This window comes from Vulpes vulpes, chromosome 15, assembly GCF_048418805.1.
Source record: "Vulpes vulpes isolate BD-2025 chromosome 15, VulVul3, whole genome shotgun sequence".
NCBI classification, from domain to species: domain Eukaryota; kingdom Metazoa; phylum Chordata; class Mammalia; order Carnivora; family Canidae; genus Vulpes; species Vulpes vulpes.
Window position 1 is genome coordinate 12,604,499 of NC_132794.1, and position 1,153,433 is coordinate 13,757,931.

The following is a 1,153,433-nucleotide window of genomic DNA, read 5'->3' on the forward strand; positions in this document are numbered from 1 at the left end:
TGAAGCCAGAACTGGAACAATCCAACCCTCCCATCCCACCTCACCACCCTTCTTCCTCCACCCCCTCACCCATCCTTAATGCAAGGACAAAAGCTAGAGGCAATGTTCATAGATTGTCATTCTTCATGTGCCATTTTCAGAGCCTCCAAGAGAGATCCTGAACCGCTAAAGGAGAAAAAAATGCTCATTTGTCTTGAACCACTGGTTGCTGTACGTTGGTCAGGTAAGAATTCTGTAGATCGTACACCTGCTGCAAGTAAAATGAAGCGGTGATACAGGACCAGATGATGACTTCAAATGTCCTGTGCCCCAATTCCCACTTGTATCCGGTCAGCGGTGGGGCCAAGGATTTTACCTAGAGGGCAGCCCAACTACTGCAAAGCACTCAGTGGGTTAAGATTTATCCGATGCAAATAAACAAAGCAGTCAGAGAGAGGGAAAAGTGTATTTCACAGTCATTACAAAAGTACATATATTTAATAATGGTGACATAAATACAGTCCTTACTTACGACCAAATCGCACAATTACAGTCGACTTTTCCTCCTGGACTTTACACGGTGACAGGTCAGTCATTTCCGTCCGTAACTACAGGCTGACTGAGGTCATGGGCACAGGCTAATGAGAGACAGTCACGGGTCAAACAGACAACATACTCTGTACTTACCAAAGGGACGGTCAAGTTTCCCATATAAATATAATAAAATAATAAAGAATTTAACATTTCTTCTTTCACTCGGTTTCATAGATTTGTCAGATGCTCACATACAAAAAACTACAGTTGACCCTCTCCTTTCCTCACTCCCCCCTCACCTCTCACTGGGTCTGGAATAAACCTGAGTTCACAGTTCAAGTTACCGATGGTGACACGGTTAGTCCTATGACAGCTGGAATCGAGGAACAGAAAACATGCCCGATGAGCTAATCCGCGATACAGGAAGACACTCATGTTCTCAAGGAAAGTACAATACAAGAAAGAGACATAAAGGGATAGATGTTCACAAGGCACAAGGACACAGCCTGCAAACCTGCAGAGCGGGACACCTGCAGCTAGCAACCATGTTCAAAAAAGGTTCCTTCACTGATCCAAAACCACACGCTTCACGTCACTTGGAGAGGTTTTTTTCAGAGGCGTTTCTTCTTTCTGCTTAGCAAGCTCCATTTTCGATGGAAAGTTCTGGAACCCGGTCTGGAGCCATACAAAGGAGGAACACCGACAACCTGGAGCCTGACTCCTTCTAAACAGGCCCCAGAGCCGGGATGACCCCAATAAGGGGGAAGCAGCAGCTCCGGGTCTTGTCAAGGGTCAGCCAGGACTGGGCATCTCGGTGGCTTCCAGGGTCAGCCAAGTATCCACCGTTTCCTTGCTCAGTCAGAAACGTGTGGGGCCGACGGAGGTCACCATTGCGAAATGAGACAAGATGAAGAACCACCCCATGGCTCTCTGGCCCGGGTGGGCTGCCAGTGGAAATGAAGGCAGGCTTTGCCACTCCCCAGGGCCACGGCCTGTTTCGGAATCAGGGGGCGGAGAGGCCTCGCCTGGGGGTGATCACAGCTGTGGGTTCTGCTCATGCCTGCACTCGGCAAGGAGCTGAAGACCCCAAGCCGCTGAGTGACCTGTCTCCTGAGCTAACCGCTCTCTAACCCATGCTGCTGTGTTCTTTTTGTTCCAATTTTGCTCCTGACTGAGCGGCCCCCGCCCAGCGCCAGGGCCCAGGCCCCATGTGGAGACGGCCCCACCAGGCCCCCTGCTAGCCACGGTCACACAACACTGGGATCTGCAAAATGTGCACACGGGATGGCGCAGACACAGAACCGGAGACGCATCTTTGGTTCGAGCCTTGGCAAAAGGTGTGAAAACAGAACGTGGACTCAAAGCACGTTGGAGGGACGCTGCCTTCCTCCGAGAAGCCGCGGTGCCGCATCCGAATGTGCTCGCTGCCGGGCGAGGCTGCTCGCAGCTTATAGCAAACTAGTTCAGCTCTAAACCACACTTGTTTCCTTGGCAGCGTGAAAACTGCGCTGGGCAGAGGTAATGAACGGTGCCTTCCGAATGCACCCACATCCAGCCTTAGCATTTTCTCTCTTCCTAAAGAACCAACTGTAAGCATGTCCCATGCCTTCCAGAAGGATGAGGCTGCCTTGATAGGGCGGGAGAAACGCAGGGGCCAGCGGCGATCGTGCCTTCCTGCGGCCCACGGCAGGCCGCCAGCCACTGAAAACATCACGGGGGCGGGGGGGGGGGGGCTGAGGCCCTCCATGCCTATCTTCTCTAAAAAACAGGAGTTTGGTAGGATCGCTTCTCATCTCCCCATCCAGGGGTTTTTAAATTATGCTACTTCGCTCTGACATCACATAAAGGGGGGAAAATCATCTTTGGAAAAGATAATTCAACGCTTAGCAAGTTTCAACCAAAATAAGAAGATGGCAAATGCATGTCCCCTTTGGCCTTTTCCTTTCATTGGGCTGCCCGTGGTCTGGCTCCGTGTCTGCCCGGCTGCCCCTGCCTGCACAGAGGGGCTGGTGCCGCTGGCGGAGGCTGTGGCCTGTCCTCCTCTGAGGTGCCTGAGCTCTAGCAGTTGAGTCACCGGCTCCTCGGGCCTGCAGGGATTCACCCCTGCGAGAGGAAAGGTTGCGTGGCCTGCAGGAGGAGCCACCGTGTGACTGGCCGACTGCTGAGAAGCCACAGTCCTGAGAGGCACACACAGAGCAAAAAGTGAGGAAAGATCTCGCAACAGGCCGTGATGTGAGGAGCCGAGGGGCCGATGCACGGTTTCCACCCAGCAGCAGGCCCCGGGCAGGGGGAGGCAGGCGGATGGAGGACATGAACGATTGAGACTGCACCTGTAGCCAGCCCTCCTGGTAAAGCGCAGCATCTCCGGGGTCCCTGCGCAAGGCCGGGTTATGCAGGCTTTGGGTCTGCGGGTTTCAGCTGTTCACAGTCGGGACAGGGCACGGCAGGAGGGGAGGAGACCTCAAAGGAGGCTCCCAAGAGGCCTTCTGATCTTCACACCCCAAATCGTGCGTGGAGCTCTGGTCATCGCTTTCTTCCGAAATCCCCAGAATCCTGCCAGTGGCCCAGGTTAGCACTGGCCTTTGACCCCGTCGGGCACATCGAAGGAGAGGCTCACGGGGGCCATGGGCTGCAGCGGGGGCATGCTGGCCTCCAGGGGCCGGTCTGCGGGGGGCTGCAGGCTCTGCTGTCGCTTCCGCAACATCTGTCCTATGCCCATCATGGGGAACCGGCCTCGGCTTTTCACGCAATTTGGGCTCCCCAGGGGCTGCGTGCCGCCGCTGTTGGGAGCTGGAGGTGGGGGACACATGCCCTCCTCCTTTGGGGGGCTGTTCTTCTCCTCATGAGCAAAGGAGACCAGAGTGGGATGCAGAGGGGTCTGCAGAGGGGACAGGCTTCCGGGCAGCAGGGCCGGGGAGAGCGTCCGCTCCCCAGGATTCCCACGGGCCAGGCCCCCCGGTGAGCCTAGGATTCTGTAGTGATGAGACGGGGACGGTGGTTCAGTGTGGTCCTCGCGATCCACGGACTCGAAGGAACGCACCATATCCAGCACCAGGGGGTCTTCCTTGGGGGGGACGCCAGCACCCCCAGGGCCCTGCACGGGGGGCTCTGGTCTCTTGACAATCCTGGGGGTCCTGGGGGGTGGGACGGGGATGAATTCCATGGAAGATGAAGCCACACAATTGGAATCTGAGGCTTTGCGGAAAATATTGCGGCAGCCGAAGGCATCTGTGTCCGAAAAAGCAAAGAAAATCGTGAAAGCCACGGAAACAGTGCGAACGGCCCTCCCCTGGCCGCTGTGGCCTCCTGACCGAGAGGGACCTTTGCTGGGGAGGCCAGAGGACACCATGAAGCAAAGCACCCCACGTCCGGAGGCCCCCACAGGGAACCACATGCTCCCTCTAGGACAGAGGGGACAGCAAGCCCCTGAGGCCAGTGACAAGAGGCCTCCTAAGTTCTAACCTGCCCATGGTGCCACCTTAACACCTGTTCTCCTTTGGTTGCTTAAAATTCTGGACCCTGCCAATGAGTCTTTGAATAAAAGAGGGACAGGGGAGCCTGGGTGGCTCAGTGGTTGAGCATCTGCCTTTGGCTCAGGTTGTGATCCCAGGGTCCTGGGATCGAGTCTTGCATCAGGCTCCCTGCGGGGAGCCTACTTCTCCCTCTACCTGTATCTCTGCCTCTGTGTCTCTCATGAATAAGTAAATAAAATCTTAAAAAAAAAAAAAAAACCTCAACACCTGCCCCTTGTTCCATAATACTATGCACCCCGGTCTCTACTCCTGCATCCTAATCTCTATCCCTGAAATAATCTGTGCCCCAATCTCTGCTCCCACAATACCACATACCCTGTCTCTGCTCCCACAATATAGTGCACCCTGCCTCTGCTTTCCCAAACCCCGCTTGCCCAGCTGGCTGACAGCACACGGTCCAGACCCTGACTGTCCTTGGGTTCCCTGGGCATGCTCACAGCTTTCCCACAGGCACAGGGATTGTGTGTGCCCCAGGGGCCCACACAGCCACCCAAGAAGGACGCACAGTGACTGAGCAGCCCAACACCAGCGGCCTAGATGGTAGCCAAGGCAACTTTGCAAATGAAATGCAACCACTTCCATCTTCATGTCTACTCCTGTGCGTTCAGTCAAGCCAAGGAGGTAGACAGCAAGCCCAGAGGGCCCTGAGCCATCCTGGGTGTTTCTGACCCACCTTTGTCGGGGAAGCCAGACTTGGGGGCCTTCCGGTCCTTCAGCAGAGCTTTGGTGTTCTGAATCTGTGTGATGAGAGAGGGAGAGGGCTGTTTGTGTGAGGGCAGGTTCTTGTCCAACTTCTTGGAAAACGGCCGATGAAGCAAATCTCCTCTTTTCTCTTGTTCTTTGGGCTTTTCATCCTTCAAGTCAAAGTAAACACACGTACTCAGACACACGCAAAAATACACAATGTGGCTCCCCTTTGAAGAGTCGTCCAAGTAGATCTGAGAAAGCCCAGCCTCTCAAATCTCTGTTCTCAACTGCGTGTCAAACAACAGGACAGCTAAGGCCCGAAGGATGCTCCAGGGACCCACCTCCCTCTCCCTGGGCCACAGGCAGGCTTCCATCATCCCCAGCTCCCTGCACGGCACTGTTCCCAGGTGCTCCAGCAAGGGCGAGCTCACCCCTAGGAGGCCAACTGTTCCAGAACAAGCTGAAGGAACAAAGGCAAAGTGCATGTGGACTTCTAGAAATCTGTGGTCTTATTTAAAGCAGGGACCTGGGGCGCCTGGGTGGCTCAGCAGTTGAGTGTTTGCCTTCGGCTCAGGGCGTGATCCCAGAGTCCTGGGATGGAGTCCAGCACTGGGCTCCCCAGAGGGAGCCTGCTTCTCCCTCTGCCTATGTTTCTGCCTCTCTGTGTCTCTCATGAATAAATTAAAAAAAAAATCTTTAAAGCAGAGGCCTAAGATTTTGCCCACAGCAGTGGTTTCGCAAAGGCAACTTTGCAAATGAAATGCAACCATTTCCATCTTCACATCTACTCCTGTGCGTTCAGTCAAGCCAAGGAGGTAGACAGCAAGCCCAGAGGGCCCTGAGCCATCCTGGGTGTTTCTGACCCTTCTGCATCCTTGGTCACGCGAGCCCTCGCCAATACGCTTAAAAGTGGCACGACTTGGCCATTTTTGCTCTAAGTCTTGCCTTTACTGAACTGTATTATAATCCCTTTGACAGGAGTGAATTTTACTGTTTTATGTAGTTTCGACCCCACAGCCTCTGGCATAAAGCCAGGCACAAAGAGAAGGCTTAATAAATAGTTACTGAAATGTTAGAAAAAAAAAAAAAAGCCAGTGAAAACCAAACTGAATGAGAATGAAGTTCGAGCTTCTGGGAAGGGTGCTTCAGCTCAGACGTTCCTTCTCTAGCCCTAAAGAGTGTTTGATGTTTACTGTTTCACAGAGGTGACTGAATTCCTGACCCCACCACCAGTGAGGGGGGAAAAAAAAAGACAGTTTCACAGGTTTGCCTTAAATGTTAAGAGCATTTGCAATTCAAGAGAGCTCATCCATTTTTCATTGATGCTCTTGAAAAGCTTCTTAAGGAAGCCTCTGCTGGTGCTCTAACAGCCCTTTCCAATGAGGATTTTCAAAGCTTTAATGGATTGGGGTTCATTACACCCAGCTGGCGGGTGGGAGAAGATGGCAGGGAAGAATTGCAAGTGGGGGTGCCAGGCCGAGGCGGGGTGGGGGGCGGGGGGTCACCGTGAGGGCCGCAGCTCCTTAGGGCTGCAAGTCTGTTCCCAGTGGAGGGCTGAGGGGGAAGAAAGGAGAAACAGCTCTGCAAACTCCTTCCCCTGTGTCCTCAGAGATTGGGGGTGGGGGACTTGGGGTGCTGGGGGTTACTCCTGAGAGCACGGCCCACAACAAAACAAGACCTGGCATCTTCTCTCACAAGACCAGGGAACAGCCAGGAGCGGTTAAATAATTCACCCAGGAGCTGGGTGAAAACTCAGATTCCCACAAAGTGGGTGTTCTCCACCCTTGCCTCCGCACACCCTCTGGAAGCCTGGGGCAGGGCCGGGCAGGAGCAAGGCAGCCGCACTGGGGCTGGTGGGGGACAGGGACCAGGCTGTGGCCCCAGGGCTCCAGGTCGGCATCGGGGATCCCAAGAGGAGGCTTGCGCTCCAGGTCATTATGCAGGACGCTACGAAGGGGGACCCGACTGTGACGTCTGCTCCAGCCCATCTCGGTCAAGGCCACAATCTTCCACTATTTCCTTCTCCCTATTTCCCTGAAGACGCCAACAGCCAAACTTTGCTCCCCTAAGGCCAACGGGAGTGAGCGTTCACACTCCCCGTGCCCCAAGCATCAGAGGGGACATGCCAGGCTCATCCTGAAAAGTCTGGCAAAAATCTCCTCCTCTCGTGCTGTTCTTTCTCCCTCCGTTTTTATGAGAAAAGTCATGAGTTCTACTGTTTATACTTTAAACAGCACAAAGGCAATCGGATGCACTTCTATGAAACACTGTAAAAAACGGTCTTTGGAAGAAAAGACAAAATCGCAGTTCCCTCCTTTTCAGGACTGTTTTCCAGAATGATGAGATCTGCTTCCTTTGGGGTGTTCTGTGATCCCTACTCTTTAGGGGAATGCCTGGCTTCATGGCTTCATCTTGGCTCCTTCTCAACTCTCTAGGTTCTCAAAAGCCAAAGGATCCCGATGCAAAGTTTCTGGGGGTCAGTACTGCCACCCAACTAGAGTTCATTAGCACTGAGAGGTGTGCCAGGCATGAATTTTCTGTAGAAAGAGCCCAAGGATGGCTCTAGAAATCTCTCCTGGTAACTGACAAAGGGATATTTGGCATCAAACAGAAAGCCGCTGTAGCGGTAGAAGGATGGGAGGAATGGAAAGAGGACACCTGCTAGGGTCACCTTGCAGAACTTAATTCTAGAATCCTGCACCCTGGTGTTTTCTCCCAAAGCCCCCTTTGTTGGGAGAACGTCCTTCTCCAGCCCAAAAGAATGAGTGATTTCACGGTGACCTGTTTCTTAGGGGGATACCAAGAATTCACCACCCAACAGATCCAGGCTGAGGAGAACTGCTGGATCAGTCCGTGTGGATGGGTCAACAGTCCACACGAGAAACTGTGTGTGTACCCCCGGCCAGTCTCAGTGCCCCCTGAGCACAGGTGACCAAATGCAGCCGACCATCCAAGTGTACCTTTCCATTTGCACACCCTATTTTCTCCACAAGAGATCTTCCGGGGAGCAGGATGCTACACTGCCTTATGTAACAGAAACAGATCTGCAGAGGGACTCGCTCTGCTCCCCCTTCGGCATGCCTACACCCACTCCCACGCTCTCCTCCCAGCAATGCTGCTGCCTGCACGGCCTCTTTGACTTTCTTCTGATTCTCACACGCTCTCCACACCCACCGCCCCCCCACCCCAAACTCCCGAAGGCAGATCAGAGAGGGGACCCCATGAGGCCCCACAAGCAAGCCCCCCATGAAACAGCTTCCGGTTTCCTTTAAACCACTTGCCACCCACTGCACGTGTGCATGGCCATTTACAAAGCTGGGCACTTTGAAGATGTGGACTGGACTGTCTACCCAAAGCTCTTTCAGGGTCAGGACTGTGTGACAGAAGAGAGCTAGTGAGCAATGGTGCACTGGGCTCCTGGAGGGCGAGGTCTACAGGAGGAAAAGCAGGTCCTCAGCCTCTGAGAGCTGAGCCCCAGGGCCGGTTCCTTCAGACTCGTCTCTGGGACTCCAGCCTCCTGGGTTCCAGAGTGGGACCCCTCCCCCTTTCTCCCTAGTTTTGGTCCTCGGGTGCAGCAGGGTGACCTTCAGCAAGTCACTTCCCCTTGAGAGAAGTGTCTTCCGATCTGCAACCACAAGTATGCTCTTCAAGGATTAAAAACGAGCCTCACATCTTATCTGCTTCATGATCTGAAAGGCACAGGTGCAGCCACACCTCTTCACCACCCCAGGCTGCTGGGAGAACTGTTGCCCTGGAGAGTTGCCCTGCCCCTCACATGGTGGAAGCTGACCACAGAGCAGAATGCTTAGCAGAAGAGCCTGGGGTCTGGAGGTGAGCTGGAGTTGTTTTCTTTGTAGAACTATCGAGTCCAGCTCAGCATGGCCTCTTCTGAAGGCCCGGTGTCCCTGTGAGGATGAGCTAACCTCATCTGATCGTTTGGAACATCAGAGCCGGGTGTGGACAGGGAACACCTGGGATGGCCCAGGGGCCCGGAAGGTGCTTGCTGGTGGCTTTGGGAAAGTCACAGAGAACTGAATCTGTCACAGGAAAAACACAACAGAGTTGAGAAAAAGAGGGCTCGGTTCCTAAGTGAGGCCCCTGAAGCTCTGGACTGCTGCAAGGCTCACTTCTCATACAGGTAGATGCACGAACGCAGAAAGGCAAGACAATAAAAAAATGGTCAACTAAACATAGAAAGCACCAGTCTGATCTGAGGGGATTCTGATAAACCCACTCATTTTGGATCCTGCATTCTAATTCAGGACTGAGTGGGGGTCTGTAGAATCCAGAGCCCTGAGCAGAGATGTGAATTTCAAGTGTCAACCTGGCTAGGCCACGGTGCCCAGTGTTTGATCCAACAGCAATCTAGATGTTGTTGTGAGGGTATTTTTTTTTAAGATGTGGCTTTGAGTAAAGAGGATGACCCTCCACAATAGGGGTGGGCCTCATGTAATCAGTTGAAGGCCACAAGAGAAAAAGACTGAAGTGTCCTGAGGAAGAAGGAATTCTGCTTCCAGAAGGCCTTGGGACTGAGCTGGTACATCCACTCTTCCCCTGGGTATCCAAGCATGAGACACATGCACACACACAGTTTGTTGGTTCTCCCTGGAGAACTCAGACTAATCCATCATAACTCCCCAAGCTCTTACCTGCACAGCATGGAATTCAAGGTCTCTTGTCCAGGTGTCCAGGGAGGCCTATGAAAAGCAACATTTACAACAATTTAAGAAGATGTACCTGCTGTTTATCCCCGAAACTCTATCCCCTATCACTTGCAGCTCTGATTGAGAATGATTGGTTTCAATGTTTAGAGGCAAGAAACCAAACTCCTAAACCATCATGCACGTCGGCAGCAGATGTTCGAATTCATGCACTGAATAGCTTTTCTAGGTAAGTTTTTTATTAAAATCTAAGACACATAACGAGGGAATGCTCTACTGGTGAGGAAGCGGTTCAATGAGTGCATTTTCTCCAAGAGCAAAAACATGCCTGAAAGCAGCACCCAGATCAAGATACAGAACCCAACTGGCAGCACCTAGAAGTCCCTCCCACCCCCACCCCTGTCCTCTCCCAGTCCCCAAAGGTAACTACCATTCTGATTTCCAACAGCACAGATGGTCTGATCAGATTCCAAACTTTATTTTTACAAGTTGCCTAGGTTTGACACAAGATGCCAAACGAACATTTTAATATCTTACCTTTAAAGTTACTGCCCCTGGGATGGGTTGAATTGCATTCCCCCCAAATTCATAACCCCCAGGACCTCACAATGTGACCTTCGTGGAAGACAGGGTTAGGACAGGCCGATCGTGTCCACTTTGAGGCTGGGGGGGGGGGGGGGAAGGGCGTGGGAAAGCACACTGTCCTTTGCCCTTGAGGAGGGGGCCTGTTGGGCAGTCACCTTTACAGAGGTCGTCCAGCCCCAATGCAATGGGACTGGTATTCTCATAAAAAAAGGGGGAAACTGGCGCAGAGATGCACACACAGAGAAGATCAGGGCGGTGCTATAAGCTGAAGAAGCCCAAAGTGGGGGACTCCAAAGATCCCTGTAGCCCCTAGTAGCCAGGTGGCACAGGACAGGTTCTCCCCTCACAGCCCTGGAAGGGAACCAGGCTTGATCTCGGACTTCTGGCCTCTGGAACTGAGAGATGGTGAATCACGGCCGGGTGAGCCACCCTCGGTGTGACGCTGTGTGACGGGACGGCAGCCCCAGCAGGCTGATCCGATCCCCCTGCCAGCCCCCTGCATGGCACTCTTCCAAGGCTGCCATGTGACTCTGCTCTACAGAGAAGCCCTCTGAGCTCGATTTTGCGTTGCTCTGGACATTCACCTTTTTTTTTTTCCCCCCAAAGATTTTAACAAAAACAGCCTATGGTTCTATGGGGTTTTATTTAATAAGCCAGTGGGAAAATGATGACTGTCCCTCCTCCACCCCACCATCCTCCAGGGCCTTATTTTATTTTTTTATTTTTATTTTTATTTTTATTTTTTATTTTTTAATTTAATTTAATTTTATTTTATTTTATTTTATTTTATTTTATTTTATTTTATTTTATTTTATTTATTTTTTCAGGAAAAGGAATCCCTGGAGCACATGCTCGAAATGTTCTTAGATGAGACATGTGTCCCACTTTCACAGACATATTTGCCACCTTTTCAAGGAAGTTAGTGAAGTCGTACAAGAACAGCACTGTGATCCCAAAGGGGAAGTTTTTTCAATTTAATTCAGCTCTTTGTCTCCTAGGAGGAAAAAAGAACTGGGACTGAGAAGAAAGAAGGGGCCACACTCCCTCCCGGGGCAGGGACACGTCATGGAGCCACCTCCCTGGCCAGCTTGTGTGCGACCTGAAGCCCATCCACCTCCTGGTGTCTTCTCCTGGACCAGCTGATGGCAACTGCAAAGAAGCCCACAAAGGCTCTGAGTGGGCTTTTACCTAGAAACTCTGGGCCCTTTCAGATCTTCCGAACACTTTTTCTAACTGGCCCCACTCCATTCCCCGGGTTCCAACAGAGGCGGGTTGGATAATCTAGTAATGGCCTGTAATTTAATTAGTCCAAGTACCACTACCGTTTGGAGAAAACAAATGGATCATAGAAAATTGAAATGCTCTTTTCCCATTAGTGTTCCTGTTTAAACCCTAACTGTTAAATATTTCAACAAATGTTTAAGACGCTTGCCGTGTGTTTTCAGGCCAAATGAGATAATCACCCGAGAAAAATGATCTGGGTGAAAAAAAAAAGGGGGCCCCTTTCCCATCACAGACGCTCTCAAACAATCACAAGGCAACTACGGACACAGGCATCAGCAAAGTGGCTCAGAGGCCACTTGGGCACACACATCGGGCACTTGGTGCATCTGTGGGTGCTGTTACTTGAGTCGCTTAAGAGTCAAATGCAGGGGCACCTGGGTGGCTCAGTCAGTTACAGGTCTACCTCTACCTATGGCTCAGGTCATGATCCCAGGGTCCTGGGATGGAGCCCCCCACCATCAAACTCCCTGCTCAGTGGGAGTCTGCTTCTCTCTCTCCCTCACCTGCTCCTCCTGCTTGTGTGCTCAATCTCTCTCTCTCTGTCCAATAAATAAATAAAATCGTAAAAAAAAAAAAAAAAAAAAGAAAAGCCAGATGCAGACCAAGAAGCAAGGGAGTCTTATGGTGAATCCTACATCATCTGTACCCCAGCTGAGGCGACAACCTCCAAGCAAGTGACCAGGAGATGTCCCTGCCTGCCTTAGGGCACGGACACCTGGTAACGATGATGGGACATGGGTGCTAGGCTGCAGGTGTGCCCTCACCCTGGCTTCAGTCAAGCGAGGTGTCCCACCTGGATCATTCCACCTTCTCCCCTTATGGTCCCAATTCTACCTGGAGACCCAGGTCAAGGTCCATTTGATTCTTTCATGTGTTCATTTGGCAAATATTTGCTGAGCACCTACCGCATGCCAGGCATCATGTAGATTCTAGGGATATCGTGAGGAGCAAAAGGGACAAGGCCTCTGCTCTTCTGGAAATCAGGGTCCAGAGTGGGAGAGAGGTGTGGGTCAAACACTCCCGTGCAAACAAAACGTGCAAATGGGACAAGCTCTAGGATGCAGAATGGGGCGTGATGGCCTGTGGAGAGCCGGGACCCAAAGGCAGAGCACGGAGAATGGCAGGGATCCAGGAGGAACTGACCCTGCCTTGGAATCTGAAGGTAGAAGATATCACTCAGCAAAGAGAGGTGAGGGGAACATTCTGGAAGAGGGGACAGGGTGTGCACAGTGCTGGCAGCCAAGAGAGCACAGAAGTCTGGAGGCCCCGTGGGACTGAGCATACAGCTAGAAGCTGGGCTGCATGTGGGGTCCGGGGAACAAGACTGGAGAGGCAAGCAGATGCCAGTCTAATCCGGTGGCCATGGTACCAACTTTGCCTTCCAGGTTAAGGAAGCCTTCGAAGGTTTGGAGCAGGGAAGCGATGGGATCCCATCTGAGTGTGGACGGCTCAGCTCTGGCTGGCATATGGAGAGGTGAGAGCCAGACATTCATGGGGAAGGGGGGGCAACCAGTTAGGGCTGCAGCAGACATCCAGGGCTGGGATGGATAGGGATGGAGGGGCCGGACAGGGTTTGAGAGGTTTAGGAGTCAAGCCGGCATAACCTGCTCCAGGGGTGAGGAAGAGTAACCCCTGGGTTTCTGCTCTGTACTGAGGGGTAGGGATGCCATTTAGAGACAGACACTGGGGGTCAGGGGGTTCTGGGCATGCCTGATGAGAGACCCTCGCTCACGCAGTGAGTAATTAGCCAGAGGGCTCTGGAGCTCAGGGGACCCTCCTGCCCTCAGCCTGAAAGCCATGCATGGGCTTGCAGCTTGGCCTTGATGCACTGCCACTGCCGGCCCCCCCGCCCCCCCGCCAGCTTATCCCCATCCTCATCATGCTGGTGCTGCAGCCTGGTTCAGAGGAAGGAGGCCTCCAGCCTGGGGTCAAGGCCAAGCCCCCACCCCCAGCCCCAGCCATCTCTGGAGTTCCCCCCAATTTCCCTGCCCTCGATCCTCCCCAACCCCGGCATCCTTCCAGCAGAGGCCATGGCATGGCCTCTCCTGCTCTTCACTGTCAGAGCCACCAACAGAGAGGTCTACGCTCACTGTCTTCACTTCCCTTCTTCCTCTTCTGAAACCCATGCAATCTCTTTTTGCTTTTGCCACTCCCACAACCCGGTCCCTGTTAGACCCCCAGGACAGCTAACTGCTCAGCTGACACCACTGACCATTTTAGACATGACCTTTCCCATGGTCTCCCTGCCGCCATTCCCTGCAGCGTCTCCTGCATGCTCCCAGGCCGCCCCTGTCATCCCTGCTGGTTTCCTTGGCCAGGGTGCAGGGGGCTCCTCCTCTCCATCGCCTTCAATCTCACCGTCCCTTGGCTGTGCCCAGATGCGACAGCCGTGCCACTCATCCTGCCCTACCTCGATGCTCAGGCCTGGCCTTCCCCTGGCTCCCGTCACATTTACATGTGGTGCCTGGTAGCTCGGCTCTCCTGTCACCTGTGTCACTGGACTGGCCTGGGCCATGCCCCGGTGCTCCCCGTCGCTGTTGAGGATCCTGGCATGATGCTCAGTCACCATCCATGGCCTCACTCAGCCTTTGCTCAAGAAAAACCGGGGAAGATCTGCCTTCCCTGGGGTCAGGCCCGGCTCGTGCAATCAGGATGTAAACTGATCCATAAAGGGAAGAGGGAAGCGGGCAGGCCTCACGCAGGGCACGGAGGAAGGCTCCCCTTTTGATCAAATGGAACCATTCCGGGGACACGTGGCAGAGGCTCCGGAGGGGAAATCAAGCAGATTCCCGGGAAAATTGGGGAGAAGGCAAAGGAGCTGCATCTGACTAAGTGTCCAGTGAGGAGTCCTTGAAGGGTGGGTGGGGGGGTACCCTCATCCTGTGCCCCTCACCCCGGATCCGGCTTTCCCAGGCACAGTCTCTTCACAAGCACCAAGTATTTGGTATGACTTGCCACATGATACCAGTTTTTACTCTGAAATCAAAGAATCTTGGTATTTTCTCTTAGTTATGCACTATGTAGCATCAAGTTGCCAGGAACAGGTGCCTGGAAAAGCTTGCTTTCCCCCAAAACCTTTCCCTGTCCTTCATTTTACTGTCTCCTTCTGGTGCCAAGTATTACACTCATGCATACTTTTGAGCATCTCACTTTTACCTTTTGAAGCCCTGACAATGGTTTCCAACCTTGGCCACTCGATGGAATAAGCCAGGGAGCTTTAAAAATCCTGACACCGGCCCCCCACCCCCGCCCCGCCGCCCTTCAGCTCCCCTGCCCTGAGACATGAGATTCAGGGGAAGTGGTCTGAGGTGCAGTCTGGGCATTCAGATGTTTAAATGCTCCCAGATGGAGATCCCTGGGTGGCTCAGTGGTTTAGCACCTGCCCTCAGCCTAGGGCGTGATCCTGGAGTCCCGGGATCGAGTCCCACATCGGGCTCCGGCATGGAGCCTGCTTTTCCCTCTGCCTGTGTCTTTGCCTCTCTCTCTCTCTCTCTCTCTCTCTTTCTGTGTCTCTCATGAATAAGTAAATAAAGTCTTTTAAAAAAATGCTCCCCGATGATTCTAATGCATGGCCACAGCTGAGAACCACAATCTAACTGATAGTGGCTTGACTGTAAACCATTTTGGGGGGGACTCATTTAAGCAAGTAAATATTTGTCTTTTGTCCCACAATCATTTGTTTCCTTTCCATTCTGCTCTCAAAATGGAAATCCACTCTTCCTAAGCAAACCTGGCTTTTGCTCCGGGGGGGTCACTCACCTCATAGGGCTCCTTGGTGGGCCTGCACTTTTCTATCTGGTAGAGCTGGGTCTTGTAGCAAACGCTGTCCTGGATGTCAGATTTCTGGATGTCAGAGGAGAAGGAGGGGAAAAAAGCAGGGCTTAACTCACAGGAAATAGAAACATCCACTAAGCAGTCATTAATTTTCAAAACAGCACTTGGCTGAGAAAGTGCCGAAAGTGGTTGGCAAGCCAGTTAATTGTGATGCAAAGCCTCGTCCAAGGGTGGCCTGCAGGCAGGATGTGGGCCTCTGGGAGAGCCCCAGACCCAGGGGCAGGCAGCTGACTTCTGTTACTGGCTCTGGCAGGACAGGGCCAGTTAGCCCTGGGCACGTCGCCACTCCTTGCTGGTCTCAGTTTTTTTCATCCATGCAATGAAGTCTATTCTAAGATGTGAAAGCAGAAACCAATTATGTGAGCTAGAAAGAATAACTTATTTCATTGACCTGCTAAACAGGATATAGATCTTGCTTATTGGCTTATTGAAAAACAGCCCTCGTCTGCCTGTCCACCCAGTGAGTCACAGCACATTCATAATACAGTTTAAAGATGATGGAAAACTGTTATCTAAGAGATGTAGGTGCATGACTAAGGTGCGATCCTGTCTGGAGACGGGCAAATTAAATGACTAATTAATTTACCAGCCAACAGATATTCACGGAGTGGCCTTAAAGGCTCCCACACAAAATCCACACTTCTTGGTTTTAGGAAGAAGAAATGAGAACTGGGAGACAAAAGGGAGAAATGGCAAATAAGGTATGTATTTTACTTTTTCATTCACTAGTTTTGGTTTTAAAATTATACATGGGTTGTTTGGTAATTGGTTGATGAGATTAATAGTTGGGACAGTGCGTACTGTGCAATTAAATTAGCGATGTGTGGAAATTACGGAGCAGACCAGCTGCAGCTGTTTGCGGGGATTAATTCACTCAAGTTAAAAGCAGCCCCTCGCCTAGGCATTGGTTCTCAGACCAGGTACGCCCCATGATTGAAGGGTTAAGTGCAAAACAGACACAATAAAGTAAAAACCTTCTCCAGCGAGAAATACATTCGCTGAGTTTCCAGGGAACATGCTCAGTAAACAAAGCCAAGCCCAGCTTTGCCACACTTGCATGCCACCCCGATGCTGGGCAGAGTGGAAGAGCAGAACAAGCAGATGGCAAGAAACAATGACAAATCAAGACACAGCCTAAGAGCATCAGGGATTGTTTAGGAAGAGTGTGAGTAACCGAAGTTTGTATCTGTAGATGTGGAGGTGGACAGAGGAAAGAAAATATTTTAAAACTGAAAGTCCCAGGGTGCCTGAGTGGCTCAGTCGGTTGAGCATCAGGCTCTTGGTTTTGGCTCAGGTCTTGATCTCAAGGTCAGGAGGTCAAGCTCCATGCCGGGTTCCACGCTCAGTATGGAGTCTGCTTGGGATTCTCTCTCCTTCTCCCTCCGCCCCTCCCTCTGCTCACATGCCCCTGCGTTTTCTCTCTTTCTCTCTCTCTGTCTAAAAATAAATGAATCCTTTAAAAAATAATAAAGTCCCTTGGGGTGCCTCACTGGTTCAGTTGGTAGAGCATGCAACTCTTGATCTCAGGGTTGTGATTTCAAGCCCCGTGTTGGGTGTAGAGATTACTTAAAAATAAATCGATCGGCATCCAAAGAAGTTCTGCCAAAACAATGTTGAAATAGGCTAGCTTATTTAGGAAAGTAGCAATTTCATCCTTTAAATATGGAATTGTGAATTTTATAGTTAGCTTCATGGAGACACTTTTTTTAAAACTAATTTTAAAACTAATTTGAACAACAGTCTTCATTTGAAAAAAAAATCAGCATGTTGATCCTCTTTTGTTCCCTTTTACTTGACAGCTATTTATATTCTTCACTACTAACTTCTGCCACAGTGGTCCCCAAATGGTGTGACCTTGAATGCCATATAAGTGAAAAAGGTATAGGAAGGCACCTACAGTACATGCATATTTATAGTTAGAAGCATATACCACTGTACTAATATACGACACACATTATAAAACATAGATCAAACAGGAATTTAAAGGGATACAATAAGAAAGAAACATGAGGCATGAGGTCTTCTTATTAAAAAGAAATGGGTGGTGCCTGGGTGGCTCAGTTGGCTGAGTATCTATCTGCCTTTGGCTCAGGTCATGATTCCTGGGGTCCTGGGATGGAGCCCCGTGTCAGGGTCCCCACTCAGTGGGGAACCTGCTTCTCCCTCTCCCTTTGCCCCTCCCCACTGTACTCTCTCTCTCTTTCAAATAAATAAATAAAATCTTTTTTTTTTTAAAAAAAAAAAGGGAAATGGGAAGCAGCTTTGAGCCCAATATCTTTTAAGTTCATTGTTGCAAGAGAATAGAGAACCTGGACACAGCACAAGAGATTTTCTGACTCCTATCACATAATAAAGTGATATAAAAAATACAATGTGTTAGGGCATCTGGGTGGCACAGTCGGTTAAGTGTCCAACTCTTGTTTTTGGCTTAGGTCCTGATTTCAGAATTGTAAGGTCGAGCCCTGCATCAGGCTGCATACTCAGCTTGGAATCTACTTGACTCTCTCTTCCTCTGCCCTTCCCCGAGGCACTCATGTACGTGCACACTCTTTCTTTCTCAAATAAATCAATAAATATTAAAAAAAAAAAAAAACCACATCAAAGGTCCTGTCTTTCTGGCCCCAACTTCTCTCCTGCAGTAGCTTTCCTGTAACTGTGACACCGTCTCTAACATCTAGTGTCAAAGCTGCATATCTGTCCCTATCTGCTTATACAGGGCACATTTTATCCCATAAAAAAACACACTGTTCTTATTTTTAAAAGCCTTCTACTGTTGAGAATGTTTCTCCTGGTGTACATCTTTCCTTTGGCGATTCACCCAAAAAGTACTTCTGTGGATAATTTCAACTGTTGGAGCAAAATCCAGCAAATTCCCTAAGCTGAGTCAGCTTAGAAACATCTGCACTCTCATCCAACTATTTAACAAACCTCCCGATGAGCTTCTTCTTCTATTCAGCAATGTTTTCTACACATCTCCCAAATCAATTTACTAAAGAGATGCCCTCGGACCATCTCGTCTTCTGGGCGTTATTGTGTGATCATTTCTGCCACGGCAGGGAGAAAAGCATTTCCCCAATTGTAGGTGGATTTCCATCTTTAGCTCTAACACAGAAGCCTCACAAAAGGCTTCTAAGCCTATTGTTTAGTGGAATTTTGTGAAACACTGCGTTGGCTATCACATGACTTTAAATTACACTGAAAAAAAAAGTTAAAAAGCACTGAACAAAACTCTAGAAGTTCTTCATGTTCTGTTTTCTAAATGTTTTCCTAGGGGCACCTGGGTGGCTCAGTGGTGGAGCGCCCCTGCCTTTGGCTCAGGCCGTGATCCCGGGGTCCTGGGATCGAGTCCCGCATCAGGCTTCCTACAGGGAGCCTGCTTCTCCCTCTGCCTGTGTCTCTGCCTTTCTCTGTCTCTCATGAATAAATAAGCAAAAATTTTTAAAAATGAATAAATAAATAAATGAATTTCTTCCTAACAGTGATAGCCCCACATTATCAGATCTCAAGGCGCCATATACACACATAGGGTGAGGGTCACCCTTCATGACAGTGGATTTGCAATCAAATCTCCAACAGGCACCTTGACAATTCTGAATTTCTCTACCCAGTGGACTTCCTGTTAGAACTGGCCCGTCTCCACTACTCCAAGTAGGAGAAACAGGAGTTTTATAGAGAACCACACTGCTTTTGATCAAGTTTTCTACACAGAATTATTTTTAAGTGGAAAGAGATGATTTAGTCACAGCTAGATACCGAAGCACGGAAATCCCTTCCCCAGGCATATATGAACTGCCTGTGGCAGAGGACAAAGGTGACCCAGGCATGAGGGAACCACTACCCACCCCCGGCTTGCAGGACTCCCAGCTGTACCTCATCTGTGGCACAGGACACCTGTACCTTCTGATGCCCGGACTGAAGGCACCAGGGGTCAAGCCAGTAAAACACCATTTCATTTTTACTTTCCAGAGAAGTAAATATAAATAATGGCCTCCTCATAAATCAGGCTTCAGGGATGATATCACCTGAGAGGCACTGCCCCCCCAACATTTATGACCCCAGAAGTCCCCAACACCTTTACCATGGGAACCCAAGGAGCTAAGAGGTAGACAGAAAAGGCAACAGAGAAAATGAAGGGAAAAGTGGCTTGAGTCTCTCATAGAGCTGCCCAGGGCTTCACTCTGTGGGAGGATATTTGAAAAACACCTCAGATAAAAAGCACTAGCTACCTGAGAAGCAGGTTTGGCTACTATTTTATCCCACATTCAGAAACTCAGCCTCCCACTAATTTAAATTAACAGCTCAGATCAAGTGTCAGCAAGTGAGAAATACTCTAGGTGTAAGAGCTCCTTTTTCCACAGCAAGCAGAGCAAAACTGCCACTAGGGCCCCACTCACCCCTGACAAATAGCGCTCGAGTTTCTTGTTTAAGAGGAAGTAGATGGCAAGGATGTGGCAGGCACGGTTGGAGAGCACAGTGTTGATCACGTCACTGTTCTTATAGCCCAGCTTCTCCGTCATGTGAAGCACCACACTCGGGCTCAGGTCCTCCAGAGAAATCCTGCACAGGACAGTGAGAACCTGTCACCTCTTCATCTCCACTGAGAGGCTCTGGGGTCCCCTCAGGGATGCTCACAAACATAGAGGCACAAAGTACCCCCTCTCCACCACACCAACCAGGGCCTCTATGGAAAAAGTGTCCATCCATCCACCCATCCATCCATCCACCCATCCATCCACCCATCCATCCATCCATCCATCCATTCATTCATTCACTTGACTTGCTATTAGGAATGATCTCACACACACAGAAAAGTAGTGAGAATAGTGTAAGTACCCTTTGTGCACCCAACACCAGAATCCACCACTGTTAACACAGTGGCCCTATTTTCTTCATTTATTTATTTATTTGTTAGCTTATTTAGTGCTCAAGTATTTTAAATCACAGACATCATGACCTTTCTTTCTTACACAGCCCAGTGTGCACCTTTAAGATCCAAGGACATCTCCCGCAGAATCCCAATACTGTCCACACACCCAATAATTTAATAATTTTTAAATAATTTCTTAGGATTCTCTAATATCTAGATTATATTCAAATTTCCCCCAATGCCCCTCAAATTTCTTTACAATCTGGCATTCTTTTCTAAAAATGTGTTTATTGGACATGGGTAGAACCTACACTTGAGTTGGGTCTAAGTTGGGCTGGGAATGGAGCACATTTAGGGGCCAACCCAGACTGCGTTAAAAGAAACAGTGTGCAATCCCACGTTCACAAAGAGGGAATTAGGGGCTTGGCTATAAAGTGGGGTGCTCTCAGAGGATAGATCAAAGCTTCTTCACAGGAGTATTATGAAGATAAACTCCTTAGGAAGAAATGCATGCCTGCCATTCATGTATCCACTCATCCACTCATTCATTTAATCATTCCTTCCACAAGTCCCTGTCTCATGGAGACTACATTCCAGTGGGGAACAGAGGAAGTAAATTCATTTAGTCTTCAGGACAATCTTATGAGTAGGAACTACTATTATCCCCATGTTACAGATGGAAGAAACTGAGGCCCACAGCTTAAAGTGACTTGCCCTAGGTTACATAGGCAGGAAGGAGCAGCCTCCGAATGCAAACCCTGGTAGCCTGACTCAGAGTCTAGATGCTAGACTACACTCAGCAGCTCTCATATAAATAGACATGAGGAAGGCTATGGAGAGCAAGAAAGCAGGCTGAGGAGTATAGTGTGTGTGTGTGTGTGTGATGGTAGTAGGGGCTTCATCACCAAACAGAACATTCTAAATCCCTTCAGGGAGATATAAATAGGGCACTCTGAGCAGAAGGCAAGGCAAGGACATCTAGCCCTAGAGCTCTGTAGCCCGCCAACACTGCACCAAGGGTCCAAGGACAAAAATGTTAGGGACCTCAGACCATAACACCCTGGGAAACCACAGAGAATAGCTTCATAATGATACAAAAGGGTAAGTTGGTTTGCCAGAGTCATGGGCCAGTTGGAAAGGGCAGCAAAAGCAGACCTAGGTCTGCAGACCCTCTTCCACCACCCATTGGTATAAACTATGGCAGCACTCCCTCCCTAGATATGGGTAAGTGCCATCCAAAGAAAACACACCCAAGGAACCACAAAATCTGCCTCCCCCCCCCCATTTGCCACAAAATCACTAATTTTAAATAATGGATGGGAAGGGGGTTGGAATGACTAATGGTAAAAATAACGTCTATTAAAAAAGAATACAAATACTTGAAGTTTGCAAGGCACTTAACTAAAGCAGAAGACTAGATTTTGGAAACTACCCAGGAAGTGTGCAGGCGTGGCCCTGTCCCCTGGCCAATCAGACCACTGCCCTGTGCTCCGTCCTTGGCCAATCAGACCACAGCCTCACGGCCTCATACCTGGCCAATCAGATTATGGCTGTGTGAGCCACCCCCTGTCAGTCAACCCAAGGCCACCCTCAGCAGCCTGCCCTCCACCCCGGGGAGGGGAGAGCCATCCAGGAGAGGGGTGCCACCAGGGTGGGGCTGGGAGGTGGAGGGGAGACGGGGGTGGTCAGCAGGGGCAGGCACCCCATCTCTGCCCTTCATATCCACTGTCTTCAGAAACAGGAGAGCTCTGCCAAAAGGCACTGTCGACTCTATTGATTGAGGGTACAATTCAACATTTGCAATAAGCGACCTGTACCTTTGGAATTCTGCAATACCAGTTACTTAGTTCTTGCTATCTCCCCATGTTTGGATGATAGAGACACTAGGAAAATGTTCCAGAATACTTGGTGTAATTCTAAGTAAATTCACATTAAATCCCTTGTTACACTACTATGGCTTAACCCCACCCTGTGTTACCCATCACCTTCTTTCCCTCCCACCCACCTCCAGAGCTAACTGGATGGTGGGAGACTGTCCAGCCCCCACCAGGGTGCTGAAGGAAGAAGGCAGCCAAGGTCGCCTCCCTAAAAATATCTGCTCCCAGCACAGGGAGGCCAGCCGGGTGCACAGCAAACTGCTGATTGACTGGCCTGAACTTTTATTATAAAAGGTTGACTTTTAAAGATATTTTCCTCTTGCCTTTTGGAGATAACTTGGAAGCCCAAATGACTTAACAGAAGGCTTTACAGAAGAGCGATATAAAACATAAGCCCTGTATTCTCACTCTTTCCCAAAAGCAAAACATTTTAACATCTAAAATCACTGAATCTGAGGCTAGGTATGTTGGGAAGCTATAAAATATACTTTATAATACAGCCTATATTCTTTCCCTGATTACATGTTCTTACTCCATTTGTCTGTGAGCCGGTGATGCCAGAAAAATAACGATCAAAAGCACTTTATTTACTTATTATTATTATTATTAATTAATTATTATTATTATTTTTTTTTGCCCTACACATTTTTCAAAATAAAGGCTCCTGCAAGAGTTTAGATCTCCGGCTTCCGTACTTTACAACGGAACGTTGATTTGCCTCTGGAACAAAGTGAGCAGTGGGCCTTGTGTAACAGAAGACAGTAAGTGGTTGTTTTCTTTAATAAACAGGATCTTAACCAGTTTCACAACCCAACTGGTTCACGTGCAGCCTTTCGGCTTTCTGACCATGTCCCAATGCAAAAATTGCCGACCTGGCCAAACCAGGAGGGGCTCCCCGAATTTAAGCTTCAATCTACAAATGCCTGCCTACCACCTGTGGAAAAGCTACAGCACGAGGCGCCTCTTCGTGAGTGAGGATGCGGCCCACCAGGAGGGGGAGAGTGTACTTCCAAGACCAGCTCCGCTTCCTTTGAACGGCTGCCACGTTGAGTGGATTGATTATGCTCATTTAGGCAGTGATTACATTAGCTTAATGACTCGTGTGTCTGCCTCCAGTCGCCCCTCCTTTAGCAGAAAGCGTACCTGTGTGCTCCCAGCCTTCAGGAGCTTCGGTAATGAGGCATGGCTTCTCGTCTTTGCTTTCCATCTCACGTCGAGGTAATATTTCTGGTGTCTGTTTCAGACACGGGCCAAGCAGAGCCAGTGTTGGAAACCCGCAGTCTATTTCCAGGTTCCCTTGGTAACCTAAGTAACCTGGACTTTGTTTAAATTACCTCTCAAGAGTCAAATGCTAGAATTCTAGACGGCAACCGAGTGAAACCACCTGACCTACGGCCATGGGGAGTGTAAATCTGCCTCAGAAGCATGGATGCAGACTCCACCTGTGGCCTTTGGAGTTCTTCTAGAACTTTCTCCCCAAGACAGAGCCCTGCCTGCCTATCCTCTTTGGAGAACTCGGTGCGACAGCTTTCCTAATAAGGCTTGGTGGATGTTTCCAGGCCTTCCTGGACATTTTGAAAGTATCTGTTTCCCCTTCACCAGTGGTCCCTGTTCTCATCTGAGCTTCAGACTAGAGCGAGCAGGCCTGGGACCTAGAGTATGGGTCCCAGGCCTGGTGAGGATCCTCATTCCTTCACTCGGGTCAGTTAACAATATGTCAAATGGGTAGGAAGAGAGTACAAGGAAATGTGTTCTGATGTTTGTTTTCCAATCTGCAGTCAGTACAGCAGCAATGGAGACATGTGGGCCACCAGGAGGTGCCCCTCAGTGTTTCCATGCTGTGGCGATGCTTGCTCGAAGCGATCTCCTCTTGGAAGCTCCTGAGGTGAAGCCTTCACCGGAAGCCCACAGGGAAACATGGCCTGAAGCAACTGTCTCCTTCTACTGCCTTTCCTTCGTGCCCCCAACATTCTAGGGCAGGGGAGTTGGGGCTGAACCAAACATCAGAGCAGAGAAGCAGCAGAAGAGGAGCCCAAGGGGTGGTCTGAGACGGGAGTGGGCCCATTCTACTGGATTCAGCCTGATGTTGGCAGGAGAGCTCGGGAACGGATCTCACACACACTCAAACACAACCAGCTATAGGCACAGACACACTCAGACACACATACACACTCATTCAGGCCACAGCTAGTCTAGACTAGACTAGACTAAATGGTCCCTTTGTGTGAATTAGAAAGAGGTGCCACGCTGTGAAGATGCGAGTCCCCGGGGTGAGTGTGATAAGGGAATGTGGCATGGACTTCACCTTCCATCCATCCTCTCCTGGGTGTAGGGCATACTCTGCACAACCACCTGGGATGGCCCTACCCACACTTCCCCTTGGGCACCGAGGTGGGCTTGTCTGTGGATGTGTGGGCTTGGAGTGGGGGATGGGCAGCCAAGAAAACACACAGCTTTTCCTTGAATCCCTACAGCTTCCTGTCCAGAAGTATTCAGGGTTCATAAGACAGCCCCATCTGGCCTGAGACAGGGTCCCTCTGTGTGTATTTGATTACCTGTTGGGATAGGTGACATTACACGGCACTTTGCCCGTATAATTCTCATTAAGCCAGCGATTCGCCAATGCTTGCTGAATATTGGGCCTCTTCACAGGATCTGGTTCCAGGAGAGAGCGCAGGAAGTTGATGGCGCCTGTGAAGACAGCGGGCAAACATACTCATGTTATAGGCTGAATGCACATGCCACCGAGACTCGAGGCAGGTCCACTACCTCTCCTGAGTCACTGCCAGCATTGATCTATTCCCTGGATCTCTGGGTGCCTCAAGTCCAAAGAGTTTAAGATATTTGTCCAAGGGATGAAACTGGTACATGGTAAAGCAAGAACCAATTTGGGTCTCCCCATGCCCTGCACTTCCCAGTACAACCTGTGGTCTTAGCTTACAGCGCATCTCTAAATGCGAGCCAAAGAGATGTTCTAGCTCCAGGCTTGGAGGATAAAAGAAAGTAAAGAGAAAATGCTTGTCCTCAAGGTGAATTTTTGAGGAAGTACTCAGAAAGGAACCAGAGGGTGAACGCATTCAGAATTATACCCTCTAACTTGCAGCTCACCACGTGACACACAGAGTCTCAAGAGACCAAGGGAGGCCCTGCTTTCTTTCCAGTTTTGTTTTGTTTTGTTTTTTTAGAGTAGGGGAGAGGATAGAGAGGGCAGAGGGAAGGGAAGAGAGAGAATCTTAGGCTGACTCTACACCCATTACGGAGCCCAACTCAGGGCTCCATCGCTCGACACTGAGATCATGACCTGAGCTGAAACATGAATCAGACACTTAACTTGCTGAGCCACCCAGGCACCCCCGATCCTTTCTTTTAAAGCCATTGTGCATGGCCATCTGCTTAGTCTCCAGACCCTGTGGGCTACTGACAACACAGCACCCCAACCAGCCGGAGCCCATGCCCATGTAGCCAGGCCCATCAGAGAGCCAGATACAGGGAGAGTGTCAGTAAACTCTGTAACAGCCACCCAAGTTTTAAATTCCTAGTCTGTATACAAAGTTCCAGTAAGTGCCACACTATAAACCTGTGTCTACGTGATGGGCCCTTTCCTGTTGTGCTCTCCCTTAAGATGAAGGGGCTGCTTGCGCGGAATGTATGCCACTCAAGTTTGTCTTTGTTTTGCAGCCCACCGAAGTTCACAGTGGTCACATCAGCTATGCTGAGACTGGTATGTAAGGAAAGAATATGAGAAGCCGCTGACAAGAAAATCCCGACAGCCCCCTTTCCTTTTCATCTGAGACCAAAAAAATGATTTTTTCAAATGCCCTGGGTTTCCTTTCGTTAAATGAATATTTAACAAAGGGCCTGCTGTCCACCCAGGCAGTGAGGATAGGAAGCCGGTTCATCTCTAAATAGATCTTTGCATCCCATGGAAAAACATGTTTATAATGCATAGGGAGGACACAGGCTCAAAACTGCTAGCAGGAGAATATGCATGAACACATATGGACCAAGAATGCTAGGGATTACTTCAAAATGAAGATGGTCTAAAAAAAAAAAAAAATGAAGATGGTCTGTCTTGCTTGAGTTATGAGACTACGATTTTCCTTTTATTCTATGCTCCTTCTCTTATGGAGCAAAGTCCTATCATCTTTGCACTATAAAAAAATCTTTTTATGTAGCTTTGTCCATGATATCCAATTTCCAATATACTAAGCAACAGACTCTAGAACATAATCCTAATTTATTTGGTTCTCAAAATTTTCTATCCTTCTCTCCAAAGCTATCTTTCAGTTTTCTTTTCTTTTCTTTTTTTTTTTTTTCAGGGGAAAGCACGAATGCAGTCCCCCACTATCTTTCAGTTTTCTAACATAATCTCTCGAAGAGAGACTCTCAAAGAAAAGTCACTTTCTCACAGACTTTAGTTGTCATTCAATACTGTTCTGATAGAATGGTGGGTGTTTTCCACAGGGTGGAAATCAAGCCATCAAAAGAGGGGCTGATGGTGATGCCAGAATCAACCCCAAAGAAACAACTTCTACTTGGTCATGCCACCAGGTAACTTCTCTAGTGGGTTCTGATCCAGTTGATGTGGTCACCAGAAGGTCATTTCTCATTGAGAATGGAGTGGGTAAAAATAGATGTGCAGACACCAGAGCAGTCATGAGGTACATTTAATTAATACTCTAAGTTTTATAGCTGGGTCTCCAAATAAAGCTTCCCTAAAATATTCTTCAATGGTCTGAAAAGCAAACCGATCTCCAAAAAAATAAAGAAGTTCCTCTTTCTGGAAACTCTATCTCCCTTCTCTCAACTCCCTTACATTGCAAGAGCCATCTGGATGCCTAATCAGGACCACCTATTGGTCAAATCAGAAAGATGTGAGCTTAATCCATTGAAATGTGGAGGCTGTGAGTTCACGATGTTTCTCAGACATCTCTGTCGCTTACCCTCAAAGGACCTGTACAACCCAGGCTACTGCCAGGCCTTTTCTGAATATGATTAACCAGAAGAGCTAAGAACAGACTGGATGTGCGTTTTTGTTCTATTTTCAGAACCACGCACTCGGCATCTTCACAAATTGCTGATGAGCTCAAGTAATTTTAGTTCTGATCTCTACTGATGAATTTTATTTCTTTGGACATCACAAACACTGCATTACCATCCAAAAAGGACTTTGAAAATGTCGTTAGAGTTCTCTGAAGTTTGTCTTAGGGTCTTGAAGATCCCTATGTTTCATGAGCACAAGAGATTCAAATTCTCCAAGGTCTTGGAAAGTCATGGTGGGCACGGCCACTTACAACTCTCCACTCTTCTAAGCTGTAGCTTTCATTGAGGTCACAAGGAAAGGATGACCCACACTGACAGCTCCCTCTCTGTGTTCCACATCACATGCGCACACACTTCTGTAGGGCAAAACCTACTTTCCTCCACGAGGAGTGGGCTCTCTACTATCTGCACTCGCTTGTGTGAGCCCCATGACACTGTGCCTAACTAGGGAGAGGGCTACAGGACGCAGACACAGCCATTAGGCTTTTCACAGTAATACAGTCCATCAGATAGATGCAAGTGGAGTCCCATCCCCAACGAAGGCTCTTTCCTCATCACCTCCTACGCAAAAGCAGCAACAATTATTTGACAGTTGAACCTTCTCAGAAATCTTAATTGGTGCTGGCTCAACCCTTGCCAATGCCAACACCCAACCTTCAGCTTCACTTCCATGACTTCATGGTGCAAAACGCTCTTGATCAGAAGTGACTATTTGGCAGTAGAAGTACCATCCCTGAGATGTAGAGATGTAAAGATAAACTGTCGGAAAAATGTGTAAGCCATGAAAGGCATTTCCAACTCTGTGATATGCAAGTGCCAACAAGCAGAAAGAGACTGTCTTGAAGCAAGAATTGGAAAGGCCTCAAAAGCTTAAGTTTTCAAACTACATGACAGAGATGAGGGACAATTCTTCGAAAGCATGCACAAAGAAGTCACAAGGGCAGTGACTTTTTTTTATCTTTTCAATTCAGCAAAAATCCAACTTAATCTAAAAAAGAGTACTCTTTTTTTTCTTTTTTTTTAAGATTTCATCTGTTTACTCATGAGAGACACAAAGAGGAGGAAAAGACATAGGCAGAGAGAAAACCAGGCTCCCCAGTGGGAGCCTGATGCAGGACTCGATCCCAGGACCCCAGGATCACGACCCGAGCCAAAGGCAGATGCTCAACCACTAAACCACCAGTCACCCCCAAAAGAGTACTCTTATACAGCTGATGTGTAGAGATTGTCACAAATATGAGTGAGAGAATCTTTAAATGAAAGATGTGTTGGTGAGACACTTAATGAAACTGGTATATTTTCAATTTGGACATCTCAATTTTAACATTACCCAGAACATAAAAGCAATAGACAATTTCCCCCAAATCAGGGGTGCAGAAGGGGAAGCACCTCATACCAAATAAAATTTAAAAAGGGAGAGAGACATTCCTGTATAGTAGGAAACTCCAGGTTTGGGAGCCAAGCAGACAGAAATTCAAAAACAGAGACGCTACATAAGCTCATTGAGACTTAGCATCCTCACTGATAAATTAGGACCAAGAGTACTTATCTTGCAGGGTTCTGGGGAGAGCAAATGATAATGTGAAAAGCACTTGCACGTGGCCATTCAGCTACTCCTGTTGCTGGTGAATGAGTATTTCTGGATTCTAAATAAGGTAGCACCACACGGTCTCCTAAATGAGGGTGGGCCAGGCTGGTTGGAAAGAAGAGGTAAACCTGGCAGGGTATTTTAAAGGGCAGAGGGTTAGAGAAACAGGGGGCTGCCAGGAGGCCAGGGGCTCATCTCCAAAACGGAGGTCATTCACTGTGTAAACAAGATAAGGTGACCTGCACTGCTCCAGCAGCCAGCTAGCAGCTCTAGGCCCCAGTGCATCGGCTCAGCTCCTGTCCCCGAGCAGCTGGGCGGATTCATGGGCTGCCTTCCAGAGCCATGCACGCTTTGACCACTCAAATCAGTAACCTAGATCCCCTGAGTGTCTATTCTGTGCAAACACTACGCTTGATACCTGGCACAAAGCTCCAGTTGAGGAGAAATAGGAGAAATACCTACACATCCCAATAGTTTAAGAAGTTTTTTTTTTTTTTAATTTAGGGGAGGAGTCCAGATTCCTTAATTGGAAAACCAAATCTAAAAATGCAATTCTTGGAGCACCTGGGTGGCTCAGTAGGTTGAGCAACTAACTTGGTTTAGGTTCTGGTCATCATCTTGGGGTTGTGAGATGGAGCCCCGAGTAGGGCTCCGTGCTCAGTGGGGAGTCTGCTTGTCCTTCTCCCTCTGTCCCTCGCCCTCCACTTGTGCACACACTCTCTCTCTAAAATAAATAAATAAAATCTTTAAAAAAAAAAAAAAGAAGAAGAAAGAAGCGCAATTCTTGCTTGTTCATGCTTGACAAGTCAAGACAACCAAGTCCCTTAGGAATGTGAAGATCTTTAAAAAGCACACACAGAGCTTAAGGCCAAAGTCAAAGCTGTCTGCTCAGAGCAGGAGCCAACTCCAGTGGTGCTTAAATCGCTCAGAACATTTCTAATATATCTTCTTTGGAATTTCTTCTGGACTATTTTTTTTTAAATACCTTCGGGGTACAGTTTTTACTTCTTTAAGGTAAATTTAATTTTCACTATCAGAAAACAGTCATAGACCAGCCTGCTTACTGGGGTTAAAAGAATGTTGGTTCTTTTCTTTTTCAAGATTTATTTATTATCTTAGAGGGGGAGAGACAGAGACAGAGAGATAGCACAAGCGGGAGGGGCAGAGGGAGAGGGGGAGAGAATCTCAAGCAGACTCTACACTGAGTGCAGAGCCCGACATGAAGCTCAATTCCAGGACCCTGAGATTATGACCTGAGCCAAAACCAAGAGTTGGATGCTTAATCAACTGCATCACCCAGGCACCCCAAAACAATATCAGTTCTGAAGTTATGAGACTGACTTCTTGGGCTACTAATCTACCTGTCCTTGACCTGCTGTGCAACCCACCCCAGGGACTACCACAGATCGAACCGCCTGCTCCTCCTCCCACAGCCGGTGGCTCACATTCATGCTGTTCAACAGATATTTCTGGTTTTCTGCCTTTTAGACACACAGTAGGGTTGTGTTTCCCCAGCCTCTTTAGTTGGGTGAAGCCAGGTGACACGCTTCAGAAAGTCAGGACTTATAAACAGAACATTGGGTGGGAAACTTAATTATTAATGAGAGATGTTCTAGACTTCTCTTTTCATCCACATGGACCAGGTATGTTTGAAATGGTGTCTCCTCCATCAATCCGGGACCCTGACTGACGAGGATGGTCAGAATCCTCCAACCCTTGATCCAATTCTCCACAGACAGGTGGCGTGAATGAGAAATAAGTCTTTGTTGTCTTAAGTTGCTGAGATTTGGGGGCTATTTGTTATTGTGGCATAGCCTGGCCTATCCTGACTAAAAGAATGAGAAGCCTTTCTCCAGCTCCTCGGGTTCCTACTGGGATTCAAAATGAGCCCTGTCTGCCTTCTCCAAGCAGGAGATTCTATCCTCCCTAGCAAAGGTGAAAGTACAGACCAAATTAGATCATTGCGTACGAGAATGCATTTCAGCTTGAATTCCATTTGACAAGCATAAATTCAAGGTCAGCTTCATGGATGCTTTATAAACTCCAGAGGGGAAAAAAATATGTAACAGTAGTAAAATAAAAATTCTACATTTTAAATCATGTATTGTAAGTTGAAATTAAATGAATACTTTTTTTTTTTCTTGGTCACATGCCTTATCTCAGGGAAGCTGAGTTTATTCTAAGGAGCCAATTAAATGATCACCAGGGCCAACCTGAAGCCAGGAACTTGAAGTGAATTGTAATCCAAACAAAAGAACAAATTGTGCTAATTTACTGGATCTGAAACCAAATCTTAATGTGACCTGTTTACCGAAACGTGAACCTCCTGAAGTTTGAGAACACTTGCCAAACACACCTGATGATTCAGTCTAATCAAGTAAGTGAAACTACATATACTTAAAAGCTTTTGAACAGGCTCAAAAGCTCAAAGAGCAAAACAAATTACAGACCAAACTCGAATGAAAGTAATATTTCTTTACACTGAATTGACTAAGGAAAGCACAACAGAACTGTGATTATAAATGCTTTTTTCAAAGTCAACATTAGAATAGTGTAAGCATTAAAACAATCAAGACTGCAATCATTTCTCCAAGAGCCTTTCAATGCGTGTGTTTTGTGCAGAAGGAGGAAGGAGGAAGTTAGGGGTTCAGAGTTATAACAGAGAAGGAAAAGATCAAGGTGAGATGAAGGGTTGCTTAGCCATGGGAAACTCAACCACCTCTGAGTCAGGGTTTAATCCCATAAAAAGGCCTAACACCACTTCTGCAAAGCAAATACTGCTTCATGGATGGACCAAACCTGGTAAGCACACAAGTCCTGGAACCTGGAATCCAGAGAGGCGAGGGTGCATTACCTGTAGAGAGCTGGGTGGGGAGGGGGTTCATTTCCTTGTCCACCATCTTCTGGTACAAAGCCCTCAGGCTAAAAGGCTCCACCGTGAAAGGCAGGGTCCCAGTCAACATAGCATACATGTTCACGCCTCTGAAAAGAGAGACACCAAAGTATGAGACCAAAATGAGGCCCCCGGGAGGGGAAGACAAATGGGGCACAGGCTTGGCACAGCTTTAGCCCTGTTGCTTTCATGCTGACCTCAAGAGGCCTTCTTTCTGGAAAACTTGGTGACATACTGGAGGAGCAAAAGTGAAAAGCATGAGTAAGAGCTTGTCTGTAAAGACTTGGACAATGGACTGTGGAGATCAAAGAAGTCTATGGAACTTCAATGGCTACCCCCTAAGGAAGGGAAACCATGTCCTTCCTTCTGGAAGGAAGTCCAGACCAAATTATGTGAAGAATACCAGCAGCAGGCTGGGAGCCTTGAAAGTAGTCTTGCCATTATGTGGTTTTCCAAGTATGGCTGACAAGGTGGAGCATGGAGGAGGCCAGACCAAAAACATATATAGGGCAAGACCCTGCACTTGCATGGGAGGGCAAGCCACAGCCTAGCCAGCAGCTCTGGTTACCTGTAAGTCCTTTGAAACAAGAGTCTCACCCCCAAAATGGGCCTGTTGCTCTTCCCTTGAATCCTGTTTGGGCCTGTAACTATAGAATTCTCCAGGGCGGGAATGGGGGAGGCATCTCCTCCCCACTCTTATTTTCTCTATCATTGTTCATTGTAAGATCCCACCACCCAGCCCTGGCCCCGTGGCCCAGACGTGGTCGGAATACCTTCTGAATGGGCTTAACTGCTTACATCCAAAGCCAATCTAGCAGACGGCAACAGCTTCTTGGAGGACTTTTATTTTCCTGAATGTGCAAACCTAATATCATTTTGATGAGATTTCCTGATGGGGATGAAATGCCTGCCTGCCAAGAGGTCTCAAGTGTTCAAAAGTGCCCGAGGGAATATGTTTTAAAAACAGGCAATAGGATTTCCAGTCAAAACAAATCCAATGAGACTGATTGAAATGAAGACCCCCGGGGCCCAATTCCACGGAGGCGCCTCTGATTTACAGTGCTCCAGATCACGACAGGTACAGAGCCCCCGCGCTGCAGCCAGAAATCATTCTCAAATTGCAGACATAACTCTAAGACCCCGTTCCTCCTCTGTAACTCACAGTGCAGTTATGGCCACAGATACATAAACATTCAGTTCACAAACACTTGCTGGCTGGCTCTCCGCCCCAGGCAGGGGCTGGGTAGGGATGAACCAGATGGAGCCCTGCCATCTTCGATTGTGGGGGACAGTCAACAGGTAACGTCTAAGCACAATCCTTTCAAGTAGTCAGTTTATACTAAGTGCCTGAAGGCAGGTGGCCTCTGCCAGGAAGGTTGAGTATATGCACCCGAGCTTCCACACCTTAGGGATGGGGATGACAAGTCGGGAAGACAAGATATGGAGACCAGAATGAGCCAGACATACACATACACGGAATCTACAGGAGCACTCCCCTGTGTGTTTGATGGAACACGGTCCCCAGGACAACAACAGATGTTGGCTGAATACAAGTTCCAAGGCCAAACAATTTGGGGAGCAGTCATCTGGTATCAGGTAGATTTAAGGGGATCAGGACAGGGAGCAGGAGCTCAGGGCAGTATACTGGCATGTTGCCACTGAAGCCTGAGTGGGAGGGATGGCGGGCCACAGAGAGAAAGGCTAGTAAGGAATAGGTATGGGAAGGAGATGTGTCACTTTGTAAACCTGAAAGAGTGATAGAACTGAGGAAGCCAGGAGGGGCGGTAGGATGGGGTACTGGGGCTGGTAACACGCTTGGAAACCTACCATGCAATGCTAAACATCCTGGCTCGGAGGATTCTTGGAGACCAATGAGAGAGAAAACTAAGGAACCCCCCGACCCCCCAATCATAGAATTTCTTCATTCAAAGGGGTCTTGGACATGTGGCTTTTATAATAGGAAACCCTCCCAGAACATCCAGAAAGTTACTGTTGGGAGCCCCTGAACAATTTTCAAGACAAGTGTTTCCAACTTCCCCAGTGCAGTTCATTCCATTCAGGACAAGCCTGGGCACGAAGGAGGCCCCCCCCAGTACTAAGCCACAGTCTCTCTCTTCTCCTCTTTGGTGGTACAATGAGATCTGTCCTCTCTTCTCTGCTCACTTCTGGGCACCTTTGTCTTGGTCTAACATTCATTCATACCTAAAGTTGAAGAGGCTGGTACCTACATAATATCACCCCCCCACACACACACACACAGGTAAATATTGTCTAATACCCAACCTATACTTGTTTCTCAAACTGAGATACATAGGACACATCCTCGGGGATTCAGCAATTCCAAGTTTTGATTTTCTTTTGGTGATATACTTAAGCATCCTGGAAACCGCAACCAGGGACATTGGACGGTCACCCCATAACCAAGTGCACACTGGGTTTCGGCCACATAACCAAGTACACACTGGATTTTGGTGCTTGCTTCTGCTTTGGTGCTCACCAACACACAACCTTTGCCAAAATAGATCACTTTTATTGTCACAGGCTAATGAGAAAGGCGCAGCACCCAAAGTGTGGTGCTCAGTAGAGCAACAGCATCACCTGGAAATGTTGGATTTGCAAATTCTTGGGCCCCACTCCAGACTCAAGGAATGAGAAGCTCTAGGGGTGGGTCTCTGCAAACTGGATTTACACAAGCCCTCCACATGCTTCGGATGCAAAGTCAGATTTGAAAGCCGCTGGAGGGGTGAAAATGGGGGGGGGGAGGGAGAATTGATTGAGCCCATGGCAATGGGCCAACCAGCTCAGAGAGCCTGTGCCCAGCAAGGAGAAGTAACGCCCAGATCTTTTGAGCAATTCAGCTCTCACCAACCAGTAGCCATGGCACCTAACTAATGCTACTTATTTGGGGATTCTTTTAGTCTCAGTTATATTTAACTTGTACATTAGTTTTGGGTTTTTAGTTGTACAGAGCCATAAATAAAAGGAGTTTAATTTTACATTCATATACATTAAGCAAAATTTAAATCAAAGTAACTAAAGTCAACACCAGGGGATACCAAGAATGTTCTTCCTTGACAAGAAGAGTGTTCAACACTCCAGTTTGAAGAATACTGCCCTATGACCTTTTATATTTCCCCTTATCTTTAGGGGACATGGAGCTTCTTGTCATGGGGTGGGGAGGAAGGGTTGTTGCATAAAATAGTGCCAAATGCTAGAGGAGATAGGACGTGACAGTAACGGAGGGAAATCCAAATGAAGGAGTTCAGTGAATGTAACATGTAATATGATGCCAGGGGGCCAACTCTAAAACCTTTACGAAAAGTCTCTGTCTTCGAGGTGTCATTGAGACATCTCCTTGCCACCAAGTGACTTCAAAAGATGATACTCTGGCCACTGAGTACCATTCTCCATTATCTGGCTGGGGCCACAGATAAAGGTAATAGATGCCTGTTTTAAAGACTGTGCTGGTGAACTTGCACCAGGGCGAAGCAAGTGGTTTTTATAACTGATTATTTTACCAAACTGACTCCAGAATTTCATTTCACTTGGGGAAGTTTATCATCAAAGTTATCATTGAAAACAGTCATAAGTCCCTAAAGGGGACCCCACTGTCTCACCCAGGGTCGCTCCTCTACAAAACGTGGGTAACAAGAGTACGTTGGATAAGGGTCAAATGAACCAAGCCACAGAAAGTACTGGATGCTGGGCCTGGCACAGATTCAGTGCCTGATAGATGTGAATCTATCTACTGCTTCATCGGTAAACTTTTAAAAACAACAGATACAAAGCTACAATTATATTTGTATCCTGTTGCCAGATAATGATGGAAATCTACGTGGAGAGTCATGCAGTCCCAGAAAATTTTACAAAGGAAACCAGATTGAGCATCTTCATTCCTTTCCCCCAGGCTTTTCATACATGTTTAATATCGGGATAAAGAGAAATCTTATCCCTTTGACATTTCAGAAGTATGTGAGGATGGATACCAAGGGAAAAATGTGGAATGCAGTTTATAAACCTCTGTAATCCCAAAGAATTAGTAGAAGTCCCAAGACATGTACAGAATTTCCTGATGTGTCTTTTGAAATATGGTGCAGGGGCTTTCTAACTTCTCCATGGCAGACATGGGAATCCCAAGAATCACAAATAGTGGGGCACCTCGGTGGCTCAGTGGTAGTGTCTGCCTTTGGCTCAGGTCATGATCCTGGGGCCCTGGGATCGGGTCCCACATCAGGCTCCCCCTCCCCCAAGGAGCCTGCTTCTCCCTCTGCCTATGTCTCTGCCTCTCTCACTCATGAATAAATAAAATCTTTCCCAAAAAATCACAAATCTCTTTTTTTTTGTTTAAGATTTTTAAATGTATTTATTTGAGAGAGAAGAGAGAGCAAGCACGGAGGGGCAGAGGAGAAGGGAGAGAGAACCTGAAGCAGACTCCACACAGAGCACGGAGCCCAATTCAGGGCTCGATCTCACAATCCTGTGATCACGACCTGGGCCAAAACCAAGAGTCGGACACTTAACCGACTGAGCCATCCAGGTGCCCCAAATCCTAAATTGAGGAAAAAAGGGATGAGAGACCAGAATGAAAGTCTCAAACAAATACGATATGTGAGTTTTTCCAAACAGAAAGAAAGAAGGCTGAGTCATTACGGGGTGACAGAAAATCCAAAGGTAACTGGCCAGTGTGGAATATGCTGGCATCAGAAGAAAAAGGTAAAGTGACAATGAAGAAAAACAGAAGGATGAGGGGATGGGGCCGCATGAAATATAAATGTGGAATCTTTGGGATTAAGTCAGGAAGCCCAACGGTGGTCCCCATGTCCCATCAGATAATGAAATACTCCCTGGTGGGAAAGCTGGAGTGTCACCTATCATCCAAGAGAGGAAAGACAAGGAGTCAGACCACCCTGGAGAAGTTGGCCAGCAGCTTTAGAAGGACACAAGAGACAAGGTAATGGACAGAGCTGCGCTGGCCCGTGTTGGGAACATCTGGCTACTGTTCTCACAGGGCCAATGGGCAGCATCCTCAGGAACATCTGGCTACTCTTCTCACAGGGCCAATGGGCAGCATCCTCAGGAACTGCCCAGGTTACACCAAAGCGAAGCTGTGAGAACCTTCAGCTGACACACCCGGCTTCTGTGTGATTCTTCAAGAAAAGAACTGCCTGTGAAAAATGTTTAAAAACCCTCTCTGCCTAAAAGCAACATCTTTCCAACTTTTAGTATCAACTTTCAGTCCAACTTCTGATTTTAAGTCTTGAAAGTAGACTGGGAAGAGATCTGTCCACTTGGAGAATCTCAAACTTCACGGCTACTCCTTAAAATGGTCTGTGTTCCACGAGAAATTACTATCTTGTGGATTTTCAGCCTTTTTTCTTCCTTTTCCTTTCCTCCTTCCCCTCTTCTACTTTAAATGCACAAGCTAACTACACACACACACACACACACACACACACACACAAAGTCTTAGATTTTATAACTGAAAAATCTCAGAAGCTAAAGGAATTTCTCTGTTAAAAGTCAAAAGCCCTAAGCTACCCAAAAGAAGCCACAGGGCTCCAGTTTCCACCTCCTTCTATCATTTTGAGGGGGTATAAATGGAGAGAAAATGCTATCCTTTCACATCTCACCACTGGCAGCTGGTGGTGTCTGGTAGTACTTTTTACAAAACAGAATCTAAGGCTTGAATGCCTGAGCAGGGCTGGAAACAAGATGGGTCCCCTGGGTCCCCTCAGCCAACTTGTCTACCCAAAGGGACAGCAAAGGGGAGAGATTTTTCCCACTAAGTGAAAAGAGATTCAGTGAGACTGGGGTGGTGGTCTGGGTGTGTTGTACACGACCTTCCACTAGGCACTAGGTCTTCACATAAATGTTTCGCCCACCCCATGCACTCCCAGGGGAGCAAAGAGCAGCTTTGGTTGAAACAATACAGCATTTCCAATGCTTTGGGGATAGATCTCCTGATTCCCATCTTCCTTCCTCTTAGAGATTCACCAAAGTTCTCAAAAGAGCACTGCAATACTCTGAAAATAAAGTTAATTTGTATTCTTTTCATTTAAAAAGTACATCTGCATTAGTGTTTTTTTTTTTTAATTAGCATATATGCCACTCTGAGGAAAAGTCAGTTAACCATAAAAGCAGTTTACTACCACGGAATGAACATTTTTGATTTCGTGCCTGAAATCTCAAAGTTCACTGGAGATCAAGATATTTCAGGCATCTCGATTAAAGGTAAGACGTGAATGATTTGAAAGATATTCATATATGAAAATGAAGAAAATAGCGGGAAAAGCCCCAAGACAGCATACACCATCCCACTGACATTGTTAATGCCTGATTCACTAGAAGAGGAGGGTCCCGGGGGCCCCATTTGTCGAAAGAGCTCTCCTTCCAGAGGTTTCCCTGAGTGACAAGCTGGTTTTCTTTCCACGTCAGTCCCAGAAGTCTTGGAGAAAGGCCCCAGCCATCCGTCAAGGTCCAAACCTCCAGAGGCAGAAGTTTGCTTTTGATTTGAGAAGTGAATTCTTCATTCTGTTGTTTCAGAACGATAAAAAGGGATGTTTTATAATAACAGTGTCTGACCCAGAAAGAAAATTGGTTCCATTTTCACTCTCTTAAATGGCCTTTTAAATTAAATTCTCTTTGGGTTTTCCATTTCCAATTCTGCCAGCGAAGTCGTGGGCACCAAACAGGAACCTAACCAGTATCTCAGACACAACACCCCGAAGCAGTGGAGAATTAATCTCTTCCAGAAGGTTCTGAAGTTTTTCATTTTCTCCAGGATCAAGAAGGAGAGTAATCAGGTTTTCATAGGTTCGAGCCTCTGCATATGCTGTTCCCTCTGCCTGGAAATCTTCTCGCTCCCACCTGGCAAATTCCACTTAATGCCTCAGAAGCAGATTAAATTCTCCTCTGATGCCTTCTTGATCTGAGCCAGCTATGCAGCTCTATTTGTTCTGTGTTGTACCTTCTGACAGGCTGTAATTGTTTACAGGCAACACTTGTTAGGTAAGTAGGGGTCTTCGTCGGCTCAGGCCTCCGTAACAAAATACCACAGATGGGGTGGCTCAACCAGCAGACATTTATTTTCTCAGAGTTCTGGAACCCAGAGTCTGAGATCAGGGTGCCAGCATGGCCAGGTTGTGGTGAGCTCTCTTCCTGGCTTGCAGAGAGCCACCTTCTTGCTTTGTCCTCACTGTTAGAGACCAAGCAAACTCTGTGGGGTCTCTCCTTAAAAGGACTCTTATCCCATTATGGGTAACTCCACCCTCATGACCTCACAAAGGCTCCACCTTCCAATTCCGCCACACTGGGAAAGTAGGGCTTCAATATATGGATTTGGGGGGGGGGGGGCAGGAATACAGTTCTGTCCACAGCAGCAGATAAGTGTGGTGGATTATAAACAAAACAAAACAAAACCCCAAAGTCCACAAATTCTTTCCCACTCACCCCACTACTGGGTGCAATCTGATGACCTCTCTCTCCTTGATTCCGGGTCGGCCATGCAGTCTGCTTTGAAAGGTTAGCAAATGTGACACAGATGCTTCTTGGAAAGTGTTTACGCACCACGGCTTGCCCTCTTTTACTCCCGGGAACTCTTCCGCCATCGTGTGAATGAAATCCGGCCTATCTTGTGGTTTTCATGCAGCCAGAAACTTATTACCTACAGGTAGCAGCGATGACTAAGAATTTGGATTTATAATTGAACCATGGGGTGCTTTCTGCTGGGTGGCTGATGGAGGCTCACACTCCCGCTGGCTAAGGGATGAGCAAGAATTCTGTGAGTCTACTTCGTTCATCTGTTAGTGACCTTGATTCAGTGCAGGAAGCATTTCATACTTACTGGGAAGGAGGACAGCTCTTGGGATCTGGAGCAGTTGAGTTTTTACTCATCAGTTTACTTTTGATCTTTCCCCAGATTTCAGAGCTTAAACAACAGAAACTGACTTTCTCACCATTCTGGAGGCTCAGAGTCCAAGACGAGAGAGTCGGCAGGGGTTGGTTCTTTCTGAGGGCCGTGAGCAAGATACCTGTTCCATGCTGCTCCCAGAGCTTCTGGTGGTTGCTGGCCATCTGGTGTTTCTTAGCTCGGAGATGCAGCACTATGATCGCCGCCTTCAGCCCCACGTGGCGTTCTCCCTTCATCTCTCTGTGTCTAAACTTCCCTCCTTTATCAAGACATCTGTCATACTGGATTTTACGACGTTTTCACCGGATTACCCTGTCAAGATCTTCTCTCCAAATAATGTCACATTCTGAGACACTGGGACTCCTGCATATCTTTCGGGAGGAGAACACAATTCCATCCATGACATGTTGTTACCCTCCTGCTTATAATTTTCCAGTGGCTTCTCACGACCTTTAGGGTGAAACCCAAACCCCTTCCCACACTTCCCCACCCACCCGCCCCTGGCCTTCCCACATCCTGTTCCCTGCGTCTCAGGCCTTCCTCCCTGACACCTCTCTCTTCCCAGAGTTTGGTTCTACTCATCCCAAGGATTTGGCTTTGAGGTTTCCTCCTCTGGAGGCCACCACCGTCCTCATTCACTGCATCCCACCCACTTCCTCCACAGCGGTTCCCACACCCAGCTTATAGCTTTTAAATAAAAATGCCTGTCTGCCCCACGAGACTGTAAACCCCACAAAAGGAAGCACACCATTGTAGTAGAAGCAGAAGAGAGTGACGATTTAAGTCAAACTCTAGAGTCAAGCCAGCTTGGTTAAATCCTCGCTGTGTAGCTACTAGCAGTGCCACCTTGGGCAAGGGCTGAGAACTCTTCGGGCCTCAGTTTCCCTGTCTATAAAGTGGGATAACAGAGCATTCCCTTGAAGGACTGTGAGGCAGATGAGATGACTTAATACTTGCAAAGCCCCTGGAACAATGCTTGTCACTCAGTCAGAGGTGTGTGAGCATGAATAGCGATCTTTGTAGGAGCAGGGACCCACCAAGGCTACTTTACTCACCCTCATAATTCGGCACAGCACCTGGCTCAACAGATATTTGCCGAAGAAACGAACAGTTGGTAAGCTGTATGCTGCTCACATGGCTTCTTTTTATTCTTTTTAAGCTTTAGCAACAGCTTCTAAAAGGGGCCTAATTTATGCCATCCCTGTGAATCAGGCATGGGTCATGTGGCCTCATCTCGTCAAGAATGTTCTAGGGTCAGGTCACCCAGACTTGCTCCAGGGAAACCTCATTTCTTAGAATAAAACATGGTACTCCATGGCTTAATGAGACTGAGAATCTCCACCTCAGCTCCACACCACAGGGCATTGGATCCCGGACTCGTGCGGCTACAGTATCTGGTGTACCCAGAGATCCTCCATCAGCCCCCAGAGCTATACCACAATCAACGGAAAGACCACGGTCTGTATAGTGTGTTACTATTTATCAAAGACTTTCCTATATACTACTCGAGGGCACCAGGATAAGAATGACACCTGATTAGAGCTTTTCAGAAGGCTTTAAGCTACACATCACCTTCTTGCGGGTGGGGGTGGGGAACAGGCAACTACGTGGAGAGGTGAGCAAAGAAATGTCCAGCTGCTCCAGACAGCCCAACCATGACAGAAGCCAGGGCGGAGGAGGGAAGTGAGTGTTTTGGGGTCACCTTCATCTCTCCTGCAGCTTCCCTCCACCTTCCCTCCTTTGATGCCACCATTACTTCCTAGTGGAGTCACTGCTTCTGGTTGATGGATGGTGACACAATAGGTGTCAGGAGACCAGGCCCCTCTGCTATTATCTCCGGGTCCCGAAACTGAGCAGTCAAGCACCTGTGGTCACTAAATGCGGATTTCTTTCCCAAATCAAGGGATTTGGCAGTCAAGGGACTGAGGCAAGGGACTCAGGCAAAGTCTGAACTTATACCTGCCCCACAGATGACACTGTCTTTTGCAGCTGGTGCTTTTCATTACCCTCCTTGGATGTCCCCAGACAGGAGAAGTGATTTATTCCCATCCCACAGTCAGCACGAGGGGACGAGATGTTCCACGCAGGTGATACAGGTCCAGAAGCTCTCTTGCAGCTTTGACGATCTGTAAGGCTCCTTCCTTCTACCCACACTTCTAGACTGTAAGGAGCTGCCTGCTTTGCCAGTCATGGAGTGGAAAGGTCCCCCCCTTCATAGGCTGAGCCCCATCACCATGACAACTTGTGATGACACTTACTCTGTCCCTGAGAGAGCAAAGTCCCTGGGAAAGCAGGGCCGGAGGAGTAAGTCGTCACCTGCCCTCCAACCGCCGGCTTCTCTTCCCTGTGGTCATTACGCCTCCCACTCCACCAGTCACATCACGCCCCTGAACCTCTTGGCCTTTCAGGCTGCCTATTCTCCATAGCCTTTTTATTTTTGTGTGTGTGCAAAAATTATTCCTCATATAGCTCTCCCTTTAGCATAACTGAGTTCCCTAACTGTTTTGGAGAGAAGGTGATTATAGACTCAAACATTCATATTCATCCGTTAATCAATATTTACCAGGGGCAGATCATATGCCCGACACGTGTGAGAGTTCTTAAGCATTGAAAGAGACCAAGAATGGATTTCACCTCAAGTATCGACTCTGATCCATGGGCAGCGATTCCTGATGGCTGTGTTAAGAAGGATTCTGAGGCCCTTCTGGGCACAGGATAAAGAATTTGTGAATCAGCAATGCTGGCCAAACAACCCAGGGTACCTGAAGGAGAGGGCTTCCTCTGCTAGGGCTTCCTGCTACCACTCCCACCAACTCCAGCAGCCCCCAAGCCTTACCCCAGGGAGTCACAGCACACACTCTCCATTTACAGCCTCCTCCTGAGAGGTCAAGAAAGTAATGAGGAGCTCAGGCTTCTGTGTGAAGAGCCCTGAGTGCAAAATGTACCTCCACTGCTTACACACTTACCCCCGGGCCTCCCTCCTGTCTGTAAAATGGGCACGAGAAAGCTTCACTGGCTGTCCTGAGGATCAAAGGGGCAATTAGCTCTGAGCACTTGGCCTGCCCAGGAACAAGAGCTGACGCCCCCCTAACTTGTGACCAGCGGCACCCAAGTCCAGGGAATTCTGTTGTCCAAGTCCAGGGAATTCTGTTGTCCCCTGAATCTCATGCTGGGCTCCAGGTTCCCCTCACTTCCAACTAGAACCTTCTGGACTCCCTTCACTTCTGGACGCTGGCCCTAGGTCCCATTGCTCTGTTCGTTTCCTCAGTCAACTAAAGCCCCTGACCCTGTAGCTTCTGTTCACCGGGATGAAATGCCTGTCCCTCCCCACCCCTTCCCTCCTTCCTCTATCCCAGGCTCCATGCCAGGTGTCCCGCCCCATCGGGCTGCAGTGCAGGGTTTCCGGTAGGTGAGCTGTGACCACAGGGGGAGCACCAGGGGAGCAGGAAACAGATGAGACACAGAGGCTCAGAGCCAGCTTGCGAGAGGCAGGGAGGGCTGCCCTGGGGAAGTGGCATCCCAGAAAAGAAGAAGGAAAGAGAAGGAGTATGGGAACAAGAGCAAGAACCCCGGCTGAAGGCACAGTGCGTGCAAGGGACAGGAGACACAAACGTGGAGTCAGCTAGAGAACAGATGGGGAGAGAAGCAGAGGGAGGATGGCTCCCAATGAGGCGATGGGGCCATGTTCAAGAGTCAGGCCTTTCTCTTCAGACCCTTGGAGTCGGCCTGATTCAAATCCCAGCTCCACCACTCAGTAGCCCCGTGACCTTAAGAAATTTTATTAATGTCTCTTGTCTCTTTTCTTCCATACAATGGGGATACAGAGTGTAACGGTTTCACTGGGATACCATGAAAATGAAGTCCCGTGGTGCCTGCTGTACACCAAGCAGCAGCAAACGTTAGCCTTTCTCCAAACTGGATAAAGGAAGCATAGCGAGGAGGGAGAGACATAGGAGAATTCTAGAAATGTACTGGATTACCACACTCTTGGTTCAAATTCGCCGCTCTCATCCCCAGCTTCCATCCTAATCAGCAGCCCAATCTCTTTCTACAGCCCGTTTCCCATTGGTGAGGAACTTGGTCCCGACCCCAGAATCCAGGACCCTCCCCGCACCATTCACGCATGACGCTGAGGGACCCACCCACCAGGGGGACCTTAGGGAGCCAGACTCAGCAGCCCTGCTTACCACCCATGACTCATCCCTTCAGTGTGTCCTGAGTTTGCCCCTGGAGACCCGTGCTATGCGAGACACTGCAAAGCGGACCTGAAAGGTCCCATCCTCACTCAGCATCCTTCCCAACTGGGGATTTGGACAATAAATGGATTAACGAACACTAAAATGCCAGGCCTCCATGGGTGCTAGGGAGGGATGTGTGAGGGTGACAGGAAACTCAGAAATGGTCTCTGCAGTGGTGACACTGCATTCAAGCTGGAATGTGGGCAGGGACAGGCCACCTGAAGAGCCAGGAAATGCCATCCCAGACAACGGAAATAGCAGGTGCAAAGCCCAAAGGTGGGAAAGATGCAACAGAGGCCAACGTGCCTGAGGAATTGTGAGCAACACATGGAGTAGATGGCGTAGTGGTGGGAGCATGGGCCAGGCAGGGGCTGCTTTCTTCTGACGAGGATGCAAAGCCATGGGACAATTTTCAGCAGGACAACCACAGGAATGACTCATGAAACTAGAACATGAGTTCTGTGAGTTCAGGACTTTGTTTTCTTGTCTCCCCAGCAACGGAATGAATTTTGGTACAAGCCTCTCTGGTGGTCTGGGGAGAAGGGATCAGCTGTTCCAGAAGGAACAGCAGTGGAAAGCCGGGCCCCCAAAGAATCATTGAATATCTATCCCAGAGCCTGTAATATAACACCCCCTCATCAAATACTCCAAGGTTATTTCATCAGAAAGGGAGAGCGGACACAACAGGAGGGAGTGTTCCCTTTTATAAGTTCCATAACTCACATGGACCAGACATCGATTTTGGGGCCATATTTCTTCCTGGCAAGAAGTTCGGGCGCGGCGTAGGCCGGGCTGCCACACTGCGTGCTGAACGGGTCGGAGTGGCCCAGGATCCTCGCACAGTTGCTCAAACCAAAGTCTGCAAAGGGGGTAAGACAAAGCCGGCTCTGGATTAGGAAACTGTGAAAAAGAAGAAGGAAAAAAAAAAACAAAAAAAAACCAGGGGGCAGCAGGAAAGGAAACGTTCTCTCATGCTAACACATCATTTAGCATCCCAGAGGAGCACCAGCAGCTGCAGACCATAACCTTTGGATATGGATCTCAAGCCTGGAAACATTTTATATCAGGCCTCGCTATAAAATCCAGCTAGAGCTAAAAGTATGTTGAACCAAAACATTATTTTCATCAAACCTTGGAAATGAGTCATCCAGGAAAAAGAGAGGCTTCGCTTTCTAGGACTAAGGCAGGAAGGGAGAAGGAGCAGAGGCCTTGCAGTCAGCAAACTGGCTTTCAAGTGGCCACGTGGGGGGAAAAGCTGAAGGAAGGTTCGTTTTCTCTGGCTGGGGTTGGCGTCACCCGGGGTGACACGCGATCCCACCATTTGGACTTGACTTTTTTGGCTCAATGTTTTCATTTCGTGCAAGTCTCTTAAAAATGCTCCTGATGCGTGTGGGGAAATATGGGGATTGGAAGAGGGAAAACTATACACCCAATGATTTAGACGATGCTGAACGCTGCTGGAAAGCTACCGCCAGGAAGACGGCAATGAGAACTGGACTAAGCGACCTCCTAGCGTTGCCTTGCTCTTGGGTGATGGAGCCAAATGGGAAAAGTAAAGAAGAGCCCAGTGCATCCAAAGCTGTGCTGGGCGCAGTACACCTGCTGTGTCGTGTTTACTCCTTTGATCCTAAGGACGCTGCGACTGGAGGGTAATCAGAGCTGTCAGTGTTCTGTCCTCATCTGACGTCTTTCCTCAATCTTTGCTGATTCCAGAAGGAAGATTGTGGCTTCTCCTTTGAACTTCAATGTGAATATTAGGTTCTAGTCTCCCAAACAGGACATTCTGCTCACAGGGCTCTCAGTGGCCAGAGACTGGCTTGAACCAAACCCTTGTACTTTCTCAACTGGCAGGATTTAGACCTAATTTCACTACTGGGTTTTCTCCTTGACTAACGTGCCTCCACCTGCAAGCACATGATTGCTATAAAAAAAAAAAAAAAAACTCAGGAAAAGAGGAACATGGGACAGAGTGTGAAGTGACTGTAAGTCCATAAAGTGACTCACACTATGGGTCAGGATGCACCACTAGAAATTCTCTCTACAGTTGCTGTGGGGACTGTGTCTGGTGATGGGGTGTTCCCAAATAGAACCCTGCCAAGCAGAGCTCAGAAAACTCTTCAAGGCTCTGGGCTTAGAGATGAAGAACCAGAACCTACCCCAGGGATTGGCAAACCACCCGGGGAGGCTGCATGTGGACACATTTCACTCTTCCTTTGTCTTTTATGATTCCATGTTTTTTTCTCATAACATCCCTTTGCTCTCTACTCTTGCACCCCCACCTCCACCCGGCCCCCAATTCCTTGCCCCCCACCCAGTCCATACCAGTAGGTCCCATATAACCTGTTCAAGAAAGTCCCTACGGGAGCCACGGGGCCCTTGGCCTCCCGTCTCAGGACAAGATCTCTGTGCCAAGGATTTGAGGACCCCTGTTCTCAGACCTCTCAGACCTCTGTAGTATCACCGACACAGGAAAAAAGGGAAAGGGCGAATATTTTTCTAAGAGGAAAAATCATAGCATGCTTGAAACTGGACAGTTGCTTAAATGCTTTGGGTCTGCAAATCATCATCCTAAAGGAATTTTAATAAAACAACAAATACATAGAGGACCACGGGGGCAGCCCAGGTGGCTCAGCGGTTTAGCGCCGCCTTCAGCCCAGGGCCTGATCCTGGAGACCCGGGATCAAGTCCCACGTCAGGCTCCCTGCATGAGCCTGCTTTTCCCTCTGCCTGTGTCTCTGCCTCTCTCTCTCTCTCTCTCTCTCTCTCTGTGTGTGTGTGTGTGTGCCTCTCATGAATAAATAAATAACATCTTTAAGAAAAAAAAAAGAGGACCATGGAATAAAGATTACATTGTTGGGGGCAACATTTTAAGGGAAGCTTTACAAACAGTCATGTTAAAGGCCTGGTCTCCCTAGGAGTTCTGTAAAATTTCTCTCTAGATTTCTGACATTAAATCAAGAGACTCTGTGTCTAATCTCAGTGGGGTTCCATTAACAGCAAAGCATTGCCTCATTCAGATCACTCCCTCCACTCCCTAACGGGGGTCTGTAAAAAACTGCTGGACACCAAGAGGGCAGGGCGAGATAAGCAACTGGGTCACCCCCAACCCCCCTCCCACCACCCACCTAACCCTCGCTCTGCTCCCAGGCAAGCTTGAGAACACAGTGCCTTGCCTTATCTTAAGCACAGTTTCAAGAAGATAAATTAGCAGATGATCTGGTGAGGGGAGGAGAGAAAATCTGCATTTTAAATGACTTAATGTCGACCTAGCCAGAAGGGTTTCATTTAAAATATACTGGAGAAAAACAACTGGTCTTCTCCACACTTATAAGGGTAATTATTAAAATATTATACGTGTGGCTATAATTAGAACCCTGAAACTACAGTGAAGTCCACCTGCCCGTGTGTCACCCAAGTCTGTCTCAATTAGAGTTGGTAAACGCATAAGCCCACTATCATTAGGTTTTCCAAGAGCTGCAAAATGAATCTTGCAAAACGCCCCAAGGGAACGCTGCTATGGAAAACTGAACTGCAAAACCTTCTAAACTATCAGACATCAGATTGCTTTTTCTTAAGGGGGGGGGGGGGGGGTTCTTGATTAAATCAGATCTTACTCGCAGTTAACTCTAGTTTATTTGAAACATGGCGGACATGGCTTAAGTCAATTTATTTGAAATCAAATTATTTCAGAGAAGGAAAACTATTATAAGAAGAAATGGAAATAGCTATAATCCATCTTGGAAAAATAACTAGGTAATTCCTTTGAAGCAAAGGTTTGAAGAGCTTTCAGGTTACAAAAAGACACTGGGATCCAAATGGCCCCATCCAGGGGCAAGAAAACGCACAAGACCCCAGGCCTTCTCTCCCTCCAGGGCCCACCACTATCTTTGTGACTGACCCATTGGGAAAAAAATGAGGAAAAGCGGGTACAGGTAAACACAAGGCGATTCCCAGTTGTCTGCTCTGGTACTATAATGTCTCTTTTGAGTACAGGTGTACGATAGGCCTTTTGGTTGATGCTGGTCACAGGGACTGGGAACCACATAAGAAGTTTAAATAATGGGAAAGCCAACGATCAGAGCCTCCTCTCCAGCAGTCTTAGAATCTGTGGTCTTTGACACCTCGCTTCCGACAGAACCCACCGATGTCCCAGCTTGGGTGCCAAGCCAGCAACTGCCACACTGAGCAGAGACTGAGCAGAGATGAGTCTGAGGCTTCTGAATCCAAAGAACCTCCTCCCACCCTCCTCAAGGGGAACTGTGGGCTCCCACTGAAATATATCATATCTTCCTCATATTTGCATGGGTCCCCTCTGAGAGCGTTTGTCGGGCAGCCAATTTGTGAGCTAGTTACAAATGCATCCACTGTTCACAGAAATTGGTGCTTCTAGAATCTTAGGGCAAATTTCTAACCAATAAAAAGAGCTGTCCTTTAAAAAAAAAACAGATTTTATTTATTTGTTCATGAGAGAGACACACAAAGAGAGGCAGAGACATAGGCAGAGGGAGAAGCCGGCTGCCTGTGGCCAGCCTGATGCAGGATTCGATTCCAGGACCCCCAGGATCATGCCCTGAGCTGAAGGCAGATGCTCAACCATTGAGCCACCCAGGCGTCCCAGTACATTTCTAGTTTTTATACATGATTGTCTAGGGCTATCACTGGGGGAGAAAGAGAGAGCAAGCCCAGAGGGGAGGGGAGGGAAGAGGAAAGGAGAGAGGCTATAGGAGTAGTGCCAGTTAGGACGTGGAAACTTCCCCCTGGTGACCTGCCTCAGCCTCTGGATGGTGCAAGATGGAAGTGAATTATTTTAACTTTTACTATAACGGACATTTGGCCTTCACGTGGCCTGTTTTCTTATCATCTGCTGCCATTAGGGCAACTCTGTCTCTGACCCCTCCACATTTTCTGAAGACAAGTTCCAGGTCAGCGCTGCCAGAGAACCTAAATAAATCTCCTTTCCTCGCCCCCCCACCATGATGGGCCTTTGGTTTAATGACACGGATCCCGGAAACTAGGACCAGAAAGACATCCTGCAGGCATTTCAACATCTATTTTGTTTAAATGCTTCTGTGTTTGGTTCTCAGCATAACTGAGATGCAATAGCGATGATAAAAAAGAAAATTCTTGGGACGCCTGGATGGCTCAGTGGTTGAGTATCTGCCATCAGCTGGGGTCATGATCCCGGGGTCCTGGGACTGAGTCCCACATCAGGCGCCCCTTGGGAAGCCTGCTTCTCCCTCTGTCTGTGTCTCTGCTTCTCTCTCTGTGTCTCTCATGAAAAAAATAAGTAAAATATTTTTAGAAAGAAAGAAAGAAAGAAAGAAAGAAAGAAAGAAAGAAAGAAAGAAGAAAGAAAGAAAGAAAGAAAGAAAGAAAGAAAGAAAGAAAGAGAAAGAAAGAAAGAAAGAAAAAGAAGGAAGGAAGGAAGAAGGAAGGAAGGAAGGAAGGAAGGAAGGAAGGAAGGAAGGAAGGAAAAAAATTCTTTGACTTGTCCATTTTAAGAAATATGATCCAAAAAAAAAAAGAAATATGATCCTTAAAATCTTTGGGGGGTGGATAAAAACATGTTTCCTCTTATTAGTTTTTTAAGGATCGCTATGTTCAGTCATTAACACCTGTCCACGGTGCTTAATCAGCCAGCCAAGGCGTCTGGTTTGGGGAGCCAAAGAATCTAATTGGTTATTTGAATGATATGTTTCAGAACCTAGAGATGGCTTTTAGTATTTGCCAAACAAAATTTCCTGCTTGGGTACGAGAGTTAAATTCACGACGTTCTATTGATCGTTCCCTTTTCTCCTAATACAAAGCCTTTTTCAAGCCATTGAGAGGGAAGAAATTGCTTGCACCTGAGGTGGGAAAAAAAGAAAGAAAAGAAAGGAAGCAACGATGGTGCTAACATCTAGGTGTAAAAATGATGCCATGAGACTTTAGCCAAGAGCAATCGTACAGGCAAACAAAAATGGAATTCTTCTAGAAAGTGAGTCATGGAGTGAACTCGCTTATGGACTTTGAATTATGAACCAGTTATGACTCACTTTATCCTGGAACCTCCTTCTGATTACCTTCCTTCTAAATTATCCCTCTGTGGGGACTTCCCTCTGCACAACCACCATTGTACAATGGGGCTTCAATAAAGATTATAATAAAAACGGAAGATTAGGGGCAGCCCTGGTGGCTCAGCGGTTTAGCGCTGCCCTCAGCCTGGGGCGTGATCCTAGAGACCTGGGATCAAGTCCCACAACAGGCTCCCTGCATGGAGCCTGCATCTCCCTCTGCCTGTGTCTCTGCCTCTCTCTCTCTCTCTCTCTCTGTGTGTGTGTGTGTGTGTCTCATGAATAAATAAAATCTTAAAAAAAATAAAATAAAATTAAAAAAAACGGAAGGTTAGTTGGGTTCCCTTTTACATGGGTGCCCCATAGTCATTGAAAAGTGAATTAAGCCATGGCTAAGCTTAAAGTATTACTTCTGAACTGAACTATTTTCCATTATTTTTACAAAATTTTACGGTTAGGGGCACCTGGGTGGCTCAGTGGTTGAGTGTCTGCCTTTGGCTCAGGTGGTGATCCTGGGGTCCTGGGATCAAGTCTCGCATCAGGCTCCCCACAGGGAGCCTGCTTCTCCCTCTGCCTATGTCTCTGCTCTCTGTGTCTCTCATGGGTAAATAAATAAAGTCTTTTTTTAAAAAAAAAGTTTTATGGTTAATCCAAATAAAAATAGCCCCTATAAAAATTTAGGTCCATCTTTTTTTGCAATTTTTGCAAAGCTGAAGTTTGAATAATCCAAAGAACCGATAACCAACAAATACTTATTTATAGCTATGGAATTCATTTTATGGTCACTTTACAGTTTTTCTACCTTCCTTATTATGTTTACTATTAAAATTAATTCTTATTTTCAAAACCATTATTAAGTATTGGAGTGTTGTAAAAGGAGGCAATCTAGAGTATTGTCTGGGATTAGAAATAGACCATGAATAATTTTCAAAGTCAATAATCCAGCAATAAATAACAGAATTGATAACACAACACTTAAAGGATAATCTTGCTTTAAAAAAAAAAAAGTCATACCAATCAGCTTGATATTATTGTCTTCATCTAGTAGCAAATTTTCTATCTTCAAGTCCCTGAAATAAACAAAACCACAGAACATTACAGAGAGGCATTTGAATCGTGGAATCAACATTTTGCTTCTGAAGGCAATCAAACTGTTTGAGAGCCACTTTGAACCAACCCAAAAAGCTTTCTGCCAAAACTCACACAATCAATAAGTAAATATTTATAAAGATGATATCATTAATTGCTGCAGACTGAAAAAGCCAAAGCATTTCAGAAAAGCAGAGAGCACTGAGGGCAAAACACATCGTGAGAAGTTTCCGGAAGGCGTGGGATCAAAGCTGAGACTTGGAGTTTAAATAAACGGGGTTGGGAGAGGGTGAAAGAATTATTCGAAACAGGCGCTGCCTGAACAGGTGGGGAAATATAAATGTGGCCACACGTTTGTGAGCTGGTGAGCCACCAACCAGCGTGAGGAACAGATTCGAGGAAACACCTAAAAAAAAAAGTGAGAGGTGACATAATTTGTCAGTCCTTCAAACTCCATGCATGGAGCCCAAGTGTCATCCACAAGTTGGCAGGTGACAATCTACTTAGGCAAGCAGGTACCACGGTGGGCAGAAAACCACCTCCAAAGAGGTCAGGTCCTAATGCCTGGTATTACACCCGAGTAAATATTAATGTTACATCCCCAAAAGGAATTCAGTGTGTGGATGGAATGAAGATCGTTAGTCTGTGGGGGACTCTGATCATTGACACAGAGGTGACTTGAAGAGCAGAAGGAAAAAACGCACAGGCTCATGCTGGATGGGAGGTGACTGTGGCATCTGTGCTCGCAGACTGTAAGCGGGCAGGAAATATGTTGGCCTTGCTTACCACTGTACCCTCAGGACCTTTGCACATCCCAGGTACTCAGTAAACACACATGAATCTACATTACCAGAGAGATGGTTTTGGATTTCAGAAGAAAAAAAAAACCACATGGGCAGAAATACACATTTGGGGGATGCTTGGGTGGCTCAGTGGTTGAGCATCTGCCTTTGGTTCATGTGGCGATCCCGGGGTCCTGGGATCAAGTCCCGCATCGGGCTCCCTGCAGGGAGCCTGCTTCTCCCTCTGCCTATGTCTCTGCCTTTCTCTGTGTCCCTCATGAATAAATAAATAAAATCTTAAAAAATAAAAAAGAAGTATACATTTGGTCATCAAAACCATCAAAGTCAATGAATACAGTATAAGCATCTTTAAGCCGTAGCCTGTCAACTCAGCTGCACCTTGAGGATTGGATATGTAAGAACATTCTTCTCTTACAAACACACCAAGTTTTATTCCATGGTTCTGAAACACACAGCATTCTTGGTCCAGTTTTTTATTTTTCCCATTTTGAACAGAGAGGCACAGTCACAAGAAATCTTTTTTCCTCCTAGCCCTACTGAAAGGAACATAATCGTGTGATCATAAGCAAAAATGGCAATGGACGGCAGTACTTCCAAGTCGTGAGACAAAAGGGAGCAGTTGCTAGGACTTTTGGTAAACGGGAGAGCAGTGTCCCATTTAACGGGGACAGTTGCTCCCAGCTCGGTCACGGCACCGCCAGCTCCTCCTCTTCTCCAAGAGAAGCTAGAAATCTGGATTTTATCCCAAGTTTTAAATGCTGGCAACACATTCACATTTAAAACAGTAACAACCACACCGCATGGGCCAACCTCGCAGGCAAGACGTGGCCTGCAAACCACCAATTTTCAACCTCAGTACTGGGAGGGGGGCACGGTTGCTGAGTCTTAAAAGGACAGGAGATGAGCACTGGGTGTTATACTACTACATGCTGGCAAATCGAACTCCAATTAAAAAAAATACCAAAAAAATATACAAAAAAAAATAGACATCACCTGCAAAAAAAAAAAAAAAAAAAGACAGGAGATTGCTCAGGGAGAAGATGGGAGGGGAGAGGGGAGTCAGGGACACTGTTGTCACGGGAACATGGAAAGGAAGCATTTCAGGATGGAAAGAAGTCAAGTGTAGAAAAAAGTGAGCTCTCGGAAGTGTCCAATGTCTTTCAAAATTGGAAGGTGGCTGGGAGCCTTAGGGATGGGCACTTGGATGAGAAGGGAGGTCTGAACTGAAACTTGCAGCTAGAGAATATGAATATTCCCCAACGCACATGCCCCCACCAATGGGGGGAAGAACTGGATCCTTTCACCTGGATCCAGTTGAAACAACACACAGATGATATAAAAACTATGTCAGCCTTTAAAAGGTATCATCTATGTCCAAATGCAGGGTGATCCCAAACATAAGGTAATCTCCCCCTCATTTTTCCAATGGGAGGACTCTCATTTCCCCTTCAGCAAAGGGTTTTTGGAAAACACAAATACGTAATTTTCAAAAATGCAATGGAATTATCAAATGTCTATCTAGGAAGCTGCACCATCACCTTTAAGAGCATATGCCGTATAATGTCAACTTTAGAAATATTAACCCCACACCTTCACATTTCGTGAAACAATTTCATTGAAATCCGTCACAGCCAGGATGTGAGCAGGATGACGTCTACGTGTGGTGTCACCAGGGCAGCACAATCTTAAAGTTGACTGGATGTTTGTCAAAAAGCACTTTTTGAATCACTTGCTGGTAATCTTATCACACGCTATTGAAATAACAAGCACCCATTTAAAATCTCTGTAGATTAACCACTCAGTGGATTGTTTTTAAGAGTTGTCTCCCAAACCTTCACAATGGTGAGGTCATAGCTAGAAGTTATTATTAAAGCTGCGTAAAGGGACGCCTGGGTGGCTCAGTGGTTGAGTATCTGCTTTGGCTCAGGTTGTGATCTCGGGTCCCGGGATCGAGTCCCACATCGGGGTCCCTGTAGAGAGCCTGCTTCTCCCCCTGCCTATGTCTCTGCCTCTCTTTCTGTGTCTCTCATGAGTAAATAAATAAAATCGTAAAAAAAAAAAAAAAGCTATGTAAAATGTCCTGGCCTCCCCTTTCTGTCCATTTCCTCAGGAGATTTCTAGAGCTTCCAAAGTCATAAGTGAGTCCAGGTGAATGTGTCTTTTCCAGCTAGTACTTTGTTGTTGGAAATGAGACACATTCTCTTTTTGGAGGAGAGCTAGGACATGATCTGATCTGACCTTATATTCGAACATATACGGTAATTCCAAAAAAAAAAAAAAATACTGCAAAGCACACACAAAACAGTGGGCCAGCATTAGCCCAAACTGTGATCCTGTGAAAACTGATTATAAAGCAGCAGTGCTATTTAAATCTAAAGGAAGGCCACAGTTTGTTTCTTGCAAAATTAAACCTCCTTCCCTGGAAAGAATGGAAGCCACACTAAGGTATTGAAGGCGAAATTTGGTTCAGAACATACACTACGGAGAAAAACACTTTAAAGAGGTGAAGGATCAGAAAGCAATTGCCAAGAATTATAAAGCCAAGCTGGATATTTCTGGGATGACAAAAGCCTAAGAGAACCATAATGATTAGAAGAATGATATAAATGGAAGACTAAAAATAAGAAAAAAATGCAAAAGACAAAAAAAAAAAAAATGCCCACTTTTGAAAGCGGGAAAATGTCATAAAACCAGGGGTGGAATGAATAAAAGGTAATAATTAGGCAAAATGAGAAAAATAAAATGGGTTTTCATTTTCACCCACCGCATCCCATAGTAACCCTACTCCAGTCCCCAGGGTGAATACTCAGAACAAACCTGTTAACCCGTTGTTTGGCCATGTATTACCCTTTCGTCAATGTTTCTAAAAGATTTCAGCAATAATCCATGTCACTGCCTAGAGATTCCATGACTCGTTAAAGGTGAGCTCCATTTGTCTCTGTCCAGGAGATGAGACCACCTAATGCACCCAAAACAAAGGAACATTCAACTGCTTTTGGCTTCATCTATTTCTACCTCTTGCCTTGTCTTTTGAAATAGTTCTAGAAGGAGGGGGAGAGGTTTTTCCTTCTGACTCTTCAGGAAAAGGGCCTTTAAGATCCTATTTTTAAAAGTACTTTTCACCTAGGTATTTACTCAAAAGAGTCAAGAACTTGTAGACATAAATGTTCACAGCAGCTTTATTCATAATTTCCAGAACTTGGAAGCGACCCACCCATCCATCAGTAGGTGAACAGATAAACTGTGGTCCACCCAGACAACGGAATGTTATTCAGCAACAAGAAGAAATGACCTATCAAGTTGTGAAAAGCCAACAAGGAACCCCTATGTGTGTTTCTGAGTGAAAGAAGCCAGTCTGAAGAGGCCACATACTGTGTGATTGCAACAACCATATATCCTCTGGAAAAGGCTAAACTATGGAGACAATAAAAAGATCCCTAGTTGCCTCAAGGAGGAGGAGGATGAATAGGTGGGGCATATTTTTTATGGGTGGTGAAATTATTTTTTATGATACTGACATCATGCATTTGTCAAAATCCACAGAACTGCACACCACAGGGCGAACCCTCATGTAAACTATGGACCTTAGTTAATAATAGTGCCAATAGGGCCAATAATCAGTATTGGCCCATCAATTATAACAAATGTACTGCACGATCACAAGGTATTAATAGGGAAAAACAGTATGGAAGGGGGATGGGAAGGCATCCCATGTGGGGAAGCTTACAGTTTCAGCACATTTTTCTGTAACCCTAAAACTGCACTAAAAAATAAAGCCTATTAATTATTTAAAAGTAGCTTTTGGATATTTTCCCATTCCTGGGAGGTGGGTCCTAGGAATATTACAATTACAATCAAGTGCCTCATCCCGGATGTTCCCCCCGGAGGGAGCATCCTTACCACCTGAAATTAAGGATGAGTCCCATTCAGCACCATGGGCCACTCAGACCCAGCCCAGCTGTTCGACAATGGTCAGAGAGGCCACAAATATTCCCAAGAGGCCACAAAATTAGGAGACATCTTTCTGGATAATAAAAGAGGGATGAATCTATTCATAAGGTTTTAGCGTTAGCGTATTACAGCTTATCTTTAAAAGAAAATACTCTGTTATCCAGAACACCTCCCTGCGGTCCATGTGAAAAGCACGGTACTAGCTCCATCCCGGAGAACAAAATATTTGGCTCTGTTAAGTGTCAGATTGGCCACCTAGGAAGGAAGGTTCTGGACAGCTGACTGGTTTGCACTTGATGATGGAGGCAATGCTCAATTTCACAGTAATGTTCTCTGATTGGATTAATCACTTTGTGGAGGGGAGAGAGAAGTAGGGGGCTCTTCCCACAGTCCTGCAGTGTGAGGAGCTTCTCCTTGTGGCAGGCAAACTGGAAGTTCAGAGTAAACTTATAACTCAGAGGGGAAAAAAAAGGAAAGAAAAAGGCAGCTTTTTCCCCTTGGCCAAAGGAGCTTCAAAGAGGAGACAGGACAAGCAAGAGAGGGAACTGGCATGCCCTAATATAAGGGGGCATCAGAGGATGGGGTTACCTGGACAGCCCTGGGGTGGGGTGCCTGTGTCTTGGGAACTTACTAAAGGAAATTACCATGTGTCTTGGGAACAAAAGAGGGAGCCAAGCCCAGAAGAGGCCTCCCGAGGTGCAGGCACAGACCTTTCTCTGGAAACTGGGCAGTTCTGGGAGAAACGCCCAAGGGTCTCTCATCACAGCACACTGCAGATCTGACCTTGGGTCTCCAGGTGCACTGTGCTTCGGGAAGAAGGAGACTGGGAGAGGTTGGTGGGTGTTTCTCCAGTGACTGAGAGGGCCCAAGGGGAGAGCCCTAATTACCAGCCCTTTGTTCTAGTTTATTTCAAAAGAACAAGCTCCAACAGGACTTAACCATTAAAGGTTCACCCACAGGCTCTCAAGCACACCCCTCACACTCCGCCTGCACCCACCCATTCACCCAAACTCTCCTCGTATTTCTTGAATGATGATAATCTCTAAGGTTTGGAGGCTAGCCACCAAGAACTCCAGTCACAGCCCTCCCAGACAGAGGGGTGTGTGTCAGGGAGGACCCCGTTGCCATAACAAACATACTGGGCCCTGGTGCTCAGTGGGGGAGGGGAGGAGAAGCAGCAGCTGGGCCTCTTCCGAGCACAGGCAGCCAGGAGTAGTAGTGGGGAGGTGCGGAGCTGAAGTGTGTGTGTGGCCGTATGTTTGTGCATGTGTGTGTGTATGCACAGGTGCATGCATGGGTGCAAAAGTGTGTGCATGCATGTGTGAATGTGGGAGGGTGTGGCATGTGTGTGCATATGTGGGGGGGGACACGTATGGATGCCTGTGTGCATACGTACATGTGTGTATATAGGCAGGCGTGTGTGTGTGAGTGAGTGGGCATGTGTTCCTGAGTGCGTGTGTATGTGCATGTGTTCCTGAGTGTGTGTATGCATGGATGCATGTGTGTATGTGGGCAGGCATGGCATGTATGTGTATATGTGGGGGGTGAGCATGTGTGGGTACATGTGTATGTGTGTGCATGTGTGTATATAAGGGGGCATGTTTGCGTGCATGCATGTGTATGTGTGTGCATATGTGCGTGTGGGTGCGCCATGTGTGTGTGCATACAGGCAAGCATGTGCACACATGAATGCACGTGCACACACACCCAGAACACTAGGATGGGAGTAAAGGAAGAGGTTCTCCTTGGCCTCCCCAGGCCTGGCCCAGTCCCGTAGGGAAGGTCAAAAGGTCAGACCCCTAACAAACCTCAGGCCTAGACAAAGGGCCCCTGGAGTGGGTGCCACTTGAGTGGTGACGGAAGATGGAAGGAGGAACTGAGCACAAGGTGCCGCCAGGGTTGACGGCAGCGGAGAGCGGATGGTGTGACCCATGAAGGAGTGGGGAGGACCTGGGGCAGAGGTGCTGAGCACAGTTCAGGGCAAGACCTGGAGACCGGTGACAAAGACAGACAAGCTCATTGAATGACAAGCCCGTGGCCTAGAACAACTCACTTAAACATCGAGTGCCTGATTCTGGTCTGAAAAACTGCATTTCAAAGAGTGGCCACCTGGCTAGGGCCCTAAGCAGGAGGAAGTAGGAAAATGTGCTCAAGTGTTTGGTGGCCACTGGGAGGCTATCCAGGAGGCTACCACACCGCTAGCAGAGAAGAGGTGAGAGGCTGGAGCTGGGGATAATAGAGGTGCTAAGACCAAGTGCATTGGAGAGCCCAGGGAAGACTTGAAAGGGTGATTAATTGGGTGATAAGCAAACAGCATCGGGGGCCATTAGCCCTCAAATGAGAGGTCAGAGAGAAGGAGCCCAGGGGGTGGCCAGAGCAAACTCATACAGGATTAGGTCTGGAGGAGAAGTTTGTGCCGGTGGAGATGGATTTTAGCAATAAGCTAAGAATAAAGCATCCAAGAAAAGCACATAACTCCCCAAGGCCATCAGCATTTTGCAGGAAAATGAGAGGGTTTTTTTTGGGTTAAGTTTATCTTCAAAAGCACTGTATTAAAAGCAAATGATTTTTTTTAATCGCTGATTTACTTACGATATGGGCATTTTGATAAAACACAAGAACAATTTGTTAAGCAAGCACCTGATTTATTTATTCAAAACGAAACCTTTTATTGAGATCCTCCAGCGCTCCAGAAACGAACCATTTATAAAATGAGAGAGCTGCTCAGTCACTAGAAAGATGCCACTCTACCGACTGTGACCTGAAAAGTAAACAAATTGGTACTAAGTCAATGCAGGAACTCCCTTGAAATTCCAGGGACAACGTGGAATATTCCAGAATGAACAGGGAACTGGCCACCAGGAAGCTTCCAACCCGGTGCTAACTCTGACACTAGCTGTATTCATTCAACTTCCTTTCTTCCATTCAACAAAGTCTTGCTGTGTGCCTCCTGGGCTCGAGGCTGAGCTAGCTGATGGCCTGTGCAGAAAATAGATAACAAGCAAAGTAAGTTATCGTTCGAAAAGGGTTTGGAAAGCAAAGCCTAGTTTAGAGCGAGGACCTGAAGGATGAGCAAGATGAATACAAGCCCAGGACATCTGTGAGGCCTCGAGCACGCAGAACGCTGAGCCTGTTTCCCACGTACAGAATGAATGAGGTGGGATCAGTACTAATGATAACAAACACGTACTCGGTACTCTCTCAGTTTTGACACTTTACGTGAATTGGCTCCTTCAATCCTCACAAGCACGTGAAGTGGATAATCCATTATCCTTATTGTGTAGGGAGGAACAAGAGCCGGAGGGATTTGCCCAGTGCAGCTTTTAAGTGGTAGAGCCAGCGTCTGGGTGCAGGTGGTCTGGCTGCAGAATCAACACCGCTGACCACTGGACATTGCGCTCCACAAAGCTGCTGCGTTCGAGCTTGGTGAAATCTCCTATTTCCAATCATATTTGTTAAACCCAACTTAAACACAGCACCTTTGATAACCAGCACCTTCGATACGTGCTCTCTCTTAGCAGAAGGCCCTGGGATCCCAACTAGTTCCCGACTGTGAGCAGAGGTTACCCTCTTCTCATCTGCCTCCCCCCGCCACTCCAAGAAAACCTAAAAGTTAAAAGAACTTAATAACCTACAAGTGCTTCTTGTCAGGCCCAAGAGAACAAAGAAACATCCCTTCTCTTCCAACTGCATTCCTCTTGAGCAGAGAGGGCCCTTTCCCAATATTGATGAATGAGTAAGGTCATGGCCTTGGGAGCGGCAATGTTGACGTACATCCAAACACAGGCTCGCACTCCCTTTGATCATGTGTCTCTCTGTCCTGGTCCCGCGGGCCCCACGGGTTGTCTCTTCCTGCTTAGGGACAGCGGTATTGTGTTACCCTGTTATTTTTTGTCTGTACAGTTTGATTGGACTTTGTTATTTTGAATGAACAAGATGAATCTCAAATTAGCCTCTTGGTATAATCACACTTTTCGTTGATTGATGTCAAGAGTCAACGCTCCATATACAATGGGCAAATCATCAGGTTTTGGTATCGTGCTGGGTGAGCACGTTTGAGAGAAAGAAAGAAGAAAAAAAAAAAAAAGAACTTGCTATATCTTAAATGTGGAGCATCTCAGGCAATCCTAACATGGGGTAATGAAGAAACGAGACCATACTCTCCTTTTGTAAAAGTTAGCCCCAGCCCGGTTACAGCAAAAGACACGACGAAGGCCCTGGCAGGTCCAGTTTAAAATGAGCTTCTCTGCCAGCTAAGGGAGTCTACTATATAGAGCTTTGGGTTCCTTTATTCTTTTTCCACTCACAGTATTTACATGATTTTTCGAGATTTGCTGCCCTTAAATGATATTTCAGTAGTTCTGAGTAGATAATTAAATATTTAGATTTCGTGTCACGGGAAATGAGGGCTTTGCCAACATTAAGTTGATGAGAACATGAGGATATAGTATCGGCCTAATCAGCAACTGCGCATTTAGAGCATCCTCTGACACACATAACCGAAAGCGCTTTAAGTCATTGTCTATGCACAGCCACCCGAATTCATCCTAAGTCCTTTTGGATGATCCAATCTATTTGCTCAGAAATCTTCCCACCAGCGACTCCGGGCCACCTCCGAGATACTGTACTCTCTTACTCATTTGAAAAATCTAACAGCAAGATAATCATGAAATTCATTCCATCTTCACAGCATAGAAGAGAAATCTCCATCATGGAGAGGGTCTACAGTAGAGTATACCAGCTATGAGCTGCGTCACGTACGCTAAAAATTGGTGTTAATAGCATCTGGGAGAGTCAAGACATCCAGCTCAAGTCACCCACGAGTCTCTTCCAAGCAAACATTTTCATGTGATGTCTCCACCACCTAAAGCACCTCCTGTCTGTGTGCACTGGCGCCCATTAACACGAGTTCTAGAGAGAAAAACGAAGAACTCCTCCTAAACAGCACCTATGTCTCCAGTCTCCCCTAACTTTAAAAGATCTGAGCCTCTGCCATTTGGGGCTTATGAATATCTTTCCAAGGACAGAGGGGGAAGTAGAAAGCCGGGGATCAGAGGGAGAAAAGCACACCGTCTTTGCTATCAAAACATTATTAAATTCCTTCCTTTGACATTCTGACAGTAATTGCACTGAGAGGGATTGGAATTTGTTAAAATTACTTTAAAAGGGTTGTTGAGAGTTTCCTGCGGGAGAGACCAGCAAGCCATGCACAGCCCTCACTGGTTTCCCCTTTCTTGTCCTCGGAGGCCTGCAACGCTGGGCACTCATCTGGTTTCTGACAGCATGAAACCCTTGTCACATAACACCCCGTGTGACACCCCCCCCACCCCAGCGAGCCCCACAGAAAGCCCTGCCCCCGCTTCTAGCCTCTGCTGTGACCAGCGGAGTCCGTTATCCTGGCTGATTCATTTGTGAGGTTTCTGCCTTTGTCATCGTAATAAACCAAGATAGAACCAGGCTCACTCACGACCGTCGTTTTCCTAATAATGGCAGAACCGTGACACGGCAGGCTTCAGAAGGGTATTGTTGGAAAGAGCCAAAAATAGTGTTATTCACTTAAAATTTCTGAATGTTCCCTTCCTTGCTGATCTAAACTCAAAGAGTTCCAATGAACCGTGATTTCATGATGACGTGTGTAACTAAAAATATGTCCACGAAGAGACTCTCTCACCTTGGTGAGGAAACGATCCACCTGCAAAGTGCCCCACCAAGGCTGACCCCGGAGCAGCCCCAAGCCAGGGGGCCTCCCCCCATGGGGTCCCCTAGGCTCCAGCACCAAGAGGAAGAGCATCCAATCCCATCAGCAGGGGAAGACCCTCTTCACCTCGAAAGCCCATAAATCCCATAAATCCTGTTAATGAAAGGCCTAGAGCTGCTTTCTTCATCGGTCAGAATATGAATGGCTTTCAAACACGGGAAGCTGATATTACGTCTACTCTAAAGGTTGAACATCGAGCTGCCATATGACCTGGCAGTTCCACTCCTGAAAGTAGAATCCTGCAAACAAAGAGAGGACACACGTTCACACTGTAACTTGTATGTGAAGGTTCACAGCCGCATTGTTCGTAGTGGCCAAAAACGTGCAAACGGCCCGAATGTCTATCAACTGATGAATGGAAAGACAAAATGTGGTCTCCCTACCATGGACTAGGCTTCAGCCATAAAAAGGAGAAGTACTGATAGATGGCACGCCAGGGAAGGGTCTTGAAAACATGATGCTAGGTAAAAGAAGCCTACCATAAAAGACCACATACTGTTCTTTTCCTTTGATGGAAAATGTCCAGAACAGGCAAATCCATGGACAGAGAATAGAGTTAGTGGTTGCCAGGGGCTGGGAGGAAGGGGGAAGAGAGAGTGACTGCTGATGGGTACAGGGCTTCTTCTTTGGAGGGATGAAAATATTCTAAAATCAGACAGTGGTTGTGGTTGCACAGCTCTGTCAATAAGTTAAAAGGGCCTGAACTGTACGCTTTATGGTGGTGACTTTCAAGGTATGTGAATTGCACCTCAACACAAAAAATGTTAAACGTACGCATGCATGTGTGTGTATATATAGGTGTTACACACACACATGCACACAACACATTTCATGACTTGATCTTGCTTTTTTTTTTAAGATTTTACTTATTTATTCATGAGTGACCAGAGAGAGAGAGAGATTGAGAGAGAGAGAGAGAGAGAGAGAGAGGCACAGACACAGGTGGAGGGAGAAGCAGGCTCCCTGCAGGGAGCCCAATGCAAGACTTGATCCCAGGACCCAAGGATCTTGACCTGAGCCGAAGGCAGATGCTCAAATACTGAGCCACTCCGGTGCCCTTGATCTTGCTTTTTTAAAATGACAATCTATACACCATGACCCCTAACTTTTCTCAACAACCCAGAGTAATTATTGATCATAATTTCAAGAAGGAAGGACTATGCATTTATTGGTGAAATCCACATTTCCTTGGGAGGAAAAGTGGGCCACTTTTAAAATATTTTTTCTTTTTCTTTTCATTTTAATACATTTCATTTCATTTTATTTTAATACTAAAAATAGGTATCACCACCAATGGCAACCATCACTAAGGATGCTATTTCCACTCCCTTTTCTTGTGGAGCTCCTCCTCAGGAAGGAACAGCCTGTTCAAGAAAAAGTTTGATTTTCATAAGGATTGGCATCTGGCTTGGGGGAAACACCCCTGCCTTGCAGGAACAAGTTCACAGTTTAAATGGGGATTCAATTCAGTTGAATAAAACAGCTACTGAGCAACTACCGCATATAAAGCAAATACAACGGAAGCACCATCCCTTAGCACTCGCTGCAAAAACATCTCATGCCATCTTAACATTGAGTCTTCTTTCAGGCTCCTGAGCCACTGGTCTCATTACGCTTTGCAAATAAGAACAGGAGCCAACCAGTAACATGACCCTTATTACGTATACCAAGCAATGTTCCAAGCACTTTTCATATATTAACTGATAGCATTCTCCAAATTAACCCTTACACCAACCATGAGGGAAGTATCATCATCATTCCCGTTTTACAGAAGAAGAGACTGAGGTTCAGAGTGGTTAACTAACTTGCCCAGGGTCACACAACTAGGAAAGGGGAGAGCCAGGAGGCAAACCTGGGCACTCTGGCTTCCGTCACCCACAATGGTGCTATGTCAGTTCACAAAAATAAGCACGCAGAGGAATCGTAAAGCACGCTGCAACACCTGAGCCTTGCTCAGAGCACACTGAAGCGCTGTGCCGTCGGGATAGTCAGCACAGGGTCATCGGCACGGCATGGCCCTTACCTGTGGACCACCCCAGCCCGGTGCAGGTGCTCCACCGCAGAGATGAGCTGCCTGATGTATCTGCGGGCTTCGGATTCCTCCAGCCGCTTCTTCTCATAGATCTTATGCATCAGGTTGCCCCCAGGACACAGCTCCATGACCAGGTAATAGCTATTTTCCGTCTCCAAGATATCAAGGAGCTGGGTGATGTTGGGGTGGCGGATCATTTGCTGAATCTGCCCCTCTCGCCGAAGGTTCTTGGTGACATAGGTGTCCTTTTTGGCTCTCTTCTTGTCAATGACTTTTATGGCCACCTGAGAAGACACCAAGAACACGGCTGTTGTCAAGCACTGCAAGCATAGGGTATTCCCTAACGAATCCCAAGAACTCTAGGAAAATGCGTAGCTACTTCTCTGTCCCAGGAGAAAAAAATAAAAAAAACAAAAAACCTTACCTAAAATAGCAGCAAGGGGGAAAAAGAGGGAAAAAAAATGTAACATCAGGAACCACATCCAATTATTAAGTCAGAGAGTGAAATTAGGCAGACTTGAATGGTCATCAGGAAGGCTCAGTGAAGAGTCCGTGTCCAACTTGGTTTTCCACAGCCTGAAATGCCAAGTTCCACTCCAGCCAAGGGCTCCCTCTCAGGCCAAGCCATTATCCATCCAGGGGCTGGGTTCCCCAGGGGACTCCACTTCTGAAAGAGCTAAATCTGCTCCCATCTTCAATTCAAGGGCATGGTTGGGGACCTGGGGGATGCAATGCCCTCTCCTTCCACCCTTTCTCTGCCCTGCACCAGGCTCTGTGGCCCGCAGTGTTCTCCTTCCCTTGCTGAGTTATGGTGTAGGTTAGCTCTTGGCCCTAAATCAGGATCCAGGAGGTTGCTGCTCTAGGTTATAATTTAACTATCCACAGGACACCCCTCCTGGGTCACTGCCCCTACAATCAACATGTCACATGCACAGACCCTCCAGCTTTGTATAAAGATAGGGAAAGAGGGGGGGGGGCAAAGACTGTCCTTTCCAGCCAAAACTGCACCCCTTCCATTTGGTGGCATTCACCTCTCTGCTCACCAGGCCCTAAAACACACCACTGTTATTGCCCGTCTACGGCTTCTCTCCTCTTACTAAATGACCAGCCACCGACATCATGTCGATTCCTTCTTTTTTTTTTTTTTTTAAGATTTTATTTATTTATTCATGAGAGACACAGAGAGAGGCAGAGACATAAGCAGAGGGAGAAGCAGTCCCATTGCGGGGAGCCCGATGCGGGACTCAATCCCAGGACCCCGGGATCATGCCCTGAGCCCAAGGCAGATGCTCAACTACTGAGCCCCAGGCACCCCTCCTTCACCCATTATAGTGGGGGATTTTCAGATCATTAATCCACAGACATGACTAGGAGGAGATAATCAGCCAATAGACCAGACAAGCTGGGGGCTGGTATGTAGCCCCAGTCAACCTGAGGCTAATGCTGTCTCCCCACAAAAGTTAAAGTGAGATTCTGGCTATAGTTTGGCCTCAACAAGTTTTAAAAACTGTACTCATTCATGACCCCAAAAAAAGAAAAAAATATATATACATAAATATATATATACATACACACACGTACACACACACACACATACACACCCATAGACAAACAGACATCCACACCCACGTTTACACACATATAGGCAGGCATGTGCGTGCACACACGTGTATGGATATATCCATTGTCTTGCGGGGGTGGGGAGGAGAGATGCTGAAAAGTACAATTAGATTCTGTCTTTGTTTGAGTCTGTGTTGCAATGTTTTAAAAATTACACCCTTTGGCAATGAAATTCTTAAAAGTCCTATGAACAAACAATAGTTTGAAAGCCCGGCAGTAATACAATCTGCCTTTTGCAACGGAGCACACAACAATTATTAGGATCATTTATTTAGCTCTTCAACTGCCTGTAGTAGGTTATATAATAACGGCCACCCAAAGACTTTCAATAATCCTACTCCCTGGAACATGTGAATGTGGCCTTATTCGGGGGAAAAAAAAAAGTGAAGGATTTTGAGATGAGATGAACCGGGAGCATCTGAGTGGGCTCCAAATGTCAGCACAAGTGTCTTTATAAAATAGAGGCCGACGGGGGGGAAGATCTTGCACAAATATTCAGAGGAGCAGGCTGTGGGAAGGAGGAGAGATGACCGCGATGGCCCACGAGCCAGGGCACACTGCAGCCACCAGAGCCATCGGAGGCAGCACGGCCCTATCTACGCCCTGATGTTGGTCCAATGACATTGATTTTGGACTCCGGGCCTCCGGAGTCCAAAAAATTTGTAGGAACTGCAAAAGGATCCATTTCTGTTGCCATAAGCCACTGAGCGTGTGGTGCTCTGTTACAGCAGCCCCGGGAAACTAGCCCACCAGATGTGCCCCCCGGTCACTGGGGATCTTGGATCCCAAGTCCTCCTGGTTCTGAGAGCCCCCAAGTCACCTCACCATCCCCCCTCTCCCATTTCCACACGCCACCTCGTTCCCAGGCTTTTTAATTCACCCCCTACACTTATCAACTCTGCCTTGATAATACTGAAAATGGAATGCCGTTCTTGATTACAGCAGCTTCATCTGTAACAACCGAAATGGGAAACACTGAGCAGGGAAATTAAGGAAAAAGCAGTCAATGATCAGCAAAGGGAGGCACCTAATTTAATTTGACAGTAATCAGAGATTTGCAGGCAGAGTAAGATCTAACGCTGCTTCTATCCAGTTGAAGCTCGGCATGATGATGGGTCTCTAGCAGAAAAGAGAAAGTGCTCGAGTCAGGAGAGTTTTAAAAGGTAAAAATTAAATGTGTGCAGACGCGCTGAGGACCACCGAATCTAAGGACCCAAGTGGATGAGTGTGTTTGGGGAGGGCGAGGACGGGGGTGTCAAGGGAGTAAGGAAGCCTGGATGTCATCCTGAGCACATCAAGAGGAGCAATTTTTCGTGAAAGGTGAATCAGACAACTCCAGCTCTTCAACGGATTCAAGTTGCAAAAGATTTCGGGAGCGAAATCTTACAAAGGAATCCGTTTTCAAAGACTGCCCTTCACGTTTCCAAGAGGAGTCGCCGAGTCTCACGGTGGTGGTGGAAAATTAGATGAGAGAGAAAGAACAACCTGGCTCCAGGGTACCACAGTTGAAACACATTATTCACCAACTTCTCTCATTAATTAAAAAATTGCATTTCTCAAAAAAAAAAATGCATTTCTCACAACCTGGCAAGTCCTGCCATCCTCCCCACCTCACCCTACACCACCAAAAAAAAAAAAAAAAGAAAGATAAAGAAAAAAGAAAAAGAAATGTCTACCAATGATGGGTAAGATCAGCAAATGCAAATAGCTAAACTCCTAAGAAAGGATAGGAAATCCTCCAAAGCCAAAATAATGAACATATCTAAGATGACTGGGTGGCCCCTATGGGGTGGGGAAATAAAAGAGACAACAGAGGGGCATCTGGGTGGTGCAGCCAGTCAAGCAAGTGTCTGACTCTTGGTTTCGGCTCAGGTCATGATCTCAGGGTCGCAAGACTGAGCCCCACGTCCAGCTCCCAGCTCAGCATGGAGTCCAATGCTTGAGATTCTCTCTCTCTCTCCCCCTCTGCTCTTGCACTTTCTCTCTCTCTAAATTAAATAAATAATTTTTTAGGAAAATAAAAATGCAAGAGAGAAGGGGCGATTGCAGGCAAGAAGACCCTGAGGAAGAAGACGAACAGGTGGAGGAGTCTGCTCTGCATGAAAGGGGAGCACCACTCCCTCCAACATAGGAAAGGGGGAGGAGCTCAAGCATGTGGATCCCAGTTCATCAGGAGAAAGATGAGTTGCAGAAAGGAATTCATGCTTAATGCCCTGCATTAGGAGAAAAAAAATTCCAACACTGAATCATACTCAGAAGGAGAGATGCACAAAAGCATCTGACCCCGTAGTGGCACGTACTGGTACCTAAGGTAATGTGCGTAAGGCACTTAGTACGACGTCTGGCAGATAGTAAGTGCTCCTCAAATTGATGCTCTTAGTATCATTACCATGTTACTTTCACTGAAGCAACCTATGGAGAGGGTGAAAAAGCACTCCAGCTTAGTTCAGCCAAGGAAAAAAAAATGTGCATTTCCTTCCCTTGCAGATGAAAAAAGAAGCCGGGACCACATTTCGGCGTCCCAAACTCTCTGGGATGGAGTTGCTTTTAAATCCCAAGGCAGTGGTTAGTATCAGTCTAGTCTCTCATCTTTAAATATTGACTTAGTTGAGACTGTCTACATAAGATCAGAGTTAACAGGATCTAAAAATGCATCCCTTCATCCTCGATCACCCTCCACTGCCTTTAAAATTCATTACTCTCCAACACATCAAGAATTGTAGATGTGTCCAATCTCTAAAATGAAAAGACAGATGTAAAATGGATCTTCCACATGACTAAGAAAAAGAATGCTGCCCAAAGACCTACTCTTAATACCACAAAAACACACATGCATGTTTGCCCATTCTACAATGTGGGCTGTGTTTTAGAAAGTTCAGGCTTTCTTTCCTTTTTTTTTTTTTTTTAAGATTTTATTTATTCATGAGAGACACAGAGAGAGAGGCAGAGAGGCAGAGGGAGAAGCAGGCTCCATGCAGGGAGCCCGATGTGGGACTCAATCCCGGGTCTCCAGGATCACACCCTGGGCCGAAGGCGGCACTTAAATCGCTGAGCCACCTGGGCTGCCCTCAGGCTTTCTTTAAAGAGTTTTTATCCCATACTTTAAAATCAGAAAACATGGTGCAAGAGGCCATGACCAACTGAATTTTCTTATTATGTGGAAATTAGCCAAAAAAGGAGCTTTCTTCCAGAATGCTTTGGTTTCTTTTTTTTAAGATTTATTTATTTATTTGAGAAAGAAAGTGTGTGCACACAGGAGTGGGGCAGGGATAGAGAGAAGAGAGGGAGAGAACCCTCAAGTAGACTCCTTGCTGAGCATGCACAGAGCCTGACATGGGGATCGATCCCAGGATCTTGAGATCATGACCTGAGCCGAAATCAAGAGTTGGACCTCTTAAACAGACTGAGCACCCCAGGTGCCCCCAGAATGCTTTGGTTTCTAAATGAATAATGTATATTAAACTCAAGTGACTCTTATCTTCTTCAGCAAACATTTATTAAGCACCTAAAATACACCTGACAACTCTTCCACATGCCCCGAGTGCACACAAGGGAAGAGAAATGGATCTTCAGGCTCTCTCAGGGGGATAACCCAGGTCCTCTGTAGTGGTTCCAGATTACCATCTGTTATGGACTGACCTGTGTCCTCCTGCTGCAAAATTTGTATATTGAAGCCAACCCCCCAAAGTGACTGTATTTGGAGAAAAGGGCCTTTAGGAGGTGATTAAGATTAAATGAGATAAGGGTGGGGCCCTAATCTGATAGGACTGGTGTCCACATATGAGGAGGAAGAGGGGCACCTGGGTGGCTCAGTGATTGAGCATCTGCCTTTGGCTCAGGTTGTGATCCGGGGTCCTAGAATCAAGTTCTGCATCAGGTTCCCCACAGGGAGCCTGGCTCTCCCTCTGCCTATGTCTCTGACTCTCTCTGGGTCTCTCATAAATAAATAAATAAATAAAATCTCTAAAAAAGAAAAAAGAGGGACGCCTAGGTGGCTCAGTGGTTGAGCATCTGCCTTTGGCTCAGGGCATGATCTCGGAGTCCTGGGATTGAGTCCCACATCAGGCTTCTGGCATGGAGCCTGCTTCTCCCTCTGCCTGTGTCTCTGCCTCTTTCTCTCTGTCTCTCGTGAATAAATAAATAAATATTTTTTAAAAATAAAAGAAAAAAGAGCCAAAGTGGCTATCTCCAGAGGTAATTCATATTAAAAAAAAAAAAGAGAGAGAGAGAGAGAGAGATACACAGATTTCTCTCTCTCTCTCTCTGTTCCTCCCTCCTCCCCCGCTTGGCCCCCTCTGCCTCTGTGCATGCATAGAGGAAAGACCACATGAGGACACAGCAAGAGGATGGCCACCTACAAACAAGAAAAGAGGCCTCACTGGAAACCATCTCTCCTGGCCCCTGATCTTAGGACATCCAGCCTCCAGAGCTGTTAGAAAATAAGTGTCTGTTGCTGAAGCCCCCAGTCTGTGGTCTGTGGTTATGGGTCACCCAAGCAGACCACTAGATCATCCAAGAATCATACAATTCTATGGATTCCCTCATCCTGCAGAAGAATGAAAATATAAGAGCCAAGGGCTTGTGTCCCTTCACCCAGGGCTGGGGCCAGACCTCAGTTTCTTTCCTGATGTCACCTGTTTTCCACACTCTGGCACCTGGGCCTGCAGGCTCCAAGCCCCAGAGCCTTGACTCCAGAGCCTGTCCCTGCCACTTGGTGGCCTCTCTTAGCCTTAGTTTCCTTACTTTCAAAAAAAATTTAAAAAGCAAGGAGGGATAATAGTGCCTACCTCCTAGGGACGTTGGAGAAATACACGAGGCCACCCAGGAGGGTGTTCAGCACCAGGAGCATTCGTGGAAGCCCTCAGGAAGGGTTCGCTGTCAGGAGCTGCATGGTTTGTGCGAGAGGAATGAGTAGGCACGAGCCAGGAAGCCTGGCTCTCAGGCTTCCGTGCCCACTGCTCCCTGTCGTCCTCACGGGCAGGTCTGGGGCCCTCGGACCACCCAGCCAGGGGGTCAGAGCAGACTGTGCTTCTCCCCACAGCTCAGCCTCCTCAAGCTTCTGCCCCAGGCCTCTTCCCTCCTTACATGACAATGGGCGACCATGCCACCCACTGACCTCTCCTTCCAGCTCCTTCACTTCTGCGACCCATCCGCTCATGCCTCTTTTCTGAGCTCTGACTGCCTGTGGATGTCTCCACCATCCCCTCTGCACTGCCCACTCCCCCAACCCCACCTCTGCCTGGAATTCCCTCCCACAGAGCTCTCTTCCCTGGCCAGGTCCCACTCCTTCTGACCTCAGAGGACAGCTTACTTCTCCACCCAGGCTGCCTCAGGTCACCCACACTCCCCCAGCTGTCACACCCGCCACACACACATCAGTCTGGGACACCTTCACTTGAAACTTCCAAGAAGGCAGCAGTATGGTGGCTTCTTGGTCACCTCTGCTCCTGCCTTGGGTAGGTCTAACCACTCAAGCCCTCCCCATCCTCAGCTACAAGACAGGCAGACCAAAATCCTTCCCTTGGACCATTACAGTTGCAAAATGGGATGCTTCCCACTTTTTAGTTTCCCACTAAGTTGTGGTTCACACATGCCTTGACGTGTTTCAGCTCGTGTGTGATTATGATGCAGAGACACAGACTCTCCCTCTTGGAGAAATGTCACCTTCTGTGAGAGGCTTCCCAGACCCGCCTAATTCCAGCTGCTCCCATGTCCTCTGCCCCCACCATGCCACTCCCAATCCCTTATGCCATCCTGTTTTCTTTTTTTTTTTAAGATTTTTTTTTTTATGAGAGACACACAGAGAGAGGCAGAGACATAGGCAGAGGGAAAAGCAGGCTCCCTGTGGGAAGCCTGATGTGTGACTTGATCCCAAGACCCTGGGATCACACCCTGAGCAGAAGGCAGACGCTCAACCACTGAGCCACCCAGGTGTCCCTCCGCCATGTGTTTTGCTGTCCTTCCCTCCCAGCACAACATTCTCCCACCTCCAGACCCCCTTCGCAGACTCCGGGATCGGCCCAGCTGGGACCCGCTCACCTTTCTCCAGAACCCTCTTCTAGAACCCCCTTCATGGCCCTAGCCCCACTGTCACTTCAAATGGTGGCTTGCCCTTGCGTGCCCAGTGCCTGGCACAGCCTCAGAGAAAGAGATGCTCAATAAACCTGTACCAGAGCCATGACATAGCCGATACATGTGCCAGTTAAGGAAAGGAGGAGGGAAGGGGGTAGGATGGATGGTTACAGCCATCACCTATATGCCCTGGGAATGCCACTTCAGCCTGGACAGAAGCCATACAACCTAGGCTAAATGCTGACAAAAGCAGATCAGAGGACCCTGAACAAAGTGTACCTCTGGTGGCCCTCTCTGCGTGAGTCAGAGAGAGAAAGAAATTTGGGATCGCTGCCAAGCTAAAGGCAGTGGGCTGATGTCCCCTGCTCATCACACGTGGACTGGAACCATCCGCCATCCTCCTGCATAAAGCCATCTCTTGCTTCCTAAGCATCTGGCTGAGTATGGGAGAAGTCACCAGGGTGAAGAGCCCTGGAGAAGCACCATGACTGGTGCTAAAGCATGTGTCTGGGACCCTGACATTCCAGCACAGAAGAACTGTCACTCTTCCGCAGCCACTCCCTTGTGCCACCCTAAGTCCCTGTCACCATGACACCTGACTCTGGACTGTCCATCTGCTGGGTAGCCTTTCTTCCTCCCAAACTTGTCTGATCCCATCTGTCATCTTCTTGAGAACTGACAGGGGTTGGGGGGGTCACAAATCTCTCCAAAAACAAGAACCAACCCCCATTTCTCCCAGAGGAAGAGTCAAAGTGCTCATGATGCCCGCAGGTCCCCATCATGCAGCCAGCTCGCCTCCTGACTCCATCTCGCTCTGGTCTCCCTCTCATTCCCTCAGGTCACCACCCAGTGCCTCCTTACTGTTCCTCAGATGTGACAGGTATATTCCCACCTGGGGGCAGGAGCCACAGGCTTACTCCCTCACCTCCAAGACTTTGCTGAAATGTCACTTCTCAGAGGGGCTTCCCGGATCTACCTGTTTACAGCCACAGCTGCCTGGCACTTAATACAACCCCCTTACTCCAGCCTGTTCTCCCCACTTAGTGCCAGTCACTTCTTAAAGCCTACACAGCTCACTGAGTGAGGGTGCAACCTGCCTGACCCTCGGATGCTCTGGAAGGGAAGGCACAGTCCTCTGTCTCCTTCACTGATGTGCTCTCAGCATCCAGAACAGTCTCTGGCACATACACAGCACTCTAGGATTTCTCGAATGATGAATGAATGATGAATGAATGAATGAATGAATGAATGAATGAATAGCAGTATGGTTGGAAGAAAAAGATTCTATTAACTGTATCAGAATCTGTTATAGGCTTAATTGTGTCTCCCTGTCCAATTCACATGTTGGAGACCTAACCCTTCATGTGACTATATATGGAGACCGGGCCTTTAAAGAGGTAATTACACATAAACCAGAAAACAGGGGTGTCCCCTCATCCAATAGGACAGGTATCCTTATAAGGAGAGGAAGAGACACCAGGGGTTCACGAGCACAGAGAAAAAGCAGCAGCCATCTGCAAGCCAAGCAGAGAGGCCTCAGGAGAACCCACACCTGCCGACACCTTGATCTTGGAACTCCAGCCTCCAAAGCTATAAGAAGATAAATGTCTGTGGCTTAAGGCAACTGGCTGTGGCACTTTGTCGTGGTGGCTCTAGCAGACTAATGCAGAACCTTTTTAAAAGTGTTTAGTAATAGTAGCCTAGAACACTAAATCTCATTCTAACAGTAAGGTCTGGGTGACCATGCGGGACGAAATGAATGGGGCAGGGGGGAGCTGGAGGGACTGTCCCTACAGCCGTGAAGAAAATGACAAGAGCCCAGGGGCTCTGAGGCTCCAGGCTCCAGCCTGAGCCTGAGTTGATGCAAAAGGGCTGGAAACGGTGGTGATTAGCATGACCCAGTGGGGAATTCTGAAAATAAACTGGTTTCACGCCTTCTTCCCAAGAAACGATATGTGTAGATGCATCCGAGTGGAACGTGCGCCTGTGTGCCGGATACTTATTTAACAGAAAGCAGAAAATATTCTGTGCTGGCTTTATAATTAATTTCAAGGTTGCTCCAACTCACAGAGAGACGAAGCTAGACAGCAAACACACATCGCTGTCTTTTATAGGGGTCCATTAATTGCTGCTATTTCTGCAGCGGAGCGCGACAGCTTCTGACCCCTGGCTCCCTGCCGGCCACCCTCCCGCTGCTGCACGCTAAAATCTGTGCTCTTGTAAATGAGGGGGAAAAAGTTTCCTTCCCCAATTTAAACAACAGAGCTCATTAGGGCTGATTTGGCAACGATAGCAGAACCCAGCGCTGGGGAAAGGCAAAGAGCTCAACTCTGGTTGAAGGAAAAAAAAGTCGGCTCGAGAGGCACGCCTCTCCCCTGGAGATCTGGAACCACTGTCACTGGGATTCTCTGTGCCCAGGCTCCGGCTCTGGTTCAGAAAGCAAATCAACGTCCTGACACCCTAGAAACGTCCTGCTGGTGGGAAACCAGAAAGTGGTTCTGGCAAGGAAGGAAAAATGCAAACTGGAGAATTTGCAGATGGCAAGGTGCACCGGTGGGGCTGCACAAAAAGGCAATAGCAATGCAACTGGAATCCTTTATTGAAGCCTGTCTCCTTAGAATATGCACGCCTGTTGTCATCAAAATGCTATTTATTATCTGCAGGATAAAAGTAATCCCAAATTCCAGTGCGCAGACTTCTCCACAATTCGGGAATCTTAAGGGGAGGTGAAGTATGAATTAAAACAAATTCATTGGGAGTGCCAAAATCATTTCTCTTTGGTTCTGGAAAAGAGCCAAAGGCCCAGCTTGGCCACAGATGACAAGTTTTTGTTGTTGTTTTTACACCGCGTAGAATTAGGCATGTTATTCCCCACCATGCTTGGCTCCTGAAGCGCCAAATATATTGAATCCATAAATACGTAGGTTAAAAAGCTCGGTGTCCAGTTGTCTCAAATACCCCTCAACTCTGATCCCTCAGCAATCCCTTCTTGCTCCATTTCTCTTTCACTTTGGCCCCGTTTCTCATTACCCAGAGTATCACTTGGTGACAAGGGACAGGAAGCCTCAAATTACATCACCTGAAAGCAAATAAATTGATGAATCCAAAACAAAATGCATTGGTTAGGCATGACTTCCCCTGGCCATCCATGACTGTCAAACTGCTGAGGAGAGCAGCTTCCCCACTGGCCACGTGGACAGCCCAACCCTCCCTGGCCAGCCTCACAGAATCATAAGTGTCACTATTCTCTGTGCTCTTGCCGTGGAGGCCATCATCATCCCCACCTGGTGCCTGCGCAGCTGACTCTTCCCCCCCACCTCCTGGCAACCAGTCACCTCCAGAAGGTTCCTTCCTTGCCGTGTCTATTGTCCTGGCCAGCCTTCTTAGGGATTCCCTGCACTCCTTCAGGTCTTCCCCCACTTCTCCTGTCTTCACATTGAGGCATTAGACATTTTCCTTCTAAGGATGGTTATGATCATCCTTTAAAATAAACTCGATTCTGGGACACCTGGGTGGGTCAGCAGTTGGGCAGCTGCTTTTGGCTCAGGGCATGATCCTGGGATCTGGGATTGAGTCCTGTATCAGGATCCATGCCAGGATCCTGCTTCTCCCTCTGCCTATGTCTCTGCCTCTCTCTCTGTGTCTCTCATGAATGAATAAATAAATCTTTAAAAAAATTAATAAAATAAACTTGATTCTTTAATGAGAAATTTAAAAATCCTCCTTGATCTGGCAACCAGCCCCCCTTACCTCCTCCTCTGCTTTTTTTTTTTTTTTTTTTTTTTTGGTGGGGGATATTTTATTCTGACTAGCTTCCAGCGTACCAACTTTCAATGACCCAGCTCCCAGATGCTTTTGGTCAGATATTTTCACATAATAGTCACAGTGAGACATATGGTCCTTAGGGTCTTAGTTGTTCTTTTTTATGATGTCTTTTGATAAGACACTTACCATCAAATAAACCATTATTAAGTATGTTCATATTTGTTGTGTGGCCATCACCACCCTCCATTTCCAGAACACTCTTTTTTTTTAAGATTTTATTTATTTATTCATGAGAGACACAGAGAGAGAGGCAGAGACACAGGCAGAGGGAGAAGCGGGCTCCCTGCGGGGAGTCTGATGTGGAACTCGATCCCAGGACCTCGGAATCATGACCTGAGCCAAAGGCAGACACTCAACCACTGAGCCACCCAGGCGTCCCCAGAACACTTTTCATCTTGCAAAACTGAAGCTCTGTCAGTCTCTTCAACAAATGGTGCTGAGAAGACTGGACAGCTACATGCCAAAGAATGAAACTGGACCACTTTCCTACACTGTACACAAAAATAAACTCAAAATGGACTAAGGACCTAAATGTGAGACCTAAAAACCGTAAGAGTCCTAGAAGAGAGCACAGGCAGTAATTTCTCTGACCTCAGCCATAGCAACATTTTTCTAGATAGGTCTCCTGCGGCAAAGGAAACCAAAGCAAAAATAAACTATTAGGACTATATCAAAATACAATCTTCCGCACAGCAAGGAAATAACCAGCAAAACTGAAAGACTTCTCCCTACTGAATGGGAGAAGATATTTGCAAACGACATACCTGATAAAGGGTTAGTATCCCAAGTACAGAAAGAACTGATGCAACTCAATGCCAGAAAAAACAAACAAACAAACAAATAATCCAATTAGAATATGGGCAGAAGACATGAACAGACATTTCTCCAAAGAAAACATCTGGATGACCAGCAGATACATGAGAAGATGCTCAACATTACTCATCATCAGGGCAACGCAAATCAAAACCACAATGAGATAGCAACACACACCTGTCAGAATGGCTAAAATCAAAAAAGCAAGAAACAACAAGTGTTGGTGAGGATGTGGAGAAAAAGGAACCTATGTACAGTGTTGGTGGGAATGCAAACTGATAGCAGCCACTATGGAAAACAGTATGGAGGGTCCTCAGAATGTTAAAAACAAAGCTGCCACATGATCCAGCAATTCCACGAAAACACTAATTCAAAAAGATGTATGCACCCTATGTTTATTGCAGTGTTATTTACAGTAGCCAAATTATGGGAAGCAGCCCAAATGTCTCTTGATAGATGAATGGATAAAGAAGATGTGATGTTATTACATATGTGAATGTTATTCAGCCATAAAAAAAAATGAAATCTTGCCATTTGCAAAGACCTGGATGAATTTGGGGGTGTAATGTTAAGTGGAATAAGTCAGTCAGAGAAAGACAAATACCATATGATCTCACTCATATGGAATTTAAGAAACCAAACAAACGAACAAAGAGGAAAAAAGAGACAAACCAAAAAACAGACTCTTCACTGTAGAGAACAAAGTGATCTTGGGAATTATTGTGATTGTTAATGAGATATTTTACATTTTTTTTCATACTTTCTGATGTCTGACATGTATTTCACACTTAGAGCACATCTCAATTTGGACCAGGTACGTTCGCAGGGTTTAGTAGCCACACGGGGCGAGGGCCGGTGTGTTGGACAGCACTGTCCTGGCTCCATGGGTCTGACCAAGTCACTTACCCTTGAGTCCCGGATACGAAAAAGTCTGAATGAATGAATGAATGAATGAATGAATGTGTGAAGAAATGTCCCATTGTCTCATCTACAAACTGCATAGGAGATTACCCATCACACAAATTTGTAGTGAGGATGAAATCACACCTTTTTAAATTTGTTTAGTTTCAATTCAATTAGCCAACAGAGTGTATCATTAGTTTCAGATGTAGAGTTCAATAATTCATCAGTCGCGTAGAACACCCAGTGCTCATCCCATCACATACCCTCCTTCAGTGCCCGTCACCCAGTTACCCCATCCCCTCACCCAGCTCCCCTCCAGCGACCCTCAGTTTGGTTCCCAGAGTTCCCAGAGTCTCTCATGGTTTGTCTCCCTATTACTTCACACCTTCTAGAATAAACGCAAGGTAGGAGTCCCAGAACTGAGAAATCCTGGACCAGAAAAAAGCCAAACCCAGTAACCCTCAGATTGTTCATCTTGAGGGGGGTAATCACGAGGCCAGGGGACATTACGTAAAGTGCTTGGTACACAGTAACCATTCATTAGCTGTAGTTACAACTGAACAAACACAGTGACAACACAGCGGGAGAGGGTATGATTGATCTCTGCAGATAGTGCTAATGGGGGCAAAAAGGAAAGGCAGTGCGGAGGGGGGAGAGGGGGCTATGGCCCGGAACCCTGGAGGGGTGGGCTGTTCCAGGTGGAAGAGCATGGGGGAGGGCAAAGACCCGGGGTGGGGCTGGGGGGGGAGAGGCGGCTCCAGGAAAGGGGAGTGGAAATACTAGCTGTGCATTAACTGAGCACAGAAATCCTTATCGGGCCTCCGTCTCCTGCCCCCGGGACTGCTGGTGACCCTTTCTCACATAAGGTCCTCAATAAACGTCCGCAGATGGCCTCCCCGGGCCACCAGCGCGCCAGGCTGCCCACCCCTCTGCTTAAATCACCCACTAAATGTCAGGGCCGGCCCCAGAGCCTGTGCTCATCAGAAAGAGAAAGTTAGGTCTTTTTTTCGGCCCTGCTCTGATTTATACGTGTACATTGATGATGTCAAGTCTGTATGAAAGCAGAATTTGTGTTCCTGCAACGACCCCATAAATCCTCCCGGCCTCCCTTCCGCTCCCTGGGAATACTGAATGCTCTGCTTCCACTGACAGCAGATAACAGCCCTTAGGAAGGGCAAGGAATTCACAAGCAGATAACAAGGGGACTCGGTGGGAGGTGTGTGCGTGTTTGCACGCACGTGTGCACAGGCTGGGGGCTGCAGGGAGAAGGCCCGCCAGCAGAGCTCTCGAGGTCCTGATTCCTTTTTTTTCTTTCTTTCTTTAAATACAGACTGTTCTTTCCATCATTTTTAATAAGTATCTCCCCGTGTGTTCGTTTGCAAAAAGGCTGTCGAAACAACCACTTAAACAACAGGAATTTATTTTCTCACAGTGCTGGAGGCTGGAAGTCTGAGATTCAAGGGTCACCAGGGTCGGTCTCCTCTGAGGCCTTGCTCCTCGGCTTCTACGTGGCTGTCTTGTACCTGCGCATGACATGGTCTTCCCTCTGCCCCCGTGTGTGTCCTAGTTTCCTCTTAGGAGGACACCAGGCAGACTGGGGGAGGGCCCATCCTAATGACCTCATTTAAAAGTAATTACCTCTTTAAAAATCCTACACCAAATAGAGCCACATTCTGAGCTCCTGGGGGGTGAGGACTTCAACAGATGAAATTTGGGGAGGAGAAGACTGAGCCCAGAACATCCACCAAAACTTCTCACAAATTTTAGTTTTTTTTTGGTTTAAGCTCAGGTCATGATCTCAGGGTTGTGGGACTGAGCCCCGAGTCAGGTTCCATGCTCGGCACAGAAACTGCTTGAGATTCTCCCTCTCCATCTGCCCCTCCTGCTCACGCTTGTTTGCTCTTTCTCTAAAATAGGTGAATAAATCTTAAAAAAAATAAAATAAAATAAAAAATAAGACCATAAAAAAAAAGAAAAAAAAAATAAAGGAAACAATGGGATCCCTGGGTAGTGCAGCCGTTTAGTGCCTGCCTTTGGCCTAGGGCTCGATCCTGGAGACCAGGGATCGAGTCCCACATCAGCCTCCCTGCATGGAGCCTGCCTGTGTCTCTGCCTCTCTCTCTGTGTGTCTATCAAAAAAAAGAAGGAAAGGAAACAATGAATCTAGAAGATACTCACCAATGCTCCCAAGTGAGAGGCAATGTGATTTGAGTCAACTCAGTTCCAATAATCACAGTGCTTCGATTTCCTTTTATCTCTGTCACCTGTCTTCCCTCCTGATGAGTTTCAATACACTACTCTGAGTCATTAACTTTTCTGCAAATAAGCGTATATTTTACATCTTAACTTTGAACATCCCCTTGCTGCTTATCTCTGGAAAAGGGGGCCGCCATTCATTAGCTTTTTTTTATTTGCATTTGCAACGGTGTTTTTTTTTTTCCCTCCTTTGCTTTTCTTTTTTGGCTGCTTTTAGTGATAATGTGAAGTTTGGGAAACATGATAAATATGCTTTCTACTCAAAAAAAAAAAAATATGCTTTCTACTCTTCAGCATTTGTCCATTTAAGGTTTAGCCAAAAACAAAGCAAAAGCAATCAGAGACAGAAAGGAACAGCAAAAGTAGAACCAAAAAGATTTCCTGAAGCAGATCCATGTCAAAAATCTGCCAGAATTTCAATCTTTGACCATAAAAAAAAAAAAAAAAATCCTTTGTACTGAATAGTCATGACTTGAATACTTGACTAGAGGGCTGTGATTAATTGCTTAGCTTATAGGAATGAGGGGACCTGAGATGGTGCTAGGCAAAAACAGAACTGGTTTTTGGCTCCATCCTCCTTAAAGAGGGCTTCAAGCCTCTTGTAGTAACTCCAAGTATCAACTGAGAAAGTCACACCCAGCCCCAAAGGGGCTGTACTTTCTGCTGCTATTGAGTTTCCTTAAATGGTGTCATGACTTAATTGCATTCATCCCATTAGATACAATTCAAGTGTGTTTTAGAAAGAGTTTACTTAAAACCTTTCTCTTATTTTCTCTAAAACCCCTTTCATTTGTGAATCGCCATTTTTCTTAGTCAATCCCACTGAAAATGTCACCATTTAAGAAAGGATTGGGGGTTACGTTTTGTTTCCATTAATAAGACGGGATTAACTGTATTTAATAGAGGTGTTGGGACTTGCCCAGGGTGACACAGTGTTAGCAATTCCCGGACTGGGACAATCATTCTGATTTTATCCAGGACACCAATGCTCAGAATTCCTTTTCTTTTATTTTTAAGATTTTATTTATTTATTCATGAAAGACACACACAGAAAGGCAGAGACATAGGCAGAGGGAGAAGCAGGCTCCCCACAGAGAGCCTAATTGGGACTTGATCCCAGGACCCTGGGATCATGACCTGAGCTGAAGGCAGATGCTCAACCACTGAGCCACCCAGGTGCCCCAATGCTCAGAATTCTTGTAAAATATACACATGTTATTCATCATTAAGTCAACTGCCTGCTATAAATGTTATTTAGGGAGGGGGGTAAGAATAAATCTATTTGGAGAAGAATTAAAATTATTTTCAATTTAACATTATTTTCAGTACCTTCCAAACATTTTTTTCTATTCCGATGGCAAAAAAAAAGTAACTAATGAAACAATATAAAATATAATACACACAGCAACATGAATATTTATACAGTCAAATCCAATAAAAGAATCATTTCAAGAGAGCAGACTACTACCAACTTCAAAAGGATATTTCCCACTTAGAAGTATGTGATCGCTAACTCTGAAAATACATTTTAAATTCTGAGATATCTTTTCTTATTTTTCACAGTCGGGTTCCTGTGATTGGGGGATATTATTCTGTTTGTGATTTCCTGTGCTTCTGGGTCCCCGCTGCAAATTTGGGTCAAGTGCTAGTTATCTACTTCTTCCATCAAAATTAATCAAGCTTTGTTATGTCAAAATCAGGCTGGAAAGGTTTTAATAGTGCCTTTTATAGGAGACAAGATATACTGGTTGCAAAGCTCACCTCTCCTCCTCCATCAAAAACAAAACAAACAAAAAGCTAGACACTTTGATCATTACCATTGCTTTCTAAAATAGATCAATAGTGATAATCTCATTATACTGAACACATTTTTCTCATTATATAAAGAAAAGATTAACTAATAGTAGGAATAATATTAAAAATCCATGTTGTAATTAGGTCTGGGTCTCCAAGGTCCAGATCAATCAATCAATCAAGGTAGACAACTGTCTGAATAACTTAAGCTAAATAAATAATCAAGCCCACTGGAGATCCATTTAGTGATCTAAACTACATAGTTTAGTTATCTATAAGCATAAAATTAATGAGCTTTTTGGACAATTGCCGTTTCTCTGTCAACTGCATAGTGTGAAAACAAGTAAGAAGGCACACGTATGGACCACAGTCCCTAAGCCATATAAATCTCAGCTTGGGACTAGTCCCATTTAGTAAGCACGTGACAAGCAAGACTCTGCAAGACATATTACGTACACTGTCCCTTGAAACTCCCACAACCCTATGAAGAGGATCCTATTGTTTTTCCTTCATACAGGAGGGAAAACTCTTGGTTTGCACAGATTAAGAAATCTGCACATAAGTCGCCCAGCTGGGTCATCGTACAGCCTGGATTTGACTCCCAACCCACAGCAAAGCTGCTTTTGCCTTGTAGAGGGGCCATGTAATCTGGTTTGGGGCCTGAGCTGGGCCACCCAGGGGGCGGTTGATTAAGGTAAACAGCTCAATCAGGAAATTCTATGTAACCAAGAGAAACAAAAACTTATCTTACTCTCCACATTGATCACTAGAAAAGCATAATTTCCAAATCTCTACATCATTTCACTGCCTCATGAGACGTGCTTGGCGTCACGGAAGTAGTTCAATCACGTCGATGATTAGAACTCGGTTAACAGAGGAAGCAATAGCGCAAGTGGAGTGTAAACAGAAAAGTGAGCTACAAGTTTAAACATTAGTTAAACACAGATGTGACTGATGTTAGGTCCTTATCTCTGAGATCTCAAAAGCTCCTACCAAGAGGGCCAAACAATCTCTCCCGACCAGAGGAGCAGGATTGACCACTGCCCATCCCCCAGGGCCAGAGGGTCACTCTTGCCAGCAGCCTGAAGCCTCCACGGAGAGGAGCAGCTGGCACAGCATCAACATCAACAGCAGACCCAGGATTGTGTCCCCAGGGACAGGAGGGAAACAGTGTGGACAGAACAGTCATCCCCTTCTTTCCACCTCCATCTTCTCTGAAGATCTATCCCCCTGACCTGGCAGGGGGCTTCAGCGACTTACCCAAGTTGGACAAGCTGGCACTCACTACTTGGTATGGGTTCAACTGTGTAAAATTTCACGTTGAAGTCCTAACCCCCCAGTACCTCAAAATGTGACCTTCTTGGAACAAGAGTTGCTGGGCACCTGGGTGACTCAGTGTTTGGGCAGCTGCCTTTGGCCCAGGGCATGATCCTGGGGTTCTGGGATAGAGTCCTGTATCAGGCCCCTTGCAGGGAGCCTGCTTCTCCCTCTGCCTACATCTCTGCCTCTCTCTGTGTCCCTCATGAATAAATAAATTAAATCCTTTTTTAAAAAGGAAATAGAGTTGTCGCAAATACAATCAGGTAAGATGAGGTCAGTGGAGGGGAGGGCCCAATCTAATATGACTGGTGTCCTTAAAGGGGGCAAATTTAGACACAGAGACACACAAGTAGGGAGAAGACGACGGTCACAGTGATGCTGCCACAAGCCAAGGAGCTACTGAAAGCTAGGAGAGAAGCCTGGGACAGATCTGTTCTAGAGCTTTCGGAGAGAGAGCCCAATCAACACCTTGCTCTCAGACTTCTGGCCTCCAGGACTGCACCAGAATACATTTCTGTTGTTCTAAGCCACCCGGGCTGTGGTCCTTTGTCACACCAGCCCCAGGAAACACACGCAGTCCTCTGAGGTTACCTGGATCCCATCCGTTCTGACACTGGGAAATTCTTTGCAGCCATTCTGCGTCCAATCCATCAGGAAGTTAAATATAAACCATAGTAAACTCGGCAGCTGACTTGGGATAAAGGCTTATTTCCAGAGTACTGATTAACTTAGGTTTCACACAGGGCTCTACAGAGGGATGTTGTCCAGAGAGAACCTTTGGACCGTGACAAAGCCTTAACAGGGCAGCCAGAGCTTCCACAGGAAGACCTCTGTACCTCTGTTCCTTTTTTTTTTTTTAAGATTTTATTTTTTACTTATTTATGAAAGGCACAGAGAGGCAGAGACACAGGCAGAGGAAGAAGCAGGCTCCCTGCGGGGAACCCGATGGGGGACTCAATCCCGGGACCCCAGGATCACGACCTGAGCCGAAGGCAGATGCTCAACCACTGAGCCACCCAGGTGCCCCAGAAGACCCCTGTTCTACTGAGCTGCCCAAGGACCACTGTTTGTGAAACATCAGGATGGAAACAGATGAGAATTTTTCTTTTTCCATGCTTAAAACCTGGTTCTATCTAAAGAACCATACAAACACACACTCACAAATGTCCAAAATGTCACTGGGAACGTCATGCGAGGGAAGGACATGCAGCAGGTGAGACAGAGGGTGGGAGAAAATGCTTCATTCAGGCTGGGCGGAGCAGGGAAGACCCCACGGAAGAATGGGGAGCATTTTGGTGGACCTCTCAGGGCAGGGGGTGGCAGGTGGGGAGCAGAGGCACCCCAGCAGGGGGGGGCCCAAGAAGGACACTCAGAGGACAGAGAACCCACCTTGCCTGGATCAACACGAGGGGTGATGGGACAGAAACGAGAACAGAGCCCAGGGACTGAGCAGAGAGCCCTGAACACAGGGGCTGGAAGCCGGAATTCACTCTGCAGGGAAGGAGGGAACCAACCAGTCTAGAGCTTTTTTGCTTTTTTTTTTTTTTTTTTTTTTTGAAGCAGGGCCGTTGCATGATTAGAGTTCATTTCTACATGGTTAAGATGGATTATGGCCATGAGCAACTGGAGATGCAGAGGATTAAGAAGCCTAAACCCGCATGTGGCCAAGGGATGGGTCAGTAGGAGGTAAAATCAGAAAGCAACATAGAGGGGAGCCTGGGTGGCTCAGTGGTTGAGCGTGCCTTCGGCTCAGGTGATAATCCTGGGGTCCTGGGATCGAGTCCCACATTGGTCTCCCCGCAGAGAGCCTGCTTCTCCCTCTGCCTGTGTCTCTGCCTCTCTCTGTGTCTCTCATGAGTAAATAAATTAAATCTTTAAAACATTAAAAAAAAAAAAAAAAAAAGGAAGCACTGTGGTCAGTGGCAGCAGACAATGGACTGCGTTTGCAATGTATTAGGGGATGAATTATGTCCCTTCAAAAAGATCTTAACTCTCCGTACCTCCCAACCAGACCTGACTTGGAAACAGGCTCATTGCGAGTGTAACTGGTTACAGCAAGGTGAGGTGAGACAGGAGTAGGAATGGGGGTCCCTAGTCCAATATGGCCAAGATCCTAATTAGAAGAGACACGTGGGCTCCACACTCAGCAGGTGCCTGTTTCTCCCTCTCCCTCTCCCTCTGCCCCTCCCCTTGCTTGTGCGCTCTCTCTCTCTAATAAAATCTTAAAAAAAAAAAAAAAAAAAAAAAGGAGACAGAGAGAGAGAGAGAGAGAAGGAGAAGGCTTTGGGAAGATGGGAGGGAGGCTGAGTGAGGCCATTTCAAGCCAAGGAACACCCAAGATTGCTGGCACACCACCAGGGCCCGGGAGATCCCCCCACCGGTTTCGGTGGAAGCGGGGCCTGTTCGGACTCCTGGCCTCCTGAGCTGTGCGACCACGAGCTTCTATTGCTCTGAGCCACCCGGGGTGGGGCATTTTGTTGCAGGAAGCCCAAGAAAGTAACCCAGGGTGTGAAAACAGAAGATCTCAGTAAGGTTAGTTCACCAGGGAAACTGCTGCCAGCCTTAAAATCACTTCCCCGCAGCATCGAGTGCGGGGAAAGCGTCTCCCCTTCTACTCACCAACCTACAGAGAGCAGTGGAAGGCGGTGATAACTTTAGAGCAATTTCCAATCATTAAAACCGTCTCTGCTATAACATACATTATAAATGTGCGTAACATTAAGCCATCAAAGACAGTAAGTTCACTAATGGTATTCCCCACGAGGCTCCTGACGAGCTAACGAGGCATGCCAATTGGATGCTTCGTGGACATCAAGGGCTTCGCTTTCAGGATGGGCAGACGCTCCCCTTGCTCTCAGACCTCCCAAATTCATTGCTTCACACAAAGCTCTTCTGACAATCAGCCTCCTTTCACACTTCCGGAAGCCTCTGTCTCACCCCCCAGGAGTTCAACGCTGGACTTCTCCGTGGGGGTGACCAAGACAGGCCTCCAGAGTCCAGAAGGAGAGAGAGCTCACAAAACCTATATTCAACACACCTACCTTTGCCCTAATAACACCATGACATGTAAAGCTTGTCCTGATAACCACAAACCATAAAGTGAGTGTGCCAGGTGGGGAGTCACCAGGCCAGGCAGGTAGACAATAAGGCTGAGAAATACAGCTCTGTGTTGCTCACCTCTTTGCCTTCCCATGGAAGCCAGCCCACCTGGAGGGCTCAGGGCTCAAGGCTTCATCCAGGGTCTGGTGTCTCCTTGACAGCACATTAGCATAACCACCTGCATTTCTACATTACCTCTCTGTTCCACGCTGTCCCCCATGTTTCTCTCCCCCAAGTTAACTGTCACTCCAGGATGAGCCCCAAGCACTCCCAACAGTGACCAGCATCCCAGGAGGAAATGGAGCCAGATCAGTGTCCTGGGAAGTTAGAATACAGGGAGCAGGGGTGATGGAGCACCACGGAAGCAGACAGTGCTCTCCACCCAAACCCCAAGGACCCCCATTGTCCGGGTAATGTATCTTTTGGTCCTGACCGCTCCACCTCCTTCACTGTCCCCTTGACTGTGCCTGTCTCTTGCTTTTTGCTTTGAGGGTCCAAAGGCGATTCGGGGTTAGTGAATGAATGAGACAGGTTAAGGAGAAAAAAAAAAATCCTAGCATGATGTAATGGATTGAATTGTATCTCTGTATCTCCCCAAAAGATGTTGAAGTTCTAACCCCTGAGGACCTACGGATGTGGCCTTATTTGGAAATAAACAGGGTCTTTGCAGATGATAAATTTAAGGTCATTAGGGTGGGCCCTGATCCAGTAGGACTGTATTCTTATAAAAAGGGGATATTTGGCCACAGAGACGGGTGTACACACACACACACACACACACACACACACACACCACAGAAGATGCTGGGAAAATACCATTTGCAAGCCAAAGGATACCTGAGACTACCAGAGGCTACGAGAAAGACCTAGAACAGACGCTCCCTCGCAGCCCTCAGAGGTAATCAAACCTATTGCATCTTCATTTTAGACTTCCAGTCTCCAGAACCAAGTAAGTTTGGTTGGTTTGAGACAGTCAATTTCTGTTGTCTAATCCACCCAGGCTGTGGTATTTTGTTATGGCAGCCCTTGGAAAACTAATACACATGACCAAATGCTATCAGCAATAACAATATTTTCAATGTAAACATTTTAAGAGATATACAGAACTGTCTTTTGGGTTCACACAAATCATATGCAAATTATCTATAAGCCCATGTGTCAATATCTCATAAACAAAGTTTAAATATCTCTGTGGGATGTCTTCATAATTTCATATACCTAAGTGTATCCCTTAAGATATTCTAGTAGAGGGGCACCTGGGTGATTCAGTCAGCTAAGCACCTGACTCCTGATTTCAGCTCAGGTCATGATCTTGGGGTTGTGAGATCAAGCCCCGTGTGAGGCTCCGAGCTAAGCATGGAGCCTACTTGGGATTCTCTCTCTTGCCTTCTCCCTCTGCCCTCTTTGCTGCACTCACACACGTGTGAGCACACACACACACACACTCTCTCTCTCAAAAAAAAAAAAAAATTCTAGCAGAAATTTAAAACACTTTATTCTTCTGAGTGCTATAGAAATAAATATACCAGAAATATAGAACTACTATTGGCATTGAGTATTTTCAGAGGGTTGGTTGGCTGGTTGGTTGATTGATGGATGGATGGATTGAACTATTCCTACATGGAATCAGACAGCACGCAGCATCACTCACCAAAAACAGATCAGGAGTTCAATCAGCAATATTAATTTCCTTACTGAGAGAGGGGGTCATTTCCAGGTATTATACTACCTGGATACAACGCAATTCACTACGGTGAAGTTGCCTAGCATGATTCCGGAGGTTGGCCCTAGCTCTCAGGACACCTAGCAAATATGGATTATATAAACACTGTGTGTTTGCTGGAGCCACCATGACAAAATGCCACAGACCAGGATCTTAAACAACAGAATTTAGGTTCTGAAAGTTGCAGAGGCTGGAAGTCTAAGATCGAGGTGTCGGCAGGGTTGGTTTCTTCTGAGACCTCTATCCTTGGCTCGTGGATGGCCAAGCCATCTTGGCTTCTCCATGTCCTCACAGAGTCTTCCCTCTGGGTCTGTGTCCTAATCTCTTCTTATTCGGACACCAGTCGGATGGGATTAGGCCCACCCACCTGACCTCATTTTACCATAATCACCTCTTCAAAGGCCTCATCTCCAAATACAGTCACGTTCTGAGTGCCTGGGGGTTAGGACTCCAACATAGGCATGTGGGGGGACTCGATTCAACCTAATCCAACACCTATACAGACGCAAGACATGAGCTACCACCACGTGAAGAAGCTCAGGACAACAGTGGCTTGACAAGCACTGCAAAACACCAGGCACCAGCTCACGAGCCCTTTCGGAGGCAGGAGCCACGCTGAGCAACAATATTTAAAAGGTCGCTTATGCCTGTGCACCAATGAGGCATGGCCCACCCAGCTGTTGGTGATAAATCAGAAGTTACTTTCCTAATGCCGAAATTTTCCTCTGTCACGTTGAGATGGATGAGTCTCTCAGATTACACACAGAGAAACCCAAAACCATCACAGTCCTTTCCCAGGGAATAAAAAAAGAAGAAAAAAGAAAAAACACACCTCTTTTCTAACCCTTGCTTTTGATTCTCTCCACTTGCAAGTAATGGTCACTGACCCCTTATTAAACTGTCACACTATTTACCCATCCAAGGAAGGAACTGGGAAGAGGGGATTGATGTGTGATCCACATATTGGGGGGATTTCTCTCTTTGAGCTCACAGAGTCAAACAGCTGTTGCAGCTCTCAACAACGCACAGGAAGTCTCAGCCTCGGGCCCCTCCATCAGGGTGAATGATGACTCAGGAGACAGAGGGGTCATAGGTCTTGAGGCTCCAGAAAAGGGCATTTCCCCCAAGATCCTAATTGTTACATATGCTGGAGGATGTCTTGTGTCTCCTGGGCAGTGAGTGACACAAACAGACCTGAATTTATTTCTCATCTTGCATATCTTTCTCTTCGACAGCAAAGCAACAAAGGGGCTTTTCCAGACAAGAACCAGGACTAAGTCTGCAGAGTCTTACTTGAGATCCCCTAAAACCCTAGGACACAGAATCTGTCGCTCTTTTTTTTCAAAAAAAAAAAAAAGTTATTTATTTATTTATTCATGATAGACGTAGAGAGAGAGAGAAGGAGAGAGGCAGAGACACAGGCAGAGGGAGAAGCAGGCTCCATGCCGGAAGCCCGATGCAGGACTCGATCCCAGGACTCCAGGATCACGCCCTGGGCCAAAGGCAGGCGCTGAACTGCTGAGCCACCCAGGGATCCGCTCTGTCACTCTTTAAGAAGAAATTTTCACCGTAATGCCACAAGTTCTATTTGTGGTTCACAGCTTAATTCTGACTCTGGGACCCACTTTCTTTGAGGGCAGATCGGATTCTTGTGCCTTCAGTGCCTTACACAAAATCATCCATTGCAGGGGGCCCTTTGGGACAGAAACCCAAGCCTCACTTGGGTTGCCATCCTAGGTGCTCTGCAGGAAAGGGTATATTTTCCCCCCAAATACTCACCAAATGACACACCACAGAGCTGCAGCCACTCAGAGGGAGCCCCTTTTTTCCAACTGGTCTACCCAGAGGGGATGCCTTTTTCTAAATGGTCTGCCTAGTGATACCTTTTTCTGATTCGTACAAAAGCCCATACAGGTTACCAGCAGCTCTGCATAAAGGTGATCGATGAATGTTTGAAAAGACACGTGATAATTTCCAATGGCCAAGTAAAGATAACGCTTTTTTAAAAGGATTTTATTTATTTACTTATTCATTTTAGAGACAGCAAGAGTGGGGGTGGGTGCAGAAGGGGAAGGAGAGAGAGAATCTGAAACAGCCTCCATGCCCAGCACAGAGGTCCATGCAGGGCTCGATCTCATGACCCTGAGATCATGACCTGAGTCAAAATCAAGAAACGGACCCCGACTGAGCCACCCAGGTGCCCCAAGATAACGATTTATTTATTTTTTTAAAGATTTATTTATTTGTAAGAGAGAGAGAGAAAGAGGGCATGGGGGAGGGACAGAGAGAGAGAGAGCATCTCAAGCAGACTCCACTCTGAGCATGGAGCCTGATGGGGGGCTTCATCCTAGGACCTTGAGATCATAACCTGAGTCAATACCATGAATTGAACACTTAACTAACGGCCCCCCAGACACCCCAAGATAACTTTTTTTAAAAACCGTTTACAACTGGGAAATTTCACTAGCAGTAACCATTCTGACCTCACAGTACGCCTAGCAAATGGCTTTAGATTAGGAATCAGTATTTAAAAAAAAAGATGTTCTGAAAATGAGAAGGGTTTTCCATGGGTATAGAGGGAATGATTTTAAAAGGCAAGAAGTCATCAGTTTTTTTGTGTTTTCCCTCTTCCCTTCCCCTAAGCCTTACATGACCTTCTCTTCCACAACAAAGCAACAAAGAGATCTTAGACATGCTTTCTTCAAAATTTGACATTTAATACATAAACTCCAAAATTAGCCCTAATTCAAGAAGTATTCCTGTCCCAAAGGCAGCAGAAAACAATCAGTAGTGTACTCTCACGTCCTGAACAAAACTAGCAGCCAAATGTAGCTGAAAAGGTACATGAATAAAGCAACCTTTGGGTGGAAGGGGGTTTTGGGGGACACTGTAGGAGCCGGAAACACAGAAATTTTGGCGATAATAGTCGAAGACAAAATTCCCAACCCAATCCTGGAATCTAAAGAGGTCTTAGATCACAGTGGCAAGAGGGACTTCTAGCAGAGGGCCAGTCAACAAAAACAGCATCATACTTCCAAAACCACAAATGTAGAGGACCTCATAACCCCTATAGATAGTAAAATGTTTTGCTGAGTGTTGAATAAAAAGTTGGCTACCGAACCAAAACACGGGGAATTAAGTTGTCCAATAAATTTTTTCCCACTATACCGATCTGGTAACTCGGTGGGGAATTATCTCTAGATTTCCTCTTTCTTCACCATTACAATAACTTTCTACTGTTTAAGGATGCTCTGTGCCAAGAAGGTGACCAGAAGGTAAGGCCAATAAGGATTCAATGATCATACCTTCCTAGCACTTTGTCACCAATCCAAGAAATGTAAGTAAACCATTAGTACTTAGAAAGAGCTCAAAGGGGGATCCCTGGGTGGCGCAGCGGTTTAGCGCCTGCCTTTGGCCCAGGGCGCGATCCTGGAGACCCGGGATCGAATCCCACGTCGGGCTCCCGGTGCATGGAGCCTGCTTCTCCCTCTGCCTATGTCTCTGCCTCTCTCTCTCTCCCTCCGTGACTATCATAAATAAATAAAAAAAAAAATTAAAAAAAAAAAGAAAGAAAGAGCTCAAAGTAAAAACCAGTCAGCAAAGAAGCCACCGACAGTATGAAGCTATGAGGCAGAGAAGAGAGTGGACAAAGGAATATTCCCTGTGAGCCACGGAAGCTGCTGGAAGCTCCAGGCAGAGGCAGAGAGGAGGAAAGTGGGATTCTGGGAATGCAGGTCCTCAGGGAGGTGTTGACTGTGGGGCTGAGAGGTGCAGCCCTAATCTTCTTCCTCACTTTCCTTTATGCCTAAAATAAAACTCCAAGACCCATGATAAACTCAGTATCTATTTCTCAATCTGAAAAATCATCATTCACACATACCTTTAATGGTTAAGTATAAACGTGAAAGTCTAACAGAAGAGAATAACCACCTGACATTTGTACACTGACACAGTACTGAATATATTTTCAGGATAAATGTGTGCTTCACGCAGATATACATATATAAAATATGTAAATTATATATACATACATTATCTACCTGTACATCACATACATGTGTATGTATGTCCATTATCTATATGTGTGTGTGTATATATATAAAATATCAAATCCCCATTGAATACCCATGAGGGTATCATTTTACAGACACAGAAACTAAAGTTTGGAGGGCTTGAATACTTTATCCAAGATAACATAGCTACTAAGTAGCACAAAGGTGATAGGAACCCAAGACTGTCAGCCCCTAATGCCTGTGCTAATATCCTTAACATGTAAAAAGTTTGTACAAATCAATAAGACAAACAGGAGAAATATCATTAACAATAGTTAATAGAAGAAACATTTATTCAATCAAGTACACAAATGATTCTTACCCCTAGTAACTACCAAAATGCACTTTTTAAAAGTCACTTCCAGGCAGCCCGGGTGGCTCAGCGGTTTAGTGCTGACTTCAGCCCAGGGCCTGATCCTGGAGACCCAGGATCAAGTCCCATGTCAGGCTCCCTCCATTGGAGCCTGCTTGTCCCTCTCCCTGTGTCTCTGCCTCTCTCTCTCTCTCAATCTGTGTGTGTGTGTGTGTGTGTGTGTGCGTCTCATGAATAAATAAATAAAAATCTTTAAAAAAAGTCACTTCCATACGTTGTAGCTCTTGGCATAATCTTTTCAAAGTGCAATTTGGCAATATGTCAAAAGCCTTCTAAGCATTTATCATAAAGAATGGCTTCCCCAATGTGTATACATATAAGGATAGTAAGAGCAATATCATTTATGTAGGGACATGTTAAAAATAAGCTCAATGGCCAAGAGTTGGGAACTAGTTTGTAAAAATACAGTAATTCTAAATAATGGAATGCTATTTATCACCACAATTCAAATTTTATTTTATTTTTTTTCACAAATCAAATTTTAAAAGAATATTTAACATTATGGGAAAATGCTCTCTATATATTGAAGTGGGGGGAAAAGTAGTAAGAACATTGGAATCTCAACTTCATAACATATGAATTCAAAGGGGAAAAAATCAACTGTGTGCTTATGTATCTGTATTTGTGTATGTGTATATGTCTTTGTATTACATGTACTGAGCTCAAACACCTAAAAATGTTCATAGTGATTACTGTCAGTTTGTGTGACAGCAGGTGATTTTTCCTCTTCATGCTTCTGTTTATTTTTCGCAAGGAACCACAGAAAAAAAAAATTCATGTTTAATTATTCAAAAAGAAAAAAAAGGACAACTATTTTAAGGAACCTAAAACAAAAGGGGAGTAGACAATGAAGTGTGATTATGAAGTATGAAGTGTGGTGGCAAGTGGCAAAGTTAATGATGAAGAGAGTGTACGTAAGTAGCTATGCAAGAAAAAAGGTATGACAATGAACAATTATTAGCCTGGAACAATTATTCCCAATTGAATAATAACCTCAAATATTCTGGAACACACCTGTAACTGGCCTGGTTCAAAGAATTTTAAAACACTTAAATGCCTGGTCAAAAATGCTTTCATTTACTTGTTTTAAAGATTTTATTTATTTATGTATTGAGGAGAGAGATAGCACATGTGAATGTGTGTGTGTGAGCTGGGGAGGGACAGAGGGAGAGAGAAAGAATCCCAAGCAGACTCCGCACTGAGTGCAAAAGCTCACCTCGGGACTCGATCTCACAACCCTGATATCATAACCTAAGCAGAAACCGAGAGTCAGATGCCTAACCAACTGTGCCATCCAGACACCTCTGAAAATCCTTTTAAAAATTATTTTAAAAATATTTATAGTTGGTCATATGAAAAAACTCATTTATATTAAATGATTTGTATTTGTTTTTAAATAAATATGCCCCTTTGAAATCTGGAAGACATTATTCTAAGTCTGATTATTGGAAAGAAACGATTTGTTTCTCCACACACTCTCAGGCACTTTCATTTAATGGCCTTCTATGATTTAAAAAAAAAAAAAAAAAAAGCAAGCTCATTCTTGATCTAGGAAAAGAGCATCTCAGAATAATGAATTAGGTGAGAGTACAACAGTCATATAGCTATTCCCTCCAGAGGGAAATGCAAGTTTCATTACCTCAAATTGGGCTTGAAATTGCAACTACTGCTCACAAATGTTAGTTTTTAATAGAATAAAATGTCATCCTGTGGGAATGACACTTTACAAACCTGGAGAAGTGTTTTCAAAACAAGTTTTTTTTTATTAGTATTACTAAATATAAATGTTCAACCGAGAACTGAGTCAGAGACTACTTTCTCTAATTAAATTTTTACCCTGGAATAAAGAATGCACTTAGAAAGCTAGACTTCTAATCAGAGCAGCAGTAATTCCAACTGAAAACCAGATTACATAAGTGATAAACACTTATCTTTATCCACTTGGTTTCACCAAAGTAAGGTTCAGATAAAATGCCAGAATATTCTGAGCCCACACTCCACAGCCAGCTTTCTTCCCTGATGCCTCTTCTTCACCTGGGCACTTTCTCATTCCCTTTGTCCCTGACGCTCCGTCTCAGCCAGCCCAAGGGGAGCTTGGAAGAGCTGGCCAAGCTCCAGACAGTCTGCATCATAAGTAAGGTGAAAGCACTGAGTGTTTTGTTGAGTTTTTACTAAATAATCTGTGTTCGTTCTCGTAGGAGGATGGTTGAACAGGACTCTAAGGGACTGTGCGGGCGGCTCCCTAAACACATGGCCTTACCTGCAGCTCCAACATTTGAGTCAAATACATCTCTCCTCCCTTAGAGATGTGTCTCCCTCCAGCGCAAAAGAAGGTACCAAAAGTAAGACAATTGCTAACCAGAGCTACTCAACGTGCCTACCAGTCCCCACCACTCCTTCATTAAGAAAATCTGCTGCCAAAAAGTTATGCATTGATATTTACATTTAGCATAGTATTATAAGATTTCTATTTGATAGGGATACACACATTTGTGCGTATATATATAATTAAATATATATTAATTACATATTAAATATATATTATTTATCTATTATAAAATTTCTATTTGATAAAGATACACATATTTGTGTTTATGTGTATATATAATTAAATATATATTAATTATATATTAAACATATATTATTATTTACATGTATATGTATATACATGTATACATTTATGTGTGTGTGGTATGTGCACACGAGCGCATGTGCAAATCTCAAGCTCCTCATCTCATAGTGAACTCGTAAGACGTGGCTGACCACACCTGCTGTCCACACTTTCAAGACTCAGAGTGCACTGCGAACCTGGCACAGTGGAGCAAAAGGGTGGGAAAGCACCCTTCACTACCCGCGGCCGCACGTGGAGGTTGTCACCCACAACAAGCTCCCCAGGCATGCCTAGGACTTCGGGCTTTGGTTTATGCATTGCTGACTCATGACCTGATTAGCTGCTCACTAGAACTTTTATTTGAAAGCCCTCAGAAGGATTCGAGACACTCTGACGAAATGTTTTCTAGGGTGAATCTGGTTTTGCCATTCTCTGAGGGGTTTCCCAAAATGTGGGATTTTTCACTGCTTAACTTGAGAGAGTCCTGGGCACAACAGCATGGCTGGTGACTCGGCAAAATGAGCACAACAGTGCCTACCACAAAAGGCCACTGTAAGGAAGAAATTATTTTATGCAGCAAGCTAGGACCTGGGCCCTAGGACACGGCCTAGCAGGTGGTATGAGGTCTATAAATGTGCATGATGATTATTGTTTTCAGTATTACCTCTGGTGGTGGAAGCAAAGAGCAAGCATTCATTTCTTTCCTGTAGGTTTTTGGTGATTCGGGACCTCATGAAATCCCTATGTTGCTCTAGTAGACAAAGGGTTCGCTGGGAGTCTAATTTCATCCTACCATCCCTACACAGAAATAGCAAGACTCCCTGAGGGCAGATGCTACAGCGCCTGCCTCCTTTGTCCCTCACCAGCCCGCTCTGTGCCCAGTGGGTACCCATCACTGCTGTCCACTCTCCCATGTTCTATTCACAGATCCCCGGCAAAGGGCAGGAAGTGACCAAGAGTGGAGCTTCATCGAACAAGAGGACCTAAGCAGAGGCAGAAAGGAAGCCAGACACCTTAGCAAAAAGCCATGGGATGGGATGCAAGACTACAAGGACTCAGTACGCGATAAAAGTGGCAGGGAGATGAAAAAGAATCAAATGGCTCAGAGAACAGGCAAGAGAAGCAAGCAGGATTGCCAAATGTTTTGGCAGCAATTTGGCTTAGGAGACTGATAAACTTATTAAAAAATTATAGTCAAAGAGACAGATCCAAACCTCCATATATCTCCATGGGAAACATCCAAAAAAATGTATGTTTGCAAATAGCAACTTTGCCATCTGTTGCAGTGTTAGTACATTTTCTCAGGAAAGAGCTGAGGGTCCATTAGCAAGTCCCATGACATTGCAAAATAGTCTTCTGCTTCTAGCTGGTCACCTGTCACTCTGATACCTAGGTGCCATCCGTAACAAATCCCTGCTGAAGGCACAGCTGTTCCGGGGCTAGGATTTTTCCCAAGGAACGCCACCTCGACAACCAAGTCCATCTAACACACCGCACACGCAGGCATACCTATGAGCCATGAGGAGTGGAGTCACAGTGTGTGCAGAACCAGTGCCTGCCAACTTGGACACTGTCATCCAGAGGCTGCCCTCATGTTCTGGAAACCTCAAAGCATTTTTTGATGCACTCAAAAAATATTTGCTGAGCACTTTCTCTGTTCCAGGTACTGGTCTAGACACCAGTAAGAGAGTGGTGATCCCTTCCTCATGGGGCTTATAGTCCAATGAGGAGACAACAAATGTATCAACACACAAATATACACCATAGGGTCAGGTGACATTATGGGTTGAATTTCATCTCTCCCAAAATTCTTATGTTTAAGTCTTCTCCGAATCCATCCAAGCTGCTATAACAAAATACCACAGACTGAGTGGCTTATAAATAGCAAAAATTTCTCACAGATTGGAAGTTGGAAGTCTAAGATCAAGGCACTGGAAGATTTGGGGTCTGGGGCTGTATTTTCTTGCTGTGTTCTTGCAAGAGTCAAGGGAGCTTTCTGGGGTCTCTTTTATAAGACTGCTAGTCTTCTTCATAGGGGCCCTGCCCTCATGTCCTATCACCTCCTAAAGGCCTCAGCCCCAAATACTATCACACTGGGGCTCAGGCATCTACATATGAATTCGAGGGGCGGGTACAAGCATTCTCACTACAACAAGTGCTAACCCCCACTACCTCAAAATGTGACTTTATTTGGACATACAGTCTTTACAGAAGTAATCAAGTTCATGTAAGGTCATGAGGATGGGCCCTGCTCTAATATGGCTGGTGTCCTTACAGAAAGAGGAAATGTGGACACAGAGACAGATATACATACAAGGAAGGTAACGTAAGAGTCACAGGGAGAAGACAGCCATCTGTAAGCCAAGGAGAGAGGCCTGGAGCAGATTCTCCCTCACAGCCCTCAGAAAGAACCAACCCCACCGACACCTTGATTTTGGACTTCTAGCCCCTAGAACAGTGTGACAATACGTTTCTGTTTAAGCCACCCAGTTGGTGATGCTTCGTTACAATGCCGCCGGCTAACTAACAGAGATGGTGAGGGGGGAAGACAAATTTTATCTATTGCCTTTCCCATGAAGAGATTACAGGATATGGATTTGGAGTTGTCCCAGCAAGTGTCAAGGTTTTCCAAAGATCCATCCATACACCTTCATGCCCCATGCCCGTGGTCCAAGCACAACAGGGGGTCAGAATACCGTGCTCAGTCTGAGGTAATGGTTGTAGAGTCAGCCAGCCCAATCCAAGTGTAATCTGCAATTTTTGCCCAATCAGCACAGATGCTAGCACACCAAGTGACCCAAACCCTTATCCCAACAACATAGAGCAGACAGGGCTGGGCAACAAAGCAGTAGCTCTTAACATTCTAGACGGAAAGAACTGTTTTTAGAAAGAAAGTCATGGGGATCTCTGGGTGGCGCAGTGGTTTGGCACCTGCCTTTGGCCCAGGGCGCGATCCTGGAGACCCGGGATCGAATCCCACATCAGGCTCCCGGTGCATGGAGCCTGCTTCTCCCTCCGCCTGTGTCTCTGCCTCTCTCTCTCTCTCTCTCTGTGACTATCATAAATAAATAAAAATTAAAAAAAAAAAAAGCCTGGTGGGCAGCTCTTATTAAAAAAAAAAAAAAAAAAGAAAGAAAGTCATGGAATGGACACTCTCCTCAGAAATACTTAATTATCCACATACAATTTGCAGGGGCTTGTGGACATACAGAGTTCATCTATCTATAGTCCCTCTCTAGTTAGTGGGATCCAGGGAAATAATCTCTGCAATGGCAAGAATCACCAAGAAACAAAGACAAAGAATAAACATGGAGCAAGAGAAGATGTGAAAGGCTGCCAAATATATCACTGAAAGAGGACTGATTCCTTAATATATAAAATGCACCTAGAAATCAATAAGAAAAAGACCCCAAACCCAAGGGAGAATGGTGAACAGACAGTAACAATGAACAGAAATGACATGCAAATTGTTGTTAAACATGAAAATATCCTCACTTGTTAATTGGAGGAACTATGAATAAAACCAGATACCATGTTTAATCTACAAGACTGGTAAAGATCAAAACCTTTAAAGAGGGTTTGTATTGAACAAAGATACAGAAAGATACTCCCACAGCAGGTTACTGTGTGCAGAAATGGGGATAACCTCTATGGAAGGCAATTTGGCAATATTTTTCGATGGTTGAAACGGTCATATCCTTTCACCTAAGACTAGCAACCAATCCCTCAGATATACTCGAAACATTTACAAAATAACCAACGGGCACAGGTGTTTACTGCCACAGCTTTTGAGGACAAAAAATTCCATACAACCTAAATGTCCCCTCTTTCATCGTCCTTAATTCTTTAAATAATGTCCTTTGACTTAACCAACAAGGAATGATACAGCAAATATGTTAGCTCTATCCGATGAATAAAATGCAGTAATTAAAAATAATGAGCTGGGGCGCCTGGGTGGCTCAGTCAGTTAAGCATCTGCCTTCGGCTCAGGTCATGATGTCGGGGTCCTGGGATCAAGCCCTCCCCCGCCCCCCACCTCACCCTTGTCAGGCTCCCTGCACAGCAAGCAGTCTGCTTCTCCCTTTCTCTCTGCCATCCCCCCCCCCTTCGTGTATTTTCTCTTTCTCCCCTTTTCTCTTTCTCAAATAAATAAATAAAATCTTTAAAAAAATAATGAGGCAATCCTATAGTAGTTTGCAGGAAGGATGTGCAACACATATCATTACTAAGTGAGAAAAATCAAGACACCAACAGCACGTAGGTGTAAAAGCATACTTTGCCACACCTCTACATTTACAAATGTATATGAACACCTGAATGCACAGAGAGCATCCCTGGAGGGACACACAGGAATCTGGAATCAGGGTTGCCTCTGGGGACAGAAAGGCACACAGGTAAGAGGCAGAATGACCTCTCACTACCTACCCTCTTGAAACTTTCGAACTGAAGAACATGTGTCTGTATGAACTAAGCCAAAACTGAACCAGATGAATCTTAAAACACACAAAAATGATTAAAAACCAAAAAGAGGGATCCCTGGGTGGTGCAGCGGTTTGGCGCCTGCCTTTGGCCCAGGGCGCGATCCTGGAGACTCGGGATCGAATCCCACGTCAGGCTCCCGGTGCATGGAGCCTGCTTCTCCCTCTGCCTATGTCTCTGCCTTTCTCTCTCTCTCACTGTGTGCCTATCATAAATAAATAAAATTAAATTTAAAAAAAAAAAACAAAAACAAAAAGAACCCAGTAATTAGGAAGGGCAGAGAGCTAAGGAGGGCAGAGCCAGCACGGTGAGGTGGTATGAAGATGTTAAGAAACGGCTCTGACCCAGGGAGTCTTCTGTCCGCTGGTATGGCCGGAATCATGAACTCTCATCGGCTATAATCCAGTTTCCCACAGCTGCTTCGACAACTCTTCTCACAACCCAGGAGGGGATCGGGGAGGGAGGGTCCCTCCCACTGTCTCTGATCTGGGCATGCTGGTCAACAAGAGCGCCCAAGGATTCCAACCGAAGAGAAACACGAGGCAAGAATATTTCCCAGGACACTGAGTGTTTGGAGTGTAGACCTCGCCGATGCTCCCTCGTGCCAGGCTGAGGGATGATGACAGCTGGGTCAGCAAGGTGGGGCGGGAAGCTGCCCACTTCCTTTATGGACTCAGACTACAACTCCCTCCCAGTCGGGCCCTGGCCCCATGCCCCACCCCCACCCCACCCAGTAAGCCAGTAAGCTGCGGACAATGGGCTGCTGCCCAGCTTCCCATTTAGGGCTAAGGAGCTTCCTCCCTGGTGTTGCTGGCTCTCAGCTGTGAGCCCCCCAGGAACTGCCCTCAGCAAGTGCCCAAGGTCATGCCCCCTTCCCAGGGCAGCCCCCATCCAATGATGGGTCAATGCAGAGGCTAGTAAGGCCCAGTCCCCTCATTCCAACTTGGGACCCCCATGTAGGACCATCTTGGCTCCACGGCATGGTCAGGGGCTTCGCTGAGACTGCATTGGAGCCCAACATCTCCCCCTGCCCTTCCTGCCATGCCCCTCCTCACCCCTCCCCTCCCAAGTACTGGTATGAAGATAACCCTGAGACCACATCCTTCTCCTGCTCAACACCTGCTTCCCAGGGAATCACCTGCAACACAATCCTAACAGTCTTTGGGGGCGCTGTGAGCTGAGCTGCGTCCCACCAAGAGACACGTTTGAGTCCTACCCCCTGGTACTTGTGAATGGCACCCTCTTGGAAATGGCATCTTTGCATATGTAATCAAGACGAGGTCCTACTGGATTAGGGTCAACCCTCTAAATCCACTGACCAGTGTTCTTATACGGAGAGGCAGATTCGGAGGAGGAAGGCCACGTGAAGACGGAGGCAGAGACCGGAGTGGCAGAGCCACCAGCCAAGGAATGGCAAGGATTGCTAGTAAGTGGCAGAAACTAGAAGCAGCAAGGACAGGTCCTCCCCTAGAGCCTCCAGAGGGAGCACGGCCCTGCTGACACCTGGATTTGGGACTCCTGGCCTTCAGAACTGTGAGAGAATAAATGTAAGCCACCAGCTTCAGGGTTATTTGTTACGCTGCCCTAATAGTAGAGAAGTGAAGGTTGCAGGGAAAACCTACGCAGGGCGCTCCCTCTACTTCATCAATACAGGTAAGGACCCCAGCGAGTTGGTTCTCACCTGCCCAGGGGCATTGCTAGCACGAAGTGAGAAAATGCAGAGAGGGCCCCCCAAAAAACCCACAAAACACACTACACCTGCAAGAGCTAGCACTTGTGATAAATGAGAGGTAGCACCCCTCCCTGTCTTTGTACAGGTGATCAGCTTCCTCTGGTCCCATTCAGCCCCCCGGGGGTTCACCTCCCTCCCCCTGGTCATCTCACCAGCCAGCCGCACCCCATCCGAGCGAGCGCCTGGAATTCAATTCAGGTGGGCACTCGGAAGTGGCCGGGGGTCCCCCGGTGAGCAGAGGAAGAGCTCTGGTCAGTTTGCTAAAAATAGGGCTCATGGATTTATCTATGGGTTTCAATGAGCCAAGAGAGCCGGTCACTGGGTTACCACGGATGCTCAGAGAGGGTGTGCGTCCCAGGGCAAATGAGACCGTGGTCAAGCCACCTTGTCACAGAGGACGACACCCGGGCTGCTTGTCATTCCGGGCAGATGCAGCTGCCACTGGCCCCACCTTCTGGAAGGTAACGGTGGGGATGGCTGACTGCCAGGCTTCGCTCCAGACCACCGTCATCATCCACCCCCCCGTATGGGGACTCCACCCCTACAGAGAAAATGTAGGGCTGTAGGGCTCCAGCGCTGTTAGGCCCATTCCAAGCTCCCTTTGAAGTCCACGGCCCCGCGCATCAATGAACCCTAAGAACTAAGCCCCGCGTGCCAATTTCCATCATTCACACGGACTTCAAAAAGATGAGATGGGGCAGCAAGTTCAAAAAGAAATGTGCCCGCAACGGCGGCAGGCAATCTCGGAAATTATAGGCGCTGCCTCGCCACGCGCGCCACGCTGAGCAGGTGCCTTTGCCCAACGCCTCCTCCTTGCCAAGAAATCCCTGCTGCGGATTAATAGGAGTTTCCAGTTCTCTAAGCATTGCTTGTTCCTCGGAGCTATTACCCCTACATTTCTAGCACTTCAGAAAATAAAAAATAATAATAAAAAAATACAGGATTTAGCACCTGTTTGTTTCAGAAATACTTGCTAAAAACAGATCTGCCAAAAGGCCATCTCTAAAATTAGTCATATTTCCTGTTCCGCAAAACATAGTAAATTGTATTTTTAGTAACTCCTTCACTCCAGGTATCTGGCACCGTCATGCTCCCAGCATAATTATTGGCAACTTACTAAGCAGGCAACCCTTATTTTTAGCTGCAGAATAGCTCCAACAAAAGTGATAAACAGGCTTATTATTTTTTTTAAGCAAGGGTTAGAACAAGATATTTAAACATCTTAACTAATCATTCATGTACCCAACTTTGTATCTTAGAAAGGTTTAATCACAAAAGGAGGTACTTTGTGGCATCAGCCAGGGTCCCCTTTTTGCAGCTTTGCCTATGAAACCAGCTCCCTACCTGAGACAGATATATACCCTGCTTTTCTCCATAAGCTTTTCCAACTTTATTTTATCAAGTTTATTTAAAAAAATACAATAATAACCTATTGCATGTCAAAATGAGGCGTTTCATAGGTATCAGGATGAATTTCAGGGGCAGCAGACACAATCTCTTAGGTCTTTCAAAGTCATCACTTGGGGACGCCTGGGTGGCTCAGTGGTTGAGCAGCTGCCTTCGGCTCAGGTCGTGACCCCAGGGTCCTGGGATCAAGTCCCATATCGGGCTCCCTGCAGAGAGCCTGCTTCTCCCTCTGCCTATGTCTCTGCCTCTTTCTGTGTCTCTCATGAACAAATAAAGAAAATCTTTAAAAAAAAAAAAAAAACCAAAGGCATCACTCAATTACCACTCCCACCCCCCACCCATGGGGGGGGGGGGGCGCTTGGTCTCAAAGCCACAGAGAATACTACACAAAATCTGATTTTGTGGTCACTTTTCCTCCTCCAATTATCAGCCTCCTGTAGTCACAGACACTCTGCCCTAAGAACGTACCAGTTAAGAGTCTCACATGACCAAGAGAATTATTTATTTTTAAAGCCATATTAACTGAGATGACACTCACTCAAAGCTAAAGGAGGGCAAAAGTAGGTGTCACCCAAACCCATTCTTTCTTCTCAAGCAGTAACAGGGCCATCTAGATGCAAATAACTTTCAAACCAACAACTTCACCGGAAAGGCAGGCGAAATACTGCCCTGCCCATCAGACTGCGGTGCCCAAAGGAAGCTACTTGATGAGATAGGATTGAAGCCTGAAATGAAAGTCAGGAGAAAGTGGTTTTCTATCATCTCAGACAGTAATTCCCAGCAAGCCACGGAGGATATTGCCCAAATCTTTTTGGAAATGTGCACCGAGTCGAAATGCCACACACACACACACACACACACACATACACACACACACACCCTAAGTGTCCTAAACCAGAAGTACTCTAGAGTTTGGCACAAAACACCCAAAACACAGTTATAGTTTGAAACTGTAACAGTGAAGCTGGCCAAACGTAGGTTCCCCTTCTTCTTCCCTTTCTCCATCCCACCTTTGAGCTTTTTCAAGAACTGATTCACCATCACAAGCTGCCCTGGGTCCTGCCGCGGGGGATGGCATGGGGCCATGCATCCATTTACTACAGTGTTCATGACTTAATGTCTCTCCCAGTGTGATCTATCTCCTTTTAAAAATAAAGGGAAGGATAAAAGTGAAGTGCTCTAACCAAAGTATGCGCCCCCAAAACGAGGGCAGTATTGGGGTGAGAGGCTTAACAGGGCCATTTTCATCACCCACTGGGAGGGTGAACTCATTTCCCTCCCCCTAGGGTACTGTCACCTCGAGGTTTCCCCTTGCTAGGTTCACATAAGTACCCCTTCGCCAGCCTGAAAACCCTCTTACTAGGTCCCCTTGTAAAAAGAGGGCAAGTCTGCACATAGCAGGAGGTTCACTTCACCTTTGTTTGGCTTTAGTAAGACAATATCCAGAACTCCAGTGTGGATGGGGACTCAGGAACTCAGTAATCCTTCCCCAAGTCATGCATGCGTGTGCATGCACATGCAGGCGCGCACACGCACATCTTAATCTCCACGATCTGCCAAAACCTTAATCTATTAGTTAAGCTTTAAAGGTGTCAGATTTGGGAGATAAAAGCCACGGATGACGCCCATTGTTTCCTTAAAGCTGGCAATTAAGGGAACTAAAATCCAGATTTCTGGTGATGCTTGTACTCCCTGAAGCACTGATTCTCATAGCTGGAGAACAGTCAGAAAAATCTCCCCACCTCCTCCCCAACCCCAGGAACCGCCCTCAGTAACTAGAGCTAATCAATTAGTCGAGAATGACAATTTCACTTCCAATTAATGGTCTCTTCCCCACTTGCTGAGAGGAGGTGAGACTCATCATTTAAGAAAGATAAGACGGGGGTGCCTGGGCGGCTCGGTTGGTTGAGCGTCGGACTCTTGATTTTGGCACAGGTCGTGATCTCAGGGTCCTGGGATGGAGCCCCAAGTCAGCTCCCTGCCAGCAGGGAGTCTGCTTCTCCCTCTCCCTCTGCAGCTCCCCTGGCTTGTGCTCTCTCGAGTGCACACGTTTTCTCTCTCTCTCTCTCTCTCTCTTTCTCAAATAATTAATAAATGAATATTCTGTTCCACTAATATGTCTTTCGAGTTGAATACTGATACCACAGCTGTTTAAAAACATAAAAAGGAAAGACAGATAAGACAAGGGGCGCCTGGGTGGCTCAGCTGGTTGAGTGTCCGACTCTTGCTTTCGGCTCAGGTCATGATCTCAGGGTCCGGGGTTCGAGTCCCAGGTCAGCTCCACTCAGCGGGGAGTCTGCCTGAGATTCTCACCCTCCTTCTCCTTCTCCTCCTCCCCTCCCAGCTCACATGCACTCTCTCTCCCTCTAAAATAAATAAAATATTAAAAAAAAAAAGATAAGTCAGGAGCTCTCAGTGCATCCTCGCCCAGTTCAGCCAAGTCCAACAGCCTTATGTTATGGAGCAAAAATGCACCGGTGAGGAGCCGGAGGCAGAACACAGCATGGGAAAGTGGAGAGAAGCCGGGGGAGGCAGAGCGGCAGGGCCAGGCGAGATGAACGTGCTCCTAATGTTGGCCATATGCTGTCAGTTTAAAGTCTCGTCTCTTTTTGCTAAGTTTCAAGCAGGAACACACACAACCAGACTAAGTCCTATATGTTTCAAAGGAAAACAAAGTTCTCCCACCCGTGCCAAGAGGAATGCCCCCGGGGACGGGGACGTGAGCGCGCTGTGGTTAGCCAGGGGGGCCTGGGCCGGCCACGCACCCTGGCCGCCTGTGTCCCTGGGCCAGCCCGACTGCAAACCAAAGGAGGAAATTATGCTGTGCTCCCTTTGGACTAGGAGGAGGTTAGGAGTGTTTTTCCTTGAAGAGGTACCCGATTTCGAGGAGTGCATTCTGCACACTCCCTTTTTACGTGGAAATTCAAGAAAAGGGCACTTTTTAAACTACTCACTCTAACCGCAGCTACCCCACCAAGGTACCCCTCCCCCCCACCCCCGGAGCAGCGGTAGGAACAGAGGACAAATGAGAAGGGTGAAATGCAAGGAGCTTCAGGACACAGGAGGGGGGAACCAAAGTTAGGTGAGGCTGGGGACACGGGTGCAGGGCAGTTCACCCTGGCTTCAAAGGTCCACAGTATGGCATCGCCAGGCATCCCACGCTGGGCAGAGGATCCCAGGTCAGTGGGCAGAAGGGGAAGTAGGAACCTACAGCCTCCTGCCCCCATATGTGGATGCTTCCCTGATCAGTGAGCCAGCAGAAGGGGGATGCCCTTTGGCCAGGGCTGAGAGACTCCAAGCCTTGCAGGGGGAGCAGGGGAGAGGAGGGCGCTGGGCAGGAGGGAGAGCCTTGAGTCTGAGATGACCATGAGCTTGTGGCAAGCTTGGGCAGCCTCACCACTTGGGGTGACCCAGCGTCTGGGCCACTCACCTCCAAAATCAGTCATCACCTCTTGGCTTTCTTCTCACAGATCCAAGCTACAACTCAGATCTACCTCAGCAAACCCTGGCAAGGGTTACAACCATCTAACTTCTCACAAGTTGCGGGAGGGTGCCCCTCTGGGGGCTCTGGGGGCTCTCCCGGAAAGATCGGAAGGCACCTCCAGGCCCCCCTAAGCCTGGGGATATCAGTGTGTAGTTCTGTAGCCCCCCCCCCCCCACCTCCACGAAGAGGGTCCTTACAGCAGCTCCTACCCCAGGGGCTTGAAGAGAATGGAGGAGGGATGGAGGGATGGAGGGATGGAGGGACGGGGATGGAAGTGGTTGGGGAAGGAGGGGTGGGTGAGATCAGAAAGCAGGGGCGGGAGGGGGCCTCATCTGAGCACTGAAAGCTGCACTAGCTGCCCCAGCCTACAGGTGGAAGAGGTCCCCGGGGTCTCGGAGCCCAGGAGGGGAGCCTAAGGCTCCCCAAGGGCTGGACCCTCCATGCAAGGGCCTGGCTCCAGCTCCTCCACGGATCTGGGGGGCCCCTGGGGCGGGGCGCAGGAACCCGGCCTCTCCATCATCCACCATCCATCATCCCCCTCCCCCGCGCTGGTGTCCACCAGGCGGCGCCCTCGGGGGAGCAGGAAGGCTGCGGGTGGCTCCGCGGGTCCCCCAGCCGCCCCCGGGGAAGGGGGGGGGGGCTCGGCCCCTCTCTGCAGCCGCGAGCTCGGGCCGGACTGGACTCCCCGCGCAGTGCTCGCGCGCCCCGGCGGCTCACCTTCTCTCCGGTCAGCACGTGCAGCCCCTCGCGCACCTTGGCGAAGGAGCCCTCGCCCAGCTTCCTGCTGCCGATGAGGTAGTTGCCCACCCGCTTGTGGTGCTGGAAGTCGCGGAGCCGCTCGCGGGGCACGCCGCTCACCCAGGCCGGCAGGAAACTTCCCTCGCAGGCCGCCGCCGGCCTGGCCGCGTCCTCCGCGCCGCCGCCGCCGCCGCCGCCGCCGCCCCCCGGCGCCGCCGGCTCGCCCAGCAGCCCGTCCCCCGCCGCCGCCGGCATCGCGCCCGCCCGCAGCCCGCAGCCCGCAGCCCGCAGCCCGCCCGGCCCGGCCCGCGCCCCCCGCGCCCCCGCGCCCCCGCGCCGAGCGCCGCGCGCAGACAATAGCGGGCGGCCGGGCTCGGGGACCCGCCCCCAAGAAGTTCTTCCTCGGAGGGTCGCCCGGGGCCCCCCACGGGTCCCGTCCGGCGGCTGCTGGCAGTCGGCCGGCTCGCGGGCGCGGGTCGCCGGGGTCGCCGGGGGCCCCCGAGGGTCCCGGGTCCCGGAGCTCGGGGCCGGCTCGCGCGTCCTAGCGGCGCGCCGGGGGCAGCGCGCGGCGGGCTGCAGGCGCCCCCTGGAAGGCAGCAGAAGAAAGCCCCATTCAGTTCGAATTTGCAGAAATTCAATCCGGGCGCGGGCGCGGGCGCGGGCGCGGGCGGCGGGAACCGAGGCGAGCGGCTCTCGGCAGCCCGAGCACTTTCGAATCCCTCGTAGCCCCTCCCTCGCCGCGCGCAGCGGCCGCGCTCGACCCCCGCCGGCGAGGGGAGGGCCCGGGAGGGGGCGGCGGGGCGCGCGGCGGAGTCACCTGAGCGCCAGACGGGGGACCCCGCGCGGCCTCGGGGATGCGCGCGCCCGGGCTGCCTCCCGCGGCGCCTCCCGCCCGGCCCCGGGCTCGGGCTTTCTGGACCTTTCGGCGACGCGATGCACCCGCGGCCGCGCCCGCCGGGGGCAGGGGGGGGGGAGGGCGCCCGAGGCCGGCGGACGGGGCTCGGGGGCTGGGTGCGCAGCCCGGGGCCCGGCACACAGTAGGGCCCCGCGGCCCGGGCGGGGAGGAAGGATGCGGAGGCGGCGGGGGGTCCGTCCGGGCTCGCGCGCAGCCCGGGTCGCCGCTGCAACAATAGTGGCGGCGGCGCAGGGGGGGGGGCGGGGAGGGCCCGGGGCGCCTGCTGCCGCGCTCGCCGTTCACACCTCGGCTCCCCCGGAGGCGCGGCGGGCGGGGGCGGGGCGGGGGCCGGGGCTCGGCGCCCGCAGCCCCTCCTGGCTTTTGTTCTGTGCGCGCCCGACCGTGCGCATCCCCCGCCCGCAGGCGCGGCTGCCCGGAGGGCTCGGGTTTTCTCCGGGATCGCACCCCAGCCCCACCCCCACCCCCACCCCAGCCCAGCCCCAGCCCGCAACGTCTTCCCTGAAAGGGGGACTCCCGGGAGGCCGGAGCTTGGGGTGGGGGCGAGGGGGGAGCGGCAGGGGGGAAGCGCTTACAAAATCCTACCTGTTGAGCCGCCGGGGCAGAGGCGCCCGTGCAGCCCGGGATTGCATCAGAGCTGGAGAGGATTCGGTCCTCACCCAAGTTCCTTGCTTTATCGACTGCTCCGGGTGGCCTGGCCCGCGTCAGTGCTCGGAGATGGGGAGGGGACGGGGGTTTACACGGGGTGGACCGGGCTGTCCTGAGCCCAGTGGGGGGCTTTGGGGCCCATCTGAAAACGACCCCCGAGAAACGCCTCTTCCAAATAGATCTGACGTCACATGTGCTCTCTGATGAACTACTCGCAAGTTAGGAGGCAGCAGCCTCGTTAGGACTGAGCTTGTGGGTTCCGGACACCCTGTTTTCCAATATTACATCCTTTTAAAAAGATTTTTAAGATTTATTTTTAGAGGGGCGCCCGGGGGGTGGCTCAGCAGTTAAGCGTCTGCCTTTAGGCCCAGGGCGTGACCCTAGAGTCCTGGGATCAAGTCCCGCAGCAGGCTCCCTGCATGGAGCCTGCTTCTCCCTCTGCCTCTCTCCCTGTCTCTTATAAATAAATAAATAAATAAATAAATAAATAAATAAATAAATAAATAAAAAATAATTTTTAAAAAATAAATTTAGAGAGAGAGCGAGAGCACAGAGGGGAGGGGAAGAGGGAGAGTCTTAAAGCAGGCCCCAGGCTGAGCGCTGAGCTGACCAGGGGCTCCATCCCAACACCCCCACCCCCGCACCCCCAGATCACACCTGAGATCATTCCACTAGGAGTGGAACGTGTTAACCAACACTGTGTCCCCCTCCAAGGCCCCCAACATTACATGTTTTTCTTGCTGTGCCAACACCCCAACCCCACAATTTCTGTAAGCCCAGGTCAATCGCTTTAATGTGTCTGATTCAACAATCAGGGTTGAGGACAGGGATGTGGGGTGGAGGGGGAAGGAGAGAGCTGTATGGATGGGCGCTGCTGCCTGCAAAGTAAAATGATCAACAAATGTCCAGTGAAGGGAGAATATGGAATTCACTTTGGGGTCATAACCATTCAGAAAAGATTTTGGAGTTTCCCCAATGTTGTCTTCATAGAGTCTGATTTTTTTTTTTTTTATTTTAAGACACTGGCTCTATATGAAAATTTGGAAGCTCCTTTTTTATGGTGTAAGGCAAATTTCAGAGTCGGTTCATCAAAGTCTCTTCATAGCCTAAAAAAATAAATAAATAAAGTCAGCTTCAGGCACAAAAATGGTGGAAGATGTTTACAATAAAACAGAGATTTTTTTTCTTTCCTTTTAATTATCCTCTCAGGGTAGAGGTCAGAAAATGGGTGAAGAAGAGAGAAAATCCAGACCCATTAAATCTTTTTTCGAGCCTGATGTCTGGGTTTGATTCAAGTTCACTGCTAATTCCATCATCTGGGATGGATGCCAAGGAGAAGTCCAAATCCTACGTTTGCCTGGGCTTAGGAACTGGTGTTTGAGCTACAGGTCCTGTTCTCCGAAATGGTCTTGTTTAAGAAGGAATAACCCCCAGAATTTCCTTTATGTAAGATGAATTAGCACCCCAAACAGGCTATTGCCCTCATAATAGATATGCAGAAAACATCTGGTTGAAAAGCAGTAGTCCAGCATTCTAGATTCGCTATGAATTATCTTACACTAGATATCTCATCCTCCTGTGGAATCTCCCTGGGCACTGCATTTCAGTTGTCTCCATCCAGGATCCGGCTTCCTCACCTGTGCACCTTTGCTCATGCCACACCCGCAGTCTGCTGCCTCCCACCCATCTCTACCCAGTACAGATGTCCCCTGTCCCATGATGCCCTCCCTGGTCAGGGAGCTGCAAGAGGCTCATCTGCCCCACTCTCTCTTACTGTATGTCATGCTTTTCACATTTTTCTTAGGTCCCGCATTGCTTACCAAGAGTCTTTCTTTTCTGTTCGACTCACTGAAAACAGGACCTGGGTCTTACTTTCTGTCTGCCCCAGGGCGCCTAATACAGTGTCCACGACATAGTCATCGTCCAATGCATATTTGTTGAATAAATGAATGAAAGTAATCATCCCCGGATTCTCCAGTGAGTGGAGTTTCATGGCTCCCGACTGCAAGACTCCATCTGTCCCGGGGAAGAATATTTCTAATAAGCATCTAAAACCATTTGCAGGGGATCCCTGGGTGGCTCAGCGGTTTGGCGCCTGCCTTTGGCCCAGGGCGCGACCTGGAGTCCCAGGATCGAGTCCTGCGTCAGGCTCCCGGCACGGAGCCTGCTTCTCCCTCTGCCTGTGTCTCTGCCTCTCTCTGTCTCTCTCTGTCTCTCTATGTCTATCATAAATAAGTAAATCTTTAAAAAAATAAATAAAACCTTTTGAAGTTATATTGTTGGCTGTCTGGAGGGGGGGTGGTGTTGTCAATGGATCAAACAGTTCGGTTTGTCTTGCCAGAGATGAGCCACTAACTTGGGTGAGTTAACCCTTTAAAAACCCTGATCAAAGACGCCTGGGTGGCTCAGCGGTTGAGTGTCTCTGTTTGGCTCAGGGCATGATCCTGGAGTCCTGGGATCGAGTCCCACATCTGGCTCCCTGTGTGGAGCCTGCTTCTCCCTCTGCCTGTGTCTCTGCCTCTCTCTCTCTCTCTCTCATAAATAAATAAACAAAATCTTAAAAAAAAATGATCAATGACAACAGGCTGGAAAGCCACTTTTGCCCTTTGACTTGTCCCAGCCCCTTCCTTCCTTCCCATCTCCTTCCCCATCTCCTCCTTCCAGATGGCCTGCGACTGTCTCTGTGCTCCCTCGAAGGCAGCGAAGGCAGCGAGGAGGCCCAGCTGGAAGCAGTCAGAGACAATTAGAAGCCATCAGGCTGGCACGGCAGGAAATGAAAGTTGGCTAGAGGGGGTTAGGCTGGCGGGTGACTTGGAGCCGGGGCTGAGCTAGCAAAGCAAGGACAGCAGGCACGAATAAATGCTGCCTGATGACATTTTGTGAACTCTGCTCCTTAATTCTCCCCCAAAACAAAGCTTCCAGTAAATACTCCGGGCAGGACTTGCACCCACATCCCCAGAGTTCAGGCCCGCTGCTATTCTTCCCCGACATCCAGCTGTTGCATGTGCATAGTGCAAGGCTGAGGAAGGGAGGATCCCCCAGAAGGAAAGGCGTGGTGGAAGCAGCCTGGTGTGGTGCTGGGGAGCAGGCCGCGGGCAGCACCCCGCAATGAAGTTCTCTGATGATGAATCATGACTCACCACCTCCCTGTGCCTGGGTCTCCTTCATCTGTAAAGCTGGCATGTGAAGGAAGGACGAAGATTAAATGAGATGATGCCCGCAAGGTGCCCGGCACTTAGAAGCATAGGGTGACCTTTGGCAACACTTCTCTGATACGTAACGCCACCCCCATCGCAACACGGAGGGAAGTCATCGGAGAAGGACCCAGAATTCCCCCGACACACTTGTCCCTGTTATTGAGGAACTCAAAGCATTTCCTCCAGGCTGGATCTCTTCCCTGAATCCAGAGTCGTGTAGCCAACCCCCTTCATCTCCACCAGGCTGTCTGCTGGGATCTCGGACTGAACCTGGGCTACACACACACACACACACACACACACACACACACACACACATCCTGCTCTTTGCTTCTTCTCCCTTCTGACCCTCAGCAAATCCTACGTGCTCTGCCTTCATGATACACCCACATGTGACCACTTCTCACTCCCGCCCTCCCCGCCCCCCTGGCACCCTCTCCAAGCCCATTCTCTCTCAACTCCTAACTGGTATCCCCTGCCTCCTCGCCCAAGCCAAAACCATCTCTTACAAATGGGAATCAGCTCACATCGCTTCCCCACCCCAAACCCTTTCTTTAATGGGCCACCACCACGAGAAGATACCCCAAGTGACTCAATCTGGTGGGGGCCCTGCCTGCCCTCCTGAAACCAGCTCTACCTCCCTCTCACTCTTCCTTGAAGGCACCAAGCCCTTTTCCATGCCAGAGCCTTTGCTCTTGCCACTCCCTGCACCAGCAATGCATTTCTTCTAGAACTTTGAGTGGACTGTCCCTCACTTCATTCAGGGCTCTGCTGTGGTGATCAGAGAGCCATCCTTACCCCCACACCCTGCTCAGTAGTTCTCGTGCCGCTCCTCAGCAGCCGACGGAAGAGCGCGCATTAGCTTGTTCACTGTCTCCCACTCCCTCTAGCACTTAAGGTTCACGGAGCAAGGACTTTTCTGTATCCCAAGCCCCATGCATGCCTAGCATGTCGTGGGTGCTCAGCAACACCTGTGGAACCTCATGGAACTCCTGATCTGCCCTACAAGAAAGGAGAGAGCCCCTGGACTTCGGACAGCATGGCACCTGGAGTGTGATGGAGCGTCGTGGATGGTGGCACCAAGCCCACCCTCCCACGACAGTGTCCCAGCAGCTCTGGCCTGATGATCGGGACAGGAAAAGTCCATTGCTTGAAAAAAATGCTGATGGCAGCCCCTTGAGAGCCTGGCTGTTGCCATGATTGTTTTCCATCAGTCCTTCAGAGCCAAATGTCAAGGGCTATTTCCATAAGAAGACGGATCCCCCACCTCCCAGCCATAGGGGAGCCCTAGGGCTTCAGACTCCACATTTTGAGGTTTGCCTTCATCCTCTAAATTTCAGATAGAGTCTATGGAGAAGGAATGGAAGTTAAAATATTCTATAGGAAGAGGCCCTCACACATAATCCTTTGGCCCGTTCCTCCTTGCATGAATTTCTCATTTGGAAGGGGCTTCTTGCCTTATGTCAAGTCAACAGCACCATGACCTATGAAGCATCCTGTCCAAGAGGGACCCATGCTCCTTCCCTTGTCTCTTCATGTCTCTGGCCTCACTTGCTCTGTTCACACTGCCTGACCACATTGGCCTGTTCCCTGCTCGCCACACATACCAACCTGCTACCATACTGGGCCCTTTACTCTCTCGGCCCCCTGGAATATCATTCTCCCAAATACCTGGAGAGATGGCTCCTCACCATCTTTGCTCAAGTGTCACCCATTTTGCAAACGTGTCTGCCCTCTTCATGTATGATGCACATTTCCTCTGACTCCCTATTTTCCCTTCTCTGCTTGATTTTTCTCCGTGGCCCTTAACACCACATGACAAAACCTAAGTCTCCCTTATTTATTTTGTTTGCTAGCTGTCTTCCTCCCTAGGTTGGAGGCTCCATGAGGCCTGGGCTTTTGTTAAGTGCTCTATGCACTTAGGAAGAACTCAATACAGATTTGTTGTGGTTGAATGAATTTGTAATTCACAGGGTCTCACGCTGCAGGAGAGGAGACCATAATACATGAAAAAGTGGGTAAAACACACACACACACACACACACACAAAACCAAACTGAGTTCTGTTGGAGAAAGCATGCGTCATCAAGACATATTTGAAAAAAAAATCAATATTCATGCCACAAAGATAAACCTCCATACAAGCTCCACATTTGTATTATGGCAGGAAGGGAAAGGCTATTATTAGCCCTAAAGGCTTGAAATTTATGGCCTCTGTTTATGGGTGCTACCGCCTGGCCATTTCTTGCTGGGGACGGGGTGGAAGCAGCGCAGCATCACCAGGCCTGCAGCAGGACCTGGAGGGGGAGCACACACACGGGGGCAACTCTGAACTGGGACACGCGGATGGGGAGGCGGTGAGAGAAGGACACTCTGGAACTGAGTGGAGTCCCCAGCAAGAGCCTGGGAACCTTCTGGCTCTGGGGGGTCAGGGGACCTCCTGCGGCCCAGAAGAGGCAGGCGCCCCCTGCTGGTTGACTCAGCTCTTCTTTCCATCCCCTGCAGGAAAGGAGGCCCAAAGGAAATGCAGACAGGACACTAGTGGGGAAGCCAAAACCTCCCTCACCAGCTGGCTCCGTGACCCTGAGCAGGACACTTGCCACCTGGGATCATCAGTTTTTCTCCAGCTGTAAAGGGAATAGCTCCTCTCTGTCATTCCTGGCTCACAGGACAGGTGCAGGGATAAAATAAAGCAAACACAAGTGAATGTGCCGCAGAAAGAGAGACTCTCTTGGTTATTGTTGTCTGAGGTCAACACGGAAAGTGTCTGCCACATAGATTAGAAAACAGTGGATTTAAAAATAAATAAATAGATGCAAACAGTTGAATCAAAAGGGTTGTTTAGCACCTCTTCCTTTCGAGGGGATAGTTTGCCGACAATCCTTGGCATGGCTTTAAGTATCTATGTTTTGTGCCCGCGGCCTTAAGTCCATCCACATGCCCCTTCTTCAGGCCACCTCAACCCCAATATTCCAGCTTTTCAACTTCCAGGCATCTGATCGACCGGCCAAGTCAATTTGTTACTGCCAGTGGGTCTGTGCGTGTAAAGCGATGGATGGATGGTAGATATTCTTCATCTGGACCAAGTGGATAACCAGGGGCACCACAGAAGCCCCACCTCTTAGAAGGAATTCCCTTTCACTGTCATCTTTAAGGCCAATCCGTGGGCATCCAGAGCACAGTCACTGTCTATTTTTGGCGGGTACCCACACATACCATCCGAGAACAAGCTCATGCTTTTTCCTCCTCCATTGGTGTGTCATGAGGGGATCTCCCTTCCCAGTGGAGCCGCAGGTGTGAGCGGGTGGAGAGCTGGTGGGACACACAATGGGGTAGGTTATGAAAGTCTAAGCTGCCTGCGTGGGTGCTCACCCCACTCATGTTGACTTCTGGAGGCAGCACCTCGATCTTGCTGTGGAGGCTGCTGAGCACAGGTGGTCTTGGAACCTGATGACTCTACAGAATCCAGCCTGTGATGAGCAGTTCTGAAGGTGGGCCCCTCGGTGTCCCACATCAAGATGCTCCCTCTCCATTGGGTCCAGTAGCAATGCACCAGGAGCACTTTTCTAAAGAATGTGAAATTCCCCCACTGCAATGGGATGGCCTCACTCCAGAACCCTAGGGCTCTGTTATGATTCTCCCATTCGGACTTACTCTCAACTGCTCGTGGTGGTCTTTTCCCACCACTGATGTCTCTAGTAACCTAGGGTCTGCTGGCTCGTATGGCCTAAGCAAGCAGGAGCACTTGTACTACATTCTGGATCTCCTCCAGAGCCTTCCCTCTGCCTGGCCCAGCAGCTGGCAGCCTTCTGTGTGACCCAGCCTGTGTATCAGAAGAATATTCCCAGGGACGCCTGGGTGGCTCAGTGGCTGAGTGTCTGCTTTTGGCTCAGGGCGTGATCCCAGGGTCCTGGGATGGAGTCCCACATCAGGCTCCCCACAGGGAGCCTGCTTCTCCCTCTGCCTGTCTCTGCTTCTCTCTGCGTGTCTCTTGTGAATAAATAAATAAAATCGAAGAAGAAGAAGAAGAAGAAAGAAGAAGAAGAAGAAGAAGGAGGAGGAGGAGGAGGAGGAGGAGGAGGAGGAGGAGGAGGAGAAAGAGAAAAAGAGGAATATTCCCAGGCATGGGAAAGGCCACCTCTGGAATTATAGGACCTACAAGCATTGTGGTGCCTTCTTTGTGGTGGGAGTTGTGAGATGCAATCATGTGTCCTTATTCATGCAGGGCACACTCCAGCAGTCCTCAGACCACTAGATTCCTACAGTGATGTAGCAGTCCTCTGAAATGTGGAGTCTATCTTCCATGATCTGGAGTCCATGTGACTAATCGATGCTCCCACTACACTCGCTGCTTCTTGCTCATCTATTTGATTGGCATGAGGCATTGATACAGTCCTCTTCGGGGAGTCCTGTTCAGACTACATACGACAGAGAGTGGGATAGTTAACACAGCCCAAAGGAAAACTATTATCCGTTCTAAATAAATAAAAAGTATTTTTTTCTCCTTTCCTATAGTGATAGAAAAGAATACATTCACCGGATTAAGGGCCACAGACCATACATAAAGATTATGCTCATCTGCCTTAGTAAAAAATACAATCCCAGACATAGTAACACACCAATTTGTGCTACCTCTGGCTGGGTCTGCACTGATTTACTGTTGAGGTCCAGGATCCAGTGGTTCTTGCCGGGCCAGACTAGTGAATTAAATGGAGAGATGTTGGGGCCATCATAAATGCATGCTATAAATCCTATAATCCTATAAGATTGGAACTAATCTCTCATATTCTTCTTAGCTTGCACAATTGTCTTGGCCTTCCCCACTACAATGTCTCTTGCCCCCATAGGCCAAATAATCAATGCAGTGGTTGTGGCAGTTACATATGCCCATTCCAATTGGACATTTGGTTTTATTTATTTCAGTAAGCTCTACACCCAACGTGGGGCTCAGACTCATGACCTGGAGATCCAGAGTGGCCTGCTCTTCCAACTGAGCCAGTTGGCGCCCCTCAATTGGAAACTGGAAACATCACTCCATGAGTCTCTGGATATGATGGACCCACTGTGAGCTGGACCTGCACCAAGATTCCATTTATTATCTTACTCCCGTATACCTCTACTTTTTTTTTTTAAGATTTTTAAAAAGATTTTATTTATTTATTCATGAAAGACACAGAGTGAGAGAGAGTCAGAGACACAGGCAGAGGGAGAAACAGACTCCATGAAAGGAGCCCGATGTGGGACTTGATCCCAGGACTTTGGGAATCATGCCCTGAGCCAAAGGCAGATGCTCAACTGCTGAGCCACTCAGGCATCCCCCCAACACCCCTACTTTAACAGAGGACCCATAATGAGGTTCTAGGTGTCTGGAAATTAATTCAGGCCTAAAGAGTCATGGAAATATTTGGGCAATTCCCTATTAATTATCTATTACTATGTAACAAACTGCCCCAAAATTTATGGCTTAAAACAGTAATAAATATTGCCTATCTTACAGGTTTCTGTGGATAAGGAATTTGGGAGTGACTTACCTGGGAGGTTCTGGCTTAGGGTTTCTCATTAGGTGGCAATCAAGATGTGGGCAGGAGCTGTGGTCTGCTGAAGGCTTGACTGGGGCTGGAAGATCCAATTTCAAGATGCACCGCTAGGAAGTGCATGCTGACTGCAGGGCAGGAGGCTTCAGTTCTGGTCATGTAGGACCTCTCCAAAGGGTAGTTCAACTATCCTCCTGACAAGCAGTTGGCTTTTCCCAAATGCAATGATATTTAAGAAAGGGCCAGATGGAAGCCTCAATATCTTTTTTCCCCTATTTTATTGTTTTAGTTGACAATTTAAAAATTGCATCTATTTAAGAAATACCACTTGATGGTTTTGTGTATTAAACACTGAAATGTTCACCACAATCAAGTTAATGAACACATCTGTCATCACACATACTTACATTTTGTGTGTATGTGGCTCTGATCATCCCTTTTAGCAAATTTCAAGTCTACAACACAACATTGTTTACTACAGTCACATTGTGGCCCATTAGATCTCCAGAACTTATTTATCTTGCATAACCGAAATCTTGTACCCCTTGGCCAACCTCTCCCCATATTCCCCTCCCCTAGCCCCTGGTAACTACCATTCTGCTCTTTGTTTCTATGAGATTGGCAATTTTAGATTCCACATATAAATGACAACATGCAATATTTGTCTTTCTGCATCTAGCTTACTTTACTCAGCATGTCTTCCAGGTTCATCATTGTCGTTGCAAATGGCAGGATTTCCTTTTTGTTTGTGGCTGAATAACATTCCATTGCATATGTACTCTTTGTTTATTCATCCATGGATGTATAGGTTATTTCCATATCTTGGCTATTGTGAGTATTGTTGAAATGAACATGGAACTGCATATATCTCTTCAAGATAATCATTCATTTCCTTCAGATATATAACTAGAATTGAATTTGCTGAATCATAAGGTAGTTCTATATATTTTTAATTTTTTTGAGGTGCCCCCCATACTGTTTTCAATGGCTGCACCAGTTTACATTCCCACCAACACTGCACAAATTTCCCTTTTCCCCACATCCTCGCCAACATTTGTTATCCTTTGTCTATCTGAAAATAGCCATTCTAACAGGTGTGGGATGGTATCTCACTATGATTTCAAGTTGCAATTCTCTGATGATGAGTGAAACCGAGCACTTTTTCATGTACCTATTGGCTATTTGTATATCTTCTTTTGAGAAATGTCTTTTTAGGTCCTTTGCTTGTTTTTTTTTTTTTTAAAGATTTCCTTATTTATTTGAAAGAGAGAGTTTGCATGCAAGCGAGGAGAGAAACAGAGAGAGAGGGAGAGAGAACCTTAAACAGACTCTGCACTGAGCACGGAGCCCAATACAGGGCTTAATCTCAGCACCCTGAGATCATGACCTGAGCCAAAACTAAGAGTCAAATGCTCAAGGAGTGCCTGAGCCATTAAGGCACTTCTTCCTTTGCTATTTTAAAATCAGGTTATCTGTTTCTTTGTTATTGGGTTACATGAGCTCCTTATATTTTGAAGATTAACCTCTTATTAGACATATAAAACATGTTTTCTCCCATTCCATAGGTTGCCTTTTCATTTTGTTGACTGTTTCTTTTGCTGTGCAGAAGCTTTTTACTTTGATGCAGTCCCATTTGCCTATTTTCGCTTTTATTGTCTATGCCTTTGACGTCAGTTCAAAAAAAAAAAATCATCACCCAGCTTGTTAGACCCAATATCCTAGGAGAGTGTTCCCAAATTGATGAGCTCTTCCTTATCCAACTTTATGTTCCACTCCCCTTGATTCAGCATCTGCAAATCCAGTTCCTTTTTTTTTTTTTTTTTTTTTTTTGGCTTCTACCAGCATATGTTGGCTGGGTCTTACAGCTCCTTCAACATATGGTCACATTGCTCCCTTATTCAGACCAGCACTTCACCAGCTGTGTCATGTTGTGACCTAACTCTAGCTATTGGCCTCTTGGCCAAGAGAGGAGATTGGACCAAGGCTCTGCATCATCCTCAAGAAAGAGGAAGGTACTAGCCCTTAACAGGGAGATGAGACTACAATAGTAAAGACAAATGAGTTCTCCAGCTCCAAGATGGACATGAAAACTAAAAGAAATGTAAAAACGAAATGCTGTTTTTAGATCAAAAGCATAACATTCAAAGTAACAACCAATTTCAAAAGAGAAGCAATAAAAATAGGCACATTGATGCTTATACATATAAATTTAAGTGCACAATAGCCAGTTCAGAGTCCAGACTTGTAACCAAAAACTGTATTAAAGATTTCAATGAAGTCTACCTTGCTTAAAGTCAAAATTATAGCTTTTCGGTGATGCAGGACAGTACAAAAGAAAATAGGCATAACATAAAGCTTTGGTAATTGACCAATGGTATGCATTTGCCTCTAAGAGAATGCTGAAGATTATCAAGGAAGAAAAACCCAGGCACCAAGGTAAAAGCAAAAACTCGATGGAAATATGCTGAGAGGAAACACTGGGCAATTTTCCCCCACTTAATCCTCAGGAAAAAGAAATGTGAGAAGGAGCCATCGTTCATGAGTTGAGACAGTGGAGTATTTCTATTTTAATTTACTTATGCCATCCATGAGTTTCTGGGCTTCCTGGAATTTTAATTAAGAATAAAGATATTCTGGAAGCATTTTTCATAATTTTTGCAAATTCTAAATAGGATCAGACAACTATGATGTGGATCTGAAACGTGTGGGGCCCCTGGAAACGTGTGGAACTCTTCACAGGCATTGGGAGAGAGACTCAGTTGCGGTGCTTCATGGCATCATGAGTTATGGATATTAGCCATTACTGTTACTTGGGGAAATTTCTTTGCCAAGGGACCTCTGGATTTTATAAAAATGACAAGAAATAATACAGACATTCCTAAGTGTCCATGGTTATCCTTCAGAACCCAAACACCCCAGAAACCCTGTTGATCTCACCTAGCTAGGACAACTTGTTTTCAATGCATACTCTTTGAATTATTCTATTCCCATAGTCCTAGCTGATACAAAGTACAAATACCTTGACTTGATATAACAGAAATTTGCTTGGTCTGACTTAATAAAAAATGTTGCCTGAATCTGTTGTATGAACTTACACAAACTAATTTGAACTAACCTGAAAAGAGGTTTTTGTTTTTTGTTTTTTTAAAATAGATCAAGCAGGGGCACCTGAATGGCTCAGTCAGATAAGCATCTGCCATTTGACTCAGGTCATGATGAGGGGTGGGGGTGCTGCTCAGCCAGACATCTGCTTCTCCCTCTCTCTTTGCCCTTCCCCCCAGCTTTCGCTCCCTTGAAGTCTCTCTCAAATGAATAAATAAAATCTTTTTTTAAAAAAGATCTTCAATCATTAGTTATTCTACCTTTTAAAACTCAATTTATACCTCCTTCATGCACTAATTTTCACCTTCTTCCCAGAGCCCAGAGAAATAACAGAGAAAGTGCCAATTTCCCAAATGTACTGGTGAAGAAAATGAGAAAGCAAGATTTGAGCCCATAGTCACAAACTCAATCATGGAAAGCTGTAGCTGAACCAACATTCACACTATGTCAAAGGATTCCTCATGATGCCAAAAATCACATAACCAGCACAGAAAGAGGACACATTAAAAGGGCAAGAACATAGAAAGACATAGCAGGAAACTCCTACCGAACAAAGATCTCAATACTGTTCATTAGAGGCTGGCGTCAGGAATAGTGACAATATCATTGAAAATGAACCCAGCTATATAGAATAGTCATCAGCTGCTGCTATAATCCTGCCAAAGAAAATGACTATAGATCATCTCGATGAGTGCAGAAAAAGCATTTGACACAATTCAACATCCATTCATTATAAAAGCTTCCAACAAAGTGGATATAAAGGAAACTTACCTCTACATAATAAAGACCATGTATGACAAGCCCACAGCTGACATCATACTCAACAATGAAAAACTGAAAGCTTTTCTTTTAAGATCAGAAACAAGACAAAAATCTCCACTCACCATAGTACTAGACAGAGCAATAAGCCAAAAGAAAAGAAAAAAAGAAAAGAAAGAAAAGAAAAGAAAAGAAGAAAAGAAGAAAAGAAAAGAAATAAAAAGCATCCAAACCAGAAAGTAAGAAGTAAAACTGTTTTTACTTGCAGATGACTATGTATAGAAGATATATTATATATAGAAAACCCTACAGGTTCCATCAAAACCTCTTAGAACTAATAAAAAAGTCAATAAAGTTTTAGGATGCAAAATTAATGTATAAAAATCAGTCGTCTTTTTATACAACAAACTCTCAGAAAGAGAAATAAAGAAAACAATACCATTTACAATTGCATTTAAAAATACCTAGGAATAAATTTAATCAGAGGTAAAAAAATGTGTACACTAGAAAACTTTAAGGTATTGATGAAAGACCTTAAATTTAAGAAGACACAAATAAATAGATATTCCATGCTCATGAATTGGAAGAATTAATATTGTTAAAATGTCCATATACCCAACACAATCTACAGATTCAATACAAGCCCTTTCAAAATTCCAAGGGTAATTTTCACAAAAACAGAAAAAACAATTCTAAAATTTGCATGGAACCACAAAAAGACCCTTAATAGCTAAGGTAATCTTGACAAGGAAGAACAAAGCAAGAAGAATCACACCCTCTGATTTCAAAGTATATTGCAAAGCTATAGTAACCAAAACAGAATGGTATTGGCATAGAAAAAAGATTCCTAGATCAGTGGACCAAAACAGAGCCCAGACATAAACCCACATATATATGTATGATCAATTAATTTAAGACAAAGGAGGCAAGAATATCCAATGGGGAAAGGATGGTCTCTTCAATAAACGGTGTTGGGTTATCTATATAACCACACACGAAGAATACAATTGGACCATTGTCTTACACCATACCCAAATATCAACCCAAAATGGATTAAAGATTTGAAGATAAGAAACCACAAAAATCCTGGAAGAAAAGATAGGCAGTAAGCTCCTTGACAACAGTCTTGGCAATGATTTTTTGGATTTGATATCAAAAGCAAAGGCAACAAAGGCAAAAATAGATAAATTAGGACTACCTCAAAGCTTTTGTACAACAAAGGAAACCATTAACAAAATGAAAAGGCAACCTAAAGAATGGGAGAGAATATTTGCAAACAATATAATTGATAGGGGGCTAATATGTAGAATATGTAAAGAACTTGGGATGCCTGGGTAGCTCAGTGATTGAGCGTCTGCCTTCAGTTCAGAGTGTGATCCTGGAGTCCCGGGATCGAGTCCCACATCAGGGTCCCTGCATGGAGCCTGCTTCTCCGGAGCTTTGCCTATGTTTCTGCCTCTCTCTCTCTCTCTCTCTCTCTCTCTCTCTCTCTGTCTCTCATGAATAAAAAATAAAATCTTATTTAAAAAAAGAATATGTAAAGAACTCAGACAAGTGAATAACAAAACAAAACAAAATAAAACAAAAAAACATGACTGACTTGAAAATGGGCAAAGGAACTGGACAGACATTTTTCCAAAGACATACTGATGGCCAACAGGTACATGAGAAGATACTCAGCATCACTCATCAGGAGACGCAAATCAAAACCATAATGAGATATCACCTCACACCTATTAGAAATGGTCATCATCAAAAAGATAAGAGATAACAAATGTTGGCAAAGATGCGAAGAAAACGGAATTTTGCATGCTGTTGGTGGGAGTGCAAACTGGTGCAGCCACTCTGGACAACAGTATGGAAGCTCTTCAAAAAATCAAAACTAGAATTACCTTACGATCCAGCAATTCCACTTGTGGCTCTCTATCTGAAGGAAATGAAATGACTATCTTTTTTTTTTTTTAATTCCATTGCATTCATTATTTTTAAGTAAGTTAAACACAAATTCCAATTTCTCAATTTAAATTTCGAATAAGTAAATATTGGTCAATACTATGCATATGAACAAAAGCTCTTTGGAATCTTCCATTTTTTATAATTTATTTATTTTTTATTAGTTTCAGAGGTAGAATTTAGTGATTCGTCAGTTGCATGTAACACCCAGTGCTCATTCCATCAAGTGCCCTCCTAAATTCCCATCACCCAGTTACCCCATCTCCCCACAAACCTCCCCTCCAGCAACCCTCAGTTTGTTTCGTAGAGTTCAGTGTCCCTTATGTTTTGCCTCCCTATCTTAAGAGTTATCTGTACTCTCATGTTCATTGCAGCTTTATTTATAATATCTAAGACATGGAAACAACCCAAGTATCCATCAACAGATGAATGAATAAAACATGACATTATGTATTATATAATACCTTATACAATGATACATAATATTATTTAGTATAAAAAGAAGACAGAAATCCCGCCATTTGGGAAAATATAGATGGAACTTGAGGGCATTATGCTAAGTGAAATAAGTCAGAGAAAGAAAAATACTGTATGAGTTCACTTATGTGAAATCTAAAAAAAAAAAAAAAACTCATAGAAACAGAGAAGAGATTGGTATTTCTAGAGGCAGGGGAGGGAGTGCTGGCAGGAAATGGCTGAAAGTGATCAAAAGTACAAACTTCTAGTTAGTACTAGAAGAAAAATTAGTCCTGGGGATGTAACACACCACATCCACTATAGTTAACGGTACTGTATCATATATTTGAAAGCTTCTAAGACAGCAGGTCATCAGGACCACATCACTAGCAAAAAAAAAAAAAAGGTCACTATATGTATATGAAGTGGTAGATAGTAACTAAACTAATTGTAGTAACCATTTCACAATATATACATATGTCAAATCATTACGTTGTACACCTTAAACCAATACAATGTTATATATGTCAATTACGTTTCACTAGAACTTGGAGAAAAGAAAGTTGCTATAAACCATTTTATTTTTGATATAAAAACTTGGAGCCTTTAGTATTTTTTTCCACTAACATCACTTGCTCTAAGGAAGATAGATAGACATAGAAAAAGATAGATGTATGTTTTAGAGGCCATCTTCCTGACACATTAAAGAAGTTAGACATCATGCTGGCTAAGCTAAAAATTACATACCGTGAAACCAACCGATTCATAGAATGTGCCAATTTTAAGCATGTGGAATTTCAAATACAAGTTTAAGGAGAGCTTGGTTACACATAGATTATAAGTTGTAAATGCAAGTTCAGCTGTGTCATATGATATTTGATGTATGATATAATATGTAATAGCATGCTTCTTTACTCTCCAAGAGACTGGAAAAATTAAATTATATATAATTTATATTTATATATATATATAAACTCAATCAATATAACACCCATCATTAATATAACTAAAAGTGTGCACAGATGAAAGAAACTGGATAATCCCTGACCAGATTAAAACTCATGGACTACTATCATGTTCTAGGGGATAAAGTGTCATATCACCATCATGAAACTAAAAACTTGATTTTTCTCTTCATGTACATCTAGACTCTGGAGTCTTGTTCAAACAAGTTTGCAAGTTATGGGTAATGTGCTACAGTCACGCCTCTCACTGTGCAATTTTCTTTGCTCCTTAGAACTGAGATGAATTGGTTTGCAGTGGGATTCAATTGCTCGGGACACAGTTTTAAATCTGAACATTTTTGCAAAGATGAGATATTTTTAGAAAGCCTCCTGATATTTCTTTTCAGAAGCACTTCTGATTCTATTGCAATATCAACTATAAACAAACCAAAAGCCATAAAGATAAACATTTAGAATAGATGAAAATGTATTTATGCTTTATTGTTTCAAAGAAAATAAATCTATTTCAAAACATGCAACATGACTTTTGTTGAATCTTCGCTTCTGATTCCTCAAAAATGAGAAAATCATATTGTATGAATATGTGTCAGAGATCTTGGAAACATACATCCCTTTTGACCTAGTAATTTTACTTCTAGGAATTTATCCCTAAAAGAATTCCTAGAAAAGCGTTCAAAGCCATACACACAAATATGTTCATTGCAGTATTTACTTATTGCGAAATCCTGGGAAAAATCCAATTGCCTCATGCCAGCAGATCAAATAAATAAAATACAGTACTTTCAAAAATGTGCAACTAACTAGACAGCCCTATTGTGGTGTAGAAGAAAATTTGTGGACGTGGGAAAGTCATAACATTAAGTGGAAAATATTATACTGTTAATGGTATTTATAGAGCAATGGTATTTATAGGGCAATCGAGCAAAAAGAATATATGCATGTACAGACCATGTGTTGAAAAACTAATGGAATCATATTTTGATAGCAATTATCTCTAGAGAGTAGAATAAGTAACATTTGTCTTGTTTGGCTTGGGCTTTTTTGTGCGTGCAATCAACAAACATTTGTTGAGTATCTTCTATGTGCTAGGAGCTAGGTTAGGTGCGGAGCACGTGAGACAGTCTGAAAACATCACCTGAAACTTTTTTCCAGCTTTGTTGATAGACTGGACACATAACACTGTGCAAATTTGAAGCATACAATGTGATGACCTGATATATGTATAATAGTGAAATAATTACCACAATAAGGTTCGTTAACACCTCCATCATCTCACATAGTTACCGTGTGTGTGTGTGTGTGTGTGTGTGTGTGTGTGGTGAGAACACTTAAGATGGATTCTTTAGGGACGCCTGGGTGGCTCAGCAGTTGAGCCTCTGCCTTTGGCTCAGGGTATGATCCAGGGGTTCGTCGGATCAAGTCCCACATTGGGCTCCCAGCAGGGAGCCTGCTTCTGTCTCTGCCTCTCTCTCTCTCTCTCTCTCTCTCTCTCTCTGTCTCTCATGGATAAATAAATAAAATCTCTCTCTCTAAAAAAAAAAAGATGGGTTCTTTCAGCAACTTTCAAGTACAGAGTATTGTTAACTCCAGTCATCATCCTGCACGTTAGGTTCCCAGAATTCATTCTTGTAGAACTGGAAGTTTGTGCACTTTGACCATCACCACCCATTTCTCCCAGCCCTAAGCCCCTGGCAACCACCAATCTACTCTCTGTTTTGTGAGTTTGGATTTTTTTTTTTCTGATTCCATAATAAGTGAGATACGGTATTTTCTTTCTTTGTCTTAGTTCACTTAGCATCGTGCTAAGATCCCATCCATGTTGTCCCCAGATGGCAGGATTTCTTTTTTATGGCTGAATAAGTCTACTGTGTATATCCCACATTCTTTAATCCATTTTTGAAATCTTTTCTGATTGAGAGATCTGGGTCCCCTTGTCTTGAATCTGGGCTGAAGGCTGCTTCCACCGCTGGGGTACAGCAGAGATGATGCGCTGTGGCTTTTGAAACTAGGTCATAAAAGGCCAAGCCACTTCCACCTGGCTCTCTCTGAATGCTCCCTGTCCAAAGACCGCCCTTGAAAGTTCCCTCTCGGGGCACCTGGGTGACTCAGTGGGTTAAGCATCTGCCTTCCACTCGGGTCGTGATCCCAGCATCCTGAGATCAAGCCCCACATCAGGCTCCCTGCTCAGTGGGGAGTCTGCTTCTCATCCTCTCCCTTGGCCCCTCCGTCCACTCATGTTCTCTCACTCAAATAAATAGATAAAATCTTTTTTTAAAAAAAGAAAAGAAAAGCAGAAACCATTCCCTCCCAGTTACCGTGCTAGGAGACCCTCAAGTCACATAAGAGGCCATGTGTAGGTGCTGCTGGCAAAGGTTCAGCTGGACCCGTTCTTCAGCCAGCCCAGCCAGGTGCCAGGCGGATGAGTGAAGAAGTCACTTGAGAAGTGGTGCCTGCAGCCCTAGCCCTCTGAGCCTCCCACCTTGAGTCTTGTCAGCTGAGGCCAACACATGATGGAGGGGAGAACCCTCATTCCCACGTTGTTTCTTTCCAAATTCCTCACCCACAGAATGCATGAGCACAATAAAATGATTGCTGTTTAATCTACTTTGTTACACAGCAAAGATAACCAGAACAGCATGTAACCGTGAATGATGCCCTGGTCGACAACGTAGACGACAGAAAAGATCCACGGGCCAGTTACAGATGCTTGGGGTGAAGGAAACAAAGAAGGTTATGGATTTCCTCCCTTGCATTTATCACTATCTGTGTCCTCTATCATTTATTTTACTTGTTCATCTTGCCTATTATATTCATCAGGATTCTCCAGAGAAACAGAACAAACAGGGGGTGTGTGTGCATGCACGTGAGTGTGCAAAATGAGAAAGAGAGAGATTTGTTTTAAGGAATTGGCTCACAAGAGGCACCTGGGTGGCTTAGTTGGTTGGGCATCCAACACCAGATTTTGGCTCAGGTCTGATCTCAAGGTCCTCGGATGGAGCCTGTGTGGGGCTCTGTGCTCAGTCTGCTTGGGGATTCACTGTCCCTCTTCCGCCACCCCCGCCCCCTGCTCGTGTTCTCTCTCTCTCTCTCTCTCTCAATCTCTCAAATAAATAAATAAATAAATAAATAAATAAATAAATAAATCTTAAAAAAAAAAAAAAAGGAGTTGGCTCACATGGTTGTGGAAAGGCAAGTCCAGTATCTGCCGTGGGCTGGAGACCCAGGGAAGGCTTGGTGTTCCAGTCTCTAGTCTTAAGGCAGGCTGGAGGCAGAAATCCTTCTCCCATGGCAGAGGTCAGTCTTTTCCCTTCAGGCCTTCAACTGATTGGATGAGGCCCACCAGGCAGATTCTCAACCACTGAGCCACCCAGGCATCCCTGCCCTCAGTTTCCCCATCCAGAAAATGAAAGTGGAATGAGTCTCTTGCAAGATTAACAAAGGTTCTGCCACAATTCTGACTCAACTGAATTTACTGCGTTACTCAAAGCCTACAAATACAGATGTCAATCACATCTGAAAAATACTATCCCAGCAACATCTACACTGGCGTTTGATCAAAAATCTGGGCACCACAGCCTAACCAAGTTGACACAAAATTAACTGTCACATCTGTTGTTTGACTCTGATCACAAGCAAGTAACATCCAAGTGGGCAGCAGTTCCTGCTTGTTGGATTCACTGTTTCAGCACATACAGCACGTGCCTGGCACACAGTGGGCATCCATTAAACATCTGTGGAATCACGAAGTAAGGGTGTGAATTGACCAGGGCAGTCACACCTTTAGGGGGGTTATATCTGGACCAAGACCCGAAGACTGAGAACGAGCAAGTCATGCAAAGAGCGTTTAATGCAAAGAGACCCACAACTGCCCCAGCGTGGAGGTGGGAATGAGCACATCCACAGAAGGGAAGAGCTCCCTGTGGCTGGAGCACCCGAGACTAGGGGCAGAGCAATGGGAGACGAGCCAGAGAGAAAGAGCAGAAGCCGGCCCACTAAGGCATTGCAGCCTGGGCACCTAGCATAAGTTGGAGAAAGACATCCTGTCCCCAGAACAGAGGGTCACCCTGGGGCAGGACGCAGAACTGAGATCGGGCTGGATGTCAGCCCCTAGTCCACGTTGGCCATGCATGGCAAGCAGGACGCATACCAGCCAACTCTACCTGTGGCTCTGTTTACCACTCACTGTAGGGAGTTTCGACTTTGTTCTAGGATCCATGAGAGAGACGATTTTTGATTTAAAAAAAACCTGGGGGACCCCTGAGTGGCTCAGTGGTTGAGCGTCTGCTTTGACTCAGGGCATGATCCCACATCAGGCTTTTTGCAGGGAGCCTGCTTCACCCTCTGCCTATTTCTCTGCCTCTCTCTGTGTGTCTCTCATAAAGTAAATTAAATATTTAAAAAAAAAATGCGAGTCTGACTCTTTTGGAAAAGTACAGAAGCAGGAAGACCCTAAAAAGATTTCAATGCAGATGAGTGATAAAGGCCCTCTAGCTGAGTGTCATGGCCACGGAGTGGGGAGAGGGGGACAGATCTAACATCGACTCTGGAAGGTGGGCTGATGGGACTTCCTGATAGATTCAATTAGGGAGGACACAAATAGGCTTTTGGACATGCAAACCCGGAGTTCAGAAAGGAAGAACTGGAAGAGGATGCAAATTGCGGGGGGGGGGGGGGGGGGGGAGGAGGAGTCAGCCCACAGATGCATTTGCAGCTCCAGGCCAAGATGGGATCACCCAAGAACTGAAGGTGGAACACAGAAAAGAACAGCCAGGCCAAGCTCTCCTGCTTTTCTGCACTGGGTCTCCTATTTCCAAGTTTTATGCACTAAGCATAAATTACAATTTGAATTGGGTGTGGGGGGGGGGGGAATAAATATCATCTTCGAAATATACAAGCGCATCACACCGAGGTGGCTTCCTGTTAGGAACAGTTGGCACCCTGGGAGGGGAAGATGGAAGATGAGTCCACGAAGGGAGGACCGTCAATCAAAGCATGGGCAGGGGGAAGACTGGGTGGCTCAGTCAGTTAAGCATCTGCCTTCGGTTCAGGTCATGATCCCGGGATCCTGGGAACGAGCCCCTACATCAGGCTCCCTGCTCAGTGGAGAGTCTGCTTCCTCATCTGCCTCTGCTCTTCCCTCCTGCTTGAGCTTTCTCTCTCTCTCTCTCTCTCTCTCAAATAAATAAATAAAATATTTTTAAAAATGTATGGGCAGGGTTGAGGCAAAGCAGCAAGGAAGGAAGCCCACCAGGCTCTGGAAAGCAGGGGCAGCTCTTGGCACCAGGGCTTGAAAGAACAAGAAGAGGGAGGGTGTGCATCCCACCGTGGCCAGCACCCACCAGGGAGGCAGTTGAGGGCCAAATGCTCCTCTCTTCTCTCTCTGGCCACTCTCAACTCTGGCTGGGTCTTCTGATGCCCAAACCCAATGGGAATTCAGAGGGCAAGGAGCCAGTCAGAGCCCTCTGAGAAGCCTCAAGGAGGGTGGAGAATGCCAAGGGCAGCCCTGGAGGGGAAGCAGAGAGAACCACACAGGGCAGCCACCTCCCCTTGCCTCAGAGAGCAGCCAGCCATTCTCAGCACTCTGGAACACGAGGCTGTCCTGACGTGAGTCAAACAGCAGCCCGCTGGGTCCCTCCAGCTGTGGGGTATACAGAGGAAGTTGAGTGGTTCCATGGGAGCCCCTTTCCCTATTCTTAGCTAGAGGACCAAGCACCCCATCATCCTTGTAGGGTAGGGAGACTCCAAATTCATGAACCTTCTCTAGGAAAACCCTCCTCTAGCTGCGAGCTGACTTCTTTACACACCCTATATTGTTGAAAGGTTAAGGGTCACAATTTATCTTGAGTCACCCTTCTGCCAACTCTTCAAGGCATTCCCACATGGTTTGGGAGATGCGGCTCTGCTCTCTTGAGGACCCAGCTAAAATAAGACGAAATAACTCTATTATCACTTCCTGCCACCCATGTATAAATGGGAATTCAATATTGAACACAACAAGTATTCCAATCAGAAAGAGAAAGACCAGCCATTCAAGAAATGGTAATGGGACACATGGTTATCACCTAAGGGAAAAAATTAAATCCCTACTTCACACCACTAATACAAATAAATTGTGTCAGGATTAAAGCCCTATTTTTAAAGTATTAGCTGGAAATGGAGGATAATATGTTCATCCTCAGCACTCTTAAGAGACAAAGAGCAAAGAGCAAAAGCCACCAAAAAAAAAAGATTGAGTTGGTCACTTTTGTAGAAGCTGTGAGAATGTGCCTCGTAGACTTCCAATTACGGGGAGCCTGACTGGCCCAGGGCCCCACTTGCTGGGCTCTGAAAATCCATCACACATGGAGCTAACACCATCCTTCCCAAGGGCTGCTCCCGGGCAGTGCCTGAGCACAGTGGGGACACTAAGGCAGCCAATTCCTGGGGGGCAGTGCTGGCTCATGGGCACCAGATCCATGCCATTCCCTGGAACCCCACACTTAGAAGGGTCCAGTGCTTGGTTTAGTGTCCCACTGTTAACAACCTTTAACAACCGGTCCTGTGTATTCATTTCACACTAGGCTCCACAAATCACGTGGCTGTTCCTGCCTGGAAGACAGATGACTCCCAAATGAGCTCGAGGACAACCTGACATCCTTGCAAAATATTCCTTAAACTGAAAATCAGTCAGGGACACTCTGCCCCAACCTTTTCTCCATTCTCTCAAGGTCTATAAGCCCTCTCAAATTTTCCCTGATCTCCCTCTCCATTTTTTTCCTGGGCATTTGCCCTAATAAAATCCTTGTATGCTTAAGCCCATTTCAATGTCTGCATCTTGGAAGACTGAGGCTAGCCTCAGTGGTGCCCAGAGAATCAGACAATACAGATGGAAAGTGGGAATCTGTGACTCCCTCACTTGCCACCTGGTGGGCAGAGAGGATGCCATCCCTATTGGTAAGTGGGGGAAGGACAGCCCTGTCACCAGGTAGCAGCTCAATTGTTAGATTTCACCAGTTAATGGCCTGGGAAAATGTCCCAGTGGAAGGGAACACTGTGGCAGGTGCCATGATGTGGGCATATTAAAAATCTGGGGGACAGGGGCACTGGGTGGCTTAGTCGGTTAAGCATCTGACTCCTGGTTTTGGCTCAAGTCATGATCTCAGGGTGGTGAGATCGAGCCCTGTGTTGGGCTTCGCACTGAGAGTGGAGTCTGCTTAAGATTCATTCTCTCTCTCTCTCTCTCTCTCTCTCTCTCTGCCCCTTTCCCCACTCCCTGAATAAATAAGTAAATAAAACATTTACCAAAAACCTCTGAGGACAATGCCTCCAGAGAGAGCAGTGTTGGCTGAGTGATACTAAGTCATGCTGGCACCCCACAGGAGGAAAATAGGTAATGGAGAGCTGGCCACCAACAGCAAATGGCAAATGGCCAGAGCCAGAGAGTTTTGGTGGGAGCTCACAAAGAGGCCCGTATCAGCTGCAAAGGAAGGACAGACACTGCCCAGCAGGCTACGACCTAATTCTGTTGCACGTAGCTCCAGAGATGCTGGAATGCTCAGCCAAGGCAGGTGCATTCTGCAAAGAGCAAGGCCCAGGTGAGGGAAACCAGGATGGATGCAACCCAGCCTGCAGAATAAAGCCAAACAAAAACAAGGAAGATGGGGAGACAGAGACAAAGAGTACACATCATTGCGCACCTAAGGCCAAATCCACCTCTGCACTTCTCAGCTTTGAGAACTAGTAGTAAGTTCCTTTTGCTCAAGACAGCTTGCACTACTGAGTCCAACCATAGCTTTTCTTCATTTTATCTCTTTGCACAGAGAAGCAGGTCTCCTCTGTGTAGTCCAGCTACATCAAAATTTTCAGTATGCTCTCCTTCATGCTTTTGCACAAAAGGGGAAAATGACATAGAGTCACGGAGAACATGATTTCATCAATTGGTCTTGGTTCAATCAAGAAAATCCTCCTGGTAGTCTGGAAATCATTTCATTCCTTCATACTTTGCAACCCTTTGAGGCTTCCTCTTGGCGGACAATTTGTTTTACATAGGATGGCTCCAGATTACTTTTTAAGCCCCGTTTTATACAATCTGGCTCTCGAACTAAGCTTTTCAACTCCTTGGGGCTTACAGGCTGACTTTCTGCTGATGCAAATTTCTTCTTAATCCTCAGAAGTTCCAGACCTTCTTCCTGCTAATATTTAGAACGCATTTTGAAAAGGCAGAAGGGATGTGGGGTTGGGGGAATGGATGTTATGGTTTTGGTACCCAGTGTTGAAGAGTAGTTGTTACTGTGTTGTGGTCGTAAAAATCTTGAGATGGTTTTAACCTAACTTCAGCTCTTTTCACAGTTCACAAAAGCACACAACCGTGGACTTCTCAGAGAAACAGACTAGTATGCCTGGGATTTGGGAATGCATTGGTACATGATTATTTCTTGCACAGAGTTGTTTAATCACTAAATATTTACTGAGCACTATGGCGCTTTGCATTATCACTCTCAAATATTTGCTGCCCCTCCCTATGAGAAGATTATATTTTCTTGTGCCAGTGACATCAGGCAAAGCCACATAACTTGCTTTAACCAATGAAAACCCCATAGTAGGGGCATCTGTGGTTTCCAGGTAGAAGTTGCAAAGCCAATGTAAGTTCCACCATGTTCTTTCACCCCTGTCATGGGCCAGCAAAGATCCAGATAGAGCCTGCTTTGTCAGCTTGAGTCCCAAAAATAGGATGACATGCGAAGCAGAGCCACAGACATGCAATAAACATATAATATCAACAAGAAATAAACCTTTTGTGTTGGTGATCACTTTTTTATAGCAGCTGAAGATAGCCATCCTGAATAACACACACCCCCACTACGTGTTCATCATTGTGCTGGATATACAATTTATTTATACCTATAACAATTAGGCCATGGTCCCAAAATAATTTTGCTTAATAGAAACTTATTTTATTTTTTTAATATTGTATTTATTTATTCATGAGAGACAGAAAGAGAGAGGCAGAGACATAGGCAGAGGGAGAAGCAAGCTCCTCACAGGGAGCCCAATGCGGAACTCAATCCCAGGACCCCGGGACCACGCCCTGAGCTGAAGGCAGAGGATCAACTGTTGAGCCACCCAGGTGCCCTAGAAACTTCTTTTAAATAAGTGTACTACGTCACAGAAGATTTCGAACTTTCTTTAAACAGCAGAAGTCCCATACCCAGGACGCCAACTATAAAACAGATACCATCAGGGCTGCTCTGATTGAAAGAGTAAGGGCCAGAAACTTGGCAGTTCTATCTCCCCAAAGACCATGCTCAATCCAGTGCCAGACATCTGGCCAGCACTCAGTGAATATTTGCTGAATAAATAAACAGATAGATTATTTCCTGCAGGATTCTTTAAGGACTCTCTGGAGAACTCTATACTTCTATAGAACAGGGTTTAAAATTCCCATAATAATAGTATATAGTCCTGTAGGAGGTTTCAGGTTCAGTTATCAAATTCATATATAGAGAGAATAAGAGTAGAGATGGTGAAGATTCAGATCCTATTTTAGCCCATCTTTCCAATTACATTTCCATCCAAGATATTAATGATTGCATACCTGTGATTTCGGCTCAGGTCATGATCTCAGGGTGATGAGATCAAGCCCTCATCGGAGAGTTGAAGCTTGAGAATTTCTCCATCTCCCTCTGCTCCTCCCCCTGCTCATGAACTCTCTCACTCTCAAATAAATAGATAAATCTTTTTAAAAAAGGGATCTTAATGATTGACCTGAAAGTAATACAATGCTTTAGGTCAACTACACTGGAATTAAAATAAAATATTTTTTAATGTAAATAATTGTTATTAAATAGTTTTGTTAAGTATTTCCTGTGACATTTTTTTCCATAGTCCAGCCAACAGTAGAGACATTAACAAATAGAGAAGAGGAATGAAGGCAAAAGATCTAATAATTCACCCATCAAGTAATTAGTCCTAAAACAATAATTCAAACCCCCATGTTCAGACTATATGTTTGGGAAAACTGAAAAGCCAATAAGACCTAGTGAACCAGCTCAAATTATGCCTTCAATGTAATAAAAATTCTCCTTACTCTCTCTCCCTCTGTCGTCTCTATTCCATTAAGTTCAGCCTGCTATAGATAGTGAGCTGAATATTCATATTATTCCAGTAACAGTGATCTGTTAGCAAAAAGTTTTTAAAAACAATGATGAGAGGGGCAAGATGGTAAGCTAAGATAACACAGACCTCCCTCAATAAAATCCTAGATACACTGCCTTTTCAAAACATAGGTTTTTAAAGTGTTTTAAAAATTTATTGTTGTGCTCACGAGGAAGTAGAAATCCCAGGGGACCACATAGAAGACAGAGCTGAAAACTGTCCTGGGAACTGACACTGTAGTAGGATGGAAGGTAGTTGTTGGTCCAAATGACCAAGAGACTTGGATTTTAGTGTTCTACTGGGGTAGATGAAGAGTGAGGAGCCAAACGCCCTGTGTGGAGCTGGATTGTCAAATAGCTGTAATCTTAGCCAAAGGGTGGACCAGAAAAAACTTCATTCATCAGTACCGTCAGTAGTTAAGAGAGAAAGCTCATCTGTTTTCTTCTTGGTCTCTGGGTAAAAAAATAAAAAGAAATAAAAACCTTAAGCCATTGCCTCTGGTAGCCAAGATTTTAATTTATGCTAATTGTAGAGGCCATGAAACAACAATGCTAGAAATTTAATGTAAAAATTGGTTCTGGGCTAGAAAAAGAAAACACAGCAGAGGAAAATGCAACATGCTCTCTCAGATTCTCTGCAAGGAAACCTCTGTAGACTTCCACAAAACAGAAGCCTTACTGAAGATGAACTTACACATATATATTCTACACACACACATATACATATACAATCCGCAGGTATAAGACAAAAGAAAGAAGATGATTAGAGACCCCCAAAATTTAAGATTTAAAAAATCAACAATCTGTAAAATAATACAATACAATATGCTAAAAACAGGTTAAGAATGAAATAGGAGATATGAAACCCTAAGAAGCAAACACATAGCTATAAAAGAAAACAAGTAGATTTGAAAAGAAACCAAGTAGAAATTCTAAAAATGTAAAATATATTCAATGGCATTAAATCTCAATAGAAAAGCAGCAGATTATACACTGCTGAAAAATGACTTGAGGAAATAGAAGATAGATATGAAGGAATTGCTCAGAATGTAATACAGAAAGAAAAACAAATAGAAGGGTGGCTAAGAGATTTGGAGGATAAAGTCAGAATATCTAATGTAGGTCCTCAGAATTTCATGAGAGAGTGGAAATATTAGAATATAAAGTGGATAAGAAGATCTTAGTATCATAGTATCTTAGATATGACAATAAAGGCACACGCAACCCAAGGAAAAAAATAGATAAATTGGAATTCATCAAAATTAAAAGCTTTTGTGCTTAAAGAACATCACCAAGAAAGTGAAAAGACAATCCACAGAATGGGAAAAAAATGTTTGCAATTCATATATCTAATAAGGGGTTTGCCCCTACAATATAAAAGGCTCTTGGGATCCCTGGGTGGCTCAGCGGTTTGGTGCCTGCCTTCGGCCCAGGGTGTGATCCTGGAGACCCGGGTTCGAGTCCCACGTCGGGCTCCCTGCATGGAGCCTGCTTCTCCCTCTGCCTTGTCTCTGCCCCTCTCTCTCTGTCTCTCATGAATGAATAAATAAAATCTTTTTAAAAATAAAATAAATAAATAAATAAATAAATAAAATAAAAAGGTCTTACAATTCAACAATAAAAAAAGCCCAAACTCAGTTAAAATATGGGCAAATGATTTGAATAGATGTTTCTCCAAATAAAAACAGAAACATATAGACATAAAGATGACTAATAAGCACACGAAAAGATGTTCAACTGCCATTAGTCATTAGAAAAATGCGAATCAAAACCACAGAGATACACCTACTAGGATGACTATAATCAGAAGATAGACAATAACAAGGCTTGATGAGGATGTGGAGAAACAGGAACCCTTATATATTGCTGGTGGGAATGTAAAATGGTGCAACTATTTTGGAAAACAGTTTAATGAGTCCTCAAAAAGCCAAGCAGAGAATTAACATGTGATCTAGTCATTCCATTCCTAGGTATGGACCCAAAAGAACTGAAAACAGATATTCAGACAAAAATTAGTGCACAATACCTGTAGTACCATTTATTCATAATAACCAAAAAGTGGAAACAAGCAAAGTATCCATAAACCAAAGAGTGGATAAACAAAATTCTGTATATCCATACAATGGAATATTATTTGGCCATCAAAAGGAAAGACATACTGATATGTGTTACCAACATAGATGAACACCAGAAATATTGTGCCACGTCAATGAAGCCAGTCACAAAATATCACGCATTGTATGATCCCATTTACATGAGATGTCCAAAATAGGCCAATTGATAGAAACAGAAAGTGATTCATGGTTGCCAGTGGCTGGGAGGAAGGAAGGAATGGGAAAAAACTGCTTAATGGTATGAGGTTTCTTTGTTGGGATGACAAAATGTTCTGAAATGAGATCATGGAGATTGTTGTACAATTCTGGAAATATGCCCAAATCCACTGAACTGTATACTTTAAAAGGGTGAATTTTGTGATGTTAACTATATCTCAATTTTTTAGAAGACATTAAGGTATAAATGGGGAAATAGACAACCTTAAATACAATAATGCTTTGATTACAAAATAAAGAAAAGTAAGAGGTTATAAATTCATTCTGATGTTTAAAAAACAAAGCAACAATAATTGCAGAGCTTCCAGACAGTTTTCAACTCACCTTGATACTGATTTTTAAAAGGGTCATCAGGACTGATCCTTACTTTGGGTCAGTGGTGGTGCTAAACTGGAAAGAAATGACTAGTTTTGGGGGGCTGCCACAGGGAGGTGTGGGCTTTATAGAGAGAAAGAGCCAAACCACGGCGCCTGGCAAGGAGGGAAGAAGGTAAAAAAGAAAACCAAGTTCACTCTTCTCCCCACTGACCTCCTGCCAGTGCTTTCCACTGGCCAAATCCAAATGGAACCCAGAGCTTAAGGAAGTCCACTGATGCAGGCTATGAAGATCAACTTTCTGAGATGCTGAGCAGGATAGATGGCTGGAGAGTAGTACTGGAGAGACGAATGAAGAATGCCCAGTGCCCATTCTTATGTCATTTTGCACAGGATTTAAAGTCAGAGGAGAACCCAGTTGCCTGGATGGGATCTGGCTCTCACCCCTTGGGCAGAGCATCTTGATTGACTGTCTCAGTAAGACATCAAGAGGTAAGTGAAGATAATTTTAAGAAAGTAAAGGTACACCGGTTGCCAGAGAGTGAAATCCACCAAGGACATTTTTTAAGAACTCTGTTTTAAAGACATCAGGACTTTTGTCATCCCTAACAACTGACTACAACACAAAAATGAAAATGAAATGGATTGGAAAACCAACTGGCACCTGATCACTCTGATCATCACTGTCTGCAAACAGTGATGAAGGAATTAATTGCTTCACTCCTTGGCACCCTCTGTGCTGGAGTTTGTATTAGTTGAGGGGAGGTGTCTGACAGCCCACGTCTAGATCAGAGAGTTGCACTTCACGCCATCTCAGGAACATAGACATCCGATCCTGCCGAGTGTTGGGCAAGAGGTATGGAAGGTGGAGAAGAGAGTTAAGGTTTCCTTCTGGCAGGTTCTCCTGGCCACTGTGAGTACAAGTCTGAGACAGTACTAGTGAATGAATGGTGTGCTCTGGTGGGTAGGAACACTGGCCTGGGTCTGGGGGGAAATGCAATCTTTATCTCTGGTGGTGCTGTGCCATCAAGGGCACTGGAAATAAAATTCAGACAGTGAAATTAACCCTGTCAGTGATTTCCAGAAACTGCCAGTCTGATACAGGTGGGCGCAGGTTGGCTTAGCTATCATGCAGTTACCTTCCTTCACAGACTCAGAGAACAGACAGACATAGGCTGCAGACAGACATAGGCTTGCAGAATCTTAGTGCGGGAGACAGTCTTTGAGACACCAAATACCTAACATTTGAGGGGTACTTATTATGTGTCAGGCACTCTCAAAGGATTTTGCGTGAAATCACCCAACAATCCCATTTTGCTGATAACAAACTGAAGCACACAGTGGTGGTTAAAGTAATTTGTTGAAGATCCCTCAAGTAGTATGTGGTTAATCCAAGATCAAAGGAACCCTTGCTCTCTCCAACATTCTAGGCTGCTTAGAGATAATCTAGTCAGATAAGAGACCAGAGTGGTGGTTAAAGTAATTTGTTAAAGATTCCTCAGCTACTATGTGGTTGATCCAAGATCAAAAGAGCCCCTGCTTTCTCCACCTCACAATACTGCCGAGAGATAGTGTAGCCAATGCTAAACTCAATGTCTACTGAGGCTACCAAGAACCAGAGACAAGAGAATTGCTCAATGTCACATGGCTGGTTACTGACAAAACTGAAATTAAATAATCTTCCAATGCCTGGACCAGTGCATTTTCCAGTACACAATGGAAAATGCAGAACATTGCATTATTCCACAGTTGCCTGTTCTTTTCATCATGAAATGGAAGCAAAAGGATTGAATGAGTAAGGAACAGGAGAGGATATCTAACCGAGCTCTGGATTTTATCTCTGTCTGTGATTCTGTATAATTCCCCTTTCTTTCTTTGGGGTTGCTTGAACAAAACTGACATAAATAGCTCTTCATGTTCTTCCAATACTGGAGCCCACCGTATAGAGCAAAGAGAGTATGCACCGTCAGAAACAGTATGCAAATTTGGATGTGGAGAAAACTCATTTGATTCTCCATCTGTCTCCCTGTTTAATTACTTAGCCATAAATTAGCACTTTTTATAAGCTACCCTCAGCAAATGTGATCAATTCCCCGACTTTAATGTCAAATATGGAATATTTTTACTTCCCAGTATTTAGCCTTTTGATTTATATTCATATTTTGAAATATAAATTAGCTATTGAAAGCTACCCAAATACAATGTTGGGGAATTTTTTTCTATTTATGTTCTCATTAAGACATTTCTTTGATTGAATCATTGATGAGATGCTTTTTGAAACATGGCATTTTTTCCTAAAGGGCAAGAAAAGAGAGTGTTTTAACATTTAAAGAATACAGTTAGGAAGCACACGGTGGGTAGTATGAACTAAAGCTTTAAAGACAGAGTCTGTAACCCTGCTCAAAGTTGCTATGGCCCGATGGGATGGCCATATCCCACTGTCTCTATGCTCACCTAATCAGACTCTATCAATAGAAGAGCAGCACCACCTTCTAGCACTCTCCTGCACATACTATCCTGAAGAAGTCAACTTTCTGGCTTGTCTGTTGATGAAATCACCCCATATTTATTGAGTACTCACTGTGTGTCCAAACCACTATATAGGCCCAATAGGGAAGTAAAGAGGACAAGATGACTTCTGGTAGTCTTAGAATATCAGGAATGAGAGCAAGCCCACAAGAGGTAGAAAATGTCAAGGAAACATAAGATAATATGTGTATGGAAAAAAAAAGATAATATGTATATGTATCTACTAGTATACACTAATATCCTATTTCTTCTTATTCCATAGAATCCCATAGAATCCCAATTTTGTTTAGGAAGTAATGGGCCCAGCTCCAAGCAATGAATCAGGATTGGTTGACAATCATAACAATCCTGTTCCCTAAATTCCCAGCTCCTTTGCAACTACAGGTAGCCATGGGAAACAATTCTAACTAATAATGGGAAGAGTTCTGTGAGCTTCTAGGAAAGCTTCTGTCTTACTATAAGTTCTGGGATGCCCCTCCCGCCCTTTCCTGCTATGAATGTGGGCATGATATTTGGAGTGGTGAAGCCATCTTAAGATCATAAGTGAAAGGCAAAAAGAACTGCAAAGATGCCAGCCCTGAAATCTTTGAGTGTCTGAACTAATGCCAGGAAACACCTACCTTCGGACTTCTTATTAAATGAGAAAACTACCTCTTCTGTTACATGCAACTGAATGCATTCCTAGCCAATACATATATGAATTGAAAAATATATTTAACTACAAAAGTACTAAAATACATTCACAAAAGGGGAAGAGTTACTGGAAAGCTAAGAGTTAGTTCAGTGCTTCCCAATTAGCCTCAAAACATCCAGCTGGTTCAATTTCAGTTCCTCAATTGGGTGGTGATTCATCAACCCACTAAGACAGTGGGTTCTAAAGTGTAATCTCTAGACTGGAACAAATGTGAGAGAGAGATATGTTGGTGTTTTGAATGATGCACTCAGCCAGTACTGGGAGAAAAGATAGGCACTGAATGTTCCAACTGGCTAACTGCTTCAAACTCCCCATGGACAGAGTGCTGGGCAGTTGCTAAGCCTCCTGCCTAAGAAGTTTCAAGGTCAGTCCCTCCGGAATGAGGTGAGAAGACTTCTTGATGGTCTTAATAGTCCAGGAAAAAAGCAAGAGCTAGACCCACAGTGATGTACAAATTCAACATACTCCCACCACTATTCCAACAACTTTTTTTAAAAAACGTGGAAAAAACCAATCCTCAAATTTATATACAATTACTAGGGGCTCTGAATAGTCAAGGAATCTCAAAAAGGAACAAAGAGGACTCAGATTTCCCAATTCCAAAACTTAAACTACAAGGCAAAAATAATCCAACAGTGTAGGACTGGCATATGGAGAGACATAGGGATCAATGTAATAGAAATAAGAGTCCAGAAAAAATATATATGAGCAATTGATTTCTGACAAAGGCTCCAAGATCATTCAATGGAAATAGAACAGTGTCCCTAACAGATGGTGCTGGGACAACTGGATTCCACATGCAAAGGAATAAAGTTGGATCCTCACCTGACACCATACACAAAGTTAATTCAAGATGAATCAGTGACCTAAGTATAAGAGCTAAAACCATAAAGTTCTTGGAAGAAAACATAGGGCCAAATCTTCCTGACCTTGGATTTGGCATTGGATTCTTGCTATGACACCAAAGCACAAGCCATTAAAGAAAACAAAGAAAAACTGAGATTGATTAAAATGAAAAGATTTTATCCATCAAAAGACAAAAGACAACCTGCAGAATGGGAGAAAATATTTGCAAATTGCATATCTGATATAAGTTTAATCATATACAAAGAACTCCACTCAACAACAACAAACAAACCAGTTTTTAAAAATATGGGCAAAGGACCTAAATAGACATTTCTCTAAAGAAGATATACAAATGGCCAATAAGTACATGAAAAAAGACTCAACATCATCAGTCATTAGGAAATACAAATTAAAATTACAATGAGATACCACTTCATACTTAAAAGAATGGCTATAATAAATTTTTTGTATATTTTTTTATTGGAGTTCGATTTGCCAACATATACTATAACACTCAGTGCTCATCCCATCAAGCGCCCCTCTCAGGGCCCGTCACCCAGTCACCCCATCCCCCAGCCTGTCTCCCCTTCCACTACCCCTTGTTCATTTCCCAGAGTTAGGAGTCTCTCATGTTCTGTCACCCTCACTGATATTTCCCACTCATTTTCTCTCCTTTCCCCTTTATTCCCTTTCACTATTTTTTATATTCCCCAAATGAATGAGACCATATAATGTTTGTCCTTCTCCGATTGACTTACTTCACTCAGCATAATACCCTCCAGTTCCATCCACGTCAAAGCAAATGGTGGGTATTTGTCGTTTCTAATGGCTGAGGAATATTTCATTGTATACATAGACCACAGCTTCTTTATCCATTCATCTGTTGATAGACACTGAGGCTCCTCCCACAGTTTGGCTATTATGGACATTGCTGCTATAAATATTGGGGTGCAGGTGACTCGGTCTTTCACTGCATCTGAATCTTTGGGGTAAATCCCCAGCAGTGCAATTGCTGGGTTGTAGGGCAGGTCTATTTTTAACTCTTTGAGGAACCTCCACACAGTTTTCCAGAGTGGCTGCACCAGTTCACATTCCCACCAACAGTGCAAGAGGGTTCCCCTTTCTCCACATCCTCTCCAACATTTGTTGTTTCCTGTCTTGTTCATTTTCCCCATTCTCACTGGTGTGAGGTGGTGTCTCATTGTGGTTTTGATTTGTATTTCCCTGATGGCCAGCGATGCAGAGCATTTTCTCATGTGCTTGTTGGCCATGTCTATGTCTTCCTCTGTGAGATTTCTCATCATGTCTTTTGCCCATTTCATGATTGGATTGTTTGTTTCTTTGCCGTTGAGTTTAATAAGTTCTTTATAGATCTTGGATACTAGCCCTTTATCTGATATGTCATTTGCAAATATCTTTTCCCATTCTGTAGGTTGTCTTTTAGTTTTGTTGACTGTATCTTTTGCTGTGCAGAAGCTTTTTATCTTGATTAAGTCCCAATAGTTCATTTTTGCTTTTGTTTCCCTTGCCTTCATAGATGTATCTTGCAAGAAGTTGCTCTGGCCAAGTTCAAAAGGGGTGTTAACCTGTGTTCTCCTCTAGTATTTTTATGGATTCTTGTCTTTCATTCATTTTGAGTTTATCTTTGTGTATGGCATAAGAGAATGGTCTAGTTCATTCTTCTGCATGTGGCTGTCCAATTTCCCCAGCACCATTTATTGAAGACTGTCCTTTTTCCAGTGGATAGTCTTTCCTGCTTTGTCGAATATTAGTTGACCATAGAGTTGAGGGCCCATTTGTGCGTTCTCTATTCTGTTCCATTGATCTATGTGACTGTTTCTGTGCCAGTACCACACTGTCTTGATGATCAGCCAGCCTTATTAAAAAGAGAAAAGACTCAAATTAATAAAATCATGAATGAAAGAAGAGAGATCACAACCAATACCAAGGAAATACAAACTATTTTAAAAACATATTATAAGCAGCTTTACTCCAATAAATGAGGCAATCTAGAAGAAATGGATGCATTTCTGGAAAACCACAAACTACCAAAACCAGAACAGGAAGAAATAGAAAACCTGAACAGGCCAATAACCAGGGAAGAAATTGAAACAGTCATCAAAAACCTCCCAAAACACAAAAGTCCAGGGCCAGATGGCTTCCCAGGGGAATTATATCAAATGTTTAAAGAAGAAATAATACCTATCCTACTAAAGCTGTTTTGAAGGATAGAAAGGAACAGAATACTTCCAAACTTGTTTTATGAGGCCAGCATCACCTTAATTCCAAAACCAGACAAAGACTCCTCCAAAAAGGAGAATTATAGACCAACATCCCTGATGAACACAGATGCAAAAATTCTCAACAAGATACTAGCCAATAGGATCCAACAGTACATTAAGAAGATTATTCACCATGACCAAGTGAGATTTATCCCCAGGATGCAAGGGTGGTTCAACACTTGTAAAACAATCAACATGATAGATCACATCAACAAGAGATAAACAAGAACTATATGATCCTCTCAATAGATACAGAGAAAGCATTTGACAAAATGAAGTGTCCATTACTGATCAAAACTCTTCAGAGGGTAGGGATAGAGGGAACATTCCTCAGCATCTTAAAAGCCATCTATGAAAAGCCCACAGTGAATATCATTCCTAATGGGGAAAAACTGAGAGCCTTTCTCCTAAGATCAGGAACATGATAGGGATGTGCACTCTCACCACTGCTATTCAACATAGTACTAGAAGCCCCAGCCTCAGCAGATGACCACAATAAAAAATAAAATAAAAGGCATTCAAATTGGCAAAGCAGAAGTCAAATTCTACCTCTTTACAGATGACATGATACTGTACATAGAAAACCCAAAAGACTCCACCCCAAGATTGCTAGACCTCATACAGCAATTCAGTAATGTGGCAGGATACAAAATCAATGCCCAGAAACAGTGGCATTTCTATACACTAACAATGAGACTGAAGAAAGAGAAATTAAAGAGTCAATCCCATTTGCAATTGCACCCAAAAGCATAAGATACCTAGGAATAAACCTAACCAAAGAGGTAAAGGATCTATACCTTAAAAACTACTACAGAAGAATACTTCTGAAAGAAATTGGGGAAGACACAAAGAGATGGAAAAATAGTCCATGCTCATGGATTGGAAGAATTAATATTGTGAAAATGACTATACTACCCAGGGCATTTTACACATTCAATGCAATCCCTATCAAAATACCATGGATTTTCTTCAGAGAGTTGGAACAAATAATCTTAAGATTTGTGTGGAATCAGAAAAGACCCCGAATAGCCAGGGGAATATTGAAAAAGAAAACCTGAGCCGGGGCATCACAATGCCGGATTTCAAGTTGTACTATAATAATTTTTAAATGGAAATAAATCAGTATATCAGCAAAGATGTGAAGAAATTGCAAGCCTCATACATTGCTGTTGGGAATGTACAATGGTGTGGCCATCGTGCAAAGCAGTTAGCTTCCTCAAAAAGCTAAACAAAGAATTGCTGTGTGACCCAGCAATTGTATTCTTACACCTGAAAGAATTTAAAACAGACATTCAAACAGATATGTGTACACTCACATTCATTGCAGAATTATTCACAATAGCCAAAAAGGTGGAAATAACCTAAGTGTTCATCAACAGATTGGATGGATGAGCAAAATATGGTCTATCCATACAATGGGATATTATTGAACCGTAAGAAGGAAGGAAATTTTAAAACATGCTACAACATACTCGAACTTTGAAAATGTCACTCTTAGTGAAATAGGCCAGACACAAATGGAAAATACTGGGTGATTGCACTTGAGGAACCTAGAATAGGCAACCTCATGGAGGCAGAAAGCAGATTTGAGGTTCCGAATAGTTGGAGAGAGGAAAGAAAGGGGACTTATTGCTTAATAGATATGAAGCTTGGGGCAGCCCCGGTGGCTCAGTGGTTGAGCATCTGCCTTTGGCTCAGGTCATGTTCCCAGGGTCCTGGGATCGAGCGCCGCATCAGGCTCCCCACAGGGAGACTGTGTCTTCCTTTGCCTGTGTCTCTGCCTCTCTCTCTCTCTCTCTCAGTCTTTCACGAATAAATAAACTCTTTTTTTAAAAAATAGACATGATGGGGCAGCCCAGGTGGCTCAGCAGTTTGGCGCCGCCTTCAGCCCAGGATGTGATCCTGGAGACTGGGGATCGAGTCCCACGTCGGGCTTCCTGCATGGAGCCTGCTTCTCCCTCTGCCTGTGTCTCTGCCTCTCTCTCTCTCTCCATTTCTTTCATGAATAAATAAAAAAAAATCTTAAAAAAATAGGCATGAAGCTTCCCTTTGGGGTGATGAAAATTTGGGGGCCAGGTAGTAGTGATGGTGGCACAACGTTTCAAATGTGCCTAATGCCACTTTAAAGTGGTTATTGTGGCACATTTTATATGTATTTTACCATAATAAAAATTTTTTTTAAAAAGCAAGAGCTAGGGCCTGAGCCCTGGTAAAGGGGATGGTCACCCATGTGCTTTTATCTCTATGAGAACCCAAAGATTTCTGATCAAAAGCCCTGAAGCACATGTTCAGCAACCAAGCCTTGAATGTCTTAGGGCTACTGCCCTGAAGAAGTTGGGTTTTTTCCCTCCCTTTTAATTAGTGATTACAAGTGGTTATAATGGAAGCATTTTTCCTGTGGGGTTTTTTCCTGATGGAATATCCATGGAACAAAGGTGAGAGACACATACAGGGCCATCCTTTGGCCCAAACATCGACCTTATTTCCTTCCATACTCTTCTTCTATAATTTGGGTGGCTGCATAATCCCAGTGTCTGCTAACTAAGCAGGTCCTGTCCACAGAGCAACAAGGTTGCCCTTCCCCTACTTAAAGGGTCACCTTCCTTTTGGTCAGGCTTTCCAATATGGAACCCATGTGCTCCGGGGCTACTCAGCCCAATCCCCTGGGACGAAAGCATAGATTGTTAGAACCCTCATGTTGATCTCCAGTCTCTTCTCTTTTTTTAACCTCAATTTTTACATGTGTTTTATAATGTCAATAGTATAGTCGAATATATCGATAAAAACCAATGCATATTCATATATATGGAGAGGAGCCTCCATGCCTAAAATTTTTCTTTACTGATAGGGGTATTTAATCATAAAAGATAGGGCAGGATTCATGGCTCACCTTTTCTGAACTGAGGCTTACTATAACCAGCTTCTCTGCTGGTTCCTGTCTCCTAACTGAACCCCTTGGGTCCCTTTCCAAGCTGGTTCCTAGCCTGGGCCTCTTCTTTATCCACAAACAACTAATGGCACAAGACTGGTCTGTAAAACAGACTTACTGGGAGTTCCAGAGCAGTAGAAAGAGATTATAACTCATAATAGTAAGCATCTTCAAATATTCATTACTTTTCCAGAAAGTTCCTTTTTATTCCCATCCCTGGAAACTTTGCTCAGTCCATCTTCTCCTCAAACCCTGACTACCTGCCTACCAAGTTGCTGGGCCTCTCCTCTCTTCCTCTTCTAGCATCTTCACCTTCACAGGCTTCTTTTCTAACAATTTCTAGATTCTTATTACTTGATTATGCATGATGATGAGCTCCACACTGTCTTTGCTCCCATCTTCTTTCAGTCTCCATTCAAAGGCTTTGCCTTTGACAGCCCAAATCTGCCAGGTAAGATGCTCCTATAAACCAAAATCAGTTCCTTCTTTTTTTTTAATTTTACCTATTTATTAATGAGAGAGAGAGAGAGAGAGAGAGAGAGAGAGAGAGACAGGAAGAAGGAGGAGCAGGCTCCATGCAGGGAGCCGGACGTGGGACTCGATCCCAGGTCTCCCGGATCACGACCCAGGCTGAAGGCGGTGCTAAACCACTGAGCCACCCCGGCTACCCCAGTTCCTTCTTTAAGCGTATTCTGTAGGCTCCCCAAATGATGATTCTCAAAGTGTGGGCCAAGAGCCTCAAGCATCTGAGTCATATAAGCATGTATTTAAAACACAGATTTCCAGGTCGCAGCCCAGCACTTGTGAATCCAATCACTAGTCGGGGGTGGCCTGGGATTCTGCTACCCCCAGTGATTCTAGTGCACACTGTTGTTTGTGAACCACTGGTGTTACAAGGAGGTGACTCAACCACAGACATTTCTTTTTCTTCCCATTACGGCTGATTTGCTACTGAATGTGTTTGGGCAAATCTATCTTTTGTCCCATTATCCAACCTACATTTTTGTTCAGACTTTTGTAAACCACACCTTTGACAAGTGTTTAAATGTGACCGCTCCGGAGGATGAGCCCCATAGATACACAGTTTAATGAACTTATGGTACCTCTGCAAATATTAGAGAAAGGCATCCCTTACTCTGGGGATACAGTCCCACTCCGTGGCAAGACACTTGCCAAGTGGTCATGGGTTGGAGTTCAGCCGGGAACTCTTGCCAAGAAACAACTTACACATCCTTGCCTTTGGTATAAACCAACACAAAATAGTAATCATCTTAGCCTTCTCTCTCAGCATTGTGCTCCTCAGAAGTGGGGTGGGAGCTAGTGCTGAAACTTCCTGGAACCAGCGTGGCAAACAGCTGAAAACATCTGCATTCAAGATTCTGAGAGGTTCATCTTTTCGAAGAAGAAAGTATTCTGATACTTGTTAAAACAGTAAGGAGGACTTTATTTAGGACTATTGCAATAGACATCAAGACCAACTCAACAGGGGAGAAAGATGGGGCTCAACTCCTATTATAGGGATGGGTCAAAACTGATAGCCAAGGAGTAGGGTAAGGAGCTAGTGGGTACAAAATTATCAAGAAAATATACCAAGGGTAAGAGTATTCATGCCGAAGCCTACCAGAGTGACCAGATATCAAGGGTAGGGGATGAGACATTTGATCAGATATTGGGGATGACCAGATATCAAAAGTGTGACTACAGCTGGTTCTCTCTAAACCAACTTAGCAGGATTCTTGCTACAATAAAGCTATGCAGACCTGGCAAGGACAGGACTGACATGGAGGCATCATCAAGAAGGGGGTTCAGAGGAGGCTGACTAAAGTTTGGTCAAGGAGAGACTCTTTGTCATTAACCAGTGATATCAGATATCCTTTTTTCTTAAATTTTTTATTTATTCATCTGAGAGAGAGAGAGAGCACAAGCAAGGGGAGAGGCAGTGGGACGGGGAGAAGTAGAACACCCTGCCAAGCCAGGAGTCCAATTCAGGGCTCAATCCCAAGACCTGGAGATCATGCCCCAAGTCAAAGGCAGATGCCCAATGGACTGAGTCACCCAGGCGTCCTCAGAGTTTGTCTTCCTTGTTACTCAGTGGTGGCGTTTTGGTCTGAAGCAGCTGGGGTCCTCAGGGGCTACTGGGTATGCTGGATGGGTTGTTCCTTCACCAAAAGTCTTCCCAAATTCGCAAGTCTGGCTCTAATGTTTTAGTTGTCATTATTCTTATTATTCAGTTAGCTGTCATCTTTGCTCTTGCCAGGACCCTTGTCTTTCCAATTTGTCACCTCCAGTTTGCCATGAATTAAGAACCAGACTGCCTGGCTTGGGTGAAATATGCCTGAGTAGAATAGTATTAACTGGGATTCTGGAATGCTGGTTGATTAGTCTTGGGAGACCTTTGGTTGAATTCCCCCTTAAAAGCCTGGCACTACCCATCCTCATCATTTATAATTCTTCTCTCTCCTTCTGGGGAAGAAACAAATTAAATTAATACCAGTAGGTGTTGTATTCAAGGTGTACTTCTTGCAGAAATGCAAATTTCACAGCATTGCAACAAATGAAACCCATGTATGCTTGCAAAGCTCTTGAGAGAAATCTGTTTTCCACAAAAACAGAAAGGGGGGCCCCTTAAGCCTGCCCCCATCAGGTAAAGCGGATGAGACTGGACCCTGCTGCTGTCAGTCAAATTTTCCACAAGATAGAGATCCTGAAAGATCCAGTACTTGGTCCTCCTTCTGAGCAGACCCCAGTGGCAGGCTCTTTTCCAGCTGGGAGCTTGATCTGGTCTGCTCAGACACATGCAATAAGTAAATCATCTCACCAAACAGAACACAAATCTGCATGATTATATCTAAAAATTATTTTATATTTTTTTTAGATAGAAAATAAGGAGAAAGCAAAAGGACTCTTCGAGGATTCTAGGTTTCTGGATATCCTAAAACATACACCTTATCATCAAGGGTTGGTCTTGACCAAAGGAGAAAATCCACCCCTGAGCCTGGCCCATAAATACGGTATCATAAAATGCCTTAAAGTTAAAGCAATGCATCTTTTTAAACTACTAAGGTCTAAAATGAGAATAAAGACATTGTATGAGGGCCAGAGGAGCTTTCCTGTGACTACAGCTGGTAAACTTCAGGTCATGGATTTTATGATACTGAGGCTTACTGACTTGTAAACTTTCTGGCTTTCTTCTATGCTCCTGGGTACATTCCAAATGGCTGAGCTCACTGGGCAATAAGTTGCCTACTCTTAAAAAAAAAAAAAATCAATATAAATAATTTGTACTTAAAGAGTGCTGCTTTGTTCTAACATATTCTTTTGCTCTGAAAAAAGAGAAACACTGGATTTCACATACAGAATAGATGTCTCCCTCTGCTAAGCCAAGGGCTTCTTTCTTGCCACTAGGGATGCCATAGGCAGCCTTTGCTTGCCCTTGTTGAGCGGGTCGGTGTCCTGTCACCATTGTCCTCACCCGGAGGGCTACAGATGGTGTCTCAGGCTCGCTTTCTGAATATGGAAATATTGTGGTCTTGTTGTAACCCAACATTCGTCAATAATTTTAGGCTGTAAATCTAGAGTAAGAGAGTGTGTGCATATATGTGTGTGTTTGCATGTGTGTGTGTTTGCCTGTGTGTATAATTAAAATTAAAAATCCACAGAATAAAAAAATAAAAATAAAAATAAAAATCCACAGAATACTACTACTTATTAATTTGCTAGAGCTGCCATAACAAAGTTCCACAGACTGGATGGTTTAAACATCAGAAATCTATTTTCTCACAGTTCTAGAAGCTAGGAGTTCAGACTAGGGTGTGGGCAAATTTGGTTTCTTCTGAAACCTTGCTCCTTGGTAAATAGATGACTGCCTTGTCCCTGTGTCCTCACACGGTCTTCCTGCTACGTTATGTCGTTTGGTCTTCCCAGATATGATCACACAGTGTATCAGCGGAACTGGGCTGTCCTTCCTCAAGGGAAATTTTATTCCTCACTCACACCAAGTCTCCCATAAATCAGACACTGTACTCTGAGAGTCTGCTTCACAATCAGCCCTCTTCCCCAGGCCTCAGGGAACTGTGTTTCGTGTTATATAAAGGAGCTCCTATAATTAGTGTTTCTAATTTGAATTATTTTTTTAAAAGAGATTGTTAACATCCTTACCTTTTTTCAATTTAATTCCTAGTGAATTAATTCTAAGTGAATTTCTCTTGTGCATAATTAGATTTTTTTCTTTTGAAAAAAAAAGCCTTAAGTATAAAAAAAGGCAAGCTGGTTATTAAATATGAATTTAAATTCTCTCCACCTACATCTCAATGCTCAGTGAAGTTTCTCGGGCCAACAGCATCAAATAATCCTGCTTTCCAACCCAGTGAGAAAGGGGCTGTGTACAAAGCTGAAGATGCTAGGACATTCCCTGGGAGAAATTTAAGTACCCAGAAGGGGAAAGAGTAGACCTGGGGGTTAGAGACCTGCAGATTTAGAGAAAAAGGAAAATTCAGAGGCAAGTGCCCAGGAAAAAATCATGTACACAAGAAAACCTAAAGGGAGGCCCTCATTTGGATACAGAAGAAATGTGGGTCCCTTGGTGCCAGGAGGAGCTAGGACTGCAGGCATTTCTATCAAATCTGACAAGGGGCATTTTCACTTTCTGGCTAAGGAAATGAGGTGAGAGGCGCATTTGAGGAAGAGATCACGTCAGCACCATTTTTAAGAGCAGAAAGGATACCACCTGTGGTGACAGAGATGAAAAGCATTTTCTTCACCACTTTTTTTTTTTTTTTGAAAGTGTAGTGGACACTGAGCACTGCATTCGTTTCAGGTGTATGACATAGGGACCCATTATGCGGTGCTCACCGTGGGCCTGGCTACTGTCCACCCCCCTACAACGCTGTTACAATATCATCTGTGCCACTTCCTGATGGCATGTCATCCCTCCCTCTCCATCTTTCTCACCTGCTTCTTTCCGCCTCCACTGTCTCGCTCCAGTCTCTCATCCCACCACCCAGTTTCCAAAGTTCTCTTTTTACCTCTCTCTCCTCTTTTTCTCCTCCCCTTTTAGAGGCATCGTCAAGTGTTCTCTAACACCATGCCTAAGCCTCCATCCTCTTCCACACACCTCCACCCCACAATGTGGAATTTGGGGCCCAAAAGGCTATTGATCTCAATTCTACATTTGATGGTACACACATTACTGTGCTATGCTACACTTTGGTCCTTGTCATCTGGGAGCTTACAATCCATACTAGACAACAGGTACCGGTCAGCTTTTGCTGGGTAACAAACAATTCCCAAATGTCAGAGGCTTCCAGCATCAAAGCTTTATGTTTTTGCTCCTATTACATAAGGGCTGCAGGTGAGCTGTGGCTTTGTTCCAGGTCACAGGATGACTTCGGGTCTGCGCCCCATGGAATCCTCCACTCTGGAACCTAAAATGAAGGAACAGCACCTATGCTTCACCATGTTCCCCAGTGGGGAGCAGAAGCAAGAGTGACCAAGGCAAACCACAGAATAGCATTTAAAGCTTCTGCTCTGATGTGGCCTCCATTATGTTCGCTCACATTCCATTGGCCAAAACAATTCTCATGGCTGACTTTGTCCATATTCTCCACCTACAGGGAGGGAATAAATAGTTGTAACCCAAAACCACAACAAACAAATGTGTGGGCATAAGCAGGAGACCAGAAACACACAGGAGTGGACATCTTGTAGCTGGCGATTAATGCATCAGTCTTTCCACCAATCTAGATAATTCTTCCTCTTTAAAAAAGATGTCATTTTCTGGGTAAAAAAAAAAAGTTAATTGCGGTTATTATAAAAAGTTTGGAAAATGTGGAGGTAAAATAAAAATAAAAAAGAATAAAACCATCCATAATATCACTACCCAGAGACAATTTTAGTACATCTCCTTCAGGAATTTTATCTACAAGTGGGTGTGAGGGGGAGAGGGTAGTTAAATGGTGATTATATTTCAAGGTTTTGTATCCTGCTTTTCTTCATTAACATATTGCATGTCTTTCCCCATGTCAGTAAAATTCCATCACAAAACTCACATTATATAAATGTGTAATTCTTATTTTTATAATGTAGAAGAACAATTTACATCTTCCTATTATTGGACATTGAAACTGCCTCTGACTTTTTATGCTACTGTAAATATTTCTGCAATGAACATCCTTATAAATACATTTTTATGGTGATTATTTCGTAAAGATTATTTCCTAAATATCTGTGATACACTTCTTAAAGATAGGAGTTATTGAGTTATAATTGTGGTATATAGTAAGCTACATATAAAGTGTGCAATTTGATTAGTGCTGACATACGTAACCCCGAATGAAACCATCACCACAAGCAATAATGGATAATGAACATATCCATCATCTCCAAAAGTTTCCCTCTGTGTCTTTGTAATCTCTCTCTCTCTTACTTCTCCCCACACTACTCAACCTATTAAAAAGTTTCCTGTCACTACAGATAAATTTACTTTTCTAAAATTTTGTAAAAAAATAGAATCATACAATACATACTTTTTTGGCTGGATTCTATCACTCACATAATTATTTAGCAATCCACACATGTTGCCATCGTGATAAATATGTGATAGTATCTCAGCGTGGTTTTATGATTTTTATTTTTTTAAATTTTTTTAAATAATACATTTTTTTATTGGTGTTCAATTTGCCAACATACAGAATAACACCCAGTGCTCATCCCATCAAGTGCCCCCCTCAGTGCCCGCCACCCAATCACCCCCACCCCCCGCCCTCCTCCCCTTCTACCACCCTAGTTCGTTTCCCAGAGTTAGGAGTCTTCATGTTCTGTCTCCCTTTCTGATATTTCCTATCCATTTCTTCTTCCTTCCCCTCTATTCCCTTTCACTATTATTTATATTCCCCAAATGAATGAGAACATATAATGTTTGTCCTTCTCCGATTGACTTATATCAGCGTGGTTTTAATTTGGATTTCCCTAATACTAATGATACTGAGCATCTCTCGATGGGTTTATTTGCCATCCATTTATCTTTTAGGGTGAAGTATCTGTTCAAATTTTTTGCCCATTTAAAAAACTAGATTATTTTCTTATTATTGGATTTTGACATTCTATGCATGTTCTGTATATAAGACCTTTATTTGATGTATGATTTGAAAACATTGTATCCCTTGTCTTTTCATTCTCTTACAGGGGCTTATAAAGAATAAAAGTTCTTAATATTTTTAATTTAATATGGTAAGAACACTTAACATGAGATCTACCCTCTTTACAAATTTTTACGAGTATAATATATTGTTGTTAACCATAAGCACAATGCTGTACAGCAGATCTCTGGAATTTATTCATCTTGATTGATTGAAATTTTGTGCCCATTGATTAGTAACTCCTCATTTTCCCTTCTTCTCAGCTCCTGGTAACCACCAATCTACTCCTTGATTTTATGAGTGTGACTATTTTAGATACCTCATGTAAGTGGAATCAAGTTATTTATTTTTCTCTGATGGGTTTCCTTCACTTAGTATAATGTCCTCAATCATCCATGTTGTCACAACTTGCAAAATATCCTTTTAAGGCTGAATAGTATTTCCATTGTATGTATATACCACATTTTCTCGATTCATCCACCTGTTGGACTTTTGTTTCCACATCTCGACTACTGTGAATAGTGCTGCAGCATATTAATATCTATTGGAGATCCTGATTTCAATCCTTTGGGGAAAAAAACCCAGAAGTGGGATTGCTGGATAATATAATACTTCTACTTTTGATTTTTTTGAGGAATCTCCATGCTGTTTTCCATAGCAGTTGCCCTATTTTGCATTCCCCGGACAGTGTGCAAGGTTTCCAATTTCTCCACCTCCCTGACAACACTTGTCATCTTTCTGTTTTTGTTTTTTTTTAAATATATATAACAGCCATCCTGTTATACACCAACCAGTGTGAGGTAACATCTCCTGTGGTTTTGATTTGTTTTTCCCTGATAATTAATGATGTTGAGTATTTTTTCATACACCTGTTGGACATTTGTATGTCTTCTTTGGAATAGCATCTATTTAAGTCCTCAGCCCATTTTTCTTTCTTTCTTTTTTTCATATTTTGTTTATTCATGAGAGACAGAGAGGCAGAGACACAGGCAGAGAGAGAAGCAGGTTACCTGTGGGGAGCCTGATGTGGGACTCGATCCCAGGACCCTGGGATCACGACTTAAGCCAAAGGCAGACCGTCAACCACTGAGCCCCCTGGGGTGCCCCAGCCCATTTTTCAATCAAATTATCAGTTGTTTTACTGTTGAGTTCTAGGAGTTCCTTATACATGAAGATTAACCACTTATCAGATATATGGTTTGTAAATATTTGCTCCCACTCTATGAGTTGCCTTTTCATCCCATAGATTGTTCTCTTTGCTGAACAGAAACTTTTTAGTTCGATATCATTTACTTGTTTTACTGCACTTTTAGTGCCATACTCATGAAATCATTGCCAAGACCTATATCAGGAAGATTCTCCTCTGTTTTCATCTAGGAGTTTTACAGTTTTGGATTTCACTGTTAATTCTTCAATCCACTCTGAGTGGATTTTTGAGTGTAGGGTAAGGTGAGAGTTCAGTTTCCTGCATTTGCATGTGGATATCCAGTTTTCCCAACACCATTTGTTCAAGAGGCTAAAAAGTGCTTAATTTTGATGAAGTCCAACTGAAGAATTTTTTTTCTCTTATGGGTCATGCTTTTTGTGTTGTATCTAACAAATTTTCACCTAACTCAGGGGCATAAAGATCTAATTTCATGTTTTATTCTAGAAGTTGTATAATTTTACATTCTAAAAGTTGTATAATTTGCATATGGATGTATAATTATTCCAGCACCACCTGTTGAAAAGACTATGCTTTCTCCTCCACTGAATTGCCTTTGTAACTTTTTCTAAAATCAGTTGTCTATATATACAGAGAGCATATATGAATGTTCTATTTATGAACTTTCCAGTCTATTCTATTTCTATATTTGTCTAGCTTTTAGCTAATAACACACTGCATCTTGGTTACTGTAACTTTATAATTAGTTTGAATCGAGATGGTGTAAGTCCTCCAACTTTGTATATATTTTTGAAGCTGTTATTTTGGGTTCTTTGCATTTCCATATGGATTTTTAGAAATAGTTTAATCAATTTAGCCCAAAATAGCTTGCTGGGATTTTGATTGTACTGCACTGAATCTGTAGATTACTTTGGAGATCATTAACATTCTAACAAAATTGAGTCTTCAAATTCATCGACATGGTAGGTAGACCTAGTTAGGTCTTCTTTCATTTATTTCAACAATGTTACATAGTTCTCAGTGATAGGTCTTTCATGTCTTTAGACTTCCAAGTATTTCCTATTTGTTACGGTTTGTAATTGGCATGTTCCTAAGTTTTGAATTTCTGATTTTTTAATCACTAATATGTAGAAATTCTATTGAGTTTGTATGTTGGTCTTGTATATTGATCCTGAAATCTTGCTAAGCTTGCTTATTAGCTCTGATATCTTTTCTACAGATTTCATATAATTTTACACATAGACAATCATGTCATCTGCAAATTAAGTCAGATTTACTTCTTCCTTAACAATCTAAAAGTTTATTTCTTTTTCTTGCTTTATTGCACTGTATAGAACCTCCAGTACAATGTTGGATAGAGTGGTGGGCACCTTTGTCTCATCCCTGATCTTAAGAGTGAAGCATTCTCTCTCTCATTAGTATTATGTTAGCTGTGGATTTTCATAGATGCTTTTATCAGGTTGAGGGAATTCCCTTTTATTTCCAGCTGCTGAGAGTTTTATCAGGAATGGATGTTGAATTTTGTCAAATGTTTTTTCTGCATTTATTGAGATAATCACATGCTTTTTCTTTTTTATTCCATTAATGTGTATTATTCATTTTCTTTTATTGTTATTTGGTTAATATAAATTACATTGATTGTCAATGTAATTGACAATGTCAATCAATGTAATTTAATGTTAAATGTTAAATCAAATTTGAATTCCTGGGACAAACCCCATTTAGTCATGATGTATTATCCCTTTTACATACTGTTGAATTCAATTTGCTAAAATTAAAAAAAAAATTTGCTAAAATTTTGTTCAGCATTTTTGTATTCATGTTCATGAGGTATGGGGGGATGGCTTTCTTTTAATGTCTTTTTCTGGTTTTGACATCAGAATGATGCTAGACTTATGAATTGGAAAATGTTCCTCTATCTTCAATTATCTGGAAAATTTTTGTGTAGAACTGCCAAGAGTTTTTTTTTTTTTTTTTTTTTGGATGTTTGATAGAATTTCTCAATGAAGCTAACTGAACGTGAAGTTTTCTCTGTAGAAAAGTTTTAAACTAGATATTAAATTTCCTTAATAGCCACTGGGCTATTTAAGTTATCTGAGTTATATTAAGTTTCTTCCTGGGTGAGCTTTAGTGGTTTGAGTCTTTAACAATTGTGTCCTTTTCAGGTAAGTTATCAAATAACCTGGCATAAAGTCATTCATAATATTATCCTTGTAATATCTGTACAATCTGTAGTGATTGAGATCTTTCTAATTCTTAATATTGGTGTGTCTTTTTTTAAAAATCAACTTTGAATTTTAAAATAGTTTTAGGTTTACAGAAAATTTGTGGAGATAGTACCGAGAATTTCTATGTACTTCCACCCACTTTCCCCTATTATTAACATCTCATATTAGTATGGTAAATTTGTCACGATTTTGGAACCAGTGTTGATACATTATTATTAACCAAAGTCCGTACTTTATTCAGATTTTCTTTGTTTTTACCTCATATCCTTTTCCTGTTCCAGGATCCCATCCAGGATCCCACGTTATGCTTAGTCACCATTTTTCCTTGGGCTCCTCTTGCTGTGACAGTTTCTCAGACTTTCTTTGTTTTTGATGATTTTGATAGTTTTGAGGAGTACTAATCAAGAATTTTTCAAACATACCTCAATTTGGGTTTGTCTGATGCTTGTCTCACGATTATAAAGGGATTATGGGTTTTGGGAAAGCAAACCAGAGAGATAAAGTGCCATTCTCACCACATTATATCGGGAGTAGATTCTATCAGTATGACTTATCACTATTGATGTTGACCCTGATCCCCAGATGAGGTCATGTTCATCAGGATTCTCCACTGTGAAGTGATCCTTTTCTCCTCATTTTCCGTGGTATACTCTTTAGAAGGAAGTCACTATGTGCATTCCACACTGGGCAATAGGAATAGGGAATAGGGAATGGGCAATAGGCTCCACCTCCTTGAGGATGTAGTATCTACATGAATTATTTGGAATTTTTCTACACAGGAGATTCTTCTATTCTTTCTCATTCATGTGTTCACTTTTTAATATTAGTATGGGCTCCTGGACATTTATTTTAGAGTTTGGGTTATAATCCAGTACACTTCAATTGTTTTGTTGCTCAGATTGTCCCAGTTTTGGACCCTGGAAGGTCTTTCAGCTGGTGTCCCTTTGACACATGCCTATAGGGGCAGCAGTTAAGAACTTCCTTATTCTCTGGCACCACATGATGCTCCAGATTCATTTTACCTCAATCTTTCTACTGATCAGTCTGTCTAATAATAATAAGCTAAGTTCAAAAAGGGAATATTTCCAAAGTCAGTTAATATGGAGGCTAAACAAAACCAAGAGCCCAGACTATTTTTGTTTTTCTTTTTACCACCCTTATGTTAGGATTTTTTTTTAATAAAAAATATTTTTTTTTATTAGAGAGGTGTGAAATAACAAGTCTGAGCTGAACAAAACCAGACAATGGAAGCCCAGAAGACAACCCTGCTCCTGTGGGATCCCAGACCAGTCAGGTCTCCAGGGTATATACTGGCATATCCTTTGAGTGTGCTCCTCTAATGGTCCCAAAAAGGCTGCCATAGTTCCAGGCATCATCTCTTCACATACATACACCAGAAGCTGAAAAAACAAAACAAAACAAAGCAAAACTATGTCCACCTCTTCAGAAAGCAAAGGAAAACTTCCCATAAGATCCCTACCAGCTTTCCCATCTCATCTCAATGGTCAAAATTGTCTCTTTTTTTTAAATTTTTATTTATTTATGATAGTCACACAGAGAGGGAGAGAGGCAGAGACACAGGCAGAGGGAGAAGCAGGCTCTATGCACCAGGAGCCCGAAGTGGGACTCGATCCCGGGTCTCCAGGATCGCGCCCTGGGCCAAAGGCAGGTGCCAAACCGCTGCGCCACCCAGGGATCCCCAAAATTGTCTCTTAAGCCCACTCATAAACTAATCCCTGGGAAGGAAAAACAAGATTCCCTACTCTGGGTCTGAGGCCATTGCAAGGCCATCCTAATCTGAATAGCACTGCCACACTTTGGAGGGTAATTAAAAATGGGATTCTGCTCACTTGGAATAAGGGAAGTTAGAGTAATGGCCATATGCATGAAAACTAACAGTGCTAACACCCATGGAAGGCTATTAGAATTAGATAACTCAGATATATGTCTTTAATGATAGAAGAGATATCAGTCCACTGCTGGGATTTAGTCAGAAAGTGTGGGTGAGGGAAGGGAGTCTTGGAGGCTTTGCTGAGGATAACTTGTGAATGCATGGAAATGCCAGTGATACAAAAGACTTCTTGTATCTTTCCTTTTCTTTCATTGCCACCGTCATTTTATTTTTACAACTGCCCTTCTCTCCTGTTCAAATTTCTTATGAGTTTTTTGCTGGAGGTCTTTTTTCTTCTCAAAGGACCACGTCAGTTTCTAAATTATCTGCTTCCCTTCTGGGCACCAAACAACAAAATAAGCAAAGCATTTGTGAAAGTTTTCATGAGTACAATGAAAGAGTTTAGGTGTCTGCCCTGTGCCCTATTGGAAAAATTTTTTTAAAGATTTATTTATTTATTTACTTATTTATTTATGAGAGAGAGAGAGAGAGAGAGAGGCAGAGACATAGGAGGAAGGAGAAGCAGGCTCCATGCCAGGAGCCCGACGTGGGACTCGATCCCGGGACTCCAGGATCAAGCCCTGGGCCAAAGGCAGGCGCCAAACCACTGAGCCACCTGGAGATCCCCCCTATTGGAAATTTTCTGATAGCTTGACAAAGGTACAGTGAGAATCAACAAGGGGGAAATTTCTTCGTATCAGTAGGGGTGGTGCATGTGGGCTTGATATGGGCTAAAAGAAAGAGAAGAAGTTAGGTTAGTACATGTGGGTAAAAACACGGAAAAGAAAAAGTGAGTCTGTCTTTAAGATTTACAACACATAAAATAATTAGCAAACAAAACCACATTCCCACTGGTGCCTTTACATCACCCTATGCTCCAAATAAGTTCTCTCCTCCCTGATTTCTCCTCACTGCTTATTCTATCAGTCGGCACTTGGTCAACTAGAAGTAATGGGAAAATGTTAACCCCTAGGGAATTTTTTTTTTCATGTATTAAAAAGTCTGGAGAGAAGCCCTTGCTGCCATTAGGTTAGCTGATCAAGCATATTAAGAAGCCAGCTTTTTCCATCCTGCCACCCTCTGTTTGTCGGCTTTTTGTCTTGATGTTTATTGCTTCATGGTCACAAGGTAGCTGTCACAGCCCCAGGAATCACGGCTGCATTCAAAGTCAAGATGCAGTAAGGCAGTCAGATAGAGAGGGCTAATATTCTTACCATCAGGGTAATTTTTACAAGTCCTTAACAGATCTCTCTTTTGCTTCACTGACCAAAACTTGGTCACACCCACCCACATACACACACTAGCTGCAAAGGGGGCAACAAAAGTGAGTACGTGGCAAACAGTATTATCTTGGCCGTGACTGGCTTAAAATCAATCACAAGTCTTCCCTAGAAACTGGATGCAATGTGCTTCCCCCACACGTTGCTTTCCTTACCCTCAAAATCAGAGTTCTGTTAGCAAGAAAGAAAACAGAGAAATGACAGGTAACTAGATCTGCCAAACTCATTCACACATGTGTCTTTTATCCTATTTGCCTCATCTATATAGTGGTGAAAGAGTTTAGGTGTCTGCCCTGTGGCCTGAACGTCTCACCAATCCCCTTCTCTTACTGAAGATCAATTCCTATTTCAAGGCTCCAGGTAACCTTACCTTTAGGACTTGCCCAGGACCTGTAGTCCCACCTCTGGTCCAGTGGAGAAGCCCAGGCCCTGGGGTCTGCTTTCCTGAATGTGAATTCTGGCCAAGCCACTTTCTACTTATAGTCTTTTAGAAATTGATTTAGGAATTGATTTGACCTTCTAAGAGTGAGGACCCTTCAATTTCCTCATCTGTCTAAAGAACGTGAGTACAGGGACGCCTGGGTGGCTCAGTGGTTGAGCATCTGCCTTTTGCTCAGGGTATGATCCTGGAGTCCTGGGATCAAGTCCCACATCAGGCTCCCTGCATGGAGCCTCCTTTTCCCTCTGCTTGTGTCTCTGCCTCTCTCTGTGTCTCTAATGAATAAATAAATAAAATCTTTAAAAAAAAATACAAAGAACATGAGTACAGTGGCTATCACAAAGCTGTCTTCAATTTTTAAAAATATGTTGGATGGATTGAATGGATGAACGGATGGTTGGATGGATGGATGGATGGATGGATGATTGGATGGATGGATGGGTGGATGGATGGATGGACAGATGATTGGATGGATGGATGGATGGATGGATGGATGGATGGACAGATGATTGGATGGATGGATGGGTGGATCATATTCAGCCCCATAGAACTATTAAAAAGATTAGACAGTGAATATGAAAAGACTGAAAGATTCCTGGCACACAGTAAATGCTCATTAGACACAAGTAGAAACAGATCGTATCACTTTCCTACTTCAAAACCTTCAATAGCTAGTTACCCTTAGGGTGAATGATCAAGTTCAAACTGCTTGCACAATCTGGCCTTTGGCTTCCCCTTGGGACCCTCCCTGTCAGCTTCACTCACACTGTCATCGGCACCTGCACACCTGCTCCTCCTACCTGGAACTGGATGAGCCTGCTCTTCCTTCAGCTTCTAGCCTTAGGAGACTTTTCCTCCTGGGGATCTTCATTTCTGCTCCTCTCACAAGCTATGCCAGATAAGGTTCCCAGGGGAGCAAGAAGCTGGGACATCCAAGAAGAATTTATTCAGAGAGAGTTTTCAGAGCTGGGAAGCAAAAAAGCATCCTCTCAAAATCTGCACTGCCACGGCCCCAGGCTAAACCAACGGGACTCATCTTGTTCTGTATCTTGGGAACTTGTAGGAAGTGGGGACTGCAGATAACAGAGAGGACTGGGATACAGAGAGGATTGGAACTACAATGAACAGGCAGGTTCCTCAAGGAACCAAGAACAAGGCCCAGATAGAACTTAGAAAGACCAGTAATTACTCGGGAACCTACAATTTGCCAAGTTATAGTTGCAATCTCCTGAGATCCTTCATTTTATAATAGTTTCTTATACTCCATGGATATCCAAAGCTAAACTATTCATCTTCTCTTCCTTCCAGCCTCTCCTCCCTGACTCCCTGTCTCTGCCCATAATGCTGCCATTCATCCTCCCAGACATCTTTCATCCCTGACTCTCACATCATCGGTTTCTGCACGGTGGTCCTCACCCTGTTCCTGTGGCACAGCTCCTCCACTGGCCCACTGCACCTGCTTAGACCCTTCCTCATTCCCCTGGGGCTTCTCCCCACCCCAGGCCACTCCCTGCTCACAGAGCCTGAATCCTTTCTTAACCTACCACTCCCATCCCCTCAACTGACTCCCCCTGTGGCTCCCCATTGTCTTTGTTAAATGCAACGTCTCACCTGGTGCTCTGGACTCTGCACCATGAATGCCAGGTAACTTTTGGTCCTGTCTCTTGTTTGGTCTGCTCCTCCTCCTCTCATTTTCTATTTCTTTATTTTAAGACATGTCATACATTCAAAAGATTGTTCCTTAGAGACGTACACTTATTTTTAAAAAGATCGTGCCTGCGAAAACACCAGTTGCAGTAAGACTCAGTTATGTCGAGTTTGTTAGATGGCCACTGACTTCTGTGCTCCCCCATTTACCTGTTGCCCTCCTGCCTCCAAAAACAAATACTCTCCTGACATTTGCAGGATCATTCTTTTCGTTTCTTTTTTTATTACTGACATACAAGTGACATTCAACATCCTACGGTATCCCCACAAAAAAGTCTAGTAATCATCTGTCACCGTACAAAGTTATTACAATATTATTGACTATATTCCCTTGATTTCTTTATAGTTTGCCACCTATTCTTAAATGACATGTTGTCTAGTGTTGCCAGATTCTGAATTCTCTACAGATTGTATCATCTATATTTATTGTGCTGTGACTAGATTCTTTTTTTAACAGCCTTTTTGAGATAGCATTCACATACCATGCAATTCATCCATTTCAAGTGTCTAATTCAATGGTTTCGATATATTTGGTGTATGTAAGGTAACCGACATCTCAATCAAATTTTAAAAAATGTTGTCATCCCAGCAAGAACCCCTGCACTCATTAGCACTTCTTCAACCCTAGGCAAACACCGATCTACTTTCTGTCCCTATAGCTTGTCTACTGTATTCTAGTTCATTTAATGGACTCGTACTCATGTGACCTTTGGCACACTCTGTGCTGTCACAAAATTGGAGCACTCTTCCCCCAAGTTGTGCCAGAACACTGGTCACTGTCGGGAGAGCCTCACAGGCCACTGGTTGCCCATCCAGGGCTGATGGCTTCTGCAGGACCCATCCCGATCCTCTCTCTTCCAGGAAGCCTTTCCTCTTTTCTACTCCACTCCTATGTGATTCTCCCTTTGTCAAATTCTCAAAACCTGCTGTCATGGAGTTCATGGATACAGCTGAGTCCCGCACATAGCAGGTGTCCGATGAGTCTTTGCACTCATGTTCTCTTGTGCACTAAGGGAACAAGAGACATGCATGTTACTCTAGCTAAGTTCATCATTGTGTGTGCATACAGTCAGTACTGTAAAGAGGGGAACTCACCAGGCACAATGAGAATACAATGCCTCCTTACCCTAAAAGAATGGTCCCACCCTCTGGAGGGGCTAGCTCTTTCCCTGCCCCCAGACGAAATCTCAGGCAGGATCTATGGCTTCCTGCTTCTTTAAGATTATTCATTCCCAACATCCAGCCCACATCATAGTCAAATGTCCATTTAACATGAAGGTCCCTCTCTATCAGTTTGCGTCTCCTTCTGGCAGGCCCTGGAACTGTGCAGATGGCTTCTTCTCTTTCCCTCTTTCCCTCGCTTGTCCAGCTGCACCTTTGACCTCCCCAAGGTTAGAATCAGGGAGTGGGGCAGAGTAAACTGCCATTGGCCACAGCTCACATGTGAAGCCAACTCTTTCTCCGAACCTCTCTCCTGTCCCCCCAAAACTGGGGATATTTCCCACCTGTCATGCCTATGAATCAGGCAGAAGGGTCCCATTTAGCTGATCACTTAGAAGCCTTCCCTTGGTCCCTGGGCACCTAGCAATACCTCTAGCTTCTTTCTGCTCTGGCCCTTCTTTATGATAATCCCCCAGGGCTCGCTCTCTCTCTCTCTCTCTCTCTCTGTTTCTCTCTCACACATGCTCACCTCTGATCCACAGCGAACATACGTCTTTGGCCCAAGTTCAGCACAAGTACAGCCATACAGCTCTCTTCTCTGTGGCCTCAGCCAGCCTCTTGTCCATGAGAATTCACGTACCTGAACCAGACTCTGGGCCCCTGAGAACTCACAGACCGAGGAAAGAAGGTAGCAACCCACCCCCCCCACCCCCATGGAGGGATAAAACTCAATGCATAATGCGTATTTCTCTTCAAAGAAGTCCTCTGTCTAAACTCCGAACCCTCTCTTGGCCTCTCCAGTGTGTTTTGTTTTGTTTTGTTTTGTTTTGTTTTGTTTTGTTTTGTTTTGTTTTGTTTGAAGTAAGTTCCATGCCCAGCATGGAGCTCAATGTGCAGCTTGAACGCATGACTCTGAGATCAAGACCTGAGTTGAGATCAAGAGATGGATGCTTAACGGACTGCGCCACCCAGGGAACCCCTCGCCAGTGTTTTATGTCGGCTGCAGCTGGTGGTCAGCTGGGGCCTCAAATCTGGCTTCCAACACCCCCCTTTGCAGTCCTGCCTGGGAAACCACACACCTCCCTGTGCAATGTCATTGCTCTTGCCTCTTTTGACTTGCCGTGTCAGCCAAAATGGAGACAAGAGTCCCATTTCAACATCCTGTGCTTGTCTTTTCTCTGATGAGACCATGTGCCCCTGGGAGGCGGGAACTCTGCCCTACTCACCCTCATTGCCTTCTCCCCTCTTACCTGATGCTTAGCGGTGCCATGCTCTAGGTGTCAGGCAGTGTTTTGGAGGAAGACGGCAGTGGCAGTGGCCCAGCAGCAGGAAGGAGCCCTGGGGAGAAAAAGGCAGAAGAGTTCAATTTTAGGGCAATGGCTCAAAGAGAAGGGAAGGCTTTAGAAGTTCCATTTTAGAAGTTGCTCAGCTTGGTAGCTATTTTTCAATGAAGTCAGGGATCTATCTGGTCGGGTTGCCTCTGGTGTTGGGTCGAAAACAAGCAGATCACATAAGAAATGTCATAAAGTAGTAGTCTCAGTAATGCTAAGAACATACAATGTAAGAACGATGAGGTTTAAGAGGGAACAAAGGATTACTTTCACTGCATCTACATCCCTCCAATGATTTTTCTAGATAACTCTGTTCCTGAAAATCAGATCTGTCACCAATCTCTTCTTTGGAACATTAGGAAATATGACTGTCCCCTTGTTTGGAGCTGACGAAGGTGTATGCTCAAGTGCTTGGGCACATACAGAAGCAGAATGTATTAGCCGAGTGAGGAGATCTGGAATAAGAAATTATTACAGTAAGTGTCAGACTTCTACCTCAGTAGCACTTGGCTGGATCTCACCATGTCGTGGTCGCTGTTCCTATTACATCCTGAACTCATGGGCTTCCATCCATACCCATTTATGTGTCAAACATTTATTGACACAAGGTAGGAATTCTGAGTTAAGGGTTCCAAACTTCTCCCTTCTAGTAAATTCCCTGCTTTAGTTTTAGCCAGCAGCCTCCTCTCAAATGCCTCTCCAGTCTACCACCTTCTCCCTGTCCCTACCCTGCCCCTCCCCCCAAATCAGGTCTTCACCATCACAGTTGGTTTGTTCGAAAGAGCTTTAAACTGGTTCACCACTTACCAGTCTGTTATCCAGGCTACCTTCAGCTCGGATGCCTGTTATGGCCTGAATTGTGCCCCCTGCCGCCCCAGCCCCTGGTCAAATTCATTATTTTGAAGTCCTAATTACCAGTACCTCACAATGTATCCATATTTGGAGATAGGGCTTTAAGGAGGTGACAAGTTAAAATGAGGTCATTAGGGTAGGTTCTAATTCAATAGGACTGGTGTCCTCACAAGAGGAAATTTGGACATAGGCATCCCAATAGAGGGAAGACCGTGTGAAGACACAGGGAAAAGATGGCCATTTACAAATTGAAAAGAGAGGCCTCCGAAGAGACCGAACCTGCCAACACCTTGATGTCAGACTTCCAGACTCCAGGATTGTAAGAAAATCCATTTCAGTTGTTCCAATCACCCAGCCTATAGAACTTTGTTAAGGTAGCCCTAGAAGACTAACACAATGCCCACTAGCTTCCTACACATAGATCTGCAGTCTCTTGTTTAAAACCCTGCTCTAGGACCCCTGGGTGGCTCAATGGTTGAGTGTCTTCCTTTGGCTCAGGTCATGATCCTGGGGTCCTAGGATGGAGTCCCACATCGGGCTCCCCGTGGGGAAGCCTACTTCTTCCTCTGCCTGTGTCTCTGCCTCTCTCTCTGTGTCTCTCATGAATAAGTAAATAAAATCTTTTTTTAAATAATAATTTTTTTATTGGTGTTCAATTTGCCAACATACAGAATAACACCCAATGCTCATCCCGTCAAGTGCCCCCCTCAGTGCCCGTCACCCATTCACCCCTACCCCCCGCCCTCCTCCCCTTCCACCACCCTTAGTTCGTTTCCCAGAGTTAGGAGTCTTTATGTTCTGTCTCCCTTTCTGATATTTCCTACCCATTTCTTCTCCCTTCCCTTCTATTTCCTTTCGCTATTATTTATATTCCCCAAATGAATGAGAACATATAATGTTTGTTCTCCAAATAAGTAAATAAAATCTTTTAAAAAACCAAACAAACAAACAAAAAACCAAACAAAAAACCTTGCTCTAGCTCTCAGACTTCCCATTTCCTTTGGGATCAGGTTCAAAGTCCTTAGCATGGCATATCTCGATCTTCCAAGCTCAACCTGCCTCTCTGAGGTCATCTCCTGCTGACCGATCCTAGCTCGTGCCATCATTCCTAATACTATGACACAACATATAAGCACAAGTGTCAGAACACACTGTGCCTGCCACCCCCCTGACCTGGCACATACTGTCAGCTGAGAGTCACCCTGACTATGCCTCCCTAGTCCTTCAAGAGATGCTTGTAATGTATACAATTGTTGAATTACTATGTTGTGCACCTGAACATTATATGTTAGCTATATCTCAATAATAAAATTTTAAAAAATAAACCTGAGGCAAAGAAATAATAATCTGTTAAAACTGTGTCATAGTTTACCTACTTGCTTATTATTTATTATCTTATTCTTCCAGAATGTAGTCACCAAAAGTCAAGTATTTTTGTCTGACTCATTGAGTGCCATAACCTTGGGCAGTAGAATAGGACTTACTAGACACTCAATAAACTTTTTTGATTGGGTGAATGAGGTCAGAAGGAAAGAGATGGCGAGAGGAAGGAGGGAAGAAGAAAGACAAAAAGAGGGGAAAAAAAAAAGAAAAATTGTTGCTCAGATGTCTCATACCCCTAATCCATACACCCCCAGGGAGAGCCTGTCCCTCATCATTGTGTTGTCCCAGCACTTTCTCTACTAGAACACTTATACCTTTGGGTGGTCACTGTTTGCTTTGAGTTCCTTGAGGCAGAGACAGGGTTTTATCCAGCACTTAGTAGGTGCTCAAAAAACATTTGTTGAATGGCCAGTGTTATGTATCCATTATTTGTCTTCCCCTCCAAATTCATGTGTTCAAGCACTAACCTCCAATGTGATGGTATCAGGAGATGGAGCCTTTGGGAGGTAATGAGGGTCATATGAGGTCATGAAGGTGGGGCTCTGGTCTTCCCTTATTTATTTTTTTAAAGATTTTATTTATTTGACAGAGAGAGAGAGAGAGAGAGAGTACGAGTAGGGGGAGTGGCAGGCAGAGGGAGAGGCAGAAAGAGAAGCAGGCTCCCCGCTGAACGAGGACCCTGATGCAGCACTTGATTTCAAGACCCTAGGATCGAGTCCCACTAGGATCATGACCTGAGACAAAGGTGAATACTTAACCCGCTGAGCCACCCAGGTGCCCTCTGGTCTTCCCTTATAAGAAGAGAGAACAGAGAGCTTTCTTCCTCCCTCCCTCCCTCATGCCTCCCCTACCTCCCCTCTGCTCCCTCCCTCTCCCCTCCTTCCCTCACCACACCCTGCCAAGTGAGGACACAGAAAGTAGGGAGCCACCCATAGGCCAGAAGAGTGTCATCACTAGCAACCAAATCGGCCAGCACCCAGCCTCCAGAACCCTGAGGAAAACGAATTGCTGTTGTGTAAGCCACCTAGGCTAGGGGTCTCGTTGCAGCAGCCTGAGCAGATGAAAACAGCTGGATGGCTGAATAAATGAAGGGGACACTTTTTACTTTTTTAACCAAGGGCTCTTCCCCAGACCTGGCCACTGTTCCCTTACGTGCTGTCTGCGTGACACACAGTCGTGGGCAGGCCCCATCCGTCTTGTCCTCCTGACACGGATGAACTGCCCTCGGGCCTCAGACCTTTTCTGGGTACGTAGCATCATGTGTGCTATATCCTCTTTCCATCCACTTTCTCCTTTCAGGGCTCAATAATGAATTGCCTTTGACTTTTGCTAAAAAGTATGAAATTGACTTTCTCCACCCTGGAAATTCCTTGTCCCCTCCTTCTCCCCGGAGCCTCTTTGAGTAAATCCACCTTTGCCAATCATCAGTCTTCCTCATCCAGGCTCTTGGCCAGCATCACCCGCGGTCACAGATTATTCTGTCCTGGAGATACGGTGTTTCTTCCGTTGGAGGTTTAGCTGCAGCCCAAGCTGCTTTCTTTCTGCTTTCCTTCGTGCAAACTCAGGACTCTTCACGTTCTTCTCTGGTTACGTAATTGCAATTTTCACAATTTTCACAGGCTTCCTCCTAAAGGTTCAGCATCGTGTAGTACCTTCAAGCAAACCTAACTTCTGTTAGTTCAAACTTGCATTAAAGCTGTAATGGAAATATCACGCACCGGAGACTGCAGGCACCCCATTTCGGGGTGAGCCACAGAAAAACCTGTTGCATCAACAAACAAAACGTTTGGCGAGGAACTAAAATTTTCTTACCACGCTCCTGACATTTCAGTAAGCCTTGCCCAACACACCCTCCCACCCTCCGTGTGGAGTCTGAGAGCTGCAGAAATTGCAAGGCAACCAGAGGAGTGTTTGCTTACTTCCCTCTCTGTCAAGGAGCCTAGGAGAGGGGTGCTGAAGCGTGCCTGGATCACTTACGACAAAAAAAAAAAAAAAGAAAAAAAGAAAACTACCCGAAGTTGGATTGGAAGGGTGCAGAGGAGGAGGAAAGCCTAGGAGGTACGTATCTGCTCTACCACAATGCTGTTCTACAGTGTGGCTGCAGTCACCTGCAGCTGGTTAAACTTAAATTAATTAAAATTATGTAAAATGTTGGGGCGCCTGGGTGGCTCAGTCGTTGAGTGTCGTGATCCCTGGATTCTGGGATTGAGTCCTGCATTGGGCTCCCTGGAGGGAGCCTGCTTCTCCCTCTGCCTCTCTCTGTGTGTCTCCCAGGAATAAATAATTATAATCTTTAAAAAAAAATGAATGAAAAATTATGTAAAATTTTAAGTATGGTTCTTCTGACACAGTAGCCACATTTCAAGTGCTCAAGGGCCCTAAGTAGTGGCTACTGTATATTGGACAATGCAGTTACAGAATGTTCCCATCCTTGCAGAAACTTCTTTTGAGCAGCTCTGACATCTATTGTAAGTAATGTGGTAAGGAACACCCAAATGAGAACGAAGTTCCTACTGTTGAAATGAGTGTTGGGAAAATATGCATCGGGAAAATATGGAATGAACTTTGGTGACTGCCAGAAGCATGATTTTTTTTCATCACTTGCAGGTTCTCTGTCAACACTAGAGGGAGAAAAGAATGAAAGGCAGAGAGAAGAAAGGAAGAACAGTCAGATGGTTATCAGTGCCAAGGTGTCTCACTGCAGATCAAGAGAACCTACAGTTTTTACACCAAAAGAAAGCCAGTGGCCGGAGGCCAACTTGTCTGAAGTACTGTCAGGAGGTGGCACACAGTGTCCCATCTGAAAAAGTGACTTCAAACGTCTCTGCGTGATCCTGCAGACATGGGTCATGGGTCACGCAGGTTTTTGATGTGGCAATTTAAAAGATGGAATTTGAAAGAGGAGAATGATGTCACCTTTAAACAGCTCCTAACCCCTATTCACACACCACTTCCTTTACTTCTTCTTTAAAAATAAAAAAAAAAAAAAAGACTGTATTTATTTATTTGAGAGAGAGAGTATAGGAGCAGGGGCAGGGGCAGAGGGAGAGGGAGAAGGAGACTCCTCACTGAGCAGGGAGCCCAGACAGACAGACAAATGTGGGCATCGATCCCAGGACCCCAGGATCATGACCTGAGCCAAAAGTAGATGCTTAACCAACTAAGCCACCCAGGTACCTCGCAGCACTTCCAGTCCTTAAGGCCACTTTGGATGACGGGTCAGTTGTGCAGTAACTTACGTGGCCACCGTTGCTGGGAAAGAACCCTCACGTGCCCAGGACCTGGCTGCACCTGCCTAAACCTGACAGGAGACAAAGCCCAAGGGTCTGTGATCCCAAGGAGGCTCTGATATTTGGATTCTGGGGCTCCCGACAGCGAGTGCACGCCCACATTCTTGGCTTCTCCGCTCCCCAGCCTGTCTCTCCAGGTTTTTAAACCATTGCTCTGTTTAGTAAGACTTCATTTCTTCCTCCACTGTCATGTAGGAAGTGGCCAGTGTGCATCCCACCACCGCATAGATTTGTCAAGACCTCATAACAGCAATCCTGCAGGAGGAGCCTCGACTTCTGGGCTTTGTGAAACGTCTGAAGCCAACCAGCTCGGCTGACACCTCACCCCAGCCACCCCATGTGGTGGGCCGGCCGAAGCGCGGAATTACCCAAAGAAGATCTGGAAGTGAGTGGGACCACTCGTGTGAGCGGCCACTCAGCCTCTCGCCAAAATGAGGAGCAAGGAAATGTGTCTGCACCCACATTCAGGAGCTGGCAAGCTTCTTCATCAGCCGACGCCAGAGCATAACCATCAACTCTTGGGGATTCCTCAAGAAGGCTGTGTGCCGGGGCGCCTGGGTGGCTCAGAGGTTGAGCATCTGCCTTCAGCTCAGGTCGTGATCCCCAAGTCCTGGGATCGAGTCCCGCATCAGACTCCCCATGGGGAGCCTGCTTCTCCCTCTGCCTGTGTCTCTGCCTCTCTCTGCGTTTCTCATGAATAAATAAATAAAATCTTTTTTAAAAAAAAGCTCCCCTTTTTTGTGCATACTTGTATGTGCGTGCACCATACGCAGACACGAACATACAGACACAATCTTCTCACACACACATTCACACTCACACATACAACATACACCATTCCCCCCCATTCACACATACACCTGCTCACACATGTACATGCTTTTGAGAGTCCAGCCCTCACCAGAGCCCTTTGGCCTGGACACCTAGGAGGCAGTAGCCACTGGCCTGGGCTCAGGGTCGAGAGGTGGTTCAGCGTTTTCAGCTGGACGCGCCACATTAGTCTAACTCTCCTGAAAAGATACGTACTATCTATTGATAGATTAGCTTATGGTCTGTGATGGTACAGCTATGGTACACACAAGGTTGATGATACACACAGAGAGGAGATCCGTGAACAGGCCAACAACCAGAGAAGAGGAAGGGAGGAGGAATGCAAAGCCTTCTAATAGGAGGACAACAACCTACTTCAGAAATCGGCCCACCCGCCGACCAGTCACGCTGCCTGGGCCCCGGGAGGGTTTGCAGTCGCATTCACACAGGCATCGGGCAGTGTGGCCTGCCTCTGTTGTCCCAGCGAGAGGCTCACTACGAAACCTGCAGGCATTCAGCTATTTCAAAGGAATTGAGAAGAAAGAAGGGATGATGGAACTGCAGAAATGTGTGTGTTTTTTTAAGGTGGTGATAACAGGCTAATAATATCTGAGTTTTCAGGGTGTGCTACACGCACTCGAAGCTTCTGCAAACATGAGCTAATTAACCTGAACTCAGAGGTAGGTGCACCTGGGAACTGTTAGCACTTGAGCTTGCAGAGCCACTTCTTGTAGCCACATGTCACACTTCTTGTAGCAACATGCCAAGTAATTGCCAAACACACAAGAGGTCTAAAATATCCGGATTTAAATGAACAGAGGGCTAGGCACCTCTGTCCATGGACCATGCTGTCCATGCATTTGCATTAGCGTTCTCACTCTCCCCTCCCAGCTCTGGGCTGTCGTGCCTTCATCTAGCCTCCAACACCACGCAGCTATCTTCCTCCTCTGCAAAGCCTTCCCCAGCTGTTCTTGCCAGATCCTTCTCTATAGCGGCCAACTCTCCCTGCTGGCCCAAGACTGTCTCCATTTTAGTGCTGAAAACCCCACATGCAAGGAAACCCCTTAATCCTGGGCAAATGGAGCCCATTGGTCACCCTGAGTCTCTCACAGCCCTATAGGATCGGTAGCATGTGATTTGCTATTAATGACACTGTATGCTGTCTAATAACCTAACCCATGACATTGACTGAATCTGTCGAAAGGTTATAACTGCTCAAGTCAACGGTCTTTTATTAATCTCCTTGGTATGCCTAATTTAGGTACCAAGAATTGCACGTTGACTTCATTTCTTTTCATACCAGGTCTCTGCTTTGACACAGTTCAAAATAAGACCCCTAAAACGCCCTTGAAAGACAAGATGAGTTTTCCCATCAAAAGGTGTCCTGAGCCCTGAGCTTCAAGGTTGAAGGTCTAGACCAAGAAGGATCTATGGGTTTTGCCCTGATTTTTGAAATTGGTCACAGTAACTTCTTGCAAGATACATCCACCAAAGCAAAAGAAACAAAAGCAAAAATGAACTATTGGGACTTCATCAAGATAAGAAGCTTTTGCACAGCAAAGGATACAGTCAACAAAACTAAAAGACAACCTACAGAATGGGAGAAGATATTTGCAAATGACGTATCAGATAAAGGGCTAGTATCCAAGATCTATAAAGAACTTATTAAACTCAACACCCAAGAAACAAACAATCCAATCATGAAATGGGCAAAAGACATGAACAGAAATCTCACAGAGGAAAACATACACATGGCCAACAAGCACGTGAGAAAATGCTCCGCATCACTTGCCATCAGAGAAATACAAATCAAAACCACAATGAGAGACCACCTCACACCAGTGAGAATGGGGAAAATTAACAAGGCAGGAAACAACAAATGTTGGAGAGGATGCGGAGAATGTAAACTGTTGCACTGTTGGTGGGAACTCTGGAAAACTGTGTGGAGGTTCCTCAAAGAGTTAAAAATAGACCTGCCCTACAACCCAGCAATTGCACTGCTGGGGATTTACCCCAAAGATACAGATGCAATGAAACGCCGGGACACCTGCACACCGATGTTTCTAGCAGCAATGTCCACAATAGCCAAACTGTGGAAGGAGCCTCGGTGTCCATCGAAAGATGAATGGAAAAAGAAGCTGTGGTCTATGTATACAATGGAATATTCCTCAGCCATTAGAAACAACAAATACCCACCATTTGCTTCGAAGTGGATGGAACTGGAGGGTATTATGCTGAGTGAAGTAAGTCAATCGGAGAAGGACAAACAGTGTATGTTCTCATTCATTTGGGGAATATAAATAATAGTGAAAGGGAATATAAGGGAAGGGAGAAGAAATGTGTGGGAAATATCAGAAAGGGAGACATAACATAGAGACTCCTAACGCTGGGAAATGAACTAGGGGTGGTGGAAGGGGAGGAGGGCGGGGGGGTGGGGGTGACTGAGTGACGGGCACTGAGGGGGGCACTTGATGGGATGAGCACTGGGTGTTAGTCTATATGTTGACAAATTGAACGCCAATAAAAAATAAATTTATAATAAAATAAAATAATAAAATGAAAAAAGAAAGATAGCTCTCAGGACACCTGAGTGGTTCAGCAGTTGAGCATCTGCCTTCGGCTCAGGTCGTGCATGATCCGGGGTCCTGGGGCTAAGTTGGGCATCAGGGTCCCCGGCAGGGAACCTGCTTCTCCCTCTAAGTTTCTGCCTGTGTGTCTCTCATGGATAAATGCATGAAAAGAAAGGAAAGAAAGAAAGAAAGAAAGAAAGAAAGAAAGAAAGAAAGAAAGAAAGAAAGAAAGAAAGAAAGAAAAAGAAAGAGAGAGAGAGAGCCCTCAGTGGCTGTTTCTTAATCAGTCCCTAGAAGTTTTATTTAAATACAGATTTCCCAGAACTTTGGATTCAAGACTGCAGCTCCTCAAGTAGTTCCTGACTCCACCAGTCCTTGAAAAACAGAGTAGAAACTCTTTAATCTAACTCAGGTGGAGGACATTTGGGTAGCTCAGGCCATTAAGCATCTACCTTCAGCTCAGGTCATGGTCCTGAGTCCTGGGATCAAGCCCCATGTCCAGCTCCCCGCTCAGCAGGAAGTCTGTGTGCCCCTCCCTCTGCTTCTGCGAGCTCTCTCTCTCTCTTAAATAAATAAATAAATAAATAATAAATAAATAAATAAATAAATAAATAAATAAAATCTTTTTTAAAAAGAAATCTAACCCAGGTGGGACTAGATGTTGGTTGCTAATCAAAAAAGGCCACCTACAGTGAAGATCCATATTAAAAAAGGAAAAACTACATTCTTGTCTTAAACACTTCAGTTTACCTTAAAATATGTAAATGTCCATTCCTTCACCTATTTTTTGATGAATGCCCAAAGCCCTTCTTGGGTAGGGACTTGCTGATTGGATGGCTTCGTTATTTTTCTTGTATAAATCACATCCATATATTTCTAGTTTTGATTTCTTTAAAATAGAACAAGAATTTAAAGATACTTGTGAAGTGTTCTGAGTGTGGAATCCTTCCAGATCCTTGCAATGTGTTTTCATATCTCTTTACAGTTGTCGCAACCACACCAAATTAAGCAGAACTTTTGAGCAACTCACATTTGTTGAGTCTCCTGGCAGCATGCAACTCAGTTCTCAGAGACACAACTCTCTGAGATAGATTATATCTTTTTGCAAAGAACATAAGTTACATAAAAAAAGAAATCTTGGGGATCCCTGGGTAGCTCAGTGGTTTAACATCTGCCTTCGGCCCAGGGCGTGATCCTGGAGCCCACATTGGGCTCCTTGCATGGAGCCAGCTTCTCCCTCTGCCTGTGTCTCTGCCTTTCTCTCTCTCTACCTCTCTCGGTCACTCAGGAATAAATAAATAAAATCTTAAAAAAAAAAATCTTTAGGGACACCTGTGTGGCTCAGTCATTGAGCATCTGTCTTTGGCTAAGGTCATGATCCCAAGGTCCTGGGATCGAGTCCCACATCAGGCTCCCCGCAGGGAGTCTGCTTCTCCCTCTGCCTGTGTCTCTGTCTCTCTCTGTGTCTGTCATGAATAAGTAAATAAAATATTTTTTTAAAATAAATCTTTGTTGCTTTGTTCACCAATTTATTCCAGGTATGAGGAACAGAGCCTGGCACAGGGCCGATGTTCAATTTGTTCTAAAAAAGATGCTTCACTGGGGGCCTGGGTAGCTCAGTCGATTGGCCGTCAGACTCTTGGTTTTGGCTCAGGTCGTGATCTCACGACTGAGGGATTGAGCCTCACATTGGGCTCCGTGCTCAGTGTGCAGTCTTCTTGAGATTCTCTCCCTCTGCCCTTTTCCCCACTCATTCTCTCTCTCTCTCTCTCTCTCTCAAATAAATAAATATTTTTTAAAAAAAAAGATGATTTGCATAATATTTAATTAAATTAATTACAGTAATAGTACAACCAGCATTAAAATGTTTGAAAGCTATTTAAAAAAAAAATGTTTGAAAGCTAACACAACAGACTCAGTAGGCACAGTAGATAAATCAGCAAGCAGGTCAAAGTGGTCAACCAGCTATGAGCATGAAACTTGCCTTGGGCATTGATTAGTATGTGTTTTGGGGGAGATGGGAGTGTCCACAAACTGGGGAGTCCATTAGGTGAAGATTTGTAATGAGACCCTTCTTTCCCCTGAAAAGTCAAGAAGCTTAGGTCAACTGAGGGCTCAGAGAGAGAAAGTCAAAGAAAGGAGTCACATAGAATTTTAATGACTTCTGGTTGTCAAGAAGGTCTTCTCCCCCCAAAAAATCATATGAAGTCTTTCCACCTATTTGAAATAACTGGGGGCTGCTATGGTTCCCAGGTGGAAGAAGACATCTCACCACTGCTTTAAGAGCAAGATATCCACCTGCTACCTAAGTTCTTTATTCATGCCTTTCTTCACCAATAAGGCATAAGGCATTTGAATAAAATCATTTGAAACCACATCTAGAATGGTGTCACGGAGTCAGACTGCCCTGTACAGATCCTATTGTTACACAGCAATGCTGATTCCTCAAACTAGGAATAAGTGCTTCCAAGAAGCTGGAATGGTAGCGAATTCTGTGTGTGCATTGCCCTTGCAGGAAGATTGAAGTGGGGGTGGCAGCAGCAGAAGAAGAAATGCCAAAGGAGTGGTGATTGAAGGCATTGAAGTCTTGGCTCCACCATGGGAGCCATGCTTCCAAGTGGGCTGTGGACCACGCTCTCCCCTGTGTGGTGTAGTGGTAGGTATTTTCCTCCTTGCTTCCTGGTGCCAAGCCTAGTTCTTCAGGTCTTGAAGTTTCCATGAGATATATACCTCCTTTGCTTGCAGTAAATTCCTTTTCTGCTTAAATCAACCAATCATTCATCTTTCATGCAACCAAGAATATGGACTGACTCAGCACATGTGAGATTGATAATCAAATACTCATTCTATAGCCTGACCCACATCTCAGTCCTGAGGACCATGACTAGACTGTCTCGAATTACTCCATCTTCCTCTTTCTTTTGTCACATTTCACCAATTGTCTCAATCCTGATCCTTGTCTCTGCTTATGCCCCTTTGCCTAATCCTTCTAGGGGCTCCTCCAACTCCTGGGCACCAGGGCATCTAGAAGAATACGACTTCTAGACTCTGACAACTCTGGTTAAAAATTGAGATTGCATTTGGCTTGAACAAGGCTCACAAAGTCTTAGCATTGTGCTTCTAAGTTTCCACCAAATGTCCTTCCTTTCTGTTATTTGCCATTTTTGTTCTTGTTTTCATTTTCTTCCCCCACTATCTGATGGCCTGGCTTTGTGCTTACAGTTTTGGCTACTGCAAAGTGACTAGCCATCTTCCTGCCACCAGTGTTGGTGCTTCCCAGCTTCTGCAAGGCTCTCACCACTGGTGCTGTCTTCTCTTGGTGGTTGTACATTTCCAGGGCCCCAAAAGGTAGCCTCAGTCTTTCTGACTAGGCCAGAGGTGATTCAAGGGTCACCAGCTGGTACTACATCAGCCACAGCGGCCACTGCACCAGAGCAGGAACCCCAGAATAACCTAGGCAACCCCAAGCCATGTTCCCTACTTTCCTGAAACACTTAGATGGCCCTTGACTATAGCCAAGGTGGTCAGGCTTTGCCTCCCTAATTTGAGCAGAATTGCCCAAGTAGGTATTCAGAGGCTCGACCACAAGTCCCAGGGATCTCCTTCCCATTTCTCCAAGGAGACGTGGAGTTCTCATGAAAACAGGACTTCTGGTAACCTTCTAGAATCCCAGCATCTTTAGGCAGGTAGACAGGTTAGCCTAGTTTATGACTCTCACGTGCAGTATGGTCAGTAGGGAAGCAAATTGTCCTGTTTGTGGCACCCAGGGCCATTCTGGTTTTAGTGTTGACAGTCCAGCATCCTAGGAAAATCTTCGTCTCAGGAAAACCAGGGCAACTGGTCACCCTAGCAATCAGCCAAAGTGAAATAAAGAATGTCTACAAGCTGAGGTCGACCACAGGTTAAGGCAAAATGATTTGATGCCCTTAATGTTGGCACAAAGCAGTTTTCTTTCTTTGTATCTACACACAGAGCGTCCTTTTAGACCTGCCAAAATGCTAAAGTAATTATGTTCCCTCTTTGTTGTAGCTTGAAAATATTCACAGAAGTCCTGGAGCCTGCTTTCTTCCAGCCGACTGACTACTTAGTGAAGCATTCCTTGCTTAGCTGCTTCAATCTTCCCTCTTTTCATCATTTTAGCTGATCTCTTCTGAACCTCTGCCAATTTATCTGCATCTTCTTGATACCATGGCACTCTGGATTGAACACCAAGTGCATTTATGTAGGCTTTCACCTCCTCGTCTCATTATATGCCCCAGGCAGCAAATGCAGCAAAACCATGTAAGCATCTTATCCAATTATTGTAATTGCTTTCAAGACACACACACACAGAGACAGATATACTCTGTTAGTCAAGAGAATTAAACACCTTCTGAAGGTCAAAAAGCCACATCTCTTTGGGTTAGAAAATGCAGGGCAATAATCTGGGAAAAATGATGAGCAGAGTGGTAGGGAGGGCAGTGGATGGAGCTCCGAAGACCTTGCTAGCCATCTATCTCTGCCCCCACCAGCTTGGACACTTTGGAGAAGTCAATTGCACCAGCCTGGCTCTCCATTTCCTCATGAATAAAAAATGAAGGGGTTGGACAGGTCATCACAAACGTCCTTTCCATCACTGCTATTTGAGGAAAGACAAAGATGGCTTCAGGGTAACACCTCACCCAGGGGATCTCAGTGGGAGCTGGGCTGAATCCGAATCGCCTGCAGCACTGTTGCGACATACACCTGCTTCTCCAGCTGGCCTCCTGCTGACCCCTTCCCCGCCCAGGGACATTTGGAGACATTATGAAAACTCGTGTGGTGATTATGATGGTGACTGTGGTAGGAAAATGTTCCCCTTCTACTCCCTGGAACCTGTGACTATGTTAGATTTGGGGGAAAAGAGGAACTGAGGTTGCATTGAGAATTAAGACTGCTAATCAGCTGACCTGAGGATACAGGATACTGGATTAGCCAAGGTGCATAGGCCAATGTAATCATGAGGATTCTTAAAAGTGGAGGGGGTGACAGAAGAGGGGGGCAGGGTGTGTAAGGTGGGGACTCCACCTGCCATTGCTGGCTTTGGAGACAGGAGAAGGAGCCACAAGCCAAGAGCTTGGGCAGGTCTCTAGAAACCACAAAAGGGAAAGAACAGATTTTCCCCTAGAGTCTCCAGAAAGAACACAGCCCTGATGTCACCGTGTTTGAGCCCAACGAGAGCCATTTTGAACCTCTGACCTCCAGAAATAGAAAATAATAATTTGTATTGTTTCAAGCCACTAAACATGTGGTCATCTTGTAACAGCGGCAACAGGAAAAATCAATCCGGTGACCTCTGAGGCCACTGGTGGCACATGTACACTCGCTCTCACCTACCATTCCTTACACTCTCACACATCCTCACATACTCCTGTGGTCATGCTCCCACACATATCCCCACTCGGCCACACTCTCTCACACACACACAGGTACACTCTCACACTCACATACACTGACACACTCTTTCACACATCCATACTCTCACACATGTACACTCACTCCCTGAATGCACCCCCTCACATACACATACACTCACTCCCCAAACACACCCTCATACACATACATATACTCCTCCCAAACACACATTCATGTAGACTCTCACACACAATCACATACACTGACACACATTCTCTCACACGTTCACATACTCACACACATGCCCACTCACTCCCCAAATGCACACACACTCACTCAGACCTATGCACATTCTCACTTGCCTTTAACCCATTCAACTGTCCTGGGTTGTATGGAATAACATCTATGGACTTTTCAATGTTCCCAAGAGAAAGCCCGAACTCTCTTCTAACCATATCAAGAAGCAATTTGCAATGAAACATGCTATGGAATGTGAGGGGGGCTCCTGGCAACCCCGACACCAGCGAGGCTCACCCGCCACCTCCCCAGATACACTGGAGACGCTCTTCCTGATACCAAGATCTGATTTTGTTTTCTTGGCTTAAAACTCCTTGAGGCAGTCAGTGCACAATTCTGTACTGCAGTTGGTGAGACTCATTGGGGTCAGCGGCAGCTGAACTGATGGGAAAAATACTGAGCAGGGAGTCAAGAGGCTTATGGACAAGTCCCGGCTTATCCTGTTATTTTTTGGTCACTTAATTACAAATATGTCACTCTCCACAAAGTAAGTTAGGCTGCAGGCCTCTGAACCCCACATGAAATGCTTCTTCATTATTAGTGAGTTTATTAGTGTGTTTTCATTCACAGGGAATGTTCCATGTACTCCAGAAATTAGAAGTTCCTTCAATGCATGAGGTAAGCCTCTATTTATTTTTAATTCACCCCCATACCTAGTAAAATGTGCCATACCCTGTGAGCATCCAGTAAATGTGGATTAGCTGATGGCTGGCCTCAAATGAACAAAGCCTGATTCGGTTCAAACCCTGCAGGTCGTGAACTCTGGCACAAATGTAGGAGTGTCTTTGGGTCTCCTTCCTAGCACCAGTGACATAGCAGGAATCTATCAAAATTTATAAAATAAATTTTGGCACGCTATAAAATAATTATTAGCATCATCTTATCTTCATACTACAAATATGTTTTTAAGGCAGAAGTTGCTTCGTGTGGAAATGACTTAGAAACATCCTTATTCTATTGAGAAGGATAGTCTTATGGACTAAAGTGTGCTCCCATCCCCCACAACTCTTTCCCCACCCTGCAAAATTCGTATATTGAACTCCTAACCCTCAGTTAGTGAGGAGTCAGTATCTCGGAATGTCCCTGTACTTTTGAGACAAGGTCTTCATAGGGGTGATTAAGTTAAAAGGAGGTCATTAGGGTTGGCCTAATCCAATCTGACTGGTGTCTTTGTAGAAAGAGGAGATTAGGACACACACACACACACACACACACACACACACACACAAGGAAAACCATTTGAGGACACAGGGAAAAGATCCTCATCTACAAGCCAAGGAAAAAAGACTCAGAAGAAACCGATCTTGCTGATGCCTTGGCCTTGACCTTCTAGTCTAGATCTGGGGCTGTGAGAAAATAAATGTCTATGACTCAAGCTGCCTGGTCTGTGGTACATTTTTATGGCAGCTCTAGCAAACTCATACAGCAATTGTATAGACTAGTTTTGTTTATTTTAGATGTTTGCGGAAAGCAGATTTTTTTTTTAAGATTTTATGTATTTATTCATGAGAGAGAGAGAGAGAGAGAGGCAGAGACACAGGCAGAGGGAGAAGCAGGCTCCATGCAGGCAGCCCGATGTGGGATTCAATCCTGGGACTCTAGGATCATGCCCTGGGCCAAAGGCAGGCACCAAACTGCTGAGCCACCCAGGGATCCCCCGGAAAGGAAATTTAATTTGAAATTACATACTTAATTGTTGCAAAAAATTTTTTTAAGATTTTATTATTTTGAGAGAGAGAGAGTGCAAGCATGTGAGTGCAAGCAGGGGAGGGGCAGAGGGAGAGGGAGAAGGAGAGGGAGAGGGAGAGGGAGAGGGAGAGGGAGAGGGAGAGGGAGAGGGAATCTCATGTGTGCTCCACACTTAGTACAGAGCCCAGCTCAGATCTCCATCTCATGACCCTGAGATCACAACCTGAGCTGAAACCAAGAGTCAGACACTTAAGCAACAGAGCCACCCAGGCATCCCCCAAAATTTCTGAAACAGAAAATAGAAACTTGATGAAATTTAAATTGTCCCTTCCCTCATTGCTGATGCATATCTTTCCAAAACTTTTTCCAAACAAAAATATATGCACGTAAATAGATTATTTTTTTAATTAATTAATTTATTTATTTTTTACATTTTTTATTTATTTATGATAGTCACAGAGAGAGAGAGAGAGAGGCAGAGACACAGGCAGAGGGAGAAGCAGGCTCCATGCACCAGGAGCCCGATGTGGGATTCGATCCTGGGTCTCCAGGATCGTGCCCTGGGCCAAAGGCAGGCGCCAAACCGCTGCGCCACCCAGGGATCCTAATTTATTTATTTAAAAGAGAGAGAGAGGGCAGCCCGGGTGGCTCAGTGGTTAAGCGCCGTCTTCAGCCCAGGGCCTGATTCTGGAGACCTGGGATCGAGTCCCACATCGGGCTCCCTGTGTGGAGCCTGCTTCTCCCTCTGCCTGTGTCTCTGCCTCTCTCTCTCGCTCTGTCTCTCATGAATAAATAAATAAAATTTAAAAAAATAAAAGAGAGAGAGAGAGAGAGCACAAGTGTGGTGGGGAAGGGCAGAGGGAGAGGGAGAGAGAGAGAGAGGATCCTCAAGCAGACTCTGCACTGAGTCAGAGCCCCACACGGGGCTCAATCTCACAACCCAGAGATCACCACCTCAGCTGAAACCAAGAGTCAGATGTTTAACCAACTGTGCCACCCAGGTGCCTCTGTATATAAATAGATTAAAGTTTTAAATGAATAATACACAGTCTATAATCAGCTTTTTTACTAAATATATATGTCAGTTTTATTCCCCCATTTTAATAAATACAAGTTTAATTTTAAATGGTTGTCTAGTTCTCCATTATGTAAATGTATAAAATTCACTGAATCAGTCCTCTATTGTTTAACAGCTAGATTTTTTTTTTCTGGTTTTTACTCTTATCTAATAAAAAATGCACCCTTATTTATCCGTCTTTGCCTTTTTATCCTGTGTTTTCCTTAGGGTAAGTACCTAGGAGATTGCTATATCAAAAAGGAATGCAATTTAACTACCTCAAAAAAATTTTTTCCAGGACTCCTGGGTGGCTCAGCGGTTGAGCATCTGCCTTCGGCTCAGGGCATGATCCTGGGATCCGGGACTGAGTCCCACATTGGGCTCCCTGCGGGAAGCCTACTTCTCCCTGTGCTTATGTCTCTGCCTCTCTTTCTCTCTCTCTCTCTCTCTCTCTCTCTGTGTGTCTCTCATGAATAAGTAAATAAATCTTTAAAAAAAATTTTCCTTTTCTAAATTTCATTTACTTTTTTTTAAAAGATTTTATTTATTTATTCATGAGAGACACAGAGAGAGAGAGAGAGAGAGAGAGAGAGAGGCAGAGACACAGGCAGAGGGAGAAGCAGGCTCCATGCAGGGAGCCTGATGTCGGACTCAATCCCGGGTCTTCATGATCATGCCCTGGGCCCAAGGCAGTGCTAAATCGCTGAGCCACCTGGGCTGCCCTAACTTTTATTTTTTTAAAAACCTTGTTTATTGGAGAGAGAGAGAGAGAGTGCGTGTGTGAACAGGGTGAGGGGCAGAGGAAGAAGCAGACTCCCTGCTGAGCAAAGAGCCTGATTCAGGGCTCTATCTTGGGAATCCAGGATCATGATCTGAGCTGAAGAAAGATGCTTAACCAATTGAGCACCCAAGCACCTCTTTTTTTCTTTTAGAGAAAGATAGAGCACCTGTGCACACTTGCAAGTGGTTAGAGGAGGGACAGAGGGAGAGACAGTCTCTAGCAGGCTCCACATTGAGCATAGAACCAGACGCAGGGCCCCTCTCATGACCCAGACACCACGACCCAAACCAAAACCAAGAGTTGGACACCAACAAATAGAGCCACTCAGAGTCCCCTAAATACCTTTAAAGGGACTCATTAGTTTTCTACCACATTCCTCATCCCTCAAACAAGGCCTGACACAAAATAGAGGCCAACCAATATTTGCTGAATTAATCAGTATTGCCAAATGAAATAGATGTATTCGTGACATGTTATTTCTAAATCTATCTGTAGATGCCATAAAATTAAAAGTGAATTGAAGACCTATTATTCTTGGTTAGCCAGCTAATGGTAAAAATGAGGCCTTCAACCACATATGCATCAGTGACTCCTACCCGGTACCTGAACCAGAGCGATGCCTCTCCCAGGTAACGTTGTTCTAAAAAATCTGGGCTTTTAGCAATGTTTGAACTTAAAAAGAGTGGAAAAATATTAATATTTTTTCTGATTGTGGCAACTGATTTAGTCTAACCCACTTCCACTCTTTTTAACCCTAATATTAAACACTAAACACACACCCTCACACCTACACACCCCACCCCAGCTCAACTTTTTACATCAAGATGTCAGAGTATGCCTCCGTCTCAGCCCATTCAGGCTGCTATAACAAAATGCCATAAACTAGGTGGCTTACAAACAACAGAAAATTATTTTCAACAGTTCTGGAGGCTGGAAGTCTGAGATAAAAGTGCCAGCCAAGTCAGTGTTTGCTCCCTAGACAGCTGTCTTTATGTTATTACTTCATATGGCTGAAAGAGGGACAGAGCTTTCTGTTGTCTCTTTCATAAGGGCACTAATCCCACTCATGAGAGCTTCACCCTTGTGACCTAATCACCTAATCCCGAAGGCCCAAATCCTAATGTTATTACACTAGGGTCAGGTTTCAGCATATGAATTTTGGAAGGATACAAACAGGGGCACCTGGGTGACTCAGTGGTTGAGCATCTGCCTTTGGCTCAGGTCAAGATCTGTGGTCCTGGAATTGATCCCCTCTGCCTGTGTCTCTGCCTCTCTCTCTGTGTCTCTCATGAATAAATAAATAAAATCTTGAAAGAAAGAAGAAAGAAAGAAAGAAAGAAAGAAAGAAAGAAAGAAAGAAAGAAAGAAAGATTCAAACATTCAGTCCACTGCAGCCTCCAACTTCCTCTTCAACAGAGACAAGAAAAACAACCCTTTGTCTATAGCAGTGGACCATCTTTACACCAAATATTTGAATCATCTACTTTACTATTCTGACATGAAATCCATACATAGCATGGCCAACCCAAGAGAAGACATCGGTAGGAATTCAGGTACTTATCTTCCATGTAAAACTCCGAGAACAGGACAATTACAACCGCAGACTAAAATGGGTGTGTTGCATTGGCACCTCAAGTCCCATGAGCAATGTTGCCATTAGCAACGTTTCCCACAAAACAGAATACAATGTTGTTTCAATTTGCATGGTTGTTCCCCCAACTGGGTTCATTACATATTAAATGTATATAAAAATAATAAAATAAAGAGTGGAGTTCAGATCTAGGATTAGATCACCCTCAACAAATTTTTCACTTACATAAATGACCAGTAATGCAGGCTGGGGGACACTTCCTCATTGTGAGAGAGAACTTCACACACTGTGGGATGACTAGCAATCCAGGCTCCCACCTGAAATTATTGTGACTGCAAAAACTGTCCCACAAAGATTTGGAGCAATTAGAACCCTTGTGTTTTGCTGGTGGGAATGTAGAATGGCATAGCTGCTATGGAAACAGTAGGGTGGTTCCTTAAAAAGCTAAACATAGTGGGGCACCTGGGTAGCTCCGTCAGTTAAGCATCCAACTCTTAATTTTGGCTCAGGTCATGATCTCTGGGTCATGAGATTGAGCCCTGTGTTAGGCTCCATGTTGAACATAGAACCTGCTTAAGATTCTCCCTCTCTCTCCCTCTGCCCCTGCCCCCTACCACCTTGTACATGCGGATGCACACACACTCATGCTCTCTCTAAAAAAATTTTTTTGAATATTGAACATAGAATTACCGTATTTCTAGCAATTCTACTTCTGAGTAAATCCAAAAGAAGTGAAACTAGAGTCAGATGCTTATACAGCCATGTTTATTAGCAGCATCATTAATGATAACCAGAAAGAGACACTTGGGTGGCTCAGTGGTTGAGCATCTGCCTTTGGCTCAGGGCGTGATCCCGGGGTCCTGGGATGGAGTCCCGCATCGGGCTCCCCAAAGGGAGCCTGCTTCTCCCTCTGCCTATGTCTCTGTTTCTCCCTGTGTGTCTCTCAAGAATAAGTAAATAAAATCTTAAAAAATAATAATAACCATAAAGTGGAAACAACCCATGTGTCCACCAACAGATGAATGGATAAATAGAATATGGTACATACATATACATACCATGGAATATTATCCAGGCTTAAAAAGGAAGGAAATTCTCACACGTACTACAACATGGGTAAGCCTTAAAGAGATTAAACTAAGGAAAATAAGCCATTCATGAAATGGCAAATACAGTATGATTCCACTCATGTGAGCTATCTAAAGTAGTCAGATTCATAGAAATGTAAAGTAGCGTGGTGATTACCAAAGGCTGCGGAAGTAGAACAGGGAGTTAATGTTTAATGGATATAGAGCTTCAGTTTGAGATGATGAAAAGATTTGGGAAAAGCTCAACAGTGTGAATGCCACTGAACTGTCACTTAAAAATGGTGAAAAAGTAAATTGCATGTTGCATATGTTTTATCACACACACACACACACACACACACACACACACAAAAATAAAACTGGAGGAGCTGATAACAGAAAAAAATAAAATAACACCAAAAAACATGCCTCATGGATTTCTAAAACACTCCAGTGGAACCACCCGACTAAGCATCACTGAATAAATATGTTCCTTAAAATAGGAAGTGCCAACCCTGTACTTGGAATGGGGAGTGATGGGAGAAGTGTGAAGTAGAACATCTCAGGGATGCCAGATTGGTTTTATCTCAAGTGCCATTGGCTGCTGGAAGGTGGCTGAAAGGCTGTATTGAGAAAACACCTAATAATGCCTTTGAACTCAGCAAGGAAGAACAATACAATCCATTAGCAGAGTCTTCCATGGGCAAGAGAAAGAGGGAAGGATGGCCCATGTGCCACATGTATGCAGGCCTTGAAACGTAAACCCTCTTATTCCAAACATCTTTTGCCTATGACTGGAGCCTAAAATCAAAATAGCCTTCTAGCAGTGTAAAAAAAAAAAAAAAATGCAATGGACACACCAAACTCTGTTTTCCCACATTTCACAAAACGTTTCAGAGTTTAGAGCAAAGAGGAAAACATTGGGTTCAAATTTTCAAAGCCATCTGTACTTCACTGAACGAGAAAAACTTTACTGTGATGAAAAAAGAGGAAAAAAAAAAAGGACTGCTTAGGAGATACATAGAGCATGGTCTAAGGAGCAGTCTGGAGGAATTTACACACAGGCAGCTCCCAAATTCAAGAACTGAATAAAATTCTTATATTTTTTTAACTTTGAGCACATTTTCCTTCTAGGCATAGTCTGCCCTCTGGTGACATTAGCAAGCAGCAAACTCATGTGAAATTGAAATTACTGAGGAAAAGGAGCAAAGAGATTACTGCCCTGAGATCTTCTGATAATGGAGGAAAAACAACAATGCTGTGGCTGCTACTGCTGATGACAGTTATGAGAGTGGTAGTGGGGGCAGTGATGGTAGAGGTGATGGCAGTAGCAATGGTGGTAGTGGTGCTAGTGATGATGATGATGATGGTGATGGAGGTGGTGGTGGTGGTGGTAATAGAGATGATGATGGTGGCTGTGCTGATGGCGATGGAGGTGGTGGTGGTGTTGGGGGCAGTCATACCTAATACATATGTAGCATTTCTCTATGCCAGGCTTTAGTACAAATGCTCTACATGCATTCATTAATTTAATCCTCATAATAACTTGGGGGGTGGGTGCTTTTATGATCCCCATTTAAATGCGAGGAAACTGAAATAGAGAGAGGTTATGTCACTTGCCCAAAGTAACACAGCCAAGAAAGAAACAGAGAGGTCACTGACACCCTGCTCTAAAGTACTGATGAAACAAATTTTCCTAAATAGGAACAAGAGTTCTATTTAGAGTTTCATTAAGATATTCTTTCAAGGGAAAGTACAACATGGTAAGTGAAGGCTATCTGTCATTCACACATGTGAATCAAACATTACTCCAAATACCTGGGAGCTTTCACTGAAGGTGAGAACAGAGGGGAGCCATGGGAGAAGACGTTTGGGGGTTTGGGGAGGAGGGAGTCGCTGTAGTTGGGAAGGCTTCTCTCTAGCATCCAGAAGGCAGACACATTTGAGTCAGGAATAGGATGTCCGAGGGTGCGAGGGTTGCAGGCATGAGGCCTGCCTCATGAATTTCCCAAGAGACTGCCAGTGGCATGTATGGCCTTGGTTAATTGTTCTCCACCTTGGATTCCCTCCTTAAATGGCTGGTTATAGCACTTCCTAAAGACCTTGTATCGGTTCAATTGGAGATCACGACCATGATCATTTCACCTTCCTAGTATTCGCAGCAGCCTCTCCAAAAGCCAAAACATGCCTTTAGGAATAGGCTTATAGGAGTTTTCACATCCTGAGTCTTAACAAAAGGAAGAGGGGGCAGGGTTGGGAGAAGGGAGAAGCCAATGCAGGGAGGCTGGCCCTAATATTACTTATTATAACTTCCCCAGCATTTGGCACAGCATAGATGCTCAGTAAATGTTTGCTGATAAATAACTAAAGGGATGAATACATGAACGATGCAAGGGATTTTGTTGTTCAACATTGATGACATCGCTGTTATGGTATCCCTGAATTTCCCTGAGTAACTCATTTGTAGCCATATTTTGCAAGGATTTTTCCCCAGACTCTGAAGTCATTGCGCCTCTAAGTGGAGTGACAAGACTAAGGGGTTGTGGATGACATCTCTGTTACAAAACAGCATATGCTTTTGCCTTGATATGGTTAATAGAATTACATCAGTAGTTGCGATTTGAATATACATGTTTTATTAAGGACGTGCTATGCTTTGTAGATGATCATTTCACTGAGCTGAAGTGGGGTGGGTGAAAAAGAGTGATTGGCTCACTATTTTAGATTGGGGAATCAGGGATGGCTTCCTGGAGGAGATGGCATTTGAGCTGAGAATCAGAGGCATGGAAGGAGTCAGCCACGAGAAGAAGGAGAGCTCCTGTGTGCAGTGTCTACAACATGGAAAGAAGGTGAAGGTATGGAGTATAGGAAGGAGTATGGTGAAAGATGAGTCTGCAGATGCAGGAAGGGCATGATCAGGTGGGTCTCACAAAGCCAGGGAAGGGTCTTCGTGGCTTTTAAGTGCAGTGAAGGGGGATCCCTGGGTGGCTCGAGTCCCACATTAGGCTCCCTGCATGGAGCCTGCTTCTCCCTCTGCCTGTGTCTCTGTCTCTCTGTCTTTCTCTGTGTGTGTGTGTGTGTCTCTCATGAATAAATAAATAAAATCTTAAAAAAAAAAAAGTGCAGTGAAGAAGCCTGTAGGGGATTAAGCAAGGGAGTGGCACGATGTGCTTTATTTTAAAAGAACACTGGCTATTTTGAGGAATGGGCTGAAAAGGCCGAGACAGGGGGTGGGGAGACCATGAAGAAGGCTCCTGGCACAGGTCCAGGCCAGCAATCATGGTGACTCCTGGTAGACTGGAAGCAGAAAGGGCAGGGAGAGAAGGGCAGAGTCTCGAAAGGAGAGTAAGCAGAACCTTCTTTGGATTAAAGGAATAGGAAAAAGCCGAATCAAGGATTTGATTTTTGGCCTGAGCATCTGGGTGAATATGGGTGCCCCTCAGGGAGATGAGGAAGACCGGGGCTGGAGTGAGAGGGTTTGTTTCTTTTAATTTTGTTGGAAATGGGATATGGAGCAGATCGAGCACTCTGTTTCAGTTTTGTTACTTATAAAACGTCTATTCCACAGTGGGGAGGAATTCCAAGCAGAAGATTAGGGATGCAGACGTGCTGAAATTCTGTAAAGGGGCCAGGCCTGGAGAAAGGGCCTCGCACCCCATGCAAGAGGGCAATAACACGCATGCATGCAAGCATCTTATGGCTTACAGCGCACCTGCTGTGTGCCGGAACTCATCAAGCTCATAGCAATCTCATGAGGTCGTTATTACTTATAGTTTGACCGATTAATAACCATATTTTGTAAAATTTTGTTTATTTTATTTATTTATTCATGAAAGATACACACACAGAGAGGCAGAGACATAGGCAGAGAGAAGCAGGCTCCTAATGCGGGACTCGATCCCAAGACCGTGGGATCATGACCTGAGCTGAAAGCAGATGCTCAACCACTGAGCTACCCAGGTGTCCCATACCCACATTTTCATGTGTATCTCACCTTAGAGTTGCTAGAACACTTCCTCACAGGCTGTCTCTGTCCCCTTCTGCTCCTTTCAATGACACTAGGGAACAGAGAGGCATGGGTGATGGTGGCCACGAGCACAGGAATTATACCTGTTGCAACATATACCAGCAGAGACACACAGATGAGGACATACGGTTTGTGCACCTGTGCTTATTATGCTTTTCAAAAGCAGTTCAATTTTTTGTTACGTACATAAGAGCCCTCTGCTGTTCAGACTGAGTTTATCCATCAACCGAGATTTTTCAGCTGAGCAGAATAAAAGTATTCAGAGTTCTCTCTAATTTTTTGTGAAATGCTCTTGGGATAGAAATCCCACATGCTGGGATCCCTGGGTGGCGCAGCGGTTTGGCGCCTGCCTTTGGCCCAGGGTGCGATCCTGAAGACCCAGGATCGAATCCCACATCAGGCTCCCAGTGCATGGAGCCTGCTTCTCCCTCTGCCTATGTCTCTGCCTCTCTCTCTCTCTCTGTGACTATCATAAATAAATAAAAAAATTAGAAAAAAAAGATGAAAATTGTTAAACAAAAAAAAAAAAAGAAATCCCACATGCTGACCATCGACACTTTTTAGAATGGCTTAATTTGTCATAACTGATAATAGCTCCATATTAGAGAACTCAATCTTTTCTTGTTCGAGAAAGCAACAGTGAATGAGAAAAAAGGCACTTTTATGTCTGAGACCCACCTTCAGTGATTGGATATTTCAAAAAATTGTTGCAAAGTCTTGGCATATTCACCATTATGCCACAGCCATTCGTGCAGAGAATAGCATCTGAACGGATCCCAAAAGGCTGTAGAGGCGTAAAAGGGAAGGGAATGAATTGGTCTGGTCCCTGATGATGTGGAGGTGGCAAAAACAAGGTGAGGAGTATTCCAGACAGCAAGAATTCCCCAAAACCAAGAGAACCCTAGACTCAAGCTGGGATGTAAAGCTAGAGGAATATCCCAGTAGGGCTGGAGGTGGGTCTTCAGCACCCACTGTGTTTGGCCTTCGGTGAGGACCCCAGAAGGCTCATTAACTGGCCAGTGACCTATGTCCAAGCAGGTCTAAGCTTTATTTTTTTAATTAATTAATTTACTCATGAGAGACACAGAGAGAGAGAGAGAGAGAGAGAGAGAGGCAGAGACACAGGCAGAGGGAGAAGCAGGCTCCATGCAGGGAGCCTGACGTGTGACTCGATCCCGGGTCTCCAGGATCATGCCCTGGGCTGAAGGCAGCGCTAAACTGCTGAGCCACCCGGGCTGCCTAAGGTCTAAGCTTTAAAGGAAGCTTTGGAAGGTGTGTGTAGGGTGGTCAGAGTAGGGAAGGGAGGACAACAAATGGCCATCTAGGCGGCTCTAAAAGCTTCGTGAAGGAAAATCACCAGGTCCTCAGCTAGTGTGGTGAGAGAAAGAAGAGAGAAAACAGAACAGAATTGAGAGGAAGGAATGAAAAAAGACGTCTAGGAAAACAGAGGAATGGCTATATAAACTATTATAGAAGTTCCATTGTTGGGATCCCTGGGTGGCGCAGTGGTTTGGCGCCTGCCTTTGGCTCAGGGCGTGATCCTGGAGACCCGGGATCAAATCCCACACCGGGCTCCCGGTGCATGGAGCCTGCTTCTCCCTCTGCCTATGTCTCTGCCCCTCTCTGTCTCTCTCTGTGACTATCATAAATAAATTTTAAAAATTAAAAAAAAAGAAGTTCCATTGTTATTGATAACAAAACAAAAACAAATATCTTGTACTCCTTAGGCCTACCTGTATACACTCCATCTCCTTCTTCCTAATGCCGCCTGGCTTAGTGACCTGGGCTTATAGCTGCCCCTCAGCCTAGAACCCGTGCTAACCTTAAACAGGTGATCCCTGAGTAGTAATTGAGAGCATTACCACCCCACACAGGGATATTTGAAAATGCATGAGAGCATTTTCAATGGGTACAATGACTGAGGCAGGGTATTGACATTTAGGGGCGGGAACCAGGAAGGCTAAGCATCCTGCAATATCCAAGAAAGTCCCACACGATGCAGAATCAAACCATCCATAATCCGGTAGACCCATCACTGAGGAACATGGATGCCATCTGTCCCCGGGTCCCAGTCTGATAATTGGGCATCTGCTGTGTTCTCTATACTATACCTAACAAGACTGGATATAACAAGACCCCCTGAACACAAGTCTCCCAACTCCCAATTCCTGCAGTGAAGCCTGTGGTATTCTCAAGATACTCGGGATCACGGCCTCCTGTCTCCGTGTTTTGAGAATTTATCAAGTGCCCAGCACCGTAGTCACAGCTAGTAGCCAAGAGAGGCAGAGAAAGAGCCCAAGATTTTATCCCTCCCCACAAAGGATTTAACACTCCACTGAGGAATAAAAGGCTAGCCCATGAGAGAAATCCTTCAACCAGACCAGTTGTACACATATCAGCATATAACTCAGAGCTAAATTGCTCCATACAAACTAGAAGGACTTTGGAGTTTCAGAAAAGGGAATGAATGAAGACAGGAAAAGAGGAAAAAGGAGCAGATAAATGCTCTTCAGTATTTCCCAAAGTGGGTTCCTTGGAGCACTGGTTCAGTGAAGTAGCAAATACTGTGACTGGTGAGGGGGAAAGGTTCTGTGGTCAAATAAGCTTGAGAATTGCTGGTTTGAACAAAATTAATCAGCTTTCTTTATTCCAGGACATCTTAGATGGTCCAATAGCTGAGAACCATCACAATTCTCGGAGAGTGGATTTTACTCTTCAAAATTCACTTGGTTTATTTGACCATAGCTTGCTCTCTCTCTCTCTCTCTCTCTCTCTCTCTTTTAACACATTTCATGGTCCTGAGGTTGTATGGCATATACCTGGGAAAGACCGTTGTAATCAGAGTACCAGGCATAGGAAGGCAAGTGCAGGAAAGTCGGGAATGTGCATGAGATAGTGAGATGAACGGCACAGCCAGAGGAGAGGGGAAAGCTAGGCGAGAAATGAGTATATAGGTTCAAGTACTACCTCGGCCATCTACTTACCACATGAACTTGAGCAGGGCCTATTTGCTCACACATAATACACAGACAAGCTGTTGTTTGGATCAGATATAGTAATATAACGTAAAGCACTTAGGGCAGTTCTTGGCACAAAGTGACGTTATGTCTCAGAATATTACAGACCTGGAGGCCAGACAGTGAAGGGTCTTTAAATTGGACAGAGCAATGTAAGTGCTATGGGCAAGACAGAGTCCCATAGAAGCTTTTTATTTTAAGATTTTTTTTTATATATTTATTCAGAGAGAGAGAGAGAGACAGAGGCAGAGACACAGGCAGAGGAAGAAGCAGGCTCCATGCAGGAAGCCTGACGTGGGACTCGATCTGGGTCTCCAGGATCACACCCCGGGCTGCAGGCGGCGCTAAACTGCTGCGCCACTGGGGCTGCCCTAGAAGTTTTTTTATTTGTTCAGCTAACCAACCCTTGAACAGCACAAGATTGAATTGCATGGGTCCACTCATACAGATTTTTTTTATATAAATACAAAATAGTACCATAAATGTGTTTTCTCTTCCTTAGGATTTTCTTAATGACATTTTCTTTCCTCTAGCTTACTTTATTGGAGGAAAACAGTATATAATACATAGGATACACACAATATGCATTAATCAACAGTTTATGTTATGACTAATCTTTTGGTCAACAGTAGGCTATGAGTTGTTACATCTGGGGGAGTCCAAAGTTATACTGGATTAGAGCGCCTGGGTGGTCTCACTTGGTTGGACATTCTGACTCTTAGTTTTGGCTCAGGTCATGATCTCAGGGTTGGGAAATCCAGCCCCATGTCAAGCCCTGCTTCAGGCTCTGTGCTCAGCAGGAAGTTTGCTTGAGATCCTCTCCCTCTGCCCCTCCCCCCACACTTGCTCACTCTCTCTAATAAATAAATAAATCTTTACCAAAAAAAAAAAAAAAAACTATGCTGGATTATTTTTGATTGTGCAGGGTTGGTGTCCCTAACCCCAGCCTTGTAGCCTTGTTCAAAGGTTGATTATAGGAAAAAAAAAAAAAAAAAAGGTTGATTATAGGGGCACCTGGTGGCTCAGTTGATTAAGCAACTGACTCTTGATTTCAGCTCAGGCCCTGATCTCAGGGTCATGAGATTGAACACTGCATGGGGCCCTCCTTCTGTGCCTCCTGTTCATGCTCTCTCTCTCTCTCTCAGATAAATAAATAAATCTTAAAAAAAAAAAACCACAAAGGTAGACTGTATATTTTTCTATTACTAAATGTTTCATACAAAATGAAGGATATATGTATACATGTGGGTATGTGTATATATGTGCACCTTATGGACCCATTACCCAGCTAAGAAAATGACCATCACCAATGCCTTCTAATCCCCTCCTCTGTCTCCGTCCTTCCCCATCAGAGGGAACTACCAGTCTGATTTGGGTACTTGTGTTTCCCACATTCACCTTTATAGTTCAACTACATTCGTATATTCCTCTACATATACAACTTAGTTTTCTGTTTTCTGAACATTGTCTAGATGCAATCATATAGTGCTTATTTTTATGTGACTTTCTTTTCTTGTTCAATTTCATATTCCAGAGACTTACCCATGATGATGCATCGACTCTAGTTCATTAGTCTTCAGTGATCTTTAGTGAAGTATTCCCTTGAACACATTCCATACTTTTCTATCCCTTTTCTGGTTAGTGGACATTTGGAGTGATTCCCATTTTTTGCTCTAACAAAAATGCTGGCAAGGGCATGTCTCCTGTTGTACCCGTGCAAGAGATTCTAGATGTCAGTATACCTCCAGCTTTTCTAGGACCTCCCAAATTGTTTTCTGAAATGATCCATCTCACTGGCCCCCTTATTACATATTCCTTTCTTCACATCAGTTACCCTAGAAACTTCTAAGTGAAAAGGACTGACCAGGCAAAGGCTACGTTAAGGAAGATCTGTTTGCCAATGACAGAGGAAACCCCTGGCCAGCTAAGATGGATAAGAGAGCAGATGATATTGGGGTGCCTGGGTGTCTTGGTTGCATCTAACTTTTGATCTCAGCTCAGGTCTTGATCTCAGAGTCATGAATTCAAGCCCCACGTTGGATGCTACACTGGGCATGGAGCCTACTTAACAAACAAACGAACAAACCAGAGGACATCAACAGGCACATCTCTACAAAGACCCATGGACCCAGCAAGGAACAGGCTTCTTTGGGGGCAGAACCCCTATTGTCTCTCCTTTGTGTATGAGTTGGTATCCACCAATAAGTTCATGACCCTTAGAATGGACCTAGAAGTCTATATGACTTAAAGGAAGTCAAATACATAGCTGAAAACTGGGAATTCTAACATATGTTCCTGGCTCTCCTATAAGAATCTGGCCCCAGGCAAGGTACTTTGCATCTTCAAACCTCATCCTTGTCAAGTATAAATCAGGCATCATTACATGCACAATAGAATTATTATGTGGCATAATTAATTGATGGCAAAGGGTCCTTGGCACCTATAAAACCAGATGTAAATATGTAGTAGTGCTCTTAAGTAAGAACAGGTAATGCACACATTAGGATGGAAGTAGGTTTGACACAATTGGCTCATATGGTGCTTCCCAGTTACACCTTGAATCTCAACTAAATATTAAACTGCTTGGTTTTGTATCAGTAGGACTTTTCCCAAACCATTGGTTTCCTTTGTCTCCTGCATAACTATACAGCACAGCGCTGGAGAGGGAAGCAGGTTTCCTGAGAGGTCCCATGTCTCCATTCAAGCCTGCCCAACTCCCCCCGACCAACCCTCTACCCCTGTACAAAGGCCTTGGCCTCATCATCATCACTGGGAGTCCAAATAGATGGCTGATGCAAGTAGGTGTTCTCATGTAGCCTAATTGGGATGCTGTTGGAGCAGCAGTGAGCCTCTAATTTGTGAACAACCACAGAGCAAAAATGAGTGCCAAGAGATGTGATTGCAGGACCCTCTCACCCACAAGCACAAGGATGGCTGGACCAAGAGGTTCGCTGCAGCAGTGTTTGTCCATCCAAAAACCTCCAGGCCCAATCTAAACACCAAAACTTCAGTAGAGGAATAGATAAATAAAATGTGATACAGTCGTCAGATAGAATTCCCTACAGCAATGGAAAGGACGTTATTAATTAGACCGGGGAGGGAGTAGTGATTAGTTCTCAGAAATATAGTGTAGAATGAAAAAAAATTAACTTTCTAAATGAATATTTAGTAGAGCATGATCTCTTTTATAAACACATAAACTAATGTTCTATTTTGTTCATAGAAAATATATTTAAAGGCAGAAACACTTAAAGTTGTGTAATACAGATTTGTTATGGGCCAGAGCATATTCATCAAATTTATAGCAGAGATCATCTTTGAAGGAGAGATGCGGGGACTGGGGTAGGACCAACGGGACTTCCTTTCTACCTGCAATGTTTTACTTCTTATGTCAAAAAAGAGGGATGGGAAAGCAAATATGGATGGTTAGCCAGTGTCCATCCTGGTGGTGAGAGAAAAAGGCAGAAGAAGGAGAGTAAAGATCAAGAGCCAACTGCCTTAATTTGGTCAACAGGGCTCTGGACCAATCTGAGAGAAGCCCTTCTCCCCTGCCTATGAGGGCAGATGAACCTGTTCCCTCATCTGGGCCCAGGTGGAATGCGTCATGTAGCCTCCGCCCCATTTCTGCAGAGGCTCACAAGGATTCCCCCATCAGGCTGAAGGCCTGGCTGCTCCCACCTCCCTCCTCAAGGCCACACATGGCAACTTTGAATCAAGAACACCTATGATGTCAGCCCGGGGGTGACGTCTCAGGAAAGTCACAGAAGGCTCTTGTGGGCCCATGCATGCCCCTTCATGCATGTTTTCAATGATAAAGCTGAAGTCTGCCAACAGAAAAGAAAAATAACAAGCTCTGATCCTCAGGCCAAGAGTAGATCACAGCCCTTGCATCATGCATGAGAGTCACTGTGACCATGTCTAGTTACCCCAGCTCAGAGATCAGTCCCCCAGTTCGGCCTGACCTTGCTCAAGGGCAAGGTTTTCTTTCTGCCCCACCCACCTCTTCACACACAAGGAGCATACATGGTTGTCTGCCATTGTTTGACTTTGGGTTGATCCCAGCATGTCCCCTCTGCCCTCTCTGCTCCCTCCGCACCTGCCCCTTGCATCCCATATGTTCTCTGCTGCCGCCGCCTCCTGCTCCCTGCTCCTTCCCAGCCCTCAGCTGTCTTCCTCAGTGGAGAGTTAGCTTCCAGATCTTTTTTCATTGAGGTTAGTGGTAACCACGCATTTGTTTGTGCTCCTGGGTGGCCTGGGGACAACCGCAGCAGAGAGGAAGGAAAGTGCACAGAAAACCAACTGTTCTTCTGCTCTGATAGAAAACCCCCTTCCCTTGTCCATTAGCTCAGTTGGACCTTCTACACTTTGGGAGGTGGATTTTGCCATTACTCCTACTTGGCAGGTGAAGGAACCAAGGCTTTGACTCTACCCCATGCCTGTAATCACTAAGAAAAATTTCCATCTCTTTCCTTCTTCCTCCCTGCAAGGAGAATCTGCTGGGATGGAGACTTGGGAGGATATTGAGAGAGGAGAAGATAAATGAGAGGTGTGCAGGGGACGGGGCAGGGATGGGGCAAGTCTTTTGGGTGAGGTCTTTTGAGAACAGCTCCTGTGGTGTACCTTTTCAGTGAATGGGAGACAGAAAAGCAGGATTTCAGGAGCTCCTGGTGGGTGATTATGGCAGGTTTCCAGGTGTTCAAGAAATAGATAGAAACAAATCTGAGTCATTTTGAATTTATTTTGGGGTATTTAGACTGTCTTGTCTGAAGGGAACAGCTGAGCCACGAGGGTCCTACCTTTACAAGCTTTGTCGTATGAGGTGAGGGCGAGGAGCCAGCCTGAGGCCTCTCAGCTCTGGTACTGTATCCTTTCAGTGGTCCTAGGTGCCTGTTCACCATGTGCGAGGCCTCAATCCAGTCCCAGGGCAGTTGGCTTGCTAAAGAGTCCAATAGCTAATGTTCTGCCTCGGATGTGCAGAACCAGCCAGCAAGGCCCCCGCAGCATCTGCTGGTGACTGGGTGCTCCTGCAGGGTGGGGCTGGCCTTTAGCTATAGCATCTTCTCCTCTGGAAGAAATTCCACTCCTGGGTCCTGAGCCTCTTGTCTCCTCTGGTTCAGCTCTATGTCCCCTTTAAGGTCCTTCCTAACCAGCCAGAGGCCAGGGAACCAGGACAGGGCAGGGACATTCCTCACTGAGACTGTGTATAAGCAAAAAACAAAACAAAACAAAAACAAAAACAAAACACCAGAAAAGAGTAGAACTTAGAACTTAGAAATGTGTGGAAATAGGAAGCCAAGGACCAAGATGCAGAAAGGGAATCTGAAGAGCCAGAAGCAGGTCCCAGAGCTTACAATTCCAATAAGCCTTCATCCATCCGTCTTCTCCATTCATTCACTCATTCTTTCATGCACTCACTCCTTCTACAAATATGTCAGGCCCTGAACTATGTGCTGGGGACACTATAGAGAACTTCATGATGCCCCCAGTCCTTGAAGTGCTCATATGCCAGTGGAGGGGACTGACATCACACAGCCCCTTTTGTGAAATAAGGTCAAGCGATGGTAAAGGCTACAGAGAAAAATACATCTGAACGAGAGGATGAAGAAAGCCTGGAGGGAGGCTGGGTCCTTCAGGTTGGGTGATCAGGGAAGGCCTCTGAGAAGGTGACATGGCTGCTTGGATAAAGGTAGAGGATGTTCCAGGCAGAGGGAACAACAGCAAGTGCAAAGGCCCTGAGGCAGTACCCGGTTAAGGGATGCCAAGAAACTAGTGGTGTGGTTCACAGGGAGCAAGGAAAAGAGTGGTGGAAGATGAGAAGAAGAAACAGTAAAGTTTAGGCCATGGAGCCCTTGTCAGCCAAAGGAAGGACTTCTCAGATTTTTTTGTTTTTAAGTGAGATGGGAACCCATTGAACAGTTTTTTTTTTTTAAGATTTTATTTATTTATTCATGAAAGACAGAGAGAGGGAGAGAGAGAGAGGCAGAGACACAGGCAGAGGGAGAAGCAGGCTCCATGCAGGGAGCCTGACATGGGACTCGATCCTGGGACTCCAGGATCACGCCCTGCCATTGAACAGTTTTAAGCAGTGTAATAACACAAGCTGATTTTTTTTTTAAATGTACCATGAGCCCAGCCATACTCAGGTCAGCTTCCTCACTCTGGAGTCCCAGAGCCAGAGGTCTCTGAGAGTAACCCACTTCACAGCCCTCCTGCTAGATTCAAATTTTCTAACCCTGCTTTCCAGCTGTTTGCCCTGGTCTTCTTGTGTGTTGACTCACACTTCCTGCCCCTAAGCCCTGCCAGCTCCAGCTTTGGCAACTGTTCTGTCTCCTTTCTGTCAATCTGGGGCCCAGGAAACACAGCAAAGTCACAAAAGGCACATTTGCATCTCACCCGCATGAGTAGTGCAAAAAGGGGGGGGGGGAGCTCTAATAAACAAATATTTGGAGTAGGAAGCTCTCAAGCAAAAAGAGAAGGGAAAAAATGATCCAAATACAATGAAATAAAGATTCCCCTGCTGGCCACGTTGCTGAGGTGCTGACATGGATAGCAGGTGTTCACTTCTGTTTAAGACTCTTTGTGATCATTCTGAAGCCATACAGCAAATGGGCCCTTCAGGAAAAGGCCCTGCCCATAGCTTTGTATATGGGAGCTTGAGAAGCAGGGAGGTGAAAAACTCACCCACAGTTACATGGTTGCATGCCATTGTCAGGGCTCAGCTCCATCCTAGGCTCCAGACAACCAACTATGGCTTCTTTCAGCAACCCCATGTTGTCTCTCGGCAAAGATTTATGAAAAGCTGGACGGTAATAAAATTATCTTATGCCACACTTCCCCCTAATGCAAATGAAGAAACTGATTTGAGGAACAGAAACTCGGTTACGATTTGCCCACCAACAAACAATGTTGAGGAGAAAGTTGAATGCCTAAAATAGAAGGACATACAAGAAGAAAATAGCCTCTCATGTGACGGAGAGCATTATTTCTACTCTGAATAATGGAAATGCTGCCTGTGAGAAGTCGTATCCTCAAACAGAGAAAGTTCAAGGTCTGATGCAAGCCTCTTCGCTTTACCATAAAATCACTGCTATTTGTAGAGTGTTCAGTATTTTGCAAAACATGAGCATCACACTCATCCTCTCATTTGCTCTTTGCAATAACCCTGAGAGGAGCTGAAAGTCAGTATCGTCATATCCCCATCCTAAAAATGAGGGGACTGAGGCTCAGCAAAATAAAATGACTTCCCAAAAGAGCCTTGAACCTGGGGCACTGGGGTGGCTCAGTGGTTGAGCATCTACCTTCAGCTCAGGTCATGATCCTGGGGTCCTAGGATCCCCCGCAGGGAGCCTGCTTCTCCCTCTACCTATGTCTCTAACTCTCTCTGTGTCTCTCATGAATAAGCAAATAACCTTCAGCTCAGGTCATGATCCTGGGGTCCTAGGATCGGTCCGCATCAGGCCCCCTAGAGGGAGCCTGCTTCTCCCTCTGCCTATGTCTCTGACTCTCTCTGTGTGTCTCTCATGAATAGGTAAATAAACAATCTAAACAAAAAGATCCTTGAAACTTAGGCTGCTGAATTCTTTCAATGAGGTATAGTAGAAGGAAGGAAGCATAGAAAGAAGGAAGTTAGGAAGTCATGGGTTGGAATTCCGACTTCGCTACATACTTACCATACCAAGCCTCAGTTGGCTCATCTGTAAAATAGGGAGAATAAATAACACCTACCTGGCAGCCATGGTGAGGATCAAATGGGGAGATATGTGAGAAGCACTCAGCTCAGTGCCTGACACAATGTAGGTCCTCATGGTTATTAACATATACAACGTCTTCTTTTTCTTCTTCTTTTTATTAATTTCATTTTAAACACATGACTGGCAGACACAGAGGGGAAGCTCTTTTCCTACCTATGAAGTCACTCCTGCACTGATTGGCCTGGTTTCTTATTGAGAAAGATGTTGGCTTAGTTTAAGCAGAGATTCATTTAACAAAAGAATCCATTGAGGGGGGTCACCAGAAAGGAAATGTACAGGAGAAGATGGCCAGAACTTCATTAAGCACATATTAATGAAGCATTTACCCAAGTTGAGCTTTATGGAGACCACGTAGACAAGGTGGGGATAACCCTGAGCCTCAGGGAACATCAGTTATTACTCAAGTCACATATGACAAATTTAAGTTATATATGATAAACATCAAGCAGGTCATTTGCATCACCAAGATGGCTGTCTTTGTTTAAGTTGCTATAACAAAATACAATATACTGAGTGTCTCATAAACAATGGAAATTTATTTCTTATACTTGTCAAGGCTGGGAGTCTCAGTGTCTGGCGAGAACCCCCTTCCTGATTCATAGACAGCCATCTTCTTGCTATATCCTCACATGGCAGAAGGGACTAGGCAGTCCTCTGGGGCCTCTTTTATAAGGGCAGTAATTCCTAATCACCTCCCCAAGCCCCATCTCCTAAGACCACCACCTTGAGGATTAGACTCCAATATATGAATTTTAGGGGACACAATCATTCAGACTAGAGCAATGACTTAGATACGTCTGGTCAACCCTGGCTCTCTGAGAGCTCAGAATTAATAAACAAACAGAAGCACTTTCTTCCCCTCTGTTTCCTCCACTTATCTATAAAATCCACTCCCGTTAAGTGAGCATCCGATCAAGGCAGAGAAAGTAATAGTCCTTGGTGATTCCCATCACTGCTGCTCATGTTCCATTACTGAGAACTAGTCACATGACTATACCTGGATGTAGTCCTTGACGGGGCAGTCACTTTCCACGCCAGGCAGTGGGGAGCAGGAAGCTTTGGTGGTCGATTGGCCACCTCTGCTGCAGCCAGAAAGGAGGCTGACCATACCAGTAATCATAACACCTAATGAAAATAACACAGGAAAGTCGAATAGAAAGATATGGAAAGAGATAGAAAAAAGTATGCCAGATTCATACTAACACTATTCATTTCACACAAAGTAAAATTCAAAATGAAAAGCACTAAAAGGAATATCTCATAATTACAAAAGTACAACCTACTTAATATGTCACAAACCTTTTTGTACCTAAAATCTTAGCCTCAAAATGTATAAAGCAAGCCCTGATAGAAATGCAAGTAGATGCTAATGAGTTCTCATAATGGTGACTATTTTTTAATTAAGTTTTTATTTTAATTCCAGTATAGTTAACATACAGTGTTATATTTGTTTCAGGTTTATATAACATAGTGACTCAATAATTTCATACATCACCTAGTGCTCATCATGACAAGTGCACTCCTTAATTCTCATCACCTATTTCACCCATTCCCCACCCACCTCCCCTCTGGTGACCATCAGTTTGTTCTCTAGAGTTAAGAGTCTGTTTCTTGGTTTGTGTCTCTCATTTTTCTTTTTTCCTTTGCTGATTTGTTTTCTTTTTTTTTTTCATTTGTTTTGTTTCTTAAATTCCACATATGAGTGAAATCATGTGGTATTTGTCTTTCTCTTACTGACTTATTTTCTAGCCACTGTGGAAAACAGTATGGAGAGAAACCAGTATTACACTATACTTCGACTTACCTGGAATTTAAATAAAAACTTGAAACTATGAAAAAAATTAAAAATAAATAAAATTTTTAAAATAAAAAAAAAACAATATGGAGATACCTCAAAAAGTTAAAAATAGGGATGCCTAGGTGGCTCAGCAGTTGAGCCTCTGCCTTTGGCTCAGGGCGTGATCCTGGGGTCTGGGATTGAGTCCCACGTCGGGCTTCCTGCATGGAGCCTGCTTCTCCCTCTGCCTATGTCTCTGCCTCTCTCTTTGTCTCTCATGAATAAATAAATTAAAAATCTTTAAAAAACTTGTTAAAAATAGAACTATCCTGTGATCCAGTAATCACACTACTGGGTATTTACCAAAGAATATAAAAACACTAATTCAAAAGAATACACGCACCCCTATGTTTACAGGAATATTATTTACAATAGCCAAACTATGGAAGCAGCCCAAGTGTTCATCCATAGATGAATGGATAAAGAGGTTTATATATATATATATAAAATGTTGATATATATAAATGTTGATTATATAAGAGATGATATATACATATAGGTAAAACGGAATATTATTCAGCCATAAAAAGAATGAAATCCTGCCATTTGCAACAACAGGGATGGAGCTAAAGAGTATAATGCTAAGTGAAATAAATCATGATAAGTGGTGACTTTAAGCAAAGTCAGAAATTAGCTGATCAACTATTACAGGAAGGAATAAGGCTCAAGAAGTCCGGGCTAATAAAATGAACAATTATGACATAATAGATACATGGAGAGAAATAACTCTATATCCAACAGAGATACCTTCTTTTCAAACTCTCACCAGACATTCTGGTGTATTAGGTCACAAAAGCACTCACAACAAATCCCCAGAAGGAAAACTCTGGTAGTATAAATTCATGAACTATAATAGAACATTAGAAAATAATAGCAAAAGGGTAACTAACAAAAATCTATTGTCTTGTGTATTTTACATGACTCATGAGTCATAGGCTTGAAAGAAAGTAAAGCCAGAAATGACAAGCTATTTAGAATCACATTAAGAACAGTGTATATGTATAAAAACCCATGGGCTATGCTGAGGCAGCATTCAGAAGAAAAATAGATAGCCTTAAATGCTTAGGGTGGAAAACCAGAAGGGTTAAAAATAAATAAATCAACCAAACTTTCAACTCAAAAAGCTGAGGGCAGAGATGAAAAGGGGAGAGAGAAAATAAATATAGAGAAATTTGAAGGGGGGAGAGGGAAATCAAGGAGGATAAAGGTAGAAATTAAAAACAGAACATAAAGACTCCTAACTCTGGGAAATGAACTAGGGGTGGTGGAAGGGGAGGAGGGCGGGTGTTGGAGGGGAATGGGTGACGGGCACTGAGGCGGACACTTGACGGGATGAGCACTGGGTGTTTTTCTGTATGTTGGTAAATTGAACACCAATAAAAATTAATTAAAAAAAATAAAAAATAAAAACAGAACAGAAAAAGGAAATAGAATTGATGAGTTAAACTGGTTATTTGAAAGAACTGATAGAAAGACAAATCTTTGCCATACCTGTCAAAAGAAAGAAACAGGACAAAATCATAAGTCAAAAATTATAAGAACGTAAATTACAAAGTTAAAAAATTGTAAGAAACTTTATGGCAAGCACTTTGAAAATCACTAGTTGAAGTGACTAATTTCCTAGGAAAATATTTATAATAAAGATTCATTCAGGGAAAAGTAGGAAACTTGACTAGCTGCTTAACCATAGAGGGGTGCCTGGGTGGCTCAGTTTTTTAAGTGTCCAACTCTTGATTTCAGGGTTGTGAATTCAAGCCCTACGTTGGGCTCCAGGCTGGGATTGGAGGCTACTTAATACAAAAAACAAAAAACAAAAAAAATAAAAATAAAAACAAAAACAAAAACAAAACTTAACCATAAGAGAAATTGAACAGATACTCAGAGATCTACCTCTGAAACAGCATCAAACCTAGAGGGCTTTTCAGAAGGTAGATTTTACTAAACCTTTAACAAAGAGCTCATTCTATTTGAACCATCTCAAGAACCTAGGAAAAAACAGGAATCTCATCTAAGTCACTTTACAGTTTCAATACAGTATAGATCCCTGATATATATCTTTATTTTTATCTCTCTATCCAAACACATATATATACATATCACTTTAAAAACAAAGATGCAAAATTCCATATCCAGCAGTGTAATAAAGGGATAACACAAAATGGTCATTCTAGGAATGTAAAGATGTTTAAATATTAACTATCTATTAAAGAGGGGCACCTGGGTGGCTCAGTTGGTTAAGCATCTGCCTTCAGCTCAGGTCATGATCCCAGGGTCCTGAGATTGAGCCCCATGTCAGGCTCCCTGCTCAGTGGGGAGCCTGCTTCTCCCTCTTCCTCTGCCACTCGGCCTGCTCATCTTTCTCTCTCTCTCTCATGCTCTCTCACTCTCAAATAAGTATTTTTAATTTTTTAAAAAGATTTTATTTATTTATTTGAGAGAGAGAGCAAGCACAAGTGGGGGGCCAGAGGGAGAGGGAGAAGGAGAGGGAGAAGCAGACCCCCCTGATCAGGGAGCAGGACACAGGGTTCAATCCCAGGACCCTGAGATCACACCTGAGCTCAAGGCAGACACTTAAACGACTGAGCCACCCAGGCACCCCTCTCTCAAATAATAAATAAAATCTCTTAAAAAAAGAATCTATTAAAGAGATGAAAGTAGAAAAACAGTATGATCGTATTAACAGATGTTTTAAGAGCACTTGCTGAAATTTAACACCTAGTCATGATAGCAACCCAGGAAAAGAAAGGCCTTAAACCTGAAAAAGTGTGTTAGTAACCTAAATAAGAACCATTTTAATGTGTCAAATATCATAAATCCCTCCCATAAAAGTCAGAGATAAGATGGGATTCCTATTCAACATTCTACTGCAGTTATGAGATATTACATTAAGAGGAGGAATAGCTCACACTATTCATCTTTTTTCTTCTCTTTGGATTAATGGAAACAATCCTGTTTGCACTTTACAATTTACAAAAGACTTCCATAAGCCTTATCTCCTGTGACATCCACCCCTCATAACCAAATGAGATCAGGTCCAAGTATTGTCATCCCAACTTTGGAATGAGAAACCCAAGGATCATAGAATTTTTATATTTCCCTAAAGACACATAGCTAGTAAGCAGTGTTGGGGAATAGACCCCAGGTTTTCTTATTCTTAATCACATTCAATTAGGGATAAGAAACCAGGGATGCCTGGGTGGCTCAGTGGTTGAGCATCTGCCTTCTGCTCAGGTCATGGACCTGGAGTCCTAGGTCGAGTCCTTCATTGGATTCCCCAGGGAGCCTGCTTCTCCCTCTGCCTATGTCTCTGCCTTTCTCTCTGTGTCTCTCTTGAATAAATGAATAAAATCTTTAAAAAAAAAAAGTAATAAGAAATCAGACTTTAAAAACAATACAGTTAACCTTCGAACAACATGGGTTCAAACAGCACAGGTCCACTTATTTTTTTTTAAATCTTTTTTTTAAATTTTTATTTATTTATGATAGTGACAGAGAGAGAAAGAGAGAGAGGCAGAGACATAGGCAGAGGGAGAAGCAGGCTCCATGCACCGGGAGCCCGACGTGGGATTGGATCCCCGGTCTTGAGGATCGCGCCCTGGGCCAAAGGCAGGCGCCAAACCGCTGCGCCACCCAGGGATCCCCACAGGTCCACTTATATGCAGTTTTTTTTTTTTCAATAAATGCAGTGCAGTACTTTATTTCTTTAAAGATTTTATTCACTTATTTGAGAGAGACAGAGCATGAGCAAGGGGGGGGGGAGGAGTTTGGGAAGGGAGGATGGAGAAGGGCAAGGGAGGGGCATTGGAGGGGAAGGAAAGGGGGAAGGGGGAGCGGGAGAAGCAGACTCCCCACTGAGCACGAGCCCAACATGGGGCTCGATCCTGGGACTCCAGGATTATGACCTGAGCTGAAGGCAGACAGGCACTTAACTGACTGAGCCACCCAGGCACCCCAAGAGTACAGTAGTTTAGATGCATTTTCTCTTTCTTAGGATTTTTGCCAGCCTACTTTACTGTAGGGATGCAGTATATAATACGTATAACTACAAACTATGTGTTACTCCACTGTTTATGTTATCAGTAAGGCTTCTGGTCAACAGTAGGCTATTAGTTGTTAACTTTGTGGGGAGTCAAAGTTATACATGGATTTTCGATTGTGTGGGGCTCAGTACCCCTAACTCAAGTATTGTTCAAGGGTCAACTGTATATCTAGTTACTACCGGTGATCGACCCTGACCAGGTCACTGTGCCTCTGAGCAAGCTACGTCAGTACCCCAGGAGCTGACTGGGGTGAGGATAGGGGGACACTGCACAGTGAATAAGACAGAACGAAGAGAGGGGGAGCACTAAAGACAAACTTCTTGGTACCAGGGCATATGTGCCTGGATGCCATTTGATGGGGCTGGCCAACACTCATGTTTGTGCCAATGATGCTACTACCAATGATGATACTCTTCTGAGTATCCATCTATGTCAGCTCATAGACCCTCACAAAAACTCTCATGAGGTCAGCCCTATTACCATTTACCCTCATTTTACAGATGAAAAAAGTGAGTAATATATCCCAACTTACAGATTTAATAAGTGATAGTGCCAGGCAGCCTGGCCCCAGAGTCTTCGCTTATAATCACTACATTACAATGTCTTTAAGCCAGTACCCTGGTTCTAGGAGTGAGAGTAGAAACCAACCTTTCACAGGCATGTTATAGATATAAAAACATTTCTAAAAGAAAAAAGCCTTAATTTGCTCACTAAGTTTTTTTTGATATTGAATGAAACCAGAGGGGGGAAAAACGGTTCTAACACACACACACACACACACACACACACAATCTGCTTAGAAACATCCGTTTTTATTAAGTATCTGGTTTGCTGTTTCCTAAAATTAGACTTAACTCAAAAAAGAAAGGAAGAAATGTTCTCCTTGGCTCATTTCCTTCAGTCTGTAGACCTGTACGCTAAGAGTCTTACTCAACAGAACTGTAAAAGAAAATCAGAAAAAAAAAAAATATGATTGCCCAATTAAGAATCTAGATAGAGGGATCCCTGAGTGGCTCAGCGGTTTGGTGCCTGCCTTTGGTTCGGGGCGTGATCCTGGAGACCCAGGATCGAATCCCACGCCGGGCTCCTGGTACATGGAGCCTGCTTCTCCCTCTGCCTGTGTCTCTGCCTCTTTCTCTCTCTGTCTCTCATGAATAAATAAATTAAATATTTAAAAAAAAAAAAGAATCTAGATAGGGACCAGAAAGAAGTGTTATTCTAAAGAATTACTTACATAATTATAATTCATTGCTCTAAATTTCTTTTATCTACTGCTACCCTTTTTTTTTTTTTTTTAATGTCAGAGGTCCTTGGTCTCTTTATTGGCCCTGCAAACTGTTCTAGACCTTGCTTCATCTCCTTCAGAGGAAGCATATTAACACTTGCTTTTCCCAAAGCACATATATTTATGACTGCGGAGTTAGCTGGTCTGTGTTCATGTGGACCTGCTGGAGATTACCCAAACAGAACTACTTTACTTGACACAACCCCTTTCTTGAAACCTATCCCAACCTAGCAACAGCCTGCTTCCTTTAGGACCTATTTCACCTCTTCTAGGACGCCCTCCCTGATGATGCCATTGAATGCACTCCAGTAAAACCTATAGAACTCACTCAGAAGAGTGGTTTCTTTAGCACTTCCCATTTTGCTTTTTCTTTTTTCTTTTTTTTTAATGAACTCCATGAGGGTAGGGACTCTGCTCTATTTAGATCTGGGTCTCTACTGACTTTGGATTAAGAAATAAATTAGTATTTCAAGCCTAACAATTTGTTGTGAAAATTGAAGATCAGTGCTTTCAAGATATGAAAAATACATTATAGTTTTGTTTTGTTTTTTTTACAAATGGGCCTTAAAGTTTTAAATTTCCATAAATATTAAATGTTAGTAAGAGGCATCTTGGAAACAATTTATAATGCTTCTAATAGTGACATTATAAATAATGTTTATAAGGAAAAAAATAAAACAATGGCCCTTTATCATTAGCAATATATTTGGACACTTCCTTAAAAGTTTGGTATAAAAGTCCATGAACTATCTCAATAAATCAGCATACGGACAGGGATTGAGACAGCTACTGTCTTGTAGGTAATAATATTTCATTACCAAAATCGTGATTAGAGAAAAATATCCTTCAAGGAAATAGGTTAAAAAGAAAAACCTTTGAATTTATACTTTGCACAGGGGGAGAGGGAGAAAGAGGGAGTTATGAATGATTCTGATAGATGGATGGAGGAAAGATCAGGTATTAAATCTTACCCAGGCTGGGATGGCAATAATGTCACTTTGCAAAAGAAGTCAATGAAAATGTCACAGATAATAAGTACAAAATCTGTCAATCTGAATAGTAACATACATTAAAGATTTATGAAGCGATGTCATTGCATTATAGAATGATAGGAATTATGTCTAGGGGAGAAAGATTCTCAGAATGGCAGGTACTGCAGAAACCAAGATAATTTTAAGAAGCTTTAAAGACAAATTGCTGAAAATGATCTGTGAAAGGCAATTCGACTAAAAGAACTAGTGTGGGACGATTTTACCGCAGCCACTATCTAATAGATCATTTTAAATCATGAAACATCAGAACGTTAAAAATACACAATGTTACAGCCACATGCCAGGCACTTATAGTGGGTCTGTTTATGCAGGAGACACGTGTCATGTGCCCCAAACTATTTTCCCAGGGGAAAAATCAGAAGGGATTTGACATGATCCATCCCAATTCTTCTCAAATCTCTTATAAGCACAGATTTAGAAGACCAATACCCAAGATGAAGGGGGTGGCTGCAATCATGAGAGAGTAGAAAGCTGAGTGGTATAACCCAGGATCAAACTTGAGAGCTGCTCTGCTGCAGGAAGTATCAGCGAAGTGAGGGGTGGGGAGGGCACGAGACCTAGGCCCCCCACTCTGGCTTTGATCTGATCTCAGGGGAAGATGAATCACTCCTTTGATCTCAAGGGAGAGCTTCTGATCATAAGACATGATTAAGAAGAGAAATGAGCCTCCTCACATACAGAAGAGCTGAATCCACAAGCTTCTTGGCAAGCATGAGCAAGGCAATGACAATCTGTACTTGACATAATAATAATAGATTGATGATAACAATAATAATAATTGCCCCTTATCTTTGATATAGGAAAGGTGGGTGAAGTTTTGTGGGAATCATTTATAATTGTGACATAATAGGAACAAAACATTTACTTTTTTTGAATTTAAAATGTGTGAGATTTCCTCTCTTGAAGACTTTAACACTGTAAATGTGTCCCTAAAAAATATGTATCTAAAACAGGAGTCAGCAAATGTTTTATGTAAAGGGTCAGATAATAAATATTTTAGGCTTTCTGAGCCATACTGTCTCTACTGGAACTATGTTTGAAAGCTGCAATATGCAAATGAATTGGCCTGGTTGTGTTCTAATAAAACTTTATTTATAAAAACCTGTAGTGGGCCTGTTCCAGACAAGGAAACTAAGGCATGAAGAGGCTAAGTCCTTTGCCCAAGGTCACAAAGCTAATCACCATAGAAATATTATCAGAAAACAGGATTAAAATTCTCCTTTCACCAATAACTGGCCAAACTGGTCTGCACACTTCTCCAAGTACCAGTTTTATCCTCAGAAAGTTTTGATCATAACGCAGCCCTCCCTCCTGACTGCACAGAGTTCCTGCACCTCTCAAACATGATTATGCATTTGAAGGTGCTTTATTCCTTCCTTCTGACCCTCACAAAATGTTAGTTATTATCAGTCTTCAGTTATCTAACAAAAATATTGAGAGAATATCAATAATAATGCACTGAGAATATAAAGTCACGCACCAACAGATTTGCTAGCTTTTTCAAATATAGAAGCCAGCAACCAAAATAGGAAATGAAGTATATATACTAGAACTAATATTCATGGATTGGTGTGACCCATCAGTCCCTGCAGGATCCATACAACCATAAAACCTGTCTTTTCACTGCCCTGAGCTCTAGAACAATTTTTCACCTATATAAATTAATTTGATACTAACAATTGTTCTGCAGACTAGAAATCTAAAATTCAAAGAACCAAATTTACATGCCTCAAGTCATATTAGAAACCAGTTCCCCGGACTCTTTCCAAGACTCATAATAATAAAGTAGTTCAGTGAGAGAGAGAGGGGTGTGAGGTAAGGCATCCCCGGTTTCTTATTTTATTTTCATAAGCGTTTTCTAAATGCTTAAGAGTGCCTCATTTATTTTATTACTTGGAACTGAATTGTCAATACGCTTCAAATTTTTGGTAACTAAAGTGTATCTCTTTCATTATAAAAACTACACAACTCAATCTTCAATCAATATTTACTTCCTTTCATATCAATTTCACATTTGTTTCATTGCCTGTTTAGTCTGGGTTTCAGCCACTCCCATCTTGCAAGACAGTAGTGATTATTATAAAAGAACACCAATTCTGGAGCATGCCATTAGGACTTAGAAGATTCTATATTGAAACAATTTGGATATTTTCAATCATCAAGAACAGAAAACCCAACTCAATCAAACTAGCTTTAAAAATAAGGAAATGGGGGATCCCTGGGTGGCGCAGCGGTTTGGCGCCTGCCTTTGGCCCAGGGCGCGATCCTGGAAACCCGGGATCGAATCCCACGTCGGGCTCCTGGTGCATGGAGCCTGCTTCTCCCTCTGCCTGTGTCTCTGCCTCTCTCTCTCTCTCTCTCTGTGTGACTATCATAAATAATAAATAAAAAATTTAAAAAAAAAAAAAATAAAAATAAGGAAATGGATTGGATTTCATAACAAGATCAGGAGCAGTACGGGCTGGTTTCTTTTATTTATTTATTTTTATTATTTTTTTTGTCATTTGTCACTTCCCATTTTTTTTATTTAAATCCAATTTTATAAATAAATAAATAAATAAATAAATATCCAATTAACATATAGTATATTATTGGTATAGGCGACTGATTCATCAATCTTATATAATACCCAGTGCTCATCACATCATGTGCCCTCCGTAATGCCCATGACCCAGTTACCCCATTCCCCCCACCCCACCGCCTCCAGCAACCATCAGTTTGTTTCCTATGACTAAGAGTCTCTTATGGTTTGTCTCCCTCTCTGATTTCATCTTGTTTTATTTTTCCCTCTCTTCCCCTATGATCTTGTTTTGTTTCTTAAATTCCACATATGAGTGAAATCATAGGATAATTGTCTTTCTCTGACTGACTTATTTCTCATAGCCTAATACCCTCCAGTTCCATCTATGTCGTTGCAAATGGCAAGGTTTTTTTTTCTTTTTAATTCAGGGTTGGTTTAATTCAGCAGATCCAGTTCAATTTCTCTTGGACAATCTTGGTTCTGCTTACTTCCCTATGGTAGCTTCATACTCAAGCAGGTATCAAGATGGTTGTAGGCATCCTATAAAGAAGATACTACTATCTTTTCTAGTTCTCTGGAACACAAGAAACTTTTCCCTCAGAATCCCCCAGAACACATCATTTTGCATCTAATTAGAACAAAATGTGTCAGATGCCTATACATAAACCAACTTTTGAGGTCAGAGGAATGCCCTGTGCTATTTGGCTTAGGTCTGAGTTTCTGAACAAATCACTAGCAAGGAAGATTACATTATTAAACTTGGCTTGGATAAAGCATGGGCTACATTTGGAGCTGGGATTAATCTTCTAAACCACATTGTTGTTAAAAGAGGGGTGAAATAGATTAGGGAAAGCATGTGTCATTGTTTTTGGCTGAGCAAGTTCTGAACCTCTGTCTTATGTTTGGGATAAAAATCTGGATTTATTTCCCCAGATTATAAATCCTGGTGGAAAGCAGACTCTACTTCCCACAACTGAAACTGAAAAACAGATCTGCGACTCCACAATTGCTTTTACAGCTGGGATGTGAGCAAGTGACCCAGGCTTGACCAACGTAATAACTCTCTTCACCCAAAGCCACCCTTAGCGAATAGGAGTAAGTGACCCAAAGAAGCAGGGCCAAAATAGAATCATAATGGTCTGCCTTGCAGGGATCTTTCACCATGGCTAATTGACCATAGAATCTCTAGGACCAAAATCATGAGGAGCTCACTCAGGTCTGATAAAGAGAGGCATAATCTATGCACTGCAGTAGATTCTCCTACTTGGCTCGAATAAGTTCACAGACGCAGAACCTCTTGGATGAAGTAAAGACCAGAAACTCTTGCTGAAAAATACTACAATAAGATGGCAAAGATACATTGTAAATCTTCATCCTGATCTTCCTCCAAAACAGATATCATCATTTCAGGACAAATGTGTGCTATGGAAAAGGAAATACCTAGATCTTTGGAGGATTAATGGAAACTGGGTTTATGGCTAATGCTAATTCCCAAGGGCCCAGAATGCCACCGTTGTCCACCAGTCGGTAGAGCAATTCTGTAGGGAATGAATAAGGCAGTAAACTGAATTTTGACTTAAGTTTGTCTTCAATAGGATTAAGGAGCCCCCAAATCTGTGTTTATGTCCTCAGTTCATGAAAGTGTAAGTAGAAGAGATACACAGAACAAACAGCAAAACCCCACATTGGCTGTCTACTGGGTGGTGGAAGGCCTATTATGATAGGAATGGCCGCATGTAAACTCATGGAGCTCTCCTTATATAAAACAGCACATCACAACTGATACCACATCCCTCGTAGAATTTCAAACATTAAAAGACCTGAAAGATCCAGAGGTGATGACTGCTATCATATTCCCATTTGACTCTCTAGTTTGGCCAGTGAAGAAAACCAGATGGATCTTGGAAAATGACAATGGATTATCATAAACTTAATCAGTTACATCTGCTGTTCCAGCTGGCTTCAGTTGATAAACACAAACGTACAAAGAACCTGGCACATGGTATGCATCTATGGATTTGCCGAAGGCATGTTTGCTTTCTCTGTCCCATCACAAAGAACACCAAAAGCAAGTTTTTGTTTATTTGTTTGTTTCACCCAGCAAAGACAACAGTGTACCTTTATTGTCTTACCTGAGTACTGATACCTCTCTGGTGCGGTGCCATGGTTTGGTCTGTGGGCACTCGGCCATTTCATAGGACGTCAAGCTGATGGAATCCAAGGAGCTGAAGTAGCAGAAACACATGATGCCTGGGGAAGATAATTCACATCAAAGAGTGGAAAATAAGTCTTACAAAGCAACAGTAGGTTGGAGGCAGTAGATTTAGGGCAGAAATGGGGGAAGGTTTCCAATAACCCAGGGCATGTGGGGCTCTCTGTCTCCAAATAAATGGTAAGATGACATGCCTTGCATGTCCTATCACCAGGAATCAGGTCCAATGTGTGTGGGTTTATACAGGATTTTAGACCTGCACGAACCATTTGGGTGCACCATCTGATCCCATGAGGAACTCAACTGACTCTCGGCTTTAAGAACAAGAAGGTCCAGAGCTGGTCCAGGCTGCAGTGCAAGAAACTCTGCTGCTTAGCACCTGTCATTCAGCTGATCCAATAAGTCTGAGTGTCAGGGCAGCCGGGGTGGCTCAGCGGTTTAGCGCCACCTTAGGCCCAGGGCCTGATCCTGGAGACCCGGGATCAAGTCCCACGTCAGGCTCCCTGCATGGATCCTGCTTCTCCCTTCTGCCTGTGTCTCTGTCTCTGTCTCTGTCTCTCGCTTTCTGTGTGTCTCTCATGAATAAATAAATAAATAATCTTTATATAAAAAAAAAAGTCCTGAGCGTCTCTGCTCCACTGGGATGCAGCAGAGCCTGCAGCAGATTCTGCTGATAGAAGAACCCAAAGAGAAGACCCTGTGGTTCCAGGGAAAGTCAAGACCCCTCAGCAAATAACAAACCTCTAGAGAACCAGCTGGGCAACCTGACATAGTCTGGGAGCTTGACTGACTCTAAGTTGCCCGAGTTTGAGTCTCTTCTCTGCTACTCACTAGCTCTGAGGCTGTGGACCACAGCTTATCTTTCCTGTATCTCAACTCCCCATCTGTAAAACTGGCTTAATACTAGAGATTTGATGGGAGGATTAAACATGGTAACACATGAAAAGTGCTTGGCATTATGCCTGACATATATGAGTGCTCAATAAATATTAGTTATTGTACCCAGTATGTTGAACAAGCATGAATCATGCCACCGACAAAACCTTAGTTCTGTGTTTTTCCCCTCGCTCTTCAAGCCTTCTTCAGCAGAGGTAGTCTTTTCATGAGCCTGGATGAAATTCTAGCAGGTCCCATAGCTTATCTACTCATTTCTGGGCAATAAATGAGCCACATCAAGTAATAAACAATTTTAATTGAGTCATTAGAATTTCAGAACACTGAACTTGACAGTGTTAAAAGTTCCTTCCCTGACTTTTTGGCTGGGAGCTTGCAGTGGGGAAGAGTGGGTGGCCCTCCGCCCCATCTCACCCCCTGCTCACGTTCTCTTCAAACAGGGTGAAACATGCATGGAGAAGAGGGAGAGAGAAGGGTCTAGACCAGCTCTACCTTGGCTGGTGGCTTCTTGCTGAGTCTGTCGACTGGCAAGATGGTTAGTACTGGCATTTTCTCAAGGATGCTTTGGTGGGCTCTTCAGAGGTTCTTTTCTGGATCCTTTTCCCAGTTCTTTTGGCCAAAAAGACAAACCAATTGTGTATAGTCTCTTGCAATTCTTTTCTTCAATCCCTATACACTCAATCCCTGGTCAATGCAGGCTCTTCCTATGCAGGTCTCCAGGTGGACTATCCAATGAAACCCAAAGGGAACCATATCACTGCTCTCTGTCTCCCACTCAATTCTGAATGGACTTCAGGAAACAGTCACTCCCCCTACTTATCCTAAATCCCAATGTCCCAGTACCTGCCACCAAAGTAGCTATTCAGCCCATTGCTCACCCTCTGGATCTCCTAGGAGTCAGACCCCAGTCCACAGACTGCCTTAGCTGGCTCAGATATGGTTTAGGCACCGTCCTCAATCTCTCACCACAGTGAACACATTTCAAAACTCTCCTAATGACACCTGAAGTCTTCCTCATGAGTCCTGAGGTCAGAATAGAGGTCAGAAAACTTCTTTCTCAAGATAGCCAGAGTACATACTTCAGGCTTTATGGACTATCTTTCTCTGTCATAACTATTTGGCTTTGCTTTGCAGCTTAAAGCAGCCATAGATGACACACAAACTAATGAGCATGGTTGTGTCTCAATAAAACTTTATTTATGAAAACAGGCAGTGACCAAATTTGGCCTGTAGGCCAAACGTTGGCTGACCCCTGGATTAGAGGTAGCATTCTGCTACCCCTTCATTTCACTTCCCAGATAGGGGAGGGATGGGAGCCTGAGACAGGCAACCACTTTCTCATGACCAGTCTCCTTGCACCAATTTCTCTCTCTCTCTCTCTCTCTCTCTCTCTGTTCCAGCCAATTTATTTTCCAAAAATGGGGGAGGGTATTTTAAGAGTTGTGAAATACTTCCTCAAAACTTTCCCTTGAAAATCTTCATAGATGGATTTTACTCACATTTTTGTAACTGATAACAAATTGGCACCTGAATTGAAAAATGAGATGAGAAGAGTTTCAAATGTGTTGAACCTGAGGTAGCCATGGACCTGCATTGGGGCATCCAGTAGAGAGCTGGAATCTATGCCTGCAAAGTTACAAGAATGACCTGAGCATAGTTCCTTTCTGGAAAAAGGCATAGCCATCCTCCTCCATTTCTATCATATGCTGCCATGCTCTCTTAAACAGAGAATGCAGTGCATACCCTCAATTTCTTTGTTAACCAGGATCTAACATTACAGCAGCCTTGCTGCGACTTGCTGTAAAACACGTGCCACCAAGGATTATGGAGGTTCCAAGAACTAGTTTCCTTTAAACTCAATGGCCCCGGCAGCTGTGCCTTTGTACATTCTCGTGGCTGCTGTCTACAGATTTTTCTGTCTCCTCTGTCACTGTCAGCCTGTCAGCAGCCACTTCTTGTTGCTGCCAGTCTGCCTATCTCCAGCAGGCTCTTTCCCTATTCTGCTACTTTTAATGTACTTATACTTAAAAATCAAAGACTCAAGGGGTTAGAATTGTTAGATAATTATTCTAGGAGTGAGTGCTGAGTGTCCAGTGGGTGGCATGTGTGATCTTAATTTATGGAAAATGAGATATCTATTTTTGCTGTTTACATATTTGTTTTCATGTATTTGTTTAGATGGAACACATGTTATGGCTGCTTACAAAATTGTTGGTTTATTCATTCTCTCATCATTCATTTATTTATTTTTTGCTTTAATTCAGTTACTCAGCCATGTTGCTGATATGTTGCCCCAAAAAGGACCTTTGTTTTGGAGGGGGCTAGGATCCCTTTTTTAATCTTCTAATTGGTATATGTATTCATATATGTATAGAATTTTATTTTATTTTATTTTTTTTATTTTATTTTTTTTATTTTTTTTTTGTATAGAATTTTATATAAATGCATACATGTGATCTATTTTTAAAGCACTTTTTCCCCCCAGTTTTGCTGTTTTCACCTGCATTAAAACATCTTTTCCCCATTTTGATGTATCATTTGCCAACAACTGGGTATCTATCCTTTCATATTTTCTGCATGCTTATACAATCATAAACACACCCTAACACACATAGGATGTCTTTGTTTGTATGGCAGTCAATCTTGCCCACTCAACAGCCAAACTTCTGCTCCCTTCCTCCCCCTCTGTCCTTGCTAACAGAATTTTTTTGTTCACATGTAGACAAATATCTCTTGGTCTAAAGGAAAAGCACCCATATTTTAGCTGACAAATCCTGGTCTGGTTTTAAATAGACAAGTCCATCCTTCTTTTCATTTGTTTAGGGATGAGCATGTGCCTCAGTTCTGGTCAGTAAGAAGTAAGGAGAACTCTGGAATAGCTTCCTTTCTTTACATAAGGAAGTGTAGTGTGATTGCTGGATTTCACAAGGGGCCCACTTGAGATTCATGGTCATGAATATTAATTGAGAACCAAATATCTCAGGATCCCTGGGTGGCTCAGTGGTTGAGTGTCTGCCTTCAGCTCAGGGCATGATCCTGGAGTCCTAGGATCAAGTCTCACATTGGGCTCCCTGCATAGAGCCTGCTTCTCCCTCTGCCTGTGTCTCTGCTTCTCTCTCTCTCTCTCTCTCTATCTCTATCTCTCTCTATCATGAATAAATAAATAAAATCCTTAAAAAAAAGAGAGAGAACCAGATATCTTCATTAAAATATCAATAGATTGTTCTGTCTCCCTTCCTGATATTTCCCACACATTTCTTTTCCCTTCCTTTATATTCCCTTTCACTATTATTTATATTCCCCAAATGAATGAGAACATACACTGTCCTTCTCCGATTGACTTACTTCATTCAGCATAATACCCTCCAGTTCCATCCACATTGAAGCAAATGGTGGGTATTTGTCATTTCTAATGGCTGAGGCTGATGAGCACTGGGTGTTTTTCTGTATGTTGGTAAATTGAACACCAATAAAAATTAATTTATAAATAAAAAAAATCAATAGATTTTGTTTTTTCTCCAAAATTGACAATTGTAAGCTATAAAGTATATAGGGAAAGGCAAAGGAACTAGAACAGCCAACGTAATCTTAAACAACAAAATTGGAGGACCTAAACTTAGGGATTTCAAAACTTTAACTATAAAGTACTAGGAATCAAATAATCAAGTGTGGTATTAGTGATCAAAGGAACAGAATAATGATTTCAGAAATACAATCCTACATATGCAGCCATTTAATTTTGACAAAGGTGCCAATGCAACCCAATGGGGGAAAGAAAGCTTTACAGTATACTGGAACAGAACTTCTTTTAAAAAATGAAACTTGAACTCTATCTCATATATATACAAAAATTAATTTAAAATGGACCATAGGAAAAATAAATGGACCATAGACCCAATATGAGCACTAAAACTCCCAATAGAGCTTCCAAAAGAAACAATAAACAAATAAATAAATAAAAAATTAAAATATAAAAATAAAAATAAAAATAAAGCTTCCAAAAGGAAACATGAAGAATATCTTCATTATTCCAAGGCAGGCAAATATTTCTTAGACAGAATACAAAGAACTATAAAAGAAAAAATTAACAAATTTTACTCCATAATAATTAAAAACTTATGAAAACTTCTAATCATGAGGTAGTAACAAGATCCAGAATTGCCCTTCCACCATAAAACAAACAACCAAAAAAACCCAGAAAACTGAAAAATATGCAAGAAACTAAACAACACTAACACTAATGTATTGTGGGTTTATAAAACATGCATAGAAGTAAAACAACAATAAGCACAGGATTGGAGAAGACACAGACAGGTTAAAAGTAAAGGAATGGAAAACATATGTCATGCAAATACAAATCATAAGACCAGAGTGGTTATATCAATATCAGATGAAACAGATTTCAAGGTAAGAACTATTACCAGACAGAAAAGGAAATCTTCTTAATAAAAACAAGGTCAATTCATCAAGGAAAAATAATAATCCTAAATTTGTACACACCTAATAACAAAGATCCATCATACATAAAGCACGTACTGACAGAATTAGAAAGAGAAATACAAGGGGCACCTGGGTGACTCAACTGGTTGAATGACCAACTCTTGATTTTGGCTCAGGTCATGATCTCAGGGTTGTGAGATCAAGCTCTATGTCCGGCCCTGCCCTGGGAATGGTGCCTGTTTAAGATTCTCTCTTTAAAAAAAAAAAAAAAGATTTTCTCTTTTCCTCTACCCTTTCCCCTAACCCACTCACTCATGCATGCACTTGCTCTCTCTCACTCTCTGTCTCTCAAAAATAAATAAATAAATAAATAAATAAATAAATAAATAAATAAACAAATAAATAAAATACATTTTAAAAAGAGAAATAGTCAAATCCATAATTACAGCAAAAGAGATAAAATTTCATCTCTAGGTAACTGAAAATGAGTAGACAGAAAATGAAGAGATAAATACTTAAACAATACTATCAACCATGCTGACCTAACTGACATTAATAGAACATTCTCTCCAACAATGGCAGAATAAACATTAATTTCAAGTGCATGTGGAACAATCATCCACATAGATGATAGGCTGAGGCATAAAACAAGTCTCAACAAAGTCAAAAGGACTGAAATCATACAAAGTCTGATCTCTGACCACAATGGAATTAAATTATAAATCAATAACAGAAAGGTATTTCTTAAATTCCCAAATATTTGCAATTTAAGCAATACATTTCTGAATAAATGTGGGATAAAAGAAGAAATCATAAGGAAAATTACAAGATATCTTGAAGTAAATGGAAATGAAAGCACAACATATCAAAATTTTGAGAGGGAAATTTAAAGTTTTAAATGCTTATATTACAAAAGAAAAAAAATGCCTCAAATCAATGATCCAGGCCTCCACTTTAAGAATCTAGAAAAGGAAGAGCAAATTAAATACAAAACAAGAGAAGGAAGAAAATAATAAAGATAATAGTGAAAATTAATAAACCAGAAAGCATATAAGTAATGGGATTAGTCAATAAAATCAAAAGCTGCTTCTTTAAAGATCAACAAAATAAACAAACTTCTAACTACACTGAATTAGAAAATTTTAAAAAGAACATACAAATTACCAACATCAGGAACGAAATAGGAGACATCACTACAGACATTAAAAGGGCAATAAGAGACTATTATAAAATACAGTATGGCAGTAAGTTGTCAAACTTTATTTTTTTATTTTTATTTTTTTTTTTAGTTGTCAAATTTCTCAAGATACCATTGTCAAAATTGACCCAAGAAATAGAACATCTAAAGAGCCTTGTATCAGTGTTAAAAGTTGAAATATGAATATGAAGCCTTCTCATAAAGAAAGCATTAGACCCAGGTGGCTTCTCAATTCTAACAAAATCTTAATGAAGAAATAATACCAATTCAACACAAATTGTTTCAGAAAATAGAGAAGGAAGGAAACTGCTCTCAACTCACTTGGTGAAGACAGGCTGCTCAGACACCAGAACCAGTACAAGATAGGAAACTACAGTCCAGTATCACTCATCAACAGAGAAGGAAATATTCTTGACAGAATCTCTACAAATTGAATTCAGCAAAACAGGGCAACCCTCGTGGCTCAGTGGTTTAGGACCGCCTTCAGCCCAGGGTGTGATCCTGGGGACGCAAGATTGAGTCCCACGTCGGGCTCCCTGCATGCAGCCTGCTTCTCCCTCTGCCTGTTCTCTGCCTCTCTCTCTGTGTGTCTCTCATGAATAAATACATAAAATCTTAAAAAAAAAAAAAAGAATTCAGCAAAACATATAAAGGGTAATACTCCACATCAGTGGGGTTTATTCAAGGAAATATTTAGGAAAAAATAAATAAACTGTCTATATTTTCACAAGATATGATCATGAATAAATGAGCAATATGCATATGAAAAAAATGCTTAATGTCAGGGCCAGGTGTCAGACTCTGGGGAGTAGTTCTAGGAGAAAAGAACTTCTGTTTTTGTTTCCTATAGTATCTAAACACCTAGCACAAGTGCCCATCCTTGGAAGTTGTCATATTTATTTTGTGAATGAATGAATGATTGAATGAATGGGCAAATATTAGATTGAGGTGATTCAGTCCTGGAAGGTGACATTTCACTTCAGCCGAGATTTGATTTTAATAACTTTCAATTTTGGAAAAAGTATATTAGATCCCAATCTTAAGTCAAAAAGGAAATTGCCAAAAGAAACTGTCTTCCTTTATCACTTACTTGTGATGGTTAATTTTATGCGTCAACTTGACTGGGCCATAGAATGCCCATGTTAACTGTGACTTCTGGGTGTACCTGTGAAGGTGTTTCTTGATGAGGTTAGCATTTGAATTGATGGAATCAGTAAAGTAGAGCGCCCTCTCCAGTACTGGTAGGCATCAGGTGATCTGTTGATGGTCTGAATAGAAGAGAAGGTGCAAGAAGGAGGAATTCACTCCTTTTTTTTTTCCTCCCTTAGTGCTGGAGCTGGGACATCTCATCTCATTTTCTCCTACCCTTGGACTAGAATTACACCACTGGCTTCCCTGGTTTTCAGGCCTTTGGTCTGGGGCTGACTGCTTGCTTTCTTGATTCTCCAGCTAGCAGATGGCAGATTCTATATACACATGCACACACGTTATGGGTATATATATATGTGTATATATATATATATATATATATATAGAGAGAGAGAGAGAGAGAGAGAGAGAGAAGAGAGAAAATATATATTAGAATATGAGAATTATGTTATAAATTATATAATTACACAATTATATGCAATATATATTATGATAGCTGTATGTTATTAAATGTTATATATTATATTTAACCTTTAAAAATTATATTAAGATATATTAGAATGTATTTATATTCTGTATGTGTGTGTTTAGTCCAACACTTCTTTTTCTCTGGAGAACCCTAAGACATTACTCATGCACTCCTATGCTTACTATCATAGTCGAGATCTTCAATCTAAAACATTCTAGGTTAGCTGCACACTTATCTGTATTTCCTTTTTTAAGGAGCTTACTCCTTCTGATAACAAAAGTAATACATGCTTTCTGTAGGGAGTCTAAAAAATGCTGAAAATTAAGAAGGAAAGGAAAATTCCCTAAAATACCATTGTCCCAACCACCACTGAGTTCTTCCTCCTTCCGGTTCCTGTTTTCCTCACAATGTTCCACTAATTTGGCACCAACAGTCTACAAGGCATGGAGATAGAGGTTGACATAAAGAGGAATCAGGTGGGTACCCTGGGGACACAGGGGGACAACCATGTGGAATTTTACAGTGAGCAGTTGGAAACGCAGTCGTAAACCAGGAGAGAGCTCCAGGTACTATGTGGGGGGTAAGAGGGATCGCATAGGTGTCAGGTGAAATCTCAGGAAGGGGAGGAGGCTAGGCGGAGGAGACAAGCAGACCAAGGAGAAAGAAGAGTGTCTTCCAAGATAATTAGTTTATACTTGTTCCAGAAAGTGTATGCAATAAAGCATTAGAGAGAACTTGATTTCTCTTGGATTCTTATCTGTTAAGTGTTTTCCTGGGCTCTTTAGGAGTGAGATGCTTTCTGTAGTCTCTACAGCTGTGGACTGTAGCCAGCATTCCTTTCAACAGAACAAGTTGACATGTGAAGGACATAGAATTAACCAGAAGATTACTTCCTGAATGTCATCTTTTTTTTCCTCTGAATATTGATTTCACCTACTCTTTAAAAACACAAGTAAGTTTGGAAAGGCTTTTCAGAACTATTTTCACACCCACATTAAGAACACATGAATCTGGGCAGCCCTGGTGGTGCAGCGGTTTAGCACCGCCTGCAGCCCAGGGTGTGATCCTGGAGACCCGGGATCAAGTCCCGCATCAGGCTCCTTGAATGGAGCCTGCTTCTCCCTCTGCCTGTGTCTCTACCTCTCTCTCTGTGTGTTTCTCATGAATAAATAAATAAATTAATTAAAAAAAAAAAAAGAACACATGAATCTGCTTAAATCTGTGTTCGCTGAGAGAAGGCAAGTTTGCAAGTAGATAAAATGTCTTGCTGAGTTTTATCAGTTGCATGTATTTATCATCCTCTGGCCATCTTCTTAATAGGCTGCATCCCTACTGCTTCAAGGTCTGCTCACAAAGGACAGCCCTCCTGAGTTTTGTCATTTGCCAAAAACTTCCTCTTGGAAGATCTGACTTGTCTGCCTGGACAGATAAAGACCGAAGTCTAGCCATAGCTGTATGAATGGCTGCTGCATGTCCCCAAGCAGACAGAGGAGCTACCATCTTCCCAACAAAAAAAGTGGGAGAATACCACCAAGGCACCCATGATCTAGCTGATAACACATGTTCCCCAAACAACGTGTTTAAAAGACTTCCCGAACTTGAGCGACATCAAAACCCAACAACCCATCTAGAAAAACTTCCCAGGGACGCCTGGGTGGCTCAGTAGTTGAGGATCTGCTTTTGGCTTAGGACGTGATCCCGGGTGCTGGGATCGAGTCCCGCATCAAACTCTCCACAGGGAGCCTGCTTCTCCCTCTGCCTATATCTCTGCCTCTCTCTGTGTTTCTCATGAATAAGTAAATAAAATCTTAAAGAAAAAAAAATAGAAAAGAACTTCCTAAATCTAAATTATCCACCTTGAACACAAGAATCATAGAAGCCAAATCTTCTTCCTTATGCATTCCAATCTCAGTAGGACAATACATAGAAAACGTTCTCCTTTGGCCCTCAATCCAAAACCATTATAGGCCCCAATCACCACCATGCATTGGATCCCAAAACAACACACTTAAAATGGTGCCTCTCTTTCTCACGGCCACAGCCCAAGATTTCAGCCTTTGATAGCCAAATCTACTTCATTGACAAGACCAAAAAAAAGACTGCTAGCATGATTTGGGGGAAAGGGATCCCTTTAGGCTTTGTGGGTCCATTTTTTAAGTTCTGCCACTGTTCCCAGAAAGAGGAAGAGGCAGAGTGGGGGGTGCATAGCATGTCCAAGTAATGCAGATTTTTTCCCCCCAGATAACCACAAAGCAAGGTAAAAAGTGCTATCGCCAGGTCATGGAAGCATATGGAGGGAACAGTTGAGCCCGGCTGGGAGGAGTGGGAAAGCTTTTCAGTGCAGTGCCTGGTATACAGTAAGTGCTCAATAGCAGATTAATGGTTGAAAGGAGGTGATGTCTGAACATCACCTGGGTGCTCAGTGGGCCTGCATATGTGCAGGAACAAGGAGGGATTTTACATGACAGCAAAGGCCAAGCTGTTGACACAGAGGTGTCCAGAGAATGACAACACGTGGTTGTACCCTGGCAGTAGGCTAGAAATATGGTGTGGGGACCTTGGATCTATTAAGCACATCATTTGCAATGTGTGACAACTCTTATAGAAGCAACACGTGACAACTCTTCCATAAGAGTGACAACTCTTATGGAAGCAAAATGGGTTTTAAAAAATGGTAATAGGAGCTGAACTGAGAGATTAAAAAAAAAAAAAAAAAAGACAGTAATATGAAGTAGATGATGGGTGGGCCTGAAACGAATATTTGGGATCTATTTTGCTACTGCAGCAAATAATCAAGAATATGTGTCTCTCACCTTAAAAGACACAGGCATACCCTCCCTTCTTCCTGTCGATTTCTCTTGGTGTCCTCACCACCTGCCTTCACAGCCAAGTGTCCGTGAACTATATCTCCTGCTGCCTTCCTCTCTTGGGTGCACATCAGTTTGGCTTCTGTCCTCCCCCCATTCCTGCCAACGTTCCCTGTGGGATCCTAGATGCTAACGGGTACTCTCCAGTCCGTATCTTGCTGCTTTCTGCCTTCAGTGCCAGACAGGTCTCCTGGACTCTCTCAGCCTCTTCTTCCACCTTCTTACCTTCTCCACACCCATGCTCCCTGCCTGCTTTCCCTACTTCAGCTCCTCCCACACTAGCTGTGCATTAATGACTCCCAGGTCTCTACTTCCTCTCAGCCAGCTCTCCTGGCTGCACAGGTGTTTACCCAACTGCCTCCTAGACGTCTTCACTTATTTGCCCCAGGGGCACCTCCAACTCCACAGGCCCCAGAAGGAAATCATCTGGCTCTGGGCGTGTTAGTTAACGGAACTGGGCTACACTTCCTCAACTATAAAACGGGGCATCCCTGATAGCCACCTCATACAGAAGCCTGTTCCGGAGATTAAATGAAACAACACAGAATTGTATATTGCACAAACTCTGGCACACGATAAAAGGTCTACAAGTGTTTACCATTATTCTCTCTCCATCTCATCCCTTCCTCCCCATAGAGTCCCAAATTGACTTACGAATCCAGCACCCACAATTCTCATCAAACCAGAACCTTGAGCGTTCTCTTTGACACCTCAACCCCACCCTACCCCAAGGCGTTCATTCCACTTCTTGAACATTGACCTCGTCTTTCCTTCTCCACTTCATTGCCTCAAATTCACAGCATCCCCTGGGGCTTAGAGCCATTTTTCTCCCAGCCCTCTCTATTGCTGCTCTACACCTTTGTTTTGAAAGAGCACATTGCAGGACACCACCCTCCTCTTAAAACCCTTCAAAGCTCCCCACCACCTCAGGGACAAAATCCAAACTCCTTGGAAGGGCACAGAGGCTCTTCGGGACCAGGGCTGAGTCACTTCCTCTCAGTTCACCCCACTCCCTAAGCTCCAGCTGGTCCTCCTCGAGGGAAGGAGATGCCAAACTACTCATCAGGCTCCGCCAGCCTAACGGTGTCTCCTCCGGCCGCTGCTGCTTCTTCCAGATGTAGCTTGAGTGCCACGTCTCCTGAGAAGCCTTTTGGACTTCCAGTCAGATGATTATCCTTCTTCTTCGTCCCCTTGGGTCTCTGCCCTAACTGACCATGCTTTAGTTCCTAACTGCTCATTTGTCTGTCCTCCCGCTAAACTGAGTTGACTGCTGCCAGAAACATTGCCCTTCATTTCCGCATCCCCAGAACCCAGCACAGCGCCCAGCAGCCAGTTGGTAGTCGAGGTAAGTGAATCAGGGCAAAAGTGTCTCCACCAAAAAGGGAAAGTTTGTTTGGGGAAATCCACTCCTTTCCGCGGCACAAGGCGGCACGGGGGGGGGGGGGGGTTCCCGCGGGCCTGCGTGGGTATCCACTGCATGCACGTCGTTTTCGGTGCCTCACTCTCGCACAGAGCAGACACAGGCTGCGCGGGCGGAGAGGCTGCACGCACAGACACAGGGCTGCACAGGCGGTGAGGCTGCACGCACAGACACAGGGCTGCACCGGCGGTGAGGCTGCACACACAGAGCAGACACAGGGCTGCACAGGCGGTGAGGCTGCGCGCACAGACACAGGGCTGCACAGGCAGTGAGGCTGCGCCCACAGAGCAGACACAGGGCTGCACAGGCGGTGAGGCTGCGCCCAAAGAGCAGACACAGGGCTGCACAGGCGGTGAGGCTGCACGCACAGACACAGGGCTGCACAGGCAGTGAGGCTGCACCCACAGAGCAGACACAGGGCTGCACAGGCGGTGAGGCTGCACGCACAGACACAGGGCTGCACAGGCGGTGAGGCTGCACACACAGACACAGGGCTGCACAGGCGGTGAGGCTGCACCCACAGAGCAGACACAGGGCTGTACAGGCGGTGAGGCTGCACGCACAGACACAGGGCTGCACAGGCGGAGAGGCTGCACACACAGACACAGGGCTGCACGGGTGGAGAGGCTGCACACACAGAGCAGGCACAGGGCTGCACAGGCGGTGAGGCTGCACACACAGACACAGGGCTGCACAGGCGGTGAGGCTGCACACACAGACACAGGGCTGCACAGGCGGTGAGGCTGCACACACAGAGCAGGCACAGGGCTGCACGGGCAGAGAGGCTGCACGCACAGAGCAGGCACAGGGCTGCACGAGCGGTGAGGCTGCACACACAGACACAGGGCTGCACAGGCGGTGAGGCTGCGCGCACAGACACAGGGCTGCACGGGCGGTGAGGCTGCACACACAGAGCAGGCACAGGGCTGCACGAGCGGTGAGGCTGCACACACAGACACAGGGCTGCACAGGCGGTGAGGCTGCGCGCACAGACACAGGGCTGCACGGGCGGTGAGGCTGCACACACAGAGCAGGCACAGGGCTGCATGAGCGGTGAGGCTGCACACACAGACACAGGGCTGCACAGGCGGTGAGGCTGCGCGCACAGACACAGGGCTGCACGGGCGGTGAGGCTGCACACACAGAGCAGGCACAGGGCTGCACGAGCGGTGAGGCTGCACACACAGACACAGGGCTGCACAGGCGGTGAGGCTGCACGCACAGACACAGGGCTGCACGGGCGGTGAGGCTGCACACACAGAGCAGACACAGGGCTGCACGGGCGGAGAGGCTGCATGCACAGAGCAGGCACAGGGCTGCACGAGTGGTGAGGCTGCACACACAGACACAGGGCTGCACGGGCGGTGAGGCTGCACACACAGACACAGGGCTGCACGGGAGGTGAGGCTGCACACACAGACACAGGGCTGCACGGGCGGTGAGTCTGCACACACAGAGCAGGCACAGGGCTGCACGAGCGGTGAGGCTGCACACACAGACACAGGGCTGCACGGGCGGTGAGGCTGCACGCACAGAGCAGACACAGGGCTGCACGGGCGGAGAGGCTGTGCGCACAGAGCAGGCACAGGGCTGCACAGGTGGAGAGGCTGCACGCACAGACACAGGGCTGTACGGGCGGTGAGGCTGCGCCCACAGAGCAGACACAGGGCTGCACAGGCTGTGAGGCTGCACACACAGACACAGGGCTGCACGGGCGGTGAGGCTGCGCACCCAGAGCAGACACAGGGCTGCACAGGCTGTGAGGCTGCACACACAGACACAGGGCTGCACGGGCGGTGAGGCTGCACACACAGAGCAGACACAGGGCTGCACAGGCGGTGAGGCTGCACGCACAGACACAGGGCTGCACAGGCGGTGAGGCTGCACGCACAGACACAGGGCTGCACAGGCGGTGAGGCTGCACCCACAGAGCAGACACAGGGCTGCACAGGCGGTGAGGCTGCACACACAGACACAGGGCTGCATGGGCGGTGAGGCTGCACGCACAGACACAGGGCTGCACGGGTGGAGAGGCTGCACACACAGAGCAGGCACAGGGCTGCACAGGCGGTGAGGCTGCACACACAGACACAGGGCTGCACAGGCGGTGAGGCTGCACACACAGACACAGGGCTGCACAGGCGGTGAGGCTGCACACACAGAGCAGACACAGGGCTGCACGGGCAGAGAGGCTGCACGCACAGAGCAGGCACAGGGCTGCACGAGCGGTGAGGCTGCACACACAGACACAGGGCTGCACAGGCGGTGAGGCTGCGCGCACAGACACAGGGCTGCACGGGCGGTGAGGCTGCACACACAGAGCAGGCACAGGGCTGCACGAGCGGTGAGGCTGCACACACAGAGCAGACACAGGGCTGCACGGGCGGAGAGGCTGCACGCACAGAGCAGGCACAGGGCTGCACAGGCGGTGAGGCTGCACACACAGACACAGGGCTGCACGGGCGGTGAGGCTGCGCGCACAGACACAGGGCTGCACGGGCGGAGAGGCTGCACGCACAGAGCAGGCACAGGGCTGCACAGGCGGTGAGGCTGCACACACAGAGCAGGCACAGGGCTGCACGAGCGGTGAGGCTGCACACACAGAGCAGACACAGGGCTGCACGGGCGGAGAGGCTGCACGCACAGAGCAGGCACAGGGCTGCACAGGCGGTGAGGCTGCACACACAGACACAGGGCTGCACAGGCGGTGAGGCTGCACCCACAGAGCAGACACAGGGCTGCACAGGCGGTGAGGCTGCACACACAGACACAGGGCTGCACGGGCGGTGAGGCTGCACGCACAGAGCAGGCACAGGGCTGCACCGGCGGTGAGGCTGCACGCACAGAGCAGACACAGGGCTGCACAGGCGGTGAGGCTGCGCCCACAGAGCAGGCACAGGGCTGCACGGGCGGAGAGGCTGCACGCTCAGCGGGCTGAGGTTAAGTCCTGCGCCCTTTGTTCCCGACAGCGGAGAGCCAGCGGGTCCGTGCCCGCACGCCAGCCGCGGCCGGGGTGCACGGCCTGCTCGGGCAGAAATGGCTCGAAAGCGCACCGGGGAACGCCGCGTCGGGCAGCGGCGCGGGTGTGCGCGGGCCCTCTCCGTGCCCGCCTCCCGACTCCGGGGTCCCGCGCTCTCCGGCGCCCTCGGCGGGGCCCAGCCTCCGCGCCAGGCGACCTCCCGGGGCCTCGGCCGCCGCCGCCGCGGCCGCCGCCGGCGGGAAAGCGCCCAGCGTCCCGGCGTCACGCGCCAGCAGCCGGGCGCGCGTTGCGCGGGGCGGGGGGCGGGGCTGGGGGCGGGGCCAGCGCGCCCGGGGCGGGGCGGGGCGGGGCGGGAGCCGGGCACAGGAAGCGCTGGGAGGCCCGAGCCGTCCCAGGGTGCCCCGCGCGGCGTGGACTCGGGCCGCTGCCGCCATCCCGCTGGCGAGAGGGAGAGAGAGAGAGAGGCCCGCCCGCTCGCTCGCCGGTCGGGCCAGTGTGGGCCAGTGCGTGAGGGCGCGGGGGGCCGTGTCAGCGAGACGCAGAGCGCAGCCGCCACCGCCGAACGGACATGTTGGAGCCCAGCGCCGCCGCCGCCGCCTCCTTTTCCTCATCCTCCGAACGGGACTGAGAGGGGGCCCGCCACCCTCCGCCTCGGCCGCCCGCCCCGCCGCCTCGGCCGCAGCCGCTTCCTGCCCGGCCTCTGGCTCCGCCGCTCGCCGCCTCCCCCCCGCCCCTCAGGCCCGGCCGGCTCCCCGGCCCCGCTCCGCCGCGGCGCGAGGTCTATGTGACCGGCGGGCCCGGAGCAGCCGCCGCCGCAGCGCGAACATGGACGCCGTCAACGCCTTCAACCAGGAGGTGAGGAGTGCTCGGGGCCGGGGCCGCGGGGCCGCCGGGTCTCCCGTGTCTCCCGCCGCCGGAGGTTTAAAGCTTCGGGCGGGGTGGGGACGCTTCCTGCCCGGGGTTCCGGGGCGGCGGGGCCTGCGCGGAGCGGCCTGCGGTCGGGGAGAGGTCGCGGCGGCCCCGGGCGCCGACCCCGCACCCCTCCCCCATCGCCCACCCCCGGGCGGCGACCTCGGGCTGCCCCCGTCGCCCCCTTCCGGCCTCCCCCGGCCTCCCCCGGCCCGCGCCGCCGCCGGCGCCTCTAACTTCGCCCTCTCTTCAAGGTCCGGGCGCTCTCGCCGGCCGCCCCCCCGGCCCCGCTACTGGCTCCGCGGTGCCGGGAGCCCGCGAGGGGCTAAGAAAGAAGCGCGGGCGGGCGTGTGGGGTTGGTTGGGGGCGGGGGGAGCGGGAGCATCTGCCGGTCGCCGGGCTGGCGGAGCGGCGGCCTGGGCTCTCCTGTTGCTCAGGCCGCGGCGCGGCGGCGGCTGGACTCTGATCCCGGGCCCCCGGGGCCAGCTTGGAGAGAGGGTGTCCGTCCCCCGGCTCGCGACACTCACACGCACGCTCGGGGAACGGGGTTCCCAGGTGAAGACGGGGTGGCCCCTGACGGTTCCCAGCCGGCGAACACGGCCCTCCTAATGGGCTCCGCGGCCCCAACGTGACACCTAAAAAGTTGAATGGGAGAGGAGTGCTTGCTCCGCCTCAGTCCGGCGGAAAGCCGGCTTCGGCCTCCGGTCCCCGGCCCCCCCCCCCCCCCCCCCGCCCCATCCTCGCGCTCCTCCCTCTCCTCCCGCGGTAGTTAATCCGCGGCTCCCTTCTAGGGGGAAACATTTACATGTGAAAACCTCCCCAAACCGGGAACAAAGCTGCCTGCCGCCTTAGAGCTCGATAGTTTTATCTCCAAAGTCATTCCAGGTGCTGGGTTTGGGGCGTAGAGTCCACACATTCTCTCCCGTCAGAATTTATTTGGGGGGGTGGGGTGGGGTGGGGGAGGGGGGGGGACTTGACCATTGATTTTAAAATACAGTTACGGGATGGAAACTGTTGGCGTGTGTTGGGTTGGATTAGCTCACTTCGCCAAACACTCCAGATAAACCCAGCATTGAAAAAAGTCAGATGTATGTAGTGCTGTAGCTCCAGAGAGGTCTTGAGAGGGCGTTAACAACTTGCTGCGTCTCACCCTAAGATTTTGTGATTTTACTCGTGGCAGAATTAAGGTGCGGTAACTTTTCTTTTAGATCTGCAGTGCCGAAATAATAGGGGACCCTCCAGTAACACTGCAGTTAGGACCTTTTATTGCCTTGCAGAGTATTCTGGAAATAAGTTGTCTTCAACCGATGGGTACATAAAATGTCTTAAACGCAGTAGAAACGGGTGTTGGGACAGTGTGATGGTTTTCAAGATAACGAAATATTTCCTGATATTTGCTTGATGGCTAGGGAATTTGTGATAATGCGCGCAAGGTAGGTTTGGAAGCTGGCTTGGTGTCCTGAAGGCAAAATTCACTGGAATGTTGACTCCATGAGGGCAGGGAGTTTCTGTTCTTTGCTCCTCCCCTCACCGTAGGAGGCAAGTAACTTGTTGAATGCGTGAGAATTTTACAAATGGTACAACAGTTTTTTAAAGATTATGAGTACATTTCTTTCTCGAGGTAAAACATTATTGACTTTTTTAATGTCAACTCTTAATGCACAAAGAGCGGGAATTTCTAGAGTATTCTTAAGATCCGAAGTATTTAATTCTGAGTTAAGCATTGTGGAAGTTGACATTTAACAAAATATGTTCTGGAAAACTGATCAGTAGTTTTTACTTTGGAAAACCAAAATAAGGTATGATATTGACTTCTCAAAAAAGGGAAATGGTATTTTAACCTTTTTAAAATACACAAAGTGAGAATTTTCATGTCATTGTTCACCTTTCTGCTCAAATACTTTTTATTTTCATTTCCAGTCTTACTTTATGAACTACAAATTACATTATGTTAGGTGTGTTGCCAGTTTTGACTTTCTTCTGAAAAAACTTTCTTCCAGAGAAACTAGCCTAACTTTAAAACTCACCTTGTACTGTTTGATTTGTAGTGCTTCTCTGTTACTTCTCATTCGTGAAATGTTATTGGTTAGTTCCCTGTAACCTCAAATCTCCAAAATCTTACCTTAATTTTACAAACTTTTGAGCGCGTGCTCAATTAGAGAGCTGTTCTGGTACTACTAAGGGTCTCTGTCTCCTAGGAGCCTGATCTAATAGAGGACACAGGAGTTAGGCAGATAACTCTAACGTGTGGTAGAACAGCCTCCTTTGGGGCTCTTAAAAAGTACTGTGGGATGGCTATGGGGGTTCAGTGAAGACTTGGGGAAGATAAAGTGGAGTCAGTTTTAGGATGTAGAAGGTGTAAAAAGTAGAGATTCAAGGGTAGTAGTGCTGAAGAATGAACAGTAGTTTGATTCCAAAGGCTACTGGTTAAGTAATTGGGGGGCATGACAAGCTTCATGTCTGTCTAATGTGTTTAAATTTTTAGGTTCTGGATAAACTGAAGATTTTAAGTAGTAGGGTGATAATAGTCACAAAAATTGCTTGGTTTGTATATATTGTAGAAAGCAGAGATTTGAGGAAGATTGGCATTTTGAGGACTGAGGTAGAATTAAGTAAAATCTGAACCTGGCATGCGTATAAGTGGCAGGGAGAGGAGGAGAAGCATATGGGCCAGAGGAATCCATGGACTTTGCCATCTGATAGGCTTCTAAGCACCTTTTGCCCCACTGGGTGCTTGGAAAGCGGTGATGCTATTAACACAAGTCAAGCAGTCATCAAAAGCGTATTTAGTGGAAGGGGGAAAATGTTTGGTTTTTGAACAGGTTGAGTTTGAGACTGAGTGGAAAAGTCGTGTACATTTTTGGCAAGCAGTTGGGCATGTAGGACTCAAACTTGGAAGCAACCAGGAAATAGAGGGAGACATCTGGAAGTCACTCCCAGATGTGCCCTGGAGAAAATTCAGAGGGGGTGAGAAAAGGAATTAATATTTTTAATAAGCATCTATGGCATATCCGGCATTTTATAAATATGTACCTAATATTCCTACAGCCTTCCACAGACGTCCATTTATAGACGAGGAAACTGATTTTCAGAGCAGTTAAATAATAATTGGCCCAGGGGCATGCTATTAGCTAATGGTGGAGTTGGGATTTGAATGCACATCTCCCCATCTTAATTGCTGCCTAAAGATAATATTTTATGTAATACCAGGTGAGTGGTTACAGGTTAAGACTTAAGAAAAAAGCTGCTAAAATTTGAGAGTAATGGCATCTGAAGTTTAAGGTTGGAAGATGATGAGGGAGATGAGGAAATAAAGGTCACAGATGTAGTCTTTTGTAGAAGTTTGGTTTTAAGGGATTTAAGGACAAAGTCGCTTCAAGAATGAAGGGAAAGAACAGCAGTTAACAGTGTAGTAGACACTGGTGGTAGGCTATTTGTATATTTACATAGGATGTATATGGTCTTAGCCTTAATAAGTGATATTGAAGCCTGGTCTCCCATGGGAGTAGAAGTTTGAGCACGTTGTGAGAGGGGAAGTATAGAGAAGCACAGTTTAAAGTAATGAGAGGGCATGCTTAGAATAAAATTGTGGATAAAAGGAAGGGTACAGATCAGCACAGGTAAAAGAGGTCAATATCTGGTGAAGGAAGATAAAAGAATGAAGTTAGAGATACTCATTAAACAGGGGGCTTTTTTGGTGAAATACTTTAAGTGTTGTAAAAAGAGTGGGAAAAAATGATCATTTATAGCCAATATTTGCTTTACACTGCGTTTATGTACTCCTTAATGTGAAGAGTTTGGTATTTTGTAAGTTTGTTGAAAGAATGCAAGTTATAGATTGGATTTTTTTAAAATCCATATATTGCATTTTTAGCTTTTAACCAATCTTCTCTAATCTCAAAAGAACGTATCTCTCCACACTGTTTTGGGAAGGGGCAGCATCTATGAGTTTTTAAGACTTTTAATTAGGGGCACCTGGGTGGCCCAGTCAGTTAAGCATCAGACTCATGGTTTTGGCTCAGGGTCCTGAGGTCCCAGCTTCACCTTGGGCTCCAGAGTTCAGCATCAGGTCTGCTTGAGACTCTCCCTTACCCTCTGCCCCTCCCCTCACTCACGCAGTCTACACGTGCTCTCTCTCTTTCCCTCTCTAAGATAAAATATTTTTTTAAAGAAGACTTTTAAAGTATGAATACTCTAAGTATGAATTTATGTTGGTACACTTATCCACTTGGGATAAGTGTTGAACCAACTTATCTTGAACCAACTCTTACCGTGAAGGAAGAGTTGAGTTCCACATCTCAGTGGGGAACCTACCACCCCTTTCTTTTCCCACCGGAAATTTTTGTGTATGGACTATTGTATGTTTCACCTATTGATTGCTAGGTATGATTATCGTCCAGAATTTAAATCATATGATGAAGATGCTTTGTTAAATTTTTTTTTTTTTTCCTTAACCTGCTAATGTTAGTCTTTAGTTGTTTTTGATCATTCCCTTCTTGGAGAGGTCTATATAAAGCAGTGGACAGAGTTGACACAAAATTTTTACTGTGTGGAAGAGATGTAGAGGCCCAGGGCAACAGTTGAGGCAAAATTGGAGGTTTTCCTTGCCTCATTTGACCATATTATGCTGTTACCACAGGAGTTTTAGATATTAAAAAGTTACCACGTTATTCCTCTGTTCTTTCTGGACTCTCAGAAAATTGCTTATCTCCAGCAACAGTAGAGGTCTGGTTTTGTGGTGAATGTAATAACGCTGGCTCTTCAGAGCTTTCTGTTGCAGCATTTATCACTGATGTTCTTGTTGAAAATATCCTCTTCTCTAGAAGTATAGCATTTCATTTAGCATTTTGGTTCAGAAAAAATTACATGGACACATGATAAGGAACTGATTCAGAGAAAAATTGGAATAATGGAAAAGTTGGCTTATAAATCTTGTGAGAGGGGCAGCCCTGGTGGCGCAGCGGTTTAGCGCCGCCTGCAGCCTGGGGTGTGATCCTGGAGACTCGATTGAGTCCCACATCGGGCTTCCTGCATGGAGACTGCTTCTCCCTCTGCCTGTGTCTCTGCCTCTCTCTCTCTCTCTCTCTCTCTCTCTCAATGAATAAATAAAGAAATCTTTAAAAAAATAAAAATAAAAATAAAATAAATCTTGTGAGACAGAATTCAGGACATAAAACTACCTGGCAGAAAGTTGACAAAATGGTAGTTGGTGTTGGGGCAGGGTATTTTTTGCCAGATACAAATTACAGGTTCTCTGCCTTGGAACCCAAGTGAATATAATACACTTCAGCATTCCAAGTAACTTCTGTAGATATTTGCACACATTGAAATCTTGTTTTGAATATATTTTGGTAACATGGTAGGAAAAAAGTTGTTACATAAATGATGAACCTTTAGTATTATTCATAACATTTGTTGAGATAATATGCCAGATCCTTTTTTTTTTTTTAAGTATGCTTCAGAGCAACAGCATACATCTTTGATTATGAGCTAAAAACAAGCTACACTATGTTATCAGGTATACAGAATAAGTAATTTACCTATTTTGGTAACATTGGTTAATATTCTGTTCCTATGGAACAGGAAAAAGTAGAATTTGGTGGTAGTTTTGCTTGCTTTAGAACTAGGCCTTTAGGGCAGCCCAGGTGGTTCAGTGGTTTGGCGCTGCCATCGGTGCAGGGCGTGATCCTGGAGACCTGGGATTGAGTCCCACGTCGGGCTCCCTGCATGGAGCCTGCTTTTCCCTCTGTCTGTGTCTCTGCTTCTCTCTCTCTCTCTCTCTCTCTGTGTGTGTGTGTCTCTCATGAATAAATAAAGTATTTAAAAAAAAAAAAAAGAACTAGGTTTTTAAAAGATTTGTTGAGGGGATCCCTGGGTGGCTCAGTAGTTTAGTGCCTGCCATTGGCCCAGGACGTGATCCTGGAGACCCGGGATCGAGTCCCGCATCAGGCTCCCTGCATGGAGCCTGCTTCTTGCTCTGCCTGTGTCTCTGTCTCCCTCTCTCTCTCTGTCTCATAAATAATCTTTAAAAAAATAAAAAATAAAAAAATAAAAGATTTGTTGAAAGCTTAGACTTGAAGAGACCTATGTACATTTCTGTGTTAATATTACATGTGATTATCACAATTTTTAAATTTTTTGAACTATTAATATTTCACAAACAGTATTATAATTTATTATACCCTGATCACCTTCGTCCTGGTAAATATTTGCATGGTTTATTGATGGCATTTTTTTTAAAGATTTTATTTGTTTATGAGAGACACAGAGAGAGGTGCAGAGACATAGGGAAAACAGGCTCCCTGGAGGGAGCCGGATATGAGACTCAATCCTAGGACCTTAGGATCATGCCCCGAGTTGAAGGTAGACACTCAGTCAAGGTAGACACTCAGCCACCGGGCCTATTGATTACGTTTCACTGGTTTACATCTAGAGCTCCTTACTGATACTTGTGAAGGCATAGATAAATACAGAAGCTTTGATATTCCAATGAAGCACATTGTACTGATTAGTAGCGAATTCTGCAGGAAATCCAATGTAACTCTGGAGTGAAGTTAAGAACTAGAAGCTAAGATTTTGATGGATTCATAGGGTGTTGGGGGTGGGGGAGATAGCAGGGCTCAATTAAAAGTAGAGGGCCATCCAAGTTCCTCTGAAAGTTATCATTTGTGTTTGGATAATTGGTGATTTTGGTATAAATCCATGTGGGTCAGTAATCCTAGTTGGAAGAGACTATAGAGCAGTGGCATACCTTGCATATTTGACATCCAGAGCGCAATTTTTCTTTTTCTTTTTAATACATCCCTCTTCTACAATAAAATTAATTCCAGAAACAATCATAAGATTGGCCATGAAAGAAACTTGAACTTTATGCTATTTGCAAATACATATTACAGTGGGAAAAAAAGGAGTTAATATTTTTAATTGCATTAATGTTTTTAATTGCATTCATACTTTTTTGGGGGAAAAGCAAGAAAACTTATCTACATACTGCTGTCATAATGACTTACTATGATATCCTAGTTTCTTTTTAAACCTTACTTTCTATGTATTTGTCAGTGACTGTCAAGATGATCTTTACATATTTGTGTTTAGTAGACAGTTATAGCCCAGTTGATCAATCTTCACCTATAATTGATTAAAGAACACTTTTTATTAGTTTTATTTTTATTTTTATTTTTTTTTAAATTTTTATTTATTTATGATAGTCACAGAGAGAGAGAGAGGCAGAGACACAGGCAGAGGGAGAAGCAAGCTCTATGCACCGAGAGCCCGATGTGGGATTCGATCCTGGGTCTCCAGGATCGCGCCCTGGGCCAAAGGCAGGCGCTAAACCGCTGCGCTACCCAGGGATCCCTTTTTATTAGTTTTAATTGTGAGAAGTTGTACATAAAGCAAAAGACCTATACTAATTAGGGAATCTTAAACATAAGTTACCTTTGGTTAGAAATTTAGGAAAAAACCACTTCACAAAAATTCTAGAAATCTAGAATGTCTTTTTTTCAGTTTTATTGTAGCAACTTTCAAATGTCTCCTCAGTCAAAAAAATTCACTGAAAATTTTCCACCAAAAAATTAAAAACAGATTTCTATTAGTTAAACATTCTTTGCATGTAAATGGCCACTTATATTTTGTTGAGTGGTAATGGCATTCTTCATGATTTTTGTTTATGGTTCTTCAAGCTCTGTGTTCAACTATACCTTAGTTCAAGGTTGATTCTGGCTGTTTGTAATTAGTGATAGCAGAAAAAAAGATTTCAGAAGGAGGAGTTGCACTCAAGTATCATATTCTGAATGTACCGTTTAAACGCACACACACACACGGGAACTATAGGATTGGAGAAACAAACTGAGCCTGGGTGCAGACTATACTAAATCTCTTTGTAGTGACTCTCCAAATGAATAGGTACGGCGAAATCTGTGTGTTTTAGTCACTGCCCGCATAAATGGAGGATTTCCTAATGAATTTCCCCTTCAAATAGTTTAGTAAAGGATATGTAGTAAAAATGTACAGATTTGATGCTTATATATTGTTAAAACTTAACAGTAACCACAGCAATAGATTAAAAACTTAAGCATCTTAGTCAACAACATGTTTTAGGGGAAGGAATATTTTATACCTCATATTACTTAGAATTGGCAGTGCTTAGTGATGATAAAATGATTTCAATCAGTTTTATTATTTTATTTAGAGTCTTTAGAGACAGGTCACCCACTGATTGCCTGACCTGTATTGGTTTCTCCCGTTGTCCCACTGTCCGTACCCTGTTAACTTAGAGAGCAATAGTTGGCCAACTCTATAGTCTGTAAATCTTTCTCTGGCATTTTTAATGTCTTTATGCATTTTATCATGAGTATTCCACTTTTTTCCTTCCTTTTGACTTTGTCAGAGCTGAGTTTTAGCTGAAGTAGAATTATACCCTGCTGAAAGGAAGCCTATAATATGGAAATTTACTGTAATATGCCTTTTAAGCCTTTAGGAAACAAAATATTCTTTAGACTTTAATGGCCATATATCACCCTGTTCACCTTAATTAAGAGATGCTGAGTGAGAAGTCACTTTGGAAAGGACAGCCAAGTTTGGGGTTCATTGGAGATATGTTCAAATCTTTATAAAGGCTCTAATTATTGTTTAATGCCAAAAATAGGCAAATCCATAGAGACATGGATTATTGGTTGGTGGCAGGGAGGAATGGGTATGGAATTTTTTGGAGGGGATCAAAGTATTCTAAAACAAAATAGTGCTGATGGCTGCTCAACTCTGAATATAGTAAAAAAGAAAAAAAAAACCACTGAATTGTATACTTTAAGGGGGTCATATGGTATATAAATTATATCTCAAACTTGTTTTAAAAAATAGGAAAACATTCATTTTTAGCACACCATTTTCATTGTTTTGTTGTTTGGTCTGATTTTCTTTCCACTGAAAACAGTATGTGGTAGCGACCAAGAGGTTCTGTAAATTTTTGTTGATACTGAATCCTAAGTTTGTTTTATAGGGTATCTTTAGTTTTTACATACTATTTTAAGAAGTAATCCAATGGGGCCCGTCCAGGAGAACGACAGAAAAAGTATCCAGGAAAAGTATTGGGCATTTGCTCATTAACTACCAGATGACAGCTAATGGGCTAAGAGTTTTATATAGGTGTGCCTTTGTACTCTTTCAATTTTAAAGGTAAGGAAACCTAAGAGATGGTGTGAATTAACCAAGGTCACACTGTGTAAAAAAGTCAGTTCTGAGATTTGACTGAGTACTCTAAGTACCCATCTGAGCCCAATCCATAACCCCATATGGTTGTGCTGAAGTTTTTTGAGCAGATCTTTGTCTACTGGAGTGTTTATGAGGGGAGAGGGCTCACTGACAACTTTCGTACATCTGAAGCATGGCAGCAAGTGCACTATAATGCATACTTTTGGAAGGATTTGTAGAAGTTTAAGAATAATGAAGCTTGGTAAATTTTGAAGTCATGCATATATGATCCATGTTTAAAACTTAAAGGCATTTGTATTTCTTTTACTGATTTATATTCAGAACTAAAATCTTAAATTGAGAATTTTATTTATTTTTTAAAAGATTTTGTTTGTTTATTCATGAGAGGCAGAGAGAGGCAGAGACATAGAGGAAGAAGCAGGCTCCTCGAAGAGAGCCTGATGTAGGACTCGACCCCAGGACTCTGGGACTACCCCCTGAGCCGAAGGCAGACACTCAGCTGCTGAGCCACCCAGATGTCTCAAACTGAGGATTTTATAAATGCTAACATTTTCAGTTTTGTCCCATGCTTGTGCGTAAATCCATTCATAAGAACTTTGTGGAAATAACTGGTTATAAATGAAATACGTGAGGTATGGGATAATTTTTTATTTTTTCTTCTAATCAAATGATTCCATATCCAAGAACTAATTTTATTTCTTCTATTAAAGTCTAGGAGGAGGGATCCCTGGGTGGCTCAGCGGTTGAGCACCTGCCTTTGGCCCAGGGCATGATTCTGGAGTCCCAGGATCAAGTCCCACATTGGGCTCCCTGCATGGAGCCTGCTTCTCCCTCTGCCCGCCCCCCCTCTGTCTTTCATGAATAAATAAATAAAATCTTAAAAAAATAAAATAAAAATAAAGTCTAGGAGGAAATACCTAATTCACAAAACTTTTTTTTTAAGATTTATTTATTTTAGAGAGAGAGAGTGAGCTAGCCAGAAAGCAGAGGGAGAGGGAGGAGCAGATTCCCCACTAAGCAGGGAGCTGGATGGACGCTGGATGCTGGATGCAGGGCTTGTAGGGCTTGATCCCAGAACCCTGGGATCATGACCAGAGTTGAATTGAAGACTGACATTTAACCGACTGACCCACCCAGGTGCCCCTCACAATAATGTTCTGTAGCCAATTTTGGGGGGACACAAAGTTCACTAATGAAGCACAGTAGAAGTAATTTTGCAATTTGGCATCTGTACTAGTAGAGCAGTGGCATGGATAAAATATTTGCCATTTCTTAAAGTCACCTTCTGGCCTATTTCTTGATCAAGTGAAAAGAAAGAAGTGGAGGATTGATTGCAGTTCAGTGAACCAAAATGCAGGTTAGAAATAGAAAAATGACCTGTTGTCCTAAGGTGGAACTGAATAGGTTAAAAGCTCTGCTAAAGAGAGGCAGCCTTGGTTTTAAAGTGAAAAGTTTGAGTGAGGGGCACCTGGTTGGCTGGGTCATTAGAGTATGGGACTTTCCTCTCCATCTTGGGGTTGCGAGTTTGAGTCCTACGTTGGGTGTGGAGATTACTTCAAAAGATTTTTTTGAGTTAAGGGTAGACCCTTGGAAATTGTAGGAGAGTTAGTCTTAAATGAGTAATAAATTAAGGACATACTTGATAGAGTAAGTTGTCAGAAATTAACTGCTTAGAAAATTAGTTATGCCAGCAGCAAATGGTAACAAATGGGGCTTGGTGATAGAATTAAAAAGTGGGGAATAATGCAGATGACATTTAAACTATTCTTTGCCATATTCTCTTTCCCCTTTTTAAAGATTTATGTATTTATTTTAGAGCTTGCAAGCTCTGGCAGAAAAGGCAAAAGGAGAGAGAAACAATATCCCAGGTGGACTCACCGTTGAGCACAGAGCAGACTCCGGGCTTTATCTCAAGACTCTGAGATCATGACCTGAGCTGAAACCAAAAGTTGGGTGCTCAACCAACTGTGCCACCCAGGCACCCCTGCTGTATTCTATTTTCTTAATGCACATAGAAATATAAATAGTTAACTCAAAAGTAGTTTTATGTTGAATATTAAATATTTTTATTTGTATTTATAGATGTGTATTTTGTAAAACATTACTCCAAATTCTGGAACTAGGAGAAAAGTTGGAGAGTTTGTAGGAAGATACAGAAGGTAAAGCAATGTAGGAAAAGCTTGAATTTTTTTTTTTAAATTTTTGAACTTGAGAATATTCTGTGCAGCTGCGTGGCTTGTAAAAATATCTGGTTAGGGTTCTTTAGAAATCTGAAAAGTGAATTTTGTGGAGAAATAAATGGAACTATTTTCTAGTGTTTAAGTCAAATGAAAAGACTGCTCAGTAGGAGCAGGGAGACAATGGTTTCTTTTTCCTGACTCTTTGTTTTAAAAAGCCTTATAAATTTGCTTCATCTTAGGAGTATTTCATATTAATACCAGACTGTCTTGTTTCTGTACCTTCCTCTAAGCAAGTTGGAAATTGGTTAAACATTTGGGTTTCAAAAGACTTTTGACTCTATGGAAAGTAAATAGAATTTGCTTGGCAGTAAAGTATGTCAGTATTAAAGGGGTACTTTTTTTTCCAATGCGCGGGGTCAGCAAAACACAAAGACAGTGATTTCTCAAATTTGGGTTTTATATCCACAAGAGCACCAGTTACTGCAAAGTTTAAAGGGGCAAAATTTTAAGTCTATTTTTTAAAAATTGTTTTAATAATTTTGAAAAACTTGCTAAAGATTTACAAGCCATTGGGACACCTGGATGGCTCAGAGGTTGATCGTCTGCTTTCAGCTCAGGGCGTGATCCTGGAGTCCCAGGATCAAGTCCCACATCATGTTCCCTCTGCCTGTCTCTGTGTACGTTTCATGAATAAATAAAATCTTTAAAAAAAAATTTATAAGCCATTGACTTGAAAATAACTGAACTTCAAAGACAAGGTTTAATCTGTGAATAAGCTGTATCTGATAATGATGGTTTTATATGTTTATTATATTTATATTTATAATCAAAAGTTGAGAAACGGATTTTAGTCTCAGACACAAAATATTTCTTTTTTAAAATCAATGGATTTTAATATTTTTCCTTGTGAAATTAATGCAAGTTATTTAAATTTAAATTAGGAAATAAAAGAAAATACCATCCCATTGAATACCATTAATGTTTTAGAGTGTTTTAGTCTTTTTCTCCTTCCACTTGTGCTTGGAAATTTTTATATGATTCCCAGATCTTTTTAATAACAAATTATTTTCTAATTTTTAAATGGTCATCATGGAAGATTTGAGGACCTGATTATTGTTTAAGATAAACTTCTAGACGTGGAATTGTTGGCTTAAAAGATATGGTTGTTACTGTTACATAGCTTTATTTATTTATTTTTTTTTTTAAGATTTTATTTATTTATTCCTGGGAGACACACAGAGAGAGAAAAGAGGCAGAGACACAGGCAGAGGGAGAAGCAGGCTCCATGGAGGTAGCCCGATGTGGGATTGGATCCCAGGTTTCCAGGATCAGGCCCTGGGCAGAAGGCTGTGCTAAACCACTGAGCCTCCAGGGCTGCCCTGTTACATAGCTTTAAATTTTTTTTCTGAAACTAAAACTCCCCAATTAGGTCTCATCTGTAGAGGACCCTCTTTGCTTGATGTTAATCTACATTTATGCCAGTTAGACAATTGAAGAATTGTATCTTACTGTTTGTACTTCATTGATTTTTGGAAAGGTTGAACTTTTTTTCCTGTGTTTATTAATTGGCTATTGGGGTTTCCTTTGTTAATTGAACTACCTCTTTATTATTTTTAGTTTCACCATCTCTTACTGTTCGTACATGTTTTACTTTCAGGTAAAACAGCATAGGTGGTAGAATGGCATTGTGCATGTGATTGGTTTGCAGCTCTCTTTACCTCTCAACCTATCTCCTATCATGTTGAATTGCTCAGAACTAAGAAAGTATTGGTTTAGGGACACCTGGGTGGCTCAGCGGTTGAGCATCTGCCACTCAGGACTTGATCCTGAGTAAATGTATTGGTTTGAACAAACCTTTGATAAAATGTACTTTAAGGCATAAAGTACAATGCCATATAAAAGGAGCTATTAGTTATCCCTTTCCTAATTGTTGCGTTAGTATTTTATAAAGCTGTCTTTAGGCTGTAATTAGACAAAGCATCTTTAGAGAAAAAATGATTTTAAAAAGTTTTTTTTTCTAATTGTTTCCCTTTGTTAAGAAATGTAATGTGTACTTTGAAGTGTTTATATGTTAATAAACATTAACGTTATGTTGGATTTAACTCTTTATTCAGTTACAGTTCATGTGTCTGATAAATTAAGTCAAATGAATGAAAGAGGAAGAAAGACTAGAATTAAACATTTTGATATCTGCATTTATCAGGAGGGAGATTGAGTAGCAACCTGTTGCTGTCAGTGTACATATTTCCTTTTGGAAGCATTCATATTTTTTGTTTAAAGTTTGTAATTAAGTATTAATAATAGGACCTTAAAGCAGAATTTGTCATCTTGGAGGTGATAATAGGAAGGAATATTGCATATATAATTAGTGTAATTTTTTTTATAAAAAATTTCAGGAACGCAAAAATTTTCAAGTTTAGGGAAAAAAATGTAGAGGTAAGTGCTCCATTGAAAGATTTCTAAAGGAAACATTGGGATTAGAGGTTAGAAGGGTTAGACTAATACAATATTCTAATTCTTTTCCCTGCTTTGACAGCTCTCTTTCAAGAATAGGAAAAGACTCCATGCCAGAACTCGAAGACTCAATGCCAATAACTTTTATCTTTGCTGGTTCTGTTGATTTGTTTTATGAACTTCTGGAAATTTCTAATCTAGGAGCCAGAACAGATCCACTAACAATTCATAACTGACCGAATTAAACTTTTTTTCTTCTGTGAAGTGTTTTGTCTAGTGAGGACTATAAACCAGATATTTCAGAAAGATATTTGTCATGACTTCATCATGAATAAATTAGAAAAATATAGGCAGGATGAGAGTATTGTTACGTGAATTTTACCTGACAGGCAGTGTCCAAGGACTATCAGATAGGGTCATCCCACAAGTAGGTCCTGTTCTTATTAATTAAAAAACAAAAAACAAAAAAACCCCTTGATTTGGAGGAAGGCATATATAAAGTGTATTTATGAAAGTTCATGAAATTTATAAGCTGATTGGAGTAGCTGGTGCATCAAGTAGCAGAAAATTATTTCCAGATGACCTAAGCAGGTTGAAAGGACTGTTAGAAAACAACGCAAAGCCAACATGAAGATCGAGTTTTGATAGAGATTCCATTGAAAACGGTTTGAGAGTTTTCTCTCTGTGTCAATTTTTTTTTTTGAAAGATCGATTGATCGTTCATTCATTTATTCCTCCCCCATCCACTTCTGGAATCCTGGAATCTCTTATATGTTGGCCTTATTGTGCAGATCTGATTGGGTTACGGATCTTGGGATGGGTTAATTTAGATGAGCCCAATGTAATCCCAAAGGTCCTTATATAAGAGAGACAGGAGAGTCAGAAAGTGATGTGACAGCAGAAGCACAGAGGTCGAGGAGGACAAGATGCTATACCCTGTTGGCTTTAAAGATGGAAGAAGAGACCATGAGCCAAAGGAATGTAGATACCTTGCAGAAGTTGGAAAAGCCAAGGAATAGATTCTGCCCTAGAGCCTCCAGAAAGAATGTAGTAGCCCAGCTAACACCTTAAATTCAGATTACTGAGATTCTGACCTCCAAAACTATAAGATACATTTGTGGTGTTCTTAGGCTTCTAAGTTTGTGGTAATGTGTTATTGCAGAAATGGGAAACTAATAATAATACAGTCCACTAGTTTCCATTAACAGTAATGCATCTGGATGATGTCAATTTGGGAATACCATACAAAGGAATTAGCCAGGATACATCTAGAAATAATCATTTTACTAATAGTTGAAGAAGATAGTTGAGTGGGAAACATATTTAGTTCTCTTTAAATATTTTGTCATGCAAGAGAGATCACTATTCAGAATAGAAACGGGGAGGGAAAGTATCAGAAAGGAGATTGGGGGTTAGCACACAGGAGGCCTCTGTAACCATCAGAGCTGATTAGTTAGGAGATATTAAGCCTTATGTCACTAGGCAGGAGCTGCAGGTATAAAAGTATTTCTGAATTCAGTGTAAGTACCAGATTAGTCCTAAAATGCTATTACAGCTTTAAGAGTCTTTGATACTACAGTATTGTCACTGTAGAGAATATTTCTCTAAATGCAATATTTGAATAGTAGGTGAAATACAAAAAAGATATTACAAAAAATGAACTCTGCGTGTGTGTGTAGATTCTCAGGACATTGTATAGCTTTATTTAGTGAGTTACTTAATATGTCAGGTACGAGGCTGAGATTTATGTATATTATCATTTAATCCTAATAGCCTTATGAGATGAAATATATACTGTTAATCCCTTTTTTCATATTTGAAAGATCCTTGAAGTTTACAGGTTAACTAGTCAGTTTATACTGTTAGCAAATAGCAGAGTATCATGTTACTTTGACGACCTCAAGCCGAATTCTACAGGCATCATAAGCCAAATATTTTCATTCTTTACTTTTTTTTTTTTTTAAGATTTTATTTATTTATTCATAGAGACACAGCTAGAGAGAGAAAGAGGCAGAGACACAGGCAGAGGGAGAAGCAGGCACCATGCAGGGAGCCTGATGTGGGACTCGATCCCGGGTCTCCAGGATCACGCCCTGGGCTGCAGGCGGTGCTAAACCGCTGCGCCACCGGGGCTGGCCCCATTCTTTACCTTCTCTTGAAACTATTCCTTACTGATATAAGGGATCATGATGAATTTTTGGACTATTTTGTATCTCAGTCTTCTCTATATGTCATGTAGCAAGACTGTGTTTACATTTATTTATACTTTTTGTAGTTACTCAGCTAGTGACAGCAAAAAGCCAAACTCACATCTGTTTCCAGCAAGTACATTTTTTTCTACTAATGCCTTCCAAGGGGGTCTTGTACCCTTTTTTGCCTACTGCTTCTGCTGTTTTATATGAGAATTGCATGGGTTTCTCTGGCTGCTTTGATATACTTGTTTTCATTGACAGATTACATTTATTGGGAATAGGGGCTGTAATAGGGAGAGTGCTGCTCCTAGTGATATTTATGGAGCACTTGCAGTTGATACACTAGTCATTCCATCTGCCAAAACGAATTCAGTTCTCATTGAAACCTCCGAAGTAGATTAACTACCGTGTCCTTTTTACATATGAGGACACTGCACCCTACAGAAGTTATGTAATTTGCCCAGAATTGTGTACATGGCTGGACCCATAATCAAAACCAGGTCTTTCTGACTCTTTCCAGAATACCTACAGTATCTGATTTTTTTTTTCTCTCTAGTAGAGTTTGTCGGAATTAAATTTTATGGTTCTCACACATTTATATAAAGCCAATAGGTTTTTTTTCTTGAGGTTTGTTGGCTGAGATTGGATGTTGGTCAGAAATAACTAGAGCCCAAATTATCTTTACCTTCTTTCTACTCTATGTATACTCTGTATTCTAAACTTGATTGAAAAGTAGGAAAATTTTTTTCTAACTTGATAGTGCTGCTTTTTTCCCCACAGTTTGTTTATCAGAAATGTGTTAATGGCTTAAAGAATCTATTCATTACTGAAAGTTGACAGCAGTTGGTTTGGGCTTTATTTTCCTCACTTCTAAAACAAAAGAATTTTTCTCTGAGTCCTTGCCTTTCACATTATTTGACTGTCACCCCTATACTAAGATACATAATTTTACATAGAGAGGTGCTTTTGCATACATACCCACACAAAAAACTGAGAAATTTCACCAAATAGTACTTACCCTTGCTGTGTACAATGCTGTTTGTTTTATTTTTTACTCTATTCCACTAAAAAACTTGTGTCACACCCATTAAGCTCATTTTTATATTCTAATATATCTCAACCCACAGTTTGAAAAACACTCCTGGGTTATTTTCAGGATTCTCTCTCCTTTCAATAAAATTATGTGTAGTGTTAATAGTAGGTAACATCTGTTGTGTACTTACTCTGTGCTAGGTGCTGCATTAAGTGCTTTTTATATGTGTTGTTTGTATAAAACTTCCCTAAAAAGTAGGGGTTATTATTTTCATTTTACGGATGAAGAAACAATTTCTCATAGCTAGCAAGTGGGAGAGTCAAGATTTCCCAGACAGTTGATTATTGATCTTGTGTTCTGATCATTTCTTTAACAGGAATTTAATTGTTTTTTAAAATTCAGGAACTAGGGATCCCTGGGTGGCACAGCGGTTTAGCACCTGCCTTTGGCCCAGGGCGCGATCCTGGAGACCCGGGATCGAATCCCACGTCGGGCTCCCGGTGCATGGAGCCTGCTTCTCCCTCTGCCTATGTCTCTGCCTCTCTCTCTCTCTCTGTGACTATCATAAATAAATTAAAAAAAAAAAAATTCAGGAACTATAAAAAAAATAAAAATTAAAAAAAATAAAATTCAGGAACTATAGTATGAACCTTAGATCACCACAAGGTCATATACTTCTGAGAGATTCCTCAGCCAACATATCAATTAACTCTTTCTTATCTAAGATTATTGTCATCATCTTCAATGTCTGTGCTATTCATTCCTCCAAGGTAATATAGCATTAATTAAATAATTTCTTTGTTGTTAGGTAGTTGTTGGAAAGAACTTGAGCTTTGTGTAGTAGTGAACCACAGATTAAATTTACCACTTTATTAGCTTTATAGTTTTGAGCAGATTCTTGAACTTTTGTGCCTCAGTGTTTTCATCTGTAAAATGGAATTGAAATATCTAACTACCACATAGGCTATTAGTGTTTCTATTTAAATAGGTGGTGTCAGTGCACATGGTTATAGGTAGGTGTATCAGTTTCAGCATAACTTTTGGGTCTCTATATCCAATGAAAGCATTGATCTAAATGTCTCGGAACCTTTTTGCCTTGTGAAAGGTAGACACCGATAAATTTGTGCTTTGAAGGAGTCAGTAAAATGTTAGTAACATTCATTGAGCTTTTAAAAGTTAATTTTTTAAATCTCTGGTTTTGAAACTTATCTGCCTGTAGTATTTTTCTTCATAAATTATATCAAATACAGATTTTCAACTTTAAGATTTAAGAAAGGCATTTGTAAAGGAAAGTAAAGAACATCTAAAAAATTTAAATTTGATAGAAGCATCATGGTGCTTACAAGTAAGAGGTATTTTAAGAATGGTCATTTGTAAGGCACTGAGACATGGCTCAATGTACCAGACACTGAACTTGATACTTCCTAATAAGCCCTCAGAGATTTGTTAAATTAATGAAAAATAATCCAAAACTGCATTTCCACCCCCTCAACTGCCACTTCTTTACTAGTTGACTTTGAAATCACTTTGAAAAACAGTTCTCTGTTTAAGCCACCAAACAAGGTTTGATTTGCACACCTTTCCATATTCGACTGTGCCAAATGCCTTTGATTTCTGGTATTTGTCCTGATGTTCATTTGTGCAGTCCCTTTCTCTATACCACAGTGGAATTTTTGGTATATGTTTTTGGCTTTCTTACTATAGATTTTTCCTCACCTGTACTCCTGGCTTTTATTCTGTGACTTTTCATTTTCTAGCCTGGACCTTTTCCGTGTCCAAGATCCCTAATTTTATATCTGCCTGCATTTCAGTAGACATCCCAAATTATATTCAGTATGTTTTGTCATTATCCCTGAGTCAGTACTATATATATATATATAGACAGGCACAGGTGCCTGCTTGATAGTTTGTCTGTATTCCCTATCATAGTTAAGGTCCTGTATGTATTTAATCCCTTAGCAGCATTGTGTTAAAGGTATGAATGTGCTATTAGGACTTTTGAGCTATAAAATCTACAAAGTATAGTTCAAAACCATTTCCTGGGCATCATTCAGAACAGGTGGGAGATAATCTGTGTTAGCTGTTAATATGATTTTTTTTTCTCCCAAGTTTTTATATAAATTCTAGTTAGTTAACACACGGTAAAATTGGTTTCAGGTGTAGACTTTAATGATTCATCACTTACAACACCCAGTGCCCATCACAAGTACCTGCTTTAATACCCATCACCCACCTCCTCCAATTGTTAATAAAATTAAATTATATATCACTGAATTTAATTCTTCCTTATACATTGTAGGCACTCAGATGTTGGTTCCCTCCTCTCTTCCAAAAGTCTTTTTCTTCATGAAGTGTTTAACACCTTTTTCACTGTCTCTTAGATAATGGATATAGCGCTTGAGGGTTCTCTTGCTGGTCTTTTGCATGAATGGTTATACTGCTATATGATGTAGTCTGTAATTTAATTTTTTTAACAAGTTACGGAGTATTTTATTGGATGGCACACTAGTCTGTCTTGTGTGCTCAGTTGGCGGGGGTTTTTATATGGCAGGTTGCTTACTGCTGACATAATCAAGTGCTTTTTGGTACATTAAATGAATATTAGCTTTTGCTTAGACTTCATGAAAATATGATTCTGTAAGCTTTTAGTGACAGAGAAATAGTTCTCATTGTTGTTCATTCTCAACATCCACGTATAAACATTTTTGCATTCCCCTTCTCTACATTAAGGTACAGAGAAGGAAATAGAACAGCAGTAATAAACAATTGACTTAAATTTTATAGCTTGTAAATGGTAAGAATATATCCTTTATAAATGCATGCGATAGGGCGGCCCTGGTGGCTTAGCGGTTTGGCACCGCCTTGGGCCCCGGGCATGATCCTGGGCTCCCTGCATGGAGCCTGCTTCTCCCTCTGCCTGTGTCTCTGCCTCTCTCTCTCTCTCTCAATCTCTCTCTCTCTGTGTTTCTAATAAATAAATAAAATCTTTTTAAAAAATGCATGCAATATACTTTTTTTACATTGTTTACATTTTTATAATTTGGAAATAAGTTGTAATAGTTTGTTTTTTCATTTCCCATCAGTTTGTATAGTCTCAAAGTTTACGGTTTCCTTTTTAATTGTTATCTGTTAGTGGGCATTTATTCTCAAGGATAATTTTTATTACATTGATAAATAATAATCTTGACCTTATTTAGAGAATCACATTTTTTTAAACAAATCCCTTTGTAAATATCTTGTGTTTCTCCCTTTTTTTTTTTAAGATTTTATTTATTTAATCATGAGAGACACACACACACGGGTTTCCTTTTTAATTGTTATCTGTTAGTGGGCATTTATTCTCAAGGATAATTTTTATTACATTGATAAATAATAATCATGACCTTATTTAGAGAATCACATTTTTTAAACAAATCCCTTTGTAAATATCTTTGTTTCTCCCTTTTTTTTTTTTTAAAGATTTTATTTATTTAATCATGAGACACACACACACACACACACACACACACACACACACACACAAACACAGAAAGGCACAGGCAGAGGGAGAAGCGGATTCCATGCAGGGAGCCTGACGTGGGATTCCATCCTGGGTCTCCAATATCATACCCTGGGCTGAAGGCGGCGCTAAACCGCTGAGCCACCAGGGCTGCCCTCTCCCATTTTTTTTTTTTTAAATCTTAGTATTACCAAAGGAAAATTTCTACCTTTCTCTGCTTAAACCAGAGTATCTGGTTCTTGTATTGTTTATTTCTGGTATTCCATACCTTTTCTAATATTATGCTTACTGTTTTCTATATTACCATTGTGTTTGTAGTTGTGAAAAGCTGTGAAAATCCTCTGAATTTTTAGGATATGTTGCCAATTGTGGGGCTATTTATACTTTGGTACTTTAGGTTAGCTTCCTAGTGATCTAGTAAAGATCTGTGTCTTAGAGATTCCATATTTGGAATGTCAGCATAATTTGGAAAGAAATGGAAATATGATCATATAAAGCCCTAAAACTTAATTATTTCATAATGTCTTTTTAGGGGTGCCTCAGTTGGTTAAACATCCAGCCCTTGATCTTAGCTAGAGATGAGTTCAGGCCATGCTGCATTGGGCTCCACACTGCAGCTGGAGCCCACTTAAAAAAAAAAAAAAGAACCCACAGATTACCTTTTTAGAAGTCCTAGGGTACATACCCATGGTTAAACAAAAGTAAACAGTGGCGCCTGAGTGGCTCAGTGGATTGAGTGTCTGACTATTGGTTTAGGCTCAGGTCATGATCTCAGGGGTCCTGGGATGGAGTCCCATGAGTGGGTGCAGGCACACACACTCTCTCTCATATCTTAAAAAAAGAAAAAAAAATTTTTTTAAATGTAAGCTTCTTGATGTCAGAATTTTATCTTTGTAACTCTGTGGGCTCCATTAAGTCTTGGTTGGATTTAAACTTTGGGGGAAGAAATATGCATATGTGGTTAAATCTCATGGAGAGCACGTGATTGTTGGACTTTCTGTTGTGAGATTTGTTGAATATGGCACTATTTTTATGCTGATTAAATCAAGAAATCGTTAATTCCAGCATTTTAAATTTCTTGCCTGATTGAATACATCTTTCTCCAAATGAACCTTAGAATTACTTGAAGTTCTCCAAAAACTCAGTGAGGTTTGCATTAAATATTGAGTCATATTATTGCCACATTTAATCCAGAAACTCCTAGTATGTTTCCATTCAAATTATTTTTGTGTTCTTCAGTAAAATTTTATGATTTTTTTCAGTTATAGGTTTTGTAATCTCTTAATATTTTTTCTTTTTTTGTTATTTTTGGTGTATTTTCCCATTGTATTTTCTTAGCAGTGATGCAGGTATGTAGGAAAGCACTTGGGTTTTCTTTACTAGCTAAATTATTCAACTTAGTTCCAAAAGTTTGTTATTCTTTTAGTTAATAAATTACATTATCTTTGTAGGACTGGAGGGAATTGACCTCTGACTTTACCTTTATTTTTAAATTATTTTTCTTTTTTAAGCTCTTTTCACTTATGGATATGAAACCTCCCATCTCTCGAGCCAAGATGATTCTTATCACTAAAGCTGCTATTAAAGCTATTAAGGTAAGAATAAAATAAATATATTTAATTCAAAAAATGTTTTAGAAATTTTGAAAATAACTGAGAAATGTGAGAATTCATTCTGTTAGTTTAGGCCTGAATCAAAGAGTTCTAACTAGCTTTTGCTGAAGGCATATGAGAATAGAGTGTGTTCGAACTGTAACGTATTATTTCAAAACCTGCTTTTTTCCTTTTTTGTTGTTTAGTATTTCCCCTTTATATTTCTTCAGCTTTGCTGAGGTATAATTGACAAATAAAATTGAATATATTTAATAATATAATAGAACATGTTGGTTTGATACACATAACACATTATGAAATGATTAACACAGTCCAGCCAGTTAGCACATCTTTTGCCTCATATAGTTGCGTGTGTGTGTGTGTGTCAGAAAATTGAATTAACAGAAGTAGACAGGAGAATGAAAAGGGTTTTTTTCCTTTGTTTTACTTAATTCTTGTCATAAATCAGCCGAGTATTTGCCTCATATATTTAAAAAAAAAAAAAAAGCTTAGGCTCCATGAAGTTAAATGTTTTCCTCAAGATCACACCTTAAATAAGTGACTCATTTTAGAAACTGCATTATTTAGTTCCAGTTCCACTGTTTTTATCCCTTTTGTAAAGTTGTCTGATACACTGCTTTATTAAGGATTACTGATTAAGAATCTAAGAAAAAGACCTCCTTTTTGGAGGGATTTTTGTAATTTCTGTTTTAGTTAATTCTCTTTAATTTATGATTGTTCACTTATTGACTAGGGATTATCATCGGTCATTCAGTATTATCTTGAGAATTACTCAGATTGTGCAAATTATGTTTTAAGTATTTTCTAATACCATTACTGAAAATATAGAAGTATATAAATTGTACAGTAATTTTCTTCTAATTTTTTTCAGCTTTATAAGCATGTAGTTCAAATAGTAGAAAAGTTCATCAAAAAGGTAACTATCCATTTTATTAGTATCTCATTTTAGTTATGATCAATATTTGTAATTTACTTTGTAAATTGTAAATTTGCATGCTTGCTTCTAAAGCCACTCTACAAAGAAAGTTGTCACTAGATGTTCTTTTTAATCACTCAGGTTTGTATTTTTAACAAAATAAACGTTTATAGCAGTTCTTTTGATTGAGCACTTAGTCTGAGGTAGGCACTCAACAAGTTTCCTGTGTACTTGACATGACTCTTCCCTGAGCTTGATGTGCCTCCTCTTCTGTTTGCCCTGTCTAATTTGCTGACCTTTAACTCATCTTGAAGTATTTCAAATGAAATCACTTTGTAAAGCTTTTCCAGCTTTTCCCTGCTTCTATCATAAATCATTTTTCAGTTTTGCAGTTGTATCTGGTTTTATAACCATGTGATTAGCACACATCTGTCTTGTCAGGTTTATACATCTGTCCTCTCCCCCCATGCTGGAGCTGTGCCATGTAGTATATACCAATACATGTGTGTAACATTGTCTTTGATCCATGGCCTTTGACTACTAGCTGAGAGGTAGGAGTTAGGAGTCCCAACAGACCAAAAACATGATCGGTAGAAGCTTTCATAGTAGCAAATCAAAGTCCAAATAAGTAAAGTGGAAAAAATTTTAAATTACCTACATGCGACCACCCCAAATTACTCTTATATTTATGTTTGGATCTATTCTTTTTTTTTTTTTATTATATACACGTACATTCATAAAAAAACCAATGACATTCGGATGCTTGGGTGGTTCAGTGATTGACTCTGTCTGCCTTTGGTTCAGGGCATGATCCCAGGATCCTGGGATGGAGTCCCACATTGGGCTCCCTGCAGGGAGTCTGCTTCTCCATCTGCCTGTCTCTCTGCCTCTCTGTGCCTCATGAATAAATAAAATCTTAAAAAAAAAAAAAAAAGAACCTCACTGACATTGATAACCTACTTTTCCCACTGAATTTATCATAAAATGTCGACAAAAAATTTCATTGCATGATTGTTTCCACAATTTATTCAGTTCCTTTTGGACATTTCACTTCAGTGGCTGGCCTGGAAGAAAAAATTAGATGCATCTTAATTGTTTTCCTTACAATAAATTTCTTAATGTAGAATTGTTGGATCAAATAAGACTTTGCTTTTATTGCTAAATCATCATCCATAAAGGTTGTACCACCAGAAATGTATACAGGTGTGTGTTTCTCTTTTCTTTTTATCTTGTTAATTTGATAGACCAAAAATGATCTCTCCTTTTAGTTTTTCGTTTCTCTGGTACTGTACTTTAGTAGAATTAAAATTGATGTTAAAATGGTCTTCTTGATAATTTTAAAAATTATTTTTTTAAGCAGGATGAATTAGAGTAGAGAGTATCATAACAATTGGATTTGTGTGGACGTGACTTAGGGATTGGTAAAGTAATGTTGATTCTGGGAAATTGTGGGGAGTTAGAGGGGCCAGAGAAAAGTAAAATACTGGGGGTCTGAAGTATCAAAAGAATTGGTAGTTTGGTACAAACCTGTGGGAAATTTGATAAGCTAGCCAAGAAGAGCTAAATATTCGAGCAGTTTCTAAATAAAAACAATCACTAGATACACAGAGTTTTATTTTAAAAAGGGAGATTAATGGATGTCAAATTGTGATTTTGCTTTTATTAACTTGCATCTTTATCTTGTAGTGTAAACCAGAGTACAAGGTTCCTGGATTATATGTAATCGACTCAATTGTACGACAGTCTCGTCATCAGTTTGGAACTGATAAAGATGTTTTTGGGCCAAGATTCTCTAAAAACATAACCGCCACATTCCAATATTTATATCTTTGTCCATCTGAAGATAAGGTATAGTTAATAGTTTTTAAGTTAAAACTTGTATTCTTATTTCTATATTTAAGCCTATTTAAATGTATATTTGAAAGAGAATTATATGATGATCTTTGTGGACTTGAAACAAGGCCCAGCGTTTTCTGTTGTGAACATCTCTGTGTATTTTCTTGTGAAGTCCTTCAGGAATGATGTACTGTTGAAAAAGGGACTTTAAAAAAGACATTCTTGGAAAGACTTACTTGTAATTGAGTGATAAATTCTGCCATAGAGAAAGGCAGTACTCGTATTGTTGCTTATTTCAGAAGGAGGGGACCAATAATTGATGGCTTTCCCCACCATTTTGAGAGGCTGGAGCATAAATGTTATTCATTAACAATCAGACTACAGTATTTGTTTCCTCATATTTATAGCTGATTTTATTATGTACTATATAAAGGTAGAAAAACATTAAAGACATTGAACTCCCAGTAGGTGGGAGAAACACACTGCTAAATCTACTCTGAAGAATGAAGAATAAAGACATTTACAGGAAACAGTGTATAAATTTGAATGTTGTGGATTCTGTATTTATATTCTTGGAGGAGTGTTCTTGTGGGAAAAAGTATACAAAAGATAATTTCTTGATTAGGACATAAGGATTATTCCCATGAATAACACGTCTTCTCTGTATCTTCTTCATATATACTGGTCTGTAAAGCAACTTACCTATCCGTTATAGACCAGTTTCTTAAATATTTTAACTGTTAAAATCATCCTGAAGAAATTCTTCTTCACTTCATTTACTTTTGTTAAGATACTGTTTTTGTCAGTGATGGTATTTCTTTGTAATCATAAATAAAATATAATGAAAACTTGAAATAACAATTTTTTATTCTGTTTGTTTTGATTAGGTTGTATTTCTTTTCTGTTTCCTCCCCTTTGTTTCCCCCTTCTTTGTTTTTTACTCCAGTTTATACTACTGAAGAAAGGCTGATTTAGAGCAGTTTAACAGGTTGTAATTCTAAAAATAAATTTATTTTTTCTGTTTATGAAGTGGACTTAGCATGGAAATACTAGCTTAGTGATTTATTTCTTTTTTAGTTAAAGGTATAATACATTATTTATGCAAATATTAATTGTATATTCATGTTTTGTTGCACATAACAGAGCAAAATAGTTCGTGTACTGAACCTTTGGCAAAAAAATGGAGTATTCAAAATTGAAATTATACAGCCTCTTTTGGACATGGCTGCAGGAACCAGTAATGCTGCCCCAGTAGCAGAAAATGTTACGAATAATGAAGGTATGGCCAAGTATATCTGTGTACTTAGAGAATGGTATAACTTTGTACATGAGAAATTTTGGAGTCTTTTTATATTGGTGGAATTTTTCCATAAGAAGGAAATTTGAATTTATATCTTGGAAGGTATGGGTTTCTTTCCACAGTTCTTATTTCTAATAAAAATATGCTCTTTCATGTATTTGCTATAGTATCTTTATTTCTCCTATATGTTAAACTGAATGGAATATTACTTTAATAAAAAAGCTTAATGGAGTTTAAAAAGGAAAATTGGAAGATTAAAGTTTTCATAGATCTTAATGACCTTTTCTTATTTAGGTTCACCTCCACCTCCAGTTAAAGTTTCTTCTGAACCTCCCCAAGCCACTACAAACTCTGTACCAACTGTACCACAGTTGCCTAGCTCTGATGCTTTTGCTGCTGTGGCCCAGCTCTTTCAGACGACTCAAGGTCAACAGGTAAACTACCTATCTAAAAGATTAATAAATTCCTTGCAGTTATGTGTACAATTGTCAGTTTTTATTTTCCATTTCTAACACATTTAAGGGAGGAAATATTTCTACTTTTCACCTAGAAAAACCTTCACTAGGAAGGTAATGGCATTGGGATAACAGAGGAAATATGGGGGAGGTGAGAAATAAGGGAACCACACACTGAGCAGTAGCAATACCCCCGTGAAGAGAAGTTCAGAACTGCTGACTGGTTGGTATCGCTGCTCATGGTTCTAGCCTTTCAGATTAACTTCAAAATTATTTGGATTGGAGATGATTTTTACATTATTCTAGAAAACATTTCTTTACCTTTGGAAAAGCTAAAGACCATTTCTCTTTTTGACTGTCATTTTTTGGGGTGTCAGCTTACATTTTTAACCTTAAATGACACACATTGTATCCCTGATATTTACAAGAGACTTAACCTTTACTAAAAGATGTATTCTTGGGCAGCCCAGGGGGCTCAGTAGTTTAGCACTGCACTCAGCCCAGGGCGTGATTCTGGAGTCCCACGTCGGGCCCTCTGCATGGAGCCTGCTTCTCCCTCTGCCTGTGTGTGTGTGTGTGTGTGTGTGTGTGTGTGTGTGTCTCAGGAATAAGTAAGTAAAATCTTAAAAAAAAAAAATTCTTTTTCCAGTTTACTTTGTACCTGTGCTATTTTGAGTCACCTTTAAGATTTTTTTTTTCCTAGTAAATCAACCTTTGATACAATGATTATACTTTGTAGTGTTGCTTTTGCTTATCAGTTTTCCCATTCTTTAAGCTTCAGCAGATCCTTCAGACTTTTCAACAGCCTCCAAAACCACAGTCTCCGGCCATTGACAATGCTGTGATGGCCCAGGTCCAGGCTATCACAGCTCAGTTAAAGACAGCTCCTGCACAGCCACCTGAACAAAAAGCTGCTTTCCCCCCACCTGAGCAAAAAACTGCATTTGACAAGGTAGGCTTCTTATATAACCCACCTTAACTGTTTATACCTCTCAACCTGGAATGTGGAAGTACTTCTCTATGTTCTGGGTTTTCATTTTGTTGTTTTGTGGTTTAAAAGATTTTCTCCCTTGACAACAAAACATTGGATTATTTTTCCTAGTTATAAATGTAATATATCATTGCAAAAAATGTTCAATGAATAGGAAGTAGAAAAGTAAACAGGAGAGCTTTCACCATTAACCCCCAGACTTGGAGATGACTAAGTTTTTGCTGTATATCTCTTCTGGATTCACTTCCTGTTGATGTATTTTTATTTGGTCATAATATATGTGTAATATATAAATACATATACACAGTGTTTAACTTGCTTGTTTTGATCTTAATCTTCTTGTCTCTTTGTTGTCATTAAGGTTAATAGATCTGTATTTTCACTGAGTGCTGATTATGAGGAGTATTCCATTACATGTACACAGCACACAGTTTAGCCATTCCCCTACTGACAGACATTTAAGTTGCCTTTTGCTTTTTGCTCTTAGAGCTTACTTACCATATGTATAAATTGAGTGTTTTGTTGGTTCAGTGTCTTCCAACTGGGTTGTTGTGTCCTAGGCATGTTTAAGGAGCTGCAACTAAGGATACAGATGTGCTGGATTTGCAGAGCTTCTTGTAGAAATGTTAACCCAGACCACTGTGTCTTAGCTGTTTTATGTCTTGTCTATTTATTGGGCTTATGACTATATAAAATCTCATTTCATTTTATCAGTCTCACTGCCAAAACCACAAAAGTTCAAAAACCCTAGAACTGTTAATCTTTTAGCTTTATCATCTCTAAAATGTTTTATTCTTTCCAGATTTTAAGATAAAATTTTATTACTGATAGTCCAAATTAAGAACCCATTTGGTAAATACTGGTTGTCATTATATCTTGGTGATTGCTGAACAACTACTGATTAAAAGAAGTTTGGATAAAATTTCAAGTAGATAAGGAATAATACTTACAAGAAAAAAACATAATACAGGAAGTTCTAAAGTAAAAAGAGAAGCAATTATCTGCTTGGAACAGATTTGTGTATGTTCTTTCAGAGTTTAGGAAAACTCTCCCCACCAGTATTTTTTTTATTTTGGTAGTTTTTTATTTTTGTTTTCTTGTGTTTATCTCTTCATTCCATCTGGAACCTATTTTAGAACTACGGGTTCAATATAGTTGAGTCTTTTTTTTTTTTTTTTCTTTTTAAGATTTTACTTACTTATTCATGAGAGACACATAGAGAGGCAGAGACATAGACAGAGGGAGAAGCAGGCCCCATGCAGAGGGAGCCTGATGTGGGACTCGATCCCGGGACTCCAGGATCATGCCCTGAGCCAAAGGCATACACTCAACCACTTGAGGCACCCAGGCGTCCCAAGATAGTTGAATCTTGAACTTTTTGGAAATAGCCACTTCTCCCTCACTTTTTGTCATTAAATTTTAAATTCTCATTTGTTTCTGTCTGTTTGTGACATTTGGACTGTTGAGTCCCACTAATATATATTTTCTGCATCTTAACAACTTAAATACTTGAGGCTTATATATGTGTTTTGTATTTCATTTTCAAGTTTATTACACACACTGCTTCCATTTCAGACTCTATGGCATATGTATTAGTCTGTGTTCTCCAGGGAAAAAAACTCATTACACACACACTAGAGGGAAAGGGGAGAGAGAGAGATTGATTTCTAAGGAATTATTTGATGTAGTTGTGGAGGCTGGCAGATTGAAATTTGTAGGGCAGAAGGCAGGCTGGAAATTTAGGTAAGAGTTAACGTTGCAGTTTTGAGTCTGAATTCTACAGGGCAAGGTTTCTTTGTTGCTGTCTTGAGAGAATTCCTTCTTTAGGAAACCTAAGTCCTCACTAAGGCCTTTGGCTGAGTAGTTGAGGTCCACCCAAATTATGGAGGGTGTTTCTTTATTCAAATTCTGTTAATTTAAAAATAATAAATGTTAATCACATTTTTAAAAGACCTTCACAGGAACATCTACATGGATATTTGACCAAACAGCTAGGCACTGTAAGGTAACCAAATTGATAAAATTAACCATTACAACATATTTTTCAAGATGAACTTTAGCATAAATTTTAATATTTATAGATTAATTTAAGAAGTACCAAGAGCTTACACAGAATCTCTATTAAAATCTTTTTTCAAAAAAAAATAAAATCTTTTTTCATACAAGTGTTATGCATTGATTGCATCATTTATTCCCAGAGTATTTAGTCATTTTTCATGTTCATTTTTTTTTATCTTTTAAATGGTCATGATATTAAACACTTAGTTTTCTAGTTGATGTTCTCAGATTTCTGGAAAGCTACTAAATATGACTTTTCCTCTTCAATATCTATGCCTGTTTCTTTTTCTTAATGTACTGGGGGCTAGGACTTCCAAAAATGTTGAATAACAACCAAAAATGTTGAATAACAATAATGCTGATGGAATCCTTTCGTTGTTGTTTTTAATTTGAATTGTAATTCCTCTATTTTACTTCAAGTGGGTTGGTTGGTCAGTGTTTGTCAGTTAGGTGAAATTTAGAAAAGTAAATTCTTTGCTTTTCCTGTGAGTAAAAAGTCTGTTTTAAGCTAGTAGAACAGCTTGATTGGGAACAATTCATTTAGGCTGCTTCCTAGATGTTCACTTTCCTAAAAAGCAAAAAAATGTCTTTTTATTTATTTTTTTTATTTTTTTATTTTTTTAATTTTTATTTATGATAGTCACAGAGAGAGAGAGAGGCAGAGACACAGGCGGAGGAAGAAGCAGGCTCCGTGCACCGGGAGCCTGATGTGGGATTCGATCCCGGGTCTCCAGGATCGCGCCCTGGGCCAAAGGCAGGCGCCAAACCGCTGCGCCACCCAGGGATCCCAAAAATGTCTTTTTAGATCTCAGTTTAATTTTGTAATTGCTTCACATCATTTTCCAAAGCAATAGGTAGAAATCCAAAAACTTTAAAGAACATATCCATAGATGATAAATGTCAAAGACCAGAGGTTTTGCTTTTTTTAGACAATCTAAATCTGAGCTTTAATTTTGACTCCTGTCATTGACTCTGTCTTGACGCTGAGTTACTTATATATATATTCAGTGTGCAGCACTGTAAAGTAGTGATGGTAATGCCTACACTTAACTGTTGCTGTGAGGGCTAGATATGCCAGTGTATGTAAAACAACAAGGTGTCTGCCTGGGTCATAATTAGATTGCTCAGTTATAATAACTTAATGACATGACCTAGAATTACAAAGAAAGAAAGTGTTGTCCAAGAAGGAGACTTCCCTTTCTTTTTTCTTTCTTTCTTTCTTTTTTTTTTTTTTGAGACTTTCCTTTCTAATTTAGGAATCTGTTGTCTAGTAAAGTAGAACCATAATTTCTAGATAGAACAACGTAAGTTTAGGAATTTGAAGTTGAAAATCTATGGCCAGAATGGACACAGCTTGAGGGAAAAGACTGCTTGTTGAATGCCAGGGACTGAGAGTTTTGAAGTAGTGTCCACATCCTAGTTTCTACCATTTGCTGACTTTGCAGCTCTAGTAATGTTCCTTAAGCACCTGGTCCTTAGATTCCTTGTCTGTAAAAAGAAGAAACTATATCTAAACTTTGTCTATGTTGCAGGCTTGTGTGATGAAATATCATATGTAGGTATTTAAACACAGTAGGTAGTAATAGAAGTAGTAGTAGTGTTTGTGGTGTTCCCTTCCTCCCTTTCTGAACAGAGGTCATCTTATTTTTAAATGACTCTTCTTCCAGACGCGTGATCTTGTGAAGTGCTGGGGTTCCCTCCCTCCCTCCCTCCCTCCCTCCCTCCCTCCCTCCCTCCCTCCCTCCCTCCCTCCTTCCCTCTCTCTCCTCCTTGTTTCTGGTAATCTGACATGAGCTGTGAAGTCCTAAGGAAGAAACTAGTGCCCAGGTAGTAAGATTTTCATGTCCCTGTCTATGCCATTCTTTTTTTTTTTTTTTGTCCTCTCAGTATGTTTTTGAGCAACCAGCATACAGACATTTTTTTTTTAATTTATTTTTATTTTTTTTATTTTTTATTTTTATTTTTTTTTATTTTATGATAGTCACAGAGAGAGAGAGAGAGAGGCAGAGACACAGGCAGAGGGAGAAGCAGGCTCCATGCACCAGGAGCCCGACGTGGGATTCGATCCCGGGTCTCCAGGATCGCGCCCTGGGCCAAAGGCAGGCGCCAAACCGCTGCGCCACCCAGGGATCCCCAGACATTTTTCTTTAGGCATTTATAGTGATTAATTAGATAAGATGGTCTTGGTACATTTTACAGTTAACTGAAAATGTATACCCATTTTCATGCATGCAAAGTTCCAAAAGTTTTTAGTGTGTAAAAGAGAGTATTTTCATATTTATATTGCTAAATTAACAAAATAACCATACACAAAATAATCAGAAAGAAAATACTGCTGTTCTAATTGGTGAAGAAAAGCAGAATAAAAAAATCTTTTTCAGATGGCATTTATGTGGCAGTGGTTTGTCTGTGAACCAAGATCCTAAGGGGCGAATGGGAACGTGAGATGGTATATGACAGTGTGCTGGATTACAGATGTTAGGAAACATCCGTTGTTTTTATCAGTCTTGTGTAGTGTATCCGAATCCCAATTTTTAAATCTTTTTTTTTAAGATTTGAAATTATGGGGGTTGGGCAGAGAAAGATGCAGACTTTTCACAGAGCAGGGAGCCCAACACAGGGCTCAATCCTAGGACCCCAGGATCATGACCTTAGCTGAAAAGGCAGACACCTAACTGACTGAGCCACCCAGGCATGTCCCCCCGCATACCAGTTTTAAAATGGAATATTGATATACCTATTCCAGAAGCTACTTGATAGATTTGATTATGATGATGAGCCAGAAGCTGTGGAAGAATCAAAGAAGGAAGATGCCGCCGCCACTGCCACCGCCACACCTACTGTGGCGGTTGCTCCTCCAGCGCCCACCGCCACCGCGCCCACCACCACCCCTGCCGCTTCCCCTCCACAAGCACCCTTGTAAGTTTCTTTCCTGTGCTCCTCAGTGGGTACAGAGTTTGGGAATCATTATAAAGTATAACACAAGTGCATTTGACCCTTGCACAGCATGGTGGTTAGTTAGGTGTGCCAGCCTGCCCAGAGTTGAAAACCCACATCATAACTTTTGGCTCTCCAAAACATAGCCTACTGTTCACCAGAAGCCGAACCTGTATGCAACTTGTATATGTATTAACATACTGTGTTCCAATAAAGTAAGCTAGAAAAAAAAACCAATGTTAAGACAATAATGGAGGAGAAAATATATTTATAGTACTGTACTATATTCAAAAAAATGTGTTTAAGTGGACTCACATAGTCATTGTTTTTTAAAATTATGATACGGGTCTTCACTTGAATGGGGAGGAGATCCTACCAGATTTATAGTTAAAAATGGCTTTTATTTTGGGAACAATGGTGAATGTATAAATCAGTGTAGGCAAGTACATGATTCAGTAAGATACTGATTATTAATGACTCCTGAACAGCACATTCTTAATGTCTCTAGTATAAAAATGTGGCTTACAATCTTATGTGTTTTTGAATGGATAAAAAGATTGCTCATCTTTTTTTAGTGGGTTTCCTGGAGATGGCATGCAGCAGCCAGCATATACACAACATCAAAATATGGATCAGTTTCAGCCTCGAATTATGGCAATACAGCAGGATCCAGTGCATCATCAGGTATACACATTTTTCTTGCCGCTGAGTTTTAAAGTGAAAATCTATTCATTAGAGCATATGGATTGCACTTCACAGACCATTATATTTAGCTGTGCATTTGGCTAAGTAGTACTGCAGCTGCAATCAAAGCTGTTGAGTATTTAATTGATTTGAGTTTTTTTTTTTAAAGCTTTAATTAAAACAAGCATACTAAATATTACATGCTTGTAATTTAATAATAGGTGTTTTTGTTAAAGTCATTTAGAAAGAGATTATAGTTCTGTTTCAGGGACCTGGCTTGCTTAATGGTGTAGCTCTTTCCCTTGTGTTGAGCCTTTTTTGGTGTAAATGTTGAGATGCTGTAGAGGGTTTTTAGTTCTCAGCATTCAGGAATATGGTTTGTGAAATCTGCTGTGAAAGGAACAAAGTACTCTGGAAAACCTCAAGTTAGTAAGGGTTTGTTTTTTTGGGTTTATTTCAGCAAATCCTCTATTTAGAATTTCCTAAACTTAACTACACAACTAAATTATAGAGGTATAGGGATCCACTACTATAGTCAAATCTAAAGAATCTGTATTAAAATTCTGTAGATTCTGTTTTATAACCAGCCTTGGGAAATAACTACTTCATAGTCTTGGTTTAGAAAGAGTTCTTAGAAATCTCTTCAGAGCATATTCATTTTCTTATGTGTATTATGTTTGGTCCATTCTGTAATTTGCTAACAGGAAGTTAATACTGTGATTTTAATGACTTACTGATGAATGAAGTTTGGGAAGTCTTTTATAAGCTTGTTTAAAATATGTTTAACAGTTACTGAAAGCTTATAAATAAATTAGAAGGAATACTTTGTGACAATAATTACACTTTTTTAAAGATTTTATTTATTTGCAAGAACGAGAGAGCATGAGCGGAGGGGAGGCACGTGGGGGTGGGGGGGAGAGAAGCAGGCTCTCATTGAGCAGGGAGCTCAACATAGGGCTGACACAGGGCTTGATTCCAGGACCCTGAAATCATGACCTGAGCCGAAGGCAGATGCTTAACTGACTGAGTCACCCAGGGGCCCCTGTAATTATACTTTTAATATTGTTGGTATTGGAATGGCACATGCAGAAATGTGTTATGTTGTGGTTTATTATTAGGGTATTCTAAACCCTAAAAGTAGGCATGTTAATTGAAACTCCCCTTGGAATTTTTAAAAAGTATGAACCTGTACATCAGTGCCACTCTACCTCCCAAAAGGCCTTTGAAGTTGAAGGGAGACAGTTTGCAATGCAGTCCCTCTCTGACTTTTAAAGTTTAGTCTGTCACATTGTTCCTCATGTAAATGAAATTGTCTTTAAATATATAAAGTCAAGCCTGTGTATTCATAATTTAAAAAATAAGTTATAGGAGTTTTAGCCTGTGTACTTAGATATGTAACAGTTCTTCAAATATATATTATACCTATGGAAATGGTTAATCATTGGGTGTCACTACATAGCTTTTCCTTGATCAAATTTATTGAAGATATTTTAGTTTTATATCAAGTAACTAAGGATTTTTCGTAATTATTTTTGGTAGCCGTTATTTAAAATCTACTCACATACTTTCTTAAAAAACAAAAGGTTCCACTTCCTCCTAATGGACAGATGCCAGGATTTGGCCTTCTTCCTACACCTCCATTTCCTCCCATGGCTCAGTCTGTGATTCCTCCAACTCCACCCGTGCAGCAGCCTTTCCAAGCTTCTTTCCAGGCACAAAATGAACCACTTACACAGAAGGCACATCAGGTAAAACTTTATTCTCAAATTGATTTTCCTTGATTTAATGTACAGATTCCTGCCTGTTTGCTTGTGATCCTCATTTTTAAATGTGAAGAAAGTTTGTTCATTGGGCCACATATTCACCCTCTCTGTGCCTGAAGCATCTGAAAAGTGGTCGTATTAATAACACCCATTTCCATAGGATTCTGTGAGGACTGAGATAGAGTATAGAATGTTTAACCAATGCCTGGTTCACCACTGTAATCAATGGTTTAGTAACATTGTATGTAACCTCTATGAGTTTCTAGAAGTCAAGAAGTGTTTCTTCTAATTTTGTGAACCATATAAAAATTTTTTTCCTCACTGATGGGGGGCAGTCATTATTAAAGTAGTAATGTGGTGTCAAGCAAGTAGAAAAAAACTGTCAAGGCAAGAGATTTGTAATTTAGCTTTTTTTAGATTTTGTTGTCATCTTGCCTCTCTAATTTCCAGTTTTCTCATTTAATGATGTGTGGTTGTTTTTGTTTTTTGTTTTTTATTTTTAAAGGAAATGGAAGTAGAACAGCCTTGTATTCAAGAGGTTAAGCGGCACATGTCTGATAACAGAAAGTCAAGATCTAGGTCAGCATCCAGGTAATTGATAAAAAAATGTTTTTCCAATCCTGTATGTTTTAGGAGACATTAAAATGAAAATGGATTATTTTTAGATACACAGTGTTAATAACATTTGGTATATTTGTATGTCTGCATGTGTAGAGTGGGAGTAGTAGTTCTGTAAAAAACTAAGGTCAGTCATCTTACCCATGCTTTTCCCCTTGAGTTGCTCCAATGCCTGCATGCATGTACACTTAAAATGATAGAAACTATGTATTCAAAGTTGCTTTACAAGCTTATCAGCCAACAAAAGTGAAAAGGTAATTAGTAATACTATAATCATAACATTTTTAATTGTTGCAGAAAAGAAGTTAACTGAAAAGATAGATACCAATAAGCAATTTTTCTCAAAGATGACAGCTTCTTAAACTCCCAAGTACATAATTAACCATAGTGCGGAGTTATCAAAGATGAGAGACACTTAAAAGTTAGCAACCTCATTTAAAATACATGCATGCTTTTTAGCTTACAACATATAAAATTTTTTTAATTCTCCGCTATTGAATTATTATATATCCAAACATTAAACTACCTAGTTAACATTTTTTCTTTCTCAGATTAATACCTGCTTACATTTTCAGTTTTTTCTCTATGTTCTATCCATTCTCCACCTCATGAAAATGTTAGGTCACCAAAAAGAAGGCGATCTCGGTCTGGCTCTAGATCTCGAAGGTCCCGTCATCGACGTTCTCGATCTCGGTCCAGAGATAGACGCCGGCATTCTCCTAGATCTCGGTCCCAAGAAAGGCGAGATAGAGAAAAAGAAAGAGAACGCCGACAGAAAGGGCTTCCTCAAATCAAACCAGAAACTGCGAGTGGTAAATTAACCTTTACATTCAAACTTGAATTATTTTTTTCATGTCCTGGGTTTAAAATGTTTTATAACTGTTAGTAAAATAAAGCTTTATTAAAAAAGTAATAATAAAGCTTTATTGTCTCTTGTTTGTGCTTTGGTGTACACCCTTGAATTTGCTTTGATGGTTAAGCTAGATGTAAGGCAGTAATAAGGAGTGAACCAAACAGTGGTAAGGAATAAAGTAATGTCTTGAATTTAATGTATGAAATGGAAAGCAATTAACTAGTTCTCCTATACATAATGGAGAAATTTTATTTTTTTCCAGATGAGACTTTTATAAAGATTTAGCTTACAGAATATATTAGCTTGCATTATCTCCTGAATCTCATGTATTTAAAATTTAATAAGGTATGTTATATTATTGAGATTTACTAGTTATTATTGAAGTAGTTGTTATAGTTATTATTGAAATTTTAATCTGTAATGCAAGTAGAGCATATGTAAAGCCTCTGATTCTAGGAGGCTTATTACCTAGGACACAGCATAAGAGAAAAACCATTCAGGTATGCTTGGTAGTCTGTAATGGACAGTGGTATTAGTGGAGAAAAGTGTGGGCTGGTTGTTGATTGAGAGAGTTGGGATTAGGTCTTCTGCTGCTCACTTGCCAAGGGTGACCTTGGGCAGATTATTGCATCTCTGGCCTGAGTTTTCATAGATGAAGTCTTTAGATCTGTCCACAAATGAGCCAGATTTTTTCAACTTTTATGTTGTTCACTATCCTATTCCATTTATGGAAGTACTACCACAGTTTTGTTTTGTTTTTCATTCATGAGAGCCAGAGAGAGGCAGAGACACAGGCAGAGGGAGAAGCAGGCTCCATGCAGGGAGCCGGATGTGGGACTTGATACCGGGACTCTAGGATCATGCCCTGGGCTGAATGAAGGCAGGTGCTAAACCACTGAGCCACCCAGGTGTTCCCCACAGTTTTTTAGAATGTTTTTAGTTGTATATAGGATTTACAGCTTAACCTTATAGTATCATGTGACTTGTGCTTTTTTTTTTCTACAGTGGTTTTCTTTTTATTGTACAAAAGTTACAGTGCTTATTACCAAATATGTATATATTTGTGATTATAATTTTATTTTAAGTTTGTAGCACTACACTCTGGGTGGGACAGCTGGACAAAAGGACTACTCAACAGGATGTTGCCAGTCTCTTAGAAGAGTTTGGTCCAATTGAATCAATTAATGTGAGTGTTTATTAAATTATGTAATGACAGTGGACAGGTGTGATTAATGTCATTTTATGAAATTAAGGAGTTGAGACCCAAGCTACATTTGCACAGCTTTGTAGAAGATGTGGCTAGTGTAGGTGTTGAGTCCATATTTAGAATTCTCTGTTTAACCACATTTCTTAGGTAACCAAGTTTAATTTGAAACCCTTTTCTAGAAAACTATATTAACAAAGCTTGGAGAACTGTAAGGTTATTAAAAACTGGCAGTTGAGACCAAACTTGAATTGCCAGTTTAGGATACGTTAACTTCGGATTATAGAACCTGTCTTGGGGGGGAGGCAGGGGGCAGGAGAGTGGGGGTTGTTGGAACTGGTTATTATTTATTCTATTGCTCTTTGGTTTTGTTATATTTTATAATATTAAAATGTTTTGGAGCAGATGATTCCTCCCAGAGGTTGTGCCTATATTGTTATGGTTCATAGGCAAGATGCTTATCGTGCCCTGCAGAAACTGAGCCGAGGAAACTATAAAGTGAACCAGAAGTCCATAAAGGTACAGTTTTATACCTTATAATTCATTTTTAAAAAATTTTTAACACATAATATTGCTTGGCTTTCTAAAAACTAATTTTGGACACTGAGGTACTTCCTAGGTATCTTTTTTAAAGAGGTTATCTCCTAAATGTTAACATTTTAAATGTTAGGTTCTTGTGGAATTTCATTTTTTAACAAAAAATGCAGATAGGTTCATCAACGTATTTTTAATTGTGCTTTAATATAATGTCTTTTTTTTTTTAAAGATTTTATTTATTTATTCATGAGTGACAGAGAGAGAGAGGCAGAGACACAGGCAGAGGGAGAAGCAGGCTCCATGCAGGGAGCCTGATGTGGGACTTGATCCCGGGTCTCCAGGATCACACCCTGGGATGCAGACAGCATTAAACTGCTGCACCACTGGGGCTGCCCAATATAATGTCTTCTAGTAAAGTATTTTGTCATTCAAGATTTCTTGGATTTTATATGTCTTTTGAAAATTTTTTAAAGTTTTATTTAAGTAATCGCTATGCCTAACATGGGGCTTTTAAGTCATGACCCCAATATTGAGAGTCACATGCTCTTCCAGTTGAGTAAAGTTTGCTATCTCATTCTTAGAATAAACTATTTAAAATACTCACTGGGATAGAGAAAAAGATATAGGTACATGGATATTCTTCCATTAGGGGCCAGAGTCTGCATTTCCTTAGTGTCATAACACTCTGCTCTACCCTTTGATTGCACTGCAAAAGGATTTTTTTCTGATCTTATATAAATTCTAAGCTACCCAAGACTTTGGGAAGTGGTCCCCAGTATGCTGGGCTCTGCAGGGAACTTCATTTGGCCTCTTCCTGATAACATTATTTTCCTTTTCTCTAAGTTTTATTTTGGCTAATTGAGAAGTGAGTGATTGGAGGAGTGGATAAGGGGGTAATGCTGGTTAAATTCGCACAAAGTAGGAGAAAAGGTCAACCAGTTTCCTCACGTCAAAGTGAAATCCGGGGATAGTGAGGCCAGATTACTTTGCTCTTTTGGTCAGGTCTGAGTGATTAGAAATGTGAGGAACAGTTAACTCTCAAAACTGATGTTCTCCTTTCCTTTCTTTTTATATTTAACTATTGGTGCTATAGATTGCCTGGGCTTTGAACAAAGGAATAAAGGCAGATTATAAGCAGTATTGGGATGTAGAACTGGGTGTTACTTATATTCCATGGGACAAAGTCAAGCCTGAAGAACTGGAGAGTTTTTGTGAAGGAGGGATGTTGGACAGTGATACACTTAATCCAGGTAAAGCAGTATTTAATTTCTCTTAAGATTCATCTATTTTGATTGTACATATGAAAAATGTACTTCACAATAGGAAGTGATTTTTGAGATTTCTCAAGTAACCACTATGTGCCAGTCTCTCCATTAAAAACTGAGAAAACAATGGTAAATAAGACAGATACAGTCTTTGCCCTTAATACAACTTCTATTTAGTGTGCTAAATTCAGAGATAAATAATACTAATTGGGTTAATCATTATAGTGTAAATAGATCTTAAGTAGGATTTTTCACTGTGAAAACCTCTAATGGATCAAATGAGTCAAACTGAACATTACTGGTATTGTGTTTTAATTCAGTGCTTCACAGTAATTTCTTTGAAAGCCTTTAAATGTTCAGAGAAGCAGTCGAGAGTAAATATGTATATAGTTACTTGTGGCCTGAATATTAAAAATGCCAAATTGACAGACAGTAGGATTATAGTGGGGAAAACAGCAGGTGTGGGCATGACTTGGAGATCGATAGAGAGGTGGACAAGGAGGAGTGCAGGGTGATATGGCAAAAGAGAGTAAGTGATTAAAGGAGTTTCAAGCAAGCAGAGTTGGTTCGAGAGCCAGAAAGTAGTGGAACAATGCTGGGCCATTCCCATACCTTGACCTCTTTCCTCATGGTGCATGATGCTTTCACTTAAGGGTAGGGTAAGGTTTCTGTTCAGGCATAGATATCAAGACTCTCCTGTGTGTCAAGCTTTCTGATCAGAGTAAAAAGAACCTTACTCCTCCCTCCTGGAATTTTTAATCCAGACAGTACACTATTGTGGTTAAGACCATAGATTCAAGCCAGATAAGTATATGTTGAGTCCCGCTTCTGCCACTTATTGGTATGTGACCTTGTTTTCCTTGATTTCCAAATTGTTTTCCTCATATATAAAATGATGGAACCTACTTACAGATGGTTAGGAGAATTCACTGAATTAATACATACATACATACATATATATATATATATATATATATATATATATAATATTTAGGCAAAAGAATACCTACCAATTGTGTGACAGGCATAATTGGCATTCTTTTGCTTGTTATTGTTCATTCGTTTAAATAATTAATATTTGTAAGCATAGGAATTTCTTTTTTTTTAAAGATTTTATTTATTTATTCATGAAAGACAGAGAGAGGCAGGCAGAGGGAGAAGCAGGCTTCATGCAGGAAGCCTGATGTAGGAGTCAATCCCGGGTCTCTAGGATCACGCCCTGGGCTGGAGGTGGTGCTAAACCGCTAAGCCACCTGGGCTGCCCCATAGGTATTTCTTTAATAATAATCATGCTGCTGATTTTTATATAATCAGGATTTAAAAAATAATTTCTAGATTTAAAATATAAACTGAAAATGGTAAATTTGTATTGTTAAATTTCTTTAACTCTCATAGATTGGAAAGGAATTCCCAAGAAGCATGAAAATGAAGTTGCTCAAAATGGAGGGGCAGAAACCTCACATACAGAACCAGTATCACCCATACCTAAACCTTTACCAGTGCCTGTCCCTCCTATTCCTGTTCCTGCACCTATAACAGTGCCACCTCCACAGGTAAGAATATTTCGAGCACTATTTATTTAAACTTGTGTCTGAAAGATAAACCTTTCTGAAACTTAGATGTATGTTTAGATTAATGTTCAAAGATATGAGTACATAAATGTGCATATTAGTTCATATTTTAGTGTGTTGAACTTAACTGTTTATATACTCAACATATTTTTTTTCATAAACAATAAAATCAAAATACATACTGCCATACATCTATCTAGATTATTCATTGTGTTTCAGACTTGAGGTGCAAACCTAATAGCATTTTTTATATTCGTCTTCCTCTTGTTTTCTTTTATTGGATCTCTATATTCTTTGGGGACTTTTATATTCTGAGGAAACTTGAAAAGTATTTATCCCAGTAAGCCCCTGTTTTGAGGGGAACAGAGGTGTTTTTTGAGAATTTCTTAATTTTCAATTTGTGGTGCTATCATGAAATTTTTTAATAATGGCCATTTAACATGAAGGTATATTTTTAAACCTCTGCTATCTGGTCAGTATGTTACTTCAGAGGAGAGAATCTGGATTCTGACAGAACATAGTTTGAATCCCAGCTCCACTGTTCATTTTCTACATTTGCTCCAAAGGTGACTTTGGGCAAGTCACCTAATCTAAGTTTTAATTTCCTATCTATAAATGCACAGAATCCCTTTTCTTTCTTGGCTTTGGCTCTGGTGTTCCTAGGTCAGAGCTGTTATGGGGATTAAATGAGATAACGTATGTTAAATACTCAGCATGTTTCCTGTACCTTTTTTCACTTTTTTCAGATTAAATCTGAATCAGATAAATCTGAGCTATCACAAAAGTGGGTTGCCTCGCCCCTTGATTTTCCCTGTGTAAGGAGAAAATTCTATGCTTTGATACATTAGTTGTCATATTTTATAAACTGATTTCCTACATTGGCAATTTTTTTTTTTTTTTTTTTTTTGCCAACTCTTTAATTGATCTTTTGGACATGCCCATCCAGCACAGGCTCTAAATAAGATTCAATGTATAGCATCACTCATTTAAAGAAATCTGACTAATGCATTAAATTTGATCCTCTCTCTCTCTCTCTTTTTTTTTTTTTTTAAATAATAGCAACATTTTTTGGGTGTTTAAGTGACAGGCACTAGCACTTGACATGTATTCTCTCTTTTTTTTTTTTTTTTTAATTTTTTATTTATTTATGATAGTCACAGAGAGAGAGAGAGAGAGGCAGAGACACAGGCGGAGGGAGAAGCAGGCTCCATGCACCGGGAGCCCGATGTGGGATTCGATCCTGGGTCTCCAGGATCGCGCCCTGGGCCAAAGGCAGGCGCCAAACCGCTGCGCCACCCAGGGATCCCTGTATTCTCTCTTTAATCCAAATAACATACCTCAGGGTCACAAAGCTAGTTAAAAGGGGAGAAGGTAGAGAATCTGTGATCTTAATCACTGTAAATTGCCAGGTAGTTTTTAGAGTTGCATTTCTCACACTTACCTTGACAATGGATTTTTTAACATACCATATTCTCGGAACACCAGTAGATGCTCATGAGATAAAACGTGAATTTGCTGTCATAGAGTAGTGAACAAAAATGTGAATTCTGTCATTTATAGTGGGCACTAATTACCATCTGTTATTATATAAATGTATTCACACAATAAGCACAATTTTAGAAATAACTTTTTTAACAAGATCTTATCTTCATCTCCATTTACCATATGGATGGGAACATGTCTTCATTATTTTTTCTTTGTCTTCAGGTCCCACCACATCAGCCTGGTCCTCCTGTAGTTGGTGCTCTTCAGCCGCCCACTTTCACACCTCCTTTGGGCATTCCCCCTCCTGGTTTTGGCCCTGGTGTTCCTCCTCCACCACCTCCTCCACCATTTTTGCGCCCAGGATTTAATCCGATGCATTTGCCACCAGGTACACTGAGTTGTTTAAGACGACATTTTTTTAGGTCCCAAAATAAGGTACACATCATAAATTGACTTTTCTCTCGTTCTAGGTTTTCTTCCTCCTGGACCCCCACCTCCTATAACTCCACCAGTATCCATTCCTCCTCCTCACACTCCACCAATAAGCATCCCAAACTGTAAGCATGTTTTTCCTTTGTGTTCACTCGTCCTCTTGGAGTTGGGAATAGGTGGGAGAATGGACCTATGTAGGGTGTATAGTATGGCAAAAGAATGTTGACTGGGGAGATAATTATTCAGCTTCACATGTTGATGTAATTATATTCCTTAGCTACTATCGCTGGTATAAATGAAGACACTACAAAAGACTTATCTATTGGAAATCCCATTCCAACAGTGGTGTCTGGGGCTAGAGGAAACGCCGAGTCTGGTGACAGTGTGAAAATGTATGGCTCTGCTGTGCCACCTGCTGCACCCACGAATCTGCCCACCCCTCCTGTAACCCAGCCTGTTTCACTTCTTGGTAAGTTAATTTTTTTATCATTAGTTTTTTTTCCCCCACCCAAGTTAGGTTTTTTTTTTTTTTTTTTTTTTTTTTTTAAATAATGCTAACATTGGTAAAATGTTCTGTGAGACTGATATTTTTCTTTGAGGAAGATCTTCCTCTTAAATATGTACACTTGGTCTTTACCAAGAGTAGCCCAAGAGACAACCTCAAAGATGAAATCATGTTTGTTTGTCCTGAAGAAAAGTGTGGATTTGTACATCTTAATTTGGTATAGGAAAGTGATGAATCTCTGAGAAGGAATTGGTTACGAAGTCCATGATTGATATAACCCCAGACATCCAGCTTTTTAAGAGATAGCACTTATTTGACAACTTAGAATTTTTTCCTGTCTGGACCAATTTTTTATAAAACCCTGAGCTGTGGCAGCATTCTCTGTTGGCTAGCAAAGAAATTCTTTGATACATTGTAATAAAATGGCTTTATTGTCTGAGTGACAGTTGTACAGTCTGAGGCAATGCTTTCTCACCCCTCAATTTTCTCTTGCTAGCTTATCTGTTGTACTCTTTACCCACAATTTTACTATGATCAAGGGAAGTATGATTTAGATTGTTTACATCTTTAAGAGGCTTTACCCTTGCTTGCTTGAATTATAAATGGTTATTTCATATACTTGTTATGGCGACCATCTTTTAAATAAATTACTGTATTTTGAATTGGTTTTGCCAAGTATAATTAACGCCTGATTCCCCTAATGGATAGTTAATTCATCCCCCGTATTATAACATTCTAGTCCTGTGAGCCCATTTCAGAGGTATATGTATGTGCACATGTGTGCTTTCATAATCTTAGTTTTTTTTTTAAGGTGAGAAAGAGCACATTAGTTGCCTCTGAGATGTAGGACTATGGAACATTAGTTTGTGATGCAGGACTTTCACTTTCGCCTACACCTTTCAGTGCTGTTGGAAATTTTTACTTTATGCATATACTACGTTTATAATAAAAGTCAATTTGTTTTCAAATAGCATGCTGTCTTCTGCCCTCTCTAAGACTGAGCTTAGTCTGATAATAAACTTGCTTTTTATTTCCCTTAGTACACAGACTGGGTAATGGTAAAAGAGGATTTGGGATTAAAATTTGTCACCAGTAATGTGGCAGTAGTCCTCATAATGATAAGAAGTAGTTTGTTTAATGAGGAAGTTGCTTAAGAGGTCTACACCATAATGAAAATGTAGTAGAAGGAACATTGTTCTAGGAGCCAGGAAACCTTAAAGTCTTTGGATCTGTTTTGTTAGCATTTTGTTTTTCATATTTGTAATAAGATGATTGCATAGGAATCACAGAATCTGAGTTGGATAGTATTTTCTGATAGCCGCTTTCCTCCACCTCACTCTGACACTGATTGTGAATTCTCTTTGTAATGAAATTTCCTAGTCTAGCATCGATGGATATTAGGTCACCTGAAACTCCTTACAAAATGGCATGCATTTGTGGTTTTTTTCTGGTGTTAGTAAATTTACTGAATGAAAGCTTTCTTCATCCTCAAGAGTTTAATAACCACTACTTTCAAATAACCTTGAAGAATAAGTAGCCTGCCTCTAATTTTTAACATTTAGGTCTTGAAGACTCTGCCCTTTACTTCTTATCACTACTGAGATGCATAATTTAATCTGCATCCAACATGTGAAACAAAATAAAGCACAGATCAAAAGTTGGTGACCTCGAAAAACAAACTTAGGAAGTTAAGCGTTGCTAGAAAAATAATTATATTTCTTAGCATCTGTCATTACCTGACATCCCTCTTTGTATGTCTTTACTGCCTTCTCTCCCAAATACGTACTAGAATAGAATCTTCATGAGAGAGGGACATTTCTTACTTAAGTAAACGGATAGATGGATGGTTTTGAGTGCAGGGCTGTTATACTTTACTTCTGATGATGATCTATGTCTATAACTTTCAAAATAAAATTTAGAAATTAAAGGCTGTCCTAAGTCTGGAAAGATCAAAATGTGACATAAAAATGAAAACTGTTTTGTTAAAATAAGTACTTTTAACTAAAATAACAGTTTAGTTCCAGTCATGAGAAAGAAAACCTTTCATTTTCCTTCAATTAGAAATCTTGAATATCCCATAAATTTTTAGCTTTAGAGAAAGGAGACTTTTTAATGTGTGTGCAAATAAAGGAAGATTTATCCAAAAGAGGAATCACAGTTCCAGCATTTTGATTAAAAAATGCAGTAATCACATGTAATACTACAGCACTGAGGATTACTAATTAGGTTGGGATATTGTTGATATGTTAGCCAAGTAATAGAATATTAGAATTCTAAGATGCTTTCAACTTTTCTTGGTGCTCTAATGTTTTCTCTTATGATAATAAAAAGAAATGCTATGCTGTACCAGAAAACTTTAAGCCTAGAAGATGATATGAAACTCCAGTTTCTTCATCTGTTTAAAAAAAAAAAAAGAATAAAAATGACACACCAGGGTGTTGTGATTCTGTGGGCTTATGTATATAAAACGACTGATGTGGGACCTGCCACAGGGTAGGCCATTGGTGATGGTGGGTGCTTATTACAGGTAAGGAGTGTCTTGGGCCATATTTGAAATATCTAAACAAGAAGATCTATACTTTGTAATTCTCATTATAGTACTTTTGCTATGATTCATTTTAAACTGTCCTATTTGTTGGCAAAGGAAGCAAACTTTTTAGGGGAAAAAATGTATCTTGACATAGTTGCCTCCTATATTTTCATGGTAGATTAGACCAAGTCAGAAATTCACACATATTCAAGTTCTATCACTTGGCTTACTGAGGAAGTACATGTTAGTCATAATGGTATTTCTTTGAAATAGCATAATATCTGTATTCTCACTCATGATACTCAGATAGTTTTCTTTCAAGGGAAGATGAACGTATCCTTGGGACTTAACTGAGTTCTTGGATCTTAATTTCTGAAACATGGCAAGAATGTTTTTAAAGTAGCAGGGGCCAAACAACTGTTCATCAGATCTCCCAAAATTCAGTAGTAAGGGATGAGCACTGGGTGTTATGCTATATGTTGGCAAATTGAACTCCCAATAAAAAAATTTTTTTTTTAAATTCAGTAGTAAGGCCTGATGATATGGAGAAAAGGCAATGCAGTTCTGCAAGGATTGGCTTAAAGAATTTTCTGAATGATCAGATGTTAAGTGTGGTTAGTTTGGAAGTGATGATTACCTGTTTATGGAATTGGGCTGAGCTACCACCACACTACCAAATTTGTAGAGAACTAAACCTCTGTCTTATAGAGATCCTGATTATTTTAGTAACTGGTAGTCTGAAAATATGAAGTTATATGATGCACAGTAATACTTCATTATCACTTAATTTTGAAGAAATGCATTCTTAAATCCATTCTTAGTGCCACACGCTCCAAAACAGGACAGTGGTGGTTTCATAAAAGCTATTGGTAACAGTTGTTAATCATTTAGGAGAGAAGGAATATTATTGATAATAGCAATTCAGTTTATTCTCTTTACTGTATAAGTGTATGTGTTTACTTTTTTTCAAAAACTTGTATAACATGTATCTCTAATATGTATAGTATATTTTTATTAAAAAGCTCATTGTAAATGTGAAATTTGGGTTACTTTGGTGTTGCAGACAATAAAAAAATACACAAAAAAATGTTTGTTTGTGTTACATATCTCTGTGTTACCAGTATATCCAAAATAATCTTTTCAAGGAAAAATTTTGCTAACTTGGACTCCTTCCTTTTGTGGAAAATTAAAGCCTTTTCTCTTGTCAGATACATCTATTCATTAATTGTTAACATGCAGAGTCTCCCTAGTTTTGTCACATTGCTATAGATGATGGTGAAATTTAAAAATAAGAATTGGGTATTTTTAAGATTGCTTCCTACTTACTGATAATTTTGGTTACCAAAGATCAAATGCAGAAGTCACAGATTGGTGGCCTCCAGATTGAATTGCTAGACAGTGGTATGATGCCCTTCAGACTTGGTTTCGACACATCCCTGCATGAACTCAATAAGCATTTGAGTTGATGTTCCCAGATTTGGATACTTCAAGAAATTATGTATACAGAATTGGTTTGGAGTTATTGTATACTTAAATGGGTGTGTTTGCTTTCATGCAATAGTTATCCTTAAAACTTCTTACAGGATAAATAGTTTTACCATCACATTCAGTAATTAGTTTAAAATTGGTATTTGATTTGTGGTGATTTCACTTAGCTTGGATTTCTCTGCCCAGAATTTTTATTTTTTTATAGTTAGTGTTTTCTAACATTTAAATTAGAACATTAGAGCACCAATCTAGTATAAATAACATTCAAAGAAAACTGGAAGAAAATTCTAGAAAGTAGTTTTTTTAATGATAATACCTAATTTTTAATAGAACTTTTTACATTTTAATATTTTTTCTTATTGTGAATTTTGCTGTAATGTTTGGTTTTAAGTTACAAGCTGGAGGGAGCTAGTAGGTATTTGATTTATTTGGTACCCCAAAAATCCTGTTGTCTTTATCCTATAAAGTGTTCTTTGTAGGCTTTAAAATATTTGAGTTGGTACTCTTAAGTATTAAATTGGTAATTATTCCACTAATGTTACATAGTAGAATGTTTCCCACATACCACAGTACCTTCAATTTAGTATAGAACATTGTTCAGTAGATAATTAACAGCTATTAATCCACAACAAATACTTGCCTTGGATATGAATTGATGGATGAATACACTGTATTTTCTCAGAAGGTGAAGTATTTCAAATGAAACACATAGGGAAGATCTTGTACAGAAACTTGAAAGCTGCTTATCACATTGTCTCCATGTCCCTCCATGCTTCCTAGGCTATAGAATTCCAGCCTAAAGAGTCTCTTAAATTTAAATCTCTGACATACATCACTCTGGGCTCGAGGAAGGTGGGAGGGGCAGACACTCCGGGCTGTAGATCAATTTTGGTAGACAAAGATGTTGCTGTGAAGAATTTCAGGTAAGATTTTTTTTTTTCCAGCTAACATTGAAAGTAGAATTTCCTAGGGAAAAATCTCATTCAGTGATAGGTTAGCCATTTATTTCAGACTTCTTCACTCTAATAGTGCTACTTTTAATTAAGTCAGAGCTGTTACGCTTTGCCAGTTAAAGTAAAATAGCAATTTGTATACAAATTCTAAAAAGCAACTATACATGAACTATAGGAAATAGACCAGACAGCCTATTGTACATTACTTTGCAAAAAGCCAAGGAGTCATTTTAAAATAATCTGTGTTTGATTTCTCTTTATTTAAAATTCTGGTTTTCACATATTGGATTTTATGAAAACCTGATGTACTCCTGTGCTAAAAACAGATCCAACTCTCGGTATACCTGCACTATTAAAAATTCAAATTTCTCTTAAAATCTCTTGTTAACATTCTAGTCACGATTTTTTGTTTTTGTTTTTGGTATAATCTTAATGTATAATACTAAAATGTGCTTTCTCATTCTTTGAAAACTAGCTCCTTACTCTTTTGTTCTCCCCAGCACCCAACATACTACCTGTTAAAAGAATTGCCTGGGAGTCTTTTCAAAATAGTTATACTCTAAATGTTACTAAATAGTAAATCTAGGCAAAGGAAAGACATGTATGGATTGTACTATTATTTCCATTTTCTGGAGGTCTGGGATGAAAAGACAGTGATTTTTAAAAATTACGTGTATGCATACCAAGGGATTTCAGGATATCAGTAGGAGAGAGAAGAGTGGTTGATAATTTTTTTTCCCTTGTGTGGGAAAATTTCATTTTAGGTTCATGCAAATACCACAGTGACATTCATTTTATTGGGATCAGATCAAAAAAGGTGGAACTGCAACTAAGAACAGAAAAGGAGGTTGTGAAAGAAAATTCCAGCCTTTCTCAAAATAAATTTCAGACCTTTGTAAGTTAACAGCAGAAAGACGCTCCGCATCCTGGGGGAGAGACCTGGACCTTATAGCCTCTGCTCTTGGCCTCCTGAGAGAGATTTTCTCCTTGATGAGTTTGGTCGTCATCTGCCACCACCATTCATTTGAACATTTCAACATTTGTGTATTCAGTACCTTACTGTGTGCCAGGCACCCTTCAGGGTGCTAGAGATAACCCGAATGAACAAAAAAAGCCTGTCTTTTTAGAGCTTATATTCTAGTAGGGACTTAGATCATAAACTAGTAATTTCACATGGAGATAATCCTATAAAGAATGAAGCAGGGAACACTTAGGGATTGGAAGAATGTCACAAGGGATGTGCTGTTTTAACAAGGATGGCTCAGGAGGGCATCTAAGAAGGTAATATGGAGAGAAATGATGGGGAACAGCCATTGAAGTAGAGGAAAGACATTTCAGGTAAAAGACCAAAAGGAGGCCAGGATTGAGAATGAACTTGGCTTGTTTGAGGGGGGACCCCAGTGACCTAGTGTGGCTGAAGCAGGGTGAAAAAAGAGTGTCAGGCAATCAGTTCAGAGAATGTCAAGGGCCTGGTTATGAGAGCAATGGGGAATATTGTAATTATAACTGATGTATATTTTTTAAAGGATGACAGTTACTATATAGAAAACAGACTATAGGAGTTGGTAAGAGTGGAAAGGAGACTCTAGATGCTGTTGCAGTCCATGAGATGCAGGCTAGCCACTTGCATTGGGGGTGATAAAGTGAGGAAATGATGTAATTGGGCACTGAATTATTTTGCAGATTGGGCCTCCTTACTAAATTATTATTTAAATACGGGATGAGAGAAGGGAGTCAAGAATGAGTTTTTGACATGAGCAGTTGATGGGATGTAATTTTCCATCCCTGAAAATTGTGGGCAATTGTCAAGGAGGAGTGGCTTTGCAAAGAGGATATCAGGTTAGGATGTTAAGTATTTTAACTTTGAAATTTAGGTGCAGATGGTAAGTAAACAACTTGATGAATAAAGTCTAGAGATGTAATTTCGGGTGTCATCCACAAACACATCAGCAAAGCCACAGGAACCTGTGAGAGTACCTAAGGAGGGAATGTAGAGACATGGTAAGAGGGACAAGCCCAGGAATCCTTCAACACTTAGTAATTGAGAATACATTACTGAGAACTAAGATAGACATGGTTCCTTCCATATGCCAGGAACTCTTCTGAAGAGTTTGTGTCTGTCATTTGAGTCTTACATCTCTAAGAGGTAGGTACAATTACCCCATTTTATGGATAGGGGTGCTGAAGCAGAGAGAGGAAGTAGCCTGGCCCAATCAACAGCTAGAAGTGGGGAATCCATAATTTAAGCTAGCATTGCTCCAACACACCTGTGGTTTTAACCACTGTTCTATACTGTTATATTCAGTGGAGGATACTGGAAGTTGCAGCCAGTGGGCTAAGGAGGTAAAGTAGAGGGTATTCTGGATGCCAAGTAGAGTTCCTTGGAAGTTCCTCGGGAGGGAGCAACCTTCTGTTGTATTGATGAGTCAAGGAAGGACACTGAAGCTTGCTGCCTGGATTTAGTAAAGTGAAGGCTCCCGGGTAACCTTAGAAATATGATTTCCTCTGAATGATGGATCCAAAAGACCAATTATTCGGGGTCAGGAGAGAATGAGAGCTGAAGAAGTGGATACAGTGATTTTTTTCACATCTCTGAGATTTGTTATATAGAGGAACAGTAAGATGGGGTGGTAGTTGAAAGAGATGCAAGGTAACGGAGAGTTTATTTCTAAAAAATGGATGAAACTAAAGCATCTTTATTGGCAAATCAGTAGAGGGGAAGGTTTTGGCGCAAGAAAGGAGGTGTTTGCTAAGTTGATATCCTTACGTAGGTAAGAGGGCATGGGTTCAGGTTTTGATTAAAGGGCTTAGCCCTAGGAACATAATCTTAGTAGGAGTGATGTGGATACAGGTAAATTGATAGATGTGGTGGTAGGTAAGTGAATGAAAAATTCTTCGAACAACTTTTATTTTCTTTCTATGGTAAACCAGTGTAATGGTTTTCATTATAAACCATATAATGGAATAGTACTTGGTAATTTAGAAGAAAGCACTTTTACATGCTACAAGATGGGTGAACCTTGAAAAGATAGACTAATAAGTGAAAGAAGGTCTAGTCATCAGAGGATCACATATTGTATGATTCCATTTATATAAAATGTTCAGAATAGGCAAATCTATACACGGAATATATGGTTGCCTGGAAGGGGCAGGAGGAGGCAATTGCCTGAAAATGGTGGGTGATGGCATTTGGGTTTTTTTGAGGTGATGAAAATATATTAAAGTTGATTGTGATGGTTGCCCAGCTCTGAATATACTAAAAACCATTGAATTACATACTTTTATGTGGGTGAATTATAAACTTGAGTTTATCTCACTGATTTTGTTATAAAACCCTTTAAGACTTGACAGGATTAAGAAACCGGAACATGTGAATTAGATATCTAGGGAAATGAGAATGTGAACTGACTAGGAAAATTTAGGGCTACTAACCAGAATTAAGGAAGCACCTGTGGTTGTAGTTGTAAACTTTAAAAGAGACCACCAGTTCACGTGTTGCGGGTGGGGTGACCCTCAGCTCTGTTGGTGTCCAGATGAGTAGAAGAGTTGCATCCAGTAACCATTGAAGGTTTTCCAGGCAGCTGTGGTGAGGGGGAATCATGGACTCTTGAGACAGGTAAGGAGGGGAAAGTAAAGACAATGAAGGGCATCGCTGAGCCTCATGGGATGGATCAAACCTTCTGAGAAGGGCGTCAGAGAGTGGGGTGCCCGCAGGTGAGAATTCGGCAGTGATACAGGTTTTGTAATGAAAGTTCCAGGACTTCCAAGAGGCAATGGCTTCGGTAGGATCTTGGCGAAGAGGGTAGAACTGCCTTGCTGCCTTAGATGTTCCCTCCACCCTTCTTCCCCTTTCACCTAGTAGTCCTTGCTTTCCTTGAAGGATCCCACTTAAATTTACATCCTCTTTAAAAAGCATCCAACTAAGCTGCAGCAGTTGGGTCACTGCCAAAGGAAGTATTACGAATTCAAACCTTGAGTAACTTTCTCTGTGTCTCCCTGTCCTCCCGCCCCCCGCTATGGTCCTTCGCAGAAAGCTACCTTTTGGGCAGACGTTGTGTCCCTTTATTTATGTCCTGGGATTTCCAGATGCACATTGGACTCCAGCCATGATACCACCTTCCCCTCTCTCACTGCCCCTGTAGCCTTTAACATACCTGTTCTTAATGTCACATAATTCCAGGTGGACAGCTTTGCTCTAGACAGCACTGGCACCTCCCCTTTAATCTTGACTTTTAGTTTTTAATTGTGAAATGACTGGGTTTTGGCTCGTTTTAGGAATATTCACAGTTCAGTTTTGGTTATTTCGAGTTAAATTCCATGTTTCTTGTATTCTCAAATTTGAAGGCAGACATTTGGGGCTGCCCTTTTTTCCTGCCTTAACATCTTGCTGTATTAAAATTTCAGACACTTTTGAGGTGGTGTTTGCCCAGGTCTGAACTCTTCCCTTTTCTCACCTGTACCGTGGGTATCACTGTGACTTCTATTGTGAACTGTAGATACACGTACCAGGTTCTTCCACACATATTTCCACCAGATCTGACCCAGTCTCTTCCAGCTCTCAGTAGAAATTTGTCATATGTCTCCCCCAAAGTAACTCCTCTTCTAAATTCCTGCACTGCATTGATACTTAAATCTGCTCATTCAGAACAGAGAGCTATGTTTCCTGCACCTCAAATTTCAGGCCTGCCCATTACATGGTTTATGTCTCTTCCTCATCTCTGTCCCCTGGATTCTGGGTCTTCCTGCTTCCCAGTGTCTTTCCTCACCTGGCTCTCCTGTACACTGCTTGCAGGAAAGGTCTTTCAAATATGAACACGGGATGATCCCTGCCAAAAATGGCTTGGTTGTCGCCCCATCCCTTAAGTCAAAGTCCAAGCTTTCTTCTTGTGGCTTATCAGCTCTGAATTGTGCTAGCCCGCTCGCTCAGCCTCATGAACCTCTTTCCTTAACTGGTAGTAATTTGTATTCACACAAATTCTTTTCTTGCTGCTTCAGTAGTAAACCTCATCTTCTGTTTTGTTTTCTCTCTCTAGCCCAAAGACACTGTTGCAGTTCTCTTGACTAGTTATGTCCTTCGTTTTGAGACCCCGTTCATACACCCTAGGCTTCGCACTCAGGTTCATGCACACATTTGGGTTCATGAAGCAGTTCCACCTTTGCCACCATAGTAGCTCGTGCCATCTCTTCCATCACATGTCAGCTGTCTTTGTTTCTGGTTAGGCTATATATCCTGTTTGAAGGAATGGACTATGTTTTATTTATATCTCCACATGAAATCTCTTAATGTAAAGCTCAGGTGTTCAATGTGTGTGAATTTTTTTTTTTAATTTGTAACTCAAGAAAAGTTGTCAGTGGCATTGCACGTCCTACTTCCAGAGCAAATGAATAATTGTTTTGAATGCCCTTTAGACCTCAGTAACTCATAACTATATAGCCCATTGATGTATATATGTCGTCTGCTATCCTAAAAAAATGAAATTCAGCTAGCATACCCATCAAGGGCTTATGCCATCTGGTATATTTTTAGTTAAATACAACTTCTATTATAAAAGCAACACATGTTCACTGCAAATAATAATAATAATTCACAATTTTATCACTTCTGTGGCCTGAAGGCCCGCATTTAGGACTATGGGAATACTCTTGTCAGGAGAAGCTGTAAATGCCAATCCAGGAAGGATTAAATGGAAATCTACTTACTTACAAATGAGAAAAGGGATTTGAGTGTGTAGTGTTTTAGGCAAATAAAAATATCCACACATAATCAATGAACTAGGCGGTATTTTTGCTTTATAAAAAAGTGTGCTTTGTAGGTAGTTTATATGATTACCATAAATGTTAATCCCATTGAGTCAATCTCTGTACTCAAATGCATGTTACAGGACTTAAGAGATGTGTTCCTAGAGACAGGTTTATATTTTAAAGAGAAACATTGCCAGTTTATCTGTTGTGTATAATGGTAAGGTGGCCTTACATCCTTTGGCCACTGTCAAGATTGGTAGTTAAGGGAAGCCAGTCTTCATGGGTAAATCAGGAAATAGGACTTTTCTATTGTCCAGCAAGAGTCACTGTTTTCTTTTAAAGATTCATTTGAACCTAATTCTTTTGTTATGCTTTGAACCTCTTACCCATTTTTCTCGTGTTAATTAAAAATTTGGCATTGGCCTCTTGAACCTATAGATAAGTACTCAAATGTGCCATAGTAATTTCTATAAGAGAGTAAATTGGTCATGTTTTAAAGGTTGGTGGGGAAAGTAAAGCTCATTAAGTGTGTCTATGTGTGGTGTCTCTATTAAAAGGAAAGTACTAGATACAATACATTTTATATTTGAGTTAGAGTCTACAGATATTGGGACATTTCTTTAAAAAGTGAAAGGACATATCTTAGGTGCTTTTGTTACCCTGCTGTATGGTATACACTCAGTGTTTACTAAGTGATAGGAATAATGTTTGCCATCATGAATTCATTTTGATCTGAAATACGGATATGTGGTGGTTCTGTATATGTTCATTGGGATTTTCAAGGAGTCTGAAGAGTATGTGAAGAGACAAGGTCTTTTGCCTCAATCGTCTACTTTGTAATTTCTGCTGTAACTTTACTGTGGTACTTATATTGAGCGTATTTTTACCTTTACACCTGACATGTAGAAACTCAGTGTGTTCACATTTTCCCAGCTACCAAAGTGCTGGACTTTAAGTTCTGGTGGGTATTGGGGGATACCAAGAGGTTTTAGTATGATCTGAATCAGCAATGAAAAAAAAATGCATCTATTTTTGTGAAGCCAGATTTTTAATGTTAGAATATTTATCACCCATGAAAATAGATGTGATAATTTCAGCATTTTAACTCTGGAGAAGGCTCTGAGCTCACTCTCTCATTTCTGAGGCACATGTCCAAAGTCATTCCTAAATGAGATTAGATTTCACCAAACATACTTTTTAAGCATTTGAAAGAAGGTATTTTAAGTAAATACCAAAGCTGGTGAGTCTTCAGGTTAAAAGTTATAAACTGGTTTACATATATTTTTCAGGTACACTGTTTAGTCAAATCTGACAGTAGTATCAAACAACATGTGAGGAGCACATACTGAAGTAGAAATTCTTGTTTATGTTTAGTATTGCCTGTACAAAAAATTTAGGAGCCAGCAGGACTTGTTAAAAGTTTGCTGAAGCACATGAGAGGAAGTGGTTCAAGTTGAAACCAGAAAATAACCTAATGTTGGGGGAGAGGGAAAGAAAAATACTTAAAAGTATTGGGTTTGCTCTTGGGGGTTTTTTTTGTTTTTGTTTTTTAATCAGTGTCACCCAGGCATTTCTCTACCATTGCTGGTCTAGTCATAACCCATAACTTGCACAAAGGGGTCAACAGTATATATTCTGACAACATATGGAACATCCCCAATGTTACAGTAACTCCTGTTGGCCATAGTATGTGCCTTGTGATGTTGATGCTTACAAAGAAAGAGATGATGCCTTTCTGTTACTTAAGTCCTGATCCGAAACAGAAATCCATCCAGTTTGCCATAGCATTTTAAATGATGGGTTGTTGAATTTGTATGACTTTCACCAAAACCTGAGGAAACCCTCATGTAAATGGGAAATAAAGCTAGTAAGTCCTTGCTACTGTCAACAGCACCAGCGTCTTGTCACCTTAGGAAGAATGAAGAAGATGAATACCTCCGTCATTGTGGCCTAGCAAGTGACACCTTATGCTGTGCTTTGAAAAGGGACCTGTAAAAATAAACTTTGCACTGGTGTATCGATCTTTATTTATAAGCATTCCTGTTTCAGATGATGGTTACTGTATAGTAAGGCATTTGGATGACGTAGAATCAAAGAGCCCTCCCTCTTCAGTGGGTTTTCTGGGTCAGTGACCCCATTTATTTCTAGTCTTAAGACTTAAAGTATAAAATTTCCTAAGAGTACACCTGAGCTGGCCTTCAGTTGGTTCAGATATTTTGCCCTTTCTCATTAGGCCTAGTACATTATATTTTTCAAATGTTTTTTAAGTATTTTTACCAAGCAGCTACTAATGAAGGCTGTAGGAGACTTTAACATACTTTTTCCAAAAATCAGTATATTGCATTTTCCTTTTCCAGCTAATTTTGACCTCTCCCAATATTAGATACTAATTATCTATATATTAGTAATACATATGTGTATATGTATTCATAACAAACTTTAGTATGTGCTATTCTTCCATATATATATATATATATATATATATATGGTATGTAATAGATCTTTAAGAATGCAGGTCAGTTGTTACTAGGCCCTCATGTTGAGTTTCTCACAGGTAAGCTGGCAAACACCACGAAATCTGAAGATTCTGGATTGAACTTCATTCACTTTGATTCAGGCTCCACAGGAAACAAGCGAAAATAGAATGCCATCTTCTACATTACTTTATATATATTTTATTTTTGCTTTCTTTTAGGTACTCAAGGAGTTGCCCCCGGCCCTGTAATTGGGCTCCAGGCACCATCCACTGGTCTTCTTGGAGCCCGACCTGGCCTGATCCCACTTCAGCGCCCTCCAGGAATGCCTCCGCCTCACTTACAGCGATTTCCCTTGATGCCACCTCGTCCCATGCCACCACATATGATGCATAGAGGTCCACCTCCAGGACCTGGGGGCTTTGGAATGCCTCCACCTCATGGGATGAAAGGCCCCTTTCCACCTCATGGCCCCTTTGTTAGGCCTGGCGGAATGCCAGGGCTTGGGGGCCCAGGGCCAGGCCCAGGGGGTCCTGAAGACAGAGACGGAAGGCAGCAACAAGCACAGCCACAGCAGCCGCCACCGCCACAGCCACAGCCGCAGCAGCCGCCACCAGCGCAGCAGCCACCACCAGCTCAGCAGCAACCACAGCCGTTTAGAAATGATAACAGGCAGCAGTTCAATTCAGGTAGAGACCAAGAGAGGTTTGGAAGAAGATCTTTTGGAAATAGGGTGGAAAATGACCGGGAACGGTATGGGAACCGTAATGATGATAGAGATAATAGTAATCGTGAAAGGAGAGAGTGGGGAAGAAGGAGCCCTGACCGGGACAGGCACAGAGACTTGGAAGAGAGAAATAGACGCTCTAGTGGGCATCGAGACAGAGAGAGAGATTCTAGAGATAGAGAGTCTCGTAGAGAAAAGGAAGAAAACCGAGGAAAGGAGAAGCCTGAGGTGACAGACAGGGCAGGTGGTAACAAAACCGTTGAACCTCCCATTAGCCAAGTGGGAAATGTAGACACTGTTTCAGAACTTGATAAGGGGGAGTCTGAGTCTGCAGTTGTAAAACCTTCTGAAGAGTTACCTGCTGAGGCTACCTCATCCGTTGAACCCGAAAAGGATTCTGGCTCAGCAGCAGAGGCTCCTCGTTAGAGACTGGAATTTGTCAAAATGTGACAGTGACACTTCTGGAGTGTAGAGCTTGAGGTGTACAGATGCTGTATTATATTTGCTCCTGCTATATCACAGCCCCTCAGTAGTTGGTGGGGAATTGTAAGCAATTTGATTGCTTCCCTTCTATTTAAAAATAGCCACAAAATAACAAAAAATACTGAAAATATGAATAAATATTACCCTTTTTGCTGTAACTTTTTAAAAGTTTTGACTTTAAAAAGTTTACAAATCGTAATTAGAAGTGCTCTCTATTTTTTTTTTTTTAATTTAAGACAAGGTAACGGTGAAAGCTCCTCAAAACAATAGGGATGTTTTTAATAAACTCTATTTTCATAACAAACTTTAATGTGTGCTATTCTTCCTACACTGCACTAAGGTGGAAAAGGATTGTTCACCATCAAAGTTTGAGCTGTTAATACTGTATTGGGAGTCTAAATTAGACTTGTTTATTTGATGGAAATAGACATCTTTATGTAGTTCTTCTCAAACACTTTCATTTGTAATATTTTTGAATTTTAGCCTTTCAATCATAAGGTGTAAAGGTTAGTTTTAATGTTAATTGAAAAGCTTGTTAGTTTTGCAGTTCAATCAAGGTTATCTTTTTTGCCATTGGCTTTGTGGTAAATGTTGCCCTAATTAATTTGTAAAGAGAAATTTTGCTGGGGGAAAACTGGATCCCAAACTACCCGATTGTACTATAGAATTATCTGATTGCCTGGGTATTACTTATTTAGAAGGTTGAGTGTTTTCTTACCATCCCATTAAATTTTTCAGAAGGGTGAAAGAAATCAAGGTTAACATTTGCAACCTAAAAGCTTTTTGTCTTATTTTATATGTTTAAGGACTTAAATGCAACCTGTTGTTTCCTTATAAGCCTTGACTGTTGCCTTTCTTTACCATTTTTTAAACTCCCCTGCTGGGCAGAGGTAGACTGAACTTTTTGTCACATACAAGAACATATATTTTCTTTTGCTTAAAATTGTTGGGTTAACTAGGAAAAATAGACGTAGGTTTCCAAGAACTATTACGTGAAGACATCCAAAGCCAAATCAAACCTGTATCTAAAAAGTACAGAAAAGCAGTTCCACAAAACTGCTTTCCCCAGTGCCAAGGAAAAGACCTGTTGTTACACAATCCAAGTATTTATGGCCTTGTTTTTTGTTTTTTTTTTTTTTTACATTTTTAAACTGTCCTAGTTTTGGTACATTGAGCAGGTAACTTCTTTGCCCTCATCCCCAGGTGAAGCTGCTTTATTACTTTGGTTTTTAAATAGTAGTCTAGAGCAAGATCTTTGTTTTGATGGGGAGAATGTATCTAGGACAATGTTCTTGTGTTCCTGACTTGAGAAAATCCAGGTTGATATCTACACTTGAATTATAAAACTTGTCCTTCGTTTGTTGGCCCACCTGAGAGGTTTAAGAGTCCTAACTGAAACTGCTTCTGTAAAGAAATCTACATCTGATTATTTAGTGTTCAGATTTCAAGGACTTAAAACCCAAAACCCGTATTTTCAATTTTAAGTATTGGAACCACCCTATTTGCACATGACAAGACCTCCCCCCAAAGTACTAAGTGGTAGTGATTACACTTGAGGCTTTGAAGGTCAGAAGCGAGGCCCAGTAGGAGTCTTCTCCCACATACGTGCACCAAAATTGTACACTAGTGAAATCCATTACAGTTTTTAAATTCTGGCTGTGATTTTAACCACTTCTGAGGATGTTTTTTTTCCTGAGGATGTTTTATCATCAATTTTAATACTTTGAAAAACACTACAGATTGTCTTTTAATAGGTTAAAATTTACAAATTTGGCTTTTCCTCTCCTCACCAATATCCTACATTTGGTAAGTGTACCATATATTTATGATCAATCAGAATTGTAACATTTCTTCTGGTTTATCAGAAATAATATTCTACAGTTTTCAGTTAATGAACTGTAATCCCCAGTCAAACCTGAATTATTTCATTTAAAATCAGTTTCTCATAGGTACATAGTATTTACAATAAAAGAACTAGACTTAAATTTAATTGGATGTGTAAAATCTTAAGGAGCCATAACATTTCCTTGGTCCCATCTTAAAATGCTACGGTATCTTTCTTTACACGGCTAATCTGAAAGCAGACTGTGCCAACCTCTACTCTTATTATAAACTAAATAAATGTTCATAGGTGTAAGATATGTGGAATACGTGCCATTTTGGCAGGTAGGTGAATTTTTTCTTAGCTGAGGCTATAACTTGCTGTTCACAATTTTGCTACCAGTTATCAAAGGGTTCTCTCAAACCATAACATCTACTTTTTAAAATAAACTTACCTACTTTTTGAATAAAAAAGCTAAAGTAGCTAATCAGGGAGACCACCTTAATTTCCCCCAAAGCTGACAAAAAGGAGATGAGATCTGTCCAACCAAGATTCCAGTTGAGGTTAGTGTTAGCTAAAAGACCAAGCTGCTAAAAATTTAAACATCTTACCTCATTTAAAACACTTTAAAAAGCGACCTCTATGAGACGGAGTATCTGCTAACATATTAATTACTAAATCTGTTCCGTTCAAGCTCTAATGTAGGAGTATGAAGAGCTAATTAAGAGTTTCAACTTGGATATTTTAATAGGTTAAGAATTCAGTGCCATATGTTGTATTTGTTTATTGTGGGCTTGAATGAGAATTGAAGAAATTCAGACAATTAAGTTTAATACCCATATATGATTAAGCCTGGCAAAATACAGAGATCGTTGAAACATACATTTTAACTGAATAGGAGTTTTATAAAATTATACAAATCTTCCAAGTGATCATAAATCAGTTCTCATTACAGGTACTTAGAGCAATTAAAAAGTCACACAAATTACACTTTTAAGGTTACAATGTTTAATGTTTATCAAGTTAAATTTCTACAACTAGCAAGATAACATAGGAGTTAACTAGAACTCAGATCGCATCCTAGGGAATATTTACTTGGCGATCCCAATGACACCACAAGCCAAACGACTCCCGGCGTTTCCTGTCTGTGTACTTTCTTCATTGTCACCTTTGCCCAAGTCATCTCGTTTCTCGTGGACCTTTAAAAAGTTTTAAGAACATTAACATAACTTAGCGCTATCAAGTGATCACCACCTTTTCCCAATACCCAAAAGACAAATTTTAAGAAGCACTTAATATTAGGAAAAAAACCATGTTCAAATAATCCTAGCAAGGAAATATACTAATATTTAAACTAGTGGTAAACAACAGAAACTACTACTCAAAGCTTTTTCTTGATGATACCGACTAAGTTCATTATAAACACTAGGTATGTGTTGCTATCTCTAAATGAAATACTAAAAATCCTCCAGGTGAAATTTTAGTAGCCTGAGTTATACTATTAATAATCACTGTTTTGAAAGAAAAAAAAAATGAGTGAATTTTTAAAACCTCAAAAATGTGCCTAATGAAACTATAAGTCTTAAGTAATCCTAAAAATATCTTCAACTATTTAAACAATAGTATTTTAAGATTTGGCTCCTCAAACATTGATCAATGATTTTTCTGCTTCACAACTATAGCGGAAGAAAACTCTAGGGTCACCTGGAAGGAAAGGACTACAGAGCCTTTAACTGTCCTCTTGGGCAGGCAACACAGAGCCTACGCTACTTGGTATCTGCGAGAACCAGATGCAGCTCCTGTGGGTAACTCTGGGCAATGGCTTCCCACACATTAAACAAGTGATGGTGACTTGCAGACATGAATAAATACTAATACTGAGGTTCATCTCAGATTTTACACTTAAATGTTCTATTTACAAGGGGGACACTAAATTGTGGCAGGAAAATCTGGCCATCTTAAAACCAGAAAAGACTACTTCTGTTTCCACGATACAGATCTAATATGACCAAATGTAACCTACTTAACCATCTTATCTTTGCAGAACAGTGTCATAACCAACCTACATCATTAATTCACCTTCATTGTAAGCATCCAATAAAATAATTGCCCTTCCTAATCTGAACTAAAGGTACAATGTATGTGGATCCTTAGAAACCAGGATTAACAATCATGAAATCGTGAAAAGATAGGTCTGTGTATTAGAAGAATTGGTATGCATATCCTATCATATGAAAACTCACCACCATGGTGCGGCCAATGATGGAATAGTCTCCTGAGAGTGCAATCAGAGAATCTTCTATGGACACAATGGCCACGCCATCCTTGCCAGCAGTCACATTGCCCAGGTCTCCAACATGCCTAACAGTGAAAAAGCATCAGTGATTAGGACTGATTCAGGCTAGTTTGTGAGCTAAATTAAAAACTGAGTCAGATACAGAAGGGTAGACTAAGAAGAGGTGGACATAGTATGTATCAAATAGGACCCACTCCTGCAGATTGAGTGTTTTGGAACATACACAAAAACTAGAAACAACCTGACATTCTAGACACATTGTTCTTCAAACACAGCTTCAAATGTACAAAGTAATGCTCTGGGAAGAACTGTGGGATGGGGGCACATCTCTAACTTCAGAGGTAAAGTACCAAAGGGTAAACTCTGAGTTACTGAGTTATGCCTGTTAATTCTCGGCATGGCTAAGAATGCTATGCCCCAACGCCTGTTATAAAGATAAATTAATCCCTGCCCTTAAATTTAATATTTTCCTGAAAGGCTCTCAGGAAACACACATACAAATGGACTCACTGAATTTTCAGTATCCAATTTTCAACTACAAGGCTTCCTATGTTTCACAATGATGGTTTATGTTGCTAGTGGTTGACAGTACTGTTATTCATGACATTTCCTGTATTAGTTCCCTTTGGCACTTGTATTAGTTCTATATTCAATAAATGCTACAAAACCAATTCGTCTTAAGTGTCCCCATTTGTCAATTCCTCAGCCCAGGGAGTAAGCTACTCCAACACTTGGGAGGCGGGGGGGTGGGGGTGGGGGGACACGGACACTTGAGGGACAACAAAAAGAGCAGAGGTGGGGAGGCCTACTCAGTTCTGCCAGCGTGCAGTCTGCAAGTACACCCGTACTGACCCCAAGCCACTGCCATAATTTTAGTAAGAGTTAAGCACTTTGTCACTTACCTCTCTTGATCTTTTGGCCCACCATGTTTTTTGGACAGAGGATTAAAGTGAGGACCTGCACTAGTACAGCCTATTTGCCCGAAAAAAAAAGAAAAAAGCTGAATTATGAATTCAGAATACCAAAAAAGAAACTGGCCATTGCTAAAACCTCAAATACAGAAAATACATACATCATGACTTCTAGGTTCATAAAAACAGGAAGCAACACTTCAGTATCAACAAAATGGGCAGGCAGTAGAGACAAATTTGAATTAGTGTGTTAACACCGATAGAGATAATACCCTTCTCTGGGCTTTGGTTTCTTCGTTGCTCTGTAAAATAAAAGGGCTGGGACTTGATCTTCATGGTTCTGCTTTTATTAAAATTTCATGATTATGGTCTAACTTATAAGGTAGCCTACCTTAACTATAAGAGACTAACCTCCCTAGCAACATACTTCCAGCAACTACTGCTGGCGGCCTCTACTTGGTGCATGCAGAATATAATGGCACCTTGTATCTAAGGGCCAAGGCCACTGCCCCACAGAATTCCAAGGGGTGGCATTCAGAATATATTCTGTAAAAATGGCACTTCTGTAATTCAAGGAAGGCCATTCTCACAGAACACAACCACAACAATGCAGGACGTTCTTTTGTGACAGGCTTTCTTCACTCAGCAGGTGATGGGAAGTTTCCATTGTTTACAGCTTCTAACCCAACTCCCCCAGGGAGAAGACAACACAGGTTATGAGAAGTAGCAGAGTAAGTCAAAGACATAGGCAGATGTCTCCCAAAGCACAGGGGCAGTAAAAAAGAGCAACTTGAGGAATTTTAATCATCAAAATGAACCAAAGCTGGTCATTAATCATAATTTCTAGAAGAACCAAATTATAGAACATAAAAACAAATCCAGCAAAATGAATCCATCAAGTTATCAGAAAAAGTCTAAACACCAGGTTACCTGAATATGGAAAATGATGACTAAATGCATTTTACCCCGTAAGTTTTCATTAAGTCGCTTTCTAATCCCAAACTGAGAAAATGAAACTCAAACAAAAGCACCAATAGTTTACATTCTTTTTTTCAGATTTTACCTTACTTCTGTCCCCCTAAGGCTCCTGTGTTAAAGGTAGGGAGCTACTCTTAAGCGGTAACAAAAATAAATGCAGACCCTGGGCGTGAAGCACTCACCCTTGACCCCCAGCTCACAAACACCTGAGATCACTATGGAGGATAAAAAGGTAGCTTAACTTCTTATTTTCTATTCTCTTAAATACTGGAGACTCTTATAATCAAAATATAATCATGATTTTTAAAAAATCAACTTCTGGGACACCTAGGTGGCTCAGTGGTTGGGCATTTGCCTTTGATTCAGGTCTTAATCCTGGAGTCCTGGGATCGAGTCCCACATCGGGCTCCCACATCGGGCTCCCAGTTTCTCCCTCTACCTTTGCCTCTGGCTCTCTGTGTGTCTCTCATGAATAAGTAAAATCTTAAAAAAAAAAATCAACTTCTTCCCTTTCCTTTCCACACTTCAACAGAGTCAAAAACCGGCTTTGTGGATCATTTCCCTAAGGCTGACCTTAGTAATCCTATTGACCTTTTTTTTTTTGGCATGTTGAGGATTTTCAATGTTTAGGAGTAGCTCTACTCAGTCCTATCTATCATACTAGATGAAACAAATAGAGGAGTCACTAGACCAACATAACACCCACCTTGTGTATTATCTCCAAACTGATGGACGTGGAATCCATGCTCGCCTTCAGTCAGCCCTGTAATGGTTCCTGATACCACAACAGGCCCACTTCCCTTCAGTCAAAGAAAAGCACAAAAAATGAGAGAGCCAAGTACTTCTGAACAAAGAAAACAGCTGTATTATCTTTACCAATCACAAGAAAGTGGAAGGAACATGGACTTGAGAGTTTAAAAGATCTCACCCGAATCCTAGGCCCACCACTTTCTAGCAAGCTATTTAACCATTCTAGGCTGGGGACCCAACACAAGGGAGATGTGACCTTGTTCTAACACTCACAGCCCAGGAGCCCTGCAGCCCGTATCATGATTAATAAAATAGCACAGGGAAAGCATCTAGCAGTAGGGCAAGGAGAGTGAGCACTAAGGTGGTAGGTTTACAGACTTCATAGGATTTGACCTCCTTACAATGAATATGTAATGTGAAAAAGTTACTTCATAAATGCTTTCAAATACGTTATATTTGCACTCACTGAATAAATGTATATACATCAAACTTTTTTTTTTTTTAATTTTTATTTATTTATGATAGTCACAGAGAGAGAGAGAGAGAGAGGCAGAGACATAGGCAGAGGGAGAAGCAGGCTCCATGCACCGGGAGCCTGATGTGGGATTCGATCCCGGGTCTCCAGGATCGCGCCCTGGGCCAAAGGCAAGCACCAAACCACTGCGCCACCCAGGGATCCCTACATCAAACTTTTTAATCCAAATGTCAGCACACCATATACCTTGTTTTCTTCGTGCACTCTTCCATAGAGCAAACATACAGATTTGCCACCAAAAAAAGAAAAAAGACACCCTGAAAATGTCCAACTGGTTACTTACTCTAGGATCCCTGTTCTCCACTCTGCCATTAGAGGGTGATTTATCAGTTCCCGGCATAAATATTTTTTATTAATAGAAAATCCCACTTTCCCTGGGGGACTGATTCTGGTCTAAGCAATTGTTTTCTAAAGTCATTTTAGGCCCTCAAACCTAAATAACCTTTCTGCTCAAGACCAAAAAGGGGCGATAAAAACACTAAAGCAGAAGGAGGGCGCCTGGGTGGCTCAGTGGTTAACCACCTGCTTTTGGCTCAGGTTGTGATCCTCAAGTCCCACATCTGGCTCCCCTCAAGGATCCTGCTTCCCCCTCTGCCAGTATCTCTGCCTCTCTCCCCCTGCGTCTCATAAATAAATAAAATCTTAAAAAAAAAAAAAAAAACGCTAAAGCAGAAAAACACACAGGTATCATGATGCAGGTAATGGTGATAGATAATAGAGCTGCAGGGCTGCGTACAGAAATAAAGAAAGTTAACTATTACAGCTAAGAGATCTTAGGAACTAAAATAAAACATACACAGCATCCATACCACACGGTAATATGATGACGGTGTCTTTGCTTTTAGCTTGGTTTGCTTTTTAATGGCCGGGGCCAACAGTTACAAGACGTGCTTGCCTTGAATTTTTTGCTTTCCACTGGATAAACACTGTTACTCAAAGAAGTAGTGTGGTAACTGCTGTCCTTCTTCGCTTTTCTTTTTGAAAATACATAGACTAGGATTCTTCTAAGTACAAGCTTTAATTTTGGAAAAACTAAAACATGGAAACACACTGTGTTACCAACATCACAGGGACAAAAGGGCAGGTTTTTCCAAGCCTCCATTAATGGGTAATGCACAGAGCACATAGGAGCACTTCAACAGTAACCTGTCTGGGTACAACCCTATAGGGACCAGGCTGGCTGTTACCTTAAATGACTAAAACAGGTCAGGGAAGCAAAAAAGAAATATAAACTTGTCCTGCAGGGTGCTGCCCTGAGCTAATGAGGGCTCAGCACGGGCAGATCTCCAAATTTTTTCAAGGGAAGCTAGGAATTTGGACTTACAGCTGAAAATTTCTTATTTTTAAAGACAGAAAATTAATCAACAATTTTAAACCCTCTATAAAACAAACAAATATGGCTCATTTCCAATTTAACATTCTTGCATATTTGTAGAGCTGTAATGCTTCACTACACAAGGATCTTTTATCAGGTACAAACAGCACCACCCAAATGAAGTTTGGAACTTAAAATGAGGGAGCCACACATGCTACTCAGAGAAGGTGGGAAAACTCAGTTATGCATGGATTCACAGCTTGGCTTCTGAATGTAATGCCCAAGCTAGTTCTCCATGGCCAGAGGGATTCCCTCACCCCCACCCCCACCCTTGAGATTTCTCTGGTACTGGCCAAGGAGGGAAGAGCAAAACAAAGTCTGGCAAATGAAAACAGCAAAATTTAGTCAAATGACAAAATGCCATTTGCAGAAAATCTGGAAACCACTTAAAGGAAAGAATTAAGCTCCCTCCCATAAATTTCAAAGATTAGTTTTCCTGTTCCTGTCCTCTTACATTTCTGTAAGACACTTTGAAGGTTAAATCTCATTCATATGTTAAATATTATGATCATCAAGCCAAATACAACAAACAATTTTCCATCAATTCCTAACTTCACTAAGATTTGGGGGACAAGTCTTACCACAAGCACCTTCCTTGTAAAATGTGTTCTGCAGTATTATTATTTCTGTACACTTTATTTTTTTACCATCTCAGTAATGGGCCTGTTGGTAGAGCAATTTCAAGACCACTGTACAGAGAATTTGGTTAAATGAATGCCCCAACAGAGTCAAACGGAACTGTCCACACCACCTGACTTCCAACTCCCAAACCCCATCCAGTACCCTCTACCAACATTAGTTCTCAATCTTTTGTGCAAACTAGTACTTCTGCGAAAACTTTAAAAACAGCAAAGCTCAGACCACACTCTGGCAGATTTTGATACACCTGGAGTTGGGCCCTGATATCGACATTTTTATTAAAAAGCTCCCCAGGGACGCCTGGGTGGCTCAGCGGTTTAGCGCCTGCCTTCAGCCCAGGGCGGGATCCTGGAGACCCGGGATCGAGTCCCACGTCGGGCTCCCTGCATGGAGCCTGCTTCTCCCTCTGCCTGTGTCTCTGCCCCCCTCTCTCTCTCTCTCTCTGTGTGTGTGTGCGTCTCTCAGGAATAAATAAATAAAAAGAAAAAAGAAGAAAAAAAAAAAGCTTCCCAAATGAGCCCACTGTGCACCCAGGGTTCAAAAAACAAAAAAACAAAAAAACCCCACACACAGGTCTGGAAAATAACCAACAAGGGAGCCGTTTATCTCTCTGGCTTCTGGAGCTTTGGAGGCGGAAAAGCTTTATCCAATGCCATCTCCTTTGCCTTTACAGCCTGACCCTGACCTAGAGCAACGGTTACCAAACTTCTCTGTAAGGTGCTACCTGAGGTCTCTGTCCTGCTAAAATCAAAACCAAACCGGAGACCAACCTTGAAAATTCCCTGATCAGACAAAACCAATTTTAGTCACACAAGCACAGCTTAATTGGCTTCTTTTGCAAGCCTGACTCGACCTGGGTCATTTCTTACGCCGCTGGAAATCCTAAGCCAATGGTCACACTGTTTCCCAAGGTCGGTACGTGGTGACCGCTAACCAATTTCTCATCACTTAAGAAAACTACCGTGACCCCCGTCCCTGCCTTCTCCCCCCATTTAAGCCGCTTTAGGACAATATACAACCCCCACCCACCCACCCACTTCCCCCGCCCCATCCTCACTCCCTGTTTTTGGTCTGAGTGCTCCCGGGTTCACGACTGCCTTCCGGTGTGCGCACAACAAACTTTTACTCATTGCTACTACTTCAGGGATTCGATGGTTTCATTTCTGACTTTTGAGGCAGTCACAGGAGTCTGGTTTCCCAGGACCCTCGGAACTCACCAGGCACAAGCCACCCCCTTGGCTCCGGGGGCTGCGCTGCACCCGCCGCGGGACCGGCCGTGCCCACGGGCTGCGGGCTGCAGGCTGCAGGCTGCGGGCTGCAGGCTCCCGGGCGGAAAGGCAGCCCCGACGCGGGGTAACGGCTGCGCCCAGCCCCAGGTGGCCCTGCCGCACTCCCCACCCCCACCCCCGACCTCAAGGGCGGGCCAGGCCCGGGGCTGCGCCACTCCGAGTCCGCAGGAGCCTCGGGACCCACAGCACGACCCCGCAAGGAGGGGCCGCCAGCTGCTGCGGAAACGTCCCGTCTCGGCCCCCGGGGCAGCCGGCCTCGCCCTCCGCCGCGGGCCCCCGCACGCCCCGCACCCGCGGGGGGCGGCCGGCGCCCCTCCCTGCGCCCCCGCCCAGGCCTCGCCACGCACCGCCGCCCCCGCCGGGCCCGCCCGGTGACTCAGCACTCGGCCGCCGCCCCGCCGCGGGGCACAGGCCTCGGGCGGCGCGAACCCGCAAACCCGGCGCGGCGGGGGTGTGACGAGGACCGCGCGAGGCCCGACCGGACGCCGCGCCGGGGCACAGGTGCGCGGGCGCCGCCCCGCCGCCGGCCTCCGCCCCCGCCCTTGCCTTCTGCACGAAGTGGATGGTGCCCTCCACCGGGCCCTGGCCCTTCAACACGCACACGGCCTTCATCTCCATGACTCGCGAGGGCGGGCGCGCTCCGGGCCGGGCTCCGACGGCGGCAGGAGTCCGAGGGCAGCGGAGGACGCCGCAGCAGACGCCGACGCAAACCGAGGCGGGCGCGCCGCGCGCTCTTATAGGCCGGAGCGCCGCGCCCCGCCCACCGCAGCCCGGAGCCAATCGCCGCCCGCGCAGCCAGCCCGCGCCCCTGGGGGCGTCGGCACGTGAGTGGCCGGGAGGGGCCGGGGGGCGGGACCACGGGGGCCGCGCGGGGAGCCTTGCGCCCCGCGGCGCCGGCTCCCTCCGCCCAGCGGCTCTAAAACGCCCAGAAACATGGAACTGTGGAAAAATTCGGCCTTTCCCTTCCGATCCGTACGTCCGCGAGATTGCGAGAGCGAGGTATCCGTGGCGCGCCTTCGGTATCCTAAGTCGCTTTGTTTGCGAGTGTCCTTGGTGATACGAACGTGGCGAAGACGGCCGCATCCGTTCCTGGGAGATGGGGGGCGCGTCGAGCCGGGGGCTTTCGGCCGTTTTCATTGCTTGTCATGGTTTTTTTTTTTTTTTTTTGTGGGGGGGGGGGGGTCCGGGTCTGTGTGAGGTCGGCGCGTCACAAGCCCCGGCCTCCCCCTTTCTTCGGTGGGTCTCCCCGCGCCCCGGGTCCGGCCGGCGGAGTCCGCGTTCTCTTCGCCCTTCCCTGTGTGACGAGGCCGCGGCGCGCGCCGGCCTGGGAGCGCCCCTCGTGTGTGGTCGGGGCCCGCTCCTGGGCGGGCAGACTGATCCCCCCAGGCGGGAGGACTACTCAGCCTTCAAGGGAGACGTTTCAAAAACATGTGAAATGAGCCGACAGGGCGCCTGAGAGGCCCAGTGGGCGAGCGTCTGCCTTCGCCTCAGGGCGTGACCCCGGGGTCACTGCATCCTGTCGTCGTCGTCCCCCTCCCCCCGCCCAGGGTGTGACCCTGGAGACCGGGGATCGAGTCCCGCGTCGGGCTCCCTGCATGGAGCCTGCTTCTCCCTCTGCCTGTGTCTCTGCCTCTCTCTCTCTCTCTCTCTCTCTGTGTCTCTCTCATAAATAAATAAATAAAACTTAAAAAAAAAAATCCTTAAAAAAAAAAAAAAAAAGAGGTGGGATTACAGCCTCCGGTCCGTCTTTCCAGACGTTTCTGAGCACCCAGTGAACATGTTTATCCTCAGAATACACAAAAAATAGTTTGTACTGTTTGCTTATTTCATTTCTTTAAAAGATTTTATTTATTTATTCATGAGAGACAGAGAGAGAGAGAGGCAGAGACACAGGCAGAGGGAGAAGCAGGCTCCACGCAGGGAGCCCGACGTGGGACTCGATCCCGAGACTCCAGGAGCACACCCCGAGCTGCAGGCGGCGCCAAACCGCTGGGCCACCCGGGCTGCCCTTTTTTAAGATTTTTATTTATTTATTCATGAGAGACAGAGACACAGGCAGAAGGAGAAGCAGGCCCCATGCAGGGAGCCCGACTCGAGACTGGATCCCAGGTGCCCCGGGTCACGCCCTGAGCCGATGCCGGCACTAAACCGCGGAGCCACCCGTGCTGCCCTTATATATATATATATTTTAAAGATTTTATTTATTTATGAGAGGCACAGACACAGGCAGAGGGAGAAGAAGCAGGCTCCATGCAGGGAGTCCAACACGGACTCGGTCCCAGGGCTCTAGGATCAGGCCTAAGCCACCCAGGCTGCCCTGTAGCACTTTTTACTAAGAATTTTTTTTTTTTTTCACTAGAAGGGTGAATTTGTTGGCTGTAGTATGGCTTTGAGAATCCAACCCCGCCCTCCCCCCCCCCCCCCCACACTCTTTTTGTCCTGGAGAGTAATTTGATAAGGCCCAGGGGAGGGCGGGGCAGGGAGCACCAGGGGAGCAGAGAGAGGGGAGCAGAGTCGGCATCTTCCATCCCCACAGGGCATGCCTGGCCAGCAAAGGTGGCTGAACTGTTTTTGGAGGAAGTGATGGGCTTGCCTTCACGTGGAAGTGTGGGTTAGACTCACCCCAAGGGCTGGGGCAGCTGGGCCTGGGATGGGAACCCAGTACTTAACACTCCTAACTCGTTCCCAGAGGCAGCCCTGGCGCTGCTGGTCTCAGACCTCACTTTGAGAACCCGTGACTTTGCAGGTGTTCGTCAGGCCGATTGGGGCCATGAGCTGGACCTGCTTGACTCCAAAGCACAGATTGGGGAAAGTGTCCTGAAAAGAAAAGTGGAAACAAGGAGACCCGGACGGGCGCCAAGTGAGAAGAGCTCTGCCTGCTGGGGATTTCTGTTGTTTGCTTTGTGGGATTTTTAAATCCTCCCCATTTCCCGAGAACTCTTCACCACGAGCCATATTTCCCTCTTGGACTCAGGAGGATTCAGTTGTGAGGATGACAAAATACTGAGGCTGCCTTCAGAGCCAGAGTGAAACTAGGACAGAGGCTGCTTCAGCCACATCTGGGCTGCACTTGATTTTGTTTACTTATGTAGACCCTTGGACTCTAAGCCGTCCTCAATCAAAGATGCACAATCCACGTTGTTTTTTTTTTTTATCATCCATCTAGAAAGTGCACATATTTGTAATTTTGCTGTTTGTACTTACTAGTATTCTCCAGATAATTGGCACATACTAGTAAGTTGCATAAATGTGCACATGCTAGCCAAAGGGCCTTTGCCCAAGGTCTAAGTTTCTTTGGGTTCCAGGAAGTTAGGTAGTCAGGTTTCAGTTCATTGTATGAACCTGTCAAAGCACCAGCCCAGGGGCCAACCCATGGATACAAAGAGTGACCCTGAGACAGAGTTGATCCTCTTTTGAAATACTAAGATGAAGCCTGGACAGCCCCCCGTTTTGGTCAGTGGAAGAGCTTTGTCTCCCGAAGGTTTAGAGAACCCCGGAGATATTCTAAATTCCTTCCCAGTACTGCCGTCCCACCTGGGCAAGGGAGTCCCTGGCCTTGGGTCCGCATACTTTAGAAGGCCCTGTTCTGTCCCTCCCCAAGCCAGATCTCCTGTGGGGGAGAGTCTGTAGAGCCAAGAGAGTGAGTATTCCTGCCCAGAACTTTACCCCTCTTTCTAGAACAGGGTTAAGGAATCTATTTATTTATTTTTAAAGATTTTATTTATTTATTCATGAGAGACACACACACACAGAGAGAGAGAGAGAGACAGGCAGAGTGAGAAGCAGGCTCCATGCAGGGAGCTGGACATGGGACTCAGTCCTGGGTCTTCAGGATCAGGCCCTGGGCTGAAGGCAGCGCTAAACTGCTGAGCCACCTGGGCTGCCCCGGTTAAGGAATTTAAATACAGGCATACCCCGTTTTATTATGCTTCACTTTACTGCACTTTATCTGCACATGTTGCATTTTTTACAGATTGAAGGATTGTGGCAACTTGATGGAGCAAGTCTGTTGGCACCATTTTCCTTTTCTTTCTTTTTTTTCCCCAAAGATGTTATTTTTAAGTCGTCTCTACAGCCAACATGGGGCTTAAACTTACAACCCTGAGGTCAAGAATCACACACTCCACTGACTGATCCAGCTCGCTGCCCCTTGGCACATTTTTACAGCAGCGTTAGCTCATCTCATGTCTCTGAGTTACATTTTTGGTAGTTCTGGCAAAATGTCAAACTCTTTTATTATCCATTATATTTTTGTTATGATGGTCTGTGTTCAGTGATTATGACTGGCTGAAAGCTCAGATGATGGTTGGCATTTTTTTTTAGCAATAAGATATTTTTAAATTAAGGTTTATACTTTTTTTAGACATAATGCTATTGCACACTTATTGGACTATTGTATAGTATAAAAGTAACTTATACATTCAGTAGGAAATTTTATGCAACTTGCTTTATTCCAATATTTGCTTTATTGCAGTGGTCAGGAACCAAACCCACAATATCTCCAAGGTATCTTGTGATCTTGAATAGTATTTATGTCCACCTAAAGTAGGATATCTCTGTCTTGACATTGTTAACATTTTGGTTCAGATAACTACTTGTGATGGTGGCTGTCCTGTACCTTGTAGGACAGCATCCCTGGCCTCTACCCACTAGATGCTCATAACACTTCCCTCCTCAAGCTATGACAAACAAAATATCTCCAGAAATTGCAAAATGTTCCCTGAGGGGCAAAATTGCCCCCAGTTGAGAACCGCTGTTCTATAACACTCATTGAATACTTTAGAATTTCTTGGCACCCTAAGCCTGTTTCCAGGTCCTGGACAGACTAAAGATGGACTGTGTCACGATGGGTATTACACCTAAGTTTGACCATAGTGCAACATGAAACCTGCCGTGGGGAAAGAAGGAAAGACCGGGTGGGGGGGCTTTCATTCTATTGCCTTCCTTCCTACATAGGACTCAAAGAAGTCCAAGAATTCCATATTTGAACCTGCCTTCTAGGTTTTTTTATTAAGATATATTTGTTAAAGCAGAAGATAGGATATATTTTAATTAGTCGTTGCCTTGATTTATATCATTTAAATATTTAGTGTATGGTGTGGGGGGCTCCATTTGTGCTCTTGTCCCAGTCTTATAAATGTTAGGACAGGCCCTATTCATTTTAACCTTGAGATTCCATAATGGCTTTGAAATGCTCCTCCCCTAGAATTTAGCCCCAGAGTTCATGTATTTCAAACTGGAGTATAACCAGAGAACTCAGGTAATTTTCAAATGTTCACTCTTATACCAGGCCAATCCTATTGAGAGTCATTATCTCCAAGAAGTCAAACAAATCCTAAAGTACCTTGGGTTGTCTTGAATGTGGTTGGAATCGGACAGTCAGAATGGGACACGGGTAATCAGAGAGATTTGGATTTTATAGGGAATAAGGAAGAGGGATAGATGACTCCCATCATACTGCAACTTGTGCAGATGACCAAGCAGCTTACCCTGTGTCACTCTGGCATTCCTGAAAGTGAGAGTCCATGTTTGGGGACTTCTGTAGTTAGGAGGTGAGCCAAAAGGTAGAACAGAAGTTCAGTCTTGCATTTCCATTCTTTTCTTCTTCCTCTGTTTCCTTTCCTTGAGCTCATTTTTCTATTTCTCTCCTTTATCTCATCTTTTTCTCTAAGTCATTTTTATTTCTGTGACTTAAGGCAATTTCCCCTTTATACCTTCATCGTTCTCAGTAAATATGTAGTTTTTTGTTAATCTCTTTCACATCACACATCACACATCACAAAGGGATTATCACCACGGCCTTTGATTATAAAAGACATATTTTTTTAAGATTTATTTTTTATTTTAGAGAGAGAGAGAGAGAGAGAGAGAAGGGGGAGGGGCAGAAGGACAGAGAGCATCTCAAGCAGAACCCTCACTGAACTGAGAGCCAGATGCAGGGCTTGATCTCAGGACCCTGAGAGCATGACCTGAGCCTAAATCAAGAGTTGGTCAGTCAATTGGCTGAGCCACCCAGGTGCCCCCTGAAAGACATAATTTTTATGTGGATTGCAAGAAAATACCAGAGCTAGGGAAAATGCAAAGAACAAAGAGAGAGGTTTTTTAATGCTGAGAAACAAATGCACCAACAATAGGAAGCAAACAAGAAACAGTTAAAAGTGGCATTAGCTAGTTCCGCCTGCAGATGTTAGTAAAGCCCCCAAACTGAAACCTGTTACCAATAAACCCTGTAAGAAGATTGTATCACAGAAGCATGAAGTATCTGAGCCATTCTTAGAAGTTGGAAAGTGAAAAGTGTAAATATTAATGTAGATTGTTAGTAAGTAGGAGTGAACCATCTACAATTAGAAGTTTGCAAACTGTATTTGCAAGGTAGCTGTATAATTAATAACCTTGTCAATAACCTATGTGATATATTTTCAGCAGTTCCAGCCTGGACTCTGGCTCAGTCTAGCCCACAGTATCTCCTTGGATAATTTTCTCTAGACCTCAACTGTAAATCAGAGGTACCTTGGATACACATTAGGGTGACCTGGGAGTGGGGCGCCTGGGTGGCTCAGTCAGTTAAGCACTGACTCTTGATTGTGGCTCAGATCATGATCTCATGGTCCTGGGATCAAGCCCTGCATCAGGCTTTGTGCTCAGTGGGGAGTCTGCTTGAGTCTCTCTCTCTCTCTCTCTCACTCTGCCCCTCTCCTGCTCATGTGCTCTCTCTCTCTAAAATACATCCATACATATATACATTAAAAATAAAATAAATAAAAATTTAAAAAGGAACTACCTGGGAGGTTTTTTTGAAAATGCTGGGCTTGGGCCCCAATTACATTCAAATCTTCAGTATACACATATAGTGTATATGAAAACTATAAGTGCACATTATGTTACTGTAAGACATAGGATACTAACAGTGGTTTGGGGCGCCTGGATGGTTCAGTTGGTTAAGCGTCTGCCTTCAGCTCAGATCGTGATCCTGGGAACCTTGCATCAGGCAGGCTCCCTGCTCATTGGGGAGTCTGCTTCTGCCTCTGACCTTTCCCCCATCCCCAGTCGGGTTTGTGCTCTCTCTCTCAAGTAAATAAATTAAAAAAAAAAAAAAGTAAAAAAGAAACTAACAATGTTTGCATTGGGAATGGACCACTTATTTTGGTCCTTCATCCCATAAGAAAAATACACCTTTATTTGGTTAAATAAGCATAACCAGGTTTCTGTTACGTGAGTCAAAAGCAGTTTCTAACTGAAAAGATAAGACGCTACCCAAGAAGTTTTAGCAGGAATATGAGTATGTCCATGCATATGTCCATGTATATGAATGATCACAAGGGGGGTGCCTGGGTGGCCCAGTCAGTTGAGTGTCAGATTCTTGATTTCAGCTCAGGTCATGATCTCAGGGACGTGGGACTGAGCCCCACGTGGAACTCCATGCTAGTGTGGAGTCTGCTTCTCCTTCTCCCTCCACCCACCCCACCCCACCCTCCGCCACCACTAGTATGCCCTTTTTCTCTCTCTAAAATAAATATATAAATAAAATCTTTAAAAAAAATAATCCGGGGATCCCTGGGTGGCTCAGCGGTTTAGCACTTGCCTGTGGCCCAGGGCGTGATCCTGGAGTCCCAGGGATTGAGTCCCTGCATGGCTCCCTGCATGGAGTCTCCTTCTCCCTCTGCCTGTGTCTCTGCCTCTCTCTCTCTCACTCTCATTCTCTCTCTCTTTCTCTGTGTCTCTCATGAATAAATAAATAAAATCTTTTAAAACAAATAAAAAATTAAAATTAAAAAATGGTCCCTAGGATATCTGAGTGTGTGGACTGACCGGTGGGGTGAGACTAAAGGCAATGAGTCCATTTGGAAGCCATGATAAGGTTCTGGCCTAAGGCCATTACTGGAAAAAAAGGGGAGAGATAATGGAAATGGAAAACAAGCCTCAGTGACTATCTAAAGTACAAGATGAGGGAGGGGGATGGAAAATGTAGTTCCCCCATTTCAGGCCTGGGGCACTGGGTAGATGGTGGTGCCATTTACCAAGGAAAGCAAGTGGTGGCGATAGCAAGAGCCTCATTCAGGACAAGGTGTATCAGGGGTGCCTGAGGAACCCAGAAGTGCCAAGCTGAAATTGTCCACTTGGATATGGGTTTAATCTCAGGGTCACTTCTAAGTCTGGGCTCTATATCAAACTTAACACACATGCTTTTCAGATTTATAAAGAAAATGTGGTTATTTATTCCCTGTAGGGGATGCAATTGTCTTCATGATCTTCTACTACTTTGGGTGGATAAGAATCAGGTAAGAATCACTTTGAAACATCCCTCTTGGACAGCCCCGGTGGCGCAGCGGTTTAGCGCTGCCTGTGGCTCGGGGTGTGATCCTGGAGACCCAGGATCGAGTCCCACGTCGTGCTCCCTCCCTGCATGGAGCCTGCTTCTCCCTCTGCCTGTGTCTCTGCCTCTCTCTATCTGTGTGTGTCTCTCATGAATAAATAAATAAAAATTAAAAAAAAAGAAACATCCCTCTTTGTCTCTAGTGGTGTTCCATGTCTTAACATCTATTTTAGCTGATACCCGTATAAGCCACTTCAACTTTCTTATGGTTATTATCTTCGTGGTGTATCTTTTTACTTTCAGCCTATTTGTGTCCCTGAATCTTGCAGATAGCATATATTTGGATCATGCTTTTTGTATCCAATCTGATTATCTCTACTCTTTGATTGGGATTTGTAGGCCATTCACTTTAATTCAATAATATGTTTGGATTTACATTTGCCATTTTGCTCTTTGTCTCCTATATGTCTCATCTCTTCTTTGTTTCTCTGTTCCTCTTTTATTGCTTTCTTTTGTGTTAAATAGGTGTTTTTTTGTATATCATTTAAATTCTTCTGTTAACTTGTTTTTACTATTTTAAAATGTATTTTCTTAGTGGTTGCTCCATAGATTACAGCATCTAAACTTACCAAAATCTAGTTGAGACTAATACTCATTTAATTCTGGTAAAATGTAGAAACTTTACGATAATATAGCTCAATTGTCTTCCCTCTCTTTTATATTATTGTTGTTATACTTATTACATTTATATGTGGTATAAACCCCAAAATACAGTGTTACAAGTATTGCTCTACACAATCTTATGTCTTGTAAAGAAATTAAGAGGAGGGGCACCTGGGTGGCTCCGTGGTTGAGCATCTGCCTTCAGCTCAGGTCGTGATCCCAGGATCCTGGGATGAATCCCACAGGGAGCCTGCTTCTTCCTCTGCCTATGTCTCTGCCTCTCTCTCTCTCTCTCTCTCATTAATAAATAAAAAAATAAATAATAAATAAATTTAAAAAATCTTTTTTTAAAAAAGAAATTAAGAGGAGAATTTAGGCAAATATATTTATAGAGTCTTTTATATTAACCACATATTTACCATTTCCAGTGCTTTTCATTCTCTGCTATGCATCCAGTTGCCATCTGATATCACTTCCTTTCAGTCTGAAAGACTTCCTATAGTATTTTCTGAAAGGCAAGGCTGTCATCACTTTCAGTGACAGTGCCACTGAACATGGGTATCACCTACAACACCAAATCCTGTGAGCCCCCCTCAACCACAGTGGCGTGGCTGCTAGCCCTCATGGCCCTATCTCCGCATAGCCTCCACACCAACTGGGCTGAAGGAGATGGAAGCAGTCTTAGGCCAGAATGCCTCAGACCTGCACTATTCTTACTCAAAGTTAAGCAGCTTTCAAGCATAAACACTTCTCAAATTGTCGTAAGCCTTTGGTTGGTTTCCAGAGCACTGAAATAGGCACTCTTGTCAATTTTGTCTCGCTTTATAGTTGCATTCTGGGGAGAAAATTTGCTGACTTTTTCACTTAACCATAGCCAGAAGTCAGCTTTCTCCCCTATGTTTCTGATTCATTAGCTGGAGAATTTACATTTTGGTGTGTTCTCAAGTAATACTGCTGGCCCAGAGACCACACTTTGAAAGCCACTGCTTTAGATTAACTCAGAATCTTTTAGATACTCAAACAGCTTTCTCATCAATTATGAGCACACGTAATATTTTATTTCAAATTGCTGCAGGGTGGGGTGCCTGTGGGGCTTAGTAGAGTATGCAACAGGATCTCGGGGTTGTGAGTTCAAGACCCACGCTGGGCATGGAGCCTACCTTAAGAAAAAAATGCTGCAGAGGAACAAGCATGGAATAAAGCCAGGTCAGAAATTTCTTTTTGGTAGAAACTTTTTTTTTTTTTTTAAGATTTTATTTATTTATTCATGACAGAGAGAGAGAGAGGCAGAGGGAGAAGCAGGCTTCATGCAGGGAGCCCAACGTGGGACTCGATCCCGGGTCTCCAGGATCACACCCTGGGCTGAAGGCAGCGCCAAACCGCTGGGCCACCGGGGCTGCCCAAAGCTTTTGTTAGAAGCAAAGGCGACTAGATAATATTGTTAATGTTAGGTTCAAGAAGACCTGTCAGGTGAATGATTGTCTATTCAGTGCCAGCCTGATGGTTCAGGTGATTCATAACAAGACAGTGCAGGTGAATGTAACTGCCCACAGAGGCTCTTAATCTCATCAGAGTCTATGAGAAAATTGCCTAATTATTTTCTAGTAAATGCTAGTCACTTTCCAGAGGAGGTGGTTAATTATCCCAAACACTGCAGTTCTCAAGACTGCCTTCCTTAGACTGTGGACAGTTTCCTGTCTCACTGGTAGATGCTGAATTTCCTCCCATTCCTGTAATTGCACTCTAGGATGGACTCTGGGCATCTTGTTGGCAGCAGTGGAAGAGGGCTCTCCCATCCGTGTGATGTCATCAGGGTCTTTGTTGGTTTCTGCTGCAGAGCTGCTGGTCCAGTCTGGTTCTGGACTGATGACAGCTATAGTGTGACTGGTCCGACCACTGTCGTCTGTGGTTCAGACCATTTGTCTTGTCACCAAGTCCTCACTTCTTTGCACTCCCCACAGCCTTCTTCTGGTTCACCAATTGACTCAGTCTTTTTGTATTCCAACACCGGGGCCCATGGAAACCTCTGCGTGCTGTAGATGCTAATCATAGGCATTGCGAAGCTCTTCAAACTTCCCTCTCCTGACACTGCCCTCTACACCTAGCTTTGCTGGCCTGGTGCCATGTTGTTATGTCTCCCATGGACCCTCGCCAAAACCTTTGATCTCTTTCCATTCATTGTTGTATGCATGCCACTAAAACTTAAAGTTCTCAAGATCTTCCATTTCTATCTAGATGTTTCTACCTCAGCCCTTAGAACTCATAGGGAGTGAGGAAGTAAGGACCTATGTGGCTCACCCATGTGGCTTGCTTTCTCTACAGCTCTCCTTTTTCCTTTCTTCCCACAATATTGAAGAAAAAGTGTTTCACTTGTTCCACTTCATAAGATCTCAAACTTTTTTTCAATCAGAACCCCTGGAGAAAAAAAAAAAAAGAACCCCTGGAGAGCTTGTTAAAGCACATGACTCAGCTCCATCCCCCAGAGTTTCTGAAGCAGGTCTGAGATGGAACCACCCCCCAGAGTTTCTGATTGAGCAGGTCTGAGACAGGGCCTGAGAATATGCATTTCTAACAAGTTCCCAGGAGATGCTGCTGCTAAACCACACTTTAAGAACCACTGTTCTCTACCTTCTACCCTGATTTCTTGCTACTCCTGATTTATAGTAAAATTCTATAGGCTTTTTAAAAGGGTTAACTTTTGATTTGTTAATAGATGCTAAGGTACTTAGAAAATCCTTTTTTCTCAAGAAAAGGTTTTCAAACTATTACCTTCTAAGGTGGGGTGATTCTGTAGTTTACTGTCCAAACTGGAACACCTTTGAGAGTAAAATGGATGGATACTTAAAATAATGCTAAGACCACAAGTGTAGATGGGACTGTGCTAGACATGCCAGGATGGCTGGTCACCCCATTCTATGGCCCCAAGATAATTAACTTTGGAACTCAAAGCAATTACTTATTTCCTTATTCTGGGGGGTGAACAGCCTCTCCTTTTCTGCGACAAAAAAGGCAAAAAAAAAAAAAAAAAAAAGGCCCGTGACTCAGACTTGCAGGTGGGAGGCTACCAGGGACTGTGATTTCAGAGACAAACAAAAACACAGTAGTTTTATATTTTCAAAACACCACATCCATCATAAATATTTGTTAGTTATCCACCTGTGGTCCCAAAAAGCCTTACTAGTCTAGCCACAAATAAAGGTATTTGGCATTTTCTTCTTGGCATGAGCCCCCACCAGCTTGATTGGTTCTTTGCACTTCTCTTCATCCCCAGGTGTCTTTAGTTATTTCTGGGCATATCTCTGCTACTGCCCATCATGAGGTTGTTACTAACTAAGATGGTTGGGAAGACTGTAAGTGGAGCAGGTTTGAGGGAAGATATCAGTGGTTTCATTTTGGATATAGTTCAGTTCATGATATCCCTCAGTTATGTAAGACAAAAGTAATAATGGGCCTTCCTTTTCAACATCTATCCAATTACCATAGACAGAATTGAACTGAACTGTAAAGATCACTTTCCAAGGGCATTTGCATGGCTCAGTTAAGCATCTGACTCTTGATTTCAGCTGAGGTTATGATGTCAAGGTCATGAGATCAAGCCCCGTGTGGGTCTCCATGCTGGGCGTGGAGTCTACTTAAGATTCTCTTTCTCTCTCCTGCTTCTCCCCACCCCTCTGTCTCTCAAAAAAAAAAAAAAAAGTTTTTTCCAGTCCTAGCAAGCACTTTTGATCACCAGCCCCATAGCCTAGATTTCTTTTCAGAGTCTGCACCCCATCCCATGACTGGAGGAAATCCTGATTATCTAAACCATCGAGGGTCACCCCATTCTTTATGACAGTGATGAGTTTAGGGAGAAGCCTGACACCTACCCAGTGCTGGTCAGTGAGATATGAGGGGCATGCATTTGGAGGCTTCTGGGAAATGTTCCCTTTCTTTAAAAAAGATATGCAAAATGGGGTGCCTGGGTGGCTCAGTCGGTGAAGCATCTGCTTTCAGCTCAGGTCATGATCCCAGGGTCCTAGGATTGGACAGGCCCCACATGTGGATCCCTGCTCAGAGGGGAATCTGCTTCTCCTTTTGCCCCTTACCCCGATTATCTTCTTTCTTGAGCACGTACTATTTCTCTTTCAAATAAGTAAATAAAATCTTTTTTTTTTAATGATATGTAAAATGAATTGGTCACCATCTTCTGGATGTCCTGGGGCAACCACCTTGCAAATGTGACAAGAGCTAAACTGAGCAAAACAAGCTGAAGATGGTACAGCTGAAAGATGGCAACTTCTAGCCTGTTGCTTAACTGGCTGGAACTGCCCATCTCCAGAACTCCTCTTTAAGATCATCCACCGCTTCATCAGTGAAGCCACTTCTAGATGAGTTTTCCTCACTTGTGAAGGCATCACAACTGTACAACATACAAAAGGAAGGTCATCCTAAGGAAGAAAATACAGCAAGTTCCAGGCAGTAGATAAAGAGTCCCAATATGTTACTGGAAAGGTCCAGCAGGACGATTTCCAATGCAAGGACCTGACTTGCTCATGAACTTCCATAGAAACTGCCTGGGTGGTCATAGATCTATACTTTTCTTTTGCCAGTGAGGGCAGGAGTTCCCACATGAGGGTATCTATACCCGTGGCCCTAGTGAATGAGGCCTGCTATTGACTCCAGGTTCCCCCCTCATGTCCAGAACTTTTCCTCAGCACCCAGAGTAGAGTCTGTGAATTGTTCTCATGTTCCTTATTCCATGCGGTACTCACAAGCACTTGTTAGAAGGCCAGGATGCTATCATAATTCCTCCCACTTTATAAGTTGAAGATTAAGACTCAGGAAGGTGGTCATAGCCTAGAAAGGCTAAAACCCAAACTTGAACCCAGATACTCTGAATTCTAGGCCAGCACTCTTCAGAGTACCATGGGATTTGTTTTAAAGCCTAAAATAACATCACTGTCCTTGCTTGATTATTCTAATTTTGCATATTAAGTATGATTAAAGGAACTAAATATAACATGCCCATGAGTCTTGATTCAAACAAAACACATATTGAGTACCTAAGGTCTATAGGATATGTTACTGGTTTTACTAAACTTACCAAAAATAACAGTAATCTTTTTTTTTTAGATAACATTTTTAATTAATCTCCATACCCAACGTGGGGCTTGAACCCACAACCCTGAGATCAAGAGTTGCATGCTCCACTGACTGACCCAGCCAGGCATCCCTCCTCCAAATAGCAATAATTAATCTTCCTTCATTCATATGCCACTTTATCAGGACTCTTTCCCCTCTTACAGTTTTCATACAACATGTGCTTTCTGTTAAGCTTTCACATTAATTCTAGAAGCAACCTTTTTATTACTCTTGACAGTGAACACAGATTTAAATTTATAGCAGTTCTGTTGCTCATGCATTAACTGTACATCCAGTGTCCTTCCAACCTGTTCATGTGTGTTCTCTCTCTCAAATAAATAAACCTTTTTTAAAAAATCCCTTCTTAAAAAAAAGCTTGCGTTTATTTTTATTCCCACCCTCAGTGTTTGTTTCCCTGCAGCCTCACCAGACTTTTGTAGGACCAGTCTCTCTATCCTCCAGTCTGAGAGCTTAAAATAAAATCTCATTTTTCATTTCCATTTCTTTAATTATCTTTGCTAATGAGCACACCTTCATGTGTTGTCTCCGAAAGTCCGTAAATTGCTAGGGGTCTATTATTCCCCTTTTAACTGCTGGTCCATTTCTTATTTACTCTATTTCAGACACTTTACATGCTTTTTTTTTTTTAGATCACTATCCTTTTTTTGTTGTTGTTCTGTCATTTGAATGAAACTTGATCTTTTACGTAAACCTAAGGCAAGAGATTGTGGTAAACTATGTTTCTACAGTGAAGGAGAATTAGCTTCTTGGTGTTGAAATTATTTGATGCAGCTGTGAGGTGGGTATGGAAAACACCTAATAAAATTATGAATCTGTGCTGGGTGCAGTTTCTGCACACACACACACAGTGTAAACAGACCAGAAATGAGGTGCATTTGAAAGTATGTCAGTGAGTGGGACTTTCTATGAATCTGTAAGAAGGCAAAAATCCCTCTTTCTTTAGATGAGAAGGCTTCAGCTGGGTTATCAAACTGGTGGTAAACATCCAACAGACTACCTGTCTATCCTGATTTTCTCTTGTAACCGAGTCATTTAGTTCATAATTAAGAAAAGTGAGGAGAGCAACTCCACTCTGGGCGTATACCCAAAAGAATTGAAAGCACGGTATGAACAGCCGTCTGTATACTCATGTTTATAGCAGTCTGATTTACAATAGCCGAAAGATGGAATCAAACCAAGTCTCCGTGGACAATTGAATGGGTAAACACAACGTGGTGTAGAAATACAGTGGAATATTATTCAGCCTTAAAAAGGAAGAAAGGAAATCCTTATACTTGCTATTACATGAATGAACCATAAATTACCTTTCTTTATGCAGAGGATATAAGACAGACACAAAAGGACAAATACTGTATGATTCCACTTATATGAGGGAGCTAGAGCAGTCAGGGCCATAGACAAAGAAAGTAGAATAGTGGGTGCCAGGAGCCGGGGATGGGGAATGGGGAGGTGTTGTTAAATGGGTACAGAGTTTCAGTTTTGCAAGATGGAAAAAAAGATCTGGAGGTGGATGGTGGTGATGGTTACACTAGTATGAATGTACCTGGTACCACTGACCTATGTACTTAAAAATGGTTCAGGTAGGGCAGCCCCGGTGGCGCAACAGTTTAGCGCCGCCTGCAGCCCAGGGCGTGATCCTGGAGACCCTAGATCGAGTCCCACGTCGGGCTCTCTGCATGGAGCCTGCTTCTCCCTCTGCCTGTGTCTCTGCCTCTCTGTGTGTGTCTCTATGAATAAATAAATAAAATCTTTAAAAAAAAAAAAAAAGGTTCAGGTAGAGGGGCACCTGGGCGGCTCAGTTGGTTAAGCATCTGCCTTCAGCTCAGGTCATGATCTCAGGGTGCTGGGATGGAGCCCTGCATCTGGCTCCCTGCTCATCAGGGAGCCTGCTTCTCCCTCTCCCTCTGCTCCTCCCCGCTGCTTGTGCTCTCTCTCTGTCTCTCTCAAATAAATAAATAAAACATTTTTTAAAAAAAAATTTTTTTAAAAAACCAGTAATCGTTATGTATATTTTACCACAGTTAAAAATTAGGTAAGTGAGTAAAGGACCAGTGAAGAGGGGTGATTTTTGCCCTGTTTCACACCAGATAATTTCACACACAAGGGCATACCCAGGACCGTGGCCCTGTGACCAGTGTACACTCGCTCCTTTCACACTGGGCCACATCTCCAACCGACTGGCTATAAGAAGTCTTATAAAAAAAAATCAGAGATGGCTCCTTGTCCAGAAGTGACAGTGCAGAATACTGCTTGGAGTGTTCCAGAAAAATGGGTGACTCACTGGACCCATGTGTTGTGAGGTCTGTTTCATTTTTGTTGTTGAAGGAAAGCACAAGAGAACATTGTTAGGGTTTGCTTGTTCGTATTAGAGGCATTGGTGGTGGCCTTGCATTGTAGATGATTAAGGAAGGAGGGACTCATACTTCCCAGCTTAAAGCTCTTTAGTTTCCAATTAGAGTAGTGAGAAGGGGGATTTTTTAAAAAGATTTTATTTATTTATTCATGAGACATACAGAGAGAGGCAGAGACACAGGCATAGGGAAAACCAGGCTCTTCTAGGGAGCCCGATGTGGGACTTGATCCTGGGACTCCAGAACCATGTCCTGAGCCAAAGGCAGATGCTCACCCGCTGAGCCACCCAGGCATCCCAAGGGAGATGTTTTTGCCCTGGTTCTAACCTCAGGCCCTCATCAGCCCACCCCTTCCTAGCTCTTCACCTCCAAGGAGGAAGGGTGGCTAATTCCCGTAATTTACTTATCATGTTTATTTTTCACTCTGCCCTCCCATGTTAGAATGTAAGCTCTCATGAATGCAGAGTTTTGTCTGTTTTATTGGCTGGTGTATTCCAAATGTCTGGATCAGTGTCTGGCAATCAATAAGCATTTGACAATGAATGACTTCTATGTCTCTACTCCAAACAGCAAGTTGGATATGAGAACTCAGGGCCTCCCATTGGGCCTGGGGACTTGTCCTCATTCCTGCCCCTTTGTCCAACAAGCCAAGACTCTCTGGTCCAAAGATGTCAGATGGGACTGAGGAGGAAGGAGAGCTGGCTAGTAGGCGTTAAGCCCAAAACTCACCTACCAATCCTGGGGGAGGGAGCTGGAGATGGGGTTGGGTGACGAGCAAGGGGCAGACTCTTACCTGTGTACCTTCTAGGGCCATTTGACTTGGCCATGATCATGTACTGTGTGAGCTTTTCCAAAATTAGTATAGTTTTTAAAAATGCTGAACTATTGAAAATACTCCCAAGCAAATCTTTATAAGATACAAGATTCACCTTTGGTTGGGTCTTAAAAACAAGGCAGTCAGCCTAAAATTGGGGTGCTTATGCTAAATCCCACATCACAAAACCAAGACTTAACTGAATTACAGTTTTGGTGCTCCCAGAAATGGAATCTTAAACCAGTCAGTCAGGAATCATGCTAGTTAGGTATCCCCCTGACAGACCCCTTGCCATCCCCTACAGGAAAGTAACCTTGAAGCAACCAGCCTGTTTTTTTGCCTCATATAACTTCCTTCTTCCTGCTGCCTTCTGACTATAAGAGTCTTTCATTTTGTGAAGCATCTCAGGACTCCTGTCTGCTAGATTGGATGCTGCTGTCTGATTCCAGTCGATTTTTGCTCAAAGTCTAAAAATGTTTAATGTGCCTCAGTTTACTTTCCACAAGACTGAGAGTTAAATTTTTCAGTTCTCAGAGAGTTTTTTCCTCCAGAATTAAAAACAACTGAAAGCCATCTCATACAGGTGTCTTTCTTCAACTTCGACTTTGCCTGTCTTGTTCATCATCAAATCTCTCTAGTGCCAGTATAGCGCTGCCACAGAGGAAACCCTTAATAAATATTCGATGGGGCAGCCCAGGTGACCCAGTGGTTTAGCGCCGCCTTCGGCCCAGTGTGTGATCCTGGGGACCCGGGATCAAGTCCTGCATCAGGCTCCCTGCATGGAGCCTGCTTCTCCCTCTGCCTCTCTCTCTCTCTCTCTCTCTCTCTCTCTCTCTGTGTGTGTGTGTGTGTGTGTGTGTGTGTCTCATGAATAAATAAATAAAGTCTTTAAAATAAATGAATAAATATTTGATGAATAAATTAGTTGGTATCCAAAGAAAATCCAGGCTGTTTATATTCCTTAATTCTGCATTTTGCTAAGGAAAGGATATTTGTGTCAAGTGTGCTACTGTGATTATGTATATATTTGGTCTTCCATGTCTGGCCCAAAGCCCCCCCTTGAATTCCCTAAGTGATAAGAACATTAATGAAATGACTTCTGGAAGCACCTAAGAATGGGAACTGGTTGCCCTGAGAACCAGCCATGTGATAAGAAGGTTAGAACTGGAAGTCCCTGACCTACACTAGGGAGAAGGACTGGAGATTGGATCAATCACCAGTGGCCAGTGGTTTAATCATTCAAGCCTATCCAATAGGTCTCTGTAAAAACCTAAAAGGACTGGTCTAGAGAGCTTGTGGGTTGGTGAACACGTGAAGATTTAGGGAGATTGGCGCCCCTAGAGAGGGCATGGAAGCTCCACGCCGTTTCCCCACGCCTGTGCATCTCTTCCACTTGACTGTTCCTGAGTTATAATAAACCAGAAATCTAGTAAGTAATGTGTTCCTCTTAAGTTCTGTGAGCCCCCTAACAAATTAATCAAGGCCAAAGAAGGGGTCCTTGGAACCTCCAGTCTATATAACTGGTGGGTCAGAAGCCCAGGTGACAAACTAATAGAAAGTCCTATTTCAGTCATATCACATTCATACTGAAGGAGCTGACCATGAAACGATCATGAAATGATCACTGAGATGGATCAGGTCTCTGGGATCAATCCACAGACTTCCACATTTGGAAGACTATAACAGACCCCTATCCAGGAATATTAGCTGAAGCTCCAAACCAAGAATAGCAGTGACATGTTACAAGACCCTAACATTCTTTTTCTTTCTTTCTTCTTTCTTTCTTTCTTTCTTTCTTTCTTTCTTTCTTTCTTTCTTTCTTTCTTTCTTTCTTTCTTTCTTGTTTTATTTATTTATTTGAGAGAGAGAAAGAGAGAGCATGAGCAGGGGAGAGGAATAGAGGGGGAGGGAGAAGTAGGCTCCCTGATGAGCAGGGACACCCTCTCCACTCAGGGCTCTATCATAGAACCCTGAGATCATGACCTGAGCCGAAGGCAGCTGATTAACCCACTGAGTGACCCATATCCTCCAAGACCCTAACATTCTTTTTTTTCAGACAGTGTGTCTCTCATGAATAAATTAATAAATGCTATATGTTGGCAATTGAACTCCAATACATTTTTTTTTAAAATAATAATAATTGGGGGGATAAAAAGCAAGCTCGACATGGGACTGGATCCCGAGTCTCCAGGATCAGGCCCTGGACTGAAGGCGGCGCTAAACCGCTGAGCCACATGGGCTGCCCTGACCCTAACATTCTTTTTTTTTTTTTTAAAGATTTTATTTATGATAGACATAGAGAGAGAGGCAGAGACACAGGCAGAGAACAGGCTCCATGCAGGGACCCCGACATGGGACTCAATCCAGGGACTCCAGGATCACGCCCTGGGCCAAAGCAGGCACTAAACTGCTGAGCCATCCAGGGATCCCCTGACCCTAACATTCTTAAGAGAGAGGTAGGGATCTCTCCTTATAAGTTGCTAAGAAGTGACTAGACCAGGTGTTTTTTTTTTTTTAAGATTTTATTTATTTATTCATGAGAGATACAGAGAGAGAGAGAGGCAGAGACACAGGCAGAGGGAGAAGCAGGCTCCATGCAGGGAGCCTGATGTGGGACTCGATCCCAGGACTCCAGGATTTCACTGTGGGCCGAAGGCAGGCGCTAAACCACTGAGCCACCCAGGGATCCCCCTGGACCAGTTTTTGACCTGGAACCATGCCCTCCTGTGGGCTTTATAGGAGAAAGGGAGGGATCAGTCAGCCTGATCAGCGTGAGCATTTCTTTGAAGAACATATTGGTTATAGAAGGGAAGGGTGATTTTTTACTGCTACCCCCCAGACTCAAGGCAAATAATGCCTGGAGTGTGGTTGGTTGCCTGCCTGCCAAGGACAAAGACCCAATACCAGGCCAAGCTGGAGGAGGTTCAGAGAATGGCTAGTGGGGGACAGCAGTTGTAGGGTGTTGTGGGGTGAGGAGGAGTTGGGAGATGGAGGAGGACTTTTTTTTTTTTTAAGATTTTATTTATTCATGAGGCACACACACACACAGAGGCAGAGACACAGGGAGAGGGAGAAGCAGGCTCCCTACAGGAAGCCCGACGTGGGACTCTCAATCCCGGGTCTCCAGGATCACGCCCTGGGCAGAAGGCAGCGCTAAACCACTGAGCCACCCAGGCTGCCCTGCTTTTCACTTTACTTTCTGTTCTGCTTAATTTTTTTAAAAGATTTTATTAAGTAATCTCTACACCCAACATGGGGCTCAAACTTAAAATCCCGAGATCAAGAGTCACAAGCTCCAAGATTGAGCCAGCTGCTTAATTTTTAATTGTCAAAAAGCTGGTTAAATTTACTGCTTGCTAAAAAAAAAAAAAAAAAAAAAAAAAAAAAAATTATTGCTTGCTTTGGCAGTACATATACTAAAATTGGAACTATACAGAAAAGGTTAGTTATGACTCCTCCACAAGGATGACACGCAAATTCATGGTGTTCCATATTTTTAACAGGATGAACACTGTGTAATGTATAGAATTATTGAATCGTTATACTTGAATAAAAAGTAAAAAGACTGAATAAATGGGAAAGACAGCCCATGTTCCTGGATAGGAAGAATAAATATTATAAAGATACCAATTCTCAAATTATTTTATATTTTAATGTGATTCTAATGAGAATTCCACTGGAGTGTTTTTTTTGTTTTGTTTTGTTTTTTTGTTTTTGGTGGAATGCTGACAAAGGATTCGAAAACTTGTTTGGAAGAATAAATTGGTGAGAATGACTTAGCAAATTTGTTTTAAATTTTTTTTATAAATATAAAAATATTTATATTTAATTTGTTTAAAAGCCACTTTGGCTCCTCTCTTATGAGAGTGACACTTGGAGATGTTAAATCAATGCTTCCCTAGGTTTTTTTTGTTGTTGTTGTTGTTGTTTTGGCTTTTTAAGTCTTCGGGTTTTTTTTTTTTTTCTTATTTATTTGCGGGAAAGAGCAAGCAGGCACAAGCAGGGAGCAGCAGAGGGAGAGGGAGAAACAGACTCCCCACTGAACAGGGAGCCTGACATGGGCTCAATTCCAGGACACCGAGATCGTGACCTGAGCAGAAGGCAGACACAACCAACCAGCTGAGCCACCCAGACACCCCTGTTTTCATTTAATTCCGGTTAAGGGGCACCTGGCTTGGTCAGTAGGTAGAGCATATGACTTGATCTTGGAGTCATGAGTTCAAGCCCCACATTGGGTATAGAGGTTACTTAAAAAATATAACAACAACAACAATAATAATAATTCCAGTTAGTTAAAATACAGTGTTATAGTAGTTGCAGGTATGCAGTACAATGAATGCTTCCCCACCTCTCACATGCATAAAATCACCTGAAGATCTTGTTAATACAGGCTCTGTTTCAGCAAATATGGGGTGGGGCCTGATGTAACACATTTCCATCAAGCTCCCAGGTATCTGTCTACTGCTGGCACATGGACCACACTTTGAGTAGTGAAGGTTAAGGAACTTGCCCAAGGCTACCCAGCCAGGACTGGAATTCTGATCATTTGTGTACCTAAATAAAATTGATATTTACTCTTTTTTTTTTTTTTTAAGATTTTATTTATTCATGAGAAATGCAGAGACACAGGCAGAGGGAGAAGCAGAGTCCATGCAGGGACCCTGACGTGGGACTTGATCCCAGGACTCCAGGATCACACCCTGGGCCAAAGGCAGGTGCTAAGCTGCTGAGCCACCCAGGGATCCCTGACATTTACTCTTGACAAATAAAATAGGTCTACATATTTACTAAAAAAAAAAAAAAAAGATGGACTCACTCTTGCCTTTTTCTTTCAGTTTATGTTGAACAACCCCTGAAAACCAGAATGTTCTAGATGGTTGCAATGCTACCTGCATTGTCTGTTATGCTGGTTATTTCCATGTTGGTGTGGGGAAATGATTTATTTTAAAACAATTACAAATGATTCTGTTAAATCGCAACCTTCAGTAGAGTTATGTTTCCCCTTAAGCAGTTATGCAACCAGTTATATAATCAGCAGCGTGGCATAGTGCCCTTTGTACTTGCCAGGAGTTTGCTAGAAAAGAGCCCACCAGAGGGTAAAGATGTTCCTTACTCCTTTCCTAACCCTACCCCTGGGGCCATCAAAGGGAACCATGCTTATCCCACTGAGCTGTCCTCCTTGGCCATCCCAAGGATCCTGGGTGGCAATGAGTCACTCTGGAGTCCTGTGTGCCAGGCCATTCATTGCATGGTGCCCTCCTGGCCCCACTGAGTGGGAGTGTTCATTAGACTCCTTTTACAGATAAGGAAAGGGAGGCTCCGGCTCATTACTTTTTGCCTAAGGTTACAAACCCAGGACTCAAAGCTTCATCCTTCTGAGGCCAGAGTCCCTGCTCCTTCTCGCTTCACTGTGCAGAAAATCATAGGGTTCCCCTTCGGGCAAGTGCTGGAGGAAGCCCTGGAGCCTTTTTGGTGGGTTTCAGTAGAGCAGCCCAAGGCCCTTTTCTGTAATCTGCCTTTCTTCCTCATGGAGAGCACTGTAGTTTTCTTAATTTTTCTGTAAAGGAGATTCATTTCTGTTTCAAACATTTGGAAGTCACATCTCAGCCAGTTCAGTTCACCTTATTTGATTCCACATATTCTGGGGTGAGTCAGGGCTTCTTCATCAAGTCAAGGTTGTTTCTCTTTTCTTTTCCCACAGAAGCTCTTAACATTGCTGACTCATTCTTGTCTTTCAAGCCTTTATTTCAATGTCACCTTCTTTTTTTTTTTTTTTAATTTATTTGTTTTAAGTAATCTCTGCACCCAATATGGGGCCTGAACTCACAACCCTGAGATCAAGAGGGACATGCTCTTCAAGCTGAGTCAGCCTTCTTAAAGAGACCACTGCTGACCACCAGAAAACCACCCAAACACTGTTTTACTCCCTTATAAACAGTGGCCACCTGCTAGTATGTATTTGGTTTATTTTTGTCATTTGTGTCTGCCCATCATCACTCCCACCAATGCTTGACATTAATGGGTGCTCAGTAAATATTTGTTAATCAATAAGTATGCCTGGGAGGAGGCTTTTGGTTCATTTGTGGGAATGAGACAGGGTAATGGAAGGGGGGCATCGATCACTAATGACAAGGCTTCTCATTATTTCAGTCTTGTGCCCAAAATAAGCACCCATCAAGGCTTTGGTAACCCAAGTGTTGAGTTTGGGTCTCTCCAAGCTTTTGTCTGTGTTAGGAAGAAATAAAATAGTTGCCTCTGGCTGTGGCTTCCTTTCCAAGGAAGGCTGGAAGAGAATGAAAATCCCGAGAACAGCTGGGATGGGTTTGGGGAACTGGACAGAAGTTCTCCTGTCCTCCTTTAGGACACAGAGTTGCGCTTAGAGGAAGCTCTGAGGGAAAGTGAACAAGACTTTTCTTCTCACTCCCAGCTCCCTGCTTGCCCCTCCTTCTCCTCTTCCCCTCTATTGTAAGGTTTGGCCTCATCTCTATTGAACTTTGTCCTATTTAGAGGTAGAATAATTTTCCAAGTGTCAACAACATTCCCACGGCTAAGATTTAAAAAGTGAATAAAAGAGGTGAATTTACACCTTTTGCACAAATTGCAAGCCAATTTTCATTGTAACAGTACCTCACCAGGAAATGTAATTTGATGAAGAATGAGGTTTGTTAATCTTTTGGATTCCTTTTTTTTCTTTTTGGCTGCCCAAACTGAAAATGTGCGCCCCCTAAGGGTCTGGCTGCACTCAATCAGAGAGAGATACTGAGGCCAGCTGGACCTGACCCCAGAAACAAATGGGGTCAAGGAAGCACTTTCCTTCCATCCATGATGAGCAGAGGAAAGTATGGGGCGCAAATTCTCAGTCACCAGAATCGACTGCTTTTTCTTGCAGAGGGCCGTTGTTAAATTCACTTCTGCGCTCCCCTATGCCACTCCTCCCTTCTGCTCTGCTCAGTTTCCATTTTCCAGTCCTGCTACGCAGCCAGGTTGGGATTTCTCCATCAAAGTTGTGCAGCTGCAGAGGCTGAGAGGTGCAGGTACTCCACTTGTAATGGATTACAAGGAAAGGGCGTTATGCAATAAAGATTTAACTTTGCCCAAAGAGAGATCTGGTCTTTTTCCTGAACCCCCAGGAGGTGATCTCTAAACCCTGAGAATGTGCTGCCTGATAAGAGTGATTTTGTTTACTTGGATGTCTTGGGTCATGGCAGATAGTCTGACAATGCAATTTGTAGTGAGGGCTTTGGTCAGGTGGTATTGGCTCAGCCTTAGATAGACCGGAGACCGAGGTCAGCCATGTGGGCAGCCAACCATGTCCACAAGATCCCAAGAGCCCCAAGAAAAACTCCGCACTCATGGCTTGAGTAAACTTTCCTGGTTGGCAATAGTCCATGCATATTGTCATGAATTGTTGCTAAGAATCAACACTCTCCACTTTACTGGGAGAGGACAGCTGAGGCTTTGTGTATGTATGGAACTCTCCTGGGCCCTACCTGATGCATCTCTTCCCTTGGTTGATTTTAATCTGTATCCTTTCACTGTGATACATCAGAACAGTAAGTATAATAGGTTTCAGCAAGTGCTGAGAGTCCTTCTTGTGAATTCTTGAAATTGGGGTGCTTAGGGTGGGGATCCCTAGACTTGCTGTGGGTGTCAGAAGTGAAGGTAGTCTTGAGAACTGTTCCCTAACTTTACAGGCACTTACTAGGAATCCGAATGTGTCTGTCTAGTCCTGTATTCTCCACTTGCTGGCTGAAGAAGCCATTTCATCTCCTTGAACCTCCTTTTCCTCACCACTCAAGGAGGAGGGTGTTGTCTGTGTGCCCTCTGGAAGAGATTGCTGTGCAGATTGAGATGGAAGCAAAATGTCTGGGCAAGTTGTCCAGTTCCATGCAAGTGCACCACTGGCACAAATGTATCGAGTGCCCACTCTCATTCTAGGCAAATTTGGTGATGATGATGATGATAATGATGATGATGATGATGACCGTGAGGACCCCATTCCTGCAATCTGACTAACCTTATCTGTCTAGACAGGGAGGAAAAAGGGATTGGGATTGAAAGATTACCTGGAACCTGAGTGGAAGCCATTTCTCTGATAGAATGTCTTAGGAGCCACTTATCTGGTGAAAGAGTGCAAGCTCTGTGCACATCACAAGACACACATTGAAGCCACAGTGTGCCGTCACCAGGACAAAAACTCAAAATCTTGACAAACTACTCTGTGGCAAGTGGGGAAGTGGATATTCATACTTGACTGGTGGAAATCCAAAATGGTACATCCCCTGATGAAGGGAACAAAGCAATATCTAACAAAAGTATGTAGTATTTACCTTTGACCTAGAAATATCACTTCTAGGTATTATCCTGACTCACACATCCCCATATATATTTTCTCTATATCTTTCATCTATTCACATTTTTGGCCCATTTGCTCATTAACACTCCATATATGTACATGTTTGTATGCGTCCAGATATATATATATATATATATATATACATAGAGAGAGAGAGACATCTATCTTATGTAGTGACATATTTGCTGAATCACTGAGACTAATTATATACTCTTTGCACCTAAATAATTCAGAGTATATCTCTTAAGAACAAAGACATTCTCTTGTATAATCTCAGAAAAATCATCAAATTCAAGAAATTAATATAATATTGTTGCTTAATATATTTCTCATAGTCACATTTTGCTGATTGTCCCAATAATATCCTTTATAAACCTTTGTTCTCAGACTTGGCTCCAACCATGGATTAAGCAAGATATTCAATTGTCAAATCTCTTTAATCTCCCATAATCTGGAAGCACTCCTCCGCCTTACTTTGTCTTGACATGTACATTTTTGAAGAGGACAAATGCCTCATTTTTTAGAGGGCCCCTCAATTGGGGTTTATCTGATTGCTTCCTTGAGATTATTCTGGTTCCACATTTTGGTCTGGAGTAACATGATTTCAGTTTGTCCTGTTAGTGTTTGAGTATTGGACACTTGCTGTGGTGGTCAACATTATGATGTCTGGGAGAGTTCTCCACTCTAAGGGTACTTTTTCCTCTGTATAATTAATAACTCACCTGTGGGGAGATACTCAGAGCCTTTGTTAGTATCCTACTCCAAACTGTCTCACCCCAAAGAATATGTTAATGAACTCAGATTTTGTAAAGAAAATGGAGTCTTCCCTGACTTTGGCAAGATCCTAAAAATACACCCATCGGTGCCGTATCGATTTTCAGGGTAAACAAGACAGCTTCAAGCTCAGGAGTCTTTACCTGGTGTCCCCAGGGTATCCTTGGATAGAACTGAGGGGGTCCTAAATTTGGCTGAGAAAGCAATTAGGTTGATATTTTCACCAACCTCTTAGTAAAATTCATTATTCTTTTCAATTATGAATGAGACAACAAAGCATAACAGTACCAATGGCTGTGTCACCCATGGAAATTCCAGATGTTTTATATCACATTACAACTGACACAGAATATTATTTACATTCATCATTCCTTTGATATCATAAGAGTTATTAGACTCACCACTAGTTATTCATTGTATTGATAAAGAAAGCCCCTATATTACATATCAGATTTTAAATACGTTTTGGTGTTAGGATTTCAACAATATTTCCTTTGTAAATCTGTGTATCTTATTTTCTGCACTTGTCCTAATGTGTTTGGGCTGTTAGAACAAAATACTAAAGGCTGGTAGCTTATAGACAACAGACATTTATTTCTTACAGTTCTTGGGGCCTGCAAGTCTGAGATCAGGGGATTGGCAAGGTCAGGTTCTGATGAAAGCCATTTTCTGTTGGCTGCATCCCCACATGGTGGAAGGGGCTAGGAGCACTGCCTGGTTGGTCTCTTTTGTAAGAGCACTAATCCCATTCATAGGGGCTCCTCTCTCCTGACCTAAGCCACCTCCCAGAGGCCTTGCTCCTAATTACCATCACACTGGGTGTTAGGAATTCAACATATGAATTTGTGGGGGACACAACCAACCAGACCATAGCAGCACTTAGGAACATTATCCAGAGCAGGAATCCATGGCATAGGAAAGGTTAACAACACTTGCCTCTGTCTTCTCTCCTTTCCAGCTAGTCCTCCTTACTTGTGCAGAATCACCTTTTGGGGTTTGTTTTGTATTGTTTTTTAAATATTTTATTTATTTATTCATGAGAGACATAGAGAGGCAGAGACATAGGTAGAGGGACAAGCAGCCTCCATGCAAGGAGCCCGATCTGGGACTCGATCCTGACATTCCAGTATCACGCCCTGGGCTGAAGGCAGGCGCCAAACCGCTTAGCCATCCAGGCGTCCCCAGAATCACCTTTTGAATACACCAGCCCAGGCAGCCCGGTGGTGCAGCGGTTTAGCCCTGCCTGCAGCTCTGGGTGTGATCTTGGAGACCTTGGATCAAGTCCCATGTTGGGCTCCCTGCATGGAGACTACTTCTCCCTCTGCCTGTGTCTCTGCCTCTCTCTCTCTGTCTCTCATGAATAGATAAATAAAATATTTAAAAAAAATGAATACACCAGCCCTCCGGGTTTTTCTCCATGGAGCCCGACGTGGGACTCGATTCTGGGCCTCCAGGGTCACGCCCTGAGCTTAAGGCTGTGCTAAACCACTGAGCCACCTGGGCTGCCCGATAGATAATTTTATTTTATTTTTTATTTATTTTTTTATTTTTTTCCGATAGTTAATTTTATGTGTCAGCCTGACTGGGCCCTGGGGTACCCAGACATTTATTCAAACATTTTTCTGACTGTATGTAAAGGTTTTTGTTGGTGGTGGTGGTGGTTTGTTTTGTTTTTTTTATGAGAATGACATTTGAATGGGTAGACTGAGTAAAGCAAGTTGTCCCCTCATTCCCCATATAGGTGAGACTCATGCAATCAACTGAAGACCTAAATAGTTCAAAAAGACTGAATAAGAAGGAACTTTTCCTGCCTGAATCTCTGAGTCAGAACATCCATCTTCTCCTGCCCTCCAACTGTTACGTACATCAACCCTCCTGGTTCTCCAGCTTGCCCACTTCTCAGCCTCCATCACCACGTGAGTGAATTCCTTATTTTATATATATATATATGTGTGTGTGTATATATATATAATATTATATATGTGTATATATTATATATTATATATGTGTGTGTGTGTATATATATACACACACACACACACACACATATGCACACAGGCAGTGTGCAGCCTATTGGTTCTGTTTCTCTGGAGAACCCTAATAGACTTTGCTACCAAGTCATACATATTTCTTTGTGTCCCTGTGCAAGCATGAACTTGCTGCATGATGGGCAGGCACATGCTTAAGTTCTCTGTTCTGAGGCCCCTCCCTCCAGGCTGGATGAACTTGGTTATGCAACTGCAGCTGTGTTGTGAGAGTTTGTGACACCTCACATTTTCATTGACACTTTATTTGCATTTTTTTAAGTTTATAGCAGCTCCTTTCTGTTCGACAGCCTTACTGGCTGCATTCAGCAGGAAGTTGAACACGCGTCAAAGGGCCCACAGGAACTCATGTCCCACCTCCTGTCTTCCCACTGGGCAGCTTTTTGCCCCATCTCTTATTCATGAACTACCCCCTCCTGCTTCTAGCTAAGTGGGCCTTGTGATGCTCCTCAGCCACACCCCTTGCTCTGAGCCCCTTGCTCTGCCTGGACAGCTCCTCCCACAGACACACTCCATCACTTCTCCTTAAAGATGTTTGTGATGTTGCAATTTATAATAAGAAATATGTATTTGGTCTTTGTCCTCAGCCCTGGCACAGAGCTCCTAAAACCCTTGGAATTTCCTAAGTGACAATAGTGATAAGGTGTCTTGATATTCAGAAGAAGCCCCTCTCAGGCACACTTGAGCTTATGTTAACACAGTGACTTTTGGAAAGCCCCTAAGGATGATGGCTGGTTGCCAGAAACAGGTATATGATTAGAGGCTGAAACTTTCAGCCTCATCCCCTGACCTTTGGGGAAGAGAAAGAGGCTAGAAGTTGAATCAGTTGCCAATCAGTGATTTCATCAATCATGCCTCTGTAGTGAAGCTTCCATAAAAACCCAAAAGAATGGGTTTCAGAAAGCTTCTAGGTTGGTGAATACATGGAGATGCTTGGAGAACAGTCACCCAGAGAAGTCATGGAAGCTCCGCACCCCTTCCCACAGACCTTGCCCTCTGCATCTCTTCCATCTGACTGTTCCTGATTATACTGTTCTATAATGAGCCAATCACCCAGTAAGTTAAATGTTCCTCTCAATTCTGTGAGCCTCACTAACAAGTTAATGCAGCCCAAGGAGGGAGTTGTGAGATCCTCCAGTTAATAGCCAATGACCAGGAGCATAGATAACAACTTTGACTTGCAATTCGCTTCTGAAGGGTGTGGGTGGGGGGAGGGAGGGGGAGTCTAGGGGGATTGAGCCCTTAACCTATGGGATCTGACACTATCCACAGGTAGATAGTGTCGCAGATACATAGTGTCAGAATGGAGTGAACTGCCCATGGAGCTGGAGAAAACACATATTGGAATTTCATTCCGTTATCTTTGCCTCTGGTGGAGGTGAGCATAAATTCATATGACTTCCATTCACACATGTTTTCTTTCTATTCACGGTTTTTTATATAATCCCTTGTTTCAGTTAAAGTTATTAGTCTTTTTTTCACCCTTATAGTGTATTTATTAGATTAAGAGAACATCTTTCCTGGTGATAATAATTTCTAAGTATCATTTTCCTTTTAATTGCAGTAAAATATACACAACACAGATTTACCCTTTTTAAGTGTACACTTCAGTGGCATTAAAGTATGTTCAGGGATGCCTGGGTGGCTCAGTGGTTGAGAATCTACCTTCTGCTCAGAGCGTGACCAGGGTCGCAGGATCAAGTCCCGCATCGGGCTCCCCATGGGGAGCCTGCTTCTCCCTCTGCCAATGTCTCTGCCTCTCTCTGTGTGTCTCTCATAAATAAATAAATAAAATCTTAAAAAAAAAGTACGTTCACATTGTTATGTAAACAACACCACCAACCATCTCCAGATCATCATTCCTGGCTGTAATTATTTCTGTTCATTCATTCATCCATTCATTTATTTATTTTTTAGTCATCTCTACACCCAGTGTGAGGCTTAAATTTATAATCCTAAGATTAAGAGTCCCATGCGCTATTGACTGAGCCAGTCAGGTGCCACTTTTTTTTTTTTTTATTGTGGTAAGATATACCACAGTTAAATGCCACTGTGGCATTAAGTACATTCACATTGTTATGTAACCATCACAACCATCCAGCTCCAGAACTTTCTCATCATTCCAAACTGAAACTCTAAACCCATTAAACAAGAACTCCCCATTTCCCTCCCCCAGCCCCTGGTACCCTCCATTCTACTCCCTTTCTCTGTGAATCTGGCTACTCTGGTATCTCCTATAAGTGGAATCACATAGTGCTTGTCTTTTTGTGACTGGCTTATTTCACTTAGCATAAACTTCATCCAGGTTGTAGTATCTGTCAGAATTTCCTTCCTTTTTTTATTTTTAAAGATTTTATTTATTTATTTATTCATGAGAGATATATATATAGAGAGAAGCAGAGACACAGGCAGAGGGAGAAGCAGGCTCCACGCAGGGAGCCCGACGCGAGACTTGACCCTGGGACCCCAGGATCACGCTCTGGGCCGAAGGCAGGCACTAAACCACCGAGCCACCCAGGGATCCCCAGAATTTCCTTCCTTTTAAAGGCTGCATAATATTCTGTCGTGTGTATGTACCACATTTTGTTTATCCGTTCATCCATTAGTGGACAATTAGGTTGTACAGTATTGGTTTTGATACTCAGATTTTCTCAGCTTGGAGCCTTGGGAACTCCATCAGATTAGTTCTGAGTTTTCATGACAGGACACTACTGCTCTTTGCTCTTGCTTTCCATGGCAGAGATCTCACTCCTCCCCTACATTCCCTGCCAAAAATCTGAGTTTGGTCTTTTTCAAAGAATCCTGGGTTTCTTTTAGTTGGTAATGGCATTTACACACCAAAATGTGGGCCTGTGTACTACCTGTGTCTTAATTTTCTTACTAGATTCTCTTCCTTGAAGAGAGCAGCTACATCTTATTCACCTTTGTTTCATTACAGTACTTTACCCATAGCAGGTATGGAATCAATTATTATTCCTTTAGATTCAAAAAAATCTCTTCACTCTTGGTGTGCCTGAGCGGCTCAGTTGGTTAAGCATCCAACTTTTGGTTTCAGCTCAGATCATGAGACCAAGCCCTGTGTCTGTCTCTGTTCTGGGCATGGAGGCAGCTTGGGATTCTCTCTCTCCCTCTGCTCCTCCTTTCCCCCCACCACGTGCTTGCTTTCTCTCTGAAAAAAAAAAAAAAAAGTTTTATTGAGGTATATAATTGAAATATAATGTTATATTTGTTTCAGGTGTACAACATAATGATTCCATATTTGTTTATGTGGTGAAATGATCACTAGATTTCTAGTTAGCATCTGTCACCAAATGTACTTATAAATTTTTTTTTCTTTTGGTGAAGACTTTAAAGATCTACTCTCTTAACAACTTTCAAATATGAAACACAGTATTATTACCTATAGTTACCATGCTGTACCTTATATCCCCGGGACTTCTCTGTTTTGTAGCTGGAAGACTGTACTGTTTTGTTCCTCTTCACCTGTTTCTCCCCTGGCCCACTTGTCTCCCCAGCAACCACCAATCTGTTCTCTGGATCTATGGGCTTGTTTTTTTGTTTGTTTTGTTTTTTAGATTCCACATATAAGTGAAATGATATAGCATTTGCCTTTCTGACTTATTTCACTTTGCTTAATGCCCTTGGGTCCACCCATGTGTTACAAATAGCAGAATTTCATTGTATACCATATTTTCTTATGTAGTCATCCATCAGTGGACACTCGGGTTGTTTCCATGTCTTGGCCATTGTAAATAATGCTGCAGGGAACATGGGGTTGCACATATATCTTTTCAAGTTAGTGTTTTCATTTTCTTTCTTTCTTTCTTTCTTTCTTTCTTTTTTTTTTTTTTTTTTTTACAGATTTTATTTATTTATGAGAGACAGAGAGACCATGAACGAGGGGTGGGGAGAAGAAGCTGGCTCTTCCCTCAGTGGGGAGCCTGACGTGGGGCTCAGTCCCAGGACCCTGGGATCATGACCTGAGCCAAAGGCAGATGTTCAACCACTGAGCACCCAGGCATTCCAGTGTTTTCATTTTATTAGAATAAATACCCAGAAGTGGAATAGCTGCATGAGATAGTAGTACTGTTTAATTTTTCTAAGTAAGCTCCATATCCAGTGTAGGGCTTAAACTCATGACACTGAGATCAAGAGTCACACACTCTACCGAGCCAGCCAACATGCCCCAAAATACACCTTTTTAAAAAAAGTAAGCTTTAACACTAATGTGGGACTTGAACTCACAATCCCAAGATCAAGAATTGCATGTTCTCCCGGGTAAGCCAGCCTGGCGCCCCTCAATTTTTAATTTTTTGAGGAACTGCCATACTATTTTCTATAGTGGCTGCACTAATTTTATAGTGGCTGTACCAAAAAGGGTACCCTTTTCTCTACATCCTCACTCACATTTGTTATTTCTTATCTTTTTGATACTAGTCATTCTGACAGGTATGAGGTGATAGCTTGTTGTGGTTTTGATTTTCATCTCCCCAATAGTCAGTGATGCTGAGGATCTTTTCATGTGTCTGTTGGTCATCTGATGTCTGTATATCTTCTTGGGGAAAATGTCTATTCAGATCCTCCACCCATTTTTAAATGATTGATTTCTTGCTATTGAGTTGTGTGAGTTCTTTATATATTTTGGATATTAACCCCTTATCAGATAAATGATTTACACATATTTTTCTCCCATTCAGTAGGTTGTCTTTTCACTTTGTTATTTCCTTTGCTGTGCAGAAACTTTTTAGTTCGATGTAGTTTAGGTACTTATGTTTGATATAACAAGGCCCTGTATCCTCAAGCAATTATTTTAGCTGATGCTCAATTGAAAATGAACATAGAAATAGCAATCTGCTCATCTTTGGTGTCAGGGAAGAGAACTATTTTGGACAGCTAATATGTCACTCATCAGCATACTGTGTTAAGATGGTCCCCTACTGAGAACTTAAAATTCATGAGGGTAATTCTGCCAATACTAAAATCCAGCCTTTTACATAGTCTTTAAAATTAAGTTCCTGAGAAAGCAGAGTCTGCTGTTTTTATCCTGCAGAAGGGCTGTATCAGTCAGGGTTCTCCAGGGAAACAGAATAGTATGTATGTATACACACACACACACACATAACACACACACATACACGCATATATTTTAAGAGATATTGATTTTAAGAGATGCCTGGGTGGCTCAGTGGTTGAGCATCTGCCTCTGGCTTAGGGCGTGATCCCAGGGTCTGGGATCTAGTCCCCCATCGGGCTTCACGCAGGGAACCTGCTTCTCCCTTTGCCTATGTCTCTGCCTCTCTTTGTCTGTGTCTCTCATGAATAAATAAATAAAAATCTTTTAAAAAACGAGATTGATTTTAAGAAATCTCTTTAAATTGATTGATTGATTTTAAGAGCTTGATATTAGGGAATTAGCTCATATGATTCTGTAGGCTGGCAAGTCTGAAACATTAGGGTACCCTGGAAACCCAGGGAAGAGTTACAGTCTTGAGTCTGCAGTCAGGCTGGAGGCAGAACTGGTTCCTCTTCTATAGACCTCAGTCTTTTCTCTTAAGGTCTTCAACTGATTGGATAAGGTCCATTCATCTTGTGTAGGGTAACTGGCTTTACTCAAAGTCTAAAAATACCTTCACAGTCACATCAAAACTGGTATTTGAACAAACAACTGGCCATAGCCTAGCCAAGTTGACACATAAAATTAACCATCACAGTGGCTACAATGGGAATCCACTGAATGAATAAATGCCTAATTAATTCCTTCATTGACTTCATTCCCTTTTCTTTGTCACCAAAAGCAGTAATTTGTTTGACAAACTGAAATCTAAATGATAGAGGAAAAATATCTACTGCTTTCCCTTAATATCATCAAGACATAGTCCTTGGAACTCTTCATGAATAATGACTGTACCTTGAGAAGTGAGAATAGAAGAGGAGTTTGAAGACTAGTGTCCAAGGAGAATCCAAATAGATGGAATCACCAAAATCTATAAAGAACTTATCAAACTGAACACCCCAAAACCAAAAAATCCAGTCAAGAAATGAGCAGAAGTCATGAACAGACATTTCTCCAAAGAAGACATACAGATGGCCAACAGACACATGAAAAAATGTTCCACATCACTCAGCATCAGGGAAAGACAAAACCACAATGAGACACCACCTCACACTAGTCAGAGTGGCTAACATTAACAAGTTAGGAAACAACAGATGTTGGTGAGGATGTGGAAAGGGGAACCCTCTTATACTGTTGGTGGGAATGCAAACTGGTGCAGCCATTCTGAAAAACAGTGGGAGGTTCCTCAAGAAGTTAAAAATAGAGCTGCCCTATGACCCAGCAATTGCACTACTAGGTATCTACCCCAAAGATACAAATGTAGTGATCTGAAAGGGCATCTGCACTCCAAGGTTTACAGCAGCAATGTCCACAATAGCCAAACTATGGAAAGAGCCCAGGTGTCCATCAATAGATGAATGGATAAAAAAGATGTAGTGTGTGTAGACACACACACACACACACACACAAATAATTACTCAGCCATCAAAAAAGACATATTGCCATTTGCAACAGTATTGATGGAACTAGAAGGTATTATGCAAGTGAAATAAGTCAATTCTTATGTGATCTCACTCATATGTGGAATTTAAGAAACAAAACAGAAGAGCATAGAGGAACGGATGGAAAAATAAAACAAGAGAATATCAGAGAGGGAGACAAACCATAAGAGATTCTTTTTTTTAAGATTTTATTTATTTATTCATGAGAGACACACACACACAGAGAGGCAGAGACACAGGCAGAGGGAGAAGCAGGCTCCATGCAGGGAGCCCGATGAGGGGACTCCATCCCAGGTCTCCAGGATCAGGCCCTGGGCTGAAGGTGGCGCTAAACCGCTGAGCCACCCGGGCTGCCCCCCATAAGAGACTCATTTTTAAAAAAAAAGATTTTATTTATTTATTCATGAGAGACACACACACACACACACACACAGAGAGAGAGAGAGAGAGAGAGAGAGGCAGAGACACAGGCAGAGGGAGAAATGCAGGGAGCCCAACACGGGACTCGATCTCAGGTCTCCAGGATCATGCCCTAGAACGAACATGGTGCTAAACTGCTGAGCAACCGGCTGCCCCATAAGAGACTCTTAATCACAGGAAACAAACTGAGGCTTGCTGGAGGGGAGGTGGGCAGGGGATGGGGTAACTGTGTGGTGGGCATTAAGGAGGGCACGTGATGTAATAAGCACTGGGTGTTATGTAAGACTGATGAATCACTGAATTCTACCTCTGAAACTAAGAAGATACTATATGTTAATTTAAATTAAACAAAAAAAAGCAAAACAAAAAATAAACAGAGGGTAGTGATAATCTATTCCAGTCAACTCTTACCTTGTGGGAATATGGTATCTAGTGTTGCCACATCATACATTTTTCAAAATTTTATTTATTCATGAGAGACAGAGAGAGAGAGAGAGAGAGAGGCACAGACACAGGCAGAGGGAGAAGCAGGCTCCATTCCATGCAGGGAGGCTGATGTGGGACTCGATCCCCGGTCTTCAGGACCACACCCGGGACTGAAGGTGGTGCTAAGCCACTGAGCCACCCGGGCTGCCCATTATGCATTTTTGTAAGAGAATCCAGAAAATCAGATTTTATGTGAAATCTCCAGATTTTTAAAAAGGAACAATTGGAATGCCTGGGTGGCACAGTCGGTTGGGTGTCCAATTCTTGATTTCAGCTCAGGTTATGATTTCAGGGTCATGAGATCGAGCCTGCATTGGGCTCCACAATCAATGCAGAGTCTGCATAGGATGCTCTCTCCCTCTGCCCTTCCCCCCAATAAATAAATAAACCTTAAAAAAAAAACTTAAAATAAAGAAACAGATGGAATCAAAGGACATGACATCTGTTGACACTACTTTCAGCAGCTATAGCTTCAGGGATGCAGAGGCAGAAAGGCCTGGGGAAGGAGCTTCCACCAAGCCAGAGGAACTTCCTGAGGATGGATCCTGGATGTTGTCTTGCATGGAGCCATCTGGCTTTAGGGGCTGCTGAGAAATCCCATTAAACAGAGTTTATCTTTTTAAGCACCAACAACATAGGGTAAACCAATGGTCTATTTGTGAATTATTAAGTAGAGCTCAGCACAATGTGGGGCAGAATGGACTTTAACTAAATCTGATTTATTTTGTTAATGTAGTAATGATTTATATAAATATGTTTATTTCATTAAATTTGCTGATCTCATGGTGGAATCAGCCTGGCCACATTTTCTAGATCTCAAAGATTCCACACCAAGCCAGGGATTCTCACCAACAGATAAAAAGGTTGATTTCATTCAATAAGTTGACTTTTTGTTTTGTTGATGGTTTCCCTCACCATGCAAAAGCTTTTTATTTGAGTGTAGTCCCATTAGTTTTATTTTGCGTTTGTTTCCCTTGCCAAAGGAGACATATCTAGAAAAATGTTTCTACAACTGATGCCATCAACGAAACAAAAAGACAACCTACTTAATGGGAGAAAGTATTTGCAGATGACATACCCGATAAGGGTTAATATCCAAAATATATAAAGAACTTATAAAACTCAACACCAAAAAACCCCAAATAATCCAATTAAAAATTAGCACAAGTCACAAATAGACATTTTTTCCTAAAAAGACTTACAGATGGCCACAGACACCTGAAAAGATGCTCAGTTGCAAAAGCATGCAACTCTTGATCTTGGGGTTGTGAGTTTGAGCCCCCACGTTGGGTGTAGAGATTACTTAAAAATAAATAAATATAGGGCAGCCCCGGTGGCGCAGCAGTTTAGCGCCACCTGCAGCCCAGGGCGTGATCCTGGAGACCCTGGATCAAGTCCCACGTCGGGCTCTCTGTCTGGAGTCTGCTTCTCCCTCTGCCTGTGTCTCTGCCTCTCTCTCTCTCTCTCTCTCTGCATCTCTATGAATAAATAAATAATCTTTAAAAAATAAATAAATATATTTTAAAAGACACATAAGCTTCAAAAAATTTAATTTGCATGGAAAAAAATTGATTCCACTTTGCCCCAAGATTGGGGGAATTTATCTCATGGTAATGTATCTCTCCTTCACGCTCACCAGCCCCCTCTGAGTCCATCTTCCTGATGCTCCAGCAGGTGGAGAGAAAAATGAATGATGGCAGGACTCACAGAGAGCCAGCCCACTCTCCAATCCACATGGCTCCATTTTCTCTCTTTGATCTCACTGACATCAACAACGCTACATGTTAGTGACTAATAAAAGAGAAATACCTCAGTCCTGTGACCCCTTTCTGCCTTTGTCCATGGGCAGAGCTTTCTTAAGCTGAAGGCACACTCAAATGGAATTGTGGAAATACTTTAACACAGCATCTATTTACAAAGTGGCACTGCAGGAATAACGGATACAGAGAGGGATAGTAAAGACCCATTAGACCGGTAATGATAATAGAGGCAAAGAGAGGGTTAAGTAGAGGCAAGAAGAGGAAACAGTGTTGCTGAGCTTTGTGGAGCCAGAAAGGAGGAGCCAGTTGTCAGTGCATTGAACAGGGAGATGCAATAAGAAATACCCTGGGGCTCTCTGATCTCTTCAGCGAAGCTGATGGGTCCCTAAGCAAGGACCTCACCGCTGCTGGTTCTCATTCCAACCTCTTGAAGTGCAGGCTGATGTGAAGAGCCCAAAAACCTCCCCACGGAGGGGTGTCTGGCTGACTCAGGTAGTAGAACAGTCAACTCTTGATCTCAGCGTTGAGAGTTCAAGCCCCACATTGGGTGTAAGCATTACTTAAAAATTAAACCTTAAAAAAAATACCTCCACAAATAAGGAGTATTGGCGAGGATGTGGAAAAACAGGAACCCTTGTGCATTGCTGGTGGGCATGGGAAATGGTGCAGCCATTGTGGAAGAGAGTTTCGCTTGGAGCTACCATGATTATTCAGCAATTCCATTGCTGGGAGTGTAGACAACAGGACTGAAAACAGGGACTCAAACAGATACTTGTGCACCATTCAGAGCAATGGTATTCACAATAGCTAAAGGTAGAAACAGCCCAAATGTCCATCACCAGGTGAATGGAGAGGCGAAGAAGATACATCCATACCTTAAGAAAAACGAGGTTCTGATGCACATTATGTTCTGTCGGTTGTGCTGAGAGATGAGCATGGACCTGGGGCTCTGCCTATATTAGGGTCAGAGGGCGGGCTGACTAGTGGCTAATTTGAAGCATCAGAGCAGGAATTGGGGCACAGGAGAGTGGAGGCAGGGTCACTCAAGTGGCCAGGTATCTCGGCAGTCCAGGGTTTCCATAAAAGGAGCATCATGGGTAGGGAGGCCCAGCTCCTCTGGTCGTTTTGCTCATAGCCCTGTCATATAGCTGGCAACATGTTTATTCAAAAAGGAATGTCTTTTAAAATGAATGCCTCAGCATCAAAAGCTTAATGCCAGGTATTTACACTACATGCTACAACATGAATGAACCGTGAAGACGTGATGCTAAATGGAATAAGCCAGTCACAAGAGGACAAACACTGCATGACTCCACTTACGACGAGGTACCCAGAATAGGCCGATTCAGAGACGCAGAAATAGAATAGAGATTATAGGGGCTGGGGTACAGGAGATCTGGGAGTTGTTTAGGGGATATGGAGTTCGGGTTTAGGATGATGAAATGCTCTAGAGGATGTTGGTGATGGTTGCAAAATACGGTGGATGTACTTAATGCCACTGAATTGTACACTTACAAATAGTTAAAATGGTAAATATTATGTTGAGCCTATTTAACCCCAGTAAGAAAAAAAGAATCAAAACAAAACCAAATCCCAGCTCCTTCCAAAGTGGGTGTGTGGCCGGGATGCTGTCTTCAGAGAGGAGCTGCCCCAGGGTGGGCTTGCCTCGCTCCAGCACCCCCACCCCCACCCCACTCCACCCCACCCCGACCCGCTCAGGGCCTCCGGGCCTCATCACTGAACTGGGCTTCCTTCCATAGCTCCCAGCAATGTCAGGGAGGCAGAGTCCACTGGGAAGTCATTTGACCAACCGCCACTTTGGTGCCCTTTGCTGTCCGTTTTAGAATCCTGGCCCCAGTTCTTTCTTCCTCCCGGGCATCGCTCCTCGCTCCCAGGTCCCCACCTTTTGCTTAATTGGCTTTTCATCCTTCAGGCTGGAGTAGAGTTGTAGGAGACCTAGCTGAAGTTTTGGTGATGCCTCTGCCTCACCAGAGGGTGTTGTGCCCCACGCATCAGCATGGAACATCCAAGTGCCAACTCAAGCCAGATGGCTTGGCCCATACCCTGCTCCCCTGCTTCCCAGCTATGCAACTTCCAACAATAGTTTAACCTCTATGTGCCTTAGTATTCTCATCTGTGACACAGTGATGACACATGTGTCCCTCAGAGGATCACTGTCAGGACTTTGATGGTGACTGAGTCCCATGTTGCTCTCTGGCCATCTGGAGGTTGGCCTTTCTACTCTATGGTCTCTCATGTGAGTGGCTCCCCTTCGCCCATCCATCTCCTGCCAGAGGTCCATCAATTAAATATAAGCTGTGGGAAACCCCTGCCTCCATCACCCCTCCTCCCCTACCCTCCCCTCCTAACCATCCAGGGCTTCCCCAACCCTTGGATTGCCATCTCTAGTTCCACTTTTTTTTTTTTTTTTAAATCATAAGAGACACAGAGAGAGAGGCAGAGACATAGGCAGAGGGAGAAGCAGTCTCCCTGCAGGGAGCCCAATGTGGGACTCAATCCCAGGACCCTAGGATCATGACCTGAGCTGAAGGCAGAAGCTCAACCACTGAGCCACCCAGGTGTCCCTAAAAACCATTTTTCATGTTAGGTTGTTGCAAAAGATGTAATTCCTCTCATATTGGAGATACCGACATTTTCAAGTAAAACTCTTAAATCACTTTGTTGAGTGTATAGTTAACAGTCTGTACTGTACACATAAGAATTTGTTTAGAGGGTAGATCTCATGTTAGGTGTTCTTACCACAAAACAAGCCTCTAGGATCACTCACAAATGTGTCTGATGGAACCTAAATACACCAGAGATTTAAAATCCATCTTTGAAAAAAAAAATCCATCTTTGTCCATTTACAAAGCACTGAACCATCTCTTTACCAGTCAGAAATTGGCACCATTTCCCCCTTCAAATTATACTTCTATTCCATGTCCCCTACAGAATTCTTCCTAAAACATGCTTGAAGACCTTCTGTTGATCACCTACTATTTCTGTCCAATTAAGTTATCTAAATTAAAATATTTTCCATTTCCTGTGAAATAAGTTATAAGGTCTAAATTTTCCTTAATTTGGATTAATTTACAATGGTCAGTAGTATTTAATTGATTAAAAGAACAAAAATATATTTTTTAAAGATTTTATTTATGTATTCACGAGAGAGAGAGAGAGAGAGAGAGAGAGAGAGAGAGGCAGAGACATAGAGGGATAAGCAGGCTCCCTAGGCAGCCCCCGTGGCTCAGCGGTTGAGTGCCACCTTCAGTCCAGGGTGTGATCCTGGAGTCCCAGGATCGAGTCCCACATCGGGCTCCCTGCATGGAGCCTACTTCTGTCTCTGCCTCTCTGTGTGTGTGTGTCTCTCATGAATAAATAAAATCTTAAAAAAAAAAAAGAAGAAGAAGAAAAAGAAGAAGCAGGCTCCCTGTGATGTGGGACTCGATCCCAGGACCTTGGGATCAGGCCCTGAGCCAAAGGCAGATGCTCAACTGCTGAGCCACCCAGGTGTCCCAAAAGAACAAAAATATTGACAGCTATTAAACATAAAAAGTAATTTTATCAAAAGTACCTATCTTCATGAGATGGATGCTTTTTTGGTGACACTGAGTTTATCTTGTTGGTAATAAAAATTACTTACTGCTAGAATGAATCAGGCTTTGGTATCAGTTCTAGCCCTGTTCTTCATGTAGAAAGATGTATGCATCAGCATACAAAAAAATTGGATTCATGTGACAACTTGGATGGATCTCAAGGGCATCCTGAATACTAAAAAAAGCCAATGTGGTAAAGTAAAATACTGTATTATTCCATTTATATAACATTCTTGAAATGACAGAATTATAGAGATGGAGAACAGACGGGTGGTTATCAGGGGTTGAGGATGGTGGGGTAGTAGGGGTGGATGTGACCGTCAGGGGACAGTATAAGGAAGATCTTCATGGTGAGGGAATAGTTCTGGACCTTGATTGTGGTGGTGGTGTGAATGGTGGTGGTGTGAATGGTGGTGGTGATGTGAATCTGCGCGAGTATGAAAATGACATAGAACTTTACACACACATTGCACTGGTGTCCGTTTCCTGTTTTTTTTTTTTTTTTTTTTTTTGTTTTTTAGTTTGCTCATGAGAGACACAGAGAGAGAGAGGCAGACACACAGGCAGAGGGAGAAGCAGGCTCCCTGCAGGGAGCCCGATGCGGGACTGGATCCCAGGACTCCAGGATCACGCCCTGGGCTGAAGGCGGGCGCTTAACTGCTGAGCCACCCAGGGATCCCTCCTGTTTTGATATTGTCCTATACCTACATAAGATTAATCACTGGGCGAAACTGGGTGAAGGGTGCATCAGATCTCTCTGTATTATCTTTACAACTGCCAGTGAATCTATAATTATTTTAATAATGATTATAAAAAGGATGCGTCTTCTGAGAGACCAGCTTCACCTAGATCAGTAGATGGTCTGGAAGGAGTTTTATCACACGGATACCGTTCAATTCTTTTAATTCCTTCAGCATAATATGTCAGAAATCATTTAGTGATGTTTTGTTAAATGAACTTTAATGAGCTAGTAATGAGCAATTCAATTAGGTCCTCTAATTTTGCTTAAGACAATGCGTGGGAAATGACCCGATTTATCAGGACTGGCTATACTGTCATTAGTCATTCACATTCTCACTGCAGGCATGGATATCTCCTTTTGTCCCTTTGTTTGGTGCCCCAGGATCACCTCCCCTCCCCCACCCATCCCTTCCTGGGGACTGGGCACTTTATTTATTATTATTATTTTTTAGATTAATTTATTTATTCATGAGAGACACAGAAAGAGTGAGAGAGAGAGAGAAAGAGATAGAGAGGCAGAGACACAGGCAGAGGGAGAAGCAGGCTCCCTGCAGGGAGCCCAGCATGGGACTCGATCCGGATCCCGGGGCCCCAGGATCACGCCCTGGGCCCAAGGTGGCGCCAAACTGCTGACCCACCCGGGCTGCCCCGACTGGGCACTTTAGTTAGGCTGAGGCTAGATGACAGGGATGCCTTCCTTCTGGGAAGTGGGAGACGAGAGCCTTAGGAAGAGGGAGGGAAACTGAAAACCAGCTTGACTCTTTATCCACACTGTTGTCAGATCAATCAGGGAACCAGGGCAAGAAGCAGCTAAGGATCTGGAAACTTGCTCAAGTAACCCAAACACTCTTCGTCACCCCTGGGCGGGTGTAGCCAGACTCCTTTCAAAGACCCTGTTAGTGGCTCTATTTTTACAGCAGAGGAAAGGAAGCTAAGAACAGTTAAGTAACTCACCCAAGACTACCAGCGAGTGGCTGAGCTGGGATCCGGACTCAGGTGACTCATCCCCAATTCCGTTTTCTTTCCGCCACACTGTCCTGTGAAAACAAACTGTTTCCCCTAGTTTTCAAAGCCAGCTTCCGTCCCCACAGAATTGTTGCCTTGTGACCAGCAGGTGGCACCACCACCTCATAGTTGCCCTGGTCACCAGGAGGCTTGCTGCTGACTCATTGATTTGGGGAACATTCTGTTTTATGATCAGCTGGAGGTTCCGAGGTTCCAAGGTGCTGGTGACATGGGAACAGAGTTTGCAGCCCAATCTTCTCTCCCACTCACATCCTCCCCCCTCAAAGATGGGTAGCCTCATTATCTGGCGCTCATTGACGGGGTTTCCCTGAATTTCACTTCTTCGATGCCAAAGAAAATGTTAGCTGGGGAGCCTGGGTGGCTCAGTGGTTGAGCCTCTGCCTTTAGCTCAGGTTGTGATCCCGGGGTCCTGGGATCAAATCCCACATCAGGCCCTCCAACCCCCTGCAGGAGCCTGCTTCTCCCTCTGCCTGTGTCTCTGCCCTTGTCTCTGTGTCTCTCATGAATAAGTAAATAAAATCTTAAAAAAAAAAAAAGGAGGGGGGATCCCTGGGTGGCTCAGCGGTTTTGCGCCTGCCTTTGGCCCAGGGCACGATCATGGAGTCCCAGAATGGAGTCCCGCGTCGGGCTCCTAGCATGGAGCCTGCTTCTCCCTCTGCCTGTCTCTGTCTCTGTCTCTGTCTCTGTCTCTGTCTCTCTCTCTCTCTCTATCATAAATAAATAAAAATAAATCTTTAAAAAATAAATAAATAAAAATTAAAAAATAAAAATTAAAAAAAGGTTAACTAATAGTTTGGGCCATGATTAGGCGAAGAACAAATTTATTATTGTATTATTCTAAACATTCACTTCCTGAAAGTTCACTGTGTACCAAGCACTTTGCTTGGATTGCCTCATATAATCCTTTCAAAAGACAAGGAGGCAAGTGCTGTTTTGATAACATTCTTTGAGGCCTGGGGCACCAAGATTCTGGCTTATTGTTTTACTCTTCAACATGGTTTTGGAAATGTTAATAAAATATTACATCAGTTTTTCTCATGGCAGATTTATTATTTATAAACTTTAATTGGATGAAGTGGTCTGTTCTGGGTGACTATAATCAAATGATGATCAAGTGGTTCGTAAATATTTTTATATTTTCTCTTATAACATTACATGTACATGTATTTATATTTACTATGTAAATACGTACGTACGTGTGTGTGTGTGTGTGTGTGTATCACTGGGGTAGAGAAGACTGGGCATGGTCTGTGGATACCAATTCTCACCCACTCATTTGGTACCACATCATCAGCTTCAAACTTTAAGGAAATATGTACATGGCTCCTTCCCAAATAAAATACTATTATTAAGTTTCACTATATGGTGAAAAGATTTCCAAGCCCCAGTAAATAGCTTACTTAGAATCATTAGATTAGGGTCACCTGGGTGGCTCAGTGGTTGAGCACCTACCTTCTGCTCAGGTCAGAGTCCCACATTGGGCTCCCAGCATGGAGCCTGCTTCTCCCTCTGCCTGTGTCTCTACCTCTCTCTCTGTCTCTCATGAATAAATAAATAACATTTTAAAAAAAGAATCATTAGATTGACCTGGTATTACTCAGCTAAACCCCTTACCACTCATATGAAGATACCATATTCCAAAGAAGTGGTGATTTACTTTAGACCCCCTACCAGAGTTCCTTCCACATGGATAGCTCTGATCTTATGTAGTTAAAAAAAAATTCCCAGGGACACCTGGGTGACTCAGTCTGTTAAGCATCCAGCTCTTGGTTTCTGCTCAGGTCCTGATCTCTGGGTGGTGGGATTGAGCCCTGAGTCGGGCTCTGTTCTGGGTGCTCATTGCAAAGTCTACTTGTCTTTCTCCCTCCCTCTCTGCTCTTCTCCTTGTTTGCTTGCTTTCTAAAATAAATAAGATATTTTTTAAGAAATCCCAAAGATAGGGGTTTCTCATTTATCTCTTTTTAAATGTCATCTTCTTGCTTTGGGCTTCATGACCATTTAGATTTCTTTTTAAATATTAAATGTATCATCTAACTAATTAACAATATATCAAGTTTGGTGCTGTTTACAAATTTCATGTTTTCTATGCCCTCTCTTGTGACTTTTTAAAAGATTTTATTTTTTTTAAAGTAAAAATTTATTTGTTTGAGGGAGAGAGTACGCATGCATGCACAAGTTGGGGGAGGGGCAAAGAGAGAGGGACAAGCAGACTCCCTGCTGAGCAAGAAGCCTGATGCAGGGCTCCGGATTATGACCTGAACTAAAGGCAGACACTCAACTGCCTTTGCCACCCAGGTGCCTCCTCTTCTGTGACTTTAAGAAAAATGTTGAATGACCAAGTTTGATGCTATAACTTATATAAAAATTCCATTTAGGGCCATACTGATTCATCAAACCCAGAACTGGCTAATTTGTGGGCCCCAGCACAAAATGAAAATGCAGGGGCACCTGGCTGGCTCAGTTGGTGGAGCATGTGACTCTTGATCTCAGGCTTGTGAGTTCAAGCCCCACACTGTACGTAGAGATTATTTTAAAGATAAATAAATAAACTAAAATGCAGGGCCTCTTGTTCAAAACTTGTTCAGAATTTCAAGGTAAAGATAGAAGAGCATTAAGCCAAATGTGGACCCTTCTGTGTGTGGGCCCCTGTGTGATTGCACAGGTCAGATACCCAAGAAACCAGCTCTGATTTAACCTCTTTGGTTTCCTTCCTCCAACTTGCTACAAATTGACTTCTCTAAAGTAAGCTGGAATTGCTCCCCGCTGTAAGTAACAGCTATCCCAACCAAACAAGGGTTTAAGCAATTAAGGTTTTACTTTTTCCATGTCACAAGAGACCCAGAGGCAGATAACGCAGGATTTCTGCCCTTCTATACTCTTTTTAGAACCAGCTTTCTCAGGATGCCTGGGTGGCTCAGTGGTTGAGTGTCTGCCTTTGGCTCAGGGTGTGACCCTGGGGGTCCTGGGATCAAGTCCCCATGAGACTCCTTGCAGGGAGCCTGCTTCTCCTTCTGCCTATGTCTCTGCCTCTCTCTGTGTCTCTCATGAATAAATAAATAAAATCTTAAAACAAACAAACAGCTTTCTCCTGGCACAACAGAGCTGCAGAACCTCAGACCATCATATTAACATTCCAGGCAGGAAAAATGAGGCATGACAAAGTACAAAGAGCAAAATTCCTCTCCTCTTAAGTATTTGCCTTCCTAAGTCAGAAAGAGAAAATCTCCCCAGAGATTTCTGCCTATATTTCATTGGCCAAAACTGTCACATGGCCGCACCTCAATAGAAGGGAGGCTTGGCATTTGAAAATCCCATTTTTGAAGCCTCTGGTGGAGAGAAAGACAAGTCAGAAAGGAGATAAGAAGGTGTGGGAAGGATTTCAATGATCTTCTGCTGAACAAACTGCTCCAAAACTTAGTGACTTAACACAAGCATTTTATTATACCCCATGACTTGGGAAGTCAGACATTTGGGCAAAACTCAATGGGTGATATTTCTGTTTCTTGTTACATTGGTGGGGGTCACTAGATAGCTGAGTCTGTGCATTCACATATCTGGCATGTGCTCTCTGTGCTGAAACTTTCCTGGCTGTTTGGGACTCCAGAGGACTTTCCCAGAGTGCTCTAGCATCAGAGTGGGAGTTACACACCTTTATGACTAGCTTTTTGGAATCACGTCCACTGGACTTTTTTTTTTTTTTTTTTACTTTATTTAAATCCAGTTAATCAAATAGAGCATATTATTAGTTTCAGGTATAGAATTCAGTGATTCATCAGTTATTTGTAACACCCAGTGCTCATTACATTACATGCCCTCCTTAATGTCTGTCATCCAGTTACCTCATCCTCTCACTCCCCTCCGTTAGACCATTGATTAAAGCTGCCACAAACCTACCTAGATCCAAAAGAGGAGACATAGATCCAGTAGGGTAGTGGAGCCAGCAAAAATTTCAAAAATTGTATGAGTCAAGTTGTTAAACACAGTGATCTTTGACATTGATCATGGTGGAAGTATTTCCACCACAGGGGGACCTAGTTGGCTCAGTCAGTAGAACGTGTACCTCTCAATCTTGAGGTTGCAAGTTTGACCCCCATGCTGAATGTAGAGATTACTTTAAAATCTTTAAAAAAATTTTGTCCCACAGAAATTGTCAAGTACTCTAAATAGGGGCTTTTTTTTCCTCAGAGAGGTGGCTGTTAGACATGTAGTGGTGCGACATTGCATAGACCTCACCTTTCTTTGGAAGGGTAGCAAAACATTTGCAGCCAGCCTTTAAATCATCCATAGAAAACCAACATCAGTATCCTCTAGATAAACTTTTTTGGGCCAGCCCACATTTCTCTTGGTTGACAAGGATATCTTTTTTTTTTTTTTTAAGATTTTCTTTTTATTTATTCATAGAGACAGAGAGAGAGAGAGAGAGAGAGAGGGAGAGGCAGAGACACAGGCAAAGGGAGAAGCAGGCACCATGCAGAGAGCCTGACGTGAGACTCAATCCAGGGTCCCCAGGATCACGCCCTGCGCTGCAGTTGGTGCTAAACCGCTGGGCCACCGGGGCTGCCCTTGACAAGGATATCTTGAGAGATCTTTTTAGATACTTTCTGCAATCCATGGCCCATTAGCCTAGTAACTCTATGGAAAACAAAATTCAGATGCTTTTGGCCCAACTTATTCTAAATAAACCCATGCTGGCCGTCTAGCATCACCACTTTCTTTTCTATGTATTCACACTGTCAGTTTCATACCTTATCCTAGAATTTATTTTCCAAGGATTATTTTGGTTTGTAATTTCCAGAAGCCAGATTATTTCCAGAAGCCTCCATTTTTTTGTTTATTGAAAATTAGAACATGCTATTTTTTAAAGCTTTTTATTGTGTAACACAACACATTTTATGCATTAACATGCATAAAATATAAATATGTACTAATTAATGAATAACTATGAGTCAGACATCCCTGGGACTATCCATAATCATTAAGCTGAATGTTGAGAGAATCCCAAAAGCCCAAGGAGGAATTGCCTCCTTCCCCGCAGGGAACATTTTCCTGCCTTTAGTGGAATTCACTCCACCACTTTTTCTTCATGGTTCCAGCAAGTTACTGCACATTCCTAAGCACATAGTTGATCCAGTAAACATCCTATGAAAGGACTCAGACTGTCTGTATGATTGGGACAAACTTTGTCCATTGTTGACCATCTAGTTTCTAAAAGATTAATGAGACTCATTTCACAGTCCTAGTTGAAAAGTCTTTTAGACAGTTTTAGGCGCCCAATCTAAACCTAAATCTCTGATGTGCTGGCATGAGATTTTGTCAGCCTTCACCAAAATGTTAGTTTTTCAGGAAGTAGGAGATCGAAAATTTGAATGTTTTTTGGTGAGCTGGGTCTAATCATCTGTCAAATCTGGTTTGAGAAAAGAAAAAAAGAACAGTTACAAATATAATATGTATGGAACATAAATAATGTATAAAATAGTATACATAGTTATAGATATTTTACCACATAGTTTAGATCTACATTCTGTTTAGCCCTGCAGTTCCCACCGTGTGTTTATGTGTTTCTCAGTGGGGCTACCTTGACAAGACTCTCTCCTAGACCAAACTTCAGGTTCATCTGAGTCTTCTTCTGGGCATTGACCTTGACCCCCACCTCCAGTTTTAGCAAGAATATTGCTATGTAACTTTAAAGAGAACCCCTGGGCAGCCCAGGTGGCTCAGTGGTTTAGTGCTGCCTTCAGTCCAGGGTGTGATTCTGGAGACCCCGAATCAAGTCCCACATCAGACTCCCTGCATGGAGCCTGCTTCTCCCTCTGCCTGTGTCTCTGACTCTCTCTCTCTCTCTCTCTCTCTGTGTGTGTGTGTCTCTCATAAATAAATAAACAAACAAATAAATAAATAATCTTTTAAAAATAAGTATAGAGAACCCCTTATGGGGGCACCTGGCTGGCTCAGTCAGTAGAGCACGTGACTCTTGATCTTGGGCTTGTGAGTTTGAGCTCCAAGTTAGGCATAGAGATTAATTTTTTTAAAAATCCCCCACCCTTGCTATCTGATCAAGTTTCTCATCCCCAACCTTTGAGGTACAAGTCCTTGACCTGCCTTTAGTAGGAATCTCATTAGGTCAATTTAACAAGAATCCCCCTACTCTTGATGTCTCCTCTTCCTAATTTTCTACCGACTGGCCCCCTCACACATGACCCTTGACTAAAATTCCATCTGTCCTCAGAATTGAGCTTGGTCTCTCCCCTATTGCACTAGTCTTGACACGTACAGTGATTGTCTTGAATAAAGTCTTCCTTGCCATTTTAACAAGTATCAGAATAATTTTTTCTTAACAGCTTCTTAAATCCAGTTTTCATACCTGGTGTTTGCTGATTTCTGGTTCATTTCTTTCCATATGCCAAGTGCTGAGATCCCAGTGTTTCCTCTTCAGGCACCTCAAACCCCACTGATTAAATTTGGCGTCTTTTTTCAGACTTTTTTTTTTTTTTTTTTGTCCTAATGTTCCTCAGCCCATTTTAGCCAGTCTCATACCTGGAAACCTGTGAGGGCTCAGAAGGAGGGGGAGAGAAACCAGCCTCCCACCCTAGGCAGCCATCTGTCCACTGCGTTCCTGCTCGCAGCCTCATTAGACACACATGGATGCACACTTGCCTCCAAACACACACACACACACACACTCTCACCCATTCTGATACAAATGTTGTGTGGGACTTGGGCTACCCCAGCACTCTCAGGATGATTACCGAGACTGAGCCTCTCCTTTATTGTGAAGGATTTGAAGAACCTACAACATCTTCAGGCACTTTACTAGGCTCTCTAACTCATGGTCACTTTCTTTTAATTCTGTTCAACTTCAGACCTTTAGACATGCAGGTGCATGGAGAATGAACATGACTACAACCCACGAAGATAGCTCATCATGCAGTAAAAGAAGGAACGACAGATCTTTCTCCCTTCAAAACAACCTTGTGAAATGTTCGACACAGAGTGAGCAATTCACAGTCTAGTGGGAGCAGGGGATCCTTCCGCACCAAAATGAGTCTCAGGATGAGTAAGGTCTCTAAGATGTGCAATGTGCAAAGATGTGACTTTAGGGCATGAGGAAGGCCTGGTTGAGCCTGATTGATGGGGGAGGGAAGAGCTTAAATCAGTGCACAGAAGCTGGCTTCCTCCTCCTGCCTTCTACCCACCCCCAGCCTGGTCTTCCCTGTATTCCCCATTGTGTTCATTTTCTAGGGCTGCCATACAATATGCACAGACTAGACGGCTTAAACAGCAAATGTATTGGGGCACCTGGGTGGCTCAGTCGGTTAAGCATCTGCCTTGGTTCAGGTCCTGAACCCAGGGTCCTAGGATTGATCCCCATATCAGGCTCCCTGCTCAGCAGGGAGTTTGCCTCTTCCTCTCCCTCTGCCCCTCATCCATACTTGCTCATGCTCTCAATCTCTCTCAAATAAATAAATAAAAATCTTTTAAAAAAAAAAGCCAACAAATTTATTTTCTCATAGTCTGGAGGCTGGAAGTCCAAGATCAAGGTGTTGACAGGGTTGGTTTCTCCTGAGGCCTCTCTCCTTAGCTTGCAGATGGCTGCCTCCCACTGGCCTCACATGGTCTTTCCTCCATGCATGTGCATCCCAGGTGTCTCTGTGCCTTTCTGGGTCCTGATTTCCCCTTATAAGGGCACCAGTCATGTTGGATTAGAGCCCATCCATATGACCTCATTCAACCTTAATTACCTCTTTAAAGACCCCATCTCTAAATACAGTCACATTCTCGGGTTTAGGACTCCAACATAGGAATGTTGTGGGGACACATGTCAGCTTATAACATCCATCTCGGTCAGTGTTATCACCATTCAAGACCATGAGGCAACAAACATAGACTCAAAGTCAACATGTCAAGGACAATGGAGAAGAAGGTTGGAAAACCTGGGTCCTTGAAGACATCAGTATCCTATCTCCCTCCAGACTGCTTGTTAAACAAATAAATGTACTTATGGTTTAAGTCTGTTATGTGTCCTGTCATTTACTGCTAAAAGCACTCCTCCTACTTGATGCACTTCTCTAGCATTTAGCGCCATGCATACAATACAGTAGGTACTCGATAAGCATATATAAGTAGGGATGCCTGGGTGGCTCAGTTAAGTCACCAACTCTTGATTTTGGCTTAGGTCATGATCTCAAGGTCGTGAGATCAAGCCCCGTGTTGGGCTCCATACTCATCATAGAGCCTGCTTAAGATTATTTTTGTCCCTTTCCCTCTACCCCCCCAACCCCACTCCCTCCCTCTCTCTCACTCTCAAAAAAAAAAAAAAAAAAAAAATATATATATATATATATATATATATATATATATATATATATATCCTGCTGCTTTGGTAGCTCCTCTTCCCCTCGGTTGTGGAACTGAAACGCCTTAGCAGATTCTGTAGGACTTTCTTCTGCTCAGCATCTAGTCTCATCCTGCATCTCCAGCTTCTTTTCCTCCATCCACCCCTTGGGCAGAGTCCATCCTTTGCTGGGGGTAATTAATCAAGAGGGATACAGAGAAAGCAAAAGACCAAATATGTGTTTCAGGGGCTTAGGGAGGCAGGGGGATGTGTGAATGGCACAGAGGAGCCATGGCCCTAGAGTAGGAGGGAGCGCTCCTGGCAGACAAGCTGGATAGAAAGACACAAGCTTGGGTGAAAGATTGGGAGGTCTTTGTGGAGACACAGGAAGAATGACAGATCACAAGGTTAAGGGGAGATTAATTTCCTCCCACAAAATAGCCCTGTTGAAACAGGAGGTTGGTGTATTCACTTCCTAGGGCTACCATAACACAGTGCCACAAATTGGTTGGCTTCAAACAGCAAAAATGTATTCTCTTGCAGTTCTGGAGGCCAGAAATCCAAAATCAACGTGTCAGTTTGGCAGATTTGGTTCTTTCTTGGACGCTCAAGAAAGAATTTAGTCCATGCCTGTGTTTTAGCTTCCCTGACACTTCTTGTCTTGTAGCTATGTAATTCCAGTCTCTGCTTCCACTGTCTCATGCTGTCTTCTCTCCATGTGTCTCTTCTTTTTTTTTTTATATAATTTTTATTTATTTATTTATGATAGGCACACAGTGAGAGAGAGAGAGGCAGAGACACAGGTAGAGGGAGAAGCAGGCTCCATGCACTGGGAGCCCGACGTGGGATTCGATCCCGGGTCTCCAGGATCGCGCCCTGGGCCAAAGGCAGGCGCCAAACCGCTGCGCCACCCAGGGATCCCTCTGTGTCTCTTCTTCTTATAAGGACATTTGGCATATTAAGGATCAACCTCACTGTTGTATGACCTCATCTTACTTTACATCCTCTTTTTTCTTCTTAAGTAATCTCTACCCCTAATGTGGGGCTCGAACTCAAGACCCTGAGATCAAGAGTCTCATGCTCTTCCAGCTTGAGCCAGCCAGGTGCCCTATACATCTTAATTACATATACAAATAAGGTAACATTCACAGGTACCAGGCCAAAATCTATGTTGGCTCCTCCTGAGGGCCATGAGGATCTGTTCCAGGTCCCTCTCCTTGGCTTGGAGATGGCCATCTTCCCTCTGTGTCTTTTCACATTGTCCCACCTCCATGCATGCTGGGGTTCCACATGTCCTTTTGTGGGACACAGTTCCACCCTGGACAGTTCTTTGGAATGTTCCTTCCTGTTAAGTGAATTTCTTGAATGGTTGTAGTTGACTGCCTGAGAGCTCTGTGACCAAAAGAATGAGGATTTTCCAAGACATTTTATATAATAGTCTTTTTTTAATTAAATATTTTATTTATTTATTTATTTATTTATTTATTTATTTATTTATTTATTTGATAGACAGAGAGAGAGCATGAGTTGGGGAGAGGGGCAGAGGGATAAGCAGACTCCCCACCGACCAGAGAGCCCCATGTGGGGCTCAGTCCTAGGATTCTGGGATCATGACCTGAGCCAAAAGCAGACCGTTAACTGACTGAGCCACCCAGGTGCCTCTATACAATAGTCTTAAGAATGATTCGTTTCTTTTTCTACTATCTGCTGTCTTCTTGTGCCTCAGTCATTTTCTTTTATTCTGCAGAGCTCCTGACACAGTCATCATACGGAATAAGGGTTCAGTAAAAATCCATGGAGCTCACTGGACTTTTCCTGTGTACCCCCAGGAGCAGGGCTGGTGCCTGACATTTGTAGCAGAGGCTGGAAATTGAGAGGCTAGCCTTTCCACTAGACAGATTGGGTTCAGATCCTAGCTCTGTCTTGTTTTGGCTCTGTGGCCCTGGATTAACCCTCTAAGCCTCTACTTGCTCATCCGTACAATGGGAACCATAAAGCTGTTTACCCCAGTTGTAATGACGATAAAATGATTCAGTGCAGATGTAACGTTCAGGATGCTGGCTGGCTAATGACAAGTGCTTAACAAGTACTAACTGCTGATGAGCACACATGAAAATATATTGACTTGAACTGTGTAGAATCACAATGTCCCCACTCCCAAAATGTATTCACCTTTCAGCACTTGCATTTGGATAATAGAACATGGGGCAGTGCCTGCATTTTCCTTTGCTGGGTTCTTGCCTAGCTCCACGTGGCCATCTGCATGAATGGCAGAGGAAGCTTCCAGGCTTTACTCACCTGAATGCAGCAATCATCTGATGCAATAGTTCATTTCCATGGCTACGAACTTTGCTTTGGTTTGTTTGATCTTGGACTCCAGATCCGTGTGAGTGCATGTGTTTCACAACTCGACCTGGAAGGAAAAAAAAATCAAAGGAAGAGCCACTTGGCAGGAGGTGCACCTTGTTTGCCACACGCCACAGAGTGAGTGGGTGGGGTCCTGTTTGCCTAATACCCCTAAAGAGAAGATGGGAACCTTTGTTCCTTGTGCCCTTGGCAGATCAGAGCACAGAGATATGATGGGATTCAGGAGCAAGATTCCACAGGCTGAGGCAAAGTGAGGAACAAAGGAAGAAGTACAGAAAGCTATTTCCATTCCAAGCAGAGGATATGTGGATTCCACACCTGGCCTCCCCAGCTTTGCAAGATCTGATAGACCTGGGTTGACAGAGAGCTTGCAGAATAATTTTAGTGTCAACATGGATTTGGGGTTCCCAAAGGCAAGCAAATAAAGACAGGTGGGCAGAGGGGCAGAGAAAGTAGTTGGAACTGGTAAAGGAGGGTCTTTGCTTCTCTGAGTTGACACTGAGATTTCCTGAAGGTGTGGGGGGCAGGGGTGGAGTGGGGCAAAGGATATTAATGGACCAAATACTGGTAGTAGGTTATGATCTTTCATTTCCAACAATGAAGACAAGAGTTACCATTTGTGAGATTTGCTGGAGGTCAGGCCCAAATTAGGTGATCTCCATATGTTATTTCTGATCCTTACAACTCTGAAGGTAGACCACCGGGATCCATTGATCTATGACTGCATAATAAACCAACCCCCTCAAAAGTGACATGAAAATATAGTCATTTTATTATGTGCAGAGATTCTTTGGGTCAGGATTTGGAAAGAGCACCCAGGGGACTGCTTGTCTCTGTTCTATGATACCTGGGGCATTAGCTGGTGTATTCCAACATCAATTCTCTGACACCAACTGGCACCAATTCTATCTTTTATAATAAACCAGCAAAGTAAAGTAAGTTTTTTTCCTAAGTTCTGTGAGTTGATCTAGCAAATTACCAAACCTGAGGAGGGTGGCAGTATGGGAACCTCAGATTTTTAGTCAGCCGGGCAAAAGTGTGGGTAGCCTGGGTGGCTCAGTGGTTGAGTGCCTGCCTTTGGCTCAGGTTGTGATCCCGGGGTCCTGGGATCAAGTCCCGCATCAGGCTCCCCGCAGGGAGTCTACTTCTCCCTCTGCCTAAGTCTCTGCCTCTCTCTCTCTGTCTCTCATGAATAAGTAAATAAAATCTAAAAAAAGAAGAAGAAGAAGAAGAAGAAGAAGAAGAAGAAGAAGAAGAAGAAGAAGGAGAAGTATGGGTAGCCTGGACTCCCCAGTCACAGCTGGCTTCTGGAGCAGGACTGAGCCCTTTCACTGTGGGTAGATAATGTCATCCCTTTGACTGCAGGCACACACTATCAGCACTGAATTGAATTATTGGACATGCAGTTGGCAGAGAATTGGTTGCTGATGCAGAGAAAAAACTCCACACAGACTCCCATAAGCTTCTAAGTGCCAGCTTTGAGATCTAAACCCAATCTAGGGCAGCCCGGGTGGCCCAGAGGTTTAGCGCTGCCTGCAGCCCAAGACCTGATCCTGGAGACAGGGGATCGAGTCCCTTGTCGGGCTCCCTGCATGGAGCCTGCTTCTTCCTCTGCCTGTGTCTCTGCCTCTCTCTCTCTCTCTCTCTGTTTCTCATGAATAAATAAATAAAATCTTTTTTAAAAAATAAAAATAGGGATCCCTGGGTGGCGCAGTGGTTTGGCGCTTGCCTTTGGCCCAGGGCGCGATCCTGGAGACCCGGGATCGAATCCCACATCAGGCTCCCGGTGCATGGAGCCTGCTTCTCCCTCTGCCTATGTCTCTGCCTCTCTCTCTCTCTCTCTCTCTCTCTCTCTGTGACTATCATAAATAAATAAAAATTAAAAAAAAAAATAAATAAAAAAATAAAAAAAATAAAAATAAAAAATAAACCCAATCTACCTGGATTCAAGGCACTCCTCAATCCATATCATTGCACCATGGTACCAAAATCCCTAAAGCCTCTGGGATATCATTTGCATATCAAATGATATGCATTTTTGCATATCAAATGATATGCATTTTTTTTGCATATCATCCCCCCCCCCCTCCTGCTGACCATTATTTGACCTCCCACAATCCCCTCAATTCTCTTTTATCATCCGTTGAAGTATTTGTTCCCAAACTTCATATCTGCCTGGAAACAAGGGACAGATGTGTTCTGTGCACGGCACATTCCCTTTGGGGTCCCAGGTCCCAGGTGGGGGAGCTCTGGGGACGAGTCACAGAGCTAACATTGACCTCACCCTTTCCTTTCTGCTCTCTAGAGCACAGGAGATAGCCCGAGTGGGAGCTCATTATTGGAATAAAACTGCCGTCCACTTTATTTTTTTTTTAAGATTTTATTCATTTATCCATTAGAGACACCGAGAGAATGAGAGAGAGAGAGAGAGAGAGAGAGAGAGAGAGAAGCAGGGACACAGGCAGAGAGAAAAGTAGGCTCCATGCAGGGAGCCCGACGTGGGACTCGATCCCGGGATTGCAGGATCATGCCCTGGGCCAAAGGCAGGCGTTAAACCGCTGAGCCACCCAGGGATCCCATGCCATCCACTTTAAAACACATAAAAAGTAAATCCTTTGCCATATTGGGTACTTAAATATTTTTCCTAATAATCAGTGAGCAACCCACTTTGCCCCTGGACGAGACACTGTGGTTTGAGGTCACAGCATAAGGTGGTTCACCCAGCAGGTCAAAGCTAAATTTTCTTTCTATAAATCCAATATGCAACCATTCCCATGTTGATTGTTTATTGTTCACACGTCTTACATGTTTTCCTCTTGAAAAGCCAAGGATCTTTTATCAAATACAATATGCCTCTAACCTCCTTCCATTCACCAATTTCCAGCCCAGCATTCCTGTCCCCTCCCAACTGGGTCATTCCTTTGTCCTATGTCACTTGAAGTCCCCACATCCTCTTTTATTGATTCTTCCAAGGCTAAAAGCCTCCTCAAGAGGCTCCTAATGTGTAAGAAATTGTCAGAAATGTGCTGTCTCAGCTGCAGTGATCCAACTCAGGAGACACGAAGCCGTCCACAGCATTGATGCGCACAGTTTGGGAACCTGCCATTAGCTTTTAAGCTTCAATATCTTCCCCAGGGCAACCTGACTTTGTAAATGGGAAAACACAATTGATTATTCATTTGTGAATAAAGAAAAGAGGTTTCTCTCAAGATTTCCCAATTTCCCATTTCTTTTATGCAGTATAGAGCAGACAGGCTTGGGAGACCGGGTACCTAGGGTTTGGATCCTAGCTTCTCCACTTACTCGCTGTATGACCTTGGACACATAGTTTAACCTCTCTGTGCCAATAATGTTACCTACATTAGAGAATAGTTGGGGTATTATATGACATAAGACAGATAAAGTATTCAGGCTTTTAAAAAATGTTAGCAGGTGTCTGAGCAGCTCGTTGTTTGAGCATCTGACTCTTGCTTTCAGCTCAGGTCATGATCCCATGGTGGTGAGATCAAGCCTCTGGCTCTGAGCTCAGCTGGGAGTCTGCTTGAGTTTCTGCCCTTCCCTGCTTCATGCTCAGGTGTGCCTTCTCTCTCTCTCTCTCAAATAAATAAATAAATAAATAAATCTTTAAAAAAATGTCAACTATCATTTCTCCCATGTAATGGTAGAGGTGAGCTAGTTTCCTTTTGAAAGAGTATAAAATGTAGAAAAGGAAAGTGAAAGGGAAAGGCTGAGGTGGGAGGGACAATTGGGGAGGACATGGGGTTAGGACAAATGTCTGGAGGATTTGCCCACAGATCTAAAGCATCTCTGCCCCATAGAAATGTAGTGCAATCAAAAAAAAAAAAAAAAGAAAGAAACGTAGTGCAACCCACAAATGTGAGCCACAAATGCTAGTTGCATATGGAATTTTAACTTTTCTAGTAGCCACACTAAAAAGATGAAATCCATTTTAATCATGTTATTTAACCCAATTTATTTAACCTATTATAACCAATATATATATAATATATATATGTCCCAAAGAGAGAGAATCTTAAGCAGTCTCCAAGCCCAGTCTGGAGAGGATCTCCTCACCTTGAGATCATGACCTGAGCAGAAGTCAAGAATTGATCGCTCAGCCAACTGAATCACCCAGTCTTTGAAACCCAGTATGTAGGACACCTGGGTGTTTAGTCGGTTAAGTATCTGCCTTTGGCTCAGGTCATGATCTCGGGGTCCTGGGATCAAGCCCCATGTCGGGCTCCCTGCTCAGTGGGGAGTCTACTATCTTTTCCTCTGTTGCTCCCCCTGCTTGTGCTCTTTCACTCTCTCTGTCAAATAAATAAATAAAATATTTTAAAGAAAGAAAGAAACCCAGGATGCATTTTATGCTTACGGCATATCTTTTTTTTTTCACGGTGGCATCATTGTTTATTTGCATATTTTCAGCTGCTTCAGTTATTTTGTCGTTATGAATAGTGAACATATAGACATCCTTGCACAGAAATCAGTCTGTTAATCTCCTTAGAAGTGAAATTTCCAGGTCAAAGAATAGAACATTTTTAGACTCCTGATGTATTTTGCAAGTTGCTTTCTAGAAATTTTTCCGTTTACATTCCTATCAGCTACATATGACTTCCATCAAAAACAAGTTTGTTAACTTAAATCATAATAAAGTGTTTTAAACTTGCCTTAATTTAACCTTTTAAGCTTTTAATGGCAGTTTTAACTTGCTTTCCTTTGATTACTTGTAGGAATAAAACTTAAATGTTTATTAGCCACCTGTTCCTCTGGGACTTGTTCATTCCATTCCTAAGGTATTAGAACATCAACTTTTTGTGTAGTTTCTATGGGACCTTTATGGAAAATAATTTCCCATGTTTATATAGTTTTAAATTGTATTTATGCCTATAATGTTATAAAAGCTGAAGCTTTTTACGAATTTGCAACTAATACATAAATAAGTCTTAAGGTTTAATGCACAGCTTAGTTATTATGAATAATATTATATTATAAACTGTGAAGTGGCTAAGAGACTAGATCTTAATTGTTCCCACCACAAAAAAGAAATGATAATTATGTGACATGAGATAGGTGTTAGGTAACGCTATGGTGGTAATCATATTGCAATACATATAATAAATGCATTAAATCAACAGGTTGCATACCTTAAACTTACACAATGTTATATGCCAATTGTATTTCAATAAAAAAAAAAATTTAAGAGAATGTTTCTAAGAGCCCCTACCTGGTCTGAAGATCATTTCATTTACTTTTTTATTTTTGAAATTGTTTTTTGAAGATTTATTTATTTATTTTAGAGAGAGAAAGTGTACAAATAGGAGGGGCAGAGAGAATGAGAAAGAATCTCAAGCAGATTCCGCGCTGAGTGCAGAGCCCACGTGGGGCTCCATCTCACGACCCTGAGATCATAATCTGAGCCAAAACCAACAATCAGATGCTTAACCAACTGCACCACCCAGGTGCTACCACTTATCCTTTTTGAAATCAATATTTGTTTGTTTAAATATTTTATTGATTTATTCATGAGAGAGAGAGAGAGAATGAGAGGCAGAAGCAGGCTCCACACAGGGAGCCCGACGTGGGACTCGATCCTGGATCTCCAGGATCACAGCCTGGGCTGAAGGCGGCGCTAAACTGCTGAGCCACTTGGGCTGCCCCTAAATCAATATTTGTTAGAAAAAAAAAAAACAAGAAAGAAAAGAAAAGAAAAAAAAATCTAAAGCTTTTAATTTTTTTTTAGTATTTAATTTATTTATTCACAAGAGACACACACAGAGAGGCAGAGACATAGAGGCAGAAGCACGCTTCTCACAGGGAGCCCAATGTGTCCTGCTTTTAATTTTTTGGTAGTCAAATCTGTTATTCTCTTTGTGATTTCCTGTTGTTCATACTCTTAGACATTCCTGCGCTATCCAGAAGTCACCTAGTTTTTCTACGTATGCTTTTGCTTTTAACTTTTTAATCCCTCAGGAGTATATATTCAGGAGTATATTTTGATAATATACTCAGGAGTATATTTTGATAAGTGAGATGAAGGACCAACATTCCCCTACCCACCCACTATGGCCATGATCCTTCCAGCCCATCCTCTTTCAGACTAGCCACATTTCAAGTGCTCAGTCCCCACACATGGGGCAGTGGCTACCATATTGGACAGCACAAGACTAAAGTTTCAGACATTCATTCTCATTTCTCTGGGTATTTGCCATGACTTGCAAACACCATATAGAGAGCATCTTTTTAGCAGCTGTTAACAAATTGCAACTCCAGGCAGCAACCCTCCAGCTGGCTGCCGCTGCCATATTCTTATCTAGTGTCTGTCTCTTGTCATGACGTCGCCTAATTTCTTTTAAGGTGTTGGAGCACTTCTTTTAGCTTCCCACTTGAGGGCTGATATTTAAGGGCCTGTTTTGGTACCATCCTTAGTTTTGAATTCATGTAACCCATGGCAACAGTGAGGCTCCTGAGCTGACTGCTGTGCTCAGTTCCTGCAGCACTGATTAGGAGTCTGAAAAAAGCAGTTGGTCACAGCAAGGACTATGGCAGCAGGGCCACAGGGAGACATTGCTTTGGCAAACTCGGTGGCATCGTTGGCCACACACACTCTCAGGGGCACGTGACTCCTCCTCAGAGCCTTCTTTAGTGGAATAAAGTCCTGAGAGCAGAGTTAAGCTGAGGCTAGGATCTGGGGGTCGAGTCCACATGGGTCACTTGACTGCAAATGGAGAAATAATGTTTCCACAGCCACAGCCTACATCACCCACCTGGGTCAGTCTCTCAAAAAATGAGCTCTCGGGGCACCTAGCTGGCTTAGAAGGGCATGTAACTCTTAATCTCAGAGGTTGTACATTCGGACCCCATGTTGGGTATAGAGATTACTTACATAAATAAATAAATAAACTTAAAAAGAGAGAGAGAGCTCTTACAATTACACCTAGAAATAGCTTGGTAATCTCTTTGGGCACAGGACCACTGCACAACTCCAGGAGGTGCCAGCTGATTGTATTCCTTAGAGGCTGGTGGACCCTAGACTATGCATCTGCATGAAATACAATGAGAAAGGTACCCCCTACCCCCGTGGTACAGCCTGGCATCCTTGTTTGAGAAGGCGATTTGGGAAAGGATTTGGGAAAGGAAAAGAGACCTGGTTTTGATCCCAACTCCACCATTGGTTCATTTTGTGACTTCTCTCTGAGGTCATTTCTCATTGTATAGAGTGATTCAAACAAGCAATTTGAACTTCAAAGGATTCTTCAAGCTCTAACATATCCCAGTTCTCAGTGTATATGTTTTTGAGTGTAAATAATCACCCTTGGGAAAATAGTCACAAAGAGAATAGATGGGTGGGTAGTCATCGTCTTGGATCTCTTAACAAACACCAACCCAGCGCCTACAGGGCTAAACCGAAATCTCTTCGGAGGTCCTTACAATCCTTCTTCTCCAAACTCAGGCCCACACTTCCTAGCACAATACCTGCCTACAGCGATGCTCCTATGAAGTCTGATTTTTCTCTACATTCCCTCTGTGTTAAATAGAAAAAGTAAAGTAAGAATGAATAAATGATTACAGAACCAATGCAGATTATACTCAGCAATGGATGGATGTCTGAATATCCAGTATCAAGATTGCTTTGTGTCTTGAGGGTAGAACACAGAAACTATATATCAAGTAGAACACAGAAACTATATATCAAGTTGCCATTGTACCCCATCTTCCCTCCATCGTTCATTCTGTTAGGTAGCTTTAGCAAGAGAGAAATGCTAAAATTTCTTTTGAATTGACCCATATGAACATGGATAGGCCTTTCCTCCTTATAAAAAAACAAGATTTAGGGTGGTTAGGAGTCTTAGAGATAGGGTTGCCAGATAAAATACAAGACCACCAGTGAAATTTAATTTTTAGGTAAACAACAAATAGTTCTTTCGTATAATAATGTCCCAATGTATAAGGCCCTCACCATAGGAAATACACTAAAAACGTATTTATTGTTTGTCTGACTGAACCACCCAGGTGCCCCAAGACAGAGTCTTTCAAAGGCCTCACCTAATACTGTCACATCGGAGGTTAGGATTTTTTTTCTATTCTTTTGTTTTTATTTAATTTTATTTGAATTCAGTTAATTAACATATAGTGTATTACTAGTTTCAGAGGTAGAGGTCAGTGACTCATCAGTCTTATATAACACCCAGTGCTCATTACATCCTGTATCCTCCTTAATGTCCATCACCTAGTTACCCCATCTCTCCACCCCCAACCCCTCCAAGGAACCCTCAGTTTGTTTCCTATGGTTAAGAATCTCTTATGGGATCCCTGGGTGGCTCAGCGGTTTAGTGCCTGCCTTCGGCTCAGGGCATGATCCTGGAGTCTGGGGATGGAGTCCTGTATCAGGCTCCCTGCATGGAGCCTGCTTCTCCCTCTGCCTGTGTCTCTGTGCCTCTCTCTGTGTCTCTCATGAATAATAAAAAAAAAAACCTAATAAAATAAAAAAATCTCTTATGGTTTGTCTCTGTCTCTGATTTCATCTTGTCCTATTATTCCCTCCCTTCCTCTATACTCTTCTGTTTTGTTTCTTAAATTCCATATATGAGTGAAATCATATGATAATTGTCTTTTTCTGATTGGCTTACTTCCCTTAGTATAATACCCCCTAGTTCTATCCACATTGCTGTGAATGGCAAAATTTCGTTTTTTTGATGGCTGAGTAGTATTCCATTGTGTGTATATACGTGTATATATATATATGTGTGTGTACATATATACATATACAACACATCTTTATCCATTCATCTGTTGAAGGGCATCATGGCTCCTTCCACAGTTGGGCTGTTGTGGACATTGCTGCCATAAACATTGGGGTGCAGGTGCCCCTTCAGATCACTCCATCTGTATCTTTGAGGTAGATACCTTAGATAACTAGTAGTGCAATTGATGGTCCTAGGGTAGCTCTATTTTTAACTTTTTGAGGGATGGTGGTTAGGATTTTGACATATGAATTTGGGAGGGACACAAATATTCAGTCCATAGCAGGGTCCTAATGTACAAGAAGATCATTTAGCACCTTGAAAGCATTAACTGCTCCTCATTTTCTTCTTCTCATTCCAATAGTTACACGATGAATTTGGGGTTAAATCCACGTTTCAGAGTTTACTTATTAAAATGTCAGTCATAGGGATCCCTGGGTGGCACAGCGGTTTGGCGCCTGCCTTTGGCCCAGGGCGCGATCCTGGAGACCCGGGATCGAATCCCACATCGGGCTCCCGGTGCATGGAGCCTGCTTCTCCCTCTGCCTGTGTCTCTGCCTCTCTCTCTTTCTCTCTCTGTGACTATCATAAATAAATAAAAATTAAAAAAAATGTTTACTTTAAAAAATAATAATAAAATAAAATAAAATGTCAGTCATTGGTAATCAACTAGTCTACCATGGCTGTATTTCCTTTCTTTTTCTTTTAAAAGATTTTATTTATTTATTTGAATGAGAGGGAGCAGAGGGAGAGAGAGAAGCAGACTCCCTACTGAGCAGGGATCCCTACTCAGGGCTCGATCCCAGGACTCCAAGATCATGACCAGAGCTGAAGGCAGATGCTTAACTGACTGAGCCCCACAGGCAGCCCTATATTTCCTTTCTTATACAAGTTTTTGCTCTTCCTGAAGTTTGTAAGTACTTCTTTTTCCTAATAGTCCCAAGTACCCATCCTCCCCTTCTTCCCTGTCCTAATAGAAATCCGCCCACCCAGTTCAGAGAAACAGAACCAATAAGATATATATATGGAGAGAGACAGGGAGAGTGAGAGAGATTTTGGGAGAGAAAGCTCATGTACAAAGATCAGAATGGAATCTCAGAAGCTAGAAGACATTTTACCTAGAAGGTAACATGAAGTTACCTTCAAAATTCTGAAGGCAAACTATTTTCAACTCAATATTCTACACAGTCAACTTAATTCTCAAATTCTTTTTTTGTATACAACATCTCTCTCTCTCAAAATTTGTCTTTCTGTCTCTGTTTCTCTCTCTCTCTCTCTGTTTCATCTGCATAATCCGAAAATGCCGCAGTGACCTGCCCTGTGAAGTTTTCTTCCTGGCGGGCATACAGTAGGCTCTTGTAATTGGGAAACTCAATTCTCCCAATTCCTGAACCATTCTTGGAATGCTTACATTCCCAAGCATTTTCTCGAATTATTTCAGCGGTAATTTTTGGTATTCTTACTTCTTTGTACAATTTGTCTGATTTGGCTGACACCTTGTGGACGTCTCCTCTAACTTTTTTTTTTTTATCTTATCTCTTCTGTTTATTTGCTTTATTTTTTTTCTGGAACATTTCCTCAATTTTATCTCTCAATCATTGGTTGAATTTTTATTTTGACTACAAAATATGTTTAATAGTAGATTGTTCTTATTTTAGGGACCTAAAATTGTCCTCTTACTTTCCCAAAGAAAGTAATTATGGGTTTAAAATTGTAGTCATTCTGTTCTCAGGATTGTCTGTTTCCTTCCAAACTTCAAAATACCTCTGTTTGGTTTTGGTCTTTGCTTTCATATTGGACACCAGCTACTTGTGATCATGTGACAGTGCTGGCCAGTAAGCCACAGAGGAAGGCAGCAAAGAACTGGATGGGAAGCTTTTCCTCTATGGGTAAGAGGATGTGTGGCCTCCTCACCTCTTCTCATCTTCCTGCTTTGTGTTTAGAGGAGATGTCTGAAGCCAGAGGAGCCAAAAATGCTAGTTCTCAAAACTGTGGTCTGGGGGCATAGGGGTTGAGTGGGTGGGGGTAGCCTGGGTGGTTCAGCAGGTTAAATGGGTTAAGTGTCTGCTTTCAGCTCAGGTCATGATTCCAGAATCCCGGGGTCCAGCCCCACGTCAGGCTCCCTGCTCAGTGGGGAGTCTCCTTCTCTCTCTCCCTCTGCCCCTCCACTCCACTCATGCTCTATCGCTCGCTCTCTCTCTCCCTCAAATACATAAATGAAATCTTAAAAAAAAAAACAAAACAAATAAACAGGGATGCCTGGGTGGTTCAATGGTTGAGTGTCTGCCTTTGGCTCAGGTTGTGATCCTGGGGTCCTGGGATCGAGTCCTGCATCAGGTTCCCCACAGGGAGCCTGCTTCTCCCTCTGCCTATGTCTCTGCCTCTCTCTGTGTCTCAGATGAATAAATAAATAAAATCTTTAAAAAATAAAAAAAAATCAAAATTAAAAAATTAAAAAATTAAAAACTGTGGTCTGGGGACCCATGAGGATCCTCAGGAATTTTCATAGGGCTTTATGGGGTCAAAATATTAATAATAATACTAAGACATTATTTCCCTTGTTCTCATTTTTTCATGAATAAACAGTCACAGCTTGCCTGCCTGGAGTCTGTCTTCCCTTTTGGCCTCGTCTGCTTTGCATCTTACCACCGAGTCACACTAATGACACAGATGTGGTTAACAGCACAGACCACAGGATGGTGCAGAGTTTTCTCCTCTTGCTTTGGTGAACTTAATTTATTTGTTTATTTGTTTTAAGGAGGCTTCATGCCAGCTTGGAGCCCAACACGGGCCTTGAACTCATGACTCTGAGATCCTGACTTGAGATCAAGAGTTGGACGCTAACCACCTGAGCCCCCCAGGCTCCCCTTCTGGAAACTTTATTCAGTGAAGCCCACACCGTGTTTGCTTCAGTGAGGGGAAGCAGCGGTGTGGGGAGTGCAGGAAATCAGTCTGTCCATGGTTTTGGTGCAGACTGAGATCGTAGTAAACTGAACATCCTAGGCCTTTGTCATGAGATCAGCTATTTTGGTATACTTGGTATTCTGAACCTGTGAGCCAGACTTTACATTTATCCTGATTAAATTTCAAATGTTAGATTTTGTCCATTATTCCAGCCTGTCAAGATATTTTCCAATCTTAATTCAATCACTGGGGATAGCGTTTATCCCTCTGAGCTCCTGATAAGCCACCATCTCGGCATCACAGCATCGCAGCGACAACACCAGACAGAAATGGACAGCACCTCTGTGCTCACTGCTGCTGCTCTGCTCAGGTAAAGAAAGAACGGATGGTGGAAGGAGCCCTAACCAAGGATTTTTTAAAAAAGATTTTATTTATTTATTCATGAGAGATGCAGAGAGAAAGAGGCAGAGACATAGGCAGAGGGAGAAGCAGACTCCCTGCAGGGAACTCAGTGCAGGACTTGATCCCAGGTCTCCGGGATCATGATCTGAGCTGAAGGCAGACGCTCAACCACCGAACTACCCAGGCGTCCCTAGGATTTGGTGTTTCAAGGATAAACTCTTGGATCCTTTTTCTTGTACTTCTGGCTGTCAGTACTAGCACTCAGTTTCTGGCCCTGCTCCCCAAAGTCTATGAACCAGAGATGGGAGTTCCAAAGGAAAGTCCCCAATGTAAGTTTCTGAGAAGGCCCAGATATACTAAATAAAGAAGAGGTGGCTTTCTGGTCACTCCTTTTTTTTTAAGATTTTATTTATTTCAGAGAGAGCGAGAGAGTGAGACAGATCACAGAGGGAGATGAAGAGGGAGAAGCAGACTCACTATCCCTCTGGTCTTTTTTTTTTTTTTTTTTTTTTACTTCCTTTTCTACCCCTGGAGTCTACAACACAGATGACCAGGATGGTAGGCTTCTGGAGCTGCATTAGAGAGTGTACTAGAAATCAGCCACCTAGTTGTCCAGGTAGGGAGATGAAGGATCAGTGAAATTATGTTCCTGGCCTTGTGCACCCTGGAAGAGGGCAACAGAGCCAGGACGAGAACCCCCATCCCCTTGCTCCACACTGAGCCATGTCAGTCAGGTAATCATGATCAGATATGCCTGTCACCGCTTCCTAGAGAATGAATGTGCATCCAGAATCTAGGAGACAACATTGATTTCTTTTTAAAATATGCATGGATGGGGCACCTGAGTGGCTCAGTGGATTAAGTGTCTGTCTTTGGCTCAGGTCATTATCCCAAGGTGCTGGGTTCAAGCCCCTGTCTGTCTCTCCCCTCAGAGGGACTCAGAGGGAGTCCCTCTCCCTCTGCCCCTCCCCCTGTTCGTGTGCTCTCTCTCTCACTCTCTTTCTCAAATAAATAAACCCTTTTAAAAAATAGGCGAGGATAGGTTATGGCATGGAATGTAAAAATCACTCGGAGTTTCAAGATGAAAGAGGAGGATTCAGAGAAATGTGCATTTACTAGTTACTTGGGCCATAGATGCCAACTCTCCCCAACAACACAAAGATAGATGATTTTATCTCAGGAAACAGTTTTGAAGCAGAGAAATAAGACCTCACATAGACTTCATGAATGTAACAGCACTGCTTATAGAGATAGATCTATGGGAAGTGCGTGTGGGAGTACCATCATTCTTTCCCTGTATTATTATTATTGGCTATATGTAGAGGGTGATCAATGCACAGAACAGAAAAGAATATGCTTTCTTCTGGGGTGCTGGAGTGGCTCAATTGGTAAAGCGTCTGACTCTTGATTTTGGCTTGGGTCATGATCTCAGGGTCATGATCTCAAGGTCATGACGTCAAGCCCCACATCAGGCTCCATGCTCAGCAGGGAGTCTGCTTAAGATTCTCCCTCTCCCTCTGCCCCTCACCCAACTCACACACTTGCTCTCTCTCTCTCTCTCAAATAAATAAATTAATTAAAAAGAAAACAAGAGCGGGACACCTGGGTGGCTCACTGATTAAGCGTCTTTGGCTCAGGGCGTGACCCCCCAGGTCCTGGGATCGAGTCCCACATCAAGCTCCTCTTGGGGAGCCTGTTTCTCCCTCTGCCTGTGTCTCTGCCTCTCATGAATGAATGAATTAATTAATTAAAAAAGAAAAGAAAAGAAAAGAAAGAAAAAAAAGAAAAGAAAAAAGAAAAGAAAGAAAAGAAAAAAGAAAAGAAAGAAAAAAAGAAAAAAAAAAGAAAAGAAAAGAAAAGAAAAGAAAAGAAAAAATGCTTTCTTCCAGGCAAGAAGCTTTATGAGGTGGCTGGTATGCCCCTGAGTCCTCTCTGTGATATATTGGCACATTCATTTCACTTTTTGAGGACATTGGTCAGCCCTTGCTAAATTCCAAGGAGGCCGAAAGACTACATGATTGAGACTCATTTCCCCTGGCTGTGGACTGACTTTATTATCCATAATTAACGGTGAGTAACTCGGTGGATGGTATCCCTTTGTAGGCATGAATTTCTAACCAAGGAACATCTTTCAGCTCAGAGCGTTATTCAGTTGATGTTGCCAAGGGACTGCGGCTGTTTATTCCCCAGGATGTTTTTCCAGAGAACTGCGACGTGGCTCTGGTGACGGAGTGGATCTTTCATGGCTACATGATCTTTTCTTATTCTCTCTTCTTTAAAAAGGAGAAAAGAAAGACCCTCACTATTTGTCTGACATTTCCATGGATGTGTTAGAATGCCAGAGGGGAGACCAATGCCAGAAATCTTGGCAGGGTAGAGGCCCTTCTGACTGTGTAATTTCTTTCTTAATCTGATGATGTGGTGGAAAGTAGATTTGCTTGGAAGAACCGAAGATCATCTCGATTTTGCTGAACATTCCAATCCTGTGCATCAGTGGTTACAAACCGATACGTCCTGTAATAAGAAGTCCCGGGGTTCTAGAGTAGTATCCTCCTCAATCAGTATCTTGGTGTCTGTCTGTTTCACAGTACAGATGTGTATAGAGAACATCTATTGGGCTTGCCTGCCTATTATACATTCCTTCTTTTTCAGCAAAAACACCTCAAATTTCTTTGGGGAATCCACACCCCCTCCAGGGGTGATAGTCAAAATGTTTAACAACTGGAATGACATGGATATTCCCACACCCAGGCAATTGGAATGGAAGCTGACTGTGACAGCTGCTGAACCCAGACGTGCTCATCAGATATTGTTTTGATGGGTCCTGAAATCCAAGGGCCAAGCATGAACCAAACCAGGCCAAACAGACTCCCTGTCCTGAGAATTTGCATATTGATCCATGACACAGAAAACATTTGGCACCCAGATCGATCCCAAAGGTTGCCTGAAAATGCCAGCCTCTGGTGTGCCTGCTTCCTGTCCTTTATAACATGCCCTGGTTCAGCTTTTTCTTTGTTCTATAAGCTACCACCATATCCATCCAATAAACTGTATTTATTTACTTACATACTTATTTCTTGCTTACGTTCGCTAGAATTCATTTCTTTTGCTTACCACCAAGGAACTCTAAAACAGTAATTCAGAAAATAAGATTTTATTTTATTTTTTTAAAGATTTTATTGATTTATTCATGAGAGAGGGAGAAGCAGGCTCCCTGTGGAGCCCAATGCAGGACTCGATCCCAGGACCCAGGGATCATAATCTGAGCCAAAGGCAGATGCTCAACCACTGAGCCACCCAGATGCCCCAGAAAATAGGATTTTTTAAAAAAGATTTTATTGGGCAGCCCCAGTGGCACAGCAGATTAGCACCGCCTGCAGCCCAGGGTGTGATCCTGGAGACCTGGGATCGAGTCCCACATCAGGCTCTCTGCATGGTGCCTGCTTCTTCCTCTGCCTGTGTGTGTCTCTGCCTCTCTCTCTGTGTGTGTCTCTATGAATAAATAAATAAATAAATTTTAAAAAAATAAAAAAGATTTTATTTATTTATTCATGAGAGACACACAGAGAGAGGCAGAGACAAAGGCAGAGGGAGAAGCAGGCTCCCTGTGGAGCTCAATGCAGGACTGGATCCCAGGACTCAGGGATCATAATCTGAGCCAAAGGCAGATGCTCAACCGCTGAGCCACCCAAGCGCCCCCAGAAAATAGGATTTTATTTTATTTATTTATTTATTTTTTTTAAGATTTTATTCATTTATTCATAGAGATGCAGGGAGAGAAAGAGAGGCAGAGACACAGGCAGAGGGAGAAGCAGGCTCCACGCAGAGAGCCCGACGTGGGACTCAATCCTGGGTCTCCAGGATCACGCCCTGGGCTGCAGGCGGCGCTAAACCGCTGCGCCACCAGGGCTGCCCAGAAAATAGGATTTTAAAACAAATTTTCTGCAATGGGAATCTTGCTTCCCTGGATCATTTTATTATAAAATTGTAAAAATGATTCCATGGAAAGAAATTAAAGCCTTCAATAGGTAGGAAATACGATAAAATGGATTTAAGAAAAGCAGGGTTGTTGGGGTTGAGGAAGGCTTCAGTTTACTCACTGAGTGGCAAGGGCCTTGAACCAGATACAGCAGTAGCTCTATGCTTAAAGAAATTAAAGTAGCTTTCTACTTCTAGAATTGCCCTTTGACCCTTAGTCACTAGATTAAATCTTCCAGAATGTTTCTTTTTAAATCATTTTTTAAAAAGATTTTTATTTATTGGGCAGCCCTGGTGGCTCAGCGGTTTAGTGCCGCCTTCAGCCCAGGGCGTGATCCTGGAGACCCAGGATCGAGTCCCACTTCGGGCTCCCTGCATGGAGTCTGCTTCTCCCTCGGCCTGTGTCTCTGTCTTTCTCTGTCGCTCATGAGTAAATAAATAAAATATTTTTAAAACAGATTTTTATTTATTGATTTGAAAGAGAGAGAGAGAACACAAGTAGGGGGAGCAGTAGAGGGAGAGGGAGAAGCAGGCTCCCTACTGAGCAAGGAACCTGACGTGGGGCTCAATTCCAGGACCCCAGGATTGTGACCTGGGCCAAAGGCAGATGCTTAACCCAACTGAACCACCCAGGTGCTCCCCCGCCCCACCTTTTTAAATATTTTATTTATTTGAGAGAGAGAATGAGTGAGAGAGATAGAGAGAGCAGGGGCAGAGGGGGAGGGAGAAGTAGACTCCCTCCAGAACATGTTTCTTGCATTCTAATGCACATATGGTCACTTAGAGGATCTCATAAAAATACAGTCTGCTTCTACATATCCATCAAGCTCCCAGTGACTCCAGGGCTGCTGGCCAGGACCACAGTTTAGGCATCAAGGATCCAGGTTAGAAGATTCCTTTTCAGCCCAGCTTTCCCAGATTCCCCGCTGAGGGGTTCCAGACTGCCTCCCTTTGTCTGTGTAGAGCCCTCTTGTCATTCCACCCCTAAGCAGCAGGTGTCACCAACACACTCTGAGAGCCCCTGCTGGACTGACTCCTTGCTGGGGACCAGTTGATTGGTTCCAAAAGGATTCATGCAAAGTAACTTTAAATTTCCAAAGTAAGTATATTCCATAGCATTTGGTGATAGTTTGAACCCCCCAAGCAAAATGACCAGCGAGGGGAATTCTCGCTAAGTTTTTATAAACATTTTTATTTCTTTCTGATTTTTTAAAATGTTGGTTGGTTATTTATTTATTTATTCATTCATTCATTCATTCATTCATTCATTCATTCATTCATTCATGAGAGACAGAGACACAGGCAGAGGGAGAAGCAGGCCCCTCGCAGGGACCCTGATGTGGGACTTGATCCCGGGTCCCCAGGATCATGCCCTGAGCCGACTGCTGAGCCACCCCGGCTGCTCTTCTTTCTGATTTTCAATTCATCTGTCCATGCTTCACTGTGGCAATCTGACTCTCTGCATTTTGTAATGGAGAAATTAGAAATGCTTTAGTAAAGCTTGTAGCAGTTCAACTATTTATTCATGAGAGACACAGAGAAAGAGGCAGAGACACAGAAGGAGAAGCAGGCTCCCTGCGGGGAGCCCATCGTGGCACTTGATCCCAGGACCCCAGGATCACGCACACCCTGAGCTGAAGGTAGATGCTCAACCCCTGAGCCACCCAGGCATCCCAGCAGTTCGATTTTTGTAGAGGGCTTTCTTATGCATTCTCTCTCTCTCTCTCTCTTTTTTTTTTGCATTCTCTTATTGATAGAAGAATCTCCACTATTATTATTCTCAATTTCCAGATGAGAAAACACAAGCACAGAGGGGAGAATTTAGTGACTTGTCCACTGCGATAATGTTGGGACAGAAATGAGATCCCACCTTGAGCTTCTTAATCCTTCACTTTATCCTACTGCAGATGGACAAGCAAAAAGACTATCAGGGTTCTCTTCTGCATTAAACCTTGTTCTCCTCAGCAAGATTGAAAGTTAACTAATCTTGGGGCACCTGGGTGGCTCAGTTGGTTAAGCATCTGCCTTTGGCTCAGGTCAGGATCCCAGTGTCCTGGAATTGAGAGCCCCTTGGGCTCCCTGCTCAAGGGGGAGTCTGCTTCTCCCTCTCCCTCCCCCTGCTTCTGGTCTTAAATAAATAAATAAATAAATAAATAAATAAATAAATAAATAAAATCTTTTAAAAAGTTTCAGGCATCAGAACCAATTGTCCTGGGCATAAGGTCTCCCCAAATACAATGATGCACTTTGGATGCAATTATCTGAGATTGCAAGGTTTCTATAGACATTGTGTCTATTCACCATGACCAAGAAGTCCCTGTCCCACCAATGGTATCAGAGCTCCTTTGGAGAAACTGTGGGGAGGTTAGACATTAGTGAAGAGGTAACATTTTGACTATATTTAAATTAAAACAGAGGCTTTTTTTTTTTTTTTAATGCCTGAGGAGAAAGGAGTTGTCTTTCATCTTGGAGAACCTCCTCCAGGTTTTGCAGGCACAGTAAACTCTGAGGGCTACTCCGATCTCATCCTCCCCTTGGTGCTCCACACCCCTGCCCACCCCACCCCCATCTGGCACAAAGCCTTTGTTGTCACTGGGCTGGCTGGGGAGCGCCAAATCTTAGGATAGGAAGTGCTCCCATGAGTGATCCCTAAAGCACCCTCTGGCTCCGGGAACCTCAAGCCTCAAGATCCCCTCCTATGTCAAGCATTTTGCACAATGGTTTCTGCTGGATGTTAATATGGAAAAATCAGGAAGACAAATGCCTCTGTGGTCAAGCAAATGCAAGCCAACGCTTGTTGTTTTGTTTCTAAAGATTTTATTTTTTATTTTTTATTTTTTTAAAGATTTTATTTTTAAGTGATCTCTACACCCAGTGTGTGGGGCCCAAACTCACAACTGTGACATCACCAGAGTCACCCCCTGCACTGACTGAGCCAGCCAGGCACCCTGAGTGGCGCTTGTTTAAATGGAGTTACCTGCATTTCCTTTTCAGCAGGGCTTCTCAGAGGTTTTCCTGTGCACGGAGAACCTTTCAGAAAAGATTCTCCCAGTTAGGAGATGAAGGCAGCTTTTGTTCCTGGAACATCTGAAGCTTACAAGACACTCGCTGAAAACCCCGGCTGCGTTCACCTTCCTGTATGGGCTGGACGAGCTTCCCCGGGGGGCCACCTGCACAGCGTCAGGGCCTCACGTTTGGTTTAATGCTCTGCTGTCACTGGCTTGAGATTCTTAATCAGTGGTGAACAAAGGCTCTGTATTTTGGTTTTGCGCTCAGCCCCACAAACGGGTAGCTAGGGCTGCCTGTGGAGGCCCCGGAGGAGGCCCGGGAGACCCAGGAGGATGGGGTCTCCTCTCGGCCTCAATGTTCCAGAGGCTTTCTGAGTTTCTCTCCCTGCAGTTTACCTCCCTCCTCTTTCCACCTGTGCTGGTGCTCACCTGCGCCATCCCTGCTGCTTCTCTTCCTCTTGTACCTCCCCTTCCTCCTCCTCCTCCTCTTCCTTCTCCCTTCCATCTTACCCTTTCACATCTACCCAGGCACACAAGATCTTTCTCCAGCCCAGGTTTATGGGTCGCTGGAATAATGTTCTCTGTTCCGAGTCTCCTTGGCGCTTTTAATTATGGAAAATACCCTATGCTTTAGCCAAGTGTGGGCACCCGGGAGTGTGGTCAGATGAGGCTGGGGCGCCTGGGGGGCTCCGTGGGTTGAGCACCCAACTCTTGACTTCCACTCAGGTCGTGATCTCAGGGGTCGTGAGATCTAGCCCCCGTGGGCTCTGTGCTCAGCGGGGAGTCTGCTGGAGATTCTCTGTCTCCCTCTCCCTCTGCACCCCTCCACCCCCACTTGCACACACACTCTCTCTCTCTCCAGAAATCAATCAATCTTGAGAAAGAAATAAATAAGGCTGGCATGCCAGCCCTGCTATGGCCACTGCCACATCCTCCGGCTTCCATCTGGCATTCGGGGAGGCAAGCACAGAACAGAGTTGAAAGCAGGAAGGGAACACACTGCAGTGATCCTTAAAGCAGCACTGTCTGAGACTAAGAGGCTCTTTTGTCTGTCTACACTTATAAAATCAGTGGTTTGAGGGAAGCCTGGGTGGCTCAGTGGTTGAGCATCTGCCTTCAGCTCAAAAGTCGTGATCCCAGGTCAGGGGATCGAGTCCTGCATTGGGTTCCCTGTGAGGAACCTGCTTCTCCCTCTGCCTATGTCTCTGCCTCTCTCTGTGTCTCTTATGAACAAATAAATAAAATCTTTTTTAAAAAAATAAAATAAATGGTTTGAAGTGAAATGTTGCTGTTAGCCTCTTACTGTTAAAGGGAAGGATCAGTGTGGTGCCCCTCAGGTCATGGAGGGAAGAATCAGAACTGAAGATGACGATAGCTTCTCTCAGCAACAAGTCCACAAAAGCACTTAACTTTTCATAACAAGGCGAACTTCCATGCCTGGCTTGCAGAGCCCTGGAAGACCACTCATCCCGCCCAACCCTGCTTCCTTCCACCTTCCTCTCCTACCTTCCATTCATGTAAGGCTCCGCTTGTTGCAGGTCATGTAAACTCAGATCAAACCACTGTAAAGAAGAAACATGTATTGTTACCTTATAACTGAGGAATATTGCTTAAATTGAGCAATAAAGCAATAAAAGGGTGTGAATGGCTTCAGGTATAGCTGGATTCAGGAGTCCAAGTGATACCATCTAGATTCCTTTCTTGCTCCATCTTTATCTGTGATCCCTGCTTTCCTTTAGGGCACATTCTGTAAAAGCGAAAGATGTATACGATCTGAAGAGAAACCAGAGTATAGGGCACATTCTGTGTCTAGATCTCTCCACCTGGATGCCAGGACCATTCCCAAACACCTCTGGGCTTGCACTTTCTTTGTGGCTTGTGATCTATAGAAAAGGTCATTCCCTGCCCCGCCCCCAGGGTTCCATAGCAAAACTGAAGGGGAGATTCGGATTGGCTGCAGACTATGATCATATCTGATGAGCCCACCCCTCAGTTAATTACAGTGACCTAGAGCGTGGAATGCACTGCTGAGGGTCATGTGCCCACGTGGTGGTGCTGGTGATGCCCAAGGTATTGGAAGGATGAATGGGCTCTTGTCCAATCACAGAGATTGGGTTCTCTTTACAGAAGAGGGTTCCTTGGAGCACCTGAGTGGCTCTGTCCAGTGTCTGCCTTCAGCTAAGGTCATGATCCCGGGGTCTTGGGATTGAGCCCTGCATTGGGCTCCCTGCTCAGCAGGGGGTCTGCTTCTCCCTCCCCTTCTCCCCCTACTCATGCACTCTCTCTCTCTCTCAAATAAATAAATAAAAATCTTGGGACACCTGGGTGGCTCAGTGGTTGAACATCTGCCTTTGGCTCAGGTCATGATCCTGGGGTCCGGGGATCGAGTCCCGCATTGGGCTCCTTGTGGGGAGCCTGCTTCTCCCTCTGCCTGTGTCTCTGCCTTTCTCTGTGTCTCTCATGAATAAATAAGTAAAATCTTTTTTTAAAAATTTTTATTTATTTATGATAGTCACACAGAGAGAGAGAGAGAGAGAGAGAGGCAGAGACACAGGCTGAGGGAGAAGCAGGCTCCATGCACTGGGAGCCCGAAGTGGGATTTGATCCGGGGTCTCCAGGATCACGCCCTGGGCCAAAGGCAGGCGCTAAACCACTGCGCCGCCCAGGGATCCCAAATAAGTAAAATCTTAAAAAAATAATAAATATCTTTTAAGAAAGAATAATAAACAAATGTCTTTTAAGAAAACATGCCTTCTTCCTGCTAGGAGAGGAAGATGTGTCAGGCAGACATAAAACAACCACTTTAGGTAACTACACCTTCTCAGTTTTGTTCCTTGACACTTCCTCTCCTCCATACTTTTCTGACTTCTGCTTCAGAGTCTGGCTATAATCACCTCCCTTCCTCCACGTTCCCAAATCTGATCAGACCTTCAAGGCTGAACCCACAGTGAATGCTCAGAAAGTGCTTTATGGACTCTTGGGGGCTGATGGAGCATCAAAGTGGTTTCATGAAGGAGCAGATCTTTTGTTGACTTAAAATGAGTTAGTTCTACTCTACTATTCCTTTTCATCATTCTTATGTGAGACTCTATGCTGACCAAGGCTTTTTAGGTAAAAAGATCAGCTAGACAAATGAATTAGTATAGAGGAAAGGGGTTAGACTGGAGGAGCTGAGGACATCTTATAGAAGCAAAGAACGACTACGCCTCAGGGGAATCAGGAAGCCATTAAGTGATAGGATGAGACCCAGTCCTTCTAGTGCTCTGGAGAGAGACAAGGTCTCCAGCCCTAGTATCTGTCAGTCTGTCTGCATGGCTCTCTTGCTTTCCTCAGCAAGCTGCTATTGTTTGATGACTCATCACTGTGCTCTGCGGGAAAGATGACTTTCCAGCCTGGTACTATCACCTTTTAGAGTACATTCTCTGGGTCTCTTTGTTCCGCTTTCTGAGGAAGAGAGAATACATTTGGTCATGGACCAGCAAGTGTATTGGCTCTCCTTAGCCACTCCCCATCTGTCCAAGAATCTGTTCATTAGGGTTATATGGCACATGTATGGTTGCCTAGGCCATTGGTGGGAGCAGGTTTCCAAGGAGGGGCCGTGGACTGGGCAAGCCCCCCAAAACATGCTTCTTGTAGATACACACAGCAGCTGTTCCATAGGTTAATCAACTAAAGAGAAGAGAAGTTAAATGATGCATGCAAGGCCTCCCAGCCAGGGAGAGGTCAAGGATGCTCTAAAACCCAGGTGTCTGCTCCAAGTGCTACTTTCCACCCCAAGGAAGGACGGGGTGCCCAAAGCCCTAGCATGGATTCGTTCTCTGAAGGAGCAGGGATGTAGGAAAGGAGTCTAGGAAAGAGGTTGGACTTTGGTGAACCCCACAGAAAGCACTGAATGTGGGTGCCCACATGGAGGGGAATGGAATAAGATCCTTGGATTTGATTAGAATAGCCTTGGTGACCTTCAGGGGTCACCAAGCAGGTTTGGGGGTGCTAGACATTGATGGTGGAGTTAAAGGGGAGGTGAAGAAAAGATGGAAATAAACAGAAAAAAAGGGAGGAATGGATTATCAGAAATAACAAATGGTGGAATCTTGGTTCATGCTCTGGCACCATGGACTGCCCTCTGCTCCACTGAATTACAAGAAATTCCGGAAGAGCACACTGTCCAACAGTTACATTAAAATGAGTGGGAAAACTTTGCTACTTAGATACACATTAAATTCTCAGATGCTGGTATACTTCAAAGAAACCAGGAAGTATGTGCTAAATAGGATCTGGGTTGAGAGGGTGCACTTAATAGAATAAAGTTCAAGGAGACCGCTCTATTGAGGGATTATTGCTAATACAGGCAAGGCCTTTTTCCAAATTATAGGGAAGTATCTTATTTCTTGTTGTATTAAATGCATTTTGCCTCCTAGAACTCTTCCTCAATTAGGAATGTTCTTGGGGGTGCCTGGGTGGCTCAGTAGGATAGGTGTGTGCCTTCAGCTCAGGTCATGATCCCAGGACCTGGGATCAAGCCCGGTGTCCGGCACCTGCTCAGAGCAGGGAGTCTGCTTCTCCCTCTGCCCCTTCCACCACTTGTGCTGTCTCTCACTCACTCTCTCAAATAAATAAATAAATAAATAAATCTTAAAAAAAAAAAAAGGAATGTTCTTAGCTGCTCATAATAGAAAATCTAACAAAAACCAGTTTAGATAATACAATCTTGTTGGCAAATTGAACAATAAATAAATAAATACATTTTTAAAAAAAGATAATAGAATCTGTCTCAGCAAAAAGGCCACAAGTAGGCATTCCCAGGGATGGTTCAAATGATCATATAATCCAGGTTCCAAACTATATTTTTCTTTCTTTCTTTCTTTCTTTCTTTCTTTCTTTCTTTCTTTCTTTCTTTCTTTTTTTCTTTCTTCTTTCTTCTTTCTTTCTTTTTCTTTCTTTCTTTCTTTCTTTCTTTCTTTCTTTCTTTCTTTCTTTCTTTCTTTCTTCTTTCTTTCTTTTTTAAGATTTTATTTCTTTATTTGAGAGAGAAACAGCATGCAAGAGAGAGAGAGAGAGAGAGCTCAAGCAGGGGTGTTGGAACGGGCAGAGGGAGAGGGAGAAGCAGACTCCCTACTGAGCAGGGAACTCAACATGGGGCTTGATCCCAGGACCCCAGGATCTTGACCTGAGCTGACAGATGCTTAACCAATTGAGCCACCCAGGTGCCCCCAGACTATAATTTTCATTTCACCAGATTTTTCATTCCTTAACTGTTTTCAAGATGACTATGGAAGAAAGGGAAAGAATGGCACCTTCAAGCCCCCTTCTTGCACTTGTCCCTTTTTATCGGGAAACAAATTATCTTCTTCAGAGGTACCCCTGCAGATTTCCCAAAGTGTCAGTAAAGAGACCAGGACAGTTGGCCAATGTAGCTGCAAGGGAAGCTGGAAATGTAAGTATCCATCAGAATGGAATGTGACAGATACCCTTGACATGCTCAGCTCAATCATGACCCATCCCCTGGAGATATGCCAGGGTTGGACCTATTCCATCTGAGTAAAATCTGTGTTCCTTTAACAAAGAAGAAAGAGTAAAGGATACTAAGAATTTCTTTTACAAATACTAACCTCTACTAGGGATACCATTTTAATAGTAAGCCTATTCACCATGAAGACAAATAATGCTGAAAGCTTTGTGCCAATGGTGGAGCATGTGCCTAAATCAAAATGACTCCAATATTTGGAATAAGATATAATTCAGCAGAAATTACCAGGGAATACATAAGAACTCCTACTTGTCACTTAAGTAGCTTGGGTTTGCAGATATGCTCTTTAGCAAAGGAATGATTTTATCTTTTTTTTTTTTAAGGTTTATTTATTTGGGAAGGGCAGGCAGAGGAACAGGGAGAAAATCTCCAGCAGACTCCCCAGTGAGCATGGAGCCTGTCATGGGGCGATCCCGTGATCCTGAGATCATGTCCAGAACTGCAACCAGAAGTCCAATGCCCAACTGATAGAGCACCTAGATGTCCCAGTGAGGGAGTAATTTTTTTAATGATTTCTTTCTTTCTTTTTTTTTTTTTAAGATTGTATTTATTTGACAGAGAGCAAGCACAAGCAGAGGGAGCAGCAGGCAGAGAGAGAGGGAGAAGCAGGCTCCCCACTGAGCAGATTGCCTGAGGAGGGGCTCTATCCCAGGACCCTGGGATCATGACCCGAGCTAAAGGCAGATGCTTAACCGACTAAGCCACCCAGGTGCCCCTAAATGACATTTCTTTTTTTTTTTTAATTTTTTTATTTATTTATGATAGTCACAGAGAGAGAGAGAGAGAGAGAGAGAGAGGCAGAGACATAGGCAGAGGGAGAAGCAGGCTCCATGCACTGGGAGCCCGACGTGGGACTCTATCCTGGGTCTCCAGGATCGCGCCCTGGGCCAAAGGCAGGCGCCAAACCGCTGTGCCACCCAGGGATCCCCTAAATGACATTTCTTACAGTTAGTTTATATAAAGGACCTCCATCCATTACAAATGTGTAATTACTTGTGTGACATGTCACAATATCACCACCATTGGTTTAAGAATGAGTGGTAAGTGGTCTTGTACCAGTGAGCAGAAGGTCATGTGGATCCTGACTTCCCCTTCAGGACTGGAGAATTTTTTCTCCCAGCTGCTGGGAAGGTTGTCCACTGACACCTCTCAGCCATCAGCCTTCTTTGGAAACTGGTCTCACTAAGGGAACCTGCCTTGCCCAAAGACCCAGCCCTCTATCAGGGCACCCAGCACTCATGACCTCTTGTCCTGATAGATTAGCTAAGCTCTGAGCAACCCACAGGGTTTCCTGAGGTCTTCACTGAGACTCTATTGTATTGAGACTTCTCCCTCTGCCCCATCTGGCCCTTCCCTTCCCAGGATCTCTGGATCCCAAGGACACTTCCTACAGGCTTATCTTCAGCTCAGTTCCTGCCTCCCCTGGAACATGATCTGTGATACTTGGCTCCTCTCTCTGTCTCCTTTCTGTGACCCAAGTCAGTGTATTTAAATGAGCCAAGCCAACCTAAGATAGTGACAAATTTTTTTAATAGATTTTATTTATTTATTTATTTATTTATGATTTTATTTATTTATTCATAGAGATGCAGAGAGAGAGAGGCAGAGACACAGGCAGAGGGAGAAGCAGGCACCACGCAGAGAGCCCGACATGGGACTCGATCCAGGATCGACAGGATCACGCCCTGGGCTGCAGGCGGCACTAAACCGCTGTGCCACCGGGGCTGCCCTAGATTTTATTTATTATTTTAAAGAGAGAGGGATGGGAGGAACAGAGGGAGAGGGACAAGGGACAAACAGACTGTGCTGAGTGTGGAGCCAGATGCAGGGTTCCATCCCATGACCTGAGATCATGAGCTGAGCCAAAATCAAGAATCAGATGCTTAACGAACTGAGCCATCCAGGTGCCCTAATAATAGCAATCTTTGATGGAGAGATTGTCCTCATCAAAGATTTTCTTCAAGAGATGTAATTTGAAAGGAACTCCCTCCCTTCACACACATTTATTAAAAATACAGACTTAGGGGCACCTAGCTGATTGAGTCAGTAGAGCATGCAATTCTTGACCTCAGGGTTCTGAGTTCAAGTCCCATGGTGGGCGTAGAGCTTACTTTAAGAAAAATACACACCTAACCAAAAAATGTATGTAAGACCTGCAGAGGAACTTTCTGCAATGCCTGTTCGACAAATGAACCGCTTCTTCCACCTAGTATCAAACTTGAATGAGCTGGAAACCTCTGTGACAAGTACTTGATGAAACAGTATTCCACTAGCCCATCAGAAGACTGGAGGCCAAGACCCAGACCAAAATGTGTTTGCCTGGGTCGATGTCAGGATCCCATAGAGCCCCATTTTTAGAATCAACTCAAGAGTTGATATGAGGGACACCTGGGTGGCTCAGTGGTTGAGCGTCTGCCTTTGGCTCAGGGCGTGATCCTGGAGACCCAGGATCGAGTCCCACATCAGACTCCCTGCATGGAGCCTCCTTCTCCCTCTGCCTGTGTCTCTTCCTCTCTTTCTATGTCTCATGAATAAATTAATACAATATTTTAAAAAAGAGTTGATATGACAATGTATTCATTTATTTTTGATTTATTTTTAGTTTTATTTTTTATAGAGGGAGTGGGGAGAGGCAGAAGGAGAGGGAGAGAGAGAATCTTAAGTAGTCTCTCTGCCCAGTGTGGAGCCTGACCCGAGTTTCAACCTCTCCACCCTGAGAACACAACCTGAGCCGAAATCAAGAGTCAGACGCTTAACCAACTGAGTCCCCAGGTGCCCCACTGGGGGCTATTTAAATAAAGCAGGTTCAGAAAGAAAAAGCAGCGGTTGGGGATGCTGGAAGTTTTGTTTGTTTTCCCTAATGATTGTAAAAAATAAAAGTCACTCCGTTAAGCCTTTCTTTTCTAAATCCGTGCAACCCCACACTGAAGGGTTTGTTTTATAGCACATATTTGGAAGGGCCATTCATTTCTATAAATAGTGGTAATAATACTGGAGCGGGTATAATAGAAGAGAAGATCCAAACAGATAAGAATAAAAAGGGAAATGATTATCTCCCTCTATTACATTTGCAGATGCCAGTGGGAAAGATGTCAACAGAGATCAAAATGACAGGTGTTACACATTCTCCCAGGTGCTGCTAGACATAAACATTGTTTCCTCCTCACCCCCTACTCACTACTTCTTCTTTGAAGTATCTCTACCAAACTGTCAACTCAAACTCAGGAGAAAAAAAATTGAAGAGGAGTACAAATTCTGAATGTACTTAATGTTGCAACGGTTATCATTTCAGGACCAGAATTTCCTCGTCTTGGCCTACACGTGTTTTCATGATCAGAACAAGAGGAACATTTGTCATTTTTCTACTTAATGACTTAAACAGAATCGGCCCTTTCCAGAATCTCCTACTACAAAACCAACAAACCTAATACAAAGCCAGCTCTCTTCCCCCGGCCTCCCTCATCTCCAAAGCCACAGTGGAAATTGCAAGCGGTACTTAAAGATGGGGTTTTCAAAAAGGAAGTATTGACGAACGCTAAGTTAAGTCAGCTATAGAGCAAAACAAATTTAATCTGTCCACGGCTGAAAACAACTAACTGTGGACAAATTTATTGAATTGTTTCTTGACTAAGGGATCCCTATTCTGAGCCAACAATTAGAACTGGTAGGTTTCTTAGAAAGGATGATACTCAAGGATCTCTTAGTAGCAAGCCCTTTGGGGAAAAAGAGGGAAGTGCACTTAGCAAGAGAAGAAAAGGAATGGCATATACTATTTTGATCATGTTATATATGTGTAGATTGTTTGATTCCAATTAAGACCTAAGAAGGGATGCCTGGTTGGCTCAGTGTGTAGAGCATGCGACTCTTGATCTTGGGGTTGTGAGTCTGGGCCTTTTGTGGCATGTAGAGATCACTGAAAAAAATGAAAAAAAAAAAAGAGTAATAGGGAAAGAGCATTTTGTAATATTTGACATCAAATCACTATGTCGTACACCTGTAGCTAATATAAGATGTCAACTATACTTAAAACAAATAGCAGGGGAAAAAACTAATAAATCTAAACAGATACAATAAACAGCACACACACACACAACTCCTGAGATACACTGTATTTTCATTACTCGTCATTAAGTGGGTATAGTAGGAGAATAATGGCCTCCAAAGATGCCCACATTCTAATCCCTAGAATGTGTGACTACTGTAGATTACCCAACAAGGAAGAATTAAGATGGCAGATGGAATTAAGGTTGCTAATTAACTGACTCTGAGGTGGGGAGGTTATCCTGGATTATCCGAGTGGGCACAAAATAATCACAAGAGTCCTTGAAAGTGGAAGCAGGAGGCAGAGCTGAGTCAGTGTCAGAGGTGTGCAGCATGAGAAAGGCCCCGCTGGCCATTGCTGCCTTTGAAGATGCAAGGGCTCCATGGACCAAGGAGTGTGGGCGGCCTCTGGAATCTAGAAAAAGAAAGACAACAGATTCTCCCTGAGAGCTTCCAGAGAGGGATGCAGGCCTGCCAACACCCTGATTTTAGCCCAGGGAGACCCATTTCAGGCTTCTGACGCCAGAAGTCTAAGTCAGTAAATTTGGGTTTCACTAAATTTGAGATAATTCGTTATAGTAGCAATAGGAAACCAGTGTAGCAGGTCAGTCAAGGAGAAGCAAAATTCACTCAGGAGGTAACCTCTTCCTTAAAGTGGTATTTATCACATGATCAATATGAACACACCTTCTATGCTCAGATATGTTATTCCATGTGACCCACTTCAGCAAGCACCTGTTGGTCCCATTTTGTACATTTTCTCTTTAGGATTAGAGCCAGAGTTTATTACATGAAACATTTTTTTTTTTTTTTTTAAGCAGGAGGGATTATTTTGTCCTTTGGTAGCTGGCTATTTGAAATGTCTTGCAATAACATCCAAGCTCTTTTTTCCCAATCAGGAATTACTTTAGAGTGGTAAATGCCGGGGGTGGGAGGTGGGGGGGATGGGGGTTGGATAGCGCACATTTTATATTTCCATCAGTTGGCCAAAGCAATATTATAGGAGTCCTAAGTAAGCACATGGGGGCGGGGGGAGATGCCTGGGCAGCTGCACTGGGCAGTGGTTTCTAGTTACCAATTTTATGTGAGGAAGTTGGGGTTTGGCCAATCCAAGGAGCTAGTTGTAGTTACAGGGACTCCAAGGCCCTGGAATGTTGCTTCTCACATTCCACACGTTTTGAAACGATAAAAGCAACACTCGTTTTAGAGGGAAAAAAATTCACTTAAATCCCAAAGGGAAGGATTAATGCAGCTATTGAAAGGCACCTATGGACTACTGGGTGGTGGTGGGGGGACTGCACATGCGGACTGCGGTGAGAAAGGGGCCTTCTCCCAGACCCTGCCCCGCCCGGCTCCCCCCTCAATGCACCTGCTTCCCCCACTCAGTGCACCTGCCCTCTCTGCTGGGCTCCTCTCTCTGACCCCAGAGTCCCTTGACTATGATTCTCCTCCACTCCCAGGCTTTCAAAGAAACACTTAGAAATCCCAATAATGCATCTTGCCCTCTCCTCTTCAAAAAGGAGAGAAGAAATGCTTCTGAGGAGAGAGGACACTTTTTCAGTGACCCTTTGCTAACTAACCAAAGAATCCAATTGAATTCAACCAACAGTTACTCACTCAGGAGAAGGGACCCAAATACTATGGGACAAGGGGATCTGCACTGACCCTTCATGCTCCGCAGCGGTAGGACTTGTTAGGGGCCGGATGGTGCCTCCCCTGCAAATCCCTGTGTTGAAGGCTTCACCCCAAGGGGGTTAGTGATGTTAAGATGAGATCCTTCCCATGGGCCTTACTCTCATAGGACTGCTGTCCCTTAGGAGAAGGGGAGGCTGGGGCAGAGAGGGAGACATCAGGGACCCTTGTGCAGGATGGAAAGAGCACGTGAGGCCCCAGGAGACATCGACCATCCATAAGCCCAGCAGAGATGCCTCAGAAGAAACTAGCCCTGCCGACACCTTGCTGTCAGACTTCCAGCCTCCAGGACAACAAGGGAGTAAATTTTGTTGTTTAAGGCCTGACCCCCTGCCCCGTAGGTAGCACTTTGTCATGGCAGCCCCAACAGACTATTACAGACTATTACAGTCCTTAAAAAGTCAAACTGTTATACTCCCTGGGAGCCAACCACTGTTTCGCCTTAACAGCAGCCCATGCCAGAGCTCTGGGGTTCTGGGGTGCCTGGGGGGCTCAGTCGGCAAAGTGTCTGCCCTCAGCTCAGGACATGATCTCAGGGTCCTGGAATCGAGCCTGACATCAGGCTCCCTGCTCACTGGGAAGTCTGCTTCTCCTCCCTCTGCAATCTGCTCCCCCAGCTTGTGCCTGCTCTCTCTTGCTCTCATGATCTCAAATAAATAATCTTTTTTTTTGGGGGGGGGGGGGGTCAAATAAATAATCTTAAAAAAAAAACAAAAAACAAAAGACCAAACTCTGGGGTTCCAGTGTGGAAGCCTGAAGCTGGCTCCTGCCCCATGCTCAGCACTTCCCTTCTAGGCAGTGCCCCCTTACCCCCCCTCCCCCGCCCAGTGTTTCCATTCCTGCTTTCGATGCTGCTTGCCTCTCTCCTCACCGTGCACTGTGCACTGTGGAAGCTAGGAGAAGCCATGGCTTCTCTGTGCATTGCCCCTTGCCTTCAGCCCTGGCACATTACATGGCACAGAGCAGATGGTTTTAAATGCCTGCTAAATCCGATCATGTCCCTAATCAGTGCACATTGCTTATCTTCCACAAAAAGTGGTACAGACAACTGCCCTGGACACCCTAAGGGGAGGCACCACCAGACCCTCTGGGAAGGGAGGGCACTGGGTCCAGAAAAGAAATGAGGCCTTCCGGGATGCCTGGGTGGCTCAGTGGTTGAGCATCTGCCTTTGGCTCAGGTCATGGACCTGGAGTCCTAGGTCAAGTCCTTCATTGGATTCCCCAGGGAGCCTGCTTCTCCCTCTGCCTCTGTCTCTGCCTCTCTGTGTCTCTCATGAATAAATAAATGAAATTAAAAAAAGAAAAAGAAAAAGAAATGAGGCCTTCCGATGGCGATTCCTGTAAACACCTCCGAGATGGATTGGTCTTCTGCCTCAAATACGCTGTGCTAGGTGTCCTGTGCACTGGCTGCGTGGGTCAGCTCTGAAAATGGAGTGACAGATTCTGCTTGGGAGGCGGGGAGCAGGGGCTGGGGAAATAATCACAGAGGCCTCCCTTTGGGAGAATCACTCATTAGCACTCTGACCCGGGGCAAGTTAGTCAATCTCTTTATCTTCTAAACAGAGATTATAGACCATATTTTGAAAAGATGACGTGAATATGAAATGGAAAGTCGAATCAGAAACCGCAGTAACGTAAGGCCTCACACATCGCAGGTGATCAGTAGCCGTGAGGAAGAAGAGGGTCCCTGCCTTTGAATGGGCAGCAGGCTCACACTGGGCATTGAGGGCTGGGACACGAGGAGGTATTCCAGGCAGAGGGTGGAGGAGAGAAAAGGCTGGCCAGGGAGCCCTGGGTCATCTCATGCAGATGGGGAGCAGGACAAGTTCGGGAGCATCGAGGGAAATCAGAAAGGCAGAGTGGGTCTTCAGGGCCCAGGTGAAATCAGTGTTCTTTATCTTCTATTTAATTGAGAGGCTTTTCCAAAGAGTGAGTGACAAAGGGGTGGAGACCTGCCATGGAGGGACCACTGAGAAGGCTATGGTCCTTACCAGAAGGAGGGAGTATGAGCTGGGGCAGGGGCCGGAGCAGGGGCCTGCAGATGGGAGGGGTCCAGAATCATTTCCAAGGTTGGATTTACCCATAGATAAAGCTTGGGCCTTTATTTACTGAGGAGTAAAGGGTGGGGCAAGTCTAAGCTTCCTCCCATTTTTCTAGCCTGAGCAGTTTCTCTAGGTGGTAAGGCCAGAAAGTGACCTGGGAGACAAAAGATGTTATTGGGTGGGGACGCTTGGCTGGCTCAGTTGGTAGACATGGGTCTCTTGATCTCGGGGTTGTGAGTTTGAGCCCCACACTGGGTACAGAGATTACCTAAAAATAAACTCTTAATTTTAAAAAAAGGGAAGGAATTTCCCTTTTAAAAGGGAATTAAAAGAAGTTGTTGGAATTTGTCTGTTGTTTGGGGGAAGGTGGTGGAGCAGGTGCAATGAGATTATGGGCGTGTTAATTTCACGAAGCTTTTGGGTACCTGGGAAGAGATGTGTGGCGAGTTTGTCAAAACTGGGCCTGACTCTCTGTAGGTGAGCTGGGATCCGTAGGTGTCTCTAACGTCAGCAAAGTGCTGGTCTGAGTTCTTTATTGTATGGACTCATCCCATCCTCATAACACCCCGTGAGATGGACAGTATTACGCGCCTCATTTTACCGATGAGGGCTGTGATGAACTCAATTGTGCCGGCCTCCCCCAACTCATAGTTTGAAGCTATCAGTCCCCAATGCACCTGTATTTTGGAGACAGGGTGTTTAGGAGCTACTTAGGGTTACCTGAGGTCATAAGAGGGGAGCTGGCGGGGCTGGAGGGGAGGGCAATCCACTAGGGCTAATGAGAAAAGAAAGAGACAGCAGAGTTCTCTCTCAGCATGCACACAGAGGAAAGGCCAGGTGAGGTCCCAGCAAGAAGGCAACTGTCTACAAGCCGCCAAGAGAGTTCCCTGGTGGCACCTTGATCTTGAACTTCTCCTCTCCAGAACTGTAAGAAAATTAACTGCTTTAATTTATTCTAAGTTAAAAATAAATGTGTAAGCCACCCAGTGTGTAGCGTCCTGTCATAGCAGCCCGAGATAAAACAAAGGCACTTAAGCACAGAGACATTAATTAAACTTCCTGAAGGTCACACAGCCGGTAGGGAACAGAGGCAAGATCCGACTTAGGGCAGTCTTTGCTTTTAACCACTAGCCTCTCTGCTTTAACTCCTGATCCTCCTTCTTCTTTTTAAAAAGATTTATTTATTTAGAAGATCTTATTTATTTATTCATGAGAGACATCCAGAGAGAGGCAGAGACACAGGCAGAGGAAGAAGCAGGCTTCCTGCGGGGAGCCTGATGCGGGACTCGATCCCAGGACCCTGGGATCATGACCTGAGCCAAAGGCAGACACTCAACCACTGAGCCACCCAGAGGCCCTGAACTCCTGTTTCTCTAGAAGATGTGCATGCATGCGTGTGTGTGTGTGTGTGTGTGTGTGTGCGCGTGGAGGGGCAGGATCTAGAGATGGAGAGAAAATGGGCTGTCCCCTTCTTCTGGGAGGTTGACGTCTGTGGCTCCACTGCACCAGTGTGCTTCCTGGGACGAGCAGCTTCTTTTAAGTCCAGTGATTGTTTTGCTGAGGCAGCATGGCTGCCTTCCAGCATTTTCCATAGCGGGCTGTCAGACCCCGGGGGGATGGCCCTTGCGTGGAACAAGAACAAGCGGCTGGCGCAAGGCAGGTGGAGCCGTCTGGCTTGTTGCGGCCGGGCGCCGGCAGCCCTGACCTCCCCTCTCGGCCTCCCCGGTGTGTAAGCCATGGGACAGTCACAGAGGCACCGCCCAGGGATGTCATGGGCCAGCCCCGTGCAGGGGCAGGCAGTGAGCACAGCAGAGTGTGCAGACTTGTCAGGTCACTATGTTGCACACCTGGATCGAACATAACACGTGCAACTATAATGCAAAGGGGGGGGGATTGTCCATGAGGCTGAGACCTGGTAGAGCGTCTGGGAGCCCCACCACCAGGCCGTAGCTGTGGTTTGCAGGGGAGCTTTTGTTCTTTCCCGTGTCGCTGAATTAATAATCGGGCGAGGGTGGGAGGACACAGAAGGAATAGCATCGAACTGGTTTTCTCTTGGAGACCCTCGGATGCATTCCCGGTAATTGTTTTGGATTTCCAGCTCTTTCCCCTTAAAACACATTTTGAGGAATTGCTTTTCTTTTTTTTCCCCCCGTAGTTGTTTGTTTGTCCCTTTGCCTTGAAGTTTCTGAAATATTCCACAGCGCTGTCCTTGCCAATTCTGCAGAAGTGTTGCTGTTGCTCAGAGCCTGTTCACAGCCAAGTGGGAGAGTTTCTCCACAAACTGCCATTTCAGTGAAAACACAGAAAATAAAATGCAACCAAGCACATTACACAGAGGAGGGAGTGCTAAGTTCCCCGGCTGTGATGCGGCCTGGCTTGTCTGGCCCTGCCTCCTTGACCTTGAGTTTCTTTGCATTGGTTGGACACGAGTCTGCGTGTTGAGGCTTCCTGGGTCTCTTCTCCACCATTGAAGGCTTGTCATGGCTGGGAAAGTGTGCTGGCTCCCTAGGTCCTTTTCTGGAACCTCCTTCACCCTGCTCCCAACATGTGTCCTCAGGTGAGAAACTAAACAAATTCTTTTACTAGGAAGGTTATTCTTACCATTTTTAAAGATTTTATTTATTTGAGAGAGTGCGCACAAGCAGGGGGAGAGGCAGAGGGAGACGGACAAGCAGACTCCACGCTCAGAGCAAAGCCCCACAATCTGAGCTGAAATAAAGTCGGGTGCTCAACCCACGGGGCCACCCAGGTACCCCAAACAGTTTTTTTTAACATCGTCGTTCATCTCAGGTGTCTTTCATTTTCAAAGAAGGCTGATGGGTTTCCCAAATTTTATGTGAGGATGAATTATGTGAGGATTTTATTAAGATGTAGATTTGGATTCGGTGTGTCGGAGATGGGGCCTGGGACTGTGCATTTTCTGAAACCAGCCGACAGTGCTGGTTTACAGACCACACTTTGAGTCACCAGATGTAGAGAAACACTGAATGGTTGAGTGGTTGTAGGGAATACTATTGGGGTGTACATTAGTCAAGGTTAAAAACAAATCAAAAGGAGATATTTACACACACACACACACACAGAAAGGTGTATGGCGAGAAGGTTTATTATAGGAATTAGTTCATGTGATTGCAGAGACGGACAAGTCCCAAGCTCTGTCATCTGCTCGCTGGAGACCCAGGAGAGCTGATGGTGTAAGTTTCCATCTGAAGGCCAGCAGGCTCAGACCCAGGAAGAGCTGAAGTTTCAGTTTGAGTCTGAAGACTGGAAAAGACCAATGTCATAGCTTATCCGGTCAGGAAGAGGAAAGCCTCCTTACAGAAGGGTCAGCCTTCTGGTTCTATTCAGGCCTTCAACTGATTGGATGAGGCCCATCCACGTTAGGAAGAGCAATCTGCTTTGCTCAGTCTGTTGATTCAAATATTAATCTCATGCAGAACAGCCTCATAGACACACTCAGAATAATGTCTGACCAAACGTCTGGGTACTCTGTGGCCTAGTCAAGTTGACTCACGAGATGAAGCACTATGAGAGGGTGTATCCTCTCTTGGGAGTCTTCTTCATGGCTCTTGGGTTGTCCTTGTTTATCTTCTTGGCATTCTTCGGTCAGAGGATCCAGATGCGTCCCCTTGTCAGCCTGATGTCCATGGCTGGACCCGATCTCCATGCTCTCAAGGGCAACTGTCTACATAACACCTGGGCCTGCCTCACGAATTCTGGCATAGAAACACCAGATGACACTTTACACTTATGTTGAACCCTGTAATACAGTTGGACCTTTCACACAGCAAACACCTAGTACAACTCATACGTGAAGGACAGGCTATGTAATGTGAAAATGTCGGGCTCCTTGTTCAAAAATTAGGGTTAAAAAAATTAGGATTTTCAAGACAGCAATAGCAGAGCAGGAAACCAAGTGTGCAGCCCTTCTGAGTGCAGGATCCTGTGGGATTACAGAGGTCCTATATCCATTAGGCTTGCCCCTGTTCAAATGGACATCCGGGTCAGGAACAGAGGTGACACAAGTAAGCACGTGGGCCCATCTCTGCGGTGTAGCCTTACTAGGGAAGGCTACTTGTTGTGACTTAACTACATTTGTATTTCGTGAGGCTTTCAGTCAACAGTGACACAGAAGAAAATGAAACAGAAGAAAATGTTGACTTGGGGCTGGAGGTGAGGTCATGTACTAGAAACGTAATTTCTGCTCGTTCTGCTCGTTCTCTTGTCCTACACCCTTAATTCTGCCTCCGACCGCTCCCTTTTCTCCTCTTCATGCCAACGCTGTGTTTTCTTTAGATGTCAACAGTGCCCTCAGGAGATGGGATGCTAGAACACTCTGCCAGATGGCATTTGTCTGTGTTTTAATCAAAATGCCCCCCTCTCTTTGCCACAGTGTGAAGCAACAAGATACTGTGTGAAGCGGACAAGAAACAGCACAAAAGCCTGCGGTAGCTTTTGAGGTCAAGAAATGTATCCGAAGGGTGGATGAGCTTAATTCTGCTAACCTCCGGGGTAGCACCGTGATTGGGGGAGAGGCTCCCCAGGTCAGCCCGAGCAGATCCCGAGAGGCGAAGTCCTGATGTGTTGATGTGGGTGGGGCTCAGGGGGAGAGCGCATGATGGAAAGAACCCAAAGGGGTGCTTTCCTTTATATCCACCTCCCCCTAATGGGCAGGGCTAAGCCTTTCTCATATGGTCTTGCTCAGGGTTTTCAACCACGTAATGAAATACCATTATTCCATTTTTTTCTTTCTTTTCTTTCCTTCCTCCCTCTTCTTTTTTTAAAAGTCATCTCTATGCCCATGATCCCAGGTGCCCCTCATTATTCCATTTTATTTTATTTATTTTTAAAAAGATTTTATTTATTCATTAGAGACACACACACACACACACACACACACAGAGAAAGAGAGAGAGAGGGAGAGAGAGAGAGAGAGGCAGGCAGAGAGAAGCAGGCTCCATGCGGGGAGCCCGATGTGGGACTCGATCCCAGAACTCCAGGATGATGCTCTGGGCCGAAGGAAGGCACTAAACTGCTGAGCCACCAGGCTGCCCCTCATTATTCCATTTTAGAGATCAGGACACTGACTCGAGTCTTTCGTAAACCTAGCTAAACCCCAGAGCTAACCTTTATGAGTGTGCGCTGTGTGCCGTGTGTGACCTCATTTGAACCCCCTCAACATCCTTATGGGTTAGGTGGTTACTCCTCTTTCATAGAAGGAGAAAGTGAGGCCTGCAAAGGACTGAGTATGCTGCCCGAAGCTTCAGAGCTGGAGAGTGGTGGAGCTTGGATCCACACCGGCCAGAGGAACTCCTGACTGCCCTTAACTGCTTTTTAGATTTCCTTGGAGCAGCAGGAGCTGTGCCAAAGGTGATCAGGCGGGCCACTCGGGATTCATCTGAAGTTCACCTTGCAACAGTGGCACCTCCTTCACAACACGGCCACGCTGGCGGTGGCCCTGAGTGAGGCAGAGAGCTCCAACTGCTCACCTCCCGGGAAGCCTTTAGTTACCTCCCACTGACACAGGGCGCCTCAGCAGCTGCCACCATGCGCGTCTCCAGTGGAAGATGTTTACCAATTGATTTTTCAAGATTTCATTTACTTATTTTAGAGTGAAAGAGCACAAGCAGGGGGGTTAAGGATAGAGGGAGAAGGAGAGAACCTCAAGCAGACTCCTTGCAGGGCACAGAGATGGACTCAGGGCCGGATCTCATGACTGAGACCATGACCTGAGCCCAAATCAAGAGTGAGATGCTCAACTGACTGAGCCACCAGGCGCCCTGGGAGATGTTTATTTAAGACACAGTATTTTGGGATGCCTGGGTGGCTCAGCAGTTGAGCGTCTGCCTTTGGCTCAGGGTGTGATCCCGTGGTTCTGGGATCAAGTCCCATATAGGGCTCCCTGCAGGGAGCCTGCTTCTCCCTCTGCCTGTGTCTCTGCCTCTCTCTGTGTGTCTCTCATGAATAAATAAAATGTTAAAAAAAAAAAACAGTATTTGATGTTACTATATGCCAGGCACTCTTCTAAGCTTATGACTAATATTAACTCATTCATTCTCATGCCAGTCCTATATAGTGAGCACTACTGTCATCTCAGTTATAATGATGGGGAAACTGAGACACAGAAGTCTGAAGTAACTTGCCCAAGGTCACAGCTAGATGATGATGGGCTGACTTGAAAGTAGGCAGCCTAGCTCCAGAGGACATGCACTTCTGAACATACTTTGCAAAAAACACTGTATTCATATTCATATATATATATTCCCATATATATATGAATATACACATATATTCTCCTTCCAATATGATGACTTGTAACTACTTAAGAAATTGCTCTTGGTACGCCTGAGTGGCTCAGTGGTCGAATGTCTGCCTTTGGCTCAGGGTGTGACCCAGGGTCTTGGGATCGAGTCCCGCATTGGACTCCCTGCAGGGAGCCTGCTTCTCCCTCTGCCTATATTTCTGCCTCTCTGTATGTCTCTCATGAACAAATAAATAAAATCTTAAAAATAAAATTGCGCTTCCTGCTGGGATGAAATCTTCACCAAGGAACAATTCTTCATTGAGAAGCTTCAGCAAGGTATTGGCTGAGACGAAGGCAGTTTTATGAAAGGGTATCTTTTGGAAAAATCTCACAAACTTCACTCAGAAAGCTCCCTGCAACACCCATCCTGGCACCTGGTAGACATATCAGTCTTCAATCTCCTAATCTAACCATTCTCAAAATTGATGCCTAAGTAGCACTTCTAATCTTCAAAGGTCTTACCTCTAATTATAGCTCCTCTATATTTATTGATTAAATATTTTTGAGTGCCCCAAATATACCGAGCATTGCTCTAGGCACTAGGAAACAGCAGAGAACAAGACAGATAAGATTCTGGATGGAATGGAGTGCTGTGCTGGGGGCAGAAGACACACTTAATTGGCATTTCAGCCCACAGAATTCAGGGGGCAGTGGAGCCCTGGGGGTGGGGGGTGGGGTCTCTAACTTTGGATACAGGAGGTTCCCAGTACCTAAAAGGCTGCTGCACAGTTGGAATTTGGCAAATGTCTACTGCATGAATGTATTGCCTGCAAAACTGGGTTCTGAAGAATGGGTAGGAGCTAGTTAAGAGAGGGAAAAGTAGTGTGTGTGTGGTATTCTGGACAAAGGCAAGAGCCCAGTGGTGAGGGAGCAAAAAAGAGGTTTTTCAGTTCAGAAGAATGATTCTGCAGAGGAGAGATTTCAGGAGGGCTGGAGTAGAAAGACGTGGGAGGCCCTTGATGTGGTCGAGTGAGAGAAAAACCCGGAGGAGGGCATGGATTTGGGAAGTAGGCGACAACAGAGGGGAGGAGGAGGAGGGAGAAGCCAAGGAGGATTTTTAGTCCCCCCCCCCCCCCCCTTCAGCTTTACCCTCTAGGACACAGGCAATGCCTTTACGGTTCCTTTTGTTTTCAGCCACATAAGCAGGGGAGCCCAGGCCTTCCCACCTCTCAGGTTGTTAGGGAATGTCCCCCCAGCCTTTGTTCTCCTCAGTGGCGAAGTCCAAGGCTCTTAAAGTGAGGAGGGAGCTGTGGCCCGGTGTGGGGAAGCCTGGTTCCTCTCTACCGTCCCCGTCCCCGTCCGGCGTCGGCGTCCCCCACGAGCTCCTGCAAGGTAAAGGGCAAGCCTCGGTTCCGAATTTCACAAGCAGGCACCAGGGGGTCCCCGTGAACCGTACTGGGCCCCGTAGGTGGATGCAAGGCCCAAGCCCCACGCCGTGATCTTAAGTTCCCTGGCCGGGCCGGGCGGGGCGCCGCGGGGAGTCCAGGGCTCCCGGCGTTCGGGGAAGGCGGCCCTGCCGCACCTGGCGCCCGGCTGGCGCTGCCTCCCGCAGCGTCCGGGGAGGGGTGGCGTGAGGGCTTCCCCGCCTCTCCTCAGAAAGTTCCCGTCTCCCCCTGGAGCCAGGCGCACGCCTCCCGAGCCAGACCACGTGTCGCAGGTACGTTTTTCTCGGCTCTCCCCCGCCCCCGATCCGTCCCCCCTTCCTCCCAGCCTTAGGTGGCAGGAAAATCCTTTACCTCCGACCAATCCCACTGACGCCGAGCCGCGCGCGCGCGCCAACTCGAGCTCCTTCTCCGCGCGTCATTGGCCACCTCCACCTAGGCGGAGTGACAGGCAGCTCGGCCGACCTATAGCCGGAGGAGGCGGAGGCCGCTCGGCCCTCTCGAAGCCGCTTTGTTAGGGGCTCCCCCGCCGCCCCCCAGCCCGCCGCGCCTCCGCCGCCTCCCCCCGCTGCCCGCCCGGCCGCGCCGCCGGAGCCCCGCGGGGTGGCAGCGCCGGAGCGCGCGGCGCCCGCATCCTCGCCGCCGGGCGCGGGGGCCGGGATGCCGCGCGGGCACCCAGCGTGCTGCTGTTGTCGCTCCAGCCCAAGTCCGAACGCCCCGCTCCTGCATCCGCCGCCGCCGATTGGCCGCCTGGAGGCGGAGCGATTGTCAGGCGGCCCAATCGGAGCGCGGTTTCCCACGGGCTGCCGTGGCCCCGCCCCCCAGGCCGCCGGCGGAGGCGCCCTGACAGCTCCCATTGGCAGACGGCGAGCGGGCCGGAGCGCGGCCGGGCCGAGCAGCGCCGCCGCCGTCGGGCGCGCAGCTCTGCAGCGCCCGCAGCCCCCGGAGCCCGGCGTCCCCGCATTGTCCCCGGGCCGGTCGCGGGAGGTCCGGGGCGAGCGTCGCGGGTGAGTTCTGCGGGCGGGCCGCGCGGAGCCGCCGGGGGGTGCGGTGGCGGGCGCGTCCTGAGCCCCGGCCGCCGCAGCCTGGGCCTCCCGGGGTCCTAGCTCCCCGGCTGCGCTCTGCCGTATTGTTCCGGGGCTCGCACACTTGGAGGTGAGGACTGGCGGCTGGCGGGCGGGAGGCTGGCGGGAGGCGGGCGGGCCAGCGGCGCCCAGGTGCCAGGTGCCCAGGTGCCCAGGTGCCGGGCGCCGGGGAAAGTGACAGCGTCCGGGCGGCGGCACTTCGCATTTGTCGGCTGATTCTTATCAACTTCGGGGAGGGCGTGCGCGCGTGTGTGTGCGCGTGTGTGTGCGCGCGCGTGTGCGTGTGCGTGTGCGTGTGCGTGTGCCGCGGGGCCCGACTCGGGCAGCCCCGGGCCCGGCTCTCCGGCGACGCCGCGGGCGCTCACCTTGGCGATCGGCGCGGCGCTCGGGGCCGGAGCCGCGGGGCGCAGCGCCCGGGGGCCGCCGCACGGGGCCGGGGACCCGCTGCCCACCCGGGGGGCGGCGTTGCACGCGGCCTTCGCGCGCGCGCAGACAATGACGGGCCCGGGCGCCCCCGGCCGCGCCGCGCTCTCCCGCGGGCCCCGCCGCCGCGATGCTGCCCGCCGCCCTCCCCCGGCCGGGGGACCCGCTTTTGTGTGCGGACCTCGCCCCTGGGCCGGAGCCGCGCGCTGCGCTCCCGGGCCCAGGCCGCCGCCGCCCCCTCCGCGCGGGCAGACGTCGGTGCGCGCTGTCAGGTGCCGCCCCCTGCCCGGCCTCGGGGACACGCTGCGGGGCAGCCGGCTCGCCCGCGCCTCCCGCCCCCGGGCCGCGCTCCGGAGGCGCCCGGGCCCCGCGGGGCTGTGTGGGGCCGCCGGCCGTCGGGGCGCGCACCGCGGCGAGCTCGCCTCCGTGCCCCGGCCAGCCCCGGTGGCTCCGCGCCGCCCGCCCCCGCGTCCCCGCGTCCCCGCGTCCGGCGAGCCTGGAAGGACGCGCGCGAGCCCTTGGGGCCGCCGGGCAGCTGGCGAGGAGCGGAGAGCCCGGGCGCTGCGGTCGGAGTCCCCGGTCCCGGCCCTGCCCAGTGCCCCCCGCGGGCCGACTGAGCCGGGCCGCGCTGCTGCATCTCGGTCTCCCCGAGTCTCAGTGGCCGAGTCTGTAAAGTGGGGTGATGTGTATTCCCTCCCGTCTGTGTGTGTGTGGGGGGGGGGGACGGGGGAGCAGGGGTTAAAAACACAGTAAAAAATAATCAGTTTAGCGCAGTGATTGCCACAAATGAAACACTGCAGTGATGTTCCCCAGTTAGAGGGGATCTAATGATCTAATGGTGTTCCCTAATGAGAGGGGATCTATCCAGGGGGCAGACCCGTGTCTCTTCAACACTTCCCTGGCTTCTGTTTTATTTTAGAAAGCTTGAAGGACTGTTTTCAGCCTCAAAACCGGGTCTATTTTACTTGGCCTTAGGTTTGATTATAGTTATCTAATCGCTTTCGGCTCCTTTTTTATGTGTTTGAATTTCCATTAGGTTTTTGTTGTTAACGTTTTCTTCTTCCCTCTTCGTTAAGGCTGTGCTGAGGCCCAGGCCTGGGTTGGGAGGACACCTGGGCCAGGTGGGAAGCGGTTTCCACCGAACCAATGGGCGCTGTGCAAAGTGATTAGCACCCGGATGGAGGGAGGTTTGAACAAAGAGGTACCTGGAGGCCGGGAGACAACACTTCCTGGTAGAACTGAAATTTGAGCCATGTCTTGTGGCAGAAGTTTAGTTAATCCTTGGTTTCTAGAATATGCTCTTTTGTACCCCCACCCTAAAGAGCCCCACCAAGGGAGGTTGTCTTTGCGTGGCAAACACCAAAGTTGCTAAGTAATGATCTTTGAATACAGGAGAAAGAAACCCAAGGTGGAGGCTTGACTGTCCAGGGAAGGTAGAAGGAGAGACTTGATTTCACTGAGTCTTTAAAATGCCCTTATCTGTGTTTTGACTGGTTTTTCCTCTGCTCCACCAGCCCGGCGTTGCTAGTTTTTCTAGGCAAAGAGAGAAGCCAGTTCCATACAGGGAAAACAAAAACAAAAACGAGAAAAAAAGCCCCTCTACAGCCCCAAATCAGATAGTTTAAAAGAGACAACCTCAGGCTTGGCTGCAAAGAAAGATCGTATTGGAAAAGATGTTTCCAGGTTCAACACCCTTTTGCTGGGTGGGGCAAATGGTTGAGCTAGGTGCAGTAACATCGACTTCAGGGGTCTCGACCGGCCCAGTAAAGCACACGAGCCCAAAGGAGGTGAGGGGCTTGCAGTCTGTCCTGGGGGCGCAGAAGCCCCCAGGGAATGCTCCCTATACCATGCTGCTCCCCCCGCCTGCCTCGGGCACCCCCAGGAGGCTTGGCTCCCGCATACAGAAGAGCCAGGAGCGTTCTTGCTAGATAGATATCAATTAATATACGAGATAACCCATTTAATGTTCTGCTAACGATGATTCTGAGCCTTCTTGCACTTGTTCTGGGAATTCTCTGGCCCTTAGGGATGTGGAAAGGCAGCTGTGCCCCCTGCTGCCGTCGGGGGATCAAATCAATTGGGGGCCTACACTTAAAAGGGAGCACGTGGCTCGGAAATCTCATTAGCTGACAATTTCACTCCTCTCTGACGCTCGTCCAAAGAGCTTTGACAAAGACTTCCTCTCCCTCCGCAAGTTCTCCCTCCCAGCTTCCCTCTCCTCCCCTGCCCCCCTGCCTGGAAGGAAAGGCAGCCCTGGTCCAACCTTCTGTGGGTCAAAATTCCTGCCATCCAGGTGGCCTGCTGAAGCCCAGGCTCAGGCTTTCGAGGAGGGGGGGGCTGGTCAGAAATCCCATCCCCAGAGCTTTGCTGAGGGCCTACTGGGTGTGCTGGTTCACAACTGGTTGTGCTGGTTCACAACTGGTTGTTTCCTTTCCACGAGGAGCTTGCGGTCTGCAGGAGAAACGTTTTGTGCGACTGCACTTTAGTGGATGGGGAAGGTCAAGCCTGTGCTTCCCTTACCAGGAAGGCAGGTGAGAATATAGGAATCCCATTGAGACCTCCACTGGGAAATATCAGAAAGGGAGACAGATGGTGAGAGACCCTAACTCTGGGAAACGAACAAGGGGTGGTGGAAAGGGAGGTGGGTGGGGGGTGGGGGTGACAGGGTGACGGGCACTGAGGGGGGCACTTGATGGGATGAGCACTGGGTGTTATGCTATATGTTGGCAAATTGAACTCCAATTAAAATATGTAAAAAAAAAAAAATTAAAAAAAATAAAAAATTGAAGTTAAAAAAAAAAAGAAAGAAACCTCGACTGGAAGTCGGGTATGGCAGGGTATTCTGCTGTTGGAGAGTGCAGGAGGGGCAAAGGCTTTGGGAAGGCAGAAAGAGGTGGTTCCTATGGGCAATGTCCAGATTCCTGACCACCATGCAGGCTCGTGATAGAGAAAGATCCTTTTTTTTTTTTTTTTTTTTTTTTTTTTAAGATTTTGTTTATTTATTCATGAGAGACACACAGAGAGAGGCAGAGGGAGAAGCAGGCTCCCTCTGGGGAGGCGGATGTGGGACTTGATCCCAGGGATCACTACCTGAGCTGAAGGCAGATGCTCAACCACTGAGCCACCCAGGCGCCCCAAGAAAGATCCTTATTTTCGCCGTCTCCAGCCATTGGACTCCTGTATCTAAAACACTGCTCTGCGGGGGTTGTGTGTATGCACAGTTGTGTATATTCGACAGTCCTGCCTATACATATACATATTTTCCTTTCTAAATTAAGCAGATGGGTAGAGTGTATGTTTCTGAGTGTGTCTGTCTTGTATTTTTCTCATTATAGGACCAGAAAGAACTGGCCCCAGCAATGTTTTTCAGCTTTTTACAATTCTAGACTTCAGGTCATTTCATCTCTAAAAATTCAGTTTTTTTTTAAAGATTTTATTTATTCATTCATGATAGACACACACACACACACACACACACACACAGAGAGAGAGAGAGAGAGGGGCAGAGACACAGGCAGAGGGAGAAGCAGGCTCCATGCAGGGAGCCCGATGTAGGGCTCGATCCCGGGACTCCAGGATCACAGCCTGGGCCAAAGGCAGGCACTAAACCACTGAGCCACCCAGGGATCCCCTAAAAATTCAGTTTTTTATATAGGTAATCACTCCTGTGTTGAAAAAGAAAAGTTCTCATCAGTGTAGTCCAAATCACTTATTTAACACAATTTTTGTTTTTAAAGATTAAAGAAAGAAGGCCCTGAAAGATAAAGCAGTAGTGGGCCAGGGACAGAGTGTTTTGAAAATAAAACAATGCCCCAGTGTAAAAGGTACGGGATATTAGTAGTTCGGTGGGTTTTCCCCCTCCATCCCCTTTCCCACCTCCTGTACCTTCCTCCCCACCCCTCCAGCATAAGACTTGCACTGTTCCTGGGGTCTCCAGGGACCTCATTAAGAAATTCATAAAGGTCTAGACTGTGGTTACGGAAAGATTCCTCCTGTGCGTGGGTGAGATTCTTCTAGAAGACCTCGGAGCTCTTTTGCTCTGTGATGAGGTTCCTCCCCAGTGGGCTGAGGCTGAGCTCAGAGGCTTGCATTCCCCTGCAAACGGGGTCTCAGTTCATTGAAATGGTGGCAGAAGTTGGGGTGGGGGGAGTGCACAATCCTGCTGTGATAGAGGAGCTGGTCAATTGTGTGCCTTCAAAGGGTGTGACCCAGAGGGATGATGCAGGGAGGAGCTCCGTGGGAGGAAGGTTCTTCCAGCGGAGCCAGTGCACCCTCAGTTACAGAATGGGCCAAGGCCCTTTGAGTTTTGGTGCTGCCACAGAGTTTCTTTCCATACAGGGAGGCTTGGGTGCAGTTGGGGAGACAGGGGTCCCAGCATTTTGCCGCCCTTGAGCAAAACCAAAGTATGACATGAAAGGCATTGCATGTTCTTCTGGCCAGGGCCACTTTGAATTTATGAAGGAGGAGGGTTTTTAACAAAAGCCACCTATGTTATTTAGCACCAGGACCTGCCCCCACAGAATGTGATTTTATTAATGACCTGCTGATTAGCATACAGATGCGCGAGGAATTTAGAGGGTTGGAAGACGGTGGACCTGGGTGCCCTCCTTCCCCGCTTTGGCTTGGGATAGGCCAGGTCGGGGAGGGGATGAGACATTAGGCTATGGAGGTAAACTGAAGTTGCTTTTCCTTAAAAAACCCCAAACACTGTTCTCTATGGCGTCCATGGCAGGGACAGGCTGTCCCGCAGAAGGAACCTGTCTTTGGGGTGGCTGCCTCCAGGCCAGAGCTCTCCTGTCTGCCCACCCACCCTCCCTCCTCCTTGGCTGGGAGCTGCTAACCTTGTAAATAGAGATCAATTCTGGTTCCTGTTCCTGGATTCCTCTGTCCTCTGCAGAGGCGATAATGGCCCTGGAAGGCCACCAGGTCAGCCCTGGGGGAGGGGGGAGGTTAGGGTCTGAGAATGGGGAATTCATTCCTTCTATGGGATTGTTGGCACCAGGGAAATGGAGGCCTTGGGGTTTCCACCCTTTGCTCTTCAGGAGAGGGGCTGGCCCTGGGCCTGATGGCCACAGGCTGAGTCCCAGGCGTCTGGCTTGCCTCCCCTTTCTCCTAGCCACGTTGGAGGCCTCCCCGGGTCTAGAGGATCCCGGCCCCAAGCCTGACCCACTCAGGGTGCCTTCAGATCCTGGAGACAAGATCTCTTTGACCTACCTGGGCTGGGTGGAGCGCGTTGGCTGAATTGCGGGCGAGTGGAGATGTCCAGCAGGAAGGTCTGGGAGTCCCTGGAACTCATTAGCTAGTTTCCACTCGCTTTTTGGGCAGTGTTTTAGAGGCCCAGAACTGTGGGTTTATTTTGCCGTTAACTTCTTATGTGGATTTGGGGTTTTTTTGGGACTTAAAAGGAGCCTGACCCAACTGAGCTAATGTGTTCGTTTTTACTTTTTTCTTTTTCTTTTTTTTTTTTTTTTTTGTGGCAAAATGTGCATCTTCATCTCCTCCCAGTTCGCAAGGTTGTCCTTGGAAAGTGAGGGCATTTAGCAGGCCGTAGGCCTTCCCCCCCCTTCTGATACCTGCAGGGCAGGGGGGCCCCTTGCCATGCCAGTGAGGCCTGAGCTCTCCAGGTACCCAGGACACTCCTGCCCTGCCTCTTGCCTGGTGTCATGATTGGATTTACCATCTGACACCCCCAGAAGCACCCTACTTCCGCTGTCCAGAATCAAGTCCCGGGTGTCCAGGGATCCCAGCCCTGGGTGGCTTAGTGGTTTAGTGCCTGCCTTTGGCCCGGGGTGCGATCCTGGAGTCCCCTGATCAAGTCCCACATCAGGCTCCCTGCATGGAGCCTGCTTCTCCCTGTCTGTGTCTCTGCCTCTCTCCCTCTCTCTCTCTCTGTTTGTGTGTCTCTCATGAATAAATAAATAAAGTCTTAAAAAAAAACTCCGGGTGTCCGAGTTGTGACTCTGACGATGTTTTAAATAGCCATGTGTAGTACTTTCCCGGTGGCAAATTCTGCTGCGTTCTGGTGGTAAGCAGTGTGTCTGCCTTCACCCTTTGGTTTACATATTTATCTACTTATTTATTTATTTAGATTTTTTTATTCATTTGAGAGAGGGAGCTGAGCAGGGAACCTGATGTGTGAAGCTCGATCCCAGATCCCCAAGATCATGACCTGAGCCCAAGGCAGACACTCAACCGACTGAGCCACCCAGGCACCCCACACCCTTTAATTTTTAATCTGTTGTTTAAACAGGGGTCCAGTGTGTGTGTGTGTGTGTGTGTGTGTGTGTGTGTGTGTGTGTGTAGGATGTCATATGCACTTTCTTTCATCTAAAATGTCCTTTGGATCCCACAGCTATTAGGTCTTTTGACTCTTCTTGCCATGGTGAGGCTCTGACCCAATGATGGTTCTTCCCTTCTGCTGTTCAGAGGGAAGGGCCTTGTGCATGTTTCTTGTTCTCTTAAGGGTCTAACATACGTGCCCGAGTTTGCCTTAATCGGGATGCAGTCTCTGACTATGAAACTTGAGTCGATTTTGCTCAGATAGATTTTTTTTAATTAATTTTTTTGCTCAGATAGATTTAGATCGCAGTTTTACTCAGTGATGATGATCCAGTGTATTATTTTTCCCTGCCATCAAGTGTATTCTCCTATCATCCATATTCTTGCACTCCGGTAATGCCAAGTTTGATTTCTTTCTAAAAACGTGTAAATAATTGCATATAGCATTAAGAAACTCCTGGAACAGGCAAGCTTACAGGAAGAGTGTTTTGTTCCCATCCCTCTCTGTTCTCGCCCACTCCTGTACTCTCCAGAAATGATCACTTTTGTTCATTTTTGGATTTTTTTGCTCTTCTGGTGGTTGTCTTTGTATCTCTAAGTAATGTGCTTATACCACTTTTATTTATTTATCTGCTTCCTGTTATGCAGGACCATTTAGCTGGCTTACCGCTTCTTACGCCCCTTCATTCTCCAGATTTTTAATGGTTATATTTATAGTTCTTTTTTAAAAAAGATTATTTATTCATGAGAGACACAGAGAGAGGCAGAGACACAGGCAGAGGGAGAAACAGGCTCCCTGCGGGGAGCCCGATGCAGGGCTCGATCCCAGGATCCCGGGATCATGCCCTGAGCCACCCTATTTATAGTTCTTATATTGATTATTCTTCAGTCTTTGTTACTTATATAGACCTCTAATTTAGCTTTGTCTATTGAAGACTGACTTTGCCCTCCCCTTTGTAGAGTGAGCATATTGGCATCCTGACCAGTCTTTTCTCTCAACTTCCCACCTTCTCCCTTATACCCCCTATTTCTGGTCACCTTGGGATTGTTAAGAGTGTGTTCTATAAGCGTGATCGAGTCTTCTATGGCCTTGTCTATCGGTTGCTTTTTTTTTTTTTTTTTAAGATTTCATTTTTAATCTCTACACCTGACATGGGGCTCAAACTTAACAGTGCTCAGGTCAGGAATCATGTGCTCTACCATCTGAGCCAGCCAGGCGCCCCTGGTTTGCTTTTGTTGTTATAACAGCTTTATTTATTTATTTTTTAAGATTTTATTTATTTATTCATGAGAGACACTCAGAATGAGAGAGAGAGAGAGGCAGAGACACAGGCAGAGGGAGAAGCAGGCTCCATGCAGGGAGCCTGACCTGGGAGTTGATCCCAGGACTCCAGGGCTGAAGGCAGCGCTGAACTGCTGAGCCACCCGGGCTGCCCTATAACAGCTTTATTAATATATAATTTACGTATCACACAAATTAGTTCCTTAAAGTGTGCAATTCAGTGGTTTTTGGTATCTTCACAGAGTTGTGCAGCCACCCCCATAATCAATTCTAGAACATTTTTAAAAAAAGATTTATTTGAGAGAGAGAGCACAAGTGGGATGAGGGGCAGAGGGAGAAGTAGACTCCCCGCTGAGCAAGGAGCCCTACCCGGGGCTTGATCCAGGGACTCCGGGATCATGACCTGAGCTGAAGGCAGATGCATAACCAACCGAGCCACCCAGCACCCCTAGAACATTTTCATCACCCCCAAAAGAAGCCATGTACCCATTATTATTCACTTCCTTCCCCATGCCAACCCCTCGCCTCTGGTAGCCGTGAATTAATTAATTAATTAGTTAATTTTTTTGTAGCCATGAATTTATCAGTCTCTGGATTTGCCTGTTCTGGATGTTACATATAAATGGAATTATATACTATATGGCCTTTTGTGTCTGTTCTTTCGCATAGCATCATGTTTTCAAGGGTCATCCATGCTGCCCCTTGTGTCAAAATTCTTTTTATTGCTCAGTAATGTTTCACTTTTTGGGTATGCCACATTTTGTTTATTCATTTATCAGTTGATGGACATTTGGGTTGGTTCCACCTTTTGGCTCTTTGTGAATAGTTACTGCTATGAACATTAGTGTACAAATCTTTGAATACTTAAGAATTTTTTTTTTTTTGGTAAACACCTAGGAGTGGAATTACTAGGTCATATAGTAATTCTATGTTTAATTTTCTGAGGAACTGCCAGATTGTTTTTAAAGTGGCCGCACCATTTTACATTTCCACCAGCAATGTATGGAGTTTCCAGTTTCCCCATGTCCTGGCCAGCATTTGTTCTCTCTTGTCTTTTTGAGGACTGTCATTCCAACAGGTGTGAGGTGACATCTCACTGAGGTTTTGATTTGCATTTCCCTGATGATGAGTGATGTTGAACCTCTTTTTCACGTGCCTTTTGGCCATTCATGTATCTTCTTTGGAGAAATATCTATTCAGAACCTTTGCCCATTTTTTAAATTGGGTTATTTGGGCTTTTGAGTTGTCGAGTTGTAGGAGGTCTTGATGTGTTTTGGATTTTCACCTCTTATTGGATAGATGGTTCGCAGATACTTTTTCCTCTTTTGTAGGTTGCCTTTTCACTTTGTTGGTGGTTTCTTTTGGTATGCAGAAGCTTTTAAGTTTGACGTAAACCCACTTTAGTTTTGATTTTGTTGCTTGTGTTTTTAGAAATGATTTCCAGAAAATCATTACCAACACCCACATCAAGGAGCTTTTCTTCCTATGTTTTCTTCTAGGAGTTTCATAGTTTCAGTCTTAATGCATTTCAAGTTAATTTTTGAGAGTAGTATAATATGGGGGTCAAGCTTCCTTCTTTTACATGTGAATATCCAATTTTCCCAGCACCATTTATTGAAGAGACTGTCTTTTCTTTACTGAATATTCTTGGCTCCCTTTATTTCACATTAAAAAAAAGAGCAATAGTCTGTTTACTTCAAAAACTGGGTGTGTATGATTCACTTATTTTATTTATTTACCAAAGAAAGCTACATGAAGGAAATATTTGCAAAGTAATTTGAAAGTGAGCAGTCTTTGGGTATCAGCTTTTGGGCATTACATTTCTGCTGGGTGACATTTTTTGTTGTGTTATGTTAGGACAGAGGTTCTTAACTGAGGGCAGTTCTGCTCCCCAGGGGGCCTTTGGCAGTGTCTGGAGATATTTTTGGCTGTCACATTGGGGAGGTTATATTGATATCTATCTAGATATAAGGAGATACCAGGCATCTAGAGGCTAGGGCATTGCTGACATCCTGTGATGCATAAAACAGGCCCCAGAACAAAGAATTACCTGGTCCATAGTAGTGCTGAGATTGAGAAACCCTGAATTCAAAAGACACAAACATTAATAGCATACATTTAAATTTTTTCACTTGGGAGAGGAGCTTATGTTTGCTGGATATTTGGAAATGAGTGGTCAGATTAGTACTAATCTGGGGCATCAGATTATTTTGCTTATTATTTTAGCTGGCATAACTTAATACGGTATCTTTTTTTATGATAGAAAGTGTTATTATGTGTGTGTGTGCGTTTTGTTGTTGTTGTTTGTTTAGAGAGGGGGAGGCAAGGGGCAGAGGGAGAGGGAGCAAGAATGTTAAGCAGGTTCCACGTCCAGTGCTCAATCTCATAACCCTGACTCATGACCGGAGCCCAAATCAGGAGTTGGATGTTTGGCTGACTGAGCCACCCAGGCGCTCTGAGGGTAGAAAATTTTAAAAATTTGGATAATAATTTCAGAGGTTTCGGGCCTCTTAGTGCTTGAGCAAGTTCACCCACTTAATGACTTCAGAATGTTGCTAATAACAGCGTTAGGAACGGCACATCCTTAGCCCTCAACTCTGCTGTGGTTAATGTTACGGGAGGAAAAGTATTTGCAGTCTGATCACTACAGCGTTACTCCTTTTAGGCAGTTCACAGAGCATTAAAAACATTTTCAGAAAAAAAAGGACGGTGCAAGATCCACTGTGACATTTTAGGAAAATTCTTTGAATGTTAGAATAATTATCTCATCTTGAAATCTCCGATTAGAAATTATCATTTTAATCTATAAATATCAATTGAACTTTAATATCTCATTGTAATTAGAAAAATTAAAACCTCATAGCTGGTTTTTACTTAACTAATAATTTAACAGTCTATTGTTTTTGAATAGATATTTGCTTAAATTTTATTTTGTTTTAAAAAGATTTTATTTATTTATTCATTGGAGAGGCAGAGAGAGGCAGAGACACAGGCAGAGGGAGAAGCGGGCTCCCTGCAGGGAGCTTGATGCGGGATTCAATCCCAGGATCCCAGTATCATGCCCTGAGCCTATAAAGCAGACACTCCACCACTGAGCTACCCAGGCCTCCCAAGTTTTTAAAAACTGATCCTGTGAGTCCCCCCCCCCCCACCCTTTTCTCTTCCCCTATTGGCAGTTAATGCTTTAATGTGAGGATTGAATCTGCCTGCAACCTTGGACCTGGGAATCCTCACCCATAGTAGCAGACCATTCAAATTGCCTTAAAGAAAAAGATTTGTGGGAGCTGGTTGTTGTGGGGTTCAACTTACTTTGAGTAAGAACACCCAAATGTCCTTCTCTCTCTTCGAGGAAATGAGGTTAAAACCAGATGGACATATTTATAAATGTTGCAGGTTAGCATTAGGAACTTGGGAATCTTCTTGCCAAAGACATTAGAGATCTCAGTTAAAGGCCCATTCTTTACACCAGGACTAGTTAACAGCTTATTAGAGTGAGAAGGGCTAAAATTATCCCTCATGGACAGGCTCTGAATTTTAATTGTGGTAATCCATGTCTCCTCAGCCTGTGATACAGCCAGTTCTGAATCCCATCCAAGTCAGAAAAAGTGAATTTATGGGCCTCCTAGCAACCAACATCTAGCAATGTAGAGCGCCCGGACTTTATTATGGGCACGTGGAGCCCACTCCCCCAACATTCGGGGGCCCAGCCCACAGCAACGACAGCCGAGAGCCACAGGGGTTTCGGGGAGACTGGTTCTAGGAGCATAAGATATGGTCTTGGTTGCTATGTTATGGTTGCTAGAAAACCATACATGATTTGGGGGAAAATGGAAATCTCTCAGGGAACTATTAAGGTACAATTTTTCCATTTGGGAAAGTTACTTTCTGGAATTCAGAAATGGAGAGCTTAATTAGGACATGAGTCAGGTTAGATAGTTTCATACCCTGAGTATTGCAACAGCCTCCGTGACTCAGATTTTTGAATTTCTTCCTTCCATTTGAATAAAATCTCTGACATCTAGCAGCGTTGAAGTGGTTAATGGCTTTTGATTACCTGGGTTCATCCTTTTCCATTTTCCCCAGACAGTCTGTGGGGTTTTTCCCCTTCCCATTTGGTGGTTCTTCCCAAATATATCATTAGTGCTTTTTCCCTTTAATTACAAAGTATTTCTCTTAATTACATTAGGTACCGATACTGCAAACTGTGTAGCCAAAATGCCAACGATAAATATCTTTCAGTTTTGAGATGAAGGGGAATTCCTATTTTCTTATGAAAGGTTTTGCAGTGAGTAGGGGTTCCTTTGATAATCAGAAAAATTGCATTAATTAAATCCACATTCAGCTTTGGGTTGGTGGTGGCCAGTGGGAACTTAATCTCCCAAGTCATATTTTCTTGTTCGGTAATCCACTTACACATGGGGATTAATAGCAAAGTGCTCCTCTCAACAATGAGGACAATGGGAAGAATAAAGAATATGTGGATTCTGGCTGGAATGAGCAAAGATGAGAAAGCCTGTAGGGCAGCCAAGAAGCCCAGTGATTAAATATCAATGGAAGGATTAGCTTCATTGTTGATAGGGCCTTTCAGGCTGGGATTGAACCCAGACCCTCAGTCATTAGAAAGTTGTTGACTTTGTAGTGTTGACTGCATCCCAGTCTTTAGAATCCTTCCCCAGAGAGTGGTCTTATATCCACAGTTCCAAACATGGTTGTGCCCCTTGACCTCGTTTTTTTCCCCCTGGGATTGCCTCCTTGTTCATGAACTATCCCATCTTCTCCGAAGGTCCTAAAGCAGGGATGACTTTTCAGGTCATGTGTAATTCATGTCTGTGTTTGTATTTTAGGGCTGCTGCAAAAGGAACTTCCAACTGGGTGTCTTAAGACAATAAAAATGTATTCTTTCGTAGTCTCTTTGCTAGAAGTCCAAAACCCAAGTGTCGGCAGGGCCATCCTCCCTCCTAAGGCTCTTAGGGAAGGGTCTTTCCTTGCGTCTTCGGGCCTCTACTGGCCCCAGGTGTTTCTGGGCTTGTGACAGTATCACTCCCAATCTCAGCCCTCTCCTTCACACAGCAGTCCTCTCTTTGGCTGTGTGTCTGTCTCTAGATCTCCTCTCTCTTATAAAGAAACCAGCCATAGGATGTAGGGTCCATCCTAATCCTATAAGACCTCATCTTAACTTGAGTATATCTGCAAAGTCCTAGTTTCCAAATAGGGTTATACTCATAGGTGCTAGAGGTTTAGGACTTAAAAATGTCTTTTGTGTGTGTGTGTGGGGGGGGGGGGTTGGGGGAGGCACAGTTTAACCCACCAGAGTGTCCAGTACTCCATTAGACTGCCCGCTTAAAGCGCTGAAGGACATACAATATGGATGTGTACTTACTGCTAAGAGATTAGATTTTCCTAAAGCTGATATGTCACATGAGCCTATCACTGTTTGTTTGTTTGCTGTTTATTTAACAAAGTAGGCTCTACGCCCAACGTGGGGTTTGAACTCATGGTCCCAAAATCAAGAATCACAGGTTATATGGACAGAGCCAGCCAGGGGCCCCTATGTCACCATGTGTTTAAACTTTCGAAGGCTCTTTGGTTCCCAGTCCTGCTTTCCCCATTTCATCTCTCGGGAGTCTTTTCTCAAAGTCTTTGAGCCAGTGAAACAAAAGTCCATTTTCCTCTGGGTTATATCCTGTCCTAACCCATCCTATCATCTCCCTCCCTCCCTCCCTCCCTTCCTTCCTGTTTGTTGCTTACCTGGCCTCCAGATCTGGACCATTCCCATTTTTGCTCGTCAGATTTGCCTCTTCTTCCAGGTCTGGTTCAAACCAGCTGTTTTCGAGAAGTTTCCTTGGTGTTCCTAATGGTTTTGTTAGATGTGTTCTCACCATCTGCCTTGTGTCTCCTTGAACTCTTCTCTTGGACCGCAAACTCTTTGAAGGTAGGGTCTCAGCCGGATTTACTGTGGCTTTGCTCACAGCACCGCCATGGAGGAACTTGATAGATGGTTGGATAAACTTGCCCCCAGTTTACAACATCAGCAATCAGTATATATATGCCCAGTATATGCCCAGTGAGTGCACAGGTCATTGCCAAGACGCAGGCCGTGGAGGGTGGCAGCTAAGAGATGAGCCCAAAGCGAAAAAGGCCTGTTCTCAGGAGAGACTGGTGACAGACAGTGGAGTTCTGTAAGGACCCACTGGCAAGAGGAAGGTGTCTCTTAGTTGCTGGTGAGCGGTCTTTGGCCAGGATGCATCTGATGCTATAGTAGGAACCAAAATTAGACAGCATGCATTCTGGGGGAAAGATGGGTGGGTTGGTGTCTTAGTTCAAGCTGATCTAACAAAATATCGTGGACTGGGTGGATTACACAACAGACCTCATTTTCTCTTGGTCTAGAGGCCGGAAGTCCTGAGATCAGGGTGCCGTCATGGTTGGATTCTTGGTGAGGGCTCTTCTCTTGGTTATGTCTTCATCTTCCTTATACTTACGGCCTTTCCTTGGTGCGTGCACGCTCAGAGAGAGAGAGAGATCCCACATTTCATTTTCTTTTTATCAGTTCCATCGAGGGGCCTCTTCTGTCACGACCTCATCAAAACCTAATTATCTCCCAAAGACCCAGCCTCCAAATACCCTCCCTCTGGTGATTAGGTCCTTACCGCATGAATTTTTGGAGGACACAGACGTTCAGTCTATAGCAGCAAGCAAGTGAGCAAGCAAGCAAGCAAGCAGGTCAGCATTTTGGAATTGGGAGGGGAAGAGAAACCTGCAAACCAAAAATCCGAGAGCACTGAGTCTGACGTGCCTTTGATTCCAAGGTGAGCCCGTGGGGACCTGGGCTGGGTTAGGGCTTCCCGGGGCTTGGGGCTGGGCAGCCCAGGACCTCGCCTGCAGATGGACGGGGAGGAATTTGTGCCTGGATACCGAAAGTACGTGTAGCAAATCATGCAAGAGTCTGAAAGTGGTAGTAAGCGGCGGGGGCAGGGAAAACAGGGCAGAGGCGTGCGGTCTTAGGAGAATGCACCTTGGCTGCAGGGTAGGATTGCTCAAGGATGCGAGCAGAGAGGGAGGCAGAGTGGAAAGGCGATCTTCACGGAGGGGGTGCCTAGGAGCGTGGTTCGCGGCTGGTGGTGGGCGTAGGGTCAGGGGTATAGAGGGGGACAGGTGGTTCCAGGGAAGGGGAACTGGTTCCAGGGGAGGTGAACGCGTTGCTGATTGAGATCTGAGAAGGCTCCAGGCCTCTGCTGTGGCATTCTCAAGCTGTTTTTCTGGGCAGGGGCTGCGGGTAGACCTGCGCAAACATGGGACTTCTGAAAAGACCTCAGGTTGCAAACGGCTCAGATTATTATTTTTTTGTTTTTAAATATTTTATTTATTTATTCATGAGAGACACAGAGAGAGAGGCAGAGACACAGGCAGAGGGAGAAGCAGGCTCGATGTAGAGGGAGCCTGACGTGGGACTCGATCCCGGGTCTCCAGGATCACGCCCTGAGCCAAAGGCAGATGCTCAACTGCTGAGCCACCCAGGCGTCTCAGATTATTCTTTTTTTTTTTCCTCCAAATTATTCTTTAAATGTATTTGTATTGGGGTGCCTGGGAGGCTCCATCGGTTAAGCGTCCGACTCTTGGTTTAGGCTCAGGTCGGGATCTCAGGGTCGTGAGATCGAGCCCCATGTCCGGCTCCGGGTTTGTGCTTGGGTGTGGAGCCTACTTGGGATTCTCTCTCTCCCTCGCCCTCTGCCCCTCCCCACCATCAAAAAAATCAAATGTATTTTTATTTACTGCATGATGATTATGAGAACAATCAAATGCATTCAAAAGGAGACCTTCTCCCACATTCCTAGGATGGGAACATGCCGGTTGCTTTTGGTTTTCTCTGTTCCTTCTTATCCGTAATTATCAGGTTTTTTTTAACGTTTTGTAACTCTTGCTTTGTTTCTTTTCACATCACACTGCATCATCAACATGTGTGGTTTGGCTGCATCTTCCCCAGCTTGTCATTTATGATGATCACACATTCCAGTGAGCTGATCATTTACTTAACCATTTTCCTATAATTGAATATTTGTGTTGTGTTTTTTTTTTTAATCACTAAGAAGAATTTTTAAAGTTCCTTATACATATATTGCTTTTTTTCCCTTTTCTTTTCTTTATTTTTTAAAAGATTTTATTTGTTTGAGAGAAAGCAAGAGAGAGAGAGCACAGCTGGGGCGGGGGGGGGGGGGGGGGCAGGGCAGAGCTAGAGGGAAAGGGAGAAGCAGACTCCCCACTGAGCAGGGAGCCTGACTCGAGGCTCGATCCCAGGACCCTGGGATCATGACCTGAGCCGAAGGCAGACGCTTAACCAACTGAGCTGCCCGGGCACCCTGTTTTTCTTTTTTAAAACGTTTTCTCTGGTTAAATTCCCAGGATGTGGTATTTGTATTGAATACGACCTTAAAAAAAAAAATGCTGTTAATTTGAAATGCCCAGCTGCCTTCCAGAAGTCTTGATCTGTTTATATATAGGAATATATTGGACTCAACACAACCCAGCCAGCACTGGGTCTTAATCATTAATTTTGTTACTCTTTTCTTTTCTTTTCTTTTCTTTTCTTTTCTTTTCTTTTCTTTTCTTTTCTTTTCTTTTCTCTTCTCTTCTTTTCTTTTCTTTCTTTTCTTTTCTCTTTTCTTTTCTTTTCTTTTCTTTCTTCTTTTTTTTTTTTAAAGATTTTATTTATTTATTCATGAGAGACACAGAGAGAGAGAGAGAGAGAGAGAGAGAGAGAGAGAGAGGCAGAGAGGCAGAGGGAGAAGCAGGCTCCAGGCAGGGAGCCTGATGTGGGACTCGATCCAGGGTCTCCAGGATCACCACCTGATGCTCAACTGCTGAGCCACCCAGGCGTCCCTCTTTTCTTTCTTTTCTTTTTTCTTTTCTTTTCTTTTCTTTTTTTTCTTTTCTTTTCTCTTTTCTTTTTTCTTTCTTTTCTTTTCTTTTCTTTTCTTTTCTTTTCTTTTCTTTTCTTTTCTTTTCTTTCCTTTCCTTTCCTTTCCTTTCCTTTCCTTTCCTTTCCTTTTCTTTTCTTTTTTCTTTCTTTCTTTCTTTCTTTCTTTCTTTCTTTCTTTCTTTCTTTCTTTCTTTTTCTTTTTCTTTCAAGATTTTATGTGTTCATTCATGAGAGGCACACAGAGAGAGGCAGAGACATAGGCAGAGGGAGAATCAGGCTTCCCGCAAGGATCCTGATGCAGGACTCGATCCCAGGACCCCAGGATCATGCCCTGGGCCCAAGGCAGATGCTCAACTGCTGAGTCACCCAGGCGTCCCTGTTTTGTCACTGTTAATTGAATCTCTCTCTTTTTTGCTTTCAGGAGGAGGGGACCTAACTTTTTGTGTTTATTATTTTGCATGTTGTTTTGAACTTTTAGAAAATACTGTCATTGGCTTGTCTTTTAAACACCTTGGAACAAAACAAATAAACAATCTGAAACAAGGATTTTATTGTTTGGGTTCCTGTCTGTGAGACAGACGGGATGAAGCCAGTCGTGCCTGAACGTCTTCCTGGCTTCCAGAGGCCCACGTCTGACTTCATGAACCCAAAGTGTAGAAGGTCAACAAGACGCACCATTAGGAGTTCTGAGGCACAGGCTGCTGAAATGGTTGTGGGTGATCTGCTCTTGGATGGTTTTTGTTAACTTTGCTTGTAGACTGTTTTTTTTTTTTTTTTTGGAGCTGTTTTAGGAGAAGAGAGTTTCAGTGTACCTCCTGTCCCAACACACGCACAGCGTGCCCTGTAGTCACCATCCCCCACGCAGTGGTACATCTGCTGCTCTTGATGGACCTGCACGGATGCGTCATTGTCACCCAGAGTCCATGGTTTACAATTGGGTTTGCTCTTGGTATTGTACATTGTGGGTTTGGACAAATGTATAATGATGTGTACCCACCACTAATGTATCCTACAGAATAGTTCATTTCTCCTTCACCCCCTACCCCTGGCAAACACTGATCTTCTACTGTCTCTGTAGTTTTACCTTTTCTAGAATGTCATACAGTTGACCTTGACGGTCATTCCTTGGGAGTGTCTCTCCACCATTTCCTGCCCTCCTGCTTTTGCCTGTAGATTGGGATTTTATTGTATTTTATTATTTAATTTGTTTTCTTAAAAGATTTTATTTATTACTTCATGAGAGACACACAGAAAGAGGCAGAGACACAGGCATAAGGAGAAGCAGGCTCCCTACAGGGAGCCCGATGCGGGACTCGATCCTAGGACTCCGGGATCATGACCTGAGCCGAAGGCAGATGTTCAACCACTGAGCCACCTAGGTGCCCCTAGATTGGGATTTTAGAGTCGGAAGGATTGGTAAGGCTCCAACCCAGGTGTCTTTTCTGTGACACCGTGGCTGAGGAATGTCAGCTGAACCTTTGTCGTGGTTCCCACCATGAAGCCAAGGGAAGAATGGGCGCCCTGCAACAGAGAATCTTGGTTCCAGCCCCGGTGCCGACTCTGATTAGCTGGTTGACCCTGGTGAAGCCACTTTCCTTTCTGAGAAAGGCCCTATCTGACCCTTCTGAGGAGTGACGCCAGAGCAGTGCCCACTCCCAGGGTGTAGGGGTGACACGGATACAATGTTGGCTGGCCTCCTTTAACCCCAAAGGAAGGCACAAGAGTCAGCCAGAAGAGCCTGGACAGCCTGGCTCTTGGCTGAGCAAGTGAATCTTAGAAAGTCGCTCCCTGCAGGGAATGGAGGTCTGCTTCCCCAAAACTTCCACTGCTGGTGACTCTGCCCTGGGGAAGAGTGGGGGGTGGGGAGGTTAAGTCAACCCTTCCACATGTAACCATCATGGTTGGTAGTCACGCCACCCCATCGAACTGCAGTAGCTCATTTCAAGCAAACCTTCTCGGCGACTTTAACTGTCCATCGTAGCACATGGACTCTTCAGTTCCGTGAACACCCAATCCAGTGTGGCAGCTTTTGGTGTAGAGACATGAGATGGGCTGGACCGTAGCCTCTGCCTTCAATTCCTGTGGAGGCCCCAAGCCGCAGAGTGTGACCATGTTCGCAGGTGGGGCCTTTTGCAGGTGGCCAGGTTAGGATGAGGCTGTCATGAGGGCCCTCATCCCATCTGACTGACGTCCTCATGAAGGAGAGGGAATCTGGACCCCCAGTGAGGCACCGGGACCCTGGAGCGCAGAGAGACGCAGTGAGAGGGCCGCCCTGTGCCAAGGCAAGGAGCGAGGCCTGGAGGAGCCAGCCCGCCTGCGCCTGCACCTCGGTCCTGGCCTCCGCAGCCGTGGGCACGTACACTTGTGTCGTTGAAGCCACGCACTTTGTGCTGTTTTGTGACTGCAGCCCTCGAAAATGAATGCAGGAAGTCAATGCGATTTTTGTTTTTTATCCCCACTTCCCTGCCTCTTCTCATTTTCCGTGTCTTTAGACAGCCCCTTCTGCACTTTGTTCTTTTTTTTTTTTTTTAAGATTTTATTTATTTATTCATGAGAGACGCAGAGAGAGAGAGGCAGAGACACAGGCAGAGGGAGAAGCAGGCTCCTGCGGGGAGTCCGATGTGGGACTCTATCCCAGGACCTGAGGATCATGACTTAAGCCAGAGGCAGACGCTCAACCCCTGAGCCACTCAGGCGCCCCTGCGCTTTTCTTACTGAATTTTTTTGGGGAGTTAATGAGACATGCAGGTCAAATACTGTCCTTCGCTTAATACTCTTTTCTGGGCAAAGAATGAGTGCTCAATCTTTTTTTTTTTTTTTTTTTGCAAATCAATAATTAATACTTTTATAAATGGCATTATGATGGACCCTTATACTGGCTGCCTTTTATAGATCCTCTCCTTTGTGCTGGGCCTTTCTGCTGCTTTACACGTTACCATTTAAAAAGTCCCTGCAAGGGGCAGCCTGGGTGGCTCAGCAGTTGAGCGCCTGCCTTGGGCCTGGGGCATGATCCTGGAGACCTGGGATCGAGTCCCATGTCGGGCTCCCTGCATGGAGCCTGCTTCTCCCTCTGCCTGTGCCTCTGCCTCTCTCTCTCATTCTGTGTCTCTCATGAATAAAAAATAAAATCTTAAAAAAAAAAAAAAGAATGGGCATCTGGAATGGTGCATGTGGTTGGACCCAAATGAAGTGGACAATATTGGGCATCCTGGGTTAGCTCAGCAGTTTAGCGCCGCCTTCAGCCCCGGGCGTGATCCTGGAGACCTGAGATCGAGTCCCACGTCTGGCTCCCTGCATGGAGCCTGCTTCTCCCTCTGCCCCCCGCCCCCCATGAATACATAAATAAAATGCTTAAAAAAAACCCAAACAAAACAAAACCATAAAAAGTCCCTGTAAGTGGCTCTTGCTGTCCCATTTCACGGATGAGAAAGTGGGGGAGCGGAGTGAGCGGAAGGCACGAGTGGAGCAGATCCACGCACAACGTGCCTTTTGTGGGTCCCCGAAAGCCACGTGTGGCCCACGACAGCATGTGGGTGGCCGTGGGGGGGCCGGGGGCCGGCTGAGTCCCCTCCCGCCCCGTCGCGGCCACCGCGCCCCGGGCCGTCCCCCGGCCCCTCCGCTGAGCGCTGCGGGCCGCCCGCCTGACCCCGTGGCACCGAGCTTCTTGGGGGGAAGCGGGCCGTTCGCTTTCCTCCCCTCGTCGGCTCGGTGCCGGCGCGCGGACACCCGTCAGAGGTGTCGTGTTCGGGCAGGGCCATTTAAGAGTGGAAGAACTTTCCTGCCGAGAGCTGTTATGTAAGTGGTGCGTGGGCCCCGGACGGCAAGTGGGGGTTTAAGTGTGTGTGAGGCGAAGCACAGCAGACTCCGGAAGTCTGGGGACCACTGGGGTCTGTCACCCTCGCTCTCCCACCAGCTGGCCAGCCCTGCGAGCCCTTCTGGGTTTCCCATTTATGGGCCCTTTTACTGCTATGACACCTGTTTAAATCTGGCGTTTCCATTACGGGACGCACGCGAGGTGGCTGCCTCGAGCGGCCCCGCGGGTCGGAGCCGGGCTGCTCCTCCTCCTGCCACCTCTTGTGGAAAATCCATTTTTGGTGTTCTGTTTCAGTGAGAAAAGCATAAAAATATTTTCCAGGACCCGTCCCCCTTGCCCCCCACCCCCCACCCCTTCCTGCTTGCAGCTAAGATTTCAGCCTTTGCCAGTGGAGGCCAAATCTCTCTTGAAACAGAGGCAGCGCTAATCACAGCATCGTTGTCTCCACATTTCTTTTGGAAAAAGGATGATCTTTTATTTATTTATTTATTTATTTATTTATTTATTTTTTAAAGACTTTATTTCTTTATTCATGAGAGACACACACAGAGATGCAGAGACACAAGCAGAGGGAGAAGGAGGCTCCATGCAGGGAGCCCCACGTGGGACTCGATCCCAGGTCTCCAGGATCACACCCCGGGCTGCAGGCGGTGCTAAACCCCTGTGACACTGGGACTGCCCAAAAGGATGATCTTTTAAAGCAGGTTACGTGGACCGTGTTCTGCGAAATTCCTTGATGTTGAGTTCGCGTGGCAGCAGCATTCTGTGTCATCGCCCTTAGACTCGTCGACGTCCTCGGGCAGGAGAGCTTTGTAGATGGGGCGATCGCACTCACGTTTTGCAGACAGGAAGTTACTCACCAACAGTTGCATACGTAGGTGCCCATTTATTGAAATTGAAATACAGCCGGCATCCGGAAAAGTGTACGTAATTGGAAGTGTCTGGTTTGATGGATTCTTACGAACCGCTGTACTCATGTAACCGGCCTTCTGATCCAGAAGCAGAATGTGCTGGGACCCCGGAACCTTCCTTGTGATGAGATGGAAGGACGCTTCCCCAGAGCCTCCAGGTGGAGCACAGCCCTGCGTGCCTCTTCACTTTAGACTTGCCTCCAGAACCGTGAGACCTGCATCGCTACTGTTTACATCAGTCCCTTTGGGCTGCTTTGTTACAGCAGCTCCAGCTGGCTGATACACTCTCCTTCCCCTGTCTCCTGGCCACACACCGCTGCCTCCCCCCTGCCCTGCCGTCGTGTTTTACTTTGCATTTCATCTTCCCCGTGGAGGTGGGCCATCCCTGTAACGTGTGTCTGACCACAACAGTCCTGGCCTAGAACCAGTCAGACTTTCCCCATTGTCTGCTGGGTGAAGCCCAAGCTTCTTGACCTGGTGCATGTGCCCTGCTCTGCCCCTCCTGCCTCACCTCTCGCTCAGCCCAGCCTTGCCTACTCAACCCCAAAGTGGACACAGATTGGCAGCTGCCACCGGGGTAGCTGTGTCCTCCTTGAAGAGTGCCGGGTGTGACTTTGAACTACTTGATGTGCGTAGCTGACTCTTCTAAGGGCTCCAGTGGTCTGTCACTGCCGTTGTGACTTTGTTCAAAGGGTTTTGCATTTAAACTCCCTTCCTGGCCCCCAAGGTGGTCCAGATTACAGCCCGCACTCACAAGTCCACAAACACAACATGCTCCCACACGTGCATCATCCGCTTGGCCGCTTATGAACAGAATAACCTTGCTCTGTGCCTCAGTTTTCTTATCTGTCAGATGGGGATAATAACAGTACCTACCTGGTAGGGCTGTCATGAGGAGTAAGGGAATTAATTCCCGTAGATGTTTCCAATGGGCTTGGCACCTGGGTAAGAAGCTAAAGAGGTGTCGGCCCAGAACCTCTTTTCCGAGTAGTGTTTTCTCCCCTTCTGGTCTATTCTTGCTTACTTTTCTTTTTTTTAAAGATTTTATTTATTTATTCATGAGAGACACACAGAGAGAGGCAGAGACACAGGCAGAGGGAGAAGCAGGCTCCGTGTATGGATCCTGATGTGGGACTCAATCCCGGGACTCCAGGATCACACCCTGGGCTGAAGGTAGTGCTAAACTGCTGAGCCACCCAGGGATCCCCACCCATTGTCCTTTAAAAATCTGTTTGTGTGCCTCTCTTCCTTGGGGCCCTGAAATTCTTCTTTAAAATTTTTTTTATTTTTATTTTTATTATTTATTCATGAGAGACACAGAGAGAGGCAGAGACATAGGCAGACAGCAAAGCAGGCTCCCTGTGGGGAGCCTGATGGGGGCTCCATCCCAGGACCCTGGGATCATGCCCTCAGCTCAGCTGCCCTGGGGCTGTGAAGTTCTTGAGGGCAGGTCCATTCTAGATCCCATCCTCCTCATTCCTGGCGTGGGGGCTGGCACCCCAGAGGCCTTCAGTTTGATGCTTTCTCAGGAAAAGAATAAGGGCGGGGAGTCTGTGTGGGGATAGTCTGAGCCCCATGAGCCATCAGAGTTGTAGGAAGAACAAGACTTGGGTGGAGAAACCGGGCCTTCTGGGTCCTGCTGCTGTTGCATCGCTCCCCTTGCATGTGATAGCCCTGGTCTTGGGGGGGACAGGCAGCCTTATTGCCCACCCCACTGTACCTCAAGTGGAGTCGTATTCCCACTGAGCTCTACAAAGCTGGGCATCCATATCTTCCATGAATTTTAATCAGAGTATTGGAATAAGCTTTTTTTTAAGGTGATATGAGAAAAAATTGGGTTAGCGAAGACTTCCCGGATCAACTTAGAGCAACAAAGATGCCGAGAAGAAAATGTCAAGCATTGCAAATACCCTAACAGTGATGTTTCCTTTAGAGTTCTTGGGGTGGTGAAGATTCAAGTGATGGGCAGGCAGATATGAAGATTTTCATGTGCTGATTTTGGATTCTTTGGTTTATCCTGGAACTAAGAACAGGGCCAGGCCATGAACTCAGGGAACTCCGTTTCCTGTAGTTAAAGATGTTTGCCTTCCCAATGCAGGCACTGAGATTTAATGACTTTTTAATAAAGCATGGGGCTCCACAGAAGAAAACATCCCCTGGCCAGTGTGTTGGGGGGCTTAGATGTTAATAGTGAGTTTGGACACATTTCTGTTTCAGCCCCTAGCATGGTTTTTCTTCCTTAGGAGTTACTCAATACATATTTTGTATTTTCCATGATATTGAAGGTGTTAGGTTTTTGGATCTGAAACTCTGGAATGTGGAGAGGTTCTCCTGATTCCAGGCAGCTCTTTCCCACAGCCCCAAGGGCATCTTTGTCCCTTGAAAGGACAAAGTGAGGGGAAAGCTCAGCACGTCCTGGAATTGGGGCATTTATGAGGTCAGGAATCCCTCACACTTGGAAAATTCTTCTTCTTTTTTTAAAAAAGATTTATATTTATTTATTCATGAGAGACACAGAGAGAATGCCAGAGACATAGGGAGAGGGAGAAGCAGGCTCCCTGTGGGAGCCCAATGCAGGATTTGATCCCAGGACCCCGGGATCATGACCTGAGCCGAAGGCAGATAGATGCTCAACCACTGAGCTACCCAGGTGCCCCACACTTGGAAAATTCTGGATTGAACTTCATTTCCTCCTGGCCACACATTCGGAGAGTCTTTAGCTGTCCTGCCCACTATGGTAACCACTAGCTACATGTAGCTACTGAGCCCTTGAAATGTCTGAATTAGATTTCAAAGATGTAGTGAGAAAGAGATGAACATAAGTTATCTCAGTAACTTTTTCTTCAATAACTTTTTAATTAAAAAATTTCTTAAAAATTTTTTAAGAATTTAAATTTAAGAATAGAAATTATTCTTTTTTTTGGCAGTTTTTAAACGTATTTATGTAATCTCTGCACTCGTCATAGGGCTTGAACTCATGACCCTGAAATCAGGAGTTGCATGTTCCACCGGCTGTGAGCCAGCCAGGCACCTCTCAATAACTTTTGTATTGATTTTATGTTGAAATACTATTTATGATATGTTGGATTGAATAAAATGGGTTATTAAACTTAATTTAACCTTTTTGCTTTTTAAAAACAGATTTTATTTTTATTTATTTTTTTAGAGAGCACACACGTGAGCAGGGGAGGGGCAGAGGGGGAAGGAGAGAGAGAATCAGAAGCTGACTACATAGGGGCTCGATCTCACAACCCTGAGATCACGACCTGAGCCGAAATCAAGAGTCAGATGCTTAACCAACTGAGCCACCCAGGTGCCCTTGTCTTTTTTACTTTTTTTTTTTTTTTTGATGTAGCTACTAGAAAATTTGAAGTTATGTTTTTATTGGCTAGCCTTGCTCTAGAGAATGACTGCCCACTTATTTTCCTGCGATAATAACCCGTGAGAGTGGGTGAGTTCTCTCTTATTTTAGGAATCTCATCATTCTGATGGGCCTTGCAAAGCGTGTTTGAAGCCAGGGCGTGGGGAGAATGACAAGCGGAAGGGAGAACAACCTCCCAAACAGTGAGTTTTCATATCTAGCTCATGGGAAAGACAGGAATTTCCACCGCGGGAAAATTAAGTCAGGCAAATCTGGACGATCCAGAAGACACGACACCAGCGCCACATACTTGTTTGACTCCCCTTTAGAAGCCTGAGTATAGGGCAGCCCAGGTGGCTCAGCGGTTTAGCGCCACCTTTGGCCCAGGGCCTGATCCTGGAGACCCGGGATCGAGTCCCACGTCAGGCTCCCTGCATGGGGCCTGCTTGTGTCTCTGCCTCTGTGTGTGTGTGTGTGTGTGTGTGTGTGATGAATAAATGAATAAAATCTTTAAAAAAAATAAATAAAAGCCTGAGAATAAAGACATGCGTGGTCACAAACCCCCAGAATAGTTTAAGAAAAATTAATCACGAGCGTACAAGCTGTAGCCTAGCGAAGGAAGGCGGGCGGCACAGCATGTCAAGGTGAGATTTCATAGGCCAGTTTGTCGCATCTGTCATCATGTGTCAGTGCTGGGCTTGTTTGGGGTTAGGTGTGGAGACCTGCATGGTTTAGTTGGTCTGAGGGGGCAGATTTGGGGGGGTTCTGTGAAATCTCCACTCCTGCGCCTTAGCCAGAGTCCTAGCTAGTCTGCATCACTACATGGCTCCGCAGGAGAATGAAGGATACGCCTGTTTGCGTGTTGGTTTCGTATTCGTTTCCTTTGCCGCCGGTTGCAGATTTGTTCCTCCCGAGGGACCCCAAAGTTCTTGCGATGGGAGATCCTGTTTTATTTGCGTGACTCCTGTATTGTTGGGGTGGCCGGCTGGCTCAGTCTGTAGAGCATCCGACTCTTGCTCTTGGGGCTGTGCGTGTGAGCCCCAGGATAGGTGTAGAGATGAGTTAAAGAAGCAAACAAAGCCCCTGTATTGTTGCACGTGACACGCACCTTCAGTTTGTATTTGTTTATCTAGTTAGTGGTTAGGAAGAAAAGCACATCATCCTCTTTGCCACCCTCCTGCCCTCTTTCCCCTTCTCATCCCACTTTCTCCATTTCTTTCCCGCTCTTTCTCTCCACACTGCTTGCTTGCTTTTTTTTTTTTTTCCCCCTCCTAAGGTATGGGTTACTGGAGAAGCCCTGGAAAACGTGCATTCACCTGGCCCGTCTGTCCCTCTCTTTTTCTGATGAAGCATTGCCGTCACTGAGCGTCACTTTAGTTTCTTCGTTGACCACCTCTCCCCTTCCTCGTGCAGGCGGCCCCAGGGGTGGAAGGCCCTCACGTGGTACCCAGGGGCTGGCTCCGCACAGGCCTGCCTTGGACGAGGGCCAGGCCCGGGGTTGGAGCTGGGCAAACACTGTTCCACCGGGGAGCTGATTGGACGGAGGCCCAGGGTGGAGTACCCATGGGCTCAATGGAGGCCTGGTTTTACTTAAGATATTCCAAAGAGTGAAGGGGGGGAAGTAAACAGTCTGCTAATTAAATCTGTAGGTGGTCATAAATTTGGAGGTGTTGCAAAGCCCTCCACACACAGAGAGGACGTTGGGAAAACACAAAGAGCTGTAGAAAGGTGAGACAAGGCTCGGGGAGATGAGATTTTGCCTGGAAAAGTACAAGCCGCCATCTGGAGAGCAATTAGCCATGGTAGTGTGCTCTGTGGGGCGTAAGTCAGTGGCGCTGTGATTGACTTGGAGCCAGAACTGTGAAGTCCTGTTTCTTGGTCTTGATAGTTAGTAGTAATCGTTTATTTTTTTAACCCCTAAGTTTATTACTCAGGAATCAAGCCAGCCCTACTGTACCCTGTTTAGAAGGCGTGGCCCGAAGGGCGAGCAGATAAGGCAAGCGTGGTCCTCAAAATCATTTGCCCATCCGCTTACATTTCCATTGCCTGTGCACCCCGAGGATGGCCAGGGGTCCAGGATCTTGGGGGTTGCTTCTTCTTTTTTTTTTTTTTAAAGACTTCTTTATTTATTCATAGACACACACACACACACACACACACAGAGGCGGAGACACAGGCAGAGGGAGAAGCAGGCACCATGCAGAGAGCCCGACATGGGACTCGATCCCGGGTCTCCACGATCATGCCCTAGGCTGCAGGCAGTGCTAAACCACCTGGGCTGCCCTTGGGGGTTGCTTCTGAGCCCTGGAAGTACGGCTGGCCAGCTGGCGGGGGCAGATGCCTGGTTGGTGTAGATCAGAAGGCGCCTTGCTTCTGGGCGCAGGCCCACCTGGAGAGCCCATGCAGTTGATTTCCGGGGCCCCCCCTGGTTTATAGGTTTACAGATCTCCATCCGCCTCTGTGGGCTTGCTTCTCCCCAGGACCTTTGTGATCGTACAAATACGCTTCAGCGCTCTGAGCGGGCTTCCGCCGGCCGGGTTGAGAGACCATATGCCAGTGACGGGAGACACGACCGCCTGGAGAGCAAAGAGCAGCATATTCCGGTGTTCGATCTCCGTTCGGGCCGCTGGGCCACCTTGGCCACCTTGCTTGATTCCTCAGCCTCCCTTGCCTTCTCTGTCCAATGGCAACCATAGGGTCAAAGTGACGTTCTAGATGGAGGACTTTGCTAGACCCGTGGCGTGCGGCTGGATGAATGGGAGCCATCCTTGAAGAGCGTGCAGGCAGGTCACATCCGAGACCTTTGCAGTGTGAGTTCAGAGGGGACGACCAGGTGAGGCTGCCCTGGCAGAGGGCATTGACCCAGGAAGCCAGGAGACTGGGGATCGCGTCCCCGCCCCTAGCCCGGCGGTGCTAAGACGAGGCCTACGTTCCCACGTGAGTCTCCCGATGTGGTCGTTGGAAGGCCAGCTGCCCCCTCGCCTGCCGACGTGTGCTGGAGTGAACGAACGTTTGCAGGGAATTTATGAAAGTGGTGATCGAGAGCAGTAGCTGATGGGCTGGTTGCGATGGAACCTGATGGGGGTTCATGGTGGGGGGGGAGGGCAAGACGCTGTGACAGTGTCTTGCATTGTTGCTTATAGACATTCCCTGGAGGAGGAAGGGCCACGACCCAACTTTTCTCTGGAGCCGGAGGAGGAACGATGTCTGGGTTGGAGGTTTCGGACTTTATGTTTCTAAACACATGTCTACATGCAGCTGCTTTGCAGTGACTGTCACTCTCTTGCGTTTGAGGAGGGACGATTTTGGGGGCCAGGGGCGGGGCTCGTGGGTGACCTGATTCATTTCCTTTGTTCACTTCTGGCCAAGACTGGGCAAGGAGCCCTGACCCACAAGGTCTTAAACCGCCTGAAAGGAAATCCATTTGCTGATAGAGAAGATACACTGAGAGATAAAGAAGAGAATGTTTTGTTCCCAGCTTCCTCCTCTGCCTGGTTCCAGGTATCACAGAGCTGGAGACTGGACCATTCTTTTTGGGTTCCTGAAATCTTACCCTTGGAACTCAAACCAGACCGTAGTTACCTTGGCGATTGTCTCCTCATTGATTTATCTGCTTCATTTCCTCTCCCCCACCCAGTGGGACGACCAACGACCCTTTGAGGACAGACTTCATGACCTCTCTCTATTTTCCACCATGAAGGGGCTCCCTAAGTACCTGGCTGAAGGCTCAAAGAGGGATTTCATTTTTCTGTAATTTATATCCTTCCTGTTTCCTAACAGGCTGAGATGAATGTGTGTTTACCTTGAAAAATATTTTTTGCTTTTATCTTGAGAAATGTTTCATTTATTATTATTATTATTTTCGAAGATTTATTTATTAGAGAGAGAGAGTGTGAAGGGGGAGGGCCAGAGGGAGAGAATCTCCAAGCAGACCCCCAGCTGAGCATGGAGCGTGATGACTTGAGGCTCGATCCCATGACCCATGAGATCATGACGGGAGCCGAAACCAAGAGTCGGATATTTAATTGTACTGCCTGGGCGCCCTTAATTTGAGAAATATTTTAAATGAAGGTCATATGCTTAGTGCACTGACTCCCCTGCCTGCTCTGGAAGAAATGTCTTTATTGATTGTCACCCTCCCCTCCTCAGTCCCCAGTCTCTCTAGGTATCTGTTTCTGTAAATGAATGACTTGGTGTTTAAATATTGTGCTTGCTTCCACCCCCTTGTACTCTGGGAAGCCCAGAGGCCACCACTGGTTGGGGCTTCCCATCTCAGGTATATATATATATATATATTTTTTTTTTTTTAATTTTATTTATTTATTTATGAGAGACAGAGAGAGACAGAGACAGAGAGAGGCAGAGACACAGGCAGAGGGAGAAGCAGGCTCCATGCAGGGAGCCAGATGCAGGACTCGATCCTGGGTCTCCAGGATCATGCCCTGGGCTGAAGGCGGTGCTAAACCGCTGAACCACTGGGGCTGCCCTTTTTTTTTTTTTTTTTTTTTAAATTTTATTTATCATCTCAGGTATATTAACCCGTGTATCAGCGCCAGCCTGCCAGACTTTTGGGATGAACGGGTGGAAGGAGATCCCATTCTGTTTCTGTGTGTGTGTGGAGCAGAGGAGCAGCTTCCTTTTGGGGGGAGAGTTTGTATGTGAAACATAATAATGGGGCTTGGTCAGGGATGTGACCGCCAGGAGACTGAGGACCACGAGTGGTTCAGGAGCATGGGGGCTGGCAGGTGGGAGATGTGGAGGGAGATTCCAGCATTGCATTGGAGCCGGTGACCTCCGAGGCCCTTTCTGTAGCTTAAGGTTTTGTGATAAGTGGCAGGGTGAGGTGGGTTGGGGGAGGTGGCTAGCAGATGGGGGATTTTAGCCCAGTTCGTTCCTTCTGGGAGTCTCTGCACCTGGAGTAAATTTTGGTTAACGTGGGGAGAGTCAGCTCTGAATTCAGTGATGCTTTAGGGCAAACTGCCTTTATTATTATTATTATTGCTATTATTTTTTAATTATTTTTTTGCTGCTCTTTGATGTCTAACTCATCCTTGTATCTATCCATGTAGATACACAGTGTTTGTTATTTAAATAATAAATTATTTGTAGTTTAAATTGCCTTTGCCTGAAGTCTTTAGGACTCTATTTTTAGTGCTTTCCACCAGGCATTGAAACTATGGCACAGGCTTCCTGCAAAGTGGAGGAGGGTCAGTGTCCTTTAATGTTGGGCCTCCCCAAAGAGTCTAATAGCCTGGGTCTCCCCCACCCCCTTCTGCCCTTCTGGAACATGTCTGTGTGTCAGCATGAATCAGTTCCAGTGGATATGATGATGAGTTGCCGTTCAAGGGGATGCAAGGAAGCCCCGGCTGCTGAGTTAGCAGAGGCAGGAGATGTGATGAGTTTTGGGGGGTGGGGAGGGGTGTCTTCTCGATATACAGGGCTTCCAGCTCCAGCTGTTGCCAGAGTGACTGCATTTGGGCAAGAGTGTGCTAAACTGATTCTTTCTGCTGGAACCCACTTCTCAGGTGTCTGCTCCTAAGTGGGTGGCCCAGACATCTTTGAGAGTTCTTGGAAGTTTAACAGAAGACCAAGAAACAGAGGCCACAAGCCTGTGAGAATCCCAAAGATAATCTATGAAGGTAAAGTATGTGATGATCTATGTATCCCCCACCCCAAACTTACTGAAGGACTCCTTCATATGGGCATTGGAGACCTGTGTAAGATTGGGGAGCATTAATGTATTGTTTTTTTTTTATGATTTATTTATTTATTTAATTTTTTAAAAAGATTTTATTTATTTATTTATGACACACACACACACACACACACACACACACACACACACAAAGGCAGAGACACAGGCAGAGGGAGAAGCAGGCTCCATGCAGGGAGCCTCACATAGGACTTGATCCCAGGTCTCCAGGATCACACCCTGGGCCGAAGGTGGCGCTAAACTGCTGAGCTACCTGGGCTGCCCTATTTATTTATTTATTTTAACAATTTTATTTATTTAAGTGATCTTTACACTGGACATGGGCCTTGAACTCACAACCTCGAGATCAATTGAACTCAAAACCCTTAGATCAAGAGTCAGATGCTCTCCCACCTGAGCTAGCCAAGCACCCCCCTATTTTTTTTAGAGTGAAGGGGAGACCTAGGGCCTTCCCCAAGGGACTTCCTCTCTAAGTGATCCGCTGAGCGATTCTTTTTTTCTATTCACATCGATGGAAAGTACTTAGAAGGTCATTAATTTTCCAAATGAACTCAGCCGTTAGAGCCCCTGGCCACAGACAAATCGTTACATAGAAGCTGGACTAGAAGTTTCCACCAGGCAGTAGGGTTCATCAAAGTCAAAAGACACAGGTGATTGGGCCTTTGGCTACTTTTGCTTGTGTTTCCTGCTCCTTACTGCCCCTACTTGCTTCTTGCTTCTCGTCCTTTCCTTCTCAGTCTGCTGCTGTGGGTCCCTATCCCGTGTGGTTACTCATCTGCCCAAAGCCAGGGGTGCCCTGGGGGAACACACCTCTGCCAGCCAGGCCTGGCAGGTTAGCATGGTCATAAGTGCCCAGATGATGAGGGCAGGTAAACCAGGCGTGTTCACTGGGGTGAGGTATTTAACTTCTGCCTCCTTGGGTGTCTTCCTTCATTTGCAAGATGAGAGATGACAGAGTCTGTGGGTTAATAGCACAGACTGGCATTGAACTGCCCGGGTTTGAATTCTGGCCTCATTGCTGCTGCTCTGCGACTTTGAGCCGGTCACTTGACCCTGCCTCAGTTGGCATATCCATAAAAGAGGGTGCAAATGGTACCGGTCTCACTGGGATGTGGGAAATGGTAAATGGCTATGCAGACACCAAGTACCGTGTAATCCTTTGGTTTAAGGAATTACCTAAAGGGACGTTATATAATTAAATGAATATAAAACACTTGGGCATCATACGGGCTCAGGACACTCTAGCCCTTCTTATTAACCTTGGCAGAGAATAAACTGATGATTCCTTCTGACTTCTAATTAGATTTTCCATTGTCCTGTTTCAAAGCTCTCAGGATCAAAACTGTCACCAGCACATGAAGGGCAATCTTGGTGCTCCTTGCACCTAGGCAAGGAAGAGCACTGGCCTTGGAGGCAGACTCAGACTCGACTTTTGAGTTCTGGTTCCAGCCTACTGGCTGCGGGATTTGATCCTCTCTTGGCTTTTTTTTTTTTTTTTTCACCTGAACAATGTGAGTTAAATGCCTGGAGGGTAAGCTGGGTGTGCATTCTTGTCTCTACTGAGTGACCTTCAGAAGTTCGCCCGCAGTCACACAGTTTGTAAAGTGCTGACTGAAGCCTAGAAGCTCTTCAGCCTGTGTCCAGGATTGTCTGGGAGTCCCTCTGTTACGTCATCATGCTCCTGCTGTGAAATCATGTTCTTTTCTTTTTTTTTTTAAAGATTTTATTTATTCATGAGAGACACATAGAGAGAGGCAGAGACACAGGCAGAGGAAGAAGCAGGCTCCATGCAGGGAGCCCGATGAGGGACTCGATCCCAGGACCCCGGATCACGACCTGAGCTGAAGGCAGACGTTCAACCACTGAGCCACCCAGGTGTCCCTGAGATTCTTTTCATAGATAGTGCGTTAGAGACTCTGTGGTTGTCACTAAGACACTTGTCATGTTGAGATAGCAGGTAATATCAGTTACAATAGGGAAACAAAATTTTAATTTGTTGTTTAAATTGGTCAAATCAGGGAGTGCCTGGCTGGCTTAGTCAGTGGAGCATGTGACTCCTGATCTCTGAGTCGTAAGTTCAAGCCCCGTGTTGGGTGTAGACATTACCTAAAAATATGAAATCTAAAAATAAATAAATAAATAGGTCAAATCAAAAGATACTTCCTAGGCATCACTATTTTCAATTCTTTTGTTTATTTTCTGCCCACCCCTACCATCTGTTTTCAGTTCTTGATATGTCATTGCCAATGATCCCATTAGAATAAAACTGTTGGCAAAGGACTGCTTCAGTTGAAAAAAAAATGGGAGCCTAAGGCCCAGAAACAAAGGCCTCCCTAGAACATAAATGAGAATATTTAATAATTTCATAGTAGGGACATCACAATGTCTTTTTTTTTAAGGTTTTATTTATTCATTCATTCATTCATTCATTCCTTCATTCATTCATGAGAGACACACAGAGAGAAGGAGAGGCACAGCAGAGGGAGAAGCAGGCTCCCTGTAGGAAGCCTGATGCGGGACTTGATCCCAGGACCCCAGGATCAAGACCTGAGCCAAAGGCAGATGCTCAGCCTTGGAGCCACCCTGGTGCCCCAGGACATGACGATTTCTTAACAGAATCCTTCTCACCTCTACTTTGTCAAGGGGCTCAATTGTGTATGCGTGTTTTATGTCATTTGTGATGTGAAAACGAAAGTTCCCATAGGCAAAGTAATTTACCCAAGGTCACACACACAGTGAGTGCTGGAACCTTCGGTTTTCTGGAATTTTAGAATATGATCTTTAACGAAAACTCTAAAAACTATTTTCTGATTTAAATGAAGACTTCCAGCTTGATTTTCTTTGGCCAACTTTTGTCCTTTCCAGGCCATAAAGTAAAGAGCCAGCCTCGTTAAGAAGTTTAGGATAAGGGTACATTTTAGAGAAGGTGGTGGAGTTGAGGTAATTGAGAGTCAATCAAGCAATCTGTCCCTTCTTAAGAAGTTCGGAATAAGCAAGCATAAAACCACTTGATGTGTGAGTTCATGGACTTGTGGAATGAAAGGAAGCAAGCATGGATCATTTATTAAGCACCTGCTCTGTGGCAGGCTGTGTTCTTTCACTCGTGCTGTGTATAAACCCCTGACATTTGTAAGCCGTGGGTCCTTTTCAGGATTTATTGTCACCATACGAAGCAGGTGTTGCTTCGCTTATGGAAAAGGTGGCAGACGCCTGGAGATTTTTTAATTGGTCCAGCAAGGGGAGTCGGTGGCTGAAGCAGATCTTGAATTCAGCTTCTGATTCCAAGACCAGCCTCCTCCTCCTGCCCCACAGCTTATGTTACATAATGTTTCTTTATGTTTCTATGCAGTATAAATCTCTAATCGGTCGGCTGGGAAGTGCTTTTGGCCGGCTCTGTTGCTTCAGCTGTCTGGAAGGAATGGCTTTCATAAACACGGGGAGCGAATTGGATTTTTACTTTGTGATAATTCATATTACAGGACTGGGGAAGGTCATTACCACGGGAATTCTGTTAATCCCTGAAGCTGGGGTCTTAGATGAGTTGGCTTGCCCTAGGACACTTTTTTTTTTCCTTTTTGATATTAAATGCCACATATGCCTTTTTTTTTTTTAAGAGAAATTTTTTTTTTAAGATTTTATTTATTTATTCATGAGAGACACAGGTAGAGACACAGGCAGAGGGAGAAGCAGGCTCTATGCAGGGAGCCTGATGCAGGACTCGATCCCAGGACTCTAGGATCACGCCCTGGGTTGAAGGCAGACGCCAGACCACTGAGTCACTCAGGGATCCCTTAAGAGAAATTTCATGAATGAAAATTTAGAACTCAAAAATAGAACCTCACCCATAAACTTACCAATCTTAAATAGTTCTTGTTACCGTTTCTGGTCCTTTATTGTGGTGAAATATATATAACATACAATTTACCATTTTAACCACTTTTAAGTGTCCAGTTCAGTGACATTAAGCACTCTCACGTTGTTGTGCAGCTGTCACCACGTCCGTGTCCAGAACTTTTTTATCTTCGTAGATGAAAATGCCATATGCATTACACACAAACTCCTCACCCCCACTCCCAGAGTCCCTGACTACCTGCATTCTACTTTCTGTCCCTGAGTGACTGCTGTAGACATCTCATATAAGTGGAATCGTGCAGTATTTGGCCTTCTGTGACTGGCTTATTTCACTGAGCATCAAAGTTCATGCATATTGTAGCAGGTGTCAGAATTTCTTCCCTTATTTTTAATTAATTAATTAATTTATGATAGAGAGAGAGAGAGAGAGAGAGGGGCAGAGACACAGGCAGAGGGAGAAGCAGGCTCTGTGCCGGGAGCCCGACATGGGACTCGATCCCAGGACTCCAGGATCGCGCCCTGGGCCAAAGGCAGGTGCTAAACCACTGAGTCATCCAGGGATCCCCATTTTCTTCCCTTATTAAGGTTGGTAATATTCCATGGTCTGGGCAGACCACATTTGGTTTATCCAGTCATCTGCTGGTGGACGCTTGAGTTGTTTCCATATCTTTGCTATCGTGAATAATGCTGCTATGGACATGGGTGTGCTCGTATCTCAAGTCCTCGCTTTTGTTTCTTTTGTGTATACACCCAGAAGGGAATTGGTGGCTCCTACGATAGTTCTGTGTTTAATTTTTTGACGAATCTCCGTACTGTTTTCCCCAGTGGCCGTGCCATTTTGCATTCCCACCAACAGTGCACAGGGGCTCCAGTTTCTCCATAGCCTCACCATTCCTTGTTTTCTGTGTTTTGTTAATGGCCATCCTCTTGGGCGGGAGGTGGTATCTCATTGTGGGTTTGGTTTGCATTTCCCTAATGATTAGCGATGTTGAGCATCTTTTCATGTGCTTATTGTTAGTATTTCACAAACTAGTATGTCCTCCCAAGTGTTTTACCTTGACATCTGTTTTTATTTCATGCATTAATCGTGGTCTGCACAAAACTATGTTTAGTATATTTGGTATTTTCTACCGACCGTCATCAATAGGGTTACTGTTGCAGTAGAATGTGAAGGTGTAGTTCAAACTCACCTGATTGATAATTTAACTTAGTGATAATTCCCACCGCCTCAAATTCTTTTCCTTAGGACACCTATGATCATTGGCTTTAGCAGCCCTCTGTTGGTGATACCACAGGGTTAGGTACATTGTGAATACTCTTCTGGATTTCAAGTGGAGGGTTCTGGGCTTAATTATGGAGTGACAGGAGCTTTAGGGCGAGTTACAACTTTTCTTTAAATGGTGATGCCCAGACAATAGGGGCAGCTTGTCTGTGCCGTGTATGACCGGTATCTTGGATCCTTCAGTGGACGCGTTAATTGCATTGCTTCAGTTTCTAAGTGGAAGACTGGTCCCTGGGATGCGCACCCTCGTCTCTCTGCTGGTGATGTTCTCAACTTCCTCTTGTCTTCTGTTTGGAATCTGGAGAATGTTTTTCATGGAAACAGTGTTTCCGGGGTGACAGTTTCCCAGGTTACTTCTAAAGGCCACGGGAACCCACAGGAACCCACATGTCGATTTGCTGGAGCCAGCACGGCATGTTGGGAAGATCAGATGGATGGAGTTTGCATCTGGCTTGCTCTGTCCCCGTGATTGGGAACCCGCTGTCCCATCCTGAGTCCAAGTTTCCTTGTCCATAGGATGGGGATAACAAGAAAGGGAGACAGAACATGGAAGACTCCTAACTGGGAAACGAACTAGGGGTGGTGGAAGGGGAGGAGGGCGGGGGTGGGGTGACTGGGTGGTGGGCGCTGAGGGGGGCACTTGACGGGATGAGCACTGGGTGTTATTCTGTATGTTGGTAAATTGAACACCAATAAAAAATAAATTTATTATTTAAAAAAAAAAAAAAAGGATGGGGATAACACAAAGCTAGTGTGCAAAGAAGTGGCCAGGTGATCAGTGAGTTTCCTAAGTCACAAACCTGGTAGCTTAAAACAACGCTCACTGATTGCCTCCTAGTTCTGCAGGCCAGAAGTCCATAATCAGTATCAGTGGCTCAAAATCAAAATTCTTGGCAGGGCCATGTTCCCTCTGATACTCTCGGGAGAAGCTGTACCTTGCCTCTTCCAGCTCTGGTGGCTGCCAGTGTTCCTTGGCTGGTGGCTGCATCACTCAGGCTCTGACTCTCGTGCTCACGTTCCTTTGCTTTGTGTCCTTCTGCCCTTACATCTATGCAGTCTCCCTCGGCCTCTGTTTCATTAGGATGAGTGTGATTGCATCTTGGTTAAGGTCCTTAACTCAATTGTATCTTTTCTCACATGAGGTAATATAAACAGGTTCTGGGGATCAGAGTCGGCAGATGTCTTTGGGGGACATTCCTTCCACGATGAAGGAAAAAAGTAATAGTGTTCTCCACCAATGTTTTTATGTGATAGGGATTGTCTTTTTTTTTTTTTTTTTTAAGATTTGTTTACTTTAGAAGAAGAGAGAAAACCAGTAGGGAGAGGGACACAGAGAGAGAATCCTTCAAGTAGACCCCCTGCCCCCAAGCACAGAGCCTGTTGGGAGGACTTGATCCCGCAACCCTGAGATCATGACCTGAGCCAAAACCAAGAGCCGGATGCTCAACCCACTGAGCCACCCAGGTACCCCATGTCCTAAGTTTTCTATGTGGATACCTGAGATCAAGTGATGGAGCAGGGAACTGGTGGCTTTGCCCCCCACCCTGTGAGTCTTTAAGCCCTTGGCACAGGGCCTGGTGCAGACAAAAGCCCAGTACATACTAACTCTTAGTTCTGAGAATGTTCTGCTGTGCTGCCCTGACTCTTACTCATTTGCATTCTAATTTCCTTTTGTCCATCTCCTTCTTCTCTTCCTCCTCCTCTTCCTACTTCTTTTTTTCCAAATCCTGTGTGGGTGCCCATAGCGTGTTAGGTTTGGCAGGGTTGGGACTTGGGATCAGTAGCTCTGACGAGGCAAAAAGATGTCATCCCATATATTATTGCAGGTTGATCACCCTGAGGCAGTTCCCTCCCTTGGGGAGCCCATGGGGATGATTCAGCTCTACTGTCCCCATGGATCCAGTGGAGACCCCTTCTAGGACAGAAGCCAGTGTCGTTCGTTCCCAACCGTCCCTGTGTGTGTTTTGACTTGCCCAAGGCAGCTAAAGCGTACAATGGGCCATGACTGAGAGGCTTGCATTCATGTTTCTTAAGTCGCTTATTCTTGAGAGTTCTGACCAACTCTTGTATTCTGGAGGATTCCTGGGTGTTGGTGCCGCTGCGTGCCTCAACACGGAGGTGGAGGTTTCTAGCCTGTGAAGTTGCTTATTTCACATTGCCCTTTCCGGTTCTCCAGAAGAGGTTCATTAGGTTAATTCAACAAGCATGTGTTTCTCTGATGTCTAGCTTGTGCCAGGCTCTGAGGGGCTTACAAAGATGAAGCTCCTTAGCTAAGTGGGTGAAGTAGACTAAAGTTTTGCTTATGACTCTAGCAGTGGGTGCCAAGCTTGGGAGGGCCTCAGAACCACCCGGAGAGCTTGTCAGAGCACAGACTGCTGGCTCACAGTTTCTGGGGTGGAGTGCCAGAATGAATTTTGATACTGATGCTGCTGGTCTGGGGACCACTGTTTGAGAACCGCCATGCAACAAGGTCATGGAGGACAGAGTATCAAACTCAACCCGAGGTCAGGAAGGCTTCACAGAGGTGGAGGTTTTCCAGCGGGACTTAGGATGAGTCTGATTTTCCTTGATGGATGAAAGAGGATGGGGCATTTCAGGCCAAGCGGGGGTGTGTGTGTGGCGAGGTAGGGAATGGAACGGTGGGTTGTGATCTTGGAGGGGTTACCTGTGGCTAGATCGTGAAGAATTCTGGAAAAGTAGAGAACAAAGTGTAAGAGTTGTTTTTTTTTTGTTTTTTGTTTTTTTTTGATTGAGGGCACAGGATCTTGGGTGTCTGTAAAAGTGTGGTCAGTGTCTCTGGAAAGCTAAGAGAGAGCGCCTTTTGGCAAAGAGTTGCCTAACCAGGTGAGGTCCTTCTGCTGGCATCTTGTGTTGGAACTCACAGGTGAGTCTGGAAACCACCAGGACGAGTGTGATAGAAATGAAGAGAGCCGCAAGTGAGAATTAATGCGGCTCTACCTCCCTTCCCATCTCTCCCGTCTTCCAACAGGCTTTCTACCTGAACAGAGTTGGCTTTGTCCTGTCCTCCATCCCTCCCAGCTTCGAGCTCCAGGAGGCCAGTTTCTTGCAGAGAGAGGGCAGCTCAGTGATGATGACGGACCAGACCCCCCTGGACCAGGGACCAGACCCCCCAGACCCATAGGCACAGGCTCCACTGTTCAAATCCTGAAGGATTGAAGGACTTGTAGTTGTTTCACAATTGGAATAAAAATGTGTTTTTATTTTCTTTTCTGCCTCGTAACTTCACGTTTTCCACAGCTGCATTCCCCGCCCTGAGCAGCTGGTGGCTCACCTTTAGAACTGGAAGCAAGAACTGGGGAATTTGCAAATTCTCTCGTTCTACCAGTTTGGTTAGATAATTGCCTTTTCAGTTGAAAACAGTCTTTATTTTCTTTAGTCCTGGGTTTGCAGTACATTTTGGGAGCAAACAACTTTGATTCTATAGTCTGTTTTTTTTTTTTAAGGATTTATTAGAGAGAGAGAGAGAGAGAGAGCAAGGTGGGGGGCGGTGGAGAGGGAGAAGCAGACTCCCTCCCCCGCTGAGCAGAGAGCCCAACTCGGACTCCGGGGCTCCCTCCTAGGACCCCAGGATCAGGAGATCAGCATCTGAGCCGAAATCAAGAGTAAGGCACTTAACTGAGGCCCCCCCCCCCCATGCGCCTCTCTATAGTCTGTTCCTAATTTCAACTCTCAGATCATGAGGTGGAAGGAATTGGGGGTGGGGGGAAGGGTGGGATCTGAAAAGGGCAGCTTTTCAGATATAAGGGGGTATTTTCTTCTCTCCAGAAATGTCCCTCTGTTGCAGTCCTTTGGGGGAATGTGCCAGAACCTTGTTTTTGCAGGCAGATCCAGTTTGATGTAAAGAAAACAGCCGACAGGCATGATTCCTATACAAGAGACTCCTTTAAAATAAGTTCAGAATTTCACTCTTCTAATAAAGGTATGATATGGTTTCTGAGGGGCTTATTTTGGCAGTTTGATTCTGCTGCTAAAGAACATGGAAGAAATGACTAGGACGGAGAGGGTGAGAGCTGGTAAGTTACCCTTTGGGGTGGCTGTGCTGTCCTGATTGAGTTTGTGTTGTGATGGATGTTAACTAGACTTAGTGTGGTGATCGTTTTGCGACATATGCATATATTGAATCATTATCTTGTACACCTGACACTAATGTTGTATGTCAATTATATCTCCATTAAAAAATTAATTACTGAAAAAAATCTGCATTTTGTGAGATGATAGGTAGCACTGAAACCCAAAAGGAGCTCTTGCTTAATCATGAGCACGGACATTTGAGATAGCGAGAAAATTGAGAGATCAATCAATGCAGCATGGTTTAGGGGCATCTGGGTGGTTCATTTGGTTCAGGATCTGACTCTTGGCTTTGGCTCAGGTCATGATCCTCAAGGTGCTGAGATCAAGCCCAGTGTGAGCTCCACCATGGGTGTGAAGCCTGGGTAAGATTTTCTCTCTCCCTCTCCCCCTGCCCTTCTCCTCCGCTTGCGCTCATGCTCTCTCTCTCTCTCTCTCTCTAAAAAAAAAAAAAAAAAAAAAAAAAAAAGGCATAAATCAGCATGGTCTAGTGGGTAAGAGCATGGAGCTCAGTTGCCTGGGTGTGAACCATAGCTCTTCACTTTGGGCTGGTGGCTTCTCAGCGTCTTTGTTTCCTCATCTGTAAAATGGGTGTAATATAGTTCATCTGTCTCACAGGGTTGTTGTGAAGATTAATTAGGTTCATAATTTGTAAAAAGCTTAAAATAGTGCCTGATGCGTGGCACTTTTTAATGTATGGCACACGTGTGTAAATGTCTGTTAAACAAAAGAAATAAATTTCTAGAGGATAAAAATGATGAAAAAGAGTATTTATTTATTTGAGAGAGAGCATGATTGGGGGAAGGGGCAGAGGGAGAAACAGAGCCCCGATGAGCAGGGAACCCGATGTGGGTCTGGATTCCAGGACCTTGAGATCATGACCTGAGTCAAAGGCAGATGCTTAACCCACTGAGCCACCCAGGCATTCCTTTTTTTTTTTTTTTTCAAAGATCCTATTTATTATTCATGAGAGACACACAGAGAGAGGCAGAGACACAGGCAGAGGGAGAAGCAGGCTCCATGCAGGGAGCTTGGTGCGGGACTCGATCCCGGGTCTCCAGGATCATGCCCTGGGCTGAAGGCAGGTGCTCAAACGCTGAGCCACCCAGGTATCCCCAGGCATTCCTTTACTAACTTTTTAGAAAGAGCTGTTAGCTCTCTGGAAACCCTGCAAAGTCTGCATTGTCCAGGCTTATGTGGTTTGTTCTAGAACATTCAAGATTCTTTCTGTTTAGAGATCATCTTAGACTTTGGAAAAGAAAAGGAAGGGCTTAGAGTGTTCTTAGAATTTAGTTTCTTAAGTTAAATATGTTGGAGAAAACAGACAGGAAGAGTCTTGCAGAGGGTCATGCCCATGGTTTTCAAACTAGGTCACAGGGCATTTGTTGGTTTATTTAGGGCAGTTTAATTTAATGTAAAAAACTATAGTAGAATAGACAATTTCAGTGCATCTGACATAAGGCCAGGCAGGTGTCTTGTAAAACATTTTTTCTTGTTCCATCCTGGGTGTCTGTAGCAGGTTGCCATGTGATATTTCTTTTTTTTTTTTTTTAAGATTTTATTTATTTATTCATTCATGAAAGACACACACAGAGGAGAGAGGCAGAGACACAGGCAGAGGGAGAAGCAGGCTCCATGCTGGGATCCTCATAGGGGACTCAATCCTGGGTCTCCAGGATCACGCCCTGGGCCAAAGGCAGGCACCAAACCGTTGAGCCACCCAGGGATCCCCCCCATGTGATATTTCTTACCACCAACTGTGGTTTACCCTTGGACCCTGACTTACTACCCTCCTTGGTATCCATGGGGCTGGGATGGCGCCTCTTGCCTTGTTTCTGCTGGCTAGTGCTTACTGCCCATCACTTTCAGATGGATTCTCAGGTTAGATTTTCATTTTCTTTTCTTTTTCTTTTTTTTTTTAAGAGAGAATATGTGTGTGCATGAGCTGGCAGGGGTTGGGGTGCAGGGGGAAGCAGAGGGAGAGAGAATCTTAAGCAGGCACTATGCTCAGTGCAGAGCCTGATGCTGGGCTCCATCTCATGACCCTGAGATCATGACCTGAGCCAAAATCAAGAATCAGATTTTTCACTGACTGAGTCAACTAGGCACCCCTTCTTTTTTTTTTTTTAATTTTTAAGATACTATTTACTTGATAGAGATTGAGAGCACAAGCAGAGGGAGCAGCAGGCAGAGGGAGAGGGAGAAGCAGGCTTCCCACTGAGCAGGGAGCCTGACATGGGGCTCGATCCCAGGACCCCGAGATCATGACCTGAGCTGAAGGCAGACACTCAACCCACTGAGCCACCCAGGCGCCCAGGATTATATTTTCTTAAAAATATTTTCCCCTTGCTCTAGGAACCAGGTGTAAGTTTGAAATTCTGTTTTTCATTAAAAAAATTATGGTTTTTAAAGATTTTATTTATTTGAGAGAGAGAGGACCAGCAGGGGTGGTGGGGGCAGAGAGAGAGGGAGAAGCAAACTCCCCGCTGAGCAGGGAGCCTGATGTGGGGCTTGGTCCCAGGACCCCAGGATCATGACCCAAGCCAAAGGCAGACACTTAACCCACTAAGCCACCCAGGTGCCCCTAAGTTTTTGATTTTAGTAATTTTGAAATATTTTGTTAGTACTATTGCATTTTTCCTTTTGCTCTTTTCTGCCTGGAAAATGTGGTAAATTTTGGGGTTCCACATGATCAGTCCAGGATAGGAAAGGCCCGATGAAGGATTTTTAGGGGTGTTATAGACAACGGAGAGAAGTGTGCCTTGGTGACATAAATCTTTGTTAGGATTGATGAAATCCCTTTAGAGCTTGGACTCTATGTGCCAGGCATATGGAGCTTTCTAATAGTACCTCATTTGATTATCATAATAGTAGTAGCTAGATATTATTATTATTATTATTATTATTATTATTATTAACCCTCTTTTTACATCCGAGGAAAACCCAGGCCCCAAGGGCACAGCTCGGCCAGGGTAGGGTGGCTGGTCAGCGACAGAGCAGGGATCTGAGCCCAGGCTTCTGGCTATGGACAGTGCTGATAATCACTCTGCTATGTTGTGTCATAAATCATTTTCCTAATTAAAAGCTAATCATTTTGATTGAGTCTTTCTCTCTATTGCTCAGTGCCACCAAACTACACAACACAGGGTTCCTCGGACTTAGTCCCCAGGGTTGCACTAATAAGGTACCACAAACTGGGTGAGTCAACACAACACACATGTGTCCTCTGACAGCTCTGGAGAGGAGAGCTCCATGATCCAAGTGTTGTAGGGCTTTGCCTTGTGCCCTCTGAAGATTGTAGGGGATCGTCCGATCAAGCCTCTCTCCTAGATTCAAGGTTGCTGGCAGTTCCTGGAGTTCCTCGGCCTGGAGGCACCTCACGCTAGTCTCTGCCTCCACAGCCACATGGTCCTCTGTCCTCTTGTCTCTGTCCCTTCTTCCAAGGAGACCAGTCATGTTAGATGAGGCGCCCACTTCCCAGTACATCCTTAGCCAATTGCATATGTGATGACCCCGTCATAAAAGTGTCAACAGTTGGGGGATCCCTGAGTGGCTCAGTGGTTTAGCACCTGCCTTTGGCCCAGGGCATGATCCTGGAGTCCCGGGATCGAGTCCCACATCGGGCTCCCTACATGGAGCCTGCTTCTCCCTCTGCCTGTGTCTGTCTCTCTCTCTCTCTCTCTTTCTCTCTCTGTCTCTCATGAATAAATAAATAAATAAAATCTTAAAAAAAAAAAGTCAACAGTTTCCAAAGTCACTGTCGTGGCCCCCCGGCTAGTCATATGTTGAAGCCTTAACTCCCCAGAACTTCAGAATGTCACTATGTTTAGAGACGGGGCTGTGAGGAGGTCAAGTTTAAAGGGTTGGCTCTTAGGGTGGGTCCTGATCCAGTCTGACTGGTGTTCTTACAAATTGAGGACTTTGGACACACACATCATGGGTGCTCACACACACAGGCCTCAGGAGAAACCAGTCCCCCAGCACCACGATCCTGGACTTGCAGCCTCCAGTGCTGTGAGGAAGTACATTCCTGTTGCTGAAGCTCCCAGTGTGTGGCACTTTGTTAGGGCAGCCCTGCCAATGAGTCACATTCGCGGGTAGGAGGGGTGAGGATGTCATCATTTTGGGGGGACAGAGCCGAACCCATAGCACCAGGGCTCCATCCCACCTGTCAGATTAGGAGGTCCTCTGATGCCCCTGCCTCATAACGATGCCACTGTGGTCTGGGGTCACAGGGAAGGGTGGCTTTGCTCTTTCCTGCCTGGGCACTAATATACCTGTCTGGGCACTATTATACCTGCCTGAAACACACTCACACACACACACAGGTGTCCTACGGGGCGGGGCGGGGCCTGCAGGCAGGTGCACAGGCCCTGGCTGTCCCCCGGCTCCGCCCCAAGCTAGCAGGCTGTGGAGGCCCCGGGAACCTGCCGGCTTGCCTTCCCAGGTAGTTCCTGCTGAGGGAGAGGAACAGTAGGCTCCTGGAAGGGAACAGCCTCTGACTTTTATTCCCTTCAAAGATGATCTGATGCTGAGACTGAGCCCTGGGGCCTGACCTGGAGCTCCCCCTCCGCCAGCCCCCTGCCTCACCTGGCCCCTCATTGCTGCTCCCCCTCCTCTGTCCTCCCCTCCCCTCCCCTCTCCTTCCTCCCCCTGCCCCACCCCTCCGCTTTCCTCCTCCTCCTCTCCTCCCCTTCCCTTCCCTTCTTTCCTCCCCTCCCTCTCCTTCCTCACCCTACCCCTCCTCCTTGCCCTGCCCCCTCCCTACCATCCCTTCCACCTCCTCACCTTTCCCCTCCCTGTCCCCTTCCCCTCTCTCCTCCTCCTCCCCTCCCCTCCTCCCCGCTTTCCCCTCTCAGGTCCTCCTGGGGAATGGGAGAGGCACAGCTCCCCTGGGGAAGAGAATGAGCCATCGCTATGAGACGCCTGGTTATTTTTGCTTCCTGCCTGGCTGTGGGCGTTTGTGTTGACAGTGGCGGGGGAGGCGGTGACGGGCACTGGAACAGTCGGGTGCCCGTGGAGCGGGTGGGAGGTGGCGCCTGTGCCAGGCAGGTGACTTGGCACTCACGTGGCCCCTGGAGCTTTGCAGGACTCTGGGGGAGCTGGATTTGCTGCTCGGTGCTGGGGGTCTCCCTCTCTCCTCTGTGACACATGCGGGGGGATGGTGGCATCAGGCGGCCAAGGGGTGCAGTGGTGACAAAGTGGGGGTGATTCTCACTGGGGTGACCTCTATCTCAGCAGGCAGGGTTCGCTGTCAGTCCTGAAGGATCCTGCCGAGGGCTCTCCATCCCCATTGTCCCCATCAAATATGCGCCTAGTGCATTTAAACATAAATCCTGTGCTTACTCTGCAACTCCCCCCCCCCACCCCCCCCCCCCTTGGTTCTCAACTCAGCACCAGCTGTACTAGAAATATGTGTTTATCATATTGGGGGGGGGCGGTGGTTAGCTTGAGTTACTAGTATTTAGCCCAGTTGGCTAAACGTCCTGCAGTGTGTCCCACCCTGCACGTTGAAAAGGACCTTGGGACTGTTGAAACCCAGGTCCCTTCAATGTTAGGATCACCAGTGTCACCTGAGGCACCTACTTATTCCACAGCCTTGGAAGCTGAGATTCAGGTCAACGGGCCCAGATCATAAGTGGTTGTTATTCGGTTAGAAAATTCAAGATGAAAGTCTAATTCTCTGTTTCCCTATCTCTTTGCTCCCACCCCAAGAATCCCAGTCTAGGGCTTTCCCCACTTTCCACCCTGGCTGGTTTCCTAGGACTGCAGTCACCAAGTAGCACAAACTGGGTGGTTTGAAAGTAGATTTATTCTCTCACAGTCCAGGAGGCTAGAGTCTGAAATGAAGCTGTTGGCAGCATCATGCTCCCTGGAAGACTCTAGGGAAGAATCCTTCCTTGCTTCTGGTATCCGGTGGGCCCAGCACTCTTCACATTCTCCTACCTGGAGCTGCATCCCCTTCGCCTCTGCCTCCAGCTTGCTGGACCTTTTCTGTTTTGTGCCTTTGCAGGGGAGGCACACGCTCTCATCCTGTATGGCACTCACTATGGGGCCGAAACAGATCATTTGCCAGGACTCTGATTCCCATCTGTCTGTCAGAGTGGACTGTAAACCCTAGCAAGACAAGGGACCGTGACTTGAACTCATGATTGATTGTACCCCTGGTACCTAGCCCAAGGCCTAGCATGTAGCTTATGTTTTAAAATTTTAGTTGGATAAAAAAGAAAACTCGCTTTCCTATTAATTGGAGCTAGGGAGAAGTATAATATAACTTTTAAAAGATACATGTGCCTCCCAAAACAAGTTAAAAATAGAATTACTGTAAGATCCAGTAATTCCACTTCTGGGTCTATATACAAAAAAATCGAAAGCAGAGACCTCAAAAGCTCTTTGTACAAACTCATGTTTGTAGCAGCATCATTCACAGTAGCCAAAAGGTGGAGGCGACATTAGTGTCCCTTGACAGATGAATGGGTGACATGTATATATGTGCAATGGAATATTATTCAGCTTTACAAAGGAAAGGGATTCTTTGGTGAGAGAGAGAGAGAGAGAGAGAGAGAGAGAGAGAGAAAACACGCAGAGGGAGAAGGAGAGTGAGGATCTTAAGCAGGCTGCACACTCAGCATCTCAGCATGGAGCCCGGCATGGGGCTTGATCTCATGACCCTGAGATCATGACCTGAGTCCGAACCAAGAGTCAGATGCTTAACCAGCTTAAAAGTCAGATGCTTAACCAGGTGTCCCCCAAAGAAAGGAAATTCTGGCACATGGATGAACTCTGAGGGCATTATGCCGAGGAGAGAAGGTAGCCCCTAACAGAAACACTGTATGATGCTATTTATCAGGGTCACCGTGTCAGATTCAGAGACACAGAGAGTAGGATGGGGGTCCCCAGGGACCCTGGGCTGGGGGACAAAGAGGAGGGGGCGTCTGTGTTTAATGGGAATGGAGTCTCAGTGTTGCAAGGAGGAAATTCTGGAGATGGATGGGAGGTACGGTCGCACAACAGCGTGAATGTGCTTAATGTCACTGAACTGTGCATTTAAAAACGGTTAAGATCAACTATATGTTGGGTGTAGTTGACCACACAGTAAAAAAAACAGATACGGCAGGAAGCACGCGTGCACACACACACACACACAGCTGCCTGTACGTGTGCGTGCAAGAGAGAGGGTGGGTTTCAGGAGAGCGCCCTGGAGCAAGGGAAGGGAGATGGGACTGGAGAGGCAGCCAGAGGAGCCGGGGTGCCTGCCAGGGTGAGAAGTAGCTGGGCTGGAGGGAAGAGCATCAGGGTAGTTCTCAGTGCCCGGGGTTCTAATCAGAGCCCTGTCTCCAGCTAGCTGTGGGCTCTTGAGCAAATCAATGGTTTCCCATTGCGGCCATCAGCTTTTAACAGGAGCTGGAACAGTAACCTCTGAAGATCTTTCCAGCTCCCAAACTTCAGAGGCTTTCAGCCTCTAACAAGGTACCGCTGATTCACTGATGTTACTTCACTATTCTCCGCAGTATCTACGCGCAGTGAGTGCTTTCCTGATTCTGCTGGCTCTAGAGTGTGTCTGTTTGAAGCAATCATCTTCCGGTCAGGAATTCTTTTTTCTTTTTTTTTTTTAAAGATTTGTTTATTTCTTTATTATAATAGACACAGAGGGAGAGAGAGAGAGAGGCAGAGACACAGGAGGAGGGAGAAGCAGGCTCCATGCCAAGAGCCCAATGCGGGACTTGATCCCGGGACTCCAGGATTGCGCCCTGGGCCAAAGGCAGGTGCCAAACCGCTGAGCCACCCAGGGATCCCCCCTATCCCTTGTCAGGAATTCTTGGTATATTTATTTATTTATTTATTTTAATTAATTAATTAATTAATTAATTTGAATTCTTGGTATTTTTAATGGCACCCATTAGTTTGCTGTAAGAAGAATCCATTCTTTTTTTTTTTTTTTTTTTTTTTTCCTTTTTTCCTTTCTTGATCTTTCTTTGCTCCTTTCTACTTGCCAGGTCTTCTCATTTCGAAATCACCCTGGTCTTTTTTGCTTTCTTTCTCTCAACATTTGGACACCTTGATCTTGTCTTCTAATTATTGATGCTGACCGTAGTATCTCTTTGCATGAATTATGTTGAATCCTACTGGCGACACTGGTAGGTGGATTCATGATCTTTGCTTTATAGACGAGGAAGCTGAGAGGTTAAATACCTTGCTTGGCCTTGAGGTCACCCAGCTGGTCAGTGGTTGAGCTGTGATTGCCCTTGGCTTGTTCCCAGCTCTCTACCAGGGGGTACTGCTCTGGACTCCTGCAGTCCCTGTTCCTTCTGGATCCTGGGTCCTTTTATGGTGGGGACCATTTTTTTTTTTTATTTTTGGTACTTCTGGGGTGTCTAGTACTGGCCTGTCAAAGACTAATATAATTTTTTTTTTTTTTAATTTTTTTTTTTTCAAAGGGAACTTACTCATTTCTTTTAAGAGGCATCATTCCTGTCTCGCTGTGTCAGGGAAGGAATATCTGTTATGCTGAACAGATCACAGTGGTCAAGTTCTTGGCTTCTGGGAGAGAAGGGTTGGGGGGGGGTCCCCAGAAGTTTCTCCTTGGTGGACAGAAGAGCAGTTATTAGTGATCTAGCTTTAGATCCGGTGTTTTGAGCTAATTAGGAAGTTGGAGGTTTCCCCACTTTGGAAGTTTTTGTCTTGTAGTCTTTGAAAAGCTAGCAGAGGAGGGCCCTAGATCCCAGCCACCCGTATCGCTTTCATTTCTCAAACTGGCATTTTTGAGCTTGGAGGGATGGGGGCATTGTTTTCAGAGTGGCTTTTGAAAGAAAGGCCGGGTAGAGAAGTCACCCATCAGAGCCACCTTCTTTCTGACAGAATGGCAACCCATCCTCGGAGAGTATAAGGTGAGGGAGTGACCCCAAAGGATTGGATTCTTTGCCCTAAGCTGACATGCCCACTCTTCTGTGTATGCATCTTGCTTGCATCTCCGTGAGGATTAAGTCCGGCCTCTCGTTCACCAGCAAAGGCAACTAATGTCAGGCTCATTGATTTTTCTGAGCAGGGCTCTGTGGTAATATAGGGTAGGTTGCTCTGTAGTGTACTTGTGGGCAAGCAGGAACCTGTAATTCTGCTAGCAAGTCAAGGCAGACAGCAGGCCAACCGTCAGCTCACTCCTATCTCACTTGAAGAGAGGTCATGCTTCCTTTGGAAGATGTAGGCCCTTGGTCACCATCAGAGTGGGCATGGTGTGAGAGGAGAGCCAGTGAATCTCATCCACTTGTACGTCATAAGCATTAAAGGTCTGCTCTGGAAAGCAGGTGGGCTGGTCCCAGCTCCTGCATTAGGATACCTGGAGGGTTCCGCATAGTGAGTCGTGTCCTTTTGAGTTTCGGTGTTGGAAGGGGCCATAGCCTGACCTCACATTTGATACTTGAGAAAGTGTCAGGTCTTCAGCACTTTGGCCCCAGGCATGTTCCTTCATGGAGTGGGCTGGGTTAAGCTCTTCCTATAAGTTCTTCCCCAAAGTTGTAAGCCATGTGCTAGATTGACTCCCATTCTGTACTGGCAGGATCCTCAGCCCCGGGGCTACCAAGATGAAAAGACAGCCTCCTAGTAACTTGGGGCGGGGATGAGCAAGAGATATATTCATGATTCAGATGACATGGAAAGTACCAAGCTGGCAGTCCTCACACACAGGGACCCTTGGGTCACCTTGGACTTCAGCTTCGTGTTCAGTGATTCTCGATTTATGGGACAGAGACTGGGATCAGTCTTTTTAGATGTGACGTGTGGAGTTGCTCCTCTAGAGGGTGTGTTCACACGACCCAAACTCAGGGAATAGACCTGTGCAGTCCGACAGGGCGAGGGCAGGCCCTCCTGGTGGCAATGCTGGGAACGGGGAGGGACGTATTCAACTTTTCCATATAATTGATTAAATTGCTTCCCTCCTTGAATGCGTGTAATCGGGGCCAGACTCTTGTACTGAGAGTGGACCACAGCTAGCAAAGCCTCTTGCAATGTTCCTTTTATCTTTTGAAGCCTCACCTGGCATAGGTTTGGTGCTGAGCTCTGAGCAGGCCTCCTGCCATACCTGGTTGTTCCTGGTTGCAGGTGGGACAGGACGAGGAGTGCCCTGCTGGGGACCAAAAGCGCGGTCAGTCCCATTAACAGGAACCATTTTTGTGATTTTTGTCTCGTTCTCAGTGGCCCAGTTCTCTTATCTGTAAAATGAGCAGAGAACCCCCAGTAAAGAAATACCCTGATCCCAATATTCCAGGACTTTCCTTTCTGAGATTTTCTTTTTTCCTGTCTTTTACAATACCCACCCCCACCCCTGCCTTTTTCGAATCGACTGCTGCCAAGGCAAGTCCATCATCTTAACTCCACTAAGAGGTTTGAATATGAGGATCCGTTGCTTGACTGATTGCCTCTCCCGAAACTTCCTTTGCCCACCCTCTGAGGGAGATGCTGCTAAGCCGAGAAATGGCAGGCGGCCCATGTCAGAGTTTCACCACCTGCATTAACAATCCTGGAATAATTAGGATCCAGTGTACAGGGAAACCATGGAACGCATTCAAGGATGCCCTCCAGGGTCAACCAGGAAACTGAAGACAGATGATCTGGGCAAAAAACATCTTAAGGCAGCTTCCTGATTGGAGCAGAAACTTCTAGAACCCACCTGACCCATTTATCTTAGCATCATGGTTTCCTCTCTCCTCTGGTTGAAATCCTACTCTGTCTTCCGCCCTGGGGCCTGGTGCTGCCCTGGATTCAGCGGGTAGTGGTAGTGGTGGTGGAGGTAGAGACGGATACCTTCTTAAATTGCTTGCTTCCTGGCAGGGATTGTGTCCTCAGTGGCCTCTCTGGTATACCTGCCTTCACTGTTCCCTAAGATATGTCACCTGGTGGACAGGTTTGGTAACCTTATTAGAACCAGCACTGCCGGTGCATTTCCTGACCCTGGCGATTTCCACTGAGGCCTCCAAACATCTGGGTGAGAGCTGGCAAATCTGGGGAGAATAAAAGGATCTCCAAAGCCCACTCTTTGAGTGGTCACTTTTTTTTTTTTAAGATTTAATTTATTTATTTGAGAGAAAGAGAGAAAGCATGAGTGGGAGGGGGAGTAGCAGAGGCAGAGGGAGAAGCAGACACCCTGTTGAGCAGGGAGCCTGATGTGGGACTCGATCCCAGGACCCTGAGATCATGACCTGAGCCGAAAGCAGACGCTTAACCGCCTGAGCTACCCAGGTGCCCCTATGGAGGTCACTCTTTAGTGAGTCTTCCTCCAGTTGAATCTTAACCAGGGCTCGTATCTGGACATATACAGCCTGTTGGACACACATAAGCAAACAAACGGCTTCTTTGTTAGGAGTAAAAACCACTTGTGGGTTTTGTGGGTTCCAGCGAGAAGACCGGTTTTGTGTTGGTGGAGTAGCAGTTTGTCTTAGTCTGTTTGGGCTGCCGTAGAGAAACACCACACACTCATTGGCTTGAAAGCCACGGGTGGTTATTTCTCAGAGTTCTGGGGGCTGCACATCTGAGATCAGGGGGTGGGCATGGTCAGTATGTGATGAAGGCGCTCTTCTGGGCTGTAGGGTGCCCACCTCTGGCTGTGTCCCCATGTGGGAGGGGCCGAGAGCTCTGCGTGGTCTCTTATGAGAGCCCTAACCCCCTTCCTGGGGCCTCCACTCTCCTGACTTAAGCACCTCCCAGAGAGAGGTTCCACCTCCTAATTCTATCACACTAGGCCTTAGGATTTCACCATGTGAATTTTGAGGGATCGAAACATTTAGATCTTAGCACAGGTAGAGATGAAAGACCTCAGGAAGGGGGTGGGCTTGTGTGACTTTGGTTGGGTGAGTCAGACTCAAGCATCACCTTGCTTCCTTCTAGTCCCACAGATGCTGTGTTGGATCAACTCTGGCCCCCTCTTCTTTCCATCCTGATCGACCTGTGGCTTACTGTCAGCAGATTGTATTAAAAAAAAAAAAAATCCAGTGCCTTCCCTGCCCCAAGGTGGCCTATTAGACTTCCTGAGGGGGTGTGTTTTGGGGTTTCCTGGAAGGTGGGCTGTGTGTAGGATGTGAATGAGTCTCTGCGGTGGTCGGGTTTGTGGTGCTCACCTTCTGCCCAGCATTAGAAGGTCATTCTTTAGGTCTTTATTCCTGTGGGAAATGCGAAGGACCCCAAATGGTGGCCGCCCCCAGTAGGAGAGGGGGAGGGAGGAAAAGGAGACAAAAGGAAAAAAAAAGAATCAGGAAAACACCGTTATATCTCAGATTGCTCTTTTTTTCTGCAAAGGCTCATTACTGAAGATCGCCTTTCCCTGCGTGTTACTTGTATTTGTCAAAGTGTCCTATTTCCTCGGGGGATCGGGAATTTCGTTTTTCCTTAATTCCTTAAGAGAGCGGGAGGAGAAGAGGATGGTTTCATTTCCCTAGCTGCCCTCACAAAACACCACAAACCAGGTGGCTTAAAATGAGGATTGATTTCCTCACAGTTCTGAAGACTAGACGTCTAGGGTCAAGGTGTCAGCAGGGTGGACTCCTTCTGGAAGGTCTGTGGGATGGTCCGTTCCTTGCCTCTTGCTAGCTTCTAGTGGTAGTGGCAGTCCTCGGAGCACCTTGGCTTGTGGCTGTGTCTCTCCAGTCTGGGCCTCTGTGCTCCTATGTCTCTGTCTTTCCCGTGGCTTCTTCCTCTGTGTCTCCTCTTCTGTAAGAACACCAGTCCCAGGGATCCCTGGGTGGCTTAGGGGTTTAGCGCCTGCCTTCCGCCCAGGGAGTGATCCTGGGGTCCCGGGATTGAGTCCTGCATCAGGCTCCCTGTGTGGAGCCTGCTTCTCCCTCTGCCTGTGTCTCTGCCCCTCTCTCTCTTTCTGTGACTCTCATGAATAAATAAATAAAAATCTTAAAAAAAAAAAAAAAGAAAAAAAAAAAAAAAAGAACACCAGTCCCATGGGATTTAGAGCTCACCCTATTCCAGTAGGATCTTATCTTAACTACTGACTTCTGCAGTGGCCTTTTTTCATATCAGGTCATAGTCTGAAGTATTGGGGAGTTAGGACTTCAACAAGTCGTTTCTGGGGGGGATGCAATCCAACCCACGACAGAGGCTTTATGGAATGAGCCTGATGTAAATTGATGGGAGAGAAAAGCCTTGCTGGCCAAGGGTCTGCTACGAGGCAGGCGCTGTGCGAGGCACTTTCAGCTTCTCTTGCTTGAATTCATTTGCTCTGACGGGTCTGAGGGTGGGTGGTGTTCTGTCCATTTTATGGATGAGGCAGCTGAGTTTCAGAAATTAAGTGGCTGGCCCTGCAACAGCCAGCCTGTCAGTGGAGCCCTGGGCTGGAATCCAGGTTTCTGATGGCGGGGTGCTCTTGGCCTTTCCGGCTTCCTTCCATCTCTGCTGCTGCCCATCCTAGTTAAGGTATGTCACCTGCAAGTACACATGCCTTCTTCAAACATGGAGCAGTGCACCAGGCAAATGGCCCGAGCACATCCTTACATTATTTGTAATTAATGTTTGTCTCCCTCTACTAGACGGGGAGCCATTGTCGTAACTTTCTCGGGGAGGAGGACCCTCTTTTACTGAACCTGTACCCTGCTTTCTGACCATTTCCCCAGCCCCTATTCAAAGGAAAATATCTATTTTTTAAAAAAGATTTTATTTATTCATGAGAGAAACAGAGAGGTAGGTAGAGAGAGACATAGGCAGAGGGAGAAGCAGGCTCCCTGCTGGGAGCCCAATGTGGGACTCAAACCCAGGACCCCAGGATCACGACCTGAGCCAAACAGCAGATGCTTAACCACTCAGCCACCCTGGTGCCTCCAAAGGTAGATATTTATTGATTTTCTGATGACAGTTCATGTGGCAGTTTCAGGCACAGACACACACAAGTGTGTGCACCCCAACAGTCCCCCAAAGCACAAGAAACTGGAGCCGAGGTCTTGGCTCAGAGCAGCTGTAGGTTTCCTAAAGGGGGAGAGAGGTCCTGGAGTGGGGGGTCCCTGGCCTGACGTTCTGACAACCAGAGAGCCACATAAGCTCCACCACCTTCTCAACCTGGCTTCTCTGGACACTGTATCTTCTTAGCTTTCTACTGTTGTCTTTTTTTTTTTTTTTAAGATTTTGTGTATTTATCATGAGAGACAGAGAGAGGCAGAGACATAGGCAGAGGGAGAAGCAGGCTCCCCATGGGCAGCCCGATGTAGGACTCGAACCCAGGACCCCGGGACCACGACCTGAGCCAGAGTCAGATGCTCAACCACTGAGCCACCCAGGAGCCCCTCGACTGTTGTTTTTGAACATGTTCCGCCCATGTGAGGTTTAACAGAAGGTGAGTCTTGACCTGCCAGGCCCTTGAAATCCATGCCTTGGATCCTCTCGGAACCTCTTTTACAAACTACTCCTCCGATCCAAGAGTGTCTTTATTTCAGAGACCCAGCCACCGGCCGGCTTGCGGCCGTCATTTCCAGGGGAGGGTGGCTGCCCATGAAGGCAGGTGGGCGCAGCTGGTATTCGGGGGGGCCTGCCGAGGACCGGAGGCTCCCAGAGCTGTTCACCAGGGCTTAGGTCGTGGTGTGCGAGGCGGGCCGGACGTGCCATGTGGCAGATGATCAGATCTCAGAACCAGGAATATGAGTGTGGGGAACAGGGCTATGGGGAACCGTCTGTTGTAAGTAAGTTATATAGTTTATTTTCAGGGACATTTCTATCCAATTTAGGCTGAAACTTGATAGAACATGCTTTTCCAAGCCCCCAGCTCTACTTGTCTGGAGCGAGCCCTTTCTAAACAGGCAGCTGTCCAAGCATAGCGGCCCGTGGGGTCACATCTGGGCAGCACCCTGCCAAGTGGCTTTAATCCCGTGTGCTATGTTTCTCTGGTCTCAGTTACTCCAAACCATATGCTTGTGATATTATTTCCCTCTAACATTTTTATTTTTTTATTTTATTCTATTTTTTTTCCTCTAACATTTTTAAAGGTCGCTATATTTTATGTATATATTTAACTAGGTAATATATTCGCATGGTTCAAAATTCAAAGTATACAGGCATTTATATATATGTATATATATAATTTATTTATATATATAAATATAAATATATATATATTATTTATTTATTCATGAGAGACTCAGAGAGAGAGAGAGAGAGGCAGAGACACAGGCAGAGGGAGAAGCAGGCTCAATGCAGAGAGCCTGATGCGGGACTCGATCTCGGGTCTCCAGGATCACACCCCGGGCCGAAGGCCGCGCTGAGCCACCCGGGCTGCCCTATATGGGCATTTATAATGAAAAGCTTCCCTTTCACCTGGCTCCTTGCTACCCCATTCTTCCCAGTAGAGAAGCTGTATGATGTTTCCAGTTTCTTATGAGTCATTACAGGTATATTACACACAATGACTGCATCTGTGTGGGTGTGTATCTATAATTCTATCTACACACACATATATCCTTTCCCCCCCTTTCCTCTCCACCTCTTACACAAATGGTAACATTCCATACATTCCATTCGGCATGGATTTTTTTTTTTTTTCACTTAACAGTGGATTTTAAAGATCTTATCAGTATTTAATTGCTTCCTCATTCTTGTAACTATTTGTTTTGCTATTATTTCAAACTTACAGAAATGTTGCAAATAATAGTATAAGAAACTTCCATATACCCTTTACTAGATTTCACCGATTGTCTATATTTTGCACGGTTTACTTTATAATTCTTACTCTGTGTATGTGAATACATAGCATGTGCATTTACACCTGCACACATTTATCCTCCCATGCATGTGTGTATACACACACACACACACACACACACAATTTTCTTTCTTCTGATCCATTTGAGAGTGTGTTGGGAGCCTCATGTCCCTTTGCTGTGTGAGTTCTTCAAGTGTGTCATTCCTAAGAGCAAGGGAGTCCTTCCACAGACTCAGCCTTTAATCCCATTGTACTTAATTTATCTGCACTTTCTTCCAAATCTTATGTCGTGTTTGCTGAACTCCCATACTTCCCTGAGGTTCTTCCTCTGGGAGAAAGAGTTCTTCATTGGGAATGTGAAGGGGAGGGCTCTTCATCCTGGGTGCTCTGGCTTTGAGCCTCTTGACGGGAGTGGAAGACTCCCGTAGTGGAAGACAGGCAGGAAGTACACCTTTTGGACACGTTGCATTATTATTGAGCTCCTACTGAACCTTTCCAAATTCTAGGAAAAAAATTAGGCCCAGTCCCTACTCCTAAGAAGTCTAATTTGATTTAACACATATTCATAAGAGCTACCTCCTCTGTGGCAACCATGCGCCAGCCCTGAGTCTACACTTCGTACTTCTGCCCTAGTTGGAGCAGAGGCCTCCACTCCTGCTTCTCCAGCCCCAGACCTCGTCACCCACGGCTGCTGGATTCACTCCTCCGAAGCGCAGCTCTAGTGGGTCATGGCCAAGTCACGATTTGCCTGACCCTCTCTTGCCTATCAGGCCAGGCAGGTGCCTCAGCCTGGCACCGAGTCCTGCCCGTCTCACTGTCTTCTTTTTCAAACCCATGATTTACCTGGACATAAGCTGCATTCCACACCAGCTGGGTGCTAAGCGCTGCCCCAGGATTCTTGGGGCCCCGTCTCTTTGACTTCGCTTGAGCTGTTTGAACTCTCTGAAAATGCCTGACCGCCTAATTCCCATCCTTAAGGATCCGTTTCTGATGATAACCTGTCTCATGAAGTCTTCCCTGAAATTCCAACTCAATAAGATCTTTCTCTTTTAAAGTCCTTTGCCATCTCATATCCCTTTAATCTTTGTGTGCCCTAGGTTAAATATTTGTGTATTTGCCCCTCTCTTACTGCTTTTCTCATTAAATTACCCTTTCTTAGAAGGGTAAATCCATTCTCCTTCCCACCCTCCCTTATTTCCTGTGTTCCAGAAAGAATCCAGTGCCACCTGGCCTGTGTCTGAAACATAGTTGAATTCTCTACAGGCCAGCACCACACCTGGTATGTAGTTGACCCTGCAATATTATGGTCATTCAGTGGTTTTGGTAAATTTATAGTTTCAGGCACTGGAGACGTTTGGGAATGTTCATCTATACATTAACAGCTTAAACAGCTTCATTAAAAGATATACGTACGTTAACTGTCAACTTCATTAGAAAGGCAACTTCATTAAAACATACTTTAATGATCTTTATCTACCCATATTCACCTCTTTGTTTTTTTTTTTTTTTTATTGTGCACATGTGCGCTTTTGTTTGGAACCAGTACGTATGTATTGTGATACCTGGGTTTTTTCCTCACTTAGCTTTTCATGTCTACATATTAAAGTAATTATTTTGAATGCTTAGGTAGTTTCAGGAAACTAGTTCTTGAAGAATAATTTGCAGGCAAATAGAGGAGAGACTTTCTTTTTAGTCAGATGCTGTTATCACTTCTTATATGTCTGTTTTCTGAGGATAGAGAGCCTTACATGAAATTCATATCTTTAGCAGGATGATTTATGTAGTGCCTATTATCTACCACTTATGCCTCTCACCAGCCTCCATTCCTGAACAAATTGCTCTGAAAATTTTCCTTCCCTAAGTCTTATAGATTCATGAGTCAGTTTATTTAAAGGCTAAATTTGGGGACGACTTTTAGCAGCTGGTAGTCTATGAATTGCTAAAGCAGAAGAGATAAATGTGTAAGGTCTTTGGAATTCTGGCTTGCATTGCTCTTCTTGGGTGGCCATAGAGCACCCATTTCTACCTCATGATCATGTTTTAAAGGATGTCAGCTGCTTAACCCCTGTTGGAGTGGGCTGCAGCCAGGGGGCGGAGGATGCAGAGTTGGAAACAGACCCGTGATTGACAGGAAGTCATTAGGAAGGTTCTAGTCACTTGTCTGCTCACTGACTTGCTGGGGATCTGGTCCTAACAGTCTGATACATTCTCTTTTGCTATTAAGTTGTTAGTAAGACCCCGGACTCTTGGTAGTAGTCTTGGTGTAGGGCTGTATCAGGATATTTTCGATGCCAGAAAACAAAAGACCCACCTAACAGTATCTTAAACAGTATCTCACATGATGATTCCAAGGTTAATTCGGCACTTCAGTGATGGCATCAGAATTGAGTTCTTTCCATTTTTTCAGTTCCACTGTCCTCAGGGTGTTTGCTTGATCCTTGGGCTTATTGCCATACAGTGGTGCAGGGGGTAGCTGGTCTTGCAGCAGTGCAGGAAGGTGCAACAACACCTGGCCAAAATACAAAGCTCTTTCCTCCACCTTGCCTTTTTTCATCTGCGGTGAAAATGAGACCCAGAACCGCTTTTATGGCATCTCCTCTTCTTCTAGCTGGAGCTGGGTCACGTGGCTGCCCCTAACCCAATCCCAGGCCAGGAGCAGAGGCGTGCTCCTGATTGGTATCAGGACTCAATGAGGCCTGGGGAGGTGGTCTGCTGTCCACTGTGGTCAGGGAAGTGACCCTGAATGGTCCATGCACTGTTGGCAAGGAAGGAGGCCCCCAGCAGTGGCTCTTGGAGACACAGCTAGGGGTTTCTTGTTTTTATTTATTTATTTTTTAAGATTTTATTTATTTGAGATAGAGAGGGAGCACAAATGGGAGCAGGGGTAGAGGGAGAAGCAGACCCCCTGCTGAGCAGGGAGCAGGGTCCTGGTTCTTTCCATCCCAGGACCCTAAGATCCTGACCAGAGTCGAAGACCGATGCGTCATGACTGAGCCACCCAGCCACCCCGGGATTTATTATTTTTAAAAATAGATCTAGGCTTCCTGATGGTCTAACAAATATTATTTTATTCCCTGCCTTACCCAGTGGTGACATTTGGGCATTTTGAATTTCTGCCTTCAGAGGTGTAATATCTTAAACTTGAGACATTTTTCCTGAAACTTGATGATAACTGCCAGAATTTTTTTTTTCTATAACTGTGAAACACTTAAGCATTTTACGCAGGGTGGAGTTAGAGGGGGCCTCACAGGGACCCCAAATCATGGTGAGGGGGAGAAGAAACACCTTTTTTGAAAGGAATAATAACGAAAAGGCGCGATAGATAATGGGTATCTCTGCAAAGTGTAGGTTTTTATGGTGGAAATAGGCTTTAACGTAGCGCAAATACAAATTCTATGGGGGAAAAAAAAACAGGAAAAGCAGACTTTTCAATGTATACTAGAGTTATTTTCTTTTTTTTTTTTTCCCCTAAAACAAACTTTCCTATTAGGCCCAGGATGTAAAATTCTTCTTTTTCCTGTTACTCCGACTGGTTAATAAAACTGTTGAAAGGAAATTTTAATGAGCTGGAAACCTTATTTTTCTGGAAGTCGTCTTGAGCATCTCGAGCATGGAAACAGTCAGGCGTGGAGGAGGGTCTTGACCTCGAACCTCCACGGCTCTCCCTGTCCCGGTACTCTGCTGTGAGATAGATGAGGAGCTGACAGGCTGTCTCAGATTTGGGGCAGCATCTTTGCTCAGAAGCAGATCTCTTGCAGGTGTGCTGTGTGAACAGCCTCCTGGGGTTGGCTTCCCCACATGGGCTGTCATCAAGGCAGTGATGGGCTGGAGTGACCAAGGGTGTCCCCTTATGTCTGCCAAGGGCCAGGGTGGGGCGGGGTTCTACATCTCTTTTTCTAGCAAATTTTTTTTTTAAAATTTCTTTATTAGAGAGAGAGAGAGAGTAGAGCGTGGGGGACGGACAGAAGGAGAGGCAGAAGCAGACTCTCCACGGAGCAGGGAGCTCGACCTGGGGCTCGACCCCAGGACCCTGAGATCATGACCTGAGCTGAAGGCCGATGCTTAGCCAACTGAGACCCCAGGTGCCCCTCTAGCACAGTTAGAGATGCCTGGTGCTGACGACAGTTTTGAAATGTATGCTTGGCAGGTATTATTTTGTTTTGCTTACTGTTTCTTTTCTGCCCATAAAAGGCATTTTTGTTGGAGAGAATGGAGAATACAGAAAGGCCCAGCGAAGAAAATAGAAGATGCCCAAAGCCCACCGCTTACAGACGTTTCAATCCGTCTTTTTACAGTCCTTCTCACGTGTATCTCTGCCCTCCCTCCATTTCTCTCTTCCTTTCCCTTTTTCTTCTCTTGGCATGTAATGAGGACCACACAGAATAGAGGTATCACGTTATATTTTTTTCTCCAAGTTAATGCACCATGTGGGGTCAGACAATCAATTCAAGCCACAGCTCCTCTTCTAAGCAGTATGTGATCTTTCTGGGGCAGGTAGTGGTTGTTTGAGAACTGATTGTAAAAATCTCAGTGGATTGCTCCATCCGGTGTCCGACATTGATGTCTCTTGACATGTGTTCCCTTATATCTCGGTGACCAAACTCTATCACACTGACCACTACCCGCCAGACCTCTTGCCCAGCTGTAAAGTAGGGCTGAAGACCTTAGTTTTCAGGAAGAGGAAAGCAGGATGTCTGTCCCAGGTCGCTTAGAACAGGGCTTCTCAGCCTTGGCACCACTGACCTTTTGGGTCTATGACTTTATCATTCAAGGGGCTGAGCCATGCATTGCAGGGCTCTACCCCCTGGATGCTGGTAGAACCTCCCCAACTCCAGACCTTGTCGAAATTGCCTTTGCTTGAGAACCACTGGACTAGATTGCTCAGGATTTGTCACTTGGGGCTGCCCATGGCCACGCTGAACAAGACTGGTAGGCAACCAGGATGAGCACCCTTGAAGGGTCAAGCACAGGCTCTCCCTGACCATGTTCCCAGACTCTCTGAATAGCAGGCGTTTTGTTTCAAGGGGGAAGCTGCAGGATCCAGCTGTCCTCGGTAGCATGAATCCAAGGGAAGATCTACCCGTGGGTGTGTCACCACATCTCAGCCAGGGCACTGCCTGTCCTTCTTGACTCCAGGGGGAGACACCTGTGGTCCCAGTGAGTTATCAGGGAAACGGGCCACACAGCAGGAAGTCCTCTGAGCAGTGACATCACTCCCCTTTTGTCTCAAGCTGTGGGCAAGGCGGCTTCACATAAAGTGCTCTGCTCCCAAACTCCCCCAAATCAAAGACCACTGGGTTCTTTTTTTTTTTTTTTTAAGATTTTATTTATTTATTCACGAGAGACACAGAATGAGGGGCTGAGACACAGGCAGAGGGAGAAGCAGACTCCCTGTGGGGATCCCGATGTAGGACTCGATCCCAGGACCCTGGGATCATGCCCTGAGCTGAAGGCAGACGCTCAACCACTGAGCCACCAGGTGCCCCAGACTACTGGGTTCTAATGGTCCATGAAGAAGGGTGGCTCAGCTCATTCCCTCTCAGAGGAAAGTGTAATAGCCGGAGCCCTCCCTGCACTGGGCCAGACTGCTGAGCTACTGACCTGCTCCTGGACCACATCCGTGAGCGAAGCCAGGGCTCGTCGTCAGGCTTTAACATCCATGAACACATGCCTGCCTGACCACCACGCCCACACACCCAACCCCGTTTACAGAGGTGCCATGCCAACCTGTGGTATCCACTTTTTATAGAACTCTTCTCTGGGCTGCCTCAGGCTGCCTGTAGATTGAAGAGGGGACTGTGGCTGCAATGGTCCACTTCTGGGGTGGGGATCAGTCTTCTCTCTGTGTCTTACTTGGAAAGTAGAGAAACTTCAGGAAGAGTAAACTTTTTGAACCTTTTTGGAAAAAAAAAAAAGGAGGAGTTCGAGGAGGAGTCAGATGGAACACTACTGCTTGGTTCAAAAATGCACAGCTGAGCCCAGGGTGGCACCTAAGGACACAGGATATTTGTCAAATGTAAACGAAGTGTTTAATAAATCTTGCTCCTGCAGGCTGCCCGAGCTGCTGGAGCTGCCTTAGCCTCTCTCCTCATCCTGAAGGATGGCCCAGCCCAGCTGGTCATTTCTCCTGCCTGTGGTTCCCCTCGGGGGACTTAGTGGTGGGACAGTGGTGGCACAGCTAACCTCCAGGGGGCACATGAGTTTTCTGAGGTCACTGACCAGCAAGGGTTTTCATTCTGTCCTGGGATGATCCAAAATGGGAAATGGTCGTTGGTCCAGTCTGATAGTAGATGGATGGGGTGTGCCATTGACTGACAGCTGATTTCTAAACCTACGAAGGCCTAAATGATGTTGATGGGCATGATCCTGGCAGTCAGCCAATTCGAGCACCTCGAACCTCTGTGTGGCTAGGTGGCTGGCCTGGGCAGAGCTAAGAGGACAGGCTCTGGGAAGAGCTGTGACCTGCACTCATCAGCTGTGTGACCTTGCCTGGGACACTTATCCTCTTCGAGGCTCAGTGTTCTCATCTGCAAAATGGGCATGATGGAAGCACCTGCCTCTCAGGAGTGTTCTGAGGATCGAGTGTGCTTAGACCAGTATCCGACCCATGTTCATGGTTAGCACTCAATAACTGTTGTCTGAATCATCCTTGGGACCCCTTTCCTTTCAGGAGTGTGCTGTCTACAGAGCGCAGGCTGTCTTTAGGGGTGTGGGGGCTTTTTTGAGGTTCCTAAGGCAGTCCCAGCTATTGGAGTCCCCCAGAGAGAATATGGTCACTTGAGGTTTGGGCCAGGTGTCAATTGTGACTTGTAATTCTAGAGCTAGCCTTTCTCCCTTATTTGGTGGTGGTGGTGGTGGTGGCGTCTTGGAACGTGAAGATGACATGGCTGGAGTCAGGATCCTTGATGCTTTATAGACTCCCCTTCCTGGGAATCTGAAATTTCAGGACGCACCGTGCTGTGGCTTCCAGGGATTGGCTTAATCGCTGGGCCTTGAATGGGTTTATCCAGCTGGAAAGTGGTGGATGAAGGAGACCTGCATATTCCGCTCCTGCAGACTTCCACACATCCTTTCTGTGTCTCTCCTTGATTTTCACGTGGTTGAGAAGAGTCGATGTTCAAGAAAGGTCCTTGCTCAGGAGGCAGCTGGGTTTGGAGGCCACCCACAGCTGCCCGCCCCAGTCAACTTGACAAGCAGGTATCGAAGTCTTGGTGTGTTGAGCTCATACCTGTTGGGTATAAGCCCTCCGATGAAGTAGGGAAGAAAGAGACACAGTCCTCGCCCTAGCAGCCTCCAGGTGGAGGCCATGGGGGCCATGAAGAGGTGGTTGGGGCACAGCTCGGTGGGTTATTGTTCAGCGGTGATTGGCAGTCTGGAATGCATTGGTTCACTCCCTTTTTTCCAAGGCTTTCCAAGTTTCAGCCAGATCCAGGGTGGTCTCCCCTTGGTCCTGGGTTGGCAGCTCTCTTGAGTGCTCACAGGACCTACACCGCTGCTGCCTTGGATAGAGCAATGAATCTTTGCCCTTTGGGATCCCAACGTGAATGTCACAGAGCAGCTGCTTCTACTCTTAGACATCCACAAAGCAAGGAGTGAGTCTCACCATGTTGAAACTGTGACATGTGTTTGAAAATAAAAAGTTTTAATTAGAAGGAGCATTTCTCAGCCTCAACCTGGTGCTGGCTGTCTTAACATTGAGACTAAAATAAATCGGCTCCAACTTCTTGGCACAAGACCCACTCTGCCATTTACTCACTGACTCTTGGGTTGGAGCGTGTGGTGTAGTTGTCTTTTCGAGAGCTCAGACTTCACACAACAAAGGAGAGGGAGGGCGTTTGTCCCCAGGGTGGTGGGGTCTGCAGCACCATTTGCTTTGGGACCTGTCATGTTGTCCTATTTGTGTTCAATTATGTTTGCAAAACGCCTCCTTCTTTATAAATGTAGGAGCCATGAAAGGCAGCGTGGCATATGTAATGCCAGGGCCATGGCTTTGGGAGATACCTGTGGGTTCATATTCTTGTTCATTAACCAACCGTGTGGCCTTGGGTGGCTCATTCAGTCTCTGAGCTTCTGTACCTTTATTGTAAGGTGGGTATCACACCTTCTTTGCCAGCCTAACGATGATGGTTCTAGATTATGTACACGTAGTGCCTGGCCCAGTAGTAGCTCGATGAATGTTACCTGTTATTATTCTAAAGTACTGGTGAAAAAAAAAAAATACTGGTGAGCACAGTGCTCTGGGTCACTGCCATGGTCTCCCACGGTGTTTTCAGCACGGGGGTGGCCTTGACTGTGGATGCTTCTGGTTTCTCTAAGGACTGGCAAGCCTGAAACTAACTATGCCAGATGCGCATGGGCTGGCAAGTGGGTGTGCCCCTGAATGTCAGCCTGCCTTGTTGTGTCAGCCTTCTGGCCTGCTTCGGGCTCCCACCCTGCACACACACACATACACACACACACCCGCACACCCGCCTCCCAGCACAAGCCATCACGGGCACTAACGAAACAAAGGGGCCTAGTCCAGGGAACACAAAATAAGCCCTTTCTTGGTTTCCTTATGCCAGTCCCAGGTGACTAAGAGGTTGGATCTTGAGGTTTGTGCGCAAAGCAGAATTTCCACTCGAGATACATGATTAGCAGCAGGTCCCCTCTTGGACTCTGGGTTGGATTTTATTATTGAGCTGAAGAGGACACTGATGATCATCCCAACTCACTTTCTTCTTAAATGCAGGAATTTCCTCCTCCCTCCCTTTGTTTTTTTTCTTCCAGAAATCCCATTTATTTATATTTATATTTATATTTATATTTATATTTATATTTATATTTATTTAAAGATTTTATTTATTTATTCATGAGAGACACACACACACACAGACACACACAGAGGCAGAGACACAGGCAGAGGGAGAAGCAGACTCCATGTAGGGAGCCTGACATGGGACTCGAGGGACTCCAGAGTCACACTCTGGGCCGAATGCAGGCGCCAAACCACTGAGCCACCCAGGAATCCACCCCTCTGCTTTTATTTTTATATTTTTTAAAGGTTTTATTTATTTGAGAGAGAGAGAGAGAGCACAAGCAGAGGGAAGGGGTAGAGGAAAAGGGAGAAGCAGGCTCCCCGCTGAGCAGGGAACCCCATGTGGGGCTGGACCCCAGGACCCTGGCATGGTGACCTGAGCCAAAGGCAGATGCTTAACCATCTGAGCCCCGCAGGCGCCCCCAGGAATCCCTTTTAAAACATCTCTGACCTATGGACCCCTATCTGTACCCCTGAATAAGGCAAGACAACCTAATACCATTGGCATGATAGCCATGGAGTGTCTGAAGGTCATTGTTGTGTCTGCCCTATACCTCTCTTTCAGGTTAAATTTTGCCATTTGCTCAAACTCGTTCCTTGGGCTTTGTTTTTAGACCACACATGATTCTTGCTGCTTTCTTTTTGGGGTTGTTCTCCGGATTGTTACAGACTCCCTTGAAATGGCTTTCATTTCCTATAACTAATCCCATTATTCCAGCTGGGCTTTGACCATTAACCTTCCCATTCTCTAGAAGTGTTCTTTTTTTGTTTTGTAAAGATTTTATTTTTAAGTAATCACTCCCCCCAACATGGGGCTCGAACTTGCAACCTCTGAGATCAAGAGTTGCATGCTCCACTGTCTGAGGCAGCCAGGCCTCCCTCTCTACATGTATTCTTAGGTTTCATAGCATGCATTTCTCTCTGTTCTCTTTTGCAGCGGCCTGCCCCTGTTGTCTCCTTTAGCTTCCAGTCACCCAGCCAGTGTGAATCCCATCTGAACCCGTCTTCCCAGCGCGTGGCTACGTTGTTTGTTGCATTTAAATGTACAGGTAGATGTTTGTATAGATCTAGGAGAAATTTCCAGTGAGTTTAGATCTTGTCGTTGTCTCTGTCAGCTAAGTTAGTGAGTCAGCAGCCATGGTGTTCTTTGGTTCTGTAGTTTGGACATAGGATGGTTTCTTAAGAAGTAGTTCATTTTGGGCACACGGGTGACTCAGGTGTTAAGCGTGTGCCTTCATTCGCTCAGGACATCATCTCAGGGTCCTGGGATCGAGCCCTGCATCTGGCTCCCTGCTCAGCTGGGAGTCTGCTTCTTCCTCTCCCTTGGTCCCCCCACACCCCACCCCCCCACTTGTGCTCACTCTCTCTCAAATAAATAAATAAAATTTAAAAAAAATTAAGAAGAGGAAGAGACACCAGAGTTCCTCTCTGTATGCCTGTGTCCAGAGGCAGGGCCATGTGAGGACACGTGGTGAGCCAGCTGACTATAAGCCAAGGAAGAAGCCAGAAGCCAGCTCTGCTGACACTTGCTCCTGGGGGTCCAGCCTCCAGAGCTGTGAGACAACACACTTCCATGGTGTGAGCTCCCCCAGCCTGTGGTTCTTTGTAAGGCCGCCTGGGCAGATTGAGATACTTTCCTTTCTTCCAAAGGCCACAGCTGTGTGCGGCTCTGTTTGCAGTAATGCTGGCCCTGTTGAGGTCAGGTCCGGGGAGCCTGCCTTTGCTCTGGCACAGGGCAGCATGGGGGCTTCTGGTCTGCGTTATTTCCAGGCCCTGTCTTCATTTAATGGATTGGATAACTAAGGATGAGAAAGTGTAAGCTGTTTTCTGAAAGCCACTTTAGTAGATTAGGCAGTGAACCTGAGGGTGAATCCCAGTGCTCTCAGAGCTCGCTTGGGTAAATCCAGGACAAATATATTTAATTCCTTATTTAAAAATGCAATTCATAGTGACGTGTGGATGTCACTGAATGGCAAAGAAATGAAACGAAGTGGGTCAGTGACACACTGCACTGTTTTGTGATAAATGTAGGTTAACTGATTTAATGGAAAGCCACAATCTAAGGAAAAGTGGACTTGAAAAGCTTAAGCCCTCGAAAAATCTCTGACTATCCACTTATGCCCCGGAGAGAGTAGTGTAGCTCTTTGAGCCTAAACCTGTTATCAGCCAATTCTTTTTTTCTGCCTTAAGTTGAAACCATTGCTTTAATTTAAAATATTTGTATTGGATGGTGATTATGTGCCTGGCTTTGTGCTAAAGCATTAAACACCCAGAGCTAAAATGTATGGTTGGAGGGCACCCAGATGGCTCAGTGGTAGAGTATCTGCCTTTGCTCAGGTCATGGTCCCAGGGTCCTGGGATTGGTTTCCCCGCATGGAGCCTGCTTCTCCCTTTGCCTATGTCTCTGCCTCTCTCTCTGTGTCTCTCGTGAATGAATAAATAAAATCTTAAAAAAAAAAAGTACAGTTGCTGTCCTGAATTGACAACAATCTAGAGGGGCTGGCTAAGGGGCTACACTATGTTGTAGGGGTGACCTGAGAGGGCAGAGGGAAGGAGTTGTAGCATGCTGTGGGAATTATACATGACGGGAGGGCAGTAGCTCACACAGGGTGAGGGTTGGCTTTCCTAAAAGAGGTGAGACTCGAGCTGAGTTTGGGTAAGAAGTCCTGGTTATTCAGGCCATGCTGAATAATGGTGTTGCAGGCAGAGAAAATAGTAAGCGTATCAACATGGAGATGTGGGAGGCCACCCACGTGGAGGACTGTGTGCATACAGATACTCCTTTCTACTCTTCATTTCCTTCTTCTCTTTCTTCAGTGATGTTTTGGTAAGCCGACTCTGTGGGGTGAATAAAAAGGTCTGATTTATTTCCGTGGTATAAATATACCGTCCGTGACTGATTCCAAGCTACCAACATGGTGTTGAAGGCCCCCTCAATTTCTAAAGCTCTAACAGTTGGTCACAGCCTGTATAATTCCGTTCAGTAGACCACTGCCTCCCATCTATGTGTCATCTGTCCATTCATCCATCCATCATCCACCTATCCATCACCCATCATCTGTCCATTTGTCCATCCATCCATCATCCATCCACTTCCCCAGTATCTCTCCATCCATCCATCCATCCATCCTTCCTTCCTTCCTTCCTTCCCATTCCCTCATCCATCTGTCCATCCACTCATCTATCCATCCATCCATCGTCATCCACCTGCCCATCTGTCCATCTATCCATCATCCATCCATCCACGTATAAACATAGTTTTAACTAAACAGAATCTGAGAAATAAATCATGCTACAGATTTTAGAGTTCCTTTCGTCAAGTCTTCTGACTTTATAGACGAGAAAGCTGATATCTAGAGAGAGGAAGTGACTTTCTTAAAGTCTATTTGTAGAACTTAGATTAGGACTGTGGTCTTCAGAATTTAGGTCTGCAGCTGCTTCTCTTGAGTAAAGAATGCACAGCGTGAGATATAGCTTGGTAATTTCCAAGTTGGAGCAATGTGGAATCCATGGTGAACACACCAGTTCTGTGAGTCCCTGCTTTTCTGTGATAGTCCTAACGGTCATCAGAGTGTTGTTGTTGTTCGTTGTCTCTGTTGTTGCTGGGTCCCAGCAGGCTCACAGTTTCCTTCACAGGGGGTTCACAATGTCCCTGTGTAAATCACATTCTTCTCCCAGTTTGTAGCACTGAGCTTCAGAATTTAATTTAGCACTTGGTTCTTGATATTTATTCAGTCTTTGATGTTTCTTGATTTCATTGGCCCCCCTCCCTCTCTCTTTTCATTTTTCTTCTTGGCAGTATAGACAGCTCTCCTCTGGGGCTCCCAACTCAAGTCACCCATTTGTGGTTTTAACCGGTTGCTTCTTGGGAGCTTCATTCGTGCCAGGCTAAATTTCTGTGGACATATTTATAGAGTTGAAAATGTCTCTCTTTCTTCTTGGGCTTCTAGCAGTGTGTCCTGGAGCTCTTGAGAGTTGGCTAATTGACTCTGCTTTTGATGGTCTTTAAATTGTTGTTACCTCTGAGAGAGGAAGGGTCACTCTTACTCTCCGAGAAGCTTTATTCTGGAATCATGGACAGACCGGCTGGTGAATTGGATGCTGCAGAGGACTCTATTTAAAACAAGCTTCTGTGTTGTACTGTTGAGCAAGAAAAGCAAGCGTATTGGATGCTTTATGCTGAGCTACGCATAGGGATGCCACTTTTGTAAAAGAGTAAAGCAAACTAATTGGCGGTTACCTCTGGATGGTGGTGGAAGGTGGAAACCAGTTGGAGAGAAAACTTTCACCTTTTAACTTTCTGTGTTTCTGTATCATTTAATTTTTTTTTATTTTTAATTATAAGCATGCCAGGTAAAGCCAATCCAGACTAACCAGCCTGCTTATATTTTAATAAAGCTCATCTGGGCAGGGGCGTTAAACTTTCTGTTGCCTTCTTGCCACAACAATTTGCCATTTGCCCAATATAAAGTTTACAAGTGCCCAGTTTATAAACTGTAACCTCGTAATTTTAGGTACAATTAATCTCGGTTGCTAGAAAGTGGTAATTGCCTTGGTATTCAAACCTGTTCGGTAAGGGCAGCATTTAAATCTAGGCTTCCCTGTGAATTCTCCCTTTACCTAATAATTTTAACCAATTCTTCCCTAATGAGGTTAATCATCTACTCGTATGCACCGCCTAAGCTGGTCATTATTCGGAGCTTCCAACCGAGATTCTAAAAACCTCCTGGAGACATTCCGTGAGCTGACATTGGGTCATTATTTTTTTCCAGCGCCCCTTGACTGCGGCGCTCCCAGCTGCCTTGGACGGGGAGTCATTAGATTTCACGGGCTCCCCGGGAATAGCCTCGTGTTCGTGATACCAGCGACCCTGCCTTCCCTCCTCCTTCCCCTTGAATGAACTCCTTTCACGTACTTGGCAGTTCTGTCCTCCTCCTTAGAACGGCCTTTGGCATTCCCGTTCTCGAACTGGGAGGAATAAATCTGGTCCCGTTCCCCACGGCTCGGAGCATTTGACAAGGCAGGGCGGTGTGGCTGTTTACAAGACCCAGATCGGTTCCGAAGGGTCCGAAACGGAAAAAGAAACGTGACTTCTTGCTCAGGGGTTTGCACAAACGATGCACATTGCCTCTGCCAGCTGACTCCTGCTTATCAGAAGAGTTTTCCGAAATGTGCGGACGGGGCGAATGCTGGGTTCCTGATACAAAGCACAGTTGTGATGATGCCAGCGGAGGAAAATCATCCCTCTGTTTCACAGCCTTTGCGGACCTCTTTTAAGTTCCTAGGTTGAACCGTCTGACTTGCCAAACCGAGCTGCTACGAGGGCAGCTTCATCCAGCTCGACCTGAGAGCGCGTCTTTGCTAAGTTGTCAGACATGGGAAATGTGTGTCTAACATCAGGAGAGGCACGGGACGGCCGTGCTTTAAGGAAACGCCTGTCTCCCACGGTTAGTGTCCTCCTAGTTGACACTTGGTTGTTGCCACACTGGCTTTCAGAAAGTATCTAGAGCAAAATGGGTTGCCTAGCAACGTGCTCCGGCCCACGAGGGTTGGAGAATGGGTCAGTGATTAACAATTATGTACAATCAAGTCTAAAAATGCACAGCGGCCTGCAACGTTCGAGCTCTGACCACCGGAAAAACCTCCGCGTTCCGCCGCCCCGGGTGTGTGTGGCTGTTGTGTGTGAGTGGATCGCGACTGTGGTGTGGACCTTAGGGCTGCGGTCCAGAAACACTTTGCTCTGGACTGACGTAGGCGGATGGTGCCCCTCTGTCCGACGATCGAATTTGCAGAAGCATCTGACACCCGTCATTTGGTCGGCTGCCTCTCTGGACACTCTTCCTCTTGGAAGGTGAAAGGAGCAAAATGGAGAGTTTGGATATTTATGGTTGTTGTCGTCTCAACAAACTTGGCCCCTATTAGGGAATCAGTAATTTGCCAGGGAACAAATACACAAGATGACTGACAAGGGCTCACTCAACCCGAATCATTCTTTCCAGAATTACGAATGCTGTGCAAATGCTCTCCCTGAAATGGCCCCAGCCCTTGATCGTTTCTCTTCCTTCCGTTCCAGCAAAAAGAGAAGACAAATTTTGCCTAATCCAGTCCTTACTTAATCTTTCTGTCAGCACAAATATCGATGGTGTAAATCCTGAAAACGGCAGTAAAGCTGGGAGGCATTTTTATAACTCTGGCAAAGCTAATAATGCACATTTCTTTGTTGAGAATCATTGAGTTTAATTGGCTAATCAATTTCGAGGCCCTTTCCATTTGTATTTTGTTTAATCAACAAAAATAAATCGCCCTGCCAACCTTGAAAGCTCCAAGTCGGAGAACAGTGGCAAATACTTCGTTTGTCCTGCCAAAAGTGCTTTCCAACCGAAATGTCTTAATTGAAGATGATTTATATTCAGAAGCGCGGATGTTTTATCATTTGTCTGAAGAAGGAAAGAGCTGTGTAAGCAAGCCGTATGCAGCCGTTTTAGGCATTGTTTTTGACATTTATCTACTCTCTTTATCCCTCAGACGTTTATATAAGAACGACCTTCCCCAGTCCTTCTTGCTAATGATGCAGGCTCCAGCTCCTGAAGCGGTTGTCAGGTGTTCCCCGTAACTAACGGGCGGTTTTGGCTCAGTGCTTCTAGAATCCAGACCTTTGCTCTTTCCTCCTGGGTTTTACTGCCCCGGACTCCTGTCTCTGGGCCCTTGGAGGGAAGTGGCTGACTTCTTGGTGCTGGAAGACTCTTAGGCCCTATTCACCTCCTCCTGGGAACAGGGCCTCTGCCTGGTTTTGTCAGCGGGGGGGGGACCTCAGTAGCGGTGGCTGGGGTCTCGGTCCATGGGGCCTTTGAGCGGGGTGGGCCATGGGTTCAGGTTTTGCTTTTGTTGCCTTCTCTGCACTCCGGGGAGGGAGGAGAGATGACAAGAAGCCCCATGTGTTTAATTGCCTGTGTGATGCGTTCTCACTTCTTCCGACAGCCCTGTGTGGTAGCGAAACCCCATAAGTTGAGATGAGGTTCTGAGGCCATGTGTGACAGCTGGTATGTGGAGGGCTGCAACTGGAATCCATCCCCAGGTGTGTTCCCATGTCCCTGGCTGCTGGAAGCTGGACCAGAACCCCCCTTCCGCCAGCATCACTCACCCCGTTACCCCTCCCAGGCTCCTGGGGTGCGGGTACCATCTAGCATGACCGTGGCTACGGTTCATGACTGCTTGTTGTGTGTCTGGCACTTTTCCAAGAGCTTCACATGTACTAATTTATTGAATCCCCACTCGCCTGTTAGCTACTGCTACCCTCATCTGACAGGTGCAGAGTGGTTGGGGCACTGACTCAAGGTCACACGGCTAATAGTTGGGGCCACCGGGATTTGAATCCAGGTGATCTGACCCAGCCCCCGTGCTCATAGGGGCCCACCCTTCACTGGCTATTCCCTTGCCTGTTCAGCATCCTACTTGCCTCCAGTGCAGAGAGGAAGCAGCTAAGATGTAAGATGAAGGGAAAATACTTTGGTTTGATGGAACTTGCTTTGGACCTTGTTTTGGACAGTAGAGGCCAATGATATGCTCATTGCCTAGATTCATGGCTCATTCCTTAATCTTTGGCTGAACTGGTTGCCCTTCCTGCTACCGTTTCTCCATTCTGAGAGTTGCCTTTTAGCACCTCTGCTCAAGGTCCACCTTCCATAGGGGTCCTCTCCAACTGATGGGAGGCCAGCTGTCCTCTAGAGGCCACCAAGAAACCAGCATCATGACCTGCAAGTTACTGTGAGGGCAAAAAACTTAAAAAAAAAAAAAACCCAGGAACCAATAACAACAACAACTGCTACTGTTATTACTACTTCTACTACTTCTTTTTAAGATTTTATTTATTTATTTATTTATTTATTTATTTATTTATTTATTTATTTATTTGAGAGGGAGCGTGAGCGCGTGCACAAGCACAAGGGGACAGGCAGAGAGAAAAGGAGAAGGAGGCTCCCCGCTGAGCAGGGAGCCCAATGCAGGGCTTGATTCCAGAACCCCGTCTGACCTGAGCTGAAGGCAGATGCTTAACCAACTGAGCCCCCAGGAGCCCCTAGTTTGACAACTAAACAATTCCTCTAAGTACCTAGTTCCAGGAAGCCCATAGAATGGTAAAAACCCAGCAGCCGTGCTGTGTACGAGGGTTTGACTTTTCACTTTGCAGCCCCAAGCCACAGCATCTTTGGGTACAGGGGATCAGGTGATCCCTGTATCAAGGAAGACTGTCGAAGACTCTTCACATTTGGCTAGAGTGGGAAGGCCTGCAGCAGCTCCGATGACTTAATGTCCTGATGATGATAATATCTGCAGAGAACCATTTCTGACACCAAGCCCCGTCCAAAGTGTTTTGCATAAATTAATCGTGAGTTTTCTATCAGTCCCATTGGGTGGATGCTGTAGTCCTCATTTTACAGATGAGAAAATCGGCAGCGTTAAATGTGCACGTGTATTGTAATTTTAGGAACATTAACATACAAAACACAGCTTCGAATCAAGGACATATGGTGCTTGGCTCGTGGGTTGGTGGAGCTAGTGTTTGGCTGCTCTTCGGAGCACAGATGCCTCCTTATTTGATGGGCCTTGGAAACCAGCTTAAATGTGTGGGGCAATACTACAGTCAGCATTTATTGAGTTACTACTGTATGCCAGGCACTATTTTAAGAACTTGGCATGAATTTTTTTAATCCTCACAGAAAGAGCTACTACAACTATGATTATAAATGAGGAAACTAAGTCAGAAGGGTAGTATAACTTGCCCAAAGCCACCCAGTCAGTACATGACAGGGCCACAGGTCAGGAGAGGCCATTGGACTCCCGAGTGGGGCTCTTTTTTTTTTTATCCCCCTTTTCCAAGTTCTATTATGCTTTTACTTATTTTTAATTTAATTAATTTTTTTTTATTGGAGTTCAGTTTGCCAACATGTAGCATAACACCCAGTGCTCACCGAGTGGGGCTCTTAATCAGAGTGGTCTCTGCCTCTGAGCTAAGACCCCTGGTGCAGCTGGTGAAGGGATGGTGGCATAGGGGATGGACACAGTCACGGGGCCGTGTGTGGGTTAGAGGCTGTGTGGTGCCGGGCAGGTACCCTTGCCCCTGTGGCTTGTCACTTTTTTTGGCATCTTCTGTGGTGTGGAATTGGAGGATGATTTTTTTTTTAAAGATTTTATTTATTTGAGAGAGAGAGAGAGAGAGAGAGGAAGAGGGAGCATGAGCAAATGGGAAGGGGCAGAGGGAGAAGCAGACTCCCCGTTGAGCAGGGAGCCAGACCTGGGACTCAATTCCAGGACCGGAGATCATGAGCTGAGTCAAAGGCAGATGCTCAACCACTGAGCCACCCAGGTGCCCCTGGAGATTGATTTTATCAGTCTTTCATAGGCTTCTGTTCATATGTAGCCAGGACCATCTTAGGAGTGAAGAAAATTAAGAAGAGCTCTGGTATGGATTCTAAATCTCCCTGGAAGGCATTCTGAGTCTTGGATGCACATTTTCTCATTGAGCCCCACAGCAACCCTATGAGGTTCCTACTGAACGGTGGTCGCCATGTGGCAAAGGGGCAGCCCTGGCCCCGGGCGAGGGCCAGCCACCATCCTGGCTCACACAGCAGGGGAGGGGCCCACTAAGGGAAGGGCTCACTCCCCGTAGGGGTGCTCTCCCCGGCCCCTGGGATGGGGTGGCAGCTTTGCTAGTCTAGTGCTTTTTCCCTCCTGCTTATCTGCCCCCACACTCTCCCGTGCCTCAGTGTCTTGAGCTTTTCAGAACAAAAAGATGAGATTTTCCACAGCCCTGTTACTGTTTTTGCTTGTGCTCGTGCATCTGAACACCTGCTGGGCTGATGAGCTTTTGAAATGTCACTTGGCTGTTGGGAGGGAGCTGTGAGTGCTTGGTGGGAACACACCATCCCAGCTGCCTCCGAGGAGTGGGTGGTGGCGGGTAGCGGTGCGGTGGGTCCTCTTCCAGCCCGGCCCTTGGTGGGGGGAAGAGGTTGTGTTTCTGCTCATGCAGCCCACGCAGGTACCCAGTGTACCTGGCCACATGGAGGCTGTTTCTACGCTGTGTTTCTCTCACAGCATTGGCTCTGCGTTTTGGGGTCCACTTTTGAGAACGCAACTACATTTTTGACCTTTTTCTGTGTGAGTTAAGCTTTTCAGAAAAAGACATGTACATTTATATGCAATTCTGGATAGAAATTCTGGATTTTTGTTGGCACCCTCCTAACACCCAGAGCCTCTTTAGCCATATCCTACCCTCCATATTCACACCCCCTAATTACCCCCCAAGGTTTCACCTCCTAATGCTATTATATTGGAGGTCAGGTTTCAAACTAATGAATTTGGGGGGCCACAGTCTATGGCACCCTCCAGCACCTAGAACTAAGGATAAGGGGGAGAGGGTTCTTGAGCGAAGCTGTGACCTGTGGTAGAGAGACCTCCAGGTGACCCTGCGGGGAGAAAGCAGGGGGATTTCTGCTCCTTCCTTCTTACCCTCCTCCTCTCCTGGCTTCTACTGTCACCTCCCAACTGGCCAGAGGGCAAGGGAGCTAGGTTGTTAGAGGCCACAGAGGTCAGCCTCCCAGGGCACAGCTCCCAGTGGAAAAAGATGGGACGTAACCAGAGAATATTTAGCAGGTGACCCTTCAGATTCTTAAGTACCTTTTATCCAGTAGATGGAACTTCTGAGATTGCAAAAGGAGCAGCTTTGTCATCCTTAAATGCTCTCCTTGGGGGAATCCGGCATCATGGGAAATTGCTTAGCTTGTACTATGGAGGTTTTATAATCCTGTTCATGATTGGAAGCTTCCTGCTTTCACTCAGATGCTTTTAAATCCAGGCTTTTAGGGTTTTTGTTTTTCTTTTCCTATTTTATTTGTATGCCTGTTATTCCAAGATGACTTTGAAAGGCTTCATTACGCCATAATGGTGAATCAATTGTCCTCAGTATCAAGGAATTATATATAAATTACTCACATGGAGCTGTGTTCAAAGGTACTTGTCTCTTATATGATAGTGGGGTGTGTAGGAATGGGCATTTCTAGGTTTTGCAAAACAGAGAACTTGCATGGGGGGAAGCAGCTGAGAAATGAGTAAGTGTCCTGCAGTATAAGGTACGGTGAGGCAGCAGGAGGTGTAATTGACACCACCCAGCTCGGATCTCGGGGGATCTGGGATCTGCTTCTGGGTCCCGCTTCCACGTTGTGTCCTCTAATACTATCTCTGGGTGTCAGCATCTCTATCCTAAGGCGGGGTCACCGTCACTGACAATGACTCCTTTTTTTTTTTTTAATTTTTTTTTTTTAAATTTATTTATGATAGTCACAGAGAGAGAGAGAGAGAGAGGCAGAGACACAGGCGGAGGAAGAAGCAGGCTCCATGCACCGGGAGCCTGATGGGGGATTCGATCCTGGGTCTCCAGGATCGCGCCCTGGGCCAAAGGCAGGCGCCAAACCGCTGCGCCACCCAGGGATCCCGACAATGACTCCTTAAGCAAACTTTGTTCAGGGTCCTCTGAGCCCCCTTTTTGATTAGACCCAGACCTTGCATGGTCCGTGCCCTGCCTTTGGCGAGCCCAGGCCCATTTTAGCAAGAATCCTGCTAAGTGAGTTTAGAGGCAATGCCCCACGCTTGGCATGTCATTACCTCGGTAGGTGACATCGGGTCACCTTGGGCTGCCTTCAGTCAGGAATCCTATTTCCTGTTGGATTAGTAAGAACTCTTCCCCCCGCCCCCTTGATGTGTCCTGTGACTGGTGACCCCCTTGCTCTGCTTGTTTGTTAGAAATCCCCAGGTGTCTTTGCTGCTTTCGAGGTCAAGCTCCATCTGTCCTCTATTGCAATAGCCTGGAATAAAGTCTTCCAGACCATATTTTTTTTTTAAAACATTATGCCCCCTAAAACCTTGGAACTGTTTGCACTCCTCCAGGACTCGGAGGCCAGCCCAGTCAATGTTGAGAGGCAGGTGGGCACTGCTGCGAGGAGCCCACTCAGCTGCTCGTGGGCTGGTGCTCCTTGCTACCGAGCCCTGCCTCGATCTCAAGCTCAAGACTCACCTTCATTTTTGCTCTTTGATGTCAGTTTTGCTTTTCCTTGGAACCTGTTTCCTCTCTCATGAAGGGAATAAAGGAGCTTCTTAAATTTTAACCATCTTAATGAAAATAATTTTAAAGTGGTATCGATATTGACCCTCTTTCTTTATTTTTTTAAAGATTTTATTTATTTATTCATGAGAGGCAGAGACACAGGCAGAGGAAGAAGCAGGCTCCCTGAGGGGGGCCCAATGTGGGACTCGATCCCAGGACCCGGGGATCAAATCCTGAGCCAAAGGCAGATACTCAACCACTGAGCCACGCAGGTGTCCCTGACCTTCTTGCTTTCTTTCATAGGATTCTGAGCCTGGTTGGTACCATGTTGAGGACTTGGGGACCATGTTGTTACTGTAGAAGCTGTGTTGGGGTGATGCCCCCAGGGGTTGAGTCTGTGTGGACCCTGTCTTTGTTACAAACTCCTGGATGGCTCTGCTCCCCTGCTCCTAATTCTGAGTGCTCTGCTTTTTGCCTCTGCTGTTCCTTCTTAACGATGCCTTGTTGGATACAGTTTTATAAATAAAATTCTTCTTTTTCTTTCATGGAGAAAAGTGCATGGGCTTTGTGAAAGCTTTGTCACTCAGAAGTATTTTTCTTTTTTAATTTCCAGATGGCTGTGTTCCAGATATTCACATTATCAGAAGCCTGACCTCCACATGGTGAGCAGTTTATATTCTCCTATACGCTTTGAAGGACTTTCCAGGTGCATCAAGGGTATATAAATATATTTGCTGTTTCATTTATTTATTTGCCATATAGCCCTAAATCTGTGCCGGGTGCTTCGTTGATTTTCGCTGCCTATTCTTTCTGGCCTCACCTCATTTATGGGTACCTTTGAAAAGCAGTGAGTTCTATAGGATCAGAACAACCAAAGTCCTTTGCTTGAAGAAGAATTTTAAGATGTGGATTTAAGAAGAAAATCAGATTTATTTATAAATATTTTACTACGACTCTGAAAAGACAGAGTTCTTTTAGTTACACATCAACACGCTGTTATCACATAAAAATAATAATTCATTTCTTAATATCACTGAATGCTCACATTCAGATTTCCCTGATTGTCTGATAAAATATTTTTTCACAGTTAAAAATCCCTCTGAGTCATCAAAAAACTGAAACAGAGTCCACATATGGCATTTGGTTGATAGTGTCTCTTAAGCCCCTTTTAATATGTGGGTTTCCTGTCCCTGTTTTGTTCTCTCTTGCAATGTGTTTGGTCAAGAAGCTGGCTCTTTTGTCCCGTGGAGTTGCTCATAATGCAGACTTTGCGGCCTGTGTTGTCATTAAACATGTTTTATGGTTTCTAAAATGTCCTATAAACTAAAGGCTTTATTAGATTTTGGTTCCTAGTTTTGGGCAACAGCGTTTCATGCATGATAATGCAACTTCATCAGGTGACATATTTTGTATCTTCTTGAAGTGTGACTATTGGCAGGTGCCTTGAATCTGATCCTCCTCTTTAGGGCCCTAGCCACTTTGTCTCTCGTGGCTTCAGCAGCCACTGACAATCCAGAGTGGATGGCTACATCATTTTTCATTTAACCCTATAGAAAAAAGTGTAAAAACTGTAAAAAAATGTTTACAAAAAAGTGATAATCTCATTCTGTCATTTCTTCTGCACTTTCTTTTTTAACCTGGAATTTTTTTCTTTTTTTAACCTGGAATGTTTTTATAAAGAACTTTATTTCAGTCTTTTAAAAAAATTACTTCGAGGTATGGTTTGTATGTAATAGTCAAATAATGACTTGGTTCTTTTCTTTTATTGACTAGAATAATGAATTGATTCCATATTATGCCTTTCAAGGTGATCAGTGAGTTTCTTTTAAGAAAGATATTGTTGCAAACTCTTGGATTCTTTATGTATTTGACAATGGAGTCAGGATTTCGTAGAAGCAGTAATTTAAAAAGGCCTCTTTTTAGATGGATAAATCTATTTAATAAACATTTGCAGATAATAGGGACACCTGGGTGGCTCAGTGGTTGAGCGTCTGCCTTCAGCTTAGGTCGTGATCCCGGGGGTCCTGGGATCGAGTCTTGCATCAGGTTCCCTGCAGGGAGCCTGCTTCTCCCTCTGCCTATGTCTCTGCCTCTCTTCTGTGTGTCTCTCATGAATAAATAAATACAATCTTAAAAAAACAAAGCAAAAAAAACCACTTGTAGATAATAAAAGAAAGGAGGGAAGGGAAGATGTAGAGTGAGAAGGGAAGAAACAATCTATTAAGCATGAGGGAATGAGGATGAAGTTAGGGTAAAAGATAAAGGTGCTGAAAATGAGGAATGGAAAGAAGAAAAAAGGGAATCATCTAAGATTCTCCAGGGCAGATAGATAGAAGGGGACTAATTTATTCAATAAGTGATTTTTTTTTACCACCCAGCTGTGTGCCTGTTTCAGTTTTAGATCCTGAATTCCTGCCCTCATAGAGCTTACCTTCTAGTGTGTGCGAAGTCTGACGTAATGTGCAGCATGTCTGATGGTGATTCGTGTTTTGGGGAGAAATGAAGGAAGGGCAGTAGTAGTAGTGCATCTTGGGGTTGGGGTTGGGGGTGGGACTGTGATTCCCATTGGGTGATCAAGGAGGATTTCTCTGAGGATACATTTCACAAAGACAGGAAGGAAGTAAGGGAGGAAGCCAGATGCCTTTCTGGGAGAGAGCGGTCCAGGTCGAGGCAGGAGAAGCGCAGAGGTCCTGAGTTTCAAGTGTGCCCAGACATGTCTGGTGTGTTCAAGGAATGAAAGGAGCCTGTTGCCGCTGTTACAGCGTGAATGAGCAGGAGAGGACTAAGGGGGTCATCGCCTAACCGCGATAGGCAATGGGGGTGTGTGTGTGTTGGGATCCAGCTTACATAGGGCCCTGCAGGCCCTTGTGAGGACTTCACATTTGGACTCTGTATGGACATGATCTCACTTATTATTATTATTTTTTAATATGAGAATACTGTTGGGGAGTGGGCAGGAGCAGAGGCAGAATTAGTAAGACCAGTTGGCAGGTGGTTGTGACCAGTGTACTGGTGATGGAGCTAGTGAAAAGCAGCCAAATTCTTGATAAATTTTGAAGGGAGAGCTGATAAGATTTGCTGATGGATGGATGGGATGTGAGGTGTGAGAGCTACACGTATGTTGGGGGGGGTGAGAGGTAGCATTGGTGGACCTCGTCTGCTCCAGGGTCTGTGGGCCCTTCCTGGCTATTCAGCAAGTAGGAGGGGTTCAAGGCCAGCCGTGGGAAGGCTTGCCTATGGAGTTCTTGATTCTTTTTTTCTTTTTCTTGAAAGATTTTTATTTTATTATTTATTCATGAGAGACACAGAGAAAGACAGAGACACAGGCAGAGGGAGAAGAAGGCTCCCTGTGGAGAGCCCGATGTGGGAGTTGGTCCCAGGATCCCAGGATCACAACCTAAGCCAAAGGCAGACACTCAACCGCTGAGCCACCCAGGTGTCCCTGGAGTTCTTCATTTTTGAACGGCTTATGGGTTGCCAGATGGGTGTGCTCCCTCGTGGACAGGTCACTTCTTTTAACTCAGTGACCACAACCTGTGCCCCTGGCTCTGGCCAACTGCCAGCCACAAAAATGGCCAGCATTGGAGGAGGTGGGTGCCGAACCTCTGATGGACGACGCCCAGTTCAGAAGGCAAGCCCCACGATAGAGTCAAAGGTGCTTCTGTGAGGGAGAAACCTTGTATCTTAAGAACACAGGTTTTTTTTTTTTTTTCTTTATAAATTTATTTTTTATTGGTGTTCAGTTTGAAGAACACAGGTTCTTGAGGACTGACTCCTACTTCGTATATCTAGACTTGGTCTTGGTCTTGGAAAAATACTTCTGGATGTGAGGGGAAGACTATTCTGAGGCTCAGCGTCTTGCTGGGTAGTTTCAGATCACTCCTGTCTCTCTGCTTGTTCCTGCTACTTTCCGACAGGACTGTTTGAAGGGTTGAAGGGTGATGTTTCACTTCTCAGCACCCTGAGCACTGGACCAGGGGCAGGCAAATTAGAGCCCCTGGGCCTGGTTTTGTTGTTGTTGTTTTTTTAAAGATTTTATTCATTTATTCATGAGAGAGAGAGAGAGAGAGAGAGAGAGAGAGAGAAGCAGAGACACAGGCAGAGGGAGAAGCAGGCTCCATCCAGGGAGCCCGACACGGGATCCGATCCCGGGTCTCCAGGATCACACCCTGGACTGAAGGCGGCGCTAAACCGCTGAGCCACCCGGGCTGCCCTTTTTAGTTTCAGGTGTACAGTATAGTAATTCAGCAGCTCTGTACATCACTCTGTGCTCATCTTGATAAGTACACTCCTAAATCCCCATCACCTGTTTCCCCCACTACCCCCCCCCACCTCCCCTCTGGTGACCATCAGATTGTTCTCTAGAGTTAAGAGACTTTTTTTTGGTTTGTCCCTCTCTCTTTTTTTCCCTTTGCTTGTTGGTTTAGTTTCTCAAATTCCACACATGAGTGAAATCCTTTGGTATTTGTCTTTTTCTGACCGACTTATTTCACTTAGCATAATACTCTCTAGCTCTATCCATGTCATTGCAAATGGCAAGATTTCATTCTTTTTAATGGCTTAATAATATTCCATTATAGACACGTAGTCTTCTTTATCCGTTCATCAACTGATGGACACTTGGGCTCCTTCCATGTCTTGGCTCTTGTAGATAATGCTGCTATAAACACAGCAGTACGTGTATGCCTTTGAATTACTGTTTTGTATTTTTTGGGTAAATACCTAGTAGTGTGACTGTTGGGTCCTAGGGAAGTTTTATTTTTAACTTTCTGAGGAACCTCCATCCTGTTTTCCAGAAGGGCTGCACCAGTTTGCAGCCCCACCAGAAGTGCACAAGTTTCTTTTTTTGTCCATCCTCACCAACACTTGCTGTTTCTTATGTTTTGGATTTTTGCCATGCTCCTAGGTATGAGATGGTATTTCATTGCAGTTTTGATTTGCATTTCCCTGATGAGGAGTCCAGAGGTCTGTTTCTCTAAGTAAAATTTTAAAGACTCCATTCTTCTTCTTCTTTTTTTTTTTTTTTTAAAAGATTTATTTATTTTTTAGAGTGAGGGAGAGTGTGCATGCAAGTGGGGGGAGGGGCAGAGATGGAGAGAATCCTCAAGCAAACTCCTCATTGAGTGCAGAGCCCGATGCAGGGCTCCATCTTAAGAACCCAAGATCATGACCTGGGCCGAATCCAGGGGTCAGCTGCTTAACTGACTGAGCCACCCAAGCACCCCTATAAATAAATTTTTATTGGAACACAACCACACCTCTTGTTACCATTGTCCATGGTTGAGTTAGTGCTACATTGGAGGCAGAGTTGAGTAAATGCTTGGACAATCACCGGAAATATTTACTGTTTCATTTTTTATAGAAAGAAAGTTTGCCTACCTATAAGCTAGAAAATAAGTAGAGGGGGCACCTGAGTGGCTCTGTTGGTTAAGCGTCTGCCTTTGGCTCAGGTCATGATCTCAGGGTCCTGGGATTGAGCCCCGCATCAGCATCATTGAGCTCCCTGCTCAGTGGGGAACCTGCTTCTCCCTCTTCCTCCACCCCAGCCCCTGCTTATACACATTCTCTCTTTCTCTCTCTGTCAAATGAATGGATAAGGTCTTTAAAAAAAAGAAAAGAAGTAGAGCATGAATAAGACTATCTGCATATGGATTGCACAAAAATATTTCTTGTCAGTTATTGAAATGCTGCTCAGCCTTCGTGTGTGTGAATGTGAAATTCTATGTCTCACAAATTGTGGCTTAAAATTATTAAAATTTTACTCTTTTTTGCTCATTCTCCTACAGTTAGATGACATTATCTTTATACTTCAAAGGAAATATAATTCAGCATGGGTAGGTTCACATTTTGTTTAAAAGATTTTATTTATTTGAGCGAGATAGAGCATGAGCAGGGGGAGGGGCAGAGGGAGAGGGAGAAGCAGGCTCCCTGTGGAGCAGGGAGCCTGATGTGTTTTTTTTTTTTTTAAGATTTTATTTATTTATTCATGAGAGACACACACAGAGAGAGGCAGAGACATAGGCAGAGGGAGAAGCAGGCTCCATGCAGGGAGTCTGATGTGGGACTCGATCCCAAGGATCCCCAGATCATGCCCTGAGCCAAAGGCAGACGCTCAACCGCTGAGCCACCCAATCATCTCTCAATGTGGGGTTTGATCCCAGGACCCTGAGACTGTGACCTGAGCCGAAGGCAGACGTTTAACCGACTGGGCCACACAGGTGCCCTGAGTAGGTTCACATTTAATAATGGTCTCATTTCACTGGGAAGGTGGTTAAATATGAGTATTCAATTACTATTAGTACCAAATATTAGCATTGAATATTTGGTAATCCCAGAGTTTAGCAATTGAGTCCAGATTTGCTGTGCCCTTTTCCTTGGATGATAGAGAGCTTTCTCTTTCCTATGAATGGACGAGTATGTGGTTCGTTTTTGCCTTCGTGTGATCAAGAATTCTCTATCCTTTCAGTAAATGCCAAGGGTTTTCAAAATAAGTACACTTGTATTTTTCTCCCCTCAAATGGAACTCCGCTAGTTTTTATCTAAGTTGTTCCTTTTGTCTTTCGACTATATCGTGTGCTATGTTATTGTGGAAAGGCTGTGGAATTCTTTATGTTAAAAAAAAAAAAAAGAATGAAGAAGACTTAAAATACAGAGAACTTTTCTTTCTTAATTGCATCTTAATGTAATAAAAGCCAGAGAGTAATTATTAAAAATGATAGAAGAAAAGAATTAAAATAATAAAATTGCTTAGCAAAGATCCTGTTTCATAATGCATTCGGATATAATTGGTGTCATAATGTGTAATTAACAGTCTTTCTTTGAAGTATGAAACGTACGTTTGGGCGGGCAGGGGACCTCTTAGGACGACGTGGTGATGTCTGAATTGGTTCTTGCTGTAGCGCTTCTGAATCTGTGCAGCGATTGTAGCATCTTGCTTCCTTCCTGCCTTGTTAGTTGCTTTTTGTGGTAGATAATAAACTAAGGACTACAGGACAGAGGGTCCTCCAAGTCTTGACCAGCCAGCCACCCACGATTGCCCCGGGTTGGTCAGGTGAGAGAGGAGACAGACACCTGAACACAGACTGTGGTTTTCACTCCGACCGCAGGGTAATTCCCTGGAGAAAGACCCGGTGGAGGACTCTTTTTTGGTGCTGGTGTCAGGTGGGCCTGGAGCTTATGCTTTAAAGGGGCCGAGAAGCCTCCTTCACCTCCTTTTCTAGACCCACCCCCATCCTGGCCCCAAGGATCTTATTGCAGGTATGACCAAGAATAATGAGTCTCAGGAAAAGTGCTCCCAGGAGAAAGAGGGGGGAAGGTAATGGATTTCCAGGCTCAGAGCCTCACTTTGTCTACTGCCCCCCTTGGCTCCTGTTGACTCTTTGAGGATTGGGAGACCAGCACATTCAAGAGTGTAAATAAAAGTCCTGGCAGAGAACATTCCAGGCGGATCGGAGTTTTTGCTTGCTATTCCTTTGGTTCTAGAGTTCCTTGCCCAGGAGGTGCCCTGTGTAGGCTTCTCAGTGGGGTGGTGGGTGCTCTGCATTGCCCCCTGGTGGGGGGAACTAGCTCTGTGTGCCCGTAAAGAGGCTGATGTCAGCCGCTCTAGGGCGTCTTTTGAAAAGGGCCACTCAATGGAACTTGGGGAGGCAGCACTGGAAAGAGACTGCCTACCACTGGTCAGAGATCTGGTCAGAGATCTCCAGTCCAGATCTGGAATCCTTACCATCCTTCCAGATTTCCTCTTTGGAAAGAGCTTTTAGAATCTGTGGCATGGTCTTTGGAATGTCTTCCTCAGTGGCAAATCTTTCTCTTTTTGGGTGGTTTTGATTTTCAGTAAACTTTTTTTTTTTTTATTAGAGATTTTATTTATTTATTTGAGAAAAAGAGAGAGAGAGAGTGAGTGAGAGAGCATGTGAGTTTGGGGGAGGGGCAGAGGGAGAGGACGAGAAGCAGACTCCCTGCTGAGCAGGGAGCCTGATGCGGGGCTGGGTTCCAGGACCCTGAGATCACGACCTGAGCCAAAGGCAGATACTCAACCCACTGAGCCACGTAGGTACCCCTGATTTTCAGTAAAATTCTCAACGCCAATTGCCTCTCAGTTGGTTTCTACTTGTATTCTTGTCCACTTGATGTCTGCTCTCTACAGTGTAGTCAGAGGGCTCTAAATGGCAATCACATCTCATTACTCCTCTGCTTGGAACTTCCAGTGCCTTCTGCTACCATAGGTTTGAAAACCAGCCTCCCTGCATGGCTGCAAGGCCTCAGGTGATTTGTCCACATGCACCACCGCCCCCCTCCCCACCATTTCCTCTTAACTTTGGGCCCTTCCCCTACCTCCTTTCTGGGACTAGAATGCAACCAGCCTCAGGCCTTCCTCCTGTGTGCTGGGGAGACTCATCTTCCAGCTCAACCAGTCCTTTACTTCCTTCAAGGCTCTATTAAATGTTCCCTCCCCAGACAGGCCTCCTAGACCATCCAATACAAAGTAGCCACCCATCAACACACAATGTCCCCCAGCCCCTTCTCAGCTCCCATTACACCTCCCTAGTCTCATCATGGCATTGGGGGGCCATGGGAACTCCTGTTCTTACTCACTGGCCTGTTCATTGCCTGTCACTTCCTTGAGAGCCATGGAGTCCCAAGGTCACTTGTGGCTCAGTGCCTCGAGGCTGCCAGAGCGCAGGTGCTGTCATCCCAAGATAAGTCTACTACACACGATGAGTTCTTAGTTGGGTGATGTCTTCCCAAGATGACTACATGGAGGGAAGAGTTCTGGACTCTTACGAATTCACATGAATGCAAAAATATGTGTTCCAATTTATCTTGTTAACCAAACCAAACCAAACCAAACCAGAACAGTGTCTTTATCAAACGTCCTGTGTTGGAGTGGTCTGCAGTGCAGAAGCCTGTGATATATCGTGTGTATCCTGGGGTTTGGATGTTAGAAGCCTCCTGCTGAAACCCCGAGCACAGTATGGTTTTGCCTGGTAACTAGGAGGTTCTCACAGGATTTCTCAACCTCTGAGCTGCTGACCCTTTGAACTAGAAGCTTCTTTGTGGTACACACTGTCCTGTACACTGTTAGGTAGTTAGCAGTACCCTGGGCCTCTGTGACAGTGCATCATCCCAGCTGCGACACCCAGATTGTCACCAGATGTTGTCAGATTTCTCTGTTAGGAACCACTGGTCTAGAAACACCCACATACCCCAAAATTTTACCATTAATTTGGTACCCTCCCTTGTCATTTATCCATTTATGTGGCTCAAATTTGAAACAGTGGCATGTTATTCAGATTTGGGTTATGCTGATGACTGAAGTTTTGTTTATAATCAGCATTTGTGGTCTTAGTTTTGTTGTCATTACCCTCCCCCAACAAGGGAAGGAGGTGTTCTTTGTTAACACATTGTATGAGTTTGATACATAAAATCATAGGCTTGGCTGGAAGGAATCTTGAAGGATCTTTGGGCGCTAAATGCTCAGTTAATGTCAGTGTCTTAATTGTGTTATTCATCTTCATATTTTAAACATTTTACTTATTTATATGAGAGAGACAGAGAGAAAGAGAAAGAAGAAGTGTGAGCAGGGGGAGGAGCAGAAGGAGAAGGAGATGATCTTTGGCAGCCTCCAAGCTTAGCGCACAGTGATACAGGGTTCAATCTCGGGACCCTAAGGTCATGACCTGAGCTGAAACCAAGAGTCAGAGGCTCAACCGACTGAGCCATCCAGGAACCCCTCATCTTTGTATTTTAAAGGTGAGGAAAGTATGGCCCAACAAGGACAATGATTCACCCAAGTCATGGCTAATTGCAGAGTGTTGCTCAAATGGGTGTTTCTGGGGAATTTTCATGCACTTTTGCTTTCTATGTCTGTTGATGGTGTCATTGGCCAGCAAGCTCTTGGCAAAGGCTCTTACCTCCTCCTCCTCCTCCTCCTCCTCCTCCTCCTCCTCTTCTTCCTCCTCGGATCCCTGCTGGAGTCCAAGTGTCAAGTGCTACTGTCCTAGGTACATCCAGGATTTACCGACAAAATAGCTTTTAAAATGATGATCAGAGAGGAGGTTAGGGGAGTCAGAGAAAGTGAGGGATAGAGGAATACCTTACATGGTATAGACGTTTAGCTCTACAGGGGACATGGAAATGCAAAGGAAATAAAAAGAGAAGGATGAAGAAGTCCTGAAAAAAGGAACCAAAGGATCAGCTGAATGCAATGTGTGGATCCTATTTAGATTTTGATTTGAACAGACCCACTCTAGATGTGTGTGTGTGTGTGTGTGTGTGAGAGAGAGAGAGAGAGAGAGAATACTAGAGACATTTAGAAAGTAAATGGAAAATTAGTAGCAGAGAGGAATTTTTGGTATAAAAATAATGTGTTGATATTTAAGAAAAAGGTCCCTCTCTTTTAGCGATATATATTATGTATTTATGGATGGCATAATCTGATATTTGAGATTTTCTCCAACACGAAGAATCCAGTGTGGGCGGGTTATAGTGAAACAGTATTGAATAGTTGAAGTTGGGTTATGGGTACATGGGGATTATGTAACCATGATAAAAATTATCACAGTAAAAATTTAAAAAAAAATTGGAAGCTGATCAACTTTAGTAAATTGCACAGTTCTTTGCAGTTTTAAAAAAAATGTAAATACAGTATGAGACATTTGTCAATTTTGTCATCTCATCTCAGAGAGAATCTTCCGAGCCCAGCAGACGCTGCCAGTTTTGCTGGCAAGGTCCCTTTGTCTGGAGCTACAGGCGGATGTGGGAACCAGGGCTGGAGGAAGCTTGTCCTCACCAGGTAGGCAGGGAGGCTGATTCCATGTCACTCGTCACCAGGTCTCGCCCTGTCTGTGCCTGGGGTGTCCCTGGGGAGAGGTGGTGATGCAGGCTGGCAGGGTCCGAGGACCCAGAGGCAGTCCCACAGGACCAGCCAAGAGGGTTCTTGGCTTTGCATAGGATAGAAATCAAATGCGAGCCAAGGGGAAGTGAGAATAGTATTTATTGAAGATACAGAGCAGATACAGAGCATCTGGAAGACTCAGAAAGGAGAGGAGAGCTAGTGACGTCTTTGCTTGGGGTCTAGGGTTTTCATTGAGGATTATGGTGAAGTGTACGTGTCATTTCTATGGACCAACTCCCCTCCCTCGCCCCCCCCACCAGATATTTTATTATTTAAATATCATATAAAGAAAACATGTTTTTAATAAAAACCATGCAGAGTAAAAATGAAACTTCCTTTCCTTCTGTTTCCCCCATCAATTTCATTGCCCTTTCCAGAAATAACCATTTATGATAAAGTGAAGGGTATCTTTTTAGGTTTTTTGCTTGTTTGTTTTTTGCTATTACCTTCAAGACAGGGTTTTTAACAATGCTAAAAAAAAAATTTGAAGCAGTCACAGAAAGTTGGGAGTACAGTCCAAGGGAGCTTTCTCCTCTGCCCTCCCAGAAGCCTTGAGAACACGTTACTGACTGATGCTCCATCATCTTGGAATTCTTAGTTGGTTTTCCTGCAGTCACCACAACGTCAGGAAATTAACACTGACGTTACCACCTCCTGATCCTCAGACCCCAGTCAGATCTCGCCTGTTCTCATAAAGACCTTTATAAGCAAAAGGATCTAGTTCCAAATCATATGCTGCATTTCCCTTGTCCTGTCTCTGAGTACCTGTTGTGAGCTTTGCCCTGTTCCAAACCCTTGCAGTTGATCAGCAGAAAATAGAGGCAGAAACCTGTCATCGTGAGGCTTGCATTCTATCAGGGGAGACAGAAAAACAGTAAGCATGACGAGTACTAAATGTTGTAGAATGGCAGAAGGGGCTCGATGCTGTAGATAAAAGTATAGCAGGGCACATGGCAACTGGCATGCGATTTTATTTTATTTTATTTTATTTTATTTATTTTATTTTATTATTTTTGAAAGATTTTATTTATTTATTTATGAGAGATACAAAGAGAGAGAGAGAGAGAGAGAGAGGCAGAGAAACAGGCAGAGGGAGAAGCAGGCTCCACACAAGGAGCCCGATGTGGGACTCGATCCCAGGTCTCCAGGATCACGCCTTGGGCTGAAGGTGGCACTAAACCGCTGAGCCACCCAAGCTGCCCTGGTGTGCGATTTTAAATGCGTTGGGACTTCTGCGCAAACCCCAGGGAGAAATAGAGGAAGGACATTCTGGAAATAGATGGTGAGAGCCAGTGCGGAGGCTCTTTTTTTTTTTTTTGCATTTTAATCCTTTTATTTCCTGATCATAGTGTATATGAAAAAAGTTAGAAGATACACAAAAAAGTACATGAATATAAAGTATCTGGACATTTTCTAAAGATATGAGAGTGTTGAGAAAGTCATTTCCATATTCTGATCAGTGACCAACTTTGTTTCTGTTAGAGCTGTTCTATTAAAAGCTACAACATAAACAGTAAAACCAAAGTTACTCTTACACACATTTACTGGAAGTGCCAATTTCAAGAGGCTAAAGTGTTTTAAGCCCCAAAGAAATCCTAAAAAGGATTTATCTACTCAGTCATTTTTGCCACACAGCAAGCAGGGATGATCTACCAGCAGTTAGATTTCCTGTACCTTGGCTTGGTACAGAAAATAGAGGGGAGGACCTGCTGCTCTGACTTCCTTGGTCAAGACATCCTCTGCAAATGTCTTATCAGCATTCATCAGCTAGTCAAGAAGAGGAGCCTTAAAAAAAAAAAAAAAAAAAAAAAAGAAGAGGAGCCTTATGAACTGTAATCTGGTATGGTTAAACTGTTCTTTCTACATTTTTAAATAACATTTTAAGGTGACTTATGACTGTTAGCCTGGTCCTTCAAACAAGGTCACTCCGACAAGTCATATTTTGTGATTCATATTCTGTCAAACAGATACTATATTTTCTCTCAATTACTAGGTTTTACTGATCAGTGTTCTTCTTCCAGTACCTTCCACTTTTATGGAAATGTCTACAGTTTTGTATTTGTTTCACTCTAGTTTGATTTTTGGGATTTGTAACAAGTGTACTTAAGGCCATCATTTTCTTCTGAGCATCCTGGCGTGTCTGAGCAAGGCGAGGCCAGGTAAGGTGGGCCAGATCCTTCAGTCTTGGAGGCCAGTTAGTTACCCCACCCTACCTCCCCTTTGGGCTTCTTCCCCCCTCCCCCAAGATTTGATTTATTTATTTTAGAGAGAGAGAGTATGTATGAGTGGCAGGGGGGGCAGAGGGAAAGAATCTCAAGTAGACTCTGCGCTGAGTCTGGAGCCCATCGTGGGGTTTGATCTCATGACCCAGAAATCATGACCTGAGTTGAAACCAAGAGTTGGACACTTACCCAACTGAGCCACGCAGGTACCCCAGCATGTTTGGCCTTTGAGGACTTAACCCAGCCTGTCTCCTTCAAGGGTGCTTACTCTGGAGCAGATATCATTTTAAGCACTAAAAAATTACTTGACGAGATAATCATCAGGAGCAATCTTGGGCGATAGGTACCGTTATTTTCCCATTTTATGAATGAAGAAACTGGGATACAGAGAAAATATGTAACTTGCCCACGGCCACCCAGCTGGGAAGTGCTGGGGCTCAGTCCCAGGCATTTGATTCCAGTATGTGGGCTCTCACCTACCTTGTTATGGACACAAGTCCGTACCTGACTTCTCTCCTGAACTTGAGCCCAATTGCTCCGATTTCTGAGAGATGAGTATCAAGTAACCACAAACTTAGGATCTCAAGACGGCACACACTTCCCATCTCGCTGTTCCGTGGGTCAGGAGTCTGGGCACCATGGAGAGGGTTTGAAGGCTGTAGTCAAGGTATGGGCAGCTGCATTCTCAGCTGGCGGCTGGCCTGGGGAAGAGACGGCCTCCAAGCTTGCTCATGTGGTCAGCAGAACTCATTTCCTTGTGGTCACATGGGACTGAGGGCCCTAGATTATTTTTTAAAGATTTTATTTATTTATTCATGAGAGACACAGAGAGAGAGGCAGAGACACAGGCAGAGGGAGAAGCAGGCTCCATGCCGGGAGCCCGATGTGGGACTCGATCCTCAGACCCGGGATCACGCCCTGAGCCAAAGGCAGATGCTCAACAGCTGACAGGGCCCTAGATTCTTGACAGCTCAAGAATCTGGGGGCCACTCTCCCCTCCTAGCAGCCATCCACACTTCCTGCCATGGGGCCCCCCTCTCAGCAGTTCACAGTGTGGCACTTTGCTTTTTAAAGGCCCTGCCTGCTGAGACAGAATCTTCTATGATGAAGGGTAATCAGGAGGTGATGCCCTATCACCTTTGCTGTATTCCATTGGTTAAATTCAGCTCACAGGCCCTACCCACAATCGAGGTGGGGGTTGAGCGGGCGTTGTACAAGGGCGAGGGTCAGCGGGGGTGGGGAGGTCCCCGCAGAATGTGCCCTCTATAGAGCAGCTCACTGATCTGGGAACCTCAACTTGAAACCAGATTCATTTCTCCTCCTCCAACCCCCACATACCTATTAGCACAACCACTAGTCTTCCAGCACCTGATTTTTATCCTGATGGTTCATGTTGACATCTCTTTTTGTCATTTTGTTATTCTTTCGCTTACTGAGCCCTTAAATTTTCCTTGAAATGCTTTTGAAATGTCTTCCTAAACTGTGACTTTTGAATCCCTCTCTCCTTCTTTGTCTCTGTCTCTGTCTCTCTCTCTCTCTCTCAGACACACACACATGCGTTGAGCCGCCCTAGAGTCTGGCCTAATCTTCCCTAGCCTGATTGTCCAACCTTTACCCAATGAGCAAGTTGCCTCATTCTCGAATTTCTGCCCTAATAGTTCAAAGCTTGTCTGTCCCTCCAGGAGTGTCCTCGGCAGCGCCCTCTGGTTATCCACCCCTCCCAAGCCCTTTTGATTTTTCCCTTCTCTGAACTCTGCTTACACCTGGTGCTTTTCACCAACCCCCCAACCCCACCCCCCATGTTGAAATCATCAGGGTCACTTGAATTGGATCGTTCACCCATGTGTAGCCTTGGCTAGCTTCCTGATACACAGTACTTTTTTTTTTTTAATTAAAGTAATGTGGGGTGAATGATTTTGCATTAAAAAATTCATGGGAAAAATACAATTTACTCAATCAAGCATGCGCTTTGGCCGTCTGAGTCACCGAGTCCACCTGTCCCCGTGGCTGGCTCTGGCTCTGGCTGCAGTTGGGCCTCCCAGACAGCGGCAGGCATGACTGATGGCCAGGCAGCAGAGTGCCCATGGCTGTGACACTGTGACAGTCTCCCCGGCTGAGCCGTGCCTGCTGCCCGAGGCCTGATTCGTGCTCATAGGGATCTTTAGTAGGAGTGGAGGCCAGGGGACTCTACTGGGTTGAGTTGGACTCTCTGACCCCAAAAACTCATGCCCAGAATTTGCGGATTTGCCAGCCCATCTTATTTTGGTTGCCCATGCCTTCTGAGAGCTGCCACAGTTCTGCATGTGGAGTCCTGAGTGATGGGGGAGCTGTCGTCCCAGAGCTGGAGCTGGGAGCCACACACCACCGTAGTTGGCCTCTGTCCTTGGGCTTCTCTACGGTGTCCTTCTAACTCAGATTCTGTCCTCTAATCTTGGCCCATATAGATGTTTTAGTAGTAACCAGTGTTTCTTGCATGTTTATATTGGGGCCTGTTAACACTTTCAGTGCTGTGATGGTTGATTTTTATGTGTCAACTTACCTGGGCCACCTGGTGCCCTGATGTTTGGTCCAAATATTTTTCTGAGTGTTTCTCTGAGGATTTTTTGTTTTCTTAAAGGTTTATTTATTCAAGAGAGAGTGAGTGGGGGAGAGTACCGGGTGAGGAGCAGAGGGAGAGGGAGAGGGACTCTTTTAAGCAGACTCTGCACTGAGCGTGGAGCCCGACACGAGGCTCGATCTCACGACCCTGAGATCATGACCTGAGACAAAACCAAGAGTTGGACGCTTAACTGACTGAGCCACTGAGGGAGCCCTTTCTGAGGATGTTTTTGAATTGATAAACTAAGTAAAGCAGATTGCCTTCCTCATGTGGGTGGGCTTTGTCCAATTAGTTAAAGACCCGAATAGAACAAGAAACTGACCCTCTCCCAAATAAGGGGGGATTTCCTCCTGCCTGACTATCTTCAGAGTGGGACTTGAGTCTTTTTCCTGCCTTTGGCCTTGGACTGGAACTATACCCTTTGCTCTCTTGGGTCTTTAGCTTGCTAGTGGCAGATCTTGGCTTTATCAGCCTTCATAACTGTGTGAACCAATTCTTTAATAAATCTCCCTGTCTCTCTCTCTCTCCCTCTCTCTCGCTCTCTCTCCTTCTCTTTGTGTGTGTATATATATAGTATATAGATATATCTAGACACACATTTTTTTTCTATTTTTATTTTTTATTATTTTTATTTTTTTTTAATTTTTATTTATTTATGATAGTCACAGAGAGAGAGAGAGAGGCAGAGATACAGGCAGAGGGAGAAGCAGGCTCCATGCACCGGGAGCCTGACGTGGGATTCGATCCCGGGTCTCCAGGATTGCGCCCTGGGCCAAAGGCAGGCGCCAAACCGCTGCGCCACCCAGGGATCCCTTTTTTTCTATTTTTAAAAATTAAAAACCTATTTCTCCTGTACCTCTGGAGACCCCTGACTAATACAGTGCTCATGCCGGGTCACTGCCCATCGCCTCATTTCTCAGGTCAGCAGTCACCTGACTGCTGTTCCCACGGATGCTACAAGGAGGCATCTGAACCATAGTCTTTTTAATTCCATTTGGTTTCCCCGCTCCTTCGTCTCTGACCCCACAGCTCACTTTTGATACAGATCATTCTCACATCCCTCCTCCTCATCTAATTCCTTTTCGGTGGCTTCAGGAACGTTTCTTTCTCTCTTTCTCTGCTTGTTCCATCTTCCCTGGTCTTTTCTCATTTTCTCTTCCCTTGCTTTCCTTTTTTTCTTATTTTCCTATTTAGGATCCATAATGTCCCTAGTCATTGTGGTTTATAAAGGTTCATGGTGATAATGGTATTGAAGATAACTTCACCTGAATTTTTTTTTTTTAAGATTTTATCCATTTATTCATGAGAGACAGAGAGGCAGAGACATAGGCAGAGGGATAGCAGGCTCCCTGTGGGGAGCCTGATGCAGGACTGGATCCTGGGACCCCAGGATCATGCCAAAGACAGACACTCATCCACTGAGCCATCCAGGTGCCCCTGCACCTGAAATTCATTCTTTCTTTCTTTCTTTCTTTCTTTCTTTCTTTCTTTCTTTCTTTCTTTCTTTTTTTAAGATTTTTATTTATTCATTCATGACAGACACACACACACACACACAGAGGCAGAGACACAGGTAGAGGGAGAAGCAGGCTCCATGCAGGGAGCCCGGCTCAGGACTCAATCCCAGGTCCCCAGGATCACACCCCAAGCCGAAGGTGGTTCTAAACCGCTGAGCCACCCGGGCTGCCCTGCACCTGAAATTCTTAATGATGAATGAGGCCACAGGTCTCAGGCCCACTCCAGAATTTCCAGCAGTGACTCTGGCCCCCCTGTTTTTTCCTGTTTTAATCTGGTTTTCTTCATGCAGCGGCTTTTATGATGAATAAAGTATTGCCTTTTGAACTTTTCGATCTCACTTTAATTTGACTGCAAGCTTTGTAACTTTTCTGTTTTTAGCATTTTTCATTGAAGGTGTGCAGCCCATCTGTGACATTTGGGATCTAAAGGCTACAGGGGGTTGGCTGAGGGGGACCTGGGTGCTGCTGTGAGGCCCTTCCTTGGAGCGGAAGGCCTTTCTGGTCTTACTTCCTGACTATGGTGAATGAATACCTCTCATTGGCATGTTGGGGATGCTCCGTGTTTATTCCCTGTGTCTTTTGCCTTCTCTGCATTTTTTTTTTTTTTTATTCATACTTCGGCTCTCCCTGGTCTTCACTCAGGAGCACCCATCATCTTGCACTTGGTCACGCCATGTGATGCCGCCAAGGAAGCCCGTGTGCAAGCTTCACCTGCAGGCCCAATGAGCTCCATGAGAATAAACGTGGTACATTGTAGGGACAGATGGTATGGTGTGTGCTGCCTCTGCCCCTGGGCTGGATGTTTGGGTCATGATACATGGGATAGCCAGAACTTACCTACTACCAGTCTTTGCTAGATAATCACAAGAGGTTGCTTATGATTTTTAGCTGCAGGAATTGTGCAGAGTTAGTTTAAAAAACAAAATAACAAAAAAATTGTCCTGAAACTACCCTCCCCAAACTCAAGCCAAAAATACAACCAACAAAATGCCAGTCTCCTCTTTGTTGTGCTCTTTCCCCTGGCTGCCTGGTTTCCCTGGGTCAGGTTGGGTGAATTGATAAATTCAGTGGATTTAGGCCAACTCAGGAAGTAATGGATGGTGGTGTTAACGATTGGATTTTTAGAAGGATTCGGGATATTGTAGGTCTCTTAGGAAGAGAACACACTTTCGGATGTTGCCAGGAGTTTGGGTGTCTGAAATCTCTGCCAGGGAGGTGGTGAGGGGGCAATATGTATGACAAGAGTCAGAATTCTAGGTAACTGCTAAAGGTCTGAGTGAGTCTCCTTTAATTGGAATTGTAGACAACATCCAGAATGGCAAGGGGAGCTTAACATTTCCTTGATTTACTAGACCATTTTCCACAAAATTGGCGCCTTCCATGAAGGAGTCTTCTGGAGCAAGCATTGCCCCTCCTTTAGCAAAACCCAAATGTAATATAATAGAGCTGTGGTCAAAGAACATTCTAGAAGACACTTGTATGAACCACAGTAAGGCTTGTCATGGCATTACAGAATGTTAAAGCCAGCAGGCACATAGTGATAAAATGAATTTAGATCCTTTATTTTACAGATTAAGGAACTGAGGCCCTTGGAATTCAAGTGTTTTGCTCAAAGTCAAGATCCATTCATCACCATATTCTGTTTCTCACATTAGCCTATGACGTTTGATGCCACCCTATGCTGGGTGGCATTTCCCACAGAAACACTATCTAGTTGTTACTGATCATAAAATTGTCTATAGCAAAAGTGGTAGTTGAATAAGTATTCTTTTATTCTTAGAAAAGGTTGCTGGCATATATATTTTTTATTGTTTAATAGTTAGTAGCAGACTCCAGTTGATTTGGATATTGGATCATTATTTATCTGAGGTTCTGATAAACAGTTCAGTCTCATTTTCCTCAAGTTGACAAATTTTGCCTCAGTGCTTGTGGGGAATGTAAATATGAAATTAATATTGTAGCAATTAGTCATCTATCCCGAATTTTTTCCTTGTACATTCCCAGAGCATAAGCATGAAATTCATTAGTCGTGACCCCCTATGCTTTAAAACCATCGTGGCATTGTGGATTTATTTCACTCCTCCTTTGGAATTTAATGTAGCAAGGAGTTTAGTAGAAACCTGCCATCTTTTTTTCTTTAAGATTTTATGTATTTATATGGGAAAGAGAGAGAGAGCAGGAGTGGGGAGGGCAGAGGGAGAGAGAGAAGTAGACTCCGCTGAGCAGGGAGCCTGATGTGGGGCTTGAACCTAGGACCCTGGGATCATGACCTGAGCCAAAGGCAGTTGCTTAACTGACTGAGCCCCCAGGTGCCCCAGAACCAAAGTATTGATCTACTACTTTTAAATCAGGAAGCTGTATTCCTCAGTTGCTGTTTTCCTGTGTTGGTGTAGGCTCTCCGTGCTACGCTTTGCACGGCGGGATGAGCCAATGCAAATTCTAAATTGTCAGTGCCTCTGCTTAGGAGACTGTATTAAAGTCATTTGACAACCACTGGTGTAATTTCTGCCGTGGTGTCGTTAACACTGTTAGTCTAAACACAGGTCCCAGTTGCTGGGAGCTGAAGGGATTAGGATCGATTTTCCGGAATTTTTCACTTAATGAAATCCCATCAATTTCTACCCTCCCGGCTGTTTTAACTTGAGACCAAGGAGGGCCCAGGGATGAACGGTTTATAGACTGTGGCTTCTCTCTGGCTTTCTGGGAGGTAGCAGTACATGAGGTCCAGCTTTCTTGAAATGTGTTGTGAATGACTTGCATGGGAGCCAGCTCTGTCTGATGTCTTAAATTACATAACAGGTCAGATTTATGTTGCCCTCAGGGAATTCCAAATCCTAGTTTTTTAGGGATTTGCAAGAGGGGTAGGGATATGGTTAACTTACTTGAGAAGGAGTTACTTGGGAAACCATAATAATTCAGGGCTCAATGGAGAAACCATGGCTATGCAGTAGGTTTTTTTTTTTTTATTCCCTTTTTTTTTTGTTCCAGATAAGCCTGTCAGAGATTGTACTTTGAGAGCTGAAAGAAATTCGCAATTTAAGGCCACAAAAATCTAAGGTCTGGGGATTTTATTCCAGCATTGGTGGTAGGGAGGGGTCAGGTGAATTTATTATAAGAGGACATTTGAACTGATCGAGTAGGACTTGCTGGCCAACCAAGTCTACAATGGGTGAATCAGCAAGGGAAAGGAAGTGGCTGGAAGCAGAAGAGGGCACTGAAGGAATATTAATGCTTCACTCTACGTGATTATTTGTTAAAAAGCCATTTCGATGAAATCAACCCCCTTTTTCCAAGAGCAAAGCAATAAACTAGGGAGGATAAAGAGAAGAATGGTTGATGGGACTGAACTCAGTTCTGAAGTGTTTGGACTGTAGGGACATGTGACTCTCTCAGGTGAGGGTCTTGTGGGAAATGGTTACCTGCCCCCCCTTCCCATTGTCTTATAATGTCTGGGGAGCTGGCCCTGAAATGTCTGTTCATATTCCTGACCCATTACTGGAGGGTCTAATTACTCCCAGTGACTACAGGCAGTTGGAGAATCTGACAGGCCTGGCCATGCCCCACATTGGGCTCTTGTGTAACCCGTTCCTTTCCATAGTTTTCTTTCCTTTGTTCTTCAGAGTTAAAGCTCTGATGGGAAGTGTAAGAGTCTAGGATTTCCCACTTTTTAGGTAGAGATGGTCTCTGCTTAAATTACTCTAAGGTAGTGAAAAGTTGCTCTCAATCCTGGATAACATCTATGTACAGAGACACAGTTGAATTTGGTATTTTGTATATTAGTTCACTGAAACACTGAACCGTACCTGAACCTGACTGAGTCCTGGCTCTCTAAGTATCTGGCTGGGTGGTCTGCCGTGGTAGGGTACTTCTCCCCCTTCAGCTTGTTTTCCTTTCTACATCTCAGGGGGTTTGTTAACATGCAGAATTCCAGCGCCCTACCTTGACCAAGTCTCTCCTCTGGACCTGATTTTAACCAGCTCTCATTAATTGGGTTCTATTTTTGACTAGGTCTCGACTCTTTGACCTGCCCAGCTAGTCTTCGCAAAGAATCCTGCTGAATTATCCCTACCCTTGATATCTGATCAAATTCCCCATCCCCCACCTTTTATGTCCTGGGCCTACCTTTAGCAAGAATCCTATTATGCCAGCTTAGCAGGAATCGCCCTGGATGTCTCTTTGTCCTGATTTTTCTGTCCATTGACCCCCCTCACCCTGCTCCTCTGCCATAAATCCCCACTTGTCCATGCTATATTTCAGTTTAACCTCTCCCCTATTGCAATCCTCCTATTGGTAATCCTTTTTTTCCCACTATTTTTAGATTTTATTTATATTCAAGTTAACATATAATGCATTATTAGTTTCAGGGGTAGAATTTAGTGATTCATCAGTTGCACGTAACACCCAGTGTTCATTCCATCACGTGCCCTTCTTAAAGCCTATCATCTAGTTACCCCATCCCCCCCCACCTCCCCTTCAGAGATCCTCAGTTTGTTCCCAGAGTTAAGATCTCCTCCTATCGATAATCTTAAATAAGGTCTTCCTTACCATTTTAGCAGCTGTCAGAATAGTTTTTTCTTTAACAGCCTCTAGAGTCTTCTTGATATGTTCAGATATCTATGCATTATTGGCCAGGGAAGGCTGACTTCTGAAAGAAAATCCAAAATCATAGTGGCCAACAAAACTTTATTTCTTAGCCACACAAAGTTCTCTCCCAAATGTGATTCCAGGACCTGGTGTCCTTTTGTACTATGGCTTTGTCACCTCCAACACGTGCCCTCCTTGGGTCACCATATTCCTGTGAGTCAAATCATGGGAAGGGAAGGAGCACAAAGGCTACACATTTTATCGGCTAGAATCAAGTCACATGGACACATTTCTCTTTAAAGGATGCTGAGAAATGTAGGCCAGAGGAAGAAGGAATAAGCTTGTTGAGCACCAGCCCGCCTGTCTTCATTTTAAATAAGTGTCCACGTAATTCTGATGGAGGGGTTGCTTGGGCCATACCACCCTGTACGAAATGATTGCCATCTAGACCCAAGGTTCTATGATCCTGTCACGCTGGGATTATTCACACAGAAAAAAGTGAATCCTTCCAAAGTGAAGAGAGAAGTTGAGCAAGCAAAATCCCAGTTGGTTTTTCTGCACATATTCTAGGTTTGGAAGAATGTATTGACTTGTTCTGACCAGCTGATTAAATGGTCAAGGTTATCAGCTCTTCTTCCCCATGGTCCATAATTGTCTTGTTGACATTCTTCTGCTTCCAGAACAAACTAGGATGTTACCTTCTGATGCCTCATTACATAATGGAGTGCTGGGGGCCAGAATGGGGAGCACAGGAAGTGTGCTTGTTTCCCTTAGCAACGAACTACAGTGAATGGTTTCTGTCTTTTATTTGTCTCTTTAAATCCATTGAAGACATAAGGATTTTATTAACCTCTTCTGCTTGGAATCACTGATCTGGGACCGTGAAAACTCTCATAGGGTTTGTTATTGATTTGATCATTTATGTTGTGATTTTTATTTTTATTTATTTATTTTTTAAAAAGATTTTGTATATTTGACAGAGAGAGAGCACAAGCAGGGGGAGCAGCAGGCAGAGGAAGGGGGAGAAGCAGGCTCCCCAGTGAGCAGGGAGCCCGATGTGGGACTTGATCCCAGGACCACAGCATCATGACCTGAGCTGAAGGCAGATGCCTAACCGACTGAGCCACCCAGGTACCCCATGTGTTGTAATTTTTAAATGGGCCAAGTTTATTTTATTTTTGTGTCAGGGATCGGGTAGGGACAATCATGGGGCTGGGGAGGGACAGTGTATAGTGATGAGTTTTTCCTTAACTCGAGCAAGGAAAGCTGGTGAGTGAGAAGAAATAGTTTGGATCTGTATGAGCTATGGTTTGGGCAAATTGCAGTCCTATGGGGAAATTAGATCGTGAATATGGAGGCTCTGAATGAGACTCTTTTGGGTTTCTAATTTCTCAATACCATCCGTTGCTAAGCTACTGGCACATATAACACAGGCTAGTGGATGCTGTCTAGATTGAATATAGCACTGGCATCAAACAGGAGTAGCTAGCATTAATAGACTACTTTCTGCCTATAGTCTTGGTTATTATTTGCTCATCCTAACAACACTAGAAGGTATTAGTGCGATTTTATCCCTGTTCTACCAGCTGAGGGAAGCTGAGGCTGAGGCCCAGGGAGCTGAGTAACTGTGCAAGGCTCCATTGTGGAGAATCAAGACCCTGCTCACAATCAGAAGTAGAAGTAACCCATGCTTTTCTTCTTTCTCAGTTGGATTTGTTCTGCATTAGCCCTTATATTCTTATACAACCAGTGGCTTTTGGAGAGAGCCTTCTCTCTTTCTCGTTCTTTGCACAGAGATTACATGGTGCAGAAGAAAGTGGTTCCACTTCCTTTCATGAAAATTATGATTTGGGGGTTAGCATTCAGCACTGCCAGCTTTTTGAGGCTGTGTGGGTAGTGTCAGCTCTGTTTCTTACCAGCCTTTGATGATGTACATACAGCTTGCTGCAATAGTATAGGAAGTTTATAATTAATGACTAGTCAATTATGTTTCTTTTTAGGGATCATTTCATAGAATGTTAGCAGTCAAATGCATTTTAAAGAATAGAATACGTTTGGGTTCTTGTTATTTTTCTTATAGTCAAGGGCAGATGGCTCTGGGTCTCTTGGCAGGCAAGTTTCAAACATTGCACCCATCCCCACCTCCTGTCCAGCTATTTTTGGTGAATTAATGGAAGTGGCAAATACCCATTCCCAACCCATGGCAGACATCATCAATCAACTGTAGCACTTTTTCCTGGACATGACATCAGGTGAACACTATCAGTCGATCATAGTTACCAAAGTAGTTGAGACCAAATTCTCAGTCCTGGTTGGCCATATCCCTGCCTTTATTATCAAATACCTAAATGGTTAATGCAATCAGAGGTTCTCAACTGGAGATGAAATTGCCCTCTTGGAGATATTGGCAATGTCTGGAATTAGTTCGGCTGTCACAACTTGGGGGACTTTGTTACTGATGCCTACTGGTTGGGGGCCCAGTGATGCTGCTAAACATCCTACCATAGGCTGAAGCCCATCTACACATCTCATGATAAGGAATTATCCAACTCAAAATACCAACAGTGCCAAGGTTTTGAAACTCTGATTTGACCTTGGGAGGACTTCTGAACAATTAGTAGGGGATAAGGAGGAGGATAGGAAGCGAGATATCTGGAAGAAGAGGAGAAAAAGAGTTTACGCCTGACCATGTTAGCTTAAGGTGGGTCTGTGCACAGACCTGTTAACTGTCTCCAGTTTGAGAGACAGCATAGAGTGCCAAGTCAAGGACAAGATCACAAGTGCATGTATATGGCTTAGTAACATGGTCACCTCTTGGGACTTCTTGTTGTCTGTTGCTTGGGGGTTTTGTAAGGACTAGATGAAGAAGGTAGCTGTGTCTTCACTTCCAAATGGTGGACCTTTCATTAATAAAGCAATCTGAGATTTGGATAAGGGTCTATCCATATAATGCCTAGTCTAAGCTATTAGAAGTAATCTAATTGTCCAAACATGAAGAAAACGAGGTAGGCAGGCCAGGTCTGAGGACCCAGAGGGGATCCCACAGGACCGGTCAAGAGGATCCTTGGCTTCACACAGGATAGAAATCAAATACAAGCCAGGAGGAAGAGAGGGTAGAGTTTATTGAAGAGTGTAGTGCTAGACTATGGCAAATAGAGTGTCTGGGAGACTCGAGAAAGAAAGAAGAGAGAGTCCCATTGCTTGGGGTAAAGAGTTTGTTTGGAAAGGGGTCTGGAGTATGCGTTCCTTCAGGGATCCACGGTAGGGTCTGATCATGGGTGAGTGTCATGTCTTATTCCTTATTCCATGAATTACCAAAGGTAACGGATACTGACATCAGTGTTGACCAAGGTTTGTTTGAAGCTAATGTTCAAACATGTTCGGGACCTGGTTCTTCTTGGATGTTATCAGGTGTATGGGGGCCTCCCATGAAGCTCAAAGAATGATTAACTTTGTTGCCTCCTCCTTGCAGTGGGAAGATAGCTTCTTTAGTTTACTCAGATGCAAGGTGAAATATAGAACTGGAGTAGATGAGGCCTAGCAGAGAAATAGGGCAGAGTCTTTCCAAAATAGTCCTTTCAAAAAAAGAAAATACATAAAGAATAAAATAGGGGCGCCTGGGTGGCTCAGTCAGTTAAGTGTCTGCCTTCGGCTCAGGTCATGATCCTGGGTCCTAGGATAGAACCCTGCATCGGGCTCCTGCTCAGTGGGGAGCCTGCTTCTCCTTCTCCCTTTGCCCCTGCTAGTGTTCTCTCTCTCTTACTCTCTCTCTCTCTCTCTCTCTCTCTCTCTCTCTCTCTCAAATGAATAAATAAAATCTTTAAAAAAAATTAAAGTAAAACAGAATGGGATCCCTTCCCTTCAGTTTCTCAATCTCACAATAGTTAGGTAAATGATAGAATATCTATATAACATAATTTAAATAATTTTTAATGGAAGCATTTTTAGGGTGTTTTAATAATGTATATAATATGATTTTTAAATTGGTTTCTATTTATACCAAAAATAGACTTGGAAGGCTTCCAGTTTCAATAGTAGAGTACTGTTTTCTCTATAGTTTGATGTATTTTCCAGATTTTAATGAGGACAGTTTACTTCTGAGTTGGGAAAAATGTAAATATTTTAATGTTAGCTGCAGTGATGAAGTTTCTATGTTTATTTTATCTTTTAAAGATTTATTTTTTAATTTGAGGGAGAGAGAGAGAGAGAGAGTATGAGTGCCAGCAGGGGCAGGGGCAGAGGGAGAGAGTCTCAAGCAGACTCCCTCCTGAGCTCAGAGCCTGACACGAGGCTCGACCCCATGACCCTAAGATCATGACCTGAACTGAAATCAAGAGTCAGATTATTTACTGACTGAACCCCCCAGCGCCTCTGAAGTTTATGTGTTTAAATGAATTTATCACTGGGGACAAGGGTTATTTGTTTGTCAAGTAGCTGCTGTGTGAGCTATGGAGCTAGGCACACCAGATGTGGATATGTGGATGGAAACATTTCCCCATAGTGGACCAAATTCTGATGTAGGGATGGGAATAAAGTTCTGGGGGATAACAGAAGATGGTATAGCCAAGCTTCCTTATAGATAGGAAGGAAGGCTTCATGGAGGAGGTGGCATGTGAGAAGGGTCTTGATAGCAGATGAGGAGTTTACAAGGCAAAGAAGGGCTGAGAAACCACAGGCCACTTTTCTCATCGCTTCCTGGACTGTGGATGGGAGTTGCCTGGTCATCTATGTCACCGATCTGTGAGCTGCTCCGTGAGTGGAAGTTACTTTATTATTTAGTACTGTCTATAGCAGAAATGTGCAAGTGATTTGGGACTGACATCCCTCTGGTCCTTTCTTTATGACAACTGGGTCGATCATTTCCCCTGCATTAATTACAGTTTTGTTTGCATTAATTGACACGGCAGTTAGTGGCCTTAGGGGCACGCATCTGTAGAGTTTTTACATTTCTGGGGCCCTAGAAGAAACCCCTTTTTTACCTGTTGTATTGCCATGTGGCTTTAAAATCCAGGACTAAGAGCCTTTCAAAGGCTACCTTGAATGAAGTTGGATGTTGGTTTTAAAGACATGAAGATTCTTTGAAGTCTGAAGCTGCCCATTGTGGAATGTGGGTTCCATTGTTCCTCTACAAACAGGTTCAGTGCAAGCCAGCAGCCCCGAAGTTCCTGATGGAGTCCTGGTTGTCCCTGTTAGTGAGGACGTGCAGAGTTAACCAGCTAGGAACCGAAGGGTGTCTGACCGATCTGTTTAGGTTGACCTGAACATGAATCAGTTATGAATTTAGAAAACAAGATACATGTTGCCTGAGACTCTTAGTCATAATATTTTATTCATTCACTAATGAATGAATGAATCCAGGAATTATTCATTGTGTGCCTACTGTATGCTGGGCCAGGGGTCACCTGCCTGACAAACTTGACTCCCCAGAACAACGCAGAGAGTGGGAAAGGTCAGGCTGTTAACACAGATGACCCATTGATGCTCTTGGCTTCCTTCTGAGGCCTGCAGGTCTTGCACGGAGTCCACTCCCTTTCTCTCATGCTGTGGCATTTGGGAATTAGAAAAAATGGGAGACATAATGAACTGTGATGGAAACACATCATCTGGTGACTGATGTTGGAGGGCGGGGGTGGCGGGCAACATCCTGTTAGAAAGAGAGGGAAGCCATTATAAGAGCACACCTGGAGTTAGAGTTTACCAGCACCGGGAAGAAAACTTTCCAGCTATTGACCATGGTCTTGAGAGTGCTAGAGTGTGATGGAATACCAGGTGACCATTTGGCATCAAGAAACATGGTTTGGCATTCAGTAAGCTCTTTGGCTTGCTCATTTCAAATGTCAAGGTGGCATGTGATCCATCCGAGCTTTGTCTCCTCCACGCTGGGTGGCCCCACCTGGGTTTCCTCTCCTGGACAGTGGTAGGGCTCCTCTCCTCTGCGTCCAGTCTGTTAAGGATTACTGTCCCGCATCCCTGTTCTCCAGTGTCTGAGAACCATTGTTTCATATATTTTGACCGTTTTTAACAATTATTTCTGGAGAGTGTATATGCCTGGCCCCTGTTACTTTGTCTTGGCTGGATGTGGAAGTTCTGTGATATATTTGACAATGTTTTTTTTCTATTCAAGTTAGATGTTAAGAAATTAGGAAAAAAAAGTCTGGACAATGGGAAATACTAAGCTTTAGTTGCAAGATAAATTCACATATGCGGAATAGCGCATACCCCAACAGTCTTTGATAATTAACTTGTTTTTTGCATATTAGCTTGATATTAAGATGTGTCAGAGTATAATAAGTCAATTATCACCTTTACCTTAAAGCATAATTAAAACCTATTTTCCTAGCCATAGGGGATCAGTTCTTTTTTTAAAATCTGCTGCCTCATCTTTGTATGTTTTGAGAAATTTGTTCTGAAAGAAAAGCTTGTGTTTCCAGAGTTCGGTAGGCCTTGGCCTATCTTTGGACCAGAAAAGTGTGGACTATCAAACATAACTGCAGCTGAAGTATAAGTGAAATTACTTGATATGTTTTCAGAAGCTGTACTCACAAATGGCATAACTGATGGGTGTGTTTTCATCCTCTTTACACCCAATGTGCTCATTTAATTATTTGAATGTTGTTAATCTGGGGGTAAGGTGCATTTCCGAAGACTTTGGCTTTTAAGTAAAGAGCAAGGGAAATTGAGCTCTTCTGCAAAGTCTCGGATGGTATCAACAAATATATGGCATTGTTCCTTCTAGCAAAGTCTTTTTTTTTTTTTTAAGATTATTTTTATTAATTCATGAGAGATACAGAGAGAGAGAGAGGCAGAAACACAGGCAGAGGGAGAAGCAGGCTCCATGGAGGGAGCCCGACGTGGGAGGTCTCCAGGATCATGCCCTGGGCTGAAGGTGGCGCTAAACCACTGAGCCACCCGGGCTGCCCTAGCAAAGTCTTTCTTAACTATTAAAGGCCAGGTTCGTATCTTGGAACACTTACCCGTCTCCCTTGCTCTGAAGAGGTCTGGTTTTTCAATTATTTACTTAGCTTAAGTAGTTTTTGACATGAGTGGAGATGGAAGGAAAAGAGAAAATAAAAGACCTTTATTACTTCAATGGTTGATAAAGACATACCTCTACTAATTTTGGTTTGTTTCATGTTTCCTTTTTAATTTCGCTTAACCTTTTTTTGATTATCAGTAAAACAGAACACACCTTCCCCGAGGCCTTTTTTGCTCATTCATTCAGCCCTCAGAGTTGTTTCTCCAACATATGGGTCTGATCATTGTCACTCCCCTCTGAGGGGAGTTACTGCATCCAGACTAGAGTCTGTTTGTGACCTAGTATTTTAGACCCACCACCGTCTGACCCCAGATTGTTTTCCAGTCCTGGCTCCATCATGTGGTACATTTCAGCTATAGGGCAAACGTCTTGGTGTTGCTGGGACATGCCATATGTTTCAACGCCTCTGTGTGTTTGATTCCATTGTTCCCCTGGCAAATCTTTCTCCCTGTGCCCCCTTGTCTCAAATCATGCATGCTGGGACATCTCCCCAGTCTTCACAGGAGGAATCGGCTTCCTCTCTTGTCTAGATTCCTGTAACTTTCTCCCAAACTGGCTTTAGGGTATGTCTGCGCAGCTGATGGTCACTGTTATTAGGAAGGTAATTTATAAGCCTGTAGGTCAGGTTATCTGAGCGCTGCTCCTAGATTTAGCACCGCCAGTCAACCATATAATTGTACAGGTAGAAGAGAAGGGACAGAAGAGAATATATAGCAGGGGATTTGGAAAATGGTCTAGCCTTTTACCATTGAGAAGTTGGGAGCAAAAGAACAGCCAAATGTTCTCTGTCCATCTCCTATTTCTGGTTTCATTTCCTGTTGCCTGGAGCAACGGAGAAAAGCACAACAGTTATGTAAAATGTGGAGAGCTTTTCATAAAGAGTGTGTATGAATAAAAGGAATCTTGGATTTTTGACATTTTCACCCTGATTTAGCACGGTTTCCAGATTTCACAAAGGTATAAACGAGAAAATAGCCATAAGATTTTGTCTAACTCTGCACGTCATGTTATAGTGCATTCTAGTGACGGTAGCCATAGTATTTTCAAGAGTAAAATAAATAGAAAATATCTTTAACCGATTCTGAGAACCTGCTAAGCACTTTTCTCAGGCCTTTGGGATGCTCCCATGAATAAAGCATAGTCCCCCCAGTTCAAGGGTCTCAACTGTTTTCACAGTGTGGTCCCTAGACAAGCAGCATTAGCATCATCTGGGAACTTGTTAGAGATGTACATTCTAGGGCCCCACCCCAGACCTGCTGAATCAGGCACTCTGGGGGTGGAGCCTAGCAATGTGAATTTTAACAAGAACTCCAGCTGGAGAGATGGACTCATTCACTACTGGTTTGGCCAGAGAGGCTGAATGCAGGTCGTGTATACTGACGGGTAGCTGGGCAGAGGAAGTTGATGCCACTGTAGAGTCAGGTGGGTCTTCAGATGAAGGCGGTTCAAATTAAGCCTTAATTGGTGAGATCAACAATGGCGAGAAGAAGAACGTTTTTAGGCCAAGAGAGCCACATGCAAAAGTGTAGAGCAATCAGAGGGATCACAATTATTATTCTTGTCATTATGTCATTATTGCAAGTTATTCTTACGTCAGGGTCATATAAGATGAGGTAAGTTGGCAGGATCAGTGGCCATATCATGCCAAGAAGTTTGACTTTTCTCCTCGAAAAAAGCTGGATAGTTTTTTAGCAATGAAATGGAATAATATCAGATTTGCAGTTCTGTTGGATATATGCAAAAACGGGGCTTGAAATTAGGAAAAAGTTCTTTTTTTTTTTTTAAGATTTTATTTATTTATTCATGAGAGAGAGAGAGAGACAGAAACATAGGCAGAGAGAGAAGCCAACTCCCCATAGGGAGCCCGATGTGAGACTTGATCCCAGGACCTTGGGATCATGACCTGAGCCAAAGGCAGATGCTTAGCCACTGAACCATCCAGGTGCTCCAAGAATGTGTTTGGTTTAATAAGAAACTGACAAACTGTTTTCCAAAGTGGCTCTACCATTTTGCATTCCTTCTGCCAGGGAAGGAGAGTTCCTGTTGCTCCACATCCTTGTCAGCATTTGGTATTGTCAGTGTTCTGGATTTTGGCCTTTCAAATAGAAGTGCTGTCTCATTGTTATTTTAACTTGCATTTCTCTGTTGACATATGATGTGCAACATCTCTTCATTTGTTTATTTCCCACCTGGTGAGGTATCTAGTAAGGTCTTTGGCCCCTTTTTAAAAATTGGGTTGTTTATTTTTCTTATTGTTGAGTTAGTTCTTTGCATATTTTGGATGAGAGTCCTTTCCCAGATGTGTCTTTCTCAAATATTTTCTCCCAGTTTGTGACTGGTCTTCTCCTTCTCTTGAGATTTTCACAGAACAGAAGGTTTTAATTTTAAGGAAGTCTGGCTTATCAGTTACTTCCTTCGTGGATCATGCTTCTGTTGTATCTAAAAAGTCATTGCTGAACCCAGGCTCCTTGAGATTTTCTTCTATGTGATCTTTTATAGTTTTTTTTTTTAAGTTTTCATATAGTTTTGCCTTGTACATTTAGCTCTGTGATCCATTTTTGGTTAATTTTTGGGTAAGATCTATGTCTAGACTCTTCTTCTTGTTACATGTGGATGTCTAGCTGTTTCCCTCTCCTGTCCCTCCCCTCCACTTGTGCTCTCTTGCTCCCTTAGATAAATAAATAAAATCTTTAAAAAAAGAGAAAAAATTAAAATTAGAAAATACTAGAAGAAAGAAACAAAAGCTATTTCCTAGTTCAGCCTAGATGGAACTACTGTTTACCTTTTGGGTGTACTTTAATGTAGTCTTTTTTTCTCTTTGGTTTTGTTTATTCTGTAGAGTATGAATAATAAATTTAAATTTTAGCTTGATATTTCCTCCCATCTAATGGGAAAAGTGGTCCTTAAATACTTTGTAAATGTTTGTTTTAACAAGTGTTTAACATTCCATGGAGGACTGTACTGGGGTTTACTTAGCTCTCATTTGCATGCATTTTGTATCACACACAGAGTTTGATTGAGTGTATTAGCCAGGATTCTCCAGAGACACAGAGTCAGTAGGATATATATATCCATATATATCCATAATCATGCAATTATGGAAGCCAAGAAGTCCCATTATCTGGCTGCTATCTGCAAGCTGAAGAATCAAGATAGCCAAGATATCAAGATAATTTAGTCTGAGTGTGAAGGCTGAGAACCTGGAGCGCCTGTGTCTGATGGCAGGAGGAGATGGATGTTCCAGCTCAAAGAGAGGGACTTTGCCCTTCCTCCACCTCTTTGTTTTATTCAAGGAGTCAGTAGAGTAGATGATGCCCCTGTATTTTAGTGAGGGCAATCTCCTTAACTCAAGTCTACTGATTCAAATGCTAATCTTTTCCAGGAGCACCCTCAGACACACCCAGAAATAATGTTTTACCAACTCTCTAGGCATCCTCTGGGCTGGTCATGTTGATGTTGTAAGATTTACCGTCACAGTGAGGGATGTGGAAGAGGGATTTACCAAGAAAATTTGACCCCTGTGCACTTGTTAGGGCTAGAAGTCTGTGGAAGGCTGTTGTCTCTGCCTCTGGCTGGTCATGTAGTCAGAAAGAAGAGATGAAGTTGGAGCCAGAAGAGCCACGGCGTGCTGAAGCTCAGTCTGCCTCTTCCCAGCCTCCACCTCAGTGACTTGGGGTGACCTGCAGAAGACCCCATGGCCTTGCCCTTGGAGCTCAGTGCACACTGACCTTAGGAGCGGGAAGGGCCTTGGCCCTCCTGTAGCCCCATATGGAGCTCACCACCCTGACCCTATTTGCTTCTCCACTTGTGGTTTCAGATCCTGGGCACACTCCCCTCATGGCTGGCCCTAAGCCAGGACCCTCTGAGAGAGAAGATTCTGGGAAATGTAGCTCCCATTTAGCTATAGCAACACAGAACAAAATCCTCAGAGCTTATCTGTAATTCTGACTGTATTTTTACAAAATACCTCTGTGGTTGTTTTTATTCCATATGGCACCTTTTCTAAATTTTAGATCATTTCCTTAGGATAGATCTGCAGAAGAGGAATTACCAGATCAAAGAGTCTAAATATTTTTAAGAGTCTTTATATGTTACCAGTTTACACAAAAAAGGTTGGATCGTCATGTCTCACTAGGCAGAGTAGGAAAATTCTCATCTTCCTGCATAACGGCTGGTATCCAGCACCATGATCTCTCTCCTTTAACATCTTGAGCTTTCCTTTTTTTTTTTTTTCATCTTGAGCTTTCCATTTGAATTGTTTATTCTTGTCTATTAACATAAATGCATTTTTAAAAAAAAATTAAATTGACATTGCGACAAGCAAAGACTCCTGGAAGGTGAGTGCTTTGAACCCTGAGAGAATCACAGGATAGATATTGTGAGTAATAGGTAAACCACCCTCTCCTATTTTGGGGACTTGCTAATCATCGTGGCAATAAAATGAAAGGACTAATTAGTTGACACAGATAGAGGAATGGGGATTAGCAGCTGCAGTGAACGTTAGAAGCTCATTTGGTGCAAAGTTGCAATGCAGCCACGCTTAGTTTCTATAGGGTATTTTGGGATCGTTTTTGATGGCAAGGAGCCGATTCTTTCTCTTTTTAAAAAGTTTTGTTTTTTCCCTACAAGAATAGTTTTAATTTTCGTTGGTGACCTCTAACCTTAAAAACATAATCTGTCATTTTCATTCCTGGTTGTTTGTCTTTCCCTCTCTATCATCTGTCCTATTGATTGTGGGCTCTAGCCCCTCACAAACTTCTTATCACTACTGTTGGGGTGATTTTTTTTTTTAAACTTGTTAATTTTCACTAGGAACTGGCATGAAACCAAACCTTCGTGGAAACCAGTGTTGTCTATGATTCCATGTCAAGCAGAATGTTTGGGCTCTGTCCACGTTGTGGCTCTTGCCACTATGGCTTTACTGAGAGTCGAATTTGTGAAGCAGATGTTCAGCCAAATTCCACCAACTTCTGTGTTTTAAGTCTGATTTAATATTCCTTTTAAAGAATGGACCACAGTTGGTTTTTTCCCCACCTGCCCACAATCAGGCAGGCAACCTACTGACCCAGTTTTAACATAAATCAAACTTAACATTTTCATAAATCAGAAAATTTAGAATGTGTTTCTTTTCCAACTCAGGCCAAAATAAGCTGAGCTTTATTGGCTTATGGTCATGTGCTTAGGGTCCTGAAAATAGAATGAGTCTGTGGAGCCCCAAGCTGCTGAGGGTAGCTTCTCATGTGGGGATCGGAGGGTAGGATGGCCTTTCATCTCTGGCTATCTGATGTGTCCAAAAGGGGTTCCTGGGACCAGCATGACACCTGTATCATCTGAGCACTTGTTAGAAAGGCAAAATCCTAGGCCTCATGCAGGTGAACCAGAATCCCCATTTTTTCCCAAGAAATGGACCCCAAGATTGATTCCTATGCTCGGTTTGGTGTGGGGAGCTCTGTCCTGGAGAAGGCTATCTGCCCTGCTTAGCACCCATCGCCAGCTATCTTTTGCAGCCATCCAGTTACCTCCTGGCAGGGCTTTGCTCTGGGGAGACCCAGACTTCTGAAGTGGCCTCTATTTTATTGATCTGCATACTGAGATCTGTTAAAATTCTTGAAATGCCTTGGAAGCAGTGGCCTAAGTCCCTCTGATTTCTCCATTAGTGAAGTCTGACTGAGCAGAGCCGGCGTTCCTCACCTGAGCATCTGGGGGGTCTGGGGAGTCATGCTGGAGGGTGTGGCCGGGGCAGGAATTATAGGGGGCTTGAGGTCGAATCTCCTGTTTTTAAATTGTAAAATACACAAAACATAAAATTCATCATCATCGCAACCCTTTTTAAGGGTACAGTTCAGGAGAAACAGTTTACCTTATGCAACCAGTCTGCAGAGCTTCATCTTGCAAAGCAGAAACAACAAACATCTAAAGCAGCAATCCTCATTCTCTCCTTCCCCCACACCTGGCCACCACCTTCTACTTTCTGTCTGTGGCCTTGGACGACTCTGCATCCCTCACATAAGTGGAATCACATAGTATTTGTCCTTTTGTGTCTGGCTTACTTCACTGAGCATAATGTCCTCAAGGTTCATCCATGTTGTAACAGGTGTCAGAATCATCTTCCTTTTTAAGGCTGAGTAATAGTCCATTGTCTGTGTGAACCCCATTTTGTTTATCTGTTCATCCATCCGTGGACACCTGGGTTGCCTCCGCCTTTTGGCTGCTGTGAATCATGCTGCCGGGACTGAGTTTGGATGTTAAGCTGCCAAGCTGTGAGATCTCTGACAAATCCCCAAACCCAGGCACCTCCAGTACTTGAAAAGTAAGAAGCACAGACTTGATGCTTTCAGGCATTTTTTTAAAAAAGATTTATTTATTTATATCGGTGGGGGAGGGGCAAAATGAGAGGGAAAGAGAGAAGCTCAAGCAGACTCTGTGCTGAGCCCCGAGCCCAACGAGGGGCTTGATCTCACGACCCTCAGATCATGACCTGAGCCAAAATCAAGAGTTGGATGTTTAACCAACTGAGCCACCCACGTGCCCCTCAAGCATTCTTTTAAACTCTAGTTATTGGATACTAAATAAAATCTGCCTCTGTTCACAAAAAAAGAACATTATATGTCTTCTGAAGATTTTCATGGTTTCTCCTAATATCATTCGCTGTCCTTTGAGCAGACTTCATTTTTTTCTAATTTTTAATTTTTATTATCTTTTAGTAATCTCTTCACCCAGTGTGGGCCTGGACTCAGGACCCCAAGATCAAGAGTTACATGTTCCACTGACTGAGCCGGCTGCACACCCCAACCAGACTTTGTTTTTGGATATCTGTAACGGCAGAACTTCTAAAACTGTTCTGAACAGCTTTATGGAGATATAACTCACTTATTGTGCCATTTACTGCTTAAAGTGTACGATTTAAAGATTTTTTGCATATTTGCAGGACTGCGCATTTATTACCGCAGTCAGTTTCAAAACATTTCTATCACCCCCCAAAAACCTGTGCCATCAGCATTCGCCCCCCCCCCCCCCCCACTTCCCTCCTCTTTCTCCCCCCACGCCACTGATCTACTTTCTGTCTCTGGATTTTTCTCGTTCTGGACATGTCATACTAATATGATTATGCAACATGTGATCTTTTGCAACTGGCTTTTCTCACTCAGTATAATGTCTGCAAGGTCCCTGGGTAACTTTCTAGGATGTCAGCGGATCTCTCTCACACGTAAAAGATTGATTTGTCACCATCTGGGTGTTCCTAATGCCTTGAGCCAGATGCAGGGCTGGGTCTCTAGGCCCCAGCAGAGAACACCCGGCATGTCCCCTGGCTGCAGAGGCCTCTCAGTCTCATGGGGAAGATAGGCATTAATTAAATGATTACATAGATACTAATCACCCAGGGCTGATTTCTGTAATGGAGAAGACTTGGATACTCTGAAAATATGTAACAGGGAAGGTGAAGGAGGCTGCCCTGAATTACACTTTGCATCTTTAAAACAGCACTGTCCGCACAGCAATCAGTGTTTATGAAATGACTGTTAGGCAGCGGTGACAGGTAAAGAGTCAGACCCTGTCTGTGTCCTTGAGGAGCTCACCCCGTCACAGGGCAGTACTGGTTGGCATGATGCTGGGCCAGGGCTGGTCTCCCTGTGAGGCCTTGATGTGTGTTTGATTGTGGCAATGATGGTGGTTGATTCAAGTTTTGAAGAATGAGTGAGATTTCTTTAGGAAGCCAGTGTATGCATGGGAGGAAAGCGATTTCTAAGGTCTCAAGAGGTCTTAAGCAGAAGTGGGAAGACACTTGGTGTGTTCATGGGGATAGACAGGGAGCCTCTGGTGGCCACAGCGTGGAGAACAGCCACAGCAGGCTGGAAGGGTGGGTTGTTGCCAGTTTGTGAAGCATCTTACAGCAAAGCTTGGAAGCTTTATCCTGTAGATTTAAAGATTTTACTTAGTTATTCATGAGAGTGGTAGCATAGTTAGGATAATGAACTGTGGCCTTCCACAGTGACCACCGTAAAGGAGACACAGCTCATTTGAATGTATTGAGTTTTGGATGTATTTGTTTTATCAAAAAAAAATCATATTATTTTATAGTGTCAAAAGGAAGAACTACGATTAAGATAATGTCTTTGGTTTTTCTATTGCTTGTTATTATTTAAAAAGAAGCGAGTGGCAGTTCAGAAGGAAGACTGTTGTAACTGAAGAATGACAACCAAGAATTTTTGATCATTAAATCAGATTTTATAAACAGTGGAAGGAGCATGGACTTAAAGCAAGACATGCTTATTTGGTTGTGTCAAAATTTTAAGAAAATATGTGATATATATTTATACTAAAACTATATAATCCTTAGATTTTGGAAAACAATCAGTTAATGTCTTTAGCAGATTAAAGCAGTATTAAATACAGGTGCAACTTGGAAATTGTAGAAAACTGAAAGAAAACGAAAGACAAAATGTCTCTGGTAGGGAATAAAAAAGTTTAAGATATTATAAAATCATGTGTATTTTCTTCTCTTTTACATATCTCATTTGTGAAAAATGTGCTACATTTTTTTTAATAGGAGTGATAATAATTAGGACTTATTTTTCAATGTAATTTGGAGACCCTTTGTTACCCAAATAAAAATGACAAGTTTCTGGAAAAACAAAAAACAAAAAACAAAAAACAAAAAACAGAGAGAGGCAGAGACATAGGCAGAGGGGGAAGCAGGCTCCCTGTGGGGAGCCCGCTGCAGGACTTGATTCCAGGACCCTGGGATCACAACCTGAGCCAAAGGTAGACAGTCAACCGCTGCCACCCAGGTGACACCTACTTTGCTTTAAAAAGAAAAACTCGCATGCATTCACAGACAGGTTAAACAAATTAACAGTAACAACCCCAAGAAAGACTCCCCACGGTTGAGAGGCATCCGTGGACCGGGTGTTTTCTTGCATGGTCTAATTTAATTGCCACTGTGCAGAGGGAGGAGGCGGCTAGAGGCAATCTGTTAGGTGCCCAGGGCCTCGTGCGTGGTGGGGCCGAGCTGGCTGCAAAGTGGAAGCTCCTGCCCAGGATGCGGCGGGGCCCTGGTCAGCGGGGTCGTGCCTGGCCCTGTCTGGGAAAAGAAGGGTGCAGAGAGTGGTTCTCTCGAACCGTCAGCCCGCGTTTATCAGGATAGACTACTCCGTGGGCAGCTGGGGGGCCTGGGCCAGAGCTGGGCTTCAAAGCCCACCTGAGTGTGGAACCTTCACTTTCCTTTCTTCCCATCGGATGCAGTTAGAGAAAGGGCAGCTCCGTGAGGCCTCGCTACCAGGCAGCTCTGGAAGGCCGTCTCTGAGATCGAGTCCGGGGCAGAGGCCTGAGCTGCTGGGGTGCACAGGCCGCCTTTCCTCTCTGGAGGTGTGTTTTCCTCCCTATTTCCAGCAGGGCTCCCGGGAGAGGTTTGTTTCTCAGTTTCCTTTTCATCTGGGGTGACCTCTGTGACTTGTTTAAAGCTGGGCTAAGCTTGCTGCTCAGCTCTCTGGTCATAGCTTCTGGGCCGCTGTCCTGAGAGCTACAGGGGGCTCCCCTTACATCGGGAGTCCTGTGCTCTCCCTCGCTGGGCCCTGCTGCCTTGCTTTTGTCTAGAGCTGCTCGGGTGGGCAGGGTGGACACCCGGGGGCGTCCTGATGTCCGGTTTGGGAGCTGATGCATAGACCTAACTCAGGGTGGCTGCTGTTCTGTGTGTGTTTGGAAGCCCCAGAGCCTTCTCCCCTGGACTACCGTGCTGACCTCTGCATTGGTCTCTCTGCTTTTTTAAATTAAGTAATTAATTGAGAGAGAGAGAGAGAGAGAGAGAGAGCGAGCACAAGAGGGTTGGGCAGAGGGAGAAGCAGACTCCCCACTACACGAGGAGCCCGACGTGGGGCTTGACCCCAGGACCCTGAGATCACGACCTGAGCCCAAGGCCGATGCTTAACCAACTGAGCCACCCAGGCACCCCATCGGTCCCTCTGCTTTTGTCTTGCCCTCTCCCCTTCTGTCTGAAGCCAGTAGCCAGAGGACACCTTTTAGGTCAACCTTCCTGTGCTTCTCAGTCGCCCAGCATAAAGACCAAGGCACTCACAGTGGTTTCCAGGTGGACAGGCGCTGTCCTTCTACTCCTCTTCCCCTTACTTACTGTCCTCTGCTGTTGCTCAGACGTACTGGCTAAACGCCTGCCCCAGAACTTTCGTCCTGGCTGCCCTCCACCTGGAGCACTCTTCTCCAGGGAGCCACACGGAGTGCCCCTCCGATCCTCCAGCTCTGGGCTCTATCCTGTCTTTTTTTCAGTGAGACTGTACCCAGTCATCCTATTGTAAACCACCCTGAATGTGCTCCCCCCCCCCACCCTGTCCCTGACTCCTTAGATAGAATGTGGCCTTGAGTGTTGGCGGCATCCGCAGGGACCATAGGTGTGAACCAGCCTGTGGGTGTTCTGCCATGTATGCGTCTGTTCTCTGCTTGATGGTGAGAGCTTTCTCCTCGCAGAATCCTTGGTGGCCACCAGGTGTTTCATTCCCGTGACTTGGGGTGATTCCGCATCAGACCAGGATCTTTGCTTGGCTTGTGTTAAATATAAATTTGATTCACTTTAGAGGCCACTACAAGGTGCCCTCAAAAAGTCCCCCAAGCTGCAGTCACGCCAGATCTCTGCATTTTCAGCCGTGAGGCCCTTTGGCTGTGAAGTTGGTTGGTAAGATTTAACTCTCTAATTAGTAATGGGTGTGAGGCATTTGTGCTAAGTGAATCCCCAGGTTTATCTTGGCTCTCTGGGAGGTATCAGGTCTTGCAAACCAACAGGTTAGTACTCCTTGGTTCGGGGGCCTGGGTTGCAGACTGAAAGAGAACAGCTCTGTTGAATTTCAGGGGCAGGTTGATAGTTATGAAGGTCCTTACTGTACGCCGAGCAGCTCTTTTCATTTGGGTCTGATCTGCTTCCAAGGTGAAGACGAGGGTCAACTTGGACTCTCTACTCTTTCCCAGTGTTTTATTTTTATTTAATTTATTTCAGAGAGTGAGAGGGAGCAAGCACAAGTAGACCGAGCTGCAGGGAGAGGGAGAAGCAGACTCTCCGCTAAGCAGGGAGCCCAATGTGGGGCTTGATCCCAGGACAGTGGGATCAGGACCTGAGCTGAAGGCAGACACTTAACCAGCTGAGCCACCCAAGTGCCTATTTTGCAGTGTCTTAATCAAATGTCTTGATTTCTAATTCTGGTGTGTATCTGTTTGTTGTTTACTTACTGCGTGTGAAGCAATGGAGTTGGGTACTGGAGCTCTTGGGGATGACTCCTGTCTTCAGGGAGCTTATAATTTGCTGGGGATACTTATATCATACAAACCTTTAATCTGCATCAAACTATAAGCAAAAGTGAGGTGAAAGCCCTGAGCAGGGAGTTTACTTTTGTCCAGGCAGTGAAGATCACCTTGCAGGGTGTACAGCACTCGAGACACATCCTGCAGCCTAAGTGGACTTTTAGCGAGAACTGGGCCGGGGCAGGACCCCACGGGGGTAGGGAAGGCGAGCAGGGGTGGGTGAGCAGCACATGGGAAATGGTGGAGTGTTAAAAGGAGGGGCTCCATAGCAGAAGAGGAGCTGTCCTCGGGGAGGGGGGCTAGTGGGTAGGGCTTGTGAGGGCTTGGGTGGGAAGGAAAAGGAAAGTGTAGTTGGGGTCATGTTGCAGAGAATTTTAAAGAAGTGCCAAGGAGCTTGAATTTTATTAGCAGAAGATGGATGACCATCGGGAAGTCTGTCAGGAGGGTCTGATGAGAGCCTGTCAGTCTCTGGTAGAATGAGATCCATGATCTAATAGAGAAACCTTAGGGTAGCATCAGGAAGGCTAGTTGGTTGGTGGCGGTCAAGGTGACTGGGAAGCCTGTTAGGAGCTGGTTTCCACGGCCAGGTTAGAGATGAGCTTGAGCTGGGTGGTGGCCGAGAAACAGTCATGGAAGAGAAGGGTGGAAGAAATCATGTAAAGAAGGCATTCTTCTGGGTCATGGCCCCAAACAGACCAGTTTTCTTCTAAACTACTCAGGAGCTCAAAAGACTGAAATTCTCGGGGCGCCTGGCTGGCTCAGTCAGTGGCGCATGCAACTCTTTTTTTTTTTTAATTTTTTTTTTAATTTTTATTTATTTATGATAGTCACAGAGAGAGAGAGAGAGGCAGAGACACAGGCAGAGGGAGAAGCAGGCTCCATGCACCGGGAGCCCGACGTGGGATTCAATCCCGGGTCTCCAGGATCATGCCCTGGGCCAAAGGCAGGCGCCAAACCGCTGCGCCACCCAGGGATCCCGCGCATGCAACTCTTGATCTCAGGGTTGTGAGTTCAAGCCCACACTGGGTGCAGAGATTACAGAAAGAAAGAAGGAAGGAAGGAAAGAAAGAAAGAAGGAAGGAAGGAAGGAAAGAAAGAAATAAAGAAAAGGAAAGAAAAAAGAAATCTTAAAAAAAACAACAACGGGGGATCCCTGGGTGGCTCAGCAGTTTGGTGCCTGCCTTTGTCCTAGGGCGTGATCCTGGAGTCCGGGGATCGAGTCCCGCGTCAGGCTCCTGGCATGGAGCCTGCTTCTCCCTCTGCCTGTATCTCTGCCTCTCTCTCTCTCTATCGTGAATAAATAAATAAAATATTAAAAAAACAACAACAACAACAACCAAATTCTCTTCTCTAGCCAGTGAAGTGGAGTTAGTTAAAGCCAGAAGAGGCCTTATGAGCCTATCTTCTCACCATGTGGAGGAGGGGGAGAGAAAAATCTGGGTATCTGAGAAAAGCAGCCGGGAGAAGGCCGAGTGTTGACTTTAGTCTCACTGGAGACGCTGGCTGCCAGCCTCACTAAGGGATCACCCGCCTCCCTGATCCCGGGATTAGAAATGGGAGGGAAAGAAGGAGCATGTGCTTCAAGTGTTTCCATGTGGACGTACTGACTTGAAGAGAGTATTTTGGATAGCCATGGTTTCTAGAAAGTGGTTTGTTAACTAACTCAGTGGATTTGCTTTGGTTAGAGCTCAGTTTTCATCTCTGGAAGGAAGAATGCAGGCTTCAGCGACAGTCATGAATGTTATTCTTGGCGTTGTTAGTAAGATAATATTATCAAAAACATGACCTCACTACTGAAAATTCCCAGCCTGTGTTAAGCATTTTATAAATGCATCTTCTATAGAATTCTATAAGGATTCTCTCTCTCTCTGGAGCCTGGAGGGTAAGCAGGCCCTCTGAAATTCCCTCTTTTATACCATTTATTTTATACTGAGTGGTTTTGTGGCTTTCGTTTTAGTTTTACAGGTGGAAGGAGACACTCATTTTTGGAAGAATCACAGAGAACATTCCCCATCTCTCAGGGGTGCACCTTTTCTAGTGGCTTCCTGACCACCTGACCACACAGGCTTTCTCAGGGACCGTTTGCAGCGAGCTCCTCGGGGTTATTGGCTATTTGCAACTGGTGATTGCTTTCTCCTCCTCTTGTGGGTGGTGTGGGTCCGCCCGCACATTCTGGGACTATCCTAGTTTGGTTGATAGATTTGTTTGGACATGACCTTTCTCAGTTCCTCTTCCCTGGGTTTTTGCCTGCTGAGGAAATGATCCCGGATCCCATCCATCTGCACTGGTGGCAAGAGAAGAGAGATTTTCTCTTTCCTGTGGTCCAGGTCCAGCCGCGCAGACACCTGTCCTTCAGGGGCTCATATTGTTCTGGTTGGTATCCCTTCCCGACGCAGAGAGACTTTTTTACTTCCTAGTTCTGGAAGTCATCAGGTTGGATGCGGGACAAGGAGGAGGCGCTAGAGGGTCCTCGGCTGACCTGGGATGCTTTTATTGATTGCACCCCGGACACATGGGAAGAACCGGTTCCCCCCACCTCCATCCGCAACCTGGCCCCGTGAGGACGCGTTTCCCGTCTGTGGTTGATTCATTCTGAGAGCTTTTCATGTCCTTTGGGATTGTTCCCTGTTAGATTTGAGAAGAAAAAGGACAGTTTCTCTTTTAAGTCTGATGGAAACCATGTGAGCAGGACATGTGTACAATATGCCGTAGACTAATGCTTTTCTTATGGGTACTCGATGACTCCCCTGGCTATTGAGGAAATCCGTAGGAGGAAGGGAACCTTGACTTTGGGACTCTTGGAGCGTGTGTCCTCATGTTACAAAGAAAATGAATTCTGACCATTTCTGAGGCTTCTCAGAGGTCTTTCTCTGCAGCTCTGGAATTTTCTGTCTTGTGCTTTCAGAGTGGCCAAATCCATGGGCTCCAGGGACTCTGGCTCCAGAGAGACCCATATGGGGGGATGAAGTGCAGGGCTGAGCCAAATCATAACTCTTGTAGGCCTTTGCCATCTGCCCAGTGTCATGTGTGCAGTCCCCATGAACTTGGAAAAGTGCTCCCCGAGCACTGCTCCCATCCACCAGGGTCGTTCTGTGGATTTCCAGATGCAGGTGACGTAACCCCAGCTGGTGTTGCAGGGGGGCCAGCTGAGTCACGCTCATGAATTGGAGATTGAAGGGCCATCTCATTTGGAGGCAGAAACCCTATGGAGGGAGACGGTGCTTGGTTTGTCTGTTTGCATGTTCTTCGCCTGCACCTTTCCCCCAAAACCGAGGTCCAGACCTGGTGTCAAGTATAAACACACATGTTAGATGGGAGGGGATTGGCCAGCTCTGGATAGTACATTTCATTTGCTTTTTTTTTTTTTTTTTTTTTTTTTTTAAGATTTTATTTATTCATGAGAGACACACAGAGAGAGGCAGAGAGACCTAGGCAGAGGGAGAAGCCCTCCCCGCAGGGATCCTGATGAGGGACTTGATCCCAGGACCCTGGGATCCCAACTTGAGCTGAATTCAGATGCTCAACCACTGAGCCACCCAGGTGCCCCTTGCTTTTTTTATTTTTTTTTTAAGAAGCAGGATGATAATTCATCTTTATAATATCCCTTTCTCATGGGCACAGAGATGGGGGCTTGGTTTTGGGGGGAGAATATAGCCCACGACATGATGTGTGAGAAAGAGCCAAATTGATGTGTGAGGTGGATGTTCCCATCTAGACACAAAAGTACCTGGGAAGGGAACATTAGTTTACTGATCATCATCTTGTTTCTTGAAAAGAGTGGAGGCGATACACTTTCTCCTGTTGCCCCATCCTATGCCTCACACGTACCTGTTAGGAGCTGACAAACACAGGCCACGGGCTAAATCTGTCCTGTCACCTGTTTTCCTAAATAAAGTTCATTGGAAGAGGGCCACCCCCATTCCTTTATTCTAGTGGCTGCTTTCACACTTCAAAATGGCAGAGTAGGGGATCCCTGGGTGGCTCAGTGGTTTGGCGCCTGCCTTTGGCCCGGGGTGTGATCCTGGAGTCTTGGGATCGAGTCCAAGTTTTTTTTTTTTTTTTTTTTTTTTCTTTTTACTGGTTTATAATAATCTTAAAAACCCCATCACACCCATAAACCACCACAGGTGAGAAGATGAGGGAGATGGAGAATGAATGCTACAGTATGTGGACAGCATAGGGAATCCAGGTATTCCCTAGGGGCAGTGTGGGATGGAGGCAGGGAGTGTGGACAGGAGGCCCTGGCTTGGACCCTTATTGCTGGTTGGGGACTGGCTGGCAGAGAAGGGAGAGGGGCTCAGGGTGAACTAGGAAACATCTCACACCAAAGGGCAAGGGCAGTTGGGGGGGAAGTAAATGGGGGTGGTGTCACAGTACATTTTCCATGCAGACTAGGGGTGGGAGTGAGAGCTTCAGAAATTTGCACCCCTACACAGGAAGAGATTTAAGGGTTTGAGGTTTTGATTTAAAGCTCCCAAGTTGGTGTCTGGTCCAATTTCCTAAGATGGCAGCTCACCTCTCAGGGAGAGGCATTGGAAAAAATTACGGCAAAAATACCTGGTTTGGAAATCAAGCAAGGGATAAGGGGAAACAGTGGTGCCCTTTCACTGTAACTCTGAGAAGCGAGACCCAGAACAGGCCCTAGGTGAGATGGCGGTCAATGCCTGGGCGGGCTGGGGGTGGGGGTGGCCTGCACCAGAAGCTGCAGGTGCTCCCTAAGGGCTCAGGGACAGGGAGGTACCAGTGTTCGCAGACGGCAGGGACATCAGGAACAATAAATTAGGACTTCATGTTGCTATCATTTGGCATGACACAATCAGGCATTCAGGCCCGTGTTCGGGCTCCCTGCATGGAGCCTGCTTCTCCCTCTGCCTCTCTCTCTCTCTCTCTCTCTCTCTCTCTCTCTCTCTGTCTCTCATTGATAAATAAATAAAATCTTAAAAACAAAAAACCAAAAAAACACAAAAAGCAAAATGCAGAGTTGACGGATTGAATGGGTGCTAAGGCTGGAAATACTTCCTCCCTGGCTTCTTACTGAAAGTTTGCCAACCTTTGCTGTATATCCGGACAGTGAAATCTCAGCCATCCACTCTATTTAAAGTCTCTAGTTTTTCACGTTTGTTGGCTGCTTTATTTATTTTTAAGATTTTATTTATTTATTCATGAGAGACAGAGAGAGAGAGAGAGAGAGAGAGAGGCAGGGACACAGGCAGAGGGAGAAGCAGGCTCCATGCGGGGAACCCGACGCGGGACTCGATCCCAGGTCTCCAGGATCAGGCCCTGAGCTCAAGGCGGCGCTAAATCGCTGAGCCACCCGGGCTGCCCTGTTGGCTGCTTTAAACCCAACCCTGAGGTTCCTCTCCTCCTAGCTCTTGAATAATTTTAAGAGTTGCATTTTTTGGCGGCGTGCTCTTTCCCTCTCGAGGACATTGGAGATTGTGGAGGTTGGGTTATGATCAGGGGTCAGCATATTGTACTGTGGGGGCAGGAGAGGTTCCAGATACCTTCAGGCTGCAGGACAGCCTTACTCCACATGGCAGGAGCACATTTGCTTTTAGCACCACTTACCTGGTTTTCGTTTCTGTCCATGAAGTTTTTCAGGGGATCTTTGTCCCATCTCCTGGCAATGAGATTGTCCTTAGTGCTTTGCCTACCTTATTTTAGTTTATTGAGTTTATTTTATGTGCCTGCCAGTAGCATGGAGAACTCGCTCTAACTTATCTGTCATTACACACACACACACACACACACACACACACACACACACACACACACACAGTCATACACCTTCAGTGCTGCCTTCTATGGACCATAATGACTCTGCTTCAGTGAAATCCCAGGCCAGGATGCTTCTTTCATTTCTCAGACTGTTGGAGAAAACTTGGATCTCCGGTTCTCTCCTAGAAATCACCAGCCTTTGTAAATCCTGCCTAAAAAATAAATAAATCAACATCTTCCTAACTGCACTCCCCTCCCTCCCCCCACCCCCTACCTGGCCCTCATGGCTTCTGGGATCAGGCTTAGAGCTTTTCCTCAGAGGAAGTTGGCTGGACTTGCCCACCAAAGACAGAGGCTCAGCGGGAGAGGGATGTTCCTCCAGCCCCAAGACAGCAGCCAGGCTTCCTTGAGAGGTGGGGAGCAGGGCGGGGCTGCCATGGCAGGAGGGAGCAGGAGAGCAGGGATTCCAAGGGGAGTGGGGTTTGGGAGGGGTGGGGCTCATGGGTGAAGGGCTAATGTGCTTGGCATATGAGGAGCCAGAATCAGTACAGGGTGACCCAGGACTGTGGACCCTCCGTCCACCTAGAGACTTGGGAGCAGTCACTGGGACAACCCGCTTCTGAGATTTCCAGAGAGATCTAAAGAAAGGAGCGTGGGGTGGGATGGGAGGGTCATGGACACAGGTGGGGTGGGGTGGGGAGCAGTGTGTTTGACATATCCTTAGGACTACCAGCCTGGTGAAGCCCAGGGGACATTTGAGAGACACAGATGATGGGGTTTCTATGGCCTAGAGTGTAGTGCTCACTCTGCAGCACACACTGGAACCAGCTGGAAGCCTTGTTAAACGGAAGAACGCCTGCCCCTAGGGTTTCTGGCTCAGTAGGTCTTCATTAGGGCTGGGGAATTTGCATTTTTAACAAGCTCCCAGGTGAAGCTGTAGCAGGTCTGGGAACCACACTCCTCGCATAAAACAGAGAAACAGTGACACGAACCCGTTCGTGTCCGCAAAATGAAACTGAGCGAAGAAAGGATTCTAAGATGTACTATCAAGCGAATTATATATTAAGAACAGGAATTTGGTCCCCATCGGGCTGATTACTGTGTCATAATTTCTAAGTCCTAGAAAGGCTTAAGCTCTTCAAGTGCAGGGCTCTTGAGCAATAACATCATAGGGGAGACTTTCATTAAAATCTAATTCCTGTGCATTTGGGGAATTTATTCACTCTAAACAGGAAGAGTGTTTCAAAACAGAGTTTTGGCTCTTTGTAATTTTGAATGCTTTTAGCTGACTCAGTAAAGAGAGTCCCTCATTTGAACTTTTATTTTATAAATTTTTTTTTTAATTTTTTATTTATTTATGATAGTCACAGAGAGAGAGAGAGAGGCAGAGACACAGGCAGAGGGAGAAGCAGGCTCCATGCACCGGGAGCCTGATGTGGGATTCGATCCCGGGTCTCCAGGATCGCGCCCTGGGCCAAAGGCAGGCGCCAAACCGCTGCGCCACCCAGGGATCCCCTTTTATAAATTTTTTTTTTAGTTTTTTATTTATTTATGAACTTTTATTTAGAAGAGAAGATAATTCAAGGGTCTGAGCAGCTCCCTTCTTTTACTGTCTTGGTTTGTCCTCTCGATATCAGGATGGACATTTGATGGCCTAAATCAGACAAACTCTGATTTTTTTTTTCTCTTTTAATTTCTGACTGTAATAAAGATTGCTGTAAGGTTTTGGCCACAATATAAAAATAAGTAAAATACAAATAAAAGAATGCAAGACAGACACATAATAAACAGTGTAACTGTATGTTTCAGAAATATCCTGAATGCTATGGAATGATCTGGAATAAATGCCAGGTCTTTAGGAGCACTGATGGCGGTGCCTGAAGTTAGGATTTACCTTCTCTGAGATGGAAGCACATCGAAATGGCAGGGAATCTTTTAAAATGCAAACGTGCTAATTTCAGAAGAGCTCTTAATTATTTCTCTGTTCACTTTAGCCAGGTCAGTGATTCATGGAGTCCTTGAAAACCCTTGAAAGGATTAATTTGAGTGCAACTGACTATTTTGAAAAGGAGGGTATTGAAAACCCTGACCTTGGAATTGGCACCTGCTCCTGGTGGCTTGAGCCATTGACTTTGGGTTTTACCCAGGGTATCCATTCGGTCCTGCTTCAGCACCAGTGGTAGCAAGAGGGCTTTGGGGCTGGGTAACACTCTGGGTCCTTTAGAGCTACATTTATTCACAAGTTGTTGGGATTTTGGCCAAGGCGCTCTGACATCTCCATGTAGCCATCCCACCATCTGTGAACCCTATTGACGGTGTATAAATTAATAAAGTGCTCTGTGAGCACTTTCAGGGTGCCAAGAGGAATCATAATAAATAATATTAAACAACTCCAGGGATTTTAACAATATTTACAATTTTGGCTTTCACATGCTTAGGGATTTGGAATCATTTTTATAAAACCGGCTTGAAAAATCATGCATCAGGCTTCCTTTATGTGATTGGCAATATTTCAGAAACCACAAGGATCCCGGCTTTTCAGAGTTGTTTGTGCAAGCCCCGTCTGTATGGGTCGAAATTCTGCATCCCTGTAAGGCGTTTCTTTACTGGAATCTCTCTCTTGATCCCAGGGACGTCGGTGGTGATGGTGAGTGAGCATGAATGTGCTGCAGAAGAGAGACAAGCAGGGGAGATAATGGTGTGGCCAGGAGTTTCCGTGTTATTGGGGAAGCTGGTGTCTTAATAGAATTATCTGCGGAACTTGAAAAACTTGCCTGACCACTTGGGCTTTGGGCTTTGTGAGAGACAGTGCCCTGTTTTAGGAATTCATTGAGCTTTAAGGTGAAAGGTGAGCGAGGGAGGGAGGGGTAGGACTTTCACAGGTTTGTTCTGTTGGGGTTTTGTCCGGGTTTTTAGATTTCTCAATCTTAGGGCTTTACCACCTGTGACTCACAGGTTCTACATGAAACATTCAGGCTAGAGGCTGAAGAAGTGGTTCTTTGGGCTGGGGAAGCCAACTTGGTCTGCTCCTTTTCCTATCCCCATATTTGATAATTTATGGATTCTTCCAGAATAATAGCGGTGCCATCTTTTACCTTGGATTTGTAGAGTTTGGGACCTGAGTGCTCAATAAAAGTTTCTTGCAATAATAACAACAACAAAGATAATAATAACAAGTGGCAATTTATTGCACTAATATTAATAGTAGACAAATTTATTGCATTAATAATAATGGACAACACCTTAGGGTGCTCGCTATGTGGCAGATACTGGTCTGAAACCTTTTTAAAAAAATTTATTTAAAATTTATTTTAAAATTTTATTACAGTTTTTTTTGGTCTGAAACCTTGACCGACCTTCCTTCCTTCTTTCCTCTCTTTTCTTTTTTTCTTTCTTTCTTTCCTTTTTCTTTCTTCCTTCTTTCTTCCTTTCTTCCTTCCTTCCTTCCTTCCTTTTCTCTTTTCTTTTCTTTCCTTTCCTTTCCTTTCCTTTCCTTTCCTTTCCTTTCCTTTCCTTTTTCTTTTCTTTTTTCTTTTCTTTTCTTTTCTTTTCTTTTCTTTTCTTTTCTTTTCTTTTCTTTTCTTTCTTTTCTTTTCTTTTCTTTCTTTTCTTTTTTCTTTTTTCTCTTTCTTTCTTTCTTTCTTTCTTTCTTTCTTTCTTTCTTTCTCTCTCTCTCTCTTTCTTTCTTTCTTTCTTTCTTTCTTTCTTTCTTTCTTTCTTTCTTTCTTTTTTCTTCTTCTTCTTTCTTTTCATCAGGAGAGGGGCAGAGGGTGAGAGCATGAGAGTCCCAAGCAGTCTTTGCCCTGAGTGTGGGTCAGATCCCACCACCCTGAGACCACAACTTGAGCCTGAACCAAGAGTTGGATGCTCAGCCGACTGTGCCACCTGGGCGCCTCATGTATCCACTTATTTAATCCTCACAAAAGTCTCCTGGGGCAAGATCCTGATCCTATTATTATGTCCTTTTCACAATTGAAGGTTATTTGGGTGGTACATGGTGGGCTGTGAATCCAGGTAGATGCTACGGGGATTTGATCCCTAAAGCATCAGATTCTTTGTTTTTAATCAGTGCATGATAGACCCAATACCAAAGTTCTCACGAGTTTAATATATTATAGAGATGCTTGGATTTTTGTCTTGGAAACAGCTTGCAAGTATCAACATTAGGGCTGATTACATTTTCTTTAAAGATTATGACTCTGAAGACATGGAACTCGGTTCATGTTACCTGACACAGCTGGTTCTGGGGCTGGACCATGAGCTGTACACATAACTGCTAGGGAACTATCACCAAGGGGGCTTTGCAGGTTTGTGTATCTTCCAGAAGAGTGAGGATGACAATCTTTTTGAGTACATCTTATGTTTTGAAGTATGTAGGAGCTCAGTAGTTCAGACTGTTATAGCAAACTGGTTGAGGTTCATTCCTGTTAAGTCTTGGGAAGACAGAGGTGAATTTTGTGGCTGAGACCTTCTGCTGGGTTTTGCTTTTCTTAACGTCATGTTTCAGTGCCCCTCATCTGTGTTGTGTGTCGGGGGCTAGGGAGGGAATATCAGTGGCAGAGCAAACTGGGGAGTTCTGTAGGGAATTGGTCCATGGTGGGACTAGGCTGAGGAATTGAACTTTCTTGAACTCCCGTGAGGAGAGTGGTGAACTCTCGTTTGTAAATGCCCCCTCTGCCTGCCCTTCCCAGGACAGGGCTAACATGTTTGCAGAATTGTATCTGCAAGTTTTTGAGGCTCAATGTCAAAGTGGAATCTAGGAGGAAAAAGGAACTGCTAGATGGGGACAAGCCCTGCAAGGCTAGCGATGCTTGTGATAAGTGACTTTTCTTTTGGACCTGAATAATCACAGACTCACCAGAAGCAAAGAAAAGAATACAGAGAGGTCTTGTGTACCCATCACCTAGTAGCGACATCCTGTTTGACTATAAATAGTGTTTGTCAAAACTAGGAAATTGGTATTGGCCCGATGCAATTAACAAAGCTACAGAGCACCCTGGGATTTCACTAGTTTTTGCATGTACCTCTTTTATGTTTTTGATAGTACTTGGTACATATAATTTTAACCAGTGTTTCTTGATGGGCAGGAGAACCTCTGACTAAGGCTGTCATAAATATTTTACAGACACATGATTTTTAGTTTAACGTGTAAGTGTTTTTAGCAGGGCAAACAGTAGAGTGGAAGGTGAAGTTCAGCAGCTGAGTTAATGGAGTAGAAACCAAACTGTTTGATTATTTTCATTTATGGTCTTGAACTCTTTGGAGGATATTATCTTCATTTTTGTTGCCTTTTCAGAGGCAGGAGGCTTTCCAGAGATAAAGGATAATTCAAGGTTAGTATGTCATATTAAGAGCTCTTGCAGAGAATGATAAACAGATGCTGTTATCCTTGGAAAAGGGAGAGATTTTGAATAATCAGATAAAAGGTATGGACTGGTAGGACTCAGAGATCCTGGATGCCGTTTCATGATAAGTGTTAGAGTGGATTTACTTTTAAGATGACAGCCCTGTATGAGGTGGGCTAAATGTTGGCTGCCTGGCTCACAGTGATTGATTGCTTCTGGCTCTGTGGTCCTATCACACTTTGCTGAGACTTCCAATTAGCCTCTGTCACTGTCTGCCTTGGATTCGAGCTATTGGGGGGTGGGGGGGGTGCCTGTCTTCTCCACTAGACTAGGAATTCTTTGAGGGTAGGGACTGGTTCATTTTAGAACTTTCCTCTTTCTCCTTTTCTTCCAGTATTGAGCAAGATGCTTAGAAGTAAGGGATCTCTAGTCCTCTGCCTCTGTCAATCTCGAGACTATTCCTTGTTCTAGCTGCACTTCCTTATGCATTTAACTGGGCATTTATTTGCATCTCATGTGTATTTGAAATCAATACAGCTTAATTCATGATAGATTATTGAGTAATTTGGGGCTATCATGAGATAGGCTGGCCTTGTTCTGTGGTGTTATTGACGCAGCATTAAAACAGCCTCAGAGCTTGGTAGATTTTCTTCTTGGATAAAGCAGTAGAAAGGTTGTGTTTGTTTGTTTCCCTGTGGTGTAGAATTTTTCCAAAAAGTTAATCATCTTTTACACTTAACTATTAACACCTGGGATACTTATTTAAAATTCTTCAGACCCATGACTGCCTTTTGGGATTGGGTACCAGGGATGTTGGCTATCTGTCTATGATTACGACCTCTCTAAATTGTCAGTGGTGCTGTGGAGCCTTGTCTTCCATGAGGACTTTAGGAAGGTAGGTTTTCCTGTCATTTTTTTCCTAGTGGGGCAGTCACAGGGAGGGGAAATGCTGTGTCTGTGGGATCATTTGGTTATAGTGCAATGGAAAGAAGTTCTCAAATAAACCTATGCAAAAATGGTACTACTGAAGTAACAGGAGAGAAAATTGTGGGCAGCCAACGATAAGCCCTTGAGGGGATGAGAGCAGGAAAATCAGGAAAGGATGCCACCCTCCCATTTTTCAGTGGCCCATGTAGTCTGTAATTTTGGCTTTTCTTGCTAGGCTCTGCCATTCTTTTGCCATTCTCTTGCCTCTGCCTGCAGACTGGCTTTCTTGCTTGAACTCTGGCTTCTCAGGTTCTCATATTTACTGCTTGTCAAATGGCTTTGACTTGGTATAAAGTCCTCTGGTTCAGTACTACAAGATCATTCTTTTAGATGACTACCTTGGTCTCTCAGTATTTCAGTTCAGTGGAGTCTGGCCTGTGTTGAGTCATGTTGCTCTACAGCCCTGGTCTTCCCAGTTGTTGCTGAATGAAGGGGTCAGTTTGTATGTCGGGTAGTCCCAGACTCGTCTAGGCAGGCTCTCAAGAAGGTGGAGTTGGTGGGAGGCTGTGATTGGCATGGCTACCATATCCCAATCAAGGAACAATTCACCCTTGTTTGTATTTGGCTCTAGGTTGCATTAGGAAAATAGGACCATTCCTCATTGGCCTCGTCTTGGCTTCCACCCTTCCCAGTTGGAATTTCAGGTCTGGGCTGTACAATGAGGAAGAGGTGTAGAAGTGCTGTAGCTATTTATTGGTAATGAAGAGTTGGCTTCTAACACTAATAAAAACAGGGGTGGTTGGATACATGGCATCACCTATTGCTATTTAATTTAAAAGATATTTTAACTTGTGCCTTTGGATTAAATTGATGCATTTGAATTTTTCTTTTTATATATACTTGTTTACCTTTTGAGTTGAGTTAAAACATACATACTCCTTATGCAGAGATTCCAGTTTTACAGCCAAAGACTTCTGGTATGTGTCACAGTCATTGAATGACTGGGGTACAGTGACAGATGGTCCAGAAGAAGAGGGACAGGTAGGCTCTGAAGGCTTCATTTTCCCACTACCAAGCTGTGTCATCTTGGTGACTGAGTCCTTTGAAGCTCAGTTTCCATACTGGTAAAATGTGGCAAGAAAAGTATCCATTGCAGAATGTTGTTGAGAGGAGGGTTCAATGGGATAATATTCAAAGATACATTTTAGGTACTCAACACACAGGAGCAAACAAAACACGTAACAATCTTGTCTTCCTAGAGCTTATGTGTCAGCATGCCACCCCTCTAGCTTATAAATCAAAAGAGTAGTATTCTTGTATTTCTTCCAACTTTAAAAAAAATTAGGTTTTTAAAAAAGTAAGGCATGGTAGCAGGCAGGGGGGCTTCTTTGTCTTGTGAAAATTAAGAGTATGTGAGTGCGTGTGCGTGTGGGTACATGATGAGGAGCCATTCAGAATCAATACAAATGTCAGCATTCTTTGAAAAAGGTCTGTTTTTCAAGGCAAACATTACATGAGCTTTATTCGAGTTCAGAGAATAAATAAAATTTGCCAGAGATGTTTTATGAGCTGATATCTTGGCTTTGATAACCTAGGGAAAGACATTCCTCCTGGTGCAGAGGATAACTCAGTTTGCTTTTATGAAATCAAAGTTAAAATTCTTAATGGATTTTAATAACCCTAAATGTCATTGAATTTAAATTTGGACAGTTTCAGGTAACACATCTTTATAGTTGCTGTGGTTTACTCATTCCTTGGGGTATATCATATAACTAGATATGAGGTAGATAATCCTTATAAAGGATTATATATCCTTATGAATGAAAAAATCTTTCATTTTTAAGAACATTTCATGTTTTGCAACCTTTGCTATTGTGAAATAGAAACTTTTGGCGGGAGTGGGGGACAGGCTTTTTTGGAGGGAAAGAAATATATTTTTCCCCCCGTGGATCCAAACAAATCATTCTACCAGCCAAAGGAAGCAATTTCCTTTCTTTGTCTTGGGATTTGAAGCAGTAACATATTATATACAATTATTTAACTTTGTTGACCTAAACTTTATTCTTTGTTTAGCATTTATAGATTGTTATATACCCTAAATTCAAATTATGACAGTTTTTAAAATGGTACAAAAAAATTTAAGGATATGCTGGTTGAAATTTTCGGGAGAGAACTTTTCCAGATTGGTCTAAAAAATAATTTTATTGCATTACAGACAAATTGTATAGCTATCCATGGATCACTGATGTCATATTTAAAATGTTAAAGCAAGATCTGTAATGATAGAAAGTTCCTACTCTTTATCATACATTGTTAGTATCATTTAGTAAAGCAACCAATTCCATCATATGGAAATAACTCTGGCTTTGTAATTTCTTTTTTATTTATGGCAAAGAGCATCGTTAATTGTTTGAGAAGCGACAGAGCTTGTGACAAGGGATGGTGGGATTTACATATTTCTTTCTTCATCAGTTTCATAGGACAAGTTATCAATTCCATATTTTCACATCACACAAACTCTAAAATGGCCAGTGCCCTTCTTATTATAATTCTTCTCCTTCATCAAAGGAACACACAGTAACTTTCAGATCCAGGAACAATGTCCGTTGCTGTGAGGATAGTAAAGTTCTGCAAGGAGCAGGAATTTAGCAGTTTAGCAATGACCCTTCCACCCCTTGTCCATGTGTCTGGCCATGTGCTTGGGTATTTGAATGCGAGGGAGGATAGAAAGATGTGGCTACTTCCAAGGGTTGTATTAGCTTCCATTTTTAGTGGATTAAAATTATGTGATGGTTTGTTTTAAAAATCTGCACATCAGTAATGTAAACCGTTACCCTTGTGTGGGAAACCTGCCAGGTCTCCCTGAGGCCCTTCGCATCCACAGCTACTCATTCAAGAGGACGGCATAAAAAGTAAGATTGTTTAAAAATTTTCCACGCCATTCCGAAAACAGGTGCTTCCTTTGTGAGTTCAAGCTAGTGAATTTATGTGGTCATTTCGACCCAATTTAAACCGTCGTTCTGAAGAACAAAGACATTTTCTCTGCCCCAAAGATTGACATTTGCTTGCAGAGATTAGGCACTTCCTGTGACCCTGGGTCCCATTCTGCTGGTGCAGTCGGGGAGGTCAAAGGGAAGGCAGCCCTTGGTGCATGGTGTTCATTTGCAGCGGGAGGTGCTCAGAGTTTGTGCCTGTCCACACAGAGGCAGGCTGAAGCTTGCTGGGATATTTATCAGGTACTTTATGGTGCATCCATTCTGTGAGTTAGCAGTGAAAAGTCTGCCATCCTTTTGTTCTCCAAAAATGGTCAGCGTTGAAACCTGTTGCCTCTGTCCCTCTGATCTCCTCCTGCCCTTTCACTTTCCCTGCCAGAAAGCTGCCCCAGCATCTTCACATTCTGACTTCTGGAGTGGAATGAAAGAGTTTCTTTCTGTATAGAGAGGTTTGTTTTACACAGAGCTGCCTTTGACGGGTAGGGCTCCCCCCCGAACTGATTTAGAACGCAAAGTGTTGGCACCAGGCCAGAGAGGACAGTCATAAATAGTCATTTGAACGAGGTTTCACCAAGTCTTTGTCCTGCCATCTTATTTCTGGCAGGGACTGTTGGGCATTCTGTTAAACCAATAGCTGGTTTGGTCAATACAACCTCAGTACTTTAAATTAGAGACACCACATTGAGATCCACAGGATGAGATTAAGGTACTCGGGCAGTTAACAAAATGTCCTAAAGATTAGGGATAATCGTTCCAAATTGATGCTAAGAAATGCTTTTAATTTATACTAAGTTCTAGTTTTACAAGTAGCAGGATGTCTTGCCAACGCCTTTTTTGTCCTGTCTTTGGGTAAGAGAATAGGTGATAGGATTTCTGGTTCATTTTAGAGAAAATGAGAAGGAGCTCTCTTGGCAGTTTTTAAATTCTTAGTCGGGGTAAAAAGGTGACCTGGAGCAAATCTGACAAAATGTAGTGTGCTTATTTGTGGGGGAGGGGCAGGTATAAAGATGTTTGTATGTGGATCTCTAGTTTTCTGAATTCTTTTCAAGAGAAAGAGAAAAAAGTAGGAGGAATGTAAGAGGAGAGAGAGAGAAAGGAAGGAAGCAAGCAAACTGAAGCATGAACAGTTAACAGTGCTCCTTGATGCAGAGGGACCTGTGTAGGAATTTGGGACTGTATGTGCGGCTCTGGCTAAGCCAACTCCTCTGCCTCTGTTTTTGTCATTTTTGTAAATGGGCATGGTAGTCCTTTAAGAGATAAATATCTCTTTAAGAGCCAAGCACCGTGCCTAGTACATAAAAGATGCCCCCCCCCCCCCCTTGGTTCCCTTCATTACCATTTTGATGTTGCCTCTCAGATCTTTAGCTGAATCTGCAGACATTTGTCTGCTTGGTCTTTTTTTTTTTTTTTTTTTTTAAGATTTTATTTATTTATTTAAAAATTTTATCCATTTAGTTATTCATGAGAGACACACACAGAGGGAGGCAGAGACATAGGCAGAGGGAGAAGGGAACCTGAGGTAGGACTTGATCCCAGGGCCCTGGGATCATGACCTGAGGCTAAGGCAGATGCCCAACCCCCGAGCCACCCAGGTGCCCCTGGTCTGCCTGGTCTTATGATCAGTTTTGCTGCGTTGTTAATGCATTTATATATAGTGATACCACAATGATCGAAGGACCTCTTCCTTCTGTTTTTTTCCTGCTGTAAAAGGGTAGTAGGGTAGAAAAGGTGATTTTTTTTTTCTCTTTTAATTTAACCATATTTATTGAGGACCCAGGTCAGGACCAGGCTGTGTTCTGGGAGCTAAAGGAAACTGGGAGTAAGGTGGACCGAATCACAGTCCAGAGGGAGACAAAAACAAATGTCAGGTGGCAGGAGTGGTTGAAGGAGACTAATGTGGGATACGAGGCTAGACGTCAAGGCATGGTGGTGTGTGTGTGTGTGTGTGTGTGTGTCTATTTTAGGCGGGGAGGACTGGGTGTGTGTGTGTGTGTCTATTTTAGGCGGGGAGGACTGGGAATCTTTCTCAGACTGGGTATTGTCTTGACCATCTACACAGCAGGAGGGAGACCGCCTTGTAGACATCCGTTTGGGGAAAGAACGTTCCAGGAGGAGAGAATAGGAACGTGTTGAAAACTGCAAGAGGCGAGTGTGGGAAAGGCAGGAAAGAGTAGGGACGAGGCCAAATCACCTGCAGGAGGTTCTCGCTTGGATTTTATTTGCCCCGAGATGGGAAGCGACACAAGTCAGACCGCAAAACCGGCCGCTCTGCTACTCTTCCCGAGACTTCGTGCAACGTGTTTTGCAGAGAAGATGGAAAATAATAGTGTATCTGTTCCTTTGATTACAATTCCCATCATATAATAATTAACTGCCAGCTGTAATTATAGGACTTCCTCTAATTTAGTTTAGCACCCTTGGGACCTCTATTAGCCTAGATCCCAATCAATTTCACAGCTAGGAAGAGAGAAAACGCTGTATTTCCTGTTGAAATGTTAAATCTAGCGGGAGCCCGGGCTGCCGATCTGCTTTCACCGCGCTGGGCTGCTTTATTTTCTTGCAGCTCGTGAAGTCCCCCCCCCCCCCCCCCCATGTGCTGATTCGGGCATGTAGCATGTTGTTTTCCTAATTAGGATAGACTTGCAGAGATAGTTGTTAATGAATTCCATGCAGCTCACGTCCTTTCCGTAACCTCTCCGATTCGTCTAACAAAAATTCTCAGCTGCCAGCCAAGGGAACACGTGTCCCCTCCCCTAGACGGATGTTCTCGGCAATATTTATTCTCACGTCTCGCACCTTTCACTACCCTCCCGTCCTCTGCGAAAGTTCATTTGTGTAGAGACGTGCAACCACATCTGTTTCCTCAGTCGGGTCCAACAAGAAGTTCTGCTGTCCTAGGAAACGCAGGGATGATCCTTTTTTTTTTTTTCCTTTTGCCTCTTTGGCACCTCGGGTGACTTATTGTGTTGGGATGACCTTGGCCTCCTGAGGGCTCCTCGCGTCCGGTTTTCTCTGCTGCTCTTGGGGCAAGAGCTGTCGTTGCCCTGGTGCACCTGTGCAGGAGTGGGTGCTCCGTGTCCCCGCCGATGGCTTCTCTCCGTGCTCTTGGTGACTTCACTAGAGGTAGCCCCTTGAGATGCACAGCTCAGGCTCATTAGTTTTGAAATAAAGCCTGTAGCCTGTGGGTGGGAACTAGAATCCCTGCATACCACGGGGTGGGGGGGTGGGGACTGGGACTTGCAGGGAAGGAAGCAGTTGGGTGGGGGAGGGCGGGAATGATGGCCCAGTGCTGGGAGCCAGGTCATCCTACTCGTGAGCCCCGAGTCTGCTCATGTGTTCTGGTGGCAAGCCAGTGTGGGTGAATGAATGGATAGACTTTATTTTTAACAGTAGTTTTAGGTCCACAACAAAATTGAACAGAAAATGCTGGGAGATCCCATATACCCCTTAACCCCCATTCCCCAATCCCTCTCCCCCTACCATAGGGGGTACATTTGTTAGAATCCGTGAGGCTACACCGATGCATCATTATCACTCGGAGTCCACAGTTTACATTAGGGTTCACTCTGCCGTATGTTCTTTGACTTTTGACATACGTGCAGTGATGCATGCCTGTCATTATAATATCACACAGAATAGTTGCAAAGCCCAAAAAATTCCTCTGTGGGCCACCTGTTGATCCCTCCCTGGCCTCTGACCCCAGGCAATTGCTGATCTTTTTTTACTGTTTCTCTAGTTTTGCCTTTTCCAGAATGTTGTGTAGTTGGACTCATACAATGTATAGCCTTTTCAGGTTGGTTGCTTTGAGTTAATAATGCGCACCTATGTTTGTTCCATATCATTTCTTTTTGTGCTAAATAATGTTTCTTTCTTTTCTTTTCTTTTTTTTTAGATTTTATTTATTCATTTGACAGAGACAGAGCACAAGCGGGCAGGGCAGCAGGCAGGGGGAGAGGGAAAAGCAGGCTCCCCACTGATCAGGGAGCCGGATTTGGGACTTGATTCCAGGACCCTGAGATCATGACCTGAGCCGAAGGCAGATGCTTAACCAGCTGAGCCACCCAGGTGCTCCTGAATAGTGTTTCATTGTATGATGTGCCCTGGTGTATTTATCCTTTCACCTCCTGAAGGACATCTTGGTTGCTTCCAAGTTTTGGCAATTATGAATAAAGCTACTGTAAGTGTTCACGGGCAGATTTTATGTGGATATTATATATTATATATATATATACACACACACAGACATATATGTGTATGTATATACATACACGGGTATTATATATATGTATATTCATGGATGTTGTATATATATTCATGGATATTCTATATTAATGAAATTTCATTTTTTTCTGATTATTTGCAAAAGCATGTGCTCATCTGTGTAACATTTGGAAAATAGAGAAAAAAGAAGAAAAGTTAAAAAATTCAGTCTGGGGCAGCCCAGGTGGCTCAGCGGTTTAGTGCTGCCTTCAGCCCAGGGCATGATCCTGGAGTCCCGGGATCGAGTCCCACGTTGGGCTCCCTGCATGGAGCCTGCTTCTCCCTCTGCCTGTGTCTCTGCCTCTCTCTCTCTCTGTCTCTCTCTCTCTCTCTGTCTCTCATGAATAAATAAATAAAAATCTTAAAAAAAATTCAGTCTGTATTCATTTAATATGATGAAACACATGATGAAATTGGAGCTTTCCTGGGAAATGCAGAACACAGAGTTATTGCATCTTGTAACAGTAGCTGGTAAAAACAGGAAAGATTTAAGGCATTTCAAACGCTGGTTCTGTTTCCATTAAAAGTGCTTCTTAAGTAACTTTTTTTGATAATTGGCATTCAGGCAGTTAGAGTCAGCTTTACAAAATAACTTGGAAGTCTCTTGAACAACTGACCTCCAAGGAGGTACTGAAATTCTTCCATTCAAAAAAAAAATCCAGACTAGGGATGCCTGGGTGGCTCAGTGGTTGAGCATCTGCCTTTGGCTCAGGGCATGATCCTGGGATCCTGGGATTGAGCCCCACATCGGGCTCCCCGCATGGAGCCTGCTTCTCTATCTGCCTATGTCTCTGCCTCTGTGTCTCTCATGAATAAATAAAATAAAATCTTTTACAAAAATGCAAACTTAACAAAACAAAACAATCCAGAACGACCTTAGGGATGGCTCCTAGTGAGGGGAGTCCTTTTCATCCCTTTGGAATCCAGTGGTTCACATGCACACATATTTCATAATGCCTGATGTGACTGCTTTGGGTTGTAGAAGCATTTATATGTCCTGGCCATCTTCTGGGTGGAGAGGTGGAGGGTGTTGGTGGGGGAGGGAGGGGCTAATAGAGTAGTGATCCCTGAAAAACGACTCCAGAAGTGGACTTAAGTTGACCTGGGCAACTTTTTGCTTTTTATTGTTCATTTTTAATGAGGTAACCAGAACCTAACTCAACTCAGAAATATTTTTTCGTGATTTCTGTGAATGAGAGTATATGCCTGGCTATTTTTTCCCTTTTTCTTTTTAAAGATTTTATTTATTTATTTATTCATGAGAGACAGAGGGAGAGAGAGGCAGAAATATAGGCAGAGGGAGAAACAGGCTCCCCATGGGGAGCCTGATGTATGACTCGATCCCAGGACCCCAGGATCATGACCTGAGCCAAAGGCAGACACTCAACCACTGAGCCACCTAGACATCCCATTTCTTTTCTGTAAGTAGGCTCCATGCCCCCAGCATGGAGCCCAATTCAGGGCTCAGACCCATAACCCTGAGTACAAGAACTGAGCTGAGATCAAGAGTCAGATGCTCAATCAACTGAGCCACCCAGGCGTGTACCCCCCTCCCCCCATTTCTTTCTTTTTTAGTTGTAGTTATCCACAGTCTCTTTTTGGTGGAATAAAGCAGATCTGAGGCAAAAGTACCAATGAAAGCTCATAGAAGCTATGTCTAAATTTATACAAAAGTTGTAACTGAAGTTAACAAATTGTAGAATAAACTGTTTTCTTTTCCTACCTTGACAAACTTTCCTAATGACTTAAGAGATCTGGATTCAAATGTAGAATGCTTAGGCTTCTTGAGATACCACAAGGAATTTGAGAGGTGATGGACAGCCAGCTCCCAGCCCATAGCCAGTTTCATGAGCCCTACATGAGCCCTACAACCTACATGAGCCCTACAACCTACACAAGCAAGCTCCCTCTACAGCCCTTGTGAATGGCTGCCCTTGGGAGCCATAAGAGTACACATGTCTCCTCCCTGCCCTTGGGAGGATAGAACTAAGGAGGTCTCATGGAAGGGCTTGGGTGTGGGCATTTGGGCCAGGGTTCCTACGTGTTGTCTGGCGATGAGTAGGGCTGGACTCTGTGCTCTTGGACTCTGCTTGTTTTCCATGAAGAGCATGGCTGGTGGAGGGTCAGAGAAGGCTCTGCAGTGTGAGTGCCCAGGTCAGGAGCCCTTCATCTCTGGGTTTAGGGATGATTCTGGAAAAGGGAATCAAGAATCCTTTGCTACTAGGAAACTTTTAGCTTTGGTTTTGGTCTTAGGAAAGTTAGCCATTACTTTTAACATAGCAAAAGTAGAGTGAGAAGCATCTACTTCAAATACATGGGAATTCAGCAGCTTGCGGTTCAAAAGTTGTTGCTTTTATTTATTTTTAAATTTTTTTTAAGTTTTTTTTTTAATTTTTATTTATTTATGATAGTCACACACACACACACACACACACACAGAGAGAGAGAGAGAGAGAGAGAGAGGCAGAGACATAGGCAGAGGGAGAAGCAGGCTCCATGCACCGGGAGCACGACATGGGATTTGATCCCAGGTCTCCAGGATCGCGCCCTGGGCCACAGGCAGGTGCTAAACCACTGTGCCACTCAGGGATCCCTATTTTTTAATTTTTTAAAAAAGATTTATTTATTTACTTGTAGAGAGAGGGAGAGAAAGAGAGCATGAGCAGGAGGGGGGAGGGGGAGAGAATCCCAAGCTGACTCCACAAAGAGCGTAGAGCCTGACGAGAGAGGGATTTGATCTCATGACTCTGAGATCATGACTTGAGCCAAAATCAAGAGTCGGACACTTTTAACCGATGGTGCACCCAGGTGCCCCCAAAATTGTTGTTTTTAAGAGATGAATATATTGAATTCCAGCATAGGTTCATTTAGAAAGCTCTAGGCTTGATATAGTAGTGAAATATACAGTATATTTAAACAAGTGTTTTTATTTTCCCCAAGGGAAAAAAAAAGAACCATAATAAAGATTTTCACTTTTCACGATGCTTAAGATTTAAGCATCTGACACTGTATTTTGGGGCTCGATCCAACGACCCTGAAATCATGACCTGAGCCGAAATCAAGAGTCAAATGCTTAACTGACTGAGCCACCCAGGTGCCCCAGAAAAAATTTTTAGAAAGCATAAAGACTTTCTGAAGCAAGAGTCTGCTTCTCTGCCTCTCCCTTTGCCCCTTCCCCCTGCTTTCACATGCTCTCTCTACAATAAATAAATAAAATCTTAAAAAAAGTTTTTTTCTAATAAGAAAAGTTTGTCTAAAAATTTAGTCTCTTTAACATGAGGGTGCTCACATCGAAAAGGGTTCTGTTCCAGAGTTTTCCCCCACTGCTGAAAATATTCCTGATTACGGAATGTAATGAAATAAATTTGTCATGTTGGACATAATGCGTGGTAGAGCACAGAATGAAGAGCCCAAACCTCACAGTGGGGGCCTGACATTTATAGTTACAAATGTGTACCTTAGGAATTGATTTATAAAGAAGAATATCAGTGCTAAGATAGACAAATTGAAGCTTGTTCTCACTTTGTAGGTTAGATAGTTCATCAAATATTGGTTAAAGATCTCTCTCTGTGCAGGTTGAAAATAAGAGATTAAATGTCAGCATCCAAGGCAGAGGTCTTGGAGGGTCCAGCTGACTGGTCAGTTCAGATGTGTATAAAGTGTGGTTGGGCAACGTGTGTGTTAGCACATGGGTAAGGAACTGAGGATGCAAAGACCAAATCTGGTCTACTACCTTTTTTTTTATTTTTATTTTTTTTTTTTTATCCCTTATGCTGAGAGTAGGTTTTTCCATTTTACATGGCTGGAAAAAAATCATAATAATACTCTGGGATATGAGAAAACCATATGACATTCAAGTTTCAGTGTCCACGAATAAAGTTTTTTATTGGAATGCAGCCATGACCATGTATTTATGCACTGCCTATGACTGCTTTCACGTTACGCTGGAAGACTTGCGTAGGTGCAGCAGAGACCATCTGGCCTGAAAAGCCTAAAATATTTACTATCTGTCCCTTTGCAGGAAACATTTGTTGAGCCCTGGCTTAGCAGAACCAGAGCTAGCTGCTGCTGACAGCCTGTGCCCTCTGTTCCCTCCCCTTATCTTTTTTCTTTTTCTTTTTTTTCCGTATCTTTTTTTCTGATATGTGAGTGGATTGGTGCTTAATTGCAGTGATAGATAACACTTGTATAGTGCTTACCATTTTTCCATTTTATTTAACATCATAACTCTATTATGTTGTTCTCTCCATTTTATAGATAAAGGGATGAGGGCATAGGGACCGTAGAAAACTACAACTGGTCTTTGACATGGATTTTTGCTTAGCTTTTTTGTTGACTCTGATTTTTAGATTGAAAACAAACTCAAACCGTTCGGTCCTGAAGTACAAAGTAAAATCTAGAATGCTTTAAGGAAGTTGGAACATTTGACAGAAATGTAGACATCTTCCTTCTTGATCTTTGACGCTTGTTTCATTTGATGAGATGTTTATTTGATTACTTTTATTTCCCAAATCCCTTCACATGTGATGTATTGACTCGAGTATCCTGTTAGATTCACTCATTCAACTCAGACCGACTGTGTGCCCAGCGCTGTGAACACACAACATCTGTGGACCCAACAGTATACACAGCTCAGAGAGAGTTACGAGAACATAATAACATGGTCAAGCGCCAGCAAGTGTCTTCACATGCTCTATTTAGATTTTAGCAATTTGTATGGCTCCTTAGGTGTTCAACTGGTATGATAATTTCGAAACAGCAGGTCCCAACAGATAGCAGGGCAGCTGTCAGATCAGGAAACCTGTCCATTGGCCCAGATTGTTCTGATGATTTGCGGCATAACCTTGGAAACATCATTGTATTTTCCATTCCAGATCTTCATTCTGGAAAGTGGAAAAGAACCAGCAAATTAAGCTGGTCTAGTGCCCCAAATGATGTCATGTGCTCTATTTATATATTTCTCATGCTTTCCTTGTTTGCATGGACACAGTTTGTTGGTGTATAACTTTATTGTATAGATGCTCTTTATAAGTAGATGCATACATACAACGTGATACATACAATCTGATATAGACACAAGAACTGTTTCCCTAGGCATACTTGGAACTGCTGTTGGAGAGGGCTAGCCTGAACGAGGTAGGCATGCAGTGTGGACAAGGGCAGAGTCAGTTTGGGGAGTCTATAAAAGCACGTTTGGAACTTGTTTCTAAGGAGGAGTGATAAACCTGTGCATGTGTGAAGAGATTCTGGGAAGGATTCATCCTACAAATGTTTGAGTTCCTGGTGAATGATCTATAGCCCAGGGTCAGGCACGGAATAGGTGTTCAGTGAAGATCATTTTGTACAACTTATACTGCTCAGTGGCCCCCGGCACTTAGGGAATCACTATTTGAGACTGAGAGGGCCAGGATCAAAACATTTTATTCTGTTAAGTATTCTAATTTTATAAAAATGGTGATTATATTTTGTACTTTTTAAAGTGTTTATCATACTGAGAAATATGCTTTTGTTTATTTTTTTGTGTTCTTTTTTCTTTTCTTTTCTTTCTTTTTTTTTTTTTTGGTAAGTTTTTAATCACCCAGTGCTCCTAAAGACAAGTGCACTCCTTATCCCCATCATCTATTTCACCTGCAGCCCCCCTGCCACCTCCCCTCTGGTGACCATCACTTAGTTCTCTATAGTTAAGAGAGAGAACTTGGCTTCTTCCTGCCCCCCCCCCCCCGTTTGCTTGTTTGTTTCTTAAATTCCACATATGAATGAAATCATGTGGTATTTTTCTCTTATTTCATTTAGGATTAAACTCTAGCTCTATCCATGTTGTTGCAAATGGCAAGATTTCATTCTTTTTTATGGATGAATAATATTCCATTGTATATACATGTGACATCTTTATCCATCAGTTGATGGATACTTGGGCTGCTTCCATATCTTGGCTATTGTATATAATGCCGCCATAAACATAGGGGTGCATGTATTCCTTTGAATTAGTATTTTTGTACTCTTTGGGCAGATGCCTAGTAGTGCAATTGCTGGGTCATAGGGTAGTTCTATTTTTAATTTTTCGAGGAACCTCTCTACTGTTTTCCAGAGTGGCTGCAGAATTTGCATTCCCACCAACAGTGGGTGAGGGTTCCTTTTTCTCCACATCCTTACCAGTGCCTGTTTGTTGGGTTTTTGATTTTTGCCATTCTGACAAAAGTGAGATGATACCTCGTTGTAATTTTGATTTGCATTTCTCTGATGATAAATGATAAGGAGCATTTTTCCATGTGCCTGTTGGGATTTGTATGTCTTCTTTGGCGAAATGTCTGTTCATGTGTTTTGCCCATTTTTAAAATGGATTATTTGTTTTTTGGGTGTTGAGTTTTATAAATTCTTTATACATTTTGGATACTAACCATTTATCAGATGTCATTTGCAAATATCTTCTCTCATTCCATAGGCTGCGTCTTAGTTTTATTGATTGTTTTCTTCGCTGTGCAGAAGTTTATTTTGATATAATCCCAATAGTTTAGTTTTGCTTTTATTTCCCTTACCTCCGGGGACATATCTAGAAAAATATTGCTAGATGCCAGAGAAATTACTGCCTGTGCTCTCTTCTAGAATTTTTATGGGTTTATGTCTCACGTTTAGGTCTTTAATCCATGTTGAATTTATTTTTGTGTGCAGTGTAAGAAAGTGGTCTAGTTTAATTTTCTGCATGTTGCTGTCCAGTTTTCCCAACACCATTGGTTGAAGAGACTTTTTTTTTCGTATTAGATATTCTTTCCTGTTTTGTCAGAGATTAATTGACCATATAATTGTGGATTTATTTCTGGGTTTTCTATTCTGTTCTGTGATCTATGTGTCTATTTTCGTGCCAGTACCAGACTGTTTTGATTACTGTAGCTTTGTAATATAACTTGGTATCTGGAATTGTGATGGCTTCAGCTTTGTTTTACTTTTTCAAGATTGCTTTGGCCGTTCAGGGTCTTTTGTGGCTCTATACAAGTCTTAGGATTGTTTGTTCTAATTCTATGAAAAATTCTGTTGGTATTTTGATAGGGATTGCATTAAATGTGTATATTGTTTGGGTAGTGTAGACATTTTAACAATATTTGTTCTTCCAATCCATGAGCATAGAATATAAAAAAATATACTTTAAACATGCAGTACACTGTAATAGTTCACCAAGGTGAAAATGATTAATATTCTATCTCGAAGATACAGAAGAATAATTCTTAAACCAAGAATGTTGTGTGGGTAGCTGTTTTACATTATTTTGAATCATATGCTTTTATTTTTTACGTTTTTTTTTGCTGTGTTTTGTAGCAAATATTTTGACTTTGTATTTTATTTTCCCCAGCTTTATTGAGCTATAATTGACAAATAAAAATTACATATGTTTAAGGCATACAACATGATGTTTTGATACACATATACATTGTGAAATGATGATCATATCAAGTTAATTAACATGAGTTACCTCACATAGTTATCATTGGCTTTTGGTGGTGAGAATACTTTAAGATTTTTTCTCTTAGCAAACTTCAGGTATATAATACAGTACTATTAACTATAGTTATCATGCTATAATACCATTAGATCTCTAGATCTTAGTCCTATTGCATAGTTGAAATTTTGTCTTCATACCAGTGTCTCCTTATTTTCTCTTCCCCTACCCCTGGTAACCATCATTCTATTCTCTGCTTTTATGAATTCAGTTTTTTTATTTTTTATTTTTATTTTTTTTTTAGGTTCCACATAAGTGAGATCATGCAGTAGTTGTCTTTCTATGTCTGGATTAATTCATTTAGCACATAATGCCCTTCAGGTTCATCCTCATTGTTGCAAATGGCAAGTTTTCTTCTTTTTCAGGGCCAAATAAGATTCCATTATATCTATTTGTGTTTATGTCTGTGTCTATGTTTGTATCTATATGTAAGTATAGATATAGATTGCATTTTCTTTATCTGTTCATCTGTTGATGGACACTTAAGTTGTTCTATTTCTCTTTCTCTCTCTCTCTTTTTTTTAAGTAGGCTCCACACACCCAGCATGGAGCCCAACATGGGGCCTGAAATCCTGATCCTGAGATCAAGACCAGGAGTGAGATCAAGAGTTGGATGCTTAACTGACTGAGCCACCCAGGTGCCCCAAGTTGTTCTATATCTTGCCCATTTTGTATAATGCTACAGCAAACATGGGAGTACAGATATCTCTTCAAGATCCAGATTTCATTTCCTTTGGATACATCCTGAGAAGTGGAATTCTGGTTCATGTGGTAGTTCTAGTTTTACTTTTTGAGTAGACATTTCTTTGGAGAAATATCTATTCAGGTCCTTTGCCCATTTTTAAATTGGGTTCTCTCTCTCTCTCTCTCTCTCTCTCTCTCTCTCTCTTCCTCTCCCTCTCGTTGAGTTCCTTATGAATTTTGGATATTAACCTCTTATTAGATGTGTGATTTGCAAATATTCTCTCCCATAGTTTGTCTCTTCACTCTGTCAATTATTTCCTGTACAGAAGATTTTTGGTTTGAAGCAGTTTAACTTGTCTATTTCTTCTTTTGTTGCCTATGTCAGATCCGCCCCCCCCCCAAAAAAAAAATTGCACAAACCAATGTCAAGAAGTTGTTCTCCTATGTTTTCTTCTACTAGCTTTATAGTTACAGGTTTTACATTTAGGTCTGTAATTCACTTTTTAAAAAACAATTTATTTGAGAGAGAGAGAGAGTGAGAGCTCATGTATGTGCACAAACGGGTAGAGGGAGAGGAAGAGCAAGAATCTCAAGCAGAATGTGCACTGGGTGTGGAGCCCAATGTGGGGCTCCATCTCAGGACTCTGAGATCATGACCTGAAGTAAAATCAAGAGTTGGATGCTCAACCGACTGAGCCACCCAGGGACCCAAAGTCTTTAATTCATATTGAGTTGGTTTTAATATATGGTGTGAGATAAGGGTCCAGTTTCATTCCTATGCATGTAGCTGTCCAGTTTTCCCAACACCATTTATTGAAGAGACTGTCCATTGCCCATTGTATATTCTTGGCTCCTTTGTCATAAATTAATTGACCATATATGTGTAGGTTTATTTCTGGGCTCTGTAATCTGTTCCATTGCTTTATACATCTGTTTATGTCCACACAATAATATTCTGGTCACTGTAGCTTTGCAGTATATTTTGAAATCAGCAGGTGTGGTGCCTCCAGTTTTGTTCTTCTTGCTTAAAATTGCTGCGGTTATTCAGGGTCCTTTGTGGTTCTGTATGAATTTGAGCTTTCTTTTTCTAGTTCTGTGAAAAATGCCATTAGAATTTTGAGAGGGATTGCATTGACTCTGTAGATCACTTTGGAACATTTTAACAATATTAATTCTACTGATCCATGAACATGGGATATCTTTACATGTATTTGTAGCTTCAGTTTCCTTCATCACATTATTTTATAGTTTTTAGTGTACAGATCTTTCCTGTCACTAAGTTTATTCCTTAGTATTTTATTTTATTTTTTTGATGCTATTGTAAATGAGATTTTTTAAAATTTCTTTTTTTGGGTAGTTTGTTGTTAGGGTATAGAAATACAACTGATTTTTGTGTGTTGATTTTATATCCCATAACTTTACTGAATTTGCTTTGTATTTTGAACAAATTTTTGGTGGAATCTTTAAGGTTTCCTATACATAAGGACATTTCATCTGCCAACAGAGATAATTTAACTTCTTTTCTGATATGGATACTTTTTATTTCTTTTTCTTACCCAATTGCTCTGGCTAGGCTTCCAGTAATTTGTTGACTAGAAGTGGTGAGAGTGGGCATCCTTGTCTTGTTTTTGATCTTAGAGGAAAAGTTTTCTGCTTTTCATTGTTGAGAACGATGTTAGCTGTGGGCCTGTCATCAATCCTTCTATACTTAAATTATTGAGAATTTTTATCATGAAAGGATGTTGGATTTTGTCAGATGCTTTTTCTGCATCTATTGAGATGATTGTATTTTTCTCCCCTTCATTCTGTTAATGTGGTGTATCATATTTATTGATTTCCATATGTTGAACCATCATTAACATCCCAGGGATAAATTCTACCTGCTTATGTTTAGTGATCCTTTTAATGTGTTTTTAAATTTGGTTTGCTAGCATTTTGTTGAGGATTTTTACATATCTTTAATCAGAGACATTGGCTTTTAACTTTTTTTATGATGTTTTTGTCTGACTTTGATATTAGAGTAATTCTGGCCTCATAAAATGAATTTGGAAATGTTTCTTCCTCGTCAGTTTTTGGGAGAGTTTGAGATGGATTGACATTAATTCTTTAAATGCTGAGTAGAATTTACCACTGAAGCCATGTGTAAAGAATTTGACTTTTATTATCTCATTTTAAATATCACCAATTGACTGGCAATCCTTTTTTTTTTTAAATTTTGTTTTATACAGTTTAATAAGAAAAAGCAAGGATGCTTCAAGTCTGTTTCATTTAGTGTGCTACATTCTTCTTATTGGCCACCCTTCAGAGAGCAGTGTCATTGGAACAGTGTCAACAGAGAACTTCCGTCTTTGAGAAGAAACAGACCATAGAGTTATCAAGAGGTTGTCAGGCTCTGTGATGATTTATTCTTTTATGGCTTTAATGAGATACAGAGGAGTCTGATAGCTAGTGGTCAGAAATGTTGAGATTGGAGATTTTATGTATTTGATTTGGTATATTGACTTTGTTGAACTATACGATGAATCTCTCTACTGTTCATTTACTTGTGCCCTTAAGTTGGTACTGTGTGAGTCTCTATAGTCATGCTTTGTGTCACCTGTGATTTTAGGTTGTAGTTTTCATAACTCCTTGTGGTTCTTCATGCGGATATACAATGTGCTGGTGAGTGCTAAGACTTCAGCCTCACAGGTCTCTGATGTTTGTGTATGAGGTAGCAAAACATTGCATGTGAGATGTGCTTATCGTTTTGTTCCATTCTTTCCCCTTTTCAATCTCTGGTTCAGGAATTTCCAGTTGACCCAGTTCAAGTGTCTTCTTCTACACAAATTTCCTAGTGTTTTACTGATCTGCTTGGCATTATAGTTGAAGAAGCGGACTACGTTATCTGTGTCCTCTCCAAGGGCTTGGTTCATTGCACATAAGTGCTTGTTGGTTCTGTTGTTAGTTTTATATACATATGTGTTTATATATTCATACAGTTAGTATCGGATTGCTGGTCTGTGCCAGGTACTTAGCAGTTTTTTAGAAGTTTTTTTAATTCATTTTTCACAACAACCCACTGGGAGAGGCACTTCTATTTTCCTCTATTACATATAAAGAAATGGAAGCTTGGAGAAGTGTGGTGGGGGCATTCAAGGTCACTTAACTTGTGAGTTAGGATTCAAATCTAGTTCTAATCCCAAAGCTCCTGTTCCTAACCAATCTGGTATAATGCCGGTTGTGCTGAATTAAACATATAGACTGTTCTATGTAAGTTGTAAGTGTGTTAAATTTAGGATTTGGGCCAACATGTTAATGAACTAGAAAAACTAGGGTACCAAGTACATTTCTTTTTTTATACCATGATTGGCAATGGGATTGATCATATTCTGATGGACTTTTTCTTTTCTTTTTTAAAAATTATTTTCCCCCTCCCCTGGACTTTTTCTTTTAAACAAGTTTAATGAGCTATAATTCACATATTATACAATTCATCCATTTAAAGTAAACAATTCAGGAGTGTTTAGTATATTCACAGACTTTTAGAACTATCCTCACAAGTCATTTTTAGAACAGGGGAAACTGTACCCATTACCATCCTCTTCCTACTTCTCCCCAACCATCCCTACCCTGTCCCCAGCCCCCTGGCAACCATTAACCTAATTTGCTTCCAGATCTCCTTGTTCTGGACTTTTCATATAAGTGGATTTATACAATATGTGGTCTTTTGTAACTAACTTACTTTCACTTAGCCTAATATTGTGAAGTTTCCTCTGTGTCTTAGCATGTGTCTGTGCTCCATTTCTTTTTATTGCCAAACAGTATTACACTGTATGGATACACTGTATTTTATTTATCCATTCATCAGTACTTGGACATTTGGGTTATTTCCACCCCTCGGCTATCACCAATAATGCTGCCATGATACATCAATGTGCAAGCTTTTGCGTGGACATATGCTCTCATATTTTTCTTTATTTTCTTTTCTTTCTTTCTTTTTTTAAAGATTTTATTTCTTTGTTTTACGGAGAGAGAAAGCATGCACACAAGCAGGAGAAGTGGTAGGCAGAGGGAGAAGGAGAAGCAGACTCCCTGCTGAGCAGGGAGCCCGATGCAGGACTTGATCCCAGCACCCTGGGATCCTGACCTGAGCCAAAGGCAGATGCTTAACCAACTGAGCCACCCAGGTGCCCTAAGCTCTCATTTCCTTAGGAGTGAAATCTCTGCATCCTTTGGTGACTCTAGGTTGACTTTCTTGGCGACTACCAGACTGTTTTCCAAAGTGGCTGCATCTTTTTATATTCCTACCAGTGACAGTGAAGGCCCCTATTTCTTCATATCCTGGGCAACACTCATTATCTCTCTTTTTGATTACAGGCATTCTGGTGGGCATGAGCTCATATCTAGTCGTGATCTTGATTTTTGTTTCCCGAATGGCTATTGCTGTTAGCGTGCATCTTTTCATGGGTAACTGGTTTTTACATATAGATTTTGTCTGTGTGTGCTTTCTGAAGCAAGGCACACCTGTGCCTGCGGCGAAATTTTTCTCGACTCCTTAATTCTTACCAACCTGGAGTTGAGTCTGGGGTTGGATATGACTTGCCTAAAGTCCACCCTTTGTGATTCTTTGGCTAAGGGCACAGCACAATGTTTTGGAAGCAGAAATTATTCATGACTTCATTAACGTATTAGGTAATGTGTTGGCCAGATTGAGTGGCTGAATACACATGTGGGAGAAGGATAGGCTTTGGGGATTAGGGGAAGCCAACCAAAGATGAGGGGAAGACAGTTAAGTCCGGAGGATTAAACAGGTGAAAAGCTTAAAATGTCTTGGGGAAAGATACATGTAGGTTGGATCTGAAGCTGTTTGGAACATATAAAGAGAGTGTTAATGAATCAGTACCAGACTGGGAGGATGTATAGTTTAGCCCACAAACTGCTCAGTACTTAAAAAATACCTGGCAATGGTGATGTACATGGGACACTCACTTATTCATTCATTCATTCATTTATTTATTTATTTACTTATTTATCTATCTATTTTTAAGATTTTATTTATTTTTTTTAAAGATTTTATTTATTTATTCTTGAGACACACACACACACACACACACACACACACACACACACAGAGGCAGAGACACAGGCAGAGGGAGAAGCAGGCTCCATGCAGGGAGCCTGATGTGGGACTCGATCCTGGGTCTCCAGGATCACACCCTGGGCCGAAGGCAGACACTAAACTGCTGAGCCTCCCAGGGATCCCTGACACTCACTATTTAAAGGAGAATACAGTCTGTGTTACTGAGGACTCATGTTTGTAGGCAACAGAAACTGACTCAAGATCACAAAAGTTTTTCTGTGAAAAACAAACATGTTTTTGGTTTTAAAGAGATTACTGGGCAGCCCCTGTGGCTCAGCAGTTTAGTGCCTGCCTTCAGCCGGGGGTGTGATCCTAGAGACCAGGATCGAGTCCCACGTCAGGCTCCCTGCAAGGAAACTGCTTCTCCCTCTGCCTGTACCTCTGCCTCTCTCTTTCTCTTTGTGTCTGTCGTGAATAAATAAATAGAATCTTGAAAGAAAACAAAAAATAAAGGGATTACTGTTGGGGCCCTTGGAGGCATGGTCAGCTAAATGGCCAACTCTTGATTTTGGCTGAGGTTATGATTTCAGGGTCGTGGGATAGAACCCCGTATTGGGCTCCCCGCTTGAGATTCTTTCCCTTCCTCTCTCTCTGCCCCTCCTGCTCATACTCTGTCTCTCAAATAAATAAATAAAATAAATGAATCTTAACAACAACAACAACAAAAAAAGAGGTTGCTGTTAATTTTTATAAAGATACAGAATCCCTCCCAGATGTCATTGACACTTATGTATCTCTCTAGAACTTGTTTCTGTTGGGAATGCCATCACAATTCTGGACTCCCTGGTCTGCTTGGTTCCTCTTGCTAATATTTGTTTTCTTTTCTCTCCTGCGGTATTTTGTTTCATTTATTTATTATTTTTATTTATTTATTTTTTAAGTAGGCTTCACGTCCAGCCTGGATCCCAGCACAGGGCTTGAACGCACAATTCTGAGATCAAGACCTGAGCTGAGATCAAGAGTCAGATGCTTAACCAGCCGAGCCACTCAGGTGCCCCATCTCTGTGGCCTTTATTTTTCTCTTCCTGAATTGACACCACCCAAAATGTGGCTGCCCAATGTTTCTGAACTTGAATGTCCTATCTGGAAGAGAGACCTGTGGTGCTCTCGGTACAAACTTGGAATGACCTCAGCAGCCCAGGATGGCAGACGGAAACCTATGACATCCTATTTACAAACCAGAATGTAATGTCCTACATGAGTTTGGGGAGAACAAGAAAGTTGAAGGGAGCGTTGTGTACATCTAGGACAGGGAAGGTAGGACCTGTAGCAATGTGCATTGGAAGACTTGATGTTGGTCACCAGAAATAAGTGAACCCCTTCATAGGCTAAGGGAAGCCTTGTGTCCTGGTCCACTGGATGTTCACCCAGCCAGCCAGCACTTGAGGACTGTCTAGCCCCCTGACCACCATTACAAGGAAGACTTTGAGCAAGTGGTAGAGTGTGAGGAGCGGAACCAAAATGCTAGTAGAAAACGGGTAGCAGCTTAACTTGGTGGCAGGAATAAAGGGAAGACAAGACCACTTTCTTCTGCTGTTTGAAGGGTTAGTGTGCAGAAAGGTTAGAGATTGGATCTGGTTTCTCTAGCAGATGGGAATTACAGAGAGGCGTCTTTTAAATTCATCTAAGAAAAGACTTTTTGAGTCTTAGAAACAGAAGTTGCCCATAATTTTGTGCTTCCCAGTTGGGGCTATATTACCTACTCTTCCTCCAGGGTATTATGGATACATAAAATCATAATCTAGGAGGTGTTCTAGATTTCCTCGGTACTTTTCGTGTCATTTGATTGTGACGTTAGCCAGCACTTAGGCTTTGTAACTGGGTCACCGTAGTATGTAGTAGGTGGATGGCAGCTGCGTGAGAGATGTGTACGTGCATGTTTGGGCATAGATTGTGTTTTCCACGAACAACTCTCGGAGTTGCAAATACAGAAAATGTTCTTATTTCGGCCCATCTTCTATTTCTGCCAGCCTCCCCATCACCCAGAGAGCCTTCCAGTTGTCGCATCTGCGTTGGGGGATCACTAAGTGTGATGGTAGCCTAAGCAAAATGCAATCAGGGAGATCGTGTGCCAAACCCGCATCTGCTCCAGTGTTTGCCTTCGTTAGTGTGAGTAATCAGGAGTTTGCTTTAAATGCTGGAGGACCCTCCCCACTAGAAAGCGAAGAAGTGAGTTTGTGGGAGGTGCAGTTGTCTGGCCTCCCCGGGCTTCGAGCAAGGACGTGCAGTGCCCTCCGAGAGTACCGGTGGCCCCAAGACAGAGACTCAGACAACAGGTATTAGCAGCTGGGCGGGAGCATGCACGTGTGTGTGTCTGCGGCCACCGGTGAGTGTGCACATCCATGTGTGTGGCATGTGTTCGCTCTATAGGGGGAGGCACGATTAGGGAAACAGAACAAGAGAGCTAACCCATCAACAAAGGGGAAGGATGTGACATTGTAATTTATGAGCTGGAGGATTAAACTTCAGTTATAAAACGGAAAGACACGTGAAGGGTATAGATCACAACGTGTTACAAAAGGCCTTTCTTTTCTTTTTACTCTTGGTGAACAGGTTTACTTTAGAAATGAAGCAGAGTTTTTCTCTTTTGACTGTATGGTTATTTTGGTATCACATGTGTGAAACTTGAGATATTTAGTGTCTGGGTTTTGTTTTTGTTTTTTTGATATGAGGAGCTGAATGCCCATTGTAAACACATAAGTCATCTTATATGTGATAAAAGATAAAGTTTAGTTTTCCTTTTCTGTGCATGAATGATCATGTTGGAAAGTTTGAAAAACCAGATAAATATGAAGAAGGGGAAATAATTGCCTGTTTCTTTTCTTTTTTTTTTTAAAGACCTTATTTATTTATTCATGAGAGACACAGAGAGAGAGGGGCAGAGACACAGGCAGAGGGAGAAGCAGGCTCCATGCAGGGAGCCGGATGTGGGGCTCGATCCCAGGACTCCAGGATCACGCTTTGGGCTGAAGGCAGGCACTAAACCCCTGAGCCACCCAGGGATCCCCAATTGCCTGTTTCTTTACAAATAAATGTTATAAAAGCTATGATCATACTTGGGTATTTTTTCCATTCTTTCTTCTTCTTTAGTATTTGGATATACAGATGATGTGTAATATATGAAAGTATGTGAACATACATGCAACAATGATGTACATTTTTGCCTACAAATACCTGAGTTTCCTGGATACAGATGATCATGCATGTTAGTGATTTTTAGTCTGTTGGTGGTAACTACAGTCACTTTTTCCATTAAACGCTGACCCTTTTTTTTTTTTTAAAGATTTTATTTATTTGAGAGAGCAAGTGAGAGAGAAGGAGCAGAGGGAGGGACAGAGGAAGAGGGAGTTGCAGGCTCCCTGCTGAGCAGGAAGCCCGATGCAGCACTCCATCCTGGGACCCCAAGATCACTACTTGAGCCAAAGGCAGATGCTGAACAGACTGAGCCACCCAGGTGCCCCTAAACATTGACTTTCTGATAGTTTGTTTTTCTGAAATGTTAAATTCAACCCCAAACTATATGCTTCTTAGAATATTTTTTAGTAGTAAAGAATATAAAGAATAAAACCCCCAAATTAGGAGTTTAAAAGTGGGCATATTTTTCTCTACTTGTATAGAAAACAGAATTCTGATTCAAGATCAAACGCAAAAGCATCTATTGTGCTGGTTATAAAGTATAGACCATGGTTTTCTAAAGGCCAGAAATTTTGCCCTTTCTTAGGCATTTCTTGCTAAGTTACTCCCTGCCCCACCCTTACCACTTAAAACCTAGCCCAGGCTTCATTTCTAATGGTTAAAAATAGAATCAGCCTTTTTTTTTTTTTTTTAAAGAGGGTATAGGTGGGAGCATAAAGTACATTTAAAATAACTTAATGGCCAGAGGAATAATGAATATTTGTTTTTCTTTACAAATACACTCCAAAATTATTAGTTGCCTGGTGGTAGCTTTGGTCTTAGAAGTTGAATAAATTAATTCTGGGAATCAAATCTTGTCCATGTTACCTCGGGAAAAAATTTCACCCTGCCAAGAACTTGATGTTTCCTTTCCTGCGCCATGGTGCTTTGACAGAATGGGCTTCTCTTAAGGGAGGTAGAGGGATGGGTGGGACACGCAGAACCTATATCAGAATGTCCGAAGGAGTCTCAAGATACAATGCTTAGCTCCCCACTCTCCATTTTTTAAAAAGTTTTATTTATTTACGTTAATCTCTATGCCCCGAGTGGGGCTAGAACTCATGAACCCAAATTGTATGCTCTTCTGACTGAGTCACCCAGGCACCCCAAATATGCGGTTTCTCTTCTCTTCTCTTCTCTTCTCTTCTCTTCTCTTCTCTTCTCTTCTCTTCTCTTCTCTTCGAGTAGGCCCCACCAACATGGGGCTTAAACTCAGGACCCAGAGATCAAGGGTTGCATGCTCTACCAACTAGACCAGCCAAGTGCCCCTCTCTTCTCCATTTTGGTCCATCCCTTTTCCCACCCTGAATTCTGGTCATTTTAAGGGTATATCAGATTCCTTGGTTCTGAGTGAGGAATAGGGTGTATGTATGAGGTTACAGAAGTTTCCTAGAGGGTTATTCAGTGTAGTAAAAGGAGAGGGCTCCAGTGGGTAGTGGTAGCCATGCACAGGGAATTTTCTGTACAGAAAGGGTTTGAGGTGACCCAAAGAAAGGGAGCTAAGGGGACTTTGAGAAGATATGGTCACAGCTATAGGAGAGAAGATGTCTTGTACATAGTAATAGTGAACATAATTTTCATTGTCTATGCAGCATTCATTTCCCATCTTCTTATCAGTGCCCAGTATATGATTTGTGGCAGTTGACCCTGCTGATTGAACACTTAACATGCAATTTGGGAGGAATGGATTCTACACCCAGTGTTGATGTTCTAACAATTTGCCGAGCACTGATCATATCAGGCCCAAAGCTCACATGAAAGTTTTGGTAATTGCTACAGAATTCCAATGAAGAGGCTTTCCTTAAGGAAGTACGTGGCTATTGGTTTCTGGTGCTGTGCAAATATCAAGGAAGGTGAAGACCTTTCAGAGTGAACATTGGGGTGGTGTCTGGTGACTTTGGCTGGGATTACACAGTAGTGAGAAGAGAAACATCCAGAAGGAGCTGTTGCTTCTATGACTTTGGCTTTCAGGGGCAGGGGGTGGACAATAACTAGAGGGGTTGTAGGACCAAAGAAGGGGACTTTATTTTATTTTATTTTAAAAAAAGGATTTATTTATTTATTTTAGAGAGATAGTGTGTGTGAGCAGAGGGAGGGGCAGAGAGAGAGAGAGAGAGAGAGACAGGGAAGGCGAGAGAGAGAATCTCAAGCAGACTGCATGCCCGGAGCAGAGCCTGACTCCAGGTGCAATCTCACCTCCCTGAGATCATGACCTGTGCCAAAATCAAGACTCAGATGCTTAACCAACTGAGCTACCCAGACACTGTGGGGTTTTTTTTCTTGTTTTTTTTTTTGGTTTGTTTGTTTTTTGAAGATAGGGGAATGGTAGGCATGATTTATATAGAGGAATGTCTCCATCAGATCATTTTCTTGAATTACCCCAAGTTTCTTCTGCCCATTTGACTGCACCTCAAGCCTGACATCTCCCTGAATGAGGTTACTTTTCTCATCTCTACTTCTTCCTTTCAAAACAACAGCAACAAAATCCCAAAAGCATCCTGCTTCTCTTTGTGTGTCTTCTCCTTATTCTCTTCTGCTCCCTACTATATCCTCACTGTTGGACATAGTACCCATCACATATTAGGTGCCCAAGAAATATGTATTGTATGAACAGAGTAAGTTTAGCTTGTATCCTCATGTCATCTGGGTTTGCAGCATCTCTAACTCCTCAAGCTCTTCCCCTTCATCCCTTCTCTTCTGTGTAGCTGCTGCACCAGTTGAGACTTTTGTCCTCCCTTGGCCGACTGATTCCCATGGCTGTTTTCCACAGGACTCAGTGGTGCTCAGGTTTTGGCCAAGCAGGGGTTGGCCACAGATGTTCCCTTAAGTCCACAAAGCCTCCATGTTTCATACTGGGGATTTGCTTCAGACCTTTTCAACTTACCCTGGTGAGCAAAGGATGAGTCCTAACCTGTGCCTTTATTCAACTAAGGTAGTATAACCACTGATGATTGGTTTTAATGGCTCTTTTCAAGTCCAGATGCTAAGAAAGCTGAGGAAGCCCAGCCAGGGATTGCTGTGGTGCCTTTAGACCGTGGATGGGAGAAGAGCATTGCTAACCTTGGGTATGTGCAAGTTATGAAAAAGTAAGTAAGGTGTGCCCACACATGAGACCTCACTAGAGGATGATGAGAGCTCCCCACTGGAGCGTTAGGGGTATGACTTGTATGCCTCTGTCATATCTCACATATTGCTCTGGGTGTTTTTTCTTCTTTTGACTTGTTTGCGTTGAATTAATTAAATTTCAGCAGTACTCTGTTGTTAACTGGGTAAGGTCACTTTGGGAAGTACCCAAGCTCAGAGGTGGCTGGAATATAGTGGTCACTGTAGGATTCTGAGAACTTCCTTTGATTCAGCTTTGTGGAACTGGATCCAAGGAATGAATGAGTCTGAGAGCTGTTATAGAGCATCCAGGTTCCAAGTCTTCAGAGAATCTGAGGAGTTAGAAGGACTGACCTTATTTGTTTTGTTGCTCAATGGGCAGACAGCTACACGGAGAAGTGAGGAATGTTGGTCGGGTGTTAGGAAGTCTTGCTGAATGATCATTCCACAGAGAGTGGTCAGTTAAACAGGAATGTTAGAACTCAAGTGCTTCATTCAACCTTTGAGGTTGTTTTGTTTTATTAGATTTTATTTATTTGTTAGAGAAAGAGAGAGCACAACAGGGGGAGGGGTAAAGGGAGAACCACAAGCAGACTCCTTGCTGAGTGTAGAGCCTGACACAGGGCTTGATCTCAGGACCCCAAGATCATGACCTGACTCAAAGCCAGATGCTTAACCCACTGAACCAGCCAGGCGCCCAGCCTTTGGTTCTATGCAAGATTCAAGGCCTGTCTTTTTCTAGAGAAGCATCATACTGGAAAACTATTTTAAAAAGACTAAAAATACACAGGAGTGTATTACTGTCCAGTATCTGGAGACTGTCTCTTGCTATGTTTTCACCCCCATCCCTTCCTCTGTTGACCTCCCGTAAGATAGGCGGGTGAATTAGTCAACCTCCATTGGCCTGACCCTTGACTGTAAGATGAAGGGGGGCAGGTGAGGACCTGAAAGATCTCTCAGCTCGCTGGGAGTTTGGAGTAGAACAGGAGCCAGTCCGGTCGCCTGAGTGATAAGGAAAGGCAGCAGAGCTGGCTGGAGGTCCCAAGCCAAATCAGCTACAAGAACTAGAGCTTTCTTTTGCAATGTCTTCACTCTCCATGTGTTTCCAATCACTGCTTTGTGTAATATAAGCTAAAACTGTCCAAGTGCCTGTATTGAGGAACTTTTGGTTACTGTTCAGAAAACAAAGCTCCAGTGGTTTGGGCTGATAGTGGAGCATGTGAATTTTGGAGACTCTGGCTCTTGTGTTGGCGCTCTGTTACTGCTCTGAGGAGCCCTGTACACGGGGGGCCGAACTCACTGATCGCAGCCCAAGGAGGCCGTATCCATGAATGAGTGCCAGGGAGACATAGGGCGGTGGTGGGTCACACACCAGGGCTTGTTGCCATGGTTCAGCATTGCCAGACCTTATTATTTTTCAAGAGAAGTTGGAAGTTCTGTTTTTTATGTGAAATTATCTTATTTTTAAATGTTGGATCAAAAAAAAATTGTAAAAGCAGTCCCACAATCCAAGCAAAACATGTCTACAGGCCACACACACCCTCAGGCCACCCGGAGGCATTTTTCTGGGCATACAGACCACAGTATTTCTTGTATATCCCAAATTTTAAGAACCTTTTTATTATGGATAATTTCAAATATCCACAAGTGGCAAGAATAATATACTGAACCTTCATACAAACTCCTTATGCACCTGTTATCAGTGCTTCGGTGCTTGCTTCAGTGATTATCAACCTGTGGCCAATCGCTTTTGCCTATAGTCAACACACAGAGACACACAGACCCACACAGAGAGACACACACATACACACCTAGATTGTTTTGATGTGAATCCCAGACATTGTATTATCTTGTCTGTAACTATATCAGTATATGTCATGAAAAGGTAAGAACATAAAAAAAATACTGACTGTAACTCCTTAATATTATAAAATATCCAGTCAGTTTTCAAGTTTACCCTCCTCTTATAATTTTTTTAAACAGCAGCTGATGGACATGTTTCTTTAACTGTTACATAATCAGCAGGTTCCCCAACTACCTTCTTTTTTTCCCCCTCCTTTTACTTTATTTGTTGAAGAGACTTTTATAAGTCTCTGACCCATAAAGTTTCCTGTATTCTGGATTTTGCTGATTGAATCCCTAGGGATTTGGTCAAAATTTATATACTAATTTAATATCTTTAGTTTTATAGCGTGAAGAAGTCTAGATACTTGTATTTTAGCAGCATTTTTCTTCTCCTTCTCCTGCAACTGCATGGTGTACAAGTTTCCTGTTTTACAGGAAATTTCTGTTTTATAGAAATTCTGTAATTTCTTTTTTACAGGGGTTTTCTCCTGATAATATGATATTGTTAAATATGTATCTAATGTCCTTTTGCCTTGACAAATAAAAGTGTGTGGGAATGACCAGATCTAAGATGTTGTCAGCCTGTAGCTGGCTTTTGGGATCTTTTTGAAGCCTGTATGCCTGAACTGCTGTGTGCTGCCTCGTGATGTGAAAACCTGGTTGCTATTTTTAGCTTTTCAAACTCCTGGCAGCAAACAGGAAGCCTACCGAATCATTTTGGATTGGAATATTTTGGACTTGAAATCAAGGCTCACTGTGGCACCCTAATTAAACATGGTATATGTGTGGCTCAGCTCAAATGAATAATTTGTTGAGCTACAAACAGTCACTCACCCATGGCAGAAATGATTCACCTGGAATTTTAGGAAAGGTTATTTGAAGAGCTTAGGATCAATTATTTTGAAATGTTCAGGGTCTTTTAAGAATGGCCTAAGAAACAACGTAGAGAGTTACTGATAGCGACCTTAAATGCTTTCCCTTAAAATCTTTCAGGAAGTTAAAATAACTGATGAATTTCTTTTGTCAACTTACGAACAACATCGAGTCGTTTCACGTCCCTCTAAGGTAATGCCATTAGGCTTGAATTTGAGGAAAGTATTTCCATATTAGTTATTTTAATATGAATCTTTGCATGAAGTGGAACAAGGTGAGCCTGCTGTAGAAATGTACAGGTCGGCTCTTTGTGGATCTCACACATCGAGTCGCTGGGACTCAACCTCTGATTCTGTTCATCGGGCATCCATTTGTGGTTCATGCAGCCATTTAGAGAAGACAGACAACCAGTAAAGTTATATTGATAATACGACTCAAGTTAAGATGTCCTTTGAAGTAAAATATTGTAATATGGTGGCCCATGGGGGCACCTGGGTGGCTCAGTGGTTGAGTGTCTGCCTTTGGCTCAGGGTCTGATCCCAGGGTCCTGAGATCGAGTCCCATATCAGGTTCCCTGCATGGAGCCTGCTTCTCCCTCTGCCTATGCCTCTGCCTCTCTCTGTGTGTCTCTCATGAATAAATAAATAAAATCTTAAAAAAAAATACAGTGGCCCATGAGGATGCGGAAAGTACCAGCACACGAGGACAAATGTGTGAATAATGTGAACAATGAGCTGATCAAGGGCTGTGATGTGACAAATGATGGGAGGCCGCCACCTTGGCCGAGCAGCAAAGCAGATGTCTCTTGGTTGTCTGTTAGCCTAAGGAGGATGCGTGCGGCTTGTCCCATTTCCTGGGCTCCCCACTACTGCGTAAGAGGAGACATTTCTTGCCAAATTCGTAGCGCGGGTAAGCTTGGATTGAATAATACCAAGGTATTCAGGTTCAGTTGCTATGGAGATTGCTTTTCAAAGAAAGAGAATACACATACCATTTAAACTGGATTGCTGATGAATTAAGAAATGCATTATGTTCTTTTGGTCTGCCTGCCAGGTACTTCCGGCTCCATTATGTTGACTAGGAGACTAAGTCTCAGTGCCATTTGATTCAAATCTAGCAGTTACTGAAGGACATCGAATAGAAAAGTGGTGTCAGCCTCCCCTAAGTTTTGGGACCTGTTTGCTCTTCATAGTACTTACAACCTCAGAGTATTGTTTGGTCCCATTATGAAGGCTGGGATGGGTATAGGGGTGGAGGGGGGAGTGCTGAACCCAGCCTGAGTTACACTGCTGCTGTCCCCTCTCCTTCCACTCTCCTTCTGTCCTTCCTTCCTGCTTGCTTACCTGTATGCCTGCCTGCCTGTGTCTGATAATGTCTCTAGAGTCATACTTGAGGATCTATTCAAATCTGAATGATCATGAATCATTTCTGTGCATATTCTCCTTATGGTTCTTTATATTCCCTTTGTACACAGATTTGATCCCCGACACACTTCCAGTGATGTGTCAAAAGTAGTCCGAGGCAGCGTCCTGTTAATAGACTCTGTCTTCCTGGGAAACATGCAGATATTGTAGATGCAGACTGTATGCAGGGTCCAGCTACAAAATGCTCATTTTTGAAGATGGCATTGAGCTTTTTTCCTGAGGGATGGATGGATGAGAGAGGAAGGAAAATGCTGGAATGTGTTCCTTGCACATTGATCTTCGAACTCAGGAGTCAAGGGTCACATGATTTTTTTGGTCCTCTACTCATGGAGGGGAATGTTTCCTTTCATTCGGGACAATGAGTGAGTTAAGTAACGTCCACGAGGCCATGGCAAGGATATCAAGTATTTTCTGCCTTGTTTAGTGCGATAAACTGAGAGCTGCTTTCGAGAGAGGTCAAAATCCAGCTTCAGGATGATGTGTGGGGTTTACTTTCTGTGCTCTTTGTCAGGCATCCCAAGGGAATAGTAACATTCAAGGCTCTGATACCAGACAGGGAGAGACACTGGGGTGTCTTCCTGGATTGCCCCTCATGTCACACTTTAACAGCAGAATCCTGTCATGTCGGGGAGTATGACCCGATTCAGGGAATATGTGTGGAGTTCCTGTTATGTTCAGGTAGTATGAGAGGTGCTAGATGTAAAGGAACGTGTGAGACATGCACCCTGCCCATAGGGAGCTCACATCCCAGTGCACGAAACGGACTCACAATTACATACATGGAGAATGGTGTGTGATAGAGGCAGAAGGAGAAGTATATAGAGAACACAGATGAGAGAAATGTCTGCTGAATTGAATCTACTGGAGGGAGTCTCTTGTGGCCATTTTCCCGAGTGCTTGGAGAATGGATCCAGGATCCTCAAGCTATAGCCTGATGACCAAATTCTGCTTGCTTCTAGTTTTTGTAAGCCTGCTATATTTTACATTGTTTAAATGGTTGGGGGAAGAAAATCACAAGAGATGTAATAAATGATAACAAGTGAAAGTTTTATGAAATTCAAATGCTGGTGTCCAAGAATAAAGCACTATTGGAACAAGGCCATGTTTTTTGCCTCCATATTGTCCATGTTGCTTTTACATTAAAATGGCTCAGTTGAATAGTTAGCAGAGAGACCGTGTTGCGCACTGTTAATCTACTCTCCTGTCGTAACAGAGGACCACAGACAGGGTGCCCTAAAACAATATAAATTTATTTTCTTGTAATTCTCAAAGTTAGAAGTTTCAGATTAAGTTGGTGATTCCTTCTGGGGCTGCTTTTTTTGGTTTGTAGATGGCCATCTTCTCCCTGTGTCCACACATCATCTTCCCTCTGTAAGTGTCTGTCTGAGTCTTTTCTTTTTATGGGGACGCTAGTCATTGGATTGAGGGTTCACCTGTCTGAGCTATTTTAACCTAACTACTTCTTTAAAGACCTCTCTTCATATACAGTCACATTCTGAGGTACTCAGAGTTAGGACTTCAGTATATGAATTTCAGCCCATAACACTTACAGTGCCTAAGATATTTACTACCTGACTCTTCACAGAAAAATTTGCCACTCTGGACTATGCCGTTACTTAATTATGGTGTGTTCCACTTGTCCTCCTTCCTCTCCCCTCCGTCAGCACATACCCACTTACTTGTGACCATCACCATTCTCTTCTCAGTCCATCTGTCCATCCAACTACCTGTCCAACTACCTGTCCAATCATCTGTCCAACCACTTATCCATCCATCCATCCATCCATCCATCCATCCACCCATCCATCCACCCATCTACCTTTCCATCCATCTATCCATCCATCCATCTAACCACTTGTCCATCCATCCATTCATCCATCCATTCATCCATCCATTCATCCATCCATCCATCCATCCATCCATCCATCCATCCATCCAACCACCTTTCCATCCATCTATCCATCCATCCATCTAACCACTTGTCCATCCATTCATCCATCCATCTATGGTTTTGGGCCATGATAGTATCAGCTACTGCAGGATTTGTTTATAGAGAATACAGAACTCTTACCAATAATTCCTGTAGGTTGAGCTGTACTTTGCCCTCCATCCATGACTGATGTTCCAGTATATTCTCAGTTCCACTATTTCACTCTCAAACATAGCTTCCTCCACTCCCCAGCACCCCTCCAGCTACATGTTGCTGAGTCCACAGAGTAGATATTCAGCAGAAACCTTTGAAGCACTTCTAATTTAATCACAATTTCAGGTTGAGAACTGGAGCCACATTTATTATGGCTCCAGTTCTCATAGTCCAGAGTAGGCAAAATTTTCTGTGAAGAGCCAAGTAGTAAATATCTTAGGCACTGTGAGTGTTATGAGCTGTAATTCATATACTGTGAGAGAGCTCTCCACAAGCAATTTTATTTTCAAATGGCCCTTTGCTTAACAAATTTACTCCACCTGGGATACTTGTAATTTTTTGTGGCCCATGGAAATGTCAAACAATGCGGTGCTGGGGCCTCTAATCTTGTCTCTAGAACTTACAATAGTGGGAAGCTCACCATGGGATTAAGAGAACGATTGGTTGGTGTAACTAGGAATGCATTTTGACCTTCCTGTAAAATGCTGAAATTATGTTCTTTATTATCAAAATAGTGGAGAGATGTGTGAAGTCAATGCAAATTACTTCTGTGGCCTTGAATGTTTGCATGTGTCATGAAGCTGTTTTGCCCTACATGTTTCCCCGTAATGTTTCTTTCTTGAAATTGAACACCATGATCTCTCTTTAAGCAGGATGCTTCAGAAAATATACAGGAAGAGGCTTTTATCCCCCCCTTTCTTTCTGTGGTTCCATTGCATGCTGTGTGGTTTCAGAGGCACTTCCTTTGGTTGCCCCAAGCATGGAGTTTCCTCAAAACCAGAGAGCTCTCTTTTGGAAGGGCTCTAAAATCATAACCTGGATACTGCAAAAGCATCTCCAGCCACTGCTCTCTGGTCACTTTTTAATTTGGGAGTGATCAGCATTCTCCCAGAAGAGAGAAGAATCTAAGACATTCACCATGTGGTCACTCAGCGTTTAGAAAAGGGGAAACAGGGATCCCTGGGTGGCTCAGAGGTTTAGCACCTGCTTTTGGCCCAGGACGCGATCCTGGAGTCCTGGGATCAAATCCCACGTTGGGCTTCCGGCATAGAGCCTGCTTCTCCCTCCTCCTGTGTCTCTGCCTCTCTCTCTCTCTCTCTCTCTCTCTATCATGAATAAATTTAAAAAAAAATCTTAAAAAAAAAGAAAAAAGGGGAAACGGGCTCAATAAAGAAATAAAGAAAGAACGAGGCAGGGAAGACACAAAAAGTGCACTTTTAAAAGAAATAAGAGAAAGCTTAGTGGCTCACAAAGGTGACCCCCACCCCCTGCCCCGCCTCCACCACAAACATGGAATGTAGAGGTGTGATGTGGCTCCCAGGGGCAGATCTCTGCTTTTTACCCCAGCAAAATAATAACACCAACAGCAAGACCATTCAGAAACAAACAAAATAAAACCCAGAAAAGAAACCTCAACCCTCTTAGTTTAGACCTTTCGTTGAAAGGGTTAGAAGCCTGAGTTGAGTTAGGCCAAAGTGGAAACGAATTGGCCCCTGTAAGGAATAGGATAAAGGTGGATGTAGGGGACAGTTGAACCCAGAGAGGCCAGTGCATCAGGCTTCTCTTTCTAGTTTTCATCTCTGTGTTTCCCTGTATCGGATTAGTTTTTCTCGATCTGGCTTGAGCCTAGCACAGGCATGGCTGCCAGCATCTCTAGGCTGATATCCCACGTTTTAAAAGTTCTCTGATTGGCTACTGTAGATCATTAACCATCTCTGGACCAGTCACTATGTCCAGGGTGTTGAGGTTCAGTGATTTTCCTTGCCTAGGTCATGCTCATCTTTGTGGCTGGGGGTGGCGGAGAAGAAAGCATGGAGGTGCTCTGCAGAGAACAGCAGTCACAAATACAGGAGGAAAGGAAGGGTCCCCACCACTAATCTTAGGTGAAAAAGACACTGGAGAACTTAATGTTTCTGTTATCTAGGGTGCATACTAGTCAGAAAATAAAGCAATTACTTGCCTCACAGTACAGGAAAGAAAGATGAGTGGTCATTGCCCAGGAGGTGATAGGCGGGCATTTCTTTACACATAAAAGCATAACATGTTCATAGGTAATGGGTCCATGATTTGTCATGAGAAGAAAGGCAGTATTGGATGGATGGCTTGAATCTTTGGGCTCGATGTGAGGACAACCACCGCATCTTTCCTAATTCCCTTGTCATGCCCTTGGGTTGTAAGCATCAGATCCCGAAGCTCATCCAGTCCAGTGATACCAGAGAAGAGGATATATGCACTGAACCTACTCTTAAACGCTGCTTTCATTTTTAAGTAAAGTCACAGCAAAGGGTATATTCTTCTGTTGGCCACACATACATTCGTGTGTATATAAACATGTGTGGGTATTTGCATACATAAATATATACATACTTTGTCTATCTACCTATCTACCTACCTACCCACCTATCTCATCAATTTAACTCTCTGACAATATTCCTTAAAGAAGAGTCACCTGAATATATAACCATATGATCTACTATTAGTTTAATGGTTGGAGGAGAATATCTTCATGAGCTAAATATCTCCTTTAGAACATGTATTTTATCTTATGTGTCATTAGCTGTCTTACTCATTGAACTTTACAGAGACTTCATGGAGTGCTAGCTATACAGGATTTTATATCTAGAGCCTAAAGTTAAGAGGCTTTCTTATTTGGGAAGTGGAAATTATTATTTGGTGGGAAATGTTTTTCTTTAAGAGAGTTTGTTTTCTTGTAATTTGATTCACTTTTCTTAACTGTGAAATATGCCAACCCCTCCAGAATGGTACCCAAAACTTGAGTGTACAGCCCTAGTGGGTAGCACGGTCATCACCAGCTCAAGAAGGGGAACGTTGCCAGCTCCCCAGAAGACCTCTCTTTCCATCCTCTTCCTACCTGTTAAGGGTAAAAGCTGGGCTTGGCATGTTTTTGCTCTTTTTCATACTTCTGTGACTCAAATATGTATTTCCAAGTATTGTCGTTTAGTTTTACTTGCTTTTGAACCTTATATGAGTGGAATAATTTTTTATTTAGTATTCTAGGTCCGGTTTCATTTTAAAAAATGAGATTAATTTCTTTTGCATGTAGCTCTGATTTATCTGTATTCACAATTGCACAATTTTATTGTGTGCATAGACAGTAACTGATATAGTAGCCATTCTATGGCTGATGAACACTTGGGTGAGTTCTAGTGCTTGGCTATTGTGAGTAATGCTGCAAGGACTGTCCTGGGAAATCTTCCCCAGAGGACATGTGCATGCATTTCTTGGGGGTATCTCTAGGAGTGGATTGCTGATTCTTCATCTTATTGAAGATGGGTGAGGTAGGTGACCCAGTTATACTCTCCCTGGAAGGATAAGTCAGGGAGTTCCTGTTGTTCCAGGTCCTCAGGGAAACCTTATTATCACTCATTTGAATTCTAGCTGTTTTGGAAATGAATGAATTTCTTGCTTTTCATTTACATTTTCCTGGTAATCAATAAAGTTAAACTCCTTTACATAGGGCCATTTGGAATATCCTTTTTTTTGTGTGTGTGTGGGCTACCTATTCAAATCACTTGTCATTTTCTATTTGGTAGTTGGTCTTATTGATTTGTAGTGTGTAGATGTGTATATGTTTAAATAGTCTGGATAATGTGCCTTTGTTGGTTGTGTGAGTTGCAAATAAGGTCTCCCAGTTTAGCTTGTCTTTCATTCTCTTATTTTTTTAAATAAATAATTATTTTAAATAATTTTTAAATAAATACATATTTTATTTTATTTTATTTTTATTTTTTAAATTTATTTATGATAGTCACAGAGAGAGAGAGAGGCAGAGACACAGGCAGAGGGAGAAGCAGGCTCCATGCACCGGGAGCCCGACGTGGGATTCGATCCCGGTTCTCCAGGATTGCGCCCTGGGCCAAAGGCAGGCGCCGAACCGCTGCGCCACCCAGGGATCCCCATAAATACATATTTTAGAATAAATAATTTTAATTTTTTAAATACTTATTTTTAAATAAATAATTATTTAAAAAATGAATTTTCAGTCTGAATGCAATTAGAATTATTAGTTATTTGCCTTTATGTCTGTCCTATTTGAGTAAAATCTTTTTTTAAAAACGATTTTATTTTTAAGACATCCCTCTACACCCATCATGGGGCTCGAACTGATAACCCCTAGATCAAGAGTCATGCATTCTTCTGACTGGGCTAGCCAGGTACCCCTAAAATCTTTTGATCCAAGATAACCCATTGTTACCTTAGATGACGAAGTCATATATAAATTGGTACTTTTATCCCTCCCAGATAATACCAGGGCATTAAAGTATTTTAGCTCCTTTTCTTCCCACCTGGTGGATAGGATATTGTTATGGCCTATCTTTTTTCTCTTACATTATTTAAAATCTAAGATATTATTATTTTATCTCTGTTCCAGATGGTCTTTATTTCTACTCAGTGTAGAATTCTAGGTTGACAGTTATTTTCCTTGAACACTTAGGAGATAACAGCTCATCCTCTTCTGGCTTCTTTTGCTTCTGTTGAGAAGTCAGCTGGCAGCTCAGGGGATGCCTCTTTAGAGGTCATTAGTCTTCCTCTTCCTGCTTGTATGATTTTTCTCTTTGGCTTTTTCAGTTTTGCTGTGACATATATAGTTTAAGTATCTTCTTATTTTTTCTGTTTGGGGTTTGTAGGACTTCTGGAACCTGTGGATTGGTGTCTTTTGTGTATTTTGGGGAATTGCCAGCCTGTATCTCTTCTGCCTAATTCTCCTTTTTTCTACATATTAGACTTTCTCACTGCCTCCTCTCTGTCTTTGAGTTTCTCCTTCTCTGTTTTCCCTATTTTTGTCCTTCCATGCTTTATTTTGCCAATAGACTGAAAAGGAAATACTATTTTATTCACTCAGCGGTTGATCTTTTAGGTTCTGCTATGTGCTAGGCACCATCCTATGTAGTTTGGATACTTCCATGAACAAAAGAGACAAAGATCCTTGTCTTTATGATTTATTATTAAATAATAAGCAATTGTTTATTAATTGTATTAAATTCATAATTAATAGACTTTCATTTTAATTAACTTAATGCTATAATATGCTAGAAGGTGATAGGTACTATCAAAAAAATGAAAAGGGGTGCCTAGGTGGCTCAGATGGTTAAGTGTCTGCCTTTGGCTCAGTGATGATCTTAGGGTCCTGGAATTGAACCCCATGTTGGGCTCCTTGTTCAGTGGGGAGTCTGCTTCTCCCTCTCCCTCTGTCCCTTCCCCCTACTCATACTCTCTCTTTCACTCTGCTTGCTCATTTTCTCTCTCAAATAAATAAATAAAATCTTAAAAAAAGGAAAAGCAGAGCTGTTTTGGGGAAGGGGCAGCTTTTTTTTGAGGGGGGGAGTGGGGCCAGTTAGGATATAATCATGAGAAGATACCATTTGAATGAGGACCTAAAGATAATGGTATTAGCTCATTGCATATCTGGAATGTTCTAAAAAGAGGGAGTGTGTCTGGAAAGTTCAGGGAACATCAGAGAGGCCAAGTGTGGTGGAAGTGGCAGGAGCAAGGGGAGAAGGAACAGGAGGTGATATGACAGGATTTGTAAGACCCTCCAGGGAGTTTGGTTTTTACCCCTTGATTGATCGAGGGTTGTATGATCTGATTTGCACATTAAAGGGATCCCTCTGGCTTCTGGGGTGAGATCAGACTGTGTAAAGAGGGGGACTTGTTAAGGAGTTTTGCTTTAGCCCAGCAAGAGAAAATGGTGGCTCAGAGTGTAGTGGGAACTGCAGGGGTGCTGAGAGTTGATTTGAATTTAGAGATCAAAAGGCATCTCTTCCTACCACTGGGGACGCTCCAGGAGAGCAAAGGGATTTGATAATGTAGAGGAGAGATAATTGCTGAAAAAATGTCCTTAAGTATAGGGAGGGGGGTCTAGTCATAGGAGGAGGGATTGCTTTTAGATGGGATATGAATAGTTAGTTATCTGTGATCATAGGCTTGGAAGTTGTGGTAGTCCTATCCGATTACTTCTGTTTTCTCGGAGATGTAGGACAAGAGATCGTCAGCTGAGAAAGATGAGGAGAAATTATTGGGCATTTGGGATGAGAAGAGTAGATGGGAACTTCACAAAGGAGTAAATGGACTAGCAACTATGGTATGAGATCACCAGCTTCATTTAGGACAGACTTGACATCGGTGGTCATTGAAAGTAAGACCAGTGGACTGTTCAGCTTTCTGGGTGCAGGCGCCAACCAGGTAGTTTGTTGGATCTCACCGGGTTGGTATCTTTGCCAAATGTATGTGACCCAGTGATAGAGGGACCAGGGAGTTAAGGAAGGAACTCAGTGATAGGCTAGGGACGACTGTGTGGCAGCATGGCTGTGAGGGCCACTGAAAGGTGGGGGGGTGGTTATTGGGTTTGAGATCTGAAGGGGTTGGTCTGGACAAATGGGAGGTGGTGAGCTGAGAGTGGGATGTGTGATGTTGGCTGTATGGATGTTGGCTGACTGGTCTTTCCCCCTTTTGGTTAACATTATGCTATTTTGGAGATTTAGTGTGCTGAGTCTTGAAAATTCTTAGTATAGGTCAAAAATTTAGTGTGCTGAGTCTTGAAAATTCTTAGTGTAGGTCAAAAAGCCCATGTACTTGTGTATTATTGGAATAAATGTATATTTTCCTCCTTGCTCCCTATTTCTCTTCTTGTTCGGGGTCTAGAAGGAAGTGGCAGAGGACTTTATTTCTGTAGTTTCAGGAGAGATCTCAGGCATGTGGGGTTTTGGTCATGCTTTCTGGTGTTGGTTATCATCACGAGGGTGTATTCAATCTAAGTCAACAAATATTTGAGAGTTGAGGTTGAGGATATACCACGGGCTAAGGCTTTCTTCTAAGCACCCAGGGTGGAGTTGGGAGAAAGATGGGTCAAAATCCCTGACTGTGTGGAGCTTAGAGTCTAGTCGGGAAGAAAAACCATAAACAAGTAGTAAAATAAGAAAATTTTTAGTGTGTGTTTATAAGAGAAAACATAAAGTAGGGAAGTGAGAAAGGAAATGTGTCGGAGAAAGAGGTGGTAGGGATGGAGGTGTCTAGGAGGATCTCACTGAGAAGGTGATGGTGAACAGAGACCTCAAGTCCAAGATCACATATATACTCAGAATAAAGTCCCCATGGAAGCAAATAGTATGATTTGGTGCACCAAGTCCTTATGAAAATAAAAGCCCATGTTAATGCCAAAGGCCAAGAATATTGTTTTCGGTTAATGAAATTGAACCAGTAGGATCCATGTATGTGTCAATATGTAACTATGAGACTCTGGAAATGGGCAGTTCATTAACAACTCTACTAGACATTTTTTTGGGGTGGTGGTGGCATGGGCTGTCTGAGGGGGTGTTCCTTCAGGAAGTTGCTGCCCTCAGACCCAGCCAATCTGACTAATTTTTGCCCAATGGAAAGTTATGTGGGCAAGGGTTTACAGCCATTCTTCAATGGACTGAGTTCATCTGTGGCCAGAGAAGAGAACAAAGGCTCTCAGGATGCAGGCCTTTGGCAGGAGCCACAAGTCTGAATCATAAGCCCGAGTCTACTGAGAAAGGTGTGTGAATTTGTTGGAGCAAGAAAAGTGAAAGCCAGAGATGGCTTGCCGTGGTCATGGCCAGCCCTCAGCAGGGATTCCGTTTGATGGGTTGGCATCATTATGACCCAATGCTGAAGACTCCCTTTTCTCAGAAGCCAGACAGCTGGGAGTGGAAGGCTGAGCCTTGGTGTATCAGAGGATCCGGTGAAGTTTGTCAACCTGCTTGTGAGATCCTACCCCACACCGACTGGTTGGTATGTGTAACTCTTGGTGCCTTGCCAGGAGCAGTGTGTCATCCTGTGAGTCACCTGCCATGTTTTATTGGGAAGTCTGGGAGAGCGGGAGCAAAATTCTCTTCATTTTGTATTCCTTTTGATTGTGAACCACCACTGTAAATAGTTGAGTATAAAATATCTCCACTATGGTTGAGATGGTTAATTATCTTGGTTCCAGGCCTTGAACTTGCCTGTTGCAGAGGAACTTGGTTCTGCAAAAGGGCCCAGTGAATATGCTTATGAGATTCCTACACAGGCATTATGCATGTTCTTTGATTGTTACCCAATTTAACTTGCTCATCTTAGACACCTTGTTCATCATCTTTCTCAGACGGAGTGATGATTACCTGCCAGGAACTTCATGACAAACCCTGAAATATGTTGTTTGCCTGCTACATTGGGCCTTGAGAGAGGGACGAGATACCCCATGAGCAAGTGCAGGCTTTGGGGATCAGATTGAGCTCTCTGGCTTGGTGAGCCCAGACCTGTGACTTCTAAAGGTGATGATAATAATCAAATCACTTGCTAGCTGCCAAGACTGTAGGCCAGTCGTAGCAATGAGATGAAGGAGGGCTGTGGTCCCAGCCTCAGAGAGACCAGGTTGGAACTTCAGACCCTAACTCCTACTTGTCAAGCAGCTTTGGGCAGTTTGCTTAACCTATCTGTGCCTCAGTTTCTTTATCTGCACAATGGATCTAGTTATCATACTTTGTTGAGTTGTCATGGGGACCACGTACAAAAATGGATGAGCAGCTCTCAGCCCTGTGGTTCGCACAAAGTGCTCAGGAAATGTGATTCATCCGTGAGTAGTGTCACAAGCAGAATACTATTAAAACCCACTTTACAAATGAGACACTGGGACTTTACAAGTCTTAGGTGATGGACTTATGACCAGAAAAGGAATTCCTGGCCAGTTGAGGTCCGTTAAATGTGCAAAAGGTAGTTAAAATGTGAGCTATTCATGTATTCAGCTGGTAACTTGAGTTTGGTTTATTTCTCACACTCTTATGGTGCTGGACTTATATTCAACCCTTCAGGTTTCTTGATTTGCTTTGAAATTGGGAATGGGAACAGATTGGGGGAAGCCGATGTACAGCAAGGGATGTGGTGCACAGGTGTGACACCTGGCATATTGTGAATGCTTTGCCTGTGAAGAGGTGTGCCTCGTTTCATCTTTATAATTGGAAAAGATTTAATTTCATAGGTTAGACAATCCCATTTTATCTCTTACAATCAGAGAAAATCGCTCTTTTAGGTATGTGATTAAGATCATGGTGATGTGACAGGGAGAACAGGCACATTTTAAAGCCGGTTAATGTGCTTAGAGTTTTGATTACTTTTGTTTTTTAGCAATATTTTGAAAAGCTATGTGCTCCTGAGCCAATAGGTTGAAAATGAAGTGTTGTTTTGAATCTTTATTTTTTATTTTTTTTTTAAGATTTTATTTATTTATTCATGAGAGACACACACAAAGAGAGAGAAAGAGAGAGAGAGGCAGAGACACAGGCAGAGGGAGAAGCAGGCTCCATGCAGGGAGCCCGATGTGGGACTCAATCCCGGGTCTCCAGGATCAGGCCCTGGGCTGCAGGCGGCGCCAAACTGCTGAGCCACCCCGGCTGCCCTGTTTTGAATCTTTAAGTCTATGTAACATTGAATTTGCCATTTTGACCATTTTTAAGTATACAGTTCCGTGACATTAATTAGATTCACAGTGTTGTGCAATGATCACTGCTGTCTGTGTCCCAGACTTTCTCACAACTCATACATCAGTGCTGTAACCATGAAGCGGTGACTTCCCATCTCCCCTGCCCCCCAGCATTTGGCAACCTCTGGTCCCCTTTTGGTCTCTGTTTTTTTTTTTTTTTCTGTTTTTTGTTTGTTTTTGTTTTTGTTTTGTTTTTTAAAGATTTTATTTATTTATTTGAGAGAGAAAGAGCACACATGCAAGCATTGGGGGTAGGGGGCGCAGATGGAGAAACGGATTCCCCGCTGAGCAGGGAGCCCAATGTGGGGCTGGATCCCAGGACCCTGGGATCATGACCAGAGCCAAAGGCAGACACTTAACCGACCAAGCCACCCAGGCGCCCCCTTTTGTTCTCTTTGAATGTGCCTATTCTAGATATTTCTTATAGGTGGAATCATACAATAGTTGTTCTTTTGTGTCTGACTTCATCATTTGGCACACTGTTTTCAGGGTTCATCCATTCCTTTTATTGGCTGAATATTCCTCTGTTGTATGGATGGGCCACATTTTGTACATCCACTCATCCGTTGCTGGACGTCTGGGTTGTTGACGCTTCTTGCCAATTGTGTGCAGTGCTGCAGTGCATATTCACATGCACGTGAAAAGATGCTATTTTGCTGCATCTGACATGTTTTCATTTCTTGGGGAGAACTTGGAGGAGTCTTGTCTTTGGCCGGGGTGCTCACATGAGCCCTCAGGCATGTAGGAATCCATCCACATCTCCCCCAGACTTACCCGCAGTCTTGCCTAGTCTAGCACTGTAATTTGTTGGGGGAGGATGCTGGCTGCTGGTGAATCAGACTGCCTTCAGCTGTCCTGGCTTGACTGCGTCCTCCTGCCCGGGTCTTTGAGCCTCTTATTTGCTCGTCTGGGACTGAGCCAAGAAATTTTTCATGCACCCACTTATTTTTATTTGCTTATTAGTTTTCGATAGGCTCAATTTATATCATTTTTTATTTACATGTGCTTTATGTACTGTGTTGGGGCCCAAAATTATGTATGCATCTACTGCATTTAATGTGTGTTTTATGGATTTTTTTGTCCTAGGAGGGGAATAATTGAGTTGGCAGGACATGCAGCAGATTTGTTTTAGTAGATATGGGTTCTAGACTGAATTTACCATTATTTTATTACGTGAGCTTGAGTCACTTAGCCCTTCTGACCTCAGATGGATGAGTGATTAATCAGAATCCCTTTTTACTTTTATGTATCTGGGTCTGTAACTCTTTATGTGTCTGTTGCCTACCCCAGATCACTTAATGTTTTGAGATGTAGGCCTTGTTGTGTTTTCTGATTGAAAATACTCTTTACAAGGGGTTCCCCTTTCTCCATACAGGTTGCTTCCTGAGTTGTTAATTTTAGCCATTTTGACTGTTGTGAGGTGGTGTCTCGTAGTTTTGATTTGTACTTTCCTGATGCCGGGTGATGTTGAGCATTTTTTCATGTGTCTGTTGGCCATTTGTATGTCTTCTTAGGAAAAATGTCTGTTCATATCTTCTGCTCATTTCTTGGCTGGATTTTTTGGGTTATTATTATTATTATTATTATTATTATTATTTTGGTGCTAAGTGAGATGTTCTTTATAGATTTTGGATACTAGCCCTTTATCTGATAAGACATTTACAGATATCTTCCCCTTCTCCTCCTACTACACTGTTGGTGGGAATGCGAACTGCTGCAGCGACTCTGGAAGACAGTATAGAAATTCCTCAAAAAGTTAAAAATAGAGCTACCCTACAGCCCAGCAATTGCATTACTGAGTATTTATCCAAAGTGTCAAACAGAATGATTTGAAGGGGCACCTGCACCCCAATGTTTATAGCAGCAATGTCCACAACAACCAAACTATGGAAAGAGCCCTGGTGTCATTGACAGTTGAATGGATAAAGAAGATGTGGTACACACACACACACACACATGCACTGGACTATTACTCTGAGATCAAAACGAGTGAAATCCTGCCATTTGCAACCATGTGGATGGAACTAGAGTATATTATGCTAAGCAAAGTAAGTTCATCAGAGAAAGACAAGTGTCATATGATTTCACTCATATGTAGAATTTAAGTACCAAAACCGGTGAACATAGAAGAGAAGGGAAAAAAATAAGATAAAAACAGAGAGGGAGATAAACCATAAGAGACACTGAACTCTAGGAAACAAACAAAGGGTTGCTGGAGTGGGGTGGGTAGGGGATGGGGTAACTGGGTGATGGGTATGAAGGAGAACATGTGATGTAATGAGCACTGGGTGTTGTATGCAACTGATGAATCACTAAATTCTACCTCTGGAGATAAAAAAAAAAAAAAAAAAAAAAGAAGAGACAAAGAAAATACTCTTTGCATGTTGAATTTTTGTTGACATTAGAGAAAATGGCAGCAAGTGCTCCTAGAGTCCATTAAATCTCATGTCGATGTTCTCAGAAAGGAAAGCACGAGTGGGTTCTCATTTGCATGTTTCCTTGACATCAGAAGTCACCTAATTTTAATTGATTATGTGCCTGTCACTAGCAGAGGACTGTGTGAGATGTCAGGTGTTAGAAACACCTCTACAGGCATGGTCCTTGTCACTTCACTGGTGTCTGGACGGTATTTCTATCCAGGACCAAAATAGCAATATCAACACAAACACCTCAAAAACATGTAGAACGCTAACCTGGTGGCTTATATACTTATTGAAAATTGTTTTTGTAGGGCCCCTTACCATTTGGGGGAAGTGTTGGGTATGTGTCCTATGCAAAGCCTATCAGCGCCTGTAACCCCATGGGTTGTCAGTAGGCCTTGATTTCAACTTCCCATTTTACTGAAAGGGAAGCCAAATGGCTTGCTATGAGTTGTTTGTCTGGTTGTTGGCAGAGCCCGGATGCGAACAAGGCCTTATTTCACACCCTTACTTCTCCCTTGACGAAAGGAGGCCTCAGTGGGACTGCTTCTTGACCCCCAGTGGGAACACTCCCTGGGGGTTCTATGGAAGCCTGAAGGGTTATCCAGGCTGCACACTCTTCTTCAGAGAAAAGGCAGGATTGAAGAACTTATCTTCTTGCGTGAGTTATTCACACAATCGCGCTTTTAGTGCCAATAATAATTATTATTGTTTATTACTGCTGAGCAGAGAGGTGTCTAAAAGAGCCCACACCAGGGAAAACCCAGATGCTCTCGCCCCCACAAACCACATGTACCTCTTGTGCAAGGCTCACAGGGCCCTTGGCACCAACCGCCTCACTGTGTGTGTGGGCAGGACAGCATCTGGCCCCATATGGTTTCTTGCTAGTCAGTGTGCGAAGAGTTCATGGACTTTTCCTTTGGCCTCTTTGTTACTTTTATCCTTGGGTTGCACTTCCTTCCTTTTCCCCTTTTCCCTTCCAGTTACAAGCATGACTTCAGTTGTAAGTATGAGAGCCACCAGTGAATCCTGAAACTCTTGCCTCTGGCATGTTTGATCAACGCTGTTGTGTAAGGAATTGTCATTTGGGGTCTTGAAAGAAATGGGAGTTTTAAAATCATGGAAATGTATGATTGGAAGATAGAACCAGGAAGCCAGAGAATATTAAGTAGGATATTATCACATAAGAGTTGAGGAAATCGAAGCCTCTGGATTACAAGGAACTTGCTACACATTCAGTCTGTGGGTGTTCTGGATCTAGGTGGCATTTAAAGGCTGGAAGAGTGTTCTTGGCCTCTTCTTGACAGACTATATTTTTCAGGATTACTTCTGCTCATTTGTTAGGCATTCAGTTTTCAGAGGGAGAAAACTGTTCAAAGTCACTAAGTTTGGCTGGTGCAAAGTTTATTATTAATTTATTTATAGATTTTATTTATTTATTAGAGACACAGAGAGAGGCAGAGACACAGGCAGAGGGAGAAGCAGGCTCCCTGCGGGGAGCCCGATGTAGGACTTGATCCCAGGACCCCAGGATCATGACCTGAGCCAAAGGCAGGAGCACAATCACTGAGCCATCCAGGTGTCCCTATTGGTGCAAGGTTTAATTTTAAGTTGTAAAACATCTTGGTGCCAAATCAAATTTAACGAGAGTCTGCACTTGAAGGCGTTGTCTAAAAGGATGAACCTCAGTTGTTCTCTCAGAGAGAAGTACAGGTTGGTTTTGGGGTGAGTCAAGGGTCTTAAACATGTCAGTATTCTTGGTAATCCTCGGACCACCAAGCACAGGGTGGGGTGGTGGTGGGATGGATCCATATACTTCTAATCTGTTTCAAATGTAAAAACTTGATTTTGGCAACCAGTCAGTAGCCAACCATAAAATGTATTCATAAAAAAGCTTCTGAATTTCCTTAGCAATACCGTATAATTAACAGGATCCGGATTTGGGTCTGCAATGACGCTGGGAAGTCATCTTTTTGGATTTCTATCATCTGTATTAATCAACACCCCTGTTGGGCTTCACCTACCTTGAGGAGGAGAATTCTCTTTTTCATTGGCTTTGCTGTTGGTTTGCTGTTGCTAGGTGACATAGGTGACATAGGTGATGGTGGGTTGACATGGGCACTTGTTTGCCTTGTTCCTGGGAACCCAACTTCACTGTCTTTGTGGGCTGGGAAAGGTGGGGAGGTAAGCTCCTCTGCAGGAGCTGGCATCAAATTCTTAGACCTTGTCAGCTAGGTGGATGGCAACACTTTTTCTATTAAGCTGCCCTGATTTTTGATCAAGTTGGTTCTGAAGACCCTTGAACAGAAATCCAGAAGAGCCTTCCTTAAGGGGTTTGTGTCATTGAGAACACAATTTGAAAGGAATTTTAAAAGTCAGCTATTGTAGGTCAAATTTATAAAACAGCAAGATAAAGCCTGAATTAAAATCTATGGGGAAAATAACTTAAATAAACTCTCCTTTTTTTTTTGTTTCTGAGCATCAATTCAACTGATAAAGGGAAACAGAGCTGTTTGACCCTTTTTGCATTTTCCCCTACATACCAAATGTTGTTTTCCATCATATATTTATTTATTCATTATGTGGGCTTATATCTGTGTAGCTAGCTCTTGTGTAAATATCCATGACCAGTACAAATACCTTATGAGGGTGTCATGGCTTAGAGTTTTTCAAAATATTTTTACATAAATCTTTTTATTTGTGGGTAGAGTTTGATTATTTTCATAACTCTGTCCCCCAAGTTTAGCCTGATCTTGGGAAATTTGTTAAAAACAAAAGTCAGCCATGCTCCCTCTGCTGGTTGCATTTCTTTGTAACAGAAACACTGTACATTTGTGATTAAGTTCATTGCTTCTGGTGGGACTCAACTCATAAGCTTTTATTTTTCTTAATATTTTATTTATTTATTCATGAGAGACACACACACACACAGAGGCAGAGACACAGGCAGAGGGAGAAGCAGGTTCCATGCAAGGAGCCCGATGTGGGACTCGATCCTGGGCCTTCAGGATCACACCCCGGGCTGCAGGCAGTGCTAAACCTCTGTGCCACTGGGGCTGCCCCTCATAAGCTTTTAAAAAGCATGACTAGTGGCATTCGGTGCTGCAGGTAAAGAAGCTGGTGACGTAACGAGGGACTTCCCATTTGCATAGGGGTGTGTAGAGGGGACCCACGACCTGGCCTCCTTCCTTCCTTTCCTTCCTTTCCTTCCTTTCCTTCCTTTCCTTCCTTTCCTTCCTTCCTTCCTTCCATGCCAAGAGCAGCTCAGCTCCCTCCTAAGGCCACTGCCTGAGGACGTCTTGGGTTCTGATGTTGTAGGCTTTCTCCTGTGTCGAGTGTTTTGCAATCTGCCAGCCACTAAGTGAAACCAGCAGGTTTTCTGTGTGCTCCCAGGTTGTTCAGACTCTTGAACTCCGGGTGCCCTGTGGTTCTCTCCAGAAGCAACTATAGGAGAGTCTTTATTTACTGGCCTGAGAGATGGGCAAATGAGGTGAGGACCGATTCTGTTCTGCCAACATGCACTTAATCGCATACCTACCATCTGTGAGGCTCCAAGGCACTTCAAGGGGAGCAAACCCACCATCCTGTGCCCTGTTTTGAGAAACGCTGAGCAACAAGGACAAGGCTCGTCTCCCCCTCCAAGCGGAAATGAAGTCCTATCAGAAAGGAGGGAAAAAAAGCACAAGTGGCATTCTGGAGTTAAAAGAAACACGTCTTAGGTAATGACAAGGCCAGAAGACTTGTAGAAAAGATGTCCTCACTTTTGTAGGTCCTCACCCTGACTGGTAGACGCAGTGGTGCTTGCATCGTTTTTCCCTGTAAGTGATTTGTAACTTTCTTCTCGATAAGCCGTAATGAGATTAAACATCCTTCCTGTTCTCAGTGGAGCGTCTCCAGCTAAAGACTGTCAATGGAGAAATGACTCTGGTGGCTGCGATAAGCCTGCCTGTCTGTGTATCTTTCACATCTCTACCCTGCCTCCTCCCCCCAGATGTGCTATCTGTGATTCCAAAGCTGATACCCCAGCCTTATGTCATCCTCCTCTCCACCCCCTTCTTGATTATTTCCATCCAAATGTGATGCAGGCCCTTAGCTTCGCGAGGGCATGGGCCTGAGGCTGTGTCCCGTACCCCCCAGTGCTTCTTTACTGCTTCTGACTCCAGTGCCCACTCTCTCCGGATCCCTCGCAGGTGGTCCAGCCATCAGATGCTGCAGGGCGGAAAAGAAGGAGAAATGCTCTTCTGTATCCTTGCAAGTCCCTGGAGAGTCTCTTCCTGATGCTGAGGATTATATGTGGAATGAATAAATTCAGTGACTGTTGGTAGTGAAACCTGTCTCCCAGGGCTTCTCATTAGCCAGCAGTATTGGCATTTGGGGGGCTGGATAATTCTTTGTTGGGGGAAGCTTTCCCATGCCGCACCTGTGTCTTTTGCCTACGAGATGCCAGTAGCTCCCCCAGGTTGTGACAACCAAGAATGTCTTCACTACTGTCGAGTGTTCCCATTGGGCAGAGTCACCACCTGCTAAGGACCAATGCTGATTTCACACACCCCATCTCTTCGTTCTGCTCCTTCACAATTCTCCGTGGGCCTTCTTTTGTTCATTTGCTTCATTCACTTAACAAATAGCTACCAATTTTCTACTTACGCCAGCCTCTGCACAAGGTCCTTGGACTATAAAGATAAGGTAGGCATCTCCTTCATGTTCGTATATATATGAGAATATATATATATATATATATATATATATATGAGTCAATTTTGAATGTATCACAGTTTCCACGATTTTGTGTTTTATCATTATTGTCTTGAAAGTTCCCTTTTCTGAATGTTACTCCCAGCCTACAACTCTGGCGGGCGATCGAGAGTAATTAGGACTTCTTGAATGAATGTTATGTTTCTGTTTCTGTAGCCTGGGTCTTTGAGGAAAGCCCCTTGCAGTGTGGGTCAGTATCCTTGGCTTTGACACAGCTATTAACCTTGTAAAATGATAATGCTCTATTAATCTATCAATTTCATCCATGAATGCTTCAACTGTTACAGATATGGCCTCCACTTATCATTCCTTATTTCCATTTTCCTGTATTGTGATTTCTTCATTTTCTTTAACCAGCCACCTGAGGCTTCATTTAACATGTGTGGTCATTTTTTAGTTTCATTTAATGAAACTTCTGTTTTGGAACCAAGGTCAGGCCTAGCGAAGGGATGATCATTGGATTACTTTTGGGTGGACTTTTAAGTTAGCAAGTGTCCGTTAGAATGCTCAAAACTGTGGTATGAATATTGCTTATGGGAAATCAGGTTTACGGCAGCTATTTTTCTAGGGGGAGAGAAAAGGGGGATATATTTCAGGGAGGCGTTTACAGATGGCTCCCACTATGTTGATAATTTTAATTTTTTTTTTTTGCCACGTGATGGATGCTTGAGGGTTCGCTATATGATTTTCAAATATACTTTTGCATGTCTGAAATATCTTGTAGTAAGTTTTCAAGGAAAAATAGCCAGTTAAACATTTGCTTTTCAGTTTTTCCATCTCCCATTCTGTTTAAGGAGATGTGTGGGAATTGGGTGCCTACCGGCTAACCTACCCACATTCCTGCCTGTGCAGAGGGGGCACCTTGCAATTACTTAAGATTTTTAGCATTCTATTTATTTATTATTTTTTAAAGGATTTATTTATTCATGAGAGACACAGAGAGAAGCAGAGACATAGGCAGAGGGAGAAGCAGGCTCCCTAAGGGGAGCCCGATGTGGGATCACACCCTGAGCTGAAGGTAGCCGCTCATCCACTGAGCCACCCAAGTGTCCTGATTTCTAGCCTTTTAAATGAAAAAAGAGGCACTGCCTTCTTTCCCTGTGCTGGGCTGAAAAACATGTGACAGCGACTTAGGCTTTCAGCAGGGCGACCAGATTCATCTGTAAAATGGTTCAGGTCTGTTAGGAATAAATTTCCCTTAAGGTCGTGGGGAGCCCAGCGCCGGGCCCCTCGAGTGACAGCCCGCCCCGAGTTCTTGGTCTTGGGGACGCCAAGGGGAGAATCAGATTGGGGAAGGAGGTGGAGAGGAGAGAGGAGGGAGGCGACGGTGGGTGGGGAGGAGCGACAATCCCTCTCCAACACACCCAAATGACCAGATTCATCACAGCACGAAACTTCACAAGTTACGCCCACTCCCTCCGCCGGGAGCCGGGGAAGGCTGCAGCTTCCTCATTTCTGTGACTGGAAGTTTGGAGATGGGAGGCCGCCGGCAGCATGTGCGCCCTGCGGAGCAGGAGCAGGGGTGAGCCCAGTAAGTTCAAGCCCGTCCTTTCCATCGCCGAATTTCTTTGTGTTGGGTGGTGAGGGCGTGCAGCCCAGGTGGCTGTGGCTGGGGAGAGGCTGCTGGGCCCCCCCACCCTCGAGCTCGGTAGGGGTCGGGGGGACCTGTGCTCCCCGAGCCCGGAGCCCTGCAGGATGGGTGAGCTGGGGCTCCGGGCTGCGCTGTGGCCCCCCGGGGGCGCCATCCGTGTGCATTCTGGCCCCGGGGTGAAGGGTTGGGGTGCGAGCCCTGCCCCTCTCCCCCCTGGCTGTGCGAATGCAGGGATCCTAAGGGGTGCGGCGGGAGGGAGGCTGCGGGGTCAGGTTACCCACCAGAGGCGCGTCCTGTCCCCGCCGTCCGGCTGCACGGTCTGTAATCACAGGTCATTGCCCTCCAGAATGAGTCCCAGGGAAGGCTTGGGATTCAGTATTTCCGCAGGAATGTTCTGAAGCTGGGCGCCCGACAGCCTCCTGGGTCACTATGGGAATCCTAGAGGGAGGCACCAGACGGCTTGGGTTTCTCATTAATGTTGTGTCTGATTTAGTTCAGCCCAAGGGGACTTCCTAGCTCGTGAGGTGTTATTTGTGCATCTGGAACTTTTTGGAAAATACTCCTTTCTCTCTGGCAGCTGCTTTATCTCCAGGTCGATTGCCTAAGTCAGATTTGGGCGGGGTGGGGAGAGGAAGTTTGGGTGGAGGCTGGCACCCGGGGTTGGGATCATTCATTGCAAGTGACGCTTAATATACGTTCCAGCCAGTGGTAAACTTGGCCAAAGGTAAAGTTTCTTGCAAATATTCTTTAGGTTTTATTAGAAGCCCCTCTCAGAGGTTGTGGTATTTGCTCACCGCATGGGGGTCCAGCGGAGGCTTTTGGGCTAATTTACCTGTTTCACCTATTTTATATCCAGTCAACAGGTTAGTACAGAGCAGTGGGAGCTCTCTCTGTGTGTTTTGTAAGCTAGTCCTTCATAGGAATTTTTAGAGAATTGTTTTATTTTTAGGGCACCTTTAGGGAGGTGAAGAAATGTGTGGCCGTTACTAGGTTTATAGAAAGCCAGGTTTCATTTTATAGGTGTTTCTTCTCAGATCTGGGGTGGGTGCAATTAGGAAGATGTTAAGGGCTGATTTTATTATCTTCCTGTTATCAGAATGGGACAGCCTGGCTTTCCTGAGGCACATTCCCCTTGAACTTTGGGGTCAGAGGACAGGTTGCTGTGGCCATACTTTTACTTAGTTTGCTTTCACCTTCCAGCTTCCCTGAAGTTAGTGAGACAGAAGTAAAATGAAATGACTTTTAAACCAAAGCAGACACGTTCCAAGGAAGAATAACAGGTTGCATGGTCCAGGCGGTCACAGCTGCCAGAGCCTTGTTCTAGCTCCTTGAGGACTCAAGAAAGAACATGGCATGCAGATGTGAACTTGATGCTGACATCAAGTGTGTGACCGGCCTCCCCCACCCCCAAGAAGCCTACTGTAGCAACTCACTCAACAGGAAAGACAACCAAATTGGATCTCGTGATAGTGCTGGTGAAGCTGACTAATAGACCCTTGCTCACATGGAGTTTTATGGAACAATAATCCTTAGCCAGAGAAAGGGAGTATATTATTCATAAAGGTATTTAGACATTGTCACATGGGACTGTTTCATGCAGACATCGGAAATTGGATTAATTCTACTATATGAATTAGGTAGGTGTGAGAGAATGTTATATATTTTTTTTTCTCAAGGTATCCTTACTTTCTAACAAATAACCTGGTTTGGCTCTGAATTTTTTGTTTTTGAAGTTGCAGATGCAATTTGTTTGATAGAAATAGGGGCATTAAGATGATCTTGTTTTAGTAACTAGTTTTTTATAGGAGTTTTCCTGTTTTGTGTACATTTTAAAATTTATTGGTTGCACATAGTATCGTTTTATAATTTAAAAGACCGTAGAAATGTTTCCTTTTTCTTTTCTTTCTTTTCTTTTCTTTTTTTTTTTTTACGTATTTTTTTTTAATTTTTTTTAATTTTATTTATTTATGATAGTCATACAGAGAGAGAGAGAGACAGAGACAGAGACACAGGCAGAGGGAGAAGCAGGCTCCATGCACCGGGAGCCCGATGTGGGATTCGATCCCGGGTCTCCAGGATCGCGCCCTGGGCCAAAGGCAGGCGCCAAACCGCTGCGCCACCCAGGGATCCCCTCCTTTCCTTTTCTTTTCTTTCTTTTCTTTTCTCTTCCCTTCTTTTCTCTTCTTTTCTTTTTTTTCTTTTTTTTTTTTTAGAGCGAGAGTGAGAATCTTAAGCAGGCTTCACACCCGACGTGGGGCTCGATCCCAGGACCCTGAGATCATGAACTGAGCTGAAATCAAGAGTCAGATGCTTTAACTGACTGAGCCCTCCAGGCCCCCCTTGAAATGTTTCCTTTTTTCATTCCTGGCATTGGTTATTTGTGCTTTTCTTCCCCTTGATCAGTCTTGCTAACTTATTATCAATTTTATTGGCATTTGGAAGAACCAGTTTTGGTTTTTGTATTTTAAATGAAACAAAAACACTGCCTCCTTTCTTAAGTTTACATGCATTTGAAAAGACCTGTGCTGTGGAACACTGTCAAAAAAGATTTTAAGAGCCTTTAAAACTAAGTAACTGAGTCTCCTAGCTGTAGGGAGGCAGATATTATGTATTTATTTATGTGTCTTTGAAATAATGTTTCTAGGTTTTATTAAAATATATCTTGTGCTCTTGGGTATCATACACAGTGGATCACATTGTTCTAAGGTGGGTTTTGTATATTCACTGGGGCACACCCTGTGAAATTGTTTTGGAAACATCTAGCTAGAATTTCCATAAGATTTACTGGTAATTTAATGTGAATTGTAGGTGCTTTCAACCTACTTGACAATACAGATTTACTTTGTACTGGGGCAGAGCAAATTTGCTGTAATGACTGAGGAAGAAAGTTTCATTTTGGTTCATATTTAATGCATGAGTCTTGGCATTTTAATGTTTTCTCAGAAAATCATTCTGAGTTTGTGGCAGTGTAAGAACAAGAACTGTAGACTCAGAAAGAACTGGATCTGAATCCTTTTTGCCTTTTTTTTTAAAGTTTATTTATTTAAATAATCCCTACATCCAGTGTGGGGCTCGAACTCATGACCCGGACATCGAGAGCTGCATGCTCTACTGACTGAGCCAGCCAGGCGCCCCTGGATCTGAATTCTTGCTCAGCTACTTTTAGCTCTAAAATTGCCTAACCCCTCTGAGCTTACATTTCCGCCTCTTGTGAGATGGAAATAATGAAAACTGCTTAGGGGGCTGTAATGAGATCTTTCTCTTTCTTTCTTTCTTTCTTTCTTTCTTTCTTTCTTTCTTTCTTTCTTTTTCTTTCTTTCTCTTTCCTTTCCTTTCCTTTCCTTTCCTTTCCTTTCCTTTCCTTTCCTTTCCTTTCCTTTCCTTTCCTTTCCTTTCCTTTCTCTCTTTCTTCTTTCTTTTTTTAAGATTTATTTATTATTTACAGAGAAATAATGTCCGCAGGTACAAGTGAGTGGTGTGTGGGGTAGGGGCAGAGGGAGAGGGAGAGTCCTCCAGCAGATTCCCTGCTGAGTTCAGGGCTCAGTCTCAGGACCCTGAAATCATGACTTGAGCTGAAATCAAGAGTCAGACTCTTAACTGGCTGAGCCACCCAGCACCCCTGTTGGGAGATTTCTACATGAGTATTTATGGAAGACGCCTGTCTTGTGATTTGGAACAAAGTAGGCACTTGATACGTTATAGTACATTGTGTGTTTCCCCTCCTGCCCTTTCTAGTTATACTTCCAACCTCACAACTTCTCTCAGTGCCTTCCTTCCAGAACCCTGAAAGGTTATTTCAACAGAATAAAACAAAACCACTTCTCCCATCTGTTCTGTCTTCATTATGGGCAGATGGGTTATCGGGATCACTCTCCATATTTTCAGTACTTGCATCTTATTATCCTAGTTGATCAGTGGTATACTGGCTGTATATTTTTTCCACTCCGATTTTTGCCTTACCTTCCCGGGATGATGATTATTTTTTCTTCAGTGTATCTCACTTCCTCGAGGGTCCCACTGTTTTATTATTTCCTTCCTTCCTTCTTTCCTCCCTCCCTCCCTCCCCCTTCTCTTCCTTTGTAGAACTGAAAGGAGTACACAACTCGAAATGTGGCCAAGCTTGAGATGTAAGTTAGTGGAGTTGTTTCTATGAAGGCAGAGTTTGTTAGATTTAGTTATTCCAGAACTCCAGTTACTCTGGAAAAGACGCTCAACATCACTTATCATCAGGGAAATGCAAATCAAAACTGCAATGACACACCACCGTCTCACAAGGCAAAAGTCAAGAAATAACAAGTGTTAGGCTGTGGGGCAAAGGGAACCCCCGTGCACGGTTGGTAGGAATGTAAACTGGGTGACAGATAGTACTGGTGATATCCATATCTGTTCTCTATCGCCATTGCATTCAAAAAGAATGCTTTTTGCAGAGCTGAAAGTTCCTTGGTACTTGGGGGGAAGCTTTGGATTGTTTGATGCTATGGCTGACCTCATAACCAAGAAGGGAAATGAGAAGCATGGGGTGGAGGCCGTTGGCTGGGTAATCTTCCTCCACAAAGGAATATGGCATTATTGAAGTCATCCAACTTGAAGCCATTTGTTCTCCCTGGGGTCTGTCCATTGAAAAGATCCTGGAGAATATGTGGCATAATTAGTGAATGTTTCTTTAGTTGTCTCATAGCACAAGGGGCTGACCGAGGAGGAGGGGCAGCCGGGGGTAGGCTTTGTGGTGCCCTGCCAACATCATTCACTGCTCTGCCCAAGGAGCCAGTCTTGGTTTACATTTTGTGTTGGGAATTGGCCTCAGCTGGGAAGTTATTCTCGAAGACAACAGATTGACTGACTGCCTTTGGTCTGGCCCGTCCTCTCTGACCCGGTGCACTGAGTAACTGTGCTGCTGTTTGTACTGGTCGGTGTTTTTATGAGAGTGGGGAACAAGGAGGCGTATAGTCTTCATCAGTGTTTTGCAACACCACTCCTCCAGTTTATTTTGATTCTGTTGCTTGAAAACAAGTATTAGCGTGGCACTCATTGGTAAAACTTGGTGGGGAGAGATCATGGCTTTTGGTAACTTTTATGCGTTTAACAGATAGGGGTGGATTTGTGAGATCTTCTTGTACTGAAGCACAGAGCCTCAGGTGATAGCTTGGAATCATATGCTCCAGTGTTGGAGATTTCTGACTTCCGTACATTCAGAGGCTTCTCTGGGCAAGAATAACCATGGCCAAAGTGCTTTCTACAAAGCCCGTAGTTGAGTAAGTCCCTGTAAATACTTCTTTGATTATTAAAATACTAATACTAAATACTAATTTACTGAGTGTCTACAACATACCCAGTACTTCTCCTGTGTGATCTTGTTAATATTTCAGAGGGTGATCCTGCAACCCCTGGGAAAAATGAGCACAAAACCCATTGTTTTCCTGTGTCTACTCCTGTAGGTAGAACCAGTGTGGACTGAGGCCTACCTTTCTAGACCCGAAAGCCTCCTGGAGGGTTGGTCCCGTGGGGTGACACTCTGAAGCCTAGTCCCTTACCTAGGATGTGAGCAGCCTCTCCGAATGGCACGTTTGGAGGTCTTGAGAGAAGCCTCTTCTGTTTGGGATGGGGTAAGCGGGGGATTTGCACAAGGCTGGGAAATGAGGACTCAAACTCTTAAATTCCTTCCTGTCTTAAGACCCTGCTCAGATCTTCCCTTTCTGGGACAACAGGAAGTTCATTATTTGTGACTGCTGTTTTGGGGAAGCAGGGCTTGCTGATTCACCCCATTCCCAATTTGAGGCTTTGAAATGGATTTCCTGGGAACCTTTGGAGGTGTAGGGTCCCCATTGTAGGGTCATTCCTAGGACAAGCCAATCATTCATGCTTGCTGAAGAGGGTGTTGGTGGCACCTCCCATGGCAGGGTCACTGTGCTCTGGGTCTGCCTCTGGGGAATGACTATTGATTTTGATTGATTCCTTATGCCTTTGAGTCGTGAGGAAGAACATTCCCATTGATTCTCAGACTGTAGTGTTTCAGAGTCTACACAGGTAATCTTCCCACCTTTGCCTTCCTGGCATCTCTTTTGCCTGCCCTCACGATTCCAGGAAAGGAGAAGAAGGAATTGTTTCGGGCTGCAACAGAGGAAACTTGGTATCAGGCATGGGCTTCTTCTGGGGCTCTTGGACATGAGATCACGTTACTTTTGGCAGGCAGGGTGAACCTTTGTCTAAACCGTGAAGTAGGTTTGGTTACTGGGGAGTATTGCATGGAGGCCTCACTGCTGTGCTCAAATTGGAGTCTTCATGGCATGCTAAGCAAGGAGCTTCCCACTGAAAGGATCAAGTGGTGAACGTGCAGCATTACAGGCACTCAGAGCAAAGAAATAATGCTACCTCCTGGTGGGGCGTGAGTCAGCAAGAAGGGCTGTGTGTGTACTCTGGCTTCCTTTCTCTCAGGTGGGGACAGTGGCATGTCAATCCTCATTTACTTCCTAGGGGGAGAACGATTAAGACCAAAAGGGGCTTTATAACTCTACAGAGGTGCAATTATTCTTTTCAGGTTTGCCTGCCTCCCATGAACAAACCCACCCAAGCCTTGTTATTAGTAGCACGCTGCACTGTTTACGCTTTATCAGCTTTTGGTAGCACGCTGGCGGATCCAGAAGTTGAACACAATTTGTGACTGCCAACTTGGTGGAGAGGAGGAATCAGAGATGCCTCCTGGAGCATGATCCCTTGTAGTGTTGTTTTCTTTGGATTTTACTGCACCAAGAACACTTCACCTGACACCTACCCTCTTACCAGAGTTTTTAAAAAAATATTTTATTTATTTATTCTCGAAAGACACAGAGAGAGGCAGAGACAGAGGCAGAGGGAAAAGCAGGCTCCATGCAGGGAGCCTGATACGGGACTCGATCCCTGGACCGCAGGATCGTGACCTGAGCCGAAGGCAGATGCTCAACCACTAAGCCACCCAGGCGTCCCTCTTACCAGATTTTTAAAGGTACAACACAGTGTTAGTCACTATAGGTAAAGTATTTTATGGTGGATATCCAGAACCTATTTATCTGGCATAACTGAAATAATGTCCCCGAGGCGCCTGGGTGGCTCAGTTGGTTAAGCATCTGCCTTCAGCCCAGGTCATGATCTCGGGGTCCTGAGATCGAGTCCCGCATCAGGCTCCCTGCTCAGCGGGGAGTCTCCTTGTCCCTCTGCCCCTGCCACTCCCCCTGCTTGTGCTCAAGCTCTCTCTCTCTGTCAAATATATAAATAAAATCTTAAAAAAAATGCCCCAAGTGATTAGTGACTTCCCATTTCCCCCTCCCTCCTGCTCCTGGCAAGCACCATTCTGCTTCCATGAGTTAGACTATTTTAGACTCCTCTTGTAAGTGGAATCCCGAGGCATTTGTCTTTCTGTGACTAGCTCATTTCACGCAGCAGAATGTTCTCAGGGTTCACCCGTGTTGTTGCAGGCTCGCCGGACTTCCTTCTTTTTAAAGGCTGACTAATATTCCATTGTGTGTACACACTGCACGTCCCCCGCATGCATCTGGCGCTGGACATTTAGGTGGCTTTTGCATTCTGGCTGCTGGGAGTGGGGCTGCAGCGGACACGGGAGTGCTAAGATCTCCCTGAGCTTTGCTTTCCATTCTCTCCTGTGAAAAATACCCCTCAGTGGGCTTGCAGATCATATGGTAGTTCTATTTTTAATTTTCTGAGAAGCCTCCCTGCCGTTTTCCATAGCGGCTGCCCGCGTTTGCATTCCGACGCCTGCACTTCTTCGTTTCCCAGCCGGCGCTGCAGGCCCGGCCTGGCCCATCTTGCTGTGACTTGCGGCTCCTGTCTTACCTGTTGCTCCTGAACCAGCCCGACAGCCTTTGCCACTCCTTTCTTTGCGTGCACACGGCGGCCTGGAGCCCTCCCTTTCGGTATTTACGTCACCTTGTATTATCCTAATTGGGTTATTAGCTTTTTTCAAGGGGTAACAAAATGATATGAATGATAATAGCACAATAATAATAATAACCAGTAAGGGGGGGGCATGTGGATTTGAGGACAAATCTGAGGTTTCCTCTGTCCTGTTTCCAGACACCCCTGGGGGCTTCCTTCCGCTGTTCCCCAGACTGGTGTTCTCTATAAACAAATTCTCATCACTGGCTTAAGTAACTTTTTTAAAGCAACAGAGTTAGGAAGTGGGGAGGTAGCATTTGGACCCCAGTCCCCAAGCTCCAGGGTCTGTACTCTTTTTTTTTTTTCTTCAAGATTTTATTTATTTAAAAGTGAGAGAGAGACACACACAGAGAGCGCAAGCAGGGGGAGGGGCGGAGGCAGAGAGAGAAGCAGACTCCCCACTGAGCAGGGAGCCCTGAGTGGGACTTGATCCCAGGACCCTGAAATCACAACCTGAGCCGAAGGCAGATGCCCAGCTGACTGAGCCACCCAGGCCATCCCCCCCAGGGTCTGTGCTCTTAATCAGAATGCTCCTGTTTATTTCCCCCAGACAGGGCTTCCTATTCTTTTCTGTAGATTTGCTTCATTGTACATTAGAGTGATGCCATGGGGTGTTCTGGAATGACCCCTGTAGTGAGTGACTGAGTCCTCTCTCGGGGCGTGTGTCCACTCATTCCCACCCCCCACCTCCCCATGACATTCTGTCAGTTGCCCTTCAGAGTGAACTCCAGCCCTCCTCCTCCTTGCCTCCTTGCCAGTCTGGCCCAGCCTCCTGTCTTTCCCCCTCGGAACCAGTAGTATTTCCCAGATGTCACCTTGCGCAGTGGTCTCCCCTTATCTACGGTTTCACTTACCTTCAGTTGATGGTCAGCCGTGGTCCACAAGCAGGTGACCCTCCTAACACTACATCACAGTACACACATCACCCACCTCACTTCATCTTGTGACGTCAGCCTTTTATCATCTGCCATCAGCACGAGCATAAGGGTGAGTACAGCACAGTAAGATATTTTGAGAGGGCCCACATTCTCATACCTTTTACTAGCATATAGCATTATAATTGTTTGGTTTTCTTACTAGTTATTTTTCATCCCTTACTATGCCTAATTTATAAATCAAAATCATAGGTACCTTTGTATCGGAAAAAACACAGTATAGGTAGGGTTTGGTGCTGTCTGTGGTTTCAGGCATCCACTGGGTGTGGGAGGGGCTTGGAACATACCCCCATGGATAAGGCAGGACTGCTCTCTATCTTCCCTCCCTGCCCTGACCATTATGACCATAAGTCCTGGAGAGCTATGATTGTGGGCTCCGAACCACTAAAATAAGCAAGTGTTCAGCGACTTGATTCTTTGGGGATGAATCGAGAAACCTAGTCAGAGCTGTCCAAAGAAATGCCAAGGTATTTCCAGGTTCTGTGAATTAAGGGAAATAATGTGGCCAAAGAACAAAATTGAAGGAACAAAAAAATCGGCAAGGGACAAATCTAAAAATTGTTAGCCCATTTTTGTGTGAGCCCGTGTGTGCGTTTTCACTGCACAGCTGTTCAGGTTGAATCACAGAGTGGATGTCTCATCTCTTGGCTTCAAGCACAGTGGCTAGCCATCTCCCCCCCGGAGGAGTTTAAGCAGATTTATGTGATGAATAATGTGGGTTTTCTTCCAAGACTTGAGATGCAATTTGACAAACTTCATGTGAATAGTAGGTGAAACATGTCAAGTCTCCCCACGCCACCCCACCCGTTTGAACAATAACAGAGATGTTCCGCAGCAGAGTCAGTGTGTTGAATTTTGTTCGTGGCCGGCCCCCTGTCCATAGTGACCTCCCCTCTTTGGCCAACTCAGATGTACTTTGCCTCCTGGGTGTGCCTCTACCGGAAGGTCCAGGAAAGTGGGTTAATCCAGAACTGAGGATGCAAAGGAAAAGAGACCACATACGTTGAGCACCTCCTGTGCGCCTGGTGTTCTGCTAAGTGTTCTCTAGCAGAGTACATGACTGATCCCCACTGCCATCGTGGGATGTGCCATTCTTTCCAAGTCTAGTCGATGGAACCCATATGACTTCACTAAAATCACACGTGGTGACCCTGGATTTGAGCTGCGTTTTTTTCTTTCTTTTTTAAAAGGTTTTATTTATTCATGAGAGACACAAAGAGAGAAAGAGAGAGGCAGAGACACAGGCAGAGGGAGAAGCAGGCTCCATGCAGGGAGCCCGAAGTGGGACTCGATCCTGGGTCTCCAGGATCATCCCCTGGGCCAAAGGAGGTGCTAAACCATTGAGCCACTGGGGTTGCCCCATGAGCTGTGTTTTATTTGACTTCTAAACCCACAACGCATCCATTTTAGACAATGAATCTAATGGTCATATTACCTCTAGGATTCTCTGACTCCTGGGTCTTTTCTGACCTATTCCTTTTCTACCTTAGCTGCATGTGAATTTGTTAAAGTTGGTATTGCCTGAAATACCCTGTTTGGGTGGGATTTTTGGGGAGCAGGGTGTGCAGTCTTTGAAAAACTGCAGAACTAGGGATCTGACTTTATTTTTAGATACCTACCCACAGGTGATACATACCAAGCCCAATCTTTGAACACCCTCAAGAAAGTAAAATAGTTTTATCTTTCTTTTTAAGAAGAAGGAGCCTCTCTCTCTTGCTGGACGGAGGGCTTCCTTGTCACCGTCTTGTTCTGTAGCACGTACAGCCTGAGATGTTGGTGCCTCGGGTCTGATGCAGCACGGTGCCCCGGATCCTTTGGCCCTTCTGTCCCTCTCCTGCGCACATTGCATAAACATTGGCATGGCAGGGACAGATGGTCACTCGGGAGGCTCCTTTGATGTCACATTTGGTTGCCTGGGTAGGAGGTAGGGGTGGTTGCAGCCAGTCTCCACGGGAGGAGAGGCTGCCTGGGAAATGCCTACTTGACAGTGGGTAAACAAAAACTTAACTCCAGAAAGGCTGGGTGCCCTGGTCCGTCCGCAGGCCTGGGCAATAATGGAGTTGGGTTTACATAAGTGTGTTTAGCTTGGGAAGAAGCCAGTTGGCTCAGAGCAGAGCCTTTTCTCTCTGCTCCTAATTGATGCTTTGTGAAGTTCTGTTTTCTTATGAGAGAATGTGAATGGTCTGGGGATGGGGGGGGGGTAGGAGGGGGTGGGGATTGCAGATGACTTTCAGAGCTAGAAAGTAAATTCATTCCAGAGGACTGGGTTAGCTTTGCTGGAGGCTTAGGTAGAAGTACCTGAAAGCCCAGGGGATTGAAGCTAGAGCTAGGGAGGCAGGGGGGCTTATTGGTGGGACTGTTGGCTGGTCAAGCAGCATCAGTCTGTCTGGTGGCTTTGATGCTTTGATGGAAATAAGAAGCATGGTAATGAAGAACACCCAGACGGAGTGCGTGAGGCAGCTGAATTGTGCCTGAAAGAAAAATCCAGAGTTGACGGTATGTGACAATCAAGCGGTTTTTTTTGGTGGTTTGAGCTTTAGAGGGAACACTGGAGGTAATTACAGTTGCCTCCTTGCAAAGGAAGCATGGAGTTCAGTTAGAGTGGAAAAGCCAAAAGCCGCAAGCGTTGATTGAAAGCTTTTCCTATTCTAGCCTCTGGGTAATAATAACTGTTGCTATTTATTTTTCTAATGCCTTTATGGAAGTCCCAACAAACCAAAGTAAGGTAATATATTCAAGTTAACACAGTGACATCTAGTTTCCAGGCCTCATATTGACTGGGAAGGGGCAGGGTGGTCAGTTCACTTATTCATTCCTCCGAGTCATTCATTGGGTGGCTCTGGGTGTCATCATTGGAGGTGTCCGTGGAGGATGCAATGAGGTATGACACGCAGCTCACACTCCCTCAAGGGGCTTACTGCGTAGAAGGGAAGAAAAGATAACACGGTGGGAAAGTTAATGGGCCAGATGAGAGCTGTCATCTAGAAGTGTGGTACATTCAAAGGGTTAGGACATGAGCCATTCAGCGGTGGAATGATGGGCAGAATTGCTAATGATATTACTAATTTCTGTTGTATATTAAGAGCTTACTCTCCGCCTGGCACGGTTTTAAATGCTTAACATGTATTAACCACATTTAATCCTCCCAATAACCCAGTGAGCTATTATCATCCCAGTTTCATACCGAGAAACGGAGGCCAAGAGAGGTAGAGATGATACAGGCCACTCATGGCAAGTCCAGGTGGACACCTGGGCAGTCAGCACTCCCAGCTCTTCCCATTTCTCATTTTCCTGTGTTGCCAGAACTGTCAGTGCATCTATCGTATTTATTTCCTTTTAAGGAATCAGGGATGGGGGTGCCTGGGTGGCTCAGTCTGACTCTTTCATTTCAGCCCAGGTCACGGTCATGGGGGTTACAAGATGGAGCCCTGAGTCGGGCTCCACACTCAGTGGGAGTCTGCTTGGGATTCTCTCTCTCCCTCTGCCCTGTCCACCCTCAAATAAATAAGTAAATAAATAAAAAAACAAATAAATCTTAAAAAAAAAAAAATCAGAGGCAAACATCCAATGTGGGGGCTTAGTATTTCTGTTCCACTTCTTTTTTTAATCTTAATTTTTTTATTTTAATTCCTTATTTTATTTTTTTTAAATTAAAGCATAGTTGACACACAGTGTTACATTAGTTACACGTGTACAAATAATGATTCAAATAGTGATTAATTTTTGAAAGATTTTATTTATTTATTTATTTATTTATTTATTTATTTATTTATTTATTTATGCTATGCTCACCACGAGGGTGGCTATTCCTCTGCTGCTCCATTCTTTCATCATTTAGAGAAATCTAGTTTGTGCTCATCTTGCCTGATGGGCCATTTAGTCATGAAAACATCTAACCCATAGACTTTTTTTTTTTTTTTTTTTAGGTCCTTGGAGGGTGATTTTAATTGTCATATAAATAGTATGAATATGAGTGTGGCAGTTTTATTACGCAGTTCCTTGGTGGTGGTTTGAAGGTTTTCTCTGGATGGTTCCCATGTTGGTGTTGATGCACTGCTGGAAGCTGCCTCTTGCCTGGGGCATAGCGATTTTTCTGTTTTGGTGAATGATCATTTTTATGTTTTTGTTGTTTTTAAATTAGGTGAGGGGGGAAAGTAAGTGTGTTCATTTGTGTTTAAACAAAATGGTTATCATTTTTTTTCCCGTCAGTGTTTGTTTAATAAAATGGGAAGTGGAGAAGAGCACCAGGCTAGAAGTCTGGTGACCAGAGTGTTTTTGGTGTGCTCTTCCTAACTCTCTGACATTAGGAGAGTCAATGGTTGGGAGAGCAAATTATGTAGTCAGGCTCCTTGGGATGTATGGAAATCTCTTTCTGTAGGGTAGTCAGAGCCTGTGATAGGGACATTTTGTATCACGACTCAACTTTTGGGCACCTGGGTGGCTCTGTTGGTTGGGTGTTGCCTTTGGCTCAGGTCATGATCCTGGGGTCCTGGAATCGAGCCCCACGTCAGGCTCCCTGCTCAGCATACATCTAACTAACATTTATTGGGCTCCTATGATATAATAAGGGACTGAGGGAACAAAGTGGATAAGCATAATTTTAAACCCAGGAAACTCACAATTTGTCAAAATGAATGCAGGAAATGCCCCTGTTAGACACACTGTATAGAACTTCTGTTCACAGAGAACTGTTGTGTCTTCCTTTCCATGCACTTCCTGAGAAGGAGCTCAGTATTTGAAATGGGAATGGGGGGCTCACCTGGGTGGCTCAGTTGGTTGAGCATCTGCCTTTGGCTTGGGTCATGATTCCAGGGTCCTGGGATGGAGCCCTGCATCAGGCTCCCTGCTCTGTGGGGAGTCTGCTTCTTCCTCTCCCTCTCCCTCTGCTTGCTGCTCTCTCTCTCTCTCTTTCTTTGTGTGTGTCAAAGTGTCAAATAATAAATAAAATATTTAAAAAAACCCTTAACTTTTAATTTGTAACTTTTAATTGATTTTTGAAGGATCATTTATTTATTTATTTATTTGAGAGAGCAGACTGAGCAAGAGAGAACATGAGTGGGGCAGGGGCAGGGAGAGAAGCAGGCTCTCCACTGAGTAGGGAGCCCTGACACGGGACTCGATCCCAGGACCTCAGGATCACAATCCGAGCCGAACGAAGCCAGACGCCCAACCAACTGAGCCACCCAGGTGCCACAAGACTCAACTGTTATCTTGTTATTACTACATTATTTATTTAAATATGGTGCTTTCCGATGCAGATGCTGTGGCCACATTTTATATTTTTTTGGTGTTCTACTTAAAACATGGTGTTGCCCTCTACTCGTGTTTTCTTTTCTTTCTTTCCTTTTTACTCCAGGAATATGGGGTTTCTTGTAGGACAAAAATGGAAACTAAAGAAGAGACAGAGTCTGGAAGTAATTTTCAGCAGCAGAGAAATTAAACAAAATGAGAAAACACACCGTTGTGCTGCTAGCCGGGTGAAGGGAACATAGGAGGGTCTACTTGCTTTTTCTCGGCTATTGGATACATTATACGTGGATTACTTTTTCATTGGGACTGTATAGCTAAAAGAAAGCAAAAAGCAGATCTGAAGGTTAAATATTTCCATCTTCTCAAGAGCACATCAAGTTCGCATTTAAACTCAGATCGCCTGCCTCTTATTTCTATAATTTGAAATCAGATTGCGGTCCTGCGAGTGAGAGCCGTCGTTCAGGCGACCCCTGTCTATTTATCCATCTGGCCTTCTCCAATTCTCTTTTTAACTCACAAATGGGAGTGGGTGGGAATGCCCAGGAATACTTTGAATGTGGTAAATACAGGATGTGGGAAATTCATCTGCGAAATGTCAGCCTTCGGTAGACATTGTGTAAATGTCTACATGTACAAATGGAAGGTGGAAGGCCTGCTAAAGTGCCTTGTGATTTCATTCAAGAATTTAAAGCTGGTGTGGTATAGTTGGGGACTCCCCGTCCTGAGCAGTGTGGCCCTGTGGGTGTCTTTCACACTAGGAATGCATTTCGATTTTAGACATGTTGACGGTGAATGTCGATTTAAGAAATCATTGAGAAAATGGTTTCTTCTGGTGTACCGTATCTTAAAACATGTTCAGATTCTTGGATATCATCTTTCATCGCCTTTCCCCTGAGAGATGGCAGGTGACAGTCCCTTGAGCAGTTTCAGCCTGACAGCCTGCAGTCTGTGTTTTGATGTGGTGAGTTTCCCTTTTTCAAGACATGGACCTATCTGACTTGAGATGGCCACATTTCTTAGGTTTCCTGTTTAGTAACGATAAGTGGATTTTGGTGCAATTGGTTGAATGGATGCTTGCTTTCCTAATCAATTTCGATACCTGTGTGGGGACTTTTATGAATCTTTGTTTTAAAATTTGTCATAATCTTGGCTGAATATTTGGTTGAATGTTTGAAATGCATTCATCTGTGGACAATTTGTTTAGCACCCGCTGTGTGCCACGCTCAGTGAGAGGCTCATGGAATTCAGGCAGGGTATGGCTCTCAGTGGAAGTCACAGGCCTGTGGCACCAGTTGAGAAAAATGGGCTAAAGGTAATAGAATTGCCAGTGAAGTCCCACAGACAGGTATTATTAATAGGGACAAACGAAAATACTCAAAACCATTTTACATTGCAGAGTTTATGAATCCATTCGATGTGCTGGAGAAAACCATAGTGTCAGGACTGGATTCATGTATGTATAAAACTAAACCCAGACTTCTTTGATGATTTAATTTCTCAAAAAAAGATTCTTGGAAAGAAGGACTTTCCTGGAGGGTACGGAGCTTGTTTTGCCTTTCCCTCACTAAAGTTGTGCTTTACATTTCTCTGTTATCTTTTTTGCTTCCTAAAATGCTGGTTAAAAAAAAAACAAACATACAAGCATGTGCACAAAAATCCGCACACAGGTGTCTATACAGCTCTATTCATAATCCCCCAAACCCAGAAGCAACCAGGATGCCCTTCAGTAGGTAAAGGTAAAAGTAAACCATGGTCATCTATGCGATGCAGTATTATCCCCCACTGAAAAGAAATGAGCCATCAAGCCATTGAAAGCCATGGAAGATGCTCAAGGGGGTCAATCTAAAAAGTATACATCTTATGGGATTCAACACTCTGTTGGTGCTGGAAAAGGCAAAACGATGGCGACAGTAAAAGTCAGTGGTTGCCAGGAACTTGTCCGAGGGAGCCAGAGATGAACAGGATCAGGGTTCTGAAGGCGGGATTTTAAGGGCAATGAAACTGCTCTGTATGATCGTTACGATGGTAGATATACGTCGCTATACATTTGTTGAAACCTGCAGAATGGACATGCCACCAGGCGTGACCCCTGATGCAAGCTATGGTTTTGGGGCGAGAACGTGTCAGCGTAGGCTCAGTGGAGACAAGAGACGTCCCAGTCTGTGGGGATGTTGGTCATGGCTGGAGCTGTACAGGTGTGCGGGCAGGAGGCACACGAGAACTCTCTGTTCTGCTGGGAACTTTAAACTCCTCCGTGGGTGAAATCTGTTTAACAACAGCAACAGCATCCAAGCTGAAGTTGAGGAAACAGCTGTGAATTCTGTTCATGCATCCAATAAAATGTCTCTTGACCTATATATTCCTTCTCGAAGTCCTTTGCAGCGCCTCTGCTTGGGCAGCAGCTGGTGGACAGCACGGAGGACTCCTCATGGAGCGGGAGGCTCTGCTGTTCAGAAAACTGGGGCGTGATGAGTGGGGATCTTCCCTGGTGGCTTCATAGCTATGGAAGCATTGATTTCAAGTTCCTATTTTGTCCTTCTGATCACGTGTTGTGCTAGTGTGGTTGGTACAAAGGATTCAGCTTTTGATGAACTTACCCCTTGCGTAGCTTCCGCAGCAGTAGGACTTTTCCTGCATTGGGCATGGCTATGGAGCAATTGACTTTGGCCGTATTTGAGAATACTATGGCCTGGAGACCAGAAATCATCTGTTCCTGCCTTGATCTTGTGCCTTTTCCCCGGGGAAGGTGCTGGGGGAGCTGTGTGCACAGGGCACATTAACATGATGACACCGAGTGATTACACAGATCTTTCTGGAAGCTTACACACCAGGGTTTCTCCTGGCAGGTTGTCTGTCACTCTTCTGAAGCCATCGCTCAGGCCTTAGGCAAAAACATTTATTGAGCACTTCATTTTACACCAGGCCACTTCCAGGGTCTGGGGGTGTTGGAGTGAACAAGACCCAGGAGAGTCTGCACGCGTGTCACTGGCATTCTGGAGGCGGAAGACAGACAGTGGGCAGGTGGTTAAAACACAGAGTGTGCTGGCAGGTTAGCACTGCAGCGGGGAAATTGGAAGCAAGGAAGGAACCAGGAGTCCCTGAGTCCAAGAGTAGAGTTTGAACTTTCGAATGGGGGGATGGAGAGGACAAGCCTATGGCAGGAGTGACTTTGGAGCAAGGGTGCTAAGGGTTTGAGGCAGTGAGGTTTTTTCCTTTTTTTTTTTTTTAAACAGACTGAGTGATCTACATAGAGAGAAGTAGGCCACCTGGGCCCACTGGAGAAGTAGCTTGGAGACCACTGGGGCTTAGGTGGAGAGAGCTTTCTGGTGAGACAGGCAGGTGAGGCCCAGAGGGTAGGTGGCAGGGGCAGGGCCTGTAGGACTGCTGGTGGGAGGGGGAGCCTTGGAGGACTGTGGCTGTGGCTGCCCTCCCACAGGATCTGATTTGGGTTTCAGGAGGATCTCTCTGCCCTGCTGAGAGGAGGTTAGAAAGCTCATTTTGACCCTTTGGCCAGTAACCCTGCAGTCTGAGCTGTGATGATTGTGTTATTGGTCACACAGCCGTGATCCCACTGGTGTGGTTGGGGCCTTATTATTAAGTAAATATATTTTTTAACTTCTTTTTTTTTATTTTTTAAAGTTTTTATTTATTCATGAGAGACACAGAGAGAGGCAGAGGGAAAAGCAGGATTCCCATGGGGAGCCCGATGCGGGACTCGATCTTAGGACCCTGGATTATGACCTGAGCCAAAGGCAGGAGCTCAACCACTGAGCCACCCAGGTGCCCCTATTTTCTTAACTTCTTTAAGCACAAATCTCTTTGTTGGTAGTTGGTGAGAAAAGGGACTTTCCTTATGTGAGTGTAGTTAGCCAATGATTTCTTTAAAAAAACTTTTTTTTTTTAATTTTAAATTCAATTTGCCAACAAGCTGATGAGTTTAGAAATGCTCAAAAAGGGTACTGGGTGGCTCAGTGGATTGAGTGTCCCAGACTCTTGATTTCGGTCAGGATCTCAGGGTTATGAGCCCTACATCTGGCTCTGTGCTCGGTGGAGAGTCTGCATGGGTTTCTGTCCCTCTGCCCCTCCTGCTCCTGTTCTGTCTCTCTCTCTCTCACTCTCACTCTCTTGCTCTTTCTCTCTAAAATAAATAAATCTTTAAAAAAGAAAAAGCTCAAAGATAATGTAGAGTTCTCTGCAGCCCGGTGTTTTGTGTACTTACAAAACATACACCCCCCCCCACCCCCCCCACCCCCCCCCCCCCCCCCCCGCTCCCATTTGGCTCTGTTTTGCCTCTGGGAGCCCCCTTCTTGCCTGTAACCAGATTCAGCTCTTCCCATGACCCTCACCCGCTTAGCTTCCAGCTGCTCCTCTGGAGTCTCTGTCCTTAGAGAAGTGAACCATGTGTCAGGTGTGTTACCGGCTCACCTGCACACAGCTAGCTGGCAGGTGTCTGAGCCTCTCAAAAATCCAAAGCTGAGATGATGATGATGATGATGATGATGATGATGATGATTTTTTGGCATTTGACCCTGGTTAGCCCATTTTAAGTGGCACACAGTAGATTTGTCCACAGATGTTAGTTTACCAGTGGACTTTGAACAGAATAATAATAACTTTCACATCTGGTCCCCTTTTCATCTAGGGATCTTAAAACCCCAAGTGCACATTAATTAAACCTCACATCACTGGAAGGTAGGGAAGGGGAAGGCCAAGTGCTTTAATCACCACTGCCGAGAACGTAGAGGGACAGCCTGTGGGCCCAGCGCTAAAAGGCATTTTGCATTTCACCGATGCCTTTCATCTGGCTTCTTAAATACTTGGCAAGTGTTACCTGGTGGGAAGCTCATTATTATGCACATCCGTAGGGAGTGGGGACTATCCTGGTATCTGGAGACCTAGCTTTTTTTCAGTATGGTCATTTCAGAGGCCTTCTTCATCTCCAGTTCAGGAGTTCTTAGGGTTTATTGTGGATTATCTGGAGTCTCATGGTGTGAACAGAAGGATGATTGTGTTGACTGGTAAGATTGTTTGCCTTTTTTTTTTTTTCTTTTTGGTTTGGTATGTAGATAGGGAGGGAGTTTTTAATTGCAACCACCTTCTAAGCTGGTAATGAGGTAATTTTCACTTAGGACCCTGGGATATCCCCTTCACCCTGACCATCTCACTCCAGAAAGTTCCCCAGGTGAAATCAAACAAGAGAAAGGCAGGAGAGAGCCGGTGTCTCTCCCCAGAAGAAGCTGCTTGAGTCCATTTCTGCCAAATGAGGGCATTGGTTTTAAAAATGAAACAGAAGGAAAAAAAATCGAAAATGTTGTGGTCATGTCATTAATAGGTAGAGAATTCACCTGCTACCCTGTGGGAGGGAGTTAAGGATCTGGCTTCCACTGAGGTCAGAGTGTTTATATACAGAGCCACAGTCCTGCACTGAGGGCTGGGTCATTCTTCAGGGGGATGCTGCACGGCAAGCCTTGGCAGGACATGAGAATGGTGCAAGATACATAGTTGGCTTGCAAAAGCATGGGTTCTTTTGATTTTGAATAGAGTCCTTAGGTCTATTTTTAAAAAATTCCTCAATGCCGGTGTAAAGTATGCTACTGATTTTACAGTAAAATACAGCCTCTATTTAGAATTGCATGTGGAAAGAAACAATATAGTGGAAAAACATTGAGAAGTATGGGTTCTTTGAATGCCTCCTCCATGTGACCCCTTGAACCCTCTGATGCCTCATCTCTCTTTATGACTTACAAGGTAGAAAGATACCTGTATGTGTGCAGATAAAAGATAAACGTTTATGTATTATTTTAGATGAAGGCCCTCTGAGTGAATTCTCAAAGCACACCCCATGAGAATGTATCCTTCCAGGATGCTTATTTAATTGTATTGAACTGTAAATACTTCTGTTCCTTAATTTGACAATGTTGATGTGTTTTTCTGTTTACCTTAGTGGAAATACAGTGGAAAGAACTGTTCTTATATATGGTCGTGGGATAGGTATTCAGTATTTCCTTGTACTGTGGAAATACTAGTTGGCAGGGACATTACTGGAATGGTCCTTACACAGAGCAAACAAATGACTTAGAAATCTACTTTGTTATTTAGAAGCCAGTACAAACCAAAATCTTTGTCTTTAGCATGAATGTCATACTTTCAAGTAGAATAGTTAATCCTTTTGCTCATGGTAGTGTCAAGGGCCCTGTGGATGGAATCCCAGAATTCTGGGGTAGCTTTAAAGGAAAAAAAAAATTATTTATTTGAGAATGAGAGTGCACAGGAGTGGGAGGGACAGAAGGAGAGGGAGAGAGAATCCCAAACAGACTCCATGCTGAATGTGGAGCTGCATATGGGGTTCGATCTCATGACCATGAGATCATGACCTGAGCTGAAACAAAGAGTTAGTCAACTGACAATGCCACCCAGGTGTCCCCTGAGGTAGCTTTGATGCCATCTGAAAGAAGTCTAGCGGCTGTACACTGAGAATAAAACATAGGTCTACTGTTTACTGTGTGACCTTGGGTAAGTCACTTAAACTCTCTGTTTTTAGATTCTTCGTTTATAACCTGGGGATAAGTACTCTCCTTCTAGAACTGCTAAAAAATTAATGTCTTTCTCTTGTCTGATTAATAGTATGTCCACACAAAGTATCAACTTCTGTTGTTACTGTCACTGTTGGCATTGTGGTCACCATCTCTCTGCCCTTAGGCCAGAGTCAATATTGGAGGGTTTTGTTTTGTTTTTTAAGATTAATTTATTTACTTTTTGAGAGTGACTGAGAAAGAGAGAGCCTGTGTACAAGAGGAAGGAGCAGAGGCAGGGAGAGAATCTCAAGCCGACTCTGCACTCAGTGTGGAGCCGGATGCAGGGCTCGATCGCTTGACCCTGAGATCGTGACCTGAGCTGAAATCAAGAGTCAGATGCTTAATCGACCGCACCACCCAGGTGCCCCAGTATTGGAGTTTTAGAAAGATTTCTATTTCTTCTCTACTAAACCACCGTGGTTGGTTCACAACCCTCCTGGGGGCTTCCCAGGTATAATACGAAACCGGCCCCTGTACTTCGAGGGCAAGGGGTGAAAGAAAAAAGAGGCCACTCAGGGCTGGTAGGTGGTGGGTTTAATAATCAAGGGAACTTACATACCAGGCTTGTGTTGGGCAGCAGCAAGAAAAGGGGTCCCCACACCTACCCTAACACTAAATCTTAAAAGTTGTTAGACCCTAATTGTGTTCAGGCACGTGTACTGCACAGGTGTTCTCAACGCCCCATCACCATCTCAAGGTCATGTCCTTGGAGCAGCCTCTGGGTGCGGGAAAGGCAAGGGGAACCCACATTCCAAGGATGGGGAGGGGGTGAGGAGCCTCTGAGTACCTGCTCCAGCTCACAGGTCGGTCGGCAGTCACGTCTTTTTGATGACGTTCCCCAGCCAGGACTTAACCATTTCTGAGGCTGGTTCCCTCCATTTCCTGCCTGTGGAGTCTGGAGTCCCCTCTGCATTATCCACAGCAGATGGATACCATGAGATTTGAAATCATTGCCGGCTTCTCCTTTCTGCTTCCTCTCTGGATGTTTCTGTAGCACCACGTTGTGATGGCTTCTCCATGAATTTTCTGTTCTTTCTTGACTTTGTGAAGGCCCAAAGTGTACATCCCTTTTCCCTGGACTTCACCTGCAAACCCAAATTCCCTGAAGAGAAATTTGGCTAACTGCCTGGCGGCTGAGGGAATCCTCTCAGAGCTATGTGGGAGAACCATGAAACCCGCTCTAATTAGCAGTGGCTGCTTATCCCCCTTACGGAAATAGAAATGGAGACACGCATGTTGCATGAGCAAGTCATTTAGCGTTGAACTGTAACTCAGTTCACTGAGTGTTCTAGAGACCCGGCTAGGGGATGGGTCTTCCCAGTGGAGATTCGTGGGACACGGCTCCTGTCTCACAGTGTGGCAGAGGCGACAGGGAGGTCAGTGCTCATGACAAAGAGCAAGGCCGTGACAGCCATAGGACTACCTCTAGGAGAGGGCAGTGTTGAGGATGCAGGAGCCATCCGGCCTGGGTGTGAAGTCAGCCTTGTCATGAGGGAGATCATGACCGGAGTGTCTGTGATTGCCCATGTTATTCCCTGTGACTGGAGTAGCTGTGGGCATGACCACAGCATGACAGCTGTGGGCTTCCATTCCTTCCCCTGTGAGATGGGGGATGGTGGTGCCCACCTCCTAGAGCTCTTGTGAGGAGCAAACACACTAATTACCCTTTGTCGAGGCTGAGGGGGATGCCCAGCACATGCACACTTGAGGCACACTCATCCCATACATCATGGTGGGGCAGATGGACGCGCAGTGAGGGATGGACGTGGATGCTGGAGGGGGAGGGGACGGAGCAGCAAGGGAAGCTTACACCACACTAGCCTTGTCTTTCTCCAGTATTTCTAAATGACCAGGCACATTCATCCCAGAAAGATCAGAATGTACAGATAAAGCAAAAAGAAGGCAGTCAAAACTATCCTTTGGCCCGCTTCCAGAGGTTTCCGCTATTTACAGCCTATTTCCACCTGGACTCCTTTTGTCCTCCTCTGCTGAGTTAGTTTCTGAAGGATGTCAGGGAGGGTTAATGTTTTCCTACACTTAGTTCCACCAGTTTGGTTTCCTCTGCATTATCTAAGGAGCAAGTTTTACTTGTTTTCAAAATTCTCTCATGAAATGTTTAAAAAACGCAGAGGAGCCTGGTGAATAGCACACGCTGAGGGGGCAGTGTCTAGCCTGAGCTCAGGTGATGTGGAGAAGCCTGCAGGCTCAGGAGGGGGTGCAGGCCAGCGGACACTTGCTGAGAGTTTCCTTTGGCCGGTCCTGCACCGAGCACTCCAGGTAGGTGACTTTCTGTAGCCCTACAGAAACCTTCTGGGCTGTTCTTCCTCTTCTTCGACTCTATAGCTAAGGAGGCTCTGAGAGGCTGAAGGACTCGCCCACCATCAATCGCATGCACCTCAGTGCAGAGCTGGGATGGTCACGTGGGCCTGATACTACGTCACCTGCATGCCCTTTCCTGCTCACACCTGCCTCAGTGACTCAACCATCCTTGCTCACAGCTACCTTTTTTTTTTAAAAATTATATTTGGAAATATAAAGTGTACAAACCCAGGCTCCCCTTTCAGGGTATGTGGCAAGACACACATAATGCAAAATTCACCATTTTAAATATTTTAACAGTTCAGTGGAGTTAAGTACATTTGTGATGTGGTGCAACCATGACCGCCATCTATTTCCAGAACTTTTTCATCTTCCCAGAAAGTCTGTACCTATTAAACAGTAACAGCCACCCCTTCCATGTCTATTCTATGTTCTGTCTCTTGGGAATTTGCCTAGTTCACATAGGCGATTGCTCATATAAGTGGAATCATACAATATTGGTCTTTTTGTGATTAACTTCTTTGACTTAGCGTAATGTTTTCAAGGTTCACTCATGTAGCATGGATCAGGAATTCATTCCTTTTTGTGGCTGAATAATACTTTATTACATATACATGCTACATTTCCTTTATCCAGTCGTCTGACAGCGGGCATATATGTGTCCACCTTTTGGCTATTATGAACATTGGTCATACACTTTGACAACCGCCACAAAAAAAAACAATTAAAAAAGTGGGCAAAAAGATGTTTCTCTAAAGAAGACATACAAATGGCCAATAAGCACATAAAAAGATGTCCAACATAATTAGGCATCAAGCATATGCAAATGACAACTACAATGAGATGCCATTTCATGCCCAGTAAAATAGCTATAACCATAATCAACGAAAGGAAAACAAGTGTGGGGGAGCATGTGAAGAAATTGGAACCCTTGTACATTGCTGTTGGGAATATAAAATGTGGCAGCTACTATGGAAAACAGTTTGGCGGTTCCTCAAAATGTTAAACATGAAATTGCCATTTGACTCGGCAATTCCACTCCTAAATACACGGTCCAGGAGAATTGCAAACAGAGACTCAGAAAGATACTGGGACACCAGCTGAGCTACTTTGAGGTTGCATTATTATTGTTTATCAATTCATCCTTCTTAAGGATGATTTACTTATGTGGCCACTTGCTCATCTAGCATGTAGAGCAGCAGAAATTCGAGCTGCAGGGGAAAAAAAGCAACAACAAAAACCTTTCCATGTTTATGCTGATGTAATGATGCAGAACCACTTGAGAAACTCAAAGTTTGGTTCAAACCCCAGAAGCCACCTTGTAGAGTCGACACACAGGAAACATCTTGAATACAAAATGAGGCTGAATCAGATTCTTTTCTTTCCGTTACATTGTCAAGATAAGGACAAGTCGATGTATATATGGAACTCTTTTCTTCTAGCTCAGAGCCCAAAAGATTTACTTCCCAAGTATTAAATTTTGTTGGATGAACCATGACAAAATTGGCAGGTGTTGCTAATCAGAGTTGGAAATAGCAAATCTAAGTATGAAACAGAACATTGGTTTTGGGTTCTTGGATAGTTATTCTGTCTCTGCAGAGTAGAGTCTGTAGACCACCTACTAAACCATTGATAATTCATCCTGAACTTTATTAGCCTTAGGGGGTATATCCAAATACTCACACTTGAATATTTGTTATTCTAGAAATTCACTTTGAACAGTAGAATAAAATACTCTCTCCAGAGACCTGGAAGCTCTAACTGCCCAAATTCTTGTTTAAGTGCACTCTGCAAGTCTGCCATCAGTTCTGTCACTGGGCAGGAATGTAGAGGAAAGTATCTCCTTTCTGAAATCCTCTCTTGCTCTGGGTCTGTGGTTATAGGCTTTGTTTTCCAAGACCTTCTTCGCTGGCTGGGGCCATGCATCAGAATGGGGATGTGCCGTACAGTTGTGTGATCAACTGGGCATGTGTAATCTAAAATTGGAAAGTAACGGTTGAGTTGGGCACAGTATTTGAAGTGTCAGCCCACCTGAAGTCCAGAATATGGAGAAGACTGAGCTGGTTGGGATCGGAGAAGCTCTTATTGCTCTGCAAGTTCTGGACCAACTGGGGGAGACACAGGAGTCAGCAGATGGAGATCAGATGATCCCCTTTATTACTGACACACATAGGATTGGAGATTGTGACAAAGAGGTATGGCAATGGTAAGATGAAGGAACAGAGTTAGAGGCAGACTGAGCATTGGACAAAAGTAGGTTTTTTCCCATGAGTCAGGTCGTCTAGAGTTACCTACTACACAATGTAGAGCGGGCCAGTCCTTGGGTTCTCTGTGGGCTCAGAAGATCCCAAGGCATGTGTGGGTCATTCCCCCCAAAGAAGGTGTGTGACTCTGCCTCCCCAGAGCAGTCAAAGGGTCAGAGAGGCCAGAACATTTTCTATAGTTGAAGACATTGCCTGTGGGAGAAAACCCTAGGTCCAGTACATGGCACACACAGTCCATCCAGCTGAATGCTATCTTAGTTCTGAAACAAAAATTATTTTATTTTATAGTCTTTGATCTAATAAGAAGCCTTGATAAGTTTTTAGTGAGAGGGCTAATTGTGCCCAACCACAGGGTGAGAGGAAGGCCACATTTAAAAAAAAAAATGTTTTTAGGGCAGCCCGGGTGGCTCAGCGGTTTAGTACTGCCTTCAGCCCGGGGCGTGATCCTGGAGACCCGGGATGGAGTCCCATGTCAGGCTCCCTGCGTGGAGCCTGCTTCTCCCTCTGCCTGTGTCTCTCTCTGTGTGTCTCTCATTGATAAATAAAATCTTTAAAAATGAAAAAATTAAAAAATAATAAAATGTTTTTAAAGATTTTATTTATTTGAGAGAGAGCATGCATGGGGGAGGGACAGAGGGAGCGGGAGAAGCAGAAACCCCGCTGAGCAGGGAGCCCAATATAGGTCTCTATCCCAGGGCCCTGAGATCAGGACCTGAGCCGAAGGCAGATGCTTAACGAACTGAGCCATTCAGGCGCGTCCCCCCAATTTTTCTAATGAAAAGTGGAGACCCCTTTTTATCTGAAGGTGGCTACGTTTCATGATGATCTAAGTGTGGTGAATCTTCTTGACATATTTTGGCTGACAATTAGGAACAAGCAATGATTTTTAAAGTATCTTTTAAAAAAAGATTTATTTATTTGAGAGTGTGGAGAGTGTGCCTGACAGTTGAGGGGAGGGGCAGAGGGAGAGACTCTCAGGCAGACTCCATGCTGAGCACGGAGCCCAACACAGGGGTGATCCCATGACCCATGAGATCACGACCTGAGCCAAAACCAAGAGTCAGATGCTTAACTCGCTAAGCCACCCAGATGCCCCTAAAAGTAATTATCTTAACCTCCTACCAGTTCTGTGTTGGAGGTTGGAAGTATAAGTAGATGGCAGTATTCAGTTTTGCAGATTTTGGAGCCATGGTGTCCTAGTACTGGACCGTCAGGGATATTAGGGACCCTTTGATTAGTCATCTATGGGTAGGCACTTGGTTTTGCTGAGCAGATGAATGGATGTCATATGTATGTTCTGCTGAATTTCTACTCTGTGTTTTATAGCACTTTCATGGCCAGCTTGGTGGAGATGCTCTCCTCTCCTGCATGTTAACTTTATTCATATGTAAGAGAAGTTTTATGTGATTTTTGTGGCCAGGTTGCGTGACCCTCATAAAGTAAATACATTTATGTATAAAACTTTTGTTGGTTCCGCTGATTTGAAAAGCAGGTAAAAGCCATGGAACCACACCTTATACAAGAGTGGAGATAACCATGCACATAATTTTGGATCCAATTCCAGAAGGTTCAAAGGCCTTTGAAAGTTCTCCAGGGAATCCTACCCTAAAAACCTTTGTGTTCGGTCCGTTCCCAGCACCTATTGCAAAATTGCTAAAGTTAGCAAGTCTACATGATCCCTACCCTTTAAAAGCATGATTGTTTCGAAAAATACTAATGGCTCCATTGGAAACTTGTAATTTCTGTCTGGGTAGTGTTTTTTTTTTTTTTTAAAGTGGTAGTTGAAAGCCTTTTTGGTTTATAAAGTAATTTTAGTGTTTTGGGGCCAACATTACCAAAACAATGTAATGGGACAGAATAGAAAAGAAACCAGGCTGTAGGTCTATATATCTATCTGCTGGGTTGAGATGAGAAGTATGGGTCCCAGTTCAAGAATAATAATGCGTGCCCTGCTTATTTTGCTGTATATTTAGGGCAGTGGGAGCAATTTAAGGAAATGCATGCTTTCTTCTTATTATGTTTGACTACATTGGCCCTTTTTTCTTCTCTATAAAAAACATTCATGAGTCCAGTCGTCCCACTAACAGTTTTATATCATAATATCCTCTTCCAAGTGATGACTTAGCCACAGTCTTTCTGGGGATACTTCTAATGTCAATAGCTTAAATCCTACTGTTGAAGGCTCTCCTGATTTTCCTTAGTATTCAATCTCTTTTCTTCCCTCCAGCTAAGGATCTGTGTGATCGCCATGCTATCATCACTGAACTACCTTAGACAAGAGGCTTCGTGTTTCCTGGCCTCTGTGTAAATTGGCCCCCACAATGATAATCTCCTTCCCTTAGGACTGTTGAGGAGACTAAATGAGCTTATGTATATAAAATGAATGGCATAAATCCTCGAAAAGCATTAATCAGTATTCTTAGTAGTAGCTGAACTGTTTGTTAGACCATGCAGGAATCACATTTGAGACTTCCTTTTAGAATTTCTTAGAATCTGTTGAATCGTCCATTCTGGCTGCATTAACCAAGCAGATGAGCACTCTGGGCGTAGTAGTATTCTTCTTTTAAAAGCATCTGTTTAATCTTCTTTTATTTATTTTTTAAATGTAGTCTGCTTAACTCCTGATTTCTTGTATAAATTAGTGTGCCCCCACACATCATAAATGACATTAAAAGAACAATCTTTCTTTCCTCTATATTGTGAACCAACATTCTGTTCACTTACAAATGTTGCAAATGTTGATTATTTGGAACCCAGATGGGAGTCTCCTAGAAAACTGACTACCACTGAAATTCAAACTGCCAGTATCTGTTATTAAAGTGTATGTGTTTAAAAAAAAAAAAAAACCCAAAACAAAAAACAAAACAAAAAAACCCCACACACCACAAACACAAGGAGAGCTAGGTAATTTTCTTAGTGTTCTTTTTTTACCCCTCAAGTACTTTTTGTAGGCTTTGTGTTAATCTTTAAGGAAAGAAGTTTATTGAATTTCCAGGATTACCAAACATACTCAAAGCAAATGGCTACTCCAAATAACTATTCAGATTCTTAGAAAAGATAATTTATGCATGAAAACCTTGCCCCTCCATCACTCTTAACAGTATTGCAAAAAGCTGGGGATCCCTGGGTGGCTCAGCGGTTTAGCGCCTGCCTTCGGCCCAGGGCGTGATCCTGGAATCCCAGGATGGAGTCCCGCATCAGGCTCCCTGCAAGAAGCCTGCTTCTCCCTCTGCCTGTGTCTCTGCCTCTCTCTTTCTCTGTGTCTCTCATGAATAAATAAATTAAATATTAAAAAAAAAGAGTATTACAAAAAACTTTAAGCTTGAGCTTGCTGTATCTTATAAAGTTATATATAGGACACACTCTATGCATATAAACATGCTTTTTGCATCAGGCTAGTGAGAAGCTGCTGCAATTTAAGGGTTGTGTGTGATGTGGGTTTGAGAACTTGCCCAGCTATCTCTCATAGGGCTGCCTGCCCTTCCTTAAAATTGTGCCTCCTGACGCTCCTTTCTGTACCATGCCCTGCCCTGTTCACTCCTCCTATTTATATAATATTTTCCTAATCTCCTTTCTCCCTTTTACTCTCTGGCTATAAAAACTTTCCCTTTGGAAGGAAAGCAGTTGCTAGTATCTGGCAGAGTTCTGTAGGAAAGGGACATTTGTATATAGGGCCAAATGGACCTTGGTTGGAATTTCTATTCACCCACTTCCAAGAATTTGGGTGACTAAGTTGACCTCTCTGAGCTTCAGTTGCTCATTTGTAAAGTGGGCTGCTTATTATCTCCGTGAACACTTCAGGCTGATAAGATTCAGGTTCATTTCTTTAAAAGGTGTACGTTTCTTAAGAGAAAAATAAACCTCTAATGGTGGATTTGGAGGTTGTTCAGTTGGGTCAAGAATGTATTTTGTGCATAAGAAGGAGGGTCTTTTTAGAACCCTTGGAAATGTCTATCACTTCTAACTTTTTTTTTAAGATTTTATTTATTTATTCATGAGAGACACACACACACACAGAGGCAGAGGGAGAAACAGGCTCCACGCAGCGAGCCTGACGTAGGACCCGATCTCGGGTCCCCAGGATCACACCCTGGGCTGCAGGCAGCGCTAAACCACTGCGCCACCGGGGCTGCCCATTTCTCACTTGTACTACTGTTTGCGAGAGTTCTGACATAACATGCTGTGTAATTCATCCTAATGATAACTAACATTTATTGATCACCCTTTATGTTTCAAGACTAACATTATGTGTGTTTGCCTTCTAGCGCGCTAGCCTTACTGGCTCGGTTGGGGCTGAGGTGGTCGTGGTGAGGTATTATTAGGAAGAATCATTAGAACTTATTTCTCATCATTTACAGATGAGAAATTGAAGTTTAGTGATGTTAAGACACTCCTCCCCCCACTCCCCCCACCATAGTCTTCCTGGCCCATCACTACCCTGTTTTTCTCTGTATGAAGAAGTCTTATGGAGATGAATGGACTGGTGAATGAGGAGTAGAGTTTCCCTCCCGACATTCCCTTTCATGGACTGCTCTTTGTGCCCTGATTCATTCCAACATGGAGGAAATGGAGCTGTTTTGACATTTTGGCATTGACCCAGGAGCGAGAGGATGAATCTTTTAAGAGATTATTCACTAGGTTTCACTGAGGGTGGTGGTAAACCACCTCTCATTGCTGTTTGGGCCAAAACCTATACCGTGAGTTCCTAGGAACCTTGGTGGGCATTTGTGTAGTGATGTCACTTCAGTCTTTAGAGCTTTAGTCTTTCACTGGGTGATGTTATGAAAGAGAAGACAATTTCTTAGTAATAGGAACTGTTCCCAAGGTGGAGTCTATCTTCTTTTTAAGGAGCTGGCAGCTTAGATCGAGGCCTCCTTTCTCACTTTGTAGCATATTAATCGACCTCCTGAGTTAGCAAAATTTTTTTTAAAGATTTTATTTATTTGAGAGAGGGAGAGTGCGGGAGACCACAGGCATTGGAGAGGGAGAAGCAGGCTGCCCAACCAGCAGGGAGCCCAATGTGGGGCTTGATCCCAGGACCCCAGGATCATGACCTGAGCCAACGGCAGCCACTAAACTGACTGAGTCACCCAGGCGCCCCCTGAATTAACAGTTCTTGACTGTCTTCCTCTTATTGCACTAGCAGAGAAGTGTCAGAAAACATTTCCTGACAGTGAAGACAATGGGCAAGAGGATCAGGATTTTCCTCCTCGGTTCTGGAGCAAGCACATTGGCAGTTCATTGTTTACATGTTGTGAGACAGTCCTGCCAAACCAGTACAGGTGTTGGCTGACTTGTTAAAACAGGTTGACTCTCTACTTTCTCTTAAGAAAATTTGGAATGCAGTCCTTTGTCACAGGATCACTGAGCTAAGAGGAAAATATATCACATGCAAATCATACTTTGCTGTAGAAATCAACATTTTGGCATGCTGCCTTAAACAGTTTTCCTCAATGAGTATCGTCAGCGGTGCCCTCTTGCTCGCACTGCGTGTTGTTGGTAACCCTTCCTTTAGGGTTATTGGCTACAGTATATTAAGAGAACACCTGTAGTCGGCCTTGTCATTTTGGTGGCACTGAATTGTTAGAAGTAGCTAGGGATATCCGTTTGGGATTAGTTGACTTCTGATTCTGAAAGGTAGCTGGGCATTCTGGGTTTTCAGGAGTTAAGTGTGTCCGGGCTATACATTAATTTAACCCCCATGATGGCACATTTCTAAGATTTATTTGGAGCTGTTAGCTTGATGTCCATCCAGAAAATTCCCACAAAATTCATTAACCCAAGGCAGATAGTCTGACTCCTTTAATACACAATCCCAAATTTCAGTGGTTTTATACATTTAGAAGTTTACTTATTGCTCTTGTCATAGTTTACTGTGGGTTGCTGGAAGAGAGGGTGATTGTTTCTCTCTCTCTCTCTCTCTCTCTCTCTCTCTCTTTGACCTCACAGGGTTATTCAGGGCACTCAAAGCTTGCTCCATCTGGTTGGTCCTTGGTTCTTGGAGTTTTCTCCTGGTGTCTCTGCATTTGGTGTACAAGGAAGAGGAAAAGGTTCCTATAGGGTCTCCAGAGAGGTGTCGGGGTTCAATTCTGGAAGTGGCCAATGTTATTTGAGGGCACATTTCACTGACCATGAGCAAGCACATGGCCTCCACGTACGGTGACTGGGCTGGGAAGCTACATTTCCTTGCTTCTTAGGTGAAAAAAAAGGAATTGACTTAATGTCTCTGCCACAGCTGAGCATTTACATTCAATCTTAAAGGTTTCTGAAGGTGAAGTGTTTCTGTTAGGAAGACCTCAAAAGAGGAATTTACTTGACTCAGATATTGGAACTGAAGTCCAGAATCATATTTACCTGAGGTGTTTATAAGCTTCCCACAAATGGAGAATTGGGGACTTTTCTCTTGGCCTGATGATGTGTTTATTACCTGCTCAAAGATCCAGGATAAATGTCTCTGGTCATGCATGATATATTCTAGGTATAATCAAATTTGGGTTTTTCACACAGTTCCTCTGGGGATCTGTGCTCATTTTGGAGATTCCCTAAAGCTTGGCTTTGTATCTCATTTGGCCCAGAGTTTATCACCGACCGTGGCTTTTCTGGATTAGAAAGCCATGTCTTCATGTTTCATTTGAGAGACAGCTCTCTCTTGACTTTTCAGAAGGACTTCTTCAGCCAGACTTTCCATTCTGGGAGTGCAGAATTCCAGCTATGTGATTTTTTACCTGATGAAAGATTTTTTCCTTCCCATAGACTCCAAAGCTTTTCACTTTTAATGATTTTGGAATCATTTAAAACTTTTCATCCCTTGCCAGTCATGTTTAACAGAGTCATGTTGAGCATCAGTTAATCTTGATAATCCAGATTATTTTTTTCATCCTACAGAATCGATCATTGTCTTATCCTGAGATTGGTAAAGTAAAGGTTACTGAGGTTAGAAGGTGCAGAATGACGAGGCTTCTGGAGCTCATTGTGCTGGCCTCATTCCTCCCTGTCACATCCGGTGTGGTTCCGTGTCCCTACTTCCTCCTCCCCACTAGCCCTGCTCCCTCTAACTCTCCCTGCCGTTAATTTACTGTGGGCTGTCAAACCAGGTAATCAAGCTTGTTAAATTGAGAATCAATAGGCTCTAAGTGAGGACTACAACAGAGGGACTCCCATTATCGACGGAGTCGAGTTCAAGCTCCTCATCTGGCATTTATAGCTTTTGGCAGCCAGCTAAGATGGCCCTTGCTGGGTTGCACAAGGTACAGCAACCCTCGTCCCTGTGACACACACACTGCCCCCTCCTCCCGAGCCATGCCAAGTTACAATCACCATAATCCATGTGCTCATAATAAATATCAGCAAGTGTTTATGGAGTCCTTACTATGTGCCAGGGTCTCTTACAGAAGGTTTTAAAACATTTAACCCTCCCACAGACCAAAACATTTAGATTACATTAAATACAGATTGCATTATCAAATACTTTAAATAACCAACAGTTTTTTGTGATATGTAATTAACATATTCTGTATCAACAATTTAATAATTAAGTATAGATTTAAATATTAAATATATAGGCATATGGAATACATGAAAGCATTTAACCCTTCCAAGGATGAGCTGGGTAATATCATCATGTCCCAAACATTATATGGTCTCATTCATTTGGGGAATATAAAAAATAGTGAAAGGGAATATAAGGGAAGGGAGAAGAAGTGTGTGGGAAATATCAGAAAGGGAGACATAACATGAGAGACTCCTAACTCTGGGAAACGAACTAGGGGTGGTGGAAGGGGAGGTGGGCGGGGGTGGGGGTGACTGGGTGATGGGCACTGAAGGGGGCACTTGATGGGATGAGCACTGGGTGCTATTCTATATATTGGCAAGTTGAACACCAATAAAAAATAAATTTATAAAAAAGATATTGTCATGTCCCTCTTACAAATGAGGAAAGGAGATGCATCAGACTTTCAATGTATTTCTTTATATCGAATGAGAAAAGTTGTGCATATTATGTAACTTGCCCATAGTTACATAGCTAGGGGGCGCCAGAGCTGGCCATCACCTGCTACTGGCTGCTTGAGGCAACTTGACTCATCCTGGTGAACTTCCCTCCCCGTTCTTTTATTCTACTTGGAGGAACTCTTAATTTCTCTCCTCAAAATTCAATGGAGACTCTTCATCTTCCTGTCACTTTCCTTTGTCTTACTCTTCTCCCCGAACAGGGTCAAGTCTGTGCCTACAGCTGAGACCATTACTCATTCCACCTGTTTGTAAGCCCCTGTCCCTCTGCTGGACTTGAGTTTCTTGAGGACACGATCAGGATTGGGGAGCCTTGTATTAAATGCTAGTGGAATTGATCAGCATTAGACACACTAGACCCAACTTCTCACATTCTAGATGATAAAACCGAAGCCCGGTGAGGTTCCTAATTTAATCCTAATCCTAACCAGCACAGAGCTGTCCAGGGCAGATCTCAAACTAGAACCCATGTCTTCAGAGTCTGTGACAGTGCAGACTTTGTTTTTTTTATTATTATTATTTATTTATGATAGTGAGAGAGAGAGAGAGAGAGAGAGAGAGGCGCAGAGACACAGGCAGAGGGAGAAGCAGGCTCCATGCACCGGGAGCCCGATGTGGGATTCGATCCCGGGTCTCCAGCATCGCGCCCTGGGCCAAAGGCAGGCGCCAAACTGCTGCGCCACCCAGGGATCCCTTTTTTTTTAATTTATTTTTTATTTTTTTATTTTTTTATATGACAGTGCAGACTTTGAAAGCAGAATACTCGACAGTGATTCCCTCCCCCCCCCCCCCCCCCCCCCGCCCGCCTTTAATTCCTGGCAGTGTTCTGGATGGCCCTCCAGGACTCTAAGATGTGGGAGATGTTTCTGAGCATTCTGTGTATTTAACATGTACTCAGGATGTTGAGTTGTGGTAGTGGCTTGGCACAAAAAGAGAAAACAAGACCCTGAATTTACAAACATGCTGACCGATGGTTCATGTGTTCTGGTGAGACAGAAGAGCATATGAACACGTGTGGCTAAAGGGGTTTTATTTTTTTTTCCAAGATGAAACTAGCCAATGTTATACTTTTTCATTAATTCTCATATTTAATGTAGTAAGTTGCTTGTTAAGTTGTTTCATTATACAAATGATCCATAGCTGTTTTGTATCTGTGTATATGATTTAGAATAAATAAGCTATCATGCTTAAAATTTTGTTTTAGTTTGAAACTGCCACAAGCTTGGAGAAAAGTTGGCAGTACGGTATAAAGAATTTTATTTTCTCTAAATCATTTAGGGGTAGGTTGCTATTACCCCACACAAGAGTGTTTTTTTTTTCCTCCTCAGAAGGACATTCTTCTACACAACCGCCTTCCAGGGCTCAAATCACAAAATGGATAGATACATTACTACCAGCTACTCCTCACACCCCACTGAAGGTTTACCATTTGTCTCACGTACCGGAAGGATGGTACCCTTTTATTCACCTGTCTATTTATGTATTTAATTTATTTTTAAAAAGATTTTTATTTATTTGAGAGAGAGCAATAGTGAGAAAGAGCATGAGCAGGGGGGAGGGGCAGAGACAGAGGGAGCATCAGACTCCCCACTGAGCAGGGAGCCCAACTCAGGACTCAAGTCCCAGGACCCCTGAGATCATGACCTGAATCAAAGGCAGATGCTTAACCAACTGAGCCACCGGGCACCCCAGACGATGCCCTCTTAAATAGCATATGTGTCCAGTTAGAATCATGTGTTGAGTTGTCATGTGTCTTTAGAGTAGACTCCTTCTGTCAGAACACCTCCTCAGGCTTACTTCTCAGGACCTTGACACTTTTGAAGAGCTCAGGACAGTGTTTTGGTTGAATGTCCTTCCATTTGGTTGTATTCAGTGTTTCCTACAGATCAGACCTGTGTTTTGCATAATTGGCAGACACAGGTGAGGTGCTGATGGTGTGTCCTTGTGTTGTCTTCTCTGGGAACTCCCAATTTCGACCTGTCTCATTCTTGATGGTGCCCTCTCACTCACCTTGGTCTCTTGGTTAGAAGATGTTGTCCACCAGCCTTATGTTTTAGGAAGTTACTTGTATAACCTTTGTAATTAGTGAATTTTTTTTCTTTTTTCTAATATTTTATTTTTAATCTCCACTCCCCATGCTCGAACTCACCACCCTGAGATCAGGAGTTGCACACTGTACTGACTGAGCCAGTCAGGCACCTCCGTAAATGTTGTTTATAGAGATATTTTGAGATTATGTAGATCCCCTATTTCTTACATAACTCAGTTTGTGTATTTATATCTGTATAATTTATGTGTTTATATCTGTACGGACTCACATCTTTTTCATTTAGTCAGTGGGTTATACTATGTTAGTAGTAGTGTTTATTTTGATACTCTAGTCATTCCTGATTTGACCTGTGGTGGTCCCTTCAAGCAGCCTCCTCTGTCCTATGTGTCCCCCCCCATCCCTCACTCTGCGTGGACTCAAGCACCCTGGCTGCTCCCCACCCCACCTCCACCTTGCTTGGACTCTGACACCCCCCTGCCAGGCCCATCCCTTGGGTAGATACTCTTCCTCACTTTAGTCCCTGGGTTTTTTTTTTATGCTTATCTTGGGGTCATTACACCATAGATATTTTTTTTTTTTTTTGAAGGTTCAGGGGAGAATTGGTATTGTTAAACTGAAAAAGCAATGAAGTTTGTTTAGAATTTGTAAGCTGGCTTGGGAGCATAGTGGCTGTGCCCCCAGGCACATTCTTACACACGTTATTCAAAGACGTAGGAGAAGTTTGATCATGTTAAACCCAGGTTTAAAAATGTCGTCATCACCTTTTCTGTCCACAGTGAGATGTTGATAAGATTTCTAAGGCCATCTAGAAGGGTGTCTTGTCAAGGAGAGCCTTGACTGAGGTTGTGGGACAGGAGGGCTTGCCGCTGGCTGGAGGCTGTCAGAGGACCCTACTGGCTGTTACCCTGTTGTCTGTGGACAAAAGCTGGGAGCCGGTTTCTCTTTATTATGTGGGCTCACCTCTCCTTCCCCCTCTCTTGTTAGTTCTGTCCTCTTCCATGCTGCATTCCCATTGACCCTGGGAGCCCTTCTCAGCTTTAGGACCAGATGCTCATTCATTACCACTTTTCTATTTTATTATAATTTGCCACTAAAAATAATCAACTACAATTCTTGGCTCTAAATTTAATTTGAAAAAGTTGTGCATAAAAAAAAAAGAAAAAGAAAAAGTTGTGCATAGATGCATGTTTTTAAAAAGGCAGCATTTTAGCGAAGCGGGGCTTGTAATGACCACTTACAGTTGCGCATCCCTGTTAAGCAAAGTATTTAACATTTTTATCATTTATGTTATAAATATATCTTCTCTCTCTATCCCTCCTTCAAACACACACACATACACATAGACATGCACATACACACACGGACCAGTGCGACAAAAGATATTTATCTGAGGCAGGAGTTGGGTAAATTTAGAAATTCAGACATGTCAATGATATAATATCCCAATCTATTGTCAGAACTTGCTAGAGCTGGAAAAATTCTTTTTTGTCCTCTTAAGTTTTAAGTAAGCACACCTACATTTAAAGAAATCTTGACCAGGGGCCCCTGGGTGGCTCAGTGGTTGAATGTCTGCCTTCGGCTCAGGTCATGATCCTGGGGTCCTGGGATCGAGTCCTGCATTGGGTTCCTGGCAGGGAACCCGCTTCTCCCTCTGCTTCTCTCTGTGTCTCTCATGAATAAATAAATAAAATCTTTTTTTAAAAAAAAAAAAAAGAAATCTTGCCCGTGTTCTTATTGTAGTATGTCATTCTTACCTTTGATGTGTGGTAGGTGTTTGGCTGTGTTGGACGGGGTCCCCCATTTTGAGGCTGGTGGGATGGATTTCATGGAAACACGTTCTGTTTCAACCTAATGGCCCCCTAAAAATCATAGAGTATTTGAATTCTCAAGACTGAGATTCTTAATCCTGATTCCTTTGGGAGTCCAAGCTTCCAAGATTTGATATGATTTGATTTGATTTTCTCCTTTTTTTTCCTTTTTTTCTTTTTTCTTCTCTCTCTCTTCTCTTCTCTTCTCTTTCTCCCTATTGTGCATCTTTCCTTCCATGGTGCTGTTTACCATTTCTCACACCTCTAGTACTAACTTAGAAAACCAGGCAATCACTCTAGAGTTTCTGAGGAAATTGAACAAAGGGCTTTTTCTTTGCTTTAGGATCAAATAGAGGATATGAATATAGCTGGAACTTTCGCAGCCAAATAGAGACCCAAACTCGAGTCCCACCAAGCAAATGTCTTCTCTTTCATTGCTTTTGATGAGCAGGAGCACGGGGTAGCATTTCATATGTGTTCACTATATCATTTGCTTTCTGCTTTATCTTACTCATTTATTGCCAGAGGGCTTTTGTCTTTGCTTTTTTTTTTTTTTTTTTAAAGGTCTTTCTTTGTTGTTTTAACAATTATAAGTCATTTTGATGCTAAGGATTTTGCAGGCAGTGCTGCTCTGTAGTCCAGATCTAAATCCGGAAGTTATTTAGCATTGACTGTGGGTACATTGCAGGACAGTTTTGCAAGATATTTGACATCTCAATTTCAGGTTGAATAACAATGGTTCTCTTCTCAGAGCCTAATATCCCACCTGGATAGCCCGGGGACAGGTCAACTACATTTGTCTAGTATACTTTGATTATCTCACCTACAGTATAATTCCTGGCTAAGTCCCCTTTTTATACTTCCCAATCTCAAGGGTGTTCTCATTTAATGGCCTTGTCTGTATCCCATAGCTAGGGGTTGCATAGTAAGAGGGTCTAGAGAAGCATAAGAAATTGAGCCCAGGGTTTTTATTGTACAGTTTTAAAATTCCACTGTATTAACCGAGCTCTTATAAATTGAGCCCAGAAGAAATAGGTCACTGGATTCCAGCCTTGGGCTCATGGTCTAGGTTCTTCCTGGCTGACTGGGAAGGATAATCATACCTGTGTCATAGACTTGATGGAATACCTTACCTTCTTCCTGGTCCTGAGCCCTGGGCACATCATATCTCATACGTAATGGCTGTGGCTTATACTCGTTTAACAAAAAGTGAGTGACCGCATCATGTAATCTCACTTTCTAGTTGAACTCTGCTCTAAAATTCACAACTCAGATCAATCCTTGTTGTCACTTCCATGCATACCTGGGAGTTGTCGACTCTTGAGTCACATTTTTGGTGCTGGATTTTCTGAGTCCATTTGGCAGCAAACACATTTTATTATTGCTTCCTCCTGCCGTGAGATATCAGGAATGTGTGCTTTAATCCCTCAAAACTGTGACCGTTTAAATCAGAATATTATAGAATTAGTATTTGGTGTATCTGTAGTTTAGTATATCTCTGTCTAGTATATCTGATTTGCTTTGTGCATTCCTGACAGGTTCTGGGTAATGTAACGGGTACTGCCATTGGCAATATTCTTTCCAAGATATTTAAATTTTTGTCTCTAGTTATCTTCAATCACCACTGGTTATATTTAGTAGATGAAGTTTCTGTCTTTAATTTTGGGTAACAATAATCTTTTCAAAAAGCTTGCAATAACATAAAAGAGCTGAAGACTTGGTATATTATTTTCTAAGGTTGTGGTCTTCTGAGTTGTCATTTCTCATCTTTACGATTTATCACTGACAGGGAACACTGGATGCCCCTTTTGACTATTCCATATGAAGGCTTCATGTGTTTTCAATGCAATCATCAAGGAATGAGATTTCATAAATTTATTTTTTATTTTTATTTTTGTTAAGATTTTATTTTATTTATTCATGAGAGATACAGAGGGAGAGAGAGACACACAGAGACACAGAGAAGCAGGCTCCATGCAGGGAGTCTGACATGGGACTCTATCCCAGGTCTCCAGGATCACACCCTGGGCTGAAGGTGGCGCTAAACCACTGAGCCACCTGGGCTTTCATAAATTTAGGCACTAATTCACAGATAATTTTTTCATACTTGCTTGGCGTTTATATTTTGAACATTTCTAATGATGGTGCAGGAAGCTAGAGATTATGATTACAATCAATATCTAGATATAATGAAAGATCCCCCACATTGACCATCTGTTGATCACTTCTGTGGCTCAGACAGTAGGTCATGTGGTTTCCAGTGGATTGTTCCATTTACTCTTAATATTTCCATTTTACAAAAAAGAAAATTTCCATTTTACCAATAAGGAGACTGAGTCTTCGCGGTGTGAACTTAACTCTCCACAACCATTTAGGTATTCAGTAGCAGAAGCAAAATTCCCACCTAAGTCTGTCTGGCTCTAAAGTTCATTCTTTGAGCATTAATCTCTTGGTCCTAGTCATCTGTGGTTTTTTTTGTTTGTTTGTTCGTTTTTAAGATTCTTTCATTTATTTGACAGAGAATGAGACAGAGAGAGGGCACACAAGCAAGCAGATTAGCAGGCAGAGGGAGAGGGAGAAACAGGCTCTCCACTGAGCAGAGAGCCCAACATGGGGCTCGATCTCACGACCCTGGGATCATGACCTGAGCTGAAGGCAGATGCATCACCAACAGAGCCAGCCAGGCGCCCCTTGGTCCCAGTCACTTAATGGCTAATGAAATGCAGTGAAGCTTGTGAGGGCTCTGGTCTGGGAACAGTCCCTATTTTGACTGATGCCATGGGGTGTCTTTCACAATTGCTCAAGACCCGTTTATTATCTGTTTCAGATTTCATTTTGAGATTAATAATTAACCCTTAAGGGCTTTTCCCATTGTGTCAAGTTCAAACAAAAGAAGCTGACAAACTCCCATTATAAATCGAACATACCTCACAAACAAACAGCACAAGCCCCAACAAGAAATAGCAGTCGACAGGTTTGGCGTTTGCTCCACCGAAGCCCAGGCCAGTGTCAGCAGTTAATTGTGTTCTCAGAAATGTCGTGAAGTGGGGGAAGTTGGTGGTGTGGATACAGGGCCAGGCTTACTCCGTGAAAACCAGGGCTGTGCCTCCCTTCATTCTGAGAAGCATGGAGCAGATTTATTTTTGATTGAGTCCCACAGGAGATGGTAGGGTGTTCTCGAGAATTAAGTAGGCCTAACATGTTACAAATGATTTTTGAGCAATTCATTGCTACGTCTTGAAGGTTTCTGGATGCACTGTGTTGTAAACAAAACAAGCCCACGATTAGAAATGTTGGCTTCTGGTTGTTGATGGTTTTTGTTTTAATTAGTGGGAAGAAACTGCTAGCTCCAAATCTCTATAAAATCACCTGTATAACTTGTATTCCTGTTCACCTACACCTCCTCCTCCAATAGATATTTCATGCAGAGCAATATATTTGTTTCTTTCTCTGACTCACTTATACCAGGCCTTATAAAAAAGGGCTTGGGGTGGGGGTACCCATAGCATTATCTCGTGATTTCTTTTAAAACACATACTCTAGTTATCCCATATACACGTGGACATATGTAAACCGCCCCCCCCCCCCAAAAAAAAACCCACATGAAACCTGGTGTGGATCTGACCTATGCCCAGTGAGTAAGAAGTCTAAGAGCCAAGGATGATGCCTGGTTAGTCATTATTATCTTTCTCATGGTCTGTTTTGTGGCTGATGGAGAGATTTGGATGAAGGAACTTAGAAAATTATGAGGGAAGACTACCCGATGAGGGTAGTGCTGGTGATGATATTGATACTTGGAGCTGCCAATTAAGTAAACACCTTGATGACTTGGCTCTTTATTGGGCAAGAAGTCTGAATCTATAGTAATAAAAATGAGCACATTTTTGTTAGATGGTTCCCCGCAATAAGAACCCACAAAACACTCAGGGTCCCACAAGCCAAATCAGGTTTTGTGATTAAGAAAGTTCGGGGAACACTTGGTTTAAAAAAGTGACATCCATTTCTTCACTACAGGAGCTAGAGCTTCCAGCTTTGACCATGGAATACGTTTTCCTAAGGACACTTCTGAACATTTCCTGTGTTTCTATAGTGTGTGTACAAATCTTGCAAGACAGTGTGGAGTTGAGAAATGAACACAGCACGTTTTGGGGGATGTAGACCTGGCTTCTGATCATGGTCAAGCTCTTGTTCCATCCTCTAGACAATAGATATGTCACTTACATTTAGAAATGTTTGCCTTTTTAAGGATTTAAGTGGCATTCCAATTATAGATTAGGATACCAAAATGGCCATCACCTTTTGGCCTTCTGAGTAATCATAACATTCAGCTTAAAAAGATCACAATAAACTGCCATCCTGTCCTATTGTGTATATTCTTATAATCTATACGCATTTTTCACCTTGCCCTGTGAAGAGCATATATTTCACTGTAAAGAGTATCTGTGACATGAACATCCTCTTGGCAAAAAGAATTGTATTAAATCACACCTTCATTTTTCATCTACTCTGAGCTCATTTTAAGTACTTAGTATTTGGGTCCTCCACTGCCCTTTTTGGTTCTTGTTTTAGTCCTCCCCCACCCCCCAAAGGATCTTTAAGGCTGTTTAAGGGGCCTGACACCTTCCCTGTCTTAGCATCCCTGTGAAATCTTGAGCCCGTTGAGGGGAGGTGCTCAGCACACACTGAAATGAAATTGGGTCGAGCTGAATTGAGGTTGAGCTCAGAAAGTAATAATTGGAGGAATTTTATTTTATTTTTTTAAGATGAGAAACGTCATGATCTTATTTACCTTTATGGAAAACTGAGCCGAGCTGGTACAGCACAGATGGCAGCCTGTTCCTGTGAGTGTGGGGACAGAGTGAGAGAAACAGAACAAAACAGGTGGCTGTAGAGCTGGCACCCTGGTGCCAACATTAGTTCAGGCCGCACACAGTCCCCACTTCCCTGTGCTCGTTCGAGCGAGGCATTGGTAGGACCAGAAGGCTGGTATTATTTTGATCATCAAGCTCTATTTAATGAATCCACTTCCCTCCTTCTTCTCGGGGATGCTATTTTGAATGGAAAATCACTATTGGAAAAGCAAATCCTACATTGATTATGGACAAAATACTTTCCCCCTCCCCCCCCCATTATATTCCCCCACCCCCAAGGGCTCCCTCTTCTGCTCCTCCTCCCCCTCATTATATCCCCTCACCCTCAAGGGCTCCCTCTTCTGCTCTCCCTCTCCCCATTATTTCCCCCCACCCCCAACAGCTCTCCTGTGAAGCCCACGTATTGGAAACACTTATTAGTTGCTGAATTTTACTGAGGGAGGGATATGAAGCTGTGGAGACATTAAATAATTTGCCCCAAGTTCTCAAGTTATAGCTCCAAGAGGAATATCCATTGCCTACCTACTGTGAATGTTCTTTGGTTTGGTCCTTGAAAACTCAAGCTTCCTACCCTATGGAAAGTCAGGATTAGGACCCTCAAACCAAATCTCTCAGCTTGTTTTCTCTCAAGGTGAATATTTTCAGAAGGGGGCATGCTTAGGGCTTGGGAAGGCTGTTGGTGACGCCTGAGCCTTCCGAGGGTTGGTTTGGTTTAAATGTGGACCTGTCAGTTCCAGCTAACTCTGGAGGAATTGCTTTCACAGCGTGATGCATTAGTCATGAGCAGGGCGTAGGAGGGTGTTGAACAATCATTCCGACCCTCCTCCCCATTCCTGGGCTTTCAAGCTCAGACTTCAAGCCCAGCTGCATTAGAATGGAGGACATGTTGGGGACACCCCCCCACCCCCAACCCTGCTGTGTGCTTGAAGTCTTGGCTCAGGGGTGGGAAAAGGTGGTGATTTCAGATCTAGAGCTGGTGTGGAAATGTCACCATGGGGAAGCTTGTGTACCCAGGACCTCCATAATTTGAGCATATGTGGTAGGGGGGTGAGGGGGGAAAGGATTAACAGTAGGAGCCGGTTGTATTTGTGTTTTCCAGTTTGCAAATGATATTGTTTCCATATTGAAGTAAAAGAGAGTCATAGCTCTTGATGATGTTGGCTACCAGGAGACATAAGCTCAGAGGGATGCAGTTATCTGGAAATATATGACAGGGGCCTCTGGCTTGCTCACTTGGTAGAAGCATGCAACTCTTGAGCTCGGGATTGTAAGTTCAATTCTTATGTTGGGTATAGAGATGACGTAAGAATAAAACCTTAAAAAAAATGTTCTTAGGGCAGCCCTGGTGGCTTAGTGGTTTAGCGCCGCCTTCAGCCCGGGGTGTGATCCTGGAGACCCAGGATTGAGTCCCATGTCAGGCTTCCTGCATGGAGTCTGCTTCTCCCTCTGCCTGTGTCTCTGCCTCTCTTTCTGTGTCTCTCATAAATAAATAAAATCTTAGAAAAAAATGTTCTTAGAAATATATGGCAAATACGACATCATGAAAGGAAGTGACCTCTTCGTGCCCTGGAGCTTGAGGCTACCAGGAGCACCCCTAGGAGATCTTCTTTTAGAGCTCAAATCCAATAGATCAGTCAAGAGCACCTGCTGGATAGATGGTTGTAAACATTTGTGGGGGAATAATTTTTATTCTTTCTGTTCCCTTGGCTGACATTGATGCCATTCCTAGGTGTTAGCAGAAAAGTCTGTTGGGCATGTGATGGTTAATTTTATATGTTAACTTGTCTAGGCTGTGGTGCCCAGTTGTTTGGTTAAACACCAGTTTAGATGTTACTACAAGGTAATTTTTAGATATGATTAGCATTTACGTCAGTAGGGATTGAATAAAGTGGATTATCCCCGATAATGTAGATGGGCTTCATCCAATCACGTGAAGTCCCTGTAAGAGAAGACTGAAGTCTTCTGGATGGAAAAAATTCTGCCTCCAGGTGCTTTTTGTACTCAAGGCAGCAGAATCATCTCTTCCCTGGGTCTCCACCCTGTTGGTCTGCCCTGAAGATTGTGACCTTGCCAACACCTACAACTGCATGAACCAGTTTCTTAAAATATTGGCCCATCCATTCATCCATCCATCCATCCATCATCCATTTGCATCCTGTTGGTTCCCCTTCTCTAGAGAACCCGGACTGACACAGAGCACATGTGCCATGGAACAACATGCCAAAAAGTAATAAGCTGTAATCCTTTCCCTCGAGGAACTGGTGATCTCCCTGAAGGGATGGATTAAGACTGGTGTTCCTATAACTGATAACTATGGGGATTCTGAGGAGAAAAGTGGTGAAGCAAGTCTTGGGAGACCAGAGCTTTGCACAGGTTTCCAATAAAACACTCCAACATAAAAACAGAATTAGCTTCCAGCCATTCTATGTACCATTTTATTTGGGTGGGGGAAAGATGGGTATTTCATCTTCAAAAATCATATACGTTTAAAATTTTATTCCATTATCAACCAACCTCCTGAGTAAATCTTTGAATATAAGTGACTCTTTAGAAAGATGCCCCTTTATCCCTAGGACTCTTCTCTTTGCTGGCCATGCCAGGACTGTTTGTTTGTTAGGTAGCAAAGCAGGGATTGAAGGGACTTCATTCTGGAAGGACGTTACATACATCTTGAATGTGTGCTAGTTCGGTTTTACAGTGATGAATGCACTGAGTGGGCAGCAGAGAGGGATATGAGTGATGGAGATTAAAGGCAAGGAGACCTAGATTTAAGGATAGAAATAGAAGGAGCTGGCTAGGGGCACCTGGGTGGCTCAGTGGTTGAACATCTGCCTTCGGCTCAGGGTGTGATCCCGGATCCTGGGATCAAGTCCTGCATCGGGCTCCCTGCAGGAAGCCTGCTTCTCCCTCTGCCTATGTCTCTGCCTCTCTCTGTATCTCTCATGAATAAAAAAATAAAAAAATCTTAAAAAAAAATTGAACTCTTAAATGAGAGCTCCTTTAGTTACCGGTGGTTTTCGGGATGGGAAGCTGGCCAGACAGAATGAGGATTTCTTCCAGAAGATGGAACCTTTTCCTCCCACCTAGGAAAACCAAAGTTTCATTCAAGAATATTTCAAAAATGATTTTTCTTTGTGTGTTATTGTTGTTGTTGTTATTGTTGTTGACCTTTTTTTCCTCCAGACTATATAACTGATATTTTTTGGCTCCTTACCCTGGCTGTGTTTGAGGTTCCCCACACCAAAAAAAAAAATAAATAAATAAATAAAAAATTAAAAAAAAATGCAGCCATGGTTGGAAACTTGTTTTTGCCTATTGCCTCTTGGCCAGTCACTGTATTGTCTTAGAGGGGTTGGAGATAAGTAGGTTGCAGAAATGAGTCCCTCCTCCCTATATCATTTTCTTTTTCTACATATGGCATCGTTTTAGTAAGCACTGGTAAAGGGGTATGGACTAAAGCCTTGATCGCAGAAAACACAATTTAATGCCCCCCAGTGAGAGCTAATCCTATCAGCAGATAACTTCAGCACAGCCCCAGGTTTCCAGCACATGTTCACAGGCCTGGTGATACGTTACCTTCCTGAAGATTCTTGGAGATTTTGACACTGCCGTGATGTTGCTTCATAAGAAGGCTAAGATGCAGGTAAAATTTAGACTCTGAAGATGGGAAACTGAGGAATTTGTGAAATAGGCTTAGAAAACAAACATTAGCAACAGATTTGGGATTGTTTTTGTTTTACCGTAATGACCTTTTTTCTGCTGCTGGAGAGTTCTCTTGCAACCTGCAGACCCCACCTGTCCACCATGTCCCTGGAAAAAACAGTAAGCCTGGACCAAGGTGGAATAAGATAAATAGAAGGGGGATGGAAGAAAGGGGGATAGGCACTCCAGGTGGTTTTGTTCGCACTGGGGTCATGTGGCCGGGGAAGGAGGCATTCCTTTGAGCTTTCCACATGCCATCTTTTCTTAGTTTCCGGGTCAGCTTTCTCTCTGTTCCAGCAATAGTCTTCAACGTCAGATGGATGTGCGAGATGCTCTCATTAGGGTAGGAGAAGGAAATTTCAGAATTTATATTTCTTTCTATTTTGCGCACCTAAATTTTTGTTTGGTTCACATAAATCACCTACAGCATCAACATACACAGAAGTTTTAAAATGTGCATAATTTATTTGAACAGTAGCTCATGTATGTAATTTGTACGTTAATTAAATGAGCGATGACACACACTCCTATTGTTTTAGATGGGCTGCTCCGAACTATTTTATTGAATGAGGATGCCCATAAAACCATTTGCACAGCAGTGCCCTGGACAGGAGTGTACTCATTAGTTCTTAGAAGGCAGGCCGGTGTCTGTTTTGCTTGCTTTGTGTGTGGTCTCATGGATATTATTTGGCAATGAATGTCAAGCTTTTTAAGCTAGTTGCCGTCATACAAGAAACAGATTTGCTTTGTGATTTTATGTATCGGTTTTTCTGCATGGGGACTTTGATGTATCACTGTTTCAGAGGCGTTCCCATGGTTTCCCAGGAACTGTCTTTATATGAAAGAGGCTGATTATCCTCTTTTGACTACAGGGAGTAGTCATAAAAAAGTCATTTGATTTTTTTTCTTCTTCTTCTACTTTTAAAAATCAAGTCTGCAACCACTTCGTGTGCTTTTTATTTCCCCCTCAGCTTTTAATTCAGTTGGGATGAATGTTGGTCGTTACTCAGCCAAAAACATCATGCACCAGTGTGTAAAGTAAGAATTGGTTGTTCCATCTTGCATTTCTGGGGCCAAGCTCCTTGGCACTTTTTGCCTTAATTGAATCATGTATTTACTGGAAAGAGAATCTCACAATGGTTACAGTTATGACACAGGTTTTAACTTAAGCAGGTTAAAGAAACATGGACTTCCTTTCAAGTATAAGGAGCACAGAAACTTCTAGACCAGCCTCTTAATTTAAAGAGATGGCGGATGGTCAGGATGATGGGATTGAGTTGAGTTCTGCCGTTTGCTTCCCATTTCACTCACTCGTGGAAGGGGAGGTGATGGTCCTCAAATGCTACATTTGAAGTAGTGTCTGGTGGGCTGCTTTATGCATCCCAGATGCATTTCCCTATGATCTGTACAGCTTTGGAGCACCAGCCTTGTAGTCAACAATCTTATTTAAATGATGAACCCAACCTCAGAGTGAGTCAGGAGCACAGTGGGTGTCCTGTGGACCTAGAGAATTTTGGGGGCTGAACTCAAATCTGAAATCTGATTTACATTTTAACTTTGGCACCAAACATGAGGCAGCATTTTATTTTTGTGTGAAATTATTGATGTTATTTAATCTATTTATTATTATAGCTATTGGCTTAGTCAATGGAAGGCATAGTTGAGATAATGTTTTCAACTTCTGGCCTCTCACAGGTCATCAGAGGCTGTGTGTATGTGAGTTTAAAGTTCTTCGATTATATGATATAATTGGCCAGTTTTTGTGTCTCCATAAATTCTTCTTGATCCAAGCTTTTTGGCAGGGTTCCTTTCTTCCTTTCTTCCTGCCTGCTTTCTTTCTTTCCTTTTCCCTCCCACCTAACCTACCTACCTATCTTTCCCCTCCTTCCCTCCCTTCCTTCCTGTCTGTGCTAATGTGTTCCAACCCTGGTTGCTCTGTGCCTGTGTGGAATGGACATCACTTTCTAGTAGGATCACTATGAATTCCCACCTCTTAAGGATAAAACTTTCAAATGGGTGCTCCGTATGATCTCACAATGGGAGAGATGTTATTGTCACCTTCTCTGTCAGTTATCAAACTAGAAACTTCAGAAACATCTCTCCCTTCTTTTTCTCCTTCCCTCCTCACTTCTGACAGGTAACTATGTGGCCACTGAGTCCTGGTGACTCTGCCTGCCTTTCTTATTACTTCAAGGTTCTCACTGGCCCTGTCTAGGCCACCTTATCTCCAGCCAATGACCACCTGATTGGTTTGTTGCAAGAAGCCTCCACTTCTTTTCCCTGCTAGCCAGAGTGGGCTGGGGAGAACATGTTTGATTGTATAACTCTGCTAATAAGTTCCTATCACATAGTCCATCACACATACTGTCTGATTCCTTGGTGTAGCATCCATAGCCCCAACCTGTCTTTTTAGCCTTACAATTTCCAGCTCCTTTCTATGCATCTACCTCTCTAACATTGGACTGATGCTTTTTCAGCCCTGGGAGCCTTTGCTTTCTTTCTGGAAAGTTCTCCCTTTTTTTTTTTTTTTTTTTTTTTTTTTTTTTTTGCATACTCCCTCCTGTTACTGTTTATTTCCTCCTATCCTCACAAACTAAGCCAATCATATTAGCCCATTAGGACCAAATGACAGCTTCTTCTGGCAGAATTAGCCTATTTCTTCTCCTCTTCCTCCTTCATCTTTTTAAAGATTTTTATTTATTTATTCACGAGAGACACAGAGAGAGAGGCAGACATAGGCAGAGGGAGAAGCAGGCTCCCTGTGTGGAGCCTGATGTGAGACTCGATCCCAGGACCCCGGGATCATGACCTGAGCCTAAGGCAGATGCTCAACCACTGAGCCACCCAGGTGCCCCAGGTGCCCCTCGCCTATTTCTTTTTATCATTCATTACTGACAATGCCAGATGAGCCTTTATAGCCCTGTCTCTGATTGGATAGGTGATCATCATTTACTCAGACTTGGAGCATCATAAGGAAAATGGTCTCTTTCCTTATCCTGGACATACAGTAGGTGATCAATAAATGTTGGTTGAGTTAACTAAGAAAGAAACTAAGAAAGAAAATGGCCCCAGTGAAACCACCCTACAGTATTGTGACTGTAAGGTACATTTAATTTCAGAGATGTTCAAAGTGAAAAATGTGTTTCTTAGAATCAGTGAAATAAGGAACCATGTTTTACCTGCTGGAGCTTGTAGTCTTAATTTTATAACTGCAAGAGAGTTGGAAATGATTTGCAAATAAAAAATTGAGGTCATTTTAAAAGGCCTTTTTTTACTTTCAAATGACAGAGTAAAGAAGCATTTTGGGCTGCGTGTCCTGGGACTACCTTGGGATGCTAGGCCTGTGAAACCTTTTCCTGTCACTCTTTCATGAGTAAGCACTAGTTTCTCCCATTTTTATTTTATTTATTTTTCCCCTGTTTTTATTTTTATCTATTTATTTTTAATTATTTATTTATTTGAGAGAGAGGGAGAGTGAGTCGAGAGGGGGAGAGGGAGAGAAGAGGAGAGAAAGAGACTCCCAGCTGAGCAAGGAGCCCTCTCAGGGCTCATTCTCACCACCCTGAGATCCTGACCTGAGCCAAAACCAAGAGTTGGACACTCAACTGACTGAGCCACCAGATACCAAAACTAGTTTCTTCCTTTCTAGAAGGTGGGAACTTACAGGTAAAGAATCTACCCCATTTTGAAAATCCTTGGGAGGAATTCCTTTAAAATTTTGTTACAAATCATCTTATTTGACACTGAAGTAGAAGACCTTTTGCTGCACTAAAATGTTTTCCTTAGTCTTTGATTAAAATTCTCTGTTACCACCTAAACACGTATCAGGATTAGTGTTCCTAATATCCCCTTACCAGTGGCTTTGCACAGGACCCATTATAGTGTCACTTTTTATGTAGGGCAGCTGTGTTTCCCGCTATCATACTTGCTCATTGAGTTTTGATTACTGAATTATGTTGTTAATCTAATATTCACACACACACTTAAGATTTTTAGTTTCTCTTCCTTCCTCTCCATCCTTTCGTATCTGATTTACCAAAATCTCTTTACCTGTTTTCTCTTAGAGAATTTCGCCATCTCATACATGCCTTCTACTGACATGAATACTGCCAGCAGCAGAAACAGAACCAAAGAACAGGTATCAGCTGGAGGGAGTGATTCTTTCTGATGGGTCCTTTAGGCTCGAGCATGAGGAGTGTGTATTTGGGGTCTCTAGCCTGGTAACCTCTCCAGAGGGGTTTGTGGTCCTTTCTCCCTCCTCTGTGTCAAAGGCAGTCTCAGCCCCTGTTGCCGGCAGGCATAGTTGCCACACCTCACCCAGGGAGCTCTTCCCTGACTCACGGAGTGGCCCTCCCATTCTCTGTGGGAGAGGCAGCTCTGGGTGAGGAAACTATTGTACCTGTAATAGTGGCCAACAGAACCAAATCTCCAGGGTGACCACATCTTACTCTGCTTTCTGATGAAGAAGGGGAGACCCCTTGACAGCTCGATTACATTTCAGGTTGAAGACTTCCCTCCTGGCTGCTCATTGAGAGAACAGGTGAAGGGAGAAGCCAGGTTGTAGGCATTGGAAAGCATCATGGAAATGGCAGGTTGCTGTTTAATACCGCTCAGTCCCCTGGGAGGGCCTGGAGAAAATCTTGGAGGTGGACAGCAGCTGCTGAGTCTGACACTCCCTGCCCTTCTGCTCAGCTGCTCACTCAAGGCCCTGTCCTTCAGAATGGAGACTCCCTGGTCTCCAGTCTCCACACTATAAACAGCAGGTATGGTGGAAAGCCAGAAAGAACCAGAACCAAATTCCTCCTCTGGAGCTGTAATCTTTGATTGTGAAAGAGGAGCTGCCCTAACCCATCACTCATCTGCCCCAGTGGTTTGGGATCCGAAGCTTCTTCCTGTGTCTGGGAAGGCTTCTATAGCTGGTATGGGAGTAGGAGACAAGTCGGCCTGAAAACAGGAACCTGGGTGACTTCATTTTGGAAAAGACGCTGTTTGAAATCTCTTCTTACTAAGGCATTGATGTGTTTTGGGGAAGATAATCCTGGGGTGCAGTTTAAGGATTGTACACTCTGGTATGTCACATGGGAGGTATGGAAGCTCTTTCAATGGCATACTGTCCTCTCCCACTGTCCTCTCATGGGCAGCTGGTTCTCTCCCTGGGAACACCCCATGAAGATAAGCCACAATGTGGTATAATGCTGAAGGGCAGATTTCAGCATTAGTAGTTAACCATGGTCAGCTCCACTTCCATTTTCTTTGGGAATCCAATGTCCCATTCACTCCTGCAGTGACATGGGTGGGCTTCATTTTTGACATGACTCAAACTTCAAATGGAGAATTTAGGAGCTAGGAGCCCAGAGCTGAGTGGGCTGTCAACATCACAGGGTCACTTCTCTCGGAGTGTTGGGTGGAGTTCTCAAGTGTTCAGTAGCTTCATGGCTTCTTAGTGGGAATGAGGCTACTTAGACTTTTGAGAAATTATGTGGTTCTCGTGGTCTGTCCTGAAAAAGCTATTAAATTGATTTCAGTAAGCTGGGCCTCATGTGAGCTTTTGTTGGGCCAGGCTTGGGGGGGTGTTTGGGAGATTTGATGGCCAGCTGTGTAACGTAGCCCTCTGGGACTGGCAATTTCCAAACTCCCTTGGACGGAGCTGGGAGGGAGCTTTGTAGTGCAATGTTGGAGTTGTATGCATTGGCAGTTGCCAGTGTCCAACTGTAGCTGCAAGACAATAAACACCAAGAACCGAGGGAAACTTAGAAGAATATTTTGGCCTAAAGCCACTGACGCCCTGCCAGAGAGATAGTAAGCATTCCATAAATGGTAGATTGCGCTGAGTCGGGGTAGAACATGTTACTTCACTTTGAAACACACTGACTTTACTCCGATGAAATATGGTAATTCGGTCTGTCCCAGCCGAACCTGTTGGTTAAGTATTGCCAAAGATTCACTGTTCTAAAATTAAAGTTATTATTTTAGTAGAGATTTCTTGACTTATAGCTGGCTTGAAAATACTGATTCTATGAACATGTTTCCTCAGTTACCTTGAGATACATTTGGATCTACTAGGAAGTAGCGTTGCTCAAAACAAGTACAGTGCTTGAACATGGGAACTTCCAGGGATTTTGTTCAGCTGAGTTGGGTGTCTGCTTTCACCTGTCTCAAAACATGGTTGGGCTAATGCCATGTTATCCATGCTTTAGGGAGTAGGAATTTGGAGTTCCTATCATAGCTTGTTCATCTGTGCTAAGGATCCTGGTCCTACCTTGCGTGGTCATGTGGTTGGTTCTCCTGGGAGGGAAGGTATAGTACCTCCTCTTTGTGCTATAGTCTCAGTTTTCATACAAGGTGGACAAGCTCACCCCTGGTGGAACCCTCCCCTCATGCCAGATGGGGTTGGCCATCTGGTAGCATGACCCAGCTATACCTGGGCACAAGCCTTAAGCTTACCACCCTCAGGACTCTGTGGAAAGCAAGAAGTGATTAAGGGGAATTTCCTGGAAGGTTATGCAGCCTTTCTACTCTTCAGCAGTATCCTACTTCTTCAGAACTTCTGTTACCGACTTGTGATTTTCTTTTTAAATCAATTATCAAGAACAAACATCCATATGAAATGTGTCACTGAGCCCATGTGGAAGGATATGGTCCAGAACATTGCTTATCATATCACAGTGGCCTCAGAGGACCACAGGGCAAATTTCTATCTGATCTTAGCACCAAGAATATTCATCCTTCCTCTGAGCAGTTGATTTGGAATTGTGAATTTTACCACTGCCATGTTTTCCCAATTGAGTTGGCTATTACAATGCTTACTGTAAATGGCACTAGCTGTGTAGTTTGATAGGGTGTGCATGGTTACCTTATTTTCTCTCTATCACCCTTTGGGTTTCTTTTGAGTTTTGGAGGATAGTAATTTCTTCTATTTTAGATTACATATATATATCTTAAAATATTTTATTTATTTATTCATGAAAGACACAGAGAGAGGCAGAGACATAGGCAGAGGGAGAAGCTGGCTCCAGGCAGGGAGCCTGATGTGGGACTCGATCCTGAGTCCATGGGATCATGCCCTGAGCCAGGGGCAGGTGCTCAACCGTTGAGCCACCCAGGTGTCCCAGATAATATATCTTTTTAAAAGAGATTTCATTCATTTATTTATTTTAGAGAGTAAGTGTGCACACATGAGCAGGGGGAGGGGCAAAGAAGGAGGTAGGGAGAAGGAGAATCTCAAGCAGACCCTGTGTTGAGCATGGAGACTGATGTGGGGTTTAGTCTCATGACTTTGAGATTATGACCTGAGCCAAAGCCAAGAGTTAGATACTCAACTGATTGAGCCACCCAGGTGCCCTTGGATTATGTATTTTTGAAAGTCACTCACTACTGAGTCCTTTGTTGAATAGAGTAATAGTTAAAAAATTAGTAAAGAAGAGCAGTGAATTTTCTTTAGTATCTGAACTATGTAAAATTTTTCAATGCCCAAGATCCATCCATTTATCTATCCATCCATCTATTTACCCATGCATCTATCTGATACTGAGTTTTAGATTAAGAATGAATACTAAAAACTAATTTTTTTTGGTGCTTGTTATGTATGAAATAAATATTCCGGAATTTGGCTTGTTCAGGATTTTGATTCAAGACCTCTAACAGCCCCCATCCCTCTGCTCCTCACTTTTAAGATTCAAGGTAAGGGGAAACTTCCTGATTCTCATTAATTCACTAATTATGAAGCAGTTTGGGGCACTTAAGTCATGAACAGAGAGTTAATTAACATACTTCTGTAGCATTATATGGTTTGTATAATGTTTCGGGTTGATTCTCTGTCTTTGCACCATCTTTTCAGGTAGTTTGGTAGTGGAGATAATCTTATATCTTCATTTTTCCTGTTGAGTTTCACAACAGATAATTTAGTCGCCCAAGGTCACATAAGTCATAGAGCCTGGTACACGAGCTTGAGTATTTTGAGACCAAGTACAATACCCCTTTCTCTAAATTACTTTGGTTTCTAGAACTGGCGAGGACTTCAAATGACAGGATGCTTCTTATGAGGTTTTATTTTAAGAATTTATTTATTTATTCATGAGAGACATAGGCAGAGGGAGAAGCAGACTCCCTGCAGGGAGCCCGATACAGGACTGGATCCCAGGACCCCAGGATAACGCCCTGAGCCAAAGGCAGATGCTCAACCACTGAGCCACCCAGGTACCCTTGCCCCACAACAAACATGAGGTGATTCGTATCATCCAACTTCTAACACAGACCCAGATTCAGTGAGTTAGGCATGATGTTTTAAGGAAGCCCATATAACAGTCACCTTCTACAGTGTATTTTTTTTTCAGTTTATGAATATTAAGTAATTGTAGAATCATAGCTAATGTTTATTGCAAACCGACCAAGGGGTAGGCCCTCAGCTCGTGACGTAACATAGATGATCTTATTTAATGATCCTAATAACCAGTGGTTTAGGAACTATTCTGTTTGTAGAGGGCTGATATCTAGAGTTTGCCCCAAACCACCCTGCAAGTAGATGGTGAGGCCAACACTTGACCTGATGCATGCAATAGAGCTGAGGCTCAGACCTCCAACACTGAACTTGGTGCATCGCTGCCTTCCGTTGAAACTGGAATTCTTTGCAGTTCTCGAAGAAAACTCAAGAGTACTAATCGTTCTCAGGGTGCCATGGTGTCTACAGGCCAGGGTGGAGCTAGGCCACTACAGGCAAAATGAGCACTTCTTGGCACATCACAACCATAGCATATCTGCCAACTGCAAAAGAACCTATACGAGGCTCTTCATTGGGCCATATCACGGGTCGTTTCCGCAGCCTGGGCCATAGGGACAATTTTTTCCCCACCAAGACCTGACAAAAGTTCGACCCAGTGCAACTCAAGATTTGTTTTCCTGCATGTTTTATGAATAATGCCCTGTAACTCTTACCTTCTTCCCCACGTCGTTCTTCTACTCAGGCATTAGAAAGATACAGATAGAGAAAAATTTTAGTTCTGGTAGATTGAATATGTACTTTTTCTGAAGTAGAAGAAAATGCATTATCAGCTTCTGTGGCGCAGGTGGAAGGGCAGCCGCCCGCAGGCCCCCATTTGCCAGCAAGAATCCCGCCTTGCAAATTATTGGCAGCTGGCACCGTAATGAGTCCATTTCAATATAAATGGGCTGTTGCTTATTAATTTCTGCCAGTTCCTAGGCAATTCAGGAACTGCTTTGAAAATTTGAAAATTTACAGAGGACGGCTTCAGGAGGATGCCTAGGAAAAGAGAGAGAACAAGCTAGCAATGGGGGAATTATGGAAAGGGCACGCATTGTAGGGTAATAATGGGGTATTGCTGGGGACTTGGGCTCCCTTCCTGGCAAGCGTTGAGTCACCCACTTCAGGTTAAATAGCACATTTTCCGAGATAAGGAAGAGCTGCAACTTGGCTGATTGTTCTGTCCTCTGTGGAAGCGTGCATTTATTTACTTCCCCCCTCTGGGTGGCTGCCTTCCACGGAGTAGGGAGTTTTCTCCCTCCGTGTTCCTGCTCAAAGTGTTTGGCACCTCGGGTTCTCGCCTTGCCGGGAGCAGCAGCTGGCAGCCCCCCAAGAGGGATGACCAGGAGGAGGGTGATAAGGTGCAGCCACCCCAAGGAGCCCTTGGACTCTAGGATTTGCAATTTCATCTCAGAAGGCAGGCTTTTTTTCTCCCCCTTAAAAAAAAAAAAATCATTCATACTCCTTGATCACGGGGCTGCCCTTGTCAGTTTATCTCCTGTGTTAAATAACAGTTGAGATATTTCACTAAAGTCTTTTCTGTACATATTTTTCATGAGTGGCCCCTGTGCTGGCCAGCTGTAAACGTGTCCACGGTGAGGTCTGTGTCCTTGGTCTTTTGTTTTACTGCCTTTTGACATTTTCTTCAACTTTTGTCATCAACGTAGCTCCGCTTTGATAGTAACTGAGATTTCCCTGTTTCCTTTTATTTATTATCTCTGTTCCTTGAGGCCTTTGGAAGATGGAAGAGGGAGCCGTGGAAATCATTCCTTGGGAACTTGCTTCTGTTATCTAATACTTTTCTCCATAGAAATAGGGGAGAATGATAACTTTGTTTATAGGGCTATTTCTTTCTTTCCTTTTTTTCCCTTTTTTTTCTTTCTTTCTTTAAAATTTTATTTATTCATTCATGAGAGACACACAGAGAGAGGCAGAGACACAGGCAGAGGGAGAAGCAGGTGCCCTGTGGGGAGCCCAACATGGGACTCGATCCCAGGACCCCAAGGTCACAACCTGAGCAGAAGGCAGATGCTGAACCACTGAGCCACCCAGGAGCCCCTTAGGGCTGTTTCTTACCATAAATATAGTTACACTTATGCTTATTTATATGTCTGATGATGCCTGGTCTTCATACCTGTTGCTCACTGTTGCACCATTTGATTCCGGCGGGTGGTATCACACACAGAACGGATGTTGGAGAATGGAGGAGAGTGAGCTCCATCGAAAAGGCCCATCTTCTGTGTTCTGGCTGACCAATTCCTTTCCCTTTTCCGTCCTCTGCAGGTTTTTGGCACATCCTCGTAGACTCCGATGACACCACGATGGCCTCCCCGAGGGGCAGGTGCTGACTGATTCCTCTACCCGGTCCCTGCCGCTGTTCATCCGGACACCATTTCCAATCTCAGTATCTAAATGCCACAGTGCTCTTCGGGCAAGTTGGGCTGGGAACCACTGTTGCCTTGTAAGGTAGGTTTGTATATGTATTTTTTTTTAAGAGTTTATTTATTTATTAATGAGAGACACACAGAGAGAGGCAGAGACACAGGCAGAGGGAGAAGCAGGCTCCCCATGGGGGGCCTGATGCAGGACTCGATCCCAGGACCCCGGCTCCACAACCTGAGCCAAAGACAGATGCTCAACCACTGAGCCACCCAGGTGCCCCTGTATATGTATTTTTGATCCTATCTGCGTCTGCATGAATTCCTGGAAATACTCCCAAAGTGGTGGGACAGATACATTTTCACGTCATTGGAATTGCCTTGTTGCATGTAGCTCGTGGGAAAAAGAATTTGGAACCACTTCTTTGGATTAGGGTTACACCCATCTAAGAATTCAAAAGCATTAGCATTAAACCTTAAGAAAAAAAAGAAAGAAAGAAAGAAAGAAAAAGCCAGTACCTATGAAATCTCCCCCCCTCCCTGTGAATTGCCCTCAGGGTCTTTTAAATTTATCCCTGAGTTCACCATCTTTAGATTGGATTATGTTTGAAAACGACAAACCTAGCTGTAAAATCTTCACTTCAAAACAATGATAGATTTTGTTTCTGGTTTGGATAATCTTTAAAAAGCAAAATAAATACAGTCAAAATAATCATCTTTCTAAATCAAAGATCATCTTTTATTTGTTGCAAAACTTTCCTGTTTAGTCTCTTGTGTGAAGGGTGTTTGCGTGTGACTTGGCAAAACACTTTTCATGGGTTTGTGAAGATTTAGCAAAAACTTTCAGAACTTTGTCTCAGTTTAATCTTAGCTCCCCCCCCCACCCCCTACCCCACCCCTGTCTTCAAGCTCAGCCTCCAGTAGAGAAAAAACAGGCTTGAAACCAAGACCTCCCACTAGAAGCTAATTTTAAATTTGCAATCTGTTGTCTTGTGATTTTCGCTTCAAATTTAACTTTGAAATAAATACATTTCATCCTTTCTCCTGCAAATTTGGAGGTCTGTTTTCAAGTCATAGAAGGGTGATCATTATGTTTATTTTAATAAGTTTTTAAATACCTCAGGGGAGTGCAAAATTATATTATTAATAATTATCATTTATATGCATCATTAACTGCCTTGTGCTTGGGTTTCACAATGTCCTTACCGATGACTGAGAAACCTTGCTTTAGTAGTTCCCTTTTGACTTGAATATGATATGAATTGGGTCATCTTGGGCCTGCTAATGAGCTCTAATGTTTTATATATTTGAAGAATGCTTGTTAAGAGATGGTCTACGTGATGATCACTCCCATCGAGGAGAGCTGTGTTAAGGTGTTAGTATATTTAGGTGACCAAGACAGGGATGTGTAAAGCATGGTCCCTGCCACTGAGCAATTATAAAAAGATGGGGAGGGGGTCCATACAAAGCAAGACAAGTGTGTCAGTGTACAAATAACCGTGCTGCAGACACCATGTGAAGAGGTCAAGCAAAGTGCTGTTGGAATATAGAGAAAGCGTGATTATATCCAAGCTAGATAGTATTTTCTTTACCTTAGGTAATTTTTCCCAGCCATCTGTTTTGAGTTTGGGTTTGGTGTCGTTTGTTGTAGCTGTCAGCATAGTGCCCACATCCTCACTCTCTTCAATTATCCAAAAAACCCAGGGACTTCAAACATGTTAACATGTTTTATTTATTTTTCTTTCCTTAAAATGAATTACAGGTTTAGTGCAGAAACTTTTGAAAATACAAAAAAAAAAAAAAGTATAATTTTTTGAGAATTGAAATTACCCACAATCACTCTATTCAGAATAGTTGCCTTTAAAATTATTATACAGGTCTGGCGTGTGTGTGTGTGTGTGTGTGTGTGTGTGTGTGTGTGTGTGTGTATGAGAGAGAGAGAGAGAAAGTGACATTAATATTCTAATATTCTTTTTTTTAAGACTTTATTTATTCCTGAGACACAGAGAGAGAGAGACAGAGACAGAGACAGAGAGAGAGGCAGAGACACAGGCAGAGGGAGAAGCAGGCTCCATGCAGGGAGCTCGACATGGGACTCGATCCCTGGTCTGCAGGATCAGGCCCTGGGCTGAAGGCAGCGCTAAACCGCTGAGCCACCCAAGCTGCCCAACATTAATATTCTTAAAGGAAAATTTTAACCTGCTCAAAACCATTTTCTTGGATGTGCATCTCAAATGTAAATTTTTACTTCTGAGGATAAGAAGAGTTTTGCTCCAGTGATGTTTGACCCTACAAGAGAATTACTTTTTTTGTTGTTGTTGTTAGAATTATCTTTTTTGATTATTTACTTCTGACCAGGGCAAGCCTTGGCAGGCTGACCCATAGGGCTGGGCTTTGATTTCATCTAGCCTTCCCATTCTTCGGGGAAGGGGTGGGTCACTCTGCTGTCTATTTGGGGTACTGCTTGAAGTGTTGGTCTCATCTAGGGAATTTGACATCCTGTACCATAGAAATATTATTACAGGCTCCTTAGGTGTCAAAGTAATGAGATTATTTCCAGTTATCCTTTCGTATCTTCTTTCTCTCCCTTTTCCCCCTCCTGAACAGTCTGAAGTTACAGTAGTATTTTTCCTTACTGCTCTCTGCCCAGAGACCTTTGGCTGTGGGGTGATTTTCTATTAACTGGAATGTTTCCTCATGCAAAATAGAGAAGACGTAACATTAGTGTGATTAGAATCGCAACTTGCGTGATATATCTTGGAACACACAAGTTTTACCTTTCTTTTTTATTTGTGTTCTGTTTCTCTACTCATATATAATAATTGACATTTATAATGATTTTGCATAGACATTACATGCAGTTAAGTTTTTCATTTATTTCAAGATGTTTACCTTTACTCAGCATAGTTATAATAGCTGCTTTATTTTATTTTAGTTTTTGAAGAGGAAATTTCCAAAGAAAAACATTTATCTATCTATCTATCTATCTATCTATCTATCTATCTATCTATCTATCTATTTATGAGAGAGAAAGAGAAAGAGTGCATGTGCCCATGCTCAAGCAGTAGGGAAGGGGCAGAGGGAGAGAGAGAGAAGGGAGAGAGAATCTTAAGCAGGCTCCATGCTCAGTGTGGAGCTGAACGCAGGGACCATCCCATAACCCTGAAATAAATGACCTGAGCCAAAAATCATGTCAGGTGTTTAACCGACTGAGCCACCCCGCCACCCAAAGAAAAACATTTTAATACAGAAGATTTTTTCCCCCTTCATTGATGAATTTGGGTGTGTTTTGCATACATCTCCTATCATACTGAGTCCCAGAACACACTGGACTGCAGTTTCAACCATGTAATAGCTGCTTTAAAAGTCTTTGAGGGGCACGTGGGAGGCTCAATGTTGAGCATCTGCCTTCAGCTCAGGTCATGATCCCGGGGTCCTGGGATTGAGTCCCACATCTATGCCTGCCTATGTCTCTGCCTCTCTCTCTGTATCTCTTGTGAATAAATAAATAAAATATTAAAAAAAATAAAAAGTCCTTGCTCGATATTCCTTCCAACATCTGGGTCCCTTTAGGACTGATATTGAGAGATTGTCTTTTCTCTTGAGAACTGCTTAGAATTTCTTGGTTCTTTAGAATACATTGTGGGCATGTTAAGTATTATATTGGGACACACTAGGTCCTGTTAAAGTCATCTGGAAAACGTTGGGTTTCCTTTTTTGCTGTTTTAGCCCGTAGTCAACTCGGCTAGGTTCAGATTACCAGTTTGGTTTCCCCTTTGGTGGGTGGTGGCTCCACGGTCAGTTCAGTTTCACAGAGTCTTTGCTATGCATCTTTGGATTTGTCTCACACACGTGCCACTTGGCTATTAGCCTGGGAGGTGGACTGTGGTTTTTATAATAATTCAGTTCTCAAAGCCTCTGCCTTTGGGTCAGTCTGAGCCATGTGCATCTGAGGGGTAAGCCTGGGAGTTCTGTCGATATATGCACAGCATTAGTGGATTTGCTTTGCCACTTCTCTTCCTGTGGGATCCCCCTCACTCTTTGGGTTTCTTGGTTCTTTGGCCAGAACAACAGGGTGTGTCTTGGGAATTTTTGCTTGCCTGTGTCAGAGGTTTACTGGGTGCGCACCTTCCGTGGTAAGTCTGGAGAGAAAACCTAGGAAACTCATTCTTGTATGAGTGGCTTCCTCAGGTTTTGACTGACTCCACTACTCACATGCTTATGCTTACACTTTGGAGTCTTTGGGTAGTTGCTTTTTTCTTTGGTCCCAAGTTTTTAGTCTTTATCAGCGAGGGAAAGGTCAGTCCTAGGGCCTTATTCCATCTTGGCTGGCATTAGCTGTTGGCAATTCAGTTCTGTTCATACTTTATTAAGACAGAAGCGCTGTCCCCAGTTAATCAACTCTACTTCTTTGTTTAACCTCCCTCTGGGCCACTGGTCTGTGTGTGCTTTGTATTTCCTGATAATAGATGCTAGATAATGCTCGGTGCATGCTTATTTTTTTTTAAAGATTTATTTTTATATTAGAGAGCATTGTGCGCACACAAATGGGGGGAGGGGGAGAGGGAGAGAGAGAGAGAGAATCACTCAGCAGGGAATCTGATGTGGGGCTTGATCCCATAACTCTGAGATCATGACCTGGGCTGAAATCAAGAGTGGGCCACTGAGCCACTCAGGCACCCCAATGCATGCTCATTTTTTTTATTGCCTAATTTGTTGAAACTATATTAGAATGTTTTAGAGCTTTCAACTGTAAAAGCAGATTTTAAAACGTTTCATTCTGAAGAACTCTCATTATTATTTCATTTCATTTCATTTCATTTCATTTCATTTCATTTCATTTCATTTCATTTCATTTCGGGAGAGAGAACATAGGGATGCACGGTTGACGGGGAGAGAGAGCATCTCAGGCAGGCTCCACGCCCAGTGAGGAGCTCAACATGGGGCTCAGTCTCACCACCCTGAGATCATGGCCCAAGTCGAAATCAAGAGTCAGACACTGAACCCGACTGAGCCACCCAGGCGCCCCCGAAGAACTCTCACTTTTAAACAAAAATTTTACTTAACCAGAAGATTTCAGTTAGTTATGGTTTTGTCTTTCAAATTTTGAAATAATTACAGTTTCACAAGAAATTGTACAGAGGAAGTATACCCTTTACCTAATTTCCCCTAATGGTTGCCTCTTAAGTAATTATAGTTAGCTATCAAAGCCAGGAATTTGACATTTTCTTATATGTATAAAAACATTTTTTGTATATGTATAGTTAAAATTTTGGCAGGCTAATAAATCGAAAAAAAATCAGTCCTTGAGAAATGACCACTTACCTGATGAATGCATGAACCTAATGGTGGTACCTACTGATAAAGTTCCTTAGGATACCTTTACACTTCCTCACTGAGTATTTAATGTGGTGGATTTAAAGGAATTTACAGTGATTACCTGAAAAGTTTAATGGATCATTTTAAGAGAAAGATTGTGGTGTTGGAAAAAATCACATTCCCTCTAGTGTCCTTGAGCTCTGGCTTTGAAAATCTTGATTTTCTGACCCTATACTACTGTCAGAAGATCCCCTGCCCATTGCATTGTGTCACCCTGTCTCCCTTGCTTCCATTTTGTCTGAGTCATCTGAGGCTGATTGTGTCTGTGCTTTTTACCTAGACCTTGGGGAGGGGCACCCTCCCAGCTCTGAATTCTTCCCTAACCTCTGCAGGAACAGCTCCCCCAAAAATGGAGGGCAGGAATTAAGGGAAATGAGGCTAGGCCTTCATTCTTTGGCTAGGTAATAGGAGATGGGGAGCACAGTGGAGCAGGGTTGAGGGTCTGGGATGAGGCATATGCACAGATTTTCAGGTGGGAGGGACCTGGGGAGCGATGGGAAAGTTGGGAGACCAGCGAGTCCTCGAGGCACCAAATGGAAGAGGCTGGCCTGTATAAGTCTGATGTGTTTTTTCTGTAGTCCACATTGTGGTACTGTTCCCTAACCTGCATCGTGGTAACATTCTCATCCACATTTTATTGGAATTGTATGCATTTCTGCATTTTAGATGAAAGTTGATTTTATCATTCATTCATTCATTCACTTATTCATTCATTCATTCATTCAGTATTTTTCCACTGAACACCTTTTACCTTTCAGGCAGTGTTCTGGGCACAGAGCATACAGCAATAAATAAGACAAGCAAAACTTTTTAGGCCTTCTGAAGCTTAGGTTCCATGGGGAAGGCTAGAGAATAAAAAGTTACGTAGGTGAAATAAGTTGTCTGTTGCAGGGGTGATACATGCTAAGGAAGAAAAGAAAAATGAGGAGGAGGGGGTAAGGATTGAGCTCTGCAGGGAGCGGCTGTTATTTTTGGGGAGAGATGCCAGGAAAGGTCACCCTGAGAAGGCGATATTTGAGTCCACATCAGAACGAACTGAAACGTGAGTGAGGGTATTTGTGAAGGAGGGTTGCAGGCAGCAAGAAGAGCATGGGCAAAGGCCCTGGGGCAGGCTAGGGTAGCCAGAACTTAGACCTATGAGAAGAAAGTATGAGAAGTCAGACTGGATGTAAAAATACTGAGGGTTGTTCTTGTGATAAAATCTTGCTCCCTGTACCTCCTGCTCTAATACCACTCCTGCTGAGTGTTCCCCGAAGGTGCAAGTTATTGGGAACACTACCATGCTACATAAGGAAGTGATGGTTGTTGTTGTTTTTTTTTTTTTTAAGATTTTATTTATTTATTCACGAGAGAGAGAGAGAGAGAGAGAGGCAGAGACACAGGTAGAGGGAGAAGCAGGCTCCATGCAGGGAGCCCGACGTGGGACTCGATCCCAGGTCTCCAGGATCATGCCCTGGGCCGAAGGCAGGCGCTAAATCTCTGAGCCACCCAGGGATCCCCGAAAGTGATGGTTTTAATGAGTTTAAAACTGTGGCGGTTTCTGGCTTGCGATTGAGTGTTCTTCTCCTAATGCTCTTCTTTTTCATTTCTATCCTGGTTTTTGCATTTTAGCGTGACCTTAATCTTTCTTCCCTTACCTAGCAACAGTGTGATGATCGTGTCAATGGGGTCCTACTGGTCACCCGCCTTTTGTTTTTGCTATTGAAACGCCTGAACATTTACTGACTCCTTGTCTGGAGGAGAGCACTTCCAGCCTCTGTAGGGGCTACCAAAGAACTGAAAGCTGCTTTCTGCTCCAAAGCAGCTTCCTGACTCACAGGAACAGAGCAGGTGCGAATGTAAAATACGAACTGACTTTTTTTGTTTGAAAGAAAAATAAATGATGGGGTCAAACAGAGAATAGGGAGCTACCCAGAGTATGGAAAAAGCTGGCTTTTTACATTTGTACAAGAAAAGGATTAGAACCTCCAATGCACCAATGCTCTGGGGGTGGCCTGTGAGGCACCCTGAAAGAGGAGACTGTGTCTGTCGGATGCCACGAGCAATTTTAATTTTTCATGCCGAGTCCCCCCCACCAGGGCCAACTGCACCCCTCATGGTTCTCACCGACCTTTCAGGAAAAGCTTTCAGATTAAGGGGTGTTTCAACAGTCCCTAGAAACGTATTTTTCTTGAATTGCTTCAGACTTCCTGCTGACTCCGCTTAGGTCATCCCCTGAGAATTTCTCTTGGTAGGATTTAGGAGATTTGGCAATCATCTCTAAATTCTAGTTCCGAAGATAAAAATGGCTTCTTTCCTACCTTGGCTGGCTGAAAAGAATCCCGCTACTAAAAATGCTATTAATGTAACAGGCCCGTCAGAGTGATGCATCGGGTGCTGTAATTCTTGAAGGTTGGGGCCATTTCCTTGAGGAAACCTCTCTTGAGGCTTTTAACTTGATTGCTTTTCTGTTGGCAGAAACGGGCCTCACCAAAAATTTGTTATTGGGACTATGCCTGTCAATTCTTATTTGCAGACTTTTGATACGTGTGACAGAAGAAGGTCCTCCTAGTGGACGTGAGGGGACAGTTGTGCTTTTCTCACACTCGGTTTCCTCCACCATCATTCTTTCCTTCTGTTAAACTGAACCCTGTGGGATTCTTCAAGTGGAACCATGCCTAACACTTGTTCTAAGCTTTTCATTATTTTTTGGCAAAACATATAGATACGTAGACACATCCAGGTACTTTAATGTACGCTTAAAAAAAAAAATCCAGAACTCTAAGGAATGCATCATGGCTTTTAGTTATTGAAATGCTTATTTACTGGAGCACCTGCGTGGCACAGGCACTTAAGCATTCTGATGCCTGGTTTTAGCACGACCTGAGGGGCGTGATTTCAGGATCGTGAGATCGAGCCTCACATCAGCCTCTCTCTCTGTCTCTCTGCTCCTCCCATTCATGTACGCTCTCTCTCTCTCTCTCTCAAATAAATAAATATTTTAAAAAAGGAAGAAATGCTTATTTATTTATTTTACTTTAAAACCGGAGCACATGATATTCTTAAGAATATAGTTCACATACGTGGTTATGTATGAGTAGCTGATGTTTTTCTTTTCCCTCTAGTGAATTGAATTGCGTGAGTGTATGTGGTTTTTTTTTTTTTTTTCTTTTCTTTTCTTGCTTCTTAAAGACGCCAGCCAGAGAGGCATGAGCTTATTAACTGCTCTGAAATACACTTGCTGCCAGGAAAAAAGGAGATTCTCCTTCTTGGAAAGTTCCCTCTGAGAATCACATGATGTGTGACCTGGTAGGGAATATTCCAATATGGGAATCGCTTAACATCTGGTGCCTTGTATGAGCTACCTCCTAGCTCACTGAGACATGAAATGGAGGTTTTCCCTTCCTGTTGCCACCGATTTTGTTTCAGCGAAGATGTGCTCCTCAGAGCTGATGCTCTGTTTTAGACTGAATAGTGAGATTATAGAATGAATCTCAATCAGTGTGAGGATGTATTATGGTGCAGGGTGTTTCAAACTTTGTCGTGGTCATAGTCAATTCATCCTGTTTCCCCCCATGCCTTTCACTATTTTATCATGTACCTTCCTTGGCTACAGTATGAGTTTCCTGAGAGTAGGGAATGTGTCTCTTTTGTTCACTGTTGTATCTCTGGCTTCCAGAACAGGGTAGGTGCTCAGTATACATTTTCTGAATGAATGACTATGTAGGTGGTGGGAAGAATCAGCTCAGGAATATGCCCAGCTACTATATTTTTCCTCTTTTCCTTTCTGGCCACTTCTCTGTTTGTATCTTAAGTGCATACAATCTGAATGGTACAGAGAAAGAACAGAGCGAGGAGAATAGGCTGAGAGAGTCACAAGTGGTGAGCTTTGAAGGTTCTCACTGTGGGTAACAGTCACCAGGTCAGTGAGCGAGGCTGGAAAAATGTGAAGGAAGGACTCGAATTAACCTGGGTAGCCCCAAAAGGCTGAATCACATTTAGTGGTTTCATAATGTGAATTTCTGTTTGCAGGGCACTCTGTACCAGATTAATGTGCTCAGTTTGGATCTGCTCCCAGAAATAAACCCATTAGTCTGCTGCTAAGCAGGGAGCGGGGTTTCTATTTTGTGATGCCCATCTCTCTCTCTCTCTCTCTCCCTCTCTCCCCTCTTCCCACTTCACGCCCCCTCCGAAACACCAAAAATTAAGGTGTTTTTTTTTTTTTTTTTTTTTTTTTTAAAGAATGCTGCTGTAGAATTTAATTGAATTTCAGGTAAAAAGCCCATTCTCTTTTTGACTTCGATGAACTAGGAAGAGTTGATCGGACTTCCCATCTGGAGCATTTCCAGTTTTGATTGATTTTGAAGTACAGGTGGAGTTTGAATCCAACAGAAACATTGAGAAGGGGGGTAGGTTATCCAACACACCTCCAAATTTTATGATTGCTTTTTGAAATACATGTAGTTTCAAACGGAATGTGACTCATGTGGTCCAGCGCTCCGTTTGTGCTTTCAGGGTTTTCAGTTTATGGATAGGAGTAGAACTTTGTAAAGTGCAGAGTTTAGGAAGGAACGCAGGGGGTGGCAGCCCCATGAAAGCATCATATAGGCAATTACCTTCCAATTACCTTCTGGGGAAAGACAGGTTTGATTCTCTAAGAATCTTACTTCAGTTCTCATCCCCCTTCTCAGGAGGGCCAGTCTCAGTGGGTGATGTTAGTTCTCGCCTGCTCCCGTGTAAGGGTCCAAGCACCTGCCAGGCGGGTAGAGGCTGGTGCCCTGCTACCCGCCCTGCACCCTGAGCTCTGTCTGTTAAACTGCCTGTACTCCTTGGTGACTCACTTATCCCCTCCTTTTTTCTCCCCCTAATGCTACAGACCATAAAACCATGGGAAACGCAGAAAGTCAGAATGTAGAGCATGAGTTTTATGGAGAAAAGCATGCCAGCCTGGGGCGCAAGCACACGTCGCGCTCACTGCGCCTGTCGCACAAGGCCCGGCGGACGAGGCACGCGTCCTCGGGGAAGATGATCCACAGGAACTCCGAAGTGAGCACGCGGTCCAGCAGCACGCCCAGCATCCCCCAGTCCCTGGCCGAAAATGGCCTGGAGCCCTTCTCCCAAGAGGGCACCCTAGAGGACTTCGGGAGCCCCATTTGGGTGGACCGAGTGGACATGGGCTTGCGACCCGTGTCGTACACCGATTCTTCTGTCACTCCCAGCGTAGACAGCAGCATCGTCCTCACAGCCGCCTCTGTGCAAAGCATGCCAGACTCGGAGGAGAGCCGGCTTTACGGGGATGACGCTACATATTTGGCTGACGGAGGCAGGAGGCAGCATCCCTATACATCCAATGGGCCCACGTTCATGGAGACGGCGAGCTTTAAGAAGAAACGCTCCAAATCTGCAGACATCTGGCGGGAGGACAGCCTGGAATTCTCACTCTCTGATCTGAGCCAAGAACATTTAACAAGCAACGAAGAAATCTTGGGTTCCACCGAAGAGAAAGACTGCGAGGAGGCTCGGGGGATGGAACCCCGGGTGAGCCCCCGGCAGCTCAGCACCTGCCAGCGTGCCAATTCCCTGGGTGACTTGTATGCTCAGAAAAACTCTGGGGTGACGGCGAACGGGGGGCCCAGGAGCAAATTTGCGGGCTGCTGTCGGAACCTGGTGTCTGATATTCCCGACCTCGCAAACCATAAGATGCCACCAGCTGCTGCCGAAGAGTCTCTTCCGTACAGTAATTATAACACACTTCCCTGTAGGAAATCTCACTGTCTTTCTGAAGGTGCCACCAACCCACAAATTAGCCATAGCAACAGCATGCAAGGCAGAAGAGCAAAAACAACTCAGGTAAAGTGATCGAAATCTGGTTCAATATTTTGGAAATGGTGCATGACTTTACGTGCATGATTTTGCTCCCGGAAGGCTCCCCATCTTTTGGTTGATTGTACCCCGGGTGCCCAGTGGCTGCTGCAGCTGCTGCTGCTGCTCCTTCCCCAAGGATTTGCCTCTGCTCTGCTTCGCCCCCCCAACCCCCCCACGGTTCGGTGGCTAGGGGTGGGATTAAGGCAAGAGTGTGTGTGTAGGGGGTGATGTGGTGGGAGTGAGAATAAAGCTGCTAAGTTCATACTAGGGAACCACTGCCTCTCCAACTCGGATCTTGAGCAGCATCCCGCATGTTCTGAGTTTAACTTTCCACACCCCGGGCAGGTGGGCATGGTGGGTTGCGGACTCTGGGAGTCCCTCTCCAGTGCCACAGGTGGGAAGAGGTTCGTCGGAAGCTCCTTTGAGGAGGCATTTTTGATTCAGGGCGGGCTCTGGTCATTTGTCAGCTTCTCTCGGAGGTTGGCAGGCTTCCTGCCTTACCAGGAGCCATTTCAATTTCCTGTTCCTTGCGATGCTGGCCAGCCCTGTCTCTGGAGGGAGGTGTAGCGGAAGGAATAACAGGGGTGGGTTCCAGTTCCTACTTTGCAGCCAACTAGTTGTTTGACCTTGGGCAAACCCTGATTTTTAGCTGCTCCTCAGGAAAATAGGAGTAAAAATGCTCAAGTTGCTTGCTCCCAGGGTCTAGGGCAGGAGAGGATGGGTGTGAAGACACTTTTCAAAGGTTTTCTAAAAGTGCGTTGCTAGCGACAAGAGGACTCGTCCCCTTGATGGGTCATGATCTCCCAAGGGCCTAGGGACCTGTCAAGCTCTGCTGCATGCTTTACTGGTCCTGCTGTTCCCTGGTGCCAAGTTCTGGGAGTGCCAGCTTGTTGGGGATGGGTTGGTGGTGTGCAGGGGTGCTTCAGATCAGAAATCCAGATCAAGCCCATTTGCCACGAAAGGCATGTCAGCCACCGGGGTGACCGGCTAACAGTGCTGCGGGCAGCAGTAAAGCAGCAGGTGCCTCCGACCTGACCAGTAGGGGATGGTGCCGTATCTCTGGCGCTGCTCTAGTACAAGTCAAACAGGTATTCCGAGGTTAAGTTCTCTCAGAAAGGTTGGGGGGGGGGGTCTATATATAATGGCAAATGGTGGGGAACCCAAGGAGGAAGCAAAGAAAATTGGCGTTACACTGTCTGTGTTCTTGCTGGAGAGCACATTTTTAAAATTTCCAAGATCTCAGGTTTCTAATTTTATGTTAGAATTTTAAATTCTCATGTACAAGTCATCAGGGGATAGTTTTTTTTTCCTTTCACTACTCTAGATTTCTGTATTATTAGAATAATTAAAATTTACTGTATGTCCCTCCAGGTTTCTATGGGCTACAGGAAACTGTTGGACCTCTCTCCTCCTTTTCTTGATAAGATTATGTTTAACTGTGCTAAAAATACACGTAACAGTTACCATCTTGACCATTTTGAAGTGTGTAGTTCAGGGGCATTAAGTACATTCACACTGTGGTGCACCTGTCACCACCATCCATCCCCAGAACCCCTTTCATCCTGAAAAACTGCAGGTCGGCCCCCAGTAATCAACAACCTCTCAGCACCCCCCCCCCACCGCCACCTAAGCCGATGGCCACCCCCATTCTATTTTCCATGTCTATGAATTTGACTAGATAGGGACTGCCTATAAGTGGAATCAAGTAGTATTTGTCTTTTTGTGACTGGCTTATTTCCCTTAGCTTAATTTCATCCATGTTGTAGCAGGCATCAGGATTTCCTCCCTTTTTGAGGCTGAATAATATTCCAGTGTCCTGTATGCGGCAGGGATTTTTTTAAATCCATTCATCTGTTGGAGGACGAGTTTTGGTGATGGCATCCGAGTCAGGCATCGTGGTCACCTCATGTGGTTCACTTGGGGCAAAACTCTTAAGTCTCTTGAAGGCTTAATTTCTTCATCTTTTGGCTGGGGATCGTAGTAAGGCCTTTCGAGACAATGGAATGCAATAACACAGTGCCTGGTACTTTGGAAGCAGCCAGCAGGGGAGAATTTAGTAGCTGCTCTGTTCACTGTTCGTGGCGGTAGAGAAGTTGAGGGCTCAGGGGGGTTTGGTGTTTCTATCAGAGTCTTGTGTCTTAGAAGCAGAGTTGTTGAAAATGTTGACTCTGCACTCTGAGGAGGTGAGCATGAAGATGCATCTAGATGCATCACCTGAATTTTTTAAAATAGATTTTATTTATTTATTCATGAGAAACACAGATAGAGGCAGAGACAGAGGCAGAGGCAGAGGGAGAAGCAGGCTTCCTGCGGGGAGCCCGATGTGGGACTCGATCCCAGGACCCTGGGATCACGCCCTGCGCCAAAGGTAGACGCTCAGCCACTGAGCCATCCAGGCGTCCCTCATCACCTGAATTTTTACCCATCTCTTTTCTGGGGCGAGAATGTACTGGGGAAGGCCCAAGAAACAGAATAACCCCACTGTGGTCCTTTTGCCGCCACCGGGAAGGGCTACTCCTGTTCTGTCAGTTTGGTAAGTTGGGAGACAGGTGAGATAGGTGAACTGGCCTGAGACCTGAAAGGTGCTGAGGACTCTGTCTTAAAGGCATGGCCAGAATAGTTTTGCAGGGCTGATATGAAGAGAGGGTCTGCTGGCCTTCAGGATTCAGGGAAAGGGACATTGATATAGACAGTTGAGAAAGGAACATTACCTGTGACTGTCCCCTTTACCTGGAGCAATCCCAAGTTAGTATATATATGTTTTTTTTTTTCTTTTCTTTTCTTTTTTTTTTTTGTGGGGAGGGGCAGAGGGAAAAGGAGAGAGGGAGAGAATCAAGCAGCCTCCACGCCCAGTGCAGAGCCTGAGGCAGGGGCTGGATCCACAACCCTGGCATCATGACCTGAGCCAAAATCATCAGCAGATGCTTAACCCACTGAGCCACCCAGATGCCCCCATGTTCTGTGTGAGATCAGAGGAGGGGTGTCTGGCTGTATTCTGGCTCTCCAGCTCCATGTCTCCACCGCCGGGGACAGCTGGACCCTTGGCTCACCACCCCACCCCCCCCCCCCCGCCGCTGGTGGGGGTTTGAGCCTTTGAGTCACCGCTGACTACACCCAGAAGAGAGGGACAGCGCAGTTCTCTCCTTCCGAGCGGTGCCACTGCAAGCTCTCACGTGTAATTGTTATATGAAATTTCCATCTCTGGCTTGCCGCCTTCTAAAATTGTTAATCTATGGAAGTGAGATCATCCAAATGTGGTGTCTCAGAAAGTCACTGCTTTGGCAGCTTCATGTAATGCGGAGCGCAAGGGACCCGGCCTCCTGAGAAGTCCATTTGCATCCTGGCTGGCTCTTCACTGACCGGTGACCTTGGGCAAGTCGATCCATCCTGTGTACCCCACAGGCTCCTCCTTCTCTGTCCAGGGCAAGTGACACCGGTGACAGGGCCATTAGGGGAAACAAGTAGGTACCGAGCATGGAAGCCTTTTGCGGAGTCTAGAAAATGAACGGAAGAATTATTTTCGTATTGACTTTATATGTTGAGTGAGGCTCTTTAATGACTTGAAACAAACCCCAGAATTATGCACAACACTATCCATCCACCCACGCTTCCTAGTCTAAGTTTGGCGTGTTCATCCAACGCGATTTCTTGAGAACCCACTATGTTCCAAACAGTGTATTTTAAGAGACAGTGGGTGTGGAAGCTTCCTTGAAAAGAATTCTTTTTTTGTCCTTTTTTTTGTTATTATTGATGGTGGTGGTGGTGGTTATAGTTTCTGACCCAGGGGATCTCTTCAGCCAGCTTGGATTGGAGATGTTCAAGTTCTCTCATCTGCCCTGGTGACGTCGTTGAATCTGTAACAGTCTGTCAGCAGTTTTCCTCCTCAGGAAAAAGACTTTCTGGCAGACCTTTGGCCCCAGAGCATGGCCTCTGAGCCTGGGATGAAATATGTTTTGTCGGAAATAATGTGAATAACTTCATTTGATTTAAAAATGATCAAAAAAAGAGTTTTTGATCATTTGCCCTGGTTTTGTATTTGTTCAGTAGTTGGACGTGTTATTGTAATACTAGAGTTCCCATTTAGGTTTTAAAAAGCGACACCCAGGGGCACCTGGATGGCTTAGTGGTTGAGTGTCTGCCTTCAGCTCAGGGTGTGATCCCAGGGTCCTGGGATCGAGTCCCACATCGGGCTCCCCACAGAGAGCCTGCTTCTCCCTCTGCCTGTGTCTCTGCCTCTCTCTCTGTGTCTCTCATGAATAAATAAATAAAATCTTTAAAAAATTTTTTGAAAAGTGACACCTATTGCATGTCTGCCACACAGTGAGTGCTGTGGAATTGTTTATTCAATGTGTTTGAGAGAGAGAGAGAGTGTGTGTGTGTGTGTGTGTGTGTGTGTAAAATGTGTAAAAATGTGTCTTGCAAGTCACTTTAGTATTCATTTGTTGGGTGGGTTTACCCACAGCACTTAAAGCAGAGTTTACTTGTATAGATTCCTGCAGAAATACGGAGGAGAGGGGATCCCTGGGTGGCTCAGCAGTTTAGAGCCTGCCTTCGGCCCAGGGCATGATCCTGGAGTCCCGGGATCGAGTCCCACATTGGGCTCCCTGCATGGAGCCTGCTTCTCCCTCTGCCTGTGTCTCTGCTTCTCTTTCTCTCTCTCTCTCTCTGTGTCTCTTGTGAATAAATGAATAAAATCTTTAAAAAAAAAAAAAAGAAAGAAATACGGAGGAGACTACCCCTTGATTTAATGGATGTATTACTGGTCTTTTGGACTGAACTTGACTGTCTCGATATTCCAGTGTTTACCAGATAGAGTTGGGGCAGCCTGGTATCATGTAAAGAAGTTCTGAAATCCAGCAGAGCCGAGCTTGTCAGTTTGAGTCCTGTTTTCTGATGGTTATATAACCTGGATGGATCTCGGGGCCTCTTTGCTCAGGCTAATGTGAGTTCCACAGGGGAATGAATTTGAAACTCTGGCTTGCACATGGTAGAAAGTCAGTCAGTAATGGTTATTAGCTGCGATGGGAATAGTTTGGCTTAATATTTCAGAGCTCAGCCCTCCCATGGCTCGGACTTCCAGTGGGTGAGGTGCAAAGAGAAAACCGCCAACTGATGGAGTGTCTTTTATCCAGGTTCTGTGTTTCAAAGGGAAGCTCTGGCTTGGGGCCATTGTGCATGACTTGTGAGGAGAGCTCCATTCATCCACTTAGGAGATGAAAGACTGGGAGCAGCCATATGGAGAATGTCTCAAGGAGCCACAGCCTTGACAGCGAGAGGTCCCTGCTCAGCGCCCCTTGTGGAGATGTGACACTGTGGATTGGTTTGTGTGTTTGTGCAATTTCTGACCCCTTCAGTGTTTCCAGAAATCCTTCATACCATAGCATGGGGAGTGGAAATGATGTAAGCCAGAGCTCTTTGTCCAGCCCCTTTGCTTTGCATGCGTATCTAAAGACATTAGGTGACAAGGTGTCACAACTGGATTGAAATCCAGGTCCCCTGACTCACTGGCCAGGGTCATTCTTCAGAAGCCCACCCCCTACGCCGTACTACCTCCTCATTCTCAGATTCCAACTCACGTGTCCTCAGATTGTAAGATCCAAGTCCTCAGTTCTGGTACAGAAGCAAAAAAGGGTGATTGGCTGAAAAGAACATAGGAATGTCCACTACCGTAGCCTTGACACAGTGGTTCCTGAGAGAGGTGTCCATAGTAGCTTTAGAAGAAAGCCCTTCTTTCATGTTTGGAAAAGCGAGTCGCAGAGTCCGTGATTTCAGCAACGAGGGGGGTGCAGCATTGTCAGAAGAGGATCTTGAGTTCCTAGAAAAGTTGCATTGGTTTTAAAATTTTGTTTTGCTTTATGCTTAGCTCAAATGGCTCAGGGATAGCTATGTTCCCTGAGCTGAAAACTGCCATCAGCATCCAAGAGATTCTTAACCTTTGGTCACAGACTCCTTTGAGAATTGGATGAAAAATTTGGCCCTTTTTCTGAGATAAACACATGGACCACCCTTCTGCATTCAATTTCAGGGGCTCCATGCGTTCCCCAAAGTCCATCTAGAAGCTTCTTGTTAATAACCTCAGGTTAATTCTTCACGAAACAACATATCTTCATATAAAATTTATTTATTTATTTATTTATTAAATCCCTCTTTTCCTTCCCTTCTCTTTGGACTGTTTGATGCCTCTTTTTGCTTCCTCCCTTGATCTTCCTTTTTCTGGCGTGTAAGTCAAGCAATGAGATAGTTGTTTTGAAAGCAAGCCCATCCATTTTCAGCAGGCGTATCCACCTCTTTGCCAAGATCTTCTTTTGGGGAGTAGGAGGATGAATAGGTAGTTGAGGGGTGGCTCTCTTGGCCTGGTTGCAAACCCCTCTAAACTCGTAAAAAGTATGGTAGATTCCAAAGGGCTTCTGTTTATGTGGGTTATATCTATAAATATTTATCACACTAGAAATTGAAACAGGAAAGCAAAGAAAAAAAAAACTTGTTGATTCATTTAAAAATAGTACCAATAAACCCATTACAATATTCACACAAGTAACTTTTTATTTACTTAAAAAAAAAATTTCCTGGGAGCTTGGGTGGCTCAGTCAGTTAGGCATCTGCCTTTGGCTCAGGTCATGATCCCGGGGTCCTGGGATCGAGTCCTACATTATGGGATGGGCGGGAGGCGGGGTCCTTGCTCAGTGGGGAGCCTGTTTCTCCCTCTCCCTCTGCCTGCTGCTCCCCCTGCTTGTGTTCTCTTTCTCTCTCTCTTTCTGTCAAATCAATAAATGAAATATTTTATAAAATAAATTTTTGTATTTTCTAAAATTAAAAAAAATTAAAAATAAAAAAATTAGAAGACAGGTGTTATTTCATATTTTGCAAATCTCTACAATTTCTGGCAATCAGAAAAATCTGGAGTCTCCTAGTGGCTTCTGCATTTACTCCCTTGTGATATACTATTTGGGTTGGACTATAGGGGGAAATGTGGCCTTGCTCCAGTAGTTGGAAGAGGGAGGGTCTGAGGGGCCTCCTGAAATCGGTCCACACTTTAAGAGCTGCCCATTTATGCTAATATAGGCTGGGGAAGTTTAGGTCCTCAAAATTCACATTTTTAGTTTAGTGCTTGAAGAGGGGACTGTCTGTGTCTCCTGATGAGAGTGCTGGTTTCCTAGCATCACTGAAAGAGGAAGCAGGGCTGGAATTGGGAACTTAGAATCTGCTATGAGGCCTGCTGGGAAGGCCTCAGAGGGCCTCCATGGAGCCCCAGGTAGGAAAGAGCCCAACAGGCTTTTCATCATCATATGAGTCCAGTTTGCTTTAGATGATTGCTGACGAATATGGGCCATAGGATAGGCCATCTTTTCTTACTTTATCTACTTTTGAAAAGAGTTAAAGAAAAAGATTTAAATTAACTCTGGTTACATCCATAAATGACACAAGAAAACTGGATTGCTTGAAGATTGCAAAGTTCAGCTTGACATCTAGGACCGATTAGTCAGCTCAACCGTAGTGGAGCCTGAGCTGAACCTGGAAACGACTAAACCCTTAAATGAAATTAAAATGTAATCCGTGAGAAACTGTTCTTGTTTTGAGATTACAGTGGAAAACGAACAGCAGTACATTCACGCAAAGGTGGGCTTATATTTATTTACTTTTTTAAGGATCATTTAAAAAATATTTTATTTATTTATTTATTCATGAAAGACACACAGAGAGAGGCAGAAACATAGAGGGAGAAGCAGGTTCCCTGGGTGAGCCCAAAGCAGAACTCGATCTCAGGACCCCAGGATCACAACCTGAGCCAAAGACAGATGTTCAACCATTGAGCCACCCAGGTGCCCCTAAAAAGATTTATTCATTTGAGAGAGAAACAGAGCATGCACAAGCAGGGGGAGGAACAAAAGGAGAGGGAGAAACAGACTCCCCACTGAGCAGGGAACCTGCACATGGGACTCCATCCCAGGACCGTGAGATCATGACTTGAGCCCAAGTCAGACTGTTAACCAACTGAGCCACCCAGGTACCCCACAAAGGTGGGTTTATTTTTCTGAAGGGCCTACTCCATGTCAGACACTGTTCTTGGCACTTTGGGATATGTCAACAAGAAAAGATCCCTGAGCTCACGGAGCTAGTTTGGGGTGAAATGGGGGTGTGTAAGCAGAAAACAGCATAGCAGGCACTTGACATGCAATGGAAAAAAGAGCAGGGCAAAGAAGATAAGGTAATGGGAGATGTGGGAGGCGATTGGAGATGGGGTGATCAGGCTTGGCCCCCTTGAGAGGGCAGACTTGGGAGTCAACCGTTGATCTGTAAGATGGGAGCATGCCTTGTGTACTTGAGGCAAAGTGAAGAGGGCAGTGGGTCTCAAGCAGAATTGGGGCAGAGAGAATGAGATGCTGCAGAGCAGTTGGCCTGGCCACCGGAGAAGGGAAAGAAAAGTCTTCTAGCTACAGAAAGGAGAGACGTGAGCTGAGCCTCGAAGGGTATGTCCTCCTGGAAGTAAGAACAGTTGGGAGCAGGTTCTCCCATTTCACTGCTGACTGGTGGGTACGTCCAATGTGAAGAAGGGACACCCACCGAGGGCTTGGAGAGGCAGGCTGAGCAGCCTCCACACGGCTTCTGGGAGGTTTACCTAGCAGCAGCGGCATACAGGGTACATTGAGGATGGTAGAAGAAAGAGCGCTCCGTGCTGAACCATGGCATGGCTCGAAGAAAGGACCAGAGCCCGCGGGAGAGTGATACATCATGGGCAGTGAGGGGGATGGATGACTATACAGTGTGAGGCACCTACGTGGAAAAACAGATGCAAAGAGAGGGGATGATTCATTGACTTAGCTCTAAGGCAAGTCAGTCCCCAGTCTGGAATCACCTGAAGCAGCATTGCAAACTTTTACCAACTTACTTCTGGCCCCCTTTTTAGCAACAGTAAGAAATCTAGGTCCCCTGGTTATGATTGAGAGAAATTTTGAGTCACTCCCATTGGGGATCATTAGAAAAGCAGGGGAGACGTGTGGGAAACATAAAAAGGCATGAAGAGTGTGTCTTGGGAAAGGAAGAAGGGGGAAATAGCCAGATTTTAGGGGGCTGATCGTGGGAGGCCCACTGGGTCAAATATACCAACTTCAGAATTTGAAATGCTAAACGGTGCTGGACCTTTGGGTAGAGAGAGAGGAAGAAAAAAGCTTTACAATGATGGAAAAGTAACACTGCAGTATTTCTAGCAAATCAGGAATGACAGGGGCACCTGTGTGGCTTAGTGGTTGAGCATCTGATCCCGGGGTCCTGGGATCGAGTCCTGCATCAGGCTCCCCGCAGGGAGCCTGCTTCTCCCTCTATGTATGTATTTTCCTCTCTTTCTGTGTCTCTCATGAATAAATAAAATCTTCAAAACAAATCAGGAGTGGCAATATCAGTAACAGTGCCCAGTAATTATTCATTGACAGTGTAGGAAACATCACCATTTTCTTAAGTGATGAGGCTGTCTTGTGAATGTGAGAATAGAGACTTCATTGGCTCACACCAGCCTTGGTTGCCTGTTCTCCCATCTCCTCTGCAGCAACCTTCCATGTTAGTGCAGGGCATAGTGAGTGAGGTCACACTGCCTTCTCTCCTTGGGCCGAGATGAAAGAAAGGCTGAAGGTGGAAATGACAATCATCTTAGTTAACACTTTTGAGCAGACACTATGTGCTGGGTACAGCTCCAGAAACCTTTGTTGGGTTAACTCAATTTCACAGCATCTTACAGAGTCTTTTTTTTTTTTTAATTTTTTTTAAAATTTATTTATAATAGTCACATAGAGAGAGAGAGAGAGAGAGGCAGAGACACAGGCGGAGGGAGAAGCAGGCTCCATGCACTGGAAGCCTGATGTGGGATTCGATCCCGGGTCTCCAGGATCGTGCCCCGGGCCAAAGGCAGGCGCCAAACCGCTGCGCCACGCAGGGATCCCCATCTTACAGAGTCTTAAAAGAGCAGATAACTATTGTAATCCCCATTTTCCAGGTGGGGAAACTGAGGCACCGATTGGTTCAGAGTAATTCCCCTAGGATTGGTACTGACATACTGAGATTATTATTATTATTATTATTTTTATGATAGTCACAGAGAGAGAGAGAGAGAGGCAGAGACACAGGCGGAGGGAGAAGCAGGCTCCACGCACCGGGAGCCCGATGTGGGATTCGATCCCGGGTCTCCAGGATCGCGCCCTGGCCCAAAGGCAGGCGCCAAACCGCTGCGCCACCCAGGGATCCCTGACATACTGAGATTATTAAGGGAGCATGTACTAAGACTATACCTACTATACCAAGGAGAGAACACTGGGAACCATAGACAATATTCATGGATGTGCATGTGTGCGGGAGGGGAGCTTGCATTTTGGGGATAAGAAGCAGAGGATAACTCAGGGGAGGAGTATTTTTTAATTTAACAAGGCAAAAATTGTTCTAATTCATAGCTTCTGCAGGCAGAAATTTCCTCAACCTGCTCAAATTCCATTAACTCTCTTTTTAGCTTCCCTATATAGCTATATGAAAGCAAATCTGGATTCATCAAGGAAATTAAAGTAACCAGTGAAATAGTTTCTTTTCTTTTTTTTTTTTTTTAAAGATTTGATTTATTTATTCATGAGAGACACAGAGAGAGAGAGAGAGGCAGAGACACAGGCAGAGGGAGAAGCAGGCTCCATGCAAGGAGCCTGATGTAGGACTCGATCCTGGGTCCCCAGGATCAGGCCTTGGGCTGAAGGCAGCACTAAACTGCTGAGCCACCCAGGCTGCTCCAAGAAATAATTTCTAATCACATTCGACTTAAAAGTGGCCAATTGATCTTACTGTCCTTGGATTGTCCCAGGGCTCTTGAACTTTGTGGCTAATTACCTTTTCAAAACTTGTGTTCCCCTGTCATGGACACAGAAAACCTGTCCCTCAAAAGTATTTCTAAGTTGGCCCATGAAACCACTGGAGCTTTGCCACAGTGTATCATTAGCCCACATTCCTGCTGAATGACCCTTCAGTTTGCAAAGGCAGTGAAAATGGGCTTTAAATTTGCTCTCACCGGGCACCCTGGGTGGCTCAGCGGTTTAGCACCACCTTCAGCCCAGGGGGTGATCCCGGAGTTCCAGGATCGAGTCCCATGTAGGGCTCCCTGCATGGAGCCTGCTTCTCCCTCTGTGTCTCTGCCTCTCTCTCTCTCTCTGAATAAATAAAATCTTTAAAAAAAAAAAAATTTGCCCTCACCTCCTCCATTTACCAGAACTTGTTTAAACGTTTGTGGCCCAGCTCTATGACTACGATCACTCTGGCCTAGCAGCTGTGGCACGCTCTGGGCGATACAGCTGGCCACTTGTGCATCCGGTAGGAAAGTGCATGCGTTCCTGCTGGGAAACTGCCAATGCCATGGGAACTGGCGAGTGCTCTCAAAATCTGGCTTGGGAGGATTTTTCCAGGGAGAGCAGGATTTAAGAGCCTCTATACCCCCTGAATGTTGTGTATAATCGGAAACCTCTTCAGTGGAGTGTTTCTAACACAGGGAGAGTTGATTTTGAGTAATTTCCAGGAAATCTTGAACTGGATCGTGCTTCGTGTTGGGAGTTACTTCTCTGGGTAGCTAGAGTCTTACCATTTCCCTTGAGTTCCTTTGACTTTTGAATTAGAACTCAGTATTTGATCAGGACGTCTGGGTGGCTCAGTGGTTGAGCATCTGCCTTGGGCTCAGGGCGTGATCCTGGAGACCTGGGATCGAGTCCCACATCAGGCTCCCTATGTGGAGCCTGCTTCTCTCTCTGCCTGTGTTTCTGCCTCTCTCTCTCTCTCTCTCTCTGTGTGTGTGTGTGTCTCATGAATAAATAAATAAATCAAATCTTAAAAAAAAAAGAACTCAGTATTTGATCAAATACTAGGACTTATCAGATGCTAAGATGTCTCATGCAGTAGGAAGGAACATACCTTGCATTTGCTAGACACTGCTGAGGCTCCCATGGGACTCTCCTAGGGTTGGTCTTCTGGATTCCCTGCTGCTGGGAAGAGTGGGGGACATTTCAGGGGCTTCTGAGTATGGGGAAAATCTGGTTTCTCAGGTGTGAAGTGTCCTTGAGACCCAGGTGGGTAGGAGGAGGAACCCTTGGAAAGATGACCACTGGGAATGTTTGGATGCGAATGGTCCTGACTTTCTTCGGAGCTGCTGGAAGGTGCATGGCAGTGATAGGCATCCGGCATTTGAGAGTGACAGGGCATTTGGGATGCAGCCTTACAGGGATGCCTGGTGTTTTTCAAAGTGTGAACCCAAGAGCACAGGGTGATGTATGAAAATCTTGAATCACTATATTATACTCTTGAAACTAATACAACACTCTATGTTAACTAACTGGAATGAAAATAAAAACAAAGTGTGAACCCAGAGCCTCGTGTCAGAGTGTCTAGCTTTGGTTTGTACTAGAGATGCTGCGACCTTGTACATTTCTATTTCTCATGTGGCTCTTAGGCATTTGGGGCACAGTTCTACGGATGATTCTTTCCAGAAACACAAAGTTCAGGATTACTGGTGCATGGCCTCTCATTGACCATTCAGGTGTTGAATAGTGCCTCTGCTTAGGTAGTCCTCATTGCCCATGATGCTAGAGCTTGGGCCTCTGAGTATTTGGGACATCCCAAGCTTCATGACCAAATTGGGGCTGAGGCTGGGCAACTATCATATTTCCCAACAGGCTGGGTCACATATAAGTGGGAGATGTGTACCACTGAGCCTGCTTAGTCACTTGTGGAGACAAGGTGGAGTCAGCTTGGATAATAGATCCAGAGCATTCCCCAGAAGTTACATGGGTTGCATGCTCTAAAGGTATGCAAGCTCAGCTAGGGCCAGCAGGCCTCTTATCTGGAGTAGTCACTTCTTTACTTAGGCTAGTGGCCATCCCAGAGTTGAGCACACAGAGCCTGGGCCACTGCAAGATTACAGCATCCGTTGGCATGAGCAGATGTTCAGGTCTGGCAGAGAGGTGAGTGTCTACCAAGGTCTTAACTCTTAGTTTCTGTAGAGGCCTCAGGGTATTCTGTAAAGGGGTAAATGGTTTGTGGGAAAGTCGTAGACTGTTCAGACACATGCTTTTGAGGGTTTGGCCTGTCTGGTCTCTGCCAGCCTCCCTCCTCCTCTTTCATCTCCTCCTTCCTCTTATCCCCACTTTGAGATCTGAGCTCTTTGCCTGGCAAGTCAAGGCAAATAGATAGTCACCTAGCTTTTGCTGGGAAACCCTGGAAAGGGTATTGTTGACAAAAGAGTTGACTATTTAGACAGAACCTGGTCAGGTGCTACTTGCAGTGGGGCTGCCATAAAATAGTGGAAAAGGTGGTTGGAAGTGTGGGTTCCAACTTCCAGTCTGCCACCAGCCAGCTTGTGAGTTTCCAAGCCCAACCGTCCTCATCCATTAATCAAGGGGAATGCTTTTCAATGTTCCTTCCTATTGTAGGGCTCTGGGAATTAAAAGATGCCTTGAGTCCATTCTCTCCCTTGTTCTGAGGTCTTTCTCTTATGGACCAGGGAGGTTATCAGCATAGCTTCTCTCTCTCTCTCTTACAGAGAACTTCTCACCTCTTTGCATTTTTGAGGGGAGTTTGTAATGGATTCCTTCATTTCTTCCAGAGAAAGACTGAGACACATGAAAATATGAATCCAGATGTTTAGGAAATTCACCAACTCTTCGTCTCCCACTACTCATGGTTGTCTTCAATAATCAGTAATGGCAAATTTCCTTATTGTCTTATTGACATGGTCAGTGTCCCTGCCGGGAGAAGTGGGAGTTCTTAACCTTGTTTTTTCCTTTTATATAGAGCATGTTTATCCACTGGATCTGGGTCCTGCATGACCCAGGTGGGTTGGTAGCTAGCACAGTGATGGGACCAGTAGTTACGGGACATGTGCCCCTGAGCTGTGCCCACAGTTTGTTTGTTTCTTTTTTTTTTTTTTTTTAAAGATTTTTATTTATTTGTGAGAGAGACAGGTGTGAGAAGGGGAGAAAGAGAGAGAGAGAGAGAAGCAAATTCCCTGCTGAGCAGGGAGCCCAATGTGGGGCTCAATCCCAGGACCCCAAGATCATGACCTGAGCCAAAGGCAAATGCTTGGGCAACTGAAGCCACCCAGGCACTCTGTGCCCAGTTTCTTTATCCCCCCTAAGACTCCCGAAATCCCAGGGCTCTGAATTCCATTGGAAATACAGTTAGTCCTCAGAAGCTATCTTAACTACTTCCTGCTGTCTTCCCTCCTCGCTCTTTTCTTTTCTTCTTTCTTTCTTTCTTTCGAACAATTTTAGATAGCAAAGAGGACTCCCAGTTAACCTGGAACACCTGGCTGAGGTAGTATTCTCCAGATCTCTCCACTGTAAAATTACTTATTTTCCTCCCTTTGCATACTGTTCTCTTTGTTGTTGGGATTTTTTTTTTTGAAAGTGCACAATGTAATGATTTAATATATGTATACATTGTGAAATGATTGCCACAATCAAGTTAATTAACACATCCATCACTTCACATAATTGCCTTTTTTGTGTGTGTGGTGAAAACACTTAAGATTTCTACTCCCTTAGCAAATTTCAAGTAGACAAATGCAGTATTAACGATATGCACCACGCTGTACGTTAGATTCCTAGAACTTATTAATTTAATAACTGAAAGTTATAAAAGACAAACATCACCCCATTTCCCCCACCTCCATCCCCAGCAGCCACTGTTTCACTCTCTGTTCTTTTTTTTTTTAAAGTTTTTATTTATTTATTCATGAGAGACGCAGAGAGAGAGGCAGAGACATACACAGAGGGAGAAGCAGGGAGCCCAAGGTGGGACTCAATCCCTGGACCCCAGGATCATGACCTGAGCTGAATGCGACGCTCAGCCACTGAGCCACCCAGGCATCCCTCCACTCTCTGTGCTATGAATTCAATTTTTGGATTTGATGTATACGTGAATCGTACAGCATTTATCTTTCTGTGTCTCCTCTTGCTTGTCACACCTGTGCGTGCCCATCTTTTAGTTTTTCACTTAGTATCTCTTCATGACAGAGGTGAAGTTTGAAGTTCTCTCTTAGAATTGACCAAGCGAGATGCTTAGAGATCCAGGCCCGGCACCTGTCCCGGCTCGTGCAGGACTGTGTTAAGTTTGTGGCTTGGTTCATTCTGCCCCATTGCCTCTCAGCAAATACCTGAGCCAAAAGCATTCATTTTTATGCCAACTCAGAATAGTCTGTTAGCTGTAATTGGGTGCCTGTGAGACCGAAATCTCAAAAAGTGGTTAAATTCTCAAACCATGTCTCACTTTGCCATCTCTTCTATGTCACACCCGTGTTCCTGTTCTCTTCCTTTGAGAAAAACCAGCCTCATTTCTTATCCATAAGACCGTTGAACCCGTCCTGTCCAATATTGCTGTCATTATCCTTCCTTGATTACTAGCATTATTTAATTACTGTTTATGGATATGCCTGTAGCACTTTGGAGCAATTAAGGTTCTGATTTAAGAACAGACCTGTCTGTGTCCCGGAAATGTTCAGCTTGAGAGCAGGGACAGTGCTTTGGAACTTCCAAATGTTTTTAAACTGGGAATTGATACTTCTGCATGTTGGCAGTTGCCCTAAGCTGTCACTTGGCCCAGGGGCAGTGAGTAGCTTGCTTTGGGCTCCTAGCATCCCGGCTTTGAAAGGGCAAGGTAATTGGAGAGCCTGCCTTGGAGCTGTGGGCCCCACAGACTTATTTAGCTCAATGCAGAGTGAGAGGCTGCTTGTTTTCGAGAAGTGAAGCTGATTACAGCATGAGGACTCTTGCCTATTCGTGGGACATGGGTCCTTGCCGGGTGAGTGGGTGAGGCGCTGCGCTAGTTATCTTTATAGGCCCTACATTATAAAACAGACTCCTCACCAGGCCCTTTATTTAAAAAAAAAAAAAAAAAAGAGGGGTGTGGATATTAGCTGCAAAGACCTTATTATGCATTGTAACCCCCTACCTCTGCAACAGCTAATCAGCCTGCAGAATTTTCCTAGAGTTTTGGGCGGGCTGATGAGGGTAAGGGTACTGAGCTCTCTCAGCACAGCGGTGGGAGCACCTCAATAGCTGAATCGCCAATTAGTTAATTAGCTAAGTCAGATGAATGATGAGTTCTTGGAAGAAGCGTTCCTTGTTCTTTAATATGTATTTCTCGAATGTTCCGGATTGTTCGCGTTCAGGCCAGGTCGGCTTAATGGTTTTCCTGAGCTGCTCTGCGTGCAAGTCGGGTCTGTGTGGGTCCGGGGCTTGAGGAGTAACTGGTCCAGGACAGGCTGGGAGCAGTGGTGCCCTGTGGGTCCCCGGCAGCTCCGCAGCCCCTGGCTGGCTTCTCTGCGTGATGCGCGTCTTCTTTTTCTCCCTCTCTGCTCCCAAGGATGTTAATGCCGGCGAGGGCAGTGAGTTTGCGGACAGCGGGATCGAAGGGGCCACCACCGACACGGACCTCCTGTCCCGGCGATCCAATGCCACCAACTCCAGCTACTCGCCCCCCACCGGCCGCGCCTTTGTGGGCAGCGACAGCGGCAGCAGCTCCACCGGGGATGCGGCCCGCCAGGGGGTGTACGAGAATTTTCGCCGGGAGCTGGAGCTGAGCACCACCAACAGCGAGAGCCTGGAGGAGGCCGGCTCGGCGCACAGCGACGAGCAGAGCAGCGGCACCCTGAGCTCCCCGGGCCAGTCGGACATCCTGCTCACCGCCGCGCAGGGCACCGTGCGCAAGGCCGGGGCGCTGGCCGTCAAGAACTTCCTCGTGCACAAGAAGAACAAGAAGGTGGAGTCGGCCACCCGGCGGAAGTGGAAGCACTACTGGGTGTCCTTGAAAGGTAGGCCACCGGGGCACCTGGGTGGCCCAGTGATCGAGCGTCTGCCGTCGGCTCAGGGTGTGACCTCGGGGTCCTGGGATCGAGTCCCTCATCAAGCTCCCTGCAGGGAGCCTGCTTCTCCCTCTGCCTATGTCTCTGCCTCTCTCTCTCTCTCTGTGTCTCTCATGAAATAAATAGAATCTTTAATAAAAAAAAGAAAGGTAGGCGACCCAGGGCCCTGCCCCCGGTGCCTGATGCACCTTGCGCACCCTCGCGCACCTGTGCACACCATGTGTTTTAGTGACATGGGGCTTGTATTTTATACCAGTTTTAACAAACTGTTTTTATTGAGATAAGAATGCTTAGCCTGAGATCTACCCACCCTCTTAAAGTTTTCGGTGTGCGGCACCGTATGGTTGACTGTAGGGCCCATCTCCAGAATGTAATGGTCTCTTTTAACCAAAACGTTCTGCTCCTTGGTTATTCAGTGACTCCTCACTTCCCCCTCCCGCCAGCGCTGTTTTGTTTTCTTTACTCTTTCACAGTTAAGTGAAGAGGAGCATCACACATCGAGTTTTCTTGTATATACAGCTGCTTCTGGTGACAGTTTTGAGGGACATGTTCCAAAAGAAAAAAGAATTTAATCACTCAAGTTAGTGAAGTACCTCCTAAAATGACTGTTTGGAGTCACATTCATTTGATTCGGATGAAATTATCATATTTTTAAGGTTAAAAAATGATAGAGTGTCACGGACTTTGTAGGGTTCGACCTAATGCTTGTTAGAATGTCTGAGCCATCATAAGTCTGTGAAAGAGCCACTGTTTTATTTATTTATTTATTTATTTATTTATTTATTTATTTATGATTTTTTAAAGATTTTATTTATTCATGAGAGAGAGAGAGAGAGAGAGAGAGAGAGAGAGAGGCAGAGACACAGGCAGAGGGAGAAGCAGGCTCCATGCAGGGAGCCCAATGCGGGACTCGATCCCGGGACCCCAGAATCATGCCCTGGGCTGAAGGCAGCACTAAACTGCTGACCCACCCGGGCCGCCCAAAGTCACTGTTTTATAATCGCACTTTGAATATATGAGTGTGTGTGTGCGTGTGTAGATACATACACATGTGGGGAAATCACTGCCTTTTCATTAGGAAGCATAATACATTTATATGTTGCTATTCATTGTCATTTTATACTTTTAAAATATGTGTGTATACTCTCGTGCATGTCTGCATAGGTCTCAGTAGTGTGAAAGTCGTAACACATCTGTGAGCTCTGTCTTGAAAAGAATATTTGAAGCCCACTTGGACCTTCTGTCACAAGCTGAATTTGAAACAGGGATTAGGATAAGGCAGGACAGGTTTGATAGGTTAACAAGCATGAAAGATGAGGACAGGAGGAAGTCTGGGCTTGGGCCTACCAGGTCCACTAGACCATTCGATACTCAATCTCATTAACTGAGGTTGGTGTGAGACCATCCAACCCTAGAGGCACAGAATACCCTAGAGTCTGCACAGTGATGCACACTCAGGCCAACCCTTGAAGGACAAGCACGGTGTAGGTTGGTCCCATTACTACTAATGCCAACTGTTGCTTCAGTGCGTCAGTTAGCCAGGCAGGGAGCTTGTTAATTAGACCATATGGTTCCGTGCGTGTCACAGACCCACAATGACAATGCGTTAAGTGAGATAGAACTGATTTCTCTCCTGCCAACCAGAGGTAGACCATCTGAAGTTGTTGTGGTGACTCCTTCCTAAGAGTCAGCCAGGTCCCAGGTTCCTCCTGTTTCGTTGCTCTACCATTCCCAGATCCAGTCCCTCACCACCAGGTCCACATTCCTGCAGAAAAAATGAAGTTGTGTTCCTTTGCCCTGTAGTAGGGCTGCTATAACAAAGTACCACAGACTCAGTGGTTTAGCAAAAGAAATTAATTTTCTCACAGTTCTGGAGGCTGGAAGAGATCAAGATGTGAGTGGGGTTGGTGTTTTCTGACACCTGTCTCCTTGACTTATAGATGGCTATCTTCTTCCAGTATCTTCACATGGCCTTCCCCTCTTACCTGTGTCCAAATTCCTCCTCCTCCTCCTCCTCCTCCTCCCTCCCTTTCTTTCTTTTTTTTTTTTAAGATTTTATTTATTTATTCATGAGAGACACAGAGAGAGGCAGAGGCACAGACAGAGGGAGAAGCAGGCTCCCCGTAGGAAGCCCGATGCAGGATTCTATCCCAGGACCCCGGGATCATGACCTGAGCCACCCAGGTGCCCCCAAATTCCCCTTCTTATAAAGATAGCAGTTAGATTGGGTTAGGGCCCATTCCCATGACCTCATTTTACTGTAATTACCTTTTTAGAGATCCTATCTCCAAACACAGCCACATTCTGAGGGTACCAGATTAGGACTTTAACATAGGAATTTGGGGCAATATAATTCAGCCCATGACAGGCCCTGATTTCGTGTGTTAAGCAAGCTTCCCAGGTGATTCTTACACACAATTTGAGAACACCAGTGTTAGTGTCATAGACTGGGAATAATTAGGCGGTTTTTCACTTGGGACGTGGAAGAGGGCATTGTCTGGTTCAGCGATTCCCTTAGGGAATAAATGATACGCAAAGCCAGGGTACGGCATTTCGGAGCCCAGCTGAAGAGCCCGTTAGACGAGGGAGCCTTCACTTTCTTGGTGACCCAGATCTGAGTGACCCAATCTGTCAGGATCCAGGCCCAGAACACAGAGCCGTTGAGCCCTTCATTTCTTAATCCTGACGGGTCCTATTATATGGTGACATGCTTGGCGCTGGTCCTTGCCACTCAAAGGGAGAATGTGCTGCTGTTTCTTTCGTTAGCAACACTTAGATTTCGAGAAATAGAAAGCAGAGCACCTGGGAGCTGTGGGTAGATTTCTCCAAAGATTCTTCTACTTTAGACAGAATAATTAATTTTTTTTAAAAAGATTTCATTTAGCATTCATCTCTGGGGCATTTCTGTTGGCAACCACTGAGCATACAGATGACGTTCAAGTGAAGATGAAGGCAAACGGCTGCTTTCAGGGAGCACATGTGTCCTGGATTTGCTGCTGCATGTTAGTCTTCACACCACAGCAAGTAGAAAATTAGAGTGAAAGCTGAATTTAGCCACCTCCTGTCATGGGTGATTGTAAACCAACATTATAAAACATATAAAAACAGCAGTTTGAGAAGACTGTAAAATATGCAATGTTTGTGCATGCCAGCGTGCGTGGATGTCACCTCTTCATTATCCACAGGCTTCATTCTCTGTCCTCAACCTATGCTACCGCTGTGTTGCTCCTTTTCTTTTCAGAATCTGCTAATCATTAGTGTCATGTCAGTCCTAAAGATTAGAGCAGGATCTCTCAACAGGGACACTATTGACATTTTCCAGATAATTCTTTGTTGTGGGGATGCTGCCCTGACCATGGCAGGATGTTTAGCAGCATCCCTGTCCTCTACCTACTGGATGCCAATGGTACCTCCCACCTGTGCCCCCCGCCTCCCCACCGTCTCCCCACTCCACACACTTAGTGACAGCCAAAAATATATCTGCAGCACCACCAGATGTCCCCTCAAGGGCAAAATCACCCTACTTCAAGAACCTCCGATTTGGAGGGAAATAACATTCCCTGTCCATTTTCTTTCTTTATCTCTGAATCTATGCTAGCTTAAGAAGTGAAAATAGGTACAGACAATTCTGCAGTGTGTTGTATGTATTTCTGAAAAAGCCTGAGATTGTCATCATAACAGGGATTATGGGAAAAAATAAGGTTGGGGCAGACTCCTTAACAGGTATGTCATTAAATTATATGTATGCAACTTTTTAGCCCAACAGTAAACAGATAGATAGATAGATGGATGCATAATTAAATACTCTGCTAAAAACACTCACATAGTTAACATCTTACTTTTTAACAATAAATATTATAGAAAATGTGGAACTTCCCATTTAAGAAAAAAAGTGACTATAACTTGAATGGGTAGAAAGAAGAATCGAAACTCCTAAATTATTGAGACAAGGACAACGATGAAGAAATCATAAAGCTCAGGAGCGCCATACGATAGGACTTGTAAGGAAAGCTTTGGGGGAAACCATGCCAAGGAAAAAGTTGTGAAATGAGTGGACGTGGCCTACGGGTCTGCTGCATTCAGCTGAGTTTGGGGATTTTGCATTCAGCAGCTGTTAACCTGCAGATGTGAGATATGATGGGCTGGGGGAAATTGCCTTTGGACTAACGTGGCTTTTCCATCGATCCCCATCATTCTACATTACTAATCACACATAAGCAAATTTGCTTTATGAAAACTTGTATTGTAGCTGAATAGAGTGTACACTCAAGGGCTTTGCTCTTCACATAAAGTGTGGCCGTGGTGGTGGTTGAGATGTGGAAAACTGAGATGTGAGACTGAGTGAAGAACGAAGCATAAAGTTGGGCCAAGGCTTCCCCTGAAATTGGTTTCGATTAGTTGACAGTAAATGTCCAGCCAGTAATTACTATTAAAGGGAGCCTTACTTTTAGATGGTGATGGAGGGTATCTCCTGAAGCCACCTTGCCACAAATCTCTGAGAAGTTTTTACTGTGAGTGTCTCATTAGTTTCACAGTGCAATGGGGTGTGGGCCAAGCTTCCAGCTCTTAATCTAGGCTTTCATATGTATGCCATGCCATGTCTTCTTTCGGTAGGAACAAGGGCCGTGGCTTCTCCAAGGGTGTAGCTAAGAAAGCCAGTAAATTGTGTTGCCCAGTTGTACATCATGTGAGCCATCTGGAAGGGATTCTGGTGGTTCCGTATAGGTTGGCGGGTCTCACGTGGTAGCACGTGTGGTTCTGACCTGGGGAGCCGAGTGTCTGACTACCACTGGCCAAAGGAGCCCTTAGACTCTCATATACCTGGAACAAAACTCTCTAAAACAGAAAGTGAGACTCTTAAAGAGATTGAGGGCATGCATGGAGGGAGTCCTGTGTGGGTTGAGAAACTATGACTTAAGAATCTTTGCCTTTTGGGGCTCTTGGGTGGTCAGTCAGTTAAGCATCTACCCTTGGCTCAGGTCATGATCCTGGGGTCCTGGAATCCAGCCCCATGTCAGGCTCCCTGCTCAATAGGGAGTCTGCTTCTTCTTCCCCCTCTATCTCTCCCCCTGCTCATGCTTGCTCACTCTCTCTCAAATAAATAAATAGAATCTTAAAAAAAAAAAAAGAATCTTTGCCTTTCTCCTAGTCCATCCAAGACTTCAGTAGCAGGGCCTCATTCTGTTTACTCTCTGGGTTTCCACACACTTTACTTTCCAGCCCTCCCCCTGTGACAAGACACAAGCAATAGTTACTACCACCGACCTCTTGTTATACAAGCACCCAGCACTCATGTAGACCCCTGTTTTGTTTTCTCAGGGTGCACGCTCTTTTTCTACGAGAGTGATGGCAGGTCTGGAATAGACCACAACAGCATCCCTAAGCACGCCGTCTGGGTGGAGAACAGTATTGTGCAGTCGGTGCCCGAGCACCCCAAGAAGGACTTCGTCTTCTGTCTCAGCAATTCCCTGGGTGACGCCTTCCTCTTTCAGGTTTGTTGGGCACTTCCTTTCAGGGCATTTCAAACCTCTGAACCAGCTATCTTCCTCTCCAGCCTCTATACCCCACCCTGTTTCCCTCTTAGTGCTGGGTTTTGTCTTTTCTTCATTACAGAAACAGGAACAATCAATGACAAAATAAACATGTACGTTGAATTCAGAAATGAGAGCCCTCTACCCAGAATGTTCCAAGGGAAGCCCAGGGAAGGATGTGAGTGGAATTAGAGAAACTTGCCCCGTTTGCCATGGGTTGAAGGATTTGTCAGTGTAGTCTTGGTACCATTTGTATAGAGCCTTAAAAAGAGATAATGAATTCCTTAATTTAGAAATTATTTGAGCTGTCAACATCTTTTTACCATAATGTTCTCTTCTAATATTACTCATAGAGTGCAATAATGACATTCAAGAAATGACTAGCTATCCCCAAATAATTTCTCTTCCTCATCTAATCAGAAATTTGTACCTAGTGTTCTTGAAGTTTGGGTGTTAATTGTGTTAAAAAATACTAACCGGCTAAGCACTTTGGGCTTAGCGTTTAATTTTGTAGGGAGTTTTTTGGGTTTGCTCAGGGGCGATGCAGTCTACCAGAACTTTTTGATGTGTTAGCTAGGAAGACTTCATCATGGATTTCCATGATGTAGGAATTTTACTCTACGCTTCCTACATGCTTCACACAGTGCTATTGAGAACAAGATTTTGACACAGTTCCTACTCTTAAAATGTGGTGTGGGAGAAAGACACAGGGATAGATCTCTACAGGTTTGGAAAGCCTGCCTGTTAATATTAAAGGATGAATAAGAATAAATGGGGTGAAGTGGACAATGAGAATATTCCATGCAGAAGACAGAGCTGGATCAAAGGCAAGTGTAATAGGTTATCTCACTAAGTTTCTGGGTTTGGGTCCTAAGTTATTTCCATCTGGGCAATGAAAGGAAGAAAATGATCATCTATTTGTGAACAGGCAAAAAGCATCTGTTGTTTTTCTTTCTTTAAATCAGTGATTATAAAACACACATAAAGAAGAACATACAAAACATAAATGTATTGCTCAATGAAGTATCACAGAGTAAATTCGTAACCACCACATAGGTCAGAAAACAGAAATTTCTAGCACCCTGCAAGCCACTCCCCACTCACTTATATACATGCAGGCTACTAGTTGGGTAGAGTGAATATGTATTTTATCATCCAAGCCAGGACACTTTTGTTTAGCTGGGAATGAATGTCTTCATTTCTCCTTCATTTTTGAAGGATAATTTTGCTGGATATAGGATTCTTGATTGACAGTCTTATTGTAGTATTTTGAAAACACTATTGTATTGCCATCTGGGCTCCATGGATTCTGTTGAGACATCAACTCTTAATCTTCCATCTTCCATCTACAAGGAGCATCCCTTGTATATATGAGCTGCTTCTTGGGGCACCTGGCTGGCTCAGTCTGTAGAGCATGTGACTCTTACTCTCAAGGTTGTGAGTTCAAGCCCATGTTGAGAGTGGAGCCTAGTTAAAATTAAAAAAAAAAATGCGTTTGATGAGTTGCTTCTCTGTTGCTACTTTTTTGTCTTTGTATTTAAACAGTTTATGATGTGTCTCTAACTATTGATTTCTTTCAGTTCATTCTACCTGGAAGTCCTTGAACTTCTTGGATGTGTGGGCATGTGTGTCTAAATCACATTTGGGAAGTTTTCAGCTATCACTTCTTCAAATAGTCCTCCTGTCCATTTCTCTCTTCTTCTTCTTGGACTTCCAATATGTTTATGTTAGTTGCACTTATGGTGCAAGTCTCTGTGTCTCTATTCATCTTAATTCATTCTTTTTTTTTTTTGTTCCATTGATAACTTAGTCTGGATAGTTTCAGTTGACCTACTTTAAGTTCACTGATTCTTTTTTTTTTTTTTCCTGTTCAAACCTGTTGTCGAGCCCCTCTGGTAAGTTTTTTATTTCAATCATTCTATATTTCAACTCCAGAATTTGTATTTGGTTCGCTAAAAAAAATTTTTTTTTTAATTTCCCTATTGATATTCTGTATTTGGTGAGTTATCGTTCTTATTATACTTCACTTCTTTAGACATGATTTCCTTTAGTTCTTTGGATATACTAAAAGTAGATGATTTAGTGTCTTCATCTAGTGAGCTCCCATCTGGGCTTTCTTAAGGACAGTTTCTGTTGACTGCTTCTTTTTTTGTGTATGTGGGTTGGAAAGCCTGCCTGTTAATATTAAAGGATGAATAAAGATAAATGGGGTGAAGTGGCCTTGTTTATTTGCATATTTCACACTTACTTGTTGAAAACTACATTTTCAAGGGTATAATGTGGTGACTCTTGAAAACAGATCCCTTTACCTCCAGGGTTTGTTGTGGTTGATTGCTGTCATTGATGCTTATTTGTTAAGTGACTTTCTTGAAATCGATAAAATATTTATTCTTTATCATGTGTGGCCACTGAAGCCTCTGCTCAGCTTAGTAGGCAGCTAATGATTGGAGAGATTTCCTTAAATGCCTGGAAGCTATTATCTTCCAGTTTTTCCCCGAGGACCTCTGTATCTTCAGCTCTCGGGCAGCTAGTTAACAACTCTGCCTTATGTTCAACTATGTTTTCAGAGCCTCAGTGTCAGTCAGAGGGGTGAGTGGAGGGCCTTCTGAGGGTTTTGTGGATGTAGCACAGTCCTATACATGTGACTTTCTAGATTCTCAAGACTACGAATATCTTATTCCTCAGCTTTTTTTTTTTTTTTTATTCCTCAGCTTTTTAAAAAGTTTCTTAGTCTGCTATCTCTTTTGCCCCAATTATCATCACTACCTCAGGTACCTATGATATTTAACAGTTGTTACTGATTATTTTCCACAAATTCCCCTTGGAGTAAGGACTATCTGCACAAGTGAGTTCTGAGAGATCAAATAGCTGAGCAAGCTCTGTGAATGGAGGTGTCCTGTCAACTGTCAGGTCACATAATGACAGTTCTCTGACAATAGTGTTTTGTGGGAGCTCACTGCCCCCTTCAGTGATTTCTGGACTTCTGTTTTCCACATTATTGTGGAGATAGGGAGATGAAGATGGGAATAAGGCAAACTAAAATGTCCTCAAAACTTGCTCTTCTTACTGGGATTCAGCTATCAATTTTTCTGGTAGAAGCACCTAAGATTGTGGTAAGACTCAATTAATTGCTGAGCTCTGATGAAAAAGTTGATTTTGACAACTTTTGCTAGTGTTACCAATTTTACAGAGAAGCAGTTTTTTTGAGGTCCATACTCTCCCATTTCCACTGATGAACCCATCAGGACACTTTAGAGACTAGAAAGTTTTGAGAGATATACCAGCTCCATAACAATTATGCCAGGAGAACAGGTATAAATTGCAACAGATTCAGGCTAACTGGGATGTGTAGCAGCCTTTCCATAGGTACATTTTGGTTGATCCCAATTTGGAGGGATCATGAGCAGTGTTGCTAGGGTACTCTTGAATCTGTACTCATGGTATGTTTGTCCACATTTCTCTGAGTGTATACCTAGGACTGGTATTGTTATATCATGGGATAAGTGTACAGCTTCAAGTTTAGTAAACAGTTTCCAAAATGATTGAAATAATTTATGCTCCCATCGGCAGCCTAGGAGAATTCCAGTTTTTCCATATCCTTGTCCACACTTGGTATTGTCAGATCTCTTTTGTTTTTAATGTGTAAGCTATTAATGTGAAGCTGAGCACATTTTAGGGAGTTTAATGGCCATTTCTTAGTATCATCTTTGTGAAGTACTTATTTCAGGTGCTTATTCCTGCCTACTTTTCTATTGAGTTGTCTCTCGTAATGATTCACGGCCATTCTTTACGTATTTTATCTATCAAATCTTTGTTGATTATTTGCATTGCAAATATCTTTTCCCACTCTGTGGCTAGCTTTTTACTCTGTTAAAAATATCCTTTGTTATACTGACTTTTTAAATTTAATGTATCTCATTTCTCAAGTCTCCCTTAATGGATAGTGCTTTGTGTATCTTATTTAAAAAATCTACGTGCTCTGAGTCATGAAGATGTTCTTCTATATAGCTTATTAGCCATTGTTTTTCTGCATCTGGCATAGCTTCTTATTAATTATTTGGCTTCTTATTAATTATTTAGATGTCTTGTATATGAGGGAATGCCTAACTACACTAACAGTAACAATAATAATACTATATGATATCAGCAACTATCGTTTACCAAGCCCTTATTGTATGACACCATCTTGAAAGTGTTTTACAGTGTGAGTCACATATAATTCTTTAGAAAAAAATTTTAAGTATAGTTGATACAGCATGTTTTATTAGTTTTAGGTGCACAACATAGTGCCTCTGTAAGTGTAGTTACCACCTGTCACCCTACAACATTATTACAGTGTTATTGACTATATTCCCTATGTCGTACTTTTCATCTCCATGACTTACTTATTTTATAACTGGAAGTTTATACCTCTTAATCCCCTTCACCTATTTTGCCCATCCCCCTATTTTCCTCCCCTCTGGCAACCACTAGTTTGTTCTCAGTATTTATGAGTCCGTTTTTGTTTTTGATTGCTCATTTGTTTTGTTTCTTCAGTTCCACATATAAGTGAAATCATAAGTTAAATTTAATTTGTACAGCAATCAGTGAGTTAGATTGTATATACATATTTTAACCAATTAATGTGGACTGTGTCCCCTATTTGGTGAAGCTCGAGGTTTTATAAAGGCTAAGAATTATACACCAAGTAACACAGTTACTGAGTGTTGGCTGGATTCAAACCAAGTCTCTCTTTCTGTAGAGTCTTATCGTCTAAGTATACTATTTATCCCATTTCTTTTACTATTTACCCTAAGAGGAACATGGGCAGGAATCACTGAACACAGCCAAAAGGCACTATTCACATCCTTAGAATTAAGCCACTCATTGGGAATATTTCAGTATTTTGGCCGTTCTTGCCTCAGTACACAGTTTAGATAATCTGATCAGTTTCAGAATACCCTCCTTTTTACTTCCACACTGCTGATGTGAATTCTTTTTGAAAGGACCTTCCTGGCCATAAAATTGCTGGTACAATCTAAATATCCAATAGGTCAGAATTGAATAAAATTCTTTTGTGGCAGCATAGGACCTTATTCATGAAAACCTCTGCATCCTCTTGTTTTGGTGAAATCTGTATGCTACTTACGTGGGATAGAGCACAACATGAACCTTTTCAGAAGAAATTTCTGCTGTTTGGGATCCATGAGGGCATTTTCTACCTTCTACTTATTGTAATTCACATGACTCTAGAGGGGCTAAGTTTGAAAGAAACCTGTGTGTGTAAGGAGTGAGGTTAATGCAAGGGAGATCAACCCCGAGTATGGAAGTAATTTGTAGGCTATTCCAGCCTTAGGGCTCAAGTCAGTGGCACACTTTACAGAGCCTGTATGCTGCTGATTTGTGCTGTTATTCAGGTTTGCCCATGGTAAGGAGATTCATGTTACCAGCAAAAGCAGAAAAGGGGTTTTGTGTGCAGGATGGGGGTGGGAATGAGAATGAATATTAGAGCAACTCATGTAGAAGAAGTGCTACGCTGTCTGCAAAGGGAGGCAATGCCTCCTGCATCTAAACTATTTTAGAGAGCTCTTCCCTACAACTGAAAGTCAGAACCAGCACCTACCACCTACAAAGTACAATTTCATCTTGGGCCTTCCATTGTCCACTACTGGTTGATGTTACATATGATTCCAAGTGTTTTATGATAAGTGATAGGCTTAGTGTTTTATGATAAGATGATCCCTGATTGGAAAGAACATCATATGCAATGCTACATCTAAAGAAGTGTAGAAGGGATTCCTGGGTGGCTCAGCTGTTGAGCGTCTGCCTTTGGCTCAGAGCCTGATCCTGGATTCCCAGGATTGAGTCCCACATCGGGCTCCTTGCATGGAGCCTGCTTCTCCTCCCTCTGCCTGTGTCTCTGTCCCTCTCTCTGTCTCTCTCATGAATAAATAAATAAAATCTTTAAAAGAAAAAAAAAAAAAGAAGTGTAGAAAATATCTCTAAGGAGGTCACTGCCTTTCCATAGTAAGTTTTCTTATCATTTTGTCACTTGTATGAGGGTATATAGCATGCATATTAAAAAGAGACTAGTGGGAAAAGAATAGTATTTACACCATTATGATGAATTAGGGATTAGATGTAATTATCTAAGTCAGATGTCGTATAGTTAGCAAATGCTCATTAAATGTTACAGTTCTCATTTTAATTATAAAGAAAAAGTGACTAGCCCCCTGTACTCCTCTTAAATAAGTATCTTTACAGAAGTTGAGTGTGGTTTCTCTGTGAAGAGGCTAAGGCTTTGAGTTTTATGAGGCTCTTAGGCTCGGGACAGTTATCTTGAAGCACCACATCTGGTTCTTTGTGGACCTGATGAAGGTCATTGGTACACATGCCCTGAACCAGGGCAGCCAGATGAGGGAAAAATCTGGAACTCATCTTTCACAAGGAGGCATCAAGTGGACTTGGTAGAAGAGACTCCAGAGGAGGTTTAGTGTCTTGGACTTGAGTAGATTAAAGTCTATCCTTGCTCTCATGGTGGGCACTATCTCTGCAAAGCCCCTGACAGCTGGTCAGCCTTCTCACTGCATGATCACCTCCCTCCCTGGGAAGCTTCCAGCTCCTCAACCATCTGCTTTTGCTGGTTAGCTCCAGGATTTATCAAGTTTTTTGTTGTGTTACATTTTTTCTGGTGACTTTGGTCATATCCCTTTGTTCCCATATGTTTTCTGAGTCTAAAGCAAGTCTTCTTTCTTAAAACCTTTTAAATGCTTGAAAACAGCTCTGATCAGCTTCCTGCCATGTATCCTGTTTAGGCTTCCCTATTTAAGGTTTCTGAGCCATTCTCTCTACAATTCAGTTCTTCTCCTTGATGTTCCTCCTGGTAAATAGTTCTGGAACCCAGCACCCTGTCCCCCATGAAGTTAGTCCTGTGCAGCCTGCCTGCAGTGTGGTTCCTGCTCTTCTAATTTTTTTTCACAATGCTAGTGTCAATTCCTTAATTTATTAGGAACCACACCAAGCTATTGACTCATACTAAGCTTGTGGTTTATCAGACCCACAGCATTAACTCTTACAAGATCTCTTCCATCTTATTTTAATAGAAGTTTGAAGAACACAAAATGCAGAAGTGAAATTTACTTCTTTGAAATTTTATGTTTGTGGTTTCTGTCCTTCTAATGAACTTGTCAAAATCTTCTTGGATCCTAATTTAATCTTCCCTCTTAACTTCACACTCTCTGCAATTAAGACAAACTGGATGTTTGGTCTTTGTTCTCTCTGTTGGTTTAAATGTTGCCTTAGTCTGTGGCAAAGTCCTGTTTTCCCACCATCATGGATCATCTTCCTGCCTCTAGCCAGCCACTTTGGAAATACTTATCTTTGGTTTTGGCATGGATTAGTTGTCAAGAAGGGTGAACTCCTAAGATGTAGGAAGCCCCAGGAAAATTTTTTTTATCTGTGTAAAAAATTTGACTCACCTTAGATCGACTTTATCAACACCATTCTGGTGGCTCACCTCATGCAATCTAGTGAAAGAAATACCGGCTAGGCTAGTGGGAACCACCTCTAGGCATAGGCTCATGTCCAGGAGCTCCTCAGCATATCTTATTGATACCACATATGGGATATAGGGTCAGAGAGCTCCGTGAAGGAGAGGAAGTGTACTGGAGGGAAAGGGAGTGTTCTTTCTGGACCCTGTCCTTTTTCTGGAACCAGAAGGGGTCTTTTCAAATATGAGGCCCCATTTGCTTAGCTCTTAGGAGAATGTGGATGGAACGTATAGATATTGAAGTACAAAATGAATACACAGGGCTAGTAATCATTTACAACACATGACCTATCATTAGTGTATTAAGAGATCTCCGTACATATGTTAAAAGTATAGTGCAGAGATATAATAGTGGCTAAGCTAGATTTTAGCATATAACCTGTATATTATTATGTATTTACAAATAATATGTTACTAACAGTATTCAATTTCCATTTTACATTTTTTAAAATTTGTTTTTTTTTTAATTTTTATTTATTTATGATAGTCACACACACACAGAGAGAGAGAGAGGCAGAGACACAGGCAGAGGGAGAAGCAGGCTCCATGCACCGGGAGCCCGACGTGGGACTCGATCCCGAGTCTCCAGGATCGCGCCCTGGGCCAAAGGCAGGCGCCAAACCGCTGCACCACCCAGGGATCCCCATTTTTTAAAATTTGTACAAAGTCAGTGTGAGCACATAGTTTTAAAGAATTCAATTAACCTTAAAAGACTTTAAGTGAAGTTCTCTTCTCATTCTTCCTATGCCTCTTCCTCCATCCTTGGTCCCCCAGAACAACTGTGCTCAACTGTTTTGGCAAGTTTTTTTGTTTGGTTGGGTTTTTTTTTTCTTGTATTTACCCTCACTTTTCATTAACATACAGTATTTCTCAATTGAGTTTAGATATTAACTACTGACTTTTCTGTGATGGTAGATATTTATTTAGTTGTATTATATATGAATTCTCCTTTTCTTATATTCCTATATAGTTATATGAACATTTAAGATTAAATCAATAGTCTCGATTACACTGTTAGGATGTTCTATACTGCTATGACCATAAAAATAATATTAACTGCTGGGCTAAATAGCGTATCATTTTATTTCCTTCTTGAACAACTTTTTGTTTTTTTTTTCTGCAGTTAATGCCTGCCTCTTTTTTCTGCTCCATTTACTTATTTTTAGGCTTACTTAGTAGCAGTATTTTCTAAATCTCCAATTTATCACCTAGTCATTTAGTACTATTTTGTTCTCTGAGACTGCCTTTCCCTGGCCCTTTATCTTTCTGCTCCAATCTGCTCTCTAGGCCTCAGGCATAACAGTTACTTCACTTTAACAGGCTTTCCCTTCATTACCCTAGTTAGATTCTTGGATTGCAAGTCTTTCTTTTTTCTCTTTCATATTCATGAAAACAAACAAGCAAACAGACAAACATGTAATAACTTCCTATAAAGTGGTTCATATTTGAAAATGTCTTCATTCTACCTTTTACTTGAATAATCTTTGAGTAATTTGGAATTTTGGTTTCAAATTATTTCCCCTTTGTTCACTTATGTTCTGATACCATTCTCATTTCTGATTATCTTGTGTGTGCTTTATTTTCTCTTTTGAAGCTGTAGAATAATTTTCTATAACCAGGGTTCTGATTTCTCAAAGTGATTTGCCTTCTGTTGAGATTTTAATTTTAGCTATTTTTTAATTCCTAAAAGCTTTTCCTTTCTCTCTCTCCCTCCTCCTCTTTCTACCTTTCATTCCCTCTCTTTTCTCCCTGTCCCTTCCTCCCTCCCTTTCTATTTCTCTCTCTCTCCTTCTTTTCCTCCCTCTCTCCTTCTATCCCTTTTCATTCTTCCCTCTTTTCTCTCTCATTGTACCTTTTTCATTGTAACCTGTGCTTTTGTTTATTGTTTATAGCTTTAGATCCTTTTGTGCCTCTGTCTCTGAGGATGTTACTGGGTTTTCCGGAAACTTTTGTGCTTCAGACATTCTCTTTCTTCGCGATGCATTTTCTTCTGTGTGCTCTGGTCTCTGCCTTTCATGCTAGAGGCTTTCATCAAATGTGTGGTGGCCCTTGATTCCCTTGATTATCTGATCATATTTAAATGTGAGATACCAAAAAAGTGCTTGGATATTGTTCATGCCATCTACTGGGGGTTTTTACAGCATGAACAGATGGTAAGACCTTTTTGTTGAGGGTGTCCATTTGACAATATTTGTTGGTCTTTTCTGTGGGGCTACTCAGCTTTGCCAGAGATGAATCCTGCCATTGCCATTTACTGGGCAGGCTTCCATTTATTCCTCTGTTTGCAGCAAATGATTCCTCTTTTTGTTCCTGTCTTCCTAGAATCCGGAGCCTCTCTTCTTCAAAGAATTTACCTTGGGTGTGTGAGGGAGGTGGGGAGGTATTGGAGGGAGCCATGCCCAGTTGTATGACTTTTTCCAGCAAATGAGAAGAGACCCATAGTAAGTTTTCTTTATGGCTATTAAAAATGATAGCTTACTGGGACAGCTGGCTGGCTCAGTTGATAGACCATGTGACTCTTGATCCTGGGGTTGTGAGTTTGAGTCCCACATTTGGTGTAGAGATTTTTATTACTTAAAATTTTTTTTAAATGACAGCTTACTTAAGCCTTGTATAAATAAAATTTTAAAAAACAAGGGAAAAAAAGACTTTCAGAATTCACACAGGAACTTCATTTGCAACTAATCTCTTAAAAACATAAAACTTTTTCCCCTTTTTTTATTGTTCTTTTTAAATGGAAAAAAGTTCAATCTACTTTATAATTATTCTTGTGCTTCTATAAACTCAAATTATCTGAAATTTTAGTTTCCTAGATCTGGCATATATTCCCTAGTATTTCTCTCGTTTAAAATGAATTTCCCTTTTCCTGCCACTCACGTAAACCATTGATTATCTGAAATCACTGAGTATCCTCCATTCAGTTGGATAATTGAAGCTAGATCTATTTAAATACATAATGAAGCCCCGAGCTTCATCTTAACTCTGCACTCAAAGGGGCTCTTATGCAAAATGCATTTTTTGCTGATTATATTCCTCTGTTGGCAAGAACTTTGCTTATTCCCTTCACTGAACTTTATACAGTATTTATAGCATCTCCAGAAGGCAAAAGGAAGAACCACAAAATTCAGTCTTGATACCTGTCTGCTGCTGTTTGTTTAATGGAAGCAGATTAGTGTGGAAGTCATGACCATTTGGGTGGAGGGAGTCGTCGTCTCTCCTTCCTGTCCTTTTGACCACTGGATTCTGACAGAGAGCCCTTTAGTAGACCTTATGTCCCTAATTAAACTTGCCTGGTTCAAGACAGTAATGCAAAGGTAGTGGCTCTGAAAAGCTTTTTCTAGCATGTCAGAATTTAAATCCTGGAGAGTCCACGCTGGGAGACATTCTATCAAGTTAGTGGTCTGCTGTGACCAGCTCTGAATTGTTAAGCCTGTAAACTGCCATGAACTATTAAGAGTTTTTCTACTTAACTCACTGTTAACAGCAGTCAGGGTAGACTTGGCCCACCCTCTCATCGACACATAGCTCTGGGTATGCCACCAGGAATGGACAAGTCCTTTCAAAAAGCTCATTTAGTGAATTGTGCTTCTTAGAAATAGATTTGGCCTAATGATAGAGAAAGGCAGAGACCGCTGTGTTGTTGAGACAGGACAGCAGGAGCAAAAGTTCCCTCTAATGGAACTGCCTTCAGCCACCAACAGGCTCCAGCAAAGCTTAGAAGCTTGAGGCATGCTTAATGGTTAAAATGACTGATGGATAAATTTTTCATCAAGCCTGTAATCAGACTTTTCTATCTCTCTCTAGGTTGTGGGGCTTGGTGCTTTTATTTATTTTTAAAAATTTTAATTGTAGTAAAGTACACATGACATACCATTTTAACTATTTATAAGTGCCCGGTTCAGTGGCATCACCACAGTCCATCTCCAGGACTCTTCATCTTGCAAACTTGAAACTCTGAACACTAACTCTCATTGCTGTCTTCCCTTAACCTCTGGCAACCCCCATCTTTCTTTCTTTAAATAAATAAATTTCAGGATAGCTGCTCTGCCAAAATTAAATGTACATCTTCCAAAGAATGTTTAACTTCATGGACTAGTATCAATCTTTCTTTCTACTTTTTTTTTTTTTTTTTATCTTGCCCCCACATGAGGCTCAAACTTACAACCCCAGGATCAAAAATTGCATGCTCCACCAACTGAGCCAGCCAGGTGCTTTCTTTCCATTTCTTAACTGGAATGTAAATATAAATTCTCTGGCATCAGAATGGAGGGTGTTCTCTGAGTTTGGCAGAGACCCTCAAAGGTGGAAGGAAGAAGGGATCCTGCTTTCAATAAGTAAAGAGAGGAAGAGGCTGTCGTTGTGTAGAACCTGTCAGATTATGGCTCTTCTTGGAGATTGAAAGTGTGTTATATTGACGCTTTTAAAAACATTGAAATGGGATTCTTACAGGGTGGTGAGATTACCCTGTAGGAAGGAGCAGCCCTCATATCTCCATGGCTTAAGATACCTTTTCATTCCTGCCACATGTCTGATGGGCACTGGCTGTGAAGCTGTGTTTGTCCCAGACACTCGGGGACCCAGACTGACAGAAGGTTCATCTTGACACATTTTCCACGACTGTAAGCAAAGGGACAGGAATGGGCATGAATTAGGCTTTTGTTTTATAATGATGCATGTCACTTCAATCCAAATTCATTGGCCAAAGCGAAGTGACATGGCCACACCTAACTTTAACAGGAGCAGGAAAGTTCCATCCTCCTGTGTCCCTGGGGAGAGCACAAAAGAGTCCATGTACAACAGGAATGACACCACAGGGGCCCAGGCCTTGGGGTAATTGATGAGGACTAGGGGTTCAGGAGCAGCATGGCATATTTAACAAAATGATTTTAAGCACAGGATTGGTAATGATCCAGGTTTATACTAAAGTGCTGTGTTATCCCTGCCTTTTTCTGGGCTTTGGTCTCTCCATTCATACAATGCACCTGGGCCCCTTCTAGATGAACATTTTTATTTAAAATTTTAAATTCCTAACTTAAATTAGCAGAGCCCGTATCAGGGAGTTTAAGATCTTACCATTAATTCCTCAGATCTGATATCAGGCGTGTAGGGATTTCCTTTCCTTACCCCATGCCTTGGGGCAGGAGAGACCTGGGAGCAGGGGGTTCTGACTGAGGCGGGGGTGGGCCAGGAGCAGCCAGGGGGGAACGGATGCTGACTTCACACCAGGTATCGACCTGCCAGGTGTCTTCACAGGAGACGTACCTACCCTCTCCTCCTCAGTGGCATGTGCCACCTCTGCATGGATTCCATCTGAGACGCTCCCAACAGCGTCCTTTTGAAATAGGTGGAAACACCAGCTCCCCTAAAGTCTAAAAGCTCCTATTTCCACTGAGCTGCACATACAAAGAAAAAGCATGTTTCAGCCCCTGGAAGAAGCTATTTCTCAGATGCCGCCTGCCACTGCACACTTCAGAGACGTGACCCTGTGAAAGGGTCATGCTGTTTGGAATGTCCATCGCAATCTTCTAGGGACAACTTTTAAGGAAAAAACGGAGTCTGAAGCATACTGTTTTTAGGATAGTCACAGAAAAATGATACGGAAATTTGGGGTGCTGTATCTTAGAAGGTTTGTTTTTTAAAGTATAACATCTACACAGGAAAGTATACATTTTGATGGTGTTTCAAAAAGCTTGTACGCCCACATCATATGTGCATGTAACCAGCGCCCAGACCAAGGAGCTGAACGTAGCCAGCACCCCAGGGACCCTGCTCGTGGTTCCTTCCAGCTGCTCCCCTCTCCTCCACTCCCACCAAAGAGCTCCTCTTCTGACTTCTCACAGTGTTTATTTGTGTTGCCTGGGTTTGTACTGTATGCACGTAGGATCTTAGTCTATATTCTTGTAGGTCTGGCTTCTTGTCCTCACTGTTACGTGTATGATTGATTCACGTTGCAGCATCCATTCTCCTTGCTGTGTGGTATTTCATTGTGTGACGATACCACACGTTATTTATCCATTCTGTTGTTGACAGGTGTTTAGATGGTTTCCAGTTTTGCCCGTTGCAAATTGTGCTGCTGTAAACATTCTGGTGTATTTGTTTTGGTGAGCATATGACTGCATTTTTGTTGAGGAGTGCATTTTGGGGGGTCACAGGGCGTGCATGTATTCAGCTTTTTTAAGGTAGTGTCAAGCAGTGTTCCAAAGCACAGATACCACTTTATTCTCCAGCCAGCAGCCAGCAGTGCATGGGAATTCTGATTGCTTCATATCTTCACCATTACTTGGTATTTTCTTCCTGAAAGTTTTTATTTTTTAAAGATTCTATTTATTTATTTGAGAGAGAGAGAGAGAGAGCAGGGGGAGGGGCAGAGGAAGAGGGAGAAAGGAACAGACTCCCTGCTGAGCAGGGAGCCTGCTGCCCAACTCAATCCTGAGGTTCTGGGATCATCCCCTGAGCCAAGGGCAGAAGTTCAACCAAGTGAGCCACCCAGGTGTCCCCTGGAATCTTTTCTTTTAGAAAAGAATCCTCGCTAGATTGCTTTTCCGTCTGAATTAATTCATCCCTCCCTCGCTCCCTCCCTTTCTCCCTCGATAGATAGATAGATAGATAGATAGATAGATAGATAGATAGATAGAGGAAAAATAACTCCACTTAGTAAAATACCTACTGATACTGAAGCACCAAGAGACTCCAAGGTCAAACACTGTACCCCAGGGGTGCTTGGGTAGCTCAGTTAATATTCTGCCTTCAGCTCAGGTCCTGATCTTGGGGTCCTGGGATCGAGTCCTGCATTGGGCTCCCAACTCATCCAGGAGTCTGCTTCTCCCTTTGCCCTCCCCTCCTGCTCGTGATCTCTCTTTCTCTCTCATTGTCTTTCTCTCTCAAATAAATAAATAAAATCTTAAAAAAAAAAAAAAAACACGCACACAAAAAAAGCAACAAAACCACGCCGTACCCTGTACTAGGCAGGAGCAAGCCTGATGCATTTATCACGTGTGGGAGGACCCAAGACTGTATTTTCTTCCAATTACTTGAACGTGATATTTAAAGATAAAAGATCGTGACTGTCTAAGAGGAGACACGTATTTTTTTTTTATTTTTTATTTTTTTTATTTTTATTTTTTGAGGAGACACGTATTAACAATTTGAAGCGAAGTTAAGCGTTAAAGGTGAGCCTCCTATACAGACCTGGGCATCCCTACAAGTATTTACCTTGGATTTCCAGTGTCACTATCTCCTCTTCTCCCCTTCAGTTTTCACAAAATGATCTCATTTGCTGCTTCTCTGTGAGAATGTCTAGCTTAATGAGGCCTTTATAAAGACGCAGGCACATAGTTTGCTGTATAGGTAACAACTGCCAGATTGTTTAGGTTTGCCCAATGTGTCCGGGCTCTGTTGGCTGACACCATGTGGCAGTTTCCTTTGTGAGATTCCAAACTGCAGAAATCATGTGGACACCTGGGGTGGTCTTGGTTGCCAGGGTGCAGAGGACCAGGCGGTTTGGGACCAGTTATTGGAATATTATTCACAGACCATCACTCAAATGAGTTTGGAAACTAAGAAGATGCATCCGAGAGAGGAAAAAAAAAAAAAATCAGTGTTTTGTGCATGAAAATGATGTTGGCTGTTAACTTCAGTACTGCAGTGGCTGAATAGACCTTTTTTCTTCAGTGAGCTAATTTCTGAGTGTTTATCAAACCTCTCTGGGCTTAAGGGAATACCCGGAAAATTCTAGCATGTCCTCACTTATAAATACTCATTGACTAGAGTTCCTAAAGTATTAGTAATGGTGTGTTACTGCAAATGAGCTGCCTCCCCCAAACACACTCTCTGACTTTTGCCTTTCGGAGCACCTTGAGCCACCTTGAGGTTGCTTTTCTGTTGCTAGGGGTGGCCATTGTCTTTAAAATGGCCTGGCCATTCCCCACTGCTGCGTGACCCCACTTCCTCGATACTCCCATGTGTCCCTGAACATAATACTGGTCCTGGCTGCCTTGAGTTTCTTCCACAACCAGAATTGTGTCATTGCTGCTTGACTCTGGCATAGATCCTCGGGATTTGGGTCGCAGCAGTTCACCGGGGGCGGGGCTGTTAACGTCTTCCTTGGCTGGTAACATCGCTTGGCCTCATTCTCACCTTGGAACTGACCAACCTTCTCTGAAAACTGACCTTTGTTTCAGAGCAACCCTCATAACTAGAAACTAAGCTCTCTGTATAGGATTATCACATATACAAGTGTCTTCATCTGGACTGCTATTAATATAAATGCATAAATAAATAAATAGATGGGTGGCTTATAAAGGATAGACCTTTATTTCTCACATTCTGGAGGCTGGAAGTCTCCAGCCTAACGTTCAGAGTGGCAGCATGGTTGAGTTCTGGGCAGGCCTGTCCCCCTGATTCATAAACTGTGGCTTCTCGCTGTGTCCTCACTTGGCAGAAGGGGACTAGTTAGGTCTCTGGCCTCTTCTTCTAGGAGCACTAATCTCCAGCGTGAAGGCTCCACCCTCACGACCTCATCACCTTCTCAAAGGCCTCATCCACTAAGACCATCACACCGGGGGTTAGGATTGCGACATTTGAATTTGGGGGAGACACAAACATCCATTCCGTCACAAGTTGAGTTCAGTTCATACCCTGAGGGAGCAGACACGGAGACTTCATTCCAGACAGCTCTTGGAGGCCGGGGGTTGGTGGATGTGGTGTCTGACCTAAGACCAACATGTAAATTTCTCTGCAAGGGGCACCTGGGTGGCTCATGGTTGAGCGTCTGCCTTTGGGCTCATGTCCCAATCCCGGGGTCCTGGGATCCAGTCCTGCATCGTGCTCCCTGCGGGGAGCCTGCTTCTCCCTCTGCCTGTGTCTCTGCCTCTCTCTCTGTGTATCTCCTGAATAAATGCATAAAATCTTTAAAGAAAAAATTTCTCTGCACAAGGAGGTCAGGAAGGTTGTTAGCCTGACCCACAGGCTATACACACCTGTCACCTTGACTCCCGGCTACTGCTTCTCTGGAGATGCACTGGTTCACTGCTGATCACTTAAGAGTCGGCTGTTTCTTCTCGCACCCCCTGCCCCCCCTTACAGACCACCAGCCAGACGGAGCTGGAGAACTGGATCACCGCCATCCATTCTGCTTGCGCAGCTGCCGTCGCGAGACACCACCACAAGGAAGACACGCTCCGGCTCCTGAAGTCCGAAATCAAAAAACTGGAACAGAAGATTGATATGGACGAAAAGATGAAGAAAATGGGCGAAATGCAGCTGTCTTCAGTCACCGATTCAAAGAAGAAGAAAACTATATTAGATCAGGTAATCGTTCTTCTGCGCTTAGACCTGGGCGGGATCGTTAGGTGCTGAGTTCCTCCGCTCCTTGGAATCACAGAGCATCGTCGGTTATGTGGTTCTGTCGTTGTCAGCCTGTCATCCAGGCTGCTGAATTCTTTATTGTGACTGTCAGTTTTCCTCTCCCATCGTTCACAGCCGATTGTTAGGAGCAGAAGGGCACAAATATTACATTGAATGAGAGACAGAAATCTAATAGAGGAGCCTCCCCACTCCCACCGGTGGCATATTCTAGGGCATCCGTGAAATTGCCAAGTCTGCAATTTGCCTTCCGCACCTTCTCTCGTTGACGCGGAGCTCGGCTGTGGCAGGGATGCATTCTTGACCTCAGTAAATTTAGAAAAGCTAGAGTCTCTTCTTAAAAATGCGTATGTGGTTGCAGTCAGTGAGCCTAAGTATAAGGAAAGATTTCGCGAGGTGACCGAGGACGTGTTTGCCTTCGATTCTCTTGTTTCAAAGTCACCCATAGCTATCTAGTCATGCTTTGAAACGTTGTCTTAACGTTTAGGACATAATTATGCGAGTAAGTGAATTTAAATCATTCAACAGTTGATGGCTTGGGCCAGCATGTGGTTTCCCATGGTTCTTGCCTTCTGTTCCCTGACACTGTGTTTATTGTCACGGAGGCGAAATTCACGTAGCATAAAATGAACCGTTGCAAAGCCTGCAGTTCAGCAGCATTGCGTGAACTCATAATATTGAGCAACGAGTTCCCTGTCCAGTTCCCAAACATCATCCTCCACCCCAAAGGGAGACCCCGTACCTGTTAAATTGCTCCCTTCCAATCCTGGCATTCGGCCTCGATGGATTCACCAATTTTGGATGTTTTATGTAAGTGCAATTACGTAATGTATGACCTTTTATGTCTGAATTCTTTCCCTTTGCGTCATGTTTTGGGATTGATCCACATTGTGGTGTGTATCAGTACTTCACTCTCCCTTATGGCCATTATTCCATTGAATGAACACACCATGGTATGATGATCCATTTGTCCATTGATGAACATTTGGGCCATTTCCACTTTTTGGCCATTGCGAATAGTGCTAGAAACATGCATACACCAACACTACATTTTAAGTGAAAGCAAAAGGTAGGTGTGAGCTGATAGTCGCTGTCCATATCATCATTAACATCGCTGAGCCTTCACGGAATACCAGGCCCTGTACCACATCTTACTTCTTGCATGATCTCATTTAAGTATCACTTCAGTCTTAGGAAGTAGGTATTACTTTGCAGCTTTGAAAAACAAGGACATATCTTGGATATAATCTGTGGTTGGAATTCTATTCCAGAGCCTCAGTCTTCACCTTCTGGTGTTTTCTTTTTCCCACTCTGTACTGTCTGCCTCCCACCTCTTCCCAAAAGCTCCTGGTCTCTTTGCCTGTGATCTTTAATTCGCCTCACTTTTCTTTTTGTCTTTGTCTTTCTATGGAAAGTCCTCTCCTGGTAAGTCCTAGAGTCCTCCAGTGGTAGAAATCCTACATATTTTACTTCCTTGGGTTTCTGCCCCAGAACTTGGAGCTGATGGACTGAAATGCCCACGAACATGACATCTGTATCAGGAGGACCCAAAGCAACTAACATATACTTTCTGTTTGCCAGACTGAATTTGTGACTGTAGATCTTTGTGAAGTAACGCGTAAGCTACGAAAACAGACTTAAGCTTCTGTGCCCTAAGAAACTTAGGGTACCTATTGTTATCCCTTAGGATTCTAATCAGTATCTTGAGAACAGATTTGTAATGTTTGTGTGGGATGAAGTTGTTGACATTTGTTTTCCCTTTTACTCACCTTTTCACCATTGTAGATTTTTGTTTGGGAGCAGAATCTTGAACAGTTCCAAATGGACCTATTTCGTTACCGCTGTTACTTAGCCAGCCTCCAAGGTGGGGAACTGCCAAACCCCAAAAGGCTACTTGCTTTCGCAAGCCGACCAACGAAAGTGGCAATGGGCCGTCTTGGGATCTTTTCTGTGTCATCCTTTCATGCCCTGGTGAGTAGAAGCTGAGGTGTGTTTAAGAAGTATTTATCTTGACTATTAATCCTGAGCAGGACTCAACAGGAGTCTCTGAAGTGTTTTTCTAGTTTTCTGCTATGTGTGGGTTTCTGACATGTCCTCCCTCTGAAGTGGGTACAGATCTTCATTTGAATCTGTCCTGAAATTTATGACTTAAGCTTCTCCCGATGGGCCCTAAATTATTGTGCAAAGAAAATACGAAAGGTATCATCTTAAGAGATCTCTGCATGTAGTATTTGTTGATAACTCATGTCATCTTTCGGCACTGTCCTGGTTTTAATCCAAATGCAGCTTTTTTTATATATTAACCTCGTAGAGATGTTAGTGGAGAGCTCTCTCATACATAAATGCATTGTCTCTCTCTTTCTCCCTCTCTCTCACGTGCACACATGCAAAAACGTGTACACCATATATTGAACATAGATCTCGTTGGAGATCTTCCTTTTCACTTTATTTTTAAACATTATAATTCTAGAAATCAGTTATGTATAGTCCTGAATCTCTGATGAATTCGAGGAAGGTAAAGATCTTCCATGAGTTTCCAGCCCAGCATACACATTTGCTTGGGAAAGAGAATTTTCATCTGACCTCCGGAGCGGCAGATTGTATCGTCGTGTTGTGTGTTTGCAATCTGTAATTTTATGTACTTGCTAAATTGCGAACAGCTTTATGTACTTTTGGCTCCTTTCTTCTCAAAAATTGCTGTGCGAGTAACATGGTTTCAGCCCATCCAAGTCAACACCCACTTAAAATGTACTGCACCTTAGCACATTTGCTGCGGAATTAAATGTGAAGGCTCAGGTTCCAGAAACTGCTTTGGAAAACCTTAGCTGTGCTGCTCTTGGCTTGCCATGTCAGCTGTACCCTTCAATTGAATTCAGAGCTGTAATTCAGTCAAAGGCGTTTGTATTCTTTATAAATAGATTAGCGTCATCATTCAGATAATTAGGGGTAGATTTACATTTTTAAAGAAGTCTTAAACCAATTTCTGGAGTTATTAAAACTGGCATCCTGATTTGTTCTGCTAATTACAGCTCAGCTCTTGATCTTTCTTGGTCTCCCTGGCTACCACCTCTCCATATAGCTATTAAGTACCCCCCCCCCTTTTTTTTTAGTGATGGGTCAATGCACTGTGATGAATAAGGCTTGAAAATGGTTCTCAGTTTGAGAGTCTAGGACTGTTTCTCTGAGACCTAGACACCAGTTGACCAAATCCCAGTTTGCCTCTTCTGAAAAAAAAAAAAAATTATTGGGATAATAATTCTTGCATTGCAAGAATGTCATGGATCGAGGTGGCATTTGTGTGAAGGGTGCTCCTGATGCCAGTGATGCAGATTCACTATTAATTTTAAACCCAAGCATCCAAATTCCTTTTTCTTTTTACTGGGCTCGATAGATTTTTGGAGGAAATAATTTTGCTGTCTACCTAGAACTTCTTTGCCTTGTTTTTCTTTAAAGCCATTGGAGCTAATTTCTCTGGAACAAGTTAGTCACTGTATTGTTACCCTCCCATAATTTATCTTCAGACTGCCTAATTTCCTAATTTCCTTGATTTCTGTACCTTTTTTGTTTTTGTTTTTGTTTTTTTTGTTTTGTTTTTGTTTTTTTTTTGATGGGCAGGCAGTTAAAATCTGGCCCGCTGAAGATGGCCATGGGAGGGTTAGTAACTTAGGCTTTTTGGTCAGTGATTTTAAAGAATATTTAATTCCTTAAGTGTAGCTCTCTTTTCCTTTGGTGGCCCCCTCTCCTCCACACCCTGCTGCCTCTGCAGTGTGACTTCGGGTGTCCGCATGTCTCTGTGTCCTTGCAAACTTCTCTTTTCCATGAGGGGTGTCACTTCAGACAGAACAAAATTAGGCAAGCTGGGAAGGTATCTGCTCCTGTTGGTTGCTCCAGTCTCTGCAGGAGATCCCAGGCAGGGAATTTTCCAGTCTGATTTATTGGATACTTATTTTTTCCTCCTCTCCTTGTCATTTGACCCCAGGGATTTTTTTTTTCCCTTGCAATTGAAACAGGCTTCAATTTAGCCTTTGTCCAGACTTTTTTTTTCTTCTTCTTCTTTTAAGTTGGGGGCATGGGAGGAGGAGGTGTGAGGGCAGGCGGGCTGGGGGCGGGGAGATTTGGGCTACAATTTAAGTCCCATTCACTGGGAGGGCTTCCCATAATGCTCAGTGATTTGCAGTAATTAACTGAAGGGTTCCCGCTGTACTCTTTGAAAGAAGGTTATCATCGTTGTTGTTTGCACAGATGAGCAGAATGATAGAGTAATCAGGTTCCGGCCACAAAGGGAGGCATTGTCTGGGCAAAGATCATTGAGAAACTCTTGAGCTCTTGTCTCCTAGTTCCTTTGCCAGCTTTTTTTTTTTTCTTCTTCCCTAAATCCCTTTGCTTATTTTGAGTTATTATTGTGTTGGGGGTCGCATTTCCTTTAGCCATTTACAAGGCCCCCGACAGTTTCGAATAGTTGCTGTGAGAACCCTCAGTGAAGTGCCCATTTGTTAAACAGACTAAGCCAACTGGTCAGCGGGTAACTGAGAATATTTATGGTTGTAGAAGTTTCTCTTCTGGGACAATCAAGAGTTACTGTCGTAACCACATTATGTAGGATCGCTGCTTTTGCTCTCTGATGTTGTTTGATTTATTTTATTCATTCAGTCACCAAATAAATGTGAGGCCTGGCATCCGTCCAGTTCTCCTTGTGATCAGGGTTAGAGCAGCAAACAACCCAGAGTTCTTTTCCTGTTGGAGATTATATTCTTGTACGAGGAGATGCATAATAAAAAGCAATTAAATAGACATGGTAAGTCTGGGTATTGATGTGTACTACAAAAGAAGTAAACAAAGTATTAGTACACACACACACACACATATATATTTATATGTATATGTATATATAAGCAGGGTAGGGTACAATCACCATATATTTACATTTGGCTGCTTGTGTGTATGTGGATATGTATCTACAGGTGGTTTTACCTATTTATAAGTAAATCTATAAATACGAGACCAAATGGGCATTCTTTTTCCCTCTAGATTTTTAACTTTAACACCATTTATTTAGTGGTTCTTAGCCTCATTTTGTGGCGATAAGCTTAACCAGTATGGAAATAGTCACATGGGCGTATACGCTCGTCAGCACCTATTCTTTTTTTTTTTTTTTTTTTAAGATTTTATTTATTTATTCATGACACACGGAGAGAGAGAAGCAGAGATACAGGCAGAGAGAGAAGTGGGCTCCATCCAGGGGGCCTGATGTGGGACTTGATCCTGGGTCTCTAAGATCAAGCCCTGGGCCAAAGGCAGGCGCTCAACTGCTGACCACCCAGGTGTCTGTTTTTTTTTTTTTCTTTAAAGATTTTATTTATTCATGAGAGACACAGAGAGAGAGAGAGAGGTAGAGACATAGGCAGAGAGAGGCCTTTTGGTTTCTGATTTTTGTTGCCCTCAATGCCTTGAGCATAATCCTAGATTAGAGCTCTTTCTGGAATGAGGTCTTGGATAAGGCATTTCTATATGCCCGGATCTGGATTTTCTTATTTGCCACCAAGCTGGGAAAATAGAAGACTTCTTCCTCATCTTCCTGTTTTCGTTTGGGACCAAAACCTTCCCCCTGGTAAGGGAAGCTGTTTGGATTCCTGTTTTTAGTCTACTCATAGAGCTTCAGGGGTACTTACCCTGTCAGTGTTGCAAACCCCAGAGAGGTGTGCCTTCTAACCACCGTGCTGATGGCAGGGGGACCCCCCTGCCGATGTTACCCAAAGGTGTTTTCACCACCTTAACTGCTGCCAGTTGGCAGCCATCACCCTGGGAGTGGCCCGAGTGGGAATCTATGACAAGTAGTTCCAAAACTCATCTCTAGCAACAAAGAATGGGTGGAGAGGTTTCATTTCAAGTCTGACTTGCTATACCTCCTGGCACTCCCTTATTTGAAAGGAGAGCCTGTGGGTGGCCTAGTGAGACCTCCTGGCAAAAGTTCCCTTAAGTTCCTGGGACTTTACTTATAACCTATAGGATAACACTTCAAGCATGAATGTTGCCTGGGAAGGACTCACTGAAATGCAGCCTTGACTTGAGCCGTTATCCCGGAGGCAGATTGAAATGTGGGATGATGCGCTCAGAAATATTTGGGTTTTTGGCATCTTGTGAAAACCTCAACAGAGTTTAGCTTTTCTTTTTCTTTCTTCCTTTCCTTTCCATTCCTTTCTCCTTCCTTCTTTTCTTTTCTTTTCTTTTCTTTTCTTTTCTTTTCTTTTCTTTTCTTTTCTTTTCTTTCTTTCTTTTCTTTTTTCTTTTCTTTCTTTTCTTTTCTTTCTTTTCTTTTTTCTTTTCTTTCTTTTCTTTCTTTCTTTCTTTCTTTCTTTCTTTCTTTCTTTCTTTCTTTCTTTCCTTTCTTTCTCTCTTTCTTTCTTTCTTCTTTTCACAAAACAGAACCCCCCTCCGCCCTCCCCCCCACCTTTACCTAAACAGGACATCTAAGATTACTAAGGTGGCTTCACCATTTTCACAGACCCAGCTCCCTTCCATCTAATTGTCCTGCCATCCTTGGAAAGAGTTCTATCTGAATGTCCTAGACGAGTTAGCTTCTCCTTGGTCGAGAAGGAGGGAAGTGAAGGATAGTGGAAATCCTCCCCCTCTTGAGGATGATGCCTAGAGATTGCAGATAGCCCTTCTGCTTATCTCCCTTTGACCAGAACTTAGCCACAAGCCCATGTCCTGCCACAAAGGAAAATAAGTCAACTTTGGGAAGCCATGTGCCCAGCTACATGGGTGTTGCTCTGACTGAGGTAGAGGGAGAATGATATTGGAAGACCACTGTCACTTCCCTAAGAAGGAAATTGTGTAATCCTGAGAAAATTAGTGGAAGAATTGGTAAATTTAGATTTTTCACGGGGAATCACAGGAACCAACATGTATTGTTTTCACTGTTTTTGGCCAACACTCAGGCATCATTTTTCTAGAATGAGTTTGCCAGCCTTTCGATTATATTTTAAATCCACAAAGGGCCCTCAGAGTACCCATGTATATGAGCCATAGATTAAATGCTTTGGCAGTGGGTTGAGTGTTGGCTTTTTAAAAAATTTATGTTAATTTGAAGATCTAATTGGCTTTATTAATGAGTTCATGAATGGGGCAGCATCCCATCTAGCACGTAGAGAGATGCTCCCTGGAGGCATGACTTAGTGGGGACTCTGAGGAACAGGTGAGTGGTCCTGATGCATATCTTTTATTGCTGTTGTGACTTGCTGTCCTTAGGTGGCTGCACGTACTGGTGAAACTGGAGTGAGACGTCGTACTCAGGCCATGTCCAGATCTGCAAGCAAGCGAAGGAGCAGGTTTTCTTCTCTTTGGGGTCTGGACACTACCTCCAAAAAGAAGCAGGGACGCCCCAGCATCAATCAGGTAGGTTCCAGGGAGGATGAAAGAGCAAGCACAGATCGCTTCCCTGGCCAGGTCACTGTAGGGATGTGTGAGCATGTGTGTGTTCCTTTATTGATACCGGGTGTTATTTCAAATCAGCGAGTTGACACAAAGAAGTTGGTTGTACTAGATGCTTTTAATAGATCATGTAAACTCCTAACTTTGAGCTCTGCTATTAGTCTAACACCATGCTCCAGTCTCCCACCTGCATGCTTTCCAAACCCTGGTTAATTATAGACCTACTGAAAGTGCACAATTCATCCTGAGTCTTCAGGGAAAAAGTGGGGCTTGTTGATGAAGCCAAGTGGGCACCTGAGCACAGAGTTCTTGAAGCTGCTTCTGGCACCGGATCAAAGGCAGCCTCCAGAGAAATTGGATTGTTGCTTTGCCCTTTACTTTTTGAGATTGACATTAAATGGGCCATTCCTCTGCCTTCCAGTATGAGAAACCAGGAATCTGAGTGCCCTGACCACTGCCATGACGCCCTTCTACCCCGATGCTGGGGCCTGAAGAGGATCTCTGTTCCAGTTAACATTGTTAATGGCACCACCAAGAGTAGTAGGGGGTTCGCCTCTGGTCACCATATGATGTGGCCTTGTTGCTTTTACCCCTTCTAGAATAGCCTGCCATCCTGCTGGAATCGCTTCTAGAAACCTCTCTCCATTGTCATTATCTATCCTCCTCCTATGGCTTTGTGAAAGCAAGTGGCTCCAGGAGTACTCATACAGGTTTTAGGGACTGAAGGAACATAGGTATTGGTCTTTTCAGGAGAAGGAGAATATTGGAGTCATAGATCATGGTGGCTGCAAAGTGAGGCATTGGGCATCTTAGCAGTTGTGGCTAGGATTGCCAATCTGACCTCTTCACTCTGTGCCCTTACTGAAGCCAGTTGACCAACTTGATAAAAAAGATCCCTCATTATTAGTTCTCACAATTCCAGCCATTAGTTTAAGAACTGGAATTTAAAGGAGACATTAATCCTGAAAACTGATGTCCTGTGTTCTTAACTGACATCATGCTCACTATTTAAATGTGGGTTACCTACATCCTTGATGGAATTTGCAGGAAACTAGATGAGCAATAATAAGTGCGCTGGGATTGAGCAATCACATGGTTTATTCCATGGTCCTTGGAGAAGGTGGAACATTAAGATGGCTACCAGGGGTTTTGCTTCTGTATAAATCTAAACAACAAACAGTTTTGAGGAAAGTCATTATTTCATTAAAAAAAAAAATCATACAAGAGACATGGAGGCTCTTGCCAAGAAACGAGGACATTCACAGTCCAGATACCCCCCCCCCCACTCCTTTTGGGAGGTGGTGGTGGTGTTTTGTGTGAATCCTCCTGTGATGACAAATGACTCAGACCATCACTAAAATATATGCCAGGACTTTGCAGTTGGCAACTTGGCTTGAAGTTACTTTCCATCCAGCGCCTTGATTCATGTGGTTCTGCTTTATCGGCATCAGGTTATGTTATAGTCTTATTGTTGTTGAACTGGATGCTTGAGGTAACTGAGTCCAAGGGAATGTTTGAACTGTGCAATATCTTATAAACAATTCTTATTATTCTCTCTTAAAGCAAGGGTTTTTAAAAAAAAAAATAACTGCTTAGCCATAAGCATACCAACAGTAATTTACTTGTTAATTCTGTACTTTGAAATGGATAAAAATTGTATGTTTCTTTTGATCTCATTTGCATCTGGAGAAAGGCTTTTTCTTCATCATGTGTCTTATGCTGACAGTACGTGATTGGTTTAAAGCCAATTTATATAGCAGTTCTCCTGTCTACATGTTTAGATTTTGACTACTTCGCAGAATTCATTTAATTTCAAGAAACGAACTTCTGTTTTTTAAATTAAAAAAAAAAACACCTTTTCTGTGGTGTTGTAGAGAGTACTATAAATGTATGTTCTCAAGTTCTACCCAACAGAGTATGAAAAATTAATTACTGATAAATATTTGATCATGTATATGAGGGAATTGCAGAAACACTTCAGTGTGAACAAACCTAGTTCATTGCTTTTGTAAGCTGTTGTCTTTACATCTAAATGAATTATCCAGATCTAAAAGCCAGCTTACTTACTTACTTACTTACTTAATTTGCTTGCTTGTTTGTTTGTTTATTCATTTATTTATTTATTTATTTATTTATTTATTTATTTATTTATTTATTTCAGTTGTCAAAGATAAGGGAAGTGATCCAGTTAGAGGAATGTGTTTTTCATGGTCTACTACCATGAATTGTGTTCCCTATTTACAGATCTGAGATAGGAGTATCTGGAAACTTCTGGAATGTTTTCTAAGAGCCATATTCTTTTTCCATCTCCCTCCCATACTTTGTTTGCCCTCCTGCCCAAGGTCCTTCTTAAGATGATACTTTTTGTATGTGCAGGTGTTCGGTGAGGGATCCGATGCTGTAAAGAAATCTTTAGAGGGAATATTTGATGACACTGTTCCAGATGGCAAGGTAAAAATAAACACATTCCTTTTCTAAAAGTACCACAAATGTATCGACATCACACAATTCAATGGTTTCTTGGGTTCCTAAAATTATGTGGCCTCCGTTAAGATACCGAAATGCTCAGATCTTCAAAGTTATGTAACAGGTCAGTAAAAGATGGAAAAGCATTTTCTGTTTAAGACTTGGTAGCAGTAAGAACATGCTCCTGCTGACATAACATTTTCAGCACTTATCCTTTGGATGTGTGATTTTCCATGTAGAATTTAAGACGAAATTTGGGTTCTGGGGAGCTGAGTATTTTATGCCATTGCCAATTCCTTTTATATCCAATTTTCATCCCCAAGAGGTGAATTCTTATTACCCTCCCTCTCTGCCCACACATGCTGTTTTGTTCCCTTTAATTTCAAAGAACTGTTCCGATAGTATATTCTTTAAAAAAAAAAAAATGCATTTGCCTCCTGAAGACAAGTATTCAATTAAAGATTCACAGACTTGTTCCAACCTTGTGCTTGGATTTAAAAGGGGTTGTCAAACTGCTCTGATTGAAAGCCCATAAAGAATATTGATTTTTTTTTTTTCTCCCTGAGCCACTTTTTTTCAGCCTCTAAATAAATGGACATCCCTAGTTTTAAAGACCCTCATGTAGTGATACCAGCAACCTCTTTGTTCAGGGGGTTCTGATGTTGATAATGTGACCTTGGAATGATCCTCTGGTTCTCGGACTCGGAATCAATATGACAGGGAGTTCAGCTCTTGGTTGCCATGCAACCAGGCGATGGAGGGTCAGCAGTAACACAGCCCCGCATTCTAGATGGGAGTCCAGCCTCTGAAACCAGGGTGTGATGGGGAGTTCTGGCCACTAGATAGGGAAGAGAAAAGGGTGGCCAGGGACAGGCCTTTTCTCACTTTCATACTCAGACTACTCCTGGATTATGTCATCGTGGGTGCCAAGGCAGCTGTCCTTGGAAATACCCATCCACTGCCCTGCCCTCTCTTTGAAAAACTCTATCTCTCTGATGAGATCTGGTGTAATTAAATCACTGTATCTATGTGCCATCCAAGCATAGTTTCTGATGTTAATGAAGCCATTTCTGAAGTGAGGTAACTCATCTTGCATGCTATTATTAGTTCACTTTTAATGTTAGGATATCTTCTCCAGGCACACAGATCCTGGAACCTGCATTTGTTTTTTCCTTTGGATTTTTGTGTCCCTTTTGTTTTTCTGTTTCTCCGAGATCATTCCTTATTCCACTTCTTGGCTGGCTAGAATGCCTTGGTCTCAAAGAGCTGGTTCAATGCAAAACCTGGGTTGATCCAGTGCTAAGGGACACTTGTTTAACATGGTACATGAGGAGGGCGCCTGGGTGGCTCAGTTGGTTAAGCGACTGCCTTCCACTTGAGTCATGATCCCTGGGTCCTGGGAGGGTTCTGGGATCGAGCCCCATGTGGCTCCTTGCTCAGTGGGGAGTCTGCTTTTCCTTCTCCCTCTGCCCCTCCCCTGTGCTTGCACTCTGTCAAATAAATAAAAATCCTAAAGTGCTCACTTTGGCAGCACATATACAAAAAAAAAAAAAAAAAAAAATCCTAAAAAGAAGAAAAAAATGTCGTGCATGGGAGCAGTAGGAAGATTCCAGTTTTAGTTAATGGGATTCAGCCAAGTTGACTGCTCTTTGCCGATTCCTTCCTAGGGGTTCAATTTATCTGCAAAGGTTATATCCTTCAAAGCCAGAGCTGAAACTGTCTTGTCGACTGAATTTAGCTTATTCCCTTTACAAAAATATTTCACCCATGCTGGGATCCATTCTTTTTATGAATGGAAGTTGTTACATGGCTACCTCTCAACCTCTGTTTGGAAATTTGTTTCTTCTTGTAATTTGTGAATACGAGCCTTGTTGTTGGTAACCTATAGATATGTATTTAATGATCAGTGGCCTGGTTATGAACCACTAATCAAGTCTTGTCTTAGTACAACTTGCCCATCAGTATTCTTGCTTCATTGCTGAAATCTAACATCATTCTTTGTTTGCTTCCTTCAAAGAGATTGGGCTCCTGTTTCATTGCTACTGGGTGCTTTAGCTTAGCTTGCTTAGATCAATCCAGCTGCTGAATGTGTATGTAGGACATGTCTTCTCCCATTTCCTTACAAACTTGATGCTGCTCTCTGGCCCTCAGGTAGAGTAGTGGAGAGGGTGGAGTATGGCAACAGCCTTAGAAGGCCACAAAGCCCATGCCTTGAGGGTCTCCTAACCTCAGCTGAGGAACGGTACTGTCTCCCTCCTGGAGCTGTCCTGGATGTCAAATGCAAGCACAAAAATGATGCTACCCGTAAATATGTAGTGCTAGAGCGTCTTTTCTTTAGAAGTTTCCTTGAGGCCTCATTGTTGCTTTTGAAACCTATAACTCACCCAGTAGACATTCTTGCTGTAGGAATGCCCTACTCTATCTAACTTAAGATGGGTTTGTGGAAGAAATCCTAGCAAGAATGCTGAGCTGAATGGATGACCCGTTTCTTTCTGTCTTCCAAATTTTGGTACCCGCTCACACAGTGCCCACCTATGGATGCCGTGGACCAGGTATACGGTCTGCTTTGTATCTAAGAAATCTCTCCTCCCCATTAAAGCTCTTTCCCCAGTGGTTTCTTCCTGTCTCTGAACATTCTCCTCTCTCCTTAACCAGTGCCACCACTTCTGCTCTGGGCCATTTTCACGGAAAGAATTAATCCCCATGTACAATCCAAGGAATCTAAGATGGCAAAGCCTGACTATTGTTGCCCGCCTAACTTTATTTCTTACCGTAGAGGGAAAAAGAAATGGTCTTGCCCAGCGTCCACCAGCACAATCCTGATTGCGACATTTGGGTCCATGAGTATTTCACTCCGTCCTGGTTCTGTCTGCCAAATAATCAGCCAGCCCTGACAGTCGTCCGGCCAGGCGACACTGCCCGGGACACCCTGGAGCTGATCTGCAAGGTATGAAAGTACTTGGGGTTATTTCTGATCTGCACGGTATGAAAGTACTTGGGGTCGTTTCCTTGAGAAGAGCAGTGGGGGCTGGAGGCACCTTCCATGGCACACGTGGAAATTGAGAAAGTGCGAGAGAGGAAAGCATTCCAAGTATACCTCCATTTTTCTCCCAGAGCAGCTTTGGATTCCTTTGTGATCATATGCATAATAAGTGGCAGAGAATTCTTTGGCCTTGGGAGGACAGGGATTCTTTTTCAGTGGCTTCTTTGAAAATATATATTTCATAGGTTTATAATAAATGTATTGCTTATTCATTGCAAAAATTTTTAGAAAATTTAAGTAAAGAACAAAGCAGATGATACGTACCCTTACAAGGTCTAGAAGTAATAATGCAGACATTCTGGTCTTTGCCTTCCCTTCCGTTTTCTACACACACACACACACACGCATGTATTTAATGGTTATGTGTACTGTGTGTTACCTGCTCTTTGACAGCAATGGACACACCACGGCCATCTGGGTAGGGAGAAACTGAAATAAATATGTGTGACCTCTGTGATGGGAAACTCCCTTTCCTATAAAACACATCATTAGCCTCTTTTGTGTGCGTGTGACAAATGCCTGAGCTCACTCTCTCTTCTTCCAGTTTAAGCTGAGAAACTTCCAAATCTTTTTCAAGGTCAACATGGTTTTATATTTTTTGCCCCTGAGAGGCAGCCGGATGAAGTCCCTTGAGAAAGGGAAGCAAAAGAGGAAAAGAAAGAGCTTTTCTCATGTGCCTGTTTTTACTTTCACACAATTGATAGCACTGATAGTTTTATTTAGTAGTCCAGTTAAACCTGAGAAAACACTGATGCCCCACCCTCACCCCACCCCATTATACAGATGGAGAAGGTGAGGCTCAGAGAGTCACAGCTCCTGGCCTGGAGACATCATAGGCAATTGCTAGGGAGAGACGGGGCCCACAACTACCTGGCTGCTCTGAGCCTGGGTGTTTCCTCCTGTACCAGGTCAGTCATCAGGAAGGGTCAGAAGGGTCAGAAGAATCTAGAATATATTCTTTAGACAGTGTGATGGTTTTCCCCAGGGCCACTAAAGGGCAAGTGGAAACCTTTCTGGTATAATTTTGCCCTAGAAGAAATTGGATGGGTATAATGACATTTTTAGGACCTCCTCACTCAACACAATGGTTTCTAAACACTGCCTAACTTTCACGACCAGAACAAGCACCTTAGTGCTGTCTCTGTTTAATTCTACAATCAGCAATTTTTGAATTTGTTAAAGAAAACAATCACTAGGGCCTTTGTAAAGAAAAAAAATATGGCTCTTTTCTATGAGTGGGAGAAATGAAACAGTCTGGCTCAAATAAGCCTGATGTGGAAGAAATGGAGAAGGGCCATTTGTTTCAGGACAAAGCTAAAACCAGCCCCCACATAGGTGTTAAAAATAATGATACTCTGTTTCATGCTTTGAATCTTTCACGTACGTGAATTCCAGCTTTTTGAAGATAATGGTGTTTCTGTTCACATTTTTCATTTTAATTACTTAACAAAATTGGTCTATTGAGGATTTCTGCATTCTTTTATTTATAGATTAGCACGATTCTTTAGAGACCCATTAATATTCTGCAGAGCTATGGGAATTATTCTCAGAACTGCAGCTGTAGGTGTCAAAAGTAGGACTCTGTCGGGTTTTTGTTTTTGTTTTGTTTTTGTTTTGTTTTCATAAGCCAAACTCTGAGGGGTCCTTCCGGGGGATGGCATTGCTTTAGTGCCTCCTGTATGCATCAGCCTCAGACAGAATTAGGGATTGAAGGGTAGGTCACAGTTTTCCATTGACCATTGATTGGTTGAAAATTGAACAGTGAGTGGGAAAAAATAGTGATGGGCCCAATTTTAGGTACTTTTCAAGCTTTGGCCTTGATAGAAACTAAAGGAATGAGGAATATTGTCACAGCGACTAGAGACCATCTTTAGATAGAGAGCAAGTCGGATCTGTAAACCCTAGAAAGTGTTTATTTCTGTCACTCGAAAGGCTTTTGATGGCATTTTGAGGGCATTCATCCCTTTCTCTAACAACCGAAGGCCATCCTTCCCAATTTTCTTTGGATCCTCAGCTCTTTTTCCCCAAATGTAGAAATAAAGACAAAAACAGTATGGTGTGGAACAAGCTTAATAAGTGTCACGAGTTTAAAAATGGAAAACTTTTGTGTGCACTTTAAGAAATTGATGGTCTCTGGGAAAGCACCCATGTAGGATAAATTATATAGTGTGCTAAGAGCCAGGTGCCTTCTAAAGCTGGCTTCTTCTTTGGAAAACACTTTATTGTAATTAGTGGAGCCAGTTTTATTCTTAAGAGGGGAAGAGATAATGGGGAAACAGTGCCACATGTTATTAATGATCTAATTAATGGTGAGTGTTTTTTGCTCTCAGAGGAGGGACTGAAAAAAAAAAAGGTGATTGTCAGAATGTCTGTCTCTTATTTCTTTATTGTCATTCTCAACGTTGGTGATGGATGCTTTTTCTAATATTTAATAATCAATCTCTTTCTTCTGTCTCTTGCATTCAGCTCATTCTCTTTCCTATCCTATCTGATCCACATCATTTCACATCAGTTTGTCATCTGCCATCCGAGCACCAGTCAAGTTCTGGTATAGTAAATGTTTCAAGATCTACATTTCATGTACAGTTCATGTTATGGATGTTACGAAAAAGATTGTTGCTAAATGTAGCAGGTAACCACATTGGCCTGTGGGTTTTCAATATATTCTGATCATTGCAATTATCAAAATAATTGCAAAAAATCCACTCACCCATACTTAATTGATATAATTCACATGTATCCCTCGGATCAGTTTTATTTCATGCCATCACTATGTTGGCTTATGACTTTGATTATTCTAATAACCACTGGCTTAAAAAAAAAGTCACCTTGAAGGAGAGAATAAATATCTTTGGAAATGCCATAGTAGCACTTGCCTATGCGTGTGTGTGCGTGCATGTGTGTGTGTGTGTGTGTGTTTGCATTGCATGGATTTCTATATGTGATAACTGCATGCTTTTATGTTTCCCTGAGAAGTTGGGCAGAAATGGAAGAGCAAACCCTAATGGATTGAAAGATCATATTATTATCATAATTGGCTCAAAGTATTTACTGAAAAAAGCTGCATTGTATTTTCCTTTTTCATCCTTTGAAGTAGATGCAAAAAAAAAAATGCCAATTAAACTAGTACTTGTTCTATGGTAATATTTATCTTTGGGTATAACTTGTAGCTGCATGGCCTCAAAATGAATCAAACACTCTGTAAGTAACTTAAATAAATGTACGTCGAGAAACAAATTGGTACCACTTAAATTTTTCCCTCACTGAATCTCTCTTGAGTTAGGAAGCTTTCTCCTGAAGGTTTTACAAGTCTACAGCAGGCCAAATATTTAGAATTGCCATGTTAAAATATTCATTGATATTTGGAATTCTTTTTGCACAAAGATGCATTGTGAACATGGTAATTTGCTCGACCTGCTTTGGTATTGACTTACAGATATTTGGGAAGCATAAAATTCTTCTTGAGGCTTCTGATGATCTGATTTAATTCATTAGAATGAGGTAATTCATCAGTTAATTCATTAGGATTTTGCCTTCATGTTGGAGCAGCCATGACCAGTGAGGGCTTATAACTGAGAAATATTTACCAAAATGATAGACACTCTGGTATATTGATCCAACGTCCCATTTTTAGGGTAACTGCTTACTGACCAATCTAAGGATGCCTTGGTTACAAGGAAGACCATTTAAAATTTCCTTTGTTGCATGTGCCATTTTAATTTTTCTAAATCATCAAGACATTATTGTAACTTAATGAAATTTGAAAAAGATGGTGGTAAAGGGGGTGGCAAGAATCAGTCTCATGACTATCGTATTTATCACTCTCTTGTTGTCTTTGCTGTGTTATGTTAAGTGAGGTACTTTGACAGCTGTCATTTGTCATTCTCTGTACATTGTGTAAATGTTTCAGCACAGTAGCATTTAAGGTGTGATGAGAATCTCTAGTCTTCATCGGGACCATCTTAACATCTCTGGTGCCTGACCATGGGCCATTTGTCTCTCACACTGAGGGTTCAGGAACCAGAAGCTTCTTAGGTGAGGTTGCTATTTGGGTCCGACTTCCAGAAGACTGTCTAAGTGGCAGCCTCACTGGGAGTGTCCACAGAGTGTTTATTAATGATGACAGTCAGGTTGCCAAATAGATTTGTTCCTGTTAACCAAGACCCTATGGAGTTTCATTTCTCTTCCCTGCCTACCTCGGTCAGAAACAGATGGTGAAATAAATTTTTTCTTCCACTTAAAGATTTCAGTGAGGACCTAGGTAGGTGGGAAGCATTTGCAGCTTCTATCTCTGGAGGGAAACTTTCCTTATCATATTACTCTAAATATTATTATTTCGTTGATGTTTGTCTCAGCAGCTCTCCCACAAGCCATAGATGGCACACTTTAAAACTTGCCTGTTTTACGCTTCTCTGGGTTACCCATACACTCTTTTATCTTAGACCAGTCATCTGGGTCTGTCAGACACTGAGCATTTGATTTCCAGTACAGACAGAGCCTGAAATCAAGGTACACAGGCTCAGTGGTGATCACACAGTGGGCTTCAGATGGTCACTTTACTCAGGAAGAGGATGCAGTGTGATTGGGGGTTCCTAAGAATCACTGATTGAAACTTCTTTATCATTCTGCTGGGTGTTTAGAACGAACTCATTTGTGCTTTCTGGAAGTATGCTTTGATAATAATGCAGGATGCCGATTTTGCACGTATATTTATTTAAAAAAGCAGGGCAGCCCCAGTGGCTCAGCGGTTTAGCACCGCCTTCAGCCTGGGGTGTGATCCTGGAGTCCCGGGATCGAGTCCTGCACCAGGTTCCCCGCATGGAGCCTGCTTCTCCCTCTGCCTGTGTCTCTGCCTCTCTCTCTGTGTGTGCCTCTCATGAATAAATAAATAAATAAATAAAAATTTTTTAAAGCAAAGCCACCACCACCCTATCTTCCATTTTCTGCACACCCATTCCCCACAGCCATACATACTCCTGAAGGCTGCATTTATGTCTTATTATTTTCTATATCTACAGTGTTTCACATGGTGTCTGGCAGACCTAAGATTATGTTAGATGTGGTCGATTATTATTGGAATAATGGTTGGGATGATCTTACTTTGGTCTTTAAAATGTTTTTTGGGGGATGGGCAGAGTAAATAGCAGATTAAACCAGTGAAAAATCAGTTTCACTTCTATTGAAATAATTCTCACCAGTGGAGCTTTTGGTGTGATTTTATATTTATGAAAAGTTTCAAATTTATTTAAGAGTAGAGATTCATGTAATAAACTCCTGCCTATTTATCGCCAAGGTTCTATGATTACCGAATTATGCTTCATCTGTTTACTAGCTCCTTTCCACCCCCTGCTCTGGATTATTTTGGAAGCATATTGCAGACATCATATCTTTATCTACTAGTACTTTAGGATGAATCTCTAAAAGATAAGAATGCCTTAAAAAAAAAAAGACTTGATTTAAACATTTTCTATCAATACATTTTCAGGCTGCTATGTAACCTTCTTTAAAGAGCACTTTCTCACTTTTTTCTCTTGCATCTTCATGAATATATACTGAGGATTATTTACAAAACCACATTGCCCCTATTGCTTTTTACCGCAACATTAAATCGAAGAGGACTTTCTAGAGGGGAAAAATCAGTTGACCTGTTCTGGACCAAAGGAGCAGGCCTGGAAATTTCAATCCTTAACTATTTTAGAATTGTTTTCTTTGGGCAAGTCATTCAGTGTGTTTCCAAAGCTGGACCCATGCCCGTCTGCACTGCCCCCGGAGGGAGTCTCACTCGGGGTGTATATAAATAAGACCAAAATCCAAATGCCTTGTCTTCACACTGACTTGCCTGCAAATGAACTGTTAACAACTGTCCCAGTGTCCCCATGTGGTTAGAAAAACAACTTTGCCAGGGCATAGCTTTTTTCTATCACTAGGAATACTTCCTTGCCTTTCTGTTACTTTTCTTCTTTCATCACCTTTGTAGGTTTGGAATTCTGTTGAAGGGCCTCATTGATGGGTTTTGTTGCAAAACCAGTGTTAAAGAGCATAATGACTCAGATCAGTAGAAGTGAAGATGTGACTCAGTCATTCCTGTGGAACTCATAAGCTATCCATGGAATATTATTCATCTGTTCAATGAAAATGCTTTTAGACTTTGAGATTTAGACATAAACCTTCTAAGAGGTATAGGAACCTTACCCCCTCCTTTGTAAGAAATCTCTATGATTCTCGGGGGGTACATGATAGTATGTCAGTGGTGCGCTAATTACTCCTATTTGCCATTGAACAGACATTGTCTCTTCTTTTTCCTTTCTTTTGTCCCAGACACATCAACTGGATCATTCTGCTCATTACCTGCGTCTGAAATTTCTAATAGAAAACAAAATGCAACACTACGTTCCAAAGCCTGAGGAGGACATTTATGAGCTGGTAATGTTTATGACTGTTGTCCAAGTACATTCTGTAGGAGATTATTTTTAAATTATATGTGTGCTCGTGCTAATTGTGGTTGGTGAAGTGGAATGAATTCTAAAATAAATGAGCCTCATTTGGAGCTCTAAAGTTTGTGGGGATGGCCGTACTTATCACAATGTGTCTGCCGAGTAGAAATGCCACCTTTGTTTATGCAAGGAGCAAGGCAACGCAATCATGAAAAATTGAAATCCAGAGCTGAGTCTCAGAATTTCAGTTGTTATTCCTAGCTTTCCTTGCAGCTCTGACAGTCCTTGGTTTTTAAATTGGTGACTCAAAGATCAGCTCGCTGTTGTCAGAAAAAAAGCACTAACTCCAGTTTTGAGTGACTTCTAACTCCAGTTTTGAGTGACTTCCACCTGCAGGTTGAAACCGATAGGTTGGATCCTGTGGGGTGAAAAAGCTGCCATGCGATTAAAATGTCCCAGTCTTTTGTAACTGTACTTAGATAGATTCCTGGGGACATTTATGTATGCTTGAGTTTCATTATGGGAGTTGGGTTCTAAACTATAGCTGGGTTTTATAGCGTCCTTACTGTTTACAAATTTTGTGGTATTGGCAAAAAACGAGGTGCTAATATACAGGTGACCTTTGAACAATGCAGGGGTTAGGGGTGTTAACTGCACAAAGATTCGAGTATAATTTTTGACTCCTCCAAAACTGAACTACTAATGGCCTACTGTTGACTGGAAGTCTAACCAATAACATTAACAGTCAATTAATACATGTTTGGTATATTATATGCATTGTGTACTGTATTCTTACAATAACGTAAACTAGAGAAAAGAAAATGTTATTAAGAAAGTCATAAAGAGGGGTGCCTGAGGGGCTCAGTCCAGTTAAGCAGTGGACTTCGGTTCAGATCGTGATCTCAGGGTCCTGGGATTGAGCCCCATATTGGGCCCCGTGCACAGTGAGGAGTCTGCTTCTCCCTCTCCCTCTGCCCCTGCTCATGCTCTCTCGCTTGCTCTCTTTCTCTCTCAAATAAATAAATGAAACCTTTTTAAAAAAACAAAAACAAAAAAGTCATAAGGAAAAGAAAATACATGTGCAGTCCTGTAAAAAAAAAACCAAGTAAATAAAAGGGGCCCCATGTAGTTCAGACTCCTGTTGTTCAAGGACCCAACTGTGCTTAATTTCTAGAATTTTGTAAAGATTAGAGATAATGGTGCACATAGTAGATGCTCAATAAAAGGTGGTCATGGTAACAACACAGCGACAAGTTCCTTTTTTGTTAGCCGAGTGGTACATTTTTCAGTTCCAGGAAAGAGACATTTTGGGAACAAGGCGCCTCTTTATTGGAATTCATTCTTCGCTCTCTGCACTTAGTCATCCCTCTGGGGGCCACCGAGCTGCTTGCCACGGATACGCAAATGATAACAGCATGACTTCAGATGTGGTTGCACCACAGAGAGCAGAACTGAAAAACCCCAATAGCCTCTCTCTCTCTGAAAAGGAGAAGTGTGATTTAAAATTTAGTAGGGAATTTTGTTTTCAGTCAACTTTTTTTTTGGACGTTCACTTTATATACACTAGAGCTCGCCGATTTTTAGGCCCACAATTCAATGAGTTTTAACCAACGCGCACCCTCCTGTTTCCAGTGCTGCAGTCATAACTTAGAACATTTCCATCATCCAAAAATGCTCCCTTGTGGCCCTTTAAGTCTTGCTAATGAAATAAGAGAGGGGGTGCATTCATAGTTCTTTTCCGTGCCACGCAATCAATGGAAGAAGATCAAAATGAGGAGTCTATTTTCAACCATCGCCTAAATAATGAAGTGTTAATAGAAGAGGGAACTTTTCACAGAGAGTAGCTGATTTATTTACTTATTTTTTCCTCTGGCATGTGGAAGAGCCCCAATTTTGTTCTCTCTGAGCAGAGGAAACAAAACCCTCTTCCTTACTTAAAAAAGAAAAGTTCATTGCTGATAAGACTAGAATAGCTATTAGATCATCCGCATATTTGTACCATGGTGGACATGACCTTCATATGTTGTACCTAACCAACTTCTGTGGCCCGTGTATCTCACACATAGTAGGTGCAGGAGACACATCTTTTGAAATTATATTGACTCACTTATTATTTTTGAGTCTTGGCCATCCTGTGGTTCATCCAAATGGGAGATGGAGGTGTGCCAAGCTTAGTCTGTTTGATCTACAGTTGCTGGACAGGTGTTCTAATTGTAATTGTCTAAAAGAATCTAAAATGCAAAGGGAACATGGTATTCTTTCTTGCTCATTGCAAAAGGTCTCCAGGTCAGAGATCCCTGAGGAAGTGAATGCCATAGACTCATTAATTTTATTGTTCGGATTGCAAGTGAGTATTGCTTACTCACATCTCTATTTTTACCAAGATTCTGAACTTTTTTTTGTTCTTCCTTTTTTTTTTTTTTTTTAAGATTTTATTTATTTGAGATAGAGAAAGAGAGAGAGCATCAGGGGAGGGACAGAGGGAGAAGCAGACTCCCCACTGAGTAGAGAACCTTACAGGGGTCTTGATCCCAGGACCCTGAGATCATGACCTGAGCCAATGGCAGATGCTTAACTAACTGAGCCACCCAGGCACCCCTGAACTCTTTTGTTCTTTTTTTTTCTTTTGTTCTTAAGATAGCTTGTGCAAGTTGGTAAAGCCTCTAGCTCCCTTGTCAGATTAATATTTTCAGTTGCATGGAATAAAATATATAGGATTGCCGATAGCTTAATTATTTGGAAATCATTATCAAAAGCATTCTTAAAGTTATAGATAATATATGTGCTTCTTTCTGGGCTCAGTAAATAATAAGACCTAGCACTAGATCTGAAAAGTACCAGGGTTTCGAAGTAGTGACAAGCATGAATAATACTTTGAAGTAGTAGTGGCAACTAGAATGTGTTTGGAAAATAACTATTTTTTACTTGTGACAAGGTCACAGCCACTGCTAAGACTGCTGTATTTGTTGCCTACATTTATTTAGGATCGAAGGAAATGCTAAAGTTTCAGTTACAGGTTAGTGACTATAAAGAAGTCTAAGTTCACGGACCCTTTGAATTCCACCCAGGGGTCCCTGGTTTCCAATCCCTGGTATAGGCCATTAAACTGCTACTGATGTCATTCCAAGGCAGGGGGTGTCTGAACACAGCATTCTTGGAAGCTTTTTGAGGGTTTGCAGATTTCAGAGTATTGACCCATGCTGAGCAGGCATCAGACTGTACATGGTTAATTAGTTCCCATAGCCCACCTCCATTTGATATTTGACAGACCAGGGAAGCTCATGGATGTATGAAGATGTTCAGATGTACAAAGATGTTTCCCGAAAAATAACTCATTAATAGATGACTGTCCCATTATGTTTTATTCTCTGACATCGTTATACCCGATGTTCTTTAGTCATAAAGTCAATAGTTATTAGCAAAAGTGTGTACTAGATTTTAAGGATTTGAGGGATCTAGTGTGTTTATTTTGGTGGCTTAAGAGGGTCCTCTTGCTCATGAATGGCCATGAATAGTCAGTCATCTGCTCATCTGCTTTGCTGGTTACCTTTTAATACATAAGTGGTACCAGTTTGGTGACTTTTTCATACTTAATTTTAGGCCCAGTTGATAGAATGGTAATAAATAGGGAATCACCAGCTTTTCAAAACCCATATTAAATGTGTTTTTCTTAAAGTGACAGGTGGGAATAAAGAGTTTGCAGAAACACTGGTAAATCGATTTCTTTGTCCAGCACATATGTATTTGGCACTTATGTGTGCCCAGCACCACTGCAGCTGTTCTAGGCACCAGGGTACATAACCAAAAATCCCTATTCCATGGGATCCCTGGGTGGCACAGCGGTTTGGCGCCTGCCTTTGGCCCAGGGCGCGATCCTGGAGACGCGAGATCGAATCCCACGTCGGGCTCCCGGTGCATGGAGCCTGCTTCTCCCTCTGCCTGTGTCTCTGCCTCTCTCTCTCTGTGACTATCATAAATAAGTTAATTAATTAAAAAAAATCCCTATTCCTAGGGCCACCTGTCTGGCTCAGCCCATAAAGCATGTGACTCTTGATCTTGGGGTGATGAGTTCAAGTCCCACGTTGGGCATAGAGCCTACTTAAAAAAAAAGATGGAAAAATCTCTGCTCCTTGTGGAAACTATATTCCAGTTTGTGGAGACAGATATAAAAATATGTAAATTTTTTGCATAAAGACATGTAAATGTGCAATGTTTAGGAGGATGTGAAGAGCTTGGAAAGAAAAGGTTAGGTCAAGGGGAGAGAGAGATGGGGCATCCAGAAGCAGAGAGTACCGCACCTTTAGCCGTGTTTGGGTTGATGTTTGAACAGGAAGTGAGGTGACAAAATGAGTCATAGAGATATTTTGGAGGGAAGTGTTCTAGGCTGAAGGAACAAAGCTGGGTAAGGCCCTGGGGGGGTGAGGAGGGGTGGCAGGAGTGGAGGTGGTTTACTTGTGTGTGAGGAGGGTCAGTGGGTAGGGCAAGGGAGGGGGCTGGCGAGAGGGTGAGAGAGGATGCAGGAAGGGAGGTGAAGGGGACCAGGAATGGGCCATGCAGGTCCTACGTGAGAGAGGAAACCCAGGGGAGAAAGGACATTAGTGGACTTCTGTCTTAGTAGGCTCACTGTGGCTGATGTGTGGCCAGTGGACCAGAGGGCATAAGAAAAGTCGCTGAGAGCAGGCAGGGAGCTAGTGAGCTCTAGCTGGGGCAGTGGCTGATGCTGGCTTGGACCAGGGCACGCAAAGGAGATGTTGTAAGAAATTATCGTGATTTCATGATAACTCGAATACCTGGTGCTCAAGTGTTTTCCTAAATCTGATGATCTTTTGATCTGGTGTTTGAAAAGAGACAAGGCAGGAATCCCTGGGTGGCTCAGTGGTTTAGCGCCTGCCTTTGGCCCAGGTCGTTATCCTGGAGTCCCGGGATCGAGTCCCACATCAGGCTCCCTGCATGGAGCCTGCTTCTCCCTCTGCCTGTGTCTCTGCCTCTCTCTCTCCTCTGTGTCTTTCATGAATAAATAAATAAAATCTTAAAAAAAAAAAAAAAGAAAAGAAAAGAGGGAAAGCCTGTGACATCATTGCTTTAATGAAATAAGGGGAATGCGTATGATATTTCGCTGTTAAACAAGTTCGTCTCAAAGTACGAAATTTCAGCTTTTCCAATTTCAGACATTGAGTGTAATTGCGTTGAAAATATATCTTCAAGGACAGACCCTTCTTGAGGTTTTTTATGTATTTTATTAGTGCTCTTCACTAAACAATGATATTCGTCTACTATCCTAAGAAAGGACTGTGGCCAAGGGGCTTATACCTAGATTTACACTAAGTTATTGTCTGAGTCTGGTAAAAGACACAGCAGCTTTCACACCAATCCAAAGACAAGTAGGAGGCAATATTATGAAAGAATAGAAAGATTATTCACAAAGCTATATTCCCACTGGATCCGTCGAAAACCATTTGGAACTTTGCAGAGATGATTGGAACACACGGTGGTAGACTGCCACCTAGGGTAGGAGTTTGGCTCTCGAGGAAATTTTTGAAAAGTTAAAAACTGGGGGATCCCTGGGTGGCTCAGTGGTTTAGCGCCGCCTTCAGCCCAAGGTATGATCCTGGAGTCCCGGGATCAAGTCCCATTCGGGCTCCCTGCATGCAGCCTGCTTCTCCTTCTGGCTGTGTCTCTGCCTCTCTCTCTCTCTCTGTGTCTCTCATGAATAAATAAATTAAAAAAAAAAAAGTTAAAAACTAAGGCCTGAAGTAAGTTGAACCCAGTCCAGAGCATTTTATTGAGCATCCCATGGCACTCGAAAATATGGCATGAAACTTTCCTGTATTTGGTATTTATCACTTCAGCAATTGTATTTTCTGGACTAAAGATCAGGTTTCTTATTGATTTCTTCTGAGTGTAGAATGTATTTGTGAGAACAGTTTTCCTGAAGTATATAAAAAAAGGGGGGGCACCTGGGTGGCTCAGTGGTTGAGCATCTGCCTTGGGCTCAGGGCATGACCCTGGGGTCCTGGGGTCGAGTCCCACATCGGGCTTCCGACAGGGAGCCTGCTTCTCTCTCTGCCTGTGTCTCTGCCTCTCTCTCTCTCTCTCTCTCTCTCTCTCTGTGTGTGCCTCATGAATAAATAAATAAAATCTTTAAAAAAAACCCACATTAAATGATGGTCACTAACACATTGCATTTGTCAGAGGCTGCGTTAAGTTAGGGTGTTCTCGAGGACCCAGGGTGTGTGGTCAGTGTTCCAGGCCTCTGCTCCCTGGCTTTCTATTACAGCAGCCTCCGGGCTCTTGAGTCCCAAGCATTGGGGTCCCCTCTCCCACCTGTCAACTGCCATAAGTGAAAAGAAGGAAACCACGGTTCTTTTCTACTTGCTTGAACTACGTTATTTCCTGAGGAATGACCTTGTGGTGAGAGATGGGAGCAAATTTAGATAACCACCGAGACTTCCCTTGTGTGCTAAAGGACAGCCTTCTCTTACTAATGTTGGCACAGATAGATTTTCATTTCAAAGTCAAATGATACTTTTTAAGTTCCATATGAGCTTTGACACATCTCTTTGTTTTGGAATGTTTATCAAATTTTTGGAAATAGCTTTTGACTTGCTTACCTAAGAAGTAAGGTTTGGTACCTCCAAGTGAAAATGAAGGATATTAAATTGAAATACGTTTTCTGGTGTGTGAACTCTAGCTTTCTGTTATCTTTTTCCTCCCAGGCTTTCTTGGGTTTCTAGAGAACTGATTAATTCATGTGCTTTAGTTTTCTAGCTAATTTGGTATAATCCCGTGGCTAAAAGAGAATATCTTGCATTTATATAATTTTCTGTCAATTTCAATGCTCTAATTTGTGGCCACTTATTCGTTGTTTTTTTTTTTTTTTAAGATTTTATTTATTTATTCATGAGAGACACAGAGAGAGGCAGAGACACAGGCAGAGGGAGAAGCAGGCTCCTTGAGGGGAACCCGATGCAGGACTCGATCCCAGGACCGGAACCAAAGGCAGACACTCAACCACTGAGCCACTCAGGCATTCCTGTCACCACCTACTTGTGTTACTATGAACCTTTTGGGCAGAAATGGTTTGTGAGCAGAAGAGAATGGAAGCACAGAGATTTCTCCTCTTCCTAGGAATTTCTTGTCAAGATCTTTATAGCCTCTTCCTGATTTTAATAATTTTTTTCCTCAGTTCTGGAGAGTTCTTTTAGGCAGGGAGGGGCAGAAGGAGAGGAAGAGGGAAAATCTTATGCAGACTTCACATCTAGCACGGAGTTGAACAGGCGTTGGGGGACCTTGATCTCACGACCCTGATGTCATGACCTGAGCTGAAATCGAGAGTCAGATGTTTAACCTACTGAGCCACCCAGGCTGCCCGAGGACTGGAGATTTTTGATTCCTGGAGATTTTTTTATTTAGCAAATTGTGAAAAAAAGGATTTACAAGATGATGTCTATTCCTAATAAGTTATTTATAATGCCTTCCTAATCAGACTCCTCTTTGTCACTTTTCAGCTGTACAAAGAAATTGAAATTTGTCCAAAAGTCACTCAGAACATCCAGATTGAGAAGTCAGATACGGCCAGTGATAATTATGGTACGTTTATTTTCCTTTGATCTTTGGTGTTTTTCAAGATAAAGCGATTCCTGTGTAAACATGCACTTATTTACAATTTAGTAAAATTCTTTTGGGGCCTATTTAAAACCGATAGCACATCTGGCTTCTGTGTGGGGCAGAGCAGCCAATCTCGGGGGAAAAAAGAGATATTTACTGTGGGTATGATGGAGACTTCAGCCTGAATGTCATAACCTTAATCATCGGGGTCCAACTGCCATAAAAAGGAAATGCCTGTATCGGGAATAGATCGTGTCACACCTCTCTCCCTTAAGTATCCTCATTATTCCCCCTTCCCCCTCAAATAATGTTAAAAAAAAAAACAACTCTTTTTGGCAGTGAGTTGGGGGGCCCCAAGACCACCCCTAGATTTGTGGATTCAGTAAGAGGACTCGGCGAATAGTCCTACTCATGACCATGGATGGCTTAGCACAGGGAAACTGTACAGAGTGGCCTAATAAAGGGGGAAGGCACATGGGGTGCAGTCTGAGAAAACAGGCACAGGCTTCCAAGTGTCCTCCCCCAGTCACACGGGGCGTCCTTATTCCTCAGAACCCAGCAACGAGCTGATAATGCGCGGGAGCTGTTGTCTCGTGGGGAAGTTTGTCCGCACCCAGTCCCATAGACCCCCTCGGCCTAGCATGTTCCAAAGTTTCAGACTCCCAGGGGCAAAGCAGGTGTTGAGCACAAACCATGTTATTTGTACAAATTCAAGGCCCAGAGAGCCTCGTTAGGGTTGTTGGGAACCCACCCAACATCCGAGTTCCCAGATGCCAGCCAGGGGCCAAACTTGGAAGCAGGCAGGCCTTTCAGAGGAGAGCAGTCAGGGTTGCTGTGTTGACGCTTTTCCCCTCAGTTGCCTGCATCCTGGCGTAGTTGACTATATAATCCCTTCCATATGTTTAAGCCTACTTAGCCTTACACTGTGGGATTTGAATAGCAGCGGAGTTAAAAGACGTGGGGAAATCCGTACCATGATATTAGTCACGAGTGGCAAGGTTGGCCAGGGGGGCTCAAAGCAGGGAAATGTGCTTCCTGAATTCACCAGGCATCTTCTGTGGGTTGGCCGGGACTCTCTATGTTGTCCTCACTCCCGGACACAGGCCAGCAGCAGCTGCCACCTGGGGCATTGTCCATCTCTTGGCAGAGGGGAAGAGAGACGTTGGGAAGCCAGGTGCTGGTGCCCTCACAGTGTTGTGTTAAAGCAGACCCCAGGGCCCCAGCTCCCAGCGAGGGGCAGAGAGGCGTAGCCCTGCTCTGTGCGCCAAGGAAGAGAACCTAGAAAGACAACCGAGGGAAAGACACTAGCCTATCGTCTGTGCTCATTTACAGTTTCTCTCTGAATTAAGTCACTTGGCTTTTTTAGCATGTGAACATCTTCAGATGCCTTACCGAACAGCCAGGGGAGAGCAGACTAGAAACTTTCTGCGATCGCTCCACAGGCCACCAGTCTTCATCCCCGAATGCTCCCGAGACCATTTGGCCTAATGAAGAGAGCCTAATTTTGAACCCTGGTCACTTGCATTACACCTTCCTGCTGTTTACTTCTTGACCTTAAAACCAAAGACATCATAAACCAAGAGGATGTTTTTGACGGCAAAGGAATTAATGTCTGTGAAGGGCTAATTATGCATCAGAAGTGTGACCTTGGTAATTAAAGCAGTAATTGGTAGCAGGGCTATAAATAAGGGTCTGGCTTCTCTAGAGGAAGATGCACCGTGCTTCTTATTCTTTTCTCTTTAAGCAGCAAGAAGCAAGAGAGGGCTGAATTTAAAGCTCTTGAAATGAATTTTTTTTTTTTAAGATTTATTTATTCATGAGAGAGAGGCAGAGACATAGGCAGAGGGAGAAGCAGGCTCCATGCACGGAACCCCACGCGGGACTCAATCTGGGGATCCAGGATCACGCCCTGAGCCGAAGGCAGACGCTCAGTCACTGAGCCACCCAGGTGTCCCTTGAAATGGAATTCTAAGATGGACTGGTATTTGGACCACGAAACAGAGCACAAAACTGTTTTTATATATTTTTTTATTGACTAGACTGAACCCATTTACTTTTTCACCCTGAAGCTGTTGCAGTCCGTCAGGCATCAACCCAGAAAGTCTTGTCAGCAGTGCTTCTCAAATTATCTGGTAAAGAAGAAGCAGGGTTTTTTGTTTTGTTTTGATTTTCAATCCGGTGTGGACCACCACTGCTTTTGTAAACTGCAAAAGCTTGGAGGTGTGGCAGGGTCACTCGGCTGGTTCTCAGTGCTTAGTTTCAATTTCTGTCCTTACATTACTGTCAGCAGCCAGCTGTGCCTCTTTCCTGGATTTCACTTTCTAGAGCCTGCTGCACGTGGCTGGTAACCTCAGCTCAACCATTTATTCTGAGTGGCTGGTTCATGCTGGCGTAAGGTGTTCCTACAGCGTATTGATTGAGAAGTTCAGGAGTCCCCCAATCTGAAGAGACCTGGTTGCCTCTGACCCCAGAACTACCAAGGATGCTAAATTCAGCGCATCGGTATCTAATGTTGGCACCCACAGAAGTGTGGCTTCCTGCTGTATACTGAGCTCAGTGTATATTGCTAGTAAAAGTTACTAGCATGCACCAACATACAATAGTCTGACTACAAGGGTGCCTGGGTGGCTCAGTGGTTGAGCCTCTGCCTTTGGCTCAGGTCGTGATTCCCGGGTCCTGGGATCCCAAGTCAAAGGGAGCCTGCTTCTCCCTCTACATATATATATATGTCTGTCTCTCTCTTTCTCTCATGAATAAATCAAAAATCTTTAAAAAATAAAATTATTTTTTACTTGAGTGGGGCTTCTTGAAATGTAATCTGAAAGTTACAAGTTGCTATAAGAATGAAATTCAAGATAAGAGAGTAAAATGAAGACCAGAAAGTCCTCGGGGCGTGGCTTGTGTTGTCCCCCTCTGAAGGAGTTATGGTACTGTAGTGGGCGAGGACAGTTGGTAGTTTTGCCTGTGTGTGGGTATCTATTTCCTGGTCCTGTGAACTAAATAGAAAAACACATATTCGTTATGACATGGCCTGAAAAGTCCTGATGACTCCCCGGGCACCAGTCCTGTAATTATTCATTCCATTCTGGTGTTATTTGCATATCTGTTCTTTAAAACAGTGTTTTAAAGAAAAAGACAAGAAAAAACACAAAAACTGTGTTTTTTTCTGCCTTCAGCCGTAAGTAAGTACCTATATTATGGGATTATTTTTCACCCAGACCTGAATCTATGTTAGATCTTTACAACTGTATTTATTCCCATTGCTCTTTTAGGGGTGTTTGCCGAAATCTTTTCCTTAAGGCAAAGGAGCTAGTGGTTGGGACATTCCACTGATGGATGTTTGTTTGTTTTTTAAGTAATCTCTACACCTAGAGTGAGGCTCAAACTCATGCCACTGAGATCAGAGTCAGATGCTTCACTGACTGAGCCAGCCAGGCACCCTGATCAGAAAAGGGTTTTAATGAGACTGTCTAGAAACAGGTGACCAGGGCTTGTAGCCATAGGATCAGGAGCGCCTCAGATCCCCAAACCACCTGGAAGCTCAGGGCCTTGTTCTGCCTTTTTTTTTTTTTTTTCTGAAAGGTATAGCAACCCCAAGTTCAACTAGCTAATGGGCTTTGGGCTCTGGAAGTCTGGACAGGTAATAAGAGAACCTTATGATCACACACTAGCAGAATGTGAAATCAATCCATTTCAATATAAAGTAAGTGAGTTGCTACTTAATCCCTTTTTGCAGAATTTTGTTAAATTAAACTGGTGTCTATACAGCAATACATATGACTGAACACACACTATACAGTTGTTCAGTTGTAAAATATCCCAGGACCAGGATCGGCTGAGAAAAGTCCAGAGGACCCAGGTCCAGTAAGCTAATCATTCTGTTTGTGCTGTGGAGGGGACAGCGAAAAAGATAAAGCGATGGCATTTACCAGCAAGTGAGGTCAAACAAAATAGATTTCTTCCACTTGAGCTGATGGGTAGGTGGTGTGAGGATAGACATCGTACCTGGTAATATTAATTTTTACAAGTAGTGACTTTTTTTTTTTTAGGGTCATCCAAAAATACATTTTTCTGCTTTTTAAAATAATCCAAACAAGGAAAAACCATCGCTCCAAACTGTAACCAAAAACATCAAACATACGTAGTTCACAGCAGGTACTTCCTGTTGTTTGGTAAACATTCAGAAGGTGTGAGCCCTACCATTCTGTCTTTGTGTTTTCTAGGGTTTTCACTTTCCTCTGTGGAAGAAGATGGTGTTCGAAGGCTCTATGTGAATAGTGTAAAGGAAACTGGGTTAGCTTCCAAGAAAGGTAAGTCATTGAGTGTCTTGTCTGTTTGTGCATCCCTCTTAAAATCCCCTTGGAGTTTCTCTGGTTGGTGGATGAGAACAACCAAAGAGTCCACCTGTGAAGATTTTTTGAATGCTGTCTCACTGAAAACCCTTCTAGGGAATATGGATATTATTCTCTAAATACAGGTGTGTATGAAAAGTCACATTCTTGAATTTTAAACCTGATTCTGAGCCCATTTCTTTGGGGCAAGTGGGAAATTCCATTCTAATTTGATATAATTGTCCTTCCCTATCATCTAGGATGGTGTGGGAGTCCTAGGGGTTTTCCTTTAGCAGAGCCTTTAGGAACACCCCTCTGTGCTACAGTGGCCACAGCTGCCTTTGGCTCTCACCTGAGCATGCAAAGTTCCTTCGAAGTGGATGTCATCTTGATCCCATTCCATGGAAAAATCTGTGCAGAAGTTGGGAATCTAGGGATCCAGGATCCACTCTTCTCTACCACAACCTACCTGCATCCCTCACTGGAGTCTGGGTTACTTGTGAAACCCCAACTCTTTCTACTCGGAGAGGATCTTTTTTAACCTACATTTTTTGCTTCCTGTGTTGGTTTCCTAGGGTTACAGTAACAAATTATCACAAGCTGAGTGATTAAAAACAACAGAAATTTACGCTCTTTTAGTTCAGGGAATGGAAAGTTGAGAATCAAGGTATGGGCAGGGTTGTTTCCTTCTGGAGCCTGAGGGAAGAATCTGTTCCCTGCCTCGTCCTACCGTTTGGTGGTTGCTAGTGGTCCTTGACGCTCCTTGGCTGGTGGCTGCATCCTTCCAATCTCTGCCCTGTGGTCAGTGGCCTTCTTCCCTGTGTGTCTCTGTGCCTTTACATGGCCTTCACATGGCCTTCTTAGAAGAATACTGGTCATTGGACTTAGGGTCCATCCTATTCAGAATGATTCTTATCTTCATTACATCTGTAAAGACCCTGTTTCCAGATAAGGTCACATTCTGATATTCTGGGTGGACATGAGTTTTGGAGGACACTCTTCAACCCACCATACTTACCATAAACACATCAGACAGATAGGTAGGGCTCAGAACCTGCCTTCCTTTCATTCTTCTTGCTACGGAATTTTTAGGCAGTGGCAAAATCATACCTGTCGAATGTCAAAGACCAAAACATCGGAGTCAGTTGAACTTAGATGTAATGCCTTGTGTCTGCTCTGTTAGAAGGCTGCTGAGTGGAGCGGCCAAGGAAATGGTGGAGTGCCCTACCTTGTCACCTCCTTCCGTGTCTCGGTACAGCTTAGCTCTGGGTGTTCATGACGTACAAGCTACCTTTGCAGGTTATTTCTCCCAGCCGTGGAGAAGAGCAGCCTGCACTTGACTATGCACAGAGATGGCAAGAGTGTGACAAATGGGAAATAAAGTCAAAGTCGCTGCTCTCATGGAGGAGGATTTTTCTTCTGTACTGTCCAAGGCCAAAGGCAGCCTGGAGGCGTGGAGTCTGACACTATATCGAGGTCTGGAGGCCGAAGTCTAAGCTGTGTCTCAGCTAAGAGCAGAGATAGCAGAGTTTATTCACCTTCAAACCCAAAGACCGATTGTTATCTCTGGCAGCACGATGAGTGTGCCTGTTGGCGTTGGTGTGGAGGTGGGGAAATATGCTGCCTCCACTTCAGTCACTTCCTGTTTTAGTTCTTTGTGTCCAAGAACCCTAGTGTTAGATAAAAACAAGTTGCTGTCTGCAACGCCCTTACCGCATGTAGCACTGTTCTCTCTAGATTTAAGAGTGATCTCCATTTGTCCACCTAGGTCACAAACACCATCCCAATACCCAGCTTATAGAGGACAGTGTCAAGAAAGAGATTTGGTTTTTGTTTTGTTGTTTTGTTTTGTTTTCTGATGTTAAATCTAGTCTCTATGTGCAGATTTCTGGGTAATAGAGAGGTCACTGTGGATCATAAGAACCTTTTCATGGACATCTCTAATCAGGAAACATTCTCCTCCTTTGGCTTCCATTCACTATTTTGCCTCATTCTTTATAGACAGCCTTGGATGTCCATCACGTTATAACTAAGTCTTTGGTTTGTGTTTGTTAGCCACCTTCGCCTTTTGGCTTGCCATGAGCTAATGGTTAATCCCCCTTTAATACCCACCTTCCCCTCAGTTGGATCTCACATCACCTATACTTACAGAATTGACTTTTTTTTTTTAAGGTTTTGTTTATTTATTCATGGGAGACAGAGAGAGAGGCAAGACACAGCAGAGGGAGAAGCAGGCTCCTCACAGGAAGCCTGATGTGGGACTCCATCCCTGGACCTCAGGGTCACAACCTGAGCCGAAGGTGGATGCTTAACCACTGAGCCACCCAGGCGTCCCTGTGGAAGTTCTTTAAAACAAACAAACTCAAGGCACCTGGGTGGTTCAGCTGGTTAAGCGTCCAACTCTTGATTTTGGCTCAGGTTATGATGCTGGGATCATGATATTGAACCCCACATCGATCTCTATGCTGAGTGTGGAGCCTGCTTGAGATTCTCTTTCCCCCTCTCCCTCTCCCCCCCCCCCAAAACACCTTCAATCTCATAGATGTTTAAGTCTTTTTTTTTTCCTTATATTACCTCGTCTAATATCTAAACAAAAAGGTTGTCTCCAAGAGAAGACTTAAAAAAAAAAAAAACTACTTTCACATGGGGAAATTTTATATTTTCAAACTCAAATGCTGTGATGGCAAAATCTTTTACCTAAAAATGGAGTGGTTGGCTTCCCAGAATCCCACCGCTGATACAGAGAGAAACATTCTCATTTCTCTTCCATTGCCTTCCCACTCAAAATGTTTCTTGGAGAGTTTTATGCTAGAAGATTGATGTTGAATAGTTTGGAAACCCGAGTACAGATGGCCAAGGGGTGTGACTCGGTGGAGCTGGGAAGTGAGAATGCCTTTGTGGAAACACTTTTCTGAGGCATCAGAGGTGGGATCCGTGGATACCTGAGGAGTTAAGTGGCTTCTCGTTTCTGCAGTTTATTCCTTACCTCTGCTCTTCACTCACTTGGCTTTTTCAAGTTTGCTTTTCCACACAAGTCTATAAAATAAGAGCTGGACTCTTTTTTTCTTCGTAGCTGAAACAATACTCTATTTCCTTTCACGTTCTCCTCTAACCTCTCCCTTTCTCAACCTGCTGGAATGGTCTTTTAATACCAGGTTGTAATGCCCTAGGGTCAGTCACAACCTCCCGTTCTTTTGGGTTAGGCTGGTTCAGAGCTGCTCCTTTGGGTCCCCAACGTTGGCAGCTCCACTAACATGCTTTGCAAAAGCAGTGGAACCTTCAGGCACCTTCTAAAAGACCTCCACCCCGAGGTCCTGATGCAGTTAAACAAAGGGGGGAGTGCAAAAAATGATCACATTTGCTTCTGGAGATTGTGTTTGGAGTAGAGTGATTTTCTGTGGTCGTAGCCAGAAAGAGCTCGCCGCATTCTGGTTCTATAGCTGGTCCCATAGCAGTGACCCAAGAGGTCACTGTGCCACATGTCTACACTGTAGCATGAGTGTGTACACAACATACTGATCATGGTAATGATAGCATTTCTGCCTTTCCCCCTCAAAACCAAGGGTGACAGCCAGAATTAACATTTATGAGGAGAAACTGGCAGATGCCCAGAGCATACAGATTCGAGAAGGAGTAAATGTGTTTAGTTGGTGTGGAAGACAGATAGGCACGCTGTGTCACATCGAGTCCAGAACCTTCTGAAACCGAGGCCCATGCGGTCACCTGATGATCACGGAGGAAGCTAGAGCCTGTATGCACCAGCACCGGGGCCGTGGGGCCGTGACAAGCGAGCCCCGAGTTCCCTTCACGGCGGGGCTCCTATGCTGTTGTGATCTGACTCGCCACCACCACCACCACTGCTTTTATGTGCGTGTGAAATTAAACATTTTCCACCTTGCGTTGGCAGGCCTGAAGGCGGGAGATGAGATTCTCGAGATCAATAATCGTGCTGCAGGCACCCTGAACTCATCTGTGCTCAAAGATTTCCTCTCGCAGCCTTCCCTGGGCCTCCTGGTGAGGACCTACCCTGAGCCGGAGGGAGGCTTGGAGCTGCTGGACTGCCCGCCCCACCGAGCGGACGGCCCCGTGGACCTCAGCGAGAGCCCCCTGGCCTTTCTCAGCAGCAACCCAGGTATGACTGTGACGTTGACCTTGTGGGGGTGTGGGGGTGTGGGTGTGGGTGGGGGGTTGTGTTCCACTGGACCAGGGCCAGTAGGCATAAGGCGTGTGAGGGAGATGAACTGGTTACTGAATGTGTGTGTCCCGTGCATTTCCAAGGTTCGGGACCATGTGTTCTTGTGGAGTAAGTGTTTGGTCACCAGTCAACCTGTTGCACACAGAGAGCTTCAGTGTGCTGCTGCTGCTGTTTGTCATTGTGGGGAAGGTCGATTGGGTAGAGGCCACTGTCTCTGGGCTGTGGACAGAGATAATAGAGATGGAGAAACACCAGGAACCAGTAGGGCTCCAGGTCCTACCTCCGCCTTCCCCGTCACCAACCCCCAAACCATCCAGCCCTGGCTTTCCCTTCTGCCTGAGAGAGGGCATACATTGCCCAGAGCGCAAATGCACTCAGAGCTCACATTTGGTCAGCTTCTCTTGGGCTCTCCCAAGCTTGAGTGTGAGCATGAGGCTATAGGCAGAAGCAAGCCCTGCCCCATCTGCTGTCCCCCTGCTCACAGCTTTTCTCCCTATCCTTTTGCAACCTTGCGCTCGTCCTAAAAGAAGCAACCAGAATGCTACCTTGACACCTTCCTGGGTGGGACCCAGCAGAGCTAGCTCCCTCCTCTGGGACCCTAGGACCCTGCAGAGACATCTTTCATGTGGGCCCTAGTCATATGACACTCTTCTTACTGGTGTGTCTTCTCTCTGTCCCGTGTTTTTTTCTGGGACTGGGCTTATGCCTTCTTCCTGTTGCTGCACAGCCGCCACCTTCTCATTCAGCGAGAGCCCGTGAATGAGTATACCAGTCAACAGCATTATTGTCACTTATTTCTCCATGACCTGATTCTAAAAATGGGGTTGGTTTCTTTAAAAAAAAAAAAAAAGATTTTTATTTATTTATTCATGAGAGAGGCAGAGACACAGGCAGAGGGAGAAGCAGGCTCCATTCAGGAAGCCTGATGTGGGACTCAAACCCAGGACCCCGGGATCACGCCCTGAGCTGAAGGCAGATGCTCAACTCCTGAGCCACCCAGGTGTCCCTAAATGATGGGGTTGGTTTTATTAGTAAGTTGGCGTTTAAGATTTCGTTTCTTTTTAAAACTTGAGTTAAATTTTTTTTAAAAAGTCTGGTTTCAAACTCTGAGTGTGTAGGTACTTTGAGTCTCCTTGCCCTGCCATCATTTTTCAAATTCCCTTCTGAAGTTTGGCTTGATGAGAGTAGGTCACCCCCAGACCCCTTGTGAGAGTTCGTGCTTTTGCTCAGTGGCTGTCGCAAGGATTTGGCAAGTTGGGGCTTCAGAAAATTGATGGCACTTATTGCTGTTGACTTCCTTGAATCATTATATCATTGCAGTACCCACACCCCAGTCACATTTTTAGAACATGACTCCAGTGAGCTGTGTAACCAGAGTGGAGGGAATGGAAACGATGAAGGCCATTCTTTTGTGTTGCCACAAGATGGCAGCATCAATCCCATAAAACTCAGTTCACACAGAGAGGTTTCTGTAATAAGCCTTTAAAAAAAAAAAAGATTTTTATTTATTTATTCATGAGAGAGGCAGAGACACAGGCAGAGGGAGAAGCAGGCTCCATGCAGGGAGCCCAACGTGGGACTGGATCCCAGGACTCCAGGATCACACTCTGGGCCAAAGGCAGGTGCTAAACCACTGAGCCACCCAGGGATCCCCCTGTAATAAGCCTTTGAAGGAGGCATGTTGTGTTAGCTTATTTAAAGGATTTTTATAAGATCTGGATGTACATACTATGAACAGTGTGCGCACAACTTTTTTAGAATTTTTTTTCTGTCCGAGCCCTTCCTGTGGGTTATGGATATTAAGCAGGAGTTGGTGCAAACTACAACCCGCCAGCCAAATGCAAACCACGGCCTGTTTTTATAAATAAGTTTTATCAGAACACAGCCATGCCCATCATTTGTGTCTTGTCTCTGGCTGCTTTCTCGTTGCAAGGGCAGAGCTGAGTAACCGTGACAGGGACTCATAGTCTGCAGAGCTGGAGATAGTCACTTTCTGGACCATTACAGATAGTTTCCCTATCAGAGAGTATAACTGAAATTGCTCACAATTTGCCCCTTTTAAAGATAATCACTGTTTTGGGGTGTTTGTTCTCTTAAAAAACTGCACAGGTGCGTGTGTGTATGTGTACAGTTTGTGAATTTTTTATTAAAATTGTTTTAGTTAAATATATTTGCATACAGGAATTTTAGCAATATTTGAGTATAGAATATAGAATATACGTTTATATAGTAGGCGTCCCATCTTTTTTTTTTTTTTTGATGGAGTTTTAGACTTAACAGCTGGGATCCCTGGGTGGCGTATCGGTTTGGCGCCTGCCTTTGGCCCAGGGCGCGATCCTGGAGACCCGGGATCGAATCCCACGTCGGGCTCCCAGTGCATGGAGCCTGCTTCTCCCTCTGCCTGTGTCTCTGCTTCTCTCTCTCTCTCTCTGTGACTATCATAAATAAATAAATAAAAATTAAAAAAAAAAAAAAAACTTAACAGCTGACCTTTACATGCTATATATTGCCTCTTTTAGGCCAGTCATTTTTGAAGGCTGAGTACTAAATCCACTGAACCTACAGGTGTTTGAAACACATTAAAATTTCCATTTTGGAATCATTCTTAGAAGATTCACTTATTCCTTGGAACGATACGTTGGAACTGACATTTGTTGAGTCAGGTGCTGAAGAGTCAGCCTTGTGACTGGGCCGTGACTGTGTTCGCAAACTTAAATTTTAGTGAATGTTTCTGTTTTTGCATCGGTTCACCTTTTAATATTTTGCAATGATCGAAAATCCTTCCAAACAAAGTCTTCTCGGTCCAATTCAGATCATCAGACTGGTTCAAGACAAAGCAAGAGAGTCAAGTCGTCGTGTGGGTTTTCTTATTGGGTTCCTAGGTTGTCTTCAAAAGTAGTAAGTTCCAGAAGCATTCTCAGGTGCCCTGGGCAGTGGCAGCCCAACTGGAGTGGCTGGAGGGGGAGCCCAGGCCTCAGCCTCTCTGCCTTCTGGTTGCTGCTGCTTCCTGGTCTTCATTTAACCATGAAAAGCACAAGAGGCAAGTAAACAGGATAAAATAACCTACACGATTGCTCTATAATGAGGCAGAGATAAAGCAGTGTCCACTGACTGCTTCAGTTAAAATAGCAAAGGAAATAACTAGTAAATTGGTACAATGGGGAGGCTGGATTGTAGCCTTTGTCTAAATTTAGAAGTAGCTAAAAATAAGCATCTTGAGAAGCAGGTTTGAGGTCTGATGCAGGGACCATCTTAACGGTGGTCACAGTGGGTGTTTGGCAGCCTTGACAGAGAGCTAGCAGTGTGTCAGAGACACTGGGGTCCAAAAGAGCCCCGGCCAGTGCCTGTCCATGGGAGGCCAGTGCCTGTCCATGGGAGGCTGGCCCAGCTGCTCTGCTGCTCACCCCATCCTACAAGCCCAAGTAGGCAGGCTTGGTCCAGTCCTGCCCTCAATATGGGATTACCATTCAGGGCTGGATTATTTCTGAGCCCCTTTTTCTCATGTAAAGGTTTGTTTCCTCTCTGATTGAGCATCACATCCTAGTGGCTAAGAGTGGGTTCTGGGACCAGGTTTCTTGAGACTAGGTCCCATTTCTGTGTTTATTAGATTTCTGTCTTCGAACAGGTTACAGTTCATCTCATGCCCCAGCATCCTCATGCGTAAGATAGGGATAAAACTATAGTACTATCTCATTAAGTTGTTGTGAGGATGAATTGAGTTATAAAAGTAAAGTGTTTAGGGGTACTTGGGTGGCTCAGATGATTAAGCATCTGCCTTCAGCTCAGGCCATAATCTCAGGGCCCTGGGATCGAGCCCCACATCAGGCTCCCTGCTCAGCGGGGAGGCTACTTCTTCCTCTCCCTCTACTGCCCACCCCACTTGTGCTCTCTCACTCAGTCTTTCAAATAATAAATACATAAAGTCTTTTTTAAAAAAATGAAACAAAAGAGTAATAGGTCTTAGGAAAGTACTGGATAAATGTTACATATGTGAAGCACAATCTCTTATGGGGACGTGAAGATTTTCTGACTTGTAACCAGAGGCTGCTCATTTTTTATCTCATGGGTCTCTACTCCATCTACCTCAATCTGCAACAGGTGAATTGTCTGATAACTAAATTTATGAATACCTTAAGTATTTTCCTTTCTTGGGTAGAAAGAAATGAATTCTGTAATCTAGATGCTGAGATATCTGGGCCCCTTCTCAGAGATCACGATTCACAGGCTGCAGCCTGGGGTGCATTTGTTGTGGTATGATTGCTTAAAACTCGGGATTCTAATGTGCAGCTAGGATTGGGATCCGCTACCATAGGTCACCGACTATCCTTTGGTTGTCGATCCTCTTTTTATTGTCTTGGTGGAATGATAAGGTGATTGAAATATTACAGTCACATGCAAGCCATCTGTAGTGATATGTATCGATATCATAATTGTGGTCTGAGATTTTGGTTTTTTTAAAGATTTCCATATTTATTTAAGTCATCTCGACATCCAACACAAGACTTGAACTCATGACCTGGAAATCAAGAGTTGCATGCTCCATGGCCTGAGCCAGCTGGGCACCCCTGAGATGTTTGTATGAAAATCTGTTAGGTGACGTGGAATGCATCTCCACCCTCCTCTCCCTTTATGGCGAGGCAGTGTGGTGAATGGATTACTGTGTCGGCTTAGAGAACCAGGGACCCCTTCCTAAGTGTTCTCCCTAAGACTCTGTTTCCCACACACAAGTCATGACCATCCATGGGTCCTTGTTGAAATCCTTCTTGAGCTACTTTCATCTTTTTTTTTTTTTTAATATTTGTTTACCGACACAGTGCTAGGAAAATGGAGGAAGGATGTCTAGACAAAAAAGTCCCTTGAGTGACTGTTATTATAGAAAGAACCTTGGGGCAGAAGGGAAGCTGGAGTAGGAAGTTGCAAAACCGTGTGAAGTTTCCAAAAAGCCTCTCAAATGTTCCTGTGTGATTTATTCTGAATACTGATCTCATCTGGAGCTACTAATGTTTTGGGCCGGATAATTCTTTGTTGGGATGTTGTGGGGGTCGGGGGCATCCTGTGCATTGATGTTTACCAGTATTATCACCAACTACTGTAAATCAGTAGTAAGTAGTCCCTTCTCCCAAGTAGCACTGATCCAGTTATCATCAGATATTGCCAGATGTCTCCCACACAGCAAAATCTCTTCCATTTGAAAGCCACCGGCCTGATGTATCAGAGGTAAACCTACCTCACCCTGTTAGGGAAATATTCCAAGTGAACATCAATATGGAAAAGCAAACCTGGATCTTGAAATAACTTTTAAAGATTTTATAAAGCTGAGGGAATTCTTCTTCTTCTTCTTCTTTGTTTTTTTTAAGATTTTATTTATTAATGAGAGATGCAGAGAGAGGCAGAGACATAGGCAGAGAGAGAAGCAGGCTCCCTGTGAGGAGCCTGTTGCAGGACTTGATCCCAGGACCCTGGGATCAGGACCTGACTGGAAGGCAGATGCTCAACCACTGAGCCGCCCACGTGCCCCTCATTGAAGGAATTCTAATGCAGATACCCATTTCTGGCATCTCCCACCCTTTCTCCCCTTCTTTGAGTCAAGGGAAGAGCAGAGAACAAATCGATACTTATTTCGAGGCCTTTCTCCCAAGTGTGAACAAAACTGTTTTGGAGGAAGATTTTTATTTATCACTGAAATTAACTCATGAAACAGGTAATTATGCAAACCCCCCATTGTATGCAAGTTATAAGAATCAGTACAAGTGGCATCCATGGAATCTTTCCAAGGTTTCAAAATTTATCATGTCTTTCATTTTAAATTCTGCCATCGAGGCTCATATCCATTTCATTTTTATGGTGACAGCAGCTCTGCTTTATCTTCCCTAAAATTCCACCTGCCCAGTTGGGTTGAAACCGGTGCCCTCATTTATTAGCTCAGTATTCCAATGAAAACGCTGAGGCTCAGCAAACTGAAGTTGGTCCTTGTTGGGGAAGAAAAAAAAAAAAAAAAAGTTCCAGAAGCTGAGCCGGGCATCAGCAGCTAACTCTGGCCCATACGAGTTAAAGACAATTGGGGCCTTCGTTGGGGTTTGGAGAGCCAGCTTCCCCCTCCCTTGACAGACCTCAGGCACATCTGTCTGATGCCAACTGGGAGATTGGAGTCTGTTTCAAGTACAAATATCCCTCCTGCAGGAAGTAGATTAAGCAGTATTTGTTGTAACAGGAAAAGCTTCTGTGACAGCTGGGAGAGTCGAAGGCATCTTGGTCAGGGAAGGAACGGTTGGGCGCCCAACATGGACAGCTGTTTGATTGGCGGGCAGAGCATGCTTCCCTACAGTGAAGTGGGAGTCTATTTCCGACTGTTGTACCGTGCAGATTGTCTGGGGCTTGATTCTGAAAACAAGACATCAGGCAGCAGGGAGAGGCAACAAAGAAAGAGGAACTGCACAGATTTATCTTCCTGCAAACAAATATGGCCCCATCCTTCGGAGGCTCTAACGTCTCACAGATACCAGTAGCACATGGCCTTCTATTTGTTTGTTGATAAAATTTGGAGCCGGGTGCGTTTTGGAAACTGTCTGGGCTCCATGATTTTGTCACACAGCACCTGGCCTGCTTCCTGAGGCCCTGCTGGGAAGAGCCAAACACTTCTACATCTTGATTTCCAGCTGGATTGGGTTGATGGTGCCTGTAAAATCCTGTGTGGGGCAGGGGGGAGAAATGTTTCAGAATTTAAGAGCCTCCATTTTTATATTTTTATTTTTATTTTCTTATTTTTTTAAAGATTTTATTTATTTATTCATGAGAGACACACAGAGAGAGGCAGAGACACAGGCAGAGGGAGAAGCAGACTCCCTGCAGGGGAACCCGATACAGGACTCGATCCCAGGACGCCGGGGTCACGCCCTGAGCCAAAGGCAGATGCCCATCCACTGAGCCCCCCCAGGCGTGCCCCATTCGTATATTTTTAAAGAACATGAATGAACATGATATTATTTGACTTTCACAACCAATTAACCCAATCAGTAAGGCCTATATCTACAGTTGTGGATTTAAAAATTTTACCTCCAGGGATCCCAAGGTGGCTCTGCAGTTGAGCGCCTGCCTTCGGCCCAGGACGTGACCCTGGAGTCCCGGGATCGAGTCCTACGTCAGGCTCCCTGCATGGAGCCTGCTCCTCCCTCTGCCTGTGTCTCTGCCTCTCTCTGTGTCTCTCATGAATAAATAAATAAAATCTTTTTTTAAAAAAAATTCTCTCCAAAGAGAAACAGACACTGAGATTTTGTGAAATTTGGCTGGAAAGAAGTTGTCTGTTAAGTTAAAGTTGGAGTGATAATACACTTTTTTCATAGCTGGTTTTTTGTTTTCTTTATAATTATTTTTGTTTCTTAGCTTTGTCATGGAGAGGGTGTTTATGCTGATCTTATATTTAAATTGTGAGTGTTTCTATGGAATTCTTATAGGACAGTAAAAAGACTGAAAAGCAAAATAAAATCCCAGCCTAGTGACTAAATTTCAGCCCAGTGTTTTTATTGGCAGTATCTAACCTTTTCTTGCCCCCTTGTCTTCAAATCATTTTTTTTTTCGCACAGAGATTTAAACTCAGGCATTAATCACAGCTTTCAGAAAATCAATGTTATAATTGCTTCCTCTTTGGAAATGTTTGAATTGGAGAATCTGCTTGTTTAATACATATTGTTAATGCATCTCATAAGTGAAAGAGTTTTATCTCCTTTCTTTAAATTTAAGTCCAAAATGGACTTGAATGGAATCAGGCTGAATGTGTCTCAACCAAGAATTAAAGATAACTTTAAATGTCAGCTGACATTGATGTGTCCTTCCTTCCAGTGGTGAGTGGGATGTGCTAGTCGCAAAAGTTTTCTCGGTCCCAAGAACCTGTTTATGACGTGAAAATCATTCTAAAAAGTGAAGAAAGGGTGCCTGGGTGGCTCAGTCAGTTAAGCATCTGCCTTTGGCTCAGGTCATAATCTCAGGGTCCTGGAATCGAGCCCTGCATTGGGTTTCCTGCTCAGCAGGGAATCTGCTTCTCCCTCTCCCCATGCCCCTCCCCACTGCTCATTTTCTCTTTCTCTCTTTCTGTCAAATAAATAAATGGAATTTTAAAAAAGATTTTATTTATTTATTCATGAGAGGCACAGAGAGAGAGAGGGGCAGAGACATAGGCAGAGGGAGAAGCAAGCTCCCTGTGAGGAGTCCGATATGGGACTTGGTCCCAGAACCCCAGGATCATGACCTGAGCCGAAGGCAGATGCTCAACTACTGAGCCACCCAGGTCCCCCAATAAATGCAACCTTCAAAAAAAAAAAAAGTGAAGAAACGATCACACCCATTCACAACAATGCATCTTATTTATGGTGCCTGTGGATCTAGCCGCAGGGCCTGTCCTGCCCAGCCTTAGCCCTGCTCTGTGCTTCCTTATTCTCTGGGGCTGCCCAGCCCCCTGTCGATCCTTTGTCTTTTCAGAGTTGGCCCTGCTTCTCCTCTGTGCTGCCAAGTGGCTGCCGGGCACCTCCTTGATGCCAGATATTGTGCTACCTCTGGGGTTGGAGTGGAGATGAGGCAGCGGTTCCCTTGCTCTGACTGCTTCTTCAGCCATCTCCCAGCCTTGTCTTGGGCTTTGCCATCTCTCTGATGGTTAGTGGGGCCATTGGTCTGTGTGTGCACAGTGGTGAGTAAATGGGGTGGGGGGGTTGCAGTGGCCAGCTATGTCCAGGACAAGGATGAGTTTCCTTCAGTGTCTGTTTTTAGAGGAAAGTGTCTTATAGCGAAGGCATAGGGAGCTGTAGTAGGATGTTACAAAACTGCATTGGGGTTGCCAAAAAACTCAAAAGTGTTTTTCTGTAAACCTCTTAGGCTAGGGGATGTTCAGAGAAGGGCCTCAAAGCATAGAAGCAAGAGTGTGACCTCTTCTGTTTGAAGTTCCTGATCCTGCCTTGCTGATACCTTTCTTCAGCTGTCGGTTCCTGCCTCTCTGGCTTTCTTCAATGGCTAAATACCCCTAGCCTGTTTATTGGTCGTCTTCTGCTACATATCAGACCACCCCAAGGAAGTCCTTTTATTTCCTCATTCTCCTGTGTTTGGCACCTTGGTTTAGGCTCAGCTGGGTGGTTGGTTTAGGCTCAGCTGGGTGGTTGTTCTGTTCTCCTTGCCTGGAGTCACTTATGTGGCAGTGTCATCTGGTGGCTTGACCAGGGCTGGATTAAGATGGCCTCACTTGCATGTCTGGTGATTGGTTGACTGGGTCTCCTTCCACCTTCCACCTCTCATCCTCAAGAGGCTAGCTTGTGGTTTCTTTGTATGGTGAGCTCAGAGATCCTGGAGGCAGAACCAGAGGCTGCAGAGACACTTGAGATCTTAGCTTAAAATTCATGTATCACTATCTATGTCACGTTTTGTTGATGAAAGCATGTCACTTGGCCAGCCCCAATTTATGGGGTGGAGAAAAAGTAACACAAAAATTTGCGCTCAAAGGAATGGATAGAATCATTGCTTTGACAACTGTCTTCCACATGCTGCATTGTTCTTTCTCTTACTTTTATTAATTTTTGTCTTCAGCTAAGGACAGAAGCATGGCTTCTTGGGGTGAAAAATAATACATGTTTAGAATCAGATATACCAAAGATACTGACTCATGGGAGTTCCTTTATAGTCTAGATATTAACTTTTGCCAGTTAGGTGTCGAAGGTAAGTCTTCTCAGTCTATAATGTGTCTTGTTGCTTTTGACAAAGAATTTTAATAAAATCTGATTTTCTATCTCCTATGATTTGTGCTTTTTATATCTTATTGAAGAGATCTTTCTTTTGCCTAAGGTAACAAACATGATCTTCTGTATTTTCTTGCAAAAGATTATATTCTTTGGGCTATTCACATGCTTCTGGTTTATACCTCCCTCATATTGATTTTTGTGAACGGCGTGTGTGAGTCCAAACGTATATTTTTCCATCTGCATAATCTGTTGTCATAACAATGTTTATCAAATATACCATTCCTTTCCCTGGGATCTGCAGTGGCACACGCCTCTGTATGCAGGAAGGCTGTTTCTGGGCTCTCTGTTCTGCTAGCCTGCGTCCTTACTAATTCTCCATTGTTTTATATTACTGCAGCTTTATGAGATATAATATATTTTGATATCTGGTAGGAAAAGTACCATGATCTTATTCTTCTTCTTTAATACTACATTTGGTGGTGTTGGCCTTTTGCTCCTTCGTAATAAACTTAGTTCCCAAAAGATGCTGCTAGTGTGGTCTGTAGCTGAATACAGATTCTTTGGTTCTGTGGACTTATGTTGTGGTCTAACGTGTGGCCTGTTTGCATAAATTGCTGATCCTTGAGGAAAACATACATTCACAGTTTCTTAGGAGTAGGGTTTGAAATATATTCACGGATCAAACTAAATAATGATCAATACGTTTTCATATCATGACTAAACCTATTTGACGTTTGTCAAGCTTTCTTTATGTTGGCCAACTTTATTTTCCCATCCCTTTACTTTTAATCTTCTGTGTCTTTGTGTTTAGGTTTGTCTCTTGCATATTGCTAGTAGGTAAGGCTTTGTTTTACATTGTTTTGTTTGTTCGGTTTGTTTTGTTTTTTTACCTAAACATAAAGTTTAAGTATCAAGTTTAGTTCACTTTGCATGTATTTAGAAGTTCCATGTCTTTTGACTCATTTCTGTCCTTTATTTTGCTGGCTTTGTCTTTGCTGGTTTTTTTTCTTTTCTTTCCTGCCATAATTGCGAATGGATTTCTAAATCCTGCTTTCTCTAATTCTGTTCTTTAGTGGCTGCCCTTAAAATGTAAACATGATTTCTGACATAACAAAGATCAATGTTAGTCTTTACTTCTCCATTCAAGCATAAAAGGCCCATGAAAAGGTTTAAATTTAATCACCCACACCATTGTTTTAGTTGCGTCTCGTATTTTGTAACCTACAATGTCCCTCCCTTTTTTTTGAGCGTGTGGGGTATTGTTTTACTAATAACTAAGACTTGCACATGTACATATCAGCTCTTTATTATCTTCTTGTATATCAGCTTGTGTGTGTGCGTGAGTGTATGTTTGTGTTTCCTCATCTGAAGTATAGGCATATGCTATTTTATTGTGCTTTGCTGTATTGCACTTCATAGATATTGTGTGTTTTACAAATTGAGAATTTGTGGCAACCCTGCATTGAGCAACTCTGTTGGCACCATTTTTCCAACAGCATTTGCTCACTTTGTGTCTCTCTGTTACATTTTGGGAATTCTTGCAATATTTTGAGTCTTCTCATTATTATCATTTGTATGGCGACCAGTGATTATGACTTGCTGAAAGCTCAGATAATTAGTATTTTTTAGCAATAAAGTATTTTTAAAGTAAGATGTGTACTTTTTGGGGCACCTGGCTGGCTTAGTTGGTGGAATGCGCAATTCTCGATCTTAGGGTTGTAAGTTAGCGCTCCATGTTGGGTGTAGAGATTACTTAAAAACAAAATCTTAACAAAAAAAATACAGTACTTTTTTTTAGGCATAATGCTATTTGCACATTTAATAGGCTGCAGTGAAGTATAAACATAACTTTTACATGCTCTGGGAAACCAAAAATTCATTTGACATGCTTTACTGTAATATTCACTGCATTGCAGTAGTCTGGAACCAAACTCTCAGGATTTCCTAAGTATGGCTATACATCTTTAGAGAGTTTTTTTAGGGAGGCTCTGTTTGTAGTGAACTTTCTCATTCTTTGTTTCTCAAACAGAACATTATATTTTTCTTATTGAATAATATCTTAGCTGGAAATACAATTCTATATTGATAGTTTTAGCATTTGTAGATTTCTGTGCTTTAGTGAGGTCATGTCTTCAGATAGATCTTTTATTCTTTCTTGAACTTTTATTCTTATCTATTGGGTGTTTTTTTATTTTTAATTAATTAATTTTTTTTTAAAGATAGATAGTTTATTTACTTATTTATTTGAGAGAGAGAACACGAGCAGGGCAGAGGGGCAGTGGGAGAAGAAGAAGCAGACTCCCCACTAAGTAGGGATCCTGACACAGGGCTTGATCCCAAGACGCTGAGATCATGACCTGAGCTGAAGGCAGATGCCTAACTGACTGAGCCACCCAAGTGCCCCTTGAGTGTGTGTTTTTTTTGTTTTGTTTTTTTGTTTTTTGTTTTTTGTTTTTTGTTTTTTTAATTTGAGAGAGAGAGCATGTATGCATGAGAGGCAGGGAGGGACAGAGGGAGAGGAGGAGAGAGAACCTCAAGCAGACTCCATGCTCAGTGCAGAGCATCTCAATCTCACAGCCGTAAGATCATGACCTGAGCCAAAATCAAGAGTTGGACACTTAATCAACTGAGCCACCCAGACACCCTTCTACTGAGTGTTTTATTTGAGTGATTATAGTTCTCATTTTAAAAAATTCTATTAATTTACCTGATCTTTTTTGAAGTTCTCTCTTGTTCCTTCTTAAAAATTTTTTAAATATACTTGACATTCTGTATCTGATGATTGCAATACATTCCTTGGGAATCTCATTCTGTTGCGTATTCTATCTGCTGCTTCTCACTCATGGGGCCTGGTTTTTCCTGGGTTTTATGATAATGGATTATGGGTTTTTATTTGATCAAGCTTTATCTCTGGGCGTCATGTGATACCATCATTAAGAGTGAATTCCTCCAGAGATATTTTGATTATGTCTTTGCTGGAGCCCTTGGAATACAAATCTACACCAATTTTAAGGCAATTCTTCATCTTGAATGTCATGGATGAAATGTCTGTGTCCTGCCAAAATCCATATACTGAAGCCTTGAGCCCTGAGGTGATTGCTTTTTGGAGTTGGGGCCTTTAGGAAGTAATCAGTCTTAGATAAAGTTGTGAGAGTAGCCCCCCATGATGGAATTAGTGTCTTTGTAAGGAGATGGAGAGAGGAGAGCTCACTCTTCCCTTGCACACACAGGGAAAAAGCCATGTGAACATGTAGCGAGATGGTGGCCTCCCACAAGTCCTCACCAAGAACTGAATCTGTGAGCCCCTAGATCTTGGACTTCCATGCTTCAGAACGAGAGAATAAATGTCTGTTATTTCAGCCATCACATCTGAGGTCTTTTGTTATAGCAGCCCAAGCTGACAAAGACACAGAGTCTCCTGGATACAGTACATGCTATAAATTTGAGTCTCAGACACCCATAGAGCCAGCCTGCAGTTGTCATCTTTGGAGAAAGCTCCTCCTTGCTCCCTCCCAGCTCTTGTGTCCTGGAGTGTAGGCAGAATCAGACAAGCTTCCTTTCCTTTGTTGGTTTGCTTCTCCTTCCCTGCTCCCTTCCCTCCCCTCCCCTTCCGTCCCCCCTTTTCCTATTGCCAGTGGATACTTTTTTCTTTTATCTTTTTGCATCTTTCTAGACTGAGAGTATAGCCATTCAAGGGACCGGTATGAATGTGAGGGATTCAGTTCTCACTTTCCAATTTGTACAGATCTGACACCTGTTTTCAGTATCATGTCTTCACGATTGAAACCAGAGTCTCCAGGGCATTGGTTCCCAAGCTGGGATGATACTGCTTTTGGGAAATGTGTGGGTGTGGTTTTATTGGCACAGAAACTGGGGGGTGCTAATTGTATTTAGTGCCCAGCACTGAGGGAGAGTCAAGTGTCTCTGCCAAGTGTGCAATTTTGCCCCCTCCACCCCAGATTATTCCTTTCCTACCACCAATAGATCTTCCTCCCTCTGTGGGAGAGACTGCACTACGGTTTGGAAACTGATAGATTTACTCAATGTGGCCACAGCTTTCAGACTGGCATACCAGCTTCTTTTACTGTCTTCATTTGGGATTCTGGGTTTTTTTTGGGCTCAGCTCTATGTTTAAAAGGATTTTGTTACATTTTATTTAGCATTCCTAAGTGTTTTGTGGAGGTGGTTTCTTTCCTCTCTTTCCTGCTTGCTTGCTTGCTTTTCAGGAGACCTTGCCCCACAGTATCATTAATAATGAAAATCGTTTCCTTGGGCACCTGGGTGGCTCAGTGGTTGAGCATTTGCCTTTGGCTCAGGTTGTGATCCCTGGGTCCTGGGATCGAGTCCTGCATTGGACTCCTTGCAGGGAGCCTGCTTCTCCCTCTGCCTCTCTGTCTCTCACGAATAAATAAATCAAATCTTTTTAAAAAGAAAAAGAAAATCCTTTCCTTTGTTTTTCCAGTATTTTGTGAGCATCAGCTATACCCTGGGTGTTGTGTTACATGATGAGATATGCAGAGTCACAGCATTTGGTGGTTCAGTCTGGGGGTTGCTGTTGTGCAGATCGCTGTGTGAATGGAGCCCCAGCGTGCTGTGTATACTGGCTGCTCCAGATAGTACAGAGGGAGCCATGGTTTCCATGATTCAAGAGCTTAGTGCTCCTAGCAAAGTGGCCCTATGTAAGCTTAGTGGCTCCTCCACAGTGGGGATCCACTCTTGCCCTTTTCTCTGGCCCCAGCATCTAGGTCATTGCCCCCATAAAAGGGTTTAATCACCTTTTTCCCACGGAGATGACAATACAACAGAGTTGATAACCACCAACTTAACTGAGTATTTCTCTTTGACTGCTACCACCATATGTTAGAGCGAGCAGGTAATTAGAAAATGCTAGAGCCAGGGGCTCCTGGGTGGCACAGTCGGTTGGGCATCCGACTCTTGGTTTCCACTCAGGTCATGATCTCAGGGTCATGAGATTGAGCTCCGTGTGGGCTCTGCACTCAGTGCAGAATCTGCTTGGGATCCTCGCGCTCTCTCCCTCTGTTCCACCCCCCCCCCCCCACCATGCACACACAACACACACTGTCTCTCTTTCTGAAATCAATCAATCAATCAATCAATCAATCTGAAGAAAGTAAATCCTAGAGCCAGAGCAGAAGGGAGGATACAGACAGAAGCTTCCATCTAGGTTGTATTCACCTCACTGGTGCTTTATTTCAGAGGAGGAGAGGGGGACTACAGGTGCAGCCTTGCTGTAGCATTTGCTTAGAGGTCAGCTTTCTCCCTGTTTTGCAGCCAACTTTGAATTTGAACATAAAGTGATGCCAAGTGGATCATGACTGTAATAGCGTGCCACTGGATAAAGCAGCCTCTTTGCAAATGGAGACTTTCATCCAGAGAGTCAGAAAGTGGCTCCTTCACTCTCATTTCCTATCTGGTCCCTTTGTATGAGAGTGCTTCGTCCCCAAACCACTGCCAAACTGGCTTGATTACCACTGTCTCATCAGATTAGCTAGAGGGTTTCAGATGTCTTAGAGCCTTGCTGCTCCAAGGGTGGTCCAAGGACAGTATTGATTGGTGTCACTTTTGGAGCTTGTAAGAAATGCAGAAGTTTAGGTCCAAACCCAAATCTATTGAACCTGCATCTGTAGAGCATGATCCCCTAGGAGCTCAGATATTCTTTAAATTTGACAGGCCTGCCAGAGGAGCGTGATTGTAAGGTTCTTTTCCTTCACCTTTGCATAGAATGTGGTGGGAAGTGTGGAAGTATGGTGTTACGTTTATAGTTCACCAGGGTTTGCAAAAACAGCCATCACACATATTACAGACTGAACGTTTCTGTCCTTGGGTCCCCCTCCAAATAGCAATAGCATCACATGGGAGGTTAGGGCTTCAACATGTAATTATGTGTTATAAAAAGTAAATAATATCTATATGTACTATCATATAAAAACAAGAATAGTCGGGAAGCCTGGGTGGCTCAGTGGTTTAGCGCCGCCTTTGGCCAAGGGCATGATCCTGGAGACCAGGGATTGAGTCCCACGTCAGGCTCCCTGCATGGAGCCTGCTTCTCCCTCTGCCTGTGTCTCTGCCTCTCTCTCTCTCTCTCTCTCTTTCTGTGTCTCTCATGAATAAATAAATAAAAATCTTAAAAAAAACATTAATAGTAGCAATAAACACAATAAATAAAATAGAACACGCCTATTGGATCAAGATCATGGAGCTCCTACATGGAGGGGCTAACAATATAGGTACATGTCAGGAGCCTGACCCTGTGCCCCCCTTGTAGAGGCCTGGCTTTTAGCAATTGCTCTACATGCTGACCCACATTTTCTGCTGATTTCATCTTGCAGGACACAGCCTCTGCAGCGAGCAGGGCAGTAGTGCCGAGACCGCTCCAGAGGAGACCGAGGGGCCCGACTTGGAATCCTCAGATGAAACTGATCACAGCAGCAAGGTGAGAGATTTTCATTTTCACGTCCCACCTGTCGAACCACCGAAGAATCACAGCCGACACGACTGACACAATCACCTTTGCAGTCGTGTATGGTTAGGAGGCCTCTCCACGGGACCAAGTGTTTTTACCTCTGAGATGTCACGAAATAAAATACGAAATCCCAATTACAGCCTTGATAACAATATGTGATACTACACATGAGAATACAGGGCAGAAATCACTTTTAATGAGTTTGCATCTCATTTCACCTGTTTTCCTTCTTTGAAGAAATATCATCCAAAATGTGTGTGTGGCTGGGCCTGTTAGGCTTTCTTGCCATTCATGGTTCCTGTAACAAAATCGTTTTTGCATTGTCTATGTTTGGCTTTTGTGAAAGGTGAACAGAATTTATGTGAAAGGGAAAGAAACAATGTTTTTATTTATTCATAGAGCATGTTCCTCAGTTATTAGAGGGCTGTGAAAACGCCCTTATCCTAACTCTTTGGTAAAAGACTGTGAATTTCTTTTCCATAATTCATCATGCTTTTTTTTTTTTATTTATTTTTAAATTAAAAAAAAGATTTTATTTATTTATTCATGAAAGAGAGAGAGGCAGAGACATAGGCAGAGGGAGAAACAGGTTCCCTGTGGGGAGCCCAATGCGAGACTTAATCCCAGGACCGGATCATGACCTGAGCCAAAGGTAGACGCTCAACCACTGAGCCATCCAGGTGCCCCATCATCATGTTTTTATCCCATCTCTCAAACAGTTCCGTGGATCACCAGCCTGTTCTGAGCACACTCTCCAAAGTACAACAGTTTAAAAACTTGACGTTACCTCTGTCCAAAGGCCCCCCCAGCAAAAGTAATTGTATATGACTCTCTTTCTGTATTTATTCACTTTTTTTTTTGTAGTGTTGTTGACATATTTGTGTAGATCCCTCCACGTACCTTTCTTTCTTTTGTTTGACACTTACCAGTCACTTTCTGATCAAATCATGTCATTTTAAATTATACTCTCTTCTTCCCCTTTTGCAAGGTCAGGGTAATGCTTGCCTTTGCTCAGTGATTGGATGATGGGGGGCGGGGAAGGGTGTTAAATAATATAATTGTAGTCATGGAAATACATTATTCAAATATGAACTATTATTTTAACCTACATTTCTCTGTGTGTGTCTATGTTTCACCATGATTTTTGCCCATGTGTGTCTCTTTGATCATCATAGATAGGATCACCATTCTCAGTGTCCTTTCAAGCTGAGCACAGTATAAAATTTAATGTTGGAAAGTAATTTTATTTTTTTATAAAGATTTTATTTATTTTTGTGAAAGAGACAGAGAGAGGCAGAGACACAGGCAGAGGGAGAAGCAGGCTTCCTTTGGGGTGCCTGATGCAGGACTCGATCCCAGGACCCTGAGATCACAACCTGAGCCAAAGGCAGATAGATGCTCAACCACTGAGGCATCCAGGTGCCCCAAAAGTAATTTTAATACTTACAAAAGGCTTTATGCTGTTGGTTCTTCATTAAAATACAGATGAATAAGTGGAAATGCACACATTTCATTTAAAGCCAAAAAAACCCTCAAAAAACTGCTTCAAATTACTTTTTAGGTGTGTGGCCGTTTTATGCACTTAGGGTAGGGGTGGGAGGGGTCCCTCTCAAGAGAAATGGATATTTCCAAACTGAGGTAAGAGATTTGGAAAGGTATTTATTAAGTTATTTTGTTATTGAACTTAAGAATGTTAATTCTCAGTTTCTAATTTGATTTAGGAATGCAGCTATTTTTCCTATATCTAAAACACTTATTTCTGAATACTTTTTAACTTGGATCATTTTTACCTCACTGTCATAGGCAATGTTCTCATTCCTTGTGGATTTTGAGATTGTTTTCATTCGAAATTTGTGAGTCATGAGGTCCTAAACAGGGTCCTCTGTAATGTTAGGTCTGGCAACGGAGAGGAAGGAAGGGGCCCCAGGGTTTTGTTGGACTGACCCCGATGCCTCTCTGACTTAATGGTTCTTTCTCCAGAGAATAGGTCTGAAACCCACCTGGAATAGATAGGGTCAGAGGCAGGAACAGGCCACCTTGTCCGTGGATTTCACTGTAGAAATGCATGGCGGCTCTCATAACAAGAGAATTTCATCAAAATTACTGATGACAAATTTGGGTGATGATCAGTATTTTTAAAGCTAGTACAGTGACCTTCACTGAAACCATAAGTTCATATTCCTTTTCACTAGGTTGAGGAGCACTGTGTGATTCTATATCTAAAAATACTCTCTAGTTTTGGTTCTATTCACATTTTATCTTCTTTATTTGAGCTGTTTTGTCATGCAGCCCAAGTTAGTTAATTAAATTGGCCTTTAATGAGTTAATTTCTCACTTTTATTTAGAAGCAAAAAACAAATTGAGCAAATGGTTCTTGGAGCCTGGGTCCTACTGTGTATTTCCTTCCTTCCTTCCTTCCTTCCTTCCTTCCTTCCTTCCTTCCTTCCTTTCTTTCTTTCTTTCTTTCTTTCTTTCTTTCTTTCTTCTTTCTTTCCTTTCTTCTTTTAAATTTTGTTTATGGTGGGGGGGAGATGGAGGAGGGAGAGAAGCAGACTCCCCACTGAGCCAAGAGCCCAACCCAGGACATTGGGATCCTGACTTGAGCTGAAGGCAGACGCTTAATGGATGGAGCCACCCAGGCACTCCCTTACTATGTATTCCTGATAGTAAATGGAACTAACACTTACTTAGTATCTTGTATATATTGGGCACCATCTCACCCTCACAGTACCTCTGAGAGAGAAATACTATTATTCCTTCTATTTCATAGGTAATGACATTGGAACAGAGAGGTTAGCAACTCAGTGAAGGTCACACAGCTCTGAGATGGCAAGACAAGGCCTTGTGTTGTCACCTGCTGTGCTACAACTACCTTCTGGCCAGATGTTAAAGTCTGGTGTTAAATTCTAGGTTTCAGAAAAAGAAGGAATTAATTAGTGTGCTGCGCAAGTCAATTAGATATGTACTCATTAACCACTTACATATTTTCTTAATGCTGAACCTTTCTGGGTGTCTTTTTTTTTTTCTTTTATGTTTTAGAGTAAGAGCAAGCACATATCTTGAGTTTCTTGATCAAAATGAAATATTCTTTTGACACATCTCCTAGATCAGTAATTTTTCTTGAGAACAAACTGCACATTAATTTTTAAGTCGCAAGCTGCCTTAGACGTGGAAGGATGATTTAGCCCTACTTTGAAGGTACCAGGCTGGGTGTAGAATGTAAAAACAAATAAATTAGCAAACGGATCAAGAAATGAAATAAAACAAGCAATCCTTTTTTTTTTTTTTTTTTTTATTCTTGCTGAATCTGTAAAGGCTGTTGATTTGCTTTGTTTGTTTAATATTTTTGCTCTTTGTAAATGAATTGCTTTATGAAATAATGGGCAGAGTAAAGACAATGCAGGTTGGAGTGTTATGTGTTTTTTTATTTTTTTATTTTTTAATAGTTGTTGCTCCTCTGGCCTTTTGGAGTTCAGCAAGTAGATAATTGCGGGCTTCCAGAGCATTGGTGGCACTAGAAAGTCAGGTCCCTGGGGGTGGGGGTGGGGCTCTCACACGGGGAGGGGGGAGGGAGTGGGGGTGGGGGGCAGTCTAGCAGCCTTTCTCTTTGTGAGCCACCTCCTTCCTCTTGTGTCTGTGGGTGCTGACCTCAAAGGGGCCTCCTCCACTGGTCACTTGTTTCTGTGCTTCTAATCTAAAACTCATTCTGGCAATGAATGCTAATGAGCCCCCAGCTGTCCTGTTATGTATTCCTGGCCCCCCTGGCAGCTGTGATTCCTGTTTTCCACTTAGCAAATGTATTAGAATGATTTTCAGAACATTTCCATCCTGAAAGCCACCTTTCCTCTTTTTTAATCCAAATTGGGATTGTCTCGGAAATGTCTGCTTTAGGAACAAAGCATGAAGCGGAAAATGTGAAAACATAAACTGGTGAAAAAAAAACTATCTATCTATATAGTTTTTATTCTTTATTTACTTATTTTTCTTTCTTTATTTTTTTAGTGCCTGCCCCCAGACTCAGTGAGGGGTGTCTTCAAAGTTGTTTGAGCCGGCGGGGTTTAATATCCCTGTGCAGTGCATGACGCTGGCCAATCAGCTGATCCTGGTCCGCAGAGCAGAGCGGCTCACATCCTGGGCAGGCTTTTTCTGCTTTGTGCTCTGGTCTCTTTTGGTTCTCTCTTTCTGGAACTTTTGTGGGTTAGCCAGGTGAAATCAAAGCATAAATTCCTGTCCATGCGTTAGCCTTTGACACCATCCCAGAGGCTGCTGTGCTGCTGTCCTATCTGTTGATGCAGCAGTAGGTTTCCTGGGCGAGCCGGCATGGGCTGCCTAGATGAGAGGATGCTCCCTTGGGAACTGGAAGGCGTTGGGCGCTCTCGGGGTATTTTAAGAAACTTCTGTTTCTGTGCGGAACACGTCAGGTGGTAAAATTACCATGAGAATATATTCCTGATGATGTCTGCACTGTGGAAAATAAAGCGCAAGCCCAGGATTGAAAACAATGACAAGTCCGGTGATTCTATATATCGGACACTTCATCTGGTGAGCATGTTTGAATTCTTTCTTGCTAACCTTGTTTATGTTACGACTTTCCAGCTGGATTGCTTTTCAGCCCAAATGACAGTGATTGTGCTTGTCCCGTTTCCCCATCACTGCATCCTTTTACCCTCCGATCTCCCTTGTTGATAAAGAATATATAGTTTAGCACGGCAGGGTCGGGGAGGGGGGGGGAGGTAGTTGGGCATCAGTAGTTGGCGTGGGGTCGAATTGGCCTAGAATCTTCACATTTATCTTTTTTCATTCTTAAATGTCATAAAGATGTATTATATAGTATTTTTTCAAACTGAGTGTCATTGGAATTCTTCTCCTCTCTTTTGGTTGTTGAGATTTTGAGTGTGTTTGTGTTAGGTGTATGGCACATTTCCCTGATCCCCGCCACAGACTGGGTAGCCTGAGTGCTCATCAAGCATTTCTGGAAGAAGGATGTCCACCTTGCCTCCTGTCAAGTTTTAAGTGTTTGGGGCTTTATTTCTGCTTACTTGAGAAGGAGATGGTGATAGAAGTGTTGGCTCAGGGGTTGTGTTGATGGTTTAGCATCAACTGACTTATATTTACTGTATGTCAGTAAATGGTGAGTCCCTAGTGAGAAAGTCCAGCTGGTTAACGACAAGGAATAATGTAACCAAATCAAATTAAGCTTTTTAGTACTTCAGTATTAATATTGAAGTCTGCCCACAATTAGATTTTGTGTCGTTCAATGAAACTTGAAATCTAGCGGTGAGGACACCTGATTTACCCAACTGGAGCTTTCATCCTTCTTGGATGTTTCTTCTTCAACGTTTGTTCAAAAGGAGACAGAGAAGGTGATGGGAAAACTAGAGGGATTACCACTGCATATAGTGGTCGCTGAAATTATAGAGAACATGACTTTGGTGTTTGTCTCCAAAAAACCTTAAGTAAAGGTTTTAAGAATTTAGGCCACTCTGGCCCCTTTTAAATCTGTGGGATGTGTTAAATCGGTCAGACTTAAAGGACAGTTTTAGAACTCTGAACTCATCTAGAGATAGAAATTGCCTTTAGTGGTTGCATAACAGGAAGAGCTTAAACAGCTGGGTAGCTTGAGTCAATAGTGTATACTTAAAAGCCTCCCCCCCCCCCCTCTTTTTGTACTTTCTTTTCATCTTCCACAGGAAGAAAGCGATATTATAAACATTGAGCTTCATGCTGGCCTCAGTAAAGGGGCTCGTTTCCTCCTGCAATTGTGTACTCTTCTCCACACGTTGGTTGGATAATTCTTAGCTCTGACAGTGGAGTGGCTTCACTACCTTGAACAGTTTCAAGCTGGCAGCTCTGAAGTGCCCGAAAGTGCTTTTCTGTCTCCAGGGTGACTGATTGTAGTCCTCTGGTGGGAAGAGGTTTGTCCCTCGCCCAGTACAGAAACCTCCACTGTCTCCTCCTTCTTAGCAGCACTTCACTGTTTGTCCCAGTTCCAGGAAACTTGGCTCTGAGGAGTGTGTGGAGAACCTCCCACGGCAGCCACCTTTCCAGGCATCCCTGGCTGCGGAGCTGGGTGTGGAATAAAGAGGACAGCTAAGGATGCTCAGTGTCGGAGCGGTAGGGGGGAGTTCTGTACCCCCTCCTCTTATGACCCGAGTCACAGCTAAGCTACCCAGAGGAGGTCTCAGTGGATCTCGATGCAAAAAAATCTAGCCACTAGTATAGGGTCAGGGAGACTTAAAAGTTGGGCCACAACGTATAAAATCTCTGCATTAGAGGTATTCTAGAAAAGACCTGCATTTCATACTTCCTAATGAGGATGTTTTTTGGGTAACATTTCAGTAAGACAAAAATTCTCCAGCTTGATGCCATCATTTTGTTTCCAAGTAAAAGTTTCATTAAGAGCCTTGCAAAACGTGCTGTGACAATATGCATTGTAACTTGGAATTCTGTTTTATAAATAGCATGTAATTGGGAATAAAGAGATTATGTCCATGTTAGGAATATGTCCATATCCCTTATGAGAGTTTATACCTCGAATCAGAGAACAGGGTGGTCTGTGTTGAGACTGCTTTGCCCTGTCTCTATGTAAGAGAGCACCTGGCTAAATCTATCCTAAATTTAGGATTGTATTTAATAAGAAAGGGATGCCTAAGGCTTTGAATTGTCAGAAGAGGATTTAAAGGAATTTGGGAGCGTCCCTTGGATGCTCATGATTTTTTCTATAATCCAGAACTTGGCTCAGAGGGGAAGAAAGATGAGCAGGCTGGGTGTTTGGGAATGAGGTTGGGTAGGATATGACTTTAGCTTTATGACATAGATTTAGAGCATGAAGGCCCTAGCCCACAAGCCATTAACCTCAGCTCTTCCCTTGGGCCTGCTTAACATAAGGATGCCTGACCTTAGAAGTGGTGAACTTCACACAAAGTGAGAAACTCAATTTACACTCTTAAAAACGGAAGCCTCAAGGCATTGATGGTGAAACAGTGGGAATGAGAACCTTAGAAAGTCCATCCATACCTTTCACTATTATATGCAGATATAGGTGACAACGGTAGCTGGTCAGTGCGCTGAGAATTAGGAGCACAGAGAGAAGCACCTTCTGGAATTTCCTGCCCTTGATATGTGCCTGAGTCCCCAGGTCATAACTTTGGCCCATCCTGAAAGTATGGAGCACCTTTTGTATACCCTATGAGGACATTGGATCTCCCTGGCAACTTGTCTAAATGATAAAATTGTAGAAAAGCACATTGTGTCTCTGATGGGAATGAAGCGATGGATTTATTTATCATGAGGAGTAGCTTTGATGTTAATCTGCATATAAATGACAGACAGCTGTGGTTACTGTTGGGCCCCTGAGAAACGCATTGTATAAGGGAAGGTGCCAATTATATGTTTGTTGTGTTCGGTTCCTTTGCAGGATGCTGAATCTAGGCAATAAAAGACAGGTGGGAAAAGCTGGAAGGCAGGACTGTTAGTTATCAGTCTTTCTCTTGGTCTGTCCATATGGGATTTTAATTTTTTAATTTTGGTGAGGGTTACCTCTCCCCATCATATCTATGTTATAATGCAGTAGTGACCTATTACAGTTATCCCCGGATTATTTAAAAGCTATGTGAGCGTTTTTTTGTTACAACGGGTCTTTTGTTTTTGTGTAATTTGTAAGACAAAGCTATATTTAGCCAGATGTTTAAGAAAGGAAAGGACGAGGTAGTAAAATACTAACATAGCTAAATAAAAAAACTGTTTAGTTGATTTTTCCAGAAATAAGCTTTAATGAAATTCTTTCTTTTTTAACAGCCTTATTGACACATAATTCACATTTCTTACAATTCAGCACATTTTGGTGAGTTTTTGGTTCGTCCCTGAAGGGAGAATTCTTTGTGGGGATAAATAGTGACTGGAACACTGAATCCATGGAGAGCATTGGACAGTGGCCCCCTGAGAGATGACTGGTACCCTCTGGCACATAAGACTAGGGTCAGTGGTGGCAACAAAATAAGCTATGGTCATTGTAAGATAATTGAAATAGGGGCAACTGGGTGGTACAGTCAGTTGAGCAGCCGACTCTTGGTTTCAGCTCTGGTTGTGATCTCAGGGCCCTGGGATTGAGCCCTACATCAGGCTCTGTGCTGCCTGAGGAGACTCTTTCCCCTCCTCTGCCCCTTCCCCCCAAATAAATAAATAAATCTTTAAAACACACACAGAAATAATAATCATGTAGATTTGGGTCCTGGCTTTTCCTCTTTGCTGTCATGGCATTATCGTGAATGCATCCTTGTTAGGTTCTGACTTCCCCTGTCCTTGTACTGCCTTTATTCTATGCTCCTTTCCCTCTGGGTTATGCCGGTGAGGGGAAGGCGTGCTAATGTTGGCTGCCTTCTTCCTTTGTGTGTAAGGGGTTGCCCCCATGGAGTACCTTTGGTTTTAGCTTCTGTGCTCTGCACCAAATGCCAGCCTTGACTTCCAGCTCTGGGAGGATATTCTTATGTTCTTCCTGGGTGGGTGGGTGAAAGAAGTACTTCTTTATCTGCACCCGTGTTTGCTGGGAATACTCTGTGCCTAGGGATGAATTAGACATTGGAAGCCAGGGAGAGGAGGAGGAGCAGACAGCTTGCCTTCAAGGAGATATCTAGCAAACATTTATAGAGTGGTACATTTGGACAAATATTAATAAACTAGATTTTGTGCTACAAAATAGCTTCTGGAGGCATTCCATCAGGAGCTTTAAACAATACGCTGGCTCATTCCATCTTGGAGGTCCTGATTGAATTGATCTGGAGAGTGCTGGGCATGCTCCCCAGGTGATTGCTATATGCAGCCCAGGTAGCCAAGTACAAATTCCACTCGGTTTTTAGCACCCCGCCTACCACCCATGCTTTGGAGAATTGTTTTGCATAACTTGAAGTTTGAATTTTAGAATCCTAGAACCCTAAACTTCTACCTGAATCATCCTGGACAGAGATTAGGTGGAGGCTGAGCTCCCCCACTGAAGCCTTATTCAGGGCTCCACAGCCTTTATTTCGAAAGAGGAGGTATTTTTCTGCTTGGGGAAGCTGGAGAGACAGAAACTTTTCCCTTTCTTCCCTTAAAATATATGAGTATCCATCATTATCTAGAAAGTTACCTTAGGGCTAATTTTTAACAGAGCCAGAGAGAATCTTAGCTTATAAAATCATCTTCCAGTATTGCAAAGTATAGTTTACTTAAGTGGGGGCTATGATAATTAGCCTTGTCTTTGGAGTGAATTGAGTTTAATTTTTCCATCTCTCGGTCTGCTTATTTGTAAGCTTCTTGCAGAGTAGTTATGAACACAGACTTTGATCCACACTGCCTGGTTCAAATCCCAGCTCTGCCATTTTTGAGCTGTGTAAGAGCTGTGCAATTTCCGATGAGTTACTTAACCTCTCTGGGCCTCCTTTGGGTCCGATGAGTTACTTAACCTCTCTGGGTCTCAGCTGTTTCATAGGAATGCTAATAGCCCTTAACTTACCATGTGGGAGGAATAAATACATCAGACAAGTGCCTGGCATGTAGTGAACACTCAGAATCTGTTAGCAATTGTTGTTATGGTTGTTCTGAGCGTTCAGTGAGCTCTTATATGTGTAGAGCTGTCTGGGGAAAGGAGAGATGTAATTTGTGTGTGTGGCAGTTCATTAACTGGGAAGGACACCTTTAGGCAGAACAGCTGTCAGACAGGTCTCTCTTGTGAGAGGTAACTTCCTCTGCTTTGCCTTTTCAACTGTGCTCCGAAGAGCACGGAACAGGTGGCCGCATTTTGCCGCAGTCTGCATGAGATGAACCCCTCTGACCCAAGCCCACCTCCTCAGGACGCCACCGGGCCTCAGCTGGCCACGATGAGGCAGCTCACGGACGCTGACAAGCTGCGCAAAGTGATCTGTGAGCTCCTGGAGACAGAGCGCACCTACGTGAAAGTACGTCTTGCTGGTCTACCCCCCCCCCCTCCCCGTTCTTGAAGGAGGGGCTTTGTGGGTTTAACACTGTGTTTGGTCTCCTGTGGAATCTGGCCTTTCCTCTGAACATTCAGATCTCCTGCATGTTAAGGAAGCACATCAATTCTTGGGGCAATTCATTGACATTTGTCACTGATCGACAAAGGAGAGGATGGTGAATATTCAGTGAGCCCTCTGACTTTTCTAAGTCTGTTGTTGAGCTAATACTAAAATGGAATTTAGTTTTTAAAAAATTATTTTCAGTATCTAATTTGAGTCTAGACAGAAGGGTATCTGTTTTCTTATTATTCTCACTTGTGTTCATTTAGTTATTCCTGTAACTATGTCATTTATTCCTATATAATTCATAATGTCTATATAGTACATATAACTAATAATACATACATTATACATATATTACAATACACATGTTGTAATGCATTCCTATAACTGTATTAATCATCTATTCCTGTAACTGTATAATTTAGTTATATGTCACAGCAGTGTGATCTGTTATTAATGATCTATTTTAGTCTTTTAACTTAGGGGTCAGCAAAGTATGGCCCTCAGGCCAAATCCAGCCCTCTGCCTGTTTTGACAAAGTTTTATTGGAACACAGCCACACACACTCATTTACGTGTTGTCTGTGCTGCCGTAACTGGAAGCGGCTTTCCTGGTACAGCAATAGATTTAATATGGTTGTGACGGAGGCCACATGGCCTGCAGAGTCTAAAATATTACTGAAAAGATTGGCTTACTCCCGCTTTAAAAAAACTTAATGACCCAAACACTGTAATGTTAGCATCTGGGACATAATCTGTTACTTTTCCCTTTAGCTTCCTTCTAGACTGTTAGATGTGCTAATGAAATATCCTTTCAACCCTTAGGACTTAAACTGTCTCATGGAGAGATACCTAAAACCTCTTCAAAAAGAAACTTTCCTCACCCAAGATGAGGTATGGTGGAAATTGTCTTAACTTTGTGAGGGTCGCAGCTTGACATGGTGAAGAGAAAGAAGTGAGGCACATTTGCAATACTAAAAACATTTTGAATTTGCTTAATTGTAATAAATAAAATGTGTGTTATGCTCTTGGCTTGCAACCAGAGAGTTAAGGAGGGGCCTCCCCCACCATGGTAGGCTCATGATCTTAATTAATGAGTATTGATAGAAAGACTTTGAAATTGGAAGCAAATAAAGTTTCTGAACACTGATGAAATATGGGGTGGCTTAAATTCTTTTCCATTTTCCAGCTTGATGTGCTCTTTGGAAATCTAACCGAAATGGTAGAGTTTCAAGTAGAATTTCTTAAAACTCTAGAAGATGGAGTGAGACTGGTACCTGATTTGGAAAAGCTTGAGAAAGTTGATCAATTCAAGGTAAGTCTCATCCTCAGATGATGTCAGGCTGCCTCCTCGTGTCATGGGCAGGTTACTCTGTAAGTCAGTTGAACCTCTTGATAACACATGGCAGGAGGCATATGCTCTTTTTGGTACATGCTTGTGCTCGTGGAGTTGAGTCTCCATTGGTTGCCTGGTGGGGTCAGTTCCTGAAGGGATGCTTAGAGGGGAGCCTTGTCTGGGTGAGGTGACACAAATGCCATCAACTTGCATGAAACTAATGCCTCTTTTGGCTTCTGCTTGGGAAGATAGACCAACCTTGACCTTCTGTTCTGGTGACGTGGGGCCCTTTAAGACTTGCTATTAGCAAATGAGACTAGCACCCATAGTTTCCCAGTAAACAAATTAATTTATCATGTCCTGAAAACCTTTGCTTAATGGAAATGCTTATTATCCAGGAGGAAGAAAGTCTTACAGCACATAGTGTCCTTATAGCTTTAATGAGGATTTATGACTAGGACCTCAGTGAGGATGCTCACAGCTTCCTCCTCCTCCTCGGTTGGCTCTTCTGTATTACAGACACTTCCTGTGCTGTACCTCCAACTGACAGAGCTCGATTCACGCACAGTGGTGTTGGCTTCCACGTCACTCTTGCATGCTTTAAAACACACACACACACACACAACAGATTAATTCAGATGTAATTGACATACACTACGCCACATCTGGTCACATTGTACAATTGGATGAATCTTGCCGTATGTACACACCTGTGAAACCATCGCCACAATCAGGAGAATGAGCAGAATCAGCAGCTCTAGAATGTTTTTCCCTGCTTTTTTGTGATTCTTCTCTCCCGCCTCTTACTGCCTGTCAGCCACAGGCAAACGAGCTCTTTGATACCACAGGTTAGTTAGATTGGTTTGCATTCTGGAATTTTACATAAGTGGAATCAAGCAGCATATACTTTTTTTTTTTGACATGGCATCCTTTATTTGGTGTAATCACGTTACATTCCATCCACTTGGCTACATATATCCATATGACGCTCAGGGGTGTCCCACTTTATGGGTATAGTACGCTTTGTTGCTCTTTCACCTTTCCTGGGCTCTTGGGCTGTTACCAGTTTGGAGAAATTATGAGTAAAACTGCTATGAAAATTTTTGTGTAAATGCTAGTATGGATGTCTGTTTTCTTTTGGCCAAATACCTGGGAGTGAAAGGGTTGGATCACATGGTTATACCACTGTACATTGTCCTCCTCACCCTTACGAGGAGGTCATGGTCCCTTTTTATAATTGTAGCCATTCTAATAGGTATGTAGTGGCACCTCCTTGTGGTTTTCATTGTCATGTCCCTTATGACGTGACAATGAGCATCTTCTTAAGTACTAATTTGCCTTTAATACATCCTCTTTGATGAAGCGTCTGTTCAGATCATTTGCCCATTGACTTTATTGGTTGGTTGGTTTCTTGCTATGAGACTTAAGAGTTCTTTCTATATTCTGAATAGAAGTCCTTTACCGGAACCAGGACTTGTAAATATTTTCATCTTGTTGTACAATGTCTCTCAAAGATCTAAAATTTTAAATTTTGATAAAGTCCAGTTTTTCAAATCATGTCTTTTTTGGGTCATACCTTTGGTGTCATGTCTGAAACTTTTGCCTAAACCTGGGTCATAGCGATTTTCTCCTGTTAACTCCCAGAAGCTTTATAGTTTGGCCATGGGCATTTCAGTCTTTGATCTGTTGCGAATTAAATTTGGTATGGTGTGATGTAGGAATCAGAGTCTGCTTTCTTCCATATGAATATCTGATTTTTCTAGTGCTGTTTGCTGAAATGCCTATTCTTCTGTCCTCTTCCACTGTATTAAATTTGCAATTGTGTTGAACTAAGGTTCAGTTGTCTATGTATGCGGAGCCCTCACATACTTTGACTTCTTCTAGAGCTTGCAGAAGTCTGGCTGAGTGATGTTAGCATACACATTTAGGGACTGGGATGAAGGCTGCTCTTTATATATATGTTTTTTTGGGTCACTGCCTCTCTGCAACAGGAGGTACTCAGTATATACATAATATTCATACAGTTGGTGTATGAACATGTATTTATATATACTTATATATTTTTATTTGGATATAATTTGAGACTTAGGGAAAGTTTTAAAGAGTAGTCTGAAGAATTTCTGGATATCCTTTACCCAGATTTCCCAAATGTGAACATTTGGCCACCCTTGCTTTATTCTTTATCTTCCTGTCTCTGATGTGTGTGTGTGTGTGGACACATGTGTGTAATTTTTTTTCTTTGAACTATTGAAGAATTTAGTTGCAGGCATAATAGCCCTTTACCCCTAATTACTACATGTAGTTCGCTTTTTGTGTGTTCAAGTGCTGCTTGGATGAGTTAGTTTTTTCCCCTCTTTATCTTCAAGGTGGTTATGCTCTCCATTTGCAATGACAGTTGGTTCGTTTGTGTTCATTCATTTGTATTTTCTGAATTAGTACATTCATTAAGATAGAACTCGTGACAAGGGCCAGTAATTTGTTAGTTGATCAGACTTGCTTCTGATCAACTTAGTGAGGATCATAATAAAAATGGATACAGACATTCCTTAAAACACTTGTTTTGCTTTTTTAAAGATTTTATTCATTTGAAAGAGAGAGAGAGCACGCAGAAGCAGGGGGAGGGGCAGAGGGAGACGTAAGCAGACTCCCTGCTGAGCAAGGAGCCTGAACTTGGGGCTCAATCCCAGGATCATGACCTGAGCTGAAGGCAGATGCTTAACCAACTGAGCCACCCAGGCACCCCCAAAACATTTGATTTAACTCTAAGACATCTAACATTGATTCTAGTCACCTAGCAGTCTCTTGTTGTGGGGCTAGGGTCAGTTAATCACTTGAGGAGAGTTAGATGGACAGGACTATGATGTGGACATGGCTGCATTAGGAGCAGAGTTATTCTAGGAGGGATTGGTGCATGGATTATTTTAGTGAGCTGTTTCTAAACGATTGCTGTTCTAAATTCCATTCAAGTGGGACTCTCTTCCCTGACCTTCACTGTACTGGTTGATGGCAACACCTGACAATCTCCATTCTGTCCATAAGGCAAAACAAATGATAGATACCGAATATTTGTTTTAGCACCTTTCAGTTGGCTTCTGGATTGTCTGCATTTTCTCCCCAAACTATTGCTGTTGGTTGCACCATTGCTCCTTGGCTTAAATCCTGATTGTATATTAGGCCAAAAATATAACAACCTGTTAAAATAGTCAAACTGTGTTGCATAGAACACAGGTCCTAAGGCAGTATTAGAAAAAAAATAGTTCTGAGGTCAGACAAGTTTTGATAAAATATCCCCTTGGAAATTTGCGATGTCCATCAGCCAGTGAAAGGCTCTATGACATCCTCCAGAAGGGCAACTTGGAGGAAATTGAGTCTTTGCATATAAACCACTCGTACTTGTGCACACATTGTGCCCTGAGATCATTTTTTATGTCCGGAAGGATAAATGAATACCTTACTCTTTTATCTGTGGCTGCGTATTGGTAAGCCCTAAGTAGGTAGTAAGCTAAACAAATGAATGACTTCATATGGTTAATGTAAGGGGTTACATTTGTCTCCCACATCTTTTCTTTTTTTTAAAAAATAACATGTCTATCTTTATTTTTTTTTAATTTTTTAAAATTTATTTATGATAGAGAGAGAGAGGCAGAGACATAGGCAGAGGGAGAAGCAGGCTCCCGAGCCTGCTCGGGAGGCATCGAGCCCGATGTGGGATTCGATCCCCGGGTCTCCAGGATTGCGCCCTGGGCCAAAGGCAGGCGCTAAACCACTGCACCACCCAGGGATCCCTCCCACATCTTTTCTTGTTTAATTTTTGAGTGCATCTCAAAGGATAACTGCACCTATGGAGTCCGACTGTCCCTGCTGGGACCTTCTCAGCACAGGTGGTGTGGTTGGGAGAGGGTGTGGGACTTGAAAAGGAGAAGAGGAAAAAGTAGAACGTGCAAAAAACTAATGTAGTCTCTGATTGCCCATTCTGGGTGGTTCAAAATGAACTTTTTGTTGTTACTAGACAGTCTATCAGAATTCTGTGTGTTGTTCATAAATTACACATTGAAATTCAAAAAAAAATTTTTTTTTGCTTGGAACTTCACTTTTAATTCTAAGCCTGAATTAATCAGTCTTTGTCTCTCTGTCTCTTTGAACAAGATTAGATCAACGTGAAGATATTTTTCTGAGACTTGTTACATATATATTTGTGTATATACATATATGTGTGTATATGTATATTTATAGAATATGTATGTTAAATGTATAGGATACAAAATATGCTTAGGCATATCAAATTCTTTTTTTAAAAAAAAATCATTTATTTATTTTAGACAGAGAGCACACATGAGCAGGGGTAGAAGGAGAGGGAGAGAGAGAATCTCAAGTAGACTCTGTACTGAGTGGGGAGCCCAGTGCATGACTTGATCCCAGGACAGGACCCTGAGATCGTGACCTAAGCCAATATCAAGAGTCAGCCACTCAACTGACTGAGCCATCAAAACACCCTCAGTGTACTAAATTCTAATAAGGAAGCCTTTCACCCAGTTTTGATCCTTTTGAGACAGAGAATGTGGCCTAAGATAGGATACCCATCTAACTCCAGAGGGAGGCGTGCTTCTTGCATTCTCACCTGCACCGTGCTAGAAGAGGGAGTGGTATTGGAGAGGGTGGGGTTAGTGACCAGGGATGTGTGTCTATTTTGGGGGTGTATGCATTTCCTGCTTCTATTTGGTGTGTCACTTCTACCTCCCAACAGGAGCTGATGAGAGATTTCAGGAATTTTCTGCCTTTTCCAAAATGCCATCAGTATTTTCTCATTAACATTCACACATCCCAGCTGGGTCATTTAAAGACTCAAGGCTGGAGAAGCAGTGACATCTCCCGAGTAATTAGTGAGAAGGCCAGCTCGGGTACTAGTACATGAACACATAAGCCTTCACCCTTTCCAATAGGCAGTTTCAGGCCATCCATGACAGGTGTGAATGGTGCTGATTTGTGGGGAGGGTCGGGCAGGTGTGAACTCCCTCTGTGTCCTGCTGTTATTTCCAGATGAGAGTGAACATGAACTCACTGAGGTTTTTCTCGTTAAATCCAGAAAGTGCTCTTCTCCCTGGGGGGATCCTTTCTGTATTACGCCGACCGTTTCAAGCTCTACAGTGCCTTCTGCGCCAGCCACACGAAGGTCCCCAAGGTCCTGGTGAAAGGTAGGCACGTGAGGACTGGGTGGCAGGTGGGCATATCCATTGCAGATTCACATTGGTGTGGCTCTCAGTGGTTGGGGGCATTTGGACAGAAATCCAAGAGCTATTGATGTGCTAGGTGGATGTTCCACAAATAAAGGTACTGAGAAGTGAAATGCATGACTGTTTGGTGGATTTGTTTTTTTAAGTGAACTCTATGCCCAACCTGGGGCTCAAACTCACAGCCCCCGAGATCAAGAGTCTTACGTTCTGCTAACTGGGCCAGCCAGATGCCCTGATATCTTGAACTAACCACCTTGTTAGTTTTCTTTCTTTCTTTCTTTCTTTCTTTCTTTCTTTCTTTCTTTCTTTCTTTTTATTTATTTATTTATTTATTTATTTATTTATTTATTTATTTATATTTTTTTATTTACTTACTTATTTGAGAAAGAGTGCACAAACAGGGGGAAGGGCAGAAGGAGAGGGAAAAGGAGACTTCCTCATGGAGCAGGAAGCCTGATGCAGGGCTCCATCCCAAGACCCTGGGATGATGACCTGAGACAAAGGCAGACACCTAACTGACTAAGTGCCCAAGTGCCCCTTGTCAGTCTTCTTCTTCTTTTTTTTAATGTTTTATTTTATTTTTTTAAGATTTTATTTATTTATTCATAGACACACAGAGAGAGAGGGGCAGAGACACAGGCAGAGGGAGAAGCAGGCTCCATACAGGGAGCCCAATGTGGGACTCGATCCCGGGTCTCCAGGATCACACCCCGGGCTGAAGGCGGCGCCAAACCACTGCGCCACCAGGGCTGCCCTGTTAGTCTTCTTTTAACGCCAGTTTTGACTCGGCTATTTGGGGCCAGAATTCAGGGGTCGTTTTGCAGTTATGCAAAACAGAGGGACTTTAGAAATCCCCTGCTTTATTCCTAGTTTTTACTCATTTCCTTATAACACCACACACTTCATATACTTTTTGGTGGCATTCCATCTTTCCCTCACCCATTTTTGTTCCTAGGTGTGTGATGATAGCCAACTCCCAGCACTAATAAAGTTGTTTCAGTTGTTCACGAGGATCACTCAAATTGGAATTATATTTTGCATAGAACAGAGTGAGTGGAGTTTTCATATTGGCAGACTCCTTCTCCCCAGTGTCTTGGGAAGATGATGGATCATTCTGAGAGTCTCCAGAAAGCTGTTTTGCTTCCCTACTTCAGCATGCAGTGTTGGTGATAGGTAAAAGGATTACAGCAAAATCTCCCAGGGGAAAAAAGTATGACCAGTAGAAAGTTCAATTGCAGAGAATCTCTGGAAATCAGACTTCTCCGTCTTAACACTTCCCTGTGACTGTCATGTGCACAGCTGCTGGTCAAGTCCCTGAGTAGGTAAATAATTTACACATGTTATGCTTTCCTGCCAGAGAGAATGAGCTTAATTTAAAACCTATTATAGGAAATATTAGTACAATGCCAGGTCTCTGGATAACAGAAGAGCCTGCCCCAGATAATGACATACTTAATGGCAGAGATAGTTCTCGCAACGGTATCTACCTCGGCGTAGAAATTTCAAGGGCAGCTGGCAATCTCCTTGTCATGTTGTCTGGCCTAGACTTTATTTTCACATGTGCTCTACTGGTCATGCCATTCTGCATCCTATATGTATTTCTCTTTAAACTTTAACTGAATGCTGACTGTTACGAGATTGTTAATGTAACAATTTTAGAGCACTTTGTGCTACTGTAAAATCATATACACTTTACAGTCCTCAGAGCAACTTGTGTTGTTTTCAATCACTCAATTAGATGAAATTCTGCCCCTGTAGGTTTTTCTTAATTCAATGCCATTGCTTTTTTGCACCTGAAAAATATTATCGCATCTTTCGAAACAATCCCTTAAAACATTAGGTAGGTATGACCTACATTTTTCTAATGACCAGATGTGCCGGGATGCCTGGGTGGCTCTGCCTGTATCTCTGCCTCTCTCTCTCTCTGTATCTTTCATGAATAAATAAGTTTTAAAAATCTAAAAAAAAAAAAAAATGACCAGATGTGCCAAGAGGGTGAAGAGAAGCCTTTGAGAGCAGAAACTACTTGTCTTTGACTCTTAACAGGCTCACAGCTCAGCCAGTTGGGAGTGACACTCCTTTAGCTCACAAGGAGCTGAGAACCGTGCCCTGTTTTGTTCTGACATGAAATGCAGCTGATGGATTAAATGCCCATGGCCATATTTTGGGGCTTGCAGATTGTGGAAGGATTTCTGTGCCCCTTGTAGATGTGGGCCTATATTCGGGATATCCCATGGAAGCCAGAGCTTTCACATGTATCAGCTCTGGGCTGCGCCCGGCTTCCCTGACACATCCACCATTCATTCCCGGTGTCCTTTCTCTTCAGATTTGTTCTTTGAAAGGAGAAGAAATGGTGGCTGAAACCCTGGAGTCTGATTTCTCGTAATGGGGCTTAACAGGGATGAAAAGATTGTGGTCTTTCTGAAGCCACTGTCACGTGATTGCTCTTTTAAAGCTAGAATAATCATTTTACAATTCATGATGTCCTTTTACAACATCTTCTAGTCTTAGCTCACGCTGCTCATCCCTGGAGATAGAAGTACATTTTTGGTCAGAAGTGTTTTAGAAAACGTATGCCCACTGTTAAGTCGCTTTGATATGATGTCTTTTTTCCCCCCATTTTTTGCACTGACTCCTTTTTCCCTCTCTACCATTTCTTTGCACCTGGAAGGCATTAATTAGCCATGTCTTCCTAATTATGCACTGGTGGGTACCTCTCTGCTTGTCTGGGGACCCACAGCTCCCCAGGGCTGCTTTTCAGCCCAGCTGGGACACAGATAAAAACCAGGCTGGTGAGGAAAGCATTCCCTGAGTTATATGAGGTCAGATGTACGTTTCCCTCTGAGAGAATGTCCCAGTCCTGGGCAGGAGAGCCTGCCCTACAGATGCTAATAGCAGGTAGCACTGAATTAACATAGAACAGATCTTAAAAGGCATTCACTGTGGGAGACCCAGCCCTGCTCCACTTCTTAGAGCTGCAGAGCTCTGCTGCTTCTGGGTCCCCCCTACCCCCTTTCTCAAAAAGAAAGGCTCTACTGGCAATGAAAGGCTTGAAAGGCTGAGAAAACCAGGGTAAAATGTAGGCTTTCTGATTATTCAGATAGGGCGAAGCCAACAGATCAGAGGACAATTGCCATTGAAAAGATAGTTTGTTACTCACAGTTCCCCAAGAGGAAGTGGCATGAGGAGCCACATGGGGCCACACCAGGTAGTGCCAGGGCCAGTCAGGAAGCAGGAGCCAGGGGGGAATGCGGGCACCTTTATTGGGGTTGCTGCAAGAAGGAGGAGCAAGGCAGGGTAAAGAGAGTTAGGCTTGGGTAATTTCAGTGGATTCTGGGGGTATCAGGGCTGTCCCAGGTTGTCCGGGACCTGGCCTTGAGGCAATTAGGGCGAGGGCATGGTGGCCCAGAGTGAGAGAGCCAAATACAAGAGGGAGGGGCATAGGGGGCTCCAGATTGGTTGGTTTTGGAATGAAAGGTGTGCTCCCAGGTGAGTCCTTTACTACCTCTAGGATTTGGCTGGCCTTGGGAGGGGCTGTCTGCAGGGTCTCTAAGGCCCCAGATGTCAAAATATCAGAATAGAGGAATGCCTGCATGGCTCAGTGGTTGAGCATCTGCCTCTGGCTCAGTTCATGATCCCAGGGTCCTGGGATCAAGTCTCACATCGGGCTCCCTGCTCAGCGGGGAGCCTGCTTCTCCCAGTGCCTATGTCTCTGCCTCTTTCTCTGTGTCTCTCATGAATATAAACCAATTAATCAATCTTTAAAAATAGCAGAATAGAAAGACATTCTTAGTACAGGAGGATAAAGAGCAGTCCCTGAACTGCTGGGGATAGGATTCACAGACCCTGTTATCCCTTTACTCAATCCCTATTTTCACCCCCGAAGAGATAAGACCGGGCCTTCCAGTTGTCTCTCTGGGGCCACCTTCCTTCCTCCTGCCACCCATTCTCCACTCAGACCTGGGGAAAGGCACCTTGGAATAAGCGAGGGAGATTGCAAGGAGGGGGGCCCTAGGGGTCCCACTCTGACAGCCTGTGTTTCTCTCTTCTAGCCAAGACGGACCCGGCTTTCAAGGCGTTCTTGGATGCCCAGAACCCGAAACAGCAGCACTCCGCCACTCTGGAGTCTTACCTCATCAAGCCCATCCAGAGGATCCTCAAGTACCCACTGCTGCTGAAGGAGCTCTTTGCTCTGACAGACGCAGAGAGCGAGGAACACTACCACCTGGATGGTGAGCCCCGGGCCCCGGAACCTGCCCACCCCACCCCCCCACCAGCCCATGTCCCCACAAGGGCCCTGAAATAGCCTTTTTTCATTTCCTGCCTATTTTCTTCCAGTGGCCATCAAGACTATGAACAAGGTTGCAAGTCATATCAACGAAATGCAGAAAATTCATGAAGAATTTGGGGCCGTGTTCGACCAACTCATCGCTGAGCAGACGGGTGAGAAAAAAGAGGTAAGAAAGCCGACTTCTCAGGTCACCCAGCAGCGAACTTGGGTTGGTTTCATTGTTTTGTGAAGATGTCCTTTAAAAGTAAAGTAGTTACGAGACTGTTGCTTCTGTTGGTGGAACTTTTAGCCTGTATCCAAGGCTGCGGGTGAATTTTCTTCCACAGCTGAATTATTTCTTAATATAGAAACTGTTGTTTCTGAGTCTCACCCCTAACCTCTCGGGACTTCTGGTTTTGTTCTGTTAAGTATGAGCATGAACTTCCAAACATAGCCTGGGCGGCTTCTGTAGGTACCATAAAAGGCCAAAGCTATGTCCCTGGAGATTAGAATAATGCTCAGCAGGTAATAGGTGCCCAGTCAATATTTGCTGAATGAATGAGAGTTTCAAATGACTCTAAATCTTTTTTTTTTTTTTTAAAGTCTACCTAAGGGGCACCTGGGTGGCTCAGTGGTTGAGCATCTTCCACTCAGGTAGTGATCCTGGAGTCCTGGGATCGAGTCCTGCTTCAGGCTCCCTGTGAGGAGCCTGCACCTCCCTCTGCCTATGTCTCTGCCTCTGTCTCTGTGTCTCTCATGAATAAATAAAATATTTGGAGGCAAAAAAAATCTACCTAAAAGCTTACTTAGAAGAAACAGTGACGGGAACAGATAACACCTGAGAAAATCTTAGAGCGAACTTGGAGTAGTGCCTGAGTCATTGAGAAGAGCTTATAGGAATAAAAATTCTGATAAGACTGAGATGAATCAGATGGATACGGTATATGTGATAACATTCATCACTGCCTCCGGACACTCAACTGGAATATTCTCCATGGTTTTGCTTTCTGCCTTTTAAAAAAGAAAAAGGAGAAAAGGCAGGAGACAACCAGAAAGAAAATCACTCCTGCCGGGTGAAGGGGAGAGTTAAAGGCAAGTGGGTGAGGGGAACTTGGTTGTTTAGTCTTGCGGAGAGAGAATAGCTTTATCTTCGAGGTATACAGGGTTCCCATCCAGGCTCATTTTTATGTCCTTAGGGAAACAAAACAAGTTTTCAGACTGCCAAAAGGTAATTTTTCAGAAAGAGGTAAACTCTTGGCATCTCCTATACACATAAAAGCAAACACATATTAAGAGGTTTATTTTACTCACATGACAGGAGGGAGCCAGGCAGATGTCAAAACAGATTGTTGGAAAGGTTGTAATAGCACAGGTGTGTGTATACGAAGTGAAGAAATACTGCCATGATTTGTAAGTGGAGGCACACTGGTTTCTCCACAGTGGGAGGAAGACTGTCAGGCGGGTGCCTGACAGGACATTTGCTGCCTACATGTTCCAGAGAGTTGCAGAGGAGCTCAGAGACCGCCTGGAGGGCTGGAGTCTCATGGCCTGGGAGGGTGTGCTCTAGAGGATGCATCATTTTCTGCTAAAATAATATATTTTTCCTACTGGTGTGGCAAGCAGTCTGTGAGCATGTTCTCAGTCGACCTGCCAGATAATTTAATCAGTCAAGAGTATAGGAAAGGTGGACACTGCGACTCTGGATTTAGTTCTCATTTTCTTTTCTTTAAAAAAAAAAAAAATTACACTTGACGGGATGAGCACTGGGTGTTTTTCTGTATGTTGGTAAATTGAACACCAATAAAAATTAATTAAAAATAAAATAAAATAAAATAAATAAATAATAAAAAAAAATTATCCATAAGAGACACAGAGAGAGAGAGAGAGAGAGACAGAGACACAGGCAAAGGAAGAAGCAGGCTCTATGAGGTAGCCTGATGTGGGACTCGGTCCCGAGGCTCCAGGATCACGCCCTGGGCTGAAGGCAGGAGCTAAACTGCTGAGCCACGCAGGGATCCCCTAGTTCTCATTTTCTTATAAAACTTTGGTAAGAAGGGCAGCCCCGGTGGCTCCGAGGTTTAGCACTGCCTTCTGCCCAGGGCATGATCCTGGAGACTCAGGATCGAGTCCTGTGTCAGGCTCCCTGCATGGAGACTGCTTCTCCCTCTGCCTGTTTCTTTCTTTCTCTCTCTCTCTAATAAATTTAAAAAAAGAAAAGAAAAGAAAAGAAAAAAACAACTTTTGTAAGAAGAAAAACGTGGTATGCTTATGAAAGGGCAAAACACAGAAAAAGGCAAGAAGAAAAACCATCCCCAATCTCAAAGCAGAGAACTTATCACTCTTAACCTTTGGGTGTTTATTGTGATTTAAAAAATTAGGTATCTGCCTATGCTTAAACAGTTATATTTTCAAAGTAATTTTATGGCTTGTGTTTTTATATTGGACAAAGAAATGTCATGTTATTTTAAATTATTGTGTAATAGTTCATTGTGTGGCTGAACAATGATTTACCTAATTCCTATCATTGGACAATTCTCCTGGCCTCATTTATTGACTGCTATGAATAGTGCTGCAAGCATGATTTGTCATAACACTTCCCCCTCCGATGTTTTAGTTTGTTTCACTTTGACAGACGTGTATTTTACTGGGTCGTGGAGATGAACGTTTTCATTACATTTCACTCTATTGTTCATTATATGCCAAACTAGTTTCTGGATTTTAATGACCTTGAGAGCAAAGGACCATTATGCTAAAGACTGGAAGATGATGTGGACAATGGATTGCAGAGCATTTAGGGAAAAAAAGATAACAATGATTCAAAAGTCAGGGACTATAAAAGGGAACATGGCTTTGGTGAAACTGCCCGTCCTCTGAAATGAAATTCTGACAATCAAGTGAGAAATCTCTCCAGCAAGGAACAAAGAGACAGAGTGCTGTTCAAAATAGTCTCCTGTGAGCTGAGAATTTGTAAAAAGAGATGCACAAAAGATGGAAGGAGGGACATGGAACTGCGTACCAGTGTTAAAGAGAAGGTAAATCCTATCTCCGTATTCGGGCATCCAAAGTCCAGAAAGAGAAAGGCTTGGAAAAGATGCCAAGGAGAGCAATAAGAGATTGTGTTTTAACGCTATAAGAAGAAAAAGAAAGAAAGGCTCCCAAAGTAGAACAGGGGTATCGTAGCCAAAGATGATTAATCACTCAGGGAGAAGAACTCCCATCTCCATGCAGTCTCCCTTTGATAATGATCTTGCAAGTAGAAAGGATGGAATGGGCTGGATTTCACAAACCCACAACCCAAGGGAGGATGGGACGTGGGGCAATAGTGCGTGGATCAGTTGCAATTCTATCAACTGCTTGCAGCGTACATTGCATCCCTTATGGAAACTTGGAGGCAAACTGTTGGAGGTGTGCAAGGTATGTCCTGGTTCTCACAAAGGTGATCCTTGATCATTTTAGTCCCCCTTTAATGGCAATATCCAGCAAAAACCCAGAATGGATTTATGAACAGTTTGTAAACAGTTACAAATCAGAACATTTAGCAATGTCTGTTGGGAAAGGTAGGTCACAGTTGAAATGGTGACATTCCAGGGATGCGAGGTGGCTGCTCCTGTCATCAGCCAGCTTTCCTGAAGGCAAACACTGTGATGAAGCCAGACCTTCAACCTCCTATTCCATGTTAAACCCTAGGGAGCTGGGCTGGACCACATAGAACATCCCTGTTGCTTGAGTAGGAGGAAGCAAAGGCCAAAGAGGACATTTCCCCTTAGAAGAAGAGCTCAGAAGGTCCTGTGCAGCAGGATGTCCCAGACTTCTAAGTAGAACTTAGTCTTGCAGTTTGGGCAGAAGATTATGAAGGCAACCAGTGGAAGGCCAAGGAAGGTACCGTTGGCCAAAGGGGCAGCCCTGACCAGCGCTTTTTCCATTTGCCATGTGGAAACTTGAACGAAACCACGTGCACTGGGACTGGATCAGTCCACATTTACGATGTTACAAACAACTCAACATCTTATCTTCACACTCAGGTGTGTGGTCTGGCTGAACTTTGGCTTCCCTTGGTGAGCTCCAGCGTAGAAGACTCAGGTGTGCTCTAATTATCTTCCTTTTTGGATCCAGGCTGAAGAAGCAGTGGATGGCTTAGGCATGTCCTTTCCACGGCTGGAAGGGGGCAGCTCAGGAGGGCTGGTGGAAACTCGTTATGCCAACTCCGTGGCCCAGGGCACATGGCCAAGCCCAGAGTCATCAGGGATTTACATGGTCTAGTGGAAGGTGCCAGAAAAATCACATGGCAGAGGTCACAGATACAGAATTATGTTGGAGGGAGGACGAAGTATTTGGACAACCATCTGCCCCAGTGACCTGTAATCACCTTTAAAGACATACCCTCTAAGACTGCGGCCTGGAATGGTAGTTGGGAATTTGATGTCTGTGTATAAGCACTCCCATGTGGGTGCTTGGGGCATGGGTAGGAGACACTATCTAGTTCCCTTAGCTGATACTGTCCTGGAGGTTGGTTGGCTAGTTATTTTATAAGTACAAACAAACTAATATGATCGATGACTTTTTTTTTGCCCTTGGCTATACTAATAGAATCAGTATTAGGTCAGTAATAGAATAATTATTATCATGACAACCCCCCAGCCACCAAAGTGGCAGCAACACCACTGTATTTTGTACAGCTGAAGCCCGTCTCTAGCCTTAGAGTCTGGCTTGGTGACTCAGGAAGAACAATGCCACATGGCACTGTGTTCAGCGGAGGGCTGCTTGGTCGCTGCTGTGTCTAGAAACCCTGTCAGATCCTAAGCAGCAAAATAAACCAGACCTTTGAGTTGTCCTTGAGAAGCTCAACACCAGGTTTTTAAAGATTTGAAATGCTGCCTTGAGCTTGATTTCTGTGGATGCAGAACCTACTGACAGTTGATGGCATTTCTCAATGGGGGGGGGGGGCGGCTGGGGTCTCTGATCGTTACAGAGGCTTGTTCTCTGCTGTTTGCACGGAGAGCAGGTCAGGAGACTAGGTGATCCTCCCACCTGTGAGTAGGCTGCTGGGTGGGTAGGAGGACGAGGTGTGGATGGGCTTGCATGTGGGCACTGGACTCCGGTGAGAAAGGCAGACATGGCTGTCCGGAGACATAAGCCCTGGACCTGCAGAGTCATGTCTGGATGGTTCCACGACCAGAAGAACTCATCTGGGATGAACTAGTGTTTGACCTCCCCAGCCATGCCACTAGACCTCATGATCCTGCGGATCTCAGAGCTCAGCCCACGACACACTTAGCACTCTTCAGACTCTTCAGTCGGCTTCTCTCTTCCTCTTCTAAGGTGGAATGAAATCTTCTTGAGAATGAGTTGGGAAAGGAAAAAATAATTCATTCCACTGCTTCCCGGCAAACCTTGGTCCCAAGGGGATTGAAAGTCACAGATGGAAAATGCCTGGTTTCCTGGGGGTGGATCTCTGTGATTCGTGGCCATTTGTCTGTTTTTGGGAAACTGTCTCTGCTTGAACGCAGAATTTTGCCAATTTTGTAGATCAGTTTTGACAGATTTACTGGGTGTGGATTTGGGGGCTCCCGTGTCTACCTTTTGCCACTGTAGACAGACATGGGATAAAGAGGGGAAAAAAAGTGACCAGATTTTTTTTTAAAGACAATATTTTCATGACGTAAGATTGACATCAGCCTACTAGATTTTAAAACATGAAATTCTCTAAATAAATAGATAATTAAAAAAATAAAAATAAATTTTAAAAAAAAACATGAAATTCTCTATGTTTATACCACCACCCGATAAGTTTTGCCCTGTCCCTGCTTTTCAGGTTGCAGATCTGAGCATGGGGGACCTGCTTTTGCACACCACCGTGATATGGCCAAACCCACCAGCCTCCCTGGGGAAGTGGAAAAAGGAGCCAGAATTGGCGGCCTTTGGTATGTATTGGAACAGGATTGGGGTGCTGGGTAGCTCAGTCCATTGAGCATCTGACTCTTGATTTTTGGCTCAGGTCTTTATTCCAGGGTGAGATCGAGCCCCACATCAGGCTCTGTACTGGGCGTGGAGTCTGCTTAAGATTTTCTCTCTCTTTGCCCCTCTCTGTTCACTCGTATGCATGTGCTCTCTCTTTCTCTCAAAAAAAAAAAAAAAAAAAAAAACACAAAAAACAAAAACAAGAACAGTAGGATTGGTGGCGGAGAGCACAGAGAGCGAAGCTAGGCTTATTTTTCAAAATAAGAATATTTCTATCTCAGCACCCACTTTATTAAAATTAAGTTCATTACAGTTATCTGAATTGGTCTCCCTTCCCTGGCCACCAGCATGTTGCAAATAGTAAATGAAACCCTTCCAGTCCAGCACGGCCAGTGTGACCACCCAGTTACGTGGGAGGGAGGGTATGGCCGTGCTAAGTCTGCCCCATGTATAAACATATAGGCAGAGAAAGATTTTGTTGTCGTTGTCACTCTGAATATCTTTTCAAAATGATGGGGTGAATCATAAGCCAAGGAAAACTAATGTAAAAAATGAAGAAACGCTGTCTTTTTCTGAGACCTCAAGTCTGAGATCGTTCATCGTCTCTCTGACTCTGCCGCTGGGTGTGATGCTGGGATTCAGGGCATCATTCCACAGCTGACCTGTTGTGGCAACTGGGATGCCTTGATCAGTTGTGAGGTGCTTCTCAATCACAGGGAGGTGCTTGTGAATGATTTATTTTTTGATAGATTAGCTCAGAAGATGTAATTCCTGCAGTCAGAGCCCTCATGTGGTTGCATTGCGATAGGCTTTTTGAGAGAGAAAAGTATGTTTTAGCACACTGGGAATTGTGTGTAATTCAGGAAATCTGGCTTGTGGTTGCACGATAAATGCTCGTACAGCATGCAGTGCTGTTCTGAGTGTAAAACAACTAACAGTTCATGCTTTTGTTTTATGTTTTGTCTTTCTTGAACCCCCACTGAAGATTCCTGGGTAGGAACACAATATAAAGGAAATCTAGTATTTCCATTCTCTTACCTTTACCTTGTGTTTCTAGGGGCAAGGGGTGGCTGGTTGCTTATTGCTTCTTTAACAGGACACTTTTTTTTCCCTTTCTCCCACGATGTGAACAGAGTATCCCCAAATGGAGCATCCTAGTGATGTTAAAGCCAGAGTGTTTAACAGAAAGACTATTGATCTTCCTTGCTTAGATCACTCAGCCTTTACTGAAAAACTGAGTGACGTTCCTAACATTTTCAAAGAGCCACTGGAGCTGTTGATGCCATTTCCTTAAAAATAACAAAGATGGATAGAAGTGAGCAAGGAAAATATGTGACCAAATATGACATATAAAAAAGTCCTGGGATATTGTAACATGTTGGTAGTTTGTGATGGGCGGCTGCTTTTGCCAGGGGTAGGGATAATTTTTTCTCCTACCTACAACCCCCCCCCCCCCCCCCCCCAGTATTACCCATTGTGCTGCTTATATTGTAATTTCTTCTTGGAAGGGCTGGGAGCTTTCTGATGCTTCTTGGTAGGTTACTTCTGGGAAATATGATTCTGAATTAAATGATGCAAACCATCTATCTACCAGTTTCTGATTCTGGGCTACAGATGAACCATTCCAGAGTTCTGCATTGGGATTTTTCACAACTATCTCCTGACTTGTACAGATTTCCTGTGGTTAGAAAGAAACAGATTAAAAAAAGAAAAAAGAAAGAAATAAACAGATTTAGGGGCAGCCCGGGTGGCTCAGCAGTTTAGTGCCGCCTTCAGCCCAGGGCCTGATCCTGGAGACCCGGGATTGAGTCCCACGTCGGGCTCCCTGCATGGAGCCTGCTTCTCCCTCTGCCTGTATATCTGCCTCTCTCTCTCTCTCTCTGTCTCTCATGAATGAATAAATTTAAAAAAAAAAAAAAAGGAAAGGAAAATAAATAAACAGATTTAGGGGTGTCTGGGTGGCTTGTTTGGTTAAGCGCCTGCCTTTAGCTCAGGTCATGATCCCGGGGTCCTGGGATCAAGCCTCACATTGGGCTCCCTGCTCAGTGGGGAGCCTGCTTCTCCCTCTCCCTCTGCCTCTTCCCTCTGCTCATGCTCTCTCTTGTCTCTCTCAAATACATACAATCTTAAAAAGAAAAAAAAAAAAAAAAGAAACATTTAAAAGAAGAAAATACTTGGAGTGAGTGAAAGGAGGGGTGGACCAACTTTCTTTGTAAAAGGCCACATAGTAACTGTTTAAGATTTCAAGGGCCAAGAGGCCATGTGTAGCTTTAAAGACAGTCATAGACAATATGTAACCAAGTAGGCATCTGTATTCACAGGCTGTCCTAAGGGGGCAGCTGGCCCCAGTTTGCCAACCAGGGCTTATAAAAGGTCCTGGAAAATGCTGGTATTGAATTTTGGGGCTTTAGCTGCCACTTGCTGCACAGGCTCAGATGGAGGACGGTGCACGTTTCACTCTGTGTCACTCTCTTCCCCTGGGCTGGGGAGAGGGGTGGCTCCCCAGAAGAAGGGAGCCCCCAACACCTGAGCTGGGCAGAAGTAGAAGCTGCACACCCCACCCCATGATTGGTGATCATGCTGCCAGGACATTACCCCGGGGCCATAGTTAGCAAGGTGCGAAGGGCCCGAGGCCCTGTGGGAGGCTTATTATTAAGTCGTCTCCAGAGCAATAGTAAAGAGAAGCGGGATTATGAGTCAAAAGCAAACTATCTTCACCATAATGTGATTATTTATGGATTCCCAGTCCGTAAAAGTGACATGTTTGGCAGTTTGGGTGTGGCTTCAGGTAGCAAGACAGAGCTAGATAGAGCCTTAGACGTGCCTTTCAAAATCAGCAGAGTAATCACCACGGAACAGGCAGCTGTTGGGTTAAAACATGATTATGTCTTGTTTTGGTGTAAATCTCTAATCTCAGGAAACAGTGCAGCTTTCTTCTGAAACCGACACAGATGTGCCGCCAACCTTGCACCTTGATGTTTTACTCACAGGACAGCTCATCTGTGCTGAATGTTGATGACCATCAACCTTAAAAAAGAAGAGAGTGTGTCTAGGCTTCCAGGTTGCTGGGTGTTAGATGATCCCCTTCGGGGGTGTGGAGGGAGTGCTTGGGGCCAGCAGGGGATGCTGGGAGTTTCAATTGAAGGTGCGTCCAAGAGATTGGGCAGCACCGCAGTCAGCTGAGGGCGACTAGCCCCAAGGAGTCAGGGAGGGTTTAAGGCAGAGGTGGTCATAGCCCCGGCTGAGGCCCACTCTGGCACCACCACTGTGATCCAAGATGGTGGAGGTCCAGGTAAACCGAGGCAGGCCAAGGAGCCTTTAGAGAACCGTGGCAACCACCCCATTGGGCTGTGGTCCCAGTGACATGGTGGGTCTTCTGAGACTAAGGTCATTGGACACCCCCTCCTGGGGTGGAGCTCCCTCACTCTTTAAAGGGATCTGTTGTCTTGGCCACTGTGAGGTCTGAAGGCTTCACGGTGAGCATGTAGGGCCTCTTCGGGCATTACCCAAGCTGGTGTGGCCTCCTTGGCCACTGGGAACTTTGGAGAGGGAACCTCTCTGTGGCTCCTCTGGGATTCTTAAGGGGTTGGATGTTGTGAGTTGTTTGAAGGGCCAGGGGCAATCCAGACCCAAAGACCAGAGTTGATTTCTTTATACCCTCAGTTCTTTTTGCAGTGGAGGTTAGGGCCATCCTCCACAAAGAGGAGGCTTGACTCATCGTAAATAGGATGGAAAATGAACCAGATACTTTGGGCTGGTTGCTACAGGGCCTGGGAGCCTGCCTCCCTCCCCAGCCCCCGCCTGGAGACTTTTCTGAATATCCATTCCCTTTGTAATTCGGGGTCTGGTATACCAGGCGTGGCCCTTCCCGCTGCCCTGGTACTGACTAGGACCTGGCTCCGCCTTGGGGCCAGGACATGCGGGGGGGACGGAGTCCCTGCCAGCCAGAGCCAAGGATGGGCTCACTCACCTTCCGGTCCTCTGGGCGCCTTGTTCTTCCTTCCCTGGAGGAGGAGTCCGAGTCGCTGCGTGGTCACCATGCTTGGCATTGTTTAAGGAATTCTATGGACTGTGCATAACTATTGTGTCTCCTCCACCCCTCAACGACTGTAAGAATAAACCGGCCCACTCCCTGTTTCTAGATACTTCCTGTGATTCAGCCTGTTTGGAAGAAGTGCAATTGCATTCTGCTTCATAAACTAATTTCCATTCCTTCAGGTCAGAAAGATGAATTCTGGGTCCCAAATTATGAACACTCTGTGTTGTGTGTGTGTAATATTAGGTTGGTTGACATAAATCACTGTAAGCAATATTATTATTATTATTATTATTATTATTATTATTATTATTAATGTTTGTATCATTCTCCAGCTCCCGAACCAGTGCATTTTTGTTAAAATGTGTGTTGCTGGAATTTTAAACTTGAAATGACCCCATAATTAAACTATATGTGACCCAAAAGTTTCCAGTGGGGCAGGGAGGGCTTATTTCTGTTTATTTCGGCTTTCTGTGTTTTATTATGGAACCTGGAAAGTCTCACCAGGCTTGGTGAATGGGCGGAAGGTGAAGTCGCTGCCTCCTTCTGAGCTGTCGTGCTGATAACCACAAGTTAGCGGGGTTCAGGGGAAAGCCCCACACATTATGCGCTGTAACCGCCTGTCTTATTTTTTTCCAGTCTTCAAAACTGCCGTGGTCCTTGTATATAAAGATGGCTCCAAACAGAAGAAGAAACTTGTAAGACTTCTTACTTCACCCCTGGGTTGAAAGGATCTCCTTTTCTATCTGCTTCTCCTTTTTAATCTGCATAATTGTCATTCTGTCCCTTTGTCAGGCACCAGGCTCTTATGATTTCCTTGTCTTTATTTATTTATTTTTTTTGGGGGTACTTTTTACATACACTTGAAGTGTTGCTCAGGAATGGAGGAAATTGCCCATCTTGCCTTCTCTCTGGCAGGCCGACACTGAGAGCATGAAAGTGAATAGCTATTGAACCTGCCATGGCCAGAACCTTCCTGACTCTTGTTTCCTTTCTCAGCTGTCCTTCCGGGGCTCCCTCTTCTCCTCCTTCTCATGTCCCTCTTTTACCTGGATTTGGGTAGCAAACCAGTTTGCACACCCCGTGCCTATGTATCACATGGCCTCTCTCTTTCTGCTGGACAAACCAAAGTGCCATCCAGACAAGCACGGGGGTCCCAGCCTCACTGATCTTCTGTAAGGGGGTGGGGATCCGGTCTAGCCTAGAGCACACTGTTCTTAGGCACCTGGTTCCTTCTCTTCCTGCAGGTAGGATCTCACAGGCTTTCAATTTATGAGGACTGGGACCCCTTCCGATTTCGGCACATGATCCCTACCGAAGCTCTGCAGGTTCGAGCTTTGGCAAGTGCAGGTAAACTCTGAAATGTGCTTGGGTGTGTGTTTCCGACATGTGTGTGAATTGTTGCTCTGAAGCGATGCTCTTGGTTGAACCACCCTACCATCCTTTTTGCTCCTATATTTAACTCCCTCTTCCCTGTCTCTCCCTTGCCTCTTGTTTAACACCCAGCCATTTATTAACTATTTGAATGAATAAATGAATGAATGAATGAACGACCTGAATGAATGGATGCAGTATCCTCAATCTCATTCCAAGGAATTCTAGTCATTCTGTTGTATGTATTAATATTACAGTGACTAATGTCTGAGTAGCAATGAGTCTTGAACTTCTGGACAGAATCTTTGAGACCATGAGCAGATAAAGCCCATGTACAATAACTCACTTGCTTTTTAACCAGGAGACCAGAAAAGACCACCAAAAGCACAAAAAAGCCATTAAATGCATACTTGTGTGTATGTGGAACATTATAAATCTTTGTATTAGGGTGGAGGAGGCCTTTGAAATGTCAGGTGTTAGGATGCCTGGGTGCCTCAGTGGTTGAGCGTCTGCCTTCGGCTCAGGTTGTGATCCTGGGGTCTTATATCGGGCTCCCCACAGGGATCCTGCTTCTCCTTCTATCTTTCTCTCTGTGTCTCAAGAATAAATAAATAAAATCTTTAAAAAAAAAAGAGAGAAATGTCTTTTTCTATGATCCAAATAGCAGTGAAGCGAGTTGTGGAAGAGCAAGGAATATACTTATTAATATAAATGAGATGATGCTTGAAGCTCAAGAGAGGAGCAGTGAATCCCAGCAGAGTATTGACCAAGGAAAGGAATATTTCTGTGATTCGGAGGCCCCATCCAAGGCTTTATTTGAGGCCATTCTAGGGAGGAGCTGTCAGCAGTGGCTCTCCTGAGCACACCCCAGAGGGAGCACCTTTGGGAGTCAGGTAGAAACTCTCAGCCCACACCTATTCCCTGTCCCAGTTGGACAGCAGGGACAGCCATCTGGCTGCAAAGCGAGGCCAGGAGAGGGATCTCCACACATACACAGTAGATCCGTTCTTCTATATCCTCTTCTGGCATCAGGTGTGTCCGCTGTGTGTTGCTCATTGTTTGCCCACTTGTACTTCTCACCTCCACGAGCAACAAAATTGGCTCTGCTCCTCATAAAACCAAGTCCCTCTAGTCCAATGTCCTGTGGTATTTAGGAAACCTTCAATTACTCACGCAAATTAAACTAGGTGTAGCTTCTTTCATCGCGGTGATCCCTTGTAGTCAAAAAGGCAAATGCAAAACCCACATCGGACAAATGTACTCAGGATGATCATGTGCCTTGCAAAGGTGACTTCCTGATCCTCCAGCACAGAGGTTTACTCCGGTGCCTTTTTACTTAGGATTTAATTTTCGAGACCCTCAAAAGGTAGGTTGTAGGTGTAACACAGCTGTCGTAGCGTTCGGAGGCCTGGCTACCTCAGCACTGTTCTCGTCTTCCTCCTGCAGTCTTAGGTTGCAGGTTATCTAGTTTGTAGGACTTCCTTGTGCCTGGTTTATAAAACGGAAAGCTTATGTTTATAGCAAACTGCAGGCTTCTCAGCCAGACATTTTCCCTTCTTTGAGGACTACATACATAAAGAATTTAAGTTTTGAAAACAAAGCCGTCTTTGTGATATGCCCTTCCATTCTCACTGGTGTTCATTCAAATCAAGTTTAAAGCAATCAAGATAAAAGCTTATTTTAACGCAGTTATAAAGACTAGCCAACACGTTTCTCATTATGAGATACGTGCCAGTGGATCGGGAAAACCCGAATGTGCAATTGTTTGATTTTTATCTTCATTGGGGAAGATTTGTGAAAATTTTGGCAGACGAGTCCTGCTTGGGGTTAAATAACGTGGGTACAATGAGGGCTTGTGACCAGGGCTGTGACCTGCCGGGGAAGGCCGAGACCTCACCATGTGCAGTCTTGATGTTTGCAGTGATTGTTCCTTTCACAAACACTCTATTCAGGACTTTAAAAAAAAAAAAAAAGTGGTACTGTGGGCGTTGTAAGGCTTAGAAATTAAAGTCTAACTGTTCCTCACCTTCTCAGCATCCCATTTTTGCTCCCCTCAGAGTGGGTAGCCTGGGGGCGCTGAGAAAGAGGAGTCCCATTTGTTTCCAGGACCTGCTTGTCCAGGGCACCGGCCTGGTCACTCACAGGGAGGGCTCCCAGCATGGACACGAGGACCTGCCTCTGTGGCACCGGCCTGTTGGCATCTGCCTACAGCTACTCAATTGAAAGAGTTCAGCCAAACAGTCCATGTGTCTAAAAGGCCAGTTCTTGAATCAGTATGATTGACTGATTGCCCTTTTAAACCATCGAGCAAGACATTTTAGCAACTGGAAATGTTCCAGGTGTTCTTTTTCCTTCACACCCATTAAGCTTTCACTTTGTCTCTTTGAGATGACAGGGATGGTGGCGAGGCACCTCTGGTCTTAGGAGGTTCTGCACTCTTGAATCTTACACCCAGGTGTAGGGAATGCTTTTGTAAAAATGCAAATGAATCTCTTTGAGACGTGCCCTAATCCCTCCTCGTCTTAATTTATCTAGATGCAGAAGCAAATGCTGTGTGTGAAATTGTCCATGTGAAATCTGAGTCCGAAGGGAGGCCCGAGAGAGTTTTCCATCTGTGCTGCAGGTAAGCCTGGGGCCGTGAGGGGGTGAGCGTGGAGGCCACACGGGAGGGGTGTGGCCACTTGGGGTCCCCGTACCCGCTCTGGGGTCCGCATACCAGCCGTGCATCCCCAGACACCGCGTGCTTTTCCTTGTACGTTTCAGAAACGTGCTAACGCTTCTTAAAGAACATGAATTGGACAAGTTAAAGTGATTTTAGCAGAATATAGACAATAACCTCATTAACTTTCTAAAAGGAGGTAGGGGGATGCCTGGGTGGCTCAGTGGTTGACTGTCTGCCTTCGGCTCCGGGCATGATCCTGGGGTCCTGGGATCGAGTCCCACATCGGGCTCCACCAGGGAGCCTGCTTCTCCCTCTGCCTGTGTCTCTGTCTTTCTCTGTGTCTCTCATGAATAAATAAATAAAATAAAAATCTTAAAAAAGAAATTCAGAATGAAAGGCTTTGCCAGAGCTATCAATGAGAGCAGAATCTGGCAACTTCTGGATGCAGGGTCAGTCTCTTCATTCATGGGCCATCTCTCCCACATTACCTGCAGATGAATCACAAAATGTAAAGGAAAAGAAGTACGTGTTCTCTAGCACCAGCGATGAAAATGTGGCTCAGTGCAGCAATCGGAGTTGTGGCCTCTGTCTTTAAACTTTGATCCTCAGGGATGTGTGTCGGGCTGCATCTGACAAAATTAAAAGCTCCCCATGTGTTAAATACTTTCCCCCTGACATGTGTAAATCTTCTCTCTTTTCATAGCTCTCCAGAGAGCCGGAAAGATTTCCTGAAGGCCGTGCATTCAATCCTGCGCGATAAGCACAGAAGACAGCTCCTCAAAACCGAAAGCCTTCCCTCATCCCAGCAATATGTACCTTTTGGAGGAAAAAGGTTGTGCGCGCTCAAAGGGGCCAGGCCAGCCATGAGCAGGGCAGGTACTGTGGGAATTCAGACGTTCAAGATCCCCGTCACCCCCACTCCACTGTAGGACTCCAGCGAGCTTGGCATTTTTGTTGAGCAAGAATCAGATGTGGCCCTATGGGGGCTCACGTTGGAGTACAGCTCTTCCCTGGTGTGAGGTTCCTTGCCCTTGCCTCCTTCCCAGCAGCTCCCGGGGGATCCACCCTTCATTTATGCCTCTTGCCCTCCTTCCAGCTTCCCTTCGCTGCCCTCCTCCCTTTGGCTGGGGCCTCCTTTCTCACTCTCCAAGCCAGGAAGGGAGCGCATTCTCTTTCTGGAGGGGCTCTCTCAGCCTGCTTGTGGAATGAGGAGTCGCTGCTTTGCATGACAGCCAGCTTTGTCTAGCAAAAAGCAGTGTGTCACGTCTCAGCAGGGGCACAGCCCACCATTCTGAGAACATGGTGGCCTTGTAATCCAGAAGCACGGCAATGCCGCCTGCCTCAATAAGGATTCCATGTTTGGTAGACCAGATGACACATCAGATTTTTTACCCTTGCCTTATGCTTGCAACTTAATTTTTAGCTTCCGTGTTAGGTTGGGGAAGCCTTGAGCTGCTATTGGTAGAGAGGAATGTAGGGTTTAAATGATCCCAGAGCAAATAGTCTTTTAGGACTGGAATCTCACTGTGGAGCAGGGAGGAAGGAAGACCTCTACTACCATCTATACACAGCAGTAAAATATATCTAGGAAGAAAGAGATTTTCATAATGTAGGTATTAATGACATTAAGATATTAACACTTTTATCACTCCTTTCTTAAGACGCAGCCCCGAATTTGGCAGGGAAGATTCCAATAAAAGAGGCTTCCCTTGCATTTGCCAAGAAGGTTCTGGCCTTTGTCTTGATGACATTTCTGCCTTTTCTCAATTTTGGTGATGAGGCACGGATAGAATTGTGAATGGTTGAAGGTTTTGGTAGACACAGCCTACGTTGCTTGACATGGGATATTATATTCCTAAGCACTTATGTTTAACTCATGTTGGAGGTTGGTTATCTTGAATCTATTCTCCAATCAGTTGATAACTTTATTGAAAATCTACTGCAGTGAACACCCAGTATTCTATTGGGTTCTCCAAGGTATCTTAAGAGTCTCACATACCTCTCTACCTACAATTTCTCTGGAGTCCTCATGTGAAGAAAGCTTTGCAGATCCCTTTATAGCTCACAATAGAGCATTTCTCCTTAGAATTGTCTCACATAATCCCTTTACTTGCCTGGGGATGCTTAGATTAGGACTGAGAATACGTGTCCCAAACTCAGGAAACCTGCCTGTCATTGGCCAGGTTTTAACTGTTAATCAAGAGACCTAAATTCAAAGCTGCATTTACTTTGGAACTAAGCCATTTTAGTCTGTAGGACACGCAGAAGTTTTCCTGCTGAGACGCCTGTGGAAAGAAAACAAAACCAACCCACACATTATACCATCATGAAAACCAAGAGAAACCTTCCATGTCAGCCCATTGGCCTTGGCTTGATTGGAAGATTTTCTGCCTCATGGCTCATTTGAAGCTGAAGAAAGTCTTTACTCTTCTGCTTTTGAAACTCCTCAATATCATCAGGATCTTCACATTAGGTGATTTAAAGGTGGTGCTTGAGTGGGTCAGCTAGCACTAGCTTGTCAGTGTAAACAATGCTCTGGAAATACTCATCAGAGATTGTCTCTCTGAACCTCAAAAGGCTGGCCAGGTTTTTAGGTGTCCATTTAATAAAGAATAAATACTTTCATTATGCATTGTCATGAATACCCAGGTAGTTTATTTCTCTCTTCTATTTGAAAGGGACAGTAAAGCCAAATATCTTGCCACCATACTTAGTCCAAAAGTACTATATGTCTGCCAATAACCCAATTAAAAATTTTTTTGCTTTAAGATTTTCTTATGATAATTTTCAGACATATGAGAACAGCTGAAAGAATTATACAGAACCTACCATCTACTCTATAATTGATATTTTTCTGTGTCTTCCCCATCACGTATCTATCCATCTGTCATTCATCACTCATCGTATTTTTGACACATTTCAAAAATACAGACATTAACCCATTTTACCCCTAAATACTTTAGCATGCATGTAAATCATTGGCAGAAATTTCCAATAGCCCAGTTTTGAGTTGAGGTAGTTCTAATATTCTAATATAGTGATTGGAGGGAGCCGGGCTCCACTACGGTGGTGTTGGGATTAAAACTGAAAGGGAACTTATGCTTTTTCCTAGTGGAGTAGAAACAGTGGGGTTTTTACTCTTTTTTTTTTTTTTTTTCTATTTTTTCCTGGAAACCTTTTTTCAGTTGCCCTCCTTGATCAAGAGGGAAGTCCATTTGTTCCATATTTTAAGAGGGTAGAGCACCCTGGAACCATGATGGGAACACGAAGCTCTGAGGCGGGAATGGGAGCCAACTCCCTGACCTGATGATACCTGCTGCGTTTGAAGTCATGGCTAGGTTTGGTAGTCATTGGGAATAACCCTCTTAGTTCTAGCAACACTGAAGCAATTTAATGGTTTTTAGGGCTTAGGTTTCAGGATCGCTGCTCCTGATTGGTGCCTAAGCTCTTGCCCTCCATTGGAAACCCCATGGTGCACTTCACCTTCTTGGTTCTAATGCAACCACCACTCGACTAGCGAGGGAGAGGCAACAGCGTTTCCCATTGTATATGTCCTGTGTGTGTGTGTGTGTGTGTGTGGTGAGAATGTTCGTTTGCTTGACTGGGTGGCGTCTTGTGTGTTTGTCTTGAATAATTCTGGCTTCCTAGAGGGCACTAGGGTGAACAAATGAATTCTGAGATTTGTTTTTTTCTTAATTGTTAGTCACTTCATATGGCATTTTGAGAGTCAACGGCACGGGTGACATAGATTATTTATTTCTCATTCGACTCCAGCACCGATATTTTAATTGCTCCATAGAAGAGACATCGGTGATACACAGAATGTTATCAGGAGGGACTAAAGCTCACGTTTGCTTAGCTTCACAGTACGTGTGGGGCTTTGTCAGCAAGAGGGCAGGGCAGTAACTGGAGACTTGACATCTCCGAGAGCTACTCTTCTGTAGGCGTGAGGGCTGCCGAGCCCTTAATTAACTGCAGAGCCTCCAGAAATGTGCCATTTGGTTTCCCAGAAAGCAGTATAACTTGGACCAGTGCCTCTGCCTCCTTGACACATCACGGTGATTTCTACAAAGACAGTGGAACTCTAGAAGCATCCCTTACCCTTACTAAAAACCCATTCTGGCTAAGTGACCCCGGGACAGCCCCTGGGGACCCCCAGAGCACTGCGCCATGGAACACTCTCAGGGTTGAGGCCACTAACTCATCCCGAGGTCAGTGGTCCTCTTGAATGCAGCACAGGGTAGAGAAATGGATTGTTTCAGAGGGAGGTGAATCCTCTTTACCCCATAACCAACACGTCCTTCCCCTGTGTCCCTCTGTTCCCCCCACCCCTTGCCCTTCGGTCAGTTGCTATGACATCCTCCAAGTCCAGACATCCGTGTGAACTAACGACTCTAAGACTGGTGAAATCTGGACTTTAAGCCCCGAACGACATCAAGGCACTAAATAACTACCATGTAGCTTTTGTTTTTTCTTTTCTTTTGCTGTCTGGCTTTTCATCGCATGTAAAGCATGTGGGGGTTTTATTTTTATATTTTTGTGTGTGTGTGCAGTGTCCGCCCCAAGCAAGTCTCTTGGGAGAAGGAGGCGGCGCCTGGCTCGAAACAGGTTTACCATTGACTCTGATGCCATCTCTGCCAGCAGCCCGGAGAAAGAGTCCCAGCAGCCCCCCGGTGGCGGGGACACTGACCGGTGGGTAGAAGAGCAGTTTGATCTTGCTCAGTACGAGGAGCAGGATGACATCAAGGAGACGGACATCCTCAGTGACGAGGACGAGTTCTGCGAATCGGTGAGGGGCGCCGCAGTGGACACCGAGCTCCGGGAGCAGCTTCAGGCCGTGTCGATCGGTCAGCGGGAGAGAGGCCGTCGTGCCCTGGATAGTCACGCGTCCCGCATGACACAGCTCAAGAAGCAGGCCGCCCTGTCGGGCATCAACGGAGGCCTGGAGAGCCCAGGCGACGAAGTCATTTGGGTTAGGCGCGAAGACTTCGCCCCCTCCAGGAAACTGAACACTGAGATCTGACTGTCACTTTCCCCCCCTAGAGAGCGTGTGTAGATACTTACCCCCCACCTCGTCCCCGACCCCCTCCCACTCTGTCCCCGCGAGGAGGAGAATGTTCCCTTTGGTCGCACTCTTGCACACACGGTCTTGGCGGCTGACCTGGTTCCGAAGCCACGTGGCCACCCAACTTCATCATTTCTCACGACGTCCGAGAGAATTGTTCAGAATCCCAAATAAGCTCGAGTCCTATCTTCTGTATATTTCCAAGGGCTTTTATTTATTCTCGACGCATCAGGGCTGGAAGCAATTAAAAAACTAAGACAAAGATTCGACTGCGCTGGAAAGCGAGTGATACCCCCCCACCCCCCCAACCATCAGGAGTCTAAAGTCCGTACAGCAGGTTAGTCAAAAGGATAGCACAAAAAAAAAAAAAAAAAAAAAAGGAATAAGAATAAGAATAATAAAAGTCACTGCACCTGAAATCAGCCCAGGAGCTATCTCTTAGTTGGGGAAACCACCTTCAAACACGAAACGCAACAAAGCAACTTGTACAGCTTACAGTGTTCTTACTCCTTTCCCTCTTTGGTGTCTGAGAATATCTGTGTATTTTGAGAATGTGTGAGGAGACGGTGGAGACGTATGTTTCGATGAGCTGTTTTTGTTTTGTTTTTTTGTTTTTTTCCTCTCTCTCTTCTGTTTTAGTCTATGGCTGGTCTTACTCGATGTCAGTGTTCCGAAGTTCTAGTTTTGCATAGAATTATAAAGATGCCAAACTCTTTGAGAAGAGATCCAAATTTATCACTTGAGAAAAAAAAAACACTATTTTTTGTATTTTACCTGAGATACAGGGGCACAAACAGATGAGAATTTTACAGTGTTAGTGTAACTGAGTCTAAAAAAAAAAAAATGAGAATTTTACCTTTTACAGAGAGAGTGAGGCATGGTGATTTATATTTATATACGAAAGGCCAAGGAGATGCTTAGGAGAAACTTTTTTTTTCCAAGAAGAAGATTCCTTTTTGGGTTTTTTTGTTTTGTTTTGTTTCGTTTTGTTTTAATGTTTGAATCTCTATTTGAGATGGGAGCTTGGCTGGATTAAACATGACACCCGAATGGGCGTGTGTGTGTCTGTTGCACGTGGCGGGGGAGGGGAGACTCCTTCTCAAGGGGTTGCCATGGTGATCATTGGTTTTTTCCCATCAAAGCTGCATCTTCATCCATAGATTACCTATCCCTTCCCTGACAGTCCATACCAAACCTCTTAACGAAACAGCCTCTTCAAAAGCATACCTTGTGTTTAATACTTTCTACAGGCCAACAAAACAGGGTAAACATGCTAAAAAAAAATCTAATGTTCTAAACAGATTTCCAAATAGAAAGAACAAAAACAAGTTAAAGCACTTTCGATTTTTTTTACACGGTTTATAGCTTTTTTTTTTTTCTCCCATTTCACAGATGTCCACTTCCTAAGAAGGGTTTAAATAATATGAAAACTTTCTTTTTGGGGAAAAATATCTATTTGGTGTTTGACACATCAGTAGGTACTTTAAAGACCTGAATTTTATAGTAGCTTTAGGAATTATATTTTATAAAAATCAGTTATGACTTTATATTTCCAGACAATAGAGAGTTCAGAACATCATGCTCCTGTGCCCCTGCTTGCTTTACCCGCTTTTCCACCTTATATATCCCTCCCCTTTCGGGTTTCCAGGGCTTTGAGCTTGATCTTTTGAAAGTTTTATTCTATTAAATTTTTGCTATATCTTCTGATTTTCTTAAAAAGCTTTAGAATGGTTTCTATACCCTTTGTACCACTGCATTGTTCCATATCACCTCCAGTTTGATTGTGTCCGGATGGAAAACTGAAGCAGAGGCTTCTGATAGTCATACTTACTAATCCCAGTGCAACAGTTCTGTCTGAAAATGCTGGAAAGTCTGGTGCTTGGAGAGGGTGCCATTGTCTCTTGTACATAAGGTCATGACGTGTCTATGTCAAAAGTTCTTATATATTTCTTTTATAAGCTGAAAGAAGGTCTATTTTTATGTTTTTAGGTCTACGAATGGAGCGTTGTAAATGCCTGTCAAACAATAAAAATACTGAAAAGTACCTGGGAAGTCCTGTGCCTTTTTTGGACGGGAGGATGGAAGTGGACTTTGGCGGGAAGGAGTCTGTGCGAGGAAATTCTTGGGAATGCCTGTTTTTTTCTCTCTCTAAATAATTAGCATCAAGGGAAAGCTCACTTGGTAGAGCTTTAAAGGTTTTTTGTGGGGTTTTTTATAAAGTTATTTTTTCAAATCAAGGCATAATTGACCTACAGTATTTGTTTCAGGTACACAACATAATGATCTGTACGTGTGTCTATTGCAGAATGACCAGCACAGTAATCCAGTGAACATCGGTCATCACGCATAGTTATAATTTTTTTTTTCTTGTGATAAGAACCTTCAAAATCCACTCTCCTAGCTACTTGCAAATATGCAATATGGCGTTTTAACTGTGGTCACCATGATGTGAATTACTTCCCTGGGACTTTTCATTTTCTAACTGGAAATGGGTACCTTTTGACCCCTTTGACCCATTGCGTCCACCCCCCATTGCCCATCTCTGGCAACCACCAGTCTGTTCTCTGTGACCATGAGTTTGTTTTTGGTTTGGAGGAGTTTTTAGATTCTACATTTAAGTGAGATCATAGGATATTTATCTTTTTTTTAGCCATAGAACTTGAAGCTTAAAAGCATTGCTGAGCATCTTGGTCTTTTTTTTTTTTTTAAGATTTTATTTATTCATGAGGGACACAGAGAGAGAGAGAGGCAGAGACACAGGCAGAGGGAGAAGCAGGCCCCATGCAGGGAGCCCGACATGGGACTTGATCCTAGGTCTCCAGGATCATGTCCAGGACTGAAGGCAGCACTAAACCGCTGAGCCACCCGGGCTGCCCGGTCTTTTTTTTTTTTTTTTTTAAGATTTATATATTTTTAGAGAGAAAGAGTGAGAAAGTGAAGATCTCAACCAGACTCCCCACTGGGTATGGAGCCCAACATGGGGCTCAGTCCCACAACCCTGAGACCATGACCTGAATTGAAATCAAGAGTCAGATACTTAACCAACTGAGCCACCCAGGTGCTCTGGCATCTTGGTCTATTGGTTTAGAGGCACAATTATGTATCTATATCTATATTGAACACTTGTCCAGTCTCTTGCCCCCCTCCTGATGGGAGCAGACTGGTGAGGGGGATCCCTGGGGAAGTATTGGGGTGACCTGTAGAGCTCAGACTGACCTGGGGGAGGTGAGCTCTTGAGCCTGTGATCTGCCACCACAGGCTTTTGTCCCCGGGGGTCTTGCTGTCTGGGTCTTCCTCAGAATCACAAGAAAGGTAAATTTGGTCTTGGGCATCCCCTTACCTTTCAGAGTCCTCATGCACCTTCCCCAAAGATTACCCCACCGACACCTGCCCTCCAGGTGAAGGGGTTTTCTCCTGCCTGCTTTGTGCAAACCAGACCACTTCCTCTCCACAGCAGCAGGTGAGCACTGTGCTTGGCACCCGCTCTGCAGAGTGGCTCGTGGACCAGCTGCATCAGCATCGAACCATGGGAGCTTGGGCGGACGTGCAGAAACCACCCCAGCCAGACCTACAGAACCAGAACTTGCCTTTTAACAAGATCCCCAGGCGATCCATGTGCACGTTTAAGTCTGACAAGTGTTGGTTTGGCTATATCCAAACATTCTGATGTCGAACAATGGTGTGAAGCACATCATACTTCTTAAGATGCATTCCGGCTCTGCTGTGTCCCTCTATTTTTGAAAGTTGGTATTACACCACATGGCTTTCTCGAAAGATTGACATTTGTACCTGATTTCATTAACCGAAAGATTTCATTTTTATGAAAAAAGACAAAAAGGAAAACAGCATTCCACCTTGGTTTTGCAGTGAACCCTGAGAGAGGCAGCACACACCCCAGAGAGTGGCGCCGCCACCTCCTTGCCCACGAAACCACACTCGGCGTCTCTGCATCAAGCCTCCAGAGCTTTGAACTGCGCGAGCGCTGTGCTTTGTCTCGATTTATTTTGTGCATCTGTTAGCAAGATGCATCCTATGGATGATCAGAAAGACTCGAACCTTTCTCCCGTATAAATGAATGGTAACTGCTTCTCTGCTTTCTGACATTTCGGCTTATGAAAGCTTTCACAGGAACACTCTGCTTTGAGATAGCAGGGGAAAACTGCATATACGTTTTAAGACACAGAAACTTATATTTTTTAAAGATTTTATTTATTTATTAGAAAAATGACAAAGACCACAGGCTGGATGGAGAGAGAGGGAGAAGCAGGCTCCCCACTGAGCAGAGAGCCTGATGCAGGGCTTGAACCAAGGACCCTGAGGTTGTGACCTGAGCCAAAGGCAGACACTTAACCGACTGAGCCACCCAGGCACCCTAGAAACATTTCTGTACCTGTTGTATTCCTTTTAGGAGATGAATGAGGCCAGCTTGGTGCTTGGTGAAATATTCCAACAGTTTGCACTTGGTGTTAGTGAGACTGGAGTCTGGGCTGCTCTCCTGTGCAATCTCAGTCCCTCCAGGTGGAGCCATTGAGTGCTCCAGGTCAAATACACAGAAATAGCCTTGCCTTTTTCACCGTTAGTTTCTTTCTCAGGCTCATCATAGCCCTCTGGGGCTGGTGGAAAACACCCTCGGTTCCTGCTCCCTATAGTCCCTTCAGTTACAGAGGTGACAATGGCCGTGACCACTGTCCTTGCCCCTGAGCTCTTTCAGGCTTGGTGGCGGACTTTAGTGTTTCCATTAGCCCAGCTCTGGTTCCCCACCCAGGGCACCTCTGTGAGTAATTTGTGTCCTGCTGGGATGTTGCCAGGATGCCTTGCCCCAATTCTTGCCCCTTCCATCCCTCGTCTCTCCCTCTCTCTCTCTCTCTCTCTCTTTTCTCCCTCGAATCCCCAGGCAGTGGATATGCCTTATCTGGGTGTATGCCTGGGGTTATGAGGGATGGACGCTGTGGGGCCATGGGGGCCTATGTGTGTATGTGGGTGAGGCTATGTGTGCGGGGCTGTGGAGTGGGGGGGGGGCTATATGTGAGGGTGGGGGCAGTGTGTGGGGCTGTGTAGGAGACAGGGTGGGGGTCTATGCGTGGGAATGTGTGTGGGTGTGGGGCTGTGGGGGGTGCTGTGTGTATGGATAAAGGGCTATATGTATGGTGGTGGATGTGGGGGGTGGGTGTGGGAGGTGTGGGAATGTGTGTGTATGTGTTAGGGCTATGGGAGGTGGAATATGCATGGGAATGGGTGTGGGGCTGTAGGGGGTGCTGTGTGTATGAATGAGGGTCTATATGTATGGCGATGGGTGTGGGGGGTGTTAGGGCTATGGGAGGTGGTGTGGGAGTGTGGAGCTATGGTGGGGGTTCATGTGAGAGTCCATGTGATTGTGAGAGGGTGTGGGACTGAGGATGGGGACTAAGAGGGGCCGTGGGGGGGGGCCTGTGTGTATGGGTGGCGAGGTTATGTATATGGTTATGGGGGTCAGGGAACAGTGTAGACAAGCCCTTAGTTTTTTTCCCAGACTCTGTTGATGCCCAAGTTTTACCTGAGTCTTATAGGCAATTTCTGCTTTCCATCTCGACGCAAGCCTATCCTGGAGGAGGGAATCCCTGTAACAATCCCTTAGAAGAGAGGTATTGGGCAGGTGGGGAAGAGGGAGGAATGAAAATACAGGCGGAAAAAATTTTTTTTAAATACTCAAAACATTCAGCCACCAATTCATAGAGTAAGTGGGATCAGAATTGTGGCATCATTGGCTTTTCTAAAAGAAGTCAATGTTTGAAGAAAGAAGAGAGTATTCAAAACACAAATCATGGGGCACCTGGGTGGCTTAGTCTGTTAAGCATCTGCCTTTGTCTCAGGTCATGATCCAGGGGTCCTGGGATCGAGCCCCTCCATTGGGCTCCCTGCTTGGCGGGGAGCCTGCTTCTCCCTCTCCCTCTGCTGCTCCCCTTGCTTATGCTGTCTCTCTCTCTCTCTCTCTCTCTCTCTCAAATGAATGAATAAAACCTATAAAAGAACCACACACACAAATCATGAATGTGTAGGGTTTCATAAAGAATATGGTGCTGTCGGGAAGGGACCATAGTTGGTTGACTGATGCAAAGACCCCCCCCCCCCCCCAAGACACATCCATCTCCGGGATCTCTTTGTTCACATTGTCCCCCCACTGTGATCACCTCCCTGCCCCTAATATGCATAGAACACACTATGTATTAAACCTCCTACATGTACGATGGATTATTCTGGTCTACTCTGTCCTTCCTACAGTATGAAGCAAATGAATTGCCCTCTCTCAGTAAGGCAGTGCCTGTCATCACCCAGGTCCACCCCCTCAACCATGTGCTGAGTGAAAGGTGATGAATCTGCCAAACCTGCAAATCCTCATGTCCTTGCTTTTAAGGGCAGACTCTTCCTACGGCTTACTCTTACTACTTGTGGGCTGTAGTCTGGAGCCGGGAATATTGCCCACATGCACACCAAGCAGTGTCTGCAGAGCCCACTGCTCTCAGATCAAGGAGGCATGATACTTTTTAAAGAACCTAAACCCAGGTCCTAAATATTTTCAAGATCAGGATCCACTCTAGGACATAATCCATTAGAAAAGAATTCCATTTTCCATGTTTTTTCGACATGCTCCACATCCAGGTCACAGCAAAGTCGGATTTTCACCCATGGGACCCTCCCAGCGTTGGCTGCCATCTGCGTGAGCCCCATCCTCTCAGGCTTCAGGACTTAGCCCATTTTCCTGGAAGCCACCCTGGGGCTCCCTGAGCTGTTTCCAAGTTCTGAGTCTTTACCTTAAACAGAACATCCTGTGTTGTCCTCAACCTGTGCTTGTGGATTGTGCCTGTTGTCATTGCCTAGTGCTTTAGACATTAATGCTTGGCTGATTATAACCCCTTCACTTTTTTTTTTTAAAAGATTTATTTATTTATTTATTTATTTATTTATTTATTTATTTATTTGAAAGAGAATGAGAGAATGGGAACAGGGGGAGAAGCAGACAGAGGGAGAGAGAATCCACAAGCAGATTCCTTGCTGAGTGTGGAGCCCTACATGGGGCTCAATCCCAGGACCCTGAAATCATAACCAAGAGTTAGACGCTTAACGATTGAGCCACCCAGGCCACCCCTGGTGTCCTCACTTTGCCACAGAAATGCCTGTGGCCTTGCCATGGAGCCTGGCATTTTCACCTACATTTTTACTGAGATTCTTGGGCCGGATATGCCAGGTAAGCTGGGCCTTCTCTCAGTCCTGCCCTCCTTCCATTCCACACTCGGCTTTGCTGGAGCGTTTGGCCATTAGACTCAGGATTTGGGTTCTTAATGTGCCTTAGGCTGAACATCCTTGCACAGTCTCCCTTTCAAAACTCCAGGGATTTTTAAATAACCTCACTCCTTACGTGCTGCTTCTTATTTCATTTCCAGATTTAAATGAGGGATGAGCTTTTACAGTAGTGATAAAATCAATTTCAAATCACAGGCATGCTTGGGTAATCCATTCTTCTTCCCAATGTCCTCTTATATCTAATGAATAAAATGGCCTTTTGAAACAAAAATAAGGGTTGATGGGGTGCCTGGGTGGCTCAGTGGGTTAAATATCTGCCTTTGGCTCAGGTCATGATCCTGGAGTCCGGAGATCAAGCCCCACATGGAGCTCCCTACTGAGTAGCAGGGAGCCTGCTTCTCCCTCTTCCTTTGCTGGTCACTCCCCCTGCTTGTTTTCTCTCTCTCTCTCAAATAAATAAAATTATTAAAAAATAAGCGTTTATAGATTTTCCTCTTTTTTTTTTGCAAAAATATCAGAGAAAGTCAAGGTGGGGATAAGTGGCTGGGATGAAATTTATGTTTGAAACAAATCTTGATGTCTTTTACTAAAATTCGTTAGGAAAAAGAAAGATTTGTAGAACAGAGAAAGGGACAATGACTGCTGGATTTTCAAAAAACTTTTTAAGTATTTATTTATTTAAAAGATTTATTTATCCATTCAGAGAGAGTGAGAGAGAGAGGCTGAGACACAGGCAGAGGGAGAAGCAGGCTCCATGCAGAGAGCCCGATGTGGGACTTGATCCCAGGTCTCCAGGATCACAACCCAGGCTGCAGGCAGTGCTAAACCTCTGCGCCCCCAGGGCTGCCCCTAAGTATTTATTTATTTGAGAGAGACAGTAAGAGCAGGAGCAGGAGGGTAAGGTTGGTGGGGGGACGGGGCAGAGGGAGAAGGAGACTCCCACTGAGCAGGGAGCCTGACTCAGGGCTCAATCCCAGGACCCTGGGATCATGACCTGAGCCAAAGACAGATGCTTAACCAACTGAGCCACCCAGGTGCCCCTTCAGTAAATTCTTTAAGTCTCAGGGAGTTTCTCACCACTAGCAAAAGGAAGATGAACCAGACTCAACAGAATGACAATCCTTGAGCCAAAATGCGACTTTGCAGGGGGCTCAAGATGCAGATAGTTTAAGCGGAATCCATTTCCAAATTTCTTTCCTCACCTTTGTCTGCCTAGGAGCATGCTTGTGAGGGAAGTATACATTTTCTCCCACCCTTCTTGGAATTCTCTCCCTCTTTATGGAAGAGAGACAGACTCTTCTCATACTTTGCAGAGCACTCCCAGGAGCATGAACCTCTGGGACATCAAATAGACCCAGAAAAATAGTGTGCTGAGAAAGCAAATGACTCTACCTACCAGGAAGCTAATCCTTTTGTAAGTCTGGTGGTTTCAAATTTGCTTTCAGTCACTTTGAAGGACGACTGAGTCAAGTTGTCAGGTGATAAATCATCGCCAATAATTATCGATGATATTGATGATTTCTGGCATGTAATTTAAGAGGTCAAGGAATTGAGTGGCCCTGCCACAATAGAACTATTCTCACTCTCATACATTCTTCAAACAAGGTTTCTCTGTGCTTGCATCTGTAAACATGCGAAATAGAAATAGAATTGGTGCTGAAGTCTCTGAGTAATTAAAACTAGGATCCCTTCTGGATACATGAACTAATTGAGAAAAATATCCAAGCAAAGCCAGATTATTAAGAGATCATTTCCAGAGAAATGTTACCTTTTACATCTAATAACTTTTTTTATGGATATAGTTTTTCATATTGATCAATTGTACCAATAACAATTTTAATCCTAACTCAATCCAAAAGTTACTTTTTAAAAAGATTTTATTTATTTATTTGAGAGAGAGAGAGAGAGAGAGAGAGAGACAGAGACAGAGATACAGAGAGAGAGCACAAGCAGAGACGAGAGGGAGAAGCAGGTTCCCCACTAAGCAAGAGCCTTATTTGCGCTCAATCCCAATATCCTGGGATCATGACCTGAGCCATCTAGGAGCCCCCCTAAAAGTGATTTTTAAATAAATAGTTGGAACCTTATGATCATAGAAATGCCAAAACATTTAACAAATATATTTATACAGGTATTTTTATTGTAAAGCAGTATATTAGGGTAATAGGGGATTAGAAAAATAAATTCAAAGGGAAAAACTGATATGCATTTTTTGAGTTTTAAAATGTGTTTTTAGGGCAGCCCAGGTGGCTCAGCAGTTTAGCGCTACCTTCGGCCCAGGGAGTGATCCTGGAGACCCAGGATCGAGTCCCACTTCGGGCTCCCTGTATGGAGCCTGTTTCTCCTTCTGCCTGTGTCTCTGCATCTCTCTCTTTCTCTCTCTGTCATGAATAAATAAATAAAATCTTTTAAAAAATGTATTTTTAGGGGCGCCTGGGTGGTTCAGTTGGTTAAGTGTTTGCCTTGGGCTCAGGTCATGATCCTGGGGTCCTCCCATTGAGCCCCCACATCGGGCTCCCTGCTTAGCGGGGAGCCTACTCTCTCTCCCTCTGCCCCTCCTCCTACTCATGCATGCATGCACACACACGTGGATGCACTCTCTCAAATAATCCTTAAAAAATGTATTTTTAAAAGGGATGATGGGCATCATATTGGTACAGTATTTAAACTGTGTTAGGTACACTGAAAGTGACATAATAATTTTAAAATATGAACTTTTATAATATGTGTGTATCAGTTGCTATGTAACAAGTCACTGTAAAGCTTGGTGGCTCCATACATCAACATTTACAATGTTTGTGATTCTGTGGGTCAGCTGGAAATTCTTCTGGTCTTTGCTGGGTTGGCCAATCTCTTAGGTCAGTTGACAGCTAGCTCACCTGGGGTCGGGTGGTCTCCCTCAGGTCTTGTGGCCTCAGGCACATGTCTGTCAGGTGGGAGGCTATTTGGTCTAATGGGCCTCAGCGGGGATAGCTTGTCTGCTTCATGTGGTCTCCCTTCCCCCAGTAGGCTAGCACAGCCTCCTTTCCATGGTGTCTGAGTCAGTTGGGGCTGTTGTAACAAAATGCCATAGGCTGGGTGGCTTCTTTTTTTTTTTTTTTTAAGATGTTTTATTTATTTATTCATGAGAGACACAGAGAGAGAGGCAGAGACACAGGCAGAGGAAGAAGCAGGCTCCCTGCAAGGAGCCTGACGCAGGACTTGATCCCTGATCCCAGCATCATGCCCTGAGCTGAAGGCAGACGCTCAACCACTGAGCCACCCAGGTGTCCCAGGCCGAGTGGCTTAAACAACAGAATTCATGAGCCACAGTGCTGGAGGCTGGGAAGTCCAAGGTAAAGGTGGTAGTGGGATGAGTGCTTGGTGAGAGCCCACTTCCCGGCTAGTAGATGGCCTTCTGGCTGTGTCTTCTCACCTGGCCTTTCCTTGGCACCTGTGGGTAGAGATGTCTAAAGACATTAATCTCATTAAGAGGGTATCACACACATGAACTAATCTAAACCTCTCAAAGGCTTCACCTCCTGACATTTTCTGCTTCTACCCACCCCTGACCCAAGACTGGGAGGTAGCAGGGCCTCAACCTCATGGCTCTCTCAACTTACCCATGTCCTGAGGTGGTGACATGGTGCCAACTTTGCAATGGGAACGTCTGGCTCTGCTTTGGACCAATCTTTGCAGAGAAGCTAAAAAATGCTTTATTTTTATTAGGAATTTTCATTTACTTGTAAAGTTGTTCATCACCCTGTTAAATATATTTAAAAATATATAAAATATATAAAAATAACATATATTTAAAGGTAATAGTAAAGTTATTCATCATCCTGTTAAATACCTAAAAATATTTTAAAAAGTCTATATTATAGACTTCATAGTGATACAAGTGATTAAAATAAAAGTTTTTATATAGAACTTTAGGGGCACCTGGCTGGCTCAGTCAGGAAGAGCATGTGACTCTTGATCTTGGGGTTGTGAGTTCAAGTCCCACATTGGGTGCAGAGGTTACTTAAAAATAAGATCTTTAAAAAAATGGTTTTTATATAGAACTTTAACAAAATGGAAAAGTTACCTTGAAAGTACAGGAGTACATTTAATTTATGTGCTGGATTTTTAAAACAAACATGGAAGCTTTAATCAAAATACCAATTTGTAGATGTGTCCCATCTACACACCACATTACTCACCACATTACTCAATGTAAATAACTCAGTTGAGTCTGAAGCATCCCAATTTTGGAATGAAAAATGTATTAAAATCCATTGTACAATCCAGGTCTTAGCTAAGACAGGAAACATCTACTAACATCTTTTTTTCTGCTTGAACTTTATATTACTCATATAACTCGACACACATGAAAAATGTAAGTCACAAATATGCATAGAATTCCATCAACTGTTTTTCATTGTTTCCTTCTCTTCTTTAATAAATCTTGTCCAGGGCACATGCAATGTTTCTTAAGTTATATTATTGCGTCAATTTTTATAAGGCACACATTTGAGAATTCTACGATAGTCTTATTGATAATCCCCTTCCTCATTATTTTTGTAAGAATCTTCAAGAGGGGGACACCTGGGTGGGGGGGACGCCTGGGTGGCTCAGCGGTTGGCCCAGGGCGTGATCCTGGAGGCTCGGGATCGAGTCCTACATCAGGCTCCCTGCATGGAGCCTGCTTCTCCCTCTGCCTGTGTCTCTGCCTCTGTGTGTGTGTGTGTGTGTGTGTGTGTGTGTGTGTCTCATGAATGAATAAATAAAATCTTAAAAAAAAAATCTTCAAGAGGTTGGTACTTCCTGAAATTTTTTAAAAAGATTTTATTTATTTGAGAGTGAGAGAGAGACAGAAAGCATGAGCAAGGGGAGAGGGAGAAGCAGACTCCCCGCTGAGCAGGGAGCCCGACATGGGACTTGATCCCAGGACCCTGAGATCATGACTTGAGCTGAAAGTAGCCTTTAACAGACTGAACCATCCAGGTGCCCCAGTTCCTGAAATTTTTTAAAGGTGCTATTTAAGTTTTAAAAATTGCAATGGATTTATTTCCTTCTCATTTTTCTTTGATGATTTAGAAAAGCTGGTGTGGTTTTTATTTATAAAGAGCTGTCTTGGGATCCCTGGGTGGCGCAGCGGTTTGGCGCCTGCCTTTGGCCCAGGGCACGATCCTGGAGACCCGGGATCGAATCCCATGTCGGGCTCCTGGTGCATGGAGCCTGCTTCTCCCTCTGCCTGTGTCTCTGCTTCTCTCTCTCTCTCTGTCTATCATAAATAAATAAATAAATCTTAAAAAAAAAAAAAAAAGAGCTATCTTATGAAGACAACCGGTCCAAGAGAATGTCTCATGTTTCCATCTACACGTTCTAGTAATATCACCAATCCTGGGAGCGAGATCACGAGACCACCACATTCATGTAGTGGAGACGGGGTGGGGTGAGCACGTTCTCTGCCCTAGATCTTGTTTTTATAGGTGACTAAACGGTAACAGCTTTCTTCAAGGAAATGTGTCTCTCATGAATAAATGAATAAAATCTTAAAACAAAACAAAACAAAAAAACCCCATGGGATGGCTGGGTGACTCAGTGGTTGGCCATCTGCCTTTGGCTCAGGTCATGATCCTGGGATCTGGGAGACGGGATCAAGTCCTGCATGAGGCTCCTTGTGGGAAGCCTGCTTCTCCCTCTGCCTGTGTCTCTGCCTCTCTCTCTCTCTCTCTCTCTCTCTGTCTCTCTCTGTCTCTCATGAATACATAAATAAAATCTTTAAAAAACAAAACAGAAAACCCCCAAAGATTTCATTTGAGTGGACACATTGTAGGCCCCCTTGCTGACACACCAGTCTCAAATTTGAGAAATTTGGATGTTTGGATTATTTATGTTTTCGGCTAATGGTAAATAAAACACTGCAAAGCGACCCCTCACCTCTCCCCCTCACCTGGCCTTTGCAGCCATTGTACACCTGGCGAAGCACGGTGTTACACGCATTGTCTCACCCTCATAAGAGCCCATGAGATGGAGTGCAGTGATAATCCCAATCTCCACAGTAGAGGTGAGAAAAGAAGGCTCAAAGAAAGTGTCATTTGCGCCTTGGCAGCTTTTCTGTTAGGTGTTAATGACCAGGATTAGACCCCACACAGAGAGACAGCCTGGGGAATCCCAGCATTTCCAGCTAGAAAATTCATTGATTGACTATAATGACTGATTGCTAGAATTACAAGGATCAAGACCCTGTCCCTGCTTCTTTGAAAAAGAACACACCCAACAGCCTAGCTTCTACAAGTTTCCGAAGGTATTTTCTTTCTGGGTTTATGCTATGGATAAGGATGATAGGAGAACCCCTCTGCCTTCCCCACAACCCTACAGTTTTTTTGCAGGAGCTGCTTTGAAGGCACCACGTGACCACCAGTGGCACTAGTGCCCCCCTGCTGGACACTTGTCGGATGGTCTCAGGCTTTTCTTTCTCAGGGTTGACACAGCAGCAGGGAGCTGAGTTTGCAGGAGTGAGGTGGGGGGAGGTGAACGGGAAGCAGGAATCTGTCCCCAACTCTTAGCCCAAGGGAGAGCTGAGGCATCTATCTCCCTTTGCTCTGCACTGGGGTCGGCATCTTTAGAAGCACGCAGGGGATTTTATTTTTTATTTATTTATTTTTAAATATTTTATTTATTTATGCATGAGAGACACAGAGAGAGAGGCAGAGACACAGGCAGAGGGAGAAGCAGGCTCCATGCAGGGATCCTGATGTAGGACTCGATCCTAAGACCCCAGGATCATGCCCTGGGCTGAAGGCAGGTGCTTAACCACTGAGCCACCCAGGGGATTTTAATGAGCTGTGAGCTACAGGTCTGTATCAATCATGGGCAAGAAAACCCTTTTCTTCCCGCCTGTCTTATAACTGGACTGAAAATTATTGGATCTAATTTGCTTTGAAAAAATCATACATCGGTCTCCAAGCCTGGCAGTGAAGAGCAGCAGTAGGATGCCTTTTACCTTAATAAAGTGAAGAGTCTAAAGATATGGGAAGTTGGCTGCTGCTTATCGTTTTTCTCAGACCTAAGGATGTGCTGGGGTAAGGAGGATTTGGAAGGCTTCTGGGTCCACCTGGGGAGCCCCCTGCTGTCCCAGGAGAAGGCGTCTCTCTGGTGCCCCCTGCTGGTGGATCGGTAAAGTGCCGCGTCCCGGGGCGCGATGGGCCCTTAGAGACCTCTTTTCTAAGCCTCAGCTTGGACAGATGAGGAACTAAAACTAGACTCATCACTTCCACTCCTACTTTTTCTTCCTCCATCGTGTCTCATCTCAGTCACCGGTTTCACGTTTTACTGGGTTGGGCCAGCTGGACAACCAGTCATCTCTGTCATCTACATCCAATCCATCACCGAGCCTTTCTCCTGCATCCTTGCCCACTGCCAATGCTTCCTCTTGCCTTTAGACTGGAAAAGCTTTGGCAGTGGACACCTGCCAGCCATGGCTGCAGGATCATTTGACCATTCTTTTTGCATCTAGATAGCGTCTCATGGTGGCAGTCTTGTCCTGGCTTCTCAAGGTAGAATTTGGTACCCTTCCTTCCCCAAGACCTTGTCCACCCACCTCTCTTCCAACTGGAATGCAGATGCATGTCCCAGATTTCGCCAATCCAGTGCAAACAGCAGGTTGCAACACCAAAGTGAGCAATGCAACAGGGACTGAGGGTGGAGCTGGCTGTTCATCAAAGTTTGAGCATCCTGCAGGACATGATGGGAAGATTTGGGAGGCAGAGGGATCAGGGGGTACAGAAGGAACATGAAGAGAGTGGAGATGTTGGATGATTTAGGGGAACTTAAATTCGGGGCCATGACTAGGGTGACCCAGATGTGATGCACTGTGATAAATTACTCAGGTTGTCTTTTGCTGATTTGTAAACATAGTTGCTTTTTGTAGAATGAGTGGGGACTCCAAGTAGAACTGATGAACTAGCAAAGCTGGCACAGAAGTTTGGGAAGGTGGGTGCTGAAGACCTGGGCAGGAGCAGAGTCTGGTTGGAAGCAGATCCTCATGTGTAAGACACTGAAGCAGATGCAGGAAGTGGTAATAAAGTAGGTAAAATGGTTATTTTCTTTCACCCCAAAACAAGGTATCCCCAACGTGGACATAGTGGACAAATCGGACAAGAAGAAATAGATAAGCTGGGCTTCATCAACATTAAATACTTTTGTGTATCAAAAGACACTTGAGAAAGTGAAAAGACAACCCACAGAATGGGGGAGAATATTTGCAAATCATATATTTGTTAAGTATTTAATATCTAGAATATAAAAAAAAAATCCCAACGCTTCACAACAAAAAGACAAGCCAATTAAAAAGATGGGCAAAGGGCTTGAGCAGACATTTCTCCAAAAAAAGATATACAGATGGCTAATTAGCACATGAAAAGATGCTCAACATATTTAGTCATTAGGGAAATGCAAGTCAAAACGGTAAGGAAATACTCCTGGTTAGGATGGTGATGATAGAAAAAAAGAAAAACCAAGAAAATAACAAGTGTTGGTGAGGATATAAATACATTGGAACACTTGTACAATGAGCATTGGAATGTAAAATGGTGAGGATGCTCTGGGAACAAACTGGGCAGTTCCTTAGAAGATTAAACATAGAATTACGAGCTGAGCCAGCAATGCCTCTGCTAGGAAGAACTGAAAACAGACTCAAAGAGATACTTACCATTGTTGGTATTGTTCACAGCAGCATTATTCACAGTAGTTGAAAGGTGGAAGCAACCCAACTGTGCGTCAAAAGATGGGTAGGTAAGTGAAATGCAAGTACACACAGTGGAATATTACTCAGCCGTAAAAAGGAAAACCAGCTTTGACATATGCAGCAACACGTATGAGCCCTGAACACAGTATGCTAAGTGAAATAAGCCAGCTGCAAAAGGACAAACGCCGTATGATTCCACTTACGTGAAAAATCCAGAATCGGTAAATTCGTAAAGAGAAAAGGTAGAGGTTATTAGGGTTGGCAGGGTTGAAGGGTGGAGAGAAGAAGGGGAATGAGGAACTATTGTTTAATGGGTATGAAGTCTTTGTTTGAGGTGATGAAAATATTTTGGAACTATATAGTGATGGTTGCACAAAATCCCGAATGTATTAACTCATTTAAACGTGGCTACAACGGTTTATGTTATGCATATTTTACCACAATAAAAAGGTATAAAAGAAATATCTCCAGCTTTTTTAAAAAGAGATATGAAAATGGAAGAGCTAATATGCAAATGTTGGATGTACAATTTAACTAATGGTCTCTGTACTGTGCTCAGTGATAACCATCCCACGCAGACTCCTTGGAAAAACCCTAAGAGTGGCTGTTCCCCTGCTCACTTTATAATTGAGAAAACAGACCAATGCTTGGTCTTGGCTCAAAGTTACCCACTTACATAAACTCAGCTTTCAAATCAAGTCTCTCCTGCTCCTAGTGGAGCCCCGGTGGGGCGCTGTGACCTCACAGTGACCTCACAGGTCTTGCCATTTCCTGTTACTTTAGAATAGTGAGTGTAGTCTTTGCTCCTGAATTATATTTTGGAGAAGTTGCTTCACCGTAAGAGGATAAATTTGAGCTGATTTACTTAATTTAACTGGAGAAGGAGATCAGAGCGAGGTCATGATCCAAGTGTAATTTCTCACTGAGTTGCTGGAACTCGTCACCCTCGGGACACTGACGGTGAGTTGAGTTTGCTAGTTTTTGGGGTTCATTTTAGAGCCCAGTGGCAGATTTATTAAGCTCTGAATGCAGTTCTTTTTCAACGTAGAAATGCATCCATCTTTGAAGTTCAGCGGATTTTGGGGAGAAAGAGAAGTTCCTGCCTTACCTTCATATGAGCAGTAGAGGCCGCTCTTTCACTACGAATATTTTTAAGGCTCTACAGCAAGTTCCAGAATATTGCTCTGATCAAAAGTTAGCCTTCTTTCATTCTCTCTCTTTTTTTTCTGCTTCTGTTCCTCCCTCCGCTTCTCTCTCTCTCTCTCTCTCTTTTTAATTTCTCCCCTCTTTATTCCAATCAGCATAACATATGGCAACAGGGGAGTGATGTTTCTGCTTAGCACATTCTGACAACATTGATTCATGGCTTGTCTGCTGAATAGGAACCCCCCCCTCCCCCATGAGAAACTCCCAGAGTACATGGACCAAATGGCAAAGATATTTAAACTTCCTCTTACCAGATGGATGTGTGTAGATAAAGAATGGCCACATAGCTGGGGATTCTGTGTTTCTTTCCCCAACTATTCATTTTCTGACTCTTACCTGTCCTGACCCCGGGGATGGCAACAGGATTTGTTCAGAAAAATCCATTGTCACATATGGGGAGCACTGAGATTTCGACATTTGATAGTTAAACTCATTTTCTGCACAGAGACTATAGAGCTTTCCCGAAGTTCTCTCATTAAGCCATTGACAGGAACTTTAAGGTTTTATTATTTTCTTAAGATCACTAATAAGTTATTTCAGAAAAAGTATTTCTTTATAGTGTTTTCAACCAGGTTTTCACCTTCTCTGTCCCATATCTTCACATGTGGTATCTGAGAGAGATATCTACATTAGGCTTTTTTAAAAAAATTTATTTATTTATTCATAGAGACACAGAGAGAGAGAGAGGGGAGCAGAGGAACAGGCAGAGGAAGAAGCAGGTTCCATGCAGGGAGCCGGATGTGGGACTCGATCCAGGGTCCCCAGGATCACACCCCAGGCTGCAGGCAGCGCTAAACCGCTGCGCCACCAGGGCTGCCCTACATTAGGCTTTTATATCAAAATCAGATTTCACCATTTAGCAAAAAAAAAATTGATCAAATATTTTAAACAGAGAACACTGTAGCCTGAGAGACAATGGAAACAGGTGTGTGTGTGTGTGTGTGTGTGTGTGTGTGTGTATGTGTGTGTTGAGGGGTGGGAAAGGTGTGTTATAAACACAGATGTCTTCTCTATTTTAAATTACTTTGGTGTGGATAGAATTCATTAAGTGTGGGGTGATTTAGGACTCCAAAGAAATGGTGCCGGTTGGTAGAAGTGCCTCATCCCACAGCTTGGTTAACGAGAAGTTCAACAGAGCTTCGTATTTGTGTGTTGGCTCTACCAACTAAGTCAACCAGGTGCGCCACGACTCTGATTTATTATTCCAGTTGTATTGGTCAGGGTTCTCTAGAGAAACAGAACTAACAGGATGTGTGTCTCTGTGTATATATATATATATATGTTTATATATATTAAATCTGAAGAGATTTATTGCAAGGAATTGGCTCACATGATGAAGGAGGCTGGGAAGTCCTATGAGCTGCTGTCTGCAGGCTAGAGATCCCAGAAAGCCGGTGGTGTAATTTAGTCCAAGTCTGGAGGCTTGAGAACCAGGAGTGCTTGTGTCCAACGTCAGGAGGAGATGGATGTCCAGCCCAGGCAGAGGGAGTGAACATGCCCTTCCTTCCTCCTTTGTGTTCAGTACAAACCCTCGGAGAACAGAATGATGCCCACCTATGTTGGGGAGGGCCATCAGCTTTACTCAGGTCACTAGTACACATGTTAATCACTTCTAGAAATACCCTCAGACACATCCAGAAAGAGTGTTTTACCAGCTGTCTCTGGGCGTCCCTCACCTACTCAAGTTGACACATAGAATTAGCCAGCATATCAAGCAACGGTCTCACATCACAGTAAAGGCAGAGATAGTCAATAATTATAATGTTTGTATTTGTTTTTCTCCTGATTCTGAGAAGCCTTTGGACACTGCTCCATGCCTTTATTTGGCCAGGAGTAGGAAAAAGGGGTAGTGAATCAACAGAATGAAGGATGAAGAACGAGACCTTTGGGGCCCACCTCCCTGGGCTTCATTCCCAACTCTTCCACTTACTAAGTGGGCAAGCTTTTGAAATGCTTTCTTTTTTTTTTTTTTTTGAAATGCTTTCTGTCACCATTTTGTCATCTCAAAAACTGAGATAAAAATAGTACCTGGCTTGTGGGATTGTTGAGATGAGCAAATTATTTAAATGCGTATGTTTGTGTTTAATAAATGGCAGCTATCACCATAATAATTATTGCTCCTGCCAGCTTATGTTTTCTAAGATGTCAGTTTCATCCCTTTCCTACTTGGGACCCGCCAACCAATTTGAGGGGCACTGATTTTTGTGAAAAACACTGTCCTGGCCCAAGTTCCTGCCATCCTAGTATTTGCCATCAAGTTGAAGGGTAAATCCAACATATCAGTAAAATCTAAATTGATAGCTGGAGAGGAGGCTGTCGGAGGAAGGTGCTTCAGAGGTCATAGGTCACATTTTGGGGTCTCCTCTGGTGGCTGTTTTGACAACACTCCTTCAGAGAGCAAGAACTGTCATGTTGGTGTAAAGAAGAGCTGGGATATAGAATATGCCTGGTATTATAGGCTGAAAACCACATGCCAAGATGGGAAAGGATAATTATAATATATATACAATATAATTATAATAGATATCATAATATATTAAAGAATATATAATTATAATAGATATTATAAAGATATATATGATGAAGGATTATTATGTGTGATTTACAAATCAGTAAGAGGAAAAACTCAAGACAGAAAAAGGACAAAATTTCGAACCGGTAATTCACAAAGGATGAAAGTTAAATGTGTAGTAACCAGGAAACGTCACTAGGAATCAGAGGTATACAAATTAACACCACAGAGAGATGATGTTTTGCACCATCAGTTGAGTGAAAAAGGAAGACTAGTAACATCAGGCATTGACAAGGGTCAGGAGAAATGGGAATTATGAGTCATGACTGGGAGGATTGTGTCAATATAGTTACCTCAGAGAGAAATTTGTCACCATTTGGCAAAGCTAAAGATCCTCATGCTCTTGACCCAGTAATTCCACTGTTAGGCGGGAATGATATTTGACTATTTAATATCCCACAGGGGGGATCCCTGGGTGGCGCAGCGGTTTGGCGCCTGCCTTTGGCCCAGGGCGCGATCCTGGAGACCCGGGATCGAATCCCACGTCAGGTTCCCGGCGCATGGAGCCTGCTTCTCCCTCTGCCTGTGTCTCTGCCTCTCTCTCTCTCTCTGTATGACTATCATAAAAAAAAAAAAAAGTTTAATATCCCACAGGGCAAGCCACCCACCAGTCAGAACCCACCCCTTCTCCAGCCAGAGTGGACGCTTCTTGCACCCAACAGGTGCATGTGTGTTGCTGAATATCAGCTCTGACAATATTCCCTAGAATATTCCTTAAAAACTTTACAGATTGGATAGGCAGGGGGAGAAGTGCATAAGAATGTTTATTACAACATTGTAAAAAAAAAAAGGTAATAACAAAGCAAACTAACTTCAGAAAAAAGTGGATAAATACATTTTGGTTTATTATCTAACAGAACAACATACAGTGAAAAGGGATGAAATTGAACCACATGTATCAAGTGGATACATCTTAGAAACCTAAAGTTCAGGGAAACAGCAACGGCAAAGGATGTGTACTATAATATGCCATTTATATATTTATGTTTTTTAAAGATTCTATTTATTTATTCATGAGAGACACAAGAGAGAGGCAGAGACACAGGCAGAGGGAGGAGCCCTCTGTGGGGAGCCCGATGTGAGACTCCATCCCAGGACCCGGGATCATGACCTGAGCCAAAGGCAGATGCTCAACCACTGGGCCACCCACGTGCCCCGTAAGTATGTTTTGTTTATTTATTTTCTAAAGATTTTATTTATTTATTTGACAAAGAGAGAGGGAGAGAGAGTTTAAGCAGGGGGAGTGGCGGAGGGAGAGGGAGAGGCAGGTTCCCCACAGGAAGGTGTTCTGGGGCTCAATCCTAGGATCCCAGGATCATGACCTGAGCAAAGGCAGACACTTAACTGCCTGAGCCATCCAGGCACCTTCTTTCCTTCTCTCTTTCTTTCTTTCTTTCTTTCTTTCTTTCTTTCTTTCTTCTTTTTTCTTTCTTTCTGATTTTATTTATTCATGATAGAGAGAGAGAGAGAGAGGGAGTGGGGCAGAGACACAGGCAGAGGGAGAAGCAGGCTCCGTGCAGGGAGCCCAATGTGGGACTCGATCCTGGAGGATTAGGCCCGGGGCTGAACATGGCACTAAACTGTTGGGCCACCCAGGGATCCCTATATGTATTTTTTAAAAGTAATCTCTATACCCAAGGTGGGACTCAAAGTCACAGCTCCCAGATTAAGCATCCCCTGCTCTCCTGGCTGAGCCTGCCTGACACCCCTAGAAGATGCCATTTAAATAAAATTTGAAAACAAAGCAATACGATGTTTACATGTAATAATTGTGGGACGCATTGGTGGGAATGACCATCAACATCCTGTATATTGGTTATTTCTGAGAAAAGGAAGAAGGAAGGAGGATGGAGGGGGCTTCAACCCTACTGCTTATTTCTTAAAAAAGATGAGGAGTAAGCCTGGAAGACTATTAGGGTTTGATGGCCTGGTAGTGGGTCCTTGTTGTTCAGTGAATCATTTTTCTATATGACGTAAATATTTTACAACACAAATCAAAAGTCAACAAGAGGGATGCCTGAGTGGCTCAGTGGTTGAGCATCTACCTTCAGCTCAGGGCGTGATCCCAGGGTCCTGGGATCAAGTCCCACATCGGGGCTCCCTGCAGGGAGCCTGCTTATCCCTCTGCCTGTGTCTCTGCCTCTCTCTGCCTCTCATGAATAAATATATAAATAAATAAATCTTTAAAAAAAGTCAACATGAGATTATGAGCTGAGGGTCAGTTTTCATTGGCTTGTGGGCATTTGGCTGCTGCAATGCTGACTTCTTTCGCGCTTTTAACACCTTTCCCCGGGGCCCTTTGGGAAAGGTTTTTCCCCTTCTCCCCTCACTTCACTGCCTCTCAGAGCAGAGCCCCCTTCCCTTTGCTGGGGCCCCTGGAGGGTGAGGTCAGAACACCATTCTGTGGCTCTTCTCTCTCGGAAGTGTGCCTCTCTGTCTCTCCCATCCTACTCAGAGACACCCCTGTGATCAGATGGCCCTGTGCCTGAACTCGAGACATCATTACAGAAGCCTCCAGAATCTTGCTTATCCTGGCATTCTTCATTAACCTGAGGTGTCTGTCTCCCTCTCCTCCTCAGCCAGACTTTGCAAACCTGCCCTGAAAGCAAAAGATGCCTTTCCTTGGCAGCTCACCTGCGGCCTCTGCAATGCCCGTGGGCTGACTCCGCTTGATGGGCATCGCCCAGGTAAGATTTACGACTCCACTTTAAAGCCTGCGGCTCTGGAGGACGCGACTGGGCACAGGTGCTTCGGTGAGAAAGTCAATTACATCTGAACGAGGCCCATTCAGCAGCTCTACGATGTTGCTTAAACACACTCATTTCTTCCAGAGATAACCCTTTCCACCCTACTTCTAGACTGTCAATCTGTTCTGTTCCTTCTTTTTTTTATTTTTTTAAAGATTTTGTTTATTTATTCATGAGAGACACACAGAGAGAGGCAGAGACACAGGCAGAAGGAGAAGCAATCTCCCTGCACGGAGCCCGATGCGGACTCGATCCCAGGACCCTGGGATCACCATCGGAGCTGAAGGCAGATGCTCAACCACTGAGCCACCCAGGCACCCCTATCCCTTCCTTTGAATCGGGTCAGACTTAGCTGTGCTCCCGGACAAACAGCAAAGACCAACTGGAGTTCATTTGTTGAATTACTATAATTTAGGAATTGTAGCTTCTGGGTGATTGGGGACCTATCAGTCTCAGAATTTTTGACTGGAGGTGGCAAATTGGAAGAGCTGACGTTCTCTTTTTGTCTATTAATTCTCAGTTAATAATTGAGAATTCTCTGGACCCCTTCCCAAGCTCCTGGGGTGAAGGAGAAGGAGCTGCATGTGTGTTTGGGGCAATATGGTCCGGCACACCAAACTCGGGCTCTGCAGTTAATCAGACCTGGTTCTGGAGCTCATTATGGGAACTTGGGGAATGTATTTTACCTCCCAGAGCTTTGCTTTCCTCAATAACAAAGTCAGGGAAGGGATGCCAGCCACTAAGGAGTTGGGGCAACATACTCACCATACCCAAAAGATAATGAGTAAGGCAGCTCAAGCGGTACAGGGCACCTGGTTCACTCTCTCCTTTTCCCCATGTACACAAACACCCCAAATTCTCTGTGTCCTGCAGCTTTTCTCTTAGAGAGGGAGAGGGGCAGAAAGAGAAGGAGAATTTTTTTTTTTTTGAAGATTTTATTTACTTATTCATGAGAGACACGCAGGGAAACAGGCAGAGGGAGAAGCAGGCTCCCTGTAGGAGGTTGATGTGGGATCGCAACCTGAACCAAAGGCAGATGCTCAACCACGGGCACCCCAGGGAGAGAGAATCTTAAACTGAGTGCGGAGCCTGATGCAGGGCTCAATCTCACAACTCTGCGATCATGATCTGAGGCTAAAATGAGGAGTTGGATGCTCCACGGACCAAACCCCTCAGGTGCCCATGTGTCCTGCAGCTTTTATTCCTTTCATCACATCCAAATCTGCTCCCAGGAAGGTTTTAATTTGAAGGCAGATGGGCAGAGACATAAGGGAGGAGTGAAGCAAGAGGCCGCTGGGAACCAGTGTGGGAGGTAGGTTTGGAAACAGGTTGTCAGGTTTTTTCACAGTAATAGTGAATTCCTGCTTAATGTTACTCTTTCCAGGGCTCTCTTGCTGCAGTTTTTGGATTGGTGAGATTTGGCGTGGGAGGGGGTCCTGGGGGTTGAGGGCTTTCCCAGCTCTGGAGTCACACCATAGATTTGCTTCCCTCCCCACCCACACCTGTAGTCAACCACATCCTAAAAGAAAAGCCTCCCCAGGCTTTTTGTTAAACCACCTGGGAGACAGCTGAGGGGATGCAACGCTTCATATTCTTCTATGGAGGCAAAAGCAGCAATTTGCAGAGTCACCAGACTGTTGCAATGTAGTGGGTCCTGGTTTTAGAGCCACTGGCTGTTCGACTTAGGACAAGTCTCTGGATTTCCCCGAGCCTCAGTTTACTCATCTGTAACAGGCAATGTTTCATTCTGTTCTGGCCTACCATTGGGGATATTAAGTACAAATGTAGAAGAGAAAGCACTTTTTTGGGGGGTGGGGGGTGGGGGGAAGCACTTTATATACCATAAAGTGCTGTCCAAATCTCAAATGTCATTGAGATGTCAATGTCATTTGCCAGCAGCCTGGACAGATGCTGCCTTCAGGTAAGAGGAGTATAAATTGGCTATTGTTTCCAGCAGGAAAACAGGACATGAAGCAATATCCTTACCTAGTTAACCTGATTTTCAGTACATTCTGCTCCTGTTTTTTAGGTTTTTTTCCATATCAACAAAGCTATTTTTTTTTAGCTTTATTGAGAAATAACTGACATATAACACTGTTTAGGGTTAATACACACAACATCATGGTTTGAATTGCATATTTTGTAAAATGATCACCTCAACAGGTTTATCTCATGCCCATCTTGTCATATCGATACAATAAAAGAAGAAAAAAGTAAAGGAAAAAAAATTCTTGTGATGAGAACTCTTAAGATTTACTCTCTTAACACCTTTCCTATAGGTGATACAGCAGAGTGAACTACAGTCCTCATGTTGTATATTGCATCCCTCGTGCTTATTTATCTTATTACTGCAAGTTTGTATCTTTTGACCACATTGGTCTAATCATCCGTCCTTCCACCTCTGCTTCTGGTACTCTTTTTCTAGGAATTTTTTTTTTTAAGGTTCCCCAGGTAAATGAGATCATACAGTACTTGTCTTTGCCTTATTTCACTTGACATAATACCTTCAAAGTCTATCCATTATCACAAGTGGTAGGATTTCCTTGCTTTTTATGGCTGAGTGACATTCCATTGTGTAAATATACCCCAACTTCTTTATCCATTTGTCAATGCCGAGGTTGTTTCCAAGTCTTGGCTATTGTAAATAATGCTGTTGTGAACACAGAAGTACAGATATTTTTTTCTTCGAGGTAGTATTTTTTGTGATGTATTATTAGAAGTGGAATTGCTGGATCATATGGTAATTCTCTTTTTGATTCTGTGAGGATCCTCTGTACTGTTTTCGATAGTACCAATTTACAATGCCACCAACGGTGCATAAGAATTCCCTTTCTTCACATCCTGGCCAATATTTTTTTCTCCCTTGTCTTTTTGATGATGGCCCTTCTAACAGATGTGAGATAATATCTCACTGTGGTTTTGATTTGCATTTCCCTAATGACTAGTGATTTTGAGCATCTTTTCACATACCTTTTGGCTTTTTGTATATCTTCTGTGGAGAAATGTCTATTCAGGTCCTTTGTCCATTTTTTAATTGGGCTTTTTAAAAATTTTTGCTTTTGAGTTGTAGGAATTCTTTGTATGCTTTGGATATTAACTCCTTATCAGATAGATGGTTTGCAAATATTTTTTTCCCTTTCTGTAAGTTGTGTTTTCACTTTGTTGATAATTTCTTTTTGCATGTAGATTTTTAGTTTGATGGAGCCACACTTGTTTTTATTTTATTTTATTTTATTTTATTTTATTTTATTTTATTTTATTGCTTGTGCTTTAGGATCATATAAAAAAAATTACCAAGACTCATGTCAAGGAGCACTGTTCCTGTGTTTCCTTCTAGGAGTTCCATGGTTTCAGGTCTTACATTTTCAAGTCTTTAACCTATTTCAGGTTAACTTTTGTGAGTGGTCTACAATAGGGATCCAAGATCATTCTTTTATATGTACATATGCAATTATTCTAGCACCATTTGTTGAAGTGACTGGCTTTTCCTCATTGAGTATTTTTGGTCCCTTATCAAATAGAGTTAACTGTTTATGCATGGGCTTATTTCTAGGCTTTTGAATCTGTTCCACTGGTCTATTTGTCTGTTTTTATGTCAGTACCATACAGTTTTTTTAAAAAAAGATTGATTTTGGGGCAGCCTGGGTGGCTCAGCGGTTTAGTGCCTCCTTCAGCCCAGGGCATGATCCTGGAGACCCAGGATCGAGTCCCGTGTAGGGATCCCGGCATGAAGCCTGCTTCTCCCTCTGCCTGTGTCTCTGTCTCTCTTTCTCTCTCTCTCATTCTCTCTCTCTCTCATGAATAAAAAAATAAATAAAAAAGATTGATTTTTAAAAAAGATTGATGTATTATATATATATATATTATACAATATATAATAGACAAGAGAAAGAGAGAGAGAAAGATTGAGAGAGAGAAGGGAGGGGCAGAGGGAGAGGGAGAGAAGAGAAGCAGACCCCCTGATGAACATGGAGCCTGACACAGGGCTTAATTTCATGACCCTGAGATCATGATCTGAGCTAAAATCAAGAGTTGAATGCTCAGCCAACTGAGCTACCCAGGTGCCCCAAGTACTATACTCTTTTGACGACTATAGTATTATAGTAGAGTTTGAAATCAAGAAGTGTAATACTTCCTGCTTTGTTTTCTTTCTTACAATTTCTTTGGCTATTCAGGGTCTTTTGTAGTTTCATGTAAATCTTAGGGGTATTTTTCTATTTTTGTAAAAAAAATACCTTTGGAATCTTTATGGGCTTTGCATTAAGTCTATAGATGACCGTTAGTAGTATTGACATTTTAACAATATTAATTCTTCCAATCCATGAACATGGGATACCTTTCTGTTTATCTGTATCATCTTTGGTTTCTTTCATCAATATGTTGTAGTTTTCAGGGTTGAAGCAAAGCTTTTAGCCTTTCACCATTGAATATGAAGTTAGCTGTGGACTTATCATATATGGCCTTTGTTATGTTGATATATGTTCCTTCTATCCCTAATTTGTTAAGGGTTTATATCATAAACTGATGTTGAATTTTGTCAAATATTTTTTCTATGTCCATGATCATAGGATTCTTTTCTTTCATTTTATTAATGTGATGGATCACATTGATTGATGGGTATATGTTGAATATTCTTGCATCCCAGGGATAATCCCACTGTCATGGTGAATGATCTTGTTAATGTCCTGCTGCATTCAATTTTCCCATATTCTCCTGAGAACTTCAGCATCTGTGTTCATCAGGGATTTGGCCTGTAGTTTTATTTTCTCATGGTGTATTTTTCTGGTCTTGGTATCAGGATAATGCTGGCCTTACAGAGTTTGAGAGTGTTCCTTCCTCTTCAATTTTTTGTAAGAATTTGAGAAGGATTAGTGTTAATTCTACTGTAAGTATTTGGTAAAATTCACCAGTGAAGCCATTTGGTCCTGGGCTTTTCTTTGTGGTGAAATTTTTGATCACTGATTCAATTCCTTACTAGTAATTGGTCTATTCAGATTTTCTATTTATTCCCAATTCAATCTCAGTAAGGTTCTAAGAATCTTTCTGTTTTTTTTTTTCTAGGTGGTCCAGTTTGTTGGAATATAATTGTTCAGAGTAGCCTCTTATGATCTTTTGAATTTATGTGGTATTAGTTGCAATATCTTTTTATTAATAGTTTTATTGATTTGGGTTCTTTGACTTTTTTTCTTGATTAACCTAGCTAAGGACTTGTCAATTTTATTTATCTTTTCAAAGAACCAATTCTTTGTTTGGTTAATGTTTTCTATTGTTTTTTATTCTCTATTTAATTTACTTCTGCTCTATCCTTTCTTCTGCTAGCTTTGAGCTCAGTTTGTTCTTGTTTTTTCTAGTTACTTAAAAGTTGTTTATTTGGGGTCTTTCTTGCTTCCTCGTGTAGACATTTGTTGCTATGAACTTCCTTCTTAGAACTGCTTTTGCTGCATTCTGTAAATTCTGGTATGTGTGTTTTCATTTTCATTTGTCTCAAGAGACTTTTTAATTGTCCCTTAATTTTTTCTTTGGTCCACTGGTTGCTCAGGAGAGTGTTGTTTAATTTTCAAGTATTTGTGAATTTCCCAGTTTTTCTCTTGTTACTGATTTCTAGTTTCATGCCATTGTGGTCAGAGAAGATGCTTGGTATGATTGCAGTCTTCTTGAACTTGCTAAGACTTGTTTTGTGGCCTAACATATGGTCTAACCTAGAAAATGTTCCATGTGCACTTGAGGGGAATGTGAATTCTACTGTTGTTGGATAGAATGTTCTATATATATTTGTTAGGTCCATTTGGTCTACTGTGTTGTTCAAATCCTCTGTGTCTTTATTGATTCTCTGTCTGGGTGATCTATCCATTGTTGAGAGTAAGGTATTAAAGTCTTCAAATATTATTGTATTACTGTTTATTTTTCCTTTTAGCTCTGTTAGTTTTCACTTTATATAGGTTTTTATTTAGGTGCTCCAATGAATAAAGTTATTATTTTGTATAGCATTTCCCTGAAGGTTGAAAGAATGGTTTAGAGATACTGATAGGAGGCAAGATTTAATCACCAACTCTGAGCTGAAAAGATGGGATAACACAGTGTTTTAGTAGTCAGAACTGAGGCAAAGTCATAGAAAACTGTACCAAGTAAAATGAATGTATTTTTTGATTTGTTCTTTCATTCTTCTCTTGGTCTGATTTTAAAACCACAAAATGATAGGAATTATTGCTCTAATGAATATTGGCTTTCAGTTATTCTCATGGAAAATCTCAGTTATCATTTATGTTCTTAGGGTCTGCAGTGTTTTGAGTTCAGAATTTGTTGGCTGTAAGTGAAAGAAAGTTAACTCAAATTAATTAATTTAAGAAGAGATTTTGTTTATTTATTTATGAGAGACACACAGAGAGAGGCAGAGACATACACAGAGGGAGAAGCAGGCTTCTTGCAGGGAGCCCAATGTGGGACTCTATCCTGGGATTTGGGATCATGACCTGAGCCACCCCAGCATTCCAACTCAAATTAATAATAATAAAAAAAAGACATCTTTAGCTCACTTAACTGAGAAGCTCAGGGGTAGATTAGCTAGATTCAGGGCCTCCAAGAATGTTTCAGGACTTGACACTCTCCTCTTTACCCTCAGTTCTGCTCTTTTCTGCACTGCTTTGTCTCCGCCTGATGTCCACCTGTGGTTCCAAGATGGCTTTCCGATGGCTTTCACCTGTCTAGGGGCTCCTGGCTGGCTCAGTTGGTAGATAATGTGACTATTGATCTCTGGATTGTGAATTCAAGCCCCACATTGGGTATAGAGATCACTTAAAAAATAAAATCTTTATATATATATATATATAAAAAAGCCCTAACTAGTCACTCACGGTATTGAAAAGCTAACAGTTGCTTAAGATACCACCTTAGGCCATTCCTTATAACTCTGCCTCACAAATTGACTGACTGACAATAAGAAACCATGTGTGATAACTCTTTAGGGTCTCCTGGAAACTTAGGATCCTGTAAAAGTGCGAAGCTCAGGGGGCCTGTGTGGCCTGTTGGGACTCCAACTCTTGATTTTGGCTCAAGTTCTGGTCTCAAGGCTGTGAAATCAAGCCCTGTGCTGGGCTCCATTCTCAGTGGAGAATCTGCTTGTCCCTCTTCCTCTGTACTCATGCTCTCTCTGAAATAAATATATGAATTTAAAAAATAAATATATGAATTAATAAATGAAATAAATATATGAAATAAATATATGAATAATAAATATATTAATTTTAAAAAGTCTTTTTAAAAAGTGCAAAGTTCAGGGCAGCCCTGGTGGCACAGTGGTTTAGCGCTGCCTGCAGCCTGGGGTGTGATCCTGGGGACTCTGGATCGAGTCCCACGTCGGGCTCCCTTCATGGAGCCTGCTTCGCCCTCTGCCTGTGCCTCTATCCCTTTCTCTCTCTCTCTCTATGAATAAATAAATAAAGTCTTTAAAAAAATAAAAAGTGCAAAGTTCATAAACTTCCTATTCCTATAAATTTGCATGTCAAATTCCCTGTCTAATTTATAATAAATTTTATTTTCTCACATGCCAGGCTGGTTACCATTCCTGAGAGTTGCTAATGTCACTGGATGAAAAGATAATCCACCAGCTCATATGTTTACATGTGGGGGCGGGGGGAAGGGGACGTAGTGCCACATTACTGAAGAGCAGGTCACCTGCATTTTATTTTGATTCAGCCACTTGTGCTGGGTTCAACTGCACTCTGGTTATGGCTATGATTACTGTTGTTGCTTCTCCTAGCACCCTGTAGTCTGTAGTTATTAGCAAGAGCACATGGAAAGTTCTAGGAACTCCTTGAAAACTGAAATGCCCGGGAGTATAACTCTGTGACTAGAAAGAAGGAGTGGAAAATAACCCTGACCCCTCATAGTTCTTCCATCTTTGGGAATTAGCCCCTTAGATACAGTGAATTGAAAGTTTCACATTTGTCTGAAGCATTTGGGTGAGTGACGTGCCATGGCAAGGGCTTTGCAGAGTTGTATGTATGCACAGTCTTCTCAGAAAGGTGAATGAGGGATTAGGTTCCTCTCAGTGGCATTGGTCCATTTGTCCACTCCCCGAAAAACCTTGGGTCATTGTTCACTCCTCCTGCCATCTTGTTGTCTACTTTCAAGTTATCAAGTTATATTATCCGGTTTCAAGCCAGTGCCACTGCTTGTTTCATGTGAAAGACAGAAGTCTGATACTTTTCCCTTCTCTTGGCCTCTGCCTCTCTTCACACCATCCATAGGATTATCTTCTAAAAATATGTACACATGTTTCCTCAGTGGATATCCTTCCCTGTGGGCCTCAATGCCACTGAATAATGGCCTAACCCTACAGCCTAGCTCTAAAGACCTTCCTGGGTTTGGAAGTTACTGACCTCTTAAAAATATCTTTTTCTTTTCTCTTTAATGAATTCTCTATTCTTCCACATGTGCAGGCTCTTTGAATGACCTTTTCCAAACTGTGTGTCAGCTTCATTAGTTGGGTAAAAGAGTAATAATACTTCACTCTCCCAGACAGCACAGTAGATTAAATGAAATATTTCCTAGATAGAGTCTGAAACATTTATGTGATCACAAAATGGTGGTTCCTATTATTAAAATCTTTCCTTCATGGCTTAGCCTGAGAGCTGTTTCTTTTCTGATGTCCTTGGCCTTGGCCTGGGGGACTTTTTCTTCCCCTGGACTCCTAAAGCACTCAGTCCCCTTATCATAATTTGGTATTCTATAAAAATTATTATGTACTCAGGGTTTGTATCAAGTCCAACTTTATGTGCCTTTCTGATTTGCTAATCTTCAGATTCCCTTGTATTAGACCTTTTCTTCCTCAGTGAAAGGGCTCTCTGGACACCTGCTAACCAGCCTCATGGCCTCAGGTTTACCTCCTCCACATCACAAAGCATGGGAGACTATGACAATGCAGTGTGGCTGTTGTGACCACCACTGTGCTCATGGAAGGAAGAGCCACAGAAGATCCAGAGCTTAAGGGATGCAAAGCCCTGGCCCTGTAGTCAAGAAGGGACAAGGTAGAGGTACATCCTAATTTCCCTGGGGATAAGTTGTCTTAGTTTACTGAAGTCCTCAGTGCAGTCCCCAAAGAGTGAGGTCTGGAGGGTTTGAGGCCCCAAGCCCCCACCAGGGTCTGTCCTGCAAAGGTGGTCCTAGAGACAGGAGGTCAATTGGATTTGGGTTTGGAGCTGACCAAGACTCACAGGACTCTGGCCTTTCACTGCTTTAGAATTGAGTTAAAGGGCCATGCCTAAGGTATGAGATCTGGCTTCCCAGTGGCTTCCTGGGGGTACCAGGTGATACAACTTCGGTGAACTCGGACCAGTGGAAGCCAGAGACAGGAATGAGCCCACAGAGAAATATGTCTCCTTTCTTCCAGGATCCAGTTTAGTTTTTAGTTTCATCTGGAAATGGTCCATGCAAATGGGCAGAATGTACTTTATGCTGAAGGTGTAGGCAACGGGGTAGGAGTCCACCTTCAATTTGCTATGTTTTCTACTCTACTATCCTTTCCTCCTTTCTTTGGCTTTTGATACATTGTACTTCCCAAGAAAACAGTGAACAAGCTTCACCTACATTTCTGTTTCCTAGGAAATCCTGCCAAGAAAATCTTAATCTACATCTCTGTCTCCTCTCTGGGCTCTCCTCTGCTCTCCTCTCTCTATTTTGTTCTAAGCAAAATCATAGCAGAATTTCTGTGGAGGATTCCCAACATTTCTTCATCATTGAGGCTAATGCCTTATGAAACCATGGGGCAGTAGGCTTTCTGAGTGGGATTCAGGAGGCTAAGCTTCAGAAAAAAATGTGGGTGTACTCTAATTTTAAGTAATCCCTTGTATGAAAATTCTTATTTACTCAAAAGATTAATTGGAAAAGTGATTATTTTCTTTACAAAAGAGTTTCTTTGCATAAGCTTCTATCACATATAAATAATAATTTGATTAATACATTTTCAATTGTCAATGAACTTCTCAATTGTAACCCAAGTGTAAGAGGCGATGAAGAAGCTGGCTATTGCTTAGGACTGCTGCCCAGAAGACAAGGCACATACCCACACTTCCCTGGAAGATTTGCCTTTGCTTTTTTCACTGCCTCTGTGGTGGGAACAATGCTAAATACTCCAAAAACCCTCCACCTCAGGCTCTTCATAAGTGTCTGACACAGCTACAGAGCTATTGTGTGTTTGTGTGTGTGTGTGTGTGTGTGTGTGTGTGTGTGCAGGGGGGGAGTAGTAGGTAGAATAATGGCCTCCCCAAATGCCCATATCCTAGTCCCCCAAACCTGCAGTTATGTTACCTTTCATGGCAAAAGGGACTTTGCATATGTGATTAAGTTATGATCTTGTGATGGGAAGATTATCTTGAATCACTCAGGTGGTTCCTAATGTAATCACAACTATCTGAAGCAGGACTATTTGAGTCACAGAAATTTGAAAATGCTGCCTTGCTTTTTTTTTTTTTTTTTAAGATTTTATTTATTTATTCATGAGAGAGAGGCAGAGACACAAGCAGTGGGAGAAGCAGGCTCCATGCAGGGAGCCTGATGTGGGACTTGATCTTGAGATTCCAATCATGCCCTGGGCTGAAGGCAGATGCTAAACTGCTGAGCCACCCAGCCCTGCCCTACTGGTTTTGAAGATGGTAGCTTAAGGGGCCATGAGCCAACAAACATAAGGCACCTTTAGGAACTAGGAAAGACAAGGAAATGGATTCTCCCTCTGAGCCTTCAGAATGAAGATAGCCCTCCTGTCATCATGATTTTAACTCGATAAGGTTTTGACTAATAGAACTATAAAATAATAAATTTGTGTCGTTTTAAGCCACTAAGTGACAATTTGTTACGAGAGCCATAGGAGACTAATATAGGGGATAAAATATTAATTTTTGAGTTACTCATAACCAATCATTTAAATAATTTTTAAGCTTATCCTTGTTGTTAGGTATACTGGTCAATAACTTAGTCATGGCCCCTTTCTTCTTAGAGCTTCCAGTCTGGTATGGCAACTACACTAGCATCCACTATGTTCATAACTTTATCAAAGTGCATGTTGTATTTGTTGGTTAGGATGTTTCTCTTTTACCATGTGATTTTTTTTTTTTTTCATTAAGAAGTCATTTCTAATTTAAAACATCAAACATTTCACATTTACTACATAGGAGGCATAGTAAGGATGCTAGGGAGATAAAGATTCTTTTTAAGAAATTTCTAACCCATTTGTAAAACTGGAAAAAGCCCAAAATATACAACTAACTGTATAAGGCAGTATATGAGTTTTAGTAGAAGATTCTCTTGAATTTTGATTCAACTTGATTCTCCCTCCTGTTGGCAACTCTGTACTAGACAGCTACCATATTGTACTTGGCCTTGCAGAAGAGGAACTCCTATTGCCTATGGACCTAGTTTCTTTGGAGATCCCAACCCTGCTTGCTAATCTGGGCTACTCCCAGAACTCCCCATGTCTCCTTTCAATGTAGGGTTATCTAGAGGCAGATCAAGGTTGTGCCAATTGCTAATATTGACCTGGTAATTTTTATCACATATAAGGAAAGGAACTTCTTTTAAAAACAGACCATTCACCTCATCTTCCTCCATCTAAACATCTCCCTCCTCGGCTCTATCAGCAGTGTAGCCCAGTTGTGTGTCACTGTTTTATTGTATCCTTGGACTTTGTCAGATCTAAATGGGAGGAGAAGAGCCTTGGGCTCTCCCAGAAGTCAGAATATGTATGGTGCCTCAAGAGACTCCTGGAATTTTGGGGCATGAATGGACCTCAGGGGAGGAATGCATTAGGAGGTCAGGGGGTCTCAGACTCTTTCATGGAGGGAACAATGTGTGCCTCAAAGGACAGGGGTGATTAAATAGAACAGAGAGGAGGGGTTGTTGTCTAGCCAGGAGCCTAGAGTGGACGAAGCAGAAGAGTGAGACTCTATAGTGTTTAGGGTCCAGATCCTACACTATTTTGACCTGACTTTGTAAATGCAATTTTAGTTGTCTGATTTGAGTCTTTCTCAAAATATGGCTCATATTTATAGGATAGTGCTGCAGCTGAGATTCTTAGATGGAGTAACGTGATTATGGTCAGAAATTGGGAAAGCTTAGGACATGGATTTGTTCTTAATCCATTTTAATTGGAAGCCCCTGAGGAAACAGCTGTCTCCAGCCCTATATTCACCTGCAGATTAAAGGAAACAGAAATTACTTGATAACTTCTCTTGTCCTTGGTTAAAAAGCCTATTTCAGAGAAGAATGTAATGAATAGTCAACAAGATGGCTAGGATTGTTGTAGTTTCATACAATTGTACTATTAATGTGCAAAGAACAGGCCAGCAACATGAGATAATGCAGATGAATTTCAATCCCATGAATTTACTCTAGAGTTGTCTGCAGTAAAACCTGCTCCAAGTAGTGAAAAGGATAGGTGATATCATTTTTTAAAAAATAGATTTTTCAAAAAAAATAGATTTTTTTAAAAAAAATTTAAATTAAACTCCAATAAATATGAGTGTGGAAGTAAACAAGCATAAATTGTCATGGTCTTAGGTACAACATTCAACAACTGGTTAACTAAGAATCTCTCAGAGATATTCTCTAAGTATAAGGTTCCATAAATTATAGAAATATTCTAGAGTAGAGGGTCCTGGATGACACTGTTTAGATAACAGTAATTGTTTTAGATTGTTCTAGAACCATCTATATTTCTATTCTATTTATTTATTCTATATTTCTATTTCTAGAAACCTGTTCTAGAACAATCTATCATAAATATGTTACTTTTACTTTATTCTACTTAGCATATATGTGATTTCATTATTGGAATCTCACTCCTATGTGTCTGCAATGTTTTCTAGTTTTCTTGGGTTTCCTACTGAATTAAAATTTCTTTCAGTAGATGATACAATTTGAGATATTGTCAGTTATGACCATTTTAGATGGAATTAGTTACTTATAGCAAATTGGTCGTGCAAGAGCACATCCTGCAAATATAGACATCTGGGAGAGAAGGAGCCCTGAAGCCCAGTGTTACAATTTGCCAAGGGCAACTTGGCTTATCATTTCAGGTATTTTGGTTGCTATCAACAGAAACTGACTCTAGCTAATAAAGGGGGATGAAATAAAGAAATACATGGAACTGAAGGAATAGATGAATAAATGAGATAAGAAGCACAAGAATCTGGGCAGAGCTGGAGAAATAATGAGCTCAATGGGCTTGATAAGCTTTATTCCACAACACTGAGATCATGACCTGAGCCAAAATCAAGAGTCAGATGCTTAACTGACAGAGCCACCCAGGTGCCCCAGGGGAGGGTGTCATGAATGACAGATAGCTCTATCAAAAGCATAAACCAAAAACCAAAAAACACCAAAACCAAAACAAAAAGGGGTGGGTGGTTCTATGCAGGAAAGGCAAGGGTTTGTTTCCAAATCAAGTGAGTTGGGTTTCAGGTCCTGAACAACAGTAGACATCATCTCCAGACAGCTAGAAAGTTCTCTCATGTTTTCAAAGTGGGAAGACAGTTTTTCCTCTATCCACCTTCATTATAAACTTCAGGGTTTCCAAACAAGTTTGTTAAGGCTTAAATACAAAGGTGCTTGTCAACTAGGTACTAAACATTAGAGCAGACAGACAATTGGTAGAGGCTGCAATAACCTAGAAGTCTCCCTTCTGAGATTCATGATTTTATTTTCATTCTGAAGCATAAAAAGGTAATATCTCATACACCTTAGTTCCAAGTTTTTAAAGGAAATTTCCATAATATTGTAGGTAGCATCAATGTAATACGGTGCAAAAAGTTTGGATACTGAGTTGGTGGTGTTTGTAAACTTGAGTTTTGCATTTAGGTTTTGGCAATTCTTTTTTTTTTTTTTTGTAGTCGAGAACTAGCAATATCTATCTCATAGGGTAGTTGCAAGGTATGTCAAGCTCTTGGTATATATTAAACTATTAATAAATGTTAGTTTCCCTCTTCCTATTGTGTGTTTGTGTATACATTTTGCTTTTTACATGAATCATGTGCTAATGTAGCTTACTTTTCCCTGTAATAAGCTGAAAACCAATTCTCCTTCCTTCAATTTTATTTTTCTGCTTTGGAGCTGATGTTGGTAACTAGAGCAAATAGCAGATAGGTCTGTCTCTATTCCGAGGTCCATTTTACAAAAATATAATCATCTTTCCCTTAATTGCAGATGGGGTAATTTATATACCTGGTTGTCTTAAACATCTCATACAGCAATAGTCAGCTATAGTTTAAAGGCAAAATGAAATCCTCTGTGGATCTGAATCATAGCTTGAAGCAAAATCATCTAGTTATGAGTGCTTGGTTGAGCAAAGTAAAAGGAATATCTTACAACACCTAAATTGCAATGGATGGTGGTAGTATGTCATTCATTGCAATTTAAGTATTCTAAAATATTTCTTTTTCGCTGCTCAGCCAATTTGTCTTATTGAAGTACTTTAATGGGGTGAGTCTTCCTAATTTTTAAATGGGGCTGAAAATAGAAACTGGCATAAGAATAAACAAGAAGTTGCTTGACAGAGGCTTCTAGAGGGACAAGAAGATGGGTCTCCGAACACATAGAAGAAGGAACAAATAGTCTTGGAAAATACACAGGATTCCCAACCATATCAAAAGTTTTGCTTTCTGCGGTTTCAGTGACCTTCAAGTAACTGAGGAAAGATGACCCTTCTCCTGACTGATTTTCAGAAGGTCAATAGTAGCTGACTGCTGTGTCACAGCGCCTGCATCACTCACCTCACCTCATCACGTGGGCATTTTATCACCTCACATCATCACAAGAAGGGTGAGGACAGTACAATGAAATGTTTTGAGATGGAGAGAGAGAGGGAGACCATATTCATATAACTTTTGTTCCAGTTTATTATTATAACTGTTCAATTTTATTGTTAATTATTGTTAATCTCTCCCTGTGCCTTATTTATAAATTATCTTTATCAAAGATATGTATGGATATGAAAAAACATAGTGTGTGTGTATATATATATATATATACACATATATATATATATATGGTTCAGTACTATCCAGGATTTCAGATGTCTGCTAGGGGCCTTGGGTCATATCCCTTGTGGATAAGAGGGTCTACTGTAGTAGACAAAATCCACCACTCTCACTCTGGAACATGGAGAATGGGCTTCACTGTCAACCAGAATAGGTTAGAATTCCAGCCCTGCTCCTGCCTAGGAGCTGATTGACTTTGGAATCATTCTCAGTCTCTGATTTCATTGTTCTAAACACTGTCCCCATGTAAAATGATCCTAAATAATGACTCTGTTAGCAGGGTTACTGTGAGCGTAAAATGATAATACAAAGCACATTGGAGTGATTGGAACATCCAAAACATTCCATACATGTTATCATGTTACTGGTTTAATATATTTAATAAAACACAAGTTCTAAACTGTATATTAAAATATGCATTTATTGGGAACATACCTGAAAATTATGGTTGACAGTCTCATTAATTCTCACATCCTAATACTGAAGTGTGATATGATATAGTGTAAAAGAAAATAACACAGACTCTGGGGTCACATGGATTTTGGCCTCTTCTGCTGGGGAGCTGAGATGTTTGGACAAGTCACTCTACCTTGCTGACTCTTGGTGTTTTTGACCACACAATGGAGATGATAAACTTTACCTCTTGGAGTTTCGGGAGCATTATAAAACAACCAATGAAAATTGCAAACACTAAACCACAAACACTAGTTCTATTCCCCTGTGGTATTATTCTGAGGCTATCATAATCCTATTATACCTCATGGTTGCTTCAGAATATGGGCAGAATAGAGTCTCAGAATCTCACAAATGGTATATATTATAATAGAATCATAGAATATAAAATTTGAAAGCAAACCTCATGCAAATGAAGTTTAAATATTGGTAATAGATGTGCTAGTGCCTTTTGAAGTCTTCCTGGTAATTAAGTTGCCAATTAATTTCTGTTAACTGGTGCCTCACTCCCTTAGAATAGAGAGGCCATTCTATTTAGAGGCAGCTTTAACTTTGTCAGAAAGTTCTCTATGTTGAACCAAAGCCCCCTCCTGGCAATTTTCCCTCATGGTCATAGTTCCAGATCCTGACAATTTTTCTATCACAGCCCTTTGTTAATTTTGAGTGTGCTGGGAACCCTGTGTGGCACAGCGGTTTAGCGCCTGCCTTTGGCCCAGGGCGTGATCCTGGAGACCCGGGATTGAACCCCACGTCAGGCTCCCAGTGCATGGAGCCTGCTTCTCCCTCTGCCTATGTCTCTGCCTCTCTCTCTCTCTCTCTGTGTGTGTGACTATCATAAATAAATAAAAATTAAAAAATATATATATAAATTTCCCTGTCAGAACTGTTTAAAAAAAATTTTTTTTTGAGTGTGCTCTCATAGAAGAGCACCTGGCCTGTAGTGGGCCCACACCAAATATTTCCTAAATGAATGAAGGAATGAGTGAACGACTGGGACAAGAATAAGAACCATTTAACATTACGTGCTTTTCTGTTTGTGCCGAGAATGCTAGCACATTTTCATCTGTGTTACATTATAATGTATCACTCACAGTATAAGAGGAAAAGCAAAATCATTATGGGTTTTATAGAATAAGATTTATTATAGGATCGAGGCCTTCCACAATTATGGAAGAAACTGGAAAAGTAGGGATTTGAAAGGAGTTGCAGGATCAGGGAAGCATCACTAAGCAACTCTTCTGAAGCACTCATGCAAGTGGATGAAGAATATGGGAAGGCAGGGACATTACTTTAGGGGTGGGACTGGGAAGGAAATGTGGTGGAGGGGTTCTAAGGAAGGCGATGGCCTCTCCATCTGGTTGTAGGCCTGGAATGGCTATTGGTCAGTGTGTTCATCAGGGTTCTCCAAAGAAATAGAACCAAAGGGATCTATAAATCTATCTATCTATCTACCTATCTATCTATATCTATCTATCATCTATCATCTATCTGTCATCTATCAATTATCTATCATCTATCAATTATCTATCTCTATTATCTATCCATCAATTATCTATCTGTCATCTATCAATTTATCTATTATCTATCAATTATCTATCATCCATCTATGAGTCACCTACCTATCATCTATCCATCTATCAATCATTTATCCATAAATCACCTATCAATTATCTATCTATCTATCTATCTATCTATCTATCTATCTATCTATCATCTATCTATCTATTGTCTATCTGTCTATTATCTATGGAATTTACTTACATGATTATGGAGGTTGGGAAGCCTGAAATCTCCAGCCTGGGCCAGCAGGCTCAGGACCGGGATTGCTGATGGCACAGTTCCAAGACTGCTGGAGAATTTTCTCTTGCTGTAGGAGGCCATGGCCTCCGTGTTTAAGCCTTCAACTGATCCGATGAGGCCTGCCTACATTATGGAGGGCAATCTGCTTTACCCAGTGTTTGCCAATTTAAATGTTAATTGCATTTAGAAAACACCATCTATGTTGACACATAAAATTCACCATCACAGTTAGCAAGGCTGGCAGTCAAGGAGGGAAGAGCAAGGATGATAGCTGGAATCTTCTGGCACTCCCTGGCTCTATCCCTCATTATCCAGCCATGATACTCTTCAAAGAATAAGCACTACTGTTCACTTCCACTTGCCAAATTTTACTCAAATTTCCCAGAAGTGGGTTCTGGGACTCACAGTGCCAGTAGATGGGCTGACGTAGTATATAACACTAGGGCATTCCGCTCATCACCTGGCATCAATATGCACCTTCCTTATCCATATTTAACTTTCTAACATGATGCAACCATCAGCCAAATAGCCTAAAACATGATTACTTTCTCTTCCAAAGTATACAAAGTCTCATTTGTCATTTAAACTCATCCCCAGGGGTTGTTATTGCTCTTCAAATTGCATCATATTCTTCCTTTGATGTCTTGTAACTTAAATACTGAGATATAAGGCTAACCAAGTATTAAATCATCTGATAATAGGGTAATGGGAGGAGGGGAAGAAAAGAAATATAATAGACTAATATGTACACAAATTTTCTTTATCTCTATAGGAGAGGAAATGTCCCAACATGAAAAATGGTGGACTTGGAATGTGACTTCACAGCTCATGTACTCACCAGTGTTTCCCCTGGACTGTGAGGTCAGCTCCATCCAACTTGTGTAGTCTGTGAAAGTTATCCAAGATGTTGGCAAAACTGTCATATTCACATTTGTGTTAGTTTGCTCAAGCTGCCGTAATAAAACAACCACAGACTGAAAGGAAAGAGATTTGTTTTCTCACAGTTCTGGAGACTGGGAGTCCAGGATCAAGGTGTTGACAGATTTGGTTTCCCCTGAGGACTCTCTCCTTGGCTTTTGATGGCTTCCTTCTTGCTATTCTCACCTGGTCTTTCCTCATGCATGTGTATCCTTGTTGTGTTTCTGTATGTCTAAATTTGTTCTTCTTTTTTATCAAAGGTATATTTATTTATTTTAGAGAGCATGAGCAGGAAGGGCAGAGGGAGAGGGAACTGGAAGCAGACTCTGCTCTGAGCACGGAGTCCAACATGGGGCTCAGTCTCACAACCCTGAGATCAAGAGCTGAGCTAAAACCACGAGTCAGATGCTTGACTGACTGAGCCACCCAGGTGCCCCTAAATTTCTTCTTCTTGTAAGGGCTTTAGTCAGATTGGGTAAAAGCCTACCTGAGCAGCTTCACCAAACTTACTTTTTTAAAGGCCCAATCTCCAAATATTGTCACATTTTGAGGTACTAAAGAATAGGGCTTCAACATAGGAATTTTAGACAGTTCAGTCTGTAACCATGTTCCTACTGCCAGAGTTGGGCAGCGGGTTGTGTAAGACCCAGTTTGGAAGGCACAGTGAAACCCAAAGAAAATAATAAATTCTCTCTGTCCCCGTCCTTAAACGTTTTTAAACACAGGGAAATCTGATGAAAAGTGACAAACAGGGAAGGGTTGAAAGAGGAGTAAATGTCATCTGATAGAGCCACTTTCTCTTCTCTTCCACCCTCTGCTGCCTCTCTGAGATGCCTGCTTATTGATCCCTCATTCATTCTTTTATTCAAATACCATTTATCAGATCCCTTACTCTGTGCTGAGGCACTGTACTAGGCATGGAAGATACAGGTCAACGTAGTATTGTCTCTGTTTGCATGGGGCTTGCCCTTCTGTGGGGGACAGAAGGTAATGAACAAAATGATTATACCCAGGCACTATGTAGGCACAAACGACTATAACAGGTGGGTGCAGGAGGTGTTTGAAGTCGAATGATTGGTGATGGTTTGAGGTTGGGTGATTGGTGGTGATATGTAGGCAGAAACCTGAGCAATGAGGAAAAGCAACCTCATGAAAAGTTGAAGGAACAGGTTTCCAAACAGGAAGACTTTTTGCAAGTGCAAAGTCTTTCAGCAGGGGAGGAATTTCTAGAAACTGAGAAGAGACCAGGGAGGCTAGAGCAGAATAAGGTGGAGAGGAAAGCAGGACAGCATCCAGAAACTGATGGCTGTGCAAGAGAATCCCAAACTGGGGACTATGACCCTTTTATAAAACCCATGCAAGAAGGTGAGCTTCAGGCAGAGCTGGCACATTCTAAGGCAGATTAGACCATGTGTAGCAAGGTTTGGAGGAAAACCTGGGGGTGAGTGTGTCCTCACCAGAAATTCTCTCACAATCCTGAGCATCTGTCTGTAGAGCCTGTCATTCTATTACTAAAGAATCCTCTATCTTTCAAGTACCTTTGCTTTGCCTGGGAGGAGATGCCTGTTTAAGGGCAAATAGCCCTGGCTGCAGAGCGCATTAAACCCATCAACAGCCTGACACCTGGAGGTGAGCAGCTCGTTGGAGAATGAGCTATGCCCTGGTCTCTGCCTGCACCCGGTCTGGCTCTGAAACTTGCCTCTGTGATGACATCACCTCTTCTTTTCCTTGGGTATTTCTGAAATCCTTTTCCCTATCTCTCCACTCCCACCCAGTCACCTGTCCTCAGATTGCAGACCCCTCTCTGTTGCCCCCAGTCTATCCCCATTCCCTCCTGGTGTTTAGTTTTGCACACAGCCAGGACTTATCATGCCCACATCATGCCCTCCTTTCTGTCCCAGATTTCTCACTTTGGGAGCTTCCGCCACCCCTATAATGTGGACCCCAAATCTTGGGCCATCAGATTATCTGCTTTCACCATCCCAACTGGTTTTAAGACTCACTGAAGACCATCTGATAGCTTTGTTGATTGGCTGTGAGATCCCTCCCATACATCTTTGCCAGTTGGACCACCGTCCTTTTTCCAAACTTGATTTCATTGTTGAACACATTTATTGAGGCTTCTTAGATATGTGCAGAGAAATAACTCATGCTTCAGAATCACAACCCTGGGTTCATAACCTCACTCTGCTCCTCTACGTACAGCTGTGTTTCTGGTGATGTTATTTTGCTTCCCTGAGCTTCAGCTTCCTTACCTCTAAATGAGTTTAATAAAAGCTGTTTACTGTGCTGTTATAAGTCTGAATGAGTAGTGTGGCCAGAGTGAGCATAGATGACAAGCAATGTTGATTTATTTCCTTTTTCCTTTTCAACGTTCAAAGAGCAGATGCCGTATTGGTGTAGCATCCAGATCCCAACAAACATTAGGCAGCTTCTTCAGATGAAGTCAGGCCATGTCCTGGGTGGGAACCTCTTGAGATTGCCAGTGTCAGAGGGAAGGTCACATGGGCTTCCTTTCTGTGGTAGCCTTGCTCTCCAGAGTGGTGTCCCTTTGCCAATCATAACAAGTCACATTGCGGTCTCATAAATTTGAGCAACACTGCTAAATTTGCCTCTCTTTTCATTCAAGGCCAAAGTTCACATTGAATTTAATCAAGACTGCAGTGAGAACAGGAATAAGCAAACTGCAAGATATGTGTGTGACAACTAATGAATGTATCTCAGCAAAACTCCACTGCCTGGAGAGGAGGAACGTCAACAGGTTAATGACAGCCATCAAAAAAGGAAAAAAAATTAGTGACAACAGCAAGAAAATGATTTCAATGTAATCAGGTTGCTCATGATACATATGTTGGAAAAATTAATTCAAAGGGCATATCTCCATTTCTTCTGAGTAGGTATCAAAGACACAGTACAATTAAAACAATGGAGGACATCTTATATTGTACTTATATTGTCAACTCCGCTTTTTTTTTTTTTTTTTTAAAGATTTTATTTATTTATTTGACAGAGAGAGAGAGCACAAGCAAGGGAAGCAGCAGAGGGAGAAGCAGGCTCCTGCTGAGCAGGGAGCTTGATGTGATCCAAGGATCATGGCCATAGCTGAAGGCAGATGCTTAACCGACTAAGCCACACAGGGGCCCCTGCTCTTTTTTATGCAAAGATGAAATACAATTAAAACAATGTAGGTCATTTTACATGATAGCTACGTGGTCAACTCTGAATTTTTCTCTTTAGTGCTGGGAGGGAGGGGGTTGAAGAAAATTAATTTGCATTAAGCAAAAAAGTATTGAGGGCCAACTATGTACCTTGAGTAACCTCTAGGTTCTAGTACTATATGAAGAAGTTGAAGGCAAAAAACCCTATTGAGGTAGAGAATGGGCGCTTTTGAGCTTAGTTGCTGAAATCAAGAGATGTTTGAAAGTGGGAACCAGGAAAGAGCTATGGTATCCAGGGAGAAATGAATGAGAAATTTTCAACCAGGCTTCTGACTGGAGAGTGATTTTTGTTTCTTTCTCAAGCTAAGGAAGACTCCTAAATCCCTTTCGTGCCTGAGGCAGAAAACATTGTAAGAGACTTCCAGGTAGCTTTTTTTTTTTCTTTTTTAAAAATGTTATTTATTTGAGAGAGAGAGAGAGAGAGAATGGTGGGGACAGGGAGGGAGAAGCAGACTCCTCACAGAGCAGGAAGCCTGATTCAGGGCTTGATGTTTGCTAGACACCAGGACCCTGAGATCATGGTCTGAGCTGGAGGCAGATGCTCAACCAACCGAGCCACCCAGGCACCCCTTCCAGGGAGCTTTGAATTGGAAGGTCATATAGAGAGTGAACTCTTTAGCATTTTAGCCTTATTAGAGCCAGAGCAATTTGGTCAATAAAGTATTTGCAATGAAGAAAGACTACAGTACTCATAGTGATGAGGACGACAATATGAAAATAATAATTTCCATTTATTGAGCTCTTATTATATGCCAGACACCTAGCTCTACATACTTCCTAGCATGATCCATTTCATCCTACAGGATTCTTAGTCTGAGGCCCTTAATCCCTTTATCTATAATTTCCACTTAACCTCATCAGATCTCTGTTTCTCATCTGAAAAATGGGGCCATTATACAAGACAGTGGACAGTCTTTGGCACAGTGTTTGTTACCAAGTAAGCATTCGCTATGAGTTGTATTTGTTCTTGTGATTATTACAGGGAAATGTCCTTATGCACATGCCCAAGGGCTTCCATGACCTGGCTTGCCCTGCATTCAGCTGTGTCTGTTACTCTGTCACAGCCAAGTGTTTTCCTCATCCTTACTCAGTTATTACGAGTACAGAGTGTATTCCCTCCTCCAATCTCAATCTCTTAGATTTAGGCCATTACCTAGAAGAATCCTGGGAGATTTTATTGAACCCCTGGCACTAATTACACCATATGAATAGGTGACACCCTAGTCTGTGCTTGAGGGAAGCACCCAGATGCTTCATAAATCCTGGTATTATATCTTTTCCAGCCTCCCCCTGCTTTCACATCCCTTAACCCCTTGGTGACTGACATCACAAAACAGGAGGAAGAATGGTTTCAGGTGTATTTCTGTTTAAGTCGGTATTTTCCAGAGAAGCAGACCAATGAGATATGAATGTATTCAGCCATTTATTAAGCCATTCATATATATATATATATGAATATGTATATACATATGAATTCTTTGTACATATTCTCTTTATATATATAAAATATATTCTCTTTATATATATATAAAATATATTCTCTTTATATATATATATATATATATATATATATATATATATATAAAGAAAAAATATAGATACATACAATGAGATTTTATTATAAGGAATTGGCTCACAAAATTATGGAGTCTGACAAGTCCCAAGATCTTCTGAGTGAGTCAGCAAGCTGAAATGCCAGGAAAGCCAATGGTGTAGTTCTTGTCCATAGACCAACAGGGTCAAGACTCAGGAACAACCAATGTTTCAATTTGAGTCTGAAGACAGGGAAATCCAATGTCTCAGTTCACATGTAGTCAGGTAGGAGTAGTTCTCTCTTAATTTAAGGAGAGTCAGCCTTTTCCTTCTATTCAGGCCTTCAGTTGATTGGATGAAACCCTTCTTGCCCCCCAGTAGGGAGGGCAATCTGGTTTACTCAATCTACCCATTAAAATGTTAATCTCATCCGAAATACCCTAACGGAAATACCAGAATAACATTTGAGAAAATGTCCTTCACTCTGTGGCCCAGTCAAGTTTGACACATAAAATTAACCATCATAATTTCCATTCTCATCTCTTTTTTGAAGCTCCCTCCCTCATCCTGCCAGTAAAAGGCATTTTTGCTCAAAGGTGTCAAGTAATTTAAATTTTGCCCACCAATGGTGGTGAATTTTTATCTCTGGGACAGAGATGGAAGGATGGGATAAAGAAGGAATGGCAGAAGTAATTAAAAGTAATTGTTATAATTACCTGTTTGTTACACCCAACTAATTGGCAAGAGCTAGCAAGGAGGAGGCCATTATGTAAATATGTGGCTGCTCTGTTCTGCTAGAGGTAGAGCTATCAGAGCAAAGGATGGGTACCTCTCTACTGGTTAGTTTCTTGAGGGTCTTTTTGTTATATTTTGCTCTTTTTTAAAAACAAAGTTTATTTATTTATTAGTAATTTCTACACCCACCATGGGGCTCAAACTCAGGACCCTGAGATCAAGAGTCTCATGTTCTTCCAACTGAGCCAGCAGCCAGGTGCCCCCTATTCTTTCTTATCAGTAGTAATACTTGGCCTCCACAGCACAGGTCTCTGCAATCTTAGTTCATTAAATTTTCTCAGCCTATACCAAACAGGCTGTATCCAGAGTGATCCCTGACCCTGAATTCATGCTGTTTGCCTCTCCATCACTAATTACTACCATCCTTTTGACTCATAGCTTAGGTTCCATCTTTTCCTTGACACTCTTCAGTCCTCAATGGCTTTTCTTTCCTCTGCATTCTTTCCTTCTAGCCTCTTCTGTACACTGACTGCTGCCATCTGGGAAGATAAACCTGCATGACCTCAGGTTATTAATGGCTTTCCCCCACTATCTTCCCATCAGCAGAAGGCAGAGTAAACAACCTCAGGATAAAGCTTTGGGTCTTGTGTATCTCCATTAGCACTTATAGGAGTCCTGAGAATAAAGCCTTGCTAAACAGGTAGCTATCAGTTTTATAATAAGTGACACTAAAATGTAAGTCAGATTGCATCTCTCCTCTGATCAAAACTCTCTACTGACTCTTTATCTCAATCATAGTGAAAGCCAAGCCCTACGACAATTGACAAGGGGTAGCTTAATCTAATCCCCAGCCCCCTCTGATTTTGTCTCCCACAAGTCTCCCTGTTCAGCAGAGAATCACCTAGAAAAACCTGTGTCAGGAAGGGCCCTTCAGGTTTGGGGTTCCCTTGTACTATAAAGGCAAACACAAATACAAATAAGATGCTTAGTTCTTTCTGTTGAAAATCAGGTAAGAGACAGCCCCTTTCTCCAAGCATTTCATTTAGAAAACTCGTAATTGTAAATTATTTTTTTGAAATGTATGTAAATCTTTTTAAAAGCTAAATAAGCCTCTTGTCAGCTTTATGACCCAAAAATGTCTTTCTCAAGTGCCCCATCTCCCAATTTCTGTGAGAGGATAGGGACCTAACTTTGGCAGGTGCCTCGCTCCAAAGCCACCTCCTGTCATAAAGATGTGAGAGGTTTATTTTTCCTTCGGAAAAAGCCAATTAGCAAACACAGATGGAGACCTCAGTTACCAGGTGAATCTGGGATGATCTATGTGTGACAAATGGTGCTGTCAGGTCCTGTTATAGAGGAGTGGTTATTGTTTATCTTGAGAACATGCATGTAATTGGTTGTATCTGCTTGGCTCTATAAAATGGTAAGCTTTTTCCCCCTCTTTGCAATCTCTTTGTAGATTGCCTGTGATACACTCCACATTCTGATTTAATGATTATTCAATGATAGAATGGCTTAATTTCCATCATCTGAGTCTACCAGGCATGTTTTTGGCTATGGAAACTCTTCCGTTTGGATTCCTCCAGAAGTCTTTAGACAAAGACTTGAGTGCAAGTAGTTTATTTGGAACACTGGTGGAGGAGTAGGGAGGTGAGCAAGGAAAAAGAAAGCCAATGTTGGGTGAATTATTAAGATAATTATTATGCAGTGAGTGGTGGGAGCTTAATCTCACATGGAAAGTTGGAGAAATGTTGAACATGCACATAGGAATTATATCACAAAGGGGTCAGGAATTTGGGGTATTTATTCTCTCCCAAGAGTCAAGGTTGTATGTAGGTAGTTATTCATTCTCTGGCATATCCAACCTATCTTTCTTGTGGGCAAAGTTTCCCTCAGTGGTTCAGCAAGAAGCTGGCAGGCATAGCGAAGTGGATTCTGCCTGTGAGAGAAGTGCCCACCTTGGAGATCAGGGCAGTAAAGTCAGGACCCAGCAGCATCTACAACAGGAACCTACAGTAGGGTGCCAAGTTGACACCAGAATGCGTAGCCCAGATGCCCTCAGTGCTGGACTTGGACCCAGCCACTGACAGTATGGTGCCCACACAGCCTTCAGCTGTCATTTCTTTAGGACTGGCTTAGCATCAGAGCCGTGCCTAAGGACATGCTCACATCTGATGACTGATCTGTATGGGAGTGTAAAGGGTGGGCCATGTTGGCCCTAGTGGCACAGTGCTAGAGGGCTGTTCTGACCCAGCTACGGAAGCCACATGCATTGTGATGGCATTGTGGCTCTTCTCCTTCTGCCCGGCTCTGCTTTCTGCTGCTCCCTCTCTCACGGTTCATCCTAGGATTCTGCTTAACAAACATCCTGCACTAGAAACCCTTTCCCAAGTCTGCATCCCACACAACCCCACCTACTTTAATGTGGAAGCAGCAATTCCAGGGATGAAAGCACATTGGCTCAATATCCTGAGATTATTATCCTCTGCTAAGCAACTGTAAAGGAGCTACACAACCCAGTTCCTCCAAAGTAAGCAATGTTGGGTCCTTATAAGGGCAATAATCATTTTAAATAAACAATTATCTCCATTCTTCTCAGGGAAAATTCTCTTCCAGTTTGGGCTGTTTCCTTTGTGCGTTGCATGGTTCTTGCAATGAGCCCTCTTTTTCTTGCTTCAGGGACCTTATTTCTCTCTTTCAAGGCAGTTCTGGTCAACCACATTCCATTTCCACCAACTGATTTCTAAGGAAATATTTATTTCTCTGCAGTATCTGCCCAAAGTTGGCTGCCACCTTAAAGAAGCATTGGCCTGAGGTTGTAGCCCATCTCATCTGAGTGCTGGGAATATGTGTGCTTCCTTCACCTGCTGCACTTGCTTTCCTATGAAGGCAATAGAAGAGGAGTTTGAATTCCCTTCAAGGAAGAAGCTCTTCCTCCTCAGTGGCTTGGCTGAAGACACACTCCCCACTGTAGTACATCAGAGAATGTTCCATGATACTGTGAGCCAGCCCTTTGGCAGACTCAGGTCAAAGATCATGTAATATGCAGTATTTGAGATTTTACACCCTAAAACTTAAGGATGGTCCATCAATGGAGAGAAAAGCAAAAGAAATATTAGGGTTTTTATAAAAACAGAAAAATGTTGCTTGTTTACATTTACAAATAGCCTGCTTTTACAATTTGTTTGTGCTTTTTATAATATAGAGCCTTTTTTTTAATAGAGCCATTTTTTAAAAAAAGACCTATTTGAGAATGAGACAGTGTGAGAGCATGTGTGTGAGTTAGGGGAAAGGCAGAGGGAGAGGGAGCCAAGCAGACTCTGGGCTCAGGGGAGCCCTTCCCAGGGCTTGATCCCAGGACTCTGGGATCATGACCCGAGCAGAAATCAAGGGTCAGATGTTCAACCAACTAAACTATCCAGGTGCCCCTAGAGCCATTTTTAGTTCACCCAATAAGTATCTGAAACCTCATCCTAATTTTGGAATCATGGTGTTTTTTCCACAGACTCTGCTTATACACATGGGCATGGACACAGACACACACACACTTTGGGTAAATCTCTCTATCCCTGGGTACAATTGCTGTTTATTCCAGGGGCTGAAAAATACCTCAACAGTCCCATAATTGAGTAGCACTCTCTATGTACCCTCTTACAGAGTCAGGCATAATACCCTGCAATTTGCCAAGAAACATGAGTTAAAATTGTTTGCTGTCAAGGCAAGCCACAGGGTGGGAAAAGATATTTGCAACATATAAAAGCGGCAAATCTATGCTCATAGGTTCTCCTAGAAACAACCCAAATGTCTATCAACAATAGAATGGAAAAGCAAATTGTAGTACATTCTTGTAAAATAATACCACACAGTAACAACAAGGACCAAACTATAGCTTCCAAGACACCCTGGATAAACCTCATAAGCATAATATTGGGTGTCAGAACCAAGCATAATAGAATACAGCATGAGCCAATTTACTTAAGATCCTAGACAGGAAAAAGTAGATTATAGGGTTAGAAATCAGGATAGTGATTCCTTTCAGGGAGCTACTATTAGGGACAGGACCTGAGGCAGGGACCGGGGCTTCTGAGATACCAGATATTTTCCATTTTATTTGGACTTGGAGAGGGGTCAAGTGCTCTGTGATAAGTCATTGAACTGTTAACTTATTTTTGTGTGTGTTTTTTCTGCATATTTGTTATATCCCAATTGAGAACACTACATATTTTAAGATGAGTTAGCTAAAAACAGAATTTACCAAACATTTTTTGAGTACCTACTATGTGTTCTTTAATAGGATAAGACATACGGGGATTTCAAATGAATAAACACATTGTTCTTATTGTTAAGAAACTCAAAATCTAGTAATTTATAATAGGGGCATATTTGGGGGCATATTTGATCTCAGAGAGAATCAGGGAAGTTTTTCCTAATGTACCTATGCTCCACCTTTAGAATATCTCTATATTATTAGTATTTTTACTTTAGTCAGAGTCAATCATACCTGAAAGAATATGACAGAGATTTCAACAGTAACCACAAAAAAAAAAAAAAAAAAAAATCAAGTGAAGCATCTGATTTAAGAAACTTGCTCATTTGTTGGTTTTGCTTTTTAGCTTGTACGGCAAACATATCCTGCTCAATGAATATTGAATGCATTTGTTGAATAAAGGCAGGCATCAGTATTCTGCTGGTGATATAAGTAGGAAATGGCTATTGTTGGCAGAGAAAATAATCTAGCTAAACATTAATCAGGACTTCAATGGGAATTTTGCTGCCTGAAAGTTGTTCTAGAATTTTTGAAAATTATATATGGGCTAAATTATTCCTTGGGATATTATGTGAAAAAAACCGTTATGTAACATGAAATATATTAAGGAAAATGGTGTTTGCCATTTCTTGAACTAATTTATTTACTCTATTAAAGATGTTTGGAAAAGTAAAGACATGACGTTAATGTCCTTTGTGTTACTAAAAGATATTTTAGCTAGTTTGGCAACAAATATTAATGATTTTCACACAGAGCCTTCAGTATTTAGAGAGTTCACCTGATGGGTTTGGGATAGCTGATCAGAGCTTTAACAAAAGTGATGTGGATATCAAACATTCCTTAGGCTATTAAATATGCCTGAAAAATGTATATAGAAAAACAATGATATGGTAACCAGGAGTTACTCGTGAGGGCTGTTGTACTTGGAGACTGGCACAAATCTTGGCCAGGCAGTTGCTTTTATGACCCCACTGCTGACTAGTATCTTCTATTTGACAGAAATAATATACCACACATGAGCCTCTCACTAAATTCAGCTTTCCCTGAATGTTCACTAAGATTTATCTCACATAAGATGGATTGAACTTTCAAGGCTTAGGAAAAATTGTACATTTGTTCCCAACTTACCAGCTAAAAAGTATACCAAGCTCATGCCACACTTCAGAGGAAGGTCTCAAGGATCACTCTGATGCCCCAGGAAGGGAGAGCATATGATATTACCACCCAAGATCTTAAGACCGAGGCTTTAAAATACCCTTTTGTGGCCAAGCCCAAATGAGCATTAGTCATCTGGGCTATCATAAGTTTCCAGCCACTTGTTAATAGTAACTTTTCAAGCCATAAATATAACTTTTCAGTGTTGCTTGAGAATTAGAATTTTTCATTAGGTTTTGGGTGACTACTATCTGGAAGTTGCTTAGAAGTACAGTTTGCCCTCGAATGATATGGAGGTTGGGGCGCCAACCCCTATGCCACTGAAACTCCATATATAGCTTTTGACTCTTCAAAAAAGTAACTACTAATAACTTACTATTGACCCATAACATAAACAGTCAGCTAACACATATTTTGTATATGTATAATGTCCTGTGTTCTTTCAATAAAGTAAGCTAGAGGAAAGAAAATGTTATTAAAGGGATCACAAAGGGGGATCCCTGGGTGGCGCAGCGGTTTAGCGCCTGCCTTTGGCCCGGGGCGTGATCCTGGAGACCCGGGATTGAGTCCCACATCGGGCTCCCAGTGCATGGAGCCTGCTTCTCCCTCTGCCTGTGTCTCTGCCTCTCTCTCTCTCTCTCTGTGACTATCATAAATAAATAAAAATTTAAAAAAAGCTTTAAAAAAATAAAGGGATCACAAGGAAGAGAAAATACATTGACAGCACAGATGTATCTATCAAAAAAAAATTCACATTATAACTAGACCTGTGTAGTTCAAACCCATGTTGTTTAAGGGTCAACTGTATTTAAAAAAAGAAAGAAAGAAATCTATGTATATTTTGTAAATGTTCTCAATTTATTGGTTATTTTCTTATCTTTATAAATGGGCTATAAATGACAAATACTTAAAATGAAGTAAGCTTTTGCTAACTCCTCTCTAGGTCTAATTTGTTGTAGAACAGTTGGATCCTGGTTGACTTCAGACCAAGGAATATTTTTATTTATGGCTTGAAATGGTGTTTTTATATTAGGATAGCTAGACTACACTGTGGTAACAAATACATTCTCAAATCTCAGCGGTTTAATCCAGGAAGGTGTATTTCTGACCCTGTGTCAGTCTTATTGAGGTCAGGCATCTCTCCTTGGGGGGGCTGTGGCTCAAGGATCTGAGTTACCTCAGTCTTACTGCTCCTCTGTCCCACTGTTCCAGCCATGATGGAGGAAGAGGAGACAACATGTAGAAGCCATACCAGCTCTTAACGGCTTTGGATGGAATGTGACACCCTAACTCTGTTCCTTTTCCCACCTGTGAGGACTCAGTCACATGTCTCTGTGTGCCCAGGAAGGGGACAATTAGTCTCTGTCATGGCTACTTTCATCAACCAGACTTGTATTGTTTGCATATCTCAGGAGCTCTCTGCTCCTTTCCACCCCCCCCCCCCCCCCCCGCACCTTCCCCCATTTGTTGCTTTCACCCAAATGTAAATATGATGGAGAAATAGAAAGATCAAGGATGAACTTTCTCCCCTTGATGTAGGACATTCTTTTCCAAGCTAACATACTTCCTTGCCACTTTAAATGGTACAAGTTGTCTTCTTGGCATTCCAAGACTCAAATAAATATGTAAATTCATGTATTTATCTACCTCTATATAGATACATGTTATAGGCATAAAATCTACAAAATATTTTGTTTTTTTATAAGGATAAACAAAAAGGTGTTTATATTTTCTGCAGTATTTTTAAAGAGATTTTAAGGGATTAAAGACATTTGAGGGGATTAAAGCTTATCTAATAATTATCAGTTAACTTATTTAATCAGGACCTCATTTGGGGTCTTCTTGTGCCTCAGCAATTCTGATAAAACATTATTGGTGTTACAATAGTTCAAGGTGTCTTTTTCTCTTGCTTCCATCTCTGACTATTCAACTTAGTCTTTATATAATTTTCTTTCCTCGCCTGGTCTTTATTATCTGCACACACACACACACACACACACAAATCCACATACACAATAGCATTTTGACAGATTAGGACCTTAAGTGAAATTTTTCGGGGCAGAAGGGAGGCTTAGAGAAATGATCATATGAGATAAGGCAAATAAATACCTTTACCATCTTGCCTAGGAGCTCATTCATACAATCTAGCCCTGCCCAAGCTCACACTCTCCATATGTGACCCATTCATCATAGGAATCTCTGAAAGAATAGTCTTCTATCTCACTTCAGGGGGGTCTCTGGGAGAATATTCCCCTCCTGCTGTTCATTGCCCGCAGAAAATCTGCTTGTCTTTTAGGTGTCCTAGATTTTGGCAAATAAAATTTTCTCCGTCTTGTTACACATCGGCATATCCTATCTACGTCTTAACAAGCGTTTAGGTGATTTACAGTAAAAATCAGTTACAATAAAGCTGTGAAGCATGAGCATCAAAGGATAAGACAGGAATAATGAAGAGGAACAACAAAGCCAGTTAGGCCAGACTTCGGAAAAACTATTGTGATTAACTTGGAAACCTCGTTCTAAGCTTTCTGGCTGCTAAGGTTATTAAGGAAACTCATTAATTTTCATCTCAGTTAATCTGATGTGTTTCTTTTTTCAGTTTGCTGTGTTCTTCTTGATTTGGGCTCTGTCATCTGATGTTAGACCTGCCTTTGTTTCACTTATTCACCTTTATTTCTTTAACCTGTATTCCTTATATGTCCTCCTTCATTGATCCAAGCCAATTTGGGTCAATTCAAATTCATTGACTAAGTCGATGAAAAAAAAATGTGAGCAAAACAGGGCCAAATAGAGCTTTGTGGTATGTTTTGGAGATAACTTTCACTATTAACTTCCACTCATTCATTCATTTGTTCTCTCAAATATTACCGAACACTGACATGTTCCAGACACCATGCAAAGCATTTGGGAAATAGTTATTAGTTTTCCCTGCTCCTAAGTAGATTGCAATCTAAAGAAAGTAAAGCTTAGAGAGGTTTAGCAACTTATCTGAATTTAAACAGAGATCCAGTCAAATTACAGAGCTAGAATTTGAAACTCAATCAGTCTTCATCAAAACCAATGCTCTTAGCTTTTAGCCCTCTACTTCGTCTGTGGGAGGCAGGATTTCTACAATGCCCTTCACAAAAACGTCCTTCCTGGTCCATAGAAGCTGAGAATGTGATGATTGTTATCTGGCAGGTAGCCTTAAGATTATGTGGGTGGCCCTGCCTGGTCACATGATTCCTTAAAAGCGAAGAGCTTTCTCAACTAGTAGCAGATGAGGAGCTATGAGGTTCAAAGCATGAAGGAGATTCAGTATACTGTAGCTGGCTTTGAAGATGAAGGGGGGGGGGGTGTCATGTGAATGAACGAGGGTGCCCTCTAGGAGCAGAGAGCCCCTACTAGCCAACAGCCAGGAAGGAATTGGATGCCTCAGACCTACAGCCATAAACTAAATGAGCTTCGAATTATGCTCATGTCTAGAGCCTCCAGTTAATAGCCCAGCCTGGCTGACCCCTTGATTTTGGTCTTGTGAAACCCTAAGTAGAGAACCCGGTCAAGCTTACTGGATTTCTGACCTACAGAATCGTGAGATCATGTATTATTTAAGCTACTAAATTTGGGGTGATTTGTTATACAGCAATAGAAAACAAACATGTCTTCTCAGATTAAAAAAAAACAAACAAACAAAAAACAAAAAGCCCACCTTCTTTGGGTAATTGATAAATCCATTGTGAATTGTGAATCGAAACAGATGTGTCTGGGTGCCTGAGTGGCTCATTCAGTTAAGCATCTGCCTTCAGCTCAGGTTGTTATCCCAGGACCCAGGGTAGACCCCCACATTGGGCTCCCTGCTCAGCAGGGATTCTGCTTCTCCCTCTCTTCCTGCGCTCCCCCCCACCGCTTCTTTTATTCTTGCTCTCTCAAATAAATAAATAAAATCTTTAAAAAAACACAAAAAACCAGATGTGTCATACCTTCTACAAGAACTTAATGTTTTCTTAAATCATGAGAAACTTCCATGAAACCCAATTGTAGCTGCACATCAAACACATGCTTCGAGTGGTTCTTTACATTCAGTGAGGTCCTTTCCTACATATTTCTCTTTGGGGAGCTAGAAATGGCAGGTGTCTCTGAGTGCATTTCCCCAATAGGGAAACAAGGTCTCTGAGGTTTAGGAGACTTGTGTAATGTCGCATTGAAAATCAGTGGTGGATCTGGATTTTTATTGTGTTTTTCTTTATCTTAAAAAAAGTCTTCTTTCCTTTAGGAAGCGAGATTCCTAAATCATACAAAATTGCCAAAATTACCTCTAAAGGTGGATTTGATGTCTGATGCAGTTGTGACATTTACATAGGGAAATATTTTATAGTTGGTTTTTCTATTCTCATTTTTAGACATATTTCATTACCATAGTGTCTTGGGTTTTGCCAGCAAAATGTCTTCTAGTGACCTCAATTACATGCTTTTGATTTGTTTAAACCATGCCATTTCCATTTCAGTAGTGATCCAACTGGTTGGCATTTGATAGAACCTCACACCCATTGTTATATGAATAGACACCGAAAATCATTTTGATGCAGAAAAAGAAAGCAACTAAGTTTAGATTACTAAAGAAAAGTCAGACCAAACTCTTTGACCTTAAACCCCAAAGAGCACGGTATAAATACTGGGCAAACTATTTTTGTCTTCTGCTTTATAAATGAGTTCTTTTCTTTTTTCTGTTGACTACTGTCTGGCACAGCTGCTGTTTTCAGAGCATGAAAAGATGGGAATCGTGAAAGCCCGGAAATAAAGCCTTTCCTGAACCACGTTGGCCTGTGAATCATGGCCCATGTCCCCCATTGCCTGCGTATAGCCTCTAAGTCATTTGTGAATGAAGGAGCGTAGGTTAGGGATGGCATCAAGAAAAGGAGTCAAGACTGATAGTTTCTATTTCTGGGTCTACATTGATGATAAAATGACTTTAGAAAAGTCATGTTAACTTTTTTCAGGGTCCCTACCTGTGAAATAGAAACACTTTTTTTCTTGAAGATGATATAAAAACCTTATTCTCACAGCTGGATTCTCTTAAACTTCTTCCTTGCATTCAACCCTGTACACCAGCTCTGTGACCTATGCTTTTTCTTGGCAGGGAATCTCAGGACAATAACCCAAATGACTCCGTTTTGATGTTGGTGCACTTGGAGATTCAAGCTCTGGTTGGGTTCTGGCTTTAGTTCTCTACTCAGAGGAAACCACTCCACTGAAATGTATGTTTATTATTCTCCACGCTCCCTTTTTTTTTTTGTCACTTTTCCCAGATGGTACTTCCCTAAATGATATATTGTTCAGTGTTATGTGGTTTTGTATTTAATGTAGACAAAATTCGAGGGTATGTCTATGATAGTTGCTTTTTTAGTTCCACATTATATTCCTGAGGTTCATCCATGTTTTTACATATATCTGTAATTCATTAATTTTCACAAGAACACAGTGTTTCATTGTATGACTGCCATGCAGTTTATCTTTTTTACAGTCAACGAACATTTGGGTTGTTCCCATTTTTCTTTCTATTACAAAAAATGCTGTTATGAATATGCAATTGTCTTCTAGAAGTACTTGCTGGGTGATATAGTTTTCAAAGATGCTTGTCTTAATTGACAATTCCATACATGAGTAACTCCAGATCCTTGCCAACTTTAGATTTTGCCAGAATTTTTAACTTTGCCAGTTTGATAGTTGTAACGTGGTACCTCATTGTGGTTTGAATTTTTATTTTCCTGGTGAATAACATGGCTGAGAATCTCATATTTGTTTGGCCTTTTGGCTTTACTCTCCTCTGAAGACCTATTCAATGTGCTGTTTCAGTTTTCTATTGGTCATTTGCTTTTTTACTTAATGATTCATTGAAGTTCTTTATATATTCTAGATAGTATTCCTTTGTCAGTAATGCATATGGCAAACATTTTTCTAGTTTGTGCTTTGTATTTTTATTTTCTCTTTGATATCCTTTGGTGAACAAAAGCTCTTATTTTTTTAAAAGATTTTTAATTTATTTTAGAGAAAGAGAGGGTGAGAGAGAGAGGGAGTGAGAGTGAGTGAACAGGGGGCTGAGGTGCAGGGGGAGAGAATCTCAAACAGACTTCCTGCTGAGCATGGAGCCTGACACGGGGCTCGATCTCATGACCCTAAGGTCATGACCTGAGCTGAAATCAAGAGTCAGATGCTTAACCAACTGAGCCACCTATGTGCCTCTAAAGTTTTTACTTTAATTTAGTTAATTTACCCATATCTTTCTTTATGATTTACATTTTTTTTTGCATCTTGTTTTAGAAAAAATTTCCCGTCTTTAATATTACAGAAGTGTTGTTCCATGTTGTGCCTAAAGATCTTATAATGTTTCCTTTTGTATTTAAGTCTTTAGTCCATTTGGAATTGGTTTTTGTCATGAGGTAAAGGAGGGCTTAGATTTTCATTTATTCCACATAATAATAATTGTTCCTGTCATATTTATTAAAAGCCTATTTTTTCCCTACTCCTGTGCAATGCCTAACTCTGACATGTCAAGTTTCCACTCTTTTTTCCCCAAGTTTTTATTTAAATTCCAGTTAGACAACATATAGTGTAATATTAGTTCCAGGTGTAAGATTTAGTGATTCATCACTTCATACAACACCCAGTGCTCATCATAGCAAGTACTCTCCTTAATACCCACCACCTGTTTACCACCTGTTTAGCCCATTCCTTTCCCTACCTCCCCTTCAACTCTGTTTTGACCTCTAATGTTTCATTGATCTATTTGCCTTTCCCTATGATAATAGTATCATACTTCTCAAAGCTTTGTGAGAATTCTCTTTTTTTAAATTAATAAATACCTTAATCCATTTCACATACCACTTGACTTCACCTCTGGCAACCACTAATCTGTTCTTTGTATCAGTTTGGTTGTTTCTTTTTGGATTCCACATATAATGTGAGATTATATAATATTTATCTTCCTCTGTCTGACTAACTTCACTTAGAATAACATCTTCAAGTTCCATCCATGTTAGTTCAAATGGCAATAACTCATTTTTTTATGGCTGAATAGTGTACCATTATATATAGATATCACAACTTCTTTATGCATTCTTCTATCAATGGGCACTTGAGTTGTTTCCATATCTTGGCTATTGTAAATAATGCTACAATGAACATGGGAGTGAAGGTATCTTTTTTAATTAGTGTTTTTCTCTCTTCAGATAAAGACCTGGAAGTGGAATTGCTGGGTCATATTTTTTATTTTTTTGAGGAACATTCATACTGTTTTCCATAGTGGCTGCATGAATATACATTCCTGCTCATGGTGCACAAGGGTTCCTTCATTTCCACATCCTCACCAACACTTGACATTTATTTATTTATTTATTTTTTAAAATTTTTAGTTTTTTTTTAAGACTTTATTATTTATTCATGAGAAACACAGAGAGAGAAAGAGAGACAGGCAGAGACACAGGCAGAGGGAGAAGCAGGCTCCATCCAAGTAGCCTCACGTGGGAGTTGATCCCGGGTCTCCAGGATCAGGCCCTGGGCTGAAGGTGGCGCTAAACCACTGAGCCACGGGGGCTGCCCAGATTTTTAGTTCTTTTTTTTTTTTTTTAAATATGTTATTTATTTATTTGATAGAGAGACAGAGAGACAGAGAGAAAATGATCAGGGTGAGGAGGAGCAGAGGGAGAGGGAGAAGCAGGCTCATCACTGAGTAGGGAGCCTGATGTGGGGCTCCATCCCAGGACCCTGGGATCATGGCCTGAGTGGAAGGCAGATGCTTAATTGACTGAGCCACGCAGGTGCCACCATACTTGATATCTGTTATCATTTTGATTATGGTCGTTCTAACAGGTATGAGGTAATATCTCAGTATGGTTTTGATTTGCATTTCCCTGATGACTAGTGATGTTGAGCATCTTTTCATGTACCTGTTGGCCATCTGTATGTATGTCTTCTTTGGGAAGATGTCTTTCCAGATCCTCTGTCCATTTTTTTATTCAATTGTTTGTTTTTGTTATTGAGTTGTATGAGTTCTTTATATATTTTGGATATTAACTCTTTATCAGGTATATGATTTACAAATATTTTCTCCCATTCAGTAGGTTGTCTTTTCATTTTGTTGATGATTTTCCTGCTGTGCAGAGCTTTTTAGTCTCATTTGTTTATTTTTGCTTTTGTTGCCTTTGCTTTTGGAGTCAAATTCAAAAAATCATCATCAAGACTGATGTCAAGGAGATTACCATCTATATTTTCTTCTAGAAGTTATGGCTTAAGGTTTTATGGTTAAGTTTTTATTTTGAGTTAATTTTTGTGTGTGGGTGTCAGTTAGTAGTCCAGTTTCATTCTTTTGCAAGTGACTGTCCAGTTTTCTCAACACTATTTATTGAAGAGACTGCAATTTACTCATTGTATAGTGTTGACTTTTCTGTTGTAAATTAATTGACCATCATGGGTGTATTTCTGGGCTGTCTATTCTGTTCCATTATTATATGTGTCTATTTTTATGCCAATACCATACTGTTTTTTTAATAATAGATTTATTTTTTATTGGTGTTCAATTTACCAACATACAGAATAACACCCAGTGTTCATCCCGTCAAGTGCCCCCCTCAGTGCCCATCACCCATTCACCCCCACCCCCCGCCCTCCTCCCCTTCCACCACCCCTAGTTCGTTTCCCAGAGTTAGGAGTCTTTATGTTCTGTATCCCTTTCTGATATTTCCCACACATTTCTTCTCCCTTCCCTTATATTCCCTTTCACTATTATTTATATTCCCCAAATGAATGAGAACATACAATGTTTGTCCTTCTCCAATTGACTTACTTCACTCAGCATAATACCCTCCAGTTCCATCCACGTCGAAGCAAATGGTGGGTATTTGTCGTTTCTAATGGCTGAGTACCATACTGTTCTGAATACTACAGGTTTGTAATAGAGTTTGAATTGGGACTATAATGTCTCAAGTTTTGTTTTTCTTTCTAAAGATTGTTTTGGCTATTTAAGGTCTTTTGTGGTTTAATACAAATTCTAGATGTTTTTTTTTCTAGTTCTGTGAGAAATTCTATTGGAATCTTGATAGGAAAAATTCCATTGGAATCTTGAATCTATAGATTGCTTTGGGTAATATAAACATTTTAACAATATAAGTCTTCCAATCAATGAAAATGGAATATATTTCCACTTATTTCTATAAGTCTTATTCAATTTCTTCATCAAAGTCTTGTAATTTTTAGTGTACAGGACTTTCACCTCCTTGGTTAAATGTATTCCTAGGCATTTTATTCTTTTTGATGCAAAAGTAAATGGGGTTGTTGTCTTGATTTCTCTTTCTGATAATTTGCTGTTTCTGTACAGAAGCACAACAGATTTTTTGCATATTAATTTTGTATTGTGCAACTTTACTGATTTCATCTTTAGTTCTAACAGTTTTTTAGGTGGAGTCTTTTAGTTTTCTATATATAATATCATGGCATCTGGAAATAGTGACAGTTTTACTTTTTTCTTTCTCATTTGGATGACTTTTATTTCTTTTTCTTGCTTAATTGCTCTGGCTAGGACTTCTAATACTATGTTGAATAAAGTAGTGAAAATAGATGTCCCTTTCTTTTTTCTGATCTTAGAGGTACAGCTTTTCACCATGGACTATGATGTTAGCTGTTGGCTTGTTATATACTGCCTTCATTTTGTTGAAACACATTTCCACTATACCTACTTTTTGAGGATTTTTATCATGAATGGATGTTGAATTTTGTCAAGTGCTTTTTCTGCATCTATTGAGATGATCATATGATGTTTATGCTTCATTTTGTTAATTTGGCATATCAGGTTGATTGATTTGTGATTGTTGTACCAGTTTTATATCCCTTGAGTAAATCCCATTGATCATCATGTATGATTCTTTTAATGTGTTGATCAATTTGGGTTGTTAATATTGTTTTGAGGACTTTTTCATCTATGTTAATCAAGGATATTGGCTTCTAATTTTCTTTACTTGTGGTGTTTTGTCTGGCTTTGGTATCAGAGTAATGCTTGCCTTGTAAAATGAGCTTGGAATTATTTCCTCCACTTCTATTTTTTGGAATCGTTTGAGTAGGATTGGTGTTAAATCTTCTTTGTATATTTGGTAAATTTAAATATTATATATACATATATCTACACCCACATATATGTATGTCTATATATACACATAAATATGCATGTATGTGCATATATATGTAATTTTTATTATAGATATAATTTTTTTACACTGTATCTATGAATAAGATTGACCTGTAATTTCCCATTTCCATGCTCTTATTAGTTTTTGATGCAAGGTTATGCAAGCTTTATAAAACTACTATGTTCCTACTTTGTTTTTTAAGTAAGCTCTAGGCCCAACTTTGGACTTGAACTCATGATCCCAAAATCAAGAATCATATGCTGTACTGACTAAGGCAACCAGGTACATTTTTTCGCTTTTTTGTTTGTTTGTTTTTGTCTCCACTTTTTAAAAGAAGACTTTTGATTGATTAATTTTTAAAAAATGTTAATAAGCATATTCATATATGCATATTGTTTTCTATTGCTTTTGGGGGCAATTTTGTAAATTATATTTTTTAAGATCTGTCATCTAACTTTTCACATTTATTGGCATAAAGTTGTTATTATCTTCTTAATATTTGTAGCCTCTCTAACTTTATTCCATTTTCATAACAATATCATTCATTCAGTTTCTTTTCTTGAGCGGGCATGTCAGACATCTGTCAATTTTATTAGTATTTCAAATGACCTAAGTTTTCACATTTCCATTCCCTTCCATTAGGTGTTTGCTCTCCATTATTTCACATTCTTATTTTTATTTTTTCATTCTTTAGATAGATAGATAAATTTTCAGCCTTTTCACTTTTCTATTATGTTATACATTCTACTATAAACACTACTTTTTAAAAAAATATATTCTACTATAGACACTACTTTGCGTTTCTTTTACAAGGTTTGTGACATATGTACTATTTTTGTTGTAATTCAAATTCTAAATATTTTATAATTTTTCCTGTGAGGTGATCTGTGAGTTATTAAACTAACATTTTAAAATTTTCAAACATATAAGGATTTTCACTTACAGTTTTGTTTTATAAGTAATACTTATGTAACTGCTTTGTAGTAAAAATGTGATCTACATGATATCAATTCTTTGACATTTTGAGTTACTTTACCTTTATTTATTTATTTTTATTTATTTATTTTTATTTATTTTATTTTATTTTTAATTTTTTTAAATTTTTTAAATTTTTTATTATTTTTATTTTTTTATACTTTACCTTTAGAAGTGGTTCATTTTTATAAATATTTTTCACGTACTTGAAAAGAATGTGTATTCTAAGGACATAGTGTTCAATATATGTGCATTAGATAATGTTTTGCATATTGTTCAAATCTATATCCTTACCCATTTATCTTGTGTTTGGTCTATTATTGGGAAAACTATGTTTAAGTATTGCAGTATAGTGGTGGAGTTACCTTTTTAAGGGTACTTCTGTCTATTTTTGCCTTAAGTATTTTTTTTTAATTTTTATTTATTTTTTCATGAGAAACACAGAGAGAGAGGCAGAGACATAGGCAGAGGTTCCCTCCCTGCGAGGGAACCTGATTTGGGACTCGATCTCAGGGCCTCGGGATCACTAACTGAGCCAAAGGCAGATGCTCAACCACTGAGCCACCCAGGTGCCCCTGCCTCAAGTATTTGAAACTATGTTACATGGTATCTTGTTGCATCCTAATACCTTCTTTTGATATTAATGTCTAGGAGGATTGAATTAATACAGCTGGCTAGGTTAGAGTTAATTTTCAGAGAACATTCCTCAGCTCTACTGAAAATCTTTCCTCTAAGAATTTATATCAATATGCATTTTAGGTGTACAAATAAAAGTAAGCATTAGATTAGTGGACTGTGTAAATAACACCAGCAGGATTTGTGCAAATTATTATTGCTTTTTGGTAGTGTTGGAGACACTTTGTATTTCTCTTGTTGGATTCATTAAATAGGTTTGCTACCACTTCTTTTCATAGTTGACACATTAACTTGTTCATGACTCTCTGAGTCAATTAGTCCCCTGAGAGGAAAAACATGATGCTGAAGACCATGAGTTGGTGATGGAAGAAAGATGAGGGAAAGAGCCACAGAAAAGGACCCAGTTGGTTAATACCTGTCTAGAGTGCTTTCAGTATCTTCCTTCTTTTTAGCTTTTGGGGTCCTTGAGGAGGCAGGAAGGAGATGGGCTTTTAGAATCTGCTGTCCCAGTTTCAATTGTCACACAATAAATCATTAAATAACATTATACAGAGGGTGGATATGAATAACATTAAACATTGGAATAACATTAAAAATTAAACACTACCTAGACCAGCATTTTTGAAATCTTAGTTTCATGGCACCATTTAAAAAAAGTCCAGGTTACCTTTAATCTTAAACATATTCAGAGGATGTTAGCAATTACCCATAATTTTGAGAGAGATGCAAGAACAATACATTTTTGAACCGTATAGTTTTGACAGAGCGTAGTTCCTTTTGAAGTGCTTTATCAGGAATGAAAATGATGAAGTGTGCTGAGAATATGCAAATACATTCAAGTGCACACAATTAAAACCCTGAGATGCATTGATGATAAATCACTTCACTGTGGTTGCAAGTATTCGCAATAGGAATTCAAATTGATAATTATGATTATATGATTCTTAGAATAGCTAACAGTTTTCCATTTTCATCTGCTCTTTGAAATAAAGGGAGGTATATCATAACAAAAAACCAATCTATAATAGGCAGATTGCATTTCAAATATACGGGAACTCTTTCTTCTCTCTGGCAGTCTTGTATAGAAGTGTCGTGAGAAAACCACAAGTAGGAAAAAAAAAAAAAAAAAGGCTGGTCCTATTCCCAGGATCTCATACTCCCAACCTCAGAATAAATCTCAAAAGTTCTATCTCCAAAATTATCTCCAATATAGGCTTTAAAGAATGAGAGTAGATGTTCTATGCACTCATTACAATGCAGAAGAGCAGTATTGGAATTTAAGCCACCTTCCAACCAATCCCTTCACCGAGCAAGTCGTGACTGATGGAACCACTGTATGATGGGAGTGTGTCTGAGGGTGTGTTAGGACTATTGTGTTTTTTTGTCAACTGTGCCATTTCTTCTCTGTTTTTTGTTAGTTTCTTAGCTTGGAGGGGTGAGTCAAGTTGAGGAGACAATCTTCCAATTCAGAACCCACGGTGATTGCAAATGGGATGGCTTTGCAGAGATACAGGAAGGCTAGCTTGGATGGATGCTGGGATCCCTGGGATCTCACTGGAGAGCTGGCTGGGTACAGTGAAATCAGCTCATTTCCTCTTGCACAGGATCTGCCTTGAAAAGGAGACTGTTCTGCTGTATACTCTCATCTCTTGTTTGCCTAGCCCCAGCTTACTTCAATGTTTAACTTTCAAATGTGCTGATTTTCAAATGTAGGCTCTATTACTGTTCAGGTATGATAAGGCCAACAGATCAGAGATGACTGCCATTGAAAAGACAGTATGTTACTCATGAGCCATTTCCCAGGGGTGAGGGACATGCCATGCCCCACAGAGCCACACAGGAAAGCATCAGGGCCAGTCAGAGGCAGAGGGAGTGAGAGGAAAACATGAGCGGGAACCTATGCTGTGGTTTCTGCAGGAAGGAATGGGTGAGGTGGGGTAAGAAGGCTTGGGATGGACCATTTTGAATCATTTCAGTAGGCTCTGGGGCATATGCCTGTTCTTAGTTGTCTGGGCAGAGAAACAGTGGCCCCAGAATGTAAAAGCCTGATAGAGGAGGTGGTGGTGGGGGGTACAGACACCATCAGATTGGTTGGCTTGCATATGAGATGCAGGCTGGGAGGTGAATCCTTTACTATCTCTAGGAATTGGCTAGCCCTGGGAGGGGCAGTCTCTAGTGAGCAAGCCCTCGAGATGTCAAAGCATCAGAATTGCATAAACCATACAGTGCTGTAATGACAAGTGTCCCCCTTCCCCTGGGTATTTCTCAAGGCTTTGCACAATTGTCTAATAGTGACCCAGCTGATAGAGTCTGTATGCACTGACAGGACATCGTGTCTGAGTTAGGGTTCACCTTCCGGTCTCCCGCACCTAACCTGGGGTGGTGGATTCTGTATTGGACTTTGACTAAGACATCCTGAACCTCTCAGAGTTTCATCTGGGAACTGTGGACAAGGGCAGTCTTATCTATTGAGAATGAATATGGAAAACAGACATGAAAGGGATTTAAAGCACAACATGCTGTACTGTGCAAGAATGATTCATGATTACTCGGTAGGGGAAGGGAGATACCTCGAAAGAAGCATGCACCAAAATAGAAATAACATACTACCAACAACGCAATGAAGTCTGTCTTTTTTAGTTTGATTTAAAGCTGACATAGTAAGCATGAACTCCATGTGGCATTCCTAAACTTAGAGTTTTGGCTCTGAATTGAGGTAATTTATAGAATTTGGCAACCCTCTAACTCACCATGGAGACGTTGGCCAAGTGTTGCAATTCTTAATCGAATCATCACAGTGCAGTATCTGTGTGTTCTTGTCTATTTCTTTTGAAGTAAGATTTGGGCAATTTCCCTGTATGCCCTTAAGCATTTTGGGTTTCCTCAAAACAGTTTCCACAAAACCTGTTTTCCTTTATGTCTGTGACAAAGTCCTAGAGAGGCTTTGATTATATTGTTTGCCAATCCAGTTTAAAAAAGGCTTTCTCTTGACTCATTGGGGATCGTACCTGTAAGCTGAGGTTATTTCCTTGCATGCCTGGTGCATACTAGGTAGTAGCTGCTTAGTGTCCCAGATTTTATTTTATTATTTTTTAAAGGTTTTATTTATTTATTCATGAGAGATACATAGTGAGAGGCAGAGACACAGGCAGAGGGAGAAGCAGGCTCCCCCCAGGGAACCCGATGTGGGACTCGATCCCGGGACCCCAGGATCATGCCCTGAGCCAAATGCTCAACCACTGAGCCACCCAGGTGTCCCAGTGTCCCAGATTTTAAAATAGAAGGTGGTGAGTCTTCCAGTAAGATTATGGCAATCCTCAAGAAGCAAACATAAAGAAGGCATAGAGAAGGTGATTATATTTGTGTTTTGAGGACGTTGGCAAGCAGACACAATCAAAATATACCATCAACAGAGAGGAAAGAGAGACGTGTGAGCTTGCAGAGCAGGATTAGAAACTGCATTACCCCAATAACAGGCAGGAAGCTGGGAACTGTGTTGACCATATGCCTGTTGTTTCCATTTATTATTTGAAATGTAAGCTGAGCCATCTCATTGTATAAGGAGGCCACGTGCACCAGCTGATGATACTAAAGTCCATAGAAGCTTCAAATTTCTCTGGAAATGCAAAAGAATGCTCTTCAATGTGGGCAGTAAAATAATTATGATTGTCAATGCTCAAGCTTTAAAAATACATTATATACTTTCATTTTTGGAACAATGTCTCTCAGTGGAAGGTGTTTTTCTCGATAAATAGGAAAACTGAAAATGTAGAAAACAGTGGTGAGATTTACCTTGCTTAATGAGGAGAAAAAAAATCATCTGTAAAATGAAGATTAAAAACCTCATGCCCTCAGGGTGCCTGAGAGGCATAGTTGGTTGAACATTTGACTCAGTTTCAGCTCAGGTCATGATCTCAGGGTCGTGGGATCAAGCATTAGGCTTTGAGTTGAGCATGGAGGCTGCTTAAGATTCTCTCTATCCCTCTGCCTCTGCCCTCCTCCCCCAGCTCTCTCTCTCTCTTTTTCTCTCTGTCTAAAAATAAATAATTACACCTTAGTTGAAAAAAAAAAAAGAACAACAAAAAAATCTGAATGTCTTCTGGAAATATCCATCAGCCTCCACATAAGTGGATCTTAGGCTGAATGACACAACTCTTTCACATTGCTAATTTCCCCATGTTTGCCTTACACGTCTGTGGATGGTCTTAGCCCTGGTTTTCATAAGACTTTGGAAATTGTGAAGTAAGCAAATATTTGGTGGAGGCAGTTTCAGGCCCCTTGAGGGATTCTGGTCCCCTCCCCCCGTTACTTCCAGTGATCCCCTGGAAGTTCATATAGTTCAGGTCCTGAGGAGATAGGGGCTGGCACAGAGTAGGTATCTTTGGGTTTAATGTCAGATCCAGCTCTCAGTAGAGGCAGGCACATGGGCTCTCTGGTGATATCTTTTCCATCTCCCAGAGCTTTCCAAACCTGGAATTTGGGATTTTCTCCTTTCCTGACTCTTATACACTCATTCCTGCTGGGCTGGCTCTCCATCCTCATGGGAAAACCTTCCTCTACAATTCTTCTCTTTTGTCAGTTTTTGCTGCATTCAGCATCCTTTGCTTCTCTACTTGACCTGGACCCCACGGCCCAGTGTGTACAGTTTCCTCATTCATACGTTAGCACACCTCAGCCCACATAGTATTGTCCTCACTTGTCACATCCATGCCTGGATAGGGACACTGTTTCCTGCCATTCCTAGGTGCCAAGAACTGATAGAGAAGGTTGAGGAATTTCTGAGGTGTCAATCCTCAGCTCTCTTCTGCCCCTAGGAAATTCTCCACTCTTACTTTGCTCAGATGATCATATCTATCTAACAGGGACACCTTCATTTTCCCTTATATCACTTTGAGTGTTTGGAGGATATTTTTGAGATATTAACCTATGTCAACTTTATTTCTTCCAGAATTTCTTCTTTTTCTTGCTATGCAGAGAAGCAGTGAATTGGCTCCACATTCATGGTCTCAGCAGAGGGTAGGACAGGGTGGGTTTGGTTACAGAAAATCTCTGAGCTCTTAGGAGAAATGGAGAATTGAGAATTGACACAATGTTTGGATGAAACAAGAAAGTAGGATTCTCGTCCCCACCTTACCCTAATCCTTCCTCAAACTAGAGGATTCCTTTGGGATGCTGGGGAGAACAGAGACTCTGTGAAGCTTGGAGAGAGGGAACCCACTACCTTCTTGTTCAACAGAACTGCAGGGAGAAAATGGAGTCATGGCATTTAAGTGGATGGGGCTTTAGACAGAGACTGCTATGGTCCTAGTGTGGCACAAAGGCCACAGCAAGAGTCCCCTGTCACTGAAATGATGTGGAAGCAGAGAGAGCCTCCAGACCAAAAGCACATGCATGTCTTAGTGGAAATTCCTGACCATGTTTTAGTGCTCTGAGTACCCTGGAACCTTGATAGAGCCCTGGGAAATGAAGTAGGGCCCGGAGAATCAACTAGGATAAAATTTCCAACAATTTAGTGGGTTGAGGGCTTTTAATGCAAATTAGGTTGAGTTACAGAAAATACCATTTGTATTTATTGCACACTTGAGTTAAAGACTGAGTAAGATTCACTGAAGGGGCACCTGCACCCTGGTGTTTATAGCAGCAATGTCCACAATAACCAAACTATGGAAAGAGCCCAGATGTCCACAGACAGATGAATGGATAAAGAAGATGTGTGTGTGTGTGTGTGTGTATGTATATATATGAAATATATATATGAAATGAAATATATATATTTCATTTTTTGATGGCTGAATAGTATTCCACTGTGTGTGTGTGTGTGTGTGTGTGTCTATGTGTGTCTGTGTATGTGCATGCAGTCATCAAAAAATGAAATCTTGGGCAGCCTGGGTGGCTCAGCGGTTTGGCACCACCTCCAGCCCAAGGAGTGATCCTGAAGACTCGGGATGGAGTCCCATGTTGGGCTCCCTGCATGGAGCCTGCTTCTCCCTCTGCCTGTGCCTCTGCCTTTCTCTCTCTCTCTTTGTATCTCATAAATAAATAAATAAAAATCTTTAAAAAAATGAAATCTTGCCATTTGCAATGACATGGTTGGGGCTAGAGGGTATTATGCTAAGTGAAATAAGTCAATCAAAGTCAACTATCATATGATCTCACTTACATGTGGAATTTAAGAAACAAAACAGAGGATTATGGGGAAGAGAGAGAAAAATAGAACAAGATGAAATCAGAGATGGAGACAAACTATCTGGGGGAAACAAACTGAGGGTTTCTGGGGGAGAGAGAGGTGAGGGGATGGGGTAACTGGGTGATGGACATTAAGGAGGGCATGTGATGTGATCAGCCCTGGATATTATATAGGATTGATGAATCACTGAACTCTACCTCTAAAACTAATAATTCACTATATGCTAATTAATTTAAATTAAAAATATAAATAAATAAGATGGAGGGAGGAGACTGAGATTCAGACTAACCTCATTGCATTCTGTTCCATTTTCACTTCAAGCACACCACGCCACCAACCTGAACTACTGTTTAATATAGTCTAACATCTACCAAATCTTTGCTACAACATATAGCCCCTTCTTGTATTAGGTAACTTTAAGTCTCAAGGGAACAGGTGTCTAACTCAGAGTACCTAAAACAAGAAGGTGAGTCTGCTGGCTCATGGGATCTAAGGACACAATGAATGGGAAAACCATCGGAAAGACAGTAATGTAGTCATGCCTCAGAAATAACTGGAACTTGGGTCTACTTGCCCTTAGGTTTCTTTCTCTTCATTTCTTCCATCCACTTTTCTCTGAAAACTAGAATTATTATCTTTCTTTGCAGACTGACTGGCTTATTCTAGCAGGGAAGAAATATGATTGCTGACAGCACCAAAGTTTTTCATGTTAAAATTTCTGCTATGGGGAAAAGACTGACTCATGCTTTCTCTTTGGTACCATATTTAGAAATCCACATATTCCTTGTGTCAGCTGCAGGGTTCGAGGTGGGGGTAGAAATAGTTGACAGAAAGGCTGGGCAAGGGTCGGAACAGAGAATCATAGATGTCTATGACCCATCTTGAAGAGAGGTAAGCTGTCAGTACTCAGGGGCAGTCATTTAGGTGGGCAAGGAGCACACACATTCAATCACAGCAAGTAAATACTCATAAAGGAATAGGAGTATATTACTTGTACTGCTGTCACTTTTTTACTGCTTGTCCTCCTCAGTTTCTTGCAGTCTGGATCCTGCTTTGATCACCAAGAAGACATTCTCTTAAAGGTCACTGTGCGTGACCTCATAATTCTCCAATTCAACTACCTCTTCTCCCTCTCTCATTTTTAATAACCACCCTCTTTTATCTTTCTACAATAGTTGACTCTGTTAATGGCCTCGTTTTGCCACAACACTTTTTTCCCAGCTCAAATTCATGTGCCCATTTTTACCTGGTTTTCTTTATGTCTCCCAGATGGTGCTTCTGGGCCCTTTGCTGATTTTTCCTTTCTTTTTCAACTCCTTAATCGTAGGCAATCATCATGTTTCTGACCTCCATCCGGTTTTTCTCTGCTCTCTTTCCTACTGTGGCTCGAAGGCTCCAGTACCATTTTATTTTCCACAGCATAAAACCAAAAGCACTAAATCTTCAAAAAGCTAAAGCGAAGTTAATATTCCAGAATAATAATATGATGGGTAATAATAGTAGCAAGAATTGACAATTATTGAGCATCGATCACTGCTCTAAGCACTTCACTTGAATTAAACTATTTGATGTTCATCCCATATGATGAATACTTTTCTCTGTTACTCTCCTTTTAACAGATAAGAAAAAGGGCATTAAATCCTTATCCAATGTCAAATGAAGAAAAAGGCAATGTTCATACTTGGGGAGTCTCCTAAACATGCCTAGAGCTTCCTGGCATTCTCATTTTTGTTTCTGGTGATTGGCATCCATACTATCATTCAACATTCTGCTCCTCCTTCAAGGAAGACATTCCAAGATTACCCCTTCTCAGTGCTTAAATGATTCTTTCCCTCCTTTGAATTCCCATGGTGTCTTGTGTGTGCCTTGCTAATAAATTTGAAATTTCATATTCTACTTGATTATTTAAAATATGTCATCTTGTTTAGTAGACCATAAGCATCTGTAGGTTTGTGTGCCTCCCGCCATTTCTAATTTTCCAAACACCATTTGCTGAAGAGACTGTCTTTTTTCCATTGGATAGTTTTTCCTGCTTTGTCGAAGATTAGTTGACCATGTAGTTGTGAGTCTATTTCTGGGTTCTCTCAGCACTTTATCATGGGTACTCAATTAATGCTTATTAAATGAATAGATAAGCCATTTGTCAAATAATGAATACTTACTGAGAATCTTTTGCAAGGCTCTATAGACCGGAGCTGCTTAAAGTGTGGCCTACAGGTTGGTGCTATTCCTGGAACTATTTGGTTTTAGTGCTTTTGGTTTTATGCTGATGGTTAGGTAAGGAGCTAGTATCATATGAGCAAATCAACATATAGCCTTCTTCATTAAGAAAGTCCTATTAAGGACATAAAATCAATGTGCAATTTGCAAATTTCCAAAGAAGACATACAGACGGCTTACAGACATATGAAAAGATGCTCAGCATCAGTCATCATCAAGGGAATACAAATCAATACCATGATGAGATATCACCTCACACTTGTCAGAATGGCTAAATTTTACAACACAAGAAAAAACATGTGGTGGCAAAGATGCAGAGAAAGGGAACCCTCTTGCACTGTTGGTGGGAATGAAAACTGGTGCAGCCACTCTGAAGAATAATTTGGAAGTTCCTCACAAAGTTAAAAATAGAATTACCTTACGATCCAGCAAGTACACTAGGTATGTACCTAAAGGATAAAAAATGTAATTTGAAGGGATATATGCACCTTGATTTTTATAACAGCATTATCAACAATAACCAAACTATGGAGAGAGCCCAAATGTCCATCAACAGATGAATGGATAAAGAAGATGTGATATATCTATATCATCTATATCTATACCTATCTATATCTATATCTATATCTATAATCTATCTATATCTATATCATCTATCTATATCTATATCTATATCTATATCTATATCTATCTATACACACAATAGACTATTACTCATCCATTAAAAAGAATGAAATCTTGCTATTTGCAATGACATGGATGGAACTAGACGATATTATGCTAAGTGAAATAAGTCAGAGAAAGACAAATGCTATATGATCTCACTCTTATGAGGAATTTAAGAAAGAAAACAGATGAACATTTGAGAAGAGGGAAAAGAAAAAAAAGAAAAGAGGGAAACAAGCCATAGGAGATTCTTAACAACAGAGAACAGAGTTGATGGAAGGAGGGATGGGTGGGGGGGATGAGCTAGATGGGTGATGGGATTAAAGAGAGCACTTGATGTGTTGAGCACAGGGTGTTGTATGTAAGTGATGAATCACTGAATTCTACTCCGGAAACTGATATTGCATTGTATGTTAACTAAAATTTAAATTAAAAAAAAAAAAACAGTCCTGCTAGGAAAAAAATGTCAGTTGAATGAAAGAATATGCAAATAACACAGGAAATAAAAAATAGTTTGAAGGCCTGTATTTTGAGTAGCACTGCTCTAGGGGATAGAAAGCAGGCATGATATGACTTCTGCTCCTGGGGACTTATGTTCTAGTTGAAGATATATAATATGATATTTTATTTTATGTTTTCATTTTTAAAAATTTAAAAAATATTTTATTTATTTATTTGACCCAGAGAAAGAGAGTGAGAGAGCAATAGCACAAGCAGGGGGAATGGCAGGCAGAGGAGAGGGAGAAGCAGGCTCCTCACTGAGCAGAGAGCCCAGTGTGGGGCTTGATCTCAGGACTCTGGGACCATGACCCGAGCCAAAGGCAGATACTTAACCAACTGAGCCACCCAGGACCCCCTATAATATGATATTTTAAAACAGGAACAGCAACAGCTAGATCACAAGATGATAAGCACGCAGGTGAGAAAAAACAATAAAAGAATTAAAGTGAGTCCAAACTTTTGACCCAACTCTGATTATTGCAGATCAAGAAACAAAGTCTCAGACACATTATTATAGGCAAGTCTTAATAATGCAAAATGCTTCCATGGAAGCAAAAAAATGAGAGACACAATTCAAAATATGACCAGATGTTAACTGTGATATGAACATTCATAACAGTTATAGCTGATATGGGTACCACAAAAAATTCTCTGATCTTTATCTGTAGACACAATAAAATCCAAAAGTTTGCATGATGAAATATGACAATTAGGGTGTAAATGATTTAAAAATATATTTTTGCAGTCTTTCTGTCTTTGCTCTAAATTTATCTTGTTAAATGTAAATACTTAAGAAAGCACTAAGTGGCTTAAAAATTCTAAATTTATCTTGTTAAATGTAAATACTTAAGAAAGCACTTTCTAAGTGGCTATATTTTCTTTGAAGGGCTTTTAAATGTAGATGTATGCAGCAAAGCTTTCAAACATTTGTTTGTTGGTTACCAATACAATTTTAAGTAGTCTGACAATCATCATTTTGGGGGGAAATATTATCAACAGGCATATACTTACTGAACCAGGCATTTTGCCAAAAGTAGAACTGATTACAAATATTGGGTTGAATATGCCAGATTTCTTGAACAGTCACTACAGAAATAGAAGAAGAAATGAACACATCTTTAGGAACAAAATATATAATCTGACAGTAGAAATTTATGCTGTTGTAGGTAAAGGAGGAAGAAAAATCTTTAAGACAAAGTCCATACTGTTGTGGTTCATGTGCTTCCTGACAAAATATTTCATCTGCCTGGGCACACACAAAATGGGGCACAGCTGGCAGGAGGTAGGGACAGATTCTAGCACAAATATTTCACACACTCTTACAGAGGGGTTATAAAAGTCATCTGATTTACATTCTCTATTAGCATCTCCATTACTGACCTAAGGGAACACAGATTCATTTTGGTGAAAAATGAAATCCCAAGGAAACCTAAGCAAAATGTAAACAGAAAAAAACTCTGAAAAAGGTAGAAGTCCAACGTCACAGTGGGGAATTGTGGAGTAATTTTGCTTAAAAGCCATTTAAAGATAAACAAAGCAGATGAGGAAGGAGGAAAAATCAAGATGGAGAGACTTTCAAGCTTGGTCATTAAATGATCTTCATTGATTAGGGATGAACTGCAGATACATGAGCCCTGGGGGTAAGTGACATTTTTGTTTGGCACTTTTTAATCAACTCCAAGATCCAGAGAATCCAGAGGGTTTTTCTTCAGACTATTACAAGGCTAAGGTAGAGGAATACTACAGAAAGCTGTATGAGCTTTGCTCCTTTAAAAAAAAATTTTTTTAAAGATTTTATTTATTTATTTATGAGAGACACAGAGAGGCAGAGACATAGGCAGAGGGAGAAGCAGGCTCCTCACAGGGAGCCTGATGTAGATGCGACTCAATCTCCGGATCAGGATCATGCCCTGAGCCAAAGACAGACACTCAACCGCTGAGCCACCCAGGCGTCCCATCTTTACTCTTGTTATGGACTGAACTGTGTCCCTAATTCATATATTGAAACCCTAACCCCCAAAGTGACTATATTTGAAGACAGGGGCTTTAATGAAGTAATTAAAGTTAAATGGTGTCGCAGGATGGGGTCCCAATCCAATAGGACTGATGTCCTTATAAGAAGAGAGAGAGAGAGAGAGAGAAAGAGAGAGACCAGGGATGCTCACACATAGAGGAGACCATGTGAGGACAGAGCAGGAGAGCAGCCATCTGCGAGCCATGCCAAGAGCCCACAGGACAAACCAAACCTACTGACATCTTGATCTTGACTTCTAGCCTTCAGAACTGTGAGAAAATAAATTTCTGTTGTTTAGGCCACTCAGTGTGTGGCACTTTATATAGTAATCCTAGCAGACTAAGACATTCTAGAGGTGTTCTACTTGAAGTGTGGCCTGTGGCCCAAAGCCAGTCTATGAAGTGTTTGTTAGCAGACCATGGTAGGTTAAGTACTGAAATTGAGAGTAAGATTTCAGAAATTTTTTTTTTTAAAAAGACAATTTACTTTATGTCTCTTGAATCAAACAGTACAATATTGAGACTAATAATATGTATTCTTTTGAAAAATTTCACTTTCCTGATAATTTATTTCTGCTCTATTTGACAAAAGCATCACTTTGTGATGGATTGGAAAAATAATCTGGTCTTTCAGCATGGGGATAAGGCTTGCAAGGAAACTAGTTTCCTCATCTCCCATCTGTATTTTGAATCTAAGACAGATGATTAAATTCTGTGATCTCTGAACTGATGTAGGCCCCAAGAATCAAAGAGAGATTGATTTGCATCTTCCCCATTCAGATTTTTGTTGAGAAGTGGGCCAGATTTTTTTTTTTAATGAAGACAATATAAACTGGAGTGTAGGGCCCAAAGAACATGGTTATGACTGTCAGAACTTACCAGGAGCTTCATGTTGCTTCCTCAGATAGCTTAGTAATACAAGAATTACCACTCATGGCCCAAACATGATCCACCCAGCCTAGAAGTTGCTTCATCGTAAGAATCCTGGAGATGGATTATGGGAGGGCATGCCACCTCCAAAGTCTCCAACCCCAAACATTTTCAGTCTCCAGCATGAGTATCTCTAAGAGCAAAGCCTCCATAATTCAGAAAGAGTCATTTTGCAGTATGGCCTGAAGAGAAGAAAAGAAAGTGGGAAAGAAAATCAGTGTTTCTGGAAAATCTACTTGTAACAAGGCCTTGTGATAGGTGCTTTTATGTTGAGCATCCTGAGGCTCTCAACAACCTTATGAATTTCTAATGAGACAATCAAGAATTGGAAAGATTGAGGACTATGCCTGAAGTCGCATCACTAATAAGGAGTGAAATGGAGTTGCTTTCTCTCCTCCATTGCATTCAACTAATAGTTAAATTTGAATGCTTCTGCTTCATTTTTTAAAAAAGATTTTATTTATTTATTTGAGAGAGAGTTAGAGAGAACATGAGCAGGGGGAGGGGCAAAGGGAGAAAAAGAAGCAGACTCCCCACTGAGCAGGGAGACTGACGCCGGGCTCCATCTGAGGACTCTGGGACCACGACTTGAGCAGAAGGCAGATGCCCAACTGACCGAGCCCCCCATGTGCCCTGGTTCTGCCTCTTAAGTGAGTTTCAAATCAGTCTTTTTCTCAACCAGTCTTATTACCACGAGTTTAGTTAGTTCATATTGCAGTGACCACTTAACTGGTCTCCCTACTTGTCTTACTACCCCTGTAATGGCCCAGATTTGATGATCATATATTCCTATGTTAAATTGTCTCTTCTTGGGGCTCCTGGGTGTCTCAGTTGGTTAAGCATCTGCCTTCTGCTCAGGTCATGATCTCAGAGTCCTGAAATCGAGTCCTACACTGGGCTCCCTGCTCAGTGGGGAGTCTGCTTCTCCCTCTACCCTTCCCTCCCTGCTCTTGATCTCTCTCTCTCAAATGAATAAAATCTTAAAAAAAAAAATAAGTTGCCTTTTCCTTATGTTGAAAGGGGATCATGGGAGAATAAGTTGCTGATTGATTTCCTCTTAGGTCAGATATTCTGAGGCTTCCCTTAACCTTAAAGTAGCAATAAGCTGAACCCAATAGAAGAATTCCTTAATAAATTGTTACAAGCCCCAAGGAGGGATAAACACTAACAGGGATTCACTTCAGATGCATCTATCAAAATGACCCAAATAATAGTGACTTATATAAGATAGGTGCTTTATTAGCCTTTTGAATAACAATGAAGTCTTGGTAGGTAGTCCATAGTTGGTAGAGCAGCTTAAGGATGTCAAGATCAATTTCTGTAATTCTTTAGATTTTCTCTCACTGTCAGTTGTGATATACTATTGCAGTTCAAGCCGCCGTAGCTGCTTTGCAGGTGGGGAGAAAAAGGGAAGCACAGAGGATGAACATGCTGTGTGCCAACTGATTCTACCCCATGGAGGTGCTTGCTGGAGGCTCCAAGTAAGAATTTCCACTTGTCATTGGCTAGAACTGTGTCACATGGTTATTTCTAGCTACAGTAGGTACTGGGGAAGGAGAGGTTTTTGTCTTTGTATTTAACTATGCTCATTGAGTTCTGTTTGTAAAGAACAAGAGAATATGTGTCTAGAAGGCAGCCACAGATTAATGCAAATAATCTGAGGGTGCATCTTATCTATCTATTTTTTTTTTTTTTTAAAGGGTGCATCTTCTAATTCAAGAAGTGAGCAGCTTGGCTGAGGTGCTAAAGGGAGAAACTCTCTGGATCTGGTTACCTTATTGCTCACTAAATAGGGTGACTGGGAACATCTTTTCATAGAGACCGGCCTACAGCAGGAAAAGTCTTGTGGAAATTCCATAATTCTGTGTAAAAGATATCCCCATCCCTTCACCTTTGGTTTTTAGTAGCCTTTGCCATATGTGCCTAAGTGTGGTTTTCTTTGTGTTTGTTTTATACAGAGAGTGTCTCGAGTGCATAGTTTAGGGTTTTTCATCAGTGTTAGAAAATTCTCATTCATAATCTCTTCAAATATTTCTACTCTTCATTCTCTCTTCTTTTTCATTTTTTAAATAAGATTTTTATTTCCTTGAAAAAGCACAAGTGGATGCTTAACAAACTGAGCCACCCAAATGCCCCTCTTTCTTTTTTGGGACCTCATTTATATGGTTTACGACTTTTTTTTACCTTGTTCCAGAGAGTTGTTCCACTCTTAAGCATTTTCCCTGTTTTTCTCCTTCCCTTTCTCATGTTTCATTATGGCTATTTCCTACCTAGGAATATTTTTCAGTTCATTAATCCTTCCTTCTATTTATCTAATGTGGTGTTAATACTATTTCATTAGTTCTTAATTTCAGCTACTGCATTTTTTTATTTTAAAAATTGCCATTTTTTCTTAATAAACTTCAGATCCCTGATGAGATTTATCATCTTGCTATCTATATTCTTGACCGTATCAGTCATATTTATTTTAAAGACATAATGAGCTATGTGTATATTTCTATTATCCAGTTTCTCTTCCTCTCTCTCTCTTTTTTTTTCAATCATTTAGTCCTGGAATTTTTGATTAAATGTCAGGTATTACATATAAAAAATCATGGAGGATTTGGATGATGTTATCTTTCTCCAGAAAGGATTTAGCTTTCTTCCAGCTGCTGGCAGGTGCAATAGAAATAGGTCATTTTGATCCAGTCGGTCTTTGGAAGGTTAGATCACCTTTACTCCTAGGATGGGGCCTGTCAGGGTCTTACAGACTTGAACCCCAACCTTTGTCTTTCAAGCACTTGAAGCCTGATAAAGCCCTGCTTAACTTTCTGGATCCTCAGCTCCCAGCTTTTCCTTGCTTTTTAGCCCTCTTCCTTGCAACCGAGAAATTGGTAAACACCTGGAGGGGAAATGTGGCAGAGAATAATAAGATCACATCAGTATATTTCCTTTCTCTCTGAATCTTGACCCATCGAGTCTTGGCTGCCTTCTTGATCTCTCATGGTTTCAAACAACTACTTTGAGCAAAATTTCAACTTTTATAGTTTATTCAGGGGGAAGTTGGTTTGACGTAAGCTATGCTATCATAGCCAGTAGTTGAAATTTCATAATTTTATTTTGCTTTGTCTGAGGGGAGAGTCACTCCACATCAGAAAACACACTTTAAAGCACCTTGAAAGTACAAAGGAGCCCTCTCACCAGTTTGAGATGGGGAAGGTAGCACCCCACAATCCTCTCCCTTTGAGGGGCAGCTCTCCACTAAAACATGGCAGCAGCTCTTGGCAAATAAATCTTCCTACTAAATGGCCCCTCTCTTATACTTTTCTATTCTTGAGATTGGTGAGGAGAGTCAAGAGTCTTGGAAGAGGTCTTCAACTCACATTATAAATTTTCCCTGTGTTCTGGATGTCGCTGTCACGCCTGTAGTCTTCCATGGTGCTCATGTCAACACCGAGGCAGGAAAACACATCCTAAAACCTTATTGCACTTTAGTATATATACACACTTGCTTCTGCCTAGCCTGAAAATAAAAATGAGAACTAAGAGTTTTTAAAAATCATTTTCCCTTTTGAAGCGCATGAACCCTTGTTCCTAGAACCTCAAGTTGAGCTTTCTCTTTTGAGAACGGCAGTTCAGTGACATTACAGATTAAATAGTTTTGGTGCTTGTTTGGTTTTTTTGGACCAGCCTAGGATTCTGACTTTCATTCATAATATTACTACTATGGGAAAATACTGCATCATGTAGCCAATTTATAGTCTGCAGAACATAGTCCATGTGGATGGTTTGGTTTGCCTTTGTTAAACCTATTAATTCACAAAGTTTAAGATATGGAAAAGGGAATTGGGCCCCTTTGGAAAAAATTGTGCATTTTCTGAAGTAATTTTCTTCTTAACCACTTAAATAAGGCATTATTTGTGCCTTCCTTTAGCTGCAGTTCTATACATGAAATTAAAAAAAAAAGTACATTTTTTAAGCCTGTTTCACACAAACCTGTGGAGCTCACCAGAGAAGCAGAAACTATGTTCTGGAGTATGATGGCTAATGGTGTGTGTCACCTCGACTGGCCTTGGGTGTCCAGACTAACATGGTCTCTGGGTGTGTCTGGGATGGAGTTTCTGGATGAGTTAAACTATGAATCAGTGGATGCAGGAAAGCAGATGGCCCTCCCCAGGGTGGGTGGGTATCATCCAATCCACAGAGGGCCTGCATAGAATAAAAGGTGGAGGAAGGAGAAACTCATCCCTTTTTTTTCTGCCTCACTGTTTGAATTGAGACATTTAATTTCCTTTGCTTCTGCCTCTGGACTGGGATTTACACCATAGTCTCCTTTGGTTTTCAGGCTTTCACACTTGTACTGAATTATACCCAAAGCTTTCCTGGGTCTTCACTTGCTGAGGGCATGTGGTGGGACTTTCATCCTCCATAATTGCATGAGCCAATTTCTCATAATAGATCTCTATTATTTTTAGTCATATAAAATTCTATATATAAATTGATTTATATAATCTATATATAAAATGCATATCTATCTATATAGATATATGTAAATGAGATTATATATATAAAGGATATATATATATATATATATAACATGGAGATACATCTATATTATATATATATTATATGGTATTTATATAATAGATCAGTAATTTAGATATATCCCTAATTGGTTCTGTTTCTCTAGAGATCCTAACACACATAGTAGCAAAGGACATTGTGAGGGCCAATGGTTTTGAGCTTAGTTACATAAACAATCTTGGCTGAAACTTGGAAATTTCAGATCAGGGAAACCACAGAGTTTCTAAGGCTTCCGAGTTTTGATGTGACTGTAGATGAGTGAGTTTTGGAACTGTACTCACCTTTTAAAGGTAATTTACTCTGGTGCTGTTTGCTCGAGTCTAGGGAGAGATTTTACTGTAGTCATTGAGTTAGGGACAAATGGGGCTAGGCAGGGCTGGGTAGGGGGCCATGTAATCAGGCTCACAAAAATCCCAAAAATGTGGAGATGAAAGTAAACCAAAGATAAATAAACAAGACCATCCTGTCCCAGGTGTCAGAGGTGGGGTTTTGTTATAACAGCTACTTGTGACCAACAAAGAATTACCAGGCCCTAAAAATGAAGTAAGCCATTAAAAATGTTATCACTAGTCCTTACTCAAGGGTGATGTCAGTAGAGATATTAAAAGGATTTAGGTTCCCTTATTGGCTTTCAATAAAAGACCAACCATACAAGTTCTCAGTGGCAATCTTGTTGGGACCCCTCTCGCTTCGGAGAGCTTTCTCTATATCCTTGCTTAATAAACTTCTATCACCTTACTCACTCTCCGTTGTCCAAAAAATTCATCCTTCGACTCCGTGAGACAAGAGCCTAGCTCTCCCGTATCACCACATCAGTCCGATAGAAGACCATTTTGCTGCATGTCCTGGATAAGGTAGGACAGGGTAAACTAGAGCAGAGGTATGTATAGGCTTTTTAAATTAGCTTTCTAGGAAAAATAAAAATAAAAATAAATTAGCTTGCTAGGGTTGCTGTAATAGAGTCCCATGGAAATTTATTGTCTCACAGTTCTGGAGGCTAAGTCTAAGATCTAGATGTAGGGAAAGTTTGTTCTTTTGAGGGCTTCGAGGAAAATCAGTTCTGTGCCTCTCAGCTTCTGGTGGTTTGCTAGCGATCTTTGGTGTTCCTGAGCTCATAGATGCATCACCTCAATCTCTGCCTTCATCTTCATATGGTGTTCTCCCTGTGTGAATATTTATGTCTAAATTTCCTGTTTCTATAGGAATACTAGTCATGTTGGATGAGGAGCCTCCCTACTCCAATATAACATCATCTTAACTAATTATGCAAAGACAGACTCACTTCCCACATCATGTCACTTTTTGAGGTACTAGGGGCTAGGACTTCAACATAAGAATTTGGGGGGACATATTTAAGGTATAAGAGTTGTGTTGGCTTGAGATTCCCACTCTGCTCCTAGACTCCAAGCACCTTGCCAATGAGAGTTAAGAATCTGTGATACAGCACTTCACTTAATTAGCTATTATGGTTCACTCCAGGAGGGAGGCATTAGTTAACAGACTTTTCTGATAGTAGGAGGGTTAATCTATTAAGCAGTGAAATTGTTCTGAAGACCACTGTTTCCTGAAATCAGGAACCTGGCACTGGAACCCTTTATCAGGTGTGCACAATTGTGTTGATTGATCTCCTGTTTTTAGAAACTAGCATTTTACAGCCATTCATTTTCAATCTGGTAATCAGGCTGATTAAACTTTGACAAGCATAAAGAAAAAAAAAAGGAAATAATAACTCTTCTGCTAAATTTTAACTAGAGAAGAAAGCTAACAGCCCTAGGAGGGAGACATGATGGGTATTTAAAAAATAAAATTTCAAAAAACAATTGGCATCTCAAGGGTCCTTGTTAAAACACTTGTTAAAATAATTAGTGATATAAAGCTTTGAATCTCAAATCCCCTCCAAGTATTTTTTTTAGCTTGATTAACAAGAGTAAAGTGTCTGAAAGTAAGTCATGAAGTTTTGGCTTTTTCTTTTTTCTTTTCCTTGCTTTGTTGTTTTTTGTGTTTTTGTTTTTATCGTCAGCTCCTCACCTCTGAGTTTGGATGACTTTCTAATCACTTTGCTCTTTTCCAGTGATTTCCAACTGGGGGAAGTTTTGCCCCCCAAGTGACATTTGACAATATCTGGAGACAGTTTGGATTGTCACAGTTTGGGTGGGCATTGCTACAGGCATCCAGTGAATGGAGTCTGGGACTGTTGCTTAATCCCTCATGATGCATGGATGGCACTAATCCCATCTTCCCTCCTACCTTTTTTTTTTTTTTTTAAATTAAGTAAACTCTATACCCAACATGGGGCTCAAACTCACAACCCTCACAACCTGGAGATCAAGAGATTTGTGCTCTACTACCTGAGCCTGCCAGGTGCCCCTTCCCTCCCACTGTTATTCTCGCTCTGCTCCCCTCTAAGCCAGACATTGAAGTTGACCTCCTTGCTTTTTTATATTCACAAAAACCTTCTTGTGAAAGGCATTAGTTGTAACAGACTTTGCTGACTTTTGTTTTGTTTTGTTTTTTTAGTGTGTGTGTGGGGTAATATCTTGGAGGAGGGAATTTATTTTTTGTCGTCACAGAACAGTTTATTAAAATTTCTTTAGTCATCCACACAGGTTGCTTGGCCATATTCCTTCTTTTTCACAATCCTCTGTAGTTTTATGTACCTTCAACCTGCAGGTGTCCCAGTGAAATCCAATTCTCCTGGACTGGACTGAGCACAGTGATTTAGTATTCTAGGTCCATTTATCTCCAGACTTCCCTCTGTATAATTTGAGATTCAGTGTTGAGCATCACTCTACAGGGGGCCATCCTCTCTAGGTCTTGCTTTTTCTTACACAGAGATCAGATGAAGATTTTGACCTTCTGATTTCTTCCTTTCTTGGTCTCTGATCAGTTTCTAAGAAAACAGAAAAAAAAAAGGAGACCAGTGTGTGTCCCACTCCTCCAGACTCCTCTTTGTTTAGAAGGGGATTGTTTCCAATTAAGCCAAGGCTAATTAGTGGTATTGGGCACCTGAATTTTGGCACGTGTTTTCTGATACTTCCTCATTGTGATGACTGGGAGGAAAAGACCCAAATCCCAGTTCCCAAGGAAGTCTTTATATCACCCTCAGCATCAGTATCCCTGCTGCAAAAAACCAGGAAAGGGTGGGATTAGAAGATCTCTAAGGTCCTTTTCAACACAAGCAATCAAATAATTATCAAATGTTGCTTGGAGATTCTCTGAACACTTCCCAAATTAGCAAAACAAACAAAAATATTTTTTCCAACCATGTGGAGAACTTTAACTTTTCAGCTGTGTGACATTTTAAAAGAGACTTAACAGTATAATGGATAAAGAGCAGACACTCAACCTAAAATGTCTGGGTGGGAATCCAGGCTCAGCCTCTTACTAGACAAGCTGTGTGATCTTGGGTAAATCCCTTAACCTCTCTGTGCCCTTGTTTCATAATCTCTAAAAGAGGGGTGATAATCATAATGCCTATCTGAAGATAGCTCTGGGGATTAAATGAGTTTATGATGGCACTTAAAACAGTAGCCTGCAGACTGTAAGTACCATGTAAGCACTAACTCTTATTATTTTAGATACCTGCAATTGGTAGGCTACAGATCATGACATAAAATAATTAGGTTAGAACAGGAAGATTATAGGTGTACACTCTTCACTTTACATATTCTTCTTTTCTTGCATTTTAAGAACCAAAGAGCAACTGCCTCAATTTATAAGAGGCTCTTATAGTATTATTTTTAGGCTCTTAAGAGGAGAAACTTTTAATCATATTTGCACTTGAGAAAACAAATTATTCATGTCATGACAATGTATCAGTTATTGAGGGTGGGCTGAAAACATCAAGATTGTGCTATGTAAGCACTTTGGCTTGGGCTGTTGGGTGAGGCTCTTTGGAATGTGTTACAGACAATTTATATTTCCTGCAGAAATGCAGAGGAAAGCCAAATGTTTGCACACTGGGGTTTGACAGCGTTGGTTTTTGAATGCAATTTTTCTAATCCTTGTAGTCAGAAGAGATGTGTTTTGCCTGGGGAACCTCACCTGTATTTAAGTTAAATTATTTTTAATTAGTTTCAAATTATTTTCCTGGGAGGTTTTTGCCCTGAAAATTCCTGCACTTGCTCTCTCTCTCGCTGTCTCTCAATTATCCCATTCAGAAGCCTCCAGTCAGACCTAGCGACCCAACCTTGGGGAAGAGTTTATCCCAAAGTCATTTGGTCTTAGAATATTTGCCAAATGAGATCCAAAGGTGATAACAGCTTGGGGATGGTTCTGGAACAGAAGTCCCCCAGCAAGGGCTCTGCTTGATCCAACACCTGGTGACTGCTTCATCAGATGTGATGATGGAGGTGTCCGTCTCTTGCCTTTCTCCTCCTGCATTTTGGAGAGGAGACCTGAGAGCTGCAGAGGTGGGGAGGTGAGCACTAATCACCAGCAGCCTCAGCCTCTGCCAGCAAGTCGAGGGGTGAGTGAGGAGGCACCGCCAGTCACAGGTGCAGAGTCACCAGGCAGGCAAGAAAGAAATGTTTCAGGTCTTACTTGGGTCCTCTGCTGACAATGAAGGACAGCCAAGTCACAGGGTGTCACCTGTTATGCTGAGACAATTTATACATAAATCAGGCCCCATGAGGGGTGAATATCAGGTGGAAAATGTGCCAGGCCACTGAGTCTGCTCATTGCTGTGCCAGGTATGAATCTGTGGCTTAAAAAGAAAAATCCAAGCAGGCAGAGAAATGTCAAAGCAAGAACAAGGTGGCTCAGAGGGAGGGCAGGGCTTCCAAGATCTCCTGAAGACTCTTCAAATGTTCTTTCTGGTGTGTTGACTTCTAGAATTTCTGTCCTTCTTTCAGAGACCAATGGCTTCATCTCCTCAGTCTATCCAGATGTTTGTTCTCTTCCATGGCAATTGAGTGGCTGCACCCCCCAGGCCCCCTTGCTGTTAATGCTCACATTCTTTATACATTGGACTCTGATTTTGATCCTAGACCTTCTTTTGCAATGGCATTAGAAGACCACAGTGGAGAATGGAGATTTCTGTGGAAATATCATCAAGACCCAAAAGGTAAGCCACTGGTCTAGCATGACCCTCTGAGGACCCTTTCAGAAAGAAATTGCATTTCTAAACTTAGATCCCAGGGAAGTTCCCAAGGCTCTGCTGGGAAGATGCCTCAGGAATCGGATCTCAGTATCAAGGAGAGCTGTGGAACACAATGGAAAGCACAGGGAATCCCTAGGTGGCTCAGCAGTTTAGAGCCTGCCTTCGGCCCAGGGCCTAATCCTGAAGTCCCGGGATCGAGTCCCACGTCAGGCTCCCTGCATGGAGCCTGCTTCTCCCTCTGCCTGTGTCTCTGCCTCTCTCTCTCTTTCTCTCTGTGTGTCTTTCATGAATAAATAAATAAAATCTTAAACAAAAAAAAAAAGAAAGCACAGGGGCAGCAGGAAATGGAATCGTGAAACAGAAGAAAAGGAAGCTGAGCAGGGCAGGAAGTTGATCTGAAGATTTGCCAGAGATCCCTGGATGAAAAAACTTGGAGTTCAGATTTCTGGACCTTTGATTCTCTAGCAGATTATATCATTTAATCTCAAATTTAATATATGGGAATTATTTGCACCATTCTATAAATCAAAAAGAAACTCAAGAGTAGACGTGGGATACCCACTCCCTGGGTCCCTTGGCTGGTGAACATGATAGTAGATTCCTTCCCTTCTGAAGAACATGGCATGTGACTCATTGACTCCACCCCTGCCTCCCCAACAGCTCGCTATGCTCTAGTCCCCCATCTCTGTAGAGCCTCCCTCAGTGCTCAGCCACCACCCTGAGGGCACCGGCCATGCTCAGCTGCCCCTTGTTTTGTGCCTGTCTTGGGACCACCAAGTATGGCAAGGCTTTGCTCTGCTCCTCTGTCTGCTGCTAGCTGGAAAATCCCTCACCAAATAGAATTGTAGCATAGCCATCTCTATGTTTATTCTTATGCCCCATATGGTACGTGGCATAAAGTAGGCACCATTTGTTTGTTACCTAAAAACAAAGTTATTCCTCAATTCCCATGAAAGCTGAGGTCTAACCAGCATTAATTAATGCAATTCACTTTAAAATGAACATTTCCTTTGAAACTCTATAATTTTTTTAGTGGTTAGAAAGGATAGAATAGATTAAAAGGGTGCTGAATGCCTGACACTGGGTCAAGTGCTTTCTCGACAATATCTTATTTAATCCTGAGTTTAATATATGGGAACGAGTCACACCATTTTATAACTCAAGAAACAGAAACTCAGTAGTGGAAGTGACACACTCAAGTAAGTTATGGAGTTCAGTTTCCAAGCTAGTTCCTGCTGACTCCAAAGACTGAGCGTCACTATGACCCCATATGTATGATGAAGAATTTTCAGTGTATGATTTATTAAATCCTGAATCAGACTTTTCTCTCTAACTGGGTAAGTCCTCATTTCTAATTCTTGTAAGAACTGGTTTTAAGCATAAGAAACTTGGTATGCATGCACAATATATTTAAAAAGATAAATGTGCCTACAGAAATTCATGCCTGAAATGCAGAAAACTAGGGTACCTCCTAAATGAAATTCTTTCTTCCCCTCTATTAAAAAACAACAACAACAACAACAACAACAACAACAACAAAAGGTTTCTTCTCTAAGCCAAGTTAAAAGCCGAGTAAAAGAGAGGATCTTAGTAATGGACCATTCCTTTGAGAAGAGTGATTTGTCTTTATTAGCATTCCACTTTTTAGTATGCAAATTGTATGCACTTTTTCTTTCTGTCATTTATACCAGTAGCAAATTGTAATTCGTTCCCATTGAAGGAATGCCACTGAAAAATGAAAAGAACTTAATCTTTAGAATTAGCCAGACTTTCTCCAATTTGGGTGGGGCTCTAGTGGTCTCCTTGAATGCATGAGGTCAGCTAAAGGACTTGCCAACAATTTTTTCTAGTCTAAGAGCCATTTAATTTTTCTGCTTTCTTGAAATGTTTCCTGCCTCACATTTTAATATTTATCAAATCAGAAGGCATCTTCTCATTGATATAGATGTTTTAAGGTGTTGATATTTCTTTATTTCCCCCAATTTCTTTGGTTGTGTCTCACAACTGATGGCATCTTAGAATTGAGCGAATCCAGGAATCTGTATGGGTAATTCGGGAGCTGTTCTGATTCTCTGTAAGCTTCTTTTTCCCCAATGAATGGAAGACTTCCTGGAGTGAGGGCTGCTCTGGTAATATTTCCTTCCAAATTTTCTCCTGGATGGGTAATGTCACAACCCTCTATCATCCATTAGTTGCTTGCCTATTAAATAATATATTGTGATAACCTTCTGCCCCTTACATTTGGAATACTCTTCTTTTGTTGACTACTTAGGGTCTGCATAATTTGGGATCTTTTTTGATCTATTGATGCTGAGTGTGAAGAATCCAAATGCCAAGACATAGAGGTGAACAACACAAGATCCCTGGGCTCTGGAGAAGAAGATAGGCCTCAAGCAAAAACATTGCCAAATTTGGGCCAGCGCAACTCCTCCTGGTTGTCTTGGTGGTGGGAAGAAGCTAATTCAGGGGACAGTTTGGGAATGGGTAGACACCCCATGACCTCACTCAAGGGCCAGGCTTGCTCTGTGAAACCCACCTGAGCCTGAAACTTACATCAGATGAGTGAGTCAGGTCTACAGGAATCATTTCACAAGTCAGCTCTTCTTACTACTGAAATTGGCCAAAAAGCTCTATTGTTTGTCTGAGGCATCATCAAGAAGTGGGAACAGAGCTCAACCAAGGCAGGTTGGGAGTAAGGGACCTAGGAAAATAAAGCCTGTTCCTGATAATCTCATCAGGATCAGCTGTTCAATAAGCTGGTTACCTGGCTGAGGTCACAGATGCAGATGTTAGGGACAAGCTGTCAACCCACACTGCATTGCTTTCCTGAGCTGCATCCACTATTAAGATTTGAGGGCCTGCATCTTAATTCAGAGGCTCCTCACATTTGCTGGTAAGGCATCATTAATTTTTCTTGGAGTGAGAAACAGAATTATGAAATAATTATGAGAAATTATGATAACATGAAACACTTAATAAATTATAATAACTAGTATCTGACAATATCAGGAGGCATATTTGGTTGTCCACTGTGGGATGGAGGGGAGGTTGGATTCTACTAGCATCTGGTGTATAGAAGACAGGAGTGCTGTTTACCATCCTATAAAGCACAAGACAGTCCCCTCAACAAAATGTCAATAGTCCTGAGGCTGAGGAACCCTGTATTAGCCCCTCATACCTTTATCACAAAGATGTAGCAATACTACTATGTTTAAAATAACATTTTAATTTTAGAATAATTTTAGATTAACAGAACAGTTGCAAATTCAGTGCAGGGGGTTCCCTTACATTCTACATCTAGTATTTATATCTTACATCAGTATGACATGTTTGTCACAAAGAACCAATATTAATACATTATTATTAACTAATGTCCATACTTCATATTTCCTTAGTTTTTACTAATGTCCCTTTTCTGCTCCAGGATCCAATGGTCCATTTATTTGTCATGTATCTGTAGGCCCTCTCTTTAGACTGTGACAATTTTCAGGCTTTTCTTGGTTTTGATGACAGTGACAACTTCAAGAAGTACTGATTAGGTATATTGTAGAATGTCTTTAGGTTCTGTTTGTCTGATGCTTTTCTTATGGCTAGACTGGGGTGACAGGCTTTTGAAGGAAGACCACAGAGTTAAATATCATTCTTAGCACGTTGTTTCAGGGGGACTTACTATTCACCTGACTGACATTATCCACTGACATTAACCTTGATCACCTGGCTGAGCTAGCATTTGTCAAGTTTCTTTATGGCAGTTTCTCTCTCCATCCTTTCCATGCTGTATCCTTTGGAAGGAGTTCACTATGTGCAACCCACACTCAAGGAGAGGGGAGTTATGTGCCACCTCTTTGTGGAGGGAGTATCTATCTACATAAGTTATTTGGAATTTTAAACTCTAAAGATTTGCCTACCTACCCCCCCACCATTTACCTATGTATTCAGTCATTTATATATCTGCACAGTGGATTGAATGATGGCCCCTAAAAGTATATGTCCACATCTTAACCCCTGTAACCTGAGTGTGACCTTATTTGGAAAAAGGTCTTTGCATATACAATTAAATAAGAATCTTAGATGAGATTATCCTGGTTTATTTGGGTGGGCCCTAAATCCAATGACAAGTATTCTCTGGCTGACATACAATTTTATATTGTTTCAGGTGTGCTGTGTAGTGATTCAACATTTATATACACTATGAAATGATCACCACGATAAAGGACAAGTATTTTTATAAAGAAAGAAGACACAGACACAGAGGAGAGGCCATGCGAAGACAGAGGCAGAGGTTGAGGGGATGCAACCATAAGCCAAAGGCTGTCTGGAGCCACTGGAAGCTGAAAGGGGCAAAGAATAGATTCTCCCAAAGATCCCCACAGGGACACAGGGAGCATGGCCCCACTGGCCCCACTGGCCCCACTAACATCTTGATTTCTAACTTCTGGCCTTTAGAACTGTGAGAGAAGAAATTCCAATCATTTTAAGCCACCTAGTTTGTGGTCATTTGTTATGGCAGCCATATTTTATTGCTCAAATTGTTTCAGCTTTGGCCATTGAGAGCTCTTTTTGTTGGCTGCAGAAGCTTTTCCTGAGCCTCTTTACCTCCTGTCCTGGTGTTTGTTGCTGAGCCTCTGAGTGCCACCTGGGAGGTCCGGGGCCTAATCCTGCTCGGCAGAGCCTCTGAGTCAGTTCTGCCTGGAATCTGGCCAACTCTGAATCCTAACCAGAAAGTGACCTTAATGCTTTATTATTCTTTAATCATTCTGCCACCTATCAGCTCACCTAGGAGTTTAAGCACCACTTTCCAGAAGGCCTGCCAAAGGAGGAAAGAATTAATCAAGAATGTTGGCACTGTGCAGGTTTTTCTTCACCCTAATTTTTTTTTTTTTTTTTACATATCTTAGCATCATACTTGCATAGCATTAATGAGAGGAGGCAGAAGCAAAAATGTGCTTTCAGATGGCTTCAGAGTTGGCCTCTTCAACTGATAGGTTTTCATGAGAAGACCAAGGGAAGGAGAGGTTTTCTGTTGGTAAATTCGAAATTTCAGGTACCTTAGGTCATGTGCACACGCACGTTAACTGGGGTGTCTTTAGCTAGCTTAAATGAAGCATCCTGGTTTCCCTGAGGAATTTCCTTGCAGATTTTGAGGATTACGATCGAATGCTCTCCAGATGCAATATGAAGAAACAAAACTTTTTTTTTGTAATTTTAGACTTCCTCTCTTTGTAAGCCGGAGGGTTTGGTATCTAGTTGCTACACATCTTGTAGTATTATTATGTATGTCACCTTCACAGCAGACTGATTTATTCTGAGAATTGAAAGTGATAACAAGAGTGGGGATGGTACTGAAAGGTCATTGGAAGGTCCAATCTCCATTCCCCCAAATCTGCACCCCTCAGAATTGCCCATGTTCCTAAACACTCCTGGCTTATTAGCCTTGAGCCTGGGCTGTCACCTTTGGCCACTTCCTTTCCCTGCTCTTCCTTCATTCTCCTGCTGCCCCATCCACAACCAAGTACACGCTATTTTTCCTTCTTTAAATTTCCTCTACCTATTTGGTAATTATACTCCTCAGAGCTGTCATCCTAACCTAGACCTTTATCATTTTATTTCTGTAATATTACAAGACTGTATTTAATTACCTGCTTTTAGACTCCCTAGTGTGTTTCCTTATGCACACTAATGCATAACTGCACTTCCTAAACACAGTCCTGTGTCTTGTTATGCCCCAACCCATCATCTTTCAATGCTTCGTCAATGCCTGAGCAAGCATACTCTTTACGGTTACTTTGAAGTTCTCCTAGATCCCCAGCTTAGCATGCCTGTCCAACTCTAATTCTTGTCACTCAAAAATGGCCCAAAATCTTAGTGTTCACTGAGCTGATTATTAACCCCAGGAAGATGCCTACTGTTATTATAATTTTCTCTCATTCTACCCTCTATCTTGAATGCCTTTTCTTCTTCTTTTCAGTAAGTAACCCATCATTTAAATGCCCTGCCCTAAACCTGTGCTCCTTTCTTAAGGGCCTACATGTTGTCACAGCTTCGGATGATGGCTTCCTTCTTTAAATTCTTATGTCCTCACTGGCCATTCCAATACTTTCCAAACTGAGCTCTGCAGAAGCATGCTATGGCAGTGGTTCTCAAACTTTGGCTTGCATTAAAATCACCTGGGTGGCTTCTCAAACAGAGATTGCTGAGTCCCTGCCAGAATGTCTGGTTCCATAAGTCTGTGGTGGGACAGAAAATGGGTATCTCTACTGAGACCCAGGTGCTTTGGATGCTGCCAGTGTGGCCCCCACACTCAGAGAACTGCTATCCTATTTCTTTAAAATCATTATGTCCATTAGTATCTCTTGGGGTGCTGGTAAAAAGGGTAGATTCCAGGGCCCTCAGCTTTATGTTCTGATGTGGTAGGTCAGGGATGCACCAGATCTTTTTTTAAAGTCAGACTCAGGGTAGTTCTGACTCAGATGGTCTTCATGTCGGCCTGAGAAGTCTTGTTCTGGAAAATGCAAGAGTTCTCATTTCTGAGAATAGTGGTGATCTCATTTGGCTTTTACCACTTAGCATCTTTGAGAGTTTGGTCCATTGTTTCAATTAGTGCCAGTGTCTTGGAAAGAGTTTCTTTTTATTCTCAGGCTCTAGCACAATTATTCCCATGGGATAGATACTCAGGACAAATCTTTTAGATTTCATACAGTTAGAAAACTAAGTTTTGTGAATTATTAATTCTTATGAATTCTTTTGATGTAAGCAAGGAAGCATTAAATTAAATGAGTAGGAGAGCTGGGGCTGGGCTTTGTGCAAAAGACTCAGGCCATTTTGAATTCCCAGGGTGCCTTCACTTTTCCTGATGTAGGCATATGAAGGGCACGCCTCATATCTCTCTTACCGATTGAGGAGAGACCGAAATCACCATATGCCTACTTTTAAGGTACATTCTGATCTCAAAGTTAAAACCAAGTCATTTTGTTTCTTATGAATGATGAGCTCTAAAAAGTGACTCCAAATGTCACATTCCTTTCAGCTTTAAGAGTAAGAAAGATTGAGGGCACAGGAGAAGTAAGGAAGATAAACTTTTACTTCTATCTTGAGTGATGACTTAAGGTTTGATCAAGAGCCATGCATGTGGGATGAAAGGGAGCATGGAGAGAGAGGGACAGGAGAGCGGGCAGTGCTGCCTGTGTTTGCCCCATGACACTGTGCACATGGCATAAAGGGTTTGCAGTATGAGGTTCTCTCTCTCTGGTGAGGACCAGACTGCGCAGGTATGTCCATGACTTCTTGGAGAAGCTAGGGGAAGAGATTAGGAAATCTCTTCACAAGGAAATCGGAACTTTAAAACATGATATATTTAGCTTTAAACAGAATTTTCCCAGACTTACTTTGGTCATTAGTAGTATTTCTCTGGCCAGTCATCCCCAGAACACCCTGTAGTAAATGTTTGTGTAACTGTATGTATCAACAACTGAATTTCTGTGTTGTAGTAATGGAAATGTGTTGGTACTTTTAAGCCCTTATTATAATTATATTAAAGGAGTTAAAGAAGTGTGCACATTCCCTGTTTCAAAGAATAATTTTAGAACATCCTAATGCTCCTCAGGAATAGCTCAATGCTTTAAAGTTCAAATTCAAGGTAGTTTTAAGAAATTCAATTCAATAAATATTTATTAATTTGACCCAGAAAGTAGTTTGGTGTTTTTCTGAAAGAGCTGAATTTTATTTTAGGCAAATTCTAAATTTTAGAGTTGGAGGGAAGCTTCCAGTTGCAAACTGAGGTCCAGATGAGTGAAGTGAAATGAGTGAAAAAAGCTTGAATGGTCACGGGAAGGAAAAGAAAGGTGGGTGGGTGGGTGGGAATAAGATAGTGCACCTATGCAAGGGAATCTAACAAATGTATTCAAAAGAAGATTGGCCTAGAGATATTCCCCTTTTTGAATAAAAACAGCAAATTACAAAGTAATATGTATAGTATGATCTTAACTTGGCAAAAGAAAACAGCACCAAAACACTCAAACAAAACAAGAAGCAAAACCACATGTGAAGAAACATGTTTTGATATGTTTGAGCATCAGAAAAAGCGTGAAAGAATACTTCAGAATGTTGGTTCTGGAATGAGGAGGAAGCTTCAGTTTTTCCTTTAAATGTTTCTGTGTTGTTTGCTCAGGGGCACTGACTCTATATTGGTTTTGTAGATAAATGGAAAATTCAATAAGGTATTTCTTTTAAAAAGCATTCAAGAGAGGGAGGCCTCAAAGTGTTCCAAAATATTTTGTTAGAAAAGCTACTGTTTTTTTCCCCCCTACCCTTTAAGTTAGCCATGGTGGGCCATCAAATGTGAAGCAAACAGGGGATCCCTGGGTGGCGCAGCGGTTTGGCGCCTGCCTTTGGCCCTGGGCGCGATCCTGGAGACCCGGGATCGAATCCCACGTCGGGCTCCCGGTGCATGGAGCCTGCTTCTCCCTCTGCCTGTGTCTCTGCCTCTCTCTCTCTCTGTGTGTGTGACTATCATAAATAAATAAATAAATAAATTAAAAAAAATTGTGAAGCAAACAAAAGCTTAGGAAGTTCTTGGATATACCTGCTTTGTTCTCAAATACGGACAGAGTGCTCTTTCACGAGATGTTGAAATGGTTAACCTGCCTTATGAAATGGGGACTTTAAGCAAAAGTGGAATTCACTTAAATGCCACCTAAATTATCTAAAAAAAATTGCTTGAAGTGTTCAGAATATTGAGGTTGGAAATGTTTAATTAGATAATCCCATTTTAGAACAATTTCATAGCACAATGAATCTACTTAATGAGCATTACTATGTTAGTCCCAGAGGGATCTCAACGCAGTGCCCTAAACATTGTCCTTGGTCTCTAGGGAGTTTGTCCTGGGATGAAGAGAAAAGATTAAATACACATAAAAATTAGAGAATGTAGTGAGACAAAATGTAACCTATCTGTGCTCTGCTTACTTTCAGCGTTGTAGACATTTAAAAACTGGACAGATGAGTGAAGCCTGCTGGATTTGGGTAAACACAACAATGCAAATTTTTGCATAACTAGAAATAAATAAAAATCTGAGTCTGCAAAATGCCACAATTACATCAAGGAAAGTGATTCATTCAAAAAACCAGGATGTAAAAGAATCAGAATTCTCTTTAAAACTGTGCTGGTGGACAACATCTACCATTTGACCTTCATGAAGTCCTTCTTATTCACATTTATTGTGATTATGAAGGTGGTTAGCCATGTAGTTGAGCCTTTGGTATTATTTAAATATTTTTTCAGTTTCTTCTTCTTCTTCTTCTTCTTCTTCTTCTTCTTCTTCTTCTTCTTCTTCTTCTTCTTCTTTCTTCTTCTTTTCTTCTTCTAGGGGCTTTGAAGGGGAATATTTCTGTAAATATACAAACAAGATTGCTGCTGCAAGTATTCATTAAGGAAATGAAATGATTTCCCTGGCAATGTTTGTGTCTTCTGTGGAACTCCCAGAAATCATCTCAAGAGCTTTGTAGGCTTGCCTTCTATTCTGGGCAGCCGTCCAACCAGGGCAGGGATTTGAAACATTTAGTGCCTAGCTCTTTGGACGCTAGTGTTTTCCCTGCCAAAGCTGCATGTGTGTAAACTCCTTTCTGGATGTCGTGATTACATAGAGTACCAGTTGTAATGATAGGTACTCATATCGTCTTCTCCATTTGCAAAGTGCTTTACACTGGTATTCACTTATTATTTATTAGATGTTAATGCTTAATTACAGGATGCCTTTGCCAAGCCTTAGAAGGGTTGCCTGGGTATGTTTGGCTTCTGGGGTGGAGTACCCAGCCCCTTTCCCTTACTGGGCTGAATGAATGTGGGTTCATCCAGTGTCATTTCATCAGCACAGTATACTACCAGCCTCTTGTGTGTCTGTGCCCTGATGACAGGAGAGTGGAGAGCAAAGCAGGGAAAACCTGACCTGATCCTGTGTTGTATTAAATCTTTTGATATCAGGTTACCAACTTCTACTATGAAGATTGGGTACTTGCTACTTTTCTCAGGAGCAAGGACCACCTCCTTTCCTTGGATCCGACAAACACTTACAGTTGCAGTTACTAGGAAATAATTCTCCAGTCAAAGACATATGGATAGTTTAAAGAGTATTTTTAAATAATATAGTTGGAGGTACGTACCATACTGCTATATATATTGTGTTGATGAATGTATATCTTTTCAAAAGGGGGTCATTTTCCCTCTAAATACACAAATGTATTCCTCTTGTCTTGTTATCTATCAGTATTAACCGTCAAAATTCATAACCCAGTTGAGCAATGAGTAAACAAAACATTCCTTGTCCAGAGAAGTTTAGAAATGCAGTCTGAGTTTCTTTTAAATTATGAAACAGAAGCAATTAGGAACTGCTCTCAATTTTGATAAACTCTGGGATTGTGAGGGTCCTTTATGTGTGTGGTCTGAGAGAGTCAGAGACCATGTAGCCCAAGGCAAAAGTCAGTGTGTTGACCTCATATAATGGCATTATTGATTAGCCTTCCATATCTGGAATGGTGAGGAGCTGACAAGGAAACAATGCTGCTATGAACGTCTGTAACTGTTCCATTGCTAGTTAAGGATGCTCCAGTTCTGGATCACTTTCCTGCTGTTGCAGAGTTGAGTGCAGAATGGTTTTGCACATGTCTCTCCATGCCCTTCATTATTAGAGTGAACATGGACATTTAGGCCTTTCTTCCTTTCACTGAAGCTTAATCCTCTTGCTGTCCCCTACCATTTTCCTACACTACCCAAACTACTAGTTCAGTGGGACCAGAGTGCCTGTATCATGGAAGGGATGTCAGGACATGATATGGACCTCGCTGGCTTCAATTCTGGAAGGACTAAAAAAACATGAAGAAGTAAAGTGCTATTCCTCTATAAAATAGGATTGACCATGGGGCAGTTATAGTTCTAGGTATATAGTTCCTAGAATCATAATGTTTCATTATGTATTTCCTCTCTAGTGTAATAGTGATATTTGTATTTATTTTGCAATTCCTTGAGAAAGGGGAGGCACCTCTAAAATGGACATTAGTCCAGCATCTGAAAACCATCTCTAATTTGGGGAAAGCTTAAGATTAGTGGATGCAGAATCCTGATTCCCACTGAAGTCTATTCCAGATGCTCTTCTCTCATTCCTTTGCATCTAGGAAACAGGTCTTTGACCAAAGCTAAGCTTACTGTCTTACCTTAGGCATTGACTCTAGGAAAGTGATGCAAAGAAACAGGAGGGTTTTGGGAGTGAAAGTTTTTCTTCTACCATTTAAGGTTCTTCAGGCTGGTCTAAGAATTAACTTGACATGAGACAGATTAACATGAGAAAAAGCCCCAAAATGTAATTACATGTATGTGGAAGTCCAATAATAAAGTTGAGACCTAAAGAAATGATCAAAGCAGGCAGTTTTTATGCTTTTTAGGTGGAGAGACAAGACATCTGTAGGGAATTGACAGGGAAAATAAAAGTTGTTTGGGACCTTCAATTAGTGAGGAATTCTAAACAGAATTTGGGGTGGGGTAATAAATTAGTAGAAAGTAACAACATTTGTTTGAACACTCTTCTCAACTCCAAATTCCCTATCTCTATTCCTGTGTCTCTTTATCTCCTGGTACAGGGAGTGTACCCTCTACAAGGGAGATTTATTCCTGTTTTCTGGAGACAAAGTTGGGGTCAGAGTGGTTCTTTTTACATTGGCTGTTTCTTAAGCAAATTTTATTTAAAAATAATCAATATGCCAAAATGGTACATTTTTGGGTGACCTGACCTTGGCCCCCTCCAGAGGCATTCTAGAATTTGTCTTAGAGGGATGGCTGTGGCTTCTAGTGGCAGTGATGCCTGTGGCAGCATTCCCTGTCCAGGGCCAGCAGTGGGGCTGATAAAATGGGGCCATGGTAGGATCCTACATAGAGTCTTCCATTGTCATGATTTTGGTTATGGTACTGGCCACCCTTTTCTGCCCACTTTCTATGTCTGGTTGACTAGCCTTCGTCTGAATCTTGTGATCTATCCCACATCCTTCATACAAATTGCCTTAGTAATTTCAGTAATCAGAGTTAGTTTCCATTATGGAGCCAAGAATCCTGAACAGCACCCTTGCTCTGTGCCCAGTATATTGATTACCAGGGTTAGTAGAATCTGTCTGGCCCAGCACCTCTCTGTAACAGTAAGAGAAAGTTTTCTTTGAACTTGGGAGTGAGACTTTGTGTCAGCTAACATATGTTCCAAGTTAGTCTCTGATGTAGAAAGACCTTTAGCTACTGAGTTTCTATTATTTTAATGTTTGATGCTCTCAGTGACTAATTGCACATTGTACACAGATGCTGATGGCACAAAATTCCTCCAGATTCTTAATGCTACAGGCTCCTCTAATGCCGCCTGTAGCTCACCCTGCTGCAATTGTCTATGAATTCATGCTGTGATGAGAAAAATTCTACAGAGTTTCTTGATTTTAGGAGTGAAATTAATAACTTCTAGTGGAGGGTTATCTGAAGAATATCTTCACCATTTGGAGATGTATTCTTTGGTTTGTCTTACTCCCAAATGCTCATTCAGATTCAAAAGTTGGAAATGGTCTGTGTTTCTGTAGGAATTTGATGTTTGCTTCATGCATATTTACAAATGGATTATATTTACTTGTCCTTTTTGGGAACTGTTTTCACAGTGCTTATTTCACATGACAGATTCTCACTTAGTGACTGGATATTATTTTGGTCCATGTGGCACAGTATCTCTGGATTGGCCTTCAGGGACAGGTGGTATGTCTATTGTAGTTCATTCGTATGTTTAGAATCCCTTTTGTATTCCATAGTGCTGCAAACCCTTATTTAAATGAATATAACCATATTAAAAATATGAAAATATCTGGAATTATGTTATGAATTAATACAAAATTGCAATAGGAAATGAAAAATAAACTCTCTGAATAAATAAAACATTTATTCACCCAGTATTTATGACTGCAGCTTAACCAAGTACTAGGCTCTTTGAGCTTAGCAGAATAGCTAATGTGCATCCCACCCTTGAGGAGGTATTTATTTAACTGAGGGAATTTACAGTTTCATTGAGAAGCTTACATTCTCATGGAAATTATGGGTTGATAGTCAACCAATAAGTATGAACTCCTTGTTCATTTACATGTTCCAGACAAATCTTCAGAAGTGGGCATTTGGAGACAGAAAAGTAATATCCTTTTAAAGCTTTCAGGTCTCTAATACAAAAGTCCCTGATATCTCAAAACTAATATTCTGAGGCTGACTTTTTCATTTATTTTCATAAATAGGAAACAGCAAGGTTTCCAAAATCTGAGGCCTAAAGAGAATAAAACTAGAGAGGAATTCAGAGCTACTTTGACTTAATTTGGTTAGTATAAAGCACGGGTCATGTTGCTTACCAGAAATTCAGGGTTTCAGTTTTTTAAATCATTTGTATGTAAGAAACGACTAAGGCAAATTTCTTGATTTTTTTTTTCTTCCACCCCTTCTCCCTACCCCATTTTATTTTTCTGGCAAACTCAAAGAGATTCCCTGGGGGTGTCTTAATTTAGAGTAGAAGGCAGAGATGCCAATGCCAATTTGGAGACATTGGTTTAAGGAGTGAATTAGAGACTATGGTTTAAGGAGTGAATTGGGACACAGACTACCTCTTCCTACCAATGCAACCTCCTTGTCCATGGCATTCTTACTAATTATAGAGCGATGTTTTCTTTCTCTGTAAAGGGACAGAAAAAATATTCTGGGTTTTGTGCACCGTTTGGTCTCCTTCAAGATTACTCCACCCTGCTGTTGTAGTGTGAAAGTAGCCCTAGACAATACATAAACAAGTGAGCATGGCTGGCGGCCAATTAAACCATTTATAGAAACGGAAACTTGAATTTCACATAGCTTTCACATGTCATGGTTCTTTTCAACCATTTAAAAACAAAGTCACTCTTGGCTCATAAGTTGTTCAAAAACAGGCAGCAGCCTGGATTTGGCTGGTGGCCAGCAATGGTCTGTTTGTGTGGTAGGGGATCATTATAGAATGTTCCTTGTATGTACCCTTATGAATCTAGTTAGAATTGGTGCTCAAAGAAAACCAACAGAATGAAGATATGGTCATTTTCAACACTATCATCTCAGCATTTTTGAAGTCTTTTTTTTCCTCATCCCTACATTTAGAGATGATTGGTGGTGGACCAGATACCTACACAGTGTGACCCTGCTTCTTATGTCCCCTGTCAACCTCTCTTCTATGTTCATTCTAGTATCCAATGTACTGAATTATGCCCCATATTTATTTCTGCATTAAAAGAATTCTTCTCTTTATTTTCCTTTCTCCTCCTATTTGAGATTCTCCTTGGGTGATGTCTGTCAGCATTTAGGGAAGGCGGATGCCTGTTTGTCTAGTGGCCCCTCAATCATTAAGGAAGGTTCCCAGGGGAGAATTTCGGATGAAGCTCCATATAAAGAGGTGACAACGTAGTGGTTGGCAGGGCTTCAAACTGCTGAGTCATCACCATGTCATCATTTATAGGTTGCTGTCTCTATTACAAGGCAAATACGAGGGTGTGTGAATTTACATACACTTTATAAGATCAAAATCGTAATACATTTGCCCATAGCTTTATGCAGGGTGGATCAAAGTAAAGTCCAGAAGCCTAGAGACTGAAAAGAAAAATGAGATTAAGATTTCATCATGGTCCCAGATTTTAGCTATACTTCAAAGGTGTTTGTTCTGTTGGCTTGTTTTAAAAACATGCTTAAGTGGGTTATTATACAATGTATTTCCAAGATTAAGGATTATAAACACTGATAAACTAGAGGCATTATGAGAAAACCACATGTTTTTTGGTTTTGTTTTTTATTTTTTTTGCATCTATTCTCAAATAAAAACATTACTAGGTAAATTTAAATGTGTGAGACAAATCGTATGCCTTTGATCAGGACTCTTTCTTGTCTCATTTTTGGTTGAGACTCCAAGGTAATAAGTCTTGTCTTCTCCCATAGTCCAATAGTGAAAGACTGGGCTTCCTCATCAGGATTTGCAAAGAAGGTAGGCAAAATCCCATTTTGTGACCTTTAACTGGCCACCTATCCCAGCCTATGAATGAGGTCATGGAGTCTGAGAGAAGAACCAGGAAGTCGGAGAGAATTTACTTGGGAAAAGCTGGGCTTTGCATTTCACATTTTGCCCATGTTTTATATCCCTATTATTTTCTACCTCCCAACATTAAAGGGATTTTTCTTTCTCAAGGCAAAAGAGGGGGCTTTAAGGAGCTCATTTGCAGAGTGTGAACTAAGAATCTTGGTTTATCATCTATGCCTACAAAAAACCTGCATGTGCAAGAGGCTGGCTGAGCTGGCCTTTGGCAGCTAAGGACAGGGCTGTGTGTGGGAGGTGATGCACACTCTCTGATGGCAGGTCAGAGGTTCCAGCCACCTGGGGCACAGGTGAAGGCCACATGTGAGAGTACCAGCTTGGAGTTGTTTTAGATCTTGCCCTGAGTACTTCTGGGAGAAGCAAGAAGCCATCACCAGAAAGGGGTAGAAGTGTAGTCCCAGATGCCAGTGCTGAAGGAGCAATCTTCAACTTTCTGTGAGACAATAAATTTGCCCTCACCACAGCAACTGCAGGTGAGAAATCCTCAACTTGGAGATATTGTCCAAAGAACTCACAAAGCATTCCACAACAGAATCAGCTTTAAGGATGCCTGGGTGGCTCAGTGCTTGAGCATCTGACTTCTGCTCAGGGCATAATCCTGGGGTCCCGGGAACGAGTCCCACATCAGGCTTCTTGCACAGAGCCTGCTTCTTCTTCTGCCTGTGTCTCTGCCTCTCCATCTCTCATGAATGAATGGATAAAATCTTTAAAAAAAATCAACTTTAAACACCAACTAGATTCAAAACTAAAGCATGGAGGTGCCAGTTCAGTGGTTTCTTCCGTGTTTCCTTCCCTCCTGTCTTTTGCTCCATTCTGGGTGGACGTAGCAGCCACAGTGGAGAGAGCAGGGGGACTGAGGATAGAGGTCCTTTCTCCCTTCACCTTCAAATGAACTCCAGGATTCTAGCTCCTGCCTCACCATAGCATCCCCAGAGCTGTCATTGCAAAAAAGTTGTCAGAAAAATAGTTTTTAGAGAAAAAGTAATTCCATCGAAATAATGAAAAAAGAAAACAGTTAAACAAGTAGACACTATATACATGAACAGAATTTTCTATTTTATTGTTTTTAACTTTGCCTCAGCAAAGCGTAAGACAAGATTTTATGGGTGATGGGGAAGGCACAAGTGGGAAGGTGAGAGGACATCATGATGGGAAAAGTCTAAATGTGAATATTTTAGTATCAAAGTGTGAAAAATAACCTGGAAGCCTAGGTACAGGATTGTAACTATTGAGAAAAGAAAGAACAAGTTCTTGGGGAAATGAGCAGAAGCCTGGAGACAAATGAGACAGTGTGTAGGTGAGGTAAACTTATTTCATGCTTCATCTTTAATTTTTCAGATTCAAACTTGAACTTTTAATACAAGAATAAACATGCCATGAATTAAAACAAGAAAAAAAAAACAGCATTAGAGCTGGTGGTACAGGGTGATCGGAGTGGTGTTTCCTCTACATTTTTAGGTACTGTACGAAATTTTTATTAAAGATTTATTTATTTATCTCAGAGAGAGAGAGAGGAGGGGAAGGGGCAGAGGTAGAGTGTAGGGAAGCAGATTCCCTACTGAGTGTGGCACTCAGTGAGGGGATTAGTTCCAGAACCCTGAGGTCATGACCTGAGCCAAAACCAAGAGTTGGCTGCTTAACTGCCTGAGTCACTCAGGTGCCTCTGTACAAAATTTTTATAATTAAAAACTGAGCATCTATGATATGAGCTCAGATAATTTCTTATTATTAAGAATAGTCAAACCTCACAGAATCTACAAAATTTAGTTTATAATTAAAATTGAGGGCACCTGAGTGGTTCAGTAGGTTAAGCACTGCCTTTGGCTCGGGTCATGATCTCAGAGTCCTGGGATGGAATCCTGCATTGGACTCCCTGCTCAGCGGGGAGTCTGCTTCTTCCTTTCCCTCTCCCTACCTCTCCCTCTCACTCTGCCTGCCACTACCACCCCCAGCTTGTGCTCTCTGTCAAATAAATAAATAAAATCTTAAAAAAAAATTGAACCTATAGTTTCAATGAACATCTTTGCTGGATCTTTCCTTAAACTCAGAAGGAATAATACTAAGCAGGTAAATTTTATCTTTCCTGAGTATAAAATTTCCCTTTTGGGATCACTCTGGATCTCCCTCAGTTCGCTGGATTACTTTGAGTCCACCAGTCATCTATCCTAGGGGCTGGCAAACGTTTTCTCTAAGGGCCAGATATTAAAGACCATTATTTCTGTCAAAGCTAGTCAACCCTGCCTTGTGTCCTTCAGGAGGCCACAGATGCTATGTAAATGAACGGGCACTGCTAGGCACTTAAAGTGACACTTTACTTATGGACATTGAAATTTGCATTTCATATAATTTCCATGTGTCATGGAATAGCATTCTTCTTTTGATTTTCCCTCCCCTTAAGCCATTTAGAAATGGAAAAGCCATTCTTAGCTTGCTGGTTGTACAAAAACAGGTAGTGGGATAGATTTGGCCCATGCGCTGTACTTTGCTGAGCCCTGATTTGGAAACAGGAAGGGGGAAAAATGAAAGTGAGCTTTTATCATGAAACTGCTGTAAAAATTATTTTTTGTCCTTGCAGGATCAACAGGAAGAATTTATTTTTATTTTATTTTTTTACCTTACTGTAATAGTAACAACAGTCAATACTTGCATAGCACTTCCTGTGTGCCTGGAACTTTTTGACATACTTTAGCTCTACTTACTCAATTCTCATGAGAAGGCAATGAGATAAATACTATTATTACCATGCCCATTTTACAAATAAGGAAACTGAGGCACAGCGTTTAAATAATTTGCTCAAATTCTCAGTGTTAGTAGAAATAGTAGTGCCAACATGGGAACCCAAAGTGTCTCATTCCAGCCTGGGTGCACTTATCTCCAGTTGACCCTTGAACAAGGTGGGGGTGATGGATACCCACCCACCTCTCCTGACACCGTCAAAACTCCATGAATAACTTTTGACTCCTCAAGAGCTTAACTACTAGTAGTCCTCTCTTGACCGGAAGCTTCACTGATAACATAAGCAGTCAATTAACTCACATTTTGTGTTTATGTATTATGTACTCTATTCTTACCATAAAGTAAGCTAGGGAAAAGAAAATGTTATTAAGAAAATTATAAGGAAGAGAAAATACATGGACAGTCCTATACTGAATTTATTGAAAAAAAATCCACATGTAAGTGGATCTGCTTAGTTCAAATATATGTGGCTCAAGGGTCAACTGTACTGTTAGTTTCTCACTTATTTTAGTCACACACCTGGTAAAGCCTGCCACGTGTTCCTCTGCAAGATGCAGACAATTGAGTAGGATGTTTCATCTGGAACCTGTCTTTGAGGTGGTCTTTGAAGTCAGAGGGAGAGAAAACTGCTGAGCGATCTTTTATTTCAAGTTAATACATATTTTTAAAAAATCATTGCATAAAAAAATTCTTAAGAGTTTTAGCAAATAAGTCAGTCACCATAGGGAGGCTTCCAAAATTTTTTTGAAATGAAAATTAATTGGTCAATTAATTGATACTGAAGATAGGGAAGGCTTCAAGGGTTTATGTCTGTTATTTGAATTAATAATAAAATGTGCTGTTGAGGTGGGGTCCACTGGGGACTTGGTGGGAATGGTTGTCCTTGGGGAATTCCTAGGGGAATACAGGCCCCTAACCAGCAAAATGTTTTAATTTCAATCAAGTTGCAATTCACTCAGTAATCAAAATAAGGGCTATAAACCATAAGGAGAAAATTGGTCATCAAAGACCCCAAGCCTGTGAAAATTTTCTCAAATATATGGCCAATTATAATCAGTCTCCGAAATAAGCTATGTCTTAGGTGTGTGTGTGTGTGTGTGTGTGTGTGTGTGTACACCCTTGTGTGCGTTTGGTAAGGGCACTCTTTGTTTATGCGGGGAAGACAAGATGCGCCCTGTAGAAGCCTGTTGGTGCTGCTAAATTTCAGCTACACCACTTTTGAGTTGATTAACATTTGGCAAATTCCTTTCCTTCTCTAGTGTCCAATTACTTCTCTGAAAAATGGAGATGATAATATTACAAAACTCACAAGCTTGCTGGAAAGTTGAATGAGATAATGGATGTGCATTGTAAACTATGAAAGAACCGTACATATATTAATCTCTTTTAATAAAGTCAGTGGAAAAAGACAAATCGAGCTGTACCGTTTGGTTTAAATGCAAAGGAGCTATATTGCTGCTTGCATCAGCAAATTCAGATAAGACATTTGCTATTTATTTATTTTTCAACAAGAGCTGGAAGGCAGCTAATAATACAACCACTATCGCAGATGGTTTTGGAGATCTGTGAAATTAGAGAGTTGGTGTCACCTCAGAAATGTCTTAGGGGATAGATTTTATTAAAATATTTGTTCTACATTCCTTTTGATGACAAGCATTTTTCTAGTTTTGCTCTAAACTTTTTTAGAAGAAAACTCAAGTACTCAAGTTAAAAATGTGTGTGGTGGCCTCTCGGGGGAGGAGGCATGCTATTTACTAAAAATCTCAATACTTTTGGAGGTTCTTAATCTAGGGTTCAAGAATGCTATTCTAATATTCAAGAATAATTTGATGTTTTATCCTTCTGCTTGGTGTTTTTAAAAACTGCCATGTTTATTGTATTATTATTTGCAATATATAGAAACCAAATTATGGAAGCAGCCCAAGCATCGATAGATGAATGGATAAAGATGATGTGATATATATATATTATATATATACATATATATATATATATACAACAGAATATTATTCAGCCATAAAAAAAAGAAATCTTGCCATTTGTAATGACATGGATGGAGCTAGAAAGTATTATGCTAAGTGAAATAAGTCAGTCAGAGAAAGACAAATACCATATGATTTCACTCATATGTGGAATTTAAGAAACAAAACAAATGAACAAAGGGGAAAAAATGAGACAAACCAAGAGATACACTCTTAACTATAGAGAACAAACTGATGGTTACCAGAGAGGAGGCAGGAAGAGGGGATGGGCGAAATAGGTGGAGGGATTAAGGAGGGCACTTATCTTGAGTGCTGTGAAATGTTTAGAATGGCCAGATCGCTATATTGTACACATGAAATTAATATAACACTGTATGTCAATGACACTGGAATTAAAATAAAACTGAAAAACTGCCAAGATTGTTTTTCTTCCATGGTTAATCTTTATTTTTACCAGCCCAATCTGCCATCATCTCAAATTAAATTACTGGCTTTTTTAAAAAAACTGTCTTATATTTAATTGATAAAATTTGCCTTCCCCTGGTTCAAGATGGGTGGAGTATACATAGGATTTGGGCTGTGCATTATTTAGAAGTGCAGCTCTTTGGGGGCAAGGATCATACTGAGTGATTTCTGTTACATGGAAACACACAAAGAGAAGAAAGGGAAATGGATCACACACCTGTATGTTTCAGCTCAGATTGTCATAGCAAAATACCATAGACTGGGTGTTTTAAACAACAGACATTTATTTCTCATAGTTCTGGATACTGTGAAGTCCAAGATCAAGATGCAAGTTCATTTTGTTCCTGGTTAGGGCTTGCTTTCTAGCTTGTAGATAGCTGCCTTCTCATTCTTATTGTGTCCTTGCATGGGAGAATGATGGAGAGAGAGAGAGAGAGAGAGAGAGAGAGAGGAAGAGAGACAGAGAGAATGTACTTTTTTTTTTTTTTAATAGAGCACTAATTCTGTCATGGGATTCAACTCTTGTGACCTAATTATTTCCTAAGGGCCCCAGCTCCTAATACCATCACACTGGAGAGTTAGGCCTTCAACATACATATTTTAGGTTGGGGAGCACAATTCAGTCCATAGCTGTAGAGGCAGCTTCTTTGCAGCAGATCCTCAAATGGGGTTGTTCCTACTTGCTTTGGAGACAGAACAAAAACAATTACTCTAAAGCTGATTGAATAGTCACTGCAAATTGAACTGATGTGGAGAAACCACATAAAATTTTGTCTACAACTTTTGAGCACAAGCTAAGTGGTCCTAGGACTCCCCTGGTATGAAGATGATTTGGGTAAGCAATAGCTCGTGAATACTGGTAAAGTCTCGTTTTAATGAATTTGAGGGAGTTGCAAGTAGTTTCGTTATATTCCAATTATATTTAAATGGAAGCCATTAAACAGAGCACAGAGGTGGTGTTATTTACTTGATTTAGTTTATCTGAATAAAGCAGGCATTTCGTTTCTAGGTCTTAGTTTTGCTATCTCTTTCTTTTTCTAAATAATACTTCTTTTTTTAATCTCCCTTCCTCTGTACCATATTAAGATAACTGCCTTGGAGATATTCTATCCCTGACCCTTAGTTCTGGCAATTTCCTCACTCTCATTTCTCCCCAACCTTCTTTACTCCTCTGAGACCCTAATATAACAATACTGTAACAGTATAAAGCACTAATTCTGAACCATAGCAGTGTTTTCATTAAGCAGATCAACTGCTATGTGGACAGGGACTTGTGAACACATCTGTTCTACAGGATTTTTCATTTAATATGATTTTCTGAAACCACATCAGCAAAGTGCTATTATAATAAGCCATCCCCAAAGACATGGATATAGTTTTGCTAAACAGAACTCTAAATTAAAATGCTATATAATCATGGGTTTCTGCTCATATTTACTTGATGCACTCCTTGTAAGAAGGTAAACTCTGAGCTGGTGTTATTTAGATACAGATTTCATGTTTTGCTCTCCTCTAGTTATGGCTCTGGGTCTCTGTGGAGTTGCTTGTTTTCTCTTGCAGGGTCCCTCTGGATCATTTGGCACATAATCGCAAGGCTGTTGGGCTTGGTTAGGGAAGAAACTTTGTGAAAGAACAAGCTTATTTATGCCAAACTATTAACTGGTCCTATTAACTTAGAAATTGTATCTGTTTTAACCCCATTTAATAAAATTATGATTGAGTTTACAAGAGCCAAGAGCATAAATAACATTGCTTCAATAGTTTTGCCATTGGTTGGCTTGACTGATAGCATTATTTCTTGAGTAATACCCCTTATTTCTTTCCCAAAGTCTTGTAAAGTGCATTGTAGACCAAAGACACAATACAACTGTCTTTCTGACCCTGAATTTCAGAAGAGTGAAACCCTAAAGACACTGTAATATTTTATATTTGCCTGCAACAAAGGTTTCCCATGAGAAGAAATTTGACTCTAGGTGGGCAGTCACTGAAGTTTTTAGGATGGATTTTAGCCATGTCAGTTTATATCTGTGGTTCTTTTTTTTTCCCCTAAGATTTTATTTATTTATTCATGAGAGACACAGGGAGAGAGGCAGAGACATAAGCAGAGGGAGAAGCAGGCTCCCAGCTGGGAACCTGATGTGGAACTCAATCCCAGGACCCCGGGATCACGACCTGAGCCAAAGGCAGATGCTCAACCACTGAGCCACCCAGGTGCCCCTGGATCCATGGTTCTTAATTGGGAGCAACTTTGTTCCTTTCCTCCTCTGCAAGGGACATTTGGCAATGTCTGTAGACATTTTTAGTTGCTGGAATTTGGGAGTGATGGTGTATTTGGTGAGCAGAGGCCAGGGATACTGCTAAACAACCTGTAATGCACAAGACAGTCCCCCACCACAAAGCATGATATGACCCAAAATGCCAATAGTGCTAAGGAAGAGAAACCCGTGTTTTGTGAAGGAGCACGTTTGATCCTTAACAGTCAAAAGGCTGAATAGCTCTGACAGTTTATGCTATGGACTATAAAGTGGCCACTAAAGAGTGACTTGGATCCATGTGTTTTAATTTTGTAGAGTCTTGCATGATGTAATAAGTAAGTAAAAGCAAGTTACCGAGTGAAAATAATAATTATTGTAGCCAATCTTTATTGAGATGTTTGTTACCCTTGGTCAGGCATTGTGCTAAATGCTTTAATTACATCATCCCATTTAATTCTTCCAACAATATGGGAAAAGCATTATTAGCAATCCACCTTATAAATGAGGTCACTGAGGCAGGAGATGTTCGATGAAGTTACCTAAAATCACACAGATGGTAAGGCCTCCAGAGTTCATGTACCTTATCACCTTATCCATATGCATGGAGTCAATTAGATGGTACCAAAGATTTTATAAAAAGCAATAGTCTCTCCCCTACATCTCTCTAAGCAGGCGTTCCATTCCTCAGAGAAAGTCCTTTAATCAATTTTGTTTTACTTCTATTTCTTAAGTCCAAAACTCAAAATAATTACTTCATTAAAAAATTTGGTGCAGTTTGTTGATTTATTTATCTCAGTGATGATAAAGGTTTAGCTCACTCACACCATGTGATCCCCTTGTTTCTCTCATCTCAGTGCTTTTGGGTATTATTTACTGCTATTGGTCATCGATGTAACCTTAAATTATAGTGCAGTCCTTCATTTTTGCATTCCATAAATCTTATCACAGCTCCCTTCTCTGTATATTATATATTGTAACACTCCTGTCTTTTCTCCAACTTATTCCCTGGTCTGCTCACATCATTGCCAGAATCCTTAACTCTTTTTTTTTTTTAAGTTTTTTTTTTTTTTTTTTTTTTTTTAAGATTTCATTTATTCATGACAGGGAGAGAGAGGCAGAGACGCAGGCAGAGGGAGAAGCAGGCTCCATGCAGGGAGCCTGATGTGGGACTCGATCCTGGGTCTCCAGGATCACACTCCGGGCTGAAGGCGGCCCTAAACTGCTGGGCCACCGGGGCTGTCCCGAATCCTTAACTCTTATATTGTTCTGCAAACATCATGTTCTGCGGGTGTCTGGAAGTTGACATGGAAAGGTGAAAGCCACTAGCTAGAGTTTACATGGCTGTGAGGAGGAGTTATTCCTGACCTCTGCAGGGGCTAAATTACATTTCCCTCCGTGTTCAATGTCTCAAGCCTGTGCAGAATTGGGTGAGCAGGGTTTGGGTGCCAATAGGTGCTGTTCAGTGTAAAGACCATTTAGGAATCCCCAGTTTTCAGCCCATTTCCTACTCCAGTTCACTCTGCACTCGTATCTGCAGGCCCCTGGATTCCAAAAAAAGCCAATCTTCTCCAGATATGTCTGTGGTTTCTTCACGGGCTTAGTGCTTTCAAAAACTCTATTGGAATATGTATTTTACTTTCTTTCACTAATATTTTATTTCTTCACATTTAAATTATTTTAATGGATAACAAAGTGTGTAGGAGACAGCCTCGATTATAGTCTCCCAGAGGGGAGTTTCGATGTCTTTTTTCCCTCTGATTTGTGAGCCCAGCGTGGTCCCTTTTATTACTTTGAGAGAATTCCTCAGGGTCCTTTTGAACTTTGAAGAAGTCTCTGTGGAGACTTGACAACCACACTTCTAAGATTGTTGCTTTCGGCAACCATTAAATTAAAAGCTGGAGTGTTCCCTTAAGATAGCAACATGGTGCTTCAGAGGATTCCCAGGTGAAGGGGATTTGGCTCTGTACAGAAAGTCTGTGCATGAAAGCTTTGGAGTCCACTGTGCATCCGTTCTGACCTTGGACCAGTCTCCACGTAAGCTATGTCATGCCTCCATGTAAGCTATGTCATGCCCTGCAAAGTGGAAGGAAATCACACCAGGAGGAGACCCCTGGGGTCAGTTTTCACAAGTTTTCCTCTCAAAAACAGGGGTTCCAAAAGACTTCTGTAGGGCTCTGGGAAAGGAGACTTGAGATCCCAGCTGTTCTAAAGTGGGTGATTGTCAGTGTGGGAGGGGATATAAACTGGCTAGGGAGATGTTTCTGTTCCTGTTCTTCTACCCCCACTTGTAAATAATCCTCTATAATGATTTATAGACATTCTATCACAATTCTCCTGACATCAGCAGAGCTTGAATATGTGCATTTAGTTTTTTAAAAAATATTTATTTATTTGGGTGGGAGAGAACTAGTGCAGATGGGGAGGGCAGAGGGAAAAGGAGTCCCAAGTGGACTCCTCACTGAGCATGGAGACTGATGTGGGGCTTAACCTCATGTCCCTGAAATCATGACCTGAGCCAAAATCAAGAGTCTGACACTTAACCTATTGCACCACCCAGGTCCCCCAAATGCATTTAATTTCTATTCAGAAAGACTTTCAAAAAGTTTCCTAATATATAGAAACTTTTTCCTCCCTGTGGGGGGAAATCTGGCAATGATTCTCTCTAAAAGGAACTTTAAAGTAGTGGCTTACCTACTAGTTTATTTATCTAGACAACACATAGTAAACTGTCACAAACACAAAAAAAGAGACTTGAGAACAGAACACATATGGTATACTGTGACCATGCAGAGCTCAGGTCTCCTGTGAGGAGGTCTCTCAGTCCTGGGAGCAGCAGAAGAGGAACTTTTGTTGAATCCATTGAGGAGAGCCAGCTCCCATCTTGGGGGAGCTGGGAACCATCTAGCAAGAATGACAGTCATGTGAGAGCCAGGTCATCATCGGAAACCACGGCTAAGGAGAGCTTATTGCATCTCACAATCTGATCCTGTGCTGAATTACCGCTTGAAATGCCCACCTGGAACATTCTTACACCTGTGGAACTTTCCAGAGTAGCATCCGTGCACCAACACATCTCCCCTCACTTTCCCTTTACACTTTCTCTCTTTTGAAGTTGTAATCCTTTGGAGGTGTTTTGGGACACAGTCTCCAGTCATCAAAAATTCTCTAGTGAGAGGACCAGGGGGACAAAAAGGAAAAACTCTCCTACTTTATAATTTTAAGTTTTAGTATCATGTAATTAAAAGACCTCTGACTTTGAAAAGCCATTTCTCTCATGTTTGAGGTTAAAAGTCCTTTTCGTAGGCTCCTGGAAAAGCAATTTTGATGGAGGCTCAGAGTAGGTAGTTGCCCTTACCTGAGTGAATATTCTAAGGAGAGCTTATGAGCTTTCAGATTGACTCCTCATTCTGCTTTTTGGTAAGACCACCTTGGCATATCCAGAGCAATAATTTTTTGACCCAGCTGCACATCAGAATGACTTGTGACACTAATGGAATTCTCAGGTTGAGAATACCCCTGAGACCCAGATCTACTGAATCAGAATCTCCAGCTTGTGGGGCCCAGGAACCTGCATAGTTTACAATATCCCCAAAGATTCTGAAGTGGAGATATTTGTAGGTCGCTGTCTTAATATATATTAATCCCTGCTAGCAATCTGTTTATAAGCCTCCAAGACCTGATGCCATTTGATGAGCTTTTGAATTTTATTTACTCTAAGCATCAGGACTGACTACATAATTTGTAGGGCCCAGCGCAAAATGAACATAGGGGCCCCTTCTTTAAAAAGTAACTAAGAATTTCAAGATGGGGGCAGTAGAGCATTAAACCAAGTGCGGGGCTTCGGGCCACTATACAGGCAGCAAGCCTATGAAACCAGCACCGCTAAGCATCTAACAGCTGGCAATGATTATAGGAGACATGAAGGCTCGGATTAACAACACTTCCAAAATTCAATTAGCAGCAAACCTGGAAGGTGAAGACCATTTATCGATGGGCCATTTTCATAGAAGATAGCTCCCTGTGTGAGCGAACAAAGTATTTAGCCAAGTCAGGCTAGCAGGTAGGGCTGGGTTGTTCTGCTGTGCGTTGCTCTAGACCTTGGACCAGTCTGACCTTGGACCAGTCTGACCTTGGACCAGTCTCCACGTAAGCTATGTCATGCCTCCATGTAAGCTATGTCATGCCCTGCAAAGTGGAAGGAAATCACACACAAACAGATGTCAACACCTGTGTGATGTCATCCTCTTGTGTATGCAGTGCTCAGTCTGCATAGCCACACAGGGTAACCCTGAGTCAAGATAGATGCTGACTGGTAACCTGTGGGACATGGCTGGGAAGGAAAATGCATGCACGTCTCTGGCCAAGGTTAAGATGGATCGATCATTTAAATTTAAAGTCCTTATTTATTTACTTCTGTATTAGATAATTAACCAAGACTTCACTGAAAATGATTACATCCCCTTCAAACTTGTTCTTTTAAAGTCTGACCAGTTGTGTAACAGGAGTTTGGAAACTATGGGGAGAGAGATTGAGCTGGACACAAGATATAAATTTTCTTTAGGAACATTTCAAAACCTAAAGAAGATCCAGTACTGTGCTTGAGGTATTTTGGAAAGGGCTTCTGCACTAATAATACCAATTGACATTCACATGATACTTTCAGGATGTTTTCCTCTTATACCATCTTATTTAATTATATCTATATCATATTTGCCATTATCTCCTTTTGATAGATGAACGAACAATCGAAGGTTCAGAGAAGCTAGAGTTTAGAGGCTAAGCAACGTCTGGAAGGACTCTAAAGCAAGCGGGCAGGAGATCTGGGGTAGGACCTGAGACCCCTGATACCAGACCCATTTCCTTCCCTTTTAGAAGGGATTTCCTTTCAGCGAGGGCAGTTGGCTCATCCACTTTAAAATAGCAGATCAATCATAAGGAACTGAATAAGACTTCAGGAAAAATCTCTCACCATGAAAAGGGATTATTTAGATCTTATCCAGAATGGTGGGTCTCAATTCTTGCCAACTTAATTTATCCCAATTTAGAAACCCTCTGGTATAATCCCCTTGGACTGCCTGTAATTGAACTTCACTTTATGTCTTAGCTCAGGCTGCTATAACAGGTATCATAGGCTGGGTGGCTTAAACAACAGACATTTATTTCTCACATTTCTAGAGGGTGGAAGTGAGGTGCCCACAGATGTGTCAGATGAGAACTATTTCCCTGTTTAACAGACTTTGTCAATGTGTGCTCATGGGTCCTTTCCTCAGTACACACCTGTGAACAGAGAGAACTCTTCTGTCTTCCTCTGCTTCAAAGGGCACTAATCTCACCCTCCAGACCTCACCTAGATCTAATTATCTCTTCAAAGCCCCACCTTTGTCCAATACCATCATCCTGAGGGGTAAGGCTTCAACATACGAATTCTGGAGGTGGGGAGGAGCAAATATTCAGCCCAGAGCACTTGGTTCATACACACGTAAAATTTCTCTGATCCTAGAATTGCCTTATCTACATTCATTTTTGCTTACACTTACTGAGTGCCAACATTGTGACAGATTATTTTATTTTTATTTAAATTTTAGTTAACATACAGTGCAATATTGCTTTCAGGAGTAGAATTCAGTAATTTACCACTTACATACAAAACTGTATGCTCATCACAAGTGTCTTCCTTAATACCCATCACTCATCTAGCCCATTTCCCACCCACCTTTTTCCATCAACCCTCAGTTTGTTCTTTTTTTTTAAAGATATTTATTTATTTATTTATTTATTTATTTATTTGTTCATGACAGACACAGAGAGAGAGAGGCAGAGACACAGGCAGAGGGAGAAGCAGGCTCCATGCAGGGAGCCGGACGTGGGACTCGATCGGGGGACCCCAGGATAATACCCCTGGCCGAAGGTGGCGCCAAACCGCTAGGCCATCAGGGCTGCTCCCTCAGTTTGTTCTTGATTGTTAAGAGTCTATTATGGTTTATTTCCCTCTTTCCTTCCTCCACCCTCCCATATATTCATCTGTTTTGTTTCTTAAATTCCATTTGAGTGAAATCATACAGTATTTGTCTTTCTCTGATTTATTTCACTTAGCATAATACACTTTAGCTCCATCCATGTCATGGCAAATTGCAAAATTTCATTCTTTTTGATGGCTGAGGTAGTCCAAGTAACATTATCAAGAATAGCCAAAGGTCCATTGACTGATGAATGGATAAAGAAGATGTGATACATATATATATATAATATTTTATAATTATATATATAATTATATACAATATATAATATATAATATATAATTATATATTAATATATTATTTATATATTTATTACATATATCATATATATTACATATATATTACATATTATAATTATATATAATATATTTATATTACATATAATATATAAATTATATATTTGTAATATAAATAAATATAAAAATAATATATATTAATATATAATTATATATAATTTAATATATATAATATAATATATTATATCATAATAAATTTGTATAATATTATTAGAAGGGATGACATTTTGTTTTGTTTCTTAGCAGCATTGTCCTACATACAGCCTGATGTGTATATATACATATATATGATAATATATATATACACATATATACATATATATGATATATATACATATATATATCATATATGATCCTTTGGGTAAATACCTAGTATTTACTAGCACTTGCTGGATTGTAGGATAGTTCTATTTTTAACTTTTTATTTTATTTTATTTTTATTTATTTTATTTATTTATTTTTTATTTTTAAGTTTTTGAGGAACCTCTAAACTGTTGTGCAGAGTGGATGTACCAGTTTGCATTCCCACCAATAGGGAGAGGGTTCCTCTTTTTCCACATCCTCACCAACACCTGTTGTTTCTTGTGTTGTGAATTTTTGCCATTCTGACAGATGTGAGGGGTATCTCATCTTGGTTTTGATTTATACTTTCTTGATGATGAGTGATGTTGAGCAGATAGATAGATGTTTTTCTTAAGTACTTAGTACTTTATGCACATAACTCATTTACTTCCCATGACAAGGCTGTGAAGTAGTTCCCATTATTATCCCCACTTCGGGGATGAGGACATTGAGGCATATAGATTAAGTGACTTGCCCAAAGTCACACAGCTAGCAAGGGTTTGAACCAGGATTTGTTCTCAGCTTTTAAAAGCATATATATTGGGGTACCTGAGTGGGTCAGTGATTGAGCATCTGCCTTCAGCTCAGGTCGTGATCCTGGGGTCTTGGGATAAAGTCCTGCATTGGGCTCCTCACAAGGAGCCTGCTTCTTCTTCTGCCTATGTCTCTGCTTCTCTCTCTGTGTCTCTCATAAATAAACAAATGAAATCTTAAAAAAAAAAGCATATATAACAACACTACTTCAGAATCATCATCAATAAAGACAATCTTTTAGCAAATCAAATTTCAGTTTTAAGAGGCAAAGAATAGTGATTCTCAACATTGGTTGCACATTAGAATTGTCTCAATAGCTATTAAAAAATACCTATGCTGGTGCCTCACCTGAAACTAAATCAGAATCTCTAGTGTCTTAACTTTCATTTTTTTAAATATTAAATTTAAATAATTAGAAGAGCTGTTGGATTATTTGGTGTATGCACAGCTGCATTTAATGTCCCATTTCATTCCCTTTAAGTATACCTGGGCTGGTCACACAATCGCACTGTGGAAGAATATAAAATCATCTGGAGATAAATGTACTTCGTTTCCAGGATCCCTGTAGATTAGTATATCCCTAATCTGAGTATACATACAGATTGCTTGGGGATCTCATTAAGATTCAGATTCTGATTAAAGAGTTCGGCAATGGGCCTGGGATCCTGCATTTCCTAGATGAATCCAATGCTGTTGGAATCCATAGCAAACTTGTAACCAGATTTTGCTTTTCTACTTCTAGTCTTACTTCCTTTGATTCATCAGCCACTCTTTCCCCCTTGGTTTGGCTCCACACTTGAACTTCCATTCTCTTTCTGTTCTGTTTTATTGATGAATCTGTTTGCACTTGATATGCCTGCAATATTTTCCTAGCACATAAATTCTAATATAACCATCTGGTTCTAATACTTTACCAGGCATATTAGTAACATCACCTCATGGCCATCCTAGACACTATTTAACTCCTGCCAGTCCTGCTTTTTATCAGTCCTCCCTAATAGGGGAGAAGAATGGCCCAGCCAGAGCAAATAGGGATATAGATATACTTCTTTGTACTGGTGATCAGATTTTTGTATCAATATATCAGTCAATGTTATTGACACTGACTGCACATTTGAAATCACCTGGGGAGCTTTAAAAAATGCTTTATGCCCATTAAACTTCTAGACATTATGAAACAATTGGTCTGAGGTGGGGTCCTAGGCAGCCATAGTTGTAAAAGCTGTCCAGGCAATTATATTGTGCTCTCAGGGTTGAGAATCATTGATCTATGCAAAAGCTTAAGAAGCTACTGAATGTTTGGGCTTATTAACAATGGATTAGTCAGCTACTGCTGTGTAACATACATCCACAAAAATCTCACTACAATAAGCATTGTCTACTCATGCATGCATCTCTGAGGGTGACTGGGCAGCCCTCATGATTGTTTGTGGTTGGCTTCAGACCACAGGTTTAGTTTGTCTTGGGTTCATGTGACTCTTATTCTTTGGAGACCTGAAGGTTATTCAGAGCATGCATTCTTCATGGCAAAGACAGAATTGCTAGGAAAGTGAGTAGAAACACGTGATGTCTTCTAAGGCCTACGCTTGTACTGCCACACTTTCACTTATGCTCATGCTCGACTGGCCAAAGTAAGTCACATGGCCTAGCCTAACAACAGTGGGCTCTGCAATCTAATAGTACTTTTTTTTTTTTTTAAAAAGGATTTATTATTAACTGATACGATTTAAGGTTCTTAACTAATTCAAATAAGTGTAGCTTCCTAACTAAAATTGTAAATATAATTGTTAGATAACAACATTTAAGTGGAAGTTCTATTGAATGCCCACTGTGACCTCAGAACATTTATGAATATTTTGTTTTAATCAAGGATGATACATTTCTAGATAATATTACTAAAATTAGTTTTTTTAAGTCACCTTTTTGGTCAAGAATCTTGACAAAAACTTTTTTTTTACAATATCAAACAAAAGGATTTATTTATTTAGAGAGATAGAGAGTGTGAGCAGAGGAAGGGGAGAAGGGCAAAGGGAAAGGAGAGAATCCCAAGCAGATTCTCTGCTGAGCATGGAGTCTGATGTGGGGCTCAATCCCAAGACCCTGAGATCACACTCTGAGATAATGGCCTGAAGTGAAATCAAGAATTGGACATCCAACTGACTGAGCCAGCTAGGTGCCTCTAATTGCTCTTTTAGGCTACTTTCCTTGGCTGTGGCCTCACTGGAGATATTTTGAGCAGAGCTACAACTGAGTTATTATCTCATGCTGCAATTCCCTCCCAGGCTTAACAAGATTCCAGGAAGGTAATTATTGTTTCTTCCATCTAGTGAAACTTGTAATTTAAAAATAATCTCCCAAATCACCATCTTTCTACAGCCATGCATTCACCCTCCTTTTTTTTTTTTTTTTAAATATTTATGTTAACTCTCCATTGGTCTCGTCCAAAACCATATTGGATCCTGAAGCAAAAGGAAAAAAAATGAGTAACACTAATCCTGTGATTATTATGATATTTCATCAGGAACTTATTTTAACCACCTTTTATTTTTTTAAGTACTGCATTAAAATATTATTTATTTTATGGCTGAGTTTTTCCCTCCCCCTTAGTTTTGGCCCTGTTCTTCAGAAATGTATGCCTGGGTGAATTGTGGCTTCCAAGGATCTGATGCTGCTCCCTCTCCAGAGGATACGGCTGAGTGTACCCAAGAGATTTCTTTCTACCCCAGCTTTTTATGTAAACTGCTTTTCTAGAACAAAACTCTGAAGTCTTTTAATCTGACAAGTAAATATGTTCATGTGCTATGGCCCCCCTTTCTGTGTTAAGATGAAACAGGACACCATCCCTCATTCACCACAAGGCCGACTTCCAGAAGTTCTGATGTCTGAACTCAGGAATCTGGAAAACTCAGCAGTCAGTTGACACAATTCTTCATATGTCCCACCACAGGGCACCAGGGCATATGGTAGGTACAAATTAAACATGGTAGTAACCTGGATAGCTAATTATTCCCTGAGGCAAATATGTAGATGAAGCATGCTGAAAACGCTGGGTTACATACTTAAACCCTTTGCTGTTAACTTTATGAAATATATATATATATATATAGAAAATCTTCATCATTTGAATAGCCCTCAGAAAGGTGACTCTTGGATAAATAAAGCCCCGAGGTATGATGACACAACATGGATTTTGGAGTCAGAAAGAGAAGAGTTTGTATCTTGGATCAATCAGGTATCAAATGCGTGATTCTGAGAAAAGTTCTTAACCTCTTTGAATCTCAATTTAGTGAAGATAATGCTCTCTCCCTCTGAGGAGGAGGAATAGGTACATAGCTCATGGCATATGACAGAGCTTAAGAAATGTTAGTTATGAGGTACTTGAGTTTTTGACCTAGAAAAAATAGTGTTGATTTAAGCATCAAAGCTTCTTAAAAGTGTAACCCTTTAGATAAAAGTCCTTAAAAATTCATTACACATTCACTTTCCTCCTTACCTAGAATAGACTGAGTTTACTTTATCTCCATGCTCCAAGGCTGTTAATAAGCACAGCTGTTCTTGAGCTCTGATGAAATGCCCCAGGACCTATTGATTCATGAAGGCCAATTTGTCCTTGTGTACATCGTTTAAGATGTCAGTGTGCTTATCTGCTTTTTCTGGCCTTCTCCCTTGCTGTCACCAGTCTGCTGTCACTCGTCCTTGCTACCCTATTTGCCTCTCTTTACGTGTGAGTCCTGACTTGTGGTAGGTTTGCAAACCAGATGGCTAACTTAATATGCTTATGGGCATTTCAAAAGCATTACTAGGTTATGAGTAAGGACCAAGGGAATCTCCTCCAGGTAGGGCATGCATTTTGTGGCATCTATTTTATAAGGAGTTTGCTTCTTGGCTGGGTCCTAAATAGATAAAGCTGTCAGGCATCGGGATTGGGGAGGAGGAAAGTGGAATTATAACATTTCATGTTGTTTTGAATGGATGGAAGGGCTTAAATAGTTTCTTTTCTTTTCTTTTTAAGTTTTATTTATTTATTCATGAGAGACGCACGCAGAGAGAGAGGCAGAGACATAGGCAGAGGGAGAGGCACACTCCATGCAGGGAGCCTGATGTGGGATTCAATTGCAGGTCACTCCCTGAGCCAAAGGCAGATGCTCAACCACTGAGCTACCCAGGCATCCAGGACTTAAATATTTTTTCAGTGAGGCAGATGGCTGCTTCATGAGAACCAGGACTCTGCTTTGTGTCACTTGCCATCGTTCACAATGCCCAGCATGTTCTGTATTCATAATCATTGTTAAATAAATAGTTGCTGTCTTAAAGTAATTTTAATATACTTGTCTAGAGAGAAGTAAATGCCCTCAAATCATATTAATAGAGAGTTATAAAAAGCATAAATGTTTTAAAGGGACTTACTTCTTCTTTTGAAAAATTTAAAAGTGATTTAAGAGAAACACTGTTTGTGAAATAGTGTTGATGGGTACAGAGATGCCACCTCTTCACTGTGGTGTTCAGTTTGCCACTAACTGTACTGACTGATGTGGGACTGCCCCAGGCAAAAGAAATTTTAAACTAGAACAACACATAGGTCAAATATCCTGGCCTTAAATTACTTCCTGTATGTATTGCTAGAGGTGGGTAAAAGTGAGCTATTGAGCTGTCTTGGAATTCAGGTAAAATTCTGTGCCTAAATATGCTTCTAGAGAAACTCATACTTCTTGAAGAGACACATGTCAATGAATGTTCCCAAATGGAGATTATGTAAATGTCCATCAATGGTGAAATGGATAAATCATGGTACATTTACGCAATGGAATGCCATGTAGTTATGAATATTACATATAACATGATTGAATTTCAAAATATAATATTGAAAAGTCACAGCAGAGCATTCACCACACTTGCTTTTATGTAAAGATAATGGGCAGCAAATGGAACTATATTTTACTGCAGGTGTACTTACCGGTGATGAAGCTCTATTGAGAAACCAAGGGTTGTATCAATCAGTGTATCCTTTATTCTCCTGCAGCCACCAACAACCTCAAAACTTCTGTGGCTGGAAATAAGTTTTACCACTCTGCTTTTACATTATTATCTTCATTTTAGGATCCACACTGATGGAACAGCCACCATATGAACCATCGCCTGAGGCAGACAGAAAATGAGAAGGTGGCAAAGCACACCTTTCAAAGCTTCTACCCAGTCCCTTCTGACCACATTTTATTTGCCAAAAAAAGTGATATGGCCAAACCAAACTTCTAATGTGTGGGCAAGTGCAGACCTACAAGTGTGGCCAGAAGGAGAGAGCCAGCATAATTGTGAGCAAATCTGACAACAAACAAAGGGATGATTTACCTAAAAATCAACATACTTTTAGAGGCTAGAAGTAAAACACAACTTGGGAGGGACATCTGAGGGCTTCTGTTATACTCAGTGGTTTCTTAATCTGGTTGGTGAGTTTATAAAAATGAGTATTCTTTAAGCTGTACGTATATATTTTCTCATATTCCTCAATATCCTATTTCATAACAAAAGATAAACTATAAAAGAAGAACCATTCAATATATATAGATTATATATATGATAATATAGTTAAAGTATTTGAAAGTATTTAAGAGATACTGTTAACTCAGAGAGGGAGGAGGTATTGGGAGATGAAACGGAAAATTTTGCATTTCATAGCTTATGCTTCTTTTTAAACTTCTTTCTTATGGTGTATATGGTTTGCTTATACAACGAAAGACTGATTTGAAAAAAAGAATGAGGGATCCCTGGGTGGCGCAGTGGTTTGGCGCCTGCCTTTGGCCCAGGGCACAATCCTGGAGACCTGGGATGCAATCCCACGTCGGGCTCCCGGTGCATGGAGCCTGCTTCTCCCTCCGCCTGTGTCTCTGCCTCTCTCTCTCTCTCTGTGTGACTATCATAAAAAAAAAAAATTGAAAAAAAGAATGAAAAAATCAAGACATGGGATAAAAATACGTTCCTGGCCTCTGTGTGAGACATGTGTTTGCTCTCCGACTCTAGATGATGACTGGTGCTGGAAGAAGATGGAAGAAGGCTCTGAAAGTGTTTCTTGAAACTAAGAGGAAGGAGTGGACAGTCTTCACGGTGGATGGGAAAGTATCATAACAGCAGGAAGAGGGGTGGATGTGATTTGGCACCAAGCCATACCAGAGTGTGGACCTCTATAAACCCATCCTTGGGGGTCACTGTCCAACAGCTCAGAGCCTTGCAAGTCCGCAGGATGTTGAAGATGAAAGCATTGGTCAATTTGTGAGGATGGGTATCCAAAAGGACAGTCTTCTCCTGGCCCTGGTTGAACTGAACCACATCAACCAGAAATTTCCCTACGGGCTGCTGGAGCAGTAGATTTATTATACCTGTAATGAGAAGTCAATTTACATAAAAATAGCATTGAGGAAAATTAAAAACAAAACCTTTATTTAGACATTGAAATTCGAGCCCAAGATGTGGAGAGCATGACTTGAATTATTCCTTGAAGTCTGCATATGGTTTATTTTTGAGAAATAGCTTGGGCAGAGCATGCTAGTCAGGAAGGCATGGTGATGGAGACATGGGTTGTATAACAGTGACAGGGATGCCACTGTGGCTGTCCTCAAGGGGCTTGAGGAGGAATAGAGAAAGAAGGAGGGCTTGACTCCCTGTATTAATTTCCTGTGGCTTATGTAACAAATTACCACAAACTGGGTGGTTTCAGAAACAGAAGTTCACTTTCTCATGGTCTTAGAGGCCAGAAGTGCAATCTCAGTTTTATCAGGCTAAGATCAAGGTGTCCACAGGGCCATGCTCCCTTTGGAGGCTCTAGGAAAGAATCTGTTCTTTGTCTCTTCCAGCTTTTGGTGGCTGCCAAAATTCCTGTATCAAAGGTGATACCTGCTTGTGCCTGTATCACTCTGAACACTGCCTGTCTTCACATTGCCTCTCTTCTCCATGCCCAATCTCCTTTTCCCTCCCCTTTAGAAGGACACTTGCGATGGCATCTGGAGCCCCCTGGATAATCCAGGATCATCGCTCCACATTGAGATCCTTGGCTTAATCACCTCTGCAAATATCCTTTTTCCTTATAATGTGACATTTATAGGTTCCAAGGATTAGGATCTGGTGCCTTGGGGACCATTAATCAACCTATAAGAACCCAGATCATGTTTAGATCTTTCATCCATTTTGAGTTTATCTTTGTGTATGGTGAAAGAGAGTGATTTAGTTTCATTCTTCTGTATGTGGATGTCCAATTTTCCCAGCACCATTTATTGAAGAGACTGTCTTTCTGTTGGTGGGAATGTGAAATGGTGCAGCCACTCTGGAAAACTGTGTGGAAGTTCCTCAAAGAGTTAAAAATAGACCTGCCCTACGACCCAGCAATTGCACTGTTGGGGATTTACCCCAAAGATTCAGATGCAACGAAACGCCGGGACACCTGCACCCCGATGTTTCTAGCAGCAATGTCCACAATAGCCAAACTGTGGAAGGAGCCTCGGTGTCCATCGAAAGATGAATGGATAAAGAAGATGTGGTTTATGTATACAATGGAATATTCCTCAGCCATTAGAAATGACAAATACCCACCATTTGCTTCAACGTGGATGGAACTGGAGGGTATTATGCTGAGTGCAGTAAGTCAATCGGAGAAGGACAAACATTATATGGTCTCATTCATTTGGGGAATATAAATAATAGTGAAAGGGAATATAAGGGAAAGGAGAAGAAATGTGTGGGAAATATCAGAAAGGGAGACAGAATATAAAGACTCCTAACTCTGGGGAACAAACTAGGGGTGGTGGAAGGGGAGGAGGGCGGGGGGTGGGGGTGAATGGGTGACGGGCACTGAGGGGGGCACTTGACAGGATGAGCACTGGGTGTTATTCTGTATGTTGGTAAATTGAACACCAATAAAAAATAAATTTATTATATTAAAAAAAAGAACCCAGATCATGAAAGTGAGCCCTTGAGCTTTCTGTGCCTAGAAAATGAGGATTTGGACCATGCAAGGATTTATGAATGTTATTATAATGTCATCTAGTAAATAAATCCTTCTGCATCCACCTTGGACAGGTACTTTTTATTGGCTTATTGCACCTACCTTGTGCCTTTGGGCAACAACAAGTATGTGGCCCTTGGACCTTGTAACCCCTTCAAGTTACTCTATGCCTGAGAAAGAGTTTTTATTTGATAGCTCCTGGTACTATTATTATTTCTTTAGAAAACAGGGCAGGGGACATTTGTCTTAGACTCATTTGGGAGCCAGCTGCTATGTACATTTAAATGAAAGGGCACAAATCTTTTCTGAGTTCAGTTTCCTTGTAAGTGAGCATACAGCATATTTATTTAGAATTATAATTGCATTCCTTGGCAGAACCACACGAGCTGGTACAGGACGCTGGGGAGATCCTGGTATACATATTCCATTTATTTCTATCTCAGTTGGAATCAGTAGTGCAAATCACAAATAAGAAAAAAAGCAATTTTACTAAATGTGTTAGTATGGGAAGATAGTTAAGTGTTGAAAAAGAGAATAGAACAATTGTTTGTAAGCAGGAGCAAGTGATATATATATTTCACATCATGATCAATTTTTGATTCAGTAAAAAGTTGCTGCCTCTTCCATTATTGTTTCTGATGCCTCAATCTTTCATCCCTTCTGGAAGTGATTTTGTTCATCTCTCAGTTGAAAGTCTTCTTTAAACTTCTAAAATAGTATTGTTGGCAGTATTTTGTGTGTGTGTGTGTGTGTGTATAAGATTAATAAGGCAGAAATGGAATTAGTTCTTGTTTTCAGTGTTTCCTTGGTTACAGTGGTTAAATGTGCATTCCTTTTGCATTTTCAGGGTTTGCAAAGTGCACACCAAAGACTCCAGAGAAGACGTTGCCAGTTCATATCCCAAATGTTGTTCTTTTGAAGCCCATGAGTGAGTGAAAGTAGGTAATACCCTGTGTGAAGCCACAGAGTGGAAGGGACAGCCCTTGTAAAATTACCAAGTCCCAGAAGATGTTGCATGCAGCAAAGATACAAAATTTACAAAATGCTTCAATATCATGGGAAAATAATTTGATAAATCAGCATCAGGGAAGAATATTTTTAACATGTTATCCAGTTTACAAGTTTCTTTCATATATGAATATATTATTAGTAATCTGATTATATACAGTTCTATGAGACAGGTAGAACCCAGTGTTCTTTTCACTACATTACACTACTGTGATGGTTGACAAAACCCTTCTCAAAGGCTTAACACTGACACACACACACACACACACACCCCTACCTCTGCATTTCTTGTCTAAATGCTTTGACTGGAATGTACAACTTGCCCCAGTAAGAATGGCATGTTATAACAGGGAAATGATCTTTGTTGTTTAATCCAAAAAGATACTGGGGCAACACTGCATCAAATGATAAAGAAAAGGAATACTTTCTTCCTCAGATAAGTACCCCTCAGGCATTAGCTGGGATGCTTACTAAACATTAGGATTTTTCTTTGTTGCCCAGACCTCTGAAGCAGATGGTAATTAAGCATACTAATATTTGAGTAGCACTGTCCTTGACTAACTTGCTCTTTGGTTGATCTATTATCTATCTATCTATCTATCTATCTATCTATCTATCTATCTATTATCTATCTATCTATCTATCTATCTATCTATCTATCTATCTAATCTTCCTTCCCTATTATCTACTATGTCCATTGAAGATACCAATGTTGCTATGGTAGAGATCAATTACAGACTTATTTTGCTGTGGGCACTTAGCTCATAACTCCTTCATGTTTAACTAGTGATAGGAAAAGGAATTATAGTCTGATCTAAAAAACCTGCAAAGGGTGCTGAGTTATGCCCTAGACATCCATGTGGCTGCATCCCAGCAGAGCACCAGTCCCCGAGTCTGTCTCTTGAGTGCATTCCACATAGAGGATGGAGGTCAGACTTTGATGGGGAGAGGGAAGATAAGAGGGAGTCTCAGAGAGACTCTGGTAATTATCTGGGGACTGAGATCTGTTTTGATTCCTATGTGTGCTTTTTGTAAGTGGTGTCCTTTTAGACAAAAAAGACAAATTTTCTTTTGTTTATGTGACTTATGTTTGGGATTATCGTTTTCTTTTTTCTATTAGCAGTTCTGCTACTACTTCCATATCAGATTACTCTCCATCTCTTGCCTCCCCTCTTCCTTGTTAACCAAACACTATCTTGCACAAGTTTCTGCTCTTTACATGAAAGCAAGTGTTAGAATCAGCCACAAGGAATGGAAAATGGTTGGTCTAAGTCAATCAAAGAGGATCTGTGTCCTTGTCAAAGACTGGTCCAGGCAAGGTCATGTGACATCATTCTGGTCAATGCCATACAAAGGGAAGTTTGTGGAGGGGGTTTCTGGAGAAATGTTTTCTTCATTCTCAAAAGCAGATGTTCATGAAGAAGCAGATATTTTCTGCTGCTGACATATTTCTTCCTGCATGTGTTGCTTGGAACTGTGGCTGTCATCTTGAGATAATAAAGGAACTAACCTGAGGAGACCATGCTAAGTATGACTGAGCGGAAATGTAGAAGGAAACCTGGGTCCTTGTCAAGCTCATGGGGCTTCCTGATTGACTAAGCCTAGAACCTCCTCATCTCAGGACCTCTTGTCATATGAAAATCGATTTTGATTCATGATCTGAGTTGGAAAGAAAATGGCACCTACTCACATTTGGAGTTCATGGACACAGCTCAGAAGTTTGAGGAGACAACTTGTACGTTAGCATGGAGATTCCAGGGCAGCATTTCCAAAAACTTAACGTGCATTTGAATCTGAGGAACTTGTTAAAGCACAGATCTGATTGAAGAGTTCTGGCCTCAGACCATAAGTTCTACATTTTTTGTGTGGTCCCAGCAGATACCACTGCTATTGGTCTACAGACCATGATTCCAAACATCGGAGGCTAAAAACTCATTCAACTCAACTTTCCTCTACCAGGGTTCCATTTGGGTCAGGCCACCAAACATTGAGCCAATTACTATTCTGGAAAAAAAACACAAAACCCCCTTTTTTTTGGTAGAAAGTTTGAGATTGAGTTCTCTAGGATACAATACTGTAGAAATGCTGTTTGACTCAGAGAATAGAAACCTGAGAAGTCTCATTTTGATTTTATGCTATCTTGTATCTGTGACAGAGACAAACTTCACCCCTCCTAAAAGGAGAAAGATTTTGAAAAAGTAATGCTCTTTTCCTTCTATGCATAAAGTGCAATAGGAAATGAGTGAGCACACACCAGCAATTGAATGTAAATGTTTAGACAGCCATAGCAAACCTAGAATAATGGATGTTTCAACTTTAAGAAAATATGTTGTCATTTAAACTCAGGGATACTGCCACCATCAGTCCCTGCGAGCAGCACCTTTTCTGAATAGTGGTGAGGGAATGACACAGAGTCATTTAATATGAAATCTGACTTGTCTCATATAAGTTATGAGGGCATTGTACTGGTCAAGGGTGCAGATGCTGCTGTTAAGGAAAATGTGACTTATGTGTCTATATGAATCTTGAAAGTGTCACTTTAGTCTCAGGAATACTCTGGTTCAACTAAATTACAGTCCTTCAATTTATTCATTAATTCATGGAACAAATATTGAGAATTTTCTATGTGCCAGATACTGTGCTAGGTACTATAAAAAGATATAAACAGATAAGGTCTCTAATCTTGAGGAATTTAAATACAAACAGTGAAAAACACTGACATGGAGGTACATTATAGTAAGTTATAGTGAAGGAGGCATTCAGGGCTGCCATAGGGCAACAGGAAAGAGTCCACATGTTAGTAATGTTGGAACTGTGACTTGGAAATGATTAGAACATGGCAGGCAGACTAGGTAAGAAGGTTAGAGGAAGTCATTGTAGTAAAAGTGAAAAAAAAATTTTAAATTTAATTTATTTATTTGTGAGAGACACAGATTGAGAATGGCAGAGACATAGGCAGAGGGAGAAGCAGGATCCCTGCAAGGAGCCCGATGCAGGACTCAATCCCTGATTCTAGGATCAGGACCTGAGCCGAAGGCAGGCGCTCAATCGCTAAGCCATCCAGGTGTCCCATAAAAGTGAAAATTGTGTGCAAAGGGTGGATAGGTGTGAAGAAGCTGTGTCCAGGCAATAGAAAGTAAAGAACAAGAAAATGAGAAATATACATGAAACTCATGCAAATTCATATTTTTATTGCTTCTATAATATGGCACCCAGAAATATGTTTAGTGATAGAAATCTTTTTTTAAAAAAAGATTTTATTTATTTATTCCTGAGAGACACAGACATAGGTAAAGGGAGAAGCAGGCTCCCTTTACCTAATGGTAAAGGTAAAGAGGTAAAGAGGGAGCCTGATGAGGGACTTGATCTCAGGACCCCGGGATCATGACTTGAGCCAGGGTAGAGGATCAGCCACAGAGCCACCTAGGTGTCCCAGTGATAGAAGTCTTAAAAGCACATTTGTAACTAGCAGATTGGCACATGGGATATTCATTAAATGTATTGTATGGACTCTTCTGGGGCACACCTGTGAACTATGGGATGGGTTAGTATAAGGCAGTCTGTGGATGTAGAAGCTGTGGGGTTCTGGAGAGTATTTGCCTCATCTAAAGGCACTCAACAGAAATGAAAATTAAACTCTGTTCTCCCCATCGTATGCCTCACAGCACATCCGTGGCAGGATTTGGCTGATAGGTTTGTTATGTTTTGGTTACTCTTTTGGATTAATATTATTTTAAGGAGGAATATTCTGAAGTTAATACTATTTTGTTTGAGGCTAGGCGCATTAGGAGGCTTCAATCAGGAACTTGAGGGGCCTATTTTGGACCCTGTGATTACATTGGAGTCTAGAGATAAAATTGAGTGGTCAGAAACCTAAAAACTACATTGGATTCAGCAGATTGGCAAATGGCATCATGGCTGTAACTGGGGTCTTCAGATTTTAAGCTAACATCCCTACCCTCTGCTTGCTTGGAAATAAATTTAATAACCAGCCTCTCATCACTGGAGTCACTTGGTAAAGCAAAAACCAACTTCTGTCTCAGAATGTTTCAGCATTCCCCCAGGTAAAATGCAGGATTCCCTAAGTCTGGGTATCTGACTGTTCTGCTTGTATGAGCATGGAGATGGGACCCAAATGTCAAAGGGGCTAAATCCTTCAGTGCATTTGAGAAGTGTTAGGGAGCAATCATAAGGCAAGTGTAGGAATGGACCTCCTCAGAAACAGTCTGTGGATTAGGAGATACCTACAGTGTTAAACAGGTGATGGGGTTGAAAGAAGGCACCTGTGGTGATGAGCAGTGGGTGTTGTACGGAAATGTGGAATCACTGTATTGTATATCTGAAACTAATATTACACTGTATATTACCTAGCTGGAATTTAAATAAAAACTTAAAAAAAGAGAGACACTTGCAATAGTAATGTGATCTATTCATTCCACCGTGAGCTACCCTAAGGGATATGTCTTTAGGGACTTGAATCTGAGAAAGACTGTAAAATGTACTGGAAATTTTTTTTTTCTTTCTCATAAACTTTGGTAAAATTATCCATTGGAATACAGGCATATCTGATCTCCTGTGCAGTTGTAGGCACTAGGATATTAATCAAGTCCAGTAGGTTTTCACTATCTAAATCTGTCTCTGTTTTCACAGAAGTTGTCCCAGAAATCTGCAGGACCACAAGCCACAAAAAGAGGATCCATGCACTGCTGGAGAGTAGGGCTGCCAGATTTAGAAAATAAAAATATGAAACAGTCAAACTTGAATTCCAGAAAAATAATAATTTTTTTTTAGCATAAGTGCATTCTACATACTTCATTAGACTTCGGGTCTTTGAACATTATTGTATTCTACAGAGTTCTACCTAAGAGAAATTGTACCAGAAAGCCATTTGGAAATTGACTTTCACCTAATATGGGAATTAGCTATCAAGAAGTTCCTGGAATTATAATTACCCATTGTAAACCAGAAGGCTTTCCATCATTCATGTTCATAGAAGGAATAAACCTTTTATGCTACAGAGGGGCCTTTATGAAGGAGAGATGACCTGACTTGTAGAAAGTGTAGGAGTCAGTAATTAGGATGGTTTTATGACCTCCTTTCTCAGGAAAGAGGAGCAGTTGACAATTTGGCTTCTGATCCCCATTTACAAAAGGTGTCGGAAGTTACTGTTTTGAGGTTTGTAGCATTAACAATTTTGTAAGACTTCCAGAGTCTTTGTGATTCCTCATCTCTTTTATTTTAGTAATCTCTGATTTCCCAGAGCAACTGGCAGTGAAACCCTTAAAAAAATTAAAGAGTGGGTTTCTGGTCCAGGAAGCATGGCGAAGTAAATAAACTAAAATTTCGCTACTATGGTGTTCAGAAGTGTGGGGTAACATCTAATGCATATTATTCTAAATGCATAACTGAGAAAAGCAAGAAAATAAAATCTCAGGTGTTGGAAACTAAGCTAGAATGGGAAACCAGAGTAGAAAACATGTGAGTTGCTGTGGCTGACTGAGTTGAGGCTGTCAGCTTTGATGTTACAGCATGGATTTTAACCCTTGTGAAGTGAAGGGATAAGTGTTGCTCCTTTGTGAGGTGGCTCTTACACATCTGCCCTAAGTTGGGCACTTAAGTGACCCACCTGTGGACTAGAAGATTATTTCCCACTGGGACAAGCAAAACACAAGGCATTTTTCCTGTTTGTTGGGCTCTTAGTAAGAAGTCAAAACTGTAGATGTCAGCCTTTTGGGGTTTGAGCTTTATAACCACTGTAGTCTGAGACTTCAATTCTTCCACTATACAAGTGAGCAAAACAGATTTTGGTGGATATTTAAGCAATTTCCTCTGCATTTTTTTTATATTTTAATAATTTCAGATTGTGGAAGGCCATTTTTATGCAAGTTGCAAAACCCCTAGGCCATAAAGAGAATTGATTAATTTAGACCTATAAATATAAAAAAAATATTATCTGGCAAAATCACCATGAAGAAAGCAAAAAGATATGATTAATCTGGGAAAAATAAAACTCATTCTGTTAAAGAAGGTTCTAACTCCCAGATGTATGAGGATGGCCTGAATCAAAACAAAAGAACTATGTCTATGTATTCTTCTAAGGGTTTTATAGTTTTAGTTCTTACATTTAGGTCTTTGATAATTTTCTGAGTTCATTTTTGTATATGGTGTGAGGTCGGGGTCCAACTTTATTCTTTTGCATGTGGATATTCATTTGTTACAGCACCATTTGTTGAAAAGGCTTTTATTTCCTCATTGAATTTTCTTGAAATCTTTGTCAAAAATAAATTGACTATAAATGTAAATATTTACTTTGGATACTCAATTTTATCAAATTGATCGATGTTTGCCCTTTTGCTAGTACCACACAGTCTTGATTATAGTAAGTTTGTAGTAAGTTTGAAATGAAGAATTATGAGTCTTCCAAATTTTCTTTTTATTTCTTTTTAACTGTTTTAGGTATTTTGGGCTCCTTGCACTTCTACATGCATTTTAGGATAGGCTTGTTCAGTGCTGCAAAAAATATAGCTAAGAGTTTAGTAGGGATTGCATTGAATCTGTAGATTAATATGGGAAGTATTGCCATATTAACAATATTAAGTCTTTTGATTAATGGGCATGGAATGTCTTTCCATTTGTTCAGGTCTTTAATTTCTTTTAACTTTTTAAAGAAATTTTCAATGTAACATTCTTACACTTCTGTTGTTAAATTTATTCCTATTTTATTCTTTTTTTCTTTTTTTTCCTTTTTTTTTTTGAGAGAAAGAGAAAGAGAGAGAGAGTGTAGGTAGGGGAAAGGAGCAGAGGGAGAGGAAGAGGTACAGAGTCCCAAGTAGGCTCCATCCCCAGTGTGGAGCCCAACACAAGTCTTGATCTCACAACCTTGATATCATGACCTGAGCTGAAATCAGTAGTTCAACACTTAAACCTGTTGAGCCACACAGGTCCCCCATTTTATTCTTTTTGGTGTTATAATAAATGAAGTTGTTTTCTTTTCTTTTTTTTTTTTTTTTAAAGATTTTATTTATTTATTCATGAAAGACAGAGAGAGAGAGAGGCAGAGGGAGAAGCAGGCTCCATGCAGGGAGCCCAATGTGGGACTCGATCCCTGGTCTCCAGGATCACGGCCTGAGCCAAAGGCAGGCACCAAACTGCTGAGCCACCCAGGGATCCCCTGAAGTTGTTTTCTTAATTTCATTTTCTTAATAATAGCTTTCTTAATTTTTTATTGTAAAGGTCTATAAAACTTCAATTGATTTTTGTATATTAATCTTGTATCCTGCAAATGTGCTAGATTCATTTGTTAGCTTTACTAGTTCTTTGTGGATTTCTTAGGATTTTCCTCATACAAGATCATGTAGTTTACAAATAGAGATAGTTTTACTTCTTCCTTTGCTTATCTTTTTTTAATATTTATTTTTAAAATATTATTTTAATATTTTAATATTATTTTAAATGAGCAGAATTCATTTATTTGACAGGGAGAGAGAGAGAGCACACAAGTAGGGGGAATGGCAGAGGCAGAGGCAGAAGCAAGCTCCCCACTGAGCAGGGAGCCCAGGATCATGACCTGAGCTGAAGGCAGAGGCTTAACTGACTGAGCCACCTAGGTTCCCCTCGTCTTCTTTTTCAGCTGGATAGCTTTTACTTATTTTTTTACCCTGGCTAGACTCTCCAGTATAATGTTGGATAGAATGGCAAGCTTAGACATCTTGTTTTGTTCCTGATCTTAGAGAAAAACACTTTTAGTCTTCATTAAGTATGATGTTAGTTATAGCTTTTTTGTAAATTTCCTTTATCAGGTGAAATTCTCTTCTATCCTTTGAAAGCTTTTTTTTTTTTTTTTTTTTTTTTTTAAGTCATGGAAAATGTTAGATTCTGTCAAATGCTATTTTCTGTAGCTATTAAAGTGATCACGTGATTTTGTTCTTTATTAACATAGTATATAGCATTGGTTAATATTTGCGTGTTGAACAAACCACGCATTCCTAGGATAAATCCCACTTGACCATGGTTTATAATCTTTTTAATATGTTATTGGACTCAGTTACTGGTATTTTGTTGATAATTTTTCATCTATATTCATTAGGGATATGGGTCTATAGTTTTCTTATAATGCTTTTGTCTAGTTTTGGTATTTGGATCTTCTATTCTTCTTAAGAATTTGTGAAAGATTGGTATTAATTCTTCTTAAACATTATATAGAATTCACTAGTGATGCCACCTGGGCCTGGGCTTTTCCTTGTGGGAATTTTTTTGATTACTAATTGTTTCTTTACTTTTTTTGTGTTTCTTCAGAGTTTTATTTCTTTTTTGAGTCAGTTTTAATCTTTTTATATGTCCAGGAACTTGGCCATTTTATGTAGGTCATCTAATTGGTTGTCATGTAACCATGATTAGCATCTTATTTTCACAGGCAGTTGTAAGAGTTGCTGAAGGTTGTAGTATGGGAACATATGATGAAAATAGTTATGGATTAGGGGAAAATAAGAAAGAACCCACCGAAATTGATTTGTCTATAAGAGATAGGGGGAAAAGTGTAACTATGATATTTAAGAATGTTTTGGAATAAATATGGTGCTCACATGCAGATGCCATGCACTTGTACAGGTGTATCAGTTGTCCAGTCTACATCCATGGGAAGTGAGCTTACTTTCATTCTAATTGGTTAGTGCCTGCACTGTACCAATCTTAGATTTTTAAAATATGACTCTTGGATAAATACTAGAAGCAAATGTAGGATAATTAGAATAATAGTAATGTTCATTTAGTAGAATGCTTAATTCTAGAATATGTGATGTGAAGGACTAGACATTATGAATTCTCTGCTGGACAAAATGAGAATGCACAAAAAGACCATTGATAGTCAGAAGTAGGAGAAGCTATTGCTAGAAACTAGAGCAATAAGGAGCATTTAGAATAGGTAGTCTTGTTAAAGGAGAAAATAAACAGTGACTAGAAAATTAAATCTTTTAGAACTTCAGAGAAATAAATGTAAGATGGTAAATTAGTTTAGAGTAGATATAATGGAGATAGCAGAGTTGATTCTTGTTTTATATATTGATGAGCTTTCCCAAGTAGGGTTTTCCATTATGTATGACACTTAGAATTACAGAAGGGACATCTGAGGTCATGCAACTCCTCCATCTCTGATGAACAAAATATGTTTATAGTTATAAATACCAGCTCCTGAGTTCCACACTTTCCATACTGTGTAAGGCAATGTGCTTCTGATTCTCACCTGTGGTTGAAGGATCTGTTAGCCTTTTTGCTTTATGTTTAATATTTCTTGAGGCCTTCCAAGGAAAAAGCCATCTTTGCTGTGATTTCTATATAAGATTAACATATCAATTATATTCTTAGACTGGATTTAAGAAAGCTAAGAAAATGATCCCAAAGCATTTTGTGATTGGTCCACTTCCTAGGATACCTTACTTGTCTTAAATCTTGAAAAATTGAGCTACTCCATGTAACTTAAGTTTTCCCAAATGTTATTTAAGTATCATACTTTTTAATTTTAAGCATCTTAAACAGCATCTTTCTGAAATCTGCTACACTTCTCAGCCTTGTTGAATAGAATACATAGGACACGATTTTATCTTTTTTTCAAAAGAAAAAAGATTTTTTTATGATTATATAAAATATTTTTTATGATTATATAAAAAAATTTTATTGTTCACACCACTTAAAAGATTGTATACTATTCAATTGCATGAAAATTTATAACTTACCAAAGAGTTTTTTTTATTGTTGGTTGATAAGTCTATTTCAACCTTTTTCCCTCCTTTTCATGAATACTATCATGATGAGCGCCTTTATATAGGCTATTATTAAGCACATATATTATGTGGTGTTACTTAAAATCTGGTGCCTTTCAAGGTCACTGAAGAACATGGGGTTACTTGGCATTACCCTAAAGGTATAGTGTATTTTGCTTTTATTCTCATAATTTCCTGTTTTAATGGTTTTCTTTTCTCCCTTGATGTTAGACTGTTCCTCCCTCCAAATGTTCCTGTTTGTTAACATTTATCTCCTGAATTCTATTTTTTCATATTTCAAATTAGTTGTAAAATGGGAAACCAGGTAACCGAGTATGATATACTTGCATATGAAGAAAGGTAGGTATAGTGTAAGGAGAAAATTACTCATGTTTTATTAAATAGAATTATTTACCCAGACTAGAAAAAAAAATTAAAACAAAACTTCTGGTTTGTTAGATGAGGTTCTTGTTACTTGACAAAATAAAAAAAAAAATCTAAAATAATAAGAAGGTTTCAGTTGAGTCATGCCCCTGGTCACAAGAAAGTCCGTTGAGATTTGTGAGTGAGGAGAAATATCTTATTTTTATGACCTGGTGAAGTGGTGTGAATCCAGGAGGGTTTAGGAAGAAGGGAAGCATTAGAATTTATGGATTTGAGGAGATTGGGATGATCTGCTTGGTTGCACTCTGGCACTGCTCACTCCCTAGATGTATAAACTGCCACCTGATTTAATGTGTTGTTGAATAGTCATTTCATCTAGGGCTTCATGACATTTGTTCCATGACACACAGGCCTCTATCTGATCTATTTGGAATGTAATATATTATCAGTCATGGCGGCTAATGCTAATTGCTGAATATCAAAGCTTATAAGCTAGCTTCCACTTCCTAGGTGATTATCCCAGCAGTTCACAAGGGAAAGTACAAATGTACAAATCATTATACATGACTTTGAACTCCCTTGCAAAAACCCTGGGGTGGTATTTTTGAAGTAGATTTGGCTGAATACAGGGCACAGAATTGCCAAATGTAAATTTGAAGATTGGATGCCAGGGGGTTTCTTACATGGTTAATGACACCTAGAAAGCTTTTCCATCAGAAACCAGGATCTATCTTCTAGAATAGAGTTGACCAATAAGGCAGGCTGGGATGGCCAGAGAGTTCATATGGAGGCTGTCTCTTGTCCTCGGTAGACCCTGTGTTTGGCAATCTCTGTTTTACCCCAAGATGCCCCTAAATTCATTTGGGTGGGGATATGAAATATGACATCTCTGAGTGAAAATGATATGAGAAAATGTTATGTAATATGAGAAGACAGCTTTTGAACTATTTTACTACATGTGAAACTCACACATATACAGAGACACACAAACAGACAACACACACACATACACACTCACATGCACCAAACCAGAAGATTTGAGTTTTAGTCCTGGCTATAGCAATCATTTATTCTTTGATATTAAGTCACTTAACTTCTCTGTGTCTCATCTATGATATAAATTGGAATAGATAATGGGCAATACTTCAGTTTATAATATATTAGAAACAGTGTGCTAACTAGAGAGTAGGTGAAGTAGTTATAGCAAAAAGATTTTACTGGACTTTCTTTAAAAATTATGGGGGCACCTGAGAAGCTCAGTTGATAAACTGTCTGACTCTTGGTTTGGCTCAGGTCATGATCTCAGGGTCATGAGATGGAGTCCTGCATTAGGCTCTATGTTCATCAGGGAGTCTGTTTCCCACACCCCGTCCCCGGGCTCATGCTCTTTCTCTCTCTAACAAATGAATAAATCTTTAAAAAATTATGTAAAAGCTTTGATTTCCCCAAACTATATTTCATAAAATTTCATAGTACTCACTAGAGTGGTCAGTCTAACAGAATGCAATGATAAGATATTCTTTATTGACTTTGTGTTCATCCATTCTTTTTTGATTCTATATAAAATAATTCTATTCACAGATTCACTTATCTTAGTACATACAGATTTACAATCCATACTCATGTTAAGGTTCTGGTCACCATTTGTGTTTACATTATTTTGAATTCCATCATTCATAGTCCTTTAAAAATATCTACTTATGCACTTAAAGGACCCTCCTTTGAGTCAGTGGTACATGTACTTTAATTGGGAGAAAAATGTAACCTACTGGTAAGGATTAAAATAAAAAATTTACCCTCAAATATAAGCTAAGGATAGGAACCCCACACCTGAGATAAACTGCATCTTGTTAACTAAATCTAATCTGGAGCATAGTGACTCAACTAGTCCTTGCAGGGTATGCATAACCTTTGAGAAAATGACAATTAAGAAATTCATGAGATGTCTGTTGAAATCCTAAATACATTTACATTCAAATTTGTAAAACATATGAACAAAAGAGTATCATTGCCTTTCTCCTCCGAAATCATCCCTTTATCCACCATAGTCTGGTTAAGAAACACTGGTCTTCACACAATACCTTGAGACAAACAAGAAGCTGCATTGAAGGCACTGCTACAGGTCACATGGTTGAGTCCCACATATACCAGTGGTTCTCAAACATGGCTAGATGGTGGAACCCTGGAGGAGCTTCTAAAACATATGGATTCCTGAATCTTATTCCTATCTTCTGAGTTCAAATCTTGGGTTGCTGGGTCTAGAAATCGGTACTTTTTTAGAGGTTGGAGAGCTAGCCTAGCCCTTAGCTGCACAGAAAGATGGGCATACACATTATTTCGAAAATTCTATAGGAACTTTTTAGTTTCCTCAGATATCTTTGGCAGCATGATTTCAAACTTCACAACTCTTATAGTTTGGAAATTCATTTTCAGATCTAACCCATGTCCTTCAAGCTCAGATTAAGTCTATTTTGTTTTGGAGACTAAAGAACAACTGAATATATTCAGGTATCCTTTGCATACGGGAGCCTGACAAGCCTCACTATTTCTTTTGTTTAGATAGCTAGTTTTATTTCCTTTACTGTACTTTTTGCATATCATTTCTATTTCCTAACTTTAAAATTATTTAATATTCTCTTTGAATGCCCATTCTTCTCCAGCTGGAGAGAAACAGGGGGAGTAGAATAAGCAAGAGACAGGACTCAGAAAGCCTTCCATGTGTAAGTTGCTAGGTATCTTACCCTTGTCAAGTCATTCATTTAATCATTCATTCTTTTGAAAAATATAAATCGGCTAGCTATTGCTAAATAACAAACAACCACAAAAAAAACCTCAGTAGCAAAAAATGAAAAACATGTATTTGGCTTACATATCCATGGTGTCTGTTGATCTCTGCTGAGTTTGCTCATTTTCCTGTGGGTTGGTTCAAGGTTACCCATGAATGCTGGGTCCAGCTAATGTGGTCCTGCAATACACATCTCTTGTACTCCTGCCTGGCCCAGTAGACTGACCTGGACATGTTCTTCTCATGGAGATGATAGTGGGACAAGAGAACTAATGGAATTATACATTGTCTTCCAGCATTTGGAACTGGTGATGAAACAATAATTTAATTTGCCACAAGTGTCTACCATAAATGTCTTCCAGGGCCATTTCTTTTTTTATCTTTTGTAAAATTGAGACAGTGATGCCTGCTGTTGATTCCCAACCTTGGAAGTTTTTTGGATGAAATCTGAAACTGGTCTCTGTATGCAGAGGACAGAGAGAGGCCAAAGAAAGAGACCACTGCAGATCCATAGGTAGCAGGTGGGTTTTTTTGTTTGTTTTTTTGCTTGTTTTGTTTTGTTTTTTTGTTTACAGAGAGGGCAGAGAGGAAGACAGAGAAAGGGAGAGAAAGGAGGGACAGAGGGAGAGAGAGAATCCTAAGCAGACCCCTGCCCAACACAGAGTCCAATGCAGGGCTGGATCTCACAACACTGAGATCATGACCTGACCCCTGACCCAAAATAAAGAGTCAACACTTAACTGACTGAGCCACCCAGATGTCCCTATAGGTGGTATATTTAGTAAGTATGGAAGCTGACACATGAGGGTTATTTTGGGGGGCTGCAAGATGAGTAGATGTCAGTACCCACCTGCCAGATCTTAAGTTTATATAGAGGACTTAATGGGGTTAATTCATGTACACGGGGCAGATGGACTCAATAACACATTATTCTCTCAAGGCTGCATCTTTGAAAATGGCTCCAGCTATGGGGATGGTGGGTAGAGCATCCATTCCAAGGACAGGGGCCAGGGTGAGGAGCCTGTGATTGCCTGTGTGCAGCTCTAGGGTCAACTAGAGGTCATGTCCTCTCGATGTCCTCCTTCAATACCTACTTTGGGAACTTCATCGTTTTGTAATAGGATTGAATGCGATGTTAAATAGCTTATTCAGCTTTTTTACCGTGGAATCTTTGGGCTTTCCAGACCTGGTTTTCAGCAGAGCCTGCTAAGGACAGTGGAGGGAGGGCAAAGCTGCCAGACACTAGGTAGATAATGGTCAGGATGGAGGCCCCTGACCTCATGGAACTTACAGACAGACATGCATCAGAGAGTCATTAAATAAACACACACACACAGTTTAAGGTGCCAGGAGAGTATATATTGGGAGGAATTAACCTCCCAACACAGAGAGGTCAGACAGGTGTTCTCCAGGCCATTGCGATAGAGATGAGCCCTTAGAGTTAACTAAGACCTCACTTAATCAAAAAGGTTGTGCTGGGGAGGGGATTGGGAGCCTAGGAACATGGCCGAAACTGATAGGTGAGAGGGGCCTACAAAGCATGAGGCCAGGCAGGTGAGGCAGGGAGGAATTTGAAGGACATAGATGGGCACTTTTGTCCTGTAGTGTGAATCCTAAAGGGCTGTTTGCTAGACTGCATGCTGAGGTGCTCTGGGATGCCTTGATGAATTCACAGGGGTGTCATGTTTCAAAATCTTGAGGGAAACAGCAACCTCTGTTGGACACCATGTGAACTACTACTCTAACTTGTCTGCACCTAATTATTTAATAAATGGAACAACTAGGTATTCTTTCTGGCCTAGGGGCTCTGGGGAAAAAATGCTGGGACATAAAGTCACTGTGAGCTGAGCAATTTGGGAACCTGTCCTAAGGGTGACCTGCAGCCATAGAGGGTGACTTTTGTTCTAAAGAGGATGCTGGTAAGATTTGCATATGGAAAAGAGGACTCCAACAAAAGGTGGGGAGTGGCTTAAGGGGAGCTGATACAGAGCTGATGTGGAAGCACAGGGATAATGAGACAGAAATAAGAATGAGTCTGGCCTGGGAGGCCCTGAAAGCCAGGTCAAGGGTACCCTTGGCCCTTCCTCTATGGTCCAATACATATAGGTTCTAATCGTTATTTGACCTGTATAGAGCATGTGTCCTATTGTTTTGTTTTTGTTTTTTCAAATGGGAAACTTTATCTTGGGCGTTTTTTTCCTAGATATAACCCGAAGTTGAGTCTAATTGGCCTATAATAGGCTTGCAGAAAGTTCTGAGTTGGTGCAAGTTCCTATACCCTATGCACAGTCTTCCTTTACCCATGGTAAGGAAAAGGACATGAGATATATGACATATTCCAGACCAGATCACATGAACTGAAATTCCAGCTCTGCTACTTACAAATTCTGTCACCCTTGGGATGTCATTATGCTCTCCTGGCCTCATGCACTTCACAATTGCAAAGATCGGAAGACAGACACGTGAATTGCTGAGAGCAGAGTCTGGCACACTGTTAAGATTTTGCAAACATTAGCTATTGTCATTGTTAGGATCATGCTTACCTCCCCTGGATCCTTAGGTCTCATAAAAATTCCAGAGGCATATAGGGGTGCCTGGGTGGCTCAGTTGGTTAAGCGTCTGACTCTTTATTTTGGCTCAGGTCATGATCTCAGGGTCATGGGACCAAGCCCTGCATTGGGCTCCATGGTGGATGTGGATCCTGCTTGTGATTTTCTCTCTACCTCTCCTTCTACCCATCCCCTCACTGTCTCTCTCTCTCAAAAAGAAAAACAAAACAAAACAAAACAAAACAAAAACCAGAGGCATATAATACCATGTACAACCTTATCCACAAAGAGAAATAAGAGTTGGAATGGGTATAACAAGATTGGAGTACTGTATTATGGGTTTTGATACCAATGATCTGGGATGCCTTTCTTCTAGGTCAGGTTGGGGCAGATTCTTCTTGAGTTGTGGTGCTCACACACCACACTGTGGTAGAGGTGGCCATCAAGACTCCATGTTCACTGCAGTGTAGGCTACAGGTTTGGGCATTTTCATCTGGGCAGCTAGTTTGCTCAGCTCTGTAAGTATGAGACCATGAAAAATCACGTCTGTTGTTTTTTTGGGACAAACACATTATTGCGTTGCTTTTGATCTGTGAGATTACAAAGGATGCTGTACTGTGTCCATGTGGTTAAATTAGGTAATTGTGATGAGTGGGAAACACCAGGCTCCTCACATTCTGTATAAGGTTGAACACCAGGCTCCTCACATTCTGTATAAGGTTGAACAGGGATTTGAATTTTACCCAAGCATCTTTACTTCCATCAATCCTTCCCCCAAACCTCTTTAAATAAAGGGAAAACAAAATAAATTTCCTGATACAGAAAGGATAGTAAATATGCTTTAAGAATAAATCCCTACAATTGTTCCTAATATTTAGATACATAAGAGATGTCAGATAAGAGAGAGTCTCAATATATTCCGGTCACAACTGGTGGGTTGAAGACTCGCTTTTCATTGTTCTTTGTTCATGACCTTGTGACTAAGATTAAATAGTGTGAGAGTCAGCAAATGCCAAGGGTGACATTTTGAGCGGGTTGGCCTGCCAGTGAAGTGCCGTAGCGCGTCTCTTCACACTGTGCAGCTCCTCTCAGCCTCGGCCAGCTGCTTGGCTGTTAGATGTTTTTCTTGTGAAAAAACCAAACAAACAAGCCTGACCCTTAGAATGGTAAATAGGAACAGGCAATCACTGAAAACACAGCTAAAAAGAGAAACCATTTGAACAAATTCCAAGAGAACAAATGGCCTTGGACATATTCTCCTCACATATGGAATGCAGAGAATTATGTTTTTAGAGTAATGGTTCTTAACCCTGGGGCACATGTTAGAATCATCTAGGACTCTTACAGAGCACCAGTCCTGGAGCCATAGTGCTATGAAGTCAAGGGATGGGAATGGAGGAGTGGGAGGGGGAACAGGGGCACCATGTTCTACTGTAACTAGGGTTGGGTGCCCCCTCCTGGTACAGGAATGTTTATGGAAGTAAGTAGTAACAGACTGTCGAGAATCCTGAGATCTCCAAAATAGAGGGGCAGTGTTTGGCATCTTGGAGCCTAAATCCTTATTCAGCCGATCATTACCCGAGTTACTTTGGGAAATTGCCCAACATCTGTTAGCTTCAATTTCCTCCTCCAAAAAATGATAATGATTGGCATGAGAATGCCTATTCCAACAGGTTTTTGGAGATGCCCATGAGATGTGGCCAGGCAAGTCTCTGTTCCCCCGCCCCCCCCCCCCTCATATTTACCGCAAAGCAGGACTCTGGCATTTTCTGTACATTGTTGCACACCCCAAAGCAAATCTAAAGTCACGCAGCATTAGCAAGGGGGGAAAGATTTTGCTGACAGCCTCACAGAGGGTAAGAATGATGTGGGAAACAAAAGAAAAAGAAAAATTAAATTTCCTTACTACCTACAGCCCACTGACAAGTCCTTGAAATAGGCAGAGTGACATTCCTCTAGAAACTCAGCTGCCTTCAAGTTAATACTTTGCTAAGGGCAAAAGGCAATCTTAGCCCAACCCCCAGGATCCTGTAAGTCTACTTTAACATATAAAAATTCCTTTGGAAACTTCCTTTATCTCCCTTCCTCCACCCCAGAAATATGCTGGCAATCATCCTCCAAGGATACGACCCACTGATATACCTCTGAAGGGTCTCATGACTCAGGTTTTATTAGACAATAATATATAACCTACTCCCAACAATAGCTAGCCTCCTCCAGATCCTGGAAACCTGCCTCCAAATTCCCTAGAGACTTAGGCTATCCCTAACCTCCTCTTAACTTGAAAGGATATAATGGGCCACTCCTCATGACCCCAGGGCAGCTCTTTCTGCCCAGGGGTCCTGTCCCCATGCTTTAATAAAACAACCTTTTTGCACCAAAGATATCTCAATAATTATTGACCCTAGGCTTCTAACTCTAACATCTTTCCTGCATCAAGAAGACATGGCTTTCATCTTCTTCATGTAGCAAAACTTAACAGTAAATTCTCTCTGACCTCTCTGACCTTCTCCAAATCCCACAGCTGTCCCACCTCCTCAAATGTCCCTCCTCCAGGAGATCCCAGTCTGTTTGGAAGCCTCATGGCTATCTGTTCTGTACCCACCTCCCCACAGCCCAGGTAGCTGGCTATGTGGTTGTTGGCCTAGAGTAGAAGAAATGTGAGGTACAATCTGAGAAAGTGGAAGGCCTGGAAGTTTCCTCCTTCTATTCCTTAAAAGTTTGGGAGACTGAGGGACATGGAGAACACATTTTTCCTGTAGGGTGTGGTTTCTCAGCAGAGGCACTGTTGATATTTTGGAGTAGATAATTATTTGTTTTCTGGGGGATGTCCTGTGTGTTTGTATTGGTTTTCTACTGCCATATAATGAATTACTACAAACCTAGTGGCTTTAAACCACATCCATTTATTATCTCACAGTTTCTGTGAGTCAGAAGTGCATACGGCTGGGTGCTCTTCTCTGGGTCTCACAACGCTGCTTGGGACAATGCTCACCTGAGGCTCTGTGGCCTCATGGTTGTAGGGCAGTGGCCTCCACTTCTTCCTGGCTATTGAACGGGGCTTGCTCTCAGCTCCTTGAAGCTGGGGGCAGTTCCTGCCTGATGGGTCCCTCCATGGGCTGTTCTCAACACGGATGTTTGCTCCTTCCAGGCCAGTAAAAGCATGTCAGCTGCGGCTCCAGACCCACACGGATATTTTCCCCTTTAATCAATTCAAAGTCAGTTGATTAGGGATGTTAATGCAAAAAATTCCTTGTGCCATATCAAGAAACATAATCATAGGAACCATGTCCTATCATATTTGTGGGTTTCCCCCTAGTTAAGTGGAGGGACTGATGTAGGACATATGTAGCAGCAGATGGAAGTGGTGTCCACTACAGCATTCTAGAATGTTCAGCAGCATCTTTAGCCTCTGCTCCCTAGATGTGAGAGCAAACCCTTTCCCTTTTCAAGCTATGACGAGAATGTCTCTAGACATTGTCAAATGTCCCTTGAGAAACAAAAATACCACTATCATGGAGTCTAAAATGAAATTACCTAAAAGATTTCCTCTTCACCAACCCAGGACAGACTAGCAAAGAGAAAGCATATGGAGATGCAAATGGGTTGAGCTTTCCTGAAGCATTCGTGGCAGGCACCACACTCAGAACCTCTTATATGTACCCACCTCCACTGGAAGGGGACCAAGAGCCAGTCAGCCTGCTGGGTGGGGCAATGCCACACTGCACCTGAGGCCAGACACTGCCTGGAGAGCACTACAGAGACTCCAAAGTCTCAGGGAATGAGATGGTTCAAAAGTCCCATAAGGTAGTGGTCAAAGCAAGAGGAATGAGACCTTAGATCACACCAGCCACCAAATCCAGCCATGCGTGCCAGCAGGAGGACCAGGGACATTGGCCTAGAGACTACAGGAGCCAGAAGACTCCTTCACCCCATTGCCAAAAAGTCACATGAGCCACCCATCTTCAAGAGAGTGATGCTGAGACACAGCACTATAGTTAAAGAGGCTGAGAAATCCAAGAGATGTGATTTAAACCAGCTTTGATAGGGATTGGACCCTGAACAGACTAACCAAAAAGAGACAATTTCAACCAGAAAAGACCAAAATGTTGACTGGCTGTTCTGATTTGTGCCTTTGTGCACACAAACATCATTTAGAAGCATAGGGGGTAATAAGGAATAGGGGGCTTTTAGTGAAGAAATGCTGACATGCATTTTTTTCTGAAGTTTTATGTGTAGTGTAACTTCTGTGTAATAAACAATAGAGAGGTAACGCTCATTGAGGTTTTTGTTTGTTTGTTTTTTAAGATTTTGTTTATTCATGAGAGACACAGAGAGGGACAGAGGGAGGAGCATGCTCCCCACAGGGAGCCGGATGCAGAGCTCAATCCCCAGATCTGGGATCATCTAAGCTGAAGGCAGACTCTCAACCACTGAGCCATTCAGGCATCCCTGCTCATTAAGATTTGATACCATTGCTTTGTATTAATCCGGCATCCTTCCAGTTGAAAATAACAGAAAACACACTAACAATAGCTGAAACAAGTGGCTTCCAAGTTTAGTTGCATCAGAATCACCTGGAGGACTTAGTAAAGCATGGAATTCTGGGCTCCACCGTCAGAGTCTCTCATTCAGTAAGCCTGGGGTGATGCCCAGAAATTAGTATGTCTAGCAAGTTCCCAGGTGTTGCTGATGCTGGTCTAGGTACTTAATTTTCAGAACCACTGGCTTAACTCATTGGACATTCATGGTTTAATTAGCAAGAAGCTGCAGACAAGTGATTCTCAGAGTTGGCTTATCAGCTCAGTGATGCATTGGGGACCCAGCTTCTTTCTATGTTTTGAGTCCACCAGGCTTCATGTGCTAACTTTTCATGTCACGCATATCCTGTGACCGTTACAACACAGCTGCTGCTGTGCCATCATGTGGTCATCACACTCTTACCTGGCCTTCAAAGGCAGGAAGAGGGGAAGGGAAATGGGAAAAACTCATAAATATTTTTCAGGCTAGTTCCCTGGATACATGTGTAATTGGAGATAGCTAATGAGGCCATTTTAGGACTGGCACATTATCACACCTTGGGCATGTTTTCCTTGTCAGAGAGGGTAAAAATTGGGTTATTAGTGGATCCATGGTCATGTTGCTTTTATGGAAGCCACATTTACCTCCCCTGCTATTGTTTTGGAATTATGAACTATTGATATCCTTGAAGGAACTGACCCTGTCAATGGCTTCCCATAAGTTAGAGTCTTTGGATCTTTTTAATATAGCCTTGAGAACATCCTTGAAATGCTATTTCTGTCCTTATCTTGAACAGACATTGATTGAATTGGGAAAATAAAACCTCTTTGAGAAAACCTCTTGATACATGTACTAAATTTTATCATATGCCATATCTTAATATCTCATGTTTTTAAATCAGAAAGTCTTTGGCTTGTTTTGGTTTTGCTTCTGATTTTTCTTATCAAAACACTGTAAACATTTTTCTCTTAATCTGATCAAAACCGGCTAAGTCTGAAATTATAAATAATTCTTGTTTTTATATGTTTGGGATGTCATAAAATTGTGCTGTAGGCAGAATGCTATGGACTGAGAAGATAAGTCTGCTTGAAAGGGAAGGAAATATATGGTCTCTGAACTCCATCATTTCCTTAAAAGAAAAACTGACCTGTGCCTTTAAGATTCTGATTAATTCATAGGCTTCTGTTCAAAAATTTCAAGGGGGAAATGTGTCTTTGGGTTGGGTGTTTTGCTTCCTAGTTTGGGTTACTGCCAACTGGAGAAAATGCTGTTCTAGCAGTTTATAGGCCAACTGGAAGCACAGGATCTGTACTCTCCTGGGAAAGTATTGTCTTGAAATTCCCAGGGGTTGGTGTACATTGAAGCTAAGAGATTGACAGGAACATCTGGCTGGAACTGGTGTGTGTTTCTCTGCTGGGGGAGCCCAGCTAAGCTGGAGCCAAGTAGTATGTGCTCCTAAGGTGCTTACATGGGACCGCTGAGTTGGCAGTGGCTTTGTCTGGGGGCCACTGAGGCAGGGACCATGCTTGATTCCAGCCAGATTTCTTTCTGTGCTCTCAGGACACTTACCGGCAATGTTTCTTTAATGGGCCCATTGCATCTCCTAAATTGGGAGTGGGAAGGCTACTTCTGAAGATGGACTGGGAACTTGGCTTCTCATTTCCAGTTAAAGTCTCTGCTTCTCAACCTAACGCAAACTCACAGACAAGGTGTGTCTCCTCTTCTCTTGTTTTATTAGCTCCTGTGGTTAAAGACATTGGCTATTGATTGAAACGATAGGAAAGAGGACAAGACCCTCAAACTTACAGACTGGTGGAGAAATTTGGTATGGGAGATTTGTAGATTAGAAGCAGGAAGGGTGGTGGGGAGACTTCTCTGGTGGAAATCAGGAGGAATGAGTCAAGAGTAGCATTCTTTCTAAATTATATTTGTGGAATTAGAATCACAGGGGTGTTCTTTTAAAACAAAACAAAACAAAACAAAACAAAACAAAACAAAACAAAAAGAAACCCACAAAGGATCTTTGACCCCTGTTTCAGATTAATTGGATCAAAATGTGGGGGGTAGAGAGGAATATCTTACAGGCTAAATTGTGTCCTCCCAGAATTCATATGTCAATGCCAGCCCTGATCCCCAGGACCTCAGGATCTGATTGTATTTGGAAATAGGGTCTGGAGAGAGGGAAATGAATTAAAATGAAACCATTAGTGTGGGCCCTAATCAAAGCGATCTGACTGGTGTCTTTATAAGAAATGGTAAGACCACCTGAGGACACTTCGAGAAGGTGGCCATTCAGAAGCTTAGGGGAGAAGCCTCAAGAGAAACCAAGTCTGCTAACACCGTGATCTTGGACTTCTAGCCTCAGAACAGCAAGAAAATAAATTTCTATTGTTTAAGCCACCCAGTCTGTAGTACTTTTTGTGACAGCCCTCACAGACTATTACAGGTGGAAATGCATTTTTAAGATGTCAAGCAAGTGATTTTTATGAATGCTAAATTTAAAGAATGAACATTTTAGGGTTTAGAGAATGGAATTGAGTGGAGCCTCATTTGTTTTTTAAATTCACCTGGGCAGCTGATTAAAATGATCAAGAAGAGTAGAAGGGTGAGGAGGGGTGAGGACACTCAAGCTCACAAATCCCTATTGAGTAATGGCAAAACACAGGTCCAGGATTACATGGGGTTTGGCCTTCAAACCAAGAGGAACCAGGAATTCAGCAGACACTAGAACTTGGCAAAACACAGCAGAAATAAACAATTGGCAGTGTCCTTAAAGGTGGATGGGCTGGTTCATGTCACACCGCATCAGGGCTTGGACCAGGAAGGGGCAAGCAGGTGACTAGGGCACAAGATTTCAGAGGCAAGGTTGTACAAATGCCGACCACCTATGTATACACCAAAAAGCTTGGGGCAGAGAATATAAAAAGACACTCACTTCCAGGGTCCTACAAGGACAGGGTAAGCCCTAGTGTGACCTTGCCTTTTTAAATTGCAGGATTCCTCACCTGCTTGTCCCATCCTGGTCCAGGGCCTGGCACTCCTGGTCCATTTCCCTCTGAAGTAATTGCCCACTGAGTGTTTATTTTTGCAGATAAGGAAGGCAGTGTGTGGATCTGGCTGAGTCACAGAGGGTGGCAGGGACGCCGTGTCCCTGGAAGCTGTGTCCCTCTCAGTGTTGTGCCAGGGCTGGGTGTCTGCTTAATCCCCAGTTCTTTTTGGAACTGAAGACCAAACAAAACTCAGCATGTTTGTTGACTGTGTTCAGGTTAAGTGACGGCTTAGGGAGAGGTAGGGACAGTTCCTCACCCATTCTTTGTGCTTTGTCCTGGCGGCATCTTTGCCATCCTTCCTGCTAAGTTTAAGAGAGTGCAAACAAAAGCTGGCAATGGTTTTTGTGGAGTTTTCTGTTGCCTGGGGTGTGTTTCTCCCACAAGGTAAAGTGTCCTCTAGGGATTATCCAGTCCAAGGACCAACCCCAAGGAGATTTCCAAGTTCATCTCATCAGTTCTCAATATCAGCTCTAACAGTAAAGGATTCTAGAACTTTAAGGGACCTTAGGGATCATTAAGCTGATCCCTTCATTTTGTGGATGAGATCATTGAGACAGAAGGGAATCAAGATACCAGGCAACATAGTGGAAAAAGAGGGACTCACAGCTACATTTAGACAGACCAATATCACCTGTCCTACACTAGGCAGAGTCAGACCAAGCAGACAACCAGGTGGCTTCTTAAGGGATCCAACTGATGTCTTTATATGTTAAGGCCAAAACAGAAGGATATACTCTGTGCCTTCCTGATAGGCCTCAGAATCACATGTCTTCTCATGGGAGGTGCTTCTGAAATACTGTTGAATGAGTTAATGTGCTACGTTCCCTCTCAGCTGTCACCAAATAGGTGATTTCTTCTAAGAATAAGCAAATGAATTAATTCGTCAAAAATGAAAGAATTGTCCTTGAGTACCACCCTAGAGTATTGCACCTAGAGACTCACGATTGCCCTACAGCCAGGGGCTCATACCCTGCTGCAGGCAAGGAGTCTCTGAGCCTGTAGAGACCATATGGACACTCTTGTGTGTTTTGCAGGTTGGGGCTCTGTTGGTGAATCTTTTGCATCAACCTGACTGGGCTAAAGGGTGCCCAGACAGCTGGTAAAACATTATTTCTGGGTGTGTTTGCCAGGGAATCTCTGGAAGAGATGAGCATTGGCATCTGCAGACTGATAAAGATGAAGCCTCACCAGTGTGGTGTGTCTGACTTAATCCATCAAGGGTGTGAATAGAATAAAAAGGCAGATGGTGGGATTCTCAGCTTCCATAACTGCATGAGTTAATTCCACATTAAAAACAAAATAAAACAAAACCTTTGTCCAGGGGTGCCTGGGTGGCTCAGTCAGTTAAGTGTTTACGTTCAGCTCAGGACACGATCACAGGGTTCCTGGATGGAGTCCTGTGTCTGGCTCCTGGCTCAGTGGGGAGTCTGCTTCTCCCTCTGCTTCTCCCCCTGGCTTGAGCTCTCTCTCTGTCAAATCAATCAATCAATCAATCAATCAATCAATCAGCTCTCTTCCTCTCTATCTCTGTCAAATCTATCTATCTATCTAACTTTCACAAAACCCCCCGAAAACCTTTGTCCATTATATATATATATATATATATATATATATATATATATATATATATATATCCTAGTAGTTCTGTTTCTTTGGAGAACTCTAATTCAAGTTATTTCTTTATTTGCATTTTCTTCCTCTTCAACAGCACTGCGCGTGCCTTCAACAACAACACTTCAAAATCGTGCCACAATTAACAGAAGCAAAGTAAAGTTTTATTTGTCTTGTGGATGCTTCACTTGGGAAGGTGAGGCCCCTCCCTGCCCTCAGTGTGTGGACTTAAGTGAGTACCCTTGGACCTGAAATGAGGTGCAAGCAACCTCCTGGGCCTCAGCTAGGAAAGATGGCACCAGTGGTGCAGTGGAGTAGAAAAAGAAGAATATCTGATCAGGGTACAAGGGCTTCCTGGTACTCATTCAAGGTGACCTTGCCTCTGATTGAGAGACAGCCCGTTGGGAAGAGTAGGGAAAACTGCACCATCTTCTGAAAGCTGACTCTGTTTGAGACCAGCTTTGTCACCAGGGAAAACTGGATGTTACAGAGGTTTCAAAGTGTGGAACACAGAATTAGATTGATCGGGTCTCAATCTAATTCTGCTACTAGTTGGAGAGGTAACTGGGCCAGCTTATCCAGCATCTGTGTACCTTTAATTTCTTATCTGTGCAGTGATGACAACCCTAGCACCTATACCTCACTTGAGTGTCCTGAAGCTTAAGTCAGTGACAACACATAGCTTGGTACATGGAAAGCAAACAAACATTAACTGTTAAATTGCAAGGGACAATGATGTACATGTACCGGTCCTGAGAGGAACCATCATTAGCTCTATAAAAATATATAGTCCTGTCAAGGTTTACGTGTCGTTTTTCTTTTTTAAATTTTTATTATTTGTATTTTTTATTTTCTTAAAAAGATTTTATTTATTTATTTGAGAGAGAGAGAGAGAGAGAGAGCACAAGCGTACAAGCAGGGGGAATGGCAGGCAGAGGGAGAGGGAGAAGCAGACTCCCCATTGAGCAGAAGACCGATGTGGGGCTTGAACCCAGGACTGCAGGATTATGACCTGAGCCGAAGGCAGATGCTTAACCAACTGAGCCACCCAGGTGCCCCATTTTTCTTAAAGATTTTATTTTTAAGTAATCTCTATACCCAATATGGGGCTCAAACTTACAACCCTGAGATCAAGAGGCAAATGCTCCACCAGCTGAGCCAGTCAGGAGCCCCTACACCTCAAATTTTCAAGTTAAATTACTTTATTTTGTGCTTTCAGTAAAATAGTTTGGTTTGATATATTAAAAAATTCTCATTCTGAGTAGCAAAAAGCATTAGAAAAGGGGCCCATTGTATTAACCAAATGCATTATTTTGTCCTCATAACTTGGATTCTCGGAAAAGAGGAAAGTCTGGTGGCAAATTTAAGTGCTTATTTCTAAGATTGTTGAAGTGTTATTTCTCAATCAAGTTCTGGCAGCATTACTGAAACCACCGAACTCTCCAGGGCAATTCTCTTCATCTTGCTTTTGGCCAGCGTGATGCCCAGTGGGCAGCTGACACGCTAGCACTGCCTCCTTAATCCTCCACAGAACTCTGTTCCCGTCTTCTCTATCACCCGCAAGCACCAACTGGGATGCAGTTAATTAAGTTTGCCCTTTGGAAAACTCCAGAGGTCAGGAAATTTAACCTGCTCTCTCCCCTCTTTGTTCAGGTATGGGACCCAAGCTGCCAGGTTTTAGAACACTGAAGCATTTTGCACCATACCACCTGCTCCTTAAATGTCAAAACCAGCAGCGGTGTTTACAGTTCTATACAACAGATATTCTCTAGCAACCCCAAAAGCAAATTTCAGGGCGTTATGTATCCACTGCCAGGTGAGAAGGTTAAAAGACTAAGAACCACGAAAGTAAATATTTGGCTTTCTATGTACACATAACACAAAAATCCTCTTTTCTTCACAGTAGCAGTTTTAAACTAAATTGTTTTATTAATGCTAATAAAATTAAATGATATATTTCTTTGGTGTTTAATTTTAAGACATATAAGAAGAAAGCTGGTGTTCTGTATTTTGCTATTGTATAACACTCTTGTTCATTTTCGTCCTTTGCTTTAGGCCTGGGCAGAGTCAAGATAGTGCTGAAATTTGGGGAAATGAATGTCTTTCCAATGCTGCCTCTGGTTTACTGATAACATTGATGCAATGAATAAATTCTCATGCTATTTTGTGTATCCTTCTTTGACCCCAGGAGAACATTCCAATTTTATGTATAAGTCTGTACATCACAGGTGCTGTTGAAAGAGAGAGAACACCTGGGGACAGAGACCGGCCAGGTATCCAGTCTGCCAGGCTTCTGCATGGGTTTTGGGAGCCTGCAGAGAGTTGCTTGGGATGCAGCAGTGGTTCTGATGCTCGGAGTTCAAGGTGAGGTCAGATACTTACTTCACTTTCTTTCTTCCATGGGGACGGTGTCTCTGTTCTGGGCTGCTTGGGTTTGGGGAAGGGAGATAGAGGAGTATGAATCTATCAGTGAGTCCTTTCTTATCTCTGTGCTTCTTTCCTCACCTGGAAACCTCAGGTCTTGTAGAAGTATTTTTCTTCACGGCTAGTTGTTTGTGGTAATTCTGGGATTGGGGAGAGGGGAAGAGAGGAAACACTGGAAATTTCTGTGCTACCATTTGGCTCACATCACCCTTGTACATAGATTTTTGAGAGAATGTTGGAAGCAGCAGGAACTGATGTAGTCACAGAGAGTTTCAGGGCAGTGGTGGGGCTTGAATCAAACCTTGAAGAGTAATTAAGACTAGGAATATAGGAAGGAAGAAAACCTTTTGGAATTGAGATCAGCCTGAAGAACAGTCTGAGAGTGGGAAATAAGATGAAATATTTTGAGGAAGATTATTGATTAGAGAAGAAATTGCATCATGAGAAATAATGGCTGATGACAGATTATAAATAGCCTTGAACAATCAGGCACAGTTGTTTGGAGTTCATACAGAAGAGAAAAGGTGATGCTTTGGGTTCTTAATATTTGGAGTGATGTGAGAAATATTGTATTTTAGGAAGAATACTGTGAAAGCATTACTCAGAACATATTTCTAATGACGTGGTGGGGAGGATCTGGGATAGAGGGTAGAGAGATGGGTAACAAGAAGATAAGCATAACATCTGTCTCCCTGAAGCAGCAGTCTTCCTAACCACCTAATTTATATCAATTGAAGGTACTTTTACATCTTCTAGGCAAGAAAACTTGGAATCATCTTTGCTTCTCTAATCTTTATTTTCTGAGTCAGTGGAGTCACCAAATAGTTTAAAGTGGCACTTTGGCACATACATCTCTCTTTCCATTCCCAGTGTCTTGGACCATTAATTTAGTTAGGATGGGAAGTTCATTTGAAAGTTCATTGAGGGCAGCCCGGGTGGCTCAGCGGTTTTAGCACCGCCTTCACCCCAGGGCCTAATCCTGGAGATCCTGATGGAGTCCCACGTGGGGCTCCATGCAGGGAGTCTGCTTCTCCCTCTGCCTGTGTCTCTCCCTTTCTCTCTCTGTGTGTCTCTCATGGATAAATAAATAAAATCTTAAAAAAAAAAAAAAGAAAATTCATTGAAAGTTTAGTTAGGATGAGAAAGTTCATGAAAGAGTTTCATTCAAAAGTTCATTTGAAAAGTCACATCGAGACTGAATATTTAAATAGAGAGGTCCTCTAAGGAATTAGAAATATTAGGTGTAATCATAAATTATATTTTCAGACTAGAGATGAAGATGTGGGAATCATCCACACACCCTGCTAAAGGAGTATATACATTTATTGGAGAGTGTGTATGAAGGGGATATTTGTCCTGACAGACACCTATACAAAAGCATGTGTAGAGAGGCAAAGTCCAGGCAGATAAGAGAGGAAAGAATATAGAATGGTTAGAGGACTAGAAGGATCATACAGAGCAAAAAGAAAGGGAAAAATAAATTGAAAATGCATTTGATGAAAATGAAAAGGAAATCTCTAGTAAAGAATTAAGAGTTGAATGTTTCAGAGAATTTAGGAAAGTGATGAAGGAAAGAATACTGGGTTTTATTTATTTTTTTAAATTTTTAAAAAGATTTTATTTATTTGCTCATGACAGAGAGAGAGAGAGAGAGAGAGAGAGAGAGGCAGAGACACAGGCAGAGGGAGAAGCAGGCTCCATGCAGGGAGCCCGACATGGGACTTTGATCTCAGGTCTCCAGGATCAGGCCCTGGGCTGAAGGTGGCGTTAAACCGCTGAGCCACCAGGGCTGCCTGAATATTGGGTTTTAAAACAAATACATTTTTGTTCTCCAGCAATGAACAAGACAATTTGAATTAAACCTCACACTAAGAACAACTAGAAAACCTGAACAAATATTTTTTTAATGATTTATCTATTTTTTTTGATATAAATATATTTATTTATTTTTACATATATATATATTTAATTGGAGTTTAATTTGCCAACATATAGCATAACACCCAGGGCTCATCCCATCAAGTGCCCCCCTCAGTCAGTGCCCGTATTTATCTATTTAAAGTCATCACAGAAACAACAGGGTTGACTCATGCTGAAAGGTGAGCCTTACATTCAGGGCTGTTTTTCCCTTAGACAGATCTGCTAAATCTGGAAGAGATAATTGAGAAATGAGGATACTGGGCAGAAATTTTGAAACCATTTGTGGTGAGGGATAAGAAAATTAAAGTTCAGAACCTTCTGGTAGGACATGGTAAAATTCCTTTTTTGGGGTTGAGAACCCAAATGATTAAATCCTGGGAGTTAAGGGGATTTGGAGGTAGATCAGTCTGGGAAGCGACTAAAGTCATGCTTTGGATGATCTCAATTCATGAAATTGAATCAAAGGCAATTCCATATGGAAATTAAGTACATGGGAAACCTACAGCTGCAAAATGCAAAGTGAAGTATGAAGAGTTAAAATTAGAAACAGGAGAAGAGAGTGTAAACAATACTGCAAAAGAGTTGGAGCCCCTGGAGCAGTGAAGACAGATAATGAGCCAGAAACACTGTGCAATCTGATCAAATCTGAGAAGTTTCTAAGGTTAGCAAAAAGTATTGTCACATATTCAATCATCTTTACAGATTCCAAGCAGGAGAACAACCAACAAACCAACCAACTTAGCCTCCTTAAAATATAGCATCTGAAACCAAAAACAAAGAAGAAATCACAAAGGCATCCAGAGGATGGAAAAAGCCAAACTACTCTCAAGGAAGCAGCTGTTAGAATGACAAGCTGACTTCAGAATAGAAACAGTCAAAGCTTGAAGGTAATGAAATGTTATCTCTAAACTGTTCATGGTAAATAAGTGCTGCTAAGAATTCTCTTGCCAGTGAAAATACCTTCCAAAAATAGATAAATAACACTTTCAGATAAGTAAATACTGGGAGAATTTATCACCTGTAATCTACACCAAAGACAGAGAGAACATTATTCAGGTTCCAAATTTGAGATACCGGAAGAAATAAAGTACAGTGAAAATGAGAAACAGATGAATAGATTTAAATGAATAATGACTATGTTAAAAATAATAGTAGAGCCTTATGAGAAAATATGACAATATCACAGAAGAAGAAGAGGAATGAATACAATTAAAATCTTCCAAGTTCTTTGCACCAGTCTGGAAGAGGGAAAAAATACCAAGGAATATCAGACTTTGATAACTCAAGGGTGAGTATTGTCATCTTTAGGGACATCACCAAAAGAATTTTAAGGGCAGATATTACTACTAAAATAATAGTGAGAAAGGAACGGAATAATAAAATGCTTAATCCAAAAGGAGAAAAGAGAAAAAAAATAATGAGGAATAGGTGAGGCAAATAGAAGGGACTAAGTCTGAAAGCAGATGGAAACCCAGATATGTCACTAAATATATTAACCATAAATGAACTAATCCTCCCATTTGAACACAAAATTTGTCAAATGAGATAAACAGTTAACTATACAGCTTATAAGAAAAACATCAAAAATATAAAATTAAAGATAAAAAGAAAGATGAGAGAAGATATACCATGCAAACTCCAACCAAAATAGAGCTTGTGTGTGTGTGTGTGTGTACACACACATACACCTGACAATATACATTGTAGGCAGAAACATAAACAAAATAAAGATAGAGGGTTCAAAATAATATAATACTTCACTGAGAAGATATAAAAATTCTATTTCTGCATATATCAAATAACTGAGACATGTAAGGCAAAAATTAACAATTAACAGAAGTGGAAAAATTCCCAATCATAACAGAGAATTTATTTTTATTTAAAAAATTTAAAGATCTTATTTATTTGAGAGAGAGAGAGAGAGAGTGGGGAGTAGGGGGAGGAAGAGATGGAGCGGGACAAGCAGACTCCACACTGAGCGTGGAACCCAGTATGGAGCTCAGTCCCATGACCTGGAGATCAAGACCTGAGCCAAAATCAAGACTTGGATGCTTAACCATCTGAGCCCACCCAGGCACACTGTAACAGAGATTTTTAAAATGCTTTGTTCAAAAAATGTTTGAGGAAGCAGACAAAAAGAAAAAAAGTAAGTGGAATATTTGTAAAATGTAAATAACTACTATACTTCCTAATTAGAGATATAAAAACTGTAACCAACAACTATGAAGAATATACATTTTTCAAGCACACAAGGAAAATTTACATAAATTGACCATATGCAGAGCCATAAACCATTTTCAACAAATTTCAAAGCTCTAAAATCATATGGAAAATGTCACTCAATACAGAGCAATTCAACTATAAAAATAAGTAACACAAGTTAACTAGAACATCTCTAATTTGGAAATGAATACAGTCCAAATGACTTATGGGTCAAAGAAGACATCATAAGGGAAAATAGTACATCTTTTGAAATGAATAATAATAAAAATACTACTTATTGAAATTTGTGCAATGCCATTAAAGCTGTGTTTTACGGATAGTTTAGAGCCTTAAAAACACATATTAAAGCAAAAGAAAGTTTGAAAGTCAATGACATAACTATTTCCAAAACATGTATCTGACAAAAGGCTTGTATCTAGAATGTACAGTGACTTCTTACAACCTGGAAACAACCTGAAAGTACATCTACAGCAATATGGGAAAATTGTGAAATAGTCAGTTATACAGTACAAATGCCTGCAAAACTATGAAAATGGAGGAACTTGTTCCTTACATACAGTGGGATGGGTGCATCCAATGGCATAGGTGAATCTCGCCATCAGAATGTTGAGTGATATGAGCCAGACACAATTCCATGACAAGGCCGACACATGATTCTGTTCACAAAAAACTGAAAAGCAGGAAAAACTAAACTGCAGAGGATAAGGATAGATATCTTTGGGGAGGAGGAAGGGATTAGTGATTGAGAGGAAGCATGAGGGATTGCTTATGGGAAGTTGACCGTGTTCTGTTTCCTGGAAGGTGGTGCACGGCTGTTTTCTTTGTGATAAATTATTGATGTTTTTGTTTTATTCAATTTTCTGTTTGTGTTATACCTTACAATAAAATAAGGAAATACTATAGGGCAGTCATTGGTGATCTTCAAGAGAATGATTTCAGCAATGCTACAGAGACAGGTTCATGAAGGGGAAAGCTGGGCAGAATGCAGAAACAATGGTGAGCCGACCCCTTTCACCGGTGTTTGGCAGTGGAAGCAAAGGACAGAAAATAAGATTTGCTCTATTCATTATTGTGGAATGTTTTAGTTTTTAGTAAACTCTTTTTTTGTCCAAGAGTCGGAAGACATAAATCTGTGTTTTTACTTCCTGATACTTTTCTGTGAAATCTTAATGCTGTTGGTTCCTTATCTTTTATTTGAATGCCTATTTAAGCTGCACTGATATTAGATTTTGGAAGAAACAGACTTTCTGTTATAAAGAGCTATTTGCTGTCATATAGAATGAGCGTAATTTTGCTCATTCTGTATGACAGCGAGGACAGAAAATTGAGGGAAGGCAGGGGATATCTCAGCTGCACAAAAGAAAGATAGTTGCTCAAATTTTTCCATTTTTCCTTTGAGGATTGCTGAAAGGACCTAGTATTCCTAGTGTTGCATAGGATTCTCTCTGGGTGAGGAGACTTTGCTGTATCCGATGGCCCCTGAAAGCATCTCAGCTCAACCAGCTGTCTAAAACAATCCATGTGCTGATAACAAGGGAAATTGAAGGTGTTGTTAGGGCTTTTATCACATTTTATTGTATGAACTGCTTCCATATTTAAGTCTTGGAAAAAAAAAAGGTAAAATGAGAGTTAAATTGGTTACACAGCAGTTTCTTAGAAAAAGACTTCTATCCTGGCTTGGAGATGAAAACAAAGTGGGTCAAGAAGGAGAAAAGAAACTTCACAGATCCCCAGCTAGAAAAGAATTGAGCCAGAAATGGGTAGAATTCTGAGGGCTCAATAGAGGAATTGTTTTATTCAAATTTCTTTTGGTTGAACCGGAAGGGACCATCATTACCATGACTTTACTGTTTTGATCAGAGTCAGAAAATATTAGGAGATATGCAAAATCTAATCAATTGTCATTTAATTGTCTCTATGTGGTGAGGCCCTGCTAGCCAAAATTTCATTTGACCAAACATCTAGATCAGGTGACTAAATTAAGAATTTTGCCAGTGACCAAGAAAATTTATTATGGATTTTATTACAAGAACATTAATATTAAGAATTTGATTTATTCCATCATTTTGTACCATGGAAGCACTGATACCATTCCAAGCAATTTGGGCTTCCTATTTCAGCAGATTGAAGTAGGAAATTCATTCTAAATTATAACTCAAAAACTTATTTCACCTGAAATATAGGAGTCATCAACTTTTCAGAGATAAAGTTTGATCTCAAACAACTCCATGCAATAACTAAGGACCTATAGCTAAGTATTCTGTGTCAAACATCAAGCATATAGATGGAAGGAACGGAATTTGTTTCAAAAACATTCAGTGCAACTTGAGCTATGAGAATCCTTAATGCACTGATCTTCAATCAGTGACACATTCCTAACCATTATTGTGAGGAAAATATATCTTTGATTTCTAATTTACTATGGCACATCATTATTTAGAATCCTGGTGACCTTTGCACTGCACTTCTAAGCGTTGATTTTATGTTGTCATTTCAGAGGACCTTACTTTGTTGTTTCCATGTAACTTATATATGTCTACCTCCAGGTACAATCCTGATCTGACTCTCGTTCTTGTCCAGGACTTGCTATTTTGTTAGAGAATAATCTTGCATTGCATCAGATTAGGACAAAGATAGATTTACCACAGTCTCATGGGTTACTGGGCTATGAGCTAATTGTGTTTACCTATTGGTAATTAAATCTCATCTATTTATAATCATGATTATTCAGTGACTCAGTTTCAACTGTTTTGGGGTGAGTTGACCAGATGTTCTCATTTGAGTGAGTAGTGCTAGATTTTTAGGGCCCTCAATCAGGGATGGGATGTGTTAGAAAGTAATCATTCAGCTGAGGATCATGGCTCAAACAGTAGAGGAACTGGCAGGAAGGGAGTACAGTAGACTGATGGCATTAATGGCCTCATTCTACACCTCTCCCAGTTCCCACTCCCTTTGCCTTGTCACTCTGCAGTGCCCTCTTGATTGGGCATTCTACCCCATCCCTCGACTCCGGGCTTAGCATATGTCTTGCCTTGGACAATGGCATGCTTGCAAATGTGACCCCCTCCCCCACCCCGACGTGGAGGTCTGAACAATGCTTACATATTTTTCCTTGTTCTGTTGCTCCTCTCTGATTGTGGTGACCAGGTGCCTGGCTGGCCTGCTGTGAGGTGGGACATGTGGACCAGAGCCCACTTGTTCCAGACATCCCAGCTTGACCCCAGAGCAGCCAATAACCTGCTACCCCCAGACTGGAGAAATCAGCCTAGCTGAGGCCAGAACTGCTCAGCTAAACCCAGCCCCAATCAACAACACATCCACACTCTTAAACAAAATAAGTGCTTATTATTTTAGGACCCTGGGAGATTTGTCATATATCATTATTGTAGATAACTGACGAAAGGTAGTACTGTCAACATTGAGTTTTTGGTTCCGTTGGTGGTGTAGCACTTCCCAGACTCATTCATTCTACTTACCTGATGGTCAGAGAGGGCAAGTAAGGACCTTCAACACATTTGAAGCTTAGTCACTTGGAAGTACAGAAACGTAAGTCAGAGATCATTTTGCCCCTTCTCAACCTAGCTTAGTTCTGGGTTTGGGGAACAGTGGGTGTCAAGTCAGATGAAGGACTCCTCCCCGAAGCTGTAGGCTTTCTTTTCAGCCCACCAGCAAGTCCAAATAGAAAATGATTGTTCTTCCTTTGTGTTTCATGGGCTCCCTTCTTCATTGATGGCTCAGAAGCCTCCTTACTTCATGTGAAGAGAAAACCACCAAGAAGCATTTGAAATGTGTACATCATGCCTTTCCAGTTGCTAAATAACTATTCCAGCTGGTTCAGTACATTATGGGGGACCTAGGATCACATACATTTTAAGAGTTTAGATTTTAAGAAATGTTTAAGTCCATTTCGATATTTTTACAGTGTAATGTGGAACATGGTGCAAATGCATTTCTATAAGTGGATTCTTATTTAATGATCCTAATAATACTTATCTTTTTTTTTCTATATTAGCACCATAAATTTCTGCATACTCATCTCAGTTAAAGTTATCAGGGAGAAAGGAAAAGCAAAAGCTCAAAATAACCCTGAGAAATACTGTTTGGGTGATTCTGCTCACAAATCATCTTATTTCACAAGATTTTGGAAAGCGTCATCACTCCCTGCTGCAACTGGGCCATTTTGCAGCTTGAAGTTTTGAGGTGAGTCACCTGAAAATGGAGCTAACAGCAGACTGAATGAGAAGGCTCAGCAAAATGACAGATGTGATGTGTGAGACTTACCAAGAGAGAGGCTGTGCAGTGTTCTCTGTACCTCACTGTCATTGCTTGTCTGTCTGCAGGGTTGGCCCACTTGGAGAACTTTGCAATTTCTAGCTCATTAGGTAGTTTAAAAATATTTATGTTATGACTTTCAGATAATGATGGCTATTATAATTTGTACACTATTCCACTTCTACTATCTTGACTGACAGAATAATGGAAAAAATTATCAGGAATCAGACATCACCACTTGGAAATTTTTAAAAGGAAATGCTGAAAAGCTGGAAACATTTCTTTTCTACTTAATGCAAGTTTTTCCAAAATGAAGCAGGGCAAGGAGGATATAGGGTTGATTGATATCCTCAGAAATGTTCCACCAGTGGCCAGTTTGGCAGGTGAGCCCTACAGACCATGGTGGACCTTAAGGAAAGTCAGGTATATCCATTGGATGCCTGTTCGTGGATGGGGATCCACACGAGATGAAAGCACTGCAGGAGGGAGACATTAGAGTTCATACAAGATTCACATAAAGCTGCTAGTGAGGTGAGATTTCTTCTGGACACATTTCGTTTTCTATTTGATGTAGTAAATAGCAGCCTGGGAAAGCAGGTTGGGCAAGATTTTCCATGAACCTGGCGTTATGGGTAAACCAAAAAGAAGAAAAGACCAGAAGCTGACCCTTAGCAAAGTGGATCCCTGGAAAGAGTTTCTTCTCCATTTCCTCAGCCTCTGACAGCTAGCTGCACATGGAATTTATAGACAGCAACCTTGCTGCCTAACGTTTGCAAGGAAATTTTTAAGAAAAATAGAAGAGTCAGCAATGGGGATCCAAAGAGCATGAACCATCCTTATTAACTATGGATGCACCAAACAGAGCAACTCAGCGTCAGACCAAACCAAGTGTTCTGAGGCCTGAAAGGAAGAAACGCTCAAGTTTTATTTCTAAAAGAAATAATTTTCCATAGGAAGAAGAACAGATTCACAATAAGCTCTTTGTGCTTTCAATAAAACTCTAGAAAATACAGAAGCATACAGTAATAAAACAAAAGACTGGGTTTAAAAAAGGGAGCCAGGTAGGGGTGCCTGGGTGGCTCAGTCTGTTGAGTGACTTACTCTTGGTTTTGGCTCAGGTCATGTTCTCAGGGTTGTGGCATTGAGCCCCAAGGGGGGCTCTGCATTTAGTGTGGAGCCTGTTGGAGATTCTCTCTTTTCCTCTCCCTCTGTCCCTCCCCTGTTCTTGCATGTACACACTCTCCCTCTCTTTCAATAAATAAATGAAATCTTAAATAAAGGGGGGGGGGGCAGTAAGCTAGGAGACAGAGCACAGAAACACACCATTGGACAAGGCAGGGAAAGAGGAAAGGAACTAACATGTAATAGCTGATTTAAAATCTGAAAATAAGTCAGAGAAAGACAAATATTTGATTTCACTTATATGTAGGATCTAAAAACAAAACAAAACAAGTGAATAAACAAACAAAAAGCAGAATCATATCTATAAATACAGAGAATAAACTAATGGTTGTCAGAGAGAAGGGGTGGGAAGAGCAAAATGAGTGAAGGAGAGTAGGAGATACAGGTTTCCAGTAATGAAATGAGTAAGTCACGGGAATGAAAGATACTACATAGGGAATATAGTCAGTGGTATTGTAATAGTGTTGTATGGTGACAGATGGCAGTTATACTTGTGGTGAACATAGGGTAAGGTATAAACTTACCAAATCACTATGTTGTATGCCAGAAACTAGTGCAACATTGTGTGTCCATTCTACTCATATAAAAATATATTTAAAAATCTGTCTGAGGGGCGCCTGGGTGGCTTAGTGGTTGAGCATCTACCTTTGGCTCTGGTCACGATCCCGGAGTCCTGGGATCGAGTCCCGCATCAGGCTCCCTGCATGGAGCCTGCTTCTCCCTCTGCCTATGTCTCTGCCTCTGTGTGTCTCTCATGAATGAATAAATAAAATCTTAAAAAAAAATCTGCCTGAGAAGGACTAAAATTTGCATTAGGAGAATTAAAATGGAAAGGCTTTCCCCCCCTGATGCAGGAGTTATAAAGGAGAGGACAAGTTTGAAAAGTTTTTTCAGAATTCAGATGAAGAAGATAAAGGGATGACATTCAAGAGGAAGGAGATAATTTGGTCCATGCATTCTAAAGATGTAATAGAAAGACCATAATCTTTCTTTCTTTTCTTCTTTTTTTTTAAAGATCTTATTTATTTGAGAGAGAGTGTGTGTGAGCAAGAGAGAGAGAGACAGAGAGAGAGAGCCAGCAAACATATAAGCAGGGTCAGTGGGAGAGGGAGAAATAGATTCCTCCACTGAGCAGGGAGCCCCATGTGGGGACTTAATCTCGGGATCCTGGGATCATGACCTGAGCAGAAGGCAGATGCTTAACTGACTGAGCCACCCTTGTGCCCCAGGACCAGTCTTTCGAATGTCCTCACTTTTGGTGTCTTCCACAAAACATGGACTAAAAGAATAAAGGAATTAAGGCTTTCAGATTTTAAGGAAAAAATGCTTGTCCTGAGAATTTTATGTTTAACTGAGTTTTCATTCGAATGAGAATTAAAAAGTACATTTTTAGATGTTAATCAGCTACAAAAAGTATATCACTAATAATGTAGTTATTTTAAGCCATGAGAGATTTATAAGAAGATAGAAAAATAAAGGCAAACAAATTTAGAATGGGACTATTTTTATAAAAAACAATTAATGGCAAATATTGAAAAACTTTGCAGCAAAATAAAATCGAAAGGATTACTGTGATTATAGTGTAAAATCAGTTATAGTTACTGAAAGGTGTTAAAATTTTTTTAAATGGGATCCCTGGGTGGCGCAGCGGTTTAGCGCCTGCCTTTGGCCCAGGGCACGTTCCTGGAGACCCGGGATCGAATCCCACATCGGGCTTCTGGTGCATGGAGCCTGCTTCTCCCTCTGTCTGTGTCTCTGCCTCTCTCCTCTCTCTCTCTGTGACTATCATAAATAAATAAATAAATAAATAAATAAATAAATAAATAAATAAAATTAAAAAAAAATTTTTTTTAAATTAGAAACGAGGTCATGCTAACAAAAACAAAGTAGGAGGTGAAGATAGGGTATAGGTAGAAATATAAATGTTTTCAGTTATATGTAAGAGAATACATAAGTATACATTTTCTGATATGATTTTTGAGACTACAGTTATATGTGAGGGTTTTTTTCATTGTGAGATACAACATTCTATACAGAATCATGCACACAATGGATGTGTAATAATTATAAAGTAAATACCAGTGTAACCACCAGTCACTGAAGAATGAACTTTATCCCAACCACTCAGAAACCTGCTTTGTTCTGATTATACTTCCATTCCTTCCCACTAACTTCCCCTCATCTGAACTTCCCTTGCCTTCAAATAAAATAGCATTGCCACCTAAACCATATGGTGCACTTTCACCTGCTTTTTAGCTTTATGTAAATAGAACATAAGCATTATTTTGTATTTTACTTTTTTGGTTCAACAACTTGTGTCATCCATGTTGATATAGGGCAGTTTGTTTGCTTTTATTACTTTGTAGGATTTTATTATCTATTCATACAATTTATTATTCTTCTGATGTTTGTGAATTTTTGGCTTATTTGCAGGCCTTGGCTCTTATGAGAGGTAGATCTTTAAATATTTTTAAAGGTGATGATATAGAGAATTGAAAACAAAGATGAATAGGTGAAAAAATGAAACATAATTTAAACATCAAAATAATGTTAAAACAGCAAGGAATCTTAAAATGGGAGCTATAAAGTGGGATGGCAAAAGTAAACCCAAACACATGGAATAACAGAAGATGCTACTTTTTATTAAAAGGTAAATACTAGAATTGGGTTAAAACATTATCTGAGAGCCTCTGATCACAAGTACTTATACAATGAAATAATTTAAAAAGGTTAAGTGTGAAAGGTTAGGAAAACCTACATAAGCAAAACGTGAACAAAACAACTGGAGTTACAATAATAAAATTAAACAATTAGGATTCATTGTGAAATCATTAAATAGGATAAAGAAGGTCCATAATTTTTTAAAAGAGTATAATAAATTGTATGCTTCAAATTAAAAAACCCCACCAAATTATATAAAAACCAAGGTCCATAATTTTTTTAAAGAGTATAATAAATTGTATGGTTCAAATTAAAAAACCCCACCAAATTATAAAAACCAAGCTGTTAGAAATTCAAGAATATTTTTTAAAAAATATTTTATTTATTTATTCATGAGAGACAGAGAGAGAGAGGCAGAGACACAGGCAGAGGGAGAAGCAGGCTTCATGCAGGGAGCCTGATGTGGGACTTGATCCCTGGTCTCCAGGATCACACCCTGGGCTGAAGGCGGCACTAAACCGCTGAGCCACCGGGGCTGCCCCTAGAATAATTTTTTTTTCAAGAATAATTTTAAAACACAATAGAAGTGGAAGATGTTAATATGTTTTCCTCAGTACTTGACAGATTAAGTAAGAAATAAATGGCAAAGACATATCCAAATAATAAAAAAAATTCAGATAATTTATTAGATATATATTGAGCTATTTTTTCTATAACAAAGGGTGAAAAGAAAAGGTACTCAGCACATAACTAAAAAATTAGGTAAAGAATAACAAAATATAGCTTACAAAGGAGAATAAAAATTATGCAAATAGCAAAAATCAATGAGGTTAGTAAACATAAAAATAACTGATGCCTCACTACAAATGAGGACAGATATTGAGAGATAAAAAATTATAAGCAAATATTATTTGATTCTGCCCTAAATAATTTTCAAAACTCAAAAAACAATGAATTGGAGGAAATATAAATCATAAAAGGGGATTCAATAAGGAGAAAAAAACAGAGTCTGAGCATATAAACAAACAATTGAACTACATATTGAAGATGTTTGTCAAAAATAACTTTCTGAAGGGGTGCCTGGATGGTTCAGTCAGGTAAGAGTCTGAGTCTTGATCTCAGGGTCATGAGTTCAAGCCCCCCTTTGGCTCCACATTGGGTGTGGATTCTACTTAAAATGATAAAACAACAGCAAAAACCTATCTGAAAATGCTTCGGGCCAGAACACTGGTGTTCTGCTACTCTGTGAAGGATAGGTAAGAACATTGATCAGTACTGTGCTCTATGAACTCTGCCATGGCACAGAGAAAACTGAAAAACTAGTTATTTTACAAACCAGTATTTCCCAAATAGGGTCATGAAAGCACAAACAAATGAAACAAAAACTAATCTCATTTATAAATATATTATCAACATTCAAAGTAAATTTATGGTAAGTTAAATCCCGGAAAAAAATCATAGAGTTAGTTACATATTAAAAATAATTTTATTACAAATCTAGCAAAAATGTGGATGAAACTTTTGGAGTGGGCAAGATCTATTTAAACATAACAACAAAGGTAGAAACTATTAAAAATAGTTCATAAATGTGTAACAACAATAGAATGATCCAAATTAAAATATAAGAGCCAAAAAGGAAAATAAATGGCAAAGTTCTGTCAAAGCACTCATATGCTTAATATGTAAAGAGCTCTTACAAATAAAAAAAATGCTTTAATAGAAAATTGGGCATAAGTGCAAACAGACAATTTACCAAGAAATTAATGAGCACTATTAATAAACAACTCAGCTTCTCTAGTAATTGAAACATTAGAAATTCAAACAACTATTTGGTATCAAGCTATGGTCAGTTCATTTTGACCTTGTGAAATTCAAAGCTATTTAGGAGATCCTGATGTATTCTTGGGGTTTATATTCTCAAGTCATCCCTGACTCTGAGTTTTCATTTCCAGGAGTTGTTTTGGGAATCAATCTGATGCATGTTGATTTTGTCAACATAGGGAAAATTAGACCCTTTTCAATAAACAGACAAACACATATACACATGCACACATACATACACACACCCTTCTCCACCATTTGGTGGCCTTTTTCAGGAAGATGCCTCAGCATTACCATACCAGGTTGTCTTATTTCTTCCTCCCCCACTGGCACTCTCTCTTTTTTCTCTGCACCGTCCCCCTTTCTTCCCCGGCAGTTCCTCCTGTGCCGGTGGTAGAGCGGGTTAGCAGCCTGCTGCCTTAGCTTCTGCCTTCAACTGTCCTGTGAGAGTCTCATCTTCTGTACCAAGGAGTTTATCAAAGCAATGTCCTAACAAGACAGTTCTTTAAGAAAAATCTGTTGGCTTTTAGGATAATAATGCTTCTGCTACTGTATTAAGACCAAATGCAAGATTTCAAGGAAAATGTATTCGCTGTGGGCTACTTTAGATTACCTCCCACAGAGCTCTACTAATATTTTCTTGGGACATTTGTTTGCTTTCTACTATCATCAAACAACTTTGAAAATCCCCCAAGTGAAGTATTATTTACCAGTTGAGGAATCTTCTTTCAGAATTTTGGTTTCCAAAGTTTAGGAGGACCATTCTTACCTCTGTCGCCATGGTGGCTAGTGACAACCTAGTGAGCTGGTCTTGGTCGTAGCTATGGTGATTTATATTAAGAGATCTAATCATCTTTAATTATAGCTTATATGGAATTTGAGGATTTGTGTTGGAATCCTGAGTCCTATTCATGGTGGTCCAAAATATGGAACTGTAACTATTAAGCATTTCAAGTCATTTGGGCTCTATATTCATTAATTGCATGTTATGTACATATGGCCAAAAAGTTACATGTGATTAAGACTCTACAATTTTAAATAAATTGAAATTTTTATTTGGCAGAAATCAGACCCCTGCAAATCCTTGACTTAAAGAAAAGAGGAAGGAACATGGAGAATGATTATTTCTTGGTTATCTAAATGTCCCAGGTATTACTTTATTTAGTGCTCACATGAACTCTATGTGGAGGGTCCTATTATCATTTCCATTTACAGATAAGGAAAGAAGTTCTGGGAGGTTACTGCTTTGCTCAAGGTCACACAACTAGTTAAGTCAGACAGCCTAGTTTTCATATGTAATCTTCACAGGAAACTCCGAGATAATTTAGACAGACAGTGGTTTTTGTTTGCTTCATCTAAATTACAGAAATTACCTGGATGAGTGGGTTTTCTGTAATGGAAATCTTAGCAAGGCTCTTGAGAACCTGGAACCAATTTTCCAGAAGTCTCTTGGTCACCCTGAATCGTATTAACTACCTTTGCTTTAACTTGTTGTTTTTTTTTTTTTAAATCATTGTATTGGCTGCTTTTTTAAAAAAAATTTCCCTCTTTTGTTCTTTACTTACTGCTGACTTCTAGTCCCACTTTGTCTATTACAGCCAAGACACTGACATTCACCAGTAGATCATTGCACTTAAGACACCCTCTTAATTGGAAGAGGGTGAATGTTAATCATCTGAATTATTATTATGATATTTTCAGTACCAGGGGTGCCCAGGAGGCTTTTTAATATGGAAATCCACCAAATGATAATAGGAAAAAATTTATTTCTTCCCTGTGCAGTTATAATTTAAAGGTGAAAATAAGTACAATACAGCTAAATGGAATTATTAGTTGGTGTTAAACATTATAACTTTACAAGCTATGAATAATGAATTTCCCCACAGCCTCCTCCTGAGCTGTTTGTAGGAAATTGAAAGCACAGCATAGATACCTCACCATCACTATATATAATTTAGAATTCAGTTTTTTGGATTTAATGTCCTTGAGTATAAGAACAAATCTACTAGGACTAACTCTTAATTTAGTTACCCGTAAGACATGAAAATTACTGCTCCAACTTCAGGAAATGTAAAGTCAACATCAGATTTCGGTAGGTGGCTGATGATTAGGAAGGCTTCTCATCTGTAGCTCGCTTGGACTATATTCCAGTGGGTAATTGGGAAGTGGCACTTTCTTTTTGCCAGATCCCAGAGCCAAGAGTTTACTTTATGTCCCTCTCAGTTTGTCTCCTTGTACTGATCTGTGAGTGACGTTTCTAGTTCTGGGGAAAAAAACCCCACAACAAACCAAACCAACAACCATGAATTAGCAATTGCCCACCTTAGTTTTGAAAATTCTCTGGCTCATCATGCTACTTTCATATCTTTCGGAGGCTTAGGATATGCATCTCTCCTTACTTGAAAACAATTGGGATGAACACGGTTGGTAATGCTCAATGACAGCTTGCTTTCTTATAGTACCTTTTATGTATGAATCACAAAGCCTTTTCTAAATCATAACTCAGTTCTTGCAGCTCCTCAGAGAGGCAGGTCCCATTAACACTGTTTTACAGATGGCCATGAAACAAGTCCAGGGAGTGTCAATAAGCAGCCTAAGGTCAGGCAGTGAGTCAGTGGGAAAGTCTGGGGACCAACTTGTGGTACTTTTGACATGTGCCTCGAATTTGATGCCTTAAGAAGGGTGAAGAATTAATAAATGAGCAAGATAAATGGACATCCACTTGAAGAACTGTTTTGCAATAGGCAATAATTGTTCCGATGAATCATTCAAATTATGTCTTAGCTTAAGAGAATCTGAAATTGCAGAATATTTTTCCTGGCAGCCCACCACGGCATACAATTTTTTGGCAAATTGACCTTTGGGTTTTAGCATTTAAGTTTATAAGTATATAAATGTGAGATCACAGGATCACTGCTAGGATGGTATTTGGTAGTTTCTGTTATGTGATGTAAATAACTAGAGAGGGAGATCTTTAAAATACCCAACAGTAGAAAAATGCAGTGGGAGACACAAAATAATTTCAAGTGATACAGTGTAATATTTGGAGATGCAACAATAAACAATTAAAAATTGGAAGCTACTTTTTTCTAGAGGTCATTTGGTTTGTCCAACCTCTGCTACCCGTAAACCATTTTACTTAAAAGAGGATTATTCTATTTGCTAAGAGCACTTGGAGAAGGAGGGCTTCATTAGACAATGTTATAAAATGGTCTATTAGCAGGATGTATAGCTCTCTGGTGCGAATAAAATGATTTCATCGTTGAGGGAGGTAGATTGGCTATCTAAATTGGGTCTGTTGTCTGCACTTTGTTTAGAGTCACTAGAAGGCCAGGGCCTGCTCCTCAACTGTACACATTAGGCCTTTTAGTTTTGTTAGTTTACCCAGGGTTAGCAGCCCCTGGAGGACTGAGTCAAGTTAGCCAAACCTTAAAGAGACTAATGTATAAACTACACTGGCTATTTAACTCATATGAAAATCAGATTAGCTTATTTGTGCTGGATACTTGGTGCATTTTATTTCTAATAGGCTAGGCCAATTGGAAAACCAAATTAATATCAGAATTCTATTTGAGAGTCCAGTTCGAGAGGTGAATGATCTGAATGACATGTTTATTATGTCTGAAAAAGATGTATTTGCCTAGTGGCCAATAAGAACACCTGCTTGGCTCTCAGATGCCCTGCAGGTCTCTACCCTTCTACAAAGATCACATTACCCTTCAGATGTTTGCATTAGTTGAAATGCAGTTTCTCAAATAATAATTATCATTTTGCCTCAGTGTAGAAGATGTAGATGACAATTTAGTCTAAAGAAAAAAAAAACATTTAGAACCTATCTCTTCCAAAATTGATTAATTCTGAAGATGTCCACACATTTCATTCATTTTATCTCTTTCAGTTTTGATGGATTCAATTAAGCTCTATTTCCATGCCCACCTTCAGATTCCGGGGCAGCACTACACTGGGGACTACTGTTATTCTTGAATTATATACAATACATAATTTAATCCCTTACACTGAAAATTAATCATTGCTTTTAGCTCTTCTTAGTTATTTTTCAGTTTTTTTTTTCTCTTGTGCCCATTTATCCTCCAACACATTAGCTATTTTTGCATCCCTCTTAGAATAGTATCTCTATCTGAAAGCTACAGACTGAAAAGTTGTTTTGGCTGTGGAGCCCCCAGTGGGTTTCTAGGCAAAGAAAGAAAACTTGGTAGCTGTATTAATATCAATAGGGGAAAAGGATGCTGAAGTTAAGAGATGATGTGAAAGATGAAAATGGCTATCTCAGGTCCAGTTGATTCTTTTTCTCTAGGGTCATTTTTAAATCAACCTTTAGTTCTTCTGTTATTTACCAAAAGTAATTGCTGGCTTTAGGTTCACATCATAGTTCAGTAATAGAGATAACTGTGGTCAGAAAAGCAAGGACTGAGCAATAGTCTATGGTTAGTTTAAGAAGACTGAGCCTTGACCTTGAGCAGCCATCTTGACTATGGCTAAATTGCATGTGGGGAAAGACATTATCTTAAAACACAAAAGATACTTGTGTTGTTTCACCCTATCCCTAAATAATAGGAATTCAGTAACAGTAAGAGACATCCTGAGGACACCAGCTCTTAGAATATAAAATTGAGGCCAAAAATGAAAGGGCAATCTGGTAGTTGGGAACAACTCACTCTTTCGGGCATTACTGCTGGTATTGAGTATTTCTAGTGTTAATTCCACCTTCATAATTTTCAATCCACAACAAATTGCAAAGCAATTTCACTGAAAATCTAACACTGCATTAGTTTTCCAAGGGCTGACCTAGATTGGTAGAGTTCCCATAGTTTTGAGTAACGCCTGGGGGTCCCATGTGTCTCACTACTCCTTCTGTTGTGGAAGGCCTTGAATTCACATGTTCTCCATAGATTCTGGAGTTTCATAGTGTTTCATGAGAAATAAAACCAGAAGAAAGAGTATTTCGAGGGGCTGAAGCTACCTGAAGCACTGAGGACTGCCTTTAGCTAGACTCACTGCCTTTGGAGCATACACCTGCAGCTAAGTGACTGGTATCCCAAGGCAAAGGCTTGTCAAACTGGGGAGTCAGAGAGAGCTGTTTAATGCACAGGTACTAATTCTTATAGGAGTCCCCATCACAGGAGATTCATGGAGGTAATGAACCACCTATTCACTTTGAACATTCTAATAATGAAGAACGTGAAATTCAGATTTTCTGAGAGGAAACGAAGTCTCTCACAAAGATTCTAGTCTGGCATCCTGGCAACTCTGTCAGCACAGTAATTTTGATTTCGTGGCCAAAATGACATTTTCAGTCCCATGTACTCAGCTGGAATTTTGTTCCTCCCTCACCAACAAGGAGTCTATTTTGCCTTCCCCTAGACATGAGTCTCTGGGACACCTGTGACAGAGCATGTGGAAAAAGGAATGCCCCATGACTGTGAAGCCCAGGTCAGAAGAAACGCTAAAGCTTCATCCTAATTCTCTCTTCTGGGACTCTGGCTTTTGAAACTAGTCACTATGTTGGAGAAGTCCTTCGTGGTCACATGAAGGGCCACGCATGGGTATCTCAGCTGCCAGTGTCAGGGAGTGAATGAGCTTTCAAGTGAATAAGCCCCCAGATGCCCCATCTCTTCCATGTGTGGGCAGCAGAGGCAACCCAGCCTTGCTGTGCTTTGCCCAACGTCTTGAGCCACAGAACCCCAGGGCACAATAATTGCTGTTTTAGCCATTAAGTTTTGGGATAATTTGTCACAAAGTAATTGATAAGCAGAAGAGAGAGAGGGGTCTTTTGGAATATATATGCATGTGTGAGCGGGTCTTATTAAGTGGTCACATTTTCTGAATACAGAGTGAGTTGAATTTTTAAAAATATTTATGAAACCACTTAAAATATTTATTATTTAGATATTTATTCAACCATCTTAGTACACCATTAAACCATTTAAATATTTTTAAAACACCATCAGGATTCTTATGCTAACATTTTTGCCATATTTTTATATCAAGTTCATCATTATCCAATTAATACTCTTATTTATATTAACTCACTTTCTAAACAAAAAAGCTTGCTTCAGCCTCAACCTATGTAATGATATCCATAAAATTGTGCCTTAGATAATTCAGCCATATTTTATTAATACATTTGAAAATAAATATGTGACAATTAAAAGTAAAAAGTATTTATCCATTTATTACCTAAAATGATCTTGCATTTCATAGTTAGCTCACATCTCACTTTGGGAAAAATGGGTCCTAAATCTTGAAAAACAACTGTGATATCAAACTGACAATAATAATGTGTTTGGGGTGTCAGTTCTTAGGGACTAGCCTATATTGAAATAACACAGTGTGATTGGCATTACTTGGAGGAAATTTTTATAATCTGCACATGATCTAGCTGTGTTTAAGAAATCTTGTAGTTTTTTATTTGCTCTTTACAGAAACTCCTCTGGAAATCCAACTGTTACTTGTTTGATGCTCAGTTTGCATACAAGATTTTTCCTAGGGTTGCATAGATAGAGACATGGATGTTTCTTTAGGGGCTCTGAGTTAGGGTTTAGGACTGTTTTTTTTTTTTTTTTTTTTAATCTTTCAAATGGAAAGTGTTTGAAACATGGTGTCTTGGTCTGATTTCCCCTAAAAGCAGGGCTTGAAATAGTTCATTTGGAAATTTTATTTCAGGGACTGCAGCACATGGGGAGTGACACAGAGGAGGGGAAAGACACCACAAGAAAGTTTTAGCAAGTTGGCCATGATCGTGAACAACTCATGTGCGATTCCAGGGGACTTTTTGGAAGAATTTCACACCTGTCTACCTGGAGTTCCGAAGGTGGAAGGATCTGCCCATTGGTTTGCATTCCCCATTGCTTAAGCATCGATCCACTTCTGGGTGGGCCCAGGGCATAGAGTGGATCGGCATAGGCTTCCCTTGCCATGACATAGAGGAGACACAGGACAAGAAGCAAGAAGTAGACAAATGACCTTGACATGAAGAAGCGGTGTACTGGTGCACCCCCATGGAGCTGGCTTAGCCTGTGCAAGAAAGTACTAAGAAATGGAATGACACGAGTTTGAACCAACCCACAAGAAGATCTGATACACTTGACAAAGATACTCCCTGTCTGGGACTTACTTTTGTTATCAGTCAGAGGACAGCATTGGACTTTAAGACCCAGTTCTGATAGTCTAATTATTAGCGTGAGGTAGTGCTGGCCCACACTACGCTCCTAATCAGGCATATGGGACCAGGGAGGCAGGAATGTGTTGAAAGCACAAAAGCATGGGTGTTGGGAAGGTCACCGAAAAGACATGACCACCGACTGACCCGAGAGCTGGACTCGGGCACTCAGAGTCTCCTCACCCCCTCCCCTATCCTTTGATGTGGGTTCTGCTGTCCTCTCCCACTCCCAGAGGCTGCTTCAAGGACACAGCCTTGAGATAATGATATGGTGTTGAGAACACCTACACAACATGTGTGAATGAACCCGGTTAAGGCCTCTTTATCAACTTTTAAGATTTGGTGGGCGGATGCGGGTACCATTCGTCTTGCTGCCGCCCAAGACAAGCCTTCTATATAAGTTCCCTTTGCTCATTAAAACTTGCTACCTGCCAGGTTGGAGTGGCCCGCCTCACTCTTTGCTCTCTCCCTGCCCTCCGCATTGGGGTGGGGGGAGGCGATTTGGGAAGCTCTGAGAGAGTTGCCAACCAACAACTAGGTCAGCTAGGTGATGCCAAGAGCAGATCTACTTTACACTTCTGTGTCCTACCTAGCTCCTAGCATCCTGATCCTGCTAGGCACCTGGTAGGTCCTCAGCAATCCTGAATCAGGGAAGGATAACACATTTTGAATGATTTGGAGTCTTTTGTCTCAGGCCTATACAAAAACATTACTCATATCTGGTCACAACCGGGTTTACCTCTCATACTGAAAGACTGGGAAGGGAACAATGCCAGCTACATACACATGGGACCCTCCCACATGACAGTGTGTCATACCCCAAACTTGAGATTCTGCTCATTTTTGTTGACAGCACCCTGATTTTGATCCCCAGTGGAGGCACATATGAAAAATTACATGAATTTGCAGACAGGTATCAATAGTAAGAGAATGGTGGTTTAATTTAGGATTTTTCAGCCTTGACACTGTCCTTGGAAGGTTTATTTTTATAGAAGTCATGTAGCTGGTGACTGGTATTTTTAAGTTCTAAACGCAGAAGTTATTTGGCTGGTTTTCATTTGTGTCTCTCACCTTCTGCTTTCTGCCCTCCAGTCCCAAAGACTCAGACGTTCTGTGATTAATGCTTTTTGAAAAGAGTTTGGAAAATAAATTTCAGTTCAGTTTTGTGGTGCAAATCACTCAGCCTTTGGGGGTTCATAATGTCTTGGTTAATAAGGATTCTGGTGATTCAACTCAGAGGTCTGTGTGAAGTGGAGGAAAAAAAAAAAGGCAGAACAATTCAGCCAAGATGTATTTAATTTTTAAAACAGCCATTATGTTCTGTGCTTAAATTTTGAGTTCCTTTTTTATATTTCTTAAGAGATAATGAATAGCTTCAATTTGAGAGTGTGAGCATCCTGGAAAAATACAGAATGACAAAATCTCATTTTATATTTATTAATTTTTCAGCAAGTCCACTCTTCTCCCATTGATGAAGACTAAGTAGGTTTTTTGAACTGGCATTGGTCAACATTATTACCAACTTTGTGATGAATAATATCCTTCTTGCATATCAAACGTTCAGCCTCCCACACATGCTTAATTCATTTTATTCTCAAACGCTTGGCCTTGTAAGTGATTGCTGTGATTCAGTTTTGAATGAAAGAATTGCTCAGTTGCAGCCTGCGATAATTATTGTATAAGGCTTAGGTTGTTTTTTTACAAACGAGAGCAAATTCTCCATCAGTGATGAAGATAATGGGTAGCAGGTCTTTAACCTCTCCTCACCAGCTCTCACCACACCTCCCTCACTTCACACTCTACAGACATGAGGATAATCCTCCTAAGGCTTTTCCCGGAGTTGAAACTTCATGTTGCATGTAACTACACGGTGATAGCTGCTGGCCAGATCCTTCTTACATGCCAACGAAGGGATGATTTGTTGATCTCATTTAACAAGGTTGTAGAATTGTGTGGAGTTTCTTCACTTTTGCAACTTATAGTCAGTCAAAATGATGTGTCTAAGTGGTTGCAACTAAAAATAGAATGCACATGGGCATTAGAAGCTTTTCTCATTCTGCGGTGGATAGTGTAAGACACCAGTCTTAGCTGTTACCTAGAGAGCCTGCCTGCCCTTTTGCAGGTGTCAAATAGCAATCTGTTGAGTAGGTCCCTAAGATTTAATTACTGAATGAAATAATTGATTTGGGGGGTACTTTGTGAGTGGAAAAGACTACTTAGGTAGTCTTCCATGTAGACTATATGTAGTCTATATGTAGACTACCTATGTAATGATTTCAGAGTTTGTGAATCCTGTTGTTTTTTTCCAAAAGGTCTTACAACTCAGACCTACAAACTCAGTTCACTTCTCCGCTGTTGCTGAACAATTAGTTGCAAGTCTTTGCTGTTGTAGATAATTGTAATTTCAAATTGTGGCTCCAAGCTATTGATGGCTCTCTGTCTTTTCCTGCTTGCTTTGCAGTAACCTTGCATTTCATTCTAATGAAGGAAAAATTGTCAAAGGTGTATAAATGAAACAACACATGAAGTACAAGGACAGCAGTGCTTTTAGCTTACTATTTAAAAGTTTTATTTATTTTTTGTTATTGAGAAACTGGAAGAGAAATGAAGACTATATTCTTTGTAGTATCATTAATGGAACATCGATCGATTGGTTCTTTTTAGAACTTTTTGCTGGAGCTTTAATGAAGGCATCTCATCATATTTAAATATACCCAGTGCAGGTTGGTAGTTCATGGCTCTGTCTTACTTGAATCTCAAATTAGTCAAATATAAACTGTGTGATCTTGGAAAGGCATTCAACCTCCCTGAAAGTTAGCTCCTTTGCGTGATATGATACCTGCTCCATAGGGTTGCTGGAAGCATTTAAAGTGATGGAGAATGGAAAGCCTCTAACTCGCTGCCTGGAGGAGGGTCATGTGCACAAAAAAATGTTAATTTCCTTTTCTCCTAAAAATGATGGAAGAGATTTTCTAAGATCCTTTTATTTGCAATTTTCAACTTTCAGTGGAAAAGAGGAATCAGGACAGAGTAATGATATACAAAAATCTCTACCATCTCAGAAGTGTGGCAGTGGGTCCTGCAAACCAAACTTCTGGGTAACCTTACTACTGACTCTCCTTTTTGCTTCTGTCACTCGATTAATTTGCATGATTAAGTACTTTTCCATCGCAGGCAATGAATTCATAGCTGGTAGAAGCCTGTAAACTACTCATCTATTTAAAACAAGGAAGCCAGCCCCTGTGACCAGGGACTCTGACCTTCAAACACTAACTGGGACATTCCCCAAAGTGGGAAGAGCATAGTTATAACATTGTGGAAAGCAGTCATCTTGTTAACTTCTCCCTTGGCCTGAGAACACGCTGCGAGTCACTGAGGGAGAATTGGTCTGATCCCTGGGAATTATAATACAGCTCACAGCACAGCACTGTCTTATTTGGGTGTGTTACTGGCTTCCAATTAGAAACTTGGGGAGCTTCCGACATGGCTTTAGAGTAATGAGTAGCGATGGATGAAGCCTCTTGCAAAGGGACTTCTAATGAGTCCTAACATAAAGCTGTTTACTTTGTGGATGTCTAAAACATAGCCTATCTGTAGCCCTCAAAACTATGTAAATCCTTGATTGTCCCTCTCTCCTACCCGCCCCCCCCGCCCCGCCCCATAAGCCAGTTTACAACACAAGTTTGGTCTTACAGCTGTTTTGATGTAGAAATATCCCTGACAGTGAGCTATGTTAAAGTGGCTTATTTTGCCAGAGGCAGAATGGTTGTGAACAGGTAGGTGGAGAGGATCGGCCTTTTAGGTGTTCAGAATTGACTGTCTTGTAGGGAGACGAGATAAAGGAGAATGATATCCTTATATGGTTTCTCCAGGAATAAAAAAGAATAATTAAATATTATAGGGCACTGTTCACACATTCATCCATCACCAAATACTGACTAAGTGCCTGCTTGTTTACGTGCTCCTCCCCATATCCCTGATGTAGACAGTCCCTTCAAGAGCCTTTCGTTTGTCCACGATAAAAATGCATGCTATCTATATGTGTCTGTGCAGAAAAAAAAAAAAAATTCTTTTGGGTATATTGAGCATCTTGGGAGAAAGACACTGTACCCTTTTAAATTAACATTATAATAATTTTAAAATTTAAGCCTGTTTCACTGGCATATTAATGAGTCTTATGAGTCACTCTTATCCATTGTTATTAGACTAAAAATTTTAGGAATAAAGCTCATCCGATTTATTTAGAAAGGGACTTGGCTACAAACACAGACCCACTTAATTAGTTTCTAATTTGTTTTGCTGCTTGAACATAATAGGTGAGTCCCACTGCCCTCTACCCTTCCTGAATGTGTCTTGCTCTGGTCACTTGATTTATCTTCTGAGCCAGCTCATACTCTAAATCCAGGTCCTTGTGTCCTTTTTCCTGACAGGTGTTCTCATGGTCATCTTGAAGCCTATTCAAGGAGGTTCCATGCCTATTAGAAGCCCCGTTAGCTATGGAAGAGTGGCTGATTAAGTTATACTTAAAACATATTAAGTGCCAACAACAAACCAAACAGGGCGTGGGTTTGTAACGAGTCCTGGCTGGAAGGGAGAGAGTGTGTGATGGTAGGATGGTGGCATGTTTGGTGTTACCATCAGATCGCCACTCATTGTATCCAAGCGAGATGAATAAGGGACAAAGTGTGGGCTGGGATGACCTGTAGCTTTGAAGCTGTCAAGTAACCTTCTTAATCCTGAGACCGAGTGCAGTACAGAAGCCTTGTGATTTAGTTACCAAACTACTAAACTGTCTTTATGAGGATGAAGGCTTCTCAAGACACAATTAACCTAGAGATTCACAAGATGTTCTAAAGCATGCTGGTCTGAGCCAAAGAGGCCAGGCAGACCAGGGCGGAGCCCCACCCACCTGCAGGGATATATAAAAGCTCAGGACCTGAAGGGACATTCACAATTCAGGAGCTAGCTTCAGCAAGTTACCCACTGCTCTCTCTCTCTGGCACCATGTCCTTCAACTGTTCCCCAAGGAACTGCTCTTCCAGGCCGATTGGAGGACACTGCACTGTCCCAGTAGCTCCAGCTGCCACAGCTTCTACCCATGATGCTGACTGCCTGAGTGGCATCTATTTGCCCAGTTCCTTCCACACTGGCTCCTGGCTCCTGGACCACTGTCAGGGGACTACCTGTGAGTCTGCTGTTTGCCAGCCAACCTGTTACCAGCCAAATTCCTGCAGCTCCAGCTCTGGACAGGTGACCTGCTCTCGACAAACCACCTGTGTCTCCAATCCCTGCTCAACTACCTATAGCCGACCAGTCACCTTTGTCTCCAGGGGCTGTCAGCCCGTGGGTGGCATCTCTACTGTGTGCCAACCAGTGGGAGGAGTCTCCACTGTCTGCCAACCAGCCTGCGGGGTCTCCAGGACATACCAGCGGTCCTGCATGTCCAGCTGTCGAAGAACTTGCTAAGTGTGTAGGAGCCAGTGAGCGAATCAAGACTCCAGGACCTGCCAGCGGTGTTTCCAGGCTCGTCCAGCATGCTGCCTGTCCCTGAACAACTCTTCATTGCTGACCACTGTTCTGACTGCCTGACTGCTTGGCTGCTAGCTCTGAATAAGCTGCCTTCGGCAGTCTATGATTTTTCTGGCTAGCACCAAGCTTATTTTAAGGGTTGATCACTGGTGGCGCATATGCCTCTGGATGTTTCCAGAAGCTTTACTCCCCATATCCCAGTCTCTGGTGGTTTTAACATGTTTTGACCTTGCTGCTGTGTCTTCTGGCTTCTGCTTCTGTGCCTCTGAGGAAGGGAACTTGTCTCGCTCTGTATTTTCTCAATAAACCTGCTTACTTGGCATTGCAAATGTACGTCTCAATAGAGTTCTTTATTTGCCAGGGTTTTCGCTGTCTATGAATCATCCTTGCGGATCAGAGTTTGACTTTCTTTTCTGAGCATAGAGAATGGGTTCAGTCATTGTATTTCATGACAAGCAAAGGAATAAATGATATTTTACCTGGTAGGAGAGTCTTTGGACATGTAGTGATAGAGAGTAATGGGTCCTCTACATTTACTCTGGATTTTATGGGTGCACAGAAGGACTTCCATGCAGGAAAAAGAAAAGTTACCCAAGTAGTTTCGGAAATTATAGAGTGAAGGAAGCAGCAGAATCAGAGTCTCAGAGTCTTACTTTACCGGAGGACTGCAGTGGAAAACTCTGTAGAAGATGCCTCCATGATCAGACGAGATGGAGGGAAAGGAGGAAAGGTGGAGAAGTTGTTTTCATGGCATCAAAGGGTGGTTCCAGCTTTCGATATTCCCCTCACCTTCTGCAGAGGTTCAGTAGATCCCCCACACCAAATGCTGGCCAAATGCTCTGAATAAATCCAAGCTCCAGGTATTAGTAAATCTGGGCAGGAGAGACTTAAAAACAAACTTCAAAAACACATGGGGGTTTATTTTCATAAGAGCCCTGTTTTGTGCTTATTTTCCCCAGGAACCAACCCATGTACTGATAAAACAAACCATCTGGACTGGTGGTCCACACCCTAACTCCTTTATTTTGTTTTGTTTTATACACACAAGGTGTGTGTGTGCTGAGAGCAATGGGCACCTTTTCTTATAATGAGGAGCTCAGTACCTGGAACAGACTGATCTGCAACCCCTGTTGTCAGCAAAATGGTTTTCTCATTTCACTCATGGTTTTTCAGAGAGGTACGGATGATTTCTGGATAAATGGAATATTTTCAAATTTTTCCTACTGCTCATTCTATGCTTAGAATTAAGGATCTCTTTAATCAGACATGTTAGGATGTCTGACTCACAGTAATATCTCATTAAAGTAAGATATGGTTTTCGTTATATATTATCCCCATCCCCACTACCTTTATTTTTTTATTTTTTAAAGATTTTATTTATTCATAGAGAGAGAGGCAGAGACACAGGCAGAGGGAGAAGCAGGCATCATACAGAGAGCCTCACGTGGGACTCGATCCAGGGTCTCCAAGATCACACCCTGGGCTGCAGGCAGCGCTAAACCACTGCACCACCGGGGCTGCCCCCATCCCCACTACCTTTAAAAGCAAAATTCTAGGTTTCAGATACATTCTGGTTTATTCTAAAATATAAGTCACCAAGGGAACCCTTCATGGTTGCTTGAAAACTGTTGCTTACATGACTGAGATATAGTCATGTCACATATGATCTGGAAAATTCGGTTTTTTGGAGGTTGAAACATTATTTAATTTTTTTTTAATTCTTTAGCTTTCTAAGCTTCAATATAAGTTATAAGGATGAAGATGCCTTCCTTTTCTTTCTTATTTAGATGGCTAATCCTCCTAATAGATCCATGTATTAGCAATTTGTAACTACAGGTTTTATGGGCTGCTATGAATAAACTTTTGCTTGGGCAATTTATTATGATGGTGTGAACATCCAAAGATGATGTAGCTCTCCTGCCAAGCGGCTTCCTTGCCTTTATTTCTGTTTGGGGAATTGTTCTATTTGTACTTGAACTTTGAAAGTTCTATTCTTTGCTTCATCTCACAAAAATGATAAAGTTTCTGTGTTTGCCTTTGAAGACCATCTTTTACAAGACAGGGCAATGATTTCTTTCTCTTCTTGGTCCGGGGCAAGAGAATATGTATGTATGTATGTAATATCCCATAGCTGTGGGGAAGCAGATCCAGGGCCTTTGGTTCAAATCCTTGTTCTGCTGCTTGGCTGCAGGTTTGTTAAGCTACCTAAACCTTAGCCCATCTGTCAAATGGACATGATGCTGGCATCTCCTGCCTCTGGCTTTGGGAATAAACTGAGGTAACATGTGTGTCTCCTAGCTATCAGCTGAGGCATCCTACATTTTATATTAAAGTGAACCTGGTGTTCTTGGGGCACCAGAGTGGCTCAGTTGGTTAGGCATCTGCCTTTGGCTCAGGGCATGGTCTTAGGGTCTTGGGATCAAGCCTCAAGTCAGGCTCCCTGCTCAGCAGAGAGTCTGTTTGTCCCTCTGCCCCTCCTCCTGCTCTCTCTCTCAAATAAGTAAATAAAATCTTAAAAAAAAAAAAGTCAACCTGGCATTCTCAACTCCTCTGGCTCTTTCGTAGAAGTCCTGGCTCCTCCTGGCATCTCTGAGGGGTCTGAGTCCAGAAGCTGGGAGGAGTTGATTTACTGTTTTCTTTCCTCATGCCTTTGGCTCTGAACTTACACTTTAGAAGAATGAGTTCATTTTACAGGTCTTCTGATTCCATAGTCTGTTTCTGTTCAGACTGTAATGATTCAGACATCTTAGCACTACTTCTTTCCCTTGATGTCCATGAAATCCATTTACACAGGGCATCTGTGTTTCTAATAGACTTTACAGAAAGTTTGAGACCTAGATGGCATTTATATTTTAGTGAGGGAAACAACTTAAAATGTAATTTTAGACATTAAGAAGTTCCTGGGCCATTGTCTCTGGATCATTATCATATTCAGTTCAGAAGCAAACCTTTCCTTCCCTCCCTCCCCTTCTCCATCCCACCCTTCTTTCCTCAAATCCCAAACCTCTAATATTCCAGCTTCTGTGCTAAGTGTTGGCTATGTGGTGGTAAAGAAAACCTCCGGGATTCTTGCCCTCATGAAGCTCATAGCTGAGCTTGAGTAATTTCTGTAGAACTTTGATATTTTCTTCTGTATCTTCCTCTACAAATGCTTATCAGTGCTTAGCAAGGTGCTGTATTACATAAGTAGGTTCTCTGAAAAGGGCAGGTTTTTTCACCTTTTTTCATATATGATGCTTATTAATATCACAACTATGATAAAATCTGAGAATACAACCAACCTCTGGGACATTTGGCTATAAATCCAGAGCCATAAACTTGTGAAAGTCAAGGGAATGTGCTGGTAATCAATCAAATGGCAAGAATAAAAGGTTGACAAACTGGGATGTGGACTCAGACTAGTGCCCCCTAAAACAGCACTCTGCCTTTAGAGAAGGTAGGCTCTGCTAGAATATCTACTTGGTCTCTATATTTTTTGGAAACTACCACTCCTGCTTGGGAATTTATAAATGCTTTCATATCTGAAGGGCTTTGTACTAGCTTTCACGGGGTCAAGATCTTTATTTATTAGGATCACTAGCTCCAACTTCTTTTATATGCTCTATTTTCCAATACCTAACTGCCTGCTAGACATTTCCAGAAATATGCTTTATAGTAAAATTCAAAGAAATTTTCAAAACTCAAATTGGTCATAATGTAACATTAATTAGGGATATAATTTGTGTTGCACATTTCAGATTATATAACAGTTGTGATCAGGAACCAGCTCCCGTTAGCACAGGCCAAGAGATATTATAAGCAAATATGAAGGCTTTATGGAAGTTGTTCTGTGCTTTATTATGGAAATGGATGATAAAAGGGACAACACTAAGAATTGTGTAAGAATTGTGGTAATGGTAGTTCTGGTGACTGTGAGAAAGGCTGGCGATCATCTTGAGCAAAAACTGAGTGTGGTCAGGGTAGAATTTATTTTAGAGGTGTGCTGGTTTCATAGCTACAGACTTTCTACCATGAAACAGTTTTCTATTAAAATTCCTTCAGAAAAAGTGACTTTATTAGCGTGGATCTGAAAGTTGAGTTCCACTAAACCACCTTTTCCAACAAATGTTTTTTATTTTATTTTATTTTATTTTATTTTATTTATTTTATTTTTTTATTTTATTTTTTCCAACAAAAGTTTTAATACAAGTTTTCTTGGGAACACATCAATTGCAGCGTGGCAGAGAAGACCTATCACTCAAATGAGATATTCTTTTACAAAAACTTCTCATTATATTAATTCTTGCCTCTTGGTTAATGCTGCCACTATCTTCCAAGTTAACCAGGGTGGAAATCCCATGACTGTGTTTTACTTCTCTTTCCCCTAACTTCACACATTTAACTCTTTTTTTTTTTTAAAGATTTTATTTATTTATTCATGAGAGACACAGAGAGAGCGAGAGCGAGAGGCAGAGACACAGGCAGAGGGAGAAGCAGGCTCCATGCAGGGAGCCCGACATGGGACTGGATCCCGGGTCTCCAGGATCATGCCCTGGGCCAAAGGCAGGTGCTAAACCACTGAGCCACCCAGGGATCCCCACACATTTAATTCCTAAGAGATGTAACAATTCTTTGTTTCCTCAGCATTTCCTCTACCTCAGCCTGCTGTGGGCAGTCGTGACTTACACTACAGTAGAGCAATAAGCTCATAAGAGATTTTAGCATTTCTATGTCCTTTCTGGAGAGCTCTAACAGATCTGTCAGTATTAGCTCGCCAGGGCTGCCATAACAAAACACCAGAAACTGGGGAGTTTGAACAATAGAAACTGATTGTCTCACAGTCTGGAGACTAGGTATCTGAGATCAGGTGTCAGCAGGGTTTGTTCCCACTGAGGCTGTGAGGGAGAATCTGTTCTATTCCTCTTCCCGAGGTTCTGGTGGTTTGCTAGCAATCTTCGGTGTTCCTTGGCTTTTAGAAGGACCCTGATATCTGTCTTCACCTTCATGTGCCGTTCTCCTTGTGTGTGTATGTGTCTGTGTCTGTGTCCAAATTTCTCCTTTAGATAAGGACACCAGTTATGCTAAGCTAGGGGCCCACTCTACTCAAGGATGACCTCATCTTAACTAATTATATCTGCAATGATCCTATCTATTTCCAAACAAGGTCACGTTCTAAAGTCCTGGAGGTTAGGACAGCAGCATAGAAATGCTTGGAGACAGAAAGCAACTCATAATACAATCAAGGCAGAACTCTGATAATGTCACTTTTGTACTAAAAAATATCAAAACATGCTTACTGCCTAATGAATGCTGTTTAGGCTTGCTAGCCTAGCATTCATAATTCCCAGCAGAGTACTTAATAAATGCTCAGTAATCATAAGAAGAATATAATGTTTGAGTTTTGGGATTCTTATTCATTTCTATAATTGAAAGTCTAATTAATATTTGATATACTATATTCGTTGTGGTTCTCCAAAAAAATAGAACCAATAGAAATATGTAAATATATATATGTTATATATATATATACACACATACACATATATTTATATTTATATGTTTCTTATATATAAAAGAATACTTATGTTCACACTCCATTGGCAAGTTCCAAGTCATATGACTACACTAAAGTGCAAAGAATTTGTTCATATGGTCCAGATGTGGGTGAAAAAGGAAAAGAAAATGGGTTTGGTGAACAGAGAGCCTGTGTCTGCAACATTTCATCATGTGGTTATAAGAATGAAGAGTGTAATGTGGAAGTCTGACTCGTAGGTACCCAGAAAGTTGTGAATGAATCTGAATTAGAATTCCATTTCCATCTGTCTATCAGAGGAGACCTGTTTCAGGAAAATATCCCTTTATGGAAAGGATGTTTTGAGCAGTAATCTAATATATTCAGGGGTTGCTTGTAGCAACAGATTTAAGGATCTGTTTTTCTAGGAGACATTTTTTTTTTTAAATCCAAGGAAAATCCTTCTAGACAAAAGTTGAATGTAAACAATTAGTGCTCATTTAAAAGGAGTTAATTCTCATAATGGCTACAATGAGTGGGAATAATTGAGATGTTTCTAACTTGAAATAAAATGGAAATTGGCCCAGCAGCAGTTCCGTAAACGAAACACTATTCTATTTCCCTCTAGTTAGCATAAACTACATAACATTATCTGAAATTATCTAGTCCTCAATTCTGGCCCCTGTTTTCATTGTTTAACTATTTTCTGAGAGATGTCAGTGCTGGAAGAGACTTCCAGAGTTACATACAACTCCGTTATTTAAAAATGAGGAAATAGAAAGGGAAGGACTTTCTTGTCGAATAAACATAGTTAGTAATAGATCCACTAAATGCCTTCTGATTTTTTTTTTAAGAAATATGAAGATTCTGTGGCTTCTTATTCATTCTCCTTTCTTGTTGAGTTATCCTGCAAGTAGTCTATCCAGGAGTATCATATGCAATGGCACCACTGTTAGGTTCTATATTCTTCAACAAGAGCCTCATACACTTGTAGTTTATCTCAAATTCAAATATAACTGGGAGTCATATATATATACACATATGACTTTATTTATTTAGCCAGCATGTGAGCAGGGGGTGAGGGAGAGAGAGAATGTCAAGCAGACTGAATTGAGTGCAGAGTCTGATACAGGATTCAATTCTACCACCCTGAGATCATGACCTGAGCCCAAATGAAGAGTTAGCTGCTCAACCACCAAACCACCTTGACACCCCAGAATTGTATATTTTCATTTGGTAAACCTGGCCACCCTAGATGTGGCATCTACATCTAGCGTCAGGGTATACTTAGGGAGCTGCTGTACTCCAGAGGACTTAACCAACTATCCAACACGAAGGCTGACCAACTCTCCTTGATGTTTGGCCTATCCTGTTTGACATGACCCTCAGTAGTCCTCAGGGGCATATGATGGTGTAATAAGACTAATGGGCATACAACTGACCAGTAACAAATTGGTCAAGCTGAAGATTCTGTTGTAGCTTGTTCTCCTTACCCACCCAGGACATCTTCCCTATGCTCTTCATCCTCCACTGTGTCTAATTATCTGTACATCTAGCCTTGTCTTTTTTTTTAATTGAAGTTTGATTTGCCAACATATAGTACAACACCCAGTTCTCATCTCATCAAGTGCCTTCCTCAGTGCCCGTCACCCAGTAACCCCGTCCCCCTGCCCACCTTCTTTTCTGCAACCCTTTGTTCATTTCCCAGAATTAGGAGTCTCTCAAGATTTGTCTCCCTCTCTAATTTTTCTCACTCATTTTCTTTCCTTTCCCTTATAATCCCTTTCACTATTTCTTATATTACCCATTTGAGTGAAACCATACGATGATTGTCCTTCTCTGAATGACTTACTTCACTCAGCATAATACCTTCCAGTTCCAACCACACTGAAGCAAATGGTGGGTATTCGTCCTTTCTAATGACTGAGTAATATTCCATTGTATACATAGACCACATTTTCTTTATCCATTCATCTATTGAAGGACATCAAGGCTCCTTCCACAGTTTGGCTATTGTGGACATTGCTACCTAAACATTAAGGTGCATGTGTCCCAGTGTTTCACCACGTCTGTATCTTTGGGGTAAATACCCAGTAATGCAATTGCTGGGTCATATAGCCTTAGTCTTTTTTAAGTAATTTTTTTTACTATTGGCATGCCCATTTGGGACAAGTACCAGGGCATACTTATATTAAAATTTTGTTGCTTATCTGAAATTCAAATGTAACTGGGATCCCATGTTTTTTCTGCAAAATTCAGTGGAAGTCTTGTTTGATATTGTGTTAATTTTAGAATGGAAAAAAGGAGTCTGTTGGGCAAATGTTTGAGAAGTTCAGATTCAATTACTTTTGCATGGTTTGTTTCTTCATTCCTTTCAGATTTTTAATATTGCTACAATGTGCTGTGAATCTCTACTAGAGAGCCATATGATGCAGGTGTTCATCTATTAACTATCTATCATCCATTTAATTAACCTATTTTCTTTTCTTTATTACTTCTTTTTTTTAAAAAAAATGAAACCCTTTTATGGCCGAACATCTGGCGGGATGATCATTTTCTGAAAGTATTTTGGAAAACACCGATGAGGAGCTACAACTAGGTGACTCCGGGAAGTCAGCCAGCAAGGTAGATTCTATGCTTCCTGTAATGGAAGGTAACAGTGAAAAGACCAAGACAGTTACACCAATCTTAAGAAAAATAGAAATATCCATTTGATTTGCACAAGAGCCAGTGCAGCAAAATTTTGATGAATCATTAAATTAAATTGTTCCATCTTCTACACTGTGTAATATGAAGAGTCAGAGACAGGCTGGTTGATCAAATTCTTCTCAGATTCAAAGTTAAGGCCATTCCACAGGTACTGCTAAATTAGCATGTCTAAACCATGTTCTCTATGAATGGCTCTCAAGGCTGCCTATATCTCTGGTGCAATGGCAATTGGAAAGGCAAGCTGCATTTATGAGTGAATAGTGCTGACTGAGCTATGTAATACTTTGATGGGTAGTTTTGGGCCTTTCAAAGTGAAATGTGATATTTGAATGCCAAATAACCCCTTTGCAAAACAACGCCAAACCTTTGGCATTTTAGAATAGTTTCCTAATTCTTTTTCTTCAGAGAACTTATTTCTGTGTAGAGCCTATCAAGTGAGTGATTTCTCAAAGCTGCTGACTGGTCTTCTCAAGGTCAAGGGAAAAATTGATGGTTTAGAATTATGATTAGATTCTCCACCTACTCCTTTCCTTCTTTTATTTCTTATTTGATGGCTTTATTTTCTCATTTTATCTCCTAAGTTTGCATATTTCCCTGGGATGGAAGGTGGCCTCAGAGACTTACTGAACAGAGAGTTTCCAGTATTTTTGAGGTACATTTACACATTTAAGATCAGAGGACACTAAAATGACCTTATAGTTTAAAGCAAATGTTCAGTTAATCATTCATTCATCCAGCTAATATTTTTGAATATATGATAGCTCTTTGACAGTCTCTCTTATGAAGATTTAAATATAGTGAGGAAGCAGATATATAAATAACCAAGTAGCATGAAGTAAGTGTTATAATAGGGAGGCATATATAAGGTGAAATAAATTTGAAAAATGCTGAGTGAAGGAAAGTTAACTTGGTTTCTCTACTATAGATTTTATCTAAGTTTTTAATAGGGTAGTATATGATATGACTCTCTAAGAGTGGAATAGAGCTTGGAATGTATCTGAAGCATTTTTTCCCCCTGGAATATCTGGAAGGACCAGGGCCCTGTTAAACACATTCTGTAAAGCCATACATTAAGGTGTATATACCCAATTGGAAATGGATGATTTTTGTTAAAATGTGGCTTTCTATATTAGCTACCATTTTTTTTGAGTTTTCAAGGTCTGTCCAATCTCAATATTTTAAATAATTACTGTATAAAAAAGTAGTTATTTTGAATTTCAGGGTTCAATCTTAACTTACTCTCTCTCACGCTCTGCCAGACCAGAAATAGTTTCTTTTAGTTCTTTCTCTATGTGTGGTACATGTCGTCAAGGAAAGCTTTTTGCTCATATAGGTACAATATGTTTAGGTATTGACCCATGTGTATATATGTGTGTCCAACCGATTTTAATAGTAGGATTTTTTTATTCGATTTCAAATAGGCTAAATCCAACCTGATGTTAAAGGGAGGTTAGGAGTGGCTAGTCCTTCTGGCGGAAAAAGAGACATGTACTAAATTGCCTGGAAGATTATACTAAATGGATAATCAAGAAGAAACATACTATAGTTCAGTAGAAAAGAATGCACATAATGTTTATATACAATTTGAAGTGGGAAAAGGATTTAAGAGTATGTGACAAAATTTAGGGAGACAGAAGACACTATTTAAAATATGTTGGCTCTTTCTCAACATTTCCCTCATGCACACTTGTGTATTGGCAGTAACACCGCCTTGACTTGGGTCCCTTATTATCTCATACCTAGCTGTTATAATAGCTAGCTAATAAGTTTCCATAATTATAACCTCTTATCCAAATTAATTTTCTTACTGCACTGTTGTGATCTCATAATCAAGCTTTATGAGCTCTAATAATTTATTAAAATCATCAAGGTGTAATGGATAGGACATTGAACTTCGAGTGAAAAAGTTATGTTTTTGAGAGCTACTTATGAGGTGTATAACCTTGAGCCTCTTTCTCAACATCTAGAGGCAAAACTTTTTCTACCTATAAAATTCATATAATAATACCCTTGCTACCTAATTAATAAGTTTGCTATAGAATTTCAATACAATGTGAAGGGTCTTTATAAATCTTGAAGCAAAACATACATATGAACTTATTGTTTTTGCTCCACAAAATCTACATTTCTTAGGCTGGCAATCAATGCCTTCCAGGCCATGATTTCCTTTCCACTACATATTGACCCTTTGCTTACACGAATAGGGCAATTCATTCAAACTAGAATGCCTCAGGCTTTCATAGCTAAACATCTTTGCTAGTTCCTTTCCTTTCTTCTGCTGATTATTCTTGCATCCTTTAAAGTGTTGTTATATCTTCATGATGCCTTCTGTAGAAGTTTCCTTTGGCTACTGGAAAAAAAACTACTCCACATTGGATAGTTGAAGACAACAGAAATTTATTCTCTCACAACTGTGGAGGCCACAGATCCAAAGTTAGGGTGTTGCTGGGTCATGCTCCCTTGGGAGGCTCCTGGTTGAAAAAAAAAAAATCTTCCCTTACCTTTCTTTACCCTCTGTTGGCCCCTGGCATTTCTTAATTGTAGAAATATCTCCAGTCTCTTTTTTTCTCTCACTTGGACTTTCCCTGTGTCTCTGTGTCCTCTCTTTTGCTGTCTTTTACAAGGAAGAGTATTAGTCTTGGAGTTAGGATCTACCTTAAATCTAAGATGATCTCGTCTTAAAATCCTTAACTTGATTACATCTTCAAAGACTCTATTTCCAAATAAGGCCATATTTATGAGTATTGGGGGTCAGGACTTGGACATATAATTTTAAGGCCACTATTCAAACCAGTACACCTTCTTTGGTTATTCCAATCTGGTTTGTTGTTGTGTGGCTAGCATGTACTTCATACACAAACTTGAAATAGCTGAGAGGAAACCACTGATGATGAGCCAATTAAATGGGCAAATTGCAAGAACTATTTATGAAGGAAGAGTTTAGTGTTTGGGTCATCCAACTTTTTTGTTTTAAGATTTTTATTTATTCATGAGAGACACACACACACAGAGAGAGAGAGAGAGAGAGAGGCAGAGACACAGGCAGAGGGAGGAGCAGGCTCCATGCAGGAAGCCTGACATGGGACTCAATACTGGGTCTCCAGGACAGAACATAAAGACTCCTAACTCTGGGAAATGAACTAGGGGTGGTGGAAGGGGAGGAGGGCGGGGGGTGGGGGGGAATGGGTGACGGGCACTGAGGCGGACACTTGACGGGACGAGCACTGGGTGTTTTTCTGTATATTGGTAAATTGAACACCAATAAAAATTAATTTATAAAAAAAAAAAATACTGGGTCTCCAGGATCATGCCCTGGACTGAAGGTGGCACTAAACCACTGGGCCACCGGGGCTTCCCTGGGTCATCCAACTTAATTGTTTCTCAATCATAACTACATCCCAAATAAAGAAGTAGCACTATTTAATTTTCTATCAATAAAGTTGAATTATGTAAGTGCTTTTTACAGCTTTAAACACTGGAAAGAAATTTCCTCATTTTTCACACATAATTAGTAAAGCGGAACTACACTTAATTGTAAAATATAAACCTTTTAAAAGCGTTATGGCTCAGCAATTTAAAAAAAATTGTATTATTATTATATTATTATTAGAAAAGCTAATGCTATTACTCTCACAAAATTATCTCTGAACTGGGTACAGATGAAAAGCCCAACCTTGACATTGACCTTTTATTGAGATAGCATAGACTGCATTAGCTCAATACACTAGGGATTCATGCTTATTGTGAGCAATACTTCTTGTGAGCTCAAACCCATTGCCTTCTGTAATGGTGGCCAGAACTCCTCCTCTCTGTTCTCATCCCTTTGGTGGGCTTGTTCCTCTTTGGTGGCATTAAAGACCAGAGAGTACATCTATGGCTACAAACCTTGAAATTATTCATAGCCCAAACCAATTTACAAAGCTTGGGTTTTTCTGTAGAAAGCTGATACCAAGTAGAGAAGGGGGCAATGTATGTTCATGATTATTTTGTTTATTTACATGGAGTAGTCCAATATTCTAGAACTTGCTGTGCAGTATAATCCTTTTTATTTGTAATAGATTCATGATCTCACCCTTTGCTACATTGCAAACCTGTCCCCAAAATTTTTTCACTTGCTTTCCTAAGGTAGAGTGAGGTAGGCAATGAAGCTCAAGAGAATCATGTGGTTTTTCTTTTTATGGTAAGTTCAATATGGAATGTTGCTTTTATGATACTTCACCAAAAGTTAACATTTTCGTCACTCACAAGAATGAAAATACACAGTAGCTTCTTCATCTTGTCTCTTTCCTTGGCCTTGGTAAATGATAGAGAGAGGTCTTGCTAAATGATAATCTTTTGTATTTACTTAGCTAACATTATATTTCTACTAATACATTTCCAAGAGCTTTCCCAAGTGTCCATAAACGTGTAACTTTTAACTTTACACATCTTCTAGCTAAACACATTGCATTGCTTAAGTTACTCTAATGAAATACGTTTCACTTTGGTTCAATACTAACAGTCCTTTTTGACCTTTCCTTTCCCCCTGCTGAAACATAGGGAGGTGTTGACCAGAGGTGGAGTGATGAAGAGTGGTGTCTGGCCACTCACAATAATGGCCTTCATGATAATATTTCAAACATTATCCTCTTGCTAGTGAGGAGTGGATGACTGGAGAAGAGAAGCCAGGGTACAGGTAGCAGAGACATGGCCCACGTGTATCTTTTTCTGTTCCAGCCACAAGAAAACCATACCAAATCCCTAACTGGAATGAAATGCAGAGTCCTTCTTCACATACCTTGGGAATAAGATATTATATTAGCCTAACTTTGAGTTTCTCATTTGAATGAATATATATATATATATATATATATATATATATATATATATATAAAATTGTATTTTAAGATGTAACAGGAAGGAAAACTAAAGTTCAAGTAAGTTAGCCAAGGAATTAAAAAATTTGCTTCTGAGGAAGGGCAGAGTAAAGCATTGTGCCTGTTCTCCCTGCACAGATGAAGGTTTGTATATGTTTCCTTTTATTTATGCATAAAAAGCATTTCAAAAGTTATTCTGCTTATTTTCAAATTGTTTTGGTAGCTTGATATTTTTAATTTAACTTCAAATCAATTTATAATTTAATATGGTTTATGGTGTAAAGTTTAAATGTTATATATTTGATTTATAGAAGTTAAAAAATTTTAAGTCCAACTTTGCTCTTGAGATTTTTCAATTTTATGCATAAAAAGCATTTCAAAAGTTATTCTGCATATTTTCAAATTGTTGGTAGCTTGATATTTTTAATTTAACTTCAAATCAATTTATAATTTAATATGGTTTATGGTGTAAAGTTATTTTTTCTCCTTAAAAAGTTGACCAGTTATTTTGGCAGCATTAAATGAGTAAATGCTTTTCTTACTGATTTATGGTTCTGCATTTGTCATATATTAAAATTTAAATCTATGAGAGTATATTTGTGTGTTTTGAGGCTCATAATCTTAAATAATATAATAATAAATCTTTTTTACGTCTTCTCCTGATCTTTAACTAACATTAAAATATGATAATCAGCATTTAAAAAAACATTCAAAAATTTAATCTAAGCAATCATGCAAATTAAGCAATTAAATAGCACAGGGTGACTTTTAATATAAAGTAAGAACTGTATTCTTTACTCCTTTCCAGTCTTGATCCCTAGAAGCAGCCACCTTATCTTATTTCTTTAATAGTTATTGCACTAGCTTTAATTAATATAGTGTGCTATTATTCTTTATTTTTCAGAAATAAGATTATCTATAGACTTCCTATATGATAGCTGAAAATTTAGCTCTCTTACAAGACCCATTCCTGGATAACTCTGCATTAACAAGTTCTTCCTTTTTTGCTATTATTTGGTGAGTCAATCATCATTTTTACAGATATTTTGTAGAGCCAAGTAGTACACTACTATTATATTGCTTTTCTTAAATAGCTTTTTATTTTTCATGTACATTCTAATCTTATTTTTTCCTTGCACTATGTCCTTTATCATATCTTAATTATTTTTGACGTCTCTTTTTCATTGAATTGCATGTTTTTCCATTTCTTCCAGTGAACTCCGTATTTTCTGTCTTCTTTCTGCTCAAATGAAACTGCTGCTCTTTCTGATGCTCAGGTGTCATCCTAGGATTCTACTCTTTGGTTAAATCCTTCAGTTAGTTGGAGCACGTTCTCAAGGCAATCTCTAAGGGTGTGTAGAGAATAACTTTCTGAACCATTGGGTGCATCTGACAGTGACTTATTATATTTCATACTTGAGTGAGAGACTAGTTATCAAATAATAGGTTGAAAATAATTTTCTATCACATCATAGACAATTTTCCTTCTCTGTCTTTAGCTCCCTGTGTTTTTGATGTACTATCTGTTGTCAGATTGCCTCTCTTTCCCTTGTACTCACAAAGTACACAGTCACTTAAAAAACATTTTTCTCTGAAAGCATTTAGAGCTTCCTTTTTGCCTTGGCATTCTGAAATTTCACAGCAGTGCAGGTAGGAGTTCTTATTTTAAAACCCAGCCCCCAAATTCTTTGACATTTTTCTTATCAAGCCATGGGGTCCATATCCCCTCCTCTTGAACCTGGATAGGATTGGGACTGCTTCCACAAATAAAGTCAGTCTACAGAAAGTGACCCTGGGTGGCTTCTGAGGCTAAATTATAAAAGATTTTGCCCTTTTACCCTGGTTCTCTGGAAGGAACCCTTGCTCCCCAGAAACTCCAACTTGGAATTCTCCCTCTTGAAACCTTACTTGCCCTATTGTAAAAAGCCAAGACCATGAGAAGTCCTATGATCTCTTGATAGTGTGAGCTGAGATCAATCATTGAGTTATCCCAGTTCAGGTGGCAGACACAATGAGTGGAGAAATCTTTAGATGATTATACCCTCTAGCTGTTTGGGTCACTCTCAGCCATTCAAATCTTCCCAGCGGAGGCTCCAGACATCATGTGGCAAAGTCAAGCCATCCCTGCTGTGCTCTGTCTGAATTCCTGACCTGCAAAACCATGAGCATAAAAAAGTGGCTCTGGTTTTAAGCCACTGACTTTTGTTGGGGTGAGAGGAAGGTTAGTAATAGATAACCAAAACTCTTATTGTGGGAAGTTCATAATCTGAAAGCTTCTTCATTCATGTATCTGGCACTTGGGGTGTTATTCAAAACATTTCCAATTACATACTCAGCCTTAATATTCTACAAGGCAGAGCAGTATCATCCTTGATTTTATTCTCCTCGTGAATTTAATATTACTCTTCTTCCCCATCAGTTATGCCATCTTCCAGAAATATGTTGAAACATTATATCCTATGATGGTCCCTAAGAACAGTTCTGCATTATTGCAGACCCATTATTGCAGTCTATTATTGTGGATCAATGGCTGTTTTATTCCTTTACTACCATTTTAATGGACTCTCAGAAGGGGAAGAATATAAATTCATATGATACATCTATTATCTTGGAACTTCTGAAGATTGCATAACAGCAGTGTTTTGGGGATTATGAAAGACTTCTAGTTGGTTATCAATATCCATTCTCTATATTTTCCATGACAACAGAATTTACCTGGCCTGTGGTTGCCCAGTTAAAGCCCTCATTTTCCAGCTTCCTTTGCAACTAAATGTGGCCATGTGACCAGGTATTGACCAATAGAATGAGAGTAGAAGTGATGTGTCCTCTTTCTTTAATTTTCTTAAATGAGCTGGGTAGTGTATTCCTTTGGCAAGCTACTTGTTTGCTGAGAGGTGGCAAAAGTTAGGATCAGCTAACTTGGGCCTCTATGTGGAATCTATTTTTGGAGATGGGAGAGCTGTCTATCAACCTTGCCTACCTTTGTAATGTTGTACAAGGGGGAAAAAAAAACTTCTAACCTTTGAAATCATACTTATATGGCCTAGGTAAAAAAATAACTTACATCATGCAAATATAAACCTCACTAGCATAATGTTTTGTGATCAGAATTTAGAGGCAAAATTTAGGATAATAATTATAGTAATACAATAGTGATGCTAGCTAGTGCTCGTTTAGAACTTACCATGAGCAAGCACTGTTCTAAGAGCTTTAGTGGATCAACTAACTTACTTTTCACACCCCTACCCTACAAAGTGATGCTGTAATTGTTCCTATTGTGCAATTGTAAAATATTGCAAAGATGGTTAGCTAATGTGCGAAAACCTCCATAACTAGTAGTATTGGGAGAGTTAGGTTCAACAGGTAATCTGGTTCTGGAGCCCAAACTGTCAATCACCTTGATACAGTGTTTGTTCTTTGTGGTATCTGGCCTTTGTAGATTGGAAATAGATGCAGTCGGGGGCCATTTTACCAAACGTTATAGTCAGATGTTAATTTGAAACCATTAGTGCTAGGGAACACTTACGTCCAGGGAGATATTGCTAAACATATTAAATACGGGCTAAGAGAAGCTAATGAATAAGAACATACTTGATCTACTAAAATTACTCCAGTGAGGAGTGAACTGCAAGTTTATTCCCTTCCCTTGACTTTTTAAATGTAACATGCATTGAAATACAATGTGAAAGCAAAAAAGTACACATTAGTTCGGCAACACAATCAATTTTCACAAAATGAACACACTCATGTCATTTGTACCTAAAGAAACAGGGCATGGGAGGGGCCAGATGGTGGAAGAGTAGGTCCCCAAGTCACCTGTCCCCACCAAATAACCTAGATAACCTTCAAATCATCCTGAAAATCTACGAATTCGGCCAGAAGTTTAAAGAGAGAACAGCTGAAACGCTACAGTGAGAAGAGTCCGTGCTTCTATCAAGGTAGGAAGACGGGGAAAAAGAAATAAAGACACAAAAGGCCTCCAAGGGGGAGGGGCCCTGCGAGGAGCCGGGCTGAGGCCAGGGCGAGTGTCCCCAGGACAGGAGAGCCCCGTCCCGGAGGAGCAGGAGCTGCACCAACCTTCCCGGGGGGAAAGGGGCCCGCAGGGAGGTGGAGCAGGACCCAGGAGGGCGGGGATGCCCTCGGGCTCCCGGGGACACTAACAGGCACCTGCGCCCCGGGAGAGCGCGCCGGCTCCCTAAGGGCTGCAGCGAGCACAGCGGGACCCGGAGCAGCTCGGAGGGGCTCGGGCGGTGGCTCCGCGGAGGGGGCTGCGGGGCGGGAGCGTGAATCCAACAGCGCAGGCCCCGGAGCACAGGGCGCCGGGACACAGCCCAGGATCCAGCCTCCCCCGGGACAGGAACAGGCAGAGGCCAGGAGGGCCGGACAGCGAGGACGCTCCTGCCCTGAGCTGAGCAGATCAGCGGCCCCGCCCCGGAGCCTCCAGGCCCTGCAGACGGAGAGCCCCGGAGCTACTGCGGGAGCTGACTCCAGGGCTGCAGAGCTGGCCCCGCTACTGCGGTTGTTCCTCCTGGGGCCTCACGGGGTAAACAACCCCCACTGAGCCCTGCACCAGGCAGGGGCAGAGCAGCTCCCCCAAGTGCTAACACCTGAGAATCAGCACAGCAGGCCCCTCCCCCAGAAGACCAGCGAGATGGACCAGTTCCAGGGGAAGTCAAGGCACTTAAAGTATACAGAATCAGAAGATACTCCCCGTGGTTTTTGTTTTTTTCTTTCTTTTTGATTTCTGATTGTTTCCCCCACCCCTTTTTTTTCCACCTTTCTTTCTTTTTCTTTCTCTTTTTCTTCTCTTTTTTCCTTTTTTTCTTTTTCTCTTTTCTTTCCTTCTCTCTCCTCTCTTTTGCTCCTTTTCCCAATACAACTTGTTTTTGGCCACTCTGCACTGAGCAAAATGCCTAGAAGGAAAACCTCACCTCAAAAGATAGACTCAGAAACAGTCCTCTCTCCCACAGAGTTACAAAATCTGGATTACAATTCAATGTCAGAAAGCCAATTCAGAAGCACTATTATACAGCTACTGGTGGCTCTAGAAAAAACCATAAAGGACTCAAGAGACTTCATGACTGCAGAATTTAGATCCAATCAGGCAGAAATTAAAAATCAATTGAATGAGATGCAATCCAAACTAGAGGGCCTAACGACGATGGTTAATGAGGTGGAAGAACGAGTGAGTGACATAGAAGACAAGTTGATGGCAAAGAGGGAAACTGAGGAAAAAAGAGAATTAAAAGACCATGAAGACAGATTAAGGGAAATAAACAACAGCCTGAGGAAGAAAAACCTTCGTTTAATTGAGGTTCCTGAGGGCGCCGAAAGGGACAGAGGGCCAGAATATGTATTTGAGCAAATCCTAGCTGAAAACTTTCCTAATCTGGGAAGGGAAACAGGCATTCAGATCCAGGAAATAGAGAGATCCCCCCCATAAAATCAATAAAAACCGTTCAACACCTCGACATTTAATAGTGAAGCTTGCAAATTCCAAAGATAAAGAGAAGATCCTTAAAGCAGCAAGAGACAAGAAATCCCTGACTTTTATGGGGAGGAGTATTAGGGTAACAGCAGACCTCTCCACAGAGACCTGGCAGGCCATAAAGGGCTGGCAGGATATATTCAGGGTCCTAAATGAGAAGAACATGCAACCAAGAATACTTTATCCAGCAAGGCTCTCATTAAAAATGGAAGGAGAAATAAAGAGCTTCCAAGACAGGCAGGAACTGAAAGAATACATGACCTCCAAACCAGCTCTGTAAGAAATTTTAAGGGGAACTCTTAAAATTCCCCTTTAAGAAGAAGTTCAGTGGAACAATCCACAAAAACAAGGACTGAATAGATATCATGATGACACTAAATTCATATCTGTCAATAGTAACTCTGAACGTGAACGGGCTTAATGACCCCATCAAAAGGTGCAGGGTGTCAGACTGGATAAAAAAGCAGGACCCATCTATTTGCTGTCTACAAGAGACTCATTTTAGACAGAAGGACACCTACAACCTGAAGATAAAAGGTTGCAGAACCATTTACCATTCAAATGGTCCTCAGAAGAAAGCAGGGGTTGCCATCCTTATATCAGATAAACTAAAATTTACCCCGAAGACTACAGTGAGAGATGAAGAGGGACACTATCTCATACTTAAAGGATCTATCCAACAAGAGGACTTAACAATCCTCAATATATATGCCGTGAATGTGGGAGCTGCCAAATATTTAAACCAATTAATAACCAAAGTGAAGAAATACTTAGATAATAATACACTTATACTTGGTGACTTCAATCTAGTTCTTTCTACCCTTGATAGGTCTTCTAAGCACAACATCTCCAAAGAAATGAGAGCTTTAAATGATACACTGGACCAGATGGATTTCACAGATATCTACAGAACTTTACATCCAAACTCAACTGAATACACATTCTTCTCAAGTGCACATGGAACTTTCTCCAGAATAGGTCTGAACTGATTCCAAAATAGGTCTGAACTGATCACAAATTGGGTCTGAACTGATACCAAAAGATTGGGATCATCCCCTGCATATTTTCAGACCCATAATGCCTTGAAATTAGAACTAAATCACAACAAGAAGTTTGGAAGGACCTAAAACACGTGGAGGTTAAGGACCATCCTGCTAAAAGATGAAAGGGTCAACCAGGAAATTAAGGAGGAATTAGAAAGATTCATGGAAACTAATGAGAATGAAGATACAACTGTTCAAAATCTTTGGGATGCAGCAAAAGCAGTCCTGAGGGGGAAATACATCGCAGTACAAGCATCCATTCAAAAACTGGAAAGAACTCAAATACAAAAACTAACCTTACACATAAAGGAGCTAGAGCAAAAACAGCAAATGGACTCTACACCCAGGAGAAGAAGAGAGTTAATTAAAATTCAAGCAGAACTCAACGAAATTGAGACCAGAAGAACTGTGGAACAGATCAACAGAACCAGGAGTTGGTTCTTTGAAAGAATGAATAAGATAGATAAACCATTAGCCAACCTTATTAAAAAGAAGAGAGAGAAGACTCAAATTAATAAAATCATGAATGAGAAAGGAAAGATACACCAAGGAACACCAACACCAAGGAAATACAAACGATTTTAAAAACATACTATGAACAGCTATACGCCAATAAATTAGGCAATCTAGAAGAAATGGACGCATTCCTGGAAAGCCACAAACTACCAAAACTGGAAGAGGAAGAAATAGAAAACCTGAACAGGCCAATAACCAGGGAGGAAATTGAAGCAGTCATCAAAAACCTCCCAAGACACAAGAGTCCAGGGCAAGATGGCTTCCCAGGGGAATTCTATCAAACGTTTAAAGAAGAAATCATACCTATTCTACTAAAGCTGTTTGGAAAGATAGAAAGAGATGGAGTACTTCCAAATTCGTTCTATGAGGCCAGCATTACCTTAATTACAAAACCAGACAAAGACCCCACCAAAAATGAGAATTACAAACCAATATCCCTGATGAACATGGATGCAAAAATTCTCAACAAGATACTAGCCAATAGGATCCAACAACACATTAAGAAAATTATTCACCACGACCAAGTAGGATTTATCCCCGGGACACAAGGCTGGTTCAACACTCGTTAAACAATCAATGTGATTCATCATAACAGCAAGAGAAAAACCAAGAACCATATGATCCTCTCATTAGATGCAGAGAAAGCATTTGACAAAATACAGCATCCATTCCTGATCAAAACACTTCAGAGTGTTGGGATAGAGGGAACTTTCCTTGACATCTTAAAAGCCATCTATGAAAAGCCCACAGCAAATATCATTCTCAATGGGGAAGCACTGGGAGCCTTTCCCCTAAGATCAGGAACAAGTCAGGGATGTCCACTCTCACCACTGCTATTCAAGATAGTTTGGAAGTCCTCGCCTTGGCAATCAGACAACAAAAAGACATTAAAGGCATTCAAATTGGCAAGAAGAAGTCAAACTCTCCCTCTTCACTGATGACATGATACTCTACATAGAAAACCCAAAAGCCTCCACCCCAAGATTGCTAGAACTCATACAGCAATTTGGTAGCGTGGCAGGATACAAAATCAATGCCCAGAAATCAATGGCATTTCTATACACTAACAATGAGACTGAAGAAAAAGGAATTAAGGAGTCAATCCCATTTACCATTGAACCCAAAAGCATAAGATACCTAGGAATAAACCTAACCAAAGAGGTAAAAGATCTATACCCTAAAAACTATAGAACACTTCTGAAAGAAATTGAGGAAGACACAAAGAGATGGAAAAATATTCCATGCTCATGGATTGGCAGAATTAATATTGTAAAAATGTCAATGTTACCCAGGGCAATTTACACGTTTAATGCAATCCCTATCAAAATATCATGGACTTTCTTCAGAGAGTTAGAACAAATTATTTTAAGATTTGCGTGGAATCAGAAAAGACCCCGAATAGCCAGGGGAATTTTAAAAAAGAAAACCATAGCTGGGGGCATCACAATGCCAGATTTCAGGTTGTACTACAAAGCTGTGGTCATCAAGACAGTGTGGTACTGGCACAAAAACAGACACATAGATCAATGGAACAGAATAGAGAACCCAGAAGTGGACTCTGAAATGTATGGTCAACTAATATTCGATAAAGGAGGAAAGACTATCCATTGGAAGAAAGACAGTCTCTTCAATAAATGGTGCTGGGAAAATTGGACATCCACATGCAGAAGAATGAAACTGGACCACTCTCTTGCACCATACACAAAGATAAACTCAAAATGGATGAAAGATCTAAATATGAGACAAGATTCCATCAAAATCCAGAGAACACAGCCAACACCCTTTTTGAACTTGGCCACAGTAACTTCTTGCAAGATACTTCCAGGAAGGCAAAAGAAACAAAAGCAAAAATGAACTATTGGGATTTCATCAAGATAAAAAGCTTCTGCACAGCAAAGGATACAGTCAACAAAACTAAAAGACAACCTACAGAATGGGAGAAGATATTTGCAAATGACATATCAGATAAAGGGCTAGTTTCCAAAATCTATAAAGAACTTATTAAACTCAACACCAAAGAAACAAACAATCCAATCATGAAATGGGCAAAAGACATGAAGAGAAATCTCACAGACAAAGACACAGACATGGCCAACATGCACATGGGAAAATGCTCTGCATCACTTGCCATCAGGGAAATACAAATCAAAACCACAATGAGACACCACCTCACACCAGTGAGAATGGGGAAAATTAACAAGGCAGGAAACCACAAATGTTGGAGAGGATGCGGAGAAAAGGGAACCCTCTTGCACCGTTGGTGGGAATGTGAACTGGTGCAGCCACTCTGGAAAACTGTGGAGGTTCCTCAAAGAGTTAAAAATAGACCTGCCCTATGACCCAGCAATTGCACTGTTGGGGATTTACCCCAAAGATTCAGATGCAATGAAACGCCGGGACACCTGCACCCCAATGTTTCTAGCAGCAATGTCCACAATAGCCAAACTGTGGAAGGATCCTCGGTGTCCATCGAAAGGTGAATGGATAAAGAAGATGTGGTCTATGTATACAATGGAATATTCCTCAGCCATTAGAAACGACAAATACCCACCATTTGCTTCAACGTGGATGGAACTGGAGGGTGTTATGGTGAGTGAAGTAAGTCAATCAGAGAAGGACAGTGTATGTTCTCATTCATTTGGGGAATATAAATAATAGTGAAAGGGAATATAAGGGAAGGGAGAAGAAATGTGTGGGAAATATCAGAAAGGGAGACAGAACATAAAGACTCCTAACTCTGGGAAATGAACTAGGGGTGGTGGAAAGGGAGGAGGGTGGGGGGCGGGGGTGAATGGGTGACGGGCACTGAGGGGGACACTTGATGGGATGAGCACTGGGTGTTATTCTGTATGTTGGTAAATTGAACACCAATAAAAAATTAATTTATTAAAAAAAAAAGAAAGAAACAGGGCATGGCCAGCCCCCAAAGGATCCCTGTGCCCATTTCCAGGCAATACACATTTTTTGAAGGGACATTCCTAATTTATTCTGTCAGTAGTTAGACTTCTATCTTGTTGTGCATTTGTATAAACTGTATATGTATTCATGTCTCCTTAAAGAGATAAATCTTCCAAATAAGCCAGATATGGACTTTGAGAAAGAAGAGCTTCAGATGAAGTCACATCTCCAGGGACTGGGAGAAGAGCTCTAATAACCTGGCTCCACAGACCTCATCCCCCACTCTGGATACACAGAGCCAAACCTCATATTCTGGGAATGCCATGCTTTTATGACTATTTCCCCCTCTGGTTCTTCCATCTTGGGTTTTTTCTATGCTGATGTTTATCAACCTGGCTATGTCAACTCTGCAGGTTTTTGATAATTTCTTCTTGGGCTATCGTTTGAGTTTGGCAGTGTTAACTCTGGTTTTTGTGGCCTTGGCTCTGGTTCTAGAAAAAAGAGAAATGATGGCAGTGCTATGTCTTTGGGATCTGGCTCTGGCTTAGGATGTGGCAGTCACTGAAAATTGAAGATTCAGCTGAATTTGAGCCAGTGGCATCTATCAAGCTCCATGCTTTGGATTTTAGGGATTCTGGATATATATAGATTTATCCTATTGTTTTACATTTACCAAGCTTCAAAAACCATTTCTTAGCTAATGACAGACTATCATCTTGGTCTTTCCAATGCCATAGGAACAGTCTGTGATAGTCAAAATCTGGATTTTATTTACTCACAGCTGAGCTGCATGTATGTTGATTGATTAATGAGGTCACTGTTCTTTTTTAAGAGAGAAAGTGCAAGTGCAGGGGTAGGAGAGGGGCAGAGGAAGAGGGAGAGAAAATTTTAGGCAGGCTCCATGCCCAGTGCAGAACCTGACTGGAGGCTGGATCCCAGGACCCTGAGATCATGACCTGAGCTGAAATCAGGAGTATGACGCTTAACCAACTGAGCCACCCAATGCCCCAATAAGGTCACTTTTTCTAAAAGGAAATTTGGAGTATGTCTCCATCTTCATTTCTACTCTACTTCTCAAATAAATATGTTGACATCATCATACTCAAAAAGATAATCATATTCATCTTTATTTGGTTAGTTTCATTAGCAGATTTTGTGTTTTCCACATAGGAGTTTAAAATATGTGATAGCGAATGCTGACTACAACTCTGAAGGAGGACTTTTTAATTGTAACCTTGGACACTTGCTCAGGCTTCCTCTGACATTTCAGGCATTTGAGAGGGTGTGTGTAATTCCAGGCTCTTGCCATGGCCCAACTGGGTCTGGAGTGGGGTTGCAGGAGGTCCAGTCCTGCCCCAAACTGTCAGGGTAAGGAAAAGAAAGAATTGTCAGATCAGCTAGAGGCTCAAGAACATCAAAAGGAGCCATGAATTACTTTCTTTTACTGGGCTGGGTGATGGTCAGAACTCAGTTTTTATATCAGAGGTCGACAATCCCAGAAGAGACACATAAAATAAATCATTTCCCTTCTAACAACTTTGTTGACTTACATATTAAGATTATGAGAGATTTTAGTACAGAAAGTTTCTATTCTGTTTCTACCAAAATCCTAACTACAAATTTCATGATCAATGTGTCTAAGCATAAGAGATCAGCTAACTTTTAGATCTGGGATCATGGAGCTCTTCCAATAGTCTCTATGACATTGGAAACTTCAAGTCCATTCACTCTAAATGGAGCTAGTTTTGAAACCATCATTGTAGTCAGGTGTTGATCATGTTTTTTTTTTTTTTTCTTTTGCTTGGGTTTCTGAGCCCAGCTTTTCTGTTTTACCCCTTGATTGGATACAACTAATTTGTTCAAAGTGAGACTGTGAATTCTCCTCATATTCTTCCTTTTGGCGAAGTCACAACTGATAGATCTTGAAGTATGATCTGATTGGATTCCACACATCTTTTCAGACCTTGTCTCTGATTCCAAAACTGAAGCCCAGTTAAAGAGAGCCTGCCAGGAGCTCAATTCAGTGCTCGTTATGAGTCAACAAGGCTTCAAGATGCTTCTTTCACCCTATTGTGTCACATGGCTCTTGTTTGCAAACTATTATAGCAGCCCTTTTATATATCTATACTTCTTTTGGAATTAGTTCAATAATTCACACCATTTTAGAAGTAGGTATGGTCATATATTTATAGGAAATATGTGTGGTATGTATGTATACATGGGATTATAGTTATATATAGTTTTATACTATTGTTTTATGTTTTCTGAGCTTCAGTAACATTTCTTGGTTAATGACAGACTATTGTCTTGGTTTGGGTCATATGTATATATATGTATGTAGGATATATGTGTGTATATATATATATATATATCCTATATACATTATATATATATATATATATATATATATATATATATATATATATAGGAAAGAGAGAAAAATAAATTTAACATAAGAGAAATTAAGTTTTGGGCAGGGGTTGACAATTGGCAGACAGTAGGCCTCATGTAGCTAATCTGCATCCTCTTTTGTGCACGACATTTGTAAAATTTAACTTTTGAGGGTGTTTAAATAGAGCATGTGTTCTCTCATTTGCTGGAGTCCCTAAAGCCTTGATCGTCTTTCATTCACCACAACTCAGGTATTTATATTCTTGTATAACTCTTACAGATATTTGAGTTTATCATCATTGTTCTGGACCTTTTAATAAAAAAAGCAAGCATTTTTATTTTTTTAAATATTGAGGGTGGGATTTCAGACTCCAGAGTTACATCTCCGTTCCATTCTGTTGTGGTTCATTCATTTCCAGGCAGAACTAGGACTATTATTACTTTTCTTATCCTTTAAAACAAACAAACTGGAGCAGACTGCTCAAGTTCATCCTTTGTTATCCAGACTTATTTTTATATGCTGTTAATTCTGCTCTTGATTCAATGTAATAAAGATTCAAATGCTACTACTCCATTTGCGGGGGATAATATTTTATTACATTTTTGGCAAACTTTTTGTTGCTACTTGCATCACAAGAAAGCTCCCCACTCATATCATTTTGTCTTTTTTTATCTTATTTTCATCTTTTACTTCCTATTTTATTTATTAAACTTTATGGAGAGCACAACATTTGCATTCTTTAAATTTTTCTTCTCTTTCCTACAAGAGGTCATTTGCAAAAAAGTTGGCTTTCTTTCTTTGAGTACAAGATTTTTTTTTTTCTCATTTGTCACAGAATTGTTTCATAGGCAATAAACAACTTCATTTTGTGGTGAGATTTTAGCGTTTCTAAGACCAGCTGCATTTCACCCAACCATTTATAGTAAATCTGCACTAAACTTTTTGCCCTAAGTTTACACAAATAGCTACCATATATAATTTTTCATAATCCAAATTGTATCTATATAAGGAACAAAATATTCACTGTATGTTGAATAAGGATTTGGTTTTTTTCTTTTCAAATTTAGCATGTGTCTATTTCTTTCCTGCTTTTTTGGGTTTTGTGAATGTTTCTGTTTCCCAAATAAATATGCTTACTCCAACAATGCTACCCTGGGTTTGCATATAATGTGCTATATCCCTGTCATTTGGGCAAAACTTGTGTGGGTTTTGGAAGCAAATGATAAATCATCTCTCTTCCCTTCACCACATTATATAGAGCCAATTTCAGAAAATAAACATAGGTTGCTGACAGATGGGGATTCAAGCAAAAGTCACAGCTTTGTTACTTATAAATAAAATTAGAAAGTGCAGCCCAGCCACACCTGGACTCTAATGCTTCTCTGCTGCCACCTGCAAACAATGCTTCTGGCATGGTCGCAGGTAAGTGCTGGACACCTGCAAGTCACTACATCAGGCAGCTGGAAAGCCACATGGCAAAGGAGAAGAATGTATGTATGTTCTGAGACAGAGCACTAAAAGAACTGATTCTCAGGGCACCTGGATAGTTCAGTTGGTTAAGCAGTTGACTCTTGATTTCGGCTCAGGTCGTAATCTCAGGGACCTGGGATTGAGCCTTGAGTCAGGCTCCACATTCAGCAAAGAGTCTGCTTAAGGATTCTCTCTCTCTCCCTTTCCCTCACCTCTCTCTCTCTCAAATAAATAAATAAAACTTAAAAAAAAAAAAAGACGGAACTGATTCTCCCCTGCATAGGTTTGAATTCCAGCCTCATCGATAAGGTAATCAAAGGGAATGAATGGGGCTAGAAGTGTTATTCCCACACCTGTCCCTCTCAAGAAGGGGAAGTTTTATTATTCTTAAGGAAATGGGAGGATTAGGGGATAATTGCTCTCCCTCATAGCACAATGGATCATCTGTTTTTGATTAGCAGTGGGGATACTGAGGGACACTCTGCAGCAGGGAAAGCCTGCAAGGGTCCTTTGTATGTATCTCATGGAAGGACATTTAGCACATGGCTTGGTTGTGTGTGTTTGTGTTCTTGTGTATATCAGAGCGAGATAGAGAGAGAGAGGGAAAGAGAGATATAGGAGTTTTTTTCATATTTTAAGTTTGTGAAAGGACAGTTTTTTCTACCTCCAAAGCATAACGTCATCTCTGTTATAGAGCTATGCCAGTAAAAACTGCAAACAAGGACCACATAAATTGCTGCCACACTTCAATGGAATATATACTGTATTTGTTTTACATTAGATTGTAAAAGAAACAAGTTACAGAATCATAAAATCTGAATTGTGAGGGACCTGAAATGTGAGGGAATGTGGCATAATTTTTTCCTTCCTCAATTAATATTTAAATTCCATCAACAACATCCACATTGTCACCCATCCTCTTCTTCAATATCATTCACTACTCTTGAAACAGATGAGATCTATGTGCCTATAGTTACCTGCAGTTATTTCTAACTCTCTTGTTAGGGAGTAATTATAATGTCTATTTAAATATTTGGAGATAACTGTTATTTCTTCCTTGTTTGAAAACCTAGACTCAACAGTCCAGTCCCTTTAATCTTTCTGGACCGCATTAATGTTCATTAATTTTCCTATTAAAGTGTAATTCTAAGAACTCACCATAGTGCTATAGCTATTTTCTGGCACGAACACAATATAACTTTGTACAATATGATTCTATAAATAAAATCTAAGGGAGAGAAATAACTAAATCTTAAAGATCATTTTAATTTTTATTCTCTTCATAATATAAAATCTATTATTGAAGCCTATCTAAACAAAAGTTTCATTTATTTTGTCTTTGTGATGTTTGTATTATATTATTAGAATATTAATTATTATATTTAATAAGAATATTATTAAAATCTTACACATTGATCAAACTTTGCCAGATTTTATGTTTATAAAGTTTAGAATTCTTTTTTAAAAGATTTTATTTATTTATCCATGAGAGACATGGAGAGAGGCAGAAACAGAGGTGGAGGGAGAAGCAGCCTCCTCGCAGGGAGCCTGATGCAGGACTTGATCCCCAAACCGGTATTATGGCCTGAGCTAAAGGCGGATGCTCAATGGCTGAGCTACCCAGGCATCCCAAAGTTTAGAATTCTTAACATTGGATAACTTATTTCTGATTTAATATGATAAAAATTTATTAGACAGTGACTGTTTTTTTAGGTTATGCCCTATCTCATTTTCTAGTTAATATGAGATTTTAAGACTCATTTTTTTTTGTCCTTGAGGTTTAAATATATAACACAAATGAATTTTATTCACCAGGTTATAGAACTCACTCTTGGTTGTAGGAGTCCTGCATTAGTTATGAGTAGTTGACAACGACAAATTATGCTTCACTATTTGTGAGATATAGTTCATTCCTAATCATCTCATTTAACTGTTAACATTTTCACATTAGAGATGAGCAAACAATGGCTAGTTAGTGTCTGATTTAGGGAGACTTCGACCCCTGCTTAACCAGTTCAGACTCTATGTTTTCCCTTCTGCCACTGTGACCCCTCTGAAACACGGATTTGTATTCATCCATCCATTACTAATGCCTTCAATGGGATGTCCATGTTATTAGCTGCTGTTCATGGGGCTGCGGTATTGTGGGGCTACCATAGGTTGCAATGACCTTGAGTCCCAGGTCATGCACAAGGTGCTTCTTTGACTAGCTAGCACCTTTGGCTATGTATTCTCTGCAACAGCATTTTCCAAACTGGCTCAGTTTCAAAGATCAATTTTTAGTTAATCGTTGGTGTCAGCACATTAGCTGCATTCATAGTTCTTAAGAATCCAGCTTGTCTTTATCCAGAAATTATCTCCTTTTAATGTTGAGTGACCAAGGACAAACTGGAAATTTTCCTGTTTATCTATTTTCTCCATTTGCTCTATTTAAAGGATTTTTCTGTTTCTGTTCTCTAGTAATCACCAATGGTAAAGCAACTGTGGTGTTCACATCTTTTCACTTAAATTGCTTCAAGTGGTATACCTTGGGCCTGCCGATTGCACCCAACTCAAAGAATCATTTTCATTTCTATTTTCTTCAAAGTGTTTACTCTTAGGTGACAATAATGAGCAGTATGCTAGAAGTATATAGCCTTTATGCTAGAAGATCAAGCCTTTATTAAATGTGATGGTGCACATTAATTCTCAACTCCATGTTGTAAGATCTTGGATTTATTATCTCAGTTGAAAGATTTTTAATCTTGAAAGTGTAGAAGCAAGTATGCTATTTTAAATGTTAGCATTATTCATTAGCCCAGTTTTTGACCAGGCTAATTCAGTTGCTAATTCAGTAGACTGCAAGCCAGGCATGGAAGAGAATGAAGAATATTGCAGATTTCTTTCCCACAAAGCCGTGCCCAGAGTCAACTCAACTGAGGAGGGAATAGTACCTAGGAGGTGATTTACAGTGCTCTTAAGGTCCTTTGAAATGAAATTTTCACCTCATCAAGTTCTTCCCTTCCTCTATGACTAAAATTTCCCCAATGAGAGATTGATGGTCAAAAAATTAATTCAATATAATTGATTTATTTAGAGTCTTCTGCCTGTTTTCCAAATCCCACATCCCACTGTTCATACCCAACTGGCCTTGAGAGAATGGAAATCTTCTGAGGAAGGAGAGATGCGATTTTAGATTAAAGTGTTAAGTATTCAAAATAATTGGCTGTGAGGGACTTGCAGTATCTTAGGGTTTTCTTAGAAGACAAAACATAAATTTATTAATATAGTAATGGAAAAAACCTCATTGACTTAAGCTCCTGTTAAGTTCAGTTATGATTCTTGCTTGAGACAAATGAGTTTGTTTTATTCATTTATTTATCCCTTAGTGAATAAAAAAATAATGACCTTTGCTAGGGTAAAGTACAGCCCACCCAAATAGAGCTAGATCTTGTCCAAACACAATTCTGCTTCTTAGGATTCTGAATATTTGATGGAACATGATGGCACATATTAATTCATTCCTTAATTCAGTTAAGCTACTGTTTTTCTTTGATGATACCTGCTGAGTTTCATTTTATATAGGAATCTTATAAAGACAATGACATTAATAGTAGGGAATGAATGAAACAGTATCTAAAACCTAGTTTTAGCAGAGTCAGCCTATACACCCAAACCAACCAATGATACACCAATGTAGACATTGTGTGATTCTGATTGAACCAAAACACAACGTAGCTGGACTCCCTTGTATCTGCTATGTTCTCACCAGCACTGACCTAATGCCAAAGTTTTGCAAGGTGTCACATTATCACACACTTCAATGTCAAGGCATTTGATGGAGAATGAAGAGAAGGGGATTATACTGCGCACCTTGCAATTTCCCAAATCCCTCTTTTCATCATTCTCTCCTTCTCCATGTTTTTACTGCTTGTTAGCATTGTCACTTGATGTCTTCTCATCACCAGTGTTTTCATCTCTTCACCCCTTACTCTGCATCCTTCTCCTCCACTTCCTCCTTGCTTTCTTCTTCAATCATAATTCCTCCAGTCTCCTTCCTTCCTTCTGAGCCTTCTCCTCCATGACACTTCCTGTTCTCCCCATTGTTAGGTAAGTTAGGTCACAATTCTCTCTCTTAGTTTCCCAAAATTTCACCCACATGCCTCAGTCAGTCAACAAAGCAGCAATCATTCAGAGGTATCTACTTTTAGAGCATTCAGTTAGAGAGGATGGGTGGGTCTGTTTTTTATTTTTAATTTCTCTTTTTCCTGTTGCATAACCCCCTTTCATTGGAACTTTTGCAAACCCACAACTGAGTGAATCTAAGAAATAAGTCTGCAATCCTCCCTTTAAGGAACCCATAGTTTAATTCAGGTAGAGAAAAAAACAGAAGAGGGGTGCCTGGTTAAGCATATAATACTTGATCTCGGACCGCTTAGATGGGTCAGTAGTTGAACATCTGCCTTCAGCTCAGGGCATGATTCCGGATTCAAGTCCCCTGCATCATGCTCCCCACAGGGAGCCTGCTTCTCCCTTTGCCTTTGTCTCTGCCTCTCTCTCTCTGTCTCTCATGAATAAATACATTCAAAAAATCTTTAAAAAAAACAAACCAGACCAAAACAAAACCACTTGATCTCAGCTCAGGTTTTGCTCTCAGGGCCATGAGTTCAAGCCCTGTATTGGGCTCCATGCTGGATGTGGAGCCTACTTAAAACAAAAAACAAAACCCAGAAGAGGTACATTTGTTCTAACAGTGGTCCAAAGAGCTTGGCAGAATCAATTCTGTTGGATTGGTCAGGTTACTTTCTTAGAAGTGGCATTTAAGTGAATTATGATTTAAGTGGGGGTATCTCAAAGGCAGAGATGAGTTTAGAGAAGGGGCCTTCCAGTAAGCAGAGTCAGTGGGAACTAAATTTTTTAGAGCAGGAATCAGCAATGAACATATGGAAATGGTAATAATTCTGGCTGCCTGGTGCACAGGAAGGAAGAGGGATAATGGATGATTTGCTTGGAAAGTCTGGCTGGGGATAAATTCTGATGGGGCTTAGCAGCTAATGAGAAGTTTAGACTTTAGTAGCAATGGGGAACCAATGATAGGTGTTGAACCTCCAAATAACATAATGATGCAAGGCTTTACAAAAACATATTTGAATAAATTAAAGGACGGGTAGGAAGAGGAAAGAGTCTGGAGGGAGAGGTATTAGAAGCCATTGTGATATTGCAGGATAGACATAAGATTTTCAGTAATTTCTCACTGTAGTATTGGATATTTCTTCATCAAATGTGAAGAAGAAAGATTTTCTTTTTCTTCCCCTCACAAGCTGATTTAGAGCTCACAAATTTTGGCTTCCTGTTTGAACAGATGTGTTGGTTCATTTGTTAATATCTCCTCAAAGTTAAATCATTTACTTGGAAAGATGTTTTAGAAGTTTCATATTCCCTTGAAAGGAAATAAAAGGGTAAGACTACAGTATTTCTTAGAATAGTATTTCAAAAGTGAATAAATGACTTGAACAGTACATGCCAAATATGTAAAAAGTATAACCTATTAACTGTTGTCAACTATTTAATCAGTTTTTCTACTAAGAGATAACATCCAGAAGAGTTTTCTGGGAATATTAGAAAGTTAAATGAAAATTCTTTAGCCTTTACTTGTTAGAACATACCATGTCACACTATTATGCCTGTGTAAGTTCCTGAATTTTTTTTGCTAAGGATAGCAAAAATTTTAAAATGCAAGGCAGTTTTCTATAATTCAGCGGCTATGATAGCTGACTCTGGAGGACTGTTCATTAAATTAACATTTATTCACTTATTTATAAAATAAAGCCATCGTAAAGATTTTTGTTAAACTTTTAAATTTCTCAGAGGGTTCATCGTTCATTGGTAGAAGCCAACGTATCTTAAGGAAACAATCTTTCATTTAATGGTAAGATACTGATTTTAATTTCTCACACTCCATACAAAATACCCCTCAGAAAGGATCCCTAGTCATTGGCACAGGTCCAAGTACTCTTATAGCACAGGATGCCATTTTGCCTCAGTTTTTCAAAGAGAAACTACGGGTATTAAAAATTATTAATGAATTACAGAGTTCTCCTTTTGGTGTCTGACATTCTAAATTTCTTTCTGAAATGTTTTGTTACTTTCCTCTCCTACATTATAAACGTAAATAAATGTACCTCTCTCTTTTTTTTTCCTTTTAAGTACACTCTCTTTATATTTCTCTTAGCTTAAATATTTTAATAGGAGTTAGATATTTAGGTCGAGTCAGAATAAAAGTACTTTTTCAATCAGATTCAAATCCTGTGTGTAGCATAAAAATGTAGAATTATGTAATTTTCATCTGTTACTTTATTAATGATGAGGGGAATAAGCTGAGGAATATTTGTGAAGTCTCAATACTTAAGGCAAATGAAAGAGATGGAACTCTCAGAAGTCAACGGATTCTTGTAATAATAAATAAAATATAACAGCGGTTAGTGCTATTATTTTTTATTAAATTTTATTATGAAAAATATAAAACTTACACAAAACTAGAGACTAATAATATTAACACTCTTAAATTCTTGTACCCATCATAGCTTTAACAACGATCAACACTTGCCTATATTATATTGCTTATCTTCCCTCATTTTTCTTGGCTTAAGTATTTTAAAACAAATTTCAAGAATCATTTAACTTTAAATAGCAGATGTCCTCATGTCTCTCTGCATGTTGCCATATACCAGTCCCTATAATCTCTGGGACTGAGTGCTTGCTTTCTTTCCCCTGGAACTGTGGGGAGCTGTTGAACTCTTGCATGAACAGATTGGAATGATAAAAGGAAGACTGTGTAACAACTCCAGCTTCCTTTTTTCTTTCCTCTCCACCCTCCTTTGCTTCCTACTCCTTCCCTGTGGGACTGATGTCTCAGGCTCATTTTGTACATTTCCTGTTCTGGACCCGGAATGTCATTTTCTTTAGAATTTCTTTCTTTTTGATACAAAATGGTGCTAAGAGCACATAGTCTGGATACTATGTGTCCTCATTGCTACTGATCTGTCATTGTAGACATTTTTAGTAGATGGAGCCAGGAAATATTTTTTAAAGAGAAAAATATGTGATGAATTTCTTTCTGATATTTCTAATTCAAATTGTAAGCAAATATGGATAAATTCCTTGTAAATCCCCATTTCTTACTCAAAATGTAGCATAATGACAATACTCTGCAGTGATCTTTTTTCCTTAGTAAATTTTGGATACAACTCCCTATGAGAACATAGAGCTCTTACCCCATCTTCTTTAGAGTTGCTTGCTACCAAATTATATGGATGAAACATAGTTTATTCAAGCAGTCTACTATTGGTAGATATGTGGGTTGTTTCCAATATTTTACATTACAAGTAATGATGCCGTGAATTGCTTTGTGCATAAGCCATTTCTAATTTTTTGTCATCCCATCATTGGGATGGATACTTAGAAGGAAATCCCTGAGTCAAAAAGTTAATGCATGTGAAATTGTGCTAGAAAGTGCCAAATAATCCTGCATGAGAGTTGTGCCATTTTGCTTTCCCAATGATGACATTATTAGTCATTTGCAGTATTAAGCAAGTTCTTCTACTATGAAAGTTGCACAATGAAAGAAGGCTATTTTCCTCTTCGCTATGTACTTACATGTCAATCCAGTTTTATCTAGATACCACTGTTACTCAACTTAATTAGACTTTTAAAAATTAGTTTCAGAGGTAGAATTTAGGGATTCATCAGTTGCACATAACACCCAGTGGTCATTACATCAAGTGCCTCCTTAATGCCCATCATCCCATTATCCCTTTCCTCCCACCTACCTTCCCTCCAGTAACCCTCATTTTATTTCCTAGAGTTCAGCATTTCTTATGGTTCACCTCTCTCTCAATTTTCATCTTATTTTATTTTTCCTTCCCTCCCTCTGTGTTCATCTGTTTTGTTTCAATTTAATTAGGCTTTTTGAGGTAGCTCAGCATCTCTTGCCATCCTTAACTCCTTTCTTTGTCATTAGAATTCAGACATAGGGGATTCACCAATCCCCATCTTCTATTCCTTCTTTCTAAACCACTGTTTATTGCTAAAAAGTTCAATAAAGTCAGAATACAAAATACAGATTCATGTGACCCAGCTCAAATTTTAACCTTGATTTTGTTCTAAAATATATATATTTTTAGACTCTTACTTATCCCATCACTTCTTTTTATCATTCCTTTAGAGTAGTTGGGTTCAACTCCTGGCTCTGATGGTTAAGAGCGATGGGACCCTGGGCAAATTATCTCACCTCTGTATTCCTTAATGTCCTTGACTGCACTGTGAGAATAGTACTAGTAGGTACCTTACAGGGTATTTGTGAGTATTAGAAGAAATAATGCATACCAACTACTTAGAGGAGTGACAGACATTATAGTGTGTTCAATAAATAACCATTTTTTTGGTTATTGTTATTGGGGCCCATTTTAATTTTAGTAATAATGAGTCTGTCAGAAAGATTTCTTGGGTCTATGGGAACTCTACTGATGCTCCAAATACAGCCAGAAGGTGTTTGTGTCGGGAAGGTAAAAGCATAATTATTAGAAATTAGAAACTCCAGGAGAATCTGGGTGGTTCAGTCAGTTAAGTGTCTGACTCTTGGTTTCAGCTCAGTTCATGACCTTGGGGTTGTGATTTAGAGCCCTGTATCCGGCTTCAGGCTCAGCAGGGAGTCGGCTTCAGATTCTCTCTCTTTTGCCCTTCCCCTGCTCTCTCTCTCTAAATAAATATATCGAAAGAAAGAAAGAAAGAAAGAAAGAAAGAAAGAAAGAAAGAAAAAAAGAAAGAAAGAAAGAAAAGAAAATCCAGGTCTTCATCTTGACAAATGATCACAATTTCAGCTTTTTTTCCCCTTTTTACTTCTATCTCTACCTTTCTTCCTGCCGAATGAAATAGTGATATTTCTACTTCCTTGCTTTAGGGAATAATCTGAATTTTATAGGTTTTTGGAAGACATCTCAAAAAGCTATAATATATTAATCCAGTGCTCAGACTCTTTGTGTAGGAACAGTTCTCTTTTCTATCCATGCCATGAGAGAGTGCTCAGCAAAGAAAAGATGAAAACAGCCTCTATCTCAAAAACATTTGGGCAACTTGCCTGGGACTAGTGAAAAGTAAGTATGGTTTTATTGGTAAGGAGATGTTTCAGTTTTCTGTTAGACCTCCGAAGACAGCTTGCTTCTTCAGGTTTCATAGTAATACTCTATTCCTCTGTGGGTTCATTAAGCCAACTATTAGTATTATTTCAAAGATCAAGTTTTTCTGGACTTGCTACTTGTGTTACTCTAGTTTATAGAAGTGTTATTTTATCTTTATTTTTATTTACATCACAGGTATCATCATGCCATCCTTCATTGCCCTGTCTGCAAACAATTTTCATGAATTTCAAGTCACTAATCTGACTTGCATCCATGCCCACTTTCAACTTAGATGAGTGAATTTTCTAATGCTACTTGGTGTTCTTACATATTAACAGAATTTTGATCTATCTCCTTCATTCCCTGCCCCCTTTCCATCCCATTCACAAATTTCTTTGAGATTGTGACCGTACTTCTTAATCTTGATATTCCTAACAGTGATTAGGAAAGTACTTTGTACACAAAGAATGCTGAATCAATATTTGTTTACTGTATGATTAAATACATTTAATGATTATTTTTCTTTTGAATTGTAAACCAAACTTTTTTTTAAATCTTTTAAGGGTTCTTTAGAATAAATCTTTACTTATTTGATGCTGGCTTTGAAGTGTCCAAATTTTTCTGTCAAACTTCAATTTTATGGAGAGTGTCAAGCCTGGTGTAAGAAAATTCTTACAGTTTTGATGTAGTTGTGTGCACTGCAAGAGTGTTCTGTTGATTCATATGAAAGAATGCAGAGTCACAAGACCAATCACTGCAAGGTAGCCTAGGGCTTACTGTTTGGGACATTTAGGAACTCTGATAATCTGTTGTTTTTAATTTTAATTTTAATTTTAATTAATTAATTTATTTTTATTAATTTTTATTTTTAAAGGAATTTCTACGTCCGATGTGGGGCTCAAACTCATGACCCAGGATCAAGAGTCCCATTCTCTACTGACTGAGCCAGCCAGGTACCCTGTTGTATTTTAAATTAGCTTGTATCTCCTCTTGGGAAACTGGGGAAATTGGATATTCTTAGACTAAATGAGCCAACAGGTATCTTTCAGTCCTGGCTAAAGCCCAATGCTATGTTGTTCACTAGCTGAGGAATGGAGAAAAATAGGAGAAGAGATAGCAAAGGGCAGTATCATGACAATTGTTCTAGGACAACCTCTTCTTTAACAGATGGGTCAGAGACTCAGAAAGCTAGGTGAGTTAAAGTAAAGGTATTTAATAAGGATTTATGGATTGCTTTGGGAGAGCTAACATTTTCTGATCCTACAATCTATATGATGCCTATGGAGATACAGGGACAAGGAGACCAGGGCTAGTTCAAAGTTAGCTGACTTGTGAGGACAGCTCATTGACTGAAGACTGGCCAGTGCTGTGTGGCTCCTGTGAGTGGGGTCTGTGATAACTGCTCTGTCTGCAGAGGGCCGTGGGCTCTAGGACAGGCTCCTAAGAGAGTTCAGTGTTAGTATCACCTGGCTGCTATTGAAATGCTACAATATTGATTATATTCAGAATAATTTCTTTTCTCCTTTACCAATTAGTAAATTAGCACCAGTTTATTAATATATTTTAAAAATTGTTATTGGGCCCTTTTGTGGGTCAGGTTCTATGATGCCAGTGTCTCAATGCTTAACATTTTAGCACTTTTCTCATGTTCCTCTTTCTTCCATTGTTCCCTTGATCTGTTGTTCCTTTGTTCAATTCTCTTGGGTCCCTTCTGCTCAGGCCCCCTTCTAGTTCTTTAAGAATCAGCTTACTTGTATCCTACTCCAGGAAGCCTTCCAAGATGTCCATAGCCTTGTTTAGTTTCCCTCCCTCCACCCCTTTCTACATCAGCTTTCCCTCTCTCTGCATCTCCTCTCAGTCTCATATGGCTTTTCCAAGATCTGTTCTCAGCCCCCCTTTCTATTTCTCTGTGGATATCATTCTTGTGGACATCATATGGTTTTAAATTTTGTTTCAACTAGGAGGAAGACTCAATATACAGGTTCCGTACTGTGTTATTAGTTATCATTGTTGTGTGAGGATTTGGCAATGTCGTTAAATATTCTTCATAAATATAATTTGTAGTGGCTGCATAGTGCTTGCAGGAACCATTATGAAAAAGTCCCTGCCAAAATTCAGTTCCAAGAAAAATATCTACAAATGGATTTTGGGGGAGGCAGCATAATACAGTAAAAATTATTCTGGAAGGGGTTTTGTATCAAAATGACAGACTACACACAGATGCCTACCTCCTACTCCTCCATATCCCTAGAAATGATAGAATTTTTTTTTTTTTAAGAGAAAGAGAGTGAAAAAGAGAGTGGGTGTGTGAACCAGGCAGGGGCTGAGGGAGAGGGAGAGAGAATCTTAAGTAGGCTCCACACTCAGTGTAGAGCCTGACAGGGGGGTTCCATCTTATGACCTGGAAATCATGACCTAAGCCGAAGAGTTGAACACTTAGGGCTCTTGGGTGGCTTAGTCAGTTAAGCATCTGCTTTTGGTTCAGGTCATGATCTTAGAGTCCTGACTGAGTCCCATATCAGGCTCGCTGCTCCCTCTGCTTGTGCTTTCTTACTAGAGCTTTCTCTCATAAATGAATAAAATCTTAAAAAAAAAAAATCACATGCTTAACCAACTGAGCCACCCAGGTGCCCTGAAAAGATTTTTTTTTTTTTTAAGAAAAGGACAAATCATAACAATCCTGGAAAAATAAAAAGATCACCATCAGAGGAGAGGAGAAATATAGAATTCTTTAAAGACAGAAAGTGGCCAGGGTTGGCTGTGTGCTAGACTGCTGAGACAATGGGAGCAGTTTTGATAACCCAGCACAAAGGTGAGAGGACAGTTATTTAGGAGCAAATGGGTGAGCTGGCCTGTACCTTTTCTTTCTTATGCCAAGAAATGTGCAGAAGAGTAACTCACCTCAAGTTTGAAGCAGTAAGTAAAGAGCAAAAAGATGGGCAGCCCGGATGGCTCAGTGGTTTAGTGCTGCCTTCAGCCCAGGGCATGATTCTGGAGACCCAGGATTGAGTCCCACGTCAGGCTCCCTGCATGGAGACTGCTTCTCCCTCTGCCTGTATCTCTGCCTCTCTCTCTCTCTCTGTGTCTCTCATGAATGAATAAATAAAATCTTTAAAAAAAAAAAAAGAGCAAAAAGATACTGCCTGTTGGTGGCTGGTTATGGTGGAAGTGGAGAAATGTGAACAGATTTACATGTATTTCAGAGCCTATTGGACAGTGGCAGACTGGATCTGTGTGCGTGTGTGTTGGGAGGCGCATCTTAGTGTTCTCTTGCTGTGTAACAGCATCACCACAAGTAGTGGTTTGAAACAGCACACAGTTATCCCAGTTCTTCTGGGTCAAGATTGTGGGCACAGCTTTGTTGCTTCTGTTTCAGGGTCTCCTCCGAAAGCTGCAACCAGGGTGTCTGCTGGGGTTGCGTTCTCATCTCAAGACTCGATTAGAGAAGAATCCAATTCCAAATTCACATAGTTGTTGGTAGAATTCAATGCCTTGTAGCATTGGACTGAGGGCCTTAGACTCTTTTGTTGGCTGCTGGCTGGAAGCGGATTCCTGTTTCCTGCCATGTGGGTCTCTGCAACATGGAACTAGGTTTCCCCCAAACCAGCAAGATCTCTTGGCAAGACAGAGGTTAGCCTTTTGTAATATAACCACAGAAGTGACGTCCTGTCACTGTCATTATATTACAAAACATCATGTTCTATCCATTTTATTCATCATATTCTATACATTTATTATATTCTACTCATTCTATTTTGTGCAAGTCCCAGGTCCCACACACACTCCGGAGAAGTATTTCTCAAAGGTGTGAATATCCGGAGACAGGGGTCATGGGGTCACCTTAGGTCTGCCCACTACAGGAGGGAAGGTGCACAAAAGGAACCAATGATTTTTTCTGAGAAACTGGTTGGATTCAGGTCTGTAATGGAAAAGGACAAAGGCTTTTTGATTTTAAGCTCAGATCAACACAGACAATGCAACAAGGGTATGACACTTTTTTTCCTGAATCTCATTTTCCGTGCGTATAAAATGCAAGAGTTGGACTAATGTTTCTAACATTCAGATGTCTTACATTATATATATATATAAAAGATCCTACAAATAGCAGAAACTACTGCTTGATCCTTCTACCATTAAAGCTATCTTTTCTCATCATTTTTCTTCCCTGCCTTGACGACCATCTGTGAAGGATAGTCTACATTTTTTAGTTCTTCTTAAAATTAGTGCTGCCAGGGCAGTGCCTGAGTGGCTCTGTTGGTAAAGCATCTGACTCTTGATTTCGGCTCAGGTTGTGATCTCCGGGTGGTGGGATTGAGCCCCATATGGGGCTCTATGCTGAGCAGATCTCTCTTCTTCTCCCTCTGCTGCCCTCTCCACATCATGTATGTGTTCTCACTGTCTCCTAAATAAATAAATAAATAAATAAATAAATAAATAAATAAATAAAATTAGTGCTGCCATTCTTAATCACTTATGGTGCAGATTCTCACCCTTTAACTGAATATTTTTCCTCAGAGATCATTAATAACTATTTTTGCCAAATTCAGCGAAGTGGTCTCAATCCTCATCCTCCTTGATTCTATTGTAGCATTAGGTGCCAGTGACTTTTCTGACCACGAATTTTCCCACTTATTATAGCACATATTGGCTTTCTGCTACTCTGAGTCTGTTGACTGACATCTCCAAGTTCCCTTGTTCCTCATCCCCCTGGAAACTGGTGTTCCACATGTTCTATTCTGTCTTTCTTTTATCTGAGGGATTTTTTTTAAAGATTTTATTTATTTATTCATGAGACACACACACACACACACACACACAGAGGCAGAGGCACAGGCAGAGGGAGAAGCAGGCTCCACACAGGGAGCTGGACATGGGACTAGATCCCTGGTCCCCAGAATCAGGCCCTGGGCTGAAGGCAGTAGCTAAACCACTGAGCCACCTGAGCTGCCCTTAAGATTTTATTTATTTATTCATAAGAGACACACAGAGAGAGAGGCAGAGACAGAGGGAGAAGCAGGCTTCTTTTGGGAAGCCCGATATGGGACTCGATCCTAGGACCCCAGGATCACGCCCTGGGCCAAAGGCAGGTGCAAACCGCTGAGCCACCCAGGTGCCCTCATTTGGTGGATCTTATGTACCCACAACATTTGAAGTATTACCTTAAGGAAGTCAAAGGCACAATTGTTTCATTTAGCTTTTTTTTCTTCTAAGCTATTCCTGTTTATTTTCAAGGTTTAATTACAGGCATGCCTTACTTTATTGCACTTCACATAGGTTTTTTTATACGTTGAAGGTTGGTGGCAGCCCTGTGTCGAGTGAATCTATCAGCACCAATTTTCCAATAGTATTTTCTCACTTTGTGTCCCTGTGCCACATTTTGCTAATCCTCACCATATTTCAAATCTTTTCATAATCATTATATTTGTTATGATGATCTGTGATCATGCTTACAACTTGCAGAAATCTCTGATGATGCATTTTTCAGCAATTTTCAGCAATAAAATATTTTTTAATTGAAGTGTGTACATTGTTTTTGTAGGCAAAATGCTATTAAACACTTAACAGACTGCAGTATAGTATAAATGTAATTTTTATATGCACTGGGAAACCAAAAAAAATCATTTGACTCATCTTACTGGAATATTTGCTGTATTGTGGTGGTCTGGAACTGAATCTGCAATATCTCTGAGGTGTGTGACTATATCACTTCCTTGGCACAAGTGACGTCTCAAAATTAACATCCTCCTCCTGACTTCCCTATTGCCATAACTAGATGTGCATTTGCCCTGTGCCAGGAGTGAGTCTTTGGGTTCTTTTCTTTCCTTCATGGTGACATCTTATTCATTGCTAAATAAGTCTTATACAGTTTTCCTCTACAATGTCACTCAATCCTGTCTTCCTATCCTATTTTTATTGCTACCAGCTTAATTCAGATTCTCAATTATTTTTTGAATTAAACAATTCAATGGAATACTAATAGCTGTCCCTCCCTCCATAGCTCTCTCCTGCAACCTATCATTCACAAGAAGGCAGGTCTAATCACATCATTTCTTCAATTAAATTCTTTAGTAACAGCTCTTTATCTATCCCCACACCTGTCAAGTACATAAGGCTATCCCTTCTCTAACACTGACACTCATTTGCCAGAATTTTCTCCTTAATTCCCTACAGAGTACAGTCCTTCATCTGAATGGATCAGCTCACTGATCCCCAAACAAACCAAGACAATCCTGCTCTGCCTTTGCCTGTGATATTCCTTTCTCCTAAATACCTTTTTCCTTTTAGCCTTCACCTGTTGATAGCATACTGGTCTTTCATGGCACACTCCAACAACCATCTCATTCATTCCTTCATTAAAGAGATTAAGATATCCTAATGAGTTCCAACTATGTGTTAATCAGGCACATATAAGACAAAGTGCCTCCCATCAGGGCATTCTAGTGAGGAAGACTCACAATGAGGATCCATTGTGGCTGGATGACAGGACGGGAGGAAAGTAATATGAAGTGAGGTCAGAAGGTTGACAAGAATCAGACCTCTTAAGAAGTTTGAATTTGTTTCCCTAAGAACACTAGGAAATCACTAAAGGCTTTTGACTAGGGTAAAACACACCTTATTTTGAAAATGTCCTACTCGTTGATGTTTAAGGAAAATTCCTTGGAAAAAGAGTGAATGTGGGAGAAGGGGACCCAGTGAGGATGCTATGGCAGGAATCCTGAGTAGAGACGGTGGCAACCTGACTAGGTGATAGCAGATGGGAAAGGAGAAATGTGCATGAATTTGAGGTGTATTTTGGAGACAGAACTGACAGGTTGGATGAAAGAATTATAATGAAGAAAGAAATTAAGTTTTTGTTCTGAGCAATTAGATGGCAATGCTATTTTATGAGATAGGAAAGACCAGGAAAGGAATAGGGATGTAGGAGAAAATTAGGAGCTCAAGTTTTGACATGTTAAAATCATTAGTACATGAATGTTCATGGCAGCATTTTTCATAGTAGCCAAATATTGGAAACAACCTAAATATCTGTCAAAACTGATGAATGAATAAACAAACGTGGTCTATCCCTACAATGGAATGCTATTGGCAATAAAAGGGAATGAAATATCAACTCATGCTGTAACACGGAAACTTGAAAACACGCTAAGAGAAAGAAGCCAGACACAAAAGGATACATATTATATGATTAAATTTATGTGACATGCCCTGAATGACTTACCTATTCAGGGACTTAGATTAGTGACCGTGAATGGGGAGTGACTTTTAATGGTTATGAGATTTCCTTTTTAAAAAAAAATATTTGTGTGTGTGTGTATTTTAAAGATTTAATGTTTATTTATTTATTTATTTATTTATTTCAATAGAAAGAGAGAACACAAGCAGGCAGAGAGGCTGGCAAAGGAGAGGGGGAAGCAGACTCTGATCTGAGACCTCCTCCCCTCTCTCCCCACATTGGGCTCCATCCCAGGATCCTGGGGTCATGACCTGAGCCAAAGGCAGATGCTTAACTGACTGAGCCATCCAGGCACCTCGGTTATGAGTTTTCTTTTTGGGATGATGGTATGATGAAAATGTCTAAAATCAGATAGTCGTGAAATGGAAAGGTTGCACAAATCTGCGTATATAAAAGTCACTAAATTGCATGCTTTAACAGAGTAAATGTTATCATGTGAATTATTTCTCAAAACAGGTATTATTTTAGACAATTTTTTGAGCTACCATTCTGGTCTACATTCTCCAGAAAACAGTTTCAGATAAATTGCTTATGCATTACTTCTTTCTCAGGGAACAGTGGTGAGGGGCAAGAGGATGAAGCAGAGAAGGGTGGATAGCACCAATCAAGATGTGTTACTGAGTCAACCTCAGCTAAATACAACTCTGTGCTTGATTCTATGGAACCATTCACCAAGAAGACGTCTAACTGTTAGGACATCCCATCTGCAGAGCAGATGGGAAGCCTATATCCCCTGACTCTCATCTCTCTGGATCAAATAGAAACATTGATGCCCCTACACTTCCAGATTATACATGCCTGGGCACCACATAGGCTTGCCAGTATCTTTCCTAGATGTGAAAGGTGAAGTCCCTGGATGGGAGGTATGAGATGTCTGATGATGGAATGAGGCAAGTACCATTATTTTATACCAGCTTGACATAGGTTGGAACCTATACAAAGATGATTTCTGTAGGAACAGAAAGTCTGTGAAGTGGAGCATCCCTGTCTGATAAACATGCCCATTAAATATCCAAGTGACTATGTCAAGTATGCCTCTTCTTCCTCATTTCTCCCTCATAGACACTATTGTGTTGATTCATTTTCTCTTTTCCTTAAATTGAATATACACATTCAAATAAGTAAAATGAAATTTGGTAGTAGAACTCATTTCTTTTTTCCCAAATCAGTTGGTATTGAGGGGTTTTCTTTGTAAAACTATTTTTTTAAAGATTTTATTTATTTATTCATGAGAGACACAGAGAGAGAGAGAGAGGCAGAGACACAGGCAGAGAGAGAAGCAGGCTCCATGCAGGTAGCCTGATGTGGGATTCGATCCCAGGACTCCAAGATCACGCCCTGGGCTGAAGGCAGGCACTAAACTGCTGCACCACCCAGGGATCCCATAAAACTAATATTTATGACAACTGTCTCCTCAATTAGATTACAAAGTGGCCAGGCCGATAAGGAGGAAAGAAGAGAAAGAGAAAAAATTAGACATATCAAGCAATCTACGACCACATGAAGACTGACAGTGAATGAATTGCTTAGATAGCTGTAGATTTAAAATTGCCCAGTATCAGAACTATTTTAAATTATACTCTTATAATCAAAATAAAATAGTAAACTATGCAATTTTAATTCTATGGTTGTAAAATTATGTTAGTCTTAAAAAAAAAACCCTTTTTACTTCTGTGTTCATCTTATCTTCTAAACTGTGGGAAATGTGTTTAAAAACATTAAAATATGTTTTACAAATTTCTTCATGTGCGTCAGGAGGAATAGAAGCTCTCTGTGGAAGACATTAATGCTGTTCTGTGAATTGTGGATTTCCTGCTTCTGGGTATGTAGCATTGTACTTCAGGAACCGAGAAGCTTGGTGTGGCTTGGAACTGACTTTACAGAATGAGAAGACTGTGAAGCCAGTGCATGGCATTTGGCGGAAGTCTTTGGGAACTGGCACGTGATTTACCACTTTCTCTTCCCCTGTCAGCAGGATTCTAGATAATGAAGGCTCTGTCAACTTGCGTCTGTGAATGAGAACGATGCCTATCCAAGACGCCCACCAACCTGCGAGAGATGTGTCCTGTGAGCAAGAAATAAGCCTCTGATCTTAACAAGCATTGAGATTTGGGGTGGTTTGTTACAGCAGCAAAACTAGCCTTTCTTTATTGATGTGTTCTTCAAGAAAATAACAAAGTGATCTCAGGCACTTTATAAGCTGAAGCCCTTTCAAGTATTAATGACATATCAAAGGCATTTCAGCAAAGTCACTAAGAGCATGGCTTTGGAGCTTGATTCTGCTTATTAGCCATGTGACAGTGAACAATTTATTTAAACTCCCTGGCTTCAGTGTTCTTATGAAATATCACAATACCCACATCATAAGATCACTGTAAAAATAAAATGAATTAATACGTGCTAAGTGCTTAGAAAAGTGCATAGTAAGTCCTCTCACTGTGTACAGTGATAAAACATAAAATAGTACATGTGAAGGGTTCAGAACAGAATCTAGCATAGAGTAAGCCTTCCATGAATATTGATTATTACATTTATTTATTTATTTATTTATTTATTATTTTTTTAAAAAAGTTTTATTTATTTATTCATGACAGACAGAGAAAGAGAGGCAGAGACACAGGCAGAGGGAGAAGTCCCCCATGTGGGACTCCATCCTAGGACCCCTGGGTCACGCCCTGAGCTGAAAGCAATTGCTCAACCACTGAGCCATCCAGGTGCCCTGATTATTACTAATATTTAAAATAAAAACAAATAACGATCCAATACTTGGCTGGGAATTTTTCTCTGGGGATGTCTAAAAGGAGATAGGAAATGAAAACAAGCAAAAGGGGAGTGAGTAGGAAACAAACTCATGGTTCTGCTCTGGTGGGTTTTGCCTCTGGGGAGATGCCTGGCTACATCACTATTATTCCTTTTCTATTCAGGTATGTCCTGAGAAAAGAAACAGAACACAGGGGAATGGAAAACACAAACTAAGTTTTTTCTTTAATTATCTCTGTCACCCAGAGTAAAAGGAAACAGGCCACCTGTGACTGACACCGAACATGCCTGTCCACGGCAGATAAGCAGCTCCGGGCCATTTCACATAGCCAAGCAAAGACAAATTCCTTGAAACCTCCTGAAAGGCTGGCTGGGAATTTATCAGGATGATTTATTCATGAGAATCACTTGAGATGCTCATTAAAAATATTGACTTCCAGAATCTCATGGTGGTAGTGGGAGAGGATTGCTCTGGAAATCCAAATTCCAAACAAGTTCTTTAGGACAATTGGTTCTTCCCACTTGTTTTTTGAGAGCCAGGGGCATGTCTGGTCCTGCAGCTCAGACTGAGTCGCTGAAGTACCACTGCCACCAGGGGGCAATAGATCCAAATTACAGGCTCCAATGGCATTGTGTGGGAGAATCAGAGGTTCAATGTTTCAAGGAACCACCCAACTGCCGCATTAAAATGAGGGCTGTTGGGATGCCTGGGTGGCTCAGTGGTTGAGCACGTGCCCCTGGCTCAAGTTGTGATCCTAGGACCCTGAGACCAAGTCCCTCATGGGACTCCCCATGGGGAGCCTGCTTCATCCTCTGCCTGTGTCTCTGCCTCTTTCTCTGTGTCTCTCATGAAAAAAAAAATAAATAAAATCTAAAGAAAGAAAAAGTGAGGGCCATCACCTCACCAATATAGTTCGAGTTTTCTGGGTTAGCTGATGTAGAGTTTATATATGGAAGCTTGAAGACACAGACTTTCATCATTTTAATTCATTCCTTTTGTTAAAAACTGAATTTGGAAATAGACCTTATCTTTGGAGTCTCTCCAACTCTAAACCCTCACAGCATGTAATCAGTTTGTAGAATAAAAGAAACCATATTTACTTATGGAAAATTACCTGTAAAAAGTTCTTCTTTTTTTTAAGTTTTAATTTGAAGTCTAGTTGTTCATGTATAGTGTAGTATTAGTTTCAGGGGTACCACACAATGGTTCAACATTTGCATACATCACCCATTGCTCATCACAACAAGTTCACACTCCTTAATCCCCATCACCTGTTTCTCCCATGCCCCACCCATGTTCCCTCTGGTAGCCATCAGTTTGTTCTCTATCGTTGAGTCTGGTTTTTTTGATTTGCATCTCTCCCTCTCTCCCCTCCCACTTTGCTGTCTGTTTTGTTTCTTAAATTCCACATACGAGTGATATCATCTGGTATTTGTCTTTGATGACTTATTTTGCTAAGCATTATATTCTCTAGTTCCATCAATATCATTGCATGTAAAAAGTCCTTCTATCAAAGAAATGAGAGTGGTGACATCGTAATAGAGAGATAGATGTTTGACTGAAATAATTAGTTCTGACTGTTGGACTTTATGATTGTTCATTAAACACAAAATAAGCACAAGGACTTGATTGACGGCATTTTCTTTTTCTACTTTCAAAGAATCCAGACCCTTATTCACCGATAAAACAAGATTATTTCCTAAACATTTGAATTGGAATAGATTTAGCTTTGCTGAGCTCATATTCTTTGGGTTTACCTTCATCGTGAGAAATGGTCACACAAGGCAAAATGTGAACAGAAATAAGTGTTGCATCCTTAAATATAACTGACCTTCCATAATGGATCACAGCATCCAAGCTCATTTTACTAGGAGTTTGTAAGAAGCAAGCATAGTACAATGTGATTTTAAAATTGAGCATCATTCCACTCACCCTGCACCCCGCATGGGGCCACTCCACAAGTCAGCTTGGCAATGTTCAAGATAATTCACAACAAAGATTGTATGTTCTTCATGGGGGAAAAATGCATTAACAAGGAAGATACTCATAAATTAAATACACAGCCATCCTATTATTTGGTGTCCCTGCAGCCTCTGTAAAAAGACTTGTTCTGATGGATGCATGTAGCAATGTTTTAAAAACTAACAACTAAAAAAGAAAAAAAAATTATTGAGGCAAAATTCGCATAAAATAAAATTGAAGTATCTTAAAGTGAACAATGCGGTGGTGTTTAGTACATCTACAGCATTTTACAACTGTCACCTCTAGTTCCAAATAACTTTCTTCTCTCCAAAAGAAATTTCACATCCTTTGAGCAGTCGGTATACCCATGTTTTTGAATGCGGTAGGGAGAGAATTTCAAAACTCTGTAGAACTGTTCACATTATTGCCAAAGCTGTTTTAGTCTAGCTGTGTCTTGGGAGGAGTTTATAATCAGAGGATTTAAAGAGTCTCACATGATGCAATCAGTTTGGTAGTTAAACTATGGGACACTGATGAAAAGAATTCAGTGGCCTGTCAAGGATGGCCCTTGGCTTTGAAGATACAACACATTCCTTTGCAAATAGAAAAGCCAACAAAAATGCGGGCAATGAGTCTGTGGGTTTCTTTATATGCATTTCATGACCAAATAAGAGACTTGCTTATGCAAATTAATGGAAAGATGTTTAGACAACTGTGTCATGCCCACCAGCTGGAGGTATAAAAAGCCTTCTGTAGGAGGACACCTGCATTCACTCTTGGGTAACTTGTCCTTCTCCATCCATCCTAATCCTCCTCAACTCCTGCCACCATGACTCGTTTCTTCTGCTGTGGAAGCTACTTCCCTGGCTATCCTTGCTATGGAACCAACTTCCACAGGACCTTCAGAGCTACCCCCCTGAACTGTGTCGTGCCCCTGGGATCTCCCCTGAACTATGGTTATGGATGCAATGGCTACAGCTCCCTGGGCTACAGCTTTGGTGGTAGCAACATGTACAACAGGGGCTGTTGCTATGGTGGCAGCTTTTGCAGGCCATGGGGCTCTAACTCTGGCTTCGGCTACAGCACTTACTGAGAGACCTGTGGCTCCAGGCAACTGCAGAACTCTCCATGGATTCTTCTGTGTGTGAGACAACCTGAAGAGCAACGACTGTCTTCCTGCCTCCAGATGTGCTTGGGAAATACATCTTCTGTCTTCTTGCTGACTTCTTACCAAGCTCCTGGTCTTTGATGATGCTGAACAAGCCACCCACGCATCAAATGCTGAACTAATAACACCTACAGCCAAAGAGGGCAAGATGTATTTCTCTGACATACCTGAATTTTAGCTGTGAAGCAAGTAGTTTGCTTCTTTTGGTTGCTCGGGCCCTGTATTATTAAATTCTACATCAATTTCAATGTATTTCAATTGGGTGTGGGTAGAAAGGGGTTTTGCTGTCAGTCTCTTAATAAATCTATTTCATTCAGCACAAATATTTTTGTTTCTGGTTATTTATTTTACTCTGCTTTTATGCTTTTGAATTTGTCATTCAGTTTCAACCTATAATGGCTGACTTTAAGCCAATCTTATTTTGATTTCAGACTATAGACCAGGATAGGGTAATGCCTAATCATTTTGTCCCTTTATGTTGAGATTTCAATTTTTGTGAAGGCCTTAAAAATGTCCTCAATTAAATCCAAGATACACTGCCACTGTCAGTGTTTCTCTATGCTGATTACAAATAGGAACATTTCTTAGCTGTTGAATGCTCAAAAAATTTCTTTCCTTCTTTCTTTAGTGATACAACCCTATTTTGATTCTTTCTCCTTTTCTCTGCTATTTATAGAACTCAGCTCTGGAGAGATTTGAACCCCACAGCCTATTGGAAGAATTTCAACTAAATGGACATAGTTATGAATCTTTGTTTTTAGGGATTTCTAAGATTTGGTCAATAAAAGGAAGCCAGCAGCTAAAATCACATAATATTTTTTTCCCCTTTTTGATAGATGAGTTTTATTTTTCCCATCCTCTTCACTTCTGATTATACATATAGCTGTATTAAAAATGAAGCATTTATTCTTTAGAATGATAGTTGCCATCAAAAGCACTTGAAATGATATGTGGTCTGTATTTAGAAAATGCTTCTTGTCTTGCCTCCTGAAAAATCTCTGCTTTATTGAAGCAAAATACTTTGTTTGAATGAAAGCTTATTCATTCACATATTAAGTATTTATTGCACCCCTGCCTCTTTCAGAGAAGGTACTCAATAATTGTTCATTGACTTGTTAAATCTCTGCTTTATGGGTACAAAATATAGTGTAGTCTAATAGAGTTCATTCACATATGCATGAAATACTACTGGGCTCTGGCCACTGTGTTAAGAATTTGAGGACTATAAAAAACACACCTAAGATAGAGATTGGCCTGAGAAGCTGAGTGTTTACTCTAATAGACACTCACCAAGTAGACACAATGCAAAAATTGTCTTAAGATTTGGGGGACATAGAGATAAATAAAACATAATCCTTGCCCTGAAGACTTAAATATACTTTATTTGCTATATAAAGGGCTCTTCATAGTCTCCTATTTTATACCAATTCATGTGCTATAAATGATTACTCAAAGATAAATAGATATTCTTTACTCATTTCCTTCCAAGGACTTAAAATACAGCCAATGATAAGAACCATATATGGCACTTAGCCTAAGAGCAAGGAAAGTGTAATTATTAAAATTAAACAATTTAATATTGATATAATATTATCTAATATACAGCACATACTCCAATTTTTTTTTTCAATCACTCCAATAATATCCTTTGGACTTACTATTTGCCCTTGTCCCTATAACCATAGCATAAACAGTGTGGTAAGCTTGTATAGAAGGGAAGTTCGAGTACATAGACATGACCATGAGAGAGGTGAGTTAAGAATTACATATCAAAACAGATAGGGGTGTGCAAAAGGAGAAAGAATAGGGTTATCTGGAGATGAAATGGGCCTTCACTGGCAAAACTCCAACACATAGGTAGATTGACCTACTGGTGGGGAGATTTGGACATCAAGTACTAAATGGATGATTGGGGATCTCTAACAACCACAAGATTCTAGATTCTATCATAGTCCCTAACATTTACCTAAAGCCATAATTGTTCTAAAGCCATAATTGTTTTTGTGTTTTGCCAATTAGATTTTTTTTGAATAATTTAAGATGCGCAGAAAAGTTGCCATGATAGTACAAAGAAGTTGTGAATGCCCAGATTTATTAAATGTTTCACCTTTCCCTGATGGCAAGTGATGCAGAGCATTTTCTCATGTGCATGTTGGCCATGTCTATGTCTTCCTCTGTGAGATTTCTGTTCATGTCTTTTGCCCATTTCATGATTGGATTGTTTGTTTCTTTGCTGTTGAGTTTAATAAGTTCTTTATAGATCTTGGATACTAGCCCTTTATCTGATACATCATTTGCAAATATCTTCTCCCATTCTGGAGGTTGTCTTTTAGTTTTGTTGACTGTACCCTTTGCTGTGCAAAAGGTTCTTATCTTGATGAAGTCCCAATAGTTCATTTTTGCTTTTGTTTCTTTTGCCTTTGTGGATGTATCTTGCAAGAAGTTATTGTGGCCGAGTTCAAAAAGGGTGTTGCCTGTGTTCTCCTCTAGGATTTTGATGGAATCTTGTCTCACATTTAGATCTTTCATGCATTTTGAGTTTATCTTTGTGTATGGTGAAAGATAGTGGTCTAGTTTCATTCTTCTGCATGTGGAACCACAATGAGATACCACCTCACACCAGTGAGAATGGGGAAAATTAACAAGGCAGGAAACCACAAATGTTGGAGAGGATGCAGAGAAAAGGGAACCCTCTTACACTGTTGGGAGTGTGAAATGGTGCAGCCACTCTGGAAAACTGTGTGGAGGTTCCTCAAAGAGTTAAAAATAGAGCTGCCCTACGACTAAATACCCACTGTTGGGGATTTACCGCAAAGATGCAGATGCAATGAAACGCCGGGACACCTGCACCCCAATGTTTCTAGCAGCAATGTCCACAATAGCCAAACTGTGGAAGGAGCCATTGAAAGATGAATGGATAAAGAAGATGTGGTCTATGTATACAATGGAATATTACTCAGCCATTAGAAATGACAAATACCCACCATTTGCTTCAACGTGGATGGAACTGGAGGGTATTATGCTGAGTGAAATAAGTCAATCAGAGAAGGACAAACATTATATGGTCTCATTCATTTGGGGAATATAAATAATAGTGAAAGGGAATAGAAGGGAAGGGAGAAGAAATGGGTAGGAAATATCAGAAAGGGAGACAGAACATGAAGACTCCTAACTCTGGGAAATGAAGTAGGGGTGGTGGAAGGGGAGGAGGGCGGGGGTGGGGGTGAATGGGTGACGGGTACTGAGGGGGGCCCTCAAGGGATGAGCACTGGGTGTTATTCTGTATGTTGGCAAAATGAACTCCAATAAAAAATAAATTTATTATTAAAAATTTTTAAAAATAAATAAATAAATAAATAAATAAATAAATAAATAAATAAAAATAAATGTTTGCACCTTGCCTCATTTACTTTACCACTGTATATAATATACATACAGTACTGCATTTGGGTACATATATATATATATATTTTGTAATATATATAATATTTACAGAGTGGCAAATTCATTTCAGAATAAGTTTCAGGTATCATGCCCATTTATCCTTAGAACAAAGGCAGAAAAATTATGAATATTAGAGAATTTAATATTAATACTGTTCTCTACTCCACAGTATGTACTCAAACTTAGTTAATGGTTCCAATTTGTCCATAATAGTTATTTTTCCCTTTGTCCCTGCAGGATTTGAGCCAGTATCATGTATGTCTCCTTTGTTCTTTAATGTGGATCAGTTCCTCAGCCTTTCTCTGTCTTTCTTGACCTCAACCAATTTTCAGGCTGCAGGTTGATTATTTTATAGAATGTCCTTCTATTTGGGTTTGTCTGACTTTCCTCATCTTTAGGTTCATGTTAAACATCATTGGTAGAAATGCCATAGAAGTGATGTTATGTTCTCCTTGATGCACCCTTTTAGGAGTCACATGACAATGGTTTATGCAAATTTGATTGGTATGACTTGTGATCACCTGGTAAAAGTAGTGTCCTTCATGCTTCTTCACTTCCTTTGTCATTAGTAATTCATGTGTTGATACTCTGACACTATATAAGCATCCTATTGCTTATCAAGCTTTTACCCACTAAATTTAGGATCCATTTGTAACTTTCTGATTTTATAAATATTTCTACTATTTATCATTTGGCATTCTACCATAAGAAAGAACTTTGAGAGAAAGAAAGAACTTAGTTTTCCCAACTAAGTTTTTTATGTGCTTATTTATTTGTATCAATATTTATATCAACATAAGCTTGTGGATTCTTATTTTACTCGGTATGTTATAATCTGTTAATGTTATTCTTAATTTTGATGCTCAGATTGCCCCAGATTTGGACAGTGGTAAAACCTTCACACAGGCTCCTAAGTTTTTTAGAAATGGCCCCATCACTATGCAATCAATTCTTTACTTTCTGGCTCAACAGAATATTCCAGGCTCATCTTTAACTCCTCTGCTCCAGTGAGGGAATCAGTAATTTCTCCAGAACTTTGGATCCCTTAAGTGAAGACTGCAATTTGGAAACTGTTATTGCTATATATGCTCATTTATACCTTATCATATGCTGTAACAATCATCGCTATGACTGTCAATCATCCTTTCACATTTAATAATAACACACTAAGAAGCTTCACTGGAGCTCTGTGTATAAGGGGAAATTTTTTTTTTAAGATTTTATTTATTCATGAGAGACACCGAGAAAGAAAGAGAGAGATGCAGAGACACAGGCAGAGGGAGAAGCAGGCTCCATGCAGGGAGCCCGACATGGGACTTGATCCCAGGTCTCCAGGATCAGGCCCTGGGCTGAAGGCAGTGCTAAACCGCTGAGCCACCCAGGCTGCCCAAGGTGAAAGTTCATAAAGGACCCATTTAAGGTAAAAGAGGGGCTGTCTGGCCTTTAGGTTGGGGGGGGGTTCCTCCTGAAATGCCAGAGTGTGAAGGTCATTTGCTCTAAAGTTTAAGTGACCATACCTGTTGCCCTAGTACACCTCTATTCTTCAACTAGATTTTCATTTAACCACCCTATCTCTGTTTCAGCCCCCACCCTTATACTTTTCTATGTGTTGCAAGTCCTGATTCTCTCTGAGGATTTGAAGGGGAAGATCAGCTTGCTCTTTGCTTATAGTTTCCTTTCATGGTCTCTGCTGTAGCTTCCTCTTTCTGTTTTCTTCCTATCTCCTTCCTATCTTCCAGAAACTTAGCTAATCCCTCCTCAAACAATACTGTTCCTACAATTCTGTCATTGTTGCCTTCTACCCTTTACTGTAATTGAATGGGTTTTAGGGAGGGGGAGTGGTAAAGTCTGTTGGGTCTGTCTGCCATTTTTTTCTTTTAAGATTTATTTATTTTAGAGAGGTGGGGAGGGGCAGAGGGAGAGGAAGAGAGAAATTCAAGCCTACTTCATGCTAGACATGGAGCCCCACACAGGGCTTGATCTCACAAAACTGAGATCAGACCTGAGCCAAAACCAAGAGTTGGATGCTTAATTGACTGCACCACTCAGGTCGCCCTGTCTGCCATCTCGAATCTAAAAAGTATAAATACCTTAAAAAGCACAAGAAGGGATTAAGTACAACAATTTGTCTCCTTTCCTCATGTATTAATGATATGGCAGGCACAAGAATAAATAATCTTACTATTTATTTGCATGACAGTGTTTTTTTGAGGTCATCTTTATTACCTACTCATGTTACCAAAGAGAAAAGTGATATTAGAAAATTAAATAATTTGTTGGAGCTGTCTCATTTATTTATAAAGAAAAAATTCCAAGGTATAGCCAAGAAGTGTCTAACTCCAAATCCATCCCTCTACTCTAAAATGAGTTATACAGCATTTTTAAAGTTATACAACTCTTTCCCAGAAATATCCTAGTTTAATATCACCTCTAACACCATTGATAATTATGTCTTATATTTACATAGTGATTTACAGTTCACAAAATATTTTCATGGAATCTTATTTAATTCTTTTTTTTTTTCTACACTCTACATGCTCTTTATTACAAGACTACCCAGCATATTATTTAATTATTTTTTATTGGGATATAATTGACAACATTATATTAGTTTCAATAGTACAATATAATGTTTTGATATTTATGTATATTATAATCATCACTGTCTAGCTAACATCCATCACCTTACAGGTATATATATTATTTCTTGTGATGAGAACTTTAAAGATTTATTCTCTGAGCAACTTTCAAAAATATAATACCATATTAATTATAGTTACTGTGTTGTACATTATATCCCCAGAACTTATCTGTAACTGTGAGTTTGTACCTTTTTACCACCTTCATTCATTTTGGTCACCCTCCTTGCTCCGGCAACCACCAATCTGTTCTTTGTCTGTGAGCTCAGTTTTTGCTTTTTCTATCTTTAAGATTCCACATATAAGTGACATCATATGGTATTTTTCTTTTTCTGTCTGACTTTTTCATTTATTTCACTCAGCATAATGTTCCATTCATGTTGTTGCAAATGTAAGATTTCCTTTTTTCACATGAATGAAATTCCATTATATATCATATATATATATATATATATATATATATATATCCATCATATACCTATCTATATCTATATCTATCTATCACATTTTCTTTATCCATTTAGCTATCATGGATACTTAGATTATTTTCATGTTTTGGTTATTGTAAAAAAGGCTGCAGTGAACATGGGGGTGCAGATAGCTTTCTGAATTACTGTTTTCGTTTTCTTTGGATATATATCCACATGTGGGATTGCTGGATCATATGGTAATTCCATTTTTAAGTTTTTTGAGGACCCTCCATACCGTTTTCAAAAATGGCTGCACCAATTTACATTCCCAACAGTACAGAAGGGTTCCTTTTTCTCCACATCCTCACCAACACTGAATTCTGTTTAATTTTGAAATTATCTTGGGAGATTAGGTATCATGAGCAAATCGGTGGAAATTAAGCAATTTTCCTGTGGACAAATATTCTGCAAATGACAAAGCTGAGACTTGAACCAACTATTGAGCTGGGATTTACAATTCTTTCCCAACCCATCATTCTACCAATGATAAGAGTGGCAGAACAGTTAACTCTGTGTTTGCTGATTTGACCGTAACTGAGATTTTCAAGACCCTCCATTATTTCACAAGCTTGCCCAATAAATTTTAGTGCCAATTGGGCTCCATTTTCTACCTTGATATCAAGTCCTTAGATTTTTCCTCCTCATTATGCCTAAGGGATGCTGTTAGATCTTTATTTCCAATATTTCTGCCTTGATTCATACCTTTGTCATTTCATGCCTGGATTACTATACCAGCTCCCTATCCAGTCTGCCAATCAGTCCTCAACCCTTTTCCACAGAGCAGATGTAATCACCTCTCAAAGCATGAATCTAATAATATAGCTTCCTTTCACAAACTCAGGTTATTTTTTTGGTTACTTACAGATTCGAGGATAAAGATCAACTAGTGGCCCACCAGACTACTGATTCCTCTAGCTCCATTTCCTTTCTGTCCCTACCATACTTTGTTTTCTCCCACAATTGAACCTGCTGTAGTTCTTTGCTCCCTCCTGCCTTCTTCTTCATCTATGAACTCCTACAGATCCTTCAGAAGGTCTTCCTTTACCACCAGGAGCTTCCCTTGCTCCAGATTAAAAGCCCCACCTCTATTCACTTTTATATCATACTCTTCACACTGTTGCACTGCCAAAGACCACCAGGAACACATCTGCAGTCAAAGTTCGGTTTATTAACTTGTTGCAAGAGCAGAAATTATGCAACATGAGAAACTGTAGGGTTTCTCAATAAGGGGGTTTTAGAAGGGGCTTGTTCTAAGATTTGGGCTTGAATGAGGTAATTCTGGAAAGGACTAATGGAGGCAGGGTCGTTTCTGGATTGGATACTCCCTGTAAAAAATTGCCACAAACTTATTGTCTTCAAATAACATGAATTTATGTTCTTACAGTTTTGGATGTTGGAAGCAAAAAATAGGTTTTACTGGGCTCAAATCAAGATGTTGATAGGTTTGCCTTCATTTGATTTCTAAGCCTTTTCCAGATTCTAAAGGCTTTCCCTCAGTTCTATGGTTTGTATCCCTTCCTTCATCTTCAAAGACAGTAGCATGACATCTTCAAATACTCTCCCTGATTCTGACCCTGACATTCCTACCTGCTTCCTTAATTTTTGATTACACTAGGACCACTCAGATAATCCAGTGTGATCTCCCTACCTTAAAGCCAGTGGATTAGCAACCTTCATTCCCCTTTGCCACGTAGTATAACAGATTCACAGTTTCCAGAATTAGGATGGCAACACCTCTGGGGGAACTTATTCTGCCTTCCAGAGGTACTGTCAAGCACAGACCTAATTCTATGATTGCGTGTTTGAACAGTTTTTGCTTAAGGGGTGGAATATGGCTAAAGATTTTATTAGTCAACAGGCAATGGTCACAGACAATGATTCCTAGCCATTTGGGTTTGAATAGTGTTCCTATTTCCTTCTGTTCTTGGACATGATTACAGAGTGGCCTTGTTTTTGTCTTACTACATCGTCACAGACTAACCTCATCTGATTTGATGTTATGAAGATTGTGTATGAACGTAGGGAATGTTCTGGTTTATCATTAATGAGGTGAGGGCTGCAGATTATTTCTTGTGATCATTGGTTCCCTCATTATCTTGTGTACGCTGTAAATTCCTTAAGGACAGTATTGTGCTGAATTCACTGTTCTATGACCAGTGCTGTGTCCTACATAGTTGATAAATATTTGCTGGATTAACAGAATTATTTAGAACCCTAGAGAAAAAGCTCAATCCTTTGCTCTTTAAAATATGGTCAGAGGACACAAGCAATGTTGGCATCACCTGGGAGCTTATTCAAAAGGCAGAATCTTGGGTTCCTCTGTTACTCTGCACTTTTACAAGATCCGAGGTGATTCATGCACACATAAAGTTTAAGCACTGGCCCAGTCCTTTTGATTCTTATCCCGAAGGCAGTAGAGAGGGACATACATCTCACTCTTGATTTTAAAGTATAGATGAAATGGTATTAACATTTTCAGCAAAAAGTTAAAGTTTTTACAAGTATGATTTTTCCTATGCTTTGGTTCTATTTTTATTACTATTTACAGAAAACTAGTTTATGTTTTTCATTTCCATTGTGAATAGGGGAAAAAACCCTTAAAATTGAAGCAGAAGAACATTCTATTAGATAAATGGAAATATTTTTTGCTTCTAAAGCCTGCCAGGCAGAGACCTCTGAGGATATTCTATAAGACTCCTGAATGAGTTGAGAATCGTTGTCTCCAAAAATACCCTGTTATTTCTCAGACACCAGTTCCTTTGCAGTGACTTGTCTCTGAGACTCCTGACATTATCTTTGACAACAGTGTTTGCAATACAGTGCCCTGTTCTTTCTTCTTCCCTTTCCAGTCATCCTCCCCTCTTAGTAATCTCTTTACCAGTGTGCCTCATTATCTCCATTTTGAAGCTTCGGTGTGCAACGCACTTAGTAGCAACTGCAGAATTTTCAAGTCTTCCCTAATCAGTAGACTTCAATTTTAAGATAAAGAAAACTTTGAGACATAGGTCCTAACTTTTAAATTTAAATTTATTTATTTGTATACTTGGTTTCTGGTCAACAAAGATTTGTGGACATGATACTTCCAGTAGCTCAAGATTGCCATCATTTATTGTGTGGTAATAATACAAAACACGATTTTTAAGGTCATCAGAAAGACATAACCTTAGACCTTCTGAAGGGTAACCAATGAGTAAATATGTTGAAGTGTCATGCCTCCAATCATCAGTGAGGGTCTTTAGCACTGACATAGCACAATAGATCATAATTTCTTTTATTTTTTTGGACTAAATCAGCTTACAGGTTGGTGCTGTGCTTTCAGTTTGCACACATTCCTAGTTTCTGGGTCTAATTCTCCCTTTGCGTTCAAAAAGTGGACCTCAGCTCCTTGTTTTGCTACTAAGAATAGAGAGTAGATGCTAAAAATGACCTTTACATACCACCAGTGACTAAAAGCTGGTAGCAAAAACATACCTTCCTTGTAATGACTTTTCATGTTGGTTGTTAAACACCTGTGAGGTGTTTCTGACAAGAGTCAGTGAGCTTATTATGCAACCAGGCATTATTGTAGTGTCACATTATTTCTTAAGGATACATCATGGGTCCTACATCAAATAGCAAGCTTCAGTAATTAGGTGCTTGCTCTGATCATTAACCAAGTGGCCTCACAAAGTGGCTTAGCCCCACAAGTGCTGAGATATCAAGGCATTGAAATTGTGTCTCAAGTTAGCCCTAAGACTTGGTCAGCAAGTTCTGGCCTTGTCATGTGACGCTTTGGAGGTATATTGTCTGGCAATCCTATTTGACTGCATGCGATCTTGTCATCAATCCATTGTTTTTTGACCTTGTCTCTACTGACATTTTGGGCTGGATATTTTTTTGCTGTGAGAATTCAGGGGGTGGTGCTGCCCTGTATATTGTAGGCTATTTGGCAGCATCCTTGGCTCCCACCCATTAGATGTTTTTTGAGTTTTGTGTTTTATTAAAGAGGATGCCTTTTCAGATAGCTTACCTTTGAATACCACAAATTTCTCAAGGTATGACCACTGCCTTTACTGGAATCTCTTGGGCTCTTTATTCCTTAGTCCTACCCCCCCATCCAGTGAGTAGGAATCTAAGGAATGGAGCTTGGAAATGTGCATTTAAAACAGATGTCCAGGGAGATTCCCCCATGGACTAAACTTTGAAAACTATTGTGGTGGAACCTTTTGCAGAGATTTCAACAATTCTGTTCTGTGATTCTACCACTGTATTTTGTTTTTTAAAGCTATGGCAGCTGGGAGCCCATTACTTTGTCTTAGCAGGGGTATGAAATGTGGTGAGCAAAAGTACTCTATATAGTTGTATCCTTAATTGACCAAATTCCAATGAGAGAGAGTTGCATTGTTATCTTGTCTCATCTGTGATTTTGCAGTGAAAATCATACCGTGGTTGAGGTGGTGAGTCCCAGGAAATCAACTTACCTCATTTTACAGTCAAATGGCTTGGGGCCCAGAGAAGTGATTTGCCTAAATTCTCCCAGCAAGTGAGTGGCCAAATTAGGTTTAGAATATTCATTCATTCATTTACTCAGTTGATATTACTGAAAATTTACACATGACTAGTAGTGAGCTAGGCACTGAGGGATCAAGTCTGATCGTTTAGCAGGTTAGTGAAGCAGCTTATCCGTCACAAAGATCAAGCTAAAGGACAACTGTGAAAAGGACTGCAGATGTGGGGGAGATGGTGGTCTGCCATGATACTGTAGATGGATTTAGCTAATTCAGGGGAAGGCAGAAAGGCCTTCCAAAGGAAGTGGTTGAGCTGGTGTCTGGAGGTTGGTAGGAGAGTAAGGGGAAAGAATTCCATCAGAATAAACAGCAAGTCCCAAGGCTTGAGAATAAAGAACATGGTACCTTTGAAGCACTAGAAGACAGTAAATGTTAAGTGTTGATTTGGGGCCTTCTAGGTTAAAGATAAATTTTTAAAATTATCCTAAAAACAATGGGAAGCTATTGAAATATTTTAAGTGTGTATATATTTGTAGTATGTTTGTGTGTGTATACCTGTTGTAAACACTTTGGTTGTTGAAAGCAGATTATAAGCAGGGAAATTGTCACCTGACTAGTTCTGAGGTGTAGGTACATCAATAAATAACTTGTAGTGGGTAATGTGGCAGGCTGAAAAATGGGCTCCCAAATTGTTTACTCTAATCCTCACAACCTGTGAATATGTTAGGTTGCCTTACCTTACCACTACCATACCTGCTAGTGAGGCAGAGGTGAGTAAATTAAGGATCTTGATTCGGGGAGATTATTTTAGATAATCCAGGTGAGCTCAATGTGATCCTTAAAAGAAGGAGGCAGGAGGATCACAGTCTGTAGTGTAGAAGAAGCAAGACATTGGAGGGGGGCAGGGAAGAAGCTATGGGCCAAAGAAAACAAGTAACCTTTATAGAAACTAAAAAATACTAGAAAACAAATTCTCCCCTTAGAACCTGTAGAAGGAATTAGTCATACCTACATGTTGATTTCAGACTTCTGACCACAGGGGTTTTAAGATAATAAATTTGTGGGGGTTTAATTTTTAATCTTTTTTAAAAAGATTTTATTTATTTATTTGAGAGATATGGAGAGTGAGCATGAGAGGCAAAGGGAGAGGAAGAAGGACAAGTAGACTCCTCAGTGAGTAGGGACCCTGGTGTAAGGCTGGATTCCAGGACCCTGAGATCATGAGCCCCTGTCACTTAACTGATTGAGTGACTCAGGTGCCCCAAATTTGTGTTTTAAGCTACCAAGTTTGTGGTAATTTGTAGCATTATGAAATAATAAGATACAAACAGACATAGTGAAATGGAGATTCAGAGAAATTAATGGATTCAAAAGATTTTTAGAAGGCAAAATTGACAGCACTCTGCAATAGATTGGATTTGCAAATGAGGGGGTGTTGAGGGTGACTCTTAGGCATTGATTATTATTATTCAGATAGTATCATCTCACAGCATGGGTATAGATCTCATTTTCATATTGAAAACCAGATACGGTTTCTGAGTAGGAGGACCTAGACGATAATAATTAAATTTGTATGCAAGTTAGTAAATTAACTGAAGGGAAGTCATATTTTGAGGATTATGGTATTTGATTATCAGAGAGTAGTAACTGAAAAGCAATGGTTAGGAGGATTAAAATCAAGGGTCTGAATGAACATCTTCCCTGGGATAACTTTACACTATAGAAGTATGACAGTTTTCTTTATATGCTTCCTGTAACAGTAATTAGATGTTGTCTCTACAGGCTATTTTATTATCTCTAATTGTCCCAAGTACCTTACAGACCTTCCTAATTGGAGGACCTCAGCACTGAATTACAGGTGTGCCAGAGGTGTGCTGGTCTCAGCCCTGGCTGATCTGGGCAGGATCTGGGTTTTTCAGAATTAGGGGCATGGCTCTATCCTCTCAGTGAGTCTCACCTGATTATTCCACTATATCCTAAAGACATGTAATATACTGGGTGTGCTATATGGGAAGAAGATTGGGAAGCACTGAACTTTGGTCTTCCTTCTACAATGTCTCCCATGGGTGTCTACCTTCAGAATCCCTGGTGGGGATATTGGGTGACAATCCTGACAGACGATTGTTAACAATTGTTAAATCTACCCCTCTAACAATTCTTAAATTCATCCCTGTGTTCATACTGCTGCCTGAGTTAGGCTCCCATTCTCTCTTGCCTAACTTAGTGTGATGGTTTTCATGCACTTCTATTGATTACCAATCCAAAGACCATTCCTTTCCCCTCTTGCTAGGTTGGCAGAGACAGCTTTGCACTACGGCAGCAAGAAATGCCTGGTACATGCTTTTCCAACTTTCTCTGTAGCTCAACCATGGAATATGATTCAGTGCTAAACGATGGGAGCCATAGGGAATCCACTGTAAGACAAATGTGAAATGAATTCTTTGGGGATCGTAAATACAAAGGAACTGTGGGAGAAGAGGTCCTCTTTTTTTTTTCATTTTTTTGCCTCCTGGTTTTGGATGTTGATGCATATGAATATGAAGCATGGCTGCAGAGATCTTGCAGCCATGGGGAGAGCACTGAGAGGATCCCATTGAGCCAATGCGTCTTGACATTATCAACACTATATTCTTGTCTCCTAGTAGTTGTGAAAAATAAACCCTTTTTGTTTAAGCAGACTTTAGCTTGGGTTTTTGTTACTTGCAGCCAAAAGCATTGCTAGTGGATACGATTTTAAACCCAGCCTTCATACATACCTCTAGGATTTCCCCATTCCAATTCATCCTCTACACTGATAATGTATTTCTGAAATGCAAAGCTGATTATGCCACCCACCCCTTGCTTAGTGCATAGGTGGCTCCCTTTGCCTCCATGGCACATATACTCTCACATGCCCCTGACTGCCTTTTCAGTCCCAGCTTCCATTAATTCTCCTGTCACTATGGATATGACCCCTTTGAATTGTCTGTGATTCCTGCAAGACACTGTACTATTTAAGACCTTTGACACTTTGCTTTACAACATTTCTTCCTGGAATATCTCCTAAATCCACTATCCCCCTAAGCAATACTCACTTATAAAATACCCATTTTAAGATCTAGCTCAAATATTTATCCCTTCCATAATGAAGCATTCCATGGCCACTACTCCCTAGTTCAAGGAGACTTGTTTACTCTCCCCATCATCCCTGAAGTCTATGGAAGGCAGTACAGACTTCCAGGGTAGAATGCATAACATTGTTATATATACATTATTCATTTGTTTATTGTTTTCCTTTTAATTACCATTTCTCATTCATCTTCAGATCCCTAGAACCTAACAACATACCTGGATCATAGATGTCAAATAAATGTCTGTAAGAATAAATGTTTGAAAAGATGAATGGCAGATAATTTTTGTATTACAGCATAACCACTGATGTGTATTTTAAAACTCATTTAAAACATTCTCTTGTAATTTCTCTCTCATTACTAATGAATTATAATATTTTGAAACTGGAAACTTTATAAAGTTTATAAGACAAGAACTATTTTATTATGTGTGCTGGAATTATCTCTACTTCTAAGATCTGTACACAGTATGTTCCTTGCTCCTCTGCAGAAAATCAAAGAGCAAGACTTTCTCCTATCTTTATTCCTGTCAGACCTTATTTAAAATCAAAGAAATATGAAAGGAGAAATCAAGTTATTTATTAAATTATATCTTAAGATTGTTATTAGAAAAGGATCATGAACTTTATCCAAACCAATAAGTATCCAGTAATGATTAGTCCAATACTGAGTCATTTCTTATGTGACAATATAAATTTTTCTTTATCAAACCTCCGTGTCACATGACCCTGTTTTTTTGAGAAACTCACAAAAGCAAGCCATTTTTACTACAACTGGTTTAGATAGTTATTGTTTTCTATGGGGGGTTTCCTACATCACACTTCCCCTCATGTTGGGAGGCTCTGGAAGGCCATGGGCCTTTCTGGCTTAAGGAGAAGTTGACTAGGAGATAGATTTAATTTGGATCTATAAATTGCTCCTCTGGTAGCAGAGGAGCAAGGAACATACTGTGTACAGAACTTAGAGATAATTCCAGCACGCATAATAAAATAGTTGTCTTATAAACTTTATAAAGTTTCCAGCTTCAAAATTTGGATAAATTTATGTGGTTGGCAGTCACTTCTATGTCTCATTGGGCTAATTGGAGCCATCCTTGTGTGGGATGGTTTCCAGGAATTCTCTACCATCCATTCCCCTAATTCACCCAAAGTTTTTGACATGAAAAAATGCAGGACCAGAGGTCATATGTCAATATGAATTTGCACTATTGCATTCAGCACAGGATGGGTAGTAGAGAAAACAGAAAGCTAGTCTATGGGAAAAAATTATAGAAGTATGACAGGCAGTTAAGTAGTAAAACTACTTTCAGAATTTTGAAATATTTATGATTTTTGTCACTGTTTAATTTTTTTGTGATTTCTTTTAGCATTTAACAAAGGTTTAATTTTGTACTTAATTTTTTATATTCTTTTTTATTTTTTATTTTTAAAGATTGATTTATTTATTTATGATAGACACAGAGAGAGAGAGAGAGAGAGAGAGAGAGAGGCAGAGACACAGGCAGAGGGAGAAGCAGGCTCCGTGCTGGAAGCCTGATGTAGGACTCGATCCCGGGACTCCAGGATCACGCCCTGGGCCAAAGGCAGGCACCAAACCGCTGAGCCACCCAGGGATCCCATATTCTTTTTTTAAAAAAGGGTTCTCAACATTATATAAACTTCATGCTTTACAAAACTTAGATCTTCCCTAGATATACCTATGTCAGAAGATAGCTTTCATAGAACTAACATAGAATTAAGCTAGCTATTAGTTGTTTTTATTTTATTTTCCTGTTCACTTCATAGAGGTGGAGGATGCAAATAAATCCTCCCTCTCTAGATCATGGCAATTTTAATTTATCCCAAATTTAGTTATGTTTTTAAATGACTTGTTGATAATGTGCCTCCCTAAATTTTTCTTGTGTTAGGATTTTTTTAAATAGACTTTCTGGAGAAAATTCAAGATGTTTGCTGTAAATAGGGCCCAAGTTATTTTTATTTAAAAAATTTTTAAAAAGATTTTATCTGTTTATTTGAGAGGGAAAGATAGGGCACAAGCAGTGGGGAAGGGCAGAAGGAGAGGGAGAAGCAGACTACCTGCTGAGCAGGGAGCCCTGCAATGCAGGATGGGCTGGATCCTAGGACCCCAGGATCATGACCTGAGCGGAAGACAGATGCTTAACTGCCTGAGCCACCCAGGACTTCCAAGGGGCTAAGTTTTTAAAAATACAGCATATTTTAATTTTTATTCACCAGTACTACTGAGATACAAAGCTGGGTATTGTGCCTTGCAGGGCATAGCTCTAGCATCTCACCAGACTGTGTAGGCAGATGTGGGAGGAACTCATTTCAACAGAGCCTCGTAATTGAACTTTGGCAAATCTTTTTTCCATCCCATTGTATAATGCTATTTTTTTGTCTCATTTTTCTTTTTTTCCTAAGGTTATTTTTTTCTTTATGGAACAGAGCAATATGATGACAGTAGAGATATAGTGTAAATCATTCTGTGATTTTCAGGGAAGGATCTGCTGTTGAATACCTTTGTATTTTGGGAGCAAAGCTAATTTTAATTCCCTGAACTTGTTTCACTGTAAATCACATGAAGTGTTTGAATTTTAAGTCCTGAGTCACCGCAGGTGGTCATGGAGCTTGGTTCCTGAAGAAAGATGGTAGCACAACCCCGGGTATTTTAAAAAATGCCTCTCCTGTAATTAATCAATTAGTGGTTAGAATGCTGGCATAGTTTTGTGTTTTTCCAGATATTTCACCTTGCCTTTGGATTCAACCAGTGACTTCAGTATACTCCCAGAAATTTAGGTCTTAGTTTCTGGTGACAGGGACGAAAGCTATCTCTGGGATCTACAGTAAAATTTGGGGGGGGGCCAGTATGTAATACATATTATTTCCACAGCCTTCTAAAAATGATTCATTATAGCTCCGTGCCTTTCTGTTTCTCTGCCATGTGTCCTATTTCTGGTGTAAAACCTGTAAATTTTCTATCAAGGGCAATCTCAATGTAAATATCTGGAATAGTTTATTAGGTCTTGCATGACCCAAAGTAGTTTTGATCAATCTTGTCCCTTCTTTCACTCCTATTTGAAACTAAATTTCTATTTAGAGAGGAATGACTTTCCTTCCCACTCCTGGGGTATGAGGAGTGAAATGTTGACTATATGCCACTTGGCCCCTCATAAGATTTGACATTTGTCAGATAATCTGCTTTTATTAGATCCAACAACAAAAAAATACATTTCAGGATAAAATTTGTCATTCTTTTTTTTTTTTTTTTACTTTGTTACTATTTTTAATATTTATTTTAAAAAGTGTACCAGATCAACAAGTCATATTTTTTTAAAATATTTTAATTATTTATTCATGAGAGACAGAGAGAGAGAGAGGCAGAGACACAGGCAGAGGGAGAAGCAGGCTCCACACAGGGAGCCCGATGTGGGACTCGATCCCTGGTCTCCAGGATCAGGCCCTGGCCGAAGGCAGCGCCAAACCACCGAGCCCCCTGGGCTGCCCAAAAAGTCATATTTTATTTGACCATTCATTTCAACGCCTTCTTTGACCATTCATTTCTACGCCTGAGTGGCACGGTTGGTTAAGTGGCTGGCTCTTGGTTTCAGCTCAGATCATGAACTCAGGGTCCTGGGATCAAGACCTGCATCAAGTTCCACACTGGGCTCTGTGCTTCCTTCTCAGCATGGACTCTACCTCAGGATTCTCTTTCTCCCTCTGACCCTCCCCCAGCTCACTTGTGCTCTCTCTCTCTAAAATAAACAAATCTTTAAAAAAAATTAATCCACAATCTCAATTATTATTTTTTTTTACAATTATAAGATTATTAGTTCAGACAGTGGTCTCAAAATGTGATGTAGATATATAATTCAGGTGGGGATTATAATTAAGATTACATTTTTAACCAGTTTTTAAAACAGAATAGCTATAGGGGCACCTGGATGGCTTAGTCAGTTAAGTGGCTGCCTTCTACTCCGGTTATGATCCCAGGGTCCTGGGATCTACTGGCCTCAGACTTCCTGCTGAGCAGGGAGTCTGCTTCTTCCCTTCCCCCTTCCCCCAGCTCCTGCTCCTGCTCTCTCACTCAAATAAATAAAATCTTATAAAAAACAACAACCAAAAAAACTAGAGTAGCTATAGATAGGGAAAGAATAAAAAGGAGACTTTCCTATGAACCCAGTGGCATTTGTCTTGCACACTACCAAAAAGAATTCTTTAACCAAGTGAATACTATGAAATATCTCGAGTTTTTAGTTGGACTCACTATGTATTTATCACTTCATTTATTAATTTATTCCAACACATATTTACTGAACTCCACCAGTGCATTCTGGAAATGCGGTGAGCAAGAAGACTGAATAAGAGCTAACAACCTTAGAGCATTTCTTGGTTTTATAAAGTCTGCTTACAGAGAACTCTATCTAGGGTCTATAGGACCCAGGGCTTTGAAGTCACTGCAATGCTTTTTTAGTAAAGGGTCACACTTTGAAGGGATCCCATCCCTATATTCCATGACATGAGAGGTTTCTTAAGCAGCTGTAAAGACATCTAACGCAAGAGCAAATCAAATTAACGAGCTTTTTGTGGTGTCAAGAATGAAAATTGGTGCCAAGAATGAAAATGAGGGCCTTGTGTTTTTAACCACACCCCATAGGCAGGGTATATAAAGAAGGTTCTGAGACTGGAGAATCATCACACAGAGGAGACACCTTCTCCTGCTACCTGAACCCTCCACTCCTGACACCATGCACTGCAACAACTTCTCCGGTGCTGTCTTCCCAGGATGCTACTGGGGCAGCTTCGGCTACCCCCTGGGGTACAGCGTGGGCTGTGGCTATGGCAGCACCTACTCCCCAGTGGGCTATGGCTTCGGTTACGGCTACAACGGCTGTGGGGCCTTCGGCTACAGAAGATACTGGCCATTTGATCTCTACTGATTTGCTGAAATTGCTGAGGCATAGAATCTTCTCTCCCAAGGTTAAGAGGCGCCCTCAACGTTCCTCCTTTGCTCCTTGACCTCCCAGTTGCTGCTTCTCAGACCTAGTACCAGAGTCCAGAAGGAAAGAAATGAAAAAGCAGACGATGCCTTACCTGCCTTCCCTGGATGATGTTCTTTGAGACATTTTCAGAAACTTTATACCCAAACATGTATTTCATCTGAATTTTCCACCATGCTCACGACTCTTGATAAAGTTGTGGATATGTGTGTTGAATTCTCAATAAACTTGTCTCAGCCAGCATAATACTCTTACTTGAGCAGAGTTTCTTTTCTTGGCATGTGCATATTTTCTGTTACATTGAATGGGGAAGGAAGTGGATTTACTTTTTCTCACCTGGGCTTTAGAAGCAGTAAGAAAGCAAATAATCCTTGATCTAGTGTGATAAATAGGCAAGAGGGGGCTGCTTGTGAGGAGGAAAAAAAGCCTGTCTTAACCTTTTACCTCTGACATCCACCTCCAATCCTTGGTCCAATGGTACACCATTCAGTGCTTGGTGTTTCTCATCTCACTGCTGATTCCCTCCTCAAGGAAACCCAATGTGGGGAGGTGGGGGGCTTTTCAGCTCTTTCCATGTTAGTGCAAATGAAATCCACTGTGTTCCTGCTCCTGGGGAGGAGAGAGTGTAGAATAAAATACCATTTTCCCTATTAAAAGATTCTGAAGCCTCAGGTAATAGAAAAGCTATAGACATATTTTAGGAGTCTAAGAGTCTTTTAGGGGAAGGGATTATTCCATAAAACCTATGGTGTTTATTTTACAGCTTAGAAACTCCAGGTTAGAAACAAGGATGGAAAGCTTCTTAATCTTTGTACAGTAGATACTAGGTAGTAAGTTTTACTCTTTAAAATATGAGTAACTTTTCATAAACATGGGGGAAAAGTAACCATAAAGAAGTGTTTCTGAAGATATATCAGCCTTTCTCTGTGTTCCTTTAGAGAAAAGAGCTACATTCCTTTTATAAACCAAGTCAAAAATGTACCAATTATTCCTGTTGAAAACATTTTATGTATAGCACAAATATTCTTGGTGACAGCAGGATTGGGCTTAACCCTGCTCTTTTATTGAATATCTGCACATGGTTATATTGTCTCTGATTCACCTTGTAGCCAAAAATGTAAAGGCTATTTGGAGAGATTATTTTAGAATAGAGTATTTTCTCCACCATATTTCATCCAACAGATATCTTTTTTAAAAAATTCAAAAAGATATCTTGTTCAAGGATTTACTTAGTAAATTCTTTCCCAGTAGACTATTGTGACAGCCAATAAAGTCTCCAGTTTGAAATGTTCTAGCAGCCAGATATTAATCAATGCTGAGAATTATAATTTAATCAAACAGGCATGTTAGAATAGTATAGGAAAAGTAAAGAGAGAAATTACAGGGTCAGATTGAAACTAGATGTCTAGTTTCATCATTCTAGAATGATGACTGAGCTATATAAAATTTGTGCTTGAAGAGATCTCAGAGAGGTATCTTACCTCCGTCTTTCTGAAATCGTGTGTACAAGAGAATCACCTGGGGAGCTGGCCTAAAGTGTAAGTTATTATGCTTCACCTCTAGGAAGTCTGACTTGATACATCTGAGATGTGGTCCAAAAATCTAAATTTTTCTCAACTTAATTGAAGTATAATTGACAAATAAAAATTGCACAGATTTAAGATGTGCAACATAATGTTTTGATGTGTGTAGACATTGTGAAATGATTACCACAGTCAAGCTAATTAACATATTATTCACCACCTCATATGGCTATGATTTTTATTTCAAGTATATGAAAGGGTGCTCAATATCACTGGTCATTAGAGAAATACAAACCAAAACATAATAAGTTATCACCTTACATGTATTAGAATGGCTATTACCAAAAAGATAAAAGATAATTGTTGGTAAGGATGTGGAGAAAAGAGAACCTTCACATACCATGGGAATATAAATTGGCTCTACCACTATGGAAAACAATTTGGAGATATCTCAAAAAATTAAAAATAGATCTACCATATAATCCAGCAATCCCTCTTCTGCGTATATACTCATAGGAAATCAAGTCATCATCTCAAAGAGCTATCTGTACTTTCATGTTCACCACAGCATTACTCATAGTAGCTAAATACAGAAATAATATCTCTTTATGGAGAGATGAATGGATAAAGAAAATGTAGTATATATACAGTGGAATATTATTCAGCCTTAAAAAAAGAAGGAAATCTTGTCATTTGCAATAACATGGTTGAATCAAAAATCTAAAGTTTTTGGAAGTATCCCAGGTGGCATAAGTTCCACAAAGTAAGAAGCACTGTTTCAGGCCATCACATGAGCGCGTGCGCGCGCGCACACACACACACACACACACACACACTCTTGTCATCTATTTATCTATCTAAAACGAAAATCATTTACATCACAAACTAAGGACAAAGGAAGAAATCCTTTATATTGACAGATGTATGAGATGTACATTGAAGTACACCTTGCTTGGCACTTTCCAGTCAAATTACTGGGGCTGAAGATACTGATGCCATGTTCTGCTTAAAGGAGAAAGGGTATATTATTGGATGATTTTATAAACTCCTATTTCCCTACATAACATGAAAATGCTCTACATTACTTGATATCATTCAGTGATTTTCAACTGTAATTCATTTCTCCAACCTATGGTTTTAAAAAAATGCATATACTTAGTCCCTCCTTTTCACCTCCCTTCTGATGAGAAAATCTTATACAGGGTCTGGGAATTTGTATTTAACCAAATATCCCTAACTATTATCTTTGCCCCCAATTTGGAACAATTACAGAGTCCTGTATTATGAATTGCATTTCCCATCCTTTTTAGTTTCTTCTATTTATTTTGAATCTGGGAACTAATATTTTTCATCTATATTGATGTAGGATCCATAAAAATGAAAACAGAATAAGTAACATTCTACAGATATAGTGAAAAGGAAATAGGAAGAATATTTGATGCTACATCCAGGCTTAGCTGTGATCTTTAGGGGGTGTAGTTAGCTATTTGTTTGTTTCTTTTTCTTTTTTTCTTTTTTTTTTTTTTAGAGGAGGAGAGAGAGAGAGAGAGAAAGAGAGAGAGAGAGAAGAGAGAGAGAGAGAGAGGAAGGGCAGAGAGTGAGTGAGAGAGAATCTTAAGCAAGCTCCATGCTCAGCTTAGAGCCCAACACAGGACTCGATCTCAGGTTCCATGAGATCATGACCTGAGCTGAAATCAAGAGTTAGTCACTTAACTGACTGAACCACCCAGGCCCCCTTGATATTTGTTTCTAATCGTACATGAGTTTTGCCGTTGAACTGAGCCAAGTTTAGTGCCCTGCACATAGTAGAAACTCCATAAATATGGGTTATCTCACAGATTTCTTTAAAAAGCATGAAAAAGATGTTAAACATCCATTTGATAACATCTCATAACTCTCCTTTAATTCATAGCCATTTGTGGATTGGAAGTCTGATGTTTGCACATTTGATGGCTTGGATTAATCTCAGGTCACACATGAAAAATATTGTTCTTTTTTTTAAGATTTTATTTATTTATTTATTTATTTATTTATTTATTCATGAAAGACAGACAGACAGAGAGAGAGAGAGAGAGAGAGAGAGAGAGACAGGCAGAGGGAGAAGCAGGCTCCATACAGGAAGCCTGATGTGGGACTCAATCCTGGGTCTCCAGGATCACGCCCTGGGCTGAAGGTGGTGCTAAACTGCTGGGCCACAGGGGCTGCCCTTTCCCACCTTCCCGTTGTTTATTGCTCTTAAGTATCTGAAAAACTGACTATTGTATATTTAAGATTTCCCTCCTGAATAGAACCTGTAGAACCCAGACCAGTTATTTGAATATTAAAGGAATTTTATCTACAGAAGAACATTTGAGAGAAAGAGAGAGGGAGACAAAGTGAGAAATCTTTTCCTTCAAATTTTGGGATAGTTCAGAGTAATTTTTCCCAGAAGAAAGGCATGCCTAGAGGATACTCTGATGTACTCCTTGAATTATGAGACTGCGACTAAATGTTGCACAGAAAAAAATTGCATGGCATCAGCCTCACTTGAAAGCAGAGGGCAGTGTTATTTCTACTCTGCTTACCAATTTCTTAATGACTTATTTCCATCTCCATAAAGGAGGGATGTTGAATGCTGCAAGTTTCTTTGTTTTGAGCCTTTTTACATTCTATATGTCAAAGATATATTCGTAGGTCTTTCACTAACACCCACCACCTGGTTTCAGGCTTCCTGTCCACTCTCCTAAGCCCTCTGCCTTAATCATTAGGCTCTCTGTTCCTTGATTACTCAGAAGCAATGATTCATTAGTTGTAGCTAAATATATGAATGCTAAGTATATTGACCCATTTGGTTCACAGGAGAGGTTTAAAGTCCCAAAGAATTTTCCAGGGCTACCTTTGATAGAAAATATGTTATGTGATTTCCTGTTCAACATTTCCCAAATATTCTCTAAAGGCTATTTTGAAGGTTTCTAATATCTGCCCTTATCAAATGGTTGGTAGAGAAATGCTCTTCAAATATTACTTATGTGAGCACAGTATTTGATGACACTATCCGATGAAAATTTTGGCTATGAAGTTATGACCATCAAGAATGTGAATGAAGATGGTGGAGTCCTAGTGAGTCTATATATGTAGGAGACCCTATGCCATATGAACATTGTTTCTGCATATGAGAAGTGACCAAATGATTCTCCCTTTCTTTCATTTCTCTTTTGCCTGCATTTTCTTGTTTTTTGTTCTATACTTTTGTGCTTAAGTTTCTTCTTCTTTTTTAAGATTTTATTTATTTATTCATCAGAGATACAGAGAAAGAGAGAGGCAGAGACAGGCAGAGGGAGAAGCAGGCTCCATGCAGGGAGCCCAATGTGGGATCATGCTGAGCTAAAGGCAGACACTCAACTGCTGAGCCACCCAGGCATCCCCTTAAATTTCTCACTTCTTAGTGAATCCTAAGAAAACAGAATTTTCTTCTATTTTCACAGATCATATTAAGGCAGGGCTAATTCTTAAGCAGATTTATGAACAGATTCTAAGAAGAGTGATCAAGAGAAGCACCTTCCCAGTACAGAGAAATCTTACAATCAAAATAAGTCATCATTTTCAGAGATTCACACTGGCCCTGCCCCCAAACCCCTTCCCACATAGAGCTTTCAGCTACAATGGACACCTCAGGAAGACTGTTAGATACCTTACAAGTCAGAGTTTTCCTTTACTTACTAAAGATACAAAAGAGGGGATCCCTGGGTGGCGCAGCGGTTTAGCGCCTGCCTTTGGCCCAGGGCGCGATCTTGGAGACCCGGGATCGAATCCCACATCGGGCTCCCGGTGCATGGAGCCTGCTTCTCCCTCTGCTGTGTCTCTGCCTCTCTCTCTCTCTCTGTGACTATCATAAATAATAAAATTAAAAAAAAAAATTTAAAAAATAAAGATACAAAAGAAACACAAACATATATCACTGAGGAATAAATGGATGACACAGGCATTTGATAAAAAATTTTAAAGTGAAATTCTTTTTTTCTTTTTCCAAGAAGGGTTTGCTTGCTCTTTTGCCCAAAACTTCAGACACAAAAGCAAAGCAGAAACTGGAAATGCTTCATACTCACATGGATGTGATTTTTGATTTTCCATAATTCTCCTTTAGCTACAGGGTGGTCTTTCTCAGAGCTAGCCAAGCTATAATAGCTGCTGCCCAATGGACATGTTCAACTCATGACTTTCTGATGGCAAAGGTGCAAATGAATCATACTTAAAACTAACCAACCAACCAACCAACCAACCAACCAACCAACTTATGTACTCGACAACAGCATATCTACTTTTGAGCTAAATGTTTATTTAGTAAACATATATTTCTTTCCATTGATCTCTTATGACACTGAAAACCTTCTAATGTGGGTTTATCCCAGATGAAGCCATCATTTTAAGTCTGAATTTTCAGTCGTTCCAATGACAAAATAATTAGGCAAAGAGAACTAATATTTAGTATGTTCCTGAGCTTGTAGTAGTTCATTACTCCTCTTTATATCCTCAGGAGGTTGGTTTTCTTCCAGATTTTATTTGCTCCATGAAGAAGCTGAAATTTAGAAAGTTCAAATGATGTGTTCATGTCTCAAGGCTGGAGAAAGACAGAGTAGGGTTCTAATCAGGTGTGTTTGATGCTAAGGCCTTGCTGCCTCACTCCTACTAACCAGAATTGACTTCAATTTTATCCTGTAGAACTGTATGCTCCATAAATGGTTCTTAACTGTCCATCACTGTGTCCCCAAAATAAAGCACAGCAGTGAGCTCATATTGAGTCTCCAATAAATACATTATGAATGGAAAGGCAGGATGTTATTTCTTTCAAATTAAACTAAAGAATCCCTAATCATGCAATAAGGTCTTTGAAAATCATTTGTTCAAGTCTGAAAATGTTACTATTTGGCTAGGGTTTTTTTTTTGTGACATCCAAGAGAGATTTCATAAGTGTGTGGACTCTGAGCCCAGAAACACTCCTGATGTGGAGGAGAGGGCTATGGATGCCATTTGGTCAGGAGTACCAAAAGCATGAAGTGATAACACCATGCAGCAACTTCACTTCCCCTAGCTCTGTCAATGACATTCATTCAACCATGTCTCTTAGAATTTTAGAGAAATCAAATACAGTATATTTTTCAGTACAATTCGTGTAATAATGATTTGATGTTCTGCCTAAGAATGATGAGATGAATGAGCTGTTCAAAGTTGCACAGCCCAGAAATAGAAGGCCATTGGGGAAGGCAATAAAGGGAAGGAGAAGAGGCATGTTTATCTGACAAAGATTTTCAACTTGGCCAAACTAGCCAGGCTCCTCTGAACTCTCTTCTCAACTACGCTCTGACTTTTAGTCTTCCATGTTTGTCTCTGCATTGTCAAATTTATTAAGAAATCTGCTAAGCGAGTTAAGCCACACAGACCAACCCTCACCCCACCCCCCCATCAATATCTGATGACCCTCTATATCAGGCTCCTCATCCTCCACCATTTACCAGGTGACATCTGATCACCTTCACCTGCCTTCAGCAAGAATCCTACTAGATCTATTTAGCCTGAAACCAACCTCCTTCCTTCTTACCCTTTTTACCTCCCTCTTTGTAATTTTCCATCCACTGACTCCTGCCCTGTTCCTTGGCTATAAATGCCCACTTTTCTTTATATTTGAAGTTGAACCCAAGCTCTCTTCACTATTTTAAAACTCATACTACTAAACTATAGTTGTTCCCCTTGAATAAAGTCAGGCTTTCCAATCTTTAGCAAGTGTCATAAATAATTTTTTAAAGCACCGTCTCAGCTGTCCACATTCCTTGTCTGCTTTCGAATTTTGTTTTTGTAATTTACAACATCAAGAGAAACTTTACTTTGTCACCTGAGTGGTATGCTACACTCTTCCTGGTCCTCAAGGCTTAATTTACTGGGCCATTTTATATATACACAAACTCCTACTGTAATCCCTACCCCACTGTGTCCACTCAACATTTTATAATTATGGCATTTAGTTGTATATATTTATTTTGATTGTAGGCTTATTTGTCTTGCTTTTGCTTCTAGTTTAAAAGGTTTGTTAGATCTATAAACTCTTTAATATCTATACCTCAAATGCTGGAATAGGGTTTTATGAAGCATGAGGACATTCAGTAAATTCCTGTGGACTAAAAATATGGTTTGATATTGCAGCAAGCATATTTTTTGTTGTTGAGAAGTCTGATAATTGGAGGCTTAAATTTGGAGTCTGGTTTAATCCAAGACTTTGAAGACACAGCCGTAACTTCTCATTACAGGGACAAAACCCATAAAGAAGAATTCCTTTTTGGCAGTTAGTCAAGCTCAAACTTTTTTCTAAAATAATGAGGATCTCTTGTTTTCCCAATGAGATCTAGGAGATTAATGAGAACTTTAATTCCCTTGATTTAAAGAATGAGGGAGGTACATTTCTTCATCATAGCCCTCCACTGAGGTTATACAAGTCTCATAGGAAGAAAGATCCCATTACATGCTGTAGCCCTCAGCCCTAATGCCTGATCAAATCTTTATCCTTGGGCAAATATATTGTGACCTCTTCCCTGATGACTTCAACTCAAACGGCTACTGGAGAAGTTTTGGGTATTCCCTGGGCCACAGTCCTGACTATACATATGGTAGCACTTTCTTACCTGTGGGCAATGGCCTGGATTATGGCTATAGTAGTTACTGACCACTTGGCTACATTGGGCAACAGCAGTCTACTGGTTGATCTGCATGTCTGAGACCTTGGCACTTCTGGGACACTTTGTTCTTTTGTTTTCAGTCTGATTCTATCTTTCTTTGAGTCCCAAGATGGTGCTTGGCCAAATGCAGCTTTTGCATACGCTAGACCAGGTTGACTTCAAGACACATCACCTTCAGCCTTTACATCTTTGAACTCTTCCAGAAGTTCATCATTTAGGTTTGTGATTCTTATTTGATGTATGTTCTCCCCTAGCATATTTGTCAGTAGTTCTTCATCTTGAGGGCACTTCTGTTTTCTTCTTAAAAACTTATCTGAGTTGATATAGGACATGTGGTTTAAATACGTTTCTGGCAGGCACATTTTAGTTACATCGTACAAAGAAATAATGTTTTAAATCCGTAAAATGAAGATTGACTTTTATATTTTATCAGAAGGTGTTAGCCCTAATATCCAGGCTAATTCAAATGCGGACTTGATGATGTCCTGGTTAATTTTGTTTGCATTTCCAAATCCAAAGTCTAGTAACAAAATCCAACCAATTCACTTTGGATCCCAAATAATACAAAATGACTGTCTATTTTGAAGTATACCTCACATTCTCGATCAATTTGAAATTCACTGAAATTAAATGTATTAACATGTGTGGTTATGAAGATAGATTTCTCTATCATATTATTTAATTTTATCTCATCTCTAGAACCATGTTTTTCAAAGTGTGGTTTGTGAACCAGTAACATTAACTCTGGGAATATTTTAGAAAGAAATTCTCAAGCCTTCTGCCTTTTTTCCTCTAAGATCTACAGAGTCAGCAATATGTGTTTTAATAAACCATTTAAGAGACTGTGATGCTTGCTGCATCAGTGCAATACTGCTTTAGAACATTAAGTGCAATGTTTTATCAAATTAATATAGAATGATTTTAGTTAACCACTTTTAAGAGTTAGATTTGGGGCAGTGCCGGTGGTGCAGTGGTTTAGCGCCGCCTTCAGTCCAGGGTGTGATCCTGGAGACCCAGGATCGAGTCCCACGTCAGGCTCCCTGCATGGAGCCTACTTCTCCCTCTACTTGTGTCTCTGCCTCTCTCTCCCTCTGTCTCTTATGAATAAATAAATAAAATCTTAAAAAAAAAAGAGTTAGATTTGGAATAAAGAAAACAATGATTATAATATACATATCTGTTGTACCTTATGATTTCATTGTATACTCGTGTAGATTGCTTTTTTAGAACTTCACAAAACCTCTGAAATTAGAAAAGGCACTTATCGGGATCCCTGGGTGGCGCAGCGGTTTGGCGCCTGCCTTTGGCCCAGGGCGCGATCCTGGAGACCCGGGATCGAATCCCACGTCGGGCTCCCGATGCATGGAGCCTGCTTCTCCCTCTGCCTGTGTCTCTGCCTCTCTCTCTCTCTGTGACTATCATAAATAAATAAAAATTAAAAAAAAAAATTAAAAAAAAAAAAAGAAAAGGCACTTATCTCTTCTTTACAACCTTGTGACCAAGGCACAGAATGTGGTGTTACTCAAAGGTCAGGCAAACAATAAGCAGATCTCAGAACAGAATTCAATTCTTCCAATTCTACTACTGTGGTTTTGTCATTATATTATATATTAACCAAATCACGTTCTAGTAAGTGATAAAAGAAATACAAGCAAGTCCATGCAAGGTTGAGATACATCCTTGGACACGTTATACATTTTATTAAAAGAAATAAAGAAGTACATTGGTATATTCCCAACTTTGAAACCAACACTTTGTTCTTCCACCTCATATTAAATATAGTTCCAATAGGATTCTTTTTTTTTCTTTAAGATTTTATTTATTTATTTGAGAGGGAAAGAGTGGGAGCAAGAGAGAGAGGACAAGCAGAGGGAGGAGCAGTGGGAGAGGGAGAAGCAGACTTCTTGGGGAGCAGGGAGCCTGCTGCCTCAGTGGGGCTCAATCCCAGGACACTGAGATCATGACCAGAGCTGAAGGCAGAGACTTAACCAACTGAGCTACCCAGGCACCCCTCCAATAGGATTCCTGATATGATTTGGATCCCTCTACAAAAGTAGATTTAAACATGAGCAATTCGAGGTTAACTACAAATCTGAATATGTTCTTTTCATTAACTTTTCTAAAATATATATCAAGTTCCATACCATCTTCTGTTACACTTTTCTAAAAAATGGGTTTTTTTAAGGAATTAAGTAAAACTTGGAAGAATTATTTTTATTTTATTAAATTTGTACTTTGATATTATAATCTAGTTTTTTTCTTATTTCAGTCATCTCATGGGACTTTTCCCAGTAATAATTGATTATATTCTTGGGAGTATTTAAATAAGTGAAAGCCAGTTGGCTTAATAATTTAAAATATGTAAGATGTAGAGAGACTGTTCACAAAATCTTTAAGTTTTGGTTGAAAGGCTAATGTTACATTTCTGATATAGTTTTCTCATTCTGAGTGCTGACCTATAATTAGTTATGCAAAGTCATGTTTCTTGAGGATAGATTATTGAGAGAAACTACATCTGTCTTTTATCTCACATGGCTGGCCCTCTGAAATACTTCGTTCTTTTCATTGTTTTCTCATGCCTGGTAGATCTTGGTTAGAAACAATAAGTTAGAACCTAAACATGGTTCGTAATTCCATGAAAAAGAAGGAACAGTTAAGAAACTGAAAATCCATTAAAAAGTTAAGGAAGGTAGCGGTCATCCTCAAAAACTCATAGATATAAAATATATTTCCTCATAATTGATAAATATCAAGCAATCATTGAATGCAAAATATTTGGAATTACATTGTGGAATAGATATTTTTTTAAGATTTTATTTATTTATGAGAGAGAGAGAGAGAGAGAGAGAGAGAGGTGTGGAGACACAGGCAGAGGGAGAAGCAGGCTCCATGCAGGGAGCTCAATGTGGGACTTGATCCCAGGACTCCAGGCTCATGCCCCAGGCCGAAGGCAGCGCTAAACCGAGCTGCCCAACTTTTTTTTTAAAAAAGATTTTACTTATTTATTCATGAGAGACAGAAAGAGAAAGAGGCAGAGACACAGGCAGAGGGAGAAGCAAGCTCTCCACAGGAGCCAGATTGGGACTTGATCCCAGGACCCTGGGATCACACACGGGGTGATCTGAGTCAAGGCAGATGCTCAACCACTGAGCCACCCAGGCACCCCTGTGGAATAGATTCTTAATGAGAAATAAACACTCTGGATCTCATGAGATATATTAACAGAAGATTTGCATTAGTTTTGGAAATATCTATAATGGGCTCAATCATGTATTAAAAATTTCTTAGGAGAAGAATCTCTGAGTATCTTTAGACAGTGTTAGCAGTCCATTTTGTGTGACCAAAAATATCTGTAATCTCATAAACAATGTTAAATAATAAAGTAAGAATATTTATGATAGGGGGCATCTGGGTGGCTCAGTGGTTGAACATCTGCCTTTGGCTCAGACTGTGATCCCAGGGTCCTGGGATCAAGTCCTGCATCAGGCTCCCCTCAGGGAGCCTAATTCTCCCTCTGCCTGTGTGTCTGCCTCTTTCTGTGTCTCTCATGAATAAGTAAATAAAATATTTATATAAAAAATAATATTTTTGATTATTTGGAAGCCTGATTTTTTATGGTTACATGGCAATCTCCTTTTACCAAAGACTAATGACTTTCCAGTAGCTTCTCCATTGTAGGGCAAACTCAATAGAGGCAGTTGTTAACCTCAAATCATTTTAAAGACCAATGAAGACTCCAAGGAATGAAGGAGGTATTTGTTAGGACATTGTCTAGTGGGGGTGTATGAAAGACCTTAGACAGATGGATCATTCTCAGGAAACATGGTCTTTTGCTACTAAATACTCATTTCCTAACAAAATGTCCTTTGGCTTCTTCAGTAGGTGCATCTACCCAGGATCCTGCTGAGGCAGTTACAGTTAGGGGGTAGGTGTTGGCTGTGGTTATGGACACATCTACTCCCTGGAGGGGAGTATCCTTTGGATATGGATATGGAAGCTTCTAGCCACTTGACTACAGGAGATATTGGATATTTGACCTCTATTGATTAACCTCTGACCATGTGAACTATTTAATAATCTGCATTCTCAGGAGCCAAACTTGAAGCAATGTTTTATGGACAGCTTTCTTGAGGATAAAATGTGAACTTCAAATTCTCTTTGTATTTAATTGTGCAAAGCAGAGTGATCATGAATTTTGTGGGTTGAACTTTAATTGAAGTCTTAATTTTTCTTGATAGAATGCTGTACCTTAAATTCCCTCAGAGTTTTTATTTGATTTTTAGTTTTTCCACTAAATTCTGGTTTCCTTTTTTTGGGTTTCCTTTTTTCTTTTTTTTTTCTGATTCCTTCTTCTAAAAAATATGCTTAGCTTAGGCTATTAATATGATTTTCAATTTTGTTCTTTTCACTTGATTCATTCTTTGTGGATATATTTTTCAACTGCATTTTGCAATGAACACAATACTTTGTTATTCAAAGCATTCTATTAAAGGGGTATTGAGATTTAAGAAAAAAGCAGACATTCTATGGTGACTTTGCATGGACTTTTCTAGCCCTCCTCTTTTTCATATTGTACTCTCAAGTAAGAAATCTGGGACTAAAATGAGCCCTAACCTCTCTAATCTCCAGATCTCCAGTGTGTTGTGTTGTTCAGCAAGGCTTTTTTATTTAGCCTTTCCAAAATTTTTCACTTTTATTTTTATTTTTGAGAGAGAGAAAGAGAAATAGTGAGTATGGGAGAAAAGAGAGAGAAAAAGAATCAGTCTCATGACCCTGAGACCATGACCTGAGCCAAAATCAAGAATTGGATGCTCAACCAACTGAACCACCCAGGTGCCCCAGGTTTTCTTAGCTTTTAAAGAATGGTTCCAGTTTCCTGTTGTCTTTATTCTGCCTCAATGCTTACAATGTCAACTAGAAGAATCAATGTACAGAAACTATCTTGAAATTTACATCCTTTCTATGTCTATCATATTCTGCTTTCAGTTCACTTTATGTTTATATGGCTATTTTCTTGAGTATGTTTATGAGTTTAATGGTTAAAACATTACTAATAGAAGGACAAAATTGTGAATTACAGTAAACTCCAATGATGTTAGTGTGGTATTTGCCTCACACAGCAGTCTCAGAAAAAGTTATTCTTTTAAGTATTCTTGACTTATTTCATTGATTACATGAAAGAAGATGAGAAATACATTTTAAAGTCCTTTAAATATAAAAGGTCAAGAAAGGTGAACTTTGTTATAATGAGTTGTATTTCACATTTTGGTTTATTCCTGAATCACCAAAGTTGACATCTTAAAAATTGACAAAAAACGACAAATGGCAGAAAAATTCACTGTGTTAAGGGATCAAACCAAGTCCCCAGAATAATATTTGTATCACCCTGGATCCCAGGCATTGTGCACTCATGGTCTTGCATTGAATTAGATGTTAATGCTAAATAATCTTCTTTAATTTTAAAAAATATTTATTTTTAGAAAGAAGGAAAGCAGGGGGTAGCAGCAAAGGGAGAGGGAAAGAAAGAATCTCAAGCAGACTCCCCTCAGAGCATGGAGCCCCATGTGGGGCTCAGTCTCACCACCGTGAGTTTATGATTTGAGCCAAAATCAAGAGAATCTCAACCACCCAGGCATCCTTAACCAATCTTTTCTTTCTTTCTTTTTTTTTTTTTAATTACCATCATTACTATTAAATACCACTTAAAGAATACTTTCATAATTACCATTATAAGGAGTTTCTATTTCTTATAATCCCCTGCAATGTCAGCCTATGTGGCAACATCAAAACAAAATTTCATATAAGGCATTGTATAAGTAGTAAAACAATATAATATAAAGTTAAAACTCTAAGAAAAATAACACTTGAACAATATAATCTGTACCATCAAAATGAATGGAGGATTATTATGCCTTTAGGGAAATTCTCTATCAAGCTAGATTTTAAGTTTTTTTTTTTTAATCAAGATATAGTAAAATTGTGAATGTGTTTTGAAACATGCCTGAACCTATATATTCATCAGTACAATCAGGATACAGAACAATTCTATCACCTCAAAATATCTGCAATACTGAAGTGATTTTAGTCACACTCTCTCCCTAATTCTTGACAACCATTGATCTGTTCCCTGTCACTATAGTTTTGTCTTTTTGACAAGGTTGTATGAATGGAATTACATAGTATATAACCTTTGAAATAGACTTCTTTAGTTGTGTCTTATATGGAGTTTGCTAAACTCCTTGAATCTGTCTTTGGCTAAGAATAGCCTGAGAGCAGAATTCCTTCCAGAATTTGGGGTAGACCTGAACTTCCAGGTTGACTGGCCTAGTCATTGAAGGAGAAAAAAATATAGGGATAGAAAATCTCAGTTTCCATAAGTGTCTTATCAACCTTGACAATTATGTAACATACACAAAATTATTTTAAAATAACCTGGATTCCATGCTTTTCAGATATGAGCATGCCCTTCCTCAGCCCTGGTTTATACCATGATGTGAAATTACAGAGCTTCCTGCCCAATGATGATAAAGATGAGGCTGTCTACTCATAAGAGAAAAAAACCCACCAGCACTTACTGTATGATTATGTGCCAAGAACTGAGCCAACCTTTTTACGCAGATTTCCAGTCCTTACAACAACCATTATATACATTCTAGCCAAGCTGTTACAGGATGCACACTTCAGAGTTCTGCCTCCATAGATTCTGGGTCAGTAGTCCAGGGGGCACAGTCTATTTACCTGTGGTTTTAACCAGCACCAAATGATCATGAAGCAGGTGGTGTCAGAATTACCTTTTAAGACACACTAATCTAGATAAAGAAATCGACATGTTCGCCACATCTTTTCAGCGTTGCTCAATTAAGTGGTATTCCCAAACTCCTGAAATCAATTTCAAAGAGGACTCAAAGAAAGTGAAAAGCAGAAAGGAAAGTTGGCACTAAAGGGACAAGCATGAGGCAGTGCCAGGGAAAGATGGAGAAATTTTGGCTCAGGAAATTACTACAGAAACCAAATAAGTCATATACCAGGAATGAATCAGCAATGTAATGTGTAATTAAAAAAGAACCTGATGCAAACGTGAGTTAATAGAATTAGGACATGTAGGAGGTGATAATTAATTCTTCTGCTATTTGGCACTGTCCAGACCCATATTAGAATACTGATTCTATTTTATCATCTGAATTTCATTAAGAATGTAGGAAATTGAGGCAGGGTCTAGAGAAGAGCATCACAAATTATAAAAGGGAGAGAAATTGAGCCCCATAGGGAAAGATTAGAAGACTATGGGGTTGTGATTTGCTTTCATAGAAAAACAAAAATATTCTATTTTTTTAATGAGTAATTGCTCACTGAAAACAGTACAGAAAATAAAGAACATAAAAATTATCCATTAATCAGAAGTAACTAATAGCTCCTTTGTGACAGCAAGCAAAATAATTTTTTTAATCTTTTATGGTGTGATTATTTTGAATGCTCTCTTATGTAATTCAAAATTGTTTGAAAACATAATTTTAAAATGACTATCATATTTCTCTACATAAAAACAGCATATTTGATTTATTTAATCTCATATATTTCGGGTATTTTCAAACATTCATCACTTGCAATACTGTTTCAATCAACATCACTAAGTAATCACTATTCCCATTATAATGATTTCCTTTAGACTCCAATTAGAGCCAACACACCAAATCAAAGGTCAGAAATATAATTAGGGTTCAGGACACATGTTCTCATCAAATGCCAGGCTATTAAAATGAAATAAATTCTACCCCTTCCTTCTTTCTAATTCTTCTATCCAGTGATAACTGTCTTCAAGCACCTCAGACATTTTTTTCACACTTAATCATATCTACAAAGTAATTTTATTCTGTCTGAAGTTTTCGTTTTCTCAATTTTACGTATAATTTATTGGCTTCCTATTATGTGAGATAATAGGATTTACTTATTTTTTTTTCTTTTAAGATTTTATTTATTTCTGATTTGAGAGAGAGAGAGAAAGCATGAGACCAGGGTGGAGGGATAGAAGGAGAGGGAGAAGCAGACTCTGCACTGAGCAGGGAGCCTGATGTGGGGCTTGATCCTAGGACCCCGGGATCATGACCTGAGCTGAAGGCAGATGCTTAACGGACTGAGCCACCCAGGAGCCCTGAACACTTACTTCTCTTATATATACTTAATCCAGGATACATACACTTTCCCCACTCAGCCTTCCCAAATGGTTATATCACACTAGTATTTACACCAGCCTGACTACTTAAACAGCATTTATCCTAAAACCATGGGGTGTCAGAACGGTGTTTCCTCTCTAGGAATTAACGAATTCCCTAAGTTTACCACAAACAAGCCCTCCAATCTCTTGGACAGAACTGTAAGATTCCTTACCATAGGTTTGCACATGTCAGGATCCATTGGTTCCTTTTTCCTCCTAGAAATATTTTTTTAGGAACTCTGGCCTTCTACTGCCTCTCAGACCTGAACTTCTGCTCTCTGGGCTGGTGGCATAGCTCAAACTGCCATACCCCCCATTTTTCACCCCGCTTATTGCCTGGATCCACGTTTAGATCTCTGGGTGTGTCAGAGTACATCCTCCAGCAGTTTTCTGAGCTAGCGAGTCTTTAGGTAAACTTTCTGAGATCCTGTGTGTCTGAAAATATTTTATTTTACCCTGATGGTTCGTTTGTAGATTGATTAGTTTTCAAGGTTAGGGATAATTTTCTCTCACTTTACTGAAAGCACTGCTTTCATTTTTCTTCCGGCTTTCAATGCTGCTTTTGAGATAATCTAAAGCATTCTGATCTCTCATCCTTTGTACCGTAGGGCCCCAGGGTGGTCCATCCCAAAATGTGCCACTTGGTATCTTGATTATTTTAAATAACAGGTAAGACACAGCCCGTGCTGTTTCAGACCCTTTGTCCCTCTGGAAGCAGGAAATAAATCTCCCATGTGAAAAGCATGCGCTCTCTATCAGGAGGTAAAGATGTATCTTTATCACCAGATATAGGAAATTTAAAGCTGAGAAGGCTGTATAAACAATGTTGGTGGGAACCCTGGGTGGCGCAGTGGTTTGGCGCCTGCCTTTGGCCCAGGGCGCGATCCTGGAGACCCGGGATCGAATCCCACGTCGGGCTCCTGATGCATGGAGCCTGCTTCTCCCTCTGCCTATGTCTCTGCCTCTCTCTCTCTTTCTGTGTAACTATCATAAATAAATAAATAAATAAAAATTAAAAAAAAAAAAAAAACAATGTTGGTTACTTTTTATTAATTTACTGCCCCAGTCCAAATTCTGTTTAGAATTCCTTCCTAATCAAAGGTCCCAAAGTTAAGGTTTCTTTGTCCTGGCAATTCTTCACAGATTTATTGTCACATTGTTTAAAAAGTCTTATACTGCTGGCCTTGGTCACTTCTTTGGGTCATAACATCATTATTGGGCCTCTATGTACAGGTAATTAAGCTTTTATTTATTTATTTTTTTGTCCTGCTATTCTGTCTCATGTCAATTTAATTGATAATCCAGCTAGAACCTGGGACTGAGGAAAATTTCTCCTTCCCTTTGTATGCACACTTTTCCTCCTTTCTGTGAAAGCTTTCAAGGTTCTCTTTTTACAGGAAATAATTTTTTTAAAAGATTTTATTTATGTATATCAGAGGGAGAAAGAGAGTCAGAGACACAGGCAGAGAGAGAAGCAAGCTCCATACAGGGAGCCTGATGTGGGACTCGAACCCTGGGACTCCAGGATCACACCCTGAGCCAAAGTCAGGTGCCAAACCGCTGAGCCACCCAAGGATCCCCTACAGGAAATAATTTTTAAGATAAATTTTACTACCAGGTAGATCACAGAGGACAGGCCCCTGTGATTTTTTTTTCTTCTAGAATATTACATTTATGAATATATTTGTGTTCTTTTTTTTTTTTTTACATGTTGAGGTGTTTTGTTTTCTTTTTTGATGCTCAATCTTTTTTCTTTTCTTCTTTTTTTTTTAAAAATTCTGTTTCTCTGAGAAGATTCTTGCCATTTCTCATGAACCATGACACAACTCAAAGGCATAAATAAATAAATAAATAAATAAATAAATAAATAAACAAAACGATTTAAAATTATCAATAGGATGAAATGAGATGATAGGGGCACCTGGGTGGCTCAGTGGTTGAGAATCTGCTTTGGCTTAGGTCATGATCCTGGGGTCATGGGATCGAGTTCCGCATCAGGCTCCCTGCTTCTCCCTCTGCCTATGTGTCTGGCTCTCTCTGTGTGTCTCTCATGGATAAATAAATAAAATCTTTAAAAAAGAAAAGAAGAAGAGAAGGTGATAAAATATCAGTGATCTTTCCTGTAAGTTGACTGGTTGGTTGAGCTGAACATTGTTTTGTCAGTCAATAAAATGGTAAGCCAGTGTTCAGGCCAATATGACACTCAGGTTAAACACTACCCTATGGGATGTGAACAACAATAAATCCTTACAAGAGGCAAGATTGGGTGTGACAATATTAAGGAAGATCACATTCTGACACTTGCCAACATGTTTCTTACAATCTTGTATTTGGATAAATCCTGTCTTTAAGGTTTGTCTAATTCTATTGATCCTTCCTATAATTCTAGCCTTTTTTTGACAGCCACTACTCTCCTGTCATGTGCTTGGGTTTCTGGAATATGATTTTTGTTAGCAGATATTATGTGAAACACTACCATAGGCTCTAATTTTGCCTTGAAAGTAAAAGGACTTTCTTTTTTACTGAACTACATGTAGCAATTCCTGTTTACTTTCTACACTTCTATTTGTGATAGCAGAAGAGTTTGCCTTAAGTTTACACAGCAATTCAGAGTATTTCATTGATAGTGCTAGCACTTTGGTGATTGCCTAAGAATATATCAGCACTTTGTGGTTCTCAACAGAATATTAAAATGAATAGAAAAGTAGAACTCTGAAGCCAGGATGAAATTTCTGTAGGTTTCGAGGTCCCGTCCACAGACCTATTGAATATATATGGTTTCTTAATGTTGCTTTACTGTTATGATGATAGATCAAAATGTAGAAGAGGCTTCTTTTCAAATGTGCTTCTCGAGCAGGACCTTGGTGTCTTTATTTGGCTTTTCCTCAATTCAGGGACCAGCAGCTATAAAAGTTTAATATGATCCCTATTGAGCAAGAGTAGTCATTAAAACACTGTAACGTCCTGAAAAGCAAGTGAAGCCATTTATCACCGGGATGCTTATTAAGAGAAATAGCAAGCCATGGTGACAGATCCATAGTGTTAGTTAATGCTGGCAGTTACCTTGCCTGGGATCTGTCAGTATCTCCGGATAATATTTGTGGGCAATTGCTACATTTGGTCATGTCCTGTTGGTCATTCAGTTTCCTAGCAGGAGTATAGGTCTGTGCCAGCAGCATCCAAAGCCCTGTGTTGGGAAAGGCAACATTTTATTAAGTGAGATTTGTTTAGAGATCCCCATTTTCTGGGGAAGGTTCACCTAGTCAAAAGGCTTTGAGAGGGGATGTGAGATCGTATTAGGAGATAAAGAAATTTCAGGATTTTTGAACAGACTAGAACACAGCCTAGTTTTGGAGATCTGGGGTCACAAAGATTTTCATTTCGTGGTGTAGATAGCACGTTGAGGTAAGTTTGGGTTCATTTTTCTATGCTGGTTTTTCTAAGTAGTACAATTGCTTTCTGAAAGAAAGCCAACCTCAAAGTTAGCTAGTAAATGCTTTATTCATTGTTTCACTGAGGACAGCCCAAGGGACAGGATTTCAGATTGCCCTGAAGAACTGCTCAGAAGCTCTAAACTCATTAGCTACAGAGGATTAAATATGCAAAAAGGGGAAGGGATATATGTGCTGGCAAGCAATTCTCCAAACACTTGGCACTGCACAAGGTATCATTTTTACAGTTGTAAAAATTAAGGTTTACTGATTTCCACATAATCACATGAAAGACCTTAGGTCATCTTATACATTATGTTTCTATCATATCTGATTGTTTAAAAAATATTGCATGCATGCCTCTGTGCAGTTTTTTTTTTTGTTTTGTTTTGTTTTTTTTTTTTTTGATTCTTCCAGGTTTTAATTATCTCCTGAGGTCACTTGAGACAGTCACGGAAGGCTGACACATCAGTTACCTACTCTCTACTTTGGGTAGCAATTGCTGATTCTTCTTTATGGTTTTGGGGGGTTGATTTTTATTATATTATTATTGTTATGTATTTTTTAAAATTCTGCTTCAATTTGGATCCTGGGTTCATGTGTACGTGCTGGATCCCAGAATAGTTTATCTGCCAGTTTTGCTTACTTCTTTCCTAAACTTGCCCTCTGTTTGACTTGTTTGTAATTTTGAATTTTCAGATGTTCATATTTGAGTAGAATTTTTTTTTTCCTATTCTGAAAAGCTGCTCGGTTCTATGCCTAGGTTTTGGGCTTTCTTTTAAGATTGTGGTTCTCTCTGTGTCCTCTTTATTTGATCACTGTTAAAACGGTATTTTGACATGTATGGTGTTAAAGGACAAAAATTCAACTGGGTAAATTTGCAGATCTAATTGGTTTTATTAAATGATTTGTGAATCGGGCTGCATCCCTTCCCAGAGGGGGAGTTCTGAGTTGTACAAAATGGAAGAGTTTTATAGGAAGGAAGAGTTTTATAGGAAGGAGGTGGGGCAAAAGAGTTATTAGTAAAAGAAGAAAGAAGAAAAAAGATTGATCCAGGTAAGGTCATCTTCTATTAGGGAGAAGGGGCAGGGGATTTACTGGTGGATGACCTCATCTTACTTTGGAGGATGGACAAGTCCCATTGGACAGATTACCTCGTTGGTGCTGGTCAGAAATTCCTGGCTGACTGGTTAAGACTACATTTCCAGGAGAGGTTGAAATGGCAGTTAGGTTATGTCTTAAGCCCTGGATTTGGTTTCTTGGCCTAAGTGATGCCATTTTGGGCCTGTGGTTTCCAGTTTAAAAGTGGTACCAAAGATGTACAAAGGGAAGCATTCCTGTGTCCCAAAATAATGTAACACCCCTCCTTTGGATCCAGAACTTAAATGTTACCTAAGAAATCCTCCAGAGAACTGAATGTTTTATTGTATATACTAGAATATTCCTAATATTCAGCAAATATCAGCAAATAAATTGCTAAATATCAGCAATAAAAGATTGAAGTCCCTAAAAATGATTAGTCTTCTAGTTTTTAAATTTGTTTTAAGGGTTAAATACCTAGAGAGATAAATGAATAACAAATACTCCTAAAATGTAGCATCAATAGGCTGTGAATAAAAGCCATATAACTGATTCTTGCAGACTATATTTTCTGATTTGGTCCTGAGCATTTATAGATGACAGAATTGATTAAGAATCATGTGCATTCAGAGGACAAAATCGTATCTATTATATAAAGGCCTTTTAGTTATTCCTGTTAGTTTTAGGGTATATGGAGATAATATGATTATTTTGTTTTAGATTTTATTTATTTATTTGAGAGAGAGAGAGAGCAGGGGGAGGAGTAGAGAGAGAGGGAAAGAGAGAATCTTAAGCAGACTCCATGCTCAGTGTGGAGCCCTATGCTGAGATCATGACCACTGAGCTGAAATTAAGAGTCAGATGCTTAACTGACCAATCCACCCAGGTGCCCCCTGGGACAATATTATTTCTAAAACTTATGCTATTTCATGTGATATTAATTAATCCTCATGAGAAAAGCACACTACACACAACAATCTTTGTTACCATATTTAGTGTGTCAAGTTATTAATACAGGTTATTTTACAGAAAAGAGTACGTGAGAAGATGGAATTCATCCTGGCAGAAAGACATAGCATGTTCTAGATTGTACTTTGAGAACATGTCCTGCACTCATACATGAGCAGATATTATGTTTGGAGAGGAAAAGTAACAGGGAAAGGGCAAAAGTGTATATATAGAATAAATTTAACATTTGCCTTGGCTTCACCTTCCAAGATTGTGAGTGGCTCAATTTCCACTCGAACCTTACTTGTGGCGTTTCTGAACTTTTCATCTTTCTTGGTCCTGTGATGAATCCAGTAGTGTGATAGTGTTGGTTATCCTGATAAGGCTTATCACTGAGATTTGTGATTATTGTCTAAATATTTACTTTCAGCTATTAGTTGGCAGTGTAGAGGTAAGTTGGGGTGCTCTTGTTTTTGTATATTGAAATGCTATCTGCTCTTTGAGGTATTCGTGATCTCAAGAGAAACCTGATGCAGTAATGAGTGACGATTGTGAAAGCTGTTGATTTTTGTATCTAAACTGTTAGGAACTGATAAGCATCTAAATAAAGAGAAACATTGACAACCAATCCATATACTATGAGTGTATGCTATGTAGATCAGTGTTTGTCAAAGTATAATGGGAGCCTGCTATAGTAATAAATGTCTAAAAAAAAAAAAAAAAACAGGCTCAAGTGATGTAGGAACGATGTTAGGGTTTGAAGCCAATGGTCAAGAAAGAATTCTTGAGATGTCTTCGGTGCAAAATGGTGGTTTTATTAAAGCATGTGGACAGGACCCAAGGGTAGAAAGAACTGCTACTGCCTGCTGCTCCCTGATGCCTCCTGCTGCCCTGGGATTGTGAGGAACAACTGATTATATACCTTGGTGTTGGGGGAAGTAAAGATAAGGGAAGTTCTAAAAGAATCTTCATATGCTAAAGAAGACTCCCTGGAACAGGAGGGATGGCAAACATCAAACTAAGGTTGCTTTTCCCTCTAGCAAGGCATTAACATTAAGAGTTAGGAGCTTCCTGGAGAAACATTATGCTCTGCCTGCCTCAAGTATTTGTCTATGGGCTGCAGGTTATAAGGACATTTAGTTTTATCTACATTTCCCTCTGCCTTTGTTTCCTACATCAGGACGCATCAATCTCATTGTCCCCCCCCCCACACACACACACTCTTGCACGCACAGCACCTTGGAATTGGAAGTAGAACCACTAAATTAGAACCTACATTGTGTGAGGTTTTTATTAAAAATCAGACTGATGAAGGGGTCTAGACTGGGGCCTGATCATCCTTTTTAAGTAAGCCTCCAGCGAATGCTGATATTGGCCACAGTTGTCATACCAAGGATCTAGATAACTTTAGGGTGGATACAGTGCGCCCTTTGAGCTGATAAATATTTTTAAAAATTTAAATATTGGTGTAAGGCAGAAAAAAAGTTTGGTTTAGATATTTTAAACTTTGTAGGATTGTATGTCTCAGCCTACAGAGCACTAAATCACACCTTTTAGTTTTATTACTCAGATACAAGTGTTTCAAGGAAAATTCTATATGGGATTTTGATATATCTTCTGAGAATGAAGTAAAAATTAAGTATTAAAATATTGAAAGTCAGTACCAGCAAATGTTTTAGAGAAAAAGCATCCAAAATATCTTTGGCCTTCACTGTAAGATTCAAAACAACAGACTTTAGAAAAATGCTCAAGGAAGATACTGCCTTATAATTTTGACTTTATGAAAAATATATATGGAAATTGATGTAGGAAAGATGTCAGGGTTTGAAGCGGACAGCCAAGAAAGAATTCTTGAGATGTCTTTGGTGCAGAAAAAGGTGGTTTTATTAAAGCAGGGGGACAGGACCCCAGGGCAGAAAAGCTGCCCTGGGGTCATGAAGAGGGGCCCATTATATACTTTCAAGTTGAAAGGAGGTAAAGGATATAGTAAATAACCTCCCAGGTATTTTGGAAACAAGGTTTCCAGGCTCCTGAGAGGGCTAGCTATTGTTAAGAAAGGTCTTTTATTAAACTTGGTCATGACACCCTTCAAATGTATGTCAGTGGGTCGTGGGTCATATGCTTGGGGATGTTTGCCAACATATATCTTGGGGGTGTAGAGATAAAGGAAGTTTCCAAAAGAATTTTTATATGTTAAAATAGACTGACAGGATCCTGAAGGTTGGGCTAAGATTACCTGTTGCCCTTAGCAAAGTATTAACATGGAGACTGTTTCAAGGACTTTTCGATGAGCTGTAGATAGTAAGTAAATTTAATATTTTTTCTTCTGCTTTTATTTCCCACATCAGAAATTAGTGCTATAGGATCTTCAGCTGGATAATATTTTTTTGGAAAAAAAAAGTATTCCTCAGGTTTCCCAAGATACATATTTTCTCCTGGAAAATATTTAACTTAAAATTATTCCCCTGAATTACGTTCTTCTGTTCCCCTACAAGGTTAATGATGATGAGAGAGGAGAGGGCAAGCCAAGGGCAAAGCACTGAGCTGACACCCTGCAACCTCCACCCCCACTACTGGGTGGGAAATGTGGGCCATTCCTTGGGTACTTCTGGCTGCCCTAAAACTAAGGGAAGGAAAAACAAATGATTATCTAATAGAGATCATAGTCCTGCAGATCATGAGTCTTCCTCGGTTTCCTATTGTCTTCGTGATTTACAGGAAAAAAGCATTCTTATAAATAGCCTAACTTTCAGAAATCTATAGACTCAATTTCCTGGAGCCCTACCATCATCCTCCCAGTCCAAAGCGAACTGGGAAACAAAGGCAGATGGGAATGTAAATAAAATTCATTTTCCTTATAACCTGCCGCCCACTGACATACTTGAGGTAGGCAGAGAATAACCTTCCTCCAGGAAGCTCCCAACTGTCTTAATGTTAATGCTTTGCTAGAGGGAAAACAACCTTAGTTTGACAATAGCCAGGCCTCCAGTATCCTGAGGGTGGTCTTTAGCACATGAAAGTCCTTTTGGACACCTTCCTTTGTCCTTACCTCCCCTGACTCCCAAGCAGATAATCATCCAGCTCACAATCCTGGGGCTGCAGTTCTTTCTGCTTACAGGTCTTGTCCCTCTGCTTTAATAAAATCACCTTTTTTTGGGACCAAAGAGGTCTCAAGAATTATTTTTTGGCTGTAGGCTCTGGATCTCACCAACATTCCAAAGCTATATCAATGATATAATTAAATACATAGTTTTTGTATCTTATAAACGAGATATTTGGGCACAGAGAAAAAAATGAAAAAAATCTTTTTTGAGGTTGATAATAGATTGCATTAATGATGAAACCCACCATGATTCTATGTTATTCTTTCCTTAAGAGATCCCTGGAATTCACGCAGTGAACAATATTGTGACTCAGGTGGAAAAATATATTTGTAGAAAAAAAAAATCAGTAAAGTGATTAAAACTGCCAGTAACAATAGGAAAAATACAGTGAAGGTGCTGAGTGATTTAGTAATTATGTACATTGTGATGTTTATCCTCACTCTTCAGTTTTATGTTCAGGGCATAATTGTAGCACACAGTAGAGAAACAGAATTATTGTCCACTGTAATCAGTAAGATAGTGAGCTAATTAAATCATTATTCTTTAGCCAAGGACAAACTACATGATGTAAAGAAAATTTTGGAACTTCTTTGTCATGTGCTTATATAAGATGTTCCAAATAAGATGAAATAGCATTTATCACATTAAATGGTGCTTAAGAAAACAATATTGCACTTGACTGATAATACAATATAGTAGGACACCTGATTGCGTACAAATTGTTAATCCTCTTGCCGGAATCTGCTGCCAAAGAAACCAAAATCATGCATGTATTTCTTCCATCATTTCTGCTTCCTGTCATTCTATTCTCCAAGTAGAGATGCTGAGCTTGGTATGCATACAATGAAATCTGAGGTATAGGTAGTTCATAATAGTTTATTTTGAAAATCATTAACACTACTCCATCACTATCTGATATTTAGAGAACAAATTTTCTCAAGTGATTGAATGCAGCAAGTATGTGCAAGTGCATTAATCATGGCTTTTGTTTCCTGTATTCTGATGCTTTGATATCTGGGGCCGAGCTGATGCTAGAAGGACTGTCCCTTTCTGGGCCAGCCAATTAATTTCTTGAGATAGCAAACAAATCACCATGAGACTACATTTCTAGTGCAAACCAACGAGTCCAGAGACCACACCTCCAACTACCTTCTCTGTCAGGCTATCATGCTCCAGGCTACTCTCCACCTACTCAAATCACCCAGGACCAATTAGCAGAGGGCTAGGGACTGATCTTACTGCCCAGAGCCTGCTGAAAGGATTCCAACTAGCCAATTCTAAGCCTGTTTAACCTGCTTCACCATTTATTTCCATGAAATAATTCCAGGATCTGATGTGGGAAACAAAGGCAGAAGAAAAAATATTAAATTTCCTTACTACCTACAGCCCATTGAGAAGTCCTTGAGGCCAGCAGGGTGATATTCCTCTAGGGACTCAGCTGCCTGGATCGGTTCTTGGTCATGCCCCTTTTGAATGAAGAGGGAGACCAGATAGAGTGGTGGGCAACAAAGCAAGGCTTATTGATCTATAGCAAAGTGATAGTACAAAGCTCCTGAGGAGGGAGGGGACCTGAGAGGGTTACAACTGGAGTTTCTAAATCTAGGAGTTCTTATGGGCTTGTAACAAGTGGGCTGTTTATTCGATTAACCCTCCCTATACCTGTCATCCAACCAGATTTTTGTCACCTATCATATGGGAAAGGCTGGAAGGCTCTTTCCAGGGTGGTATAAAATCCTTTTTAGGGTGGTTTCCTTTTAGGGTGGCACCCCCTCTGCTCACCGCCCCCCCCCTTACTTCCCCCCTCCCGTCTCTGTCTACCTGCCTTCCTACTGTCATTGGTCAATACTTTGCTAAGGGCAAAAGGGAATCTTAGCCCAACCTCTAGGACTCTGTAAGTCAACTTTAACATGTAAAAATTCCTTTGGAAACTTCCTTTATCTCTACTGCTTCTTTATCTTTATCTCATATCCCCCAAGCATATGACCCACTGATATACATCTGAAGGGTCTCATGACTCAGGTTTTACTAGACAGTAATAAATAACCTTCTCCCTGGGATCCCTAGGTGGCTCAGTGGTTTAGTACCTGCCTTTGGCCCAGGGCGTGATCCTGGAGCCCCAGGACTGAGTCCCGCATCGGGCTCCTGGCATGGAGCCTGCCTCTCCCTCTGCCTGTGTCTCTACCTCTCTTTCTATGTCTATCATAAATAAATAAAATCTTTAAAAAATAATAATAACCTTCTCTCAACAATAGCTAGTCTCCCCCCCCCCCCCCCCCCAGGTCCTGGAAACTTTGCTTCCAATTCCTTAGAGACTTATTCTATCCCTGACTCTCCCAACTTGAGAGTATATCATGGACTTTTTCTGCCCAAGGGCCTGCCCCACGCTTTAATAAAACCACCTTTTTTGTACCAAACATGTCTCAAGAATTCTTTCTTGGCTGTTGACTTCAAACCCTAACATCTTTCTGACATCAAAAACCACAATAAAGACACTTGCTCCCATTTCTCATCCTTCTCTGTGTCTCCTGGCTGACCCTACTACTTCTTTACATGGCCTTCTGGGGTGTGGTGCACCTGTTCTTGGGATATGTGAGTATAACAAATTAGCTTTTCATTGGTCTTATTTGTTGGCCTCATCATACCTAAATAATAAGAAAATCTATATTATGTTCAGCAAAGATATTAGGAATTAATTTAATAGAAAATTGAGGATGGAAACCTTAAGTACATCTCTGAAAATATTCAGAGATATTTCAAATATTCATGTGAAGTTTCATTTTGTGAGACTGCTTCACTAAAAATGCATCAATGCCAATGACCACATTTTTAAGTCAAGAGTTGAAGATGAGATGCTGTTTCCTTAGGTCTGGAGAGAGAGGAAGAGAAGGGAGCCTCAGGGATGATACAGTTGATGCAGTCTTCTGCAGAGCACTTTGTCAGTTTGCAGAAGAACTTGCTTTCCCCTGCCAATGGACTTGTTGAACATCTACTTGGTTGTGCAAATGTCCTGTTTAATTACCCCGTGGGCAGTCTTTCAGGGGACACTGCTGAGAAATTTGTCTTCTGAGGCACCTGGGTGGCTTAGTGGTTGAGAATCTGCCTTTGGCTCAGGTCGTGATCCTGGGGTCCTGGGATCGAATCCCACATCAGGCTGCCCACAGGGAGCCTGCTTCTCCCTCTGCCTGTGTCTCTGCCTCTCTCATGAATAAATAAATAAAATCTTAAAAAAGATATTTGTCTTCTAAACAAAAACACCAAACATTTGTGTGATTTTTAATAATAGTTTTTTTTTTTTTAGATTTAGATTTATATACATCTGAACTTTATTCTGTCATAGTGGTATTTCGTGTTGTTCTCTGCTTCAAATGAGTCTTTTTTTTTTTTTTTTAAAGATTTCTTTATTTATTCATTTGAGTAAGAGAGAGAGCCCAAACTAGAGCAGGGGTGGGGGGGGGGGGCGGGCAGGGAGGGGGAGAAGCAGACTCTGCACTGAGCAGGGAGACCTATGTGGGTCTCGATTCCAGGACCCTGGGATCTTGACCTGGGTAGAAGGCAGACAGTTAACAGACTGAGCCACCCAGACACCCCCAGATGAATCTTGATTTAATTATGGCCATTGGGCTTCAGTCAAAATGTCTTTAGTTCACTTCAAATACTGGGCTTATAGTACAAGTATATATTAATGATTGATGGTAAGTATAATTTTTAATGCAGCTTTTCCTATATGCCTTGCAGGTGAATTTAATATAAACATGTTAAAGATGAATAATTGAACAAGAAGGGATAAACAAGTGTCATCAAGGAGATTTGTGCTCAAATAAAAATGGATTGGCAGTATCCAACATTCTTTTGGAAAAGTTGCTTAAAATATTTCTCACATGAGTCTGGATAGATGTTCGAGAAAATGAATAACACTAATTTACCTCTGGTATATGTTCTTTTTACGTGAAGATATAATAGTGATTTACTGGTAGTGAATATGGAAATTTTCCCCCCTCATTATTGATATCGCTCAAAATATGCAATAAGACCCAGACCAACATGTTTTAAGTTCCCAAATGTGCATTAAGTCCTACATTTCCATTTTCTGACCTTAAATTTCTCCTGCACGTCCAGATTGCTTTGCTTCCTTATTTGCTCAACTGTCTTCTTAGAGGCACATAGATAGATTTCAAAGTTAGTCTCAGCTGAGTTTAATGTTTTCCCTCTCAACCTTAACCAGCTCTTCTGTGCCTACTACATCACTACCTGATCTGCACTGTCCCCCAGGCTAAAAACCACTCAGGTCGCCTTGACCGTTCTCTCCTCAGTGCAATGAATCTCTAATTTCTGGTGACAGGTCTTCTGTCCACCTCAAAGTTTTCACTTCATCATGATCTTCACAACTCCTTACATAGTCTAGAACCATGTCCAACTTGGAGGGTTTGTGTTGGTGTCCTGATTATTTTCCATACCTCTAGTCTCTCTCTGTGTCATTCAGAAGTAGTTCAGCAAGTAAGTTTTGTTGCTATCAAATGTTCTCTTAAAAACACATGTCTGCCTATGCTGCTTCCCTATTTAAAGTCCTCTGATAGCTTCCAACTGCCATTGGGAAAAAAATCCAAACTTACTAGCATGCCATATAAGTAGGGAAATTATACAATTTACCACCCAAACTGGAGTATTTTGGACAGGTTAAGGGAGACTGCTATGAATGTTTGTGTGCCCCCCCCCCCTTCATATGTTGAAATCCTCATACTCAAAATAATGGTATTAAGCAGTGGGACTTCTGGGAAGTGATTAGGTTGTGAGATCAGAGTTTTCATCCATGGGATTAGTGCTCTTATAAAAAAGATTCACTTATAAATGCTCTTATAAAGTTATCTCTAGCCCCTTCCACTATGTGAGGTTATAAGGAGAAGTCTGTGACCCTCAGCTGACCATGCTGTGTGCTGGCATCCTGATCTCAGACTTCCGGGCTCCAGAATTGTGAGAAACACAATTCTGTCTGTTGTTTATAACTTACCTAATCTGTGGTATTTTGTTATAGCAGCCCAAACAGAGTAAGACAAAGCCCTATTAATAATTATAGCAAGACACAGGGACTGTCTTTCAAACCAGAAAGTATGGTCACTTGTCATGTAATTATTTTGTAAATACAGCTTAGATTTCAAGCTTCATCCCTTATGGAACTTTGCCATACACCTTGTTCATCCACTAGTTATTTGTTCAACAAATAAGCTTTGGGAATCAACTCTCTGATAATTAGCATTCTAGATAAAAGTCACTATACTTGTAGAACTTAGGTTTTAGTATTGGAGACTTATAACAAGTGGAAGATACCATGTCAGACAGTGAAAAAAATAAGGGAGGATAATAGAGAGAGTGCCAAGGAGAGGAGCTGAAATTTTACTTTTCTTTTAATGACCCTGAGATCGAGACCTGAGCTGAGATCAAGAGTTGGGCACTTAACTGACTGAGCCACCCAGGTGCCCCTGGGGAGGTGAAATTTTAAGTAAGCTGGTCAGTGAGGGTCTCCCTGAGAAAATTGCATTCAAGAAAATCTTGAAAGAGGATAAAGTGTGACTCCCCTAAGAGGAAAACATTTGAGGCATAGTGAAGAGCAGGTATAGAGGTGCAAAGCCTGGGTTCTGCATAATGTATTGAAGAAAAATCTTGAGTCCAGACAGAGATCAGTGAAGCTGAGCAGGTGGTAGGAAATGAGGTCAGAGAACCTAGAATAGGGTTTTAGCTTTTATTCTGAGATGGGAATCCATTGCAGGGTTTGGAGAAGAGGGACAACCCGACTTACATTTTAATTGGCTCTCTGGCTGCTATGTTGATCACATCCTGCTAAGGAAAAGGGATGGGTAAGAGTTGGAGCAGAGAGACCAGTTAGAAGGCTATTGACTATTGCAATTAGGTATTGGTGATAGCAGAGGAAATGAGGACATATTTCGAAGGCAGAATTTGCTAATTTTGCTGAATGATTGTTGTGAAATGTAAGTATAAGAGTGGTGTTAAGGATGATTCCAAAATTTGTTCTGAGTGACAAGAAAGATAAGACAGTCTTAAACTGAGATAAAATACACTGCAAGAGATGTGGATATGTGGGGCATGATTAAGAGATCAATTTTGGACTTTCTATATTTGAGAGACTCATCAGATATCCAAGTAGAGATGTTGATTAAGCAGTTGGGCATGTAAATTCAGAAGGAAGTGTGGGCCAGAGTTTTACATTTTGTAGTTGTCAGAGACATGGAGGAGTATTTAAAGCCATGAGACTGGATGAGATAATAAAGGGAATGAACGTGGGCAGTTAGGGAAAAGGACTAAAGACAGAATTCTGGGCACTCCATGTCAAAATACCTGTTGCATCCTAACTGTATCATGACTCTCCCTATTCTTTACCCTTATATACTTCTTTCTCTGTGGAATACTTTCTTTGGTTCTTTATTCTATGGGGTCTTATTTATGTTTTTGGAATTTTTCAGAACTCTCTGGCTTGAGTTAATACTTATATCTATGTTCTTCATGTCATATTACTTTGGAATTGCTTACTTACAAGTTTATCATATGTATGATCCTTGGGGACAGGGATTATATTGCATTGCCAGGACTTAAAAAATGACATTCAAGTAAAACATTGCACAGGGATCCCTGGGTGGCTAAGCTGTTAGCATCTCCCTTCAGCCCAGGACGTGATCCTGGACTCCTGGGATCAAATTTGTCAGGCTTCCTGCATGGAGCCTGCTTCTCCCCCTGCCTGTGTCTCTGCCTCTCTCTCTCTCTCTGTCTCTCATGAATAAACAAAATCTTAAAAACAAAAACAAAAACAAAACATTGCACAAATGAATATATACTTTATTTCTTTAATAAAGATTTTATTTACTTATCTATTTATTATTTATTTATTTTGAGAGAGAGTGCAGAAGAAGAAGTAGCAGAGGGAGAGGGACAATCAGACTCCTTGCTGAGCACAGAGGCTGACCTGGGGCTCTATCTCCCTACCCTTAGATCACAACCTGAGATGAAACCAAGAGTTGGATGCTCAACCACTTAAGCCACCCAGTGGCCCCACAAATGAATGTAGGCTTTAGTTCATGTAATGCAGCTACTTATCAGACAGTGATAATGAAAAACCAGAACCAAGTTTTTGAAGATGAGGTCCAGCGTGTATTTTCAATATTAACTATTTTAAAGACTACAGTCTTATGCTACTATGAAAGAGCCTTATATTTAGAAGGCTGAAAAAGTTTCAGGTGAAACTTTGCTCCTCTATTCACTATTTGTTTGGCCATCTTCAAATAGTTTAATGTCTCCAAACTTTGATTTTCTTTTCTGTAAAATGGAATTCATAATTTTTAATCACAATACTAGATTATATACATGGAAGCATTTTGCAAACTGTCAAATACCATAAAATATAAGATGTTAGTAATTTTCTGTTTGGAAAGATATCCATGATGAACCTATCTTCACCTGGGTATTGAGTGTTAAGATAAGGTCTGTTTAGGATTAGTGTGCTGTGTTCCAACATGCCACTTATAGCTGACACAGCATATGGCAGTCGAGTTTCTATTAAGGCAAATCTTTCATTTCACAGACTGTAATGCTCCACCTGCCTGCTATTACATTTTATATGTTGTCAGTTACAGCTTCCAGAGCAAGCTATCATAGTGATGTCAGCTGCAGATTAAAAGAAGGTAGTACTGGCTTTGAATAAAAGAGATTGTAATGTTCACGAGTTGGATCCTTCAGTTGGAACATGTTTTTCTCCCTTGTGGCTCACCAGTATACATTCTGAGCATATGCTGGCTCTAGTCTGTGATCCCCTGTTGGATATCAGAACACATGCTGCTTTATAGAGTTGGGTGACATCAGGGAACTAACTGGTTTCTCTTTCATATTTGAACTACATAGGGATTATCTTTAAATTCTCCCTCAATGTCTCGTCTGGCTGCACCTAGAACAGATACCTGCCTTCACGAATGAAAGCTCTCATGGCTTCCTGCTCTTCTATGAGGCTCCTTTTTCTCTTGAGTTCAGTTCAACAAAGACTACTTGGATCCACCGCTTCTTTGTCCCATGGAGAAGTAGGATTCTATTTTGTCCAAGCTTTTTTGGTTGTTATGGGAATGAAGACATTTCTCCATCTTTGATGTGCTAACCAAAAGCAGAAACCTCATCTTATAGATCTCTTTTCACATTCTACCTGCAAATCCACTTGGAAGTTTTCGGATTTTTCTGAACTTTTCAATTTAATGATTGCGACTATTTTGATTTGTCTATATTTTCTGGCACAAATGAATTCTCTGCTGGGGAAAAGTCAGAACTTTGGAGCAATACAGAATGTAAGAAAGTATCTAGTCGAATTAATGCTTCTTGTCTATGGTTTTCAATAATGTGGGAGTCATAGGCATGATTCTTATTTCAGGGAACTGAGTGTAATGTATTCCATGAACATGGCAACATGCAAATCAAAGGTGATTAATTTGGATTGGAAGCCGAGCCATTTCCAAAGGGAAAAATATGTGTTAATCATTCCAAATCCCTTGTTGCTTCTAGAAGTAGTTACTCAAGTATATATGTTCTACCAATGGCTTATTTCCATCATAAAAAGGAAAACCTGTGTAAATGCTAATAGAATTAGATAAAGCTGTTTAAAACATGCCACATACCTTCCTAAAAATGTTTTTAATTCCTAGAATTGTAGATTAAAATTCCTAGAATTGTAGATTAAAATTCCTAGAATTTTAGATTTTAATTCCTAGGTTTACCATAGAAATATTAGTAGGTAGCATATTAAACCATTCTGTAAATGAAAAATTCTAGAAATTGAATCAATTTTATTTCTCATTTTGCACAATGCCTTCATAATCCTGGGGAAAAGTATCTTTAAGTATTGTACTTTGGGGCAGCCAGGGTGGCTCAGCAGCTCAGCGGTTTAGCGCTGCCTTTAGCCCAGGGCCTGATCCTGGAGACCTGAGATCGAGTCCCACATGGGGCCCCTGCAGGGAGCCTACTTCTCCCTCTGCCTGTGTCTCTGTCTCTCTCTTTCTCTCTCTGTGTCTCTAATGAATAAGTAAATAAAATCTTTTTAAAGAAAAAAAAAGTATTGTACTTCGATCTTTCAAAAATAAAATACATAAAACATTTCATTAAAAATTACTTATTCATATTAACAATAACTTATTTGTATCTGTTTCATCCTCAGAATTTTCTAAATGTATCCTATTTGTATTCCATGATTGTTAAACTAGAACTAATATTCAAATCCAACTGTTAACATTTCTATGGCATATTAGCATACATTTTGCCTCAGGTAAAATGTAGCAAAGCTAATAACTATTTCCTTCTAAAAGTTTCACAATCCCAAAGGTCCCTATTAACATTCTCTGTCCTTAATGCTATGCATAATCAAATAATACTGTTTTGGTTGGTTTTCTAGCTCATATTTATTTTACTTCTAAAGTGCCATAGGCCATAAGGACATGTTGCTCCCCTCTCTCTGGGTGTGTAATTGGTTTTAACATATGCAATGATAACCATAGCTAACACTTAATAATGTGATAATTACCATTTCTAGACACTGTTCTCAATGCTTTACATGTATTATTTCATTTAATTCTTAACACTTCTTATTCTCATCCTCAAGAACAGATGAAATAACTGAGAGACAGAGGTTGCACTTATCCAGATTAACACAAATGGTAAAAGACAAAGCTTGGGTTTGGACTTTGACAGCCTGGCCCTAAAAAGTCAGTGATAATAGGATACTAATATCTAAACTGGGATGCCCTTGAGAGTAAAAGATGATAATGTTAATAATTACACCAGCTAATAAGGTACACCGTCTTCCGAACTTTTACTTGTGAATGCACTGTGATTATGATGTCTCTGAGTTAAACAATACATTAAAGATGCATTGAATTTATGATTATGTCATTTCTTCATTTGAATACAGCTATATTTGATTCAGTTGCCAGCAGATGAATATGTTTGGTTATGGGAAAAGAGAAACAGAATGAAGGGCAGAAATTTGGAGAGCACTTTGAGAGGTGTGAAGCATTCACTACTAGGTTTACCATAGGAATACATTTTGAATGATAGAAAAACATAAGACAACTACATGAAGGATGGATAGGTTATCAAAACGTTATGAAGAGCCAACAAGTTAGGTAGATGAGATATTCCAAGGAGAAGAAATAAATTATATGTTTTTAGAGTATAATTTTTGACACACATGTTGATCACTTTTCTCATTAATTTATAGATTCGATGGCACATTTGACCTGATCACCACTGTATGTTGTTTTGAAAGCAAGTAGACACAGACATAACTCTGTCTCAGTGGCTTTCTTCATGCATGTGAATACTGACCAAGTTGATGTGTTAAATTGTAACGAGAAAGAAGCTGGGTTTATGGTGTTAGGTAAAATAAAAGGATGATGAAAGAGACAAAAGGGTTTGTTGGAGTAGTTCTCAAGAGGACATGTGTTCACCTGGGAATTTCGCATTAAAAGAAGGTGTCACATTGCTGCTTATGTATGATAAAATCTGAGAAGTGTGTTTCATAAAAATACAACTTACTTCAGAGTGAAGGTTTATTTGGGGGAAATCCAAGTTAGCAGGAGGTGACCTAAAAACTTCCTTTAACTTCTGTGACAAAACCTTTTTTTAAGAGAACATCACAAAATAAGGAAAGCTGCTACACAAGCTGATAGGAGGAGGAGAGACAGAGTGTGTATGAGACATGCCCTGCCCATTCCTGGCAGTTGGTATGTGTATATATATAGGACTTGGCTCTCTGAACCATCAATCTTCCTTTATGACCAACTGAAACTTTACCAGCTGACTGCCAGGCATTCCAGTTATGACAGGAAATCTTGGGGAGCCGGTGGTTGTGGCCATGAATGTGGCTATGATATGGATGCAGAAGCAGCCCAGGAACAGGCTTCAGTTAAGGGTCTGGATATACTGGTGGCTGTGGGTTGAGCTGTGACTGTGATTACAGGTCTGGCTCTGGTTAGTCTCCCTCCTAATCATCATATTCCCATAGATGTCAGTCACCTCGCTGCTAATTTTTTTTTTTAAGATTTTATTTGAGAGAGAGAATGTGCAAAGTGGGGAGGAGGTGAGGTAGAGGGACAAGTAGATGCTGTTCTGAGTGCAGAGCACTCAGGGTGCTATCCTGCACCCCTGAGATCATGACTTGAGCCAAAAATCAAGAGTCTGAAGCTCAACTGACTGAACTACCCAGATGCCCCAACTTGCTGCAATTTTTGACTTTCCAGAATTCTTTTTGCCTCTCACAAGTATCTTTTGATGAATTTCAAGAAGGCTGTGTTGATTTTCCTTATGTTTATCTTCATCTCCTGTGGACAGCCACAGATAACATGACATTGCAGTTTATTCCCAGACTCTGGGGCAGTTTCCAACATTTTGATACAATCAATTTTTAAACATTTGCTCTTCTCCTATTAAACTATAGCATTCTAACATCTGTATTTAGTTTATGTATTATATTATAGCGCAGTTCCTAAATAAATGCATTTAAATTCACCTTCCAGGATATTTTTCTATTTATGTTTGTCAAAAACTTTATGACTCTTTTTACCATTCATAAACCATGACACTCATAAGAGTTGAAATGGTCCAGAAAAATCTGTCTACCTAGCGAGCTGGACATAGGAGCAAACCAGGATTAAACCAGATAAAAGAGCTTCTGTTGTTTTGGTCTCTGCTTCTAATCTTTTATGTCTTATATGCCCAATTTCTAAGTTTCAAGTCTTATAAAACAACACTACTTGGGAAATCTTAGTCTTGATTTGTTAAAATATGGAACAGTTATTTTTTTTCCTATTGAGATATTTATAAAGATCATAGGCTTTTTTTTTTTACTGCTGCAAACATGATAATATTGTTTATCAATTACCATTTTATGACTTATCTTGAACACTGTTTATTGACCAATCTGAGCTGTGGATACATTATAAAATAAACTATAGATGCCTTTCTTGTAATTTAGAAAGTCTTTTCTTACCTCTTTTGTAGCTCAGGTATAATGTTCATACTTGACATGTAGCTTATATTTCAATGAATCTTTTTTTGTTTTTGTTGAATGAATCTTGATAGGAAATTCTTTGGGCAGGTGAGCCCAGATCCTCGAGAAAAAGAGAACATGAGAGAGTATGCTTATGAAAGTAGAAAATGGCATGTTAAAAGTGAAATGTGAGAAGCCTTTATTAAGGCTTTCAAAAATAATGTGTTCCAATAAACAATGATTTTTACAGCAAAAGTTCACTTAAAAACCAAGTTTGTATGTATGGGGCCAAACATTGGGGCTTCCCCACCCCCTATTTTTACCATTTTGTTTATTGCCTTATTAGCCCTTTAGATTTTTGAGTAATTGTTAATGTACGCAAATTTGAAAAACAAAGGGGCACAAGGTCTAAATTTACAGCCATCAAGAGACTGAAAGCTTGTCTTCTAATTGGAAGCTCTATAAAGTCAGAGATTAGGTCTTATTTCTTGTTTACCTTTGTATCCCCAGCCCCAGCACAGTGTCTAGTAGATATGGACTCAATCCACTTTTGAGAGCTAAATTCATGTATGAATTCTTTATTATAATGATGCAAATTGTATTGTCTTCAATTTTTAATACAAAACACATTTGCAAAACACATTTCATTTTTTTTCCTCATAATAATCTAATGACATAGGCAAGATTGGCCTTAACATCTCACATTTTAATTCCCCCACAATATGCTGTCCCCTTCCCCTCACTCATTTTAAAAATGGAGAAACTACATCTCAGTGAACTTGAATGACTTATTTAATATGTCATATAAAAATGACTTTAGCTTCAGTGTGACTTTCTGATTTCCAAAGCCATGGTCACTTCACTATATGACCAATTATTATGGAATTCCAGGACATTATTTCATGTGCCTTAAAAATATTAAAATAATATTTTTTTTGTGTGCTGATTCCCCCTGTACATTTTAATCTTAAAAATTTGTAAGTTTTAACTTTAGTCCTCTGCATAAAATTCAGTATTACTTGAATAAAAGAGAATGATTGAATAAAATAGTATCCTTAGATACTATAGAATCCTTATAAAACATGTTGCTATAAGTTGCATATTTTGTGACTGTCATTACATCCTTTTCATAGTTATAAAAGAATACTTCATTCGACAAAGAATGCCAGAACAACTGGATGATCCTAGAACTAAAATATAGCAGTAAAATATAGCAGTAAATAGAAGAAAATATAGCAGTAAATCTTTATGATATTTAGGCAAAACCTTAGTTAAGATCCTGAAAACACAAGTGACAAAAGAAACAAATAGATAAATTGGACTTTATCAAATTAAAAATTTCTTTTTTCAATGGACATGATCAAGATAACTCACAGAATGGGAGAAAATACTTCAGATCATAGATCTTATGAAGGAATTTATCTAGAATATATAAGGAACTCTTATAACTCAATAATAAAAGACAAATAACCCAATTAAAATATGGGCATAACATCTGATTACAAATAACATCTGCTTATACAAATGACTAATAAACACATGAAAAGATGCTCAACATCATTAGTCATCATAGACCGGCAAACCAAAATCCCAATGAAACATTTATTTCATAGCCAGTAGGCTGACTATAATAAAAAAGTCAGGTAATAAGCATTGGTGAGGATGTACAGAAATTGGAACCCTTATACAATGCTGGTGGGAATATAAAATGGTGCTGGTGTTTTGGAAAATATTCTAGAAGTTTCTTAAAAGTTTTAAACAGAAAGATACCATATGACCCAGCCAATTAACTCCTAGGTATATATTCAAGAGAAATGAAAACATATGTCCACACAAAACATTTGTATACTTGAACAACATAGCCTTATTCATATTAGCCAAAAATTAGACAAAACAAAATGTCTTCCAACTTATGAATGGATAAATAGATGTGATACATCCCTACAATGGAATATTATTTAGCAATAAAAAAATGAAGTACTGATTGAAGAAAATATAATTGTGCCCCTACCCACCATAGGAAGCATTGTGTATATACCTGAGCATTAAAGGCTGTAAGACTCACAATAAGCTATTCGTCATAAGATAGGTAGAAAGAGGATTCATGATGGTTCTCTCTGCACTATGATACTTGACACTGCATTGTGACACTTGATAAATAAGCCCTATTTTTTCTTTTCTAGGGTTAAATTAGGCTTGCTGCTAATACCAAAATCTCTATTTTATAGGAGTTATTTCTTCCTACATCTAAGGGAGAGATGCCCCACATCTCCATAAGTCCTTGGTATATCCTCCCCCTTTTTTCTTTTGTCTATATTCAAGTGTTTCTTAGGTCTCTGGCAATTCTTGCAGAAGTTTGTGTTATTCATCCATAAGGTGATATTGAAGAAATCAGAAAAGACTATTAAATAATATGGTGATTCCTAAGATAGCAAGAAAGAGAGATCTCATTTCATTAGTTATTGTTGGCACTATTATCATTTGATTTCCAAAGGAATTTATTGGGAAGCAGTTGACTTAACAGGCTGATGTTTCAAATCTTGTGTTTTTGTGGAAAATTTTCCCTTTATTTATTCATTTTATGTATGCTTATATTTCAGTATGTCTGTCTCCATAGATCACCCTGTACTTAGTGTGGACTGAATACCAAACGAAGTTTTCCCTTCTGGAAAAAAAAAAAAGATATGAGAGTTAATACTATTTTATTCCTCCTCAGCTTTAAGCTGGAGTTCTTAAATTGCCAATAAAATCAGGGAGTGCTTAATCAGATGTAATGGTGTGGTACTCAATTGATTGCTTTAATCAATGGCTGGAGGGGTTCCTTGGAAGTGGTATGTTACAGTACTCCATCACATGGTCTCACTGATTTGTGTGTGTGTGTGTGTGGGGGGGGGTGGTGGGAAGCATGACAAATATTTGAAAATTAGAAATTTTAGCAAATGGAGAAAGAAGTAAACATTCAGATGTTTGAAATAGCTATAATACTGTCTAACACATTTTTTTGGATCTCAGAAAAGAATTTGATTATGTAAAGACAGGGTCTGGGTATTTTCCTAGTTTGTTTGCTTATTTATTTATTTGAGAGAGAGAGAGAGGGATAGGAAGAGAGAGAGAACATGTACAAGCAGGGGGATGGGCAGAAGGGCAGAGGGAAAGGGAAAGAGAGAGAATTTCAAGCAGGCTCCATGTGCAGCACAGAACCCCATGCAAGGCTTGATCCCACCACTCTGAGATCATGACCTGAGATGAAATCAAGAGTTGGATGTTCAATCCACTGAGCCCTGGTATTTTCCTAGTTTAAGTTGATGAAAGGCTCAAACCTTTCAATAAGTTGGATTATCTGAGATGCTGAAAATTATTTCAATTTATTTTATATTTAATCAAGCATTTATTTTGTAACATATATTACCTGAAGTAATAGTTCACAACTTAAAACCTAGGTAAGAAGATAAAATCTTGCTAGTGTCACAGGGAAGGAAACAAAGGTACTTATTGGTATTAAAAAAAAAATTCATCTGTCAAATTGTATCACATTCAGAAACTATTTTCCCTTTGGACAATATACTATTTTTCATTTAAAATAAATAAAACAAAAAATAAACAATAATCTCCACCTATCTCTGCTCCTTTTGTCTCACTCAACGATTCTCTTTTTTGACTTTCTAGTTTCTTTCTAACTATTTCTATTTAACTATAGTAACTTTCTAACTATTTCTAACGATTCTTGATAGGAAGACATTTATAACATAATATAGAAAGGGCATCGTGCAAATTGATTTGTTGCTTTCTGCATGCAATTTTTAAATAGAAAGTAAATCAATTTGGTTCTTGTTAAGATGAAAGTTTAGGAAGAGTCAAATAAATTAAAGGTAGCCTTGCAATTTCTTCATGTGTTTCTGAATTCTGTGGACTTGCAAAAACAAAATTTGGTTTTGGGTGTAATTATTCCAATTACCTGTTAAAATATTAACAAAATACCCATAGACTTAAACAATAGGAATTTATTTTTCATAGTTCTGGAGGCTGAGAAGTCAAAGATCAAGTGTCTTCTTGGCTTGCTAGATGGCCTGCTTCTTCCCATGTCTTTTACATGGTAGGGAGAGAGAAAGTGAACTCTCTAGTATCTGTTCTTATAAGGACACTAATCTTTTCACGAGGGCCTCCTCATGATGTTATCTAAACTTAATTAGCTCCCCCAAGCCCCATCTCTAAATACTATCACATGGGGGGTTAGGGTTTCAACATATGCATTTGGGGGTGGAAGAGACACAATTCAATTCATAGCAATAACCTTATGTTGTTAAATGAAAAATCAGGCTAGTTTACTAAGTGTCATAGATAGTATAGAGAATCATGATCACTCTTACAGCCTATTCTTTTTGTTTTGTTTTTGTTGTTTTTTTAGTATTTTTTGACTATTTTGCAGCATTCCTAATTGGTGTGAAAAAAGGAAGAGAATCCTTTTATTTTTCTGAGTAATCTAAATTTTAGCATTTTATCATGGACATTGTAAAACATGGATAAACCCCTCTTTTGACCATTCCTCCTCCCTTCCCCATCAGCAGGGTTGGGTGCAGATTTGGGAATGTTCCACCTATCAGTGCCCTCTGGGGTGGAGGGGAGACCCAGTGGTAACTTCATGGTTTTAGAAAGCTCTGGAAGCCAGGCCTGAAATTGCCCCCTTCCCTCCACATTGGCCCTGAAAATGGCAGCTCCTGAAGGGTCATGTTTCCACGGTGTCAGTGATTGCTGACAGCGTTACAGTGGCCTCAGTGGGTAAGCTAGGAACAAACTTGTCATCTGCCTTCCTCTCCAGCCAGTGGAGATCTTTACGAATTTTCCATTTCTTACTTTGGATAATGTTTTCTGGGCATAATATTCCTACTGACTTCCTTATAGATTTTTGCTTATTTGTTTAAATTCAAGGTAATTAAATATAGTGTAGTATTGATTTCAAGAGTAGAATTCAGTTATTCATCACTCGCATATTAACACCCAGTGCTTGTCACAACACGTGCCTTCCTTAATGCCCATCACCCAGATACCCTATACCCTATCCCTCCACCCACGTCCCTCTAGCAACCCTCAGTTTATTTCCTACAGTTAAGAGTTTCTTATGGTTTGCCTCCCCTTCTTTTTTGTTTTTTAAATTCCACATATGAGTGAAATTGTGATACTTGCTTTTCTTTAACTGACTTATTTCACTTAGTATCATATCCTCTACTTCCGTCCACATCATTGCAACTGGCAAGATTTCATTCTTTTTTGATCACCAGGTAATATTCACACCACATCTTCTCTATCCATTAATCAGTCGATGGACATTTGGGCTCTTTCTATAATTTAGCTGTTGTTGATAGTGCTTACAGTCCGTTTTAAAGTCTAGTTTATTGTGAGTCTTTTCATGGATTTCAATTCTTGGCTATATACAGAACATTTCCTAGGATTATAAGGGCACAGTTGTATCTTCTTTGAGATAATTTGTTTTTCTTTCAGTATCATGTACAGTGTGTTGCCATAGTTTCCTCTTGAAAAAGCCAGCAAAATTATTTAATTGACAAAAAATATATTCTGGCTATAAAATGTCACATAGTTTGCCATTCAGTCCTAATTTTGGAGAGTTGTTGGTTGCAAACACAATGTTGGAGCTTGTGAAAAAAACATTTCTTGCTTTTCTGACATCAGTATCAGCACAATTTAGGCCACGAGACATGCCCTTCCTTGCATTTCTGTTCTGCACAATTTAGGAGCACGGTGCAACTGGCTTCCCTGGACTCTCCTATAATTTTTTTTTAGAGAAGTAATGACAAGTTATTGAAATTTATGGTCTTCCAGACATTTAACCAATTACAGTTTGTTGGTGATCTGAAGCTTCTGAGAAATAAATTGTCTGATATAAAACTGGTAGTGTCATTCCTAACAGGAATACTTAGAGAAGCCTAAATTATACTTTGTCATGATTACTCCACTTGCTGTTATACTAAGATGACAAAATAAATGATATAATGACTATAACTGTGTTTATAATAAGGAATTGTGGTGATTACAACAATAGCCAGAGGTGTAAAGTTAATAACTAGATCATTCTTTTTATGAGCATTTCCTGGGTGTGGAATACCTAGCGGAGATGAATTATCAGAGCTTTCATTACTCATTTTAATTATTGTTATTGCCAAGTAATATAATGTCTAGGCCATTTTCTCACCATGCTTTGTGGGAATCCTTCCTTGATACCAAAGAGCTTACACATAGAGTTGAAATTGTCTTTACTGTAAAGAAAAGTAAAAGAATAAATATTAAAATTGTTATCATTGCCAAGTTGCAAAGTTCTGAAAATTTAACACTGTCATTTATTTCTCCTTTTTCTTCACTACCAGGACCAATCTTTTGCCAAATTTGGTTTGTATTTTTTATAACTTCCTCTTCTTTGGAATGCCAGTTCAACTGTTCTTCACTAGAAATTTCTTGCCTTTTATTTTGTGCAATAACCTCATAAAGTTTCTCTGTGACTTCAGGTTTTCACCAATTTATACTAGACATTATGGCAAGAAATAATTTTTTTTGTATCCAACCCAATTCCATTCTATTCCACAAATAATTAATGAACACACACACACACACAACCAATTGCTGCATTTGATAGGCCATGGGAGAATATTAGATAAACAGAAAAAAACCACATTGTATCCATGGTATTCACAGACTTTGTAGGAAAAGAAACATAAAAATCAGTAAGATGAAGATTTTAACTAAGTTAAACCCAGAATGCTATGTGGTTGTTTTATTTTTATTTTTTTACATTAAAAAATTCATTTATGGGGGGGGGGCAGAGGAAGAGAGAAGAGAGTCTTAAGCAGACTCTATGCTGAGTGTGGGCCCCATGTGGGGCTTGATCTCATTACTCTGGGATTGTGGCCTGAGCCCAAACCAAGAGTTGGATGCTTAACCTACTCAGCCACCCAGGTGCCCCAATGTAGTTGTTTTTAAGACTACTCTATGGTTCCTCTTTTCTGGCTGGAACCACGGAGGATACAGAAGAGAAGAAAAAGAAGTTTCCTGCTGTGCCAGAAACCCTTAAGAAAAAGTGAAAGAATTTCACAGAGTTGAAGATCAAGTGTCTGAGAAAAAAGTTTGCCCAAAAGATGCTTCAAAAGGCAGGGAGGAAGCTTATCTATGAAAAAGTTGAGCATTACCACAAGGAATACAGGCAGATGTACAGAACTGAGATTCGAATGGTGAGGATGGTGAGAAAAGCTGGCAACTTCTATGTGCCTGCAGAACCCAAATTGGCATTTGTCATCAGGATCAGAGGTATCAGTGGTGTGAGGCCAAAGGTTCGAAAGGTGTTGCAGCTACTTCGCCTTCGCCAGATCTTCAATGGCATCTTTGTTAAGCTCAACAAGGCTTCAGTTAACATACTAAGGATTGTGGAACCCTATATAGCATGGGGGTACCCAAACCTGAAGCCAGTGAATGAATTGATCTACAAGCGTGGTTATGGCAAGATCAACAAGAAGTGAAATGCCCTGACAAATAACACATTGATTGCCCAATCTCTTGGTAAATATGGCATCATCTGCATGGAGGATCTGATTCACAAGATCCATACCACTGGAAAACGTTTCAAAGAAGCAAACAGCTTTTTATGGCCCTTCAAATTATCTTCTCCACACAGTGTAATGAAGAAAAAGATCACTCATTTTGTAGAAAGTAGAGATGCTGGCAACAGGGAAGACCAGATCAATAGGCTTATTAAAAGGATGAACTAAGGTATCTACCATGATTATTTTTGTAATCTGGTCAGTTAATAAATGACTGCTTTCAGGTGGAAAAAAAGGACTTCTCTATGAATCTTCACTCTGTATATTAGATTCAAAATGTAATAAAACAACAGATAAAAGTAATTCCTCTTCTTAATTCATGTGTTTACTCTTCTGAAAGTCATTAATGTAATGTTGCAGGTGGACACTGCCTGGTATGAAAAAAGGAGGTCCTAAAAAGTTCACCAAAGAGGTGAAGCCTGGGTTTGCCAGACAGCCACCTGATGGTGACATTCTAGGCAGGCAAAGTAGCTGGTGAAAAGGTATGCAAGTGTGGAAAAACTGGGGTTCTTCTTCCTCCAACCAAGGTCAATGGTAATTTATTAAACTCCCGCAGTCTATGATTCACATCATTTTCCTGTGAGAAGTTTGGTAAGGTTAAGAATATACAGAGTATGTCATTTTAAGTTCAGAATTTGTGTTTCACTGTTACAGTGATGGGGAGTATTGAATTCATGAAAACACACCATCAAATTTATAGCTTGGAAAAATTATGGTGGTGGTTTATAGGATGGATTGGCGCCAGAATGATCAAATAATTTGTTTCAATAATGTGGGAAAGATGGGGCACTTAGGTGGCTCAGTCCTTTAAGCAGACAACTCTGGATTTCAGCTCAGATCATGATCTTGGGGTTGAGATCAAGCTCTGTTTAGAGCTCACACTGGGCATAGGGCCTGTTTGAGATTCTCTCTCTCTCTCTCTCTCTCTCTCTTTCCTTCTCTCTCTTCACTCTGTCTCTCAAGTAAATAAATAGATCTTTAAAAAATAATGTGGAAAAGATGATAATGATGATATATAAATAGAGGATTACCTGAGAAGGTGGTACAGATTTTAGAGATAAATGTAGGAGGTAGAGTCAGGGTTTGATGACTGCCTACATGTTGGTAGTTGGTGGAAATATTGTGAAGTATGACTTGGAGGTTTGTGGCTTGAGTGACTGAGTGTTACTTTAACTCACACATAGTGATAAGCTTATAGAGAATGAGAAATAACTGGTGAAGGCTGAGTTAAGGCAGCCCTTAATTAAATAGTTAAAGGATGAGCAGAAGGTACATTAAAGTGAGACAATGAAAAATAATTTTTCAGAGTAGTACGATTGGAGCTAGAAAAGCCTGTTATCAAGAAACCAAGGATTGCAAGTGTTTAAGACAAATCAGACAGATAAAAGAGGTACTGAAGATTGGAACATGGGTCATAATTAGCATTTTTACCAAGAGCAGTTGCAGTGGATGATAGGATTGGAGTACAATTCTGGTGTGGAGACAATATGAAAAAGAAGCACCGCTGGGTCACAGATAGGTGGTGCACAGGGTCAAAGGAGAGTTCCTGAAATACAAATTTAAACCTAGCAGCAGAGACACACATTTTTAAAATTCAAATCCTGATGCCTCTTGTATTGTACGTGTTTAATACATGCTTACCAGTTGTCTGATGACCACAGAAAAGCAAGTAAGAAAATTAATGCAAATAAAGATTATTGTAATAAAATCTACTTTGTGGTAATGATAATGGAAAAATACATTTATATTAAATCCTGGAGTCTAGAAGGATTGATATCTCAGAAGATTATAGGAAAGAATAATCATAGCACCTATAATAATTAAACAAAGATGAGGAAGCTTTGAATAAAAGGTGTGTCTTTCAGAGGGAGGTTGTGGATTTATGACACTTTATATGTTTCAAAGTCAAAACTTCTAAAAAGTCAATGTTCTTTCTCCCTAACTCTTTGTTACACACCTCCTTGTCATAAAAATGGGGCCCCTTGCCTGCAGCCCAGGGCATGATCCTGGAGACCCTGGATCGAGTCCCACGTCAGGCTCTCTGTATGATGCCTGCTTCTCCCTCTGCCTGTCTCTCTGCCTCTCTCTCTCTCTCTCTGTCTCTATGAATAAATAAATAAAATCTTTAAGAAAAAAAATGGGGCCCCTTCCTCCAAAACTAGAGAATAGCATAGTGTTACCACAAACACAGAATGCCTTGAGTTTGAAGGTGTTCATTTTGTAGCAAGTGTAAGAGTTAGTCAGGTGGTCCAGATATGAAGTGTTAGTGGTTCAACTATAGTGGTGAAGATAAAAAAAGAGCTTAAAAAAAAAAAAGATTTGGAATATAAATGAAAAAAGTCATCAGTGTTTGTTACTTGTCAGTAACAGTGTTTGTGATCTTGTCAGTGACTTAATCTATGACACCAGTTTCTTCCTTTTTTTAAAAAAAAATGTCTTTACTTTTTAAAGATTTTATTTATTTATCTGAGAGAGTGCCCATGAGTGGAGGGAGGGGCAGAGGGACAGAGAGAAGCAGATTCCCTGCTGAGCAGGGAACCTATGACTCAGGCTGGATCCCAGGACGCTGAGATTATGAACTGAGCTGAAGGCAGGCGCTTAACCGACAGAGCTACCCAGTCACCCTTGTCAGTCTGTTCATTTATAAAATGAGAAGAACAAATTAGAAAACATTTCATACAGAACTCTGAAAATAACATGGGCTAATATGTATGGGAGTGTTTACTGATCAAATAAAATTGTTCATATTTGTGGTTATTTTAACTATTACTGTTGAAATTTGTGTTTTTGTCTCTATTTTAAAATAATAAAATGGAATATTAGAATTGAAAGGATCTTCAATATTATCAAATCTAATGATTCCTGTCTTTCATTCATCAACTAATTCATTTTCTCACTCATTCTTTCATTTAAAACTTCATTGCTCAGTGCCTTTTTGAATCACACATTGGGTTAGGTCTTAGGGATAAATAAAATAAAAGGTATTTCTGGTAAGCAAATGATATTTGGTAAGAAAAATTGATAAAGCAAAAATTATAGTGTAATATGCAGGGATCATCATAGAGATAGTATTAGGCTATAACCTCAGAGAAGGGGTATGTGGATCAAATTGTGGGAATCAGAGAGGGCCTCCTGGAGAAGGTGAAGTCTGTTGAGACTCAAATGATGTTGGAATCTGCTAGAAATTACTCTGGTGGAAGTATGTCTTAGGCATTTGGAGCATCATATAAGCATGTAGGAAATGCTGAAGTTAGTCTTTGGCATTCCTGAAAGTGCTGTGGAGGCTAATGAATGTTGATGTTTAAAACCAAGGTTGTTGAATATGTTTTAATAGCACAGACATGGGTGATGTCGATGACCTTCAAGGCTGGTGACTGGTTTGACATACTTTTTCAATAACAGCAAATTAAACTGAAACTTTACAACGAATTTGGAGTCTCCAAAATAATGAGATCATTTTATGCAAATTACTGTGGTGATGAAAAGCAGAGTCCTACTGACGTAAGTCCCACCCATTTCTCATAGTATGGAAAAGTCCCAGGTGTGTGGGTGACATCCAAGTGTTAAGAAGTTCCTACTACAATTTACTAATCCTGAAACTGTGGGCTGTTACTGTTATGGAGACTACTATAGAGGCTGTGGTTATGTACCTAGCTGGGGCTGTGGACGGAGCTACAGAGGAATGATTGTGGATATAGTTCAAGATATGGCCGTGGATTTGGATCCAGATATGCCTGTGGATATGGTTCTGGCCATTTTGCTGCAGAAGATGGTATTTTTCTTGCTCTTAGATCAAGCACATCCTTTGATTTTGAAGTGATTCTTCCAGTCAAATCTCTATCAAGGTCCTTATCTGACAAAGCTATGTCCAGCTTAGAACTAGGTCACCACCTACTTGAACCCACTTAGACTCTATTCATGAGAACAACTATTTAAGCCCTAGTCACAGACTTTGAAGTCAGTGAAGATTGGAGATCTCAGTTGGATTATTTTTATTATTATAATAAATATAAACATAATGCTATTATTTTTCATTTTCCACTATGACAAAAATGACTCTGCATGTGATTTAAGTTTTATTTTTTTAATAAATTATACTGGTCATTGAATATCCACATTTTTGAAAAAGGAACTAACACCTGTTTTAAGCCATACACAAAAGTCCCTTAAAAAGAAGCATAGCACTGAGTACACTGAATATTGTATGTAAATGATGAATCACTAAATTCTATACCTGAAACTAATATAGTATATACTAATACTGTAGATTAACTGGAATTTAAATAAAAATTTGGAGAAAAGGGGAAAAAAAGATAGATTTTATTTATTTATTTATTTATTTATTTATTTGAAAGATAGAGAGAACATAAATGGGGGGAAGGACAGAGAAGAAGGGAGAGGGAGAAAATCCCTAGCAGATTGTGCACTGAGTGCAGAGCCCTATGGGGGCTCAATCTCATGACCCCAAGATCATGACCTGAACTGAAACCAAGAGTTGTATGCTTAGCCCATGGAGCCACTTAAGTGCCCCAAGAAGCATAGATTTAAAGTGCAAAAGGTAAAACGAGAGATTTTGACGAAAACATTGGAGAATATCTTCAGGATCTTGGAGTAGGCAAAGATTTCTTACAGATGCAAGAAGTGTAAAACATCAAGGAAAAGTAGATATATGGGACTATATTAGAATTGAGAATTTTTGTTTAATTAAAAACATCCATTAAAAGAATAAAAGGAAAGCCATAGGCTGGAAGAATGTATTTGCATTAATTATTTATATTTGTGAAGGACGTGTCCAAAACACATAAAGAATTATAAATTTATCAGGAGAAAACACAATCTAGTAGAAAAATTAATGCAGAACTTATATACTTCATCAAAAAAGGATATCAAATAGCCAATATATGTTGTAAAATGTGTTTATCTTCACTAGTCATTAAGGGTATGCAAATTAAAACTACAGTGTGATACTATTACATACCAGTCAGAATGGCAAAAGTGTAACAGACAATATCAAGTCTTATTGAAGATACGTACGGATAAATGACCCTTCCACTTAACTACTAGAAGGCGCTATAGTGATCCAACAATTTTGGCAGTATCTTTTAAAATGAGTTTATCCCTATCTTATGATCAAATAATTCTATCCTTGATTATCCTGCAAAGAAATACATATTATGCTTATCAAAGGATGTACACAGGGATGCTCTTGGTGGCCTTATTTTTAGTAGCTAACCCCTGAAGCCACTCACATGTTCATCAACAGTAAAATGCACAAATGAAATATGAATATGGTCTTTTCATAAAGTGGTTTACTGTGAGGAAAGGAGAACAAACTCATGACTTTTATGTATGCAAAGTGGGAAAGAATTACACAAATATATAATGATGAACAAAGGAAGTCAGTCACAAAATAGGGGATGGGTATCATTCCATTTGTGTAATATTTAAAAACAGGCAAAACTAATTGATGGTATGAAGATTTGGGATATTGGCTGTACTTTTGCTCTCTTTTTTGGGAAGAGAATTTGGGCATGTTTGAGGGGGCTTTTGAGAAATTAATGTTAATTTCTAGATCTGGGTAATGGTTACTCAACTGCGCTCACTTTGTGAGAGGTTATTGAGCAGCACACTTTGATTTTGTATCTTCTGCATGCATGTTATGCTGCAATGGAAGGTCTATAAATATTCTGTCATCTGTGTCACAGGGGATTTATCTCCAGCTAACTATCGACTCATTAAGGACAATTCATTATGCCATTTCTGTCCTCTATTTCTAAACTTTCTCCCTTTCTCTGACCCTTTTAATACTCAGGGTAATTTAGTTCTCATTGTAGCCATCACCCAGGATGCTTTTTAGGCTCTTACTTTTCTCCACTAAAAATAAAAATAGTCCAAAAAGTTGCACTTCTAAATTCAGAAATATTTATTTCCTGGAGATGAATTCTCTCCACTCCGTCATCTCCTAGAGAGGTGGAATTAATTAATTATACTACCTTTTTAATTGTAGATCCCTTTGAGAAGTGGCATTCAGGATGGGCCTAGGGGAGATTTTCATTTTTACTTAGTAAGATTCACGATTGAATTAATTAAACTAAATAGGTATCGACATGGATTAAAACAAGATGCCATGGAGAGCAGTGAGGAGGGTATAAGGGAATGATATATTTATAATCATGTGATATTTGTAATACTCTAATTCATAAGGAACATTGATTACTACTAAAATCTCCTGTTACAAGAAATGATTTCAGTTTGTTAAAATGGGACATTTCCGAGCCTAAACTTAATGACATATAATGATTAAAATTCCAGAATCTATCCGGAATAAACATTCCTGATTTCAATGTTCAAATCTTCTATCGTTTACTTGATTTGTAATCTTGCAAAATTTATTTTCTTCTCTAAACTTATTTGAGGAAATAAATTACAGGGAATAATAATGGCTGTTTATAAGAATGTTGTGAAGATTAAGCATAGCTTTATAGAGTAGAGTTTATTATAGTCTAAGAGCTAATTATCAAAATGTCATCAAAATCATTTGATGGTAATAGAATTTCAAGGCAGAATTGTAACTACTCCCAATCAAACATATAGAAATATCTCCAAATAGAATGTTATATTAGAATAAAAGTCATTCATCCCTTAGTTACTGAACTCCAAAGTATCATATGATACCAGATTGCTTTCCTTATATTTTAAATCATAAATAATTATTAAAAGGTTTTCAGAAGAAAAAAGGCCACTAAATTAAGAGATTATATTTCCGTGGTTTGATCCTTTTTATTTTCTGCTTCTTCATAAAATAATATAGTAATTATTTCAAAATGTCCATTACAGAGCAGCCCGGGTGGCTCAGTGGTTTAGTTCTGCCTTCAGTCCAGGGCATGATCCTGGAGACCTGGATCCAGTCCCATGTTGGGCTCCCTTATGGAGCCTGCTTCTCCCTCTACCAGTGTCTCTGCCTCTCTCTCTCTCTCTCTCTCTTTCTCTCTCTCTCTCTGTGTCTCTCATGAATAAATAAATAAAATCTTAAAAAATGTTGATTGCATTTGGCAATTAGTTCAATTATGGTGATATTAATGAGGATGTTAAATACTTAAGCAGAGTGGTGAAATTGAATATGCTTCACCTAATTTGTGAGAGAATGAATAGTAAAGAAGTGAACAAAATGAGTGTAGGCTACTGTTTTAAGAAGCTTCATGGTTAAGAGAAAGAGTGACTAGTGGTCATTAATCATTTGGGTAAAGAGGAACTTCCAAAACATAACTGGAAACAGAAGACTAAAATACATATTCTTCAATGTTGCAACTCCCCAGGACTTTGCACGTGTACTAATAAGCTATTGCTATATAGCAAATCACTACAGATTTAGTTGATTAAAACAATATATATTCACCAGCTGCCAGTTGGTCAGAAGTTTCAGAACAACTTGACTGGAATTATGGTCAGGGTCTTACAAGGCTAAGAACAAGTTTTTGGTTAAGTTGTTTTGGTCAAGTTTTTGGTCTAGTTGTTTTGGTTCTCAACTAGAGGCTGAACTAGAAGGATCTACTTCAAGTTTCCTTGGGTTTGGGGCAAAATTAATTTTATTCATGCTGTAGAATTCATTCATGTAATTTGGTTCTTCAAAGCCAGGAATGGAGAGATGGAGAGGGAGGCAAGAGACAGAGAGATAGAGAGATGATAGAGAGATAGAGATAGAGAGAGAGAGAAAGAGAAAGAGAAAGAGAGAATGAATACTGCTTTAGATTAGTGAGGTATTCAGTATGACCTCCCTTTTGATTAACTAAAAGTCAACTATTCAGAGACCTTAATTACTTCAGCAAAATCCCTTCACTTTTGCTATATGAGGTAACCCAACCCTGGGAATGATATCCCATCACTCTCATAATAATCTACTGGTTACAAGAATGTTATAGGTCCTGCCTATATTCAAGGTAGGAAAATTATAAAAAAGCATAGATATTATCTGATGAGAATCATGAAGGCCATCTCAGAGTTTTGTCGGCCATGGCCTGCCACCTTATGTGTTATCTATGTTTAACAAGAGCTTGTTGCTTCTTGAGACATCCAACAAAATTAATTAAAAATACTGACATTGTAAAACTTTGGGAGAAAAGAAATGTGATAAACAAATGCAGAAAAATACTTGGGTTCAGGAAGAATGGAGGGAAGATGGCTACTTTGTAATGGTTAGAAATTATCAAAGTCTACCAATCATGATTCAATAATAAAGACTTTTGTTTACCAATCATGATTGAATAAAGAATTTTTACAAATATTTGAAAACTGGAAGCTTTGTCTTTTGCTTGAGTATTTTTGATCTTTGGTACTATACTATAAACAAACAACCAAAAAAGAAATGAAAAGAAAAAAACTCTTAGAGTGATCCCCCTTTTTCTCTCTATATATTCTACTTTAGTTTAATGTTTATAAGAAAACAAAATGATAATGTTCTTCTGTACCTCAGAGAAGATGTACAACAGGTTTATGAGCTAGTCATAGTGACCAACTTGCAAAACAAACTATGATTAAATCCTTAAAAATAAAAATAGAAGTCCATAATGTGGGAAATACAAGAAAATAATTTAGTATTAAATTACCAGATATGTTGAGTATTGGCATTTGAAAATGAAAGCATGGACAATTGCTCAAGATTCTAGAATTAAAAAAAGCCTGTTTCATAGTATTTAAAATGGTTGGAATGAGGGGCCCCTGGGTGACTTAGTTGGTTAAGTGTCCAGCTCTTGATCTCAGTTCAGGTCTTGATCTCAAGGTTGTGAGTTTAAGCCCTAAGCTGGGCTCCATGTCCAGTGTGGAGCTTACTTAAAAATAAAATAAAACAGAAATTTAAAAAAAAATAGTAGGAATAGGAGCAGGAAACAGTGTCTGTTGTGATATATATCTGAAGACTATTAGGTACTGCATTTCATTTGGTTTGTCTAACTCAAGAGACTATAATCATAATGAATATATGGAAGATTCAAGGGACTGGACTTCTTGACATAAGGAATTCCTCTAAAAATTAGTTCTGTCTACAGAGTAGATTAGCAGCATGCCTGGTTCATGTTCCTGAAGGTATTAAAGCAGTCCACGGCACCAATCTTTAGACATGTTGTGGATGGAATTCCAGTGTCCAGGAGAGAGTCAGGACTCATTGCCCTCTTAAATGTCTTCTTACTAGAGCACTCTGGAATTCTGTATGCAAAGAGTGGCATTGAAATATAAAACCTTGAGAAGAATGATGATGCTGAATCTAGAAACAGAAAAAAATTAACATGATTTTGTACAAGTTTGTGTAATGGAGAGAGAGGTCAAATAGTTGTAGTTGGTTTTAGCAACCTTATCACATTGTGGAGAGATACTTTCTAGCATTGAATAATTTGAGATCCAAAGTAGGGAGCAGATGATGTGTGTGTGTGTCTGCTTTGAGGAAATCCAAAAATTCACCTTCAATGGGCTAATCTCTATTCTAGTTTCTGAACTATAAATATTCTTTTATTAACATTTATGAGGTATATATTGAACTTTAGGAGGGGCTGTGGTTTTAATGGTAAAAGATAAAGTTTTAGACTCTGATGAGTTCTCAGTTTGGTGCCCTCTATAGGGGAGATAACAAGACCATACCTTTAATCTTATATCAAAAATAAATTCTCTTAAATAGCACTTACTAGAGTCTGGGTTTATAGATACTAACTCAAGTTCTCTTCCACAACCTTAAGAGGTAGATGCTACCATTATAATCCTTTCATAGATGAGAAAACTGAAGCACAGAGAGAAAATAGAATTGCCTAAGATACTAGCACTATTAAGCGTCAGAGCTAGAGTTTGAACGAAGATCCATCTTTTTCAAGTGCCACACCAAGAGACCTCTCTTTCAGAGGTGTGCCATGGCCAGCTTACACCAGGTCATGAGTAACTATGTGTGCCTCTTCCCAAACTCACACCAGGGACATCATGTTGATAGTTTGAAATTGGCTAGGATGGAACCATATATTAAAATTTTTTTCCAGCTAGTCAGTTTGGCAGCACTCTATTGGCAGTTTATGGTACAAGTGACATGATTGCTCTAAATGTTACACATGGGGTGTTTGAGGGGGGGAATCAAAAGATAGGCGTTGAAATCAGACATGATGGGGAATGAGAAGTTCAGGATACTTGAGTTCATTCATTTCTTTTCCCAAATTTTTATTAAAATTCCAGTTAGTGAACATAAAGTGTGATATTAATTTTGGATATAGAATTTAGTAATTCATTCTTGAAGAATGAATGGGAGGCAGACTATCAGATGACTGGGGAAATGACCTCATAGGCCAAAGAAAGGAAATAGAATCAGTAAGTTGTCACCTTATTGACAGATGTCTGGCCTCTCCTGGAAGGGCCAGATTAGGAGAGACAGTCCTAGGTTTCTCTACAAATATTCTCAGGGTCTGGGTATCTTGGAAGGCCTGGCCTACAAGATGTCACCTCAGCTGATCTGCAGCAGTCAGCAGGACCTGCCTTGTCAATATGCAAGTGGGAACAGAGAAAGATCACACTAGGCAAGAGTGTTGCATCAAAATCCATAAAAATAGCTCTGAGAGGAACCTAAGAGACAATATTTCCATCAAGAATCTTAAGTACAGGGGCAGCTCTGGTGACCCAGCAGTTTAGCACCACCTTCAGCCCGGGGCCTGATCCTGAGGACCCAGGATCGAGTCCCATGTCGGGCTCCCTGCATGGAGCCCGCTTCTCCCTCTGCCTCTCTCTCTCCCTGTGTATCTCATGAATAAATAAATAAAATCTTTAAAAAAAATCCTAAGTACCCTGGGGACTATTCATTGTTGAATACTGAGAGACTCTGGGGAAGTTGGAACTATTTCTCAATAAATGAATGGATATGCTTGGGAACTAATTATCTCTTTGTTATAACAAGTCTTTGGTAAGAGACTGGGAAATCATTTTGTAAGACATGGATCAAGAGAATGAGCTCTGGATCTGGCTACTATTGTGTAGCTACTTTTGAGCTGGGAAACTTTGGGAAAAGTCCATTCTCCTTCAGTTTCCTTTTTATCGTCTTTGTAAAACTGGGATCCAAGTAACTGCTGTATATTTTACAATATTTTTTTTTTACTGGGTTCATATAATTTTGTTTTTTATTTGTAAAGTTACTGCATGATTTAAGCATACACAGATATTTCTGTTGGAGGATATTTCTTTGTGTAAGATAATGACTCAATAGTTTCTTGACTTAACGTTGATGGCATTTGGTGAGTTGCCATGAGGTAAAGAGTATATTTAGTACCAATGCAGTACTTTGCTTCCTGTGTACTATATATAGTAATGTTCCTAAATCAGAAGTATTTAGCAGGCAACAACTATTCACATCAAGGTTAATGAACTCTGAATTATGTTATGATGCCAAGCCTAGTAACATATTGTTTAGCATTTATTTTTGGTAATAAATTATTGTACAAAATGCTCATGCAATGTGTTATAAAACTTCTAAGGCTAGTTTATTACCTGAATGTTTGGTCTCATTCATTCTCAAAATATTAAGTAAGATACTTTTATAATAAAATGACAAGACTTTAACATATCAATTTGAAAATATATTTAAGAATATATTAGGGTGTGAGGTGCCTGGGTGGCTCAGTAGGTTAAACATCTGACTCTTGTCAGCTCAGGTTATGATTTCACGGGTTGTGGGATCAGAGCCTGCCTCCTCCCCCACCCCTATGCACACCTCTCTCTTTCTAGAAATAAATAAATCATAAAAAAGAATATATTATGGTGAGATCAGTAGAGCTATTACCAGCAAATATTGGTTAGTTGTATTTTGGGGGGATGAAAGTATTTTGAGGTGAAGATTGTTAAGTAAGGAATCAAAATGCAATAAGTAGGTGAAGGTTTATGTTAAATGCTCCAGGGAGTTTAAATAATATGGCCATCCTTGGTGACTTGCTGAGAGTAGTAGCTTTGGAGCTTCAATGGGTTGGAATGCAAATTGCAATGAATTGAAAAATTAATGGGTAATAGGCCGCACACAGGGCACAGCCAACTCTTTGAAGAAGTTTCATTTTGAAGAAAAGCAGTGAGGTAGAGTGACAGTGGACCAGATTCAGGGTCAAGGACTAATTCCTAAAATATTTATGGAAACTTGAGAACACGTTTTTCCTACTTACATCCTTGTGGTCCTTAACTTTGTGTCCAGGGCCAGCTACATGATTTGCAAACTCAGTGTAAACTGAACATGCAATACCCTTGTTAAAAAAAGCTGAAGGAAAATCTTTTTCCTGTATTCTGTGGTCTCTTTTGACATGTCATGATGATTTTTTTTGTTCACTCTTTAGTGTCATTTGCTCTTGGGCAGAGGGATGTCTCTTGAGTGAGCCTAGATTCTCACAGAACCTAGACCCCAACCTCTCCCATGCCTGTGCCCATGAGGGGCAGCAGGTGGCAATAGTCACTGGTGGGGATGGGGCAGTGGACCCATTTGGGGAGGTAGTAGGTTGTGGGAGGTGGCACTGCCTATGAGAAGATACCTGAAGTCCCTAATACATGTCCCATGGTACCGAAGACTTCACTTACAAGCTGCAAATTCAAAGACAGAAGTATTAAGAACTTGTGCTTCATGTATAGTGTGCACCCAGTACATGTTTGAGAAACTGAATTGATTTGTCTACTGATTATCTAGGGAAGAATGTGATTACACTTGTGCAAGTTGACATCATTCGAGACTTGTCTGGGGAGAAGGCAGGCAAGACCTTTTGAACTGATGGCATCAGAAAATTTTAAAGGATTGTGTGTGTATTGAGGATTTGGAGGTAGGGTGGGAATGGCCACTGATCATCATGGTGGAAGTCTAAGCTTCAAGATGGTTTTTATCTTCTGGCTTAATTTTAGATGAACGGGATTAAAGTTAATGTATTTTTACACAGGCTTAGATTTGGAATTAAAGTGCTTGTAAAGAGCCATATTCATTCTCTCTTAAACCTAAGTTTTTTTTTTCCAGGAGAAGAAGAGTAATTCTGATTAGAATTACTGAAAATCAGAATTAAGCAATTCTGATTTCAAGATACAAAACCTGGAGGAATAGGTAATAATGGTACCTTGGTCATTAAGGGATACTTGGAATTCACAGAAGCATAGTTAAAAACAACTCACATTTGGTTTACATAAACCTGTGAAGGTCAAAACACAATGTATGAAATGGATCTATTAATATAAAAAAGCAAGTCATAGAGGCTGACAATTTATGAAATATAAATATTGGCATTTTGCTTTTTAATGAAAACTAATTTATTGGATTCTGCTTGTCTTTTGAGGTCAAACAAAGAGTATTGAATTTGAAATCAAAAGACTAAGTTATATCCTATATAAGTGTGTGATTCTGGCCAAGTCCATCCCCCCCTTTTTTTAAAAAATATTTTATTTATTTATTTATGAGAGATATATATATAGAGAGAAGCAGAGACACAGGCAGAGGGAGAAGCAGGCTCCATGCAGGGAGCCCGACATGGGACTCAATCCCGGGACTCCAGGATCACATCCTGAGCCGAAGGCAGGTGCCAAACCGCTGAGCACCCAGGGATCCCCACACCCCCCTCCTTTAATGCTAGTACTGTAATATTGTTTTGTATAAAATGAAAATAATGATGATAATAATACTAATATTGCCCAATAAGGATAAATACACATACACAACATACATGAGCTTATATACACATGCAGATACAATTTCAAAGCCACTGAATTCCGTTAGAGGATGAAACAACACATATTTTGGTCTATGTAAGGTCATGAGTTACATGAGAGATAGGTTTTTAGTAGAATTGGGGCGATGAAAAAGAAGTTATTTTTTTCCAGTCTCATTATTAACTAGAGATAAACCCTGGTTAAGAGCAAATTCATGACTTCCCAACAAAATTGGAATGCCTAGTAATATGAACTCATTTGAAACAAAATTATTATGTGACTAAGTAGTCAGACTTTGTATTTCCAACCCAGCCCTGACAATATGTAAAGGTCTAAGACTAACATTCAGACTTGCAGAACTATACTGGACCTGCTCGTCCTCCATATATTTACACCTCATTGACATTTTCACCCCCTAAACACCATGAGCTGCTACTGCTCTGGAGATTCCTATAGAGGCTGTAGATGTAGCTCTGACTAGGGGAATGTCTGGGGGTGTGAGCACTCCCAAGAATTGGGATATGGATCTGGCTATGGCTGTGGTCAAATGGGTCAAGCTCTGGTTCTGACTACTGTTGCCATGGCTACCATTCATTTTGCTACAAGAGATGCTTTTTCTCTTGCTGTTAGAAAATCACTACCAGAACATCCTTTGCTGCTGAAGTGGCAATAGGAAATCTGTTCCAAGGAGTAGTTCAATAACTAAAAATAGTTATTTCTTTTAACAGTTTTTGCCCCAGATGGGCTTTAAGGTCAATGGAAGAAAGAAGATAAAAATTCTAATTGTTTTCTGAAATTTAACCCTTCTGCCTCATGATTTCTTTCCATGCTGTAGCCTTAGCCATAAGCATTAATGCTCTACACTGGAGCAAATCAGCTACCCAGAGAAATGCTTCTTTGAATCTGTTAAGTCTGTCACTTTAAATCATCTCACTTTAAATCATCAGTGAGTACAGGTTTTGTAATTTCCCTATCTTTTTATCTTCCCCATGACTTTATGAGTTTTTTCAAACATTTCTCAAAGTTTTTTTTTCAATAATTTACTGTTTAGTGAGTAATCACACCTAAAATAACAAAGATCCCCCACACTTATATATACATATGCACAGAAATCAGTGTTGTGTTTATGGGAAATGAAACTGATAATGTCTTATAGAATAGAATGGACTGGAAGAGGGAATTATATGAGTTGGGAGAATGCAGGGAAGATGTCATGTGGACCTGAATGGAGTATTGGCACCAATAAAGGGGAAACCCCTTCTGAACCTCTCTGGAGGTCAAATCTCTGAATTCTGGCTATAATGAGGGGGAAGATAGAAGAGAAGAGAAACTTAGTGGAATTGTACACTTAGAATATTTAGACTCATGAGGAAAGAAGTGACACGGGTTACTTTAAATCATCTATTATATCTAAAGTCTTATGTAGCAAGTCTTATGTAGCTTCTTGTACCCCAGAGATCACAATTAGAACAAAAAGATAATAGTTATAGGAAGAATGACTTCGAAATGTAAGACATCTTTCCAGTAACTGTAGATGTAAGAGTCAAATTATCTACTCTCTGGGAATTCACGTGATGGCAGCTGCCCAACTACAGGTATTGCAAGCAAGACTACCAAAGCAAGAATTCCAGTTATGTGGTGGCCTAAGAGCCTGAGAACTGTTCATCAAGAATGACATGGAAAAAAAAAGAATGATATGGAAATATAGAGCCTGGCTGGCAGAGAAAATGATGTTGGCACTTACAGAGACAGAAGAAGAGAAAGAAGAAGAAGAAGAAGAAGAAGAAGAAGAAGAAGAAGAAGAAGAAGAAGAAGAAGAAGAAGAAGAAAGAAGAAGAAGAAGAAGAAAGGAGGAATATTCTCTCTTTCTCTTTTTGATTTGCTGTCTCCTGTATTTGTAGTAGGGAGTATGTACAAATTGGGGAGTCAGCTCTTTACACTGCAAGGTATTGTAGAAAAATAGGAAGATTATCCTGGCTGGTGTGAATTTCAGTCATTTTTTTCTTCAAATGAAATCAGGTCTTCTGGATACTCAGCAGTGTAAAAAGGAGTTGTTGTCCAATTTAGACACTTAGAAAAAGAAGAAAAAGCTTGAATTATGGTAGATGTTGTGGATAATCTATTTATCATGTATTATCTATCTAAGTGGACCATTTGTAATCTCGTCTAAGTAATATACTAAGATTGGCAGTAGAATGAAGTAATTATTTTTATAGTGGTATACTATCAGGGTTATACAATATAGGGTAGTTGTTCAGTAGTGTAAGAGTGAGAAGAGTTCCAAGCAAAGAAGACATGTGAGGCCTGAAGGATGAATAGGACTTGGCCAGTCAGACAGGAAAGCAGGATAATCAGTCTTCATGTGCATTTATGATCACTGCTCAGAGAACTATAATCACTAAGCAGATCTGGAGAGGAATTCCCAGGCTTTCCCTGCTCTCCTGAATATCTAGAGAGGCAGCACATACTCTTCCGTGAATAGGAGAGGGCAGGCCAAGAAGCATAGGCTGATGAGCCCATCAGCAGAAGACTAAGACAATTTGGCTCTGACACTCATCTGCTGTGTGACTTCAGGTTAGTGACATAATCACTATGCCTTACTTTCCTTCTGTGAACACTTTTTGTCAAGTAACTGTTCTTTTCATTTCAGATGGTATGAGAATGAATTGAGATAACACGTGTAAAAACACTTTACAAACTATAATATAGAAGCATTGTTTAGCGAGAATTTTCCATTGTTTAAGGAGTTTAGATAACATTTTGGGGGATTAGAAGCTAGAAAAAATTATACCATAAGAAGAAAATTAATGTACATCACAGATTCTGGGGATCTGTAGAATATATTTCACATGGATATTAAGGATTTGCTGTTTAATAAATCTTTAATCTTGACCAAAATCTCTTATTATAAGATGATTCTTAATCAAGCTTACTAAAGAGACATAGTCCTAAAAATTAAGTGCATTTCTACTATGGACTGATCTTTTGACCTTTCTGGAATTTCAGAAAACCCACATCAACTTTTTATATGATGTGTACAGAAACATATTTTCAAAGGATGTATTTTGTAAATACAACATAAAATCATTCTCTAATTGCTGAACTTGAAAATATGCAGGATACTATATCTAATGACATTATGTTGACACTGTATTTTTAGTAACAAATTACTATACAGAATGGCTATGTCAGGGTATAAAAATGCCAATAGGAGAGTAATTTATTTTTTGAGGGGTTTTGCTTCTTCATCATAAAGATGTTTTTAATTAGAGTGTGTGTATATACATATATATATGTATATGTATATATGCTCCAAACTACAAGTTATTACATTAAGTGTCGACAAAAATCAGTCTTTCAGTACAGATAAATATAGATATTTGAAAAAAAAATATTAGGTGAGAATTTAAAACTATGGTGTGAGAAAAATAAGATGAAAGAAATAACATTGAGTACAATTCCTGCCCCCAAACACTGACTAGGCACAAAAAATATAGAAAACAATTGTGTAATATGCTTAGACCCAATTTTATAAAGAAGATACAGTGTTCAGAGGATTTAAGCATATATCCAAATTTTGTATAGCTTATAAGTGGCACATCAGTATTTGACCATGTGTTTGAATTAATCTATTCATTCCCCCCCAAAGATTTTATTATTAATTTATTTGAGAAAGAACAAGAGAGAGCGATGAAAAGCCCAAGTGGGGGGAGAGGGAGAAGCACTTTAAAAAAAATTTTTTTATTGGAGTTTAATTTGCCAACATATAGCATAACACCCAGTGCTCATCCCACTAAGTGCCCCCCTCAGTGCCCATCACCCAGTCACCCAACCCCCCGCCCACCTCCCCTTCCACTACCCTTTGTTCATTTCCCAGAGTTAGGTGTCTCCCATGTTTTGCCACCCTCACTGATATTTTCACTTATTTTCTCTCTTTTCCCTTTATTCCCTTTCACTAATTTTTATTTTCCCCAAATGAATGGGACCATATAATGTTTGTCCTTCTCCAATTGACTTATTTCACTCAGCATAATACCCTCCAGATCATCCACATCGAAGCAAATGGTGGGTATTTGTCATTTCTAATGGCTGAGGAATATTCCATCGTATACATAAACCACAGCTTTTTTATCCATTCATCTTTTGATGGACACTGAGGCTCCTTCCACAGTTTGGCTATTGTGGACATTGCTGCTATAAACATCGGGGTGCAGGTGTCCCGACATTTCACTGCATCTGTATCTTTGGGGTAAATCCCCAGCAGTGCAATTGCTGGGTCGTAGGGCAGGTCTATTTTTAACTCTTTGAGGAACCTCCACACAGTTTTCCAGAGTGGCTGCACCAGTTCACATTCCCACCAACAGTGCAAGAGGGTTCCCCTTTGGGAGAAGCACTTTTCCAACTTGGATTTCAGAGTTGTTACAGTAAATTTAAATTTTGGATTGTGCTGGATTCTGAAAATGTTGATCCAAGTAAAACCTAGAGAAGTAAGATAAGCCAAAAAAATCTTCTGCAAACAAACAAACCAAACACCACTTTTTTTTTTTTATAACTGCATATTGTTGATGGAAAGGTCAGGTATTTGCTATAGACTGAGAAGGAAGGGTATATTTGGATTTATACACTTGTAGGTATAGAAGCTTATTAGATGACTAGCTAGAAACTAGGGTTTCTAGATCTCAGTGCTATTGATATTTTGGACTAGATATTTCTTTGTTGTTGAGGGCTGTTCTGTGTCCTAAAAGATTAGCAGCATCCCTGGTTTCTACCCTACCACGACCAAGTCTTGACAGTTGACAGTGTCTCCAGATATTGTCAACTGTTTCCAAGAGTCCAGGTGGCAAAATCACTCCAGGTTGAGAACTATTGATACAGATATGTCAATATCATCATTGTTTCTGTTTCTCTTGTAGTGGGGAAAGCAGATGAGCACTAAGGTAGAGGTGGTGTAAAGGTAGAGTGGCCCAGAGAGAAACACTGAATCTTCTTTGGAAGAGTGTCTTTATGTGTGCAGATGCTTAATCCTGGGACAAGAACAATGTGTGTGACCATCTTTGCAAATTTCCATTTCCCAAGACAGCACCTCCGCTGTGGTGTGTGTTACTGAGTGTCTGTGGAATTCAGCTAAGTTGCTGAAGGAATGCCTAGCAAGCAAAGCAATCAACCAAATTTGCAAGTTATCATTTAAAAACTATTATCATTTTAGAACTATGTGTGGAAATGAGAAAAAATCAGGAAAATAATGGAATTCTGGGTAGGTCGAGTGAAAATTTAATATATTTTCCTTGGAAGAGGGGAAGCAGGTAAATAGATTTGTAGCCCTGTTCTTTGGATTAAATGCACTATTGAGATTTTAGGGCTACAGGCTTTTTGGGACTGAAAATCTTGGTGGGACTACATATTGCAGAGACCAAAGCACTGGGGGTCCTGATATTGTTTCTTTACTACTCCACATCCAACAAGTAGAGTGTGTGGTCTTCCTAAGTTTGCTTCAAGAACCAGTTGTCTTTAGGTAAATGGACTTTTCCATTTACTTGATTCCAACAGGACCTTATTGCATGAAAAGTGTCATTGACAGTAAAGTACCTTATGGAAAAAAACAAGGTAAGAAGGAAAGGGCAAGGCTGAGTTCTGCAGAGTACCTCATTTTCTACTCAGTTCTAAATCTTTCCTGAAATATCAAGAACTTGGAGCAGGTGTCTTACTGATCACTTCCCACTAACCTAAACCAACTGGATCACTGTAAGGAAAATCACACATGATAACAAGTCTAAGGAAGGGTCAGAGAGGGGAAAAACAGTCTGAGAAATTCTGAAAAACAATGTTGAACTCTAGTATTTACTGTATTATGGATGTGGGTAAATTTTCTAATTTTTTAGTGATAGGGATAAAGTTGAAGTTCATTGAAAAATTTATTTTCCCCATGAGTTCTTTGCTTATCTAAGTTGCTTTTAGTATATCTGAAGGACATTTTGCAGTAGAGTGCTGAGTGCTGTGGAATTTTGCAAATGTGGTAATATACGGATGGTTTTATATGTATATATATAAAATCAGATCCAAGTGCTAATTACAGGTATCTTCCTGCAGAGTTATAATGGTTCAGCTGCGGCTGTAAATATTAATTAAACAGATTAGAGAAAATAAACAAGTCATACATATTATACATTTTTGGAATGTGATAGAAATTTGAAGGTTAAAAACAAACAAATGTTCTACATCCTGGTCATGTTTTGGTCTTCCGTAGAAAAACCATTTATTTAATGTGGCATCAAAACACCTTGCTACAGTTCTTTCTCCCAGAAATGGCTTGAATTTGGATGTATACTTTAACTTCCACTATTCCTTAAATTTATCTTATATAAAATGTGGATCAGGGATCCCCGGGTGGCGCAGCGGTTTGGCGCCTGCCTTTGGCCCAGGGCGCGATCCTGGAGACCCGGGATCGAATCCCACATCGGGCTCCCGGTGCATGGAGCCTGCTTCTCCCTCTGCCTGTGTCTCTGCCTCTCTCTCTCTCTCTGTGACTATAATAAATAAATAAAAATTAAAAAAAAATAAAATGTGGATCAAATACCAGCTCTGCATAAAAGTTCTAATGTGGAAGGGAAAGTGCTTCCTTAAGAATGTTACATGGTCATTAGTATTATCACAAATTAATCTGGGCAAGTGCTATGACATTTGTCTTCATATATGGCAAAGAGGAAGATCATTCAGTCCAGAAACTAGTAGTAAGGAAAGGCATCCTGTAGGAAGTGATCACAGATTTGAATATAAAGAAAAGTTTTATAACTGAAAATTAAGGATAGCAGGAGAAATATTACTGGCCTTAGAAATGACATTCACTTTCCACTTTTCTTTGTTGAAAAGGTAAATCACAATGAACGTTTTTGTCATAGATTGAGAACTTATGTTAAATGGCTAATTTGGAGAACTTTGAATACAGTAAAATGGACATATAAATAGGGGCTAAAGTTGATTTATGTGGTACTTTAAGTCATGATAGTGTCAGGAGTTGAGAGTGGGCTTTGCAGTAGATATCTTAAAATCATTCACTCACCTTCAGCTTCTGAACTAAAATGCAATGAACAGTAGTGGTAGAAGAAGGAAATACTAGTGTGTTAAATTTAATAAATGTGCTAATAATATCTCATGATGAGAAACTTAGAAGATGTGCATTGGAAAAAAAAAGTTTAATTTTTGGCTTAATTGAGGTACTTTATTTTCTCATCCAAATAAAGTTGTAAAAGGCTCTGCATAATAACATTTATATAGCTACAAAAAATGGGACAATTAGGAGGCTGCCCCACTCCCAGGATCTTGTTTGGCCTCATTGGGTATATGGAAGAAGAAAATATGAGATAACATATGTTGCATGTTACTCTACACTTATAAGTCGTCACTGTTCCAATGAAAGTGAGTGATTTATCAGATGCTGAGCTGCTTCTTGGAATTTGATGAGAATTCAACAAGGGTGGGTATGGGAGTCAGAGTGTGTGGGAAAGCCTGGCAAAAAGTTGTAATGAGTCCATAAAGGATATGGGAGAGATTACCTTTCCTACAGGCAGAGATAGATATTATAGGAAAGAAGAGAGATCAAGAGGGATAAAATTTTCCTAAATTCCCTCAACTTTGTTATATAACGTATATTAAATGATAGGAGGTTGTGAAGTTGTGTCTTAGTGGTATGTAGACCACATGATACTACTGAGACAATTATTTGGCAGAGTGAATTAAAATGCTGCTCTTTAAATAAAATAAAATGGGAGTCTCCAAAATAATGAGCTCATTTGTTCCCAGGCATTCTTGATCATTGACATGGACAGGTACAGCACAGTTGCTTACATATTTGTTGGTTGTGTCAAGGAATGAATGGCATGCTCTGCCAATTACTGACAGTATATAAGGGTCCAAGGGAAGTAGAGACCGCACTTCACCACATCCACTTGCAAACCACCTGAATTCTCTTCTCCTGACAATATGTGTTGCAACTACGGGAACTCCTGTAGTTATGGCTGCGGATGCGGCTATGGCTATGGATGTGGCCCCTATTCTGGCTGTGGTTATAGGACTGGCTATGGCTGTGGCTATGGCTCAGGTTATGGCTGTGGCTGTGGCTATGGCTCAGGTTACGGCTGTGGTTGTGGCTATGGCTCAGGTTATGGCTGTGGCTATGGCTCAGGTTATGGCTGTGGCTGTGGCTATGGCTCAGGGTGGGGCTGTGGAAGAGGCTCCTGCTATGGATGTGGATATGGCTCTGGCTGCTGGGGCTACCGGCCCCTTTGCTATAGAAGATGTTATTCTTCTTGCTGCTAGATCACCATTCTCCAAGCACCACTAGCTTCTGAAATGACACATCTAAAGAGACAATTGATTCAAGGATCTACACCCCAGGATTTCTATGTCCAGGAAACTGCATGCTTGACAGAGTCTTTGAGCCCCAGTGAACATTTGTTAGGATGGCTTGTTGTGTCTGGAGGCTGTGTGGCATCATCTGACTATTTCCCAAAAGTTGGTTTTTACTCCCTTAATCTGGATTCTGTGTTGTGACTGTGCCAGCAATCTTAATGTCCTACAGTTGGGCAAAAAACTTATTCTCAATAAAAATGGTTCCTTGCTTCTAACAAATCTCTGTGTTCTTACTTGTGAATTATTCCTTTTTGGGGTGTGGTGACCTCTCTTGAAAACTGGGCTGACAATACATTTCATCAACGTGGGGGCACTTCCTTGATATAATATGAGCATTTCTTGTCACAGGTACATCAGAGATAATGTTTTCCCGACCTAGGTCTTGTACCCCACCCCCATTCTGAGGTATTCACAAATCACACAGTGTTTTACTACTGTGCCTTAGGAAATCACATTGACTCTGGAATGGAGCTGGAGGGGAAAGAGGAGAAGGAATGACACCTATTCAGGAGGTTGTGACAGAAGCCCAAGGGAGAGGAGGTGTGGCCTGAGTGCTGAATGGATGGATGAATAGCATGGGAGAGAGTGTTTACAGAATTAATGAGGAATTAGAAGCAGACTCTGGAGACTAATGAAGAACTAAGGGAAGGATATGTTAGAGAAAAATGTGGTATCATATCATGTGAATTTTGATGGAAATATATATATGTATAAATGTATATATTCCTTGCATATATTGAGTTTGAAGAAATTGATTTAAATCACTTGTTTGACAAATAGCTTTGACTGTGACTGAAAGGGAACTGTCCTACATACTGAAGATATAGGAAAATTTTAGGTGAGTTTCCTGCTCTCAGAATGTTTACATTCTAAAAAGTGATAACAATAACAACAAAATAATTAAGATAAACTTAGATAATTCTATGGAGGGAATTAAACCGTTTCCCAGGGGAAAAGAGTGAAATATTAGAGAGATAGTTCAGGGAGGTATTTTGACATTTTGAGTCACATGAACTGATGTCTGGTATAAGAAACACTAGAAAGGATGGTAGTAGTGTAAAAGAAGAAGAGAAATGGATTAAGTTTTGGGCATGATCAATGGTGCCACAATTTTTAATGGAAACCAGCAAAGACTAGTGCTTAATGGTGTGCTCTAGTGCCTTAATCAGTGCAGATATAAGAATGGGATGAATAGCCGAGTCTACTTTCTGAGTTTGAGAGCCTAACATTTTGCTGGGTTCTAAATTCAGTGTTTTTTCCTCATGTGACTTTCCAGATCTTGAACACTGTATCCTATCATACGAATGTCTTGTCAGTCTTAGTTTTCTTGGGCAGTGAAAAATGACTCACTATTTTGTCTTCATGACAAAGGTTACTGCACAAAATCTGAGTCTGAGGTCCTTGGAGCTTGGAGCCTCTACCCAATGGCCAATTGCAAGGAAAATGGCTCTGCCATCAATGTCAGCCCTGGAGTGAGCCCTGGAGTGAGGCTATGCCTAGGATATAATGTGTCCTACTGATGAAGAAATAGGGGTTCTTTCAAGATTTGGGCAGTTTTCATGGACGGTATATCTGTAAGTCAGAACTGAGGACTGAAATTGTTCTGGGTGTTCTGAGGTTGGGAAATCCCACAAAGAGGTCAATGGAATTCTAAATATTACAGTTTGCTGAAAATCTACTCATTTCATTATGTTTCTTGTACTTTAATTCTTTGAAACTAAAGAATATCAACTGTTAGGCATCTGTATCATAATTTATATCCAGTAAAGGGTCATTCGTTTATTAGGCATGTAAGGTAATTTGTACATCTTGAAAAATGTGCAAACACATTTTTTAAAATGTGAAATTTGAGACTCATTTAGTCAAAGAACATTTGAGACTTTCAGTTTGAATGAAATGAGACATTGTGAGAATGTATCCAAATATCTTCTAAGGGGCACACTGACATTAGAACATATATTTGTTTTAATACATATATTTTTTATTGGAAAAATGTTGAGTTCAAATTATGTACTAGGCATGCTACTTAGAACTAAGTGGTAATTCAGGGATGCACAGAATAATATTTTTTTTTCTGCCATCATGGATCAGTATGCAGAGATCTGAATGGAAAGGTACTAGAAATCATGCAATCAAGACAGAAAAATTTTCCAATAGTTATGAGTATTGTGACCAGAAGGTGGATGCTTGAAAAGTAATGTGTCTATTTTAGGGAACTTATGCATTAGAATTTATAGTTTTGAATTTCAAGAATGACAGAAAAGTAGAGAAATTAAAGGTCAAATGGTATGGGATATATTTTCTTATATGGGATGGAACACAGGAGAGTGATCAGATAGACCAGTGAGCAATGGAAAAAAAAGTAGTCAGAAGTACTCTCACTAAAGAAAAAATATCTAGGCATAAAAGTTCTCAGAAAAGGAAATAAGCAGCTTTATGAAAATCTTTGTTGAGAGCATTCCCTAAAGGACCAAATGCCACGCATTTCATTGTTATTGGTAATAGAGTATTGAGTACAAGGAATCATCTTCCTGAGTTTGTACTTCTTTCCATCTTGAGTTTCATAGCTGTTAGAGCAAAAAGCAATTTAAATTTTGAATTTTGTCTCATTTGTAAATGGTGATTTAAGTAAAACCTAGAGAACTAAGATAAACAAAATATCCCAACAAAAAAACAAGCAAACAAAAAAATAGACATATTTTTTTCGTTCTTTTTTTCCCCCCCTTCACTTCATGTCTGGTGATGGGATGAGTAGATATTTGGTTTAGTTAGGAAGAACAGGAATATTTGGAATTAGACACCAGTAAAGAGAGAACCCAATTTATTGATGTAAAGCTACACACCAAAGTTTCTAGGTTTCAGCACATTGACATTTTATGTTAGAAGTTTCAATGTTGTTGGGGGCCTTGGTGCACCATGAGACTAGAATTTCCCCATGTTTCTAGCACAAGGAGCCAGTAGGTAGCTGCAGTAGGTATCTGGGTAAAAGAAGCTTGGCAAAGAGTTGCAATGATTCCAGAAAGAAGATGGCAGTTTTTTCCTTCCCTACAGGGAGAAGTAGATGCTTTAGGAAAGGGTCAAGAGGGACAAAATTTTTCTAAATTCCCTCAAACCTTGTTATATAAGGTATATTAAATGATAGACGTTAAGAGTACACTAAGATGTTGCCCCCTATATAAAAAGGAGTCTCTAAATAATGAGCTCACTTAACTGAAGACATAAAGATTATTGACAGTTGACTATCACATGAAAGTTGCTTTCATATTTGTTGGGTAAGTCAGGGAACAAATGGCATGCTCTGCCAATTACTGGCAATATATAAGGGTCCAAGGGAAGTAGGGACCATACTTCACCACATCCACTTGCAAACCACCCGAATTCTCTTCTCCTGACAACATGTGTTGCAACTACGGGAACTCCTGTGGCTATGGCTGTGGATGCGGCTATGGCTGTGGCTATGGCTCAGGTTATGGCTGTGGCTATGGCTCAGGGTATGGCTGTGGCTATGGCTATGGTTCCCGTTATAGCTGTGGCTATGGCTCAGGGTATGGCTGTGGCTGTGGCTATGGCTCAGGTTATGGCTGTGGCTGTGGCTATGGCTCAGGGTGGGGCTGTGGAAGAGGCTCCAGCTATGGATGTGGATATGGCTCTGGCTGCTGGGGCTACCGGCCCCTTTGCTATAGAAGATGTTATTCTTCTTGCTGCTAGATCACCATTCTCCAAGCACCACTAGCTTCTGAAATGACACATCTAAAGAGATAATTGATTCAAGGATCTACACCCTAGGATTTCTATGTCCAGGAAACTGCACGCTTGACAGAGTCTTTGAGCCCCAGTGAACATTTGTTAGGATGGCTTGTTGTGTCTGGAGGCTGTGTGGCATCATCTGACTATTTCCCAAAAGTTGGTTTTTACTCCCTTAATCTGGATTCTGTGTTGTGACTGTGCCAGCAATCTTAACGTCCTACAGTCGGGCAAAAAACTTATTCTCATTAAAAATGGTTCCTTGCTTCTAACAAATCTCTGTGTTCTTGCTTGTGAATTATTCCTTTCTTGCGGTGTGGTGACCTCTTAAAAATCAGGCTGACATTTCATCAATGTGGGGACACTTCCTTAATATAATATGAGCATTTCTTGTCACAAGTACATCAGAGATAAGGTTTTCCCGACCTAGGTCTTGTACCCCACCCCCATTCCGAGGTACTTACAAATCATACAGTGTTTTACTACTGTGCCCTAGGAAATCACACTGACTCTGGAAAAGAACTGGAGGGGAAAGAGGAGAAGGAATGACACCTATTCAGGAGGTTGTGACAGAAGCCCAAGGGAGAGGAGGTGAGGCCTGAGTGCTGAATGGATGGATATTCTCCCATGGAATAGCATGGGAGAGAGTGTTTCCAGAATTAATGAGGAATTAGAAGCAGACTCAGGAGACTAATGAAGAACTAGGGGAAGGATAAATTAGAAGAAAAATGTGGTATGATATGTGCATTTTGATGGAAGTATAGACATATTTGTTTGGATTTTTAAGTTTAAGAAATTGATTTAAGTCACTCACTTTACAAATAGTTTTGAATGTTTTTTACAAAGATATATTTATTTATTTGTCGGTGGGGGATAGAGAGTGAACCCGAGTAGGGGGGTCTGAGAGAGAGGGAGATAAGCAGACTCCTGCTGTGAAGGTATCCTGACTCCTAGCTCCATCCAAGCATCCTTAGATCAAGACCTGATTCTAAATCAAGAGTTGGATGCTTAAGTGACTGTACCACCCAGGTGCCCAAGTTATTATTTCTGAAAGGAAATGTCCTAGATATTTAAGACATACGGTAGATGAATTTCCTTCTTTCAGAGTATTTATATTCTAGTAGGTGATAATAAGAAAAACTAACAATTAATTGAGATAAATTTAGACAGATTATTGCTATGGAAGGAATAAAACAGCTTTCTGGAGAAGAGAGTGAAGATTGAAGTATTAGAGAGAGAGTTCAAGGAGGTATTTTGATATTTTGTGTCAAATGAACTAATGTTTGTTACAAAAAAAACACTAGAAAGGGCTGTTATAAGTGTAAAGGATAAAGAGAAATGGATTGTTTTGGGGATGATCAGTGGTGCCACAATTTTTCATGGAAATGAGCAAGGACTAGTGTTTAATGGTGTACTCTAGTGCCTAAATGGTTGCAGATCTAAGAATGAGATGAACAGTTGAGTCTGCTTTCTGAGTTAGAGAGCCTACCACTTGGTTGGGTTCTGAACTCCGTGTCCTTTCCTCACATGACTTTCCAAATCTCTAATACTGTATCCTATCACATAGAATTCTTGTCAGGCTCAGTTTCGTTGGGCCTGTTTTTTTTTTTTTTTTTACATGACCAGGGTCACTGCAATATCTGAGTCTGAGGTCCCTGGAGCCAAGAACCTCTACAAAATGGCCAGTTTCAAGGAAAATGGATCTGTCATCAAACTCAGCCTCAGAATGTGACGGTGTCCAGGATATAATGTCTCCTACTCTTGAAGAAATAGGGGTTCTTAAAGAGTCGGGCGGTTTTCATACATGGAATATTTGTATGTCTGATGTGAGGACTGTACTCTGGGTAAATCTGAGGGGGGGAAATCCTACAAAGAGGAGAATGAAATTTGTATAATTACAGTTTTTGAAAGTCTACTCATTGTTTTCTTATGATCCCTGTCCTTGAAGGCTTTGTGAATGAGGGAAGAACATCATCCATTAAGCATCAATATTGTAATTTATATATCCATTCATTTTTTAGGCATATAAGATAATTTATGCATCTGGAAAAATACCTTCATAAAGTAACACACATCTTCAAAATGTGAAATTTGAGAGTATTTTACTCAAAGAACATTTGAGACTTTCTACTTCAGTGAAATCAGAACATTGTGAGAATGTATCCAAATATCTTATAGCTTCCAAGGGCCACACTGATTCTTGAACATATATTTGTTTTAATGTATCTATTTTTATAAGGGAAATATTGATAGACATCAAAGTATGTACTGGTACTCAGAACTAAGTGGTGATTCAGGGATGCACAGAATAAGAGAGTTTTTGGGGCCGTCATGGTTCAATACCCAGAGATCTGAATGGAGGGGTACTACAAACAATGCAATAAAGGTAGAAAATGTTTTCAATTGCTCAAGACTATTTTGATTGGAAGGTGGATGCTTGAAAAGTAATAGGTCTATTCTGGAGAACTTATGCATTAGAATTTATAGTTTTGAATATCAAGAATGACAGAAAAAGAGAAAATAAGGAATATAGTAGGATGTATTTTTTTTGTGCTTGTTTTAGAGATGAAACCTAACAATGATCAGATAGACCAGCATCCAAGTATAGAAAAAATAGTCATAATACATTCAACTGAAGGAAAATGTCTAATAATGAAAGTTCTCAAAAAAGGGTTTCAGTAGAATTATGAAAATCCCTGTTGAAGGCTTTCAGAAAGGAATAGATGGCACTGATTTCAGTGTTGAAATTTGAGTGTGGAGTAGAAGGAATGATCTTCCTGAGTTTGTACTTCTGAGTCAGATGTCATAGTTTTATGGTAAAAATTAATTTAAATTTTGGATCTGCCTGTTTCAGAAAATGGGCATAGGTAAAACCTAGACAAAATAAGCAAAAAATCCTAAAAAAAGGTCATGTAATACCATGTAATACCTTCCATCTCCTCCTTCTCCCTCTTCTTTGGCTGCATGTCTGGTAATGGAATGTTTGGATGCTTGGTTTAGATGAGAAGAAAGGAAATATTTGGAATTAGACATCAGTAAAGAGAGAAGCCAATTTATTTCTACCAAGTTACAAACTAAAGATTCTAATCTCAATACTTGACATTTTTTTTAATCAAATGTTTCAATGTTGTTGAGGATTATCCTCTGTCCTGATACTAGCATTTTCCCTGGCTTGAACCACAAGGAGCTAGTAGGTATCTGCAGTAGGTATCTGGGTGCAAGAAGCCTGGTAAGATGTTGCAACGATTCCAGAAAGGAGATGGGAGTTATTTTCTTCTCTATGGGAAGAGGTAGATTCTTTTGGGCAAGAGGAGAGATCAAGAGGCACAAAGTTGTCCTAAATTCCCCCAATCTTGTCATATCAGTTACATTAAATGATAGGAGGTTTGAAGTTGGGTCTCAGTGGTATGTAGAGTACATGATTATGAGACAATTCTTTGGCAGAGGGAATTAAATTGCTGCTCTTTAAATAAAATGGGAGACTCCAAATAATGAGCTCACTTTTCCCAAGACATTATTGATTGTTGACAGTGACTGTCACATGAAAGTTGCTTTCATATTTGTTTGGGTAAGTCAGGGAATGAATGGCATGCTCTGCCAATGACCAACAGTATATAAAGGTCCAAGGCAAGTAGGGACCATACTTCACCACATCCACTTGCAAACCACCTGAATTCTCTTCTCCTGACAACATGTGTTGCAACTACGGGAACTCCTGTGGCTATGGCTGTGGATGCGGCTATGGCTATGGATGTGGCCCCTATTCTAGCTGTGGTTATAGGACTGGCTACGGCTGTGGCTATGGCTCAGGCTATGGCTGTGGCTGTGGCTATGGCTCAGGTTATGGCTGTGGCTGTGGCTATGGCTCAGGTTATGGCTGTGGCTGTGGCTCAGGTTATGGCTGTGGCTGTGGCTATGGCTCAGGGTGGGGCTGTGGAAGAGGCTCCTGCTATGGATGTGGATATGGCTCTGGCTGCTGGGGCTACCGGCCCCTTTGCTACAGAAGATGTTATTCTTCTTGCTGCTAGATCACCACTCTCCAAGCACCATTATCTTCTGAAATGACATCTAAAGAGACAATTGATTTAAGGATCCATACCCCAAGATTTCTATGTTCAGGAAACAGCATACTTGACATAGCCTTTGTCATCCAATGAAGATTTGTTAAGATGCCGTATTGTAGCTCTGGGCTGTGTGGTATCATCTGACTATTTCCCAGAAGTTGGTCTATATTCCCTCAATCTGGATTCTGTGTTGTGACTGTGCCAGCAATCTTAACATCCTACAGTTGGGCAAAAAACATATTCTCAATAAAAATGGTTCTTTGCTTCTAACAAATCTGTCTTTGCTTGTGATTTACCCCTTTTCTTTAGGTGTTAGGGACCATTTGACAATTGGGCTGACAATACATTTCATCAACCTTGGGCGTCTTCTGTGATATAGTACAAGCTTTTCTTCTCATACGTGCATCAGAGATAATGTCTCTACCTAATTCACAGATCCTTCATGCCTAGGCACTCAGAACCCAACATAAATCATACACTGTTTAGATACTGTGCCCTGGAAATCACACTGCCTTCAGAATTAAGCTAGGTGGTGGTGGTGGGGTGGGTGAGAGGAGAAGAAATGATATTTATTCAGGAGGTTGTGACAGAAACCCAAGGGAGAGGAGGTGTGGCCTGAGTGCTGAAAGGGTGGATGAATGGCATGGAAGAGAGTTTCGAGGATCAATGAGAAATTAGAAGCAAACTCAGGTGACCCATGAAGAACTAAGGACAGATAAGTTAGAGGAAAAATGTGGTATCATATCATGTGCATTTTGATGAAAGTGCAAATATATATTTTTTGCATATGTTGAGTTTAAGGAAATTGATTTAAGTCACTTAATTTACAAATAGTTTTAAAGGTTTTTGAAAGGGAGCAGTCTTACACACTTAAGACACGGGAGCAATATCGTAGATGAGTTTCCTGCTCTCAGAAAATTTACATTATAAAAGGAGAAAGGAAAAATAAAGATTAATTACGATATATTTAGAGAGATAATTGCTATGGGCTATGGAAAGAATAAAACAGCTTCCTGGGGAAGAGAGTAAATTTTGATATATTGGAGAGATAGTTCAGGGAGGTATTTTGACATTTTGTGTCAAATGAACTAATCTTTGTTACGAGAAACACCAGAAGGGGCAGTAAGTATTAAATGTAAAGGAAGAGGAGAAATTTATTATGTTTTGGAGATGATCAGTGGTGCCACAATTTTTAGCAGAAAAGAGTAAAGACTAGTGCTTAATGGAGTTCTCTAGTGCTTTACTCAGTGTAGATATAAGAATAGAATGGAAAGCCAAGTCTACTTTCTGAGTTTGAGAGCCTACCACCTTGTTGGGTTCTGAGGTCAGTGTCCTTTCCTCATGTGACTTTTCAGATCTCTAACACTATATCCTATCATATGGAATGCCTTGTCAGGCTCAGTTTCCATGGGCAGTGAAAAATGACTCATGGTTTTATTTCCAAGACAATGTCACTGGACAAATCTGAGTCTGAGGTCCCTGGAGCCAGGAGCCTCCCCATCCAATGGCCAATGGCAAGGAAGATGGCTCTACCATTAAAGTCAACCCTGGGGTGAGGCTATGCCCAGGATATAATGTGTTCTTGTGATAAAGAAATAGGGGTTCTTTCAAGAATTGGATAGTTTTCACAGATGATATATCTATGAGTCTGATCTGACTACTGTCCATGCTCTGGGTAAATCTGAAGTATGTAAATCAAAGGTAGTTAAATCCAACAAAGAGGGGAAGGGACCTCTAAGAATTATAGTTTTTTCACAGTCTACTCATGTTTCATTATGTTCCTGTGCTTGAAGGCTTTATAAAAGGGAAGAAAATCATTAATTAGGCATGAATATGGTAACTTATAGGATGCAGTAAAAGGCCAGTTATTTATTAGGCAAATAAGGTAACTTGTACATCTGGAAAAATGTCTTCATACACTATCACATATTTCAAAATGTGAAATTTGAGACTCAAAGAACATTTGAGACTTTCAGCTTGAATGAAATGAGACATTGTGTGAATGTATCCAAATATCTTCTAGCTTCTAAGGGGCACACTGACCTTTGAACATGTTTTTGTCTTCATGTATTTGATTTGTGTTGGGAAATATTGATTGAGTTCAGATTATGTACCAGGAACTCTACTTAGAATTAAGTTGTGATTCAGGGATGCACAGAATAAGAGTTTTTCTGTTGCCATGAATCAATACCCAGAGATCTGAATGGAAAGGTACTAGAAATAAATAAATTTATTTATTTAAAATAAAGATGGAATATTTTGCAATAATTTAGGGGTATTGTGAATGGAAGGTGAGTGTTTAAAAAATAAGGTGTTGCTTCTAGGGAACATGTGGATTAGAATATAGAGTTTTGAATTTTAAGAATGACAGAAAAGTAGAGAAAATAAAGAACAAGTACTTTTCTTTTAGCTTCTTGTAGGGATGAAACAGAGTGATCAGATAGACCATTGGCCAACAGTAGAAAAAGTGAGATTAAGAAATAATCTCAACTGATAGAAAAATGTCTAATAATGAAAATTCTCAGAAAACAAATTCAGTAGACTTATGAAAATCTATGTTGAAGGCTTTCAATAAAGGACTGGATAGCACTCATTTCTGGCATTCATTTCATTGTTGTTAAAATTTGAGTGTGGAGTAGAAGGGATGATCTTCTGAGTTTGTATTCTCTTGCAACGTGTATTTGTTAACTGTCACAGCAAAAATTAATTTAAATCTTAAATTCTGCTTGTGTCAGAAAATAATGATTTAGTTAAAACCTAGACAAGCATCATAAGCAAAAACATCATAAATATATAACACCTTTCTTTCTTTTCTTTCTTTCTCTCTCTCTCTCTCTTTCTTTTTCTTTCTTTCTTCATGTTAAGTGACAGAAAGGTTGAGTGTTTCCTTTAGTTGAGAAGAAAGGAAATATTTGGTATTAGAGACCAGCAAAGAGAGAACTTAATTTATCGTTGTGAACCTGTACTCAAGGTTTCTAGATCTCATCACTATTGACATTTTATATCAGATGTTCCAATGTGGTTGCAGGCTGTTCTGTGCCCTGATATTAGCACCTTCCATCATCTTTCCTACAAGGACCCAAAAGATATCTGCGATACTTATCTGGGTGCGAGAAGTCTGGCAGGAAGTTGCAATGATTACAGAAGGGCGTATTTCTTTCCCTATGTGCAGAGGTAGACGTTTTAGGAAGAGCAGGGATCAAGATTGGCAAAATTTTCCTGTATTCCCCTCATCCTTTTTATATTAGGTATTATAAATGATAGTGGGTTGAGAAGTTCGGTATCAGGGGTGTATAGAGCACATGATTCACTGAGATAATTTTATGGCAGAGTGAATTAAAATGTGGCTCCTTAAATGAAATGGGGGGAAAATAAATAAGAGGAGATTGCAATTAGTGAGCTGATTTTTCCCAAGACATTATTAATTGTTGACAGGTGACTGTCACATGAAAGTTGCTTTCATATTTGTTGGTTGTGTCAGGGAATGAATGGCATGCTCTGCCAATTACTGACAGTATATAAGGGTCCAAGAGAAGTAGAGACCACACTTCACCACATCCACTTGCAAACCACCCGAATTCTCTTCTCCTGACAACATGTGTTGCAACTACAGGAACTCCTGTGGCTATGGCTGCGGATGCGGCTATGGCTATGGATGTGGCCCCTATTCTGGCTGTGGTTATAGAACTGGCTATGGCTGTGGCTATGGCTCAGGCTATGGCTGTGGCTGTGGCTATGGCTCAAGCTATGGCTGTGGCTGTGGCTATGGATCAGGTTATGGCTGTGGCTATGGCTATGGCTCAGGATGGGGCTGTGGAAGAGGCTCCTGCTATGGATGTGGATATGGCTCTGGCTGCTGGGGCTACCAGCCCCTTTGCTATAGAAGATGTTATTCTTCTTGCTGCTAGACCACCACTCTCCAAGCACCATTATCTTCTGAAATGACACATCTAAAGAGACCATTGATTTAAGGATCCTAACCCCAAGATTTCTACATCCAGGAAACTGCATACTTGACATAGCTAGCCTTTGTCATCCAATGAAGATTTGTTAAGATGGCATATTGTGGCTCTGGGCTGTGTGGCATCATCTGACTATTTCCCAAATGTTGGTCTTTGTTCCCTTAATCTAGATTCTGTGTTGTGACTGTGCCAGTGATCCTAACATCCCACAGTTGGGCAAAAGCTTATTCTCAATAAAAATGCTTCTTTTCTTTTGACTAATCTGTGTTCTTATTTGTGAATTACTCCTTTTGAGGTGTTAGGACCACTCTTGAAAATTGGGCTGACAATATGTCATGACCGTGGGGTCTTCCTTGATGTAATACTAGCTTTTCTTCTCATCATGCTTCAGAGATAATGTCATCTTCACCTAATTCTTAAATCTCTCATGCTAGGCACTTATAACCCAACAGAAATCACACAGTATTTTAGAATCATGTCTTGGAAATCACACTGAGTCTACAATGGAGCTGAAGGGGAAGAAAGGGAAGGAATGACACCTATTCAGGTACTTGTGACAGAAGCCAAAAGGAGAGGAGGTGTGGCCTGACTATGGAATGCATGGAAGAATGGGATGGAAGAGAGTATTTCCAGCATCAATGAGAAATTAGAAGTAGACTCAGGTGACTAATGAAGAACTGAGGATAGATAAATTAGAGAGAAAATATGGTACCATATCACATGCATTTTTGGAAGTGTGTATATAGAATTTGTATATATTGTGTTTGAGGAAATTGATTTAAGTCACTTGTTTTATAAATACCTTTGAATGTTTTTGAAAGAAAACTTCCCCACACACTGAAGATACAGTAACAAAATTTAAGAAGAGTTCCCTGCTCTCATAGTGTTTATATTCTAATAGGTGATAATAAAAAAGAACAATTAATTAAGATACATTTAGACAGATAATTGCCATGGAAGGAACAAAACAACTTCCTGGGGAAGAGAGTAAAGGTGGAAGTATTGGAGACACAGTTCAGGGAGATATTTTGACATTTTTTGTCAAATGAACTAATCTTTGTTACAAGAAACACTAGAAGGGGCAGTAGTAAATGTAAGGGAAGAAGAGAAATTTATTATGTTTTGGGAATGATCAGTGGTGCCACAATTTTTAGTGGAAATGAGCAAGGAGTAGTGGTTAATGGTGTTCTCTAATGCCTTAATTGGTACAGATATAAGAATGGGATGGAGGGAGACCTGGGTGGCTCAGGGGTTACATGTCTGCCTTGGGCTCAGAGTGTGATCCTGGGGTCTGGGGATCGAGTCCCACATTGGGCTTCCTGTGAAGAGCCTGCTTCTCCCTCTGCCTATGTCTCATGTGTCTCTAATGAGTATAATAAAAACAGTCTTAAAAAAAAAAAGAATGGGATGAAAAGCCGGGTCTACTTTCTTGAGTTTGAGAGCCTACCACTTTGTTGGGTTTTGAGTTCAGTGTCCTTTCCTCATGTGACTTTCCAGATCTCTAACACTGTATCCTATCACATAGAATGTCTTGTCAGGCTCAGTTTTCATGGTCAGTGAAAAATGACTCACTGTTTTGTCTTCATGACAAAGGTTACTGAACAAAATCTGAGTCTGAGGTTCTGGAGCCAGGAGCCCACTATTTCTTCATCAGTAGGACACATTATATCCTAGGCATAGCCTCACTCCAGGGCTGACATGATGGCAGAGCCATCTTCCTTGCCATTGGCCATTGGGTGGAGGCTCCTGGCTCATTTTTCACTTTAGGGCTGACTTTGATGGCAGAGCAAACTGTAATACTTAGAATTCCATTGCCCTCTTTGTGGGATTTCCCAACCCCAGATATACCCAGAACAATTTCAGTCCTCAGATCTGACTTACAGATATACCACCCATGAAAACTGTCCAAATCTTGAAAGAACCCCTAAAGTATATAATGTGTCCTACTGATGCCCAGGATATAATGTGTCTTACTGATGAAAAAAACAGGAATTCTTCAAGATTTGGACAGCTTCTGCAGGTGGAATACGTATAAGTCAGATCTGAGGACAGACTGTGCTCTGGATAAATCTGAGTTGGGAGAAATCCTAGAAACAAGGGAATGGGATTCTAAAAAAATACATTTTATTTAAAATTTACTTAACTAATTTATTATGATTCTTGTCCTTGAAGGCTTTCTGAAAGAGGGCAGAGTATCATCTATTAGGCATGAATATCATAATTTATATACCCAGTAAAGAGCTGATCATTTATTAGGACTATTGGATAATTTATACAACTAGAAAAGTGCCTTTATAAACTAACACATAATCAAATTATGAAATTTGTGAACCTTTTACTCAACATTTGGGACTTTCAGCATAAATGAAATGAGAACATTGTGATAATGTATCCAAATACCTTATAGTTTCTAACTGGCACAACAGTGCTTGAACATGTTTTTGTTTTAATGTACCCTTTTTTTAGTGACAGAAGTATTGATAGAGGTCAAATTATACACTGGATACTCTACTTTGAGCTAAGTGGTGATTCAGGGATGCACAGAAGAGTTTTTTTTTTTTTTTTTTTTGGCCATCATAGTTCAATACCCAGAGATCTGAATGGAAAGGTACTACAAATAATGCCATAAAGACAGAAAACATTTTCAGTAGTTCAGGGGCATTTTGATCAGAAAGACAGAAAACATTTTCAGTAGTTCAGGGGCATTTTGATCAGAAGGTAGATGTTTGAAAAGCAAAGTATCTATTCTAGGGAACTTGTGCATTAGAATTTCAAGAGTTCACAGAAAAGTTGAGAAAATAAAGTTAAAGAACATGTGTAGTGGCATGTATTTTTCTTTAAGTTTCTTGTTAGAGATGAAACATAACAGAGTGATCAAGTAGACCAGTGTCCAACTGTAGAAAAATGAGTCATAATACTCTCAACTGAAGGAAAAATGTCTAATAGTGATAGTTCTCAGAAAAGGATTTCAGGAGAATTATGAACATTCCTGTTGAAGATCTTTAATAAAGGCCTGGATGGTGTTCATTTCCTTGTTAAAATTTGAGTGTGGAGAGGAAGGAATGATCTTCCTAGTTTGTACTCCCTTCCAATTTGGATTTCATAGCTGTTATAAAGAAAGTATTTTAAATATTGGATCCTTCTTGATTTGGAAAATGGACAATGAAGATAACCAAAAAAAAAAAAAATCAAGGAAACAAAAACAACAATAACAACAAATAGCCAAACAAATTCCAAAAGAGTTTTTTCTTGGTTCATTTCTTTCTTTTTCTCTTTCTACATTTTTGATTAATTTATGTTGATGGAATGATTGGATATTTGGAAAATAAATATTTGATACTAGACACCAGTAAGAGAAAACCTAATTTATTGATGTGAAGTTATACACACCAAGAATTCTAGATCTCAGCACTATTGACATTTTAGATCACATGTTTCACAGTTTGGGGTACTATTCTGTGTCCTGAGATTAGCATCTTCTCTCCTTTCTACCATAAAGAGCCAACAGGTATCTGTAGTAGGTATCCAAGATGCAAGAAGCCTGAAAAAAAGTTACAGTAATTCCAGAAAGGAGATGGCAGTTATTCCCCAACCCCCACCCCATGGGCAGAGGTAGATGTTTTAGGACAAGCAGAGATCAAGACTGGCAAAGTTTTCCTAAATTCCACCAACATTGTTAGTTATATAAGATATCGTACATGATAGGAAGTTGGGAAATAGGGTACCAGTTGTATGTAGAGCACATGATTCTACTGAGACAATTCTCTGGCAGAGGGAATTAAAATGCTGCTCTTTAAATAAAATGAGAGTCTTAAAATAATGAGCTTATTTTTCACAAAACATTGTTGATTGTTGACAGTGACTGTCACATGAAAGTTGCTTTCATATTTGTTGGGTAAGTCAAGGAATGAATGGCATGGTCTGCCAATTACTGACAGTATATAAGGGTCCAAGAGAAGTAGAGACCACACTTGACCACATCCACTTGCAAACCACCTGAATTCTCTTCTCCTGACAACATGTGTTGCAACTACGGGAACTCCTGTGGCTATGGCTGCGGATGTGGCTATGGCTATGGATGTGGCCCCTATTCTGGTTGTGGTTATAGAACTGGCTATGGCTGTGGCTATGGCTCAGGTTATGGGTGTGGCTATGGCTCAGGTTATGGCTGTGGCTATGGCTCAGGGTATGGCTGTGGCTGTGGCTATGGCTATGGCTCAGGATGGGGCTGTGGAAGAGGCTCCAGCTGTGGGTGTGGATATGGCTCTGGCTGCTGGGGCTACCGGCCCCTTTGCTACAGAAGATGTTATTCTTCTTGCTGCTAGACCATTACTCTCCAAGCACCATTATCTTCTGAAATGTCACATCTAAAGTGACAATTGATTCAGGGATCCAAACCCCACGATTTCTACCTCCGGGAAACTGCATGCTTGACAGAGGTTTTGATCTTCAGTAAACATTTTTGTGCCTGGAGGCTATGTAGCATCATCTGAGTGTTTCCCAAATGTTAGTCTTTATTCTCTTATCTGGATTCTGTGTTGTGACTATGCCAGAGATCCTAATGTCCCACAATTGGCCAAATTGCTATTCTCAATAAAAATGGTTCTTTGCTTCTAACAAATCTCTGTGTTCTTGTTTATAAATTATTCCTTTTTTGAGGTGTTATGACCCCTTTTGAAAATTGGGCTGGCAATATGTTTCCTAAACCTGGGGTTCCTCCTTGACATGATACAAGCATTTCTTTTCATACATGAATTAGAGGTAATGTCTTCTTCTTCAATTTCTTGTATCCCTCATGAACAGGCATTCAGAATCCAATAGAAATCATACAGTATTTCATAACCATGCCTTGGAAACCACTATGTATGTAGAACTGAGATGATGGTGAAAGAAAAGGAATGGCACCTATTCAGGAGGTTGTGACAGAAGTCCAAGGGTGAGGAGATGTGTCCTGAGTGCTGAACAGATGAATGGCATGGAAAAGAATTTCTGAGGTTAATGAGAAATTGGAAGCAGACTCAGGTGACACATGAATAAGGAAAGGATAAGTTAGAAGAATAAGGTGGAATTATATCATATGCATTTTGAGGAAAGGGCAAAAATATTTGTGTATATCAAGTTTAGGAATTTGATTTTAGTCACTTAATGATATGTAGCTTTGGAATTTTTTAAAAAATTTATTTATATAGAGAGCATGAGCAGGGCTAGGGGAAGCTGGAGAGTCAGAGAATCTCCTAAGTACTCCAAGTTGAGCACAGAGTTCAATGCGGGGCTCATTCTCGTGACCCTGAGATCATGACCTGAGCTGAAATCAGGAGTCAGATGCTTAACTGACTGAGCCACCCTGACACCCCATCTCTTTGTATGCTTATTTATGTTATTTTTAAAGATTTTATTTAATATTTGTGAGAGTGAGCAAGTGAGCAAGGGGCTAGGGGCAGAGGGAGAGGGAGAAGCAGACTCCCCAGTGAGAAGGGAGTCCTATGCTGGGCTTTAACCCAGGATCCTGGCATCATAACCTCAGTCAAAGGCAGCTGTTTAATTGACTGAGCCACCCAGGTGTCCCTTTCCATGTCTTTGAATGTTTTTGAAAGGGAACTGTGCTATATACTACAAAGTTGCAAATGAGTTTTTTTGTTCTCAGAGTGTTTATATTCTAACAGGTGATAATAAAAAAAAAGGTAATAATTAAATTTAGATAGATAATTGCGTTGGAAGAAATAAAGCAGCTTCTTGGGGAAGAAATTGAAAGTTGGAATATTGGAGAGAGGGTTCAGGGAGGTATTTTGGCATTTTGCATCAAATGGACTGATGCCTGTTATAAGAAATACTAGCAAGGAAGGTAATAAGTACAAAGAGGGAAGAAAAATGCATCAACTTTTAGGGATGATGAGTGGTGCCACAAGTTTTATGGAAAAGAGAAGGCCTACTTCCTTAAATGGGCTCACTTTGTTCAGGGAATATGTAAGAATGGGATGAAAATGTCTGGTTGACTTTATGAGTTTGAGAGTCAATTAGTTTGTTGGGTTCTTACTTCAGTGTCCTTTCCTCATGAGACTTTCCAGAACTCTCACATTTAGATCTTGTAATAGAAGATGACTTTTCAGACTCAATTTCCACCATGAAAGATAAATGAGTCTCTGTCTCATTTTCATGACAAGGGTCACTGCATAAAGTCTGAGTCTGAGGTCAGCTAGAAGTGAGGAGAGTCCACCAAATGGCCAATTCTAAGGAAGATGGCTCTGCCATTCAAGTCAGCCCTACAGAAAGGCTATTCCCAGGATATAATGTGTCCTATTGATGAAGGAACAGGGGTTCTTCAACACTTGGACGGTTCACAGATGGAATATCTGTTAGCGGGATCTAGGGAATGACTGTGCTTGAGGAAATATGAGATGGGGAAATCCTACATAGAAGGGAAGGGAATTCTAATAATTACAGTTTGTTGAAAATATACTCATGTTTCATTATGTTCCTTGTACTTGAAGGATTTGAAAGACAGAAGAGTATCATCAACTTGGCATCTGTATTGTAATTTATATTCAGTAAAGGGTTGATCATTTATTAGGCATATAAGATAATTTGTACATCTAGATAAGTGTCTTCATAAGCTAACACATATCTTCAAAATGTGAAATTAGAGACTCAGTCAAAGAACATTTGAGACTTTCAGCTTGCATGAAATGAGAACATTGTGATAATGTATCCAAATATCTTCTAGTTTCTAAAGGCCATACTGACCTTAGAACATATATTTGTTTTAATGCATCTCTTTTTTATTGGGGAAGTGCTGAGTTCAAATTATGTACTGGCCATGCTACTTAGAACTAAGTGGTAATTCCAAATGCAAAGAATAATTTTTTTCTGCCATCATGGATCAGTACCCTGACATCTGAATGGAAAGGTATTATTCATTATGCAATAGAGCTAGAAAAATTTTTCAGCAGTTTAGGGATATTGTGACCAGAAGATGGGGGTTTGGAAAGTAACATGTCTACTTGAGGGAACTTGTGTACTAGAATTTATAGTTTTGAATTTCAAGAGTTGGCGGAAAAGTAGAGAAAATAAGGGTAAAGAACAACTGAAATGGGATATATTTTTTTCTTAAACTTCTTAGGGATGAAACAGAGAGATAAGACATACTAGTAACCAATGGTAGAAAAACTAGTCAAAAACATTTTCAACTGAAGGAAAAATGTGTAATAATGAAAGTAAGAAAAAGGATTCAGAAGCTTTATGAAAATCCCCATTGAAGGCCTTTTATAAAGAGCTGAATGGATTTCATTTTGCTGTTGAAATTTGAGTTTGAGTAGAAGATATGATCTTTTTGAGTTTGTACTGCCTTCCAACTTGGATTTCATAGTTATAGTAAAAAAATGATTTAAATTTTGGTTTCTTCCCATTTTGGAAATTGGTGATTTAGGTAAACCTAGACAACCAAGATAAACAAAAACATCACAAACAAACACATAACACCTTTCTATCTTTTTTGTGTGTGTGCGCATGTTAAGGGACAGAAAGGTTATATGTTTGGTTTAGTTGAGAAGAAAGGAATATTTGGAATTAGACACCAGTAAGGAGAACCTAATTTATTGTTGTGAAGCTACACATCAAGGTTTCTAGATCTCAGCACTACTAACATTTCATATCAGACATTTCAATGTTTCAGTGTTGTTGGGGGCTGTTCTGTGCCCTGAGATTAGCATCTTTCCTCTCTACCACAATGAGATAGTAGGTATCTGAAGTAGGTATCTGGTTTTGAGAAGCCTGGTATGAGTTGCAAGGATTCCAGAAAAGAGATAGTAGTTACATCCTCCAGTATGGGCAGAAGTAGATTTTTGAGGAAAGATGAGAAATGAGGAGGGATATAAATATCCTAAATTCCCCCAACCCTATTATAAAAAGTATATTAAATGATAGGTTGTGAAGTTGGGTCTCAGTGGTATGTAGAGCACATGATTCTACTGAGACAATTCTTTGGCAGAGGGAATTAAAATGATGCTCTTTAAATAAAACAGGAGACTCCAAATAATGAACTAACTTTCCCAAAGACATTAATGATTGTTGACAGTGACTGTCACAGCACAGTTGCTTACATATTTATTGGGTAAGTCAAGGAATGAATGGCATGCTCTGCCAATTACTGACAGTATATAAAGGTCCAAGGCAAGTAGAGACTTCACCACACTTCACCACACTTGCGAACCACCCAAATTCTCTTCTTCTGACAACATGTGTTGCAACTACGGGAACTCCTGTGGCTATGGCTGTGGATGCGGCTATGGCTATGGATGTGGCCCCTATTCTGGCTGTGGTTATAGAACTGGCTATGGCTGTGGCTATGGCTCAGGTTATGGCTGTGGCTGTGGCTATGGCTCAGGATGGGGCTGTGGAAGAGGCTCCAGCTGTGGGTGTGGATATGGCTCTGGCTGCTGGGGCTACCGGCCCCTTTGCTACAGAAGATGTTATTCTTCTTGCTGTTAGACCATCACTCCCCAAGCCCCATTTACTTCTGAAAGGATACATTTATTTAGTGGGATAGCTGATTCAAGCCTCCAAATCCAAGATTTCTATGTCTAGGAAATTGCATACTTGACAGAGGCTTTGTCTTCCAGTGAACACTTTTTTGGGATGGCGTCTTATGGCTTGAGTTTATGTGGTATCATCTGACCATTTCCAAAAGTTGCTCTATACTCCCTTAATCTGGATTCTGTGTTGTGACTGTGCCAGTAATCTTCACATCTCACAGTTGGGCAAAAATTTATTCTCAATAAAAATAGTTTTGTCCTTTTAAAATTCTCTGTTTTTGTTTGTGATTTATGTATGTATGTATGTATGTGTGTGTGCTTGTTATGGCCACTCTTGAAAATTCACTCACAATATGTTTTATAAACCTGGGGTTCTTCCTTGATAAAGTACAAGCATTTCTTGTCATATGTACATCAGAGATAATGTCTTCTCTACCTGTTTCTCATATCCCTCATGCTCAGGCACTCAACCCAACAGCAATCACACAGTATTTCAGAACTGTGCCCTGGAAATAACCCTATGTCTAAAATGAAGCTGGAGGGGAAAGAGGAGAAGGAAAGACACCTATTTAAGGAGTTTGTGAGAGAAGCCCAAGCGAGAGGAGGTGTAGCCTGAGTGCTGAATGGATAGATGTCATGAAAGAGAGTTTCCAGGATCAAGGAGAAATTAGAAGCAGACTCAGGTGACACATGAACAATTAATGGAAGGGTAGGATGGAGGAAAAATGTGATATTATCACCTCTGCATTTTTTGTTGGAGTGCAAATATATTTGTTTGCATACCTTAAGTTTGAAGAATTTATTTAAGACACTTGTTAAGAAATGGCTTTGAATGTGTTGAAAGGGAACTGTCCTACATACTGAAGATACAGTAACAAATTTTTAGAGGAGTTTCCTGCTCTCAGAATGTTTGCATTCTAATAAGTGAAAATGAAAAAAAAAAAAAGCAAGATACTTTTAGGCTGATAATTGCTATGGAAGGAATAAAACAACTTCCTGGGAAAAGTGTGAAGGTGGAAATATTGGAGAGATAGTTCAGGGAGTTATTTGGCATTTTGTGTCAAATGAACTAATGTTTGTCACAAGAAACACTAGAAATAGTGGTAGCAAGTGTAATGATGAAGAGAAATTCATCATGTTTTGGCAATGATCGGTGATGCCACAATTTTTAGTGGAAAAGTGTAAGGACTGGGATGCGTGGGTGGTTCAGTGTGAGTGTCAGCCTTTGGCTCAGGGTGTGACCCCAGGATCCCAGGATAGAGTCCCATATCGGGCTCCATGCTGGGAGCCTGTTTCTCCTTCTGCCTATGTCTCTGTCCCTCTCTTTCTGTGTCTCTCATAAATAAATAAAATAAATGTTTTTTAAAAATTGTAAGGACTAGTGCTTAACGATGTTCTCTAGAGCCTTAATTGGTACAAATATAAGAATATGTTGAAAAGCTGAGTCTACTTTCCGTGTTTGAGATCTTACCACTTTGTGGGTTCTGAGTTCAGTTTCCTTTCCTCATGTGACTTTCTAGATCTCTAACACTGTATCCTATAACATAGAATGTCCAGGGTAGCTGGGTTGGGGAATGGGGTAATTGGGTTAGAGGCATTAAGAAGGGTATGTGATGTGATAAGCACTGGGTGTTATATGCAACTGATGAATTACTGAACTCTACATCTGAAAATAGTGATGTTCTACATGTTGGTTAATTGAATTTAAATTAAATAAACATAGAATGTCTTGTCATGCTCCTTTTCCATAAGCAGTGAAAAATGATTCACTGTTTTATCTCTATGACAAGGGTCACTGCACAAATCTGAGTCTGAGGTCCCTAGAGCTCGGAGACTCCACAAAATGGCCAGTTGCAAGGAAAATGGCTCTTCCATCAAAGTCAGCCCTGGAGTGAGGCTATGCCCAGGATATAATGTGTCCTACTGATGAAAAAACAGGAATTCTTCAAGATTTGGACAGTTTCTACACATGGAATATGTGTAAGGCAGGTCTGAGGATAGACTGTGCTCTGAATAAATTTGAGTTGGGGAAATCTTAGAAAATCTTAGAAACAAGGGAGTAGAATTCTAATAATTACATTTTGTTGAAAGTCTATTCACGGTCCATTATGTTTCTTGTGCTTGAAGGCTTTTGAAAGACAGAAGAATATCATCAATTAGGCTTCTATATCATAACATATTTAATAAAGGGTTGATCATTTTAGTCATACAAGAATATACATCTAGAAAAATGTCTTTGTAATTTACACTATCTTCAAAAAGTGAAATGTGTGACTATATTAGTAAAGAACAAAATATGAGACTTCCAGCTTGCATGAAATGAGAACATTGTGATAATGTATCCAAATATCTTATAGCTTGAACATATTTTTGTTTTAATCCATATATTTTTTAATTGGGGAAATATTGAGTTCAGATTATATACAGGCACTCTACTTTGAACTAAGTGGTGATTTAGAGAAATACAGAATGACAGATTTATTTTATTTTATTTTTTTTGCCCTATAGATCAGTATCCTGACATCCCAATGAAAAGGTACTAAAATTATGCAATAAAGACAGAAAAATTTTGGATTACTCACGGGTATTGTGACCAGAAGGTTGGTGCTTAAAAAGTAACTTGTCTATTCTAGGGAACTTGTATATTAGAATTTATAGTTTTGAAATTCAAGATTTGACAGAAAAGTAGAGAAAATAAAGGTAAGGAACAACTGGAATGGGATATACATATATATATGTATAGAATATGCACATTTTCTAAATATATATCATATATATATTTTAAACTTCTCATTAGGGATGAAACAGATATGAGATATATCAGTAACAAATGGTAGAAAAACTAGTTGAAAATACTCTCAACTGAAGGAAAAATGTGTAATAATAAAAGTTCTCAGAAAATGGATTCAGCAGCTTTATGAAAATCCCTTTTGAAGGCCTTTTATAAAGAACTGGATGGATTTAATTTTGTTGTTGAAATTTGAGTGTTGAGTAGAAGATATGATCTGAGTTTGTACTGCCTTTCAACTTGGATTTCATAGAGTAAAAAAATAATTTAAATTTTGGTTTCTTCCCATTTTGGAAATTGATGATTTAGGTAAACCTAGACAACCAAGATAAACAAAAACATCACAAACAAACATATAACACCTTTGTTGGTTGTTTGACTGTTTGTCTTTTGGTCTGCATGTTAAGTGGTGGAAGGGTTGGATGTTTGGTTTAGTGGAGAAGAAAGGAAATATTTGGTATTAAACACCAGTAAAGAGATAATGTAATTTATCAATGTGAAGCTACGTGCCAAGGTTTCTAGATCTCAGCAGTATTCACATTTTATGTCAGATGTTTCAATGTTTTTTGTGGCTGTTCTATGCCCTGAGATTAGCTTCTTCCCTTGTTTCTCACACAAGTAGCCAGAAGGTATCTGCAGTAAGAATCCAGGTACAAGAAGCCTGGCAAATATTTGCAAGGATTCCAGAAAGAAGATGGCAGTTATTTCCTCCCCTATGGGGAGAGGTAAATATTTTAGGAAAGAGGAGAAATCAAGAGGGACTTAGTTTTCTAAATTCTCTGGAGTCTTGTTATAAATGCTATATTCAATGATAGGAGTTTATAAAGTTGGGTTTCAGTGGTATGTAGACCACATGATTCTACTGAGACAATTCTTTGGCAGAGGGAATTAAAATGATGTTCTTTAAATAAAATGGGAGGCTCCAAATAATGAGCTCACTTTTCCTAAGACATTATTGATTGTTGACAGACACTGTCACATGAAAGTTGCTTTCATATTTGTTGGGTAAGTCAAGGAATGAATGGCATGCTCTGCCAATTACTGACAGTATATAAGGGTCCAAGAGAAGTATAGACCATACTTCACCACATCCACTTGCAAACCACCCGAATTCTCTTCTGACAACATGTGTTGCAACTACGGGAACTCCTGTAGCTATGGCTGCGGATGTGGCTATGGCTATGGATGTGGCCCCTATTCTGGTTGTGGTTATAGAACTGGCTATGGCTGTGGCTGTGGCTATGGCTCAGGGTATGGCTGTGGCTGTGGCTATGGCTCAGGTTATGGCTGTGGCTATGGCTCAGGTTATGGCTGTGGCTGTGGCTATGGCTATGGCTCAGGATGGGGCTGTGGAAGAGGCTCCAGCTATGGATGTGGATATGGCTCTGGCTGCTGGGGCTACCGGCCCCTTTGCTACAGAAGATGTTATTCTTCTTGCTGCTAGATCACCACTCTCCAAGCACCACTAGCTTCTGAAATGACACATCTAAAGAGACAATTGATTCAAGGATCCATACCCAGGATTTCTAAGTCCAGGAAACTGCATGCTTGACAGAGTCTTTGAGCCCCAGTGAACATTTGTTAGGATGGCTTCTTGTGTCTGGAGGCTGTGTGGCATCATCTGACTATTTCCCAAAAGTTGGTTTTTACTCCCTTAATCTGGATTCTGTGTTGTGACTGTGCCAGGAATCTTAACGTCCAACAGTTGGGCAAAAAACTTATTCTCAATAAAAATGGTTCCTTGCTTCTAAAAAATCTCTGTGTTCTTGCTTGTGAATTATTCCTTTCTTGAGGTGTGGTGACCCCTCTTGAAAACTGGACTGACAATACATTTCATCAAGGTGGGGGCACTTCCTTGATATAATACAAGCATTTCTTGTCACAGGTACATCAGAGATAATGGTTTCCCGACCTAGGTCTTGTACCCCACCCCCATTCTGAGGTACTCACAAATCACACAGTGTTTTACTACTGTGCCCTAGGATATCACATTGACTCTGGAATGGAGCTGGAGGGGAAAGAGGAGAAGGAATGACACCTATTCAGGAGGTTGTGACAGAAGCCCAAGGGAGAGGAGGTGTGGCCTGAGTGCTGAATGGATGGATGAATAACATGGGAGAGAGTGTTTCCAGAATTAATGAGGAATTAGAAGCAGACTCAGGAGACTAATGAACAACTAGAGGAAGGATAGATTAGAAGAAAAATGTGGTATCATATGTGCATTTTGATGAAAGTATAGACAAATTTGTTTGGATTTTTAAGTTTAAGAAATTGATTTAAGTCACTCACTTCACAAATAGTTTGAATGTTTTTTTTTTACAAAGATATATTTATTTTATTTGTCGGGGGGGGGGATAGAGAGTGAACACGAGTAGGGGGGTCTGAGAGAGAGGGAGATAAGCAGACTCCTGCTGTGCAGGTATTCTGACACCTAGCTCCATCCAGCATCCTTAGATCATGACCTGATTTTAAATCAAGAGTTGGATGCTTAACTGACTGTACCACCCAGGTGCCCAAGTTATTATTATTTCTGAAAGGAAATGTCCTAGGTATTTAAGACACACTGTAGATGAATTTCCTGCTTTCAGAGTATTTATATTCTAGTAGGTGATAATAAGAAAAACTACAATTATTTGAGATAAATTTAGACAGATAATTGCTATGGAAGGAATAAAACAGCTTTCTGGAGAAGATAGTGAAGATTGAAGTATTAGAGAGAGAGTTCAAGGAGGTATTTTGATATTTTGTGTCAAATGAACTAATGTTTGTTACAAAAAAAAAAACACTAGAAAGGGCTGTAATAAGTGTAAAGGATAAAGAGAAATGGATTGTTTTGGGGATGATCAGTGGTGCCACAATTTTTCATGGAAATGAGCAAGGACTAGTGTTTAATGGTGTACTCTAGTGCCTAAATGGTTGCAGATCTAAGAATGAGATGAACAGTTCAGTCTGCTTTCTGAGTTAGAGAGCCTCCCACTTTGCTGGGTTCTGAACTCAGTGTCCTTTCCTCACCTGACTTTCCAAATCTCTAATACTGTATCCTATCACATAGAATTCTTGTCAGGCTCAGTTTCGTTGGGCCTGTTTTTTTTTTTTTTTACATGACCAGGGTCACTGCAAGATCTGAGTCTGAGGTCCCTGGAGCCAAGAACCTCTACAAAATGGCCAGTTTCAAGGAGAATGGATCTGTCATCAAACACAGCCTCAGAATGTGACGGTGTCCAGGATATAATGTCTCCTACTCTTGAAGAAATAGGGGTTCTTAAAGAGTCGGGCAGTTTTCATACATGGAATATTTGTATGTCTGATGTGAGGACTATACTCTGGGTAAATCTGAGGGGGGGAAATCCTACAAAGAGGAGAATGAAATTTGTATAATTACAGTTTTTGAAAGTCTACTCATTGTTTTCTTATGATCCCTGTCCTTGAAGGCTTTGTGAATGAGGGAAGAACATCATCCATTAAGCATCAATATTGTAATTTATATATCCATTCATTTATTAGGCATATAAGATATTTTATGCCTCTGGAAAAATACCTTCATAAAGTAACACACATCTTCAAAATGTGAAATTTGAGACTATTTTAGTCAAAGAACATTTGAGACTTTCTACTTCAGTGAAATCAGAACATTGTGAGAATGTATCCAAATATCTTATAGCTTCCAAGGGGCACACTGATTCTTGAACATATATTTGTTTTAATGTATCTATTTTTATAGGGGAAATATTGATAGACATCAAAGTATGTACTGGTACTCAGAACTAAGTGGTGATTCAGGGATGCACAGAATAAGAGAGTTTTTGGGGCCGTCATGGTTCAATACCCAGAGATCTGAATGGAGAGGTACTGTAAACAATGCAATAAAGGTAGAAAACATTTTCAATTGCTCAGGGCTATTTTGATTGGAAGGTGGATGCTTGAAAAGTAATAGGTCTATTCTGGAGTACTTATGCATTATAGAATTTATAGTTTTGAATATCAAGAATGACAGAAAAAGAGAAAATAAGGAATATAGTAAGATGTATTTTTTTGGTGCTTTTTTTAGAGATGAAACCTAACAATGATCAGATAGACTGGCATCCAAGTATAGAAAAAATAGTCATAATACATTCAACTGAAGGAAAATGTCTAATAATGAAAGTTCTCAAAAAAGGGTTTCAGTAGAATTATGAAAATCCCTGTTGAAGGCTTTCAGAAAGGAATAGATGGCACTGATTTCATTGTTGAAATTTGAGTGTGGAGTAGAAGGAATGATCTTCCTGAGTTTGTACTTCTGAGTCAGATGTCATAGTTTTATGGTAAAAATTAATTTAAATTTTGGATCTGCCTGTTTCAGAAAATGGGCATAGGTAAAACCTAGACAAACAAAATAAGCAAAAAATCATAAAAAAAGGTCATATAATACCATGTAATACCTTCCTTCTCCTCCTTCTTCCTCTTCATTGGCTGCATGTCTGGTAATGGAATGTTTGGATGCTTGGCTTAGATGAGAAGAAAGGAAATATTTGGAATTAGACATCAGTAAAGAGAGAAGCCAATTTATTTCTACCAAGTTGCAAACTAAAGATTCTAATCTCAATACTTGACATTTTTTTTAATCAAATGTTTCAATGTTGTTGAGGATTATCCTCTGTCCTGATACTAGCATTTTCCCTGGCTTGAACCACAAGGAGCTAGTAGGTATCTGCAGTAGGTATCTGGGTGCAAGAAGCCTAGTAAAATGTTGCAACGATTCCAGAAAGGAGATGGGAGTTATTTTCTTCTCTAGGGGAAGAGGTAGATTCTTTTGGGCCAGAGGAGAGATCAAGAGGCACAAAGTTGTCCTAAATTCCCCCAATCTTGTCATATCAGTTACATTAAATGATAGGAGGTTTGAAGTTGGGTCTCAGTGGTATGTAGAGTACATGATTATGAGACAATTCTTTGGCAGAGGGAATTAAATTGCTGCTCTTTAAATAAAATGGGAGACTCCAAATAATGAGCTCACTTTTCCCAAGACATTATTGATTGTTGACAGGGACTGTCACATGAAAGTTGCTTTCATATTTGTTTGGGTAAGTCAGGGAATGAATGGCATGCTCTGCCAATTACCAACAGTATATAAAGGTCCAAGGCAAGTAGGGACCATACTTCACCACATCCACTTGCAAACCACCCGAATTCTCTTCTCCTGACAACATGTGTTGCAACTACGGGAACTCCTGTGGCTATGGCTGTGGATGTGGCTATGGCTATGGATGTGGCCCCTATTCTGGTTGTGGTTATAGAACTGGCTATGGCTGTGACTATGGCTCAGGTTATGGCTGTGGCTATGGCTCAGGTTATGGCTGTGGCTGTGGCTATGGCTATGGCTCAGGATGGGGCTGTGGAAGAGGCTCCAGCTATGGATGTGGATATGGCTCTGGCTGCTGGGGCTACCGGCCCCTTTGCTACAGAAGATGTTATTCTTCTTGCTGCTAGATCACCACTCTCCAAGCACCACTAGCTTCTGAAATGACACATCTAAAGAGACAATTGATTCAAGGATCCATACCCCAGGATTTCTATGTCCAGGAAACTGCATGCTTGACAGAGTCTTTGAGCCCCAGTGAACATTTGTTAGCATGGCTTCTTGTGTCTGGAGGCTGTGTGGCATCATCTGACTATTTCCCAAAAGTTGGTTTTTACTCCCTTAATCTGGATTCTGTGTTGTGACTGTGCCAGCAATCTTAATGTCCTACAGTTGGGCAAAAAACTTATTCTCAATAAAAATGGTTCCTTGCTTCTAACAAATCTCTGTGTTCTTGCTTGTGAATTATTCCTTTCTTGAGGTGTGGTGATCCCTCTTGAACACTGGACTGACAATACATTTCATCAACGTGGGGGCACTTCCTTGATATAATATGAACATTTCTTGTCACAGGTACATCAGAGATAATGTTTTCCCGACCTAGGTCTTGTACCCCACCCCCATTCTGAGGTACTCACAAATCACACAGTGTTTTACTACTGTGCCCTAGGAAATCACATTGACTCTGGAATGGAGCTGGAGGGGAAAGAGGAGAAGGAATGACACCTATTCAGGAGGTTGTGACAGAAGCCCAAGGGAGAGGAGGTGAGGCCTGAGTGCTGAATGGATGGATATTCTCCCATGGAATAGCATGGGAGAGAGTGTTTCCAGAATTAATGAGGAATTAGAAGCAGACTCAGGAGACTAATGAAGAACTAGAGGAAGGATAAATTAGAGGAAAAATGTGGTATCATATGTGAAAGTATATACATATTTGTTTTTGATGGAAGTATAGACATATTTGTTTGGATTTTTAAGTTTAAGAAATTGATTTAAGTCACTTACTTTAGAAATAGTTTGAATGTTTTTTTTTTTACAAACATATTTATTTTATTTGTCGGGGGGGGGGGGGGATAGAGAGTGAACACGAGTAGGGGGGTCTGAGAGAGAGGGAGATAAGCAGACTCCTGCTGTGCAGGTATCCTGACACCTTGCTCCATCCCAGTATCCTTAGATCATGACCTGATTCTAAATCAAGAGTTCGTTGCTTAAGTGACTGTACCACCCAGGTGCCCAAGTTATTATTATTTCTGAAAGGAAATGTCCTAGATATTTAAGACATACTGTAGATGAATTTCCTGCTTTCAGAGTATTTATATTCTAGTAGGTGATAATAAGAAAAACTACAATTATTTGAGATAAATTTAGACAGATAATTGCTATGGAAGGAATAAAACAGCTTTCTGGAGAAGATAGTGAAGATTGAAGTATTAGAGAGAGAGTTCAAGGAGGTATTTTGATATTTTGTGTCAAATGAACTAATGTTTGTTACAAAAAGAAAAAACACTCGAAAGGGCTGTAATTGTAAAGGATAAAGAGAAATGGATTGTTTTGGGGATGATCAGTGGTGCCACAATTTTTCATGGAAATGAGCAAGGACTAGTGTTTAATGGTGTACTCTAGTGCCTAAATGGTTGCAGATCTAAGAATGAGATGAACAGTTGAGTCTGCTTTCTGAGTTAGAGAGCCTCCCACTTGGTTGGGTTCTGAACTCAGTGTCCTTTCCTCACCTGACTTTCCAAATCTCTAATACTGTATCCTATCACATAGAATTCTTGTCAGGCTCAGTTTCGTTGGGCCTATTTTTTTTTTACATGACCAGGGTCACTGCAAGATCTGAGTCTGAGGTCCCTGGAGCCAAGAATCTCTACAAAATGGCCAGTTTCAAGGAGAATAGATCTGTCATCAAACTCAGCCTCAGAATGTGATGGTGTCCAGGATATACTGTCTCCTACTCTTGAAGAAATAGGGGTTCTTAAAGAGTCGGGCAGTTTTCATACATGGAATATTTGTATGTCTGATGTGAGGACTGTACTCTGGGTAAATCTGAGGGGGGGAAATCCTACAAAGAGGAGAATGAAATTTGTATAATTACAGTTTTTGAAAGTCTACTCATTGTTTTCTTATGATCCCTGTCCTTGAAGGCTTTGTGAATGAGGGAAGAACATCATCCATTAAGCATCAATATTGTAATTTATATATCCATTCATTTATTAGGCATATAAGATAATTTATGCCTCTGGAAAAATACCTTCATAAAGTAACACACATCTTCAAAATGTGAAATTTGAGACTATTTTAGTCAAAGAACATTTGAGACTTTCTACTTCAGTGAAATCAGAACATTGTGAGAATGTATCCAAATATCTTATAGCTTCCAAGGGGCACACTGATCTTGAACATATATTTGTTTTAATGTATCTATTTTTATAGGGGAATTATTGATAGACATCAAAGTATGTACTGGTACTCAGAACTAAGTGGTGATTCAGGGATGCACAGAATAAGAGAGTTTTTGGGGCCGTCATGGTTCAATACCCAGAGATCTGAATGGAGGGGTACTACAAACAATGCAATAAAGGTAGAAAACATTTTCAATTGCTCAGGGCTATTTTGATTGGAAGGTGGATGCTTGAAAAGTAATAGGTCTATTCTGGAGAACTTATGCATTATAGAATTTATAGTTTTGAATATCAAGAATGACAGAAAAAGAGAAAATAAGGAATATAGTAAGATGTATTTTTTTGGTGCTTTTTTTAGAGATGAAACCTAACAATGATCAGATAGACCAGCATCCAAGTATAGAAAAAATAGTCATAATACATTCAACTGAAGGAAAAATGTCTAATAATTAAAGTTCTCAAAAAAGGGTTTCAGTAGAATTATGAAAATCCCTGTTGAAGGCTTTCAGAAAGGAATAGATGGCACTGATTTCATTGTTGAAATTTGAGTGTGGAGTAGAAGGAATGATCTTCTGAGTTTGTACTTCTGAGTCAGATGTCATAGTTTTACGGTAAAAATTAATTTAAATTTTGGATCTGCCTGTTTCAGAAAATTGGCATAGGTAAAACCTAGACAAACAAGATAAGCAAAATATCATTAAAAAAAAAACAAAAAAAAAACGGGAATGTAATACCTTCCTTCTCCTCCTCCTCCCTCTTCATTGGCTGCATGTCTGGTAATGGAATGTTTGGATGCTTGGTTTAGATGAAAAGAAAGGAAATATTTGGAATTAGACATCAGTAAAGAGAGAAGCCAATTTATTTCTACCAAGTTACAAACTAAAGATTCTAATCTCATCACTTGACATTCTTTATCAAATGTTTCAATGTTGTTGAGGACTCTCCTCTGTCCTGATACTAGCATTTTCCCTGGCTTGAACCACAAGGAGCTAGTAGGTATCTGCAGTAGGTATCTGGGTGCAAGAAGCCTGGTAAAATGTTGCAACGATTCCAGAAAGGAGATGGGAGTTATTTTCTTCTCTAGGGGAAGAGGTAGATTCTTTTGGGCAAGAGGAGAGATCAAGAGGCACAAAGTTGTCCTAAATTCCCCCAATCTTGTCATATCAGTTACATTAAATGATAGGAGGTTTGAAGTTGGGTCTCAGTGGTATGTAGAGCACATAATTCTGAGACAATTCTTTGGCAGAGGGAATTAAATTGCTGCTCTTTAAATAAAATGGGAGACTCCAAATAATGAGCTCACTTTTCCCAAGACATTATTGATTGTTGACAGGGACTGTCACATGAAAGTTGCTTTCATATTTGTTTGGGTAAGTCAGGGAATGAATGGCATGCTCTGCCAATTACCAACAGTATATAAAGGTCCAAGGCAAGTAGGGACCATACTTCACCACATCCACTTGCAAACCACCCGAATTCTCTTCTCCTGACAACATGTGTTGCAACTACGGGAACTCCTGTGGCTATGGCTGTGGATGCGGCTATGGCTATGGATGTGGCCCCTATTCTGGCTGTGGTTATAGAACTGGCTATGGCTGTGGCTATGGCTGTGGCTATGGCTCAGGCTATGGCTGTGGCTGTGGCTCAGGATGGGGCTGTGGAAGAGGCTTCAGTTCTGGGTGTGGATATGGCTCTGGCTGCTGGGGCTACCGGCCCCTTTGCTACAGAAGATGTTATTCTTTTTGCTGTTAGACCATCACTCTCCAAGCCCCGGTTCCTTCTGAAAGGATGCATTTAGTGGGATAGCTGATTCAAGGCTCCAAATCCAAGATTTCTATGCCTAGGAAATTGCATACTTGACAGAGCCTTTTTCCTCCAGTGAACATTTTTTCTTTTAGTATGGCATCTCATGGCTTGAATCTATGTGGTATCATCTGACCATTTCCAAATGTTCTGTACTTCCTTAATCTGGATTCTGTGTTGTGATGTGCCAGCAATCCTAACATCTCACAGTTGGGGAAATCACTTATTGTCAATAAAAATGGTTCTTTGCTTCTAACTGATCTCTGTGTTCTTGTTTATGAATTACTTTTTGAGGTTTTAGGACCTCTCTTGTAAATTGGGCTGACAACATATTTTATGAATTAGGGGGTTCTTCCTTGATATAATACAAGCATTTCTTGTCATAAGTGCATGAGAGATAATGTCTTCTCCTCCTATTTCTTGTATTCCCCCATTTTCAGGTACTCATAACCCTACAGCAATCACACAGTATTTCAGAACTGTGCCCTGGAATTACACTATGCGTAGAATGGAGCCGGAGGAGAAAGAGAAGAAGGAATGATACCTATTTGGGAAGTTGTGACAGAAGTCCAAGGGACAGGAGGCGTGGCCTGAGTGCTGAATGGATAAATGAATAGCATGGAAGTGAAATTTTCAGGATTAACGAGAAATTAGAAGAACACTCAGGTGACACATGAAGAACTAAGCAAAGGATAAATTAGAGGAAAAATATGGTAGCATATCATGAATTTTGATGGAAGTATATATTTGTTTGCATATATTGAATTTGAGGTAATTGATTTAAGCTACTTGTTTGACAAATAGTTTTGGGTGTTTTTGTAAGGGTACTCCCTTACACACTGAAGACATAGTATCAAAATTGTAGGCCACTTTCTTGCTCTCAGAATGTTTATATTCTAAAAGGTGATAATAAAAAAAGCATTAATTGAGATACATTTAGACATAATTGCTATGGAAGGAATATGGCAGCTTCCTGGGGAAGAGTAAATGTTGAAGCATTGGAGATAGGGTTCAAATAGGTATTTTAACATTTTCAGTCAAATGAACTGGTGCTCATTGCAAGAAAAACTAGAAAAGACGGTAGGTAGTAAGGGTAAAGAAAGAAGAGAAATTCGTTATGTTTTGGGGATGATCAGTGGTGCCGCAATTTTTTGGAAATGAGAAAGGTGCTTATGCTTAATGGTGCTCCCTAGTGCCTTAATTGGTGCAGATATAAGAATGGGATGAAAGGCCAAGTCTACTTTCGGAGTTTGAGATCCTACTGCCATGTGGGTTCTGAGTTCAGTGTCCTTTCCTCATGTGACTTTCCAGATCTCTAACATTGGATCAGACAACAGAGAATGTTTTCTCAGGATCAGTTTTCACGGGCAGTGAAAAATGACTTACTGTCTCATCTTCATGACGAAGGTCACTGCACCAAATCTGAGTCCTGAGATCTCTGGATCTCAGAGACTCCACAGAATGGCTGTTTTCAAGGAAGATGATTCTGCCATCAAAGTCCAGCTTGCAGCGAGGTTATACCCAGGATATAATGTGTCTTACTGATGATGAAATGGAAGCTCTTGTAAGAGTTGAACACTTTTCACAGATGGAACATTCCTTCTTAGAGATAAGGAATGACAGCTTCAGGTAAATCTCAGTTATTCTTACAGAGAAGGCAATTCTAATAATTATTGGCTGAAAATATACTCATTTTTTTCATGATGACCTTTATTTTCAAAGGCATTTTTAACAATCCAAGACTACTATTTATTAAGCATGTAAAAGGTAATTCATATTCCAGAAAAGAATCTTCACAATCTAACATTTATGTTTAAACCTCCAATATCATTACTGTCTTAGAAAACAATTGTGACTTTCAGCCAAGTGAAATGAAGAAATGATGATAATGTTAAAAGAGAGTTCATTATGATAAAATTAGAGAAAATATGTGTGTGTTATGTATGTCTCATTGGTGGATGAAGGCTGGGAAAAGTGAAAATACGGTTTCACATATGGATCACAATAAAACTGAATACTTTCTGTAGTCAGGAAATGATTTAAGTTTTTAAAATTCTTCATGAAGGAACACAAAATCTTTTTCTTTGAAGAGCTATTGCATATTACCAAGGTACTAAGTTTTAAAATCATTCATTTGTTCTTATGGTCATTTAAAAAAACCTTAACATCCATGTTCCAGCTTCATGTTATGTTTGGTGTTGCAGATAGAAGCCCAAAACACGTAATTCTTTCTTTCAACAATTATAAATGTTCCTTTGGGTACAAAATAGTAAATCACACATTCCCATTAGAGTATATATGTTTATAGGTGTTATAGGGCTCCTGAGAAAGAATTCAAAGGGGAAACCAAAATGCGTCATGACATAGAAAGAGAAGACTTGAAAAGAGTTAGAAATAGCTTCTAAAGGAGAATGACATATAAGAAGAGCCATAAGGGATGACTGAAAATTGGTCTGTTACATGAGTGGGAAAATAAAATTCAAGGAAGAGGTATTAAAAAAAATAGTAACTGCCAACTTATTTACGTTTTAAGTGGCAACCTCTATTGGAGAACTTATAATCAGCATGACTCCCTATGGGAATTCTGAAATTCTCTTTTAGTTGCATTGTTTAACATGGTAGCCACTAGACAGATATGGCACTGAGCACTTGAAATGTGGCTAGTCCAAAATGAAACACATTGTAAGTATAAAATACACACTAGATTTCAAAAACTTAGTATAAAAAAGAATGAAAACTATATCAAATAATTAAAAATATTGATTATATATTGTAATATTTTGGATATATTAGGTTAAATAGAATATGCTATAAAGTCTATTCATCTGTTTTATCTTTTCCAAATGTGACTACTGGAAAATTCTAAATTTTATGTGTTTCATGATATATTTCTATTGTAGATTTAGTTTTATAAAGGTCACAACAATCTGTTATCCACTTCCTATATCCATAAGGAATATTCCTATATCCTATGGAATATAGGAATATTCCATATTCCTATATCCATAAGGAATAGATTATTCTGAGACAGTAAGAACACATTAGCCAGTGCTAAAAACTTCAGAAGCTGCCTAATAATAAAGTTTTCATCTGAGATAGCAAATTGATTATCTTAAACAGTTTATTCAATAAATGGGATTAAAGAAAAGATAGATGCCTACCTTATACCATACACAAAAGAAATGCCATGTTGAAGTTGTAAACATGGAAGTTAATTTATTAAAGTATTAAAAGATCTTATAAACTTTCAGGAATTTTGTAAGCCAGTTAATTTGAAATTAGTCATCCTAAGAATATTTACACCATGGAAATTGGCAATTCAGACTCCCTACCTTCAGCAGAGGTCATTAAACAAATAACAGCAGACCACTGTCCACATCCCTCTTGTTATTAAGAATATGTTTTTTGAAAATTTTACAATATGGATGTATTATTTATGAGCCTGAAAACAAACCATAGAAATTGATAAGACAGGTTACAATATTGCTTTATGTCCAAAAATCTTTAGAGCCTATGTTAAATTGACCTATGTTTCCCTGTACATGACCCATTTTATTTAACTACACTCTCCTTCTGCAAGATGTAATTCCCTCCAGGTCATCCCAACGACTCCACTCTAGGAAGAAAATTATGAAGATAGTGATTAAAAGTCTAGGTTCCAGAGTCACACTACTTGTCCTCTGGTGTAGTCCTCATCAGCTATTAGGTGTGTGATCATGGTACATTAGTTAACTCATTTAACTCCACTGAGTCTCAGGATATTCAGAGGTAAAATGATAAAATAGTGCTAGGTCAGGATTGTTGAAAGTACAAAACAAATAAAATATGCAAAACTCTACCATTGTGAGAACTCAGTAGATTTTTGCTATTATATTTATTATTAGGTTGCTCCATATGAATTGCTGACACAATCATAACATAAAAAATTTTATGGCTCAGCCTTACATATTATTTTTATTATACTGGCAATATTTTGATAATTCCAGAATTTCATAATCATTCATCTTAATTTTCTCATGTCAAACACATAGGTACACTCCCAAGTTAGATGTTTTGTATATTTATCATACATGTATTCAATAGTTATGAACCCTAACAAATGCTCTGATACCAAGTAAATTAACAGTGTTTGTCAATGTATTTTTCATAATAAATTAATGAGTTTTAGTGAAGTAGTTTATTTTCTGATAATTGCTGCTTTTTATTTTATCACCAAATTCTATTAATTACTAGAGAAGTTTCCATTAGATTTGGCAGATGGTATGGGATCTATCATGAAAAAAAAGCTTTTTTTAAGGGGGAAGTGATAATAGTAGGTATTGGCTGCAGTATATTGCAAAGTGAATGGGTAAGGAAGAGCAAAATTGAAAATAGTCTAATCTTTCATGTAGCATGAGGTGGTAGGATAGAGAATGGTCCAATGGAAATGATGATTCAGGCTCCCCAGATTTTTTTTTAAGATTTTGTTTAATTATTAATAAGAGACTCGGAGAGAGAGGCAGAGACATAAGTAGAGGGAGAAGCAGGCTCCCTATGGGGAGCCTCATGTGGGACTGGATCCCAGGACCCTGGGATCACACCCTGAGCCAAAGGCAGATGCTCAACCACTGAACCACCCATATATATATGTCCCTCCCCAGAGTTTTTATTTATTTATTTATTTTTTATTTATTTATTTATTTATTATTATTTTTTTTATTTTTAATTAATTTTTATTGGTGTTCAATTTACCAACATACAGAAAAACACCCAGGGCTCATCCCGTCAAGTGTCCACCTCAGTGCCCGTCACCCATTCCCCTCCAACACCCGCCCTCCTCCCCTTCCACCACCCCTAGTTCGTTTCCCCGAGTTAGGAGTCTTTATGTTCTGTCTCCCTTCCTGATATTTCCCAACATTTCTTTTCCCTTCCTTTATATTCCCTTTCACTATTATTCATATTCCCCAAATGAATGAGAACATACACTGTTTGTCCTTCTTCGATTGACTTATTTCACTCAGCATAATACCCTCCAGTTCCATCCACGTTGAAGCAAATGGTGGTATTTGTCGTTTCTAATTGCTGAGTAATATTCCATTGTATACATAAACCACATCTTCTTTATCCATTCATCTTTCGATGGACACCGAGGCTCCTTCCACAGTTTGGCTATTGTGGCCATTGCTGATAGAAACATCGGGGTGCAGGTGTCCCGACGTTTCATTGCATCTGAATCTTTGGGGTAAATCCCCAACAGTGCAATTGTTGGGTCGTAGGACAGGTCTATTTTTAACTCTTTGAGGAACCTCCACACAGTTTTCCAGAGTGGCTGCACCAGTTCACATTCCCACCAACAGTGTAAGAGGGTTCCCTTTTCTCCGCATCCTCTCCAAAATTTGTTGTTTCCTGCCTTGTTAATTTTCCCCATTCTCAGTGGTGTGAGGTGGTATCTCATTGTGGTTTTGATTTGTATTTCCCTGATGGCAAGTGATGCAGAGCATTTTCTCATGTGCATGTTGGCCATGTCCATGTCTTCCTCTGTGAGATTTCTCTTCATGTCTTTTGCCCATTTCATGATTGGATTGTTTGTTTCTTTGGTGTTGAGTTTAATAAGTTCTTTATAGATTTTGGAAACTAGCCCTTTATCTGATATGTCATTTGCAAATATCTTCTCCCATTCTGTAGGTTGTCTTTGAGTTTTGTTGACTGTATCCTTTGCTGTGCAAAAGCTTCTTATCTTGATGAAGTCCCAATAGTTCATTTTTGCTTTTGTTTCTTTTGCCTTTGTGGATGTATCTTGCAAGAAGTTACTGTGGCCAAGTTCAAAAAGGGTGTTGCCTGTGTTCTCCTCTAGGATTTTGATGGAATCTTGTCTCACATTTAGATCTCTCATCCATTTTGAGTTTATCTTTGTGTATGGTGAAAGAGAGTGGTCCAGTTTCATTCTTCTGCATGTGGATGTCCAATTTTCCCAGCACCATTTATTGAAGAGACTGTCTTTCTTCCAATGGATAGTCTTTCCTCCTTTATCGAATATTAGATGACCATACATTTCAGGGTCCACTTCTGGGTTCTCCATTCTGTTCCATTGATCTATGTGTCTGTTTTTGTGCCAGTACCACACTGTCTTGATGACCACAGCTTTGTAGTACAACCTGAAATCTGGCATTGTGATGCCCCCAGCTATGGTTTTCTTTTTTAAAATTCCCCTGGCTATTCGGGGTCTTTTCTGATTCCACACAAATCTTAAAATAATTTGTTCTAACTCTCTGAAGAAAGTCCATGGTATTTTGATAGGGATTGCATTAAACGTATAAATTGCCCTGGGTAACATTGACATTTTTACAATATTAATTCTGCCAATCCATGAGCATGGAATATTTTTCCATCTCTTTGTGTCTTCCTCAATTTCTTTCAGAAGTGTTCTTTAGTTTTTAGGGTATAGATCTTTTACCTCTTTGGTTAGGTTTATTCCTAGGTATCTTATGCTTTTGGGTGCAATTGTAAATGGGATTGACTCCTTAATTTCTCTTTCTTCAGTCTCATTGTTAGTGTATAGAAATGCCATTGATTTCTGGGCATTGATTTTGTATCCTGCCACGCTACCAAATTGCTGTATGAGTTCTAGCAATCTTGGTGTGGAGGCTTTTGGGTTTTCTATGTAGAGTATCATGTCATCAGCGAAGAGGGAGAGTTTGACTTCTTCTTTGCCAATTTGAATGCCTTTAATGTCTTTTTGTTGTCTGATTGCTGAGGCGAGGACTTCCAGAACTATGTTAAACAGCAGTGGTGAGAGTGGACATCCCTGTCTTGTTCCTGATCTTAGGGGAAAGGCTCCCAGTGCTTCCCCATTGAGAATGATATTTGCTGTGGGCTTTTCGTAAATGGCTTTTAAGATGTCGAGGAAAGTTCCCTCTATCCCAACACTCTGAAGGGTTTTGATCAGCATTTTGTCAAATGCTTTCTCTGCATCTAATGAGAGTATCATATGGTTCTTGGTTTTTCTCTTGCTGATATGATGAATCACATTGATGGTTTTACGAGTGTTGAACCAGCCTTGTGTCCCAGGGATAAATCCTACTTGGTCATGGTGAATAATTTTCTTAATGTGTTGTTGGATCCTATTGGCTAGTATCTTGTTGAGAATTTTTGCATCCATGTTCATCAGGGATATTGGTCTGTAATTCTCCTTTTTGGTGGGGTCTTTGTCTGGTTTCGGAATTAAGGTGATGCTGGCCTCATAGAATGAATTTGGAAGTACTCCATCTCTTTCTATCTTTCCAAACAGCTTTAGTAGAATAGGTATGATTTCTTCTTTAAACGTTTGATAGAATTCCCCTGGGAAGCCATCTGGCCCTGGACTCTTGTGTCTTGGGAGGTTTTTGATGACTGCTTCAATTTCCTCCCTGGTTATTGGCCTGTTCAGGTTTTCTATTTCTTCCTGCTCCAGTTTTGGTAGTTTGTGGCTTTCCAGGAATGCGTCCATTTCTTCTAGATTTCCTAATTTGTTGGCATACAGCTGTTCATAATATGTTTTTAAAATCGTTTGTATTTCCTTGGTGTTGGTAGTGATGTCCCCTTTCTCATTCATGATTTTATTAATTTGAGTCTTCTCTCTCTTCTTTTTAATAAGGTTGGCTAATGGTTTATCTATCTTATTAATTCTTTCAAAGAACCAACTCCTGGTTCTGTTGATCTGTTCCACAGTTCTTTTGGTCTCGATATCATTGAGTTCTGCTCGAATTTTAATTAACTGTCTTCTTCTGCTGGGGGTGGGGTCTATTTGTTGCTTTTTCTCTAGTTCCTTTATGTGTAAGGTGAGCTTTTGAATTTGAGATCTTTCCAGTTTTTGAATGGATGCTTGTATTGCGATGTATTTCCCCCTCAGGATTGCTTTTGCTGCATCCCAAAGATTTTGAACAGTTGTATCTTCATTCTCATTAGTTTCCATGAATCTTTTTAATTCTTCCTTAATTTCCTGGTTGACCTTTTCATCTTTTAGCAGGATGGTCCTTAACCTCCACGTGTTTGTGGTCCTTCCATACTTCTTGTTGTGATTAAGTTCTAATTTCAAGGCATTATGGTCTGAGAATATACAGGGGACTATCCCGATCTTTTGCTATCAGTTCAGACCCGATTTGTGACCCAGTATGTGGTCTATTCTGGAGAAAGTTCCATGTGCACTTGAGAAGAATGTGTATTCAGTTGAGTTTGGATGTAAAGTAAAGACTCAATGGAACAATGAAGGCAAAAACAGTCATGCCAAAGATATCTTAGAAAGAAAGCAGGTGATGTGAAATGTGGAGGGGTCATGGAGTTTGTAGGAATGGAGCCAATATTGAATATAGTTTAGTGGAAAGATTTGTGAAATTAGGATAGTCATAATTAGAAGGAAATCTAGAATCTGAGGTTTTAATTGTGACATGGGATTTGTAGGTCCAGGTGCTTTTACACTATAGACTAAAACTGGAGAGGTCTAGAAAAGCTATCATCATTTCTACTTAAATTCTAATTTACAGAATGTTACAAAGAATGTACTCTCAGTAGACAGATTGCAGATGCTGAGAGGCAGCTCTAGTACTGCAGTGTGATGCTTAAGAGTGGTCATGGAGCAGGTTTGAGAGAGTGCTGAGTTGTCTGCTGTGGCTGTGAGTTGAAGATCACAAAGAAAGAAAATCCAGATGATGGAAGTGTAAAATATTGGTAATTTTAGCCAGAAAATATGAATATTTTACATTTGAGAAACTACTGGAAAAAATAATTCATGAAAAATAATTCACAGGTCCTGCCCTAGCTTATATGTTATAAGGGGAGATTGAAAAAAATTCAACTTTACCCCTAAAAACTCATAGTTCTTGGGCAAGACTTAACTATCCTCAGCCTCCCTTTTCCCATTTGTAATGTATATGAAAATACACAGCACAATGTCCTACTTTATGTTGTTTTAGTCAGAATCAGATGAAGTGATAAATGTGAGTATATCTCAAAAGCTGTGGAAGGAAATACAAATGTTAATAATAATTGTTATTCTTATTATTTTTTCTTATATGACATCCTATACATTAAAAGAACCATTTTTACAGGTGGATGAAATCTCATAGACCGTCATTCAACAGTTAGTGAATCTGGCCCCATGAGAAGTGGCCCGGCACCTCCCCCAGCCACCATGACTGTGCCCCCCTGCAAGGGCATGGCCAGGCACTAGGGCCTGCAGTCCCTCTGCTGTGGCCCTTTGGATGCTAGGGACGTGGAAAAGAGCAGGAAGGAGGGAAGGAGCTTTGATCTCCTTGCCTAGTTCTTTATGTTCACATAAAATAAAGACAAAGTTATTGGCCTTAAATAACTCACAGTTGACTGAGGGAATCAGATAATTAAAAAACAGTGTGTGCTAATATAACGTATTCAGTATCATAGTAAGATAAACTATGGAAAACCAGAGGAATAATGCCTAATACTTGTTTTCAATGTCCAGGAATGCTTCCTATATAAGGTATAGTCTAAGCTGTGCTTTGAAGAATCTGTAGGATTCGGAGGAGATAAAACTTTGGTGATGTAAGTGGCAGGTGTTTCAAAGAAAGTATCATTCTGAAAAATGTCTTAAATAGAGTAGATTATGTTGCATTGGTGAAAATCATGGTTGCTTTTATTTTAGCATATTGCATCAGACTCCTAATTTGCACCAATTTAGATCTCATCACCGCAGTGGGCTTCATCCACTTTCTTGTAGATATAACATGAGAACGTTTCACCTTATACACCTGCTGTTTGCCTCTCACCTCCAGCCAGGGTGTTTTCCTGTCGAACCCAAGGAGATGCTAGAGCATCTCTCAGTGCCTGTGTGTTTACCTGGAATTGCAGGAGGGTTAGTACCCCTTAGAGTGAAAAATTTAGATTGGGTTTGATTACATTCCACAAACATACTTATTCAATATGTAGGTTACATCTGTTTTCTTATAATTCTCATGACTAGTGAGGAACAAATCCTGGACATAACTGCCTGAAAAAAAAATTGTCCTTAGAATGATGAGCTTTTTAAAAATGAAAATTGCTGTGGTAAGAAGACAATGTGTTCTACTCATTTCTATCAGTATATAAGGTCTCAGAGCAAGAAATGATATTCAGGCTTCAGAAACCGCCATCTGCTATTCTAAAGAGCTGCTGAACCTCCATTTCTTGCCACCATGTGTTGCAACTATTCTAGAAACTCATGTGATAGCTGTGGCTGTGGCTGTGGCTACGGCTCTGTCTCTGGCTGTGGATATGGCTGTGGATATGGCTGTGCCTGCTGTGGATGCAGGCCATTTTCCTACAGAAGGTGTTATTCTATTCATCTTTCTGCTAGAGCATAACTGAAATACACCTTTTCTTCTAAGAGGATTATTCCAAGGCTCTTTTTGTTTCAGTGTCCCATCAGATCCAATTAAAAAGAGTAGTCAGAGTCTGCAGAAAACTGATTATCTTCTTGAAAGTCTTCTTTGTAGTCAGGGCTCCTGAGTTACTCTATGATGTTTCTGGAAGGAGGAAGACCTCATCGTGGCCGTAGTCCAAGGTTAAACCCATTACTTTCTTATTCTAGGTTTCTATATTGTGGTGATTTCCAAATAAACCTATTTAAATGCTCCTTACAAGTTTGTGTTCCTTTTGTGCCAGACATGCTATTAATGTACATTTTGTCTATTATTTCTGTGACCTCTTCAGAGATTGACAGGCTCATGCTCAAGTGTGCATTCCAATTATGTATGTCTGGTTTCCACTCTGATTTACGACTATATATATTTATGACCATATTCTGATTTCTTAACACAAGGGTTCTTTTTATGTGACACTATGTGAAACAAGAGTGATTTCCACATTAGGTGCTCTGTCACTGGATGGATCTAAAACCCAGCAGAATCACCTGTTACTAGGGTTACTTTAGGGAAGCTGTGGAATTAACCAGTTTTACATATCCATTTCCTCTTCTATTCTAGGATGCTATAGATTAGGAATGGATTTGAGCTTTGAAGCCCGATTGTGAAAATGGTGATGCTGATACCAGGAAAATATAAAACCAGAAACTTTTTTGTTGCTATATCTAGGAGGAGAAGCCAGGTATAATATGTTTTGGATTGAGAAATCCTATCTTCATTGGGAATGTAGAAAGACTGTTAGAATTGGAGCCAAAATTCAACCATCCATGATTAAATAAATTTAATGTTCCTAGTATCCCTTAAATCTTGAAAGAAATTGCAGGCTTGGAAAGAGTAAGGACCCAAGAGGATGAATGGACAGATTATTCTCCTTGAAGAAATGGAATCACTTCTTATGAATTAGAGGAATGAGTATTTTTAATCATCAAACATTTGTTGAGCTCCTAAGAAGGGACATTTCACCATGTGCTGTGAACAGAGAACTAAAATATTTATCCCTGTTTTCTAAAAGTGTGGTGAAGACACACATACACACACACACACACACACACGCAAACACACAAGCTTCAAAGATCAGGATATTGCTATAATACAATTATAACAGGGTGTTTCAGAAACACAGAGTAAAAAAACAGAAGAGAGGCTAAGACTAATAACAAAGAGTCAGGCATATTTATGAAAGACAGACAAACTTCTAGCTGAAATATGAAAGATGGATAGAAGTTGGTCCATTATAAGGGGAAATAGCCTTTGGACAGGGGGAAAAGATGTAATACATTTCAGAAAGTGTCCATATCTTGGAACCTTATTGTAATAGATATCATCAAGCCTGGAAGAAATGTAATCACTAGTTGGGCTAAAGGAATAAATTCACAGGCATGGGTAGGCTGAATTCTAAGGTGACCTCTGATGACATGCATCCTTGTATGCTCCCCCCTTTTCAATGTGAGCAGGACTTGTAACTTGACTCTTACCTTGGCAAAGATGAATGGAATATCCTTCCTGTGGTTATGTTGTTTGAGGTTGGTGGCTAAAACTCAAGATAGATAAATTTGAATTTAGATGAAAACCAGATAACTTTCTAGTATAAATATATTTCATTCAACATTTGGGGCATGCCTGCTAAACCTGACAGCTCTAGTTACATTATACAGAAAGGATGGCTGATACCTTTATATCAGCCATACCATGAGGCCCTGAACAAAGATCCCAGTTAGGCTGGGCTCAGATTCCTGCCCCACTCAGACTGGAAACAGTAAGTGGATGTTTTCCTAAGATGCTATTTTTTGTGATAATTTACAACAGGCTTCCTCTACTGCTCTCTAAATTATCTGGTAAGAGATGTGGTTGATTTGGGTGAACTACATATCATTTCTGTCTATCAAAGATTAGAAAGAAGTCCTAACAATGGGTATCAAAGATAGACCCCTCTGGAGAGAAGGTGAACGAAAGGGTGAGCGGCAACAGCAGACACACTCAATGAACATAACATTGAAATAAAATTTTATCTAAGACCCAAAGTGATACAGGAAATAATGAGAGACTCTGAAGCATGTGGGGATTGTATAACAGAGTAATTTCACAATGAAATGGGTCACTGTAAGAAACAGTAAACTCCTTCCTTGTTACAGCAAGTATTCAAGCCTCCAATCATTGGGAAGGGACACTTTATGTAGTGTAACAAAGAGCAGACACTTGATCTTCATAATGTATCAGCTAGGAGACTTTTAGTAAGTTTCCTAACTTCTTTATACTCCCGTCTCCATATTATAAGCTATCTACATCTTTCACATTTTTATTGGGATAAAATAGATTAAAATTTCTGAACGAAATTTGAGATTTGCAAAAATTTCAACAATCTTATCAGAAAGGATATCTGTATGTATGTGTGTGTGGTTCTGGCTTGAACTAAATGAACACTTAAAGTTGATAAAAATTTATTGAGGAATGCCTCCTGAGGTAAAAATATGCCATCAGAACGTCCTTCATAGGTATTTGGATTCATAGGAATTCTATAACATAAAATAAGTTTCTGTATAGGGCAGAATTGGGTTCTAATGAAATCCCCTATGCTGTAATTATTAATTAGTAAGTCAAGGAAATTAGTCAGCTCATTTTAATAGTTGCATTTCCAAACAAACTTTTCTACCCTCCACAGACTCTTGTTATATAAAATATGTCCTTGGAATCATGTGCTGAGATGATTGAGTAATTTGGAAACTTTCTTTACAAATTTGTCATTGGCTCAAGACAAGGCCTGGGTGACAAAAACGAATATGGTTTCTCAATAAAACTGGAGAGTATAATAATTGGCTCATTTAAAATACCTGTGTGTAGATAAGAAGCTTTTGCACAGCAAAGGATACCGTCAAAAAAACTCAAAGACAACCTACAGAATGGGAGAAGATATTTGCAAATGACGTATCAGATAAAGGGCTAGTTTCCAAGATCTATAAAGAACTTATTAAACTCAACACCAAAGAAACAAACAATCCAATCATGAAATGGGCAAATGACATGAACAGAAATCTCACAGAGGAAGACATAGACATGGCTAGCAAGCACATGAGAAAATGTTCCGCATCACTTGCGATCAGGGAAATACAAATCAAAACTACAATGAGACACCACCTCACACCAGTGAGAATGGGGAAAATTAACAAGGCAGGAAACCACAAATGTTGGAGAGGATGTGGAGGAAGGGGAACCCTCCTGCACTGTTGTTGGGAATGTGAACTGGTGCAGCCACTCTGGAAAACCGTGTGGAGGTTCCCCAGAGTTAAAAATAGACCTACCCTATGACCCAGCAATTACACTGTTGGGGATTTACCCCAAAGATACAGATGCAATGAACCGCCAGGACACCTGCACCCTGATGTTTCTAGCAGCAATGTCCACAATAGCCAAACTGTGGAAGGAGCCTCAGTGTCCATCAAAAGATGAATGGATAAAGAAGATGTGGTCTATGTATACAATGGAATATTACTCAGCCATTAGAAACGACAAATACCCACCATTTGCTTCAACGTGGATGAAACTGGACGGTATTATGTTGAGTGAAATAAGTCAATCGGAGAAGGACAAACATTATATGGTCTCATTCATTTGGGGAATATAAAGAATAGTGAAAGGGAATAAAGGGGAAAGGAGAAAAAATGAGTGGGAAATATCAGAAAGGGAGACAGAACATGAGAGACTCCTAACTCTGGGAAACGAACTAGGAGTGGTGGAAGGGGAGGTGGGCGAGGCGTGGGGGTGACTGGGTGACAGGCACTGAGGTGGGCACTTGATGGGATGAGCACTGGGTGTTATTCTATATGTTGGCAAATTGAACATCAATAAAAAATAAATTTATAAAAAGATAAAATAAAATAAAATACCTGTGTATACTTCAAAGAACTTGTTACTGAAGACTTATGAATGTTTCCATTATGTTACCAGAAGACAGAAGATTTGATTTTTGGTCATGTTCAAAATATAAATTCTTGCTTATCCTATTTCATGGCTTTGTATTGTCCAAGAGCATAAAAACTTCATACCTGGAGAAAATCATATTTTTTCAATAAACAAATTTCATGTGTTCCTGTAAGTTATTGTGTCTTTGGGCCAGATTAATCACCAATGTTAGTACTTGTGGTCTCCCTCGAAGGCTAGACAACCACTATGTTAGCTGAGCCTTCTACTTGACTTTGCTGTGAACACAAAACTGCTCTAAAATGTAGATTCCAGGGGTGTCTAGGTAGCTTAATTGGTAGAGCATGTTACTTGATTTTGGGGTTGTGAGTTCAAGCCCTATGTTGGGTATGGAGCCTACTTAATAAAATAAAATGTAAAGTTCACTTAAAAAAATCATATGGTGCAGTTTCAGATAGGAAAATCAAGTTAAATGTCTAAAGAAGTGACAGCTAAGCTGGTATTTGGCAAATGGGTAGATGTTAGAACAGCGGGAGGCAGGGATGCCTGGGTGGTTCAGCGGTTGAGCATCTGCCTTCTGCTAAGGTTGTGATTCCAGGTCCAGGGATCAAGTCCTTCATTGGGCTCCCTGCGAGGAGCCTGCTTCTCCCTCTATGTCTCTGCCTCTCTGTGTCTCTCATGAATAAATAAATAAAATATTTTTAAAAAAGGAAAAGAAAGTTGGAGGCAGATGGGAGAACAGGTGCAAAGCTCTCAACAGATAGGAGTTTAGTATGCTTAGGGACTGTAAAGAGGTCCAGGAACAGGAAAGTAGAAAGAATCTAGGCTGGAGAGGTAAGTAGGGGCCAGATCACCAAAAAAGCCTTGTATTATGAGGTGTTAAGATTTGTTTGGATTTTATTTTAAGATGCATATTGGTTTGCCTAGCCATTTGTTCTTGGGTTTGCAACTTCTTTATTCCTTTTCTGCTTCTTTACCATCTTTCATATCAACATATTCATAGTTTGTGTGTGTGTGCATTGGACTATGGAAGACAGGAAGGAGAGTGTCTTGTTTGGAGGATATTGGAATAATTGAAGGGGGTATTTTCTCTGGTCTGGACTTCAAAATTTGCAAGGGCAGTTCAGAGACTGAAAGGAAGGGAGAAAGAGGCTATGAGGGGGAGTATCACAAGTGTGTACCTCACAGCACTTTGTGTTGAGAGCACTATTTTCCCCCATATTTTAAAACATTTATTACATGGAAGATAGATTAATATTGGTTTCCTGGTTCCAGAACCAAAATTAGATGAACATGTGTGGAATTACAAGGAGGCTAACTTCTCAATATGTGACAGTTTTCTAAACTTAAGAGACAAAAATGGATTTTGCTGCCTGAGAGGTTATTCAGCTCTGAGGGTGTCTGAGGATGGGCTATATTGCTACATATTTTGGATGTTACAGAAAGATTAAAATACATAGGAGCCAGTTAGATCTCTCTGACCCTTACCACTTCTTATGCTGATTTTTAAAAAGTGTTGATCCTGTAATTTAGATGATGCCTGCAAGGCACAGAGTCTGAGTCACTGAAAAAAGTGGTAATGATCTTAATGATAGGAAACAAGTGAAAAAAAAAAAAAACAACTTTTATAGGTTTGGAAGATGGCCAGAGATGACCAGAGATGAATGTATTTTGATATTTTATCCTATAGGAGACAGACAAGGTGGAGGTATGGTAATAGTAACCAGGTTAGCAAAGTAAGGCTCTAGTATCAGGAGAAGCTAAACTTAGACAAGGTAGTACCAGTTTGCATTCCTACCAACAATACATGAGGGTTTCTTTTGCTTCACATCCTCACCAACACTTGCTGATTTTGACAAATATCAGGTAGTATCTCATTGCCATCAGCACTTCCCTGTTGAGTGATGCTGAGCATCTTTTCATGTGTCTGTTGGCCATCTGCATGTCTTCTTTAGAGTAATTTCTGTTCATTTTTCTTCCAATTTTCAATTGGATTATTTATTTTTTGGGCACTGAGTTGTCTAAGTTCTTTATATATTTTATATACTAATATACTTTATATATTTTAGATACTAGCCTTTTACTGGATATGTCATTTACAAATATCTTCTCCCATTCAGCAGGTTGTCTTTTAGTTTTGTTGATTGTTTCCTTCACTGTGCAGAAGTAAAACAAATAAATAGAGGAGAGAGAGAGAGACACACACACACACACACCAAGAAACAGACTCTTAACAGAGAACAAAGTGATGGTACCAGAGGGGAGGTAGGTGGGGGATGTGTGAAAACAGGTGCTGGGGATTGAGGAGTACACTTGTGATGAGCACAGGGTGATGTATGGAATTGTTGAATCAGTATATTATATACTTGAAACTAATATAACAATATATGTTAGCTATACTGGAATTTAAAATAAAATACATGAAAGAAAAAGAAGAAAGAAAACAAACGTGAAAAAAAAAAAACCAACAACCCTAGATTAGACAAGATAGAAATATTCCATGTTAACCAAAGGCTGGCATGAGGGGGCGCCTGGGTGGCTCAGTTGGTTGAGCATCTGCCTTCTGCCCAAGTCATAATATTGGGGTCCTGGGATCAAGTCTCGTATTGGGCTCCCTACTCAGCAGGGAGTCTGCTTCTCCCTCTACCCCTCCCTGCTCCTTGGGCTCCCTTTCTCTCTCTCTCTCTCTCTTGCTCTCATCTTCTCTTTCAAATAAATAAATAAAATCTTAAAAGTAGAGACTTCATGGGGGAAATACTAGGGAGGAATCAGAAAAAAAATAGTGTATGCAAAGATCTTAAGTGTATGCAAAGATCTTAAGTTACACTACAACTTTACATGGAGGGTTTTGAGAGATTTGAATCATATAGAAACTACTAATAAAAAGATTTCATAATAAAAAAATCACTTAAAACAAGATGTTGAGTGTTCCCTAACACTGAAAATATTCAAGGAGAGGTTACTTGCGTATCTGTATTATATTGTTTAACAGTACAATATCACAGTTATATGTCAGATCAAGAAAACTTGGAAATGTGATTTTGATTCGGAAATGAATGCTTCTGAGTTTCAGCCTTTGTTAAATGACATTTGTAATTCTTAATTTGCTAGTTTCATGGCTCACATACAGACATCTGAAAAGAGAATGTTTTCAGCCAATAAAGCACTTTACAAGTAAAGAATACTGCCTACTTGTGTGGGAGGAGTTGGACCAAATCACATTGTGACTCAGATTAAATTGACATCTAAGTGGAAAGAGGGTAAAGAGGGGAAAAGTGTATTTGCTGTCAGTGTGATTCTTGTAGAACTTTTAAAACATGATCTCATGAATCAGGAGGGGCCCCTGGACAATGACACATTACTCATCAATCTTGAGACCTTCAACTGCAATATGGTTACACTTCTAAGCAGTGATGGACTTTTCCCATACATACATCTGAAAATCTTGGAATGGGGAAATGTACTTTATTCCTATTAAATACACTGGTCTGTTACCAAGGTTGGTGATTGTAACTTCAATAAATATTCATGATCACTGATATTCAAAGTATGCCTGTGATGTATTTCTTGATACTGCATTTTTAAAAATAGGCTCCAGGCCCAGCATGAAGCCCAACATGGGGCTTGAACTCCCAACTTTGAGACTAAGACCTGAGGTGAGATGAACCGACTGAGCCACCTAAGTGTCCCTTGATACTGCATTTTTACAAAAATATTATTTAAAATGCACCTGGCAAGGTGCACTGAGGCCAATCACACGGTAGCTTGTTTTCTGAGGGAGTTGGGTCACTTTTGAAAAGTCATTATGAAAAACATTAACATACACACTCTTGAAACCAGAGCAACATCAAAGTAAATCTTAAGATTTTATTATAATAAATGTATCCAATCAAGTCAATATAAATATTCAAAAAGCTACTGTTATTTGGGAATCCTTGTATTTGGATAAAAGAAAAACAGAAAAGAGTATTGAGTCTCCACTATGCATCAGAATCTGTGCTACACTCTTTGTACTTCCTATATATTTTCTATAGACCTTTTGGCAAAATTTTAAGTAGACATATTTTTTTTAAGTAGACATATTTTTATTTCCATTTAGCAGTTGTAGACAGTGAGGTTCACAAATCTGATGACATTTTCCATGGTCAGATTGTAAATAAATGGCTCAGCCAGGAAATGAATCAATGTGTTTGCCATGGAAAGCTGTTTCTGTTACAGAGCCTCTGAAACTTGGAGGAGACAGGTGCCAGTTATCAACTTATTACCTCTCAGCTTCAAATTCATCCTTCATAGATGCTCTGTGGTAACATATGGGATTCCTTTAGGCATTTCTTCTTTGCTGTGATCATGGCAGCAAGCTTTCTCAGTAGTGGGTGGTGTTGGGACATTGCAAAGGAAGCAGTTCTACATTTTTTTGGCTGCAGTCCTGGAGAGAAGTAGAGGGTGTTCATCAGTGTGGATGTGAAAAGATCTGGTGAAGCTCTGCTCAGTCATGGGTCCAGAATGTGGTGGATCCTCAGTGATGCTAGAGCTTCACACTGACAATGACCTTTATTTGATCCCCTCTACATAGAAACTTGTACCTTGCAGACTTCTCATCCACAAATCCCTGTTGGCCTCTTGTTCTTCTCACAGACACCCAGATTTGCTCTACAGGTTTCCACCACCCCTGATGTGCCTGTATCTCAGAGCTTCCCAAACCCTCTACATGCCCATACCACTGGTTGCTTATTCTTCATTTGCACTCCAGAGAGAGTTGTCTCCTGCTTGGTAAGTAACTGCAGAACAAACCTGGTCTGGCCAAACCAGTGAACTTCTCTGCTTACAAGTAGGCTGAACTATTCTTTTCAGGTTTTTTTCTTTTTTTGATTAGTCTCCCACATTCTTAGGGTACCATACAGAAATTCCTCATATCCTATAATTACTCTTTTATCATGGTTTAATAATTTTATTTTAAATTATCATTTCTGTGTTACCTACTGTATGGTTTCTGTCTCCTAATTGGAATCAGACTGATATAGGGATCTTTAGTTTTAGGAGTCACCTGTATATATATGGTGGTTGAATCAGTGGCAGCAGGTAGATTTAATAGTTTATAATGTGAAAAGCAAAGATGGAGGGTAGGGTAACAACATGAAGCTCCAAACTTAAGGAAAAGTACAGAAAGATTGTCAGTGAAAGAGATGTCATGGACCAGAAGCCCATGCATCAGAGAAATGATGGGAAAACACGGTATCAAGTCAAAAGTAAGGATGAATAATAAATACCATAGAAACGTCAACTATTATTAATGTCATGATGCAAGGTATCCAACAAAAGTATAACATTTAAGAACTGGACTTTAACAAACAAGTTGTTGGACCAAGGCATTTTCTTTGCTCTAAACTGAAATTCTTAGAAAAGCTTGTTTTTTTTTGTTTGTTTAAATAATAAATGTTACATAATGTACCCACCTGGAGTTCAAAAACAACAACAACAACAAAAAAAAAAAAAAAAAAAAGGAAGAGAATGTCATAATGTGGTTGGAAAACAAGGGGATAACAAACTCTTCTCCAGAGAGAAGGAGAATGTTCCTGGGAGGGGATATAACACATTGAAATACTCAATTCCTTGTCCAAAATCTATGAAAAGTGCTCCAGAGTGATTATGATAGAAAAAACTAAAATACTAGGAAAGGACAAAAAAGACACCAAGATGCTATGATAATGATTATGATGATGAGGGTGTTTTACAAATAGTTCCCAAATAGTGTTCCCTAATAGTAAGGAGTAGAACTTTGTGTTTAGTGGATGAAAGAACAAAATACAAACATATTTATAGGTCAAACATATTTTGGTGATGTGATATGTCATGGTCATGAAACACAATTATGGAAGCTCAAATTATGGTCCTGTATGCTTGGGTGCTTAGAAAATGTATCTTTATTTGGTCTTAAGGCCTTAGAAAATTCCTAGATTAGCAAGTAAATTAGGGCATCCTAATAAAATTGTGGTACGCAGAATGAGCTAATTTTAGGCAAATAGTTGTAAAATGAGGGAACAGAGATCATGTGAGGTATGATCCATCCACCCCTGGAAGTATATAAAGGTCCTGGAAGAGGAGAAGATATCCAGACTTCAGAAATCTCCTACACCTCAACTGAAACCTCACCTCCCATCACCATGTGTTGTAACTACTACGGAAACTCCTGCGGTGGCTGTGGCTATGGCTCTAGCTGTGGCTATGGCTGTGGCTATGGCTCCCGCTATGGCTGTGGCTCTGGCTCTGGCTGTGGCTCTGGCTGTGGATATGGCTGTGGCTCTGGCTGTGGCTATGGCTCTAGCTGTGGCTATGGCTCTAGCTGTGGCTATGGCTCTGGCTGTGGATACAACTGTGGCTATGGCTCTGGCTGTGGCTCTGGCTGTGGATATGGCTGTGGCTCTGGCTGTGGCTATGGCTCTAGCTGTGGCTATGGCTCTGGCTGTGGATACAACTGTGGCTATGGCTCTGGCTGTGGCTGTGGCTATGGCTGTGGCTATGGCTCTAGCTGTGGCTATGGCTGTGGCTATGGCTCCCGCTATGGCTGTGGCTATGGCTCTGGATGCTGTGGCTACTAAACATTTTGCTACAGAAGATGATATTCCTCTTGCTGCTAATCATCACTGCAGCTAATACTGTACCTTTGAAATGATCACTGCAAGCACAAGTCCATTGATATCTCCCCACCCATGAACTTCATAGCAAAGTAAAGAATTATTTTGTCTGTCAGGGACCTGCCTTAACTTCAAAGAAACTCTTTGCAGTTGATGGAGAATGAGCAGTTTCATCACACCACTGAAGACAGAAGATCTTACTCTGATCGTTTTTCAAATGTAAATTCTTCTATTTTTTTCTCTGTCTCTGTTCTGTGGCTATTTGCATAAGCACAGGAGGACTATCGAGTTGGAATATATTAAAATGGAGCAAAAATAAAAGATTTTATTTACTGAGAAGTCTTGTTTTCTTTATATCAGAGTCATTTTGATTTCAGGGTTTATGGCTTCCGGAAAAATGGGTGACCACAACTTTGGATAAGAGTGTTTATTGATTGATTGAGTCCCAGTATTGGTTCTTTTACATAATTCTTAATCCACTGTATAGTCATTCATTGCATTATATTTAAACATAAACAAAACATCAATCAAACCCCAAATTTCATATCTTGTGTGGATAAGAAATTAAAAAAATTAGAACAGGGAAGTCAATGAGAAATAGAATCTACCCATAAGTCTAGTGTTACTAGTTCAAGACAGAAGTGATTTACTTGATCCTGGATTTGATCCTCAAATTTAAAGAGCAACAATATTAATTTAAAGAGCATTTTTTGAAATACGTGAAACAACTCTTGGAACAAGCCAGTTAGGGGTATTATAACTGCTGAGGAAAATCAGTGATTGCCAGGAACCTTCTCTCTTCCTGTTCCCAACTCCTGCTGTGTGAATTTCACACTCAGTTTCAACGTGGATACTCTAAGTAAGTGATTGGTGTCATGCTTACATTCCAAGCAGGAAAAGGCAGGAAGGACAAATGGTGAATGGCATCAGGTTTTTTAAACCTTTTTTTTAAGTGTTCCCCTTCCCAGATAAAAACACATTTGCCTATGCCTCATTGACCATTACTGCGTCATGTGGCCATTCTCAGATGAAGGTGGATAAAGGAAAAGGATTTGTAGATCGCGGTTATGCTGGTCAGCCAATCTGTACCAAAGCCCCATAGGTCTTGAATATCAGGGGAAAAGGATAAAAGGTAGGGGAAGCAAAAAGGTAAGTGGATGTTTGTCTTTATAGCAGTTTGAGTTTCAGCAGGGGCACAACTGATGTCTTCACCTAAAGCTTGTCTTCGAGTTTAGAGGGTTACACTTATACTCCCATGTTTATATTATGTAATTTGCCCACACAGGGCTCTTATCTTTTTTAAACACATACTTAGTTATTCTATTATTTTTTTAAAATTCCTTTCTCACTCTCGCCCCCCCCATCTTGTATTTTATATGCAACCATTTCATTCTACAAAAGTTCCAAGTCAGTTGTCGTTATATTACATATTTTTAATTTATATAAATAACATTTTTTTCTTTTAACTCTTCACTCAGCATGGTTTGTATTGACAGATCATATGTGCTACTATGTGTGCATTTAGGATGTTATTTCTATTGCCACATGGTGCTCTATATAGTTTATACACAAGATTTCTCTCATTCACTACCTCTGATTCACAAGACTGCCTCAGGTTCTCTTTGCCACAATATTGCCACAATGTTCCTTTGTGGGATTTTGAGAGAATCAACCCAAGATCTGAATTGCTGGGACAGATGGTATGTTTATACTCAATTTTACTAACTACTACCAGATTACTTTTTTAAAAGTTTGAGTATAGTTGAAACACAGTGTTGTATTACTTTTGGGTGTATAATTTAGCGATCTGACAAGTTTAAACATTACGCTATGTTCACCACAGGTATAGCTACCATCTATCCCATTACATCACTATTATATTATCATTGACTGTATTCCTTATGTTGTGCTTTTTATTCCCATGACTTACTCATTTTATAACTGGAGGCCTGTAACTCTGTCCCCCGTTTGCCCATTTTGCCCAACCCCTCTGGAAACCATCAGTTTGTTCTCCACACTTATAGTTCTGATTCTGCTTTTTATTGATTTTTTAGGTTCCATTTATGAGTAGAATCATATGGTATTTGTCTTCTCAGTCTGACTTATTTCACCTTGCATTAAACCCTCAAAGTTCATCCATGTGGTCTCAAATGGCATAGTCTTATCCTTTTTATGGCCATGTTATATTCCACTGCATACTATATATACCACATTTTCCTTATCCATTTGTTTATTAATGGACGCTTTTATGTCTTGCCTATTATAAATAATGTTGCAATGAACAAGGGGTATGCATATCTTTTCGAGTTAGTGTTTTCATTTTTTTTGTAAATACTACTCAATAGTGGAATTATTGGTCATATGGTATTTCGATTTTTAACTTTTTGAGGTAACTCCATACTGTTTTCCACAGTGGCTATACCAATTTACATTCCCACCACCAGTGCATGAAGGTTCCTTTTTCTGCACATCCTTGCTGATATTTGTCCTTTCTTATCATCTTGATTTTAGCCATTCTAACAGGTGGGAGGTGATTGCTCATTGTGGTTTTGATTTACATTGCTCTGATAATTAGGGATATTGAGCATCTTTTCATGTGTCAGTTGTCCATCTGTATATTCTCTTTGGGAAAATGTCTATTCAGGTCCTCTGCTCATTTCTTAATCAGATTTTATTTTTTTGGTGTTGAGTTGTGTGAGGTTATATATATATATATATATTATATATAGTAAAATGTATAATATATATCATATATAAATGTATAATATATAATGTATATTATATATAAATATATATTATATATATAAAGTATTTTGGATATCAACTCCTTATCAGATATGTAATTTGCAAATATCTTCTCCCATTCAGTAGGATGTGTTTGTTTTGCTGATGGTTTTCTTTGCTGTGCAAAAGTCAGGGGACTTTAGAATGTTGATACCACTCCAAAACCCTAAAATTGTGTTCTTATGTCCTTATATCTATGCCAAAACCTTGGTATTATCTAACCTTCTAATGCTTGCTTTATCTTTTTAAGATTTAATTTATTTATTCATGAGAGACACAGAGGGAGAGGCAGAGACATAGGCAGAGGGAGAAGCAGGCTCCCTCCCCTGCAGGGAGCCTGATGCAGGAGTCAATCCCAGGGGATCATGACCTGAGCCAAGGGCAGATTTTCAACCACTGAGCCACCCAGGTGTACCATGTATGCTTCTTTGAAAGTGATATTATCTTGTTTTAATTTGTATTTCTCTGATTACTAAAAAGTTAGAATATTTGCATTTGTTCAAATACGTTAAGCTTCTTTTCCAAATCCTTTACCTGTTTTATCATTGTCTTTTCTTACTGATTTGTAGAATTTCACTGTATATTCTAATTATTCCTTTGTTATTTTTACACATTGCAAATATCTAAACTGTCATTTGTTTTTTATCCATGTTGTACATAACTGAATATTTTTATGTGATTTGTAATTTTGAAGTTTAAGAAGCCTATCTTAACTTTATGTAAAAGACGTTGCACATTACTTTCAAAGTTTTGCATTTTCCTTTTAGATACTTAGTTCACATGGAGTCAATCTTTGTATGTTGTGCTTCAGCCTTCTTTTTCACTGTATTGAGCCAGTTTCTCCAATATCACCTGTTAAACAGCCCATCTTTTGTCAGTGATGGTGGAATTGGTGGTACGTTTTTACTATATATTGTTTTTACATATATGAGTCTATGGATTCTCTATCATTGTCTCTCTACGCTTATGTCTCTTCACATATTTCAAAAACTTTTTTAATGGCATAAAATTAGGTTTATTATGCATGTTTTTACTGAAGAGAACTAGATCCAATGGGTAGAATGTAAAGACAAATAGGTTTCACAAGAAATTTTTCTAATGGTTAGAGGAATGGGAAAATACAATTGGCAGTCTTATAGTTATCCCTACCCAGAAGTTTTTAAGAGTTTGCACCTCTTATTGGAAAAATGAGTAAAACTGTGCAAATATCATTCACTTAATTGCTTTATGTCATTCAGTTCTACTTTGAAATTTAGAGATTCTGTAAGTAAAGAATAATTTAAGGTGAGGTTCAGGCAAACTGGATAAGGAGAATATACCCAGGGAGGTCAGAAATATAATACCCCATTCTCTAGCAGAAACAGGAAGAAGAATATTGGTTTGAGGTGCACTTTGAAGCCTACATTTTGAGTCAGTATTTTTGGATTTTTGTGACTGTGCAGATGATCCCCAGAACAGGGAAAAGAGAGAGAACAGATTCAGTAAGGACTTTGCAGAAGAACTCTTGACTGTGGTCAGCAATTAATGTAATGATGTATAGTCTAGTCTAGTTCATAAAGGGGTACTGAGATATACTCATCTTGAATTACTGAGAGATTCTGAGATATGATGTGGATGGTAATAGTTCAGTTGTCTTGAGAAACACATCATTACTATAATCATTCAAAGACAGATGAACTACTCATCCACCAGTACTATGTATGAAGGATGACAAAGCACTTTGCTACTTATTAGCTTTGCTACTTTGGTCTAGGAACATAACCTTTCCTTGAAAATCAATTTCTTTACATGGAAAATGTGGATAAAATATCTTCTCAATATTGTGGGGTGGCTTAGACTTAACATTTTCATAAGCAATTTACACAACATTTCTTTGCTTTATGGAGGTTGCAAAAACAGTAATTAGAGCTTTAAAAGATTAATTGATATATTTATTTACACAAATCTCTGAGACTATTCCCTGTAATTAGTGATATTTCATAATCAACATTTTTGTTCACTTAATTCTTCAGTTGCAAGATTTTAAATTCTGAATATATGTAAAAAAGTCACACGCTCAGAATTTTTTTCCTATGATGTTAATCTTTTGGGTGATACCAAAGTTTGGAATAAGGAACTTAATTGTTTTCCATATTAAAACCATAGACTATTTTCAAGCCAAAGTGTATTCTGAGTAACAATTTGTTATACAAAATGCTTCATTCACATTATAGCTGGTTTAACATTAGGACAATAAATTTTCTCAAAATTTGGTTCTATTTGCTTTCCTCATTAAAGTTCGAGTAATAGAGGGGCACCTGGGTGGCATAGTTCATTAAGTGTCTGACTATTGGTTTCAGCTCAGATTGTGATCTCAGGGTCATGAGACTGAGCCCTGTATTGGGCTCCTTGCTCAGTGTGGAGTCTGCTTGAGATTCTCTCTTCTCTTCCTTCCCCTCCCACTTATGCTTTCTTTCATTCTCTCGAATAAAATAAACCTTAAAATTCAACTAATAGAGATTGAACAAGTACACAGAATACATACTGTCACACACATTTTCAATTGATGTTCAATTAGCTTGAGAACATTGCTTAAGGTTGTAAATGGTAGAGTCAGGATTCTGATCTGGGTCTCCCTGATTTAAAAAGATTTTCCACATTATATAGATTTATGAGTTAACCTGGGAATGAGTAATGTAATCCAGTTTTTATTTATCTTTTAAAAATATTTTATTTTATTTGAGAGAGAACAAGACAGCACAAGCGGTAAAGGGCAGAGGCAGAGGGAGAAACAGACTCCCCACCAAGCAGGGAGCCTGATACAGGACTTGATCCCAGGACTTTGGGATCATGATCTGAGCCAAATGCAGATGCTGAACCAACTGAGCCACCCAGGTACCCTTATAATCCAGTTTTTAAAAGAAGCAAAGGCTGGTGACCATTAATATTTGATTAAAAATCAGGTATAGAAGGTAGCATCAGATCCATAATGAGAAGTTGGGATGACACTTTAGTGACTATTTTTGTAGGTGAAGTGACCTTACCTAAGGGGACTATAAAGAACCTGGAAAGATTTTGTATTAACAAAAAATGCTATGAAACACTAATATATTTGGGTTTAATTTTGGATTAAAATTTTCTAGGGTAACAATTCTGAAAATAGACCAACCAATTTTTAGAAAACTTTTTTTTGCAATCCTGGGATGAGGGCAAGAGAATTGATTGTTAACTAAAGAGACAAAAGGGCTCTAAAATAGAAAAAAAATGTTCTTTAAATATTGGCAATTTAAAAATTGTGGCAAAGCCTAAAAAAATGAGGATTTGAAGATGTCAGAAAATTACTACTTGGGGTCTTTTGAAGACATGAGAATGAACACTAGCAGTCAGAAACTTAAATGTACTCTAAGAGACCTGAAATACAACAAGTGATTTAAATCAATGTAATTAGATATTAAAACACAATTGCATATTTTGTCATGAAAATTTGTCATTGAGGACATGTTCTGAGATGAGTAGATTTCTACAGTGGAAATGCTAATGTTTTTTTGAAATCAGTATTACATGGCAAACAAAATGCAGATACCCTTGATGAAAGCACAGAACTTTTTAAGAGCATTTGGCTGTTTCCTGGAAATGTTCATATCCCACATTGAGGGATATGTGCTTTAAAATGCCAAGTGCTTTAAATGACAGAGAAGCTTTGATATTGGTGCTGATTGTGTACATCCATGAGAAAAAGTCTTTGAAGTAATTAAATAATTCTTACCCAAAATACTTGAAATAAAATGCAAAATAAGAAAACCAATTAAATATAGTAAAGCAGTTTAAGAATTTCAAAAAAGTATTTTATCTACAGCAGCCAAATAATAAAACAATTTCAGTTAAAATGAGGGAGCAGTTGGAGTTGGCAGCCATCATGATCATCACCGAGCATAAAGAGGGAAAGAAAATAACAGGCAAAAACATTGGGGAAAAAATGATCTTTTTGATGATAATATTCTTGTGTACAGAGAAAACTCAAGATACTAAAGTAAAAAAATACTAATATCAGGAAATTTGTAAGATACATGGACACCAAAAAGTATGCTAAAAAAGGTCTTCTAATTACCCAGATTTAGAAAATGGTGAGAATAATTTTTATGTGATATAACAATAAAATTCTCACGAAAACAACAAGAAAGATACAAAGACCTATTTGCAGAACACTATAATAGAAAATCCTATTAAAGAAAAATGTCTGAAGAAATGGAAATGCAGATCTTATCTTCAATGGGAAGATATCATAAAATGTAAATCTTTCAAATTAATATGTAAATTAAGATGTCTAGTGGATTCTTCATTGAATGCAATTATTTTAAATGTATGTAAAATACATTCCTAATACTGGCCAAGAAAAAAAGGAAAAAGAATAGGTTTTTGTTTTAAGAAAATAGAAAAAAGGAATATAATAAAGAATTTAGAAATACAGGGACACCTGGGTGGGCTCAGTGATTGAGCATCTGTCTTTGGCTCAGATCGTGATCCCAGGCTCCTGGGATGGAATCCCGCATTGGGCTCCTTGCATGGAGCCTGCTTCTCTTTCCTCTGCCTATGTCTCTGCCTCTCTCTCTCTCTCTCTCTCTGTCTCTCATGAATAAGTAAATAAATCTTAAAAAAAAAGAATTTAGAAATATAAAATACACTTGAATGTGATAAAATTTGTAGTACAATATAGTTAAAAATTGATTATTTTACAAATAGAGCCAATACAACAGGCTATCCCTCTAGAAAACAATAAGTGTTGACCTTTGATTACAATTACACTGCCTAAAAAATATTCTGAAAGGATTAAAGAACATATAAACTAACAAAACACAACAAAGCCCTGCAAAATACAAAATCAGAAAACACATATATAATCTATAGAGAATGGATACCTTTACCAAGAGCAGACAGCTAGAAACTATGAATGAAAAGATAGATGAGCAAAACTGAAGATATCAGATGAATGTTAATGTCTTCATATCATACAGAAAGCCTACAAACCAATAATAAATTAGGTGGAGGAAATAAGACATTTCATGTAAGAGAATACAGATGTCCAAACATATTAACAGTTATTCAAATTTTATCATAGACAGCCAGAAGAATTAAAAATCAAAACCACCAAAATAGTACTTTCATCAGGTGGATAACAGTGTTTTTTTAAATTAAGACTTCATTTTTTAAGGGAAGTTGTAGATTCATAACAAAATTGATGGAAAAGTAACAGATTTCCCATATGCTCACTGCCTCCATGAATACAAATAAAATTTTTGCTGTTACTGGCAGGGAGGTGAGTACCCTTATACGTTGTTGGTGGAAGTGGTTCCCTTGGTTCCTGTTAAGACTATAGGGAAGGAGACTGCTCTTGCTGTGCCTACAGTTCTTGTTGCTATGACTACAGATTATCCAGTGACCAAAAGTGCCATTTATCTTTCTCCTAGATTGTGACTTTCAACATGCTCCATACATTTGACATTATCTTTGAAGATATATTTTTCCTTCTCTGGGCTTGTATTTAAATACCCCTCCTCCCAATACAAGTTTGCAAGGCTCTTCTAAATATTTTGAGGTTAAGTACTTGCTTATCAACAAAAATATTTGTTTTTAGAGTCCATATATATTTTTAGAAGATATAAAATTCAAAAATTCATACATTCAGAAAAAAAAAAAAACGCTTGTTGATTCTGCTTTGTCATTCTGATGTCAAGCATATTCTAGGAACAGAAGCTTAGAATGAGGTTCCAAATACAGCTTTCTTGGCTACGGGAAGTCGGTTTTAAAATATGTAGCGGAACTAATTTTATTGGCTATAATCTTTGGGTTATCTTTTGTAAAGCAAGCAACTATAGTATTGCCTTTTTGATTTAGGTCAAATTAAACATTTATGCGCAAACATTTTGAAACCAAGTTTTGTTTAATTTTATACTTAATAAGTATGCACACATCAGTACCCACAATAGATTTTGCATAGGGGGAAACTGTGAGTCTCCATTTGTTGTGCTTTGATTTTTATATTGGTAGCTTTTGTGGTAAGAGATAACCAGATGCATTTGGTATGGTGGGGGAATGGGGTGGTAGTGGCAATATCATTTAAATTGTTTGCCCTCAAAGGTCTAGCAAATTGCCTCAACCAAGTATTTATAAATTTGTGGTTTCTAACAAGCTCCCCAGGCTTCTTCAATTTAAAAATTCAAGTTTTGTTTGTATACAATGCAGCCAGAGTTTTCAGCAAATGTCTTTGGCATATTTGCTAATACTTCAAAGCACTGAAGGAAAGGAAAAGAAAATATTCAACAGAAAATGGTGGTGGAATTGCAGGCTTCAAACAAACGTGAAGGTGAAGGTATTCAAATATTGCCAAGTTAACAAGAGGGACTTAATGAAAGATAGCAGCTAGACATGGAAAAATATCTGTCCGATTTAATGTTATATAGGAGATGATGCTTTCCAAGATCAACTTAAGTGGTATTTCTAAAGAAAACAATTCAAAAGAAGCAAAAGTATTCAAAGGCACAGTAAATAAAACTTTCAGTAAGCTGAAGAAATCAAATCCACTGATGTCAAGTGCTGCAGGTGCTCACCAAAATGAAGGAAAAGTGGTAGCAGCAAGACATAATTACCTGGGATTATTAAACTTCAAGTATAAACCTAGACTTCTACATGGGATGGGTGGAAGAAATGTCACCTAAAGAGAACGAAAACAACTTCTGTTCTTTACTGTTTCTTCCACAGCTGGGATACCAGAAGAAAGTAGAACATTGACTATAATATTTTGAGGGAAAGAATTGCTAAATCAAGAATTTAATCCTCCCCTCCCCCAATATCACCCCATAGTTTAAGATAATAGGAAATGATTTTCAAATATACAAAGATTCAGAAAGGGGATTAATGTATCTTTGATGGAAGAAAAACAAAACCAAATAAAATTACTTGAAGATGTAGATCAGCCAACTCAATATTGAATAAAAAATAATATGTTAAGAGGGAAGTTTTGGTTCTAAGGAGTAACGGTAATCATTGAAACCATTAAAAATTTTTTTTAAAGATTTATTTATGATAGACACAGATCAAGAGAGAGAGAGAGTCAGAGACACAGGAGGGGGAGAAGCGGGCTCCATGTGGAGCCCTATGCAGGACTCGATCCCAGGACTCCAGGATCGCATCTTGGGCCAAAGGCAGGTGCCAAACTGCTGAGCCACCCAGGGATCCCCCATTGAAACCATTTAAACATATAATTTGGTATAATTTAAAATTGGTCTAAAATTGAATGAAGATATTAAATACTAAGAATGAAAAACCTTTGGAAAACTAGGAAAATACTTACAAAGTAAAATTAAAAAAATGAGAGCCATCTGAGGAGATTGCAAATAAAAGAGAATACAGGCTATATAGTAAAATAAAGACAAAGGCAAAAAAGCACAAATACAAATATACATTTTCCATGAGGTATGGATGTAAAAATAAATCAGAAGTTCAAAATTCAAAGTGACTGCAAAGATTTGTCAACAAACAGACACAAATATAAAAGGGTTTGCAAGACTAATACTAGACTTTAAGGTAAATGAAACAACTTTAAAGGAGGTGTAGGTTTTACAGATATGAATCTAAGTAAGTAACAGTACTGAAACCCCAATCAAAACTAATGAAAATATTGTATCTGGACGTTAACAGGAAGTCAGTACTAGCACGGAACTGATTTTCCCTTAGTCCTTGAAAGATCATGTTGATCAAAGATAAATAAGTGGAAGATGAAAAAATATCAAGAGATATATAATTAATTATCCACTACAGAGAATAATCTTCTATTTAAGTACTCCTAAATGTTTTTAAGATTTGAATACCAATATATTCCAGAAGTTAGAATTAGTGTAGGTCACAGATACTGACAATACTATTACAAAGTTAGAAATAAACAGAAGTAAAATCATATTAAACATGGTCAAAGTAAATAAATTTTGCAAAGAAGAAAATGTTAAGTCATATTCAAATTAAATAAGAATAGTACATATAAAAACCCCTGGGATATTGTTAAAGGTGTATGTAGTGGAAGGTTCAAGGAATTAAGCACTTTTGTTACATTCTTGATTATGTAAGAATGAAAATGGACATAAAAGCATTGAATTCAAGAATTGTACAAAGAACCACAGAACAAAGAACCCGGAGAAAATAATAATTGAGCCAGAAAATGAAATAGAAGATCAAAAAGCAGATTGAACAAGTCCAAAAGCTAATTGTACCATGAGTAGATCAAGAAAAATAAAAGGCAAGAGCAGAAATTAGGGATAAGGAAGAGGACAAAGCTGGCAGATGTAGTAAACTTCTGGGGTAATATTTTGTATTGATTTATTTTAAAAGTTTTTAGATCTGGAAGAAAATCTATTGTTTTCTTGGAATTTCTGAATATTGCTAAAATAGGAGCCATTTGTAGTTTCATATCTATGCAGTTATTGAGAAAATTGCTCAACATCCACTCCTTAAAGCTATCCAGATAGTGTCAAGGACAGCCACTCAAGATTTTAAGGAGGAGACCATTTTGAAGAGTTCAAATAAACTATAGATCACAGAAAAGGACAAGAAAGCTTCAAAATTTGAAGAACACAGAAGTAATATTTTCACTATTTGTTTTTCAAAACAAATTTTAGTTGAAGAGTATTTACCTTTCTCCAATTTTAACATCAAATTTATTGTTGAAATCCTAAGAACTCATAAAAGAGTAACAAGACAATGATATCCACAGTCACCATTGTTTCTTTCAGCATTACTAGGTTTCAAAATAATGTATGAGAACTAGTATAATCTACAGATAAATTGGCTGTTGACTCAGAAGACCTTACAGAACCACCAAAAAATGTTTTAAATAAGTATCAAAAGGAATCAGGTATAAATAAATATATCCAAATAAATACCAATGAAACCTGGTAGAAAATGTACTAAAAATAGGGCAAAGTAAGGAGCGCCAAGAATCACCACTTACTCTATAACAGGGGTTCCCAAACTTTAGCAGGATATCCTGGAAAGCTTGGTAAAATGAGGTTGCTGGACCCCACCTGCAGAGAGGCTGATTCAGTAGATTTGGGTGGGGCTTGAGAAGTTCATTTCTAACAAGCTCTCAGGTGATCCTAATGTTGTTTCTGTATTAATTTGAGTAGCCTTCTAGTCTGTGGGGCTGAAAAGTTATCCAGTTATATTCTACAAGAAAAATAAAACCTTGTGAAATCTTTACTACTTCCTCACTTTTGCTGCCCCAGTGATGCACACTCCAAACCCCTGAATCCTACTTCCGGAGTGGAGCTTTATAATCTAGCATGTTTCCACTTTCCCGACTCTCCTAGTGCAGGTCCACCTGTCTCTTCCCAAACTACTGGTAGTTAGCAGGAATAAAAGATCTACCATTATCTCTAAGTCAGTAATGCTACCATCCTTAAAACTTGGAAGAGGAGGGTGGAAGGATGAGGAGTTAGGACAAGAAAGAAAAAGGAAGAAATGATGAAGAAAATGTAGAAGGCAAGAGAAAGAGGAGAGTCAGTGTTTAGAAAAACACAAATGAAGCCTGAGATGCACGCAAACTATCATCAGAGTTTTCTTTTTTGAAGCTTCTCAGCACCACGGCATCCAGTCCCTACAACTTTAGCTCTGTACTTTGACCAAGCCACCACCCCCACCCCCATCACCCCGTATTTATTGGCTATTTTTCTCATCTACTACAGTATCAGATTCACCTGATGACTGAGTTTGTAAGACAGGCTGAGGAAGGTTTCCTTTAGATAAATGATTCTCAAATCTGAATGCATATCAGGTTTACCTGGAGAGCTTTTATTAAATGCCAATGCCTGGACCCCATCCCTGAGATTTTGATCTAATTGGTCTGGGGTAGGACTGTTGGCATTTTATAAAAGCTTCCTCAGGAAATTTAATCCGCCTCTATGATTAAGAAAATGTTCCCTATCACCTTAAAGCTTTTGACGAAAAATTGTGCTTCAGACCAGGAATTGAGGACTCCCTCCAAAGAGCCAGATATTTTTTCTTTACTGCCACCTAGGAATATATACTTTTCATTTGGTTGAGATTAAACTCAAAAGAATTCTTCTGTCATTAAATATATGTAGAGAAGGTGAATTACCCTATAACAGATGCTGAGGACTCATCTTTACCATCTATATTGGTTAGTTTTATGGGTCAATTGGCTAAGCTATGCACCAATGTTCAGTTAAACACCAGTCTAGATGTTTCTAGAAATTTTCAGATGAGATTAACATTTAAATTAGTAAATTTTGAGTAAAGCAGACAGCCTTCCATACTGTGGGTGGGCCTTATCCAATCAGTTGAAGGTTACAAAAGACAGTTTCACCAAAGGAAGAGAGAATGCTTTCTCTAGACTGTCTTTGGACTCAAGCTGCAACATCAGCTCTTCTCTATGTGTCCAGTATGCTTTGCAGATTCTGCTCTTATATTGTGTGATCAATTCTTTAAAATGAATCTCTCTCTCAGAGCTTCTACTATATTCTATGTATATATATATTTCCCACTTTATCTTATATATATACACCTATGTATCTCTTCTATTATATCCTATATATCATATATGCCTCCCATTGTAGCCTATATATATCATTTCTCTCCCTCGCTCCCTACTTAGCTAAGCTATCTATCTCTAGTTGATTCTGTTTCTCTGGAGAACCCTGAATAATACATGATCCAATTAGGTGGAAATGAAATTAAGTGCTAAGTTTCTGAGGTACATGGCTTCCCTTTGTGCGATATTGGCCCTTGGGCAGATTACCAATTAACACTGAGCTCCCTAAATTATCCTTAAAACCTTTTAAGTACAGCTTCTCTGGGGTCCTCCACTTCAGTGTCTGCAGTCTGTTCTGGATCTCACCCCTAATCAGAGCTCCAAAGATGATGTTAGCCATAAGGGGTGGTGGATGGGTAACTGAAATCTAATGTTTAGGTCTTAAAACTTTTCCAAATATTCAAATGTATGTAGTGGCTAGACTGAGTTTACAACAATAACTTTTGTGCTTCGGATTCCAATTTGAGCCGTTGATAAGCCATTTTTGGAGGAGAACAAGGCAAAAGTTGAAAGAAACGTGGACTATTAACCTTTGCTGCAAAACCTTTTAGATTTAGAAGAATGATCACACTGTTTCCATTATTGTCTAAAGCTTTGTGAATCACAAAAAGTACATTGCTAATCACCGTTTGCCTTGTTTTAAGCAGGTCAGAATGTTCTCAAAAATAAAAGCTAGGTAAATTAATCATTTGTGTCACCCAGTGCTATTTTATACAGAAATGCTGCTCTGGCAATAAGATGATTGATCCACAGTGGTTGTTCTCAAATGACAGTGTGTATCATAATCACTCAGAGGGCTTGAAAAACACAGATTTCTGGGCCTTGCTCATAGGGTTTCTGATTTAGTAGGTCCGGGGTAGAGTCTGGAAATGTTTGTTTTTGACAAGTTCTCAGGTGATGGTGTTGCTGCTGGTCCATGAACCACGTTTTTAGAAACTCAGGCTTTCAAACAAGTGCAATCAAACAAATGAATAGGGGCAACACTGCTTCCACCTGGATTGTGCACATGATCGACAGGGATTCATCAAGCACTTACTATGTGCTGGATCACAGCTGTGATAGTTGCTGCCATGAAAGAACTAACTACCTATAAGAAGGTTAGCAGGTGTGAGGAGGCCTCTGCTAACCACAGAAAGATTCTGTAGAAGGAGAAACTTGACCTGGGTTGAATAATTGGGCCAATATATTAGAAAAGAAGGAAAAATGGAACTACATGGGGACCAAGGCAGAGATGAAAATGAGCACTAAATTAGTTCTCTAGGTTGGAAAATGACTGGTGTCTTGTATGAATTTAATACACAATTTGATGTATACCATGACTTAGAGTGGTGAACATGTTTAGAATGGTTACTGAAAAGGTACATTATAAAAGATCCATGATCTGGGCAGAAGATTTGGAATTAGTACAGTATGAAGTCCAGAACCTTAAGCAGAAAAAAATCAGTGATTGGAAATATTAATTTAGTACCCATGTGTAGAATGGAACGGAGTAGGGAAATGCAAGATGGCCTGAGTGCCTGGAGCCACAGGTCTACTGGGAAATCCAAGAATGTGGAAATTGAGACCAGAATCAGGCTTGTTGAAATCAGAGGGTGACATGCCCAACGGGAAAGGATTAGGTTTAATGACACAAATGAGTAAAAGTGGCATTTTATATTGAACCTTGATAATCATCAGGAGAGCTAGTGCTACTAACAGGCAGAAATATTTTCAGAAGACTTTTTTGCTAAAAAGAAGTTGGTTTTAGGCACAAAGATTTGAGGTTATGATAACATCCAAGAAGGGAATCTTCTAGCTTAGAGTTGTATATTTGAGGAGAGAATACATGACTTAACAATTTGGAAGTGACTAATATGTCTAATTTGTTATTAGACAAACTATACAAGCTATAACCAGGGGAGAAAACATTTAGTCACGTGCATATTTATTCCTTAAGTTTTAATTGAGTGCCTTTTGGATGCCAGGCACTGTGTTAGGAACACAAAAACAGAATTTAATGAGAGAAATCAGAAGCAGAGAAAGAGGGAATAAAGTCAAGGAATTGCATCTGGGAAGACTCCTGGAGTTAGGATGAAGGCAGAGTTGTGAATGAAAAAAACCTGAGAGCAGGAAAATAGCGGAAAGAGAATGAAGGTCGTATTGGAAAGGATTTGAAAAAGAAGGTTATTAATGGTGGGGAATACAGCTGAGGTAGAGAAAATAATGGGAAAATTTGCTGGGTTTGGCAGCCAAACCACACCAAACCAAACCAAAAAAAAACTCCCCCAACATTAACAATCTCTTAGAGAGGATGGGTGCCCTAGATAGCTCAGTCAATTGACTGTCCAACTCTTTATCTCAACTCTGGTCTTGATCTCAGAGTCATGGGTTCAGGCCCCAGACTGGGCTGGGCCCATGCCGGGTGGGCATGGTGCCTACTTTAAAAAACAATCTCTTAGAGGAGTAGTCTGGAGAAGAAGGTAGAGTTGGTTGAGATGGACAAAGAAAGAGCCAGAGAAAAATAAAAATGGAAACAAGGTAGGCTGGCTAATGATTATAGGGAAGAAAAAAACAAGCTCATTCTCTAAGATGGAAGGGAAGCACAAAAGAGATATGATTTATTTTCAATGCAATCATCCTCTTTCAAAAGTAAATGTATTTATTTACATAAATCTATTATTATTAAATATTTCTTGCCCAGGATATAATCTACTATAATTATATGTGCATTTTAAAGTACACATTTAATGAACACTGACTTTGAACTAAAGGAATTTCCATTAATATTATGATAGTATTGGATTTTTATGTGGCTACTCAACAGCACTGTATACATTAAATCTAATAAATATAAATTACAAAGTATCTAGTGGGATAATAAGTTGCTCATTTTCTATTTTCCATCTAATTTTTTTGTTTTTGTTTTTGTGGATGAATGAAAGTTAATATTCACACTTTGTTTCCCCCAACTTTGGGAAATTTTCATGTGGAATGGAGGACATGGGAATTAAACAATTTTCAGGGAAACAAATGGAGATTTCCAGATTTGATGGTGTTCCAGGTATAGAACAAAAGCATGGATCCGAGAAAGGATAATTGGTTTAAAGAATCAATAGTATA

General features: G+C 42.2%; 7 protein-coding genes, 1 non-coding gene and 1 pseudogene across 23 annotated transcripts; 7 read left to right on the plus strand and 2 right to left on the minus strand.

Annotated features, from left to right (window-relative positions):
- Positions 1–429: 429 nt before the first annotated feature.
- HUNK (hormonally up-regulated Neu-associated kinase) lies at positions 430–105,805 on the minus strand. Of its 2 annotated transcripts, none has more exons than XM_025985129.2 (11): positions 105,479–105,805; positions 63,190–63,482; positions 50,580–50,635; positions 44,236–44,371; positions 31,327–31,454; positions 24,397–24,532; positions 19,492–19,654; positions 15,023–15,106; positions 9,383–9,430; positions 4,720–4,900; positions 430–3,741 (listed from the first exon to the last, which is right to left on the minus strand). In XM_025985129.2, exons 1-11 carry the CDS (start codon positions 105,752–105,754, stop codon positions 3,083–3,085), a joined length of 2,160 nt encoding a protein of 719 aa, XP_025840914.2. In that variant the 5' UTR covers positions 105,755–105,805; the 3' UTR covers positions 430–3,082. The 2 variants fall into 2 exon arrangements, with proteins under 2 accessions (XP_025840914.2, XP_072596954.1); XM_072740853.1 differs by lacking the exon at positions 105,479–105,805 and adding an exon at positions 63,623–64,008.
- A 121,910-nt stretch (positions 105,806–227,715) lies between these two features.
- Positions 227,716–291,026, plus strand: SCAF4 (SR-related CTD associated factor 4). 2 transcript variants are annotated; one of them, XM_072740866.1, is made up of 20 exons: positions 227,716–228,195; positions 250,329–250,412; positions 251,302–251,346; positions 253,033–253,194; positions 254,326–254,461; positions 254,777–254,916; positions 255,713–255,889; positions 260,733–260,905; positions 261,499–261,607; positions 263,191–263,355; positions 263,876–263,961; positions 264,610–264,800; positions 265,927–266,027; positions 266,451–266,564; positions 267,676–267,832; positions 269,243–269,400; positions 271,126–271,291; positions 271,374–271,460; positions 271,679–271,804; positions 285,249–291,026. In XM_072740866.1, the coding sequence occupies exons 1-20, from the start codon at positions 228,166–228,168 to the stop codon at positions 286,178–286,180; spliced, it is 3,339 nt and encodes a 1,112-aa protein (XP_072596967.1). In that variant the 5' UTR covers positions 227,716–228,165; the 3' UTR covers positions 286,181–291,026. The 2 variants fall into 2 exon arrangements, with proteins under 2 accessions (XP_072596967.1, XP_072596966.1); XM_072740865.1 differs by having other exon boundaries at positions 227,735–228,195; positions 271,613–271,804.
- SOD1 (superoxide dismutase 1) lies at positions 288,829–297,563 on the minus strand. The gene is made up of 5 exons (XM_025985131.2): positions 297,379–297,563; positions 292,951–293,044; positions 291,258–291,327; positions 290,303–290,420; positions 288,829–289,258 (listed from the first exon to the last, which is right to left on the minus strand). Exons 1-5 carry the CDS (start codon positions 297,448–297,450, stop codon positions 289,151–289,153), a joined length of 462 nt encoding a protein of 153 aa, XP_025840916.1. The 5' UTR covers positions 297,451–297,563; the 3' UTR covers positions 288,829–289,150.
- A 116-nt stretch (positions 297,564–297,679) lies between these two features.
- TIAM1 (TIAM Rac1 associated GEF 1) lies at positions 297,680–772,249 on the plus strand. 14 transcript variants are annotated; one of them, XM_072740856.1, is made up of 30 exons: positions 297,680–297,831; positions 324,988–325,162; positions 468,790–468,838; positions 535,597–535,705; positions 627,944–628,126; positions 638,273–639,246; positions 655,633–656,080; positions 661,451–661,623; positions 678,275–678,499; positions 680,339–680,524; positions 685,802–685,948; positions 688,361–688,435; positions 691,227–691,397; positions 697,812–697,916; positions 705,436–705,517; positions 709,759–709,845; positions 713,774–713,998; positions 730,128–730,231; positions 740,014–740,193; positions 741,099–741,167; positions 741,463–741,588; positions 746,693–746,801; positions 750,893–751,072; positions 751,179–751,297; positions 756,923–757,031; positions 761,744–761,802; positions 762,352–762,454; positions 765,014–765,101; positions 765,844–766,016; positions 769,694–772,249. In XM_072740856.1, the coding sequence occupies exons 6-30, from the start codon at positions 638,284–638,286 to the stop codon at positions 770,161–770,163; spliced, it is 4,776 nt and encodes a 1,591-aa protein (XP_072596957.1). In that variant the 5' UTR covers positions 297,680–297,831; positions 324,988–325,162; positions 468,790–468,838; positions 535,597–535,705; positions 627,944–628,126; positions 638,273–638,283; the 3' UTR covers positions 770,164–772,249. The 14 variants fall into 14 exon arrangements, with proteins under 14 accessions (XP_072596957.1, XP_072596955.1, XP_072596958.1 ...); XM_072740854.1 differs by lacking the exon at positions 535,597–535,705; XM_072740860.1 differs by lacking the exons at positions 297,680–297,831; positions 324,988–325,162 and adding an exon at positions 391,457–391,605.
- LOC112909300 (U6 spliceosomal RNA) lies at positions 317,513–317,614 on the plus strand. The gene has a single exon (XR_003233092.1). It is a non-coding gene; the product is annotated as a U6 spliceosomal RNA (small nuclear RNA).
- Positions 772,250–947,827: 175,578 nt separating the features above from the next.
- On the plus strand, positions 947,828–948,745 carry KRTAP11-1 (keratin associated protein 11-1). The gene has a single exon (XM_025985422.2). The coding sequence runs from the start codon at positions 947,892–947,894 to the stop codon at positions 948,351–948,353; it is 462 nt and encodes a 153-aa protein (XP_025841207.1). The 5' UTR covers positions 947,828–947,891; the 3' UTR covers positions 948,354–948,745.
- Positions 948,746–997,220: 48,475 nt separating this feature from the next.
- Positions 997,221–997,484, plus strand: KRTAP7-1 (keratin associated protein 7-1). Its single transcript, XM_025985436.1, has one exon. It carries the CDS (start codon positions 997,221–997,223, stop codon positions 997,482–997,484), a length of 264 nt encoding a protein of 87 aa, XP_025841221.1.
- An 18,921-nt stretch (positions 997,485–1,016,405) lies between these two features.
- KRTAP8-1 (keratin associated protein 8-1) lies at positions 1,016,406–1,016,948 on the plus strand. The gene has a single exon (XM_025985440.2). The coding sequence runs from the start codon at positions 1,016,454–1,016,456 to the stop codon at positions 1,016,643–1,016,645; it is 192 nt and encodes a 63-aa protein (XP_025841225.1). The 5' UTR covers positions 1,016,406–1,016,453; the 3' UTR covers positions 1,016,646–1,016,948.
- A 43,888-nt stretch (positions 1,016,949–1,060,836) lies between these two features.
- On the plus strand, positions 1,060,837–1,061,545 carry LOC112909490 (large ribosomal subunit protein uL30-like; annotated as a pseudogene).
- Positions 1,061,546–1,153,433: the final 91,888 nt, after the last annotated feature.

Coding starts and splice junctions, on each gene's coding strand:
- HUNK (XM_025985129.2), bottom strand. CDS start 105,754: ATGCCGGCGGCGGCGGGGGACGGGCTGCTGGGCGAGCCGGCGGCGCCG. Junction 63,483..105,478: donor ACGTGCTGACCGGAGAGAAG/GTGAGCCGCCGG, acceptor GTGTCTTCTCAG/GTGGCCATAAAAGTCATTGA. Junction 9,431..15,022: donor CCACCAAGGAGCCCTATGAG/GTGAGTGACCCC, acceptor TGCTTTTCATAG/GCCTCCCTGGACACCTGGAC.
- SCAF4 (XM_072740865.1), top strand. CDS start 228,166: ATGGACGCCGTCAACGCCTTCAACCAGGAG. Junction 263,356..263,875: donor TTACACAGAAGGCACATCAG/GTAAAACTTTAT, acceptor TTATTTTTAAAG/GAAATGGAAGTAGAACAGCC. Junction 266,028..266,450: donor GTCCAATTGAATCAATTAAT/GTGAGTGTTTAT, acceptor GTTTTGGAGCAG/ATGATTCCTCCCAGAGGTTG.
- SOD1 (XM_025985131.2), bottom strand. CDS start 297,450: ATGGAGATGAAGGCCGTGTGCGTGTTGAAGGGCCAGGGCCCGGTGGAG. Junction 291,328..292,950: donor GTTTGGAGATAATACACAAG/GTGGGTGTTATG, acceptor TCGGGCAAATAG/GCTGTACTAGTGCAGGTCCT. Junction 289,259..290,302: donor TCATTGGCCGCACCATGGTG/GTGAGTTTTCAT, acceptor AACTTTTTAAAG/GTCCACGAGAAACGAGATGA.
- TIAM1 (XM_072740856.1), top strand. CDS start 638,284: ATGGGAAACGCAGAAAGTCAGAATGTAGAGCATGAGTTTTATGGAGAA. Junction 730,232..740,013: donor AAACTGATCACAGCAGCAAG/GTGAGAGATTTT, acceptor TGTGCTCCGAAG/AGCACGGAACAGGTGGCCGC. Junction 761,803..762,351: donor CCAAACAGAAGAAGAAACTT/GTAAGACTTCTT, acceptor CTCTTCCTGCAG/GTAGGATCTCACAGGCTTTC.
- KRTAP11-1 (XM_025985422.2), top strand. CDS start 947,892: ATGTCCTTCAACTGTTCCCCAAGGAACTGCTCTTCCAGGCCGATTGGA.
- KRTAP7-1 (XM_025985436.1), top strand. CDS start 997,221: ATGACTCGTTTCTTCTGCTGTGGAAGCTACTTCCCTGGCTATCCTTGC.
- KRTAP8-1 (XM_025985440.2), top strand. CDS start 1,016,454: ATGCACTGCAACAACTTCTCCGGTGCTGTCTTCCCAGGATGCTACTGG.